Source organism: Aotus nancymaae, unplaced genomic scaffold, assembly GCF_030222135.1.
Source record: "Aotus nancymaae isolate 86718 unplaced genomic scaffold, 86718_ANA_hifiasm-v0.15.2.pri h1tg000048l, whole genome shotgun sequence".
In the NCBI taxonomy this organism is placed as follows: domain Eukaryota; kingdom Metazoa; phylum Chordata; class Mammalia; order Primates; family Aotidae; genus Aotus; species Aotus nancymaae.
This window is the reverse complement of record NW_026988462.1, coordinates 3,894,884-4,856,123: the sequence shown is the minus strand read 5'-3', so window position 1 is coordinate 4,856,123 and position 961,240 is coordinate 3,894,884. Positions and strand designations below refer to the sequence as shown.

Here is a 961,240-nt window from a genome sequence, read left to right as displayed (position 1 = left end):
TCCAACAACTTGTAAGGCCGAGGTGGGAGGATGGGGTTTATGACCTCATTGAGCTTACAAGGTCAAGGCTTCAGTAAGCCATGATTGTACCACTGATCTCCAGCTTGGGAGACAGAGCAAGATGCTGTCTCGAAAAAAGTGCAAATATATAATTAATAATACATTATCATATAATTATAATTATGTATATGCATTATATAATAAGCATTTGATAAGACTATTAATAGATGTCTTATAAAATTATCTTTAAGTTTCATATTGTTACAATTTTAGTGTCCATGTAGTAGAGTTTCCTATTCATAAATTTTCCAAACTGGTGGGAACACATTGGTGTGGATTTTTATTAAATCCTACTGATAATTATAAATCATATCTTCATCTAAAATTTATGTTCCAAGTTTCTATAATTCAAAATGTCAGAATAATTTCCACCACTGATTCTGAAGGTGTCGCTTTCCTACCAGTTTCTCAGCTGTTTTGTCTGGATTTATATTTAAGCATTTGGCTTTCATTTTTATCTCTAATTCATCCAGGCTGGAAGAGTTGAACAGTAATACCAGCTGGCATAGAGTTGAGCCTGTATCAGCATATTGATGTTCCTGTATCAGCATATTGATGCTAGTGACACCAAAATGTTTCTCTGCCTGACTAAACTGCCTCACATAGGCATTAAACAAGTGTGGTGACAAAAGAGAGCTGACAGTAATCATCCCCGGAATGGATGAACCATTGCCCATTGGAAGAGAAAATGTTTCACAGTGAGTTGGTGCATTATCACAATGACGTGAAACAAATCAATATATCCCAACTATCAATAATAAATAAGAGTAAGTATGTGACATTCTGCTGGTAGTTGATGATTAACTGTTGAGACTGTAACACTTTGGGTTCTGAACATAATTAAAAACAAAACTCCTCATGATAAAGATGCTTAGAAAAAACTGCAGCTGCTGCTCAATCCTGATATGAAGAATAACTAGCTAATCTATTTTTTAATTTAATTAACTTTTCAGTGAAAGAAAAACATATATACAGAAAAGTTCCCACATCATACTTGTACAGCTCAATGAATTTTTTACACAGGTGTAGCATTCGTGCGACCTCTACCCAGCTTATTGAATAGAACATACTGGTAGCACTTCTCTTGACTCCTAGCAGTCATTACTCATATCTTTCTTCCCAAAGCTAAACACTAACCAGAGTTCTCACATAATCAATTAATTTTATCAGTGTTTTGAATCACAATTCTTTGCTACTTTTGAGAGTGGTTTAAAGTGGGGAGTGCACTACCGGTTACGTGTGATAGATTATTCTACAGCAATATGAAGAAGAAGCTTGAGCCCCAAAGACCAGGTAAGAGATGATTAAAATAGTGTGGGTAAGACAGGGTGAGGAGTCAACAAAGAAGTAGTAATAGGATTTGTAAAGAAGAAACAAAAAAAGAGCCTGAAAAGCAATCCTGAGCAAAAAGAACAAAGCTAGAGGCATCGTATTACCTGACTTTAAAATTATCTGACTGTAATTACCAAACACTTTTGTAAAAGGTTGCTGTAATAATCAAAACAGCATGGCACTGATATAAAAATGGACACTTAGACTAATGGAACAGAACAGAGAACCGAGATATAAAGCCACATACATAAAGCCAATTAATCTTTGACAAAGCCAACACAGACTTACATTGGGAAAAGAACACCCTCTTCAATAAATGGTGCTGGGAAAACTGGATAGCCACATGCAGAAGAATAAAACTGGACCCCTATATCTTATCATATACAAAAATCAACTCAAAATAGATTAAAGCCTTAAATTAAGACCACAAACTATAAAAATATTAAAAGAAAATAAGGCAGGCAAAAAAGGCAAATATCGCATGTTCTCACCTATATGTGGGAGCTAAAAAACTTCAGCCCAAGGAGACAGAGAGTGAAAAAATAGATAACAGAGACTGGGAAGAGTGAGCAGGGAAAGGAGAAAGGATGAAGGGAAGCAGATTAAAGAGTACAAATATATAGTAAGACAAAAAGAATAAATTCAATGTCTGATAGCAGAGTAGGGTGTCTATAGTTAACAAATCTATAAAATGTATTATTATTTTGGGGTGATGGATACCCTGAATTTCCTAAACTTGATCACTACACATTATATACATGTAACATATTTTCTCATGTACCCCATAAACTTGCACAAATAAAAAAATAAAAATAAAATAAATAAAAAGAAGAAACAAACATGCATGTCTGACTTGTATAGAGCATGAGGGATCCGGGTTGACTTACAGGTTTCTAGCTGTGACAACTACATGGGTGTAGCTCTATTCACCGAAAGAATGGCATAGGTTTTAGGGTCAAAAAGATGAGTTCAGCATTGAACATGCTGACTTTGAGGTGTAAGGTGGCATGGAGATGGGTTAAGATATTAGGAAGTCAGAATGTAAAATATTTGTTGACTGAATATCTGGGGGAAGAGCTCAGTAAAGAAACAAAGGTGTGAGTCATGGTCCTCAGGACTCTGGAGTGGGCAAGTTGGTGAAGGATGCAGACATTCACTGAGCTAGGGGAACTGATGAGTTTTGGACATACTAAGTTTGAGGCATGTGTTGGGAGCCATTCAAATAGGAATAGGTTATGGATAACTGGAAATATAAGTCTGGGCTCAAAACATGGATTTATTGTTTTGGAGAATATAAAATAAAATGAGATATTTAAAGGAACTCTGGAAAGTATTGTCTGCTCCAACTATTATTTGCTATTCTTTCTATTGACTCAGTTTGAAAAATCCCTGATAGTGATATCCAACTAGTTCATGATTAATTGCTGGAAGACAAACATCATTTGTGGTTTTGTGGAGGTAAAAGAAGACATCGACATTTTGTCACTGATGACAATGGCATCATGCCAGTCTCAGAAGTCATTTCAGGTAGTGTTCATCAGAAACTATTTACCTACATTTTAACTGTGAAGCAATTCATTTCTGTAAGAAAGGAATGTTAATTTATTCTTTAAAACTGGTTACTATCAATTGTGGCACTAAAAAATGCTTTTAATTGCATAAGTAATTGGTGAGAACTGAGGTATGGAACCAAGGCAAGGTAGGAGGGGCACAGACTTGAAGATGAATGATAAACTGGGCAAGAGAAATCAGTGATTCATTCAACCATCAAATGCCTATTCATCAGGCACTACGCTAAGTATTCGTTATGCCAAATATAAATATATCTCTTTTTTGGAGTCCTTATAGATGAATATGCAGACAAATATATAATAATTATCATGAAAAAATGCTAATTATGATAATGAAGATATAAGAAACATCCAGTAGGGGAATAGCAGAAAGGAGTACTTAATACTTGCTATAAGGAATGCTTCACAGATAAAATGGTATGAAATAGGAATTGAGGGATGAGTTGAAAATTAACAGGCAGGAAAATTGATGAGACTTCCACTAGTAAAATTTGTGTAATTTGAAATAAAAGATGATGGTACTTAATTATAGCACACTGAACTAAAAATATGCACAGATCCATAATCATATTTAAGAAAGAAATAAAGAAAGAGGGGGTAGGTGCAGTGGTTCCTGCCTATAATCTCAGCACTTTGGGAGACTGAAGCAAGAGGATCTTCTCGGCTTAGAAGTTTGAGACCAAACTGGGCAACATGGTAAGACCCTGTCTCTATAAAAAATTTAAAAATATAGCCAGGTATGGTGACATACACATGTAGCCCAAGCTACTCAAGAATCTAAGATAAAAGGATCACTTGAGCCCAGGAATTTGAGGTTGTAGTGAGCCACTGCACTCCAGCCTGGGCAACAGGGCAAGACTTTGTCCCCCTCGCCAAAAAAAAGATGCATTTACATAATGAGTGTGGTTATATTTAGCTTTTCATTTATTTGGCACTGCTGTCATGCCTGCCTTGTCCCATTGTCCAGGTCCTGGATCACTCTAGATTCAGGTGTAATATGGAGCCACCTCCACTGTGTGCTACAAGGATTCATTCATTTAACATTTAATATGTCCCCGGCTACAAGTCCTGAGCAAGCCAATGGGAATTCAATGCTACATCAACCAACCAGGCAATCGAATCAAATGAAAAACAAACATAAAATCGCTGCCTTTAAGGAGCACAGTTCATTCAGGGTGAAAGATAAATGGCCAGTGATAAAAATGACATGATAACTGACAAATGTGCTCACAGAGCCATTTCTCCAAGACTCCACCAAAACAAGTGTTGAGAAGCCAGGAGAGAGTTAAGAGAAATCACAAGGAAGTTACCAGGATTCTGAAGAAGTTGTAATCTCATTTCCACCAAAACAAGCAGCACCTTTTGGGAATTTTGGTCTTTGTGATTTTATTAGAGTTCTCTGGAGAAACAAAACCAGTAGGATATATGATATAGATAAAGGAATTATTATGGAAATTGACTCATGTGATTATGGAGACCGAGAAGTCCTGTCACCTGTAAGCTAGAGAACTAGGAAAGATGGTGGTATAACTCTTAATCTGAAGCCAAAGGTTTGATAATTTGGGGGTCTACTGGTGTAAGTTCTGGAGTCCGAAGGGCTCAGAAAGGGGAGCTCCAGTGTCCAAGGCAGAAGAAGGCCAGTGTCTCAACCCAAGAAGAGAGTGTTTTCATCCTTCCTCTGCCTTTTTGTAATAGCTGGGCAGGCCCTCGTGGGATTGGATGATGCCTGCCCACATTGGAGTGAGTGATCTTCCTTACTCAGTCTGTTCATTCAAATGCCAATTTCTTCCAGAAACAACTCCACAAACATACCCAGAAAAAATGTCTTACCAGCTATTGTGGCATCCTTGAACCTGTCAAGTTGATGCGTAAAATGAACTATCACAGTGATCTTAAAGGGATGTTATCTCAGGAATAAGATAGGGTCCTAAACAGTCCTTTTCATGCTCTTGCTTCCTGTTTCACCAGTCCAGACGCTTGATGCCTCCCTGCTCTCCCTGTCTTGACATCAGGCCTTCTTGGACCTTAAACCAGTGTCAGTGTTGGCATGTGTGATTATGACAAGGTCCTAAGGCCCTCTGAGTTGCCTTATATTGTTAGAGCGCATGCCAGACTCCAAATCTGTGTCCATTGTGCTACTGTAATATGCTTAACATATCACCAGAGAGTAATCTCTCTTAACAGACACCCTGAGACTTTCTGTTCTTACTGTAGCAGACAGTTCTTTCCTTGACTTTCTGTAGATGGCTCTCTCATGCCATGTATAAATGGAACCTACATCAGACTCAAGTGCAAACAAACAGTAACATCATTCTCCATCTGCTGCTATTCGATGCACCACTGCAATTCTGGGTATAGAATTTTTGGGGAGTTTAGGAAAGACGTTACCTAAATTCTAGCATTATATTCAGCTTTAGCCAACTTGGGAATGAAGCTCAAACTCCTATTAAAGTCAAATCCTTATGTATTTCCAATGCAGTAAGACAAAACACAAAAACTCACTAATAGCTAAAACCAAACATTATCAGGCAATCAGCATATTTGATTCAGGCTTTTGGAAATACAATAAATCACACTCTGATTATAGCATTTCAAATTGGTAGGCTAAAGAGTCCCTAATGAATTAAATACGTTCTTCTAAAAAACATTGACTCTGTATACAACTTATCATTTTCATGATTTTAGACAGAAAATTTAAGTTACAGTCATTTAATCACTGAGTTCACGCGATCACTTATATTGAACAGAACTATGGTGAACATGTAAAAGTTACTTTTCAACAATGCAAATGAACATCTTATATTTTTTCCATTAGTTTGAATATGTAAAATTTTCAACTGAAGTGATTTACATGGGGTCGTAACTATAAAACATGGAAGAAACAGCTTTAGAATCAATGCAAAGTATAAAAGCAGACATGAATGAATATGTAAAAAGATCTGAAGCCACAAGCTAGCACACACATAATTAAAATGGATTTATTGCTTTTGGCTTTGATTTTTTCTCCCTGTTATTAAATCATTATAGAGATCCCTTGAGTTCAATTATAATTACACACATACACATTATAATGTATCACATATATATACTACACATATAGTCTTTAAAGCTGAACTAATATAATAATATATATGCAAATTTAAATGTATAAAATTCAGGTGATTAAAAATTATGATTCCCTAAACAACATTAACATACAGATAGTTATGAATCATGGCATTACATGTTAAATTTATATCACAATGTATCTCTCTGGTAACGTGGATTTATGGTGTATGTGTGAGTTTTTAAAATTCATTGGCTGGACATGGCGGCTCACGCCTGTAATTCCAGCACTTTGGGAGGACGAGGCAGGCGGATCACGAAGTCAAGGGATTGAGACCGTCCTGGCCAACATGGTGAAACCCCGTCTCTACTAAAAATATAACAATTAGCAAACTAGCTGGGCATGGTGGCATGTGCCTGTAGTCCCAGCTACTTGGGAAGCTGAGGCAAGAGAATCGCTTGAACCTGGGAGGTGGAGGTTGCAGTGAGCTGAGATCGTGCTACTGCACTCCAGCCTGGGCAACAGAGTGAGACTCCTCTGTCTCAAAAGAGAAAAGTTGTCATGGGCAAGCCGATTATTCTCTGCACAAGGTCCCCTGCTAAGCAAAATAGCCCTAGATAATTGCATAAGTATAAGTGGCTACAGTGATATCTCATGATCCTGTTTCCTTGGCCACAGCAGAGATAAGGGGTGGGCGGACACCCTACCCAAGTTTCCCTGATGTATAGACTTGTCAAGGGCCTGAATGGTGATTGGGGTTGAGAGCTTTGTACAAGAGAAGACTTGGTGACTCATTAGAATAATTATATCCTCTTGGTGATTTTGAATGTGAGACTTAGAAAAAGCTGAGCAGTCCATAGTTAGAATTACTTTCTAAAATATGAAAATAAAGGAGCTATAGCATAGCAAACATAGGCAAACATTAAAGCAGAGATTCATAAAATATTGTTCTCTGAGGTGGTAGCTAGGTAAGCAAGTTGCCAGAACTGGTTCTAAACATTATCCTCTATTACGGGTCAATCTCTATTATGGGTAAAACTGTATTCCCCAAAAAAATATGCTGAAGTTCTAAGCCCTGGTGCCTGGTATTGTGACCTTATTCGGAAACAGAGCCTTTGCAGGTGTAATCAAGTTAAGATGAGGTCATTAGGTTAGGCTCTTACCTAATATGACTGGTGTCCTTACAAGAAGGGAGGAGAACATTGTATTAGTCTGTTTTCATGCTGCTGATAAAGACATACCTGAGACTGGGCAATTTACAAAAGAAAGAAGTTTAACTAGACATACAGTTCCACATGGCTGAGGAGGCCTCATAATCATGGCAGAAGGCAAGAAGGAGAGGGTCACATCTTACATGGTTGGCGGCAGGCAAAAAGAGAGCTCATGCAAGAAAACGCCCCCTTATAATAATCATTAGCTCTGCTGAGACTTATTATCACAAAAACAACATGGGAAAGACCTGCCCCCATGATTCAGTTACCTCCCACCAGGTCCCTCCCACAACACATGGGAATTCAAGATGAGATTTGGGCGGGGACATAGCTAAACCATATCAAACATTATGTGAAAACAGACCCCACTGGAGGATGCCGCACAACAGAGGCAGTGATTGAAGTACTCCAGCTGCAAGCCAAGGAACACCAAGAATTGCCAAAAGCTAGGAAGAGGCAAGGAAGGATTCCTCCCAACAGGTTTCAGGGAGAGCGTAGCCCTACTGACCCCTCGATCCCTGACATCCAGCCTCCAGAACCAGGAGACAAATTTCTGTTATTGTAGGCCACTCAGTGTGTGGTACTTTGTTATGGTGGCCCTCAGGAACAAATACACTTTTGAAGAATGAGCTCTGCCAAATTTCCTGTTCTCTCGTGAGGACTGGTTGCCTGACTTCTGGATGCCTATGTGCCTGAGCTTCACATTCTTCTCATTTCCGTGCGCCAAGAAATGAACTGACCCAATGTTCCTTGCAACCAGTATAAGTTGGAACCAGTGGGGCTATACACACCAGAAGCTCACAGGAAATGAAGGACATGTGGAACTGGTTTTGGTGATGAGGCAGAGAAATAAATGGGCAGGGGGAATTCCCTTCATGCCTGCAACAAAGTGCTGGTGGCCTGTACTTTGTGGTAATGAAAGAATTAATTAAGCCATAGTCTGTTGTCTGTAGATGCTGAGGCAATATACCCACCAAAGAAAGAGTTTCAGGGCTCTTGTAACTCTGAAGATTAGTTCCGAAAGGGCTGTAGGATTGTAGGGTCAGCTAAATTCCAGATTAGTCCATATCTCCATGTAAAAATTTAGGGCATAATTGTCAGCGTTTGGAATTCTAATAATAAGAAAATCTGAGAAGCAGGAGAGGTTAAGTGACCTGCTCAAGGTCATACCAATTTTATGTATATTTTGCCTCAATTAAAACTACTAAAAATTTTAATAAAAGCATTCAGCTTACTATGAGTCAGGCAAAAAAAGTTAATTATTTTGACTATGAAAAGATGTATTGAAGATTATACATGTGACTGTTGAAGGTTCAAATTGGAATAAGATTGGTGCCAAAGGCGTCATAGTCTTTCTTTTTAAACAGGGAGATAGGGTCTCAATCTGTCACCCAGACTGTAGTGCAGTGGTGCAATCTCAGCTCACTATGCCCTTGATCTCCCATACTCAAACTATCCTCCTGCCTCAGCCTCCCAAATAGCTGAGACTATAGGAGTGCACCAGCACACCCAGCTAATTTTTGTATTTTCTGTAGATATGGAGTTTCACCATGTTGCCCATGCTGGTCTCAAATTTGTGAGCTCAAGTGATCCACCTGCCTCGGCCTCCCAAAGTGCTGGGATTACAGGCATGAGCCGCCACCACACCCGACCTCATATTCTTCACTGAATAGTATCTGTTGAACCAGTGAAGGACTTGCCTTACAGAGGTTTTGCTACCTTAATGTGAGCGCTTTGCCGAAATGTCCCACTAGGGAATGGGACAAAAAATTTAGGATAATCTAATCTTTATGATCCTTACAGAGTGGTGCAAATGTGGAAAGTGCCTTATTGAATCTAAAACTTTGGAAATATTCACGGCATGTGGAGGGGAAACACAGTTTTAAAAGATGTAATGGGGCTGGGCTCAGTGGCTCATGACTATATTCCAAAGCTTCGGGAGGCCAAGGCAGGAGGATCTCTTGAGCCCAAGAGTTTGAGACCAGCCTGAGCAACATTCCAAAACCTGTCTCTACCAAAAAAAAAAGAAAAAAAATTTTAGCCAGACATGCTGGCATATGCCTGTAGTCCCGGCTACTTGGGAGGCTGAGACTGGAGGACCACTTGAGCTCAGGAGTTCGAAGCTGCAATGAACTATGATGGTGCCATTACGCTCCAACCTGCGTGACAGAGTGAGACCCTGTCTCTAAAAAAAATAAGGGGACAGTCATCAAGTACTTATTCACTTTTTAAGACTTTGCTCACAAGAACACACACAATTCAGCTCTATACTATTTACCTCAAATATGCAGTCTCAGGAGAATCTAACTTTTCTAACATATATATCCTTGATTCCAGTCCTAGTTTTTCAATGGAAACTTCAAAACAAAGGCGGAAATCTTCAGGGTTGCCCCATTCTGTCTCTGAATGGTTAAATAAAATTGAACATTAAATCTAAGTCTGCTTCCTGAATGAAGATAAAAGAAGATAAAGGGTCCTCTGGTCTTCTTTTGGCAGGTTAAAAATTACACGAATCTTGAACCACCCTCTTTTCTCTTCCACACCAAACAAGCCAAAAAGCAAGCAAACACAAGAACTTGCCCAAAAAGTTTCTGTGCTGCTTTGAGAGTCTTTCAACATTATGCAGAAATTAGTTCCACTCCAGGGACAAGTTTTTCACCTTCACCAAGAAAATGCAAATGTTGGCAACATGCTAACTGATCAAGGACCGGCAGGAGAGGGGAAGGTGGAGTAGACGTTTTTCATACATCAACTTATCCTCTCAACCCCCACTGTGATACAGAGAGGGCTGTCTCTATTTTATGGAAGTGAAGATGTTTATTCACTCAATCAAGATTGCACAGTTAGTGGCAGAGACTGTTTTGTCTGACTCCAAGCTAGGTGCTTTCTCTAGTATATGATCTAGCCTCTCATCCTAGGAAAATGTTTATTCATGAATTAAGTGATTTTTGCTTAACATTTTCCATAACAATCTCATTTTCTTCAGACCTTGCAAGGGCTAAGATCCCTTTTCTTAGGTTAGGACATGTACACACACAAGTCATAAAGGTGGTAACAAGCAGTGAGCTAATTGATGATTCCCAAGTTTCCTAAGTATCTTTGATATGCTTAATAAGTGAACTTCTGCCAAAGAATGCCGATTTAGGCACAGCAGCTGGATGAGAAATATTTTAAAACAATGTTGATAATCAACAATGATAAGGCTTCCATTGAAGCTGTCTAAATTTTCATATATATATATATATATATATATATATATATATATATATACATATTACACTTTCTTTGAATTTGGAAAACCCTATTTCCAAGTGGATGTGTAGATTCTTCAATAAGCTGGTCTCCGAAAAAGAGTAGACCATTATTTAATTCACAAATATATTCAAACTTTACTATTTTAGTTTTACAATTTCCGATTTCTCTTTTGCTTATTAATCAAAAACTGTTCTGTTTCTTGGCTTGGAGGAGATGATGCTAACAAAATGTAATGTAATTGTTTAGAAGTAATTTTCTCCAGAGATCTAGGAAGCTTAAGTAGTTGAGCTTCCTATTACTTTTTGCCCCCTGGGTTTTACATTAGTTCTGCACTGACTTGTCTTGTGTATTTGTAAGAGTAAATGATTAGGTAGGAGAGGCTCCAGGGGACTGTTCTTGGCAGTAGCAGGTTGTGTTTAACTACCTTCTACTTGCATGCACCTGATGATGTTGGTTATTAACAGAGTTTTTAGGAATCAATGACTACAATATCTCTTTGCTTAATAGATGTACGCAAAGGGGAAAAAAAGATGTAATAACACTTACCTGCAGGTGCATTCTATGGTCTTAATCCAAGAAACAGAATTTTGTAGTGTTGTTGACAGCTGTTTTACTTGTTCCATGTATTCATTGCACAGGTTGAGCCATGAATATTCAAAATATAGTCTGCCCAACTGTGCTACCCATGAGAAAAATCAACAAGAAGCAATGTATGTGGTAGAAAGTAATGGACAGCAAAGGCTACTGGAAATGGAGTGGTAGGAATAATTTGTAAACAACCCAGAATGACGGTTGAGATCATTAGTGGAAGATTTTTGAAAATGAAAACATGTCAAAATGTTGAAGTCATCATATGTGTGAATGTTGTTTGATACTTGGAGGAAGCTGATGACCTCCAATTCTTGTACATTGTCTTACTGCTCGAGACAGCTGGTATGGCTGAAGATTAAATAAAGTTTTATAGGCCGGGCGCGGTGGCTCAAGCCTGTAATCCCAGCACTTTGGGAGACCGAGGCGGGTGGATCACGAGGTCAAGAGATCGAGACCATCCTGGTCAACATGGTGAAACCCCGTCTCTACTAATACAAAAAATTAGCTGGGCATGGTGGCGCGTGCCTGTAATCCCAGCTACTCAGGAGGCTGAGGCAGGAGAATTGCCTGAACCCAGGAGGCGGAGATTGCGGTGAGCCGAGATCGCGCCATTGCGCTCCAGCCTGGGTATCAAGAGCGAAACTCCGTCTCAAAAAAAAAAAAAAAATAAAAATAAAAATAAAAAATAAAAAAAAAAATAAAGTTTTATGACTAGTTCAGAGAAAAATGTAAACTATAAGGTTTTGTATCCTTGTCCTACTCTCTTTCTAGGGAATAAATTTCTTATTTTTCTTACCCTCTCTTTTCCTTATCTTTCTTTCTTTCCTTCCTTTCTTTCCCTTCTCTACGTCTTTCTCCTCTCCCTTCTCTTTGTCTTCCTCCTCTTCTTTTTTTCAGATGCAATGAACTTTTCCTTGCTGCTGGGTGTTTGAGAAAAATTGGAGAAATGGAAAGTCAGGTGGCTGTTCAGGATAAACAAAAAAGGAGACATTCAGAAGGAAAAATCTGGTAGAGGGGTAGGAGGCTAGAGAGGCAATGGCCAGCAGGGGGATAGGAGAGGGAAGAGGAGGGTAAGTTCAGGGTTGGCGGGTCTGCAGAGGTGTGGAGTTAAATGCTACATGGAACTTCGGAAGGAAAAGGGTGGTATAATAAGGATTTTAAGGAAGGGTTGCTATGAGATGCATGGTGTCATTCCCTTATCTGTAATTCCAACCAAACTATTGAGAAGATCAGATTGTGTGTGTGTGTGTGTGTGTGTGTGTGTGTGTGTGATCAACACATGTGGTTGGGTAATAGGTAAGAGAGAGCTGATCCATTGAGACACCCAAAGAAGAAACAGTGTGAAAAAAATTTTTTAAATAGAATTTACTTCTTTTATTGTCCTCTATGGTCGAATGAGACCACTCACTGCTTCCTGAACCTTGTTTGTCTCTTCTTATCTCCACGCCCTTGTGCTTGCACACTCTCAGTCTTAGTATTTGCCATCACCTCTGTTTCACGTTTCTGTCAAAATCCCACTAATCTTTCAAAGCTTAAATGCCACCTTTCCCTTAAAGCCTTCTCTGACTGCTGGCTAGAATTTATTTGCTTTTTAATTCCTATTCCTACACTTTGTTTCAACCACTGTCTTGTGTTACAGCCACATGAGCGAGTCTCCCTCTGCTAGAGTGTGGGAGGGAACCCCTCCTAAGCAGGGGTCCGGTTTTACTCATTTCTCTGTCCCACCCAGATCCTTAGTAGATGCTGAGTAAACATTAATGGAACATTAATGGAATAATGCTTGGATCATCAATATAGTGTTTTAACCTGCATTTTTGCTTATAATTCATGAGTTATTTTTATAAAGCTCTTTTGTAGGTAATATTTCCTTTCCATAGTACAACACTGAAAGGTAAACTTGGCAATACATTTTAACAGCCAATATCATTCTAAAGCAAGATGAAAAAGTAATATAGAACTCCTTTAGAGAATACTATTTACTTATTTATTTATTTTTTAGAGACATGGTCTCACTCTGACACCCATGCTGCAGTTCAATGGCATGATCACAGCTTATCTTGAACTCCTGGGCTCAAGTGATTCTTCCCCCTCACCCTCCCAAGTAGCTAGGACCATAGGCATGCACCGTCACACCCAGCTAATTTTTTTTTTCAAGTTTTTTTAGAGACAGGCTTTTGCTATGTTGCCCAGGCTGGTCTCAAACTCCTGTCCTCAAGTGATTCTCCTGCCTTGGCTTCCCAAAGCACTGGGATTATAGGTGAGAATGCAATTTATGATTTCAGTTACTAAATTACATAGGTCTTCATCCATTTTGGAAATGTATTTACAAAATAGAATTGTGTGAATTGAAAGACAGCAAAACTGACAATCTAAAGTTGTTTTTCTTTTTATGAATGGAATGGGTCCATACTGTTATCTTTGTCTTAAATTTAGAAAGAATTGTCAAATGCAAATTATTCAAGAATCAGGAAATATAAATGGCCTGAGGTGATAATTAGAGGTAGTTTACATATTTCCCTTATGGAAAGAATAGATATGTATGGCTGTACCCTTTCTGTTTTCATATAGTCCCTGTGTCTCCTGGCAAGAAGTAAAAAGAGAAATTCAGGTTTGAGACACTATTTGGAGAAAATAACAGGATCCCAAAGAAAATGAATGAACAATAGTTACATATACTCACAAAGTTAATCTCAAAAACACATTGGTTAGTGAAAAAGCAAATCACAAAAGAATACATACAGGATGACCCCCTTATGTAAAGTTAAAAAGCAGATAAACCAATATATGACAGATGTATACATGTTTAAACTATAGAGAAATCAGAGAATGTTAACAAAAAATTCAAGAGGTGAACTTTATATGTCTGGGATGTAGAAGGAAGCATGAGAGGGAAGGGAAATTTAGGAGGAGCTAACAGTTTCCTTCAAAGGTACAGATAATATTTCATTTCTTTTTCTTTCTTTTTTTGAGATGGAGTCTCACTCTGTTGCCCAGGCTGGAGTGCAGTGGTGCGATCTCGGCTCACTGCAGCATCCGCCTCCTGGGTTCAAACAATTCTCCTGCCTCAACCTCCCAAGTAGCTGAAACTACAGGTGTGTGCCACCACACCTGGCTAAATTTGTATTTTTAGTAGAGACAAAGTTTCACCACGTTAGCTAGGCTGGTCTGGAACTCTTGACCTCAGGTGATCCACACGCCTCAGCCTCCTGAAGTGCTGGGATTACAGGCATAAGCCACCACACCTGGCCATAATATTTTATTTCTGTACCTAGTGCATTTTAAAACTGTACATATGTGTTATGTACACTGTTGTGTTTATTGTATAATTAACATTAAACAATAAATACACAGTTGTTTCTCAGTATCCATGGAAAATTGGTTCTAGAACCTCTTGTGGATACTAAAATCCATGAACGTTCAAGTTCCTGATATAAAATGGCTGTAGCATTTGCATATAGCTATGCATATCTTCCTGTACACTTTAAATCATCTCTAGATTACTTTTTTTTTTTTTTTTTGAGACAGAGTCTCACTCTTGTCACCCAGGCTGATATGCAATGGCTCAATCTCAGCTCACTGCAAACTCCACCTCCCAGGTTTAAGCAATTCTCCTGCCTCAGCCTCTGGAGTAGCTGCAATTACAGTCTCCCGCCACCACACCTGGGTATTTTTTTTGTATTTTTAGTAGAGATAGGGTTTCACCATGTTGGCCAGGCTGGTCTCGAACTCCTGACCACAGATGCCTCTGGGATTACAGGTGCAAGCCACCGCATCCGGCCTACTTTTAATATTTAATATAATATATATGATATGTAAATAGTTGTTAACATTGTATTGAGTAGGAAATAATGACAAGGAAAAAAGTTTGCATATGTTGAGTACAGATACAATTTATTTTTGGAATATTTTTGAATGGAGATTGGTTGAATCCACAGATGCAGAACACGCAGATATCGAGGACTGTGTGCTGTAACTTCACAGCCTGTAGTATGATAGAGAGTTGTGTCAAGGGTTATGCAAAACTACAAGATAAACATAACCACTTTGGGGTATCATTTTTAATCCAAGAGTTGTGGGCAAAACGTCTGAAAATTAAAGCATACTGGGATGTTTTATGAAATGAAACAAAGCATTGGCATGGTTTTTAAGATAAAATATGTCCTGTCAAGAAAGTTACTGTTTACAGCAAGCCATTTTAAGCTTGACCCCAGACTACTTGGGGTGCTGATTTATTGCCCTTTGTAGTAATGGGTAATCTGGGGAGACTTTATGGGGCTGATGATATACATAGGCACAAAAGGCCATCGCAGGGGGATAACAGACTTCAAGACACAACAAATAGGCATCCTTAAAACTTAGGAAGGCTTTTTCAAACACCCTTTGATCCTTTGTCCAAATACACATTGGCTGTCACTTGTCCAAAGGAAAATGTCAGTCTCCCTAACATATGTACATCAAGACACAGTTGAAGTTGTCTCTCAAGGTGAGCAGAGAGAGGATATTCAGAAAGTCTAGATTTATGCATTCAGTAGACATTACTGAGTGCCTACTCATGCTAGCCCATGGGGTTCCAGTGATGAGTAAAAGCATCATTGCTGACCTTTGGAACATATGTCTAGTAAAGAAGATGCACAATAATCAAATAACATACAATTAAATGTATAATTGAAGACAGCTAAAATGCTATGAAATGAAGGTACACAGTGCTAGAACAGAATGTGCTGCGTAAGAGAAGAATTCAACATAGTAGTAGAATGAATTAAAAAAACAACAACACTTTCCTGAAGAAGTAACATTTGAGCTGCTATCTGAAGGATGAGTAGAAATTCACTTGTTGAATTGTTGGGGGAATCGTATTCCAAAAGAGAAACAGCATATGCCAAGGTCTGTAGGCATGAGGTAATATGCATGGTCCATTCTAGAAAATCAAAGACCAGTGTGACTATAGTACAGAGAATGAGGGAAGTAAAGTGGGCCTGGGAAGGGCCTTCAAGCCATGTTCAAGACATAGTTCATTATCTTAAAAGCAATGAGAAGTCATTAAAGTGTTGTAAACAGGAGAATGGCATGATCTGATATATGAAAAGAATATTATGACTTCAAGGTGTAGAATATACTGAAAGACACAAAAGCGGGGAGACCAGTTAATGTGAATTGTGAGCCAAACCAGTGGATAATGGTACCTTACCTTGACATGGTAATGGAAAGAAAAAAATGTTTTGAGAAGTATTTAGAGATAAAATCCATAGACCTTGAAAATGGATTGAAGATGAGGGGTGATGAAGAATTGTTAGGGGTGACTTTGGTTTCTGGCTTAAGATGGTTTTGCCATTGACTTGGGGCACACATAAGAGAAAGATCAGGAATTTGGTTATACACATGTTGAGTTGGAGCTATCAGCAAAAGTACCAAACAGAGATATTGAGAAGAGAGTTGGCTACATGCTGGTGCCTACATGAAGGGAGAAGTTTAGGCTGGAGATAGGAAGGTCTGGGAGTCCCTGATATACAGGTGGTAGCTAAATGCTAGGGGCACAGGTGAGCCTTTTGATGGAGGGAGTTTAGAGGGAGAAGAGAGGAGGGCTTAGGACTGAGCTCTAGGAAGCTCTAACAAGAGTGAAAAGGAGTGATCATAGAACTCAAATAACCTATGGCAGCTGTACATGGTAACCTATCCTTTATAGTCCTACCGGGTGTGACACAGGAAAATGAGATGCCCAGATTAAAGTCAATCATTCATTCAATTTTACAAAAAGCCTCTAATATGTATCAGTCATTGAGCTAGGCATTAATACTAATCCAAAGAAGATGAAGGTGTAGACTTCGCCCCTGAGTAGTCCGTAATGTGGTAGGAACATCAAGCTTCCAGGCTCCAGCTCCTCAATTTAATTAAAAAAAAATGAAGCCATGGAGAAATCCATACCCAACCCAAGAGAAACAATCACCCTTTCCTAGTGAGCCCTTAGATTCTCAAAAGGCAGTATTGCTATCCTCCATGAACAAAGCCAATGGATTGATTCTTTGAGGAATCAACAGTCAGTTTAACAATCAGCACCTACTTAGAGCAGTCTGAGCCTTTTATAAGAAGGGACTGCCAGGAGGAGAGCCAAAGTCTTGTTTGGAACAGTGGCCCTCAACTTTGGCTTTGCATTGGAATTAGATGGAGAGTTTTTAAAAATTCTGATGTCGGCGGGCGCAGCTGCTCATGCCTGTAATCCTAGTACTTTGGGAGGCCAAGACAGGTGGGTCATGAGGTCAAGAGATCGAGACCATCCTGGCCAACGTGGTGAACCCCATCTCTACTAAAAATACAAAAAATTAGCTGGGCGTGGTGGCACATGCCTGTAATCCCAGCTACCTGGGAGGTTGAGGCAGGAGACTCACTTGAATCCAGGAGGCAGAGATTGTGGTAAGCTGAGAACGCGCCATTGCACTCCAGCCTGGGCAAAAAGAGTGAAACTCTGTCTCAAAAAAAAAAAAAAAAAATTCTGATGTCTGGATCCCAGATTCTAATTTAATTGATCTACAATGTGGGCTTGACATTAGGAATTTTTAGAATTCCCAAGATGATTCCATTGCTCATCCAAGGTTGAGAATCTCTGGTTTAGAGCAATAAACACCCAAAGACTCACCTTTTCCCATCCTTACCAGCTTTTTCCTTCTATGCTTACCGGGAGCAAGCCTTTGATTGTCAGTCAAATCTGAGCCTAGCTCACCTACCTGTCTTGAGTCCTATTAGTCACATTTTTATCTGACTGATTCTATCATAATAAGTTTTTATTCTTAGCAAAGCCTATAGTTAGAGTCTAAGTCTCTCCTCAAATAAAAATAATAGTAATTACACTCTTGTCCATGTCCTTAATCCAAATCTACATACTTTATGTATTCTGCAGTTTACTCAGGGAATTTCTGCCCCTCTTACCACTTGGGAACAGGAACTAGGACAGAGCCCAAACAAAGTTCGTGAACTTGGGTTTTGGGGGGCTCAAGAGTCAAGAAGGAGCAAGGAAACCAGAATGTGGACAGTGACTCATGATGAGATTAGCAGCAGTCCTGACTTGATCCAGAGTCACAACTGTGATAGTCAATTGTCACTTTCTTAGGGTCACTATTGGACTGCAGAAACCAGCTCCTAAGAGCTGGCATTTATAGGTAAGTCTGAAGTGCCCTCAGCTTCGGAGAAGAGAGTATATGATGATTTGATGCGAACTTTTAGATTCAGCTATTTTTACTTTGACATACTGCAACAATGGGTCATTAAACACTCATGACAATGCATCCAAGAGGTGTCTAGCATAGGTACCCTCACTTCTATGGAAGTCCACAAAGCCAGAGGAGGCCTCCAGGAAAATACCTTTAGTCAAGCAAGATGAGTCTATTCCTTGCTGCAGTTAAGAAGACCACATGCCATGAGGAATCATGGATTGTATTGAGAAGAGGGAGTTAGAAGGAGCTTATTTTTCAGATCTGTGCTTGTGTTAGGTGATTTGGGGGAGGATTCAAAGAAGCAGGGGTCTGGATTGGGATCTTTCCGAAAGCAGGCCAATTAGGTGAATGGGTATGGTAATATTTTTTATTTAGTGGGCAGGAGAAATGGAGCAGAGCTCGAGTGGACTTTGGAAAGTAAGCAGCTGTCATTCATATTCTTTGGGAGATGCTTGGTTGTTTTGTGGTTGCCCAGTGTCTTTGTTTTGAACTCTGTTCAGGCAAGTTTATGGAGTGGTCTTTTTACTTTATAATTATCGTGAGTTCTCACCTGATGCTGAAATAATGTGAAGCTGTTTATATTCAGCAGGAAAACACTGTGGCCTAGCTGGTAGCAACTAGGCCAGCTACTAGCTGACGGTTGTCAGGGCTATGTTTTTCTTTTTCACCAGACAATTCGGAGTAAGGGTAAGGATGACAACAGGGTCAAGGAACGATTAGGGATGAGGAATGGGATGGAAGTTAAGGAACATGAGCAGAAAAAGCTAATCTAAATAGGCATAATAGGTCTGCCACATTTCTTCAGCTAGAAAGCCCAATCAATCATTCCAAGGAAGTGTCTGCTCATTCTCTGAAAATTCGTTTGTATGAATGGGCCAAAATATAAACCTTTTTTCAAAATAGTGTATTTCTTTCATCCTCTTCTCTTTCTTTTTACTCTGTCCTTCCTTCCATACTCTCATTCATTAATTCAAATCAACCAACCAACAACCAATATTTTATTATGTACCAGGCACTGGGCTAGTGTGTAGTTTTCTATTGCAACATAACAAATGACCACAAATGTAATGGCTTGAAAAAACAATGATTTATTAGTTCACAGTTCTGTAGGGTACAAGCCTGGGCATGCCATGGCTGGGCTTTCTGCTTAGGATCTTGTGATGCTAAAATAAAGGTGTTAGCTGGGCTGATTTTCTGTCTGGAGATGCTGAGGAAGAAACTATTTCCAACCTATTTCATTCAGCTTTTGGTAGAATTCAGTTCCTTGAGGCAGACAGCGTGATTGAAGTTCTTGTTCTCTTGCTGACTGTTGGTCAGGGGCTGCTTGCTTTCAGCTCCTAGAGGCTACTGGCGGTTCTCTGCTATGTGGCCCCCATAAACAGTTCACAATATGATTATTGATTCTTCTTCCAGGTCAGCATAAGTGTGCCTTTCTTCCACCCAAGTACTACCAGGTTCAACCCTGTTTAGCTTACAAGATCAGACAGGACTGGTTGCATTCAGGGTGGTGTGGCTATACACAGGAGTGTGTCTTTCTAACATCTTCCTCTGCAACCAACTGGAGAAAATTTTCTACTTTTAAAGGTCTCATGTGATTAGGTCATGTCTAACTGGATAATATCCCTTTTGCCCTAAAATATAACATAATCACAGTTTCTGCCCATACTCAACAGGATAGGATTATACAAGGATAATGGTCACTGGGACTCATCTTGGAATTCTGCCCACCTCAGATCAATACAGATATCAATAATCAATAGTGCTTCCTTCCCCACAAAGAGCTTACAGTCTTTCATAAGAGTCAGCCATTTAAACATAATTTGGTATGATAATAGAGTGACATAATTGTAGTAAGGTTGATTAAATGGAGGGAATGAGTAACTTTACCTGGAATAGAGGGATTATGGAAATCTCTATACAGAAGAGAAGCTATGGAAGAGTAAGCTGAATCATCAGGAGAGGATAGGGAAGTTTTCCTGATGGAAGGCTGCCAGGAATAGAGAGAGAGAGAGAGAGAGAGAATGTGTGTGTGTGTGTGTGTGTGTGTGTGTGTGTGTGTGTGTGTGTGTGTGTGTTTGGTATGTGGTGGGAAGACAAGGTGGGAGGCAGGGTTTCTGTCATTGGAGTGTAGTAGACTGAGAAGAGGGATCCGATAATCTAGACCAATAACATTCAGAGGTAAAGTGGTAGAGCAAGAGCTGGTAAAATAGACCCAGGGAAGAGCAGTAGTCAAAGACCTGGTAGTACTTGTTTTCATTCTCCACAAGCAAACACTCCTCCATGGTGGTATGCTTGATTTGGTTAAATAACCATCATGTGAGGTACAAGATCATTTTATCTTGCTCTGCCATTTTGTGCTTTTAGTAAATAGAACTTCTCACAACAAAGACCCAGAAAGACAGATGTTTCAATTTCCTTTTTTTGAGGGAATGAGATGTTTTTGCATTTGCTACATTAGGACAACACCTTAGAGTAGGACGCTTAAATGATGTATCATTGCCTTATAAAATCACCAGAACAACATTTAACTAACAATAATTGGGGAGAATTAGCACTAAATGAGCAATTCATGGGAAAAGAGTGATCAGTAGACATCTACAGTGCATGGAAGGAGGAAAAATGAAAGAGCAACTTTTCAAAATGACTTTTTGTGCATAGTATATTGAATTTGAGTATCTGGGGTACATTTAAGAATTAATTGGATAAAAAGCCATGAGTCTCATAACATGATTTTAAAAACAAATACTAATATATTAATTAATTGAATAACAGTGAATACACGTTGCTGAGGTTTATATGTAAGACCTTGATTTAGGTTTGGATATGAAGATTTATGGCTACATTAAACCGTAAATTTTTTTTAATATTCAGAATATGCTTCTTGATAAAATAGAAAACTAGAACAATAGTGAGCAGAACTCGAACTTTTACGAAAATGCTCTAAGGACAGTAAGTGTTTACTGCCTGATCCCTTAGAGGAAAAAAAGATAAAAAGATTCTATATAATCACCATTATAAGGTAGTACAAAATAATATGCTTCCATGGCAAGGTGACCAGTCTTTTTGATAAATGAATACATATATTCATATATATAAATGTAATGGAATTTTGCTTTTGTGTGGTATAATTCAACAGACATTTCGCTAGGAACATCGGTCTAAATGATAGCAAAAGGTCATACTAAAAAGGTCATTATCAGTAGTAGGAACACATTGAACAATTTGCCAAGGGAGTCAAAGCTCACTTCACCTTAGATAAAATGCAAGCAAGAAGTGTCAGGGTTAGGAAGCTAGGGATATGTTAGCAAAAAAGATTGTGAAAACCCTTTTGGCAATTTAAAAGGAGAACATATTTATTTCTTAACGTGTTCAAAGAAAATTTATTCAGATGCCTACTAAGTGCAAAGCACTGTGATAAGTACCTAAAAAAATCTAAGAGTCCTACTTAAAGCTTGCTCTTAGAAGCTTTTGGACCATCTGTCTTTCTGTACTGTTGAAAAAGGCCATCCTAATAGAGCAAAGAAGGATTGCCTAAAATATCTCTTACAGCCTGCTTTAGACATTTGATTTCTTATGATTAAAAAAATATATATCCACATATATGAAGAGAAAGAGAAAAAAAATAAAACTTATGGCCAATGTAGAAAACAGGAGGATTATATCCTGATTGATGGCATAAAACATTAGAAAACAGAAAATAGTTTTTACCAAATGTGTTTCTACCTAGGATATTTTTTTCCAAAGGTAATAATTAAAGTTATCTGTCTTGCTGGAGACAAATTAAAGTGTGTTTTAAAGCTTGCTTTCTTAAAATATAAGTAAACATTTTGAAACTCAAAACCATTTGAAAAAACAAAAACATTTAAAGAATAGTCATCTACACTGATTTTCATGCCCAATTTCTGTATCTGTTTTGCCTTCCATATTAATGACCTTATCATTCAAGTAACTTTCGAAGCTAGGACATTTTGAGTCATCCTCAATTTCCTCCTCTGTCACCCCTTCCTACTTAATCACTGAATCCTATTGATTCTACCTTTAGAATAGTTTTCAAATGTGTATTGTTTTTTTCATTGCTTTTCCTTTTGTTTGAGGACTCATTTCTCTCTTGGACAATGGTAATTGCTTACTTAGTCTTTTACAGATTTTGTCAACAAATATTTATTGAACACTAACTGCTATTATGTTACCTACGTTATTAAAACCACCACATTTTAATCTCCTGTCCGGAATTATTACATGAGCTCTAGATACCATATCCAACTATTTATTTGATATCTCCATTTAGCTGTCTCATTAGCAGTCTAAACCTAGTTTACCTAAAGCAGAAATCAGAATTCACCCTTCCTGCTCCCCACCCTCAACACTTCCTAAATTTTTCTCTCTCTTTATTCAATGGAACTGTCAGGCTTCTAGGAGCTCAAGAGACACCCCAAGAATCATCTTTGATTCATCCATTGTTCCCTCCCTCTTATCCAATCTTTCAGCAAATCCTATTGATTTGGCTTCCAACATCGATCCAATCACTTTTTTCTACTTCTGGAATTAGACTACCTAGTTCAAATCTGAGTTCTGTCACTTACTGTGTTACCTTAATTTCAAATGTTTTAAAAATCAGACTTTTCAAAGGAGAAAAAAAAGGCATCATTTAAAAATTCTAAAATGTTCCTTTACTATCAAGAGCCAAAGTATAAGGACAGGGAGGAAAAGTGTGTTCTGACTTGGTCTTTTTATGTCCCCTAAACTGGCTTTTTTCAACAGAGAAAAGATGGGGATTTCTAGACACTTGTAGGAGTAGAATTAATGCCTAGGAAAGAGTTTATAGTCTGCAGTTTGGTGTTTGGTTAGCACCTCACAATGATTTATTTATTACTGGCATTTATTTGGTGGGGGCAATGATAGAATTGTTTCGCATTCATGTGACTTGAAAATATTGCCCTATATCCAGAACCTGGATTATTCTTTGGTATGTAGTAGGATTTCAAGATAGAAGGTACATTTTCTGAGATATTTTATTTATGGAGAAGTATTTCGACCTGACACTTTTTAAAAAGCCTAGCTAATTGGGGAACATTATACGTCCCCAATTTCTTCACTCCAAAACTCTATAATTTGTCTGAGCGTGTGATTGCTTCAACTAAGTTTATTCTCTTCTTTTTCTTATGTCTGTTTTTAAGTCAGATTTATTCTTACTTATCCTATCACTATTTTTAATTCTGGTGTCCACCAACACCTCTGCTATTTTATTTTCTTCTTGAAAGGAATGTCTTCTGCTCTTACTTATGTACAAACTTGAGATATTTAAAAGGCATAAGCCTCTGAGAACTTCTTTATGTTGTCTACTGTAGTCAGGTCTCAGCATTTACACGTTGTAATACACGGTGTTTTATTAATCACTTTCTTTTCATGTTTCATTTACATTACAATTACAGCATTATGTTAATTTTTGAGAAATTGTGTATAGGTAGATTATATTATCTGTGATGCTTAACTTTAGATCATTAAAGGAATTACTTCAAAACATTTGTTTAATAAAAATGAGTGCTCCATCTGATGGGGTTAAAAATCACTGGTTTTGAAGCCAGCAGGGCCCTGAGAAAAGGCCATAGAAGAGCTGAGGTAGCAGACAGAAGTGGCCTCACAGTTCAGTGGAGGAAGATGGAGACCGTCTGGACATGACAGCGTAGATTCTAACAAGGCAGCAGAAGGACGCAGAAGGACCCAGAAGAAATCCAGGCTTACGCCTGCGACTAGGTAGGAATAACTGCACATGGATTGGGGGGAGCGGCGGGAAAAGGAAACTCCCCTGCAGACTACAATTCCCTCAGTCAGTACAAAAGTGCTACATAAATTCCCTAGCTGAGCTCACTACAGGAGAAGCCAAAGAAGAAGGGGAGGGGAGGACCACGAATCTGACTATTTATTTCAAAGATACAGAGGTTAACTCAGAAGTGACTGAATTCACTTAAGTTGAATGCTTCTCATTTCCCTCTGTTTCAGGCAATAGAATCTTAAAGGCAGTCTCATTCTGTTATTTGAAAATGAAAGAAGTGAAATCTTTCCATACCAAGCCTGTGGACTCAGGTCTATATAATTATTTTCCCCACCGTTGACAGCCTAGCCCAAATCCCCATCATCTCTTGCCTGGACAACAACACTCACTTCCTAACTGATTTCCCTGCTTTCTCTTTTATCTTTCCTAATCCATTCTTCACGGAGCCCAGTGAGCTTTTAGTATCAATTAGTCCTGTCGTTTCCTCAATGACTACTTTGCACCCACTATGATGGCTCTGACCCCAAATCTCTCTCTCTGTCGTTTTTCTATTGTCTGTCTGGAGCCCCCTAAACTCTTTCCTGCTCCAGACCTTTGTGCTTTCTGTTCTGCTTAGAAAGCTCTTCTCCAAGATGTCTGCCACAGCTGGTCCATTCTAATCCTTCAGGACTCAGCCCCTTTGCCTCTATGTAACAACAGTCTTTTCTGACTCCAGTGGAAAGGCCTGCCCCATTCCCTGCACCCTGGCATGAATTCTTTTTCATATACTCTGCTATGTCCCCTCTTAGCACTTGTAGTGATCTCAGTTGACACCCCTTTTGATGACAACTCCATCGTTCCAGTTATTTAGGCCCCACACTTCGGTTTCATCCTTGACTCCTCTCTTCTTCTTTTACCCCACTTTCAATCTGTCTGGAAACTCTGATGGCTCTGTCTTGAAAATGCAGGCAATCTGACCACTTCTGACTGCCTCGGCAACCACCCTGTCTTGGTCTGGGCTGCCGTCAATTTTCACCTGATTACTGGAATAGCCACTTAACCAGTTTTCCTGCTTCTGTGTTTTTCCTCTTAAAGCTGGCTCTCAATAAAACACCCGAAAGGATCCCTTTAAAACTGTTCAAATCCTCCAGTGGCTCTTTGTTTCTCTCAGAGTCAAATTCTCACAATGGCCCACAAGGCCTGACATGACCCTCCTCCCATTGTCTCTCTAACTTCTTCCCTACTGTTTTACCCAGCTGGAATTTAAATTTTTGAGGGTAAAAATTATTGTCCTTATTGTTCGTCAATGTATCCCAAATACCTAAAACTACCTGGCACACAGCAGGGCCTCAAAATGTATCTTTGGATTGAATGAATGAATCTTGTTTACTTCTTTATAATTTATTTTTCCAGTTAGTATATAAGCTACATGAGGACAGGATCCTTATTCTTGTTTAATAGCATATCTAAAGCATTCAGAAAAATATACAGTAAACAGTAGATGCTCAACAAGTCCTTGTCAAATAAATAAATGAACATCTATTGGGAAAAGATTAGTGCATCTACTTAGACTACACTGAGTTAATGAATACATTCTACATACAGATGGTTTCCATGCATTCTCATAGGCAGCTATCTATGGTGGATGCTACACGGTAAAGCAAAGAATGAATTGTTCACATAAATAGAACTTTATGGAAAGTGGTATGTAGGGTCATGGTTGCCCCAAAGTTACAATCATGTAGTGAACTGGAATACATCACAATCAGTATATATCCCAATTCTTTCCGCCATTGGCTCTAAGTATGTGGGCTCTGTCTGCTTAACTTCCTGAGGAAAAAGAAATCTGCCATTTTGATGGTTTATTTGCAAAACTGCTTACCCCAGGGGCTTTTATACGGGGAAAGATTGTTTACAAAACTGGAAAAAAAAGTCATTTCAGTGTATAAGAACACTTCCTATTCTTGTAGGAGAGAGTCATGCTGCCAATGACTTACATTATCTGTTTTATTTTCATCTCTATTGAAGGGCATTCATATCTCTCTTCCTCTGTGCACATATAGGGGATCCAAAACTATTCTCTGTGATTGTTTGGATTGTTAATCTCTCCAGGGTTTCCTCAACATTCTCAAGGCAGTTTCTGGCACCAAAGGGAAAATGGAGAAGTTGAGATGCAATTTTATCTCCCAATTGAACTTGATTAAATGGGGACTGTTCTAATCAAAAGTTTAAATCCTGGGGGAGTGTGATGTTGTTAACAGGTTTGAGAATATTGGAGAAGAACAGAGAGGAAGTGTACTAAAGTCAAAGCAGAGAATCAGGCAAGAAAATAATTGTAGTAAAGCTTATTAAGTCATAAAATTAGGTGAACAAATTGCTTCACAGATAGTGTTAAGCTCATTGCTAGACTGGCAAAGGAAGTGGAAGAAAGCTCTTTGAAAACGTTATTTTTATTATTTTAATAATTTGTGTAGGAATCATAGTAGCTGCAATCTGTTCAGGAGAAACAATTGCCAGCTGGTGTCATCATGGAGTAACTACAGTAGGCTGAATGCAAATACGTTTTGCCTTTTTACCTGGAGAGCATTCAATTTTAGAAAGTTTCTATTCATTTTTGCCTGAATGTAAGGTCTGCCCTTGTAGATAAGGAAGCCTGTTTGTTGTGTGATTTAAGAGCTTTGATTAGGTTCATACCAAGTTCCACAACTGTAATAGGGAGACCACACCTGGGACAGACTGTATTTATACAACCAAAGTTTCCTATTATTAGAAAATGAATTTTTGAGTACATGCCTGAATTGTCTGTGTAATTGCCTTGATTCTATGCATTGTTTTCTTTGTGGTTACTTTAAGGAAATGGTGTCACTTCATTAGCTATTTTACTGAAAACAAAAAGAGATTTTTCTGGGATAATGTTCTTTGAAAAGCATTAAAGGTACACTTATTTATGGAAATATACTTTTTGTTAGCAATGTAGCTGCTATATGTTTGTTGTACATTTTTGTTTTACAATTCTCCTAAGTAATTTCTTTTAACAATTATATAATCATTTTATGATCATTATTGCTATTTTTCCCTCTTTCTCGGAACTAAAAGACTAGGTGACAAAGTACTGCAGGATGTAGAATTGCTCTGCTTTGCCTATAAAGCCAGGAGGAGAGAGAACATAATTTAATTATTCTATTGCAATTCTGTTGTCTCTTCCTGCCTCTTGACTCAAATGGTCTCAAGAGGGGAGAGAAAACAGTATGGGCTCTGCTGATGTTAGTTGAACTTCAGTGGTGAAGTGAATGTGTTTCTGGGATATTAGTGGTTTCTAATCTTGGCTTTGCTTTCACCTAGCTTTCCTTGCTTCAGTTTCCTCTTTGAAATGGGATATTATATTTCTCTTATCTCCTTTGAGTGTTGTTCTGAGAAACAAATGAAATAATGGCTAAGAAAGTGCTTTCCATTATGCAAATTACCACTAGCATTCTGGTTATCCATTTGGGTAGCTAACAAGGTGATGTTTATCCATGTGATATTAAGCAATTTTATAGGAAATGAGGAGCTTCTTCAATAAGGTAATATAAAAAAGTATAATGATATTTTACTTAACTGAAGCAGAGGTCTGTATATATTAACCGGACACATTCAGAAAATAATTGTTGGGTTTTATTGGTTTTTGTTTTATCACAATTCCTTGCTGTGGAGTGTGGTGTGATGACATTAATAAGATTTCAAACTTAAGTGAGAGAAAAAGAAATGGACTCAAATAAGCTTTAAAGAAGCTGATTCATCTTACCCAACACCTTTCCTACTAATATAGACTCCTACATATTAGGAAAGGCACGGGTTGGAGTTGTTTATAGAGTTGAAAACAGGAAAGGAAGCAGAGGAGGGAAGTTTTGTTGAGAAGAATTCCACCTGTCTAGAACAATAAAAATAACTTCCTATGGGCAAACTTTGGCATCCCTGAAAGAGCTCTGGATCTTAACTGATGACTGCAGAGAGGACACCCTGATAAATAGGTGAGATCAGTAGAGTGTCTTGGGAAGAAACAAGCACTGCATGGATTCAAAAAGAGGCCAGGTGGGAAGGTGGGCTGCTATGAAATATAGCACACCTGTGGAATGCCGGGTGGGGTGGACTGCAGCTGGTAGTGTGGCTGGGAGGGACACATCGGCCTGGGCCAGGGAATCAGACTGCCTGGTCCTCATCTTCAACACATTGCCACTCTCCACTCGGACAATAGGTCGGGCAGTTTTAGGGATTCTGGTGGAGCAGTTACAACAATTTGATCGTATATCTATTCACTATCTGAAAAACAGAAGTTGTTATTGAGTAAAGATTTAGTTCTGGGGTAATACTAAATGCAACATCTAGATGTTTGAGAAATAACGTTTCCGAAAACATCTGCATACAAATTAGGTCTGATCATGAAATACAGGCAAGTTTAAGCCTTACCACCATTGTTGGGAAGAATAAATCTTGAACATTTAGGAGTTCAATGTCTATTAGTAGAATGTGTGTGTGTGTGTGTGTGTGTGTGTGTGTGTGTGTGTTTAGGAGGTGATCCCTAAACTCCTTTTTATGTTCTAAGTAATGCATGGTGGAATGCTGGACTGTCTAGTGCTGAAAGAAAGTGTGTGTTGAATATAGAGCCTGATACACAGTAGGTGCTTAATGGTTAATGGATGCTGGTTGAATAGTTGCATAGTTGGACCCACCAAGTTTGTTGTTAAGGGAGGACCAGCATAAAACTCGAGCACCAGTTAGAATGTCTTGGGTAGAAATTCATAGCAGTCTGGAGCCAGTTTCTCCTGCCGAGAAGGGAACCGCCAACCCGTGTGAAGTCTTTTCTAGTGAGTCTTCCCGGGCGTGTGCAGGTGTTAATTCCTGCGAATAAGGCCGGCCACTGCCAGACGGAGGAGCTGCCCATTTAGAGCTCTCAGATCCCTTACCTCGGGGCCTCTGCTCGCCCCACCTTTGCCTTTCTGCCAAATCTCTCCTCGCTCCAGGGCGAAGGGATTCCCACCCCCAGCTGCCTCCTCCAAACCCCGCGGAGCAGCGGACTCCTCCCCTGGAAACTCCTCCGGGGCCGGGGAAGGCTTTGGCGCATGCTCCGTACCTAGGGCAGGTTTTTGCTGCGGGTAGCAGGGCTCCCGTCACACCGGCTGGCGGGTTGTGGCGGTGCCAGCCTGTGTGTGCGAGTGTGTCTGCGTGCCTGCGCCTGGGCGGGCAGCCCCGAGCGGCAGTGCGACTCGCCGGGAGAGGCGTCTCCGCAGAGGCGCCTCGCCCGCTGCCGCTGCGCTGCGGGGGCAGCTCTGCAAACTTGCGGCGAGCGCCGTCCGCCCTCGCGGCTCCGGAGCCCCGCGACCTGCCGGCAAAGGCGCCAGGCGCGCGTGCGGGGCGCGGTGCCCGCGGCCGGCCGGGGCGGCGGGACCCGGCCGCGCCTTCGCCCTTCGCCGGCGCCCTGGCGAGCCTCATGAAGCCCCAGCGCTCGCGGCCGCAGCTACCCGGCGGCCCGGCTGCGTGCGGCAGGTCAGGACCCGAACCCCGCTCCTCAGCGCCTGAGCGCCCCCGAGCCGCCGGCGGGATGCCGCGCGTCGCCTGAGAGCGCCGCGCCGGGGCGGGAGCAGGGAGCGGGCCGGCCCGGGCGCCCCCGGGAGCGCAGGGCGCCCCACGCCGCAGCCGCAGCGGAGCGCGCCGGCGCCCGTCTCCCCCGCCCGGCTCGCAGGCCCCGGCTCCGCCAGCCCCGAGGGCCGCGGGGCCGCCAGCCAGCCGCACGCCTCGGCGTCAGGGGCATGGAGGAACGGCGGGCTCCGAGCCGCGCCCCGGAGTCCCCGAAACTTCCGAGAGGGCGCCCGTCTGCCCTGCCGCCGCCGCCGCCGCTTCGCCTGCCGGCCTGAGAGCGGGACCATGGATGAAAGGTTCAACAAGTGGCTGTTGACGCCGGTGCTCACTCTCCTCTTTGTGGTCATCATGTACCAGTACGTGTCCCCCTCCTGCACCAGCTCCTGCACCAACTTCGGGGAGCAGCCCCGCGCGGGGGAGGCCGGCCCGCCAGCCGTTCCGGGTCCCGCCCGCCGAGCTCCGGCGCCGCCTGAGGAGTGGGAGAGGCGGCCCCAGCTTCCCCCACCGCCCCGGGGGCCGCCCGAGGGGCCTCGGGGGGCCGCGGCGCCGGAGGAGGAGGACGACGAGCCCGGAGACCCCGAGGAGGAGGAGGAAGAGGAGGAGGAAGACGAGCCGGACCCCGAGGCCCCGGAGAACGGCTCCCTGCCCCGGTTCGTGCCGCGCTTCAACTTCACCCTGAAGGACCTGACCCGCTTCGTGGATTTCAACATCAAAGGGCGCGACGTGATCGTGTTCCTGCACATCCAGAAGACCGGGGGCACCACGTTCGGCCGGCACCTGGTGAAGAACATCCGGCTGGAGCAGCCTTGTAGCTGCAAAGCCGGCCAGAAGAAGTGCACCTGCCACCGGCCTGGCAAGAAGGAGACGTGGCTCTTCTCCCGCTTCTCCACCGGCTGGAGCTGCGGGCTGCACGCCGACTGGACGGAGCTCACCAACTGCGTGCCGGCCATCATGGAGAAGAAGGACTGTCCCCGCAACCACAGCCACACCAGGTACTGTCCCCCGCTCTGTCCCGCTTCTTCCCCCCTGGCGCCCTGTCCCTCTTCCCCAGTCCCGACCCAGAGCGACCCCACGCTCCCTGCCCCTGCCGGTGGTTACCTGGCGTCTTCAGCGGTTGGCGCCGTGGCTTTGGGGAGGGATGAGAAACCTCTGGATAGTGCCCAGGTCCTGAACTCGTTCTTCCCCCAGCCCCCACTGCTTCCCGCCACCTCCTGCCTTCACCCTCTAAGGTGTGCGGAGTCACCGTGTGGATCCTTCTTGGTGCCTAGTACGCCGTGGCCTCCCTCCCAGTGGAAATGGGGAGGGGATCGCCGTCTGGGTTAGAACAGCCTTGTAGAATTGTGAACTTAAGTTTTGGGAGTGCAAACCCAAACCCAGGAAAAGGCAGGGCAGGAGTTTTCCAGGCGTGGTGAAGCCCGAGACGATTATAATCCCTTCGTAAGTGGCGTTTGGGTGGCAGCTCAGGAAACAATTAGTCCTGTAGATGCCACTTAGAAGACACACGTGCAAATTCCTGCCTCTACCTCAGTAGATAACTCTAATTCTGGAGATGGTCTTTGTTGTCCAGCAGTGCCAGGATTTGGACTCATTTATGCTCAGAAAGATTTCCATTCTCTTCCTAGGCCATTACATCAACTTATTCCAAAAGTACCTGTCAAATGCTTATAGGATGCCTCACAGTGTTCTAGGTGCTAAATGAGTATAAAGATAAAATAACATCCCTTGTTTTCAGGATGGAATGACATTCTTGATCCCCTGCCTCCCACCCTTAAAAAACAATAATACAGTGGAGAATTAGGAAAGTTAAAAATCTTAATAGCCAATGAAATGGCTTACATTATTAACATGCTTTGAGAGAGGCATGGGCTTAAGAATTTGGTTGCATGTTCTTTCTGCCCATTGCAGTTTGAAGATTAATCTGACATGCTTGCTCAAGGATGAAAATATTAAAAGCTTGGAACACTAGTTCACTGAAGTTTTTATCTTAAAGGTTTCAAACAATTTGGTGTGAGGAAATAGGAATTTAAAAGCTCAAGCTCATTATGTTGATATCAGATAGCTTTTTGCGTTTGACGTTATAGAAAAGCATCATTTACTGGAAGCTGCCCGTATTCTGGAATTCACCACTACTGAAGCATCTAATTCTACTTCATTTCTCTAAGAATGAGCAAAATTTCATTGTGGGATTTTTTTACTCTGGCAATTTTTCAAATACTTTCCTCCTTGCTCCTTTTCCTGTGTCATGGACATTGGTTAGAATAAGAAACTGTTTGGATTTGGAATGAGGACATTAGGCTCTTCCCGTCGTATATTTTGTGGATCTTTGCATTTAAATATTTTTAATAGTGTATTACTTTAGATCTTGCTACTCTCTTTTAGCTTAATACAGTTTTTCAATTAAATATTACTTCCAAACCTCCTAACACATAACACGTTTACTTCAGTGAGACACAATTTCTGCTACATTTCATCCAGCCTTGTACTCTGTGTTTAGATTAATTCCTGATTGACCCCAAAGAGTTTGCTAGACTGCTTCGCAGCTTCCATTTTCGCTAAAACTGGAATCTTACTGATTATCACATAGAAACGTCTGATTACTCTTCAGTACGGGCTGGTGTTATTTTTTCTCCCTGTACATAAAAGTCATAGTAAATAGATGAAGATTTTGGAGGAGTTAGAGAAGGATGTGAAATCTAAAAAAATTAGATTTTTGCTTAGTGATGAATAATGCTACCACAGACCCTGCATAGATGGCAACCAGTAAGGTCTCACTTCTATGGGAAATACGTAATATCTCTTTACTCTGTGACTAGGAAAACTCTACCATGACTGTTTAAACATATGATTTCCAGTGTGTGATCAGACTATTTTCTTTATTTAGTAATGAAGCATAAACATTCATTTCTCCCTGAATCACAAGTTAGCAGACAATTAGTCACCCTGTTCGGTTTTCTTTTTTTAAAAAAAAATTTTTTTGGTAGAATTTTGCTTATACCTCACTTTACAATTTGTCTTTCTTTTCCTTCCCACCCTCTCTGTCTTCCCAGTAATTCTCAAGTACTTCCTTGCTCTAGATACTGTAGGAAGAAATAGTTGTGGCATATGTGAACTGTCCTGCATCAAAAGCTATAGGGAAAAAGTTGAAAGGATGTTAACAGTAGCATCTCTCTAGCAGAGAAGATTGAATTAGTTGTCTGTCATTGTAATGTCTGTGTACAGAATTCTACAGTCAACTAGATTAGCCTGGATAATGGAGGGTACATTTTCACAATGTAAAATGGCAGATAATCTATTGCTACATAATGGGAACAAGGTTCTACTTCAAACAGGGCTGACTCTAAGCAAAATTGATCTTGTTGATATTGGTCCCCTAGTCTCTCTGTTTTGGTCCCCCCCAAAGTACCTCCTCCCACTTTCACTCAGAGATCAATGCCCTTATGGATGACATAATAAGTAAGAGTAAGGATTATGGAGTCAGATTTTGGCTCTTGTACTTACTAGCTGTGTATCCAGGAGTAAGTTACTCTTTCTGAGTCTCAGTTTCTTCACTTTTAAAGTGTAGATAATAATTAGTACAGCCATTATAGGAGTGTTGTGAGAACTAAATGAATCAATACATGCAAAATGCATGCAAAATCCTATATATAATATAATATGCTGGCATATAGTACTTAATATGTGGATATTCAGTAATACTGCAATATCAGTTGTAAATTACAATAATAGTTTCCCTATTCAAGGCCTTCTTCCTAAAAAAAACATGACATCAGTTTCTTAGAGAAGCACTGTATAAATGGGTCACCTTACAGAGCTACCATTTTATGATTACTTGTACTAAGCATCCTAGGTTCCAAACTTAATACGTTGGAAATTATGGACATTTGGGCATCAGTCATTGCAGGGGGCAAGGCAGGGAACAGAGTTGGGGGGCACACAATATAATTGGATATACATTCTGTTGATAACACAAAAAACTGTCTGCAATGGGTGAGAGAGGACGTGAGAACATCCAGGACTGAAGAAAGAAGCAGGAAGCCAACTCTGAAAAAAAATACATGGCGAACTTGAAGGGGCCATCATATGGATTATGTGGGCCACGAAGGGGTAGGACTCTGGGCTGGTGGTTTGAATCCAGCACAGAGGTAATTTCTGACTATAGAAATTGGTTAGAATAGGATGATGGCACGTCGGAATGACCTCTTTTATCCTATCACTGATGATTTTTTTCCCATTATTTTTGTGTTGCTTTTTCCCCCCAGTTATTTTTTTGGAAGGTTTTCTTTCTCATTTCTTTAATGCTTCCTTATTACTGTATGCCCCTTTATCTGTATGTCCAGAGCCTTAAAAGACTCCTTTTCAGCATTCTTGAGTATGTATAGAATCATAACATTTTATGGCTAAAAAAGACTGAAGAGAGAATCTAGTCCCACATTTTTCATGGGGAATCTAACCATAAAAAGGTGAAATGATACACCTAAGGTGTCTTGAGGGAATTCATGTCTTCATTTTCATAATTTATATTCAATGTTTTGCTTGCTATGTCTTCTGTTTACTATGAAAAATGTAGTGGAGCATGCCTCAAGCACCTACTTATGTGCCAGGCACTATGATAGTTCTGGGAATTGAGTTCTGAACATTGGCAGTCTTGTGTACCCTAGGCTTCATCTTTGGTAAGTGAGTATCACTCCCATTCTTAAATAATGATGGAAAGATATTCTGTCCGTATCCTTTTGTAGGATAGGATAGCAATTTTTCTCTTTTATGACCTGCATTCTATTGGTTTTGTTAGTGTAGTTTGAACCCTGTGGATGTTATATTAAATAGGACCTTGTGTGTTGCAAGTGATACAAACCTAACTCAAACTTATTTCAACCAGAGGGGAATTATTGGCTTACCCAGTCACATCACAGGAAGGCGGGGGAGATGTGGTTTCAGGAACGACTGGAACTGGAGATCTGGGGTCTTTCTTCCCATACTTCTTTGTGTATTGATCTCATTCTATCAAATTGGCTAATTCTGCAATGTGGGTAAAGGTTCTTCATATCTAATAGCTCCACAAACTGAGAGAGAAGCAGGCCTTCTTGGAGTTCCAGTTTGAAATTTTGGGGAATGACTCTGGTTAGCCCAGCGTAGAACTTGTGACTATTCTTTTAGTCAATCACGGTGGCCAGGGAGAGAGAGAAGGCCTCTCCTTGTATCACAGAAGCATTTCTGTGTGTGTGTGTGTGTGTGTGTGTGTGTGTGTGTGTGTGTTTTATCTGGAAGAAGAGGAGCTAGCATAGATACAGCTCCCGGATGGACCACTGGGTTCTGGACAATCTCTCTAAAGGTTTCAGCTGTAGATGCAAATACATGAGAAATAAATGAAACTTCAGATCTCTTTTTTGTATTCCATTTAGAGAAACTTTTAAGTCAAACTGCAACTTGAATTTATTTGCAGCATCTGGAAACCATGTCTTATGAGAATTAATTGAAATAATGTATAATATTTAATATGGAGATGAGAAAAATAAGGAGAGACATAAAAGCTGCCTTCAAATAGTAAAAGGAGGGAGATGTGGAAGGTGAAGGAGGCTTGTTCTGTATTGCTCCAAAGGAGAGAACTAGGGTAAGAAGTGATGAGATTTCAACTCAGAGTAAGAAAGAACTTAATAAAATTTATAACTGTCTAAAAAGAGCATGAACTCTTTTGTGCTCTTTTATCAGTAAAAACTTTAGGAATGTCTGGTTAACTACTGATGTTGTAAAAGGAATTTCTTCTTGGGGAAAGGCTTAGCCTGAATGGCCTTTTATTTTAAGTTTCATTAGTTCTAATCTAAGCTGAGTGCAGGGTATCTTTCTTCTCCTCCTTCCTACCCCATACATAGAAAAGAAAAAAAAAAGGATTATAAATGAACTAGTCCTCTAGCATTTGTAAATATTTCTACCGAGGAAACTTTTTGTCAAGTCTGATGGTATAGACTGTTTTACACATTCAGGGCCAAAAGCAATAAATGAGTCCTGTGTATTAGATTGTCTGCTTCTTAATAATAAGTATAAAAAGATAAGATGAGAAAATATAACACATCTTGCCACAAAAACCAGAACCACTTTGAAACATTATCTGGTTACTGCTTTTCCATTAGACAGCAGGCTAAATATATATAAGGAGGTTACAGAGCTCTGTTTCAAAGACTAGAATATTATGGCTTGTACTGCTTTCGAAAGCATAATCTGTTTGATGTCTCTTCTAATTAGAATTGTTGAACTGCCAAGAAGGTTAATTTTTACCATAAGGTTTTTGTAGTATAAAACTAAAGAGCAGTGTTAAACTAAGGAGATATGAGATTGTTCTGTCTTTAGGCTGTATCTACTGATTTGTTCATTATAGGGTCTCCTAAAGTATTGATTCTGCTTCAAACCAACAATATTTGCTAGAAATCAGAAAGATGTTAAATTAAACCCTTCCAGTTTTTTGAGTAGTGAAGACATAAATTGAAAGTAGTAAATGGTAATAGATGATTTATGCTTCTGCCTTTTTCTTGATGGTTACCTTGGAATTTTTGATTGGGTTGATTTTAGAGAAATAGAAATGCTCTTGTAATAGAAGTGAGGTAAATTTAGCTGCCAACAATGTGGATTTGCTTAGACTCTTATATTATTATTCCCCAAAGCTAATTATTATCATCTCATTTTGACTAAAGACAATCAGAAGCTTATGGCATTTGAAAGTTATTTATGCATGGTAATGAACTAAACAGTTTAATTGAGACTGGCAAATTCTAATGTGATTTTAAGAGCCATGAAATAAATGATTGGGCCAAGAAATAGGTTCAGTATGAAAACAATTAGATGGAAAATCCAAATTAATATTTTGTAGTAATCACTTATCTTGTTTTTGAGTTTGTTAGATTGTATATATCATTTATAAATTCCCTGTTGATTTTAATTGGCCAAATTAATATTTTGTAGTAATCACTTAACTTGTTTTTGAGTTTGTTAGATTGTAGATATCATTTATAAGTTCCCTGTTGATTTTAATTGGCTAATACAACTTTGTTTAAATTATAGCTAAGCATTCATGTATTGGGAAGTATAGTAAACATTTTTTAACTTGAACAGTGTTATTTGTTTATATCTTCCTCTGGCAAATACAGTTGCTCAGTAAGACACATGTAAAGTGCCCAGCACAGAAATTAATTTATAAAAGATTCTCGACAAATGTCAACTTTTAGATTACTTTGAAAACGTATCAGCATAACTTGACAAGATTGTGTTCTTTAAAATATGGAATTATCGAAAGTTTTGTATCATGAGTCTGTTACTTCAGGTGCAAATTCTAATTATTAGTGTTTGCCTTCCATAATTAGCAAGATGCCCGCTCCCCAGATTCTCTAGAAGTAGAGTAAAAGTAAGTATGAAGATGAGAGATTATTGGACTACTTGAGGAGGTTTCTCCTTTTAGACTGTATGCCACACATCAGAAATTCATTTGATTACAAACAGATATATTTGCCTCTTGAAAAGATTAATGTAATCATTCATTTGAGCTTTAGAAAAAAAATCAGGCTAGACTGAGAGGATGTGAACTCTGATATAGGGTGGGAGGATGAGAAGGTATATATTAATATAATTGCTGGTGCATATAGATACTGGATTACTACTGGTCAAAGCCAGATGGTTGAGGTGGTGGTTCTTGGAGATCATAATATTGGAGAACAATAGAAAGAGATGATGAAGTAGGAAAAAGACTTCAAGAGAGATTGGAGGAAAACAAGGACAAATTTATCAGCCACCGAAAATCATGTGAATGCTTGATTTGTGAATGTAATTGGGTAATGTTCAAAAGCATGGGCTCTGGCCAGGCATGGTGGCTCACACCTGTAATCCCAGCACTTTGGGAAGCCGGAGGTAGGTGGGTCTCTTGAGCCCAGGAGTTTGAGACCAGCCTGGGCAACATCGTGAAACCCCATGTCTAAAAAACTAAAATAATAAAGTAAAATAAAATAAAATAAAATAAAATAAAAGCATGGACTCTGAAGTTAAACTTCAGTAAGTGATTCAGCCACTTACCGTCATATGGCCCTGGGTTAAGTCAGTTATCTGCTCTGCACTTCAGTTTCCTTCTCTGGAAAATGGCAGTAAGAAGAGCACTATCTCATGGTGAGCTTTGGTAACCCATGTGGTACTCTTAGGACAGAGCCTGACACATAGTGAGGAAATCATGAAAGAGTTAGCTATTGCTATTTTCTCTTGAGACTCATCTCGCACATATATGTTGTTTTTATGTAAAAATAAAATGATAGCTAAACCTCCACCATGTTTTTTGTATTTGGAACTTCTCTTCCTGAATAGTGTAAAAATGAATTTTCAAGGTGTGATGCAAAAGAGAAACCATAAATGATAAAAGTCAATGTTAATTCTTAGGATGCTGTGGATATTCAGTGGGTACTCAGTCCCAGAATGGAAACTTACAGTCTTTTTTTCCCCTCAGCATATAGTTCTATTTTTTTATGGGAAATTAATGAAAGAGCAATAAAAATGTTTAAACATATACAATTAAATTCATACATGAAGCAATCCTGCAGTGAAATTGAGTTAGTTGCCTGTGGGCACATAAATATTTGTAGCTCATTACTATTATTAATATCTTACCATGCTTTTATTGGTAAGTACTGTATCATTTGTTTTCAGAACCTTGCATTTGACACTGTCTATTTATGTTTGCCCCTGCTTTCTAGTTTCTTTATAGACATAAGAGGGTATAAATGCTAGCCACCTTGATGTCGTTGGTATTTATTTATTAGATTTACAGAGTATTTCTTCCAAATAATTAAAGGTTCTGGATATTTAAGTGTAAACCTGAGAGATGGCATCTGTATTTTGGGGACTCTAGAAATGTGTAGAACTTTATGAGTTTACTTCAAATGTGAAAACATAGACCTAGAAAGAAGAGTAAATATGGTTTTAAAGAGAGACATGTGGTAACTTAATGTGTGTATGTAAATCTGAAGAGCCCTATAATATAGTAAAGAACAAAGTGACATGCGAAGGAAGAGATAGCAGATAGTGATCACGTAAAGCATAAATTAGAAGAATAGTACAAATGAGGGAGAGAAGAAGCAGCAAAGTAGTCAAGGTAAAGAACTGAATCAGGAAAAAAGAAACTGAATCAGAAAGAAGGTAATATTGAATGTAGAAGACATAAATTTATCTGGTATGGAATGGTTTGTCTCATTAGTGCAGTTATGGGAAGTAATCCACTATCCAGAAGGCTATCTGATTTGGAAGGCGAGTGTATTTAAATGCTGCTAATGTATGTTTATCTACTTACACATTCTTTTTCTGTGTCATACAGCTGTTTTAAAGCATTGGTAGCTTTATAGGTCCTGGCAGCAAGTAGAGGCACACTTTGGGATTTCAAAGGAACTAGTTTGAGAGGTATGGACAGGGATAGGGAAACCAATATTGGACCTCAAGGTACCTTGCAACCAGTAACAAGGGGAAACTGTTAACCCCACTGGATGTGAAGTGGCAAAAGGAGAGAATGGTATTAGCAGTATTCATTGCCTGCTGGAGGCTGACAGGAGTGCCAGTTTCAGTAGTAGGAGGGAGCAGAAGGAGAAACTTCTGGAGAGGAGATGTTTGCAGAAGGCAGCCACTGCTAGAACTGTAGAGCAGAGGCCAAGAGAAAGCAGTGGGAGCACTTTCTCCTCCCACCTGTTCATTTCCCCCTATCGTCTTCCACAGAGGGAATCCACTTAGAAGTGAAAGGGCAAGAGAGCTAGTTGATGCATTCTGTGGCCTTCAGCAATGGCAGAGAATGATAGAGAATGGATTTGGGGTCCAGTGATGGGAGGGATGAAAATGGAGACTAACTTGCACGGTGTCTAAAAATAGTTTGACATTTCTTCTAATTCGGTTTATGGATGCCCTGGTTGTGTTCTACAAATGAGACTGAGAACAGATACCCCATATGTTAGTACGTGTACCACATGTTTTCTGCATGGACCATTAGTCTCCACCTACAGAATGATGAGTGCAGCAAAGGGCCGCTCACCAAAGGAACAGGTACCACAGACAAAGTGACTTTTTGCTGAGTAATAAAAATAATGCTAATTTGGGTGATTGTCATCTTAGTAGCCCAGAATCATCTGATAATAGTGACAGATTTGGCCAGTCATATCTGCATTGTGATGCACAGTAGACAACACACATTTTATAAATTTGAAGTTATATAACAATATTAGTTAAGGCATGGCAAGTAGCTTGCAAAACTGGCTGTAGTTTGCAAAAACATTTATGAGATGAGACCCTTTCTGTTGCTTAAGTTTTCTTCCAAGAGCATTAGGATTCTTTAGAGTAATTTGTGAGCTTTAAGTCTCTGAAGGTAGTAGGTGAGGGAAGAAATACATTGTGTCATGTTTGAAACTATCCTCATATTTTTAGTTACAATTTTAAAGGACTTTTGAAATGATATTTCCATATTTATTTTTGGGAGATGTGTTATGTTGAAAGTATACATGCATGTACCTTTTGGTGCAAAATGTTATGAAGAGCTTCTAGTACTAAAAATATTTACATAAAATTGGTATCTGACAAAACTTAACACAATAACCCCCCAATTAGCTGCTTTAATTATGAGAGTCCAAATGCCATCAGCAAAACACTATTCAACATATATATTTATAGATGACAAAATCCATATCCAATACAATGTCTGTAGGTAGTACATCTATTGAGATTGGTACATGTATGTCACATTCATTTCTCCCATCCATAGGAAGGGATTTTGAATTGCTGGAACAGTGTCATCCATGGAGAATATATCAACCTGAATCCTCTTTGTCATTGTACCTCCTTACACATAGCTGTCTTTTTGCTTCTCTCTTGCTCTCTCTCTCTCTTGTGCATGCACATACACTGTTTTACGACATAGAGTTATCAATGGCTTGTAAACAGAAGGATCATTTTCAGGTCCTTGTGTCTGTGTGAAGAGTCACTTGCCACAAAAAAATTGCCTGAGGAATTGTTTTCTGCTGGCTATGAAAGTTATTAGTTCTAAGGAACGTGCACTCTGTTGAACCGAATTTAAGTCCAGTTAATTTTAAAAATCTAAAAGGAGGGATATCAGAGAAGGTATTTTTTTTCCCCACTCGGCTTCCTTGAGTTTGTTATTGTGCCTTCTGTATATTCGATGAAAGAGGTGGACTAATGGATATTTATATTTGTAATATTTCTATGAATAAACATTTCTGTCACTACTTTTATTGATAAATGTCAAAAGTACTTATGTATAAAAACTTCTCACAACATGAAGGAACCTATGTAAATTGGAAGTGTCCAATTTATTATCGGGTGCATTCTTAATTTAAAAATATTTGCTAGCCGGACGTGTTGGCAGGCGTCTGTAGTCCCAGCTCCTTGGGAGGCTGAAGCAGGAGAATTGCTTGAACCTGGGAGATGGAAGGTTGCTGTAAGCCGAGATCGCGCTACTGCACTCCGGCCTGGGTGACAGAGTGAGACTCCATCTCAAAAAAAGAAAAAAAAATTGTGAACTCTCATGGACCATTCTTTGACTTTTAAATTCAGACTTAAGCCTAAGACACCACTGCAGATAATTTCTTTACTTTGAAGCTTTTATTCTCCAAGTTCCTTAGGTGTGCTATAAAGAATAATTAATGTAATGAAAAAATCAATACTGTGCATAAATTATTTAGGCTTTACTATCATTGTAATTTTCTCTTCAACACCTATTGATCAGCAACAATTCATTTGTTAATTTCTTCCTAATAAGATATTCATCGTATTAGGTCTGTAGTAGTGCTGTCCCTGCACTTTCGCAAGCAAGTCATGAATTACTAATGATACATGGAACAAGTTAACTTGCTAGTGAGTGGTATGAGATGGAAAACAGGCAAGGGGAGTGATCTGAAATGCAGTCCTATAGAAACACTGTGTAGGCGGACAACTGCTAATAATTAAATAAGTATACTCTTACAGGATATTAATTTGTACTTTAAAATTTCATGGGTATGTGTTTTTCTTGGCATATATGTGTTTTCTTTTTAAAATTAATTTTAAAATCCATGATTCTCTTTTTTTGAGAGTGGGGTGGAGGGGCTGCTTTTCCCTAACCATTTACAGTAGTGCTTTGAAAATGATGGTTATTAAATGATGCTTTGACAGTTGATAACAGAATTACCTCAGAGAGTAGGAAAAATCTGAGACCTTTTTGAAACCCAAAGAGAGATGAGTCCAAGAAGAAATCAAACTGCCAAATTCATGGCAAAGAGAAATTTTGCATTGGATAATTTGACAGAGTGGCATATAGAAAAGAGCTCTAAATTTGTAATCAGGCAACCAGGGTTTGAATCTGGGCTTCCTCACTTACTTGTTCACTTATTTATTATATCACTTCCTGCCAACACATCAGTTTCCTGAGGATGGTGAGTGTGTGGTCTTCTCAACATCATCAGTGCCTAGAGTAGTGCCTGGTACATAATGGCTGTCAAACATATGTTGACTGAATAAATGGAAGAATGAAACAAAGCAAGCGTAAATAAATTTACTAATTTATTAGACAATTTGGATAAGAATGTGTGTTCTATATCCTGTTTTTGGGAATTGTGGGGTGAGAAAATGACTATGAAGGCACTTCGTAAATTATACAGTATTGTGCTATACAAATTTAAATTTATATTGACGTAAGTAGGCTTTTGATATAAAATGGAAAAGGAAGGAGAGTTGGATTTTGAAAATGCAATGAATATGTAATTCAGTTTTCATAGAGCATTTCAAAACACTGGAATGACAAATATGAAGTTGAAAATATGCAAAATACACATTCAGCTCAACAACTTGTTAGAGTAATGAGCAGTTCTTTTTAAAAGAGGACATTCTATGTCATAAATGACTTACCTAAGTGAATAAGTCTTTCCCTTAGACCACTAGGAAACCTTTTTTCTACTAGAGATTTGGCATAGACCAAGGTTTGAGCAGTTTTTTTTTTCTTTTTTTCATTGCTTTACCTTTTTGACAAAATTATCATAAAATTAATATTTTTAATTTTGTGTTCATGACTGTAAATAATAGATATAAATTATAGCTATAAGTTAATATATCCAGAAGGTGACCTGAGAATGTTATTTTTCTTTACTTAAGAAAATGAAGAAAATTTGTTTTAAGAAATCTGTTGACTTTTTCTATATGTACTTGGTTTTGCAGTTAATTACAAAGAAAGCAAGAATTTAGAATAGAAAATAAAATCTTCCAGATTCTACAGTTTGCATTGCAATAAAATCTACTAGCAGAATAATTTTTGCTTCTTTTATACATATATATATATATATAATTGTACTTTACGTTCTGGGGTACATGTGAAGAACATGCAGGATTGTTGCATAGGTACATACATGGCAATGTGGTTTGCTTCCTCCATCCCCATCATCTATATCTGGCATTTCTCCCCATGTTATCCCTCCCCAACTCCCTACCCCCCACTGTCTCTCCCTTAGTCCCCCTGACAGACCTCAGTGTGTGATCCTCCCCTCCCTGTGTCTATGTGTTCTCATTGTTCAGCACCTGCCTGTGAGTGAGAACATGTGGTGTTTGATTTTCTGTTCTTGTGTCAGTTTGCTGAGAATGATGGTTTCCACATTCATCCATGTCCCTACAAAGGACATGAACTCATTATTTTTTATGGCTGCATAGTATTCCATGGTGTGTATGTGCCACATTTTTCCTGTCCAGTCTATCATGGATGGGCATTTGGGTTGGTTCCAAGTCTTTGCTATTGTAAACAGTGCCACAATGAACATACGTGTGCAAGTGTCTTTATAATAGAACAATTTATAATCCTTTGGATTTATACCCAGTGATGGGATTGCTGAGTCAAAAGGAATTTCTATTTCTAGGTCCTTGAGGAATCGCCACACTGTCTTCTACAATGGTTGAACTAATTTACACTCCCACCAACAGTGTAAAAGTGTTCCTGTTTCTCCCCATCCTCTCCAGCATCTGTTGTCTCCAGGGTTTTTAATGATCGCCATTCTAACTGGCATGAGATGGTATCTCAATGTAGTTTTGATTTGAATTTCTTTAATGACCAGTAATGATGAACATTTTTTCATATGTTTGTTGGCCTCATAAATGTCTTCTTTTGAAAAGTGTCTGTTCATATCCTTTGCCCACTTTTGAATGGGTTTGTTTGTTTTTCTCTTGTAAATCTGTGTTAGTTCTTTATAGATTCTGGATATAAGTCCTTTGTTAGATGGGTAGATCGCAAAATTTTTTTTCCCATTCTGTTGTTTCCCAGTTCACTCTAATGATTGTTTCTTTTGCTGTGCAGAAGCTCCGTAGTTTGATTAGTTCCCTTGGTCTATTTTGGCTTTTGTTGCCAATGCTTTTGGTGTTTTAGTCATGAAGTCCTTGCCTATGCCTATGTCCTGAATGGTTTTACCTACATTTTCTTCTAGGGTTTTTATGGTGTTAGGTCTTATGTTTAAGTCTTTAATCCATCTGGAGTTAATTTTAGTGTAAGGTGTCAGGAAGGGGTCCAGTTTCTGCTTTCTGCACATGGCTAGGCAGTTTTCCCAACATCATTTATTAAACTGGGAATCCTTTTCCCATTGCTTGTTTTTGTCAGGTTTGTCAAAGATCGGATGGTTGTAGGTGTGTGACGTTGCCTCCAAGGCCTCTGTTCTATTCCATTGGCCTATGTCTCTGTTTTGGTACCAGTACCATGCTGTTTTGATAACTGTAGCCTTATAGTATAGTTTGAAATCAGGTAGTGTGATGCCTCCAGCTTTGTTCTTTTTGCTTAGAATTGACTTGGCTATGTGGGCTCTCTTTTGGTTCCATAGGAAGTTTAAGGTGGTTTTTTTCCAGTTTTGTGAAGAAGGTAATTGGTAGCTTGATGTGGGGGGTTAGTGTTGAATCTGTAAATTACTTTGAGCAGTATGGCCATTTTCAGGATATTGATTCTTCCTAACCATGAGTATAGAATGTTTCTCCATCTGTTTGTATCCTCTCTTATTTCCTTGAGCAGTGGTTTGTAGTTCTCCTTGAAGAGCTCCTTTACGTTCCTTGTTAGTTGTATTCCTAGGTATTTTATTCTCTTTGTAGCAATTGTGAATGGCAGTTCGTTCTTGATTTGGCTCTTCTTAAGTCTGTTATTGGTGTATAGGAATGCTTGTGATTTTTGCACATTGATTTTGTATCCTGAGACTTTGCTGAAGTTGCTTATCAGTTTCAGGAGATTTTGGGCTGAGACAATGGGGTCTTCTAAATATACAATCATGTCATCTGCAAATAGAGACAATTTCACTTCCTCCTTTCCTAATTGAATACCCTTTATTTCTTTTTCTTGCTTGATTGCTCTGGCTAGAACTTCCAATACTGTATTGAAGAGGAGTGGTGAGAGAGGGCAACGTTGTCTAGTGCCAGATTTCAAAGGGAATGCTTCCAGCTTTTGCCCATTCAATATGATATTGGCTGTGGGTTTGTTGTAAATAGCTTTTATTATTTTGAGATACGTTCTGTCAATACCTAGTTTATTGAGAGTTTTTAGCATAAAGTGCTGTTGAATTTTGTCGAAGGCTTTCTCTGCATCTGTTGAGATAATTGTGTGGTTTTTGTCTTTGTTTCTGTTTATGTGGTGGATTACGTTTATAGACTTGGTTTGTTGAACCAGCCTTGCATCCCTGGGATGAAGCCTACTTGATCGTGATGGATAAGCTTCTTCTTGTGCTGTTGCAATTGGTTTGCCAGTATTTTACTGAAGATTTTTGCATCTATGTTCATCATGGATATTGGCCTGAAGTTTTATTTTCTTGTTGAGTGTCTGCCGGGTTTTGGTATCAGGATGATGTTGTTCTCATAAAATGATTTGGGAAAGATTCCCTCAAATTTTGCTTCTTAATGAGCTGGTTTTCATACATGAGACCTAGTACTGATCAACTCCAGGATATGAAAGATTTCCATGGCTTGAGACCTAGAAGTACATGGAACTCCTGGGCTGGGGTAAGTCTTGGAGGAAGGTCAGTAAGCTGATAGATAACCCTAAGATTCATAGTGTGATGTTTCAGGCTTTGCATCTGTACTCTGATCACTGGCTTCTGCACTTTTGAAGGGAAAGTGACTCTGAAGGGACTGCCTTTCCTAGGGTTAGCTAATTCCTAGAATTAGTAAATGACTCACCTTCTAGCATATTTTTCATATGCAAACCAGCCATTCCAGAGCCTACACCCTTAACTACTTTCTTTAATGGGCTCTTACAATACAGGCCCACCCTGCCTTAATCACTCCAGGGCCAAATACCAGACAACTAGGGAAGCTCCTGTGCCCCAGGTCCTGTTGAAATGATTCAAAGTGGCCAGTCCTAAACCTGCTTACCCTGTCTCACTGGTTTCTTTCCATGGAAACCACAATAAAGGCTCTTGCCCATGTTTTCCCCTCTCCCTCTGGCTCTTGACTGACCCGTACTTCCCTTTGTGGCCTGGTGTGGTGTGGCCTGCCTCTTATTTCCAGGGATCTCCCAGGAGGATAAATTGCTTCTTCCTTCTCGATGGTTGTTTATGTGTCTGCTTGTCTTACTGTACTTGACTAAAGCAAATCCTGGGTATCCTCAAAACAGTTAACAAGATTGTAATTCAAGCACAGGACAAATAATGTAATTAACCAAAGGCAAAAAGGTGGTTAAAAAAAAAGAAGGAAAAGAAAAGCACAAAATCCTTTGATCAGAGTACAGGTGCAAAGTCAAATTGAGACTAGACATAGGATTAGACTAATTTGTCCTCTCACACCCATGGTGAGGATCATGGATTGGTGTGAGAGATTGGAGTTGGATCCAGTCCTCAAGTCAAATGGTTCTAAGCTGTAGAAGGACATGGCTGTAGGAGGAGGGAGGGAGAGAAGGGAAAGGTTTATAGCTGTGAAACCCAGCAAAACCTGACACAGACAACTCCTTATAATTTAAGTAATGTTATAGGCCAGGCACCGGGCTCACACCTGTAATCCCAGCACTTTGGGAGGCTGAGGCGGGCAGATCACTTGAGATCAGGAGTTCGAGACCAGTGTGGCCAACATGGTGAAACCCTGTCTCTACGAAAAATACAGAAATTATCCAGGCATGGTGGTGGGCACAGCTGCTTGGAGGCTGAGGCAGGAGAATCGCTTGAACCCGGGAGGCAGAGGTTGCAATGAGCTGAGATCGCACGAGGGTGGGTGACAGAGTGAGATTCTGTCTCAAAAAAAAAAGTTATAAAATATTGAATTGTTGGTGAGAGAGATAAAATAATATTTAATTTTGAAGTTATTTTCTTTCTGTCACTAGATAGATTGATTGGCTCATTCATGCTTGTATATAGCCCAATACCAGGCCCTGTAAAGAATACGAATTGAATAGAAGACTTGGTTCTGGCTCAAAAAGAATGAAATCATCGTTATGTCATCATGGACAAAATGACTTGGAAATATTTACATCACAACATTTAAGTTAATTCCTGGTATTCTAATCAGAACTATCTGTAAAAGTGCTGAAGAAGCTGTTTGCAGGAATGAACAAGGCAGGCAATGTAGGGTTCGTACTGACTGAAGTGATGGGGTAATATCGGGTTGGTTGTAGAGCTGTATATAGAGACTCTGAAAATATGCTAGACTGAGGAAGTTATTTTTGATTCAATGTGAAATTTAGAATTACTTAAAACTCTTGAATAATAGTAGTTGTTAAAGTATGACTATGTCCAATAAATTCTCTGATACGCTTTCCTTCAAGAGGTGAAGCTTAATGCATCCCTTCATGCCCAGTATTAGCTTTAATGACTTGATTCTAATGAATAGAATACAACCAAAGAGGAGATGAGATGCCCCTTCTGAGTTTAGGTTATAAAAGGACTGTGGCTTTTGTTTTGGTGGACATGTTCTCTGTCTGTCTGTATATCTGTCTGTCTGTCTGTCTGTCTCTCTCTCTCTCTCTCTCTCTCTCTCTCTCTCCACTTACTCTGGGGGAAGCTGTTCTCAATGGCACTATAGAGAAACCTACTTGCCAATAAGAGATCTTATTGGTCTTATAATAAGACCAATAAGGTTCTCCAACCTACTTGGAAGGAGAAGCCTCCTTCCAACAGCAGTGTGAGTGAGCTTGGAAAAGGATCCTTTGGCCCCAGTCAGCTCATTACAAACTACAGCCTTGTGAGAGACCCTGAGCCTGATATGAACACTAACAAAAAAAAAAAAAACAAAGTAGGGTGATATTTTTAAGATGATGAGAGACAATCCAATCACAGAGCACAGGAAGGATCTAATCTATCTTCTTCCCTTTTTAACCAAATGAAGACAGCGTATTTGAGTGCAGATACAGGGTGGTTGGTGGAATTGATAGTTGAAAGATGAGATAGTTCTAATCTGATTGCATCTCTTTTCTCTATGAAGTTCAAAGCAAGGTCATTAGCTGAGAGCTGTGAGGAAAGGGAAGGAATATCGGAAATATGAGAAGAGCAGAGATGTGAATAATTATCTTAGAAGTTGGGAAAACACATTTCCTAGGGAAGTAAGTTGTCTGGCAGTATTGAGTTCTGTTTTGAGATCTGTGATTATACACTTGAAATCAGTCCAGTTAGAGTGGTTCTGTGATTTTCTTCAGTAACATTTAACTGTTCGGGTAGAGGCAAAATTACACAATTGGGTTTAAACAGCACAGGAGTTTTACCCAGTGAGGAGCAAGGGAGTTAATGGATGTTTGCAAGGGAGCATTTTAATGCCAGATCATGTCATTTGGGAGATAAGCGAGGATAAGAGGGTGGGTGATAGATAAGAAAAATGGTAGAGTCAATATTGTATGTCAAGATTGATGGTAGAATGGGGGTTGTAGGAGTAGGAGTGCTAGAGAGTTGGTGTAAGTGTGCTGGACTACAGGAGATAATGGTCAAAGAAAAGGGTATTTGAAATTGAGATGCTGGAGTGGAGGCTATTCCTTGTATGGTCTCTGTAAGTGAATGCCTGAGATGGAGCAATGAGCAATTGTTGGAGCTAAGAAGGCAAAAGAATGGTCGGGACAAGGTGTTGGATGGGTTATCCATGAGAATGTTGACATTAAAAATGATGGTAAGTGTAGAGTTGGAGGGGAATGTAGAGTTGGACCTCCTGGTGCTGCAGGTCAGGAGATTCACAGTGCTAGCCCCAGGGGTGAAGGGTGACAATGATATGACATGTGCTGCAGAAGATTGTAGGAATGTAATTTTTCTTTCCCTTGTGAGTCAGTCTTCTAAGCTGTTCAGTATTGCAGGAGGGTGGGAAGGAAAGGGATAAAGGGCAGAGAAGAGAGCAGAAAATATAAAAATAAGAAAGATAGAAAAGAAGTAGCCACAGGAAGTTAAAAAAAAACATTGGAAGAACCTGAATCCTGCTCTGTAGAAAAGGGTAAAAAGCTCCTCGTCCCTGAGCATCCCATCAGGCTCATGGGAACTCCAGGACAGTAAGAGGTCACAGGGCAGCATTCAATGAAAGGTTAAATTTGTGACATCCACTCCTATCTCTGTCTCTGTCTCTGTCTCTCTCCATCTCTATCTCTATCTCTATCATCTGGATCTATGTCTATATTTCTATCTATGTCTGTATTTAACCCTACCATAGTTAGCAAGAAATGGTTAAATTTGGTTTAGCATTTATTCTTTATGGGGAAGAAAGCAGAAACATGAAGAATATTTGTAAAGTTGACTATTTAAAGGCATTTTTTAATTTTAATCTTTGGTGAAGGACAGTTTTATAACAAGTGTTCCCAGATACATGTGATTTTCCAGTACACAGATGACCTCACAGGAAATAGAGTCTGACTATTGGATCTGAGCTGGGTCCTAGTGTCTGGAAACCAACTATAACTCAGCAGATCATATGTCAGTGTGTGAATGGATATGTTTCTGGGAAATAGAGGTTTCTTGAGGAGGCAACTCACATTCATAAAAATGGGTTAGACTATTTGAAGCCACTTGTGGTTTTGAGGAGATGTGCTGGAAGAAGGATGCATTAGAGGATAATTATTACAGTTTCCGAAAGGTTATGCATTGCTTATGTGTGCAAGGGAACTCATTCATAGATGAGCCTGTGTTTTGTCTAAAGCTTGATTCTCTCCATATTTAGAAAGCTACTTACTTTTATCAGAAACTGATATCCTTTTGTTCTGTTCTGGAGAAGTGTTAATTGGTGTTAGTAACTTTAAGGTATCAGAGAAGTCAAAGGTGATGAAGGAAAAGGCCTGGAAATGAAGATCCAAAAGTGGCCCAAGGTAACTGGGATGGGAAGGTGTGGATGGTGGGCCATGCACCTCAGTCAGTTGCTTACTGAGTCCTTACATCTAATGTTCAGTAATGTGGCTTATCCTGGGCACTGTAAACCACTATCTAAGATATGATGTGAGCAGGTTAGGAGTACCTGGCACTGGGCTGGGCATTGCAAATAAAAAGGTGAATCAGATATTTTCTTTTTTCTCAAGGAACTGACAGTGGGCAGCCTCCAGTGTGCAGTGAGGGACGTACTGTGGTGTGTGTGCAAAGCTACACAGCACAGAGGCAGCACAGCACAGAGGCAGAGCATAGCCGAAGTGGGAGAGGCTTCTGTATTAGTCCATTTTGTGATGCTATAAAGGAGTATGTGAGGCTGGGTAATTTTAAAGAAGAGATGTTTATTTGGCTCACAGTTCTGCCGGCTATATAAGCATCACACTTGCTTCTGCTTGGCTTCTGGTGAAGCCTCAGGAGGCTTACAATTATGGCAGAAGGAAAGGGGAGCAGGCACATCACATGGCAAGAGAGGGACTAAGAGAGAGAGGAGGAGGTGCCAGGCTCCTTTAAACTACCAACTCTCTTGTAAACTAAGGGAGTGAGATTCACGACCTGTAGGGGACACTAAGCCATTCATGAGGGAATGGCCTCCATGACCCAAACACCTCCTTCCAGGCCCCACCTTGAACACAGGGCATCACATTTCAACATGAGATTTGAAGGGGACAAATATCGAAACTGTATCAGCCTTTTTGGAGGAAATGGTGTAATTATAAAGGGTCATCAGAATTCAGAATAAGGAGTGGTTAATTTTCCTTGAGGGGTGTGGTGAAGACCTTAGAAGCGGTAATTCAGAAACTGTGCACACACAGCTTACCTTTTTAAGGAACTTTTCCAAGATCGTTTTCTCACCATTCTTACCCTATTTGTGTCCTGAATGTGTCTTGATGACATGCTGTTTGCTACACATTGACTAGTATAAAGATATACCATAAGTGACTTCTTATTAAGAATATTGTAAGTACCGTGGTTTATGAAAAATGCTTATTTTAAAAAATAAATTAAAGAAAATTCAAGGTGACCCTGCAGAATCACTCTCATGTTCTGTAATGCTTTCTTAAGTGAGATACAAAGGGGGTAGATTCACAATGTGTCCTGAAGGAAAAAGGTTTGAGTACTCCAGTTTTAACATACATAATTAAGATGAGATGAACAATACTATTCAATTATCATATAGCTTAATTACTTGTGAATGTGCATATTAAGGCACATAACCTTTTTAGGCTAACTGCCTACTTCCAAATATAATTTGAGGTGGATTGCAGAATTAAAACAGGACAATTAACATTATGAGTAAAACCAAAGCCAATGAAAAGGAACAGAAAAATATGTGTGCCAGACATCTAGGTATAATTCCTTTTTGCAGTTAAACAGGAACTTAAGCTTTTAATATTTTGGCTGCTAAGGCAAAAAAATAAAATAAAACAGAGAGCCCTTGCCATTGGGTTAAGTTTGTATCAGAAAAATAATCCTTTTCTCTGACCTTTGGAAGGAGTTTATTGCTTAAAGTGACATGGGATGACATCCTGAACATGTTTCTATGGTAGTTTTGCAGAAGACGCAGGAATATTCTTCAAAAGACTGTTTTTCACATCCACCCTATGAAACAGAGATTTTGGTATATCAGCAATAAGCAACTAGAGAATATAATGAAAAGATCTCAATCACTATAGTGACAAAGATATAAAATACATGGGAATAAACTTCGTTAGGGAAGACTGTGACCTACATGAAGAGAACTACAGATTTCATTGGAGATAAATAGTGGCTTGAATGAATAGACAAATACTTTCTGAATGGAAGAATGCATCTTATAAAAATTGTAAATTTGTATCAACTTAATTAATACATTTAAGAAAATAAATTACTAGTCCTTTTTTGACAACATCACTCTAAAATGTTTTGAAAAAAAAAATACTTAAGTATTCCTGAAGAAGAAAAGTGGTGAGGTAGAGTTAGTCCCAGATATAAACCATGTTAGAAACAAAATTAAAACTACATCTCTGGATGCGTAGCTCGAAGTATACATAAATAGGACAGAAAGCCCCAGAAATAGATACAATTATATTTATGAATTGAATGTGTGATATAGTAGTCCTTACAAAGTGATAGGGAAAGGAATGCTCATTTTATAATCAGTTTCCTGACAATATTTAGAAACATAGCAAACTCTTTTAGATCTGTATCACATAATTATATAACAAACTGCATCCCAGATGAATTCAGTAGTTCAAAAAATAATATAAGCTTTGGGGTAATGTAAAATTGGGCATATTTGTGTTCCTTGGAAAGAATGATTCTTTCTAGTGTGTTGAGGGATAAACGGAGGCATAAGGGAAAACATGAAAGATTTACCTATATTTGAATGGGGAAACAGGTGTATATGGACATGGTGGCTCACATCTGTAATCCCAGCACTTTGGGAGGCTGAGGTAGGCAGAATGCTTGAGTCTAGGAGTTTGAGACCAGCCTGGGAAATATGGTAAAACTCTGTCTCAAAAAAAAAAAAATTAGCCGAGCTGGTGGTGTGCACTTGTGGTCCCAGCTACTCAGGAGGCTGAGGCAAGAGGATTGCTTGAGCCCAGGAGTTGGAGGTTGCAGTGAGCTGAGATCACATCACTGCACTCCAGCCTGGGCAACAGAACAAGACTCTGTTTCAACAAACAAACAAACAAGTAAATAAATAGTGAAACGTGTAGTGAAGACAACATAACTTAAAATGAAGAAGATGAGGACAGTGAGCGGGTGTCTGTGGGTTTGCATTGGCAAGAGTACCGCAGACACACATTCCATGGTAAGATTAGATGACGTTCCTGGTTTATTTAGCCAGTGATGCAAGGTTTTATTGGAATGGGGAGGTCACATAGAGCAGGAGCAGATGTAGTGGATTCCAACAGCTCTCTTCTGTCTTGGAGACTTCTAATGAGGTGAGGGTGTTGGGCTGCTGCGGCAGGCACTACCCTCATGGTGCGTGTGGTGTTCCTCCAGATCCGAGGAGATCAGACGGTGCTAGACCTCAAGCCTGCTTATGCTCAGGGCTTAAATCACCATCTAGGAATGAATCACACAAACACAGATTCACTTAAACTTAAGCAGGTGTTTACAATCATCAAGCTCTTCTGTTCTGGAGCCAAACTCAGCCTCCTTAAGGTCACAGCCTCATCTATGGGGAGAAGCCAGACTCAGAGCCCGGGCCAGGTGTCTCTGAGTAGGACTTCAGTGACTTGTTTTCTAGAACTTTGGAAAGCTCCCCGCCATTAACAGATTGAGGAAATGCACAAGAAGTATGACAGGAAAAGATTAATGACTTTCTTAAAGGCATCCAAACTGGTAGAAAACATTATTACATTCTCAATAGATAATTGGGCAAAACTTACGTACAGCCATTTTTTTCATTAAGAACCTTAGTAAGTAAATAACTAGAAAAATATTAACCTCATCAGTAAGCAATGCAAGTGAATACAAATTAAGAAAATAGCACAGCTTATAACTACTAAATAAGTAAACATTAAAAAGTATATATATAATATTCACTTCTCATTAAATTGTGGTGAAATGGGTTCATCTGTAAATTTGGAACCTTCCATTGCTGGTTTTTGGGAAGTAGTCTGACTATATATTAGAAATAAAAAATCCTGCCCGTGGATGTTTATACCAGAAGTCTCACTCCTGGGAATTTATCCTAAGGAAATAATTCAAGAAAAGAAAAAAAGAAGGTATATGCACTAGTATATTCATTTCACCATTGTTATAATGGCAAATAATTGGAAAAATGGAACAACTAGGAATTTGGATAGTAGGGGAATGGTTAAACTATGGTACAACAAATTGATATAATATTATGCTCCCACTAAAATGATAATTATGAAGATCAGCATGTTAGAAAATGTTTGAGAAATTGTTAAATTAAAGAAGACACAAAATAGTATCTATTTAGTGATCAGCTTTGTATACTTATGGCCAAGTTCTACAAAGAAACATAATAAAATGGAAAAAATTGTTTGTCAAAATGTGGATAATTTTAATTTTTTTCTTTCTTTATTAATATAATTATTATTTTTTTCTTTTTTAGTGACAGGGTCTGTTTCTGTCACCCACGCTGGAGTGCAATCATGTGATTATGGCTTACTGCAACCTCAAACTCCTGGGCTCAAGTGATCCTCCTGTCTGAGTCACCTGAGTAGCTTGGACTACAAGATTGCCTCTATGCCTGGTTAATTTTTTTATTTTTTGAGGAGACGGGATATCACTGTGTTGCCCAGGCTGGTCTCAAACTCCTGGCCTCAAGTAATCCTACTTTCTTGGCTTCCTAAAGTTCTGTGATTGCAGGGATGAGTAGCACTGTTCCTGGCTCTTTTTCTTTTCTTTATTATTATTAAAAGCAGCATGAAATAGTGGTTAAGATTGTGGATTCTTAGATTTCTGGGTTCGTATCTCAGTTCTGCTACTTACCAGCTGTGTGACTAGTGAAAGGAACTTACCATTTTTTGTGCCTCAGTTTGCTCGTCTGTGAAACAGGGATAATAATAGGGCCTACTTTATAGAGTTTTGAGGATTACATGTTTGTAAAGTGCTTAGAAGAGTGTCTGGCATATATAAAACACTATGTCAGTATTAGCTATTAGTATAATGTTGCTTTTCATAAGTTATAGATGGGTGTAAAAACCCCCAAATAAATAAAACACTGCTCTTCTCACAGAACACCATGCCCCCAGGCCTAGTAAACAGATGTTGACTTCTCATAAATATGTCTTTGTGTTGGGAACAAAGCTATTGATACCATAACTTCCTTTGGTGCAAGGACTGTATTTTACCCAATTGTATAACATGCTGGTTCATGGTAGGCAATCCATTTTTTGACTGAATTTCTATATATGTGACTTTTTGATGACTGGGTTTAATAGTCTGAGTTTAGGTAGCCATAGGAATTGTTCCTCCTTGACGTTGTGCTGACCTTTAGCACCATCTTCCTACCTCCATTTCTGTGTGCTTGCTGCTAGTTTTACAGGACATGGTTCAGGGGTCATTCTGTTGGAGGGGTCAGGAGCTTTTTCTTTGCACAGACATAGAACCCTGTTGATATGTCAGTTATCACATTATATTAAATTTTTGCATTTGTTGGAGCTTGCATACTTCCAAGTGGCAGAAATCAATCTAACTAGGCCATATTAGAAGTGGTGCTTTTGTTTGTTTGTTTTACTTTAAGTTTCAGGATACACGTGCAAAATGCACAGGTTTGTTACATAGATATACGTGTGCCATGGTGGCTTGCTGCACCTATTGACCCATTCTCTAAGTTTCCTCCGCTAGCCCCCTATTCCCCAAAAGGCTCTGGTATGTGTTGTACCCCACCCTGTGTCCAGGGTTTTCATTGTTCAACTCCCACTTATGAGTGAGAACAGGCAGTGTTTGGTTTTCTGTTCCTGTGTTGGTTTGCTGAGGATGATGGCTTCCAGCTTCATCTGCGTCCCTTCAAAGGACATAATCTCATTCCTTTTTGTGGCTGCGTAGTATTCCGTGGTGTATATGTACCACATTTTCTTTATCTAGTTTATCATTGGACATTTGGGTTGGTTCCATGACTTTGCTATTATAAATAGTGCTGTAATAAAAATACATTTGCATGTATCTTTATAGTAAAGTGATTTATATTCCTTTAGGTGTCTACCCAGTAATTTGCATGTATCTTTATAGTAAAGTGATTTATATTCCTTTAGGTGTCTACCCAGTAATTTGCATGTATCTTTATAGTAAAGTGATTTATATTCCTTTAGGTGTCTACCCAGTAATGGGATTGCCGGGTCAAATGGTATTTTTGGTTCTGGATCTTTGAGGGATGGCCATACTGTCTTCCATAATGGTTGAATTAATTTACATTCCCACCAACAGTGTAAAAGCGTTCCTGTTTCTCCACATCCTCACTAGCATCTATTGTTTCTTTTTAATAATCACCATTCTAACTCGTGTGAGATGGTATCTCATTGTGGTTTTGATTTGCATTTCTGTAATGATAAGTGATGTTGAGCTTTTATTCATACATTTGTTGGCCACGTACATGTCTTCTTTTAAAAGTGGTGTTTGTTTTCAAGGATGCTGAGGTGACACAGCAGCATCTCTGGAAAACAGACAATAGAACAACAGGTGACAGGAAGAGTTGTAAGAACCTGGTCAACTTCAGGGAACTCAGCAGTAGGAATTTGCTCTCCTTCAATGACTCAAGTGCATAGCCTCTTCACTTACTGGCATTTTTACACTGCTACTACCTGAATTGCTTCTCATAGGCCTGATTATATATTTTTGGCAGAGAAATCTGACTGTCCCACCTCACCTTTTTGTGAGGTCCCATGGATTGCCAATCAGCTATGGTTGGGTGTCTGTCCTGACCCAACTTGGAGTGGCAGTGGCAGGAGGGAGTATGGTGGTGATGATGTACACATGTAGTCTCCCCTAATCAGTAGAGATTTGCCCTAAGGCAGACTCTCTGAGAAAGGAACAACAGCATGGCAGACACTCCATTCCCGAGCCATGAGGTTTTCAACAGCAGATAAGCGTATTATTCATCCATGAATTCTAAGCAATCAGTGTGGTGTCTGGCATGCAGAAAGTGCTCAATATGCACTATTGAACTGAATTCTCAGATACTGGATAGTTCACTCATTATAGCAAATGATAAATTGCAGTAAATTTCCAATGAATGCCTGAACACTGCTACTTTAAACTGTTGATGAGAGAGGAGGGCTAGAGAGAGAGGTGCATGGAGTCAAACCACTGTTGTGTTGTGATTATGTTGGCACCTGACCTGTGTTCTTACCATTCTACTTATTCAGAGAGGCTCAGGGAAACTCGAAGTAGGTAAAAATATACTTAAGGAGAGATGAGCGTTTATATGAAGTAAGGGGAAAAGCCGGGGTTTTGGAGGATACACATTAATTTTGATGTTGAGCTTTATCATTGACCACATATATGAACTTCAGAAAGTCGCTAAGCTCTGTGATCTCCAATTTACTGGTCTGTAAAATGAGATAAATAATTTAACCTAGTTTTTAGGATCGTACATTTAAGATTGTGGAATAAAGTTTCTAGCGTGTAGTAGGTATAAGTAATTTAATTCCCTTCCCTTTCACTCTCCTTGCTTTGTACTTCCTTAAATGGTTTGAGAGTTATTTTGAATGGAGTCTTAGGAGCCCTAATTTTTATAGCATGAAAGAGACTATTTTGGTCTGAATATTTTATGAGAAGAACTTTCAGGAAAAACACTAATAAGATTAACATTTTAAGATGCCCCCTATGGTCTAAACACATCAAAATGAAGCAGAAGTATAACAAAAATCATAATAAGTATCACAAAGGGAAAATAACCTTTGAAAACAATAATTGCAAATTTAAAAGAAAACCAGTTGTAATTGTGAAAGTATTTTAACACCAATGAGGAAGTACACATTTTTAGGACCAGACATTTACATTAGTAGAGGTGAAAAACAATATCAAGAATCAGAAAGAGATAAGATTGAATGATGATATTCACTGGAGAAGGTGGAAAAGAAAACATAATAGCTATAAAAATATGCAGTGATGATGAATGACTGCAGCACATGGAAATGCTGCAGAATTGCCAAAGAACAAGCCGGGCGAGGAAGGGTAGGCCTAGAGCACTGAAGTTAAGGTTTATATTAGTTTTAAACTATAATGTTAAGTGATTGAATTAAAAATATGTGATAGACTGCAAGAATCTAGAAAATAGGTTGAGAGATAAATCTGTGCTTAAGAGGGACATTGTTATGGGCCGAATCATGTCCCCTGCCCCCTAATTCATATGTTGACGTCCTCACTCATGGGTACCTTAGAATGTGATTTTTTTTTCTTTTTCGCACTGTCACCTAGGCTGGAGTGCAGTGGCCAATCTCGGCTCATTGTAGCCTCCGCATCCCGGATTCAAACAATTCTACTGCCACAGTCTCCTGAGTAGGTGTGATTACAGGTGTGCACCACCACGCCTGGCTAATTTTTGTATTATTTTAGTAGAGTTGCAGCTTCACTATGTTAGCCAGGCTGGTCTTGAACTCCTGACCTCAAGTGATCCATCCACCTTGGACTCCCAAAACACTGGACTTACAGGTATGAGCCACTGTGCCCAGCCCGAATGTGACTTCATTTGGAGGTAGAATCTTTGAAAAATAAGGCTAAATGAGGTCATCGGGGTGGGTCCTAATTCAATATGACTGGTGTCCTTATAAGAAGTAGGATACAGAGGGAAGATCATGTGAAGAAAGAGATAAGATTGCTGTCTACAAGCCAGAAAGGAAGGCTACAGCATGAAACCAGTCATGCCAACATTGAACTTCCAGCCTCCAGAACTGTGAGAGATTAAATTTCTATTGCTTAAGCTACCGAGTCTATAGTACTTTGTAATGGCAACCCTAGCAAACTAATACAAACACCAAAGAAAATGATGGACAATTTCCATGGAAACCATAGGAAGTAGAAACTTGGAACTTTGGAAAAGAAGAACTTGTGAAAGGAGAGAGAGGAAAAATGTTGAAATGCATTCTATCAGTACTCCTAATTAAGAGCATTAAATATATTTGCTGGAGAATTATGAGTGGAACAAATATAAAGGACAAGATGAATAACTTATGTTACTAAATGCATACAAATGACTGTGTGTTTAGTAAGCTTAAGAAATCATCTAAAAATCATTGTAGTAATAAGAGCTTAGCACAATTACAGCATATAAGATGAATCTCTAGTCTCTAGAGCTTCATATACATATAAAATATAATAATCTATAAATAGTATAAATAGCATTAAATAATTTCAATTAATTTAATGCAGGGTATGGAAGCCATTTAAGGGAATTTAAAATAATAGGAGACTTTTTTTAAAAATTGGAAAAAAACAGTAATATTTTACTCAAATGATCTAAGTGTACTGATGATTATAGTATCTATTAAGTGGAATTTAACATAATAATAGATATTGAATTACTGTGAATTATAAAGTAAGATTTGGTGCTAGTTATTGTTTTATTATTAGAGTTCAGGATAGCAAAATTGAGACTCAGGACAAGTTTGGGAGGAAAATAGATTTTAAGATGGTCTGAACTACTTAAGGATTGAGATAAATAAAGAATGCCTGATTGCTCAGTGATCAATCATTTTGACCTCCTGATTAAGTGAAATTTGCATTGGATCTATCTCACTTCCTACTACAGAGTATGATTAATCTTGAAGACTGTGAGTCAGAGGGCCTGGAGGCTCCTTTGTCTATTATCTGAGTGTCCTTGGGCAGTTATTTAATACATTTCTTCTCCTCCAGTTTTCACTCTGTACAGTGAAGATTAGGTTGTTGTGTGAGGACTAATAAGTCCTAAAATATTGCCTTACGATTAAAATTACTTTCACAATTTGCAGTGTTAAATGTAATAGGAAAAAAAAAAAGGAAACTGTGTTCTACCATAGAGGATTATTCAGGATGGAATTGTGTCCCCTCTTCCAGAAAATAGGTTGAAGTCCTAACCCCTAGTACTTCAGAATGTGACCTTATTTGGAAATAGGATGGTTGCAGATGTAATTTAGTTAAGAAGAGATCATATTAGATTAGGGCAGGCCCCTAATTCAATATAACTGATGTCCTTCTAAGAAGAGAGAGACACAGGAAGAATGCCATGTGAGAGAGAAGGCAGAGGTTGGAGTTACGCAGCAACAAGCCAATAAATGCCCAAGATTCCCAGCAGCCCCAGAAGCTAGGAAGAGGCAAGGAAGGGTTGCAGAGGGGCTGGGGCCCTGCTGACACCTTGATTGCAGATTCCTGGTTTCTAAAACTGGGAGACTATGTGTCTCTGTGGTTTTCAGCTACCCAGTTTGTACTAATAGTATTAGGCAATCCTAGGACACTAATAGAGGGACTGTGCAGTTTTTGCAGTAATTTAAAGCATATTCTTGAATATTTTAAGGCTATGAAAAACTGCTAACAATATATTAATAACTGAAAAGCAGGTTATAAGACATTCTGTATGCTCTGTCCTATTATCTAAAAAATACCTAAATATATATATGTATATTCCTTCAGTTTTTTTTCTATACATCATAGAGTTAAACAAGTTTTTTTCTCATTAGTAGTATTTTGAACTTTATTTCCTTTATTATATTTTTTCGAATTATTCAAATTCTATAAGGAGATAGAAATCTATGGTTTTTTTTGAAGAAAAATGTTTTTTACTTGGTTTTGTCTGCTGTGATTTAGGCATCTATGTCCCCTAATAAAAAACACAATTATAAATGTTTGTTTTTCAATTTAAATTTCTGTGTATGGAGTTTGGCAGAACCATTATCAGCTCTGGCATACAAGAGGCTAAACAGTAACAAATCAGTTAAAATGTATAAAATTTGGGAGGCGGATATATCTAAGGGATATATATTACCAAAGCAGTAGAATGTTATATATTAGGTCATCATGGGTCAGTCTCATCTGGAGACTGGATAAAGTTTGGATGAATATAGTGGGTTCTGAAGCTGATGGATGGCCACAGGGCCTGGCCTGGGCTGGGTAGGAAAAGTACCGAATTAAACTTGGGCACAAGGGTTTCGTTTTCCAAGTGAAACTGTTAGAATGGGTCACAGAGGACTTAAGTTTATTTGCATACCTATCTGAAGAAAATTTTAAGTTATTTGTAAGTGTATTTCCATGCATCCTAAAGTTTTAGAAATGCCTTCCTTTCTAAAGGAAGGAAGTTTTAAAAGTATGCAATTTCTGAGTTACTGATTTACTAATACTTTGAATTAATATATATTTGATTTAGCTGAATTGAGCTATATCCAAATAAGTAAGTTTTATGCGTTTCTTGGTACAGTTTATTAGAGGCTCATTAAGGAGCCAAGCAAAGGTAGAGTAAGGCTACAATGATTAGAGATGAGGGTCACCTTGTGGAATAGAGGTATCTGCAGAAAAGGCATACACTTATTGCTGTTATTAATTTATAACGTATGTTGACACCTTGTGGCCATCCTCCTTCCATTTGGGCAGGTGGAACTTCTTTGATGCTATCAAACAATAGAGAAAACAAATGAAACAGTAGATCAATTGCTAATAGCCCAAACCAGTTCATAACAGCAACCCTAGGAGTGAGCTCAACTCTCCTCCAGTCCAAGGTCTCTTCCTGGTAGCAGTGATTATAAGTAGGACAACACACATCATGAAATCTTGATTTATTTTTATTGGCTATGGTGACTCCATTTGGAGGAGCAGCTGGTCCTGGGCCCCCAAAGTTTTCCAGCTGTTGGACTCCCTGAATTCTTTCTCATTTGCTACCCAGTAAACCTTCCCCAAATGAACTCACTCTGTCCTCTACTCATGACTCCCTGAAATTCATCCCAACCTTGAAGAGAAACTCACAGGATTACATGTTACTCCATATTGGTTGCTCATTACTGCTTTATACACTGTAATTTTTACCCATCATACTGGAATTAGCATGATAAAAGGGTCTCATTACCATGGCAATGAGGAGTAATGTTTGGGAAACCCATTGTCACAAAAAACTTTATTCCCTTTGGTTGTACTCATTTACACTTTCTTTTTCAGTAGCTAAAAAATTTAGAAGCAATTCCTCTGAGCTGGCTAGTGCAACAGATTCACATGCTAGTACTTCTTTTAGTCATCAAAATAACCCTTTCAGGTAGGTATTATTATTATTATTATTTATTATTACTTTTTTTGTGATGGAGTTTTGCTTTTGTTGCCCGGGCTGGAGTGCAATAGCGTGATCTCTGCTCACAGCAACCTCCACCTCGCGGGTTCAAGCGATTTTCCTGCCTCAGCCTCCCGAGTAACTGGGACTACAGGCATGTACCACCATGCCCAGCTAGTTTTGTATTTTTAGTAGAGACAGAGTTTCTCCATGTTGGTCAGGCTGGTCTTGAACTCCCGACCTCATGTGATCCACCTGCTGCGGCCTCCCAAAGTGCTGGGATTACAGGCGTGAGCCACCGTGCCCGACCTCAGGTAGGTATTATTATTATTATTGCTATTTTACAGCTGAGGAAATTGAGGCACAGAGAGGTAATTTGCCCAGAGTCACAAAGATAGGAAGTAGCGGAACCAGGAATTGATATCAGGAGTTCAGACTGAAAAGCCTGCATGCTTACCTATATATTTTTACTTCTTTCCAACTATGGCTTTGATTGTGTTATCTTCAGTTGTCACAAGACAACATACAAAGACATGTTCTTCTAAATCTATTATTATGGTATATTATACTCATATTTTAATTAACATAATCTCGTAATTATACTTTTGCAAACCCCCTAACTAAATATATGGATTTTCCGCTTAGTCTAACATATTTCTCCGCTCACATTGTTGTATGGGAAATTACACTGATGCAGTGTTACCTTTCAAATACACTACCAGAGATCACGGAACAGAATGACACACACAAAATTAAGACACTCTACCCACATGCTTTATTAAATCAATTTAAAACATATAATGAAAATTAAGGGGGAGAAGATACAGCAGGTTCATGCACTTAGGATAGTATACAAGAGGGGTGACTACACAACCTGAGTGCTGGGTTCATATATCTGTCTCTTTGCTACATCAGCCTTTCAGACTGGGGCTGTGGTTATGAGGATGAGAATGGGGTTTGAGGAAAGGGGCCCCAACAGACATATGGAAAGCTTCTGGGGGACACACCTGCTCTATTGGAGAAATATAAGAACAAGCACACCTGCCAACAGCTTTGGTTTGCCAATTAGATTGCCAAATAGCTTTGGGTTTTATCTGTATTTTTTTTGGCAGAGAGCATGTAGGGCCAGAATTGAACTGTGTTAGATAGCTGATTTAAGGATAACAATAGCTGTCAGCCCAGATTGGTTGTAGTTTTACCTTAGGACTTGGTCTTTTCAAACCTTCCAGTCATCGAGCAATGCTCTTGTTTGTTCCATTATATTCCCCATTTATTCTGTCTTCAATATGTCTTATAGGTTGAACTTACTGTCCATATGTAACACATTGTGATGTGCCCATGTCTCACAAGCTACTTGTTATCTCTACTTAATACTCCCTATGAATTTTGCCTCTTCTCTTAAGCTACTAGCTTGCTTATTACAAGTGCTTAACAATCCTTGAATTCCATCCATGCCATTTGTTTTGCTTATCTTTTTTTTTAGAAGAACGAAGTATTCTTAAATAATGGAGTAAATACATATTATTCAAGTGCAATAGATTTCCTTTCTTATCAACTGATGAGTAAAAAAGTATCAGATTAAGTAGAGTTTTAAATTTAGTAATCAAGTGAGGATTGGACATAATGGTCTTATGAATGGATGGTTTTTTTTTGGCTGAGGTATGAGAAAAGCTTTTGGAAAAGGCAAATTGGAGCCAATGCTCAGGTTCTTTATACCAGTTAGTTTGATTTCATTTATCTTATGGCAACTCATGAGACCCTTCTGTCACTCTTAGCTACACAAATGTTAAGACTTTTCTCAACTGATTTCTATTACTGAGGAAAACCATTCCCAGAAGTCTGGCATCAAATATGACCAGAGTAGACATAAATTCTCTTCCCTTGAAGCAGCCTGGAATAAACTAGGGTTTACTCTCAGAGGAGTTTTGGCATAATATCTTTTGTGAAAAGGGTAAACCTGTTCCAGCTATGATTGCTTTTATAACTCATTTATACCTTAATTTTCACAATGAGTGGAGGATGCAGGTAAAGGATTTATGGGATGCAAAAATCCTTTTAAAGCTTCTTCCAGAAAAGCTAGTTTGCTGAGCGTTTGAAATAGTACAGTTAAGAATCCTCTTAGAAGTATTATAACAACCTGGTTGTTACAGAAAATTAAAAATGCAGAGCTTATTGAGATGTTAGTTGTATGCATGGGCTGATTAGGATGTTTGACCAATAGCCTCAGGTTAAGCCTGTTGAAGATCATGCATTTTAGCTCTCATATTTTTTTTATATGGGGACTGAATTATCCCAGATATTAAAAAGAAGAGAAAGTTAAATGTTCAGGAGCCTATCTTAATAGTTTTTAGAACTGGGGCTTATTGCTCTCTTGATGGCACTTTCTAGCCTGTTGTTCTACTGAATTGCCAGGAACAGTGATGTTAGGTGTGAAGTTATTAACCATCTCAGGAGGCCTATCCTTTAGGACGGGGAGTTCCACTAGGGACTTGAATGGGAGAACTGATTCCAGGCATTAAAGGTCCTTGTGGACAAAATCATTTAGCCATGCTTCTTCAGTGGATGGGCCCCACCAGTCTGCTTCCTTAACTTCTCATTTCTTATTTAATGGAATAGATGTAAAATAAATAACTAAAATAAGATAAATGAAGGAAAAATTAAGTAGATACTGTTTTATTCCCATTCAGTAATAGAGTGTGTAAACAACTTTGATCTGAAAAGCCTCTAAACGTCTAACAGCAGTGAGGATGGGTGATTCTTTGGTATGGTGTTTGGGGTTAAGATTGGATTTCCACTCTTGAGCCAGACACATGTGGGTTACATGCTGAGGGCATAACCAGGTAAAGAACTACTTTGCTGATTTAATGAGTCATCCACATTAAGACATGGTTTAACTGGGCAGTTTTCTGACCTCACCACATGTGGCTTGCTACCTGCTGTTAAAGATTCTTAGTTTTGATGATACATGTAGACTGTGGCAGGTAAGATAGAGTACTCATAAGCAACACAACTTATTAGTGGTTTAATGTATGGTATGTTACCAATGATATGTCATGCCTGAATATAGACTGATAACTGTAGAGATATGCCATACTCTTGGAGGATATTTTACCATGTGACATTCTGCTGTATCTAGAAAAGTAAGAAAAAAGATATTAGAGCAGGATAACTTGAGAAATGACTTTTCGATGTTGAAATTAAGTATGCAGCCAGCAATTTTAAGTAAAGCATTGGCTATTTGGATTGCAATTAAGAATGAGATTTCTGAATATTTATTTTTAATTTATGTTGTACATACTGCAAGGGTATCTGAGGTGGCATGAAATTAAAACCATCAAATCACCATTAAATCAAAGATAAAGAGTGAGATATAAATAATGAAGCAGAGGGTTGGTTTTAATAGGACATGCTGGGTTAAGGTAGTAATTACAACTGGGAGAAATTTTTACTTTCAAATTTCGTGGAGTCAAGATCCAAATGGAAATAGAATGAGTTAAATAACTCTCCTTGTTTAATAATGAAAAATATACTGGTGTGTTAGGAGAAAACTTTTAACTGGCACAAAATTCTAAGAAGAATTTATTGCATTGATCTTAACTTAAGGTGCATTAAGCTTCATAAACCAACCTCGTTTCCAGTTCCATCTTACTTATTTAACTTTATTAACCTCGTCTCTCTCACTTATTTTAAATTTATTCTATCATACTATATTTTCATATCTTTGTAAGCCACCAAAATCCTACATAGCATAAGGCACAGTATAAACACAATAAAAATAAGTACCGTGATGAGTAGGGTCTTCAATTACAATTTTTGTATAATATGCAGAATCATTTAATGGGGTAATTTATAACTGACTCTTGAAAAAGTTTTACAAGTAACGGCAGGTGGTCAAGATTCTGCTAGAACATTCTAGCCAGTGACCATGGCTATTTAATTTTAATTCCATAAGTGCATGCACTTTCTTTCCTCCTGATCTCTCATAATTACACTTCTACCAGACCTGCTTGCTGACTTCATATAGACCATTAATCCCTTAGTCCTCTCCTTTTTCCACATCTGCTAGTCAGTCCCTTCTCGACTTCTATTCTTTTCCAAGCTATAGGGGCCATGTGGTTTATAATCCTAACTACTCTTTCACCAGCATTTTTTTTTTTTTGAGACGGAGTCTTGCTTTGTTGCCCAGGCTGGAGTGCAATGGCATGGTCTTGGCTCACTGCACCCTCCGCCTCCTGGGTTCAAGCAATTCTCCTGCCTCAGCCTCTTGAGTAGCTGGGATTATAGGCACCTGCCACCATGGGTGGCTAATTTTTGTATTTTTAGTATCTTTAGTAGAGACAGGATTTCACCATGTTGGCCAGACTGGTCTCAAACTCCTGAACTCATGATCTGCCCACCTCTGCCTCCAAAAGTGCTGGGATTACAAGCGTGAGCCACCACACCAGCCTCACTGGCATTTTTCACTGTGCTACACTTAGTCTTCTCCAGCACTCCACTTTGTAAAATATGGAATCAGGATTGATGCTACAGTTTGCTGCTTCCTCTCTGCATGACCTTAGTCATTGAACCTTTGTCACAGGTGCAGCTAGCTGGGGCTGGCATCATGAGTGGTAAAGGAATTTACAAGACAGTTGTAGGTAAAGAAAGTCAGAGCTATTAGAGAAAGTATGAAGATACATTGCAAGGGTACATTGGGCAGCATAGCAGAGAAGGGGCTGCCTGCAAAGAGGCAGAGGCTGGAGGGAAGTCTTATATGGTCGTGCTGCTGGGGCTCCATGCAGATAAAGTGTGCAGATAAGGTTGTGCTGCTGGGGTTATGTATGGTATTTGGGAACAGGATGTTGTTTCAGTGGGTTGTCTGTGATTAGCTATCTCTTGGAACGATTGTACTCCCCAACCTGCGACCCTGTCCTCGTTGTTTACTTATCTTATTAGGGCTCCATAACCCTGTTGGAGGAAACCACACAAGTGTTCAGCCTGTGGCCATGACATCATCAAGGGGTCCTGGCTCAGCTGGGCCTCTGTGCCTTCAGTTTTCACCTCTCTCTTTAGTCGTCTTCTTTCCCTCCTTTTCTCTACCCCCTACCTCTCATTCTCAGTAGATGGCCTTTGTTTCCTGCAGCATCAAGAAAACTGGGCCTATCAAGGTGATGCCCACTTCTTCTGACTTCCACCTGAAAATTTAGCTACCATTTCAGCCATCTTGATTCTGTTTTTTCCAGTCAAAGACAATGAAGTGTTTGGCACTCTATTTCATACCTGTAATGGACTGAATGACAAAATTTATACGTTGAAGCCCTACCAAACCATGTGATAGTATTAGGAGACAAAGCCCTGGGTGTGGAGCCTTATATGCTAATGTTGCCTACTATGCTAATTCCCATGGATACTCGCCATTCTATGTCAGTGGTTCCCAACCTTTTTGGTACTAGGGATGGCTTTCATAGAAAACAATGTTTCCACAGACTGAGAGTGGTTGAGGGTGATGGTTTTGGGTTGAAACCACCCCACCTCAATTCGTCAGGCATTAGATTCTTATAATGAAGATGCAGCCTTGATTTATTGCATGTACAGTTCACAATAGGGTTTGCGCTCCTATGAGAATCTAACGCTGCTGCTGATCTGACAGGAGGTGGAGCTCAGGTGGTATTCCTGGCTTGCCTGCCACTCACCTCCTGCTGTGCCTCCTGGTTCCTAACAGGCCACAGACTGGTACTGGTCTGTGGCCTGGGGCTTGGGGACCCCTGCTCTGTGATTAATTTCTGGTTGAAGCTGTCTGTTATCGAGCTTTCTTGATTCTCCTTTTATCTCTCTCACTATTGCCTTTTCTGTCTTTCTAAAGTTCTCTTTTATCCTACCAATGCCCTTCAAATGATGGTGTTATTTAGATATATGTCCTTAGTTCTGCTCTTATTCTAGATACTCTGCTTGAAGGATCTTACACATTTTTTGTAATTTCATCTACCCCTTGTGTGCTCATTGGTTGCTTAGGAATCAGAGTGAGGTCATCTAGAGCTGTAACATTCTGGTTTTTTGAACTGCTTAAATATTAGAATGTAGAGAAGTAGGAAGAGGTAACAGCTAGCATATTCCCACAGGTTTTGGAATAAGATCCCCACACCCACTGCAACAGAATCACTTAAATATATAGACCCAATGCTATCCCTGAATTTCTGAGTCAGTGTGACTGGGATGGGGCTTAGGAATCTGTATTGTCAAAGTCTTTATGAATTGCTTCTGTTGCACACTTATCAAGTGCTTACTGTATGTTAAGTACTGTGCTAAGTTAGAAAGCCAATATTTTGTTATAGAAATTTAAAACCCTTATCTGTTTTCTCCAGTTAATGAGTAAGCTTCCTGATTGCAGGATAACCCACAGGTGAGATCAAAACTTGCTTCTAAAAGCAGCTCTGAGTGTGCTTATAACTAACAGAGTTGGCCTAGTGTTCAGTTCTGTCCTGTGAGGGATAGCAGTGTGGTGTCAGGGATAGCAAAAGGCAGGGATTTGCTGATTGTTTTTCCTATAGATATTCTCTCGTGGACAGTTGCTGACATCGAGCTGTGCTGTGCCAGGATGGGCCCAGCGTGGATTGGCTTTAAAGTGCATTCCAATATAACTAAGTGGAAGAAGTTGCAAGCTGGATGTCAGCTGAGGCTCTCCTTCTTAGTTGGCTCCTCAGGAAGGTGCCGAATGGTTTTGCCCCACGTTGGTGCAAAGCTCATCTCCCTTCAAGTTTCCAGGACCTCATTTTCATTTGTTAGTTTACTGGAGATTTGGGACTCATGGGAATTGCATTTGGTATCTGCAGGTTCTCTGCATCTCTCAGTTCACTCCTTTCCTGGCTGGCTTTTCTGTCTTCTTTTTCTTCTTCTTTTTTTCTTTTTATTGCATTTTAGGTTTTGGGGTACATGTGAAAAACATGCAAGGTTGTTGCATAGGTACATACGTGGCAGTGTGATTTGCTGCCTTCCTCCCCTTCACCTGTATCTGGCATTTCTCCCCATGCTATCCCTCCCCGACTCCCCACCCCACTGCTGTCCCCCCGACTCCCCTCAACAGACCCCAGTGTATAGTGCTCCCCTCCCTGTGTCCATGTGTTCTCATTGTTCAACACCCTCCTATGAGTGAGAACATGCGGTGTTTGATTTTGTGTTCTTGTGTCAGTTTGCTGAGAATGATGGTTTCCAGGTTCATCCATGTCCCTACAAAGGACGCAGACTCATCGTTTTTGATGGCTGCATAATATTCCATGGTGTATATGTGCCACATTTTTCCTGTCCAGTCTATCATCGATGGGCATTTGGGTTGGTTCCAGGTCTTTGCTATTGTAAACTGTGCTGCAATGAACATTCGTGTGCATGTGTCCTTATAGTAGAACGATTTGTAATCCTTTGGCTATATGCCCAGTGATGGGATTGCTGGGTCAAATGGAATTTCTATTTCTAGGTCCTTGAGGAATTGCCACACTGTCTTCCACAATGGTTGAACTAGTTTACACTCCCACCAACAGTGTAAAAGTGTTCCTATTTCTCCACACCAGCATTGGCAACAAAAGCCAAAATAGACAAATGGGACCTAATCAAACTCCACAGCTTCTGCACGGCAAAAGAAACAGTCAATAGAGTGAATCGGCAACCAACAGAATGGGAAAAAATTTTTGCAGCCTACCCGTCTGACAAAGGGCTGATATCCAGAATTTACAACGAGCTAAAACAGATTTACAAGAAAAAAACAAACAAGCCCATTCAAAAATGGGCGAAGGATATGAACAGATACTTTACAAAAGAAGACATACATGAGGCCAACAAACATATGAAAAAATGCTCATCATCACTGGTCATTAGAGAAATACAAATCAAAACTACATTGAGATACCATCTCACGCCAGTTAGAATGGCGATCATTAAAAAATCTGGAGACAACAGGTGCTGGAGAGGATGTGGAGAAATAGGAACACTGTCTTCTTTTTCTTCTTATTCACATTCCCTCTCTTCTAAGAACTGTACACATTCTCCTCTTTATTTGATGCAGAGAACTTGATAACTACCATTTAAAAATGCAAATATGCTGGGGAGATTTTCTCTTCATCCTGTGATGTTTATCAAAGTATTTTTTTTCCCCTGTGCTTTTCTTGTTTTTTTTTGAGACCGAGTTTTGCTCTTGATGCCCAGGCTGGAGTTCAGTGGGGTGATCTTGGCTCACTGCAACTTCTGCCTCCTGGATTCATGTGATTCTCCTGCCTCAGCTTCCCAAGTAGCTGGGATTACAGGTGCTCACCACCACACCCGGCTAATTTTTTGTATTTTTAGTAGAGACTGGGTTTCACCACATTGACCAGGCTGATCTCCAACTCCTGACCTCAGGTGACCCGTCTGCCTCCACCTCCCAAAGTGCTGGGATTACAGGTGTGAGCCAGGGCACCCAGCCTCCCCTGTGCTCGTAAGAGCAATTCTGGCAATAAATTTTTTTTCTGTTTCACTTTCTAAAATGTCTCCATCAAACCTGTTTCTTAAACATGACAATGTTGGTGGTGATATAGGCAATAGTGTGAGTGGTTTATTCTGGCCATGCTTCTACAAGAAGATAGTTTTTTACTTCTGAGGAAAGATGCTATGGCAAGTAAACATGCATCCAGGTAACCTGATAACCGTATTAAGGCATGTGGACTAAATTACAGAGGGTGGAACTGCAGCATAGTTTTGCTTTAGGTAATTTGAGATTGGAGTTTGATTTATTGAAACATCTTCTATTCTGGTTCTTGTGATTCTGGTATAATAAAGTCATTTCATGTTCCTGGGATCTCTATCTGTTAGTTTATATGAAACCAAGAATGACTGGGAACCAAGAATCAAAGTTAATTTGGAGCTTATCTTATCTTAAAAAATTTATCTGACTTATCTTGAGTGATAGTAATGGTCCGAAGTGTGGTAGTATGTGTGATGATTTGAATTGTGTTTCCCCAAATTTATATGTTGTCATCCTAACCCCCAGTACTTCAGAGTGTGGCCTCATTAGAAGACAGTGCCTTTACCAAGCTGAAATGAGGTTATGTTAGGCTGGACCCAAATCCAGTTTGGTGACCTTACAAAAAGGGGAGATTTGAAGACAGACTCACATAGAGGGAAATGGGCCTGGAATAAATCTTTCCCTGACACCCCTCAGAAGCACCAGCTCTGTAGATAGCTTGATTTTGGACTTTTCACCTCCAGAACTGTGAGGTAGTAACATATTTCTGTTGATGAAGCCACCCAGATTGTTGTGCTTTGTCATGCCAGCCCTAGGAAATGAATTAGCAAACTAGTACTGTGTGCAGAATATTAGACTAAATAATCCAGGTCTGTAGTTAGGGGAAAATAATAGCAAAGAGTTTGAAAGCTATTCCTGCCAAAAATGAGAATATGTGATTTTGGGAAGAAGGATGCTAACTTTTTGGTATATACATTACTTTATACAGGGTTTTCAAACTTGACTTGGTAGGGAATCTTTTTTTTTTTTTCTAAAGAAGTCAATAATGTACAGGTGTCCCTTTCTCTCCATATTCTCACAAACACTTGTTATCTTTTGTGTTTTTAATAATGGCCATTGTGACAGGTGTGAGGTAATATCTCATTGTGGCTTTAATTTGCATTTCCTTGATGATTATTAATAATATGGAGCATTCTTTTATATATATGTTGGCTACTTGTATGTTTTCTTTTGAGAAATGTCTCTTCAGATATGTTTATTTGCCCACTTTTTTTAATTGAGTTATTTGTTTTCTTGCTATTGAATTGTTTGACTGCCTTTTATGTTTTGGCTATTAACTCCTTATTATATACATGGTTTGCAAATATTTTCTCCCATTCTGTGGATAGTCTCTTTATTGTTTCCTTTGCTGCGTAGAAGCTTTTTATTGTTATTTATTTATTATTATTTTTTGAGACAGAGTCTCACTAGCAGAATGGCTTTGCTTTGGTTGAAAGGGCATGTGTGTGGTGCTGGGAGGGCATTGGTGGCTGCCACCCTACCCTGAGGTGTCCTAGAACCTTAACCCTTTAAGAGACAGTGGGAATATTGTTGGCAGTTATTCTGAGTTGACCTAGAAGGAACTGTGCCTGAATTAGACTCTGCAGGGATCAGGATTTGTTACCATTAAAATGAGTAATATTGTCCTATAGAGAAAACGTGATTTCTGGAAAAGAGATTAATTATGTCTGTCATTTGAGTTGGTTGACCAGATCCTATTTGAGGAAGCTTTTAGGATCTAAAAACGGGGTGAATACCATAGGGAAAAAACTAACATACCTAACCAATCATTGTGAACTTGACTTTCCTTAATTCCCTTTTCTTGAGGTAATGCCAGAAGCACCTATATCCCCAAATCTGCATTCATTATTGGCCCTACTGGTTAAGCCTTGGGCTTTTCAGTCAGCTCTGTAGTATTGCATTAAAAACTGCTTATAAAAGGATTTACATTTAATGAATTTCTGTGCAGCTTTCTCTGAGCTCTTTATCCTATCCTACCTAGTCTGGAACTTCCTACTTCAATTATTGCTGCTTTCAGATTTTCAACCTCTTCTTCTCAGGTGGCTCATTCCTTGTAGTTATTACAAATGTTCAGGCCTTACCCATTTTGCCAAATCCTGAGATACCCCCTCTGCTGGCTGTGCAGCCCTGCTCAGCTACCTGCATTTTTAACACTATTCCCTCCCACTACCAAGCAGAGTATTTGAGGGCCAGGGGGTGTCAGGGACTGAGTGAGCATCTGCCATGCAAGTGTGCTGTTTCTGATCTTTCTAGGCTTTGCTCAGCTCACTGCCTTCCACTTTCCACTAAAACTGCCTTGAAATCCTTTGCCAGAAACTGTAAGTCTTGGAAGGTCAAATCTTCACATCTGCTGCCTTTGTGCTGAACTCAAAACAAGTCATTAACTACATCTAAGACAAAAGTATATTTTACTTTACTAAAGAATCTCTTCTAGTCATTGAAACTGCTTCCATTTATTCCTTAGAATGCTTGTCTTTGTGTATTAGTCTACTTCATGCTTAGGATATTTTTTTCTTTTTAAAAAATTAAAAAATCTTGCTAGTTTAAGTTAAAACAGCTTATTGATGTTTGCTTTTTTTAACTTAAAAACCTTTTTCGAAAATTGACAAAATTGTATATATTTATGGTCACACATGATGTTTTGAAATATATGTAGTGGAATGACTAAATAAAGCTAATCAACATTATGTGTTACCATACATGCTTATCATTTATTTATATATGAGAACACCTGAAATCTATTTTTCTAGCAATTTTCAAGTATATATACATTGTTATTAATATAGTCACTGAGTTAAGTTTCTTGAACTTATTCCTTCCATCTAACTGAAATTTTGTGTCCTTTGACCAACATCCCTCTAGACTTCTCTCCCTCCCCTAAGTCCTGGTATCCACCATTCTACTCTTTTCTCCGAGTTCAACTTTTTTAGATTCCACATATAAATGAGATCATGTGGTATTTGTCTTCTTGTGCCTGGCTTATTTTACATAACATAATGTCCTCCAGTTTCATCCATGTTTTTGCAAATGACAAGATTTCCTTCCATTTTTCAGTCTGAATAGTATTCCAGTATACACACACACATATACACCACATTTTCTTTTTCCATTCATCTGTTGATAGATGCATAGGTTAATTCTGTATCTTAGCTATTGTGAATAGTTCTACAATGAACATGGGAGTGCAGATATCTCTTCAATATATTGATTTTCTCTTTTGGATATAGACCCGGTAGTGGGATTATGAGATCATATGATAGTTCTATTTTTAATTTTTGAGGAACCTCCATACTGTTTCTATAATGGCTCAAAATTTTATTTTCCATTTTTTTTTTTTTTGAGACGGAGTTTCGCTCTTGTTACCCAGGCTGGAGTGCAATGGCGCGATCTCGGCTCACCGCAACCTCCGCCTCCTGGGTTCAGGCAATTCTCCTGCCTCAACCTCCTGAGTAGCTGGGATTACAGGCACGCGCCACTGTGCCCAGCTAATTTTTTGTATTTTTAGTAGAGACGGGGTTTCACCATGTTGACCAGGATGGTCTCGATCTCTTGACCTCGTGATCCACCCGCCTCAGCCTCCCAATATTTTTCATTTTTTAAAGATGGAGTCTTGCTCTGTTACTTATGCTGGAGTGCAATGGTACAATCACAACTCACTACAGCCTCGACCTTGCAGACCCAAGCAGTCTTTCAACTCAGCCTCTTAAGTGGCTGGGACCACAGGCATATGCCACCATGCCTGGCTAATTTTTAATTTTTTTGTGGAGATGAGGTCCCACTATGTTGCCCAGGCTGGTCTTGAAATCCTGGCCTCAAGAGATCCTCTCACCTCAGCCTCCCAAAGTGCTGGAATTACAGGTATGAGCCACCGCATCCCCCAGCTAATGGCTGTATTAATGTGCACTCCCTATCCATAGTGTACAGGTGTCCTTTTTCTCCACATTCTCACTAACACTTGTTATCTTTTGTGTTTTTGATAATAGACATTATAAGAGGTGTGAGGTAATATCTCATTGTGGCTTTAATTTGCATTTCCTTGATGATTAGTAATGTGGAGCATTATTTTATATACATGTTGGCTACTTGTATGTTTTCTTTTGAGAAATGTCTTTTCAGACATGTTTATTTGCCCATTTTAAAAAATTGGGTTATTTGTTTTCTTGCTATTGAATTGTTTGAGTACCTTTTATATTTTGGATATTAACTCCTTATTATATACATGGTTTGCAAATATTTTCTCCCATTCTATGGATTGTCTCTTCACTTTATTGTTTCCTTTGCTGTATAGAAGCTTTTTAAATTTTATTAATTATTATTATTATTTTTTGAGATAGAGTCTCACTCTGTTGCCCAAGCCAGAGTGCAGTGGTGCAATCTTGGCTCAATGCAACCTCTGCCTCTTGGGTTCAGATGATTCTCCTGCCACAGCCTCCTGAGTAGCGAAGATTACAGGTGTGCACCACCATGCCTGGCTGATTTTTGTATTTTTAGGAGAGACAGCGTTTTGCCATGTTGGCCAGGCTGGTCTTGAATTCTTGCCTGCCTCAGCCTCCCAAAGTGCCAGGATTACAGGTGTGAGCCACTGTGCCTGGCCCTGTCTAGAAGCTTTTTAGTTTGGAATAATCTCATTTGTCTGTTTTTACTTTTGTTGCCTGTACTTTTGTCAACATAGACAAAAAAAGCATTGTCCACACCAACACCTTGGAGATTTTCATTTGTGTTTTCTTTTAGTAGTTTTATAGTTTCAGGTCTTACAATTAAGTCTTTAATCCATTTTGAGTTGATTAAATGTATTGAAACATTTAATACATTTTGAGTTGATTTTTGTATGGTGTGAGGTAAAGGTCCAATTTCATTCTTCTGCATACAGATATCCTCTTTCCCCAACATCATTTAATGAAGAGACTGTCCTTTTCACATTGTTAATTTTTAGCATCTTTGTTGAAATTCAGTTGACCATAAGTGCATGGATTTATTTCTGGGCTTTCTATTCTGTTCCATTGGTCTGTGTGTCTGTTTTTATGCCAGGTCCTTGCTGTTTTGATTGCCATTTACTTTTGTTATTTTGTTTTTTTATCTTATGAATTTTTTAAAAGTTGAAACCTTTTTTATATTTGTCTTAGTACAGTTACACTCTTAAATGTCTCAGCTTATGGTTTTGTGTATTTTAATGCCTTTACTAACACTTTTAATACTTTATATGGTACTTTTTCACTTGTGGTTTTTTTTTTTTTTTTTTTTACCAACTCTTTTTTGGTGTCATGGTTTTACCTTTATTTATCTTCTTTTTCATTTTCTGCATTTAGTATTTTTTATTTTGCTCTTTTTCTGGGTTTTATTTTTTACCCATTTCTATTTTAACAATGTCATGATGTTTTCTCTTTTTATTTCTAGACTTTTGGTATCATCTATTGTATAGGCTTTACTTTTAGTAATTATTTGTAATATTCAAAACCCTTTCATGTTTGTCTTCTTGTTTTCTTGATATATATTCCATTTCTTTATTTTATTATTATTTCTTAAATTTACAGACACACAGCATTTTATTGGTGATGAAAATTGTGAGGACATTCTTGCCTCTGTAGTCTTGGATGTTTTTGTCCTGACCGTCTCTCACAGTTGCCCTTTTGGAATTGCAGAATCTCTCTATAGATCCCTAGTGTGAATTCTCCAGGTTAAATGAAATCATCATGGATACCCCTAGAATTGCATATGACACATTTTTTATCCAAGAATGATAATAGTTTTCTTTATGGAAGGGGCAAATTTTATATTAGAATTAGAGTTATTCTTTTCTTGCATCCCGTAGTGGTCAGTTGTTTATGAGACTCTGGACAGTCTTACATCCAATTTGTCTGACATAATCTCTGGGACCTGCAAGTTTCTTTACACTGTGCCACATGACTGAAAGAAGAGGTTGAAGGGGAAGGCTGCTCCTGAGACCTGATATTGCTAAAGACACTTCTAAAAGACCATTCTGGAAGGAGACTTTGTAGTGAGACTACAATCATGCTCTGGAAATCTGTTCTACCTCAGCCTGCTTTGCATGTTGAGTTTGACCTGTCACCCTTTTTATCAGGTTTATGGGAGTATCCTGGGTTTGTTGATCTTCTTCCTTCATTCCTACATTACAAGGAACATGTGGGTTGCAGGTATCACTATGGACTTTCTTTCTCTTTTTTTTAAGAAAATACAGGTTTGGACAAATAAAAGTAAAACTCTACTGCTCTCCATTTTGGTAAGACCACACAGGGAATCATAAGTCTGGTCTGGGACATATACTTTAAAAATAGAATGTTGAGGTAATTTAAAAATCATGCCATATGAGGAAAAGTTGAAGGAATATTTAGTCTAATTATAAGAGGAATTTAAAGAAAGTTTGTTTACTTTTGGCAGATATCTCTAGGGCTGTCATGGAAGAGGAGTTTGCTAACTAGGGCAGAACTAGATGCAATGGGTGGAAGTTACAGGGATCCAGGTTTGGCTGTGTTTATGGAGAAAAGCAATTCAAATGTGAAACTGTTAAACCACATAGCCTGCTGCTTCAGAGAGGACCGAGATAGACTAATAGGGCCATTGTTGTTCCTATTAACTTCAGTAGGGATAGCGCCGGGTTCCAGAGGCCAGAGACGCAGAGCCAGTGAATTAGACATAGAGTTTTATTGAGGACTTACAGGGATGGTCCAGTGGTAGGTAGCAGGACAGAAGAACTGCCACCACTTATAAAAAGCATGAAGTTTATATAGCATTTTCACTTAGCACCCTCACCCTCAAGAACAGCCTACACCTGACAACCTTCATATAACCTAAAACAAAGGGCCTCTATCCCCCTGCAGCCTGCATTTCACCGGTGGGCTCAGATATTTCTCATAGATAAGAATGAATCTCCTGGTTGGCACACTTGGAACTCCCAACACATTCAGGTGCATCTGCCATATAGGGTCATTCTGAGGATATGCTTAAGGTAAATTATCACTGTCAGGTGTATCTACAATACACAGGTGTGTTTACCCTATAGCCAGTTAGAAGGTTCTGTGATTCTTTGACCTTGTGTTCTTTTTACCTTTGGCCTAAATTGGATTTTTTAGGAAAGAAATTTAATTGTGTATTGTAGTAGTTCATTCTTGCACTGCTATAAAACAATACCTGAGACTGGGTAATTTATAAAGAAAAGAGATTTAATTGGCTCATTGGCTTCCACAGGCTGTACGGAAGCATGGCAGCATCTGCTTCTGGGGTGGCCTCAGGGAGCTTTTACTCATGGTGGAAGGCAGAGCAGGAGCAGGTGTCTTACATGGTAGGAGCAGGACCAAGAGAGAGAAGGGGGAGGTGCTTCACACTTTTAACCAGATCTTGTAAGAACTCAGTCACTATACAGTACCAAGGATGGGGGAATGGTGCTACACGGTTTATGAGAACTCCACCCCCAGTCATCTCCCACCATGCCCCATCTCCAACACTGGGGATTACGGTTCCACATGAGATTTGATGGGCACAAAAATCCAAACTATATCATATATATTTAAGGTATACAACATGATGTTATGAGACATACATATATATATAGTAAAATGATTACTACAGTGAAACAAATTAACATACACAAATGATTTGATTAGCCTATTTCAAAATAGGGTATTTGCATTTGCAATGAGTTTCTTCATCCACTTTTATTTATTTTGATAGTGAGAGGATAAATACATCCATCATCTCTAAAAGTTTCCATGTATCCCTTTAAAATGTTTCTCTCCTGCCCTGACTTTCACCCAATCCCATCAACCACAGATCAGATTTCTGCCAATATGTATTCGTTTGCATTTGTAGAGCTTGGTTAAGTTGATATTAAAATAAATTATGTTCTATCTGTATTGTGTTAAAATAATGCTTTTGAAGAATAATTACATGGTAAATACATGAGATACGATGTTAGGTGGAAAAATGATATAAAATTATAAATACAGACTGATTTTAAATTGGCACACACAAAATGCCATTAACATGTATAGAAAAAAATGAAGGAAACATTGAAATATGGTTATTTATGGGTATGCGTGATTATGGGTGATTTTATTTAATTTATACTATTTTATATTTTCCAAATTTAGTAAAATCAGAATACATTATTTTATAATCAGGAAAAAAGTAAAGCAAGCCGTGAATTAGGCAATCTAAGTATACAGCAAACATTTTATAATGTAATTCCACTTGGCCGAGGAATTTTCATTTGAAGATTTCAACTGTAAATAGTTAAGAATGTATTCTCTAAGCCAAGGGAAAAGTTGTGATAAAGAAGCACTGTTTTTTTCTGGAAGTGCTGGAGTGCTTTGGATATTAATATAAATTTTCTGAGTAATCATGTTAATAACTGTGGAATGTGAAATAATTCCTGCAGTATCTGACTGCTTAGCCTCCTGGAACTGAACTGAACGCATTATGTGAGCTCTCTTGGTAATGAAGGTCGCAAATCAAAGGAAAGAATACATGAAAAAAGGATTAGAACAAAAAGAGCTAAAGCTATAACTCTACATCCCTGTTATAATGAATCCTATAATTTGACAAATGTAAGCGGGTAAAAAATGGCATTTAATGAATTAAGGATGAGCTGATCTTCCCTGTTGTCAGTTGGCAATGAAACTCTTTTCCTGAAATAATGTAAGATTCATAAAAAAAAAAAAATCCATGTGTAGGTTAATTTGTTATATATAAGGAAATTACAGTTCTTATAAAATTATAATTCACGGTGAAGTGTACATCGTGAAGAGGTGAAGAGTAAATTTTCTTCGTGAGATTTGCATAGGACTACAATGTATGAAACATAAACAATGATTACAAAGTATATATATTTAGTTTTACTTACTTTAACAAAATAGTAATTGCCTGTCTTGTGTTAGTAGGCCTCTAGGAAAAAAAAAAAAGCAAAGAGTGATATCTTTGTTCTCAAGACACATAAAGGTTAGTGCATTATTTGGGTGCAGTACTTGTGCCTAAAACCAAGTATCCACAGTTGACCCTTAAATAACATGGGTTTGAACTACATGAGTCTAATTATATGCAGTTTTTTAAAAAATAAATACATTGGAAAGTTTTTAGAGATGTGAGACAATGTGAAAAAACTTGCAGATGAACCATATAGCCTAGAAATATAAAAAAACTAAGAAAAATTTAGATAGGTGATGAATATATAAAATATACATATATACCAGTCTATTTTATTATATGCTACCATGAAATATACACAGATCTACTATAAAAAGTTAAAATATATCAAAACGTATGCAAACAAATACATATCATATGTGTTGCCACACATGTAAACAAAGATGCAGTATTAAATCATAACCGCATGAAATTAACTGTAGTATATATTGTATTACTGCAATAATAGCACCTTCTGTTGCTATTGCAATGAGCTCAGGTGTTGTATATGCTTAAAACGTCATGTGACACTAATTCAGTTTACTGGAGAGCTGTTTATCGCTCTGGTAAATTGCTTATTTCAGTAAAAAGTGATCTCTCTTGGTTCTGGTGTATTTTTCATTGTATGTAGTGCAACACTGTAAACCTTGACTAATACCATGGGACCCAAATATAATGGCACTGGTGATGCTGGACATACTCCCAAGAAGCAGAGAGAAGTCATGACATTATAAGAAAAAGTTTAATTGCTTGATATGTACCATTGACTGAGGTCTGCAGATATGGTTGCCTGCGATTTTAAGATAAATGAATTTTGCATAAGGACGATTGTTAAAAAAAAAAAAAGGAAATTTGTGAAGCCATTGCTGCAGTTACACCAGAAGGTGAGAAAATTTTGTGCTTTTTGCAAAATACTTTTTATTTCGTATCAAAAATGCAGCTTTTATGTGGTGCAGGATTACTATAAGAAAGGCATACCTACAGACTACTATAATTGAAGAAAAATTGAGATCATTACATGACAACTTAAAGCAAAAGAAAGGTGAAGGATCTAAAGCTGGAGAATTTACTATCAGCAAAGGATGGTTTAATAATTTTAGAAAGAGGGTTGGCTTAATAAAAAATGTCAGCATAACAGGAGAAGCAGCTTTTCCTGACCAAGTTCCCAGATGCCAGCAAGAAAATCATCAAGGAGAAAGGATATCTGCCAGAACAGGTTTTTATGAAGACAAAAGTGTCCTATTCTGGACAAAAGAATGCCACAAAAGATATTTATTAGTAAGGAAGAGAAGGGAATACCAGGATTTAAGGCAGGAAAAGACAGGCAAACTCTACTGTTCCATGCAGATGCAATTGAATTTATGATGAGGACTGATTTATTTATGAAGCTGCTAAGCTCAGAGCCTTGAAGGGAAAAGATTAACACCAGATTGCAGTCTTTTGGTTGCACAACAAGAATGCCTGGACAATAAGAACTTTATTTCAGGATTGGTTCCAAAGACACTTTGTTCCTAAAGTCGGGAAGTATCTTGCCAATAAAGGGCTTTTTTTTTCTTTTAAGAAACAGGGTCTTGCTCTGTTACCCTATTGCCCAGGCTGGAGTGCAGTGGCATGATCATGGCTCACTGCATCCTCAAACTCCTGGGCTTAAGTGGGTCCTCCCACTTCAGCTTCCCAAGTAGCTGGGATTGCAGGTGTGCCCCATCATGCCAAGCTAATTTTTTTTAGTTTTTGTAGAGGGTGGTCTCGAACTCCTGGCCTCAAGTGATCCACCTGCCTCAGCCTCCCAAAGTGTTGGGATTAAGATGTGGGCTACCATCTCTGGCCTAGTGACTGACTGTCTTTTAAAGTACTTTTGATATTGGGCAGTGCCTCTGGCTACCCATAATGCATGAGTTCAACACTGAAGGCTTCAAAGTGGTCGACTTGCTCAGAAACTCAGTGTCTCTAATTCAGCCTTTAGATCAGGGAGGTCATAAGGACCTTAAGGCTCATTACACACAGTACTCTATGGAAAGAATTGTTAACACTATGGAAGAGAACCCTGATAGAGAAAATATCATGAAAGTCTAGAAGGGTGACATTTTTGAAAATGACATCATTGTTATAAAGTTGTGAATAACATCAAGCCTGGAAACACTAAATTCCTGCTGAAGAAAACTATGTCCAGATATGCATGACTTCACCAGATTTACGATAGAGCCAATCAAGGAAATCATGAAAGTAATTGTGATCATGGCAAAAAAAAAAATTAAAAAAAAATAAAAAAAGGTGGCAGAGGGAGATGGATGGTTTCAAAATTTGCATCATGGAGAAATTCAAGAGCTAATCAAGGGTCAACTGTATTTTGAACCTGAGAAATGAGTATTTTCAATACTTATTTTCATCCATTAGTATACTAAAAAGAAGTGAAAATGACAGCATAAATCAATATTGTTATCAATTTCCATTAAAATTAGAGTTTGGGTCATTGTTAATGAAAGAATGTATTCTATAAAAATATTTGAAGATAATTACACATTTTTTCTCACTTATTTTTAGTGGCATTGTCCTTTTGTATTTTTTGGATAGGTCATTCTCCTGGAAAACGCTTTCCCCAAAGATGTAACATTTAATTATCTTGCATCCAAGATCCAAGATTAGTGAAGTTAAAATAAGACTGAAAAGAATCTAGTACCGAGTCAGTGACTCCTATGGCAAGTGTCTCAACTCTCAATCAAAGTGTAATGGATGCTATTATATTCAATACAATATTAATATAATGTTCACAAGTATATGCATTATACTTTGCATGATTGAAAGAATATACATTGTACACTAATTTTCCTGTGGCAAAATGGTGTGTGAGCTGTGGCTATGGGTAGTTATGATACACATGAACATCTCTTACCATAGTATTATTATAAAAGTTTAGATATGTGGTAAACATATACGTCAGAAACGATGTATCATGAAAGTATAATTAGTGCAATTAAGTATTTTATCCTTCTTGTGTGCTTATAGCCTGTTTTTCTTCATAAATCTTTCCACTTATTAAAGTGAACTGATTTTTCAGGGATGTATTTAAAAATAAATAGTAATATGATATTTCAGTAATGTCTTTAAAAAAAAGATACTCCAGAGTTAAAGTGCTGGTGCTTTCTGAGAGCTTAATTGTATTTAAAAATAAATGAATTTCTGATGACTTACATCTTTACCTCCCCCAAACCTTCCTCTAATGTAAATGCTATTTCATATGAAACTCCTTAAGCAGAACTTGACATCTTTTAAAATCATTCACTATCATAACATAATGTAATCGGCAAATGTTTTTCACTTCATTTGAAATGTCTCTGTGGATGAACACAGATCCTATTGATAGCAGCCATCAAATGCCTCACTATCATTGCATAATGAAGCTAATATCACTATGAAATAAGATAATGAGCTCTCAAAATCCATGGAGCTCCCCAAAACTTTTTGACAGATCAAAACAAAACTTTGAGTAAGAATAGTGATACAGAAATGTCTCTTAACAATTTTGTATTTAGACAGATTATCTGATATATATTCTTGAAACTACCTTGTCTGTTAAAAATATATAAACATAATATACTAATATATAAATATAATTTTCTTAAGCAGACAAAAATATAAATATATGTTTATATAAATATATATGTTTTAAGCAGACAAGGTAGTTTCAAGAAGAACCTTAAATATTTGTAAGTGGTTTATTGCAAATGATTATAATTGAAATTCTAAATTATTTATAATGCAGAGATGTCTAAAAATAATACTATGATTTAAGTACTTGAGATCATTTTTATTTTTAAAATGATTACCATTTACCAAAAAAAAGAATGTTCTAATTAAAAATGAATTATTTTCCTTTTCTAGACACACTTTAAACAAACCATTTAATTAAGTTCACTCTTGATTGTCTGGGAGCTGGTTACACAGTTTGTAGATCATTCAGGCCCTCTCTTTCTCTTCTTTCTCTGGCTACTGTCTACCTTCTGTCCATATCAGAGCTCTGCAGCATCCTAATGGGGTTGGATGATAGAGGGGGAGCAATGGAAGAAGCAAGTTAGATGAGTCAATGTTTTTCTTATTAACATTAGGAAAATATTTTGCCCAAAAGCTCTTAGTTAAAATCAGGCTTTCAATGTACTGTTGATTTTAATTTATGGTATGTGTGTTTCTCATTAACTTGGGGGAATCCTAAACTTAATTGAAAATAAAGGCAGCATGATATAGTGAAAAGCTTTGAAATCAGTCACAGTGGGGTCCAAATTCTACCTTTGTTCTTGCTTAACCATATGACTTTGGCAAGACCTATTTCTTCATCAGTTCAAGGAGGTTGAAATATCTGTTTGGCAGAGTTATGAGAATTAATAATTTATGTTAAAAATCTAGTATAGAACATATTTATAATTTTCACCTGAGTGTGTTTTATAGTTTCCTAGAACATATTTAATATCAAAAGCCAATTCTTCAATTACAAAGTTTTGATGCATAAATGTAATAACTAATTACTAATATAATTCTATGAAGCTAACAATCCCAGCACATAGAAAAACACTTGCCACTTTTATTCAATGTATAGGCGATTTACATCAGAATTAGGAGATAAACCTTAATCCTGAGAGGGTTAAAAGTGGAAAGTCTAGAGATCCAAGTTCTTTTTCAGGTTGTGTTCACTATCAAATAGTCACGTATAAAAAGACCTCATCTTAATACTTTATGAACTAGATGTGATCTTGAAATTGTTTATAAATAAAATTCTTTTTAAAAATAATATTTAAATATATTAGAAATCTCTGATGTTCAAAGAAATTAAACAGAAACTTCTGATGGGTGGTTCCTAATATGTATTTGGATTTATTTGAGATACAGTTATCAATCATGTCATAAAGATGATACCTCTTCTTTTCATTCCTGCCTGACCCTGTTTCCTGGGACTTTTATGTGAGCCTGGAACGAAAGCAGTTTTTTAAATGAATTCATACTCAGGTATAGTCACTTTGAGAATACGTCTCTGGAAAAATTGTTTATCAAGTGTTTTATGGTTTATTTAAAGTTATTTATTTAAAGAAATTTGGAGAACACAGGGGTTAGTACATTTAATAAGGAAACAATTGTATTAGCTAGTGTTGAACTGTCAAATGGAGTTGAACCACGGATCAGGCAGAAGGTAGTATTGACTTGGAGAATTCAGCTGCAAAAGAAGGTTGTTATACCATCTATCGTCAACAACAGAGGAACGTTTGTTGTACTTTCCAGATAAGGAATTGAGATGCATAAAGATGAAGAAAAGTCAACAAAGCAATTAAGTATGGTTGAAGGACCTTTTAAAAGTCAGACTTTCATTTTCTGAAATTTCTGTACTTCCACACATTTTAATTGAAAACAAAGCAAACATGCTTTGTCATTTTTGATCGTGATCAGCAGAGCACATAATAAAGGATTAGCTTAATTATTAATCATTGTAGTGAGTGTCATTCATAATAAATGTACTTTCATTAATAAATTAAGGCTGTGTGTTTTCCCCATTTTATCCTGTATTTTTCAGGTTACCCCAAATCACTAAAATCACAGCTAACTTGCTCTTTGACCAGCTTATTAATTGTCTCTTACAGAGGTTCCCAGGTTTTAGTTGTCATGATAAGAAGTCATATGAATCTGAAGACTCACTAATCATCATTCTACAGCAGGTCCTGCAATAAGTTGTTTCATTTCAGTATTTTTTCATTATAATATTGTGGAGAAAAAGTAAATTGATTCCTGGCTGGGGCCACTGTCTTCTTGAAGTTTGCACATTTGCATGTTACCCACCCCCTGGCTGCATGGGTTTTCTCCAAGTACTCTGGTTTCCTTCCACAGTCCAAAGCTGTGCCCATTGGGTGAATGGGCATGTCTGCACAGTCTCAGTCTGAGTGAGTGTGAGTGCACCCTGTGATGGGATAAGATGGTGTCATGTCCAGGGCTGGTTCCCACCTTGCACCCAGAGCTGTGAGGAGAGGCTCTTGCCATCTGCCACTCTTAACTGGAATAAGCAATTTGGAAAATGAATGAATGAATGAATGAATACAAATGATTGTAAAACAAAAATTTGTAACATACAATAATTATACAAATGCATAACAATAAACAAGTGCAGTATGAAAGCACTTGGTGAGCCTACCATATGTGTGTTATTGCTTGTCTTTGAACTGTGTGGTGGTAGGAGGTGTTCCTGATAATTGTCGAACTGCAAATATTTGTTCACTGATTTTACCCACCACCACTGTGACTGTTGTCACTCACTCATCCACCAAAAATTGGGTAAATAATTGTCTTTCTTGTCTGTATTAATCTTTCTTAAATGTATATATAGCTCACATTCAGTGTTTAATATTAGAAGTGTTTTGGTTCTTTATTTAGAAGTTTGGTGATGTTTTTGTGACTAAAAATATACCATAGCAACTTAACTCTTGTTTATATAATAACTAGCCTATAGTAAAATTGATTTTGTTACACAGCATTTTGCTTAAAGTCACAGTTTCCAAGAACCTACTGATGACATTGAGGACTTACTGTTAAGTGCATGTTGGACAAAACTGTACATGTAATGAAAGATTAAATATATATCACAGTCTATTAATTCAAAGGTGGGAGAGTATATCCTGAACATGATCAGGCAGAAATACCAGTGAGTAGGGTCTGTGGAGAGAGACAAAAATAGAGACAGAGCAAAAAGGGAGGTGAGATTGTGCTAGTATTTAGCTACTTCTGACTTTTGACCTTCAGACTAGAGCTATTTCTTAAGTGAACATGTAAGTTAATTAAGAAAATGCACTTAAAGATTGATGTTTACACAAAGACTACTAAAGAAGTGGAAAAGCAACCTAAAGAAAATGAATTTTAGAAAAGTCAACTGTAGCAGTTTACATATATTATAGGAAAATGTCATGCAAGTGGAAGGACCCATGAAAATTAGATTATTTCTTAAAGCAACAATACTTATCAGGATGGCAAGATTGACGAGAACAGGATGAAACCCAGGTAGCTACACAGAGCTGCACATTTAAAATGCCCAAGAGTGAAGATTAGGAATTAGAGTAAGTATTAAACCAGAAATAAGGCATATCAATGATGACACAAAAAGATGAAACCAGGAAATATATGGTGACTGGAAGGTAAAATACACTAAGGGACAGAATATTCTTTATGTCTGTGTGAGAAGAAAACAAGACTGAGAAAACACATCGTCTTTATTAGATGCAAAGGAAAAGAGGATTGGTTCTAAACAAAAAACAAAATTCAGTTGTCTTTAAAGAAAAATTTGCCTTCATAGTAAAATATAGTCTCTCAGTTAGAAAATGGAATAGGAAACAATGTGGCTGAAGGACAGGGAAACAAATTAGGCTTGGCAGGGAATTGATCAAAGATCATTTAAATAAACAGGTCTTGATGACTTTCACATTAAAATGCCAATTATTGATGATTCGGGCTTTCGGGTGCTAAAAATAACACCTTTTTGATACAGTAGAAAACTATACTTGGTGATTTTTAGATCACTCTGAGCTGTTAGTGCCTGCTTCATTATGCTGTGTGTCAAAGGACACAAAATGAAAGTTTATTTTTTATTATGAGAGTAGCTCATGATCATTTTTTTAATGCCTTCATTTTTATAGCATTTTTCATTTCTCTTATAGCCACAGTAGTGTGACCTCCCATTTCCTGTTTTGGGAGAAAATGTTCACTTCATAGTAAAGTGACAAGCCTTCACAATAAGAAGTATAGATTTCTCTCAAGTGAGAAAAGCCAAGTTGTTTGTCCCAAAGCTGCCAGTGACTCAGGGCGTTAGAGAAGAGTAAACCGAAAGATAAATTCATGATATACTACTGGCTTAGTTTTAAAATGTAAACATTTTATTTGGATCAATTAAAGAAATATAATTCATAGTTAAAAAAATTTACACAATCCTCTCCTATAATGGCAGTTGAAAATTTTATGTCCATGATAGAAATACAAGGCACAACTTTCTGTTTTACAACCAAAGGATTTGAAGAACCTGGAAAACTTTCATGAAGAACTACCACAGTCATTTATTAGCAACTGAATAATGACTGAATTGGAATTTAGTATATATTTTTCTTAAGATATCTGAGGTCGACTCAATTAATTCTATAGGGAATAAGATGTTATCTGAAGATAATTAGTTATCTGAAGACAACCAGCTTTACTAGCAGTGAAATTGCTAGTGGTAGTATTACGGCTTCTTCGTTCCCATAGTTTGGTGAGTGGGAGGGAGTGTTACAGCTCTTTTATTCCTACCATCTGCAGCTCAGTGAATGAGGGGGTTACAGCTCTTTTGTTCCTGCTACCTGCAGCTTGGCAAACAGGAGTGTTACAACTCTTTTGTTCCTGCCATCTGCAGCTTGGCGAGTTACAGGTTCTTGTCCTGCAATGAGAGGAATAAGGTGTGGGGACACTGAGAGTAAGGCAGAGAAGAATTTTATTGAGTGACACAAGGAAAGCTCTCAGTGGCAAGAGGGAACCCTGAAAGTGGGTAGCCCTTTGTGAGGCTGAGTCTGGGCTTTTTATGGGCTTAGAATGGGGGAGTGTGTGCTAATTGCTCCATGAGTGGTCTTGGAAAAAGCACCATTCGATTGCTTAAAAGGCATCATCCAGAATGAACCAACTGAAAGACAGTGAGTAAGACAGGGCTAGAAGTTCTCACTCTGGTAGTGGACTCTACTGGGAACTGGCAGCTCGGTTTTCAGGCTTTAGAATGTCCTTGGTTTGAAGGTTGGGTTTCACCAGAGACCTGTCTCTGTCTGCCTAGGAATTTGTCTGTCTCTTTTCACTATCAGTAGAATATTGATAGAATATTTACAGTTTTAAAAGATAGTTAAAATCTATCAGAGATAGATTTCCAGTTAAGGTCTACATTTGACCATAGAGCTCAAGAGGAAGATCTATACCTATTTTTAAAATGGTTCTCATATCATTTTTATGACAGCACATCAAGCAATAATAGCATTGGAAATGAGACTGGATTCCTGTCCCAGTGGGTCCCCTGTGACTTTGAGCAGGATGCCTCAATTTTCTGGTTCCTGGGTTACCCTAGAATAGATGTCCATGAAGGACCCTCTTGGGCACTCTGATTGTATGCTGTATTTTGAATATGAAGAAAGTTTTTGATAAAGAACCTAAGTAAGAGATCTAAATGTACTAAACTACATACCTACATATAATGTATAACATAATATATAATGTGAAAAAACATCTATATTCTTAACGGGAACTTGAGTGAGGAAATGTGGACAGCAAATCTATTACTTTTCTTTTTGGCATGTAGGTTGTTTGAAGACATTTCTAAGGAGATGCTTCATAGGCCCATCAACAGGAAATTGGTTGTGGGACATCCATGTGACATAATGGTACCCAGTCTACTAAATAAAGACTTACTGGATACAGGCTGGGCATGGTGGCTCATGCCTATAATCCCAGCACTTTGGGAGTCCAAGGTGGGCAGATCACCTGAGGTCAGGAGTTTGAGATCAGTCTGGCCAACATGGTGAAACCCCAACCCTACTAAAAATATAAAAATTAGCTGGGGGTGGTAACGTACACCTGTAATCATAGCTGCTTGGGAGGCTGAGGCTGGAGAATCACTTGAACCTGGGAGGCAGAGGTTGCAGTGAGCTGAGATTGTGCCACTGCACTCCAGCCTGGGTGACAGAGCAAGACTCTGTCTTAAAAAAAAAAAAGACTATCTGGATACAAAAATAGTACAAGCAATACAAGTTCCATTAAAAAAGAAAAATCACACCATGATGTCTAAATGGATAAATGCATTGTCAATAGTGGTTATCCTTTGGTGGAGAGATTATAGTTGACTGTTTGTCTGTGTCTCCACATGGCACCCCTCTCCCCTGGGTGCCTCTCTCTTCTTATGAGGATACCTCTCATAGTGGATTGAAGACCTAATTCAGCATAACCTTGTTTTAACTATTTACATCTGCAAATCCACCTTATTTCTAAGTAAGGTTGCATTCCGAGATAATAGGGGTTAAGACTTAAACGTATTTTTTGGGGGTGGGGGGATACAAATCACCCCATAGTGATCCCCATATTCCAAATTTATCCAATAATTTATTTATGTTGAAAAGAATCTGTTCATGAATACTTTCTTTTCTGTCTCTCAAGATACAAAGTAACGTTGACTCTTCCTTTTCCCCTGTATCCAGGGAGTCCCACATTATTGAGATTTTCTGGGATACAACATTTCTCAAATATCCCCTTTGCTATTATTGCCACTCCCTAGTTGAGATTGTTTCTAGTTGAGATATTAAAGTATATTTCCGATTGGCCCCTTTCCTCTTTTTTTTTTAATACTTCCTATCAGTAGTCTGTTTTATATGCTTCTATACGATTCCTTATGCAATCCATTCCATTTCTAAGGTGCATTTCTGATGTTATCGTTCCCTTTCTCTAAAACCTCCAACGACTTCTCTGAATGAAATTTCTAAAGCTTACTTCTTTGGCAGTCAAGGTCATCCACGACTTGACTCTTTCCTTTTTATCCAGTCTTAGTTCTCACAATTATCACACACAAATTCTGTGCTCTAATGTAGCCCAGCTGCTTATGATTTTCCAGGAAAGCTGTACACTTTTCTGTATCCTTAGTTTAATGCATGCTGGTTGCGTTCATTGAAATGCCTTCCCCGTTTCCCCTTCGTACCTATTACATTAGCAACCACTCTTCAGTGTCACCTGAAATACCATCTCCTACCAGAGCTTTCACCAATTCCTTCATTTAGATGCTCTCTCACCTTTATTTGGACTCCCAGGTGCACACCTGAGCATGTGGACACACATACCTCCACCTCCAACCCCTAAATTGTAAAGCCCTTGAAGGCAGCTTGTGTGTCTTGTCCATCTTAACATTTCCCACAGTGGCCTAGGATGCTGCCTTGAATCTGTGAGCCCTCATTACAGGCATTGAGTTGTTACTGATTAGAGCACACAAGAGAGTGATGTAGAGTTCAGAAGCACGAGCTCAGTCAACAGGAATCAGGGTGCAGATAACTGAATATGAGAAACAACCTGTTAAATTTGTGCAATGCTGGGGATATTTTCTGGGGGAAGAATTATGCAGCTGCTGTAGGGAATGACAGGTTGGTGTCTCCTCTCCCTGTGAGCCAGGGTTCTTTTACTAATCCTGCCCCATTCCATCCTCGATATATGAAAGGTTAGGTTGTAGCTCCTTTGAAAATGGTTGGAAGATGTGACCATTGGATCAATTTCCAGGACACATAGTTTATCTGAATCAAGCTCAAGTTCTGTATGCAAATATCACAAAAGTGAGCAAAGTATTTAACTTGAGAATTTTATATTATCTTCCTAAATGTCATTTCTTCTGTTAAAACTACCAGTATGAAAAATTATGTTTCAAATTATAGTAAAGTACATAGGCTAAACTTTAAAAATGTAATCAGTGATGTCAGCCTTTATTAATGGAGGTATCAGTTGAGGAATTTCCAGTCAGAATATATACTGAATCCACTTGCTAAAATGTCCTTTTCTAAATTTCTTAAAATCAGTATTAGTATGCAGTGCATTAATATAAGGCCAGATGCTTAGCGATGAGGGACACAGGCCCTGGGTTTTCATTCTGTCCCATCGCTAGCTTTGCCCAGGTTGTTAGCCATTCTAGATGCATGTTTTCTCAGTTGTAATGTGGGAAAGCTAATACCTATCTCAGAGGTTTGTTGTGAGAATAAAATGAGATTTTAAAAATTATTATTATACTTTAAGTTCTGGGTACATGTGCAGAACGTGCAAGTTTGTTACATAGGTGTACACATGCCAAGGTGGTTTGCTGCATCCATCACCCCATCACCTACATTAGGTATTTCTCCTAATGCTATCCTTTCCCTATGCCCCCACCCCCTGCCATCTTTCCCCTAGCCTCCCATCCCCCGACAGGCCCCAGTGTGTGATGTTCCCCTCCCTGTGTCCATGTGTTCTCATTGTTCAACTCCCACTTATGAGTGAGAACATGCAGTGTTTGGTTTTCTGTTCTTGTGTTAGTTGGCTGAGAATAATGGTTTCCAACTTTATCCAGGTCCCTGCAAAGGACGTGAACTCATCCTTTTTTATTGCTGCATATTATCCCATCGTGTATATGTGCCACATTTTCTTTATCCAGTCTATCTTTGATGGGCATTTGGGTTGGTTACAGGTCTTTGCTATTGTGAACAGTGCTGCAGTAAATGTACATGTACCATGTGTCTTTACAGTAGAATGATTTATAATTCTTTGGGTATATACCCAGTAGTGGGATTGCTGGGTCAAATGGTATTTCTAGTTCTAGATACTTGAGGAATTGCCACACTGTCTTCCACAATGGTTGAACTAATTTACACTCCCACCAGCAGTGTAAAAGCATTGCTATTTCCTCCACATACTCTCCAGCATCTGTTGTCTCCTGGTTTTTTAATGAGTGCCATTCTAACTGGTGTGAGATAGCATCAAAATGAGATTTTTTGTATAAAACATTTAGTACAGTATCTGGCACTTAGTGATTTTTCAGTGAAATGAGGTGATTAATAATAATGTTAATATTGTTAATATTAATAATATTGTTAATATTAAGTAATATCAGATAATTTGAGATTTAGTGGAAGCATCAGTTTTAGAGTGGCAGACTCATCGGTTTTACTTGCATTCATTGAACTGTTTCAACAGTGCTTTAAAAGGTGAAGGGAGAGATAGGGAATAAGATAATTAATTTATCTTTAATTGGCTGGCATGCTGTATTTAAATAAAGCTTTTAATTTCAAAAGATAACTGTAATTATAACAGATAGGTAAGTTTCAGGAAAAGTAAAGACTTTTAAAGCCTCCAAATTGTCCCTCAAGTAATGTCAGAACTTAATGGTGAAGTGATTCTACAATATTTTAATTTTCATCTATTAATGATGGTGATTTCACTATTCAGCTTAGTGTAATATGAGTAAAATGTCAAGAATCACTCTAATATTCTTACTCTTAGTTTTAAATGATTTTATAAGTAAAAGAGATGGCCTCTTACAAATCAATAAAAAAGCAGCTTTAATAGATGAACAGATAAATATAATGAATAGATGACTCACAAAGGAAAAGTGTAAAATCAGCATGAGAAATAACCATTCTCTGTAATAAAGGAAGTATTTTTTTTCTTTCTAGCCTATTATAATAGGAAAACTTTTTAATATAGAGTCAGGATCTAGTAATGTTGATTACCCACCTAGAATATTGGTGGCAGTGAAATTGGTGCAATACTTTTAGCGACAGTTTGGGAATATGTATCAAGAACGACATAAATATTTATACTTGCAGACCCCCAATTCTATCTTTGGAAATTAAACCTAAGAAAATAATACAAATGTAGAAAAGTGTATTCGCAATGAAGTGTTCATCACAATGTTATTTAAAATTATGAAGACTAGATAGAAGCAGTATTAATGCTCACCACTATGGAAATGATTAAGTTAATCATTCAGTTATATATTGTTCAGTCAACACACATGTATCACAATACATGTACGACCACGTACCAACTTGAAAAATGCTTATAGTTGCATTGAGAAATACAATATAACATTATATGTATGCCATAATTAAAGTTTTATAAATATATGCATGGAAAAAGCCTTAAAAGCCTAAAGAATAGTAGTGATTACCTAAGAGAGGTAGTATCATGATTTTATTTCCTCTTTCGACATTCTTTAAAAATATTTTGCTATAGTTTTACAACAAAATTCTACATAAAATAACAAAAAAGTAATTCTTTTCTCATTGAGATTTACTTTTGGGCAAATATATTCTTGCCTTGTGGACAAATTTATCTTGGCCTCTAGGGCAAAAGCTGAATGCTTAAATAGGTGTTAATTAGCCCTAGATTGAGCAGTAGGGAAGGAGTAAGACATCAGAGGTTAATACAAGTTTTGATTGGGATAATTTATACAATGAAAATTCATGTCCATGCTGTTTTGGTGAGTTTTCCCTTAAAAAAGGTTAAAGATTTTTTTTTTTTTTTCAAAAAAGACTAAGAATGGCAGGCATTTTAAATAATGAAAACCTGATAATAGAAACAATATTTCAGTATATACCAAGCACTCCTAGCTTCCATGGCCAACATCTTAAGCACAATTAGTTTATCCTGATCTGCAATTTATCATACTGCTTTTCTGTCAAAGTATATGAAATTTTGGATTGCATTTAATTTTCCAAAGATTTTTTTCTGAGTAAATAGGAAGGAATCATAAACATGTGACGTTGTTTGGTAAATAAGTCACAGAGTTATGAAACATTTTTTGAAAGCTCATTTAAGACCTTCTTTTAGCCAAACACAAAGGTCACTTTTTCAATGACTTTTGAAAGTCTGAGGCAGGTGATTTCTCCCACTTTGAAACATGCTCTCCCTTTAGCTTCAAGGAAGCTACACCTTCATGATTTTCATTCTCTTTCTCTCTTCTCACAATATAGTCATCTAACAATCTATAAAATATCTAGCTAATGTCTATTGAGTTTTACCATGTAGTTGGGATAATTTTAAGCACTTTACAGGTATTAATTCAGTAAAGAGTCATAGAAGCCATTTGAAAAAGATAGAGTCATTGTCCCCATTCTACAGGTGAGTAAACTGAGACACAACATAGAGGCAGACTCACTCAAGTCCTTTAGTAAATGGCGGACCTGGGACTGAAACTCAGCAGTCTGTTTCCTAGCTTAGGTGGTTTACTGTGGCATCCTCCTGCTTCCTACAGTGCAAACAAGAAACACTGAGAGTACAGAAAACTCAGATGTGGTTTAGTGTGGGAAGGCATTTCTAGGAGAAATTCAGAGAGTGAAAGGTACGCAGCTGTATGAATAGGTGACATGATCAAAGGATATGTTTTAGAACACCTATAAGGCTAACAGTATACCACCAAATTTCACCAAATTGCCACCAAATTTCAGAATGGTAGAGCTGAGTTTCTGGTGATATTCTTAGCCAAGATCCTGCTGACTTAGGGCAGCGTCAGCCACCATGACAGTCAAAGGATGCAGCAGGGTTGGTTTTGAGGACACGGGCTTTCTGTGGGGAACAGGATTGGTTCATCAGCTCCCCTAACTTTGAGACTTTGGGTTTATTTCTTGACTTCAGGTCCTGAGTTTTGTTTCCTTCTCTGTAAGGATATTACTGCCCCATTCACCACTCGTTAAATAACTTGATAAATCATACTGGCTATTCATAGCTCATTTAGTAATTACATTAGAAAATATATTAAGAGCTTATAGCACAGTGTCTCGCATAAATGCAGGCAGAGTATAGGACTGACATTCTCTTGTGGGAATAATGGTGCCTGGCCAAGAACCACATGTCAGTGAGCTGAGGGAGCACCTTCAGACTGTTCAGTTTTTACCTCAGAAAATTGTTTCAGGTTGCTCCAGCATGTGGCAGGGGCTAGCATTTATCATCTGGGTAGCCTTGGGCAATTACCAAACCTCTCTGAACTTCCATTTATTGATCTGTTAAACAAGGATAATGACATTTACCTTGCAGGGCTCTGATGAGCATTGAAGTCAGATAATAAGGTCTTTAATCGCTAACCTACTTTCTTATTACATTAGTATTTGATGCCATTTAGTAAATGTTACCTTTGGAAATGTCTTTGGCTCTGGTTTCTTCAGTTTTCACTTTTGTTGCCATCTTCTTTGGAGCTTAGCTGCTTCTTCCTGCCTTTCAATGGGATAATGAAATTACAGAGATTTTAATTCCCCAAAGTTTAGAAATAAGGAGAAGCTCATCAAAGAAATTATATTCTGGAAAATAAGAAAAGATAAAAAGAATTTTATAAAACAAAATGTCAGCTGGCAGGAAGAGATATTTCCGTTGGGTTAGAACGAGGCAAACCTAAGTAGGAATAGACACAGCACTGACATTTCAGAAAGCAGTGAAGTATTTGCTCAGGGACCTGTGAGATAATTTGTCATTTTGGACTTTTTTTTTTTTTTTTTTTTTTTGAGACGGAGTTTCGCTCTTGTTACCCAGGCTGGAGTGCAATGGCGCGATCTCGGCTCACCGCAACCTCCGCCTCCTGGGTTCAGGCAATTCTGCCTCAGCCTCCTGAGTAGCTGGGATTACAGGCACGCGCCACCGTGCCCAGCTAATTTTTTGTATTTTTAGTAGAGACGGGGTTTCACCATGTTGACCAGGATGGTCTCGATCTCTTGACCTCGTGGTCCACCCGCCTCGGCCTCCCAAAGTGCTGGTATTACAGGCATGAGCCACCGCGCCCGGCCCCATTTTGGGCTTTTAAAGGAGGAGTCAAGAAAGCAACAGTAAGCAGTTGACTGACTTGGGAAACTGGTGTGCTCAAGAGAATCTCTTTTATTTGTTCAGTGCAGGTAACTTTCAGTGGGTGAGAACTTTAAAGGGTTTTATTTTCTGAAAATACTTATTTTAGAAAGAAAAAAAATAGTGTCATATTAATCACCTCGAGTTTTTTTTTGTGGTCTTACATAATGAATGATTACTGTGCAAGAGGACTCAAAAATGACTTAATATAAGCCTTATTTCTAATGATGATTCTATATAAACCTTACCAGACAGATGGATTAGTTCAACGAAGCGGACATCTTTGGAGACGCACTGTGAGCTAGGACATGGGGAGGAATGCAAGACAGCCCCTTCCTTCAAGGAGTAATGAAGACAGAAACAGAAATGAAGTGAGGTGGGACTGTTCAAAGGTACCAGACATGCCTGGTACATGCTGCGTCACTGGTGTACACAAAGAGGTTTGGGAACATCGGGGAGGAAATGAGTATTCTTAGGAAGATGAAGGAAAGCCTCACAAAGTATGTGGCACTTGAGTGGACATCTGAGGATTAGGAGCGATGTAAAAGAAGGGCACCATTGTATAAGGATATCAAAGCTGTGGGCCATTCTCGAGGGAGAACTGTGGTGTGGTTAGATGGGCCGCCTGGCTGCACAGGAGGAGTGCTAAGAGATGAGGCTGTAGAGGGAGATGGAGGAAGGAGGTCAAAATGACTGGTGGTTTCTGCTGGGAGATGGCATGGATCTAAATTGGGAGCAAAAGGAAGTGGGTTTGAGGGAAGAAAAGCTAATTTGAAGTGGAGCATCCCAAGGTATATTGGAGAGAGAGGGAGAGAGTAGAGGGAACAACAAGAAAAAGGTGGAAAACCCTTAGAAACAAGGGCCAAAGAAGGAACCTGCAAATAAGACAGAGAGAAGAGAGCCTTGGAAAACAGTCAGAGGTGTAGGAAGACAGCTGGTGAAGTTTACTATTAGTGAATCCCAGGGACAGTGTTGGGTCAGGGAGGAGACAACATTAAGGCAAGCTAGGGAGAAAACAAGTGGAGGAACTGAGCGCCCAGTAACCAGGAGGCTGCTGGTGACATTCCTGAGCGTGATTCTGGAGTGGAGAGAGCAAGAGCCAGGGTCCTTTGGGATGATGAGTGAGCAGGGGGTCTAAGGGCGAGGACACATAGGCAGAAAATGTCACTTAGTGAATCCTTTCAGCAGGGAAGAGAAGAGAAAGAAGGAAAGAATTTAAGGAAGTAGTTGTGTGTTTGTACGTGTGTGATACAGGAGACCCCCTGAATATGTTTGTGTGCTGAGAGCTGAGAGCAAAGCCAGGAAGGAGGGAGCAGTTGAGGGTGCAGACAGAGGGGAAGGAGTTTCCAGAGGCAGTGACAGTGGCTGGCCAGATAAAGAGCACGAATGGGAGGGCGAGTTCCTTTAGAAGCAGGACATGTTTTTCCCTCCAAGACAGAAAGGAAAGACACAGGGGTCAATGAAGGTGAAAAGGAGGAGAGTGAATCACAGGTGTGCCCTGGTTTCCAATCTCTTGCCCGAGGGAGCAGTGGTAAATAAAAATAGCATTTATTTTATTTTATTCTTTTTTTCATTGGAGTTATTTAGTCTTGTTGTTTGCTTTTTAAAGGAAGTAAAGATACGGTACCAGTAAACCATTGCAGGTTTGCAGAAACCAGTCATTATCCATAGCTGTCGCACATGCCAATCTGGAAATGGTTTTCTTAAGGGAGAGAATTCTGGGTCACATCTTTCCAATGTGTCTCTCATATAATCAATATCAAGACGGTCTGAGATCAGAACTTGGGACGTATTTAAAGGGCTGACTGGTGGTTATGTCCTGTTGGTTACATTGTAATTTGTAATAATTATTTCAGCAGTCATTTACTAAATGTGTTATACAAAACAAAAATAAAATAATACCTTGGTAAAAAAAGCTGCAGATATTAATATCTAATCTTCATTGTATGAGATCAAACCATTTGACCAGTTTGGATCTACAAAAAGAGAAGTTTCATGGAGTTCAATATGATAATAAGGTTGGAAACATGGGAGATTCTGAGTAAGTGTATCCTTCCAGTGGACACCAATGAGGGGCAGTGTCCACAGTGGGTAGGAGCCAGAACCACAGCAGCAGAGAGGGCTGGGAACATGCCTCTGCTTGATCTGTTATTAGCTGCATGACTTTGGATGTATGACTTCATCTCTCTGAGCCCCAGTTCTCTTATTTATTAAATGCAGTAATGATAGAATCTGTTTCATAATATTTTTATGAGGATGAAATGAGATAATATGCGTGGTTCTTAGCAATATGCTTGGCATGTAGTAAGCGCTCAATAAATAGCTAATAAAGTGAATAATAGCAATAATAACTTAAAATCCATTTAGCTATATGAGGTTTTTGTAGAAGCATCTTGTTTTTAATAGAGGATGTTGTATGTAAGGAAAATACTGCAAATGGTAGAAATTAGTATACACTAAATCCAGTTATGTTTATAGCTTTCTAAAGTCTTTCTGAAGAGGTTGACTTAATATGGTTTCCCTGGGCACCTAGAAAATATTATGCTGTTCTGATCAGTGTGTGGGTGAATGCTTTGTTTATACTAATTAGTTATATTCTAGAAGCTCTCTGAATTGAGTGAAGGGGTGAAACACAACTCTGTGGATGTTTAAAGGTCAGTTTTATTCATTATGCTATAGTAAGGGTTATTTCCTTTAGGTAGAGGGATCCAGGTTGCCCCGTTCTTATATTCCTGACTGTGGCTGCTGCATACTATGTAGGAGTGTCTAGAGAGGTAGTGATTGATTTTAAGAAGAACTGAATGCCACTACCAAGTTCCTCTCTCTTGTGACCCCGAGTTCATTTAGCTTCCATTTACTCTGGTTTACTTCTTAGAAAATGAGAATAACAACAGCTTCCCTTATAGCTTGGGGCTATTCTGAAAACAAATGAGGGAAAATGTGATATTTAAGCATTTATTTAGTCAACACACTTTTATTTATTTTCTGCTCCTAGAGGATATATAATCTGATGGGGCAGATGGATGCACAGGTACACTACAGGAAGGTAAATGCAGTGAAAGACGCTTGTGGGCATCCAGTAGAACCCACAGGTCTTAGGTGGCCCTGGGGCCTTCTCACACAGGGAGGTGGTATTTGAGGCTGTTACAGGCTCAAAATTTCAAGGGCTAATTTCTGTTTGTTATAATCTACAGCGATAATACAAAATCCTGGGTTGGCTCTCTACTTCCTTAATGTTTAATTCCTTAATTCTTTGAATTTAATTTGTAAATACATATTTGCCAAATAGAATTTCTAGGCATTGGCTCAAGGTTCATCTCTTTTAAAAAAGTTGTCGAGTGCCTTTATATGCTGAGCATTGTGCTAGGTTCTACTTGAAATATGGCAAGAAATAATAAATAACTTTTGCCGTTAAGATGTTATGACCTAGTTGAAGATTCTAATGCATTAAGGCAGAATGAGATAAGTACAGAGATATGGGACCTTATAGAGTCCAAGTTAAAGAAATGTCTATAACATGTTGAAAGTTTCATAGGAGAGATAGTAGGATCTTATCTGGATCTTGGCAAGTAAATGGGATGTGGAAGTGAAATGAGTAGTGCCAGCGAAGGGGGGAAATGTGAAATTGCATAGATTCTTTGGGTAGTTGGATGGCTAGAGGGCAGAGTTTGTGAAGAGATGCAATGAGAAATAGGCTGGAAAATGAGATGGGACTATATTCTCCACCAAGATTGCTAACATGGAGCTCTTTTTCCTGTTGGCAATGGAAGATCTAGGAACATGTTTTACTACTCTTTAGGTAAAAGAATAATACTAAACTGAAAGATCAGGCCCTCTCAGTGTGCAGATGGGCAATGTTTAGTTCAAGATAAATGAAGGAAGGCTATTCTGGAATCTTCCCTTTCCACACAAAACTCAGAGAAATATTTAAAAGGAATGATTATAACATCAACAAATTCATATCTGTACTAAAGGAAGAAAGCAAATGGATTAAACAGAAGCACATAAGAGCACAAGTGAAATTTTTCTCACATGAAATAGGAATTCAGTAAGGAATTACAAAGACCTGAGGAAGTCCTTCATCATGAAAGAGATTACCATTAGTTATTACACAAGAACTTGCTCTCAAGGAAATAGAATAATATGAAACAGACTTCAAACTGAAGGTATTTCATAGCTTTAGGGTGATAAATGTCTTCACATTTATAAACAAAAACAAGTGTTTACAAAATAAGAGTGGACATTTTTGAAGAACCTACTTAAAGATCTTGGAAATAAAAAATAAAACTATTAAAATGAAAAACATAACTGATGGGCTGTATCACAGCCTGGAAACAGCTTAATATTACATCAGTGATTTGGGAGATGAAGGAATTTTCCCAGAATACAGCACAGAAATAAAGATATAAAAATGTATTTAAAAAATTTAAGTGATGTGGCAGATGGATTCATAAGCTCCAACATCCATTTAATGAGATGAAAGAACAGAAAGTAGAATAAGGGGGAATGTAAAAGAAAGAGTTGAATATGTGGGACACATGGAATACTTGCCAAATGTCTAGATATCGAGTGTGAAAATGTGAGCTGAAGAGGGTCCTAAGAGAGTAAATGGGTAGGTGAGGGCGCTACTGAATATGGGAAGAAAAAGAAATTTGTGCGCAAAGCATTCGTTTGCTTTGAGACCTTTGGGTTTAGAGGTACTGGAGAAAAATCTCTGTAGACATTTGTATCCAATACTAGAAACTTTAAGTCTGCAAGCTCAGAAGAGAGGCAGGGAAGAGAAAACACAGAGGTGATACTTGAAGGATTTCAAGTGTGTGATTGAATGGAAAATGTGATAAAACGTGGTGTGAAGAATTCTATTTGATATACAATTGTTGTACTATGTGGTTTAACTTTATTAAATCAAAGTCGACTGTGATACAAAGAGGTCTGGCCCATTAAAAATTTATCACAGTTAAGATGAAAGGCAATGCAGTTTATGTTATCTAGCAGTTCTTTTTCATGTTTTGTGTTTGGATTATGTAGTTTGGTTTATATTTGATATGCTAATTAACTATTGTGTTTGATTATTATGAAGTTTTTCCCTGTAAACATTAATGTGGTTTAGTCTTTTTTTGTTGTTCTTCTACCATCCCCTTCCGAAAAGCAATGACTAAATTATGATGGCTATTAAATGATGCACATAAGAGGTTCCCCCAAATAATCTGATAACAACAAATATAATATTTTGGGATCTGACCCCAAAGTTCGAACAAGGGTGGAATTATCATAGCTGCCAATTCTTAAGAAAGGAGGGAAGTTTCTGATTTTATAGAGTTGTTCTTTTGTGTGTGGAGTAACATGCTACTTTTATAAGGCAGTGGGCATGTAAGTGCAGTATTTTTTCTGTGTCGTTTCAATGCATTCTGATGTTTAAGTCTCAGATACATTTTTTAAAAACTAGACCAGCCTACAGTATTTTCCTTGGTGCCTGTCCAGGTGGTATGCTGAACTACGGTGCTCTGTTAAGAAAAATGCCATCAGTAATAGCATAATAGTATGTATAATAGTATAGGATTAATTTATAATGATAGGTATAATGATATTTAATATATCAATAGCTTAATAATAAACCCCTTTCCCCCCTAGCATGGATATATCATTATTAAAGTACTACTGAATGAAATGATGTACTTAGATCATTCTGTTGTGGTAAATTCTTCTCAGCAGAAGTTCTGAATCTGCCAGCATTGACAGTTTTTTATTCAAAAGTGTAGTTGCTAGCAGGGGTCTTTTTAGTGGAAGAGTTTAGATATATTACCTGTGAGTTCTTAAATATGTATAAAACTGTGAAACATTTTATAGTCCTGTTGGCATTCTAAGATACATGATTGTAGTTCTGGGAAACATAGTTCTTAATCTTCACTGATGGCCCAGGAATGATTCCTGGTGGTTTACTTTAGGGGCTGTGTATACCATTGCAGTGAGGTCTTGTTCCCTGTCTTGGGGAAGAGTCACTTCAAATGGGATTAGGCTTTCTGCTCAAGCTTGTTTTGCATATCCAGAAAGTACCCATGAGAATTAGCCTACCCGTCTGCCTCTTTGTCACAAACATGCCAACTGTGTCTCCATGTATATAAAGCATTCTTCAAAAAGGGGTGTGTATACTTTCCAAGGATACCATGTATGGCTAGTGTGAAGGGTTTGCAGTAACATGCTGCTTTCAAGATTCTTGACTTGCCCAAGGAGGGAGGATCAGTTGAATCCAGGAGTTTGAGACCAGCCTGGACAACATGGTGAGACACCATCTATACAAAAATAGAAATATAAAAATTAGCCTGGCATGGTGGCATGTGTCTGTAGGCCCAGCTACTCAGGAGGCTGAGGCAGGAGTTTTGCTTGAGCCCAGGAGTTTGAGGCTACAGTTTGCTATGATCACACCACTGTACTCCAGCCTGGGAGGCAGAATGAGACCCTGCCTGAAAAAAAAAATAAAAAAGATTCTCAACTTTTACATTTATTTCTTTTTAGAATTGCCTGAGAAAGTGTCTGTTTTGCACATTCCGCTTTACCCATCTGAAGTGTTAATGTGGTACCTTTGCCCTAGGATTAGAATCTTTCCATGCACAGAAGAAAGGGATGAGTAGAAATATTAGTTTTAGAGGAGGGCTCCTTTAATGATTAATTAAAGAAACTTAAACCTGTGGGTTTGCTGTCTTTCTGATCTTACATGTGTTTCTGATCAGGATGAAGCTTGGCCTTGCAATGTAGATTAATGGTACTTTTTTTTTTTAAAAAAAATTACAGCTGTGTTTTCCAGGACTAATAAAGTTTAAAAGATACATTAGATAAAACCACAAATACGTATTTCATATGGTTTCTTTCGGATTCAGTGGAGTTTTCCAGTAAGATAGTAAAAACCTATTTTATCAAAGCATGTCATGAAATATTGATTTCAATTAAAGTTGAGCATCACCTTATTTTGTCTTATAAAATATTTAATATTTCATACCTCTTATTAACAAAAAATTAAAAAACTAAAAAATTTAAAACATAATGAAAAATTTGAGGTGGCAAATGAAAAATATGTAAGGAGGTACATAATTTTGTTTTCAAAGTTCTTTTAGGGGGAATATGAGCAGAGCATTTTGAAGAACACCAAAAACAAGTCTTCTTTGAAACATCAGCTAGGATTGTCTGGAGGCGTCAGTTGGCCCCTTCTTCCTATTTGGGTGCAGTACACATGCAGCTTTAGAAGCCTGGCCGCTTCCCCTGTGTTCTCTCTGGGGGGTTTTGTCCTGGGGCACTCCTTAGTTCATAAAAGACAATAACAGAAGGCAGGCTTTTAGGAGACAACTGGTGTGTTCTACACCTTCTCTTTTGCAGTGTCAAATGCCAGAAAGGATGTGTTACTGGTTAAGACTGCTGGTTGTGCTGTGGTAACAAGTGATCCTAAAGTTTTAGTGGCTTACAGCTGCAGAGATGTAGCAGCTCTTGCTCCTGCTACATGCACGCAATTGAGTCAGCTGTGACTGTGCTTCTGTTGTCATCACTTGGCTAGGTGATTGTGTCATATCTGGGAAAGAGACCTGTGGTAGTGGGAAAAGAGACAAAGCAAACTACAGGCTAGTCCCTAGAGCTTGCCCCTGGCCTGGCAGAGGTATATCCCTTCTGCTCACTTTTCATTTATTAGAGCAAGTATGCAGCCATACCTGTGTCACTGGTGTGAAGAATACAGTCTTCCCTTAGGAAGGGGCGGTGAATATTGTCAAAACAAAAATTGCATGAGATGAAGTTAAACAGGCAAGAAAGGCTTTATTTAAGTCTGTTGCCGTAGGGGAGGGAGACCAGAACACAGTCTGAACTCAACTCTGCTGAAATAAAGGATGGGATGGTAGAAGAGGTTTTTTTTTATTAGGAGATGGAGTCTCTCTTTGTTGCCCAGGCTGGAGTGCAGTGGTGTGATCATAGCTTACTGCAGCCTCAAACTTTTGGGCTCAAGCAGTCCTCTTGCCTCAGCCTCCTGAATATGTGGGACTACAGGCACATACCACAGAGAGTTTTTAAGAGCTGGAATGGGGTTGGGTTGGAGGTTGGGGTGGGGGAATCATTTGGTAATGGATCTTATCCAAAGGAAAAGTAAACTTTCTCATACTGCTCTGATCCCTTGGTTCCTATTCTAACTCATCATCACGGACACAGCCTAACCAATTCATAAGTGTTCAGCCACCAAAGCCCCATGGAGAACACTTTCTCTCCTTTAAGCCCTTTGCGTGAAATGGGAATGAGTGGATGAGTGAAGCTCTTGAAACCTCTCAGGTTTATTGATTAGGAAAATAAAAATCTCTTTTAATATAGTCTAGATTTTACAAATAAGTTATTTTTTTGTATTTTTTGTAGAGATGAAGTTTTGCTATGTTTGCCAGGCTGTTCTCAAACTCCTAACCTCAAGTGGTTAGCTCACCTTGGCTTCCCAAAGTGCTGGGATTACAGGCGTGAGCCACTGTGCCCGGCCATAACTTGGTTCTCTCAAAGGATAGGCAATAGGGCTCACATGGTTTGGCTGTGTCCCCACCCAAATCTCACTGTGAATTTTAGTCTCCATAATCCCCTCCTGTCATAGCAAGGACCCGGTGGGAGGTAATTGAATCATGAGGGTGGTTTTCCCCATGCTGTTCTTGTGATAGTGAGTGAGTTCTCACTAGACCTGATCATTTTTAAAGTGGCTTTTACCCCTTTTGCTTGGCACGTCTCCTTGCTGCCGTGTGAAGAAGGATGTGTTTGCTTCTCCTTCCGTCGTGATTGTAAGTTTCCTGAGGCTTCGCCAGCCATGCTGAACTGTGAGTCAATTAAACCTCTTTCCTTTATTAATTTCCTCATTTCGGGCATGTCTTTATTAGCAGCATGAGAACAGGCTAATGATACAGGGGCAGTCTTTGAAGTTGCAAACACTAACGATCAGATCCCTGACACTTACCTCTCTTATTTCCAGTTTCCCAAACAGAAAAATGGAGATTTTCATGCATATCTAACAGGGATGTTGGGATAATGTATCTTAATGTTTGTATATACACAGTGCTGGCATGCAGTAGGCATGTATAAATGGTAGCCATTATTAAGAAAGATATATCTTTAACTCATCTTTTTTTCCCTCTGCTGGAGTTATTTCTCCACAGCAGTCATAATTCCAGTATTTGTTCAGGAAGAAGGGCATGCATCTATTTTTGAATTAGCTTCTAGGGGCTGCAAAGTGCCATGTGCTCTGGTTTTACCCTTCCTCATGGCCCAAAAATCTCCCATAACTCATCTGCTGTAAGTCAAACAGGGCCACAAGAGGTCGGATCATGTGCAGAACAGATTGGAGCATTATCTCTTCAGGCCGCTGGGTCATTTACTGAGTCATGGTGCTTTACAATATGAAGCATCTTGAGGAAAGGTTTATTAGAAATCTTTACTATGTCCTCACACTAATGCTGCATTAATCATGCTGAATCGTGCAAGTACTCAAGTGTTTCATGAATAGGTGATTAATTAAGATGTGATATGCAAGTGTCATGCAGTATGTGAAAATTTTTATGGAAATCATTAACATTTCTATGAAAATTTTTCCTTGGGGCTATTTATAAATGTATGCCTAAAGATGTAGTATCTCTGATATATAAATAAACTCTGTTATATGTGTGTGTAAAGTTCTCGATGATGATTAAGATTTTCGTACTGTGGGCTTAGATTATAAAGCTGGAATCTAATACTGAAAATTTTTCCAAGTGTCATTAAAACTTAACACCATTTTTTTTTTCAGTTTCAGAGAATAACTGACAAAATTGAACAAATCAGAAAGTTTTATTGGCAGTAATATTGTGTTTCTTAAACTCTTGTTGCCTTGGTTACTCTTGGAATATTAAAATAATCTGAGCCTCTAGACAGTGAAGACTAGTCCCTATTTATTTTGGGCCCATGATGGTGCTAATTAACCATTCTCTAGGGCATGCATGGAGGAAATATACATGTTGTCTACAAGGAGGGATGGCTATGGAGCCAGCAGTTTGGGTTTCTGAGCTTCCTGGGAGAATCATTATCTTTAAGACACACACGTCCTTTCCTGAATGTTTCCGGTACATAAAGGCACGTCATTGACCAGTTGTTTAAAATAACTATTTTACTTTTGTTTTATATAGATTGCCTATACTCCCTTAGAGTAAATTCCAAGATAAAAATACTATTTTAGGTCAGGTGCAGTGGCTCATGCCTATAATCCTAGCACTTTGAGTGGCAGAGCGGGAGGATCGCTTGAGCCCAGGAGTTCAAAAGCATCCTGGGCAACCTTGTCTCTACAAAAAATTAAAAAATTAGCCAGAGGGGTGGTGTGCACCTGTAGTCCCAGCTACTGAGGAGTCTAAGGCAGGAGGATTGCTTGACTCCAGATAGAGGCTGTAGTGAGCCAGGATCATGCCACTGCACTCCAGCCTGGGTGACAGAGTGAGACCCCCAACCCAAAAAATTACTATTTTAGAATAGAGAGCAGAGAGTACCTATTGATTCTAATACTGGTTTTTACTTTTTAATTGTTTATGATAGACTTGGGGTACATGTGCAGAATTCATACATGGATTTATTGGGCAATGTGAAGGTTGGGTTTCTACTGCACCCATCACCCAAATAGTAAACATTGTACCAAGTAGATAATTTTTCAGCCCTCACACCTTTCTCACCCTCCCATTTTTGTCTTTTCCTAATTAGAAGATTATTATTATTAGCTGACCTGATTATTGCTCTCCATTGTATCCCCTTTCCCAGAGAGAACCAGTGCTGAGCGAGGCATGATCTTGGAGCACTTGTGAAAAGGTCGTGGTTCTCTCATGATTATTTCTGGCCTGCTGTCGTACCTAGCACTGTGAAGGGCTGCAACCTTATCCTAGAATCAGCATACCAGAATTGAAATGAAACGGAAGATTTTGCTGAGCTCAGCCCACCTTTTTCAGATCAGGTGACTGAGGGTCAGAGAAATGGGATTTCGACTGGGAGTTTCTTATGTCCAGTGTGGCATTCTGTTTTCTCATTCTGGATTACACTGAGGAAAGAACTGCCTTTTCCATGGAAATCAAAGTCCCTTATTTAAATAACACTGCTATAGGAAAACTGTTTGGTAGCATTGGAGTGTTAGCAGTTGTCTTGATAGAGGTACAAGGCATAGAATCTCAGAGTGGTTTGGAATCACAGGGTGGAAAGGAGCCCTGAGCAAGTCTACAACCCGTCATGCTGCCTTCAGGCTCCAGCAGGAGTGTTTTTAATACTGTGCATGCTTGCTGCTGATGTCTTTGCAACCATGAGCCCTCAAAAGGTGTGTGTAGTATCAGGTACTCAGGGGGCTGAGATGGGAGGATCCCATGAGCCCAGGAGTTCTGGGCTGTAGTGTGCTATGCCCATCAGGTGTCCACACTAAGTTTAGCATCAATAGGGTGACCTCCTGGGAGCAGGGACCACCAGGTTGCCTAAGGATGGTTGACATGGCCTGGGACCAAATGGAGCAGATCAAAACTCCTGTGCTCATCAGTAGTAGGATATGCCTGTGAATAGCCAGTACACTCCAGCCTGGGCAACATAGCAAGACCCCATGTCTTAACAAACAAACAAAAGTAAGATAAAGTTTTTTTTTCAAAAATGAGGGGCTACAGATGTGAGGAGAGCATGGCTCAGAAGCAAGGGTATTTGTCTAAATCAGCCTGTTTTGCTTATTTACCGTATTAAGCAACCCAGTTAGAATTATTGCCTGTTATATTGTTAAAGGATGGGAAGAAGAATCAGAACTTGCTTATGGTAAAAATAAGCCACCTGATTTGTATTTGAAAATGCTCCCATTTGTATTGTTTCATGACCATCACATAATTCACACTGATAACTTAAGTGTTTGATTAGCAGTTAATTAATACACTCAAGAGTAAACAACACAAGAGGGGAAGAGGGATAAATGACACTGGGTGCTGTATCCTTCCTGTCAGCCACTTACATTCAATCTGTACCATCAGGTGGAGAAGGTGTGATTGTTAGCATCTTACAGATAAGGACACCAGGAACCAGGGAAGTTTGATATCCTTCTAAAGGGGACGCAGTTAATAAGCGGTCATGCTAGGATTTGAACCTGGGCCGCTGCTGCCAATGGAAGAGAAAACTTTAAATAAAGAATAGCAACTTGATATCAGAACAGCACAGCCTACTTACGTTCTCTTCCTCTTGCCTAAAAATAAGTTATTTCATGTGATCCTGCTGGTGAGATCTTCCTGCAGGGCCAAAAAGGTAGCTAAGGAATTTTCTAAAGTCTGCAGATCTCCAGAAGTTTAAAAATGGTGGGAGAGAGGGTTTTTTTTTACCCCCCAAAAGCTAACACCTGGAGAAAAGCCCATGAGTAAGGAAAATCTTAGGACTCAGATTGATAAAGACCTCACTGGAGCTGTCAGGGGGAACTCATTGCTACAGAGGAAGAAGATGGAGATGAGAAAACAGTGAACCCATTTAATTGCATTACTGAAAGGCACAGGAAGTGGTAGAAATGCTGTTATGTTCTGGAAGCTCAGAAACCAAAATGAAAACTTGGGCAATTGATAGCAAGTGAGGCCTTGATGTAGCACAGAAACATGGTGGAGGAAACTGCACTGAGCCTCTGGAAGTAGGAATGCTAGATCAAGGGGTTTATATTATTTAAAACACACACACACACACACACACACACACACACACACGTAGGCCAATGATATTATACTGAAATTATTTTAAAAATGTTTGGGAAAGATTTAACCTCAGGTCATGCTGATAAAAGGGACTTTAAGTCTATCCACATATAGATTAGTTGGATACCTTTTCATGAAGAAATGTTGAAGCTATATTTTATTTTTGGTGAAGACCGCGAAATCCCATAATTTTAGAATCAGCTATGATAGGAAATGCTCAGATATCAAATTAAAAGGTGAATATTATTTTAAAAATAGGAAACCTTAAGAGAGAACAGTTGAGAACAAAGTACCCATGATCATGAAATCCTGAATTTCCATGCATTTATCTTTGACCATCTCCTTCCCCCTTTCTTGACCCTTTCTCTCCCCTCATCCTTGCATCTGTCCTGCATGAGTGGTTTCACAGGTCAAAATGTCATTTTGTTCTTTGGTTACAGGGAAGCTTGGCCCAGCAGGGCTGTCCTTATGGAATGGAATTGCCCTCTGAGAATTTCCTTTGCAGCACTCTTTGATTTGGTGCCCGGGAAGCTTGCTCAGGCCTCTCTGGTTATTGGGATATATTTTGTTTGACAATATTCTTCTCCCAGTGGGCTCCAGCCAATCTCACACTATATTAGACTTTGTGGCAAATTGTAAGTTTTGTTTTCTGGTCTCTACATGCAATACTGTAGTTTTGCTGTAACTCCTGTGGCAGAGGTTCTCAGACTTCATCAGTTCATGAAGTCCTGAGTTTCTCAGTAATTTATTTCAACAAATAAATTGAATTGTTCTGCTTATTAAGTAGTTAGGTTCAAAGAACTTAATGAGTAGTTATGTCCTAGCAATTATAACTGTTTGAGAAATTAATATGCATAGATTGAAAGAAAAAATATTTTCATTTAATTCATAAATAACTACAACTTACTTACTAAGGGAATATGGTTTCTTGTTGAACCTTGGCAGAACTTCACAAACCTCATGTTCTAATAATTATAGCTGTTTGAGAAATTAATAGCCATAGATTGAAGGAAAAAATATTTTCCTTTAATTTGTAAGTAACTACAATTACTCACTAATGAAATATGTGTACTTGTTGAGTCCTGCACAGCCTCACAAACTTTGAAATCAGATTGGACACCATCAGCCTCATTTTTCATTCCACAGTGATACTTGCCTTTTATCACATCAACTGCCAAAACCCAGCTTTGCAAAGCAGTGATATATCAAAAGTATATCATGCAGTCCAGTGTTGAAACCATGAACCACCTTGAGCTAGTAACTTTTGCAGTGTCTGTCAGATGGTTTTCTGCTTTCTTCAGAAATTAAAAACATCTAGTGGTGCCCTATGAGTTCACTATAGCTGCCTAAAGTGCACAGTCTGAGAACCACTAATCAATCCACTTAGCATTGGGTCTACTTACTACTTCCCTGTTGCTTACTCTCAACACATATACTACTTTGATTTTATAACAAACATTTGCTATTTCTTTGTACTAGAAACATAGTAACACTTTATCAGTGTTTATAAATTATTATTTACAATTGCTATAATTGTAAATAATAATTTACAATTATATTATAATTGTAAATATAATTATATAAAATGTTATAATTTTATAAAATTATAAAAAATACTTATAATAAAGTATTTTCTAAACTTCCTTAAAACAGTCACTGTAGATTTCAGTCCGTAAGTGCCTCAGTTGCATCTTGTTTCTAGTGTTAGAGAAGATCTGATACAGTTAGGGATGAAAAGGAGAAAGCAGAACACAACAAATTCTTTATCTTAATCTCAAAAGGTGTTGCTTACATTCTCTTTTAATATTAGGCAAATAATGAAAAGTATTAATGTAATAGACATAGAAAAATATTAATACTTATCTTTCACCAGGTGAAAAGATCTTTGGCTGCTTTTTGCCAAAGTGCCAAGAATTTTACATGTTACCTCATTTTAATCATCTCAGCAGTACTCTTGATTCAAGCATGCATTCAAGAAAGTGGATTGAGCAGTGGCTATGTGTCAAGCTTTGTTTTAAGGGCTGCAGATAAAGATGTGAACAAAGTAGGTAGAACCCTATTCTCAAGAAACTTACAATCTAGTGCTGGAGACAGGCAACCACCAAAGAAAATAATAGATATACAGAATAATTGCTGATAGAGATATGTGTTGTGATGAAGCAAAATAAATCAGATAAAAGAGAAAGAGAACGATGAAAATGTTACTTTAGATAGTCAGGGATGTATCTCTGTAAACTAGGTGTTATTATCCTCATTTTACAGAAGAAGAAACTGAGTCTCCCAGAGATTAAGTAACTTGTCCATGATAGCACCATTAGCAAAGATCCTTCCTAGGATTCAAGTTGCTCTAATCAACGAATTGGTGCCACTCAAAAGTCTTGAGTTAATTCAAGGTTAAAATTATTAACATATTTTTCAAAGTGTGTGAATGGATACATTATTGTGTCTGTGCACCTGAGAATTTATACCATTAACTCCCATCTATAAAGAGCTTGAGACCTACAGAAAGATTAGTCTTGTTTACATACTTACCAAGGAGATAAAACCTATTATAAGAGAGGTGGAATCATCGAATACTCAAGCAAACATTGCTTAGTATAATCGAGCGAAATCATTTCTCTGAGGACAAACAAGACTTGCCTGCAATAGCAGACTTCTTTGAAGAGGCAGAGTCGCAGGTTGTAAAAAAAAAAAAAAAGGAATCCAGAGGACAGTAATATTTACTTAGTTCAAGAAAGAAAGATCATTTTCATTTTAATTGGTGCCTAGTAAATAAGAAAAAAAATCAATTGAGGATTGCATTCCAAATTGAACACCTTAATTTTTTTGTGTGTAAAAAAATGTAAAATATTTTACTCATCTGAATTTTAAGTACAGAAAAGGGCAACATATACAGGATAGTAATGTATTTGTATTATTATTAATGGTTAGTTACATGGAAAAGAGAGCAAGAGAGTAAGGGACAGAAGGAGGCTGAGTTAGCTCCAAGGGGCATGTGTAATTTGTAGGTAAACCATGCTTGTCATACTGTGTTTTGGGCATCAAAGTAAATTATCACCTGTTAATACTACTTTTGGAAGGTTTTTAACAGATAGGAATAGCTGTCAGTTCCTTGGTGCTCTGGGAAACAGGTTATAAATGAAAGCATGTAAATACCATCTAACCATCATTTTATTCATTCTTGTATTTTATTTCCATTGCAAATATTATGAAAAAATTCTAAGCATACAGATGGCATTACATGAAGACTATAAAGCTTCCCAACCCCAGCTCCACTCCTGAGAGGCAATCACTTCCAGATTTTTCTGCCTTTATGTTTATAATATTCTATATAATGCATTATATGTTTATCCCTTGATTTTTCTACTTTAGATAATATCTCTTGAATCTCAATTGTGAAACAGGAATTTATCTCACACATCTTTCCCTCTTCCCTCCAAAATTTTTAGAAATTTAATTAATTAATTTATTGAGATGGTCTTTTTTTTGAGACCGAGTTTCGCTCTTCTTACCCAGGCTGGAGTGCAATGGCGCGATCTCGGCTCACTGCAACCTCCGCCTCCTGGGTTCAGGCAATTCTCCTGCCTCGGCCTCCCAAAGTGCTGGGATTACAGGCGTGAGCTACCGCGCCCAGCCAAGATGGGGTTTTATCATGTCACCCAGGCTGGCCTTAAACTCCTGGGCCCAAGCAGTTCTCTCGCTTCACCCTCTCCAGTACCTGGCATTTCAGGCACATGCCACCAGGCCCAGCATAGTAGATATATTATTTTTGGATTTTTGGTTGGGTTTCCTAACTTTAAGTGTATATGTCTGTATGACTTTCTCTTTCCTCATTTTTAGTTCAATTACTCATATTGTCAGGATTTATATATTTAAATTCTTTTCCAAACTATATTTAAATGCTTAAAAACTAATAACCAATAAGGAACATTTACAATATTATGATCAAATAAATATTATTTACTGTAGAATCTACTGTATAATTTGACCTTCAGAGACTATAGTCTTATGGAACTGATCTCTTGCTTCTTAGAAATAGTCAAAATACATTTCTCTCTCTTGAAAAAAATGTGTGTTTGTTCCTCAGAACCAAATTTAGGCCATGACTTTTGGGCCTAAAGAAACAAAACTTTCTGTTTTTCCTGGTGTTTCTAATAGTGTTGCTTTATGTTTATAGACATAATGAAGATAAGCCTTCTTTACCATACCATTAATTTTCCAGTTTAAAAAAATTATGGCTTTTATTAAGTGAAATGTATTCTTGGAGACATTATTTTTGGGTTTGCATGCCTATCATTCTAGAATTTTTTCATGACTGCTGAATTAGTCTCACTGTTTGAGCAGCGGCTATGTGCCAAGCCTTGTTTTAAGGGCTGTAGATAAAGATGTGAACAAAGTAGGTAGAACCCTATATTTAAATGCTTAAAAACTAATAACCAATTAGTTTTTGGATCTCCTATCCTCCCTTTTTTTGAAGTTCTTTGTGTAATTTTCTCATAAGATATATGCCGATGCTCTTACATTTGTGTAAATGTGTTTATTTTGGCTTCTCATTTAATATTTGATTTGAAATGAAAGTTCAGGTGAGTGGAAATGCAGAGGCTTGAACTGATCTTCCTGGGAGTGTGTGCACCTCCCTATCACCTGATGTTCGTGAGTGGTCAGATACCTAGGTCCTTTCCTTTTGTAGCAGTTTTTTTTTTCTTTTGAAGATTTTAAAATACTCTCTTTATCTTTGATATGTGAAATTTCACAAGGCTGGGTCAGGTTGGAGTTCTGTTTGACACTTGCTGGTTCCTTTCAGTTCAATATCATCAGCCCTGGGAAGGATTGTTTTTTCAAAAAAATATTTCTGCCTCTTTTTTTTTTTTCTCCTGAAATTCTCATTAGATAGTTATAGGATCTGAATGGATCCTCCAGACCTATGAACTTTTCTCACGTATTTTAAATCTTTTTATGTATTATGTTTTGTGAAATTATTTCAACTTAATCTTCTAGCCTTTCTAGTGAATCTGGCTAAAAAAATATCTAATTTCCCTCTTCTCTTATTTCTGACATCTTCAAAGCAGTTTATTCTTGTTTTATAGCTGCAGTAACCTCTTGATTCTCTCTGAGGATGTGAATTACATTTTAAAATTATCATTTCTTTCTTTCTTTCTTTTTTTTTGAGACAGAGTCTTGCTCTGTTGCCCAGGCTGAAGTGCAGTGGTGCAATCTCAGCTCACTTCGGCCTCCACCTACTGGGTTCAAGTGATTCTCAGCCTCCCAAGTAGCTGGGATTACAGTCATGTGCCACCATGCCTGGCTAATTTTTTGTATTTTTAGTAGAGATGGGGTTTCACCATGTTTGCCAGGTTGGTTACAAACTCCTGACCTCAGGGGATCCACCCGCCTTGGCCTCCCGGTGACTTACAGGCGTGAGTCACCGTTCCTGGCCAAATATGTTTAAATATATGATTTTATAATAAAACAAATAACTCTCATCCACCAAAAAGAAAACAAAAGACAACCTTTCCTCACACAACTCATGAATTACCTCTGTAAGATACAACACTCAGTTTTTGAAAGTTGTTTAATAAAGGAGAAGAACTGAAGTTTGTCATGCCTTTCTTTTTGTTTGTTTGTTTTTTTTTTGGAAGAATTGAGGAGTTTTTTTTTTTTAATTTTACTTTAGGTTCTGGGGTACATGTGCAGGTGATATAGGGTTGTTACATAGGTGCATACATAAACAGGTGGTTTGCTGCCTCTATTCCCCCTTTGACTATATCTGGCATTTCTCCCCATTTTATCCCTCCCCACCCTCCCCACTCCCTGCTATCCCTCCCCTAGCCGCCCCCAACTGCCCCCAGTGTGTGATGCTCCTCTCCCTGAGTCCACTTGTTCTTATTGTTCAACACCCACCTATGAGTGAGAACGCGTGGTGTTCGGTTTTCTGTTCTTATGTTAGTTTGCTGAGAATAATGGTTTCCAGATTCATCCAAGTCCCTACAAGGGACATGAACTCATCATTTTTTATGGCTATGTAGTATTCCATGGTGTATATGTGCCACATTTTATTTGTCCAGTCTATCATTGATGGGCATTTGGGTTGGTTCCAGGTCTTTGCTATACAAACAGTACCTAAGGGTAATCAAATATTTGATGAGAGGAAGTTTGTAGTATTCTAGATAATAGAAGAAGGAGGAATGATAGAATAAGAATATAATTCTGATGCAACCCTAATGGATACCTTGTTATAGGCAGTGGTTATCAATGGCTGCTAACTTTGGAAAAAAAAGGACAGCCAGACCTTAGGTACCTTGCAAGAGAAGTATACACACCATCTTTGAAGTGGTCTTACCAAAAAAAAAATTGAACTTGAATTGGGTCATGCTTCTAACAAACTTGTCTATGTATAAGAAATATGGGCAATAGTGGAATGTATTGTGACATCATGGGGTGTCAATCTACAAAATCCAAACTTTGAGAAACTCTGTGGGACAAATGGATTTCTTCAACAAATTTAAGTTGCAGGGAAGCAAAAAGAGATGGAAAGAAGCAATTGCAACAAACACAAAAATTAACAAGTGGGGTCTAATTACACTTAAGAGCTTCTGCACAGCAAAAGAGTAAGCAGACAACCTACAGAATGGGAGAAAATATTTGCAAACTATCCATCTGACAAAGGTCTAATATCCAGCATCTATAAAAAGCTTAAACAAATTTACAAGAGAAAAACAGCTCTATTAAAAATCGGGCAAAGGACATGAACAGACACTTCTCAGAAGACATACATGTGGCCAACTAGCATATGAAATAAAGCTCAGTATCACTGATCATTAGAGAAATGCAAATGAAAACCACAGTGAGATACCATCTCATGCTAGTCAGAATGGCTATTATTAAAAAGTCAAAAAACAACAGATGCTGACAAGGTTGTGGAGAAAAAAGAAATGCTTTTACACTGTTGGTGGGAGTGCAAATTAGTTCAACCATTGTGGAAAGTAGTATGGCGATTCCTCAAAGAGCTAAAGGCAGAACTACGGTTTGACCCAACAGTCTCGTTACTGAGTATATACTCAGATTAATATAAATCATTCTACCATAAGACATAGGCACATGAATGTTCATCACAGCACCATTCACAATAGGAAAGACATGAAATTAATCCAAATGCCCATCAATGACAGAATGGATAAGGAAAATGGGGTACATATTCACAATGAGATACTATGCCACCATAAAAATGAATGAGATCATGTCCTTTGAGGGAACATGGATGGAGCTAGAGGCCATTATCCTTAGCAAACTAATGTAGGAACAGAAAACCAAATACTGCATGTTCTCAGTTGTACAGTGGGAGCTAAATGATAAAAACTTATGAGCACGAAGAAAACAACAGATACTGGGGTCTACTTGAGAAGGGAGGGTGGGAGGAGGGAGAGGAACAGAAAATATAACTATTGGGTATTGTGCTTAATACCTGAGTGATGAAATATTAATAATATTTGCAACAAACCTGCATGACACATGTTTACCTATGTAACAAACCTTCACATGTACCCCTGAACCTAAAAGTTAAAAATAAATAGATAAAAAAATACAAAATAAAATAAAAAGACACAGAAAGAACGTCTGTAGAGTATAAGAAACCAGGAGACTTATCAACAAGTCATAATGTGTGCTCCTTGTTTTGGAACCCAACTCAAATAAACAATTGTGTTTTTAAAAAGATCATATACAGGACAATTCAACACTGAGTGATGATATCAAGGATTTTTTGATTTTGGGAGGGCTGTGATTTTGGTATTGTGGTTATCATTGTAAAGGGGAGGCGATATCTTTTAGAGATGTATAACTACATGTTTACTGATGGAGTGTTATGGTATCTGGGGATTTCTAAACAATTATGTGGGTTGAGGAAATAAGTTGAGGTGGATAGGGCACAAGATTTGCCATGAATTAGTACTTTTGAGGCTGAATATTGGATACAGGGGAGTATATTATATTATACTTTTGAAGCTTTTATATGTTTGGAATATTTTTATAAGTATAAAATAATAAAGAATAAAAAAATTAGTTTGGGTTAAAATTGGGTAGCACGAATGGATTTTTTTGACAATTCAGTGGGCCTTCTTCTCTGTGATGAAGGCTGGCTTTGGGTTCCATGTTGATTGGTGGAGACTTTAAACCGGCCAACTTCATTTGAGGGTGTTTGAGATATGCACTGCTTGTTCAAATGCCAAAAGAAAGAGGAACTACTTCTGCCCTGGAACTATAAACTGTGTTGGTAAGTTCTTTGCAGAGTAGATCTCATGCTTTCTCTTGGGGCAAGTGTCTTGGTTGTCCATCTAGCTGTGAGGGTGGGAAGTGTTCTTAAAAAAGCCTTTCTGTAAGTTAGCCCGATTACTATTCTGCAGCACACTGGGGATATTTTCTACTTGAGATCTCTTAGGTTGGAGTGAATCTCTTTGTTTCTAAGCATCATTCCTATCAGATGCCCACAGAATGGCTTTGTTCTTGCTCTTTGGGAGACAGGAATGCTTCTCCATAGGTGGGGAGTAAAGAATAGGGAAGGTTGTAATCCCCCCCTGGGAAAAGACACCACTGCCTCATTGAGCACATGTCGATGAAATTAAAATAAATGCTGGATCTTTCATTTAGATTATTGAAAGTTATTGAGCAGGTTTTATATAAAAGAGTATTTTCAAAAGCTGAATTATATTGGCATTGGGCCAAATACTAAGAAAGGGAGAGTTTTACTAACACAAACACTAATATTTACTAAAACAACACAGAGAATCTCAGAATTTTAAATAAGTCATCAAGAACCAGGTTTGAACAGTGAAATTTGTAGACTGGGAAATGCCAGACTCCACTAAGTAGTAAAATACTAAAATGGTATGAAGTTAAATGGTGAATATCTCTCAAAATAGTGGGTAGAAAAGAGAGTTGAGTGTGAGTGTGCCCTGGCCAAAGTACCTTTAAAACAAGAAATCCAGACTATATTTTCAATAGATAGAACCCCATTTAATATGGGTTCTGTTACCACTGTAATAGGATTGCATTCCTGAAGGTCACTGTGGACCATCAGCAAAAACATCAGCAAACTCCCTGCATCAGTAACTAAACTCTATGCTTTTCAGTCTGTTTGCTGCAAACCAGCGTTATCTTCATAATTCCCATTGAAGTTTCTGATAATGCCATGTTTTCACTCCTTGAGCTCATCACCTTAGACTCATTCATTTATCTAGACACCCATTCACTATGTATTTATCAGTGCCTGTAAACTACCAAGCTCTGTGCTAAGTGCTGGGCCCACTGTGGGGAACAAGATAAATATGGTTCCTGCATTCACAAAGTTAATAGTCTTGTAAAGATCATTCATAGCATCTTCTCTTTTGGGCCAACCTACAGGAGACTACTACAAGTTAATCTCTTGTGTATTATCATCTGTTACTTAGCATCTCTAAAACACTACTCACTACACTCTGTCTTGAATTGTACTTACGAGTTTATCTCTTCCATTAGATTAGGAATAGCAATCATTTGTTATGTAATTATTTCCCACTTTTTATATCTTTGTATGTTTTGTGTTTCCTGTTTTTATTTTATTTATTTAGAGACGGTGTCTCACTCTGTCTTCTGGGCTGGAGTTTAATGGTACTATCTTGGCCCACTGCAACTTACATCTCCCAGGTTCAAGCAATTCTCCTGCCTTAGCCGCCTGCGTAGCTGGGACTACAGGGATGCACCACCACATCCAGCTAACTTTTGTATTTTTTGGTAGAGACAGGGTTTCGCTATCTTGGTCAGACTGGTCTCGAACTCCTGACCTCAAGTGATCCATCTGCCTCAGCCTCCCAAAATGCTGGGATTACAGGCGTGAGCCACCATGCCTGGCCTGTGTTTCCTGCTTTTAGGATGCAATTGTGTGATTTCCCAACTATGCAGACACACACACACACACACACACACACACACACACACACACACACGCCAACCAACTAAACTCATGTTCATTGGTCAGGGGCACTAAAGGAGATGACCAAATGCCTACAGCTACACTTTTGCTCTCTGATTGATTGATCCCTTTCTCCATATTAGTCAGCTTTTCCTACTAGGAAGAGAATGAAAATTACATATGCTTCCCTCTGATCCTAGGAATTATTGTAAGAAGTCTTCCACCTCAATTACAAGTTTTTGTTGTTCTTGTTGCTTTTGAAAAGAAAAAAAGTTGCTTTTATTCATAAAACTTTAGAGATTTTTGCTAGAAAGACAGCAAAATAAGTAAGAAAAAGCTAATGTTTATTAAACCTTTCAGCTGTTTTTAATATCAAAAGAATCTTGAAAACAATGAGATTAATTGTTTCATAGTAAATATTTGACATAAAAACAATAAGAATGATTGAGTACTTACTTGTATGTACCTGGCACTGTGTCAAGTCTTGTTTATGGAATAATTTATTTAGTTCTCACAAGAATTCTATGGGCAGGTACCTTTGCTATTTCTATTTTACAGCAGATTAAGACTCTGAGGCTTAAAGCCATTAAATAAGTTGTTCATAGCTACCAAATGGTGAGACTGAGATTTGAACCAAAGACAGTTGTGTTAAAGTAACAAATATAGTCCATCAATTTCTGCCTTCCTTCCCTCCTTCCTTCTCCTTTTTTCTTTATTAATGTGGATAACTTATAAAGAGCAACAGGGAATAAAAATGTATGACTACATTGGTATGGTGCTATAGAGAGCTAATTTACCACAACATAATTAATTTTTATAAAATAACATTCTGCTTAAGGTAATAGTATTGATGTTCGATTATCACATGCATTGGTTATTTAGGAAACAGTAGTGGCTAATTTTTTTTTAAATTTTTTTTTGAGATGGAGTCTTGCTCTGTCTCCCGGGCTGGAGTGCAGTGTTGTGATCTCAGCTCACTGCAACCTCCACCTCCCAGGTTCAAGTGATTCTTCTGCCTCAGCCTCCTCAGTAGCTGGAACTACAGGCATGTTCCACCGTGCCTGGTTAATTTTTGTTTCAGTAGAGATGGGGTTTCACCATATTGGCCAGGCTGGTCTCAAACTCCTGACCTCTTGATCCATCTGCCTCGACCTCTCAAAGTGCTGAGATTACAGGTGTGAGCCACTGTGCCTGGCCGTGGCTAATTTAAGTTGTTTAAATTTACTCTGCGTGTAGTAGAGAAATACTTTGTCTTATTACATAAGTTACTCAATATAACCGAATTTAGCAATTTTATCTTCTAGGATATTTGATACTAGATTAGAAAAATTATTCCTACTCAAAATTTTTTCCCCCTAAACTTTCAACTGTGAGAAACTTCAGAGGCATGTTTCCTCAGAAAAAAAGCAATAGGTCTTCAAATGTATAAGCATTGATATTTCCTACCGCAAGTCATTTACATTGACTTGTTTGTGTCGTGCTCTTAAAATGTCAAATGCAATTATCATAGTTAGCAATGACTGGAAAAACTTTGCTCCAAATATTTTCCTGAGGAAAGGAGAGGTTTTTTTCTGCCTCGTTTGAGCTCAGTGGCCAGCAGCTTCCTGGGTCTCTAGCTGTGCTGCAGGCCTCTCAGGGCCCGGCCCTGGTGGAGTCGCAGATGGTCTGCTTTCCAGAGCTCTTGCTGGGGTCTCTGTCTTAGAGCTTTGACTGGGAAGGCTGATCCCAGGATGGAGGATGCTTGCTTCCATTTCAGAACTCTGTGACTGCCCAACACGCTCCTAAAACAGAATCCACCTTCATGAGATCTTTTAGACTGAGCATGTTTGGGAGTCGGCTAGAACCCCCGCCCCTTCAAAGCTGTTTCTCTAGACTAAAAAGAGCCTCTTAATTTATACCCACACCTCTGTCCTGGTTTGTTTCAATTTATCTTTTTTTTTTCCCCCATTGCAGGATATTGTAGAATATTTACTTGATGATTTTTACCCAGTAGTTAGTTTTACTTAATAATACCTTAGAGGTTTAGTAATTTCTGGCTTTAAAAGCCTATGCACCTACCCTATTTTGTTTTTTCTGCCCTGTAAGTTAGGAGAAATTTGTCAGGTGAGAAATGACAGCCTCAAAAAAGTTCAGGGACTCATGAAATGACATAACTAGTTGGCAAAGGAATCAGAGCATCAGACAGAGTTCGTGACTGTTGGTCCACGCCTCTTGAGACTAGACCATGCTGTTCATATAAAACATTCCCAAAATAGCACTTTTTATAAAGCCCTCTCTTACATTAATTTGAGTTTCTGAGACCTTGCCATATTGTCAACCCTTGACCTTTGCTGAAATAATATTGAACCCTGCAATTCATTTTGACTTCTGGGGCGCAGTGATTCCAGCAGTTGCTAAAAGTATGCTGGGCCATAAAGGCAATGTCTTCATGATTTAAGACAAGAATCTTTGATTCCTAAAATAACTCTGCTCACTAATGTGATCAGAGAGCTCAATTTCAGTTTGACAGAGGTTTCAAAATAGAACTTCATGAGGGAAAGCTGCAATTAGATATTCATGGGTAATATTCTTAAGTTTGTGAAGTAGAATGTTAATGAAGAGGAGTATCGAGTTTATTTTAGTTTAATTATACTACATTTGATGTTGTATTTGCTGCAGATTAAAAATAACTATATTGTCGTTACTTTGCCTTTTCTTCTTATTCAGTACCTATTGTGAATAAAGGCATAGAATTCTTTGCAATCGGCAGCAGACATAGCATCAAATGTAATATACCTGTTGTGAATAAGCAAATAAAATCCTTAACAAAATTCCTTGTACTAATACTTAGTTGCAAAATAATGTCATGTTCTCATCTTCTTATTTCCGAAGCGCCTCTTCTGAATGAAAGACTTCTGTGAGATTCAAGTAAAATAGAATATCAGAAAAATAGCCTAGTCACTCACATCTAAATTGTTAGCTTCCTTTTCAGAGTCTTCTGCAGTTTCTTTGTCCAATTATTTGGAGATCAAGGATTTCCATTTTGTGGAGGACAGCTGTTGTCAGTAGCCTCCTCCTGGGTGAATTAAGGAAGTGATAGAAACTGTTTGAGAACTGATTCTAGATGGCAGTGGAAACTAACATGGGACATGTCCCTGTTGTTTTTCTGTTACCAAATGTTGTGGATAACAGCAATCATTTTGATAACCTCCATTTTCTTGGAAAAATGACTGAATTGAAAATATAAGCTTGGAAATCACAGAGTGTGATGTTAAAGCTTTTGGTGGGGGGAAAAACTTGTATAAAAGTTGATTTTTCTTCTCCTTTACTGTTATCTACAGATATACCTTTATGTTTGGTAAGAAAGACTGAACTGAATTGAAACGATTTCCACGAGGATCCCACACCTGGAGAGACTTAGATGCTCAAGGTGGAAGAAAGTTTGGGATGATCTGTATTTTGTTCAGTGTGCCTTAGGGGAAATTGCTATGGGTACTTTTCCAACTCTTCTTTCCAGTATTTAAGAGTTATATGTTATCCCCATCCCCTTTTAATTATAACCTTATCATAAAACATCTACTTTACCCTTTCAGTTTGAGACCCAGCCAGATTTTGTTCAGGGTTCCATTATTCTGTCCATGGCCACATCATAAAAATACCTTCCTCTAAAGGAAGTTCTTACCCGTGCTACAGTATGGATGAACCTTGAGGATATCATGCTGAATGAAATAAGCCAGTTACAAAAAGACAGATACTGAATGATTCCACTTATATGAGGTATCTGGAATAGTTAAATTTATGGAGACAGAAAATGGTGGTTTCCAGGAGCTGGAGGAAGGGAAAATGGGGAGGGAGTTAGTGTTTAATGGGTGTGAAGTTTCAGTTTTGTGAGATGAAAAGAGTTCTGGAGGTAAATGGTAGTGGTGGCTACATAACAATGCAAATATAATTAATGCCACTGAATTTTGTACACTTAGGAATGGTTAAGATGGTAAGATTTATTTATGTGTATTTTACCACAATTAAAAATATTTTTTTAAAAGTCTCCTACCTATGTAACAGACGTGCATGTTCTGCACAGGCACCCCAAAACTTAAAGTATAGTAATAAGAAGAAAAATAAAAAGTCTCTTTTCATCATGCTATCTGTTGTACCTGGATTTCCTCCTCCCCAACTCAATTATCTCACCTTTTCTAATTACCTGTATTTTTTTCCTCCCCAGCGCAATTATCTCCTTTTTTCTGATTATTACTTACAAAACATTCACTCAGGCTCTCTAATGCAAAATCTGCATCATTTTCTTTCTTCTCACACATCCAGTCCATCCCTGAGTTTTGGCGACTTTACACCCAGAATATATCTGTACTGTATCTGTTGCTGTCGGTCTCCACCACAGTGGCCCTAGACCATGTCTTTTCCCCCATGGCAATCTCCTGACTGGGCTTTAATCATGTCCTTTCTAGCCTTTCTCCTGATTTTCTTTCTGCTTGAAATGTTTTTTCCTCCATATTTCACTAGGCGGGCCCTCTCATCTTTCAGGACTTCCTGTAAAAGTCCTAGCTCAAAGAGGGCCTCTGTCACCCTCTGTTTTAACATGTCTTTCCTCTCCTGCCCCCACCTCCACCTCAGTTATTTTCAGTCTCACCCCCTGTTTATATTCTGTAGCACACTTACCACATTGTGTCTTTTTCTTGTTTGATTGATTATTGATTTTCTTCTCCAGGGGAACACAAACTCTATGAGGGTAAGAATCTCATCATCTTCCCTGCTATCCCCCCAGGGCCTTGGCACAAGGTAGTGAATGTGGTAGATATTCAGTGAATTGACTGAACAAAAATATCTATCTTTTCTCATTTTCACAATTTACAAATAATTTCTCTAAGTGTCTTAGACTTAGAGAATTCATCATGAGATTGTAAAAACATGAATCTGAAGAAATTATGTATTTGTAGTTTCAAATGTATTTAAAATATATGATCTTAGTAACTCATAATAAAAATGAGAAATTGTGCTGTAAAAGAAGCAATCTTGAGTCAGCCATTTACCAATTTGGATGTCACAGAATGCTAGGTTTGTCCGTCACATAGCTGTATCGAGTTTTTCTGTGAAATTGAGGTAATAACACTTTGTCCCATCTACTTTGGAGTAGTTATAAAGACTATGTTTTTCTCCTTATTGTTTGTAGAGTGCTTTTTTTTTAACTTATTCATACTCGCCCCCATGTAGAGTGCTTTAACATATATAAGCTACTTTCTTATTTATGCCTCATAGCAACCAAGTGAAGTAGGTATGACTATCTGCCCTTTATAGAAGAAAAACTTCATTTCCAAGCTCTCAGACCTAGTGAGTGGCAGGGTGAGGCCCCAGCTGAGGCCCATTGTCTGCACACTTGTTTTTCTGTCTTCTGCAGGATGCTGCCTCCTCACTGTGCCACAGCTGAGGGCAGAGACCATTTCATACGTTCTAAAGTGCTGTGAAAACACACACTCTTGTCATTGTGGTTTTTGATCAAGAAGAGTTTTACCTATATAATTTTACTGCATTTTCTCCTGTTATTTGTCTAAATGCTTAGCTGATATACAAAATATACAAACACATACATTCCATATCTTTTTTTTTTTCAGTAGCAGTGGTTCAATTACAAAATTTTCTATTTTGCTTGAATTTAGAGAGAGAGAAAATAAAGTGTTCTGAATTTCATTCTGTGTCTGCTTGCCTTAGGTGATCATGCTTTTGGTAACGGGAGGCCATTTACCGTAGGATGTATGCAATGGGAAACATTTATTCACATGTACAGAGCCTACCTGCTCCTCCCAAATCAGGCAGAGGTGTTAAAAAAAAAAAAGTGGAGTAAGTCTAAATAAGTTACATATTGTATGTTTGTGTGTATGCATGGATCTGTGTGTATGTGTGTATATGAACATATATGTGCATGCATATATATGTTTATGTAAACAGTACATATTTATGTGTATGTATAGTATATGTATATACACATACACACAGATATGTATGTATAAATACATCTATATGCATATATGTGTATATGTGTGTATATGTATATTATAAATATATATATAGTTTTTTTCCTCCTGAAAATGAGCAAACTGGCTATTTTTCTTAAGGCATCACCATTCGTATATGCATGAAAACAGACAAGGTTCTTCCAAAGTGTCTTCCCTTTGTGAAAAATAAAGAAGAAAGGAGAGATGGCGCAGAGCACAAAGCATACATGCTCTGTCATCTACAGTGCAGCCTGAGAAAGGTGGAGCTCTTGGGATTTCGTTAGCATTTGCCCTACCACGTCTCCTCTACTGGCAGGAATTCTGGAAGAGACTGCACGTTATTGAATGCTTCTTTAACCTGCCTCTGGTATCCTTTCTCCTGCTGAGACTTTTGGCACAAGTTTAAACTTTGACTTTACATTATTATGCACTCAGTGTTTGTTCTGTGGATGGATCTGGAAAGTTTGATGTGATTCAAAGTAATGTGTGGATGCCTTTCCACTAAGGAGACCTTTGTGTGTGGGCATAAAACACCCCAGGACTTAAAGCTTCATCTAAAGATATTTGAAAATCCAAGTAAATTGTGTACATCAGGGTCACTATTTTCCATTATTTTTGACTCTGTGGGCAAATGCGTAGAATGCTTCTTAGAGGAAGCCTACAATATTTTTCCTCTGCATGTTCCTTCACGTATCTGTTTCTAATCAGACTCTCTGATAGATAAGTCTCTTTTTCTGTTCTTAGCTCTGTGTGTGAGTACTCATAACTCTCAGCGTGGGTTTTTTGCCTTTATTCACGGTGGGCTAATAGAGCATTTCTTATTTTATTGTCCTTCAGGTGCCACCAGTGATGATACTAGCTTCGAGGGCAGATGTGATTGAAGAGGCCACTGTATGATTAACAGTTTCTGCGACGTAATTTGCTACAAAAACTGTTTCTTGCTTTGTGGCCTAGGACTCTCTTAGCTATGATCAGATCTGATTTACTGGGGGCCCAGGCTTTCATTCTCACAATCTGTCCAATGAGGTTGCCACGAGTGAGGCATCCTAACACGTGTTCTCTGCTTTGGTGGTGGTGGGGCTGCTTATCAGCGTTTTGCAGGTAAAAAGCACGCTCTTTGAGGCTGTACTTCAGTGTGCTTCTGTAAAACTTTTGGTACTTGTCTGCATTCTGTTTACTTTGCAGCAGCTTTTGTGATACCACATATCTATCCCACATCTGGTTAGAACGTCTTTACAGCTGAGAATACCACTTCCAAACTGATCAAATAATTAACAACAGATAGCTGCCATTTACTGAGGACCTGCTAAGTGCCATGCATCTTTCCTATGCTATCACATTAATTTTGTTGCCAGGAAGGTAAGGCATTATTCTCATTTTACAGATGAGGATATCGAGACTTAGAATATGAAAGAATTTGCCCCAGGTTTCCCAGTCAGTGAGTGGCAGAGCCAGTTCAGAGCCCAGGCTTCTGTGACTCCAAAGCCCATATTTTACTTGATGTGACCCCATGGTTTCATATTAGATCATAGAATAGGTTCTAGCAGTTGAATGTTGGCTGTAGACTCTTAGTGAAGTGTGACTCAGTGACTCTAGGGCCAGTTTTATTTTTCTTTCTATCTTCTTCTACTTTTTTTTTTTTTGATATGGAATTTTGTTCTTTTTGCCCAGGCTAGAGTGCAATGGTGCGATCTTGGCTCACCGCAACCTCCGCCTCCTGGGTTCCAGTGATTCTTTTGCTGCAGCCTCCCGAGTAGCTGGAATTACAGGCATGCACCACCACACCCAACTAATTTTGTATTTCATAGAGGAGGAGTTTCTCCATGTTCATCAGACTGGTTTCAAACTCCCAACCTCAGGTGATCCGCCTGTCTCGGCCTCCCAAAGTGTTGGGATTACAGGTGTGAATCACCACACCCTGCCTATGGCCAGTTTTCAAGACTCTAAATGTATTATTTATGGCAGATCCTAAACATTCTGACATGTGGACTTGACACAGGGAACTATCCTTTGATTGGTCGGCCAATGCCATGTTGGTGTTCATTTTATCTGCCCTCCTGCTGAAACACGTGTTAGCCTTTCTGACTTGGCTGGCAACTTCTTTATCTGTCCAGCAGCTGTCCAAGAATTTTCTACCCAAGTAGCAGAATTCAGTGGTAACTTCTTTTTCTCCATTGATAATGAATGACTTTAAATGAGTCTCCTTAAGGAGAGGTTGGTGTCTATGTTGGTCCTCTTCTGGTACTTGTCAAAATTTAGCCATTCAAGTTCTAAACATGTTGTTTGTAGAGTAGTGCTGGTTATATACATAATTACTTGTATACTGGTATACAAAACAGGCATATGTTTATTTTCTGGTGTGTTCTTCTTCCCCATATAGCACCAGGTCATGGGAGTGTTGCATCGGGCCCTCATCCCTGGAATATCACTTAAATACTATCACAAGTGAGGCTTACTGTAATGTACTGTGTTTTATTTAACAAACATTAGAGAACTTGACATAATATGACATCTAGGTGTATTGCCTATAGTTTAGTAAGTATGATGTTAATAGTGATTTTTAGATAAAGTTGAATATTAGTCTTAATTATAATTTATATATAACATTTTTTTGTTTCAAAATTAGGCCAGGCATGGTGTCTCATGCCTGTAATCCCAACACTTCGGGAGGCCAAAGCTGGAGGATCTCTTGAGGCCAGGAGTTCACGACCAGTCTGAGTAACACAGTGAGACCTCCATCCCTGCAAAAACAAACAAACAAACAAACAAAATTAGAGTAAACTTCCTAGAAAAGTGAATAAAATCTTGATCAACTTCCTTAATCTTTTTGAGTCATTTTCCTCATCAGTAAAACAGAGATAATATACCTGCTTCCTCACTTAGATATTTATTGTTAATAGAGGGGAATATATAAAAAGTGCCTTGGATGCTGCTTGGCATTTGAATCCTCGAAATGGCATTTCTCTTTTCTTATAAACTGTGAATCATTGCAAAGTAATTCTTAACCCATTTTCTTTGCATTTGTTTATCATTATAGTTTTTTTTTTTTTTTTTTTTTTTTTTTTTTTTTTTTTGAGACGGAGTTTCGCTCTCGTTACCCAGGCTGGAGTGCAATGGCGCGATCTCGGCTCACCGCAACCTCCGCCTCCTGGGTTCAGGCAATTCTCCTGCCTCAGCTTCCTGAGTAGCTGGGATTACAGGCACGCGCCACGATGCCCAGCTAATTTTTTTGTATTAGTAGAGACGGGGTTTCACAATGTTGACCAGGATGGTCTCGATCTCTTGACCTCGTGATCTACCCGCCTCGGCCTCCCAAAGTGCTGGGATTACAGGCTTGAGCCACCGCGCCCGGCCTATCATTATAGTTATTAATGTGTAATTGTTATTATTCAGATGATTGCATTGGGGATATTTATTGTCCATAATTAGAAGAGTTGGCTGAAAGATGTGAATATGAGTGTCTAGGTTACTTGTATGCTAATATAAAAGCTTTTTCCCAATATACTATTTCATATTTCATTTAATTTTTGACACGAATATTAAGATCAATATTGTCGCATCATAGAAAATATGTTTTATACTGTTTTATTTGAAGGAATCGTTTTAATTAAGCAAGAATGGAAAATACATTTCAGTTCATTTTTCTTCATCTATAATTTTCTATAAATAAAATTTCATGACTTGATTAAATCTATAGGAATTATAAGACTGTAAAAGAAATGAAAATTGATTATTTTTATTATCATTATTTTAATTTTAATTCTCTTTTTTATTTATAGTTTTATTGAGTTTTCTTTCAGAGAAGCTTATGAACTGTAATCTTAAAAACTTAAAACAGAGCTTGTGAGTAGGGGCTGAATACCCCACCGGTTGGAGAAATAAGTCATGGAAGTTGTAATAGAGTCAACAAGAGCAGATTCAAATTGAATTACATTTAATCATGAATATAAGTTCCTGTATTATTCAGCCATTAATTTTCAGTTGGACACTTCCCAGTAGGTGAGGTAAAAATGACATTCTCTTGGCTGGGACTTCCTTCTAGCCTGGGTCTAGGATGCAGGGCTTGGATGCAGGGCTATCTCTCAACAGAGTTATTTGACATGGAATTTGTCTGTGAGATCCTCATCTTGAGGTTTGCACTTTATTCTTCTCATCCCAGAGGCATTTAGTGTCTTCTGGGGGTTCAAGAATCAGTCAACATTCACTGTAGAAATAACTGTCAAATCCCAGTGGCTTACCCCAACAAAAATTTTCTTCTTGCTGATGTTACTTGTGGCTGTGAATTGGCTGTGGCTTTTGTCCAGGCTGCAGGATGGCTGTGGGTCAGACCTTTCTGGACCCTAGACTGAAAGGAGCCACTCCTATCTGGAACTTCTCGTTGCCGTGGGCATGAACCCAAGAGACTAAACCAGCTACATGATCAGATATAAAGCCAGGGCATCATGTTTGCTCACAGGGCTTTGGCTGAAACCAATCACATGGCCAATTCCACAGGGTGCGGGGTAGGGCAGAGACAGGAAAGGATGTTTGTAGTGCAACCCACCCCACATTGACTCAGATCTTCTGAATCTACTTACATGTTAGGGAAGAAATAAGATGGTAAAAATCCTTAATATATTGTAAATTCCCTCACCTGGCATTTATTGAACCATATAGTAGGCTGTAAATGTTACAAAGATAAATGACCCAAAGTTGATGTCCAGTGGAAACTTACATAGTGTTTTATAGGATCACATGTAATTTAGCAAGTGACTATAACATATCCATCCATTCATTTATTAATGTGTACAATAAATACTTAGAAGCATTTACTGTGTTGCAGATACTGTTCTAGGTGCCAACTCCTTTGCCTTCTTATTGGGTCTTTGCCTGGGCATTCTCCTTCAGTTCCCTGGCTTCAGTTACCATCTGTATGGTGGTGACTGAACCCATTCTCAGCGCAGACTCTGTCCTGAGCTGCATATTAACTATCTTTGACAGGGATATGTGTACTTTTATTGGTTTATACCTCTCTAGTACCTGATACTGAAATCGAACTTCTTGCACCTCCCCAAACTACTCTCCCAATGAGATCCTCACTCACTCATACAATCAGTTATTCATTCATTTATTCACAACATTCAACAAATATTTACTGACTCCTTACCATATGCTAGGTGCTGCTCAAGGTGTTGGAGATAAAGCGATGAACAAAACAAGCTTCTTGCTTTCCTAAAGCTTACATTTCAAAAATAGGGAGACAGCAGAAAGCAGGTACCAAATAACAAAGGGAAATAAAATAAAATAACTAGATTGTTAGAGTAGGCCTCTTGAGGAGAGATGGCATTTCAGTATGGACCTGAATGGAAAGAAGAAACCAGGAATGTGAAGAGCTGGAGAAATTCTACTTTGGGTACAGGGAGCATCTGGTGAAAATGGCTGAAGGAGAGCTAGTCGGGCTGAGTGACACAAGGCTAGATGGGATTGGAGAGGTGGCCAGGACCCAGACATGATAGGCTGTGAAGGCTGCAATCAGTGTGGTCCAAGTGTGATGAGAAGCTGTTTGTGTGGCTCCATCATCAAGCCAGAAGCCTGGTCATCATTCTTGGTTCTTGTTTCTTCCTCATTCTTATGTCTAATTAATCTTGTGACTTTCTGTTTTCCAAAAACTTCTCAGTTTCACCCACTTCTCTGCATTCCTACTGCTGCGTCCTCAGTTCATGCCATCATCATGCACGGCGGCTTCTGACTGATCTTTCTGCCTCTAGAGTTGCCCGCTTCCAACCTGGTCTCTACCTCACTGCCAGAGTGATCTTTCTAAAATATAGGTTTGATCAAGTCAATTCCAGTGTGAAGACATTGAGTGCTTCCATTTGCCTTGTGTTCCAACCTCTCCCATCTTTGCTGCACATACACACAGGAGCATAGTCCTACTGTGCTACAATCCTTGTAGTTCTCTGAATGTATCACAGTCTCTCTCACTTCTGTGACTAGGAACGCTTAGTTTTTGTGCATTCTGTTTCTTCTCCATTCCTGCACCTGGATAACTTCAATTACTCCTTCAAGGCCTAGACGCAAGTAGTGTTTTTCTTCCCTAGCAGCCCAGTCTGGGTTAATTACCTCTCTTATGTGCACTTACTGCCTCTTGTGGTGTTCTTTCCTATTTTAGCATCACTCCATATTTTACTCATCTGTCTTTCTCATCATGGTGTGAGCTGTTTGTCTTATTTACTGTCCTATCTGAAAAGCCTAACACAGTACCCTAGTACTAGTAGATGTTTAAAATTTTTTTTGATTGAATGAATATATACATGTAATTCAAATGGCCAAAGATGTAAAGAAAGATCTTTTTCTCTATGGGTCAGCCAGTGCTTTGTAAATAAATCGTGCTGTGTAAAAGCTAGCTGAATTAAGTAAAGTGGGAGAATAAAACATAGCTGTTTCTTGAAACATAAGTAGGGTTAGGCATATGGAAACACAAAGAGTGCATCCTTTCAAGTTGAGAGCACAGGCAGCTTAGTGCAGTGGAGAGAACACTGAGCCGCACAACACCAGAGTTTAACTCTTGTTACTCACTGCAGGACTTTGGCCAAGTAATTTACCCAGTGCATACTCAGGAGCCAGAGACCTGGGTTCAAATGTGACCCTGGTGTTTATTAATTATGGCCTTGGGCAAATTACTACTCCTTGCAGGATTGCTGTGAGGATTAAAGGAGAAAACAAAAGTGCTTAGAAAAGTGCCTGGTAAATATTATTACTGTTATTATTAGTACTCAAATACAGATATGAATATTTTCAAGGGATACAATGTTGACCAAATTTGATAATTCTTTTTCTATTGTAGATACTTATTTTACTTTATTTTAGATTCAAGGGGTACATGTGCATGTTTGTCACATGGATATATTGCATGCTGGTGGGGATGGACTTCTAGTATACCTGATACCCAAATAGTGAACATTGTATCTGATAGATCCTTTTTCAAACTTTGCCCCTCTGCTACCCTCCCCCCTTTGGGGTCCCCCGTGTCCATTATTTCCATCTTTATGTCCATGTGCACCCATCATTTAGTCCTCCCTTATAAGTGAGAACTTGTGGTATTTGGTTTTCTGTTTTTCATTCTTTTTTTATGGCTATGTATATTCCATGGGCTATACACACCACATTTTCTTTATCCAGTTAACCATTGACGGACATTTAGGTTGGTTCCAGGTTGGTTCTATGACTTCGTCGTTGTGAACAGTGCTGCAATGAACATATGCGTACTAGTGTCTTTTTCATATAAAGATTTATTCTCCTTTGGGTAGATACTCAATAATGGGATTACTGGATAGAATATGGTATTTTTTAAAAGGCATGATGGACAGTAAATTAGTATAGAAATATATTAAATTAGAATGAGTATAAAGTTGGGAAAAAGTGAAGAATTGTGCAACATAAGGACAGGTTGAAGGAAAGAGTTTTTCTGAGCTCTCCGAGAAGTATTATTACACTCAAGAGTCTTCTGAGAGGTCTTGGAGTGTCTGTCAGCCTCCTTGATTGCTGCTGTTCCTCTCTCAGCAAATTGCACAGCTGCCAAGTCCATTACTTCCTTGATGCCAGCCCTATCTCTAGCACTTTCTCTGATCCTTCTGATGGCATTGGCTCCAGGTTTCTGTTCAAAGACAGATGAGAGAAATCAAGGCTGCTGAATCTTAGAGATCTCTTTTTTTAGGTTTTAGGTGGGATCCGATGAATCCAGGGGATTTTCCCCACCTCTATCTTGTTCCTGAACAAAACCAGTCATGTTTTTATTGCTGGAGTAGTATCATCTTCTCAAAGCTGAAAGAAATGGGAAGGAACATGGCTTGACAGTTCAATTCCATTCCATCAGCACTTTCAGCTCCCACTGTGTACTTGATTCTGTATTACTTGGGGATGTCATTAAGGCTGTGTAAATAACTAAAATGGGGAAGAAGTGGTTGAGTAAAGGCAGAGGAGAAGAAAAGTGAAGGGGACCTTGGTGTAGGCTTTCTAAGAGAGCTGTGAAACATGATGGGGGAATCTAAGGATAAACAAAATTGCTGAACTTTCAGACAGTGATCAATTTAAAGAGGTCAGAGACTGTGTTGTGCATATGTCTTAAATATTTATGGTGATACTGATTATGGGCACACTCTTCAAAACTGGAGCAGATGTTACAGATTAAAAAAAATCAAGAGGAGAAAAAGAGAGGAAGTAGGGGCTGAAAACAATAATGATCTAGCCTATGTCTTAAAAATTGGCAGTTGCTTCGATAATATCTGAGTGTACATTGCCTAAGTGTGCAGGGTATTTAGAAAGTGGAGTAGTGAAGTTTCTTATGGGATTTCATTAAGCCCCTTTCTAGCCATCTTATTATTTTGTAAATTGAATCAACTCTTTCAGGCCACCAGAGCTAATTAATACTTTGGTAATCTGCTACTTCATTAAGTGGAACTCCTTGAGGAACCCAGGAAGCTTCCAAATGTGCATTCTAGGAATCAGTCTGTTGCTTTTCAGTAATAATAACAACAGACACGAGTTATTAGACATTTACAATGGGCTAAACACTGTGATCTGAGCTTTGTGGAATTCTCTTTTAATCTGCACAATAATCCTGTGTGTAGAAGACATTTTCCTCAGCCCATTCTCAAAGCCCTGGTCTCCCTTACTTGCTGCCATCCCACTATTGCAGTTGTTTTCCTGGCATCCTCATTTCATTATATACATGATATTGGGAAACCAGGAGGACACAAAAATCTGCTTGCAGGAAATGCATGTGTCTCCCTAAACCTGATTGCCAGGAAGCTAAACCAAAGATCCACACGTAAAATAGACAGAATGCATTGAAGATATTTAGCTGTGGCCTCTGAATTTTTAACATAATTCCTTTAGATGAATTACTGTCAATTATAAATTCAGGGAAGTATAGAGGTCTCTATTTTCTAGATTTATCTCGGTACCCAGAAAATTCATAGTTTTAAAAATTAAAAAAGTTAAAATTTATTTTCTCCCAGCTTTTTTGGAATATAACTGACAAAATTATATATGTTTAACATACATGATGTGATATCTTGATACACATATCCATTGTGAGGTGATTACTGTCATCAAACTAATTAACACATCTGCCACCTCACATAATGTTTTTTGTATGTGGAGCAGAGGGTAACTTAGCAAGTTTCAGGTATACATTATTACTAATTATAGTTACCACACTGTACATTTGATCTCCAGAACTTATTCATCTTGTAACTGAAAATTTGTATCCTTTGACCAAATCCCCTGCCTCCATTTTACTCACCCTCCAGCCTCTGACAACCACCTTTCTACTCTGCTCCTATTAGTTTGACTTCTTTAGACTCATATTGTTATGTTCCTCATATTTCTTTTAACTCCCTTTAGTGTTTCTTATAACAGTTATCTATCATTTCTATTAGGTAAATCGATCCCCTTTCCAAACTTTAATTAACATTTTGTTATTGATTAGACTTAGAGGTCATGTGCTGCTCGTGGAATTAATGTGAATATGATTTTTAATGGCTATTTTAAAAGCAATTTTATTGATTTCAGATATAAAACCATTACTCCTTTCAAGAGAGCAATATGTTGGGGGGAATGAGTCTTTCACTGTTACTAGTTCAAGATTCGTCTGCTAGTTTCAAGGATTTTCTTTTTTGAAATGTCAAAACTAAAAAGGGTAACAAAAATAACATTAACAGACCCACGTAGGAAATTATATTACTTGGGGATGTCAAATGATGGAACATGTTTTTTTGCAGACTTCCCTCCTTCCTGAAAATAGCAATGAGTAACAGAGAAAATCTTTAATGCCATCTTTGAGCTTTTGCTTGATAAAAGGAACTACTATATAGCTTCAAAGATTAAAAAAAAAACACTCTTTACAGAAATATTTTATCCTTTCCAGAGCATCTTCTCGTATCTGTGCATAAGCTCGGTCCCAGTGGCATGCTTAATCCATCTTCACAGCCGTACATATCTTCAAGTGTGTGCATAAATTCTGTCAGGAAGGAGCTATGACCTGGTCGTGAATAACTGCAAACAACAACTGTGTGTGGGACTCTATTGCTTGATGTAAACACGGCCCTGGGTGATCACTCTGCACTTTGTCTTTTAGGGTTATAAGGATGGGTGTGAGCTCCTCACCTTGGTAGCCAACACCATGCACTCAGTAGCAAGCATTTGCTGTAGAGCCAGTACCTGAGAAGCATTGCTTGGCTATTTCCCTAAATTATCATCTACTTCCATTCACTCCAAGTGTTCACAGATGACAGAAAGTAATTCAGACCCCTTCGTGCCTCAGTTCCCTTGTTTGCCAAACAGGGATATCCTTGTATCTCTCACATAAGTTATTATGTGAGCAAGTGAAATAAAAGCATGCAGGACATCTTGAACAGTACCTGGCATGTAGTAAAATATGCACTCGATAAATGTTAGTTTACAACAATTTTTTTCCTGCTCTTAAGAGTAAGCTTGTGTTCATAAATCCCAGAAACCAAATGATTTCTTTCTATTTTAGGTCTGCTTTTACTTGTGTGCTTTTTCCTCAAGTGTAAGGCATCATTTTGTACTCTTACAGTATGTTCCTGAGAGCACAGATGTGAGTAAAAGTGAAGAGTGATTTAGTATGAAGTGTTGTGCTGGGTCTGCACATTAACTGCTTCCTCTCTGCCACCGGCTGAGGCAGCCACCGCTGGTAGCCCATAGGATTCCTGGCGGCCGCTTCCACCCTCCTACTCAAATCTCTCTTCTTATCTGGTCTCTGCCATTCTTGTTGCTTCGGTTTCATAGCTGGTTTGAGCCCCTTGGCCTCACCTATTTGGATTGTAACCCATGTGTATAATCTGTTGGGATTTTGACGGGCATCTTCCAAGTGTCTCCCCGCAGTGTGTCTCCTCTGCTCTCTACTTTTTGAAAGGCAAATCAGACAGGAGGGGAAAGGTACTGTGTTGACAGAAATCCCCACAGCGACCCTATGCTGTGGATATTTAGTGTTTTTTGGACAGTTGATATAAAACAGCATAGAGAGAATGAATAACTTCTCAAGGCCATGGGACAGATGAATGCTTTGGTGTGCTTTGAGGAGCTTTCTGATGATGGTCGGTGACTTTGGTAACGGTGTAGCTTGGAGCAGGGGCCTAAGAAGACATGAGTGTGCAGTGATCCCCTGTAGCATGCTGGTGTCACTGGAAGGAAAGTGTGGTAGGTGGGCAGCAGCAATAACAGAGGGACCTTTCTGAAGAGTCTCACCAGTGACATATAGTTGACTTCTGTCCTCCTCTTTGTTACAGGACCCCAATATTTAGCTACTGATATTGCCATTGGAGGCAGACAGCTTTACTCAGCGGCAGCTCTGTCCATGGCATCTGCTGATCCACTCACAGCCTTTGTTTTTCAGAGTTAGGAAGTGCCTTCCTTGCTCCAAAGTGCAACTTTCTGACCAGTGTTTCTGCACCATCTTGAGGTTTATATTTCTGGCTCTGTTATTCTTTCTCCGTGTGACCTCCAGATGGAACTATGTGATTCACAGAGGACTGCCTCATTGTCAATGACATGACAGGTGATTGAAATGCATTTGATAGATGATAGAACTTTTCTTTAGCTTTTAGGGCTAAAGTACATCTGTATTAATGCATTTTTACACTGTTGATAAATACATACCTGAGACTGGGAAGAAAAAGAGGTTTAATTGGACTTACTGTTAGTTCCACATGGCTGAGGAGGCTCCGAATCATAGTGGTGGTGAAAGAAAATGAGAGGAAAGCGAAAGCAGAAACCCCTGATAAACCCATCAGATCTCATGAGACTTATTCACTGTCACAAGAATAGCATGAGAAAATCCAGCCGTTATGATTCAGTTACCTCCCCCTGTGTTCCTCCCACAACATGTGGGAATTCTGGGAGTTACAATTCAAGTTGAGATTGGAATGGGGACACGGCCAAACCATATCATTCCGCTCCTGGTCCCTCCAAATCTCATGTCCTCACATTTCCAAACCAATAGTGCCTTCCCAACAGTCCCCCAAAGTCTTAACTCATTTTGACATTAACCCAAAAGTCCACAGTCCAAAGTCTCAGAGACAAGGCAAGTCCCTTCCACTTACGAGCCTGTAAAATTGAAAGCAAGCTAGCTACTTCCTAGGTACGATGAGGGTGGGGGTACAGCTCTTAAGTAAATACAGCCTTCTAAATGGGAGTAATTGGCCAAAACAAAGGGGTTACAAGACCGATACAAGTCCAAAATCCAGCAGGGCAGTCAAATTTTAAAGCTCCAAAATGATCGCCGGATTTCATGGGCTGGCATTGAGTGTCTGTGGCATTTCCAGGTGCACAGTGCAAACTATTGGTGGATCTACCATTCTGGGGACTGGAGGACAGTGGCCCTCTTCTCACAGCTCCACTAGACAGCGCCCCAGTAGGGACTCTGTATGGGAGCTGTGACCCCACATTTCCCTTCCGCACTGCCCTAACAGGTTCTCCATGAGGGCCCTATCCCTGCAGCGGACCTTTGCCTGGGCATCCCGGTGTTTCCATACATCTTCTGAAATCTAGGCAGAGGTTCCCAAACCTCATTTCTTGACTTCTTTGTACCCACAAGCTCAACACCTTGTGGAAGCTGCCAAGCTATGGGGCTTCCACTGTCTGAAGCCACAGCCCGAGCTATGTGTTAGCCCCTTTCAGCATGACTGGAGTGGCTGGGACATAGGGCACCAAGTCTCTAGGCTGTGCACAGTGCAGGGACCCTGGGTCCGACCCACGAAATCACTTTTTATCCTGGAACTCTGGGCCTGTGATGGGAGGGGCTGCCATGAAGGCCTCTGACATGGCCTCCAGACATTTTCCCCAGGGTCTTGGGGATTAACAATAGGCTTCTTGCTACTCATGCAAATTTCTGCAGCCGGCTCCCCAGAAAATAGGTTTCTCTTTTCTGTCGCATAGTTAGGCTGCAAATTTTTCAAACTTTTAATGCTCTGCTTCCCTTATAAAACTAAATATCTTAAACAGTACCCAAGTCATCTCTTGAATGCTTTGCTGCTCAGAAATTTTTTCTACCAGATATCCTACATCATCTTTCTTACGTTCAAAGTTCCACAAATCTCTAGGGCAGGGGCAAAATGCCACCAGTCTCTTTGCTAGAACATAACAAGAGTCACCTTTACTGCAGTTCCCAACAAGTTTCTCATCTCTATCTGAGGCCACTTCAGCCTGGACCTTATTGTCCATACTGCTATCAGCATTTTGGGCAAAGCCATTCAACAAGTCTCTGGGAAGTTCCACACTTTCCCACATTTTCCTCTTCTGAGCCCTCCAAACTGTTCTAACCTCTGCCTGTTACCAGCTACAAAGCCGCTTCCACATTTTCGGGCATCTTTTCAGCAACGCCCCACTCTCCTGGTGCCAATTTATTAGTCCACTTTCACGCTGCTGATAAAGACATATCTGAGACTGAGAAGAAAAAGAGGTTTAATTGGACTTACAGTTCCACATGGTTGGGGAGGCCTCAGAATCATGGTGTCGGCAAGAGAAAATGAGAGAGAAGCAAGAGCTTAAAAACCCTGATAAACCCATCAGATCTTGTGAGACTTACTCACTATCATGAGAATAGCACGGGAAAGACCAGCCTCCATGATTCAATTACCTCCCCCTGGGTCCCTCCCACAACATGTGGGAATTCTGGGAGCTACAGTTCAAATTGAAATTTTAATGGGGACGTAGCCAAACCATATCAACATCTTAACACTAGCAGTACATAAATGAATGTGCTTTGTGGAGTTAAAATAGTTCTTTGGCAACCTGCAATTGTATTCTCCATGTACACTGTGGAACAATTATGGTGAAGGTGAGATTTTGTATATATGTATTAGATTGCTTTACTTAAAAAAAAAGAGCAACCACAGAGTATGTCTTGATAGTTACCTATTTTCCCCTAGGACTTCAATTATATTAATTTAAAAATTAATTGTAAGCTTGCTGGCTGAAACTTAGTAGGCCATTATGTAGCCCAGTGCCTACTCAGCATTAAATTCATTTTAATAACTGAGTATTAGCTATAAAGAAATGAGAACCATTAAATATCTATTGATTTTTAATGGGGGGGGTGTTCTGATTTCTGCATTGCTTCTGTGTCTTTCATTTCATTTTTAATTTTAAAAACTAGACTATTCTTGTTCTAAGACAAGACCAAGGCTCCGGCAAGTTGTAACATACTTTATTTTAAAATTTGACCTGAATTGTAGAAGATAGGCCTACCAAGAAACAACCCATTTACAATCTGATTAATTTTTTTGGCTAATGGAAAGCCTAGGACACTTAGCCAGTGTCATAGTCAAAGGACATGCAGATTCTGGCTTCATACGGCTTTTTTTATATAGCTCGCTAGCAGGGCAAATGAGAATACGATTAAAATTAAACTTTCTCAGAGTAGCCACCAGCCTTGGTGGCAGACTTCTAGGCTCTTTTTAGGAGCATAAAAATATTTCTGACACTGAAAATGAATTACATCCGTGTTTCAAGTCTCCAAATAGAATGTCTTCAAGAACTATAGGCCATACTTAGTTCTAAATAAACACTTAAAATGAACTTCCCTTATGATAAAGTGTCAGAACTGAAATTTGCAAAGATCCTTCAGGTCTGTGTCCCAGTATTTCAAAAATGTCTGCCATCTTTGGGAGTGGAACAAAAAGTGGGCTTAACCATTGGAATTCTAATAGATAGTCAATTCTGCAATAGCTGCCCATTTCACTCACAGTAGTATCTCATACCCTACAATGGTTCTCGAGGCCCACATGATACAGCTCCCTTATTTTTTTTTTTTATCACTCTCGCTTACTTCCTTGACTTGGGCATCTTTGCTGTTTTGACAGGCCTGGCATTCTCCTGTCTTAGGACTTTGCACTGGCAGTTCCCTCTGCCTGGAAGGTTCCTCTCTTAAGTATTTTATATGGTTATTTCCCATGTCCTTTTTGTGCTCAAATATTGCACTTTCATAAGGCCTACCTTGACTATCCTATCCTATCTAAAGTTGCAACTTGGCCATCTTTCCTCTTCTCTCCCCAGGCCATGGCATACCTAGTCCTCCTTACTCTACTTTAGTATTTCATTTTGCCACATTTTATAACTATATTATTTTTTCCCATTTGTTATATCTCTTGATTTTGGGTATCTTCCCCCAACTACTTGAGGGCAAGAATTTTTGTTTTGCTCACTACTATATCTCAGGTACTTAGAACAGTGCCCAGCTATACAGTGGATGACTACAGAATGTACATGACATTGTATTCAGATTGCCTCTCATTTCAAATTCCTCCCACTTTAGGTTTTGTTGAATACATGATTTGACTTTGCCTCTGGACTGTAACCCTCTTTCATCCCTAGCCTGATCCCATCATCCCATCTTTGTGCGTGCTCTAGTGCCGCCCTTGGACCTGTCAGGACAGAGCCCAGGCTAGAAAACTTACGGCTGTGAGTTCATGGCAGGTGGCCGTGGTATTCTGCCTGGTTATCGCTGAGATTAGAGACACAGTTGATAAACGACAGCCTGCCAAGCATCTATTACCACATCCCAGCTGTGCATGGGAGTGGGTGTGCATCCTGTAGACGGCTGTATGCAGATGCACCTGTTTCACTCTGAGCTTTGGCATGTCTCAGAATTTCTGACAATAGGGGTTAAATGGATGGATCACTTTGAGACCTGACTTAAGTGGTGAAATTCCTCACCTCAAAGGAAGCCCAGCCTGCAAAATGGCATCATCGGAATTTCAGATGAGAGCTGATCTGCTTTCCAATTAGCTTCCATTTCAAATTTCTAAATACCTTGCATGAAGGAAGCCATCCTAGATTAGGTTGGTTGGAATAATGATATCTTCCACCCCGGGTTTCTGTGACTAATACTGGTCTTTACTTGTGAAGGCCACAAAAACTTTAACAAAATAGCAACATTAAAAAATTGGTATAGACAGTAAAAAGTCGTTTTTTTCATGGAGAGTTATGTTTTTTGCCATTGCATGAATGATGCTACATTAAAATTTCATTCCTATTGAATTGGATCCTTTCCAGTGCTCAAGGTATGTGGCTCTAAGAACCATATGATATGTGGTGTTAGCACTCTTAGAGTATAAGCTTTAAATCTGCATAGAAGGATTCTAAATAATGAGCTGAAGAATCTCTTTATCTTCTGCTTTTATAATGTTCAAGTACCATGTGAGAATTATATGAATACGTTTTTTACAAAATTGATGAGGATGGATATTTAATATTTATTAGGTAATAAGAGTATCACAGTTTTATTACATTTTTCAATATAAAATATATTTCCATTGCTATTATTGAACTTATTAGTGTTGCAAATGTAGAAAAATACTTGTTTGTATCTTGTACGTGTATGTGTATATATGAAATAGATTATTTGTGCCAAATATTGAATGCTTATATCAAAGGAACTGGGCCCTTAAAATTAAGAATTTGCATATTGTGAAATAAAATGAAACATTTAGTCAAAATTAAAATTGTGATGAGTTTGAACATCCAAACCATCTTAATATAGATCTGTTTTAAAATAAGCACTCCAAGATTAACACCTGCATATTGCTGACTACCATGATACATTGCAGTGGCTATAAAAAATTATTCCATCCCCTAAATCTTCTTTTTAATGTCTTTTAAAAAATGAATTGATCTGACACCAATGAAACTTTTTGTAATGAATCACACCAGATAACTGCATTTTAATGCCTTGACGCCCTGTGAAATGATTAGGGGGGTAAAGGGGAAATGTATTTTTCTTATTCAGGTACTCCTCACATCCATTTGAGATTTCTGATCAGAGGTTTTAATGCTTTCTAGCTACTATGCCTTCTGCAATCCACTTCCTTTTTGTGTGACTGCACTGATTTCATCAAATGCCTGTAATCAAATGATTTTGTATGTTATCTCTTCTATCCCACTGTGCCATGGCTTCCTGCTCACTGCTCTGTGATCATTTGTGCTTCAGCATCCCTGATGCAACCCCACGAAGCTGAATTGGAGCAGCTGCTCTCAATCATCTGCAGCTGCTCCTGGCAGGGCTGCCCAAAAGAGAAGACCACTCTGATTTGTGTTGCTTTCTTTCCATCATCTTGACCATTCCAAGAACTCTCGAGAAGTTTCACCTCTCAAAATTTTAGGAACCTGTCTCACAGATTACACAGGACAATCCTACTGTGATTTGCTGAGGATTTGTGACTAACTTGCCCATTGTGGAAATGACTCAAGTCCATAGAATGGAAAGCCTGGAACCAGTTTCTATGAATTCTCAGTTCTGCTCTTTGTCATTGTAGCTCTGACTTTTTCAGTGTATGATAAACTCCAAGATGAACTTGTGAGGCAAATTTGTTCTAGGTTATTGAGGAGGTTCAAGAGACTCATCAGTGATAAAGGCCTCCTCCCATTCTTTCAGCCCTTCAACTCATTCACTCACTCACTTACTCATTTATTCATTGATGTTATTGTCTGCCTCTTATGGCATCAGCCATATTTGTCCTTATATAGAAGCATGTTGGGCTTAACATCTCACTTTCTCTTTTTAAAATATAAACTCTGTCCTTGTCCATTTGGGCTGCTATAGCAGAATACCATAGACAGGGTGGCTTTTAAGCGATGGGAATTTATTTCTGACAGTTCTTAAAGCTGGAAAGTCCAGGAAAAAGCTACCAGGTAGATGCAGTGTCTGGTGACGATCCTCTTTCTGGTTTACTGGGTGCTGACTTCTCTCTGTGTCCTTACACAGCAAGAGGGGGCAAAGGAGCCCTCTGGGGTCTCTTTTATCAGGTCACTAATCCCATTCATGAAGGCTTCACTTCTGTGCTCTAATCACACCTCAAGGGTCTCACCTCCAAATACCATGACATTGGAGATTTGCTTTCAACATATGGATTCTGGGGGGACATAAACATTCAGTCTATAGCAAACACCATACTGTTAAACTATGCTAAACTAGTGTTAATCTGTTTTAAAATTAATTTGCTTCTACTGTCTTCTTTCAACATTTCCAGTTTAGAACCTCACACCCTCTTCTTACTTGGACTCCTTTCTGTGAGCTGACTGTTCACGTGGGAAGGATGCTAGAAGCCAAATACCATATGCCAGATGCCTTGGATGAAACTTAGAGGGAAACACTGGCAGTGGATTCAATCTTGTACACTTTCCTAGTGAAAGGGAGTTCAAAGTAGGGTTCAAATTTAAAGTATCTGGAAAATGCAGAAAAGTAAGGAAATACCATTCTGAATTCCTTGCTTTTTTGGTACTATATAAAGAAATGAAATGTCAGAGTCTCTGTACATCCCTTTACCCTCACAAAGATTACTATCTATTTGATTTTCATATTTACATCTTTATCTTAAAATATCACATGGGATTATAAAGCCAAAAAAGGAAGCAAGCTAGCTATTAGTCAAAAGGAAACCAGTTGAATATATTTTCATAGATTCATACTATAAACTATTATGTTACTATTAAAAGAGCATAGTATTAAGGCTTGATATCAAGTGTCAGATTAATATGTGTCATAAAATGTAATTTTGGTTAAAATATGCACATATTGGCAAATCATAGAAAAGCAGAGGTTGCAATCCTAGTTGCTGACAAACAGACTTTAAACCAACAAAGATCAAAACAGACAAAGAAGAGCATAACATCATGGGAAAGGGTTCAATTTAAATAAGAGCTAATTATCCCCAATAGATATGCACCCAATACAGGAACACCCAGATGCATAAAGCAAGTTCTTAGATACCTGCAAAGAGACTTGGACTCCTATATAATAATAGTGGGAGAGTTTAACACCCCACTGACAGTATTAGACAGATCATTGAGACAGAAAATTAACAAAGATATTCAGGACCTGAACTCAGCTTTGGATCAAGTGGATAGATATCTACAGAACTCTACACCCAAAAACAACAAAAAATATGCATTCTTCTCATTGCCACATGACATTTATTCTAAAATTGATCACATAATCAGAAATAAAACACTCCTCAGAAAATGTGAAGGAACTGAAATTATAACAATCTCTCAGACCACAGCACAATCAAATTAGAACTCAAGATTAAGAAATTGACTCAAAACCACACAACTACATGGAAATTGAATAATCTGCTCCCAAGTGACTCTGGGGTGAATAATGAAATTAAAGTAGAAATCAAGAAGTTATTTGAAACTAATGAGAACAGAGACAACATCCAGAATCTCTGGGATGCAGCCAAAGCAGTGTTGAGAGAAATTTATAGCACTAAATGCCCACATCAACAAGCTAGAAAGATGTGAAGTTAACAACCTAACATCTCAATTAAAAGAGCTAGAGAGCCAAGAGCAAACAAACCCCAAATCTAGCAGAAGACAAGAAATAACCAAAATCAGAGCTGAACTGAAGGAGATAGAGACACAAAAAAACCCTTCAAAAAATCAACAAATCCAGGAGCTTTTTTTTTTTTTGAAAAAAATTAATAAAATACATAGACCACTAGCTAGACTAATAAAGAAGAAAGAAGAATCCAATGAACACAGTCATAAATGCTAAGGGGGATATTGCCACTGACCCCAAGAAATACAAACAACCATCAGAGAATACTATAAATACTTCTACACAATGAAATAGAAAATCTAGAAGAAATGGATAAATTCCTGGACACATACACCCTCCCAAGACTGAACCAGGAAGAAATGGAATCCCTAAATAGGCCAATAATAAATTCTGAAATTGAGACAGTAGTAAATAGCCTACCAACCTAAAAAAAAGCCCCAGATCAGCCAGATTCACAGCTGAATTATTTCTACCAAAACTGAGCTGGGATCATTTCTACTGAAACTATTCCAAACAATTGAAAAGAAGGGACTCTGCCCTAACTCATTCTATCAGGCTAGCATTATCCTAATACCAAACTTGGCAGAGATTAAAAAAAAAAAAAGACAAGAAAAGGAAAGAAAGAAAACTTTAGGCCAGTATCCTTGATGAGCATCAGTAGAAAAATCTTTAACAAAATACTGACAAATCGGATTCAGCAGCACATCAAAAAGCTTATCCACCATGATCAAGTTGGCTTCATCCCTGGGATGCAAGGTTGGTTCAACATACCGAAATCACTAAATGTGATTTATCACATAAACAGAACTAAAGAAAAACACCACATGATTATCTCAATTGATTTGATAAAATTTAACATCCCTTCATATTAAAAACTCTTAATAAACTAGGTATTGAAAGAACATATTTCAGAATAGTAAGAGCCATGTATGACAAACTTACAACCAATATTATAATGAATGGGCAAAAGCTGGAAGTATTCCCCTTGAAAACTGGCACAAGACAAGGATGACCTCTCTCACCAGTCCTATTCAATATAGTATTGGAAATCTTGCCAGGGTGATCAGACAAGAGAAAGAAATAAAGGGTATCAAATAGGAAGAGAAGAAGTTAAATTATCTTTGTTTGCAGATATATGATCTTATATCTAGAAAACCCCATCATCTCAGCCCAAAAGCTTCTTAAGCTGATACGCAACTTTAGCAAAGTGTCCAGATACAAAATCAATCTGCAGAAATCTCTAGTATTCCTAATACCAACAACAGGCAAGCAGGGAGCCAAATCATGAATGAACTTCCATTCACAATTGCTACAAAGAGAATAAAATATACCCAAGAATACAGCTAACAAGAGAAGGGGAGAACTCTTTCAAAGAGAACTACAAACCACTGTTCAAAGAAATCCATAGAAGACACAAACAAATGGAAAAACATTCCATTCTTATGGATAGGAAGAATCAGTGTTGTGAAAATGGCCATACTGCCCAAAGTAGTTAGTAGATTCAATGCTGTTCTTGTCAAACTACCATTGACATTCTTCACAGAATTAGACAAAATGATTTAAAAATTTATATGGAACCAAAAATGAGGTCAAATAGCCAAGACAGTCCTAAGCAAAAAGAACAAAGCTGTAGGCATCATGCTACCCAACTTCAAACTATACTGTGAGGCTAGAGTAACCAAAACAGCATGATACTGGTACAAGAACAGACACACAGACCAATGGAACAGAATAGAGAACTCAGAAATAAGATCACACATCTACAATCATCTGTTCATCAGCAAACCTGACAAAAACAAGCCATGGAGAAAGGACTTTCTATTTAATAAATGGTGCTGGGAAAATTGGCTGGCCATCTGCAGAAAGCTGAAACTGGACCCCTTCCTTACACCATAAACAAAAATTAATGCAAGATGGATTAAAGGTTTACATATAAAACTCAAAACCATAAAAACCCTAGAAGAAAATCTAGGCAATACCATTCAGGATATAGGCATGGGCAAATATTTCATGATGAAAACACCAAAAGCAATTGCAAGAAAAGCAAAAATTGACAAATGCTATCTAATTAAACAGCTTCTGCACAGCGAAAGAAACTATAATGAGAGTGTACAGACAACCTAGAGAATGGATAAAATTTTTGCAATTTATTCATCTAAGAAAGGTCTAATATCTAGAGGCTAACAGGAACTTAAACAAATTTACAATAAAAAACCCAAACAATCCTGTTAAAAAAAATGGACAAAAGACATGAACAGACACTTCTCAAAAGAAGACATACATGTGGCCAACAAATATGAAAAAAAGCTCCACATCAGTGACCATTAGGTAAATGCAAATCAAAACCACAATGAGATAACATATCATGCCAATGAGAATGGCTGTTACTAAAAAGTCAAAAAACTACAGATGCTAGCAAGATTGCCTAGAAAAAGGAATGCTTTTGCACTGTTGGTCGGAGTGTAAATTAGTTCAGCCATTGTGGAAGACAGTGTGGCAATTCCTCAAAGATGCAGAGGCAGAAATACCATTTGACCCAGCAATGCCATTACTAGGTATATACCCAAAGGAATAGAAATCATTCTGTTATAAAGATACATGCACATGTATGTTCATTGCAGCACTAGTCACAATAGCGAAGACATGGAATCAACCTAAATGCCCATTAATGATAGACTGGATAAAGAAAATGTGGTACATATACACCATGGAATACTATGTAGCCATAAAAAGGAATGAGATTTTGTCTTTTGCAGGGACATGGATGGAGCTGGAAGCCATTATCCTCAGCAAACTAATGCAGGAATAGAAAACCAGCCACCAGATTGTTCTCACTTCTAAGTAGGAGCTGAATGATGAGAACACATGGATACATGGTTGGGGGGAACAGCACACACTGGGGCCTATAAGTGGGGGACATGGGGAAAGGGATCAGGAAGAATAGTTTATGGAGGCTGGGCTTAATACCTAGGTGATGGGATGGTCTGTGTAGCAAACCACCATGGTTAACTGTGTAACAAACCCACACATCCTGCACATGTACACCAGAACTTAAAGTAAAAGTTGAAGAAAAAAATGCAAATATTGGTAAATTATAAAAAAGGAATAGGTGATATAAACCAAGTCATTTCTGTAGTTTCATTTGTTGCTTTATGTTTTTGACTATTTTAAAAATATATATTATTATTATTATTCTAAAATAATAAAATATTAAAGTACCTCCCACTCCCTCCACATATTTTAAAAATTTCCCTCCAACACTCAGTCATGATAAATATATTGGTCTTTGCTGGCATTTTTTTCACTAAAGATAATCCTTTTCATGACTACAAAGGATATATTATATGTATATGTCACACCTTCTTGAGTTATTTTGCTCCCGTTGGATCTTTGGGCTGAGTCTAAATTTTTGGTATTACTAGCAATGCTGTATGGAGCATTGTTGGCTCTAGATATACAGGTACATAAGTAATTCTTTCTGTAGGATAAATTATTAGATGGGGATTTCCAGAAATTTAAATTTAATATTTTAATACCCTGCCTAATTTCCTAGTGTTCAACTGATTCTTCAGAGATTTACTAATATTAAGTATTTTAGAATAAAATATTTTCTTTCTTTTTCATGACATAGGCCAACTATTGTTAGGATCTGAGATGTTTGGGAAGAACCACTGTATAAAGATAGTATGCAATTTTTATTTGATGGTTTACCCCAAACACAATGTTAGTATTAAATGGTGGCAGTCCTTTTCTTTGATATTATGTAAATTACATACTTTGATATCCTCAGTTAAAAGGGTAAGAGATGAACTGAACAGTTTTGTTTTTTGTTTACTCCCGTTATTTTGGGATAGTTGTTAATATTACAAATAACAAGGCAGATTTTTCCCATGTACAAATATCTTCTTGGAAATATGGAACATTAGGGAAAGTTAGCAGGCACCCTTTTTGGGAAAACAAATACTGCTTTTAACAATACTCCTTTTCTGAGCCCATTAACTGCATGAGTTTATGCACACTCCCAAGTTACATAACAGATAATTTCTGATTTCTTAATTTGACTCCACATACAATACTACCTTAGACTTTTCAATTGTAAATAAGTTTTGAATACGGATTTGACTATAGCAAGAGAGACAGAATGTAAACATCAATATACTGACATAGATGGAAAGATGGATTGTTCCTTGATCTATATGTAATTCCTTGATCTTACAAGTGAGAGAACTGAGGAAATGAACCATTGAGCAACTCATAGAAATTGTGGGTTAGCAGTAGGGGGGATCGTATTAGAATAAGGTGTCTCAAATCTTAGACCAGTGTTCTTGCCACCCGCCATGCTGGATTTTGTAGAGAAGGCCCGAGGTCATGGAGTGAATGCTGTTATACAAGGGTACCAGGGTGTAACAGATGGTTGGTGCTCCCCAGCTTTTTTCTGGTTTCCTGTAAGAGAAAAAAAAATCTTCATTATTGTTCACCTCTAGACTTTGCCGAGCTCATCTGCTATGAACAAGGAGCCATGAGAATAGATGGATGTAAAAATGGTGGGTCTAATGGTAGTAAAAGTAGCTGATACCTTTTTGGGAGCATTTCTAGTAAAAAAAAAAAAAAAAAAAAAAAAAATTAACATTTGGCTATAGCAATAGTCAATATAGAAGGGTCAGCAGGCCCTTCTACAGGTTTCCCATGTGGTGGCCCTGCCACCTCCCTGACCTCTCATGCTACCCACCCATCCAGGGTTTTATTCCCTCAAATATTTCAACCTTAATCCAGCCTCGGGGTATCGTACTTGCTATTACTGCTGTTAGCCATGTTGTCCTTATACGTAGCATGGCTCTGTCTCCTTGGTCTTCAGATGTTGGCTCCAATGTCATTTGTGACCTCTGTATCCAGTAGGGGTGGCCTTACCTCTTGTCCAGATTTGATAACATTGTGCTCTTTAATTTCCTTTGTCTAATTATCACTATCTGAAAATATTATTTTAATTTGTTTGTTCTTTGCCTGCCTCCCCCAAGTATATTGTACTTCTGTGAGACAGGTCTTCCTGGTTTGGTTTACTGCTCTAGAATAGAGTAGATGCTCAGTGAATTATTATTGAATGAATGAATGACTGAATGGTCCTATGGCATACTGCCTTGGTTGAGATATTATTTTTCCCCTATGTGTGCTTTTTTGCTATCCAGGTTAATTAAATATGCCTGCAAATATTGGGGAATTTTAAGGAAAAGTTTTAAAAGCAGAAAGTATTTTGTACTGGGAATTAAAGAAGTGACAAATGTAAGCTGAAATATTTCCGTTTCAAAATATTTTCATGTTGCCAAAATTTCAAACATTGAATGTCCTTCACCCAACCCGTGATAACTAGGGAGAGAAGAGAGTTTTCCTGGAATCCTTCCCTGGAAGCACACTCCCCTCTAGTCACTATAGAGGCACAGGCAACTCTGCCAACTTTGGTGGGTCCTGAGGTGTGACCCTGGGTCTCCAGATTATTCAGCAATCTCCTGCTAACATACCTATAGCCTTATTAGAAGGAAAGGAGAACAAATGTTGTCTTTCTGTGTATTTTTTTTCGATCACATGAACTTAGTTGTCTGTTTGTGTCCTTGTCAATGTTGTTATCATTTCTTTTTTTTTTCTTCTGAGATGGAGTCTCACACATTTATTACCATGTATGTAAATAGCATACATCTATTTACATAAGCAGGAAAGTGCAAGCTGAACATTGTAGTTGTGGGGCTGTCACTGGGGTACACACCAGTGGGGCAACTCCAGAGGGGCTGTGGACCATGGTTTGGAGTTAGAGAGGGTGGGAGAGGCAAGACTGGCTGCAGACGAACAGTGGTCAGGTTTCCAGAAGGCCCAGGGCTGGAAGTTTATCTCACCAGCTAAATAAATAACAGCCATGATAATAAACTTAGTTTATTAATATATTATTAACAGGTTTATTAATAAATAATAGTAATATATTCATAGATTTATTAATAAATAATATTAATATAACCTTAATAACAGGTTTATTAATAAACATGTTGTCCAAGTTGGAGTACAGTGGCAAAATCTCAGCTCACTACAACCTCCGCGTCCTGGGTTCAAGTGATTCGCTTGCCTCAGTCTTATGAGTAGGTGGGATTACAGGCATGTGCCACGATGCCCAGCTAATTTTTGTATTTTTAGTAGAGACAAGGTTTCATCATGTTAGTCAGGCTGGTCTCAAACTCCCAGGCTCAAGTGATCCGCCTGCTTTGGTCTACCAAAGTTCTGGGACTACAGGCGTGAGCCACCACACCTAGCCAATGTTGTTATCTTTTCTGTTTATTATTATTATTATTATTTTGAGGCAAGGTCTCACTCTATCACCCAGGCTGGAGTGCAGTGGCATGATTTTCGCTCACTACAACCTCCACTCCTTGGGTTCAAGTGATTCTCCTGCCTCAGCCTCCCAAGTAGCTGGGATTGTAGGTGTGTGCCACTATGCCCAGCTTATTTTTGTATTTTTTGGTAGAAATGGGGTTTCGCCATGTTGGCTAGGCTGGTCTTGAACTCCTGAGCTCAGGTGATCCACCTGCCTTGGCCTCCCAGAATGCTGAGACTACACCTGTGAGCCCGTAATCTGGCATCATTTCTATGTTTATTATCATGGCTATTATTTATTTGGTTGGTGAGATAAACTTCCAGCCCTGGGCCTTCTGGAAACCTGACCACTGCTCATCTGCAGCCAGTCTTGCCTAGCCCACCCAATCTTACTCCACACCATGGTCTACAGCCCCTCTGGAGTTGCCCCACTGTCGTGCACCCCTTGATAACCCTATGACCTACAATGTTCAGCTTGCACTTTGCTGCTTATGTAAACAGGTGTATGCTAGCTAGGCTTATTGAACCTCAGCTTAGTACTTTTGAGGACTGAATTAGTTGCTCCAATTTTCAGAGAACAGAGCTGTGGATTATCTAAATGTCTTTTATGATATGAGAATATCCAAAGCCTTTAAATATATTGTTTTCTATTATTGTATTAGATATTTTATTATTCCAAAAATCTTTATTTTCTTCTCTTCTAGGACAAAACAAGATAGTAAAGAGGATGCTATTCTCTCATGGAAGTATAGCACCATAGGTAGTTGTCTTTATATTGTGTTTCTGGGAAACTTAAAATTTTACATTCAGGTTGTATGGAACTCAGCGAAATGCCTACACATTACAATGATATACTGCTGCTTTTCCCTCACTTACCCTCTTTTTGTCAAGAAAACACAAAACCTTTTATAGATATTAACTTTCAACAGCCCCAGAGAACGAGATAAATGGGAACTGGAAAGAAAGTTACAGAAAGGATAGGTAATTTTCTTGCCATCATAGAGTATACCAGAAGCAGGCAAGTTCTGTTAATTTCACAATTTCTCAAACCAGAGTCGATTTGGGTATGCCCCACTAGCTTAAATGCTTACATCAAGAGGAACTTTTGTCTGACTGTTTTGTCTGACTGGTCAATTGCTGCCAGACACATTAATAGGAAAATATCTCTAGGGTAAAAATTAAAAGAAAGCTTTTTTTCGTAGAATTTTTGAAATGTGGCGAGAGAGGAATTGAATTGAAATACCAACATCAGTGTTTTTTTTTTTTTTTTTTTTTCAAGAAGGAGTCTCACTCTGTTGCCTAGCCCAGGCTAGAGTGCATTGGTGCATCTTGGCTCACTGCAACCTCTGCTTTCTGGGTTCAAACAATTCTCCTGCTTCAGCCTCCCAAGTAGCTGGGATTACAGGTGCCTGCCACCATGCCTGGCTGATTTTTGTATTTTTTGTAGAGGCAGGGGTTTCACCATGTTGGTCAGGCTGATCTCAAACTCCTGACCTTGTGATCTGCCCGCCTTGGCCTCCCAAAGTGCTGGGATTACAGGCGTGAGCCACCTCCCCCAGCCACCAGCATCAGTTTTAATTCCTAGGATTTTTTTTTAGCCATGCACACAAGAAAACATAAAGGCATTACATGTGTTAGGCACATACTAAGTACTCAATATATATTTAATTGTTTTGAAAATACCCATGAAAGCCTGTTTTCACTGAGGATTATTTAAATGTCTTCAGAAGACAAGTATTATCAGGATATGAGGAATTTCAGTATGTTCCTGTCTTAGCATCTTCTTAAACAATTAGAGAAAATTAGGAAAATTCTCTGAATCTTATGTGCTTGTAGATCTTGCACATATGTGTTCAAATTATATAAATGTAGTCAATTACATATTTTCGGAGAAAATCAAGATGCATTTTGGTTTGAAAATGGAAGGCCAGGCACCTTGGCTTATGCCTGCAATCCTAGCATTTTGGGTGGCTGAGGTGGGAGGATCAATTTAAGCTAGGAATTCAAGGTTTGAAGATGGGTCTCAAATGCTAAGTTACTTTCTAAAGTTTATGTTATTTTATCCTCTTGATTGGCTGATACTTTTTTGGGGGGTAAAGGATGCAAGAATTTTGGGAGCAGGAAGACTAGGGACAAAGGGCACTGAATCATAGATGTGATATCGGGTTTGCCTCTTTAGTAGTTGAAGAATTCTATTATTGTACATGGCAAACTCTACACGTTCAAATAATAGTATTTCATTTTTCATTTCTAGTGACTAGATTAACTATTGAAAATATATTTTCTCTCTCCAGAACCCAAAAAAAGAAGAAATTTTCACCAGCTAAATTTATTAACTTGCAACACGAAAGCAGATGGTATTATAGGAAAATATTGATTTTTCTATACTGACAGAGCAGCTGATAACTTATTTCTTATTTTTGGTTTGACTTAATGTATAAACTGTGAGTTAGGTCAAGGGACTTTCATGAGATTTTGTACTGGCTTATCCTGGACTTTACAAATCCGAATATTGACTTTAAAAAACCTAACTTAACCCATTGGGGTTTTCATAAGATGGCCCCAGATTTTCCTTAAAATTTTACTTCCCTTGTATAGGTACTTTTCGTAGCATTCCTATAATGTAGCCATAAAAAGGAGGTGATCCAGTACTGGAATGTGCCACTGTGGTGTTCACACTTATGACCTTTTTTTGTGGTCCCTGTGTTCCTTTACTCTTTCCTCTGATTTTGCTGGGGATGTATTTTTAACTGTTTGTTTCGTCCCGTCTTAAAGATCCCACTTTGTGCTTCTGTGAGGTGTCCTTTGTTCCTACCTGCACTATGACAGCTGGGCTGAACACCAAGGGAAGTGAATTCATGCCTCCTACCCTTTCGCCTACGGCCAACTGCCTCTGTGCAGGATTTTTTATTTTTTTATTTTTTTGAGATGGAGACTTGTTCTGTCACCCAGACTGGAGTACAGAGGCGTGATTTCAGCTCCCTCTGTGCAGGACATTTCAATGTCAGGGAATGATGAACCACATTTACAGTGCCTCTTTGTAAAAGGAGAGAAAACTAGAAAAACTCCTGGAATCAATTTTGCAGGTGGATATAGCATGCAGGTGTTTAAGGTATGTACATTTAGTTATTTTCAGAGATAAGAAGAATGCATTAACTTTACAAATGGGTCCCAAAGGATAAGTTTGGATATTTTGAGACTGAAATATTATTACAGAGTATGTGTGTCCTAGATCTCTAGGTCCTTATTTCACCTGTTACATCTACCTTGGCTAATGGAGTTCTTTACACTCTGTTTTTGTTGTGAAATATTTATACCTATGAGAAAGTACAGAGAATAATGTAACAGCACTTACATACCCATTCCCTAGTTTGGGAAATAAAACCTAACAATTACAGTTGAAGGTCTCTGTGGGTCCTCCCAGGTCTCATAACCAGGAATCAATCACTAACTTGAATTTGGTGTGATCATTTTCTACATATTTTTACACTTATCCTACATATGCATACATGTCTAACCAAAAACTTTGTTTTGCATTTTTGGAAACTGTATATAAAAGGCATTATCATGCATGCTCCCTGATACAAGGCTTCATGTCCCCCCACCCAAATCTCATCTTGAATTGTAATCTCTGTAATCTCCATAATCTTATTTGGGGATATGGTGGTTGGGGGCTGTTGAACGAACAAATTGCAGCTCTCACGTAGCCCCACTAAGCCCCCAAGAAGTAGAGTCTCATCTCATCTCTGACCACTACTTCTCTCTTGGTGGGTAGCCCTGCCGTGGTGGTCTGTTTTCCCCAGACCCCTGGAGTTCTAGTCAGTTCATCTCATTATAATTTTTTAAAATAAAAGCTTTATTGCTTAAAAAGGTCCTCATTAACTGTATTAGTCTCTAAGGGAGGGCCACCTGTTTCCTAAACTAGTATATGAAAGAAGTTTATTAAATACTGTGGATGTACATTATTTTTAATTTTTGTGGGTACATAGTATGTGTATATGGGGTGTACATTATTGAGGACCCAGAATTGGTTGGTGGAAATTTAACTGAGCCTGGAGCTGTGTGTAGGTAACCATATTGTGACCTGAATATCTCTCCAGTTAGCATAAATAGGAAACCTACAGATAGTAGAAATATCTATCTCTAAATCTGAAAAACAGAAATCAAGCTAGGAAGTTTATTATTATAAGTAAATGAAGATGATCACTATAATGTTAAGACAAAAATTAAGGATTTGAGATTTAGACCATTCAAATACAACAGAATTCTGAGAAAAAGAGAGACATGCTACTTAGACTGTGAACTGAGCAGTGACACATCTTTGGTGCCAGCCTATATGTAGCTCGTTTGACAGATTTTATTGAATCCCCACCTCTGCCCTCCCCACAAGACCTATTATACCAGAGTAGGAGGGGGTCGTCAAGCCACAGGGTTGTTTAGAGGGGAAGCAAGGTTTTGCCATGGGATGAGGATGGTGATAAAGGCAGCTTGCTTTTCAGGCCCTTTATCTCTGTGTTATAGTGTCTGTGTTACAACAGCAGCTTCAAAACATGGACGTGTTTTGTCCAATTGGCGATGCTGTGTATCAGCAATTTCTTGAGGAAGCAGGGACTCCCTCCTTGGGGTGTGTCATGTGCCTGTGTATGGCTTTCTGCTCACCCAGTGATTAGTAATTCTTGCTTGTTAATGGGTAATGAGACACAGCTTGGATAGCTTGGAGAGAAAATCATTGGTCATTCCATTAAATTGAATTCTAGATGTGGAATGCCGATGGCAGTGGGTTTATCCAACCAGTCATAGAAAGAAATGTTGCCTTTCCCAAGTGTTACCAGTCAAAATTATTTCTTGGTGATATAAAACTCTATGTACTCTTCTATAGTTCTGTGAAAAATAAATATTAAAAAAGACTTAAGGAGAAGCCATGAAGTGAGAGTTTAAATTTTGTTTTTAAGTCTAAAATGTGAGATTCTTTTGTAGTTTAAATTTATTTGTTGTTAAAAGCTTTTTTCTTTTGAACTTTTTTCTGTCCCCCTCCCTTTTTTTAATCAAAGTAATATATTGTAGAAGATTTAGAAAATAGTGCAGGGCAGAATGAATATATAGTGTCATGGTTAGGACATGGGCTATGGAGCAATGTTTGGATTCGTGGTTCCTGGCTTTGTATAGTTGGAGAATTTACTTAGCCCTCTCTAATGCGGCATTTTTCATCTTTTTAATGGGGTTAATAAAATCTACACACAGAGTTGTTGTGAGGGTTCACTGAAATGATTACTGCTCTCGACAATTGGTAGCTGTTGCTGTTATCAACCTATTTATGGGAGGTAATAACGCATAGTAGTGAAGAGCATGCTTCCAGAACTGACCCCTGGGCTCAAATCCCGTTTCTGCCACTTGCTGGTTGGGTAAACATGGGTAAGTTTTTTAATGTCTGTGTTTCTCAGTTTCCTCATCTATAAAACAATCATAGAATTGTTCTGAGAATTATACATGTTTATGTTTGTGAATAACATAAAATAATACCTACCACATAGTAAGTAAATGTCAACTATTATTATTGCACAATTTGGGCAATCAGTGCTGATGATATTCTAGCATATTTTAATGGTTTGCATTGCATGTACATTTTTGAGTCTCTTTTTTCACATAACCCAGGCCCTTTCCCATGCTGTAAATAGTCTTTTTGATGAGCATTTAATATTCCACTGACTGAGTGTGTCGTGATTCACCGAGCCATCGCCTCAATATTGGCTACTTAAAGTTTTTTTCCTTCCTGCTCCCCACCACCAATAAATAATATTAGGAGAAATATTCTTGTGGCTTACAACCTTGTTAAAAATCCAGATTATTTAAGGGTGGAGCTTTAGTTTTGACAATACCTTATATGTACAAATAAGTATAAGTAAGAGATATCCATGACTCGACCACTGGATTAGTGCAAGCCAGAGTGTCATCATATATACTTCAGATCATTCCTTGTCTAAGAACTGTGTCGTTGTGGGGTGGGTGGGGTGAGTAAAGTGTTGGGGAGTAGACACAATCTGCAAACAGCCGCCTGCAGGAAGCTTGGAGACTGCCTCCTCTCAGGCCCCTTTCTCCTGTCCCAGAGGGAGCCACTGTTGCCACTTATTATCCCGGCCTAAGCACGGATCTTCCACCATTTCCTATTTTCGTTTAGCACACTAAGACAGGCTACAGTTTTCAAAGGGAATTTTACTAAAAATAAAGGGAACATGTAAGGGGAAGGAAAATAAAATCCGAGACACACAGCCCACTTTTCTGTCGCCACAGGCCTTGTTTTCCCTGCTCCTTCCTGTTCTAGGTTCCCTCTGCAGAAGGAAGTCACTGTGACCCCACCCTGTATTCTCTCTCTTTCGTGTCCCACCTGCAACCCAAGGTGTGGGTCTGGAACCTGCTCATCTGCTTCTTTGATCCAATCGCTTGTTCTCGCAGGCCTGAGTTGAGGAGTTGGGTGTCAGGGAGCCAGTCCGAAGTTTCCCAGGGGTTTGGAAAGAGGCAACCTATTTTGAACGTCACATCTATTCTGAAAAGCAGGACAATAGCATTTGTTGAATGACATAATTGTACTAGGTGTTTCTCATATACAGTCCAATGGAATTCTTCCCTAACATTTCTTATTTAATGGATGAGAAAACTGAATCTCAGAGATTTAAAGTACTGTGCTCAAGGCCCATTTCTTGGCATGGGTAATAACCCAGGCTAGTTTTACTCATCTAGTCCCTCTCCTTCAGAATGGAAGCTCCATGAGATAATACCCAGCATTTGCATTTGTTCAGGGCATGTTGTGTGTGCATCACTGAGGCCTTTACTTGTGTTGATTACCTCACTTAATTCTCACAACTTCCTAATGAGGTAGATGTTATTTCCTCTCTTTTCTCTCTCTCTGGCCGTCTATCCATCCATCCATCTATCTCTCTATCTTTAATTTTACAAATTAAATAAACTAAGTCACAGAGAGGTGTAATAAATTCTGGCAGGATCTTAAGATTTAGTCAAGTAGGGCAGGAATTTGAAACCAGTCTAACTTCAGAATCTGTACTGTTAATAACTGTTATACTGCAGAGAAGTGGTATGTATGTATGTATGTATGTTTGTGTGTGTGGCTATGTATGTATATGTGTGTGCATGCATATGCATATACATGTGTATATATGTATATACATGTATGTGTGTATGTGTGTGTTTATGTGTATATTAGATACATAGATGGATGGATGGATGGATAGATAGATAAATGTCTTTGTCCATCTCATTTACTGGTGTATTTCTAGCACATAGAATAATGCCTAGCACACAGTAGGTGTTTTAATAAGTATTTTCTGAATGCATGAATACATTTACATGAGTCCAGGTCCCAATAAGAAAGACACAAAAGAGATGATGTCAAAGTAAAATATTTAAAGGAGACTTTATTTATGAAGTGACTTCTCTAAACGTGCAAGCCAGAAGAGCCAAGGATGATTCAGGAACTCAGGAGTGGCATCAGCAATGCTCCTCACCATCTCTGTGTCCCCAGAGAGAAGTGGGTGGCTACTGAAACCAGAGGAGAGGACCAGTGAGTGTCAGGCGAGGGATATAGCAGCTGAGGGGTACCCAGGGAGGCAGCCAGGCTCCACTCTCCCTCCCTCTGGCTCCCACCTTGGGCTTCCCAACCTCCAAACCCAATGGGAAGTTGGGGGGCAAGGTAGCCCCTTGCCGTGGTCCTCATGGGACAGCCTCTAGAGCAGAGAGGAGGGTGGAGAAGGATGGAAAGACCTGGAGGAGCAGGAGAAGAGATCTGGCAGTGAATGGCTGTGTGCACTAATCTGTCTGTTTCCAGGATGTCACGGCTCCTCTGGGAACATGCCAGTTACCAAGTGTCAGGACCCCATCACTCTCAGCCATGTGGGGAAAAGACAAACGTTAGGGCCATGTTTAAAAGCATAAGCCAGTAACTGGCCAGAGATGGAAACTGCCAGGAAGACACGTGTTGTGGTCTGGCTACATTGTGAGGACCTGTGCTGAAGGGCCGGGTTTAGGTACCTCCCGAGCGTTCTGTCTTGTGGTAGTGGATGTGGTTTGCTGCTGTCCAGCATTCAGCAGATGGGCTTTGCTGCTGCTGTATCGAGGACTCCATGTGCACCATCCCTTCTCCATCGAGGCATGGACTGCTCTTCGCAGGGACCATCTTTGCTATTAGTTTTGTTTTTCTCCACAGTCCCCAGCCCACACTACTTCTCATGGATGTTGAGAACCTAGAGCTGTAGCCCATGATGGAGTCTAGTGAGCCTTTTTCTGCCTTCCACAATGATGCCAATGGCTTCCTAAGCCATCCCCTCACAGGGTTGCATCTTTTCACACAAAGGTGCTCTTGGGACTAGCTGTGACCTCTGCCAGTCCCTGTACATTTTCCCATTGCTAGTCAGTCTAAATGAACCCTTGCATACAGGCATGTTTCCAGAGCCACACTAACTCCAGTAGCTTGCCTGGCTCACAGATGGTCTCACTCCCCTTCACCTTCTTTTAAAAAAATTTTTAAAATTTTTTTGGTGTACAATCTGATATTTTGTAATATATGTATATTGGGGAATGGCTATATCGAGCTAACATATATATAACCTCACCTACTTCTCATTTATTCATGATGTGAACATTTAACATCCACTTTCTTAGTTATATGCTTTCACCTTCTGCCTAAAGCTGTCACCTTAAATAATTCCCTTGTTAAATGCTTGGTGCTTTTATTTTCTTCTGTTTGGCCATTTCCTCTTCCAATATAGTTTTTCATCCTTGTTAAGGAATTTTAAAGGTGGAACACCATCTAAATGATAACACATTGCTATAGGTGATAGAGCTTGCATTTCCTGGCAAGAACAATATTTGTGGTGATGATTTCCTGTGACTGTATTTTCAACCCTATTCTTTCAACATGGCATGTTTTAAGTGTGGACAATGGAGAAATATAGAACTGAACTCACATAACCACAGGCAGGATTCTTAAACTGTAATGGCATCATTAATTCATTCACTCATTCATTCATTCCAAGAACATTAAGTGCCTCCTATGTACCAAGCCGTTTTTTAGGCAAATTGGAGATAGACAAAGCCAACTGCACCCTTCCTTCTGGGGCCACATTCCTTTATAAGATGGCTAAAATAGTGTCTGTTCTGGAGAGTGGCTGTTAGGATTTGGCACATAATAGTTGCTTAATAAATCTTATTTGTCACCCTGCAGGTAATAAATGTGATATTAGATAGATTTGAAAGACTTCTGGGAAAGATAATCTCCAAGGAAAATATTTTTGTTGGTCTTTTATAGATAGACAATTTTCTAGCTTCATTAAAGTTTTAAAATTTCTGATTTGTCTTCTTGGCTTTTGGGTTGTAAAGGAAGATACTGTTTTTTTTGAAGAGTGTGAGGCAGAACAGTTATCTCACAGTCATCTGAAGTCATTTTTCCTTCTTCTGCCACTTAAATAATAGCTCTTATTAGCAGTGACGGAGGTTCTCTCTTTCTTTGAACTATCAGCTTATTTGAGCTAGCCAGGTTGTTTGTGATGATCTGTTTCATGTGGACACTATCTTAAAAAAAATTTAAGAAACGTTGTTTTAATTTCTTTCCCTGCTAATAGCTTTACATCTCCTAATAAATCTGCAACATTTTATCTGGCCCAGGGCTTCTATAAATTCTCATATTAGATGGCTGAGCCATATGATGTAAATTTTTAAGGCTGTCCCACTGGCTTCATGAATTTAATTCTGTAATTGTTGAAATTAATGTGGTCTGACAATGTCATGATTTTCTTATTTTTTTAAAGCCTCAGGATTGAAGCATCCTGTTTGCAGTTACTAAAACCACCGCAGTCCACTACAAAACATTAATTGCATTAAGAAATTACTCAGTTACTCAATTTGAGTGTTCCTTGTATTTTCTGCCGCAATACTTACTCATAAACTCAATTTAAAATAATTAAAAATTTGAACATCTTAAATATTAGTAGACATTTGGGTCAAATGAATGAACAGAAATAGCTAATAAAGAAGAAAATTTACCTTTTCTAGTGTCTCAAATAGTCCCTCTGCCCTCCTTCCACCATGAAAACAAAAACAAAAGAAAATATTTTTTTAACAGGAACAATAGGTGTTACTTTTTGGTGGAGAAACTACTTTGTGATATTCCTACTTTTGATTAATTAGAAAGAACTTAGGGTTAGAGAGGGTTTTTGGGAAATAGCTATTTGTATGTGGAGTACTTATGACCATTATTCAAATTGTTGGTCAAGGAAAAGCAGCACTGATGCTGGCATTGCTGTATGAACCCTACCCTTCTTTTGCTTTTAATTATTTATTGTTTCATTGCTTGTGGGGTATTCCCAGCTATAGAATTCAAGCTAGGGATTCTGACTGTCCTAATAGTATAGTGTTCAGGCCTCGAGAACAATGCTCTTGGTGGTTTCCAATAAATATTTTTGAGTGAATGTTACTAGATTTTGATTAACTGCAGTGGAATGGGAACGAGGTAGAATTTGGGGGAACAGATGCAGATGCAGGTGAATATTCTAAAGTCCATTTAACAGGCAGCAAACAGAAGAGGTCAGATACAGTGCAGATATCAAGGAGTGATGGGGTAAACTGGTGACTGCTGGAGTCTAGCAAGCTAGGAGCTGGCTGCAAAAATCTCATTTATCAGAGGGAACAAGGCTATTGACACATGACCTCTGGAATTTTAGATAGCCGGTGAATTTATCAGCAGGTTGTATGATGTAAGCAACATAGAAGATCATAGTGGAGTGCTGGGATATAAAATAAGACACAGCCCTTATATTAGGTCATTTGTCACTTTAGCATGGGTGACTGAAAAATATTATTATATCTTCTCTTCGAAATGGAAAAAAAATCAATCAACCTTGGTTGTCATAAATGTTCTTTTAAGATGGTGAATTAAGTGTTATTTTAAATTTTATAATAGATTTTAGATGGCTGAGCTATAAAATGTAGCATGTTGATTTAAAAATTGTTCCAATTCTGAAATACAGATAATGAAATTGACAGTGTGATTAGATAAAATCAAGTATATTTTTCCTTGGGCAACTGTAAAACATCAATCAAATTCTTTATTTAAAACTTCATAAGACAGCCTAGAGATGCTGAAGTAAATATGACTTCCCTCTTGGCCACTTTATGATGTAACAGGGAATAAATTGATTTTATTTCTTAACAAGTCACAAACCACATAAGACAAAGAATAAATAAAAGCCTTGAAATGGGCTTTAATAATTTCTAGGCCCTGTAAGATGCTGCAGATGTCTGTGTTGAAAGGTGATGTGCAGCATTTCTTGTGGTACAGCATCAACTTCATTTTCCCTGGGCTGAAGATTAATACCACAGGAAATTAAAGAACATAGTAAAGCTCAGAGAAAACTGGAGGCAAAATAGCTGGTGCAGGGTCAATATCCAAGCAACGAAGTAACAAGATCAGCGAACACTAACAGCGGCTTCTAACTTTCTTTAATGAAAATTGCCCACTGAAATAACACCAGGTAAGTGGGCTTAGCTGTGTTACCTCGTTGCTGGATGATTTCTCTTAGAGCATTGCTCTTTCCATAGCAGTGAGATATTCAGGCTTCACAATTAGTAATAGCCGCAATGGCTGAATCAGAATTTGAAAAATCAGAATGAATTTATTTACAGAGAATTATTGTGTCTGCTAGTGAATTTTAAATAAATAGTTTACAACTTAGGACTTCTATGCCTCCTAAGCCATTTTTTAGATTTCCATCCTTCTCCAATTGAGGATTAATTTCTCATTTATCTGGGAGCATGCTTTAGCTCATACAGTTTCAAGTTAGGACTCTTTTGTGGAGTAGGGATGACTCTTCTTGTAGCCTGTGTATGTATATGTTTTAGTGGGATTTGTGGATATGACCTGGTAAAAGGTGTCAAGTTAGGAGCTTCTGTGGCATTGTTATATCATGAAACTGCAAAAGTGATGATGTTGTGCATTTCAGTTTGGAAATGGACTATGACTGCGTGATATGCCTTAGTATGGATGGATGTGTTTGTGTGTTAAATGACTTTTACTATTGTTAGCCATGATTGCTTTGGAATATTTGGTTTCATGAAAGCAAGAAAAAGTTTTTTAGTTGAATTTTCAGTATTAGCATGTCAGCTGTGTAATCCGATGAGGACAAGAATGGGCGAAATCATGAGTGACATTGGAGCAGGGAAGCAGATGGACAGGAAGGTGAGGCATCTTTATTCAGCAATAGGAAACATGATAGTTGCCATTTAGCAAATGCCCTGATGGTGAGGTGGCCTCATATGTATAGGCATGCTTGTATTGGACAGCACAGCCCCCAGACTCTGGAACAGGACAGCTTGTTCCAATGCCCTTTGCAGTGTGATTGCCCCCACAGTGGCTCAAACGCCTCACTGACACCATTCAGCTAATTTCAGCTTCAGTGTTGGCAGCATTGATATACACAGAGCATTTTTCTGATGCCCCAGCCTGGGCCTGAGCCCAAGAACCTTCTCTAGCATTGACATTCACGGATGGACCAGAGCAATTGCTTTCAGAATAGAATAGCTGTACTTTGTGGTGATACAAAATAACCCCTTACATCTTTCTGGAATGGATATGGAGGAAAATTCTTTTCATTTTTTTGTTTTTAGATTATTTCTTTATTTGTGTCTAACTTGGGGGGTGGTAAGAGAAGAAAGAAGATTGCTTAGATGTTGTAATAACATATATGCCACAATTTTGGGGAATAACTTTATAACTGACATTGATAGTTGTTACCATAAAAGGTCAACGGTGCTATCTTTGGATATCTAGTTGGGGGACTTTAGTCTCCCTCTCTAAGCCATGGGCAGTTTCTTCCAGATGGCAGCTAGTTCTTTACATAATCTCAAGCAAAATATTCCCTTCGCTTCCCTCTCTTCTCGCCTCCCCTTCTTCCCTTCTATCTTCTTCTTCCGCTCCCTCCCCTCTCCTTTCTTCTGCTTCTCTCCTCTCCTTTTGCACAGTATAAATTCGATAAATATATAAAAGCATGACTCAGCGCAATAGCAACCAGCTGTCCATCCTAGAGGCACACGTAACTCCTTTCCATGTTACCTGTGGGTTTTCGAGATGTTCTCATTTCCGAGTCAGGATATCGGCCTCTGTGGTGCTTTCAGTTATCCTGTGGTTCTTCAGCCTAATGATTGCAAATGAGACCCCAGAGCCCCAACACTGTTAGCCCTGCTGGTTTGGACAAAAATGAGTAAAATCTTGAAGCCTATACCTAATTCTAACTTGAGAAATTTGACATTAGCTGTTTGTCACTGTGTGTGTGTGTGTGTGTGTGTGTGTGTGTGTGTGTGCGCGCGCGCGCGCGCGCGCGCGCGTTTTAATCTTGCTCTGTCTGCTAGGCTGGGGTGCAGTGGCATCATCATAGTTCATGGCAGCTTCGACCTCCTGGGCTCAAGTGAACCACTTGCCTCAGCCTGAAGAGTAGCTAGGACCACAGGCATGCGCCACCATCCCTGGCTAAAGTTTTAAATTTTTTGTAGAGACAGGATTTCACTATGTTGCCCAGGCTAGTCTTGAACTCCTAGGCTCAAGTGATGCTCCTGCTTCAGCCTCCCAAAGTGCTAGGATTACAAGCATGAGCCACCACACCTGGCCTGTATGTCACCTTTTAGAAATGAACAAGACAACCTTGTTTATATATGTTCACAGTATTAGGTTCTGGGCAGAATATGAATTGTCTTGTTTTAGGATAAAGGATACAGAGTTAGAATTAGGCAGTGCTTGATCATTGAAGGTTGCAGAGCCACTAATTGTTCCATGATGCTGTAGACCAGTGACCTTTCCACAGGATTATTCTGGTAAGAATCTCACATTCTCTAAAAATGAATGTCTGCTTTACCATCCATTACTTTGATTTCTTTTAGGGCATTCTTAATTTGGGCAGACTTTTATGTTTAAGTGGAGCGTGTTTGCATTGTTACTGGGATTGTGTTTAATTTTTCCAAAGGTTAATTGAATTATTCTAAAGTTGAATGCATGGTTTATAGACAGCAGCATATTAGCTTGTAAGTTGGCAATGGAGAGAGTCCCTAAAATGAAACATTTCCTTCAAGCATCATAAGTATTTTGGGAGCTTAAAATGTGAATTTTGATCACAGACATCTTTTGTAGATGGTAGACTTAATTGGTCGCACCTGACAGGTATACCCATATGCGAAGCCATTTGAAAAGTAAATATGCATCACATCAAGTTTGGCTTAATTAAATTATCTGGGGGAAGTATGTGGAAATACTATGCCATTATTGCAAGTCACCTACACCAGGAGGTGCCACCAATGAGTTATCTGGGGGTTTATTCCTTTTGGAAGTCTTCTAATGAACTACCAAATCATTTCCAAAGTCCACAAATTAGGAAACATAAGACTTTAATATTTTAAAAGGCTTGTTTTTTCCAAAGGGGGAACATTTTTACCAGACATAATCACCTTACTTTTGAATTTCCTCACTGCATAGTTAGGATTATTTTAGATAATCATGTTGAATGTGCAGCTCTTATTTTATTGATGGGGGAGGTAGTACTGGAAAAGGGAAGCAATGGATCTTAGAGTTCTTATACATCCATCCTACCTTGTATCAGTCTATGATAGAATATTTTATTTTAATAACTTTACTTTTCTGTTATAATGAGTGATACATTTACGAATGGATTCTGGGTTTTTGTTTTTGTTTTTGTTTTTTCCCGTATTATCTATCTGGCAATTCTATTTACCCAAAATTTTGGTTTTTATGTCTATACTTTCTCTTTGTGACCAACTAAAATTGATGAAAATTAAGTGTCTCGAGATTTAAGAAAGAATCAAAACCAAACTTCAACTGGGTAAAAAAGGGGGAATGTAAAAGAGTGAACAGAAGTATACAGAAGTAGCTCATAAGCATGCCACGATTTATGTGGAGAGTCCGGAGATAATAGTGTTAGGGAATTTGGTTTATGGTCTTGCCAATGATTGGCTGATCTATTTGTTGTGTTTTGTTGGGTCTCGGCTTCTGTTGCCCTCAGTGGTGGTGGGAATAATCAGGTTTAAGTAAAGACACAACCTCAAGTGTCACTTTAATGTAGGATGATCAGTTTTGGCGAGGATCTGACCCTTTCAAAAACAGATTTGATGTAAAAATTTAAATAATTTAGAACCCTTAAAAACAACCAACCAATAGATTCATGTACATTTCAAAAAGTAAATACCTTGAAGATTTTTAGGATTAAGATAAAGAAATTAAGACATTATATCTTTTGTTTTGGTGGTGGTTATATATATTTTTGTTAGTTGAAATCTGTGAACCTTCCTCTAACACATACTATTTAAATGGATAACACGTTCTGTAGTTTCAATTTTTGTCTTATACATTGTGTAATATTTTTCTGTTTAAGTAAATAAAATGGCATAGTTATGTTATCGGGGGCCTTTAAAATCTGTTTTTAGACGTCTTGGTATGAATGCACATTTATGGCACATACATATGGTAAAGTGAAATATTAAACCAAGATATGAAAGAATCTTTTTTCAAGTATCTTACAGGCAAAGTCTTTTAACAGTGGATATTATTGATGGGAGCCAGCTACTCTTAACATTATTCACATTAATTGATTATTCTTTAGATAGTAGTGTCTTGATGCTCCATTGTGATGTTTTCTAGCTAGTGTGCTGCATAAATATTTTTTATTGCATTTAATACTGTGGCTGGTTAAATCCATAGTTGTAAGGATTAGTTCCTTTATCTTGACACAAGATAAAAGTATTTTTGGCCAATCTCTTGGGAAAAATATGCCAAAAAATATTCGTTTCGCATGATCCCATAGTTTGCAGGTTTCATACAAATATGGTTTTATAATATGGATATTTCTCACATATCAGATATATTTCTTCTCAAGAGACTATACTTTCTCCAAACTTTGGGATAAATATTTACCCATCTTTTGCTCTAAAAATAGATACTTAACAGCACTTGTGGAAAGCCACGCTAATCAATTTGATCTGGCCTCTAAAACAGGTGTCATTTTGATAAATGGTCCTAATTAAGCTGAGATATCAAGTAGGAAGCCGACTGAGTTAATGCATTGACACCTATATGGCCATGGTTGGACAAGTACAGATGTTACAATGAGGTATAGGCAGCCCTTTATTAACTTGGTTAAGTTTCCAAGTTTTGCATCTCCCATTGTTTGACCAAAGAACCTCTGTGCTGTGACACCGCTGGCTTTAACTTGCATTTATTCACAGGGTTGTGGGAGGCAAAGGTAGCTATGGAAACTTTACCTCTTTCAGGTCATTTTTAAATAACTGATTTCTGTCCTGGAGTAAGAGACAAGTGCATAAAAATGATTAATTAGACAAGAAGCCTCATTGTTTCCAATCTATGATTCATATTTTTTCTGCACAACATGGGTTTCAACTGCTAGAAACAAAGCTCTTTTATGTCTTCTTACATTAATTTCAGTACAGATTATCCAGGTAGAGAATGTGCAGGATGCCTTCACTGCTTGCTTCTTCATGATTTTTGGTGTAAGATGACACAAGGACCTGGCTTTCTCTTCTGAATTCCGGTTGCTTTGTGTATCTAAATCACAAAGCAATCACATATCTAGATCACAGTATCTAATTATGCCATCAACAGTTCTACGGTTGGGTATTCCAAAAGAGGGCTTGTGATTTCTCTTTTTATCTCTACTTATTCATTAAGAAATATTTTGTGGGAATGGGAGAGGTATGTTGAGGGCATATTTTAACAATTATGATTAGTTCAGTTGATCTTTATTAGAAGGTTGTGGCCTCAGCCTTCTAACAAAGGATCAATTAGTAGATATTTCAGGCTTTGTGGGCCATATGTTCTCTGTTGCAGCTACTAAACACTGTTGTTATGGTGCGAAACCAGCCACAGAAAATACGTATGTGAATAGGTACGGCTGTGTTCCAATATAACATGATTTATGGCTACCAAAATTTGAAATTTCATATAATTTTCATGTGTCATGAATATTTGAGACAGAGTCTTCCTCTGTTGCCCAGACTGGAGTGTAATGGCATGATTTTGGCTCACTGCAACCTCTGCCTCCTGGGTTCAAGTGATTCTCCTGCCTCAGCCTCCAAGTGGCTGAGATTACAGATGCCCACCACATGCCCAGCTAATTTTTGTATTTTTAGTAGAGGCAGGGTTTCATCATGTTCGCCAGGCTGGTCTCAATCTTCTGATCTCAAGTGATCCACCTGCCTTGACCTCCCAAAGTGCTAAGATTACAGGTGTGGGCTACCATGCCCGACCTGTCATGAATATTCTATATTTTTATACAACCATCTAGAAATATAAAAATGTTTTTAGGCTATGGACATACAAATACAGGCAGTGGGCCAGTGATGGTCCATGGGCTGTGGTTTGCCACCTCTTGTTTTAATGCATTTCTTGAAACTCTGTGTAAAGGAATTAAGCATTGTTCCTGCCTTCAGGGAACTTTCCATTCATATGAAGAAAAAGTCAGCCACATAAAAACAGATCAATGTTATAAAACAGAGCGTCATTAAATGCTAAAAGCCAAACCATACTAATTCCCTGGCCAGCCCCAGAAGGAGGAATAGGGACCAGGAGAGGGTGAATTAAGGAGCAAACATTGAACAGAGGAATGTGGATGTGAGCCTGGGTATGTGGAGAGCAGTGTGGGTGGAGAAGCAGAGATACTAAGGGACATGCAGCTCAGGCTGAAGATGCTTTTTAAATTTAGGAAGGATTTCAAGTTATGATAAGGGAGCCAAAACATCAGCCATTTCAAGATCTGGTTTTGCTCTTTTATATAGCCATCAAAATACCAAAAAGCAAAATTAATTATAGGCTCAATTTGAGTGTCATGGTCTATGCTGTAAAATCCAGAAAGGGTACTGATTTTTGTTTTCTCTGATTTTTGGGGCCTTTCACATTGGTATTGGACAACACATGCCATTTCTTATTCCTCTATATACATTTGGTCATTCAGTAACCACTATTACACCACCTTCTGTGAGTTAAGAATTGGGCTGGTACATTAGTCAGCTCAGGCTGTGATAATAAAATACCATACTCTGGGTGGCTTAAAAAACAGGCATTTATCTCTCACAGTTCTGGAATCTGGGGAGACCAAGCTTAAGGTGCTGGTGGATTTGGTCCTAGGGAGGGCTCTCTTCCTGGCTCACACATGGCTTCCTTCTGGTGGTGTCTTCATGTGGTAGAGAGACAGACAGGAAAGGCACCCTCTGGTGTCTGTTCTCATGAGGGTATTAATCCTATCAAGAAGAGCCCATCCTCATGACCTTATCTAACCCTAATTATCTCCCAAAGGCTCCACCTTCAGTTACCATCATGTTTGGAGTTAGGGCTTCAACATATAAGTTTGGGGTTCACAAACATTCAGTCCATAACAAATGAATATTGAGGATACAAATAATTGAAGAGGGCATAATTTGAACCTTCCAGGGGTTCACTGTCTCAAGGGGGAGACCTCCCCTTTAGGCTCTTAGTATAATGGAATGATACATGCTGAAATAAAGGGCCTTATAATTTGCAGGGGAGAATTCAGATGGAAGCACTTACCTCAGCTTGGAAGAGTAGAGCAAGGGAAGGACTCACAGAGTGGGAAACATTTAGGCTGTGTCTCAAAAGGCAAGAAAGAATTAACCAAGAAGAATATTCTCTACAGTACATGCAGAATTTGGAAAGCATGGGGTGTGTTCAAGAAATGCAAGTAATTCAGGTACAGCATGGGAAGAACATGTTGGATTAGCAGAAGAAGAGTCTAAAAGAGCATCAGAGCTTAGAAGTTTGAAAGATTTTTCATATTAAGGAGTTTAAAATTTATCCTGTGGGTAATGGTGAGTTGTTGAAGGACCCTGAGAAGAGTAGTGATAGACTCAATTTTGTCTTTTAGAGCAGAGTGTAGAAGATAGATTGGAGTGGGAAAAAGGATATGTCATGGAAACAAGAATCCATCATTTTGGTCCATGTGAGAAATTATGAAAGTTAAAAAGGCAGTGAGGCTTGGGATGGAGAGGGTAGCAGAAGGGGAAAGAGGAGTGTTAAAAAAACTCTCAGGGTACTGGTTTTGACAACTGGATAGATGATCAACCAGATAGGGATTACTGGATTGATTTGATGGGAAAGGTAAATTGAGTTTTTGGAGATGCTGAATTAGAGGTTCCAAGTGTAACTATTCATATCCCAGGTGAAATATGGGTCTGGAGAGGCAGACTTTGGAGTCACTCAGCATGAAATTGTAGTCAAAGCCTTGGGAACTGAGGAAACAGGGCTGAGGGGGGTGTGAGTTATAGGAGAAGAGGAGGTCCAAGGATGGAATTTGGTGAAGACCAATTTCTGGGAGGGAGCACAGGAGCAGTATGGAATCCAAGGGAGGACTGGATGGGAATGGAGGAAATGGAGGCATGAGTGTAGATCTCTCTCACAGAAATGGAACTAAATTGCTTATAGGGGACTCACAGTTAAGAGGAGCTTTCTAAAGGATAGGCAGTATCTGAGCATGTTCACAGGTTGAGATGATGGGGCCAGTAAAGACAGATGGATTCATGATATAGCAGAGAAAGGAGGCAAATCATGGAGCAGTGTTCTGAAAATGTTATGGGGGAGACAGGTGATTAACTTGGATAGGAATGGACCCCAAGACAAGCATAAAGAGGTGAAGATACTTGTGGAAATTGACAAATGTAGCGGTTGAAGTTTAAGAAGCTAAGGCAGCTCCCACCTGGATTTACATCTTGTCTATATAGGAGGTGGTAAGACCACCTACTCTGGGTAAGGTGGAAAGAGAGGTATGAAGGGTAATGTAGAAGCGGTCAGTTAGGAAAGCAGAGAGTTGCTGCCTTAGTGAAACTCTGTGATTCCTAGAGTGTGTGCATGTTGAGGAAGGGATTAGAGAAGTAAGCAGGTGGGGCCGGTACAGGGCTCCTCCATCCTTACTGTGTCTGTTGATCCTGTGGGAATCTTGCTAATGTGCAGATGATTCATTAGGCTTAGGGTGGGGCTTGAAATCCTGAGTTTTTCACACTCCCAAGTCCCAAGTGATGCTGATGCTATAGGCCTGTATTAGTCCATTCTCACACTGCTATAAAAAATGCCGGAGAATGGGTAATTTATAAAGAAAAGAAGTTTAATTGGCTTACAGTTCCACAGGCTGTACAGGAAGCATGGCTGGGGAGACCTCAGGAAACTTACAACTATGGCAAGAAGTGAAGGGGAAGTAGGTGTGTCTTACATGTCCGGAGCAGGAGGAATCGGGAGGGGAGGTGCTACACACTTTTAAACAACCGGATCTCATGATAACTCACTATCATGAGAACAGTACCAAAGGGGAAATCCATCTTGTGATCCAGTCGCTTTCCACAAGCCCCACCTCTAACATTGGGATTTACAATTTGACACGAGATTTGGGCAGGGACTCAGACTCAAGCCATATCAAGTTCCATGCACAAAAGTTAGAGCAGCAAGAAAATAGGACATTTTCTGGAACTGGCTTGTATGCACTCGCTGTTTTTACTAAGATTATGTGTTTATGTGAAGGATGGAGTTAGATGGAGACTGCTGATAAAATGCATAGGAGGGCTAACCTTGTGACACTGGCCTTGGTCTCTGTACTGACCAGTCACAAAGGGCAAATGCAAACTATTGTTCCCTCTAATGTTGGAAATAAAAATGTTAATGGCATTAGTGTGAATCATTGTGTGCTTGTTTCCAGCAGCATTTGTCTGCTTGGGTGTAAGAGGGATACATATAACCCATTGTTCTGAAGGGTAGTGTGGTAGGAAAGTTGCAGAAATGTACCACATTGACCATATTTGAAAAAGAGATAGAGCACGTAGCCTGGGGAGGGGGTTTAGGTGCAAGAGTGAGAAAAATAGGTTGTTGGGAGATTATGTTCTGAGAATGTGAATTCAGAGTATAAGGTGCTAGAGCAGAGAGGTAGGTAACCTGAGATATGACACAGTTCAACACTGGCCATCAGTGTGGATTGTTAAGTAGGTGTTGGGATGTATGGGCAGGAGTTGAGGATCAGAGAAAGACAAATGTGAAAGCTTTACTGGTTGTGAGGAAGATCGTAAGGTTGTGATAACAAGGAAAAGGAGGTGTTGGGGATAGTAGAGTCAGAGGTCATGAGCCTCTGAGAAGTGTCCTACAAAGGTAGAAAAGTAACCAGAAATGGCAGAGAAAATACAAACAAGAATCCTTGTGTATTGGGTGTGAGAGAATGTGCAGTCTCCACCAGAGGGAGTTAAAAGCAGAAAACCAATCCCTAGGAAGTACAGGATCTAGATAGGGCAGTGAAGAGCTTTGAGCATTCTGAGATGAGCTTGAAACATCTCACAGATGGGAGTGTCAGAGGGACAATGGAAATGAACAGGAGGGTTTCCAGGGAGCCCAGAGACAAGACCTGGAGAGGGATTGGCTGTGGGGAAATCAGGACGAACCAGGGAAGGGAAAATCAGTAGGAAGATAAACATGGGAGAAATGATAGGTACCTAAAGATGATTTCTTTTGGGGCTGTGCTCAAAGATAAGGAGAAGCAACAGAGATGTTGTTGACTGGTCTGGGGGTTCTGGCTGAAACTTGGAAAGAAATTAGCAAACTTGTTCCCAGGATGGATATGTTGGGTGGTTGAGCCTAGTGTGTTTCATGCTGTATGCGGCCTTGGTCAGCCAAAGAAGAGGTCTGCTTATTTTATGCATACCAAACAAGAAACTTCTACAGGTTTAATTTCATACTTTTGGTAAACATGTTAAGCATTCTTTTTGAATGACAGTGCAGAAGATTCTGTTGCATGATTGACAGATTGCCTTTTTAAAATAAAATATTGACTCTATGTGAAGAATATTTTTCTCTAATTGCAGTGTGGAAATATTTCTACAAATTGGAAAACAAAAAAGTTACAATGAAATGAAGTTCTAACTTCCTGCCCTAAGTGGGACCACTATTAGGCTAGCAACAGTAGAATTCTCGTCCAGAAAAACGATGTTTTATTTATTTCTTCTTGAAGTTATATAAGGTACTATATGCAAAAGGCTTGTCATGGCTACGGAATGGGTAGGATATTGCAGTGCTGCAGCACTGGTTCTTCTTTTTGTTCCTTTAGTATTGTGTAGTAATATCTACTACACAAAACTGCCCATTGAAAGCAATAGCCAGTGGAAATTGTAGTTTTGAACTTGATGAAGATAGAGCATTCATTTTATTATAAAGGGTTTGGAATAACTAAGAAATAAACTATAGTTTTAGGAGTTTCCATTTGAAATGGAAAGAGATACAGTGAGGAGGGCTGGAAAGGAAACATAACAAATGAAAATAAAGCTAGTTATGAGGAAGAGTGAAAACACAGAATGAAATTGGGAAAATAATAAAGGAAATAATGAAACACAATATAAAACGATGAGATGTTAGCAATTTGTGTTTACCTGGAAGCTTCATCCAAAAATTAAACTTGATAGAAAGAGGGGATGTGGAACAAGCTGATAATGACTTGGTGCTAGAAGTTTAGAGATGTGGTCGGAGCAAGTCTGTCGATAGGAAATAAAATTTATGGAAGGAATTTAAATTTAATTCAGGGAGCTTTCAGGGATTTTGTGTTGAGGATTAACATGGTCAAAATGACAGCAGGAAAGATAATTTGCATGCAGGATGCAGAATCACAAAGAAGCCAGGGAGAGGCATTTTAGGGGAAAGAATATTGTTACGTTACCTACTGTGTGTTGGATGAGACACACCATGGCACATCAGCACATTGGGTTCTGCAATGGATGTAACTTATAAACAAGACTCTTTTTTTGAGTCTTCCTTTTTTCATCAGTTAAAAAATAAAAGAGGCCAGGTGCGGTGGCTCATGCCTATGATCCCAGCACTTTGAGAGTCTGAGGCAGGCGGATCACCTGAGATCAGGAGTTTAAGACCAGTCTGGCCAACATGGTGAAACCGTATCTCTACTAAAAATACAAAAATTAGCTGGGCATAGTGGCATGTGCCTATAATTCCAGCTCCTAGGGAGACTGAAGCAGGACAATCACTTGAACCCAGGAGGTGGAAGCTGCAGTGAGCCCAGATTGTGCCACTGCACTCCAGCCTGGGTGAAAGAGCAAGACTCCATCTCAAAAAAACAAAAAAAAGATATATTAGTCTGTTCTCATGCTGCTAATAAAGGCATACTTGAGGCTGGGTAATTTATAAAGAAAAAGATTTAATAGATTCACTGTTCCACGTGGCTATGGAGGCCTCATAATCGTGGTGGAAGGCAAAGGAGGAGCAAAGGCACATCTTACAAGGCAGCAGGCAAGAGAGAATGTGAAGGGAAACTCCCGTTTTTAAAACCATCAGATCTCATGAGACTTATTATCACAAGAACAGCATGGGAAAGACCCACTCCCATGGTTCAATTACCTCCCACTGTGTCCTTCCCATGACACATGGGAATTATGGAAGCTATATTTCAAGATGAGATTTGGGTGGGGACACAGCCAAACCATATGAAAAGAATATACCCAAGGTTGGCAACATACGAGGGCACTCTTAGATGCTGCTTATACAAACTTCCTCTGAAGACAGTTGGATAATATGTTTCAAAAACCTTAGAAATTCCCATTTTCTATTACTAAATAATACTATGTCAAGTGATTTGTTGTAGATAATAATATCCAAAGATATCTTCAAAGATTTATGCCTTGGGTTGTTTGTTACAGTATTATTTATAATATCCTAAATTTGGAAGCAACCTAGACCTATAAAAATAGTAAATTGCATAAATAAATCTTAGCTAATTTATCCAATGTGATAACAGTGCATTTATTAAGACCCATATTATAGAAGAATCTTTAATGTGTTGGAAAAATATTTATGATATGCAGTTAAGGAAAAGAAGTAGTTTCCCATAGTTTGTACAATATGGGGAAATAATATACATGACTAAATGTATGCATAGGTACTGGATATTTCATTATTATGATGGCTAGTAGAAAAAGATTATATTAGGGCACTATCTAGAAATCTAGCTTTTAAGAATTACTCTGGTTGAGCTGCCAGACCACAAGGATTTGAACTAGTCAGAGCAGGCAGTCAACCAATGTTTGAAGATGGGCTTCTCTATAGCCCCATCAAGCAGAAACTGTTTCTTATCAAAGCAGAATGCAGGCTGCTTGGTGCCACACATAGGACCAGCAAAGAGGAAGCCACAAAAGGTTCCCAGGGGAGTAAGATGGGATCACCCTTCCTAGCAAATAAATTCCTGTTTCCATCTAAAATGCCAACAAAATGTTTTCATTGAAATGTAAAATAAATAAAAAGAGTGTGGCATGAGTGGTTTTTTCCCCCTTGTCCTCTATTATTTTTTTAAAGATGTAGCAGTCTCCCCCACCCCACCACCATTCAAAAACCCCTGATTCCTTAAGTGTTACACCAAATAGATATACCATCTTTACCTTCAAATCCTTGTCATCTACTGATCTCCTGGTCATCCCTCTTCATTCATTGAAGATTAGCTCCTGACACTGAAGTCTTTATCTCCTTCCCTAAACCAGATCATTATTTTTAGTGGCTGTACTAATCAGGGTTCTCTAGAGGGACATAACTAATAGAATATATGTATATATGAAGTAGAGAATTGACTAACATGATCACAAGTTGAAGTTCCATGATATGCTGTCTGCAAGCTGAGGAGGAAGAAAGCCAAACTAAGTCCCAAATCCTCCGAAGTAGGGAAGCCAACAATGCAGTCTTCAGCCTGTGGCCCAAGACCAGAGAGCCCCTGCTAGACCACTGGTGCAAGTCCAAGAGTCCAAAAGCTGAGGAACTTGGAGTCCAGTGTTTGAGGGCAGGAAGCATCCAGCACTGGTGAAAGGTGACGGCCCAAAGACTCAGCAAGTCAGCTCATTTCACCCTCTTCTGCCGCTTTTTCTAGCCATGCTGCCAGCTGATTGGATGGTGCCCACCCAGATTAAGGGTGGGTCTGCCTCTCACAGTCCACTGACTCAGATGTTAGTCTCCTCTAGCAACACCCTCACAGATACACTCAGAAACAATATCTTGCATCCCTCAATCCAATCCAGTTGACACTTAATGTTAATCAACGCAGGTGGCTTTGACACCCATTCACTCAACCAACCCCCAGCCTCTTGGTTCACTTACTTTTTCAAACAATCACCTTTTCTACTGTCCCCTGCAATACTTTCTCACTGTCCATTCCTCACCCCTGCCAATCTCTCTTCACTTTCCTCCATACTCAGCTTAGACTCCATAGTTGTCTCTTACGACTCCCTTGCTAAAGCCCTCAACTTTTTTACCTTTCTTCTTCTGTTATTTATTTCTAGAAAAACTCTGATGCTATGAATCTGTCATTCACTGTCTCCTTGCCAGCACTCAAGCAGCTGAATATTCCTAGAGAAAAAATACACAAGAGGTGCCAAGATTTAATTTTAAATACATGACCACAAACCTCAAATAGCCAGTCAGCACCAAACTGCTAGCCTACTATACTTCTCCAATAGGCTTAATTTCCCACTTCCTGAAATGACTTTGTCCTTTCATCTGCTCTCCTCAAATCTTTTTAGACCTCTTCTTCCCACTTATCTGGCAGTTGGTGGAACCGCCCCCATGATTCAATTACCTCCCACTGGATCCCTCCTACAACACATGGGGATTATGGGAACTACTGTTTAAGATGAGATTTGGGTGAAGACACAGCCAAATCATATCAGCTGGTGACCTTGCCTCTTAGGCCATTGATAAGATAGAAGCCAACAGAAGGAAGTTTATTTGCTTTTTCTTAACCAAATCTATAAATGCATCTACATCATTCTCTCCTCCTATTACAATAGGGAAAATATCCCTCATCTTTTTCTTTCTTCTCTTCCTTCTCCTCCTCCTTCTATTGCCCTTCTTCTTCCTCCTATCAAAGCCAGTTCTTTTATTTTCCACTAGATTCTATTCCTAATTTTCTGCCTTCTGTGGGACTCCTTCTCTAACTCATTTCTTCTTTTTACATCATTCCTCTCTTCCTTATTACCAGATCGGTGTTTAAAAATAAACCTCAAATCCTTGACCCCATATTCCTCCCTAACATCTGCTCCATTTTAATTTTCTTAGTAATCACTGTCTTTAAAAAATTGTCTACATGTGCTGTCTCTAATGCTTTACCTCTAATCTTGTTTTAAACCCCAACACTCAGTTGAAAGTGCTCTTATCGAGGTCATGAATGAGTTGTACATGCTTTAATTCAGTGGACGCATTTTTGTCCTTTTTGGTCTCAGGCTTTGCTTAATGCTGGATTTAGTTGACCAATTCTTTCTTGAAAAATTCTACATTTGGCTTTTTAAACTCCAGACCCTCCTGTTTTTCTTCATATCTTGCTTGATGACTTTTCATTGTTCTGCCTCAAAATGTTGGTGTTACTGTCAGCTAAACCTGGGCCTTGTTTTCTAACTTCCGCCACCCCCATACCTTCTCTCTGATAGATCTTATTCTCTACCTGTGAATCTCCAATTGCCATCTTGACATCTTCAGTTAATTATCTTATGAGCTTGTCAAACTTAACACGTCCAAAGAGACACCTCGGATTCCATCCTCCAATCCTGATCCTCTCTCGGTCTTCCTTATCTCAGTAAAGACTACTATCTATCTAGTTGTATAGGGAAGAACTCTTGGAGGGGGTCACCCTTACTTGTCCCTGTTACCTCTCACATGGAATTTGTCATCAAAATCTATAGTTTTTCCCTTCTACATATCTCAAAACTGTCTGCCGTAGTAGAGGCCCATGTCTATCATCAACATCCTAAGCCAAGCCACATCATCCCTTATTTGAACTAACCCTCTGCAGCCAGTCTTGCCGCTTTTCATCATTTGTCAGCTGAAGTGCTATCTGTTTTGAAGGCAAATCCAATTTTGCCTATTAGGTTAACTATAGGCCCTTTATGATGGCCAAGAAGGCTCTTTTGTTGTCATTTCAGCATGGTTTTGTCCCTGTCTCCCTTTTGCTACCGCAGCCTCATTCTTAGGTCTTACATTAAATGCAGCTAATTCAGAGAGCCATTCCTCAACCTCGTAATTAAAGTGGATCCTTTCTTCATCATTATTCTCTAGCACAGTGCCATTTTAGTTTTAGTTTTTTTTTACAACACTTATGGTTTAGGATTATGCAAATTTGTGTGTTTATTGTATGTTTCCTCTGCAAGTCTGGAAGCCCCAGAAAGTCAGGTTGTTGTCCCCTCCGATCACTGTTTTACCCCAGTACCCAGCACAGTGTTTGTGTATATTTGAGTGTGCTTTCAATATATTTGTGAAACAAATGAACAGACAAATATTTGCCAAGTGTTTATTCTATTTGGTGCCTATGTGGAGAGAAAGGGTAAAAATGATTCAGATTGTAAGATGATTGCCATGTGCCTGGGTGACACAGGATAAGTGGTAAGGGTTGGCAGTGCAACACAGGGAAACAGAAAATACAACAGCAAGATTTAGACCTTGAAAAATGACAAAATGGTTATAACTTTTCAAAGATGGTGAAGTAGGGCAGGAAGAAATACTGAGGAATACTGAATTCCTTCCTGAGGATTCCTGAATTCCTCTGATAGATCTTATTCTCTGAATTCCTTCCTAAGGATTCCTGAATTCCAGTATTCCTGAATTCCTTGGGAGTTCAGTATTCTGTTCCTTATGTGGGAGACCTTATCCTTACAAAATCTCTTTAGGCATCCTCATTCAAAAATAGCATTCATGAAATGACTCAGAATGGAAGACAGAACAGAAACCACAAAGTCATTAAAGTTGAGAAAGTTTGGGCACATTTCAGGTCCTTAATATCTACATACAACTAGTGAATGTGAGCGTGGAAATGGTTCATATGAAAGTTAATTATTTACATGACAGATGCTTATTGATTATCTAAGAATTCCCTGGGTGATTGTCTTATGCCTTAGAGTGTTAATACAAAAGGCATCCCTTCATCTGGCTCTATAAATGAAATCGATCATTTAGCAGCAGTTGGCTTATCACATTGCACTACTTTATATGAAAGATGCTATCCATAAAAGTAATTATAGTGAGTGGTTTAATAAGGGAAATGGTGTTGGTGAATACGATTCAACTGTATTCTCAGCAAATACAATGACTTTTGCAAGGCACTCATTTGTTTTATTAAAGCCAATTATACATTTGTTTTTGCTAATTTTTACTGTACAAAAGAAATTTGAAATACTTAATAGTCAATTACTGTGAGCATGCAGATAAAAATAATGAATGTTATCACACAAAGAGTTTATATGTAAAAAGCAAGGCAGACACAAATACAGTATATGGAAATTTGTCAGAAATTAGTAACTTCTATTTTAAGCTTCTTTAGAGCATCTGGGGGAAGTAGATACTTTAAATCAATGAAATTCCTACTTGAATTCATGTAGATGACTGATATGATTCTATCTAAACAGAATACTGATAAAAGCTACAGTGTCCACTCAAGGGAGCTGGATTTTTCCTTGACAGCATCTTTAATGCAATAGAAAAGCAAACTCCTGGTGGTTAGGTCTTTATGTTTAGTCACTTTGGAATCTTTGATGATTTTATAAGTCATTGGAAAAGAAATCTTGAACCTGCCTTCAAGTGACAATGGAGAATTACATATTTCAAGCAAATCTGAGGTCAGGGAGTGGTGGATATACTGATAATAACATTTTGGTTATGAATTAGTAAGAAAACTTTTTAACTTACCAACTATTCATTTATGTAGCATTTATAACATTTCAGGTTCAGTACTTGGCATACAAAAGCAAGATAGATATGATCCTTGAAGAATAAATTTGATAGTCACAAAATGAAATGAGACATTAAACAGATTGCTCCAGTGACATGTTGTGTGTGCCGTGATTGAGAAATTAAGAGCATCACAGGATGGGTGAGGGGAGTTGATGGGGAAAAGAAGATGTTGATCAAAGGGTACCAAGTTTCAATCAGACAGACAAGAGAAATAAACTTTAGTGCTCTATTGCACAGAATGGTGACTATAATACATTATATATATATATATTTCAAATAGTTCCACAAGAGCATTCATCTCTTAAGTTAGGGATGAGGGAAGTCTTCCTGGAGGAAATAAAGTTAAACTAAGCCTTTTATTTCAGTAGGAATTGGGTAAAAAGGATAAAGGAAAGAACCTGTATATAGGTTCTGGAGTCTTTGAAAAAAACGGAAAGATATCCAGAGTGGTGAGAGGTTGCAGTGTAGAGAAAAGTGGCAGAGATGAGTACAGGAGATGGGCTAAGAAGAGATTGGCAGTGCCCATGAGCCATAATAAAGGAACTTTTACTTTATCCTAAACCTGGGAAACCATTGGAGATTTTAAGGAGAGTCAGGACACGATCCAGTTTTATTTTATCCTTTCTAGCTGCAGTGTGGTTATGCATTCCAGGCAAGGTATTATGGTGGCTCTTACTTGGGCAAGACCAGGGGCAGGAATAGAGGTAAGTGGACAGATTCAGAAAGTGTTTATGAGTTAGAATGACCAATAGGTAAGTAGATAGTTGGTTGTGAGTCTTGGGAGACTCAATTGGTCTGATATGTGGCCTGACATATGAAGGGCGGATTGGCAGCTTATTCCTACTGGCTACAGTGCCTCCCTGGGCCCCACACAGAAGCAATAGCATTTATATGGGGACAGTGAATGATCTAAATGAGAGGGTAATAAACCTTTTTGAAACTCAGGTACTTTCTGTTTTTTTTTCTTTTCCATAAAATGAAAGGAATGCCTAATAGAACTGTCAGCTGATAGATCATTAAAATAATTTTTGATGCTAGATCACTATTTGATTTTTGTCATATAACTCAAGAGTTTAAAGAATTGAGTGACATTGCTGTAATACAACTCCTTCCATTTCTAGCACCTATTTATGTAAAAAATATTCTAGGCACTTATATAAAAATGAAAAACAGGAATAAACCGATGTAGAACATTGCCTCATTCTTTCAGTAAGTTATATTATCCATGAACCCATGAAATAATTGAAAAAATCAAAAGCATTTAAATTAATAGTTCCATCTCAATTTTGTTTTATATAATTAATATATATTTGTCAAATACAAAATATGTTACATTGGGTTTATCAATTGTATTTAATGGTAATTTAATGAGAACTCAATGCAGAAGAAAAATGTTATCACTTAGAACCTTATGGTCCCAGAAGATTCAATAAAAATTAAATTTACCAACATATATTTTTTTTTTTGCAGAGATGGGTGATAAGGTAATCAATAAAAGACTTTCAAGCATAAAATATATTACATTGGGTTGAAATTTTTTTGAAGTAGAACAGAATTATGAGTTTAAAAATAAAAAGGAATGATATAAAATTTTCTAATGTTAAAGAAGTGCTTATACATATACATACATACATACATACATATATATATATATCTATATCTATCTATCTCTCTATATATTTTTTTCTTTTTTTTTGAGATGGAGTCTCACTCTGTCACCCAGGCTGAAGTGCAGTGGTGCAATCTCTGCTCACTGCAACCTCCGCTTCCCATGTTCAAACAATACTCTTGCCTCAGCCTCTCGAGTTCCTGGGATTATAGGTGCTCACCACCATGCCTGGCTAATTTTTGTATTTTTAGTAAAGATGGGGTTTTGCCATATTGTTCAGGCTGGTCTCGAACCCCTGACCTCAGGTGATCTGCCTGCCTTGGCCTCTCAAAGTTCTGGGATTACAGAAATGAGCAACCATGCCTGGCTTTATTCGTGCTTTTTTTTTTTTTTTTACCTTTTTTTTTTTTTTTTTTTTTTTTGAGATAGAGTCTTGCTCTGTCACCAGGCTGGAGTATAGTGGTACGATCTTGGCTCACTGCAACCTCTGACTCCCTCGTTCAAGGTTCAAGTGATTCTCCTGCCTCAGCCTCCCGAGTAGCTGGGATTATAGGCACGCACCAACACACCCAGCTAATTTTTGTATTTTTAGTAGAGACAGGGTTTCACCATGTTGGCCAGTATGGTCTCGAACTTCTGACCTTGTGATCCACCCACCTCAGTCTCCCGAAGTGCTGGGATTGCAGGCGTGATATTCATGTATTTTTTTTAACTGGGTGAAGGTGAGAATGCAATCACTGTGGTGATTTCACATGCTTGAAATGAAATAGACATGTTTAAAAAAAGAAATAACATATTTTAAATGTTATGAAGTTTACAAAATGAAGGCAATTATACACACACACACATACACATACATATATTTATTTACTTCATATTTCATTCCCAATGATAACCTATGCAAAGTTATATGATAATTATTTGATGTCAACTTAAAAATGTGAGAAGGGTTTCTCAAAATTATTTTCATGGCTAAATGAGCACAAAAGTTTGAAGACCACTCGTATAAGAAGGAAAAGCAGGGTGAAAAAAAGGAAAGGGTATTGATTAGATCACCAAGAGCATCACTATTCAAAGATCCTTTCACCTTCACCAGTGTCACAAGAAGAGGAAGCAAGAGAAGGCTGGCTAGCTGCAGGTTTGTTGATTGTGTCTCTATGGGATTAGAGATTAGGTCATCTGTGAGTGCAGGGAGTATGGGAGAGGATGTCCAAAGAGAGGCTGAGGTTTGAACCAGTTGTGAGGCTGAGGTTTGAAGCAGCTGTTGACGTCGAACAGGAGTATGAACTGATGGTAGAGAAGCCAGTCTTGAGAGTGGCTACCATGAGTTTAGAGTTATATTAATCTGTTTGGTACATGGGTGTCTTCAAGTACTTACTGATAGAAAGTTCCTAAAGTCAATGGAAAAACATAGGCATTAAGAAAAATATTAGAAATTACATGGTATTAAGGGGCTTTGGAGATAATCTGAAGCAGGGATGATAATGTAAGGCCTTCTTTCAGAATGGCAGTTAGAATCTCACTTCTTACTTTCCACTGAATATTTTAGAAACTTACCTTGTACTTCTCTATGGTATGTGTTATAGTGAATTTGCTTATGAACAGCCCCAGAAATAAGGTGAGAAGTTTGGAAAATGGTACATGCCTCTCTATGGGACCGCAACATCTGACTTCAGCCAAAATGCCTAAACCCCCCAAAGCACTTCCAGACCAATCTTCCAGCTGCGCCTAGAATTCGGTATCCCAGCTCCTACCTAGAACATGTCTCTCTCCTAACTCAGCCTGTCAATGTCCTCTGGATGGTTGAAAGTTCATCTCTTCCATGAATATTTCAAACTCCATACCAGGATGGTCCAGGAGAAAAAGAATGTAAACCACAAATGTGAGCCACATATGTAATTTTAGGTTAATTTATTTTATATTTTATTGTATTATTTACTTATTTTTTATTGCAGTGAGAACACTTAACATGAGATCTACTCTCTCTTAATAAATTTTTCGGTGCACAATACTTAAAATTTATTATATAGTATTGTTAACTATAGGCACAATGTTGTATAGCAGATCTCTAAAACTTACTTTGCATAACTAAAACTTTATGCCTATTGAACAGCAACTCCGTTTCCTCCTCTTACTAGCCCCTGGCCACCACCATTCTACCCTCTGTTTTTGAGGGTTTTTTCTTCTTTTTTTGAGATAAGATCTCACTCTGTCCCCTAGGCTAGAGTGCAATGGCGCCATCACCTCAGTTCACTTCAGCCTTGACCTCTCAGGCCCAGGTGATCCTCCTGCCTCAGCCTCTCAGGTAGCTGGGACTACAGGTGTACTCCTAGCTAATATTTTGTCTTTTTTTTTTTAAAATAAACTTGGGGTTTTTCCATGTTGTCCAGGTTGGTCTTGAACCTCTGGGCCCAAGTGATCCACCCACCTTGACCTCCTAAACTACTAGGATTACAAGTGTTAGCGACTGTGCCCCACCTAAGTCTATTTTAGGTCCTTATATAAGTGGAATCATACAGTATTTGTCATTCTGTGACTGGCCTATTTCACTTAGCATAATATCTTCCAGGTTCATCCATGGTGTGGCATATGAAAGTATGTCTTTCTTTTTTACAGTTGAATCATGAAGATAACAAGTGTTGGTGAGGTTCTAGAGAAATTGGAACTCTTGCACTTTGTTGGTGGGAATGCAAAATGATGCAGCTCCTAAGGAAAACAGTATAGTGATTCCTCAAAAAATTAAAAATAGAATTACCATAGAACTCAACAGTCTCACTTCTGGATTGCTTCCTTTCAATTCTCAAACAATTAAAATAAGTATCTCTAAGAGATACTGGCACTCCCATGTTCATTGCAGCATTTTTCACAGTAGCCAAGAGATGGAAACAACCTGAATAACCATCCACAGATAAATAGATAGAGAAAATGTGGTCTACACATGCCATGTAATTTTAATTTTTCTAATAGTCATATTTACAAAAATAAAAAATAATTGAAATTAATTTTAATATATTTTAACTCAGTACATCCAAAATATTGCCACTTTAACATGTGATCAATACAAAATGAATTGAAATATTTAATGTTCTTTTTCTTTTGTACTAAATCTTCAAAATCCAGTGTGGATTTACACATGTAGTACATCTCAATTTGGACTAGATACCTTTCAAGTGCTATTAGCCATATATAGCTAGTGGCTTCCATATTGGACAGTGCAAATCTATATGGTAAATATTAGTGCTAAAATTTTATTTTCATTTGCTAGTTGTTTCTTGAGCATTCTTTGTTTTCTTAGCAGACTCTAAGCTTCTTAAGGGCAGGAATCATATTTTATTTTATTTATTTTTTATTACATTTTAGGTTTTGGGGCACATATGAAGAACATGCAAGATTGTTGCATAGGTGCACATGTGGCAGTGTGATTTGCTGCCTTCCTCCCCTTCACCTATATGTGGCATTTCTCCCCATGCTATCCCTCCCCAACCTCCCACCCCCTGCTGTCCCTCCCCTATTTCCCCCCAACAGACCCCAGTGTGTAGTGCTCCCCTCCCTGTGTCCATGTGTTCCCATTGTTCAACACCCGCCTATGAGTGAGAACATGCGGTGTTTGATTTTGTGTTCCTGTGTCAGTTTGCTGAGAATGATGGCTTCCAGGTTCATCTATGTCCCTACAAAGGACGCGAACTCATCGTTCTTGATGGCTGCATAATAAGGAATCATATTTTAAACTCCTTTGATACTCTTAAGGTATTTAGCATAATGCCAGCCCTAGTAAGATAGCTTGATACGCCACATTCATTGAATTATTTTGACTAATGAAACTTTTTGTTAAACCACCTTGATAATGCCCGTCTGTTGGCTAGTCCTTTGGAAATACGATTGCTCTATTTGGAACAAAGAAACTGTCAGAGTTGTAAATAATTGACAAGGCTGCTAATAGCTACTGCGTGTGTAATTAGACAATCATTTAAATTTGTGAGCATCCTGGGGTTGGGGGGACTGCGGTGGCTTTTCAGCTACTTCCAGTCACAACAGCTTTTATTTTAAGTATGAACATCTTTAAATGCAAATTAATAGTTCTTTGGAAGGTATTAGATGCTCTTTAAAAAACTTGCGAGTTTAAATTTTCCCTGGGGTGCTTATCAATTGGTTAATATCACCACACCATTTTGATTTATTGGACTTATTTATTTTCAACTAATTTGAAAATAAGTTGACTTAGCTGTACCAACCAGTCCCTTGGAAACTTATTCTTTTTTTTTGGGGTGTGTGTGTGTGGAAAAGGGGGTTGCCTAGATTCTGGAAATATCTTTATCTCCTTCTGATAAGCCTTTATGCTGAGAACTGTGGCCTTCAGGATAAACAAACTAAAAAAGGGCCCCTTGTGAATCTTAATTTGTTCAAATTAAAATGAATGTAGGAAGATAAAAAAGCTGTTTTAAAAAGCTAGTCTCAACTTTAGCACAGTAGTTTTACCATTCCACTGGGGACATTACATCACCCTTATATTCAGGTTTAATGAAAAAACAGCAATTATTCAGAGTTGTAGGAGTTTTTTCTTTTTTTGGCTTGCACCATTGTGAATACAATATGAATTCAGTAGTGCAAATTCTTGAACTGCAACTATGTGAGATTAGAAAACCTCGAAGGTGTACTCAGTAGGGAAGAAAGTTGACAAAGCAATCACTTCATACTAATGACTTTATGCTAAAGTAAACATATCATATCAAAACCGGTATTATAATTGAACGCCTTGTATACATTTGCACACCAGAGTTTTTTGCATAAAAAAGGAGCTTATTTTTTTCTGTAATTATGACCACTATATTAAATTAATCAAAGAAGTGTGCTAATTTTCTTCTAATACAATTGATTTTTCTGAAAGTTAAGGGAATAGGAGATGTCATCATGATGAATCAGAAATGCTTAATCCTATCACCATAGAAAGCAAACTGAGTTGTCTTGCAGTCCATCTATTTTGCTATTAATCAATAGAAAAAAATAACTGTTTTCTTCACCTAGTTCTAGGTAGTTCACAGACATGAAGAGGATTATCCAAGCTAGTTTTAAATTTATAGCAGAAGAAATAGAACTGAAATTTGACAGCTCTGGTGCTAATTATTGAGATATATTCTGCCAGGGATTCAAATCTACGGGTGGCCTATAACAGAAGTCTGCTAAATATGATATATTCTGCTCATAGATAATGAACTGTTGTCAGTTTTCCTCAAGGGAAATTTGAATGTATTATATTTTTTCTCTAAGATAGGCGTAGCTGTTTGAAAATAAAATTGTTGTTGCTGCTAATACCTATTAACTTTAAATGTTATTCACATGTCTTTGCTCAGAAGGCACAGCATGTACAAAACATTAATTTTAATCTGTTTCAGTAGCAGCAGAATTTTACTTCATAACCTACTTAGTTGAATGAGATCAGCAACTGTGGCACTAATTTTGTGTGTCATTACTAAATCATTCCAGATGATTGAAATCAAGTTTCCAGCATTGTTTGGAATCAACATATGACATGTGCAAACAATGGGATTATTCCTGGACTCTCCGTAGAGCTGGTCCCTCTGTCATCACATTGAGTTTGAAACTTACAATGTACACAAAATTCGGAGAATCGAGTTACAAAACTTAATATTATCACACCTATTTTGACTTACCTGACTTATTTATTTTCACCTAGTTAGAAAATAAATTGACTTAGTTGTACCAACTGGTCCCTTAGAAACTTTTTCTTTTTTGGGGGGGGTGTGAAAAGGGGGGTTGCCTAGATTCTGGAAATAACTTTATCTCCAGATAAAGATATTTAGCATTAAGACTGCTATCTTACCGTCTTTAACAGATGTAACTTATTTTTTTTTCCATCTGAAGTCTTTTGACAATTTAAGGTAATAAGTGTCACTTCAGCATTTCCTCAGTCAATTCATGGTATTTACTTTCTCATTGGTTCCAGTTAATTTCTAGGGACCTTGTAGATGTCGAGACCTGAGGGTTCACTCTGTTCCTCTTTCTAGACCCTATTGGTTGCTCCCTACAGATTACTGCTGCCAAGTTATCCTTGTTCTGATTCTAAGGTCTGCAGAGTCCAGACTGTCCTTCGAGCTATTTCTTAATTTATTAGGTACCCTCTTGGCTTTTCTAGGGTGACTAGACACCCCATGCAAACTATAGTAGTCTCTTGGTAGGATTGGAAAACAAGCTAAGAGACAGCATATTTTTTCCCATTAAGTCTATTGTTCATGCTAGGTTTTTGGCTTTTTAGATACAAAAGTCAAGAATTTGCTTATTCGGGTCTAGTCTGAAATAGAAGCCCCTAAATGCCTACATGTTTCCTACATTTTGAGAATGTGGGAATAGGGGAACATCCTGCGATAACAGGGAATATAGAGGGGGAAACTACATTAGTTAATATGTTAAATTATTATTTTCTACGAGTATAAACAAACTAAATGGAGTTTTGGAAATGTTAAAAAAAAGATTAGGGTTAGTCAATCTGAGTAACAAAGTTTTCTAAAATATTAATGAAATATATTCTGTACTATATTTAATAAGGTATGTATGTAGATATATGAATGGCTGTTTTGTTGTAGCTTGTAGTGACCCATTCGTTTCTCTCTCTCAGAGGAGAACCATATCTGTAAAAACCAGATTTAGTCCAATACTTTCTTTTAACAATTAGGAAACAGAGACCCATAACTAGCATGGAGATACACAGCCAGTGTAGCCAATCAGGCAATGAAACCAGATTCTCTCACTCAAGAATTCTTTGTTCATTTCCTCTCTCCCTGCCCAAGACTGAGATTATTTTGCAATGGAAGAAAATTAGGTTAGCTATCGGGATGAACTTTTTGATGCTAATAGGTTGAAACATTGAAATACATTATTGAGGACGTTTGCAGTGGTTATTTTAAAAAATGGTTAGGCAGCTACCTTTTCACTTTGGCCTGGGGGCAGTCCTGTGAAATCAGCACTTATTGAAGTCGATTTCTTCACCCTGGTTTTTAGATTACATGATTTTAAGGAAGATAATTCAAAAAAGATTTATAAATATAGACTTGATTGAAATATTTACCAGAGATACTGCCCCAGTAGCTTCTCTAAATTCCAGAAATACACTGTGTGTGTTTCCGTTTTTGTGTGTGTGCAGGGAACATCAATCTGCCCTTTCAAGCAAATGTAAGGATTTTTCAAGATGTTTAAAAACAGGAGAGTGAAATTGTCTTCAGATCCCTAGAGAAGACTGGATTGCATAGAACTTTAGCTTCTTCCCCACGATAGAATGGATTTCCATTGGGAGAGGATTTATAACTTTATGGGGCAGAGAGTGTAAAAGATGTGACAGGCTTCAAAAATAATTTTTCAGTGGGACTATTTCTTGAGAATGGTAATTGATATCGCTTAGTATCTGCTGCTAAAAACAAACCAGGAAAACTGTGTTGCATCAAATAAAAAAAAGAATAAAGCAAAGTATTCACATTCTTGTGAGGATGTGTGAAGATTTAGATGGATTTTAGAGAGATTATTTTGTATTTCATTACACCCTGGGCTGAGAGAGCTGCATTTTGGGAAGCAAATTAGACATTTCCTTTCCCTCTGGTAATATATAAAATCTTAGCTTTCAAGAGAAATCTTTCAGAATAACCTTCCTCTCCTACCCTGTACCCTAGAACACCTCTCCAATCCTTGGGCCCTTTCCTCTTGGTGGCAACGTGTCTATTGAGCAGGTCATTTTGTAGAGGAAATACTTGTTTTAATATAGCCCTGATATGGTTTGGCTCTGTGGCCCTGTCCATATATCAAGTTGTAATCCCCACGTGTCAAGGGAGAGACCTCGTGGGAGGGGATTGGATCATGGACGTGGTTTCTTCTGTGCTGTTCTTGTGATAGTGAATGAGTTCTCACGAGATCTGATGGTTTTATAAATGTCTGGCAAGTTCTTCCTTTGCTCACTCTTCTCTCTTTCTTTTTTTTTTAATATATATATATTTTTGGCACATATACACCATGGAATATTATGCAGCCATCAAAAACGATGAGTTCGCGTCCTTTGTAGGGACATGGATGAACCTGGAAACCATCATTCTCAGCAAACTGACACAAGAACAGAAAATCAAACACCACATGTTCTCACTCATAGGTGGGTGTTGAACAATGAGGACACATGGACACAGGGAGGGGAGCACTACACACTGGGGTCTGTTGGGGGGAAATAGGGGAGGGGACAGCAAGGGGTGGGGAGTGGGGGAGAGATATCATGGGGAGAAATGCCAGATATAGGTGAAGGGGAGGAAGGCAGCAAATCACACTGCCATGTGTGTACCTATGCAACAATCTTGCATCTTCTCTCTTTCTTGCCACCATGTGAAAAAGGTCCTTACTTCCCCTTTGTCTTCCACCATGATTGTAAGTTTCCTGAGGCCTCCCCCAGCCATGTGGAACTGTGAGTCAATTAAATACTTTTCCTTTATAAATTTCCCAGTTTGGGGTATTTATTTATAGTAGGGTGAAAATGAACTAATACATGCCCCTTCCTTCCTTTCTCTCTCTCTTGCTTCCTTCCTATCTCCCTCCTTCCCTTCCTCTCTTCCTCCTTTCCTTCCTTTTTAGAGTGGTTGGCTTTGAATTGGCAAATCAACATAACAGCATAACAGAGCCTACTTTTAATGTGGCTCTTTTTGTTAACCTGGAAACCTATTGTACATGCTGCATACTGCAGCTTCATACTTCAGCATACTGGGTTTATTTGAGGGTCCTTTTGAATTGTATGTAATCTTAAGGTCATAGGGATAGGGTTAATTGCCTTTCCAGTATACCTTCTTACTTGTGTGTCAATTCTGTAACAGTAGTCCCTTAGACACAGAATTCAAAATTTAGATTTAATTCAGAATTAATATGACAAGTAAAAATAATCATGTTATAAATCAGATTTACCTATAGTCTGTTTTCCTTTTAAAGTATACAGTATCCTTCAGTATATACACTCTCATTATTCAAATACTTGCCCTAAAGATTTGCAGACACTTTAACCTTAAACTCACTGAATCAAACTCTCACCACAATTAATATATGTACCTGTACCAAAAAAAAACCTTTTGTTATTCAGATCAGATAAGATGATGTAGTGTGAGTGGGCTGCAGCCTTAAACCCTTGAATCAGGTTGTTTTAAAGTGTTCTCATGGTTTCTGTGACCTACCCCATCCTTTTCCCAGAAGGTTTGGCCTTTCCTGAGTCTCAGTGCACTTCTGCCAAGAGCCTGGGAGTACTTCCAACCAGCATCTAATTTAGATAGGATCTTTAGTATCTCTTACATATTATGTTGTTTATTTATATTACAGTGTATGTTCCTTGCACATATAAAAGGAAAATGAAATTTCTTTTTGATACTATAAGGAAGGATTCTTTGTGTGCTGCATGTAAACATACTCTCCAAAGGGTCCATTATGTGTTAAAGAATTAGGTAATTGGTATTTCAAACAACTTAATTCGTATAAGTCAGAAATCCTTGCTGGATTTGGATGGCTATGCAGGTGTTTACAGCTATTTTATTGATATCTGAGGAAACTGGATAGGTGTTTGGATGGGTTGGGAACATATTAATTTTCTAATTTGCTAAAATTATATATGATAAGCTCCTACCACCTGAAAACTGCTATTCAAAGTATTTTTTTTAATTGAATTCAGATAAGGAATGCCTGTATTTCTGTTCTAAGCAAGCACATATACAATTTATATAGTAGCCTTTGCTAGTCAAGTTATCTTAAAATTTTGTGCATGACAAATTTTCACATCTGCCATCTAGTGTAATTGATGTGCCACCTTTTCTGTCACCCAGTAGGTTTATAACCTTTCATGGATTTCTTGACAGCTCTCCCCATTGCTGGCACCATTTCCTCCCCCTGTCTTCTGAAAGGTCATTGTCCTCTGGTCTTCTCTTTCCTCTCTTCCCTGAAGATGATTTTTATTCTCATTCCTCTAATATCAACCTTTGGGGAAACAGAGCTGAATTCTTTATCCCAAACTCTGTTCTCTTTTACATCCTCCTGTTTTCCATTTTCAACTAGTTGCTTTCTACATTTATGTTGCAGTGCTACTTCAAATATAACATAGTAGGGAGCAAATACATTATCTTAACACTGGGCCCCAGAAATCCCTCTCAGGAGGTGGTGGACTTTGCTTAGGATAATGCATTGGTATTTACTGCTGCAACCTGAAACCTGAGAAAGAAGATTGACAGAAGATAAGTTGTAAAAAGGAAGCTAAATCACCCTGAATGCATAATGAACAGAGATTTGAGGTTGGAAGGAAAGGAGAGAAATAAAGTAGGAGGTGAGGAGAGGGAAGATAAGAGAAGTGGCTGACAAACTTACAAAGAAGTAGAAACAGAGTTGGGAGAAAAGGCCAAAGAACTTTGTAAGGACAGGGTAGTTTGTTAGTTAAATTTAGATTGTTTACATTCTTTGCAGTAGGAATGACTTCATCTCCCCAGTATAATCTGCTACATAATACAATAGCTTTCTGTGGGTGAATCTTTTTCATGGCAAAATCTGGAGATAATGGCAGCATCATTCATAGTTGTCAAGAGGTAAAAACAACCCAAAATGTGATATATACACACAATGGAATATTATTCAGCCTTAAAAAGGAATGAAATTCGGATATATGCTACAATATGATGAACTTTGAGGACATTATGCTATGAAATAAGCCAGATGCAAAATGACATATATTTTATTATTCTACTTAGATGAGGTATCTAAAGAAGTCAAATTCACAGAGACAAAAGTAGATTAGAGTTTATGAGGGTGTTGTGGGGGAATGAGGAGGTATCATATAATGGGTATGAAGTTTAAGTTTGGGATGATGAAAAGTTCTGGAGAAGAATTACAGTGATATTTGTACAACAAAGTGGATGATTTAATGCCACCGAACTGTAACACTTAAAAATAGAAATGGTAAACTTTATGTTATGAATATTTTACCTCAGTAAATAATTTAAAAATCTGTAGATAGACTCTGTATACCATGTCTGGGGTGTTAGAGTCTGCACAGGATGAAAAGATGATCCAGAAACTGAATTGCTTACTTAAGCATGGGTAGAGTTCTAGGGCAGAGGGAGAACAAACCCCATAAAACCCCTGTAGTGGATTAAATGGTGATCCTCCAAAGGATATGTTTGTTTTCTAACTGCTGGAACCTGAAAGTGGGACCTTATTTGGAAAAAGGGTCTTTGTAGATATATAAGTTAAGAATCTGGAGATGAGATCACCCTGTATTACCTGGTGGGCCCTGAATCCAATGACAAGCGTCCTTGTAAGAGACAGAGAGAAGACTTGGAGGAGAAGGCCATGTGAAGACATATACAGATTGAAGTGATGCCAAGCAATGCTTGGGGTCAACAGAAGCTGGAAGAGGCAAGCAAGAATTCTCCTCTAACAGCCTTGTAAGTAACAGGCCCTGTCAGGACCTTGGTTTCACACTTTCAGCCTCCAGAATTGTGAGAATACATTTCTATTGGTTTAAGCCATCAAGTTATGGTACTCTGTTACAGAGGGCCTAGGAATATAATACATCCTCTAACTTCTGTCTGCTCTGCCAAATATGACCAGACACTGGGTAGTACATTCCTTCTCCACATAATTGGTTGAGAGTTTTTATCCTGAAAATCTTTTGAATTTTGTCAGATACTTTCTCTGTATTAATTGAGATAATTATATGCTTCTTATCCTTCATTCTGTTATTGTGGTATATCTCATTTGTTTATTCGTATAATTGAGCCATCCTTGCATCCCAGGGATAAATCTCACTGCTTATGTTACGGTGCATAATCCTTCTGATATACTGTTGAATTTGGTTTTCTAGAATTTTGTTCTGGATTTCTGCTTCTGTGTTCATAAGGGACATTGATCAGTAATTTTTTTTCTTGTAGTATCCTTGTCTGGCTTTGGTATCAGGAAAATGAGTAGAATGAGATTGGAAGTTGTCCCTCCTCTTCAATTTCTTTGAAAGAGTTTTAGAGGATAGGTGTTAATTCTTCTTTAGGTCTTTGGTAGAATTCACCAGTGAAGTCATCTGGTCTTGGGCTTTTCTTTTTTGGGAGATTTTTAAAAAAATTATTGATTTAATCTCTACTTGTTATTGATCTATTTAGTTTTTCTACTTCAAGATTCAATCTTGTTATGTTTTTAAGAATGTATCTGTTTTGTCTGGGTTATACAATTTATTGATGTATAATTTTTAATAGTATTATTTTATTATCCTTTGTGTTTCTGTGGTATCAGTTGTAATGGCTCCTCTTTCATTTATAATTTTATACATTTGAGCCATTTTACCCCTAGTCTAGCTAAAGGTTTATTGATTTTGTTTATCTTTTAAAAAGATAACTTAGTTTTGTTGATTTTTTTAAAAGTCTCTATTTCATTTATTTCTGTTTTAGTATTTATTGTCTTTTCCCTTCTACTAATGTTGGGCTTCGTTCTTTTTTCTTGAGGCATACTTTTAGATTATTCATTTGAGGTCTGTCTTTTATCTAGGCTTTTTTTACTCTAAATTTCCTTGTTAAAACCACTCTTCTGGCATCCCGCAAGTTTTGGTATGTTTTATTTTTATTTTCATTTGTCTCGATATTTCTTGATTTCCCTTTTTAGTTTTTCTTTGACCCATTAGTTGGTTGTTCAGGAGTATGTTGCTTAATTTCTATATATTTTTGACTTGTTCAACTTTCCTCCTGTTATTCTAGTTTCATACCTTTGTGGTCAAATAAAAGATACTCGATATAATTTTCATCTTCTTAATATTGTTAAGACTTGTTTTTAATGTATAATCTATCCTAGTGAATGGGATAGATTATCCCAGGCCATGTGTGCTTCAGAAGAATATATATTCTACTGCTATTGAATGTAATGTTTCATATAAGTCTGGTAGGTCCATTTGGCTTATAGTGTTATTCAAGTCTATAGTTTTCTTGTTAATTTCTTGTCTGGAAAGTGGGATATTGAGGTCTTCTACTGTGATTGTATTGCTGTGTATTTATTTCTTCAGTTATATCTGCTTCATAATATTTAAGTGGTTTGAGTTTGGGTACATGTATCTTTACAATAGATAGATCCCCTTGATGAATTGACCCCATTGCCTTTGTATAATGACCTTCTTTGTTTCTTATTGACAGTTACATTTGAAGAATGAGTCATTTCCTGTAGTCTTTACTGATTGGCTTCAGGAGACAAAAATCTTTACCAGCGAGCCCACCTGACAATTCTTGGGGTCTCTTAGACGTTTTCTATGGATTCACTTTCTCCATCCCTCCTCTTCCCTTTAATGGGGTGAGTTAGGATGGTCGTGCCTTCCTCGATTTTGCAAAGTCAGGTCTGGTGCTGACAGCCTCCAATTTATTTAGCCTAGGGCAGTGCTCTGAAGTGTTTAAGTGTTCAAATTTCTCCCAGTCCATCAACGTTGAGCAAGTTCCTCAGATTTGCACCTTCTGTTGAGATCTGTGTGCTGTTTGTGGGAGTGATATAGTTTGGATGGATACTTGTTCCCGCCCAAATCTCTAGTTGACATGTAATCCCCAGTGTTGGAGGTAGGGCCTGTTGGGAGGTGTTTGGGTCATGGGGAGGGATCCCTCATGGCTTGGTGCTGTCCTTATGATATTGACGTCTTGCAAGATCTGGTTGTTGTAAAATGTGGCACCCAACCCCCAACTCTCCCTTGCTCCTGCCTCACCTTCTGACATGAGTCAAACCTCCCTGAGGCCTCTCGTTCTGGAGAGCAGATGCTCTCCTTCCGCCAAGCAGATGCTGGCACTGTTTCCTCTGCAGCCTGCAGAACCATGAGCAAATTAACCCTCTTTTCTTTATACTAAATAAATTACCCAGTCTTAGGTATTTCTTTGTAGCAATGCAAGAATGACCTAATATAGGGAGCTTATGTGAGCCATGCTCAGAGACATGTGAGGTGTTACCCGTTGGGACCACACAGGGTGCTGGGGTATGTGTTGGCTGGTTGAGAGGATTCTCAGGTGAGTCATCCTGTGGGATTCATGGGTGGGCCTCATGGGGGAGTTTGTGAGCCAATTAGTGGAATCTGCAGTTGGCTGTTGAGAACTGCAGGCCAGTTGCTGTGTGCTCCTTCACCTACGTGTTGCTCCTAGATGTCCCCAGGTGATTCTGCGGTGCTGACTCCTTCAGTGTTCTAGGTGAGGTGCAACCTAAGTGGACCTCCTGGGTAGCATCCTGCAATGCTGGGGAAGTGGGGCGCTCACTCTTCTCCATAGAAGAAATTATGGGCCAAGGGGGGCTTTCGGTACTGAGCTTATGCCACTTTGGAAAGGGATGACATGAGTAAGGTGGCTGCTGTCCTTACTCTCTGCCATATATCCACTGTCATATTTTTTTTTTTTTTTTGGTCATTTTGTTCTGGATACTGAGCTAGACTCCAGGGCTCCCAGAAAGTATTCTCATCCATGAGTGGTCGCCAGAATCAGTATTTCTGTGGGGAGATGAGAGCTAGGCATCATATTCCACCATCTCACTGATGTCGTGTCTCAGTTGCCTTCTCATTTTTCTTTTCACTCAAAATTCCTTTATCTTCCCCTGGCAGCAGACAGTATCACTAGTGAATAAATAATTTTCTTTGTAGGTGTTAAATAGCTAACATTTATTTACTCATCTGCATCCATATCATAATGAATATAGTATTGCTAATTGTGTATGTGTCCATGTCCCTGAGATCATGAGCTTTTCTATAATGGGACCACATTAATTTATCTTTTCATTCTTTCTCTCTAAGATAAGACTTTGCAAAAAGAAGGCATTGCATACTGAAAAAAATTTACCATTTTTTCTTTGTTGTTTTAATTACCAAAGAAATATGTGATTATTACTGAAATTTCAAACATGGTATAAATGTAGATAGTGAAAAGGGCAAGTATTATCCCTAAGTCCAATATTTGGAGTACAGCTTTTCATTTTCTGGATGTATGTAGGTTATAAATATAACTTTTCCACCATAGAGCAAATTGGTCTGTAATATACTTTTTCCTTTTCACACTTACATAGTGGACATCCTTCCTTATTAGTGCCTGGTGATCTACCTTATTTCCAAAAAGCCTGGCCCTTTAAAAAGGTAGTTTGTAGCTAATTTTCACAGTTCCTGCTAGAAGAGCTCAGTTGGAATCAGCCAAAGAAAGTGATGTCATTTCAGGTTTCTAAGGTATGAAGACACAGAAAAGCTCAAAGGGAAGAAAGACAGACTCCAGAGAGAAGCTCAGAAACTGTCTAGCTTAGTGAAACCAAAGAAAGTAGACCTTTTGCCTAAAAGGAAAAAATTTACTTTAGAAGAAGGAACTTCAAGTTGTCCCAGAAAAGAGAAGATTGTATGTTCTGAAAATCCAAAGAAAAAAGCTGACTAGGATGATTTTTGACCTTGTGGCTTTCTCCATAGCAGTGAATAGAAAGCCAATATTCTGTGAGAATTATAAGCGGATTTCAGCTGTTTAAAACCATTTGTTAAATGAATGAGTCAGAGTAAATGATGAAAGTTAGGTTAGAAAAGACATTCAATTTTTCTTACTTTTGGAAATATACTTAACTTTTTAGATCCTTTTCAAAATTTATTCAACAAGTAATTAGTATCTGTTCCTAGCCGGAACAAGGTTAGACATTGGAGACTCAAAGATAACCATCTCCATCCACAGGGAGCTGATCTTCTAAGTTAGGGCTGTGGGACCTCCCCTGTCTGCTGCAGGCTTACTGTGACAGCAAACAGTTTTTATGTTATCCTATTTCATTGCATGATGTCTTCCTGCAAACAAGGATAGAAGTCATATACAAAAGCTGACTTCCAGGTTAATAGCAAGAAGTCAAGGAGAGACAATCCTATAGACGTGAAAATATTATAAAATTTCTAATTATAGCATCAAATATGTTATATAGGCCTAGGCTTTTCTTTCTAAACTTTACAATATATGTATTTGTCTAATATACTAAAAAGTATATTAAGAATTAAAAAATGTGAATTAAATTTATAAAATTTTTTCCCATCTAAAATTCTAGGACTCTTAACTTCACGGAACTTTAGAAGATAGAAGATATGTTTTTTAAATGGAGGCAGGCTTTCTGGTTTTGATTTTTTTAGGAGATTCACCAAGCAATTAGGATATGGACTTCAATGGAGATTTACAAACTTCTATATAAAACTTGCTCAAAGAGTGTTAAAATTAGCTTCCTTCTTCTCTTCCTAAGAAATCTGTAGAAAACTTTATCCATATCGATAGCTGTAGTGATTTCCAAGTTTCTCTTTGTATCTGAATCACTTCAGTGCTTCTCTGATTTTGATTCTGAATTTACAATTTTACAGATCTCTCCATTTTCACTACACCTACACCTCAAACTGATGGCACAATGTTTGACCTTAGTTCTGTCATTTTGTATATGTCATTAAATAGTTACCATTTCCTTCACAAATAAACTCACCATTGACCAGCTCATGTCCTTTGAGCTTCTGATGTCTTACTTTTGCTATGCTTAATGATAGCATGCACTTCTTAAATTACATTAGCACCGACATTAGCATTTTTATTTTTTTGTCTTCTAATGTGCTATATAAAACAGAAAAGAAAAGAGCAGCTAAATGTTCAAATACTTACGCAAATGCTATTTTATAGACAATGGTAGTGCCATCAGGCCATAGCTTAGCACTGCATGTCATCAGATGATATATGCTCACTGCAATTGGTACTAGAAGGAAATGGAGTTCCACTGTATAATAAATGAAAGTAAAGGTTGTATGAAACTCGAATACCTTGTCACATGTATTGAAACATTCCATCATCTCAAAAGTGCAATGAGGGTGGAAACTACATGTTTCATTTTATTTCAACAGTGTTCGATTTATTAATTTACTTGATCAGTGCCATAGTAACCTCCAAGCCTCAGTTTTACTCTTCTTCTTTAAAGAGGGTATTGATTCCTATCTACAGGGTTGTTGTGAAAATTAACTCATGTGCTTTCAGGGTTTAGTACAGTTCTGGCTCTGTGATAGGAAACAGGAGGGCCGCTTCAGCCTCTTCTCAGCCAGCTTCAGCCTCTTCTCAGTACATACCTGGAGAGCAGAGATCACTTTTTCCTGCTCTACAGGGCTTTGCACAAGTAGTTACATAGTTAATTAGTATTTTTATTTGTTAGATTTTCCCTTATTAGAATGACTTAGTAATAGAACTGAATTTTAGATGAAGAGTCATAAGACAGGTGTGGTAAATTTAGAGATCTTTAGATGAGCTGTACGTGATCATCTGCAGAGATAATTCTCTCCTGGATTTGTTAAGTTTTACAACCAACCTTTGGTTGTCCATGATGAAGATTGTAACATATTTTATCATCCAAACCAGTGTGGTTTTGAGAGTGAAAGAGTGTACTATAAGTATTTACATTGGGACAACAGGAGGAATCTGGAATGGTCCCAGGTGACTAGGGATATGTGGTCTCTCTCTTTGTGGTTGACACACTTCATTTGGGATCTAGTTTAACATTTTAGGTGGAGCATTTCTCAAAAGGGGTTCCTGTTTCTGTTGAATTAATATCATAATTGCATTCTAAGGAGGAGTGGGCTTATTTCTGAGGATGGCCTTTCTCAGAAGTGTTAGAGATCTTTCCAAAGGCAGGAGTTTAGCCCCTTCACTGTACTTAATAAAGCCAGTACTTAATGGTACCAGGACCTTGAGATTAATGGGTTTAACACGAGACTAGAGTATTTTCCTTTCCTAATCCTACTACCACGACCTCAGAAGAGTCTTTGCCATCTGTGTACTGTGCATCTGCAAGAAAAGTTTAATTCCAGTTAAGTAATAACACCTGTAATGCAGAGCTCTATGATTCAAAGTCAAAGCTTATTCATAGATTATTTGCATCTTTCCAATTATTCAGGCTGATATTCCTGTCTAAGGTTGTTATAGGGATGATCATATTTATCTGAGGGGCAGCCTACCTGGTAGTTTGAACAAAGATGAGTGCCAAACTGTTTGGGTTTGAAACCTTGCTTTACCCACTTACCAATTTTGTGACCCTTGACAAGTTACTTAACTTTTTCAATTTCTTTGTTAATAATATAATAATAATAGCTACTTCATAACATTGTTGTATCAAATGAATTAACACTTTTAAAATGCTCATTACAGTGCATACTACTTAGCGAGAAGCATATATATATTTCTAAGTAAAAATATAAATAAAGCTTCTACGTATAATAAGGTACTGGTGATATAAGGTTTGAAATGATTGCAGACATAAAAATGGGGGTAAAGGAAAGAATAAAAGAAAAGTGAATGCTATAGACAGCACAGGGTATTAGAGAGAGTAACAGTAGGACATACATTCCATAGGAGATTTTAAGATAGAAATCTTTGTGTTACAAGAGCTGATATTTTCATTGGGCCTAATGAACCCAAAAGACAAACGAAATTTTTCCTGTGCTTTATTCTCTGAGTGCAATTGAATTTTGAAGGAATGCCAGTGCAGTCATTTTCACTGTTGTCACTATTGTCATCACTATCATCAATATTTTAATCATTGTCATAAAATATTAAATTCCACTGGACTTTGGCAGTTCACTGTATCAGTTAAATACATTGGTCCAGCCTCAGGACTTAGAAGTTCTGAAGTGATAGTTTTTTATTGAAGTCTGGATGAGACAGAAGTGGATTTAATATGTCTATTGTTGAGTTCTTTAAATGAAACAGGAAAATGGAAACATTCATAGAACTGACAGCACAGTATCTGGCAATGATTGCTTCTAAATCCTGGAGAGCATGGCTTCAGAATCACTTCTACAGGATGTTCTGAGCAAGGTTATCTTATTATCTAGTTTCTAGTTCTCATATCAGATGTCCAAAACAACAACAACAACAACAACAAAAACCCCAAGAAGTTTAAACATTAGAAAAACACAAAAACAGAGGAAACAGTTTTGGGGCTTTGGAATTAGGTAGAACTGTATTAAAATTCTGGCTCTGGGATTAATTGTGTGAGCCTCAATAGCTTGTTGAACTCTCAGCTTGTTTATGAAATAGGATTGGCAGCCCCTCCTACAATCAGAGTAAAGTTTAAACAAGATCATGTTTGTCAGAGCAATGGGCACTTAGAATAGACTCTTTGCTTTTACCTGCCATTCACCAGACTTTTTCTTGATCATAGAGATCATGCCTTTTTATTAGTATATCCCCAACATCCAACACAGTGTCTGACCTATAGTAGATATTGAATGGATATTTATTCATTATCAAATGAATAATGATCTAACTAAATCCATTCATTCATCAACCATTAATTATTATATGTCAGTTACTACACTAAGGGCTTGAGAAATAGTGATGAATGTAACATGATCCCTTCCCTATAGGTGGTTATAGACTCGAAAGAGAATTACACGATAATGAGTGCATCGTAGAGTCTGTAGAAGGGATTATGAGTGGACAAATGAGGAAGTGTCTCACTCTAACTGGGGAAAGCTTCACAGAAGAAAAGGTATTTAAGCTAAGTCCACCAAGCAGATACAGTGAGGGGAAGGATACTCTAAGTAGAAGGAATTACATATGCAGGAAATTAGGGAAAGGAGAGAGCACGTTAACTTGCTCTAAACTGCAAGCACTTTAGCTTATCTGGAAAGGTGGTGCGTGTGTGCGTGTATGTGTGTACGCACACGCACGCATGTGGGTGTCCTTGTACTTCTGCATAGGCTGGAGGACCCAGGGTAAAAACTCAGGTGGCGGCAAATCATGAAAGGCCTTTCAAGACATGAGAAAGCAGCTAAACCTTAAACCTTATCTTAAAGATACTGGAGCCTTTGGAGAATTTTATGCAAGTACTGGCAGGCCCAGGTCTAGAAAGCTCCTGTGCCTGTCATAGGGGATGACTGTGGGCTAGGTGAGAACAGGAGGCTGTGGAAACACACAGTGGCTCTGGGAAGAGCAATAGGATAGGTCAAAGATCCTAGGATGCAAGAATTACAGGACTCTGTGGCTGACTGGTTGTAAAATCTAAAGAAATCCAATCCTGGTTTGAGTTGACTCAGTAGCAATTCTTCAGTATTTGAAGAACCATGGAAAACATTTTATGTTTTCTTATGATTTTCTAATTTTACTATAAAGATAGTGTTTTGACATGTGAAAGTAATAACCCCAACCTACCATCTTTTAAATTTTGTTTTTTTCTACTTCACGTCCTTATAGACATTTAACTTTGATCATTGAGTTCTGGATTTTCTGTCACTCTTTTGTTGTTTGTTTGTTTGAGATGGAGTCTCACTCTCTTGCCCAGGCAGGAGTGCAGTGGCACACGATCTTGGCTCACTGCAACCTCCATCCACCGGGGTTCAAGTGATTCTCCTCTCTCAACCTCGCGAGTAGCTGGGATTACAGGTGCCTGCCACCATGCCTGGCTCATTTTTGTATTTTTAGTAGCGGCGGGGTTTCACCATCTTGGCCAGGCTGGTCTTGAACTCCTGACCTTGTGATCCACCCGCTTTGGCCTCCCAAAGTGCTGGGATTACAGGCGTGAGCCACCGCATCCAGCCGATTTTCTTTCTCTTTTATCTTTTTCTTTTTCTACCTGTTGTTGTTTAATTGGAAAACAAAATAACTATTGATTAGCATCTCTGTCAGAGAGAGAGTAGTCACAGACAAAGAGGAGAGGTGAAATTTTTGTTTCTTGTTTTCTCGTTCAAATTAAATTTCTATTATAATATAAAGTTTAAACTGTTGGCTGCATTAAACCATGATTTGGATATGTAGCAATAGTTTTCATAAAATGTTATTTTCTTGGTGGTATGCTCCTTTGAGTGATGACTATGTTGTTTCCTTCTGAGTTCTGTAGAGACACAAAATGAGTCAATAATCAGAGTCTTCTGTTTATTGTATCTTTTTTTTTTGTCAAAAATAATGAAAGCATGTAATACAACTTCTAAATGTGAATATTCTTCACTATCCTTGCTTGAATCATTTGATTACTACTTTGAAAGGATCCTAGCTTGAATGGCCTTTTAAATATTTTCATATTTTCTTTTCACTGGGTGGACTTTCTCTCTCTCTCTCTCTCTCTCTCTCTCTCTCTGTCACTGTCTCTTTTTGACAGAGTTTTGCTCTGTCAGCCAGGCTGGAGTTCAGCAGTGCAATCTTGGCTTACAGCAATCTCAGCCTCCCAGGTTCAAGTGATTCTCCTGCCTCAGCCTTTTAAGTAGCTAGGACTACAGGCACATGCCACCACACCCAGCTAATTTTTGTGTTTTTAGTAAAGATGGGATTTTGGCATGTTGGCCAGGCTGGTCTCGAACTTCTGGCCTCAAGTGACCCAACCTCCTTGGCCTCTCAAAGTGCTGGGATTACAGGTGTGAGCCACTGTGCCTGTCCTGGATTTTCTTATAGTTAAGTCTGTTTGCCTCTAATTTAAACCCCCTTTATAATGGGTAATGTTCTGGTTTCTAGTAAAAGCCAAATAGGATTTATAAGAAAAGCAATTTATATATTTGGTCACATTATTTTTGGGGGAGAGATTGTTCAATTAAACAAATTCATTATTTTAAAAAATGTCTTTGAATTGTATACTAAAAGTTTTATATTTAGTTTCACAGGAATTCTTTAGTAAATACCAGTAAGTTTTAATAACATATAACAGGAACTGATTGTTTAGTGGTTAGAAAGCTAATTTAAAGTAGTTAGAAAAATATATGTACCCCTAAAAAATGCATATATATATGTGAATGATTTTATATATATATATAATATGTATGTGTGTGTGTGTGTGTGTGTGTGTGTGTGTGTGTATAAATAGTAATGATAGGCTTGAAGTGGTTGGGGCTGAAATCAGTTATAGAGAGTACCAATTGAAAAAGGGCATATGAAGCTATGAATGAAAAAGGAAATTGATTTCACACTGCTGCTTTTAAAATGTTAGTAAATCTCCCTGATGATAAATTTTATTTTCAGCATTAAATGTACACAAATATAAGACTATAGTGGATCTGTAGTGGAGGGCCAGGAGATGGCCTGGTGAAGTGGAGAAAACAGAGGAAACTGGTTTTCCTCAGCTCTGGCAGCTGAACGATGTTGCATGAGTCACTCAATCTGTTTAGGCCTACCTTTCTCATATAGAAAGTCAGGAGACTGAAACAGTTGAACTTTAGAGTCTTTAAAATGCTATCTCCAAATGTGGCAAGTGGTGTAAAGATAGAGATATGTAGAGGCTGTGGCTCTGTAGAGAATATGGTCCCTGTTCTTTTTTTTAATTGTTTGTTTTGTGTTTGACATTGAAATATGAAGATAAAGGTATTTTATGGTTCTAGACTAATCCATTTCAGCCCAGTCTGATCAGTGTGTTTGGAATCTACAAGAACACAGGTAACCTGAACCAAGGCCCTTAGGGAAGAAACCGAGAGAAGGATCAGACGTCTTTGTAGAGGTACAATTAGAACCCTAGAGTCGTCTTAGAAAGAAAATGTGCGTTACCATGACAATGAGATGATTTTTCCCTGTCCTGTTTATCAGATGAACGAAGGTTATCAGAATGGTGCATCATTCAAGAATGTCTGAAAAGTAAGATATCAACAACATCACAACTAGGTATCTTTATCCCCAGGAAATTAAGAAGGGCCATTTAACTATCTGACTCTAAATAAATGAATGAGAGAAAAAAGTCATTAGCAGGTGGAAAATGTGAAAAAAAAAAAAAAAAGAAATAAAAGGCAAACATTTTCTATGTTTAAAAGACTGTTAGGGCTCAGGGACCTCTTTTCTAGTCTGGACTTGTTGGCTGAGCCATCAGACAGGAGTATTTAACTGGGAAAATATGAAAGCCATGAAGAGTCTGGGTGGATATATCTGTCTTTTGTGACATATGTATCTGAGGATAGCATGTGTCTTGTTGGGGAAAGATCAAGATAATTTTAACCAAGCCTAGATTCTAATTGTTTCTTTACCTAGTACCTTTTAAAGTTTTTGACTTGATGAAATGAAAAATCAGACAGCAAAAAATACAAAAGAAAGATTCTCTGTGAACAATCCTTAAGAGCTACATGGTCAGTTATGCATTCATCTACCCATTCTGGGGTTTACCAGAGCAGGAATTAGTCCTTATCCAGCTAACCTGACTGTTGTACTCATGCATCAACCAGAGAGCTGGGAAGGCTCCTTTCTCTTTGGCTTTCAAGAAGGGATATCTCTTAAAAGAACAATAACTAATCAGAAGTGAAATCTGAAAGTAACTCAAAGTAAGGCACATGACATTATCAGTTATGAGTATAGAAAGTTTTTCATTTTGTGTGACTTCCCTGAATTTATTTATATTAGTAAATATGAGTGCTTAACTGTGCTTCTTGTTTTATACTTCAGACTTATTCGTTTGTCTGTAGAAGCTTATGTATGACCTCTCAAAATAATGTTTTAAGTACATAAAATAAAATACATAGGATTGTGATAGAAACCATTTATATTGAAATATTGTTTTTAAAGTTTTACAAAACAAAAATTTGAAATGGGGTAGATGTCTTAGGTACAATGATTTTGAAGTAATGACGAATATATTTAGTATTGCAGAAAAGCTGTTAAAACTTCATGTGATATGAAAATATATGTAAATTCTATTGGTGACAGTCACAAGTTTGGCTAATACTATGGTAACATGTTGCCTATATTTATAATTCAAGGAAATTTAAATATCCACTGGAGGTAGAGAAAATAAAGTTGTAATATGATTTTCTTTTTTTTTAAATTGTACTTTAGGTTCTAGGGTACATGTGCAGATCATGCAGGATTGTTGCATAGGTATATACATGGCAAAGTGGTTTGCTGCCTCCATCCTGCCATCACCTATACCTGGCATTTCTCCCCACGTTATCCCACCCCTCTCTCCCCACATCCCACTGTCCGTCCCCTAGCCCCCGCCAACAGACCCCAGTGTGTGATGCTCCCCTCTCTGTGTCCACATGTTCTCATTGTTCAGCACCTGCCTATGAGTGAGAATATGCAGTGTTTGATTTTCTGTTCTTGTGTCAGGTTGCTGAGAATGATGGTTTCCAGATTCATCCATGTCCCTACAAAGGACACAAACTCATCGTTTTTGATGGCTGCATAATATTCCATGGTGTATATGTGCCACATTTTCCTTGTCCAGTCTATCATTGATGGGCATTTGGGTTGGTTCCAGGTCTTTGCTATTGTAAACAGTGCCACAGTGAACGTAAGTGTGCATGTGTCTTTATAACAGAACAATTTGTAATCCTTTGAGTATACACCCAGCAATATAATTTTCTCTGCAAATAAATGGACTCTCTGAGTTCTACTCTTGATTCCTTTGAGAGTCGAGGAGCTCAGGTTGAGAACCATTCACTTAGAAAGTTTTCCCAGCCTGTATTCTACAGTTGACCTAACTTTCACAGGAGAAGGGAAAATAGATGTGAACACTCACATTAATATAACAAATGGAAAATAAGTAAATCATAATATTTATTATAATTAGAATACTAGATCATAATTGAAACTATTGATGTGTTTGGGAATACCTTTCCAGCCCTAGCTTTCTCCTTAAGACATAAAAGAGCATCAGTATAGTTTGGGTGGAAAATTATTCAAGAAACATGAACGAACTTTCAGAAAATGAGGATATTTTTAGTGCCCATGATACATAGTTCTTAAGCATTTAATGAATTACAAAAGATTTAGTATAGATTATAGATAGTAGAAGCCAAGATTCAGACATTTGATACCTGGAGTAGATCATTGGTTTACAAGAGACAGATCTGGACAAGAACAGAGCAGCCACTGACCCAGGTCCAGATCTGGATATTTAACTCTGATTTACAGTTTTTCTTGATTAACAAATCCCTGGGAGGGTTGGGTAGAGGAGGAGACAGTTTTCTTGACAAAGTTATTCAGGGGTGAGGGAATTTGCTCCAATAGCAGTTACTTGCCTGGTCTCCAAATGGAGCCTGGTCTCCTGGGTTGTGGGGACCACTCTCTGGCCCACCTCTTAGGGCTAGAAGCCAGCCAGGGTGAAGGATGCACCTATATGCTCCTTCCCACCCCTAGGTGTATAAGAATGTTGGAGAATTAATGGCTTCATCTGGGTGAACATCATGCCTGGAACACAAACTCATGCCTGTGATTTTTTTTCTGTTTTAATCTCAGATAATACAGTTTCTCATAGCAAAGAATGTTGCGAATGCATCTTCCACATTTATGCAGGTATCACTGTGCCTCCCTGGACTGGCTGTGCAAATGCTGGAAGAGGTGTTGAAGTGAGGTAATAGGTGAGACCTCTAGAATAAAGATCACAGAGGGGAACGTGACTTTTGTTCACGTAGAGCCATTTTTAACTAGCTTTTACTGAAAGGTGCTGCAGAGCCTGTACAACCAAGTGCCAACTTCTCCCTTGCTGTTGGCAAGGGAGGGAAAACCCTGATTTCTAGGGAAGTGTTTTGCCTGGCCCTGGCTTGTCCACACTTGGGAGGCGATTCACACAGCCTGTGGACCATAGCAAATTAGATCACTTCTATATCTGGTACTGCCGAATAATAAACAACCTAGTCTCCCTTTAAGTTTTTCTGTCTATAAAGTGGAGCCTGACCCTCATGAGTGGCTGAAAACAGAAAGTAACTGGTCGACTCTGAGCTTAAACCTGTGTAACTTCTATTCAAGCCCTTTTCCCAGTTTTATTTTACAGTACAGGGAAGTGAACTCTGGAGATCTGGGGAGATGAGAGGTTTTGCAGCTCTCCAAAGCAACCCAGTGTCACCATGGGTTATTTCTAAAAGGCAAAGGTATGAGGCTTGGTTTGTACAGCTTTTTAAAAATTATTTGCCAGTATTATAAATTGACATTTCAAAATGCTGAAACTTGAAAATAACTTTTAAAAAGTTCCAATTAAGCAATAATAAGTAGAATTGACATTTTCTACCATTTGCTGAGCTGTTCCCTAGCTAATAACCCCTGAGTATCAAATTCCCAACCCAAAGACATTATATAAATATAGAATGACATTGTGGTACTGGGTAGAAAATTGGGGTCTTAGTGTCCAGCCTAGTTCCACTCTGTTCTCCATCCCTCTGCAAAGTGCTATTGATGTTACCCGAAAAAGAAAAAAAGAAATTACTCTTTCTTGGAAATTTTGAATTGAAATTCACTTTCTTTAAGCAATCTTAATTTAATTAATATGCACCCTTTTTTTTTTTTTTTTAAGACAGGGTCTTGCTCTGTCACTCAGGCTAGGTGCAGTGATATGATCATGGCTCATTGTAGCCTCAGACTACTACCTCAGCCTCCCAAGTAGCTGGGACTACAGGTACATACCACTATGCCCAACTAATTAAAAGTTTTCTTTTTTGTAGAGATAGTGTCTCACTCTGTTTCCCATGCTGGTCTCAAACTCCTGGACTTAAATAATCCTCCTACCTTGGCCTCCCAAAGTGTTGAGATTATAGGCATGAGACACTGTGCTTGATAGGCACAACACTGTTGACTGATCCATTTAGCATCCCTTGTAACACTCCAGCTGTTTTTTGTAGTGTGAAAAGTAAAAATTCCTATTTAGGAATTTAAGAATTATAGGCACATAGGCTGACCTCAAAGAAGGAAAGCTTTATGATGGAGTAATTTCGGATTATGGTGGAATTGCAGGCCCATGGTGATGCGAGGAGGGGTCGGTGGACAGGACCATTATGACCTTCCTTCGTCTTGCCCAGGACAGAACCAGTTTATACTTGTGTTTACGATGTTTCTATTCTCAGAAGGTTACTCATTTGGATGATAAAATAGATGGTCACCCTATTAACTGCTTACTCCATGCAGTAGGAATTATCATCTCCATCTTTTGATGCTCTTGCAGGGAATTTTTAAAATACCATGATTCAGTTGCCTTCCACTGGACAAGGCATCATACCCTGCAAGAGCACCATAGCAATGCTTAGCAAGAATGGATGCAAGACATTTTAGCCTAGTCTGAATTTACTGCCAGTTATTAGGTCTCTGAGTAGTTGATAAGTTGAATCATCTGATGTTTTATGGAAAATACAAGTTGCTAACTCCCTTTCATTGGGTACCTCAGATCAGAGTGCCATTCAATTTAACCAGTTTTGGAGACCCAAGCTTCTGTTAGAAGAGGTGTGGTTATTCCTGACTCCGATCCTGAGAGGGTTTGGTGCAGGCATTACAATATGCAGAGGTTGGAGAATCATTTGCAAAGGGAATGTGTGGTTGAGTGTAAAGATTCTGAGATCATCTGGGACAGAGGTCTGGGCTGAAGGTCAGGAAACAGCAACTTTTTGTTGTTCCCACTTTACACAGTAGATGTATGTCAACAAATATTTGAAAGTAAATTTTACATTATTCATTGTTTCTCCACTCAAATTTTGCTCATCTTTTTTTTTTTCCCTAAAAGGGTGGCAGAGTTGTTTAATTGACAGGACAAAGGATTGGGAGACCCAATTTTAGATTTGCACTAATTCCCCTTTTGACTATGGGTACATCCCTTGAGATTTCTAAAATCTTTTTTACTTTCAATGATTATGAGTATTGGATAAAACAAACGTGCTATAACTAATATATTTGACTTTAGGTTTTTTTTTTTTTTTTTTTGAGATGGAGTTTCGCTCTTGTTACCCAGGCTGGAGTGCAATGGCGTAATCTCGGCTCACCACAACCTCCGCCTCCTGGGTTCAGGCAATTCTCCTGCCTCGGCCTCCCGAGTAGCTGGGATTACAGGCATGTGCCACCATGCCCAGCTAATTTTTTGTATTTTGAATAGAGCCAGGGTTTCACCATGTTGACCAGGATGGTCTCGATCTCTTGACCTTGTGATCCACCCGCCTCGGCCTCCCTTGACTTTAGATTTTAATGAGACTTTCATTCATGCAACAAGTGCTTACTGAATGCTTGTTCAATAAATGCCTATATGCCGCACACATTCCGGCTACAGATAAATCAGAAGTGAACAAAATAAATATAGTACCTGCTTCCAAGGAATGGTCAGTCTGCATGTCCTGACCTATATGTTCTAACCATTTCTGAAAGATTGGTGATATGGTTTGGCTGTGTCCCTACCCAAATCTCATTTTGAATTATAGTTCCCATAATCACCACATGTCATGGGAGAGACCTGGTGGGAGGGACCCAGTGGAAGGCAGTTGAATCATGGGGGCAGGTGTTTTGTGTGTGTTCTCATGATGGTGAGTAAGTCTCACAAGATCTGATGGTTATATAAAGGGCAGTTCCCCTGCACATGCTCTCTTGCCTGCCACCATGTGAGATGTGCCTTTGCTCTTCCTTTACCTTCCACCATGGTTTTGAGGCCTCCCCAGCCATGTGGAACTGTAAGTCCATTAAATCTCTTTCCATTATAAATTACTCAGTCTCAGGTATGTCCTTATGGCAGCGTGAGAATGGACTAACACAATTGGCATCTCTTATTTTGTACATTTACAGGAAAGAGTATTTTAGGTTTCTTCTTCTAATTGTATGTAACAATTTCAAAATGTTTAAATCTAATAAACTTTTGGTTTCAACTTAAGCTATTTTATTTCTGCTTATCCTCAATGAGAAGAGAGAAAATCTATTATCCTGACTATTTAAATGTCTTTTATGTTAATAAAAATCTGTGTTAGTCTTTCCAAGGCACTGTGTAAGTAATACCATGTAGTTACTTTCAGTATCATAATGAACTCAACTATTAGCTTACATCTTTTAATTTCCTTTATGCTAATATAAACTGTTTTGTAAATTTTAAAGTATGAGCCTGATTTTATAAGTGCTATATTATAACATTAGCAAGGTGGTTCCAACTAGGATGAGAAATTGTGTGAAGCTGAAAAGTCAAGAATTTCATGTGGTGGAGAGGACAGGGGAATAGTCAGAGGAAGGGGCAGTTATGTTTTTCCTGCTGGGAGGTTGGTTACCATTGGGCTTTTCATGTGAGGGCCTTGTTGATAGGAAGGATTAAACATGGAACAGATTCTCACCCAAATACTCAGGCCTCTTCTTCTGACTTGTAGACAGCTCTCTTCTTGCCTTGTGCTCACATGACCTCTTCTTTACACACACACACACACACACACACACACAGAGAGAGAGAGAGAGAGAGAGAGAGAGAGCAAGCGCAAGCTCTGATGTCTCTTCATCTTTTATAAGGACATCAACCCTATTGGGTTAGGGTTTCACCCTCATGATTTCTAATTGTAATCACCTCTTTAAATGCCCTATACTTAATATAGTCACACTGTGGGTTGGGGCTCCAACCCATGAATTTTGCAGAAATGCAATTTAGTCCTGTATTAGTCTGTTCTCACACTGCTACAAAAACATACCAGAGACTGGGTCATAAAGGAAAGAGGTTTAATTGACTCACAGTTCCACAGGGCTGATGAGGCCTCAGGAAACTTACAATCATGGCAGAAGGGGAAGCAAGCATGCCCTTCACATGGTGGCAGCAAGGAGAAGTGCAGAGTGAAGAGGGGGAGAATCCCCTTATAAAACCATCAGATCTTGTGAGAACTCACTCACTATCATGAGAACAGCATGGAGGTGACTACCCCCCTGATTCAATTACCTCCCACTGGGTTCCTCCCATGACACATGGGGATTTTTGGGAACTATAGTTCAAGATGAGATTTGGGTAGGGACACAGCCAAACCATATCAAGTCTATAGTAATATAGCTTAATGTGAGAACATATATCACACATTTAGTTTGAGAATACAGTATAAAGAAAATTTTCCTAAAAATTCATCAGTAATTATGATGACTGTTACTGGATATAGATGTGAGATATTCTCATATTATACAAAACTGAAAGACACCAACTTGAAATGGTATGATTTAATTATACCATTTACATTTTATGTATTTCATCTTGTATTCATATACAGTATAACTTGACATGAAAGTTTGAAGACACACATGTGCACACACACACACACACACACACACACTCTTTAAAAACCATCCATGAATCACATCCCTTCAAACCTGACAGTTGAGTAGCTTGACCACAGACAGCATCTATGCTAGCCTGTGAGCTAGCAGCACTCTGGCTGGCAAGCAGAAATATCAGAAATAAAAGTATCCCATGAACCATACTTGACTTTTTTTTTTCTTTTTTTCTGCCCAGCACATTAGAGGATGCCTCATTGTCTTCCTCACATCTCTATTTTTACATATATTATAAACATATTTCTTTTATATTTCTTTTTTTTTAAATTATGCTTTAAGTTCTGGGATACCTGTGCAGAATGTATAGGTTTGTTATATAGGTATACACGTGCCATGGTTGTTTGTTGCGTCCACCAACCCATCATCTACATTTGGTATTTCTCCTAATGCTATCCCTCACCTAGCTTCCCTCCGACAGGCCCCAGTGTGTGATGTCCATGTGTTCTCATTGTTCAGTTCCCACTTATGAGTGAGAACATGTGGTGTTTGGTTTTCTGTTCCTGTGTTAGTTTGATGACAATGATAGTTTATAGCTTCATCCATGTCCCTGCAAAGGATATGAACTCATCCTTTTTTATGGCTGCATAGTATTCCATGGCATATATGTGCCACATTTTCTTTATCCAGTCTATCATTGATGGGCATTTGGGTTGGTTCCAAGTCTTTGCTATTGTGAATAGTGCTGCAGTAAACATACATGTGCATGTATCTTTATTGTAAAATTGATTTATAATCTTTTGGGTATATATCCAGTAATGGGATTGGTGGGTCAAATGGTATTTCTGGTTCTAGATCCTTGAGAAATCACCACACTGTCTTCCACAATTGTTGAACTAATTTATACTCCCACCAACAGTGTAACAAGCATTCTTATTTCTCTACATCCTCTCCAGCATCTGTTATTTCCTGACTTTCTAATAATCACCATTCTAACTGATGTGAGATGTTATCTCATTGTGGTTTTGATTTGCATTTCTCCAATGACCAGTGATGATGAGCTTTTTTCATATGTTTGTTGGCCACATAAATGTCTCCTTTTAAGAAGTATCTGTTCATATCCTTTGCCCACTTTTTGATGGGGTTGTTTTTTTCTTGTAAATTTGTTTTAATTCCTTCTAGATTCTGGATATTAGCCCTTTGTCAGATGGATAGATTGTAAACATTTTCTCCCATTCTATAGGTTGCCTGTTCACTATGATGATAGTTTCTTTTGCTGTGCAGAAACTCTTTAGTTTAATTAGATCCCATTTGACCATTTTGGCTTTGGTCGCCATTGCTTTTGGTGTTTTAGTCATGAAATCTTTGCCCATGCCTATGTCCTGAATGGTATTGCCTAGGTTTTCTTCTAGGATGTCTCTGGTTTTAGGTCTTGTGTTTAAGTCTTTGATCCATCTTGAGTTAATTTTTGTATAATGTGTAAGGAAGGGGTCCAGTTTCAGTTTTCTGCATATGACTAGCCAGTTTTCCTAACACCATTTATTAAATAGGGAATCCTTTCCCCACTGCTTATTTTTGTCAGGTTTGTCAAATATCAGATGGTTGTAGATCTGTGGCATTATTTAGGAGGCCTCTGTTCTGTTCCATTAGTCTATATATCTGTTTTAGTACCAGTACCGTGTTGTTTTGGTAAATATTGGCCCTCATTTTATTCTGGCTTGTAGGGTTTCTGCAGAGAGATCCACTCTTAGTCTGATGGGCTTCCCTTTGTGGGTTACCCGACCTTTCTCTCTGGCTGCCCTTAACATTTTTTCCTTTGTTTCAGCCTTGATGAATCTGATCATTATGTGTCTTGGGGTTGCTCTTCTCAAGGAGTATCTTTGTGGTGTTTTCTGTATTTCCTGAATTTGAATGTTGGCCTGTCTTGCTAGGTTTGGGAAGTTTTGAATAATATCCTGAAGGGTGTTTTCCAACTTTGTTCCATACTTTTAGGTACACCAATCAAACATAGGTTTGGTCTTTTCCCATAGTTCCATATTTCTTGGAGGCTTTGTTCATTCCTTTTCATTCTTTAAAAAATTTTTTTTTGAGATGGAGTCTCTCTCTGTTGCCCAAGCTGGAGTGGAGTGGCACAATCTCGGCTCACTGCAACCTCTGCCTCCTGGGCTGAAGCAATTCTCCTGCCTCAGCCTCCTGAGTAGCTGGGACTACAAGTGCATGCCACCATGCCTGGCTAATTTTTTGTTGTTGTTATTTTAGTAGAGATGGGGTTTCACCATGTTAGCCAGGATGGTCTCAATCTCCTGACCATGAGATCCACCCTCCTTGGCCTCCCAAAGTGCTGTGATTACAGATGTGAGCCACTGTGCCCAGCCTTCATTCTTTTTCCTCTAATCTTGTCTTCACACCTGAGGGGATCTCCTGGTTTGCAGGTTGCAAAGACATGAGAAAAGCATAGTATTTGGGCTGGAATGCACCGTTCCTCAGGCCACAGTCCCTCGTGGCTTCCCTTGGCTAGGGGATGGAGTTCCCTGACCCCTTGTGCTTCCTGGGAGAGGCAATGCCCCACCCTGCTTCAGCTCATCCTCTGTGGGCTGCACCCACTGTCTAACCAGTCCCCATGAGATGAGTTGGATACCTCAGTTGGAAAAGCAGGAATCACCTGCCTTCTGTGTTGCTCTCTCTGGGAGCTGCAGACCAGAGCTATTCCTATTTTGTCATCTTTCCAGCCACCCTATAAACGTATTTCCACACTTGACTTTATAGTCTGAAAACATTCCTGAATGATTGTGTAACTGTTGTTATATTGTACTGTTATTTTAATGCTCAGTGCTATTATAATTTATAATTGTTTGTATATACCATAAAAATGGCTCAGAATTCATTCAGTGGTGGTGTTGCCCCAAATCAAGAGCCATGGAATAAAATTAGATGTGATAAGCTATGTAAAGGGTCAAGATTTTATGAGTTATTTATTCATGTGTAATTTTTATGCTATTTGATATACATAAAATGTATATTCAAAAATGAAATTACATGACAATTGTGCTAGATTTATGAAGTCTTGGAATGCATCCCCTGTCTTACAATTTATTATAATAGAAAAATTAGTGTTGAATTATGTGAGTTTTGAAAAATTCAAGGTGTTTATTAACCTATTCCTCACACAAAATGTGACTGCTTCCTGCATACTACAACTAAGCATCAATAACTTGTTGACCTGGAGGTGAGGTGGGGGGAAGTCATACTGCTTTCCATGAGACATGCACTTCTGCCTGTTCATAATATACATATCTGTGATTATTTACATAATCTGAAATTAAAAATTGTGTCCATTTCCTTGAATTAGCACCAGGATGAAATTGACATAATATCAGAAATACTAGACCCAAAGGAGCTTTGTCTGAGTTTTCATGCTAAAGTCAGCTTTCCCAAAGATTATTTGATATGTGAAGCACACTTCCACACAGAATCATTAATGTACAGTTTTGCCAGGAAGCGAGAGAATAAGCAAGATGATCTGATGTCCTTTGCAGTCTGATAAATGTAGGTAATTGTTGGCAGTTCATGATGTAGCTATGTTAGATTTTATCTTTTCGTTGATCCCAGCTCCTCTGCTCTAATCAACTATATCAGCCACTTGGAGAATCAGCTGATAAACCCTATTGGTCTCTAGCTCTCTGTACACAATCCCTTCCTCCCAACAAGACTTACCAGAATGGAGCCAAGGGCAACCAAACTGTGTGCTTTGGTCAGCCGTGAGAACTCAGATGTACCTGGTTATCTGTCCAATGGTCTAATTCTTTTCCACAGATTCCATTCCCATTTTGTCCTTTGATATACCCATTCCTTATAAAAGAGGCAGAGACATCACAGTGTGCTTCTCTGTCTTTGCACTTGAGTGTGTGTGTGCACAAAGAAGAGGTCATGTGAGCGCACAGTGAGGAGGAGGCTGCCTATGAGCCAAGATAAGAGGACTCAGAAGGGAACCTACCTTGATGGCACTTTGATCTTAGTCTCTCCCAGATACCAGCACTGTGAGAAATAAATTTCTGTTGTTTAAGCCATCCAGTCTATGGGATTTTATTATGGCAGCCCAAACAGACTAATACACCTTTTATTTTTTAAAATGTAATATATTTATTTCAGTTTTGATTTTTTTCTAAGTTGTAGTTAGTGATTATACACATTCAATTGTCTCTTAATTTGAAACCTATTATTTTAATATAATTTAATTTTAAAAGTTGGATTATGAATTTACCTTCATTTCTGAAAATTGGACAATTCATGTTGACCGAACTTTGTGTTATGAGGATTCATTCAGTTACTCACTTAGAAATATGCTGAGGGTTTTTAAAGAGTTGTGCTGGGCGTCTGGCAGGAGAAAGTTAAGGAATTCATGGTCCCTGTCTTCAACAAAATTGTCTATTGAGTGACAGAGAGGAGAAATGCATATATAACAACACTATAAGGCAGACCATGGAGACTGGGGAAAAAAAGGAAGCTTGAAACAATGGAGCTCAATGTCATACTCTCTCTGTTTGCACTGTGTCTCCATCGGCCTTTCACGTCCTTGCCAGGACCATGATCTTTGTCTCCTCACAGAATTCATATATGCTTTTCCTTCCCTGGAATGTTCTTCCCCATCCCATCCCCTAACCAACTTTCAGAGCTCAACTCAAGTACCATTCCTTCCAAGTCTTACTTTAGGAAGTTTCCTCGAAATGCCTGGTTATGGCAGAGTCTCTGTGGCCTATGATGTTGAATATTTAGGTTTCTGGTACCTAACACAGTTACCAGTGATAGTTCGGTAAATGTTTAACCACTGGCTCTATGGGGGGAAGAAAAATGCCCTGGTGTTTGCTGATTTCGGTGGTGTAAATCCTCCCAGCATGGCAATTTCAAGCTCCCAGTGTGAGGATACTGAATATGGAGTTGGGAAAAGATTCTCAGTAGCAAGCCATGACACAGAATTTACACCATACAGATGCAAATACGTGAGTGAAGAATCCCAAGAGCACAGAAATCATAAAAGAGAAAGTGGTGAGCTTAAAGTACTTATCACTTTTGTTTCTCATATAATTAATTTAAAATTTATATAACTTAACTTTTACTATGACTATTTAATGACTGGGTTGTGCAAAATTCCTGAAAACTTTGCTAGCAGCTCAGGTAACCAGTAGGAGCTAACTCCAGCATGTCGCTGACAATCACACAGTTATAGATGTAATCAGTTATTCAATGCTTGTACTCCTCATGAGAATGTAAGCTCCTAAAGGCAGGGACTGTTCTTGCCTTGCTATATCAGGGAGTTTTGAGTCAGGACAACAGAAGCCACTTAGGTATTCTGAGTGGAAAGGAGCTTGCATAAGGAACTAGAAACTTACACTACTTTGGAAGGTCATGGATGCAAGTGCTTGGGAGCAGGTGACATGTAGGAGTTTACACAGAAGCTGTCTCAGAGAATCTCTCAATCTCAGAGTTTCCTCTGCTGATCTTAGTGATTCTCAAGAACTGGTCTTCTGCTATAAGTCAGCTTGTAGCTGCTGCCAGAGAAGTCCAAATCCCACATGGACACCTCTCATTGGTTAACTCGAACTGGCACCATACGGAATGGGCGTCCTGAAGACTAGTTTCAGGGTTTTCTGAATTTCCTAGAATCTTTACAAGGGCAGAGATGATACCAAAGAGGTGATAGACAATCTGCTTCTTGTTCACTAGCATAGCACCAGCACCTAGAATAGTGTCTTGCACATAGGAGGTAGTACATCTTGGTTGAATGATTGAAGCTAAGGTATTTATTTAAAGTCCATGACACAGCCATTATAAAGAGTAATAGACTTTAAAGCAAAGAATATTTTTTGGCATCTCACCAAATCATTCTGTCCTAGTACCTGTGGCATTTAGATAAGTTTGACTTAAGAACTAGTATTCTGAAAGTTAATGTATAACTTACTTTCTTGGAATTCAAAGCATATTTCTGCATAATAACAATGATATAAATGGTAGTGAGGTCTCTAGACTGGTCCATAAAAAGCCATTTCACTCACAACCATGCTGAAATATGACACTAATAACATAATAACTCACAACCTTATAAAATATTCTAGGAGAGAAAAAGCATTTCAAGTCTCAATTCTGGTGCTAGGTCCCCATTTTTTGCTTTTTCCTCTCTGGTGATGAGTATATGAATTCCTCCTCCCCAGTTCCTGTATAGAGTTTAAGCAAGGGGAATAGAAACCTCTTGATGCATTCTTTGTTTTAGTCAAAACAGAGGAAGTTAAGTTCTAAGTGCCCCAATAGTAGTAGATGGAAAATTCTGCTTGGGGGAGAAAGTTCCAGTAGCTATAATGCAAAAGCAAATTCTATCTAAGGGATATTGCTAGTGTTTTATATTAGGGTTTTTTGCATTGTGCTTATTTAATTAAAATCAGAGGTTTCATTGCAATAGACTATAAGCTATACAGTTAAAATTAAATTGGAATAAGCTATATTAAAATTTACATTGAGGTATTTTTTTAGTAGGTCTTACCAGGTGAGTGAACCATACCTTGGGGATATTAACTCTGGCAGTTCTTAAAGGAATCACCTAGTAAATTACTGCTACAATGAACCAAAAAATACCCTAAAGAATAAGTGTGTGAAGCTTCTGTGGGAGTGATCATGTCTTATTCATTGTGCTATCCTTCAAGAGTTAGCACTAAGTCTAACAAACAGGCATACAATGAATGTCAAATGAAATAATGCATCTTTTCAGAGAGCTAAATTTAGAAAAGAAATCATACACTAAAATAATAGAATTGAATCTAAAGATTCATATATTTTATTAGAAAGACTGAGAGTGATAGAAAAATTGATATGCAGTTAAGAGGAGAGCTAGAGTTTCTCAGTTTTTACTGCTGCTCACCAAATAATGCAAGTTCTTGGCTTTCTGGGTAGGATGGCCCTTCCTGATGCCTCATGATGAGGTGGGGCTATGACTGGTTTGGCCAATGAATTGTTGATTAAAAATAATGCTTGTAGATATTTATTATAGTCCAGTGCATTTAATTGCTAGTTTGAGATGCTAAAACATTTCCCCTCTCTTGTCTGTGTTGACTGGGAGAGTTCTAGATACTGAGTGCTTTATCAGCTTGGGTCCCATGTGATGGCTAGGTAGCAAAAATGAGAAGTCAGTAGGGAGACTATATAATTTTTCATTCCAACCAGAACACTTTTGAGACTAAGAGGCTGAGACAACAGGTATAAACCAGAACTATTGTGAGTAAACCGGGATGTGTAGTCACTTAGAACTAAACCTTTGTTCCTTTAAGCTCCTGAGGCTTGAGGTTGTTTGTTGCTGGTGCATAGCCTCCTCTCAGACTGATAACTAGAGTCATTGCCAGAACTGAAGGTGACATTCTCTTTCTGGATTGACTTTCATTAAGTGTGCATGTATTGGTTGGGTTTCAAATAACAGGAACTCAACTGAAATTAGTTGAGGCAAAACCAAAGAAAGTTAGCAACACCTGGAGTCTAACAAGGAGTTAAAAAGTAAGACAATGAGAAGGCACAGACTGAGCTGAGCCTCAGGACCAGTGAGTTTGGGAACCAAATCCTGCCAGGCCCTGCTTTTCTACCTTCTGTCTTTATTTCTCTCTGTGTGCTTGCCTGCCCACCCTCCGTCCTTCCCCACTCCCTTCCTCCCTTCCTTCTTCCCTCTTCCCTCTTCCCTCTCCTTTCCTCTCTCCCTCTGCATCTTTTTTTGTCTCTTTTTTCTTTTCTTTCTCTTTTCCTTCCTTCCTTTCTTTTTTTCCTTCCTGTCTTCCCTTCCATCCTTCCCTTCCTTTCCCTTCCCTCCCTCCCTTCCTTCTTCCTTCTTCCCTCTCCCTCCTCTCTCCCTCTGCGTCTTTTCTTTTCTTTCTCTCTTTTCTTTCCTTCCTTTCTTTTTTCCTTCCTGTCTTCTCTTCCTTCCTTCCTTCCCTTCCCTACCTCCCTTCCTCCCTTCCTTCCTTCCTTGACAGGGTTATGCTCTATTCCCCAGGCTGTAGTACAGTAACTTGGTCATGGCTCACTGCAACCTCAAACTCCTACTCTTTCTTATTAAGGCCAACTTTCTTGCACAGGAGTATAAAACATGGCCACCAGCAGCTCCTGAATTCTAAAGTTGTGTTTCCGTCATCAAAGAAGGACAGACTTACACATGTTCTCTGAATCCAATTTCAAAACTCCCAGGCAGAAATTTCTGTTGGGCATAGGCTTGGAAAGATGTCAACCTTTTAACTAACCAGTTGAGGCCAGGAGGTTGAGTACTGTAGGAGCAAAGCAGTTTTCCTACAAACTACATTGGACTAGGGAGAGGAACACCTTCAAGAAGAAGGAGATTGGGATGCTAGGAAGACAATAACCATAGGTATTTCCTCCATGTGTGTCTATGATGTGTGCAGACACCATTAATAAGGTAGTTGGGTGGAACTTTTTTGAGTTGCTGAAATTTGGAAACGTATAACGTTCTTTCCTCTATATTTTCTTTTGGGTAAAAGTCTCACATTTAGAAATAGCTAGCTGGAAAAAATGATGAGTTGTGGGGCCAAGGGACTAAGTAAAGCTAACTGACCCACCTGGGCATTGAACCAGAAATGCTGCTCTCCATAGAATTACATTCTAATCAACCAAGCCGTAGGAACAGAAATGACATAATGACATTCAACCAAGCTATGGGAACAGAAATGACATCATGACATTCAAAGTGACTTTTTAAAGCTGACCATAAAATTCCATTATCAGTGATTAGCTAACATAGTCCTTTACACACACACACACACACACACACACATGCACACGCACACACGCATGCACAGAAGAATTATATGACATAAACTGAAGCCTGCCTTCAATGTTAGATTGTGGAGCCTGTGATTCTGTTGCTGGCTCCAGCACTGGGTTTATTTACTAGTCTCTCCTCTCCTGCCACACCTAAGCATAGCGATTTACTCATTTTCAGTGTAAATCCTGGGAGCAGAAAACCTACTCCCAACAAGGTTACCAGCCAAAGTTTTCTACAGCTCTGAAGGTACCTATGATGAAGTGTTGTGTCGTGATGAAAATAATTGCTTTAGTTAACCATTAAACAGGCTTCAGGGTCAATGTGATGATGAGTTTCTTTCCATGTTTGATTTAGTAGAAGCAGTTAATGATTTTGTTTTTATTATCTTTACCCCCTGCTTCAGAATTATTTACTTAGCACATGGAAGGCAACAGATATTTGTTATTATAAAATCAATTTCATGCCTGACTAGACCATCTCTTCCACCTTTGTCATTACTCTTTGAGCTTTGGGTGTTATCATGGGCTCATTTATGTTTATACAACTAGATGGCAATGGGCCGTACCAATAATTATTTGGGGAATTTGAGTCATACAGCAACCGGCAGTGCATTTTCATTCTCATTTTCAGAGAATTTCCATGTATTCATTTCCCCCTATTTCTATAGAAATTTCGAATCAATAGAACAATGTTTCCAAAGTCGAAGTATCACAACGTACTTTCTCCAGTTACCTACATGATAATAAGAATGAATTATGTATCTAGGGTAAAAATGCAATATGAAAAAGAAGTAAAACACACATTCATAAGCTATCATTTTGGTTAAAAGCATTCTTCTTTGAAATCTTTGTTTCCTCAAGTTGTTTCCTTTGTTTTCCACAGCTTTTCTGCAAGGCTCAAGGTGACAATCATGACTTTTCTGAAATGTCAGTAGCTGTGAAGTTAAATAATCCAAATGCCAGTAACATTCTTTTTCTTTCTGTGTTTTTTTTTTGTTTTGGTGGTGGTGGTTCTGAATTAATTTTCAAAGCATACATAAAATTATGTGTGCAAAGCCTCCCCATGCCTGTTAAGCATAGCCTTGGTGTAGGGTTTTGGGTGTGGGGCAGGAGTTAGTCGGCCTGGTTCATTAGGACCTACCCTCTGATCCTGTTATGCTTTGCCTCTCCCATCATGCCTTGGCATTCCCATCATGCCTTGCCATTCCCATTATGCCTTGCCGTTTCCAGCATGCGTTGCCGTTCCCAGCATGCCTTGCCATTCCCAGCACGCCTTGATAGCCTCTGATTGCCCTTAGTTGCTGGTGTGGAGGTTTTGCCGGTCAGTGCAGTTTCACTAAGAGTCACAAGTGAATTTGCTATCCCAGTTGTCTAAGCAGCCCACCATTTTTCCGCTGAGGCAGGATTCCTGCCTTGATCCTCCCTCTAGCCCTGTCCTGTGTTCTATGGAACTGGATCCAAGACATTACCCTGACTGATACCCAACAGACCAGTTATCTAGAGCATAATGCCACTCTCTGATCCCATTGCCTAATCTTTCTCTTTGATTGGCTTTGACCTTCAATACCCTGTAAACATTTTTTATGCAAGTCCACAAACCTGGCTGGAAGCACTAGCTCAGCTTCTTACTGACCATGTAATGCTTAGCAAGTTGAAAAAATTCTGAAACTCAGTTTCTTTATTTTGGAAACAGGACTAATACAGATATTCACCTGTATCTAGCTCACAATTGTTCTAAAGATTCAAAACAGTAAAGCATGTGAAAGTATCTTGTACACATTTTATCCAGAGGTTTTGTTATTTTACATCATTGGATTTCTGTTGAAAAATAAGCTCTATAATCTTTATTAGCTAATCTCTCCTAGAAAATTCTATGCTAATGTTATAGTTTAATGTTTGGCATAGGTTATGTGGAAGATTCTTAGACTTTTAAGTGTGCCAGAATCATCTGGGGTGATTTAAAGGGATAGATTCCTGGGTGCCCACAGATTCTGGCTTTAGGTTTACCATAAGGCTCAGGAACCTACATTTTGAAAAGCACCATGTATTAGTTTGCCTTGGCCGTGCTAACAAGATACTGCAGGCTGGTGGCTTAAACAACAGTCTTGCAGTTCTGGAGGCCAGAACTCCCTCTATGCTCTTGTTGGATAAATACTGCCAAGAGAGTAGGTTTACTCACCTATTCAGTTCTCTGTCCATGAATTCCTCACAACTAGAGAGAATGAAATGTCTATGTACAGGCCCAATCCTGCTTTATCCTGGCACAGATGCCACCACTCTTGCCAAAGTCCCTGATTGGGCATATTCAAAAATAAGTTGTTTTCTTTCTGGAATGCCCTTCCTATATCTCACTAAATGTACTTTCTCCGTATTTCAAGCTCTATCCAAGTCCATGTACCCAGTGCAGCATTCTTTCAATAGCACAGTCTACATGGATCTAGCCTACCTCTGAAGTTATGGTTGAATTTTACCCTGTGTCTTTGTCTTGTATCATTTACTGTATTATAAATTGGTTACAACCAGAGATTGTGTGTTATGTTCTGAGTATTTCTCACCACTTCTATTATAATGTACAGCTTCTATTATAGGTACACCGTTATCTTATTTAAGAGCTATTTGAGTGCAAAGACAAAGATTAGAGCTCCTATGCTACTAAGTAAGAATTTTTGAAAAATACAAGTTAATTTCTTTATTTATTCAGAAAAGTGATAAATTTTCCAAATATCCTTGGCAAAGGTTGATGGTTGGGTATATTGTACTAATTAAATGGAATATGTGCATTCATTAAAATTATAACTATGATGATTATATATCAACATGAAAATGTCACAAATTCTTTTTAAATTTTAAGTGAGGAAAACAACATAAAATTATATTTATACTACAATTACTGCTATGAAAACATGAATAAAAGCTGGGAGAGAACACAGTTATGAAAATAGTTATATTTGGGTGATAGATTAATGAATGAATTATTTTCTTGTAATACTACAATACTGCTTTCATAATAATGGGAAAACATAACAGTGATAGACAGTTTGGATTTTGTCAACTATGGGAAAAAATACTCAGTTTCTGGGACTGGAAAATGAAATGAGTGATATGGAGATTCCAGCAGCCTTCAGTGCATGAGCTAATTGTGATAGCCTTGTGCTGTTAAGTTTTAGCTTAAATAATAATGAGGACTCAGTTAATACAGGAAGTATTTGAAAGACGTGGCTGACATGGCTAACCTGTCTTAGGAGAGCCATCTTGGAACCTTGCCATTTATCTATACTTATTGTAAGCTTGATATTTCAATTTCCTCCTAGGAGTAGAACTGCCAGTAGGATATCTGAAATTCAAGACCTATGACAATCAATACTCTAAATTTCTTTTACTCAAAATCCACATCCAAGCTCTTTTTGGGACTGTCTTGTTTTTTGTTTGTGTGGCAAGAAACAGTTTCTGGTCTTTGAATCATCATGTCCTTTTCCAGCATAGTGTCCTGTGGGGTTTTCATCAGGGAAGAAAGGCAGCGCACCGGAGTAAGATTTTGCTATGATTATCTCATCATCTCTTTTCATTTGCAGTGCCACTGGCAAAACTCTTTTTTAAAGAAGGGTTCAGCAAAAATGATTGACACTCGATAAGTGGCTGATATTGAATAGGAAAAGCCAAGAGCTAATTTGAAGTCTTTATATAATGTTCTTTGTTTAAAAAAATTGAAGAGAAAAAATCCGAAATTAGAATACTCAGAACTAGAGCAGTCTTGCACCATACTGTTTTAATTGACTGTTGCTCATGAGAAGAATCAATAATTTCTTTTGAAGTTTCACATCAACTGCTTAATTTTGATAAAGTCTTATAATTAATCAGCTGTGAATAAAATGAATCGGCTTTAATTTTAACCATGTTTTCTTAAAAAAATAGCTACAATGATACAAGTAATGGGTTATCTAACCTTATTCAATGTTTTATAAATGATTTGAGCAGTATTTTAGAGGAACTACAATTTGTCAAATTAACTCATGAGTTTTGGAAATCACATTTTCAATACCTTTTAAGAACAAACTTTTTGAAATGTTAATGTAATTTTGTGTTCTTCAGGTATTGTACTTGTTTTAATTTAACCATCAAGTAATAATATAATACCTGCTGTATTTCCAACACCATGCCAGGCCTCACAGAAGCAGAACAATGAGTGAAAAGCATCCCAGGTTATCCTCAAAGACCTTACAATATAAATGGAGGAACAGATAATATATGAAACCATCAGAGAGTAATTGATTTTCAATGTATCATGGTGATTGTGTATAGATAAAGTAATTTCAGAGAAAGAAGAAAGCTTGAATAGTCTTTGAGCTTCTGAGAGGATATGCAGCTTGAGGGATGGTATAGCAGAGATTGCTAATTTCTTCCAATATCTATTCTTTGCCTCCCAGGTTCAAGTGATTCTTCTGTCTCAGCCTCCTGAGTAGCTGGGACTACATGTGTATGCCACCACACCTGGCTAATTTTCATGTTTAGTAAAGACAGGGTTTTGCCATGTTGGCCAGGGTGGTCTCAAACTCCTGGTCTCAAGTGATTGCCCACCTTAGCCTCCTAAAGTGCTGAGATTACAGGCATGAGCTACGGTGTCTGGCCTATTTTTTCCTTCTTAAATGGGAATACAGTTTAGCTGCCCAGCTGAAGGCTACACTTCTCACACAACTTGCATCCACATGTGGCTACGAGGTCAAGTTCTGCCAATGACATGTAAGTGGAAGTGTGTGTGCAGCTTCTAGGTTATGTCATTGAGGTGGAAAGTTTGCTCACCTCTTATTCCTTTTTGTCTATTTTACTGGGTGAGTCAGAGATAAAAGTAGCAGGTCAGCTAGAGCAGCCATCTTGGACCATGATACTGGAGTTGCATGAATATGGCAGATAATAAGATTGAAGGAGCCAGAACCCCCATCAATTTTATCAGAATTGTTATGCTAGTCAAGAATTTTATAATATATGTAAGAGAAATAAGCCAATATCTTGTTTAAGCCATTTTGGACCTGCCTGTTAGAGTAGCCAACACTATGTCCTCACTGATACAGATGGATAGAGTTTAAGTTATCAGAAGGGTAGAGGGAAACAAACATTACATGTGAAGGAACAGTGGCCCTGGATGGAGTATAACATGGTGAAACTGAGTTGTTAATTCTCTACTACAGAGAGTCTCCACTTATATCAAAGAATAAATGAAGTTTATAGGTATGATTTATTTAATTTCATTGTAGTCATGGAACACATTTTTAAATTTTTTGAAACCTTTTAAATTTATTGAGACTTATTCATTAGGTCTAGTTCGTTTATGGTGTTGCTCAAGTTTTTCTGTTTCTTTGATGATCTTCTGTCTAGTTGTATTCATTATTGAAAGTGGGATATTAAAGTCAACCACCATTATTGTTGAATTGTCTATTTCTCCCTTCCTTTCTGCAAGTTTTTGTTTCATGTATTTTGGAACTTTCTTAAGTTTACATATGCTTGTAATTATTATATTTTCTTGGTGGGCTGACCCTTTTATAATTTGAAAATATCCTGCTTTGTCTCTAGTAAAAGAATTATCTTAAAGTCTATTTTTTCTGATGTTATATAGTCAGTTTAGCTTCCTTTCAATGTATATCCTAACATGTCAGTAATTACATTAAATGTAAATGGAATAAACACTCCAATTAAAGGCGGAGATTATTTTTAGCTTTTAGTTTTCTATGTTTTGTTTTTTCATTCCACTGTTCCTCCATTACTGCCTTCTTTTGTGTTAGATTTTTTTCCTAGTGTACTATTTTAATTTCCTTGTCCTTTCTTTTATTATTATATATTTTGAGTTATAATATTATAATTTATAACAAGCTGGTTTGGATTAAAACTTAATTTCAGTACTATACAAAAATTTTCCCCATCCTCTCCCTTGCTCTATTCTCATCATATGTACATTATATGTCTATTAACACAAATTTATAATTATATGATTGTCTTTTAAATCAATAGGAGTAAATGAAGAGTCACCAACAAAAATATATTTCCTTTCTCATCTGTATTTATTCAGATACTTTTAGAAAATGTAATTATTTAACAAATTTTTATATAGTGATTAAAATGACTATTCATTGTTGTAGCCACTTTACAAATTTTGATATCTTTAATTCCTATAAATCTGTGAGGAAAGTACCATTATGAACCTCATTTTGCATTGAGGAGGCAGAATCAGAGAGAGGTTAAGAGTCTCACCAAAGTTCACACAGATAGTGAATGTCACAAACGGAAGTCAAATCCAGGCAATCAGACCCCAGAGTTCTTTCCTTTAATCATTTTGCTAATGCTTCCTCTCCACATACTTACATTCATGATTACATTGAATTTGTTTACTCATATATTTATTGAACACATATTATATGCTGGGTACTGTGGATATTTTGGTGAACAAGGTATATATGGTCTCTAGCATTGTGGAGTTTATAGTTGAGGGCTAGGAGAATATAAATATTAAACAAATAGCTATATAAATTATAAGTGATAAAATGAGCAAGTTTCAGAGTGATACAGCAGCACTCATCAGGAACGTCTAATCTTGTCTGGCTAGAAAAAGGTTGATTGCAGAAAGAAAACTGCCAAATTAAGAACTAAGAGCTGAGTAGAATTTATCTAGACCCCAGCCAGGGCCATTCCTATTAAGGAATCCTGATGCTTCTGTTAGTTGTTCATCTATTTTCTTACTTGCTCTATTTCCCTTTCTTCTTTCTCACCTTTTTTATTTCATAACTATTCTTTTGTCTTTTGCATATCACATAAAAGAGTAGTCATTAGCATTCAGTCACCATGCTTCTTTAATTCTGTATTAGGAGTAATGTGGCAAAGTTTGGAAATTCTCAATTGTGCCTATAGTTTGGTGTTTAGAGGTTTCTTCTCAGTGTCACCTCATACAACCATATTTTTTGCTACTTTAATTTAATTTTATAAGATTGCTAATATTTTTACAAGATATCTAATACATTTTGTATAAGAAATGGCAAGGGATTACTACTCCCTAAAAGGTTTGAATTTTTGCTCCTGTGGCTTCAACTGTATATGGACATAGCTTCTGGGTTTGTCAGCTCTTTGCCTTGGTGTCCTCAATCAGTAGCTTAGCAACGTATTACATTGGCAGGTTCTTATTGTCTGTCAACATAAAGCTTGCTTTGTGTACAGTATTAGCTCCTGGATAGTTCTGCAAAAGTGATGTGTCACTGAAATTTTCTTTTTTGACAAGTCTCTTACCTGGTGGTTAATAGCTGCGATGAAATATTTTTTCTTCAAGAAATGAGCTATTTCTTCTTGGCCGTATGTTTTAGTCTTTGATGATACATTTGCCAAAAAATTGCCAATGAAACCTTCTTTTTTTCTGTCCATTTTTTAAAAAATCTACCATTTCTCCATTCTACGTTTATTTCTATCAGCGAAGTTATGTGTAACTGCAGTCTCTCAGGCATTATATTGTAAACCAATTGAATGATTGCCTTCAACGTGAGGGACCCAGTGTAGAGAAAGAGGAGGTGACAGATTCAGGATGTATTCTGTTCAACAACAAATGAAATAGAAAAGTAGATTTTTACCAAATTGTTTGAACAATCAGAGAGTTGAAACTCCCTGAAGAAAGTATATATTTTGTAATCAATATAAAATGACTTATGTTTTTGTCCTTCTTGTACCGCATAACACAAAACCTGGTGGATGTATTTACAGTTGTAGAGAAATCTAGAAGATATATCTAGCATATCTGTCTTAAAAGAGCTTTGTGGCCTATGCAAAATTTATGAAGATGTACTTTAATATGATAGCCATTATCTGGTGCAATAGCTAATATTGCGATAGAATAAGAAGTACATGTGATGGATAGACAAACCACATATATAAAGACATCGTATCTTTATAAAACAAATGCTAACTTCAACGTAAGGTTTAAATCAAAGTAATGACAGGGGCTCTGAATTATAGATACTGTTTTTTAATATCCTGCTTCTCTTATGGGCAGTTCTTTTTAGCATACTCCATTGCAGCAACAGAAATTTATATCTTTAAAGATAGCCTTGAGCTCTGTAAAAAATATCTTTAAGGATAGCCTTGAGCTCTGTAAAGAAAATCAGCCAATTTCTCATAAATGTGAGTATTCCTAGCATGAAAACTAGAAACAACTGTGCATGCTTTTTTTGGTATCAATAAAATTGGTAAAATTGCAGTAAAAATGATTCAGACAACTGTGAGGAGAAAGACCGGTAGTACAGGTAATGTCTCTCTAGCACTGCAATAGAATTTTGAGGGCTATTGTAGAATTTTTGTCCTGATGGCTTTAAAAATAGCATAGTGTCACCAGTCTGAAGTGGTTAATTTGCCTGCATCTGGAAGTATTGACTAGAAGTCTTAAAATTACTGGAAATGGCCAGGCGCCGTGGCTCACACCTATAATCCCAGCACTTTGGGAGGCCGAGGCGGGTGGATCACGAGGTCAAGAGATTGAGACCATCCTGGTTAACATTGTGAAACCCGGTCTCTACTAAAAATACAAAAAATTAGCTGGGCATGGTGGCACGTGCCTGTAATCCCAGCTACTCGGGAGGCTGAGGCAGGAGAATTGCCTGAACCCAGGAGGCGGAGGTTGCGGTGAGCCGAGATCGTGCCATTGCACTCCAACCTGGGTAACAAGAGCGAAACTCTGTCTCAGAAAACAAAACAAAACAAAACGAAATTATTGGAAATGTTTTTACACTGGGACTTGGATTATAGTTCTGGTTCTAGTACTAATTAGTTCTGTGGTCATAGGCATATTTCCAAAAAGAGAAAATGAAGGAGTTATATTGGATGCTCTTTGAGGTTACTTAGAGCTGTGAATTCTTTCAGACTTCCCTCATGAAACATTAGGTAACCACAGTCAGTTATCATATTTTGCATGACTGTCTATTGTCCTCATGGCAAGATTACATGTAGTCAATGTTACAGGGAAAGCTCAAGAGATCTGTAATAAGAATTTTTCTGTTGGTCCACTTGGTGACAAAGCTAGACTTAAGACCACTGGTTCTGATAATACGTAAAGTTCTGTACTTATGTAATTCTCTGAATTTTATAAGTCCTTTGATAGATTAACCTCTGTTGTATTTTAACTATTTTAATTTTCTAATTCTTTTCAGTAACTATTCTAAACTTCTCAAAATGCCTTCACATCTAGTGTATCCTCTTTGGTCTGCAAAATAAGCCTGGGACGAGGGTATATCATGAGTCTGTCCCTGAGCCCAGTCATGCTAAGATGAGAGAATGTTGTAACAGAGGTGGAAGGTGGGGTGACTCTTCTGGAAGCAGTAACCCGTGGAAGAGAGAGAAGTCAGTAGCCAGGTAGTCCGGTCAAAGTCGGTAGCTGGAAGGTGTCCAGCTAGACTTGAGTTGGCAGAAGTGTGACCTTTCAACAGGTGAAGGTCAACATCCAAGGGGTCAAGGAATAGTGAAGCAGGTACAGATCAGACAAGATGTTTCAGGAGACACATCCATGCATATTGAATTCCTGTACGGAGTAGGGGAAGACCTGATTATACTCAGTAACCCATGAGGAACGTGTGTGGGTCAGTGGGGTAAACTTACTTACCCAAGGTTGTTCTGTCCTCATGCCATGGGATGCCAGGAATTAAACCTACATCTTTTGTGTACAATATCTTATTAAAATATGTAATTTATTCTATTTCTAAATACAACATTTAGTTTCTTCTCCACCCTCTCACTGTCATTATTAGGGTACTCCAAGTATGTTAAATAATATGTAAATTCTTTCATAGAATTTTTACACTGCCTCATAATGCACTAACCTGAAAGCAAATTTGTGAAACAATATCCTGGTCAGGAGGTGTATCATGAAAACCCAAGGCTGCATATTTGCTCAGTAAGGTTGCTTTCCTTGCAAGCAGAGTTTTAGAATTCAGACATTACTCAAGGGGCTATTGTGATCATGAATTTTTAAAATCAGTTATTGTTTAATGTAAAATAGCAAATAAGGAATACAAGCCTGGTTACCTGAGGGCAACATTGTTGGCTGGAAAACCCATTCACTCCACAGCTCTCCCCAGTTCCAAAAGTCCCTAATGAGTAACGTGGCTGGCATCTCTTGAATATCTCTCCCTCACTGTGCTCCAAGCATCTGCTATCCTAGACTCATTGTTTCTCTCATTTCAGAGACATTGATGATAGTGATGCAGGGTGGTTTTTTTTTCTTGGCAGAAAAATGCAAACAAATGTTTGATCTCTAAGTTCTTTATTTGTATATTTGTTTTATTATTTGTTACCTTTCCCCTTTTAAGTGACACAGCATTCTTTATTATCCACCTGGATTAAATCATTGTTATTCTTGCTTAGTAACTCTCCACAAGCTGCTGAGTAAGTCCTTTCCAGTTCTCCATCCCAGCAAAAGCTGTTATTTATGACTGCAAAGATTATTTTCATTCTAATGAGGTTGTTTTGTCATTTTTGAAGATGTTTATCATGTAACATTTGAATATATAAACTATATGTAACATTATCATAACAGGAACACCTGTGAATCCCCCCTTGCATTAGGAACTGGAACAATTCTGCTGTATCTGTCTTGTCCTCCTCCCCTGCTTCATCTCTGTATGTCCCTACTCCCAGAGGGAATAGTGTCCTAAATTGCCTTTTAATTTATAGTTTCATCACCTACATCTGAATGACCATTTCATTTATTTTGTAATCTCAAAATGGATATGTATGTGTATGTGTATAATTATTTATAATTTGCCTTTTTCCAACAAAATTATGTTTCTAAGGCATTTCTGTTACTGCTCCTTATGGAGCAGTGCTTTTAAAAGTTTAATATGCATACAGATCACCTTAGGAGCTTGTTAAAACATGGACTCTGACTCAGTTTGTCCATAGCAGGACCTGAGGCTCTGCATTTCCAGCAGGCTCCAGGTCTTACTCATGCTCTGGCTTGCAGGTCACCCTTTGACTAGCAAAGTTATAGAGGATACAGATGGTTCACAATGAATAAGTGTTGCCTTATTCTGAAACGGATAACTTGTTAATTAAATGCCAGCATACCTTCCTGAAAACATAGATTTTTAAATTCCATTTGTTTTTTTCCCCAAATCTTAACAGACAGATGGAGATTCTGAAAAGAATTATGGGGCCAGCCCCCTTTGACCTAAGCACAATGATGAGCAATGCTTTTATCTAAAAGCCGTGGGGTAATAGGGAACCAGGTTTTTCCCCATTGATGTATTGGTTGTGTATTAGGGTTCTCTAGAGGGACAGAACTAATGGGATAGATGTATATACAAAAGGGAGTTTATTAAGCGGTATTGACTCACATGATCACAAGGTGAGGTTCCACAATAGGCCGTCTGCAAGCTGAGGAGTAAGGAAGCCAGTCCAGGTCCCAAAACCTCAAAAGTAGGAGTCGAGAAACTGACAGTGCAGCCTTTAGTCTGTGATCAGAGGTCCAAGAGTCCCTAAGCTGAATAACTTGGAGTCTGATGGTGTTCGAGGGCAGGAAGCATCCAGCATGGGAGAAAGATGTAGGCTGGAAGACCCAGCCAGTCTAGTTTTTCCATGTTCATCTGTCTGTTTTTATTCTGGCTGCGCTGGCAGCTGATTAGATGGTGCCCACCCAGACTGAGGGTGGGTCTGCCTTTCCCAGTCCACTGACTCAAATGTTAGTCTTCTTTGGCAACACCCTCACAGACACACCCAGAAACAATACTTTGTGTCCTTCAATCCAATCAAGTTGACACTCAATATTAACCATCACAGGTTGGATGCTTTTTTCTGAGGTTTTTGTAGAGAGGGTACTGGTCAGCTTTTTTGTTTTGTTTTGTTTTAAACTGGGATTTTCAGGAAATCATAATATACATTGGCAATGCATGTATTAGTATCTTAGGGCTTTGAGATTGAATGGATATTTTTACTTTTTAGTTTTGCGCTTCATCGCTTCATGATCTTTGGCTCTGGTAAGGTCTCGACAGTGTAAGATAATCAACCAGGAAGGAAAGAACAGGAAGCTGTGTGGCAGGACTTCAAGCGCCTCTTCAGTGTGATTCAGCTGAAAGATCTACAACTCTGACATGCCGATGAGTTATCATCCTTGTGCTCCCCAGCACGTCAATTTCAAGCAGCAGCTGACACTTCTGATCATCTTAAAGATATACTATTTAGCAATAATTTAACTTCCAGAGAGACTAAAAGATACTTTTATTTAGTGCTATTTATTCCACTTCTAAATTCACGATACTAAATTATGAAACTATAATCACCTTCCATTTTAAGAACAGCCATTTAGCCATTGAGAAGATAGAAAATATGGTCACATATTATATGTGATTTAATAAAGCAGTACAGAATAGGGAATTGAGTTCTTAAGTTCTAATAGTTATCTGCCTTAGTGAGAGAATTGGTGTTCTGAGGAATAAGTCATCAATTAGTTCCCACAATATTTACCGTTACTCTAAATAATGATGAATTTGGCAGGTGCACTGTGGATTTGAGAGTCTTTCTGGCTTGTTGGAGATATAAGAGGCAAAGTTTAACTTAAAGGACAAGGTATCTTTCCATTGCAAGGAAGAGAAACTTATCTCAAATTGGTTTAAACAGAAAGGGGAATTTCTGTGCTCACATAACTGACAAGTCTTATGGTTCTCTAGCTTCAAGCATTTATAAATCCAGGGGCTTAATCAAGTTATCAGATTGACATGTCTCTCTTCATCACTTTCTCTCTCTTCTTTCTGCCTCCCTTTTGCTTTCTCTCTCCCTGTTTCCTTCCCTTTCTCCCTCCCTTTCTCTTTCTTCTTTCTGCCTATCTCCTTCTTTCCCTCCATTACTTTCTATCTCTTTCTCTCTTCCTTCTTGCCTCCCTTCCTCTCTCCTCCCTCTTTCTGTTTTCATCACATCCTCCTTCTCTCTTTTTCTCAGTTCTGTTTTCCTTGGTGTTGGCTTCATTCTTCCCAGTGATTGGCCAGGTTGGCAACCTGCAACTTGAGACGGACATTGTCTGACAAGTGGCAATCTCAGAGAACAGAGTGAGGCACTTTCTGTGTAGCTTAGCCATTTAGTTCTTCCCTTCTTCTTTATCTTATCTTCTCCCTCTTTTTCTGCTTTAACTATTTAATTCTTAATTATTTAGTCTGGAAATCTCTCTTCTTTCCTTCCCGAGTTACCACTCTTTCTCTGTAGACCTACGGTCTTTGAAAGCTCTGGGTGTGTGTGTGGAGGGGGGAGCTTGTTTAAAATTACATTGCGTAATGTTTAACATCCTGTAAAAATTTCATAATACATTAAGTATAAAAGCAGATCTCCAATAGCTGTAAACTATGGCATCCTTGAAAGCACAGATGAATAGAATCTCTAGGTCTGTAGACATGAAGACATACAGAAACAATAAGATACGCAGTAGGATATTTTCCACAGAGTTAACAGTGGTTGTGGCTAGGAAAGTATTCCAAAAATTTAGCTTAGTACCCTTAAGGCTTTACTTTGGGCAATTTGTATTCCCCAGCAATGACACCTTCATTCTCTTGATGGGAGATTATGCTTGGCTCTGTTACCCTGGGAGCTGAGTTGAGAGGAAGACTGTGGGTTTCAACACTGGATATGTGGACTTTTGTCTAATGCTCCTGTTTTCAGGATGGTACAGACACCTACCTTAATTATGCCTGAGGAGAGGTGGTGCGTGTGTGTGTGTGTGTGTGTGCATGTGTGCATGTGTGTGAGTGTGTGTGTCTGTGTGTGTGTGTCCAGGCTGTGCTGAGCAAAGCAGCAAAGCAGATCTAGGAGAGAAACAGAATCTGCCAGCACCCTATGGCAGCAATGACAGGGCAGAGCCTTTCCTCTGGAGGTGCTTGGAAGACAAAGGAGATCTTTGTCACCAAGGCGCAATGTAGTAGAAGTTGACTCCAGCAGCCACAGTCCCTAATTCTCAATGTTCTCTATTAAAGTAAATCGGATGAGCCTCTATATAACATTTCAGGCATTCCTTTTGAATTCATAATTAAAAATCTAAATGAATCATTTTTTATTAAGGTGTGCTTCCAAATGCTTAATATCCATGAGATAAATGTGATTTACTTCATTTCAAGAAGTCTTAACCATAAAACTATACAGGAAAATCTTAGATAATACCTTAAAATATTTTAATATTTGGCAATTTTAAGATCCTTAAGGAGCTTTAGCTTTTTAGAGCTATTTTAAGATCTTTAAAGAACATTATCCACATATAGCTCAATATAAGTTATTACTTACTATCAAGCTACATGTAGAAAGTAGTTTAGTGAACATTTTAGGTGGAATAATACCTAACATCAAATTTAAAATAACATTGGTGATTTATTTAATTTTTCTTTCCATGGAATTTATGGCTCACTGCTGAAAATAATTACAATATTTTTTATCCCCACTTCATGTTGAGATGAATATTTCTACTCTAGTTAATTCTTCATTCTTGTTGCTATTAACTTAGTATGTTAGATACTGTCATAAAATGGAAATAGTTAATAGGCATTGGGTGTTAATAGGCATAGTCTTCCTTCTTAGCTCCTGTTTCTTCCCTCTCCTTCCTTGTTATTTTTTAATTCTCTACTTTTTTAATGAAAACATAATGGCAACTAACATTTAGTTGCTATGTGCTAGGCTCTATGCTAAATGTTTTGCATAGCCTAGATTATTTAATTCTCACAGTGATCCTATGGGGATTGATGGTTATCTCCCTTTTACAGATGTGGAGGCTGAAGCTTTAAAGTTTAATTAGCAAGTTTGAAGCTTTATATGCTGTATAGCAGTGGTTCTCAAAACAGTCCCTAGACCGGAAGGCTCAGCTTCATTTGGGAACTTGTTAGAAGTGCAGATTGTTGGGGCTCACTACACATTTACTGATTCAGAAACTTTGAAGGTGAGGCCTGGAAATCTGTTTTAATAAGATTTAAGGGTGATTTTGATCTATACATAAGTTTGAGAGCCACTGATGTAATTCCTCCCTGAACTTGATCTGAAAATTGTTTTATATTGTTGACTTTTTTGTTATAAGTATACACATATACATTTGTTATTTTAATTTATATTACATTTTTAAGCTCTTAACAAATTATTAAAAACTTGGGTTTAGATAGATTTCTTATAGTTTATTCTGGTGATTTTTTTTTAATTTGCATTTTGGACTAATTTGGATTACTCAAAATGTTACCAGCTAGAATCTGAGAATACTGTAATATATTTGAAAAAATAGGTACTATGAACAACTAGGGTTATTGTCTGGGAATATAACGATGGGTCAGGTATCAGGAAATCTATGAATATAATTTGCTGCATCAACAAATTAAAGGAGAAAAATTCATTATATTCATTGAAAAAGTGTTTGATAAATTTAGCAGCCATCCCCAGTAAAAATTCAAAGCAAAATGGAAATAAAAGGAAAATATTTCAGTATGATAAAGACCATTTACTAAAATAAACAGCAAACATCATCTTAAATAGTAAAACACTAAATCATTTCCATTGAAATCAGAATAGAGAAAAGGATGCCTTCTTTTGCTGTTATTACTAACATTGTTTTGTAGGTTGAAATAAATGCAAGAAATCAGGAAAATAAAATCATAGGTATAAAGATAATTAAAGGAATAGTAAGCTCAAGTACTTTTTGTTCCTAAAGAGATTTCTTATATACCTAGAAACCCCAAGAGATGGTGCTAAAAATGGCTAGAATTGATGAGGGAACTTTATGAACAGCCTGATTACAAGAGAAATATTTAAGCTTTCTTTATACTATTAATAGTCACTTAGAAATGGAAATAGGAAAACTATTCCTGTACTTTTCATAAAAATAACAAAAAATTCAAAATACTTGGGTTTAATTTTAATAAGAAAGCCACAGAATTTATAGGAATGAAATTATAAAAACATTATTGAAGGGTATAAAACAAGAGTTAAACAAATAAAAGAACTAATACTTTATTTGTAATATATAAACTCAATGCCTTTTCATTTAGAAACTCAAGTTATTTTTGGAATTGAATTAAAAAATTCAAGATTAAGAAAAAACACGAGAAAAAATTAAAATACATTAAAAAAGAAGAATAAGCCATTTTCTTGCTGGATACCAAAACATACTGTAAAACAACTGTGATGACAAAAATATTATGTGGGAATAGAGCAAAGATAGATTGGTAGACTGGAATAAGTATCCTGAAACAGATCTCACTATATATGAAAACAATCTGTGATAAAGGTGACATCTTATTTCGGTATGAAAAGAATGATTTGGTTAATAAATAATGCTCACACAACTGGCAATCAAAATAAATGGGTACCATTATTTCATATATATACAAAATTAAATTCAGAAGAGTAAAAGACCTAAATTTAAAGATTAAATTCAAGAGGAAAATTAAACATACATGTGTGTTAACGTGCAGGTTGTGGAGACCTTTCTAACCAAGACAAAAAGTCTAGAAGCTACTAAAGAAAACCCTTTTGGCCACCTGAAAGTAAAATATTTGAGTATGGCAGATGCTACAAAGATAATAGACTGGCCATAGCTTGAGAGGATACTTTTGATGTGTGTTTTCCAAGAAAGCAGAGTCTGAGGCGATGATTCAAGGGTGAGGCTTTATCTGTGAGGTGCATACCCAGGTTAGCGAGAGTGAAGATTAAAGAAAGAGAAGCAAGAGAACATGCCCTGCTACTGCTTCCCAAAAACACACACAAGATGCAGCAAGTCACTTGGCTGGCATATTTTCTCCCCATGCCACACTTCTCAAATGAGCTGCAAGGAGGACTTATCTTCTGAGAAGTCTGTGGGTAGGGAGGGAGGACAAAAAATATATCTGCCTACCTAGCCCCTCTCTGTGTCTTGTTTCCTATTGGTAAGTGCTTATCCTATGGGCAGTTAGCTTGCAGAGGGTGTCAATAGAGCTCCTTAATGGTCCCCTGATGCCAGTTCCCATGTTCCCCATTGCGATGTTTCCTGTTAGTCTAGAAGTGGCCAAGAAACTGAGCATGTGGCTGAGCAGTGCAGCACAGCAGGAGCCAAGGGGGATGACCTAACTCATCCAGGGTTCACATCTGGTTGTATCCCTGTGTCGTTAATGGGTTTAATAGGTAGGTATATGACCAAGGGGATCCCAGGAGAGGCAGGAGATTTGTATTTGGTACAATAGCAGAGAGAGATAAAAAGGCCTTTCAAAGAAGTGCAAGTCCCGAAAGACACCCTGACAAGGTGAGTGATCTCCTCGGTAGATTTAATATTCAAAGCATGTGCCACAGTGAAAGGGTTGGAGGCAAGAATTGCCCCATGCTTCGGAGGGGCCCTGCTTTTTCTCACATGCATCCTGCTGCCACTGCTCTGGTTAAAGCTACCATCAGCTCTTGCCTGCATTAGAAGGAGGCAGCCTTTACACTGGCCTTCCTACCTCTACTCTCTTCCCACTTTGAAAGTCTATTCCCAGTATAGCAGCCAGAGTAATCTTATAAAAATGGAAGATACAGCACTTCATTCCTTGGCTCAGAACCCACCTATGGCTTCCCATCTCTTTTAGCGAAAAAACTGAAGTCCTTACAATGACCTATGAAGCTCCACCTGATGCAGTTGGTTGTCATCTCTCTGATTTCATCTGCTACCGTCACCAATGTGTGCTTCCTACCTCCAGCCACACTGACCTCTTCACTGTTCCTCCTACAGGCCAGGCATTCTCTACCCTAGGGCCTTTGCACTTGCTGTTAATGCCCTTCCATGGGCTATCCATTGCCTTGTTTTCTTGCTTTCATTTTCACCATTTACTCAGAAGCCACCTTTTCTCTGAAGTCTTCCCTGAGTACCCTTTAAACATTCTGAAATTCTTTCCTGACAGTTTATATTCTTCATATCCTGCATATATTTTTTCTTTCATTTTAGCATTTGCTAATATAACATACTGTGTATTTACTTATTTTTTTTCTATTTTCTGTCTCTCCTATAGAATGTGGCCTCTCTGTGTGTCATTCCATACTTCATCCCCAGGGCCTCATATAGTCTCTGGCATATAGTAGATGCTCAATAAATATTTATTAAATGAATAAATGACCAGTGAAATAAGAATAAGGGCTAGATTCTGTCAGCCTTGGACTTGTTTAGTATTAATGACAAGAGTTGGTGGTTGTGTGAAGTCAGAGTGAGGCACCTTTGAGTTCTCAACATGCCTGGTGTGGTCCATGTTTTGGGAAAGGATGGGAACTGCCATGTTCCTGAGTATGGGCTAGGAAATAAGGAAAATCTATGTGCTAGTGGGGAAAGATGAAGAAGTCTAATTGGGAATATGAAATGTCTGATTTGGATTTCGTTTGATAATAAGCTTTTGATTTTTAATGAAAACATTGATAAGTGAATAAGATAAATGTGTTTATTTTCAAAAATTTATTATTGGAAGATAAAACCCTTTTTTATTTAATGATATGAAGAGTTATTGAAATATTGTTTTGTGCTGTGATGAAGCTTTCTGTTAAGGACTTAAAACTGGAAAAGAAGTGCTGCTAGCAAAATTAAAACCAAAATGTGATTGATTTTGAAAAGCTTATCTAGGCAGGATTCCATTCCAGTGAAGTCAATATAAAATAATGATCTGATTCACCATGCAGGAAGATCCTAATGGTTGTTTTTTGGACAAAAAGCACATTCTTGTTCATGCCATGGAGTACTTATTGAGTGCATATGGTTTGTCTCATTTGTCAAACTCATGTTCCATAGAAATCTGTATTACAAGATGCTAAGAGTTGTAAGTTTTTTCTGTGATTAAATATGCTTAGAAAACCTTGACTTCTGAGATGATAAATATATGAGAGGTTTTGAAATATGTTATAATTCCCATATCATGGAATACTTTTATTGTAAAACAACTGTTAACTTGTGTGAGAATGGTGTTCTATGTAAGTGAATTTAGGATACACTCAGCATAAAATGCTAATATGAAGTCTTCAGAAGTTTAGAGAAAATGTGTGTGTGTGTGTGTGTATATATAAAATTTAGAGGGTTTATATTACTTTAAAGTGATACTTAATTTAGACTTTTCTGGTGTTAATTAAGCATCTCTACCTCAAAGACCATGATAATCCAGTTATTTTGTTTTAACAAGGTAAGTTTTGTATTTTAAATTTTGTTTTTTTGAGCAGTGGAGTGGATTTGAGGGGCTGTATCAGTTCAAATGCTTGTTATTAAAAACAGCCATTTAAATTAAATGTACTTTGTTAAAGTCAAATGGTATTTCGTTATTCAGGAAATTTTTCAATCTATGCAAAGAAATGGGTGAATTTTCAAATTCTTAGTTTTAGTTACATTTCTATTAAAAGTATAAGACTATAAATATAATCCTTCAGCTAAGTAAACAGTTAATAGGTTGAGAAATATTTGTTGAGCTTGCTACTGTACCAGATACTAATAGGCACTGGGGACTGACAGAGATAAGAACTCTGTTTCTAAGGAGAATTCATTGTAATGCAGAATTCAACTTGGTAAATAAATAGCAAGATTATTAGAACAACTCTACCCTTCTTTCTAGTTATTAAATCGAAAAGAAAATGAGTCTTTTGTTTTATTCCATTTCAAACAATTTCACATTTTAGAGTGAAACTTCTAAATAATTTAAAACATTTCTTAGACAAAATATGCTAAACATGAATTGCTGCTTTTATATGCTGTATTATCAAGTCCTAGTTCTCAAGTCATAGATTTAGCTCACAACTAATGGATGATGACCAGAGATAATGAATCCTGTGGTTTCTCTTTAGAAATGAGAGACTGTAGAGATATTAACATATGACACCTCCACCCCCAAATCAAGATTTTATTATTGACTAATGATAATATAGATATTTATTAAATAATAGTGCCCTGAAAGAGAGCAATAAAAGCTTGTAAAATTATTAAACAATAGGGTTGAATTAGGAGCATGACCATCTTTTATTTTATATTTCTTCAGAATAAAATAGCAACTCTAATAACAGTTTCCGAAGGTCAGGGCTAACTACTGATGATGTTTTGCTCTGATACCTTGAGTTTGCCTATAATATTATGCCTTTTTTGAAGCTCAGAGTAAGGACCATTAGTGGATTCATCACTTAGTTTGATATATCCAATTACCCATTTCAGACTGTCCTTCAGATAGAGAGAGAGAGAGAGTGCACCATGTTTTCAATATAGTCTTAGATGAACTGACTTCTAGTTGATGCTCATAACAGATTCTCATACATGTGTATGTAGACATATACACATATAATATATGCAGTGCATGTGGATGTACATGAACTCTCACACAGATAAGACATACACACATACATATACACTCCCCCCTCATGTTTGCCAAGATGGAAGTGTTATTCAGAATCACTAGAGTGTCAATTCAGTATTTAATAAGTATTACATATTTTTCCTTTAATAATACTATGAAACCACGATTCTCAGATATTCATGTCACAACCAGCTCTTAAGCACTTTATGATTGATTTGGATATCACCTGTGGAGAATATTGGTAAGAAAATGAAGTGAAAATTGTCCAGAAAGCACTGTCTTCATGATGCACAAAGGGAGAGGCTGAGATGTCAAAGTGTGCAAACTGATAAGCCACATCATCTCACAGGAAATCCCCCAAATTGAGGATTGGGGTGATAGAGGATGTTAGTTGTCCATGGACTTTTCTTACTTTGGCATTTTCAAGAGTCTCCCAGTTGCGTGGTGGTGGCAGTATCTTTAAATCATAGTTTAAGATCTGTAGATCCATTGTGGCTTAGGGAACCAATAATAGGACCATTAATGTTGAGAGGAATGACATTACATTTCTTGGGTTATCAAGCCCAGATGGATTTGGTAAAGCTGTTATTGGCATTTTTTCTTCCTGTGTCTAGGCAAGAAAGGAATAATTCTCTCTTATTATACAGAGATAATTCTATGCAGATAATTACTTATACAAATTATTTAAATGTGAATGGTTATTTAGGGAACATCAGTTCCCTAAATATGATCACAAATTGTTACCATTATAACATTAGATTAATTTCAGAACAATTTCTATGTAGGTATCTTGAATACCTTCTGTAAGTCTATATACTTATATTCCTAGTGTATGGTATAAGGTAGTAATTCAGCATGGCTGAAGTTATTACAACATTATTTCTTAGTTCACCAACAACATCTCAAGTTAAAAGAAAAAAGTTTTTCTTTTTCAGTTTTGTAGTCATACTAGCCACATTTTAAGTACTCCATAACCACATGTATCCAGTGGCTCCTGGACAGGGGATGCAAACCCGTGATGTTCCCCAGATTGTAGAAAATTCTACTGAACAGCACTCAATTTCTCATTCCAGAGGAGTTAACTTAAATAGAACAATATAAGTTGGTGAAGAAATTTGTAAAATAGTATGCATATTAGAGTTTTGTGTAAAAAGGCCACAATTATAAGTTTATATGCTTATATAAAATAGACTTAACCAGGCTGTTTTTATTATCTCTGACCATTTGTAGGGTAACTTAGCTTTTTAGATTCTTTTAAAATATGCTGATATTTTATACTGAATATTTTAGGCAATAAAAATGTGGATCTTGGTAATGAATGTGGTTTTTTTTTTTATATAAACCCACATATGACTGGGGAGAGTGTATTTATATAAATGCAATATAGAATGAATGCATGTGATGGAAACCCTGCCTAATCCTTAATAGCATTGCTGTAATTCTCTATAGTTTAAAATTTCCTTCCTTAGTTGTGTGAATAGAATTAGTTATTTTAAAGGACTCATAGCAAGAAACAAAACCACTGGATTTTTATAGTCAGTTTTTTTTTTTTTTTTTTTTAGTAGTATGTGGTTAAGACTAGGGCCATGATAACAATTACAAAAGAATGATTTATGAATGGGCTTTACCTCCCAGCTGTTTCACCAGATGGCCATGGCTAGGTATTTTGTACCTTTTAAACAGGATACATATAATAGAATGAAAATAATTCCATTGAAACCTTATAGATTTGCTGATAATAATACTTCCATGCTTTCCTTTTTTAGTTTTCAACAGAGATAATGTTTCTTTATTATATAATAGGTTATGCTCACCTCTTACTTTTTTTAAAGAAACATATGAAATATCATAACATAGCAGTGTTTCTTGTTGTTTTTTTTTTCCAATTGTCATTGTGATTTAGAAGCCATGTTAACATAACAACAGTTGATGCTGTTGCAGATCTTTCTGTTTTAAGGTTTTTAAGGGCTCCGGGCTCTCCCCATGGAGCAATCCTGGCTTCAGTACAGATGTTGAGCTCTCTTTAAAAAAATAGTGCTGAGCCTGATCCAGGTGTTCCCCCATTGCCCAGCACTTTGATTAACCTTTTATGAAGTATCTGCCCACAGAAATCTGGATTAGTATGCTCCCGTGTGTCTTATTAAAAGCCTGCCAGCCTTTATTGAACGCTGTGTTGATATTTTTTGTTCTCTGGACAGTTTTGGTGTCTAGTAAGTATCAAATGGAAAGCGTTAGTATACACTATGTTAACAAGGTTGTCTGATGTTAGCTGCTGACTTGAGTTTGGAACGGGAAACATCAAGGTTTGATGCGCTGATTGTCAAGGAAGAATAACTGTGGTTACACACACAGGAGGGGCATGGTTTTCCATATACCAGTTGTTAATAGAGGGCCTACTTTGCTTTGTTGGGAGACACGTGAATAGAATTTTCTGCTATTAACAAATCCTTGAGATAGGGTTTCCAAGTTTGTGCCCATTGTCTAGTCTAGTCCTGGGACCACAATACAGGAGCCACTAGCCATATGTAACTATTTATATTTAAATAAAAATTAAACAAAAATTAAAATTCAGGTTTGCAGTCGCACTAAACACATTTCAGGTGCTCCACGTATGCTAGTGGCTCCTGCCCTGCGAAATGCAGACCTGGGACATTCCCCCAGCTGCAGAAGGTTCTAATGGACAGCACGGCCCTCAATTTTAAAAACCAGACTCACCTATATGCTACAGAGTTTCTATTTCTACTCAACATTTGTAAAAGGATTTCTCCAATGGGCTTGTGGATTTCTTTAAATTTACAGCATTAATATCAAAAGTATCAGCTCTTTCCTAGAGGAGCAATCAGCTCCCATTACTTCTAGCTTAACAATGAATCTTTGGGTGAGAGATTAGAGTTTATGATTTTAGGATGTGTTCCTGGCATAGCTAATTTTTGTTTAGATACCTGGGTAACTCACAGGAATAGACTTCAGGGTAAGTGATGGTGGTCTGTAGATTGTGAAGGACAGAACAATGGCGAGAAAAGCTGACACAAAACTCGCAGTGTTTAGAAATCGCTAACATTTTTCCAGGCTATTTTTTTTATTTTATATAATTAACAGTCATTTACTATTTATATAGCTGTTTTTGTTTGTTTGTTTGTTTTGAGATGGAGTTTCACTCTGTCTCCCAGGCTGGAGTGCAGTGGTGTGATCTCGGCTCACTGCAACCTCTGCCTCCTGGATTCAAGCGATGCTCCTGCCTCAGCCTCCTGAGTAGCTGGAATTACAGGTGCATGCCACCACACTGGCTAATTTTTTTTGTATTTTTAGTAGAGATGGGTTTTCAGCATTTTGGTTAGGCTGATCTCAAACTCCTGACCTCATGATCCACCCGCCTTGGCCTCCCAAAGTGCTGGGATTACAGGCGTGAGCCACTGCGCCCAGCCTATATAGCTGTTAAGATGACTTTAAATGGATGAGCTCATGACTATGTTACCCTAAAATTCATTTTTTTTGCCTACATTGAATGAATTGGTTCAGGCATTTTTAAATTTCCCAAGTTATATCCCTTTTATAATATGAAATGTCTTTTAAACTGATACAGTTTCATTTGAATTTTTTACCAGGAACATTTCTACTAATTTTGCTATATCTGCCCTTCTCTTTATTTTAAATTGATAATGCTTTAATTTATTAACACAATTCATTGGAGACCAACATCTCTTCCCTAGTTTATGGCTTTCACCCACAAATTAGTTTTTCAGTCTCTAGTTTGTTTTGTCTCCTTTCTGGTCTATTCTTGATATTGCTATTAGCGTTATCTTGCTAAAGTGCACATTTGATCATGTCCCAAACCAATTAAAGGCTTCTGTTAGATTCCCATGACTTGCCATATTACAGACTCTTTAGCATTATCACATTGGGTCTATAGTTACCTTTTGAACTATATTTCCAACTAACTATTTTTTACTATTTACCTAAAGTATTTCTAATAAATACTTCAGTCTTTATAATGAACTTTTCCCTTTCTGAACAGGTTCCTAGCTTCTTTCCTAACTACTTGTTTTCCACAATGACCATTTTATTTTACTGTACACACTGAGGTTATTTTACTGTACACACTGAAGTATTTTTCTTTTCTCCTTTTCTATTTCTACATTTTTCTATATTTTGACTTGTTTTCTTTCTCTGCCACTCTTTTTGGGGGAAGAAATATTGCTTCTCCCATCGAAGTAATTAAACCAAAGCTGAACTCTTAATCCATCCTTTAAAACCTGCAGTGGTTTCCCCACAGACTGTAGGTTAAAGTGAAAAAGCTCTTTGGTGTTCCAGGAACAGCAGGGTTCCTCCCAAATCTACTTTGCTAGCATTAGTTCTCACACTATTCCTTCCCTGAGTGGTCCCTGAAAATGGAATCATTCTCTGTGCCCTTGTTTTGCTTACTCCCTACCTTGCCCGATAATCTTTCTTCTAAATATAGTTCTCCTGTCCCTCATTTGTAATCATTTTTGAGCTTCCAGACAAAAGCTGTGTCCCAGATGAAGGCATTTCTGATTCCCCCAGTGTGCAATGCCCATGTCCTCATCTGCACTCCTATAGCATTGTATTATCACTTCTACTGACATTCATAAGCTCGCCTACTCATAGAGGAGCTTCTTGGTAACAATTTACTGCTAAGTCAGCTTCTCTTATTTTCTACAGTGCCTAGCACATAATCTTGCACATAGTATATGCACCAAAAATGCATCTTGAATGAATAAATGAGTGGGATAACTTATTTCCAAGCCTGAACATTTTATTAAAAGCTATTTACAAACATGTACTTATTTTAAATAAAAATTTCTTCAAAAAAAACTATAGTTTTGGCTCTCCCATGAATGAATTCTGGATTAGGATGGGGAAGTAATTAATTTCTTACTTTAACTGGTTAGATATGATGTATTTAGATAATTACTGAAATGCTGAAGTTTGCTAGGTTTACATATAGAGAAGTATCTGTTTAATAGTAGTAATTTCATAGATTCGTTGTGCTGTGCTTATATGCTAAGATGTCAGAATTTTCAATAGAAAGGAAATAATTTCAAATTAAGTTAACAGAGGTGTGTACGCACTCAAATAAGCATGGTTTGGCATGTGCATACATAAAACATAGCATGTGATGGGAGGAAGGAAATGGTGAAATTGAAACGTGGGAAAAGTAAATGGGCAAAAGGCAAAACCTTTAGTTACACATTCTTAGAAGTCTTTCTGCTGAAATAAATAGTATAAAGTAAGTTTTCTCCTTAGGCTTGTTGGCAAAGAACACTACTTAGATCAGACACCCAGGTTTGTAATTGTTCACTGCATAGAGAATTCTCTGAGGCTGATTGCCTTGCCTTCTTCCTGTGTACATTCTTTGAATCCTGAGACATCTCTAATAGTCTGCTACCTAAATCAAGATAAAGCAGCACCCAAATTGTTCTACAGCTATTGCAAAAATCTTTTATTACTGAACTCCACTTCAACTTTATAGATATTAGTTGACCTGTCACAAGGAATGAGGTTATCGTGTTTGACCTCCGTGTCCTCTGCCTCTTTTAAAGGCAGAAAGTAACAGCTCAGCAGAAGTGAAGCTGAATACCCATTTTTTGTTGTGCAGCTTTACTTCTACCAAACACATGGAATTAAGTGGAAGAAAGTGTATATTGCAGAAAATAATGAAGATTACCAATACCTGGATAAGGGAAAAGCAATATCCTTTTTAAATTTGTAAGTTCAATTGTAGTAGAGAAAAATATATTTTGAAATATTTAACTTTTAAGTAAGCTAGAAGTTTAAAGGTACCCTGTTTCAGTAATTGTTTCTGGATCTTTTATATTAGGGAAATAAAAAGTCCAAAAGTCCTGTTTCTTTGGGCTATTTCTCATGGTGGATTAAACTCTTTAATTTCAGCCCTTAATCCAGACACAGGGAAATTTAAAGACAAGACAGTCGCTGCTTGGGTAGAATTTGCAATCTATTGGTTAAGGTAACCAAATAAAGCAACAATGGTGACACAATGTAAGTTTAGAATACAAAACTCTGTGGATGTAAGATTTCATCTGTCTCGTTCACTGCTTCATTCCTGGCATCTAGCACAATGCTTTGTACGTGGCAGAAGCTGAATAAAATGTGTTAGATGTGATACGGGATTTTGCAGAGAAGGAACTTCAAGATGTGCTACTTGATCCAGTGCTTAGAGGGCTTCCCACTGGTGCCACTTGAGCAAACTCATGAAGGAAATGTAAAAGTCACCATGCATAGAGGAAACAGCCACCAGATGGAATTGACTGTGAAGGGCATGCCAGAGCAATGGAACAAAGAGGGAAAAGCACATAGCATGAGAGAACATGCAATGTTTTTGCTGGATCGAGTATCCAAAGTTAGGTCTCTAGAGGCAGCAAGTCCAAATTATGAAAGGACTTGGGGGATAAGCAATATATTTGCACTTTAGCATGAAGTCTACCATGAGCCCATGAAGTGTTTAGCAGAGTAGTTTACTCAAGTTTGCTTTGAAGAAAAAAAAATCACTGTGACATTGGTGTTTTGAAGGAAGGCGGGAATGGGATAACCCAGAGCAGAAAATTAAAATATTCCAAATTATGATATGAAAAAGTTGTATTAGTCTCTTCTCACACTGCTATAAAGAGCTACCAGAGATTGGGTAATTTATCTTTAAAAAAGGAGGTTCAGTTGACTCACAGCTCCACAGACTAACTACAGGATACATGGCTGGGGAGGCCTCAGAAAACTTACAATCATGGTGGAAGGGCAAAGGGGAAGCAAGCATGTCTTCACATGGCAGCAGGAGAGAGAGTGAAGGGGGAAGTGCTACACATTTTTAAACAACCGGATCTCCTGACCCACTCACTACTAGGAGAACAGCAAGGGGGAAATTCATGCCCATGATCCAGTCACCTCCCACCAGGTCCCTCCTCTAACACTGGAGATAACAAATTCAACCTGGGCTTTGGGTGGTGATACAGAGCCAAACCGTATCAGAAGTCTTGCTACAGAGGTAAATTTCCTGTAACATTTATCAGTAGAAGAGAATGTTCTTTCTTTCATGAAAAAAAAGTTTAGCGAAGATGAATATTTATTAATCATTTATCTGGTCTGGGGTTTTAAAATCAATTCACTCTGTGGATTTTTCTTTTAATATCAGGAATCAAGGTAGACTTTATGCCTTTATATTAAAAATATATAGCTTAATATGTTCATAAAATAATTATGTTTGTTAGGTTGCAAATTTAAAAATTAATTATATAATGTATAGTTTAATTTACTTTGAAAGATTTTTAATAATGGTAATAAAAACTTAATGACCTCATGAGAAATATTTTTAAGGATGTTGATTAGACAACATTCTGCATAACATCAAAAAATACCAGAAGTACCATTAGAAGGAAGATATGGAAGTCCAGATTTCTAGAAGAAAGAGGCACTTGCTTTATGTATGCAATGATTCTCATCTGTGATTAGCTTTCTCTCCCAAATGAAACAATTCTTGACTGAAAGAGGATGCCTTTAACTACTATGCTGCCCAAGAGATGTAAGCTGAATTAGTCCCTGTGCAAACCAAGATGTATGGTCATCTCTGTGAGCAACCCACATAGCTTTGGAAATATTTATAAATATATATTTTGATGTATTTGTTATTCACAATGTTAACATCTAATCCTCCTCCTGTATACAATTCAGCAAAACAAAACATAAAACATTTCACTATAAAATTTGCTGATACTGTAGACCTTGGTCTGAAACACTTCGGCGAGAAGAGAGAACAATGGGGAAAAAAGTTTATTGATTATCTTTCACTTAAAGCTGAAGTAATAGATGAACTAGAAATATTTTTTGAGGTCTATCAGACTGATCCAAATGTTCAGGTTATAGAGGGGAATGTAGGGGTTGCAAAGTGCAATGGGAAGAAAGCTTTGCCCTATCAGCCAAAGACTTGAGTGCTGGTCCTGAGTCTGTCTGTCTCTATCTCTGTGACCATGAGATAATACTTAACCTCTCTGAGCCTCAGGATTCTCCGTGTCTTTCAAATGAAAGCTGAATTTATAAAATTGTATTGTAAGAAATAATTTTCTAGCCGGGTGCAGTGACTCATGCCTATAATCCTAGCATTTTGGGAGGTTGAGGTGGGTGGATCACATGAGGTCAGAAGTTCGTATCCGGCCTGGCCAACATGGTAAAAACCCGTCTCTACTAAAAAGACAAAAGAAAAAAAAATAAAGTTGGATGTGGTGGCAGGCATCTATAATCCCAGCTACTTGGGAGGCGGAGGCAGGGAGAATTGCCTGAACCCAGGAGGCAGAGGTTGCAGTGAGCCAAAATTACACCACTGCACTCCAGCCTGGGATCAATAATAATGATAATAATAATATTATTATCATTATTATTTTTAAAAGTAAGAATTAAACTTTTCATTAATGGAAGAGATGCATGTTAAACTATAATGTGATAACATTAAGCTCATCGAATTAGGATGTATAAGACAAACAGCATCACAAGATTGGACGGCAGCGGGGGTTATGTTAATAGTTTACTTCTGGAGTTGTTGTTAGTTGAGGAAGTCTCTCAGGAGGGCAACCTGACAATGTATATCAACAACCACAAAAAAAAAAAAAAATCTAAAAAAACTATTTGACTACAGAATTCCCTTTCTAAGAATTTACCATAAGGAAGTAATCAGATTGTCATACAGAGATTTATGTACAAAAAGATCCATTGTCAAGTTATTTATAGTAGCATAACAACTGGAAAGAATTGCCTAGTATTAAGGAACTGATTACATGATTTGTCACATATGCAGCTGATGATATCAAAATTTCATAGCCTTTTAAATACCCTTGAAGATTACTTAAGACTATGAGTAAATCTTTATAAAAAGGATAAGTAGGTATTTAAATAAATAGTTATTTATAACTCTTTATTGTTGAATAAATACTTCACAAAACTATATATATAATATGGTAGTTACTTTGCAAGAAAGTACATATGTAATATGAAAACTATTTATATACATGAGATTTATATGTAATGACTAGAAGGTTAACACCAACATGTTAACAGTAGCTGTCTCTGTGTTGTGAGATTAGAGAGAACTTTTGCTTTTTTATTTCAAAATTTTCTTCAATATTGTTTATGTATTTCTCAAAGGATAATATATATGATATGTAATATTTATATATAATAAGTATGGTAATATGATCATGATTTTTAAAAGTTTGCTAAGCTAGATGATTTATAGTGTTCTATCTCTTGTTTTAAGAAATTAAAATTAATATACCTATAATTTTATCCTAGAACAGAAGTTAGCACACCATGGCCCTCAGATTTCATCTGCCCTGCTACTTTATTTTGTAGATATAGTTTTATTGGAACACAGCCATGGTCCTTCACTTATGTGCTATTTATGGCTATTTTCATGCTACAATGATAGGCTTGAATAGAAGTGGTAGAGACTGTGTGGCCTGCAAAGTCTAAAAGAGTTATTATCTGGCCCTTTACAGAAAAGGCTTTTTGACCCTGATTCTAGAGTGTTGAATTGGAAATTTCTATCATTTAAAAATACATGAATTCAGTGAAAATATAGTTTTATATTAATGTTTAATAGAAATGTTGATGCCTAAACTTTTCTTAAGGCCTGTATTTTAATAATTTTGTGAATATTGAATTCACAGGGATAAGAAAGGTCAAGATCCAAGTTGACTCTTTTGCTGAAGAATCAGAGAGACTTAGATCTAGTGAGGGCTGCAGAGGTCTGGGCTGCTGCCATTCCTCTGTGACCTGACCTTATGGGCTACAAAATGTTGTTTTCAGTCTGGTTTTTTAGGAAGGAGAAGGGGTTAGTGTTGCTTTTTTGCAAAATGATTACTCTGCTTTCCAACTGAAGGTGAAATGTTGCATTCATTTCAATAGCAAATATTTATTGCCTGAGGCATTCTGTGGGCTGCTGGAAAGGATGAGTGAGGAGTCCCTGTCTTTAGGAACTTGAAGAAACAAAATGGGGAGATGAACTTTCAGTATGGCACAGGAAAGATGTCTGAGAGCTGAAAAATTATGACAGTCTGTAGGTATTTGGGAAGATGAAGGTAAAATATGTGAATAAACTGAAAGAACTGAGTGAGTTTTGCATTGATTTTAGCTGTGATTCTTTTTCACTTTGTTTTGTAATTATTTGACTGGAACTAAGAAGATTTAGCTTAAAAATATGATTTGGGTTGGGCATGGTGGCTCACGCCAGTAATCTCAGCACTTTGAGAGGCCATGGTGGGTGGATCACCTGAGGTTGGGCGTTAGAGACCAGTCTGGCCAATATGGCAAAACCCAGTCTTTACTTAAAATACAAAAATTAGCTGACTATGGTGGTGTGCACCAGTAGTCCCAGCTACTTGGGAGGCTGAGGCAGGAGACTTACTTGAACCCAGGAGATAGAGGTTACAGTGAGCCGAGATCATGCCATTGCACTCCAGAAAAAAAAATATATATATATATATTTATACATATATATATATATATTTATTTATTTATATAGGCTGGGCACAGTGGCTTATGCCTGTCTTAGCATTTTGGGAAGCCAGGGAGGGAGGTTCACTTGAGCCCAGAAGTTCAAGACCAGCCTGGCCAATATGTCAAAACCCCATCTTCCTATCTTTACTAAAAATACAAAAATTAGCCAAATGTGGTGGCACACACCTGTAGTCCCAGCTACTTGGGAGGCTGAGGCAGGAGAATTTCTTGTAGTCCCAGCTACTTGGGAGGCTGAGGCAGGAGAATTTCTTGAACTCAGGAGGCAGAGTTTGCAGCGAGCTGAGATTGCATCTTTGCACTCCAGCTTGGGGTCAGTGAGTGACTCCATCTCCAAAAAAAAAAAAAAAAAGAAAAGGAAAAACGTGATTTGCATCTTTCACATATATTCAGCTTTGGCATTGGCATATGTTTTCTGTTTTGATTGGCCCTCACATTACGAGGTTAGTCATTGAGGAATTACATTTCTCGGATTATTTTGAGGGTGGAGTTGAATCTCACCCAGAATAGACAGAAAGGGGCACCAGAGTCTTCTGCGCTTCTAAATATTTTCTTCCTAATTCTTTAATTAGACATGTATTTGATTTAAAATGCCTTTCTTTGCATCAAAGATGTGATTAGTCTTAAGAAGCATTAAATTATTTATTATACATTAGTGCCAAGGCCTAATCAAGGGACCATCTAATGGAGATGTGCCTTAGTTAATAGGAGTGATTGATGATGGTAGGAGGCTGGAAGGGTGATCATTTTGGAGCTGGGATATCTCTGGAGGAGACTGAGAACTCACTGATTGCCTGAGGAAGGGGAGAGAGAACAACATACATAGTTGGGAAGGCTTCAAAGCTGAACTACATGAGAATCACCACTGGATAGTTTTCTAATGATTTTCCTGCTCTGAGCTTTCCATATTTACATGCTTCCACATTTATTTATTCATCAGGAGATCACAGAATCGAATAATTCTTCTGAAATTGATTCCTGTCTCTAGATTATAGGCATTGTATACTTGGATCTTATTAGGAATAGAAAGCCTAGTGGCCTTTTTACTTGGGGAAAAAAAATTAAGGGAACACTAATGACAATGATAAACTTTGTTGTCAAATATTATCACTCCTAATTGCTTGGTATGTTTATAAATATTTCTGAAAAAATCATATTTATCCCCTAAGTAAATATTTATCTCCTAAGTAATATTTAATATTTACTTATACTTATCCCCTAAGTAAATATTTAATTTTACAATACCTCATGAATATTTTAATCTTTATATTCCTTGATAGGCAATAAACTTTTATAGCAAATTTTTGTTGAAATACAAAGAACATATAAAATGCATCATTTATGGAGTTTTCTAACTTGCCTTATTCTGCTCGTCAAGTTTTAGACAGCTCTGTGTTTGCACAAATTATACAATTTATCATGTGGGATCTGTACAGATTTTACTGTGTAAATATAATATTGCATATAGAATTTCTATGTATGAAAATGAAAATAATGTTTTTTTACATTGTTATATTTACATAAATAATATGTAGCTAATTTTAGAGTCTAATCCTGAGCCTCGTGTAAATCATTAATGGTTTAATATCCTCAGAAGTTATACATAAAAATAATTATTAGTTATTTGTACTGCAATTTACATGTGTCCCACAATAATATACATAATATATCTTGGGCATGTATTGTTGGTTCAAGATCAATTTGTTACTTGCTTTGATGTATATTGTTATCTAGGTCATGGTTTGCTATTTCTCCCTTACTTAAAAGTTGTTTTTTTTTTTTGAAACGGAGTACACAGTTCATTTCTGTTAACATTTATATACCAGATTTCTTTCTTTCTTTCTTTCTTTTTTTTTTTGAGACAAGATCTCACTCTGTCGCCCAGGCCGGAGTGCAGTGGCCAGATTTTTGTTCACTGCAACCTCCGCCTCCTGGGCTCAAGTCATTCTCCTGCCTCAGCCTCTCGAGTAGCTGGGATTACAGACGTGCAGCATCATGCCCAGCTAATTTTTATAGTTTAGTAGAGACAGGGTTTCTCCATGTTAGCCAGGCTGATCTCAAACTCCTGTCTTCAAGTGATCCACCCGCCTGGGGCTCCCAAAGTGCTGGGATTATAGGCATGAGCCACCACACCCAGCCAGTTAAAATTTATCCAAATTATTTTTGCTTTCAAATGACCTGTATGAAGGTGAGTTAGATTCTGTCCCTCTTAGAGTAACAGTGCTTATAAGTTCCTTATCCTTTCCAGGAAAACCAGAAGAATCCCACTGACTGCTGGGGAAAGGGCTTGTCTTTTGAGTCAATTTCTCTGCTTGTCCTGTGTGCATGGCCGGTGTTTGTGCATTTGTGTGCACGTTGATAGCTTCTTTTTGTGCTCCAGGATTGCTGTCATGAAGTGCTTCACTCAAATTAGCTCTGTATGTTCAAGAGATAATAGATTTACCTCCCTATAAAACAGAGTTCTGGATGGTAAGAAAGCTTGACTTTAACAAATAATTTTCATCATCATCATTTATACCAAGCAGATTTTGGAAGTGCCTTACCTGGAGCTGATCCTGGATTGGGCGCACAGCAGCGAGGCAACACCGATTCAAGTAAATGTGAAGGAGATGCAGACAGCTCCATCAATGTTAGGATCCAAAATTTATACACCAAATAGATGATTTAATAGCATTATGACCTCTAGGGGAATAATTATATAGGAAAAGGTAGTCGTAGAGTGCCATGAAATTTCTGTTGGTCTTCTACATTCAGTTAGTCTAGGAAGTCGTTAAGAAAGAGGAGGAATTTTAGGATGATTCAGTGAAAGAAAGTGCTCTCTCTAATATCATGTCTTGGGTAGCAAATTACTATTTGAGTGTTTTTCCTGCATTCGTAATCTTTGGCAATTATTTGGACACATAGACATAATATATTCTCAAAACTGAGAGAGCAATATTCACACATTTCTGCCAACAATGAGAATAATTATTAAATGATTCCTGGAAAATTGGAAAAAAGAAACTTACATCACTAGATGAGGAATATCTTAAATTGTGGACATTTTGCAACACTACAGACAGTTTTGATTTCTAATGTTACTTTTGATAAGTCTGTTAAAAAAACTGCCAAGGTATATTTATTACTATAATACATTAGATATGCTTGAGATGATTTCTGAACCTGTGGTGTTCACTAATTTTCTCTTTTTATTGATTTATTGTGACATAGGAATTTATTGTATTTTCAGTTATTCAAAATTTCTAGTAATAAGATGTCTCCTTTAATGGGCAGTAAATATTATATGAATATTAGTTCATGATACAGAGTGGGATTTACTAAAATGAAATTTATCACCAAAACAAATTCCTGTTTCATATATGTATTTTCTTAATATACTTTCTGTGTGCTACTGCAACGATGCTGTAATTTGCTTTTTGAAATTACAGCTCTCCACGATGAGAGGGAAGCTTGATTTGATTAATTATGCTTACAAGCTGTTAGAGTGGGGGAAAAAGAAAACGGTTTTGACTGGTTTTTGCATAATTGCTGCTTTTTGGATTTACATTACTTCCATCAGTTGTTGAGAAATGAAGAACTAATTTATTTTAAAGAGAGAGAGATAAGATGAAGAGTCAAGGGTATCAACACTGAAAAGTTATAACATTTAACTACCACTTTAATATGGTGATCAGTAAGATGAGAGAAAGTATTTATTAAATTGATAGTGCCACACTTCATGGATATTTTTCAATCTATAAGAAAATAGTTATTCTTATATTTAGAGGGCTGATTCCTTAGATGATTTTCATTTTACTTCACTGACACCATTAGACGTTACATTAAAAGGAACACAATCAGTTCCTTACATACTGCTTCATTGAAAGCATTTGCAATGATCTTTGAGGTTGGTATTCATTATCCTACAAGAAGAGTAACAGATTCATTTCATTTCTACTTAGTCAAATAATTATAATTAGACAGAGAATATTTATTGCTGGTACTGGAACAATGTTTTAAATATCAGAAAACCAAATGTAGGCAAGCCAATATCCAAAATCAGGCACCCGAGTTTAAAAATTAGATATAATGGTCATTAAAATAATCAACATGGTTTCCTCTTTCTCTGTAATTAATGAGTGGATATTTGCATCAGGCAGCAGACTTATGTAAAAGACTTTTACGGTGGCAAAAACTTATTTAAAGCCATCTTATTAACTCTGGAAACGTAGAGGTGAAGGTAATTTCTGAGGTACCATTTTCATTCTTGCTTCTATTTCCATTTTATCCTTATTCCTTTCTTCCTGTACACTCTTAAGTCTGGTATTCGGCAAGAACCCCTCTGAACAGCCATGTTTGCTTAAGATTAGCTTGTTCTTTTCAAGCTCACAGCTTCATAAATATGCATTCTATTCTGGGAAGCAAAGATTCTATCCATGACAATTTGCTGTCTAGTGGTATGCATGATATAGTCTGTTATAATGGGAAAATTGTATACACATGTTGACTGAAGAGAGTTTTACTGATAGGAAATCAAGAAACTTCCTGGGAAGATTAGGAAAATTAACCTTTGTCTAGCATCAAGGAGAGAAATTATATTTGGCATATTTCCTCTATATTTGTACAAAATATTTACATATACTTCAACTGTGGAAAAATAATTTTAAATATTTTCTAAGTGAATTTTCAGATCAAATACTCACTTGGCACAGTTTGCAAATATTTATTTTCCTTAAATTTATTCTATTATTGTTCTAGGTTATGTACTGGGATCTCGTGGTACTTGCATTTACTCTTAGTGTTTACCACCTTCTGGTTTTTATTATTTGTTTTTCTCACTTAGCCACACATTTTTGAAGAAGGAGGGGGTGGCATTTACTTTAGCATCTGCTTGTTTCATGCTGAGCATAGCACATAGGTATAGAGAGTGCTCAGTCGGTATTGTCTAATTGCGTGGTGATAATCAACATCAAGGATGATAAAAATGACTTGATTTCTGACTGTGATAAAAATTTAAATGTAACATTTTAGGAGGTTGGTGCTAGCTTATGTATTTGAAATATTTCATTGAATTCCTGTCCCAAGTAGTTAGTTTATTTAGTGGAAAAATTTTCACATATAACAGGGCTACTTAAATCAAGTTCTGTTGTCTGCTGGGGCCCCATAGATAGGTTTAACATTAATGCAGACTCTGAAATAGTTTGCAAAATGTTGCGTGCATGTGTGTTTTTCTGGAGAGAGAATCCAAGCTTTTAATAGATTCTCAAAGAGCTCTCTGACTTAAATAAGATTTAATGACTGAGGAGTTGTTTTGGCAAAAAGTCCAGATTTTGTCATTTGTCATATGTTCTCTCTATTCTTATCATTTGAATTAAACTTTGATAAAAATTAAGTAAGATTGTATGTTCCTATATTCGATTTTTTTAAATTAAAAAAATCAATGCCCTTATTTTTAACTATAACAGGAACCTTTATTTGAGGAGACTATTTTTAGAGAAAATCAATAGCTAATAGTGAGAAAAGAGGTTATAAAAATTATGTATAGTGGATATATAGTTTTTAATTCAAAACATTTTAAATAAATAAAATGCATTTATAAATGCATAAAGACAGGTAAGATGCCCTTAAATTGTCTACAATGATTATTCCTGGGTAAATCTTACAAGATTTCATTTTCTTCTTTTGGCTGTTACAATCTGTATTTTATTTTATTTTATTTATTTAATTATTTTTATTTGATCTTGGTAGTTCTAACCCAAATAGACATAAAGAATAACATTTATAGATAATAGAATATACAATAGAATTGTGAGTATCTGTTTACTCCTGATATATTTTTGAGGGCTCTTAGAAAAGAGAACAAGGAAAATAGGGAAGATTATCTGGAAATGCTAGATTTTGGGAAGAAAATTTTTTTTTTTTTTTAATTTTAGAAAGAAAGAAAGAAGAAAGAGAAAGGGGGAGAGAGAACAGGCGTCTTGCTCTATTGCCCAGGCTGGAATGCAATCTAAAAATAGGTATTAAGAACCTCTTTTATGCCGATGATTGTGCTTAACAGTGGAGACAGGAAGGAATAAGGGAAGAGAATAACAAACAGCCAACCAATATTTCATTTAAGTCTGTGAAATGCTATGCAAATGCTGAAGAGTGATTTACTTCCAATTATGTGGTCATTTTCAAAATAGGTGTAATGTGATACTGAGAAAAACGTATGTTCTGTGGACCTGGGGTGAAGAATTCTATAAATATTCACTGAGTTTACTTGTTCCAGGTCTGAGTTCAAATCATAGATGTCCCTGTTAATTTTCTATCTCATTGATCCGTCGAATATTAACAACGTGGTGTCAAAGTCTCCCGCTATTATTGTGCGAGAGTCCAAGTCTCTTTATAAGTCATTAAGAACTTGTCTTATGTATCTGGGTGTTCCTATATTGGGTGCATATATATTTATGATCATTGACTCCTATTGTTGCATTGATCCTTTTACCATTATGTAATATCCTTCTTTGTTTCTTTTAGTCTTTGTTACTATTAAAGTCTATTTTGTCAGAGACGAAAGTTACAACTCCTGTTTTTCTTTTTTTTCTTTTTTTGCTCTCCATTTGATTGGTAAGTCTTCCACCAACCCTCCGTTTTGAGTCTTTGTGTGTCCTTGCTTATGAGATGGATCTGGATACAGCGTACCGATGGGTCTTGACCTTTCATTCAATTTGCCTGTCTGTGTCTTTGATTGAGGCACTTAATCCATTTAAATTTAGGATTAATATTGATATTTGTGAGTTTAATATTGTCGTTTAATGCTAGCTGGCTATTTTGCCCATTAGTTGATATAGATTCTTCATTATGGAGATACTCTTTACCTTTTGGCAAGTTTTTGGGGTGACTGATACTGGTTGTTCCTTTCTGTGTATAGCACTTCCTTCAGAAGCTCTTGTAAAGCAGGCCTGGTGGTGATAAAATCTCTGAGTGCTTGCTTGTTCGCAAAAAAAATTATTTTTCCTTCATTTATGAAGCTTGGTTTGGCTGGATATGAGATTCTGGGTTGAAAATTCTTTTCTTTGAGGATATTGTTGAATATTGACCCCTGCTCTCTTCCAGTTTGTAGGGTTTCTGCTGAGAGATCCGCTGTGAGTCTGATAGGCTTCCCTTTATGGGTAACCTGACCTTTCTCTCTAGCTACCCTTAGAATTTTCTCCTTCATTTCAACCCCAGTGAATCTGATGATTATGTGTCTTGGGGTTGCTCTACTTGAGGAATATCTTTGTGGTGTTCTCTGTATTACCTGGAGTTGAGTATTGTCCTGCCTTACTAGGTTAGGAACGTTTTCCTGAATAATATCCTGAAGAATATTTTCCAGCTTGGATTCATTCTCTTCATGACATTCAGGTACACCTATCAAATGTAAATTAGGTCTTTTCACATAGTCCCATATTTCTTGGAGACTTTGCTCATTCCTTTTTACTCTTTCTTCTCTAATCTTGTCTTCTCATTTCATTTCATTAAGTTGGTCTTCGACCTCTGATATCCTTTCTTCTGCTTGATCAATTCGACGTTAAAACCCATGCATACTTCACGGAGTTCTCATATTGTATTCTTCAGTTCCATTAATTTACTTATATTCCTCTCTAAATTGTCTATTCTCGTTAGGATTTCATCAAACCTTTTTTCAAGGTTCTTAGTTTCTTTGCATTGGGCTAGAACATGTTCTTTTAACTCACAGAAGTTTCTTATTATCCACCTTCTGAAGCCTAATTCTGTTAATGGAACACACTCATTCTCCATCAGGCCTTGTTCCCTTGTTGATGAGGAACTGTGATCCCCTGTAGAGGGAGAGGCATTCTGATTTTGGGTATTCTCAGCCTTTTTACGCTGGTTTCTTCCTGTCATTGTAAATTTATCCACCTGTCGTCTTTGTAATTACTGACTTTCAAATTAAATCTCTGAGTGGACGTCCAACTTGTTGGTTCCCAGCGCCGGAATCTGAGCAACCCACTGTGCCGGCTAAAACAGCGGCGTTAAGATTCATGGTGCTTTTCTGCCTGGGAATCTCTGGTCTGGCTTCCTTCTTGAGTCCCTTTTTCAATCAGCTGAATAGGCGACTCTGCCTTCCTGGAGCTCCAAACATCGAGCAAAAGGGGACCCAGTCCCATTTACTCTGCACCGAGAACCGCCACGCCGGCCACAAGAGTCGTGCTGGCGACCTGTGGGGCTCCTCTGCTGGGAATCTCTTGGTCCATGAGTAACAAAAATTCATCTGAAAATGTGGCGTCCTCTCGTTCTCTGTGCTTTCACTGGGAGCTACAATCCTGAGCTGCTAGTAATCAGCCATCTTGGATCTCTCTCACAATCTGTATTTTAAAAGCTACTCTTCAAGAATTTTATATATGCATAGTGAGTAGTACTCAAAATTTCTTTCTCTTAGTCATTCTTTGCATTTTTTGTCATGCTGATTATTTTTCTTCAAACATTTAAATATAAACACATGGATATATATGTACACATATACATACACACATACATGTATATAGAATCAAACAGAGAGCAATCTGCTTCAATGACAGAAGAATTTAAACATTATTGAAACAAAATTTGTTTATCATTGTGTTATGTGATGCTATGCTTTCATGGCCAATACATTATCCTTTGCTTAAGAGTCTTGGGTTTGCAGAAGGTGGAAGCGTTGCCTCAGCTTTTTTGGATACAGGTAGAAAGTTTGAGAGATTCTCAAAGTGGACTGGAACAAAACAAGTTAAATCTAACAATGAGTACTGAAAAGAATAGGAGATGCTCATATTATCCATACAATTAGAAAAGATGATGAAGGGGGATTTGAGATATGCTCTCTCTCTTTCTATCTCTTTCTCCCTTCCTCCCTCCCCACTCTGCGACACACATAAAACCACATGCATACATCACAACCTACTGCATCCATGTACTCTTTTATTGTATGTAGCACTGTTTTGGGTTCTTCTTCTCTTTTTCAGTGCTACCCTTGATAGTCATTTAATTACAGTTCACCTTAAAAATGTGTTTTTATTTAGTTGGAAGCTAGGGGCTTATTAGCAAATACTGTCTGTTGCTTCCTGCTACACCTGTCCCTTCCCCGTATGTGTTGAATGTACACCTCTGACCACCCCCATGAAACAAAGGCCCTTGAAAATCAAATCATGAAATTCAGACTTACATGTGGAAATTCAAAAATATTTTTTACCTCAGGTGTAGTTAACTCGAATGAAGCCAAGAGAGCAAATAAGCAAAAAGTACTCTAATGAATAAATTTGATAACTAGTTTTCATATTTTAAATTAAGCTATAAGATACTCCCCACCATGCTATGTACCACATTATGAAAAGAATCCTGTTATCTGCATGGTAATGTAAGCCATTAGTGAGTCTCATATTCCATTGATAGGGAACAGTCAGGTGGATTTGTGGGGCTTAGTGAAGAACCTTGGTAATGTTGCTATCCTACTTATTCTTTAATTTCTGTCCTCTCAGTTCACATGCCACAACGTCTATACTGTGGAATGGCAGCTTGCACACATTTCTTGAATTAACAAAATGCATGAAATTTAAACTTTGGCTATTGGTGCGAGGTTACGGGGGCTGGAGGACACTTTCCGGAAGTCTGAAATGAGAAGGCAAAGAAAGGAGGTAAACTCATCAAAGCAAAGAGGCCACCTGTCCCCTCATTCTTTGATACTCCCGCCAGAGTTGTCATCATGAAACATGGGTTTAAAGCAGGTTAAAATGAATGCCCAGGTTTTGGCTGGAAGGCATCCATACTCTGCATTGTTACGGTAAACTGGATTTCCATTGAAAAACCTCTTTCTCTTCTACACATATGTCATATATTGGAGGTGGATGTGATTCAGTCCTGTCCAAATAGAACATTTTGCAATGTCCTGTTCAGAGTAATTGATTCAGAGTTGGGCAAATGAGATCAAAGGAGATTTTCCAAGGGCTGGGTAAATCTAAGGAAGATGTAGGTCCGTCGTTTCTAGCAACTGTCTAGCCACCAAGTAGAACTTGAGAATAAAACCATTGTGGAGGAGAATGAGCTTCAAGAGGGAGAGAGAGTGGGCTCTGGGGACATTGTTTAAGCCTCTATGTAAATCTCTGCTAGCTTTCTCATTTTCTTTGGGTAGTAAGTTCATTTTCTTTTGTTTCATTGACGTTGAGTTGTTTTTGTCATCTAAAACACAAATATTTTTAACTGATACAACGTTTGCCCCCTCCTGAAGTCACACGGATTCTATATTAACTGCAGAGTAACATAGAGCTCCTTAGAACTGAATAGTAGCACTGAGTAATCTGAACCAACACTGCCTTTTGACTTCTTTAGATTTTGTTCTGCTAAGCTTCTAAATTCTTAAATTATCCACTTAACCCAATAGTATCCAGCCCTTCTTCATTTCTAAGTAATGCTTTAGTTGAACTTCTCAGACTTGAATATGTAGTATTTTCCAGCTTGCATTATGGTTCATTATTTAACTTATGAGTTATTTATATATTTAAAAAAATCACCAATCATAATATGTTGTTTGAGTTTGCCTCATTATTAGTTTCTAATGTGTTTGTGTTTCTGGGTTTAGGGGTTCAGAGGAGCCCTCAGTTCCCTTGAGAGGAAGTTTCTCCAGGTTCTTGGTCTATCACTCCCCCAAGAATGGGAGAGGGGACCACAGCACAGGGCGCAGTAGATGCCAGACTCAAAAGTGTTTGTAGAAAGTGATTTATTTAAGTAGAGAAAGAAACAGGAGAAGGAGAGAGAAAGAAATAGCAAACTCTCACACTGAGTGAGAGAATCCAGACAGATGGAATCCAGGAGAGGAAAGCAGCTTCCTTACTGAGTAGAAGGGAATAGAGAGAGAGAGATGGAGTTTAGGAGGGGAAGACAGGCTTCCAGGAGAGAGTGCGGAAGGGGACTCCAGAGGGAAACTCCAGGAGAGAAGAAGACAGCTTCCGCGAGGGTGGAAGGGCATCCAAACATGGAGTCCGAAGGGGTATGGAAGAAGGGGACTTCTAACCTGGGAGGAACCCCCACATTCTCTAAGACCCCTGGCCAATGAAAGGAGTTACTTAGAACTTCACTGGAATGATTGACTTTTGGTTCTTCTCCCTGCTGGCGAAAATTAAAATGGAGACTGTTAAATCTTCCTTGGATGGAGAGAGATGGGAGGGGGGCATGGCGCTAGGAAGTTCTTGCCCTTAAAACTACGCCCCCTTGTGGACCTGGAAAGAGGACACATTACCTGAGTTACATTGTGGTCAGTGAATGTGATATGTCTGATATTCATCTTTTGTAATATGTACATATTTCACTTTATAGTTTTATGATAACTGTATAGTTTGTTAATTTCATTTAAATTGTTTTAAATCTTTAGTTTCCATTATTGCTCTAGTTTTAGTTTAGTTTCTGTTATTGTTCTCTGTCAGTGAAATATCTCTGTTAAAAATCTCCTTAATGAAATGAATTTTTCAAGTGCTTTTATTCTGTCAAATATGGCTTTATTTATTTGGAATTTATGTTATTAGCTATACATGCATTCAGAATTATTACATTTTCTTGACCGACTGCAGTGGCTCATGCCTGTAATCCCAGCACTTTGGGAGGCTGGGGCGGGCAGATCGCCTGAGGACAGGAGTTGCAGACCAGCCTGGCCAACACGGTGAAACCCCATTTCTACTAAAAATACAAAAATTACCCAGGCAGAGTGGCAGGCACCTGTAATCCCAGCTACTTAGGAGACTGAGACATGAGAATTGCTTGAACTGGGGGGCAAAGGTTACAGTGAGCCAAGATCCCACCACTGCACTCCAGCCTAGGTGAAAGAGTGAGACCCTGTCTCCAAAATGAACAAACAAAAAAGCAGAATTATTACATTTTCTTGGAGGATTTAATGTTTTAGTATTATGTACTTATCTTCTTTTTCACTAAAAATACATATTGCCTTAAAATGTATTTGTTAGTATAAATAGCAGTATTATCTCCCTTTTGGGTAGTGTTTGCCTGTAGACTATTTCCATCTAGGTTACTGGAAACTGGCAAATGCCTCAGGGTAGCTGCTGGATTGAGAGCCTGCTTCCCACCTTGGATGCTTGCTCTGGCTTTCTATTATTTTAGGATTTCCTTAATTTTCTTATTGTCTTGCAAGCTCAGCTGTGCCCTAGAATGGATTTTTAAAAAGAATTGGACCCAACGTTTTTAAGAAGTTTGTTTTATCTGGTATCTTATGAGAAGTAGAAATTCTCCATTTTCTGCCTATTTAAATCCTCTCATGTTTAAAGGCTCCAAAGCTACGTCTTTGGAGAGCTCTTCTGTCAGACAGAATTAATCCCTCCCTCTGGATTTCCCCTATTATTTATGCCTCGATTTAGCACTCATTTCATTTCGTCTTACACAATTCTCATTTACATGTCTTAGCTCACACAGTTCTTTTCCACTTACCTTCAACGGTGTCTTCCCCCTTCTTGCCCATTTTCCTAAATGCCGTAGATTCTTCCCAAGTCTACTACAAATGTTATGTCCCCCATGATAGCATCAAATATTCTGTTCTTCACTGATGTGTTTCATTTCTGGATTCCTATTACCTTCTTAACTTATGTCACTGAAATAGCGCCTCTGGTCCATAAGCTTGCCTTGTACTCTGATTTTATGATGGTCTGAGATAGAAACCAGAAAGAAGTTAGTCTACCCACCCTGGTGTCTGTTGGAGTCTCCTTGACTCTTTAATTGTAGCTGAGATTGACTTGACTGATCACTGCACACTGAGCATTTGTCTAAAATCCTCTCCAAGCCCAGGAGTGGTGATTTACGCCCGTAATCCCAGCACTTCGGGAAACCAATGTGGGTGGATCACTTGAGGTCAGGAGTTCAAGACCAGCCTCGGCAACATGGCGAAACCCCGGCTCTACTAAAAATACAAAAATTAGCTGGACGTAGTGGGATGCACCTGTAATCTCAGCTACTTGGGAGGCTGAGACAGGATAATTGCTTGAACCTGGGAGGCGGAGATTGCAGTGAGCCAGGATTGTGCCACTGCACTCCAGCCTGGCCGACAGAGAGAGACTACATTTAAAATAAAATAATACAGTAAAAAATAAAATAAAGTAAAAATAAAATCCTTTTCAAGCTCTTTGGCTTTTCCCAGACTGGAGTACAAGTGTGGTTCTCAAGTTCACCTACATCAACCCAGATATGAAATTCATTATCTTAATTTCCACAAAGAAACTCACACACATAAGGCAGTTATCTATAATATGCTTTACTAAGATATTAGGAAATTTGTATTCCAGCAGTACAAGGAAATTTAACTTTATTATTTTTCACATATTTTCTTAAAAAGTCACTCATCTATCTCATCATCAGAAAGAAATGAAAGAGAGAAGTTCTTCATGTCTTTGAAGCCTTTGGATGTAACTCAGCATTGCCAGACTAATGCTTATTTCATTCCCAAGAAATAAATCAGTCTATATGTGTTTGGAGAGGGTATTTTACCTAAGAAAATAGACCAACATTGTGAATAATTGCTGCAGTCATCAACATGGATGAATTTCAAAAACATATTGTGGAATGAAAGAAACAACCTCAGAGGAGAATAAATTCAGAATTATTCCATTCAAATAAAGTATAAAAACAAGTAAAACTAAACTATTTACTGTTTGGGGTTATGTACAAAGGTAATAAAAATAATTTGAGGGCATATGGGAATCCTCTATTTATTGGCCTGGAAGTCAGATGCAAATATTTCATTTTATTACTGATCTTTAAATTTTGCATATACATCTATACATTTTCATATACTTCATATAATTTCAAAATATAAATACATAAATGAGGCAAAAAGGCAAAAACAAATAAAATACACCAATTTCAAGAAAGCAGAATGTGTCAGAAACCTTTAAATTTCCCAAGTCTAACATTATATTTGTAGATGAACAGATCTTACCTAAATGTTTTTGACCTTGGGAAAAAATAAAGTACAGTTGTTACTAAACAGAAAGTCTTTCCTCTTGCTGAATATATCAACTGCAGAGGAGAAAATCAGTGACTCATAGCATACTACACCCAGTGTCTGCACAGAGGATTTAGATTAATTATTCTTGGTTGGTTCAGGCATATTTCTCTAAGATCTTGACAACTGATACTGGTTGGTTATGACCCAAGCCATTACAAAGAAACCAAAGAAACAGACTGTAATCATTTCTGTGAAAATAGAAAAGTTTAAATATAGCCAATTATTATTAATAGTTGCAGAATAAACAAGAATAAAATAACACATTGTTTAAGCTGATAACTAGGGATCTTTACTCAGAGTATAAGAATATGCTTTTAAACGTTGTTTTTATATTTAGAACAATAATTGCTACAAGTTTGCATTTAGGTTTTTAGATTAATATAGGATATTCTTTCAGAGATTAAAAATGAAAAAAACTAACAATTTTTCCTATATAGAATGTTTCAAAGCTCATGATAAAATTAAAGCTTTATATAATACTGAATGCAGTTTCCTCATTTGTATGCATTAGTTTATTTTCTTTTTACTTTATTCTCCTTGTTACCGAATATAATAAATTAAAATGCCATCTTTTTTAAAAGAAGTCTGTTTGTGTTAATCATATGGCGGTATGTATTTGCATAGACTTAGTATCTTTAACCTGAGAGTGCTTATATTAATATTTCTCAGCATTTTCAATAGCAGGCTTGCTAGTCCTTTGAATAGATAAAATAGATACCCAAGGGAGATGTGACTTTTTCATGAAGTCAGTGGGTTTTCTTTATAAGAAGACCAGGTTCCCTTTTTTCCTCTTGTAAGAAAAATGAGAGTTGACACCATTGTGCAGCAAGCCAGATATACCTCAACACTTGGCTTCTCCCCAGAAGCCCAGAATGCACACTTCTGGTTGTATTTTTAAAAATATTATTGTGTTGATGTTTACAGTTTGTATTGAACACATGTTTGGAGTATGGATGTGTAGTAAGTGCTGTTTTGTTTTCCTAAACCAGTACTTGTGGACCACTATAGATATATAAGGTATAAGATTATATTAATATATATATACACATATGCACATATATGATACGCATACACACATGCATATACACATGCACTGCATGCACCTGTGTGTGTGTACAGTGGATGTGTAAGACTGTGGATATTGAAAAGTCTCACTTTAAGCAAGAGCTTCAAAATGAACTCAAATAAAAAGAAAACATAACTTCCCTAAGTTCCAAACTATCCCAGGGTGCTCAGCTCCATTGCCTCCCTGAGTTTTCTCCAAATGCAACTTACTTGTCATAGATTTGGAGGACCCATGAAGATGAAATGCAGCTCTAGCAATGGAGAGGGGATAGCTAGGGAAGGTCTTTGTCCATTCAACACACCCTTCAGGAGAAAAGCTCACTATTCTGAAGTTACCATTTGGCCTCGTCTCCCCTGAATGATGAGAAAATTGCAAGTCACATCCAGTTTGTTAGTTTTATTTCAATTATGATAATTTTAGCTGAAAGCTAAATTAGAGCTTAATTTTAGTCACAGCCAGCAGGAGCAGATGCTACTTTTCTGGCTCCTGGACATTTCTTCTCATATGAACAAACATGCCTACCCCGCTTCTCTCTTCTCCCTACCTTCTGTATCCCATCTAAAGCAACATAGGAAAAAATGGACAGGCTATCTTAAATCGCAAAGAATCACCTTTTATTATTTTGTATTTGTGTGCAAATAATTTTTGTTTATTCTAAAAGTGCTTTCCACACTGAAAATAGTAGAGTGTTGCTCGGAAGACAAGTATATAAAAATAAGTCTGTTTTCTTTATTTTTAAAAATTTCAACTTTTATTTTAGATACAGAGGGCACATGTGCAGATTTGTTACATGGGAATGCTACACCCAGGTAGTGAGCATCGTACCCAATAGGTAGTTTTTCGACCTATTTCTCCTCCCTCTAGTAGTTTGCAGTGTCTCTTATTCTTATATTTATGTCCATGTGTGCTCGATATGTAGCTCCTAGTTATAAGTGAAAATATGCAGTATTTGGTTTTCTGTTCCTGCATTAATTCACTTAGGATTATGGTCTCTAGCTCCTTCCATGTTTCTGCAGAGGACATGACTTCATTCTTTATATGGCTGTGTAGTATTCCATGGTGGATACATACCACATTTCCTTTATCCAGTCCACTATTGATGGGCACTTTTGTCCATGCCATGGTTTTGCTATTGTGAACAGCATGGCAATGAATGTATGAGTGCATGTGCCTTTTTGGTGTAATGATCTATTTTCCTTTGGTAATGGGAAAATGGGAATGGGAAAACTTAGTAATGGGATTGCTGACTTGAGTGGTAGCTCTGTTTTAAGTTCTTTGAGAAATCTCCAAACTGCTCTCCATGGTGGCTGAACTAATTTACATTCTTACCAACAGTATATAAATGTCCTCTTTCCTCCACAGCCTTGCCAGCATCTGTTATTTTTTGACTTTTTGTAATAGCCATTATGACTGGTATGGGATGATATCCCATTCTGGTTTTGATTTGCATTTCACTTGTGATTTATTATAATGAGCATTTTTAAATATGTTTGTTAGCCACTTGTATGTCTTAAGATATGTCTGTTCTTAACATTTGATGGAGTTTTTATTTTTTTTGCTCATTGATTTGTTTAAGTTACTTATGGATTCTGGATATTAGATCTTGTTAGATGCAGTTTGTGAATATATTCTCTCATTCTGTAGGGTGTTTGTTTCCTCTGTTGAGAGTTTCTTTTGCTGTGCCGAAGCTCTTTAGCTTAATTAGGTTCCACTTATAAATTTTTGTTCTTATTACAATTGCTTTTGGGGACTTGACCAAAAATTATTTTCCAAGGCTGATGTTGAGAAGAATATTTCCTAGGTTTTCTTCTAGAGTTTTTATAGTTTGAGGTCTTACATTTAAATATTTAATCCATCTCGAGTTACTTTTTGTATATGGCGAAAGGTAAAGTTCCAGTGCTGGATGTGGTGGTTCATGCCTGTAATCCCAGCACTTTGGGAGGCCGAGGTGGGTGGATTACCTGAGATCAGGAGTTTGAGACCAGGCTGGCCAACATGGCAAAACCCTGTCTTTACTAAAAATACAAAAATTAGCCAGGTGTGCTGGCAGACGCCTGTAATCCCAGCTACTTGGGGGACTGAGGCAAGGAGAATCACTTGAACCCAGGAAGTGGAGGTTGCAATGAGCCTAGATCGCACCATTGCACACCAGCCTGGGTGACAGAGACTCCATCTCAGAAAAAAAAAGGTTAAGTTCCAGTTTCATTAGTTTCATTCTTCTGTATGTGACTAGCCAGCTATCCCGGCACCATTTATTGAATAGGGAATCCTTTCCCTATTTCTCGTTTTTGTTGGCCCTTTCAAAGATCAGATGGTTGTAAATATGCGGCTTTATTTCTGAGCTTTCTATTCTGTTCCATTGGTCTATGTCTGTTTTTGTACCAGTACCATGCTGCTATGTTATGGTTTAGTTTGAAGCGCAGATGCTGGTCACCTATTAGACCCAAGTTCTAATAATGACATTGAAAATAAAACTTATTTTTTGACATACAGATATTCACAAAGGAAAATGTTAATTCTGTCTTAATATCTGTCCTCAGCTTTTTAAATAATAATAGCCTTATTAAGATACAATTCATCCATTTAAAGTGTACAATTCAATGGTTTTTAGTCTATTCACAGAGTTGTGCAACCATCACTATAGTCAATTTTAGAACATTTTCTTCACCCAAAAAAGAAATCCTCTGCCTGATAGCAGTCACTCCCCATTTTTATCTAACATCCCCTAGTTCCTGACAATCACCAGTCTAATTTCTGTATCTATAGATTTGCTTATTCTGGACATTTTCTATAAACAGAATTTTTTAAAAGTGGTCTTCTGTAAATGGCTTTAACATCACAATATTTAAATTATCACAGTATTTATCACAATGTTTTCAAGGTTCATCCATGCTTTATGTATAGCATATATCATATATCCATGCTTAGCATATGTCAGCACTTCATTTTATTGTGGAATAATATTCCTCTGTATGGATAGACCACATTTTGCTTATCCATTCATCAGCTGATGGACATTTGGATTGTTTGCATGTTTTGGCTCTTATGAATAATGTTGCCATAAACATTCATGTATGAGTCTTCGTGTGGACATATTTTTAAAATTTCTCTTGGATATATACCTTGGAATCAAATTACTGGGTCATAGGGTAACTCTATATTTAATCTTTTGAAAGACTGCAAGACTTTTCCCCAAAGTGACTGCACCATTTTCCATTCCCATCAGCAGTATGTGAGAGTTCCAATTGCTCCATGTCCTAGGCTTTTAATTTGATTTTTGTTATTGAGCCACACTAGAATAAAATTCTACACTTAACTGCAATGTTACAATGTTAACACCAGAAGCAATATTTAACAAGCTTGTTATGACTTTTGCAGGTGCATTTTAGGATTTGGTTTTAAAGCACTTGAGAACAATCTTTCTATAGCTCTTTGCTGGGAGTCAGAAAGTTTTCCAATACTAGAGCTCTCTGAATACTGGAAAAACAAGATTGCTGCCCCAGAAATTGCTTTTCTTTGTTCTCTGCGGACATCAGATATGAGTCTGTGGTTTGGGCTTCTGATGAGTTCATCTGTACATGATTCAATGGTGGTGGGTTTTTCAGTTTACTCCTCAAATGACTTTTTTTCTTTCTGCATGCTTGTGGAAAAGGGAAGATGAAAAAAAAAACAAAAAGAATCTGTCAGAGACCTCCCTGATGCAGTGTCTTGGAGAGTTCATGTGCAGCTTCATCTGGAAATCTTCTTTTTTTTTTTGTCTTGAAAAGTCACTCTTTAGCACACATGAACACTTTGATCTTTCACACACTGTTTTCTTGGCAAGATGCTTGTCTTACACTCCCCCCCTTTGGATTCGGAAATGTTGTTTACTTCTCGTTCACAACTCCAAGTACATTTGTGTCTCTTCCTTGACACCAGACTGAACTGTTAGGAGAAGAGATGCTGAACCTTCACAGTGCCTCACAGTATATTGTCTCCTAGCCCAGAGTTTTCATTGAGATGTGAGAACATTCAGTTCTAATAAGTTTTACTCGCTTTTTACTATTGTACGTAAGCAGTGTTGTTATAGATATAGACTGTGCTGAGGCATAAATACGTACAGAAAGCTGACAAAAAAACATGGAAGGCTTGAAAATGGGCCTTTTAGTCTTTGGGATTGGATTGAGATGAGACTCACCACAATGCTGATTTCCACTTTAAGTTTTCTTTACCTGGAGTGTATCTTATTTGTTATTATTTGAGATGGCATTTCAGCTGACTTCAACACTGTCAACAGCTGCCAGCCCCAGCATGGCCCAGCAGCTGGCGTAGAGGGTTTGGGGTTGGGTCCAGCATGCCCAGAGTCGGGCAAGAATGAGGATACTGACACCCGTTTCCCACATGAGTGGGACGTTGGGTCAGTCTGTTGTCTTTGGTGACTTGGGGAGCCCCACTTCCTCACAGAGACTCCTGTGTCAGGACCCATGATGTCAGATCAGATTGGTATGGATGCTGATCCAGGTCAGCCTGGCATTTGTCTCACACCCTTGCATATTATAACGTGGGTTTCTGACCCCTTCCTAGGGCTGGAGCATGCAGCAAGCATGATTGTCTTGGTCCAGGTACTATTCTTTGCATAATTACCCCTTTCATTCCATCCTGATTATGATGTACAATCAACAGCCATTTTTTTTACTTTGTCTAGTAAATTCAACTTTTTTTAAAAAAAGAAGTAAGATAAGGTTGCTTCTTTCAGCTTATTGAAGATAATAGGATATTTAAAAAATATCCTTCGGTCTGTCTGCTTTGAATCTCATGCTGTTAGACTGAATCGCCTGTGATCCCTCCATGTCGAAGTTGTCTACCTATCCCTACATCACTCCCCTCAATCCTTGAAGATTTGTCTCACTTTACAGCACTGTCATAATTTCTGGTGATCTCATGATCTTTTTGCCTCTCATGTTCTTTATCACCACTCCCCTGCTGATGGTATTTTTCTTCCAGTCTTCCTCAGCTAGTCCAGCCTGTATATCATTGTTACTTATCATGTGAACTCCTCCATATCTTAATTCCAAGAATCTCATCCTCTGATCAGCATGTCCTAGGTCTCCAACTTGCTTTCTCTGTACCATGTTTCCAGTAATTCTTCATCTTCTCTGGGAACTACAATCAACTGGCTACTTCCTTTTCACTGCCTCTCACTGTCCTCATTCCGGAACTTCCTCCCGACTCAGCGTAAATTCCATAGTCGGTCATTTTAGCTCCTCTTGCCCTTTCCCTTGATGTTCCTGCTCCTCTGTCACATCATTGGACTTTCCCAGCAATGCCAAGTCTGTGGCAGATTCATCCCTCTGCCTCCTCTACCCATGCAGATGAATGTGGTTGGGGTAAAAATAGAGAACCATGCTGGTAGGTTTCACTTAGAGTTACAGCCATGAATCTCAAATGAGCTTGTACCATGCTTCCCTGGCCCATTCACTCTGTGCTCTCCTAGACTATCTCATACTTTTCCCCCGAAACTCCCAACAGTTCCCATCATAATTCTCAGCTGATGACTTTATTCTGTCTTCACTGAAAAAGAAAATGGAACTCATCAAAACAGAACTTTTGGACTCCCGTCACCTCCTCTCTCTATTCACATACTCTGCCTTTATAACAGCTACCACAGACAAATGTTTTCCCGTCTATATGAAGCCAATCTTTCAACCTAATAGTCACCAATCTGTCTATTCAAGAACATTCTTCCAGGAATTTCCTGCTTCCTGACCCGCATAATCTATTTTTCCTCTCTATTTGGGCATCCACATCTACATTTTAAAAACGCTATTTCTGACTGGATGCCATAGCTCATGCCTGTATTCCTAGCACTTTGAGAAGCCAAGGTGGGTGGATCGCTAGAGCTCATCAGTTTGAGGCCGGCCTGGGCAACATGGAGAAACTCTATCTCCACAAAAAATACAAATATTATCTAGGTGTGGTGGTGTACACCTGTAGTCCCAGCTTCTCAAGAGGCTGAGGTGGGAGGATGGCTTGAGCCTGGGAGGCAGAGGTTGCAGTGAGCCGAGATTCTGCCGTTGAACTCCAGCCTAGGCAACAGAGCCAGACCTTGTCTCAAAAAATAAAATAAAAAATAAGATAAAATTTAAAAATAAGATAAAATGCTATTTTCCCCCCTTAAAAGAAAATAAACCCTTACTTAACGCCACTCTCAAGCATCTGCTTTCTCTTAACCACTTTACAGCAAACCTCTAAAAAGAATCGACTGTCTTCATTCTACATTTTCCTTTCTTTCATGAACTTGCTATAATCAGGCTTTCTTTCTGTCCCTCCATTAAAACTGTTCTGTCGAGGCCACTGATGGCCTACATGTAGCTAAATCTGATGGTCAGCGGTCAGTTTTCTTCTTACCTGCCCTATCAGCAGATTCCACAAAGAATCACTTCCTTCATTTTCAAACACTTTCTTCTTCACTTGATTTCCAGGACTCTGTACTCTCCTGGTGCGCCTCCTACCTCAGAGGTGATTCTTCCCAGTCTTCCTCACTAGTTCGCTTTAACCTCTTCAACCTCTTTGCACTGGTTCATCACAAGATTCAGTCCTTGGACCCCTTCTCTACTTTTCCATGCTCATGACTCTAAATACTATCTCTATTTTACACTTACAAATCAATATGTACTCCCAGCCTACATATCTCTCTGTCATGAATACATCTAATTGCATATATAGTGACTTCTTTTAGGTATCTGATAGATGATCTCAATGTAACACCTCCAAAACAGCCATCTGAACTTCTCTTCAAATATACTCCTTCTACAGTCTTCCTTACCTTAGTAAGTAGAAACTATCCTCTGAGTGCTCAGACTAAAAATCTTGTGTTATCTCTAAACTCTTTCCTTTCTGATACCTCAAACTCAACCTTTAAGCAAGTCCTATAAATCTGTCTTCAAAACATATCCAGAGGATGACCACTATCTGCCACCTTCACCACCACCCACAGGTCTTCCTGACTGCCCTCATGACTTCCACCTTCGCTTTCCCAAACGTTATTCTCAACATGGCAACTACAGCCTCACAGCTCACGGCACTCCTTTGCTCATTTTTACTTTTATTATTGTGCCTAGCTTGGGTCTCATACATATCTTTAAGATAGCTGTATAAGGTTCCAGCCCATTAGCTCCTTGCTGTTTGTGGAGCACACACCCCTCAGGACCTTTGCCCTCCCTGTGCCTCCTGCCTGGAGCCCTGGCCCACATGCCTTCTTCCTGTCTTTACTCAGCATCATCTCCAGTGAAGAACCTATTTAAAGTTGCAATCTGCTGCCTTCTGGCACTTTCTATTTTCCTTCCCTTCTTTATTTTGTGGAACAGTTATAACCATCTTACATGCTATATATTTTACATCTTAATTTGTTTATTTTCTTCCCACCACCAGCAGAATATATACTTCATAAGGGCAGGAATTTTTGTCCATTTCATTCAGTGCCAAGAACAGTGCCTGGCACACTAAGCCCTCAATAAGTAGTTGTTGTCGCAGGAATACCATGTGGGATTTAAATTGGGCTTTCTTTCTTATTATAACCTACCTCTTCCCACAAAGGATGTGAGGTGACAAGGCTCCTATGGATGAATCACTTTGAGAAGCTGGATGCTTTATTAGTCCTCTGTGCCTCCATGCTGGCCATGAAGATTTGCAGCAATAGAGGGTAGAAAGCTGGGCTCAGAGAGGAAACTGACGGTGACAGTTTTTAGCACTAACAGCCTTCCAGAAGTTACAGAAAACTCCTTTAAACATTTTCAGCTTTATTGAGTGGCTACCACTCCACCAATAAATTCATTGCTCTCAGACACATCTTTAAGATAGGTGTATAAGGTACTCTTTTATGGTATAATAAAGAATTCTAAGGAAGAGACTACATGTGATCTCCAGCATACCCGGAGAGTATAGTGTCCTGGAAATCAAGTGAAGAAGGTGCTTGAAAATGAAGGAAGTGATACGGTGTGGAATCTGCTGATAGGACAGTAAGAGGAGAACTGACCCCTGACCATGTAGTATATTAAATAATTCAAGGGAAGAGATTATGAATGCTGTGAGAATTCATGATATTTAGTTAGTACCTGTTAAGGGTTGAGTTATGTTCCTCTCTCCAAAAATATTGAAATTCTAACTCCAAGTCCATTGTGAATGTGACCTTATTTAGAAATAGGGTCTTTGGGGTGGTCCTAGTCCAATATGACTGGTGTCTATGAAAATGGGGCATTTGAACACAGGGACACATACAGAGGGAAGATGATATGAAGCTAAAGAGAGAGAATACCATCTATAAGCCAAGGAATGCCTGGAGCTACCTAGTAGCTAGGGGATAGGCCTAGAATAGATTGTCCCTCTTGGTTCCCAGAAGGAACCAAGACAACTGACCTCGGTCTCAGACTTCTGGTCTCCAGCACTGTGCGATAATCCATTTATGTTGCTTTTGCCACCCAGTTTGTGGTGCTTTGTTAGGGCAGCATTACCTGATTTTACTTTTATTATTGTATGCTGCTTGGGCAAAATATTTTAGGACTGACAATTTATTTAAATCCCAGAGCTTTAGATTTTAATTATCTAGAAAACATTTCCACCTGTCACTTACTCACCAGTAAAACCATGGTGTATACTGTAACATTCCCAGACACTTAATGAAAAGAAATAATTTTTTCCACATTTTATATGCATATTGAGAGGGATAACTTTACAAATATAATGAAAGACCATATTGAACTATTTAATGCTATACTTTAAGTATTTTTGATAAGTAGTTCTTTAGAAATGCAGTTATATAAATTATACTCCTTCAGAGTTTTCTAAGATAAGGAAATAGTTTTACACACAGTCAACCTTCTGTATCTGCAGGTTCTGGAGCCAAGAAATCAGCCTAATCTTAATCTGATAATCTACAAAGACCCTATTTCCAAAACTCAGACCAAAAATATTCTTTAATAAACAATTAAAAATAACAATAAAATGAAAAATAATACAAATGTGAAACAACACAACAGGACAACTATTTGTATGGCTGTTACATTTTATTGGCTATTGTAAGTAATCTAGAGATGATTTAAAGTGTATGGAAGGAGGTTTTTTATTTTCAGCACCTGTGAAACTCTAACAATCTGTTTAATTTGCCTTCTGAAAGTCTTTGTGGAGTCTGACAAAGTTCAGATATGTGGTTCTGTCTCCTGAGAATTTACTCTGTGTGGAACCATTTGAAATGTTCCCCTGTTTTAGGTGGACTTTTTGTCTTCTGCTACTGGCTGCAGTTTCCCTTAATTGTTAGAGGCCCTCTGTGGACATCTCATAGGAAAAGGTACTGCTCAATCTGTGAATCCTGAAGAATGCCACTATGACTGAAGGGATTACAACTAAACAAAATGAAAGCATTTTACATTTTCTACAGGAAATTGCTTAATATCTAAAACATGCACTGACTTGTGTAGTGTCTATTTATATGTTCATTGGGAACACATAGTGCATTGTCCCTGATGGGACAGTGTTTGTATCTCACCCAGATTCATATGTTGAAACCTAATCACCAGTGTGATGGTGTTAGGAGGTGGAGTCTTTTGGAGGTGATTAAATCATCGGGGCTCAAAGATTCCTCAGAGAGCTAGATCAGCCTTTCCATCATGTGAGAACACACAGAGAAGATGCCATCTATGATCCAGAAAGCAGGTCCTCCTTAGACATCAAATTTACTGGCACCTTGATCTGGGACTTCTCTGCCTCTAGAACTGAGGCATTTCTGTTGTTTATGAGTTACTCAGCCTTTGAGATTTTGTTACAGCAGTCTTAACGGACCAAGACGCATGAGTAAACATTTATTTGACCACATCTACTTAAAAAAAGGAAATGGGAATGCAGGCATGTTGCTGGTTCTTCTTTTGGGCCATAGGCTAATATTGAGAACCATAACTGCATATTATGACAGCTGAGCTCAGAATCAAAGCAAGGGACACTCTTTGCCAAGATTCCATGTTTATAGGATGCAGAGCACTTTTCACCAAATGCTTGTGTTCTTTCTTGGAAGATAATTAGCCTAAAGTGATTACATTTTAGAGAGGACTGCTGTTAGGACTCGTGGTAAAAGTCAGATGCAAGAACAGGGAAAGGTGGCCAGGGCAAGGAAGACAGTCTGGGAGCTGAGTCTCTCCTCTCTTTTTGGGGGCTTTGGGAAAGACTGTAGCTCTTTTCAGCTGCTGACAAGCTTTTGGAGTAGCAGTAGTTCTGGGACTTGCAGGAGAAATACACAGGGGTGGAAGCTGAAGTTATATACAGGGTAGAAAAATGCAGTAAAGTATTATAAGCAAATTCTGCAAGATGTGGATTTGGGGTTAGGTGCATTATAAGATTTAAATAGTTTTTTGATGGCGGGACACTCCACACTGACACATGGATAGATGAAAGGCAAAATACTTGGTTACTTACAGCTCCAAATGAGAGAAGGCTTCCAAAGCTTCCAGGCAGGACCACACAGCAGGTTGCACCCAGCGACAGGGTAACAGCAAGCTGGAGCTCCAAGGGGAAGCTTATATATAGCAAGTCGGGTGAAGTTAGGGAAGTTATGATGGTTCTCTGTGAATTGGCTTGTTTGAATAATTCTGCAGGTTCTGGGACATAGGGGCTGTCTCTAGATGTCTGGTACCTGGCACCAGGGCCTTTAGGGTAGGTACATAGTAGTGCAGAATATGAGAGCTCCATTAGGGAAGTGACTGTAGTGTGGATTGAATTAGCTGTGCAAAAAGGGGAACTGACTAGCTTCTAACCAGGGCCTCAAAACTGGGTCAAGGCAGCTTTAAAAAATTCTATTAGAGTAGGTGATAGAGTTTGAATATATGTTCCTGCCAAGTCCCATGTTGAATTGTAATCCCCAGTGTTGGAGGTAGGGCCTGGTGGGAGGTGATTGTATCATGGGGGTGGATCCTCCAGATAGTGAGTTCTTACACAATCTGGTGTGTGGCACCTCTCCCCAACCCAAACTCTCTATGTTGTCCCCCACTTCACCTTCTACCATGAGTGAAAGGTCCCTGGGGCCTCCCCAAAAGTAGATGCGAGCATTATGCCGCCTGTACAGCTTGCAGAACCATGTGCCAATTAAACCCCTTTTCTTTATGAATTACTGCGTTAGTAAGTTCTCACAGTCCTGATAAAGACATACCCATGACTAGGTGATTTATAAAGAAAAAGAGGTTTAATGAACTCACAGTTCTATGTGGCTTGGAAGGCCTCATAATCATGGCAGAAGGCAAGGAGGAGCAAGTCACATCTTACGTGGAGGCAGGGAAGAGAGAATGAGAGCCAAGCAAAAGCGGTTTCCTCTTATAAAACCATCAAATCTCAAGAGACTTATTCACTACCATGAAAACAGTAGAGGGAAATGACTCCCATGATTCAATTACCTACCACCAGGTCCCTCCTACAACACTTAGGAATTATGGGAGCTACAATTCAAGATGAGATTTGGGTGGGGACACATCCAAACCATATTTATTACTCAACCTCAGGCATTTCTTTATAGCAGCACAAGAACAGACTAACACATAGGTATAAGTTCTTTATAGTTATTCTTCAAGTACCTAGTTGATGGTTTTTCTCAGCTCTGCCACCAGTTGGTTAGTGGCAAGGGAGGACAGGTGTTCAAAGAACTTGATGAACTTAGAAAACATCTTCCAACACTTTTATACAAATTGGGCTGGCAGCTGGTGGGCATCTTGACCTCCCATGGAGGCTGAGGATCTTGTTGACATGAGGAGGGTGTCTGTTGTTACTACTTCAGGGTGGCTGGTGCAGGAGGTGTCCTGTATGTCATGCGCCCATCAAAGACTATCCCCAGAAGCAGGAAAGCCTGAGACCATGCTAAGGGAGAAGGTAGAAACCACATCCAATGTGAGGTTTCCCAAGAACTCTTGCAGGTTGAAAAAAGTTGAAAAGTCTCTAGAGTCATCCTGACCTGTTTTTGACCAAGGTTGGCATTCCAAGTGATGGTATATTTACTGACAACACCATATTGATCATTCAGTGGTTTGAACTGACCTTGGTGGTGATCAGGGTGGTTTGGGGGTAACTGTGACTTGCTTGACTGCCGGCTTTGCCCACTGAGCAGCACTGTATCTTGTCTTAAGAAAGCTGATTTCCTTTTCTCATCCTTATGGCTCTGGTTCTTTGGTACCTCTGTAAATAGGACTGTACTTAACTGCCTACACCAATATCTTTTAGCTATAGCTGGGATGAGTGTTTCCATGGCAATTCTAACTTCTGGAATGAGGCATCTATGAGGGGGCAGTTTTGGCTGGTACACATGGCCGCAGTTGACTAAGGTGCCTGCCCACAGAGTGTAGTTTTATAAATTAGCTGGAGATTGCTGTAGTCCTCTTCTTTAGAGTTGGTTTCCTCTGGCCTTCAGGGTCCTCGTTGATAGGATATTAATGGCTTGAATATTTCACTGTTTTGTTTTCTCAAAGAGATATAGAAAACAAAGAAAAAGACTCCTTTTGTGTGTGTCAGGGTAGAATAATTCTTGATATCTTTTATACATGAGCCTTTCTTTAGATTATTGGTACCCAGGAAGTATTATACTAAACTTAAGTGTTTGACATTTTAAAATATAATGAATTCTGGTTAGTTTATTATCATTTTCTTAGTTATTTATGCCTTAAATGTCATAAAATATTGCATCCCTAAGCATGTGGTAATAAGGTGAGAGCTTTGACTAATTGGAAAGATATATGTATTGTTTTTAATATATATATATAGTATTTAATTATTATTCTTATTTTCATAATTTTTTGTTGAAATACTCCAATTTGCTTATTTTTTATCATATTTAAATAGATGTTTTAACAAAGCACAACTAGTTTTCTAAGACCTTTAAGAGAAAAGTAATTCGCTGCCCATCCTCTGCTCCCCAGATTCTCATGCTTCAGAGACAACTACTTTGAACTCTTTGAGCTGCTTCTACTGTTTGCCTCCATGTTTCTGTGAGTTTTCCATTTTAGGTATTATCTACTGACTTTCTGGTTGTCATGGGCTGAGTTATATCTCTGTTAAATTCCCACATTGAAGCCCCAACCTCCAGTACTACAGAATGTGACTATACTTGGACACTGGGCCTTTATAGAGTAATTAAGTTAAGATGAGGCCATTAGGATGGGCCCCAATCCAGTCTGACTGGTATCTATATTAGAAGAGGAGATTAGAACACGAATATGTACAGGGGGAAGAGAATATGAAGATCCCAGAAGAAGATAGCCATCTACAAGCCAAAGAGAGAAACCAGCCAACCCTGCCTGCACCTTCATCTTAATCTTCAGCCTCCAGATCTGTAGGGAAATAAATTTCTGTTTAAGTCACGCAGTCTGTGCTATTTATTATGGCAGCCCTAGCAGACTAATACATTGGTTTGGAAGGAAGATAATATTTTAGCTTTCTTATTCTCTTATATCCTTACCTTGAGTTTACATAATCAAACATCTAAATTTATTAAATTATTCTTTGGCGTTGGAATATTATAAAACTATTACTCACAGGTGAGCCAAGAAGTACACTCTGATTAAATAACCTTTTGTTCTTCCCCAAATGAATAATTGTTCCACCTATCATGTAATTAGTTTTCTATAACCGGTTACTACTTCATCCTCAACTCTGACATGAGTGTGAATCTCTTTTCAACATTTGAAAACAGGAAGTAATTGATCAGTTTGATTTTTTTTCTTAAGGAAATTTCTTCTGGATTTTGCTGTCAGCTCCATCCCGGAGTCTCTAGTGTCATCCTGAGAAGGTTCCTGGGATGAGAGACGTTATACTCCTACAGTTGTTTCCATTGTTCCTGGTTCCCAGTGTTGCTGCCGAGATGCCCGAGGCCACTCTCACTTCTGAAGCTCTGCCAGGACTTCACCTGCACCTTCTCTACTTGGAACATGGCAGTTCTCAGCATTCTGATATTTCACCGTGATCTATCTAAGGGCAGATATTTTTTCATCCTTATAGCTGAGAATTCGGTGAGCTCCCTCATTTAAGCATTTAAGAATTCATCTTCTAGAATCTGAGCCAATAAAAAAAAAATATTTTAATTTTATAATTTCCACCTATTTTTTCTCTTTTTTCTTTTGGGGGCAACTGTTATTTGGAAATAAGTCCTCCTGGATTGATTCCTGAATTTTCTTATAATGTATCCCCTATAGTCCAACTTTTTAAGCCAGTTTCTAGAAGATTTTCTCCTTTATCTTCCAGTCCTTTAAGTCATTTTTCCATTTGTATAATCACATTTTAATTTTTAAGAATTCTTTTTGTTATGGGCATCAGAACACTGGTAGCACTTGTTTCCTGAATAATTTATAGCCTCTATTTTCTAGTTTTTTGGATGTGATACCTTCTTATCTATCTGAAGATATTCAAAATAGAATTTAAAGATTTTCTTTTCTCCATTATCTTCGCTATGTTTAGGTTCTTCTTTTATTTTGATTACTTTGGTCCTCTGTTTTTCTAGAGGCTTTTCTCCAATGTTTAGTGGCCTCTGGCTGCAATTGCTATGTAAGGGTGAGTCACACAAAGGCTACTTGAAACTCTACAAATGGCCAGTGAGCCACATTGCTGGAAAATCACCAACTTTCAGACGTGGAGGTGTTTCTCTTGGGTCTCAGTGCACAGGGGAAACGTGTGCTTGGCTGCAGTATTTGGAGAGCTACTAAGGAAGGGGACCCTGGGGCTCACACTTCTCTCTGGAGATTTTCACTTATTCCTGGTGTACTGTACATCTCTGAGCTCAGAGTTCTTCCCTCACTATGTCCAAGATAATCTTGCCGTTCTCTGCTGGAGCATGAGAGGGGCAGTCACCTGGCCAAGAAGAGTCAGAGATAGCACCTGAGACCTCAGTGCTTCTTTCAACAGACATTACCAATATCTGTAGCTGTCCATATGCTGCCTTACTTCCAGACACTCCTGGTGCCTCGAATTTCTGGGGTTTTGGAGTACGGAATCTCTAGCTTCAGGACTTCCTCCTGCCGGCTTAGATGTCAGCCGTCCCTTCTTGTGTCAGTTATACCAGTCTCTTTGCTTCTCTCTCCTCTGTTTATAGTCGTACGGCTGCACCTTTGCTGCCCCTTTCTTGTCATTTGGTAGGATACAGGGGGCAGCAGTAGTACCCACGTCAGTCCCATCTGTCACATTTCTAGAGAAACTACCTTACACTGAAATTCCCTTTCAAAAAAACAAGGCTCTCTGCTTTTGAGATCTTGAATAGTCAAGGGTAGGAAGTGGTGCTTTCTTTCTAGGTTCAAAAATTGGTGATCATGATTATCGTTTTACAGAACAGCCAGTTAAACTGTTGCCTGCTGCACGTGGGGATGTAGATATTGTGCTTACCAAGGATGAACTATTAGGGAAATAGGGAAAATTTAGGACATGCAGTGTGCTGCTCCTCCATGAAGGCTTTGATGATATCCTTCAAGAAGGAGAAATGATTGAGCCAAGGATGGTGTGTTTAAACAACAAGAACAATTGGTTTTGTTAAGAAAGCATAAGAAGCTTGGCAAATTCATTGATGAAGAACAAACCCTCTTTGTTTAGAGCCTAAAGTCGGTGTTGGTTGATTTAAAAGGCAAATTCTTTCTCTAGAGCAAGCAGACATTGGGAGGTGGATTTTACACAGGAGATAAAATAGGGCCAAAAAAAAAAAAAAAATAGCCTGAGTTACCAGGATCTCTCACATTCTTCTCATGAAGCATTTCCAGCTGCAAGGTGATCAGACCTGGGGGCAGAAAGTGCTTGAGGAGTGCTTCCTTGCCCAAGGCTATAGTTTCTAATTGCCTCAAAGCAGAAGCCATTGAAGTGAAAGCCAAGGGCAGGGCCCAGGAGCCTGTGTCCGGGAGATGAGCTCACAGAAGCAAAGACTACCAAGGAATCAAATAGACCAAGAGTTTATTATGTAATTGAGGAAGTAGAATGTGAAAGAAACTCCAGCCAGTGGATTATAGCCACAACTGCCCAGCTCTTGGGACAATCCTCAGGCCTCCCCAGATCACCCCCATCAATTTGGAGTAGCAATGGGTTACTATCTTTATCCCAGTCTTGGGAAGGGGCTCTTGATCTTCATCTGAGTCTCTATCTGTGGGCCATGTGTGGATGTGGAGGACAGTGGAAAAGGAAGACGCTCTTTGTGGGTGTAACCACAAAACTTTAGAAGGCAGATAAGAAATTCTTTCCAGAGGGAGCTGGGGTTGGCAAGTTTGCTGATGAGGAACTAATTCTCCTATTCAGAATTAATTTATATTAATTTTTAGAATTGCCACGATGGTGTTTTTATGGGCTACTATGTATTAGGTATGCTAGAAATAGTTTAGCTTTTAGCCACATGTTGCCAAATCATAGGAAACTCTATCTGGACCTAAGAAATGAACAACATGTCACCCAGAGGTCCTGGACTTGGAACCAGTTGCAGAAACGAATACTATATATGAAAACAAAAAGCAACACAATCCAAAGGACACCTTACGTGGGATGGGCAGTTGATGGTTGATTCGGGGCAGTGGGTTTGTAGATAGATGGGTCTAGCTCTGTCATTTACACTGTGGTCTCTTGAGAACATTAACTTCTCTCAGCTACATTTTCTTCGAGTATGAAGTAGGGATGATAATAATCCCTATGTCATAGGGTTGATGTGAAGACTGTAGAAGGCAGCATTTGTGAAGCCCTTAGCAGAATGCCTGGCATAGAGGGAGCATTTGATCAGTGGTAGCTGTGAGGACCCTGACTCTGATGATGATCATACTAAAGACACAGGTGCGGTGCAGCACTAGGTGCTGAGACACTGAAGAACTAGAGGGACGTGCTTGGGGTCAGTCTCAGGTTTCCCAAGCATGCCGCCAGCACTTCTCCCTGGGCGTCCTCTCGTTTACATGTCTGTTTCTCATATCAAGCTCTACTCTGCCTGGGCATTGCCATATGATTTATAGCATTCTCATCTCAGGACCTAACATGCTGTTCTATATAAGAGATGGTCAGTAAATGTTTTTTGAATGGATATCTCTTTATCACTAATTCTATCCTTAAACCAATATTCACCCCAAAAGTCTTCAATTTCCTTAGCTTCCAGTTTATTTTTTAAAGAAATATTGGATGTTTTATTCTCAGACATAATCACTAAACTAACAACAAAAAAAAAAGTCATTGAAATTCAGTATTTTCTGGTTGTACATGGAAAAATCAAGCATTTATTCCCAAGTAGTCTTCTACAGTGTTGGGGGAAAATGGCATACATTTTCTATGGAATAAAAATAATCTATAAAATATTCTTCGTTTTATTTAGATCTGTCACAGAATTTGGCCAGTTTTCAAATGGAGAAGAAAAAATTCTATATATTGCTTTTAAAGACATTTACAGTGTTTCAAAGTGGTATAAAATATGAACATTGGTAATTTTAAAATTACCTCTTCAATGTATAGATTAAAACAATCAAATAAAGACTTACTCCAATTTTTAAAAATTATGTTAAACTTGAGACATACTTTTTGACTGTTGTTGGGAAGGGCTCGTATTTCATTTTGGAGAAGGACTAATTTTTCTTCACTTTGAGCAACTTTGAACCACATGAGTCTTAAAAGGAAGCAATTTATAAACATGTGAGCCTACACACATGTGGACAGTTTTGAACATATTTGGTGCAGCCTCATAGACAAATCAGTATTTTTTGTAAATTATATTAAGTACAAATTCCTTTTCATTAAGGGCCTACTCTAACAAATTCCCCATGTTGTACTTTTCAAACTAGAATATTCTCACCCTGGGGGTCTACAGTAATGTGCCCACAGGTGTTGTGAGGCGCTAGGGTGAATATGACATGTGACATATCTACCTGGGGTGTCCACTTCAATTTTGTTTTGAAGAGATATGGGGGGGATAAATGGAGATTGATGGGCTCTTTTAAGTATTTCTTAAATGGTAATTAAAACATTTTTATAACACAAAATAGGAAATTGGGTAAAAATTCTTAGGGACTGTTTAAAAATGGAAGCTTTGAGAATATGTCTCACTTGGTAACAGTAGGACTCCCAAACTCTATGGGTTGCATTTTCATTCTTCTCTACCACTAGTGTTAAATTTTCAAATAAACTTTACTATAAAGAGTTATTCAGTGTGCCTATTGTAATTTACATATTTAGCAGTGATTTTACATGTATATATTTTCAGCGGATGGAGGATATTCTAAGCGAGGGCTCAGATGAATATCCTGAAATTGAACATGTCTGTGTGTACTTTTCTTCTTCTTTTTTTAAAATTGTACTTTAGGTTCTGGGGTACATGTGCAGATCATGCAGGATTGTTGCATAGGTACGTACATGGCAATGTGGTTTGCTGCCTTCCTTCCCCCATCACCTATATCTGGTATTTCTCCCCACGTTATCCCTCCCCACCCTCCCCACCCCCTGCTATCCCTCCCCTAATACTCCCCGCCAACTGACCACAGTGTGTGATGTTCCCCTCCCTGTGTCCATGTATTCTAATTGTTCATTGCCTGCCTATGGGTGATACCATGCGGTGTTGTATTTTCTGTTCTTGTGTCAGCTGAGAATGATGGTTTCCAGATTCATCCATGTCCCTATGAAGGACATGAACTCATCGTTTTTTATGGCTGCGTGGTATTCCATGGTGTATATGTGCCACATTTTCTTTATCCAGTCTATTGTTGATGGACATTTGGGTTGGTTCCAGGTCTTTGCTATTGTAAACAGTGCTGCAATGAACATATGTGTGCATGTGTCCTTATAATAGAAGAATTTATAATTCTTTGGGTATATACCCATAATGGGATTGCTGGGTCAAATGGTATTTCTATTTCTAGGTCCTTCAGGAATCTGTACTTTTCTATTTGTATCTTCTTTTCACCACGAAACCTCCTTTTCCCCCTCCCTACAATAAAGGTTAATTATTTTCATCAGAACCATAAAGGGATCTATGATAAAAATAATATTAAGAACTCATTGATTTAAATTTTTCTTTAAATGTTGTCATTCACAGTTTGAGGCTTCTATGGGCAAATGGTTCCTTTTCATATTTGGATGTTTATGATTTGAGACTCAACGTCAGTTTTTGTTTCTTTGCATATCATTTGTTATATTTAAGTTACTTGTCTATCATATCTCCTTCCTCTAGACTGAGTTCCATGAAGGGTAAAATACATGACTGTATTTTACTCAGCTTTAAAGCCTACGTATCTAATACTATGCCAGGCTCAATCATACATGTTGGGAGTTGAACCGAATACCAAAACACATTCCTATAGTTCCCCTGAAGCATTGCCCTTCTAGCCAACAGAACATTCTGTCACACATTTGTTTGAACTTAAATGAGTCAATTATGTTTACTTGCTAATGTCATCCTATCAATTGTGTTTTAGAGTTGGATATTTGAAGAATAGCTTCTTCTTAATAAGACAGAATCCAGACAAAGCAATAATCTGTCTTTACTCAACCCAGACCTAATATGTTAATTCTGATTTAATTTAATTTTCTTTGGCTCATGGCACTGAAATTTTCAGATGGTTCATTTGGTACTTAATTATCAGCTAAAAATTTCACCCTGTCTAGAGGGAAGCCATGCTGTGTCAAGTGCAGATCATTTATCTCAGCACATTTCTGTTCTTCTTACGATTGTTGGGCTTTGTGTTATTCAAGAAGAAATGTTTCTATCTGTGACTCTAATTTGGAGATAACGGATGTATTTTAGAAAGTATATATCTTAGCCCTAAGTATTGCAGGGCTAAATGCCATGTCTTGCAACTTCATGTCTGTATTGTGTCCTCAATGTTGTACTGCTTCTCTGTTCTCTTAAAGGGTCTTGGCATAACAGCCAAACTAGCTACAGTGTCATGGTACTTTCATCAGAAGGGAATTGTGTACTAATAGGAGTTTCTGACTCTTCAGCATCAGTGACAACCAGACTCATCCATGCTTTTTCTGCCAGAGCACATGCTATCTTGCTACCCCTTATCCCTCCTGTATTAGTTTACTGTTGCTGTGTAACCAGGTACCACAGACTTAATAGTATCAAAAAAAAACACATGCATTATCTGTTGGTCAGAAGTCCAACACTTGCCTCACTGGTTAAGATCAAGGTGTCAGTAAGGCTGCATTCTTTTCTTGAGGCTCAGGGAGGATCCACTTTCTTGCCTTACCCAGCTTCTAGAGCCTGCCCACATTCCTTGGCCTGTGGCACCTTCCATCTTCAAAGCAAATAATAAACTGGAAACCATTATTCTCAGCAAACTGACACAAGAACAGAAAACCAAACACTGTATGTTCTCAGTCATAAGTGAGTGTTGAACAATGGGAACACATGGACACAGGGAGGGGAGCATCACACACTGGGGCCTAGGTAATGGAGGACTAGGGGAAGAATAGCAGGGGGTGGGGGGATTGGGGAGGGATAGCATTAAGAGAAATACCTAATGTAGATGATGGGGCAATGGATGCAGCAAACTACCACCATGGCATGTGTATACCTATCTAACAAACCTGCATGATCTGCACTTGTACCCCAGAACTTAAAATATAATAAATAAATTTTTAAAAAAAGTACAATTTGAATCAGAGCGGGGGGAAAAAAAAAAAGAAAGTTGATCCCTTCTCATACTGCATCACTCTGACCTCCTTCTTCTACTTTTAAGGATTCTTGTGATTACACTGGGTCCCTCCGGATAATCGAGGCTAATCTCCCTATCTTAAGGTCAGCTAAACATCAACTATAATTCCCGTTTGCTGTGTAGCATCACATATTCATAGGTTCTGGAGATGTGTCACTGACATATTTGGGAGGAGGTATTACTTTTCCTACTGCACTTCTCATTGTCTTTTTTTCTTCTGCTTCTTATACTTTTATTTCTTTCCACTTCCCTTATCTCTTTGCTGCCACTCCTTAGTTACAGTATCTTGTCCCTTTATTATTTATTTTAACTTTATTTAACATATACATATATAGTGTATGTTATATAGGTGTGTATACATAGGTGTCAGGAAAAGCTCTTTAGAATGTTAGCACTTTAATATTCATAAGCACTCTATAAGGTTGTCCTATGAAAGGAACTATTTCTAGGTCCCAGAGAAAATAGTAATTTGACTAACTATTCAATATCAGTACAATTCTTTCTTATTCACAAATTGTACTTACGACTGAAAGAAACTAGTACAACTATAGAAATAACATGTGAGGAAGGGGATGCTTACATATCTTCTGTGAGATAGGTATAGTTATCTTCATTTCCAAGATTGAGTCTCAAAATGTACACTTGCCCAAGGCCAGACAGTTGATAGCTGATAGATAGTTGGAATGCCAAAACTTACTATCTTTGTATCATGTGATAGTATCTTGACTGATGAATATTTATAGATTTGGTTATTCATTACTGCTGCTCTTTCTCTTTGCTATTGATTGGTCATTTTGTGAACCTAGCAAGTGGGCATGTTGCATTTTGCTATGAGTTTATTAAATTTATCCTCTCTCCTGTGGTGGTTAGTTGGACACACTGACCCTGAATTGTCCTCTATTGCAAAGTGTTTGGTGTGTATTTCATCTCCTTCTTTTGATGTTACTTTCATGCTGGCTGTTTCTGTTTAATGAAGGTCATTGCTTGTGAACAATGTTGTTGGTCTAGAATACCATCCTACGAATCACTGTGACAAGCCTGCTGATTGAGGTATTATACGAATGCCTGTTTTGCTCATAGATAGATGAGAAATCTTATGACATGATCTTGTAGGTTTCTCTCTTATTATTTGCTTGTCTGTGTATAAATAATGACAGAACAGAGAATTCTTTTTCAATTTTGTGAGGATCAGATTTGAATAAAAGTAATACAGCATGATCACATTTTCCAGTAAAATTATCTTCAGGTTTCATGTTGAAGAAGCATTTGGGTTAGTAATAATCTCAGTCCACAGCATTGATTAAGGCACCATTTGAGAAACACCCTAGAATGAGGGGTGCTAGAGACATTTTGTCCTTCTTTTGTTTTAGAAATATATTTGCATTGAATTAGGCAGGCTTCAGGAGGATTCTTCCTTAGCGAGCTCATAGTGCCTGTTTTCCATAAGGCTATCATCAATCCTTGGGAAGTGCAATTGCTTAGAAAACAAAATACAGCCTCTAGCAATTTACCTGAAATATTCTTATTTATATGGTTGTTTCAGGGCATTGTTATTATCAGGCTAGACAGCTTTTTTCTAAAGCATGTTTGTCTCAGTGACTGGATTAATTTTTAAGTGTGTGTGCTTATATCTAGTGCCAAGTATTTATTAGAACTGTATGAAGTTGTAATGTTGCTAATGGATTCCAAAAACATGTAGGTGTGCAAGAATTCTATTTGGCCTGTAGAATCCATTTACTCCCCACCCATATTTGCTCTTTACATTTTGGGGAGGACAATCTTTCCACAGACTGAGTTGGGTGGGATGGTTTTGGGGTGAAATTGTTCTACCTCAGATGATCAGGCATTAGATCAAAGATGTCCAATATTTTGGCTTCCCTGGACCACATTGGAAGAAGAAAAATTGTCTTTGGCCACACATAAAATACACTAACATGGATGATACCTGATGAGCTAAAAAATAAAATCACCAAAAAATCTCATAATGTTTTAAGAAAGTTTATGAATTTGTGTTGGGCCACATTCAAAGCTATCCTGGGCCGCATGTGGCCCATGGGCTGCAGGTTGGACAAGCTTACATTAGATTCTCATAAGGACCATGCAACTTAGATCCCTAACATGTACAGTTCACAATAGGTTTCATGTTCCTATGAGAGTCTAATGCCACCACTGATCTGACCAGGAGGCGGGGCTCAGGTGGTAATGCTCTCACCTGCTGCTCACCTCCTGCTGTGCAGCCCAGTCCCTAACAGGCCATGGATTGGTACGAGTCCATGGCCCAGGTGTTGGGGATCCCTGATTTATAGAGACAGTAAAGTATATCGGATTGCTTATCTATATTAAATTCTCTATTGGAACCAGTTGTGTTTGTGACTGTATTAAATATTACTTAAAATAACAAAGCCAAGAAAAACAAGTACCTTAATTTCATGTTTGTATATTTCTGCTAGAGAATTGGAAATGTGCTAGAACTTGGGCATGTTTTACACTGACTGAGACACAGTAAGTGTGGCCCGCGAATCGACCTGTAAGGCAAACTGTCTCGCAGATGGCCCCCAGAGATTCCAGTCCCTGGGCTTAATGATTTTGTGTGATCCTTTCCCCTTGAGTAGCTTTCTTCTGGCATAGAATATGGTAGCATTGAGAGGGTGTCACTTGTATAATTAGGTTATGAGAAATCATGACTGCTATCGTGCTGGCTGACTTTATAGCCTTCTTTGCTTGCATGCTTTGATGAATCAAACTGTTATGTTGGAGAGGTCCCCATGACAAGGAATGGAGGACAGCCTCCAGCCAACAGCCAGTGAGAAGCTGAATCCTACAAATAACTGCTAGATGGAGTCTTCCCTTGGTTGAGGCTACAGATAAGACTGGAGCTTTGGCTGCCACCTTCATTGCAGCCTATGAGAGACCCTGAAGCAAAGGACCCAGATAAGCTGTACCTGGATTCCTAATCCACAGAAACTATGCGATAATAAGCTGGAACTGTTTCAAGCTGCTAAGTTTTGTGGTAATGTGCTACGCAGAAATAGATAATGGATGCAACCTGCTTTTGTGAATTTATCTGCCAAAGCATCCATTCTGTCATGAAACATATGGAGTTGCCAACAAAACACGTTATGGTTGACCATTCTCAACTCCTTTTATGCCTCATTCTGGTCTTTTGCTGCCTCTTTTAAGATCCAGGCTTGATGAAATTGTCATTGTTTCCTCAGTCATTGTTCAGAAAATTCAATTTCATAAATGAAACCTGGGTGAAAGCATCCTTGTTTGCTTATTCCAACACTGCTGTTTGGGGAATTTTTAAATTTTATACTGAAGGACCACCTAATATTTGAAATATATAAAAAATTCCTTCTTTCTGACTCAACCACAGTTAACATTAATAGAAATTAATAATATAATCAGAAAATATGTTGGGCAGTGATGCCACATTATTTTTGGCTGTAGAATTCAGAGAAATAGAACATATGATCTGTGCTTAGGAAAAATTCCACTCTATCCTCGCTCTCTTTTGCTATATCTTTCTCTTCCCAATCACCTATTGGATCCCAGTGAAATGATACTCATCTGACTTCCCCTCTTCACTCCACCCCTTCTACTGTGACTGGGCTGAGTACTCCTGCTCTGTGCTTTCATTCCAGAGCTCTTCGACTGTAGAGCTGTTGTTTAATTCTTGACATTTCCTGATAGGCTTCAGGCCAATATTAAAGCAAGGAACATAAATCTCTTATTCATCCTGTATCTCTAGCAACTAGCACACTCTTTGGCATAGAGTAAACACTCAGTAAATATTTAGTGAAGAAATATCTTTTGAATAAATTTAAATGTCAACACTATGCAATCAGAGAGTTCTTACCAATGGAATCAGAAAAAATGTGGGAGGAGATACTTGCCCCAGAAAAGCTACATGGAAAACTACTAAGACTTTCTTTTCTGCAGTATTAAAGCAGCACTTGACTGGAAAATTCAAAGATGTCGACTGAAGGAAACTAATACCATTATGGATTCTGCAAGAGAGAAGGCCATCTAGGAAGGTGTAACATTGAAAATTCATTAGAGTTAAGTTGAGGACCTATTATTGTAGTTCTGTTTACTCATCAGGAGGTGTTGGCTTTCACATAACACCAAAAGCTGTGGGTTGTAACGTATTTAGAGGGTCTGAGGGAAGGTGCCTCAAAGTACTTCAGTATCTGAAATAGTACTAATCAATGACTAACCATGGAAGATGAAACAGCTTTGTGACATAAATGGCAAATATGCTGTCCATAGCAATTTTTTTTTCCAAAAACCATTTATCAAGATTACTGGACCTAACATGTATACTTGTGCATTCAATGAAAAATTGCTAAATGTTGTGTTGTAAAGATGCTCTCACAGAAGGACTTGAACTTGTTTTCACAAGGACTGCAGGCATCTGTTTTGCTACTCAGAGAGCTAGCATCCAAGGCAGTTGGAATAGCCTGACTTCAGAGAGGTCTCAACTCATTTCCCAAGGCACGCTTAAAAGCTGTGGGCACATCTTGGAGCAACCAATCTCTTTTCACCTGCCTCTCTTTAGTTCACACATGCTCTTGAAGGTTGTACTTTTTGCTCAAAGAGGAACAAGTGAAGAAAAGCCTGATAACTAACCATGTCCTTAGTCACATGTGGGAGTTGAATTTTACTAATCAGATCACCAATTAAAGTTAGGGTTGTTTTGAGTGCAGACAACCAATAGGGAAAGAGATTGAACAAGTTTAAGGATTACAATATTAAAATTTCATCCCAAATTGTATTCTGGAACACTTTTTGTCTAACTAGTGATACGCTAAATGTGATACTTTCCATAAACAGGAATTTGTAAACCTCAACAAAAGATTTGCTTACCTGTGCAATCCAATGTTTGTCTCTAATTCTTTTCTGAATTGCAATAATCATAAAGTAGTAGCACAATTTTCAGTTAACATTTTTGGATTAGTGGAGATTGGTCTGCTAAGTTAAGGTTAAAAAGCAAAACAACCTGTTCTGAAGTGTTTAGCTTTTTTCCATAATTTCAAATAAGCATGTCAAGAGTTTCTTTTCTGCAGTATTTTTTTGTGTGTTCTATATTATATTCTTCTTAAGAAAGCGATTGTGTGGTTCCTTTTTATTTGTTTGTTTTAGAATCATATTGTTCTTTGCTTAAGTTTATTTCCCTCTCTTCCAAACAATTCTCTCCAGAAGTGCTGTGTCACATTTTCAAAAATTGAAATGGAATGTCACAACACCTTCTGAGAAAGGAAATATCCAGGGACAACATACTTCAACCTCATGAAGATTGAGAGTATAGGGATTCACTCTGCTTCTGAAAGTGTATTAATGGTATAGCTTAATGCAAGTCTTAGCTTGCCAATCATGTTTCCTTAAAGCATGTTTATTTTTCATACTTGTGTTTTCAGACTTTATTGCAACATAAGGCAAAAATTTAAACTGCTTTGTTCATTTCAGTTCAGCAGAATTAGAAGAGGAAGAGAAAAATTTTACAAAGAAAATATGACTGAATTGTTAATGCCATATGACCTCAATATGTTTGGTAAGCAAAGATTAAGGAGAATCTATTCATATAAAAAGCAAATAATCTTGGTATAAATGTTGACTGGAGTTCTTATCGGGAATGTAGGAAATTAACAAAGTATTTATTTCAAAGGAAATCATCTAACCCCAGTTCAGCTGGTTTCTAAAGTAAAGATGAAACTGTCTCTTTTATTACTAAGTCATTGTAACAAATCTTACACTATGCTTCTGAAGGGCATAGCTGAGTATTAGAACAGAGTATTTTGCAGAGTCCTAAGTGTGTAGACTCCAAATCTGCAGAGTTCCAACAATCACAAAATTTCCTTGCCCAGATTACATATTCTGTCTTGTTTCTGCTATTATTCATATAATACTATATTATTCATATAGTAGCTATATTAAGCCAGGCTACTGAAATTAGTATTGAAATAAATCCAATTTCCCACATCTATTGTTTTTCATCAGGCTCACAACAGATGTTGAGACTTGAAAGGGTTTGAGCTGAACATGTCTGTGGTTCCAAGTTAAGCACAGAAAAAGCTAGCTTATATGTTATAGTCGTGGTCTATACTCTTGTAAATCCCATAATGTTTGGTGTGAGGTGACTCTGCTAATGTTGCTCAAACCTGCTCATAAATCTGGCATTGTGATAAGTCACTTTGAAAAGTCTTGGCATAAAATTTGTCTGTAAAGCATAGAAAAAGGTCTTCTCAAGCATAAATATCATTGATATGCAAGATGTGTTTCCAGAATTAGAATCTATAAAATGTGGGGGTCTCCAACTCTAATCTTAGAAGTTCATTTGCCTACAGTTTAAAGTGCTAGATGTTCTTCTGTTAGACATAGATAAGGAAAAAATTGACACTGAACAACTGTAGGAAATTATGAACCTTTTACATTACCTAGTTGTTATTTTGGCTTCCTTTCCATCACATGGATATAATAACAAAATTGAAAATCCTTGGAGGGTGTTTTAACACCTGCTAGTATATTTCCTTAGTGCAGCACAATGAAGAGAGAGGGTTTGCAAGCTTCCAACATTATTAAAAATCAATTTATCGGTTACGGTATAGCTTTCTCATTTTCCTGGGTTTCAAAAATGCTCCGCATTGCATCCTGTCTATCCAGGTTCGTTTTGAAAATTGTTTCTCAACTTAAATATTTCAGAAATTGCATTACTTTTGGAAGTTATTAAAAGGAAAATTATTTGGGAAGGTTTTTTTCTTTAAGCAGTGTCAAGACTGTATTCCCTTTCAATTTTAACCTTTTTCGTTGAGAACCATGTTTTTATTTATTTCTGTAGTTTTAATTTCCACTTTCCATGGTTTAGGGAGAGAATTAATTATTTTGGTTAAAGGTCAAGTAGCATTAAGAATAATAAATAAAAGGTAATAAACTATGACAACTGCCATCTCTTACATTTTTTAGTCATATTATTAAGAACCTGAAAGCAGGGTTTGATTTGGTATAATTTTAAAAATTATTAATATTTTTATAAAAAATGAGAGATTATGAGGTTATAAAATAAAAAATGTTATCTATTTCATCTTCCCCAAACTGGGGAAAGTGGCAATCTTTTTTTTTTTTTTTTTTGGAAACAAGGTCTTGCTCTGTTGCCCAGGCTGGAGTGCAGTGGCATGATCATGGCTCACTGTACCCTTGACTTCCTGAGCTCAGGCAATCAGCCTCCTGAGTAGCTGGGACTACAGGTGCGTGCCTCCACATCTAGCTAATTTTTGTATGTTTGGAAGAGACAGAGTTTCGCCATGTTGCACAGTCTGGTCTTGAATTCCCGGGGTCAAGTGATCTGCCCACCTTAAACTCCCGACGTGCTGGGATTACGGGTATGAGCCACCATGCCCGCTTGATGACGGTGTTTAACTACAAGAATATTCAGAATAATTGAATAAATCAAACTGATAAATACTGATGGCATATAATGTCTTCTACCATAATATATTTTTAGAGGTAATGTTTATTACTTCAGCCGGTGAAATTACAAAGGAGAAAGAAATAGCTATGAAATGGAAAACAAAAGGTGAAATTGTTATTTGCATATGGTATATTTGCACATCTGAAAAATGCAAAACAATCAGTTATAGCTTCTAGCAAAAAGAATTTAGCAAGTTGGCTGGATATGAAATTAACAGAAAATTAATAGTATTAAATTATAATATCAATATAATTTAGAGAATAAAATGGAAGGAAATATAGCAGCAACACAAATAATAAGGGAAATTATGCTAGACCTAGATGAACAAGATTTAAAATATCTACTATTTAAAAAAAAATTTTGCATCAATAGAAAGACTAATATGAGAAGGTCTGTTCTATGTAAATGCATCTATAAACTCAATACCTTTCTAATAAAATTGCCAATAGGAAGGTATATTCATTATATATTGTCATATAACAAATTAATCCAAACTCAGTGACTTGAAACAACAATAAATCTTCATTATTTTGCATAGTGTCTGTGTGTCAGAAATTTGTGAGCTGTTTTGTTGGGTGATTCTGGGTTGGAATCTCTCTTGAGGTTGCAGTCATGCCTGCTATCATTTGAAGTCTTGATGTGAACTGGGAGATTCACTTCCAAGATGGTTCACCCACATGGTAATGATTTTTGGCAAGAGGTGTCAGTTCCTTCCCTGTGGGCCTCTCCAGAGGCTGCTCAGGTGTCTTTACAGCATGGCAGCTGGATTCCCCAGAGCAGATAATCCAAGGGAGAGGGTGCAGTGGAAGCAGAAAGATCTTCTATGGCCTAGATTTGAATGCTACACAGTCATTTTCCTAATATCCTGTTGGTTACACAGGTCAGTCCTAGTTAATGTGAGAGGAGGCTTCCTCTCACAAAAACTTGACTTCTAGGAGCCATAGGTCATTAGTGACCATTTTGGAAGCTGCTACCGTAAAAGGTTTAAAAACTGGGAAATCAGTCCCAACATTTATAAGAGAGAAACAAATATCTGAGAATAGGCAGAAAATGTTCTAGGAAGAAAAATCTAACATTTATCAAATACTTAGTATTTACCAGGCATAATTACAAGCATTCTGTACAAAGTATATTAGTTATGCCTCCTAGCACCTTTGTGAGGTAGTTATTACTATCTTACAGATGGAATATGGGGGCACAGATCCAAATAACTTCTCCAAGATCCCACAGTAAATGGCAGAGCCAGGATTTGAACCCAGGCTCTGTGGCTCCACAGCACAAATCCTTAACTCTAAGAGGAAAAAGGGTAGAGTGTTTACTAGACCTAGTATATTCTTAAATCTACAGTAATGAAGGTAGTTCTTCAGTACTGAAGACAGTACTAATAGGGAAACAAATTAACGGAAGTGAATAGGTTCAAGTACATATGGGAATTTAGTGTAGAATATAGGTGGCCTTTCAGAAGTGAAACAATTTAATGTATGATATTGTGGCCACCTGGCTAACCATTTGAAGAAAATTCAGCTAGAGTCAATCATCCTTTACACCAAAATTCCACGAATAAAAGATGAAAATATAAAAATGTAACTGGATGAAAGCATTAGAAGAAAATGTTACCGAACTGCATTTTTTTTCTAATAAATGGGAAAATTGCTTGTTTTTGTTAACCTGTAAGTCATACAGAAAGATAGTGATCAATTTGACTACGTATGGAAAATACATTGTAAGCAATCAAAAGATAAATAACAAGCTATGGAAAATCATATACCTTTACTTATGCAACAGCCAAAGCTTTGATTTCCTTATATATAAAGGGTTCTTTTAAAATCAAAAAGAAAAGACATTTAATTCAAATTATAAAGAGATAACAATTGCCAAAAAATAGAGGATTTATAAACACATGAAAAGTGCTCAATTTCATATTTAAATAAACTTATTTTCACCAATCACACTGGAATATGGCAGGAATGAAAATTTTGCTAATTCAATAGTGTTATCAAGGGTGAAGGGAAAGAGGTAACTGTCACATACTACTGGCATTATCTCCAAAATGAAATGCTCCCTGATTTTTTGACCCACTAATAGTTACTATAAATGCATACTGTGCTATGTGCTCAAAGATGTATGCACAGTTATTATTGCACTATTGCTTGAAACAGTAAGAAGCAAATAACTGAAATTATCAACCATATGGAATTAGTTTAATAAGTTATGGTATAACTACACAGTGAAAAACTATGCATACATTTATTAAAGAGAGTTAGCTGACAGGGATATGCTGATACGAAAAGTGATACAAATACAGTTTGGGAACCAGTCACATGCAGAACACTGGTTGCTATAAAAATCCCATTTGTTTAACAATAACATCAACAAAGGATTCACTTGCATTTATTTTTATACGTTTGAAATTTCTGCAAGGAAACTCAGATAAAAACAGATGCTGTTAAGAAGTAGGACTGGGGACCTTGAGTGGGAAAAAAATCTTAATTTCAATCATTATTTTCCATTTTGTACTCTTTTTTTTTTTTTGGTCATGTATCTATATTACTTTTACAATACAAATTAATATCTAATTGAAAAATAAAATCTGCAATAGGGTTTGGTTTTATGATATGTGGTATGAAACTCCATATATCTTCAAATTTATGCCTGGTCCCATGAAGAATTAAATAATACTATTGCTTATTAGATGGAAATAATAAATAATAATGTACATGTTACTATGACAACAATGTAAATTGCAGAGAGGTGACTTAAAACGGAAAAGAAAAGGTAACGTAAGGGTTGTGAGATTCTGTTTAATGTTACAGTACTTTCAGCATTAGTAGTTTAATACAAAGTACCCTGAAAAAAAAAGTCCATTAAAATCGAATTAAGGAACTACTTGCTATCAAATATAGAACCATGCTATGTGTCAGTATTTCCAACTGTACGATTCCAGACTATTCTGATTCAAGCTACCGTAAGATAAGCAATAATTTCCTCAACTACCAAAATTATATTTCCCATAGAAAATATCGAAATCCACTTAAAATGAAATTCCAATGAATATTTTAAGCAACTGAACAAAAAACTAACCAGCATTAGAATGTGTCCACCTCCAGGAGTTTGTATGAAGCAGATATAAATGGTCACATTTAGACAATTTAAACATCAAAAAAGGATAATTATAATGATGGATTAAAACAAATTAATAAAAGGTAAAAGCATGATTGCTCTGATGATCTGGGCAAAGTAAATTTAAAACCTCCTGGAAAGGACTCATCACTCTCGGTGCCATTAAGAACATCCATGATTCATGGGAGTAGGTCAAAATATCAACCTGAACAGGAGTTTGGGAGAAGTTGATTACAACTCTCATGGCTGATTTTGAGGAATTCAAGACTTCAGTGGAGAAAGAAAATAAATCATGAGTCTATAGTTAGTACACACACACACACATACAGATAATGTGGGTTTGGTTCCAGACTGCCACAATAAAGCAAATATGGCTATATATATACACATATATATTCTTATAGTCTATGTATATATTATCTATCTATCTATTTAGAATGACAGAAAAAGAGAAAGCAAATATGGCAAAAATTTTTTTTGAAATTTCAAAATATTTATTGAACAAAAGAATAAATATAAGCCCCAAAGAAAACATGACAAACTTTATATGTAAAATGTAATTTTCCCCTAATTAATATAATTGCTTTCTGTTCATGGTTTACAAAATGACTGATGTTTCCCTTCTATCCTTTTGTACCTATGTGTATCTAGCAGGAATGTTCTTAGCTCTGCCTACGGGCACACAGAAACTTGTTATTGATGATTATGTTCAAATGTTTATTTCCTTTCCCCAGAATAAACTGGGGGACTGGCACTGTCTGGATTAATCACAGGACAGATACTCAGGAAGCTCTGATCATCTTGAGTTTCTTGTTTATGAGGAAAAAATGGACACAGCAGCTCTATAACAGGAATGTTGTTGAATGTGTAGATACGGCACCAATCACTAACAGTCTGGGTAAATGTACACAGATATTTACTGTAATATTCTCTGGCTCGAAATTTTGGAAAAATGAAAAGAAAAATATTAAATATGGATTAATGGCTTGCACTCTTTCCAGTGGATGGTTTAGAAGGTACTTGATGTTGACTTCATCTTTACTTTCAGGGGGCAATTACAATGTTTAGGGGAGGGTGCTTGGGAAGGACCTAACTTGGCAAGATGAAAGGGATTCTCATACTTACTAGAAACAAATACATTATGATTGATAATATAAATGAATATATTTTTAGCAGCTTCAGCTGTGGTCACTTTTTTCATCCTAAAACTTTTTGTATCTCTAGTGAGATTGTTTGTAATCCATGATTGACTGGGGGTCAGAATATTGAACAGCTCATCATAAAAGATGTTTGCTTTCAAAATTATTGAATTGGATTTCTGTGTAGGAATGTGGGAAACTGTCTACTTATATAGGTGGATTAATCAGTACACTTTTAGAAAACCTGGATTTTTCATTAAAGCTTTTATTTTAACCATTAACAGGCTAACAAAGTGTGGTTCTCATATGAGCAGCTTCCATATCACCTGGGATTCTTGTTAGGGTTTCAAATTAATCAGAACATTGGGCATGGGGCCCAACAATCTGGTTTTATTACTGAAAACTTCTATTACTGAAATCGATGGGTTGTTTCATTGACACATAGGTTTTCAGGAATGGCACTAGTCACCTTGCTGGTCACGGAGGGCCTTGAGGAAGGGAATCAGCATCATGCTGATTCTGGAGTTATTCATACCATTGGTCTGAACATGTTGCAGGCACTGAAAAGCTTCAGATTTGGCCTTATAAGGTAGGGCAGGAGAAGATGGATTAATACTGTCAAGGAGAGCAAGTGGCAAAACAGTTCTGTACATTATTAGTTTCCAGCAGCAGTTGAAGGGAAGATTTGGCAGAGGAGAAACTTGCACTAAAGCAGGAGTTGACATGAGGTGGAGGAATGGGGACGCACTATAGCCTCTCTTATTCCACCACTGGACAGGGCTGAAGGTCCAAGGACAAGTCGGAGAAATGATGTAGTCTAGGTCATCCAGATAGAAAGTGAGGGCATACTTCGGGCCAGGCACGGTGGCTCACGCCTGTAATCCCAGCACTTTGGGAGGCCGAGGTGGGTGGATCACGAGGTCAAGAGATCGAGACCATCCTGGTAAAACATGGTGAAACCCCATCTCTACTAAAAATACAAAAAATTAGCTGTTCATGGTGGCGCATGCCTGTAATCCCAGCTACTCAGGAGGCTGAGGCAGGAGAATTGCCTGAACCCAGGAGGCGGTGGTTGCGGTGAGCCAAGATCGCGCCATTGCACTCCAGCCTGGGTAACAAGAGCGAAACTCCATCTCAAAAAAAAAAAAAAAAAAAAAAAGAAAGTGAGGGCACACTTCTGGAAGACAGGGCAGAAGGGCAGAGATAAAGTGAACAAGATGCTCTGCCAGCTTGGGGTGCTCCTAAGCTGGGAGCAGTGTCGGAGAGAATAGGAACTAGCTCTGTCATTGAAGGATGGGGTGTTGGCACAATCCAATAGCAGCAAGGGACCTTCCTGGCGGCGAGGCAGGGGGTGCTGAAAGAGATTCCAGTTTGTAGGGAGGATATGAAAAGACTCAAGGGACCTTAGCATCTGCGCCCAAAGCATAGGCACCCTTCGATGTTTTATAGGCGCTACTGACAAAAAATAGGGGAATTTCTTGTTCAGTGCTCCATTTTTGGGGGGCAGAACAAGGAGAATTAAAGTTGAATCCCTCTAGGGATTACTAATGGTTAGACCTTCAAGCTGGTTGTGGAAAAAGAGAAGCAAGGCAAATCTGATATTTAGTACAGGCAGGATGGGCCAGGGAAGGGTGCTGGAAAAAATTTCAATCACCCACTATCAGAAAGAGCTACTAATACCCTGTCAGGCTAGACTTCTGTTGATACCAAGGTAGTAGACTTAAGTTGGGGCAACCATTATTATGAACAGCCACAGAGCGATTAAAAGAGACAGGGAATACTATAGTTGTTTTGAAATTCTTGGGAGGGAAAACATGGGGAAAAATGCCAGATATAGTATGCACCTAAAGTAAAATAAATAAATAAATAAAAGAAAATCTCAGGAGACAGAGACTGCCCTGACTTATGTTGTTTTTGTACTATCAAAAAAAAAAAAAAAAAGGCCAGACACAGTGGATCATGCCTGGAATCCCAGCACTTTGGGAGGCGGAGGTAGAAGAATGACCTGAGTTCAGGAGTTCAAGACCAGCCTAGCCAACATGGTGAAACCTTATCTCTACTAAAAATACAAAAATTAGCCAGGCATGGTGGTGGGTGCCTGTAGTCCCAGCTACTTGGGAAGAAGAAGTAGGAGAATTGCTTGAACCTGGGAGGCAGAGATTGCAGTGAGCCGAGATCTTACCACTGCACTCCAGCCTGGGTGACAGAGCGAGACCTTGTCTCAGAAAAAAAAAAGACAGGAAGAGGCAAAAGGGCATTTTTCTACCATATATTTATGAGTGCTTAACCAAGAGGCTATGATATTAGAAACACTAGCAAGAATGATATATTAGTTAGATAAAAGGAATAATATTACTAATCAGGCTATTAATAGCTGACAAGTTGATTCTCTCGATTTAGAGAGTGATTTGATATATATTATTTGATTAAGTATGATTTGGTATATCTGTGAGTAATATGAGCACACTTTTATCCCCATAGTGCAGGTGAAGTCCAGGCTAACAGTAATTGACAATGGCTCATCCATAGAGGACTGATTTCAATACAGTCTCTGACTCCTTACTTTATCACAGTGCTCTGTTTTGCCTATATAAAAATGCTTTTGGCTCTTTTTAAATGATTTTCTTTATTTTCTCTTATTCTGAATAATGGATAATAGAAAAAATACAAGAAGTTTTAAAAGACTAATTTAAAAGACTGTTAAGGAAAGCTAAGATAGTTTCATCTTCTCATGTCTCAGTTTGTATCCTAATTCACATCATTTTAAAGTAACACTTAACTAGATTCTTCCCATCTGACAGACTCAACTATTTGAAAACACAAAAAGGGTGAGTTATCTATCCCTGGAAGTGCTAAAACAGAGAGCAGGCTACTTGCTTATTTTGGATATAGAGGAGTTTCTTGCTTTCAAAAGAGGTTAGATTAGATAATCTTTAAGATCTAACTGCCAAGATTCCATCAGAAGCTGGAAGCGAGTGAAAAACCAATGAAAAGTCTTACCAGCTAACCAAAGAACAGCAAAACCCAGTTTCTCCATAGTCAAAGTAGATGCTGCAGCATCTGGTTATAGAATTCAACTTAGTTGGTTCATTAGAGATGCCTTCATGTATTCTTTCAGAGTCTTGCATCTCTTGTTTGAAAAACATTACAATCTTATTTTTATGATTTTCTAGGTCAGTGGTTCTCAACGTGTGGCTCTCAGACCAACAGATTCTGGATCACCTGGGAAACTTGTTAAAAATGCAAATGAATCAGAAACTCTGGGAATGGGGCCCAGCAAACTGATTGTAACAAGCCCTCCCAGAGATCCTGATGCAGCTGAAGTTTGAGAACTGCAGTGCTAGGGAATAGGTGAGCAGAAGTCACAAATTCAATTCAGTGGAAGAGTAATATCAGAGGGAGGCGAGCTAAAAACGAAGAAATTGATTAAGCCAGTCTGGTCAAGGAAGATTTAATGTCGGGATTACTTGTGCAACCCATGTTACTACTGTGATAATGCACTCTGATTTTGTTTTCTACAAAACAAAGTAAAAAATATTTAATAATGATTTCTAACAAAATAATTTAAAAATTTGAAAACTGTTCTTATTGAATATAATGTGATTGCAGAAAAGTTTATTTAGCTGTTGTGTTAGAATGTGTTGTATTCACTGGGTTTTCTTTAGTTTGTTAGTTGTATTAGATAGGATAGGCCAAACTGCTGTGACAAATCAACTTAAATACATACAATCTTATCCCTGTCTTATTTAAAGTCCAAGGTAGCTATTTCTGAGCAGTAGGAAGCTCTCCTTTACTCAGTGATTCGGAAACCAGGCTCCTTCCACTTTGTGTCTCTATCATCACTAGTGCCTTGCTCTGTGAATCCCACTGGTAGAAGAGAAAGAGAAAGTTGGCAAGTCACACCCAATTAAGAAAATGCTCAGCTCATGGATATCTCTTCAAGAGAAATAAACACACATGTTCATGCAAAAACCCACACTTGAATTTTCATAGCAGCTTTGTTATAACCCAAACCTGGACACAACCCAGATGCTTTTCAATGGGTTAATAGTTAAACGGTGATATAGTCACACTATGGAATATCACTCAGCAATCAAAAGCAAGCAACTATTGATATATGCAACAAATTTGATGGATCTCAAAGGCATTATGCTAAATGAAAAAGCCAGTCCTAAAAAGATTGCTTACTATGATTGCATTCCGTATGATTTCACTTAAAGACGTTCTTGAAATTACAAAATGATTGAAATAGAGCATGGATTAGAGGTTGGCATGGGTTAGGGATGGGAGAGGGAGGTCATGGTTATAAAGATGTAACACAGGTGACAGAATCGTTCTGTGTCTTGATAAGGGTGGCAGTTACACAAAGCTATACAGATGATAAAATTGCATAGGACTACACACATGCACACTCACACACACACAGACACGAGTGCTTGCAAATCTAAATACATTCTATGGATTGTACAAATGTCAATTTTCAGCTTTTATTATTCCATTATATGTATGCAGGATGCCACCAGTGGGAGTGGGTGAAGGGTTGATGAGGTCTTCCTATACATTTGTTTTGCAACTTCCTGTGAATCTATAATGATTTCAAAATTTAAAGTTTAAAGCAAGGAAATTGATTCAGAAGTGGCACACATCATTTCTTAAGACTTCATTGACAGGGACAAATTGCATGGCCACACATAGCTGCAGAAGTACAGGGGAGAAATTGGAAGAGGAGAAAAGATTTTGGCAGGCAACTAGCTTTCGCTACCACAACAAAAAATACTAATTTCCCACTGAAACCCAATTGCTAAATCCAAAGGCATTTATGCCAATCCATACTACATCTTATTATTCTCCTATAGCCTTATCTTTTGTAAACACTTGTGTGGTTACATTTATTCAATAGCAACAATCAGTCTTTTTAGACCATCATCACAAAATACCCCTTCATCACAAAGTTAAAAAAAATTTAAAAAGTCAAAAGAGTAAGGTATTTTTTATAATGATACTTTATCCGGTTATACATGAGAGAAAAAAAGATGAGAAGGAAAGGGTGAGATGAAAATAAAGTTCCTTCAATTGTTTGTATTCTATTCAGCAAGTTTTAGGGATCTATAAGTATTATGTAATGAATTTTAATTTTTTTTGGAAATGAAAAAAGAGAACACTTGCTATTTCTCTTCCTTGTTGGAATTATTTTTTAAAACTTTAAAATAATAAAAATATAAGAAAAGAAAAATATACCTTTATAAAATAAACTTTTAAATTTTTATTTTGGTAAATATTGGATAAGTTGAGTAAGTCTAAAATTTATTTTATTCAACATGCTTGAAGAAAAAAATAATTTATAAAAATATCGGAAGCACACTCATTTAGATACCTATTATTTTTTTTTAAAAAGGAAAATCATGTTGATGAATATGTAGGAAAATTGGAACCCGCGTACATTGCTGGTGGGAACATAAAGTGGTGCAACCACCATGGAAAACAGTTTGACAACTCCTCAAAAAGTTAAACATAGAACTATCATATGATCTGGCAAATTCAGGGACTCAAACAGATATTTGTACACCCATGTTCACAGCAGCATTATTCATAATAGCCAAAAGGTGAAAACATTCTAAATGTCCACCACACATGAATGGATACACAAATTATGGCACAGCTTATACCTACAATGGAATATTATCCAGTCTTTTATTATAAAGGAACAAAATCTGATGCACGTTGCAACAGGGATGCACCTTGAAAAAAAGTTGTGTTAAGTAAAACAAACCAACAAGCTAGACACCAAAGAACAAATACTGTATAATTCCACTATTAGGAGGTACTTAAGTGCAGTCATGCTCATAGAGACAAAGAATAGAAGGGAAGTTACATGGATCTGCGGGAGGGAGGAGCTGAGAGTGATGGATGAGTACAGAGTTTCTGTTTGGGATGGTGAACAAGTTCAGGAAATGGATAGTGGTGATGGTTGCATAATGTTGTGACTGTACTTAATGCCACTGAAATGTAAACTTAAAAATAGTTAAAATCTCAAATCTTGCGTTATGTATGTTTTACCACAATAAAAATGTAGGAGTAAGTAGTATTGGAAGAAAAATATTTTAAGACTTTAAGTCAATGGCTGTTTGTGACAGGATTATGTCAGACCTTCGTCTGGAATAGATTATCTCAATTTATTTTAAAATTTATTTACGATCTGCCTTCAGGGTAGTAAATATTGTTTAATACAGAATTGCCAAGGGGTTATAAGAAGTGTTTATTTAATTTTAATTTTATTTTAAGTACTTATTTAAAGGGACATACTTCAAACTCTTAGATTCTTTTTTTCCCTTCAGAGTGATCCAGTGGGGTTGGACCAGGCACTCTGTTTTGCTAGGTCAAGTTTAGGCCAGGTTTTAAGTCAGAATGTCCATGTGTCAAATGACAGAAGCCTGGGCAGAGATATTCTAGATATAGTTTGCCAGGTCTGAGAGGAGGAATGTCCCTCACTGGACTGGCAGATGTCCCTCCCTAACACACTCATTTTCAGAACGTGACACCCTGTGCCACATGAGGCATTGAATGTGGGGATTCTGGCTGTGGTTTAATCTAAAAGCACATGTTTTGTGTTTATGAATATTCTTATAGTGTTATTTTCCAGTTTTCTATGCCAGCCTGCCACTCTGGCATTTGGCAGGGCATGAAGTAGGGTACAAAGCATTAGGCTTGATCAACCACATTTAACAAGTATTTATCATATTTTTCTCTTTTTTTTCTGTTCCATCCTAGGCACTGGGACATTAAAGGTAAAAGTAAAAGATTCATAATAAGGAGTTCAAAATCATATTTGTTATACTATTCTCCTTATATTCTATGATTTTGCTTGTGAAAATTCTTGTGTTAACAGTAACATGTAGTGTGCATTAAGTAAATATTAGTAAATGTTGTTTCTAACATTGTTATTTGTGACTAAATAGAAAGGTTAAAAAGAAGCCATGAGTATGAAGTATGAATATTTCCAAGTTTATCAGACTAGGAACTTTATTTTCTTTTAGGAAACATAGTCCTAATACCCATAAGGGGAAGAACATGTTTTCCAGGAAAAACATAGAGATGTTTGTGTTACAGTTTCACCAGTTAGTAGCTAATTGACTTGGGTAAGTCAAAAGCCCTGAACCTAAATTCAGTAATACTTAAAAATAACAATTATAGTAAGAGTATTCCACAAACTTGTTTTCATATTAAATGACATAAATTACAAAGAAATCCTTAGAAACGCTAAGGCATTTTAGAAGTATTTATAATGATGATATCTACTGTTGAATTAGTTCTACTTCTTCCTAGGGAGATGACTACAGAATTAGAAAATGTTGAATTTTTTATTCACTTGAATATCTTTGAATTCTCTTCAGATATATGTAAATTAAAATTTTTCATTTCCTTATAATTTAATATGTGTAAGAATCTGGCTGGGCATGGTGGCTCATGCCTGTAATCCCAACACTCTAGGAGGCTGAGGTGGATGGATCACCCAAGGTCAGGAGTTTGAGACTAGCCTGGCCAACATGGTGAAACCCCATCTCTACTAAAAATACAAAAACTAGCTGGGCATGGTGGCATGTGCTTTAGATCCCAGGTACTGGGGAGGCTGAGGCAGGGAGGTTGCAGTGAGCCAAGATAGCACCACTGCACTCCAGACTGGCTGACATGGCAATAACTTTTCTCCAAAAATAATAATAATAATAAGTGTAAAAATTACCTGAGGATCTTGTAAGGTCCTAGACCCATGCACAGCGCCCATGAATGGAAATCATTCTTTAGTGAGTCTAGGCTTGTGGTTCTCAATTTTGGGTACACATCAGATTCATCTAGGGTATTTCTAAAAATCCCCATGCCCAAGTGCACCCCAGACCCATTACATCAGAATTCTAGAGGTGAGACCCAGGCAAAGTACCCCAGATGATGCTGGCGTCGGTAGCCCAAGAACCATCACTTAAAAAGAAAATGTCCCTGATATGGTTTGGCTATGTCCTCACCCAAATCTCACCTTGAATTATAATAATCTTCATGTGTCAGGAGTAGGGCCAGGTAGAGATAATTGAATCTTGGGGCAGTTTTCCCCGAACTGTTCTCATGGTATTAAATAACTCTCACAAGATCTGGTGGTTTTATAAATAGGAGGTCCCCTGCACATGCTCTCTTGCCTGCCACCATGTGAGATATACCTTTGCCCCTTCTTCCACCGTGATTGTGAGGCCTCCTCAGACATGTGGAACTGTGAGTCCATTAAACCTCTTTTTCTTTATAAGTTACCCAGTCTTGGTTATGTCTTTATTAGCAGCATAAGAATAGACTAATATGGTCCCTAAGGAATAAATTGCTAAACTGAGCCATGAATAATTAAGATTTGTATTTTTCCATTGTGTAAAGGAAGATGCTAAAATAGATTAAAAATAATATTTAACATGGTTTTTGTGAAAGAAAAGCTAATATAAGACACATACCTTAATTCTTTATGTAAAACTTTATATAACCCTGAAATTATATTTCTAGACAATGATGACATTATAAAAACAGTATTTATCAAAAAACCAGTGATAAAAGGATTTGCACTTATAAATATTTTAATTTCAGGATATAGGGTTCAAATTATTTTTGAACTGCTTCTTTCAAATCTAATGTCAATGTGTTTTGTTTTCTGTAATTAATGTGTTTTACCTAAATATTGATCCACAACTTCCTCAATTTTTTTCGATTTTGGATGCACATCAGAATCATCTAGGGTGTTTCTAAAAATCCCCGTGCCCAAGATGTACCCCAGACCCATTACATCAGAATTCTAGAGGTGAGACCCAGGCACTTCCTCAAATCATAGCTGTTAACTATGACACTGGTACTCTCTTATTACTATGCTTTCTTTCCTAGATTCACGCCTAATCTCCTGCTTCTCGTTTCTTATTGGCTTTCTCCCGCTTTTAGGACAATTCCACTTCTTAGATGTTAACAGTGATGGAAGTGAAAGGGATGTAAATGAGTTAACCTTGAAGCTGTTTGCAAAATGTAAAGAAAAACATGTTACCCATTATTATTGCTGATGCTAAGAATTCCAAGACTATTCTAGACCTCAGTTACACTGAAGCAACAGTGGAGGAAGTAAGCAGGTCACATCCAACCCAATGAGAAGGGTTTGTCTTGAGACCCAGTAGGTTTTGTAACCTAATCTATTTGCCAGCTGCCCACTCCTCCTCTATCTTTCCCCTGGTGACTGTTCTAACTTTACATCCACACTGAGCAGCGTTGTTTCAATAAGTTTTTTTTGATAACTCAATGAAAACTCATTTCATGATGTTTATGGTTTTTTCTTTTTGTAAATATACAAAGTCAAAGAAAGAGTGCACAGAGCCCAATATTTCACCCCCAAATCCCCAACTCCCCACATGGGAGTTTGCTCAAGGTTCCTTATGGTTGCTTTGCCTCTACCCCACAGAGCCCAGCATTGCTGGCTACTCCTTTATTATTTTTTTTGAACCCTGTGAGTTTCCCTCTCCCACTGTATGCATAATACTTCACTAACTCTAGGTTCTTACTCTACGCTTGCAGGTTGAAACCTATTACCCTCCAAAGTAAGGGGCTGGCAGTCATAGGACCACCCTATTTGAATTGAAGGTTGGGTACCTGTAAATTATATAACAAAAATTTCAGGAACTTGGTAGTAAAAGGAAGCCTGGTTTGTGTCAAAAAATGTTGTATATAAATGTCTATTATATTAAGCTTTACTATATTTGAAGAGGACATATTTTCAATCCAGCTGGTAGACTTGTTTGATGAAAAAAAAAAAAGACTTCTCACATCATAAGCATGAATCCAGATTCTAGCCAGCAAGCCTGATGTTCAGAGTTTTTAAAAAACCATAATTTTCTCCTTCGTTTTGAATTGCATGGTATAATTCAGTATCTACAGCATAATTCTTCATTTTAACAGAACCATAATGAAACTGGGTAAAAATTTGATTTTTGTCAGTTATGTATTTTCTCTCTTTAGTCAACTATCAATTATTTAGAATGTGTCTGTGTTAGGAATCATTCCATCCATTTTTCCTCTTTCTCTTGTTTTTGAGTTTAGACAAAATAGTCTGGATTCATAAGGGAAAGGAAAGGAGATTCAATTGGAGTAAGTTAGTTATGATATTGGAAAGGCTGGGCAATGATTCAAGAGTGGGACTGTGGGAACTGATGCCACATGCTGATGTTTATTATAATTAACAATCGAAGTCTTTACAGACTTCCTAATCCCTCTTTCTTTGTGTAAAAGTGGAAGGGACATGTTTATCCCCAGGAAACATTTATCTTACTATCACTGGCATCTAGGAGAGACATAAAATTCCATCACAATGTACTGTTTGTTTGGACTTAGGAGGATTAAGTCTGTAAGAGAAAAATGGCATCTTGCTGGTGTTGTGGAGGTTGGGATGGCAAGTGTGAGAGCTGGGGAGGTTTTTATACTCATAATCTTGATGGGATGATATGGACCCATTGTGCTTCCATAGGTTCATCCCTTCCCCTAGAGCAAAAACCAAATCCTCCATTAGCAGGGGCACGCCCTCTTGCAGCATATTAAAGAGCCGGGCAGACACTACTTGGAGCAAAGCCACCAAGAAGCGACCAGGAGATTCTCCTTTGGAACCAACTGCAGGAGAGCGTGCAGACAGTTACTTGGTTATTGAATCAAAGGATCACTCCCTCCTTCCATAGTTTTCTGCTTAGTGAAGTAGAAAGCAGATGCCTTAAAGGACCCGATTGCCTTAGGTATTGTTAACAGCTGTCTGATAACATTGTGTGAATATAATTTGGGATCCCAGGATATCACCATGTTTTGAGCTGCCACTGAAGTCTTTCCAGGCAAAGCCTAGAGAAAGAAGATGCTGCAAATTGTATTTTTCATACAAATGTGCAGAGCTTCTAGCAAACCCTGCTCACATTTGTTAGCACCTCACTGGCCTCTGTCATCTGAGTAGCAGACGCACAACAAGACTGATGAGCACAAGGAGGAGGCTGGTAGAAACCTCTTCAGGGTGATTTCCTGGGCTTTGCTGCACATCAATCAGTACAAAGTGGAGCAGAGGGTATAAAGCAGGTGGGTTTTCCGCCCTCTGAAGAAAGGGAGGGGAAAAAAAGATGAGGGTTTATGTACTATTCACCTGGAGAAAATTTGGAATGCCAGGGCATTGGTGACTGTTTTCAGAAGGAGATATTTTTTAAGGCTATGTTCTTTCTACCATTTTTTAAAAGTTTTAGTAGAAACTGGGTGAAATTCCTGACAGTATAATTATATTGATGAGTTAGTGGATGGCTCGAAGCCTGAATTTTCCACTAATAGAGCAAGTCACTTCTCTCTGGCCCCAGTTTCCCAGCATAAAATAGGAGGCTTGGTTTAGATCAATGATTTGTAACCCTGGCTGCATATTAGGACCATCTGGCAATGGTAAAAGCAAAAACAAAAGAGAATAAACAAACTCATGACTGGTTGCCGGTCCAATAAATTTTGATTTATTTGGTCTCAGGTGGGGTCTAGACATTGGTCTTTTAAAAGTTCCAACGACGACTCTAAGTGATTCTAATGTATAGCTAGAGTGGAAAACTAGCTAAAGTTATTTTTCCATTTTCCATAGCTAAAGTTATTTTCAGCTGCAATGTTTCAAAATTGTTTATATGCAGCTTTTCTCTCTCCCTTTAGAACAATGGAATTTTTGTCAGTTCATTTGTTGATTCCTTGTTTTTCTTTAAAAAAATTCTAACATTTTCTATGTAAAAATTTTTATGTAAAAAATTTCTGTAACATATATGTAAGTTATGAAACATGACAATAATATGGAAACCCATCAATACATTATCTGGCTTAAGAACTAGAGTATTACCATCAGTATTGAACTTGCTGATGTGTTCCTCTAGAATCTTATGTCTCCAGACCCGCTCAAGGGTAATTGGTGTTACAGATTTTGTCTTCATCACGCCCATTAAAAATAATCCATCATTGGCTTTTTTGTGCGGTGACTCACACCTGTAATCCCAGCACTTTGGGAGGCTGAGGCATGCGGATCACCTGAGGTCAGAAGTTCGAGAACAGCCTGGCCAACTTGGTGAAACCTTGTCTCTACTAAAAATACAAAAATTAGCCAGGCACACTGGTGGGTGCTATAATCCCAGCTACTCAGGAGGCTGAGGCAGGAGAATTGCTTGATTTCGGGAGGTGGAGGTTGCAGTGAGCTGAGATCGAACCATTGCACTCTAGCCTGGGTGACAGAATGAGATTCTGTCTCAAAATAATAATACTAATAATATTATATAATATATATATCTTAAATATGTGTATAATATATATAATATATATATCAGATATATATATAAGTGAAGCAGAAAGCAGATGCCTTAAAGGACCCAATTGCCTTAGGTATTGTTAACAGCTGTCTGATAACACTATGTGGGTATAATTTGGGAATCCCAGAATATCACCGTGTTTTGAGCTGCCACTGAAGTCTTTCTAGGCAACGCCTAGAAAAAGAAGATGCTACAAGTTGTATTTTTCATACAAATGTGCAGGGCTTGCTAGAAGCCCTGACCAGCATCTCACTGGCCTCTGTCATCTGAGTAGCATCCATAGAGTAATATATATATATATATATAAAGAATATTAAAAATTAAAAAATTAAAAATAGAACTACCATGTAATCCAGCAATCCCACTCCTGGATACATATCCAAAGAAAATAAAATCACTGTCTTGAAGAGATCTGCACTCTCATGTTCACTGCATCATTATTTACCATAGCTGTGCATAGATTATATATTATAAATATATAATATATATTTATATTTATATATATCTTTATACATATTTATAATATATATAGTATATTTATATATTATATTATAAATATACTATATAATATACTTTATATTATATACATTATATATTTATATGATATATGTTATATATAATATATTATAAATATAATATATATTTATTTATATATTGTTTAGTAATACATGCATAAAGTAATATATAGTATATTATAAATATATATTATATATTTATATATATAATATATATTATATATTTTATTATTTATAGTAATGATTTATATCAATATATATTAATTATATTATGAACAATTAATAAATAAATATGCTATATATTAATAAATATACTATATAAATTAATATATACAGTATGTTTATACTATACTATGTATAGTATATTATATATTTATATATTATTTATATTTATATATTATAGTATATAAATATATAATATATAGTATATATAGTATATTTATAATAATACTATATATGTTACTCTATGCATATATTACTAAACAATATACTGTCTGGTGTTTGAGCATCAAATAATATTTTACTTTATGTTATTTTACACAATTAGCTTTTTTTCACTTGAAATTATTTCTGAGTCATTAATGCTGTGTAGCTGTATTTCATTTTCATTGCTATATAAAATTCAATTTGTGTGAACAAAGCACAGTTTGATAGAGTCATCTTGTTAATGGGTATTGGGTTATATGTTACTCTACCCCATATTGTGATCACATGACACTATCAACCTTTAACATTTTTGGCAATCTCATATATATGTGAATTGATATTTCATGGTGGTCTTAATTTGCATTTACCTGATTACTAAATATCTTTTGAAAAATCTTTTTATAGCTTTCTGGAAGTAAAATTGACAAATAAAAATTGTATATATTTAAGACGTACAATGTGATGTTTTGATATACATGTAAAATGTGACATGATTACCACAATCAAACTAATTAACGTATCCATCACCTCACATAGTTACGTGTGTGTGTGTGTGTGTGTGTGTGTGTGTGTGTGTGTGATGAGAATACTTAAGATCTCTCTTAGCAAATTTCAGGTATACAATACATAATTTTTAACTATAAGTCACTGTGTTGTACGTTAGGTCTCCAGAACTTACTCATCTTATAGTTGCAAGTAAGTACTTTTTGATTAACACCTCCCCATTTCCCCCACTGCCAGCTTCTGGAAACCACCGTTCTGCTCTCTGTTTCTGTAAGTTTGACTTTTTAGATACCACATCTAAGTCAGATCATTCAAATTTTGTGTGTGTGTGTGTCTGGCTTATTTTTAGCCTAATATCTACCAGGTTCGTCCATATTGTTGCAAATGCTAGGATTTCCTCTTAGGTTTTTTTAAAGGATTACTGGTATTCTATTGCATATGTATGCTGTCTATATGTTTGTATGTTTGTGGGTTTTCTTTATTAATCTGTTCATGGACACTTAGGTTATTTTCCTATCTTGGCTATTGTAAATAATGTTGCAGTGAACATGACAGTGCACATCTCTTCAAGACAGTGATTTTCTTTCCTTTGAGTATGTATCCAGGAGTGGGATTGCTGGATTATATGGTAGTTCTATTTTTAATTTTTTGAAGCACCTCCAAGCTGTTTTACATAATGGCTGTATCATTTTATATTCCTACCAACAATATGTAACGTTTATCTTTTCTCCACATTCTTGTCAGCACTTGTTATCTTTTGACATATTCATAATAGGCATCCTAGCAGGTATGAAGTGATATCCCATTATAATCTTGATTTGAATTTCTCTGATGACTGTGCTATCGACCATTTCTTATATACCTGTTGGCCAATTGTATGTTTTCTAAAATGTCTTTCTAGTTCCTTTGCCATTTTATAATAAGGTTTTTTTTTTCCTTGCAATTGAGTATACGAATTCCTTGTATATTTTGAATGCTAATTCCTTATCAGATACATGGTTTGGAAGTATTTTATTCCATTCCCTGGGTTCTCTTTCTATTTTGTTGATTGTCTCATGCTGTATAGCAAATCTTTAGTTTGATGTAGTCCCATTTGTTTCTTTTTGCTTTTGTTGCCTGTACTTTTGGTGTCATATCCGAAAAAATTCATTGCCCAGACCAATGTCATGGAGCTTTCCTTGTATGTTTTCTTCTAAGAATTCTATGGGTTTAGGTCTTATGTTTAAGCCTTTAATTAATTTTGAGTTGATTTTTGTGTACTGTGTAAAAGAAGGATCCAATTTCATTTTTTTGCATGTGAGATAAAGATCCATTTTTTGCTTTTGCATTTTATCCATGTGGATAGCCAGTTTTCCCAGCAGCATTTATGGAAGAGTTCACGGATTCGTTTGCTTGATCTGTTCTGCTACTGTGCTCTCATTGCATTTTAAAGTTTTATTAATTGTATCCTTTTAGAATTTGGATTTTTAAAAATTTCTATCTCTTATTTAACTTACCCTTTTGTTCTTAGGTTGAAGAGAAATTTTTTCTCTTATAGTTGCAGGGACCACAAGTTTAAAATCAAGGTGTTGACAGGACCATGCTCCTGCTGAAGGCTCCAGGGGCAAATCCTTCCATGCTTCTTTCAGCTTCTGTTGGCTCCAGGCCTTCCTTGGCTTGTGGCTGCTGCTTCACTTTAATCTCTGTTTCCATCTTTATCTGGCCTTCTCTTCTTTGTACGTCTCTCCTTTGTACGTCTCTTATAAGGACACTTGTCATGAGATTTAAAGCCCAGTTGGATATTCCAAGATGCTATCATCTTGAGATCCTTGATTATATGTGTAAAGATCCTTTTTCCAAATAAGGTCACAGTCACATATTCCTAAGGGTTAGGATGTGGGTACATCATTTGAGGGCCACAGTTCAACCTACTAAAGGCCCCTACCTTCCTGAAATTGAAGTACATAATTTATATATTCCAGTGTGTGGAGACCATGCATAGTGTATACACAAATTGAATAGGATTATATATGTATTTTTAAAAAGCATGTTGTTAGAAAGGATTTTGGTGATGTGTCATGATTATTAAAATAAAAAGAGCAGCTGGGCATGTTCGCTCACACCTGCAATTAATCTTAGCGCTTTGGGAGGCCCAGGTGGGCAGGTCATGAGGTCAGGAGTTTGAGATCAGCCTGGCCAACATAGTGAAACCTGCTCTCTACTAAAAATACAAAAAATTAGCAGGACATGGTAGCGAGTGCCTGTAATCCCAGCTACTTGGGAGGCTAAGGCAGGAGAATCACTTGAACCTGGGAGGCGGAGGTTGCAGTGAGCTGAGATCGCGCCATTGCACTCCAGCCCAGGTGACAGTGTGAGATCCTGTCTCGAACAAATAAAAAGAGCAAGAAGAGTATAAATAGAGATTGTTACTTAAATTATTTAGAAATCTAACATTATAATGAAGCTTTCTGAAGCATAAGCTTTCCATTTTCTGTGTGTCATTACTTGCCTTCCCCGCCAATTTGAAAATGGGGCTGTTTAGATTTTTTTCATGTTGTTAACAAATATATGATTTAAGGAGTTGTAAGAGGACTGTTTTATGTGAAGCTGTGCGTGTTAAGCAAATTTTTCCTCAAGCATTCTCTGCTTATTTCAATCATGTCTGCTCTCATCAGTTTGATTGAAATAAGTGGCTGGGTTTTTCCCGACGTAATCCCCAGGGTATACAAATCATGGTTTGCCTGACACACTGATATCGACATGAAAAGCACTACTATGTCTGACTATCACAACTTCCAAATTTCAGTTATCTTATTTTGTCGTGATGTTGGTTTAAATCTGCTTTCCTTTTCCCTTTTAGGGTTTTGACCATGTTAATCATGCTTTGCATTCAGGGAAAACAAAATGATTATTTTGTAAAAGCAGCCTTATAAAGTTATTTGGTCCAGTTTCTTGCCTCCAAAGCAGATAAACACCTTGACTAGACCAGTCCAATCCCTGTCTCTCCAGAAAGAGAGTGCCTGTCTTAATGCTTATTAATCTGTTGCACAGTTAAATATCCTATCAGGTGTCCTTATATTATTATATTATTGTTTTAATCGCGAACTGAAAAGAGTGTTAAATGCATTAGGAAGATAATTCAACCTAATTGACAATCAATAATTGAAACATTTTTATAATACTAATTTTTTGAAGTTATTTTTAAAGTGTTTTTTATAGTTTTATTTTGTGTCTCTTGCAAACTTCAAGTCTTTTCAGCTTTACCTATTCATATCTGCTGCTTATGATTATCTTAGCTTGTGGGATTTCCCATTCTCTGTGATTTCATCAGATTTCTCCTTCATGTAGCATTCCTCAAACCTTCGTCCCTGTCTCTTCCTGTAGTTCCAAGCAAGAGCAGATCTTGAGGACCTTCAAGTCATCCCTCCAATGAGCTTGCAGGAAAACATCTTGTTCTTTTTATTTTCATCTTCTGCAAAGAGCTTGAATAGTTTTCTCTAGTCATTAGATGTATGCCAGGTGATAAGGACTAGGAAAATTCCATGAGGGTTGTGAGTGGTAAAAATCATAAGTCCGCAGGCATCACAAAAAGATCACTATACATCAGAGCACAAGGAGTTCTCCCCTCCTCACTGACTCCTCTGTTCCTCCTCTGTGCCTCATGATCAATATCTGTTAAACAAAGGGTAGAATAGATAATCTGCACATTCCCCTCCAACTCCAAAATTTTATTAATATTATTATTTTCTTCAAACTCACTAGCTGGCCCAGATGTACTGCATTAACTTTACATATCATCTAAGTAACAAGAAACTTCTACTTTACCATTCATAAGCTTTCCTGCCACACAGGCCCTGAGAGGTGGGCTTCTGCACATCTGTTTAACTGTATCACAGGCCACTCCCCTCCCTACTCATTGTGCTGTAGCCATCCTGGCTTCCGTTCTTACCCCTTAACTTAGAAAGCTCTCTGTTGCCTCAAGGTCTCTGCATTTGCTCTTCCCTGTGCTCGGCACCTTTATCTGGCTCTTTTCTTGCCTTGTTCCTTCTCACTCAAGATTTAGCAAAAACACCACTCTCTCAGTTAGCATTGCCTGATTACTTCCTAAAGACCTGTCTCTTCACCCATTCACCTCTAGCTCCAAGGTGCTTCCCATCACTCTGAATATTTTCTTTATAGCCTTTAGCATGACCTATGGCAATCTTGGTTTCTTGTTTTATTTTTATTGTCTCCATTCACTCAGCAACCCAGTATATAAATGCTTTGAGGACAGGAATCTTCTCTGGGTTATTTCTGCTGTATTCCAATGCCTAGAAGAGTATGTAGATAGATGCACAAAAAATACTCATTGAGTGAATGACTTTATCTTCCTGAGCCAATTGAATTGTTCTTCTATAAAGCACATTTAATAAATTATCATCTCTCTCACAGTCTCTAACTTCAAGCCTGTGACCTGGGTCAGTGTGTATAGCAGGGTGCTTATTTTGGTTCTCAATTATTTGTCTTTATTGCTTATTAATATCTCTGAACAGGCGATAAAAGCCAATTAACATGTGCCACCTAAACGCAAGAAAATTATAATGTACTAACTACACTTGACCTTGAATGAAAATGGAATGCTGGTATTTATGTGGAAAAATACATCCATTGACTTAAAAAGTCTAATGTTATTGGTGAAGATTTTTTTTACGAATATGACTGTGTGTGACACTACCATTTTATTAGACCCTGGGAAGAGAAAATCTTTTCTGTGTGTGTAAATGTTGAAGGATATATTTCAATGATAATTTAAGCCAGCATTTCTCTCTGGATTTATTTATATTTTGTCTTCAGTGTTTTTGAGTTCCTGGCATTTATCTTCTTTAATAATTTTGTTTTTGAGATTTGCAAGTCAAGCAATATGGTAATCATGGCCCCAGAAGCATATGGAACCCTGAATGATCAACATAATCCAGGCTTCCACCAAGTAGGTGGTGTGACTCCAGTCATAAGAGCAGATGGAGTTAAAAAGGGTGGATAATAATATGCTAGGGACTAAGCTAAGTGAAGAAAAATAAACTTGCCTTCATGGTTTAACTAAAATACAAGTTTATCTTTTATAGAACAAATGTGCAAATATGCTGCCACTACCATTTGGGCTTTTCATGAATTGATACCTAAAAGTGCTTTTGGATTGTTCACTACAGATGCTAATGTGTTACCGTAAACCCTGTGTTATTGTAGGAGACTCTTGGCAAATAGATGAATGCTTGGGAGCCATTGTACTATCTTTCACGTCAAGCAGTCAGACTGCAAAGTGATTCAATCTAGACCTAAGTCTGTTTCTTTAGTGTCGCATTCACATGACACTAGTATGTCATATTCTCAAAATGGATTGTAGTGTCTGGTTAACAAAAAGTTGAATTGCATCAAAACTGTCCAAGGCTGGTGGCATGGCAAGAACCTGATATACCAGGAACTGAATCCTTGATCTGCCTTTACCATTATCTATGACATTTATTGACTGTGATATTATCTATGACCTTTCGGCAAGTTATTTAGTCTTTATGAAGCTTCTCATCTATAAAATTGGAAGAGCAATGCTAATCTCACAGAATTATTGTGAGGATGTCATGGGAAACCTTGTAAATTCCTAGACTATTCAGTAAATATTCCTAAACATTAATAAATACTTATTTATTCTGTCTTCTCTGCTCTCCCTTTCTCTAGAAACTTTGTCTTTTGAAAGTTAAGGGTGACCATGATGTCTCAATCCTGTAATCCCAGCACTTTGGGAGATTGAGGCAGGAGGATCTCTTGGGTCCAGGAGTTCAAGATCAGTCTGGGCAATATAGCAAGACCCCTATCTCTACAAAAAATATATAAAAAATTAGGCCAAGTGTGGTGGCTCATGACTGTAATCCCAGCACTTTGGTTGTCTGAAGTGGGAGGATCACTTAAGCCCAAGAGTTCAAGACCAGCCTATGCATCATAGTGAGACTGTGTCTACCAAAAAATACAAAAATTAGCTGGCTGTGGTGATGCCTCAGCTACTTGGGAGGCTTAGACGGGAGGATTGCTTGAGGCTGGTAGTTCAAGGCTGCAGTGACCTTTTGTCACAACACTGCACTTCAGCCTGAGTGACAGAGAAAGACCCGTCTCAAATAACAACAACAATAATAATAAAAGTAAGTTGAGGGCCGGGCGCGGTGGCTCACGCCTGTAATCCCAGCACTTTGGGAGGCCGGGGTGGGTGGATCACGAGGTCAAGAGATTGAGACCATCCTGGTCAACATGGTGAAACCCCATCTCTACTAAAAATACAAAAAATTAGCTGGGCATGGTGGCACATGCCTGTAATCCCAGCTACTCAGGAGGCTGAGGCAGGAGAATTGCCTCAACCCAGGAGGCGGAGGTTGCGGTGAGCCGAGATCACACCATTGCACTCCAGCCTGGGTAACAAGAGTGAAACTGTCTCAAAAAAAAAAAGTAAGTTGAAGGGTTGTTCTTTTTAAGAGACTATAGCTTAATTTTACAAGCAAAAGTACACACAAACATATATACAATTATTGATGGTAGTTCTCAAGTATTTTTGCTATATTTAATTAGATCTTCTAGACATGGTTATGAGCACTAATGGCTGCAGTTGTATAAAAGAAAAAATAAAAGAAAAAAGGTATTTGAGGTTTTGTTTTCTAATTAAAGAATCAATATTCCTACAGTGGATGTAAAATCTGTAAAATAATGAACCAAATGAGACATTAAGATACAGACTTAGGATACAGGTGCTGACATCTGTGCTCTTTCCATCTGATGTGCCCCTTGAGGCAAAACAATGTGAGCATTATTGTCAAAAGAGCAAGAAAATTAAGTGACTGTGGTAGAAATGTGACACCATGAAAGAAACAGGGAAAATCTAGGACAGATACATAAAATAACTTGTTAAAGGGCCAGAGCTCATCACAATTAAAGAAATGTTTTCTTAGCAAAGGACATGCAAGTTGGAGTAACAGAAAGAGGGAGATAATAAAATACCTAGCAGGATTTTCCCCTAAGAAATTTTCAAAGGAAGTCTATTTTATTTACTGGGTTTTGATGGGATTAATTGAGTGACATCATTTATAAAGTTAGTCTTGTTAATGTCATTTGACAGTATTGGGGAAGGTTAAAACAAGAACAGGGACCCCAAATCTTGTTTTGGCAAAAATGTTATTGAATACTGGACTTTAGGCATCGTGCTAACTGTGTACCGGGTGCTGTCCCAGGAGGCACAGCAATGAATGAGACACTATCCTCACCCTCTTCAGTTCTGCAGTGTCACGAGACCTATCTGTGGTTTTAGATTCATTGCAGTGAATCTAAAGCAAAGCCCTCACCAAAATGAGACCTTACTTCAGTAGTTTCTGACTTAGCATCAGAAGAGGTGTGAGGGCTTCCATGAAGCTGGTGGAAGGCGTTTTTGGGACACAATCTTAGAAGAACTTTTCCCGCATGTAGGAAGCTCATCCAACAATCTACCTCATGATTCCTGGAAACTGTTCTACCCAGTGACTTAACCTTGCTTGGCTTTATTCATCCATTCCCAGGGCAATGTCCTCAATCTTACTAGTGTTTTTACTTTTATGTTCATTTATTTCTTCATTTTCCAAAACATTTATTGAATGACTGAGTGGGCCAACTACACATTGTGCTTTCTCTGAGGCTCCTTAACTGAGGGGCAAGTGGGGCTCACATCCAGCCCTTGTTATTGTTCCCCAGTCGTAGGCACGGGGCTGTGTCTGCTCACAGCAGAGGCATCTTCTAATTTGCCCAAAGGAGTTGTTAATTAACCAGGCTGTGCTCGGAGGCATACCTCTACCTAAATGGCAGTGGCTTTTTCTAATTTTTACAGAAATACTGTACGGATTGGCAGTATCCCTGCTGGGTTTCACAAATGTTACTAATAATCAGAAACTCTCTCAGTTAGTGGCATCTGCAGCTGGTTCATCTCCAAAGCTTGAATCTGGAGTTGAGATGTCCTTCACTACTCCTGGTCTCTCCCCGCAGCTCTCCATGGCACTGTGCCTCACTCTGGAATCATTAAGTCTTACTGATTTAGCCTGTGCATTTCGAGCCTCCTATTTTTTTCTTAAACCATCCTCTTTCCAATTCTCCACTGATGGTCTGCTTCAACTGGATTATTTTAACACATTTTCTTGGCAGCAGACTCTTTCCCTTGGGATCATTCTGCACATTGCCATAAATGATTTAACAAAAAAAAAAACCTTAAATTTAAGTTCTGTTTGCTATGGTCTGAGTGTTTTATATCTTTCCAAACTTCATACGTCAAAATCCTAATCCCTAAGTGATGTTATTTGGAGGTGGGCCTTTGGGGGATGATTAGGTCATGAAGGCAGAGCCCTCCTGGATGGGACTAGTGTTCTTCTAAAAGAGGCCTGGGAGAGTCTCTTGCTTGGGCCCTCCTGTGAGGACACAGTGAGAAGATGCCATCTATGAAGCAGGAAGCAGCTCCTCACTAGACACTGGATCTGCCAGCACCTTATCTTGGATTTTCCAATTTCCAGAGCCGTGATAAATAAATTTCTGTTGTTTATCAACTATGCAGTCTATAAGTATCTTGTCACAGCAGCCTGAAGGGACTAAGAAACTATTCAAGCGGATTTTACATTTTCTGAAGCAGTGTTTTTCCATGTGGAGCTGATATCATCCCCAAAGCAGGCAGATCTTTATCCTGATAAAAATGCAGATTCCTTAGCCACATTTTGGAATGACTGGTTATAAATTCTGATGTGGGATGCGTAGCGTGGGCTTTAGAATCTGCACTTTGATAACCTCCCTAGGTGATTATAACAAACTTACGTTTGAGAACTGGGTTAAAAATTGCCTACAGTGAGGCTGTGCTTTATCAAATATTTCTTTCTAGAAATATTTCTAGAATTGTGGCAATAGCCTAGTGCATAGACGAGAATTTTTTTTTTTGAGAAGTGAATCAAGAGGAAAAAGGAAGAAATTCTAAAACCAGTTTCTATTAAAATGATAAGATGTTTGGGGTTTCTGTAAAATCACATAGTTTTATAACTAAAACTGCTTTGAGAGCAAAGTAGGATTCAGCCTTTACTCAGACAGAAATTTTCTTTTCCACTTCCTTGATAGGTAGTCATTGAACATTTTAAATATTTTCAGCGAGGAGCTCTCTGCTTCATAGAAAATTCTGTTTCAGTGTTGGTCGTGAACAGTTTCAGTTGGTTGACCTTGCGCTTGCATGTGTACGTGTGTTTGTGTTCCCAGATGACTTATGAATCTTATAACAGATACTAGTTTTAAGTTAGCACAGTTTTATTTTTTGAGATAGAGTCTTGCTCTTGTTGCCCAGGCTGGAGGGCAGTGTCGGGATCTCAGCTCACTGCTGCCTCCACATTCCAGATTCAAGCGATTCTCCTGCCTCAACCTCCTGAGTAGCTGGGATTACAGGTGCCCGCCACCATGCCTGGCTAATTTTTGTACTTTTAGTAGAGATGGAGTTTCACCAGGTTGACCAAGCTGGTCTTGAACTCCTGACCTCAGGTGATGTGCCTGCCTCGGCATCCCAAAGTGCTGAGATTACAGGCCTAAGGTACCATGCCTGGTCTGAGTCACTGCGCCTGGTCTGACACACTTTTTTAACATGACAAGTTCTTAAAGATTATTTACAGGGATCTACTTTATCAATTTGTATAAAAACTATAACTTTTGCTCAAAACATATATCAAAATGTTCAGAGAAAGTCTAGCCTCTAAAGAAATAGTTTTGGATAAAGTAGCTACTGATACCTTAACATGTTTTAAATAAACAATATCTTGCTTGACAGTTTTTACTTTAATATTCATTTGTTTCTTCATATTCCAAAACATTTATTGAACAACTGAGTTAGATTCTGCTGATGTGAAAAGAAATGTGTAAGACGTGGTCGCTACTCACAAACAGATCATAGTCCAGGGAAAAAGATGTGGATAAAAATGCAATGTGCTAAGTTTGAAACTCAGATGTTCAGAAGATAGATGGAAGCATAGAAGCTGAATTCAAGAAGTGGAGTGGAGATAGCTTAAGCTGGACATATCATTTTGTGTAATTAAATCTGTGTTTAGCATGGAAAAAAGAGAGGGCCTAAATAATACTAAGCTATTTTCAAATACTTAATAAAAAAGATGACTGCAGAGGATAATAACTCATGAATTGTGTGCTGCTCTTCCTTATCCGTGCTTGAGGCAATGGATAATGCTCTTTTACTTTGTACACTCAGTGGGCACTGCTCTTTTCTTTGGTGGTAGGCAGAACTGAAATCAGAGTAACGTTTGTAAGCCCAGCTTTGTATTCCTAACCTTATATTTTTCAACTCTTTGCACCTGGTGAAGATTGTTTGTAAAATCTATTTACCAGAGGACTCACTCATTCCAAGACCAATGTTTCTTTTGGCGGTGGGGTTAAGAGTGAGGACTCTGGGTCCATCACACTAGCTGGCTGCCCAGCTTCTCTGAGCTTCAATCTCATTGTCTGTGAAATGGGAAGAACAATACTACCTGCCTCGCATGACAGTTGTGAGGCTTAATTGAGCTCAGCATGGAGTCTGATGCTTGGATATATTTCACTAAGTGCTCACTGTCATTCATGGGGTGGGGATAGCTTTGGAGTTATGGATAGCTGTGGCTGTGGAGTTCTAAGGCCTGGCTAGGATGACCTGCTCTGTCATGTTTGTACTTGCCCTGTATTTTGATCACCTTTTTTTTGTTTACCATTGTGGAGGAGGGATTCCCACTCTCATTATGGGGATGGGGATGAGTTATTGGGATGGGCTGACACATAGCAACAGACACTAGGCAGGCGAGATCAACAGCAGTTTCTTAGTTACAGATTCTCACAGCCTGGAGGATGAGGACACTGGCCCATGCAGGGTCTTCATAAAGGGGCTGCATTAGGAACATTTTTAACCAAGAGCTGTTGGAGACAGGCTTGGTAGTATCAAGAGGGTGGGGTGGCTGGCGGCTCCCTAAGGAAGATGTGACTGGCTAATTTGAATAATTCTGTGGGTTGATAGGGAACAGAAACCTGCTACTCAGGGAGGAGCAGGAGCTATGCTTGGTCCCTGTGGTAAGGAGGGTTGTTTGGTTAGAGGACTTTGTCAAAGGAGCAGAGTGGGGAGGGCAACTTTTCTTTAGGCCATTCAGGGCCTTTCCAATTTTACCAGATGTTAAGGAAGCACATAGCACTGAACCTTAGTTTCAGGTCTTATACCATACTGTGTGACTGAGAAATTTACTTTCATTTCATTGCAGCTCTATTTCTTCCTTTCTAAAAAAAGATATGGCTTTAAATGAGTGTGTCTTATTAACTATGGTCTTCACAAATATGGCGTGTTATTAGGTAAGCTGTTAGTGACTATGATTTGGAAGGTATTGATGGTATTCTGGTTATAATGTTCCAGAAAATATATCTTGGTAAACTCCATTGCATAAGTCAAGGTCGTGCTTTCATTCTTACTGAAACATCCTTCTTTCCTTTTATTTTAGAGTCAAGAATTATATGACAATGTAGAAAATTAATGAGTTTCAGTAAGTTTTGCAATAATATAACAAACATAACTGTCAAACTTAGTCCTATCACTTTAGAAATTAAAGCCCAAGGGGTGTGCACTTCTAGAAAAGCATGAATATAATAAAGTTTACCTTGAAGGTAGCAGATATCAGTTAATGTTTCTCACTGATTATGTTTCTCATGTCAATATTTGCATCTGAAAAATAATATCAAAGTTATGAAGAACTATATTATTAAGATCACTTCTCTCTCCTTACCTACTTTCCTCAGTCTAGGACTACCTTATAATTTAATTTTTTGTTTTTGCTACATTCTATTAATGGCAATAAATAGTTGTGTCAAAGTGAAAAAAATACATACACATATTTAAAATATTTCCATTGTGTCTTTATGTGTATGAGTGTGTGTGTAATAGCATAAGCTTTCTGAATCTACAGACTAGGTATGAAAGGCCAACAACTTACCCCCATACTGCGGTATACTTTTGTATGAACTGATTTACAGGGACCAAGGTGTCTAAACTAGAAAAAATCGTCAATCGTATAGAGGCAAGTTTGAGAGGTGAGATGGATGAGGTAAAAGTGGGAGAGAGGCCAGGCATGGTGGCTCATGCCTATAATCCCAGCACTTTTGGAGGCCAACACAGGCAGATTGCTTGAGCTCAAAAGTTTGAAACCAGCCTGGGCAACGTAGTGAAACTCTATCTCTACTAAACACACACAAAGATTAGCTGGGTGTGGTGGCATGTGCCTGTAATCCCAGCTACTTGGGAGGCTGAGGCATGAGAATCTCTTGAACCTGGGAGGTGGAGATTGCAGGTTGCGTCACTGTACTCCAGCCTGGGTGACTGAGCGAGGCTTGGTCTTGATCTCAAAAGCAAACCAACAAAAAAAGTGGGAGAGAGGTACTCAAGACAGTCCAGACTCCAGGAGAGACTATGAGAATCTATCCTGATCGAAGAAGTTTCTGGAACAATGAACCACACTTGGTGATAGAAGCTGAAGCTGAGGGAGAGCAGTGCTCCTAGGTCAGTCACCAACTGATCCTACTCTTGCTTGGGCCTTGACTATTTGTACACAGCCTTATAAGGGCAAACTATGGTAAGCTCAAATTCTGCGGGCCAAACAGTTCTGCAAGGGGACCCCTCAAAGTGGGGATGACATAGAGGAAGGGGGTTAGTTTTCAAGTGGCCAAGAGAGGGGAGCACAAGATGATGAGAAGCAGCAGGTTGACCTCAGGGTGAATGCTGATGGACAGATGGGGTCTGGGGTTAGGTCAGAGGTTGGGATGAGGCCCAAGTTTGGGGGAGCCCTGAGCCTTGTAGGGCAGGCAAATACAACCTGAGAGAGCTTCCGCAAGCTGGGGCAGGGTTCCATCCTCCAGAGAAGCCTGAGAAGAGACACTAAAGGAAACGGCAGATGGCGGCTCACAACAGTGCAGGAGTGGCACTGGAATGGCTCCGGGGCACTTGGAGCACATGGGGCACCTCTTGAGTACTCCCTGAGATACCAGAGGCAGAAATGAACCGGAAAAGTGGAGGCTACCCAAGATCCTGAAGTTATGTTTGTGGAAAGGAACCCCTGACAGAGCCATAGGTGAGTCTATTAATGTAACTTCATTTGGGGTTAGAGTGAGATGTCCTTGGTCTTTCAGACTCTGACTACATGTGAAATCATGTTTATTTTATCTTTATCTTTGTTCTTTTCATTGTTATTTAAAATCCCATTTATTTTAATTTGCAAATGATAGTAACTCCGAGCTTCGACCTTACTTGTGCCAAGTCTTATTTTTTCCCTCCTTCTGCTCTATCCGAGAATGTCAAGTATGGTTACTGAAAACAAAAAGCTAGTGCCCATTAGTCTTGTCTTCCTCTAAGTCCAGGTAGTTGGAAGTATTGCTTTGTTTGCCAATGAGAGGATTTTTTTTTTTCTGTTGCTAATTCATGTCCATTGCTGTGGCTGTGGGTTGAAATGTTCCTTCCTTGCCTTGGAGTTAGGTTTAGACAGAGGTGTGCCTGTTGCTTCTGGTGAATTGTATCTCAAGGTACTCTCCAACCTGGCCTGAGTCAGGGCTAACTCAACAGGGTTCAGCAACATTGAACTCAGGCCTTGTGTTCTCAATACCTTCCATTCCAGAAGACTGCTCAGAAGCAAATGTGTACAGCCTCTTTCCAACAATCCCAGCCTTTACTTACCAAAGGATAAGGGATACCTACTACCCAGGCTCAGATTCTGGTCAAGTCAACAATCTTGTTGGATACTTCAAAGATAAAGTGTTGAGGAAGCTTTGGACTTGTATGATTAAAAATTACTCTTAAAAGTGTTATTTTGAGATTAAAATAAGTTTTCCCAGTGGAGAAGTTCTAGCTCCAAAGAAAGAATATAAGTGACTATGTGTCCAAAGACACTTCATTGCCTTTTAAAAAATAAAGCCTCCCTCTGCTGCAGCAACAACTTCATGTCTGTAAGATCTCAGTAACATTCCTCTTTGCAAACTCATTAACACTGCAACACAGCATTGGTTAAAGGAATAAGTTAAAATCACACTGGACTTTGGTAGTAATTCCAGATCTTCCCCAGTATGCTACTGCTGTGAAAAGGTAGATAAAGCCCTTCCTGGCCTGAAAGAAGACTCTGGGATGGGCTAGTGGATATGAATCACTCATGACCACAGAGAAGTTACCTACTCACTACAGATATTTACAGAATTAGAAGGTTTGGACAATAGGCATCAAAATGTATTCTTTGACACTTTTTGTCCATCTCTTAAGCATTCTTAATATATAAATATAGATAATGCTATCAGTCACTGGAATATGTTCTATATTGAAGTAAAATTAATTCTAATGACAGTTATAATAGTAAGAATTCTTTTTTGAGTGCTTACTATTTTAGGTACTGTAATTTGCATGGATTATATTGTTTCATTAATGTGTGCATTAAGTATACATTACAATATCCATTTTATAGTAGTTAAGTAACTTGTCCCAGTCATTTATCCAGTTAGCAGATTCCAGATTTAGATCTAGGCCTGGGCTCTTATTACATACATGTAGTGCATGCAGAAAAAAAACACAAACCAAAGCTCCAGCATGATTTAGCTATAAAATCATGTTAGGCTTGCATCTGTGTTTAAGAAACTGAAATCTAAAGCAAGAAATGAGGTAATAAAAGAGAAGACCAGGAATAAATTGTATAGAAAATAAAAACAAAAAGATCCATACGAGAAAACATCTTGAAATTTGCTTTATAATGACCTAAATTGACCACGTGCCCTCGGGGACAAAGCAACAAGATTGATTTATGTAAATACATATTGATGTGACAGGAAGTCAGACACATGAATTATCTGAGTAAGTATATCTATTGTATTTTAAACAAAGCAGTACCAAAAGCAATCTGGGAAGAAAACTGTTGCAGCAGAATGGAGACTTCTCCATTTCGCCGAAATCCTCTCACTTCTAAAGTAATGTGCAGAATGATGCCTTTGCCCCAAGCCAATACTCCTTCCAGATTTCTCCATTTCCCTCTGCCTGACATGTTGGACATCTCACAGACTTTTCTTCCTTCCCCCCACCCCAGCTTTATTGAGGAATAATTGACAAAATGTGTATATCATTTTTAAAAATTGTAAAGATGGTAAATTTTATATGTATGTTTTACCTCAATAAAAAATTTAAAATTACATATTAACTATAATCACCAAGCTGTGTATTAGGTGCCTAGAATATATCTTTTTTTTTTTGAAACAGGATCTTATTCTGTTGTCCAGGCTGGAGTGCAGTGGCATGATCATGGCTCATTGCAGCCTCAACCCCCCAGGCTCAGGTGATCCTTGTGCTTCAGCCTCTTGGGTAGCTGGGATCACAGGTATGTCACCATGCCCAGCTTTTTTTTTTTTTTTTTTTTGTAGAGATGGGGTTTCACCATGTTGCCCAGGCTGGTCTTGAACTTCTAGGTTCAAGCCATCTTCCCACTGTGGTCTCCCAAAGTGCTGGGATTACAGGCATGAGTCACTGTGCCTGGCCTATTTATCTTATAAATGGAAAGTTTGTACTCTTTGACAAGCATGTCCTATTTGCCCCAACCCCTTGCCCCTGGAATCTACCATTCTACTCTCTACTTGTGAGTTAAATTTTTTTAGGTTCCACATATAAGCGAGATCATGTAGTATTTGTCTTTCTGTGTCTGGCTTATTTCATTTAGCATAATGTCTCCCAGGTTTGTCTATGTTGTCACAAACAGCAAGATTTTCTTATTATGACTGAATAATATTAAACGCACACACACACACAAACACACACACACACTCTCTCTCTCTCTCTTCTTTCTTCATCCATTGACAGACTCTTATGTTGTTTTTATGTCTTAGGTATTGTAAATAATGCTGCAGTGAACATCACAGTGTATCAGTGTCATTTTTGACCTCCTTCTCTTCTTTGAGCTCTCTTTATCATGATTGTGAGAGAACATAAGTATTTTATACTTATTTTATATAGGTACTGGACACTAACATAGAATCGGAGAGACAGTCAATGTTCTCCTGAAGCCTGGTGTTTATTGAGATTACTTGTGGCAGAGGCTTTGGATCCCAGGAGAAAGATCCTAGCTAGAATATGGTTGTTCTTGCTATGGTTGAACTCTGGTGGAATTGGGAGAGATAATGAGGACTGCCTTCAGGTTTCATAGGAAGCTAGTGAGGGAAATAATCTGAGATGAATTCATATAAGCAATCCATTCACAACCTGTATTCCCTATTGATCCTTGGATCTATTTGTGCCTTTCCATTCTTTCTACTCCTATAGAGCTCAATCTCATTATGCTCCATTTGGTTATTATGAAAGACTCTTCTAATTGGTCTTCAAAGTGTTACTGAAACACCAGAGGTTAGGTCCGGGTCCTGCTCCTTGCTTCACAGAAAGCCAATCACAGAGACAACAGTTATTGCCAAGGAAGAAGGCTTTAATTGGGTTCTGCAATTGAGGAGATGGGAGATCAGTCTCAAATCCATCTCCCTTACCAACTAAAAATGGGAGTTTATATAGTAGGGAAGAAATCTAACAATGTGCAAGAAGATAGGAATTGGAGGCCGGGTGCAGCAGCTCATGCCTGTAATCCCAGCACTTTGGGAGGCCAAGGCAGGCAGATCACCTAAGGTCAGGAGTTCAAGACCAGCCTGGCTAACATGGTGAAACCCTGTCTCTGCTAAAAATATAAAAATTAGCTGAGTGTGTTGGCATGTGCTTGTAATTCCAGCTACCCAGGAGGCTGAAGCAGGAGAATTGCTGGAACCTGGGAGGCAGAGGCTGTAATGAGACAAAATTGTGCCACTGCATTCCTGCCTGAGCGACAGAGGAAGACTCTGTCTCAAAAAAAAAAAAGGGAAATAAAATAGGAATTCAAAGGGGTAAGGAAGCAATCATGATGAATGAGGGGTCCAGCAAATCAGTGTCTGGATGTGGTGATCTGGTGAGTTTCAGTTCAGTTCTTTGATTTTTTTTTTTTTTGAGAGGCCTGAGAATGCAGATAAAACAAATGTAAATTTCAAGCTCTAAGACCACAAGAGTCAGTTTCTATGCTTATCAAAAACAAAAAAACTGTCTATGGGACTATTGTGTTAGTTTCGAAAACATTCCTTTCTCAAGTGTTTTTCGCGTAGTGCAACCATATTTATTTTCCTGGTGTATGAAGTCATTGTTTTACTGTTAAGTCAAAGACTATCAAGTTCCTCATTTTATAATTCAAAGATCTTCATCAGTTGTTGATTCCTTCCCTATTCAGACAACCTCTGTATGAGTCTTAATCATTTCTCAGTGCCATCCACCACCTAATCTAGTCCCATCTGACTCATTATTTCTCTGCCACAACTATTTATTTCATTGCTACTCACGAAAGCCACATTTGGTTTATCTCTTTGTGGGTGTGTGTTTATATACAGAACTTTTTTTTCTGGAGCCATTTGAAACACGTTGCAGACATGATCCATCACCTGTAAGTATTTCAGCTGTATCTCTCTGGAAAACAAAGACATTCTACTACGCAACCATAATGACATTGTCATACCCAAGAATTCAACACTGGAGCAGTAGTATGATTTAAGATGCAGTCTATATGTATATTTCTCCAATTAAAAAAAAAAAACCTTGTTGTTTTTCTTCACTCCAGTATATAATCAAGGAAATGCATTGCATCAAGTTGTTATGTCTCTTTTGTAGTCTTTAATCTAGAATACCCCTGCATGATATTTTGTGTTTGGAGACATTCGTATTTTTGAAAAGCACATGTCAAGCTTTTTATAGAATGTCCCTCTATTTGGATTTGGATATATCTAATGATTTTAAAAACCAGCCCAATTGTTCCATAGAACTGATTTTGATGGTTTCTTTTGAATAAACATAGAAATTGATCCTCCCATTCTTAAAACTTGTGAAAGTTGTATTTGTCTTGTATGCATTCTTTTTTTAGGAAGCTGACCATCAGGCCTCCAGACAGTATCTAGGAACTGAAACTCACCAGATCACTGCATCTGGATAATGAAATGCCAGATCTCTCACCCCTCATGACTACCTAATGGCAACCTGCTTCCTGTTGAACAACTCCCCTTCCTTCCCCCTCCCCAATTTCTGTGTTCCCACACATGGTTACATTCTTCCCTGCTGTGTAAACCTCTAAATTTACTCAGTTGAGGGGACCGATTTGAAACTGATCTGGTAGCTGCAATACCAGATCAAAGCCTTCTTTCCTGGCAATACTTGTTGTCTTTGTAATTGGCTTTCTGTGTGGCAGGCAGCAAGACCTAGATCAAACCTCTGGTGTTTGGTAACAGTTTCCTCATGATTATGTTCAAGTTAAGCATTTTAGCAAAAACACTATATAGATGATACTGATTTCTTTTTTCACCTTTTGTTTTCTTGTGTTGCTCTGTTGCTTGAATGACCTCTCCCTTCCATTTTGTTACTGCAATTCCCTTCAGTTAAATTTGGAAAATTATTATGTGATCCTTGCAATGTACCAGATGATCTGCTGCATAAAGAAAGCAGAAAATTATCCTTTGGAGACAGCCTAGTGGCATCTAAAGAATCTTCTCTAATGAATCCTTCTTACAGTGGTCCTGCCCTTTCTGAATTTCTATGGCATTATCTTCTACAAACTGCAAGCTTACTTTGATTACTAATGTTCAGTCTTATAAGATGATATACTTTTTAAAATGTGAAGTTTCATGTCCACTAAAATTCTAAGTTCCCTGAAGGTAGACACATTTCTTTTACCCTTTTTTCTTGTTTGTTGTAGCACCCAACACTGTTCTAGATGAAAGGCAAGTGCTTAAAAACAGTTAAGAGTGGATTCTGTTTTTGTAATGCCTTCTTTGGTTCTTTTTCAAATGAAAGTAATTGTTGACAGCCTTCTGCAATGAAAAGGAGTCATGATATAGCTAATGTATTAATAGATAGCTTTGGGGTGCATTGTATGACTTTGGAAAATCATCCTTTTATATCATCCTTATTATGTTTGTGTAATACCATAATAGGTTTGTGTTCCCTGAGTACAAACTTGAACACCGTGGAAAGATAATCAGGAGTGTGGTAAATGATTCTGATTTTTAAGTTAACATGGATGATCTTAAGAATAAATAATCCATACCTTCAAAATTAATCATTTAAACCCTTTCTCTATATACTGGAATAGATGGTTGAGCCATAATGTTATTCTGCACAGGAATCATTCTTCTTGTGGAGCTATTTGTCATCTGTCAGTTAAAATGTTTTCTTTCTTTCGGAAATAAAAAAATGTAGTTCAGAATGCAGAGAATTATAATGCAGCCAAATATGTAGATTGAACAGAATCCAGTGGAGAGGCTAGTGTTTTATAAAGGGCCCTTAAATTTTGCTTTGTAGTCCATTATTCTACACTGGGGAAAATGTGTTTACAGTCATGGACCAACTGAATTGCTCCAGTTACCCCAAGGCTCCAAATATCATCTTCCCCATGCAGATTCAAAGCCTTCATTTATCATTGTTTGCTTGTTTACTTATCCATTTATTTATTTATTTGGGATTAACCAAGGCCCAGAAGCTTTGCATGATGATCTTTCAGGGGGTTCTGTAAATTGTCTCTTTTTTGCTACTTTGTGCTTCAGGGGCCATCTGCAGGTGACTGTGCCAGGTTCCTTGATTGCCAGCCATCTGGTGTAGCCTTTGCCTCTGAGTCTTAGAGCTATAGAGCCTCAGCAGTGGATTCACCACCAATTCTGATATAAAACAACAATTTGGCCAACTTTGATGGCCTTTAAACTGTCAACTACCCTCTAGTTTGCCTGGACTTCCATAGATTCATCTGTGGTTTGATTTCTGGAAAATAAACATCAAGGTATTTAAACATATACTTTTGGTCACATCCAAATTAGTCTGTATTTCATTTGCATTTAAAGAGCTTAATCATGGAGCAATTGTGAGCGAATTCTATGTGGATATCCAGAATGAATCAAAATAACCACACTGAGTCATTTGAGTAATTAGTTGGATATGGTTCTAAGAGCAGTGAGTCCATGAATTGTAATTAAAAGAATTTAATGTTCACAGGATGGTGTGTTATATAGTTTCTAAAGGATTGCCATCACATTTATGCCTAATAAATATATTCTTCATGAATATGCCAAGGCAATATTAATGTACTGAACTAGATGGAGTTATAAGGAATAATTAATTGAAATGACTTCATAGGCTTCTGCAAACAAAGCTGGTTGTGTAAACAATCCTTCAAATTAGAATGGACCCATAGGCCTAGAGCTGAAGAAGTATATGAATATACCTGTAATTGCTGACAATAAGAAAGGGAAAAATGTTATTCTTTCTATACATTTTTTGAAGTTCCTGGAATTTCCTACCTGATATGGTTTGGCTCTGTGTCCTCACCCAAATCTCACCTTGAATTTTAATCCCCCATAATCCCCAAATGTCAAGGGCAGGACCAGGTGGAGGTAACTGAATCATGGGGGTGGTTCCGCCATGCTGTTGTAATAATGAGTGAGTCTCATGAGACCAGATGGTTTTATAAGCATCTGGCATTTCCCTGCTGGCACTCCATCCTGCCACCCTGTGAAGAAGGGCCTGCTTCGCCTTTGCCTTCCACCATGATTGTAAGTTTTCTGAGGCCTCCCCAGCACTATGGAACTGTGAGTCAATTAAACCTCTTCCCTTTGTAAATTACCCAGTCTTGGGTCTTTCTTCATAGCACTGTGAGAATGGACACACACTACTTTTGGCTACATCCTTAACCTAACATATCTGGGAAAACATTGTCGAAATCTTGTGAGTTGGTTAAATATTTGAGAAACTCATTAAAAATATGGCCAAATGTACAGAGATACAAAATTAAATCATAGTTTAAAAATATAGACACATAGCATAAACAAGTCTAGATATCTCATATAAGACATGATGACTGTGGTTAACAAAATTGTATTGGACTTGGAATTTTTGTTAAATAAGTAGATTTTAGCTACTGTTGTCATAAAAAAGTAACTATGTGAGATGATAGACATGTTAATTTGCTTCACTATAGTAACCATTTTACTACCTATATGTATCCCATAACATCACGTTGTAAACCTCAAATACACACAATAAGATTTATTTTAAAAATAAAAGAACTCATGCGTTGGAAATAAATATGTATATCAAGTTGATATAAATTATTGCTAATAATTTTTAAAACCTGCCCCAGATGGTATAAATAGGAATATTTTTCTCTGTATCAAATGCACTGATAGGGAGACCTAACATTTTAAAATACTATTCAAGCATTTATCTAGAAAGATAAGTAGTGAATTTCAGTCTCCCTAAATCTCGTCCCCTCTACCAAAAGGCACTATGTATGAAAATACGAGTGTATAATATAGACGTACTTAGAACATGAGCACAATGGATAAAAGACTATTAGAAATTAAAGGCATTTTAAAAACCATTTAGCTGAAACCGTGTATTTTATAGATGAGGAAACTAAGTACTAAATAGCTTAGGGAATTTCCCCAAGCTTTTAACAGTAACAGAATCAAGATTGGAACTCTGGTTTCCCATATTCTAGACCATTGCTTTTTCCACATTCCAGGAGAAAGCGGGAAATTAAAATTTAAAACAATTTTATGTTTACTGAGGCCCAACTTAGCAAGGAATTCAATAAGAGGTCACCAGAAACTTGAAATGTCACTTTTGAACTTCGCTTGTAATTTTTTTTTGTTCTTTCTCTTTTTTGTAGCATATATGACAGTACATCTTTGGGGCTAAATTAATTTTTTTGCCATTTTACTTTCATTGAGATTAGAAAATATCTTTAGTATTGTTGCAAACTATTGTTTTTTCTAAAATCATCTGTAATTTCTGTATCATTTAAAATATTGTATAGGCTATGTAATTCAGTCCCCTAGCATGAATTGAATGATCCTCTTCTATTAGAGGCACTCAATGTAAATATAAGAACCTTAAAGAAGACCAGCCTGACTAACATGGAGAAACCCCGTCTCTGCTAAAAATACAAAGCTAGCTGAGCATGGTGGCACATACCTGTAATCCCAGCTACTTGGGAGGCTGAGGCAGGAGAGTCACTTGAACCTAGGAAGCAGAAGTTGTGGTAAGCCAAGATCGCACCATTGCACTACAGCCTGGGCAACAACAGTGACACTCCATCTCAAAAAATAAAAATAAAAGTAAAAGATATTTGTAGATTGCTAAATGTACTGCCATGATCTGAATGTTTTGCTCCCTGCTGCCATTCATGTGAAGAATCTCATCACCAATGTGTTGGGGCTGGGGAGATGATTAATCTTCTCATATAAAAGGCCTCCTAGTGCTGCTTTGTCTCCTTCTCCCATGTGAGGATACAGTGAAAAGAGGCTTTTTATGAACCAGGAAGCAGCCCCTCACCAGACAGTATGTCTGTCGGTGTCTTGGTCTTGGACTTCTCAGCTTCCAGAACTGTGAGAAATAAATTTCTTTTGTTCATAAGCTGTGCATTTTATGAGCACAATCCTGTTTTGTTATAGCAACCAGAGCAGATGAAGACAGGCACACACAGTATCCTGAGATCATTCTTCCAGTCTTCAACAGATTCTTCCCATTCTCTTTTTTTTTTATTGCATTTTAGGTTTTGGGGTACATGTGAAGAACATGCAAGATTGTTGCATAGGTACACACATGGCAGTGTGATTTGCTGCCTTCCTCCCCATCACCTATATCTGGCATTTCTCCCCATGCTATCTCTCCCCAACTCCCCACCCCCCACCATCCCTCCTCTATTTCCCTCCTACAGACCCCAGTGTGTGATGCTCCCCTCCCTGTGTCCATGTGTTCTCATTGTTCAACACCCACCTATGAGTGAGAACATGCAGTGTTTGATTTTCTGTTCTTGTGTCAGTTTGCTGAGAATGATGGTTTCCAGGTTCATCCATGTCCCTACAAAGGACACAAACTCATCGTTTTCGATGGCTGCATAGTATTCCATGGTGTATATGTGCCACATTTTTCCTGTCCAGTCTATCATCGATGGGCATTTGGGTTGGTTCCAGGTCTTTGCTATTGTAACCAGTGCTGCAATGAACATTCGTGTGCATGTGTCCTTATAGTAGAACGATTTATAATCCTTTGGATATATACCCAGTAATGGGATTGCTGGGTCAAATGGAATTTCTATTTCTAGGTCCTTGAGGAACTGCCACACTGTCTTCCACAGTGGTTGAACTAATTCACACTCCCACCAACAGTGTAAAAGTGTTCCTATTTCTCCACATCCTCTCCAGCATTTGTTGTCTCCAGATTTTTAAATGATCACCATTCTAACTGGCATGAGGTGGTATCTCAATGTAGTTTTGATTTGCATTTCTCTAATGACCAGTGATGATGAGCATTTTTTCATATGTTTGTTGGCCTCATGTATGTCTTCTTTTGTAAAGTGTCTGTTCATGTCCTTTGCCCACTTTTGAATGGGCTTTTTTGTTTTTTTCTTGTAAATCTGTTTTAGTTCTTTGTAGATTCTGGATGTCAGCCCTTTGTCAGATGGGTAGATTGCAAAAATTTTTTCCCATTCTGTTGGTTGCCGATTCACTCTAATGACTGTTTCTTTTGCTTTGCAGAAGCTGTGTAGTTTGATTAGGTCCCATTTGTCTATTTTGGCTTTTGTTGCCAATACTTTTGGTGTTTTGGTCATGAAGTCCTTGCCTACGCCTGTGTCCTGAATGGTTTTGCCTAGGTTTTCTTCTAGGGTTTTTATGGTGTTAGGTCTTATGTTTAAGTCTTTAATCCATCTGGAGTTAATTTTAGTGTAAGGTGTCAGGAAGGGGTCCAGTTTCTGCTTTCTGCACATTGCTAGCCAGTTTTCCTACCACCATTTATTAAACAGGGACTCCTTTCCCCGTTGCTTATTTTTGTCAGGTTTATCAAAGATCAGATGGTTGTAGATGTGTGGTGTTGCCTCCGAGGTCTGTGTTCTGTTCCGTTGGTCTGTATCTCTGTTTTGGTACCAGTACCATGCTGTTTTGATTACAACAGCCTTGTAGTATAGTTTGAATTCCAGTAGTGTGATGCCTCCTGCTTTGTTTTTTTTTGCTTAGAATTGACTTGGCTATGCAGGCTCTCTTTTGGTTCCATATGACGTTTAAGGTGTTTTTTTCCCAGTTCATTGAAGAAGGTCATTGGTAGCTTGATGGGGATGCCGTTTAATCTGTAAATTACTTTGGGCAGTATGGCCATTTTCACAATATTGTGGCATCCTGAAAAAGTAACACATGATCTGAGGTCCAAAGAATTAGTTGGGGCTAAGTTGGTGAATGAAGTTGAAATGGGATTAGCAGAGAGCTTTGAGTATACCAAATGGGTGCAGAGTCTCTGCAAAGGCCCTGTGGCAAGATGGAGAGTGGCACATTTAAAGAACTGAAAATAACTCATATGGCTGAAGAGCAATAAGCAATGGGAGACTGATAGCAGAAAGGCTGGAAGTATAGGAGGAAGCAGATACCTCAGGATTTCAACGGCCATGTTGATAGTTTGATCAATATCTTAGCAGCTGTGGCAGACTATTCAGGGGTTTTAAATATAGGGTTTACTCTAGCATATTGTCATTCTGAAAGGATCACAGGGTGATATGGTTTGGCTGTGTCCCTACCCAGATCTCATCTTGAATTGTAGCTCCCATAATTCCCACATGTTGCGGGAGGGACCCGGTGGGAGATGATCAAATCATGGGAGCAGGTTCTCTCATACTGTTCTCATGATAGTGAATACATCTCAGGGATCTGCTGGTTTTATAAGGGGAAGCCCCTTTCACTTGGCTCTCTTTCTGTCTTGACTGCTGCCGTGTGAGACATGCCTTTCACCTCACCATGATTGTTAGGCCTCCCTAATCGTGTGGAAGTGTGAGTTCATTAAATCTCTTTTTCTTCATAAATGACCAGACTCAGGTATGTTATGAGCAGCATAACAACAGACTACAACACTGGGCTTGCAGTGTGAAGAATGGATTGCAGAGAGGCGGAAGCAGCCCGGAGGAGACCTAGGGAGGCATTAGATAGGAAGCTGTTATAACCATCCAGGAAATGGCTAAATCTGTGACAATTTGATGTACAATTTATGATAACTTAAAAAGTGAATGGTTTAAATAAAGTTTCCTCTCTTTCATTTTATGGCCTGAGTCCTTTGTTTTTTCTTTTCTGGGACAGAGTCTACTCTGTCATCCAGGCTGGAGTGCAGTGGTCCCATCTCAGCTCACTGCAACCTCCCTCTCCTGGTTTCAAGCAATTCTCCTACCTCAGCCTCCTGAGTAGCTGGGATTACAGGTGCCCGCCACCACACCCAGCTAAGTTTTGCATTTTTAGTAGTTGTTGGCCAGGCTGGTTTTGAACTCCTGACCTCAGGCGATCAGCCCGCCTTGGCCTCCCAAAGTTCTGGTATTACAAGCATGAGCCACCACACCTGGCCAGCCTGAGTCCTTTCTTAGTAATTATTATCTTCATAGTGATGCTATAAAGTTTGAAATAATGCCTATAGACAAGCATATATTTTTGGCAATACTTAGAGAACATAAAAAAGGTTGCTGGCTTGACAAAAAATATCTTGATGATTTTACTTTTTAAAGAAGGAAAGGTAAGCACTTAATTTAAACTTTGTGGCATTACTTCTTGACTACATTCAGTTGTGATTGTAAGTGTGCAGAGTTTCTGTTTCAGAAAAGAACTCAGCTGGCGGAGATTGTGGCAAAAAAGGGAGATGGGCTTGTTTAAAGGCAGCAAGAATAAAGACTCCTGTCATTCCTTACAAAATATTAGCTGTGAACTTCCAAGTTAGAAGTAAAGCTATAGGGGTGGGCTGAGGAAACTGAGCCACCCAGAATTTAACCACCCCAGTATTTGTTCTTAGTGGATGAGGCCACTGGGTTGGCATCCAGATGCTAGTGATTGTTTTTAGCTCATGATGCCAGAAAATGGTTCAATAATGAAAGTAGTTTTAGGCGAAGAGTGGTCTTAGTCACGTGTCTTATGAAATTATCGATAGGTACAATTTTAAATGGCCCGGCAAATAAAGAGAAACCAAAATATGCTTTTTTCAGTATTTTCAGTCTCTCTTGGCAGATTGTAACCTTTGTGTTTTCTTAGCTTTCTGTCTTTAGTGTCTGTGCTGAGGAAGCAGGGTAAACCAGATGTCTGGCTATAGCCGAGACCCCTTTACCTGTTGAACTTCTCCACAGCTATTCCTGTGGCCCTTAACGCCTGCTGAGAGGAGTGCTTTAGTCAGAGACATGCTCAGCCAGCTTGCCCCATTTTTTCTAGAATAGAACAGCCACAGCTGGTAATCAAGTGTTTAGCAGTGTTTAATGCACTAGCATGTCTTAGGGTAAGGGAAAAGGGGTCACTCTTTAGACTCCAGCAAGGCATCTAGCTTGTCTTCCCATCCGCACTGCTGTCCTGCATTTATTTCGACTCTTTGGACAGGGTAGAGGCTCTTCTATCTTTTGCAGTCTCAGTTTTAAGTCAACATGGTTTCATTTTTTGTAAAGCAATACCTAAAGTTTGATAAATTACCTTTAGAGGTGATATGGAGTGTATCTGGTAGAAATATGATTTGTATAAAACTGTATAATCCTTATTGTGCAGAATTTGAAGAAAGGCATGAGTATAGCATATTGCCAATAATCTTTGCAATAAAGAGCTCAGAGTGTGATCCTATTGTTTGAATGTGTGCCCTGCCTTACGGTCCATTGTCTAGTTCTAGGATATAGAATGGTGTAAGAACACTGAACATTCAGTCTCATTTTTGTACAGAGTGAGGCTTGGATCTTTTAAAGGAAAAAATGTCCCTCAAAGGTGTCAGAATTGTAGTAGCAAATACTTAGAATCATTTAGTTTTATGTACTGTGTGAAACTAATGGATATTTTTATTATTTTATTTTATTAACTGTAGGAAAAAGATTAAGTGGTGGGGGTGGCTAAAATGTTGAAATAATTGCCACCTCTCCCTGTTGACACCATGAAGATCTTTCTATTAAGGCCTCATTTGTTCATCTATTGCTTTGTGGTCTTCTCAAAAGAAAAGCTTCTGGCTAATGCACTTATATTATTTGGAAAATTTCTATTTGCTCCAGAGGGTATTGGAGAGACTCTATTCCTTTTCCCAGCACTGAGCTGAAAGATAAATTATCTTTTTGTAATGATAATAATATTGTAAAAAATTTTATAGTACTTCAGGAGAATGACAAAGAGGGTATTTATTAGCGTTACAGCATCCTTGTGAAGTTTCTAGCAACTGCGATTATTCCTGTTTTGTAATAAAACAAACCAGTTAAGTCAAATTTATCTTTAATAGCAGATTAAACTCTAGCCTTAATTCTAAATAGGTGCTCCAGCACTAAGTCTGTTGTTATAGTAAGAATGTCCTTCTTTTCTTCCCCCACCCCTGCTGCCTTCTCAATTCTCTCTCTCTCTCCCTCACACACACACACACACACACACACACACACACATATATATATACCCCATCCATCTGTTTTTTCCTCCTAGTATGTGAAATGCCTAGCAGCACATTCAGAGACAGTTGAATGCTGACTTAGATAATGGCGGGCTTCATAACTCTCACTTCATGTGCTCCACCCTCAGTGTGCCTGTTCACATTGCTGTTCTATGACTGCACTTATCAAAACTATTTTGCGGGGTTGGGGGTGGTCTGTCTTGACCCCTGTCCACTCCCAGTTTCAGTAGGTTGAATCCTTGAGGACAGTACTCTAAAAATATTTATGATACTTATTTACTTTTATGTAATTGGTTATATGCACACTGCCTTGGGCATAGAAGGCACCAGGTGGATTTTTAGTAAAGGAGTAGAGGAGAGAAGGAGGAAGGGAAGGAAGAAGGCAGAAAAGAAGAAAAATAGAGAAGAGGTAAGAAAGAGATGGAAGAATGAAATAGTCTTCTATTTATTACCTATGGGGAAGTTTGCCTGAGCCTCTGTTTCCTTATCTGTAAAATGGGGAAAATGATACCTACCGCCTATGATTAATCAGGAATTACAGGCTGGGCGCAGTGGCTCACACCTGTAATTCCAGCACCTTGAGAGGCTGAGGTGGGCAGATCACTTGAGGTCAGGAGTTCAAGACCAGCCTGGCTAATATGGTGAAACCCTGTCTCTACTAAAAATTTGAAAATTAGCCGGGCATAGTAGAGGACACGTTTAATCCCAGCTACTCTGGAGGCTGAGGCAGGAAACTCATGTGAGCCTGGGAGGCAGAGTTTGCACTGAGCTGAGATCACACCACTGCATTCCAGCCTGGGTGACAGAGGGAGACTCCATCTCAAAAAACAACAAAAAAAAGGAATTACCTCAGATAACATTTATAGGTTATCTAGTAAAATTAATTAGTTTCTTTCCAATTCTTCCCTTTGAAAAATTCTGTTTTTCTAGAAATCTTCCAAATTAATCCTGCCCAGCCCAGTTTAGAAATTCAAAGCCTTGGCATATAGATACATACGTTCTACTACAGTAAGCTGAGTTTTATAATGTTTCCTTGATGTCTGCCTTTTTAATCTTTTCACTTGGGCTCTGTGGTATGCAGAGCCACCTTTTTGCATCTCCTGTTCAGTGACATACCATTGATAGCTTGAAACTGGCCATGGAAATTGACAAACATCCCCCTCCGCATCAGTTGTTAAACACTTACCAGCACACCACTGCTGTGTCCCTCCTGCCCTGCACTACAGCTGGCCCTTGGGCAAGGGCAACGGGTGTCCTATTATCAAATATCCCCTTAAGACAAAGCAGCACTTGCAAGTGGTGACAACGTTGATTTGCCTAAAAACAAAAATGAAAAGTATATGGCAAAGGTAAAGCCAAGGAATTAAAGTAAATAAATATAATCACCCTTAGCCTCAGAAATAACTGCCTTTTGGCCGGGCGCGTTAGCTCACGACTGTGATCCTTGCACTTTGGGAGGCAGAGGCACGGGGATCACTTGAGGTCAGGAGTTTGAGATTAGCCTGGCCAACATGGTAAAACCCTGTCTCTAGTAAAAATCCAAAAATCAGCTGGGTATGGTAGCAGGCAGTAACCTGTAATCCCAGCTACTTGGGAAGCTGAGGTAGGAGAATCGCTTGAACCCAGGATGTGGAGGTTGCAGTGAGCCAAGATTGCCCCACTGTACTCCAGCCTGTACAACAAACAGAGCGAGACTATGTCTCAAAAACAAAAAAAGAAAAAGAAAAAGAAATAACTGCAATTTTAGACTAAATAATTTATAATCTAGGTATCTACTTTTAAAGCATGTTGTAGACTTATTAAGTATGACTTAGCATTTATAATGTCCTGTAATGTTCTTACAATATTATTAACTATTTCTGAAGATATATTTTTCCCTTTGATCCACTCATTCTTTGTATAATCCATTTTTGACTATCTTAATACTTTACATTTTCACAAAGGTTAACTCATTCTCTTCAAGCATATAAATGCCCCTTCTTTGAGTCATCAATATGAATTGTTACAAAAATCTCTTACATTTCAATTTATTTGTGGACAAGCATTTTATTGCTTCTCCTACAGAAAGATCAATGGAATATTTATTTTTCTTTGTGGCTTCCAGGGCCTTTTCACCAGAGAATGTAGTAGGCTGATTTACTGAAGAATCCTGAACATTTCTTGCCAGAAAACAAACAAACAAACAAAACATAAAGAGTCATCGAGTTCACTGCCCTTCCTGTACGTTCATACGTGTAGTTCTTTAGAGTTTACACAGAGCTTACAACCAAACAGCAATGACACGGCTTAGTAAGTGCCTACAGTGTGTGAAGAGCTTTACACATCTCATTCTCATTTCATTTTCACAACCACCTGATGAGGTATCTAGACCAGGTACCATTATCTTCTCCATTTTACAGATGTGGAAACTGAGGCTTAAGACTCTAATGATTTGCTGAGTAACCCAGTCACTAGGCTTACAAAAGTAGTGGACGTTTCCTTTGCTGCCGTATAGGAAAACGAGTTTAGGATTATCAAGTTCTGCTTTTTTGCGGTTGTGTGGCCTTATGCAAGCCACTTAGCGTATCTTTGCATCACCTTTTGTACTCTAAGATGGGGGTGATAATTATATTCGACTATATTTAATAGTCAAAATAGGGTCATTTTGACTATTAAATATAATAAGTTGTGTGCAAAGCCCACCTCATAAGAAGTGCTGAGCACATGCTGCTTTCTACTGTTTCTTTTCATGGCAACTATTGTAAGAAAGTTTTCCAGTAGCATTCTTCCCTATCTCATTTTAGTTCTTAATTATCTATTGCATTATTTATTTATTTTTCATTTTTTATTTTTTGAGACAGAATATTGCTCTGTCGCCCAGGCTGGAGTGCAGTGGCATGTTCTCAGGTCACCGCAACCTCCACCTCCTGAGTTCAAGCGATTCTCCTGCTGCAGCCTCGCCAAGTAGCTGGGATTACAGGCACCTGCCACGACACTCAGCTAATTTTCGTATTTTTGGTAGAGATGGGTTTTGGTATGTTGGCCAGGCTGGTCTCAAACGACTCCACCTGCCTCGGCCTCCCAAAGTGCTGGGATTACAGGAGTGAGCCACCAAGCCCAGCCCCTACCTGCTACATTTTAAAAAGTTAACTGAAGGAAGTTAGGTTGCTGTTGTAACACGATTGTTTTGCCTTTCACATTCTGGGAACAGACCCTTAGGTGACCCGATTGAGTCATGCCCTGGTGTGATCCACTGTCCTCCAGCAGGAGGCAGAGCTTGTGTCTTGCTTCCAGCTGATATAAAATGGCGAAGGTGAGAAGTGCTCTCCCTCCTGTGGATATGATATGCTGTAAAGACTTTGTCTTAGAAGTTGCTGACCCTGAAGGCTGCCTCTAGGACAGTTCTAGGAGCTGAGGATGGCCCCTACATGACATCCAGCAAGTAGACAGAGACCTCAGGAGCTGCATGTTGCCAACAACCTGAGCTTGGTGAGGTTCCCCGGCTCAGAACAGAATGCAGCTTGGCTGACACCTCTTGAGACCCCAAGCACAGGACCCATCTATGCTGGGCCCAGACTCCGGACTCATAGAAACTGCCAGATAATATATGTGTTGTTACAAGCCACTAAGTTTGTGATAATTAGTTATGCAGCAATAGATAACTAATATACACATCAATTCAAGTTTCTGAGTACTTTTCTGATTTTGACCAACTTTTGCCAATTAGTATTAGACATTAGCTACGTCTTTAATTTGTAATTAGAACAAAATAAAATCTAGTTTTTAATTTTTTAAAAAGGGTTATTCATGGTTTTTAATCATGGCATGTGAAATTACAGAGATAAAACAGACCCTTTTAGACTCAGAGACCTTAGAATTAGCCTAACCTTTTTATTTTATAAATGAGAAAATTTAATCACATATAACTGTCTGTAACTGGGTTTAGATTAATAGCAAGATTACTTACTGTTCATACCTCTTTATACTACATTGCATAGCCTCTATACATTCTGAAATCTTCACTGAGATTTTTATACTATCATCCTGAAAGATGGCCTTAATTTGTATAAATATTCTTTATATTGTTTATTTCTAGAAGTAAGGAAATGCCTAAAGTCACCTTGTACACATACAAAGAAAATATTTGAATGTTTGGCTTGCACCAGAGTCCTGCCCATCACAGGATAATACTGACCATTGCCGCATCTGATGTGGGCCTGGCGATGTCCAAGGGTCTCCCATGTTCACTGGCTGGTGCCATCGTCGTGCTGTCCATCTTCTTGTTGATTGAGTTCTGACTTAACAACTGAAAGACCTAAGTTTATTAAGTTTATTTGTGTGTTTACCATAGGATGCACTATTAGTTGTCACTGACTCATAATGTCTATAAGTAAAAACTATACTCCTTGCTGTTGAAGGCCTTTCCTCAGCGATCTGGTCTAATTTACTACTTCAGTCCAGGGACCCTCTGCTCCAGAACCCAAACTTTCTTTTCAGGGCAGACTGGTCTCATCATTTCCACCTCTAGGTTTTATTCACAACTCACTAAAAGTTTGAGCCCTGTTTTTCGTTCAGAGAGGGAAGCTCAGATCTTTCACCTTTTCAGTCGGAGACACCTCTGCTCATCTCAGTATACTGCAAATGCTCCCTTCAATTCAGTAGTGCTGAAGTCACACCCACACGGACATACACACACACAGAGACACACAGACACACATATACCAGACACATACATGCAAACACACATACACACAGACATACACACACAGACACACATAGGCACACATATACATATACAGACACATACACACACACATTCTTGACTCCCAAATAGTCTGGAAATTTCTTCAGAATAGGGAAGAGTGTCACATACCAATATTTATACCCCACAATATCTAGTAATGTGTCTTGATAGGTATTAATTTGAGGTTTGTTAACTGATTAATGAATTAATTGGTTAGTGTGGATAAGGAAGTGGGTAATGGATATAATTAGAGAGGTGATAACAGGAACTTATCACTGTTGATGGGAACTGGGGAGTTGGTAATGGCTGTAATTAAAGACCTTCCAACAGAGGTGTATTAGAAAAGGGATATTGATGGGAAGATGAGGCCACAGGAGAGGAGTGACGAGAGAGAAGGCATTGGGACTGAAGGGCTGAAGGAATATCCCACCAATGGCGCAGGGCTTTGTGGTCTGGGAATTTGTCTCCGACAAACCTGAGAGCAGTAAAATACGTGGTGGTTTGCACACAATTTGTTCCTCTCCTCACATCTTAGTCACTTTAAAGTCCTTCAGTTACACTCCATCAAGATTTCTGGGCATTTTCTTTACTCCTCTGAAGAGTATTTTACCTGCTGGTTTCAAGACTCAGAGTGTTAATTTTTAATATAAGGGAGATAGAAATGGACAGTATAAACAGCTAAAATCTAAAAATATTTCAAGCATACCTATCTGGAGTGCAAACAGAATAATTTGAATATGAAACTATCACTAATTTAAAATATACTGATTACTAAATGTTTATTTCGGCTGCATAGGGAAGACATCAAAGTAATTAAAACGACGTAGTGACTGGGAGGGTGCAGAAGGAGACTGGACCTTCCTTCTATTGGGAGGCTTTTAACAGAAGACTTTCCTTGCCTTTTGTACCTGACAGCTTTTTCCCCCCTAATTGAAAAGACCAATCTTTGTTACTATTGAACATCATTCTATTTTTAACTCTGACTCACAGGGGTCATTTGAAACTGTGTCCAGCCCTCTCCACCCTTCAAGTTGATGTCAATACAAACTTAATACACATTCTTTGTTTTGTCATCGTCCAAGACACCATTCAGAATGTCAGCTGTGTCAGGTCCTAAAATGGAAAGACCTTAGCAGACAGATAACTGACTCAGAGCTATGCCCATCTGTCTTGCCTCTACAGGAAGACAGCATCTGAATGTGCCCAGTGAATCTTGGTGGCATTGTCCTTTCTCAGTTTCTCATAGTTTTATTTATCGTTACAGTTGTCACAAGTATACATATTAATGAATCAAAAATACTTTATAAAGACTGTTATTTATTTATTTATTTTGAGATTGAGTCTTGCTCTGTCACCCAGGCTGGAGTGCAGTGGTGTGATCTCGGCTCACTGCAACCTCTGCCTCCCAGGCTGAAGTCATTCTTTACCTCAGCCTCCCAAGTAGCAGGGATTACAGATATGTACCACCATGCCTGGCTAATTTTTATATTTTTAGTAGAGGCAGGGTTTCACTATGCTGGCCAGTATGGTCTCAACTCTTGATGTCGAGTGACCAGCCCACCCTAGCCTTCCAAAGTGCTGGGATTACAGGCAGGAGTCACCACACCCAGCAGGACTGTTAGATAAGTGAGCTTAGACCAGTCATTTATATAGTGAATACTATGTAAGTTTTAATTATTATTATTAAGTTCTTTAATAACAATATTACTTCATTACTCAGTTAATAATTCATTAATCAATTCATTAATCAGTTAACAAACCTCAAATTAAAACCAGCCGTTGTGGAATGATTAATAATATGGCTGATCAGTTTTAGGTTTGTATTTAGTTGTGTTATAATTTAATTTTAAGTGTGCGGCTTGATGATTTTTGACAACTGTATACACCTAGGTACTCCACAGCTCAATCAAGAAATACAAATTTGCATTACCTCACAAAGTTCTTGTGCTGTTTTGCACTCAATCCCCATTCCCCAGAGAAAACCATTTCTCTTACTTGTTTTGCCAAAGATTTCTTCTCCCTACTATAGAGCTTCAGGTGAATGGAATCATACAGTGCATACTCTTTTGTGTTGTGCTTTTATTTGGAAATATATTTTTGGCATTCACCCATGTGGTTGTACGTGTCGGTAGTTCAGTCCTTTTCATTGCCGAGTGGTGTTCCATTATGTGAATATACAACTTGTTTATCTGTCCTCCTGTTGATGAACATGTCGATTGTTTCCAGTTGGGGCTCGTATGAAGAAAATTGCAATACTGAAGATACATGTTACCTTTCGCTTGAGTAACACCTAGGAGTGTAATCACCAGCTTGTAGGTGATTTGAAAGAAACAGTATAACGGTTTTCAAAATGCTCTTAACATTTTATATTCTCAGCAGTAATGTATGAGATTCCCAGTTGTTTCATGTCCTCGCTGATCCCAGTCTTTGTAACTTTAGCTGTTCTGGTGGGCATGAAGAGGATCTCATCATAGTTTTTATTTCCATTTCCCTGTTAACTAAAGATGTACTTCTTTTCATGTGCTTGTTGGCCCTGCAAACATCTTTGTGTAGTGTCAGTTCATCTTTTGTTAATTTTTAACTGATTCATTTTTATTACTGATTATTTTGATGTGACTTCAATACTTATGTAACAGTACAATTATTTGAATATGTACAGCCCATTTATGACATATGATTCCGTTTGTCAATGGAAGGAAGTCACTGCCAAAATGGTTAACTTATCCTTAAATAGACTCAGTGAAGTTCCAGTACCTTGGTTTTAGAGTTTTACACCACAGTCAGAGCCAGAGCAGGTGTTGCTGCCATCTGAGAGTGATCATCATTTGCAGATGCTGCATATGGTATCTCCAGTAACTCAGATCCCACATTATGTAGTTTTGAACATTTTTACACTTTTGTGACTTAATTATTTCCTTCCTATACTTGTTTTAATTTGTCTCTTCAAGAAGAAAAAGAAAATTCCCCTGAGAATAATTAGCTTTTATGAATTGGTTATTTGAAGCAACTATTTGTTTCCTTAGGTAGAGGGGAGCAACTGTCTTTTTTAGGGGACAGGTTGGGCAAAGGCTTCATCTTCTATGTACAACAATATAGCTGTGAAATTTCAATGCTTTCATTAGCGTGTTTCAGGGTCATTACAGTAGTGACAGCTAAGAAATGTTAATACATACTTAGAAAATGTGTTTGTTAATAGTTCTCAGGCAAAGACTGTGACAGAGCTGCCCCTAATTCCGTAAACATAAGGCATATTAATCCCTTTACTTGACAGGTGCTTAAATGGGCAGATTGTATGAGTAATTGGGTTGTTCTCCTAATCCTTAGCTTTGAATATAAATGAGAAATATCTCCATATTTTTATTTGTCTTTAGTAATGTCTTCTAATTGATTTATTTTAAAATGAACTGTTTCGGTAGAATAGTGATTTCTTTTAGCATCTGTTGTTCATATGAGGGGAGTTGCAATTATAAAACCTTTCTGAAAGTCCATACCTTTTAACGCTCAACCATTTTTCCAAATCTCATGTAAAAGACTGGAGAAATTCATTTTAAAATACATTTTATTTTGGAGAAAAAAGCCCACTATTCCCTAAGAATAAGATGAATTTCTTTGGAGGATGTTCAGTGCCTTATATGCCCCTGGGACACAATTTAGTGCAATACTGTATGACCCAAAATTTAAAGGTAGTTGTCTAAAGAGCCTAATGTACTCTCAAGAGGCAGCTCCTGTCCTGGAAAGACCTAGCTGAATATTCTTCTCTACCTGATGACAGTGAGAAAAATTACATAACATTTTAAAGAGTGGGCTGACATATTTCTGAACCTTTTGTTGCAGACTGTCACCTGTCATTGTGATGAAGGATTAGGGAAAAATGTTAGAGTGCGAGTCATGGCAGAAGAGGAATAGAAGACATTTTGTAGAGCAATATAGGAAGAAAAGTTTGGAAGGAAAAGTTGGGGAGTTCTAGGGCATCAAATAGGGCCAACAAGCCAAGAGGTTGGCAAAAGGCCAATATTTTTAAACTAGCAAAAATGTCACACTAACCACAGTACATCAGAGGACAGTGGTAAGCCGGGGGAAATCAGATCAGATAATAGAATTCTATGCTAGAAATCCAAAGAAACACAAGGGCAGGTGATATGGTTTGGCTGTGTCCCCCCCAAATCTCATCTTGAATTGTAACTCCCACAATTCCCACATGTAGCGGGAGGAACCCAGTGGGAAGTTGTTGAATTATGGAGGCAGGTCTTTCCTGTGCTGTTCTTGTGATAGTGAGTGAGTCCCATAAGATCTGATGGTTTTAAAAACGGGAGTTTCTCTGCACAAGTTCTGTCTTTACCTGTCACCATCCCTTAGGATGTGACTTGCTCCTCCTTGCCTTCTGCCATGATTGTGAGGCCTTCCCAGCCAGGTGGAACTGTAAGTTCAGTTAAACCTCTTTCTTTTGTAATTTGCCCAGTCCGGGGTATGTGTTTATCAGCAGCGTGAAAATGGACTAACACAGCAGGGGATGACCAGAGTAGCCAAAGTTTGCATGTGTATTTTTTCTTTTCCTCAAGTTTAGAGTTAGTTCTATATTTTACGTCCACATATGCCATCATTTATACAAACATTTGAGAACTTAGTTTATACAGACATGTAAATTTTTCACTTATTAGTGTGTTTAATGTTAACAAATGTTAATTTTGTGGCAGGTTGAACAATATGAATATATTGCTACCTGTAGAACTATGATATTGCCATGTTTGGTCATGATCGATGGGAATGCCTGGAAGGAAAGGTCCTTATCTGTTCATTTTTGTACCTTCTGCATTTAATACCATGCCTTATTTCTCATAGATACACAAGGAATATCAGTGAATGGAATAAAATCATATTCAAGAGCTTTCTATCTGACATGGGTACTGACTAATGATCTTTCTTGATAGAATGCTACAAATGCTTTTTCTTAAATATTAAGCACATGCTATATTTTCTAACTTTTTTGCTGATATAAAATTCCCTTCTTATGTAAAAAGATTATCTATGGCATAGCAGAGCAAGAATCTTTGGAATGATTGTTTCCCTTGGTGCAAAAGGCCTGCCAGTGCAAAAAGGGACAAGTTTGCGAGAACAGTAGATTTCAGAGGACAGAATTTCCTTGCAAGTGCCTTTGGTGTGGTCTTTGGTTTCTTTTTGAGGAGTCATTCTAATTCATAAACTTTCAGAGGTGAGTTTTGAGCCAATTTGCTCCCCTTCCCTTTCTCACAAGAAAGGGAAATTCAGATATTTGGAAAATTAGAGCAATAGGAAATAAAAATCTCACCTTTTCCAATAACACTTTGGAGAATGCTTTTTATTTTAATTCACTTTTCAGCTGTATGATTAATGTAGTTTCCTTAAAATTTGTAATCCTTTATGCTAGGTATCATAACTGTTTAAGGAGCTGGAATACTAATGAAATTAAACTGTTGTGTTTATTTTGGATTAGTTCAGTTTAATTACAGTCTCAGCATTTTCTAATCAGTTTTATATTTTTATTCAGACATTATTCTGCTATCACACACAGATAATTATGACAGCTCCTTAATATGAAAATGGCGTAAAAGCATTCAACTAATACTTTGAAGAGTTTATGAGACTTATACCATAATTCTTAGGCTCAGTGATACTGATTTATTTGTTCTCAAATACTAGTGATTACAACCATTACCTATTTTTGTGCATTTCGCTTAGTGTCATAAAATTAGAGTACTTGGTTTGTTTTTGTGGGTGTGGAATACCAGTGCTATCCATTAGCTATAAACTAGAACACTGAAGTGCTGTGTTGCATTCATCTTGCATTGGAACTTTGGAATTAGAATGTTTTAGCTATCATTTGTATTTCACAACCAGAGAGTTGTTCAACTTAGGCAAATCTAACATTGAGGTAGGAATTGTGCTACATTTATTCTCAATTTTTCTTGGAATGGCTTGATTTTTAAAAGTGCAGTTAGCGTTCTTTTTAGGTAACAGGAATTATAAAATGTAAAAGAGCAGCAGTGGCAACTTATTTAAGCACGGCGTGTCAAAATAGGGGTTGAGAGAATGGAGATCTTTAAGTTAGACAGAGGTTTATATCCGATATTTTGTCTTCTGTCGGAAGTTACTCTAAGGAGATTTCGATTTGACACAGTTCATATGTGTCAGACAAAAACGTATAGGAAGTCTTCTTGTGTTCTCTTTCCATAATGACCCATTTGACCAACTTTTATTAAACATTTTCTGTAGATGAGATACATATACAACTGTACATTTGGAATATACTCTTATGTTTGTAATGAACATTGCATCCTGATAGTCATTCTACAGTTCAGCTTCTAGATATTTGTATTAACATCCTATAATGCTATCGTGATTTATACAAAGTTATATTATTTTATGGTATTTGAATTTAAATCCAGGGAGTATCTTTGAAATGAATGTATTTGTTAATATTAAAACTATGCAATCTCTGTTAATGTTGCAACTTAAGGTATTCTTGGCAAAATTTTGAGCTCAAGAGGGGAGAGCTGTTTATAAAGTTTCTATCTGTTTGGTCTTACAAAATATAAACCGTAATTCATCTCTTTAATGGTCACCTATTCTTACATCCTTATATACTTCTTCAGGCAGTACAATGCATTGGCTAAGACCTTAAACTTGGCTCTTGGATAGACTGGGGTCATATCTGCGCTCAGCCATTCACTCCCTGTTTAACTTTACTAAGTCTTGGTTCTTTTACTGGTGAAATGGGAATAATACTAGTATCTACCTTATAGAGTTGTGATGATTAAATGGGCAAGACCATGTTATATGCCTAATATTGGGCCCATATTAGGGGCTTAATAGGTGTTCACCTGGTTAGACAGGTTGTATTCACATCGATATTTTGTTAAATGTGTCCCTCAGTGAAGTGCTAATTACTTAAATCAGTAGATAAGATTTTGATAACCTAATAAGATCAAAGCACTGTGCCAGGTGCCATGGGACATATAAAGCAGGATATGAAATTGTCCTTGCCCGTGAAGAATTTACATTGCAATTATAGATAGGGAAATAAGACTTGAATATTTGAAAAGTTTGAGAATAATTTTAAGTTAAATAACAAGGGAAATGCTAAAAGGAGAGGATAGAAAACAATTGTTAAGTAAGTATTGGGAATAATAAGAACCTTAGAAGTTAAAAAAAAATGCCAAGGCTCAGGATTCAGAGATTTGGTTACAACTCCAGACTTCCATATTGATAATATTCAGGATTTTTATTGTTTTTAATACTGATAATGAAACATATGATCCATTTCCCTCCCCCAATATTCATATTTCAATGTAGATGGTGTGTTAATATAGTGCAACCTATGAGTCCGGTGGCAATGGCTTACAAAATTGAATGAAAAATATCCAAATTGGAGCACATTGCACAGATATGTATCTAAAATATAAGCTACAATACGGTAGCTTTACTTAACTAACGTACAGTAAATGAGAATAGAAGATGAGCATCATTTGCATGTACTTGTTATCAAATAGGCAGTGTGTTTGCCAGGAGTACAAAGAGAAGACGTAGCTCTGATCCTGAGGAGGAAATAGTCAGATGGGGTTGAGTGCCAGGTAGGCATACAGATGAACACAGAAGCAAGACAAAAATACTCTAATCGGGCCGGGCATGGTGGCTCATGCCTGTAATCCCGGCACTTTGGGAGGCTGAGGTGGGCAGATCACCTGAGGTCAGGAGTTTGAGACCGGCCTGGCCAACATGATGAAACCCCGTCTCTAATGAAAATACAAAAATTAGCCAGGTGTGGTGGTGGGCGCCTGTAATCCCAGCTACTCGAGATGCTGAGGCAGGGAAAATTACTTCAACCCAGGAGGCAGAGGTTGCAGTGAGCCAAAATGGCACCACTGCACTCCAGCCTGGGTAACAGAGCAAGACTCCATCTCAAAAAAAAAAAAAAAAACCTCTAATTGAACATTGCACAAATGCTCTGGCAGCCCAGAGGAATGTGCCGTTTGAGTTACTAGAAAAAAGAAATGAAGAGAAATATCCAAGAGATTCTAATAACCTCTAATGGAGAAACTAGGAAAGACTTCATGAAAGAGAAGGTATTTGGCGGGATGTTGGAGGGAGATTATTTCCGCAAATATGATCCTGCACATGCCAGATATTTGTCCGTATCTGGCATGTGCAGGATCATATTTGTATGAGTATCCTGGGCAAAATAGAAGCATGCTGCTCCATGCTGATAGCCAGTAACACTGTTTCTAGTCATGTAGCAGGGGCTAATGAATATTTGGTTGAATAAAAAATATTTCATTTATATTGTGCACAGCAGAAGCAAGCTGGAATTAGGGAAGTTCTGTATAATGCTCCTATTTTTCATTTATCTTCTTATTCCTCACAATGCCTTGTAAATGGTAGGTGCTGGAATATTTGTTAAACTTATGACTCCTGGGTGGGAAGAGTGTTGATAATGAGGCCTATGTTGGAAGTAAACTGGTAAGAGTTTTCCCATGGCTGATGTATCAGGTCCTATGCTAAGTTTCAAAATGTCATTGTGGTGCTGGCACAAGTTATCAGTCAATAAAATAAATAGGAACTTCTATTTATTGAGTGCCTCTAACTTTCCATGTGCTATGATAAACATCTCATATGAATCATCTCTAATCTTTAAAGCAGTCAGCAAGCAGACCTATCTGTTTTGCAGATAATGGAATTAGACACCAAGAAGTGAACTGACTAATTCAAGGACACAAAATCAGTAAGGCCTGAAAATGAGCCACAAACAGAGAGCCCCTAAAAAGATCTGTTACGCCATATAAAACATCTTATGAAACGTGGTCTTAAAAGAAGCTCAAAAAGGAAGACTTATTCAATAAGTGACACTGAAGTACATATTAGTGGGAAAAAAATTATGTTCCTTCCTCAAATGGTATGCCAATATAAATGCCAGATGGATTACAGAGTTAAATAAAATAAAATGAAATAATAAAAATACTATAAGGTTAATATTTTCCTCACATTCACATGGGGAAAGATATTCTATTATATTTTATATAAAATAGTGTAAGGAACAAACAATGAAAATAATGATAGTTCTGACTATGTAAATATTTATAGCTTCTGTAAATCAAAAGAATCAAGACCCCTATGCACAAAGTTGAAAAGCAAACGGCAAACTCTGTAGAACACTTAGACAATACACACCAAAAAGGTGATGATCCATGATATCATATTATATAACAAAATAATAATATAAGAAAGTTTTTATAAATCAATAATAAAAATACAGACTGTGTATTTAAATAGGCAGAGGAAATGAATGAGCAATTTTCCAAGGAAATACAATTGACAACAAGCATGTATAGCCTCAGTGATATTCAAAGAAATAAGAATTAAAGCCATAATGAGATATATTATCCATCAAACTGATATGAATTTTAGAAAGTACTTTGTCCTGGTGAGAAATTGTGAAAACAACAACAACAACATTCTAATGTACTGTTTGGGTGTTTGTTGTAGTGCTACCCCCAAGAGTGAAACACTGAAAAAGAATTAAATGTCTATCATAGGGCAGTATAAAATTATGGTTTGTTAACCGTAATTATTGTTAGCCAAATTATCCCAATTGCATCCAATGTAATATTAGCCATATGTAGATATAACATTTAATGGTACAGAAAGCACCTAGTAGCATTGTTTTAAATAAGCAACACTTATGTAGAGAATATCACTTTGTTAAAATTGGAATACAGACAAATAACAGGACTGGAAGCAAGTACATCTAAATGCCAATCATGGTGTCTAACTCTAGTTACATTATGAAAGGTATATTTTCCAAATTCCCTACACTTTAGAAGTGATGAAATAAAAATCTGTAAAAATACTGAGAGTATGCTTTGCTACACAGCTCGAAATTGTATGTTAACCCTGAGCTCATAGCCAGGAATGAGGATGGTGAATTTCCAGGGTAAAGTTCTTTGGCCTCACCATTCAGCCACACAAACCATTATTTGTGGCATTTGGGAGAGAAAAGCAAACAAGAGAAGACCACCTAGGGTTCAAGTTACTTTGGGAGAGTAAAAATATATATTTAAAATGATTTATGTGTTGACAATTTAGATCAGTTTTAGGATTTAATGAATAAAAGACAAAGGTTTGATTTGAAGAAGAATAGAGTACCTCTCAGCCACCTCCACAGCCCCCCATTCCATGATGATGGCTTCTCAGCGATCTTGACCAGCGAGGAAGCTGCTTCTCCAGTGCCCACAGTGGCAGCCTGGGAACAGGTGGCTGCAGAGGAGAAAGCACTGAAGCCATACAGAGGAGCCAGAGAGTTCTCATGGGAAATATTTGGGGACTTACATAGGCCTAAATGAGGAGAACATCCTAAGCAAAGGAAAGATGTTTGCAAAGGTTGAGACGGATGAGATAGCATCGCAAATTCTGGTAATACAAGAATTTTGGTGGAAGAGCCAAACGAGGTTTTAAGGAAATAGTATTAGATGAGGCAAAGAAGTGAGCAAGGTCCAATTCTTGTGTTGAGCTAAGACTTCATCCTGTAAGATATGGGAACCAGAATAGACATAGGATAATGGTGGCACACTCAGATTTGTGTTTTAGAAAGACCATCTATTACCACGCTGGAGAACAGATTGGTGGGAAACTTGATTTGAGGCAGGGCAATTAGTTAGATATTGCGGACATTCAAATGAGAAATAGTAAAGACGTGAACAAAGGAAGTGGCAATGAGGAATGGACAGAAGACGGATCTGAAATATAAAAGGGTGGTAGGAACAACAGAACTAAATGATAGATAAATAAGGGAGAGTGAGTGATAGGAAGAAATCTACAATGACTTGAAGTTTCAGGGTTGAGTCCCTAGGGGAATGAGGACGTATAAACAGGAAATGTAGAAGGAGGAGACTGGGAAACAGAGGAAGGTGGTATGCCTGGTATTTCTAAGAGAAGTCCAGCAGAGGACTGAAACTGTCTTGGGGCCCAGGAAAATGATTAAGATCAAAGATAAAGATTCTAAGTCACGGGTGGGAAGGAGAACACATCCTAGGGAGAGTTTTTGTAAAGAAAAGAGGATGGAATGATGTAATTCTGGGAAACATTGCCATTTGGAAGCCATGATCTGTCTTATTCTTAATCCATTAGAATAAGATGGATTAAGAAGATTCTTGGGTAGAAAATGTCAAGCACAATGGATAGAGCACTAAGAGAAGAATCAAGAGTATGTGCTGTTATTGGGCCATAAGAGAATTTCCACCATAAGAGAGTGTCAAAACCATAGAGATCAATGAGAAAAGTACTGAATGGTTTCTGTTGAATCTTTCTTCCAGGACTTTGTAGACACTCAGTAGAAACACCTTTGACTCAATTAGAAATGAACAGGTTTTAAAGGAAATAAATTCCATTCAAACCCACAAATTTCCATGTTAGAATACACGTTTGCATATATAGTATATTATATATATAAATATATATAAGTCTTAGGCATAGTGAGTAATCAATATTGACTGAATAAACAATTGAAGAAAGAGAAAGAAGAAAGAATGCAATATAAAGGGACCTTCGTGTGGTGTCCCTTCTTCCCACTCTTTCCCAAATCCCCCTCTTCCCTGTGTTACTTTCTATCTACTCCCAAGAGTAAAAATGGACTGCCTTTGTTTCGGGCCCGAGAACATGCCCATCCAGCACTGTAAACATGTGCTATGTCAGCACACTCTTACTTGAATTGCCTTTTTGAAGGGATGCTTTCCGTATTTCACTCTCATGATCACACGACGTTTTTTTAATTGGATTTTGAGATAGCAGCTTCAGACTCAATAATGATTCATCCTGTCATGAGAATTATTCATTGATTAGACAGGTTGTTTCTTAAGTTTGTGAGTAACAGTACCTTGAACGTTTAATCTAGAAATAAAGTGAATGGGTATAAACAGTATAACATTTAACAGGTTAAAGCAAATTATTTTATCTTTAGAATGAGCAGAAAATAACCAGTCCAGTTGTGGCATGAAGATAATTTGAGTAAACATATGGTCAGAAAAGAAATTGGGGGTGGAAGAGATGAAAACCAATGCAAATCATTTAAGAATTTTCAAAAGATTAATTCTTGAAAAATATTAAGCTTGAGAATTTGTAGAGGATATTGCAGCAAAACAATTTTTTAGAAGAAGTCTTCACTATTTAATTTCGACAGCATTCAGGTATTCACGACCTGTTTGTTTTACTTGTCAGACCCTTCTTGAATTTGCTTACAATGGCTACAGTTGTGAGAATAACATATTTGATGGACATTTAAAGCTTGAATGCCTATCATGTGATAAAGGTTATGATTTGTGTTTTGGATCTAAATCTATCTCTGAAGATTTACAAACATCATCTGTCTAGAACTTGATGACACCTAATAGAATTGTCCTGTGAATACCTGTGATCACTGCTGCTGTTTAGCATTTGACTTCAAAATCCATGGTGGAATTTCTTTCTTCCTATAGTTTTTGATGAGATGAAAACTATTGTTAGCGCTTAGGTTTCAATTATGAATGCATTCATGTTTGCAGTTGTGGTAAACACAAGCAACAAAGTGTCACATAAATTAAACTGGGCAATAGCCAAATTCCTTTCAGAGATGGCAAAATCAAAATGAGAGAAAGCCTTTTAATGTTCTTTTAAATCCACATGGTGAATGTTGCTGAGTTTGTTACAGTTCTTAAGTTATTAACTAATGGCCTTAGTGATGCCTTTAAGAAATAGGGTATTTTGATAATGTGTATTAAGGAGATCTATTTTAAAAGAATAAAAATTTCACTTAGGCCAGGTCTTCAGAAAGAAAATTTGTTTAATTGTGATTTACTAAGTGTTAAATAAACCAATTAAGAGATGATTTTCTTCACATTATTCCTCAGCCAATTAAAATAATTGAATTTTAGAGTTTGAAGGGTTCTTAATATCATTAGTCTGACCTTTTAATTTAATTTGTATATGCAAAATATGAGGTCCAAAGAGCTATATTTACCCAAAGTCAAATATTAGCTAGGTTTGTGTGATATCAAACCAAATTTCTTGATTCAAGTTCTTTTTTTTTTTTTTTTTAAGAGAGGGAGTTTCGCTCTTGTCACCCAGGCTGGAGTGCAGTGGCACAATCTCAGCTCACTACAACTTCCTCCTCCTGGGTTCAAGTGATTCTCCTTCCTTAGCCTTCTGAGTAGTTGGGATTACAGGCATGCGCCACCATGCCTGGATAATTTTGTATTTTTAGTAGAGATGGAGTTTCACCACGTTGGCCAGGCTGGTTCAGAACTCCTGACCTTAGGTGATCTGCCCACCTTGACCTCCCAAAGTGTTGGGATTACAGGTGTGAGCCACCACTCCTGGCCTTGATTCATATTCTAATACTCTTTCTAAACACTGTGTGACATCTTGCTGAATAAATATGGGCTTTTTTTCATTTTGTACAAAATTGACTCTTTCAGATTCAAAAAATGGCATATTTTATAAGAAAGGATAGAGCCTTTCTCAGAACTCTTGATATTTGAGCCAGAAATTAAACTCCCCTCTCTTCAAAGAATGAGATCATTTTAAAAGAATTCAACATGTTTTATTTTTCTTAAGCTTAGCTCCTATAGTTATATTAATTACTCAAAAATGTAGCTTTAAAAATAGGATATTTTGCACATAACTGAGAAAATTCATGCTTGGACATTACTGCCTTGCAGTTATGGTTCTTTGGGGAATGGGGTGACCTGTTTAACCATTTTGAATCTTCTCACAGATTAATCAGAAAATTACAGTTCCTGAGAGAAGTTGTCTGGGAACATGATGTTCTGTACGGAGAGGGTGGGAACCTATGAGGAGAGGGAGGGAGGCAGAGTCATCTTACTTCTTTGCCGGTGAAATCGCGGGAATCCATGAGGAGCCCCAAGTCATGTTGATAAAAGGGAAACAGCATAATACAACTCTAAAGCCCCACACAGCCCAGTGATGCACTTCCATTATACTCTTGCTAAGCTACAACAATTTTCATTGCCTTTGGAAGAAAAAAAAATAAAGTGCTCTTTTTTATTTGGATTGAAGGGCAAACCATTTTGAACGCTGTTTTTGCTGGTTCTGCTTAATGAAGCAGCTTAGGCACCATGTGACTAGGATAGCCGGAGATGGGGGAAATAAGACCAGCTTGCATAGCTGTCTAGATGTGCACATTGGCACGGAAGACCTTTGATTGGCTTTAGAAAATAATGGTTGATGTTCTCTGTGGATCTTGCAAGAGAATCTTACTGGGGGAAAAAAAGGGGCCATGTTTCATTTATGCCACTTCCTTCTGTTACTGGCAGCCCTGCAAATGATCTGGAACAGGTGGGCATACCAATAAGCAAAGAATGTATTTTATAGCCTGTCATACTCCACTTACCTTATTTTGATGAAGATATATAAAGGGAGGATCATATTTGTACTTGATCTTGTGTTAGGAATCTGTAAAGCACTAACAAAATAAAAGGTACAATTTCTCTTCGGTAAGTTAGTTGACTATTAAAACTGAGAATAATTTTCTCGCAATTTCATAGAACCGTTTTTCATTGGTGGCAGTCATCATTTGGGGCAGGAAAAGGAGAAGCAGTCTATCAAAAACAGATAAAGAAAAGCCACACCACAGCCTGCTGTTTCTGTTATTTTGGATGATCGAGCTTGTGCACAAATGAAATCATGACAGATTCATTTATATGAAATGGCCATTGCTGATCTCCTTGCCAGAAACTAGATTGCTTTTTTATTTAGGAGATTTTCAGAGCAGTCCTTAGCTTTTTTAGTTAGTGGCAAAATGGCACCTGGCCAAACTGCCTCTTCTCATCCAGTTGGTGTTGCCAATATCTTGGGATGCATGTATGAAAATATATTTGCAGTCAATTGAAAAAAATATTTTTCTTTTTAAGTGTCTTAATCACTTGCGGACTTGAAATGGGTAATATCCCATTAGACTAATACTAAGATTCATACCTGGAATGGTATAAATTTGGCAATCAATAAGCATAGGGTTGGGATTAAAAACAACAACAAAAACAACCTATGGATACTTTTTCATTTAATGGCATTTACTATTATTGATCATCTCTGTGCTGGTTGTTCAGGCCAAATTTAAAGGTATTAGGTAATCCCAGAGGAGAATCCTTCTTTAGAACTGTAAACTCGCTATATATGTGTGTGTGTGTGTGTGTATTTTTTTTTTTTTTGGATAGCTCTTTCACTACTTTCCACTGTCCCTTCAAGGACTTGCCTGCTTGCTTATCAGCAGAGGCATGGGGTACTTTTACGCTGCCAGCACATGTTCAGAAATTCTTAGCAAGGGGCATTGTAAGAATTACTATCAGATAAATGGACTTGTTCTGGAATTTATTTTGCAGTTTGTTTCTGTTCTTTTTTTTTGGAGGTACCAGCTGTTGGTGTGTTTAGTGAACCAATAAATTGATTCATTTACCAAATGCTATGTTCAAGGTACCTGTGCAAGGAACTGGAGGTTCACAACAAAACAAAGATCCCTGCCCTCATGAGCTTACGTTCTAACGCAACACTCTTCTTCCTTGCCGTACTCTTTTTCATAGCCAGCTGAGAAAGAGAGGAATTAAACAGTGCTGATAAAAACATCAGGTTTTACTACTGATGAAGCTGATTAGAGAAGTGGATTTCCATGTAGCATCCCAAAGGGGTTTGCTAATTGATCTTTTACTTCTTTACTAGACTTGGAGGTCCATGAGAGGTATAGCCATTTCTGTTTTGTTTACTGCTATCTATACAGGGCCCAGCATGGTGAAAACACACATATATGCACATTTATATATGTAAATAAACATAATCTATAACTATATATACATATACCTATATATTTATATATACATGTGTGTATATGTAGCCTATTTCACACACATGCACACATAATAGTCTGTCCTCATTATTTATGGTAACCGTGTTCCGTAAAGTTGCTGTGAGCACTGAATTAATGAATACTAATTGCTTTTAGAGGAAATACAGGTTTAGGTTCCTGCAAGCCTCCAGTCATAGTATTTTCATCAATGAATCGATATATATCCTAGTTTTATGTGTGTTTCTGTTGAAGAACATACATGGACATTTTCACTTTTGTTTATTTAATATGTATTATTAATTCATTAACACTGCCATGACGTTATAACTCATGCCTGAACAAAACTTATCTGACGTGTGTTTTCTTTATAAGGCACATCTCAATCTTCTTGTGCTTAGGACTACCAGGAGACCTGTCAGCGTGTTGCTTGAGACCATTTTAGATAGTAAAATCACCAACAAAAAGCACACAAATGCAAAACACATGGCACTAAATAGACCATGAAAAGAACACTTGTTTGCAGCATGAGAACTGAAACAAGAGGGTGGAGAGTAGCCTTGTTCCACCTCAGCTGGGAATAGCTCAAATTATTTGCCACGTTGAACCTGCAGTATGAATGACTGCAAACGTTCTCTGAATGTTGACTTTGGCATTATGAACAATTTCAGCAAGTAGGCGATTTTGCAGATACAAAATCTGCAAATTGAGGATTGACTGTGTATATGATATATGTTAAATTGTGCATTCTGTCTTGCTCAGTGAGTTCTGAGCTTTATCTTTGGATGAATTGCAATCCAAAGCCTGGAAATGGCATCTTTGGCTCCAAGCAGGGAAGCAAGATAAGCCCCATCTCCTTAAGTGGTAGCTCAGCAATCTGACCTGTCTTTCTGCCTTTTCTGCCTATAACCTGGTGGGTGCCATAAAAGATGCAAATGGTTTAATGCTTCAGTCAACCCCCATACCTTGTAACCGGCCACATCCCAGGTGCTGCAAATACTGAGCTGGAGAGAAAATGGTCGGAAGAGAGGAGGCCAGCAGTAATGGGGCGGGAAAAAAAAACAAGAAAACAAGCTGTCTGAGCTCTACCAGGCAGCAGCAGGGCCACACTCTCTGTTTTGTGCCAGGTTCTGCTTCTCAGCTCTAACTCCAGGCTTCACTGAGTCATTCCACACTTCAGAAACCTGCCAGCCTTAGCTTCCTCAAGATCAAACCCTTCCCAGCCAACTGGCTGTCCTTTCAAGGCAGGAGGGATGTGACCCATGTCTGCATCTTTGGAAATCTAAAGCTCAGCACCAGGGGCATGAAACGCCCCGATAAATGCCTTCTTGATTGATTAACTGTCTTGATGCTTTTTACAGATTCTAAGTCAGACTTTTTTCCCAGTGTCAATTGAACAGGCGGGTGCCTAGAATGCCTTTATTGCAGAGAAAAGCCTTTCATTCTGTAATTATAGAGGCAAGGAAAAGATCATAAAAATATTCAGTTGTAACAATTTAGTGTGAATGCTTTTCAGTTAAAATGTAATTAGTCAACAAATGTAAATCACTAATTATGAGTTCCTTTTCAGTTTTAATGTGAAACCATCCTTCAAGACTCTGGAGCAGGAAGAGACCTCAATACTGAAGCTGCATAAAAATGTAGGAGGGATATAGAGTGGCCAGCTACAGAACAAAACAAAACAAAAGAGAAAATGTGACCATTTCGCATCTGACTGAGCCTAGACAGAGAAAAGCTGGGTTATGAGGTGTGGTATTTGCAAAGGCATCAGCTCTGCTTGGCATGATATTTTAATGATAGATAGATAAATGGAGAAGGTAGGCAGATAGATTGATGGAAAGATAAATAGAAAGAAAGAAAGGTAAGCAGATAACTTCATATAAAAGAGTATATTTGTTTTCTAGGGCTGCCATAACAAAGTACTGAGTCTGGGTTTTGGGACACTGGGGAGGCTCAGCTCCCTGATAGGATGTGTTCTTCCAGGTCCTTGGTCCCTCACACACCCAAGAATCGGGGAGAGGACCCTGCCAGGCATGGTGGGCTCGTTTAAGTAAATTTCAGATCCCAAAGAGTTTTGCAGAAAGTTATTTATTTAGGCAGAGAGAGAGAAAAAGGAGAAAGAAATAGAGAGAGCGAGCTCTCATGCTGTTGTGAGAGAGGATTCAGAAATGGAGTCCACCCAGATGTGGGAGAAGGGGACTTTTATCCTGGGAGAGATTCCTGCCCCATTCAAGTTTTCTGTCCTATGAAGAGTTCCTTTAAACTTCCGCTGGAGTGATTGATCTTTGATTTCTGACATTTGATTTGTTGTTTGACCCAGAGTCCTCTAATAGCTTCTCGCGGGCTTTCCTAGACAAAGGAAGCTCACCTGACCAGTCTATCTTCCCGTGCTGGCGAAAGTTTCAAAGACCTCTTAAGCTACCAGGTATGGCGCTGGGAAGTTCTTGCCTTTGAAACCACGCCCCCTTGTGGACACGGGAAGAGAATACATTACGTCAGTACCACAAACAGGGTATCCGAAAACAACAGTTGACTGTGTATAGTTCTGGCGGCTAGAAGTCCAAAGTCAAGGTGTCATAGGCCATGCTCCCTCTGAAACCCGTAGTGAGAAGCTTTCCTTGACTCTTCTAGCTTCTGGTGTTTTGCTGGCAGCCTTTGGCCGCCTTTAGCTGTGGATTCATCACTCCAGTCTCTGCCTCCATCACGCCTGGCCATCTTCTCGTGTGTCTATGTCCCCATAGCATTTCCCTCTTCCTATAAGGACACTAGTTGTGTTGCTTTAGGGCCCACTCCAATGATCTCATCTTAAATTGATTGCATCTGCAAAGACTCAATTTCCAAATAAGGCCATATTCACGAGTACTAGATAAGCCTTCCACATGTCTTTTGAGGGAACAGAATTTAACCCCATAATGAAGGAATAACTCTATCATTCATAAAAATCCTGTATATAAGTTTGGGGTGTAACCTCATAGTCACCTAATTTAACCCTATAACAAAGGAGTTACTCTATTATTCATAAAAATTCTGTATATAAATTTGGAGTACAACCTTGTAGTCACACAATTTAACCCCATAATAAAGGAGTTACTCTATCATTCATAAAAATCCTGTATATAAGTTTGGGGTACAGCCTCACAGTCATAGGTTAGGTTGCCTTTGGATTGCTTCCCTTCCTGCTGGAGGTTTTCCTGAAGTTTTCCAGTGAACAGCAGCGAACAACACAGTTCGTATCTGCCTGGGCTGATACTTTGTCCTCTAACCAGCTTCATTCTGGCTGGGCAGGGGGAAGGAGTGCTGGGAGTCGCTGGCGAGTATCTGGGTTTATATGATGGGATTTACGGTACATCTTTGAAGGAAAAAAAGTCAAATTTTTGTGTTTGGAAGGGTTCCTGTGCTGTGCCTGCTTTTCTGGAAATCTTTATGCATCTCCCTTTTCTTTATTCTCCTCACTCTCCCTACATCCTTTATGTGGTCCTATTTCTTTGTCAGATTCATGATATATTTGCTGAAAGTACTGTAACATATCACTTAGACTCTGGTGGATGAAGAATTTTGGTTTGAAAAATTTATTTTGCTTATTTTTCTAGTTTGGTGAATACTTGGGGTAATATCTAACTTTAGAGCAACAAATACACATTTTAAATATTGAAACATAGCTGATAATTGATGATCAAATACATACTAGCATCAGGTTTATGACTGTTTCATCACCATAGTGCCCATATTTGTCCTTTTTACATCAGCTTCTGTTATGTCCATTGAGATAAGGAGCAGGTCCTCAGCCTCTAGACCAGAAATGCCATATCGGTGAATATTTGGTGCGTTTTACTTATAAGCATGATTTCGTTTGGTTTTGAAACATTTCTGCACAGTCAAGGAATAGTATAGTTATTTCTACATTGCCTGGATGGAGTGAGATAAAGAAAGTGTGAACCATTTGCTGAGGTTCATATGTTTGGTGAATGAGAATGTTTTCGGAACCATGGTTTTCTTAGCTCCAGTTTGACCTTTTCTCCTACTCCATTACCACATTTCATGCAGTTTAACCTTTGTCTTTCTTCTACTCTTAGGAAAATGTAGCCACAAATAATTTACTCTCTGTGATGCTTTATTGAGTGTTCCTGACCTATACTAGACCCCAGTTATGATGCCTCCTCTAGAGGTTACTTACGGGTGGAAATCAGAGTTGCATATTAAAGCTAATAACAAATGTTAACATCAATATTAACAAATGATAAATATTCAGTATTTGTCATGAATTACGAAAATATCTTTTGGCTGTTGCACAAAAGCACTCTTTATATGGTTGACTGTAAAAATAGTATTTCTTGGCCAGGCACAGTAGCTTATACCTGTAATCCCAGCACTTTGGGAGGCCGAGGTGGATGGATCACCTGAGGTCAGGAGTTCTAGACCAGCCTGGCCAACATCGTGAAACCCTGTCTCTACTAAAAATATAAAAATTAGCCAGGCATACTGGTGTGTTCCTGTAATTCCAGCTACTCGGGAGGCAGAGACAGGAGAATTGTTTGAACCTGAGAGGCAGAGGTTGCCAAGATTGCGCTAGTGCACTCCAGCTTGAGTGACAGAGCGAGACTGTGTCTCAAAAAAAAAAGAAAGAAAGAAAGAAAGAAAAATAAAGGATTTCTTTAGTACCACAGTTAAAAAAGAAGAGAAGAGAGATTTAGAAATTGTTAGGTAGCCAATTCATTAATGACTTCCTCTCTTCCTGTGGAAACTTCAGTTATTGTCAATGCCCCACATCTTCAGGGAAGGGAAAAGAACTGTATTTTACAGTCTGCTGAAGTTGCATAGCAAATATATATTCACCTACTTACTATATTTTAATATATTAACTACAAATATAATATTCACTTACAAATATAAAATTCACCTACAAATATAATATTCACCTACTTAAAATATTTCAGTAATTTTCATTTTACTCAAGTTAAAAACCAAGCTCTTCCTGAGCATGGTACCTAGGTCTTTTATGATCTGACCTCTGCAATACTCAAATGACATGTAGTCACCTGAGTGTGCCATTTTTCTTCTCACCTGGGCACATGGTGTTGCTTCTGCCTGGAGGCCCTCTGTGCTTGATTTACCCAATGACGTGCATTCATCTCTGAGAGTCTATCTTAGTAGTCACTACTAAAGGTGTTCCTAACTCACCAAGAAGAATTCTGTCCCTTCTGTCTCCATGCTTCCATAGTATTTTGAAAACAATTCTGGTAAAACAGTCTACATATTGTTTTTTTGTTTGCATATTTATTTTCCGTGCTACACTGTGAGCTCTTTGAGGTCAAGAACACTGTCTTTTCATCTTTACATGTCCAGTTTATACATTTAGATATTTGGCATGTAGATAAGTAAATGTTTATTGAATGAATGCATGTTTTTATGCCTTGGCTCATTTTTCCCACAATTCAGCTTTTTCATATCTTTACATAATTTGTTTTATCATTCATGAAATAATTATCACCTCCTTCTGAATATATTGCACGTTTCATGGTTCCCTGAATAACACTGATTCATTTTAACACTATTTAGCTTAGAAGTCTTTTTGTAATTAAAACAAAATTACAGCACAGTGCTAAGATATACTTTTTGTCATGCACTCTCAGCCAATAAGAGCGATGGCAGCCTGTACTGGCCAGACTGCTTAGCATATCACATTGCAAATTCTCAGGCAGTGAGCCACTGAGCTATTCTGAGTTGAGTGGGTTCTGCAACACGTGTAGTTTGGTCTTCAGTGGCCTTTCTCGTTGTCATATATTTTGTATTTTGTTGAGCATTTCTGCAAAGCAGGAGGATCCTTTTGGATGTTGGAATGGGAGTTTTATAGCAGCTTCAGAGTTCTCCAAATGATGTTCTAGAAAATAGAGGACAATATTTATCAAGAAACTAGGACTTGATGGAAGACCCTTGACATTAGGCATGGTACATACGTATCACTACAGACTGGGCAGGGTGTTCAACCGTTAAGAATGATGCCTGGAATAAGTATGGCAGAAGGTATATCAGAATTTCAAGAGATTTTGAGAAGGATGAAGGAGCAGCTGCCATTGTGTGGAGTGCATCTCTGTGGGCACGATAATTTGATGACTTCATGTCATGTGAATTTCATTAGAGCTAATTCTGTTAGAGCTCCTTTTTCTATGAATGCACCCATGCACCCATCATTCCCCACTTGTCCCCTCTAAATGAAGTATGTGTATACTGGTGAAATTAAATGCCAGTTAATCAAGCATTGTGTAGGAAGGACTCAAAAAACTAGCCAAAGGCAGTAATAAAAAAATAGATTCTCCCATTTATCTTTTACTTTTAAAACAAGTTTTCTCCTTTTGGCTTGCTTTCTTAAACATCGAGCCCTACCACCTAGCTTCTGTAATACTATCAAATCATCAAAAGTAACATACTTCTAAATATGGACATAAAAGGAAGCCCAAATATTTAACGGTGAGAGTACTACAATGAAATAAATATATCATTGAAACTGAAACAATCAATGGGGAATAGAACAAATGCAAAAGTCTTTTTTTTGCCTTTTATTTTTCAGGAGCTCATATATTTTTACCAAGGTTTTCTAGGTGTTTGGAAAGTAGTCATCCAGACTGAATCCATGAAGTTACACTCTTATCTCCTTAAGAATGAGGATCCCCTCTTCATTCTAATTCTAGTATTTTACTTTAAATCAAAATGCCCATTCATTCATGAGCTTTCACTCAATTACTCAGATTCATGCATTCATTCCAAATATATTTACAGAATTCCCATGATGTGCCTAGCAGTTTTCTGGGTCTTGGGTCCTGGGTCCAAAAAAAGTTTCTTTCCTTGGTAATCTATTTTTCAGTGAAGATGATGGGAAATGACAAAATAAAGGTAGATGCTTTCAGGTAATGACAAGCATGACAAAGAATAACAAAGTGGGTAGATTGGCTGGAGAGTGTGTTGGGGTCAGGTGGAGTGAGGGTGACTGTCTGAGATGGGGTAGACAGTTAAGACCTCTGAAGAGGTAACGTTTGGGTACCTGTATAAAGTGAGGGCTAGCCATTTGGATTTTTTTAGGAAGAGCATTCCAAGCAGAAGGAAGAGTAGGTGCAAAGGCTCTGTGAGAGGAGCCGGCCCTACAAGTTTGGGAACCAGCCAGGAGGCCAGTGTGGCTGAGCAGAATTGAGGCTGTACTTTCTTGGCCCCTGTAAAGATTTCTGTCTTATCCTCCCTGTGATGGTATGCCTCAGGAGAATAACTCCTCTAACTTAGGTTTTAGAGGGATCAGTCTGGCTGCTGTGTTGAGAACAGACTAGAAGCGGTGATGAATATGGAAGTAAGGTCAATTGTGAGGCCAATGCCATATTCTAGGTGACTGCATAACACCACCTGTGGGTTTCCAACTTGCTTCATTCCCCAAACATACCATTGTATCTTGGCTGCAACAATCCAAATTATCCACATGCATTAAATATTCTAAGCCTGTTATTCCAATTTTACACTTCATAAAGACTGGATTCAAAACTACCTAAGGGACTATTCATATTCATATTACAAGTGTGTGTTTCCCATAAAACATCATCTTTCTCTAGCTAGATCAGTAACGTGAAACCCAATTACAATGACCGTATTTATTAGAGAGAAATTTTTTCCCACAGTTGACATCACCAAACAAATGAATTCTAGAACCATGGAATATTTCCAATTAAAACGAATATGTCTTCATTCATTTTCACTTTTGTTTTAATGAAACAAGTCCAGCCAATTCCTGTTGAATCATTATACCTGTAAATGATTTCAATTAATCAGTTTCCAAACACAAAACACAATTACATAAATTTAAAAGATTATAAAGCCTGATGTCATTTGCTGCAATTTCATTTGGAAATATAATATTCATTAAATGGGCACATCTTTTGTTTTTGACAAACATCCTTTTATACAATGAACTTACAACAACCCCGAAGTGACATCTTAGTCCCTTGGAGTTGCTGTCATCAAATGGGTAGCATATAAATGATAAAAACTTATTTCTTACAGTTCAGGAGGCTGGCAAGTCCAAGATGGAGGTGCTGACAGATGCAGTGTCTGCTAGCAGCCCACTTCCTGGTTCATAGGTGGTGACTTTTTCCGTGTCATCATATGGCAAAAAGGGTGAGAAAGTTTTCTCCAGCCTCTTTTATAAGGGCACTGGTCCCATTCATGAGGGATCTGCCCTCATGACCTAATTATCTTCAAACACCATTACACTGCACATTAGGACTTAACATAGGAATTTGGAGGGGACATAAACGTTCCATCCATTGATCACATAATAAAAGAAACATAATTCATGCTGGTGTATAAGATTGTTGGCTCTCATTTGTACACATCAAAGTAATGTACAAATAGAATGTGTAATTCTGGAATATTATTGTGGATGAATATTGTAGCAGATTTTGCAGTGGGGGGGATACAGAGAGAGAAGTCGTGGTTGGCTGATATGATCTATCCGTCAGGAGAGGGATAAATATGAGTACTGGCCCTAGTGAGAGACTCCCTACCTGGGTAAGAGCCCATGTTCTGCCTTATATAGGCCTGTAACTATAGGCAAACGACCTGCCAAAGTCTTTTCTCTGTTAAATGGGAATAAACATGGTACCAGCCTCTTAGATCATTGTGAGGATTAGATAGCTAAAATGTTTAAAGTGCTAGCACAGCAAGCATGGCAAGCACTAAATAAATGTGAGCTTTTAGTATTGTATCCTGCAGTTTGCTGCCTAAAGCCTTGAAGAGCTCTGCAGTTCTTTTTTTTTTTTTTTGAATTAAATGTCCTAGAGAAATCTCTCTTTGGCATATATGAGAAATCTGCCAAGTTCATATTTGGCTTTTCAAAGATAAAATGTTTGTGCAACAAAGAAGTTTATACACGGGCTTCATTACTAAAAATTCTAGACAACTAAGTATTAGTTTCATGTCATTCTTGTAAATTGCTCGTTTTCTTGAGTTTTTTGTAAAAAAAAATGACAAATCAATATTCGCGTCTTTAAATCACAGATATGTAAAATAGTTAATTATAAACGTGTGTGTGTGTGTGTGCAAATACAGTGAGATACCTCTAACCCCACTCCTTACCATAGCCCTGCACAGACACCTCAGGCAGGACAGTAAATAATCATCCTCTACTAACCCTAGACTGTCAGCTGAATTGCAGGTACAATTTGATGTCCAGGTCAATAACCAGAATGATTTTTTTGGGGGAAATATATATCACAAATGGTGGCTTCCAGGGCTTTTCAATAGGTTAAATATTAGAAAAAACAGCTTTTCCCTATAGGTAGGTGAATTTCTTTCATTTATTGCATGAGCCCTTACTGAGCATGCTCTGTTATTCACACGACTGTGCTTGGTGCTGTGGCTGTTTCAAAGGATAGAGAAAAACAAGTTAGTGCCCCCGAGAACCCCAGGAGAGATGAAGGAGGTCTTTATATGGAATCTCAAAATAGGAAATTGCCATTTGCGTAAGTCAAATATTGGCTAATCCATGTTTCAACCTAAATTGTATTTTTTTTATTGTATTTTAGGTTTTGGGGTACATGTGAAGAACATGCAAGATTGTTGCATAGGTGCATACGTGGCTGTGTGATTTGCTGCCTTCCTCCCCTTCACCTATATCTGGCATTTCTCCCCATGATATCTCTCCCCAACTCCCCATCCCCTGCTGTCCCTCCCCTATTTCCCCCCAACAGACCCCAGTGTATAGTGCTCCCCTCCCTGTGTCCACGTGTTCTCATTGTTCAACACCTGCCTATGAATGAGAACATGCGGTGTTTGGTTTTCTGTTCTTGTGTCAGTTTGCTGAGAATGATGGTTGTATTTTTTAAAAGGGTAAAGTTTTAAAAAGGCAGCCTTAGTGTAAGGCCCCATAGTAAAGAGGGGAGGAAATGTGCTTCAGTCAGGGGTCTCTTCAACCTGTCACAGCTGTGTAATTATGTAAAGCTAATAAGTTTCATAACCTCATTTCAGGGTTACTATTGTTTGCACTGCCTCTGTTTGTGTTTTTTTGAATCCAGCTCATAAACCCTATAATTACGAAGAAGCATCAAAGTGCCTACTTACGCACTTTTTATTTGTTTTCTAAGGTTGTAATTGTCTGTAAGTGCTTGCATGGCTGACAATTCAGCAAACAGAATGGTTTCCAAATACTCTCATTGCAGGTTTCTTGATGTTTCTTTCTGTTTCATTCCTCACCTTGAAGCAATTCGGTTTTTCCCAGCTTTAATTCCACTAAAAAGTAGGAAAATGTTTATTTTCAATTAGAGTCTTACATGGCTTGATGGTTTCCCTTTGCCATTTTAAAGGGACAAGAGGAAATTAAAATCTGAGACAGTAAGTCATTTGACTTTTTTTTAGTAAAAAAGATTGCTACTTTCTTCTCTTTATTGGAGGGGTTTTGAGATTTATCTCTGGAGTCAACTGCTTCTGTGTTCTTGGTGCTTTATGTAGTTAGTTGCTGAGAACTCTTCTGAAGTTGGTCCCTGTTCTCCATGTGTCTTTTAAAGAATTTCTTTTGCTTGTTTCCTTAAATAATATGTTGCACAAGTTGAACTTAATTGATTTTGATGATACATGCTTACTCCTGAATAAATAATAAATAGGACTGCCTGTCTTTGCAAAGCTTTTAGTTCTGTTCTGTATAATATTAACATTGATAAACTAGTAGAGTTGTTGTTCTCTACACAGATGAAGTATCTGGGGATAATATAAAGATTCTGAGGTCTAATCAAATCCTGAAATAATTACAGCAGAATTGGGGGTAGGATTTGCACCTCTGGAATTTTTAAAGCTTCACAGGTGATTCCAATATTCAACTAAGAATGAAATCCACAGAGTTAGCACAGATATACTTAGGTGAAAGTATAGTTGTTTGGGACATATAAATTCATACTTAACCAGGAGAACACACATGGTGCATTGGAATTAAATGGAATTGTGTCTGAATTCCAGTCTGTCACTTGTTATGTGACCTCGGATGAATCACTGAAATATGTTTGAGCTTCTGTTTCATCAGATGTCATATTTTATAAATGACAGTGCTATTGTGAGGATTAAATAAGATAGTACCTGTTAAATACTCAGTATCAGGAGATCTCAATGTTGGCTTCTTTCTCCCCTACTTTTTTAATATAGAGTTTATCTTAGAGAAGACTTCACAATGATAAAATATGGGATTTTTCTCCACTGGTGGTGTTTTATTCATTTATTTTATTATTTGATTTTTACATTATTATTCTCAGTATGTATTACTTTTATAATACATTATATTATGATATATTATTTTAATTTTGGAATAAATTTAGAATTACAAAAATATTTCAAAGATAGAACTGAGAGTTTTTGTATACCCTTTACTCAACTTTCCTTAATATTTAACATCTTGCATAACTATAGGACCTTCATCAAAACTTAGAAATCTACACTGGTACAATGCTGTTAACTAGGGTATAAACTTTGTTTAGATTTCGCCAGTTCTCCACAAAGGTCCTATTTCTGTTCCAGGATTGAATCCAGGATCCCACACTGCATTTAGTTTTTACGTTTCCTTAGACTCCTGTAGTCTGTGGCAATTCTTGGACTTGCCTTGTTTTCTTGACTTTGACACTTGGAGAGTACTGATCAGTTGTGTTGCAGAATACCTCACAATTTGGGATTATCTGCTGCCCACTCATGGACAGATCGAGTTTAGGTATTTTTGACAACAATACCATAGAAATAATATACCCTTTACAATATGAGGGGTACATGATGTTGGTATCTGTGGGGTTCTTTCAATAATTAATAATAGTTAGGGAAATGAGACACCTTTGAGGGTGCTGTATAGTTTGATAGGGCTGCCATAGAAAGTATCACAGACTGGGTGGTTTAATAAACAAAAGCTTATTTCCTCAGGGTTCTGGAGACTGGGGGTCTGAGATCAGGGTGTCAGCAGGGTTGGTTTCTTTTGAGGTCTCTATCCTTGGCTTGGAAACAGCCATCTTCTCATGGTGTCATCATAGAGTCTTACCTCTGTGTGTGTGTCTGCGTCCTATCCTCCTCTTCTCAAAAGGACACCAGTCATTGGATTAAGGCCCACCCCAGTGACCTCATTTAACCTTAGTTATCTCTTTAAAGACCCCATCCTCAAATAAGGTCAAGTACAAGGAAATAGGACTTCAGTATATGAATTTGGGGTGGCAATTCAGCCTATTCAATAGACTGAAATAAGAACATAGACTGAAATAGAACAGGCAAAGGATTTGACCAGGAATGCAACTACTCTGCAGTGCTCCTTAGAAATAGAAGCAGCTTGTTGGCAAATTGGAGAAAACCATCACAGCAAACATAATGAAACTCGATGAGGACAAAATGCTCAATGGGGGGAACCAAGCTGCTTAAGCAGTAAATAGAAGATGGTGGAAGAACATGATGGGGATGGGTAGGAACCGTCCTTGTAGTTATAAACGACTATAAGAAAATCACGTGCCTATATTGCAGCTGTAAAAGTCAACATGCTATGGTGATACTGCAAGATATTTAAAGGTACAGAATTTTTTTTAAAGAAACATTGAAAAGGGCTTATTCAGCCAAAAGAAGAAATTGCTGATGGGGGATTTAATTATCTTTGAGTACTGTATGTGCGGGAGCTGTTAAACCAAGGACAGTGGCCAGCTGTTTCGAAACTTTACAAGAACAGATTTTAAGTAAACAGGCTTAAGTGACAATGAATGAGATTCAGATTAGAATAGAATAAAAATTTCCTGATAGAAACAGTGGTTAAATACCAAAAAGGCTACCAATAGATACTATAAAAAGAACATTGGATTGGTGTTAGATATATCCGTTTTAAATACCAGCTTACTATTCTGCTACATGATCTTAGACAAAGAACTTAACCCTTGTGAAAACACTAACAGTCTCATTTCTGGGGGAACTAACTAAGCTACTATATGTAATTTTGGTAGATTTACTAATGTAAACTTAGAAGATTTAGAACAGAGCTTGCTGCTCAATAATTGTTAGTTTGATCGATGGTTACTTTCTTCCCTATGTAAGTTCACTCACTTAGACGCGTCTAAAGAGTACAGTGCTCTTTCCTCAACCTGAGCTGGTGTATATATGGTATTATTTGAAGTTCAGAGAAATTATGTTTTCAGCCCTTTAGCTGTAAGACTTTACGTTTCCTATCACTAAGTGGTTTTTAGGCTTAAATTCCTAACCCTCTAAGAATTCAGGTAAAGCAGATTGTCTGCAGGTTCTATAGAAAATTATAGGGAATAGGAAAACTCTTTTTTGCTGTCAGAATAATGCAGGGGCTTGTGTTTGGGAAAAAGCATGAATTATTTGACAAATCATAGTTTATAAAATTCAACTATGGTTAGCCACTGTGTGTTACTGTTTTTTACAGAAATATTTTTCTATTGTAGATTTAAACCCCTTAACAAATAATAAGCCCTGACAGAAAGGCATGATAAAATATAGGGGCTCATTCATAGAATCTAAATTGACGCTGATCACTATGCTTTCACAATTTGATTTAATGTACATTCATTCTCTGTGTGTTCATCCTCTGAGACAGCATTGCAGCTAGTGTCTTAGCATAGCTGTGGATGGTACAGGCTTTGAGTTCTAATTTGGGGTACTATCCTTTTTTTAGTTTGAGGAATATCTCAGAGTCTTTCAATTTTCTATCTATGAAATTAAAATAAACCTAATTTCTGGCTTCATTGGAGTTATTTATTTTAAGTGTAATGCATACATCTCCTAGTTTCACCAACTTGGGGAATTCAAATGATGTCACATTTAGCAGTCAAATTCAAAGTCGGCTGTCTTTGCCTGGCAAACTGCAGTAGGTGAATGCCCTCCCTCATGGATTCCTCAGGGTTACCTTCATTATCTAATACCTTTCTAGGACAGTATCTCCATGAACTTCCTATGCTAACCTTGGCACAGTCTGGCCCTCCATTCCACTTCAGAGAGCAGAACTCACGCTCTCCTGGGTTGAGGCCCTCACTGTTGCCATGAGTAGAGCCTTATCCCAAGTGTCTAAGTTGGCCCCTGGGTTCCTGCTGTTGTACCACTGTCCTCTGTGCTAGTTTCAGAAGGCCCTGCTCTTCTCTTTACCACCTGGACTTCTAGCCATGCCCTACAGTCTGAGCCCCGAGATGGCCCAGAGGAAGGGCACCCCTGAGGCCAACTTCCCATTGACCACTAGGGCCGATTTCCTCAAAGGTTAAGGGCAATTCAGCCACTCCCTTCAGAAGCTGCTGCTCTGCTCAGATGCGTCACGGTACCCCTGCTTGACCGCAGGGTCTCTTTTGCCAGCATCCTCCTGTTTCCATGTTTCAGAGGCATATTTTCTCTCCACTTATGTCTACCTCTTGAGATAGATTCTTTGGGTCCAGGCATAAGAAAACATTTAGCCCCATGCAGTGGGTCATACCTATAGGCCCAACTACCCCAGGGCCAAGGTGGGGGGGTTTGCTTGAGGACAGGAGTTCAAGACGAGCCTGGGCAGCATAGTAAGAGCCCTGTCTCAAGAAAACAATATAGCAGGGTGTGGTGGCATGTGCCTGTAGCCCTAGTTACTCGGGAGGCTGAGGCAGGAGAATTACTTGAGCCTGGGATTTGGAGGTTGCAGCGAGCTGAGATTGTTCCACTGCACTCCAGACTGGGAGACAGAGACCTTGTCTGTAAAACAAACAAACAAACAACAACAACAAAGAAACCAAAACCAAACACAAACAAATAAAGAAATTAAAGAAAACAACATCAAGAGGGGAAAAGGGCTTCTCTTTTTTCACTTTAGTTCCCTCCTCCAAATCTCATTGTCAGTCTCTCCAGAGTGATTGACAGTGGGAATGCCCAATCCCTTCAGAGCTTGCTTTCCACCACAGGGGTGTGGTTTTAGCCTTTCCCTCCCAAGGCCTGTTACCAAATCTCTTCCTCACATTTTCTCCTTCTGAATTACAAAAACAAAGGATAGTTCCTTTAATTGAGGCATTTCTCAGCAACTGTGAATTTCATTTTTACATAATTCCATGTGTTAGACTTCTGCTGGACAGTCCAGATTGGGCTCTGTCAAGCTACTCAGCTCCTTTTCAAAGATCTTCCACCTTCTGTATGCTCTCAGGCTCTACTTACCTGAGCAGACGACTTGAATAAAACAAATACCTGCCCACAAGAACAAGGAATGGTTGGCAATCACTATTTCTCCAGTTAGACGTCTGTGCTCAGTGATGCGACCCTTGCCTACTACATGGATGATCTCTTGTAGGGCAACTTAGTTCCTTGAAGCCCCAGCTCCACAAACTTTCCACTGTACAATCTGTTATTTGTTTTATGTAGTCATAACTCAGTGGTCTATACCTGTGTCTTTTCCAGAACAGAGGGCACGGTCAGCACTAAAAGTACATTCTGCTTACTCCATTTCATTCCCCCATAGCACAGTCTTTGAAATGAGTGGCCCCCTCCTGCTTTTAAGATTTCAGGCTCAAATCTCTCCAACCAGAAGTGGGTGTTATTCCGGCCCCTTCCCAGAACAGAGTATGCAAATATAAACTTCCATTTCTTTTTGCCTTTTTTCCTTTACTTTTCAAACTGAAATATTTGCCCAGGTGATACCTTATCCCTACCTTGGACCAGCTAAGGTGCTATTTTATGTAGAAATTAATAGATTCAGAAAGCCCTTCAAAACTATGGCTAATGACCCCTCTAGGAAATATACAAATTACCGCAATGGTACAGGTTACATTTACTATATGTTGTAAATTGCTTACCTGATACTCAGAAACTTTATAGTATTATATTTAATGGTGTATGTCATCAGATCTTTTCCAAATAATTAGAAATTTTAATTCTCTTATCCCTTTCTTCTTTTCTTTTATATAATATCTTTTCTAGTATATTGTTAATAAAGGCAACAAACATTGTATTGAAACTTGGTTCACTGGCTAAAAGGGATCCCATATCACTGGAGTTATTTGCTGTTTTGTGGCGTTTGTATTTTCTGAATTTAGAAGTTTATTTGTAATGCAGTAATACAATAATCAGACTTGCTCTGAAAAACCTAATGGAGCTAGAAAAAGTTTTACAGGCCTCAATCAGGATGAAATCATCACTTTCTTATAATAAATGTTCTTTAGCAAAAGGTCAGCAAACCCATCTTCATTCTTATAAAACGTGGGCAGGAATGAGGAGAAAGTGAGAGGACAAAAATGAGAGAATCAAAATTACTTATAATTATATCTCTATGAAGTAATAATAACTTTATTATCATGTTGCATATGTGGCTTGACATTCTAAATGAGCTGCATGAAATTAGTACCAATAAAACCATAAAGACAATTACTGGCAAATGTATAAAATAAAAGGTCTTTAAGCTCTTTTTAAAATATTGAAAATCGTAAGAGAAGAGTGCATGGTAATTTTCCCTCTCGTCTTTGACTTTAAATCCTGGACAGGCCTATTTGGCTAATATATAGTAAGAAAAATGAAGCTGGGAATGCTAGCTAAAGCCACAAACCAAATTTGTTCTTTTAAAAAGTTTTCTCTCACTCTGTGTTCTTTGTTTTTTTATTTAAGATCTAATAATTAAATGATAATAAAATTCTCAGTTCTAATAAGAGACAGTCAATAGTAAGGTTATACTTTCATGTTCTGGTTCCTCAGCTGAGCAAGTTGGCTTCTTTAGGCATGGGAGAAGATAGAGGTAGTTAAGTTTGAATGAGGTTATTGGGGTGAGCCCTAATCCAAAAAAGACTGGTATCCCTAATAGAAGAGGAAATTTGAATACAGGAATTGATACGGTTTGGCTGTGTCTCCAGCCAAATCTCACCTTGAATTGTAATAATCCCATGTATCAACCCATGTGTCAAGGGTAAGGCCAGGTGGAGATAATTAAATCCAGGGGTGGTCTCGCCCATACTGTTCTTGTGGTAGTGAATAAGTTTCATGAGATCTGATGGTTTTATAAATGAGAGTCCTGCACACACTGTCTTGCCTGCTGCTGTGTAAGATGTCTTTTGCTTCTCCTTCATTTTCCGCTGTGATTGTGAGGCTTCCCTAGCCATGTGGAACTATGAGTCTATTAAATCTTTTTCCTGGCTGGGCACGGTGGTTCACACCTGTAATCCCAGCACTTTGGGAAGTTGAGGCGGGCAGATCGCCTGAGGTCAGGAGTTTGAGACCAGTCTGGCCAACATGGTGAAACCCCATCTCTACTAAAAATACAAAAATTATCCAGGCATGGTGTCAGGCACCTGTATTCCCAACGACTGGGGAGGCTGAGACAGGAGAATTGCTCGAACCAGGGAGGCAGAGGTTGCAGTGAGCCAAGGAGGTAGAACCATTGCACTCTAGCCTGGGGGACAAGAGTGAAACTCTGTCTCATATAAAAAACCAAAAACCCAAACAAAACCTCTTTCCTTTATAAATTACCCAGTCTTGGGTATGTCTTTATGCAGCATGAGAACAGACTAAACAGGGGTGTACAGAGTTAAGACCATGTGAAGAATCAGGGAGAAGATAGCCATCTACAAGCCAGGTGGAGGGCTCAGAAGAAGACACCCTGCCTACTCCATATCTCGATCTTAGACTTTCAGCCTCCAAATTGTGAAAAATCTTACAGATTTTTGTTGTTTTAGTTATTCAGCCTTTGTTATGGCAGCCCTCACAGACTAGTATTACCGGTTGTAATATTAGTATTATAATATTAACTTGAGGTGTATTATGCCCCTAGGATTTTTCTTCTTATCTTGCTACTATGCTACTATAATATTAACCTGGGGTATATAACACTCTCTAGGTTATTTTTTTCTTTTTCTTTTCTTTTTTGAGACGGAGTCTTGCTCTGCCACCTGGCTGGAGTGCAATGGCTCTGTCTTGTCTCACTGCAATCTCCACCCCCAGTTTTGAGTGATTCTCCTGCCTCAGCCTCCCGAGTAGCTGGGACTACAGGTGTGCACCACCACACCCGGCTAATTTTTGTATTTTTAGTAGAGATGGGGTTTCACCTTGTTGTCCAGGGGATCTGCTGACCTTGATCTGCTGACCACCTTGATCCGCCCACCTCAGCCTCCCAAAGCACTGGGTTACAGGTGTGAGCCACAGTGCCTGGACTATTTTCTTCTTATTTTGTTATTCATCAATTCTAACTGTCACAGTGGTGGACTAATTTCCTGCCTTCTTTGACTGGTGGCTGCCTTGGCCCTGGGCTTAGTTGTCCAGCCAAATGGCTCCCTGCAGTCCTCTTGCCCTTTACCTGCAGAACTGATTAGCGTCCAAATACAGGTCAGGTTCAGCCAAAGTTGGAGACCAGCTCTGAAGGGCACCAGGAAGTATTTTAGAGAGGTCTATATCACAGCCCTTTCTTGGTGCTGGTGCTCTGGCTCTTCTCTTACCAGGCCTTGACCTCAAGAGCTCTGGCAAGATCCAGGTTTCTCTCCTCAAGCTCCCCATCCTTCTTCCTGAGCTTTTCTGGGTTGTCTTATACCTAGATGAGATTATCTTTACCTTGATTGCTTTTATGAGAACTAAACATTTTTTGTCTGTTACGTTATCATTTTCATTTGTACGCTAATACTTTCATTCATTTTTATCCCCCCCTGCAAGATTATTAATCCCTTGACTACTTATAAATTATAAAAAATATTTATTGAAAGAATTTTAGATTGGATTTCTTCTTTCTTGATCAAATAATACCTGCTTGCTCGTATAATGGAGTTGTTTGTCTTGATGGGCAAAACCATTTTTGTCTGCCTAACTTTAATTTTTTTTTTCCTTCCTCTCTGGGTAACTTTGCAGTCCTACTCCGTGCTCTCAACCCCAGTCCATCTTATTTTCTCTTTTCCTGAGGGTGACAATATTCGGTGCTAAAAAATTCCTTGAAGCACTCTGGAAATTTTAAAAGTGAAAATTCAAGTTGCAGTGGTTTAATTTGACCAAGAACTCATGTGGTTTCAAAAACAATTTTGAAAATGAAAGCCTTAATATAGAAATTCTCCTCATTTTTCCTTCATTTATTCTCAAAACTTGACAGATTTTTTTCCATGTTTTCTTTTTTCCTTCCTTTCCAAGATAGAAGTGTCTTTATCCTCTTCCAAGGTGAACTCCTTTATGGAGTCTGTATGTATTTTTTTCATGACTGATTTTGCCAGGACTCTTCTCCATGAAATGTGTCTTCTGTTTGTTAGCTTGACATACCCATCTGGCCAGCCTCAGTGCCAACCTTGTTCCTTTGTGAGGCCTTTCCAGGTTCCCACCGGACATGTAGGTGGTCTTTCCCCATATAGCCTGTGCCCTTGGATATATGATCATTAAAACAAATAACATAGGGCCATTGTCTCTATCCCAACTAATCTGTTAGTCTCCTGAGGAAGGGGAGAAACAAGCATAGTGCTAGGAAGCCCTCACATATTGATTAAGAGAATAGATGGAGAATTCCCTCATTCTCTTGATTCTTTAACCCTACTTCTAAGTACCATCCTTTCCCTCAACCTGTTAACAAACTCTAGTGTGATCTTTGAACAAACATATAAACAAAAATAAAAACAAAACTTTTGTGTAGTTTTCCCCTAGGTTATCACTACATTTTTTATCAGACTTTAGAAAAGAATCATGAATTCTTTGTACTTCATTTCCCATTCACTTTCAAACCATGAAATCTGTCTTTCATGATCTCGACTATGCTAACATTGCTTTTCTGAAGACCATGAGTGGCTCCCAAGTGCCATGTCACGTAGTCTTCACAGGCCTTATTTATTCAAACTCTTAGCTACATTCGCTTTCTTGGAAAGAAGATCTTGCTCTTTCCTAATTCTTCTCCTTCTCTTTGTCGTTCTCTTTGGGTGCCTTTTTTTTTCTGCCAGGAACTGGAAGTCAGAATGCCCAAGCACTAATCCATGGCTGTGTCTCCTCCATCACTCTGCCTTATGTTTTCTTGGAAACAGTCATTTGTTTTAACAACAAGTCTTATCACCAAATTTATCTATTGAGACATTTCATCAGTCCTATAGAAGAGAAATCAAAGATCAGCATTATCATTTCCCGGTCTAAATTTGTAACTCCCCAGTCTTACAAAATCGTGGAGTTAACTGTTTACATTGGAATGTATTTATTTGTACTTTTGTATAAATCTATATTTTAAAAGTTAAATTTCACATTCACAAATATGTAAATGGTATCATGCTTTCTTCACAGTACTGTACATAGTTACCAATGACACTTCCTTGATGATTAAAAATTAAACACACCTATGTTATTGGCCAAATTGATTGTTTCCTTCTCCCAACTTCATATGTTGAAATCTTAACCCCCAGTACCTCAAACTATGACTGTATTTGGAGATAGAGTATTTGAATATGCAACTAAATTAGAGTAAGGCCATTAGGGTGAGTCCTATTCCAACCTGACTAGTGTCCTTATAAAAAGAAGAAATTTCATCACATAAAAAGGATACAAGATGTGCCTGTTCACAGAGAGAAGGCCATGTGAGGACACAGCAAGAAGGTGGCTGTCTGCAAGCCAGTACAAGAGCCCTCACCAAGAACTATATGGACTGGCACCTTGTTCTTAGACTTCCAGCTTCCAAAACCATGAGAAAATAAATTTCTGTTTTTTAAGTCACCCAGTCCATGGTATTTTGTTATGGAAGCCCTAGCAAACTAATATAACCCCTGTAGTGAAAGTGAACATTCAAATATGTTTATTGGTAAAGTTCTAAGTGGAGGGCATTAAAGGAGGAAAAGGAACCTCCTTTTTCTTTTCTGTTCTTCTTTTAACCCTTCTTGTATTCCTCACAAATTCAATGTGGGAGCATATTTTAGGGACAGTGTTCTAGAAGGCTGTAGTAGGTACCAAATATGTCATAGAGTGCTCCTCACACAACCCGTCACTGTGTGGTCTGTTTTCCCTTTGTTCCTATACTAAACTCCTCTACGTTTTGATCTTTGAGTTCTGCATTTACAAACTCAAGATGCCTCCCTGTTCTTCATGCATATCCATATCAGGCCCGTTTCCAGCATGATCTTGTTAATTTTCTTTCCTACCAGGGAATCTCCCAGGCCACCCATTCTGCACTGATGTCTTTCTTATTCATCCTCAGTCCCTGTTGCTCATGATACTAATTGCTGAGTATCATCAGCTGCTTTGTTTCATTATTTAGGCTCTTCAATGTTTGTCTTCTTTGAGTCTTCTTTGCTTTGAAGATTTTACGTTTTCTGAAGGCAAGGAAAATATTATCACTTCTTTCTTATTTCCAGTCTCCTCCCCACCTTTCTGCCACATCTTTCTCCCAGTGGGGCTAGTGTACCACTGAACACATGAGGATGCTTAATTCTTGAATTAAATTCAGAGAATCTGGCAACTCATTCTTCATGACGATATGGGGTAAAAACAAGGGATCAGAAACAGGCTGGTGTTCTGGATTCAGAAATCAATATCTGTTTTCAGAAATGAAGGGGACATTTGAATACAAAGGTAGATTATTATTCTGGGTTGAGGCATTGCCTTTTCTTATTCAGTGTCTTTCTTGCTGTAGTCAGTTCATAACATGCTAGGGAAAAGAGAACTGCTATTGACAGTTCAATACATCTGATGAAAAGACACTTAAATTATTTTAGGGGAACTTTTGTTTTTTCAGTAACCCAACTGGGGATACTCTTCATGTTAGAAAGTATGAGGATTGGTCTCTTTTCTAATTTTTCTTTCTTGCTTGTGTAAATGCACCATAAATTCCTTTGACAGTCAGAGGCACAGACAAATGTTATTGGAAATCTCCAACCTGTATTAGGGAGGAGTAACGCTCTTAACAGTGAACTCGCTGGGGGACGCTCTGTTATGATGTCATGACTTCTTACTCTTTACAAATGTCAGCAACATTCATCTTTAAGACTTTCACTGCTCTAAACGTATATATTTCTTGCCACTTGTTCATTCATTCAATATAAACACCACTGTGTCCAGGGACTGATGTCTATTTTCAGTTCAGGCTGGTTTCTTGTGTCTTAATACACGCTATTCACTGTGTAATAATTTGATGTCCTTTCTTCTTCATGTTTGGTATATAAAACAAGAGCATTTGAAGGTTTATTACACGTATGAATTTTAACCATATTCTGATGAAAATCTTAGAGCATTGGAAGGTTTATTACGAGTTTTGTACGAGTTTTAACCATATTCTGATGAAAATCTTAGATTCTGACTTAGCATTTCATCATACTGCATACTCTCATGTGAAATTCTTATTTTACAGATAAGGTCCAGAAAGGTGCAATGACTTATTCAAGGTCACACACACTAGGGATAGAACCAGAAGGCACATCCAGAGCTCCTAACTTCTAGTCTTGTGTTCTCTCTCTCTCTCTCTCTCTCTCTCTCTCTCTCTGGCTCTTGTTTGATCCACTGTAGCTCATCACAGAATAGCTACTTCAGCCATTCCATTGTTATCCACATTTCTGAGTCAGAAGAATTACCGTATCACTTCAGTTAAAATATACTGAGTTTATTCAAAGACCTCACAATTAATTGTTCCTGACCAATAATGCCTATAGATGATTCTAATGAAACTTCTTAAGTATCTTGAGAAATTATCTATATGACGAGGTAGTTCAGAATTCTGAGATCTTGAGATCTTTTCTGATTTAAAATATTATGTTTGTGACTGGGCGCGGTGGCTCATGCCTGTAATCCCAGCACTGTGGGAGCCTGAGGTAGAGAGATCCCTTGAGGCCAGGAATTTGAGACCAGCCTAGCCAGTATGGGGAACCCCCATCTCTACTAAAAATACAAAAAAGTTAGTGGGGCATGGTGGCCAGCACCTGTAGTTCCAACTACTCAGGAGGCTGAGGCAGGAGAATTGCTTGAACTCAGTAGGCAGAGGCTTCAGCGAGTCAAGATTGTGCCACCGCACTCCAGCCCGGGCAATAGAACAAGACTCTGTCTCAAAAAAAAGAAAATGGTTATATGTGGCCTCTAGAGATCTTCGGTTAGATCTTATGTTTGAGTGTAGGCCACATTTTTTAGTGGAATTGGAAACAGAACACTATGGTTCTAGCTCTATCACCAGTTGGACCTGATCCTCTTTATCAATTAGGAAGATGTTATAACACCATTGAAAGCTGTTAAGATCCATCTAGATAATATGTGTGTTTCTAAAAGTATAAAAATGTAAGATAGTAATTTTAGGCTGGTTGTAGTAATCTTTAAGTTATAGCAAGATGGTTCCGTTTGTCACGTAGGAATAAAATGTTAACTATAATTCCAAGGGACATATGTTTAGTGGTTTTTTCAAAGCAATTCAGATAAATTAATTGTAAATCACAGTGAGGAGACAGCGTGTGTAGAGGGTGAGAATACAGATTCTGGAACCTGATTGTGTGTCGTTTACTTCACGGCTCTGGCACTTAGCAACTGTGCGACCAAGAGCAAGTTACTCTTCCTACCTGTGCCTCAGTTTCCTGTAAACTGTGAATGATAAGAATCCTGCCTCCATAGGGTTGGTTGTGTGGGAATTGACGGAATTAAGATACGTTGAATGTTTGGAATGATGTCTGGCTCAGAATAGGTGTGAGGTGACTATTAGCGCTAAAGCAGTACATGTCTAGAGGCTGGGGTTGTGCGGTTAACCAGAGTGTTAGCTGCCAAAACACCAGAATAGAAGATTCTGCAAATGAGAGGATTCTAATTATGTGATTAATTCAAGTCAGCCAGTCTGGGTAATTTTGGGTAGTCAGTGGTCAATTTTCTTTTTTGCTTCAGATGGGTAGACAAAACCAGACAGAAATAGGAGATAGAACTTTCTTTTGAGTATGGTGAATTGGCACAATTTCAAAAAGGCCTGGGGTTTATTTACTGATATGCTGATATAGTGATAATGCTCCATTTATACCAGTAAGTATTCTTTGGGCAGATCTTGCCTATTTGTGTCTATTTATTTATTTGCTTTTAAGGCTAAACTTGAAGTTAATTTTCCCTAATATAGAAACAAAGAGGATTGGTTGTGTGCAGTGGCTCATGCCTGTAATCCCAGCACTTTGGGAGGCCAAGGAAGGTGGATCACTTGAAATTAGGAGTTTGAGACCAGCCTAGCCAACATGGTGAAATCACATCTCTACTAAAAACACAAAAATTAGCCAGGCATAGTGGTGTACACCTGTCATTCCAGCTACTTGGGAGGCTGGGGCATGAAAATTGCTTTAACCCAGGAGGCGGAGGTTACAGCGAGCCGAGGTTGTGCCACTGCATTCCAGTCTGGGTGACCGAGAGAGACTCTGTCAAAAAAAAAAAAAAAAAGGAAAGAAACACAGAGGGTTTTCTTAGTTCAAGATGGCTTGCACATGCTTTTATCTCCTCTTATTCTTGAGCATTTATTAATACCACACTGAAGAAATAAAACTGGTATCATCACATACAAGTGAAGAGGGGGGAAGGGTGCTACACATGGACAATGGGGTTATAAAAATTTCTGGATGATATAAAATGGAAGAGTATTGAGAGCTAATCAGAGCAGCGGATACTACAGTGGTTTAACTTAAGGAATCACAGCAAGACTATAAGAAATAGTCTTAAGACTATAAGAAAAAATGGTTGACAGAAATGCAGAGGAATTATTAGTTCCTTTGCCCCCCACCTTTTCTCCAGCATTTATTGCTAAGTTGATTTAAAAAATAGATGGAAGACTGCAACGGACTGAATGTTTTGGTCTCTTGCAATTCCTGTGTTGAAACCCTAACCCCATGGGATGGTATTTGGAGGTGGGAACTTTGGAGGGTGATTAGGTCATGAGGATGGAGCCCTGTTGGGATTAGTAGCCTTATAAAATGAGGCCAGAGAGCTAGCTGGCTTTCTCTGCACCATATGCAGATGCAACAGTAAGACTGGTGTCCATAAACCAGAAAGAGGGCCTTCACCAAGTACCTGACCATGCTTGCTGGCACTGTGATCTTGGATTTCCAGCCTCTAGAACTGTGACAAGTAAATACTTGTTGTTTCTAAGTCTCCCAGTATATGGTATTCTGTTACAGTGGCCCACACTAAGATAAGGACTTAAAAAAATTGAATATACTTTTTTTTGATGTGTAGGGGGACAGGGGATCATCAAGAAAATGAATGGCAGGGATTGTGCTTCAGAGCAAAGCTTTCCACCCAGCAGTACTTGAGGAGCCATTGGTACAATGATGGCTCCTCACTGGCTCACCCTGAAGTGGAATTGGCCTGTTGACAAGCCTCACCCATGAACACAGAGACACAATTATTATTATAAATGAACACTGCAAAGAAGCCCAAGACAGCTGAGGAAAGTCTTCAACATTACAGAGAAAGAGCTATAAAAACGTGGAAGAACTAATGTTTAATGAAGCAGGTGATTCAGAGTTCAGAAAACACTGAAAATAAAAAAGTTACAGTTGGCATCCTCAGAGAGATGTGAGATATTACATCCATAAAACAGGAGCATAATGCTGTAAAAGTGAATAATCAGAGAATAAAAAAGAGCTTCTAAAGGTAAAAAATATTACTATTGATATGCAAAATACAATAGAAGATTTGGAAATTAAAATTTTAAGACATCTGAGAGAATATAGTATAAAAAGATACACCAGAAACAAGAGAAAAAGGTAAGACATAAAAATCAGTCTATAAGTATTTAATGTTCAACTGATAGAAATTGTAGAAATTAATAAGTGAAAAAAATCAATGGGAATAAATTTTTAATTATATAAGAAAATTTTCCAGTTAAAAATTATCACCAATTTTTACATTGAAAAGACAGAGGGCTGATCAGAATGATAATAGAATTTTTTTTTGAGATAGGGTCTCACTCTGTCTTCCAGGCTGGAGTGCAGTAGGGTGACCATAGCTCATTGCAGCCTTGACCTCCCAGGTTCAGGTGATCCTCCCACCTTAGCCTCCCAAGTGCTGGGACTACAAGTGTGCACAACCACACCCGGCTAATTTTTTGTATTTTTTGTAAAGATGGAGTTTCAACCATGTTTCCCCATCTGGTCTCAAACTCCTGGGCTCAGGCAATCCATTCATCTTGGCTTCCCAAAGTGCTGGGAATATATCATTTCCTAGCTGGGAATATATCATTTCGGCCAATGCCTGGCCAAAAATATCATTTTAAATCTTTAGGACACAAAGGTTAAATGAAGAGAATTAAACTTATTATCTAAGAGAAAAGGAAAGATCCACTTTTTCTCTGACTGTGCATCAGCACACTGGATCCTAGAAAGCAATTGAACTCTGAAAGAATTCTCAGTCTAGAATTTTATGTCCTGGTAAATTATCAATCAGGAAACCAGAATAAAGTCATTTTCAGGCATGCACTCTTTCTTAGGAAGTTACTTGAACATGCATAGCCGAAAAAAGAGGATGAGAATTTAAAACGAAGTTATGAGCTTCAAATAGCAATGCATCCAAGGGAGAAGCAAAACTGCAGGATGACATTTCTGTAGCACACCTAGGAAGACCAGATGAGAGAGAAGAAGGAGGACTTCAGGAGGTAGGGTTCTGGGAAAACAGCGAGTTCAGTATGATAAAGAGTACAATTGGAAGTTAAAAAAAAAAAGTTGGAGAATATGATAAAGGAACCAAACATTAGGGAAACAAACAAAACAGAAAAAAATCCTGAAATTCTGGGAATAACAAAGAGCTTTACAAGAAAAATCTTGGTCCACATATAAATATCCCAAATTACATTAGGAGACTGGTCAACTTTAAGAATAATGAATAAAATTTCAGTCAATAGAATGAAGAAGAAATTGAACAGTATAAGGTAACACACGGATAATTCTCCTAACAAAAACAGAGAAAGAAAACATATACGAGAAAACATCCTCTAAATATAAAGCAGACTAAAATGTAGCCTAAGTATGATCACTATTTAAAAAAAGGAATCATAACACAAATTTCTATTTAAAACGACATTACTATTTGTTCACTTACTTATTGCTTCTTTGTTACTAGAAAGTAAGCACTATGTGACCTTGTACACTGCTCTATTTCCAGCATGTTGTATCTGAGCCTGAATAGTTACCTGGTAAATATTTGTTGCTTGAATGGAGAAGTAAGCGGTTTCCCTGTAGTTATGACAAAGTAAGTACTTGGTATTGGTGTTCAGCTTTTGGAATCAATATGTAGGCAAAGACTTAGTTCTAGTTATGGGGCAGATACTGTCCTTGGTCTTGATATTGTTGGTCCTGAGACTGTAAAATTAATCACACAGGTTGCACTTACATGGTGTGTACCACAATCCTGATACTGCTCTACATATTCACATACACAAACTCACTTAACCTTCACTATGAACCACTTGCATTACTATTATTTCTGTATTACGGATTTCCATAACAGCAGAGAAAAGCTGAGAGATGGCAGGGACGAAGACCGGTGGAGAGAAGTACAGAGTGTGAAGCAGGCAACTCTTCTTCTATTATAGATCCTTCTGAGCTACTTGCTTTTAAATCACAGGCATGTGTACTTTGATAAAAATTTAAAAAGAAATTCTCGAATGTGGCAGGCATGTAGGTTGTGGTGTATGAAGGGAAGCACCATACAATGTGACACAGTAAGACCTTATGGCTTCTTGGGAATGACCAGAGGTAATAGTCTATTTCATATGGCATGTATGTTTCAAGGCACTAACTGGGTATTTTGGAATGGACTCAGGTATGGGGACAAAACAAAAGGGAGATTTCATTATGATGATTTCCCACTAATGCACATTACGTGTTTAATTAACATTTACTTAAACTGTGAGGTCTTACTCTTGTTTCTGTAAGTTGAACAAAATTTGAGTATTGTGAACAGCCTAATGATCAATCTTAATTTCTTAATGCTAGGATCTTAAAATTTTTATTTTTATATTGGAACACCAGTCGGCTTGTGCATAAATGATACTTTATACTATGCTTTCTGGGTTCAATATGATACAAAATGATAGGATTTCTTATGTAGGAATATATTTAGTAGAGTCTGCCTTTTTATGAGCAATTAAGGGACTTGAACATGATAAAGAATACAATTATATGGTATATAAAACAGATATTGTTACTATGCTATTTATATATGTGATTTCTCTCAGGACGGTGACGTGAAACCAAAGGATTCATCTGGTAGTTTCTTACAGACTGAACGGATGGCACTGGCTGGGGACAGCACTTTTACAGCTTTCTGTTTTCTCACTTTCAAACTGCACTTGGATCTCGTAGACATACTCTTTGAAGATCAGAAAATTTACAGCATACTATGCTCCGTCTAAATAAAAGCATAATCTAAGTGGAAGGAGGAATTGTTAAAAAAAAATGGGGGTATCAAATGTAGTGAATGACCTCAGTGTATTTAGGGGCTGATTGTAGAGTCAGAAATGAATTACCCTGCATTAGAGATGCTAGATGGTACAATAGGTTGTGGAAATTGGAAAGAAATAGGTAAAAATAATAGGTCAAACCTATTACATTGGCCTTTCTTCAGTGTAATTTTGTGCTGGAAAGCATTGAACCAGATATTACCCTGTGTTTACTGAAGAAGAAAACATTGAAGCTATTACATTTTTTATGAAATAAAACAGTCAGTTGGGCAAAAACTGTCAGGAGATGCTTGACATGGGTGTTGGTATCCAGAGCATATGACAGCTAAATTAGTTTTGTTCATTTACATTTAACATTTATACTTGGAAAGTAGTTTGAAGTCTTGTACACTATATTATATATTTTCTTTCATACCACCTTTCCAAAAATAATAGTAATTTAAAAATTACAATGTTAGGGCTGGGTGCAGTGGCTCACGCCTGTAATCCCAGCACTTTGGGAGGCCAAGGTGGGTGGAACACCTGAGGCCAGTAGTTCAAGACCAGCTTGGCCAACATGGCGAAACGCTGTCTCTAATAAAAATACAATAATTAGCCAGGCATGTTGGTACATGCTTGTAATTCCAGCTACTTGAGAGGCTGAGGCATAAGAATCACTTGGACCCAGGAGGCGGAGGTTGCAGTGAGCCAACATCACGCCACTGCACTCCAGCCTGGCAACAGAGCGAAACTCTGTCCCAAAAAAAGGTTTTTAAATAAAAAATATTTTGTTTATGGAATTTATGTAAGTTTCGTATGAGTCTCAATCTTTATGCTTTTTATAAAAAATGAGTTTCAAAGTAAGTTAAAATTTTATTCAGGCATATTTTTTTTAGACCAGTAAACTGAGGCTAAATTTAATTAGCAGCATGTTACTATGCATATCGACATACCCAACAGTAACACCTTTATATATGCATACTTTTCTCTGATTTCTGCTATTTAATAAAGAAAGAACTTTTTATATTTAACAAGACTGGTGCAGGGTAACAAGCGAGAGTATTCTTCCCCTCTCACAATGATAAGGGAAAATAATTTCAGGGTCTCTGGTGTGACCTCCCTCTTCACAGATATTATTCTGCATGCCCAACAGCCTTGAACTGGGTGTCGCTATTCTCATTCTGGCGGTTTCTTTTTTTTTTTTTTTTTTTTTTACTGAATTCTTATGCAACTTTCACAGTGGAAAAGAATAAGCATATTGATGGGTCCAGGAGAGTTGTGTGTGAGATCCATTGGTTAAAAGTGGAATGTTCTCAGTGAACTTTTTATTCACAGAGACCGCCAATGCTGGTGTGGCCATTAGAGCACTCTAGGACTACTCCCGCATTCTATAGATATGTGAAGAAACTGAGATCCGGCTGGGCGCAGTGGCTCAGGCCTGTAATACCAGTGCCTTGGGAGGCTGAGGATGGTGGATCACGAGGTCAGGAGTTTGAGACCAGCCTGGCCAACATGGTGAAACCCCGTCTCTACTAAAAACACAAAAAATTATCAGGGCGTGGTGGCAGATGCCTGTAATTCCTGTTACTTGGGGATTCTGAGGCAGAAGAATTGCTTGAACTCGGGAGGCGGAGGATGCAGTGAGCCGAGATCACTACAGCACTCCAGTCTGAGTGACAGAGCGAGACTTCGTCTCAAAAGAAAAAAGAAAAAGAAACTGAGTTCCAGAAAGGCAAGCACTTTGTCCTTGAAATATAGCCCTTCTTCTGCATTCCTTAAGTCAGATGGTGAGACTACTATCTACTTCATTCTCTGGCCAGAAACCAGGAAGTACACTCATTTCCACACCCCTTTTTCTCTAGGTGTGCCCTCAAGTCCTTTTTTCTTCTAGCATTTTAAGCTCCAATTTGTCCGTTTTTTAGCTAGAGCCCTCAATTTCTGAATTAGTCCAATATCACGTATTACCCTGTGTCCATCCTGTATTCTGTTGACTGGGATTTCTCTGGCTTTTAGATGAGTGCCCTCAGCAAAGCATCAACTTCTACCTTCTTGTTAGTCCTGCTCAACAAAAGTGTAGCAGCTGATGGATTTCTGGAGGCAAAGCTCACTGGCACAGTGAGGCATCCGCTTTCGTGCATTCTCTCTATCCAGAACCGTCCAAAGTAAGTCCTCACTCCCTTCTCTTCCCCCTCTTATCCCCGTTGAGACTTCCTCCTCAGCTCCCAGAAGACCTGCACTTGGGTACTCCTCTCTCCAGAGCCTTGTATTTTCTTCATTTCCATCTTATTGTTATAGGAGTTATTAAGAAATTATTTTAGGCAGATAGAGCAGAAAAGGGGTCCTGGGGAAGTTTTCCTTTCTTTTAAAGCAGCTCCAGAAACGTTTTTTTGTCTGGTAAGAATGCCACCTTTGACATGCAAATGCAGGCTATTAGAAACTGGGTCCACCCAGACGTGAGGATTCCAGCTGACTACTTCTTGCCCTGGCCCTACATGTGTCTGGCAACATGTCCACACCCACATATACCCACGTGCGTAGAATATCGTGGCGCCCTTCATTTCCATATTAAATAGCTAGATTGGGAGCGCCAGTTTTTTCCGAGGGCTACTTGAATGACATGCCTGGTTAAACCAATCCCCCGAGCCCTATGCAAATCAGACACCACCTCCTCATATAACTGGCTGGTTTCCAATGCGCTAGGAGTTTCTTCTGTCTGCTTTGGAGCCCGGCCCCCCCACCCCCTCCCCCGCCCCGGTCTCTATACAAGGGAGCTTCTTCCTTCCTTCTTTCTTTTTTCTTGCCTGTGAAACTCTCTGCCCCTTAAAAGCACTCCACGTGTGTCCTTGTCATTTTATCCAAACCGGGGGAGGAGGACCAAGAACCCTGGTGTTCCTTCACTCATCCGAGCTGTATCGTTATTATAATCTGGGGTGGTGCTCCTCTTCCTAAACATAGAGCAAACTTTTGTCGTTGAGGAGTCTTCACCTAATTGTCCACGATAGTTATTGCAGCTGGTTGAAGCCAGAGCTATGACCTTTCTCAAGTCTTCTTATCTTTAGTTCTGGCCTAAAACTTTGAGGATACGCAACTTATTTTTTCTCTTGAAACAAAGTTTCTTGGTTACCTTTAAAAATCAGCCCACTAAATTACATTTTATTGTCTTAAATTCTATGCCACTTATATACACCTGCTGAGTTGTAGCTATTCCTTAAAAAATCAACCATTGTCATCATCCTTATATAGGCTGCCAGGGTGTCTCTCATGTAAATATGATCGTGTTTTCCCGGCACTTAAAATTACTCTATGGTTTTTAAATTACTTATAGCTAAAGACCAAACAAAATGTACCCTGTGGTCATCTCAGTCTACCTCTGGCCAGACTTTCAGTCCTCATTTCTCACTGCTCTCCTGAACACAGATTTCTTCCGGGTATTTCCAATGTAGAAAACAGTGCAAGGCACCTAATAAATACTCAAAATAATAGTGGTATCTGCCCTAAGCCATTTATGCTTCTAATAAATCATGTTCTCTTTGCCCCTTTACGTTTTTCCTTTGTCTAGTGCCCCTGCAATTTCTCTTGCTCCTCATCCGCTTGACTTTCTGGACTGAACTCCAGAGGGCCTCCCCTGGATACCCTTCCACCTAACGTCTAACAAAGTGTCCTTCTTTATTCCCACGTCTCTTCTGTAGCACTTAGTTTGTGTTGAAATTGTTTGCCTGTTCGCGTTAGACTATGACAGTATTTGTTCAGTTGATCTTTGTATGTCATGCCCTGCACATTAGCAGCCACAGAATGAACATATATTTTTGGATGGGGTATAGTTTTTATTTTTATTTTTTCTCCACTTTGGCATAAGTTGGTATAATCTAGAAGTCTTTTCTTTAAAGACAGGGTCTCAGTTTATGAACCACCTGGAGTGCACTAGTATGATCGTTGCTCACTGCTGCCTCGACTTCCCGGGTTCAAGTAATCCTCCTTCCTCAGCTTCGTGAGTAGCTGTGACTACAGGTGCATGCCACCATACCTGGCTAGTTTTTATATTTTTCATAGAGACCAGATCTTGTCATCTTTCCCAGACTGGTCTCAAACTCCTGGGCTCAAGCTATCCTTCCCTCCTTGGACTCCAAAAGTGCTGAGATTACAGGCTTGAGCCACTGTGCCTGGCATAATCTGGAAGTCTTTAGAATGACCATGCTTACTATGAACTCCTGTCCAAAAAGATACTCTCTCCCCTTCGACCCCAGGAAGATACTGCCAAGGCATTTTTTTCTGACATCTACATGCCAGTCTGGGAGAAATAAAATTTATCCCTCTGCTATCAGTCTGGTGATTACACTTCTTGGCAGAGTTCTGTAAGGGAGGATACTTCTCATGACTCAGGCCTTTGTCTCTCTTATTCTACTCTACCTCCTGGACAACCGATTCATTGTTACCAAATAAAGCTACCCAGCAGATCTCTTTATAGGGTGGGCCCATGTTAAATCTCAAATAGTCAAACAAATTTATCCTCAGGAGACCGTACCTCTGTATATATATTTCCCCATACATATATACATGCATACATAAATGTACATAGTCACATATACACATGTATATCTAATCAGTGTATATATTTAAATGTTTGGAACACTATAACAATATAGATGTTCATTATTAAAGAGAATGCAAGTCGTAGGCTATCTAGCTTTTTATTACAAGAGACTTACTTCTTGGAAACAGCTTCCAAATACATTGAGGAATGTTGGATGACTTCTGTTGCCCTTCCCCTTTAAAAAAAAAAAGATGGGCCGGGCATGGTGGCTCACGCCTGTAATCCCAGCACTTTGGGAGGCCGAGGCGGGTGGATCACGAGGTCAAGAGATCGAGACCATCCTGGTCAACATGGTGAAACCCTGTCTCTACTGAAAATACAAAAAATTAGCTGGGCATGGTGGCGTGTGCCTGTAATCCCAACTACTCAGGAGGCTGAGGCAGGAGAATTGCCTGAACCCAGGAGGCGGAGGTTGCGGTGAGCCGAGATCGCGCCATTGCACTCCAGCCTGGGTAACAAGAGCAAAACTCCATCTCAAAAAAAAAAAAAAAAGATAAAATTTGAAAGTTAGAATTTCTATAAGATGACAGCTGTTGTGCATTACATCATATTGCTTGCTAAAACTCTGATTTGACTTATGAAAACTACAGATAAAACATATACCCTGAATTTTAAAAAAACCCATCAAAGAGCAGCCCCAGGTTGGATAGTAATTCTTATTTTGGTCCTTTTCCCATATTTATGCCTTCTGTTCCAGAGACCCAGCTAGTTGTTATATGTGGAACTTGCCTTGCTGACCTCAAACAAATGTTTTGCTCAATGGTGGGTCAGTGAATCTGGAAACATGCTCTCCGAGAGATAGGTAGTTCTTATAAATGAGTTGGCTTGAACAAAGTCATTTTTCGGGGGGGATATACGATTGGCTTTTTATCAGTTTTATGACCCTTTTTGATAGACTGTTACTTTATTTTTTTCCCTCTGGTGTTTGCCATAGGAACTTTTATGATTTGTTTTGAGACTTACTTAAAAACGTATCTATTCATCTGAACAGAACATTGATGTTTGTGAAAATTCTCACTGTGGTTGACTTTTTATAGAATTATTGTGAGATCTGTTTATTTTTAGATAAAGATGCCTTTAAACATTTTGTGTTGAATACAGAACCCTGCTTGCCTACCCCTGTGCTTTTTTTCTAGCTGGGATTTGAATGACTATTATTTTTTTCATACCCTGGAGACTGGCCATCTCTCTTTCATTCTTCAGTACAAATATTTACCAGTTTCACAAGAAGTTGAGATGATTGTCTTGAGCATATAAATTGCCCCAGAGGTTTCTGGCTAACTTGTCTGTAGAAACTGTGCCTATGATTAATAAGCAATTATGCTGTAGCAATATTTTCTTTGCTGAGAAAAAGGCAGTAACTGTCCCTGCTTATTATGAAATAGATGTGGCCAAAATTGCAGTTGTAGCCTGTCATAGAGCATTTGGCATCTCTGCTAAAGAGGTGAAATTATGACACGGGAAAAACAGTCTGGGTGGGTATCAAATATGTTGGTGTTAGACCAAAGCTCGGCTGTGGCTTGTGAAGTCCTAATGGGAGCCCTTCAAACCCCTATGTGAAAGGCTCAGGTGGAAACAATAGCTAATTTTTGCCATGTCAGAAGAACAACCAATATTACAGAAGCAGATTTAGTGTCCCATGGAAGCAGCTAGACCTAAGCTAGTTTATTTCTGACTTTTCCATGTTTCATAGAACAGTGTTGCCTCTTAACACATAAAAATTAATCGGTGTTAGGGGGACAAAGGATGGGTAGAGGGTAGTTACATTACCTATTTTTCTACTATTGAAATAAATAAACCCAATGATGTTGATATAGATAACATAATTTTATCCTTTAAAAAAGCCAAAATATATTTTTATTTTGAATTTCCAGTATTGGCAAGAATGGTTTTACATCTCTTTGTTTCAGTTTTGCTCTAATCTAAAGGTTAAGGCATAGTCATATTATACAATCTTGAGTGTTCATACCAAATCTATAAAATTTAAAATGCTTTATCTTAGCTTTTCAAGCAAGGATATTAATTTAATTCAGACGCTGCACTTCAGGATTTTGGCTAAATATTGAAGTTTGAATTCTCTGCTCAAGCCTCATTAGTGGTGATTAGGTAACACAAATGCATCTCTGATTTATGCATGTCTAAAAATGGTTATGAAAAGCCGTCTTGTGCAGAGTTGATTGTTTTTATGTACAGTTTTGTCCTTCTAGGCCATCTTCAAACACTGTAATGAAATTGGCCACCTTTGGGATATAACACTGGCAGACTGCTTGTACTCTGCAAATTAACATTATAGATATGGTTCTAGAAATTGAGAAAACAGATATTTTTGTGATAATGAGAGGTTGGGATTAAATGTACAGAAAAGCAAATTTATACTAGGAGGTTTTCCTTTTTAAAGTTACTATAAATTTCTAAATGAATTCCTGACATTTGGAAATGTTTTGATAGTCCTTCATTTGTATAAAGCTTTATGTGTAGCAGCCTCATTGACTTGTGTTTGTTTAGTCTGGTTTTTATGTGATCGTTTTACCTCTGTTGAATTGGCAAAAAATAATTTAACATTTTAGTGAGACTCTAGCTGGTGCAAGAAAACTCTGAATCCAGCCAGGAATTTTTCTGTGGCCTAATTTCACATTACAATGAACATAAAATTTGCATCTTGTTTTATTTTTCACTGTCTTTACTGGTATTTGTGTAGTGCAGAATTAAATGTTGTGGAGCATTAGTTAAGCCAGGAGAACATAACCCTCGGCACATCTATATAATGAATCTGTTAAATTCATAGAGATTCAGAACTTGAGGGTAATAGCCATCTTTTGGAACAATATTATTGAGTTTGTGCTCCAAACAAATGACACTACTGAGCAGTAGTAACTCAAGTGTTTAAGGAGACATTTTTCCTTACTCCAAGAAATTACAAAGTTCTCCTTTTTCCCCTTAAAAGACTGACAGAAATCCATTGATATGAAAATAATTTAGCTTGCTTTTAATATTTTAGAAGCAGACTGAAAATTAATATATGCAATCACAAATCCAATTTTCAATGTCATTCAAGTTTTCTTTTAAAAAATGTGAATTTTAAGAAAGTTATATTAGTTTTCTGATTTTTTAAAAAATTACCAATGGTTCTATCAGGAATCACAAAAGTCTTGTGTCTTAAAATAATATACATTTTTCTAATGTACAATCAAGGAAACTATTAGATTATTTAGGAAAATATGGCTGCTCTCAGGTGTTGGAGAAGTTCTTTTATGCCTGGCTCTTAATTTTCTTTTGGCACCTATGCTGGAATAAGACATTGCTCTATGTTTGTTTGTTTTTTTTCCTCCCTGGGTGGGTTAGAGATTCCATAGCAACTTTCTACCCTGCTCCCTGGGAAGAACTGGATGATGAAATTTTACCCTACTTGCAAGCTAGCAAGTTAGTCTGCCACAGTTTTATGGATGCTGGCAAGAGACACAAGACCCTTGGGTCAGAGACTCATGCATGACAGGTGGTATGAGCTTTGAGGTTGTCTCTCCACCTCCAAGTCCCATGGAGGAGATGAGGAGCAGTATAGATAGATGCTGTGCAGACAAGGATTTGTGACACAGCTGAGGACCCCTGAGTATGAAACCCCCCTATATTTTACAATGGACCATGTGTAAACCTGACTAACCGTTGCTCTGGAGGAAAACACTATCTTTTCTTTTTTTTTTTTTTTTTTTAAAGATTTAGAGGCCGGGTGCAGTGGCTCACGCCTGTAATCCCAGCACTTTGGGAGGCCGAGGCTGGTGGATCACGAGGTCAAGAGATTGAGACCATCCTGGTCAACATGGTGAAACCCCATCTCTACTGAAAATACAAAAAATTAGCTGGGCATGGTGGCGCGTGCCTGTAATCCCAGCTACTCAGGAGGCTGAGGCAGGAGAATTGCCTGAACCCAGGAGGCAGAGGTTGCAGTGAGCTGAGATTGCGCCATTGCACTCCAGCCTGGGTAACAAGAGCGAAACTCCGTCTCAAAAAAAAAAAGATTTAGAAAGTATGAGTACATTCTTGTTACATGGATATATTGTGCAGTGGTAAAGTCTGGGCCTTTACAGTAACCGTCATCTAGATAGGGTAGATTCTATCCAATAAGTAATCCCTTATCCCTCACCCCTCTCCAACTCTCCCAACTTTTGGAGTCTCCAATGGCTATTATTCCACTTTGTATGTCCTTGTGTATACATTGTTTGCTGTAAAAAAGGAAGACACTATCTTTATCTTCTAAGGCTGTTTGTCATACAAACACCCTTGAAAGATTAGGCTAGCACAAAAGCTGCTGTAAGATGTGCAGAAACACCACAGAGAATCATCTCTTAAAGTTGCCAAGTGAAAATAACCAGGCCCGGCCTCAATTTGCCTTTCCCCAGGTAGTACACCCATGGTGTCCTTTCAGTAGCATTGGAAGAAGCAGAAAACTGGTTCTAGGTTAGAATTATTATTGCAACTACAAGCCATTTTATTAGCTACTGGTTACTTTGCTCATTCAGAAAGCCTCAAAGTCACCATACGCCTGGAAATCAAATGGACAGGAAGACTAGGATTACATCAGAGCACTACTTAGCACATAACTCCCCTTCTTTTCTCTACCTCTGAATAATCTGAAAAATTTAAGTATTTCTTGGCTAACTTTTGCTGGCAGTAATTAAGGGAGTCAGATTTGATCAAAACATTGATATGGAAAAGAATGTCTTAAGGAGAACTATACTTCCCTTTCTGGGCCTTATCCCCTTTATCTTATCCTCCTTATCTTGCCCTGTTGGGCATCATTGAAAGGAATTGTATAATATTATTGAGAGAAGTTGACACAAAAGGGGAAAAATCTCTCCCTTCTCCCTCCACCACTCCCCTACCCCTAGTTTGCCCTTGGCCTTCTGAGCCCAGGGTTTCCGCTGTCTTAGTGTTAGCTCTGTGGGCATTAGATGTTGTCAAGATTGAATGTGTTGCACTAGCCCTTTTTATGGAGGCTGTGGATCGAGGGTCTGGAATTTAGGCATGTATTAGGAACTGAATGTGCCTCAGCTCTGGGCCATCAGTGAAATCATAGTGGGGTCTGTGCTGATGCAGACCAGCCATGAGGGAGTAGGACTTGAGACCTTTGCTTTTGTAATGTGAGTATGAACGTGACTACGTATGATAGAAATCATTGATTTTGGGGATAATTTAATGAAAAATGTAGTACTATGAAAATTTGATTTTGCTGTGTAAACCTAACATTAATTGTAGTCATTTATGTGAACGACTTAGCATTTATCTTTAATTACCATGCAGCACAATGATTATTCATAATACTAACTATGTGTCAGATCAATGTTTTTAAGTTGCATTGATTATAACACTAAAATCTGCTCGTGTGTGATGCTGTCTTCACTTGGATGGGTGTTTGCTAAAGGAGCAGAGCTTTCTACTTACAACTAAAAACACTTAGATTTTTTTTAATGGATGGAGAGACTCATTTGCATTAGAAAAGTCAGATCTGCATTCTGTTTGACTGTGAGTCACTATAGACAGTAGAACCCTGAGATCATGAGGACAGTGTTAGGACTAGTGGGAGCACTGACATTTTAAGACTTTGAGTGTAAAAACTAATTATCTGGTTCACTTCTTGTTTTATTTTTGCCACTTCTGTTATTACCAGGGAATGATATTATTGAACCCTAAGAAAATAACATATGCCTTCATGCCAGCCAAGCAAAAGAGTATACAATATCATTGATATGCTGAAATAAATTGCAGTTAGAGGAATTACTGTGTCTAGGAGGGTGAGTGATGTGAATGCCTCCCCTTTTCTGCTTTCTGGATCAGGACTCGGTGTCTACATTTTTGTTTGTCCATCTGACTACTAATTTTACCAATGTGTATTAACCAAGATCATTTTGCATTAAGATTTATTGATTTGGCATGATGTTAAAATATAGTAAAATAAAGCAAGGACTCTTAAGAGGGAAGTAGATCCCAATAAGTATTAGTTGCAGAAAATAATGTTTTCACTACTGCAGGGTGTTTTTTTTTTTTTTTTTTTCCTTTTGAGACAGTGTCTCACTCTGTCACCCAGGCTGGAGAGTGGTATGATCATGGCTCACTGCAGCCTTCTGGGCTCAACCCATTCTTCCACCTCAGCGTCCTGAGTAGCTAGGATTACAGACATGCACCACTATTTTTTGTAGAAACAGGGTTTCACTTTGTCTCCCAGACTGTTCTCGAATTTTTGGGCTCAAGTGATCTGCCTGCCTTGGCCTCCCAAAGTGCTTGGATTACAGGCATGAGCCATCACATCCAGCCTACAAGGGGGTAATTGTCAGTTTGTCTATCACTTATTGATTATCTACTGTGTGGCCAATATATTTGTGTCTTCATCCACTAACTGATAGATAAAACAAGTTTAAAAGCAATTAGGCAAAAATTTAAAGCAATAAGGCTTGAACTTGAATAAGTGGCTATGTTTCAAAAACATAGTTTTGAAATAAAAGTTTGATGGTTAAATAATTTAGAATTTTGCCTTTATTATAAACCAGTGTGAACTATTTATTTGTATTCAGGTTATTAGCTAGATTTTATACCAGTTTCAAACTCTTTGATGCTGACTCTATAACGCAAACAGAAAGCCTGTGCTTTTGTGAAACAGAAGTAGCCAGGCTAGTGGAATTACTGTGCAAGAATAACCAAATGTCTTTTAAAAGCAGATGGTTAAAACCAGGCCCCTTGAGTTGAGTACTCACAATTTCTCAAGTTGTTCGTGGTAGAGTGATGAAGCTATGCTATCCTTTGTGAAGAGTCAGTTTCATTGAGTGCTTTTTATTATGTATGTGTTTAGTCGGACAATAGAATTGTAAAAATTCAGCTCTTCCAGGTGAACTTTTAAAAGGACAAACGTATTTTTTGTCTTTTTGTTTAGGTGTAGTAGAATGAATACAGTAAGTATTCCAGGAATAGAATGACTGTAGAATCAGCGTTTTCACTGCTTTGTTATTACTGCTGTGTAATACTGAGGAAAACTAGATTGATCTAGCTGTATAATCTGCATCTTGACCTTTGTTAGAAATCATTTCTGATGTGTAAAACTGAAGAAGAGTAGATAATCAGAACATGTATTATCTATTTATAATCAATTTCCAGATGAGACAAAGTGGTCTCACTTTATCTAAATTTGAATATCTAGCAGTCCTCTACCCCAATTACATGAATTACTGATGTGCAAATGAATTTTCCTAAGTTGTAAATAAATACATTTTTCTTAGGGATAAGTTATACAGTATTTAATCTTATTTATACATTCTGCTAATTTCTATTATGTGTATCTGCTACACATGTCCTTAACTTTGTCAGCTCTGATGGCCTTAGATTTTAAGTTCCTAGAGGATAGTTTCACTTCTACTTTTTTATGAAGTTTTCTGAGAAAGTGACCTAATATTGGGGCTTTGCAGAAACATGTTTCCCCCAGTGATGATGGTATTTATGCTGAGGTTTTCTTGCTCTAAACTTCTTTTTCCAATAATTTCATTTGTTTGGCATTTGTAAAACTTTACTTATATTTACATCTAATTTGTTTAAATAAGTCATGGATTTTACTGTGTAGTCCTGATTTTAAATATCTTTTTCTTTCTCAGATTAAGTATTTGTTGCTGTCTAGAGTTCTTCTTTGGAAAATATAGTCATTATACATATTTAAAAATGCATATTTATAAGATAAATTAATCTTTCAGAACTATTACTATAGCAATCCTTAGCATGTGCAAATGATTTTAAATTTCTAGAATTTTAATTGTAATATTTAACACAGTAGTAAAATAACAGGTTAAAACTGTTGATCTATATGACTTCAAGTTCCAAAAATAGAGCCTCCAGGGAGGCTGATTACATTAGCTGAATGACCCTGATTAGAATCCCTGCTCTTATATTGTTTTTGCTCTGAAGTATATTTCAGTGGTCAAACACTTATTCTTTTAATAGAAAATTTATGTCATTTGGATGTGGCCAGATTGACATTTATCTTTAAAATACTTAATGGAAGCAGTTTGCTTAAATTATAAAAATGCTTAATGTCCTAAACCTTAAGATGCCAGGATGGACTACTTTAAGATAACCCAAACCTCAAACAATATAAAATTATTTCTCTTAACTCTCAACTTCTGGATTCTGAAGTGGCAGAAAGAGAAAAATTTGTTACTTGCTTGGCGACAAAATGGCAGTTACATAAATGTGATGCACAAAGTAAACACATAAATAATATTTCAGAAACAGAAAATCATCCAAGTCCCTGTTGATTATTGTATAGGTACTAGACATTTTAATGGAATTGCTTCTTAATTACCGAACTCTCTTTGATAGCCATGAAAAAAAATTGGATTGGACAGTATTGATTCTAAGCACTTCTGTTCCTCTTTAGGGAAATTCTGAGCTGGCAAAACACATACAGATGGGCAGACAAGACTGCTTAGTTTGCCCTCTGCTGAATTTGATCAATAGGAACCTATTTCTGTATCAAGGAGAAGTGGCTCTGTTAATTTAGACCTGGAAATCTCATCATTAGATTCTCTTGAGTAAGAAGATTTAAAATATTTTACTTAAGCTATAAATTGCATGTAGGCATTTTTTTTTTTTTTTGAGAAAACTTGTTTTTCTTTTTCTTCCTTTTTTTTTTTTAAACAATCATGTCACCTGTTTCTTTGAGTTTTTATTTTTTTTCCTCAATAAGAAAGCTTGGAGTCTAAACTACTAGGTTCAGTAGCTAGTAGATAAGCCTCCCATTCTACTCAATAACTTTTTTCTTTCCAGTAGTATTACATATAGTTTTAGGAACCAGGGAGGAAATAGGATTAACAAAAGATAAGACCCGTTTTGCCTACTAACATGTAGTATCTTCTTTTATTGTTACTCAGATAAACAAAATTCCTACTTTGTATTCAGGCATTTCTGATGTGTAAAATGGTCTTACCTTTATTCATTCCAAAAGCATTTACTGAGTCCTATGTTCGAGGGTAACGGTTGAAAACCTGGAGTCAAGAATATACTGGATATTAGGAATACTAAATTATGTTTTTCTGTTTTAAGCATTTGTTCATGTAATCATATTGCTAGTTTAAAAAAAGAGATAAAGTATATGGATTGATTGCACTACATCCGATTTATGATGCTTCCGTCTTATTGCAAAATACCCAGAGACGTTTTTCTTAGATATTTTCTGCCCAGTTCTTCTAATGGAGCCATTTCTTTCTTTGAGTTCAGATTCACTCAAAAGGGTCAGAAGTAATGGAGAAGGAACAAAGCCTTAACAAGCAGCTGCGTTTCATAGTCAAGGTGTTCTGGCTCTGATTTGACTTTCTTTTTTAGTATTTGGAATAGGTTCTAAGGGACTGTCTTGCCTACCTCATCTGTTACATTTGTCAGGTTCTCAAGACAAAAAAAAAACAAAAAATGGTCTTTGAATTGCAGTTTGAGATTTGAAATTCCTGGATCATATGTCCATTTTTGTGCTATATGTATTCTGAGGGAGCTGGGGCATTATTAAAACCATCTGGGAACTGGAGTCTGCAGGAGACATTAATAAAAAGGAAGACGTTTGTAAGAAAGAGGTGATGTGGCTGGGTGTGGTGGCTCACTCCTGTAATCCGAGCACTTTAGGAGGCCCAGTAGGGTAGATCACCTGAGGTCAGGAGTTCGAGACCAGCCCTGACTCTACTAAAAATACAAAAATTATCCTGGTGTGGTGGCGAGCACCGGTAATCCCAGCTACTTGGGAGGCTGAGGCAGGAGAATTGTTTGGACTCTGGAAACGGAGGTTGCAGTGAGCCAAGATTGTGCCATTGCTTTCCAGCCTGGGTGACAGAACAAGACTGTCTCCAAAAAAAAAAATAAAAAAAATAAGAAGTGACATAAGAAGCGGTGGAGCATTTACAATTTGTAATTGATCCTGGCAGGAGAGACACTGTGATTTGGTAGTAGGTACTCCTGAGGTTATAATTAATACTTATTTGATGTTTACTAATTTTATCATAAAGAAGAAAAAAATAAATACACATCTATAGAAGTTCTCAAGGAAAGGAAGAAAAAATGTTTTATCTTGTTCTGAACCCTAGATATAACTGACTTCAAGAAGAGGCTGTCGGGATTATCGTGGATTGGCTTCTCATGTGATCATCTTGGTTATCATATTGTAAAAGTAAAAAAAAACAAAAACAAAAAAACAAACTGTGAGAATCACACTAATTTCAGAGTAGAGTATAACACAATATGGAAAAATACTGAGTATAGATATCTGACAGTATATGTACAGTTCTTAGTAGGTCAGTTAATAGCCCTGCTATCAGTGGTATGCATGCAGTTTTGAAAAGAAGATGGACTCTGATAATTCTACTGTTGCTGTGTAGCAGTAGATTCATTCCTACATATTCATTTGGATAAAAATGTGATTTTAATTTTTCTCTTATGTTTCAGCAATTCTCAGTACGATTGCATGCATGTTCCTTCCTCAGCTCTAGGTACACACACTGGCTACAGCTCCATCCCAAGTTGTAAAGAGATTGATCAGTGTCCACATTTGCTTTTGTACCTTTAAAATGATAAATTGAATAATAGGATAATCAAGATCTGCTGTAATTACCTGGATACGGTGTGTGCATGTATTTGTAGACCACCTTTTAAAATTCAGTGTTTGAAAGTTGTAGGAGTGATGTGAAGTTTGACCTGAGAAATGTTTTGAAAGGTTATTTGCTTGATTCTCCTTGTGAGTGTAATGATGATTAATGAGCAAATTGGTTTACTTTGAATGCTTTTGAGTAGCTAAATTTGCTATATTGCAGTTATTAAAGGCAGGCGTTTTACTAGACTCTTTTATTTGAAGCTCAAGGTAGAGCCAAGACATACACAACACAATAGGCAAAACACAATTTCTATGAAAGAGTGTTATTTTCCCCAGAATTGAACCATTTTTCTGTGTTTCTAACCCCACCACTGTGCCATTATTAATATTTGGGAGCAGAAAACAAACCCAGAATCAGACAGGAAAGTCTGGCTTCAGAGTATAAGATAGTACTGAAAATTTAGAAAATTAAACATGTTTATACTGTGAAAGTAATTTATCTGTTTGAAATTATTCTACTTATTTAAGTTGTAGATGGTTTTATACATACGAGAAAAATTCTTTTAGTTTGGTAACTACGCTTTATCTTGGAATTGTTTTCTTCCCAGGGTTCATATATTTTCTGTAAGATTCAATAATGTTTGGCTCATAGATTTAGTTTATCTTCTTTGAGCTATCAGATTTTGGAAGTATCATGGTGTTTTCAAAGAGAGCTGGGTTAACTCAGCTGTTGGCCTGGTCTATACACCTTTTAAGACTAGATGCAGTTAGTTATTATAGATGCATTTGTTTTTCTTCAGAGAAATACATGTGCATTGGTATTGATTTTTGATATTTTTATACTTAATAGTAAACTGTGGGAGGCCATTACTTCAAATAACAGTGGCTTTAAGAATTAGATAGCTCATATGACTCTAAATTCTATTTGTAGGCAGTTTTCAGTTAAAGAGATAGGTCTGCTAGTGTGCCCACTCAGCACAGATCTATTTGACTTTCCTCTGTTTCAGTGGTGAGGTTCACAGCAAAGTATAACTTATGTTCAACTAATGCCTGGGAGCTCAACATCTATTGCCAAAAACAAGCTGCCTGGGGGCAGAAATGAAAAAAGCATCATAAGTGCTATGGAACAACTCACTGTAGGCTTTTAATTATCTGAGATTTACATAAGCAACTCTACAGAATTGGAGATACACCCAATTAAATGACAGTAAATTTACTTTGCTGCAGAATTCAATAATTTACATCTTAGTTTCCCTGCATTGCATTAATTACTGATTTGGTAGCAGATGAAAAAGCATCTGGGTGAAATTTAACCTACATATATTCAAATTAACTACAGAGATGGATTTATCTGTGTATTTATTTACTCATTTATTCAGTATGTTTATGTGCCAGACGTTGAGGATGAGAAGATGCATACACAGCTTCATATCCTTGAAAAACGGACAGTTCAAAAGAAGTGATTGATGTGTAAGTAAAAATTATAATGTATTATAATAAGAAAAACCAGAAGGCTGGGTGTGGTGGCTCACGCCTGTAATCCCAGCACTTTGGGAGGCCGAGGTGGGTGGATCACGAGGTCAAGAGATCGAGACCACCCTGGCCAACATGGTGAAATGCTGACTCTACTAAAAATACAAAAATTAGCTGGGCATAGTGGTGTATGCCTGTAGTCCCAGCTACTTGGGAGGCTGAGGCAGGAGAATCCCTTGAACTTGGGAGGCAGAGGTTGTAGTGAGCCAAGATCATGCCACTGCACTCCAGCTTAGCGACAGAGCAAGACTCCATCTCAAAAAATAAAAGAAAGAAAGAAAGAAAAAAACCAAAATATGTTTAATGTAGATGTAGTATTCATTTGTTAATTTAATAAATATTACATCAGCCTCTATACATGCCAGAGATACAGTGGCAAGCTGAGGTAGACATGGTTCTAGAAATAAAGACAGGTTAAATGTTCTTAGAAGAGCACAGCCACTAGGACACCCATTTCTGGTAGTATGAAAGGCCACCTGATTAAAATAACCACAGATTGGCAAAATATATTTAAAAATCCTTTAAACTGTATTGCTGAACTAACACAAAAAGGATAAATCTGAAGAGGCCAAAACATAAGAACTGGAATTCTGCAAGGTGGATAAGCTCCAAAGTTGGCTTTCACCCTGAGGTTTTATGCCAAATCCACAGAACCTTGAACTTTCACATCTGTGTCAAGTGGCTTCCACCAGATACTTGGGGAACAGGTAATCATACTCCCTCTGAAAAGGAGGAAGAGAGAGCAATCCCAAATTCATTATGTGGGGCAAGCACAACCTTGATACAAAAACCTGACAAGGAGATTAGAAAAAAATAAAAATTATAGCTTGCCTTCTTCATGAATGGGGATACAGATATATAATAGAGGTTGTAAGCACATGAAATCCAGATACATCTAAGAAAGAGAGTGTATAATGATCAAATTATGTTATCTCAGGAATGTTAATTTGATTTAAAATTAGGAAATTGATTACCATCCATATCACACAAAATACATTAAAGAATTTTTTTTTTTTTTTTTTTTTTTTGGAGACGGAGTTTCGCTCTTGTTACCCAGGCTGGAGTGCAATGGCGCGATCTCGGCTCACCGCAACCTCCGCCTCCTGGGTTCAGGCAATTCTTCCTGCCTCAGCCTCCTGGGTAGCTGGGATTACAGGCACGCACCACCATGCCCAGCTAATTTTTTGTATTTTTAGTAGAGACGGGGTTTCACCATGTTGACCAGGATGGTCTCGATCTCTTGACCTCGTGATCCACCCGCCTCGGCCTCCCAAAGTGCTGGGATTACAGGCGTGAGCCACCGCGCCCGGCCCAAGAATTTTTAAAAAACATTTTTCAAATAGGGTCTGACTCTGTTGCCCAGGTTGAAGTGCAGTGGCATGATCACAGCTCACTGCAGTCTCAACTTCTGGGGCTCAAGCAATACTCTTGCCTTACCCTTCCAAGAAGCTAGGACAACAAGTGTGTGCCACCACACCAGATTAGTTTTTAAAACTTTTGGTAGAGATAGGGTCTTGCTGTGTTGCTTAGGCTGGTCTCAAACTTCTGGCCTCAAGTGATCCTCCTATCTCAGCCTCCCAAAGTGTTGGGTTTACAGGCATGAGCCACTGTGCCCAGCCCAAAAACTTAATAGATTGAGAAAAAAGGAATGTGATGAACATCAGCATTTATTTATGACTTGAATAATTTGTGGCAAACTAGGTATATATTGTAACTTCATTAGTCCTACAAAGGGGATTTATACAAAACCTACAATAAGCATACACCTAATGGTGAAATATTGAAAACATTCTTTTTAAGATTAAGAATAAGATTAGAAAGCCCACTGTCATGATTCCTCATTGATAATGTACTGGAGATTTCAGCCAATGCAATATGACAAAGAAAAAGAATGACTGGAAAAACAAGCAAAACTGTCAGTGTTTAAAGGTTATCTATGAAGAAAACTCAAGATGATTTATAAATTGCTAGAATTATGAAGGCAATTTAGCAAATTACTGGATATAAAATTAGTCAATCTATGTATCTGTATATCTATGTATGTATGCATGTATGTATGTATGTATGTATCTATCTATCTATCTAAATGAGTTGCATTTCTAGATGCTAGCACCAAGAAGTTAGTTTAGCAATATAAATAAAGTAACAAGAAATAAATCTGAAAAAAGTTTTGTAATGACCGTATTTCCATTTAGATAATATGTGAGGTTAGGCCAGTAGAACTAGGGAACAATTATAGAAGATTATAAATTTAATTTTAAAAAATAGTAAAGAAAACAAAAATGGGTGGAAAACCCATTTTTCCAAGAGAGCAAAACCCAAAAGAGCAAACCATTTAGTAAGGATTTAACTTGACCATATTAAAACTAAGATATTGTTTATCAAAAGACAATGTAAACAGAAAAGATAAGCCACAAACTGGCAACACATGCAGCTGCCAAAAAACTAGTATGCAGATTATATAAAACAACTTCCTCAAATCAGTAAGAAAAAGAGAATTCAAAAGGAAAATAGAAAAGAAACACAAGAAAAAAGGAAAGGCTTAAAACATATGACAAGATGTGAAATAACATTAGTCAAAGAAAGAATTGAAAGCAAAGTTAAATACATTTACCACCCACTAACATGTTGTGGGGTTATGCCAGTGGTGGAGAACCTGCATTCACTTGTGGGATTTCTTAAGAAATTTAAACATTCACATACTTGCATTGAAACTGAGCCATTAGTCCCATAGACAAGTTTTTTTGGGATAAACATAGAAATTAACCCCTCTGCTTTTAAAGCTTGAAACTTATGTTTGTTTTATCTGAGTTCCTTTCTCAGGAAAAGACCCAAGGCCATAAATGAATGAATGAATGAATGAACTGAAACTCTCCAGATCATGCATCTAGACAATGAGATGCCAAATTCATTCATCATGAATACTTCCCCTCATTCACCATGATTGCTTCCTTACTGTACTACACAGTTCCTGTTTTCTGACTCATTATTACACTTCTTCCCTGTTGTATAAACTCCTAATTTTAGTTGGTTAGGGAGGTGGATTTGAGGCTGATCTCCCATGTCCTTAGCTGCAGTACCTGAATAAAGCCATCTTCCTTGTCAACAATCATTGTCTCAGTCATTGGCTTTTTGTGTGACAAGCAGCAGGACCTAGACTGAACTCCTGGTGTTTCAGTAATATCATGACTTAAAATACCACTTTTCAATGTATATTCTGGAAAAATACTTAATTTTACAAAAATTTTCATCAAATCACAGTTTGTAATTGCTGAAAAGTGGAAGCAAGCTTGCTTATCATATAAGTAAAAATTGAACACATAAGTGTATATATATATATGTATTTGCCTATTATATATATGTGTGTACATATATGTGTGTGTATATACACACACATATATACACACACATATATATACACACACACACAAACACACACATATATATGTATATACACACACATACACATATATAACTACATAGGCAAAAACTAGGAAGTTTGATAATACCAATCATTAGGTTGTAGATGAGGTTGTAGATGGGGACACTTATCCACTTCTGTTGGGAATAGATATTGCTATAACTACTCTAGAAAACACTTTGGTATCACTTAATATACTTGAGCCTGCAATACTCATGGAGCCAGCAACTACATTACTAAGTGGAATCCCCAGAGAACTTTTGCATATTGTACCAGCAAACATTCTTACAAATATTCTTAGCAGCAGAATATGGAAACAACAACCCAAATGTCCATTGATAGTAGAATCAAGAAATACTTGAACAAGGGAATACTACACAGCAATGAAAAGAACTGAAATACAGTTTGAGACTTCCCCTAGGTAAATCTTGCACAGGCACAAGGAGGAATGAGAAGAAGCAAGCCTCCAGTCATACATAGTATATGGTTTCATTTTTATAAAGTTCCAAAGCACAACTTTAAATATGTTACTTAAGGATGCAACCCACAGATGGTAAAACAGATGTTAGGCTCAGGGAGAGAGAGGGGCTGAGGATATGCTTAGAAAAATATGGTATGATCATGGTCAGAGCAAAAAAAGAGTCTGAGGTAAGGTACAATTTTCTGCTCTTGAACCTGAGTGGTGCTTACATAGGTGTTCACTTGGTTATGCTTCTTTAAAATGTTCTTATATTCTATGTACATTGTGATCTACGTATTATGATCAATGTCTCAATAAATTTAGAAATGAACCAGTAAACCAAAATATTAACAATACTCTCTATGAGCCATAGAATTAAAGTTAATTTTAAATTTTTAAAGTTTTTTTTTGTTTTTTAAGTCTTCCAAATGAAAATGATAATCTAAAAGGAATGACATATATTCTTTCATGTTTCTTCTTTTTGTGTGCGTGGTAAGAACACTTAAGATCTACTATCTTGGGTGGGCGTGGTGGCTCATGCCTGTAATCTCAGCACTTTGGGAAGTCAAGGAGGGAGGATTATGAGGTCAGGAGTTCGAGACCAGCCTGACCAACATGGTGAAACCCCATCTCTACTAAAAATACAAAAAATTAGACGGGCATGGTGGTATGTGCCTGTAATCCTAGCTACTCAGAAGACTGAGGCAGGAGAATCGCTTGAACCTGGGAGGCGGAGGTTGCAGTGAGCCAAGATTGCGCCACTGCACTCCAACCTGGGTGACTGAGTGAGAAAAAAAAAAGAAAAAAAAAAGATCTACTATCTTAGCAAATTTCAAGTATACAATTCAATTACTGTACTGTTAACTACAGTCACCATGTTGTACATTAGATCTATAGAACTTATTCATCTTACATCACTGGAACTTTGTATCTTTTTTTTTTTTTTTTTTTTTTTTTTTTGAGACGGAGTTTCGCTCTTGATACCCAGGTTGGAGTGCAATGGCGCGATCTCGGCTCACCGCAACCTCCGCCTCCTGGGTTCAGGCAATTCTCCTGCCTCAGCCTCCTGAGTAGCTGGGATTACAGGCACGCGCCACCGTGCCCAGCTAATTTTTTTGTATTAGTAGAGACGGGGTTTCACCATGTCGACCAGGATGGTCTCGATCTCTTGACCTCGTGATCCACCCGCCTCGGCCTCCCAAAGTGCTGGGATTACAGGCTTGAGCCACCGCGCCCGGCCGGAACTTTGTATCTTTTAACAAACATATCTCTATTGCCCCCTCCATCTACCCTCTGTCCCACCCCTGGCAACTGTGCTTCAATATTCTGCTTCTACGAGTTTGACTCCTTTAGTTCCACATATAGCTAAGATTGTGCAGTATTTGTCTTTCTGTGCCTGGTGTATTTCACTTGGTATAATGTCCCTCAGGTTTATCCGTGTAGTTACAAATGTCAGAATTTCTTTCTTTTTTAAAGCAAAGAAAAAGAGAAGGAGGGTGAGAGATAAAGGAAATGGTAGCTATGGGAGGTGATGGCTGTGTTGTTAAGTAGCTTGATTGTGGTAATCATTTCACTGTGCATGCATGTATCAAACCGCGAAGTTGGACGTCTTAAATATATACAATTTCTATTTGTCTGTTATACTTTAATAGAGCTAAAAAATGACACCCACCATGCTATTATATTTAAGTTGGAAATCTCCTATGATGAGAAGAGTATATATGTCTCGTAAGAAAACTCTTCTGGTCACAGAACATGGTGAGTACCCTCTGAATAGAATTTGATTTTTCTATACTTAGCAGGGATGTTAGGGTTAAAAGTTAGACAATTATACAGTGTTACTGAAGCCAAGGTCGCACAAGAAGCTGCTTTCCTTTGTTTCAGTCATTTCATCTTTCCACCTGTATCTTTGATATGTTCTTTCTGACTCCCATTGCAGCATATGTATACACTTCCCTTCTGTCTCTGAGTTGGCTGTGCTTGCTCGAGTTCAACATATCACATATACTAATCCCAACCTTATTTTTTTCCTAGTGGTTTCAAAAGTTTGATTACATTTCCCAACTCTTCATGTGTTCTATTTGCCTTTAAAAGGGAAGCTATCTCTTCGAGTATCACCGTTCAATGTGATGAGAAGGAGAAAGGAGGTAGGGCTGTCATCTTAGCATTTGGCACTGTCCTCTGCTTAAATCTGTCCTGAGTCCCATTTTTCTTTAATTAGTCTCGTAGGAAAAGAGGAGCAAGATCATGCTGCCAAATGGGATATTTTTGGAATTCTCATTATTCTTGTATAATTTTGCCTCTGGTCATTTTAAATCTTTACCTTAGAAGAATTTCTAATAAAAACCAGATGCTGGACAGGTTTAATGTGTACCTACCATATACAAGGCTTGTTCACATTACTGAATGTACAAGGCCTGGTTTGTTTCCTCAAGGAACCTATAATCTAAAGGAACAGATACCTGTGTTAATTATAATTAATAATAGTAAGTCGTGATAACAACCACAGCATTAATTTAGCATTTCCTGTATGATAACCATTCTTCTCATATTAATCCACCTAATCCTTATAACAGTTCTATCACATGGGTACCATTTGTCACCATTTTGCAGATGAGTACATTGAGAAGAAGAAGGAAAATCATGGCCCAAAGTCTTATAACTACTAGTTGGTACACTGAGAATTAAAAAAATGGCAACCAACTCATGACCCACTGTTTATATCCAGTACACATGTGACATTCAACGTCACCATGAAATAAAGCAGAGTATAGGGTTGGTGCAAGGACTAGATATGGACTGAGAACAGCACTAGTCAGTATCAAGATTGTAGCTGAAACCCGGGAATTCAGGGCTAACTTCATTAAACCCCTAATTCTCGGGGAATGTATTCAGTGTTCTTTAGTCCTGTGTTCCTTTACACTGATATCTAAGGACTGTGTTTTCCTGATGATTATAACTTCTCTTTTCTTTAAACATACCTTATTGTTGACTCTTCCAAGCAGCGATTTGCATTTTTAAATGCCAGAAATTGCTGCACATGATCCCAAATAAGAACTTTAAGCCTTTAGTTTAAGAAAATGAGAAATCAAGCTTAGAAACAAATGTACAAATATATGGCATGATGTGCTAGGCACCTTGAGTGGCTATTTTTCCTCATAAATTATAAGAAGACTCAGAAAGGAAGAAATTGGGTGCCTTTAAGTGGAAATAAATTTGAATAAGAGCACAGAAATGGAACTGATAGAGCATTTATTTGGTTATATGATCATTTAATTACTTTGTGTGGCCATTTGAATTTTATTTAACACTTAACAGGACACACACACACACACACACACACACACACACCCCATAATATTATCAATCCCATTTTCTTTTTCTGTAAGGAAAATGAGGAAGCTAAAAGTAAAAGACATGCTAATGCAGGGCTGTGGTTGAATTATAGTTCCCACTGTGAGTTTAAGTCCACCCAACACGCACCCACTAAGAGCAGGATGTTATCATCATAAACAACAAGAAAAATCTACTGTACACATCCTATGGAGCCTTGTTTACAGAGCCTGCGGAAGCTATAATTTAGAATTTTGGACATTTTTAAGAAGTAAAATCTCTACCTTGGATCTTTTGGCATTAAACATAAAATATAACAGCTCCCAAGAAGATACACCTTCACGGAGCTTCTCTCTTTGGCAAGACCTGAAAAAAGCCATTTTTGGTGACTTTTCCATATTGATTCCCCTTAAGGAAGCTAATAAATAATTTCAGCACCACTGTTTTCCTCTTGTTTATTCATGTCTTTTACTAAAGAAAATAAATGTTTTGCTAATAGGAGAAACAAAACAAAATATTTACTCCCTGCTGTGTGTTTCTTTTGATGAGGACCAATGTGATAAAGAAGTTTTTTTCTCCCTCATAAAATTGTTTACAGGAAACAGTGGCAGAGAACTAAAGAATAACAGTTTTTCTTTAGCAGCTGGAGGTTGAATGGAGTCTTCAATTCCCATGCATGTTTTGTAATGCAGATTTCTCTAAAAATGGTCTTGCCAGTGCACCTTAAATACATTTTAGAATTATCTTACCATGAAATTGGTTTTCTCTGTCATTGGCTTAGTTGAATCCCTCCCCCAACTTTTTTTTTTTTTTTTTTTGATCAATGCTGGGACATTAAAAATAAAGCCGTGGCTGCACATGCTGTTGTTGGAAGTTCCTGTCAAAATTCCATCCTTCAGCAGGCTAGTGTGGTTCGAGCAGCAGGCCTTTATCACAGTATGGCTGTGTGGGATCCAGCTCCTCCACCTTTCCCTGAGGCTTAATTCTCCACTTTCTGTTTTTCCCATTGGCCTGTATTTCTGTAATAATTAACCATCAATAGAGCAAGGAAGAAGCTTCAGGAGCAAAAGTAGCCCAGAACTTGGTTGTCATTGAATGAGCGATTTAAAAAACAGCAACTCATGGTTTAGAGATCGTGCTGGAAAACTAGCTGATGTTGATGATATCTGTAGAGGTGGTAGTGGACATGGAAATAGAGATGGTGGTGGTGATGTGATTGTGGTGGTGGTGATGGTGATGGTGATGTAGGTAGTAATGGTAATAATAGTAGTAGTAGTGGCAAGGTTATGGGATTGACTTAAAAGCATCCCAGTTAAGGTCTGGGAAATGTGACTGATGCAACACTTTAATAAAATTTTCTGTGCTCTGATCATTTTAAAACAGGTAGTTTTCTGTTCATGCTAATATTTTCTGTCTCTAAAAACTGTTAATTTTAAGTAGAAAGTCTTTATCAAATACTGCTACATACATATAGAAAATTCTTCAAAGCCAACAAAATCAAATTTCAGATTCTTTGTTTGATACACATTGTGCACCCTTGGAAAATGAGAGTTGTAAAAGGAAACCAACCCTGTAAGATAGTAGTGCTAAAAATCTCCCCATCTTCACTTTTTCCCTTGCTGTTATACCTGAGAGGATTGTCTTGATGCCATTGCTGGTTGGCACATGTTTTTTTCATTCCACACTTTGAAATATGAATCTATTACAAAAGGATCATGTTGGCGAGGCACTGGGGATGAATAAGTTAGGAACAGTAATTAGTTTTTAAGCATTTCTTTTAATGATGGCAAAACATTTTCCCCCTCCCCCAAATATTAAATAATTTCCTCCCAAGCAGTTGGTTTATAAGAACAGTTTAGTTTAACTAAATTTTCATATTCTGAATGGACTGTCTTTATCTTCTTGACACATTATTTCCCAATTTCATTGTACTGTCCCTTCTGCTCATCATCTCCCACAAAAGAAACCCTCTTCAAGATCTGTCATTCTGGGTCTCATATCTGGAATGGGAAGCCCTTCCCACTTAAACAAACAAACAGAAGTCCTCATTGTCATCCTGTGTATACCCCTCCCCTCTTAGAACCTTGCCTCTTCTGGAGTCATGCATCTTGAAACTGTAAGAGTTATCTACTCTTGTTTCTGTTTTCCCACTCAGCTGTTCAACCCACTGCACTCTTGCCTCTGTCCTCACCACTCCACTAAAATTTCTCTCAATATTGGCCACTGTCCTTTTTTGCTCAGTTGCAAGGCCATTTCTCAGACCTTTTCCTGCCCACCTGGATGGTATCTAACCCTGTTCCTTACACCCTTTTTGGTAAACTACTTATCTGGTCATCTCCAATTTACCATTTAGGTTTCAGCTTAACTATCAGTTCCTCCAAGAGGACATTGTGGAGCCCTCCAAGTCTGGGAAAGAAACAGCATCTGTAATTTCTTTTTCATTACCCAGGACTGTTAAAAATTTTTGTTCACTTGTCTGACATACTTCTTTTATATCCCTGATGCCTAGCACATGTATGGCACAAAGTAGGCATATATTTTCCTCCAGTTTCTTTTGGATTCTGCTAACAGAAACTTTCTCCAGCATAAACAAAAGGAGAATTCATTATTATGACTTAGTTACATCTTGGGTCAAGCCACAGAAAATGCAGCCCGACCATGGAGGACTGAGAATAGGAAGTGACAGCTGTAGGAACCAGGACTATTTATCTTGGATGTCCTCTGCCTTCAGGGGCCAGATAACTACTAGCTTCTGCTTCTTTCTGTTTTGGCCCAAGTTTTTTCCTTCCATAGACCAGCTTTCCTTCTTCTCAGCATCCCTTTCCCTCTTCTGAGTTTATACACCCTCAGCTCTAGTCCTCTGTGCCAGGGGAGCAGAGACAAGTGGTAGAAACATGGATCCTGGGATTGTACCTTGAGGGTGTTAGGGTGCCGTGGGCTGCTCACAGGATGGGGATCATGAGCTGAGCAGGCACTCAGTTTATGTCTATTTCAGTGCTTGCTTAAAAATCCAGTGAATGGTTGAGCAGCTGTCTTCCAAGATTCTCTCATTTTCATAAGCAATCTAAATTCTCCGAAGACTAATATTCCTCATTTGCAAGAAAGTGAGTTCATCCAGGATAGCTTCAATACTCTTCTACACTTTCCTTGTTGACAAAATGGGATATATTGTTCTCATCAAAGGAGCTAATAGTCCTTATGGATTCTGACTGAGTTGGCCATCACCTTATTCTTTTGGTATAAGAGGCCGGGGTTGGAGGGTTGGGGAATGGACTCAGCGATTGCTATAATATAAGGCAGAATAAGAAACAATCCTCTGGATCTCAGGGACTTGTAACAACATGCACCTATTTTTCTTGCTCATGGGTGTGTAGGAGCTGAGGTTTGGCTCATTTTGGCTGAGGCTGGCTGGGTTTGGTGCTTCTTCAAGGACCTGGACTGAAGGGACAATGGCTACCTGGAGCTTATTCTTCTTGGGCAGGAGCCTGCATGGAAACATGGGCTGCTTCTAAAGGCCTGGGCTCAGAAATAGCAGCTGTTACTCCCACCCACATCCTATTGTTTAAGGCCAAGCTAAATGTTGGTGAGATGTATACTTCATCTTCTCTATTCTACTGCAAGTTCCTGTGGCAGTGGGAGGGAGTAAGAATTGGGAACAAGAATTCAATCTACTGGAATTCTAAAATTGCTTACATGATTTCAATGACTTTTTCATTTTCAGGGTAAAGTTCAAATTCTTTAGCTAGGCATGCTAGGTGACCAGGTGTGCAGCTACAACTGGGTGATCTCTTCAGCCTCATTTCATATTCATTTGCCCTTTTACATGTACAGTTTGGCTCAAGTCAAGTGGAATCTCTGTTGAGCATAGCATATCTTCTTGCATGCTGTTCTTCCTGACTCCCCTCTGCCCTTTATTTAGCTAACTCTTATTTTACCTTTAAAACTGAGGTCAAGAAAAGACTTCTTCCTGGAAGCCCTCCATGATTTCATGAAACACACGCCGATGCCTTCCTCTGTGCTCCTTGGCATCTTGTGCTTGTCCCTAGCACGGCACTGATTGTTTTGTGCTGTGTCATTGCTTCAGCCGTCTGTCCCTTCAAGTAGAACTGAACGTTCCTCGAAGGCTATAGTAATACCTCAATTAACTTAGTCTCCTTATAATCTAACACAGCACCTGGCACTTAGTAGGTATCCGATGAAGGTTTGTGAAAGGAAAGAAGAATGAGAAGATGAAAAGGTGGGAGGAAGGAAGGGAGGAAGAGAGGAAAGAAAGAGGAAGAAAAGGGTTACTTGTAAGAGGAAGATTGGTTACTTGTAAAACAGTTCATTCACTGGAAACTTACTCATTATTTATTCATTATTATTCATTCACTATAAGCTTATGTTAGGAATATCTTATTTCTATAGTTATGAGGTGGTACCCCTTAACCGATATACCATTGTCGGCTTCATTTTGTAAGGAATATTTTTTCATCTAGAGAATTCATATGTTTAGTATGACAAGCACATACTCAGACCCTAAAACTCCCTTTCCAAAGCCAAATGCATGTTCTTCCCGCCCCCTCCTGGTACATATTTCAAGGCTACTACCTTGCCTAGCAGTGTCTGCCTGAACATGGGCAGTTTTAATTACACAGGGAGCACTCTTGCCCTGCCATTGACTGATATGTAGTTAAAGGCAGAGCCTGGCATACCCCTAGTGGAATGCTAATAAGGAAATGGGGACTTAGTTGTTACTAGGTTATTTTCTTAATGGAAAAACTAAGGGTGATGAATGCAGCCAGGACCAAGCTCCTCATATTCCAGGCGTGTATCAAAAAGAGTTTATCTTTATCTGAGCTCTTGTGCCAACCTTCTTAGAGCAAGTGACTACATGACACATCACGGTAAATAACTTCTTAAAAAAGTATATGCTGGCTCGTTTTAGAATGCATGCGCTGTTTAAAAATAGGTAGGGAGTTTGACACACACCTGATTGCCTCTGAGATGAAATCCGAAGTGTCTGGCATCGCCACCTCTTCTGGGGAAGGTTTCTCGTCATCTCACCTCTTGTCTCCAGCTGCTCAGGCGGCAGCTAGGTCTACAGAGGCGGCGTCCAATTACTCAGAATATCTGCCCCTGCTCTTGGCAGGGACTTACACTTCCTGGCTTCTGCAGATGATGGATGGCACTTTTTGTAAAATGAGATTCCTTAGGAAGGTCGAGTCAGGAAAAGGATAGGTCTTGATTCCCACAGGACAGAGCAACTGAGAATGTGAATGGCCAAAGTCAAGAGGCCCCTGAGCACAGGCTGCAGAGAGATTTCGTGAGAAACCAGTGAGGACAGCGTTCCTCAGGAACACATTTGCTACAGAGTGCTCTTAAATGAGGAACCATAGTTGTTTTTTTTGTTTAATGTGAATTTCTTTCCAATCTATTGTTTTCACCCAGTGGAATGGGAAGGGGCTGGCCAAAAGTGGTGAGCGTCCCTGTGTTGTTGCATGGCTTTCCTGGGAACCACAAAAGGAGTGGAACGTTGCAGAGACTGCTGTCAACCTACAATGAGCAGTGAAAATCAATGAGAGGAAAATGGCCCATTTTTGCTTCATTGATTTTTGCTGGTCAATGAATCCTCTTCATTTTACGTACCCCCTTCCTTCAATTTTTTTTCCCTGTTGGACACATCTTGATGTTACTGCCCCACATTAAGCACAGTATGGAGAGTGACAGTTTCTTTAATCACATGGCATTGTTAGTGATGGCAACGCGTCAGATTTGGAGAGGGGCACAGTGAGATCAGACTGAAGCTTGGGGAAGAGGATGTTGGTGTATTAGGATTGAGTAGGTTAGCTTAGGGACTGGTGTGACTGTGTTCAATTGGACTGGAAATGTATAAAAATAAAACAGGAAGAATGACAGATCCCTTAGATGAAGAGCAAATGTAGGGCCCTGGGAAGACAGCAGTGATAACTCTGTGTGGGTCCAATCATAGAATTTATGAGGGATTTTTGCATTATGCAATCACCACACGTTACTACATCAATGTTTGTGAGAATACAAAGACAAAATAGCATTTGGTATAGAGGAATAAGAGTTTAATGTAATACATTAATAATTTGGAGTGATTTTCTTGTATTCACTCACTTCATTAGGTAGAATAATAATTAGCTCCAATAAAGAGAAATCAGAAGTCCAGAAAAAAACGACCTCTCTGGAATGTTTGCCCCAGGGAGGCTTGTTCAACTTAATGGAAAAGAATGAACAGAAAATTATCGTCTCTATCTAGACTAGTTTTAATTATCTTTTTCAAACAATCTTTGGATTGCTCTTTTATATTAAATTTTCAGATAAGAAACTAAGGCACAGGGCATTTAAAAAAATTGCATAAGAACAAATAGAAACTAAGTGCAGTGCTGAGAGGAGAACTCAAAACCTTTTTCGTCTATTGATTGGCTACTGAAGCACATTACCTTATGGTGAAGCAGTTGACAGTAATTGGGATTTCCCCTAGTGGAAAATGCAAGGTTCAAAGCTAAGTGCAACTCTGTTCTCTCACCAGTGAGGCTACTTTTTTTTTTTCGACCCTAAATAGACCTTTTAACATATATTTTGCTTTTGGAAATTCCTGCTCCGATTCCCCAAACGAACAGACTGAACATTTTTAGGTTGAGAATGCATTGCATTCTCTGAGCTATTCTAGTCCTCAGTCTTCTACCTTTCTGGTTGTGGATCAAGAAGATGGACCATGACTTAGAAGCCTGCTCCGTGGTTTAAGCTATGCCTTGCAACAAGATAGTTCGTGCTCCTGTAGCTCTGGCACACTAAACAGGGATGACAGGAAGCTGATAGCAGCTATTAGAATAGGTTCCAGGAATGCACGTTGTCCTGAAGGCTGTGGGTGCTAACACAAGCATGATGGTTTAACTGCTTGATAATAAATATATGTGTCCTTCAAGCTGGTTTTTCACAAGTTTTCTTTTATTCCCCTGGAAATGTCTGCCTGTCCCTTGACCATCAGCAGTCTGTTAAGGCACGTGTCAGCAAAAGCTATTTGGCTAGAATACAGCTCTGAGAAAATAGCTGCATTACCCAGAAACTGGTACTACAAAAAAAAAAAAAGAAAGAAAGAAAGAAAGAAAAAGAAAATTATCCTAAATTGTTTTGAATTTGTTTTTTCTAAGGATATGTACTAGTTAATTAAGAATTTAAATCATTCCACAATGGTCACAGGTTAAAAAAAAAAAAATCAGTTGAAATCATTGTAAGTTTGTAATTGGTAAACCTGATGAGTCACCATAGTAAGCCAAACAGACATCTGTGGCCATGTGCCAGAATGAGGAATTTGCAAATTGAAATTGGATTAACCTCATCCAAAAACCTTCACATGGCTAAAAGGAGGAAGGGCTGGAAGAATCATGAAAACAAACAAATAAACAAACCGAAAAACCCTGCTGATATCTCAGCCCTAATATTCAGAATGCTTTAGAAGAATGTAGGCTCACCTGCTGAGATGCCTTGGAGGCTGGTAAATTTTTACTTGAAGAGAACAACAATAACCTGAAAATAAGAGGTAGCTACATTTCTGTTAAAAGGGATGAATGGTAATCCTCATGGTTGGTGAAAGGTGTTAAATTTAAGGAATAATGTGAAATGGACATGATAAGAAGAGGCTATCTTCCTCTTTGCTGGGTGGGGTCTTAACACTCCAAAAACACTCCTTAACACTCCAGATAACCAGGTTAATTTTCTTTGACAGTTGCTAGGGGTCTTTAGACACATGTAATGGATGGGTTGCTGATGGGGAGAGAGAACTAGACTTGAATGATTCCTTCAGACAGCTAACTAGCTTTCTTTCTTTTTCTTTCTTTCTTTCTTTCTTTTTCTTTCTCTCTCCCCTTCCTTCCTTCCTCCCTCCCTCTCTCCCTCCCTCTCTTCCTTCCTTCCTCCGTCTCTCCCTCTCTTCCTTCCTCCCTCCCTCCCTCTCTTCCTTTCTTCCTTCCTTTCTCTTTCCTTCCTTCCTTCCTCCCTCCTTCCCTCCCTCCCTCTCTTCCTTCCTTCCTCCCTCCCTCCCTCTCTTCTTTCCTTCTTTCCTTCCTTTCTTTCATTCTTCCTTTCTTCCTCTCTCTTTCCTTCTACTTTCTTTCTATTTCCTTCTTTCTCTTTCTTTCTCTCTCTCTTTCTTTCTCTTTCTTTCTCTCTTTCTCTCTCTCTTTCTTTCTTTCTTTCTTTCTTTCTTTCTTTCTTTCTTTCTTTCTTTCTTTTCTTTCTTTCCTTTCTCCTCTCCCCCCTCCCTCCCCTCCCCTTTCATCTCGCTCTATTACCCAGGCTGGAGTTCAATCATTCAATCATTCAATCTTGGCTCACTGCAACCTCTGCCTCCCGGGTTCAAGCAATTCTCTTGCCTCAGCCTCCCAAGTAACTGGGATTACAGGAGCGTGACACCACGGCCTGGCTAATTGTTTTATTTTTAGTAGAGATGGGGTTAGCTAGGACGGCCTTGATCTCCTGACCTCATGATCCACCCATCTCAGCCTCCCAAAGTACTGGGATTACAGGCATGAGCTACCTCGCCAGGCTGAGACAGTTTTCTACCTGCAGTAACGTTAGATCTCATGAACGTCGCTGGTATTGCTCACTTGGATGGGATCTCGTTGGGGTGTAGTGTTTTGAATCATAGAAAGGGAAATATGTTTGTGCTGTTAATGATGGGAAACCAATTCCTGGGGAAAAGCTGGTATCAAAAGCTGGTGGAGTGGAGCTGAGGATGACCATGCCTTGATCTGATGGTGTCCTTGAGTTCTGAATAATTCAGAACATTTTACACAGGTGAAGGGTTGAAATAAATTGTAAGGAGGAATTTCCTGAAAGTTGAGACTATTTAATATTGGACATGAGTTACTGAGAAAGGTTACTCTTCAGCTACCTATATGTAATGTTTTAAAAATCAACTCCTTTTAGTAAAACCTTGGCCAAGTAGTATTTCTTTTCATTTTCCTCATGAGGACCGAGAGGCTGAGTTTGAAGTACCCCCCATTTCTTCCTTTCTCCATTGCCCAAATCACACTCTACCTAGCACTAGCTGTAAGGTGATAAACCTTTGGTGTTCCTGATCAGAATTCTCTCCACTATCCTGTTGCCTCATTTAGTTTAGGCAATGTGCTTTCTGGGCTGGGAGACTGGGATATGGAAGAAGAGAGGGATGTGAATGGAATTTTCCTTTTGGTCATCAAACTCCTTTAGGAATGAAAACAGCAAGTAACGACAACAAAAAAACCCTAAAAATTATTATATTCTTCAATAGGTGACAATGGCTATGCTTTGTTGGCACTGGAGAGATATTTCTATTCAACAAATAAGTGTGTTTATGTATTTGTAGGCTTACACCCTTAGAGGAGAACTGACATCCATGCCTGCCCTACATTTTTGGTTCAATAAAAGAAGTAACTAATTTTTATGATTAACAAACAAGTCTCCTACATACTCAAAACAAAATACTGTATTAGCTGCCGGGCACAGTGACCTCACGCCTGTAATCTCAGCACCTTGGAAGGCCAAGGTGGGTGCATCACTTGAGGTCAGGAGTTCAAGACCAGCCTGGCCAACATAGCGAAATCCCATGTCTACTAATACAAAAATTTGCCTGGTGTGGAGGTGGGTGCCTATAATCCCAGCTACTCGGGAGGCTGAGGCAGGATAATCTCTTAAACCTGGGAGGTGGAGGCTGCAGTGAGCCAAGATCGTGCCACTGTTTCAGTTCAGCCTGGGAGACAGAGTGAGACTCCATCTCAAAAAAAAAAAAAAAAAAAAAAAAAATTTATTACCAATTTGCTATGTGCTTCACTTAAAAAATTCCAAAGCCAAACCAAACAAATACCTCTTTCTGCCTGGGTATCGATAAACCCAAAGTATCAAGAAAGAAGGAGGACTTTTCCCTTCAAGACATTTTATTTGAATTAAATATGGCTAGTAGTTTGTAACTAATTAATATTTGCTTAGAGAGGAAAAAATAGGACTTAGCTCAGTGTCCCAGGCCTACAACAGTGGATGCACAATCAATATGTGTTGAATTAATGACTGATGTGAACATTGGAAGACCTGAAATTAAGACTTAGTATTTTAAGTGAGGATAGATTGCTCAGTTTTATTTGTGTTCATTAACTGCCTACTTCTTTTTAACCAGACATAGCAAAAAGAAAATGTGTAGAGAAGGGTTTTCAGGATGCTAAGAGAAGACAAGATGGAGAAGGCAGGAAGTCATCTCAGGAGTCCTAGGTGGCAGGAAAAAGAAGAACTGTCATTGTAGGTTAAAAATTAATGTACATAGTGAAATAGAAGGGATGAGGACAGCAGAAGAAGCTGGCGTGGGGTTAAGTAAGAGTCCATTATCCCTCATATAGTTCTGTAATCTTGTCTCTAGTCTAATTGTTTTCTCCTCCTGCTTAAAATGAAATCTGATCTCACTTCCAGGTGTTTCCATTGCTGCCATCAAGCCAATTTTTGTATGATTAATAATAACAAGAATACTCTTATACCTACCATTTATATTTAGCATTTGTTTTGTGCCTCTCATTCAGTGCCTGTTTTATGTTCTAATTTTTACAACCCCATCACAGAAATGCTACAATTTACAACTCCATCATGGAGATACATATGATTACTACCATTTTACAAGTGGAGATCTGGGGCTAAGAAGGATTAAGTTCCTTGCCTAGAGTCACACAGTTTCCAAGTGGTCGAGGAAGAATGTAAAGACAGATAGATTTGACTCTTAAATCCTTTCTCTTTCCTTCTGTTCTGTACCTTTGGAATAATTGAGAGGAAAAAGCAGGAGAGAGGCGCATTGGATCTAAACATTCATTCTTTTGCTTATCCATTTCACAGATACTTGCTGGAGGTCTCCCATGTGCTGGGTCCTGAGAATGGAGTGATGACTAGAAAACAGTTTCCGTGTCAAGCAGCTCTCCCTCTAGCAGAGGAGTGTCAGGAGGACAGGTGATTCTATATCCCGACCTTTAGCAGGAGTGAGCAGAGGCTGACAGTAGAGCACTCAATTCAGCCTTAAAAATCAGGGAAGGAGACGTTTGCCTAAACAGGTTTCTAAGGAATTAGCCTGGAGAAAGGTGGACAGGTGGACAAAAGTGTTCTATATAATGGTAGTTCCAAAGAAATCTGGTATTTCTAAGACTGAAACATAGAGAGTGGAAGGTCAGGAGATGCACATGGAGAGGGAAACGATTAGGAGGCCCTTGAAGGCCATGGGAGGAGTTTCCATTCTATCCTTGAAGCTATGGGGAATCATTGAATGATTTTAGGTAAAGAAGTGAAAGGCTCAGGTTTGAACTTTAGAATGGTGACTCTGGCTGTATGGGAAAATGGATTAGAATGGATCAAGAGGCAGAGAGATCTGTCCCATCAATACAGGTGAGAGGGAATGGCAACCTGATTTAAGGTAGTGACAGTGGTTAGCATTGGATAGATGTGAGAAATATTGATGAGATGGAATTTAAGAGAACTTGGTGATTAATAATATGGACAAGCAGATGGTATTAGTCAGATTAAGTTACACTGCTGTAAAAGCATGACCCACCTCTCTGTAGCTAAACAAAAGCTTATTTTCTTCTTACACAGAGTCTATTGTAGGTCTATGTAACTCTTTTGGACGATCGTTCTACATACTTAGCAATGCAGTTGCTTCGGCCTGTATTACCTTCATCTTAATAGGAGAACTCCTCAGCAAACACAATGACAATGAGAGACAATGGCTGGGGAATTGGGGTGAGCTTTTCAGAAAGTGACCCACTGTATTCTGCTCCCATCTCCTTGGCTAGAACTAAAGGGCCCACCCAGTGACAGGAAAGCTGAGAAGTGCAGTTTTCTATGTGCTCAGGAGTGGGAAACCTTCCAGATATTGGAAACACCAGTATCATCTATCACAAGGACTAGGAAGCTCCCCACTTACTTACTTACTTATTTATTTGAGATGGAGTTTCACTCTTGTCACCCAGGCTGGAGTGCAGTAGCACAATCTCGGCTCACTGCAATCTCCACCTTCTGGGTCCAAGCGATTCTTCTGCCTCAGCCTCCCGAGTAGCTGAGATTACAGGCACGCGCCACCACGCCCAACTAATTTTTGTATTTTTAGTAGAGATGGGCTTTCACCTTGTTGGCCAGGCTGGTCTCAGACTGCTGACCTCAGGTGATCTACCCACCTCGGCCTCCCAAAATGTTGGGATTACAGGCATGACGCACTGTGCCCGGCCTCCACTTAAAAAATTTAAGAATGTGTACATGTGTTTAAGTTTGACTGTGTGTGTGTGTGTGTGTGCGTGCGTGCGTGTGTGTGTGCGTGCGTGCATGTGTGTGTAGAGAAGGGAGTAGAGTTCGTGTGCAGCATCACTGGGCTTAATTTTCCAAGTTCTAGACTGCTGATTCATGAGATGGGGAAGGTATGCATGTCCTAGTACCTTTTGTGAATTTGGCTGCTTTGTTGTGAAGACAGCACCAATGTTTATCAGAGTGACTCTTTGCACATCACTGGGTTCTATAGGCTTCTTTCCACTGTGCTACTCCTTGATCCCCACTTCTGTCTACCTTCTGCCATCTTGGTGTTATGCTTCCCTTAAAAAGTGGTTTGGATGGTAGTTTAATGCAATACTAGGAAGTGACTCTCCAGCAATCCACAGTCTTTGTGTGGATTATCCTGCATTGTGGATTCATCTGAGTGTGGCTTTAGTGTACTCTGGAGCTCACAGTGCCCAGGTACTGAAGAAATACTTACAGATACTTGAAAATGGGGTGTACTAAAGAGAAACTAAATGCTTTGGACACCTTTTGCTTAGATTCATTCATTCTAAAACATAAATGATAAATCATAAAGAAAGATTAATTGCAAAAAATTTTCTCTATCTAAAAGCCTTTATTTTCTATTTGATAACTTGGGATTTGGGGTTTTGATAGAAAACAAGAATTTCTTGATATTCCCTGCATAATAATTTTCGAGACCTGAATTAACTCCCGAATACCTCATCCTCATCTGTGTCCTTTGCCTCAGACACCAATTAAGTCAATGTAAGATGAACTGTCTAAAATCAAAGAGCACGTGACCTAGAATTCTTGTCAAGGCTATTGAGAAAAACATGTGATAGACAGTGAGAATTTTTAAAAAATATGTTTGTTAATTTAAAAAAACAATCACAAGTCACAAACAAGAGCTCTGTTCCCTGCTTTTCCTCCTGTGTAAGTGAAGAGGGAAGCAGTGTGTTCCTTTTAGGGAGGATCTGGGGTCCATTTTTCTCTAGAGTAAGCCCATAGTAAACTTGCAGTGCATGAATTAAGAGTAGAAAAACCTTAATCAAGTGCTGCCTTGCCAGTTGAGGATTTGTTTTTCTACAGAAGCAGCTCTGCTTAACCCCCAGACTGGTAATAACAGCAGCAGTTACACAGACTCACACTCCACCAACCTTAAAACTTGGCGTTTCTCTGTTGCCTTCCCCAGATGCATTCTGCAGTCAGAAAAGTCACGCAGAGCCATCCTCCCCCTCCGCTCTCTGGCTCAGGGACTTTGGGCAACTTGCAGCCTCTCTAAGCCTCAGGTGATCAGCGAAAAAAGAAGAAGCAGGGTGGTGATCCTTGCCTGTCTGTCTTGCAAGCTTGCTGTGAGGTGGGATAAAATCATGTGTGCTAAGTGCTTTGGAAACTGGAAAGCCCTCTGGAGCTCCAAAGGAAAACTAATTATTTTTCAAAACTCTCTTTCTCTGGCCAGGCTCTCACCTCTCTCACCTTTGCTTCTTCCTTCCTTTCTTTGTTCTCTGTGTCCTACTCACCTCTGTCCTCTTCACAACATGCTCACTTCCTTGTTCTTAGATCTCCACCTTCTGTGCTTCATTAACTCCAAAAATAAAAGAATAAAAATGGGGAGGAAATCCCTTACTATTGCTGAAAGTTCCAGCAAAATGCTCTCTTGTCTTTTCTCCATGCTTAATCCTCAGAGATGCTATTCACAGCGTCTCACACACACTGTGGATGCCTTATAAATATTCTTATTAGTAATAACCTAGAGAGTTACCTATTTTTCTACACCAGTGATGATATTTACTAGTTACCTATGACACTGATCTTCAGGGTTCTTTCTCCTGGGGCAAATGCATGCTCATTATTTTGGTCTGTCAATCTGCTTTCTTTGCCATAGCTCCCAGTGGAGGCTGAATGAGAGACTGGTTATGATACTGAGATCATTAGCTTTCAAATCTGGCTCCTTGAAACCAAATAGAATGTATTTTTTGCTCATATGACAATAGTTTTTTCATCTCTTTAGATTCACATTTTTTTTTCCCCATAAAGCCTAGCTTGGAGGTAGCCTTGTCTGTCCTTTGGGGACTAACTTTTTATTTGGTCTTCTCTGCAGTGCTTTTAGAAGCCCATAATAATCAAATGACTTGATTAAGGTCATTTCCTCGGCCGAGGCAGCTGAATCTGTCTAGGCCCTGACCAGCTTTCAAAATTACTTTCCATCAATTCCATCCAGCAATTGTCTTTCTTCACCTCAAGTTCAGTCAAACATTAAATATAAAGAAGTGGATAAGATAGAAATCTATAGAAGAGTGCAAAACTGAAAAGACAGATTAAGCTGAATGGGGGCATGTTTCACTTTTAGTTGTTCCTAGGAGATCCTAGGAAAAATTGTTAAATAGAAAAAATTTTAAAGGTAGGTAGGCCTATGCCTTTAGTGATTACTTTTTCTGACTTCTTTGATGCATCCTCACAAATGTGCATTTTCTTCCTAATGTTACTTTTAGCATGTCATACACTAAAAGTAGTTCTTAATCCGTCAGCTGATTTGATAGTAAGCAGTGTTTACTGAGTACTTGCCGTGTGCCAGATACTCGGTGCTGAGGATAAATAACATGAATCCAAAAGCAGACGTAGTCACCGTCCTCATGGAGCTTACGATCATTCATGAGAATATTGCATTCATGAACGTATGATAGCAAACAGAGCTAACTTCCTGTGGAAAGGAATATGGTTTGATGGTTTGATGAATGCACTTAACCATGGGAATGGTCAGATTTTGAGTGTATGACAGTCGGGGAAGTGGTACTAGAGACCTGAAAGTTGAGAAGTGAGCAGGAGTTCCCCAGATGAAAGGTGGTCCTTGTGAGGTGAATATTCCACTAAGAGGGAGCAGTAGGTGCAAAGGTCCATTGGTGGAAAGAACCTAGAATCTTTGATGAACTGAAAGGAGGAGAGTGTGTTTGGAGCTTAGAGAACAAGAAGGCAGTGGTTTGGGATGGGGCGGAATACATAGACAGAACGGGGCACTAAGGCCACATAGACAATCCCTGCAATGTCATGTTAAGTGACTAAAGCATTTTAATTGAATATTGTAACATAATTAGATTTTCATTTGGAAAGAGATGTTTGGCTTCAGAATAAAGAATGCTTTCAGAATTAGGAAACTGAGAAATTTGAAGTGTGGAATCTGTGGTTCACTGTTACATTACTCATCATGTTATATTACTGTGCATCTTTGTGGGTTATATTTCTTAAGAGATGAGCATCTTTGACAGAATAATTTCCTTTTGGTTATGACTATCATGCCCTATGGTCCCCAGCCTAATTATCAAGGAAGCCATTGTGGTTAGTGTTCAGAATGGCTCACAAGCAGTCATCATCAAACCCAAGGTCATCTAGGTTTTCTCTTGTGTTATTTTCTAGAGTTTTATAGTTTTGCACTTCACATTTAGGTCTGTATTCCATTTTGAGTTAACTTTTGTGAATAGGGTAAGGTCTGTGTCTAGATTCAGTTTCTCACGTGGGGACGTCCAGTTGTTTCATTCCTGTTTGTTGAAGAGACTATCTTTCCTTCATGTATTGTCTTTGTTTCTTTGTCAAAGATCAGTTGACTATATTTATATGGATCTATTTCTGAGCTCCATATTCCGTTTCACTGATTTGTCTATTCTTCTGTCAGTACTACACTATCTTGATTACTGTAGCTTTTTTCTGCTTTTTTGAGGAAAAAATGATAAGTAGAAATTGTATATATTTAAAATGTAAAACAATGTTTTGATATATGTGTATATTGTGAAATGATTGTTGCAATCAAGTTAATTAATATATCAATTACCTTACGTAGCCTGCCTCCCTTCCTCCTCCCTCCCTCCCTCCCTCCCTTCCTTCCTTCCTTCCTTCCGTCCTTCCTTCCTTCCTGTGTGCTGAGAATACATAATCAATGTGTGCACATTGTTAATGTAAGGCATACTCAATGTTTCAATGTTAGCAGATTTCAAGTATATAATAGAATATTGTTAACTATATTCATTATGTGGTCCATTAGATCACCAGAATTTATCCATCTTGCATAACTGAAACTTTGTATCCTTTGACCAACATCTCTCCATTTATCCTTCTCCCACCACCAACTATCATTGTACTCTTTGCTTCTACAAATTTGACTATTTTAGATTACACATATAAGTGAGATCATGCAGTATTTGTCTTTCTGTGTCTGGCTTATTTCATTTAGCATAATGTCCTCCAGATTCATTCATTGTGTGGCCCTTGGCAGGATTTCCCTTTTCTTAAGGCTGAATAGTATTTTAATGTGTACAGATACTGCATTTTCTTTATCCATTCATCCATTGATGGACGCTTAGGTTGTTTCCATATTTTGACTATTGTGAAGAATGCTGGAATGAACATGGGAGTGCAGATATCTCTACCATATTGATTTCATTTCCTTGGGATATATGTGAGATTACTGGGTCATATGTTAATTCTATTTTAATTTTTGAGGCATTGCCATACTGTTTTTCATAATGGCTGTACCAGTTTGCATTCCTATCAACAATGTATAATAATTTCCTTTTCTCCACATCCTCACTAGCAGGTTTTATTTTTGTGTTTTTGATAATAGCCATTTTTAAAGATGTGAGGTGATATCTTTGTAGTTTTGATCTGGGTCTTTTTCTAATCCGTATAAACCTTGAATCAGTTTATCAATATCCACAAAATAACTTGCTGGGATTTTGCTTGGGATAGCATTGAATCCTGTATATCAATCTAGGAAGAACTGACATCTTTAGAATATTGAGTCTTTCTATCCACGAACACAGAATATTTCTCCATTTATGTATTTCTTCTTTAAGTTCTTTCATAGGAGCTTTGTAGTCTTCCTCACATAGATGTTGTACAGATTTTGTTAGATTTATACCAAAATATTTTGTTTTTTTAGGGTGCTAAGGTAAACAGTATTATGTTTTCAATTTCAAATTCCACTTGTTCCATGCTGGTATTAGGAAAGCAATTGACTATTGTATATTAATCTTATATCCTGCAACCTTGCTGTAATTGTTTACAAGTTTTGGGAGTTTTTTTGTCAAATCTTTAGAATTTTCAACATAGACAATCATCTTTGAACTAAGACAATTTTATTTCTTCCTTCCTAATTAGTACATATTTTATTTATTTTTGTATTGTTGTATTAGCTAGTACTTCCAGTATAAGGTTGAAAAGGAGTGGTGAGAGGGGACATCATTATCATGTTCCTGAAATTGGTGGTAAAGCTTCAAGTTTTTCACCATTTACTGTGATGTTTGCTGTAGAATTCTTATGGCTATTCTTTAATGAAATTGGTGGGTAGAGGGAAATATATGAATGAACAACAGTTCTATTGACATGACATATATGGAGTTGGTTTGGTCTAGCTCATGTAGGCTACAATACTTCATAGCTTTCAAATCTTTTTAGAAATATATGCATTTCTTTCTTAATACTCTATAGAGCAGCAGCTCTTGGACTATAGATAGATTGGAGGTATAGCATGATTTACATCAGTGTCTGGGAGCCTGAAATGAGAACAGCCTTGATGAGACCTATGATACTCTCAACTGAAAAGACAGTAAACTGAGATGACTAGCATTATTCAGCACCAAAGATGCCCTTGAGTCAGACTTCATCAGTAGAAAACACTTTCAGTTTAAAGAATGCAGATTCTGGCAAAAGTTGAATAAAGGGATAGGCTGATGGGGAACTCTAAGAGATAAAACATTATTTGGAAAGGTTCCATATAGGTAAATAAAGATAAGATTGGCCCCTGTTCAATTATCAATTACCATCAAAGACCATTTATATTTGGCTGGTCATCCCTTGGGAAGTATCTCACATCTACTGCAGTTGTGTTTTGTTTGTTTTTACAGATGTATGAAAAGGAGATCTGACTTCTTTTGTGTGTTTGTTCTTTTTCTTCCCAAAGTAAAATAAAATGATTATGAATATGAAAAAAATAAGAAACTCTAATAGTGCAATGTTATTTTTGAAGGGCAAGACAAGACTCTTGCTTGTTTAGAAAGGTAAAATTTCAGGGGGATATTTGAGGTTTTCAGAGCACATATTGAGTTGATGTTGGCTTAGGTTGGTCTGTGTACCTTATTTCCTTAGAGGCTTTATAGGTGATTGCTAAAAATATCTTAGAAAATGTGTCCTACTTAAATTGAATTTCTAAATATGACATTCCTGAGAAGTAAAAAGCTTAAATTTTAACAAGGACTAATATTTATTGGTGGGACTGGTATCAGGATTGCTTTTTGGTAATCTGAAGCTCATACTAACTGATGATCTCCAGTTTTACCCATTTATATTTCCACATTCATGTAGAATCTTATATGTTCAAAGACAAAGGCTATGTTTGATATTTATATGCCATATCATCTAGAATTGGTTCTTAGTGTATTTTAGAGATTTGATCAATATTTAAACAAAGTAGAGCAAATAATTAGACCCTGGGTCACATTCAGACCATTCATATTTGGCTTATCATCCTTTTTTAACCTGAATTCGGATGTGACTTAAGCGTTCCTGAAATTGACTGGGGCACATTGATAATGTGATGCACACTCGGTGTTTTCTCTATTGCTGAATTACCTTCAAAATATAAGACTGGTTGCGTACATCTATCACTGTGGATGGAAACAGCTGTGTACCACCTGAGACTGTCTAGTGTGAGTGGTCAACCACATCACCTACAAATTAAGTTTGCTTGTCAGAAAAAACATTATTTAATTCTGCAAACTCACACAATCAGAAGCTTTCTGTATAGAATGTTTTTCTTTGCAGAATGTTTCATTTTTATTGTTAACCTGTACCTTAGATTTACCCCAAATGATTTTTCTTTCTTTTTTCTCTCCCTTTGGCTTCCTCTCTTTGGATATGTGTGCACCCCGTGAACTTGGCACTTCTCTCCTGGATAACAGGTAAGAAAGGGCAATTTTGCTATTTATATTTTCTCCTGTGTTGCAGTTATACCTGGCTAGAAACATTCCTTATCTGTTCGACTGCTGTACTTTAATAGGCTGAGAATATGCCCTTAAACTTAGAAACTGGTACCTCTTAGGATGCCTCTAAGATGCAAACTTTAAATTAATAATGATACATACTATACAGTGTTACTTAAATCATACACTGGTGTTTGTATTATATATCAAGGCATTTTGGCAAGAGTGATGCATTCCTGAAAGTTAGACCGTAAATTGGTTCATTATTCTCCGTTGACTTATGTCATAACTTCTGATTGAGTGTCCATGGACAGTGCTGGCTTATGTTTTCAGAAGTTGAGCTTCTTTTGTTTTCTAGTTTGTTCTCCCTAAAGCAGTTGGCTATTTATGAAGATTAGGAAAATGCACTTGGAGGGCAGAACTGGGCCATGAAACCTTTTGTCAGTCAAATTATCTTGTACATGGTGATTAATCATTGCCATCTGTATGATAGTTTCTTTTTGAAGTGGAAGATGCATGTAATTAAACTAATATTCTTGGTCCCTTTGAATGCTTCTACTTCATTCTTCCATTCCATATATTCAATCTTACTTTTACTATGTGTGAATATATTTCCTATCACTCACCACAAAATTTTGAGATCCTTAGAAAGGATTTTTTTTCTACTACTTGGGGAAAATAGATATAAAAAATTGTCAAGAATGTACATACCATGGTATTATGTGTTTAATACAGTGTGTGTGATTCTTGGGGATGTGTACTTTGTTTATGGGAAGAGGAAGATTAATAATACATGTGACACTCAGAAAGTCTTGTAAGAAAAAATAATATTGTAATGGGCATGTTAACCAAACTATTATTTTAAAGTCTCTAAAATACATCTTTATATTATTGACATAAAAAGAAATAGCATTTCTTGCCTTTATTAGCTTTTGTCCCTCTAGAAAGCCTTTAAGGTTATAATTTATTGTTGTATTTTTAACTGTTACCAAAGCTTCTTATAGCAAAATGATTACTTATAGAACAAACTACAGTTAGTAAATGACTCTTGGTGATGTTAAATTAGTGGATCTGAATCCATCAAGACACACAATAAACTCATAAGAATTTGTGGCAGTAATATTTTTCTGTATACACACACACAGACACACACACACATACACACAGAGTTTATTTCTAAAATTAGTGAAAAACAAAAGCATGTTACATTTTTGACTGCCAACTGGGAAACTTAGAATTACATTTTATCCTTAACTAAGTAACCCTTCCACCTTAGTTCCTAGTGAAATTTTTTATTTCATGTTTTCTTTTAAAATTAATTATTTTTAATAGCACTGCTTATGTGTGTTGTCATATTGTGTCTCTTTAGGCGAGATTGTAAATGGTAAATGATATTAATATGGATCATAACAAGAGCTAACATTTTTTAAGAGTTTCCTAAGTGCCAGGCACTGGAGTAACATTTTACATTTATTAAGTTGTTTAAATCATATGCTCATGCACACACATACACTCTTAAACTTCTCATATATTTGGAGCAGATTTTGTTGACATTTAGGAGAAAAAGTGTATTTATATCATAGCATATCAGATAACGCTATTCTTAAAATGTCTTCATCCACCTAGCTCAGCCAGTCTTCTTTCTCTCTTCTCCTTCTCACTTCTGCCCTCTTCCTTCTAATGTGCAAAAATAAATTTCATTCTGTTTTCTTATGTAGAGTAAATTAGCTCCATCCATCCCTTCTACTCATACTTAGCTCTGAGTCTTCCTTTGCATATTACAGAAACCCAGAGCTGCATTAAATAGCCTCATATAGGGACAAATACATTAAATTCCTGAGGGTTAGTTCTTTCAGTTTTATAGGCAATAATTATAAGCAATGATACTAGTTCTTGGAATTATATTCTTTAACATATTTTTGGATTCAGCAGCAGCTGAGCTTAATTTGATAGGAAAGCATCCATAATTAGTTCAGACCCAGAGTCCTAATTTTAGAACTCTGGGTTTACATGTTTATGGTGTTCAGCAGAATAAGGACATCTAACATGTGTTTTTATGGTAGTAGATTCCTAAAGAAGAAAGTAGAACATGTGCATACTAACCTAAATGAACTGGTCATTGGGAGTAACATGTTCAACTCTAAACAAGCATTTTCAGTGTATTTTTAAGGTTCATAAATAAAAATAAATGTGCAGGACATAGAGACATTAAAATGATTAAAATGAAAAAAAGTATTACAATGCTAAAAGATTTATGAGATGACTGTTTTGCATTGACCAGACTAAGAACGCATTTAAAATATTAATATGTGTATTACAGTGCTGAAAATGCTTAGGACATTTAAATGACGTGGTTACAGACTCTTGTCTTTCCAAGTACTAAACAATTCCATTTCATGGTTCTGATGTCACTTGAGAGGCATACTTTATTGAATCGCCTGTATCATCTGGCCTATAAATAGAATTCCCCAGAATATCTACAAAGTGGTAATGGATTAAATATAGGGCTTTTCACAGCATTTGCAGGGTAGTAGGCAAACTTGTTGATAACCCCACACTCTGTTTCTATTATTGTATTAACACAATCAGGCTATGCTGCTTCACATCTTAGAGCATATTGTGCTACATGCTGTCCCAGCAATCAATACTGAATCACATCTGGATAGCTTGAGTGAGCTGCCTATGGTGAACCATGCAAGGGCCTTTTCTGCTGCCGTGTATTTAGGACATGGGTGTGTGTGACTTGAGACTGCTTGGGAGCCATTCTGAAGATTTTCACAATGACGTCCTCCATAATCAGTCTGGGAGACCATAGGGTATACGTTAGTTCTTAACATGATTTGCCTTCTTGAACCAGTTCTAAAGAAGACCCATGTTGATCTGAGTCTCATACTTTAGTTAATTAAGTTCAAGGGAAACACCATTTATTTGAGGAAATTATCCAATTATTTTTTGCTAACCAAACACATTTTGAAACATATTAAAAAAAAGACAAGTGACCACTGCTGAAAGCTGTTCCCAAAGCCATATGCATACCATCTGGTATTTCTTCCCACGGCCACTGTTTCAGTATTCTGTGGCAGGTCGGAGGGAATCAGGGACACGTTTCATACTGCCATGAATAAAAGAGCAGGGAAAGTGAGGACATACTTTGTTTTCAAGGGGAAGAAAATGATTTTCTTAATGTAAAGTTAGTGGCAACTTTATAATTGTTGCCATGTGCAAAAAAATACCCAGAACAGTGCAGACTCATGATTATGGGGCTTTGAGAAAAGTGTGGTGAAAATGGGGATTCCCAGTTGTCTGCTGCTAAATGGGACATCTTTGGTAAGTGGATTATCTGCCACTACCCACCTGCGTTCCCACCTTGCATACTCATAGATATACGGGACCCACCAGGTCAGTTCTGGTGATAAGTTATACCTTAGCTATTAGCAATATTTCCTACTAGTCAGCCCATGTACACATCGCCTCTTCCAGTCTCTGTCACATGCTAAACCCTTCATGAAGCCTAAGTCATGCTGCCTGTATTCATTTTGCTCTCATTTTCAGATCTCTCAATTCCAGCCACTTTTGTTGATAGCTGTGCCTGGAAGATCTCCCAGATAACTTTTTCACTTGTTTATTATCTTCCACCCAGAGAATGAATAAAGGAGAAAGATCTAGTCTCAACCCAAATTTCGTTACTAGAGCTTCAATTCCACGACCTATCCCACTTAGTGGTTGTTACCTGGCCCCCAACAATGAGGGTGGTTAACTCTATGACTGTCCTTCTCAATGGCGTACTCATGTTACAGAGGACAAGACCCCCTGATTTATCTCTTCCTCTCTTGCCTATGGATTGTAGGTAGGTAGGGTTGCTTTTGTTGTTGTGCCAGGTACTATGAGCATGTCTCACATTTCACAGATGCTGCCATTTGGTTGGTTAATCCACATTCTCCAGGGATTGGCTCCATTTCTCTGCTTTTGCTGCTAAATTCACCCATTCTGCAGACAGTGACACTGTTTGTACAGCAACCAAAAAGACTGTCAGTTCTCTCAGCCAACTTTGGAAAGGTTAGCATCTTATGTTACTTTAAAATGTGTTCTGGTAGGGAACATCTACCAGTTTTTCAGGGACTATCCCCAGGGCTGTTGTGTGATACCATTCTGTTGTGAGCACATTCTGTCTTCCTCCCTGGCCCTGACCTGGTCCTATAGTAGGGGGCATATCTTTCGAGTCCCCTTTAGTAATTTGAGTACTCTGCCTTGCCAGGCATCCTATCCCTTTCTTCTTCTTTGCAAAAATGTAGTCCCAGTGTCTACAGATAGGCAATCAGTCCCGAAGCATCTTCACCATTTCTAAGAGGACAATTTTATTTTTTGAAGAATAGCCTGTACTGAGACCCTAATACATATTTGGGGGTATCTATCTGAGTTTGAACTCCTCCAGGACTTTTAAGTGCAAATTAAAATTGATTTGAGTCTTCTTATATATTAACAGGAAATACAGTAGCTTCCTTTTGGGATCTTCCTTCTCTTAAAATTTTCTTGAAACCTGAGGGTTTGCTCACTCCAAATGGGGGTTGAGAGGTCTTAGTTTCTTTAGAAGAGAGACTGGATTCTCATCAGTTTGCTAATGCTGTTGCTTGCTGCTGCCAAATTGGGTGGCTGTTGACAAAATCATCCTCTCTGCTCCGACAGATGCCACTAATTCACATCTTCACACTGGCCAAGGGCACTCTGCCAATGTTGACTTTTGAGCGAGGACAACTTTAATTTCTCAGAGCCAGGCTCAGAAAAAGTTGCCCTTCACTTAGATTCCCAAGGTCATGTTTCTTGCTGTTTAGCTCATTCAGTCCTTTTTCAGAACCAGATTCCCTATCTATTCCTGAAGACATCCACCTAGAGGTTGGGTAGCTTTTTGTTGTTGTTAAACACAAAAAAAGATCTGACTATACCCATTTCCCAGAGAGTTCATCGTTTGGAGGGAGGTTACCTTAATGATTCTAGGAGCCTTTATAATCATCCTTCTCAAGGTTTCCCTCAAAGATTTCAAAGTAATGCTCTAAGATCTCTCTCAATAAAACATTTTTTTAAAACATCACAAGTTAAATTTCTGGTAGAGCATTTTTCTACACATATATATCTAAATAATGATGATCATTTAGGTTTTAGGATGTTCTACAGGATTTAAAGTGGCTCATTATTGCATTCATTTTTTACAGCCATTCTGTCTGCAAGATCAATGTTATCATCTTTCTTTGTGACAGCGTAGGTACCTTTGGTTCAGAGTGATATTGAACTCTTCTGCTAAAATAAATTAATATTTCCCTCTTGACCTTAATATATGATCAGGAAAAAGTTGATCTCTTGATGTATGAACTGAACTACATATTTGCACAATAGCAAAGTGTTAAATGTGTTGTAGTATTGCTTTGCCAAAAAGCTATGAAAAAAGGATAAAGTTTTCTCTTTCTTACATTTTTATGGTTATGTCTTTTTAACTTCAAATAATACATGGTGGAGATCAGAGTAGTAGAATGTTAGAGAGAGACAGGTATAGAAGGTTGTGAGAAAAAATGCTGTGATTTATTAAAGAAAAAGTATCAGTATTTCACATTTTAAAACAAATATGACTATTATGACATTTTTTGCAGAATGGCTAAGTGAATTACCTTGGATCTCATGGTCATTACTTAAAAGCCATTAGTTCAGAGTCATGACTCAAACATAATTCCCTTATTCTCTGATCTTGTCTTTCTACTGTGTCAATGGTTCTTAGTCTTTGTGATGCATCAGAATAACCCCTGGAGCTTGCTACAATTACAGATGCCTAGAACCACCATCCACCTACTAAATCACAGCCACTCAAGGGAGGGTCCAGGAATGTGTACTTTTATTAAGCTCCAATAGAAAATTTGAAACATCCGGTTTCAAAACACACACACACACACACACACACACACAATGTAAGAGATAAGAAAAAGAGAAAATACGCTTTTCAGCACGTCTTCGGTATGCATATGCTGGCTCAACCCCATTAGTGTGGGATATTAATAAGCATGTGGTAGAATAAAACTGACTGCTATTGTTACTGGTCCTACTTGTCTGTGCTTTGGCATCATGAGTATTGCTGGGAGATCTTCCTTTGAATTTCTCCTTGATACATGCTTAAGGAAATACAGCAATGTGAGGAATACTTGGGAATGTTTTTGCCCTTGGGACAAATCTAGTTTTGTGACACGCAGTAGCGTGCCCGATTACATTGCCCCATCCTCTGCTTCCTTGGCTTTCACCTTGTTCCTTTCCCTCCTCTACCTGCCCAGCTGCTTTTCCTTTCTTATTCTGTCTTGATATCTTTTTTACTCTTCCTGACTGATATTACACTCTTCTCTTTTCCACAATCACCCCGAGGAAGGTTTTGTTTTGTTTTGTTTTGTTTTACACAGCTCATTTATAACACCTAGTTCTTCTATCAAATGCATTCAAGGGTTTATTGCTGCAGAATTTGTTGATGAAAAGAGAACTGTTCTCTTGCAATACTAGCATAGAGGATGCCATGTCATGAGGGTTTTTATTTCTAGGGTCATTGTCACCTGTAAGAAATATCCCTCTCCTTTTGTTTTTACTCTTATTTTTTGGCTACTTAGCAGTTTCCTTATTACCAATATTTTATAATAGACTTCATTAAGAGAGAACACCTTTCCTTCATCATTACCTCCTTAGAATTTTAACAGTGCCTTAAACACTGAGAGCTGCTGGTTTTCCATGTTAAGTGGAAAGAGTTGATGAGGAAAATCGCCACAGAGTAAGTGGGGAGATTGTTCTTGTTTTGTTGATGGCTTCTTTTAGTGATTTCTTCAGTCCTGATCAAGCTAAGATTATTAAGAACTTAATGAAAAGAGCATATTGCCTCTTTATTTAAAGAGCCATTTAATGAAGACTCTAATATCATTCTAGCCTGAGGCAAGGGGTATGTAATTGATGTGACTTCATAGGGTCACAACTTGTTAGTTGTGTAAATGTGTGGCCAAGACCCAACTCTCAGTATTTTTGAATGCATCCCTTTGCAAACCACTAATACTAGATTTGCAAAACTTTACATTGTGAGCAAAGCATCTTTTTTTTTTTTTTAACTCATCAAGGTTTGGATGTATTCTCATGTACCCAGTCCCCTCATGAACAGGGCAGTAGTTCCTCTCCCTCTTCTGCATAAGACCCCGACGCAAGTCAGGTGTGAGCAGCGTGCTCTGGGACTTCCTTGGCTGTAAACACCACCCGCCTCCCAACCCCATGTTAATTGGGCCTTGCAAGGGCAATGGGCAGAGGCAAAAGGCAAAAGGGCTCATAAGTGAGATGCGGCCCCAGGCCTATCTTGCTGTTTGGGCCACATTAGAAGAAGCAGGGTGAGAAGAAAGGGCAGTATTAAGAAGCACAGGCCACAGTAAAGGGCACTCCAAGGGCAGGGACTGTGCTCCAATCCCATTCCACCCAGCACCTTTTTCATCCCCTTCCTAAATGCTCCACTCCTGACTACAGTGGCCACATTTTATTGCTGATACTCATTTTATTATTGACATTGGGTATTCTTCTTGGGGATGGAGTGAGGAATGCGGGGAGAGAAGGTCCGAAGTTTCTAGAAATACTCTGTGTAACTCTGGAAGATTGCTTCCAAGAAGGGCTACCATCAGTGCCTTCCCTCTTTGTGCATTCATGCTGCTTGACCCATCAAGAGGGACATCTGCATTCCCTCTCCGTGAATGGGCTAGTCTTCTGACTGGCTCTGACCACTAGAATGTGGTGAAAGCGACATTCTAGGTCTTCCTTCCTCTTGGAAGCCAGCTACCAAATAAGAGGTCTGACTACCGGAGGCTACCATGCCTCAGCTTGCCTCATGGAGAGGCCATGTGGAAAGAGATATGACTGCTCCCACCTCCCTAGCCAACTGTTCCAACCATTCCAGGTGGGATGCCGGACATGCTGATGGAGAAGCCATCTCAGACATTCCTACCCCAGAAGACACTACATGGAGTAGAAAATGCATAGCTCAGCTGAGCTCAGCTCAGACTGCAGAATCACAAGGAGAACACGTTGTTGTTTTTTTAAGCCATTAAGCTTTAGGGTGACTTTTTACACAGCAACAGACAGTTGAAATAGGGGCTGATACCTGTGACAGTTTGAATAAACTTAGGCCTGAAGAGGTCCTGGTCAGTGGGGATGGCAAGAAAGCCAGGACCAGACGTAACCACCATTTAGAAGACTAACACACACATAGGGATACTCCATGGGGGTTGTGTGCTGCCCCGTGGTGTTGCTTAAGGGTGTGTAATTTGGACTTGACCTTGTCTGGTGAAAATACCCAAGCTGATCTGATTTGGTGGGTTGGACAAGACAGCAAGGAGCAGCCATCACTAGCCCAGGACAGGTGGCAGGGTGGCAAGGGTTATTTAGGGAACCGAGAGAAGATCTCTAGTCCAAATGAAAACATGGAGACTGAATCTGGGAAACGCATCAGAGGACAGGAAAAGGGACCCCGTGGTAGACATATGTGTGCTCTGAGCCCATCCATAGATTAATCTCAGGCCCTGCCATCTAGTGGGTATAGGACTGCTAATGTTACTACCTGCATTGGTGAGTTCTGACCCATGAACTGAAAGGGTTGGTCCTGCAGACTCATGAACACCCCAAGGAATGTGGGGTATAAATTGTGAGGTACTCCAGATTGTTGCATAGTTATTACCATCTTTCAGTCACTCCCTGAGACACATCTAACCAAGGACTTATTAATTTACAGCACTTCCTATGTATATGGCAAGTTGATCCGTTTTTATGCTCCCTCACAATAACCTCACCATAGTCTAAGCAGCCACCTTTTGTGAAGTAGATAGTTGTAGCAGCCTTCTTACCCCTCCCAAGCTGCCTTGCTCAGACATCTCTAATTCATTCAACACGAGGCCCTCCAAGTGATCCTTTGAAAATACAATCTGATTGTGTCCGGCATGTTCTGCTTTTGCCCGGGCGATGGTTTCCATTACCCTTAGGTTAATATTGTCAAACTCTGAGTGAGGTTTCAGAGCTGGTTAAAATCTGTCCCCTGCATACTTCTCCAGCCCTATATCATGTTGCTTCCTTGAATGGCTTTAGGCTCAGACTTACTGACCTTTTTAAAGTGCCTAGAATATTTCATGCTGTCACTATAGGGAAAACTTCCCCTTTGCCATCTGAAGGTTTAGTAAAAATCAAGGGACGAAAAGCAGATTAACAGGAGAAAAGATGTACAAATTCACCAACATGCATAGGAAAGAATCACAGAGTGATTGCCCACCGTGTAATGGAATACAGGTGGTTATATAGCCTTCTTCCTAGGGGAAAAGAAGATGGGGGAAGTGTGGATGCTTTTAGGGGGTAGTATAATCCCAGCACTTCGGGATGCCGAGGTGGGCGGATCACGAGGTCAAGAGATCGAGACCATCCTGGCCAACATGGTGAAACCCCGTCTCTACTAAAAATACAAAAATCAGCTGGGCATGGTGGCACGTGCCTGTAGTCCCAGCTACTCGGGAGACTGAGGCAGGAGAATTGTTTGAATCCAGGAGGTAGAGGTTGCAGTGAGCTGAGATCATGCTACTGCATTCCAGCCTGGCACCTGGCGATGGAGCGAGACTCTGTCTAAAAAATAAATAAATAAATAAAATAAAATAAAAAGAAAAAAATGATTTTGGGGGGAATTCAATGGGCTTGAAGAACACACAATGTCCTGGGATAAGGTCGGTTGGGCCCACAGAGCAGATAATGGTTTGTGACAACAGACTTTGTCATTCTTCCTGCAATATGAGTTCATTTAATGCTAACTCAGGGAAGAGACAAGAGGTAATTGTTTTCTTTGGTGAGCCCAAACTTTATTCAGTTAAGGGAGCTTCAGAGAACAACTTCGTCCCCTGTTTGGAGAGTCAGAGGATTGAGAGACAGGAGGTAGGACGGGCGAAGGTCAGAAAGACCTCAAGGTGGCTTCTTCAGTAAAGCATGTCCAAGCACCATATTTTGGGGTATCAGTTTCTGAGTCCCAGCAGCACTCACCTCTGGGCCTCTAGGATGGCTCCTTGTCTTTTAAATCCCAGTTTAAATGTCCCTTCCTGATTGAAGCCTTCCTTTCCTACCAAAGTGACCACTCAGCTCTTATTACATCACCTGGTTTCAATTTTCTGTATTGAATTTCTTAGTGATTATATTTTTCTTATAAGTTCATTGTTAATTTTATTCCCAGAAGATCTAGACAGGTTAGTTCCTGTGACGTGTCTTTGCCTAGAAAGGTATAGTCACCTTTCATAATGTCACTGTTCTTTTGGTTACGTATTGAACTTGTATCCTTTATAATAAAATGTGAAATTCAGGAGGGCAGTGATCACACCTTCTTGTTCAGCCAGTGTCCCCAGTTCTTATTTGGTTTGTTTGGTTTGAGCTGAATTAAATCGTTTCTCTGTCACATTTCTCCTAACTGGTGATTGGGAATATTGAGGGGCATTTACAAAAGACTGAGTAATCCAGGTACAATAGAATGTGTTAACTAAGATGTCTCATCTTTCAGATTCTTACGAATATTCTGTCATTCAGGTCAGTTTGGAATATTCGAGACAAAGGGAATTAAACTGGAAAGACTGTTCACACATTTCTTCAACAAATGATCATTGAGCACATAGGAAGTATCAGGCATTGTTTGGGGTCATGGGGATACAGATGTGAACAAAAGAGCCACTAATCTCTACCCTGGAGGAGCTTACATTCTAGCAGAGGGAGACCTTGGTTGTTTACTGAAGTTATTGAGTTTAAAGGCAATAAAGACAAAGGAGAAAAATATTGCAGGGCTAGGGTGATGGGGCGATAAGGACAGCTGTTTCAAGTGGATACTCAGGGTAAGGCCGCATGGAGAAAGTGACATTTGAGGAAGGATGTGGCGGAGGTGAGGGCAGGAACCCTGTGACTTTCTGGGGCAATCACTTTCTGGGCAACATGAACAGCCTGGGTAAGACCCTGTGGCATGAGTGTGCCTGACGTGTGCAGTGAGGCCCAGGAGGCCAGTGTGGCTGGAGCTGAGTGGGTGAAGGAGAAGCAGAGGGAGATGAGGCCTGAGTGTGGGTGGAAGGGTGCGTCGTATCACATAGGGCCTGGGCATCCAGAACGCACTGGGGAGCCATTGGACTGCTTGAACAGAAAAGCAGCATGATCTGACTTCAGTGTTTTGTTTTTTGAAATTACAGCTTTATTCAGATATGATTCGCATACTATAAAGGTTTAAAGTATATAATTCAGTGGGTTTTGGTAATCTGCAGTTGTGCAACGTCCCTGCTGATTTCAGAACATGTTCATTACCCCAGAAAGGAGCCGTATGCCCGTTAGCAGTCAGTGTTAGCAGTCAATCTTCACTCCTCTTTGCCTCCTACCTCTGGCAACCACCGATCGTCTTTCTGCCTCTATGGATTTGCCAATTCTGGGCATCCCATATAAATGGAATTACACAATCTGTGGGCCTTTGTGACTGACTTCTTTCACTTAGCATAATGTCTTCAAGGCTCATCCATGTGTAGAAGGTATGAGCACTTCGTTTCTTTTTATTGCTGAGTAATAATAGTCTATCGTAAGGATATACCAAAGTGTGTTTATTAATTCACCCGTGGTTCAACATTTGTGTTGTTTCCGCCTTCTGGCTGTTATAAATGTTTGTATGCAGGTTTTTATATGGATATGTTTTAATTTTTCTTGGATATACACCTGTTGAGACTAGGCTGAAGGGAGCCAAAGATATACATGGGGGGACCACGTTAGTAGACTATTGCAGTAATCCAGATGGGAGAACAGGGTGAATGCAGGATGAACTGCTGTTGAGCAACTGGAAGCCCTAGGACATAACTGATCCATGGACCCCCCCAATGACAGTCACTCTCTTGTGCTCAGGATAAGTGCCATCACAACACATTGACAAGTCCACCTCCCATCCTGGGAATGGTGTGAAGATTAGCACTCTGTGACATGTATTTTCTAGAGAGAGTTTTTATTCATAGATGTAATGATACTGCCCTGGATCAACATGAAATCTATTAAAATGTAATGCTCTAATAATATTAGACCTATAAAACTAACTGTAATTGGCTTGCAAGAGTAAATGTGTAGCCATATGATTGAAGTGCTTTCACCAATTGTAGACATCCTAAGCTGTGACACAGATTACAACTTATAATGCAGTTTGACAATCTCTCTCTCTCTCTTTTGTTTGTAGAGTGAAAGCTTGGGTGGAGGGAATTGCAAGTGGAGATGGGTAGGATTAGAAAAAAATATAGCCCACCTATTTTCTGACTATAAAATGCCTTTTGGTGGAGGTGAGAGGCTAAAAGAGAAAGAGAGGAAGATCTTACAACCCACATCTGTCAAGCTGCTGAGGCGTCTGGCTGATGAGATTAGTCATTAGTGTGTTGTGCCTATGCTGCTGTTTGGAACCTAATGGTCTATTTGCTCAACAGAAGGCTCTCAATTCTTGGAGCACCCAATAGCACATAAAATTGGTTTCTAAACGAAGAAAAGTGGAGTAAAATGTATTGAGTACCCACTACTGTAACATACTTTTTCACATTCAGCTTCATCACATCCTCTCAGCAGATGCTTTGCTCAGGAGAGTGAATCCTGGAGCCAAACTCCCTGTGTTCAAATTCTGGCTCATGCCATGTGTGAGTTGTTGTCCTTGGGCAAGTCGTGTACCTGTGCTGTGCTCTGTGCCCTCATCTGTAAATGGAGATAATAGTAACCCACTTCATAGGGCAGTTGTGACGATCCATAAATTAAAAACATTTAGAACAGAGCTGGGCCCTTAGCAAGTGCTCCAGGCACCAATTTTGAACAAAGTTGTGCCACAGAGCCTGTGAAGATCTGGATCTCTCCTGTATTATTGCTTGTTTTCTAAATGCATAGACTAAATGAAATAGAAAATTTGGGAAGCAGCAGCTCTTCCTATCCCTACTCCTTCTTCCTCTTCCTTTCTTCTACCCTGCATGCTGCCTCTTCCCAAAACAAGACCAACGTGTTGCATATGAGCTATTGATCTTCTAATTTACCTATTACTTTTCTGATATGCTAGAAATTCCTGATGAATGTAGGAACTGGAAGTTCTATAAAACATCTAATGAATCCAGTTAAATTTGTTGGTTGCTCAGGGCTTTAGCAAACTTGTAAACTTGTCCTTTGACATATACATACCACAAAACTTTTGTTAGCTGGTATACAATTGCAATGCTGAATGAAGCAAATTTCAAAAACAATGAGTATTCATTCATGTTGCTCCTCCACTCTGAGTTTTATTCTATCAATTTCTCTCTTTAGACCTATAACCAAACATATGGGCCATAAATTGTGACTGTTAAGGCCTTGTACGACAGGTGGATCTAACTTTCCACCTTTAGGAAAAGATGGCATAATAACTAACAATGTTCTAGTGACCCTCAGGTGCCCTAACCTTACTGTGTAGTTGGCTTACTGTTCCTGAACAGATTGGAGAGTTGTCTTAGGTGATATTTGAAATGCCAGTTTCTGATAGCTGGTAGTTTCATGCCTAGCAGGCCATCAGTAAGTATTAATTGGCTGATTTGCTTTCTACAGCTTTCTGGTTAGTAAAGCACCAGCATGTTGATGTTGTTACCCTGCACCTGTGTCTATAAGTCTCTTCACTTGCTTTTTTTTTTTTTTTTTTGGTCTGGCAGTTTTGGACACATTAAATGGGAACAGATCACAAGTTCTGACATGGAGAAGGAAGTGGTTCAAATTATTTCTGTCATTCTCTCACAAAATTATTGCTGTCTTTTGCTACGGTTATTATTTAAAGAACCTATTTATTATCAAGCGGGGACAAAGCAGACACACAACCTCTGTGTATATTTGATGAAGTCCCATTCTGTTAGGTGCTATGATCATGACCTTTCAAGGAAGATTCACTGGAGTCAGATATACAATATCCCAAAGTAAGGATTCCGTAGAAGTTTGTGTAGGTGGCTCTATGCAGCCAGAGGCTTGTTTTGCCAGTGTCTGGAACAGGAACATGCACCATCTCTTATGGTTCTGGTTATAGGCATCAGTAGTTCTTCTACTTTGTTTATTCAAGGGTGAGAGTGTAACTTATCTATCTAAAATACTTTAGCCAAGCCATATATCTTTAATACTAATGAGAACCCAATTCTAACATCCTTAGTGTGGATGAACAAACCATGAATTTGACCAAGGAAAACCTAACAGAATTTTCTCTGTTGGATGGTCACACTGGTGTGAGCTTCTGTCAAGTGGGAATTCCTGATTAGGTCAATTGACTACAACTGGGGTGTAACTTCACTAAATCATACACAGCAGATTCACTGTCTGTGCTGGCTAAAAAAAGAGTTTCTCTTTTTAAATGAAAATTTAGTGAGCATCATTTTGTGCATATGTGATTTTGTGTGTGTGTCAAGATCTGAATCCCTCCTGTATTATTGCTTGTTTTCTAAATGCATATACTAAATGAAATAGAAAGAAAGAGAAAATCTGGGAAGCAGCACTTCCTCCTATTCCTCCTCCTTCCTCTTCTTTTTTGTTAAATGCACAACAAACTCTCCTGGGATGTTCACAACAGAGTGAATCAACACTTGTTTGGAACTTACCCATTGGTGAGCAACTACCATTTGAGGCCTAAGTCAGGGCAGAATCTGTCCTGGCCTGATGTTTAGCTATGAAGGTAACAAGAATGCACGGAAAACAATTAGAAAGTAACATACTAGAGTATCTCATTAACAAGGAAAGGATAGGAGAGTGTAAATGATACAGAAGACATCAGGGGAAGTTCATCATGACCTGACATATTCCTGGAACTGCTCTTGGAGGTGGTGGGCCTAGTAGGAAGAGTTGGATTTATTACTGGAAGAAGACAGGAAGGCATTCCAGCCTAGTGGGATAGGGGTCCTTATGAGGGAGAATGAGCGTGATGTGTTCCAGAACATCAAAGAAACTGATGGGGATGGAGGGAGTTTGGACTAAACGTAATAGCTCACGTTCATTGAACACTTATCTGCCATGCAGTGTGCTAAATACTTTAAGCCTATGAACACATTTAATTCTTTCAGAAGCTATACCGTCTTAAGTCTGCTTCGGCAGCCATAGCAAAACACCATAGACTGGGGTGCTTAAACAACAAGCATTTATTTCTCACGGTTCTGGAGTCTGGGAAGTCCGAGATCAAGGCATGGGGAGATCGTGTGACCAATGAGGGGTCCTCTTCCTGGCTTGCAGATAGTTGCCTTCTTGTTGCAGATAGTTGCTCACAAGGTAAAGACAGAGAGATACAAGCTCTCTCTGGTCTCCTCTTATAAGGACACTAATCCCATCCATGAGGGCTCCACCCTCATGACTGAATTTCCTCCCAAAGGCCCTGTCTCCAAATACCATTACAGTGGGGTTTAGGGGTACAGCATATACACATTTCAGGGACACAAACACTCAGTTCACAGTACGTAGGAAGTAGTTGCTACTGTTGTTCCTGGAGTACAGAAGATGAACTAAGCCATGGCAAAGTTAGGTAGCTTGCCCAACAGTCACATAGCTGATGAAAGGTGGGATTTGAGCCCAGGAAGCCTCACTCCAGACAGTACAACTCTCACATCCATGACTGCTATGCTATTTTGCCTCCCTAGTGGCTAGTGGCTGTGGTAGCTGGTGTATTGTGAACATGGGGAAGTTTCTGGAAGTCTTGGAAACTGCAGATATTTGAAGCAGATTCTGAACAGGGGTTAGCAATAGCTTAGCAATGAATGTTACCGATGGGATTCAGTGAGGTTTAGGATGTAGACAGGAAGAGACATCAAGCCACAGAGAGAGACAGTTGGAAATAGGCAGGCATAAAAAGAAAATAATAAATTAATTAAAAGGAAGAGGAAGAGGGAAAGAAATTGGCTATGGTACAGAATGATGGGGTAGCACAAAGCTACTCCTTAGTGACATTTGGTGGCACGCTTGCTCTCTGATGCTTTGACTTAGTCCCAAGGGACCTGATATCATTAAACATTTTTAGAAAATGAGACTCATTATCTTATGAGCGGGTAGTGATATTAGACCACAAGTTAAGAGAAGTTCATTGGTGACAGAATGGCTTACAAAAATATATAAAATGTTACATAATTCTTATGTAACAGACATCAAGTAATACTACAATTTCAAGATGTAACGCTAAATATAAAAATAAAATTTAAGATAATAAATGACCAACAGTCAGGCTTCTCTTCCTGTCACTTTTGGGAACTATTACCCTAGATGAGAAAATACTGACCCAAAATACTGTGTTACACACTCAAGTGCTGATTTTTGTGACATCCTTTCTGTAAGGGCGTAAATAATGGCTTATCCAACATAATGGAAACATTTCCAGAATTTTCTAAATGATCTCCCAAAGCAGCTGAAAATAGCTTTAATGTGGAACAAATTTATTCCTTTGTAATTGCTGCTTTCCATCCTGTGTAGTCACATGGGGGAATTCCCAAAAGATTGGCAGGCTACAGTTTAAATCCATCAAAAACATGCAAGAAAATATGAACAGGCAGACTTCCACTAAAATTCAAAAGCACTAATGAGAACAGCAAGTAGGTCATGAAAGGCAAGCCCCATCATAGAATGTTCTCCCCACATTCCTCCCAGTATGAGCCCCTTTAGGTGGAGGAGCTCTGCGTTTGGGAAATATTTCTAAGAATTCTCCAAGCATAATTCAGGCTGAGATGGAATGTTTGAGTGTTGCACATCCTTTTGTGCCTGGATTTGTCCAGCTTAAACATGACTTTGAACTCATACCTCCCTATAGCTCTCTCTGTCACCTAGAGAATTACTGACATATCAGCAAACACTTGGATTGAGATGAATTGAGGAAAACACATTTGCAGGAATTATTTACTTGTCTTCATTTGTTCTAAAAATACATTGCATATCAAGACAACTTCGCATGGGTAGACCTCTAGTTATTTGAAGAAGAAATTTTTTGAAGCCCTTTTAAAATTCCTTTCATAAGCACACAGAGAAAAGATAGACATCTCTTGTTTATGTTCAATAAAAACTGTGTGTCACGTGAAGAAATAGAACTAAGGAAATGGTGGGAAATGTTGCCATGCATACCTTCTCTGCAAAGGACTTTTCTTTAAGAATTTTACTGTACTAGTGCTTTTAATTGGATATTGTTTTAAATTTAAAAGCTGCTGGTCCTGACTATTTCTGATATTAGTGGTTCTGAATTTCACTTTGCCACTGTGTCTCTGAGATGCTGCACAAAGAATCGATACTTCTGTTTCTTTACCTGCTCTGCCATTGTGTGACCTTGAGAAAGTTTCTTATTCTTTTTAGGTCTCAGTTTACCCACCTCTAATAAGGACCTAAATAATGCAGGGATTTTTTTCAAATAAGATTTGAATAATAGATGTCTGAAAAAGCTTTTAGATTTAGAATTTGAAACTGCTCTATAGTTGGTGATGATAATAGATATAGCTTGGATTAACAGAGAACTTTTCCTTCAAAAACTCTGACCACTTTTACATTATTCTTCCATTTGTTCTCAAAATGCTCTTAGTAGGTAAGAATGAGACAGTCTCAGGTTCCTCATTTTACAGATGAAAAGCTGAAACAGGATGCTGGAATGAGTACTAATTTTCAAAAACAGAATTTCTGATTCCAGGAATATTTCCTGATTTTAAAAATGGCAAAAGTATTTTTGCTATGTACTATATACAAGTGGGGAAACTTCCCATGAAGGCTGCCTCTGCAAGTTGTAACTGCCATTAATTCATCTCTTAAATAGGATGAGAAACCATCTTTTGCAGTTATTGCTTATTTTCCTATTGAATGCTGCCCTTCCATTTAGATGGTGATTATTGTTTCCGTGCTCAATGCAATCGGTGAATGGAGAGAGAGATCTATGTTATTTCTGCTCCCGTGAAACTGATTACATTGGCATAGTCCTGGATAAGCACTCATAAGGTACGTACAGATATCATTATGTTGCCACATAGGTTATCCATACGCTGGCATTATGATTTTCAGATGACTTCCACCTGTAGCAGTGTGTAACTGAAAACCAATCACTCCTCTTCCAAGAACATCACAATGCCTGCTGCTGAAATGGAAATTGACAGGAGGAGTTAGATACAGCTGTACCTGATCGTCAAGGGATAAATTATTTTCTGTAATTGTTAGAGCCTTGCTAAGACCTAATGGAATGAACATGTTGTTTTCCACACCCGTGGGTATGGATAGTTCTTACAAATACTGTGTGCTTGGATTTAAAGTAGTGTGAGACTGTCAGTCTGTTGACAATGAGAAAAATTAATTTGAACTGCTGATAAGGAAGGGAAACATACACAATGAATTAAATTTAATAGACTGAAAAAAATTGGTTTCTTCTTACTATTTCCATGTGGGAATATGTCAGACTTCATTTAACTCAAATAACTACAGATATCAAGGACAGCCACACTGCAGCCTCTGTTGGAGAATTCTGCATGACAATTTGGTACATCCACTATGGACACTGTTTTGGTCAAGCTTACCTTTTAATGTGAAATGGAATGATGTGTGTCCTGAGCAGAAAACAGAGTGCTCGGCTGTCAGTGACAAATCAGACATTGTTTCTTTTCATTATCCCTTGTGGTTTTGCCATTTCGGTAATGAACAATGGAGTAAGGCCAGACCCTGATTGGGATCTCTTTCTGAGATCCTAAGAAGAGAGCTCTGCTCTTTGGAAGAGGAGGTAGGGCTTTGCAACTAGGATCTCACTCAGAATAAATTTTTGCTCTCAGTTTTCTGCAATTAATATAAGGCCCTGGAAAATTATGGGCATAGATAGCTTGTTCCTTTTTCTCTATATCTCTACTTACTTTTGATAAGAACAGCTTATCAAAGTTCCTTTTTCTCTATATCTCTACTTACTTTTGATCCAACAGCCGATAAGAACAGCTCCAGCCATTGCTACCATGTCCTTGCTATTTTTCTTTCATCTTATTAATAATAATAACATTATTATCACTGTAAAAAAGCTACAAGCATCTTAAATTTTAAACAATTAAAAAAGACAAGGAAAGTGAACATCCTATTCAGGTAAAATCATCGTTATCATTTGGTGACATCATCCCAGAAAAATAAAATCGAAATAACTTTAGAATGTATTATACCATACACATGATTTTAAGATTAACTATTCAGTTGAATTTTACTTGAAGTTAACAAAAGAAGCTGACAGAACCTAACACAATTGAAATTCAGGTAGGTACTTTACCAAAAATATTAGAACCTGAAAGTGTCTAAGGTTAAAAATAAAAGTGATGAAGAACCTTAAGAGTTGAAATTACAATGCTTGTTATACCTACATGTTTGAACTGTAGACTTTACCTATTGACTCTCTGCTGTGAAAGATGAGGAAATCCGCACATTTGTACCCTTCGATACCCACCACCCACTATTTTTATTAGTTACCTGATTATGTTTTATGGTTTCATGGCTTATAATACTTACATTTTGCAGGGTAATATTGATCCCCAGGGTTTCATAATTGCCATTGGATATGTAAATTAATAGACTGCTCAACTCAAGTCTTTCTACTATAAGTTTTCTACCTGCAGTTTTCATTTATTTGCTTTGATTTATTTCATAATGGGCTGGATCTGTTCAGTAGCCATCCCTCTATACCCCCCATCCTCCACAACCCCTGGCATAATTTTCCTTTTTGTAAAAAAATTATTTCAATAGCTTTTGGGGTATAAGTGGTTTTTTGTTACATGAATGAATTATATAGTGGTGAATTCTGAAATTTTAGGGCACCCATCACCTGAGTAGTGTACAGCATACCTAATGTGTAGTTTTTTTAATCCCTAAGCCCCCTCAATCTTCCTCCTTCTGAATCTCTAAAGTCCATTATATCACTCTGTATGCCTTTGTGTACTCATAGCTTCTCATTGCGGTTTTAATGTGCATTTCCCTGATGATTAGTGATGTTGAGACTTTTTCATATGATTATTGGTCATTTGTATATCTTCTTTTGAGAAATGTCTGTTCACGTTTTTGCCCACTTTTTGATGGGATTATTTGTTTTTTCTTGCTGATTGTTTGCGTTTCTTGTAGATTCTGGATACTAGTCCTTTGTCGGATATGTAGTTTGCAAATATTTTCTCCCATTCTGTGTGTTGTCTGTTTACTCGGATTATTATTTCTTTTGCTCTATGGAAGTTTATTAGTTTAATTAGGTCTCATTTACTTATTTTTCTTTTTGTTGCATTGGCTTTTGGGGTCTTAGCCATAAATTATTTGCCTAAACTAATGTCTAGAATAGTTTTTCCAATGTTATCTTATAGACTGTTTATAGTTTCACATCTTATATTTACGTCTTTGATCCATCTTGAGTTTATTTTTGTAGAAGGTGAAAGATAGGGATCCAGTTTCATTCTTCTACATGTTGCTTCCAGTTATCCCAGCACCATTTATCAAACGGTATCCATTCCCCAATTTATGTTTTTGTATGCTTTGTCAAAGATCAGTTGGCTGTATGTATTTGGCTTTGTTTCTGGGTTCTCTATTCTGTTGCATTGGTGTATGTGACTACTTTTATACCAGTAACGTGCTGTTTTAGTAACTGTAGCCTTGTAGTATAATTTGAAGTCTGGTGATGTTATACTTCCAGATTTGTTCATTTCCCTTAGGATTGCTTTGGGTATTTGGGCTCTTTTTTTGTTCCATATGAATTTAGGATTGTTTTTTCCAGTTCTGTGAAAAATGATGTTGGTATTTTGATGGGAATTGCATTGAATCTGTAGATTGCTTTGGGCAGTATGGTCATTTCTACAATGTTGGTTCTCCCAATCCCTGAGCATGGGACATGTTTTCATTTGTTTGTGTCATCTATGACTTATTTCAGCAGTGTTTTGTAGTTCTCCTTGTAGAGAGCTCTCAACTCCTTAATTAAATATATTCCTAGGTATTTTATTTTTATTTTTTGCAGCTGTTGTAAAAGGAATTGAGTTCTTGATTTGATTCACACCTTGGTTGTTGGTGTACAGCAGTGCTACTAATTTGTGTACATTGATTTTGTAACTAGAGACTTTACTGAATTTTTTTTATCAAACATAGGAGTCTGTTGGATGAATCATTAGGATTTTCTGACTGTGTAATCATATCATATGCAAACAGTGATAGCTTGACTTCTTCTTTTCCAGTTTGGATACCCTTTATTTCTTTCTCTTGTCTAATTGCTCTGGCTAGGACTTCCAGAACTGTGTTGAACAGGAGTGGCTAGGACTTCCAGAACTGTGTTGAACAGGAGCGGTAAAAGTAGGCATCCTTGTCTTATTGCCACTATCCAGCCTGGTGCTGGGGAATGTCTGCCAGGAATCCAATGATGTGACCTGTCCTCAAGTTTCCCCACCATAGGTAGCAGCAGCTCTAATGGAGGTGGCAGAGGAATGATGCCCACTCTGTGAGATTCCTTTGTTATTGATAGCCTTAGCATGTTGGCTTTTTGAACACCCAACATAATTTTCAACCTCAGAGAATGAATAGTTCCTGCTCCTTAGTTCATGTGACATAATCCCTCTTTTAAAAAATTTATTATCATTATTTTATTAATGTTATTATTAATTCTATTTTATTCCCTAATGTCATTCTTCTTACTCAACCCCACAGATAAGCATTCTAATGTGTTCGATGTATATCTCATGCATTTGATGAGCTTTTGCTGTCTTGTAAAACATACAGTGTTGGTGTTTTACATAAGTAACATTGTGGTAAAGGCCTCATTGAATTTCTTGCTTTTCACTCTACATGATATTTATAGCTTTTACTTATGTTTATGCATGTATCATCAAGTTTGTTGCTTTTGCCACTGCATAGTATGCTGTATAACTTGTTGCCCAAAATGGGATGCTTTGGGAGCTGAAAAGGGCCTATTGATCATTACACCAGGACTGTAGTCTAGATGTAAGTTGGTATTGACTCAGCACACTGAGATGCATGGTCATCTTATCCACCTTTCCTACTTGTTTTGTATTTTCAGCACTGTGTTCATGGAGACCTGGATTGTATTAAATACTCTGCCACCAGTGACCATGCTGAGATGGATGTGCTTATATATATGAAACTGAGTGAATCTTTTTTTAGAAACTTATATCTAGAGGTTGCTGGGTCAGAGTTGTACAGTGTGATAGACTTTACTAATAGCCACTTTATGCTCCAGGATGACTGCAGCTGTGTAAGCTTTATCATCAGTGCAGGAGGATTCCCACAACCTCATCCCTCCAATAGGTAACATTAGGCAGCACTCTAGTTTTTGACCATCTTAAGGGTTTAAAATAAGGACTCAATGTTATTTTAACTTGAATTTCTCTAATAACTAATGAATTTGAGCTTTCTAGCTTTTGAGTTTCTTCCTTCATTGAATTGCCTACATATTTACTTAGCCCATTTTTAAAATTAGGTTTCTTGTTTTTGTTTGTTTGATTTTGATTTGTGGGCATTCTAGATATGATTCCCCTGTTGGTGTTAGATTGGGAACACTGCCAATCTCTGAACAAATGTTTGTTTGTCTGTAAACTTTGCACTTGGTGTCCTTAGGTGAACAGAATTTTTAAATTTAATCAAATCCGTCAATGTGGGTTTATGTCTGTGCCTTGAGGCTTTCATTTAAGAAGTCCTTTTGCATTCCTGGGTTATGACAATCTTTTCTATCATTTTGCATTTTACTTCATTGTTTTCATTCCCACACTTTGACTTGAAATCCACTTTTATATACTTTGTTGGACAGGAATTCAGTTTTACTTTTATCCAGACAATGAACTAAGTTCCCCAACATTATTTACTAGACAGACTAATATTTCTCAATTAGTTTAATGCACCAACTTTATATATATATAGATATATGTACAAAATTATATCTAGAATCTAGAAACTCCTTTCATTTATAAATCTCTCTCTATAGAGAGATATATAGTTATATATAGAGAGAAATTATTTCTTTCTCTTTCCTAATTGCTCTGGCTAGGACTTCCAGAACCGTGTTGAATAGGAGTAGTGAAAAGTAGGCATTCTTGTCTCGTTGACACTTTCCAGTGTAGTGCTGGGGAATGTCGGCAAGGACATTCACTATAGAATTATATCTTGAAACTCCTTTTCTTGCCCCAGTACCATATTGTATCTGTTACTATGACTCTGGTACATTCTAAAAATACCTCTTAGGGCAAGCACTGTGTCTGCTTTTCTTTTGCAATGTTGAACTAACTGTTCTTGAAACTTTTAATAAAATTTTCAAGTAAGTTTTAGAATGAGCTTATCAAAATTCTCCAGAAATCCATTTGGAACTCTGATTGTGGTTGCACTCAATTTTATATTGATTAATGAATAAATGACTACTTCTTAATATCCAGTGCTCCCATTGAATAGCTAGATATGAACTATCTATTTTTTTTTGTTTAGGTTCTTCAGTGAGTTTAAAATTTTTCTATTATACATTAGGGAATCATGAACTATTTTTAACTTACTACACATTTTATACATTTGTTGCTAGTGTGAATGGTTTATTAGTTATATTTTCTAACAGTAAATTGTTTTAGAACAATGTCACTGTTCTTATAAGTTTATTTTGTATCTGTCAGTCTCAGAGAACCCTCTTATTAATTCCAGTGGTTTATTTGTTGATTATGTTGTTTTTTTTTCTGTGGGTAATTAATCATCTATAAATAATAAGAGTTGTTTTTTTCTTCTTCTCTCGTTTCTGATCTTTAACCTCTCACTACTTTTTTGGGGTTTTTTTGTAGGATGGGCAGATCTTCCACCACAGGAACAGTGATACTATTTCTCAAAAGTTTTAAGGACAGCATCATAGATGTTGTCTTCCCTTGGTTCTTATATACTTGTGAATATCATTCTGTTACACCAATTGGATGATTCCAAAGTTATTGAAAAGATGTATTTTCCTTGAAATTCTATGGACTACTGCAGTATCACATAGCTGTGTGTGTTGCTTTGGATAAATCTGAGATCAAACTGTATTTTTCTCTTTTTAAATGCCTTTCTCCCCCCTCCCTGCTCTACTGGATGCCTATGTTATATCTCTCCTTATCCTTGAAGTTAAGTGCCTTTCCACAATGTATTTTGGCCTTGATCTTTCTCTGAATTTTTTTTTTCTGGAGCAAGATCTGAAGATTCCAGCCTTTATTTTAGGAAAGTTTTTTCAATCTTGTCTTTGAACACTTTTTAAAAATTTATCCTTTCCCCTGTTCTCTGCTTCTGAATACCAATAGTGCTCATTTGGGGTTTTCTTTTCTTTTCATGTCTGTATGCATTGCCATAATCATTTAAACAACTTCGCTAATTTCCATTTTGTTTCATATAATTTTCACCATGATACTGACATTTTTAATGTATATTAATTCTAGTTTTTGTAAATTTTTATTTATCTTTCTCTTCCACTTCTTGCCTGAGCTCTGCCAGGTTACTTTTTATTTCTTTACATTGTCTTAAATATTCTTTGAACTCTTGTATCTTTTCTTTAAAACCATCATACTGTCTATAATTTATTTGAGGCAACAGTCATATGTTGCTTAAAAATGGGGATGCTACAGTCATATGTTGCTTAAAAATGGGGATACTTTCTGAGAAATGCATTGTCAGGTGATTTCATTATGCACATCATAGGGTGTACTTACACAAACTCTAAGGTAAGAGGATTTTAAAATAGAGTGATGATGGAAGTGGTGTGGTAGGAGGCCATCTTTGAGCAGAGGCCTACATTGTTGAGATGCAATGAGAACCAGACCTATGACTATTGAAGGAAAGTTTCCAAGCAGAGAGGAGGCTCCGAGACAAGAATGTTCTAGAAGCATGTGAGGAAGAGTAAGAAGTGCAGTGTGGTTGCAATGGTGCAGGACAGGAGAGTTGGAAGAGCTGCACTTGGAGGGTGGGCAGGAGTCTGACCGTGAGTCTTGCGGGGCCTCAGTGCGATGGGAAGCAGTGGGGATGTGAGTAAGGAAGTCACATGATATGACTGATTTTTCAAACATTCGCTGTGGGTGTAGTATCAAGAGTAGAAGAGCAGGGTCAGAAGAGGGGACAGAGGGATGAATAGGAATCAATGGTCATAACCCTCAGATTCAGTGATACCAGCGTGGAGCAGGCTGATGGGAGTAGAGCAAGTGAGAATTTCCTGGATTTGGGCTTTATACTGAAGGTGCAGCCAGCAGGATTTGGTGATTAATTCAACGTGAGATATAAAGTTTGGAAGGAGTTCAGTTTCAAGGTTTTTCTTGCTCTGGTCATTGGGATGATTGAAGATGCCATTTTCTATAGGGGGCTGCTGTGGACTCAGTTGTGTCCCCTACTCCTCAAATTCGTGATAAAACCCTAAGCTCCAATGTGACTGTATTTGGAGATGGGATTTTTAGGACATAATTAAGGTTGAATGAGCTCATAAAGGTAGGCCCTAATCTGATAGGATTAGTGGCCTTAGAAGAAGAGGAAGAGAGATCACTCTATCTCAGGATGTGCACATAGAGGAGGTCATGTGAGCACACAGCGAGAAGGTGGCTGCCTAGACGCCAAGAGAAGAGAGGAGGCCTCTGAAGCAATCCTACCTTGCTGGCACCTCCATCTTGGACTTTCAGCCTCCAAACTGAGAGAAATAAATGTCTCTTGTTTTAGCCACCACTCTGTGGCATTTGTTATGGCAGCTTGAGTAGACTAATCCGGTAACCCTGAGTAAGGTGCCTTTTATTTATTCACTTTAGTGATCTTGAAGAGGAGTTATTAATCAAAGTGTTTGACTTTTGACAAGTTAAATTTGAGACGCTCTTAGGCATGCAAGTGATTGCCTAGTAGCAAGCAGTTCAGGGAATGATGACTAATAATGATGAAGGTAAACTAATAGCAATTTCTAATAAAAACCTTTATTAGTATTTGAAAGTCAGAGCCACCTCAAGGCAACAGTGATTATGCACTAAAAACAAAGTGTCTTTTCTGAAATTGTCAAGAATTTGATCTATCTTTATGTGCACCTTTGCCTGGAAGGTAGGAGCCTTGCAGTTGATTGGCTGCTGCACACGCCTTCCCTATCCACATTAACATTGGGAATAATATAACATTAGTTTGCAAATGCCAAATATTGGTAAACTCGAATAAACCAGGAATATGCAGCTCTAATAAAAATTAAAATCTGTGCGGTTCCTTGTTATTCCTTTATAAGAATTGAAGACAGCAATTATTATTGATTGAATGAGTCCACAGTACACTAGGAGACTTTCTAAGTCCAAATTGTCGGGGTTGGACCATGACTTGAAGCGTTCAGTTAGCAAGCGCCTTGCTAATGGTAGGCATGAGGGGATGGCCTTGTTCACAATTTAGAAAAGTTGCTTCTGCTTTATTTTTTCCTATACATGCTGAGCACATTCATGTTTTATGCATCTTCATATGCTAGGATGCCTTTTCCCTGCCCTGTCATTGCACACCCTTGCTCATCTTTCTCCTTTCATCTTACATGCCACCTGCTCTGATATGGTTGGCTGTGTCCCCACCAGCCCCATAATCCCCATGTGTTGAGGGAGGGACCTGGTGGGAGATGAGATCTGATGGTTTTATAAGTATTTGACAGTTCCTTCTTCACATGCTCTCTCTCACCTGCTGCCATATGAGACATGCCTTTTCCGCTTCTGCCATGATTGTAAGTTTCCTGAGGCCACCCCAGCCATGCAGAACAGGGAGTCAATTAAACCTCTTTTCTTCATAAATTACCCAGCCTTAGATGTGTCTTTGTAGCAGTGTAAGAACAGACTAATACATGCTCTAAGATACTATTCCGACTCCCTAAAGCCGACAGAGGCTCTTTATGCCATAAACTCCTAATGAAATTCTGTGCAGCATTTCGTTTTACCAGTTCTTTTATTGCATTGTTGCTCTAGTACACTCTGTTGTTTGTCTAGATGATGATGATGAAGATACTAACAGCATTACCTTTTTCTTTTTTGAGACAGAGTTTCCCTTTGTCACCCAGGCTGGAATGCAGTAGGGCAATCTTGGTTCAATGCAACCTCTGCCTCCTGGGTTCAAGCGATTCTCCTGCCTCAGCCTCCCAAGTAGCTGGGACTACAAGTATGCACCACCATGCCTAGTTAATTTTTTTTTTTGCATTTTTAGTAGATATGGGGTTTCACCATGTTGGCCAAGCTGGTCTTGAACTCCTGACCTCAAGTGATCTGCCCGCCTCAGCTTCCCAAAGTGCTAGAATTACAAGCATGAGCTACCATGTCCAGCCAACATTTATATCATCCTTACTTTGTGGCTGACAAATGCTCTATTTATTTAACTTATACTTCTCATCTCTATATTCACACATCTGCTGAGTTCTTAATAGGTGTTCAATAATTATCAATTAAATGGTTACATGTTGAGTAGTATTCTTCTGGATTGTCACAAAAAATAGTAAAACATTGTCCCTCCCTGATATATTTTGTTGAAATATACATGTTATCAAATATTGTTTTTGAGTAAAAGTTTAATTTATATCTTCAGTTTTCTTTATATGCATGGGATAAAACAGCAGAAGAACTCTTATTGGTTCAGAGTAATCATTTGCATTAGAATCTCAATGAACACATTTAAAAGAATTGCATTTACTATAGTCTTGGTGGACTGATAACCTAAATAGCTTTCAAAATTTTTAGATGTTAACCTCAGCTATTGCCACAATGAAAGTAGTATAACAAACGACCAAAGTCTAATGGTATACACAATAAGCATTTTTCTCTCACATAGACCTGTGAATTTCTGTGGTTCAGCCATCAGGTCCTGGTTCAATCGGTTTTGGTTCAGAGCCATGGTGAGGTTCAGGTCTGCTCTATATATTTCTTATTCTTCTAAGACCAGGGGGACACATGGGCAGGCTCTTTTTAAGGCAGTGACTGGAAGCTCTCAGATGGGCAAGAGGCCTTGCTTAGAACTGGCGTATCATCACTTTCACCTACATTCCATTGGCTGAAAAAAATCAAATGGACAGGCCAGGCACAGTGGCTCATGCCTGTAATCCCAGCACTTTAGGAAGCCAAGATGGGAGGATCACTTGAACTCAGGAGTTTGAGACCCATGTGGGCATCACAGGGAGACCCTTATTTCTATTTTTTTTTAAGCCAGGTGTGGTGGCACATACCTGTGGTCCCAGCTACTACTCAGGAGGCTGAGGTGGGAGGATCACTTGGGCCTGGACTGTCAAGGCTGCAGTGAGCTCTGATTGGGCTGCTGCGCTCCAGCATAGGTGATAGAACAAGACCCTGTCTCCAACAACAGCAACAACAAAATCATACGGCCAGCCTAACAGCAGTGGAACCAAGAAAGATCTTCCCAGGGATATCAGGGGAGAGGACAGACATGGGGAACAGTAATCCGATCTACCACATTGGTCTTTCATATTTTCCTTGACATAGAAACGTAGGTAACTGTAGTAGGCTATGCACCTTTCTCCTTTCTTATTTTTAGGTGTCAGCTACATTTTTTTTCTTAACTTTTATTTTAGGCTTGGGGGACATGTACAGGTTTGGTACATAGGTAAACTTGTGCCACAGGGGTTTGTTGTACAGATTATTTAATCACTCAGGTACTAAGCGTAGTACCAAATTAATTATTTTTCCTGCTCTTCTCCCGTCTGCCACCCTCTACTCTCGAGTAGGCCCCAGTGTCTGTTGTTCTTTTCTTGTGTCCATGAGTTCTCATCATTTAGCTTCCACTTATAAGTGAAAAGGTGCAGTATTTGGGTGTACTCCAGAGGAATATAAATCATTCTACCATAAAGACACATAGACACCAATGTTCATTGTGGCGCTATTTACTATAGCAATGACATGGAATCAACTGAAATGCCCATCAGTGACAGACTGGATAAAGTAAATGTGGTACATATACATCATGGAATACTGTGGATCCATAAAAAACAGTGAGATCATGTCTTCTGCAGGGACATAGATGGAGCTTGAGGCTATTATCTTTAGCAAATTAACACAGGAATAGAAAACCACACATCTTTCTTGAAGGCTTTCTTTTCTCTGACCATTTGGGTTTCCTTGAAATGCTTCCTTTCCCTTGTAGGAAGAGGACTTCTCCTGAAGAGATTTTTATTGAAATAAAAGCAATGAGATCTAGAATATTCTGAATTTCTTTCTGACTAAAACAAATGAAATATTTATTAAATATGTCTTATCTGTGGTAATGGGCATGATTGCAAACCGATTCTTTTTCCCTTTTTTTTTTATGGGAAGCAGTTGGAATAGTATGAGTTGATTTAGTTTGTCAGAGCAACTAAAAGAAGTATGTTTAATCTCTTCAGTACATTCTGCATATCATATAGCAACGTCAAATTTATTTACAAAAAAATATTATCTTGTGTACAAAACTATTGCCTTTTTCACTACCTGAGAGGTAGTAAAAAGAAATTCTGTAAACATTCTGTCTTGTTACTTGCTTGGTATGAGTAACATTTCTTTTTTTTAATTATTATTATTATTTTTTTAATTTTTCTTAACTGTTAATTAGTTTGAATCAGGATCCAAAGAAGGTCCACACATTACATTTGGTTGTTACATCCATTGATTCTTTTTGAATCTATAGCAATATCCCTTCCCCCCTTTTTATGCCCTAAGTAAATCAATTGAAGAAACTGGGTCAGTTGTCCTCTGGAATGTTTCATGTTCTAGATGTATCTGCTTGCTTCACTTTGATATTCATCACCTAAACACACTGATCAATCTTAGAATCACTAAAAATGAAATAACTAGACATATGCCTTCTGGTTCAATATGAAGTTCCCAGCATCAACCATGACATATCTTTAACAAATAAGCGAATCTCATCAAGAAATATGAGGAATAGAAGAACAAATTAAATGACACAATGAAGCAAGGTATGAGTAACATTTCTTAAAACTAGTCACATAGTCATTTCTAATCATTATCAAGGATTATGTACTATTCATAATTATATGTGATATACTTTATTTTTATAGGTTCAGAGAGTACATGTGCAGCTTTTTAAAGTTGTAAACATTAGAATGTCTGGATTAAGATAGCAATAATTTAATTATTAATCTATATTGTGCTCCTATTAAAAGAAGTGATCAGATGAAAAGGAAATGTCTGAAAGCATTTTTGAACTTCTAATTCATTAGGGAACATTTTATAATGCCTATCCTTCATTCAAAGTCGTTTTGTAGTTTCCAAGTTGTCTTATGAGGCAATATTCATGCTAAAATCATTTTACTTATTTCTGAAAAGGACGGGTTTCTATTTTCTATCCTTTCTGTGTACAAGCTTTTAGAAAACATTTATTTTCACATTTTGGCTGAAATGACTGTAGAATGGATAGAGAGTTTATGATCCAAATATGTGCTTTCTATTTTACCATTTTTTATTGGTAAGTTGTCTAAAATGATAAAACACTTGTTTAAAAGCTATTTACTTGGTGCAGAGTTCATTCTGTTTGCTTTCAGATGTGTTCTTAGGGGCAGGGCAGAGAAAAGCCTGGGGAATCCCCTGGGTCTACAGCAAGGTTAATGCTGCCTTTGAGTCACTTAGTTAATGACTGGTGGTCTCAGCTCTGATTGACTCCAACATTTTTTTAATTGCCTGTTAGAATTGGTATCGTGTTTCACAGTCTGTCTCCTAGAGAAGAGCTATGGCTTCACTCAATGACCTATACACTTTCCCCAAATTATGTAACAGAGTTCGGCTATTTTGAAGTGAAGTCTTGTTTTGGTTTGAATGATTGCATCTATACTGAACTTATGTGTGTTACCCTACCACTGAGGAACAGAGAAACAAATGGATGACTGTTTCTGGGCATGGTCCAACCAGTGGATATGTATTGGGTTCCAACGATAAGGCTGGTTTTGCCCTTGGGCAGTTAAAACTTATTTGGGAGACCTTTATTTGCTCATTGATAGTTTAGGAGGCAGTATGATGCACAAACTTTGGAATCGGGACAAATGAGTTTGTATCTTACCTATGTGAGTTATTAGGAAACTTAAAGGGAATTACTTAACTTTGCTATGACTCGGTATAAAGAAGGCAAAATGATAGCACTTATCCCGTAAAGTTGTTCTGAAATGAAGTTCCTGGTTCTGCTGGTAGTTACCTCCATAATGCTAAATTATAGATACATACACTTAGGTCTTGATTTGGAAAATTTAGATGGTACCTTTGGACTCTTCAATATGAAAAATGAAGCATTATTTGATTCCCCAGCCTTCCTTTCCTCTCTGTCTCTAAACTGATGATTGTCTTTATTATATTTAGTAATTCTCTTGGTTACCTTTTGACAAACTATTTGAACCTCTATTCCTTGTTCCATCAAGTTTAGTCAATATTTGATGATTCCTTACAACAAACCTATGGGTAATGTCATCTTTAGACTTTTTCTATCTCTTTCTCTAACTTCCAAATTGTATCAGCTTTATCATGACCTTCTAGAAGGTCAATTGCTATTTAATTTTTTATTGAAGTACATTTTCATAATCAGCATTGTAGTATAGTAGCAGTAATAGTAGCAACTTTCATGGGTATCCTGAGTAATGTTTCTGGTTTTCAAGAATCCTTGGTCTTATTTTTCTTTCATTTTTTTGACTTTGTTCTTATATTTATTTAACAAGTATTTCTTGAATACGTACTATATGCCAGACACTATTTTAGGTATTTGTGATACACTTGTATGTAAAACAGACAAACTCCCTATGATTGCTGAACCTTTGTTGAAGCTAGAAAAAATAAAAAACAATACAAGATGGGTAAATTACATAGGCATGTTAGAAGGTGATGGGCCTATATAGGAATCAAAAGGACAAAGGAGAACAGAGAAAGGAGACCAGCAGAGATAGTGGCGGAGGGGAGGGTTACTGTATTTTACATTAGTTTTTGGTTTGTAAAAGAAAGTGAGTAGAAAGTACGGAGTTCCCAAGTACTATTTATTCCACCACAGTTTTCTTTATTATTAATATATTGCATTAGTATATAGTGCATTTGTTATAATCCATGAATGAATATTCATGCACTATTCTTAATTAAGATCCATAGTTTATGTTAGGCTTCACTCTTTGTATGGTAGCTTCTGTAAACTTTGACAAATATATAATGACATTTGCCCATCATTACAGAATCATGCAGAACAGTTGACTGCCCCCCAAATCTCATACCCTCCCATTTATCCCTCTGTCCTTTGCCCTGAACCCTGGTGACCACTGATCTTTTTTACTCTCTCTAGTTTTGTTTTTTCCAGAATGTCATATAGTTGGAACCATATAGTATGTAGCCCTTTAAGACTTGCTTAGCAGCATAGATTTAAGATTCCTCCATGCCTTTTCATGGCTTGAATCACATGTCTTTTTATTGAGGGTTGCCATTTTTAGTAAAGTGAGCAACGCATGTCCCACTGATGGAGCGCATACTCATAGCTTTAGAAGGGGTGCCTGGGAGGAAGATTTTCTGATTCCTGGAGTCCTTGAGCATGTTAATGTTTTACCCTCACACTTAATTGATAATTTGATTTGGCATAGCATTCTAGGAAAATGGAATGTCCCCTTAGTACGTTGAATGCATCGTTTCATTGTCTTTTAGCATCTAGTGTTGATAGTGAAAGGTCGAAACTCAGTAGTTTGTAGATTATCTTCATGTTTTATTTTGCTCTGGATACTTTTAGATTTTTTTGCTAATCTTGATTGTTCTACATATCACAAAGATGTGCCAAGGCATCGCATCTCTTTATTTTCATCTGATCTTAACATTTTTCTTCTGTTATTTGTTTGGTTACATTCTATTGCTATGGTTTGAATGTGTTCTCCAAAAGTTTACATGTTAGAAACTTAATTCCCAATCCAACAGTGTTGAAAGGTGGGACCCATTAAGAGGTGATTGGGCTATAAGTGTGGCACTCTCACGAATGGGCTAATATTGTTATCATGGAAGCAGGTTACTTATCTCAAGAGTATGTTGTAATAAATGGAGTCCCACCCCTGGTGCCCTTCACTGTCTCATGCACTTGCTTAGGCCTGCCATTCTTCTGCAATGTTGTAATGCAGCACGAAGGCCCTTGCCAGATGCCAGTACCATGCTCTTGGGCTTCCCAGCCTCTAGAACTGTGAGAAACGAATTTCTTCACTTTATAAATTACCCATCCAGCAGTGTTCTGTTAAAGCAGCAGAGAATGGCCTACAACACCTTCCCTCTATTTTTTTTTTCTTTTTGGAATTCATATTGGCCCAATGTTGGCTTTCCTAGATTGAATATCCTCCTCAAATTTTATCTCATGCTTCATGTCTACTTTTCTTCTGTCTCCATTCTAGGAAATTTCCTAAAAAGTATCCCTAACTTTTAATTTCAATTTTTAATTTGATAATTTTATAATTATGAGAGATAATTATAATCTTTTTCTTGTTCACATATGATTTCTCTCATGGGATCTATTCTTATGTGATGGTGGTAGTATCTTCTTAAACCTCTACAAGGATAATAATTCATGTTTTTGTTTGTATAAATTTAAAGGGTACAAGTGAAGTTTTTTTACACAGATATATTGAATAATGGTGAAGTCTGGGCTTTTATTGTAATTGTCATCTGAATAATTTTTAAAGTTCTCTTTTGTTTCCTGAATTATGTTTCCTCTCATATCAATTAAGTTTAAAATGTTTAGATGTGAAATAGACTGACAACTTGACCTTCAATCTTTCTTTTCACACTAGTTTGCTTAATTTCTATTTAAAAATAGATGGGGGTGGTTACTTTGTTTATTTTGCCTGGAAGTGAATTCTGAGCTGCTCATTGTTTGCACCTGCTACAATAGAGATGGAAGGTTAGAAACTGGTATATTTCTATAGCCACCCATTCCATTTTCTGTTTACCTCCCCTCCCCTCCTAATTACCAGTGGACTCTGAATTTTCAAGTTGCTCTGGGGCTTCTCCAGGAAGATTGGCTGTTATCCCTATAGCCAACAGGTTATACCAGCTACTGACAATATAATAAGGCAGGAGCTGTGGACATTTTCCTGATGTTTTAGTGACACACAGACACACGCACACACACACACCCCTCTCAAACACACAAATTCAGGTCTTTAATTATCTGTTTTGTTATCAATTATTTCAGATGACTTCCAAATCCATGACTTTGAAAGAGCTTCAAATGAAATTATTTTGCCATCTAGTTAGAAGGCTTTGGTCTCATTATCAAGTCTCTTTTGTAATGTGCCTATTAGGTATGGACATGATGAGAATCAGTATATAACAAATCTAAACATATTAATTCACTTGTTCTTCAGCTACTTACTGTGTAAACCATGAAGTGGCCATTATGTTAGACTCTGATGACAAAGCAATTAAAGACACTGTTCCTGACCTCAAGAACTTTGTATTTTAGTCAGCAAGATATACAAGGAAAGCCGCAGTTGTAGTACTGTGTATGCATACCCTTTAGGCATTCGCAGACATTGTATAAATACAGGCGTGAAATATTAGATAAACTGAGTGAAGAGGAAAGGTTTTCCGTAGGTTACTGAGTTGAATTTGGAGGATTTTTGGAGCTAGCTAGGAAAAGAGAAGATATGTATTCCGGGCAGATGGAGTGCCTTAGTTAAAGGTACAGAGATTTCTAATTTGGGGAGCTGCAGCTTGTTCAGTTTGTTAAAGGTGAATTACGCATATGGGAAGATGAAGATGAAGGTGGGTAAAGATCCAGGGAGGACACAGATCCCAGCCACAGTGAACCTGTGTGATGAGCCGCTGACGAGCTTGGAATTTACCCTGAGGATGAGGTGTACCAGTGAAGGATTTCAAATAAGTGAGTAGCATGATCAGAATTGCATTTTAGAAAGGTCACTCTAGATGCTGTGTGGAGACTTAAAATTATTTCCTCTAATCAGTGTAGTGCTGTGGGGGATTTATTGTATTTCTGCTGAGATCCAGCAGTGTTAGTTAAGGGCTAGGCTGTCCGCTCACCTCCTTGTTCTAATCCTCTACAAATTAGGAGGTATCAGTGAAGATTCTCAGTAAATTGGCAGCTCACCTTTTTTCCCCTAGTACCATTTCTAGGGATTGGATTGGGAGTGGTTGTTCTTTTTAATCATGGCCACCATTTTAGCAAAACTTAAGGTATATAGTTGGACTCTTTTCTTATTAAGTTGCTTCTGATAATTATTGTTATTGTCATTACTAGCTACTGTTCATAGTGTTTTTCTTCATTTCATTAGGTAGGGAGAAAGCAAATGCTGTGATCTAGTTTCTTCTTCTTCTTCTTTTTTTTTTTTTAGAAACAGTGTCTTGCTGGGTCACCCAGGCTGGAGTGCAGTGGCACAATCACAGCTCACTGCAGCCTCAAATTCCTGGGCTCAATTGATCCTCCCAACTCATCTTCGCAAATTGCTGGGATTGTAGGCATGAACCATCACACTGGGCTCACATATTTTTACTGGACCCCATTGATTTAGAAAACTCTCCTTTATTCATTAAAAAATAGCATAGCAACAGTGTTTAAGGGATTTTTTTTTAAAGTAAGTTAATCTGTTCAGGCAGTATTTATTGAGTACCATGTTAGAACTCTGGTGGCAAATAAAACAGTCTTAACTTTCATAGAGCTTATATTTGTGTGCAGGGAAACAGACGATTCACAAATAAGTCAGTAAATACATAATGTAATTCTAGTTAGTGGTGAGTGATATGGAGAAAGTAGAGCAGAGTATGAGAATTTCCCAAGGCTCTGCTGGGAAAGACAGAGGCTCTTGTAGATAAGTGGGTCAGATAAAGCATCTTGGAGGAGATATCCCTTGAACAGAAGCTACAAGTGATAAGGAGGTAAACTTCACAGGTGGGAGGATCACCAGCAGAAGGAACTGCAAATGTAGAGTCACTGAGGCAGACACAAGATGAGTGTGTTAAAGAAAGTGCTTGTGGCTGGGGCAGAGGGAGGCAGGAGACTCGTAGCAGATGGTGTGGCTAAGTAGGTAGCATTGTTCACAAAGTATAGCTCACAGACCCCTGGAGATCCCAAGACCTGTCAGGGGTGTCTTCAAGGTCAAAGCTATTTTAGTGTGTTAATATTTGCACTGATGATGGAAGCCATGGTGGAGCCCTAGCGCCTTTCAAGGTGGGGACGCTAAACTCTTCTAGCCTCTGTATTCTCATTGCCATTCAGACCAGCACACATAATGCCAGGTTCACTTAAGAATGACCTTGGTAAAGCAGTGAAATTATTAATTGCATTAAATCTTGAGCTGTGAGTACACATCTTTTTAACATTCTTTTTAATGAGATGAGAAATACATGCTAAATACCTCTGCCGCATACTCAGATAAAATGGTTGTCCCAAGGAAAAGTACTGGGGCGATTGAATCATAAGCTTTACTTGCAGTGTTTTTCATGGAACGCTGTTTTTACTTGAAACAAGTAATGTCTTACAAATTAGTTATTCAGACTCAGGTATTTAGCAAGCATTTTCTTAAAAATGAACCTGTCACTTCAAAAGTGAGCTTTATCACTTTGAGGAAAACAAATGACATTATTTGTTGCTAATGATAACATTTAAACTTTCAAGAGACTATTAGAACTTTTTGGAAAACTTGTGTCAACCTCCATGAGCTGCTTGACAGGGGTCCAATACTGATGAAATTGGTGAAATTAATAAATATGTTTTGATATTGTGTAATAAAATATGCCAACATTTAAAAGTTCTGCATAACTCAGTGAACCTATAGTTTCCAATGCTTAATCCATAATATCAAAAATCATCTCTGGAAAAAAGATTCATTCAGAGTTCAAGACAGAACAATGTATTTTACTATAGCACTGTACAAAAGGTTCACTGATAAAGCTTCAGATTCCACATTGCAACTAACTCTGAAGACGTTACCACTTACATGTTGTATCAAATAAAAATATCCCCAATTATCTGAATATACTGCTAAGATATCCAGGACTTTTTGAGCATATTTGTCAGGGCTAGATTTTCTTTATACCCTTCAATGAAATAACATATCAAAATGGATTAAATGCAGAAGTAGATAGGATAATCCAGCTATCTTTTATTAGGCCAGATGGTAAAAAGATTTGCAAAATATAAAACAATGGCACACTTTTCAGATTTTGGGAGGAAGGTAGTATAATATTTTTTCATAAAAAATATGTTCTTACTATGAAATATGTTTACTAGTGCCTTTTATAAACAAATTAGTAAACGACTGTTTCTGATATTTCTCATTTTTTAATTTCAAATACAGTAGATATCAGCAGACATAACCTACATAAACAAGCTTTTTGGATTCTTCAGTATTTGTTAGGAATTTAAAGAGCCCCTGAAGCCAAATTGAGAACTGCTGATCTAGAGTTAGAAATTTGGATTATATTCTAGGTATAATGGAATGACAGAGGTAGAATTTAAGCACAGGGTATGACAAGATCTAATTTATATGTAAAATACTACATAGCTGCAGAAGAAAAGGGCGCATCATAAGAGAAGCTGAATGGAGGCCAGTTAGGGTGCTCAAATTCAGAGATGAGGTCTTGAATCAGGGTAGCCATGGTAGAAGCAGTAAGAATGCATTGCATTCAGATCTATTCATATTTGCAAGTCAGAACCTGAAATTTACTGATGATTCATGTGTCTATATTTTACCTCAATCTTATTTATCCATATAGCTTTCTACCTTTTGATCATATGCATACATGAATTTATATAATTGCAACCATAGTTATCTAATATTTTATATTTTTCACTATTTGGTTATCTTTTTATTATAAACTTTTTAATATGTGGAGTCTTGATCTTCATAACCATTATTCTCAACTTTGCCTTTTACTGTATAAACCAAATGTGCCATAATTCATTTGTGATTTTTGCTTATTAACCATTTAGGTGATTTTAATTTTTTAAATATTATAGATAAATCTCATTGTATTTATCTGCATTTATAATGTCTTTTTTCTATTGTATTGTTTTCTTAATATAAATTTAGATAGGATCACCCATATCTTTTATTATCCAAGAGCAAAGTGTCTATTTTAAACAATGCTCACTTCTCCCCTCCATTATTCTAGAGGTTGCTGGTAATAAGGTCAAGTGTGTCCAAATTTTATTTGTCTCAATACAGTAAGGAATAACATGAATCCAAGAACATGGAGGGTAACAGACCAGAAATTAGACTTCAAGTCCTATAGTTAGATTGGAGATAGTCTCCAATGAGCATTGAACGATTCTCTGAAAATGAGGCATTTATAGGTAGAAAAACAGTGACCAAAATCATTGCTACTTAGAATATGGTCAATGGACAAACTGCCTAGGATTTTATTAAGAAAATATGATGGATTTGTTGTTTTTGTTTGTTTTGCAAATAAAGTTTGGGAGTAAGGACTTGGAGCACTACCCATTTGACTTCCTCTTTTCAACTCCCAAAGTAACTCCTCAGATTTCTAGAGATTAATGGAATGTAATTTGAAATCCTGTGATCTGGATAGCGAATGCAGTCATTCAACTTACATGTAGTGCATACCCTCTCAGTGCCAGATTTGAAATAGGTTGTGAGAATATAAGATAAACAACCCCTTGCTTGAAAGATGACCCAAAATAGAAGCCTCAGAACTTCATCTTAATTCTTCCTTTACACAGATATTCTTTAACTAATCAGTTTCCTTTTTCTTTTTCTTTTTTTTTTTTGGAAACAGGGACTTAGTTTGTCACCCAGGCTTGAGTACGGTAGACCAATCAGCTCACTACAGTCTAGACCTCCTGAGCTCAAGTGATACTCCCACCCCAGATGAGATTATAGGCATGAGCCACCATGCCTGGCGTAACTCGTCAGTTTCTAAAACCATTCTTTCTATTTGTGATACGTCTTTCAAATCTATTTCTTCCATTCTATTTCCAGCAACAGTTTGGTCCTTATCATCAATCACTTGGACTACTACAAAAAAATCCCAGTTGGCTGCCCTGGCTATGCTGTTTTCTTATTGATCATTTATCTTCAAACTCTTGTCAGTCACCCAGTATCCTCTTGAGACACAAATTTTAATGTGCATTAGAATCACCTGGGTTCTTGTCAAATTGCAGATTTTGATTTAGTGGATCTGATGGCTCTGCATTTCTGACAAGTTTCACATGAATTCTATGTAGTTGGTCCATTGACCACATTCTGTGTAGCAATGATTTAGATCATTCTTTATTGCTTCTAAGCTTCTGATTAGAGAATATCTCCAGTATTTCCAATATATTCTAGCCATATCTCTTTCCACTTTTTCTCCCCAATCACCCTCCTTTATGCCCTCATCATTATACTAATCATTCTCCTAATTAACAATGAATTTATTTGTAATAAAGTAAAAGTTTGCAAACCCCTCTTCCCTGCCATCTTGCCCCATAGCCAGACTCTGAGAGATCCAATTTCTCCTCCTGATTTGGTGACAAATTAATATCTGCAAAAATGAGAAATTCTTTGGATTAAACCATATTTTACAGATGCTCATTCACTGTTTTCACACATATTGTGGAAGACGTGATTTATTTATAGCTCGTTACTGTAAGATCATTTTAAGCTCAAAGTTTAGCAGAGTGTTCTGAGAATGTTCCCTCTTTGTTTTGGCTGGATGCTAGTTAGCATAAATTTCAATTTATGATAATTATAATTAAGCCTTGAGCTGTTTCTTCTATTTATTGCTCTCTAGTGCAGGTCAGCAGGGCAGAGGGTGGTCTGTGGCCCATTAGCGCTTTTGCAGCCATTACCATTTGTCTGGCAAGACAGGGTCATCGGCTGGTCTATGGTCATCTCTACAGTGAGCGATTTGACAATTCTAGTTTTCTTGAGGGTGCACATATTTGGGCAACAGAATACTTTAAGTAAGGAAACTAGCACAATGGACTGAGGTCAAAGAAGCTGAAAAGAAAGCTTATACTGAGAGACTGAATCCAAGGGACGTTCAGAACTCGGGACTGTGGAGGAATTCCATCTACTCAGGGATGCCATCCTCCTGCACACACATACAGTAAAAAAGCAGTGTGCGGTTACGTTTCAAAGGTGCACTTGACTGGGCATTACAAGCCTGGATCTCCTTGTTCTGAATCCTACTAATTTTGTGAACTTGAGCAAATCCCCAGATATCTATGAAACCTCATTTCCTCACATGTGAAACGGAGGTTATATTTGCCTTACTTGCCTACCTGGGGTGTTGTGAAGGCCAAATGAGACAATGACAATCATAACAGCAACCATTGCCACTATTCCTTATCTCATAGAATTGCTTTTTTTATTGTAAAAGCCACTAGAAATTGAGTAGCTGATATGTACCAGTCATCACTGTTGGGGCAACGTATGTAATAAGTAATTCCTGCTGCCTCTCTCCTGAGTCCTTTCACCTTTGAGAAATAAACACATTGGTCTCTGATATCAGTTTTATCACAGACAAAGCTGGAAGAAGAAAACATCTTGGATTTCAGGCCCACGTGGGATTCCTTCTCTTTCTCTCCTAAATAGAACATACCTGCTTCCCAAAGCCGATGGGCTAGACAAGCAACAGCAGGCCATCTGGTCACCTGAGCCCTACCTGGTCCCCAGCAGGGGTGGGGCCCATCCCAGGCTGGATCCAAAGTACAGCCAGGCCTCAGTGTGCAGTCACCTTTTCCTGGGAAGCTAGGACAGACTCTCAGGAAGACTGAGAACCGGCTCCCCTATACTTCTGAAAGGGGAATTCTTTGATGGGGAATAACAGGCATCTAAAAAGAGGGAAAAATCTTTTATTCCACATATACATTATTCTGTTTCATCTCTGCAACTGTGCTGTGATATACATATTATTTTCCCAATGAGAAATACAAGGCTTAGCACATTTGAGAAACTTGCTTAAGTTCTTTCAGCTGGTATGTATATGCAGATGGGTGGCACACTCTCAACTCTTCAGCAATAATGAAACATTTGAGGTCTGGGGTTTTATCAGGAAAAATATTTGCCAATGATGGGACTGGTTCATAAGGAGTAGGTTCAAAAGGAGAATGTTGATAGAAGATGTTCTACGCGGGGCTCAAAGAAGGTGAGGAAAGCTTGACCTGAACTTCAGGAAGTAAAAAGTTACTGAAAGCTGGGAGGTCTGAGTTTGAGAATGAGGCTGCAGGAGAAAATCTGTGCCAGGCTAACAAAGAGAACCTTTCCTAACAGTACTAGGAACCCGATTGTCTACCTAAATCACTGATGATTGAACAAAAGAGGGTGGTTGACCTGAACTTCAGGAAGTAAAAAAATTACAGAAAGCATGGAGGTCTGAGTTTGAGAATGAGGCTGCAGGAGAAAAAGTGTGCCAGGATAACAAAGAGGACCTTTCCTAATAGTACTAGGAAGCCAGTCGTCTACTTAAACCATTGATGGAGCAAAAGAGGGTGGGAGGGGAACAAGCATAGGCAATCATCTTCTCAGCCGCATTTGCTTGCCTGATGAGACCAAGCTCTCTCTGGTGTTTCCCTAAAGTGGAGGCTGTTTCCAGGAGGTGGTCTGCACACAGCATTTCTAGGCAGGAGGTTAAAAGCTCTAACATAAGATGCATACTTAATGTGATTTTCTGCTTCATTCTCCTTTAAAGATAAACTGGGGAAGCTAAAGTGTCAATGTTTGTAGCTTCATTCTCTGTTGTAATTGGATGATATTGCTTGCATTTGAAATGGGAGCCAAGCGAAGTGAAACTAAAAACTTCTTAAATGGTGCTTTGATTCTTCAGGGGAGGAGAGACAGAGAGACTGATGAGTTATTTGGGCCTTCCTAGGAAAAACCTCCGATGTTGTCAAGCCCTCCACGTTTGTTTACTTAAAAACAAGCTTCTCATTCCTGAGTTTCAAAAATGATCCTGCATGTTATTGACAAATAATAATTTAATGGACAGCCTGATTAGATGGCCACAATGAATTAGCTATCGGCCTGACAGCCGTGCAAGCATTATGTTCTGTATCTGTTTACTCAGCACTGGGTGAAATACAGAAGTCTATTGAAAATCAGATTTCCATGCTGCTTTGTCAAAGCAAATTTAATCACAGCCAGAACATGTGGCATCCATCATTTCCACTTCAGGAGACATCAACGGGGGCAGATCAGCAACAAGGAGCCGGGCTGCCATGGCTGTCCTCCACTCACATGAAAATTAAATTTAACTATAGATCCTTGATAAATGAGGCCGCTGAAGCCATCAAACATGATGACTAAGTGCTTGGTATTAAAGTCATCCCCAGAGGCCCCAAACTGGAGAGAAGCACAGTCTCATTTGATCCGGCCTTGAGGTCTTTGCAGGCATTCACACCTCTGCTACGGACAGATAAATACGGACTTTAACATACTGCCCCAGGGGTCCAGAGATTATTTTTCCAGAACTCTTTACTTGGTCTTTGCTCTTCCAGAAGTTTCTGTGAGAGCTGTCATAGCCACTTGCCCCATCTGTCCTTTCCTTACACACGCCTTTCCTTTCTTATCATTCTTTCCCCACCATGAGGCATTGCTTCTCCAGCCCCCAAATGACTCTTGGATCTCAACTGTTTTTTTTATTTTTTATTTAAAAAGATTTTTTTTATTATACTTTAGGTTCTGGGGTACGTGCGCAGATCATGCAGGATTGTTGCATAGGTACATACATGGCAAGGTAATTTGCTGCCTCCATCCCATGCCCCCCATCACCTATATCTGACATTTCTCCCCATGTTAACTCTCCCCAACCTCCCCACGCCCACACTGTCCCTCTCATAGCATCCTCCCAACAGACCCCAGTGTGTGATGCTTCCCTCCCTGTGTCCATGTATTCTCAAATATTTCTTCTCTAGCATCACACATTATTCCTTCCTAGGGCTCCAAGTTAGGAGAAATAAGACCACAGACGCAGTTTTGTGAACTGCCAAGATGGTGAGCTGTTTCAGGGCAGGGACCATTTTACTGATTTATTTTTTAGCCCTAGAGCCTACAGCATATGACACATAGGCTGGGCTGGATTCCTGTATGTGAAAGGAATGGGTGAGCAAATGAATTCTCATGGAACTCACTGGAATGCTCTTCCTAATGTAATCCAGATATATATATATATACTGGCTCTATTATTAAATATCTCCAGGATAATTATGTATACCTACTTTTTTGAAATTCAGTTTTGATGACTAGCTAATCAAACTGACCTTTATATGTCTCAGTTTTAAATGGTACATGTAATCATATCTGTCCCATGTGGTTGTTAGGGGTCCAGATGCAATAATTTATTAATACTGGCTAGCACAGGGCTTCCATACATGAAGAATCAACATATGTTAGCTTCATCATTGTCATCATCATCACCATTGTGGTTGTCACTATTTACACGCTCTTTGCTCAGCACCAGTCTTGGCGTTGCCTCAGAAGACAAGGAAAAAGCCACACATACAGGAACAATATATAAGAGGAGGCCAGCTGCAGTGGCTCACACCTGTAATCCCAGCACTTTGGGAGGCTGAGGCGGGTGGATCTCCTGAGGTCAGGAGTTTGAGAACAGCCTGGCCAACATGATGAAACCTTGTCTCTACTAAAAATTCAAAAATTAGCTGGGCATGGTGGTGTGTGCCTGTAGTCCCAGCTACTTGGGGAGGCTGAAGCAGGAGAATCACTTGAATCCGGGAGGCAGAGGTTGCAGTGAACAGAGATCACGCCACTGCACTTCAGCTTGGGTGACAGAGCATTAAAAAAAAGAAAAGAGGAATGCAGAACAGACTGTGAAAGCATAGCATTTCAAAGTAGGGCCTGCCCAGTTGTGTATAGAGAAACCCGACTTAGTGGGAAGATATCTAGGCCTTAGAAGGCAAGTCACTGTAGGCAGAAAGTCCTGAATAGTGTGAGAAATGGAAGTCTGCCTGAGAGTAGGATGGACACATGGATCCAGGAATGGGACGTGAAGGAGATTCCCTACCTTCAGTAGAAGGTTTGATTAGGGATTAGTAGAAGATTAAATTCTGTAGGTATGGGTAGAGTTAAAAGTTGGAGAATCTTGAAAGTTAAGTAGGGTTTGAACTTGTGGCTTGATACATATGCATGGAGATCTGGTTCTTTATCAAGGAATCACATAACAAAGTGAATAACTAATGTAATTGGGGATGGGAGGCTGGGAAATGAGATAACAGGTAGGAGATGAGGGAATATGAGTAAGGGGCAAACTTACTCATATTCCTATGAGTAATTCCTATGATAATGCATCTCCTAGAGGAAGAATCAGTGGGTTTGGGTGACTCTTCTGTGTTCATTGCCAGACAGTGAGAAGCGCACTGCTGTTGAGAGGCAAAGCTCCTTTCCTAACGCTAGCAAGAGGGAAAGGCAGGATGAGGTCACCGCCCTTCAAACTGATTGACTTGCTGGAATAATTTAAAGCGTTACTAATTGAGAATAACTCTACAGCCTGAGAGCACTGTGCACATGGAGTTATATTTATACCTCCTTTTTAACTTCATCAAATGCCAATTTAAAAATGTATAGTCAGTAATCAGGCACGTTTTAACTCCCCCGGAAAAATTATGGTGTGCACTTAGGTTTACCCCCATGCTTAAATTTTCAACGTGAGGCATTCAAAGGGAGTTTGGAGTGAGTGCTGTGTACCTTCTTAGCAGATTTACATGAACATTTTTTGAAGTTGTTGTAAAAATTGTTAAAGCCTTTTCCTGGTATCTCTTGGAAACACTTAGAAGTTTTGGCAGAAATTGTTGTCTTTGGTCTAATCACATACTTCCAAAGGCAGTTTACAAAACATGTTATTTTGCTATTTACTAATTATATTTATTTGATACACCAACCACTTAATAGCCTCTGGCTGCATTTACAAATAGTATTGAAAAAGCTCCCGCTGTTATACTTGTAATTTATTATAGACAACATAAAAATAAGATGCTCTCTCTCTGCATGCATAACACACACAGGGATGCTTAGAGAAAAACTCTGTACAGATCCAGAACGATCAAATATAAAGGGCAGTTTTAGCTTGGAGGATTCGTGTCTTTGTAGACAGCTGGAGATTGTGGCTCTTCTCTGTCTGTGATTGGAGAGAGGAGAGGCAAAGTCATGCCTGGGATAGTGACTTTGGTGGGCCAAGAAAGGTGGAAAACTGTGCCCTCCAAGGGACAGATTGGTGCTTGCCACCCTCTACCTTTTTTCAGGATTATCTGAAACAGCCAGGTAGAATGTGGTCCTCAGGGATCTCAAAGACCCTTTGATGAGTAATACTTTCTCTGGAGATGTTTATGCAAAAATAGACTGTCTTATGCAGAAACCATCAAAATTGTGTGGTTTCAGAAGTATGCCAACAACCCACATTTTTGGGAGGGAGGAAATCTTCCACCTACCTGTGCAGGTGGTCCTCCATTTTAGCCTCTTCTCATTTGAATAGTCATTCTTTAAACATTTATTCAGGCACCTGCCTTGTGTCAGATATATGAATCCTCTGTGAATTCCACACTCTGGTAGACTAAAGCACTTCTCTCTTGCTTCCTGAATTAGTCTTTTTTCACACTGCTGATAAAGACCTATCAAAGGCTGGGTAATTTATAAAGAAAAAGAGGTTTAATGGACTCACAGTTCCATGTGGCTAGGGAGGCCTCACAATCATGGCAGAAGGCGAAAGGCACATCTTACATGGCAGCTGGCAAGAGAGAATGAGAACCAAGGGAAACCGGAAACTCCCCTTATAAAACCATCAGATCTTGTGAGACTTCTACCATGAGAACAATATGGAGGAAACCACTCCCATGATGCAGTTATCTTCCACCTGTCCCTCTCACAACATGTGGGAATTATGAATGCTACTACAATTCAAGATGAGATTTGTGTAGACATAGCCAAACCGTATCACCTCTTATGCATAAGGAAAACTCTATAATGAGGGTCATAACAGAAAAGTGGTTTTCACTCCAAGTTGCAGTTAATTCCATGTTAATCCCCAATTAGGCATTGATTTCTCTGTGCTTCTTCTGCCCATTCAAATCATTTTTTCTATTTCTTATATGCATTTGTTTATTTCCCTAAAACTTGTAATATTGTAAATGTCTCTGAGGATAGGGGACGTGTTTCATGCGTCCTTATATAATTGACTTACCTAATGACTACAAGTAGAATTAAATGTTAAATATAATATGACATTAAAAAATAATTTTATCCTGGATCAGTTAATTTCATTAATATGTCTCAAAGAGCAATGACACTAATCAATAAACCAATGCTAGGATGGATAAATTTTTGATAAGTTGAGTCTCACAAGTGTCTGTTTTATATATGAGACTGGGAGAGAGTCTGCCTCTGTTTGCAAAGGCATAGGGTAAAATACAAATTCATCATGGTGGGAGACGCAGGTGGTCAGAGATGATTTCAAAGGGGAAAAAGGATATCAGAAGAAGTGGGCATGAGATAAAGTCACTCTTTGCTTCAGTATCACAGTTTTGCCCAATGCCTGGCATATCTTGAGGATTATGCATCACATGTTATGGATGCAAATAAACCAGAGACTGATGCAACTGTGATGCTTACACTGTACTTCCAAATAGGAGGAATCAAACACAAATTAGAGCCTGAGTTTCGTTTAAAATGTTAGCAAAGCATTTTAAAGGAATTTCACTACACACTCCAAATAAATAATGTAATTCATGCAGAAAGAGGTGCTATTTTATTGTGCTAGTACAATATGTGAATAATTTATGAAGTAAGTCCAGTCATACTTAGTGAGAATAAATGATGATGGTCATGCCTTTCTCTTGCCTTCTATATTAAAGATCTAGTGCATTATAAATTTATTAACAGTTTGAAAGAGGAAAATAGTTTTGTTTTAAGATATTATGACATATCCTAGTGAAACATTTGAGCACATGAAAATTTATTTATTTGTTTTTGAGACAGGGTCTGGCTCTAACACCCAGGCTGGAGTGCAGTGGTGTGATCTTGGCTCACTGCAACCTCCACCTCCTGGGTTCAGGTAATTCTCATGCCTCAGCCTCCTGAGTAGCTGGGACTACAGGCCCATGACACCATACCCAGCTAATTTTTATAGAGATAGGGTTTTACCATGTTGCCCAGGCTAGTCTTGAACTCCTGGCCTCAAGTGATCCACCTGCCTCAGCCTCCCAAAGTGCTAGGATTACAGGCATGAGCCACTGTGCCTAGCTGAGCATGCGAAAATCTATTTTAGAAGTGTCTATACCACATAGAAAATTCAAGACACATTGAAAAAAGTCTTATCTAAAAACATTAGTCACCTTTGCTTTTTCACTGGAATATATACCAGTTCCACTCTTTTCTTGGTAAGGGTAGGTTACAAAAGACTTGGGTCAGAGATGATTCTGCATCTCTGTCTATTAATCCTATTTGAGCAGATCCCTTGTTGTGTGTTTTTCACATGACCTCAACGTTTTTCTTCTTCTCCAGTATCTGTATGGGTTGTGCTATTATCCAGGTGTAAGAGTGGGTTACTGTTCCAGGGTTTCTCGGGGAAGTATTTTCAACTGAGTATTATGTCCAGTCCATCTGGAAAAAAGTGGCCAACAGAGTAGGTGCTTTACACTTTGGCCATACTGGTTAGAAATAGGAACATAGAGAAAATAGGGAAAATATAAACTTACAAAACAGTTTCTGTCAGTTTCTGTCCTATCCTAGCATTCATTGTTTCACTAGTGTTCTCTGTAAACTTTAATCTGAGCTCAAATGTGTCTCCATCCTATGACTATGACTGCAAAATTCAACCCAATGAAGGCATTTGCACAACTCAGGTTGGGCACTCATTTTTACTTATTTTTCAGTATTTCTCCATTGTTTTCCCACCATTTTAATGTATTCTTGGAATTGAAAAGAGAAACCTTCTGATGGATAATTGGCTGTTCATTAATAGGTGTTGAGTTCCCCAAGGAACCACCCCTAGGTTCACAAAGCCACAGTGGCTTCCATTTGTACTTGGGCACATCCACGTGTTCTACCAGTTCCCTGTTAATATCTCCAACTACTCTCCTTTATGGCCCATGCAATAAATGTGCCAGGTATTTCGTTGTAGCCCAGGGACTAAACATTCTCCACATGAGAATCTACTTTATTCCTTTATGCTCAGAGTCTTCCTGATGAGCGACAAGAGCAGAATGTTGGGTATAGGCCATTGACAGGCCTGGGAAGTGGCTAGTGGCTGCTGGCTAAAACCACATCAATACAGAGAACTCTTTTGTGGGGACACAACATTGAAAACTCACTTGGGGATCACCAGATAAAGTTTGGAACTTTTCCTGGAGGTTGGGTCTTGCTGCATGGTGAGCACTGCTCTACACCCTGCTACATACCTAACTCTTCGGCAAGTTCAGCCTGATTGCATTTCTGCCCAGGTACTTCCTAATAAATGTTTTATATTTATTTCTTGTAAGCCACTTTCCAAGACAAATTTCACCATTCCCTGAATGCCCATTCTAAGTTTTTCACAGCCCTCAGGTATAAAACTTACTTAAAATGCCCAAATTTTTATCATGAACTTGTGAATTTATACATTTGTTTCTCTTTTTCTTGTTTAACTTGTCCTTCACTTACATTGGATCCACTTTATCGGCAAAATTCTAAGCATGTGAATAGCAGGAAACATTTAGGGATGTCTTTCAACCCTCCTCCCATCTCCTCCAACAGGCCACTGCCCTCCTTAGGCAGAGGAGCTTTGATCAGCCTTGTTTAGGTTTGGTTAATGGATTCTTCGCTGAGGATAATGTCTTAACTTGATAGTTTAAGCCATGCCATTAATGACTAACATGCTCTTGTAACTTAATGCCAGTTCTTTCACTTCACTCTGCAAACCATTTTTGTTCTAAAATAACTTTCATAAAGGAATCACTTCTCTTTGCTTAGACTCAGACGTCTACATTAGCCCTAGGCATTCCTATTTATTTCTGGGTCTGAGGACCTTCTGGAATTAGATCTGACACAGAGTTCTCCACAGGGAGCTGGCAGCCGGCAGCACCAGGATGGATGATGCACTGAAAGAGTGTGGAGTAAGAGTGACCCCAGGAATAGATTAATCTCCATCTACGCACAGATCTGTGTCAGACTTGTTCCTGAGAGCTCTGATGTACAGAGCCAAAAAAAAAATCTTACAGCTGGGGAGGATACTAGAGGCCATTTGTTTTATTTTATTATTTTCTTTTTATTTATTTGTTTTTCTGAGACAGAGTCTCACTCTCTCCCCCAGGTTGGAGTGCAGTGGTGCGATCTTGGCTCACTGCAATCTCTGCCTCCCAGGGTCAAGTGATTCTCCTGCTTCAGATTTCTGAGTAGCTAGGATTACAGGCACCTGCCACCACACCTGGATAATTTTTTTGTATTTTTAGTAGAGACGGGTTTTCACCATGTTGGCCAGGCTGGTCTTGAACTCCTGACCTCAAGTGATCTGCCTGCCTTGGTGTCCCAGAGTGCTGGGATTACAGGTGTGAGACACTATGCCCAGCCCCATTTAGATCAAACCTGACATTTTACCCATGAGACTGAGGCCCAGAAAGAGGTGACTTACTGGAGTCATAGAGCTGCTTAATACAAGAAAAAGCAGTATTAGAACCCAGGTCTTCTGGTTCCTGAAAATGTACAGGGATTTGGGTATTTAAGAGTTTCAGTTATTCCTGCTAATTTTAAGGCTTAACATATAAGGATACCTGAGAGTTAACTAGCAAAATTGAAATGACTTTAATAAATTAACAGTGTATATAGTGCCCGGGAGCTATGATTACAGGTGGTATAAAAATGCAAAATGTAATGAGAATGATAACTTCACTGAGAAGCTTCTGAAAATGGGATGATATAATGTCTGCCCAGGGCCAAATGGGAGATGCTTTCCCCAATCAACTGATACTCTGTGACTTCGTGGAATATATAGGAATGTTTGCCCAGTATGCCATGGCTTGCCATTGTGATGCCCCAAACATAAAATTATCTTCATCATTGCCAAATTATTTATAAGAGTGATTTTCATGGTAGGCTACAGCTCATTGTACCATTTGATTAAGAAGCAGTTCCACAATGTACCAGCTGCTTTTCTTATGTCCATTGAAATAGAACAGTATGGGAGTAAAGTTTAACATAATGTACATTTTATGAGAGTTTTGTGTTTGCTTTCTTTCTTAATATTGTTGGATCAAAACACTTTTACCTCCTGTGGACTAGTTATGCATATCTACAGATCTGAAACCTTTTGATTCAAAAATCCCTCAGGACAGAAAGCCTGTGGGATAAATACTTAACAAATTATGTTTGAACAATTACATAACAAAGAGATGGTCCCTGGCTCATTAAGAACAACACATGACAAATTATTTCCTTAAATTTGCAGATAGCATTACTGGTCTGGCAGGTGAAGGGAAAAACCATTACCCATAGATAGAGTTTAGCTCTACAGAGCCAAAAATTCATTGAGATAGCCAACAGCTTTCTCCTGGTGGGTAGGGAGAAATTGGGCAGTATGATAATAGAGTCAATTGGGCTCCTTTCACTAAAATATCTGTATGCAAAATATTAGATTCATATCACCCTTAAAGATATCTGCAGTCCCACTGGTATTTTTATGTAATTACGTAAATACGTAATCTAACAAAGTAACAGCCTCCTACTCTTTCTTTTTTTTTTTTTTTTTTTTTTTTTGAGACGGAGTTTCGCTCTTGTTACCCAGGCTGGAGTGCAATGGCGCGATCTCGGCTCACCGCAACCTCCGCCTCCTGGGTTCAGGCAATTCTCCTGCCTCAGCTTCCTGAGTAGCTGGGATTACAGGCACGCGCCACCATGCCCAGCTAATTTTTTTTTTTTTTTGTATTAGTAGAGACGGGGTTTCACAATGTTGACCAGGATGGTCTCGATCTCTTGACCTCGTGATCCACCCGCCTCGGCCTCCCAAAGTGCTGGGATTACAGGCTTGAGCCACCGCGCCCGGCCGCCTCCTACTCTTTCAAGGGTCCATCTTTTCTGGCAAATTTGGGAAGGGGAACTAGTTCTCATATTACTCCTAATGCAATCAAGGGGATTAGCTTCACTGCTGGACTGTTTCTGACACCTCCCAGCCACAGCCCCTTCTTTTTGTTCTATTTTCTTGTTCATGAACTTCAGCAAACTGGTAAGTGTTATGAGTGACTGCATTCACCTCCACCACCCTACCTTTTTGCTGCTCTTTTGACCTCCACTCGGGATTGTTCAAGTATGTGTCTACAAGAAGTACTCTTCCCCATATGACACATACTTGAACAACCTTGAGTGGAGTCTTTTCTCAGGTACATAATCTAGGTTCTTGCATTGCCACTTTCAAGTTCAGCCCGTCTCAGTCCATCTTTCAACCTATTTTATAGCCAAATGTAGTAATGAGTGCTTCTCTGTTCAATGTTCTAGATGCTGGGACAAATGAGAGGAGATATGATGGTGGTTATGATTGTCGTTCCTGCTCAAAAGGAGATTTACATTCTAGTGGTAGGAGAGACACAATTAAAAATAATCAAATAAGCAAGATTCTTTTCATTCGTCACATACCATATCCCTGTCTTTACATCTCTGTCCATCTGTTGTTTGGCTCCCTTTAGGGTTTGCCACCACCATGTACAGAAAGGCATTTATTTATCTTTTAATCTCCTCCACAGATTATGCAGGACGCAGCAGCTCCCAGCAATGCATGTCTCACTACCTGATTTGTTCAGTCTAGAATAATCTCCTACAGGACTTCAGTCATCCTCCTTCCCCAGGTCTGATTGGGTTAAGGTTTCCCTGTCATCTGCCGTCATGTGGTGCAAGTTATCTGTTCATCTTGGTTGTCACCCACTGGGTGATCACTGGATCCAATAGGCACTCAGCCCCAAGAGTAACTCTCAGAGCAGTAAGAAGACACATTGAGAAGGAGAAGCGCGATCTTCACAGATGCCCTTGCCCACAGCAAGGAAATCACTTAACAACTTCGTGAGTCTTCTTCACTGGCAGATGTTTGCTCTTTACACGGGAATTTTCAGGGATATAAAAGACAGAACTATTTCAGGTCCACCTTCTCCCTATGGGTCATCTCTTAGCCCTACAAAGGTTGAGCAGAAACTTTGCTATGAATATTTTTTCCCTTTAAATCTGAAACCAATCCAATTTCTTGACCAGAGCATTCTCCTTTCATCTTTATTTGAAGGGAATCAGTTTCAGGACCCATTCCTCTCTCCAAGTAACTTTCCAGGAAAGTGTGGCTGATTGTGCTTTAGTTACGTAGGAAACATACTTACCAGTTTTGTGCATGACACAAACTATGAAGGATGGCAAATACATTTTAAAGCATGTTTTCATATGACCTATTAAAAAATGTTGAATACACCAGGCCAAAAATAGGTGATAGAATCAAAATTTTTTTCTTAATAGGATGGAATGATGGTGTTTCAATCATGGATATATAATATGATGGGGATACACACACATACACACTGAATTCTAAACCTTATCTGCACTAGTTTAGGGTGAGGGAGATCAGGCATGACTTGACAACAGTTGATATGAAAAGACCCTAAGGGCATTAGTAAACCATGAACTCACCCTACATCTGCACAATGGCATAGCAAAAAAAGGGCAAGTGCCTAGAACCAGGGACGATATATTCCCACTGACATTTGCACTGGTAAGCTCAAATCTGGAATGCTGCATCTAATTTGGGGACTAACTCACTGGCAGGCATACTTCTAAACCAGAGAGCATTCAGAGTAGGTCGACTCCAGTGAAAGAGTACCTGAAAACTGTATAATATAGTGAACTGTTTCTGGAGCTGAGGAATTTAATACAGAAAGAAAAGGCTCACAGTAGACATAAGTTTCTTCAAATATTTACATGGCTGGTGTGTGGAAGAATGAGTTGGTAGAAACCATGTTGAACAGGAGAACTGCTGGCAGACAGCTAGGAATTTCAAACTAGAACAGTTCAACAGTGGAACCAAGCTATTTAATAAAAAAGTGCTTTGTCACTGAAAATGATCAAGTAGGGGCTTGAACAGGCCTGTAAAATGTAAATCATTATTGCCTTTATTTTATTCAAGTTATTATTATGGTCTTTGTGACAACTCTTTTTAGTCTTCCTTTTTGACCTGCAATATGGAAAAATCCAAAGTATGAACATTTTTCGGCTTTGACCCTCTCATCTTTCTCCTCTCTTACTTGTGCATAAAGTTTTCATCGCCTTCCAAAGTGCTGTTCTCTGGTGAACGTCTGATGGAGCATGGTAAGTGTTCCCCCACTGGCCTGGAAGGCTCAGTAACTACCAGGAAGTGACTTGGGCCCTGGAGAAAATCTGGCTCATGATATTATTTAAAAATGAGCCTTATTAAGAAATTCACAAATGTATTGAATTAAAATGAAGCTTGCACTCGAAGAAATACTTGAAAATTATACAAATAAAGAAACTCCTTTCAAAATTAGTATTCTAGAAGGAATCAGATGAGTCTTTATTAACTAAAAAAAAACAGAAAATACACTCCTTGCCTGGTGAATATATAATAGAGATGTGTGAGAACATCTCTGTATAATGCTATCTAAGTCTTGCTGGGATTATTTGTGCAGCCTGAGTCAGCCATGAGGAAGCCATGGCGGGTTCTATGTAAGATTAAAATTCATTTGTCTTTTGAAGCAGTTTTTGCTTACATTTCTGCTACTTATCTGGATCATAAGTTTGATAGCTCAGCTTATTGTGCTTATGTTATCCCATGTAAAAATGGAGCAATTATTTCCATTTGTCTCATCAAACCATTGTAGGCAGACTTTTCAGCTGAACATAGTAAAGAGAAATTAAATCAGATCCTCCTACAACCAATGCTGGCATATTTGCTATTTTGCACTTGCTTCATAGGCAAGACTATGCTTTGAAAAGCTTGGGAAATACTTTAGAGTTTATCTCAAATTATACTCAAGCCCACCTCAATGATCATGGGCAGAAGAGTGGCATAACTGAGTGCTCTGCTTCCAGTGGAGATCAGACTTAAGCGTAGCAAGTGTAGTTTGTGCTGAACTTTTGTTTCTCTCATAATTTCAGAAGAGAGAATCAAATCTCTGTAAGGAGATATTGTATGCTATTGTCTTTCAGGTGATTCTTTGAAATGTTAGTTTCTAGACCTGTTTATTACCTGTGTTCTTACTACTGTTGTAAATATATATCAGTTCATTAGTTTCCGTCTGTATTCCTAAGGAATTTAAAAACAGAGGTTCCAAGTAGGAAAATCCAGTGCCTACTTGGAGAGCCAGCTGATACCATCCACAGATATTAAGAACAGGTGGAACATTAGCTGGGAAACACGAAGTAGGGAAAGCAGTCCAGAAACGCCTGCTGAACTCTATATTCTGAACAGACAGGGCATGCCGGTCTTATTTGTGTTTGATCTCCAGGGTCTTGCGCGGTGCCCGGCACATAGTAGGCACTCAAGAAATATTTGTTGAATTTGTAATAAATCATAATTCGAGGGTGAATTGGAAATGGAATGGCCTTACAGTATGGTCTCTGAGTTTATTATTCAAGTTATTTAATAACAGTGGTGATTTAAATTCCACATTGTAACTCTGCTTAATAATATTCATATCCTTTTAGCATAGGTAGTAAGTCTCAATCTGGGCTTCACCTGGAACTCAAAAATCTCAATGCCCCAGACTGCCCCCAAGACCAATTCAAGCAGAATATTTAGGAGTGGAACCCAGATAACAGAGTTCTTTAGGGCCCTTCGAAAATTCTAGTGTGCAGCCGAGTTTGAGACCCATTACAGGAGTGTGGGGCATGTGTGGGGTGCGTGTGTGTGTGTGTGTGTGCATGCATGTGCATGTGTGTGTGTGTGAGAAACATAATTTAAGCTCCATATGCGAGTTTCACTTGATGCTACGTCTCTCTTTTGGCAAGGGCAGGAATTGAGGGTCTGAAGGGGAAGAACTTGCACCAGACTGTAGAAAATGCTTGAATATGTATGGAGAAGGAGTTGGTGCTATAAATCATTTCACTATTAATTATGCCATGGCCTGTTTTTATGTTCACTCTTCTTTATAAATGAGATGAAATAGCTTTACAATGTGCCTAACATCGTTTTAAAATGCCACATAAATTCACTCCTGTTTTTATGGGGTTGAAAAATTTTAACACAAAAATAATTTGCCTAGCTTGAAGAATTTGCATAAAACCATCATAGGGGTGTGTTAAAAATTACTCTTCTTCCTTTTAATGTAAGAGCTCAAGACAGGATGGAGGATAGATTTCATTCTTACGGTGCCCCAGGTGAATCTCACATTTGCATATTAAAGATTCTATTTAAAATAAACTCCCAAGTCACAATGGGCATTTACCCTAGAATACATATTTCAGCATCAGCCCGGGACCATGCAAGGAAAATTCCTAGAGGGACAGCAGTGTCCACAGTTGTTCTAGCTATGCACCTCTTGTGTTTTCCTTTACAAATGTCAGCAGGAGAATGTGGTCTGGCTAGCCCACCGCTGATGCCAGAGAGAAAACGGTAAATTACAGAAACAAAACGGTATAGCAGCCTCACTTTTACTTCTCAGAGTCTTGTGGTTCCATTATTTCTGTGAGCAGTCGGGCTCTCTTATGTGAGTAAGTTGGTGAAAGCTTGTTATTACTAACAAGTGCTATTGGAAGTGAGGAGATACTGGGAATAGCTTCTCTCTTAGGGAACAATAAATATTACCTAAAAGAAATGAACTCTGGAAAGAACAATTAAATGGTGCAAGGCATGAGTGCAAGTTAAGATATGCTTGGGTTTGGCTTAGGTACCTGTTGATATCAGGACATTAACTTGGTACCAAAATTAGCTCAAGGCAACCCATCAACAATTCTAATGTCTTTTTTCTCTTTTTTGAGCTTCCCGAGTCCCTCAGTCTAGTATTTCCTTATTCACTAAATGACACTGAGAATAGCCCTACCACCAGTAGTATCTTTCATTAGTGTTAAATGAGAGATACTATGTTAATTTGATATTTATTAATTTCTTAATATTTCATTTAAAACTTAAATGTGATAGAATAGCTTTTCTTAAGGTTAACTTTAGTGGTTTCCTTATTTAAAACGTAAAACGCCTACAAAGAAAAAGAGAGAAAAAGAGAAAGAGAATTTAGCTTAGGTATTTCTGCAGAACATTTAAATTATTCTTCTCTTTCTGTAGTGTCACTGCTTTATCTGCTACCTTGATTGTTTTTGCCTCATCTTCGTTTGTGGTGTAAGTTGTTTGGCGTTTGGCCAGCGTATCTATATGAGTAATGTGTTTACGGCTACGATGGGGAAGGTTCCAGTTTTAGTGCTTAGTGTTGCTTGGTCTGTAGTTTGTTCTTGGCTTAAAAGACTTACAGTACATGGGGTGTTTTATGGCCTGGAAGTCTTTTTTTTTTTTTTTTTTTTTTAATCCTACAGATTTGTTTGAAAGATGAAGCTGTCACAGAGGCACCCAAGGAAGTCATGACAATTCTCTTTCACTGTACAGCTTTATTTAGGAGAAATGCAGAAAAGTGCAGAAGTTGCAAGAGTGTAATGTTTACAGAAAAACAAACCTAGTCTTTTTACCTTTTGTTCAATGATTTTGTTTTATTTGAAGTGTTGCTTCTCCTGCACCCCCGCCCCCCCCCCGCCCCTGCCTCCCACCCCCTTGACCAACCTAACTTTTAACTCAAAACATTTTCCAGTTCTTTTTGATTGAAAACTGGGTTCATATAGGGAACTCCACCTTCCTCACATGATGACCTAACCCAGGCTTCCAGACTCTTCCTCCTTCAGTAGGTTACACATCACATCCAGACACGTCTTGCTTATCACATCCCCACCCTGACTCAGAGACATCCAGGGACGTGGACATGTAGGAATCAATCCCCTGGCACTTTTCTATCTTTTCACTTTTCTATCTTCTTTCATGCCATATCCATGTAAACTGGCTTATCCATTGTCACCCAAAACTGTCTTCTACTATCTCAACTTTGCCTGTTTTCCTATACTATTTCCACTTCATTATTGCTTTCTGTATTAGTCAGGATTCTCTAAAGAAACAGCAATAATAGGAGGTATGTACTCATGTGCACATGTATGTGTGTATGTATGCATCTATCTATCTGTGTATCTATCTATGTATCTATGTATCTATCTATGTATCTAGCTAGCTAGCTAGCTATGTATCTATCTATGTATCTATGTATCTATCTATTTATCAATCAATCATCAAATAAGGAATTAGCTTGTGTCCAAAATCTGCAGAGCCAACCTCCTAGTTCAAGTCTGCAGGTCATGGACTGCTGTAGAACCAGAAACAGCTAATGTTTTAGTTTGAAGGCCATCATGTTAGAGAGGATAATTGTCCATTATTTGGGAGGCCAAATGTTATTAGGAAGGGCAGTCTGCCTTACTTGGTCTTTGGATTTGAATGCTAATTTCATTCAAAAACACTCTTGTGGAAGCATTCAGAATCATGTTTGAACAAGTATCTGGACACTCCATAGCCCAGTCAAATTGACACATACAATCAACCCTCATATTCTCCTTACAAATACTTGAAGCTGGTTATGGTTACTCTCCTAGAGACAAAGTTCTTCAACCTAAACATCTCAGGCCTTCAGCCACTCCTCATACAGTAGAGTTTGAGGAACATTAGCACCCTGGTTGCACTTTCTCCTCACCTCTTCACAGTTTTATCCCAAAGCAGGGGTCTGGTTTTACTCCTCCAGTTCTCCAAGACTGAGCAGACCTCCCTTGGTTTTTTTTTTTTTTGGTTTTATTCTTTTGAGGCACTCAATAAAAATGATTTCTGGATGTGTATGCAAAATAAAGAACTTCTATAGTCTCTAGGAACCACCATTTATGTGTTGGTTGAGGGCAAGTGTTCATCTATTTATGTTTTTCAACACACAGTGAGATAGTTTATCAGACTGGGAAGAAATGGTGGCATGAGGTTTGGAGTTTTTGAAGCTGGCTTTATCAGAGAACAGAAGATTGGAATATTAAATCCTCATTATGTCAAGGGACAGCTGTGGCTCTGATTTGATTCCAGGCTTAAATAGAAATTGTTAAACTGTTTTTCTAGAAGTAATCAAAAATATTAATATTTAAAAATAAAGCTCCTAAATTTTGTAAATTATAGTCAAAGATCCTCTGTCCTTTTGTTAAATAATTGTAAAAAGTAAACTTTAGCCCAATAATAATTTTTCACTTAGATCACTTTCAGAAGCATTGCTTTTACCCAGGTAACGGTTTATGAGAAGGCCTGAGAACAATTCTGATTGTCTTTAGCACCCTCCAAATTTCCTTGCTAGCTGTACCAAGATGTTTGTGGTCTTTGAGCATGCCATATTTCCATGCCTTGGCCCATTCAGTTTATTCTGCCTAGAACACTCTCTCATGCCTGCGCACCTGAGACATCGTATTCACAGTGCTTCAGCTCAATGGTGTCTACTCTGAAAGGTCTTCTCTGACTTCAGCAGGCCAACTTCAACATTCTTTCCACGCAATGAAGCACCATGTACATTCTTTTATCATCTCACTTGTCACGTTGTATGTTGTTCTTTATTTCCACATTTGCCTTTCTGCAACAACAGTGTCTTTGAAAGCATCACACATGAATACATACTATTATGCTTCTGATATTAGCAATTCAATGGTGAGCATTATGGATGTGATCTGAGAGGGTGTGGTTGTGTGTCCCCTCCAAATTGCATGTTGAAATGTGACCTTTAATGTTGCAGATGGGGCCTAGTGAAAGATGTTCAGGTCATGGAGGCAGATCCCTCACGAATGGCTTTGTGCTGTCTTCCTGGTGATAAGTGAGTTCTCACTCTATTAGTTCACCAGAGCTGGTTGTTTAAAAAAGCCTGGAACCCCCTTCCCTCTCTCTTCCTCCCTGTCTTGCCATGTGACATGCCCGCTCCTCCTCCACCTTCCACCATCAGTAAGAGTTTCCTGAGGCCTCACCAGAGGCTGAGCAGATGCTGGTGCCATATTTGTACAGTCTACAGAACTGTGAGCCAAATGAACACTGTTCCTTATAAATTACCCAGTCTCAGGTATTCCTTTATAGTAATGGAAAACAGACTAACACATGCTCCCAACCCTGTCAACCTTCAAGCCTAATGGGGACTAAAGTCATGTCATCTTTGTTACCAGTACCTATTAAATCAACAAATAAAAATGGATTTCTGCAGTAGACTCTTTAAATATAGGGAAAATATTTTATGTTTTTTTTTGTTGTTGTTGTTTGTATACTCAAAACTTGGCATAATTATGTGTTGAGTGAGGGGAGGAATGATTAATTTAAGTAATTTCATTGTTGACTTTCAGTTTTAGATGAGCAAGTAACTTTTCAGAAAAATCTCATTTAAATGTGTATGTTAATTTCTTTTCATAAATGCTGTTTTGAAGCTGATAATTTTAGGGGTAATGAAAATTCAAAAGTCAGGTCATCTCCCAGGGAGAATGAGTAGGAATGATATGACACTTTTACTAGCAAGAGATATTTAGACAATTCTAATCATAGTTTCAGTAATTATAAAATTATTAACATCAACTGTCAGTTATCTTTAGACTTCAAAGGTAGAATATAACCTTTAACTCTGTCCAAATCTGTCATGTAAACAACCTAAATTAACTATCCTTTGAGATCAAAAATTAATATCTTACAAGGGTTTACTCAGAGTATGCTAATTCTTTGAAGCTTCCTGAAAACCAAATTCAAATTCAAGACAATTAAATGTTAATAAATTTCTAGTGATCAGAGAGACGAATACAAGGAAGATTAATATTCTTTCCCCATGCTTTGGAGACAGGCTCTGAAAGTGATCAAATAAAATGTTACCTTTGAAAGTGACACCTTACATTACAGTGTTTGGATGTCCTTCTATAGTTAATGAACAGGCACAGTTTTTTTCTTCCTACTGAGCATTGAGATAGGTGCAAGGGTTGGTGAGCTCCCTTCAGGAGGTCATAGTAAGAATAAAAATGTATTCATTCATTCAACAAGTTTTTATTGAGAAGCTGTCATTGGCAGACATTGTATTCAACACTGAGATTATAGAAAAGCAAAGCATGGATCTTGTCCTGTGGAGCTTACTCTTGGAGGGCAGGGGGATAAAAACCACAAATACACAGAAAAATGAACACAAAGTAATTAACAAATAAAGACAGCATCACTCGTAAATACTCAAGAGAGCATTGTATTTCACAATTCACATTTTGACCTAATTTTAGGATGGGATTTAGCCAGATCCTTGAGTTGGGGATTTAACTGTAAATGTTTACTCAGGACGCAAAGTTTGCGCAGAGCCTCAGAACCACAGGCGTCCTCACCTACTGCTCAGCACACATCGCCACCGCTCAGAGCACACTTTCTCACTTGAGGAAATAAGGCTAATGTAGGAAGCATTTAGCTCAGCTCTATGCCAGCTCTGTATTGACCTTGTATGTTCAGCTCTGTAATTTTAAGACTTCATAAATATAAAAATACTTACTTTTTATCTTCAGTTTGGCTTTAATTTCTCTTCTCTGGGAGAACTGTAAACCTGCCAACTTTAAAGTTAGTTGATCTATTTATTCTGAGCTATAGGAATACAGAATAAGTCAGCTGTTATTTTTTTTTAAAGTTAGAGCAATCTTAACTGATATCCTAGGGAAAAGGTTTATTGCATGCATTAAAAATGGAATTTGGTTTATTTCCATGGTTTTGGAGCAATTCAGTGTGCACGTATTTATTGCTCAGATGCATGCTATTACACCTATTACAGAAGCACAGAGGCTTAGGATGATATTTTCAATGTCCTTCCTCTTAAACACATTTTACTCTTCTGAAGCTCTTTTGTACTCTTCTGACCACAGCCTCATAGGATCACCTGAGGACAGGCCTCATTGTCTTGCATCCTGATTAATAAGATCAACACAGGGGCAGCTATGAACAGCAGCTGACCCTGACTATTCTTAAAGGGACACACTATTTGGTTTGGGTGTTTCTGGGTTCTCTATAGCTGGCTTCTGCAAGTGGTCACATCTGTGGTCAGAGCCAGGTCAGCTAGAGTGGAAGGGCCAGGGTGTAAGTGTTCAGGGTCCTCATTGAGACTTTCCGACCTTGGGGGTATGGGCACTGTGGATGTCATTCTGCTGCTCACTCTTGAAGCAAGTCTTGTGGGACTGCCAAAGCTGGACATCCAGGCCAGCAAGAGCTAGCACAGGAAGAGCTTCCTAGTAAGGAATAATAGATGCATCTGGACAAGCAGTGGAGCTTGGCAGCGATTTCAGAGGAGGCAGGCATTTGGCATCAAGGGCTGCTTCAGCAGATAGGGGACACCTAGCTTAGGTTCAAAGGTGAGAGTACATGCTGGAGGAGGTTTAAGGATGGTACTGAGAAACACAAACCAAAATCCAAAGTTCAGAGGACGAGGGGAGGGGATTAATAAGGCAGAACCTTAGCATAAAGCAAAGGAATCCAGCTACCAGAACTGGACTGCAGGCACAAGAAGAGATAGGTCCAGTTATAATGGCTGAAATTATAGCAAACGCCCTTAAGAGTCTTACAGGTGTTTGAGTTGTTTACCTGTAGGGAGAGGAGTGAGGTAGGGGCAGAGAAAGGACACACCTGACCCTAAGGATCAGCATGAAGGGGTCTGTGTAATTCCCCACATGCACAGTTTATTTCCATCTCTTTTCTAGTCCCTTTCCTGGGACTCAAATGCCCATTGCTCAATATTCAGCATATGCTTACTGAGTACCTACTATGTTCAAGGGCATTGTGTTGGATTGTCTGAGGCCTCCAGTGGTCGATGAGTCAGAGTCCCCATCTTCAAGGGATGGACACTATGGTGTTGAGTCATGAAAAGGATGCAAATATGCCCAAGTCGAAATGCTGGGTGGTGGATGGATATGAGTAGTCCAGAAGACCACAGCTGTCTAGGGCAGAAAGATAGGGTTCAAGGAGTGTTTATGGAAGGTTTCTTAGAGGAACCCTTGCTTGAATTGAACCTTGGAGATTGACATTCAGTTGGTATAGAGGAAGAGAGAAGGCTGAGGAAAGAGTAGGTATAGAGATAGGAAAAGCATTCTCTTGGCATTTAGGACAAGGAGACAAGGTTGGAACTGGAAGGTAGCCCTGCACAGATGTGCCCACATTTGGTAGAGCCTGAGTGTCAGATTAATTCCACTAAATTACATTGAAGCTTCAGGTGGTAGTTGCAGAGCTTTCTTAAATATTTTATGCAAGACTAGTACAATGAAGGAGGTGCTTAGTTTTACACAGGGTGAATTAAATGGGCACCTAAGGAAGAAAAGCATGTCAGAATGCATATGCAATTGTGAGAGCATCATGAAGTGCTGTGATGGTAACAACTTGATGAGGGAGAGAAAGGAATCAAAGATGGCTGTTGTTTTGAATCCAGCTGACTCCGAGACTACTGGTACAATAAATTGTATTGGGTGTGTATGTACTGTGTGGGTGTGTATGCGTGCATATGCGAGGTATGAATGCAGAAGACTGAAGTACAAATAGAAGGTTGATTAGGCAGCTAGCTAGAATTTGATGTGAACATGTTCAGGCAATTAGAATGTGGTGCCACCGTTCAGGGGATGTGTTAGGGATTGAGACAGAAGAGAGGTCAGAACTTTGGCTTTCCTATTCATTTAAGGCACAGAAGGAAAACGAGCAGGAGAAAGAAACAGAGACACAACCATTCATAATAGATGACAACCAGGAAAGTGCGTTACCAAACCAAGAGGTGAGGGTTTCATGGAGAAGATACTCTATCTTGCTCTATAATAATTAAAACTTATCTATCTGTCTATGTTAAAATGGAATTACAGATGGAAGTCACCAATTAAGAGGGATAAGAGTATCATATTTAATCAAGTGCATACATCCATTAATATCCATTTTCAGAATGTGAATAGCTTAAAATAAAAGCTGACAGAAGTCTCCTCTGTCTGCTGTAACAAAACTGGTGTTCGCTATATAAATAACTTTTAACTTTGGTTTTCTAGTGAAGAATCTGGGCACAATCTCCTTATCTGTGGACCATGGGGTCAAGGAAGGAACTGGTAACATTGCACAAAAGCCCATTTTCATCTTCCACTGGGCATGGGAGCTCCTCCTCTGTGTCAGCAGCCCACACCTTCCTCCAGGCATGGGGCACAGGGTCATTGTACAATCTCCTTTTGGTATTTCCCCTCATGAGCTTGGAAAAGAAAACCTAGAACTTACTGTAGTGTGGTGATTGAAAAGTTCTATATGGCCAGGCGCAGTGGCTCGCACCTGTAGTCCCAGAACTTTGGGAGGCTGAGGCAGATGGATCACTTGAACTCAGGAGTTTGAGACCAACCTGAGCAACATGGCGAAACTCTGTCTCTACAAAAAATGCAAAAATTTAGCTGGGTAAGTGTTGTACACTTCTAGTTCCAGATACTTGGGAGGCTGAGATGGAAGAATTGCTTGAGCCCAGGAGGGACGCCACTGTACTCTAGCCTGGGTGACAGAGTGGGACCCTGTCTCAATAAATATGTAAATGGTTCTATAATCTGCAGAGTAAAATGGGATGCTGTATGCTTGAAAATTGCTAGGAGAGTAATTTTAAGTGTTCTCAACACAAAACATTGGTAAGTATGTGAGACAGCGTACATGTTAATTAGCTTGATTTAGCCATTTCACAATGTATACGTATTCCAAAACATCATGTTGTATACTATAATATATACATTTTTTATTTCTCAGTTAACACTGTGAAAAGCATTAGACCTAATCCTTCAGGATCAGTGGTCAAGTGGTTCATAGTAGGGAATAGTGGACTTGGTGCATACTGTTAATCAAACATTTGCCTTAAATTTCAAGTTAAATATGGTATTTTTAAAGAACACTGTAAGATAAGATAGAGATATATAATGAGACTAAAATTGCAGCCTTACTGCAGGGCTCACTAGGCTTAATGATGGAAAACCTACAGCTGCGTTGTTTTTGGTGTTATCAGGGCTTGTCTATAACATGCTCTTGGTGTTAGCAAACATGGTTTATATTGTGTATGAATTACTTGGGTATAGATGTAAATATCACTTCTATATTTAGACTCTCATATTGGGTTCTGCCTACAGCTCTATGAACGGCTTTTGTTATTAGAAAATTTATGATCTGTAATTTGTAGACATGTCAAAAACTGTACCAAAATGAATTAATAAAGACACTTTAAACAGATGGTTCTTAAAAAAATGTCCTATATGGGATACAGTATACTGAACTGAAGTGAGATGTGGAAGACAATACATTCTTGTCTGAAAACCTTCACAGATGTCAATGACAATAAGTGCTAGACAGAGCCAATAAATTCTGGACTTTTTAGCAGGAAAATTGCTTTGAACAATTTATATCCCCAGAATCTCAGCCACCTTAAGTTAACACCATAGATCATTGTATCTTGATCTCCTGTGCATATGAACTAAGGAGAAATGGAAAATTTCAGGAAGAGTCTGAAGGTCAAGGTGGCCCTAAGCTTTGGCTTCTTGAATCTAAACCACTCTTATTACAGTGAAATTGAATATTTGATCAACCCCCTATTGACCATGTGTCCTTTCTAAGGCAATTTTTAAATTTGGAGAGGTACAGCAGGGCTTTCCTTGGTGTTAGAATAGGAGGGCTTGGTTGTTCATAAAATATTGGAATAGCCTTAGGTTTTCATGCCCCTGTATTTATACTACTTAAAAGAAGAAACCTCTCTTAAATTGGAGGAAAGAGACTTTGGTTTTAGGGCCAGTTTTGGTACTAACTAATATATAACTAGGTCATTTACATTATGGTCCTTATATTTCTAACTTTAAAACAAAGTTATTTTTCAGCATAAGCAATATTTTATTTAGGTTTTATACCCATTCTTAGAAACTCATTCTTGGAAATTGATATCTAAATAGACATCTTCAAATTTGTTTGAAGCTTTGGCCAGAACTCATTATGTTTACATTTGTCAAGTGGAATTACACCTTGACCATTAAAAGAGAAATCCTGCTTGGATGCACTTTTGAACTGATTAAGAAAATTATTTGCTTTGAAAAGATGAATGCATTTTAATACTGGTCGATGAGGCTTGATTGGACTATGCAATGCAGGTGAGGCAGTTTTATCCTGATTTTGATACCAACTCTTTTGTGTGTGTTCCCAACCATCCACTTCTATGAGAAGAGCAAACAATAGGAACTGTAGCCCAAGCATGGGTGAGTCATTACTCATAAGAATGACAGAAAAGCAGTTTCCAATGCTACAAGTGACATTAGTGCTATATAATCATAATCATATCTCAGGATATTTTGGCTGCCCTCGTATTTTTTGGCAGTAGCAGCTACAGCAAAGTGCCATTGTTGGGTATGCTGCAAAGAGATGGCCAGAGTCTGATGTCAGTTCCAATTTTTTGAAACACTTAATCCACATGATTTATAGGTCATCTTTAAAGTTCAGATGTGTTCACCAACTGCAAGGTTCTAGAAACAGCCTGTCCAGCTGTTCATAAGTAATATTTGCTACTGAAATCCAGAGTCAGAGTCAATAGATGTGTACCGAGTACCAGATATTTACACATGTATAGTCTCATTGTACCCTTGCAAGTACCTGTGAGGTGGGTCTCGTATCAACTTTCATAGATGAAGGTGTACTAACAAAGGTTAAACATCTCATCTGAGCTCATATGACTAACAATGGTACAACCAAGTGAGCCTTTCAGTACTCAGTCCAGTTAGTAACCGGGTCTCACCTCTTAGGTTCTGATGTCTATGCAGCTACTGACTGATGAGCTGAAGTAGTGGTCTCGTGAGTAATGAGAGAAAAGAGTATCCCAAGAAAAAATAAGAAAGACATCACACCAATGAGAAAACCCAGCAAACTCAGACCTTCCTGAGCTTTCAATGAAAGGACAATCCCTACACGCCCAAGGTTTGGACTGGATTGCTAGGAACATTTATATCTTTCAGCCTCTTAGCCTAAGTGATCCTTCAACAGTCTTTGCAAATGCATGAAGAATAAGGATATCTATGTTGAGGTATCATCATCCCAAGCTCTTAGTGAACCTGCTGCACTAGGTATGTCCAAACCATGGTACACTCGGGTAGTTTATGCCTTCAAGGCAGACATCCTCTATCGTATAACAGTATTTTCAATATTCACTCAATCTCTCTGCTGCCTTTGACTCCTGGCTTAGACCAGGAACAGAATAAGAGAGTAATCAGAGCGTTGACTTTGGAGTCAAGACTGCTAGGGTTTCTCATTTTTGTCACTGACTGGCTATGTATTTTTAGGTAAGATAGTTTACCTCTGTCCCTCAATTTACTCTTCTGTAAAATGACAATGACAATAATAGCTATCTCACAGGGTTAGGAGGAGGGATAAATAAGTGTAAAAATCCTCTATTTGCTTTGGGTTGTTGAAGTATCATCAATAGGCTGATAAGAGTGCGTGTGTAGGTATTATTTTTTATTTAAATTCTTTTCGATTCTTTTTAGCCTTTACCTTTTTGCTTTTTCGTCTTCTCCTAAATGCTCTTTAAAGTCCTATTTTATAAATAAGTGTGTCATCCAAACCTACTTTCTATTTATTTTGCTTCCGTCAACCCATTCTTTGGGGAAAAAAAAGTTCAATCACAGCTTTAATTATCACCTAGGTTCTAATAATGCTCAAATTGAGACACATTTTAAATAGGTGACTTTTGAGAACGCACTGTGTGCCAAGTTCTGGGAGAGTGTCTCTTACTTGTATTTTATTGATTTATCTCAAGAGCAAGTATATAATATTATTTTGATATTAAAGAAGAGAAAGTTAAGTCCCAGAGAGATTTACTAACTTGCCCTAAGTCTCACAGCAGGTGGATAACAGTTATCACTGCCGGCTGCCTGCTGAGCTATAAGAGGTTCATTTTTCACAAACCATTTACAGATTCATTTACAAGCCATGTAATAATGTTCTGAAGAATTTGGGCAGTGTGGAAGTGTCGGGTAAGAGGAAACTTTTAGCTTAAAAAAGATAATGTAGTACAAAGAGCTCAGAGCCAGTTGTAAGCCTTAGGTTGGAATTTTTTTTTTCTTTTTAGCAATTTAGGGTCTGTTATCTCAGGATAGTCATATAATCATTTCAATCTTCATCTTAAAAATGAGATTCATAATGTTGATATGAGTATTTTAAAACAGTATAGATAAGAAAGGTGTTTGTAAATCTTCAGTCATTATAGAAATGTAAATTCTATTACTCTTATTATTTATTTTTTAGACATGTAGAATTCCATTTGTAATCTCAGACACAAATTGGTGAATATTAATTAACTGTTGGGCGCGATTCATTCTGATTTCCTGATATAATTTTGACTAGATGGAGAATGGTGGGCTTGTTTTTTTAAAATCATATTTTAACTTTGGAAGGAAGCTCTGTTAGCATCAAACTGAATTTTGGAGCCATTTTAACCAATTCTAAGTGAGAATCTATTTTATTTATTTATCTATTTATTTATTCTGACGGAGTCTTATTCTGTCGTCTAGGCTGAAGTGCAGTGGTGCGATTTCAGCTCACTGCAACCTCCATGTCCTAAGTTTAGGTGATATTTGTGCATCAGCCTCCCTGGTAGCTGGGACTATAGATGCCTGCCACCACACCTGGATAATTTTTGTATTTTCAGCAGAGATGGGGTTTCACTATGTTGGCCAGGCTGGTTTCAAACTCCTGGCCTCAAGTGATCTGCCCACCTTGACCTCCTAGAGTGCTAGGATTACATGTGTGATCCACCGTGCCCAGCCAGTCAATTAAATTTTATTAGTCAATAAAGCCACATATGATTCCAATCCCTCTCTTTCCCAACCTAGTTCATTGCACTGATATATAGCTGGTTTTTGGAGATTCCACCCTAATGAAGCTAAAACACATGAAGGTATGTGTAGATTTTATCTTTGGTTCATTTAATGGGCTAGGAAAAAGGGGTGTAGCTGTCTCTTTAATCAAGCAGACTTTGGGCTTTTTCCATGAGAATAACCCAGGTACTGATCACCTTAATGACAACACTGTTTTAAAAAGCATTTTAAACACATTATACTGTAGATTATTCTCTCTCTTTTTTTTTTCTTAATGGAGCTGTCCTTGAAGGACCATTATGCCATTCCTTTCAGATGTTTAATAAAGCAAAAGATTATAATGATCATGCTTGAGAATAGGTTTTGTGCAGCTGGGAATTACAATATAGCAATCTTTGATCAAATCATCAAGATGCTAAAATGTATTTTTAGTGGAGTGGTGATGGGGGCTTTATCAAATTGGTTTAATCAGTATTACCTATGACCATTCATACAATTATATTTTTAATTATTGTCATCCTAATCAAAACACATGTATTTATGACCCCTTGGTGCACATTCCTAATTTGAGATCTATGAGAAATTCATTTCAGGCCCTCCAACTAGCAACAACCCTAAAGCTATGTAAGCAACTGAATAAAGCATGGGTACATTATTCATTGTAGAAAGTGCTGGTGTGGGGCTTTGAGTGTGGGTCCCTGAATGTGCTTGTTTAGGTTCAAAATGTATGTTGTGCTTATTAGTGGCCATGTGTTAGACATGTAACTCAATCACCTATGATAATGTTACCTTATGAGAATTAAATGAGAGATTGTTTTATGTAAACTGTTAGTATCAAACTTTTAGCAAGTGTTCAGTAAATGGTAGCCCTTTAAAAATAATATGCCATGCCTCACAATAAGAGGAGTCATCTATGACAAACCCACAGCCAACATTATGCTGAACAGGCAAAAGCTGGAAGCATTCCCCTTGAGAACTGGAATCTTACAAGGATGCTCATTCTCACCATCCCTATTCAGTGCAGTACTGGAAGTTCTTGCCAGAGTAATCAGGCAAGAGAAAGAAATAAAAATTCATCCAAATAGGAAAAGAATAAGTCAAACTATCTCTCTTCACTGGTGATATGATTCTGTACAAAGAAAACCCTGAAGAATCTGCCAGAAGTCTCCTGGAACTGATAAACAATTTCAGTAAAGTTTAAGGATACAAAATCAATGCACAAAAAAATCAGTAGCATTTCTACATACCCATAATGAACCAAGCTAAGAGCCAAAGCAGGAATGCAATGCCATTTACAATAGTTGCAAAATATAAAATACCTAGGAATACATCTAACCAAGGAGATGAAAGATTGCTACAGGATCTCTACATGGAGAATTACCAAACACTCATGAAAGAAATCATAGATGACCCAAACAAATGGGAAAACATTTCATGTCATGGATTGGAAGAATCAATAATATAATTAAAATGGCTATACTGCCCAAAACAATCTACAGATTCAACACTATTTCTATCAAGTTACCCATGCCATTTTTCACAGAACTAGAAAAAAACTATTCTAACATTCGTATGGAACTAAAAAAGAGCAAAACAATTCTCAACAACAACAACAAAAGCCAGAGACATCACATTACCTGACATCAAACTGTACCATAAGGGTACAGTAAGCAAAACAGCATGACACTGGTACAAAAACAAACATAGACCAATGGAACAGAATAGAGAACCCAGAAATAAAGCTACACACCCACAGCCATCTGATCTTCGACAAAGTCAACAGAATAAGCAATAGAGAAAGGACTTTCTATTGAATAAATGGTGCTGGGATAGCTGGCTAGCCATATACAGAAGAACAACACTGAACCCCTGCCTATCAGTATATAAAAATTAACTCATGATGGAGTAAAGATTTAAATATAAGATCTCAAACTAAAAGAATCCTAGAAGAAAGCCTAGGAAACACCGTTCTGGGAATGGATCTTGGGAAATAATTTATGACTAAGTCCTCAAAAGCAATTTCAATAAAAACAAAAATTGACAAGTGGGACCAAATTAAACTAAAGAGCTTCTGCACAGCATAAGAAATTTTCAAAAGAGTAAACAGGTACCCTACAGAATGGAAAAAAAACATTGGCAAACTATGCATCTGTCAAAGGTCTACTATCCAAACCCATAAGGAATTTAAACAACTGAACAAGCAAAAATAAATCACCTCATTAAAAAATGAGCAAAAGACATGAACAGACACTTCTCAAAGGAAGATGTACAAGAAGCTAGAAAACATATGAAAAAATGCTCATCATCACTAATCATCAGATAAATGCAAATAAAAACCACAATGAGATACTATCTTATACCAGTCAGAATGGTTATTATTAAAAAGTCAAAAAATAACAGATACTTGGAAGGTTGTGGGAAGAGAGAATGTTTACATAGTGTTGGTTGGAATATAAATTAGTTCAGTCACTGTGAAAAACAGTTTGGAGATTTCTCAAATAAAACAGAGCTACCATTTGACCCAGCAATCCCATTGCTGGGTATATATCCAGAAGAAAAGCAGTCATTCTGCCAAAAAGACATATGCATGAGTATATTCATCACAACATTATTCACAATAACAAAAACACAGAAGCAACTGAGGGGCCCCTCAATGGTGGATAGATAAACAAAATATGGTACATATACAACACGGGATACTACATAGCCAAAAAGGAATGAAATCATGTTCTTTGCCACAACATGGGTGCAGCTGGTGGCCACTATCCTAAGCAAATTAACACAGAATCAGAAAACCAAATACTGCATGTTCTCACTTAGAGGTGGAAGCTAAACAATGGGTAGTCATGCCATAAAGATGGCAACAATAGACACTAGAGACTACTTGTGGGAGAAGGAGGACAAGAGCTGAAAAACTAACTATTGGGTACTATGCTCAGTACCTGGGTGACAGGCTGATTCATGCCCCAGACCTCAGTATCATCACAGAATGTACCCAAATAAACCTGCATCTATAACCCTGAACCCAAAATAGAAAAGATAATAATATGCTGAACATCAGAGACAATATTAATAATTAATAAATTTTAAACTGTCTTTATCACATTGCTCTTGACAATTCAGACTTAAGAAATCTAGACCCAAAGGACTGACAAAGCAAATTGAACCTCTTTTTTTTCAGACTCATAACATTTAAAAAAATCGTTTCTGGGAACGAAGTTCAGGTAAAATAATCAGCTGTCTTTCATCGTGTACGTGCAACATGCAGAGGAAGGTTTGCCTGGGATCAGTGTCTCTTACCTAGAAGTCAGGATCTAGGAGGCTTCCATTGAACAATCAGGGATGTTAGGGCTCTGGAAGCAGCTCTGAAAGAAGCACTTTCTTTGTGGCTCACTAAAGAACAGGATAGGAGAGAAAGATAGCAGCAAATGCTGAAATGAGGGGTCCAGGTGGAAACTGTCAGTTTTCTGAGGGCTGACTAAGAAAGAGAAGGCCACTTCCTGAAAGTAGGCCTAGACTGAGCAATGGATCCAGTCAGCAGAAATAGGAAAGGAAAAAAAAAAAGGCCAAGGATGGAAAGCCAGTTAGCAATTCAACCTATGCAATATTTACTTTTGAACCCAATTTAATGTTTCTAATAAATCAAACCCTCTAGTCATCTTATACAGATATTTTAATAAAAAGAATCCGTGACATAGGTTGGCTGTGGCTTAGGCAAGGCTGGATTTCCATCACATTGTCTCAGACTCTATTCCTGGCTAAATGGTGAACCTATTACACTTAAGTATATCATATCATAAAGGAGTGAAATAAACTTAAAAATAAATCAGACCCCAGGTATCATAGGTGGTAACAGAGTAGTAGAATTTGTTTTTCCTTGAAAGCTCTTATTATTTTTTGGTCTCTGTACCTTTAGAATGAAGACTCTTTAGTCTTTTGTTTTTAAAAGTTGAGAAAGTTGCTCTATCTTTAGATATTTACTTTCATGCTTGAAAAAATCTTGCAGCAGTAGAAGATAAACATTTCTAGTTATTGTGAGGAAGAATCCCAAGTATATAAGAAAGGGAAATAAAAGGCAGGTCACGGTGGGGCAGGCCTTACTGGCAAAAGCTGTATTGGGTGGTACAGGGAGCCCGGGACTGTCCTGCAGAATCATGTCACTCTATAAGGTTAAGTGACTTGCTAATGGCCATGTTTTGGAAGGCATGCCTGATGCCAAAGTTCATCACCTTTCTTGATGATACAGTCTCTATGTTGATAGGTTTTTGGAAGAGAAATGAGCCCAATCAACCTCTCATGCACACCTTCTTACCCATTTTCACCTTACTGTGGCTAGCCTGTGTGCAAACACCTTTTTGACTTTTCTCCCATTTCTATTTGTTGCCTTGCAGATAAAAGGAAATAACATAATTGGTCATAGTCCCTTCGGATATCAATGATAATAATACATATCTAGTTTACAACCTTACTCAGTTTTCAATCCCCCTAAATAAGACAAATAAACTACTTTGTTGTTCCTTGCAATTGAAAATGAAGTAACAAGTTCAGCAAGTGGTGCAAACTGCATTTTGAAAGTTTCCATAGAGCATGAGTAATTAGGCAATTTTGCACAGTACTTCTGACTGATGCATTTTGTAAAACTTTTCTTCTATCTATTCAGGAGCTCTTTGCTTGGGAAAAACTCAGCCTGCATGCAGTTATGTGTTTTTATGTGGAGATAGCCCATACTCGCAACTCCTTTGTCTTATAAAATTACCTGACACTATTTTTTCCCCTTTATGGTGAACTGCTATCATCTGTCTTTGAAAGTACTTTAAAAATACCAAAGTTGAAGTTCTATTTCCTTCACAGATCATTGGGTGCTTTGCCTTAGCACCTTGCATAATGAATGTCTCATTGGCATACTGCTTAAGCATCATTTAGTCACAAAACCTGAAAAAATTCCCTATTGACTAGGAGTGGCTTTTTAAAACCATAGCAATATATACATGAAAATACAAAGGAAAAAAAACCACAAGGTCATATAAGAATTACTGTGGGATGCTTTCTTCATGAAATGACCTGGGCAAATCTAAACAAAGAGCTCCTTAATTAAATTAGCAGAAATGGCACATGATCTCACTACACTGATTCTTCCCTCATTCCTAGATTTAAAACAAACAGGATATTCCTCATGACCCTAAATAAGTGCACAACTGATCACTAGAGTAGTGCTTAAATAGAAGAATACTGAAGTAAACAGAAAACCCAAGTAATTTAAAACATTCGTAGTAACCAAATTTCCTACTAAATCCATGAGAGAGTATTTGTTTTCCATGTGCATTTGCAGAATAAAAGCATTCTCTTTCACCTGTGTCTTTGATGAGAGAAAACGTTAGAAGTGCTATGGCAGGTGGAATGTTAGAGGAACAAGATCAGAGACCATGGTGACATTACAGCTGCAGCTACAGTACATACACCTGCATATGTGAGAGTGAAGAAGGTCTCAGATGTGGAGAGCTCGGGACTTCTGCTTGACATAGTGAATTGGCCACACACATTTATCTTTCTTCCCTTCTAAAACCCTTCTCAAATGAGAGTAAAGGAATTAATGGGGCATTAACCCACAAGAACCTAGATAACAGAAGAGGAGACAGTAGCCGATAAGACACTTGAACAAACTTTGGAAGAAATTGAGTGGAGAAGTGTTAGGTAATTCAGCAGAGAAGTGCACATTTAAACTTATATAAAGTAACAGAAGGGGATATAATAAGGAGTGATCTATTTTGCCCCACAGCTTCCCTTGAAATGTCCACCATTTAGATCCTCAGATCCCAAAAATGGTAGGATAAAGAACAGGACAGGTATGCCAGGTGCCCTTTCTCACCCATAGCAGCCATGTTAGTATCATTTTCCCACTCCATGGCAGTGAGTGGAAATAGTTTATTATCTGAAAAGTTTGAAACCAGGAGGCTCCAGGTTAAAGGGAAAACTTGCTAGCCATGTGCAGAAAGCTGAAACTGGATCCCTTCCTTACACCCCATATAAAAATTAACTCCAGATGGATTAAAGATTTGAACATAAGACCTAACACCATAAAAACCCTAGAAGGAAACCTAGGCAATACCATTCAGGACATAGGCATAGGCAAGGACTTCAAACACCAAAAGCAATGACAACAAAAGCCAAAATAGACAAATAGGATCTAATTAAACTTAAGAGCTTCAGCACAGGAAAAGAAACAATCACTACAGTGAACCAGCAACCAACAGAATGGGGAAAAATTTTTGCAATCAACCCATCTGACAAGGGGCTAATATCCAGAATCTTCAAAGAACTAAAACAAATTCACAAGAAAAAACAACCCCATCAAAAAGTGGGCAAAGGATATGAACAGACACTTTTCAAAAGAAGACACTTATGTGGCCAACAAACATACGAAAGAAAGCTGAACATCATGGTCATTAGAGAAATGCAAATCAGAAACACATTGAGATGCCATCTCACGCCAGTGAGAATGACTATCATTAAAAAATCTGGAGACAACAGATGCTGCAGAGGATGTGGAGAAATAGGAATGCTTTTACACTGTTGGGAGTGTAAATTAGTTCACCCATTGTGGAAGACAGTGTGACGATTCCTCAAGGATCTAGAAATAGAAATACCATTTGACCCAGCAATCCCATTACTGGGTATATACCCAAAGGATTATAAATTGTTCTATTACAAAGACACATGCACATGTATGTTCATTGCGGCACTGTTTACAATAGCAAAGTCTTGGAACCAACTCAAATGCAGTGATACTCAATAAAGAAAATGTGGCACATACACACCATGGAATACTATGCAGCCATAAAAAAGATGAGTTCATGTTCTTTGCAGGGACATTGATGAAGCTGGAGATCATCATTCTCAGCAAACTGACACAAGAACAGAAAACCAAACACCTCATGTTCTCACTCATAAGTGGGTGTTGAACATTGAAAACATATGGACACAGGGAGGGGAACATCACACACTGGGGCCTGTTGGATGTGGGGGTGGGGCTAGGAGAGGGATACCTGGGGGTAGGGGAGGATTGGGGAGGGATAACATTAGGAGAAATATCTAATATAGGTGATGGGGGGATGGATGCAGCAAACCACCATGGCATGTGTATACCTATATAAGAGTCCTTCATGACCTGCACATGTATCTGAGAACTTAAAGTATAATAAAGGAAAATAATACTAAATGCAGAAGGTGGCATGGGAGAGATAGGACCCTACAAGGGAATATAAATGAATCTGTAAAATCTGAATTAAAGGAACTCAGCTTCTAGTATACCAGGGACCAGGTGTGTTTCCTCTTCAGGATCTCAGAGAAACAAATTCAATGGCTTCAAAGGAAAGACTCTACGCAGTTCTAAAATCTGTGAGTATCCTAAAGGAAACCCTGGCTTATAGTCTGATCACCTCAAGCTCAGCAGTCAACAAGCCCTGCCAATGTACAGAATAAGCTTCCCCCATCCCAATAAACTTTCTTAAGCCTCAGCCTTAAATGGGAATTGACAGACAAGGATTATCAGACATCTGAGAAAAGTATCCTCCATAAGGTAATGAAAACAAATCAGAAAATATGAATGCAGAGCAAATGGAGACATACCGGGATCAGAATAAAAGGTGCCCCATGCAGGCATAGTCATACATATAATAAATATTCTCATAAAGTATTGTATTTATGAAGTAAGAACTGGATGCTGTAGAAAAGAACAGTTGAGGAAAAAGAAATAATTCTTAGGATTTAAGTATATGCTATTTGGGGAAAAAAAAGATTCAATGAAATGGGAAGGAAAATTAAGGAAATTTCCCAGAAAAAAAAAACAAAGGATAATAGGAGGACAAATTAATAATATTAGATAATCAATACAGAAAACTAACACTCAGTTGATAGGTGTTGCAGAGAGAACAGAGAGACTGAAAGACAATTATCAAATAAATGATTTAATAAATTTTTTAGAACTAAAGGAATGCACCTCCTTTGAAAAGACTATGAATGTAAACGTTATGGAATGAGGTAACATTATTTCCAATTTAGAATTCTTTCAGCCTCTCTTTTTCTGAGAAAAAGACCCAGAAAAGCTCTTTCTCAAGCAAAAGGGTAAACATAAGACATTCTGTTCAGGACTCAAATATTTGATCCTAGTAAACACTCTTTTAAAAAGCTATAAAAGGATATTCTTCAGTAAATGAGGTTATTCTTGAAAGAGGAAAACATAAAACTGAAGGAAAGACCCAGCGCAGGGACGGAGCAAAGGGAAGTTCCGGTATGATGACTGGGTCATTTCTTAACTGTTGTAAGAGAAAAAGTTGAACCAAAAACTAACCATAATTATAGGATAGTGCTTAGCTCTGGAGTAAACAATATGTAGGCATAATAATGTAAAGACTGATCATTGACCTAAGCCAAATTTATTCCAAACCATATTGAGAAGATGGGGATGGAAGGAAAGTGTTGTGGCTGAGTTAAAGGCTTAACTACAAGCATGTCAAAAACTGATCAATTAAAAATATCATTATACACATAGCATTTGGAAATATAGGGACAAATAACAGAGAAAATTATTCTTAAAGGTATCCAAATGTTTTTGGAATTAAGGATTTCAGAAAAAAACAGGGATTTCTCATCAAAGGGCTCTCTAATTTTACAAACAAAAATCATGTTACGTAAGCAAACACTTTGAAAGACTGAAAAAATGTACATACAGTTTGTTCGAGGTATAGATGGATAGTTTTATTAATAATACCATTGTTTAGTATTGCTTTCCATTTTCCCTTTTTTCTTTTACTGCTTTGTTCATGTTTTTTCTTTTTCTCTCCTGTCTTTTTTCTTCTTCTTCACCTACAGCTCTTCCTCCTTTCCACACCCACAAGTCTTAAATTAAAAATCCCGCTAAGTACTGAGCAAAAATTGTATTTCAGATTTATTTTTTTAAGCTCATTTATAATCACATCACTGTAACATTCCAGAGCTTTAAGCATAAATAGAAAATTATGAGTTGCAAGAGAGGGGGCGGTGGGGGTGGGAGGAGACCACTTTTTTGAAGGTGTGCAAACTTGATTGGCATCAGACTTCCCAGCAACATTACACACAAAAATAATATGAAAATATCTGAGGGGAAGTAACTTTGAACTAAAAATTCTATCTACATAACTCTATTATATAATGAGTAAAGATAAAATACAGGCATTTCCAGGTAATGGAGGATCAGAAAATTTTTTACCTACACACCCTTTCTCGAAGAACTGCCATCTTAAGACACAAAAACACAAATCATTAGGAGAAAGATTGTTAACAAATCTGACTCCATAAAAATAAAAAATGTGATAAAAGTCATGAAAAATAAAGCTGGAAGAATATATTTGGGACATGTTTCATGAATACATACATAATATCTAACATGTATAAAACACTTATAAAGTCAATATGAAATAGAAAATAGCACAACAAAAAAATGAGCAACCAGAACAAATGAGCATTTTTCTGAAGTAGAAAGCTTATCACGACTCACAGACAGATAAGGAATTGTCGGGGTTTAATCGCATTGAGAGCCAGGGAAGTGCATAAGAAGAGATGCGATACCATTTCTCACCCACCCGACTGGTGAAAGTTAGAATTTCTTATATCATGTAATTATGGAGATATAGTGCAACACAAACTTTCATATACAGCTGCTGGGAATTTGTGTAGACATTTTGGAAGGTAATTTGGCAGCATTTATGAAAAATCAAAAATGTATATGTCTTATGACCTCACAGTTCCACTCTTAGGTCTCCAACACAAAGCAACTGCTACTCATAAGCTCAGTAGTCATGCACATGGGTGTTCATTACAGCATTGTTGGAAGTATAAAAAATAGTGACATGTTTAGATATTCTGTGATATATTCATACTCCAGTGTATTCAGCAAATACTATAATTTGTCTCTCTGAATCTTTACATTCAAGTGCCTATATATTATTTCAGTTTCATTATGTATATCATGTTTAGACCATAAGGAAATATTTGTCATTTAGAAAACAGGTCATATTTGAGAACACAGGGTTTGGGAATGGATTATACATACCACACGCCATATATTTTAATCTGTAGTAGCTATGATCATGTTTTGGTGGTATACTCTGTTTGTCTTGCTGAAAATTTTATTCTGGATATTTCAAATAACACTTGGTTGCAATCCACTGCAATTTGAAATGAATCCTGCATTGCTGAGCTTTAATTACTTCAAGAATAAGCTAAGTGTGGCCTGTGATAATAAATTCTTTTCCAAAATCATCCTTAAGTGTGGAATTTATAAGCATGAATTTTTTTTTCTGTTGCATAAATGGGAATGAGATAACACTGTCTAACCATATCTGAAATCCAGCTAGGACTGGGTTAACTTTATGTTAAGAATGTTTCTGTATTGCTTTTTGGCTTTAAAACAGATACACTTTATTTTCTGAACTAATCATAATCTCATAGTGAAAAACTGAATGCATTTTACTTTATTCTTCTTTTCATTGTGTCACTAATAGTTCATACTAGGCTCATACTGGGCTTCTACTGCAAGTTCAATAGCTACTTGTCAAATTACCCTGATAATGTGACAGAAAGAAGTTACTGGGCTGAGCTCTTGGCTGTTAACTTCAAGTAGAATGAATGACGCCTTCACAGGAAATGTGACGCTGTGGGTCTGGTCTTTATATTTTCCATTGTGTCCTTGGAATTAGGCCAGCCACCTTGCTGTAAGTCTGAAAAGGAGACTGACACTAAGGATAGAAGAGCAGAGAGATGGAAAGAGCCTGGGTCCTTAGTACTATTATTGATCCAGCCGTCAGCCGATGCATTATCTCCATATCCTATTATATGGGAAAATACTTTCGCATGAGGTTAAACTATTAGTTGAAGCTGGAAGGATAATAACTGGGGAAAATGTAAAATAAACTGAGTTTGCAGCTATCAAAATGTTAAAAAATGAAAATCTTTTTTTTTTTTTTTTTTTTTTTTTCATAGCATCCACATTTCCTCTGAGTAACTGGTAAGATCTGGGAAAACAAATAAAATAAACCTTAGAAATAGAAATGGTTGAATACTCAAGTTGAAAGGAAAGAAAGACCAATTTGTCTAGCCCATTTATTTAAATAGGGAATGTGAGGTACAGAGAAATGTAAACCCTGCTCAGGGTCACTCAGCAAGTTTGTTGCATTTCAAGATTAGATCTCAGGGCTGTGTTGGCCACTTTGTACTGTCTCTCTATGGTGCTGTCAAAAAGAGAAAATATTAAATGGGAAGAGGAGACTGAGGCCTTAACAAAGCAGCTACCATTTCAGTGTATTCATCAATGCCCGCTTACCTAAAACTTCACAGGGTCCTTTAAAATTGCATCATTAACTTGAAGGGATGTATAAAACTGAGGCATTATTATTTTATGTTTCATTTTATAGGAATATACAATGTCAACACTTCCAGTGTTGTTTATAAATAATTAATAATTATAGGCACATTAGGGAGTTGAGGGTTTTTTAAGCGGTAAATGTGTCTGGTTTGGTTTATATCCTTTCTGATTAATGCACGACCTATAATACTTGTTCATTTCATCCTGATTTAATTAGGAAATGTTATAGTCTTAATTTGGGGCCTACATTTTTATACCATATAGTTTCTTTGCTTATACCTCTTTGCCAACTTAATGTTTAATATCATTTGTATTCCCACACCTCTGAATATTAAAATAGAAAAGTTTTTCAGTAATATAAATTATAGCTTCCATCAGAGGTGCTGGTGGAATTAATATCCCAGATTAATGTGACATTGAAATCTAAGTGTGTTGCACATGAAAAGGATAAACAAAGCTGCAGGGACTCCGATTTGCAGCCTAAATTACAGGTTAGGGAGTTGAGACTTTGTGCCTATACATGATGTTAGGAGAATTTTCCTCATACACAAATCTATGCACCCTTTGCCTTCTGGCTGTCCATTGGCCACTCCCTCTGTGGTTCTGTCCAGAAGCATTTATAGAACACCGACTTTATACCCAACAGGGGGCAAGATGTGGATAGCATGTTGGCAGGGGTAGAAAGTAAAGGACAGGTACCAAAGAGTAGCAGAAATATGACAAAGAATGACACAGTGACTCTGTCCATAAGGAATGTATCATCTAATGGATAAGCCAGCTAGTCTAGTAATTATGACACATTATGATAAGTACTATAGTAATGGTTTGACCAAAGTACTATTGAATATAGAGGAGATTACAGTTGCTTGAGACTTCTCTGAGGATGTGACATATAAGCTGGATCTTTAAATATGAGTAGCATTCTGTGTGTGGATGAGAGAAGGAAGGATGGGAGTGTTTGGGGCCAGAAAAGATTATTCATAGTGGTAATCATGTTAAGAAAGTTATTGGTGAAGCATCTGTGAGAATGTAGTTCAGGAGGTCTAGGTAGAGCTGTGCATGGTGAGAAATTAAGCTGAAAAATCTAGATGATAAAAGACTGATGGAACAATGCAAGGAATGCTCACTTACTCTATTCACAGCACGATTTATAGCTCAAGGCTTCTTTCTTCCTCTCCAGACGTGTTGGTCAACTCTGCTTGTTGATCAGTTATCAGTTGGTCTGTTCATCCTAATCTGCTATGGCCAGACCATCATGCATGTGCATGCAAATCAGTGGAACAGGTTGACCTTTTGTCACATAAAAAGGATCAAAGGCTACATTTCGCTGCTAGGAAACTTCAAACTGAGCCATATTTAAGATTGCATCTATGTCAATAGAAATAAAGTCAATAATAAACTTACTATCAGCAAGCAAACAGGAATAAAATAAGGTGAAATGGACTCTACTACTGAACAATAAGTGCATGTTTCTTGGTGTCAGGTTCCTCTTTATTAATAAGTTAATAGCATAAATACTTTTCCTTATCATGCCTATGTTTCTTTGTGTAGCAAATCAATCTCCAAGATTCTTTTGGAGTCTCTACTATCCTTGCCAAAGCTAGTCTTACAGTAATTGTTGCTTGAGAAGAGGAGATTACCCATGAGTCTAGGTCTTAGTCATGTTAATTATAGATAAGGAGCTATCATTTTTCCTTGTCATTAGAATGATTTAGGATAGTTGACTCAGTTTCCTTTATAAATTAAACCTAGTGTTTAGGGAAAAAAGTCAAAGATAAGTTTGTATATTTTTACCAACCTCATAATAACAAGGACTTAAAGCCACTGAACACATGTACTGATCTATGAAATGCTGAAAACAAGACACTGAAGGGAAATCCAGAGTCCCTGAAATCCAGCAAGTTTAAGTGCCCATTGCACATACGTGTACCATGCACCATGTGGTTTAAGGTCAGAGTATGGATAAAGTCATAGAAAAAGAGGCCTTGGCATTGCAAAATGACATTGGAGCTCATCTGGCCTAAGCCAGAGGTCTGTGGTCCATCCTAGACAGCCTTGTAGAGGAGTGGAAGAGTACAAAGCAGAGAATCAGAAGACCTGGGTTCTAGGCTGGAGAATTCAATTGCTGCTATTAATAGATCTTGGGCATGTCTCTTTACCTCTATTTGTCCTCGGTGCACAGAGCTATGTTGGGACAGAAATTAGAAAATATATATGGACTCTCTATGAGTAGTGAAAATGAATTATTATTACTATCATTGTCACTGCTTATAGTAGAAAAAGCATTATTGCTACGAGACTTTCTGATCACGTAAGTAGAACTAGACTATATTTTACCTCTCTACTCTCTGTAGAGAAAAGTTTGGCATGCGAAGTTTGAAATAAATGAGATTCAATAGCACATTTTTAATGTGCTAAAATATTTTCAAATGCTTTCCAATGCCATTTGCATATAAACAATTTGCTAATTACAGATAAATTATTCAGTTATTAAAATAGGCCCTACAGGATATGTATCTGGCAGTATTTCAGTGGTTGCTTTTTCTTATTTTACTTCAAAATAATTGATTTGTATTTCTTCAAAAGTGTTTTGTTGTAGACTTTTTAAAAACCATTTCACTTGTCCTCACTTCATACCCCATTCCTCCCAAATATTCTGAATCAATAAATCTGTAATGAAGTAGTTCATCCAATGCTTGAAACAACTTTTAACTCTAAAGTCTGAACTGTTGGTGCTACCTGGGTCTCTGCCTGTGATGAGCTACTGCATTCAAGACACAAGGGCAATGTTCTAATACAACATCTGTTCATCTTCCGAGATGCACGCTGGAAAAATGTCCCAGTGAACTATACCTTATCCATTCTAATTGCAAGCAACAACGATAGATACATTGTGTAACACTGCATAATCCCCAAATCATTCATGTATGTCAGTCTTCAGAGTATTGCGTTTGTATTTATATTTCATATGATGGTTATCCTATTCAATGAACAATTCATTTTCAATGTTGCAATGAATCCTCACCCCAAAGACATAACTCAAGGACATGGTACAGAGAAAAGAACCTAGACTAAGTGGATTCTAATCCCATGTCTGCCAATGACTAGGTGTGTAACACTGAGCAAGTTGCCTCACCTCTCTGGACCTCCTTTGCTCATAGACCTAAAAATCAGGTTAAAAATTAGATTGTCTTAGAGTTCTTTTTTCCTATTTCTATTTCCTGCTCAATATCTCCCTGTCTACTCTTGATGAAAATAGTGTTTTATATTCCTGACCAAAGTACCTTTTATTTTTTTCTTTTAATTTGTTTTAGGTGAAGGGGTACATATGCCTTTTTATACTCTCTCAAAACTTTTGGGCCTGTGGGCCTACTTTTCTCAGGAACCCACAGCCAGATGCATGGCTCCATGAAGCAGGAAGTAGGGGCAGAGCATGAGAGGTCCTGTCCCTGCAAGAGCATCTGGGCCAGGAGAAAAGGTAACAGGAAGAAGGAATGGAATTGGAAGGAAGAAGTCTCATTTCAGAAACAAAATAGCTCCCCTCCTCTTGTTCTAACTGTTCCTCTGGCCATACAAACTTTCTGCTTTCAGGGTCTGTAGCATTCCAGAATTTGGGCACCCAGTCAGGATAGAAAAAATACATTGTGTTCCTCCACTGGAGCCCAAGTTGACAGCAGGCTGTTGTGGGAGCAAGAAGTCCAAATTATCTGGAAGTGGAGCATACAGTCATGAGAACCAGTCCACAGCTGTCCCCGGACCTAGGTCAGGACCTCTTCAAAACCACCAGCATGTAGACAGCAGCAGCAGATAGGAGAGTGTGTTGAACTTAACTCTGGGACCTGGAATCTCTCCCATCACACAAATGAATCCAGCATCAGGAGCACTAAGCCCTCTCCCCCAGTCTAATGGAATGGCAACAAATAATCTAGAGATGCTGCTACTGCTTTCTTTTTTCTTTTTTTAGAATGAGTCTTGCTCTGTTGCCCAGGCTGGAGTGCAGTGGCGCCATCTTGACTCACTGCAGCCTCCACCTCCCAGATTCAAGCAATTCTCTTGCCTCAGCCTCCCGAGTAGCTGGGATTACAGGCGTGTGCCACCACGCCAGGCTAATGTTTTTGCATTTTTAGTAGAAACGGTGTTTCACCATGTTGGCCAGGATGGTCTTGATCTCCTGACCTCGTGATCTGCTTTAAAGTGCTCTATTGTTTCCTCTATGTCTTCCTACAGCCACAACTTCCTAGATTCTCCAATGACCCCTGTCTGTGCCTTGTGACATGGAAGATGGAGAGGAACAAGTGGCTTCATGGCTGCATTGGGACATTCTCAGCCATGAATCTTCATGCAGGACTCAGGGAATACATGTTAGCCATTGCACTTAAGGACAACTGATTTCCCCTCCAATCTGAGAGGAGCTGTCTAAGCTTTTTCGCTCTGTCTCCCTCCATACTAACTTTGAGGATGCTAGTGATTACCTGGACTGAGAGATAGGGGTCCATGGGATTTAAATTGAATTCACTAATGAAAAAGGCATCAAACGTACAGCCTCATTTTCACCTGAGGTTGCTAAGGAACAAGACTGGGATGAGATCCAAATAATAGAGTCCTTGCCCAGCAAAGGTAACTTTAAGGCTCCAATTACCAATGAATTCAGAAAAATGATCAAACTCACCAGGTACCAAAGTGAGAAGGTGACAATCAGTTTTGCAGAGTATATCACTTCTTGACAATGCTGTTTCCAGAACCATACTCCTCTTCACGTCCCACTCACTGCAAGCATTGCTCCTGACACACAGCTACATGATCAGTCCCACTACCCCATGGGCACCAGTGGCTATGACATCATTGGAGCAATGCCCCCTCTTCCTGGTCCAGTTATTTCTATTACAGCACCCTTTTCAGCTTCCGTTGCCATGTCTGCCTCCCCTTGACTGAGGAGTGGTGGGTTACATTGAATGAAACAGAACTTGAGGGGCCTAAGCCTTATCTCAGCCTTCCCTCAATATGAGGTTCTGGTGGATTGGGGCTCCTCCCTGACTAGTGGGAATTACTGTGTGAATTCAGAAGTGCCTTGTCTGGTATTTGACACATGGGTGTTGGCCACACTCTGGAAGCTGGAATTGATGATCCACGAAGGTTGAACCCACACACACCCATGCAGCTGCCCCAGATCAAGTAGGTGTATTCCCCTGGTAGTCTGGACAATGGAGACCAACAAGAAACAGTTCTAGGTTGTTTCAAATTCCTGTTTTTAGACTTCCGGTTTATTGCATAACAAGAGTTGAATACAACCCCGATGACACATAAGTGGATGCCACATTAGGGATGGATGTGGGCGTCACGCGTTCTTCAAGGCTTCTGGGCAGAGACCCACATCAAGATCAGAAGCCTTTTGGATGGCATTGCAGATCTCATTGCTCAGTAAGGCGTGAATATTTTCATTTTCATCCCACTCTCAGTTGGATTTTCTGGCACTCTTCCTGCACTGAGCCTCCTGATTACTGAACAGAGCTCCGTGGCGTAGCCTGCTGAGGAATGGAATGGAGATGCCCATGGGAAGGTGTGATGTCATCACCGGACACCGGTGTGAAAGGAGAGGCCTCCTCCCTGCCACTCATCCACCTCACTCCCCTACTGGTAGCAGTGCCTGTAGTTGGACCTACATTCTCCGAAGCATAGATGGGCAAACAGTAGTTGAGTTAGGCTTTAGGACACATCATAGGAGAGAATACAGGATCCCTGAGCTGGCTTTTTTTTTATGCAGACATCCCGAGGGACCAGTAAGCAGGTGAGTCCCTTTTTCTAGTTTACCTGTAGAAGTAGGAAGACCGTTGATGTTCCAGTCCTTTCAAGACGTTACAACAGAGCGGTGTGATTTCACAAGGTGGCTCTTTATCTTGCCTAACAGGTTGGGAATCTTCACCCCACAGGGCAAATTTGCAAATAGCTTATTTTAATCTTGGCCATTCCAACTTTCATGTGATATATTTTCTCTTTTTATCATTGCCGATTTCCACGTTTCTGTCAGCGGTGTGGTTCTCTTCCTTGCTGTTCTTCACTTGTTTGGTGGCAAAGTTCATGGAACTAGGGAACTTGGAAAATGCTTTGAAAACATTGTCACAAATGCCCTGCTGAAATGATGCACAGGAGAAGTGGCCGGTGGGAAGAAGGGATCCCAAGGACCTGACACTGGTTTTGAACAACATCTCAGAAAACTCTCGAAGTGGATTGGGTGCCAAGCCAGTGAACACAACATTTTAATTTAATTATTTTTAAACGTTGATGTGGTGATGGTGTGGCTTCTTGAAATGGGCAGATATTCAAGTTAGAAGAACTGCATTTTTCTCTTGCCAGGAACTGGGGAGAGGGAGCAGGGGCACATGAGAAAGAACACATGTGCTGTTCTAGGCATTGCCGTCAAGTTTCTGGGAAGGAACGGGTGAGGGTAAGTTGGTTTGCTTGGCACTGTCCTGTGCTGCTCGAGAGGACCTGGGATGTGCAAGGGAAACGTGGTGACAGGGTGCCCAGGCTGCGGCTCCCTCACTGCTGTGCTGGGTTCCTGCAGCCTGCCACGTTTCCCTTGACAATGTAAATGAAGATGGAGGGATTGTTTTATGTCTTTCTGCTGCTGAGAATAAATGTCTTGTTAAAAACAGATGGGGCAACAGTTACTCTTAAGTGCCATGGATCGATGTCAGAGTGATCGGCTCTGGACTAAGCTACCCACCTCATATTTGTAGAATTACATAGGGCTACACTCATTACTTTGCAAATGTCTATGTCGAAAGTTGTGTTTAATTTCGAAGAAGAGAAAAAGCAAAAAAATTAGTGCTAAACTTTCACCCTTGAGCATGCGCACTCAGTGATACTGGTCACGCAAACATTTACAGTGCCATGCTTCTTAAGCTGATTTTTTTTCTTGTAGAAATGTTGGACTGGGCACAGTGGCTCATGCCTGTAAGCCCAGCACTTTGAGAGGCTAAGGCGGGTAGATCACCTGAGGTCAGAAGTTTGAAACCAGCCTGGCCAACATAGTGACACCCCCGTCTCTACTAAAAATACAAAAAATTAGCCAGGCCTGGTAACATGTGCCTGTATTCTCAGCTACTTGGGAGGCTGAGGCAGGAGACTCACTTGAACCCAGGAGGCAGAGGTTGCAGTGAGCTGACGTCACATTACTGCACTCCAGTCTGGGCAACAGAGTGAGACTCCATCTCAAAAAAAAAAATAGTGTTGCTCTATTTCCTCTGTTTATCTTCCTCAATGTATAGATTTTTTTCTTTTATTTATTTGTTTAAATTATACTTTAAGTTCTGGGATACATGTGCAGAAAGTGCGGGTTTGTTACATAGGTATACATGTGCCATGGTGGTTTGTTGCACCCATCAACCCATCATCTACATTAGGTATTTCTCCTAATGCTATCCCTCCCCTATCCCCCCACCCTCTGACAGGCCCTGGTGTGTGATGTTCCCCTCCCTGTTTCCATGTGTTCTCATTTTTCAACTCCCAGTTATGAGTGAGAACATTTTCCAAATTTCTCTAAACTGCCCTCTAAGAGTCAATTTGACTGAGGAATATTTTTTTCTTATTCATTAATGAATAGGTATCTTCCAAGCACCCCCAGACATATATAAATTTATGAAGAATGTAATCCATACTTAGCATTCAGTTTCACATAGCATATTAACATGAGCCTTTCCTAAAAGATTTCTATATAACATTATGATTTTCATCTTCACTAACCAAGTCTGTAATGGAAGCAGCTAAGTCATGTGTGTTTGCTACTTTGGTCAACACTTGAGCATGCACACTCAGTGATGCTGGTCATGCAAGCATTTACAGTGGCATGCTACTTAAGCTGATTTTTTTTTCTTGTAGAAATGTTGGGCTGGGCACAGTGGGTCATGCCTGTAAGCCCAGCACTTTGAGAGGCTAAGGCTGGTGGATCACCTGAGGTCAGAAGTTTGAGAAGTTTTTTTTTGGCAAAATGGTTGTACCTTATAGATGAGTTCTCAGCAGTAAGCCCATTTAAAATTTTTTATGCCTCATGATCCTGACAACACATCAAGAGGAGCTGATTTAGGAAAACACAGATTGTGTGCTAATCCCTACTGTGAGTGACTTTCTTACTAATTATTTTTGACTTTGAACCTTTAAAAAATTTTCTTTGAAGGTAATTACTGTGCTGAAAGATTTTTTTGATTAACAAATATTGGCTTTAGAACCTCTCTTTAAATCATATTCTTTTTTAAGGTGCGTGACTAAAATAAATTACTTAAAATAGTGTTTTCTATGTACTCATTTAAATAGATTTTGGTATTTACTTACATAGAAGATTTTTCTCAGAATTCAGGCTTCTCATCTATTCCCTTATGTTTTAGTAGGTACATACAAATCCACAGAATGCTTTATTTCTTTCTTTCAAGCCTTTAACATTTTAATAATCAGTCTTCCTAAAATGATTGAAAATTAGATCTCTGGGTTTTAATAATCTCATAAGAAGTAAGAACAAAATAATGGAAATTTTAGTTTTTATTGGTCATAGAATCAAATTTATCTGTAGAATAAAATGAGATAAAATGGTTTAATAGAGGGGCTTTATCAAATTACTTTAAACAGAAACTTTAAAAGAACTTGCTTAATTTCTATTTCTTACATGCTTTTTTTGATTAGTTGATTACAGGGAAAATTACAAATTTCAAACTATACTAGTATATCATTTGAAAAATGAATAAATTTAGACTCACTTTTCTCTTTGTATGCCGAATAGATGACAGGATAGTAGTCATTTCATGCAACAACTACTTTTTTTTTTGAGATGGAGTCTGGCTCTGTCACCCAGGCTGAAGTGCAGTGGCATGATCTTGGCTCACTGCAACCTCCACCTCCTGGATTATTCTCCTGCCTCAGCCTCCCGAGTAGCTGGGCCTACAGTTTCATGCCACCACACCTGACAAAGTTTTTTTATTTTTTTAGTAGAGTCGGGGTTTCACCATATTATCCAGGATGATCTATATCCCCTGACCTCGTGATCTGCCCACCTCAGCCTCCCAAAGTGCTGGGATTACAGATGTGAGCCACCGTGACTGGCTAACAACTACTATTTGAGTCCTTTTTTTGGATGATCAGCACTGCTGGAAGTAGCACAGAAGACAGAAGGCTCTTAGTGCTCAGGAAGCTGAGACAGTAGTCTTAGTGAGATAAGATAAGCACCCAACAACACCTAGAGAATGTATGCATATTAGCTTTCAAAAAGCAAAGCAAGGTAATGAACAATGTTGGTACAAAAGCAGTTTTAGAAACTACTTCAAAATAATCTGGATTGAGAAAAAGGAAATATGGATTCACATCCTCACGGTTACTGGAGGTGTGGGAAGAAAAGACCAAGCCAAGGGGAGCATGGAAAAAAGGAACTTGTTGAGGATATAGACCTCATTGAGAGTTGGTACTGAAGTGAGGAACAGGAAGCTTCTAGAGATCTCCAGTGCTGGCTGGATAGGCATTTGAGTGGAATCCAATTCAAGTCATAATATCAGGTACCAGCCAAGACACCTGAGAAAATAAGACTTGTACATTTCTGTCTAAAGAGAACATTTTCTATTCAACTCCAGCTGTTGTAGCTGTGAGCAAATGCAGATCTGGTGTGTCCAGATCTTCAGATTTTTCAAGGCATACAGACACAGAGATTTTAAAGAAAATGCTCCTAATTTTAAACATTGACTCCTTTTTAAAAACCACTGCATGAGCCAAATTAAAGATATCTGCTGTGCTGATATAGCCTAAGAATGACCGGTTTGCAATTCTGTACAATCTTGAGAATGATTGGAAGATTAAAAAGTGAGAACGACATCATAATAACAGGGAATGAGAGACAAGATCTTGGTAATCATGTGAGAAATCAGCAGGAATCAGATCTACAGAAAAGTAGACCTGTGGAAACTAGAAATGGGAGGCCAATTTAAAATACATTTCCAAAAAGTGACAGAACTTGCAAAGTTTATTAGTTCATATATGAAAATAAAATTCATGAAAAGAAACCTATCTCAAGATCTTAGACTTGAGGTTCCAGGATGATGGGGACAGAAAATGGAAAGTTGAGGACTTAGGGGACAGTGAGAACCAATTTCTTATATATGTTCCAGTTTTCACTGAGATACTGGAGGGATATCCTGAAGCAAATTGGATATATTGAACTAATGAGCAGGAGATATAAATTTCAGAATTGATTACGTACTTATCTGATCTCTGTATAAACAATATATATTTGTACACATTCCTCTTCCACATATAGAAAGCATTTATCTTTCATTTTTGAATTTGGGCAATGTAGCAGATTGGCTCATTTTCCAGCTATGTTCCATCCTGTATTTACATATGCATATGTTTGTCCATACATGCATAGTGTTGCCAGATTTTGCAAATAAAATGGGGAAGCCCAGTTAAATTTTGATTTTAGATAAACAACAAATAACTTTTTGTATAATTATGTTCCAAATATAGCATGGGCTATTTTATACTAAAAATTATTTATTGTTCATCTAAAATCAAAATTTAACTGGGGTTCTGTGTTTTATTTGTCTACTCCATGCATAAACACTTCCAGGCCGTCATCCTGTTTCTCATGGGCCACAGCTACAGTCTTCTTACTTGCCCCTTTGTTTTCATCTTTGTCCCTCTATCTGCCGTTCTCCACCCAACGGGCAGGGTGATTTTTAAAAATCCACTTATGTCACCTCCTTGCTTAAAACGTTTTTGTGGCTTCACTTTCTACTGAGAATAAAATTCCAACATCTTACCATGACTTTGATAATCTAGTCCATGCTTTCTGCCCAGCCTCATTTTGAATATAATTTTCTCCACTGTACTGGTTAAGTTTAGCTCCTTTACCCTTCTTTATTTTTTTCAAACCATTCAAACTGGTTTGTACCCTAGGGCTTTTGCACTTGCTGTTCTCTTTGCTTGGAATGCCATTTCTCCAAGATTTTGTTCATATGGCTCTTTGTCATCATTCAAGTCTTAACTCCAATGGGACCTCCTTAGAGAGGCCTCCCAGGATCACTCTTATCTAAAGATGAGTTCTCAACCACTGAACTATCGACATTTTGGATTGTCTAATTCTTTGTGGTTGGCTGTCCTGTGTATTATAAGATGCTTAGCATTCCTAGCTTCTGTGAACTAGTTGCCTTATTAGTGACAATTAAAAATGTCTTTAGATATCACCAAATGGCCTCAGGGACAAAATCATCCCTGGTTGAGAATTGCTGAAACAAACAGCCCCTTCCATTTTATGTCTATTACATTATCTTATTTACCTAACTTCACAGCACTTATGACTCTCTACATTCATTCTATTTGCATTTGTTACTTGTCATTTTTGTCTCGACAGAGTTTCACTCTTACTGTCAGGCTGGAGTGCAGTAATGCATTCTTGATCTCAGCTCACTGCAACCTCCACCTCCAGAGTTCAAGAGATTCTCCTGTCTCAGCAACACAAGTAGCTGGGATTACAGGCATGTGCCACCACGCCTGGTTAATTTTTATATTTTTAGTAGAGCCAACATGGTTTTACCATGTTGGCCAGGGCTGGTCTCGAACTCCTGACCTCAGGTCATCTGACTACCTCAGACTCCTAAAGTGCTGGGATTACAGGTGTGAGCCTCATACCTGGCCTCAACATCTCTTTTTCATCCTCACTAGAAGAAAACTTAGTATGTGCAAGATTTGGTCTGTTTTATTCACCAGTCTGTCCCAATTTTCTAGGACCATGCCTAGCACATAGAGGTGCTCAATAAACATTTGTCGAATACATACCAATAACCTAATATGTCCCGGGTACTGTTAGGCTTAGGTGGCATAACAATGAATGAGACATTATCCCTAGTCTCTTGTCTTTGGTATCTTATACAGAAAAGCAGCCTTGAACTCCCAGAGAAATGCAATAAAAACTGCAGGCCCTGCAGGCTACTGATAACTTTTATAAGGTCCAGGGAAGCTAACCATGATACAGTGCATGGATCAGTCCCATACAGCAAAGAATTTTCCTACTCCAATAAAAACATTGTCCCTGAGAGAAACACTGGTTGAACCATCAAGGGTTCACTTGAAGAGTTGGGAATAGCATCACTGGGCACAAACCACTTGGAGGAGAATATGGGGAGGGAATTTCACAAATGAAATTTAGGGTACTCTTAGCAGAGAACAGTCAAATACTTGGAAGAACAATGTATGTCTTTTACAATGGGAAAACCGTATCAATGGAAAGTGACTGAGGACTTTCTTTGAATATGGAGCTTAAATAATTGCATGAAAAAATGTTTATTTAGACCATATTTGTTGTACTCTATTACTAACTAATGTGATTCAATATAATTATTGCTATTAATGATAATATAAATTTCAGGACTGTATTTGGCACTATTATAGAGAACTTTTTTCTTTCTTTGTAGGGTTTAGTTACATTTTAATGTGAACTTTAAAAAAGCTAAGTCTGTCTTACTTGCTAAGAAGTTCACAAATTATAAGTATGCAATCAATACATTTTTAAAATTTAATTTTTTAATTGACAGATAAAATTATATACACTTACTAGTACAATATAATATTTTCAGGTATATGTACATTGTAAAATGACTAAGTAGCTAATTAATATGTCCATTACCTTACATAGCTATTAGTTTATGTCCACTCTTCTAGCATTTTTCAGTAATACAATATATAATTAAGTGCAGTCACCATGCTGTATAGTAGATCTCTTGAACCTATTCCTCCCATGTTACTGAAATTTTATATTCTTTGACCAGCCTCTCTCCTCCATCCCTAACCTCCCCAGGCCCTGGTAAACACCATTCGCTACTCTCTATTTCTGTGAGATCAACCTTTTTGATTCCACATATAAGTGAAATTATGCAGTATTTGTCTTTCTGTGCTTGGCTTACTTTACTTAACATCCTCCAGATTCATCCATGCTGTAGCAAATGGCAGGGTTTTCGTGTATTTTATGGTTGAATAGTATTCCATTGTATATATACACAGCACATTTTCTTTGTCCATTTATCCACTGATGGACACTTAATTGACTCGGTATCGTAGATCTTGTGAATAATGCTCCAATAGATATACAAGTGCAGATATCTTTTGACATACTGATTTCATTCTTTTTGGATAGATACCCAGTAGTAGGATTCCTGAATCATATGGTAGTTCCATTAATATTGTTTCATAATTAGATATTATGAATTAAATATTAATTCCATTAATATTTTCCCACATTTTTCATATTTTTTCAATATTATTTTTCATAATTTCATATTTTATTCATAATGTAATTAGGATGTACTAATTACATTCCCATCAACAGTATACAAGGGTGTATTTTTTCCCAAATCCTTGCTGGTACTTTTGTCTTGCTAGTATCTTTTGTCTTTTTGATAATATAATAGTCATTCTAACTGGAGTAAGAAGATATCTTATTATGGTTTTGATTTAAATTTCCCTTAGTGACATTGAACATATTTAATATACTACTTGGCTATTTCATTGTCTTTTTTTTTTTAAGATGATGTCTCATTCTGTCACCCAGGCTGCAGTGCAGTAGCACAATTTCGGCTCACTGTAACCGCCTCCTGGGTTCAAGTGATTCTCCTGCTTCAGCCTCCTGTGTAGCTAAGACTACAGGCATTTATCACCATTCCTGGCTAATTTTTGTATTTTTAGTAGAGACAGGTTTTCAACATGTTGGCCAGGCTGGTCTCAAACTCCTGACCTCAAGTGATCTGCCCACCTAGGCCTCCCAAACTGCTAGGATTACAGGCATTAGCCACCACACCTGGCCTGGAATGTCTTCTTTTAAGAAATGTCTATTTAGGTCCTTTGCCATTTTCTAAGCAAATTGTTGTCTTACTATTCACTTGTTTGGGTTCTTTATACATTTTGGATACTAATCCCTTGTCAGATATATGGTTTGCAAATATTTTCTCCAATTCTGTGGCCTGTCTCTTCAGTTGTTAATTTGATATAATCCCATTGGTCTATCTTGCTTTTGTTGTCTGTGCTTTTGGGATCATATTCAAAAAGTCATTGCCCAGACTAATGCCAAAGAACTTTTCTCCTAATATTATTCTAATAGTTTCATAGTTTCAGGTCTTCCAATGAAGTTTTCAATCCATTTTGAATTGATTTTTATATACAGCATGTGATAAGGGTCTAATATCACTTATCTATATGCAATTGTCTATTTTTTTATTTCACCACCATGTATTAAAGAGACTTTCCTTTTCCCATTGTGTGTTCTTGGCACCTTTGTTGAAAGTCAGTTAACTGTAAATATATGGATTTATTCCTGGGTTCTCTATTCTTTTCCATTGGTCTGTGTGTCTGTTTTTATGCCAATACCATGCTGTTTTTGTTCTTGTAGCTTTGTAGTATATTTTCAAGTTAGGTACTGTGATGCCTCCAGCTTTATTATTTTTTTTCTCAACATTTCTTTGGTTATTCAAGTTTTTTTGTTGGTTCCATATAAATTTTAGGATTTTTTTTCTATTTTTGTGAAGAATGTCATTAATATTTTGGTAGGGATTGCATTGAATTTGTCGATTGTTTTGGAGAGTGTTTTAGTCCATTTTGTATTGCCCCACCAGAATACCAGAGACTGAATAATTTATAAAGAAAAGAGGTTTCTTTAGCACATGGTTTTGCAGACAGGGAAGTTCAAGGTTGGGCAACTGCATCTGGCAAAGGCTTTATGCTGCATCATTACAAGGTGGATGGCATCACATGGCATGAGCATGTGCAAGAGCAAGTGGAAGCATGCCAAGATAAGACCACACCCAATAGGTAGCTTCACTTTATAACTACCTGCTCTTGTGGTAACTAATCTAGTCCCACAAGAGTGATAACTCATACTTTCCTGAGAGATGGCATTAATCCCTTAATGAGGGTGGGTCCCCCATGATCCAAAGGCCTATTAAGTTCCCACTACCTCTCAATACTGTTGCATTGGGAACCAAGATTCAACATGTATTTTGGTGGGATAAATTATGTTTAAAGTATAGCAAGTTGTATGGATAATTTAACAATATTAACTTTTCTAAACTGTGAACACAGGATATCTTTCCATTTATTTGTATTATTTTCAGTTTCTTTCATCAATGTTATACATACAGTTTTCAGTATGGAGATATTTTACCTCCTTAGTTAAATTTATTTCTAATTGTTCATGCTTTGTTGCTATTTTGAATGGAATTGTTTTCTTGATTTCTTTTTCAGATAGTTTGCTCTTACAAAGTGTTGATTTTTTATATGCTGATTTTATATCCTACAACCTTACTGAATTTGCTTATTATTTCTAACTGTGTGTGTGTGTTTGTTTGTGTATGTGTGTGTGTTTGCAGTCTTTGCAAACAGGGACAATTTACCTTTTTTTTTTTCCAGTTTGGACACCTTTTTTCTTGCTTAATTGCTCTAGCTAAAATGTCCAATACTATATTGAATAGAAGTGAAGACAGCGAACATCCTTGTCTCACTCCAGATCTTTGAGTAAAAGCTTTCAAAGTGTTCCTATTGAGTATAATGTTAGCTTTGGGTTTGTCATCTATGGCCGATACTGTGTTGAGGTACAATTTTTCCATACCTAATCTGTTGAGAGTTTTGTCATGAAAGGATATTGACTTTTGTCAAATGCTTTTTCTGCACCTGTTGAAATGATTATATGGTTTTTGCTCTACATTCTGTTAATATGATATGTCACATTTGCCGATTTACATAAGTTGAATCATCCTTGCATCCCTGGGATGAATTTCATTTGATCATGGTGAATGATCTTTTTAATATGCCATTGAATTCAGTTTGCTAGTATTTTGTTGATGATTTTTGCATCTATATTCATCAGGTGTACTGGCCTGAATTTTTCTTTTCTGTAGTATGTTTCTGTTTAGCATTAGGGTGATGCTGGCCTTGTAATATTTTTTTAAAAATGTTTCCAGCCTGGGCATGCTGGGTCACACCTGTAATCACAGCACTTTGGGAGATCAAGGCAAATGGATTGCTTGATCCCAGGAGTTTGATACCAGCCTGGCCAACAGAGCAAAACTCTGTCCCTACTAAATATCCAAAAAATAGCTAGGCCTGGTGGTACATGCCTGTAATCCCAGCTACTCTGGATGCTAAGGCAGGAAAATCACTTGAACCTGGGAGGTGGAGGATGCAGTGAGCCAAGATTGCACCACTGCACTCCAGCCTGGACAATAGAATGAGACTCTATCTCAAAAAAAAAAAAAAAAAAGTGTTTCCTTCTCTTCAAGTTTTTGGAAAAGTTTGAAAATAAAGCCACCAGGTTCTGGGCTTTTTGTTGCTTGGAGATTTTTTTTTTTTTTACTGATTCAACTCCTTATTCGTTTTTGATCTGTTTAAATTTCCTATTTCTTCATAATTCAGTCTCATATGAATTATTTCTTCAATATGAAATATGAATTATTTCTTCAGTAATTCATAACAAAGCCTTTGCCAGATGCAGTTGTCCAACCTTGAACTTCCCTGACTGCAAAACCATGTGCTATAGAAACATAATTTAGTAGGTTGTAAGCATCAAGGAAATCATGCATTTCTTTTAAGTTATCCAATTTTTTATGTATATAACTTTTATGTTCATAAAAGTCTCTTATGATCCTTTCTATTTCTATTGTGTCAGTAATGTCTCTGTTTTAATTTCCAATTTATTTGGATCTTCTTTCTGTTTTCTTATTATGGCTAAACTTTTGTCTATTTTGTTTCTTTTCAAAAAGCCAACTTTTAGTTTTGTTAATTTTTATATTGTTTCTCTTGACTCTCTTTTATTTATTTCTGCTCAGATCTTTATTATTTTCTTCCTTCTAATAACCTTTGGCTTACGTTTTGTATTTTTGCCTAATTTTGCAGCCGTAGGTTATTTTAGATCTTCTTTCTTTTTTGATATAGGTGTATATTGCTATAAATGTCCCTCAGAATTGATTTTTCTATATCGTATAGATTTTGACATGTTGTGTTATTATGCTTATAATTTATTGTTTCCCTAATTTTTTTGAAATAAAAACAATTTTTTTAATTTCAGTAGCTTTGGGGGTACAAGTGGATTTGATTACATGGATTAATTGTATATTGCTGAGGTTAGGCATTTTAGTATACCTGTCAACCAAATGGTGTACATTGTACTCAATAGGTAATTTTTCATCCTTCACTCAACTTCCACCCTCTCCCCTTGTGAATCTCCAGTGTTTATTATATCACTCTGTATGTCTTTACATGTCCATGGCTTAGCTCCCATTTATACATAAGAACATATGGTATTTGGATTTCCATTTCTGAGTTACTTCACCTAGGATAATGGCCTCCAGCTCCATCCAACTTGCTGTGAAAGACATTATTTTGTTTTTTTATGGTTCAGTAATATTTCATTGTGTGTGTATACACATGCTGTGTGTATATTACATTTTCATTATTAATTCATCAGTTTATGAGCACTTAGGTTGATACAATATCTTTGAAATTGTGAATTATGCTGCAATAAACATATGCAGGTAGGTGCCTTTCATATATAATGACTTCTTTTTCTTTAGATAGATATACAGTAGTGGGATAGCTGGATAAAATGGTATTTCTATTTTTAGTTCCTTGAGAAATCTCCATACTGGTTTTCATATAGGGTGTACTAATTTACATCACCAGCAGCAATGTATAAGCTTTCCCTTTTCACTGCATCCATGTTAACATCTATCATTTTTTGACTTTCTAATAATGGCCACTCTGCTATTATTAAAAAGTCAAAAAACAACAGATGCTGGCAAGGTTGTGGAGAAAAAGCAACTTGTATACACTGTTGGTTGGAGTGTAAATTAGTTCAATTATTATGAAATACAGTGGGGTGATTCCTCAAAGTCCTAAAGACAGAAATATCATTCCACCTACCGATTCCATTACTGAATATATACCCAAAGGAATGTAAGTGGTTCAGTTATAAAGACACACACTCGCATATGTTCACTGTGGCACTATTTATGATAGCAAATACATAGATTCAGCCTAAATGCCCCTCAATGATAACCTAGATAAATAAAATGTGGTACATGTACACTGTGTAATACTATGCAGCCATAGAAAACAAACAAACAAAGAAACAGAATGGGAGCATGTTCTTTGTAGGGACATGGATAGAGCTGGGGACCATTTTCCTTAGCTAACTATAGCAGAAACAGAAAACCAAATACCACATGGTCTCACTTTTAAGTGGGAGCTAAATGATGAGAACACATGGACACATAGAGGGGAACAACATATAGAAGGGTGGAGGGTAGGAGGAGGAAGATCAGGAAAATTAACTAATACATACTAGGCTTAATATGTAGGTGATGAAATAATCTGTACACAAACCCCATGACACAAGTTTACCTATGTAACAAACCTGCATGTGTACCCCTGAACTTAAAAGTTAAAGAAAAAAAAAGGTCATTCTGGCTTAGTAAGGTAGTATCTTATTGTGGTTTTAATTTACATTTTTCTGATGAGTAGTGACATTGAGCCTTTTTTATATTTTTTGCCATTTGTATAGCTTCTTTTGAGAAAAATATGAACAGGTAAGTCTGTTCATGTAATTCTTTACATGTTAATTCGATTAATTGTTTTTCTTGATGATTTGAGTTCCTTGTAGATTCTGGATATTATTTATTTCTCAGATATATAGTTTGCAAATACTTTCTCCAATTCTGAATGTCTCTTTACTCTGTGGATTATTTCTTTTGCTGCGCAGAAGATTTTTAGTTTGATTATGTTCTGTTTATTTATTTTTGCATTTGTTTTTGGAGTCTTGTTATAATTTTTTTTGCATGGGTCAATATTCAGAATATATTATTCCTAAGTTTTCTTCTAGAATTTTTATGGTTTAAGATCTTAGATTTAAGTCTTTATTCCATCTTAATTTTTTTATCTGGTGACAAATAGGGATCCAGTTTTATCCTTTGGCATGTGGCTATTCAATTTCCCAACACCATTTCCTGAACAGAAAGTTCTTTCCCCATTGTAGGTTTTTGTCTGCTTTGTCAAACATCACTTCATTGTACGTATTTAGCTTTATTTCTCTGTGTCTGTTCTGTTCCATTGGTCTATGTGTCTGTTTTTATATGAGTGCCGTATTGTTTTCATTGCTATAACCCTGTATTGCAATTTGAAGTGAGATAATGTGATGCCTCTAGATTTGTTCTCTTTTCTTAGGATTGCTTTGACTATTAGAGCTGTGTTTTGGTTCTCTATAAATTTCAGGATTTTTTTCTAATTCTTCGAAAAATGATTTATCTTGGTATTTTGATAGAAATTGTGTTTAATCTGTAGGTTGCTTTGGGCAGTATGGTCATTTTCATAATATTGATTCTTCCAACCCATGAGCATGGGATATTTTCCAACTTGTGCCATCTATGATTTCTTTCATCAGTGTTTTGTATTTCTCCTTGTAGTGATCTTTTACCTTCTTGGTTAGATGTCTTCCTAAGTATTTTATTTTTTGTAGCTGTTGTAAAAGGGTTTGAGTTCTTGATTCGATTTTCATCTTGGCCATTGTTGGTATATGACAGTGCTACTGATCTGTATATGTTGATTTGTAGTCTGAGCCGTTACTGAGTTCATTTATGAAATCGAGGAGTCTCTTGGAAGAGTCTTTAAGCTTTTCTAGTTATAAGGCCGTATCATCAGGAAATAGAGTTTGGCTTCTTCTTTTCCAATTTGGATGTTTTTTATTTATTTCTACTGCCCAATTGCTTAGGCTAGGACTTCCAGAGCTATGTTGTGTAGAAGTGATGAGTGTGGGTATCCTTGTCTTGCTCCAGTTCTTAGGAGCAATATTTTCAAGTTCTCTCAATTCAGTATTATATTGGCTTTGGGTTTGTCTTATATGGTCTTTATTATTTTGAGGTATGTTCCTTCTATCCCTAATTTTTAAAGGTTTTTATCATAAAGGAAAGCTGAATTTTATCAAATCTTTTCTGCATCTATTGAGATGATCATATGGTTTTGGTTTTAATCCTGTTTTTGTGTTCATATTTATTGACTTGTGCATATTGACTCATCCCTGCATCCCTGGGATGAAACTCACTTGATGCTGGTGAATCGTCTTTTTGATATGCTGTTGGATTCGCTTTGCCAGTATTTTTTTTGAGGATATTTCCATCAGTGTTCATCACGGATCAGATACTGGTCTGTAATTTTTTCTTTCTTTCTTTCTTTTTCTCTTTTCTGGATTGGGCATCATGGTGCTACTAACTTTGTGGAATAGTTTTAGTATGAATGGCACCAATTCTTCTTTGAATATCTGATATAGTTTGGCTGTGAATTTCTAGTCCTGGGCTTTTTATTGTTGGGAGATTTTTTAAATTACTTTTTCAGTCTCATTGCTTGTTATCGATCTCTTCAAGATTTCTATTTCTTCCTGATTGAAGTTTGGAAGGTTGTATGTTCCCAGGAATTTATCTATTTTTTCTAGATTTCCTAATGTGCATGTATATAAGTTATTCATAGTAGTCTCAACTGATCTTTTGTTTGTGGTATCAATTGTAATGCCTTCATTTTCATTTCTAATTGTGCTTTGAGTGTTCTCTCTTTTTTTTCTTGGTTAATCTAACTAGTGGCATATTAATTTTGTTGTGTATACTACAGTTTTGGGGTAGAAGTTTCTGTAAATATCTGTTAGGGCCATTTGTTCTACATTCTAGTTTAAGGTCAGTATTTCTTTGTTGACGTTCTGCCTTAATGATCTGTGTAATGCTGTCAGTAGAGTGTTGAAGTCCCCCACTATTATTGTGTTGCTGCCTGTTTCTTAAATTTAATGCTATTTGTTTTATGAATTTAGGAGCTCTGTATTTAGGTGCGTATATATTTAGGATAACTATATCTTCTTGTGGAGTTGATCTTTTTATGATTATATAATGACCTTTTTTGTCTTTGTTTACTGTGTTGTTTCAAAGTCTATCTGATATATATCCTATCTGATATAGGAATAGCTATTCCTACTCCCTTTTGGTTTTCATTTTGTGGAATAACCTTGAGTGTATATGAATCTTTACAACTTAATTGGATCTCTTGAAGACAGCATTTGTTTTCTGTGAGTGTGTGTGTTTTGAGATAGAGTCTCACTCTGTCACTAGGGCTAGAGTGCAATGGCATGATCTCGGCTTACTGCAACCTCCACCTCCCAGGTTCAAGCAATTCTCCTGCCTTAGCCTCTCAAGTAGCTGGCATTACAGGTGCCCACCACCATGCCTGGATGATTTTTTTTTTTTTTGTATTTTTAGTAGACACTGAGTTTTACTATGCTGGCAGGCTGATCTTGAACTCCTGACCTCGTGATCCATCTGCCTCAGCCTCCCAAAGTGCTGGAATTACAGCCGTGAGCCATTGCACCTGGCCTGGTATGCTTTTTCACTTCATTATGCCAATCTGTACCTTTTAAGTGGGGCATTTAGACCATTTACATTCAACATTAATATTGTTATGTGAGGTTCTGCTCCAGTCATCATGATGATTATCTAGTTGCTTTGTTTTCTTCATTGTATTACTGTTTTATAAGCCCTGTGAGTTTTATGCTTTCAAGTATTTTTATACGGGTGTGTAATGACCTTTTGTTTCTATATTTAGAACTCCTTTTAACATTTCTTATCCGGTTGGTCTAGTGGTGACAAGTTCTCTCAGCATTTGCTTGTCTAGGAAATACTTTGCTTCTCCTTCATTTGTGAAATGTAGTCTGGGCAGATTAAAAATTCTTGACTGATAGTTATTCTTTCTGAAGACACTAAAGATAGAATCCCAACCCCTTCTAGCTTGGAAGGTTTTTGCTGAAAAGTATATTATTAGTCTCATAGGTTTTTCCTATAAGTTATCCAATGCTTTTGTCTCATTACTCTTAGAATTCTTTTTTTAATGTTGGGGTTAGATAGCCTGATGATTATATGCTTTGGTGATGTCCTTTTTTTGCAACGAATCTCCCACTAGTTCTTTGAGCTTCTTATATTTGGATATCTAAATCTCTAGCAAGACCAAGAAAGTTTTCCTCAATTATTCCCTCAAATAGTTTTTTTTTCAAACTTCTAACTTTTCCTTCTCTCTCAGAAACATATTTCCATAGCTGTTGGAGACTTTGTTCATTTCTTTTCAATCTTTTTTGTTTGTTTGTTTGATTGGGTTAATTTGTAAGCTTTGTCTTTATTCTTCTACTTGATCTGGTCGATTGTTAAAACTTTCCACTGTATTTTATAATTCCCTGTTTTTATAATTTACAAAAGTTCTGTTTTTATTTTCTTTTATATATATCTTTAATGTTTTTCATTCATATCCAGAATTGTTTAATTTCTTTATATTGGTTTTTAACTTTTTCTTGGATCTCATTGAGCAAATTAATAATAAGCATTTTGGATACTTTGCCTGATATGATAGTTCAAAGATTTGATTTTGATTTGAATCCACTGCTGAAAAGTTAGTATAATCTTTTGGGGGTGTTGTAGAACTCTTTTTTTCATATTGCAAGAATTCTTTTTCTGGTTTTTCTCATTTGGGTAGACTATTTCTTCTGATTATTTTTGAATTTATTTTTGATTCAACTTGATTAAACAAAATTTTTTTTGAGGATGTGACTTCAATGTGTATAGTTTATGGTCACCTAGCTTTGGATCTGGGTGCTTTCCATGGCAGTGACTCTGTATAAGTTCCTTGTTTATAGAGAATATTTGGCTTTCTCAGATGCTGGTTATAGTAGTGATGTGCTGGGTGGTGTGAGCAGGTTCACTGTCTTCTATGGAGCCAGAGTGGCAGAGGTCTCATGAAGTATATTTATTCCACGGTGGAATTTTTAAAATTTTTTTCCCAGTATTTTTTTTAAATGGGTTGAACAGATCAGCCTCCAGCCCAGTAGGAGGTGCCCACAGGTAAAAACCAGCTGTGGCTAGGTGGGCATATGCAGTTCCCCAGTGGTGGGCAGAAGTCCTGTTTCTCTCATGGCACTGAATGTGTATCTTTTTTGTTGTTGTTTACTGAATTTAAAACAGTTATTTTTGATTCTTAATCAGACAGTATATCCATCTCCATTTCTTTGTGGCCAGTTGCTGGCACCTTATTTTTGTTCATTTGGTGATGTTATGTTTTCCTTATTGTTCTTGATCTTTTGTTATCATGATGTCTTGTATTTTTAATAATAGGTTCTTATTTTATTCTTCACACGCTTATTTTGGCTGGGAAATCCCTGTAGCCAGCACAGTTCTGTGGCACACCAGAAGTCTGAGGCCTTCTACAGCAGGTGTGGTACTTGGGCAGGTGAGAAGCCTGCAGGCTGCAGCAGCAGGTGAAGACTTTCAGAACCCTGTGTTAGATGTGGCCAGTGCTGCTCTGAGGCACACCAGATGCCCTGAGCTGCTGAGGGCTTTCTGGAGTGTGGGGCCACTAAAGTTGTCCCAGCAGTAGTATGGCTCAGAGATCAAGTTTCCCACTATCTGGAAGGCTGATGCTGTGTGGTCTCTCCTTATACCACAGTGGATCTAGAACTGATGTCTGTGAGTACTATCTTGCAGTATGGAGTTGTGGGGGGGTTGCCTAGTGTTGGATTTTACTGTACCAAGCCCAATGTTGGAGTTCAAGCTAAAGTCCTCTGTTCAGCTGTCTTTGTTTTCTTCAAGTGGATAGTATCTCTCTTTGCAGTGTACTGCCTGGAGTTGAAAGAGGGGTGACGTGTGTAATGTAAAATTGTCCTTCCTACCCTCTTCAAAGTGTATTTTCTTATTGTCATACTACAGTTGGATACTATGATCTATCACCTGCCTTTCTTAGCTTTTGTGAAAAATATTTTTGTGCATGGATAATTATTAATGTTAATGTTTTGGTGTGGGAATAATTACTGGAACATCTTATTCTGCCATTTTGCTCTGCCTCTCTCCACAGTGCATTTTGACAATGGGGCTCTACCCATGTAACAGCCAGCTACCTACATTAGGAAAAAGAGCATGGCCAGACCCTCACCAGCCCCTTTTTGTCCCACTCATTGTTTCTACCTTTCCCCTAAATCAACCACCATGGCGATTTCTGTTATTACAAAGTGATTTTGCCAAACTTTAAGGTTTATATAAATTGAAATTGAATTATAAGTATTTGTTCTTACCTTTGCCTTCTTTTGCTCAACTTTATGTTTGTGATGTTCACCTATGTTGTTTTTCTTGTGGTAGTTCATTCATTTTCATTGTCTATGTTATACCATTATATAAATATATCATAATGTATTTCTTGATTATATCTGGGTGTTTTTTTACTATGGGTTTTTACAAAGAGTGTCTCTATAAATATTCAAATCCATGAACTTTGTAGATATATGTATTCTTTTCTGTTGGGTGTATACCTAAAAGTGGAATTGCTGGGCCATAGGGTATGTGTATGTTTAGTTGCAATAGATTCTGCTGAACAGTTTTCCAGAATGGTTGATTCAATTTACTTGCATGAGAAGTAAATTGCTCTATATAGAAGAGAATATTTTTCAGTGCAATAACTTATATGATTATGTTTTGACAAAAACAAGAAAAGTGTTGGCTTAAAAGAGACTGGGCCTAGTTTGTAATAATTTAATGTACGCTTGGCATTCTTCACAGTTTATAACAAAGCTGATCACTTTATTTTGTGAAATTTTACCCATATGCCCTTACTTGAACCTACTTCAGATCAGATAATGGTGGCAAGGATCTATTGAGTCTAGGAAATTTAAATTATCTACAGAATACTGGGGATATGGGAATAACTTACTCTGTAAATGTATAGTGTTCCTTTAACTGAATCATAAAAATCATTGCTGTTTTATATGAAAAGTTTATGAGGTCACATGAATGCTTGCTTACTGTGCATATGGTAAGAGCTGTGCATTTCAAGTTAAATATAGGAGCAGTTCTGGCTGTAAAGAAGTAGTTTAAGAAATCAAGAGAACTATAAATGGCCATCTGCTCTATTCTCCATTTTTATTTGCTGAATTAACCCAGTGCAATATTTTAATGAATAATGGGTTGGTATTCCATCTGCTCATTAATTTTTTCACACTATTGAATAATCCATCATTTTTACTGAGTGGAAACAATTTTCTACTTTGTAAAAATATTTTTAAAAATAGAGTCAGTGGGTATAATTCAAAATTCCATTAATTTCAAGTGTGTTTTGGAAATGGAGGTGCTGAGAACATCTTTAGAGTCAGTGCTAGAAAAAGAATTTCAGTTCTTTGAGATGACAATGCATATTGGTAGATGTATATCTTTATTTTATCAGATACATTTGTTTTGGCTTATTTTGAAATAACCAGAAAAAAACCTTTCTCTGTGTGATCAAAGGTTGCAGAGATGTAGATGGCATCAATGATAATATAACACTTTGTTAAGAAGAGTCTAATGATTAGTTTGTTAAAAGTAATGTAAAATATATGCCATTATCAGAATTGAGCTTATAGTATTCTAATTCTGATTCAATGCCATGAATCTAAAACAAGTTCAGCATATTAGTGTGTGTGCATGCACATCTGCACACATTTAAATGAAAATTTCATTTAAGTGTATTTTTACTTTGTTTCATCATTATTGCTTCTCTCTTTTTATTTCTCGTAAGTTGGCATGGCACATTATATGATGTTGGGCCATTTAAGGTTCACGTGTCCGGGAGCAGATGTCGGTTTAATGGCGTCTTTAGTGCCTGCTGTGCCACTTCCATAAGTAGATTCTCTAAAATAGAATTTGACCAGAGGGTTAAAGCTGACATTTGGAGACCTGCTTGGTATAGTGAGAGGTGAAAAAGAAAAGGGAAGGAGATTTAAAATATTCCAGTATTGATGATTTCTAAGATTTCTACATCATTTAGCAAATTTTTTCTCTTCTGGTGGTTTTCCAGCTCAGTCAGTTCTAAATAATTTATCAACAGATTTTGAAAAGACTCCACTTCAGTTCTTATCAAGTCTGGGACCTGAGGGTTTTCTTACCTATCAGTGAGATATATTATTCCCTTTAAAGATAAAGGGGTATGTTGTGCAGAAAGAATGGTGAATAATAAGTAAAATTATTCCTATGGATTATAGGAGCCTGTACTACATTAATATTATTTTGAAAGAATGCCTAAATGCTAAAAATTATGACTTATTGCACTAATCATCATGCCTAAAATAGGTAAACCACCTTAGAGGCACACATTTTAATCCCATCAGGTTTTATTTCTATCTTTTTTTTTGTTGCAGTAGGTGAATTAAGGCCATAACTCTTTATTTACTTTGTAGAGCTTTCTATAAACTATTACATACTTACATGTCCGAAGTCTGTTTTTTCCTACACATTGTTCATATGATTGCCTACATTTATTTTTCCCCATTTTGCTAACCAGAGTATCTAGTATAATCAGGACTGTTCCATCCCAATATGTAAAGTAAATGGTATGTTACACACTTTTTCAAGAAAAGTTTCCATTAAAACTTAAAGACCAAGCAAAAAAGAAACTCAGAAAAGTTAAATGACTCATTTAATTTCAAGTGGTTCAATATAAAAAAAATACCAAGAATTTCTGTTTGGTGAGCTTTTTTTTTTTTTTTTTTTTTTTTACAGCAAAAGAAACTATTAACAGAGTAAACAGGGAACTTACAGAGTCAGAGAAAATATTCACAAGCTAGGCATCCAACAAAGGACTAATATCTGGAATCTATAAGGAATTGAAACAAATCAATAAGCAAAAAGACATTAAAAAATGAGCAAAGGACAGGGACAGATACTTCTCAAAAGAAGATATACAAGCAGCCAACACTCATATAAAAAAATGTTCATCATTACTTCATTACTTATCATCAGATATATGCAAATCAAAAGCACAATGAGATACCATCTTATACCAATTCAGAATGGCTATTATTAAAAAGTCAAAAAATAACATTGATGATGAGGCCATGGAGAAAGGGGGATACTTATACACTGTTGGGAATATAAATTAGTTCAGCCACTATGGAAAACAGTTTGGAAATTTCTCAAAGAACTTAAAACACAACTGCCACTGGACCCAGCAATCCTATTACTGGGTTTGTACCCAATGGAAAATAAATAGCTCTACCAAAAAAATACATGCACTCATATGTTCTTTGAAGCACTTTTCACAATAACAAAGATGTAGGATCAACTTATGTGCCCATCAGTGGTGGACTTAATAAAGAAAATGTGGTACATATACACTATGGAATACTATACATCCATCAAAAAGAATGAAATAATGTTGTTCACAGCAACATGAATGCAGCTAGAGGTCCTTATTCTAAGTGAATTAACAAAGAAACAGAAAACCAAATAGTATATGTTCTCAAAAGTGAAAGCTAAACGTTAGATACACATGGACATATAGATGGGAGCAATAGACACTGGGGACTTCTGGAAGAGGGAGAGAGGGAGGGAGTGAGGGCTGAGAGACTGCCTGTTAGGTGCTGTGCTCAATGGCTGAGTGACAGGATCATCCATACCCCATTTCTCAGTGATACACAGTGTTCCCACATGACAGATCTGCTCTAGTACCTCCTAAATCTATAATAAAAGTTGAAATCATTTAAAAAAAAGAAAAAAGAATCAGAAATAAAAGAAAAAGAAATTAAGACTAAGTATAAGGAAAATAAGAATGAATACACGTAACAGATAAGTATCTTCATAGACATGGAAGATGAAATAAGAGGAAAACTTTAAAACTCAAAAATAAACAGAAAACAATAAAAAAGATACAAGAGAAAATGAAAGATATTGAAGACAGGAAAAACAATTGAATTATGCATAGTAGGAGTCCCTGTGGAAGAAACTTGAAGCAAGAAAATAAACACTAAGATGAAAATTCAAAAAGCTTTTCTAAGTAAAATGTGAAGCTACCAATGGAAAGAATACATCACATACCTAAGAATATTGACTTAGAATTGCCAGCATCAAAACATTGTGATAAATTTACTGAACTTTAAAGAAAAACAAAAACTCTTTTGGTTATTTAAACAAAAGGGAAAAAATGACATACAGTGGAAAGAAAATTAGACAGTTACCAGACTTTTCAACATCAATGCTTTATAGCAAAAGAAAATGGAGAAACATATGTAAGATACTCAAGGGAAAAACACATGAGACATAGATTTTATTTCCAGAAAAAGCAACCTTTTAATGTCTAGTAAAGGACACAAGAAAACTGTCCCCAACCTGTAAGAACTGGGATCCTATAAGCACTTCTTGAGGAATTTATTAGAGAACAGGCTTGAGACAAGCACAATAACTAGAGAGACAGCATAAGAACTGATGAAGAACATTAAATAAATAGTCACTTGTAGAGCTTAAACTAAATGGGGCAGAAAATGAGAGGGTATCGTATGTGATGGCCATAGGAACTGAGAGTACAGACAATGTAAGAACTTTACAAATGGGAGGAGAATGGAAAAGTAAACTTCTATTTTAATGTTTTCACTAATCATATTGGTGGTATTATTAGTGTTATGTTCTGAGACTATTATATATACAACATGGGGAAAAAAACTAATGTATAATTATGGGATAGTCTAGGTGTATCATCCCCTGTCCTTGAGAACCAGATTTTTGGTTTCGAAGAAAGTAGATAAAGGTGTACTAGAGAAGAAATTAAGTGAAATCAGGAATTTGAATCAGAATCATCAAGGTAACCTCAAGAGAAGTTTTATTTTCAAATGCATACTTCCCAGTTCTGTGCACTGAAGAAGCCTAGAAACACTGATATGGCCTAAAAAGTGGGCTTGGAAAATCTTGTAATAGTAGCTAACAAGGAAACTTTCAGAGACTGTTAGATCCATGTTAAAAGTTGCCAACTGAATTTGAGCTTCAATAATGATAATTGCAGTAGATTGAAGCCCATTAAATATGTTAAAATCTTTGAGTTTATAATGATATTTTAAAACAACAAAATAATTGTTCGTCTTTGGAAGATAATAGGAAATCAAATCATTATATTGAAAATTAGTCAAAGGGAAAAAATATAAACATTTATTCTGACTTTCCTACCTGAACTATACCACTAAGTATTTAAATAGTAGGTGTGGGAATGTTCTTCATAAAAGTATTTCAACTAATAAATGAGAAATGAATGATAGAATGTTGCCATTTTGCAGTTTCCAATGAATTGATGTGGGCATTTAGCACGAACACCTGCTAAGATCACATAACAGAGATGATCGGATATTACATGCCTCCTATAATCCTGCCAAATGCCACCAATAGTCATGACAAAAGATTAAACCTGAGTCTGGTGCTTCTGGATCCAGCTGAAAATTGCAGAAGGCTATTGAGAGAACAAAGGAACATGCTGAACTGAACTTTCAAAAGGATGCATTCTGTAAAATCTGAATTTTGGAAAACTCTATAGGTCAAATTGTCTGGGTTTTCCAAAAGATGAATTGCAGGGAAGTGGCAGATGTGGGGGAGTACCCTATAGATTAAAAGCAACTTAAACTATATCAGGTTTTTAAAAATGAGCAAAACTATAGTAATTAGAGACAGAGATTGGAGTGATAAAGCTATTTTAAAAACATAATTAAAGTTAGGTATTATAAAAATGAGGATAATGATTATTTTGGTGAGGGGAACAAGTCGTGACTAGAATGGGGTTTCTGGAATGTACAGTAAAGTTCTGTTTCTTGACCGAAGTGGTATCACTGATAATAATTCATTAAGCCATACATCCTTTGTGCATATATATTTTTCTTTTATTTTAAAATAAAAAGAATTTTAAAATTTCTGTTTGGTAGAATATAAATATAAAGATTACTAGACAGCACCAAATTATAAAGAGAGGTTTTCACTGCTAGTTATACCTTGGAAGATTTTTTATATGTTTTTTTTTCATTCTTGTAAAATTTAGTTTCGAAGCAGACTATGGCTGTCTCTCAAAACCTGCATTCAGAGAGATGGCATTGTAAAGTGTTTCAGGGACTACAAAGCATAGATAACTGACAACAAGTCATTGTAAACTGAGGCATGTATCTGATGTGTATCTTATTGACAACAACTATGTCAGTCAAGGCAGCGCTACGACTAGAACTCAGTCGATGCTGTCTCCCAACTTATGATCCATCTGTAGGTCCTCTCAGCTAGAGTTATATATCTGCAAGATCATAGGAACATTTTCTTCAATTATGAAGCATGAATGTAATAGGGGAAAATTGTTATATTCTATGAAAAAATACCTGTATATTTAATGAAAATAATTCCATTAAAACATACTTCAATTGAAAATATATTAAACTTTAAAGCTTCTGATAATATTTGATGAGGGAAAATGAACTAGCAAGGGCAATATAGCCTTCTTAAATCTTCAGGAAAGCATACATGATAGGAACCAACTTCCTTTCTCTTTTACGGAACAATTAGGTAAACTTCATAAGAGCAGCTATTATGCTTGTCTTCTTCATTGCTGTATCCCTAGTGACAACACAGTACAGGGCACACAAGCACGTGGGAAGATCTTAGAAAACAGATTAAAACATAGAGGCATGACTCTGAATGGTTTCTGGCATTGAATAGCTTAGGTTCAAATCCCAGCTCCTAAAGGTAATGGCTTCTGTAGCATTGGAGATGTGACTTAATCACTCAAAAGCTTCAATTTGTGTATTTCAATGTAAAATTAGCTACCCTTCTGGGTTATTGTGAAAAATTAAGATTTTATATATAAAATGTTCAGTTCCATACCTGGCAGAATTTGTGTTCAATATTTGGTGACTATTTCATATAATAAATTCAGTTCCAGCTAGAATTATTCATTTTTAAGCAAAAATTTGGGATAAGAAACGAGGCTTCTACATGAATATAAATTATCCTAGAGGATTTCTTAGGATATTAATGATTTTCAGTGTCCCCAATATGATTTATTCTAATCAGTACCCAGAAGTATCAGGAACTGGTGTATTTCGCTGTATAATGAATTGATAGCTAACTTTTAAATTTCTGTTGGCTTCTTGCTTTGTTCCTTTGCCTTGTATACCTTGGTATCCAGAAAGGAGGAATAGCACCAATAGCTTGAAATCCATCAGACAGTAAAGTATGTTTATCAAGATTCATAAAGGTTATTTGATTATACTATTTGTACCAATGAAAAGGCTTGTGTTGAATATCATGTTAATTAGAATACCTTCTCTACTGAAATGTTCTATACAGTCGATATTTTACTTCCTCATGTCTCAAAGCACATAATTTGTAGTTTTCTGAAATGGAAGAGACAGATAGTACCAAATCTTTGCTTTATAGCCCATTCCCCAGAGAAGTTTGTAGCTGTGCTGAAAAAAAAATGAAAAAGACCCCACAACCTCAGGCATATTGCTTGAAAGATATACTGGCATATCATAGAAATGTTTTTTAACCTTATCATGAAAAGCTCAAGGGTATTACCTATATGATCAGCCAAAGAAATGTATCATCAGCCTTAAAAAAATGCAAAGACCAAAGACATATCAATTCTTCTTTTCAGTGTTACCTTTCTTTCTTTTTATTTCTTTCCTTTTCTGTTTCCTTTATTTTCTCCTACAATTTACCTATCAACATTTTAAAAATGAAGATGATTAAAAATATACATTTATTTGATGAAATAAAAATAAATATAAATACAATTATAAAATTAACATTTATTGATAACGTTTGGAGAGATTAAGTGGTAGTTTTATATCAAATAATAATTATAATAAAAACAAATGTTTTATCTCAACAAACGTATGAATGCCAATTTAATGCAAGCAGTATGCTGGGAACTATGGGCATGGTGGCTCATACCTGTAATCCCAGCACTTTGGGACGCAGAGGCAGGCAGATCACAAGGTCAGGTCAGGAGATCAAGACCATCTGGCTAACATGGTAAAACCCCATCTCTACTAAAAATACAAAAAAATTTGAACTGGGTGTGGTGGCAGTCGCCTGTAGTTGCAACTACACAGGAGGCTGAGGCAGGAGAATCACTTGAATCCGGGAGGCGATGGTTGCAGTGAGCTGAGATCACACCACTGCACTCCATCCCGGATGACAGAGCAAGACACTGTCTCAAAACAAACAAACAAACAAAAACAAGATATGACCTCTACCTTCAAAGGACTTCCAGTCTATTCAAATACATAAGACAATGAACAACTATGTAAAATAATTAAGTTGAAATGAAATATATGTGACAAGAATACAAGCACCAAAACCTCTGCCAAAAAGTATCAGAGAAGTCCCCATCAGAGATTGGGATTCTGAGTTATCACTGAAGGACTGACTAACCTTTGCTCAGGCATACAGGAAGAGAAAATGCATTCCAGGAAAAGGAATGTTGTGAAAAAGTCATCAAATTGTGAAGATTCATGGACTAGAAGTGGGTCAAGCTTGGCTGAGGCAGAATGAGCATGGACAGAAGAGGTGGAGACAAGACTGGGGTCAACAGGAAGCACCTGGAACAGAACATCCAGGAAACTGGACTTTACAAAGTTAGCAGGAGTCATCAAATGTTTCTAAGGAGGAAATGATCTTGCCTGTGTCAGGAAAGTAACAGATGGCATTTGTAAGAATGGACTCCAGAAGCAACAACGTGGAGGCTGGTGGGCAGTTAGGAGGCTGACTCGTCCGTCTAAGATCATGGGGACTTGATTTAGAGTGGTTTCAGATGGGGATAAAAGAGACGGTTCAATAAGGGAGAATTTGGGAATGTACAACTGCTAGGGGAGATATGGTGGGCAAAGAATGGGAGAAATACTCACTGGAAGATGTCTCCTAGTTTGAGTGATTAGGAAGATGTTACTGAAGCCATGAAGTGAAATAGAAAACACAGGGTGAGGTGCCGGCTTGGGCCCTGAGAGCAGCAGTTGACTCTCTTGGCCACACCCTTCCTTCACATTTTTCACTTGGCTTCCCAGACCCCCACTCTCTCTTGGTTTCTTTCAACCCCATGGGCCCCTCTTTATTGGGGTTCTTTGTTGAAGCTTCTACATCTCCCCCACCTCTGCTTGTTCATTTGTTCCAAGACTGAATAACTGACTCTCCTAACTTATGTATCCTCACTCATTTCCCAATTTCGTGGATCATAAAGTTATCTCCAAATATAAACAAATTTAGCTCTAGCTCCACACTTTTCACCCTAATCCCAGACTCATACATCCAGCTGCTTACTGGGCATCTAATAAATGTCTGAAACTTGAAATGCTCACAAATGAAGTTGTGATCACTACTTCAAGTGTGATGTTTTTCCTAGTTTGCATATCTCATTTGATACCAACTACATTGCTTAAACTCTTGGAGTCATCCTGGATGCCTCTCTCTCAAATACCAGCTGCAGTGCCCCTTTTAAAACATCTAATAAAATTGCTCTTCCGTTCTAAATTCTCCAGTGTTTTCTTGTCTCACTCAGACTGCAGGGTACAGACCAAGACCTTGTGTGACCTGTCCCTCTGTTACACTCTAACCACTCTAACCTGGCTTCCTTCAACCCCACTTCTCCCTGGCTTTGCTTCATGAGGGCGAGTCAGTCTCCCCTGGTTCCTTCAAAACTCCAAGCAAACTTCTTCCTCAGACTCTTTTCACAGGTCGATCCCTCTTCCTGTAATCTTCCAAAAGAAAGTTGCAGACCTCCTCCTTCACTGATTCAGGTCTCTGCTCAAAAGTCCCTTTATCAGAGAGATCACCTTGAATAAAACAGCAATAAACTACCTCCATTCTCTATTCCCTTGCCTTGCTTACTTTCTTCACATTTGTCACCACTTGACCTATTATACAAGTGTATAGGTCTGTCTCTTTCTGGTAGAATTTAAGCATCTTGAAGTTTTATTTGTCAAGATAACATCTATGTCAGGCAGTCTTGTAAGAACTTTACAAATCTTAACTCATTTAATATTTATAGCCACCTGTGCCATAGGTGGTAACATTTCCACTTTATAGACAGAAAATTGAAGGACAGAGAGGTTAAATAAATTACTTAAGATCTCACAGGTCATTTGTGGTAGGCCTGGGACTCAAACTTAAGCAATCTGGCCACTTCACCACCACAAATTTTGCTTTTGAAAGCAAGGATTTAGTTTTGTGCACTGCTGTGCTGTTTGCCAGGCACTTAGAATGTGACTTGGTTCTGTGTGTAATGAATAAGTCAGTTTTGGATACATTAATATGAGGTGTTGGTATAGTATCTCTTTCCCACGTTCAGAAATCAATAGAAATAGAATGATAAAAACACAAAGTTTGTTTTTATTCCATCTCTATGTACTATTCCTTGTAAGAATATCATTTGAGTTTTTTTTAAGCTCTGGATTTTAAAATCTGTCTGCATGATTCCATTTTCTATTAAAACACTGCTATTGTAAACTCAGCAGTAAATACTAAATATTAAATACTTGACTGCTTTCTTATGGTCGTAGGCTGAGTCTAGCAAATTAATCAAAAGAAAGCTTGTCCCTAAAATTTCTTCCATTTAAATTCACTGTGGGAAATAGTCAATAAAATATTTGATGAGGAATGTTAGCTAAATCAAACTGAGTAAGCCTCTATTGATCATGACAGGTGCCAAGTACTGTGCTATGCAGTGAACGTAAAGATCTGTAAGGTATCCCTCCATCTGAGGTGCTCACAGTCCAGGAGAGAGACTAGTAAGCAGGTGAAAATGTTATTACTGGAGTGCAGCAGAAACATAAAGCTATCTCTTGGGAGAAATGGGTAAGGAGGGAAAGGTGACAGTAAAGGTTTGGTGGAAAGAATGTTGGATGTCCTAAGAGGTGAATATTTGCAAGACCAACTCAGGGTTAGGAGGAAAATAGGGCCAAGGGGTGTTGGTGGGGATGGTGAGTTGAAGGCTTTCCACAAGAAAGAAAAAGCATGATAGAAGCAGCTTGTGTGTTGTGAATCTTTATATGAGTTGATCTTTCATGAGGAAAAATGTCTACTAATTTGTGGAAGTCCAATTTATTGCTAGCTAAGTAAATTCTATAAGGTTATTGAAGGATCAGAACCACATATTTATGAAGATTGCTGACAGGAAATAATGTCTTATCATTATATAGGCATTTAAAATATATTTTATTTTAGTTAGGAAAATGCCAAATGATGGTTTTAACTTTTTTTCTGTTAGAATTGACATTTTGCCACAGTTTCAGAAAGCAGACAAATTTCTACAAATGCTAAACTTTTATTGAATTTTAGGTTTGTTTCTACCTCAAATACATTTGTAATAAGGCTATTTTTAACATTTATTTATAATACATCTTTTAAAATGTATCCAGTTTATCTGAGGGTAGAGTTTGGAATAGATATTTTGTGAGGTTCCACACTTTTTTTTATATAAGATATCTTGGCTTTTTAAAGAAAATTTTATATAACAACTCATCTTAGGTTTTATGATTTTGAAAATATATTAGTATTAGATTGGTGCAAAAGTAATTGTGGTTTTTGCTATTAATGGAATGGCAAAAACCACAATTACTGTTGCACCAAACTGTAACATGCTTTCTAGCTTACAAGGACTATTGCTTCAAAATTTACTTTACCTATATTGCTTCAGATGACCCTGGTAATACTTCTGTGAATTAGATGAAAGATAGCTAGTTCAGAATTCCATGTACACATCCCGATTCTCTTTTTACCCACCCTTCAAATGATGGGATCTGATGAGTTCAGCTAGCTGTTGAGAGCATGTAATTGCAAAAAGGTGTCAGAGCACCATGCAAGATTGTTAATCAGATGACATGATTAGAGCAACGTCGATGGATGGTGGGTCATGTGACCGGGGTTTTAATCAATTTTGGCCCATTCATCACCTGGATGTAGACCCTGAATATATCGCTAGACTTTTCTGAGTCTCAATAAATCATATCTGAAGCTGAGTTGGAAGGGAAGTGACAAAATCCTCTCCAAGGTCCCTCTCTTCTAGTTTGAAGTTCTGAAACTTGATGTGAACTCAAAAGTAAATGAAGCAGAATAAACACAACCATTAGAAGAATCCGTTAGAAGGTTCTGATGAAGCATGAAGGCTTTTAAGACCTTGTGACACAAATGCATTTGGACATGTTATCCTAGGCATTCTACAAATGGGCAGCATCTCTTCATATGGAATGTACCAAAAGCTAATTTCATATCCACACTGGTACCTTTTGTTATATGCGACCTGTGGACCTGCATTTACTTTGGTAAAGCAGTTGCTCCACTGAAGTGATCTGCTTCTAGGAGGAATTTTTTTATTTTCCTTAATTATATTAAATGAAACTCCTACTAACAATTTAGAAAGGGATTACAATAATTATTTTCAGATATTGCAGATTAACGGAAACACAGTTGACACTGGCTAGGAAAAGTGCTTGTTTCTGGTTAGTATTTTCTCAACCATCTGCCTATGAAATATGGAGTGAAAAATAAACTTATGGAAGCCATTTTTAGAAAGCAAGAATAGTATCATAGGTTGATATTCCAGATCATATAATTATTTTCTCATGTTATCTCTTATATACAAATGCACCTGTATCCCATGGTAAGGGTTGGGAATTCATTATTTTCTTATGTACTAATACATAAACTAGACAATTGACTGGAAATCAGAGCTAAGGTTTATTGTCACCAGTGGTATATTCTCTAGGGAAATGCAGAACTTTCTTTTACATCACCTTGGACTAAACGCTATATTTTATCACCAGTATTTTAGAAATCTCCTTTTCTGGAAATCTGTGTTTCTATTTGGAAAAATTCTTAGCATCTTCTCGTAATCAGCACTGCCACCAGTCCTCACCTTTGTAATAACTGCTATGTAGATGCCAATGCACACAGACAACGTATGTACCCCTGCTCCCAGGAGTAGAAATATTCTAACCAGAGCCTATAGTTTTAGAATTTCATAGAAATTAGACTGTTTTATGGTACTAAGATTGCTGCATGAGAACATTGGATCTCTGACCTGCCATTTCTTTAGATTACACAGAACTATTAGAAAAATAGCTTCATCAGTCCAAAGCTCAAATTGTTATTTTATATCTCTGAGGTGATTTATTAGATAGGTGTAATGATTCTATTTCCTTTCTTCAGGTAAAGTAGACAAAGAGTAGTTGACTAATTCTTTGAAGGCTGGATCAGTATCTTATCAATTTGTGTTTCCTTTGCACCTGGTAGGTGTCAGTAAATTTCCGTTGAACAAACCAAGGGCCTCAGAGGCTTCCAACAAAGGACAAATACACCAGATGCTTATTAAATAATAATTCATGAGAGAAAGGGATTACAATAATTATTTTGTAATGTGACATGGTAAAAGCAATCCTGGTTCTTGTTTTTCATATATCATTCCTAATCCTCACAATGGCCCAGAAAGGTTAAAATTACTCGAAAAGTTCAGAACTGGTTAAAAGGTCATCTCTTCTTTCTGTAAATGTGTTCAAGAAACGTAAGTGTTCAGAGTGAACTGAAGCCTTCTGAACCTTAATATAAGTAGTGCTGGCATCTTAAACTAATTTATAGATATGACTTTTGTAGTATGTCCTGGAGATAATTTGTCTACAATCATTTCATTGGCATCACTGAATAGCTATTCTGTAATAAAAGTCCATCATTATTATATTGAATCAGACTTAAATACAGAATGTAAGTTGTACTCTATTGTAAAATGCATTTAAATACCTTGATTAAACCTTACTAACTCAATTTCAAATGACATTTCATTCCTTTAGTCTCTTAGTTTTTGTTCCTTACATGGTAATTCCCTTTTCTTGGCTTCTAGCATATTCATTTATTATATTTTTCTATTAGTTACATGAAAATTAGGATAGTTATGTCATTTATGTTAACTACAGTTACTTAATAGTTTTAAACTGTGCAATAGTGAAGCTAGTTCAAATATATTTCCTCATGATTGAATTGTATTTTAAGAGTCAGTCCATGCTTCCATCACAATCTTTCACTAATGTTTTTCCTTCCTCAGCATCTTTTGGATTCCAGCTGTTGCTAATCCAGTCCAAGGCTTTCATGAAGGGTTAGACTTTAGCTCCAATTTAGCTGAGCCAGTAAAAGGAAACCTGAAATATACTCACTGTGATTTTACTGGAGGAAAACAAAAATGAACAGGATGCTAGAATTAACTCAGTTTCTCTAGGTCAGTGATTGTCAAGGGTTGGTTCCAAAACAGCAGTATCAATCAGTATCACCTGGGAAATTCTCAGACCCATAACTAGAGCCACAGAGTGAGAAACTCTGGAGGTGAAGCCCAGATAGCTGGCTTCACAAGCCCTCCGGGTGATGCTAATGCACACTCAACTTTCAGTTCCACTGCATTAGGTCTTCTCTTAATATGAAATATTCCACAGGGATTAAAACAACTAAGAATTATATCCCATTTCAGGAAAGTCCAGGCAACACAACCCAAATCTCAATTAACTTAAACTGAAACTCAGTAGTATACATGGGTTTCTGTGTTAGACAAAGTTGAGCTTTCATCCCAATGATACAGACTCTTACCTCAGTCATCTTGGGAAACTCATGCGAACCTCAGGTTCTTTTGTTTGTTTAAGAGATGGGGTCTCACTCTGTCGCTCAGGCTGGAGTGCGGTGGTACAGTCATGGCTCACTGCAAACTGGAACTCCTAGATTCAAGCAATCCTTTCACTCAGCCTCTTGAGTAGTTGGAACTACAGGTGTGCACCACCACACCTGGGTAATTTTAAAGCATTTTTTGTAGAGACAGGGTCTTGCTGTGTCACCCAGGCTAATTTTGAACTTTTGAGCTCAAGCAATCCTCCAGCCTTGGCCTCCCAAAGTGTAGAGATTACAGGCATGAACCACCATGCCCTGGGCAGTTCTGTACTTTTAGAGTAATTTTTATCTTTTTGGGCCATTGTGAGGGTTAGGAATGACATATGAAAAACAAGAACCAGGATGGCTTTTTACCATGTCACTAATGAGGCCTAGGCATTGGAGCCCTCATTTGCATAGGTTCCTTCTAAATAATAATATGCTTGAGTCTAATTTTATATTTGAAGATTGTCCGCTTTTAACTTATGGAGGACCCTCAAATTGTGTTGGCTTCAGGCCCCATAGAATCTGGAGGCACTTCTGTCATGGTACATTGCCTAATATGTGGAAGAGGGTTGACAAGTGTTAGTTATTTTGGTATTGAGTCTATTCACTGTTTCTGCCACCTTTTGTCATTTACATTCAAGCCTTGAACTGTATTCTAGAACAACTTACCAGCATCGCACATAGGCGTATGATGGACCCACAGTACGCATTAATAGATGACCATGCCGTTGAACTCTATTTAGAAAACAAAACTTAAGTGCTGAGGGTTTTAATCTCTCAAAAAACAAGAGCCTGCATGCATCTCAGGTCAGGCAGATTCTAGCCTTTTCATTTACATTTAGCAAATATTTGGCAAGCAAAGTATATGGAGAGTTTGTTTTTTTTTAACGCCAAAATCTTTTTAAACCAATGTGAAGTTGCTTGAGATTCAAATGATAGTTCTTCTCTAAAAGTCTTTGCCCTCTCTTTGACAATGATTATAGTAATTGAACAGAATACAGTCTTCTCCATTGAAGTGTATGAATGTAGACACTTAAGGTTATATTTTCAAAGAAGCATGTATAGACTTAGCCATGTGTCTCCTGTTAATACCAATGGTGTGGTGCAAGGAAGTGCTTTTGCTCATTGGATTGAAAATATACTTTATGACATTAAATGCAGGTATCCTTCAGTATCATCAATATCCCATTTTTCTATGACTTCTTTTCAATTAATTTTGTTCTGGAATGTAGAGTTATCTGATTTTTTTTTCTGGTTTAATGATAGCAGTGCTTGCATTTTTAGTATTTATCAAATGCTAACTGGATCTTATTGGTTGAAAAGTTGGTTAGGGAAATTACTGTCAAGCTCACTCAACACCATAGTAACCAAATTTTAATACCTTCTGAGGATACAGACATTTATGTAATCTAACTCTATGGCACTGAGGTGCAGTGTATGTAGTGTATTTATGATTGAACAGAAAGTTTCAAACAGCAGCCTGTGAAATTGGATTTTAGATGTAATGTACCATAAATAAGTGCTATAAAGATTGCCTTTAATGCTATAAATCAGATTTTATTGGTTTCAGCTATCTCATTCTGGTTATTGTATTACCCACAAAATCAGAGGAAATCAAAGAGCTGAAATATTTTTTATTTTAATATCCCATATTCTGCAGTAATGGCACATGCACCCTTGCAGCTTCCTTTCTGGGTAGGTTGGACAAGGTTGACAGGTGGCAGGCCCCAGCAACTTATCAGTGGCAGTATTGGTGTAAACAACAAAACTTTGGGGCTTGAAACAGTTTCAGATTTTCTGTCTGTGAAACCTACAAGGTAGGTGAATTGGCAGATTCCTTCCCCGTCTGAGAAGCTGGTTGTCATGTTCGTCATGCTAGGCTGACACCTGTAGAGATTGGCAGGTGATGTGTGCTTTGCATCTTCTGGAAAGTTTATAGACTTTGGTGATGAGGCTGTCTATCCATTGTGGATGGGGATGCCTATGCATGACTTACCCGAGTTATTTAAAGCACCCAAAACTGTTGCTATAAAAGAAAGTTGTCTACTTAAACAATCTCCCAATATTTTATTTACAACCAATTCTTCAGCACCTCTCCCTAACACTTTGATGGTTTTCTATTAAGTATGGTTTAGTCAAGAAAACTTTTTAAAAAATGCTTGGGAAAGCTTACAAATGGACTGTTAGAGCCCAAGAAGCTACAGTAATCTAAAAATGAACTAGTTAGGTCCAGAGCAGTTTTCAGGCTATTTAATGTGCAGTTTGTGCTTATGTGTAGTTTTTCTTAATGTGTACTTACACAAGTACCCTGGGTTAGATAGACAGTGAAGCACCTACCGGGACTTGAACATCTTTCATTTCATTGTGCAAGGTTGAAGCCTTAGTGTAACCTGAAGAAGCCAAGAAGACAAATGTAATTTATTGAACAGAGGTCATCAGAGACATACATTCTCATTATGGAACTTTTTGATTTTTTATCTTTACTGTGGCATTATGCCAGATATGTTCTCATTCGTTCCCCCACCTGAAAAATAACCATATTTAGCAATCAGAGAAGACATTGAAATCTTGTGTTTTATCTTGATTAAAAAGAAATCAAATTCCACAAATGCTTCTGTGATCTTTAACCTTCTGGAAATAAAAGCCATATATAACGTACATGTTATGTCTAAGTTCAGCAATTAATATGGGTTTTTTTTAATAGGAAATCTTCTTGATGCCACTTTTACTGGCTACTAACTAAGCCGGCAGAACTAGGGCGATTGTGCTGATTGAGGCTTGACATTTATGACTGCCAGTTCACTGCCGAAAATACAGCCAAGGAGCTCAGTCCTAGACCTGGGAGGCAGCCGGATCCCAGAGTGTGCTTTGGCAGTTGTTTTAGGCTGTGCCCACTTTCCTGGGAGCCCCACAGGCTGCCCGCATTGAACAAGGATCTCTTGCTGTCTGGAAGTGCAAGTGCAGCTGCAAGCAGGAGGGAGGGCGCTCTTTAAACACTGTGACTCTTTTCCATGTCCTTAATGGGGCATGAGGCGATCTTCATATGGTTTGGCTCTGCGTCCCTACCCAAATCTTACTTGAATTGTAACCTGAATTAACCTGCAGGTGTCCAGGGAGGGACCTGGTGGAAGGTGATTGGGTCCTGGCAGCAGTTTCTCCCATGCTGTTCTCACGATAGTGAATTGTCACAGAGATCTGATGGTTTTAAAAATGGCAGTTTTTTTCCTGCGCTCTCACTTCCCTCCTGCCACCTTGTGAAGAAGGTGCCTGCTTCGCCTTCACCATCTGCCATGATTGTAAGTTTCCTGAGGCCTCCCCCAGCCATGTGGAACTGTGAGTCGATTAAACCTCCTTTCTTTATTAATTACACAGTCTCAGGTGGTATTCTTTATAGTAGTGTGAAAACAGACTAATCCAAACCTCTTTCCCTTTCTCTTCAAGACTGACCTTCACAATGCTATCACCGACCCAAACCCTCCCAACTGATTTAGTTTCAGACTAATTGTCCTATTGATTATTTTTTATACCTTTGGTGTCCCTCTCTATATGACTTTCTTTAGGCAAATGCTGAAAAAATAAATTGATTTCTTGGTTTGTTTGGTTTGCTTTACCTCATCTCCTGTCGTAACCTAATCAACCTAGATCACCAGAAATGAATTTTTACTCAGCAAAGTCCGGTTTATTGCAATGAGGGAGATCACACACCAGGGGTATTGTGAGGTGTCTCACCAAACAAAGGAAAAGATAGAGGTTATCATAGGATTTTGAGGAATAATGGAGTTTAGGTGAAACTTAAATAAAGCGGTGTTTGGATAGGCTCAAAGCGAAGCAGGGCTGTGTGCAGAGAGTTTAACATCAAGTCTGGACTGTGAAGTGGATCTAAGGTCCTGTTTCCCTGGAAACTACACAGTTAAGATAAATGTAGAATGTTGTGTCCAGAAACCCCTTATTTGACGCTCTGCACCTAGATTTGAAATTGTGGGGGATTTCTGTGTCAAAGTGATTTTAATCCTCTAGGCAAGAATGAGATATTTCATTTTTACTGATATAATTTCCCAAAAAAACTCAAAAGTTTTGATAAGTTATGATTTTATACAACAAAATATCTTGAGTAAAAAAAGCAGTAGTCATCCAAAAAGAGGGATTGTTACGACACTTTTAGCTGTAGAAACTACTTGGGAGAAATATCATTTCTGAAGTTGTCAGCTGGCTTTATTTACATCTGTTATTCCAGTTTGTTGAATGGCCAGATATGTTTTTTGACTTTCTCAGTCTAATTTTTACTTTTTTACTCTCCATATCATTTAGAACAGTTAGTTTGCAAAGAAAAAAGTACTCGACATAAATGGGATTAAATGGTTAAGAAAATGTGTGGGCTAACAACAGAAAAGTCAAGGAATAGAAAAGACTTCAGGAAAGATTTGATCAAGCAGCTTTTAAAACAATTACTATAAATATCTTATTAGTGTCTCTTCCCGTGGCTTTCTGTACTGCCTTTCCCACATCTTAAATATGGCTTCTTTTGAAACTCACAATGATTAAGGTTTCACCTTTATGTTGTTTCCATGATAACTTTATTTTTTCATTAATTCACATTCTTCTCAGTCCTGCTTTCTTAATAATTTTCATAAGAAAATCTCTTTTAGTTATTTCGTTCTGTCGTCCTATGGGTCTTATTTAGCTGTTTAATCTGTCTCTTGTATTTTATATTTTAATTACTTCATTTCTAGAAATTCCAGGTGGTTATTTTCAAGTCTGCCTGGCTTTGTAGTATCACTCATGCTTTTTACATAATTTCAATGTCCCTTTTATGTCCTCAATCATTTTAAGTATATGTAGTTTTTATTCCATATCTCACAGTTCTATTATCTGAAATCCTTAGAGATCTATTATTTTTTATTTCTCTGCTGACTCTAACATAGTGAATTTTTTTTATTTGGTAATTTTGCATCATAAACTTACTTTCTTTTTACTTAGTGGTGTCCTATACAGCTTAGGTGTAAGAATTAGAGTGGGGGTAGAGGAGGAGGCCAGGAATCCCAGAAGTATTACTGGCCAAGAATCAGGGTAAAGATTCAAACCATGAATCTATGTGACAGCATATCTGTAAGTGTATATTCTCAAGGAAATGCTTTTTTACCCAGATTCTTGTATATCTCCCTCCTTGTGTGGGGGCAGATCTTCATTTGTATCTATTATTTTTCTGAGGATTAGGCTTTAAATTTTGCCTATGAACCCATTTATAGCTTTCTGACTTTTTGCAGACAGCATTGGCCTATCTTGGGCTTCAGTTAAAAGCTGTCTCCCTGGGTGTCATAAAGATAGCTCCAGCAGCTTCTAGGGGCAGGGATGCTTAGCCAGTCTTGTTCATGTTCAGCCAGCAAGATGAGTGTCTGAGTAGCTCTTTCAGAAAACCTAGGAGGTTATTTAGCCCACTCCTGCTCCACTTTCCTGAATCTCATTGGCTCATGTTTCATTAATTGTTTTGAACTAAACAATGTTGCTAATGATTGGGAAAAACTGATTGTTAAACCAGTCAGAGCCAACCTCACTTGTTGAGAGTGGTGTTACCTTCCCCAGTGGTATATATGGTGCTTGGGTGAAAGATGGAAATCTAAATGAAAAGTGAAACACTGATGCTAACAAAGCACGGCTGATGTAGCCAATGTCACACATTCACCCATTGCATTACACACAGTTTAATTTAGTTCAATTTGACAAGCATTTATTTAGTGTCTATTTTTTTCCACGATAGGAAACAGCCCTGAGCTTAAGATCACATAATTAAATTCCTTACTAAGAAAGATCTTGCTTCCACTAAGTATCTACCTTTGGTCAAATCTTGCTAGGTATATGAAATGCTACTTAAAAGTTGGCTTTTTTGTGATATGGTATTATTGGTGAAATATGTTTTCTTTTTTGAGACAGAGTTTTGCTCTGTCGCCAGGCGCCAGGCTAGAGCGCAGTGGCGCGATCTCGGCTCACTGCAACCTCCGCCTCCTGGGTTCAAGCAATTATCCTGCCTCCGCCTCCCGAGTAGCTGGGACTACAGGCGCGAGCCACCACGCCCAGCTAATTTTTGTATTTTTTAGTAGAGATGGGGGTTTCACCATGTTGGCCAGGATGGTTTCAATCTCTTGACCTTGTTATCTGCCCACCTCGGCCTCCCAAAGTGCATATGTTTTATTTTTTATTGTGAAACATACAAAACATAAAATAATGTTTTACATACATACACATATTTTTATGTGTGCATATATACATGTATAGGTATATGTGTATATTTATATTTCATAAAGAATAATAATAAAGTGAAAATCTGTATCTCATTACAACTTAAGAAATAATACAGTATCAATAGCTTAAAATCCCTCTCTACCTGACCACTAAAGTTTTACTTCCTTCAAAGGTAACACTTCTGATTTTTGTATGATTGATACTTTGGGTTTCTTTATTCCTCCACATACTTATGTAACCATAAACCATACTTTTTTTTTTAAGTTTTGCCTGGATTTGGATTTCATATAAATGGAAGAATAGAGTTTATTTTTCTGAATCACATTTTTAAAAATTTTTATTTTAGATTCAGGGGGTAAATGTGTGGGTTTATCACAAGGGTATATTGTGTAATGGCAAGGCTTAGGGTATGACAGGACTGGTCACCCAGACAGTAAACATAGTACTCAACAGGTGGTTTTGCAGCCCTGGCTCCCATCCTTCCCTCCCTGCTCGTGTGGTCTCCATTGTCCATTGTTCTATCTTTATGTCCATGTGTACCCAGTGTTTAGTTCCCACTTATAATGAGATGTGGTGTTTGGTTTTCTGTTTTTTTGTGTCTGACTCGCTTTTGTTTGCTCAGTTTTGTTTTTCAAATTCACCCATGATGGTGTGTGCAGCTGGTGTATTAATCTTGTACACAACCATAAAATATATCTTTGGATGAATATAACACAACTTTTGGTTCATTATATTGTTAATTTATTTTTTTTTCCAATTTGGGTTATTAAATAGTGGGTCTGTAGACATTTCGAGCCAGTATTTTGATGCATGTGATGCAGGGCAGATTCTTGGCTTCATTCACTCAGAAAAGAGTTCAAGAGCAAGCAGGCAGTAGAAGAAAAGCAGCTTTACTGAAGTGACATCACCACAACTCAGGGACTGCTTCTTGTGGATCAGGGCCAGCCAGCCCATAGGCAGTGTGCAGGGTGTAGCAACTTTTAGGCTGTTGGCTACCTGCATTTATACCCACTTTTAATTACATGTGAATTAAGGGGTGGGTTATTTAGAAATCTCTAGAAAATGGGCAATAACTTCCTGGTGTTGCCATAGCATTTGTAAACTGTCACGGCACTAGTGGGAATGTCTTATGCTGATGGGCAGCAAGAGTAACTAGAGGTTACGTTTGGTGCTACTTGTTGATTTGGGCAGGTTTCTTATCTGGTTCAGGAAACAAGTCCTTCCAGTCTCCTACCTCACATGTGTCCGGAAGTTTCTTTGAGTTTATATCAAGCAATAGACTTGCTGGGCTCAAAGTCATTTATATGTCCAACTTTAGAAGGCATAACAAGTTACAAAAATGCCTATCAATTTACATTCCCAACAGTCCTGTATGAAAGTTTCCGTAGCTCCATACTGTTTCCAACACTGAATTTTTAAATTTTTTGCCAATTTAATATTTAAATTTTGCCAGTTAACACATTATGTAGGTATTAGATCAAATTATATTTTAGATGATTATATTTTAATTATATTTTCCTAATTACTAATAAAATTGAACATAGTTTCTTGTGTTTGTGAGCCTTTTAGTACATGTTGGTTTGTGAAATGCTTATTTGTCACTTTTGCCTATTTTTGTTCCCATTATTAAACATTTATTGCTTTATATATTGTGGGTTCTACCTTTTGGTACATATATGAGTTGCAAAGAACTTGCCCCAATTTCTGTTAGTTTTTTTGATCATTTTATGCTTGTCTTTGAAAAGAGAAATTCCTAATTTTAGCTTAGTCCAGTTTGTCAGTATTTTCTTCTCTATTTTGCTGTTTTTCTGTATTGTCTACATATATTGCTATGCAACAGTTGTACAAAAATATTTTCCTATCTTGTCTTTTGACATGCCTAAATTTTATTTTTGTGTATGATGTAAGGTATGCAATCTAATTTTATTTTTTAGCATGGAAAACTAATTCTCCAGTACTGTTTATTGAGAAAATCTACCCTTTCTCCACAGCTTTGCAATCAATTCTGTCAATTATTAGTTTTCATGCATGCGTGGTTCTGTTTTAAAGCTCTCAATTTTGCTTCATGGGTTTGTTTAAGTGTACTGAAACAAGGATGCTACTGTCTTCTTATATAACACAATAATAATCATAATGGTGATATTTGGTGGGACAAGTATTCTATTTTACTTTATTCTTCAGTTGTACCTTGGTTGTTCTTGATCATTTACTATTTCATATAAATTTCTGAATCTATTTGTCTGTAGAGAAATTTGGGATGAACTATTTTCATAATATTAGGTCTTTCTGTTCATGAACTTGAAATTTCTATCAAATTTTTGTTTTTTATAGACTGCTGTTTTATTTAAAATTAGTATTTGTTAAAAAGAAGTGTTGCATATCATTGGTTAAATTTATTTTTCAGTAATAAATATTGTTTGGTGCTATTCTACATAGTATTTTTTAAAAATTACATATCTTATTGTTACTGGCATATGGAAATGCAGATAATTTTGAATACTTGTTTTATATCTAACAGCTTTGCTAAAATCTCATACATTGTAACATTTTATCAGTAACTTTGTTTTGTATGCTATGAATACACTCATACTATTTACAAGTGAGGATACTATTGTTTTTCCACTCTGGTTCCTGTATTTTTATTTATTTATATTTTTTTACTATAGTCAGGGATCTCTCATCCAATGTTTATAAAAGAAAAAGTAATAGAAGTTTTCTTCATCCTATTCTGACCTCCAAGTTAATTGTTGCAAAATATTACATTTATTGCATATGATTTTATATGGCCCCTCCAAAAAGTGGTGTTTCTTGCTATTAACTTTGCTAACATATATTTTGGTTTGGTTTAATCATGAATGTGTGTTGCTAACCAACGTTTTTGTGCATGGGAGTAAAAAAATCAAGTTTTTCTCCTTTTAGCTTTTGAAATGATAAGTTAGAGAAATCAATTTTCTAACAATCCTGTATTTGTGGAGTGAAGACAACTTGGCTGTGGTGATCATCTTTTTAATACCATGATAGTTTTTTTTTTTTAAATTGTATTTTAGGTTTTGGGGTACATTTGGAGAACATGCAAAATTGTTGCATAGGTACACACGTGGCAGTGTGATTTGCTGCCTTCTTTCCCTTCACCTAACCTATATCTGACATTTCTCCCCATGCTATCTTACCCCACCTCCTCACCCCCCACTGTCCCTCCCCTTTCCCCCCAACAGACCCCAGTGTGTAGTGCTCCCCTCCCTGTGTCCCTGTGTTCTCATTGTTCAACATCCGCCTATGAGTGAGAACATGCAGTGTTTGATTTTCTGTTCTTGTGTCAGTTTGCTGAGAATGATGGTTTCCAGGTTCATCCATGTCCCTACAAAGGACACGAACTCATCGTTTTTGATGGCTGCATAATATTACATGGTGTATATGTGCCACATTTTCCCTGTCCAGTCTATCATCGATGGGCATTTGGGTTGGTTCCAGGTCTTTGCTATTGTAAACTGTGCTGCTATGAACATTTGTGTGCATGTGTCCTTATAGTAGAACGATTTATAATCCTTTGGATATATACCCAGTAATGGGATTTCTGGGTCCTTGAGGAATTGCCACACTGTCTTGCACAGTGGTTGAGCTAATTTACACTCCCACCAACAGTATAAAAGTGTTCCTGTTTCTCCACATCCTCTCCAGCATCTGTTGGCTCCAGATTTCTTAATGATCACCATTCTAACTGGCGTGAGATGGTATCTCAATGTAGTTTTGATTTGCATTTCTCTAATGACCAGTGATGATGAGCATTTTTTCATATGTTTGTTGGCCTCATGTACGTCTTCTTTTGTAAAGTGTCTGTTCATGTCCTTTGCCCACTTTTGAATGGGCTTGTTTGTTTTTGTCTTGTAAATCTGTTTTAGTTCTTTGTAAATTCTGGATATCAGCCCTTTGTCAGATGGGTAGACTGCAAAAATTTTTTCCCATTCTGTTGGTTGCCGATTCACTCTAATGACTGTTTCTCTTGCCATGCAGAAGCTGTGGAGTTTGATTAGGTCCCATTTGTCTATTTTGGCTTTTGTTGCCAATGCTTTTGGTGTTTTGGTCATGAAGTCCTTGCCTACGCCTATGTCCTGAATGGTTTTGCCTAGATTTTCTTCTATGGTTTTTATGGTGTTAGGTCTTATGTTTAAGTCTTTAATCCATCTGGAGTTAATTTTAGTGTAAGGTGTCAGGAAGGAGTCCAGTTTCTGCTTTCTGCACATGGCTAGCCAGTTTTCCCACCACCATTTATTAAACAGGGACTCCTTTCTCCATTGCTTGTTTTTATCAGGTTTGTCAAAGATCGGATGGTTGTAGATATGTTGTGTTGCCTCCTTCTCTGTTCTGTTTCATTGGTCTATATCTCTGTTTTGGTACCAGTACCATGCTGTTTTGATTACTGTAGCCTTGTAGTATAGTTTGAAGTCCAGTAGTGTGATGCCTCCCGCTTTGTTCTTTTGGCTTAGAATTGACTTGGCTATGCAGGCTCTCTTTTGGTTCCATATGAAGCTTAAGGTGGTTTTTTCCAGTTCTGTGCAGAAGGTCATTGGTAGATTGATGGGGATACTGTTGAATCTGTAAATTACTTTGGGCAGTATGGCCATTTTCATGATATTGATTCTTCCTAACCATGAACATGGAATGTTTCTCCATCTGTTTGTGTCCTCTCTTATTTTATTGAGCAGTGGTTTGTAGTTCTCCTTGAAGAGGTCCTTTATGTTCCTTGTTAGTTGTATTCCTAGGTATTTTATTCTCTTTGTAGCAATTGTGAATGGCAGTTCATTCTTGATTTGGCTCTAAGTCTGTTATTGGTGTATAGGAATGCTTGTGATTTTTGCACATCGATTTTGTATCCTGAGACTTTGCTGAAGTTGCTTATCAGTTTCAGGAGATTTTGGGCTGAGATGATAGGGTCTTCTAGATATACAATCATGTCGTCTGCAAATAGAGACAATTTGATTTCCTCCTTTCCTAATTGAATACTCTTTATTTCTTTTTCTTGCCTGATTGCTCTGGCTAGAACTTCCAATACTATATAGAATAGGAGTGGTGAGAGAGGGCATCCTTGTCTAGTGCCAGATTTCAAAGGGAATGCTTCCAGTTTTTGCCCATTCAGTACAATATTGGCTGTGGGTTTGTCATAAATAGCTTTTATTATTTTGAGATACATTCTGTCAATACCTAGTTAATTGATGGTTTTTAGCATAAAGGGCTGTTGAATTTTGTCAGAGGCCTTCTCTGCATCTATTGAGATAATTATGTGGTTTTTGTCTTTGGTTCTGTTTATGTGGTGAATTACGTTTATAGACTTGCGTATGTTGAACCAACCTTGCATCCCTGGGATGAATCCTACTTGATCATGGTGTATAAGGTTTTTGATGTGCTGTTGCGGTCGGCTTGCCAGTATTTTATTGAAGATTTTTGCATCTATGTTCATCATGGATATTGGCCTGTAGTTTTCTTTTCTTGTTGAGTCTCTGCCGGGTTTTGGTATCAGGTTGATGTTGGTCTCATAAAATGATTTGGGAAGGATTCTCTCTTTTTGGATTGTTTGGAATAATTTCAGAAGGAATGGTACCAGCTCCTCTTTGTATGTCTGGTAGAATTCGGGTGAGAACCCATCTGGACCAGGGCTTTTTTTGGGTGGTAGGCTCTTAATTGCTGCCTCAACTTCAGACCTTGTTATTGGTCTATTCAGGATTTCAACTTCTTCCTGGTTTAGGTTTGGGAGGAGGCAAGTGTCCAGGAATTTATCCATTTCTTCCAGGTTTCCTAGTTTATGTGCATAGAGTTGTTTGTAATAATCTCTGATGATGGTTTGAATTTCTGTGGAATCTGTGGTGATATCCCCTTTATCGTTTTTTATTGCATCTGTTTGGTTATTCTCTCTTTTCTTTTTTATTAATCTGGCTAGTGGTCTGTCTATTTTTTTATCTTTTCCAAAACCAGCTCCTGGATTTATTGATTTTTTGAAGGGTTTTTTTGTGTCTCTATCTCCTTCAGTTCTGCTCTGATCTTAGTTATTTCTTGTCTTCTGCTAGGTTTTGAGTTCTTTTGATCTTGCTCCTCTAGCTCTTTCAATTTTGCTGATAGGGCGTCAATTTTAGATCTCTCCTTTCTTCTCATGTGGGCACTTATTGCTATATATTTTCCTCTAGAAACTGCTTTAAATGTGTCCCAGAGATTCTGGTATGTTGTGTCTTTGTTCTCGTTGGTTTCAAAGAACATCTTTATTTCTGCCTTCATTTCATGGTTTATCCACTCAACATTCAAGAGCCAATTGTTCAGTTTCCATGAAGCTGTGCGGTTTTGAGTTAGTTTCTGAATTCTGAGTTCTATCTTGATTGCACTGTGGTCTGAGAGACTGTTATGATTTCCATTGTTTTGCATTTGCTGAGGAGTGATTTACTTCCAATTATGTGGTCAGTTTTAGAGTAGGTGTGATGTGGTGCTCAGAAGAATGTATATTCTGTGGATTTGGCGTGGAGAGTTCTGTAGATGTCTATTAGGTTTGCTTGGTCCAGATCTGAGTTCAAGTCCTCAATGTCCTTTTTAATTTTCTGTCTCGTTGATCTGTCTAACATTGACAGTGGAGTGTTAAAGTATCCCACTATTATTGTGTGGAAATCTAAGTCTCTTTGTAGATTGTTAAGAACTTGATTTATGTATCTGGGTGCTCCTGTATTGGATGCGTATATATTTAAGATCATTAGCTCTTCCTGTTGCATTGATCCTTTTACCATTATGTCATGCCCTTCTTTGTCTCTTTTGATTTTTGTTGGCTCAAAGTCTATTTTAGTAGAGACTAGGATTTCAACTCCTGCTTTTTTTTGTTCTCCATTTGCTTAGTAAATCTTCCTCCATCCTGTTATTTTGAGCCTATATGTGTCCTTGCAAATGAAATGGGTTTCCTGGATACAGCACACCGATGGGTTTTGACTTTTTATCCAATTCATCAATCTGTGTCTTTTTATTGGGGCATATAGTCCATTTAAATTTACGGTTAATATTGTTATCTGTGAATTTGATTCTGCCATTTTGATACTAGCTGATTGTTTTGCCCATTAATTGACACCATTTCTTCATTGTGTCGATGCTGTTTACCATTTGGTACATTTTTCAGGAGCTCCTGTAAGGCAGACCTGGTGGTGACAAAATCTCTCAGCAATTGCTTGTTAGTGAAGGATTTTATTTCTCCTTCTCTTATGAAGCTTAGTTTGGCTGGATATGAAATTCTGGGTTGAAATTTCTTTTCTTTAAAGATGTTGCATATTGGCCCCCACTCTCTTCTGGCTTGTAGGGTTTCTGCCAAGAGATCCCCTGTGAATCTGATGGGCTTCCCTTTGTGGGTAACGTGACCTTTCTCTCTGGCTGCCCTTAGCATTTTTTCCTTCATTTCAACCCTGGTGAATCTGACGATTATGTGCTTTGGGGTTACTCTTCTTGAGGAATATCTTTGTGGTGTTCTCTGTATTTCCTGGACTTGAACATTGACCTACCTTGTTAGGTTGGGGAAGTTCTCCTGGATATATCCTGAATAGTGTTTTCCAGCTTGGATTCATTCTCTCCATCACATTCAGGTACACCTATCAAATGTAGATTAGGTCTTTTCACATAATCCCATATTTATTAGATGCTTTGTTCATTTCCTTTCACACTTTTTTCTCTAATCTTGCCTTCTCATTTTATTTCATTGAGTTGATCTTCAATCTCTGATATCCTTTCTTCTGCTGGGTCAATTCTGCTATTGAAACTTGTGTATGCTTCGCAAAGTTCTGTTGTGTTTTTCGGCTCCATTAAGTCATTTATATTCTTCTATAAGCTGTTTATTCTTGTTAGCCTTTCATCAAACCTTTTTTCAAGGTTCTTAGTTTCTTTGCATTGGGTTAGAACATGATCTTTCAGCTCAGAGAACTTTGTTATTACCCACCTTCTGAAGCCTGTTTCTGTCAATTCATCAGACTCATTCTCCATCCAGCTTTGTTCTCTTGCTGGTGAGGAGTTGTGATCCCTTGGAGGAGGAGAGGCGTTCTGGTTTTGGTTGTTTTCATGCCTTTTGTGCTGGTTTCTTCCCATCTTTGTGGATTTATCTACCTGGGGTCTTTGTAGTTGGTGACTTTCAGATGGGGTCTGTGAGTGGATGTCCTTTTTGTTGATGTTGAATTTATTTCTTTCTGTTTTTTAGTTTTCCTTCTAACAGTCAGTCCCTTCTGCTGTAGGACTGCTGGAGGTCCACTCCAGGCCCTGTTTGCCTGGGCCTTACCTGCGGTGACTGCAGAACAGTAAGGCAGTAAGGGTTGCTGCCAATTTCTTCTTCTGTTATCTTAGTCCCAGAAGGATACCCACCAGATGTCAGTCTGAGCTCTTCTTTATGAGGTGACTTTTTGAATCTATGAGGGTCAGGGAGCTGCTTGAGGAGACTGTCTGTCCCTTATAGGAGCTCAAATGGTGAGCTGTGAGCTCCGTTGTTCCATTCAGAGCTTCTGGGCAGGTATGTTTAAGTCTGCTGCAGCGGAACTCATAATTGCCTTTTTTCCCTGGTGCTCCATCCTGGGAAGGTGGGACTTTATTTATAAGTTCCTGACATGCTGCTGCGTTTTTTCAGAGCTGCCTCCCCCAGCGATGAGGTAGCCAAGTCACAGTCTGCCAGCAGAGGCATTGCTGAGATGCTGTGGACTCTGCCCAGCTGCTGTGTGAGCTTCCTTGCTGTTTTGTTTATAGATGTATAGTTAGAACTGCCTCAGTAATGGCAGTCTGCCTCAGTAATGGCAGACTGCCTCGGTAGTGGCAGATTGCCTCGGTAATGGCGGACTGCCTCGGTAATGGCAGACATCCTTGGTAGTGGCAGACTGCCTAGGTAATGGCAGATGCCCCTCCCTCAACAGAGCTGGACCGTCCCAGGTCCAGCTGCATTTGCTGTGAAACTCTCAATCCAGAGCATTTCAGATTGCTGGTCTTTGTGGGGGTGGGACCTGCTGAACCAAATCACCTGGCTCCCTGTTTCAGTCCCCTTTTTTTCAATTGAATGGGTGGCTCTGTCTCCCAGGTGTTTCAGGCACTAGTTGAAATGGCCCCCCAGATTTGTGTGAGTTTTTGCGTGAAGACCTGCTGCACCAGCTGAAACAGCCATGCTGGAAACTCGTGACGCTTTTCAGCCTGGGAATCTCTTCATTTGTGGACAGTAATAACTTGTTTGGAAATGTGGTGTTCACTCACCCTCTGCGTTGTTCTCCCTGGGAACTGCACTCCTGAGCTGTTCCTATTCAGCCATCTTCTGGTGTAACTCTTTTCATCCCTTTCCATCCTTGTATGTTCAGTGTGTATGTATATGTGTGTTGTTTGTAGAAGAGTATGTGTATATCTGCATGTGTACATACACATGAATGAAATGTGAATGTGTATATGTGTGTGTGTCTAATCCAATAAACTCTTTAAGTTATTGCATAGGTTATTTCATTGGAATTTTATTTTACCTTCATCTCTTGCTCATTTTATATCATGTCTTGTTTTTAAATTTTGTCTTATTTTTGGCCTCCTTTTGAATTTTATCTGTGTACTTGTTTTTGAAGTTTATTCTCTCTGCTCTTTTTTAGCCTTTACTGTGGATATGTTAACATGCATAATTAGCACAGTTTAAAATTAGTCCTAATCTTACTCTCATTCCAACTGTTACAAAGACCTTAGAATGCTTTCAGTTTAACCACTGCCCTCCCAACTTGTATACTGTTACTCATTTTCAACATATTATGTTCCATCTTTTTATAATCCTCAGAAATTAAACTGTCTTATACATCAGTGTTTCTTTGTATTTATCATATATGTGCTAATATCTTTGCTCAGAATCTAATCTTACATATCAGACCTTTCATCTTGACATAATTTCTTTTCTCCTGAAGCATATCCTTTCGAATTCCATGTGGGGAGAGTCTATATGTAATGAACATGTATAGGTTTGCTTTTCTGATGATGTTTTTATTTTGCCTTTGTTCTTGAACATTAGTATTGTGGGTATGGGATTCTAGGGTCATGGTCATGGATGCATTCTTTCAAGGCATTGCACACTGCCTTCTGGCCTCTATTGTACTGAGAACTCAGTCATCAGTGTCATTGTTCTTTTGTAAGTGATATTTATTTTATTCTCTGCTTCCGTTAAATATCTGTTCTTCATTTTCAATGTTAAATACTTTCAGTATCAATATTTCTAGGTATGGATTTCTTTTTATTTAGTCATCTTGGAAGCCATTTTTGGATCTGAGGTCTAGTGTCTTTCAAAATTGTTGAAAAACTTTTTTTCACTGATTTGCTAATATTTGCTAAAAGCAATCTTTTTCCTACCTATTTTATTCACTAGCTCCCCTTGAAATATCATGTAGAGGACTTTAAACTTTCTCAGTCTAACTTCTCTATATCTTTTTTACTCTTTTCTATTTTCAATATTTTTCTCTCTGACTTGATTACTTCAGGTTCATTAATTCTTCAGATATATTGAATTTATTGTTAATTTATCCCACTGGAATTTTAAATTTTAAAAACATTTAATATATTCACATATTATTTTAAAATCTAGTTTATTAAAAAATTATTTTTTCATATTTTCAAGACTTTCTTGGAGCATGTGAAACATAATTGTTGTATATTATGAGTACTATGTATTGAACATATGAAATATTTGTAGGCCATTCTGATGTCTCTCATTCTTGGTGTGCTGTTTCTGTGTGTTGTGGTTTTTAAATTATAATTGTAATTTTCTTGTTTTTATTAGAATGATCTTGAGAACCATTTGATCTATGGCTTAATGTTGAGTTCCTCCAGAGAGGATTTCCCAGGATCCCTGGATACATATTTAATTATTCTCTATTCTTGGGATTTTCCAATTCATACAAAAAGTATGAATATGGGTCACAAATTCCTTATTCCCCACAATGATGAATGTAACTACTAGTTCTCAGATGTACTTTCCCTTATACCTAATGGCAAGTGCCCTCACTCTCCTTTCTTGCAAGTGTTTATCATTTACTCTTCCACTTTGGGGTCTCAGCTATCTACAGGGATATATTAAGTTCCTCACTTTGAGCAGACCCTGACTCTTATCTCTTCCTCTTATACCCTGACAAGCCACCCAAATAGAACATCACGGTCACAGGATTTGGCCAATATTCTTGGGACATCTGAGGCTTTGATGCGGACTTGCCTTTCTGGAGTTTGGCTTTCACTTTATCTGGGGGTTTCAATTCATTTTCGATTGCTTATTTTGTCATCAGTTTAGAGATTGCTTTTAAAATAAGTGTTTTAAATTATTACATTTTATTTTTTAAAGATTTTAATGGGAAGTTGTTGAGAAAATTCACTTTCAGAAATGGGAAGCCCTTTCTAAGTTGTCTTTTTCTGTAGTGCCTGTTGGAACAAGGATATGATTAAAAATTATTTTGAGTTTTACGTTTGTTAGAAGTACAGCTTGTTATTATAATTAGAAACCAATGGGTTTCAGTACCCTAAGATGTTAAATAAAGGCAGAAACATGCTCAATGTATAAGCACAAATGCATATGAGAGATTGTTGCTAATTTCCTATGAGGAAATAAAGGTCTTCAGAAATAGATGGTAATCAGGTGAGCTGAAAAGGGGCTGGTGATATTTCAGGGAGACACCTTGGTTTCAAGTGCAGGGTTGGCATACACAGAACAACTCATCTTTTCCCAAGAACTTCTCAGCCTTTCAGAGTGGTTTTATTCTATCATGGTTTACACAGTCTTCCTCCCCTTTGTATCTTGATATTGTCTATCAGTTCTCTTCTGTTTCTAAAAATAAGTGTTTAACAGCGTATGGCCCTGTTGAGATCAAAGGGCATAGGAATTACAAATATTTTTATCATGAAATTTCAGCCATAAATGGTGTAAATTTTGTTCTCAAAAGATTGTTAACAGAAGACACTGACTTTGTCCAGCAGTTTTCAAATTTAATCAGGTAAACAAGAATTTTTTAAGAATAAACAATGTACTTTGTGTGGAAAAATACATAGCTACTCATTTTATTTATTTTTTGTTATCTGTACCAATCCTTATGACCAGTTATTCCCTATGAAGATTCTATTATCATTAAGGACTGATTCTCAGCCCTAGTCTGTATGTTCTCACAGTTATCTGCTGAGATCCTAGACATGCTGAAAAACTCCCAAAGTGCAATTACCTTAAGTATATTTTGGCTGTATGTCATATTTCTTAAACATCAACTCAAGGTTTTCTCCAAACAATATTGCAAAATTCTCAAAATCCCAATTAATTTCAATTTGCTTTGGTAGGGATGTCACATATTCCTTAAGCATTTCCAGTAATGAAAGGTTGTCAGAATCAGTACTGTGAGGTTTGTGAAAACTACCTTGAAATCAAAATAAGAGACTCGATGCCAAAGCAGAGTGGGAAGAGCTGCCATTTGGCAAGCCTGATGCAGATGTGTCTGGAAATCTATGCAAGGGTGATTGGGCTGTTCCAGCGATTGGACTTGCTATGGTTTGAATGTCAGTGTCTCATCCAAAATTCATGTTGAAACTTGGTGCCCAGTGCATCAATATTAAGAGGTGAGGCCTTTAGGAAGCAATCAGGCCATGAGAGATCCACCGTCATGGATGAGATTAATGCCTTATAAAAGGGCTTGGGGGAGTGTCTTTGCCACTTCCATCTCTTCTGCCCTGTGAGAATGCAGCATTCATCCCTTTTGACCCTTCTGTCCATGTTTCCACTATGTGAGGATGCAGCAAGAAGGACCTTGTGAGACATTAAATGCTGATGCCCCAATCTGGCACTTCCTACCTCCAGAACTGTCAGAAATCAATTTCCATTTTTTATAAATTGCCCAGTCTAGGGCATTTTGTTACAGAAGCGGGAGCCAACTAAGACAGGACCTAATGGAGAGTTCTTTTAATTCAAGAATATCAACTGGTGAACAGTTGTTTGGGGGGCTCCTGCATATCAGGTAATATACCTTGATTTCTAGTTATCAAAAACATTATTTGCTTTCTGCAGTTCAGTCTTCTTAAATATTGTTGCAAAGAAGTTCCAAAGCACCAACCCTTGGATATACAGGGATTTTAAGCTACCATTAAGAGTTTAAATGTATGCTTTCAGTGAAGGGAGATGGGATCACTGGTTTTGGCATTTAGCTATGGCCTGGTGAGCTCTGAGAACAGTATGTAACATAAACAGGATTCCAGACTTTAGCAACTTTCATATTAAAAGTGAGTCACTGTTTTGCAGCAATACCATTTCTTTATATTGTTAGCATCAGCGATGGAACTTTGATAGTTCAGACTATACACAGCACTCATGATTAAGGAAAACATTACCTCTGTCCATATGGGGTGTCATCTAAATACACCAGGCAAGATATTAGTAGATGTGAAAATCTGGGAATACATGACTCAGATGGACATTTTAACAGTGAAATCACTAAGGTCATTTATTTGTGTTTCTCCTCTCACTGTGCTGAAAGCCACACTTGTAATCAGAACCTCTTCTAATTCTTTTTCTGTTCTTTCATCTTGCTCTCCTGTCACTCTTCTAACACTGGAACTAGCAGAATTGGCAGTGTGCCTCATCCCTGCAGTGGGTGAAAACATGGAGGAGTGATGCCAGTTCCATTCCATAAATCGGCACGGGTTTGCACATCAGCAGGGACGGTGTTCCTTAGACTTCTGCATGGAAAGGCAGGAACATAAAGGGGAGGCATATGCACAAACACAGTGGGGAAAGCAGAAATAAAGAGCAACTGCAGAAAGCAAAATAAGTCTCGGCTTGTTTCAGGAACACACAACACACAGTTCTGCCTGTGAAAGAATAAAATTTTTCATCACAGAAAGATGAGCTGGGGACTGCAATCTTTCTTGAGCACTGATTAAGTGAATGCAGCATGCTCCAAAGGCATTAGAGTGAAGATTCTAGAGAAACTTTAAAGTGGAGGAAAAGTTAGAAGTTTGTTAGTCTATTATTTCAATTCTAAGATAAGAGAATTGCGACCCACAGAAATAATGGACTCAGCAGTAGGCACTGAGCACAGTGAAGGAGTTGGTGCTGAAACCCTGACCGTGCAGAGTTTTGGTAATTAGTCTTGATGTTTTCAGGGTTTTCAGGGTAATTAGTCTTGATGTTTTCAGGTAATTAGTCAGTATTCTTGTTGGCTACCTCTGACCCCAAATATATGTGTAAATGTAGAAGTGGCTGTTATGGATTGAATGTTTGTGTTCATCACTCCCCCCAGATTCATATGTTGATGTCTGATTCCCAGTGTGGCAACATTTGGAGGTGGGACTTTTGGGAAGTGATTAGGTCATGAGGAGGAAGTTCTCATGAATGGGATTAGTGCTCTTCTTAAGCAGACTCCAGAGAGCTCTCTAACTCTCTTTCTGCTATGTGCGGATATGAGGAGGCAGCCATCTGCAGCCTGGAAGAGGAACTCACCAGAATCCGGCCATGCTGGCTCCCTGAGCTGAGACTTCCACCCTCAAGAACTGTGAGAACTAGTTCAACCATTGTGGAAGACAGTGTGGCGATTCCTCAAGGACCTAGAAATAGAAATTCCATTTGACCCAGCAATCCCATTACTGGGTATATACCCAAAGGATTATAAATCATTCTATTATAAAGACACATGCACACATATGTTCATAGCAGCACTGTTTACAATAGCAAAGACCTGGAACTAACCCAAATGCCCGTCAATGATAGACTAGACAAGGAAAATGTGGCACATATACATAATGGAATACTATGCAGCCATAAAGAATGATGAGTTCGTGTCCTTTGTAGGGATATGGATGAATCTGGAAACCATCATTCTCAGCAAACTGACACAAGAACAGAAAATCAAACACCACATATTCTCACTCACAGGCAGGTGTTGAACAATGAGAACACATGGACACAGGGAGGGGAGCATCACACACTGGGGTCTGTTGAGGAGGGGCAAGGAAGAGACAGTGGGGGTGGGGGGTGGGGAGGTTGAGGAGGGATAACATGGGGAGAAATGCCAGATGTAGGTTATGGGGGTATGGAAGCAGCAAACCACATTGCCATGTGTGTACCTATGCAACAATCCTGCATGATCTGCACATGTACCCCAGAACCTAAAGTACAAAAAAAAAAAAAAAAACTATGAGAAACAGATATCTGTTGTTTTTAAGTCATCCCATCTATGATCTTTTGCTATAGCAGCTGAACTGAGCAATGGGTGCTACTTGCGACAAGTGAGAAGGGAGCATGTCCCTGGCTTCTGTATTTGCACCTCAGCACTTGCCCCATCTGTGATTGCTGGTATGCACAGCAAGGTGTGGAGGTCAGTAAGAAAAGGCTCACATTGGAAAGGCTTGTTTTGTGTCACCGGTACTAAATAAGGATTTGTATGTTTCGAGGTTTGTGTTCCTTTGAAATTCAACCTTTGTCCAACAAGTAAAGCCTCACTCTTCACATCCTAAGGTGACAGGGTTGGTGAAGACTTAGTCTCTTTCATTCCTTCATATATTTAGTAAACGCTCAGTATGAGTGTCTTTGCTACTAGAAAAGTATTTGAAGACTTGCTTATTGCCAAAAAGATTAGATATTACTCTACATCGGCTTCGCTCTACCGCAATGTGGCATTAACACTGTTTCCTGCCTTTTCTGTGAAAATCTTTGCTACTGAACCTTCAGGAACTCTCATTCTGACACACATGTATGACTCTGAAATGTCTTATCATCATTTCCAGAGGTGCCTGCTTCCCAGCTCACCCCCTAAGTGGTGTCTGTTCCCAGAGATTCTCAACTACTACTTTTCTCGTTTAACGAGTTCTTCATGGAAAATTTCATCTACTCCCAAGGATTGTTTCTGCTCCTATAAGTTTGAGTCATGAGGTTTAATCTTAATCTCTGACTCTTCACTGAGTTTCAGACTCACATATCCCAAGGCCCAGTGAGCACTTCAAACCACTCACTTTCTATGTCTAACCAAGCACAGTGTCTTTTCCATTCTGCCTGGTATTGACGTGGCATTTCTTATATCACCTTATTCTCAGTCCTAATAACACTGCCCTAATAGAGGCTCCCATGGTCTCTCATCAAGATTATTAAAATTGCTTCTCAGTTGGGTTCCCTGTTTTCAGTCTTGCACAAATAAAACTCACTCCCTTTTATATGTTCCCAGTTTAAACTATTAAAAACACAGATACGAGTCTGTTTCCCTTAGGATTAAACTCTTTCAATGTCCATCTTTTTCATAAGAGATAGGTTTTTGTTTTTAAGTGCTTATTTGCCTGGACACTGCCTACCTCTTAACTCCTAATGTCCTCCTGTTCCCAGCCTAGCCGTTGAAATTTGCAGGGTAAACTGCTTGTAAGTTCCTGCCCATCCTGCTATTCCATGCCTTTCTGCCTTAGCTTATGTCGCTGCCCCTTCCTGGAACCTACTCCCCTCTTCACCAACTCTTGACTTAATGCCTATTCACTTTTCAGGACTTCGTTCTAACGGTCTTCTCCCATTAGTCTTCCTAACTGCACCACTAGGGTTTCATACCCCTCTATGTTCCCTGTAGCACCCTGGGCATAGCTCTATGTAACCTCCAATCACATTGTACACAAATATTACGCTTATGAATCTGTGTTCTGACTAGCATCTGTGTTTGTCAAGGGAAAGAAATATGCAACCTCATCTTCTCTATGAAGGAGTTGCAGTGCCCCATACAGAATAAGTAGACGGCAAATGTTTTGTTGACCTGAACTGCTAGACCCCTTGCTACATGCCAGAAATAGAGTGATAAACATGGTATTGTCTCTGCCTCTGGGAGCCCACGCTAGATGTAGATGTATGTACCTGCTAACTTTCAACCCTACATGAATATGATATATGATAGTACACACGAGGTATAGAAACCACCAAATGATCCTGTGGGAAGAAAGCAGAGGAAAGAATCAGAAAATTCTACTCCTCAAATAATGTAAACCTTTAGCTCTTTTCTTCACTTATCCTCTTCTATACTTTACTTCGTCAGTTAAAGAAACACAATCCCTTAGAAACCTGACTGCAGAGGCACAGACTACTTCATCGACAATTTGATGAAATCCAAAGCTTTCCCTGGGAGCCATTTCTTTCATCTGGCTTCTGCAAGTGTTTTAGCCAAGAAGAGAGGGTACATTTGTGTTTGCCAGGGACTTGCAAAATGTGCTCCTGACTGGCAAAACACAAAAAGCTTTAAAAAGTGAGGAAATTGTACAGCAAGCACTGCCATCTGATAATAGCATACAGGCTCACATTTGTACAGAAACTGGTGAAAGGCATTTACTAAATTCTAAGTATGTGGCTAAGAGAACTAAATAATGCTATTGCCAAACATCACTTTTAGATCTTCACTTCATACCTACTGACTTTGGTTGAAATTGCCCACACAGACCTGAGAGGAGAATTTGGCTCCAAGTGTGCAATTTGGCCATGGCTGTAGCTCTGACTGTAGAGAAAAGAGCAGCATGCCATTGGACGTAGTCTCTGGGCAAATCAACTGATTTCTCGCCCTATCTCACAGGTTCCCTTGGGTCCAGAGCACAACATGAGTCATTTTCTTTACTCTTGATGCTTTGTGAAGCCAGAGTTAACAGCAGCCCAGCTCTGAAAGGAAGCTTGGCATATTTTTCCAGGAGTCCCTATTGCTAGAAACTCAGAATGGAATTGACATAAATCTAATGAAATAGAAGCACTCTCTTCCCCTCCCTAGAATCACAGAAAGCAGTGACATTTGGAAAATTGTGTTTTAAATGGGTTGACGAGGGCAGGAGTTCAGTAGAAGCTAGTTATGAATTTATATATATTTGTAGATTTCTGCTCCATTCCTTTCCATTCTGCTGTTTGAAGATAAATTATATTCAGCTTTAGGGAGTTTAGTTTAAATATCATGCATGTACACCTGAGGATTCCTTTTAAAGAAAGAAAAAAGAGAGAGGTTTTAGAATCACCTTGGTTATGGACAAAAATAAAATTTAAATTAAAAAAGAATAACAGTTAATTAATATAAAAATAATGTTTTTTATATTTAATAATATAAATAATAAAATTTAAAAAGAATAATTTCTTTAATTGCCTCCTAGAAATTATTAATAGAAGAAGAAACTTAGGGAAGTTGTTATTTATTATTTATGCACTTACAATTTGCTGGTGCTTGACGAATTCAAAGTTTATTATATAACTGTGTTAATTTGAACTTTATTAGTTGGAGAGAGGCCCAGCTGAGACTACCTTTATGCAAGATAGGAAAAATTTTTACCTTACCAGATTGGTATGCTAAACAATATTGGGAGCAGGAGTGGAAAAGTGTCTATGTAAGGAGCATTTGTTAAGCACTCAATATTTTTTGCTCTACACTGTGTGGGTACAGAAAGATTTCATGTTATCAGGATGTTAGAGTTGAAAAAAATTTAGCACAGATATGTGGCTTACAAATTAATTTTGAGGTCTTGACAAAGTTATTTGATCTCTCTTATCTTTAGTTTTTCTCATCTAGAAACTGAAGATACTTACCTCAAAAGCTTGTTCTGCTGATGAATTGAGATGCCATCATGACTGAGATATAACAAGTAGTTCATTCTACTAGCTAATACAAGAGATGAGCAAGACAGGGATAGATGATAATTAAGAGTAAGACTTTAGAAGTTCAATGTTAATTGGCTCAACAAATATTTAGTGAATACTCTTCAGGTACCAGGAATTTATTAGATGCTATATATTCAGTGGTGAAAAAGCAGAGGAAACAGAGTGAACAAGCAAAAGAAACAATAATACATTCTTTCTTCCTCTCTAAATGGTAATGCCTTCTTGCAGAGGCATTCTTTTTATTTAAAGTCAAGGTTAAAATTTTGTCTTTGTTTTACTTCTACATGGTGTTTCCATGGTGTCTGAGAAGGGTTACTTGTAATGGGTTGATACAGAGACACTCCTCTTGTTTAGAAGCCACTTAGGTTTGTTGAGGGAGATGGTCAGCTATAGCATTCTTATCTTCTGGGTGACAGCTCTTATCATTTCTGGAGAAAACACCTAGGCATCTGTGAAGAAACACTTGTAGCTTGTTTATTCCTTAGTATCACCAACCACCTTGGTTTTCCCTGGACTGAGAGGATTCATGGTACTTAGAAATTTTAGTGTCAACCTTGGAAAATCTCAGGTAAACCAGGATGAGTTGCTCACACTACTTATCTTACCCACTTATCTATCTATCTTCAGTACCAGAAATATATAATTTCACACTGTAAAAAGTCCTATGAAGTAAGATAATAGGATGCTATGAGATAGAATTACATTACAGTCCTTTTCTATATTGGGTGGAAAATATTTCAGATGAGGTATCATTTAAATTGAGAACTCAGACACTAAAAGGAATGTAAGTTTTGCCTACACATTTGTTTCTGATTAATCTTAGGCGAGTTATATACCCTCTGTATTGCAATTTCTTTGTCTGTAATAAGTGGATTGATATGGTTTGGCTGTGTCCCCACCCAAATCTCATCTTGAATTGTAGCTTCCATAATCTCTACATCATGGGAGGGACCAGGTGGAGGTAATTGAATCATGAGGGCAGTTACCCCCATGTTGCTGTTCTAGTGATAGTGAGTGAGTTCTCATGAGATCTAATGGTTTTAATAAGGTGCTTTTTCCCCCCTTTTGCTTGGCACTTCTCCTTCCTGCCATCATACGAAAAAGGACATGTTTGCTTCTCTTTCTACCATGATTTAAGTTTCCTGAGGCCTCCCCAGCTCCATGGAACTGTGAGTCAATTAAACCTCTTTTAAAAATAAATTATCCATCTTGGGTATGTCCTTATAGCAGTGTGAGAACAGACCAATACATGGATAATCATCCTCTGTAATCATACTATACTTTATAGAGTACTTTGGAGAATTTTAAAAAATAAAGTACACTAAGAACTTAAAAGATTTCCTAGCCATTGAGTTTTAATTCATTCCATTTTAGCAATATGCATTCAAAATCATGAGACTTGCTTTATGGCCTAACATATGGTCTATGTGGAGAATGTGTTATGTGTCCTTGAGAAGAACATGTATTCTTCTGTTGAGGGGAGTCTTCAACAGATTTCTGTTAGGTCGAATTGGTTTGTAGAGTTGTTCAAGATTTCTGTTTTATCCATTATTAAAAGTGGGTTATTAAAGTTCCCAACTATTGCTAGAATTTCTGTTTCTCCCTTAAATTCTGAGTTTTTGTTGCATGTATTTTGAGACTCTGTTGTTAGGTCCATATGTGTTTAAATTTATTATAATTTCTAATGAATTGGACACTTTTATCAGTATAAAATATCCTTACTTATTTTTAGTAATGATTTTTCTTCTGTAGTTCATTTCATCTGATGTTAGTATAATCACTCAGGTTCTATTTTTGTTAGTGTTTGCATGATACATCTCATTGTGTTCTTTTACTTCCAACCTCTTTGTATCTTTGAAAGTGTGTCTCTCTTTTTTTTTTTTTTTTTTTTGAGACGGAGTTTCGCTCTTGATACCCAGGCTGGAGTGCAATGGCGCGATCTCGGCTCACCGCAACCTCCGCCTCCTGGGTTCAGGCAATTCTCCTGCCTCAGCCTCCTGAGTAGCTGGGATTACAGGCACGCGCCACCGTGCCCAGCTAATTTTTTGTATTAGTAGAGACGGGGTTTCACCATGTTGACCAGGACGGTCTCGATCTCTTGACCTCGTGATCCACCCGCCTCGGCCTCCCAAAGTGCTGGGATTACAGGCTTGAGCCACCGCGCCCGGCCGAAAGTGTGTCTCTTTTAAAAGCATGTAATAGGATTATATTTTTAAATCCATTCTACTAATCTCTGACACTTAAAAAATAATAATACATCAATTATACTTTTAAATGTAAACTCAAAAGAGATCTTCTTAAAAAATAATTTCAACTTTTATTTTAGATTCAAGGGATACGTGTGTAAGTTTGTTACTTGGATATATTGTGTGATACTGAGGTTTGGGGTATGATTGATCCTGTCACCCAGGTCCTGAGTATAGTGCCCAATATTTCCTTTATCAACCCTCCCTCCCCTTCCACCCTCGTCCAACAATGGTCCTCAATTTCTATTGTAGCACGTTTACCTGTCCCCTGAAACTGCCACTACACACCGTTTTGTGCATCTTCACAACAGGAGGCGTCTCCTCTCTTTGCTCCTGTTTGACAAACAGCTGGCACTCAGTTGCTGCTCCTTGAGTGGATAAACCAGGAGCCAGGTGACCCTCTTCCTTGCCTGAACTTGTCCCTTTGACTCCAGGGAGGGAGGCCTTGAGTACCACCATCTTTATGTCCTTGAATATCCATTGTTTCACTCTATTATAAGTGAGAGCATGTGGTATTTGGTATTTGGTTTCATGTTCCTGTGTTAATTTGCATGGGATAATGACCACTAGCTGCATTCATGTTGCTGCAAAGGACATTATTTCATTCATTTCTTATGGCTATGTAATATTAGTATTCCATGATGTAAACGTCCCCATTTGCTTTATCCAGCCCATTGTTGATGGGCATCTAGGCTGATTCCATGTCTTTACTATTTTGAATAGTGTTGCAGTGAACATACACATGCATGTGTCCTTTTGGTAGAATAATTTATTTTGGCATGGGGGAAGGCGTATGTACTCAGTAATGGGATTGCTGGGTGAAATGGTAGTTGTGTTTTAAGTTCTTTGAGAAATTGCCAAACTGCTTTCCACAGTGGCTGAACTAATTTGCATTCCCATCAACTGTTCCCTTTTCTCTGTAGCCTCACCATAATGTTATTTTTTGACTTTTTAATGATAGCCATTCTGATTGGTGTGAGATAATATCTTCTTGTTGTTTTGGTTTGCATTTATTTGATGATTAATGATGATGAGCATTTTTTCATGTTTGTTGGCTGCTTGCATGTCTTCTTTTGAGCAGTGTTTGTGTATGTCTTTTGTCCATTTGTAATGGAATTAATTGGTTTTTGCTTAATTAATTGTTTTAGTTCCTATTTATATTTCTCACCAAATTTGGAAGTTTCTGCCATTACTTCTTTGAATATTTTTTCTGTTCCTCTTTGCTGCCCTTTCCTCCTTTATTTTAGGGCTCCTGGTATGCATGCATTGATTTGCTTCATGGTGTCCACAGGTCTCTGAGGCTCTGCTAGTTTTCTTTTATTCTTTCTGTTTCCTACCTAGATATTTTTAATTGATTTATCTTCAAACTCACTAATTTTCATTCTTCCTGCTCAAATATGCTGTTGTGCCATGAGCCATTTAGTTGTGTTTTCTACTTCAATTATTCTTTTTGCCTCCAGATATTCTATTTTATTCTTTTAAAAATAATTCCTACATTTATATTATATTCTGTATTTGGTGGGGCATCAGTTTCACATTCTCCTTTACTTCTACCACATGGTTTTCTTAAATTCTTTAAATATATTTAAAATAACTGATTTAAAGTCTTTGTGGTAAGTCCAACATTTGGCATTCCTCAGGGACAATTTACATTGATTGCTTTTTTCTCCTGTTTAGCCTATGGGTTCTTGTTTCTTCACATGTTTTGTAATTTCAGGTTGAAAACTAAACATTTTAACTAATATAATGTGGCAACACTGGAAACTAGATTCTACTCCCCAAGATTTGTTGCTATTTATTATTTGTTTGCTGAGTGACTTTTCTGAGAAAATTATATAAAATCTGTATTCTTTTAGTGTGTGCCCACCGAAGTTCCTGCTAGGTAACCTTAGTGGTCAGCTAATGATTGGAAAGAGACTTTTTTATATGCCTGAAACTAATAAATCTCCCAATTTTTGTTGAGCTCTATGTGTATAAGGGGGAACACTTTTAATACTCATCTACACTGCTCATTCTTAGCCTTCATTTTTTACTCATACAGAACCCGAGTCTAGCCAGAAGTTAAACTTTGTTAGATTCCTGAGCATACACAGCCTTAGCCAAATGCACATCCCTACACATGCGCAAGGGCTTCCAGATTCCCAGGAAATTTTGGTTTCTCAAAGCCTCCTATGGACATCTCATTACCCATATTTTTCTTTTAAGCTTTTTGTTTAGTGTTTTGTTTCAACTGTTATCTATTTTTTAAAGTCATTTTGTGAAAGCTCATTGGGTGAGCTTTTTGTGAAGTTTACTGGCTTAGTTTCATGTCAGGTCAAGTACCAACAGCCCTGTGAGTGGAATCTCCAGGGAAACATTAGTCGGGCCAAATAATGAACAATTATCTGGAAATAGGACTTTGAAGGGGTTCTTACCCTATTTTGCCCCCTCCAAATGGCTTCCCAGGCTGCTGGTGTTAATTATGATTGTGGCCTGTTGGTTTTTAAGGTTACCTCAGAAATGAGGGAGGAGGTGGATGGGAATAGGGCAAGTTGAAATAACATACAATGTACTTTTCTTAATACAATTTAGCTTTTTTAGAAAAAATAAATGCTCCCTGAATTGCTGCAAGCCTTTGGGTTAATGGCTGGAGTTATAAAAATGTTGATTCTAACATTTTTTTTGCTAATATTCTCATTGCTTTTATGAAAGAGAATCTTTTTGGATATCCTTACCAGCATTTTCCACTGATGCTACTCCTGACTATTGAAAGACCCAATAAATGATGTTTGTTTATTGTTACCAATTAGCTAACCAACTTCATGAGATAACCATTATTATCATCATATTGCATATGATAATGAAGCACCAAAGAAGCAAAATACTTCCCATCTTTCACCTCCTTTTACTGTATTTTTCCCATTTCAGGTGCCAGTGAAGCTTCTTATTAGTATCCATTCTCAGGAAAAGGTTTGAAATTCATCAATTATGTCATATAGATTTGTGGTCCTATGTTACTTCTCCCAGAAAAATGTGTATTGAGTCAAAACATGTTTCTATTCTCTTAAACGTATATGATGCCTCAATGAGAAAAGTGGAATTATGGTTTAAGGCAAGGAAGCCCTTGAAATGTCTGAAATAGCATTATGTGGGCAGTAAACCTTAGTCTTGTTAGTGGGTTTACTTTGGAGTCCACCATTGCCAAGAGATCTGCCACAGCTCATGTGAGATGATTAAGGCACTGCCTCAGGGGTGCAGAGTGAAGAGAGTAGAAGCAGCCAAACTGATTAATATACATGGTAAATGTGGTGAGGACTGGCTTTATAACATGCAGTCAGAGTCACAAGATAGGATATGAAAATTACTATGAGAAACCCATGGCTGTACCTTAGGACCAGAATTGTCACAGGAGCATCTTACTCAAGAAAACAAAATTGTCAGACCCTCTTGTTGGCTTCTTGATATGGCAAATAGACAAACCATGCTTCAGAAAAGCTCTGGAATTGGTTTTCCCTCTATGGATCTTTCTGCAGGAATGATGTTTCCATAAATAACAATTATTTTAAGGATGATCTCAAAGAAAATTTCTTCTTAGGTGGGAGAAATATTCTGCCTTATAAACTAGATCAGTCCTTCACAAGAAATACTAATTGTTTAAATTCAAGTATGTGTGCTCGGGTCACTGGATATACATCATGAAGAGACTCAGAGACCTAAGGATTTTTTTAAATAAATGTATTTCTTAATAGGGTTACTGGCATTAGAACATGGTTTAACTCTGTAGTGCTTCTCACTTCTGGTAAGTATTCTCACAATTCTTGTGAGAGAAAGATTGCAAAGATAGAAAATTCAGCACAATCTTGGGTATATACTAAAGCCAGTTGTGTTCTTGGTGTCTTCTGTTTTTGTTTTTTGTTTTGGTTTTGCTTTTGCTTTGTTTTAGGCAGAGCAAAAACAAAAACCTGATGTTACTCTGGTATTTACTTTTAGCCACGTAGACCCATAGGATCACGTGACTTCAGAAATAGTTTTATACATGAATACATTAAAGCCCAGAGAGTCTGAGTAACTGTCTAATGGGATTTATAAGAGTCCTAGCACTGGACTTTAACTGCATACCTATGATTCCTTTTGTCTAGTATCTGTTCCATGTCACTGTTCTAATTCATGTATTCCACCAAGGTAAAATATAGTATTGATTTGAGAGAGCCTGAACATGCATGGAAATCTCCCCAAGTATGTTTGACCTTATTATAAGCACTTTGGCTAGAGGATTCATACTGTCTAAAAAAAAGCAAACATATTTAATGGAGAGCATCACATAGTATGACCTCTGTCTTAAGATTGATATAGCTTGCATTGCACTATACCATTTTAGTCTATAAATAAACTTAGGAATGATGGTTCATCTTAAATGGTTGTTTTGAAGTTAGCTCTAATTCAGGCAAGGGAATTTTGACTCCATTTATCAGCTTAAAGGAGATGAAATGCCATGAAACTTGCTAAGGGAAGTTCTGGGTTTGTTGTATTGAAAATAGTTTATAAACAATTTGGTAGTGTATTTCCCCTCTAGTTCTGTTTACACAATGGTCTACTTGGAACTAGGAGATCTTTCAGATTCCTGAATCTATAATTTTCAATTGGAAGCTATTACAAAACGGAGTTGCTACTAATAGCCAAGATGAAACTCAATAGACTCAGAAAGGCAATGTACTAACAAATAAAACTGAGAATTTTCAGAAGAAAAAAGAAGATTCAGAACAAAGGAAGAAACAGAAGGACCAGTAATAAAAGCCTCCATTTAGAGGGTTAAAAAATAAGTAATGTCGCCATGTTATGCATTGTGATTATGAACTGCTGAATTGGCGTTTACAGTGACAAGAGTCTCCAATTTATTGGATGCATGTCATTGGAATTTGCCCTTTCTTTTTATGTGTCTTTCCATGATGAATGCTAGTGCTGGGAAATGAAGAGCTCTTACCCTTTTCATACTTTGCTGGATGCTGGTGAACTTGCCAATTGATGCTTCTATAATTTTTGCTTCAAGGTCACCTGAGTGAACAGAGTCATCCAAACAAGGTCACTGACTATGTTGAAAGTGAATCATTCTTTCTTGAAAGGAAAAGTCACAGAAAAATTAGGACACCAGGATATAATTACTATAAGATGGAAAATGGATTAAGAGAATATTTTGTTATAAAATGTAATTCATTTAAAATAAAAAGTGATAAATAGTGCTTGGACAACTAAGGTCATTTGGTCTGCTCTCAGTAATTCAATTAGGGGAATCTGAAAGTGATAAGTGCATGGTAGGTGGGAGCTGTAAAAGCACTGGACTGTTAATAATTTGAGACTTTCTCATCCCTTTATGCCGATGGAAGTGGATCAATTATGTGAACGTGCAGGTCTCCGTATTGTTCTCATTTCACATATGGGCCCTGAGGGAGATTGCACAAGGACCCCAAACTGTGAGACAGAGCTGTGTCTTTTGAAAGAGGTTCACTCTCTTTAACTGAATTTTCAATCGGGGAAAAATTTAATAACTGACTTTTCCCCCCACTTTTCAAGTCACAAATTCAATGTACTGGGAACAGAGAACTCCTTAGATTCAGAGCCTCTTCTAAGATCTAGGGTGAACATCCAACTGCAGTTTGAGAAAACGTTTAGTATTTATTATAGCAAGCTGCGCTTCCCTAGGATTGCAGACCCAATGAACATGTGTGTTAGATGTTTGCCGATTTTTCCACAAGCATTCTTAGATTTAGGTGGGCTTCTCTGCACCATCAAGCAGACACTGAGGGTGGAATCTAAATTTAATTCAGCCCAAAGCAAGTCTGCTATGAGTATTAATACTTTTCAAGTGAAAAAAAAAATCAGAATACTTAATTTGACAGTTACAAATACATTTATGAGAACAATGAGATTGTTGTGGAAGATTCTGGAAATATGATTACCATATGTATGCTGTAACTCAAATCTAAATAGAACTTTTAAAGTGGTATCACATGTCTGGTTATCCACAACGTGAGTTGATCTAAACAAGTGAGGATTAATTGTGCTCTTTTATTCTCTTCTTCATCAACAAAGTTGCACAAAGAAAAAGCAAATTGTCTAGATGTACTCATCCTTTCCTAATGCCCTTTTTTTCAGTATTAGTCAGTGTAACAGTCTGTTTAACTGTTTAAGTGCAATGCCTTGTACCAAATGTCAGCTGGCTTAAACAAAAAAAACATTGTTTTAGCAAGTCTGGGAAACCACATTGACCATTCAGAAAATCACATGGTGTAAGTGTTGGAGTATGCAGATGTCATAATAACTTTTTTGTTAATGGAAAGCTGAAAGTGCATAAAAATTATTCTTAAAAAGTTGAAACTGACATCCTTATATAGATATGATGAAGAATTTGTACCCATTCTCTGAAAGGTGATTTTTTTTTTTTTTCCTGAATCTGGTATACTTTAATTTCACAGGAAAAAAGTAGAAAAAAGAAAAGAAGAGATACTTTGCAACTGTAGCAAAATGATCATAGCTTGAAAAACCATTCTGGAATTTAGCTTCTTACCTATTTTTCTTTATTTGGAAATCTTCTGAGCTCCTTAATATGGACATTTACCTACATGCTGCCTTTAGTTTTCTTTTTATTATAATATATCCTTTGAAGTTTTATCCCTTCCTTTGGCTTTAATTACCCCTCCTTAGAAATGATTTCTCAAAATATATTTCATAACTTTAATGTTGATCTTTGTATACTATGTATCCAGTAGTCACTAAATGCAGGGACTTCAAGTTAGTAGCTCAGAATTGGCTATTATGAGTAATTATACCACAGAAATTGGCAAACGCTACAAATTATACTCCCCTCTGCTGCAGTTGGCTGTTCAATATTCACTAGCACAGCACTAGCTGTCACCTGAATTTTGTACTTGCACCTAAAAAATAACAGGCCTAAAATAGAACTCATTCATTTAACCAACCATCTCTCACCACACTCAGATTTTCTGTATTCCCCCAGGAATGTTAGTGTTATTCTACCCAATCTCTTGAGAGCCTCTGGACCCAGTCCTTGGTTCTATGCTTTTCTTTGCCAGATCTATACCAACTTATTTGGTAATTTCATCTTGTCTCATGAATTAATCCTCAGTTCATATGCTGAGCACTTTCTTTAACTTCATTTAATTTTAAGTTCTGGGACACATGTGCAGGACATGCAAGTTTGTTACATAGGTAAACGTGTGCCATGGTGGTTTGCTGTACCTATCAACCCATCACCTAGGTATTAAGCACTGCGTGCATTAGCTATTTATCCTGATGCTCTCCCTTCCCCATGACCCCACAACGGGCCCCAATGTGTGTTGTTCCCCTCCCTGTGTCCATCTGTTCTCAATTGTTCAGCTCCCACTTACGAGTGAGACCATGCGGTGTTTGGTTTTCAGTTCCTGTGTTAGTTTGCTAAGGGTAATGACTTCCAGCTCCATCCATGTCCCTGCAAAGAACATAATCTCATTCCTTTTTATGGCTGCATAGTACTCCATGGTGTATATGTACCACATTTTCCTTATCCAGTCTATCATTTGTGGACATTTGGGTTGATTCCATGTCTTCACTATTGCGAACTGGAACACTTTCCATTATCTATATTGTTCTCAGACCTCTCTGCAGACCCCTATATTTGATTGCTTATTTAATATTGCCACTTGGATATCTACTAGATATCTTGAGCTCAACACATGATGATCTGGACTTCTGATTTTCCCCACAGATTTGCCCTACCCACTGTCTTTTCTGTCTCACTTTATGGCAATTCTATCTGTACTCGTCTGCTCTCGTGGTCCTAGTAAGGAAATACCTGAGACTGGGTAATTTATAAAGGACAGAGGGTTAATTGACTCACAGTTCACCATGTCTTGGGAGGCCTCAGGGAACTCACAATTATGATGGAGGGGAGACAAACACGTCCTTTCTTCACGTGGTGGCAGCAAGGGGAAGCCCCTTATAAAACCATCAGATCTCTGAAAACTAACTTACTATCATGAGAACAGGATGAGGAAATCAACACTATGATTCAACTGTCTCCACCTGGTCCCTCCCATGACACATGGGAATTATGGGAACTACAGTTCAAGATGATATTTGGGTGGGGACATAACCAAACCATATCACCATCTCTCTAGTTTTTCAGAAACAAAACAAACAAAAAAAACCTTTGACTTTTCCTTGAATCCTCTCTCTCTTTCATGCTTCACATCCAATTTGTCAGGAGAAAATCCTGTTGCTTCTACCATCATTCACCCTGCCTTCCAGGTGCATGTATCAAGTGGCCATCCATGAGTATGCTGTACCCTCCTCATCACATGCCATCACTTATATTTCCCTGTTGGCTTACAGAACTCTGATTCCTACTCCAGCTGTTAATATGAGCTAAGAAAACATCTCCTTCAAGTAACATTTTCCTATGTCCTTCCCACTTTGGACCATTATCATAAAACTCCTTCCTTTCTCCAGTTCCCCTCTGCATCTGGTCGTAACTAACCAGGGCACTTGCCTTATATTACTTCGTTCATTATTTACATGCCTTTCTCACTGAAACAAAGTTCATTAGGACTCCAGAACCATGTTCTAACCTTGGCTCTTTATCCCCACAGCACATGGTCCAATTCTTTATTAATAGAAAAGTCTTCAGTTAGTGTATGTGTAACGAATGGATGTATTCAGATTTGGCTCCATATGTTACAGTCATGACACATACCAGACATGCAGAGTATTAACACCTGGTAAATAGTCTCAGGTATATATAGATAACAGATGTGTGTATATATATAAGTGTGTGTGTGTGTGTGTGTATATGTGTATATACTTGTATTAAACTTCTATTATATGTAATACAGTCATGTGATACAATTTTTGTATACACACATCTATATGTGTACGAAATATACTGTATTGTTTCTACTACATATCTGATATGTATATTTCACACATATATATGCACATATATAATACTGTATTAAAACTCTACCATTAAATATAATTTCTATAGCTATATATATATATGTATACACACGTACATAAACACACATCTGTGTGCATACTAGTATATACATATGTAGATGAGTATGTTTGTGTATGTACACACACACAAACATATTTGCTATGCAGTCCCTCCTCGTTCCTCTTCCTTTTTCTTTTCCTTTCTTTCCTCCCTCCCTTACTTCCTCACTACTTCCATTCCTTCTTTTTTTCCCTCATGTCCTTCCCTCCACTCCTTCTTCCTTCTGTTTGTCTGCCTCTTGCTTTCTCATTTGTAATCTTTAAGATATGACTGTGCTTTGATGTACTTGGTATGCACAATAAAAGGTGTCGGTATTTAAAATAACCATTGTCACCTTGTACTGAATTGTTGATATACAGCCCTATGATTTGAAAGCACCTCACCTGTTTGTTCTTGATTGTACAGTGCACATCAGAACAAATTGTTTCGTATGTCTCTTTGAAAGGAAGATTGGATTCAGCAACCCAGGTGTTTGGCAATCTGTGATGTGAGTTATGCCTCCAGTCTTTCAGGACCTCTCTAGGGGAAAGGGTTCTGAAAACATTGCTGCAGTTAGCAATAGGATTTATAATTACTCTCAAAGTGTACATTTCAAAAAGTGGTGCTGGGTCTTCAGCCTCACGTTTGGTAGCTCTTTAGACGTACTATAAAAATAAGCAGCACTTACAGAGAAAGTGGGGAGAAATTTTTATTTTGTCACAAAATTCAAATCATATTCTAACAGTCATCAGTACATTAATGACCAAACTCTAATGGTTGACTGTTTGTTTTCCAATAAAATAGAAACGATGTTTTTAAAAAATGTTTTGTTTAATGTCACTGTTGTTTGGAGTCTCATTTTTGCTAAACTCTTTTCTGAGATGGATTCAGGAAAGGGGAACTTTTCTGTGGTAGGGGAACTTCACTGTGTTATTCCGCCCAGTCTTGAGCCAAGAGGGACTTTTTGAGGATTGGGAAACTTCAACTGTTGGTTCACAGCATGCCTTTGATTCTTATCTTCTGTTTTGGCTCCCTCATGCACCCTGCTCTCCAGGTGCATTAATAAAGTGGCCATCCATGAGCATGCTGTACTGTCCTCATCACGTGCCATCACTCATATTCTGTGCCAAAGAAACACAGGCTGAATATGAGATGATCTGTGAAAGATTTTTAAATTTTTTTAAAACCACTGGTTGTGAAAATTAAATATCCTAATTGAAACAAAAGAAGTCTATAGTGAAGCAGACTCTCTGGTTCATTTTTAATTATCAGTTTAAGAACACACACCCTATCTGTGTCACCTTTACACATTCTAGATGTGCCTGCTCCTTAAGTCATCACTATTAGAAAAGAGCCTGGAGTTAACGTGTCTGAGCTGGTTATTTATCTTGACAAGGCCAGGACCAATTTTTTTCCCTGAAGAGTTTACATATGAGATGTTGAAGAAGGAACTTCTTGGCTGTGTTGGCTGGCTCAGCAGTGATTTTCCTTCTTTTTAAGCTGTTTATAAGTGAAGGAAAAAGATCACCTGAGCCCTTAGGGCATTGTTAAGTTTCTATTTTCTCTCTGCCAATATCTGTCAGGGGAGAGCAAAATGAGCATCTGAGTTCCTTATTTTATGCTTTTCAGCTCAACCAAACTTCTCAATCTAACACACTCATGATGACAAGGACTAGAGAGATGGTGAATTCCTGATAGTCGCCTGTCAACTTTCTTTAAGGAGGGAAAAGCAGGGGACATTTCTGATGTGTTAGAAAATGTGCCAAAGTGTTAGAAAGCAAAAGATTACTGCATGTTTTCAGGAAGGTGAATGCAATAAAAAGTCATCATCCTTTTGAACTTTTACTCAAAACTTGTGAATGGAGTTGTCAAATGGAGGATTGATTATTATTGTTTAGGTCTTTTCATTTGTATCTGTCCTGAAATAGTTACAGTCTTCTTGGAAGCCTGTGTAAAAGAATTCATTCTTCTCTTTGTAAGATTTTTTTTTGAAACCTCTGATATATCTATAATGAGCCATCTCTAGGAAAAAAAATTCTGATTTTTTTTGTTGACAAAAATCACTACTGTGAGTGCTGAGGAAAAGCATACTGTGGATAAAGAATGAAATGAAGTCACCAAATTCCTACTGATTTTGTCCTTTTCATACTAACCAGATATGTATTTTGTTCCTGGGAATTGGGGGAAGTTGGCTGGGAAAGGAGAGACAGGTAACACTATTGCAGGGAAAAGAGCTGTTTCTCCTAATCTTGTTTACTTGTCAGTCTTCTGTCAGGCTTCTCAGGGTTCCACTTCTTTCTGAAAAGAGATTCTGCATCTCAAGAACAAAGGCTGGGTGTACTTCATAGTAGTAAAAGATGTCACTCATTTTCATTGTTATTATGATTACCACAATTATAATTCAGAATCTGTGCTTGCCAAGAGGAAATTAGATAACGTATAAAACATAGCAATAGATATAATCCCCTCAAGAGCTTCCAATTTAGACTAATATTTCTGTACCTTTGTTTATCACCTAAGAGAATTACAAAGATTATCTTTGGCCCACCTTTGAAGAAACATTATTAAAAATAACTAATGTGGTATTTGTAAAATGCAAGGAAAATAAATTAAAGTAATGAATCTAGATTCCAGGTCTAAAGTTATATGCTGAATTGAGCAGAGCCATTAAAGCAATTTGCTCTCCAGTAACGCTGTCCATCTATGATTTCTCAGATGCTTTACAAGTTATGTAGCTTTACAAGATTCCAGTTATGTCACATACCCTTTTGTTCATTAAGAGAAACCTCATTTTATCTCTGTCACAAATCAAAAGTTTAGATCTAGAAGTTATTAGAAAGTAAACTCATGTTCCAAAGATACGACAGAAATCCATTGTTAGAACTAATTCTGACCATATTTCAAACTTCTGCTCACTTTGAGAGTAGAATAAAGGCCACAAAACTAAAAAGATGGTGTAAAAACATATGTTGATGTGGAAGAAATATGTTTAGGGCCAAGGCCTTGTGCTCAAAGACAGGGTCACAATGAACTTTTCCGCCTCTGGACAGTGTGCTGCTCTGAGCTCTTCTGTAGTGGGATGGAGGGAGGAAAAGGAGTGGCAAAAACGATGGCATAGAAATCCTGGTGGAATCCTTCAATGAACTGGCTATTCCGAAAACCAAGGCTGATGTTCCTGAGCTCCAAGCTTTAGGCAAGTTCTAAACCTTATATTTTGTAGCAAACTGACTGAATTAACGAAATTATACATAAAACAATCTTATGCTTGCTCTAAAGCCATGTTTGGAATGTGTCACTGCTAAATGCAGTTTGTCAAAACCTGGATGTGTTATGGCCAGATGGATTACTCTGGGTTTTCATGTGTGTGTCTGTGTGTGTGTGTGCGTGTGTTAAAGAATGTACATGTGCACATGTGTCTTACCCCATCACACCTGGGATGTGCCTCAAATGGCAAAGCAGGAAATAATCAAAGGTAGTACACAACCACCCCTAATATTTATTCAGCACAAACAGAGATGTATTCTTTTCTGATTTTTATTTATTGCAAAGCAAACTTATCAAAATAAGGATGAGAAATTTTAAAAAGAAAAACGACATTGTCTTACCATCCTAGAACTCATTCATCTTTGAGATGCTTCAAGGCCTGGCACGGTGGTTCATACCTATAATCTCAGCACTTCACAAGGCTGTGGTGGGAATATCACTTGAGCCCAAGAGTTTGAGACCAGCCTGGACAACTTAGGGAGATCCTACCTCTACAAAAAGTAAAAAATTTAGCTGGTCATGGTAGCACGTGCCTATGGTCCCAGCTACTTGGGAGGCTGAAGTGGTAAGATCACTTGAGCCAGAAAGGTCAAAGATGCAGTGAGCTGAGATCATTTCACTGCACTCCAGCCTGAGTAACAGAGCAAGACCTTGTCTCAAAAAACAAAAACAAAACAAACAAACAAACAAAAATGCTTTAAGATCAGAACACAATGTCCTGTCAATTATTGATTCAAATGAAAGGTTTTAGGTTTAAGATGCTTTGCTGTGAGTGCTTGTAGTTTACACATGCCATTGGTGGCTTTTTCAGAAGAGCTTTTGTAAAGAATGCTTGACTGTGGACATGCTAATACCAGAGATACCCAATGGAATCTTACAATATCTTGCATGGCAGCAGACATGGAAAAACAGATGAAGGGAGAGAGGATGGAAGATTGTTCCAAAACTTGTTTTATCCCATGGATATCCAGTGTTTGAACTTACCACCCAGACAATCGTGAAGAACAAGGCAGAACACCATAGCTAGCAGCTGAAGTCAAGCTTCAATCCTCCCAAAACAGTTATGAGACACTTTTCATGAGGAAGCACAATGAAACTGAAGCAACACTTAACTTGACAGTTACATGTAACTGTAACATCAAAATCTAGAACAATTCTGGCATTCCAGAAAGTTCTGTTGTACCTCTTCTTCATGGAGATGATTTTTTTATTTCTGCCATCACTTGTTAATTTTGTCTATTCTTAATGTTGACATAAATGGAATCATATCTGAACTTTTGTGTGTCTGGATTCTCAACATAGTCTGTGAGATTTATTCACATTGTTACATATATTATTAGCTTGCTAATTTTTTATTGCTATATACTCTTCTGTAATATGCTACAATTTATCCTTCTTTTTTTTTTTTTTTTGAGATGGAGTCTTTCTCTGTCACCCAAGCTGTAGTGCAGTGGCGTGATCTTAGCTAACTGCAACCTCCACCTCTCCGGTTCAAGCAATTCTCTGCCTCAGCCTCCCGAGTAGCTGGGATTATGGACACCTACCACCACGCCTGGCTAATTTTTTTGTATTTTTATTAGAGACGGGGTTTCACCATCTTGGCCAGGCTGGTCTTGAACTCCTGACCTCAAATGATCCGCCTGCCTTGGCCTCCCAAAGTGCTGGTATTACAGGTGTGAGCCACCATGCCTAGCCTTTCTTCTACTGATCATTATTTGGGTTGTTTCTAGTTTTTGGATATTATGAATAAAGTTGTTATGAACGTTTTTGTACGTGTCTTTTGGTGGTTATATGAACTCTTTTTTGTTGTTGTTTTGAGACAGAGTTTCACTCTTATTGCCCAGGCTGGAGTGCAATGGCATGATCTTGGCTCACTGCAACTCTGCCTCCCAGATTCAAGCAATCCTGGTGTCTCAGTCTCCAATGTAGCTAAGATTGCATGTGTGCACCCCTACACCCCGCTAACTTTTTTTATACTTTTAGTAGAGATGAAGTTTCACCCATGTTGGTCAGACTGGTCTTGAACTCCTGACCTCAAGTGATCCACCCACCTCTCCCTCCCAAAGTTCTGGGATTACAGGTGTGAGCCACTGCGCCCAAACTATATGAACTCTTTTACCTTGGATTTTTGCTTAGCACTGTGGATTGCTGTATCATAGAGGAAAAATATATATAGCTTAAGCAGAAAATGGCAGTTTTCTGTGGTTGATGCAACAATTTATTCTTCCTTTAGCAAGACATGAATGGTCCAGTTATTCTGCATTATTGCCAACAAGTGGCATTGTCAGCTTTTTGGATTAGCTATTCTATAGAGAATGTATTGGTATTGGGTGGTTATTTTAATTTTCATTTCACTTGCTATTGCTAATTTGTCCTTTGGATATTTTCTGTTGAAGTGTCTTTAAATCTTTTGTTCAATTTTAAAAATAGTTTCTTATTAGGTTACAGGAATTCTTGAGATATTCTATATATATATGCTTTTTGTTAGATACATGTATTATTATACGGATGTCTTCTCTCTGGATTAGTTTTTCAGTCTCTTCATGGTATATTTTAATAACTTACTTCTTAAATTTAAAATTTATCACTTTTCCTTATTGCATATTGTTTTTTGGTGCTTTAATGAAGTAGCTTTGTGTCCTAAGGTATGAAGATATGTTTTCTGCTATAATAGTTGTCATTGTTTTTCTTCAAATTTTGATTCATCATCCACTCATATTAATTTTTAAAATATGGTATGAAATAATGGGGCAAGCATCATTTTTTCCTCATATAGCTATCTAATTGCTCCAGAACCATTTGCAAAAAAGTTAATTCATTTTCTACTGAATTTTAGTGGCATGTTTGTCACAAATCAACTGAATACATGTGTGTACATCTATCTCTTGACTATCTCTTCTGTTGATACATAAACAAAAGCTCATATGTTGGTTAAAAGTTACAAAAGATGTGTTTTGTAACTTTTTCCCACTTATTACATTATGGTTATATTTTCATGACAATAAACATTCAACATAATGACACTTTTAATTGATAGATAGGATTTAATTTATAGATGCGCCAATATTTACTTAATCCCTTAAGGCTTGTGAACTCAATGATTAAATTTGTTTTTTTATTAAGTACGCTGAATCATAATGCACCCTTGTTTAAAACCAAAGCTTTAGGAATAAGACAATTAATTTTTTAATGAAGAAAACCTCTATTGTATAGCATGAAATGCATTAATACAGTATCATTAGAACTGAATTTCTATCAAGATTCTACCACTTATGAACAGTATAGAATAATTCTCAGCTATAATTTCATTACAGCAACACCTGCCTCCCAGAATTATTTTAAAAATAAAATGTATTAAAGGGCACAGCAGCACTTTGAAAATTATAAATTATATATATATATGTATATTATATATATATATATATATAATTGCATTTTAGATTCTGGGGTACATGTAAAGAACATGCAGGATTGTTGCATAGGTACATACATGGCAATGCGGTTTGCTGCCTCCATCCCCATCACTTATATCTGGCATTTCTCCCCAACTCCCTACCCGCCACTGTCCCTCCCCTAGTCCCCCCGCCACAGACCTCAGTGTGTGATGCTCCCCTCCCTGTGTCCATGTGTTCTCATTGTTCAACACCAGCCTATGAGTGAGAATGCTCAGTGTTTGATTTTCTGTTCTGTGTCAGTTTGCTAAGAATGATGGTTTCCAGATTCATCCATGTCCCTACAAAGGACACGAACACATTGTTTTTTATGGCTGCATAGTATTCCATGGTGTATATGTGCCACATTTTCCCTGTCCAGTCTATCATCGATGGGCATTTGGGTTGGTTTCAGGTATTTGCTATTGTAAACAGTGCTGCAGTGAACATACGTGTGCATGTGTCCTTATAATAGAACAATTTATAATCCTTTGGATCTATACCCAGTAATGGGATTGCTGGGTCAAATGGAATTTCTATTTCTAGGTCCTTGAGGAAGCACCACATTTTTTGTTACAAATAAATAGTAGAAGTTTGACAAATGTAAAATCATATTAGCCAATATTTGTTCATATACAATGAGGAAAGGATAGTCTTTTCAATAAATGGTGTTGGGAAAACTGGATATCCATGTGCAAAAGAGTGGAATTTGACCCTTATCTTATACCATACATAAAAATCAACTCAAAATATGCTAAGGACTTAAACATAAGATCTAAATCTGTGAAACTCCTAAAAGAAAAGATAGAGTGTAAGCTCCATGACATTGGATTTGGCAATGATTTTTGCTTAATGAAACAATAGATATATTAATAGAACTCAAAGAATTCTGTTATTATCAAACAAGAACCATAAGATAATAAATATTAGAAACTGTGATGGTTAATATTAAGTGTCAGCTTGATTGGATTGAAGGATGTGAAGTATTGTTTCTGGGTGTTTCCAGAAGAGGTTAACATTTGAGTTAGCAGACTCGGAGAGGAAGACCAACCCTCAGGAAGGCACCCATAACGTGGCTGCCAGCATGGCTAGAATAAGCAGGCAGAGAAGGGGGGAAAATGATGGAAGAAGCAGAGTTGCTGAGTTTTGCAGCCTTCATCTTTCTCTTGTGTTGGATACTTCCTGCCCTCGAACATCAGACAACAAGTTCTTCAGCTTCTGGACTTGTGGACTTATACTAATGGTTTGCAAGGGGCTCTCTGGCCTTTGGCTACAGACTGAAGGCTACACTGTTGGCTTCCCTACTGTTAAGGTTTCAGGACTCAGACTGAGCCGCTACTGGTTTCCTTACTCTTCAATTTGCAGATGGCCTATGGTGGGATTTTGATTTTGATTATCTGCCTCGAATATCTATCTCGTGCTGTCACTGGTATGTTGCAGTCTCCCACCATTACTGTGTTTTACTCTATCTCCTTTCTAGGTCTAGTAGTATATTGTTTTATGAATGTGGGTGCTCCAGTATCGGGTACATATATTTTGATGATTGTTACATCTTCTTATTGAATTGATTCCTTTATTACCTTTTTTTTTTTTTTGCCATTGATTTAAAGTTTGTCTTATCTGATGTAAGTATAACTACTCCTACTCGGTTTTGTTTTTTCAACATTTTACTTTGAGTCTGTGAATGCCTTTACCCATTAGGTGGGTTTCTTGAAAGCAGTATATGGTTGAATCTTAGTTTTTAAAATGTATTCTGCCAGTCTACATCTTTTAAGTAGAGCATTAATTCATTTACCTTCAGGGTTAATGTTGACATGTGAGGTTTTGTTTCTGTCATGATATTAATTGTTACATTACATTAATTGGCTTCATAGTCATAAATGTGTGTTTGCTTTATAAGATCTGTGAGTTTTTACTTTCATGTGTTTTTATGATGGTGAGTTTTGCCCATTCTTGTCAATGTTTAGAATTCCTTTGGCATTCATTGTAGGTCCAGTCTATTGGTGATGAATTCCCTTAGTATTTGCTTGTCTGAGAAAGGCTTTATTTCTCTTTTATTTTTGAAGCTTAGTTTAAGAGGATACAAAATTTTTGTCTGTCAATTATTTTCTTTAGGAATATTGAAAATAGGATGCCAGTTTCATCTGGTTTGTAACTTTTCTGCTAAGATGTCTATTTTTATGACGGTGGTATTACCTTTATAGATCATTTGATGCTTCTCTCTTGCTGACTAAGGTTTTTTCCTTTACATTGACTTTGAATAGGCTGATGACTGTATGCCTAGGTGATGTTCATCATGCAAACTATCTTTCAGGTGCTCTGAGTCTCTTGTGTCTGGATGTCTACATCTCTAGCAAGCCTAAGGACATTTTCCTGAATTATTTCCTCGAATAGGCTTTCCAAATTTTTCACATTTTCTTCTTCTGTCTCAGGAATGCCCACGACTCATAGGTTTTATCACATTACATACTCCCAAATATCTTGAAGTTTTGTTCATTTTTTATTTAGTTCTTTTTTTTTTCCATTTCTGTCTGACTGGGTTAATTCAAAAGACCTGTCTTCAAGCTTGAAATTTCTTTTTCTGCTTGGTCTAGTCTATTGTTGAAGCTTTAAACTCTGTTTTGTAACTTCTTCAGTCAATTTTTCCTTTCCAGAAGTTCTGTTGGGTATTTTTTTTAACCTCTCTTCTTTCATATCGTGTGTGTGTGTGTGTGTGTGTGTGTGTGTGTGTGTGTGTGTGTGTTGGTTTTCTCTTTCTCTTGGATCTCATTGAACTTCCTTAAAAATCTATATTTTGAATTTTTAGTCGTTTCAACATTCTCATTTCAGTTAGGGTCCATTGCTAGAGAGCTAGTGTGATATAACGGGGGTGTCACAACAGTATCTTTTAATGGTGCCAGAGTTCTTTTGCTGGTTCTTTCTCATCTGGAGGAGTTCTCACTTCTTAATTTTGAATGTTCATTGTTTTGGATGGGGTCTTTTCTCTCCCCTTAAGGGTGTGACTTTATGTTGGTTAGGGTCTTTGCTCTTCTGTCAGCAAGTTTTGTATTGGGTTATACAGTTCAACCTCCAGGCCAGTAGTTGGTGCTTATGGGTAATAGCCAGCAGTGGTAGAAGCAGATGGGTATGTACTTGATTTTTGTTTGTTGGGAGGTACTCTCTGTTCTTTCAGGTAATGGGCTGGTCTGTGGGATGCCTGCTGCCCTAAGTTCCCTGTTTAGCTGGAGGAGGGGACAAAGCTGGGAAAAGCTGGACCACCAAGCTCACCCACAAATACTCCAATGATGAGTACAGGTACCAGCCCTGACAGGGGTGTCTGGGGGGACTCCTGGTGAAATGAACTGAGGCCACTGCAGAGGTTGAAGCAGCTGCATCAGCTTCATGCTCTGGGCAGGTGGGGATGTGATCTGTTTCCTTATCATAGCCCTGTCCCAGGGCTCCTGACTCTCAGTTTAGACTGTTACTTATCTCCAGGCCACAATGTAGCTGAAAGTTGTGCAAAATACCTGTCCCACAGTTCTCCATGGGAGATTTGAATAAGAATATTTTACCAAGGAAATCATGCAACTGGCAAATAAGTGCATAATAACATACCAAACATCATTAGTCATTAGGGAATGATAAAACCATAATTAGATGCCATTATATACCCATAAGAATGGCTAAAATCAAATAAATGGAAGACACAGATTATAGATGATAACATGAAGAAGCTGAAATTATCATCCATCTTTAATATGATCATACCATGCTACGTCTACTTTGGAAAACATTTTGGCAATTTCCTAATGAGTTAAATATAACTGCACAGCCCTGTTCCCACTTCTAGGAATCAACATAAGAGAACAGAAATATATGTTTGCACAGAGAATTGCATATGGATTTTCAGAGCAGCATTTTTAATATAATAGTCCAATTCAAATGTCCATCAATTAAAAAATGTGATATATCCTTTTAATTAAATGCTCTGTAATGATAAAAATAAGAAAATAGTGATATATAATTCAGAATGAGTAAACCACAAAACATTATCCTATGTGAAAGAAGCCATACAAAATGAACAAATCTCTGTATTGTATGATTCCATTTATATAAGATATCCATAAAAGGCATATTCGTAGAGATAGCCGATTAGTGATTGCCTTGGCTTGGAGGTTGAAGCAGAATTGAGTGCAAACAGGTTCAAGGGAATTTTTTTTTTGAGTACTGAAAATGGTCCAAAACTGCTTTGTGGTGACGGTTGCCAACTCTATAAATTTATTAAGAATCATGTAGTTCTACATATGCAAAAGTAAATCTTATGGGGTTATATATAAATTGTACGCTAATCAAGTTGTATAAAAAGGAAATCTCAGCTTTTTCATCTGTAAAGAAGGGATATATATACATTGTGTGTGTGTGTGTGTGTGTGTGCATGCACATGTGCACATTGTATGAATGTAGGAAATAAGGTAATTCATAGAAACAGCTTTGCACAGTGATTTACATAGTAACAGTGAGTCAGTGTTCAGTGTTTGTCATCGTTGTCATTATTATCATCGTCATCATCACTGTAATCTTTATATTAAACTTAACCATATGTCATTTCATCTTTCAGACCCCAGTTGCTGTGCTTTGCAACAGAAAATATTATCCAAGCCAATATGGATCAAAATATTAAAACTTCATAGTCTATAACTTTAGCTGAATATTAATACTTCCTGGGAGCCCTGTGTCTCTCATTTCTACCTTCTCCCATCCTCTACACTCAGGTCTTCTAAACCCCATCTTCCTCCTCTCACTCATTCTGACATGTGCATTCCATCTCCTACCTTAGAGAGAATGTAATATATGTGAGGGGTCTCTTTTGAAAATATTTCTGCATCTACAACTATGCTTTCATCTTCTTTCCTAATGCAGTATCAGAATTGTTTCTCCTTCTTTTCTTGGGCAGTTCTTACATCCATGGCCTGATCAAATTCTCTGACTTTCTCAGGGACTTTACTCCATCTCTTATGATAACTCTACTGTATCTTAAATTTGTCAATTTTTTTCTTTTTCTTCTTCCACATTCTCTCATTAATAAACAAATCCAGGCCAGGCATGGTGGCTCATGCCTATAATCCCAGAACTTTGGGAGGCCAAGGCAGGAGGACTGCTTGAGTCCAAGACTCCAAAGTCAGCCTGGGCAATATAGTGAAACCCTATCTCTCCAAAAAATACAAAAATTAGCTGGGCATGGTGGTGTGTTCCTGTAGTCCCAACTATTCTGGAGGCTGAGCTGGGAGGATGGCTTGAGCCTGGGAGGTCAAGGATGCAGTGAGCTGATCTTGCCACTGCACTCCAGCCTGGGCAATAGAGGCCCTGTCTCAAAAAAAATTAAAAATAAATAAATAAAGCCAAAAAAAGCATTTGCCAACCCAAATCTTCTTCATTCTTTATTTAGTCATTCATGCATTCATTCAAGTATAAGATACATTTCAATTGAATACATTGTGCCACATACCTTGCTATGGAGCCTGAGACATCATGGTTAGCAAGAGAGAAATGACCCTTGTTCCCATGGTGCTTATAGTCCAGTAGTGAAAGAGTCCTTAAAATAATTAGGAAAATAACTAAAAGTTTAATTATGTATAAGTACACCAAAGAAAAAATGTCAGAATGCTAAGAGAACATATAATAGAAGCATCAGGGACAGTTGGCTGAAAACAATATATTTAAATACATTTTGAAGGATGGATAGGATTTAGAAGACAATTGGAGATTTAGGGTAGAAGAGTGGGAAAGGAATTTCTAGCACGGGGCAAAAATGTATGAATGTCTTGAGGCTAAACAGATGAGAATAGCTTGGGTTTTGGAATAAACAGGCCTGATTTGAATTGCAGCTCTACCACTGACTTTGTGGCATGGTATGATCATGAGCATTAAGTAATAGAACCCATCTGACCATCTAAGAGTACAACAGACTCTTACTATAGTATAGGAATAATTTAATCCTTTAAGTCTTGTTATTACTTATGATAGCTCTAGTTATTATTACATCAAGTTTTCAATGTGAAGTCAGAAACTCACAGGACTTGATTGGCCCAAGGACACAGTCTAGTAAGTGTTGAGACAGATTTTACACTAAGCCTTTTTGAGTAAACTATGTTACCATGATTTGAGTACATAGTAGTTGATGTATTGGTCCATTCTCATGCTGCAAATAAGGACATACCCAGACTGGGTAATTTATAAAGGAAGGAGGTTTAATTGACTCACAGTTCAGGATGGCTGGAGAAGCTCAGGAAACTTACAATCATGGAGGAAGGGAAAGCAAACATGTCCTTCTTCACTTGGTTACAGGAAGGAGAAGTGCTGAATCAATGGAGAAAAAGCCCCTTTTAAAACCATCAGATCTCATGAGAACTCACTCACTATCACAAGAACAACAGCATAGGGGTAAGCCCTCCATGATTCAATTACCTTCCACCAGGTTCCTCTGATGACATGCAGCGATTATGGGGCCTACAATTCAGGATGAGATTTGGGTATAGTCACAGTCAAACCATGTCAGTGCTGAATATTATTTTTCTTTTCTTCTATCCCTTTATTAGTCTCCTCCCTTTGATCTGATAAGTCCGTTATCAATTCATTAAAATGCATCACATCCATGCTGTTTTTTCTTGTATAACTTTCTTTTCAAAATTATTAGGTTAAGATTATTATACCATTCAAATATTATGGTTCTTTTTTCAATGGCTGAAGATATTTTAATTTTCTCTACAGTTGCTTTCACTTGATACCACATTTAGCATATTATAGCAACATGTTGAACTTCAGTTTCCTTATTTCTAGCATAAATGATTTGAACCATGTAAGTATCATCATTTCCATCTCTAACAGGTGTGAATGTACATTTCTGGATTTTCTGTGTGATCTCATTTTCAAAATTTTACTTCTTTATAAAATAGTTATATTTTATGACTTCATGAAATTAACTAAATGGAAATGACTCATACAGGTATTACACCTTATTTTCAAGATATGCAATTTATATAAAGGAGAGTAAGTCTAGTTTGGTTACTTTTTGATGTAACATTTTATATTAATACATTTTAATTGTATAATGTCATCCAGGATGAACTACACCAGTAAATTTGCCCACTTTTTATTATGTAGGATGTCATTTAGTCATGGAATCAATGTCTTTTTCATGCTAAGATAATCTCTCAAGCCAAGATAAACACCAAATGTCCCACTTGTGTTTGTTTTATTTATGATACTCATAAAATAGTATGACTACATATTGTACATAGAGTAATTTATATTTTGCTAATGTAAAATTCTATAAATGGTATTGAATATGAATTAAACTACATTTGAAAGGCAATATTTAAACAGAGAAATAGATAGCAGAAGTAGCAGACAATTTCAGGTAGATTTTCTTTTATCTTAATTTCTAAGTTGCAATGAAATCTTCTGAAAGGGTCAGTATCCAATTAAACTCTTTCACTAAACGTTGAATACAGAATCAGTTGCTTCTTTACAGAAAATATGCCTTCTGGAAACTTCTATAATGCATGTCAAGTTATAGGATAAAAAAGCCCATTTGTTATCCTAGTTCAGAAATAATTGCTTGCTATTAGGTTGGTGAGAACATAAATTTTACTCATTTCTGTCAGCTAGCTTGTCAACTTCCTAAACTCCATCTCCATCTGCCCCTCCAGTGACAAGCTGAATATCATTTAGCCTTCCACCAAAATGATAATGACTCGTAAATGTAAATTTCATTGAAATCACACGTGTGGAAACATTTATTAACTTTTTTTTTTTTAGAAATAGAGAAATCTGATGGGTTGATCTTTGTTCAGCAATTTTATATATAAAAAAACTTCCCAAATTCATTTGCTGTTCTTGTTAAAGTGGTGTAAACATTATTGGCTTTTTCCTTTCTTGCAAGAATTATACATGCACTTGGCCGTCAGGGGTTAGACATAACAGTGTCACAGAAAGGGTACTTACTGTGACTTCCTCTAGGACTGGGGAAAGGGAAGTGGAAAAAGCCACCTGCATGTGCCCTTGTGCCAGAATTCTTGTCTCTAAGCCCAGAAGCCACATTTTAGCACTATATATGATTCCAGGGAAAATCTTTAATAAAAATAGCTGTTTCCAAAGCACTTACTGCTTTTGTTTTTCTCCCTCTAACATTCACCAAGTCCTTACTATCTGCCAAGTTCAGTTTTAAGTAATGTACAAGGTTTAAGTCATTTTAATCTTCACAGCAGCTCTTTGCGATACTGCTATGATGCCTATTTTGCAGATGAGAAAAATTGAGACACAGAGAGGACACACACACGTACACACACACACACACACACACACACACACACACAGCTGGTGAAGACTGAAGCCAGGATTTGAACCTTGGCGATCTGGTCTGGTGCAGCTACTCTTTTACACACAACATGTTTTATCTTTTAATGGATTATCTTATTCAGTCCTGAGAAAGACCTAAACAGGCAGGATGAAAAAACTGGTGCTGAAAAAGGTTAGACAGTGTTCACAAGGGCACACAACTAATGCAACTAATAAGTGGTAAAATAATGCCTGGCTGATGCTAAAGCACATGCTCAAATGCTTCCTGACATAATAAGACCTGCTGGCTCACCTGCCCGTACCCTGTGAGGCAGCTCCCTTCTGCAGGGGGAGAAGGCAGGAAAACCTCACAGAGCTGTTGCTGTTGCATTCTATCACATTCCTTGTAAAATCTTATCAGAGACAGAAGAAATGGCCAGTGTACATTCACTGCTGTATCACCCCGTTCTGGGGAAAGAGGAAGATAAGAGAGGGAGCTGAGCACAGTAGTGCCAACCTTTTTTTTTTTTTTTTGGTATCAGGTACATTTGTTACTATGTACATTCAACCTATTCATCTAGCTATTTCAAAAAAAAGCCAACGTAGTTTTTCTATAAAGATAGGAGATCCTTCCACGTGAGTCTTACATTTATCCTTGAGGATAAGAATTCTTGCAGATAAGAAGTGAGCTATAAAATATGGATACCATGTCTCAAGTATTTAAGGATAAAGCGATAAACATGCAGATGGAGCCATTAATGAACATTAATTGCTTTAAATTAGGTTTTATTGTGCAGTGGGTAAATTGGAAAGTACACATTTGCATTGGTAATAGAAAATTAATTTGAATGCTTCAGGAAGCAAAATATCACCTGATGTGCTAAAACCTGTTATTTGTAGTAGACCTAAAAGGAAACTTGAAGGGCACTGTGTGTTCAAATAAAATAAAATAAACTATGCTGGAGGCACACAAACGTATGAGAATCTTCATAGGTATAAACCCTATATGGCTATTGAGTTTGCCTAGGCCAAGAAAGGCCCAGATGGTGACTGGTTTAATGTTACATGTTTACTGCACTGTGTCGCCAGAGAGCGGTGGTACTGTAGTGCGCTGTAAAACTGTAAATCTAGGAGTTATATGGGCCCTCAGGAGGTAATTGGATCCCTCCTTCTCCCTCCAGGAAAGACATGTCTTGAAGTCTTCTGGGACAGATTGTTGCCTACCCAAGTGTTGGAAGCACTTGGAGGGAAAATGTTGCTGCACCTTTCTCATTGGCCCATTTTTCTAGCCAGAATCCATCTGAGCTCACATTGAGGAAGCATTCCTTTTAGTCTCTTCAACAATGGTTTAAACCCACATCTTCTTACTTAATTTTTAAAGAGTTGGTAACCAGGGCATTTGCATGATTTGGTGATCATTCAACTTTCCTACTCTTGGATAGAAATAAACTTTTTTCTTCTCTTTAGTACTTTTTTCTTTTAATTTTATATTCTTACCATTGTTTTGCTCTGGATCCTGTTGTAAAAGGGATAGTGTTTAAAAATAGTAAAAATTCTCTAGTAAAAGAAGTACGTAATAAAGACCCTCTGTCCTAAGGCTAAAGTGGTAGAAAATTGTCATTATAGTTGTTATATTGACTTAGTTGTGCAGCTGTTTCTTAAGACAGAGGAGAACAAGAGTGGGTTTGGAGAAGAGGAAATTGAGGCTTAAGTAGCCTAAAATACACTTGTGTGGAGTTCAGGAGACAAACAGGTAGAAATTTAAATTTGAGAACCACCAGTTTATAGATTATTTTGAAAGCCATGAAATTGGATGAGATGACCTACGGAGTAACTGTAAAAAAGTGAAGTTAATATAAAAAGTCCCTTGGGGCACTTTGGCATTTAGAAGTCTGAAAGGAGGGACAATTCAGTAAAGAAGACCAGAAGAAGCAAGATCAGAGATAAAGGAGAAAAATTAGGAGAATGTGGTGTCTTGGAAACCAAATACAGGAAATGCTTCAAGAAGATGGGAGTGGCTAGCTGTGTTTAATGCTGCTTAGAGGTTGAGGCTGAGTGAGAGAAGGTTCTCATTGGCCTTGGCAAAAGCATTTTTAGTGGGTAATAGGGACAAAAGTCTGTTTGAGGTAGATTCAAGAGAGAATGGCAGATGAAAAGCAGAGCTAGTGAATATAGACGTCTTTTTCAGGGAGTTTAATGTAAAGAGGAACAAAGAACAGGGTGAGAGCAGAGGGGAACGTGAGATCAAGAGTAAATTTTTTTAAAGGCATGAGATCTTATAGCAACAATGTATACTAGTGGGAATAATTCAGTAGAAAAGAGAAATGGTGATGCTGGAGAGAAAGGAAGTTCCAGGGAGAGGATGGAATACAAAACACAAGAGTCGTGTTGATCCTAGATTCATCCAGGGAGAGATCATCTATGGTTTCTGGATGGAAGTCAGATTGTATGTGTGTAGATGAAGGTAAGCTTAGACATTTAATCAAATAAAATATTGAACTGTTCTTTTTATATTTTTGAATTAAATTTTGATTTCCTGGAATGAAATTTTTTCTTATACCTTAAAACACTGGTCCTTGGAAGAGGACCTGTCCTACCAAATGGACGATGACCGGCCAACAGAGATGGAAAATGTTTTGCATCTGTGCAGCCAGAGGTCTGGCAAGTGCTTTCTGCTGGGCAGACATAGCTGTGCTTCTTGGGGGTCCACCACTGATATTCCCCTCTGGCTGCTCCTTGACCATGTCTTCCATGCCTCCAGTGCAACCAAGGGTAGGCTATGAACTTTAGCAACCTTAGGGATAGGCTTTACTTTACTGAACACTTAGGGATAATGAAAGTACACCACTGGAGAGTAACTTACAACTGTGACTAGAAGGGACCCTCTCAGCCTAAACATGACTCAAGAGAATTTTTGCTGCAGCAGCTGCCTTCATGCTTCCACACAGGTTGGGGGCAGCTAGCTCTCCTCATTATTAGGAATGTTCCAAGTGTTATCCAAGAGCTTTGTGTACAAGCTCAGATGCCTTTACACTCCCTCCCAGACTCTTTGGAACCCAAATCAGAAGGAAGTTTCTTCTCCCTTTCATATTTCAAAGACGGCTTATTTCCTGCGCCAGTATTTACCCTCTTCCCAATGTGATTGAGAGTGGCAATTCCCTTCAACTGCAGCTATGCCCAACTAATGACAAGGATGTATCCTGATCCATGTCCAGGATTGACCTATGGTAGGACAGTTACCATAAATCAATCACCAAGTGTATTAGTGTGCTAGGGCTGCTGTAACCAAGTACCACAGACTGGGTGACTTAAATAACAGGCATTTATTTTCTCACAGCTTGGGAGGCTAGAAGCTCAAGATCAGGGTATTAGCAAAGTTGGTTCCTTCTGGGTGCTGGGAGGAGGATCTGTTCCAGGCCCCTCTCCTTGACTTGCAGATGGCCTTCATGTTCTCTTGGTGTTCTCCCTGCATGTGTGCCTGTGTCCAAATTTCCCCCTTTTATGAAGACATCTGTTATATTGAATTAGGGCCTACCCTCATCACCTCATTTTAATTTAATCATCTCTTTAAAGACTGTCCAAATAAGGTCACATTCTGAGGTGCAATGGGTTAAGACTTTAGCACATGAATTTTGGAAGGGCATGATTCAATTCCTAACACCAAGTTATGATTTATTCAATCTTAAAAAATGTTTTAACACACGAATACCTAAAAATAAAATAGTAGTTTTAAAAGTTAGACTATAACATAGTATGATGAAATCAATACTCTCCTGACACACCAGCTCCATCTGCAATATTTGCTCCCTTTGAGTAGCTACATTCAAATATTTATTCTTCTGTCATTTATTCCCATATTTCTGAAGACCATGCTCACACTGCTATTACTTTTCACAATAAATATTCTGCATTGGCTCCATAGTATGGAATATGAAGATTTTGCTCTCTTGTGTCCTCTTATACACAATTCCTGTCCACCCCCAATACAGATGTATTATCAAATGGTTAGTCAATATTTACTTTATTATTACTATGTATTGTTCACAGTTGATCCACACAGACATTATATTTCCTTTCTTTTACTATATTTTGTTGTATGTAGAGCTTAAAATTGCTTTGTTATTTTGCTTTGTTTTTGTGCTTGTCACTAATTCATCCCCAAACATTCTACCAGTATTGCAAACTCCTGTCAGTATGGTCAAACATAACAGGTCATCTCAATAGTTTGCTTGTTTCCTTGGCAACCCTGTCCTGCAGCCCTCCATCTCCAACCTCACCTGTGGACTCTGAGACTATTTTATAGTGATATCCTGGAGCTTTCCTTCAGGTTCATCCTGTGAATCTGTTCATTGCTCTACTATGTCAGATCCCCCACTTCCTGGATCCCAATCCTTCTTTCTTGGTTGACTTCTTCATTTTAACAGGGGCCCATACTCCAATAGCTTCCTGAGAAAGAGTGCATGAGGATAACTGTTTGAAGACTTTGAATATCTGAATAGGACTTCAGTTTACCCTTGTACGTAACTGATAACTCACCTGGTCATTCACAATTATGGATGATAAATCATATTCCCTGAGAATATGACTCTTCCATCGTCCTTTATATTTTAGTGTTTCTAATGAGAATCTTGGTCCAGTTTTGACTTTTGATCTTATGAAGGTGCATGCATTTCCTCTGGTTGTTGTAACAAATGACAACATACTGGGTGGTTTAAAGCAACAGAAATTTGTTGTCTCATAGTTCTGGAGGCCAGAGCTTGAAATTGGTAACACTGGGCTGAAATCAAGATGTCAGCAGGGCCATGCTCCTTCCAGAGTCTCGAGGGGAGAACCCTCCCCTTCCTTTTGCAGCTTCAGGTAGCTACCAGCCTTCCTGCGCTGGCAGCCGTATCATGTCAGTCTTCCAGGCCAGCATCTTCAAGTCTCTCTGCTAAACCTTCACATCACTTTCTCCTCTGTGTATGTTAAACCTTTCTTGGCCTCTCTCATGAGGAGGCTTATAGTGGCTCTTAGGGTCTGCCTGATAATCCAGGATAATCTCCTCATTTTCTGATTCTTAACTTAATCGCATTGGCAAAGATCCTTCTCCCAGCTAAGATAATTACAGGTTCTAGAAGTTAGGAACCAATATCTTTGAGTAGCCCTTATTCAGTCATATACAGGAAGTAAACTGTTATTTCATAGCTCTAAGCTGTTAGAATCTTTCCTCTCTGAAATTTCAAAATGTTGTGTTTAGTCTTTGTCAATCGTTTTGTTTGGTAGGCAATTAGAGGGTGGTTTAATCTAGAAATTTATGTTCTTTATTTCAGGGGTATTTTCTTTATTGATTTTTGAACTTCATTCTCTTATATTTTTCCTGTTCTCATTTTAAAAAATTCCTGCTAGTCATTTGTTATTTTTCCTGTGTTATCCTAGGTAGATTCCCCAATTCACTTAAATCTCCTGTTGTGTTTTCCATTTCTTGAACTTTTTGTTCCAGTTCCTGAGATATTTCTTCAGTTTATCTCTTCTAACTCTTCTGGTGATATTTTACATTTCTGATATTAAAATGTTTTTTATCTAATTTAGTGTTCTTCCTTCTTATGGCATCCAGTTCTTGTTTCATGACCACAGTATTTTTTCACTTCTGAGGAATGATTATTTTAATTAGATTGTGAACTTTCTGTATCCTCTCTTTTTTTCCAAGTGCTTTAATTTTTTTTCCTCTCTCTCTTTCATTTGAGAAGATTGCTTCAAATGTCTGCATATTTGCTCATATTTCATGGTGAGATGATAAAATCCTAAAAGGTGATCACAACTTGTGTCAGCTTTTTTGCTGGGTGGTATGGTTGGATTTGTATCCCTACCCAATCTCATGTTGAATTGTAATTCCCAATGTTGAAGGAGAATGGGAGGTGACTAGATCATGGGGGTGGCTTCCCCTTGCTGTTCTCATGATAATGAGTGAGTTCTCCTGAGATCTAGTTGTTGGTATATGGCACCTTCTCCTTCCCTCTCTTTCCCCTGCTCCCACCATGTAAGATGTGCTTGCTTCCTCTTCACCTTCCGCCATGGTTGTGTGTTTCCCAAGCCATGCTTCCTGTACAGCCTGTGGAACCGTGAGCCAATTAAACCTCTTTTCTTTATAAATTACCCAGTACCAGGTGGTTCTTTATAGCAATGCAAGAACAGACTAATACTGCATAACCTCCAAAGGTCAATTTCTCTAGTCCTTTTTTGTTGCATGTAGGTGGTCCTTCTCAGAAAGGAATCCTCCAGGCTTCTCTGGGGGTGTGAGCCAGGCTGCCAGCACTCTGAGAGCAGAGTGAAATTAAGGGGCTAGGCTTATCCTTCATGAGCAGACTGTCACATTGTCTCTCTATTAGACGTTTTCCTCATGGCCCTCACATGACTCATTTTTGTTGAGTTCACCTCACTGTGATTCATTCTCAGCAGAAAGTAAACATCCCTTCTTCAGCTAGTGGATACTGGAGACACATGGAACCTTTCTGAGCCTTTATGTGGTTCTGTGGTGCTTTGCTGCTCACTTCTTGGTCTAGCCCTATCTCTATTCTTCCTCCCATACATCATACACTTATATTTCAGCTCTGATTTAAAAAATTATGTTGATGTCTGTCACTTGCTCTGGCTCCTCTCTCATTCTCAAGAGAAAGATTTTTGTGAGTTTATGCCCTTTTCATTCCTTTACTGTTCTCTGTCATGTTTCAGGAGAAGGAGAGATAAATGCATGGATTTTTTTTTGCCATGTTTTACATTAGTAGAAAATAACAGTAATGCAGCAGATCATGCATTCCAGCTTTTGCTGCGCCTGTGCTCAGTCTAAGTTCAGGCCTACATACCTTTATTGCAGGAGTCCAGACTTCATTTCTGATCTTTGAAGAGCTAATGTTTGGACAAGAATGTGAACAAAAACAAAACATAACATACATGCACAAATATACATACTCTCCCAGTATAAATTGTAATTTTAAGTATAGACTTAATTCTAAAATTTAGATCACCCTAAATCTCTGTCTAAACCCAGATTTAGAGAAAACCAAGAAGTACATTTTCTAATTTTGAGAGGAATATATATGTGACAAATATATTTATATATGTCACATTTATTTATATGTGTGTGTGTGTCACTCAATTTCCAATACAAAAAGATACATTTATTTTTATTTCATTCAGAAGAAAGAGCATTTGGGTTATTTCATTGAGCATAAGGCTTCTTCAATAATAAAATGGGTGGGAATATGCTCATATCTGTGGAATAAATATGTCCCACTAGAGGTAGAGGGTTCTCTCCCAAAGGCAAATTGAATTTTACCTTTGTAATCTTCTATCATTTGGAATAACTGGTTTTCCAGTTTCAAAACAATGTAAGACCCTCTGCATAGTGAGTTACATGACAGTGTTTTGAGAAAAAGTGTGAGGCAGGAGAGATTATTGTAAGGGGAAAATGAGGATTCGAGTTGATCTGGAAATCAGCCTGAAGCAGCTTGAAGCACTCACCTCTCTAGGTTTCACGTGGTCTCTCCCTGTGCTGTTACTTATTTCTGTGTGCACCTGCATCCCCCTTTTGATTTTGACTGTCAGTCCACTGTGTACAGTAGTGGGATTCCTGGAGTGAACCAGTCTGATTGGGTAGCTCCCGATCATTGTGTGATTGGGCAGTGATCTGTGCTCCTGGCCATGCTACAGGGTCAGTCAGTCTAGGGGTGAGTTCCCCTCAGGTCACTTGCTCATCCCTGGTCCAGTAAGATCCACCTGTGCACAGGCATCCCAGAACTGCTTCTTGGAACAGGGTCCCTATTAGTTTGCTAGGGCTGTCATAACAAACCTCCGCAAACCAGGTGGCTTAAGCAACAGAACTGCATTTTCTCACAATTCTGGAGGCTGAGAGTTTGAGATTGATGTGTCAACAGGGTTGATTTCTTATGAGGCCTCCCTCTGTCCTTGGTGTGTAGATGGCCATCTTTTTTCCTTATATCTTCACTGCGGGTCTTCTCTCTGTGAGTCTAGGTCTGAATTTCTTCTTATGATGATGAGATACTGGAGGTGAGGACTTCATTATATGGATTTTGGAAAGACACTGTGTAATCCCTAAGAGACTCTATATTTAGAGCCACTTGAACTAGCAGTCGAATCTCAGGGTGCAAACACCGTCATTGTCACATCCAGTGCAATGTTCACCTCTATTACTGGTCCAATACAGAAACATACATTTAATGAATTAAATGAAATTGAATTATTTAAGATATGAGCCATTTATATCAATTGTAGGTAGGACCAGGCTCAGTAAATTTCCCAAATTGCTTGATGATTCACATTCCATCCCAAAAGAAACAGATAACATTTTTTTCTGGAAGTCCTTATTCCTGGGTTGTGGTAAACTACCTCAAGGTTTTTGAGGTCTAAGTCATAATTTTCTAAATTATTTATGAACATGTTCCTCAGAAACAACCAGGAAAAGTTGACAAGTCTTATGAAGTCAAGATAAATGACACCTTCTTCTCTCTTTCATCTGCAAGATCCATTACTCTGTCAACAGAGTAATTTAGATGGCTGTGATTTGTTCCTCAGAAAGTTATTTTGCTTCTTCTAGCACCCTCTTCTTGGGTGTGGTAATCAGTAGGTTTGAAACTTAGTTGGAAAATCTCTCCAAGTGAACTAAAAACAGGAGGAGAGTCAAGGTCATAGTAAGTAAAGTTGGCTTTTTAATTTGCCTTTTTGAAAAATACTACATCAAGATGTGTACAGCAAATCTTTGGGGTAGAGCAAGGGTCCTCTCAATGAGTGGTTGGGGAGATTTTCAGATTAAGAAAAATTAATTGCTTTATCAATTGCAACTTAGGTTACATTATATGGGGGTAAAGTACAAGAATGTGTATAATGTCTTTTAGGAGTCAAGGTTTTCTGTATTTAAGTGGGTTGTTTGGGTTTGTTGGCATTTTGATAGGGTAGTTTTTCTACCAATAAAGATAAAATAAAATGTAAGATAAAAAATACCATTAAAAGAGGAGGTACACTAGACAGATTTCTGACAATTACATTCTGAGTGGCTTTGCATCCCTCCACTTTTTCCCATCAGATTTGGTATCTGGCTAGATTGAGAGCCTTTCTATTAATAGGATATGAGTAGGCTCATCTTCCTACAATGGTCATGTGTATTTCTTGGCATTTTAAATTTCATTTAGGGGTGTATATATGTATACACTCTGTCTCTCACACACATATACAAACATATGTATATTGTATATGCATATGTGTGTGTGTATATAGATGTTTATAAACACACATCTTACACATTTTTTATTCAAGAAAAATTAAAGTGAAAGAAAAGATTACATATAATTTTTCCTTCCTTAAGCTATATTTCCTGCCTGAAAGATTGACTTTCAGGATATTATTAGCAATGCCATACCCATGTTGCTCTGCGCTCAATTCTCGTATTTGTTTTATGACATTGTGTAGTAAATATTTGATTACATCTCTTTCTCTCCTCTAGGATTTGCGTCATCCTAGACTCAAATAAATCTTATTCAAGATTTAAGTGAATATTGTACTTGGATAAAATGTTTACTTCTTTATTGTTTCATACTGAGTTGTTTAATTTAGAGAAATATTTTTAGAGCTTGGGCCTGTAATATTTGTCAGTACCATTTTTGATACATATGTTCTGTCTTAGTTCATTTCACACTGCTGTAACAGAATACTGCAGACTGGGTAATTTATAATCAACAGAAATGTATTGCCTCATGTTTCTGGAGACTGGGAAGTCCAAGATCAGGAGGCTGGCACCTGGTGAGGGGCTTCTTGCTGCATTATTCCCTGGCAGAAGGTGGAAAGGCAAAGAGAGGGTAAGCAAGAAAGCAAGAGGGGCATGAACTGTCTTTTAAAATATAAATATAATAAACTCAGTTTTATGATCACAAACACACTACCTCAGTAGCGGCATTAATCCATTCATGAAGATGGAGTCCTCATGGTCTGCCCACCTCTCATTAGGCCACACCTGCCAACAGTATTGTTTTGGGGATTAAGTTTCCAGAATATGCTTTTTAGAGGACATACTCAAACCAAGGCAATTAGTGTAGCATGATGGCTAGTATTTAAAACAATAAAGGCTAGGTGCAGTGGCTCACGCCTGTTATCCCAGAACTTTGGGAGACTGAAGCAAGTGTATCCCAAGGTCGGGAGTTCAAGACCAGCCTGGCCAAGATGATGAAACCCCGTCTCTACTAAAAAAATAATAATAAAAAAAATTAGCCGGGCCTGGTGGCAGGGGCCTGTAACCCCAGCTACTCGGGAAGCCGAGGCAGAGAATTGCTTGAACCTGGGAGGTGGAGGTTGCAGTGAGCCAATATCATGCCACTGAACTCCAGCCTAGGTGACAGAGTGAGACTCCATCTAAAACAAAACAAAATAGACAAGAAAAAAAAACAATAAAAGCAGGATTGGCCTTCGTGACTCAAAAGCAATGTGAAGAATTGGCAATAATATAGAGTTGCTTAGATTTAGATTCTGATTCACCTCATTATTTGTACAACTAATTACCACCCTATCCATTTCACTATTTATTTATTTTTCTTATTAATCCAACTATTTATGTAGCCCTTAAAGTAAGAGGAAGATCTTACAGAGAACAAAGACAGTAGAATTTCAGACGACAGATACTTTTGTTATTTACAAAACAGTGCATTAAAATGTCAACCCCTACCTCACCCTGGGTGTGGAGCTGATAGGAAAATTACATGTATTTCCTGAGCGGGTCATAAAACAAAGAAGTCGCTTTTGTAGGAACCAGGGGAATTAGTGCCTTGGCTCTTTTCACTGAGTCACTATGCCCTCACCTGTCTGGCTTGCCTCTGTAAAATTCTACTATGCTTCTTATTTCAAATGTTCCACATGGCAATATAATCTTCAGGTACCAACATGTTCCCTTATAAGGTGGTTGGGTAGGGCCAACACTTATCTCTGGGTTCCAAGCATCAGTAGCATTTATAGAATGCTAATATCCTAGTATCCTAATATAACAGCCAAAGTGGACTGATGTCTGAGCTAGTTAATTAATTAACAATATGAGACTTGAGCATCTCCTCTAAAATCTCGGGGAAGGCTTGTTTAAAGCTCACTGCCGTGTCCCTGTTTGCCTAACCCCAAGAGAGTGAGACAAGGCATTCCTAACCACCCCAGCCCCCAGCAGCTGTACAGCTTCTTCATGTAAAATGGTAACATGGACACATTCACACACACATATTTGGATCCTTTCATTTACTCTCCCTTTTCTCACTCCTCACCACTACCCAAGCTTTAAACCTCAGCCCCTAAGTAATTGCCTAAGGCAGAGCTAAAGACAGTTTATCCTTAGCAAGCCCCTGCAGCTGCTTTCTGGTCTTTTTGATGTGCTTCCCTTTTGTTTTAGTAGGAGGAACTCACTTGAATGCTGCTCTTCCTAGCTTCCTGCCCCCTGTAGCCACCTTCTTTCCCAGAAGTTGCCTGCTGGTTACTGTGGCAACGGCCCTGCACACAGCAGATTGTTCTTTGAGGTATACATCACACATTCATTCATCAAACATTTAAGGATCTGGTATGTGCTGGGATCCAACAATGGGATCAAAAGCTCCTGGAGACTTGGCCCTGATCTGAAGAGCATTCAACTGGCAAGAGACCTTGGACATCATAAGAAATAGGGGTACCAAGACCACAAGCCTAAAAGCAGAGGTGTAGAAACATGAGGAAGGAAGGCAAAGGGGGGAAGTAGAAGGCCACTCTGGGCTGTAAGGAAAGGGACCCCGAGCCCTCTCTCATCCCGTCTGTCCAAGACAGGTTTGCTGCCTTCATGATGCTAATGCTTGTAGATGACAGCAGGCTGCTATGAAAGACCTTGAGCCCATCCCAGCACCTCTCTCTGGGGGACAACTCACATAAACAGGCTGTCACACAGTCCTTGGCCTCTCAGTCATTTTCTGCACTTCTTGATGGCATCTAGGAGCCTTGTCACACCACCATGTCATCACTACCTGGTCAGCAACCCCTTGCCCCAAGCCAGAAAGATGTATGCAGCCCAGTCTTGCAATATGGATATGTGGAACCTGGCAATCCCCTGCATTTTTTTTTTTGAGACAGAGTCTCATTCTGTCACCAGGCTGGAGTGCAGTGGGTGTGATCTTGGTTCACTGTAACCTTCGCCTCTCAGGCCCAAGTGACTCTCATGCCTCAGCCTCCCGAGTAGCTGGGACTACAGGCATGCACCACCATGCCCAGCTAATTTTTGTATTTTTAGTACATGTAGGGTTTCACCATGTTGGCCAGGATGGTCTCGATCTCTTGACCTTGTGATCCACCCACCTTGGCCTCCGAGAGTGCTGGGATTACAGGTGTGAGCCACCGCACCTGGCCTCCCAACCCTACATATTTATAAGCCTTGTGAGATCCCAGACTGCTCTGAGGAAGGGTAAAGAGGATGAATTTAAACTAAGTGTCATTCGAGGCTGGGTGGTCAGGCACTCATGTACGTGTACCCTGGGATGAACTAGGACCCTTTAGTGCACTCCAATCTGGGGATAGAGGGCAGAAGACACTTCCATTATACAAGTATGATAAACTAGGTTTCAACAGAGGTGTAAACAGTGTACTCGCACAGCTGAGGATAGTTTTGACACCATCATACTCCTAAGAGGTTAGACTGCAGTTCTTGGTTATATCTGCCTGGGCTGCCATGGACCAACTTGTGAAGAAGACTGGTATGAGGGGCTGACCCACCATCTTGATGTAAACATCTTCCCTTCCAGCCATGGACACATTTTTCTTCCCACTTCAGGGATATTTAAGTTTCTAGGAAATTCTATGCTTTATAAAATGTCATTTCTAGAATCCAGGCTTGATGAAAAATAATGGGGAGGCATTAGGAGCACATGGATGAGATGGGAGAAAGAGCATGAAGGCTTTGGAGCCACATAAACGTACAGAAATGCTGGCTTCGCCACTGACTAGTTATGGGACATTGGACAAATTATAAGTTTTCAGGTCTTCAGTTTAAAAATCTGTAAAGTGGGGCAAAACTACTTAACATCATAAGTTATTTTTTCTTAATATCCTCAAAATGTGCCATATAGGTATTTGGTGTCTTTGTCTAGTTGAAACAGTGGACTGTGCTTATAGGGGTTCTCCACAGTTTTTGCTTGAAGAATAACACTTGATCACGTTAATTTTGTTTGCATTGGTTTGATACATAAATATCGGAAATAACTAACTAAAAAACTATACTTTATGCTGATCATGATAGGAATGCTTTGTTATGTCATTATGAAGCTTGTTTGCAACCAATCACCTTTATCAAATCGGGAAATGGGTTCAGACTGTTCTTTCTCTCCCATCTGCTACATTCAAATGCTTGTCATTACCTTCTCTCCATTCCAGTTTCCTCAGTTGCAGGCTCTCCTGATCCCTTAGCTTACATCTTTCCATTCCCACTGCAAACCATGTTCCACCCTCCTGCTACTGGACTTCCCTTCCCAAAAAGCAAACTGACCCTCACTCACCTCATTACACCTCTCATTGGACTTTGTGTCATAGATTGACAAGGATGGGCATGCAAGGTCCTTAATTAACCTCGATTATTTTTTAGTGAAATAATTTTAAAATGTATTTTCTTAGCAACGATTATTTCTTCAAAAGAAATCTGATTTAAAGCCTGACATGGAAAATGAATGAAACTGGGCTGCTCTGCTTAAGCTCTGGGGTGGAAATCTGGAGCTCAGCACAATCTCTTCTATCACTCCCACCTCCCCCTTTTTCCTGCAGCAAGCCTACGTAGCCCGACTTTTAAACCACTAAGTCTGGATTTGCTGAACATGTGGCCATTTATCGAACAGTCCTTGTTCTCTCATGGCTTATCTAGAAATCTTGTTTTCTCTTTTCTTTTTTATACCATCTGTGTGAAAAATACTTCCTCATCCTTTAGTATTCTGTTCAAGCATGACCCGCAGTGCAAAGTCTGTGCTGACTACCTGGGCAAAGTCATGGGTCTATTTCATGTGATTGCTTGGATATATTGTTATCTAGTCTACAGACTGAGCTGCTGGAAGCCAAGGAAGATGTATTATTTATCTTGGTGCCTGGACCATAGTTGGTAGGTACATCATAGATATGGAGGGAGTTAATAAAATACAATTCATAAACTTACTAATTATTTTTCTTTTTTTCTTATCTCAAATATTAACTAGTACTCAAGTCTCAGCCTGGATATTGAGGATGTCTGTCCATATTCAGACCTATATATATTTATATGTATATATGCTTTTATAGCCACAAATACATACTGAACTCACTGAAATTGCGTTTGTGCGTAAATATTTAGGGGGCATGATAACTATTTAAGGCATGCAATCTTGATTTCTTTTACTTTTTGTTTATATTCACCAAGCTCAGTAAAATCTTGCCTCCTGAAGCTAAATGTTTTATTCCTCATCTATGTCTAGTTCATCTTTTGTTTCCATGCAGTTACGTTTAAAGATTTGTAGAAACACAATGATTCCTTGATACATGCGGAATTATCAGAGGGGCTCCGGCTGTAAACTGGGCAAACTTAAGAGAATGATTTTGACTCTAAAGGCCACCAGTGAGTCTTAGCAAACTGAGTGCAGTGGACTATGCCATAGATCCTGGAGTTACAGTACCTGGATTATAGACCTGATGCAAAAGAGACTTCATAATAGCAAATTTTTTTCATTAAGCTAAAGTGCTTAAGGTGAATTCATGGTGGAAACCTTATTAAAGGCCAATAAAGAAAGAAGCCCTCGTATTGATATTTTTAAATAAATGATGAGTTTATTTCTTTTGTCTTGATCATGATGCAACCTTGCATCAGTTGATGGATTTTCCCATGTCTTTTGTTAGTACCAAGTGAAAATAATTCCAGAAAAGCACCTTATTAGTGTTACCTGAAAAGAAAAATCGTTGATACGTTTTCAGAAGCAACTTTATACACCCCCATTCATTTTTATGAACAATAAATTCATTACCTTTAGGTATTTTACAGGAGACTTTCCCTTTTTCTATATAACACCCTACGCGCATTGAATGGAAGCTGTTTGATGAAGGTTTGTTTGATGCAACAAAGTTGTTATAAGGATTATTTGCATTACTTGTGCTAGTCTTTGTGCCTTGTATATTCAAAGTATCTGCTTATCCTTCTTAATATTGACAGTATGTTAGAAATGGGAGTGTATAACATATCGTTTATGATATTTAAATGTCAAACACTCCTTCATCTAGCTAGAGTCCAGCTATATATAATTGCTCCCATTAAATCTGTCTTATCTGTGACTCAGTTAGAAATGTCAATTAAAGGAGGAATCTAATCTCATTAGAAAAGCTCAGTGACAGTGCCGTGATATTCACATTTATCTGTCAAATTGTGTCTCTTCCCACATTTTGATGTTTTAATTAAACCTTGATGTGCCTTGGAGGAATTTTTACTGATTGAGACAATTCTCTATAGCAGTTTCTCCTTTTTATTGTATGTTTAAGACATTGTAAGAGCATGCGTACTAGCAGATATTATTTAATTATGGGTTTAAAACATTTGCAATTTATTTGTTTTTGACATTTTTGTCTCAGACATGTGCTGGCCAAAGGACTGTGGAAACAGCACTGGTAACCATTCATACCAAGAGATTTTAGTTTATTTGGCTAAGTAATTGCATTGTTGTAAAATGATCATCAGTTCTGGGAGAATAGTTAATAAACTCTTACTTACATTTTTCTGCGGGAGGTAAAAACATTTTTGTTAGTAATCATAATAACAAAACTAAACAAATCTTTAGTTGCATAGCATAATAGAAGATAATTATTTCTATCTTCAGTTTAAAAAACTTTGTAATAAGAAAATTACAAACCACAGAGTTAGAATCTGAAAACAATTAAATGTAAGTAGGTGGATTTGGAGGGTAGAATTTGTTTTTAGCAGAAGTAGGTATTTCTATGCCAAATTACTCTGCATACTTTTCTAATTGAAATGATCTTCGTATATGGGGAAATCTGAAAGGTTAAGAGCTAAGTCACTTTCTACAAGTCCTTTAATATTTACTTACCTAGAAATAGTTCAGAAGTTGTAGTTTAGGGGAAAGAAGTTTTGGATGGCACAGACAGACGCTGATTTCACACATATATGCATTTCCCCACAATGATACTATTTTGCTCAAAGTAAAAACATCCTGTATTTTCTACCATATATAATTTATAGGAATCTGAGTAAAATAATGTATCTTTTCTCTTGATCTCTCTTTATTTTGTTTTTTTCTTAATGTACATTTTCGTTGGTTTTTCTACATGCAGGCTCCAAAAGTTGGTCTGCTTTAAACTATATTTCTGCATCTAGAGACATCCCGTTCTAGGGCAATGGGAGATGTCTAATTTTTGAACAGCTTTAAATAGCTAACTTCAACATTAGCATTAATATTTGACACCATCCAACACTTTTGAAATGAAGTCTTCACTTGTAGTCAGAATTATAAGTGGAATCAGGGCTAGGCGACTTGTGTGTATAATTTTAGAGGCTTCTCCAAAACTCAAGCCTAAGAATGAATTTCTCAGTATGCACATATTGGTAAGGGGTGAAAAGAGGGCCAGCTGATCCTAGAAATAGATTCCATGGCAAAGATAGCCTGTTGCTTGAGAGAGGGCCAAACTTTGAATGACTCTGGGATCTGAAGTATTCCCATTGTGTTGTCATCCTTTCATTTAATATCCTTTTACACTCTTGCTACTTGAACTGACAGCCCTAACCTGTTATCACTGGGTTGTGCAGCTCTGTGACATGAATTGTACAGCTAATTACAATGCACTTCACAGTGGCATATGACAGCAAGGATGCTAGAAGAAGACCCATCCAAGCAAGAAGTTACTAGATGTATTTAAGAGCTGCTTCCCAGGACGGTGATAGTAGAGAAATGTTCCGTGTTTATGTGTATATAATACATATATAATGCATAGAATGCATATATGTGTATATATGTATACTCACATAACACAAACATATTTGTACAGCATTGATAATTTTGTTCTTTATCTTGCAGCAAAGATATATTAGAAAAAAAAGATCAATACATAAGTAGAATATTCAGCACACAGCAAACAGAAGTGACTTATTTGGCAGGGGCTGGTTCTCTTAATCTGACAGTCTTCTATTTTTGACTGATAAGTATCATTTAGCTATTATTCTCTCTGCCATGATTTTAAAACCAGTGAAAAGTGATATTTCAGGTTAAAGTAATCATTTTGGCATTACATAGACCAGATATTGATTATTTTGCTTAAGTCGAAAGGATGTATGTGCAGATAGCTTATTCATCTCATTGCCTTATTTGGGGTTTCTTGACATATAAAATATAGAAATAAGACTACTGGTTGTGGAAGGAGTATTAACTTTTATTTGGCATAGATATATGAAATATCAAAGTCTATAGTTTGTTGCTTTATTGAAGTTTATATCGTAAGCACATATTTATGTTTATGATAAGCCATCTGTGTGGTGGATTTCATGACACCAGGATGTAGTATTTATGTTAGATACTACATAGAAAATGAAGATGACATTATTACACTAACACAGTTATCATATGTTGACCATGCATACATCTAAGGCATCATGCAATTAGGTGTGTAATGTGTATGCACAATGTTCACTCATCTGATAGTCCACCTCTTCCTTGAGGGGACAGATGGAAAAAGAGGTAGAATTATACCTCAAGAAGAAAAAATGTTCCTTAAACACAGACACACAATGGGAAAGGTACCAGTTACTGCATCTCATTCTTGTTTTCCTTTATTGACCCAGAGTGGTTTCCCAAAACTTCCAAGGAGTCAAGAAATGTGATCCACATGCCTGTCATGCCACTTGCATCCCCTGATAAATCATAAGGGCCAGAAAGTAATTCAGAGAATGAGATGTTCAAAGTGCATTTTAGGTGCTCACTTAATGACAGTGACAGACAAAATCACAGGTATATAGCTTTGGGGTTATCTTTTAAAACAGAAAATAATTTCATTTTTGGAGTGTACAACTTTACTCACCTAAGTTATTACTTTCCCACTGGAAACGTAACCCATCATTAAATTTTCATCCAAGGAGGAAGGCATTTGCCTGCAGTTACACACAACTCATCATCACACTTTCTCATTACCAGACATGTCTCCTCCAATTCAGGGTCTCATTTTCCTTAGAAACATAGCTTGAAAAGCTTCCTCTTCCCCTATTTATTCAAGCAAATGATGACCTTTCAAGCCAAGAAAATAACTATCACAAGTGAAAAGGTGTTTTTATTGATGTGGAGACCAGATTGTAGCTTATTCCACAGCAATGTATTTATTCCCCCCACTCAATAATTATAGTTTATTACCTGTGAAAACAGTACTGAAATGGTATTTAGTACAACTCAGAGGTCAAAGCCATCTAAAAAGTGTCTTCAGTTATTATTTCCATTGAATGCAAGGTAACTGGACCTATACCGTGGCTTCAATATTCTATCTTGTGCTGACTAAGCACATCTGAGAAGCTTTGATCATCTTTTTTTTATTGTTGTTGTTGTTGTTTGATTTTAGTGCATCTAATATTTCTATTCCTAAGACACTGAAGGCACAAGATGGCTCCTCTGTCAAGAAGTTTATGACAGAGGGGCTATCTGTCATGCAACTAAATATTAAAATAGAAGGGTTTACTGACAAAGCAAGCACTCTTTTTTTGAGACAGAGTTTCACTCTTGTTGCCCAGGCTGCAGTGCAATGGTGTGATCTTGGATCTCAGCTCACCGCAACCTCCGCCTCCTGGGTTCAAGCCATTCTCCTGCCTCAGCCTTCTGAGTAGCTGGGATTGCAGGCATGCTCCACCACACCTGGCCAATTTTGTATTTTTAGTAGAGACAGGCTTTCTCCATGTTGGTCAGGCTGATCTCGAACTCCTCACCTCAGGTAATCCTCCCACCTCGGCCTCCCAAAGTGCTGGGATTACAGGTATGAGCCACCGTGCCCGGCCCAAAGCAAGCGCTCTTAAGTTCAAGATAAGTTAAAATGTCATACGTTTGTATCAGGCCTCTAATCAAGGATGTAACATTCTCACTATGGGGCTTCATTTCCGTATGGTGGAAGGAGACGTAGAAGATAACGCTACATAGCATTGGTGTGATGGATGGGATTCATAGCCATAGGTTACAGATACACTTTATTACACATCTATTATCTATAGTTACTTTTCATGCTGTTCCCCATTGTGTAGTCCAATACATTTGATAATCAGATTTACTAAAATGTGGGTTTTAGTATTTAATATTCACTGGACATAAAAGCGCAATTTAATTTATGCGTGCTTGCTACTCTCTTTCCTCAGGGACTCTCTTCTCCTTTTTGTTAAACACTGAGCAAATACCAAATATATACGGAAAAAGCAAGAAGTGCATTTATTTTTTTAATAAATATGGTGGCAAAATGTTCATTTTGTGAATATTTTCATTATAACAAATATACCAAATAATTCTGTTAAAAAATAATCTGTGCAGTGAGACAAATGTACACCTTCCAGCCCCAGTGAGTAAACTTGTTTTATTCATAACAGAATATTTGTGTGGTTCCAAGGCAGGCTATTAAAAGTTTTCGTGGTGGAAACTTCTGGGTTTGGGATGAGTTTTTGTGCTATAACACATGGAGTGTTCTTTTTGTGTGTGCGATTTGGTCACAGTTGGATGAAAGTCAATTACTTTGAATTTGGGAAACTTATGTTTGTAACACATCTAGACAGGGTGAATTTAAAGAATGACTACAATATGCAGAATGTCTGTAAACATGCTCACAGTTGAGCTCACTTTGGTATTTTAGATTTGTAGAAAATGACGGGCAGAAATGATTATATATTTCCAACTCACATATAAGCAAATCTCTGAAAAATATGAAGCATTTTCTATCTCTAAAATGATCTAGTAGTGTGCATGTCAATCTGAGAGACAGTACACACTACAGGCTGTATGTATTTAAATATTACTGTGGCTAAGGGCAGGTGTGGTGGTTGGTGGGAATAAAGCGGTAAAAGTTGAAGGGATTGTCAAGGATTGAGACTCTCCATCTTTCTTGGCATATGGACAATAAATGGAGAAGAAAAAGCCAATGAGACAGGATAACTGACATTGTCATTTCTCACTAAACACTGGCTAAAACAATGAATGAGACAGTCAAACCCTGCATTAGTCCTCATTTGCATAATCTTGATAAATCTACGAATACATTTGACTATCTCTGGCTCCAAATTTGTCAACAAATGCCTTTCAAACCTCCCCCTGGTGGTACTAAGCTAGGCCAAGGAAGGTTGACTTAATGCTGTGCTCTTATGAATTTGTTTTATATTTTAAATGGATTTTGATGTTTGTGATTCATGTGGCTTCATCAAGCTGAGTTGGTGGCATGAAGAGGCATGATCCATTCTTTCGAAGAATGGAAGATGCAGGGTGCTTTCTTCCTTCTATTTTTAATTGCTGCCTGCACCTTTTCAGGTCTTATGAAGGATAGTGCTGAAGGAAAAATGGAGAAGAGATGCTCACTTGATATAGAGCTTTATTCTAACCCCATCAACTGTCAAATTAACAACCTCTAAATTTAAGAGTGTTTTCGTTAATGAGTTTTTCTTGGACTTATGAATCTGTCAGCTGTGTATGAACTCCCTCTCCTTTAAGGTGACCTATTTAGCATGATGAAATATACTTATGATCTTCATTAAATAAGCTGCCCATCATCATGCAGAGGGCCCCATTTGATACCCCTGGCATATGTCCTTCGTTCACTCACTGTGGTCAGTTAGAGTGCTTTGCCAGTCCTCATTTACCCAAGATCTCTCTCTCTCTCATCATTCTCCTCACTGCTGTGTGTTTCAGTCCTGCTTGTGCTTCAAAATCTAGGTGAAATCCTGTCCTCCTAGAAGTCTTTTTGATCACCTCCATCCAAAAAGACACCATCTGTGGAGTACCTATTATTTGGGTTTTGTGCTAGGTGCTTGCATTTGCCAGTGTAGTGGATATTGATTCACACTTTGTAGTCTGATTGTGTTCTGCTGTTTTATCAGTTGTGTGACTGGGGCAAGTTATTTAACTTCTCTTATTTTCCTCTTCTGTAAAATGAGTGTAATCAAAGTACAGCCTTCAAAGAAGTGTTCTGAGGCTTACATAAAAATGACATATATAAGGGTTACCACTATGCAGAGTCAGCACCTAGCAAGTTATTATTACTCCCAAGCCTTGTTAGGGTCCTGGAAGGCAGGTATCAGTAACCCCTTTACAGCTAGTCAATAAAGGAACTGGAATTTAAATCCAAATGATGGGGACAATAAAATCCAGGCTCTTTTCTATTTTCCATATCTTGCCCTCATCTAAATTTAAGATATTGATCTGTAGCAAATTTAACATTTATGATAAACTATATTCTGGTATAGTTTATGCAGATGCCCTATAACTCCAACTACATTGCCAGTGGAAAAAAGAACAGGCATCATGGCTTATACTCAATAAGAGGGTCCCCAAAATGTGTTAATTGGTTGCTTAGTCATCTGAATCATCCACTGTTTTGTAGTTTTTGATTTTTGTTGTTATTGATGATTGTGTGGTGATTGACATATGGAAATAAGAATACCTGCTTTATAAACATCAAGAAAATGCAGCACAAGTTGTGGTCCATTTTTAGAGATAAATAGATGTGAAGAAAAGAGAGCAGCTGCTCCATTGGCTATTCTTTCGTTTTTTATTGTCCAAACATTTGTCAATGGATGTTTGTCAAGAAATAGAATTTTAGCTTTGGAGGATGTGGGCCACAGACACCTCTTTTTTTTTTTATCATCTATGCAGGGTCCAGTTTTGATTTTGCCTTAACTTTGATAACTTAGCTATATAATAGACTAGTTGAAGATTCACAGGAGGTGGGGGTAAAACAAGTAGGAAAAATTGGCCTGTTTTGAAGAAGGCAATAGGTGTCCTTTAAATGATTGTGTTTTAAATTGCAGGGAAGAAAAAGCTGTGATGGATGCTGGAACAGAAATCACTGCTTAAGGACTGGACATTGCTAAGTCATAGATTTGACATGTTGGACTCAGTCCTTAACTCCTTATAAGGGGGTTTTATAACATTCCATTCCTACATTAGATTTAGTAGTATGAATGACTTTTGAATGAAACAAAATAGAAATTTAAAGGAAAATATTATCACTTAAAATATACTGGAAACAAGGAATTGATGGACTCCAAACCTTAGGCAAAAGTACAAGAATACTAGAACATTTGGTTTTATTACTCAGGTTGTAGTTTATACGCAGACATAGTAGACCGTGTATGAGTTACTATTCAAAATACAATCAAGTCATCTTTGATAGATTGGTATTTTGAGTTTTCATAACAAAACCTTTTCTAGACACTATTACTTGACTCTCTTCTGACTTGTTATTTGAAACCAGATAGTGGGACATCTTATAAATACAACATATACTTCTCTAGTATGTGCCCAAGGACCTCCATGGATCATCTGAAATAAAATCATCTCCTGGGCATGGAAGGATTAAATGCTGAGGAAGTACTCTTGACTCTGGCATCTTGCAATATTTACCTCCATTTGCCTGGACGGAGATTACCCTTCAAAATCTGTCAAAGACTTCTGAAATTGGTGAAATGACTTTTTTGGTCGCTTTTCAAAAATGCCTCTGTGCGGCAATCATTACTCTGTATGGAAACTACCTAGGGGTAGGGAAATAAAATTCATTACAAACACATGGGAAGGTCTTATCACTTGTGAAAGGAACACACTTAGTAGATACAAGGAAGTAATCTGAGTGTGACTTTTATTCTCTCATTGTCACTGCTCAGCTATGATTGTTTTTAAATTTTTCCATCTCTTAAGTTGAGAATCATTGTCTACTTAATAAATTATTTATAGAGAAACATAAAATGTCAAGTGTCTAGCACAGTCCTTGGCACACAGCAGGCCCCTAGTACTTTCCAATTCCCTTCCCATCCCATAGAGAATCCATCACACTGGTCAACTATTACTGTGTCTACACAATGGCAAATATTACATCAGAAAGTAATAAATCAAAACACATGACTAGTAGCCTTTAATGGATCTGCTTCATTTCACATCTCAGCAAAATGTTTACTTCAAATTAATGTGTCCTGACATAAGGAGGGGGTGTTTTCAGCCAAAATATTTAATTTGCAGCTGCTTCATGATTGATAAGTTGTCACAGGGCCGTGTGTAAATGATTGCTCTGGTGACAGGCTACTGAAGATAAGGATTTAAACTGGTATGTTAAATGTAAGATGGCAGTCAGCTTCCATATGTCCCTAGCGTCACTTATTTGAACTCTTTAGCCTATAAAGGGTTGAGCACTCAAAGGAACCCTGTTGCCTTTTTTCTTCTCGCTGGTAGTCATATATAAAGAACAGAAAGATGGGACAATCGGTTGGAATTTAAACGAAGATTTTAATTTAGGTTTTTGACTTTGTAAGATGGCAATATTGGCCCAGCATATTTTGAGAGTTTCCTAGCAAGCTCAGAAATCTGATTAATTCTGTTTCTTTCTTTTAGTTTATTTAATTTTTATTTTTTCTTCCTCTTTTCTTTTCCTTTTCTTCCCTTCCCTTACTTTCCCACTTTTCTTTTCTTTCTTTTCTCTTCCTTTGTCCTGTATCTTTGGAACAACCTGAACACTCACTCAGCAAGGAAAAGACGTCAGAGATAAGCAGAAAATTTGGTGGCTATGTAACCTAGAGAAATTAACCCTTACATGAGTGCTTACTCTTAGCTAGCTCTTAAGGCACTATGTAATCTCATTTAACTCTTATACCAGTTAATTGCCAATAGGTAGGTGTTAATATTCCCACTCTACAGTAGAAGAAAACAGTGGTAGAAATTAAACAATGCATGTTCAAGGTGATACAACTTACAAGTGTGAGAAACAGCATTCAAATTGGAGCCTAAGCCTAGCTAGAGTATATGGTATTTATATTACAACTGCCATAACTAAATCATGTTTATTATGATTTTTATTATTAGTCTTTCTCAGAGAAAGACTAGTCTTAGAATATTGAAGATTGAACATTTGGTAATTAGGTAAGATTGAAATTTTTAGAGTCATTCAAACAAATATTTATAGGAAAGAAATAATTTCTTCATTTCTGCTAAATTATGTACTCTTGGGTGCCGTGACAATTTCATAGTACAGTTGTCCATCCATATCTGTGAGGGATTGGTTTCAGGATCTTCCTCAGATACAAAAATCTGTGGATGCTCAAGTCCCTAATGCGCATCCTCTCATGTATTTTAAATCATCTCTAGATTACTTATAGGACCTAATACAATGTAACACTATGTAAGTAGTTGTCATATTATTTAGGGAATGACAATTAGAAAAAGTCTGTACATGTTCAATACAGAAACTTTTTCTCCAGATATTTTATATCCGTGGTTGGTTGAATCCATGAATGTGGATGGAACCAACAGATACTGAGACCCAACTGTATATTCAAGGACATTTGCCACTATTATATTCTAAAATCTGTTGGAAACTTTAATCACAGGTTGCTTTCAGGGGCCTTGTGCCAAGCCTAAAGATGAAAATAATTAAACTACATTAAGATTCCATACTTAACAATTCAGCAGCATCTATTTTTATGTAAATATTAATAACGTTTCATGGGATAGTAGATGTTCATTTTTCATTTCTTTTTTTTCTGGAATAGCTATTATTGTTCAAATTTGTAAACAAAAATTTATGTTTCCACATCCACTTATTAATTTTGATCTATTAATTCTTTTGTGATTTATTTATCTTATGTCTTGCATCCAGAATTATGCAAATTCAATTGCTACTATCAAAACTCACTATGTAGGAGAAAATGCATTGTTAGATTGGTGCTTTTTCTAATGCACTATTTGAAGGACATTGTACAGTCTATATTTTACCAAGCTTATATTGTAAATTTTGCTTGAAAGGGACATTTTTAGCTAACTGATGGTTTCTATTTGAGAACTTAAGTTTCACATTCGGGCACAATAGCCTCCAAAGCTTGATGTCCATCTACAATCCCAATTCATACTTTCATTTTAGTTCTCTAAAATAATACTCACCTTTCTTCTGTTACCTCACTTTTAGGTAGATAAGGCTACTTTCTCTACAGGTGATGGGTAAAAATCCTGATTGTCCTGTTTCACCTGTTTTTAAAAAAACATAGAAACAGATCCCAAACTCATTGAGTATGGAGCAGCCTTCTCTAATGTCTGATAGAAATACTTTGCTATGCCACTATTTTTTGATTTGGCCAGATTTTTTTTTTTTTCGAGATAGCGTTTTACTCTTCTTCCCCAGGCTGAAGTGCAATGGCACGATCTCAGCTCACTGCAACCTCCGCCTCCTGGATTCAAGTGATTCTCCTGCCTTGGCCTCCTGAGTAGCTGGGATTACAGGCATGTGCCACCACACCCAGCTAGTTTTTTGTATTTTTAGTAGAGATAGGGTTTCACCATGTTGGTCAGGATGGTCTCGAACTCTGACCTCAAGTGATCCACCAGTCTCAGGCTCTGAAAGTGCTGGGATTGCAGGCATGAACCACCATGCCCAGCCGGTCACACTCTTTAGAGTTGCATTATAGTTACTGTGTAATCCAAATTGTTTTAGCTATTTATTCTCATGGTAAAATGATAATTGACTATAAGCAGATCCTAGGGGAAATTAGGCAGAGTTCATGTGATATCATCCTTTATAAAAGTTCAAGCCAGAATGGAACACTTTAATATTCACATTCTCAATCTCTGAACATCTTTCATTTGGTAAGTGGAGAGACAGAAACAGAGACTTTTCTTTAAACTAAAGTTACATGGGCCCAGATTTTACCCTTATTCATATTTGCTGCTGTTCTTAGCAATTGTTTATAACTTACAGACTTAAAACTTCAAAGGCAGCTGAGCTTGAGCGTCGTTTCCTTCACATATCTACAGGAAGTGATATCTTTTATTTCCTGTCCATAGTTTTATTTCTTTTTTTAACTTTTACTTCAAATTCAGGGGTACATGTGCAGACTCATTATATAGGTAAACTTGTGTCATAGGGGTTTGCCCACAGATTATTTCCTCACCCAGGTATTAAGCCTACTACCTGTTAGTTATTTTTCCTGATCCTTTCCCTCCTACCACCCTCCATCCTCTGAAAGGCCCCAGTGTGTGTTTTTCCCCACTCTGTGTCCTTGTATTCTCATTATTTAGCTCCCACTTGTAAGTGAGAACATGCAGTATTTGGTTTTCTGTTCCTGACTTAGTTTGCTAAGGATGATGGCCTCCAGCTGCATCCATGTTCCTGAAAAAGACATGATCTTGTTCTCTTTTATAGCGGCGTAGTGTCCCATGGTGTGTATGTATTATCTTTATCCAGTCTACCATTGATGGGCATTTAGGTTGATTCCATGTCTTTTCTATTGTAAATAGTGCTGAAATGAATATATGCATGCGTGTGTCTTTATGATAGAATGATTTATATTTCTGGGGGGTATACACACAGTAATGGGATTGCTGGCTTAAATAGTGGTTTAAGGTTCTGTTTTTAGGTCTTTGAAGAATTGCCACACTGTTTTCTGCAATGGTTGAACTAATTTACTCTCCCACCAACAGCGTATAAGTGTTCTTATTTCTCCGCAAATTCACCAACACCTGTTATTTTTGAGTTTTTAGTAATAGCCATTCTGATTGGTTTGAAATGGTGTATCATTGTGGCTTTGATTTGCATTTCTCTAATGATCAGTGATGTTGAACTTTTTTCATATGCTTGTTGACTGTGTGTATGTCTTCTTTTGAAATAATAGTTTTAAATTGCACAGGGGAAAAAAACACAAACTTGATGTATCAAAACAAAAGTGTATGCACGTGCATACAGACACTGATTTTTACAGTGACACAGACACCTAGAAACTCAGGGTCAAAACTGTCCTTAAAAATCTTTTGGTCAAAAGTTCCAGCTGTTTGATGCTTGCTAGCATACCAGCTAAGTGCTTGAACATGTCTAGTGATGAGAAAGCCCATTTCATGTAGGAATACTTTTGTAGTTTTTTTAAAAAATTATTTTTTATTTAATGTCCTCTTTATGTTGGTCAGAAAAAAAAAAAGCCAGCTATCCCTTTAGATTCTGCTCATTGGTCCTAGTTTACTTCTTTGAGGCAAAATATTGAAGGCAGCTTTCATGTAGCCCCTGAGTCTTCTCTAGATCAAACATCCCCAGTTCTTCTGAACATAAGACATCTTCTAATTCTTTCCTTTGTGATGGGCAGACTCCTTTGAAGATGTTGCAGTTGACATTGCCCTTCTGAATGTCTGATAGCCACTCTCATGCATTGCAGGTGGCCATGAGAAATAGGCATACAATTCCTGGAGAACACTTTGGCAATATATAACAAAAGATTTTAGAAAGTATTTATCCTCTTTATTGTTTTGATCTCGTTCTTTCTCCCAGACTGGAGTACAGTGGCACAATAATGATCATAGCTCACTGCAGCCTCGAACTCCTGGGATCAAGTAATCCTCCCACCTCAGGCTCCTGAGTAGCTGGGACTACAGGCACATACCACCACACTCAGCTGTTTTTTCTTTTTGAGATGGAGTCTCGGTATGATCCCCAGGCTTGTCTTGAACTCCTGGCCTCAAGTGATCCTCCCACCTTAGCCTCAGAAAGAGCTGGGATTACAAGTGTGAGCCACCATGCCCAGCCAGTATGTACCCTTTAATGTAGCAATTTATCTGATAAAAAATTAGCATAAAAATGTTGAGAGATGTAAGGTTCATATACAATGATATTCAACCCAACATTAACCATACTAACAGTAGTAATGAAAACTTGGGGAAAAATATCCAAAAATAATGCATTAGGTAAAGAATCAGGACTTCTGGCTCCAAGTGTTAGACTAAGAATATGTTCATATCTTCTTTCTTTGTAATAACTTATTAAAATGTAGTGGTATAAATCCACAAGCAGTAAAGAACACTATACAGGGATAAGAGTCTCTCAGTAGATGAGAGAGTTCAATAAATTTGTAGATGTATCAATGAGGGTCCCACCAGAGAAATCGTAGGAGATATGTATTAAGAAATGTATTTTAAGGAATCAGCTTACTTAACTGTGAGGCTGGCTAGGCAGGTTTGAAATCCATAGGCCAGGCTGTCAGAAGGGCAGCTGGAAGTTTCCAGCATGGGCTGCAGTTGCAGTCCTCAGGTAGATGTCTTCTTTCTCAGGGGTCCCTTGGCTCTGCTGTATGGTCTTGCAGCTGAGTGAGGCACACCCACATTATCTCGGATAGTCTCCCTTACTTAAAGTCACTAATTACAGGTTTTAATCTTATCTACAAAATACCTTCATAGCAACTGCTAAATTACCGTTCGAATGAACAATTGGAAACTGTAGCTTGGCCAAGTTGACACTTAAGACTGACCATCACACTACAAAATAGTAAATGGATGGAAGTATGTGCTCTGATGAACTGGAGAGAAAGAAGTCCCGACATACATAATACACTCACCAGCAACAGCAGAGGAAGGGGCTGAGGGGCCTGAACCCCAGGAACTGTGTTCAGGCAGGACTGGGAAGTCAGACTGAAAAGTGTGTTTCCGGAAGGTGTGTTGGTCTCCTCACATACTCCTTTCTTGCATTTTTGCACAACAGCACACAAGCGACCTTCATACCTGAGCAAAAAAATGGAGAATTTTTCTCTAAGAAAGCAGAAGTAACACCTGAAAAGAATTAGGACAGTTAACATGGGTTTTGACAGACCAGAGTAAGGCGTACATCATTTGGCGTTTAGAAGGGGACCTGAACCTGACAGCGAACTCAATACCTGCTCTCACCAAACCAAAAAATAATGAATGAATATAGTCCACACATACAGATAAGCCTCTCAGGCAGCCTGTTTCTCATTCTTAAACATAAATGGGCAATCAGAATCTTCAGACACTTGAGGAAGAATGCAGCACTCAAGAAAGAGCCAGTGGAATAAATATCCCAGAATTTTCTGGAAACAGAGATCACTTATAATAACTATAACTATTATATTCAGGGAGATTTGAGAAGATAATACATTCATAAAAGAAAAAAAGAGGCCATGAAAAAAGAGAGACAAAAATGTACCCATGGAAATTTTATATCTATGTAGTGTGTGTATGTGTGGGTATATATATACACACATATATATGTTTGTATATAATATATATTATATAATATATAACATGTTTGTATATAATATATATAAATGTGTATATGTGAAATTTTTTAAATGAACAGATTGGATGGACAAAGAGTAAAATATATTCCAAAAATAGTAAAAATCTAACAATCAGAAAATAGGAGATAAAATGTTAGACATTAGGACCAATCCATGCACTCTAACATATGGCAATTAAAAGTTTCACCAAAAGAAAATAGAAAATATCGAAGGATAAAATAGAAAAGAGATAATGCAATAAACTTTTTAGAACTGAAAAGGACAAGATCTTTCCAATTAAAAATTTCTACAAAGTGCTAAGTAGAATCAATAAGAAAACATCTATAGACAGATAGAGCAAAACTTTCAGACCATCAGAAATTTTTTAAAATCCTAAAAATTTTCAGATGGAAAATGTTAACGAAAGTGCGGCTAATCTTTAAAGGAGGTCATAATTAGCAACCATACATGCTTGAAGACAGTGGTACAATGCCTTTAAGCTAAGAGTGTAAGGGAAAATTGTTTTGAACACAAAATTCTACTAGTTAATGGTTATCTTTAGGTGGCAAAATGGCCACTTATTTCATTTGTCTTTGAAGTGTTTTTTATATTATTCTCTAATGTTTTCCAGCACTGATGTAATATGTTTTTATACTTTTAAAGTGTGATATGCAGAAGCAAACAGAAAATACCACATATAGCCAAATCAGTGTTAAATAGTGCCACTTTATTACACAACACCTTTAAAATACTTTATTTCTATTGAGTGATGAAGTAGGATTGTATTAGCCTTCTTGGTGACAACAGCTTTCCTGAATCCTAATGAATTTATTGACAGTCTGGACCCCTAAACTGTCTTTCATCAGTGTATGCTTAGACATCTCTCCTGTATTAGTCCATTTTCACACTGCCAATAAAGACATGCCTGTGACTGGGCAGTTTACAAAGAAAAAGAGATGTAATGGACTCACAGTTCCATAAAGCTGGGAAGGCCTCACAATGATAGCGGAAGGTGAAAGGTACGTCTTACATGGTGTCAGGCAAGAGAGAATAAGAACCAAGTGAAAAGGGAAACTCTTTATAAAACTATCAGATCTTGTGAGATTTATTCACTACCACCAGAACAGCATGGGGGAAACCTCTGCCATGATTCAGTTATCTCCCACTGGGTCCCTCCCACAGTGCATAGGAATTGTGGGAGCTACAGTTCAAGATGAGATTTGGGTGGGGATACAGACAAACCCTATCATCTCCCTTGCTCAGGACCTGAGCATTTCTTTCCTGTCTGCTTGTTTGTAGTTATGTCAAAAACTACATTATTCCTTTTATTTTTTTTTATTTGAACAACCATCACGTATATTGTTGAAGTTTTTGTGGATGACTTTTATCGCATGTATGATACCTAAGCTAATCATCTGTGACCCTTCACGCTAAAATAAATAAGTGGAGTCCTTTGCCTATCAAACTGTGTCTGGGTCTGTGTATGAAAGGAGGAAAAATTATCCACTGTAAGGAGAAATAGAATTTAATTCCTTCTGGCTCCAAAGGGACTGCTTGTCACACTGGAAAAGGTCATTTGCAAAATTGTTTCCTTCTGGCCTAAAATAGATGGCACACTTCCCCTAGAGTGAATGATTCACGCTTATCTCTTTGGATTTAATCCTTAGGCTGGATAATGACTTAATGAGTAGAAACTCCTTACTCATGTCAGGCAAGGGCATTGGAACATCCGGGTCTTATTTACTTCACCGGAAGCAACATCTCAGCTAGTGAAGATTTATCTCCTAGAATAACGGTCAGAATTTAAGGGTGAAGAGTTTATTCACAGACTTGTTTCGAAGAGGATATTAAGCAGAACAATTTTTTTTAGCTGATTTTGGGAGAAAAAAGCACTTTGGATAATCATCAATGGTTTTAAATAGTTGGATTGATCTATCAATCAAAATTACCATCTAACAAAAGAAGTACTATACTTACCAAAGTCACAACATTTCTATCATGACGACTGGCACAGTGTATGATTAAAACCCGCCTTTCACATTGTTTTCATTTCATCTAAGACACTACATGCAATTTGAGACAGGTGAAATGTTAATTACTGGTCTGATGATGTAGAGAATGACTAACCGAATAATGTGGTAGCTCACTGAGATTCTACATTATGTATAGACAAATCCTAATTATAGTATTTAAGAATAAAATTAGAAGAGGCTGGGTTTTAAATAACTATTGGAAGTGGTTAAATATACACACTTAACTTGCCTTCAATATATTTTTTTTTTCTCGGGCATAGAAATAAAATTTAACACTGTGGAGTTCACAGAGCAGAGAAGGAAAGTCAGTCAACATTTAATACTCAGAGCACTTTTTCTATATACTGGGAACTTTGTAGTCTTAAAAAGGAGTTCCCATGACAAAATTATTTATAATTTAATAAGGAAGATGAGAAAGATGCAAGAAATGACCTATAAACATGACCGGGCATGGTGGCTCATGCCTGTAGTCCAGCACTTTAGGAGGCTAAGGTAAGCAGATTGCTTAAACTCAGGAGTTTGAGACCAACCTGGGCAACATGACCAGACCCCATCTCTATTAAAAAAAAAAAAAAAAAATTAGCCAGCCATGGAGGCTCACGTGAATCTGTGGACCCAGCTACTGAGGAGGCTGAAATGGGAGGATCACTCAAACCCAGGATGTGGAGGCTGTAGTGAGCTGAGATCACGCCACTGCACACGCCACTGCACTGCAGTCTAGATGACAGAGTGAGAACCGAGTCACAAAGAAATGGCATATAAACAAAGGGAGCTGAGAAAAAACATTATACAGCACATAAAATGGATGTAAGGATAGAGGCCGTGTAAAGATAGGAACAGGAATCCACAGGCAGATGGGCTGAGAGATAACGTGGAAAGAGAGGTGATGAGATGGACCGTATCAATGGAGTTGCATATCTTGGTGAAGTCACTTAGAGGCAACACTGGTTTTTGGTTTCATTTTAGTTGTGGGGGAAAAAATCGTAGATGTAGAAGGAGAGGATTAAAGAGGATGTAGGCCACTCCCCTCATATCAAAAGCTCTCTGCAGCCCTCTCAGTAGGACAATCCAAAAGGAATCTGCTTTATCTGTAGTGATTTCCCTTCTTTTATTTATGGTCTCTGGGGCCTTTCACACAAACCATTCTGGCAGTTCCATGGGGTCCAGCCTGGCTGGCCCTTTGGAGACAATTTTTCTGTGTAGTACAGTTGGCAATTTTAAAAATAAAATACTCTCAGTTAGTGTGTAAATGAGCCAAATCTATAACATTAGCTGATAACGCATATTCCTGCCATACTTTCAAAGTCTAATCTTGAACCTACCAGGGTACAATAAGGATCACCCACTTTTTTCTTGTTGGCACTACCTTGGGTATCAGCACAGCTGTATAAAGCCTGCTGACTATTTTTCTACTGCAGTCCTACAAAGTGAATTGCTTGATTACATGTACAGAAAGAAATGAAACTTTGGAGGGTACAGTCTTTTAATTTCAGAGAGCATCCAAGAAAAACCAAACTAAGCCCATTGGATTTAAACCTCTTTAAGGAGCTCTTAAATATCTCACATGAAATACTGTTAGTATTTAAGTTCACAAGGCATATTAGCTAGACATGAGTAAGACGGGTGAGAGATGAAGAGGGTAGGTGACTTGGGAAAATAAATTAAGCCTCAATTTCCAAAGCAGGAACGAAATACTTGGAAGTGTTTATAAACTATAGAAGTTAAAAAGCGTACAGTGTTGTTGTTGTTATTTTATGCTGTATAATTTGGGCTAGCCCATTGAACTACCCAAAGACTTCTTTCTTTGCCTGATAAAGTGACAGAATTATAGAATCTCCAAGGCCAAGCTTCTTGCAAGTCTAAAATATTCATGTATGTTAGACACGTTGACTCCATGAATTCCTTACGTTAACTTTAAAATCAAACCTTAATACTAGGCAGAAGAAAACTCTGTTATCAGTAAGAGCATTTGCTCCCAAATAACAAACCCTGCATATCTGTGAGATAACTTCCACTAAAGACTAACTTTTCTAAATGATCTGTTGACATTGGGATTGCCCGTCATTGATGCTTTTGCTTAAGAACTGTATTTAACAAATGGCACTGAGAATTTTTAGTTTTAACCTGAGAAGCAGCTCTGCTCATTTGCATTTGTTAAGGTTGTGAGAAGAGGAAGCAACCTGTAATTTACTGGTGCATCCTAATTAAAAATGGAGAATGAAAATAATGTTGTGCTCTCATCAGAGGCACTTAAGATTGGGTGCCTGGTTTTTGTTCAATATAAAATTGCTGCAAATATTTTCATATGTCTAAACTGGGGATAACAAAGAAACTGCAGTAAACTCACAGGCATCAATGTTACCACTACTTACTGACAATTGTTCCATTATGTTCTATTTGCCGAATTTGTTGGGATTACTTATTTCACTGCTGGGGCACTTTATAAAGGATGCGAGATATTTTCTGTTTTAAACGAGCTTGGCTTAAGCATGTTGATATTAGTCCTTGCCCTCAAAATAATCTGATATGGTTTGGCTCTGTGTCAGCATTCAAATCTCATCTCAAATTGTAGTCCCCATGTGTCAAGGGAAGGACCTGGTGGGAGTAATTGGATCAAGGGGGTAGTTTTCCCATATGTTCTCATGATAGTGAGTGAGTTCTTACAAGTTCTGATGGTTTAAAAGTGTTTGGTTTTCCCTCCCCCGACCCCCAAAAGCTGCCATGTAAGACATACCTTGCTTCCCCTTCACCCTCCACCATGATTGTAAGTTTCCTGAGGCCTCCCCAGCCAGTAGAACTGTGAGTCAGTTAAACCTCTTTTTTTTTTTTTTTTTTTGAGACAGAGTTTCGCTCTTGTTACCCAGGCTGGAGTGCAATGGTGCAATCTCGGCTCACCGCAACCTCCGCCTCCTGGGTTCAGGCAATTCTCCTGCCTCAGCCTCCCAAGTAGCTGGGATTACAGGCACGCACCACCATGCCCAGCTAATTTTTTGTATTTTTAGTAGAGACGGGGTTTCACCATGTTGACCAGGATGGTCTTGATCTCTTCACCTCGTGATCCACCCTCCTCGGCCTCCCAAAGTACTGGGATTACAGGCGTGAGCCACCGTGCCCGGCCTAAACCTCTTTTTTTTTTTACAAATTGCCCATACTCAGTTATTTATAGAAGTGTGAAAATGAACTTATACATACTCCCAAATAAACACTTCCTAATTAACGCCAAATATCTCAGATAGTTCCATAATTTGCCCCAAAGCAAATAGAGATCAGTGGGTCATAGTATCAGCAGAGAGTGGACTGTGTCTCTAGCTAACTTTAAGAAGATCAGATGGAATTCTGCACACAATATTCCTATAGTGTCTGTATCCTGTTTCTAGGATAAGTCCCAACGTGGAAGTTTTTGGTTCTCCACATACAATGTGGAACTGGTCTGGATAACATACAGGACTCATTCCTGAGCTATTCTGCCCTGAACACCCTACCCAAGAGAAAATATTAGTAATAAGATCAGTCAAATTTATATGGATGCCTCGAGCAGGAAGGTAATTATAGATTAATAAATTATAATTTGACAAGGAGCAAAGATCAGAAATCAAGATGGTTGAATGTATATAGAAGCAGTATGTCTAAAATTCTGTATTGGAATTAAGGTGTTGCTCTGAGGCATGGGCTGCAGAGAAGCCTGAGGAAGAAGCCAGATGCAGGCCCTCTGAAGAATTGATCTCATGGGGCTTGGCAGAGAGGAAGGCAGGTATGAGGGAACGGGATGAAAAAACTGGAACACTGAGTCGCAGGGAGACTGAGTCAGAGGATTGAAAAAGAGAGAAATTCCCCCAAATTGCTTAGTGTCAGAGCCCACAACTGTGATTCATAAATAGCTTGAGGTTTCTATCAGGGATAGGGAGGGAGCTGTTAAGGGTTCAGTTTGCCTGGATTTTATGGGAGTGCTATCTGGCCTCTTTTCAGAAAATATTTAAGCAATATTATTTTGTTAAAGATGCTATTAGGGTATTTTAAAAAATAAACTTTATTCTTTAGAACAGTTTCAGGTTCATAGAAAAACTGAACAGAAAGTGTAGAGAGTTTCCATATACTCCTGTCCTTCTACATATGTATAGCCTCCCTCACTATTGAACTCTCGCAAAAGGAGTACATTTGCTACAACTGATGAGCCTACATTGACACATCATTAGTATCCAAAGTCCATCATTTACATTCAGGCTCCCTCTTGATGTTGTACATTCTGCAGGTTTGGACAAATGTATAATAATAGGTATTTACCATTATTGTGTCATACATAATAGTTGTATTACCCTAAAAATTCTCTTTGTTCTGCCTATGCATTTCTCCCTCCTCTCCAATCTCTTGAGACTTTTAAAACTGCATATGGACAAAAAGAAGGAAAACTTCGAGAAGGGTAAAATGACAAGAGTCAGGTTAACTCTTCTGACATTGTGATTTTTACTCAGATTCTCCAGGTGATATTAGTTATGGGATACTATGCATTTTAGCATATTTCACTTCCTGGGAGCATTGGAAATCAGAAATTACATATGGGTGCTGCAAAAATTACTGAGCCTCAGGGTACCATCCCAGCCTGTATGTCCCTATTCCTCCCTTGCACTCAGAGGTTGATGGTCCTTCTATAGGCTCATATGGGAAACTCAAAAGTGGGTGACTTCCAACTCAAGCTTCACCACCATCTCCCTGCTTCTCATCTTCAAGGGGCTGCTTTGTGCCTTCCTTCTTAAAGCAAGTCCTTACTCATGGGAGGAACTTCACAGGCAAGCAAAAGCATCCTCTCCCATCAGGCTTAGCAGAACAGGCACTGGTGTCTCCATGGTAATGTGCTCAGGCTCCATCCACCTACCCTGCTGGCCTCTGCACACAAGCATAGGTGACTCTGGTCCCATTGAATCTCCATCTGAGGGTTCCATCACTACGTTTTTGCTGATTTTACCCAAGGGAAGGTAACAGGGACAAACATCTCTCACTGGCTCTCACCTTCTTTTCCTCAGGAATATCTAAATATTCTCCACTTTTAGTAGCAGGATTTGTCAAGTCTAGGCTCAACTGAGAATCTTTCCTTTTGGAGAAATCCATTTGTTTCTTTCCTCACCACACTTGCCACAAAATATAATCTTAAGTTGTCATTTTATTCTTTGTAAGAAAGGAAACTACTTACAACTCTTTCTCTCTTTTTTTAAATATATCTGTCCCCAAAGATCAGAAAGGATATGTGCATATTCCTCTTCCCATGGGACCATATCCCCCAAAGAAATGAATGTCAGCTCCTGGAAGTTGTGTTTGGGATTCTGTGTTATACCCAGAGATAGACCGAGAAGGAGGCAGCGTTGTTAGTAGCCTGAGTCTCAACAAACAAACAAAAAACTCTAGAAACTAAAGCATCACTGGAAATGTAACAGTAAGACAGCAAGAAAATATATCTATATATACACACACACACACATAAATATATATATTTACACACACACATATATACATGTATATACATATACGTATATATATATGAGAAAGTAACATTTGATTTAAGATGAATAAGTGATGAATTACTAGGTGTGATATTGAGGCTCCCAAGAGGTGGGCTTTTACAACAACCAATGGTCAAGTACATCTCTTCTCAAGACAGTAGGTTCATTTAACTGCAGGGCTTTTGTTTTGCTGAGGCGGTACCTATGAGTTTGAAAGAGCTGAGTTTCTCAGGACACGAAAAGTAAGACTGACCATTGCCCCCAACAATCCGTCATCCCCTGCCTTCCCTTCTGCAACATTCTGCCTCTTCCACGTAGAAATGTTTTTAAAAAACATTCAAAGACAGCTACATTAGAGGAGTAACAAGTTGTTAACCTCCTCAGGAGGCTCACATGACCAAGTCTAGCTCTGGTTGCACCAATAGATAAGAATCTTTCTCATTCCTACCCCTGCCGTTTTTGAGCATGGAGAGAGGTTCAGACCTTGCTTTCACAGCAGTACTCAAACCTGGCTTTGCATTAGAATAATCTGAGTAGCTTTCAAAAAAATAAGGAAATATATACATTCCTTTCCAGTGTGAAAACAGACTAATGCAACATGCAAACACACACGACTACAATTTCTTTGCTTTTAGGAATTGTGTCTGATTTATCTTTGTATCCTGGAGGCTTGCCCAATGGTAAGTGCTACAGATTTAATTTTTATGTCCTCCCAGAACTCTAACCCCTATTGTGATGATATTCGGAAGTGAGGGCTTTTGAAGGACTTAGGCCATGAAAGTGGAGTCTTCAGGAATGGGATAAGCGCCCTTATAAGAAGAGATGAGAGAGATGATTTCTCTCTCCTCCAGGTGAGGATATAGCAGGAAAGCAGCTGTCTATAAATTGGACAGAGGACCTGCACTGAGAGCACAACCATGATGGCACCCTGATCTCAGACTTGTAGACTTCATAACTAGAGAAATCAATGTTGTTGCTTCAGCCACCCAGTCTATGGTAGTTCGTTACAGCAGCCTAAGCTGATTACAACAGTGAGCAATTAGTAATCTGTATCAGTATCTCTAGAGGTGAGGCCTATAAATCTGAATTTTAAAGCCTCCCTATTTCACTGTGATACATTTAGCCAGGCCTGACTCCAAAAACCAACACGGGAGAACCACTGAGGCAGAGACGTTGGCAGTGTGCATATCGACTGTGCTTCCTTCTGACTTCTGCATATGTGCGCTGGGAGTCAGGCACCATCGACATTTTCTCCTTTGCAGTCTGTCTGTTCATCTCATATAAAGATGCCCTGACAATCCCAGGGCTCATGTACAGGTAAAAAGAATGGAAGATGAATCTGGGATTAGTTTATTTCACTCTCCTGTTTCTCTTTCCATAGACAGCCAAGCTTAGCATGCAGTGTAAAACAAAGGAAAAGTATTCACTGCTAGTCCTCTGAATGAAAAGTTAATAGTGAACCATTTCAGGCCCTCTATTGACCATTAATGATCTAAGTGAAGAACTGGAGTTAGTGAGGTTTGCTGATGGCATAATCAGCGTCAGTCAGTAAGAGTTGCAAAGGAATAAGGGCATTCCAGAGAGGCTTTAAAGTTAGGAAATCTAATAAAATAACTTCTGAGGATATTGGATTTGTGAACCTTTCAGCCATTCTGCAGAAAAGCACTAAGTGCTGGTGTCATGAGTTCAAGAAAACAGCTGCCAGAAATCATTATGGGACTCTGGTTTACATGTTCTCAACTTCATAGTATGTTTGTGGAAAATGAATAAACAATGCACTTAGAAGCCACTTGACTATTTTTTTTCATAATTAATTGAGTGCAGTTAATGACTTTGGATTAGGGTTTCTGAAAAACATGAGATCATATGAAAATCTGGACCTTCTATCTAGAGCATATAAAATGGAATTCTTAATATTAACATTCTGTTTTTCCAAAGCATGTCCAACTTGAGAATACTCCCGTCTCTTTCTCTGGCCTCTGTCAGGCCAGTCATGTTACAGAGGAAGGTCATAAAAATATTGATGCATAAAATCAATAATATTCAGTGTGCTTAGCATATCCTACACTTGTTTTCTTGTTGCCTATACTACTGTTCTCTCTCTTTCCCCTCCTCATAGAGCCTCTGTCGTCTCCACACACATCACCCAGGCATCTACATAACTAAGCAGCTCTCATGCATAGCCTGAAACCTAATTCACTCCAGGAAAATGTGAATCCACAGAAGACAAAACCTCCCAAGGATCCTGGCGAGGCCACACCAACTGAGCTGGGAGGAGTTCAGTTGTTCTTTTCGACCCCTCTGGGAAGCAGTTATTTCTCTGGCATGGCAAATTATGTAGAAGGCCTGTCAATGAGGGACGAAGGAATGGAAAGGCAATGTTACAACATAGATGCTGTTCAGTTGTTAATGGACAGAAGAAAGGATAGGAGAAAAAATAAAGTTTGAATACCCCTGTCCCCACCCTGTTCCTAATTCCTCTATCTGTTTGACTTTCTTTCTCACACTCAACATGTGATACGGTTGGGCTCTGCGTCCCCAACCAAATCTCATCTCAAATTATAATCCCCATAATCACCATGTGTTAAGGGAGGAAACTGGTGGGAAGTGATCGGATCCTGGGGGCGGTTTCTCTCATGCTGTCTTGTGATAGTGAGTGAGTTCTCACAAGATCTGATGATTTTATAAGGAGCTCTTTCCACTTCACTCATTCTCTCTCCTGCCGCCTTGTGAAGAAGGTGCCTGCTTCCCTTTCACCTTCTGCCATGATTGTAAGTTTCCTGAAGCCTCCTCAGCCATGCAGAACTGTGAGACAATTAAACTCCTTTTGTTTATAAATTACCCAGTCTCAGACATTTCTTTATAGCAATGTGAAAACAGACTAATAAAACGTGCAAACACACACATACACACACACAACTACAATTTCTTTGCTTTTAGGAAATGTGTCTTATTCATCTTTGCATCCTGGAGGCTTGCCCAATGGTTAAGTGCTATGGATTGAATTTGTGTGTCCTCTCTGAACTCTTGTGTTTAAACTGTAACCCCTGTTGTGATGGTATTTGGAGGTGAGGGCTTTCGGAGGACTTAGGCTATGAAAGTGGAGTCTTCATGAATGGGTTAAGTGCCCTTATAAGAAGAGACAAGAGAGAGTTGATTTCTCTCTCCTCCACGGGAGGTTATAGCAAGAAAGTGGTTGTCTATAAACTGGAAAGAGGGCTTGCACCAAGAAGCCGACCATGCTGGTGCCCTGATCTCAGACTTGCAGCCTTTGTAACTATGAGAAATAACTGTTGCTGCTTCAGCCACCCAGTCTGTGGCAGTTTGTTACCGCAGCCTCTGCTAACTGCAACAGTGAACAATCAGTAAATGTCAAAGAACTTGCTCAAGGTCAAGCATTTTAAGATATTGTTTAATTTGAATGTCCACATGAAGTGGTAAATTGAAACAGAAATCTCCATCCTTCTTACCTTATCAAAAGGTAATCTTATGGATTACCTTTTGGTAGCTTAGAGAAGATGTAAAGAAAGCCACGCACAATTCAAACAAGGGCTCTAAGTGGCAGAGCTGTATTTGAATCAGCATCCTCAGCCCCTGTCCTTACCTGCAACTCTGTGCTGCTTCTCAGTCACCTGTGAGGAAAGGTAGGTAAGGCAGATGAAGAACTTCTGCTGCACAGTAAATAATCACTTGGTTGTATTACTATTACAGTAACTATTATTCTAATTTCCCTGCTATATATCATTAGGCGACTAAATGTGTAACTCAGGATTTTGAAAATGGCCAAAAAAAAAAAAAAAAGACAGCCAAAGAATATAGGATGAAGTAGTAGGCAGTGTCATCTGAAAATAAATTTAGAAATGAAAGATAAAGCAGGACCTAGGCTACACTGGCCACACTCATTTGGGGGCCTGACTCAGCAGAGCTCTGCCTGCAGGCAGCTGGTGCTGTATCACCCCTGCACCCTGCACCCACCAGGGAGGCTTCCTGAGCACAGCCTATTCAGAGCTGACTGCTTCAGGGCCCAGAGACTAAAGTGAAAAAACTAGGCTACATCAGGCCTTGGCATTTCTCAGGTGAACACAAATAACAGTGAACACAAATAAGTAAATGCGCAAGTGAGGCACATAGCACATTCTTTTCATTATTCAATAAGCATTTGTTAAATACCTACGTCAGCCATCTCTCAGCATGAAGAGAAGCAGGCTGATTGCACTGTCATGGGTCCCCCAGTGAACAGGCCTGAATACTGCGGGAGGACCCGAGTCATCACTTCCACTCGCTGACCAGCTGCTGCCTCCAAAACCACCTCCTGCCCCTCGCAAATTCAAGCCGAGAAGCCCCTGCAGAGGCACACTGTTGCTCATGGCCTGGTGACCAGGAAGTTATCTGTGAGCAGAGAGTGGCAAGGATTCTGGGTGGGAGATCCATCTACCTCTGCCCTGGGAAGCAGATCTAAATTAACCGTCCCTGTTCTTTAAGAAGAAATGGGAGCTATCTCAGAGTGGACATAGCAAGCTGGAACTGGATGAATCATGTTGGTATTAGAATAGCACATTTCTCTCAGACTTCTCGGTGATTCGGTGCCTCAATTGGTCTAACAAAAAGCACCCTTTGTCCTACATCTTTTTCTGTCCCTTTTGTACTACATCTGAACCTGCCTCATGAATCACCTGCCTGGTCCAAAAAGAGGGGAGCAACCTGAGTTCCTTCCTCAGTGCTTGCATCCCTCTTAGCCCTGTACCTGCACCAGGCAGTAACCTCGACCTGAATGTTTCCCCCTTGGTTGGGCACACCTCAACCTATAACCTCTGACCTGCCCAAACTGAATAACCCAACATCTCAATTTCTCAGAACCTGGCCATCCAGAACAACCCAGCAGTCATAGAACTATTTGGGGGAAAATAAAGGAACTGAACGAAGTGCTCTAATGATGTGTAACGTATAACTTCCTAAATATATTCATAATTTATTTATAAAGTAATACTGTAGTCATAAAATAATAAGCAATAAGTAACATTTTTACATCTAGTGCATTTTAATTGGGAAATGGTAAATTTACTAAGCAATTCTCTGTGTGAAAATAGCATGTATGCGATTGTGATACAATGGTCCACGTCTTGCCTGTCTTCACTCCCTTTGGCTTTTATCACTTCCTGTCCTTCTGTGAACCTCTCAGTTCCCTCTTTGCATACATACATTTTTTTCTCCTGTCTTCTAAGGATGTCTCTTTATTATACCACCATCCAAAGCATCAATTAAGCACCTGCATATCCATAGGACTTTTTCAGGGGCTGCCGTCCCACATAGTTGCTATTTATATCATTATGTGTCTCATTTCAGACCTTTTATGTGTTTCCCAGGACATTTGGTGTCACACTCTCCCCGTTGGTTATTCTTTAGGGGTCCATGTTTATTTATGATTCTACATTGTGGTTTTATAATCCAGATTGTGACCAATCTGAATTATTTTATAATCTCTGCTATGTTCTACATAAAGAATGACATTGGATATGGCTGCAATAAGTTGAGTAGATCAGTTAGTATTCTACTTGTGAAGTTAGGATTTCCTATAACGATTCTCTGCCTCAGTAGAATATAAAATATATGTATTGTGTTGAACTCTATTTTCCTGGAATACCAGATGCTTTTCTCTAGTATGGTGTATTTGTCAGTGATTCATAAGCTAAGTGTGGTTTGATTTCATTTCTTATCTATTGAATGAACCAGTCCTGATTTTTCTTCACTTCACTCAGTGGCCTGTGGATTAGGAATTATGTGAAGGCTGCCCAGGTTCATTAAGAATGGTTGAGGCCTGGCGCAGTGGCTCACGCCTGTAATCCCAGCACTTTGGGAGGCCGAGGCGGGTGGATCACGAGGTCAAGAGATCAAGACCATCCTGGTCAACATGGTGAAACCCCGTCTCTACTGAAAATACAAAAAATTAGCTGGGCATGGTGGCTCGTGCCTGTAATCCCAGCTACTCAGGAGGCTGAGGCAGGAGAATTGCCTGAACCCAGGAGACGGAGGTTGCGGTGAGCCAAGATCGCACCATTGCACTCCAGAATGGGTAACAAGAGCGAAACTCCGTCTCAAAAAAAAAAAAAAAAAAAAAGAATGGTTGAATCAAACGGAAGTGAATGGCAGAGGGAATTAGGACATGAACAGCAATGCAGGAGATACAGATTCATCTCTCTTGATGTCCACCTCTCTATAGATGCTTCCTAATGCTTGTAAGAAACTGGAATACCAGTAAAGGAGACAAGAGACATCAGTTGATGACTTGGAGCTATGGAATGAGTTTCATGGTGATAGAATTTGTTAGATTGGAATTTTATATGCTGAACACAGTGAGATCTGAGGCTCATTGAAGCAAAAGCATAGGGTCTCTATTATTCCAGGGTGGGGATTCAGCGGTATTGTATGACCAAACAACAAGATAATAAACTCGTCACCAGCACTGTGCTTTAATATTTTGAGAATGCCAAATAACAGCTTCTTCTGGGCAAGAAGAGTTGGCCTACCATCCAAATCAACCAAGGTGACTCCATTTCATATGGCAGTAGGCAACTGTCAGATGGCTTCCAAAGGTCCACTACAGTTTCCTGACCTTCTTCAGCTCAGAAAGGCTTTCCAAGAATCTGATACAAATTCTGGTCTATGACTCCCTCCCCACACACCCAGTTCATGTAAAGGACTCAGTAGGTGTGATTTTATTCTTTCATTCAAACAATGCAATGGAAATATAAGTGATTCTAAAGGGAGAAAAAGCAGAAATAGAACCAAGTTCTGTGCAAACTGAATCAAATGGGATTTTTAAAACCAGTAAATCTTCAAAGCTTATTTTCAGAAGAAATTGTCTTCAAAATGACTCCTACTGAGTAACATAAAATGAAAATCCATTTGAGGATATAAAAAGGATGCACCAGCTTTCCTTGTTTGGTACCACAACTTTACTATTGTGAAATGTCATCTTTTTCTGTGCTAAATTTTCTTGGCCTTTTTTGGGTGTTGATGTTAATGGGATATTTTCAAAATTCCACATCTGTCCCAAGCTACAAAGAAGCATTTATAAACATAAGCTGTAGGACTGCTAGTTACAGGAGTTTTAAATATGGACTCTAAATATTCTACATCTTTCAAAACCATTGATTGCCATTGATCAAATAGAATTAAACTGCTTTTGAGGCTCTTTGGATCCCTTGCATAAATACATATTGAGGGGCTGTTTTAAATGTCCATTAGATCTTAACGTTTCTCTTTGGAACCATTACCATTTATCATATGACTGTAAATATAGATTCAGAGATGTTTAAAACACACATTATTTACCTGGCAAGGCTTAATGGCTCCAAAAGATGCATTAAAGCCCATTTTTAACTCTTCTTCAAGAATAGATTCTGAACACCTCCCATATATGAATTTTATTTTATACCAAGGGAGGAGATTATGCTACGAAGTAATTTACCCAATGTTTTAAATAAAATATATTTTTCAAAGCATGTGCATTCAACAATTTTGTGACTATTTGTAAAAGTAATTTGCTTTGATTAGGGCTTTGGTAGAAGCACCCAGACATGGTTTCACCGAAGCCCTTTTTTTTCCTCATAGAGCCTCAAAAGAGAAATAAAAAATTATTTACCTTTAGCCTGAGAAATTATGAGATTTTTCCATTTTTATTAATTTTTTAAGTAAATACACATATATGGTTAAAATCAATATTTCAGAAGGCCTGATAATAAAAAATAAATAATTACTGGAGCAGAACAAAGAGCCTAGCAATCTCCTTCACATTTATGGAAATTTGGTATAACAGGGCTAGCATATAAACTAGTAGAGGAAACATGGTCTGTTCCACAAATGTTGCTGAGATAATTGGTTATCCATAAGATTAAAATAAGACCCTTGCCTTACACTGTGTCCAAAATAGCTGCCATGTGGGTTAAACAATTAAATGTGAAAATGAAAAAGTTTAACATTTTTAGAAGAAAATATCAGAATGTTTTATGACCTTAGGGTAGGGAGAGATATCTAAAGGTACAAAACCTCCAAACCTTACAAGAAATCCTTGATAAATTTGAGTATATTAAAATGTATAACATCTATATAAAAATATATACAAAGTAGAAGGACAACATAGAAAACATTTGTAACGTAGGTCACAACAAAGGATTAGTGTGATATAGATAACTTCTACATATTTATTACAAAAAAACACAATTGAAAAATGAGCCAAGGGTAAAGAAGAGTACAATCTTTTTTTTTTTTTTTTTGAGACGGAGTTTCTCTCTTGTTACCCAGGCTGGAGTGCAACGGCGTGACCTCGGCTCACTGCAACCTCCGCCTCCTGGATTCAGGCAATTCTCCTGCCTCAGCCTCTTGAGTAGCTGGGATTACAGGCATGAGCCGCCATGCCCAGCTAATTTTTTGTATTTTTAGTAGAGACGGGGTTTCACCATGTTGACCAGGATTGTCTCGATCTCTTGATCTCGTGATCCACCCGCCTCGGCCTCCCAAAGTGCTGGGATTACAGGCGTGAGCCACAGCGCCTGGCAGGAGTACAGTCTTAAGGGAGGAAGCCCAAATGTCTGATAAACATGAAAAGATTCTCTACCTTACTAATGATCAAATAAAGGCAGAATGAAGCAAAGCAATGCCATTTTTACCTTCTCAAGTTTGCACGATTGAAGTTTTAGGATGCCAAGAGATGGAAAGATTTGAAGCAACGGAAACACTCATGTGTTGCTAGTAGGAATTTTAATTGGTATCGTTAGTTTAGAGATTAATTTGGCATGATATACTGAAGTTGAAGGTGTGCATTCCCTACTCTCTAGCAATTCACTGCTAGCTACATAACTTAGAACAATGCTTGCATGTGTATACTGATTCATAAATAGATGTTTATTCTTTTTTAAATTGTTTTTTTAAATAAAGGTCTTGCTTTGTCATTTGGACTGGAGTGTAGTGGTGAGATCATGGCTCACTGCAGCCCCGATCTCCTGGGCTCAAGTGAATTTCCTGCCCTAACCTTCTGAGTAGATGGGACGATAGCCGCACACTGCCATGTTCAGCTAATTTAAAAAAAATCTGTAGAGACAAGGTCTTGCTATTTTCCCAGGCTGGTCTTAAACTACTGGTCTCAAGCAGTCTTCCCACTGTGACCTCCTAAAAGCACTGGATAGGTATGAGCAACCACACCTGGCCCTAGGATATTTATGCTTATTTATAATAGCGAAGATTTGGAAATAGCCCAACTGTACATCAAAGGAAGGATTAATAAATATATTGTAATCACAAAATGCTATATTAAATAACAAAAGCAAAAATCCTGAATGAAGTAGGGCTGCATAATCAAGATGGAGAAATCTTAAAGTAATAATATTGAAGGAAAAATTGGCAAACTAGTTATTTAAAGTAAAAAAAATACTATGTATTTTGTGGATTTATTATTATCAAGAAAAAAAAAATTCAAATGAACGAAGAACCAACATCAAGCTAGTCATTCACCCTAGGAGAGATGGGTAGACAATGGATTAGAGAAGAACATTTGGTTCTTTAATTGTGTTTTACCTTTTTTAGCTACAAAAAAGCTCTAAAAACTTTGTAAATTAGAAAAACCAGAAAAAATATGACAAAATATCTAAATTTGATAAATTTGGGATGTACTTGGTTATTTATTATGTTATTATGTATACTTTTTGGAATTCTCAAAATATTTCTGATTTAAAATTTAAAAAACACAAGAGTCTCCTTAGACTTTCTTTCATTTTTTGTACCACTTCGCAGAGGCAACCCTTATTAACCACCCTTAGGTTTCTTCTCCCAGCTGTTGCTCTACCTCTAATTATGCTGAATATTCAACTAATCGAAACATTATCTATTTCCCATCATGTAAGTTGTTAATTGTGCTCAAATATACTACTTTCTACCTTCCCTCAACAATTTTTAAGCATAGTTATCTCAATACTTTTAGTTCCTTTATTGGTTCATATACAGTTTGAAGAAACATGTTGTATCTAAATCTTAATTTCTAATTCCATGAATTATAGATAGTATTCCTTGCTGCTCCCCTGGAGACACGTTACTGCTTTCCTTCTCTTCCATCTCTGAGACTTCTTCTTTTATACTTTTACATCATTCAGATTGATAATATCTACATTCTATTTCACAATCATCGTATAATCTTCTGTGCCTTTTCTCTGTGGTACACCAAAAGATCAAAATTAATAAAGATTATTTATAGTATTGTGATTATTTAAAGTGATTTAAAACACATCCAAGCAGCAAATTATGTTTTATTCTTTCTTCTCATATTTGTTTTTGTGATTCCTGGAAATTTTAATCACCTTTATTTCTTGAATTACCTACCATTATTATTTTATCAAAATTTTCAGATGCCCCATAACATCAAGCATTCCACTGAGGGGCTAAAATGATTAGGAAAGATTTTTGTTAAGTAGAAATTAATCCAAACAGATAACTGAAATCACTTACTACAAGTCTAAAGCCTAGAAGTAAACTACTGGAAAGCATAACCCATCATTGTTAAATGACAAATAATTTTTTAATCTTGGGCTTTATATTAAATGGTTACTTCTTGAAGGAACAGCAACCAAGAGCACAACTTAAATTCCATCTCTAGCAATAACTAGGAGGGTATATTTGATCTAGACTTACCATCAAATAATCCTATGACATGTCACTAAGTAATTGCAACTGTCTAATATGATAATTGATGAAAAAATGCCAACAGCAATATTTATCTATCATCATCTATTTACCTATCATTTTTGATCTATTATCTATGATCTCTCTATCAATCATCTATTATTTAATCAATCATCTATTTATCTATCATTTCTGTATTATCTACTATCTATCTATCTAGCTATCTATCATCTAACGAAATACATGCCTATCTCTAGCTATTTTATTTCTCTTCTTTTTCCAGAAAGCACACAAAGTGGTTTTCAGACTTTTAAAAGATAGCATACAGTAACAGTAAAGTGAGGAGGAAAACAAGAACAATAATAAAGATAGCAAATGCTCTTGACTCCTCCATTAGTGTAGGTAAGTGGGCCAAGTGTAAGAGCAAGCGTTAGCCAGGAAGGTAATGAACTAACACCAGGCTGTAATGGAAGAACTCCTAGCATTACTTTTCCTTCATTCAGGAGGGACTGACAGTCAAGTCCAGCAGCTAACGAGACCTGTGATGTGTGGAGCTCGGAGGGGAAATTGCACAGAAACAGGGCAGCACAAGAACATCTAGCCCTTTGTGTCTGGGATGTCAGTAAACATCCAGGATTAATTTGTGAGCAGAGAACACTGCTCAGTTTTTGAACCCATAAATCTGAAAGGCAGGTAGTCGAGAAAGAGAAGGAAAGAATCATTTTATAGAGTAGGGACACTTGTATGGCAGATCATATGATTCTGCTGTCCACTTGCATGAAGTAAATCTCCTACAATGCATTGCAGGGGGTGAGTGTTTAGGTAGGCAGATGGGTGGCCCATTGGCTCCTCTAGAATTGATAAATTATCCTCTTAGAGGGAATGGGTTCTGAGAAGAGTAGAAGTGTCTGGTCCCAAGCAAATGTGAAATGTCATATTTACTGTTTTTTTTTCCAGTGTATTGTCTTCCTAATACTTTTTGGGAATATATCACACACTATGTACTTTCACATAAAGAACTGCACTGAATTCTCATGCTAACCCTGCAAGCGTGTTTCCTTATTTTTATTTGTAGAGGGGTAAAGAAGAAAGAAATAAGTAAATGAAAATATAGCATAACTATTAGTTACTAAGTACTGTGCCACGTAACATTCCTATTTAGTTTTATTTATTCCTCACAACTCCATGAGGTAGGTCTTATTTTCTTAATTTTACAATGAAGAAATCAAAACTCAGAAATGAGACAGAACTCTCCTGTTGTCAGTTGGAAATGGTGAGCATGAATTTAACCCTGGCGTGTGTCCCCAAGAACTTGCCTCATGGAAGGGCAGCACGATTATCCCATGAGGTGCTTTAACAGTTCCACATATGCATGGGGCAATTTCATTTTTACTGCATCACTTGTCTACATATCTAAACTATACTTAGAGATATGACATTCCAAATTTTAATGCATTGGGGACCATTACATTTGACTTTCCCTGACTTGCAAAAGAAAATAGTCACTAACCTGCTTTACCCCAGTCTCCCTGTCTCAGACTTCACTCCATAGTCCTTGACACCTCCCTCTTCCCCAGCCTTCCACATCCAACAGATCCCACAATCGTGGAGATGTCCTGAATGCCACAGTCTGGGTCAACGTCCCACCTAACATTTGCAAAGTACTCTGTAGTGCTTATTGCAATGATTATTAAATAATCATCTGTGTAATTAATTTTGTCTAATGTCTATCTCCCCCACAAGATTTAAATTCCATAAGGGTAGCAAATAGTTCCTCACCACATATTTCTAGTGGTGACCTATTAAATCTATAAATAAATGACAGGTTAAATCATTTTTGTGCAGACCTCAGATCAAAGCTTTCCTTCCATCTCTTTTTAATTGAAGAGTATCTTGAGATTATAGGACATGCTGTCATGCTGTTAAGGAACTGTTACCAACTGTGACTCCTTTTCAGCATGAATCAAGGTATTTTTTTCTATGGGATGGAACCAACAACAAAAAGGGCAAAAAATAAATTGGATACTGACCTCTATAACTACCTGTTTCTAATTTAGGGGTTCACCAAAATAGCCATATTGTTTGGTGATTGTCTATAAAAAATAAAGTTTACAAAATTGAACTTATGACATACACCTAGCTTCATAAAATACCACTTTAGTCCATCTTATATAAAGTGAGCAGTCATGAAGAATTGAATAATGACTGATATAACTTCCAAAAAATAATACTGGAAACAGAAGAGGCCCTCATTAAAATATGTTAAATGACAGAATGAATTTAAAAGCTAATGAATGACTGAATGAATGACTGAATTCCTATATCTGGTAAATATCTACATTAGCCATTGTGGCAATTATTTTCCACTTGATTTATCAGTTATCTCTGTGCATCCTTTCTCTTTCACTTTGTAGTAAAAAGCTTTAGTAAAGGTGTATGTTTATAAAGATGTGTGTTTCTTTAGAGAGTCCAGGGGTATACCATCCAAATTTCTTTACACAATCTTTGAAATGGCACCTAAGAAGTTCCTACTTTGAGAAGCCAGAAAACTGTGAGACCAGTGTTTATTCTTGGCTTAAAATACAACAGAAAGAGCAAGAGAGCCTGTTTGATTTCATGCTTTTTTTTATTCCTGTAATGTTTGTGTTTTGACTTTTAAAATTATTAGGATTTTCATAAATATTTGAACCCTGTGAAAATAATCTCATCAGCATTCTTTTTCTAGGTCTATAAAGCAATTACAAGCTTGAAAGTGCTATTTTATTGTAATAAAAAGGAGTGTTTGGTGATATGTGGTTTGTGCTTTATTAAAGCCAGCTTGCTTAGACTTTAAAATGAGTAATTGCCAGCATAATTACTGTTTTACATTATGTGATCTGCACTCAGCTTTTTCAGTGAATCAGATGTCTTTCCACAGGTTTATGATGCTGTTGCTCACAGGACTAAAGAAAATGTAGTTAAATAATTTAGCACCTATGCCGTTACCTATAACTGCAAATCTCCCCTGTGCTAAATTGGCCTGGAGCTTCTTTGAGTTAAGCCCAGAATAAAAATACCCACACACGCCCTTGACTGCCTTGAGAGCCCTGTCTCCCTAATGTGCTTATTTCCTTCCTCTTTGTCTCTTCTTTCTCTCCTGTCTGTGAAGAGCTCACGCCTTCACAGGCAGCCGCATTTTTCCTTAGGTTATAGGGGGTGCTCTTTCACTCTCACTGACAAGGGGCTAACAAATTGCAGGGTGCATGTATCATGGCGCTCCAGACACCAAAGCATCAGTTGTGTCTCAACTTTGTTTCCCCACTCCTCCTCTCTCTTGCCTTCCTTTTTACATCCCTAGACACCGAAGGCAGTAATTAAACACGTCACTCGGCCTCCTAAAAATGCCTGCAGTGTGTATAGTTCTAAGACCCGGTAATCACTCATCATGCACTGCCTTCTAAAGAATTTGGTTTGTTTGTGTAGTTTTATCTCACAAAACAGATTATAAGCTCTCCAAGACCATGGGCATCTTTTCTCTTTTGTCGTACAAATAGTAACTTGAATAGAGTAGGCAGTGATTAAGTACAGAAGGGAGACACTAACCCTCCAGGATGCCGCTTCCCTGGTCTGAATTAGCCCCTGAAAGCCCCAGAGAAGGAAGCAAACCTGAGACTTGGATTCATTCTCCCACCATCCTTGGGTTTGGCACTGGCTTTATTTTGCTTTTGAGGCTTATGGGGGACTCAGGAAAAACAAGTGAAGAGAGAGTCTTTCAGTGACATGCTTGTGATCTCCTATTTTCTCTCTGACTTATTTTTAAGTGAGCCACCATATCTTGTTAGCTATAGTTATCATCACTGAGTAGGCTCCTGATAATGCATTTTGTTGCTATTTCACCATCCTTTGCTTTTATTCTCGTCTCAAAATAGACACAACATGTACTGCGAAAGGAAATTTCTTCTATTGATGCAAAGCAATATGGAAATTAAGATTTTCCTCTTCTGGTTATAATCCTTGTATCTTAATAGGCCTCTGGCTCCTAAGATGATGACATAGATATGTTTTGCAGTATTTTGAAGTTTGCTGCTCACTTAGGAAGTCGTGTTTTATGTCTTTCCTATCGCATGTTTAAGGGTGTCATTAAAAGAACAATTCACATTAGCATATCATCCTGTTCTCTCTTCCTTGCATATCTTTATAAGAGCTCAATGAAATACTATACAATGATAAACACTGCAGGAAATCGAAGAAAAATCATACAATTTATAGAAAGACTTATGGTGAGCAGATAGCAGAGACCTAGAAACTGTGAATTAACAAGGAGCCTCTGCAGCAAAGTTTTAAATTCTTCAAAACCCTCTCCTGCTGATTGTCTCTATACTGAGCCTAATGATAATTCCTCTTGTTATTGAAGAGCAAGGTGTTTATGTGCTTTTATGGTGCATATCACCTGAGCATGAGGTGCTTAGATGTATAATTTTAGAACAAGACACAGCATTTTTATATCTTTATCTACTTAATGACCTCATATTTGCCTCTGCTCCAGTGAGCCAGTGATTTGTGTTTCACTTAGGAGTCTTCAGGGATTTGTCGCACATACAGTGTTGTCTCTGAGGGAGATTTTTCTGCGACCAAATTGAACTGGGTTAATTAGAATGTTTGCATAAATTGTAATATTTCTCTAATAATACTAATGTCTAAGAAGTTTATATTCAAGGAATATTTGAAGACACATCATTTTCATGAAAGAAAATGTACATCAGGTATTGACTTACTGAGCTAAAGTCAAACAAGCCAATCTGGCCATGGAATAATAATAATAATAATATATTCTACACTTACAAATTTCTCAAGTCATCCCCATTGCTTTCATAGATATTATCTTATTTGATTTTCAATAGTAGAAAGATTGCTATATAATCTGTATTACCTTACCTAAACACATAGGGCCAGATATGTTTCTTAAACAAAAGTTTCAGACTGTTTAAGATGGCATTGTGCACTGGAGCATGATACCTAGGGATTGTCTGGCAGTTCCTGCAGCCAAACTTGTTAAAATTGCTTTGGTGAAACTTATGAATAAACAAAATAATTTAAGTAATAAATATAAAGGATCTCACTTCACTTTAAATCAGGTTTTGAGAATCAATGATTTAGGAAAAAAGTGGGAGTTTTCAGAGATTGTGGATTTAACATTTAAGTAAGGGATGGTTACCCTGTATGAAATACATGTGGGCAGGTGTGGTGGCTCCTCCTTGTAATCCCAGCATTTTGGGAGGGCAAGGCAGGCAGATCACCTGAGGTGAGGAGTTCGAGACCAGCCTGGCCAACACGGTAAAACCCCGTCTCTACTAAAAACACAAAAATTAGCCAGGCGTGGTGGCGGGTACCTGTAATCACAGCTACTTGGTGACTCAGGCAGGAGAGTCACTTGAACCCGAGAGGCAGAGGTTGCAGTGAGCCAAGATCTTGCCACTGCACTCCAGCCTGGGCAACAGAGCAAGACACTGTGTCTCAAAAAATATATAAAAATAAAAAAGTAAGAAGAAATACATGTTAAAGTCTCAGGTTTTCACTGGCAAAGCCAAAATATTTCATAGGATATTGCATCTCAGTTTCTTATTATAAAAATAGTCTCACAAATTTGTCAATGCACTGTCCTTTTTTTTTTTTAAATAAAGTCTTTAATTATTCTGCTTGAGTCTTCTGCTTCTTTTTTGAATTCACATTTATGCTTTTCTCAAGAAACTTTCCCCTGGGGTCAAGACTCTGAGGTTTCTGTTTTCAACTGTGAAAAGAACACATGGATCTTCACTTTGGGTCCAGGCGGATCTAGATGTTAATCCCACTGAGGCTTTCCATAACTTACTTGAACTCTGGGAACCTTATTTTATTTACCTCTACAATGGGAATAATAATATCTACCTTGTAGTTTTTATGTGAAGGTTAAAATATATATGTTGGCTGGGTGTGGTGGGTCACACCTGTAATCCCAGAACTTTGGGAGGCTGAGGCAGGCATGTTACTTGAGCTCAGGAATTCGAGACTAGTCTCAGCAACATGGCAAAATCCCACCTCTACAAAAAATACAAAAATTAGCCGGGTATGATGGCATGTGCCTGTAGTCCCCACTACTTGGGAAACCGAGGTGGGAAGATTGCTTGAGCACAGGAGATTGAGGCTGCAGTGTGCCATGATCATGCCACTGCACTCCAGCCTGATCAATAGAGCAAGACCCTGTTTCAAAAAATATACGTACCTGTGTGTGTGTGTGTGTGTGTGTGTACAAGATACAAGAGTATTTAGCCTAAAGGAGTCGGTAGTAAAGATTGCTAGTTGTGTACCCAATGTTTCTATTCTCCTCTTCTCCCTCTTAATGGCGGAACCTTAATTTTAGCTGGTGCATGGCAACATCTCCCAGCCTTCCTTGCAGCTGGGTATAATCACGAATGAAGTTATGGCCAATGAAATGAAAGTGGAAGTTCTGGGTGGCACCATCCAGAAGACCTGAGAAAACAGTGTGCATATACCTTTTGTTATTTCTTTTTCTCCTTCCTCTGCCTTGGGATCCCCATAAGCTTCTCCAGCAGAAACCCCTGGACCATGATGAAAAACCTCACCCTGCGCATGATGGAGTGATGAGCAGAACAAACCTAGGTGGCTTCTGATGACTCTACAGAGCTGACCTGCTGGCCCTGCACTGCCTATGCCCAGGTTTCTTGCATGTTAGAGGGAAACAAAAGTCCATCTTGTTAAGCTACTGTTATTTAGAGGTGTCCGGTGCCTATAGATGAACGTAATACTAATTGATAAACCTTTCAGCAAATGTTTCTCACTTCTCACAATCTGCTTTTCATCGACACCTTAAAACTCTCTTTGCAGCTCTTCTGAACCTTCCAGTCTGGGTTTACTGGGTAATTCCTGTGATGCATTCACAGCCCAGCCATGGATAACCTCCCGGTCCTCTCCCCTGGCAAGCACCTTCTCTCTCTCTACCTTTCAACATGAATTTGGTTTAACTAGCAGTTTGTAATATAAGGCATTTTACATGACATTTCTGTTCTATCCCACTTTCATTTCCTGCAGGCTCTTAAAGATCTTTTTAATAGTCTCATCTTAAATTCCTTTAATTCCTATTTTATGATTTTAGAACTCTGATGTTTCATTGTGAAATACTTTACCAAGCTTTCTTTTAGCTTCCTATCTTCCAACTTCTTCATCACATCTTTTCTTTCTTGTTATTCTTTTCTTTACTCTCCTCTTTTCATTTAAAAAAAAAATCTTTTCTTTATTGCTTTATTTCCCTCTTGAGATTATATTCTTCTTCCCAGCAGGCTCCTCAGCTTCAGAAATGAAGCTCATATATCTTTCACAACAATCTGGAGAGATTAAAGCCAATAAAAAGTAATGTGCACATTATATTAACATTTATGAACACTTAAAACACACAAAACAATAGTATATATTATATGGGTACACTAAAATGTAGAAAAAGTTTAAAAAATGCACCGAGCAGATAGAGATCAGCTTTAGTGGTAATTACATATGTGGAGACAGGGAGTGAACTGGCTAAGGTAGGGATTCATAGTTATAGCTCTAACTTTTTAAACAGTGCCCTTAAGGTATAATTGACACACAATAACAAGGCATTTTAAAAATGTACAGTTTCATAAATGTTGACATATGTGTGCATCATGAAGTCATCACTACAATCAAGTTAGTAAACAGATCCATCCATCAGCCCTGACCCTCGCCTTGTGGCCTTTTGTCATTTCTTCTCTTGGCTCCCCACTCCCATCCTTATCCAGCAAACACTCATCTACTTTCTTTGAAGACTTTTATAGAAATGAAATTATAAAATATATACTCCTGTGTTGTTTTGCTGTAGCCTCTTTCCCTCAGCGTAATTATTTTGAAATTTATCTATATTTTGTGTGCATCAATAGTTCATTCATTTTTATTGCAGAGCAGTAAATAGTTCATTGTATAGAGATACTATTATTTATCTATTCACCTACAGCTGGATCATTTGGTTGTTCTCAATCTTGGGATATTATAAATAAAGCTGCCAGAAACATTTCTATCCAAGCACCTGCATTAACACACATTTTCTTTCTCTTGAATAAATACCAAAGGATGGAATGACTGGATCATATAGTAGGCATATGTTTAACTTTTTCAGAAATTGCCAAATGGTCTTCCAAAGTGGCTGTAACATTTTATATTCCAACCAGCAGCATATGAGGGTTCCATTGCAAAGTAATTACTACAATTACTCCGCATCGTCCCCGACACTTTGTATTGGGGATGTGAAGTATCTAATAGATGTTTAGCAGTATCTGATTGTGCTTTTAATTTGCATTTTCCTAATGACTACTAGTGTTTAGTATTTTTATGAACTTATTTGCTCTTCACATATCTGTTTAGTAGAGTATCTCTTCAATACTATTTTTATTCATTTTTAATTCAGTTTTGAGAGTTTTTTACATATTTTAGATACAAATCTTTTGTCAGATATGTGATTTGCTTTTTTCCATAATATTTGGCTTGCCATTTAATTCTCTTAGCAGTGTCTTGAAGAGCAGAATTTTAAAATTTTGAGTAAGTTAAGTTTATTATATTTTTCTTTTATGGATTGTAATTTTGGTATCATATCTATGAAATCATCACCTAACCCAAGAACACAGATTTTCTCCTGTGCTTTTTTTCTGTTTTGAGTTTTAGCTTTTAGTTTTAGAATTATGATTCATTTCAAGTTAATTTTTATATATGTACAAAATGTAGATAGTGGTTCATTTAATTAGTATTTGTTTATTTTTGCATCGAGATATACAATTGTTCTGACACCTTTTGTTGAGAAGACAGTGTGCGTGTGTGTGTGTGTGTGTGTGTGAGTGATTGTGTGAAACTGTCTATCATCTATCTATCTAGAAAAGAGAGAGGGAGTATCAGGACTCTATTCTGTTCTCTTAATATATTTTTCTATCTTTGCTAACACTGCAGTGTCTCGATTATTGCAGCTTTATGATACGTCTTTAATTAGGTATATTAATCTTTCAATTTTAATGTTTTTATCCAAGGTCAGTTTGACTATTTTAGATCTATAGGATTTCCATATGAATTTTAGAACGTCTTTACAACTTCTACAAAAGCTCTTGCTGGGATTTTGATTGGAATAGTGTCAAATCTATAAATAATATGAGGAGAATTGAAATTATCACAAGATTGATTCTTCTTATCTATGGATATGGTATAATTTCTCATTTAATTTTTCTCATAAATGTTTTGCTGTTTTCAGTGTACAGGAGTTCTATGTCTATGGTAGGATTGATGGCCAAGTATTTCATATTTTTGACATTGTAAATTAGTCTGTTTTAAAATTTCAGATTCCTAGTTTTTGTTGCTAATATATGGTTAGTAATGAGTTTTTAAATATTGATCTTTATTATATAACCTTGCTAAACTAAATTCTTATAGCTTTTCTTATATACTCCATTGGATTTTCTGCATAGACAATAATGTTATCTGTGAATAAAAACAACTTTATTTCTTCTTTCCTGTCTGTCAAACCATATTGCACTCTAGTAGAATTTTCCATATGCCTTCCTCTAATGTTTCTTGGGTTAAAGATATGCTGGTGATCAATTATTTCACTTTTAGTATAGCTGAAAGAATATCCTACCTTCATTTTTGGAAGATATTTTTATTGGTTGTAGACACTTTTTTTTTCTTTCAGTACTTTAAGCTTGTTGCTCCATTGTCTTCTCATTTACATTATTTCCAGTGAGAAATCAGCTGTTATCCTTCTGTTTTCCCTCTGCATGTCAGCCAGTAATTCTGATGCTTGTGCTGCTCAGGGCTCTGTTTTAAGTTCACAGCTACACAGTAGATAGGTCTGTATTCATTTGCTTTCCTTGCTTCTCTGTGTGATATTAGACAAGTTGTTTAACTATTCTTAGATTCCTTTGTCATCTATTTAAGTGTTTTACTCACTTCTTTGGTTAAAGTCTATCTTTCTATCAGTTTGAAAGGAAAAGGATCGTTTTCTGTCTTGTTTAATATTTTTTACTCAGTACCTAATATTATTTGTCAGAAAAGTAATGTGACCTTAGTAAATGGAGTTAGATACACTTGCCTTCAAGCGTAAGAGATCTTGAGGAGGCCTTGGTTTTTTCATCTGTAAAGTGGAGATAATAACGGTGCCTATATTATGGGCTTTCTGTGAAAAATAAAGGATCACAGACATGAAAAATATTCATCATAGTACCTGGCATGTAGAAATACTCAATATGTATTTATTCTTCTGATACTTAATGTATGTTAGTTCTTATGAGGATCACTATCACTATCATTTTCACTAGCATTTCAAACTCCACTACACTAGGTCAACTCACCATTGCTACTCATTTAGATTGTTACAATGGCTTTGAGTCCCTTTTCTCCTACGATCTGTTCTCTGCTCCAAAGCTAAAAGTACTTATTGTAAAATAAAAATCGTAATCATATTGTTCTCAGCTTAGACTCTTTTAACAGCCAAAATAAAAAAGTAAAAACCTCAGGAAGGAGCCAGAATAACAAGTCAGCTTAAAAAGCTGCTTGGTAATCTGTTCTTAGTTTCCTGATACCTCATGATTTGACAACTTTTTATCACTTCATTTCCATTCAATCACACTCAATTATTCAATCTTAATAAATTACTTTTTATTTCTCTTTTCCCAAAGAGTTATGCTTTCTTTTACCTCTCAGCCTCTTCCCATGCTATTTCTTTTTGGAACATCTGCATCATCTGCATTATTCATCTGGCTAATTTCTATACAACTTTCAAATTTTAGTTCTGCTGCCATTTCCCCAGGAATCTCCTGACTGCTCAAGTCTAGTTTAGGCATCCTTTGATATATTTTATATAACTTTTTAGTCCTCATCATTAACTCTGGTTAGGCTGATTGTAATTCTTTTTTTTCTTATCTATCTATTCCAGCCCCACTGGTTGGCAAAATGTACCTTCTCAATAAATACTTATTGGATAAATGAGTAAAATAAAGTAGGAAGAACAAGTACACAAATTCTGAAAATACAAGATAAATAAGTAAAGTACACTTTTATTATTACATATGTTCAGAGGTAAGAGGGATTACTTCCAGTTTGTGGTGCTTTATAAATATTTAATGAATAGATAAAGAAGTTCAATATTATATTCATTCACCTAACTTATGTTAGACACATGTTTAGAATTCAGGATTCAGGTCTTATAGATTAGGGCAGTTTCTGTGGTATCATTCTGTCTCCCTAAAATATGGATGAGACAGAGAGACACTTTAGAGTTGAGATTAAACATAATTCAGGGGACCCCTTAAATATTTATAAGAAATGTTTTTTCTAAGATTTAATAATGTCTATTCCTGAATATTGTCTTCTACCCACCCACTACTTGAGTAACTTTCTAGATGTTGCATGGTGCAAAAGATGAATAGAATAAGGAGTCCTTTTTAGAATTATAAGGTCAGTGATCTCACATTCTTTTTTTGGGGGGGGGGTCATATTCTCATAGTATGACAAGCTCAAATGTAGGAAGGCATTATCTTGGAACCCAGTGAATGTGGCACCTTCTTACAATCATGATTTTAATCAGTCATCCCTGTTCTGACAAATGAAACATAATCATGTTCAAGGGAGAACCACAGTTTTTTTTCTGGGTTGCATTAAAAGAGGTGTTTTCTACCATAATATTTCCATCCAAATTATAAGACAGTGGTTGTGATGATGGAAGTTACCTTCCTCCTTCATTAGGTGTAGGTCAGAAAGAAAGAGAGTGAAAGGGCCAGAAGTTTGCTTCATATCAAATTGCGAGTTTTCATCTTTAGGTGAGTAATATGTGCCCAACCAAGCACTGAATCTTTCCTGTAAGAATGCATAGGATATGCTAGAGGAGAAGAGCTGAAGCCTTCTTTCATTGTCTAATCCAAGAACAAACATAGATAACAAGTATTGTTGACAGAGAGCAAAAAAAGGATAGGGTTCTAGTTGCAGTGGTCAATGACAGTGCCCATTGGTGGTGGGAGTGTGGGGAAGGGTGTTTCTCCTTTACAGTATTAAATAGAATGCCAACTCTGGGCTGGACTCCAGCCTCTTGCACTCTGAGCACAGAACCTTCACTGACTTCAAAAAGTAATACTATCCTTGCATCATCCCAGCCTTGATGTAAATGCAAAATGAGGTTCTACCTTCAAAGGATCACAGAGAAAGCATGGGCTATCCTATACCCCGAACCTAAAGCAGGACAATAGAGCAAAACCTGGGTGCCATGATATTACTTAATTCAGTAATCTCTTCCAATATTGACTTCATTTTTTTTTTCAAGACAGAGTCTCATGTTGTTGCCCAGGCTGGAGTGCAGTGGCCCAGTCATGGCTTACTGCAGCCTCTGCTTCCCAGGTTCAAGTGATTCTCCTGCCTCAGCCTCCTGAGTAGCTGGGATTACAGGCCAATCCCACCACACCTGGCTAAGATTGTTTGCATCTTTTTTTACCTTAAAAAATATTTATTTATTTATTTATTATATATTTTTATTGCACTTTAGGTTCTGGGGTACATGCGAAGAACATGCAGGATTGTTGCATAGGTACATACATGGCAATGTGGTTTGCTGCCTCCATCCCCGTCACCTATATCTGGCATTACCCCCCCATGTTATCCTTTCCCAACTCCCTAGCCCCCACTGTCCCTCCCCTAGTCCCCTCACCACAGACCTCAGAGCCAGAGTTTCACCATATTGGCCACTCTGGTCTTGAACTCCTGGCCTCAAGTGATCCACCTGCTTTGACCTCCCAAAATGTTGGGATTCCAGGCATAAGCCACCACACCCGGTCCCAATGTCAACTTCTGTTTTAGTGTTTGTTTCAGGCTTTTAAAAATGACTTACTCTTTCTATACTCAAAACACCACTAAATATTACTACTTCATTTGGTTAGCAATTGGCTTTCCAATTTCCTCTTTATTTTCTGTGTATGTAACACTTTTGTCTCTTTGGATTTTATTATTTTACTGGCTTCTCTCACCTCTGATACATGCTTAATCCAATTAACATTTATTTTATTTTTCAAATTTTTATCCTTTATATAGAATATAAAGGATAAAAATGGTTTTTAACATGAGATTTCAGGCAATTATATCTTTTCTGTATGTGTAACCTTCATTTCTTGCTATTATTAGCCTTTGCACATAATATTATCTCTCTGTTTTCACTGGTAAGCTTGGCAATTCCCTATTTAGTATCATTTGGAAATTTCATTAACATAGGTCTTCTTCCAGATTGTTAATAAAGTTGTAGCTCAAACTGAATCTGACATTTATTCCCATGGCTCCCTTCTGGTCATCTTCTTGCAGCTCATCATGTTGCCCTCTATTGTAGGTTTTTTTTTTAATTATTTTTTTGCCAGGTACTTTTCTATCCTCCAAATATTTCTAATATCTAGCCATTTTAAATAAATTTTGTGATTGGTGTTTCAGAATCTCATAGACTGCCTTGCAAGTAAAAAGCACTAGATAAGTACTAGTGAGTTAATTGGGTCGCCAGGTCAGCCATTAGCTTTATTCAGTTGCATTTGACTTTCCCCATCCCTATCCTCCCCCACAAATACCTTTTTTTGTTTGACATGTTTTATTAACAAATAAAAGTGTGTGTATTTATCATGTACAATGTGAATTTTTTTTTTTTTTTTTGAGAAAGGGTCTCATCCTGTTGCCCAGGCTGGAGAGCAGGGGCACAATCGTGGCTCACTGCAGCCTTGACCTCCCAGGCTCAAGCAAACTTTCTAACTCAGCCTCCCAAGTAGCTAGGACCACAGGCACAGGACACCAAACTCTGCAAATTTAAATTTTTGTAGAGATGGGGTTTCACTCTCATCCAGGCTGGAGTGAAGGAGCACAATCATGACTTACTGCAGCCTCAGCCTCCTAGGCTCAAGCATTCCTCCCACCTCAGCCTCCTGTAGCTAGGATGGCAGGCGCACACCACCAAACTCAGCCAATTTTTTTTTTTTTTTGAGACGGAATCTTGCTCTGTCGCCAGGTTGGAGTGCAGTGGCACAATCTTGGCATCTCGGCTCACTGCAACCTCCGCCTCCTGGGTTCAAGAGTTTCTTCCGCCTCAGCCTCCCGAGCAGCTGGGAGCACAGGCGCGTGCCACCACGCCCAGCTAATTTTTGTATTTTTAGTAGAGATGGGGTTTCATCATGTTGGCCATGATGGTCTTGATCTCTTGACCTTGTGATCCGTCCACCTCGGCCTCCCAAAGTGCTGGGATTACAGGCATGAGCCACTGCGCCCGGCCAAACTCAGCCAATTTAAAAAATTTTTGTAGAGATGAGATCACACTGTGTTGCCCAGGCTGGTCTCAAACTCCTGGGCCCAAGTGATCCTCCGGACTCAGCTTCCCAAAGTGCAATGTGATGTTTTGAAGTGTATACACTTTTGGAATAGTTAAATTAAGCCAATTAACATTAGCATTACCTCACATAGTTATCATTTTTGTGGTGAGAACACTTAAAATCCACTGTTACCATTTTTCAAGAATAAAATATATCATCATTAACTATAGTCACCATGTTGTACAATAAAACTCCCCAAAGTCTCCTCTTACCCCAATGACCCCAGTCTCGGGTAACACGTTTTTAGATTCCATATGAATAAAGTCATGTGGTGTTTGTCTTTCTGTGCCTGGTTTATTTACGTTATTCAGTTAACATGATGTTCTTCAGGTTTATCCACACTGTTGCAAATGACAGCATTTCCTTCTTTTTCTGGCTGAATAGTATCCTGTTGTGTATATATGCTACATTTTCTTTATCCATTTTATCTATTCATAGATACTTAGGTTGATTCTATATCTTGGCTCTTGTGAATAGTGCTGCAATAAACATAGGGGTGCAGATGTCTCTTTGATGTATTGATTTCATGTCCTTTGTAAATACATATACCCAGTAGTGCAGTTGCTGGGTCACATGATAGTTCAATTTTTTTGTTTTTTGCTTTGTTTTGTTTTGTTTTGCTTTTTGTTTTGAGATGAGGTCTTGCTCTGTCACCCAGGCTGGACTGCAATGGTGTGATCACTGCTTACTGCATCCTTCCTCTGGGTTCAAGCAATCCTCTTGCCTCAGACTCCCTAGTAGCTAGGACTACACACATGTGCCACCACACCAAGCTAAGTGTTTTTATTTTTTAGAGATAGGGTCTTGCTATATTGCCTAGGCTGGTCTTCAACTCCTAGGCTCAAGCAATTCTCCTGGCTTCATATTCCAAAGTGCTGGGATTACAGGCATAAGCCACTACACACAGCCTATTTTTAGTTTTTTGAAAAACTTCCATACTGCTTTTCATAATGGCCATACTAATTTACATTTCTACCAACAGTGTGCAGGCTTCTCTTTAGTCACATACTTGCTAACAACACTTGTTACCTTTTTTTTTTTTTTTTTTTGAGATGGAGTCTTGCTGTGTCTCCAGGCTGGAGTGCAGTGGTGCAATCTCGGCTCACTGCAACCTCTACCTCCTGGGCTCAAGTGATTCTTCTGCCTCAGCCTCCCAAGTAGCTGGGACCACAGGCATGTGCCACTACGCCTGGCTAATTTTTTTGTATTTTTAATAGAGACAGGGTTTCACCGTGTTGGCTAGGATGATCTCGATCTCTTGACCTCGTGATCCACCTACCTCGGCCTCCCAAAGTACTGGGATTACAGGCATGAGCCACCGCACCTGGCCTTGTTATCTTTTATCTTTTTGAAAATATCCATTCTAACTGGAATGAGGTATCTCCTTGTGCTTTTGATTTGCATTTTCCTGATGATTCGTGAAATTGAACATTTTTTCATATAACTATGGGCCATTTGTATGTCTTCTTTTGAAAAATATCTATTGAGGTCTTTTTAAAATTCTTTAATCAGATTATTTCCCTGCAATTGAGTTGTTTGAGTTTTTTATATTTTCTTCTAGTCGTTTTATAGTTTCAAGTCTTAGATTTAAGTCTTCAGCCCATTTTGAGTTCATTTTTATGTATGGTGTGAGATAAGGGTCTAAATTTATTATTCTGCACGTGAATATCTAGTTTCCTCAACCCCATTTATTGAAGTTTTTCTTTTCCCCATTGTTTGCTCTTGGTGCCTTTTCTGAAAACCAGTTGGCTGCAAATACATGGCTATGTTTCTGTGCTCTCTATTCTGTTCCATTAGTCTGTGTGTCTGTTTTTTTATGACATTACCACCCTGTTTGGGTTTCTGTAGCTTTGCAGTATATTTTGAAGTATGGTAGTGTGATACCTCCAGCTTTGTTCATTTTGCTCAAGATTGTTTGGCTATTCAGGGTATTTTGTGGTTTCACACAATTTTATAATTGTTTTTTCTATTTCTGTGAAAAATACAACTGGCATTTTGATAGTTATCAAATTTTGCATTTAATCTATAGATTGATTTGAGTAGAATGGATATGTTAACAATAGTATATTTACAATCCATGAGCATGGGATAGCTTTCCATTTATTTGTGACTTCTTCAATTTCTTTCATCAACATTTTATAGTTTTCAATGTAGAGATCTTTTCACCTTGTTGGTTAAATTTATTACTAAGATTTTTTTGTAGCAATTGTAAATGGGCTTGTTTTCTTTATTTCTTTTCCAGATAGTTTGCTATTACTGTATAGAACACTATTGATTTTTGTATGTTGACTTTATACCCGGCAACTTTACTGAATTTGTTTATTATTTCTAACAGCATTTTGGTGGAACCTTTAGGGTTTCCTGTATATAAGGTATTTTGCCTACAAACAGGGACAGTTTAACTTCTTCCTTTCCAATTTGGATGCCTTTTATTTCTTTCCCTTGGCTACTGCTCTGGCTAGAACTTCCAGTACTATGTTGGATAGGACTGATGAGATTGGGTATTCTGGGCTTATTCTGGATCATAGAGAAAAAAGCTTTCAAGTTTTCCCCATTGAGCATGGTGTTAGTTGTAGTTTGTCATCTATGGCCTTTATTGTGTTGAGGTGCATTCCTTCAATATATAATTTGCTGAGAGTTTTTATCAAAAAAGAATGTTGAATTTTGCCAAATGCTTTTTCTACATCTATTAAAATGATTATGTAAGTCTTGTTTTTCGATCTGTTATTGTGCTGTATCACATGTTACAGACATTTAAAAACAATGTTTAGCCATGTTCTCTAGTCATTTTAAGTACTTAAGGATTCTACATTTCTTTTGATAGTTTATATACTCTCTTATTCCAGGTGGTCATATAGATAGTAAAAGCAAGCAAGATATCCAGACACCATATATACTCTATAACACTTTTCATATTTGTCAATTTAAAAAATGTCTTTGTAACCCTACCTAATTCCTAGGGAGATTTCTTCACCAATGAAATGGGTATAATAATAAATGATTGAGGTTTTGTGAATGTCATCGATAATGTAATGAGCTGGGAAAACTCTTGCCATATTGTGAGCTCTGGACTTACTCCTCTCCCATTTCCCCAATCACAGAAGATAATTCTGTCCCATTGTTTAAGAGAGACCTTTGATTGTCTTCCTCTCTTTCTCCTCCACATTGAACCAGTAGCTAGTCCCATTGCCCTTTCTCCAGAATACCTCAAATTCTCGCACTGCCACCACAGCCTTGCCCCTAGGCCACTGCTACAGACTTTCAGTTTTTCTATTTCAACTCAGCCCACCTCCAGTTTATTGCCTACAAAACAGCCAGATTTAACTTTTTAAACGTACACATCAGATCCTGGCCATTTCATTGCTTATCCTTGCAGGGATTTCTAATTGCCCTTGAAATAAAATCTAATCCCTTATTTACTTATTAACTGGCCCCTTCACTCAGACCCCAAGCTCCATGAGGACAGGACTCAGATCTGTCATTTCAGTGCATGCTAGCAGTATGCAGCACATTGCCTGACACCCAGGAAGCGCTCACAAATACGTGCACGCAGAGGAAATACTCTACCATTGCTACAAGGAATAAAGAAAAATCATTTGCTCCTAGCTTGGTCATAGACTTTCTTCCTAGGTCAGTATTTTAAAATAGATTGTTTAAAGATGTCTAGCAATGAGATATGGTGAAACTATGATTTCTCCTACATTAGTCCCACCTTCATTATCCAGACTTTGACATTTAATAATCATTGAGTATTCAAGAATGCGGTCTTTAGATTAAAGTAACTATTTGTTAGAGAGAAGAGGGCTAAAATTAAAATGGAGTATCCTTTGATGAACATTACATTCAAATCATTAGAATTTCATATAGATGTAATTGCTCCCTCAGAAATGGATTAAATATACACAGCATTTTAAATGACATTTTTACATTGTTATAGCACAGGTGATTATAAGTTATGAGTATTTTAAACCAGGCATGCTTCCTCTCCATCAATCAGTGATATCATGGCCATCTCTTTAATAAGATTATTTGCTAATGCAAAACCGAAATGAGCAATGCCAGAAGCAGCATTAATGCAGAGTGATCAAGTGACAGCACACCCACCATTTGATTCTCTTTGCCAGATCAATCTGGAGAAATTTGCTTTCCTTCATTCAGACCCGCCAGTGTAGCTTCTGCTAATGGGTATTTTTCTTTCAGATGAGGAGTCATGAGTACCTCTAAGCTTTGAGGTGCTAATCATTAGCAGTTAAGAAGCATCTTCTAGAACAAACTCTGGCATTCTCCCTAAAAGCTGAAGGTTGACATGCTGTAGGGCTATTTTGGATGCTGGATTTTGACATTTATACTCATTCAAATTAAGAACATAGTATATTAAGTTGACAAAGAAAGTAAAGCCATCAGCCTTTCAATTGTACAATGCAGTAGACTGCTCAGCTGGGTGCATTAACCAAAATAGTTTAATGTGCTATTTACCTGCACATTTTTAAAAAAGATTCTGGGATGATATATGATGGAAATCATCTAAAGAAAAAAAAAAGGAACACACAAAATTTCCAAGAGAAAATATATTTTTATTTTAAAAACCTAAGAAGAGTTTATGTGTTTTGCATGGGAGATCTGGGAGGGGGATATGGGAAAGAATGATGCGTGTTCAGGAATACTGGGAATCACATTGGAAAGTTATCAGAATGGAAACATGTCAATAATATCAATCATAGGTAACTTATACCTTTTACCATTATAAGAATTCACTATAAAGGAGGCATTGACATATAAGGGAGGATATTAAGCATTAAAACTTGTTAAAAACATAGGAAGAATATTGGTGTATTGGATCAGAAAACAGAGTGCAATATCCCAAGGAACAAGCAATGAAGAGGTCCAAGATCTTCATTCCTGCAATTTAAGAGTCAGCCCTGTCTACCTTTCCTCAAATTTCCTGAGTTCTTTGCACTAAACCAATGGAAACTGTTCTCTTTTTTACCATATACTAAGCAATTAAAAATTAGTAAAATCAGTAAAAGTGGAGCTAAGACTAAATATATCTATCATGTAAAAGTTTAAGTTGTTTACACTCACCTAAGGGAAAGATGCTCAGGCAACACAAAACCCACCTGGATGCTGTAGAAAAAGAGGACTCCTAACACCAAGTGGCACATATACACCATGGAATACTATGCAGCCATAAAAAAGGGATGAGATCATGTCCTTTGCAGGGAAGTAGATGGAGCTGGAGGCCATTATCCTCAGCAAACTAGCATAGGAACAGAAAACCAAACATGGCATGTTCTCACTTATAAGTAGGAGCTAAATGAGGAGAACTCATGAACACATGGAGGGGAACAACATACACTGGGGCCTATCAGAGGGTGGAAAGTGAGAGAAGGAAGAGGATCAGGAAAAAAAACTAATGGATACTAGGCTTAATATCTGGTTGATGAAATAATCTGTACAACAAACCCCCATGACACATGTTTACCTATGTAACACACCCACACATCCTGCACATGTACCCCTGAACTTAAAATAAAAGTTAAAAATAAAGCTAACAAGTGACCACTGAAAGGCAGAAGTCACAGGATGGGCAAAGACACCCCAGGCAGAGGCAAATGCAAATATTAATAAAGCACTGACAGCATTGGTGATATCAGATGAATTTGATTCTGGGCAAATTTAGACAAAGAATGGCCGTTTGTGAGGATACGAGTGCAGTTCTAACAGTGGAAGTATCTAATCACAAAGTAATGCAGCATCACATTCATTATAAACGTCATCATAAATACAAGGCAGTATTTTGTACACCATGTACAAAACATAATTAAGTGTATAGAAAGCCTAAATAACAGAATTAACAAGTGGATTTAATTCGTACAAATGTGTGTATATAGATACACATAGATATCAATATATCAGACTCCTTACCCTCAAAAGAATACCTTTATTTTCAAGTACTCAAAGAACATTTGCAAAAATTAATATACTGGCCATACATAAAACTTCAGCAAATTCACCAAGGCTAAAATAGGACTAAAAACATTTTTTTATTGGATTCAATGAAAGTAGAAATTTCAAAATATAATTATTATGAAACAGTGAAAAGCACAGCTCTTTGGAAATTTTCAAAATTTCTTTTAAACAAACATGGAGACAGTAAGAAAATCAAAACCCAAAATGTAATGTGTTCAGGGGATACTGATGAAAGCATGATATAACAAAACCTATAACACACATCTGAATTCATGCTCGAAATCATAGCACTAAATAATTACAAACAAAAAAAAATTAAACTTCTAACTAAGAGAAGCAAAATAATAGGAAGGATAAAAACAGATTTTAATTATTTAGAAAACAGAAAAATTATACAGCTATTCAGTAAACCCAAAAACTGGCTAACAGGAAAAAAGGGGTAAATTATTAGCTAATTTAAACAGAGAAAAAAAGGGAAAGAAAAATTTTTAAAAATTGACAATAACTACAAATGCAGTCGAAATTAAAAGAATTACAAGAGACTATTTTGCTCAGTTTTATACAAACATAATTGTAAGGCTTGTCCTTGGGTTGTTGCCACGTTTAAAATGAAGAAACTGAGGCCAGCAGGAAAATAATCCAATGTAAGGGAATTTATTCAGGCTCCCGGGTGAGGTTCTGCATTCCGGACAGGAGGGGCCGGAGAAGTCGCACGGACTCCTCTCAGGCACGGGGTTTTATAGGGAGTGGAGGCGTCCGATTGGCTGTGCTCAAGGTGAGTGGGACAAAATGGAGGGGAGTGGGACCCGGATGAAACAAAATGGAGGGGAGTGGGACCCGGATGGAAGGGAGTAGGGCCCAGATAGGACAAAATAGTATCAGGTAGGTCCTGATGGGGCTTTTTTCCCGGGCTCCCGCGGGGGAAGGAAGCGTGTCTGAGCTCCCAGCAAGGGAGGGGGGCGTTTCCGAGCTCCCGGCAAGGGAAGGGGGTGTGTCCGAACTCCCCGCGAGGGAGGGGGACGTTTCCGAGCTCCCGGCAAGGGAAGGGGGCGTGTCCGAGCTCCCTGCGAGGGAGGGGGACGTTTCCGAGCTCCCGGCAAGGGAAGGGGGTGTGTCCGAGCCCCAGGCAAGGCAACCGGCCTTACAATAATAAAGAACATAGATGAAGAGGATGAATTTGTAAGGAAACAGAATATAGAAAATCTATACAGACACATTTCTATAAAAGAGATTATTTTCAAAGCACAAGCTATTGAAATGTTAAATGACAGAAAACTCTCATGCTGTTCAAACCGTTTCAGATTATGTAAAAACAAAGAAAGTGTCTATGTTATTTTAATAAAGCTATCATCTCTAGGTGAGAATTTGTTTTCTTGCCTTTCCAGGTTCTAGAGGCCTTTACTTTTGGCTCTACCCCTTCCCATCTTCAAGCTGGCAATTGCATCCTTCTGACCTGGCTTTCTGACATTCTTCTCTTTGCATCTCCTTCTCTTTCTCTCCTGCCTCCCTTCTTCACTTATAAGGAATACTTTTACACTATTGGTGGGAGTGTAAATTAGTTCAATCATTGTGGAAGACAGTGTGGCAATTCTTCAAGGATCTCGAACTAGAAATAGCATTTGAACCGGCAATCCCATTACTGGATATATACCCAAAGAATTATAAAACATTCACTATAAAGACATATGCACATGTATGTTTATTGCAGCACTGTTCACAATAGCAAAGACTTGGAACCAACCCAAATGCCCATCAAAGATAGACTGAATAAAGAAAATGTTGTACTTATACACAATGGAATACTATGCAGCTATAAAAAATGATGAGTTCATGTCCTTTGCAGGAACATTGATGAAGCTGGAAACCATCATTTCATTCTCAGCAAACTAACACAAGAACAGAAAACCAAACACTGCATGTTCTCATTCATAAGTGGGTGTTGAACAATGAGAACACATGGACACAGGGAGAGGAACATCACACACTGGGGCCTGTCTAGGGGTCAGGGGTTAGGGAAGAGATTGCAGGGGATGGGGGGATTGGGGAGGGCTAGCATTAGGAGAAATACCTAATGTAGATGACGGGGGGATGGATGCAGCAAACCACCATGGCACATGTATACCTATGTAATGAACCTGCATGTTCTGCACATGTACCCCAGAACTTAAAGTATAATAAAAAGAGCCTTGTGGTTACATTGGATTCAGCCACGTAATCCAGGATAATGTCTCTGTTTTAAGATCCTTATTATTCACAAAGTTCTTTTTGCCCTGTAAGGTAATATAGTCACAGGTTCGGTGGATTAGGATGTGAGTAGCTTTGGGAGGCCATTATTCTGCCTCCTACACCATATTACCAAAGATAAATATATTTGGTGACACCCTATGTTCACCAAAGGTGTGGATCAACAGGCATTCTCAGATATTACTGAAGAGTCATGTAAGCTTTCTGCATGGCCATTTGGATTATCCATAAGAAAATTGCACTTTCAGGAATTTCTCTTTCACATTCACCCACACATGCTAAGGTTGGTTGTATGTACAAGGATATTGACTCCAGTAACATCAAAGAATAGAGAATATATAAATCATTATCAAGAGAAAGCTGGTTTAAAAAGTTCTGATAAAATGGAATATACTGCCATCAGTGATGCTGTTATCTTTGTATTCAAATGGAAAAAAAATCTCCAGGATACAGATCATCTTTCATTGTTTATGAGAGGAAATTTTAAAAAATGTTTAAGCATTTTAACATCTCTGAAATCAGGATGTATATTTCAAATAATAGCCTATTATGGTTTGCATAGTAGAACATTTTTTTCCTTTTATAGTGGCAAAATAGTAATGGTGTGTCTTGTGGTCAGTGAGAATGTAAATGTAATGAAATACTGAAATTAAGTGAAAAAAGATGAGTTTAGTGTGTAGCTATGTATCCTATGTGCAACAAAATAAATATATTTAAATCCAGTTACATTTTTCCTGTTTATGAGATCATTACTATTAGCATTCAAACTAGCTTTTTCTTTCTCTCATATAAATAAAAAAACCTCTTGATCATATTTCACCCGTCTTATTACTCCTTTTCTTGACTTTCTTTTACAGCAAAACTCCTCAAAAGAATTAGTCCATATTTAATTTCTCTAGTTTCTCCTGTACTTCCTACTTCTAAATCCATTCTCATTTGTTGTTGTTCCACTTAAACTCTTCTTGTCAATATGACCAATGACCTTGATCTTGCTAAATCATTTAACAGCATTAGACTGTCACGCCTTCTTGCAATATTTTCTTTTGCTGGTTTCCAGGACACCACATACTTGTTTTGTTTTCTTCCCCCTTGCTACTCCTTCTTCGTCTCTTTGCTTTTTCCTCCTCTCTCTTTTACTACCAAGTGTTAGAGAATTCCAGGGTTCCATTTCTCACACCCCTTCTCTTCTCTATCAACATTTGCTTTTGTGTGTGTGTGTGTGTGTGTGTGTGTGTGTGTGTATTGGAGTGGTGAGATTCTCTTCCAATTTCACAGGTTCAAATATCATCCCTTTGCCTTTGACTCTCGAGTGTTTATCTTCAGCTCAAACCCATTTCCTGACTTTATACTAGTATATCCAACTGCCTACTCAGCATTTCCACCTTAATATCTACAAGCCTCCCAATTTTAGGATATCCTCAACTGAGCTGCTCACTTTCCCCCAAAAAAATCTACTCCTTCAGTCTTTCCCTTCACAGGTAATGGCCACTTCTCTTAGTTGTTCTGGATAAAATCCTCAGAGTCACTCTTGACTCCTGACTTCCTCTCACAGCCTACATCCAAACCATGGTTTATTCTTGTTGACTCTGCCTGTCCAGTACATCCAGAATTAGACCATTTCTCACTATGATGATTCTACACCAATCATCTTCATCTTTTGACCATATAATTACAATGCTTTTCTTAATGGTCTCCCCACTCCTCCTCAGGCTATTCTCAACAAACTATTCAGCGCAGCCCACCAGAACGTAAGTTAGATCATATTATTCCTTGCTCAAAACCATTCAATGACTCCCAAAGTTTTTTTTTCAAAATGAAAGCCAACTTCATCACCATAACAAATCCCAGACTGGTGTGGTCCACTGTGTATCTCGACCTCATTTCCCACTCTTTGCTCCCAAACTCTCTCTTTCTGGATGCTCTTTCCTGATAGCCACAGGACTCACTTATACTCCCCCTTCAAGTCTGTGCAAATGTCACTGTGTCCATGGGACATTTTCTGACCACCGCAAAATTTTGCCACCTATTTCTTTACCCTCCCAAGACTCCCTACCTACATTCTATTTGATTTTTTTTCTCCAGAGTAACAATCATCTCCCAATAGATTATAAAATAGTGTATTTACCTTATTCATTGTCTCTCTCCCCACACCAGAATGTACACTCCTTCAGGGTATGGGATATTAACTCTTGTTCACTGAAATATGCCCCGTATTCAATGCATGACACATATAGAGTGCTCAATAAATATTTCTTGAAAGGGCTATTGGTTCCTCATTTGTGCATGGCATAGTTCTGGAAGGACACATGAGAGAATGAACACAAAGGCTCCTCTCTGGAGAGGAACTGGATTTCTGGGGGACAAATGAGGAAGGAAAACATACCATTGATTTTATACATTTTTAATCTTTGACGTGTATGCTTGTGTTACATATTTAAAACAATAAAATTTGATTAGTTACAAACAAATTTAAAGTATGAGGGAAAGGCTAAAATCTCAGCTATAAGTTGGGATGGAGTAACAGCTTTTGAACGAAGTCTTCCATGCCTGTTTGGGGTTGTTAATCACTCTCTTTGCTATGGACAGGGTTCTCTACTAGTGATATAATAATTTAATATGCCAGTAAGGGGAGAATTGGTGATATTCTCAATCACTGGTTTATTCTTTCTCATGACATTGCTTTACTTTTTAAGAGAATTCATGGCAAAGTAGTGTTCAGGAAGGTAGTGCTCCTGAGATCAAAGTCAAATTAGTACTTCAGCCACAAGAAGATTTCGTCTCCTCTTCTAAGGGGCAGACAGAAGTCAGCCTGAGGCTGGCAGATGGATAACTGCTTACAAATGGACCAACTCAGAGTCTCTGGCGGCAAGGCTGAGGCAGAAACAGTACTTGATTAAACCAGTGCCAGATAGTAGCACATAATTGTGGGAGGTTAGAAGTAGCATTTATGATATTGCCAAGCAAGGCGCTTTGTTAGCAGTAAGCATTTTCCCCTTCAACTGAAATGTAAACCGCAAGGGGAAATTATCCATTCTTTATTATTTTTAAAAGTAGCTTCCTGTCTGGAAAACAATTTACTGTCACCAGAAATGTCTTCTTTTAGAAAAGTATATAATTGGCTGCCATTTGACATTATGTGGCATTATTAAAGTCTTGAAATTCTCATAATGTGCATTCCTTTTGTTCTTGCCACTGAGCAACATTTTCATAATCCCAGAGATTCCCTTGCTGTTTTACCCAGCCTAGTCTATTTAAAAAGCTTCTCAGCTAGTGGTGATTTCAAAAGAATCAGGTTCTTGATACAACTTTATAGGATTAAATGTGTAAGACGAATATAAGAATCAAATGTAATCATGGTCATTATTATTTTGATTAACTTTTATTCTACACACCACACTTTCAAGACCTTGCCAAGTAATACCTAACCGACTGGTTTATAGCTTCCTTGTAGAATTCTACATCCCTTTGTTCTAGTGCAACCGCCTACCTCAATGTGGCAAGCATTTATAAAGCACCACTGTGTGCAGAGTTGCCGAGACAGACCATCCAAATATTATCATGCTTAGTCTTCATCTAAGAGGTTGCTTGATAAAAATACAAATCCAAAGATCTCCCCACAAACTGGCAAGCTTTACTCTGTGACTTTAATACACCCTAAGGTTTGAGAATCACTGAGTAAGAGGATGGAAAATAAATAGAAGAAAATGTATTTGTTCCTTTGAAATATACCATGTTATCAGCTAACACATTCCTTACAAGTGAAACAGTTTGGTTTTATTAACAATAAGTATATCTTATTGTATATCTTACAAGTATATCTTTCTGTGGAGTGCACAAGCACTCCACAGAAGTCTGCTCATTGAACACATGAATGGATAGAAGGATGAATTCAGCACAGACTGAATATGGGGGTCTGATGACCACACTGCTCCATTCCATCTTCTCACTCATGCCACTTGGACTACTGCCTTCTAGGTGATTCGCTGCTTTCCTGAGGTTAACAAAATATCCCCTGGCTCTGCAAGCCAGATTAGGCTTTGCCATCTTTAAAGTTATATGAGCATCCTGTTGAGAGAGTATGTGTGAAAGCAGTAGTTATGACAATGGTAAAAATGCACAAAGTGCTTCACTTACTTTGAATGAATCCTACTTAATATCAACAGCTACAAAATAAGCTCAAGAGTAAAAATAGTGTCTGTCACACCCAAGCCAGTGGCGGGAGGCAGGGGAGTAGAATTTAAAAATTTGAATACAAAATATGGCAGAAAAGAATGAAAAAATAGATAAAAGCAGAACAAATAGGAACAATAAAATAAGATGATTTGAAGTAATTCCAAATACATCAATAATCTCAATTGATAGCTGACCAAACTGTAGCTTTAATACAGAGATATTATTTTGAATAAAAGAATACTAAAATTCAGCTATATTCTGTTTATAAGTGATACATGTGAAATGACACCCCCAAAACATACAGGCACAGATGATGGAAAGTGAAAGGATGCAAAAAGATATACCAGGCAAATGTTAACCATAAATGTGCTTGTGGTTGAGGCCACCCTAGTCACATTATTTGTTACTTGTTGCTGTAAGATTTCAAACTCATACACATCTTAAAAGAATAAGAGCACACAGTTAAATACCACAATTTCAGGTGTATGACATTTCAGCTGCATATTCAGACTTGTTTTAAATTCTGAGGTCATTTTTTCCTAGCAAAATGCCAATTTCTAAGTTGATTTCTATAAAATAGAGTCCTATTTCTATGATTAGAGATATTAATTTCATTTTCTTTTTTAAAATGCTGCAGGTGAAGACACATTTTATATGTAACAAGTTTCAGTAGGAAATTGCATCCTATCAGTTTTCGCTATAGCTCATGAACGTGAATATCATGATGCTACAATCTGAGTCCAGTAAAACTGAATGTAGGGAATACTGAGAATTAACAACTTCCTTAATAAAGTCCAGTTCAGATTGCCAGTTTTGGGGTAGAGAGAGTCTTCTCTGGAAGTGGGAAGTGTCCACTCTAACCGTTTTCCTATCCTCCTAGGATAATAGAGAAACATGGCTGATTTTTTTGTAGTGGTAATACATATTTTTCATGTAGCAACAGTAAAGAATATGAGCTCTCCAAAAAGATCATGTTTCATCACCAACCTTGGATTATCAGGTCCAGTTTTTATTAGTACCAGGGAAGGTGTGGGATTCCTTATGGTCTAACCAGTGATTAATTTATGCTGTTTCAGGTCATTCTTTGCTCTGCGTTTTTCATCAGGAGTTTCTTAAGAGCAAGTCATTCAATGTGGAAAATCAAGTTCGAAAAACATTGAGGGGTCCAAATTTGTGCTGAAAGAATGTGAAGGCTATTGAACAGTCACTCGGGCAATCCTGATACTGGCTTGCTGTGGCCTCATAGGCAGTCCTTGAACTGCTCATTTGTATTGAGAAGGAAAACCTCTAAGATGACCCAGGTTTCCCTGGAGAACATGGTCATTAAGATTCCTCTATTATTCTCTTCTAGGAGTGCTGCATACTGTGAGTGAAATCCCATAATGACAGTAGAAATCTTACTTAGTGAATAACTGGTCTTTCTATTAGTTTTTGAAGTAAGGAAATGGGGGCATGTTTCTTTCTAGTTTTTCTGAAGCTCTGAGTCCTTGTGCTGTGTGAAATAAAACCGAAACACAGCTTGTGGTCTTTTCTTTCTTAGTTTGACAATGAGGCTGTTGTGAATTGCGAGATTTTCAAGAGGGCTCTGTTGTAATATACATTTGGGGTAGGGTCTAATTTTTGAAGATTTATCAGTCTGGTGCTTGAAGAGGCATATCACAGGAAATGTTTTGTACCTTACAACTCTTTTTCCTGGCTATGATTTATTGGAGCATGGTACTATAAATCATGCTTTTTGACTCTCCCTTCTTTTTCTGAAATAAGTGACTCATTCTGTAGGGCCAAGCTTGTGCTTTTTCCTTTTTCTTCTCTTTTTGAATTTTCACTGAAAACCTTGTTTTAATCTGCCCCAAATCTATACATGTGGTTTTTTTATTTTAATTCTCATTTAAAGAATACTTCTATAAGTCACATCTCATATGGTAAATGTAAGACATTAAACATATAAAACGTGAGTTTTTCATAAAATGCATAGACTCCAAGATATAAGCTACATTATTACTGGGAACATGTTATAAATGAAATTTTGTCTTATTTTTATTTTTTTCTCTTTCCATAAGGAGTGTAATTTTCAGTGGGTTTAGAAAATATGAATTCAAATTACAAGTCAGTTTGCATGCAATGTTTATTTTTTTAAAGCCAAACTTCTAGAAAACCATAAAGAAAATAATCATATTTTTTACAACACTGCAGGTAAACAACAAGCATATTTAGAAACTAGGAGATTTTAAAGTGAACATCAGGGTAAATCAATAACTCCCACATGGAGGGAAGAAATGATTTTCTATTCAGGACATCAAACAAAACTAACACGATATTAATGGCTGAACGAACAGGCTTTCCATTTGCACTTGCATGAGGGGGAGGTTAAGGATTGGCAGTTGCTCATATAAATCAAGTCTGGTAAGAACTGTATGAATAAGTGTTTGACATTTTCAGTTGGAAAGGAGCAGCTTGTCTTCAGTTCTGAGAAGCCTTCCCCTTGTGACAATCATCTTTTTCTTCTTTTGATGAACCAGATTTTTAATACCAACTTTGCATAAGCAAATGCACTGCAGTCATGAGGGCAGAGCTTTCTGCTGTGGCAGGGTAGCCAAGATGAAAGGGGAAAATGTGACCAGATTTACCCATCAAAACCAAATCTATCGCTTGTGTATTTGCCTGGGAAAATTTTAAAATAGGCAAAAAGCCAAATTTTACCTGGGCCCTTTCCACATACTTAGGCTGTGTTTTACAATTCTTAAGTCCAAAGGAACGAAGGGAAAATGGTGACCTATAAATTAGATTGCTTTTTACTTTATGTCAACTTCACAGAGGAATATAATTTCTTACTGATCAAATATCTTACATGGCAATTCCGTGTTGAACAACTACTAACCCAACATTTCCTTCTGAAGGCCTACTAAATGTCCAGAACTTTATATGATTCATATCAAAGAAAAGATACCTTGCCTCTTAAGTACAAAAGATCACCTAAGACACCTGAGTTCTGCTCCAGTCTCTACCACTGGTCCTGCCATCTGCGCAAGCCACCTAAACTCTTGACCTTTGCAAAAATTAGGAAACTTACATAAATATTTTCTGATGCACCTTCTAGATCAAACATTATAGCCTCAATTATTTTAAACTACCCTCAATCTGAACCTACTTCCCAAACTATGGAAAAATTAGGTGAAAATCAAAAGGCATAAGAGAACAGATAAAGTGCAAAACAATTTTAGTGACAAAAGGTGTTAGGATTTAAGGCCATGCCCAGCCATATGGTTGTAAAAGTGGTGACCTCTCATCTGGTGTAGACATATATAACTCCATGTCCATTTAAAAGAGATTAATTGGATCTTCAGGAGCTATGTGTTAATAGCTGGAGACATTTACATTTCAGCAATGTACCAGAAGTCCTGAGAGTAACCTTGAGAGAGTCACCATGCCCCCTGTGAAACTGGCTTGGGCATGGAGGAAGAGGATGAAACCAGACCTTTTTGTAAAGGGCAAAGAATTTCCTGGATGGGTCAATTACAGTTAATGCATATGCAGTACCTCAGAATTCATTTCAATGTATTAGATTAGTTAGGTCTCTGGCTTGACTCATACTGGAGGTGGTTAGCTATGCACTCCTGGAACTTTCTGCTTTGATTCCAGTATTACTCTTACAGCCAACTTCCACCTGGCCATGCCATGCAAACAGACTTCCTCTTGAACCCACTTCTATGTGCTTGACATTGTTCCTGGAACCTTGCTTTCTTTCCTATTGCTGCAGAAATACAAAGCCCAGGCAGTGTATGGTAGCATGATAGCAGCAGTTTCTGATTGGTTTTTCTAATAGGCATAGGTTGTCTAGTTTGTTTGTTTTTTTTTAAAAAAAGGATACCCCAGAAATATCAGAACTACACCCAAGAAATGCATTCAATTCATCATAAGTACAAAAGCTTCCACTTGAAAATTATCCAGCCCAACTCCCAATTTAAAGAGAGTGTATTTTTTTTTTTTGCCAGGATTAAGTAAAAGTAAGGGACCAATCCAGGCACTTTTATATAATTATGTATCCAGCCTTCTCAATAACCTTTAACATTTTTAATATAATTTCAATTTTGCATTGAGAAATTGAAAGCTTACAAAGGTTAAGTAACTTACCCAAGGTCATTGAGTTAATATATGGAAGAATTGGATTAGAACACTTGCCTCCTAAATTCTATTAATTTTATCTGGCTATCTCTTTTAACAAATACATAAAATAACAGTTATATCCATTTCACCCCAAATTCTAAAGATGCAAAAAAGGATAGTAATTGAAAGATATAAACAAGGAATATAGAGTGTGCTAACCATATTATTGGCTAGTTTAGATTAGTTAGTTCAGTGCTTTGGGTAGAATAAAGAAAAATGTAGGTGCTTCCCATATGAGATTGGAATTCCATATTTTTGCATTTTAAGAATAACATAATTTTGACTTCTATATTGATCCCACATGAAATCATGAAGTACAGTTATAAATGTTTGTTTCATGAATATGAATAATCATTTTTAAGTTAAAGATGTAACATTTGAACACTTGCTCTGTAATTATTACTTTGAAAATTCTATTTTTAGGTCAAGATATCCCCTAGAACTCTAATCTAATTAATAGTATTATATCTTTTGATTATAAAGTGATTTTAGGAATACATCTATATAGGAGTCATCAATAACCTTGAAAAATCTAACCTCATTGATAAAAAGTTAATCACTAGTGAACATCCCTTAAAGCTGGAAGGTTCTTATACCATAGATTCTTGCCATGGTACTAATAGATATTTTTGGTTTGATGTCAGATGTTTGTCAGGAAATTATAATAATATTTTTCAAAAAGCTTTGCTTTGACTTCCATTATACTGTGAGACAATTTTTTTTCCCCAACCTCCCTACCATCTGTCTTGATTCTACATTGGAAAATCTCCCAGATATGCCATCCAGAAGGGCTAAGTGAAATCAATATGGCAGCAGCAGATTGCTGACGCATTCCAGCTTTTAAGTGGGATGTTGTTATGATTAACAGTGGCCTAGCTCTTTACCTCTCTATTATCCCATTGCTATCTCAGCACACTTCAGTTGCTCATCAAATTCAATTAATTGTATATGCTTCCTAACAAATGCAGCATAAGGCTGAAAGAAATATGAAGAAAAAAGATCAATTATATTTAGCTTTTGGTGGGATTGGAATTATACGGTTTTCCTTTTTATCTATTTTAGTTAAAGACTGATCAATATATAAGAAGACCGTGTGTTTTAAAATAGGTGCTATGAAAATCATTACAAGAGCTATTCTTTTATGTGCCATATGCTTAGCTACAGATTGTATAGAAAACTTGAGATTTTATAAGTATTACTACCCCAAATAAGAAAGAATATTTTCAACACTTTATGGCTAGTTTTATTTGTATAATTAATGTGATTTTCTTTATAACTAATAAACTTTATATCTCATTATATTATGCAATACATGGCTGTTGATTTTTCATAGTCTAGCTACTAATAAATATATTTATCTATATATAACTAATAAAAATCAGGATATTACTAGGAGAAACCATTTTGCAATGAGGCAGTTCTGGGTAATGAGAAGGGTCTTACTGTGGCCATGGAAGTGAGTGGTTGAAGTAGACTGAAGTTCAGGGGAACGAGAGACAGTGTGCTCAAAAAATGATGATGCTCAGGTGTTCCATATGAGGATTCATTCCCAAGTGAAAGTCCCTCAGGAGTTGGGTACCTATTAGGAAGGTATATTTAGGAGGGATATCATTTCAATTGTCAAGAATTTTAATTAATATAAAAATCAAATTCTTTGACTTTTGTAAGTGAGAAGGCTGCAGGTCTGTCTCACGTCACATGTGATGTAGGACATTTTTATTGATCCATCTCTCATATTGGCTTGTCTCTTTCACTTTTGTGTTTACTTCATCCTTTGCTGTTACAAAACAATCACTCCCCATATGGCATGGAAGAAAATCATGGCATCCCAGATTTCTACCATCCAGGTAATCAGTATAAAGAGGACTTGTGTCTTACAAAGCCCCCATACAACTCCCAGGATGAGATTCTCTGTACCTCTGCTTGAATCCTGTACTCTCCCCTGGACAAATCGCTGTGATGGAGAAACAGGAGATCCTATGCTTGCCAGATAAGGAGAGAAGAGATGTGGTTCTTTCGGTAGCCCAGACCTGGGGGCTCTCTGAGTCAGCCCTGTGACACTTTCTTTAAGGCTCTGCAATTCCTGGTGTCTCCAGGCTCCTGGGCACCACTGTATTCCCTGAAGGGTGCTCAAGGTCAGGCTTGTCTGCCCCTGTAATCCAAGATGTTGAGTGTTATGAAAAGGGAAGGAATTGGGGAAAACCTTCTAAGACAGTTGGGGAAGAAGACCACAAGCCAGGAGCAAAAGTCCTCAGTTAATATGGAGGAAAGTTTTTGGTCCTGGCTACTGAGTTAACCGTAGCTAATCTTACACAGGAGCAGCCTAACTTATTCAATCGTACAGTATTTAGCTAGTCAGAACTGCGCTGGTTTGCAAATATCTCAAATGCAATCTTTGTTACCCTCCTTGTATACTTTTCCATAAATGTTTTGCCTGGTCTCATCCACTACAATCTAAATGTTCAAGCTTCACTGAGTGACTGTGCCTCACTCCTCTGCCTGGCTTGTAGTAGACCCTCAAAAATGTTTATGAAGTAAATAATAATAGTAATTATACTCCTTCTTTCTTTTATAGAGAAAAAGAAAGTCTGGTTGTCACTAAATTCTCTCAGTACAAATTCTTGCCATTTTCATTGCCTTCATGTGAGTTGGCACTTGATAGCATCCTGCAAATTTCTGGTCTCTCTTAACTCCTGCCTTTCCTATTATACTTTAGTTTAGGATACAAATATCTCAGTACTTTTCGCTCATCACATTTACCCTCACTGCCCTCCTTCCATTGTTTTCCTCTGCTGTTAGTTTCTCACTAAAAGAAAGTTAACAGTTGATTCCACAGTTATTTGAGGAGCTATTAAAACTATATAAAATGAGCAACTTTCAGTTCAGTATTTCCCCTAGTATCACAGCAAACATGCTGTGTTTAGCACAAGTACATTTTTTTATTTTGCCATAAAGTTATAATTTCAACAGAACACTTTGTGCCTAATAAAATACTATCATTAAAGGTAAGTCAAGATATTTTTCACATTTTAAGTGAAAAAAGCATAATATGTACCACCTGTGTTGTTATTTATGTATCATTATATATAGAATTATACATATCTCCCTATATGTATATATATAGTATGGATTAAACATATATACACCATTTGTCAGTACACATATAGATTTATTTTGCTAATATTTTATTTAAGATTCTTGCATTTAATTCATAAAAGAGAGTAAATTTTGGATTGTATGTGTGTGTGTTCATGAGTGCTCACCTAGCCCAACTTAGGAGTCAATGTTATATGAGCATTGTAGAATGAGTATGAAACCTTCCATTTTTTTCTAATCTCCAGAAGAGTTTAAGTCAGATAAATACTTTTTATTGCCTTTTTTTGGTGTTGACTTATAGAATTATGTGGGTTGATAGAACAAATTTTAATTTCTTCTGGTCATTCATCTGCTGAAGTATTTTAAATAAATCTTTTTGAGTCAATTCGGGCAATTTGTGTTGTCATTGAAAATTGTCCTTTCCCGCATGTCTTTAAATGTACTTCTATCAGATTATGATAGCATTATCTTACAATTATTAAAATCATGTCTGTATATATAATATTACTTTCCTGATACAACTTATATTTCCATCTGATTTATCAATATCTACCTAATCCATGGGCATAAGAATAAATCACACTTAAAATTCTTGGCTCTCAGCATACTATTTGATAATTATATTGAGGAAGATGTAGTTTTGTGTAAAGAGTTTAGTAACTACGGAGATCTTGAACACAATTTTCATTTATCCATTCTATTGATTTAACAAGAAGACTAGTGAAATAATCAAAAGTTTCAAATCCCCTTATTTACATATTTAAAACTCTGGCACCATAAAAGAGATCTGGTAGCAGTTACCAAGCTTTGCCAGGCTGGCATTTGGTAAAAAACTCACTGATAGTTACATGGCCCAAGAAAAACCACCATCCTTTTGATATGCTGCTTAGTTTTGCACAAGCCCCAGGGAAAACCAGGGATTATAAGAACGTGATATCCATTGTGGCAACCTTCAGTGTCATTGAACTGGTGGTCATGACCTCGGTCCTGTCCCAGACCTCCCCGTCCTCACTGGGTGAAGGAGACAGCCACATCCCTTCTTCAGCATGCCTCTGTCTTTGAAGTGGAGTGAAGATAAAGGCATAAGCCATATACCTCCTAATAACTCTTTCATTAATCAAACAGGAGGAGTGTTACTGTGAATGAGACAATTGTTTTAAATGCTTTGTATATGTGTATATGTATGTGCCTTTGGCCAAAAAAAAAAAATCTATTTCAACGGAAGAAATACTCCAAGGTCCTTAGACTCATATAAATAAGTCTGACCCCTATGCCTTCTGTTGAGAGGAAGCGATTAACCACGCAGACATTCAAGAAAGACTGGAAACTTTGCCCAATAGGCAAGAGACCAGCTATGGCATATCAAACTGTGAAATACCATTAGCTTTCCTTAAAAATTCTGTCGACCCAAGTTAAAATGTAAGTGAAGATTCAAAAATATATTTTAAAAATGTCAATAGCATTTTAGTTTCAATAGCATTTTAGTTTCAAAATGAAAAGAGCTTGATTTTTTTGCTCATAAAAATTTCGGTCTCATTGAAACATTTTCATACTATATAGAGAATATAGAATTAAAATTGCTTATTTTCTTCCACACAGAGAGAATCAATATCTGGCCAATACCCTTTTCAGACATCTTTCTATGTTTATTTTATCTACATATTTGCATTAAGAGAATCACAATGACTCCTTGTTTTATCCTCATCATATGTTTTGAATATTTATTAAAACAGTATTTAAAATAAAATATATAGAGATACGCTTACTGACATGGATTGAAGGATGCTCTTCCTCCCAGAATATGTCTACTTGGAACTTGTGACTATGACCTTATTTGGAAATAGGGTCATTTCAGATGTAATTAAATTAAAGACATTGAAATGAGATCATTCTGCACTATCTGGATAAGCCCTGTAAATCCAATTGTGTCATTATAGGAGAAAGGCAGAAAGAAACTAGAGAGACCCAGAGAAGAGGGTGGGGTGAAGATGGAGGCAGAGATTGGAGTGATGCAGCCACAAGCCCAGGAATCCTGAGGGCCACCAGAAACTGGGAGGGGAGGGACAGAATCTCATTTAGAGCCTTTGGAGGGAGCAGAAACTCAGTACTACCTTTATTTCAGACTTCTGGCTTTCAGATCTCGGAGAGAATAAATTTCTGTTGTTTTAAGCCACCAAGTTTGCAGGAATTTGTTATGGCAGCCCTAGAAAAGCAATATAGACACATGGAAATTTATATAAGTGAATACATTTTTAAGTAAAGCCTGGATTCCTAATGTGTTCCAAGAAGACAGGCATGTAACTAATTATAGTTAATGCAATGTTTTTCTTCGATATTATGCTTAAGGAGAAAAAAAGCCTCTATTTTCAGGGGTTTATGTGTGTGTGTGTATATATATGTGGGTACATAGACATATATACATATGTGTGTATGTGTTTATATATACACACACATATATAGTATATTGTATTTATATTGCATAACATAGCCTTCATATCCTTCTTTAAAAAAAGTTTTATATATATATAAACTATATGTATAAAATTATATGAAAGTTATACAAATAATTTAAAAGCTAAAACTCACACACTGTCCACTAAAAGAAGTTAAGAATGGGATTATTACTAATACTGATGAAGCTACTTGTATGGTCTCTCACATGCCCCTGAATATTTCCAAAGTAACTACTGTCATTTTTAAAAATCATTTCTTGTTTTATAAAAGTTTTAAAAATACATCTGTTTCCTGAAACCCTTTACTGCTTTTTTCAAGTTTATGTAGCAGTATCACAATCCGTGTAGTCATTTCAGATATGCTGGTATCATTCAACAAACATTTCTAACAAACATTTGTCCATGTGCTACATTTGTTTGGGTATCCGTTTTGCTGTTGGTGGATACTGGAGATATTTGTAGCTTTGCTAGTACTTGCTGTTCACAGTCATGCTTGAGCATGCATCACTGTGTAATGGACTTGCACATTCTCAAGGTGTGCACATGTTCAGGCACACAAGGTAATGTTCAATTGCTTTGTAAAGTTTAAACACACCCACCAGCAGTGTTGAAATGCTTTCTGTTGCTCCATATTCTCTCCAAAACTTGATGGTACAAGACACTTTCATTTTGCCAATCTAGTGAATATAAAATAGAATCTAATTATGATCTTGCTTTGCATTTTCCTAATTAATAGCTGAGTTGACTGCTGTAAAATATGTTCTTAGAGCATTTGAATTTCCCACTATGTGAAATACCTATTCATGTCTTTTATTCATTTTTCTACAGAATCATTTTTTTTCTATTGACATTTAGAATTTCTGGACATATTCTAGATACCTTGTCAATTACTTAGGTTGTAAATATTTTCTCCTAGTTTGGAGCTTGTCTTCCATTCTTTATATTTCTTGATGATAAAAGTTTACATTTTAATGTAATTAAATGTATCTATTAATTCCATTATGTTTTGTGTCTTTTAAAAATTCTTTCCAAATTCTTAAGATATAAAGATATTTTCCCTACATTTTTAAAATATTTAAAATTTTGCTTTTCATATGTAAAACATATAGAATTTATTTTTTGTGAATGGTGTGAGGTAGGGTTCAAATCTCATTTCCCCCACATATCACTGAACAGTTGTCCCAGAGCATGTTTTTAAAGAGGCATCTCTTTTCCCAGAGATTTGTGTTGCCAGCCATGTCATAAATGAACTCTCTGGCCTCTCTGTTCAAGTTCATTGGTGTTTTTATCTGTCCTTGTAAAAATACAACAATGTTTTAATTGCTGTAGCATTAAATTGGTATTGTAAGGCAAGTTCCCACAACTTTTTAATCTTTTTCAGTAGTATTTGCCTTGTTGCCTTTTTATATACATTTTAGAATTGTTTGGGCAAGATTCTTAAAAACAAAACAACCGTGACGAAGTTGGAATCTTTCAATACATTTGGAGAGAATTGTCCCTTTAAGGATAGTGAACTTTCCTACCCTTGAACATGTTACATCTGTTCACCTAGTTATGACTTCTTTGATTATATTCAGTGAAGTTGTAAAATTGTATACATAATGATCTACATCTTTTATTAGATTTTAGATATGATATATTTCTGTTATTTTAAATGTTAGGTATTTGTTAACTACATTTTCTTTATTGTTATTGATGGTGTAAAATTTAAATATTTGATCTTATTTTTAGCCAAATTGCTAAACTCTCTTATTAATTCTAATAATATCTCTGTTAATTGTTTGTTAATATATCATCTGTAGAAAATGACTATTTGGTTGTTTTTTCTGTTTCAATGTTTATTTGTTTAAATTTATTTTCTGCATGTAACTGCACAAGCAAGGACCTCTAGTGCAACTCCAACAGAAGCAGATAGTGGGTATCCTTCTCTTGCCTCTGACTTTAAAGTGTTTAAAGTGATTAACTTTACTTTTAGTGATTACATTGTACTACTAGAATTTTTTTTTTTTTTAAGACTGAGTCTTGCTTTACTGCTGAAGCTGGAGTGCAGTGGCACATCTCAGTTTACTGCAGCCTCCGCCTCCTGGGTTGAAGAGATTCTCCTACCTCAGTCTCTCCATTACCTGGTATCTCAGGTGCCCACTGCCACACCTGGCTAATTTTCGTATTTTTAGTAGAGACAGGGTTTCACCATGTTGGCCAGGCTGGTCTTGAACTCCTGACCTCAAGTGATCCATCTGCCTCGGCCACCCAAAGTGCTGGGATTATAGGCATGAACCACCACGCCTGGTAAAAATATTTTTTGATCCAAGTTTTTGGAGCATTCTTTTATTGAACTCAAAACATCCGCTTTTTATTTCTACCTTACTAATAACATGTATCATGAGTAAATTAATTTTATTATTGGCTCTTTTTCATCAATTGAGAAGATTTATTATATTTTCTCCTTTTGTATGTTAACATGGTGAATTGTATTTAAAGATGTCTTCTGCCAAATCCCTTTTGTATTGTTGGCGTAAACTAGGTTTGATCACATATAATGCTATATGGTCATATCTTTTTCAAACATTACTATATTACGTTTACTGATATTTTGTTTACGACATTCTATGCCCTTGGAAGAGCACAGACTCTAATTATCTTTTCTTACACAGGACTTGCATTCTTGAGTACCAAGGGTATAACTACATAAATGAACACAAATGACATCTCTCTTTTTCTATCTTACTTTTGTTTACCTATAAATGTCTTTATTTAAAGTTCAGTGGGTCTATAGCTCTAGGTTGATAGTTTTTAATTATCAGCACATTAAAAATATTATTCTACATTCTTTTGGTTTCCAGTGTTTCAAGGAAAATTGGTGACTCTGAAATGTGAAGTCAGTTTAATTGTTTTGCCTTGTAGAAGATCTGTATATTCTTCTATTTTTTGATTTCTTCTCCTTTCTTTGAGATTGTTTAATTTCACTAAAGTATGTCTAAGTATGGATTTCTTTACACTTATATTTCTCTTTATATAATGTCAATAATACATATTATATTATAGATGTAAGGTACATATATATCATATATGATAATAAAATGCAATCTCCATGTCTAAATCTGTTATTTGTTTTTCCTGATCATTTTATCTTATGTTGGTATATTTCCCTTTTACTTTCTTAATTTTTTAAAAATTACACTAATATTAAGACTGTGGGATGCACAGATGTTAAGTGTATAATTTGTCAATCTTTGATGAACTTATGTGTCTGTGAACTGACCTCCAACTTAATATACATGTTTTCTTCACCCTAGAAAGGTTTTGTACTCATTTCTGGCCAGTTTCCCAATGTAGATAAGCCATTGTCTTGATTTTGATCACCATAAATTAGTTTTGTCTATTCATGAACATAATCTAAATCAAATTAGATGGTCTACACACTTTTGTGTCTGCCTTATTTTTCCATAAATATGCCGGAGACACTCATGCAGCTGCATGTATCAGTAGTTCAGTTTTTTTATGCTGCTGAGGAGTATTCCATTGTATGAATGTAAGTCAACTTTTAAAAATCCATTCTCCTATTAATAAATAATTTAATTATTAGATAATTTGGGGGTTTTACCATTTTTTTCCTATTTTGAATAAAGCTGCTCTGAACATTTATGTATGCCATTTTGTGACATGTATTTTTATTTCCCATTGGCTAATACCTAGGAGTGGAGTTGCGGTGTCATACAGTAGGTGAATATTCAACTTGATAAGAAATCACCCGTTTTCTAAAGTGGTTGTACCAGTTTATACTCCCAACTGTGTGCATCCCATTTGCTTCACATTCTCACAACTGTGCGCATCCCATTTGCTTCACCATGGGCGTTATTAGTCTTTAATTTTAACCATTCTTATTAGTGTGGAATGTTATCTCACTTTAGTTTTAGCTTACACTTCCCTGTTTTTGAGTGATGTTGAACACATTTTTATTCTTATTAGCCATGTCCATATCTCCTCTTTTTGGCTGATTGAGTATCTTTTCTTGTGACATGTCTGTTCAAGTCTTTCCCCCATTATTAATTGGTGAAGCAATATTAATTGTTTTCTTTTTAGTAAGGATTTAGAAAAGTTATTTGTATATTCTGCTTACAAATCTTTTGTCAGATATATGAATTGTGAATATTTTCTCCCAGTTTGTGGCTTGCATTTTCATCTTCTTAATGTTTCATGTTGGTAAGCAGAACATTTTAATTTAGATGAAATTGAACTTATTTTATTTTATACTTAGTGTCTCTTGAATATACTCTAAGAAATTTTTGCATAATTAGGATTGCAGGAATATTCTCTCACACTTTCTTTTAGATACGATATAGTTTTAGTTTGATATATTCCTTATGCATTTTAGAATCAGCTTATTAATTTCTACCAAGAAAAGTTTGCTGGTATTTTGATTGGGATTTTATTTAATCTGTGGATCAATTTGAACATACTGGATCTTAAGAAAAGAAAGTCTTTCAATGCATAAACATAATGTATAGTATTTAAAATTTGTCCCAGTGTGGTTTTATTTTTATTATGGAAGGCTTCCATATGTTTGGTTAAGTTTATTTCTAAAAATTTTATTTTGTTTAATGTTATTGTAAGTGAAATGGTTGTAAATTTCATTTTGCACTTGCTTGCTGCATATGTGTCTATCTGTCAATCTAATTGAAATTTATAAATTGTCCTATCTTCTGAGACATTGCTAAGTATACATTGTATTTATTTTCTATGCTACGTGACAAATAACTACAATTCAGTGGCTTAAAACAACACACATTTCTTTTCTTACAGTTACGTGGGTTGGAATCCATGTAAGGTTTAGCTCGGACTTCTGCTTAGTGTCTCCCAAGGTGACAATTAAGGTCTTGGCTGGAACTGTGCTCTCATCTAGCGGCATACTTGGGGAAAGATCTGCTCCTCTGTTTTCATGGTTGATGGTGGCATTCATTTTCCTTTGGCTATAGAATTCATATAATCTTGCTTCTTTAAATCCAGCAATGAAAAGAAAGACTCCATAGTGAGTCTGTATGACATAATATAATCATGGAAATAGCACCCTTCACCAGTCATACAGTGTAATGTAATCAAGGGTGGCATCCCAAATCTCTGATATATTCTATTGGTTAGAAACAAGCCAGTGGGCTGGCCCGTAAGAAGAGTGAATTACACGAGTATGTGAACACCACGAGGTACAAGTCATAAATGCCACTCAAAGTCTGTCTACAACACATATATTAATTCAAGTAGAGGTCTGTAGATGATGTAGGCATGTTGTCTGAAAATACAGATGACTTTACTTTCCCCTTTTCAATATCTGAGGTTTTAAAAACATACTTTTACTTAATTGTTGTACTGGCTTGTACCTCTAGTAAAATATTGAATACAATTGCTATGATTTGTCTTGATCTTAGGGTAAAAGATTTCAATATTCTATCACCAAATATGCTGGTGACTGTAGGGTTTTTGTAGATGCTCTTTATCTGACTGATGTTCCTTTCTATTGTAAATTTGCTGAGAGTTTTTAAATGATCACAGAGTATTCAATTTTGTCATTTTTCCTGCATTTATGGAGATGCTCATGTAATTTTTCTCCTTTATTTAATGAATATAGTGAATTACATTGATTGATTTTCAACTGTTAAACCAATCTTCCATTGCCTGGACAAACTATATTTCTTCATGACTCATTATCTTTTTTATACATTATGAATTTAGTGTGCAAATATTTTGTGTGCATTGAGGTTCTTAAAAGTATTAATTGAATTTTTCTTTTTTGAGATTTCTGTCAGACTTGGGTAAAGAAGATATGTTGGTCTCATAACATGTGTACATATTTTCTCTATTTTCTAAACATATAAATTGGTATTTCTGCCTTAAATTATAGAATGGCCAGCTAATCTACCTGAGACAGAAGTTTTCCTTATGGAGATTTTTTTACGAATTTAATTCCTTTAATACATATATTTTAGCTATTCAATTTTTCTATTTCTCTCATACCAGTTTTGAAAAGGTGTGTGTTTAAGAAGTTTGTCTATATCATCTAAGTTGTCAATTATTTTGCAATAAAATTATTCCTTTTAAAATCTTCTCCATACCAAATCTATTTATCTACCTAGTCTGTCATTGATAATTTGTGCTTTATCTCTTTTTCCATGATTGATGCTACTAGAGGTTTATGATATTTTAAAAGATATCTTTCAAAGAAGCAAATTTTAGCTTCATTAATTCCATCTGTTGATCTTTTTTCTATTTTGCTGAGTTCTGGTCTTTATTATTTCTTCCTTCTTCTCTTCGTTTATTTTGCTTTTCTTTTTCTATGCTCTTTAGGTGGAAATATATAATCGTTATAAAATATTAGTATACGTTTCCCTTTAAAAGCTGTTTTAGCTTTATCTCACAAATTTTTATGTTTGTACTATTATTCAGTTAAAAATATTATATAGGGCCGGGCGCGGTGGCTCACGCCTGTAATCCCAGCACTTTGGGAGGCCGAGGTGGGTGGATCACGAGGTCAAGAGATCGAGACCATCCTGGTCAACATGGTGAAACCCCGTCTCTACTAAAAATACAAAAAAAATAGCTAGGCACGGTGGCATGTGCCTGTAATCCCAGCTACTCAGGAAGCTGAGGCAGAAGAATTGCCTGAACCCAGGAGGCGGAGGTTGCAGTGAGCCAAGGTCGCGCCATTGCACTCCACCCTCGGTAACAAGAGCAAAACTCCGTCTCAAAAAAAAAAAAAAAAAAAATATATATATATATATATATATATATATATATATATGAATTATTGAGATCAGCAAAGTTTAATTTCCAGATACTTGGGGATTTTTGAGATGTCTTATTGTCATTGACTTCTAATTCCTGTGGTGACAGCTATTCTATAAAATTTCCAGTTTTCTTAATTTATTGAGTCTTATGATACAACATAACAATCTTGGTGAACTTTTCATTTTGCACTTGAAAAGAATGTGCATTTCAACTGCTGTTGTTGGGTGTAGCATTCTATAAATATTTTGTCTTGCCTTTTTTCTCTCTAGTTGTTTAATCAATTACTGAGAAAAAGTTGTTAAAATTTTCTGTTATCCTGAATTTCTCTATTTTTCCCTTTAGATTTCTCAGTTTTTGTTTCTTATGTTTTGAATCTATATTATCAGATTTCACACATTTTAATTTTTATGTATTCTGGCCCTCTATCTCTGATCTTGAAATTTACTTTGTCTAACATTGATATATTACTAGCTTTCTTTTACTTATGTTATACATGGTAAATCATTTTCCCCTTTTTATTTTTAATCCATCTGTGACTTATACTTAAATTATGTCTCTCATATAGGATAACATATAGTTGGGCCATACCTTTTTACCCAGTTGGAAAATTGCTGCCTTTTAATTGTAGTGTTTGTAATTTGTAATTTGTAGTCCATTGATTTGTAATATAATTATTATTGTATCAGGTTTTAGTTCACCATTTTGTAGTTGATTAATCCCATCAGTTTTCTGTTTCTCCTTTCTTGCTTTCTTTGGGTTAACAGAACATTTTCAATATTTCATCTTTTTTTATCTAATGACTTTTTAAGAATACCTTTTATGTATACTATATTTACTCTAGGGATTATAATATGTACAATAAACTTATTACCATCTACTTAAAGTCAGTTTTACTACTTCATATAAAACGTGAGAATGTACCACAACACAATTCTTAATCCAATTCTTTGTGTTATTGTTGTGATATATTTTAAATCTACATATATTGTTAACCCCACAATATAATGCTATAATTTATAAATTACACATTTATAACTGTAAGTGACTTTTTAAAGAAATGATCTTTTTGATAATTTGGGGTTGTTAGCTCATATTTTATTGAATTTCATGTTTGAGAATTCTTAGAGTGCAAATTTGGAGCACTCTCTTTCAGAGAAGATCTGAATTCATTTCTACTAAGAGCTACTAAGTGTTACCAACCATGGATGTGAAGAGTCTATGCTAATAATTGGTTCTTAGCTTCAATTACTCCTTATTCCCTAACTTAATCTCCTGATCTCTGTTCTATTAATAGAGCCCCAAGCAACCCCAGCTTTAGTGTTTGCCTTCAGCTCACCTTTCAGAATTTAGGACATGTTTTTTTGCTATTGTTGCTTATCATTTGAAGACTCACCTTGTTTTCTTAAAAATTCAGCAATGGTTGTATGATTTATCTACAATCCAATCGTAATGTGGTAGGAGAGCCTTCAGATTATTTAGTCTATTGTATTTCTAGAAGGAAAATTCTCTGTCCCCTCTAAATTTTTTGTTTTATATTACTGCATTACCATGGGAAAAAATTTAAATTATAAAAATCTAAAGTTAGAAATAAAGACTTCCCTTCCTCAAATGTCAGATAGAAACATGTATGGAATTTTTATCTTGTGATTATAATTATTATTTTAAATTATATATCCTTACTTATAGTTCTTGATTTATCGACTTCATATGAAAGTATTGACTTCCTGCTATGAGAGTTGAGAAACTTACCACTCATATTTTTGCTCCATTTTACTTCTGCCTACCTATTTAGGTACATGATTTTGCATTGTCAAACCTTATATTTACATTGTTTTGTAAAAATAGTTAAATATGTTATACTTTGTCTAAAATAAGTTTAAACATTTAAATATTATTTTTAAATCTTCATTTACCTTATTAGGAAATGTAAATATTAAATTCTATTCACTGTAGCACCAAGAAGTATTTGAACTGATAATGAAAATAGATAATATAATCATATGTCTTTACATCATTAACTCATATATCACATATCAATAAATTACTAGAAGGAAAATCATCCAAACATCTCAGACTTATTATTTTCTAAGTTTAAATTCCGTATTGTCCAATTATTTTATTTTTTGCATTTCTCATCAAGAAGTTTTTTCCACATTTTCTTTTTAGCATAAGAAACACTGGTAGGAAAATGAGTGAGTTTTTTTGCTTCTAAAAGGGTGTGTTTTCTTTGTACTCACATCCCATTCATAGATTGGATGTGTAGATAATTTTATATTAAAATTTATCTTTTCTCTGCTCTTTGAAAGCATGACTGTGTTACCTTTCAGCATCCAATGCTCTTGCTAAAAAGACTAATACTAATGTTAATCTTCTCATCTTTCTTTGTAAGCAACCTAGTTCTGTCTCTGGAAACGTTTCGAATTTTCTCCATATATAAGAAGTATTTGTTTTCACTTTTTTTGTTGTTAAATAGGTCCTCACTGTGTTGCTCAGGCTGGAGTGTTAGTGACACCATGTTGGCTCACTGCAGCCTGGACCTCCCTATGAAGTGCTGACAAATTTTTTTATCAAGGAGCATAGTTGGGGTCCAAATAGTCCAGCTGTTTGATCAGCAGTTGTATAATTAACTATCCAATGATTTTCTCTCCAGTCCACTCCTCGTCTTCTCTTTTGATTTGTAATTTTATAATTTCATTGGGTTTTGGTGGCTCCTTTGTGTGAGACTGTTCTTATCTTTGTTTTTGGGTTGTGTATCTCCTTTGTCTTTTTTGTTAATACTATTCCATATTTTTTCAAGTAAGTAAATGTATAAACATCTATGCCTCTACCACCCAGAATGAGCAACTGTTTTAATTTGTTTCAGGTAATTACTTTTTTTAATAAAATAGATGAAGTTGAAGACTGCTGTGTGCCCTTCCCAATCTAATCTTCCTCCTCTCCAGAGGCCATCATCACTCGTGTAAATTAAATTTGCATCCATCTAGTTCATATCTTCATAAATTTATTTCATATATTTCCATAAACAATATGTAGTCTTGTTTTGAGAATACTCATTTACATAAATATATTGTGAACGGAACACACATAATTTTTCAAATTGCTTGTTTTTACACAGTTCCATGTATTGACATACACACGTACACATATTTACTGCATTCATCTTAGGACATTTTATTCTGACCTTGAGAGGAAAAAGATGTACAGTGTTTGCACAGTGCTCTGTTTTGAGCTCTGAGCCTAATAAATAATAAATTTTAAAAATAAGAATTGTTTAAACATGAAATGAATGGGTATCATATTATGATGCACATACACATAGTTATATAGACACACACACAAATATATGTAGCTATATATTTACATTTAAGTTATTTTTATGTTTTAATACATACATATACACATATATGTGTAAACTAATGAGATTAGAACTTACATTGCTTGCAATTAAAATCTATAGCTATTTAGATACCTACTGTCAAACCAGAGTGAGGGAGTTCTTTAAAAATGCTCTAAATATTGAGTGTTGGGACACAAACTGTAAACATCTTCTACTGCATTTCCTTGGCAATGGAAGGCAATGGCTTCAGTTGTACTGATCTCTCTCGTGGGCTGGTTCTGTGTAGACTCCAGCTGGAGTCTTAGTCTCTGATTTTCAGGTGTCCTTGCCACACTGTGAATAAAGTTAACAAAGGGTTGTTCATTGGCTCAAGGGCTCTTTTCAAGACTGCTTCTCTATAAGGAGAGAATAAGATATTTATTTGAAGTCCAGCCTGTTCTTTAACCACTCAAGTCACTGACTTTAGATAATTAGCAGTTACTCAATTTATCCTGAAGCTGACAGGTCTTCCCTACATGTCCTTATTCCCTCCACTTACCTTTCTCTCCTTCATTGGACTCCTCACCTCTTTCTGTTCTCTTAGTCTTGCTTCTCTCCATTTTTAATCCTTAGATTGCAGGAACAATGTAATAACGTGAAAAAGATAGACTAGAACCAAGTTTTCATCCCAATATGGTCCTTGTTCAAGAGGTGATTTCGTTCTTCTTGAGAAACATGATTCACATATATGGGATGATGTGGCATGTTGCCTGTTTAGGTTCTTTGGAGATAAAGTCTGAGTCAGGAAGAGGGTGTGAGGAAGCAGCTCTGAGAAAGAAAAATGTGGTCTACTAAAAAGTTTTTAGGCCAGCTAATTTTACAAAGATTTTTTTAACCGTTCGACATAAGTATCTATATTAATATTTACTAGAAATATGTTTAATGGAAACATATTTATATAATACATTTAATATATTTCTATGTAATATAAATAACAAATGTGTCAGTATAAATGTTTAATATGAATATATTTATATAACTAGCCAGGAGTGGTAGGACACACCTCTGACCCCAGCTACTGGGGAGGCTGAGGCACAAGAATCACTTCAACCTGGGAGGCAGAGGTTGCAGTGAGCTGAGATGGTGCCACTGCACTCCATCCTTGGCAATAGAGTGAGACTCTATCTCAACATATTTATATGATATACATTTATATAACACATTTAATGAATTTTTATATATTTAATAACCTACAAGATATATTTAATATATTTAATTAATTTATTTATAAAATGAGGCAGCATTACCTAACTGCCATGGGTTCAAATCCTGGCTTCACCATTAGTAGCTCAATGGCTTGGAGAAGATTCTTACCTCCTTTTGCTTTAGTTTCCTCATATATAAATTGGATATAGTAATGGTGCCTAACTCACAATGTTGCTGATTAAATGAGTTAATTTATGGAAAGAGATAAGAATATTGCTGAATATATAGTAAGTCCTATGTAAAGCATCCTAACTAGATTAAATAAAAAATAAATACATAGGAAAAATTTGGACAAGAATGTAAGATACAAGTCATATTGCAACAATCTGTTTTTCAAGCATAATTACTCTTGGGTAAGTGTGAAGTTAGAAACTAAGCAGATTTTCAAAGGAAAATGTGGTGTGCAGAAAAATAGTAGAAATGAAAATATTACAATGGCTTGCCATTATACCCACCAAATCACAGTCATTTGTAGCTTAATTTAAAATGGTTCATAGTGTTCTCAATTTAACGTTTACTCACGTGCACGTCTTTAGATTCTAAGGATTTCTTTACATAGTCATGCTTCTTCTTTAAATAAAGCCTTTTCTATCGAGTACATGAACAACACTAATTTTAGCTCCAATTGTTATATTTCCAAAGAAGCTTTAAAAAGTGTTAAGCTGGACTGTTTTCAAAGAACAATTCTATAACGAGAAACTAGACTGTAGTTTGAAAGTGATTGGTCTTATTAACTAGAGAGGGAAGCATGGTCTGATGGAAAAGGAAAAAAAGGGACAAGGTGATGATTATATCTCACACTTTCATCTTAGGCTTCCCAAAGCACCTGAAACCAAGCCCCATTATCATTTCTTTAAATAGATGAAGCAAGTAAGATAGTGAGTTAAGTGTGCTTCCCAAGGTCACACTCTAACTTGCTAACATAGCGATAAAAATCCAATATCCTTGATGAGTGTCGCTGCCCACTCATCCTCTCCGCATCGATTAGATACAGAAAGTAGATGGGCAGGATGGTCTTCAAAGTCTTTCCAGCCACGCCATCTTGCTCAGTGGCCTCTTTTAATTAATCACTGATTGCACCAAGAAAACCTTTCCTTCACACTTTCAGTGCAGGCAGGACCCTTGCTTGTTGAGAGGTGAGAATGACATATTTGTTCCCCGGCTGTCCTTTTGTGCCACTTCAGCTCTTTCTCATCTTTTCAGCTCTCTGGGAAGAATTTAATTCCACAGAGGTGTTTTTGCTCTTTTATGGGTCTTTGTTCTATTGATAACTTTCCCCTTGGAATGCCTGTTGTGTTTGTGGTTGGTTTCAGAAGGCTTTGTAGATTTTGTTAATTGTGAATGACTTTTGTCTTCTTATGATCTTGAGTTTAATCCATTGGCCATGTCTTTAAGCCAAGTTACCCATTAGCCATGGCATCCTATTGAAATTGAAATGGAAAGTAACTAAAATTAATAATTCAGTTGCACTTGCCATATTTCTTTCTTTTCTTTTTTTTTTTAAGATGGAGTCTCAACTCTATCACCCAGGCTGGAGTGCAGTGGTATGATCTCAGCTCACTGTAACCTCTGCCTCCGAGGTTCAAGCGATTCTCCCTGCCTCAGCCTCCCGAGTAGCTGGGATTACAGGCACTTGCCACCATGCCTGGCTAGTTTTTGTATTTTTAGTAGAGATGGGGTTTCACCATTTGGCCAGGGTGGTCTCGAATTCCTGACCTCATTATCCACCTGCCTCGGCCTCCCACAGTGCTGGGATTACAGGTGTGAGCCACTGTGCTTGGCCTTGCACTTGCCATATTGTAAGCAGTCAGTACCCAAACATTGTCTGTGTCACCTTTAGCCTCCTCTACCTGGAGGGGAAGAATTGGATTAGATGAATGTCAGATTTCTCTGGAACTGCTGTTTTGTGATTTTTTTAGGGACTTTTCTTGGGTTTGGACCACTACCTTGGGTTCAGTTCTTGAACGTTTCTGTGAGCAGAGATGCGCGCTCACATGCGCTCTCGCTCTCTCTCTCCATGTAACACAGTGTAACCTCTCTTACATTCACTTTGTATGTTGGAACCAAGTGTTTGACAAAGAATATGGTAATGTATTCAACAAAAGCTTTGTGTACTAAATATAGACTGAGTTTTAAAGAGCATTTTTTTTTCTTTTAGGCGTGTTGGCAGGTGTTTTACTATGGAACAGGTCTCAGAAAGCGATGAGGACATGTTCTACTTTGAGATAAAAGCTTTATCTGAGATGTAGAAATGACACCGTAATAAATGCCATTACAGTTAATGAAATCAGGATAGCAGTTTATTTTTATTTGATTGTTTGAGGCAAATTCTTCCAAATTTTCATGTACAAATTTTGCATAAACTGGCAGTACAACCTATTGTCAATCAGTCAGAGCCACTAGGTTGGTCTAAGTGCCATTCCTTTTTGTAGCCCTGGGTTGTAAGAAAAAAACCTGAGAAAAGTAGCTGTTACAATTGTAGAGACTCGAATTTACCTCTTCTTTACCACTACTTACATGAAAGGGCAGCAATCAGTTATCCATGAGAAACATTTATAAAGCTTAGTTTACAAACTGGAACAAATGATTTTAAAATCCTGTAATGCAGAATTTCTGTTTATACCTTGAAAAGTAAATGAGACAGTATGGTGTTAATCATCTTAAAAAGGGAAATTTTAAAACCCTGACTGCAGCAAATTTCCAAAGCACTGATTATATGTGCTAATTGTCTTTTGCTTGTTATTTCAGTTCCTTAGCTGGGAAGATTCTTAGCTATGTCTATTTTCCCCCTATTTTCTTCAGGCAGAAATTCCCTTAGGGTAGGTTGCCTGACAAAATCATTAAGTAGACGTTTTATGAGCCTAGGTGGGATAACATTTGGAGATGACTGATTACGTGATTGCAGCTAATTGTTTGTGGGACTTGGAAAGTCTCTAACATCTTTAAGCGGAGTCCTTTCACTTGTAATCCATCAAAAGAATCACAGTTTTCTCCAATGATCAGCTTCCTTTGGGGTGTCACAGAGACATATTTCTGAGGCAACCTTGTACCAGCTTCAGTCTTTTTATTTTCTGATGAAAATAATACCCTCTTTGTCACCAAAATACAATTTATAGCTAACAGGCCATCCCCAACCACAATGTTTGCCCTTCAACAAGATTATTTGGGACATCTGGTTGCATGCAGGAAATTATAGACAGTACTAACTTTGTCGCGTTAGAACCCCACTGATCTGCAAGAATTGATAAACTTAAATAGTCTGACTCGGAGGGTAGCTTGCTTTTGAACAGAGCTAATCTATGAGTAAATTACCTTAAGCATGTTTAGCTTTAGTGTATTTTTATGCAAAGTATAATTATTACTCTGTATTTTCAGCCTGTTCATCCAAGGCTTTGAGATAGTTTAATAGGTTATAGTGAATGAATAACCATTAACCGTGAGTCTACAGTGACTCCATCGAGCCTGGAATTCTCATCCCCACATCAAAATCCTACCCATAGTCTTTGTGTTTTATGTCTAAAACAGGACAATACTAGTAACAAAACAAGTATTCAACAACTATTTTCAATAATTCATTAAACAAACATTCACCGAATACCTTCTATCTGTAACACAATGTAACTAACTTAGACACTGTAGAATTACACGCTGATACACAAGCACATATATGTGTATACACACACATATACACATGTACCCCACCCTTCAGGTTCAAGAAAAGGAAGGTCATCTATGTCTCAAAGCTCTACCTTCCTTGTTCTCATTACCACTGGTTTGGAAAAGTGTGTGATATTGAACAGTTATGAAACAATGGCTTTGGTATGTATGTGTTGCATAGGGTAGTGAGAATTGCAAAAACATAAAAAATCTTGCTCATTTGTAACCTGTTAGATATCTTGTATGAGCTTCCATGGTAGTATCATAAACTCTTGAATTGCAACCCTGAAATAAAACTGGTTTATAGTTGCTGTGGCAAATACAGATTTTGACAACATTTCTGTTCATTGGAGGCCTGAGTGTTGTCTGGTGATAAATAGTAGCTGATGCCATGTGGAATGGATAAAGATGAAGAAATTGACTGAACTGAAGAATGCAGACTGTGGTACAAAGCATGCCAAGTTCCTATGTAGTCCAAATCTACATCAGCCCAGAAATTAATTATTAAGTGGGTAAGAAATTGTACTTGGAGCTGAAAGTGATAAAAACAGGTGTCAAGACAACTCTATCAAATAGATCTTCATCAGCTAAGCCTGGCTAAGAACCTAGGTCCTTGGAAGGCGCTAACTTTACAATCAGGTAACTTCCTTGTTCTGCCTCCTTAGGAAATCATAATACTTTTGCTATCCCATGTAAGCTAAAAATGGGCCAGGAACTGGAAAGGAAAACATCCCTGAGGTCATACCACCTTGTTTTCTTTTCTCTGTTCTCATTCAGGCGGACACAGTAGAGTCTTAAGACTCAAGCTCTTTTCAAGGGCCTGAAAAGAAGAATGCTTTCATTATTTTTCCAATCACTAGCTCCAACCTCATCCTTTCTTTGTTTACCTCGCTGATGCTTGGAAGGTAGGTCACACTTGCTTAGCATGCAGACACCACTTCTAACTGCCTTTGAAGCAACAGATTAAGGAAGAAGGAAATGAATACTGTATATGCAAAAGGGAGAATGCTTAGCGTCACTCCCTCAGCTAGTTGACCGTGCAGAAAGGTAATTGCCAACAGTGATTTGGGCCCTGCGTTTTGCAGGCAGCACATTTAAGTACATGCATAAGCCTTTCTTAGCAAACGATCACAAACTCTGACTCTGTCACTTTTGTATTCTTATCTAGGTTTTTCTTCCTTTCTCCTCAGACACAGTTGTTAGGGTATAGAATTTTTAACATGAATACTCAAACTTCATTTCTTGTGCTCTAACTGAAGTGTGATTAAACTTAGAATAAAATGCATTCCTTCCTACCATGTAAACTGCAGTGCAGGAGGGGAAACAGACTCTTCACACCACTTTACTTGTCCGGATCCCATGAGCATGCCCTTCATAGAAAGCAATATCCACACTCTTCAGTTAGTGTGCAAATGATGCCATCGATCCCATGAGCCGTTTGGATGGAATCTAAAAGGCAATGTTCATGCCGTTTAGTCTGCTTGCTTATACCCACTTTATTCACAGTACAATATCAAGCTGTCCCCTTGAGTCAAGAAAAACTCTAGACCCATACTTCAGAAACTTTAACGAGCAGAAAACATCTCCTGCAGTTTGTAAACACAGATTCCTGGGCTCGACCCCAGAATGTAGCAGGTTGACAGTGGGAAAGATCTGATCATTGTTCCATCTCTAACAAACTCTGGGAGGATTCTGATGTTGCTGGTCCATGAGCCACTTGGGGGAACACTGCTCCTGGCTGAAGGGCCCACTTTGAAACCCCCCACAACCAGGTACCTAAAACAATGCACAAGTGCACGCAGGTGCCCACCCCCCCCCACTCGCCCCCTACACACACACAATCCGCTTTTATTTAAGGCAGGGGATTTGGTAGGTTCATTTCAACAGGGCAGTAACACTTATCTTCTTTACATCTCAGCTACGTTTGAAGAAATAGCAGAGAGGGTTAGAGAGCCATTAGGGTAGACCACTGAGAACATCCCTGACTTTAAAACCCCAAACAAAAAAGAAGCCATTAATGCAGACATACATTGTGTGTCTGCTAGGGACAAAGTATTGCTGACACATTGTTTTAGAAGGACCATTTAAAACCTCTAATCAATTGGTAGCTATTAATATTTATTACCGTTCTGATGAAACCCTCAACATATATTTACTTTCTAAAGATTGGTAATAAAAGCAGATAAACTGATAAACAGTTACTCTTTTTGGGGACTTTCTCCTTGTTTAATTTCTCATTCCACTCTGTGTGTGTGTGCACGCGTGCATGTGTGTGTATATGTATTCTAGTTTTGCTATGAGGAAGAAGTAAATTAATACCCCTACTCTACTCCGTTCTTATTTTGGAGCTGTACAATTACATCATTAAGTTAATTATGCCAGCAATTTAAAATAATCTAGTTGTTTGGGAATAGTTATTCAGAATGAATTGCTCCTTAATGCCTCTACACATGGACTGGTTTGATGGGAGAGAAAGAAGTCTGTAGGTCAGTGAAATATTTCTTTCTGCATTTTGCTGTCAGTGGCTTTCACTCTCGCCCTTGAAAGGCTCAGAAGTACTGGATAAACCACATTATACCAGTCCTTATCTTTCTTATGGGTATTAGGGACAGATATTCTCATTAACTCTCAGCTTGTGAATTATGGGCCAGCCATTTACTGTACAGAATAATAAATTGCCCAGAACTATGTGTGCACAGTTATTGGCTCTGAATGTTGGCTTTCCTGCCCAATGCAGTCTAGTTATTTGTAGAAGCGAGTCTGGAGTTCCTGTGGATGAATTTATTAATTGAAAATGGATCCTAATTATGTTTTTTGCCATTTACCAATTCTTTCTCTTGAGCATCATTTTAATGCTGGCATATTCTGATTTTTTTAAATGACCAGAAACTTAGACAAATATAGATCAGAACTAACACTTTCATGTCCTACTTACATGCCTGCCTTTTGGAGCCAAGTGATTCTTAATTGGATATTATATTTACTTGACATGAATAGTGATTTTATAAGGCAAAATTTTGCTTGCGGCAATATATAGTAAATGATAATTCAGAACAAACTGCACTTGATTTTCTCAGTGGAGAGCAAATAGAAGGATATTGGGGAAAAAACTACTAGATTCTATAGCACAATGAGCATTCAGTAAATAGGTATTGAATTAGAGATTGACTAATTATTGGATAATAACCACTAGAATTCGACAGAAGGGTTTGAAACAGTGCTCACTTTCATCAGGCTTGAGTTGGAATCTAAGATCTGTGATCACCGTTTACGGGCCTTCTCTGCTGCTGTGCAGGTTGCCCCATTGAGGGTAGTTTGGATGAGGTTGCACGTGCAGAATCAGTTATTGTCTCTGAAAGGAGGGTGTCACCGCTGTAAGGCAGTTAGTCCACTGGCACAATGGCTCTTTTGGATCAACAAATAAGCTGATGTATGGAAAGCAAGAGGCCTCTTTTGAAAGAATACAGGGACACCAGGTAAGCATTCTACTGTTCATTCTAATGTGATCACTCTACTGTTCACAGAAGTATAAAATACGCCAACCAAAAACGGCCGAGGGGGTAGGGAAGGAGAAACCTAATGATTCCAGCTCAGAATGGAGAAAGCATAGGTACATTTAGGAGTGTTGTAATAAACAAATGTGCATTATTTCCTCTTTCAAGGTGCCAAGCCTTCCAAGATTTTGGCAGCTTTGTCCTGTGACACAGCAGGCATTCCATTCTCTCCCAGGCAGTTAGAGCAGATCCTGACATGACTGCTTTTGATACTCATAATCACAACCTGACGGAAAAAACTCCTGAATACATTAGGCATCAACCTGAAGACGCACTCCTAGGAGATACAAAAAAAGGATAAAAGATGTAAAGAATAAGATGTGTTTTGCAGAGGAGGCCATCTTCCCCTTGTTTCTTTAACAAGGATGAACAGGGACAATGAAATACTATGAAATACAAGTTTATGTGGCATAAAAAATTGTACTATGAAATTGTACCATAAAAAATTGTTACTTGTACTATGATATATGAGTTTATGTTTCTGGTACTGTGTTGTATTTTTGTTTTTTTCATATTTAGTAAAGTCCTTTTTTTAAATTCCACAGTATTTCAGCTTTGCTAAGGGATAGCAAAGGAAGCTATCTGGGTTTATGATTGGGCCAGCGTTTTATATGGGACATAGAAGGCATCTGGCAGTCGAGACATGCAAATGAGACACACAAAAAGGGGAAGTGAAACTTGCAAAGCTGTCAGAGTTGGGGCTACTTAGACCAGCTGCCTTGGGCCTCCTGCCCATTCCCCATCTGGAGATGCATATTCCAGAGGCAAAGGGGCTTGCCTTATTTTAACAGAGGTTGTAATATGCCTCATTCCACTGCATCCCAAGACCAGGGATTATACATTTCAGTGCTGTTCTATAAGCAAACTCAATTAAAGAAGAGCAAAGAGAGCATGGTTATATTGAACAGAGGCAGAAGATGGGCCCCAGAATACAAAAGCCATGTTTTTTGGGGCCATGATTATTGAATACTAAGGATATTGTAATATAGATATATTTATAATAAATAGCAAGAAATAAAAGATCATGTTGGACTTATCTATTGAAAACTTTGTTCTAAGGGCAAAGTTATGAGGAAATAAATTGATATTTATTAAGCATCTTCTATGAGCAATGGGGCTAGGAGCATTCTTTGAACAATGGCTAAAGGATGTTAAGAGATCCACCCAAGTTATATAGGCACATCAGTGTTTATGAATGGGTATGTAATAAGCCTTCAATAAGAAGAACATTTCTGCAAGTTATTGTAATATTGGCTAAAGTGTGGTCCTTCCTCTCACATAGATTATAGTATTGATTGCCATCATAAGAAGTTTTGAATTTCTCTTTTGGGAATGAAAGAAGTTTGAAATTTTCTCTGTTCGAATTCCTGGAATGGCTAGCAAGATGGCCGAATAAGAACAGCTCCAGTCTGCAGATTAACGCACAAGGCAGGTGATTTTCGCATTTCCAACTGAGGTACCCGGTTGGGCTGGTTAGACAGCAGCCCCAGTCAGGGTCTTATAGACAAAACTCCCATCTCCCTGGGAGAGAGCACCTGGGGGAAGGAGTGGTTGTGGGCATAGCCTCAGCAGACTTAAATGTTCCTGCCTGCCAGCTCTGAAGAGAGCAGTGGATCTCCCAGCACAGTGCTCAAGCTCTGCTAATGGACAGACTGCCTCCTCAAGTGGGTCCCTGAGCCCTGTGCCCCTTGATGGGGAAACACCTCCCAGCAGGGGTCAAAAGACACCTCATACAGGAGAGCTCTGGCTGGCATCTGGCAGGTGCCCCTCTGGGACGAAGCTTCCAGGTGAAGGAACAGGTAGCAATCTTTGCTATTCTACAGCCTCCGCTGCTGATACCCAGGCAAACAAGGTCTGTAGTGGACCTCCAGCAAACTCTAGCAGACCTGCAGAAGAGGGGCCTGTTAGAAGGAAAACTAAGAAACAGAAGGCAATAGCATCAACTTCAACAAACAGAATGACCATGCAAAAACACCCATCTGAAGGTGACCAACATCAAAGACCAAAGGTAGACAAATCCATAAAGATGAGGACCTACAAATAGACTTAGACAATCACACAATAAGAGTGGGAGACTTTAACAACCCACTGTCAATATTAGACAGATCAAAGAGACAGAAAATTAACAAGGATATTCAGGAATAAAACTCAACTCTGGACCAAGTGTACCTAATAGACATGTACAGAACTCTCCATGTCAGATCAACAGAATATACATTTTTCTCAGCACCACATCACACTTATTCTAAAATTGACCACATAATTGAAAGTAAAACACTCCTCAGCAAATGCAGAAGAATGGAAATCATAACAAACAGTCTCTCAGACTACAGTGCAATCGAATTAGAACTTGGGGTAAAGAAACTCACTCAAAACTGCACAACTACATGAAAGCTGAACAACCTGCTCCTGAATGACTAATGGGAAATTAATGAAATTAAGACAGACATATATAAGTTATTTGAAACCAATGAGAACAAAGAAACAACATACCAGAATCTCTGGGACACAGCTAAAGCAGTGTTTAAAGGGAAGTTTATAGCACTAAATGCTGACAGGAGAAAGAAGGAAAGATCTAAAATCAACACACTAACATCACAATTAAAAGAGCTAGAGAATCAAGAGCAAACAAATCCAAAAGCTAGCAGAAGACAAGAAATACCTAAGATTAGAGCAGAACTGAAGGAGATAGAGACATGAAAAACTCTTCAAAAAATCAATGAATCCAGGAGCTGGTTTTTTGAAAAGATTAACAAAATAGATAGACCGCTAGCCAGACAAAGAAGAAAAGAGAGAAGAATCAAATAGATACAATAAAAAATGATAAAGGGGATATCACCACTGATCCCACAGAAATACAAACTACCATCAGAAAATACTATAAACACTTCTATGCAAATAAACTAGAAAATCTAGAAGAAATGGATAAATTCCTGGACACATACACCCTCCCAAGACTAAACTAGGAAGAAGTCAAATCCCTGAATAGACCAATAACAAGTTCTGAAATTGAGGCAGTAATAGCCTACCAACCAAAGAAAGCCTAGGACCAGATGGATTCACAGCCAAATACTACCAGAGGTACAAAGAGGAGCTGGTACCATTCCTTCTGAAACTACTCCAAACAATAGAAAAAGAGAGACTCCCCCCAACTCATTTTGTGAGGCCAGCATCATCCTGATGCGGAAACCTGGCACAACAAAAAAAGAAAATCTCAGGCCAATATCCCTGATGAACATCAATGCAAAAATCCTCAATAAATTCCTGGCAAATTGAATCCAGCAGCATATCAAAACGCTTATCCACCACGATCAAATCAGCTTCATCCTTGGGATGCAAGGCTGGTTCAACATATGCAAATCAATAAATGTAATCCATCACATAAACAGAAACAATGACAAAAACCACATGATTATCTCAATAGATGCAGAAAAGGCCTTTGATAAAATTCAACACTGCTTTATGCTGAAAAATCTCAATTAAACTAGGTATTGATGGAATGTATCTCAAAATACTAAGAGCTATTTATGACAACTCACAGCCAATATCATACTGAATGGGAAGAAGCTAGAAGCACTCCCTTTGAAAACCAGCACTAGACAAGGATGCCCTCTCTCACCATTCCTATTCAACATAGTATTGGAAGTTCTGGCCAGAGCAATCAGGCAAGAGAAAGAAAGAAAGGGTGAAAAAACAGGAAGAGAGGGAGTCAAATTATCTCCATTTGCCAATGACATGATTGTATATTTAGAAAACCCCATCATCTCAGCCCAAAATCTCTGTAAGCTGATAAGCAACTTCAGCAAAATCTCAGGATACAAAATCAATATGCAAAAATCACAAGCATTCCTATGCACCAATAATAGACAAATGAGAGCCAAATCATGAGTGAACTCCCATTCACAATTGCTACGAAAAGAATAAAATACCTAGGAATACAAATTACAAGGGAATGTGAAGGACCGTTTCAAGGAGAACTACAAACCACTGCTCAAGGAAATAAGAGAGGACAGAAAAAAATGGAAAAATATTCTATGCTCATGGATAGGAAGAATTAATATCATGAAAATGGCCATGCTGCCCATAGTAATTTAGAGATTCTATGCTATCCCCATCAAGCTACCATTGATTTTCTTCACAGAATTAGAAAAAAACTACTTTAAATTTCATATGAAACCAATAAGGAGACCATGTAGCCAAGATAATCCTAAGCAAAAAGAACAAAGTGGAGGCATCATGCTACCTGACTTCAAACAGCTTGGTACTGGTACCAAAACAGAGATATAGACCAATGGAACAGAACAGAGGCCTCAGAAATAATGCCACACACCTACAACCATCTGATCTTTGCCAAACCTGACAAAAACAAGCAATGGGGAAAGAATTCACTATTTAATAAATGGTGCTAGGAAAACTGGCTAGCCATCTGCAGAAAAATGAAACTGGACCCCTTCTTTACACCTTATACAAAAATTAACTTAAGATGGATTAAAGACTTAAATGTAAGACCTAAAACCATAAAAAGAATTCCCTTTATGGGAATGGAAATAGAATTTACTCTGTAGGAATTTGTCCTGTGGGAATGGGCTGTTATTGAAACATTTTGAGATGCTCAACAGCTACATCAGAGCTGCATTTGAGAAGGATCCCTGTGAATATGGTGCAAAAAATACATTTGAGTTTGGAGATCATGTGGAGGGAAGACCATGAATTGAGGGATTTGGACATTTTGAGGATGAGGAGCTAGCAGAACATACGTGCCAAGATAGATGTATAATTGTTAGAAATGCAGAGTCTAAGAAGAGATTCAAGGTGAATATAGATTGGAGGAGGGCTTCACATGCTGTGCAAAAGGGAACATGAGGTCAGACCAGTGAACATGGTGAGACAACTCATGGCTCTTTGGCTCTGGGGTTTGTCCCAAGATTAAGCATGTATACTTACTTTTTAAAAAACCACTGTTCTTATTTATAATGCTTTTCTTTGGAGGCATTTGCCTCTGTGTTGACTACCTCACAATGATCACATTTCAAGTTGAGAGACTGGAAAGAAGTCGAGATGGGTCATAACCTTATGACCAGATTGGAATGCTGTTAGTGGAATGTGTTGCTGAATGGTGTGATTATTTTAAAAAGCCTTGGCTTGATCCTGTCAGTGTGAGTAGAGCAAAGAACTAGGACGAGGGGATTAGAAGGCAGAGTGAACAGAGGGCATGGAGGAGGTTGATCTCAGTGGCAGGCCTGGAACACAGTTCCTAAGGCAAGGCTCAGAACTGGATTTGTAAACAGAACTGGGAGAGATGGGAAGTACCAGAGAAAAAAGTGAACAGGTATCCGGGACTCAGAAGCTGTGAGGGAAAATGGAGATTTTCCCTGCTGAACGATCCATGCAGAGACTGACGGCTCCTATAGAGAGCAGCAGTAAGCACTTTTGAGGTTATGACGTTTGCTTTAGCTCAGGTTAGGCGTGGTTTTCCTGTGTTAATAAGAACTACTGGCCTTAGTTGGCCAGCCCAAGTCTTGTAAAGGAGGCAAGGAGCTGGACAAGGTGGTTCTTGACATATTCATTCTAGGTAAGAACTCCATATCCTGGAGTAAGGAAGAAGTAATTTTCCCTAATTCTTTCCCTCTTTCTTTCCTTAGTCTAGCACTGTAGTTCTTAACTTTGGATCAGGGGCATTTTGAGAACTGAGTGAATGCTAGAGACCCGCTCTTCAGGCAACTGCAAAGACTCATGTACCCTCAAATATTTCCTATAATTACATGGGTTCACAGACTCCTCTCAGACCTCTGGCTGAGAACATTAGCCCAGGATAAGAAGTCAGCTCTCTCTGCAGCACCTTCTAGCTGCTTCTGAGGGCAAGTTAAAGCCTCTGCCTCCTTCTCATATGTGTATAGCAGGCGGAAGATGGAGTGGAACTGAGCTAGTGTCGTCACCTCTAGAGTATTCTTAGCTGCACATGTGTCTATGGAGGAGCTGGTCTGGCAGAAGGACATTCTTACTGGAAGGTGTGAGGAAAGATGAGATTCCAGCCCAATGAAACAGCAGCAGCAGCAGCACCACCAGCGACAGCTGCCAAACATTTCAGGTCTATTACGAGCCAGCCACTAGATTGTATACTTTACCTTGCTGCATAAACATTATTACACCCAATTTACTGATGCGGAAACCAAGCCTTGAATAGTCCATTTTAACGTAGTCAGAGGCAGACAGCTATGTCTGTCTAACTATGAAGGCGCTCATTCTTCCATCTCTCCAAGTTCCCCCTTTTCCTTGTGGAGATACTCTCTTCTTGCTGCCTTTTACAGAGCAAAAATTCATCTTCACATTTTGGAATTTTCCTATTCCATGTTAGCTGCCAAGCTAAATAGGACTGCCACTGGCCCATAAAGTGCCTCCGTGTGAATTAGGGAAAGGCACTCCATCTTCCAGGTGGACGCAGCCCTAAGCCAGGGCCCATGGTTCGGTGAGCAGAGCATGAGTTGGCTTTCAGTCCCCTCGCCCCTTTGGCCAGATGCCCTTGTGAAGTGAACAACCTGCCCAGCTCCACATAGCAGACTTGAGCCAAATTCTTTAAAATGCTATCACAGCTGAAGCGTCAACGACGAAGCTTTGTTCTTGGGAAAAGCTGTAGTGTATTCATGACAGTTCCTCACTGATCTTGATATTCAGTAGCTGTATCTTCTTAAACAAATTGCTCTGGAAGTTTACTCTTTTGAAAAGGCATGTACTATAAAAATGGAAAGATAAAACTCTCAACAGGAAACCAGGGCAGATCATAACTCTGCTGCAGTTCAGCAAATGAAAATATATCAATAATGAGCGGAAGCCCAATTCAGAACAACTTATGTTGTCTTCAGGCCTCAAAAATAATCTCTTTCCCATTATTAAGGAAAACGTGAATCCTTTTTTCATTTCTTGTAAATCCAAATCTTGTTTCCGAGAGATGATCATGTTTAGCTAAAATTGCTTCCACTTAGCTATCACGGTGAAATGACGAATACGTTATTGTTGGTGTTTATTGGCATTGTTATTAGTCAGTTGTCAAACCTTGAAGGAAAAATCAGGGGCTGAAACCCTGAAAGAGTAATCTTATTTTCATAAATATGTTCCCCCCAAATTATCTCGTGTCTGACATCCACTTAGCCTTAATATAAACTTTTCATGTGAAACAGGAATGGTTGCAGATAAGTTAGAAATCTGTTTGGAAAACAAACAGAAATGATAAGGCATATTTTGTGATATATGCCCATCTGAACTTATTGTGAACTTTCATGCTTGTATCAGCTGCACTGGTGTTTTTCCAGAGTCTGATGGTTTTCTTCAGAGAACATAATCAATTTACCAATCTAGCCCTGAGGCTGCCCCCAGTTTCCTCTGCTTATATATGTTAATCTTAAAGCCAAGAAGGCTGCTGAATTATTTAAGAAAGCAAGGAGGTAAAAATCATCCCGGAGTTAAGGATTACCGATTTTCTCCATGTTCCCCAAAACAGTTGCCATGAAGATGTCACACCAGTGCTAAGTAAGATGACTTTGCTTTGTTTCTATTGGAGTTTGGAGTCTTTCCTTGCACATGGGTGTGGCACTGTGGGCTGGTAGGTGGTCACTTGCTAGCTCTAAGACTGTGAACATACTAAGGGTGACTTGGAATTTGGGAGGCTTTGTTTAACAAGGATTTGGGCTAGAAATGGGTGACTTGCGATACAGGGAAATGGAGCTGATGGGGACAGTTGGCAAATATGATGCTCTTTCATGATCTTAGTGGTGTACTGTTTATTTTGTCTGTAAGTTCCCTGTGCCCTGCTTTCTCATTGCTTATCCTTGCCATGAGATAAAATAATCCATACTAAGATTGTATGTTGCCTATACAAGGAAAAGTTTGACTTTAGATAGTCCTTTAACTCCACCCGTGAGCAGAGAGAGAGGAGAACCTTTCTGCTGACCCAACATGCCGATCGTAAGGCTCATCTAACTTACTGATTCACTTAAAATCACTCATTCTAAGTAGAAAAAGAAAAAGCCTCTTCCTGCCAGAAATACCTCAAGTGGGAAATTCTGGGTCTCTATTATCATGGGAGGAAAAGAAAATGAGCAGCCATTATCTGTGGCAAGAAAGATGAACTCTGAGAGGCCAGAAATTCTCATCTGTAAGAACAAGCAGAAGCAGTGGACCTGAAATAATTCACAAATAAGTTGAGTAAATTATTTTGAACAATGTGATTAAATGAGGGCAAAATAGAGCCCTTTATTTGTTCAAAAAACAAGAAGTCTTATGAACCAAGCATCTTAGGAAGATACATGAACATGACACAAAAATATGAAAATAGAATAATGGAACTGGCTGACCCCTGACTGTCTCAGTGCACTAAGGATGTGTGTTAGGACCATTTGTTTCTCAGGAATACAACAGCTATGACTCATCTTTGAGCTCCTGAACTGGGCTGATTTGTCCACATATTGCATTACGACTGCTTTTCTTACTTCTCGTTCTATTAGGGCATTTGACAGCCTACGAACAACATCAAGAGGTTGGCTGAATTTTTTATTTTTTATCTGGTGTTTTAGTGTTACATATCTGCAGCAATCTCTACTACGTTTTTACCTTGTCTTAATTTTTGTTATTAAGTTTCATATTCAAAGCTATTTTTTTTCTCTTAAGAAATTACGAATCCTACAACTGATTACTACTGTCCTCTCCCCTCCTCAACTATGGGGTATTAGAAAAATTAAGCTGGGTTTTTTTATTTTTGTTTTTGTCTTATGTAAGGAGGAAAATGTCTTCCAGGGGCTTGGTCACTGACACCCTCATTTATGGACAGGATGAAGTCACTGCAGGTTTGTTAGGCAGTTTGAGACAATATAAGCCATTTCCTTTTACTGGGGGATGAGCAATGCAATTTCAGCCATGAGAACTCTTGAATAGGAAAATAAGATGTGATTCCTCAGAGCCTGGAAGTGATGTGATCTTGCATCGTAAGATCACATGAAAGCTGTTATTGATTAGTTAGAAAAGAGAGTGCCTTAAAACCATTATATTTGGTGTGTCATTGATCTTCAGAAACTCACCATGCTGCACCCCAGCACTTCCTGATTAGTTTAATAACAATACCCTGAAGAAAGAAATACTCAGCAGAAAGAGCAGAGGACCTGAGGTCCTGGAGGCTTCTCTTGATCGTCATATTTTTGAGCTCTTCCAGCTGTAGTCCTTTGATTCATCACTATTGGGAGATTGAAGGCCAAGGCTGAAATTCACTTCTTGCGGAGGAAAAAAGGAGCTTTGATATGAATAAATAAGTTGCATGTTTATTTGTATCAATATCTGCTTTATCTCCTCGTGAGAATCTGGGAACAGATTAATGACATTAACAAAACCCCTTGAGAAATAAATGTGACCTACCTGACTGACCTATCTGGCTGAAAGACTGTGCCTGCAGAAGTGAGGCTAGCTGATGTGGCAATGAAGGGAGAAAAGAGAAAGAATTGTAACCTGCTTATCAGGAACTGAGTCCTTGAACTTTATAACTTTTTAAATTTTTATATTTTTATTTATCTTAACTGAGAGGTAGAGAGCTGGATACAATGACATATACTAATATATATTATTATACACAAGCACACGCACATACAATGTTTTGAGACAATTTTAGAATAGCGATCAACAAGAGCATGATAATGTCATCATTATTGTTTGTGAGCAGATAAAATGAGTTGGGTTGGTTTAGAAATCAGTGGAGAATAGATTTCTATTTCAAACAACTAATTAGCTGAAAATATTGTTCAAAATGCATTTTATGGCTGTAATATATTATCCTCAAGGAACTATAAATTAGGTGCCTCAAATTGAATATGCAAACAAGACCCGTATCAACTCACTGGATTAGTTAGACTTGACTCTAATTCTTTTGTACGGTTTGTCAAGCCCTTCCTCAATGAAGAAATAGAAAGTGTTCCATGCAATGAAACCCTAAAATGTTCCTCATAAAAATATAACAGAGATTAGATGCTTTTAATATCAAATTCAGTATTCAAAAGAGTTTCTCAGGCCGGGCGCGGTGGCTCACACCTGTGATCCCAGCACTTTGGAAGGCCGAGGCAGGTGGATCACTTGAGGTCAGGAATTCAAGATCAACCTGGACAACATGATAAAACCCTGTCTCTATGAAGGATACAAAAAATTAGCTGGGCATGGTGGCACACACCTATAATCCCAGCTACTGGAGAGGCTGAGGTGGGAGAATCTCTTGAACCTAGGAAATAGAAGTTGCAGTGAGCCGAGATCATGCCACTGCACTCCAGCTTGGGGGACTGAGTGAGACCCTGACCGCCCCCCTGCTTCAAAAAAAGTTTCTTTTTTTGAATTTTGATGATGTAAGTCCAAAAAGAGCCTCCTGGAAATTGGTTAGTGACAGAGGCAGTGTGCTAGAGAGATGGATGCTCACCTATGCTAGTGAGAAAGGGTGTGCCTTTGATGAACACAGCTTGATTAGAATTACAGAATGTAGAGCGATAATGGGTCTCAAAAATAATGTCATCTTCAGCAAATGAAGAAATAGCTCAGATAAGTCAAAGTCACGCTTTAGAGTGCTACACAGCTGAGCTACATGAAACTGGTTCAACCTGATTCTACTGGTCGTGACCTCCCAAAATAGCCATTTCACGTGGTTCAACCAAATAGAATGCAAGCTGCCTTTCAGTCCACTGTGACAAGTGGGCAAAAGAGAGCAGAAACCAGAGGCTTTGATTGTGCCTTGTGCTTGAGCACCTGCTAAGATTCTTCTTCCAAGGTCAGACAGATAAGCACAGCATGGGCTGGAACAAAAACAAAAAACAAAACAAAAACACCACCAAACTGAGGGACTCATGCAAACAAAAAAGCAACGAGAGACATGCATACACTCACAAAAAGAGACAAAGAGAGCAAAGAGATACAAGAAAGAAAGGAAGCCTGTATTTTAATGAGCACCTACTATGGAACCCGCACAATTCTAGACATACACACATACATAAAATTCTCACAGAAATATTGCTCTGTAAATAGTGTCTCCACCTGGTATCTGCAGAACCTGAAATTCAGAGTTAAAAGCACTTTCTAAAGATGACATTGATAATGTAAACCAGATTATGGCTGCTCCTTTGCTTAAAACAAACAATAACAACAAAAACCTATGGTTTCCCATTGCCCTTAAAATCAACTAAACTTTGTACCATAGCCTAGGAGGCTCTACGGGCTGTGGTTACTTCACCTCTCTCCTTTCCGCCCTTACAGCACTGCAGCCACATTGCCTCTTGTTTTGTTCCCCAAACACACTGGACCCTTTCTTCCCTCTGTTCCCTTCCACTTGCTGCTTGCTGCAACAGAACACTCTTTCCCTAGCCCTTTGTGTGGATGGTTCATTGCCATCCTTCAGGTCAAATGTCCCATTCTTCCCAGACCCTCTAACTAAAGCAGCACCTACGCCATTCTGCTCCAGCTCCATGTTCATCTTTCTGCTCATTTTCTTGACAGCACTTACCATGTTCTAGAATTACCTTTATTTGTCTACTCCAGCACTGTCTGCTTAGTGTCTGTTTCCCTCATGAGATTGGAAATTCCTTAATGTCAAAACGTCTGTTTTATTTATCCTTCTGTCTCCAGATCCTGGCACGTACCTGGCACATAGTAGGTGTACAGTAAATATTAACTAATAAATGGAAATGTTTTAAGGCAAAAATTTAAATTCAGTTTTGCCCCTAAAGCATGTATTTCTTCCATTAGATTAAAAGGATCTCCTATTGTTGGTTACACAGGTCAGCAGTTACATGCAGAGGCAAAACACATTTGCTCAAATAAAAGTTACATACTTTCATGGGAAAGCATTATAAATTTAGGATAACTTGACGTATGATTGAAAAAGACTTAATTTTTAAATTATTTTTAAATTTACGTATAGAAATGGACTTTTCTTGGTGTACAATTCTATGAGTTTTAGCACGTGTATGGATTCTTGTAACAACCTCGACCACCAGGACGCAGAACAGTGCCGTAACTCCCCAAATCTCCCTTGTGCCACCCTTTTTTAATCAAACCTTGCCATCATGCCAATTCTTGGTAACCACTGATCTGTTCTCCATAACTATAGTTTGTCTTTTCAGAATGTTGTAAATTTGGAATCACATAATATGAATCTTTTTGAGATGACCTTTTTTCACATGGCATATTTCCCTTGAGGTCCATTCAATTTTTTGTGTATCTTAATTGTTCTGTGTTATTAATGAGCAATACTCCATTGCATGGATGTCCCTCAGTTTGTTTATCTGTTCACCTGTTCGGGGAGATTTGGATTTTTTCCCATTTTTAACAATTATGGGCTGAGTAGCTATAAATGTTTGTGAACAAGTTTCAGTGTGAAGTTTTCATTACTCTGAGGTAAATATTTAGGAGTAGGAGGACTGGATGATGTCACTCCTACCACAGGAGTGGTAAATAGATGTTTAGCTTATTGAGAAAATGCCAGTGTTTTTCAGAGTGGCAGTTTTTATTCCTATCAGTAATATATGAAAATTACAGTTGTCTCCCATCCTTACCAGCACTTGCCATTATCTTTTATGGTATATATGTTACATATGTATGTATATATGTATTCACGTTAGCCATTCTAATAGTTGTATAGTAGTATATTACTGTGGTTTCAATTTGCATTTTCTTAATGGGTAGTAATGTTGAGACTATGTTATCATGTTTATTTGTTTATTTTCATCTGTATATCTTGTTTACTGAAATATCTGTTTGAATATTTTGCACATTACTATTGAGTTGTCGTTGCATTTTAAGAGTTCTTTATGTATTTTGTAATCACCTCTTTGAATGATATGTGATTTGCAAATATTTTCTCCCAGACTGTAGCTTGTCAGTTCTTCCTCTTGACAGTGTTGTTCTCAGAGCCAAATGTTCCATTTTGATGAGGTCCAAGGTATCAATATTTATCTTATGATTTTCTTATCATGCTTTTGCTGTCATATGTACCTCAAAGTCAGGAAGGTTTTCACTTGTCTTCTTCTATAAATTTTCTAGTTTTATATTTGCTATTTAACTTGATGATCCATTTTTAATTTTTATATAAGGAGTCAGGTTTCATTTCTTTTTTTTTTTTTTTTTTTTTTATTGCATTTTAGGTTTTGGGGTACATGTGAAAAACATGCAAGGTTGTTGCATAGGTGCATACGTGGCAGTGTGATTTGCTGCCTTCCTTCCCTTCACCCATATCTGGCATTTCTCCCCATGCTATCCCTCCCCAATTCCCCACCCCCCCGCTGTCCCCCCCACTCCCCCACAACAGACCCCCATGTATAGTGCTCCCCTCCCTGTGTCCATATGTTCTCCTTGTTCAACACCCGCCTATGAGTGAGAACATGTGGTGTTTGATTTTGTGTTCTTGTGTCAGTTTGCTGAGAATGATGGTTTCCAGGTTCATCCATGTCCCTACAAAGGACGCGAACTCCTCGTTTTTAATGGCTGCATAATATTCCATGGTGTATATGTGCCACATTTTTCCTGTCCAGTCTATCATCGATGGGCATTTGGGTTGGTTCCAGGTCTTTGCTATTGTAAACTGTGCTGCTATGAACATTCGTGTGCATGTGTCCTTATAGTAGAACGATTTATAATCCTTTGGATATATGCCCAGTAATGGGATTGCTGGGTCAAATGGAATTTCTATTTCTAGGTCCTTGAGGAATCGCCACACTGTTTTCCACAATGGTTGAACTAATTTACACTCCCACCAACAGTGTAAAAGTGTTCCTATTTCTCCACATCCTCTCCAGCATCTGTTGTCTCCAGATTTTTTAATGATTGCCATTCTAACTGGTGTGAGATGGTATCTCAATGTAGTTTTGATTTGCATTTCTCTAATGGCCAGTGATGATGAGCATTTTTTCATATGCTTGTTGGCCTCATGTATGTCTTCTTTTGTAAAGTATCTGTTCATATCCTTCACCCACTTTTGAATGGGCTTGTTTGTTTTTTTCTTGTAAATCTTTTTTAGCTCGTTGTAAATTCTGGATATCAGCCCTTTGTCAGATGGGTAGGCTGCAAAAATTTTTTCCCATTCTGTTGGTTGCCGATTCACTCTATTGACTGTTTCTTTCGCCGTGCAGAAGCTGTGGAGTTTGATTAGGTCCCATTTGTCTATTTTGGCTTTTGTTGCCAATGCTTTTGGTGTTTTGGTCATGAAGTCCTTGCCTACGCCTATGTCCTGAATGGTTTTGCCTAGGTTTCCTTCTAGTGATTTTATGGTGTTAGGTCTTATGTTTAAGTCTTTAATCCATCTGGAGTCAATTTTAGTGTAAGGTGTCAGGAAGGGGTCGAGTTTCTGCTTTCTGCATATGGCTAGCCAGTTTTCCCAACACCACTTATTGAACAGGGAATCCTTTCCCCATTGCTTGTTTTTATCAGGTTTGTCAAAGATCGGGTGGTTGTAGATATGTTGTGTTGCCTCCGACGCCTCTGTTCTGTTCCATTGGTCTATATCTCTGTTTTGGTACCAGTACCATGCTGTTTTGATTACTGTAGCCTTGTAGTAGAGTTTGATGTCTGGTAGTGTGATGCCTCCTGCTTTGTTCTTTTTGCTTAGAATTGACTTGGCTATGCGGGCTCTCTTTTGGTTCCATATGAAGTTTAAGGTGGTTTTTTCCAGTTCTGTGAAGAAGGTCATTGGTAGCTTGATGGGGATAGCATTGAATCTGTATATTACTTTGGGCAGTATGGCCATTTTCACGATATTAATTCTTCCTAACCATGAACATGGAATGTTTCTCCATCTGTTTGTGTCCTCTCTTATTTCGTTGAGCAGTGATTTGTAGTTCTCCTTGAAGAGGTCCTTTACATTCCTTGTTAGTTGTATTCCTAGGTATTTTATTCTCTTTGTAGCAATTGTGAATGGCAGTTCATTCTTGATTTGGCTCTCTTTAAGTCTGTTATTGGTGTATAGGAATGCTTGTGATTTTTGCACATTGATTTTGTATCCTGAGACTTTGCTGAAGTTGCTTATCAGTTTCAGGAGCTTTTGGGCTGAGATGAGGGGGTCTTCTAGATATACAATCATGTCGTCTGCAAATAGAGACAATTTGACTTCCTCCTTTCCTAATTGAATACCCTTTATTTCTTTTTCTTGCCTGATTGCTCTGGCTAGAACTTCCAGTACTATATTGAATAGGAGTGGTGAGAGAGGGCATCCTTGTCTAGTGCCAGATTTCAAAGGGAATGCTTCCAGTTTTTGCCCGTTCAGTATGATATTGGCTGTCGGTTTGTCGTAAATAGCATTTATTATTTTGAGATACGTTCCATCGATACCTAGTTTATTGAGGGTTTTTAGCATAAAGGGCTGTTGAATTTTGTCGAAGGCCTTCTCTGCATCGATTGAGATAATCATGTGGTTTTTGTCTTTGGTTCTGTTTATGTGGTGAATTACATTTATAGACTTGCGTATATTGAACCAGCCTTGCATCCCCGGGATGAATCCTACTTGATCATGGTGGATAAGCTTTTTGATGTGCTGTTGTAATCGGCTTGCCATTATTTTATTGAAGATTTTTGCATCTATGTTCATCATGGATATTGGCCTGTAGTTTTCTTTTCTTGTTGAGTCTCTGCCAGGTTTTGGTATTAGGATGATGTTGGTCTCATAAAATGATTTGGGAAGGATTCCCTCTTTTTGGATTATTTGGAATAGTTTCAGTATGAATGGTATCAGTTCCTCTTTGTATGTCTGGTAGAATTCGGCTGTGAACCCATCTGGACCTGGGCTTTTTTTGGGTGGTAGGCTCTTAATTGCTGCCTCGACTTCAGACCTTGTTATTGGTCTATTCAGGGTTTCGGCTTCTTCCTGGTTTAGGCTTGGGAGGAGGCAGCTGTCCAGGAATTTATCCATTTCCTCCAGGTTTTCTAATTTATGTGCATAGAGTTGTTTGTAATAATCTCTGATGATGGTTTGAATTTCTGTGGAATCTGTGGTGATATCCCCTTTGTCATTTTTTATTGCATCTATTTGATTATTCTCTCTTTTCTTTTTTATTAGTCTGGCTAGTGGTCTGTCTATTTTGTTGATCTTTTCAAAAAACCAGCTCCTGGATTTATTGATTTTTTGAAGGGTTTTTCGTGTCTCTATCTCCTTCAATTCTGCTTTGATCTTAGTTATTTCTTGTCTTCTGCTAGGTTTTGAGTTTTTTTGATCTTGCTCCTCTAGCTCTTTCAATTTTGACGATAGGGTGTCAATTTTAGATCTCTCCTTTCTTCTCATGTGGGCACTTATTGCTATATATTTTCCTCTAGAGACTGCTTTAAATGTGTCCCAGAGATTCTGGTATGTGGTGTCTTCATTCTCGTTGGTTTCGAAGAACGTCTTTATTTCTGCCTTCATTTCATCGTTTATCCAGTCAACATTCAGGAGAAAGTTGTTCATTTTCCATGAGGCTGTGCGGTTCTGGGTTGGTTTCTGAATTCTGAGTTCTAACTTGATTGCACTGTGGTCTGAGAGACTGTTTGTTATGGTTTCCGTTCTTTTGCATTTGCTGAGGAGTGATTTACTTCCAATTATGTGGTCAATTTTAGAGTAGGTGTGATGTGGTGCTGAGAAGAATGTATATTCTGTGGATTTGGGGTGGAGAGTTCTGTAAATGTCTATTAGGTTTGCTTGTTCCAGGTCTGAGTTCAAGTCCTGGATATCCTTGTTAATTTTCTGTCTCGTTGATCTGTCTAATATTGACAATGGGGTGTTGAAGTCTCCCACTATTATTGTGTGGGAGTCTAAGTCTCTTTGTAAGTCTTTAAGAACTTGCCTTATGTATCTGGGTGCTCCTGTATTAGGTGCATATATATTTAGGATTGTTAGCTCTTCTTGCTGCATTGATCCTTTTACCATTATGTAATGTCCTTCTTTGTCTCTTTTGATCTTTGTTGCTTTAAAGTCTATTTTATCAGAGATGAGAATTGCAACTCCTGCTTTTTTTTGCTCTCCATTTGCTTGGTAAATCTTCCTCCATCCCTTTATTTTGAGCCTTTGTGTATCCTTGCATGCGAGATGGGTTTCCTGGATACAGCACACTGATGGGTTTTGGCTTTTTATCCAATTTGCCAGTCTGTGTCTTTTGATTGGGGCATTTAGTCCGTTTACATTTAGGGTTAATATTGTTATGTGTGAATTCGATCCTGTCATTTTGGTGCTAGGTGGCTGTTTTGCCCTTTGGTTGATGCAGATTCTTCATTGTGTTGATGCTCTTTACCTTTTCGTGTGTTTTTGGAGTGGCTGGTACTGGTTGTTCTTTTCTATGTGTAGTGCCTCCTTCAGGAGCTCTTGTAGAGCTGGTCTGGTGGTGATGAACTCTCTGAGTTCTTGCTTGTTCACAAAGGATTTTATTTTTCCTTCACTTATGAAGCTTAGTTTGGCTGGATACGAAATTCTGGGTTGAAAGTTCTTTTCCTTAAGGATGTTGAATATCAGCCCCCACTCTCTTCTGGCCTGTAGGGTTTCTGCTGAGAGATCTGCAGTGAGTCTGATGGGCTTCCCTTTGTGGGTAACCCGACCTTTCTCTCTGGCTGCCCTTAGTATTTTCTCCTTCATTTCAACCCTGGTGAATCTGATGATTATGTGTCTTGGGGTTGCTCTTCTAGAGGAGTATCTTTGTGGTGTTCTCTGTATTTCCTGGACTTGAATCTTGGCCTGCCTTGTTAGGTTGGGGAAGTTTTCCTGGATAATATCCTGAAGAGTATTTTCCAGCTTGGATGTATTCTCTTCGTCACATTCAGGTACACCTATCAAACGTAGATTAGGTCTTTTCACATAGTCCCATATTTCTTGTTGACTTTGTTCATTCCTTTTTACCCTGTTTTCTCTAATCTTGCCTTCTCGTTTTATTTCATTGAGTTGATCTTCGACCTCTGATATCCTTTCTTCTGCTTGGTCAATTCGGCTGTTGAAACTTGTGCATGCTTCACGAAGTTCTCGTGTTGTGTTTTTCAGCTCCATCAATTCGCTCATATTCCTCTCTAAGTTGTCCATTCTTGTTAGCATTTCGTCAAGTCTTTTTTCAAGGTTCTTAGTTTCTTTGCATTGGGTTAGAACATGTTCTTTTAGCTCACGGAAGTTTCTTATTATCCACTTTCTGAAAGCTGATTCTGTCATTTCATCACACTCATTCTCCATCCAGTCTTGTTCCCTTGCTGGTGAGGAGTTGTGATCCCTTGTAGGAGGAGAAGTGTTCTGGTTTTGGGTGTTTTCATCCTTTTTGCGCTGGTTTCTTCCCATCTTTGTGGATTTATCCACCTGTTGACTTTGTAGTTGTTGTCTTTCTGATTTTGGTAATTTTAAGTCTGCTGTGGCAGAACTCATAAACCCCCTGCTCTTCCCCCCAGGTGTTCTGTCCCAGGGAGTTACGGTTTTATGATGTTCCCCTGTGCGGTTGCTGTTTTCCCTGCCCACAAGGTGGCAGCCTAGTCACACTCAGTTTGCAGAGGTTTCACTAAGCTGCTGTGGGCTCCACCCAGCTTCCGTGTGAACTTCTGGGTGTAGTTAGAACTGCTTCCGCGATGTTGGCCCGCCCCTGTAGTGACGGAGTCTCTGTAGTGGCGGATTGCCTTGTTAGATTGCCCTGGGAACAGCAGGGTGCCTATGGAGAACGCCCCTCCTCCACAGAGCTGGATCGTCCCGGTTTCAGTTGTGTTTCAGGTCTTCTTGCTGGGTAAGAGGGGACACCATCTCATCTGATCTGCCTCCGGAGCCGCTGCGTTGGCTAAAGCCGCGGCTCTGAGATTCGTGGCGCTGGCCTGGCTCCCCGTTTCAGCTCCCCTTGCTGGCTTATAGGGGACTCAGACTCTCTCACTTTGTACAGTGAGCCGTTGCCTCAGGGTGCCGGCCCAGCGGCTGCGCCGTTCAAGCCAGCGGCGCCAGCGGCGCTGGCGACCCGTGTGGCTTCTCTGCGTGTGAATCTCCTGGTCTGTGGGCAGTAAAAATCAGTCTGGAAATACGGCGTCCACTCACCCTCTGTGCTTTCTCTCGGAGCTGCATTCCCGAGTTCCTCCTAAGCGGCCATCTTGGATCTCTCCAGGTTTCATTTCTTGACCCCTGAATGTCCAATTACTCCAACATCAATTGCTGAAGACACTACTGTTCCTCCATTTAATTGATTTTTCACCTTTGTCAAAAATCAGTCGAACATGCTTGTGCAGATCTACTTCTGGGTTCTATGTTATGTTCCATTTCTATCCCTTTGCCAAAACCACACAGTCTTGGTTACTATAGCTTATATTAAGCTTTAAAATCAAATAGTTTGAGTCCTCCAACATGAACCGCTTTCCAAATTGTTTTTGCTATGCTTTTTGCCCTCTCCAGTTTAATTTTAATGGCAACTTACCTATATCTACAAGACATCCTCCTGAGATTCTGGTTGGTGTTTCACAAATTCATGGATCAACTTAGGAAGAATTAGTGTATTTATATTGAATTGGTATCTTAACTATATTGGTATCTTAACTATATCTTAACTGTATGTTACCTATGGTGATATATATTGATATATCATGGTCATCTATCTATGAATATGATATATCACGCCAGTTATTAATTATTTGATTGCTTTCATCAGCCTGAAGTTTTTAGCATGCAGTTTTGCTATTCTTTATGGAATGTTCTACAAATGTGAATTGGATCCATTGGTTGATGGTGTTTTCAATTCTACATCCTTGCTTATTTTCTGTTTACTTGTCACAGTGGTAAATGAGAGCGTTGTGTTGAATTGCGACTTGCCTGTTTTTCCTTTCAGTTGTATCTGTTTTTGCTTCACGGTTTTTGAAGGTCTATTGTTAGGCGCATACACATTTAGGATTATTATGAGTCCTTGGTGAATTAACCCTCTTATTATTCTGTAATTTCCTTTTCTCCCTACAGTAATTTTCTTGGTCTAGGAGTCTACTTTTCCTGAAATTAATGTAACAACTCCAGCTTTCTTTTGATTAGTGTTTGCATGAGTAACATTTTTTATCCTTTTACTTTTAAATTACTTATGTTGTTATATTTAAAGTAGTTTTTTTATAGGTAGCATATAATTGGATCTTGTATTCTGTCAGTCTCTCTCTTCTAATTGGTGTGTAGACTATTTACATTTCATTATTGGTATGCTTGGATTTAGGCCATCATTTGTATTCTTATTTTTCTCTTGCTTGTTCCCTTTGTTTTTAGTTATTTTCTTTCTTCATATCTGCTCTCAGCTAGATTACTTGAATATTTTTTGTTACTCCATTTAATTTCTCTATCAATTTTTAAATATATCTCTTTGTATTGATTTTTAATGTTTGTCTAGGGATTATACTATACATACTTTTTATAATCTACTTAGACTTAATATTTTATTACTTTGAGTGGAATATGGCAATTTTATCAACATAGAGGTCCTTTGGCCCTTCTCCCTTTATTTTGTAGTCTTCATATGTATTACACCTATGCACATTGAAACCCCAGTCAGATAATGTTACTATTTTTTGCTTGCAGTTATCATTGAAATGAATATTAGAGCCATTGGATGATGGCTCAACCAGTCATTCATATTTAAAGAATAACATGAGAAAACTCGTCTATCATATTAACCAGGTATCTGCCATTTCTGTTCCTCTTCCTTCATTCCTGAAGTTCCGAGTTTTCCATTCACATCATGTTGTTTTCATTTAAAGAAGTTTTTTCTTTTACAGCAGATTTGTTGATAATGTATTCTCTTAGGTTCCGTTCTTCCGAGAATGTCTTTATTTCACCTTTATTCCTGATGTATACTTTTGCTGATGTAGGCTTCTACATTGAGAGTTCTTTTCTTTCAGCTTTTAAAAAATGCTGTTGTATTGCCTCCTGGTCTCTATGGTTTGTGATTAAAAAACCAAACCAAACCCAAAAAAAAAAAAAAAAAAAAAAACACAGCCATTTAAATCATTTTTCTTTATGTATGTAATACAATATTTTATCTGGTTGCTTTTAAGATTTTTTTTTTCTTTGCTCTTAGTTTTTAGCAGTTTGATTATGATGTGTCTAAGTTGAGATTTTTTTTAGTTTACCTTGCTTGGGATTTATGAGCTTCTTAAATCTGTAAGTTTGTTTCCTCTCAAATTTAAGGTGTTTTGAGTCACTATTTCTTCAAGTAATTTTTCTGCACCACACTTTTTCCTTTCATTTTGGGATTCTAATATCTCAAATATTGTTGGTAATTTCCTGCGAGTCCACAAGACACTGTGAGCATTTCTCAATCTCTCCATTTTTTCTTAGATTGCATACTTGCTATGGATCTACATTGTTTACTAACTTCATTTTGACATCTCCGCTCTGCTATTGAGTCTCTCCAGTGAGTTTTACTTTCATACTTTCTAATTTCCAGTTTTAAACTTTTTTTCTCCCAATCTGCTGCTAAAACACATACATGCATACACACACACACACACACACAAACACACACACACACACACACTCCTCTTCTACGCTATGTGCAGCACTTATAGTCATTGTTGGAAATGATCAAAAACTTAAAATTATGAAGTCCTAAGCACACACTCAGTGGGGATAACACATAAAATTAGGGAGTCATAAAAACTAATAAAGTTTCAATATTTATTGAGTCCCTACTGCATGTTAAGTAACATGCTGTATGAAATATATAGACTGTTATAAATGAGAGAACAACTGAAAACGATGAAATACAAAAATACTCTAACTTAAGATTCAGATTCAATCAATATTTTTTAAGTTTCTACTGCATGTTAAGTATTATGCCAAGTATTCACACAAATATGATTTTCCACTTATTTATTTATTTCAAAATCTTCCCTGTCCAAATAGAACTTCAGAAGACATTCTGTTAAACTTTGGTGGTTTTCAATACTATCTATGCATAAGAATTTTTTGAGGCCATCATGAAATACACATTTCGGATCCTGTGCAGGAAGGTCTGCATAATATGTCTTGATAGCAGTCACCTTCACAGGTGATTCTAAGATTCAAATGTCCAGTCTTGATTCAGAGTGACTTTGGCTGCCTCATGAATTAATTCCCTCCCAAAATTCTGATAAATGTTTACCTAAATATTTAAACATTTCTCTTGTATGTCCCACCTCCTATATATATAATAAAATCTCTTTAGTGTTACAAGAGAACATATGCATTTTTATTTTCTAAGTTGCTAGTCATGAATTAGTGTTTCTTTTTTTTTGTTTTTGAGACGGAGTCTCGCTCTGTCACCCAGGCTGGCATGCAGTTGTGTGATCTCGGTTCATTGCAATCTCTGTCTCTCAGGTTCTTGCAATTCTCCTGCCTTGGCCTCCTGAGTAGCTGGGACTACAGGTACACACTGCCATGCCCAGCTTATTTTTTGTATTTGAGTAGAGACAGGGTTTCACCATGTTGCCCAGGCTGGTCTCGAACTCCTGAGCTCAGGCAATCCACCTGCCTCAGCCTCCCAAAGAGTTGGGATTACAGGCATGAGCCACTGCGTGTGGCCATGAATTAGTGTTTCTAGAGATCTTTTTCTCCCTGCTCTTCCTACTGATATTAGATACAGTTTGGAGGCATCTTCTTTTTCCTTTAACCCTTAGTGACTATTTCTAGGACCACATCGTCAAGTTTTGCAATGTGAAATATATTCTACTGAGGTTGAGAGATGACTCCTTCATACAGCAGCAATAATTTTTTTTTCAAATTTTGAATCTTGATGAACCTCTATCACATTGGGAAGCTTCTCTTTGCTGTGCTGATTTTCACCATCCTCTAAGTTCTGACCCTTGGATCTTTTGGTTTTGCACCCTAATTTTCCATTCTTCATGATCAACATTAAACAATTAATAAAAGTACCTGTTAGGTACAGGGTGAGACGTGGTAAGTACAGGTTGTGTAATCTCCATCTTCCTGTCTTGTAGCCACAGCAGATATGATTTGTTAATTGTCCCTTGTCCCTCTGAGCCTAGATTTAGCCTCAGAATCTTAAACACAGGGGACCAGACAGCCATAACAAACCATCAAACTTGACACGTGGGATAAAGTTTATTTACCATAAATATGCCAGGCCATAAAAAGTAATAAGTATAAGTAATACTTGTAACCTTTTTAAGTGTGGCCAGGTATTATAGAATAAGAAAGAATGCCTTTACCTTGAAAATACAACACTCTTCACCTCTTCCTTCATCTGCCCTTCTCATTTATCTGCTTGAATTTCAGTTTATGGTATCCTATAGTAATGCCATGTGTTTTAGATCTTTGACTTTCTGTTTCTGATAACTGTTTTCAATTAATGATGACTTCCTGTAAGTCTTTGTTAAGGGTTTGCCTGTCTACTTTTGATTAATATAATAGTTTTCTGAGGCAAACTAATATGGTTATTATTTACTGGTGTCTTTTTGTATTTATATATAAATAGCACACACGCACATATACCATACCATATATATGGTAACATATGCATGGCATTATATATGAATATGTTCAGGCATATATACATATACTTTTATATACATATATACATGGGTATACATATTAAACACATACACACATATGACTCTAGGTCTAAAATGAAAAATAATTGTCATTTCACTACAAGTTCAAAGAAATGAAAAAATTAAAAATTATCTTTTGTGGACAAGGAGATTGTTTTCTGAGCTCTTTGTGGTCTTTGTGAAAAGTGATTACGCACAGTTTCCAGCAAGATTGAAACTAATGTTCAGTGGTAGAGTTACACATATGTGCTGAAGAATGGAAACATACTTTGATTCTTATCTGGAAATGACAGTTCTGATGGCTTCTTGGGAGCTCACAGACCTAGCACATCTTGACATATTGGAGAAACTAAATTTTGAGTTGAAGGTGTGACGCCCCCTCTGGTGCTATTCAGAACGCTTCCTATTTTTGTCACCATAGTCTTCAACTTCTCGGTGGCTGCCCTTGGAAATTGCTGATCTCCTCAGCTCCCTGGGCATCTATTGCTTATAAGAGCCTGTAAAAATGTCTCTTACTTGGCTTCAGGCACTAACCTAAAGGCCAGGACACTGCCTTTGGTCCAGATGAGTACAGATTGCCAGTTGAGAGGACATTTTAGAATCTGTGTTTTGGCCTGGATAAAGAGGCCTCTGGTCCATGTTCACTTTTCCAGAAAGAAGGAGGACTATTTACCTTGAGGATAAAATATTTCAGGTGCAGCAGGGGAAGCTTTTCCTATCTAAGTGAGCTCAGAGCTTTGTTTGTCTGGAGAGATTTTGCAACGTGGCAGCCTGGCAGTTTGACTCTAAAATTTTGATTCTGCATTATCACGCTTCTTGTAATGAGAAACTTGTGGTAGCATATGTTTATTAATCTTAGTTGAAAGATACTTGCCCAGATGGTTTGTACCTGGGAAACATTCACAGTCATCAATCTTTCTCTAATCAGCAACTTTTACCTTCCCTCTCGGCACCACACCGATTTGTTGGAATGACTAAGAGTTGCTTCTCTTTGGTTATGTGTGGTCCATGCTTGGTAAGTGAGAAGGATGGGGGGAAATGAAACAAATTGCTTAGCCGTGAGGAGTGAGTGAGCTTGTGTCTCACCAGCATACCCTCATAGCCCTTGACCTTTTAGTTGAGAGGATTCAGTTCACGTTATTCTTTCCCTTACAGTCTCAAAGACCTGGTAATGAGGTGCCCTCTCTGTATCCTCTCACTCAGACAGGCTGTATTGAGAAGAACAGCTGCACACAGCAGGATTCTAATCACCGCTTTGCAAGGGCTATGACTGATAAGGCACTAGAAGTGGGTGCTGTTTTTTGATTGGAGAGGTTCTCCTCACCATTCCAGCATCCTTTACCATTGCTTCCTGGAAACCCCTGGGTACCTTTTGCTTGCCACAGAGGCTAGATGTCTATAAACAGAAACATTATTCTGGAGTGAAATTAGCCAAGGTATTAAATTGATAAATGTGATGGCAAGCAGACCTGGTAGTTGGGAGTCAGAATAAGCAGAAATCATCTGTGAAATACAAAACAGCCCAGGCTATTAGAGAAGGAGGGTTGGTGAGTGGTGGGTCTACCCGTGGAAACACGTTATTTCTCTGCATCCCATTATGTCAAAAGGAGATTTACTGTATTTTCACCTCAATGTTGCCTGCCAGCTTTTCGGTTGGAGGAATGTGGTATGTGACCTGATAATTTAAACAACCGTCATTAGACAATGCACATTTGATGTCTAATTAAATCTCTTATACCACAGGATCACAACCACATTTTGTCATCCTGGGATCTTTAGAGTCTGCTACAAACCAGAAAACAAAAATGTATACAATCAATTCTCAGAAGGCTACAGAGCTTGGGATTTATTTCCACCCTAATGCTCTGGGACCTATGTGCTAGTTTTAAGTAATCCCTCAGGAGGCAATGAGGGTATGATTCTAAGAATTATCTCCCCTACAAAATATTGTTTAAATATAATAATGCATTTTATTTTAGTTTTGTCTTGACCAAAATATGTTCTTATTGATTGACTACTGTCACATGCGAAGGAGAAATGGAATCACAGAGAAAGATTGTGGCATACGTATGTCTGACTAATTTTGTTTCTACTGATTTTGCATTTATAAGACCTTTTGTGCTCTCAGACAAATGTCAAAGGAGCACTGGTTTTCTTTTTCTGAAAAATCCAGACACTTTAGTGTTATCCTTCATACGTCAATTCATTTCTTTCAATCCCTGATCACAGATTAAACAGTACAACTTTCAGACGCTCACCTTCTATGTGAAAATCTGAAAGTCTGAACTTTTATATGTATATGAAAAACACATCTGATAAATATTCCTATGTGCAGGTTAGAATTTTAGAAAACTATGTAATAAAAGGTAGGATCTAACTTGAGAAATTTACAATCTTTAAAAAATAGACATGTTAACAATGAAGATTCTTTTCAATATTTAGATTTCCTGAATATTTGTGGCCAAGTTTTTAAAACATGGATTTTAAAATGTCTCTACATAATTTCAGTGCTCTGGAAACAAAAGTAAATCTTCTATTTGACAAATTACTTTACCTGCAAATAAGATATTTGACCAAGTGTGTATTTTTTTTCTCCCCTACTTTTTGGGCTGATAATTGGACTTATATTCTCGAATTCTAGTGTCGACTTTTGATAAGAACTTGAAAGATGAAGAAAGGAAACAGGTTACATTGTGTTAGGTTTGGGTCACTATACCATCCTCTGAAAAAAATAAACCAGGATAAAGCATGTTGTTTCAGCCCACAATTCTTGATTTGATGTATAAGGTCATCAGATGAAACATGAAGGAGAGATGGGCTTTCTAACCAGCTGTGTATTTCGGTTCCAGCTGACTGACAGCACAAAGAAAATGTGTCAGTCATGAATATTAAGTTTCTTTCTAGCATTTTTCTTCCAGATGGAAGTAACATGCACATTGTAGCAATGAGTCTTCCAGCTGATGAGTTTTCTTATTTATATTTTTGGCAAAGCATATTGATTTTCATCTGTGACTTCTACCTTAGTACCCTACTGTCTGGTTTAAAAATATGTTCAGCTTAGTTTTTAAAAAATAGCTCACTTCCTAAAAAATGTACTTATATCAAAGTCATTCCAGCACAGCCTTTTTAATATCTCAAACTCTTCACTCTTTTTTTTTAATCTTCTTTACTGTCTTTCAGAGTACACATTTATAAACCTACCTTTGTAAGTGACTGATAGCATTATTACCCAGTCTGATTATCACAATACTATAATAATATCGATAATTAATTTTAATACTAAAACCTTCTATTTTTAATGTTGTCTTTGTGTCAGGTGTTTGAAATATGCTTATTATTTGTCACTATTATTAATTTCTCTGACAGGTCTCTGAGTTAAACATGATAATTTTCATCATATGGATGAGAGGACTAAAGACAAAAGAGATTATGTCACTTTCCCAAGACCGTGTAGCTCATCAGTGGCAGGAGCAGGATTTGAAAGCCAGTCCTTTTGAATCCCAACCTCATTCTCTGAAATGCCAACCTATCAACATTCTATTACATTGGTGATTCTGTTAGTCATTAATATCTGCCTTATAGTTTTCAAACAAAAACGCAACAGGAATGTAACTGTAAAATTATGTTGAAAGGTTGTACTCTTACTCATTCCAGCTTCCAACTTTTTGCAAATTATTTCCAGGCTGACCCCCAGAGGGCCCAAAGAGAATCCCATCTAAAGGGATGGATTTTATGCTGGGAGACCAGTTTCCATTGAAGAGCATTCTTCCCTACTTTTATCCCCATAGCAACAAGCATCTATCTGAATTCTACTTTGCAATTTCTACCAAATGGCAAGGAGCTCAATTTCCTAAGGGGCTGCTGCTGGTTCAAGATGAAGCCAAGTGGCCCAGCACAATGAGGATCACTGTAAATGCCCAGATGTGGCCTTGGCTTCCTGATTTTTCTGTTGACAGGGAACAGATATTTGGAGATCTTTGGAAGGAAAAAGGTAATGAAAGCCCAAATTACCATCATCATAGTCCTTAATGTCACCATTAGTATTGACAGAAGATCTGTTTCCAATATGTCTGTTACCTTTCAGAAACATTATAATTCACAGGTTTTAAGCAGCAGTCACCACATCTAATTTATCCAGCATTTATTCAGGCTTTAGTTTGTCTAAGTCAATCACCGAAAATGGAATCTTGCCTTTTGATGTGTTGCTGGCCCTTATTTGAATGGGAAAAGGGAAACTTCACATTTGAACATTTCAAGCCTCATCATATTTTCCTTTTCCACATGACAGCCATAAACAGATCTTGGCAAAACCTGACGGAGAAGAAATTTTTAAAATGAGCCATACTGTCATTTCTTTTGAATGATATAGCAAATAAACCAATAATTCAAAGGATCAGTGAACATGTAGACTTCTAAAGCAAGAGAGTAGCTCAGCCTGGTGGTAGGAGGAAGCAATGTTCAACTTAATGACGTTTCAAAGGTTAACTTTTTAAAGAAAACTCCTATTTTTGGAATGTCGGTGGTGACTGGCTGAGAGAAAATTTAATAGAGTGAAAAGATATGGGCTTTGGTGATGGAGAAATAATCTCAGATGCTTTATAATTATGAGACCTTGGACACATTACTTAAATTCACCAAGTTTTGGGTTCCTTAATAATCATAGAGAGGTAGTAACCAGTGGCAACTTGCAGGTTTATTGTCAAAAATAGAATTAGGTTACATGAAAATACAAAGAAATGCCCTGTTATATAACAGTTATTCAAGAAACTGGTTACTACTGTTTTACTCTCATTGTATTTCCTAATAAGTCATGGTGTTATTACTTGTCTATGAGGAGAGTTGATAGAGTGGAAGAGCATTTATTTGGTAGTGGACTATTGATCAGGCAATAATACAGTGAATATCGTCTGTGAATCCTCTGCATATGAGGGTGTGTCCTTATAAATCTGAGGACTCTGACTACCATTTGCAGGCATCAAACTACACAAATCCAGAGGCTGAGGACATCTGCCACCTTTCAAAACCCTCATGTTTTAAAAAATCCATTTATGAGATGGAGAGGGTTGGCTCTCCAAGGGAAGACACTCAGAGAAAGAGATCCAGTTGGATGAGCCTTTTAATTATATTTATTGACCCTTCAACTGGAAGTCACCCAGTTCCCAGATAAGGAGGCACAAGGGAGATTTTAGGCTGCACTTTTAATGCAAGTGAAATGCTGCAGGGTAAAGCAGAGAGCACAGATGTTTGCAAAGCCATGAGATCCAGGGCTACACTGATACAGGCACCATCTGATGGCCAGACTGTCCCAGTAAACGGGGTCCTGCTCAGAGTTCTGATCTAAGCACTTCATTGCAAAACTGGCAAGCTGTAAAACCCTGGAGTAACTCCAGCTGAGATGAAAACAAAGGCAGAAAGAATAAACAATTTGGTTAATTGAGTTTGAATGATAGAATTGCAATAAGGGACCAATAAAAGGTGCAATAAGAAGGATGTATAAAAATTCTAATAAACCTTGAAGAAATAGTGGTCTTGGAGCTCTGAAAGCAACAATGGCAAAGCTATGAAATCATAGCACATTGACTGGAAATCTATTTAAGAATGAGCTTATGCAAAACAGAGAAATTAATGGTTCTTTTTTAAAAATCTGTTTCTGTGACTTCAATTATTTTACAATTACCTTTAAAGGAGATTATGTAGACAAAACAAACATTTCCTTCACTCTCACCCCACAGCAATCAACAGTGAAGACTTCTGTGACCTCTAGTCACCAAGAAGTGTGTGTGTGTGGATTCTCCCCCACCAGCAAGAAAGCCATCAATTCTAGTGAAGGACACTAGCTGAGTGTCCTTCAATTCAATTCACTCCTGACACCATCTATCTGAAGACAGTGTCAGATCCCACAGGTTGAGGGCTCAGTCCCAAGACTGCCTACCACACCACACTTCTGATGCAATTCACAAGCCCCAGATTGGTTTACCTGTGCTTCTGACTGACTGTAAATAAGAGTTCCCACAACCCCTTCCTTGGGTTCAATTAATCTGTTAGAGCAGCTCACAGACCTCAGAGAAACCCTTATGCTCACTGACTTATTATGATGGATATAAACAAAAGGATACAGATGACCAGATGCAAGACATGTGGTAAAGGGCATGAAGTTACCATCCCTTCCCCAGCTGTACCATCCTCCAGGAACCTCCTTGTCTTCAGCTATCCCAAAGCTCCCCAAACACTGTCTTTTGGGAGTTTTATGGAGGCTTCCTTACATGGGCCCAACTGACGAAATCAATCAGCTCTTTCCTTGGAGACTGGGGAATGGACTGACAGTACCAACCATTTAAACCTGCCTTTGTCTTTTGGGTGACCAGCTCCCATCCTGAAGCTACCTAAGGGCTTCCAGCCAACAGTCAAGTCATTAGTGTTCAGAAAGACACTTACCACTTTGAAGAATCCAGAGATTTTAGGAGCTGTGCACTAGGTGATTGGGATGAAGACCAAATAGATATTTCATAATATCACAGGGATCCTATAGTTACTAGGCACTTTGTAAGCGTTTACCTGTCATATGTGACCTTGAGGAAGGTCACCTAATTTTTCTGCACCTCAGTGTCTTCATCTATAAAATGAGGATACTAATGCCTACCTTGTAGAGTTAGGGTAAGGATAAAAGATTATATACGTGTGTGTGTGTGTGTGTGTGTGTGTGTGTGTCTGTGTGTGATCTTTTAGGGTTGCCATAACAAAATACCACAGACTATATGAGTTACAACAAAAATTTATTTTCTTACCATTCTGGAGACTAGAATTCTGAGATCAAGGTGTCAGCAGCTTTGTATCCTTCGGAGACGCCTCTTCTTTGCTTGCAAGTGGCCACTTTCTCACTGTGTCTTCAAGTGGTCTCTTTTCTGTGCACACGTACCCCAGTGTCTCTTTGGTGTCCAGATTGCCCTTCTAATAAGAACACAAGTCAGATTAGATGAGGGCCCACCCTAACACACTTATTTTAGCTTAATCACCTCTTTAAAGGCCCTATGTCCATATCTAAATATAGTCACATTGTGAATTACTGGGTATTAGGGCTTCAACATACGAACTTTTTCAAACTGTGTTTTAACACGTTTGTGGGCTGAATTGTGGACTTCATCCCAGTTATGGGTTGGTTTTGGTCTTCATCCCAGTCTCCTAGTGTACAATACAACTTCCAAAACCCTTGGAATTTTCCAAGTAGTTTCTTCTTGAATACATATATATATGGAAGGAGAGAGAGAGAGAGAGAGAGAGAGAGAGAGAGAGAGAGAGAGAGAGAGAGAAAAGTTCAGAATTACAGCCCCCAAGTAGAGATCCACAAGCAACAGCCCTTATTACTCTGGGCATTATTATTATTGTTGTTGTTCTCATATAATTTGATTTTCAGATCAAATATAAAAGATGCAAAACATTATTAGTATATATAATTTTATATGTAGGTAGGGAAAATGAAATGCAGAGAAAACAAAATATTTGCTCAATATTCTATGGTATGTGTCAGTTTTAAAGCTGGAATTTCACCTCATTTCTACTGACCCCCAATTTTTTTTTTCCAAGCACATTGTGCTGCCACCAAGTATTTGGAAAATGATTAGAGAGTTGATTTTCCTGTTAAACTGACTATCCTGTCCCAAAGCATTTATACTACACCTATTCCAAAGACGTTATTCATTGGAGCAGTGCAGTGTCTGAACAATTAAAGTGTTCTCCAATCAAAGTCCACTCTCCTTTCTCAGAATTCTGTGCTTTTATCCCAAGGTCAAAACTTTGAAATCTGGGGCAAGGTACAAAATGTGTAAGACTTTACCATTTCTGGGAAATGGTTTATCTTTTGAATTTTATATTTTTTTGTTCAGGATGGAAACCAGTAAGTAGAAAGCCACTTATCTTCCCATCACCAAATCCACCCACGTACCTGCATCTGTCTCCACCCTCCTTACTGCTCATCTTTTATAATGAATAAAGTCTCCCAGATCCTACCGAATGCCAGCTATCTCACCATTAGCTCCCCTTCTCGAGAACTGTACTCTCTTCATCACCTCCCTTCTCTCTGCTCCATCAATTTTTCCCTCTTTTGTGAATCATTCACATTAGTATATAGACATGTTTCATGGTCTCTCATCTCAAAAAAAAAAAGAAAGAAAAAGAAAAACACCTTTAGTGGTCCTCTAGTTACTGCCCTATTTCTATTTATCCTGTCCTAGTAAAACATGAAAAGTGCCATTGTCCCCCATTTCTCAGCCCTCCTTTAATTCTCAACCCAATCCAGTCATGATGTCATCTGATGCCTCCCTAGAAATCCTTAGGTTCTCTTCCTTGTTCTTATATCATTTGCTCTTTTAGCAGCATTTGACACAGTTGTCTACTCCCTCTGTCCTTCATGAACGCTTCTCCTCTTGGCTTCTCAGTCAGCACATTCAATGTGTTCTTTTCCCACTTACATCAAGTTGCTCCATCTCTGTGTCCTTGTTTGACTCTTCTCTGACCATCTCTGACAATCCCAAGGGTGCAAAACATTGCGTTCCTCTTGGATTCAAGGTTCCGAAAATATCTTCCCTCAGATTCCATGTTCCTGAGATCAGATAAAAAAGATACTCTTATTTTTGCTCTTAATTCTGGATTAGGTGTTTAAAAAAGGCTTTCAGTCCTATACACAGATGCTGCCCAATATACCATATGTCTTTCTAGGTTTATTTATCCTCCTGCTTGAATGGTGTTAATTTTCTCACTTGATTTGTTTTCCTATTGAAAACAGCTGTCAGAGTTGTCTTTATGTATATGTGTGTGTGTGTTTGTATTTTAGATATTGTCACTGGGAGTACACACTTTGAAAACATTCTCTTGTATAATCTCATAAACTGCCCTTATGAGATAGTGGCTGTTGTCCCTTGAGGGACAGAAACTTTTTTTCAAGCTCAGACAGTCCACGACAGAGTCAGGATCCAACTCCATGCCTGTTCCTCTTGCTGATGCTCTACATAAACATGCAATCTTACATTTCACATTTCCAGAGCAAACTGGGACTAGGGAAGGACATGGCCATTTCTTTTGGATTTGTGAGAATGTCTTGGCTGCAAACAACAGAGAACTCAGTTCAATTGGAATAAATCATAATGGGATTTATCATCTCACGTGAACGGAACTCCAGAGGGACATCACAGCAAGATTGGTAGCTCAAGAATGGAAGGACTCAGGCTCTGATTTGCTGTCCTGTGTGTTGACTTCATCTAACGGCTATTTCTCCCCATCATTGCCAGACGGTTGAAGTTGTTACAGAAGCACTCCAAATATATTATCCAGCAATGGAAGAGGAAGGAGTTCTGACTTAAGAAATTTATCAGGGAGGAAAATGCTCAGAAGCCCCCCAGTGGATATTCTCTTACATCTCATTGACAGAACTGGCTACCTACACACCTGTAAACCAGTGCTTTGCAGCAATGGACCCATTGTTAATGGCTTACACCTATCAGGATCTACCTGATTCATGGAAAACTGGAAACCAGAAGAAAATCACAGCTGGGGCAGAATAAAAGAAAGAAAAGTGACTATTTTATAGAAAACCAAGAGGGTCTACTCCATCTCTCAGGGAATAATTCAGGCACAATATCTGTGTCTGCACATTTGCATTTGTGTATGCTTCATTTTAAAGCTTTTTTCTCTTTTAACAAAAACTTTGTGAAGAAAGGCTTTTCAGCTGTTCTTTATACATACTCTTTTCCAGCAGTCTCATTAGCTACTATGTTGGCAAAAGCCTTAAATTAAACATGCATCTTATGGTACCAGGAATGCTTAATTATCCATCATTTTGTCTGTGACTGCTCTGTGTAAAATTTCCAATTCTTCAAGACGTACTGGGATGCTCAGGGATTAAACACATTCCTAAACCATTCAGGAACTCAGGCAATTATAAAGTTTTCTCCTTAGAAACAAGTTGTCCAAGCTATATAATCTCTGATCACAACCAACAAGTTGAACATCTTCCAGTAAATTCCCCTTGGATTTCCCGTGATCCAGATGCCCTGTACTGGTCTCACTTTTCTCTTATTTGTAGATTCACATTTTCAGATACTTTTCCCATGCTCTTTCCTATGGCTCTAAAATAAACCATATTTTCAAGTGGCATTTTAAAGTCTTACTATAAAAGTACCTTACCAATCTGCATATTCAGCTGTGCTGCAGATCACATCTTGTCCAAGTTCACACATCTACATAACCTCCCTCATCCCCAATAACATGGAAACAGATAATCATTCTCCTACCTTGACTCTTCATTTTACTTTATGACAAGCACTCTCACAACCAAAGGACTTTCAAATGATGGATTCCAATGTTTCCCAGCTGCTCTGGTTGTCAGAGTTACCCATGGGATACAATTAATAGCACCATTACCTCATTCCCCCAGTGGAGGCTGGACAAGTGTTTGTTGATTCCAGTATTGCATGTCAAAATTGTCCAGCCTATTTCAACTCCTCTTAGCATCTACTGCCTATAGTTGTTAATTTTTGAGAATTTAATAAAGTGCAAAATAACAACACTTCTCATCTTCGCAGAGTTGACAATTAACTAATTAGCCCATTAACTCATTAAGCCAGATTTGTACCAGTAAGTTAAGGGATTTGGGAGGTATATTAATCCTTTAAGGCCACTAGAGCAACATTCTCAGCTAATGGGCCCATATCCCTAACTTACTACCAGGAAGGGACTAGGGTATTGTTAGGAAATAGAAGCCATTAATCCTCACCGTACCCAGAGGGGTAGGTGAGAATGACTTTGCACAAATTGATGAGAAAATATGTTTTGTTTTGTTTTTCTCTTTTAAGACCAAAAGGAGACTCTGAGTTAAACCCACTGTCGGAACTCAGTATTTCCTGGCAAACAGCCCTATATTCAATTTTGAAATCTTGCCAGAATTTATTTATTTGCCTGTTGATAGTTTTAGATCCAGTACTAAGAGTGGGCAGGCAAGAGGTTTTGTGCTGAGGGTTGGGTAATTCTAGCATCCAGAGTCTTTGACAGTAGGAAAAGAATTTTGTGATTTTGTTTCTATTCCATAATATACTTAAATAAACACTTAGTAATGTGGAATATACATCTAGATTGGTGTGTGTTGGTGAGGGGAGGGATTATGCAAAAAAAATATATATATATATTTCTGACACAATTTGTGCTCTGCAGAACCAGACTGTGCGAGTGAGGTGGGTCCTGCCCTCAACAGCCTGTGGCTTATCTGAAGGAAAAGCCTTTCAGGCCCATGTCTTCTTCTGACTCTAGTTGGACTTGGGCAGGGATCTGGGGGTAGCATCTAAAACATGAGCTTATAAACTTGCACACAAGAGCAGTGGAGTAGTAGTCACTTGTGTTAGCATTCTGTGTGGGGTTTTCAGTCCTGTTTTGCCAAAAAACAAAAAGGCATGGAGTCAAGTTAACAAGTCCGATAAGGCCAGAAGTAGAAATGGTTAGTGGTAATGATGGAAGGGTGTGCAGCTAAACTTGTTGGAATAGAAAAAAGCCAATCTCTATAAAGAAATATGGTGCACATGGCAGCCCCAAATGTCCTTTATGTGGCTTCTGGGGCCACGTGGTATAAAGAGGAGGATGGAGGTGCCTAAATTGGTTAAGGGTACAGCCAGGAGCTTACGAACACATTTACAAAGTTGTTCTTATTACACATACAGAGCCATAAATCCTTACAGCCTCCGTGTCTGGCTGCTCCCTTTTCTTACCCTGCAGATTAATCACAGTTACTATTGGGAATAAAGATAAATTGACTTTTTGTTTCCTTAAAAATAATATTAAAATTCCAGCTTAGATAGGTTCACCATGCAATACTTAGCTTACCTACAAAACACACAAAGAATCATGTTTTTTTCAGCTACTGTGATGTGTTCCCAGGGTCCTTCCTTCCTTCGATGCAGTTTCTGTGCCAAATCAGAAAAAAAGCTTTCATTTCAACCGTAGGTAGCATGGAATGTGGGAGAAACCACATCAAACTCTTTGACGGGACTGTGTAAAAATTTAGTGAAAGAGCAGCTTCAGTGGACTTCTAGACGAAAAAGGCTAAGAGCTACGATTTAGAACACAGGAATTGTTCCTGCTTTGCTACTTTCAGTACAAGTCATTTCACGTCTCTGTGATCCATCTTTCTCCTTTGAAAACGAACATACATATGTATGTATGTATTAATAACTCACCTTGTTTCACAAAGGTTGTAAACCTGGGTATCTAAAAGTGTGACAAAAATGACCTCAGAAATGTGTGAATGAGAAAATTGGTGGAAAAATAAAATGACTAAGGTTATTTGAGACATATATAAAGTAATTTCACTTGGTAGAGATGGCCATGAACGTGCTTTGGAGATTTCCAATCATATCTGCCAAAAGAATAATATGCTTTGGCTCTCTGTCCCACCAAATCCCATCTTGAATCGCAATCCCCATGTGTCAGGGGAAGGGCCTGGTGGGAGGTGATTGAGTCACAGGAGTAGACTTCCCCCTTGCTGTTCTTGTGATAGTGAGTTGCCACAAGATCTGGTTGTTTGAAAGTGTGTGGCACTTCCGCCTTCGCTCTCTCTCCCTCCACTGTGTAAGACATACCCTGCTTCCATAATTGTAAGTTTCCCAAGGTCTCCCCAGTCATGTGGAACTGTGAGTCAATTAAGCCTCTTTTCTTTATAAATTACCCAGTCTCAGGTAGTTATTTATAATGGACTGATACAGTGATTACAATAATGATGACGATAACAACAGTCATGATGAGACAAATAGCCAATACTTATTGTTTACCATGTGACAAGCACTGTGCTAAGTAAGTGTATTGTTGGCATCAACCCATGATATCCCCTCTTAAACCTGTGAGCTAGGTACTTTATTATTTCCGTCTTTCAAGTAAAGAAACCAAGACTTGACCATGCAATTAAACAGATTTTTCAAAGGAAATAGAATATGGAGCTTGATATTTCTCCATGAATCACCAACAAGAGGTCAAAATGCAATGTAGTGACCAATACCCCCCAAAATATTTTTATGGTGAAATTGAGTTAGACAGCATTAGAAATCCATAAAGTTGTTACTTTACATTGATATCCAAGTGAAGTTTAGTTATGAAAATGTCTATTAGAAGTTGCACAGCTTTGTTTCATGAATGCAGGACTCTAATGCTCTGGCTTAAACCAAAGATGTATTTTAGGGTATCTAGAGCCATGGGTAGTGCTATTCTCAAACCAATCTTCCTCAAATTCTAGTTCAGGGTTTTCATTAGTATTTATGCTCCCAAACAAATCCTGGAGTCACAGGTGCCTATATCACTTGTCAAGTATATAGCATACAGTTAGAGGTGGGATGGATTCTATCTTATAAATGCGGTGGAAACTAACCAGGACAAATAAGCAAACAGGTCATTGTAACTTCTCCCAGAGAATATCCTTCGGCAGGTCCAAAACATTCCTGAATTGTTTCCCACACCCAGAATAATATATAATCAAAGTTTAATTAATGCATATATTCATGCTCTCATAGAAATTTTACTGGGCATGTGCCAGGTATTAAAGGGATAATGGACCCAGCCCCTGTCATCACTGAGCATATGACCTAGTAATAGATTCTGATAATTAAATAAGTGATTAAAATAAAGCACAGTAGAACCATGATATGATAGTTTTGGCCTCTGGGAACATGTGGAAGAGTATCTTTTTCCTTGTGGGAACAGGTGAGAAAAGGCTTTCCTAAGAAAATATCATTTAAGTACAAATTAGAAGGAATAATATTAGGACCTAGTCAGGTTATTGTCACAATAATCTGCTTGGGAGAAAAGCATATTAATGCAAATACTACAAAGTATTTACCTGGGTCACTAATAAAAGTAATGAAATCAGCACCAGTAAAGCACCCACTGACTCTTCAATATTTCTGGTAGTCTCTTTGTAAAGTGAAGCCTTCATTAACTGAAAGTGTTGATGTACATCTAGAGCAAATTAGCTATGAATCAGTTTAATATTGACTATCCAATTACAGGTGAAATTCATATATTCTCAGATTTTGACAGATTCTGGAATGTCCAAGCTTTTTGTAAGCTGATATCTGCCAAGTCTGTATCTTCACCTGGGACAACTGCCTGTTAGCTCCCCTCTTTCATGGGCTTCCCCCCAGGAAGAAACATCATAGAAGATAAGAAAGAGCAAGGCATTTGGATCAGAAATATTCTGGGTTCAAAGTCTTCCTCTGCTTCTAATTAGCTGTGAGACCTTGCCAAGTGACTTAAATTCTCTATTCTCTGTGGTTTAATTTCTAAGCCTCTGGAAAGTGGAAATGACAATTTTAATCACCTGGTGAGAATCACTTCTGAAAAATAAGGGAGCTAAAGCCCTGAAGCAATGAGCACCATTCCTGATGTAAGCATCCAGAAAGATGATGGTTGCTGTTATTACAATTACATCACAAACCAAACTCTGTCTTCCCCATCTATCCTCCTGAATGCCTAATTGAGTCGTTGTCCTCCTGTTACGGATTAAATGCTGTCCCCTAAAAATTCACATCTTAGAGTTCTAACTTCTAGAGCCTCAAAATGTGGTCTTATTTGGAAATATAACTGTTGCAGGTAATTAGTTAAGTTAAAGTTATACCAGAGTGGGGGGGGGGCCCTACTCCAGTATAACTGTTGCCTTTATGAAAAGGGGAAATGTGGAAACAGATGTGCACACAGGGAAAATGCCATGTGAAATGAAGGCAGAGATTGGGAAGATGCAACTAACTGCAAACCAAGAAACACCAACGATTGCCAGCAAAATGCCAGAAGCTAGGAGGGAGGCCTAAACAACTAAGGAAAGTGTATTGGAGATGATTGTGATAAGAATTTAACTGAACCAGTGGCACAGAATGAAAGTGTAGTGTTACAGATGTGAGACTTTAACCGGAATTTAAAAAGGTAAGCAATGCCTAGATATGCTATTAAATGCCTATCACACACTCTTAACTATGGTAGATCTGGTGAGTGACTTCCAAAAAGATACAATTTCTTGTCTCAGGGGACATCAGACATACATACATAAAATAACAACTTGGAATATGTTTTCATAGGACAATGCCAAAAATGGAGTCTAAGACAAAGAAAAAAGAAACCACTGCCATACAGATGAGCCTTGGTCGTAAAAGCAGTAGAGAGTGTATTTGAGCCCAACCTTTAATATGGATAAGATATGAAGAAGTACTTTTGTTGGTCATGAGAGCTGTTCACCAATATTTTTTGTCTCATTCCAACCACTAGTAGGATTGCATATCCTGACCCCATTGTGGCTGGGTGGGACCATGTGACTAGTTTCAGGAGAGTGAAAATGGTAGGTGTCACTTCCAGATCAAAGCATTCAATGGTCAGTTTGAGTCTCTCCACAGCTCTCTTTATCCTCTGACTTGGCAGCCAGCAGTGTTTGAACTGGCTGTTTCATTGCTGAACTCTGTAGCATGGAAGATGATGCTAGCCTCGTGCTCGCTTAGGATAGACACGTGACTTGAACATAAACTAAGTCTGTTGTTTTTAGTCATGGAGAGTAAGGGCTGTTTAGTCACTACAGATAATCCACCCTCTTCTGACCGATGCAGCACTTGTAGAAAATGCAGAAGTGAAGGCATGGATTTGGGAATGTAAAGGTCACTAGTAGATAAATTATTTGGAAAGCATAACTTCAAAATAGAAGTAGATTCTGAAAAGGAGATGAGGGAGCCCAGATTACAGAGAATTTCACATGTCAGATTAAGAAGCGGGAATTTTTTATAGGAGCTTGTTATTGGTTTTGAGGAAAGGGTAGATGGAGAAGTTAATTTGATGCTTAATAGGAAGGAAATCGTCCTTGGGAATTAAAGAGGAGGACAGGGATGAAAACAGCTCAGCCAGGCTACAGCAGGATGCAGATGGAAAGTGAAGAGACAAGAAGTTTTCCTGAAATGATAGTATTACCCTCCATCAAACCACCAAACAGAACAAAACAAAATACATGCCACTCTGGGGGAGGATTTATAGATTCACGTCTAACCATTTGAGCTATTGGCTTAATATTTTAGATTCAAGGAAAAAGCTCTGGGTCCTTGGATTTCATGTTCATCATGTTTGACTTATGGTTCTTGTTAGCCCTATAATAATGTATTCTCTTTTTTTAAAGTGAAGCCTAGTAATAAAATCTTTATTGTAATCCAATGCTAACATGACTCTCCCTAACTAAGAATTATGTTTGGTGGATTTAAGCAACCCCAGAAAAGATTCAGGCTAGGAATTTAGAAAGACAAGTTTGATGAAAAGAACATCCTTATTGATCACTATTATAGGGGGATTTTCTAAAAATATGCTATTTTGTATCCTGTCCTGTTTTTTACTTTTAGATTTGGAACTAATGGTTTTCAACGTTTAATTTATTTAAGAATGGCCCGGTGACATATTAACAAATGCAGAGCCCTCAGGTCTGCTGTAAAGGGATTCTGATTCAGCAAGGCTGGTGGAAGAGGGCCAGGAGCTTTCACATGAAGAAGTAGCTCAGGTGATGCTGTGCAGAGGATCAGCAGACCACACCTGGAGGGTCACTGCAATGACTCTGAGCTCCCAGACTTGGCCATGAGCTCTGGGCAGGCAGAGGTGTGTTTTATTTATCTTGGTATCCCAGGACTTAATTCCTCTGCATAGGAGGCAAAACTGTATGAGGCTGCTTTGCAGTCAGCCAGACAGACCTGGATTTCCATGCTGGCTGTAACTTACGAGCTCTGTGACAAGAGCTTTAACCTCTTTGGTTCCTTGAAAGGTGAAGATAATGACACCTTCCTCCCTGAGGCTTATGGGGCTCACATGAGGTTATGTTTCCATAGAGCTTGGCACAGGGCCTGGGGCCCCGGATTTGGAGTAAATTGCTGGTATTTGTATGATGGTGAGATAGCTGGTACACAAGAATGCTAGCACCAGGGTACATAACTAAGGAAAAAAATGCCAAATAGAAACGAAAGTTCCATTTGATTAAGGGCTGAGACAGCATTCAGTACCCTCTGATGCTGAAGTCAGGGGATAAGGCTGATCTGGAGAATGTGCGTTAGACCTGAAGGCCACGGTGAGGCATCCCAGCCTCCCAGGTAGCCTGAGAGAAGTCAGTACAGGGTAATCTCACCATGATGACTTGTTTTGATGGTTTAGTGGCCTTTCCTATCAGAAAACATTGCTCCATTTTGTCCTGGACTTCAACCAACATTATTAGACGTTTCTTCTCTTTTCTTCATAAAGGGAGGGAGATGAAGGGATAGAAGAGAGAACAAAGAAGCAGACCTTCCCCACCCCCAACCAGGCACATGGGAAGTGTTCCATAAATGGTGTCTGCTGGGCTATGATTAGGTACTATTATGACCCTACAGCCCTGTGAGTGTCAAAAACAGCTGCCCTTTACTTAATGCTTAGTCTATGATAGACTCTGTGCAAATTCTCCATATTTGTGTCTCAATGAATCCTCACAGGAAAACCTTGGAGGTTGCTACTATTTTTATCACCATTTAGACATAAAGGGAGTAAAGTTCCAGAAAGGTTAAATAATTTGTCCAAGTAAGTGGTGTCAAAGCTTGGCTTCTGTCTAATGAGCAAGTCTTAGGATGATGTCAAAACTGGATTTCTAGTTAAGTGAAAAATAGAGGAAAAGCATGAATTGCCCTGAGTGTGGAAACTTTGCGGCCGACTGAGGGCTTGCGTGTGTGCGAAGGGGTAAGGGGATCTGCTTTGCCTTTACAGAATGGCAAACTATCCACGAAACACAAAATGAACGAAACAAATGAAGCCCAAGGGCTTAGGCAATTTTTCTTTTACTTTGTGTTAGTCAAAAATAAGAAACTACAGGTTTTCCTGTAGTCTTGATTCAGGTTTTCCTGTAGTCTTCATTATAGGCCTCTGAGCTGTGAACGTTACACCAAGTACTAATAATAGAGACCATCCAAAAGCAAATTCTCTGCAGATCCCCTCTCCAAAACTCCAGTGGGTCTGTTTAGGACAAGTGATAAGGAAACAATGTTCTGTACAAAGGAGCAGCAGGCCCCTAGACAGTTGGACCTTTTTGTTGTTAATGAAGTAAAATGAACATTTTTACTGATGTAAAACCAACATCAGAAATGAAAAGCCATTCTTGTTACTTACCTCAGGGCTGCAAAGGAAATATCCACTTCGCATGTAAAGCTAAGAATGATAAGGCGACATCAGAAGCCCGTGCTACCTCGGCTTGGCAGACCCGACCGGGAAGAAATGGTCCTATTTTTAAAGGGCTTTTCGACTTCTGATATGATTTGGGCCCTGTTCCTAAATCATCTTTGAATCAGAATAGCAATTCTTTTTCACCCACTTGGCTAGAATGTTAAAGAATCTTTGGAGAATGTTGAATGAATGTCTGGAGCTCTATGTAAATAGGAATAACACAGTTATTTAAGAAAAGAATATCAAAGAAGAACTTAATATTATTCCATTTTTTGCTATATTGGGAAGCAAATGCATTTATTACAAAGTGCAAAAAGGCAGAATTATTTCAGAGAATAGAACATCCACTTGGTTGCAACATAGTAGGTATTTAAGTATCTGTTGAATGAGTTAATGAATAAAAAACGTGAATAGGAGACCTCATTAAAAACAAATTAGAAAGTTGAGCACATATAATAAATAACCATTTGTACCTACTATTATAATTTAGTCTTTTACCACCAAAAGAAAGCATTGTTTAATATGTGAAGAATATTAAGGCTAAAATTCAAAGATGAAAGCAGGAGAAAAATTAGCAATATCTGGGTCTCAAGCCCAAGTCACTGCTAAGCTACCAAAGCCAATTTCTATTAGATTGGGAAGAATATGCTTAGAACTGACTTAGTCAATGGGAAATCTTGGCCAAAGAATGGATGTGCTTAGGGTGTGAGGCAGGAGTGGTAAAGTTAGAATCAGAGCCTGAGGGGTGCCAGGGGGTTGGGGTGGGATATATTCCTCACTACACTTTCTATGAACTGTGAGGACTTCATTTCTATTCAAGGTCACCTTTGACTTTAACATCCTGAATAGAGTGGCATCCCAACCTTGCCACAGCTAAAGAACTCCGTCCCTTTTCCGCCATTGCCCCAACCTGCCACCCACACCAGATGTTTCTTTGTATAGAAAACTTTACTGATGGCGTGGAGTGGCAGAGTCACACGGGAATCTATTTAAAAATTAATGCTAGTCATCCCTGTTCTTCAAATGTCTCAACTATGCCACCACCAAAAGTTTCTTGCTGGCCAGTATTCCCCGATGTGTCTTTGCCTTTCTCTTTCTTGAAGCCTTTCTTTCCTTTCTACTTTCTCTTACTCCAAATTCAAGTTAGCTTCCTGTAGAAACTATTTGAGCCCTTGCTTTAATCTAGCTCCAGCCCCTCCATGCTAAACATGGAGCATCTTCTATATAAAAACACACCGATATAGACATGTTATGGAGCCAAACCAGTCCTCTGAAATGAATTCTAGAGTTGACTCTTAAAATAACCTTCCATCATTTTTTTCCTCCTCACTAGCACACAAAGACGATGATGATCTACACGGAACAACAGTTTGCCTAACAATTGTTAGCTTTCTAGCAGTTATATCTTCTTCTTCAAGCTTTGAGATCTTTGTTACTTCACCTCTTAAGTGAAACTATTCCCATTATGAAGTTTTCAACACATTATGGTATCTTTTCCCCTTCTGGATATGAGGAATTATCTTTGTATTTAAAACACACACACACACACACACACACACACACACCCCTTAGGCTTTAGTATTGGGTGCTGGGAACATATCTTTGATACCCAACTTAGGATTTGCTGAAAAGCTCCATATTTTCAGTGACTCTTGGTTATTTGTACCTGGGGGAGTCTGGTGTAGGGTTATCTGCTTGCTATCACGAGACCACCTGAGGACAGAGACTCGGGATGGCAGGGTCTGCTTCCTGCTATGCCTTCCTCTGATCACAGTACCTCGGGATCAGCACTGTATGCCCTCTAATCCTATCTTTCATCTGGCAGAGGAACTGTATTTAAAGCTCTTGCTTCTGAGACAGTTGGGTATCAAGATCAATTTTGCAATTTACTTTCAGAAAGATAGCAGCCTAAGTACAGGTTTACCAAGCCCACAGCTATCTTAGAATCTGACAAAAAGGAGTAAGAGCAAAAATAGGATGGAAAATGTTAAAAACACAGAAAAAGAGTCTGGTACAAACTGCATTCAATTTTGGGAGAATCTGTCCCACAAAATGTTACTTGGACCGAATGGAAGGGTATCAGAGGGCCTCAGCATGCAGCTCTCCTTTCTGAGAAGGATAAACGCCATCCACGCATCCCACCACTAACATTGTCACTGCACAACAAGGAATGAGACCCTGAGCCACAGCCTCCCCGCTGGGGTTCTGCTCTGCTCTTACCTCTGTTATGTAAGAGCCCAACATGGATTTGTCACTCAGTGAATAAAAGCTTTATGTTTTTCTCTGTCACCCAGCATATTGACTCTCCACTGTGGAAAATGAGGAAATTCTTGTATCTTTACTTCCCTTGACAACCCCTCAGCTCACCCTATGCCCAATGTCAACTGGACTTATCTTTATTCCGTAAGGCTTTCAAACATTCACATCTGGCCTTCAATGTAGCATAGACTTTTAAACTTGTTCTCTATGATGATTCTAAAAATCAAAAAGCCAATAAAAAACATACGTAATGTGACCCTGTAAATACTCACAAATGGTGTGGTTGAACTCACAAACAAGGAAATGAACACTGGTTCCTGCCAAGATCAAATGGATTCTACTTTCTTACACTTCTAGTTCTTAAAATAATGCCATGTTTTAGTTTGCTTCACAGCTGGTTGTAACTTTCTCTTTCAGCTTTTTGTTTTCTGGGAGTTGCTAATTGTCTTTTATCTTATGGAGAGAAGAATTATATGACTCTTTCATTATTATTATTTTAAATATTCAATCCATGAATTCTGGTATCTGTTGAAAGGGAAACAATTTCCACTACTGTATGTTTCCTTAAAAATATCTGAATTGTCATTCTTGTAAATCCTTTCCCTACACACTGTGTTAATTCCAGGGTCTTAGATCCCATCTCTTTTATATGGATTCCTTCTTATTTATATTGGGATGCTTTTTAAAATGTAATCCTTTTTTTTCCACAGGGTTCGAAGAAGGCAACTATTTTGATTGCTATTACATTTATATTTTACTTATAAATTTAATTGATAATTTGGCTAGGTATAAAATTCAATGTTTGAAATCATTTTCCCTCAAAAGTTTGAAGCTACTGATTCATTATTTCTAGTTTTCATAGTTCTCTTGAGAAAATTGTGGCAAATTGATTTTTATTCCATGTATCCACTTTCTTTTTAGATTCTTCCTCTCTGGAAGCATTTGGATGTTCTCTTTATCTTTTTGAGGTTCTAACATTTCATTCAGACTCCTTAAATTCCACAGACCTTTTCAATTTGAATGTACAATTTTTCAGACTTAGGAAATAGTCTAATTTTACTTTTATTATTTCTTCTCTTTTGGTTCTTTGTTTCTCTTTCCTTTCTATTGGGGATTTTTTTCAAGATTGATATTAGACATACAGAGTCTATCTCCTTGTCTCTTAAATTAATTTATTGTATTTTTGCATGTCTTCTCCCTGCCCTTTCATATCTGACAAGTTGCCTGGGCACCACCATTTGTCTTATCTATTGGTTTATTTTCAGGCTCACCATATATGAGTATAAATTAGTTTCTAAGAACTTCTTTTCTTCTCCTGTTGTGGTTTCATAGATACAATAATGGATAGTCATCAGGATACTCAATCATATTTTTAAAGCTGTCTTTGTTTCTGAAATATTTAGTATACTTGATGGTCCATTTATATTTATTAAAAAGACTCAGTTTATTAATGTATGCAACTAATGCAGGTCTTGTCTGTCATCACATTCATCTGTCTCTCCAATAAAGATATCCCTTGTATTAGTTTCCTATGGCTATGGTAACAAAAGTACCACTAACTGGGTGGCTTCAACAGAAGTTTATTTTCTCACAGTTCTGGAATCTGGAAGTGCAAGATCAAGGTGTTAGCAGGGTTGGTTTCATCTGAGGGCGGGAGACTCTGTTCCTGGCCTCTCTTCTATCTTCTGGAAGCTCAGTCATTCCTTCCCTTGTAGATGGTGTTCTCTGTGTCTCCACATTGTCTTCACTCCAGATGTATCTGTCTCTATGTCCACATTTCCCCTGTTTATGAGGACAACAGTCATAATAGATCAGAACCCACACTAATGACCTCATCTTAACCTGATTATCTACGAAGACCCTATTTTTGAAAAAGGTCACATTCCCAAGTAAGGGATGGTGGGGTGATGGTTAGGATTTCAACATCTTTTTTGGGGAAGGGGTACAATTCAACCCATAATGTCTCTCAATGGGAGATCAATGATAGATTTTGTGTTTAGTAAAGATCAGCAGTTGGACTGGTCAATTTTTCATTGAGAAAGACTGGTGTTCTGAAGCCTCACCCCTAACCCCACCCATCATAGCAGATCATTTAATCACTTCATTTCTTTAGAGAGCAGTTCTCTGGTCAGATACTATTGTGACCAGATGTACTATGAAAGAGGAAGGGTGGTAAAGGAAGAGTCCACTTACTTTCTTTAAAACACGAACCTTTGCCTTCTGCTTAAAGGAAAGGAATTCCTTCTCTTTATAACTTTAAATTATTTAATTTTTTTAAGGTCAAAATATATTTTAAAGAAATGTACTTAAACTTGTAGATATGTTCTATCCAAAACCACAATCCCCCATGAGCTGCTAAGGATCTGGAGATTTCTACCTGTGGAATGCCTGCCCATCTCCCTCAGGGGTCTGCCTCAGTCCTAGCTGCCCTTAGGAGAGGCAGGACTCTGAGTGGGAATTGAGCAGAGGGTCCTTGTCTGTAGACACAAGCGCTAGACTGAATTTAAATCCCCAGGTCCTGGCTGCAGTACTCTAATAAGGAAGGCCCCACTAGAAGGTCAACATATCCTGATGGTGCTTAAATGACAGCAATGTTCTAGATAGATGCTGGAAAGCACAAAGATAACTTGCAATGTGATTAAGAGGAAGGATTTCAATGGAAGCCTAGACCAGACCTGAAAGCAACAAAACAGGGCTGTTCCTTGAATTCCAGAAGGCACCTTTTGAAATTCTAAAGAGAAATGACTGAGGCAAATTAAAAAGGGCTACTGCTCTTTAAACTAGGAATGAAACTTGGGGTATCAGTGACTCTAAAAATCCTAAGCCAACAGTCTATGCAGTTTACATCAAGGTTTGGTTCACGTTGTACTGGGGGCATTTGCCAAGCAATGTAGGATTTCACAACAGAGAAATTCGCTGTCCCAGAATACGTCTCTTGGGAGCCTGAGTCTGAACACTGGCCTTCTTAAGTGAGGGATTTGCTCAACGACAATGATTCCTAATTTCAACAATCAAAATGAATGTGGAAGCATGATGTGTGAAGATCCTGATCATGAGGGACAATCGTGCTGCCCCCTCATCCATGACCCCTCTTCAGGAAAGCCAGCTGTCCAGGGGAAAGGGATCACATCCCCCACATGCCACGAAAGTGCTCCTGCCTAGTGGCAGGTTGATGCTCACCTTTCTTTAGGATGATTTTCCCATTAAATTAGAGAAAAGGCAGTTGTCAAAAAGCTGTTTCATATCAGTGCGCCAAGGGGCTTTCTGATTTTGTGCCGAGATTATTTGGGTATTTTAACTACTCTGATACAATGTTTTTGGGGCATTTCTGTTCCTCCATTTTCCCTTTGGTAAGGGTGCTAGGTGGTATTCTCTCTTCTGCTGGAGGTGCAATTCCCATCTGTTCTGATTCTGCCCAAGTGTCACATGAGATTCTGCCCCTATCTACTGGCTTGAACAGAAAATTAAAATACCCTTTTGAATTCCAAGTGCCTTTTGTGGTGCAGGCTTAAACACCATCAGCACCATCAGGCTCTCAGCATGAGTTGAACACCTCCAGAACTAATGGCTGTCGCAACTTCCCACTGCCCCTAGAAAGGGTCACTGCATTTTAACTGTTGTGTCGCCCTCCACGGCTGTTTGGGGGGTGCACAACGTAGGAGGAGGAGGCAGACAGCCTTTGAAATCCATCGCAGGTCAATGTATTCCATTATATATACAGTGCTTCACATTCAATTTTAACCTTTGGTGAAATTTGCAGTGTTGGGATTCTTTATGCTAGAGCAGACACAGGAAATCACAGGTGCAACTAATTTCAGCTTTGACTTACAATCACTGTGGACCCCTTGAATTTTTATATGAAATTCTCTCTTTAACTTGAATGTAAAGTGTCAGAAGTCTGTAGCTTGTCTCTGTAATGTACATTAATAGGTAATATTGATTAGTGGAAATTAATTACTAGAAAAACAGCTCTCAGCACTTAACCAGTGTTTGGGAAGATTCGAGAGCCCCCTTGTGGCTATAATCTTCCTAAACCGAAAATCAATAAAAAGCTTTTAGCTGTTTTTTTTGTTGATAGCTTTTCTCCCCCCTTTTTCTTTTGCTTTTGGTTACAGCTGTTTGCTTGCTTTATGTGTATGCTTGAATTGTTTTTCATTTAGATTAGCATCAACGTTACACGTCATTTCAAGAAAAGACGCAGAGATAGTAGCAGGTGTCGAGAACAGGTGACCTTTTTTTCTGTTTATCACCAAGAAAAATAACACAAAGGGGCATGCTTAGGGAAGTTCACTAAGCAGGGAAATTACAGTTGTATGAATCTGTTGCTTAAGAGATGCACCTCCCCCACCCCAACACACCATTTTAATCATGTATTGATTGCATAAATGAAAAAGCCACCTCTTGTAGCCCTAAGCTACATTTACTTTGAAAGTCTTAAAGATTATTTTCTCAGATTTACATACAGCAGCAAAAAGTGGGAAAGTGTCCTCATTTGAGTGTTTTTAAATCTCTAAGAAACAAATGTTGAAAACTATTACCTCTGGAAGCTTCAATCATGCCTGAAGAAAAATATTTGCAACTTAAGGTCAGTGCTCCACACTTGAATTGATGAAGGGAACACCCAAGGCAAAATTTAGACAAAACGAATTGATTTTTTTCTGGGAGACCTAAACGATTGTGCATATATTTTTCTAAATGCCTGTCATTACTTTATTAATTAGGCAGAATTGCAGCAGTGCTTCGGAGCCACTGCAGCTGAAAGATCCCATTGAATGTCCATGTGCTAAGCTGGGCTTCTGGAAGAAACGCATGCTAATTATCGTGAATAAGTGGATTTTGGAGAGAACCTGATTAGGGCTCTGCATTATTTCCAGCATAATTTGGTTTTCCCTAGATTAGTTTGTGGAGTGACACTGGCATCTAGTCACGAATGAATTACTAACCCTGCCTGTTGTTCCTAGCATGGAGAAAAATATCATGGGTGGGAGCCGAAGAAGAAAAAGAGAAGATAAAATGAAAGAGAAAAGCGCTGGTGTTTGGGCCTGGATAAACATATGGAAGTTAAAGATGGTGTCTGTTTCCCATTTTGTCTTCAATGCACAGGTGCAATTAGCAAAAATACTAGTTACACCACTTGGTTGGGAGTGAGCGAGGAGGCTAGTGCACAGGTAATGCAGGCCAAGGGGAAGGGTTGAGCGGCAACCACTTTGCTGTTCAGGAGCTGTGGAAAATTCCAAGCTCTCACACTATCCTTCTTGGTGTTTTTTTGATACAGAGCTTTGGCAGTGTGCAAGTACCTTTCAGAATATTCATAAAAGGCTACAAGGGTTGTTGTATCAAAAGAACTCCAAATTCACATTGAATAAGCTCCCACTAGCCAAAAATTGGATAAATCGAGCATCAATAAGGATAATGAGTACAGTGTATTGAAACTTCTTAAGTATGTTTAGGTTCAGGAGCTCATGGGATGTTAAAACAAACAACAATTAAAATCCCCTTTGGAGGAGACTGTAAGAAAGCAACCCACTATTTTGAAAATTAGTAAGTAAAATGAATCAAACATTCATTTGCCTTTCCTATATGAACTCTACCTCAGGATGCCAAACAGTTGATAAGGGTAAGTTTCTTTTTATAGCGGCATTCCAGCTAATAAATGAAAAAAGAGATGACAGAATAAGACTTTCACCATTCTGCAGCCTTCTTCTGGATGAACATCAGCGGCCACTGCCATCATAAAATGAGACCCCCAGACTTTATGTGCCTCCAGATTGAAGTCTGGAACACTGCCTACTTAGAAATGAGTGTATTACTTAAGAACGATTCTTCCACAATCAAAAAACATACCAGAGGGCATATCCATATTCTGGCGCCTCTGGCTTATTCTCTTGGGTCTTCTTTTTCAGTTGATTTCAAAGAAAACAAAAATGAGCTAATATCAGTGAAACCTTGAAACTTGTAGAATACAGTGCTAATTTTGTGTTTTCTTTCTAATTCTTAACTATGTTTGAGCAAAATAAGATGGTGTTGGATAGTCAATAGATGACTCAGCACCTTAAGGTTGGACCACTCGGTGTACCATTCTATCCCAAGCACCTTGCATAGTGTTTTTCATGAGATGCAGAGCCAACACGTGTACTTAAACAAACAATGAACACAGGAACTGAAGTAAAAAAAAAAAAAGAAGTCCCAGCTCTACAACTTTTTACCTGTTGGCCTTAAGAAAATTCTTGGACATGGCCAGCACAGTGGCTCACACCTGTAATACCAGCACTTTGGGAGGCCAAGGCCGGTGGATCACCTGAGGTCAGGAATTGGAGACCAGCATGTCCAACATGGTGAGACCCCGTCTCTGGCAAAGATACAAAAATGAGCCTGGCATGGTGGCAGACACCTGTAATCCCAGGTTCTAGGGAGGCTGAGGCAGGAGAATTGCTTGAACCTGGGAGGCAGAGGTTGCAGTGAGCCGAGATCACACCACTGCACTCCAGCCTGAGAAACAGAGTGAGTCTCTGTCTCAAAAAAAAAAAGAAAGAAAGAAAGAAGAAAAGAAAAAGAAAAGAAAGAAGAGAAAGAAAGAAGAAAAGAAAGAAAGAAAAGAAGAAAGGAAAGAAAATCCTTGGTTATCTCTGAGCATCGGGTTTCTCATCTGTAAAAGTGGACGAAGAATCTCTCTTTTGCTGTCTCTGACATAATATTAAAGTAAAGATCAAATGAAATAATGGATGAGGAAACTAGTTTGAAAACAAAAAATGTTAAACGAAAATTGCTTCAGTTTTTTAAATATTTATTAACACATCTTGTTTAATATTTAAAATTTCACTCTATTTGGACAGTTTATGAGGCTCTAATAATCATGGAGAAGGGAGGACGTTGAAGTGTGGAGTGTGTATATAAATGGTGAGGATCTGCTAGGTGTCAGCTACTGCTGGGCCCTTTATATTCATTATCTTATTCAATAATTCCCACAACACTGTGAAGTAAGTACTGATACCTCAGCTGCTTAGATAAGGAAGCTAAGGCTCCCAGAGGTCCTAGAAGCTAACTAAGTCACACTGAAAGTGAGGTGGGTCTAACATCGGAACTTGAATCTGTCTGACTTCAAACCTATTTTCTTTTCACTCTATGTAAAGTGAAGTTCCCAACATTCTTGAAATTGTGCACTCATGCTTTGTCCAGATGAGTACAGTTTTACTTGTACTTTTCTTAAATCTCTTCCTGAATACAGGCTTTGGGACAGCCAACTTCAGGATTTAGCTACCTTCCCTGAACGCTTTCTTGAGTCTTTATAGCATTGTATTCAAGGAAGATCTATTTTAAGACCAGAAAGAGCATTATGGCATGGAATGAGCCTTGGCTTTATTTCAGTTCTCTTACATAGCTATTTTCAGCATTTATTGTTCTGAGATTACTACAGCTTTTGGTTTCTAGATTCCTTAGGTGTGTTAAAAATGAATGCACCTGCAGTAATTCTCCCTTGTCTCTAACGCCCCTTCCTCATGTGTAAATTTGTTACAGCTTTGTGGGTGTGCTGGGCTCAGGAAAATTGTTTTTATAGCTTCTTCTAAGCTGTAAATATTCAGAGCATCCTCTGGACCCATGCACTCCTGTGCTAAAGTAGAATAAAAGCCCTCTGTTCCTCCTGCTTCATGTCCACCCCTGGCCTTGCAAGATGCTGCCTCTCTCTCATCTCCTGCTGCCTCCCTGCGGATAGACACAAATCCCTCACCCAGTGATGTTCATTTTGCACCTAAAGCTTTGAGTTCAACAAAGGCTAGGCCAGTGCATCATTAAGTCATAAACGGAATCTCCAAGACAGCCTGATTTTTACAAGATGATGGAAGAAACTGCCAAAACTATGAATTACAGACATCATCTAAAAGTAGTACATGACTCAAAGGGTTGTTTGATGACTAAATTGGTAAACACAGGCACAGCACTTAGAAATGTACTTGGGCACAGTATGGACTCAGTAAATGGCCACTTTACTGTTATTCATATCAATTTTTCATTGCACATGGAACATTCCGTATTTTGTGTTAGCATCCTTCTTAATCTTTATTGAGGAGATGACCTTGGAGACATTCTGTGTTTGAGACTGGGGAAGGAATGGAAGCAAGCTGGAATTTCACAAGTATTTTGTTTAATATGCTAAAATGATTACCCAGTCCTGATAGAAGAATGAAGAAAAAATCCTAAAACAGAATAATCTTTCATAAAATATAATGGCAAAATCTAGACAGAGGGAATTAAAAAAAAATTCTTGTGATGTTTTTGGAAAATCTGTATCGAAGCTGTCAAATATAGATTCTAAATATTGGCACACGTGCCTTGCTCTTAAATATTCTGATTTACTTCTTTTCCTGTCCAAATTGGCTGGCGCTAAACAATTACAACGGAGACACCTCATGGTTTCTACCTGTGTAATTCTCACATTCCCTAAAAGCAGTGCCTGAGAAATTAGCTAAGAAGAGAGCATGGCTGAGCACGGAGGGCCTGATAACACAATCTGAGTGTACTATCTGGTGTTCTGCTTTGCCCGGCTGGGATTAGAGCTGCGAGTGAGACTGAATTGGGCCTTATCTCACTCCAGGGCGGCTCCAGGCTTCAGGTGGATACCCACATGCATAAACCACAGCTTTGCAGAGCGCCTTGAGACATTCTCATGCCCAAATCCCAGTGATGCAGCGCAAAGCAGGGCGCCTCTGAACCAAATAATCACGGAAGTCCCTGAATAATGCATGAGAGCAGGACCCTCCCTGGCACATTTGAAACTGTGCTGGGAGGAACTGTACTCAGCAACATAGCAAAAACAAGCCCCTGAAGCATGCATTCCCTGAAATTTATTCTTGTGGCAGCCACTTGGGGGAAAGTGAAAGCAAATGTGACAACCACTCGGAAATCATGGCATTTTAGTGAGTTTGAGGCTCACAGGTTTCCTGTCAATATAAGGCAGCGACTTGACAATATTTGAAATTTCCTCTTATTGATAAGTAACATCTCTCCCTCTAGGGAAGTAGGGGGCTGACTGATCATCATTACGAAACGACCTGTATCATGGAGAAGCCTCTTCTTTGATGCTTTTGTTTGGTTAGTTTTGTACCATATGCAGCTTCCCATGATTAAAGTGAGCTGACACCCAGACGTTGCATACAAACTGCATCTCAAGAGGTCGTTTCTTTGAGGACTGGCACCGAATATAATTGGGTGAAGGACCTCTATCTTTCTGATCCAGATGTTGGCTTTAATAGAGCTGCAGTGCTGATGAGTGGGATTTGATTTCACACATGTTTAGTCTAATTTGATATTCCAGATGTTCATTAAGTGGAAAATAAACAAGTCTCTTTGGAAAGTTGTTTCCCCAACATCTTGTCACCAACTCCAACCAGGCTGTCCTGGAATGGCCGTCTCAGACCAAGGTTCCACACAGAGCACCTTCAGCGCCATGCAGAGCACCTTCCTGGTCCAGCCAGGAGTGGGTAGCGCCTCTTGGCTCCCAGGCAGCCATACTTCCTGTACCCCATGATGTCAGGCCTCATGGAATAGTCAAGTCCTCCCCAGCTTTGACCGTACCTGGATACTATGGGCAAAATCTATATTTAAGCATTTTGACAATGAAACGGGAGAGATTCTCTTGACTCAGGAATTCTACTCCTAGGAATTTATTCTCTACACAAATATTCATGGCTTAGAACGTTCATCAGATTGTTGTTTAAAATAAACCCCCAAGATAGAATGTTCCTAGTTGTCCCAAACTGGAGCTTGGTCATATAAATTACGACACATCCACAAATGGAATATTACGCTCTTCTGAAAGAACATTGTACTCTTATGAAAGAATATTAAATAAGATGGAAAAATGTTCACCCTGTATTTTTAAGTTACATGTTATAAATATATTGTACATTATGAATCCAAGTAACAGATTTGAGATCATAATGAAAATATATTTATAACTTAACATAATAATAAAATATATATATTTAACTGTTGCTAAATATGAGTAAAGTGATTATAGGTCATTTTTATTTTCTTCTTTTTTTTTTTTTTTTTTTGAGACAGAGTCTCACTCTGTCACCCAGGTTGGAGTGCAGTGGTGTAATCTTGGCTCACTGCAACCTCCACCTCCCGGGTTCAACCGATTCTCCTGCCTCAGCCTCCCAAGTGGGGCCCAGCTAATTTTTGTATTTTTTAGCAGAGATAGGGTTTCACCATATTGGCCAGGCTGGTTTTGAACTAGTGACCTCAAGTGATCCTCCCACTTCAGTCTCCCAAAGTGCTGGGATTACAGGTGTGAGCCACTGCCCGACCTACTTTTTTTCTTTTTTACTGTTCTGCACTTCCCATATGTTCCATAACGGCAGTACATTATTGCATATTTAACTGGGGGAAATAATCAATAATTTTAAAAAAGCAAGAACAGCTATATCTGAACTATTCTTCCTTTAAAGTTATCTGGTGCATAAGTGAGGAGAGCCATAACCGAGCCATTCCCCTCCTGAGGGAAGCCCTGTGGGCACTCCTATCCCCTTCATCTTACCTACCGAAGAGAGTCAAGATCCATGGGCAGTAAGTAGAATAGAAATGCATGAGCACAGACAGTCTGGCTGCCTTCTAAGTCAGCATGCGGGAGAAGGTAATGGCAGCTTGGTGCCATGCGATGTGTGGCTTCTGTGTGAGGTAAGATAACCATGTGCATGCATCTCCATTTCCTCCTCCTCACATTGCGAGCACCCTTGGAACCAGTCGCACTGACACACACCACTATCAGCTTCTTAAAGTTCTTTATTACGATACTTCACAGTCCTAGTCTCCAACTTCCCATTGGCTTAGAATATCATTCTTAAATCCCTTAATTTGTTTTCAAGACTTGAATCAAAGGCCTTTTCAAAGCTGTGCCAAAGGGCAGTCTGATTGCTAAGCCTTAACTGCAGCAATACCCCTATCAGATACTCTGCAGGGCAGAAAATGCTCCGTTGAGATAATAAAGAATGGACAGCCCATGATGAGTACACAGCACCAAAGAGAGCCAAGAAATTAATTCCATTCTGAACATTTGGAAATTAACTCCTGCACACAGCAGAGCAGGGCAGAGGGAGCGAAGCTTCACTTTTAAAAAATGCACAGATCAGCTTATGATTAAGATGTGCTGGTCGCCTGTGCATGCTCCATGGTGAGGATCAACAGTCTCCTTTAGATGCCCCAAGTCTACCCCTTGCAATCGTTGACAGTGTTCTTTGTGAGACATGGAGCTTTGGCAAGACGTGGTTCGATGGGGAAAACTCATTCCAAACTGCAGAGTAAGAAAACCTAGAAGAAATGTATTATTTCCAACCTACTTCACAAGCTCTAGGACTCTCCAAAAGAGTGGCTGATAAATGTTATATGTTTATTCACTCCACAAACATTGAACAACTGAACGCAAGGTCATGCATTATATGTCCTGGGGAATCAAAGGTGAGTCAGGCAAGCTTCCCTATCTCAAGTTGTGTAAAGCCTGTACATGTCAGACTGGTTGCTAGAATAAAGATAGCATATGAGGGGATCTCAAGTTTCCGGGGGCAGTGAGGGAGAAATGCCTTCCACAGGGGACATGAGAGCAGGCTGGGTGGAGGAGTTCCTACCTGATCTGGTTTTTATGAATGCATAAAACTATGGAGTGTGGGGCTATTAATTTTGTTGCTTTGTTTTATGAGGGTTAAGCTGTTGGTGGAAGGAATCTGTTTACTAAACTGCATGAACCTAGCATTTTGTATGTTCTTTCAAGTGTGTTCTCATTGGATAGGCGAGTCAAAGCCTCACAAACATGAATTGTTTAAAATCGCCACCAGCAAAGTGATTCCAGGGACTTATACTCCTCATTCTACCATTTGGATGAAGACACTAGCTCTGACTCTTATCTACTGCAGTATTGAAAAGGAAGGATTTGCTAAAAGGAAAGAAAGAAACAGAGAAGAGGAAAAAGTAGCATAGAGAAAGCTGACCACAGAAAGCAGGGGAGAGAGTGGCAGGTGGGTGCATGGCACTTCCTGAATCTGTCTCGGCTTCTTTCTCTTCAACACCCACATTCTGGGGTTATCCCTGCCAGTCTCTTACCGTGGCTGCTGAATGTCTCCTGTGGTCTCTACCTACTTTACATAGAGCTCTTCACACAATTGCTGAATGAGTCTTTCTAAATTAACACTTTCAATTTTAGCAATTCACAATCACATTCAGAGCCTATGGCAATTGGGTCTCAACATTCTGCTCCAGTCAATACCATCCTTGGATTCATTCATTCGTTAAATGAATGTTCAGTGAAATGCAAAACATGAGCTTCCTGGTCAAGTCAGGGTACTCTGCTCTAGGTACATTCTTGAAGAGCTCTCTTAAGTATTCTTTGTCTACTCCTGACCTCTGTAGCTTGCTAATGAATGTGTTTTTCTACTCTACCACACCTGTGCAGTAATACTTGAGAGGATGTTCTTCTTCTTTTTTTTATGTTCTCAACATTTCCAGAAGCAGTTCCTTACACATAGCAAACCCTCAATAAACATGTGTTAATTAAATGACTTGCTAATTAAAGAAGAGAACAAATTATACAATAAGCTGCTCGGTGAAACATAGGTTCTTGAAACAGTAGGGAAGAAACCCAGTAAGTTTAATTTTAAAAATAAATAAATAAACCTCATTGTTACTAATTACTTGTTGTTTAAAATATTCTCCTTTTTGCTCTGAGTCTGTGTTGACTGTTTCTCTCCATATCACTAACCATCACAATCAAATGACAAGTGCATTAGAAGATTATGTATCTTTTTACTCTTTGCACACATTTTAGGCATTTAAAAATGTATCACTTTAGTTTTAGTAGAGGAAATAAAGGCATATTTATCAAAGGCAATATTAGACTTGATTATTAAAATATACTTATTTCATGTAATAATTTTCTTTTACATAGCAATCATTTATTGAACATCTGCTGTGAGCAGGGCTTTGCAGTAGGTGCTGGGACTTTTGCTGGGGATCTGAGGCCTAAGGTAGGGTTATCAAAAAGGAACTTAGAGGGTAGATGTGACCAAGACAGCTACATTTAAGTTAAAAGTGCAGTAAGTGATACAGTAAACTCTATAGGCTGGAAAGTCAAGGAAGATGGATGTGAGCCTTGAGCTGTGCCAGGGAAGATGAGCAGGATACCAAAGAGCAAAGAAAGGGAAAGACTTTCAAAGTAAGAGAAGGCGGTAATACCTTTGTGTTGTATTTAGGATTTTTTTTAACATAATCACCTTACAGCAGAACAAGATACTACAAGTGGTTTGAAACCATTATGGAAATGTGTGTGTTCCATTTGGTGGAAATTTAGTAAGCCCTGATGGCGCATATGATAATTACCAGTTAAAATGATTATTGACTTAACCTCATTCCCTAATCTTTCTCAGTATTTGCCCTCATCACCCTCATGGCCACCAAACAGCAGTTCTAAAGGGCTCCAGTTGCTTTACAGACATTCTTAAATGCATTCACCCAAACTCTCTGAGTAAGTGACAAATGGAAGATCTGCTGACAAGATGCTGTCACCAAGGCGAACAAAGTTATCTGTCTGAGGGACTGCTCTGGGCCAGGGATATTGGTGTAACATTCACTTAAGTTGGTAGTTAGCATTTCTTTCACTTTACCAAAATCACTGGGTGCCCAAAATCTCCTTGGGGACAAAGACATATTAGTCTTTGAGTCCCCAGTGCCTAGTCCCAAGTGTTTGGCAAAATAGATGGGGCTTAATTAAAGTTTGGAAAATTGATAAATGAATGAACAGATGGATTGAAGGTGGGGTGCATAGGAGTTTGCTTATTTATTATTTCACTATGTGGGAAGAGCTTAGGTTAACTGCAAGGGAAAATATACAAACAAGTGATATTGTCTATGAGTAGGAGATTGAATTAAACGGAACAGAAGGTTTTCTGTATTGTGGCCACACAGCTCTCAGGTGCTGCCCATTCTTCCTCTCTGGTCTTCATTTTACCCACTTAAAAAATGATTTCCCAACTCCATTGCGCTGTTGAACAAGTAAGACCTAAAAAATAAAGTTGGAGATTTCAGTATTACCGGATCCTTTAAGTACTTTCATTAGAGACTGAATTGGGAGCTATGGGAGCAGGGGAACATGAGTGGGGAGGAGATTCATGAAACCAAAGCAGAGCTTGTCAACAATGAAGGTTGGACGTGTGGCCTGGAGACAGACATCATTTCAACAATGACTTGAGTAGTTTTCTGTCTGAAAGTAGAGAAGCAAGTGAAAAGAGAGAAAAAATTGATATGAGAAAAATGATTTAATTAATCACACTTTCAGGTTTTTTTTCTTCAATATTTGAGTGTTCTTCAACCCTATTGGTTTCAACCCTATTGGTTTATCATTTATTATTGAATTCTTCAACCCTATTGGTTTATTATTACTTTCTAACTTTCTATTTAGTCTGCTTTGCAGGATGGAAACAAACAAAATGTGCATGAGAACATGTCTGTCTAAAGCAATTTCCAGATGCTTTTAGCCACTCAGATTCAGAGCCGTAAGATAGGATGACTTTCTACTTCATCAATAAATATGTTCCACTAAGACGTTTCTATGTTTTGATGTCAGAAAAGAGTTAGTTTCAAATTGACCCTCATGGCTGATAGAACTTCAAAACATTTAAGACTTATTTTATTCATGTAAATGTCGTCCTACAATTTAGCTAGTCAATGTTTGACGCAATGTTAAACTGGATAGTTAAATTTGGACCCAAAACCATTTGAAGCCTAAACCAGTTTCCGTCAGCTTTGAGATTATGTGGAATGAAGGTTTGCAGTGGAATGAAGGTACTGGAAGGTCCGTGGCCAATTTTCTCAACTGAGACAAAACCCTGAAACATGAGCAAGTCCCAACATAGGACTAAAGCAGGATTAACAATGACGTGCCATATGATATTCAACTACAGTAATATCCTCTCTGGGCAAAACTTTATCATCAGTATTTCCTCTTGATGCCCAGAAGCTGTGTCAGTCATTTTCTGCTTTCCCCGCTGACCTTTTGGGAAATTTTCTGACACTGATGAAATTGCCATTCTGTCACAGCGAAAGACAACAGAGTCATGGAAAATGGTGATCGGCAAAAGCAAGAGCTCAGACTGTTCTGTCCTTGGCCGTTTCAATAAATTTCACCTCCTGATTTAAAGGAACGTGAATGTTACTTAAAGATTTTGGAGTTTCTTTAGCACATTTCAAAACTGCCTGGCTTACCTAAGGGTAAGGCTAGACAGTCAAGATAATAGAATATAGAAAACATATAGTTTTAAATATTGTAGCACTTCAGTTCCTCTTTAAAAGCAGAATAACATTGTACCCTTACATTTCTCCTTTTTCAAAAGTTACTTTTAGTTGGTATGCATTTTTTTAATTCAGTTTAGCTTGGCCAAGTTAAACACATACTAGGTTGAGTTTTTCCTACAAAATAGGAGGTTTTCTTTCATTATAATGTAGTGACTATTTTTTAAGTAAATCAGACCAGATTAATCCAAGTTCTACAACTTACGACCAAGATAACTTTGGGCAGCTTATTTTACGTACCATTCCATTGGTAGGCTTCTCAATTCATGGAAAGGATTTTCCTTATTTTGAACCAATTTTTACTTTCCTCTAATGCCTACTGTTTCTCTTTCATTTCTCAACTTCTCCATCTCTCTTCCTGCCTCTTTGCACTTCCCTTGTCCTTTTAAACCACAGGTATCCTAATCTCTAAGTGATTATTCTAAAGAGAACCATTTAATAATAGGTTTCTTTTCAGTAATCCATTAGGTGGCATTAGGTGAGATTTGTGATTGTAATGACCACAGAACCTAAAATTAATAGGTGCTCAATACATAGAAATTATAATTTATATGCTAATATGATGCACAGGAAAGCATGGGAGCTTTGAAATCAAATAGGCCTAACTTAGATTGCAGGTCAGGTATTAACTTGCTCCAGGGTTTGTGGCTATATTTTTCACCTTTCTGAACCTCTGTGGCTTCAGCTTTTATTTTAAAAAGTAATGATAAAACCCATTTTACAAAGTTTTCTTAAGGATCATCTGTGCAAGCATCCATAAAGCATGTAGCACAGTTCCTAACACATTGTAGGAGTCTGAAAAATATTAGTCTTCACACCCAACCCATCCTTCCTCAACCCACCTACCCAAACAGCAGTATAAAGAGATTAAGGAGGCTGGCAGGCACACTGGCTTACACTTGTGATCCCAGCACTTTGGGAGTCCGAGGCGGGTAGATCACTTGAGGTCAGGAGTTCGAAACCAGCCTGGCTAACATCATGAAACCCCATCTCTATTAAATACACAAAAATTAGCTGGGTGTGGTGTCAGGCACCTGTAATCCCAGCTACACAGGAGGCTGAGGAATGAGAATCACTTGAACCTGGGAGGCACGGGTTGCCATGAGCCATGATTGTGCCACTGCACTCCAGCCTGGGTGACAGAGCAAGACTCCCTCTCAGAAAAATAAAAAAGAGAAAGATTAAGGAGAATACAGGTTCGGTCTTCTTCTTTCTAGTACCATGACCTGGGGTAAATCACTTCACCTCCTTCATGTAACTCTATCATGTAGAACCCCATCTACCACAAAGGTTTGCTGTAAGGATCAAATGAAACAGATGAGTAATAACTTTTAAAAATCATGGTGTTTTCTCTAAGTGTAAGGTATCGTTATTGCCAGTAGTAATCTATCAGTGAATAATTGCTGAATGAATGAAGAAATGAACTATCTATTCTTTCCACCCCATCCCTCCCCACACTGGAGCAAGGAGGAAAAACTCGACAAACTAAGTATTGAACCCTGGTGCATATATCTTACGGAAACATATGCGTACATTAATAGGCACAAAAGCAGGCAAATACTCTCACATGGACATTTGGCAAAAGAGTCCCTTGACTCGGTGCTGATGTAAAATTATAGAAGTTAACATCCCTCCTGTTAGAGTTGTCAACTACTGACACTCTTCCTCTAATTTCTTCTAGGAATTTCTATTACATCACAATGTTACGGGATCCAGTGTCGCGTTACCTGAGTGAGTGGAAACACGTCCAGAGAGGGGCCACGTGGAAAACCTCTCTTCACATGTGTGATGGAAGAAGCCCCACCCCCGATGAGCTGCCTACCTGCTACCCTGGGGATGACTGGTCTGGGGTCAGCTTGCGGGAGTTTATGGATTGCAGCTACAATCTGGCTAACAATCGCCAGGTGCGCATGCTGGCTGACCTCAGCTTGGTGGGCTGCTACAACTTGACTTTCATGAACGAGAGTGAAAGAAACACCATCCTGTTGCAGAGTGCAAAGAACAACCTGAAGAACATGGCCTTCTTTGGGCTCACTGAGTTCCAGAGGAAGACACAGTTTCTCTTTGAGAGAACATTCAACCTCAAGTTCATCTCCCCCTTCACGCAGTTCAACATCACGCGGGCTTCTAACGTGGAGATCAATGAGGGTGCCCGCCAGCGCATTGAGGAGCTAAACTTCCTGGACATGAAGCTTTACGAGTATGCAAAAGATCTCTTCCAGCAGCGCTACCACCACACCAAGCAGCTAGAGCACCAGAGGGACCGCCAGAAGCGGCGGGAGGAGCGGAGGCTGCAGCGGGAGCACAGGGTCCACCAGTGGCCCAAAGAGGATGGGGCCACAGAGGGGACTGTCACCGAGGACTACAACAGCCAGGTGGTGAGATGGTGACCCCCTGCCCTCTCCTCTCTCAGGACGGGGAGGATGAGCAGGCACACTGACCTTCTGTTGAGTTACCTTGGAGAAGCTCGGCCGTTCTGAGGATGTCTGGCTGTGTGTACTTGATGTGGACATCTGCTTCCTTCTTTGTCTTCATTTTTATCCAGCTGGAGATTATCCATATTGTTCTTTTTTTTTTTTTTTTTTGACGTTTTGCAATTGGTGATATTAAGTAGGGTAGGAGTGCCTCCCATATAGATCATTTTGAAGGCCAAGGAGAGCAGCCCCAAAAGGAGACAGTACCTTTGATCTCCTTTGAAGGAGCATAGAATAGTTTGGGTACCAGGAACCCACAGAGGCACGCATGAAAAGCCAAATTATGGCTTGGATGTTCTGCTGAAGCTGGTCTATGTCATACTGTCTCCCGTTACGAGAATACCAGTCTGCATAAAGAGAGAGAAAAAGAAAAACATTTCAGCTCTTAGATGAGGTCTTACGCCAACCCCCCCAGGCTGTTGGCTCGCATCTTTGAACTCTATTTGAATGTGACTTAAATCACAAGTAATGTGTTTTGTTGTTGCAGTTGTTTTGAAACAAAATTATCCTGTTAACAACCATAGCTAGAGACCCACATCCTACAAAATCTGGACCTTAAGCCATGCTTTTCCTTCCATCTTTTAGGGAATGGGGAGTGGATCCAGGCCAGGTGAGATTGTGGCCCCTGAGAAATGAACATTGGTAGGAGCATTTAAGAGAAAACTTGCTTATTTGCTAATGCCTAAAGGGGTCTCACTTTACCATTGTTACTTTCAATGTGAGGAATGAATGATAAATTGAGAGAGAAAAAAATATCAGGAAGATCAATATATATGCCTAGCATTTCTAAACTGGCTACATAACCTTAGATTTTAAAGGAAATGTTTCAAAGTTTAACCTTTATGGAGAAGTTATCTTCTTTAATGGGGTACTACCAGTCTTGAAATTTTGCCACCACAGAGAGAAAGATGTTTTTTAAAACCTTGACCCAAAGAATAGGAGCTTAGCTCAAAAATATATTTGAGGTCACTAAATGAATAAGAACTCTGAATTAGGCCAGGAGACATGGAATACCATTCATGCTCTGGTTATCCCAGGCGTTTAGACAAACTCTGCCTCCCAGCATCTTGACTATCTCCAGCCTGATCACTGTTTTCTTCCCGCACCATCTTTACCTGTTGTTAGACTGTGGCCACAGCCAGTAAATCAGGCCAGAGTGTCTAAAACAGGAAAGAAGTGTGCTGCATTGCCAAGTTCTTATTTTCACCTTTTCACAATCCCAACTGCAATAACAAGAATTTTATTGAACAATAAGGGGATATGTATGGAAGAAAGAAGAGAAAGCCTTTGTCTAGCATTTATTAGGAGGATCAGAATGAGTGGGAAGTTTCACAACGGATTGATCTGATCAATCCCTTCAAGGAGCTGAAGGCAAAATGTGTGAAACCCCTAAATCAGATTGAAAAGCCTATTTCATTGATATCCAACATGTTTGATGTTTAAGCCAGCTTTATCTAAGCCACTTCTCAGCCTCCAGAATTCTCTCTCTGGGGTTGTGAGTCAATCAGCCCACAGGCATTCATGGAGTGCTTACCTGCACAGAGGGAAGTCCAGCGGCTCCACCAGACAGACATCTGGAGATGCTCCTCTCACTGTGCTTGGCTTCATCTGGGGTGCAAGGGAAGGCATTATTGGGTGGCTCCCTTGTTCCAGGAACCAGGGGAGGCCCTTTTCATACCTTGAATATATTCTGCACAACGAATGGATATTGTTAGTCTCCGTTTCATATATGAGAAAAGTAAAACCCACAGACAATAAGTAGCTCCTCACGGGTTGTAAGCTAGGTCTAGTTGACTGCAAAGGCCAAGTTCTCTTTACTCCATCACCATATCCATATGGAATAAGGGCTCGTCCTGCCTAAAGCTTCCTGCCAATGATGCAAGAAGCCAGCTGCAATTGCCCAGAAGCATCTGTCTCTAACCCATGAGGGTAGCCCAACTGTGACAGCGCCACGCTAACAGTGACCCAGAGCCACGCTGCCTTGGGTCAGTCCAGCCCTCTCCACATCACTGAGCCATCAATGAGCTGAGAGACTGATGATTTTTTAGAAAGCTGTGTTTTCTGCAAGGGTGAATTAAAAGAGGCCAAGTAAATATTGCTTGTTACTTGGTAGAGATTAGACTCACAAAATATTTCTCCATTTTCAGTGATTTGTTCCTAAAGTAAGAATTGAAGGAGGATTACAGCTGGGATTAATGAGGGGCTATGTCTCTAGCTTCTCATTTCATTGTTAGGATCTAATGTTCTGTCTAGAATAGCAGGACTGCAAATTACCCTTCTGTCTACTCTTGTGACATACACACACAAACATGCACGCATGTGCACACGCACACACACACACAATAACAATCCAGTGTTTTGTCATGTGGAAAATCAAAACAAGTTATAAAGCATTCGGATTGTTTCTTTTAAACTCACTTTAAAATTTTGGCAAGGAATTCATGCATAGCTGAGACTTGGAGGCAGCCCCTGCTCACTTCACACTGTTCCTTAGGCACCTCGGGATTGGTATCAAAGGCTTCTACTGCCTTCTGCTGAAGGCATGATGTATGGGGCTCCACTTGAGACCAGGTATCAGGATGTTCAGAGGGAGCCAGCTCTTTATGTTGGCCCCAGGCCAGTGCTGAGCAAATTAAAAAGACCGACATGGGCTTCCTCCCTCATATAATTTCATTGTAAAGCAGCAAGCTTGTCATACCCATGGGGTCCTATGTTGATAGAAATGGAGAGGTAGGAATGCAGTTTATTCTCCAAAAATTGGCTGCCCACTTCCATGCTGAATGATGCTCAGGGAAGTGACGCCAGCAGAAGGCGTCTGGGCCCAAGGATCCATGGAAGTCAGGAGTGTTAAGTCCCAAACCAAATCAACTCCAGATACATCAGTGTCAAAAGCCCAAGAAAAGCCAAAAAAGAAAAAAACAGTCCCCAAGGGTTCTACGTCCTATTGACTACTGCACTTCTTCCCTTCTCTTGGCAGCGACAGCTCCAGTACCCAGACTGGAGATTGGGATGAGACATCTTTGTGTATATGTGCACGCGCACGTGTGTGTGTGTGTGAGTGTGTGTGTGTGTGAGAGATTAAGGACTAAGATACACACTTACTTAATCTGTCTCCTTCTAGCTTTTAGGCAGCCTACTCTTGGAAACTGGATGAAACTGCCCTAAGAATTATTAGAACGCTCATTATAATTGGTAACATTAACAATCAGTGTTAGATAACAGAGAGGGATACCATGTATTTTTATTGAAAATGATAAAGACATCTTCTCATTTAAAAAGGTAACTTTGTTATAATTAGTTTGATCAAAAGTTTGAAGTACGAGGACTCTGTTATGTCTTTAAAGTAGTTTTTTCAAAAATCTGAGCAGGGATATTACTAATGTTGGCAAGAAAGTCCCCAAGATAGACCTAGCGAGGATATAAGAATAGATCATTAAAAAGTAAATATAAATGGATGGATAGAATTCCCATTCAGCTGTTTTAACACAGAAATTCAAAATAGTGACTTAACATGGAAACTATTTCTCTCTTACTTAAAGGCAAACTGATTTGACAGCTCTGGTATGTGACATTACCAGAAGCCTAGGCCCCCTCCTGTTGCTCTGTCATCCTACTGTGCTGCATCCACCTCATGGACCAAGATGGCTGCTGCAGCTCCTGCCATCATGTTTACATTTAAGATAGTAGAGAGGAAGTAGAGGGAAGTTGCACATATTGCTTTCAGTCACATCTCATGGGTTAGAACCGAGACATTTGCCACATCTAGCTGCAAATAAGGCTAGGGAATGTCTTTATTATTGATTGTCATGTGCCTTGATAAGTGTGGGGGTTCTGTTATTAAAGAAACAATGTGGAAATGAATACCAATAAATACTATCAGTATCTGACACAAAAGGGAACCAAACAATATTTCAAGTGTTTTTTAATGTCACTTAGTTCATCATATGTTTTGCAAGAGATAAAACTAAAATTTATCACTCTGTGTAGCATTTAATGTTTTTCAAAACACTTTTGCATTTGCTGTCTCCTTTGGTCCACATTACAATCTTTTGTGCTAAATAGGACCTCTGTTCATTATGCCACTTGCTAGTTTGGGGTGGAGAGTCGGAGATGTTGAGAGATTTCCCAGCGATTCTAATTTATGATCAAGAAACTTGCTTAGAGCCCCGGTATTTTGACTTCATAGCCTTTCCTACTACTTCATGCAGCTCAGCATCAGTATTGGGATTGGGAATTGCAAGAATATGAAATCTAAATCTTTTGTGATTTATATCATTCCTTACCTTTCTTGACTTGAAAAATGCCAGAGATACTGGCCAAGTTTACTCTCAGCTCCCTGCCTCTAGTGAGGGGGTCTCTTATTAGGAATGAAATATCCAAGATGGGTGGTGTTGCAGGGGAGACCAAAACTCAGAGGACACATTCAAATACTTCTAGCTGGGCGTCCACTCCATCTAACTCAAAAACCTATTCAGTATGAAGGCAGAGGGAATGTGCTCACAACTCCTTATTACGAGAAATCAGTATACCCCCTACTCAAAAAAAAAACCTCCCTTTTTTTATGTCTTCTTCCCCAGGCCTCTGGTACTTTGTCAGCAACAGACTGCTTTCATTCTTAAAGGTTTTATTTGCTGTTAAATGAGTCCTTTTACATACTCACTGGAGAGAGGAAATGCTTTCAGTTGTCCTAAGCTAACATCTGCACACAGAGAGTTTATCTGATTCCTTATCAACCATGACCTCTATCTGAGGTCCTGTATAATGGGATCATTTAGAGATGGAGGTGGAAAGATGACGAATTAAATATATGCCACGCAATACTGAAAAATACAAAAATGACTAAGATATAGTTTCTGTCCTCTAGAACTAGGACAGCCTGGAAACATATGGACTATAATTCTTTTAGCCATTTAAAAGAAATGAGTGAAGAGGATATTGAGACAGGACCAGAGCACTGGAATGGTTGTAGGGACTGAAAGCTGAGTTGGAAGGATCAGATCAAAGAGAAAGCTGGTTTGGACTTACAAAAGAATATCCTGATCTGATCGCAACTGTGACTCAAGGTTTGTCTTTCCCATAGTTGCTGTGCTCCCACTGGTCACCCGAACAACTGCATGTATTCAGGCGGGGTATTAGGGCTGACTGGGTCTGATGATTCTACCCATTTTGTGCCATCTGGGGAGCATGCGAGGGTTCTTTCTCCAAGGCAGTTTTGGCCTTCCTCTCCTCCTCCACCGTCTCCACTGGAAATAAGCCAATGCCTGCTCTCTTCTCTTCTCACCACATTCACCTGGACACATCTGAACTGAATCCTTGAGACTTCAACTTAGCCCTTCTGAGCAAGTGGGCAGGTTCTGAAACCTGTGTGTTTTGTAGCCTAATGAATTGATGGAGTGCACATGAACCCATCTTCATAGCATGTGAAAGAACCAACCTGCCTGGCAGAGGCACAGAAATTTCCAGAGGGCTGGCCTAGTTATCAACACCAGCAACATCTGCAAGACAAAAGCCCTTGAACTTCTAGGCAAGGACTCACGCTAACATAGCAGTACTCCAGATCCGAGAACGCGGATGGACAGGTGTCTCTTGAGCCTGTGTTCCAAGATGTCTGTGGAAAGGATTGCAACTGTCATCCTTTGGCACACTCAGTGGAACCTCTGTTAGATACATGTTCTGCTGCACTACGGGAACTCATCAAAGGGCCAGATTGACATCTTGCCAGAAAAACCAGTGGTCTGAGGAGCAAAAGTTTAGTGTATTTCGGTAATTGTCACATTTGTCTTCCACCTCCTTTACATTTTTTTGTTAACCATGAGATCATGTTTTTTTCCCCCTTTCCTTTTATTCTTTCCCAGAAGCACTTCTGGAGCTTTGATTGCATTATTTCTCTTTTAATGTATCATCTCAGTGTTGGAAAAGAAAAATATGGATCTTTATGTGGTGACCCATTTTAGATGTAAAGATAGTTATTCAATAGATAGTAAATTATTTCTCCGAAGAGATATTTCCTTTTACTTCTGTACAATAATATGTATGAACTCAGTTACTAGGGGACTGTATTGTGACATTATCAACCTTTATTGCTATTTAAAAATGATAGTTTGTAGAACTGAGGATTTCCATTGATGTGAAGCACAATTTAATGAATAAGTTAAAATATTAAACCGTTGTGTGTCAAGAGCAATTGTTTTCCCCTGTGTTTTTGTCAGAGACATTTTTGCAAAATGAACGAAATCACTTCAACACTTTAAGGGATTTATGGAAATGGAATCCGTAGGATCAGCTTTGTTAAACTCAGGAAATCCATGCTTTGGATGCAAATGTGGTTATTGGATGTGAAACATGAAAAGCCATAAAAGACAAAGAAAATATGGGTTGAAACAATGTAGAGCCGCTGAGGCCATAGGATTTCATAAACTCTCAAAAACATAAGCTGCTAAAACCATGGTTCTCAGTAACTCTCCCCCTCCCTGCCCACCCCAGCACATTAAAATCCGCTGTGAAATGTGAAAAAGCCTCCTAGAGATGAAGGGATGAGGTGCAGATTTAAGAAACAGTAGTGGGAGAGAAACAAGGATTGGAGCAAAGGATCTGGGAATTCAGTCTAAAAGCAAAAAAGAGAAAAGGAAGGAAAGGCGGGGCGGGGGAGGGGAAGAGAAAAAGCAGCAGAAGAAAATCACAAGCACTAACATGGGCCTCTCTAGAATGTTAATGTGTATTTCTCCAGTGTGAGATTTTATTTTTAAATAACTAGTTCCTATAATATAAGCAAAGGAGAAATTTTTAGTACAGGAAAAAGCTCATTCATTCAAAAATTTGTTGAACAATGCAACTTACTTGATTTGGTTCAGCTGTGTCCCACCCAAATCTCATCTTGAATTGTAGTTCTCACAATCCCCACAGGTTGTGGGAGAGACCAGGTGGAGATAATTGAATATCATGGAGGCAGTTTCCCCCATGTTGTTCTCATAATAGTGAGTTAGTTCTCATGAGATCTGTTGGTTTTATAAGGGGCTTTTCTCCGGCTTCACTCTGCACTTCTTGCTGCCACCATGTGAAGAAGGATGTGTTTGCTTCCCCTTCTGCTGAACTGTGAGTCAATTAAACCTCTTTCCTTTATAAATTACCCAGTCTTTGGTATGTCTTTATTAGCAATCTGAGAATGGACTAATACATTATTTTTTTGTTCTGTGGAAGTAGGAATTGCGTATTCCTTTCTTGCTTATGGGTGAGATTTGTAACCTTAGAAAAGTGTCATTTGACCATGTCTCTCTATCTAGTCAGAATCATAGGCAAGGCAACTCAACTTTAAAACAACTGAAGTAGACACAGGAAAGGCTCCAAATGACAGTGAAAGTCAAACACACAAACACATGTCATGCATACAGCACACACACACACACACACACACACACACACACAGTGAAAGAGTTTGTGGGCTTTTATCTTCCAAGAAAAACCTCAGATAAGAAAAGGACCTAGAAACATAATGTTCATTTCTCTTCCCATTCACCCTGGAAATAGTGTTGAAAATAAGATTGAAAAAAATGTTGAAAATATTAAAAACCTACTTTCGGTATAATATAGTTTTACTCTCACAGATCAGTTTTAATATAAAATATAAATTTGCAAATTAATGGAGTATAAAATAATCCAACATATATTTTTATTTTTTATAACATGTTAATTTTTTATGATTGTAAAGTAATACATCATCTTAGATAATATGGAAAATACTAGGTAGTAAAAAATCCATACATTATAGAGCCAAACTCCAAGATTATTTTGATCAATCTCTTTCCATACTTTTTATGATAAAATTTTAAATAATGAATATTCTTAGGAAATTGGAATCATACACTCTATGCAGTGGAAATACATATATTAATATCTGAATAACTATTCTTTTAAAATGCAATTTTAATACCTGCATGTAATTTTGCCATTCCCATATTTTTGGTCATTTTAGTCATTTTCAATGTTTCCATTAATATAAATAACACTGAAATTAATATATTTGTATCTAAGAAGTATCTATTTAGAAGTCTCTGTATGCCTGTTTGAGATAGGACAGTAGACCACTTTGTTGTATTATCCCAACAATCTGGAAAGAAAGAAATATTGGAGATTGTCAAACTTACCTAGAAGCAGCTAAAGGAATTGTGGGGAAAAAATGCCATCTATGTAATCAAATAAAATTATATCTATCTCTGTAGAACCACTCCACCTGGCCCAAGACTGAAGTGATCATTCTTTTTTTTTTTTTTTTTTTTTTTTTTTGAGACGGAGTCTCGCTCTTGTTACCCGGGCTGGAGTGCAATGGCGCGATCTCGGCTCACCGCAACCTCCGCCTCCTGGGTTCAGGCAATTCTCCTGCCTCAGCCTCCTGAGTAGCTGGGATTACAGGCACGCACCACCGTGCCCAGCTAATTTTTTTGTATTAGTAGAGACGGGGTTTCACAATGTTGACCAGGATGGTCTCGATCTCTCGACCTCGTGATCCACCCGCCTCGGCCTCCCAAAGTGCTGGGATTACAGGCTTGAGCCACCGCGCCCGGCCTGAAGTGTTCATTCTTTAAGATGTTGGAAGTGTTGGCTGCTGACCGATAGCTCTCAGCTGAGTCTCTCTTGAGGACTTGCCCTTAATTAGAAAGACACTTCCACCAAGGTCATGCCATCTTTGGGGCCATCTAATGATGTTGCTGTGGAGGTGGAGGTCAGGGCTTTTGACTAGTGACAACTCTGAAGGATCGTTTTAGCACCAAAGCGTCCTGTAGGATCAGTTACGGACTTTCTTTCAAAGCACCCCAGTTCGCTATTTCCCTCTGCCCACGCTGGTTCCTTTGCTCCCCCCCATGTGTTCCCAACCAACTTTCCACACACACATCTCCATCACAGACTGTGCTTCTCAGGACACCATGAACTTGCCAAAGAACCCCAGGTTCTCATCTCCATAGCCTTCTGCCTGAGCTACTTCTGTGTCTGAGCACCTGGAGTTGTGCTCTCCTCTCTTTTGAGCGCAGCTATGTTTTTTAACCTGTTTTGGCTTATTTTTTTCCAGTATTTCTCCCTGTTTAAAGCTTAAAGAGGAATCCATGTTAGCTTAGTTGGTCAACTTAATGGAACCAGTCTGCTCTTAAATTTAAAATTTTCCTTTAAGTCCACTTTTCTATTGTTTTTCCATTTTTCAGCTCTTCATCACATCCTTTCGATTTTAAGGCCTTAGATTTTCCTGATTAACTTTCATTCCTTTTCTACTTTGGGGAGCTTTTCTCCCTGTTTGCTCATCTCTTTCATAAACCTTCCTGTTGATATTCATTTCCTTTAATAATATATTTGTTTCCTATTTGTGCCTATAATTTACATATTTTACCTTTCTATTTCTTTAGTTCTCATTTTTAATTTTATGTTTATGATTAGATTTTTCGTCTTTTCTTTGCTTTTTAATTTATTGCTTTCAAACTTAAATTTTATTGGGCTAGTTTTTAGCTTTATTTAAAAAAAAACCAAAAAACATCAATTTAATCCCTCTCTTAATGCCTTCCTTTCCTTTATATTGAGAGTTTATACTCACTTTTCCATCAAAGTTTATTTTAATTTCCCATTGCTATTTGTAGCTGTTCCTTTCCTTTTTTGAAACAAACTTGTTTTATTTCTATTATTTTTAACTAATATGTACTGCTCAGATAATTTCACCTACAAAATTTTTACTTTTTGAACTGCATTGAGGTTCCTTTGGGGTTTTGTATGTGATCAATTCTTATACAAATTTCACGGATACCTAAATTGAATATGTATCGCCTTATCAAATTATATATGTGGACGTAAATATATAAAGTATATATATAAGTATATGTAATATATATTTCTATATACAATAATTGGAATTCTATAATCCTGCTTATATACACATATACATGCATAAAAGCATATTTAATTTATCAGACAGAATGTGTACAAAAATATTTCACCATAATTGTGTTTTTATCAATTCATAACAGTTTTTAGCTTATATATTTTGGGGATTTGTTACTTAGTGTTCATGATGTTCATATTCTTCATTGATGAGGCTACCAGTCTCAATACAAATGGACTTTTTGTATCATTTAATAACTTTTGCTTTAAGTCATTCTCTCATTTTAGTGTTATTTTTAACATTTTATAATTTATGATTCATGTGTAGTTTAACTTTTCTTCACATAATCTAAATCTTTTTATTTTGAACTGTTATAATTTATAGATTACTGTCTTCTGTTGTTTTCTTGTTTTATAATTTTTACTATTTATGCTTTTCTGTTTTATTTTCTCTCATGATAGGCTATGATTTCTTTGTGATCAATGGTAGGAATGCAATCACATTCATTTGACTTTCCTTTATGTAATTTGAAGATGTTCACATTTTTATGCTTCCATTTTCCTGCTTTCAAGTATTTGTTTTAATTATCTGGATAAAAACTCTGGCTTAGAAATAAGATGAGACTGTAGCTTCATACTGTTGTTGCTGCCATACTATTATTATAGTTAGTATGTAACTATATCAAAAGACATGGGGAAATTACACAAACTGAAAACTCTTATCCTGATCTGAAAATACTGAGTTACTTCCAAAGTCAGGTCCTCACAATTCTGAGTAATGCTTGCATGTAACTGATCATTTAAATTATTCAAACAGTTGTTTCCTGTGAAATAAGAAGACATGAAGATAAAGAGGAAATTCGGATCTCACAAATTAGTGTGTAAAAGCCATGGGGAGAGCTTGCTTTCACAATGTCATCAGTTCCTTGAATAATATGTTTGTTCAGAGAAAAAAAACAACAACAAAGGAATGAAAATTTTATCAGAACTACAGAAATGCTACTGTTTTCAGGTTTAATTTATAACTTGCTAAGCCCATCACAATATACACAGAGGAGAGGAGGAAGGAAGTGACCTTCTGTAGTAGATAGCATGATTTTTTTCTTAGTTTGGGAATATGATTTTTAAATATTTTCATGTAAGAATACTGGGAATTTTAATATTACAGTAACAGTTATTGAATAAATATAACACAAGGAATTGTTTTTCTGGAAAGGAAAGACAGTACCTTCACAAATCCATGGTGCTCATTTTATCTGGGGCACAGCCAGGTGCTAATGTTCTCCCCTGCTTGTCTCCTTCCCTACAGGTGTTAGACTACAAGAGTCATTAAATCCTTGCAAATTAGGGCATCACTCCCAGGAGCCCCGCCAGTTAAAGTTTAAGCAGAAACATATGTATTACTGTTCTTCCAAGAAGCCACTGCTGTTGTTTAGTATTCACTTGTGCAACTGTGAGTCACCTCCATGAATCTCCTGCTACTCCCAACCTGCTCTTCATGAGAAGGTAAAAGCAGAAGCACACACAATATGTTAGTCCAGTCGCCACTGATGAGCCATGATCTTCTACTAACACCCTCATTTTCTTTGCTATCTAGGAAAGAAAGCCATCCCTAGATGAGATTCTCAAATTTATAAAAGTTACCCAGTATATTCAACATTGCACCATGAAGTTACATATCTTGGTGTTATGAATTACCAGTTTTACTAAAGGTCATAGCTTTCAATAATTTTCAACAGTTCCTAAACTCATACTACTAAGGTTTATTTCCCCCATAATGATCTCTATGACGTGATAGAGAATCAGTGGAGATTCTACTGTATTTTCACAACCTACTAAATCTAGAACTCAGAATGACAATAATTTAAGTATTTTCACTCTGTCTGTCTTTTTATGATACCTTTTGTTTTCCATTCTAAAACTTTCACTAAGCATTTTCTATGAGCCAGGCACAAAACTAGATGCTAAATTAAGAGTAGGGTTGTTTTGAGCCAAACGCTGTTTTTAGCAGTCTCTTCAGCACTCACAAACCAAGTGACAGAAGAATCTAGAAAAGATTCTTCCTTCCCCTCACAATAACCTTAGAGAAACTCTCCACCCTCAACCATCTGTACCTGCACACTTTACCTTCCTTGTCCCCTGTACACAGTTGATTGTAAATCAATATTTTACTCTGTGCCCAAGCTCTCAGCCTTGACAGTCTTCCCTCTTCCTTGTGCCATAATCCACAACCACAGACCCAGCTCTCTACCTCACCGCATGCCTAGCTCAACATCCAGGCATCCAGCTCAGCACAAACTTGGATTCCTGATAGCCCATGATTAAAGATCAGGGCAACCTTGGCTCTCTTTGATCCTGTATCCCAGACTTTAGGTTCCTTAAAGTCAAGGACACCTTTTGCCTGTTTACTATCGTTCAATAATTCTAAGCCTGGCACATAGTAGATAATATATATGATACACACACACACACACACACACACACACACACACACACACATAGAGAGAGAGAGAGAGAGGGGGAGAGAGAGAGAGAGAGAGGAAAATATATATATGTATATTTCTATATATATTTGAATATCAGCATTACTATGTGATGTTAAACATATTGGGTACCTTTTCTAAACATATTGGATGATTAAATTAGTGGGTAAAAGAATCAATGAGAGAATGAATTCAATACAACCTCTTAGGCAAGCGAAGCAAATCCCAAATGTCTTCATGACCTATATTCTGATGAGTCCCAAATAGACAGTGTTCTCTGGTCCCTAGTTTTAGTGAATTTGTGAATACCTGCACCTCAATGTCTTTCACCCACCCCTTCAATTCAACTTAACTTATCCAAAATGAAACGCATTACCTGCTCTTTTGCCATTGAAAAAAATCTGTTATTCCTTTTGTGTTCCCTTATAACTCCCAATTGAGTCATGACCTATACAATTCATGGGATCATGCAAGGTAGAACCCCTACTTGCCCTAAATCCTCTTACTCATTTTCATGACACTGTCTCTAAAGTCTCTCTTTTACTCTCCATTCCCACAACCACAAACCCAGTTTAGAATTGCATCCTGTCTCATCCTGTTTGCCAATAGAAGCTTTTAATCTTCACAGAAATACCAAAAGCCATTATCTTTTTTTCTAATTAGAAAATTGAGTATCAGAGAAAGTAAATAATAACCACCTAGTGGTTCCATAATTGATAAATATTGGAATTAGAATTTGAACTCAGTTTTGCTTCAACCTAAAGCCCAAGTTCTACTAAGCAATGATTATTTTTCAAGCCTCCAAAACCTTTCCTCTCAGCTCAACTTACCATTCCAAAGACCTGCTCATGTCACTTCCCTGTTCAACCTTCTTATTGGTGACAGTTGACCTTAGGATCCAGTAACAGCTCCGCACCATAGCAATTAGGACCCATCAACTTATACCCTGCCCCCAAACCATGTCATCTTACTCTCTGCTAAATCTGACCTATGTTCTAGTTACACAGAATATTTAGAGAATTTCCCCAAATGTTCTAGGGGAAAAAAAATGCCTCAGGGAATCATTGAGTGGGTGAGGGTGAAGTTGATTAAGAAGATAAGGGAAGAAGTAAAAGGACAGCAGAGACCTGGACAACCCTCAGGGTGGGGGGGCTCTGATAGCTGAGTAGGCAACTATGGTTCTACCTCCAGTGCAGAAGGAAGAGCAGAGAGGAGGAAGGGAGATTGAGAGAGAATTCTTTGAGAGCTACACACTCCAGAATCATAATAGCTGAGAATAGTCCAATCTGACATTCAGATACCATTGCAATAAAGAAGTCACAGGCTCTAGGCAGGAGACTATGTCTGTAAGGACATTTCTGACTCTTCTAATGAAAAGTTTTTGTGTGCCTGTTATAACAAGGAGGGACCCACTGGGGAAATTCTGTCCTACTTCTGTACAGCTGTCTTTGGAAAGAGAACCTAAATATGTATTGTCATCCCAAAAAACAAAAAACAAAAAAATTTCAGCAATCTGCCAAAATTACTGTGGTTGGTGACAAAGAAGAAGGGATCTGATTATGTTTAGTATAATTTTAATATTCTATTTTTAATTCCTAGAGGACATGTAATCCTAACCTAACATTTGGTAAACAAGATGCTTTTAGTTTCTGTTTCCCACTGATAATAATATTCTTGATTATTTTGCCTAAATAAGTGCGAGCTTATCATGAAGCAATACATTTCAGTTTGAGTTTGGCCTTTTAGTTTCTTTTCCTACTTTAGGACTCACTATCTTGTTAGCATGTGGTTCCTGGACTGTCTATAGATTTCTTTGATGGAAACCTCAAGGTAAATTGGTTTGCTTTACCTCCTGAGATGGTAATTTAGATAGACAAGAAGAATCAGAGTCCTGAACACTCTCATTGGCCTTTCATGATCACATCTTCCCATAAACAATCAGAAATAGGTAACAGTGGCGAATTAACTCCTTGCTGGCAAAAAGAAAACCACTCTAGACTGGGGATCAGCCCAGCTCTCACTGCAGCTCTGCCATCCGCTCCTAGAGTGCCCCATCACAAAGAACCCCAACATTTTCAGGGTCAAGAGCAGGTATCCCAGCAGAAGCCCTGGACTGCCGCCCGTTCCACTCTTTCTCACCTCTCACTCCATCTTGCGCTCTAAGGGGGATGGTCTCAAATCTGTGGACACCCCAGGCCAGAGGTCCAAGCTGTGGCCAACCCTCCCACCAAACACCTTTTGGATGGACTCCCCAACCCAGGCCAGGATGGATCTTGGGAAGAGGTTTGTGCAGGTCCTATATGCTGTGGGGGGTTGTTTGGGGCTGATAATTTTGGGGTCCTCAGTACCTGGAACATGGAATAGAAGGGGGAGGGCCACAGGCTTCAGGGAACACATCTGTCCCAGCCCCACAGTGTATTTTTCCCATGAGGAGGTACACAGCTGGAAGAAGACCATGGGGGCTGTGGCTGCTGGGGTCCCAGGGTTGGTGTTCATGCTCAGCCCCTCTGGGCCTCAATACTGGTAGGAACTGACAGCATGGCTGGCGCCCATCTCACAGGCAAGCACTGGCGAGCGACTGCTTGAGAGGTGGAAGAGGGAGTTGATTGTCTAGTTGTGATAATTTCCTTAGCCAATCAGAGGGTGTACTTGAAGTTCTTCCAAAAGAGATTTGCTCCTTTGGATGTTCAAATGCAAAAGAATCCCTAAGAATCACATTAAAATATGAATGCTCACAACCCCTGTTCTCTTCATCTCTGTATTTCCAGGCTCTGGAAATGTAATTCATAAATAAATATTAGATGAATGTAATTGAACAAAAATTCCCGAATCAGGTAATATCTTAAGGTCTTCTCAGCTAATATCTGAACAGATCCTCTTCTCCCGTGATGGTTGGCCAGGAGGGAAGGAGGCACTGGAATTGAGGCAAGGCCATGTGAAATCTCGCAGAGGGGGCTGCTGCTTCAGATTTCATTGCACACCTACCCTAGAAATAAATCAGCCTTTCCTCAGCCTCTGCATAGTGGGCAGGGGGCTTGGGCAAAGCCTGAGGGGACAGCCCTTAGGGTGGCACATCACCTGTATGATCATGTGGGCTGTCTGTCAGAAGCATGACTCCCAGAGAGATCAGCATGTTCCTCTGGGTCCTTTCAGACACTTTGCAGGCGTGTCAGTGCCCAACATAAGCCACTGGTTATTTTTCAGGGGTGGGGAAACATTGACTTGCTCTGCTCCTGCTCTGAAATCTGTTCTGGTTTCAGATCTAGCCATCCTATTTAACAGTACATTTCATGCAGAACCTGCCTCAACTTCTCCTGGCAGTAGGGGGAGTATGAAGTGTACTTAAATAAGTGAATACCTGATGTATATTTGTATTGGACAGTCTGTACAAACTGGAAGAAGAGGGTTTGCACTATTACCTTTTGGGTTTTGTGAACAAGTTTGTTTTCTAGAATGAAGTTGCAGAGTGTTCTGCAAATATAAATGGAGAAGTCAGTTTCTTTATTTGAGGCCCCTGACCATCTTCCGTTGTCACCATGGAGATACCATATCTGCTGTTCCTAGGGGAAAATGTGGTCCTTTGTCGCTATCAAGTTATTTGATTCTCTCTTCTTTTCAGCAGACACACATGCATTCACATGTAGGACATTTTAATGCCTTCTTATTGAAGACCATAAGCCTTTGCATGTAGCTTTGAACCATCCTGACACCTGGAACATTGGTTTACAGAGGTGGGAACACAGCTCAGGTAGCTTCTCCTTTTGCAAATATTTTAACCTATGGTCCAAGATCTAAACATATGGTATTGATGGCCAGCTCGACATCACCTTCCAAGTAGTCTCCTCTGAAGCAAACACTGTTATGAATATCCTTCCTTTGTCTCTGCTTCCATCACAGGGCAAGAAATCAGGGCCACAGATTTCCATCTTTATCCACCTCCATCTTTACCTACAATCTCTTCCCAGGCTGACTAGATCACCACCCAGACTCCACTCGTGTCTACAGCACAGAGTAGTTGAGACCAAGAGCAATAGGGTTGATGGTAGACTGTGTGACTCTTCACTGAAGTCCCTGTGCCTCCCTCTGGGAGGGTTATAGGTTACCTTTCCCTGCCCCACTGGACTCAGGCAGGGTCAATGAAATGTGACTGGAGAGAAATGTTTCAAGAGCAAGCATGTGCTTGAGCCTCCTTGACTTCACTCTGCCCAGTAGCCAGCGATGCTCAGAGGAGTGGCTGCTCCACCAGCCTTGCTCTCCAAGTGCAGGTGACTATGTGGGTGACGTAGTGAGGAGAGCCCCAGCTGACCTGCAGCAGACAGGCAGCATGAGGGAGAAATACACCTTTGTTGCTTTAAGCCGCTGAGATTTCCACAGCCTATTTTGGATGATACCGCGTCAAGCATTAGTTATTTTCAGAAGAATGAAAGGTGTGTTCCAACTCAGAATACCTGGCTTCTAGTTCTGCCTCTTCCTAGAAGGGAGATATTAGCCAAGGTGTTTAAACTTTGTGAGTCTCTTCCCAGCCTATCGATTTCACAGGGTTATTGCACAAAATGAGATAACAAGATGTTTCTGCTTTAAAAATACTCCAGTGAGAGTATTAGCGAGAGTTTCTGAAAACCAGAAAGAGCAAGAATTAGAGTTCTTTAGCTCCTGAGTCATCCAAGGACTTCCTTTCCCTCCCTTGTTCTAGGCAGTGAAGGGGAGTGCCGTCTAACTTACATGTGACAACTGGGGACCTGTCGAGGCTGATGATAGGAAGGTGACAAGAAAGAGAAAGAATGGCTTCTGTCGTCAGGAGGCTGGCCCCTAGAAGAAATAGCACAAAATATACAAGAAAGGTATTCAAGACACTTTCAATGGACACTTTTTTAATGGTGGGGATAAAGTGGAGATGAAAGAATGCGGACCCACAACTTGCAGCAGCCTTCAGGGAAACCAACCCATTCTCTATGGTGACCTGGCCAGGAATCCAACCTACTGTCTATCCCCTGTGAAAGGCAGGTTACATCAAAGATGGCAGAGAGGGATCGTACCCATCAGGGCAGTTGTACTGAGACACTAGGAGGGGGGAAGGTGACAGTTTTAACCCTGTGTGATCTCTCTCTCTCACACACACATACACACGCATGTACGTACGCACACACACTCACACAGCACTTGATGAGGTCATTGTCATTTTCTTTGTTTCTCAATGAGAAACCAGAGGCTAAATGCTGGCCTGTGTGACTTCAAAGCCTGTGCTCTCCAGCCGGCCACCCTCCTGCCTTCCTGGAGACTGCTTTGAGTGGCACTTCCTGTAATATGTGGATCTGGAAGTGCCAGTGGCATATTCCATTAAAGCTTGTGCCCTCTCTCCTTCCCTCCCAAATTAGGTGGTTAAATTTTCTCTTCACAGGGTGGGCCTTTGGCAGCTTCCACTGCCTGCAAGGCCTAATTGAGCAGGAGTCTCCCGGGGGCTCCGCGCTGCTATTTCCTGATGAGCAAGGGGAGAAGGGAGTCTGGAATGCGACCACTCTCATTAATGAGGGACCCCTGTTTGTCATTCATCTTAATGCATCATCACTATTTTAATTAACCATCTTTGCCATTGGGCCTGCAAGTAATTGTTCTCTGCATTGTTCAAACCACTAGGATGGATACTTTTCAAGGTGCAGGCTTTCCCCTCCATCAACCATTGCTAATTAAAGCAGGAGAAGCTTTAACTCTCTCTGCAGAAGGCCTACACGTCAGGTAGGATGCGACCCTCATTAGCGCGGGGAAGATTACGAGCCCTGCTGTTATTATCCAGGCCCCAGGCCCCTTCTGAAAGTCACCACTTGCTAAGAGGGAGTGTTGATCTGATGTAGATGTTTGACCTACAGAGCAAAGGAAAAAGATAATTTTTTAGTCTAGCAATTGGATGAGATAGCATTTACCTTCCTATGTGCAGGGTAATTTTCTAGTTAAGCAGCAGGTAAAAAGCAAAGAAAAAAAAAACTCTCCAAAGTCAGACTGTGAAAAGGGTATATTAAAAGGAGTCCAGTAAAGAAAGCTATACTGCAGCTCAGGATTGTGAAGATAAAGACTCTCCTGGGACTGGTTCTAGACAGGAGGCTGTGGTGGTAGAGTTCACTGAAATGCTGGCTATGGAGATAAACGTGACAGAAAAGTAGATGAAAAGTTGATGAAAAACTTCATAAAGTGTGTTGTAGAAATGACTTCACAAAACTGCTTCCAGATCTGAACAATCAAAGGGAAACCAAGTGTGGCTAAAACAAGCATGAATGGAACTGATGACTGGTCAGTGTTTCAAATATCTGAAGCATAGTATGGCCGAACCATCCTTGTGGTATTCACCAATGATCCATCTATGAGGCAGTGCAAAAAGCAGCAGGTTCTCCTAATCCTTCTGTGACTGGAGCCTCTTAAATCCATCTGTGGGAATATCCCTGATTTAGTTCAGAACCCCATTTCTTCAGAGTCATTCTTCCTTCTGAGAGACTGACTATAGGAACAGACGATGGCTAAACCATATATCGAAATAGAACTCTGACCCACAACGTGCAGCAATCTGCCCAGGAAACCAACCCATTCTCCCCGGTAGCCAGGCGGGGAATCCAACCTACTATCCCTAAGTCAATTGTGTGAAAGACCACTGTCTCTACTAACGATCCAGGAAGCTGAATGATAGCCCCTATAATGATCAGTTTCAGACGGCCAGGACATGATTAATCATCTACAGCTTCCCTGACTTTTGTCCCTACTTCCAACCTAGGACCAACCTAAGAATTCAAATATGCCCCCTGATGTGGTTTGGCTGTGTCGCATCCAAATCTCATCCTGGGTTGTGGCTCCCACAATTTCCACCTGTTGTGGGAGGAACCTAGTGGGAGGTGGTTGAATCATGGGAGCCAGTCTTTCCCATGCTGGTCTCACGATGGTGAGTGGGTCTCACAAGATCTGATGCCTTTATAAAAGGGAGTTTCCCTGCACAAGCTCGTCTCTTGTCTGCCACTATGTGAGACATGGCTTTCACCTTCTGCCATGATTGTGAGGCTTCCACAGCCACGTGGGACTGGGAGTCCATTAAACCTCTTTCTTTTGTAAATTGCCTAGTGTCAGGTAGTCTTTATCAGCAGTGTGAAAATGGATTAATACACCCCCTAAGCAATCACATGGCTGCCCTACTCCTAGTTGGTCACCCCTGGATCCCCCAGGCCAATGGCCTCTGATCAGGGCACACCTGAAGCTATCCCTTGTGTCTGCTATAAAGCTGTCCCACTCTCCTTCCTGCCTTTGCATCTCTGCCAGACACCAGTGATGGTGGCCGACTCCCTTGCTACACAGCAAGCTCCAAAAAATTGCCTGTGCTTTTCAAATTTGGTTGGTCAGTGTTTCCACATTTTTCTCTCTATCTTCTGCCCCAGTGCTTCTTGGAGTCTTTTTTTTTTTCTTCTATGTCAGGGTCACATGTTTAACGACTTCTTATTTTCATCATGTAAGACCCTTTATTTCTTTTCCTATGAAACTATCCCAGGTTATCCCGGGTCAATTAGTACATTAGTTATCTATTGCGAAAGAAACTACCCCAAATCTTAGCAGCTTAATATGACACCCCTTCATTGTCTTATAGTTTCCATGGGTTAGGAATCTGGCGGGCTGAGCTGAGTGCCTCTGTCTCCAGTCTCTCATAAAGCTGTAATCAAGGTCTCTTCAGGAGCTGTAATTATCTCAAGGCTCACCTGGGGCAGGATCTGCCTCCAGGCTCACTCAGTGATTGTCAGAGGGCTGCATTTTCTCATGGGTTGCTGGACTCAAGGCCTCAGTTTCTCCTGGGCTCTTGGCCGAGGCCCTTTCTACATAGCCTCTCCACAGGGCAGCTCACAGCATGGCATCTGGCTTCACAGAAGTGGGCATTAGAATGAGAAAGTGTCAGCCAGATGGAAATTGCCTTTTATGATCTAATCTCAGAGGTGACATCTCATTACTTTGGCCATATTCTGTTCATTAGAAGCAGATCATCAAATCCAGCCAACAGTCGAGGAGAAAGTATCATACCAGAGCATGAAGACCAGGAGGCAGGATCGTTGGGACACATTTTAGAACACCACCTACTATAATGAGCCAGGGAGTATGTAGCCTGCTATCTTTTCAAGCCTACCTGTGGTTCCTCTGTGTACAAAACTCCACCTTATTCTTGAGCTGGTCCCCTGCCACCCACTCCTCCCAAAATGTACCAGCAAAATCTTCTTCTTTTTCCCTTTGAGTAAACATCACAGGGCTCTATTCTTTTTAAAGTTATTTTAGATCTACGTTCTCACCTTACCATAGAGTGGCCATTGTTGTTTATAGACCCCAGGGAGATTATTTTGCTTGTGGCCTCTGGCAACAGAGCCCCGGGGAAAAGTTTGGGTTCCCCTTTCCTTCTCAGTGAACTCAGATCAACAAACACATTGCAGTTCTACCTACAATCCTGCTTTATACCATTGGAAGGATCATGTGGGTCAAGAGATGTGAACACTCCCCAAAAAGCTCATGACTGTTTTAAGGTTGCCAGAATTAAGGATGCCACTGCTTTCTGGGCTGGAGTGGAGTTGATTCTTGTAATTACATTAAGAGGGAAATTCCAAGATTTAGATATGACATATAGTTTTCAGCTCACAAACACAGGTAACATTCATGGATGTTCTGAACTGATCAGGACGTCAGAGCTGGTGTAGCGAAATGACGAGGTGGACACGAAGGGAATCTGCCTTCTGCCTCCAGCCACAGTCGCGCTGCCGTTGAGTGACAAGGGGGCATTCTTCCCACAAGCTGAGGGGATGTCCTGATCTTTTTTCACAATCTTCCCTGGGGCAGAGATTGCCACCCACAGTGAAATTTATTAATAACCTCCCCACGCTTTAATCCTGTAAGGCCCATGGCAAATTTCCATTAGATGTTTCTTCCAGTTCAATTGGGAAACAAGGGACAAATCTCTATGTGCAAATTTAGGAGAAACTTCCTAAACAAAGGAACTTCAAAGAAAGAATATGTATATATTATTCATGTATCTCCAGTGTAAATCCAGGGAAAGGGGATTGACTTTGGCCTACCACAATCATGAAAACATTTATAACATTAATAACCTCTGACTCTGTAAGCATAATGGGGGAAAATGCAATGTGGCTTTGCTAAGGAGTTTGAAACTCATTTGGGAATTTTTCTGAGGATCTCCATAACATGCTTTAAGAATGCAAAGACAATTTATGAATGTGTTTATCACACCTATTGAGGCAAAGCAAAAACTCACAGATAATGCAGGCTGCTTCTATTGTATGGCCGTTTCCATTTTGAGGAGACTGGGTGACTTCTCACATCCCACACTATCCCTTCCACCCATCCTCAATATTCAATGTTCATTCCTGCTGGACTGTTTTATCTCCAAGCATTTACTAAACTCTCCTGGTGCTCAGATTTGGAGATATGAGGACTATAAATTGCAGAAATCATTTTCCTTGGCAAGATCTAGAAAGCTCATTTTAAAATTAGCATGCAATATCTGAAATTGTTAGCTGTCACTACAACTTCCTAGCTACACCCTGCTTCCCAAGTGGCAGAGTTAAATTGCTCATTCTTTTAATGATTCCTCGTCTAACAACCACAGATAACTCAACAAGCTCAATGAATCTCACTGCCCTTCTCCATGAATCTCACTCCCCTTCTCTTTCCATTATGTCATGATTACACCAAACATGTAATTAGTCACCAAATTCTGCAGCTTATTCTTCCATACTTCGCTCACCGTGATTCTTCCTTTGAAACTCATAGACCCCACCTTGGTCAACCTTCCCTATCTCTTTTTTGTCTTGTTATCCTAGCCTTCTACCTACCCTCCATCTTCTGCTCTGAAATCAAAGGGAACTCACAAAACCATCGGTCAGATAATGTCACTGCAAAATTCTGTTACTGTTTCCAGAATGAGGCTCAAGATCTTTATCTTCTCTTTTTCTCTCATGCCCATAGTCAAACCTTTTAACATATCCCAAAGTATATCAAGAATTCTACCATTTGTTACCACCTCCACTGCTTCCGCCCTGGTCAAGTCACTAACATCTCATGCCTGGGTCATTGCAGTAGTCTCCATTGTTTCCGTATCCTCTGCCCTTGGCCCTTGTGGGACGATCCCATCACAGCAGGCAGAGTGACACATTTTTAAACAATATCAGATCATGTCACATCTCTACTTAAAACTCTCTAATGGTTTCCCTTCTCACTCAGAATGAAAACCCCAAATCCATAAAACCGGCCCATCACAATCAGTCCCCCTTCCTCCCTGCCTGTCACCTTGCTAAACTCATCCCCTACCACCCTCCCCTCCATTCCCACTTCTTTCCAGTCATATTTGCCTCCTCTCTCTTCCTCAGACACACCAGGTAGACTCTACTCTTAGGACCCTGACATTTGCTTTTCCCTCTGTTTGAAATACTCTTCCCCGAGATGGCTCCCTCCCTCACCTCATATATATATATATATATATATTTTTTTCATTTATTTATCATCTGACATACATTTGTCTTGTCATTTTCTTACCCAGTAAAATGTAAACTCATAAGGAAATGCATTTTTAAAAATGAGATTATAATGGTTAAGTCTCCAGAATCTAAGATACTGCCTGGCACCCAGAAGGTACTTGATATCTACTTGTTGAATGAATTAATAAGATGTGCAAGGACATTGAAAACCTACCTTAGCAGCTCAGTACTCACCCCTCCTCATCACAGATGTATGTTCTTATCATGCTTTATCATTTACCTTTCTTCCAAAGAATCATAATTAAAATATGTGTACACATACACATACCTGTAATTTCATTTGTCATGTTTTTGTTTTCTCTGTAATGTGCCCCAATAGAGAAACTCCTATTCATCCTTCAAATCCCAGCTCATAAGTCACTCTCTTGCCATACGTCCCCCAGCCCCTTTCTTTCATTTAGTTACTCCCTAATCTCTCTCATAAGAATTCCTTGTACCAACCTCTAATATAATATTATCTAACGTTAACACAGTGATTGTTTAGCTATCTCTCCTGGCTTCTTCATCTTTGTGACTGCTGTAATACCCAGCCAAAGAGCTAAAGGCTATCAATACAATAGATGTATTGCAACATAGAATGCAATAAACATTTATGGCATTCTCTATTACACTGAACAAGGGGAAGAGAAGGACTTCTGAAGTTGTTTCTTACACTCTAAGTATGTCCAAAAGAACTCAACACAGTGCTAGGCAAATACATAATACATTCCAGAAGTACTTGTAGAATACTTCATCAAGTGTTTCCCAAAATGCCTGGGTATAAAATACTACCTGGAAACCCATGAAAAATACATATTTCTAGGATCCAATCCCTACATACCAAATCAGAATCTCCAGGGGGAGAATCCAGAAAAGCTCTGTTATTAACAAATGTCACAAAAAAATCTTACGTCCTAGAAAGTTTGGGAAACCCCTGGATAAACCCACTACAGTTAATGTGGGAGCTTGAAGCACATATGAACTTTTATTTACTTTTACTCGAGCTTAAAAATGGATGAAAAGTTTTTAGCACTGACTCCTTCCTTAAAAATTCTAGACCAGTGCTCTGAGCTGGTTGGAATTTAAGCATAAAGGAGCAAAGACTCAAGGGTTTTCCTGAATGCTTTCTCACAGAGTCATGAGTTAACTTTCAGAGCTGTGTCTTCTGTTGGCCTCAGTTCACCCATCTGTAAAATGAATATGATGCCACCTCCTCACAAGGGTATTGGAAAGTTTAATTATATTTTGAAGTTCTTTGCATCTGTCAAAGAGTAAAGACATGCAAAGTCTAATTAGGAGCAATGAGTTAGTATTCTTGGGTTATCATGCCGTTAATGTCATGTCTGCATTTAAGCTAATGGATTAAAGGGCCCCTGGGTTTTCATTTTGCATCACTCCCATATTCCCTTGTGTACTGGGGCCCTGCTGCAGAGTCACTCTTAGGCCAAGGTGCCATTTCTTAGGCTGTTGTTTTTGGAACTCTTGTAAGTTAGCACAATACCAGTCCTTACCCAAGCTGGGCTCCAATCTGTCCTCTGACACTTGAGCAAACTTGGCCTCAGTTACCTCATTTGCAAAATGCAACTATGCAAAGGGACATAGTGAGAATAAGAGAATAGAAATTAAATAAACATTAATTACTTTTTAAAAGAAAAGTGATATTAAGAAAACAAAGATTTGGCCGGGCGCGGTGGCTCACGCCTGTAATCCCAGCACTTTGGGAGGCCGAGGCAGGTGGATCACGAGGTCAAGAGATCGAGACCATCTTGGTTAACATGGTGAAACCCCATCTCCACTAAAAAATACAAAAAATTGGCTGGGCATGGTGGCCCGTGCCTGTAATCCCAGCTACGCGGGAGGCTGAGGCAGGAGAATTGCCTGAACCCAGGAGGCAGAGGTTGCGGTGAGCCGAGATGGCGCCATTGCACTCCAGCCTGGGTAACGAGAGCGAAACTCCGTCTCAAAAAAAAAAAAAAAAAAAGAAGATTGAGTACTGGGAAAAAAAAATTACTGCCAAGAAAAGAACCCAATACAGTACCGAGTCTGTGTTCCCAGAGATATGGGATTTGGGAGAGGTGAAATTGGGTAGATCTCTGAAAGCTAAAAGACCCTGAATTATCTATTTTCATATCGGGAAAAGCAAGGCCCTGAGTATTGCCTGTGCAGGGTGGGGTGGGTATCTTGGCTCCTTGCTGTACTCAGCAGCTGAAAATGTTCCTGATTGTGCAGCTCCCACTTCAAGGTCTTGGCATTCAGTTCACCTCTGCTGCATATGTGATGTGCTTGAGTTGAGATTTGTCTTGCAATAACGTCCTGCCTCGTTTGGGGTCTATGACACTATAATGCTGATTATTAATAATATTAAATGTAACAAATTGTTCTCCTTGTATCTTTCCACCTTCTTCTTTGACATCTTTTCCAGCTATTGTTCATCACCTTTTAGACTGCTCTTATCTGCCGTTACCCTTCAGATCTTCTTAGCATCAGAATAAAACTCCATTTTCAGGAGTTGATATTATGTCTCTATTTTCAGGATCCAAGGCCCAGTTGACTAGTCAGAAATTTGCCAAACTAATGGCCTAATGGGTAGGGACGCTTCTGTGGACTTTAGTAATGTCCTCCTAGTGATTTTCCAAAACAAATGTGTAGGTTAGCTGGTAGACTATGGGATAAACAAAGGAGGAGGGATATTTGGGGATGGATTGCCAGCCATCCAACCACTCCTCCTCTGGAGCAGCATATCTACCCTGTGCAGTAAGAGGAGATACTTGTATTTGCCAGGGTTTCTTAGAGAAGCAGAACCAAAAAAAGAGAGTAAGAGAGAGACAGAGAAATATTTTAAGAATTGACTCATATGATCGTGGGGGCTGACTGGCTGGCTGAAATCTGTGGGGTAGGTTGGCAAGTTGGAGACTCACGTAAGAGTTGCTATTGCAGGCTTGAGTCTGAAATCTGAAGGGCAGCCGGCTGGGAGCACAGGAAGGGTTTCTAGGTTGGAGTCTTAGGATAAATCTTCTTTAAGGCTTCCAACAGATTGGATGAAGCTACCCTCATTAGGGAGGGTAATCTGCTTTACTCAAAGTCTGCTGGTTTGAATGTTCATCAAATCTAAAAAATACCTTCATAGTAACATCTGGATTGGTGTTTGACCAAACAACTGTGCACCATAGCCTAGACAAGTTGACACAGAAAATTACCCATCACAATGTTCGACTTCATTCTTACACTGCTGCCCTTCTGCAGTGGAAGAGACCAGTTGCTATCCCTTCTTCTTCTCAGTTTGTCACCTTCTCCTTTTCTATTAAGGCAGAATGTGACAGGAAGAGCAAGCATACTGACAAACAGAGGAAGGCGGGAGTGAGGGGCACCATAACGTTTATGCAAAGCTACTGTTGTTTCCATAAAGGAACCAAGTCACTTTTAAAAATATACGCTTGCTTTAAACCTTTGGATTTGGTTAACTCAATGTCTACTGCCACCCCCAACTTCAATTCTTTACACTTAGGACAAATTGTCTGAGGAGAGTTGGAGATGTTGTGGTTATTTCCTCCAGGGAAGAGAGAAAATAATTTTTAAAATGTGGCAAAGGATAAAAAATGGAATCCAGATGAAATGCATGCAGACTTTGGCACACAGGGAAAGTAGCGCTTGCTAAGCATCTTGCCCAACAACTTATTAGGTATGGCACCACCCAGCCTGGAGAAGAACAATTCTCTTATCTTCTTGGGCCAGCTGGCTCTTGGTATTCTCCAGGCAATAGATCAGAGAGAACTGTTTCCAGCTCCCGGCTTCCAACCAGCAACCCAACGGCCTCCCTGCCTTCCTGCTGCCTGGTTGGTTCTGCTTACTTCCACAGCCAGTTTTAAAGATGGGCCATAGGGATGCTCCTCCACTTACCACAGGGTTATGTCCTAATAAACCCATCATATGTGGAAAATACCAGAAGTCAAAAATGCATTTAATACAGTTGACCCTTGAGCAACATGTGTTTGAACTCTTGAGTCCATTTATACTGTTTTTAAAATATGTCATACCAAGTGTGCCTGCCTCTCCTGCCTCCCCTTCCACCTCCTCTGCCTCTTCTGCCTGTCACCTCTGAGACAGCAACACCAACCCCCCTTTTCCTCTTCCTCAGCCCACTCAACATGAAGTTGATGACGAGAAAGATCTTATGATGATCCACTTCCACATAATGAATAGTAAATATATTTTCTCTTCCTTACGATTTTTAATTTTCTTAATAACATTTTCTTTTCCCTAGCTTATGTTATTTCAAATATAGTATATAATACATATAATATACAAAACATGTGTTAATTGTTTATGTTATTGGTAAGGTCAATAGTAGGCTAACAATAAAATTCTGGGGAGTCATAAGTTTTATATGTGGATTTTTGGCTGCATGAGGTTCAGCTCCCCTAAGTCCTATGTTATTCAAGGTTTAAATGTATACCTTACTTACCAAACATCTTTACTTAGCCTAGCCTACCTTAAACGTGCTTAAAACAGTTATTTTAGCTTAGAGTTGAACAAAATCAACTAAGGTAAAGCCTATTTTATAATAAAGTATTGAATATCTAACATACCACATATCACTAGCCTGGGAAAAGATCAAAATTCAAAGTGCTGTGTGAAAATGGCATGGTTTTGCAACATACAAAGTTTAAAAAAAATAAGTAAAACCACTGTTAATTGGGGACCGTCTGTACTTAAGTGATTGCTTGGGTGAGTGGCTGCTGGTGTCAGCCCCATTTTACAGAAGGAAATACAAAGCAGGTGTTGAGTTGCTCTTCGACGACAGGGTCAGAAGCAGAATCCACAATAGCTGGTTTCTCCAGTTGATTAATGCATCGGGTCAGGCTGCTAAAGTCAGTTAGAGCTAAACTAAATTCGAGTTCTATAAGATCCAGACAATAATCAGCAATAATTGCACTGGGCTGTTTTCTGACTGTCTGGATGATGATGATGATGATGATGATGATGATGATGATGATACCACTTGTGGAGATTCTATTCTGTGGTGTACACACACTAGCTCATTAAACCTGACGAGCTAGGAGTTTTCATCCTCTTTTGCAAATGAGGAAACTGAAGCCCGTGCTTCACTCTCTAAACATGAGTAGCACAGCATGAGTTCAAACTCTGGTGTGACTGACCCACTCTGCTAAGATGCTAAGCTCTGAATGTGTGGTTCCCTTAGGAATGCTGACTTAATTGCTTTAGAATCTGTGATGTGTGCCAATTATGCCCATCCATCCATTGGGAAAATAAAGGTTGGTTTACCTGATTTTGAATTTATCAAATTAAAAGTTGATTTCATGAGACCTTAGATTTCAAACCTGAGGAATTTTCAAGCTAGAGTTTGGCATCAGTTTTAATATAGATAAAGCATAATATTACTCATTGGCTTCATTATATATAGAAAATACCTAAGTCTAAGGAAAAGTCTAAGGAAGAATTTCACAGAAATTTGTTCCATCATCGAATACAAGAAATGCTGAGGTTGGGAAACTTATGCAAATAAGTAATAAACAAGGTGGAAATGACAATGGCCAGAAAGTTTGCTCTTATTGTTTAAGGCACTGTAATATCTGTATGTCATGAAATTGACCACCATCTTTTGTCTTTCCTCACAGAAATGCTACTTTGTATTATTTTTATTAATACTTCTCATTTATTGTGAGACTTTTTCCTGTGAAAACTCCCATTCGACTTCTTTTGAGAGTTCCCATAAGAAAACAGATTTCTTTTTAAGCAAAGAAATTGCCTTGGAATTGTCTTTGCAGGAATGCACGTGCTCTGTTAAGTGATGGATACTGAGATATCTTGGTGGGCTCAGAAATTAATTTCCTTTAAGTTTCACGGCCTTGCACACTGGGTCCCACTGTTGATTGTTACTCATATATCACTCTTTCCAATTATGAACACTGCTTGAGAAAAACTGGCTGGAGGAAACATAAAAGTAGATCAATCATAATATTTATACCTCCTGGGAAGAAATCCATTCTAGTTTCCTGGCCCACAAATACAGTATTAAATTAACTTTCCTTTAATTTGTCAAATGCAAGGCAGTTATGCATTCAGCAAATATTTATTGAGTGCCTACTACATACCAGACACTGTTGAAGTGGCCAGAGATAGAAGTAGCAAATCAAACTCTTCAAAAACTTCTGTCTTCATAGAACTTAACTTCTAGTGGCACATATGTGTGTACATGCACACACACACACACACACACACACAGTTTAGTTTAAGTTTAGTTTAGATGTAAATAGATAATAACCAAATGCTAACACTTGAGGGGTTAAATTGATTACTTGACATGTTTGTTCATTAGTTTTCAGAGTCTTAATAATTTTTTTAAAGATGGATTCTAACTCTATCACCCAGGCTGGAGTGCAGTAGCACAATCAGTTCACTGCAACCTCTGCCTCCAGGGTTCTATTCTCCTGCCTTAGCCTCCCGAGTAGCTGAGACTACAGGCACGTGCCATTGTGCCCAGCTAATTTTTGTATTTTTAGTGGAAACAGGGTTTCACCATGTTGGCCAGGCTGGTTTCAAACTCCTGACCTCAAGTGATCCACCTGTCTCGGTCTCCCAAAGAGCTGGGATTACAGGCATAAGCCACCACACCTGGCCTCATAACCTTAATAATTGTAATAGCAGGTATAACATATTTATAGAGAAGTACGCACATTGTAAGTGGATGGCTCAATGAATTTTCAGAACGGCACATCATTTTAGCCATCACACATTTTAGTTAATTACTACCAGCCTCCCCCTTTTGCCTGTGCTAGTAACTAACCCTCTCCCCACAAATAACCACCATCCTAACTTCTATCACCATCAATCAATCTGTTTTTAACTTTATAGAAATTGAGTCATACATAAATACTTGTTTTATGTGTCTGGTTTATTTCATTTAATCTTTTTTGAGATTTCCCTAAAGGGTTGTGTGTAACAGTAATTTCTTCATTTTTCTTGCTGCATACATAAATTATCATAATTTATTTATTGTACTATTTGAATTTGGGTTGTTTCCAGTTTGAGGTCATTAATAATAATACTAATATGAACATTCCTTTACATGTATCTGGGGGTATGTATCTGTGGAATAAAACTCTAGAATCAAAATTGTTTTGTTGCAGAGTGGGCACAGGTTCAGTTTCAGTCAATACTGCCAAATGAGTTTCTGAAATGATTCCCTTTTACACTCTGATAAATTGTGTAAAAGGGTTCTATTTCTCCTACATCCTCACCAACACTTAGTGTTTTGCATGTTTTTAATTTTAGCCATCCTGGTTGGCTAGTTGAGGAATTTTCACTTAGTTAACATGTAAATTTCTCTGGTGACTACCAATGTTGTACACCTTTTATGTTGGGTATTTGGCTATTATCTTTTGTAAAGTGCCTCTTCAAATCTTTTGACCAATTTCTATTGTATTTGATATTTCCTTGTTGAGTTGTAGGGATTCTTTTTAGATTCTGGATAAGAAGCTTTGTAGTATTACTACTATCTTTTTACACTATGCAGCTTGCATTTTTCTCTCTCAATTTGTCTTCTTCAATAGGAATTCTTAATTTTAAAGCATGGTAGCCCAGTTTTTCAGTGTTCTTTTTCTATGGTTAGTCCTTTTTATGTCTTGCTTCAAAATTGTTTTGTCTTATCAGATCCTGAAGATCTTTTTCCATTTTCCTCTAGAAGATGTATTACTATTTACATATATAATTTACCTGAAATTAATATTTGTATACAACATTGGTATAAGTGAAAAGGCATTGTTTTCCTACATTGATATTTTGTGTTGATGTTTGAGGGAAATGAAATAGATAACCAGGAAATGCAACTAAAAATAATATTCAATGATGAAAATTGCAAACACTTTGTGTAGCCCTTGTGTGCAAATACTGCCCTACACGTCTCACACATGTAACTCATGTTGTACACTATGACTTAAACAATATTATTGTGTTTCCCATTTTACAGATTAAGAAACTAGGGTTCAGAGAAGTCAAACAATTTTCCTAGGGCCGTACAGCTAGTTAGTGGCAAAGCCAACATTTGAACTCATTCATCCTGGCTCTGGAACTAGGCTACTCAATATATCTTACATTGTTTGTGGTTCATTATAAGTGGGGTTGCAGTGTCTAAATTTGGGCAGCCTGTTCACACAATGCAAATTATATTACTTTAGAGAAATCAAATTTAAAAAATGTGTAGCTGCAGGATTTTAGCTGTGTTTTTCTTTTCACCACTCTCTCATTTTGCCCTGATTTTTTTTTAATTTCAACTTTCTTGCAGTTTCATTTATAGAGGTATAGTTAGAACTTGCCCTGATTTTTGTACCTCTGCTTATGTTTCAGACAGACAGAACTATTCTGGAAGCAATTTTTCTTTAATTTTAAAGGGTGTGTTGCTATCTTAATTTCAAGTACACTAGGCATGCTAAATATGAAGCACTTAGGTCTACTTCTCCATTATGTACCTTTCCTTTAGCAGTTGCTGGAATTTTACCAGAAAAAGCACTATTTTCATTTCAACTTTGCTTGTTTCTGTGGCTTGAAGCCAGCCCTTTAAAATCAATTTTCCTTGCCCTTGACTCTAGTGGTTGAATTTCTACTTGATTTCTATTCCTTATTCTTTCTTTATTTTATTAAAATTCTGGCTTCCATTAAAAATGTGAGGGGAAAATGAGCTAGCTCATTTGACTCCTGATACCACCTGCAGATTGTATGGTGACAGCCCACTGCATTGACTCAGAACCTGTACAAAGTGTATCTGGAGTCACCAATGGCCACCGGCTTGTGTGTGAAGCTGGGGTAACCTACCTCAATTGCAACACATGCCTCCACCATTCATCCAAGAGAAATGGCCAAGGAAAGGTACGTGGTTTGGGGTTTTTAGATGAAATGCATCTGCATGCTGAGATGGAATCAACAGGCAAACCTAGTAGGGAAGGTGCAGTTGGTCTTTCTCAGGCAATTAATTAGCCTGCCTTATGTGAGAGTGATGCAAATGTTTGGGGCAACCATATTGCATCACACAGCTCTAATTAGGCTCCAAATCAGTAGCCCATATGACTAAACAGTTTATAAATGGAACTTCAGATGTAGAAAGCACAAGCATGAAGTGTAAGTTAGGAATGAATGAGTTTGATCTAATTAAAAGTTATTTGAGGTGATGTTGAGGGAGTTGCTCAGGCACCTGGGGAGGCAATTGTTAGTACTAACTTTGAAGCACGAACTTCAAAATGCAATCGTGCTGCTGGAAATGAATCTCTATACTAAGTGGTGGGGGATGGGGACAGCTATTGCAAAGATCCAGGAAATTACACACACACACACACACACACACACACACACACACAGAGAGAGAGAGAGAGAGAGAGAGAGAGAGAGAGAGAGAGAGAGAGAGAGAGTATAGCAAAACCCAAACCAAATTTTCCCTAACAAATACCAGGCATTTAAAACTTACGTTTTTGGTTTGTTGAAGGTTTGAAGATGTTACAAGAAAACATTTCTTGTGGTTCATGGTCTCTAGCTTCCCTAAACCCTTTGGGGAAGGAAGGTCACATGAAGGTATCATGGATTCTTCTCAGCATTTATGTGACCTCGGAAAGTCATGAACCACTCTCTGACTTGTAGATTTATCAAGGGCAAAGACGTGTTTTGTTGAACAGGGTCCCTAGCAATGAATGGTCACTCAGATTTTTGTTTCATGAAAGGGGACACAAAGGAAAAATGAAAGAGATGTAGTTAAATGATATTGAAGTTCCCTTTGACTTAGTATTCTATGTTTCTGCAGCAAAAAATTGTTACAATGAGCAGTTCAGAATGAGCAGTTCAGGAACGTGGTACCTATGTTTATATACTCAAGCAGTGAGGGTGGGTGGAGGAAATGAGCTGCCCTGGCAGGGGACAGTGTTTTACACTGACATGTTTTAGAATTGTAACTACACGGTAATAATAAAATGGCTGGCTTTATGTTCAATTTACTATTGTGCACTCACTATGTACCCACTTATTGGCAACTCACACTGCCAAGTATCCCCAACCCAAGTAACTTCAGCTTCTTCTTATCTTTTCTTATTCAACATCACAAACTTTATTAAGGTTTTTTCTATAGTGACTTTCCTAAAGAGCAGTCAACTAGATGAGATAAGAGGAAGCCATATCCATATAATGAAACTGTGTTCAGTGGCCCGGGCAGGTGAGGCCCCATACAGGTAATCAATAAATACAATTGTAGAACACACTGGCAAAACACATATATAAGATGAGTCCTCTCTACAGGGTTATTAGAGGTGATAAACTACATGTTCTTTGGAGGTTCTTAGAACCAAAGTGTGTGATGGGCAGCGGCAGCAGCAGTGTTAGGAGACATGAGAATGTTTCAAACTTCAAATTTTAGTTTAAATAAATTGGTCTTTGCTGTACTTTGTGGAGCACCAGGGTTGGACTGGGTGCTTGCAGTGAATGCCTTCCTGACCTAGCTCAGCCTAGGTGCCCCTAAGTCTTCTGCACCCTCTTATACTCCCACTGCTGCCAGTGACATTCCACACAAGGTTCCCAATTCACTTTTCAGAACAATCAGACATTTTTCAATAGTTTTATAAGGAAATAAGTAATTGGGTTGACTTTGGATTTAGAGAGGAAAAGAGAGTTTGGCTTTACTAATTGTATTTCTTTTCTTCCTTTTACCCCACTCTTTTCCTTTTTCCTGTTCTTCCTTTCAGAAGAAGGCTGACAGGGGCTTATGGCTTCCCAGACCCTCATTAGCCCATTTGGGGTGATAAAATCTTAGCCAGGTACAGAGTGGCAGGTGGCCTCCCTTGTCTTCCCCTGTTGCAACCTCCTGGTCTCCTCCAGTCTCCAGCCACCAGGAACTGGTTGGTTGTGGAACAGTTTTCAACAATCCCACATCACATCACCTTCAGTTCAAAGAGCCAGCATCAAAGAAAGCAGCTCCAAGCTTACTCTGAGAACAGAAATGTATTTAAATTAAGTGGTTTCTGAATGATAGATTGATTCTTTAAAGGGTATAGATTATGCGGCAGGAGGACTGATGTACCCACAGACATTGACAGGTGATTGGTCATCTGGTCAGATGATGTGGCTGATGTTCATGAAGCACCCTCCACAAACAAAGATATTCTGTCCAAAACACAAACATACACACACACACACACACACACACACACTCACAGAGAGAGAGAGAGCGAGAGAGCGAGAGAGCGATAGAGACAGACAGAGAGAGAGAGAGAGAGAGAGAGAGAGGTGTTATTAAGGAACAAGTATACTTTCACTGAGTTGAGTCACAGCATCACCTGCCAGGAGCGTTTCCATATAAGTGAGTTGCATTGGTGTTCCTTATATGCCAGGCACACTGCTAGGCACTCAGCCTTGACAGACAGTATAAAAAATGAGAACAATAGCATTAACAAGTTGAGCTAGCACAGAAAAGGGGTAATTCTGCTCAAGGGCACTGGGAAAGCCTCCCAAAGGAGTAATGGTTGAGTTGAACTTTGAAGAATGAGTGTAATAAGTTCACTTGAAGATGTGCATAGCTATAGCAGCAATGAATTTACTGCTTTATTTGATGAGCTGGTTTCTATCTGTCGTCCCTCGGCACAGTTCCAAGTCAAAGGCACACAAGATAGGTGAGATTTTGGCAGAGAGAGATGAAATTGAGAGGTCAAAGCATACAGGTGAGAGAGAACCTTTTCCTATTCCACAACCTCTATGGGATGGGATGTGAACAGAAAGGTCTCAAAAGCTACTTCATGTATTTCTTGGGATGACCCTTGTGGAAACATGTTTCTTTATATTATAGGCTTGAATGATTCACAAAAGAGCAGGTTCTGTTTGGAATTTAGGAGCACACCTGAATTTGTGAACCATACATCTCTTATAAAAGAATTTTTTTCTAGATGAAATTCACATAAAATGAAATGAACAATTTTAAAGGAAACAGTTGAGTGGCATTAGCATTAACATGTACTGTGTGGTGCAGCCATCATCTCTCTAGTTCCAAAATATTATCATCACCCAAAAGAAAACCCTATACCCATTATACAGTTACTCCTTTCAATCTTCACTCCCCAAAACCCCAGGCAACTACCAAACTATTTTCTCTATCTGTGGATTTGCATATTATGAGCATTTCATATAAATGGAGTCATATGATATGTAACCTTTTGTGTCTGGGTTATCTCACTTAGCATACTGTTTTTGAGGTTTATCCATGCTTCTTTTTTATGGCTGTATAATACTCTATTACTTGTACGTACAATTTGTTTAATCATCCAGCAATGAACATTTGCGTTGTTCCCACATTTTGGCTATTGTGAATAATGATTTTATGAACATACATGTATTTGTTTGAGTGTCTGTTTTCAATTGTTCCAGTTATATACTTAGTAGTGAAATTGCTTGGCTATATGGCAATTCTATGCTTTTAATTTTTGAGGCACCACCAGACTGTTTTCTGCAGCAGCTGCACCATTTTTCATCCCCACTGGCAATACACAGAGTTCCAACATCTCTACATCCCCTCTAACACGTATTTTTTTTTGGATTTTTCATTGCATCCATCCTAATGAATGCAAAGTGGTAGCACATTGTGGTTTTGATTTGCATTTCCTTAATGACAAATTATGTCTAATATTTTTTCATGTGCTTGTTGACTGAACATTTTCTTTGGAAGAGTGTCTACTTAAGTCCTTTGCCCATTTTTTAATTGGATTGTTTATCTTTTTGCTGGTATGTTGTAAGAGGTTTTTTTTAACATTATTTGACATACTAGTCTCTTAGCAAATATATGATTTGCAAATATTTTTCCCCATTGTGTAGGTTGTCTTTTCACTTTCTTGATAATGATGCTTGGTGTGCAAGAATTTTAATTTTGATGAAGTCCAATTTATCTTTTCTTTAGCTTCTTATACTTTTAGTGTCATATCAAACAATCAGTTGCCAAATCCAAGGTTACAAAAACATGCCCCTATGTTTTATTTCTAAGAGTGTTATGATTTTAGCTGTATATGTAGACTGTTGATCTATTTTGAATTAATTTTTTTAATATGATGTAAAGTAGGAATTCATTTGTTTGTGGATATTTGGCTGTGCCAGCTCCATTTGTTGACGAGACTATGCTTTATCCATTGAACAATCTTGTCAAAACCAAATTGGCCACAAATAGATGAGATTATTTCTGTACTCTTGATTCTCACACCTCTCTATCTTTATAAAACTTTCATGATGAATATTTCAGTCACAGTAAATTCCAATTTTTAAATTTCTGTTGATTACTAGACTTTTGAGAGATTTTCAGGACCTGTAATCTCACCTTCATTTTTCTTATCTCATTCACTAAAGAATGTCTTGGCCTCTTTTCTACTGATGCTACTGAATAATGCAGTGTATTAATCCATTCTCATGCAGCTATGAAGAAATAGCTGAGACTGGATAATTTGTAAAGGAAAGAGGTTTACCCAACTCACAGTTCCGCATGGCTGGGAAGGTCTCAGAAAACTTACAATCAAGGTAGAAGGGGAAGCAAACATGTCCTTCTTCACAAGGTGGCAGGAAAGACAAGTGCTGAGCAAAGAGGGGAAATCCCCTTATAAAACCATCAGTTCTTGTGAGAACTCACTCACTATCACAAGAACAGCATGAGGATAACTGCCCCATGATTCAATTACCTCCCAACAGTTCCCTCCCATGACACGTGGGGATTATGGGAGCTACAATTCAAGATGAGATTTGGGTGAGGACACAGCCAAACCATATCACCTAGTAACAGCTGATGACTGGAAAAAAAATTTTTTTTGAATAGTTTTCAAATAGTAAATGTGGCCATTGGCCATTGTGCTAATGTAGCACTCATAGTGCAAAGTCGAGATGAATAGAATCCCTTGCATGCTCTTCCATTTTTTCTCTTGAGTTCTCTTGAAAAGTAGCCATTTATTGGAAGTAGGATTATTTTACCTTAAAGCCCCTTTTCTTGCTTTATAGGAATAAAAACAAGGTTTTATTGTTATGAGTTGTCACTTCTATAGCTTTTCTTCTAAATTTCCTCCACCCACGAGATTCTGTGCCTTGCTTCACATTTGTAGTTTTCTGGCCCAAGCTCTCTGACTGATTATTTACCTGTTGAAATATTTACGTTGACTCTTTGAGGCCACAGCTCATTCTGGCAGAATTACTGCTTAGTCCCAGTGGGCCACTATCTGAACGTTTCCAATTGAAAAGGTCAGGCAGTTATGGGGACTGACAGTTTTTAATTTTGTAACCTCTGTGGAAAGCTGGATGGGGCAGACTTAAACAAATAAATTAGTGTGAGCTGGCAAGGAAATCCACTGAAAATGGCCATGGGAGGAAAGAAGAGGCAATTTAACTCTAATGAGCAAAGAGGGGTACTGGATGCTCCTACAACAGTGTCAAGCTGTGTCACCATGTGAACTGGAGGAGGTTTGAGTTATTAATCCCTTAAATCTCATGTAGACCTTGTCCAGTTAAGAGCACTTAGCCAAGGTTCACTCAGTTTCTTCTGATTCAAAGAAGATTATTTACTGATTTATGATGTCTCAGAAATACTGCTGTTGTCATGATAGTCCTTCTAGATGTCTTGACCACAAAGTGGCATTCATTGGAATTTTGTCTTTGATCTGAAGCCCCTTCCTTCTACTACTATACAGGAGAGAAAAATGCCCATGCCATCTCCTAAGATGCCGGGACAGGATTTGTCACAGCAGTTCTTGAATTGTTGCTGTGATCAATGGGAAAAGAATTCGAGGCACCCTGCTCTCTGAGGAGTGAGAAGAAATCCTCTCTCAAGTCAGACATTTCCTGCAAAACTTGTGAAAAAGACAGATTATTTTGCACTCCCTGCATGTAGTCTCTCCAGATTCATATGGAGAATTATCGAGAAGGAACTTTGTTAAGTAAGTGTTGCAGAGCAAGTCACAGAACACTCAAACAAGTGTTTCTAATGTAGTTTCCAGACTCAAATTAAGAAATATGAGTCTGGAGAATAGCTTGTAGTACTTCTTTACTTTCTTTTTATTTAACTGTTATAAAATTAGGCTTTCCCACTACATTGTCCTGCCCTTATGATGCTGCTCTCGCAAAGCACCCACACTGGCTTGATCTTACCTGTTCATTCCTGAAACACTTGCCTCCTTTCAGCTCCAAAACCTCAATCTCTTCTGCTTCTCCTCTTACTTCTTTGATTGCTCATTCTCAGCCCTTCAATGATTTCTTGTCTTTTGACCCTGAAGCTATATTTCCTTGAAATTTCTGATCTTCACATTCTCATCTTCTCATCTTGCATGTTATGTCTGTGTGACCCCAGCTCTGCCCATGGCCTTAGTTATCACCTATATCCTGGGTACCTTTCAAATATATAAATCTCACCTGTCTACCAAACTCCAAGCACATTTACTACTGCCTTCTGAACACCTCTACAGGAGTTCCCTATGAAATATTCATATGAGTACATCTACAGCATACGATTCTGAAATCTATAGAAAATATTTTTATTCTCTATATCCTACCTTGGTTAAAAGTCATCAACTACAATGCCACCTTCTTCCATACCCTAAGTACCCTAAGTGATACAGTTAGGCTCTGTGTCCTCACCCAAATCTCATCTTGAATTGTAATTCCCATAATCCCCACATGTCAAGGGAGAGACCAGGTGGAGGGAATTGAATCATGGGGGTGGTTTACCCCATGCTGTTCTTGTGATAGTGAGTTAGTTCTTAGGAGATCTGATGCTTCTCTAAGACCAAACTCCAAGTAGATTTGCTTAATTGACAATTAATTTATAAGTTGTCTACAAAAGCAAAACTTTCCACCCTTTGCTCAGCACTTCTCCTTCCTGCCACCTTGTGAAGAAGATACCTTGCTTCTCCTGCGCCTTCCACCATGATTGTAAGTTTCCTGAGGCCTCCCCAGCCATGGTGAACTATGAGTCGATTAAACCTCTTTCCTTTATAAATTACCCAGTCTTGGGCAGTTCTTTATAGCAGTATGAAAATGGACTAATACACCAAGTTTAAACATCATGTTAGCTGGGCGCAGTGGCCCAAGCCTATAATCCCAGCACTTTGGGAGGCTGAGGTGGGTGGATCACGAGGTCAAGAGATCGAGACCATCCTGGTCAACATGGTGAAACCTCATCTCTACTAAAAATACAAAAATTAGCTGGGCGTGGTGGCGCGTGCCTGTAATCCCAGCTACTCAGGAGACTGAGGTAGGAGAATTGCTTGAACCCAGGAGGCGGAGGTTGTGGTGAGCCAAGATCGTGCCATTGCACTCCAGCCTGGGTAACAAGAGCAAAACTCCATCTCAAAAAAAGAAAACAAACAAACAAACAAAAACATCATGTTAATTGTACTTCCCAAGTACATTCATGTATTGCCTATCTATGCCTACTGTTATTGGTCCATTTAAGGCCACACAATCCAATAGTCTTCTGACTCATAGCCTGTAAGTACTGTGAGAGCAGGAACTTTTGTCCATTTTATTCACCACTTATCTTCTAGCACATAATATGGTACCAGGAACAGTGTAGACAACTTATAAATTAATTGTTAAATAAACAAGCAAATTATATTCCTAGATTCCCTTTCCTTTAATTCATTCTACACAATACTCAGAATTGACGAAAATAAATACTTTTTTTGTCATTTGTCCAGAAGCTTTAAGTGATCACCTCTCCTTTACTACAGAATAAAGACCACCATATCTGATTGTAACACTCAAGACCTTTCAAAGAATGGCCCTAATTTACTCCTGAGGACTCAGTTCCTACCACAATCTGCAGCAACCTACTCACTGGATAGATTAGACTATTCCCATGTCTTTGATGTCATGGATATTCCCATCTTTTCAATTTTGTTATTTCTGATCTCTCTACCAGAAATACCCTTCTCTCCTTTGTATCTGAGATGGTAGGATCTTTTGTCTATGGTCCTTTGAGTGGTCAAGTTTTTAAAAGTTAAGAATTGAGAACAGACAAAGTTAATATATTAAGACTTGAGAATATAATTGGCTATTAGGAAGAGATTAAAAACGCTGCCATTCTAAATCTTCCTCTTTAAAAATGAATCTTCTTGCTAATTTCACCCTTAAGACTCAAAGTTCCCTCACACCTCCACTAACCCAACTGCAGAAACAAAGGGAAGAGGGAATAGAGTGACTCACATCTCACCTCTAAGGATTCTAAGATGAAGGTAGAATTGTGAGAAAGGACCAACAAGGGAATGGTAGAAGTCAAGACTCTGAGGAATGTGAGGGGTTAAAGCAAGTAGGGTTTAGGGTGAGGCCTCAAAAGAGAGTCTCATAGAGACTCTCGGAGTGATGGAAAGTCCATGTGCTGATAGAGACACCAGGGTGGTGGGGGCAGTGGGAGTATACAGAAGTGAGAGTGTCTGCAAGGCTCCCCGCCAGCCTCCTACCCTCGTTCTGTTCTGCACAGTGGCTTTCTACCATCGAGAACCAACAGCAAAGTACTTCATCTTTCTGTGGGGCTGTGTGTAGTAAGCCCATGTATTGTGCAAAGGATGGAGAATAGGTCACCTCCACGACCCCTACAAGTTACCTACAGGCACTCGAGAGTATTCCACAGAGATGACAACTAAAGAGAGGAACTCACCCAGCTAACCTGAAAAACTGATTTCGCTGACTGCTGCTGGAAGCCCTCACCTCTAGCCCCACAAGACAAAGCCTGGTGACTTAGTTTCATGCCCATCAATTTCCCTCTCAGACTTCATCAAGCATTACCTCCCGAGACAGAATTGATGGCTGTGTCTTCAGGCCCCGGTCATCATTGTTGGGTCTCCCTGTTCTTGACTAGATCCTGAGTTTGTGAAGAGCAGAGCTTTTGACTCTACCTCAGGATCCTTCAGAACCTCGCTCAGAGTCTTGTGCCTTGTGGCCACTCTATAAATATTATTGATTTGGCTTTTACAGATGCTGTCACTGAGGCCCAAAGCAACTAAATGCCTTTTCCAGGGCTCTGCAACTTGTTAGTGGCTGAGCCAGAACAGGATGGCAGCTCCTTCTTTCAGAGGGAAAACTCACTGTTTGCAGTCTAAAAATTTTTGGTTATTTGCATATATTTACTTAGAAAGGAATTATAGGCTATACTTAGTGCTAATTCTCTTTGCCCATGTTATAATCTAAAGTAGCAGTTTTCAAATGGAAGGTGGCATCATGCAGTGAGGGCAAGCACAGGCTTCAAAATCAGGCAGACCTTCTGATTAGATGCTCACAGGAAAGTTCCTTAACTCCTGAGCTCACTTTCTTCACCCATGAAAAGAGGATACTTGTATTCACAGCCTAGAGCTGCTGTAGGATTAAACATGCTAGGAGGAGATCTACCACTTAGCTATTCTTCAAGTATATCATTTGGGCAACAACTATGCCAATTACTTATTCACTTTATTTTTTAATATGAAAATTCACTCAACAGGAGACAAAAAATCACAGCAAATTACAAATTATCAAAGCTAAAAATTACCTCAAATGTTATAAAATCCAGTAAATACCTTGAAATACTGCTATAATAACTTTTTTTTAACATGTTTTAGCTCCATACTTTAAGATTGTTTTTATTGTGGTAAATAAATATAATAAAATCTGCCATTTTAACTGTCTTTAAGTGTACAATTCAGTGGCATTCAGTGCATTCATCATGATGTGCCACCGTCACCACTAGCTGTTAACCATAGTAGAGCCTGGGGAAGCTATTCACTTAAAACACGACGAGTAGGACACCATCTTGAGTTGTGCAGCACCAAGGTCCAGAGCGTGCTACCCTCTTTCACTTCCAAGCTTTGGGAAAATATTTTCCTCTGCCAGAAGCACCCTAATCCAAACCTTCTGCCTCCTATTCTGCTGTTCCTACTCACTTCTCAGTCTCAGGCCAAGTAGACATTTGAAGCCCTTATGGAATCACCCCAGATTGGATTGGGTGCCCTTCCTCTGTGCTTCTACTCCACACTTACCCAATTGTAGTGATTTCCATACTATTTTGCTTCCATTGATCTTTCTGTCGTTCTAGATCTGAGTCCCTCCAGGGCAAGACCTGTGTTTTATTTACCGTGAGTCTCCCATGCTAGTGATTGGCTAGTGGGTTATTCTGCAAATACCTGATGAACAAGTGAATGGAATAGACAATCACCTACCAGTTTTTCATTTAAGGGCTGCTTGGAAGTTTCCTTTACCCAGATTATTTCCCTCAAATCCATTAATTCATTCATCCTTTCAACAAGTATTTATTAAGCATCTTCTGTATGAGCCAAACACTGATTTTAGATGACAGCAGAGAATAAGAAACAAAAGTCACTGATCTTGTGGACTTTACATTGCAGTTGGGAAGTGAGTGAGAATGTGTAGAGAAGGAGAAAATAAATAAGTAAAATATATAGCATGCTTAACAGATCCTTAGGTGATAATACTTGCTTTAAAAATGTAAATACAGCTTGCAAGGAAATATGAAGGGGTAGAGGGAGAAAAAGTATTGGAGTGCATGGTCCTGTGGTAGAAAGTTTGACTTTGGGGGAAGGCTGTCAGAATGGGAGATCTGGGGCATTGGGAGAATACTGGATAGGGGAGAGGAAGACTAGGGAAGTGAAAAGGCAGAGAAAAAGGAGCAAAGTTCTGAAGCCAATCAGTATTACCAACATTTTGCCCTAGGTCTAGGATTGAGTAGGGGGAATAAACAGGGTGAAAGGCCTGTTGGGTGAGGATTATGGGACAGTTACCGAGGGCATCCAAGAAATTAGTCAGAAGATGCTTCCTGGAAGATGCCATCCCATGATATTTCTAACCTCTTCTTTTCCAACTGCAGAAGAAAGACAATACACAGTATAATTTCTTAATTACGAAGAGTCACTGTGTGGGAGTACAGCCTTCTATGAGATGTGACTTCTGTAACCCTAGAAACAGTCCTTTAACTTGAACTATAGAATTAAAATATCTTATGTCAAAATAATCACTTTTAGAGAACCTTACAGAAGTGTCTGTAGGTAGTTTGGAAATAGAGTAGTGTTTTTTGTCTCTCTCTTTCCAGAATCCATATTTCTTCAGGTCATGCAACCTGAAAACCCATTAACAATAATAATTCATATTTCACTGATTTTTTTATCCTCCTTAATGCAAGTCCTCAAATCCCTGAACAGTTATTGTTCTCCCCATCCCCCTTAGTTCTAGACTGTGCTAAAAATCTGTATTAGGCAGCGTTCTTTACAGAAAAGGACTAATTATATATAAAAACAAAGAATTCACTGACATGACTACAGAGGGTAAGAAGTCCTGCAATTTACCATTGTAAGATGGTGATCCAGGAAAGCTGGTGGTGTAATTCCAGTTCAAGACAGGAAGCCTGAGAAGGAGGGTACCCAGTGGTATAAATCTTTGTCCAAGGGCAAGAAAAGATGAATACTCTAGCTCAGGTAGGCAAGCAGGAAGAAAAAGGGGCTAATTTCTCCTTCCTCTGCCACTTTGTTCTATTTTTGGCCCTCAGTGGCTTGAATAATGACCACCTATACTGGGAGGGCAATCTACTTTACTGAGTCCACTTGTTCAAATGCTATTCTCATTCAGAAATACCCACACAGGCACTCCCAGAAACAATCTGGGCACCTCATGGCCCAGTCACATTGATATGTAAAATTGACTCTCATAGAATCCCAAAGAGCAAGAGTCATGGACCCATGTTCGTAATAGCTTAGGCCATTGTTTGTGGCATTTGGCCCATTCCCATTCCACAGCTATGGTCATCCTCAATTGCGTCAGCTGCCTACAAAACTGAGTGATGGGATGAGGCTCTTCTTTAAATGACCTCTCAGAGCTCCACTCCCTCCACCCCTGTACTCCCCCAACCCCCAGCTAAGAAATTAGAGCTCTGGAACCCTTGGGTAGCCAAAGGGCCCTTGATGCAACTAACTCTGACTGGTTTCATGCAGAAATGTGGAGACCAACACTGTCTCCCCACAAACAGCCATATGTTCTTACTGAGGCAATTGGGCACTACAGAAGAACTTCTTGTCTTCTGACTGTGGCTCCCATCCCCCTTGGCCTAAGCTCCATGCCAAAGGACAGGTCTTCAGAGTGTATTTGCTGCCCCTTTAGTGCCTGAGCTCTGGGATTTTCCCATGAGAAAATTTATCTGACTCTTATCTTGCCCACCGCCATCATCCAAATGCTTGTGTCTTTCCAAATACATGTGTTAAAACCTAATTACCAATGCAATGGAATTAGGAGGTGGAAAATGATTAAGTCATGAGGGAAGAATCCTCATGAATGAGATTAATGTCCTTGTAAATGTGGCCCCAGAGAGCGGCCTTGCCCTTTCTACCACAGGAAGATACAGCAAGAAGGTATCATCCATGAACCAGAAAGCAAGCTCTCAGCAGACATTGAATCTGCCAGCACTGTAATCCTGGAGTTCCTAGACTCCAGGAACTGAATTTCTGTTGTTTATAAACTACCCAGTGTATGGTGTTTTATTATAGCAGTCTGAATGGACTAAGACCACCCCATACCACACCACCTCAACCCACCCTACTATGCACAAACACCTTCAAATGCCAACAGCAGGCACATTACAGGCTAGAGCTTGGACCCTTGCTACAAATACAAAGAAAGAAATTGACAAGTAATTAAATCAAATTCAGAGATTGCCATTGTTAACCTTTTAATGATTTTCTTTCCTTGGTGTTTCATTACACATTTACTATAAAATTCAGACTGTGTGGGGTATGAATTTAATATACAGCTCTTAAAAAACCTTAGGGTCAGAACATTGAATGCATCATGTCTTTGGTTGTAGAATACATCATCACTGATCATCAATGTAAGCAAGGTGCTTTTCTATTATAAGTACAATAATAATAACCACCACCGTTATTTCTCTCTGACAAAGATACTTCCCTAATAATTTTGATATATGAAATATGTTGCGCTGATATAAACTGTTTTTGATATATGCAATATATTGCATTGCTTTATGTATGTATTCTTTCATATTCATTTTTCCTAAAATATCGTTCTCTCTTTCCTTTTATTCCTACTGACAACAACTATATTTTTCATATTTATTGATGTGTGTACCATCTAGCTTTTGTCATTACATAGTATGCATTTACTACATTTTGCTTATTATTTCCTCCAGTGTTGACCATGTGGGTTACTCTAACTTCTCCTTGCCACAGTCAGTGTCATGACAGACATCTCTCATGTGTCCTCATAGGGCCTGTGTAAGAATGTCTCTGTGAGATATATCCATGTCTGCAATTAGTAAGTCATGGGACCTTGACTATCCTAAGTACCGTCATACTGCTTTCCAGTGTTATTCAAGCCTCCGTCTTCCCACTTTATTATAGACCCCTTGTATCATATATTCTTCTAAGTTTTTGCTATTAGGATACCTGTAATCAGTATCTCATTTTTATTTTTATTCATATTTTTCTGACTGCACTGGAATTCTGACATCTTTTCATAGAATTGCCAACCTCTGCATCTTCTTCTTCTGAGAAATATACATTCGTAGATTTGCTCACTTATCCTATTTTGCACTTAACATTGTCCTTTGAATATTTTCTCATACTATCCATGAACATTATTTATAATGGATTTATAATATTCCATAATATGTCATATATTGTTTAACCATTGCTGTTTCATTAGGCCTTTATGTGATTTCCAATTTTGGCTAACTCTGATAAACATCCCTGTACATACATTCTTGTCTACAAACATGCTTATTATTTTTTTTTTTTTGGCTGTGTCTTGGAAGAATGACTAATTCAAAGCATATGAAATATTTTAAGTCACTTAGTACATATTGCCATATTGCTTCCCTAAAACGTTTCCATTATATTACAGTTTTATTAACAGTGCATATGAGTACTTATCTTGCCATATACTCGTATTTTCCAAATCATCACCAACCTGAGGCATAAAATGTTCTAGGTCATTTTTTGCTTAAATTGGTCACTAGTGACATCTGAACCTATTTAATATAGTTTAGAGATTTGTATTTCTTCTTTTGTAAATTATATCCCCGTTTCTCCAGACTGTTTGTGCTACATTGTTGATTTGCAAGAGCTCTTTATATGCATAGTATTTACTCGTATTACTTTCCATATCTGTGGCATATGGTGGTAGTTCTAATACTTGAGAAGATGGCAGTTATTTGGAGCTTGTCTTTTGTGGGTGGCTAAGAACAGTGGATTGCAAGAATGCCACTAGACATCTGCAAAAGCAAGAAAAGTAGCTGGAGGCAGTGGAGGAGTTTCAGATAACACTTTCCAGGAGTAAAACAATTTTAGATGAGCTGCAAGTCTCTACCAGAAGAGCTGACTATTGCCTTTCAGCAGAGAAATGCCAAGAATCAGCTCTGCTCCACATCTCAGCCCTTTGCTTCATCGTACTCCTGCTCATACTTGACTGCATTAGGAGCCTCTCACTGATGACAGAAGGCCCAGGGCCTTGGCGGTAAAGCAGGAATAATGACAAGTATTCAATAAATTCGAACTTTAAGACAAAGGCTGTAGGCAAACAGTTATTTTCTTAATATCTGTTTTTAATGAGAGTTACAGATCATTCCATTTTATGTAGTTTCCAAATCAGACCTGTTGTACCATAAACCTGTTTGTAATTCTCAAGTAGCTAAGAACACAGCACACCTTGTTCTCTGCCAAATTTTGCTGAAAGCCAGTACATCGACCTCCAGAGAAGTCTTGAAAATATGTGAACAATGCTCCTGCTTGCACTTAAGGCTTGACATGTGTAAGGCTAATGGTAGAACCATGTAACTGTCATGCTGCAAGGGCCACTGAAATCCCACCTGTCTCTGCTTCACTTCAGGGATTTTGTCCCCTTTCTCCTGAGAGAGGAAAGTAGTCATTTAGCTGATAACTGTTCACTAAGTGGCTGCAGAATAGAGAGCTTGTGCTAAATAGTGCTTGGCACTTGATTTCTCTTCCAATCTTCAGCTGGGCGAACATCTGCCCAGTCCCAAGCCCCTCTTGGATACCATGCGCAGAACCTACACACAAATCTCTGGAAACTTTTACAAGTTGGATGTTTCCTATAGGGCAATCAAAAATAATTTTCACTACTTGTGTGCATGTCTTTGTGTGTTGGAAAAACTGGATGAAGTACTATGTCATTTCTATGAGCCTGATTCACTCTGATCGTGCAACTTTTATGTCATGGCTTCAAGGTTTTTATCTGATTACGGCATGTCCTCATAGGTGTCTATAGAGGGGGAGAAGTGCTTTTTTTTTTCTTTTCCTTATTACTCTAAGAAAGAAAAGTGCGCTTTTCGTAAACATACTTTTAAATTGTAAAAGTATACAATTTACTTACAATAAAAATTGTATAAAAAAGTATACAATTTACTTATAAAATGCACAGATGTTAAATGTAGTTTGAAGTGTTTTGACAGATGCATGCATCTGTGTAACTACCACTCCAGTCAAGATTTAGAATATTCCTCTCACCCTGTCATCTTCATGCTCGTTCTAGTCAGTTCATCGCAGTCTCTGCTACCTTGTTTCTATAACTATAGTTTAGTTTTGATTACTCTAGAACTTCATAGAAATAGAATCACTCAGCATGAATTCTTTTGTACCTCGTTTCTCTTGCTCAGTACAGTGCTTTGAGAATTAATCTATGTTGTTATATCAGCATTTCGTTATTACCATTATTATTGTATTTACGTTAAAATACCACAGTTTGTTTATCCATTAAATTGTTGATAGGCATTTGGGTTGTTTCCAGTTTTTGCTTTTTATGTCATTTGATGGACGTATGTTTTATCAGGACATAAAAAGCATTAACTGTAACAAGAAAGACTGATAGTAGGACTACTCTAAAAGTAAGAATTTCTGTTTATCTAAAGGCAAACTAAGACCAGGAAAGGCAAATTACCGAGTGACAGAAGATAGCTGCAATACTGCCAAGAATGCATAACCAGAATATACAAATAATTCTTACAACTCGTTTCATTTATTTTGTGTAAATATCTAGTAGTATAATTCCTATGCCTTAGGTTAAGATATATTTGTTTTTATTTAGAAAAATGAATAAAACTACTGAACCGTTTTCCCAAGTCGTCGCACTGTTTTGCAATCAGCAATGTATGAAAGTCCATGCTCCACCTCTGGGCCAACGTTTGGTATTATCATCTTTAATTTTAACCATTCTAGTGAGTATAAAGTAGGATCTTACTTTGGTTTGAATTTGCACTTTCCTGATAACTAAAGTGTTGAGCACCTTTTCATTTGCTTACTGGCTATTCATATGTCTTCTCCTTTTTTTGTATAAAATGGCATCATCTTTATTTTGCATAGATTAATTTCAGAACAAAATAAACAAAAAACCCCACAATATACAACATCCAATCCTGTTGTCAAAGGAAAGAGGAAACGGGGCTTGAGGCCCCTGTTTCCTGGCTTAGGTACAAAGATGGGAGCAAAAAAACACTAGGCATCATCGGAGCGAGGCAGCTGGGACAGGACCACTCAAGGCTGTGGTGGGAGCCCTGAAGACACTACACAGAGGGCACAAGGTTTCCAAGCATGAACTCCCGATCTATTTCTTCCATATGAGACACATCCTCATTGCCCTCAGATGGGGGGATCTCATCAGGAACAGTAGCACTGGGTTCCCCTGCTATCACTTCATCTTCATCGATACCTAGACCTAGCTTGATCATGCAGTAGATGTGGTTGGAGTGGGTCTGAGGATCCTCAAGAGAGAAGCCAGAAGAGCAGCTTGGTTTCCAACAGCAGCAGCACCCAGTCCCTGACAGCCTTGTTGTTCTTTTTCTGCCTCATCCTTCTGCCACAGCATCTCCACAATGGGGTGGTCACAATGATCTCCAGGTGCCCTTTGGCCATCATGTAACCCATCATAGAATTGTCCCAAAGTGCCTGGGCTTTCACGATCTGCTCCATATTGGCTGTCCAGCCATAGATGCTGGTCACAATGCAGCAGGTGAAGACTCAAGCCTATTGGAAGCTGTCACCTTCTCAACCTTCTCATCCAAGATTTTTTTCTTGAGTTTGCAGATGTTCTCAAGATTCATCTTGCACTCTTCCATTTTCTTCTTCTCCCCTCACCCTCAGGTAGCTCCAGACCCTCCCTGGTAACTGAGAATAGGCTCTTCCTATCAAACTCCTTGAGGTGCTGCATGCAGTACTCATCACTGGGCTCGGTATTATACACTACCTCAAAACCCCGCTTCTGCACTCACTCCACGAAAGCAGAGCTGGCCACCTGTTCATTGCTCTCACCAGTGATGCAGTAGATGGATTTCCGTGTCTCCTTCATGCGACAGACGTTTTCTGACACAGATGTCATCCCATCTCCAGACTGGGAGGTGTGAAAGTGCAGCAGCTCAGACAGGTGTCACCAGTTAGGGGAGTCCTTGAAGATTCCAAACTTTAGATTTTTAGAGAATGCCTCATAGAATTTTCTGTAATTCTCTGTGTCTTCTGCCAACTCAGAGAAGAGCTCAAGGCACTACTAAACAATGTTTTTGTGAATGAATTTCAAGATTTTGCTCTGCTGGAGCATTTCTCAAATGATCAGGGTGGATCCTCAGAGTCAACCACACCACAGATAAAGTTGAGATCCTCCGCTATCAACTCATCACAGCAGTGCACGATGAACACATGAAGGACATAGAGTTTGATGGTGTCTTTATTCTTATTGTTCTCAAAGAAGTCAAAAGGAGCCTGACAAGGGATGAACAGCAATTCCCTGAATTCCAACTGACCTTCTATAGAGAAGTGCTTGACTACCAAGTGGTCTTCCCAGTCATTAGTGTGGCTGTTATGGAATTCTCCATACTCCTGGTGATGTAATCATGGCTTCTTGTCCAAATAGGCTTGGTCTTATTTAGTTCCTCCTGATAAATGTATTTCTCCTTGACCTTCTTGGTTTTCTTTTTCTTATCCTTACCACTGTAATCCTCCTCATCTGAACCCATATTTTCAATCTTGGGCTTTTCCTCATTGCCTTTATCTTCCTATTATTTCTTGCCTTTCTCTTCCTCCGTCTCATCATCACTGATTTGCTTCTTTCTTTCCTTCCTCAGATAAAGGGTGATGGGATAGCTTATGAACTGTGAGTGCTTTTTCACTACATCTTTGACCTGCCTCTCTTCTAAGTACTCTGTCTGGTCTTGTTTAAGGTGGAGAATAGTTTTGGTGCCCCTGCCTTGGTCAGCACATACAGTGAAGGAACCCCCACCAGAAGACTCCCAGGTTCACCATTCATCATCATTGTGCTTTGTGATCACAACCGCTTTCTCTGCCACTAGACAGGCAGAATGAAAGCCAACACCAAATTGACAATCATGGAGATGTCTGCACCAGCTTGAAAAGCCTCCATAAATCCTTTAGTATCAGACTTGGCAGTGGTTCCCAAATTATTTATGAAATCAGCTTTGTCATGACAATGTCTGTGTCCACCAAAGTCAGGGTGCACTCCTGATAGTTGGGCATGATGTTAATTTTCAGCTCTTTACCACTGTCCAACTTACAACTGTCTGTCAGGCTCTCGTACGGAATCTTGTCCAAGGTATTAGAAGCATTAGAAATCAACTCTTGAAGGAAAATCTGCTTGTTGGAATAGAAGATACTGATAATGAGAGACCTGAGCTGGGCAACTTCTGCCTGAAAGGCAAAAGTCTCCACCTCTTCCTCTCCATGGTGCACTTCCTCAGGCATCTTGAAAAGAAAAGCCTTACAAGTACTAGAGAGTAAGCCTTACTAGAGTAAGGTGGGGTGGGACTGTCCCACACACATGGGCCAGCAAGGCTGTGCGGGGGTGACTCGGAGCCCATATGTCTTTCTTTGCATTGTCTATTCAAGTCTTTTGTACATTTTTCCAAATGAGGTTATTGTCTTTTTATTATTGAGTTTTAAGAGTTTCCTAATATACTCTGGATAAATGTAATTTGTCAGATATTTGTGTTGCAAATGTGTTGTGTTTTGCTATTTTCTTAATTTTGTCTTTTGATGAGTACATACTCATACATATACATAAAGTGGAATACTGTAAACCCTTTAAAAAAAGAAAATGCTGTCATTTACAGCAACATGGATGGAACTGGAGGACATTATGCTCAGAGAAATAAGCCAGGAACCAAAAGACAAATACTGCATGATCCCATTTATATGCAGAATCTAAAAAAGTCAATCTGGTAGAAACAGAGTAGAAAGGTGGTTGCCAAAGGCTGGGGTACGGGGGATGAATGGGAAAAGGAAAGATTTTGATCAAAGGATGCAAAATTTCAGTTAGACTGGAGGAATAAGTTTTAGTGATCTATTGCACTGCATGGTGACCACAGTTAATAATGTATATTTCAAAATTGCTGAAAGAATAGATTTTTAATTTTCTCACCATAAAAGAAAAGATAATTTGGCACTATGATGTGAAGATCTCAAAAAGAATGTGTTGAAAACCTAATTCCCAGTGAAGCAGAGTTAGGAGGTGAAGCCTAATGGGAGACACTTAGGTCATAAGAGTTCCACCCTCACAAATGAATTAATGCCTGTTGTAAAAGGGCTTAAAGCTGCAATTTCAATCTCTTGTTCTCTCTTTTGCCATAAGATGATGCAGCAAGAAGGCCTCTACCAGATGCCAGCCTCCCAGTCTTGAACTTCCCAGTCTCCAGAACCATAAGCCAATAAATTTCATTATAAACCTACCTCAGGTATTCTGCTACAGCAGCACAAAACAAATTGAGACAGTTGGTGAGGTAATGGACACATTAATCAGCTTGATTGAATCTTTCTACAATATATACATAGGGCAAAACATGTTATACTCATAAATATACACAATTATTATTTGTCAATTAAAAATTCAAAAATAATATTTTTTTAAAAACTATGTTGTTCAGTGTCCTAATTGGTGAAATTCCCCTTCTCTTTCTGTTATTGATTCATAATTTAATTCTGTTATAGTCATATAATATTTTATATTATTTGACTCTTACGGATCTTATTTAATTTACTTTGAGTTCATTTACAGACTAGAAACAACCTACCTTGGTAAATGTTCTATGTATGCTCACAAAAATGTCAATTCTGCTGCTAGCAGGTAGAATGTTTCATAAATATCAATTAGGTCAAGTTTGTTGATTTTGTTTTTCAGATCTTATATAGCCTTACTGATTTTCTGCATACATTTTCTATCAATTATTAGGAGAAGAATATTGAACTTTCCTATATAATTTTAGATGTATTTATTTCTCTTTTCATTTATAACAATTTTGCTTTGCGTATTTTAAGGATTTTATTTTGCTTTTGAGATGGAGTCTCACTCTTTTGCCCAGGCTGGAGTGTAGTAGTATGATCTCAGCTCACTGCAACCTCCACTTCTCAGGTTCAAGTGATTCACCTGCCTTAGCCTCCCAAGTATCTGAGACTACAGGCATGCACCACTATGTCTGGCTAATTTTTGTATTTTTAGTAGAGACGGGGTTTCACCATTTTAGCCAGGCTGGTGTCAAACTCCTGACTTCAAGTGTTCTGCCCCCTTCACCCTCCCAAAGTGCTGAGATTATAGGCATTAGCCACTGCACCCAACCTATTTTGAGGTTTTGTTATTAGGTACATAAGATTTTATATTATTGTTGGCAGACAATGGTCCGTGGGTTGCTTGCATTTCTACAGATTTTCTGAGCAAAGCTAAGGTATTAATAGTCTGAGCCATTTCATATTTTGATTATTTTACTGTTTTTTGTAAAATAGTTTTGCTGGACATAAAATTATATGTTGTTGATAATTTTCCTCTTTCAGTACTTAAAAGATGTTGCTCTCCTACTTTTTCTTTGTATTATTTCTGACACTGCTGCCATTCTTACCTTTGTTTCTGTGTATATATGTTCTTTCTTTCCTTCTGACTACTTAATTTTCCCCACTAAAAAACTACTAATTACTGTTTTAGTCCGTTTTCATAGTGCTATGAAGAAATACCTGAGACTGGGTAATTTATAAAGAAAAAGAGGTTTAATGAAATCACAGTTCCATATGGCTGGGGAGGCTTCACAATCATGATTGAAGGTAAAAAGGAGAAAAGGCATGTCTTACATGGCAGCAGGCAAGAGAGATTGTGCAGGGGAATCACCCAATATAAAACCATCAGATCTTGTGAGACTTAGTCACAAGAACAGCACAGGAAAACCCTGCTCCCATGATCCAGTTACCTCCCATTGGATCCCTCCTATGACATGTGGAGATTATGGGAGCTACAATTCAAGATGAGATTTGGGTGGGGACAGAGCCAAACCATATCATTCCACGTCTAGCCCCTCCCAAATCTCCCGTCCTCACATTTCAAAACTAATCATGCCTCCCAAACAGTCCCCCAAAGTCTTAACTCATTTCAGCACTAACTCAAAAGTCCTCAGTCCAAAGTCTCATCTGAGACAAAGCAAGTTCCTTCCACCTAAGAGTTTGTAAAATCAAAGCAAGTTAGTTACTTCCTACATACAATGGGAGTACAAGCATTGGGTAAATACTCCTGTTCCAAATGGGAAAAATTGGCAAAACAAAGGGGCCACAACCCCCATGCAAGTCTGAAATCTAGCAGGGCAGTCAAATCTTAAAGCTTGAAAATGATCTTCTTTGACTCCAGGTCTTGCTGATACAAGACGTAGATTCTCATGGTCTTGGACAGCTTCTTCCCTGTGGTTTTGCAAGATACAGCTGTCCTCTCTGCTGCCTTCATGGGTGGCATTAAGTGTCTGTGGGTTTTCCAGGCACATGGTGCAAACTTTCAGTAGATCTACTATTCTGGGGTTTGGAAGATAGTGGCCCTTTTCTCACAGCTCCACTAGGCAGTGCCCCAGTATGAACTCTGTGTAGGGGCTCTCACCCTACATTTTTCTTCCACACTGCCCTAGCAGAGGTTCTCCATGAGGGCTCTGACCCTGCAGCCCACCCCTGCCTGAACATCCAGGCATTTCCATACATCCTTTGATATCTAGGTGGAGGTTCCTAAATGTTAATTCTTGACTTCTGAGCACCCACAGTCCCAACACCACATGTAAGCTGCCAAGGCTTGGAGTTTGAACCCTCTAAAGCAATGGCCTGAGCTCTACATTAGTCCCTTTTAGCCACAGCCGGGATGCAGGGCACCTTGCTCCACAAAGCAGCAAGGCCCTGAGCCTGGCCCACAAAACCATTTCTTCCTCCTAGGCCTTCAGGCCTGTGATGGAAGGGGCTACCATGAAGACCTCTGACCTCCAGAAAATGTTCTGGAGACATTTTTCCATTTCTTTGTGATTAACATTTGCCTCCTGGTTACTTATGCAAATTTCTACAGCCAGCTTAAATTTTTCCTCAAAAAATAGGTTTTTATTTTCTGTTGCATCATTAGCCTGCATATTTTCCAAATGGTGATGTTCTACTTTCTGTTGAACACGTTGCCACTTAGAAACTTCTTCTGCCAGATGACCTAAATCATTTCTCTCAATTTCAAAGTTCTACAGATCTCAAAGACAGGGTCAAAATGCTGCCAGTCTCTTTGCTAAAGCATAACAAGAGTCACCTTTGCTCCAGTTCCCAACAAGTTCTTGATCTCCATCTGACACCACCTCAGCTGGGACTTTATTGACCATCTCACTATCAGCATTTGGGTCAAGCCATTCAGCAAGTCTCTATGAAGTTCCAGACTTTCCCACATCTTCCTGTCTTCTTCTGAGACTGCCAAACTGTTCTAACCTCTGTCTGTTACCCAGTTCCAAAGTCACTTTCACATTTTCAGATATCTTCAGAGCAGTGCCCCACTACTTGGTACCAATTTATTGAATTAGTCCCTTTTCACATTTCTATGAAGAAATACCCAAGATAGGATAATTTAGTTTTTTATAAGAGGTTTAATGGACTCACAGTTCCCCATGGCTGGGGAGGCTAAAAATCATGGTAGAAGGCAAAGGAGTAAAGGCACATCTTACATGGCAGCAGACAAGAGAGTGTGCAAGGGAACTGCTTTTTATAAAACCATCAGATTTTGTGAGACTTATTCACTATCATGACAACAGCATGGGAAAAACCCACCCCCATGATTCAATTGCCTCACACCCGGTTTCTCCCTTGACATGTGGGGATTATGGTGAAGCACCATCATTCATCTGGGGTAATACCCAGGGTTTGTTGCCTCACACCAAAAAAATCAAGGATGTGGACACATAACGGGTAAGGTTAAGATCAGAGGTTTAATAGGTGAAAGAGAGAGAGGAGCTGTTTGTACAAAGAGGGGTCCCAGAGAAAATGGGTTGTCCCTTCCTCAATGAAATGCAGAAGGTTTTATAGATGAGCTTGGGGAGGCAGTGTCTGATTTATATAAGGCACAGAAGATTGGCCAGACCAGGTGTGCCATTTGCACAGCGTGTGAAGAAGCTGGCCAACCCACCCTAATCTTTTATTTTGCAGATGGATTCTCTAGCTGACTGGCACCACGTTGCCCATTCCTTTACTGTACGCAAGGTGACAAAGAAAAGGGAAGATGAAGCCTCCATGTTGAACATACCTGGCTTCCAGGTAGCCCTTTTCTATTGGCACAGAAGCTGGCATTCACCCATGGAAGCTTCCAGCTGCTTATCTATGTCTGCAGCTCAATTTTTCAGGCTGCTATTTGTTAGAAAAGTAATGATTTGGGGGCTGCTTTTTGTTAAAAGGAAAGGCTTGCTGACTATAGTAGCCTTTCCTGTAAAGGAAAGGCTTTACACTCACTATTATAGTTCTTTGCTAATATTATCATTGATGTCTGCATTAGTTATCAAGGGCTGCCATAACAAAATCCACAAAATGCTTAAGCAAAACAAATGTATTTTCTTACAGTTTTAGAGCCCAGAGTATGAAATCAGAATGTTGGTAGGGTGGTCTCCTTTTGAGGACTATGAGAGAAAGATCAATTCCAAGCCTCTCTCCTTGACTTATAGTTGGTAATCTTCTTTCTGTGTCTCTTCACATCATCTTCCCTTATATATATTTTTCTCTATGTCCAAATTTATCCCTTTTTAAAGGACATCAGTAATATTGGTTTAGTAGCTACCATAAACCTCATCATAAATTAGCTAATTACTTTTGTGAATTACTCTATTTCCAAATAAGATCCTATTTTGAGTATTGCAATTTAGGACCTCGACAAAAAATTTGGTGGGATGGGGGACACAATTCAATGAATACAATATTATTTCTACATGGTTTCTATTGTTTTATTTTTTCTACTCATTCCTATTTCTTTAAATACCTGTTTATTTTTGTTTGGATGTCAGATGCTATGAAATGTACATTCATTATGGTTTGCTGGAGAATTTTGTATTCTTTTAAATATTTTTGGTCTTTGTTCAGAGACATACTTAAATTACTTGGAAACAATTTAATTTTTTTCAGGTTTGTTTTCAAGCTATGTCATCTGGGTGCAGAACAATTTTTAGTCTGGTTCTTCTTTACTCCATTACTGTGACAATACCTTTACGAGGATGGTACTTGATGCTCCACGGGTGAGGAGGCATTTCCGCTCTGGCTAGTGTAATCATTGAGGATGATTCTGTCAGATCCTTCCTGCTATCTTTTCCAGGCCTGATGTAGTTTCCTCACATGCATGCACTGATCAGTACTCAGCTGAAAATTCAAAGAGATCCTTCCATGGATGTCTGGAGCCTCTCTATGTGGCTCTCTCCTCTCCATTCCTCTTCTCTATGAGTTCTAGCCACCTTGGACCCCTAGATTTTTGTCTCCTTAACTTATGTATCTTGCTGAGCCTCTTCCTGCATTGCGCCCTGCGAATTCCTTTAAGGCACCAAGCTGAGGCAAGTTTGGGGCTCACTTTGATTCTTGTCCTTTTCTGTGCTTCCCACTGTCAAACATAAAAAAAAAAGCTCATCTATTTTGTTCATTTTTCATTTTTTTAAGTGGTAACACTAATTTGATCCTCTACGTCCTTCTGATCAAAGTGGTCTTCAAATTTGACTTTTTATTTTCATTCAACGCCTATTTATTGAGTGGCTACTATGTGTCAGGCACTGTTCTAAAGGCAGGAAAATGCATCAGTAAACAAGAGCTGATAATAATCCCAAAGAGTGTATAATGTGGGAAACCAAACACTAAAGAAACAAATATGTAAGTGAACTGTCAGAGGGAATTGTGTGCTAAGAAGCAAATTAGGCAAAAAAATAAAAAATAAAAAAATAAGCAGCAAACAGAGAGTGCTAATGGTGAGAGAGGACTGTAATTTAAAATAAAGTGGACAAGGAAGATGCCACAAAAAAGTAATCATTACAGCAAAGACCTGGAGGAGGCAAATGAGCAAGGCATGGAGACGTTTGGGGAAAATGGTTTCATCTGGGGGAACAGGAAGCACAGAAGCCCTGAGGCAGCAGCATGCAGGAGTGCTTAAAGAAAAACAGAGACCAGTGTGGCTAGAATGGAGTGACGAGGAAGGAGTGAGGGCAGGTGAGGTCAGAGTGGTTGTGGCTGGGGATGGGGAGGCTGATCTTGTAAGATGTCGAAGCCCATTATAAGCATTTTGGTTTTTATTTTTAATTATACAGGGAAGTAAAATGCTTTCACATTTGTTTGGGCAGGATCTCCTTAGTTATGTTAAGAGCAGAAAGTCAAAGTGCAAAGTGTTAGGAGGCCTTGGAATAATCTAGGCAAGAAATGCTGGTGACTGGAGACAAAAGGGGTAGCTGAAGAGATAGTGAAAACTAGCTAGACTTTGGATTTATTCTGATGGTTGACAGGATTTGCTATTGTTAGGTTTTAGACTTAAGAAACACCTCCTCCTCCATTCAATGAGGGTTCAGTATTACCTTGTAATACTACAAATATAAGAACTGGAAGTTCATACTCTTGATGCTATTTTATCATGCTAGGCTGAGCCCTGTGGGAGAGTCCAGAGGCTTCCTTCAGAGACAGTGACAGAAGCAGCCATTAATGTGCTTCTCCTAGAAGTATAAATCTGCCATTGACTTCATTTTTATTATACACCGATCCCAATAAGTCTGTTTTGTAGTGCTTTTGACTACCTGAAACAGTAGGAAGACTATTTTTTTAATCAATGTGCAAATGAAGAGGAGTTTGTATTTTCCTCCAAATCTGACCTTGAATATTCTTTACAAACACCTAGGTGGTATTTTAAAACTGTCAACAAAATGAGTTCTTAAGCATTTGGGGGCCTTTCTGATTCTTTTTTTAGCTTACCTGTGTTTGAGAATATTTGTTTGGGGTTTCAAAATGGACCACCTCCAGTTTTGCTATTTAAGTCAAATATGGCTTGTTTAAATAATATCTCTGAAGGCTTGATACAATATTTTCATTTATTCATTCATTAAACAGACATTTATGAAGGGATACGGTGACTCACACCTATAATCCCAGCACTTTGGGAGGCCCAGTGGGACAATAGCCTGCACCCCAGGAGTTTAAGACCAGCCTGAGCAACAAAGTGAGATTCTGTCTCTACAAAAAGTTTAAAAATTTAAAAAAAAAAATAGCTGCATGTGGTGGTGCATGCCTATAGACCTAGCAACTTGGGAGGCTAAGGTGAGGTGACAGCTTGATCCCAGGAGTTCAAGGCTGAAGTGAGCTACGGTGCCACTGCACTCTGTCCTGGGCCACACAGTGTCTCTAAAAACAAAACAAAACAGACATTTATTGAACAACTACTACGTATCAGGCTCTGTGCTGCATGGTGAGAGATAAGCTATTTTTTTAATCATACATTGTAAATTCTTAGTCCTCAAGGAATATGTTAATACATATAGAATATACAACATATGATGTGATAAAAGTTGGGAAAGCTAGTAGAAACCTGCTGGCATGGGAAAACTTAGGAAGATTTTTTTATGCCAGTTTTGGGGATGTGAGTTTTCCAGTTGGAGGGTTCGTAGTACAGGGATTAAAGAGTGAAGAATGGACATTCCTGAAGCAGCAATGTGCATAAAGGGTGTAGGGTGAGAGAAATCATGATGCACTGGGAACCTGCAAGAGTTTTGGAATGGTCGGAGCTCTCTATTAGACTACAGAGCAGGGGTACTAAGGAGTCAAACATAGGACAGATTATGAGAAAGGTCACTCTGACTGCAGTGTGGACAATGCATCATAGGATGACAAGATCAGAGACAGAGAGACCTGTTAGGAGGTGCTGCAGTTGCCTGGGAGAAGGATGCTTATAGCCTGAAATAAGCTGCTGCCATAATGAGAATTGGAGAATTTCTAAAGATAAGAGAGAGTCCAAAAAATTGGTGTGATTGGATGTGGTTTGTGGGAAAGAAAAAGATAAATAAAAATCCATGTTTTCTGGCTGAGACACGAGGCAAAATAATAGTGCCACTGAGACCTATTGGGCACAGATGGAGAAATAGATTTTGATGATCCATGATGAATTCAGTTTGGAAAAAACTGAGTTTAAGTTGTCTGTGGATATCTATCTGAAGATGTCCACTGGTCTTATTCACATAGGTCGGGAGCTCAAGAGAGCTTGAAATATATTTGAGGGTAAGAGCAAACGGATGGTTATTAGAGCTTTGAGGGCAGAAGACATCACAGAAGAGCAGAGTCTGAAGGATTGAAGATGGGCCTCTGACATTTTAAAAAATTCCTAAGGAAAGAGGAACCAGCAAAGGAGACTGTGATGTAGCAGCCAGTGAGGTAAAAAGAAAGCCATGGTATAAGAGTGGAATTGCCCAAGGGGTTCTTGCTGCACAAATAAAGAGCACAGCATTGCAGTAAAGAAACTTTAATTGATATGAAGCCAGCCATGTCACAGGGGAGACAGAGTTAGTACTCAAAGCAATCCCCCTGAAGCCCTGTCTTTTGCAAAAACAATTTGGGGACAGGAAAGGGAGTGGTTAAGTAATGGGTGCTTACTGCTGACTGGTTGTGTTGGAGATGAAATCATAGGGAGTTGAAGCTGTTCACCTAAGCCAAATTGCTCCTGGGTGTGGCCACAAGAGCAAAGCTGGGGAGTCCATGTGGAGGCATCAGGAACCAGGGATGTCAGACATGCAAAAAAATCCTGAAAAGATATCTCAAAAGGCCAATCTACAGTAGTAGTGTTATCTGCAGGAGTATCTTCTGACAAGTGCACATACCTTAGCAGAATCAGGCTCCTCTCTTCCCTGTAGCCTGGTGAACTTCATTAGATTTGCAAAGATGGTTGAGTTTTAGAGAAGGGCTATTATCGTTTAAACCATAACCTAAATGTCTTCCAAATATAGCTTGGCCCAAAAGGCCAAGAATAATTAAGGGAAAGGCAAGATGGGGGGTGGGTTAGATCAGACCTCTTTTACTGCCATAATTTTCTTATTGTTAAAATTTTTGCAAAGGCTGTTTCAAGGGGAATGTGGAGGTGTAGAATATGAAACAGGTAAGGACTTCCAGAAGTGGGATAGGTCAACAGTGTTAAATCGTGATGAAGACTCAGGTAAGAGGAAGCCTATAGCACCATTGCATCTTGCAAAAACAAAGTCATCCCCTGTTGTTAACAATAGTCATATGAATGAAGTAAAGAGTGAGGAGGCCGTATTGTCATGAATTGAATGAACAGGCCCTATAAGCAAGTGGAGAGAGCTGATGTAGACTCCAAAGGAAAAGACAGCACAGGGCCAAAGCTCACGTAGGATGTGAGGCTCATAAAAGCTTCTGTTGTTGCAGTTGTTTCTTGAGGTAGGAGAGACGTGAACTTGGGTAAATGATGATTAGAATGAATTGTATGAAAGGAACAACTGTAGTTGTCAAAAAGCAAGGTGGTGCCTGGTTAAGTAGTGTTTCTGAGGTAGCAGGAATGATCAGATTCCAGAACATCTGTGGAGGGAGTGGCCACACCTAAAAGGAAATGTACTTCTGAAAAGATCAGGCAGAGTTAAAGGTGGATGCCTATTATGGATTGAACTGTGTCTCCCCCAAATTTGTGTATTGAAATCCTAATGCCTACTGCCTCAGAATGTGACCTTATTTGGAAATAAGATCATTGCAGGTGTAATTGTTAAGGTGAGGTCATACTGAAGTAAGGTGGGTCCCTAATCCAATATGTTTGATATCCTTACAAAAAGAAGAGGACGGTATGGTGTTTCATGCTTGATTGTAACCCCAGCACTTTGGGAGGCCAAGGGGGGCAGATTTCTTGAGGCCAAGAGTTCAAGACCAGCCTGACCAACACGGCAAAACCCCATCTCTACTAAAAATACAAGAATTAGCCAGGCATGGTGGTGCATGCCTGTAGTCCCAGCTATTCCAGAGGCTGAGGCAGGAGAATCACTTCCGCCCAGGAGGCAGAGGTTGCAGTGAGCCAAGATCATGCCACTGCACTCCAGTGCAACAGGGCGAGATTCTGTCTCAAAAAATCAAATAAAATAATATAAAGGAGGAGGCTGGTACAGTGGCTCATGCTTAAAATCCCAGCACTTTGGGAGGCCAAGGTGGGTGAATTGCTTGAATCCAGGAGTTTGAGACCAGCCTGAGCAATATGGCAAATCCCATCTCTACAACATACAAAAAACATATATATATATCTATATGTATGTAGATATCTATATGTATATGTATATCTCCAGGTGTGGTGGTATATGCCTGTAGTCCCAGCTATGTAGGTAGCTGAGATGGGAGAATCTCTTGAGTCCTGGGGAAGGTCAAGGCTGCAGTGAACCGTGATCACACCACTGTCCTCCAGCCTAAACAACAGAGCAAGACCCAGTGTCAAAACAATTTTTTTAAATAGTGAGAGGTGGGAATTTGGACACAAACATGCACACATAGAAAGAAAGGCTTGTGGTGAAGGCAGAGATCAGGAGATGTAACAGAAGGTAAAAAAAAATAATGTTGGCCGGTCACAAGTGGCTCATACCTGTAATCCCAGCACTTTGTGGGGCAGAGGTGGGTGGATCAGCTGAGTCAGGAGTTTGAGACCAGCCTGACCAGTATAGTGAAACCCCATCTCTACTAAAAGTACAAAATTAGCTGGCCATTATGGCACATGCCTGTAATCCCAGCTACTAGGGAGACTGAGATAGGAAAATTGCTTGAACCCAGGAGGCAGAGGTTGCAGTGAGCCAAGATTGTGCCACTGCACTCCAGCCTGAACAACGAGTGAGACTCTGTCTCAAAAAAAAAAAAAAAAAAGGCCAAAGATTGCCAGCAAGCTACCTAGGAGAGACATGGGACAGATTTTCCAAGACCACCTTCAGAAGGAACCAACTCTTGATTTCACACTTCTAGACTTCAGCACTGTGAGAGAGTAAGTTACTGTTGGCTAAGCCACCCAGTTTGCAAACAACTCAACTTTGTTACAGCCCTAGTAAACCACTGTGGTGCCAGTGAAAGTAAGTTTGCATGTTGAAGGACAGAAAGCCAAGGGAGTACTGACCTGATGGTGCTGCCCTTCCTTTCATCAAGAACTTGGACCCAATGATACCTTTGGAGAGTCTTTGAGGAAGGTGGCTTGGGACACTTGGCAATAAGTGGAGAAGACTTGAAATAACCATTCTGAACAAGGAAAGATAGCAGTCTAAAAGGAACTGTAAGGATGCTGGGAAGTACTGAGGCCCCAGTTGAGTTTGGACCTCAGGAATTCACTGTGTGTATATGTGTGTGTGTGTGTTGGGGATTTCTGTTTTTTAAAGAGTTCTTCCAGTGGCACTCCATCATCTAGTGCGATTATTTTGAGAATATATTTTTCACCACTGATATCAAAGCCAACTGTCCTTTTCTGCCTGCCTGACTTTCCCTAGGCCCAGGTCCTTAGCAAAGGTACAAAGTAATAAAACTATTTTATTCGTAGGGAAGGCCATTAAAATTATTCAGCAGGCTCTTTGCCAATGTGCCTCTCGCATTCTTCCACCACTAAGAACTAATCCCTGGGGTTTCGCTTATAAAATCCATGACTAAAAAATGTTTTTGTCTTTCATCATCAGCTTTCTCACAGATTTGGTGGCTCTGGGCTATACTCTGGAGCTGAAATGTCTCCTTAAGGCATTTTTCTTCATCCTTAAGTTCAAGGATGCCATAGAGGCTTGTTTTCTCTTACCATGAATATGAATCAAGCCACAGCAGGGTCTGTAACTAACCAGTTCTAAGGAAATACAATAACACGGTTGATGTCAGAAAACTTTCCATTGCAAACCTCACAGGAGTACATTTTTTTTTTCACACAAAGCATCCATTTTTTAAGGTAAAATATGGCAACGGATGTGAATCACATGAAACTAATGTGAAATACAACAGAAAAATAGGACGTTGATGTTTATGAAACTCATATTATTCCCACTGCTAAGTAAGCCAGTTTTATTTTTAGATCCCATCCTCTGAGTAAGCAGCAAAGTTCAAAACCCACCAGAAAAAGTGATGAATTTTTCAGAGATATTGCAGGAGAATTGTAGCTGCTAGGCAATGTTTATTAGGGAAATGGAGGAAAAGGCTGGAGCATCAAAAAGAAACACGTGGGCATAGGGAGGGTAACATCACACACTGGGGTAGTTTGGGGGGTGGGGGGATAGGGGAGGGATAGTGGGGGTGCGGAGGCTGGAGAGGGAAACACTGGGAGAAATGCCTGATGTAGCTGACGGGGGTACGGAGACTGCAAACAATCACGGCATGTGTGTACCTGTGCAACAACCTTACGAGATGTGCACATGTACCCCAGAGCTTAAAGTACAATTGAAAAAAAAAAGAAAGAAAACAACCAGGAGTAATGGCCAGAGCAGGACAAAAGCGGCAGTGTCCCATGGTTTGTGCTGGCCTCAGAGCATCCTGTGGAATGCCCTTGACAACATTCCCATGAGTACCTGCCCCCCACTGAAGAAGTCAACGACTCAAGTTCTAACAGCAGAATCTGGCTGCCCAAGGCTCCAAGGGCTCTTTAAGGGAGGAAGCTGTCCAATGAGAAGGTACTTAGTGATAGATCCGCATTCGAACTAACTCCGGTCCCAGTGGAAGTAGGTCCAACCCTGCAGCAGGATTCACTTACCGCTGTGTGTAAAATGTTTTGTTTTAGAGGGAGAGGGGAGGTGGCATTCTGTATTCTCGTTCTTTATCCATGACCCTGTGTGCTCATCCATACACCTTAAACTCTAAGCATCTGTCTTATTCACACCACTCTCTCCAAACTCTAATCTGATCATAAGAAAAAGGCTGCAGTGTCACTTAGAGACAATTTAATGCGTCTGCAGCCGTACCAACCCCGAACGCACCTGACCTCGTCGATCTCTATCTCGGAGACAATTTAATCCATCCCCTCCCACCCCACCCTCTCCCTGCATACACATCATTATCACCACTACTACCATCATTATTTTATAGAAAATGAAATAAAAACTGAAGCCCAGGACTTAAATAACTTGGCCACATGGCTTATTGCCGACAGAACTAATATTAAACCTATATATTTTTATTCTGTATTCAGTGATCTTTCTATGGCACCATGCAAAATGATTTAGAGACTGGTGATCAGCGATCAGCAAGAAGGATCCACTGGAACAGGCTCAGTAAATTCTGATGTTACAGAAACAGCTCTGATCTCTATGTCGCTTGCATAATGGTCTCTTCCAATCCAGGTGAGTCTTTTCCATGAGCAGGTATTTGAGAAGATGGATTTCATTTTATCCATACTGCCTAATTTATTTCAAAATTCTTTCCTATACTGAATTTCATTTAATCCTTACTACAAACCTGTGAGAAAGGGAAGTTTGGTGTGATTTGGTGTTATTAGCTCCATTTTAGAGATGAGGAAAATGAAGTGCAGAGAAAAGTGATAGCCCCAAGTTCACAAGGCTTATAATTATTAGGACTGAGATTGGATCTCATCATTTACTGGCTTTTAGCCCAATATTTTCCCACTACTCAACAGATATTCATTAAACTCTTACTGTATATCAGGGCCAACACCAGAGGCTGATGCATTAGGGACCTAACTAGAAGATGTCTAATACCAAAGATTTGAGAAACCTGACAGGAAATCAGATAAGCAAACAAATGAATTATATTCAGGAAAAAGAAAATTGTTTACTTGTGGCCACCAAATAAGTCATTTAGTTATTCTGAAACTTTGTTTCCTCATCTGCGATAATACTTTCTTTGTAGGGTTATTTAGAATATATGCAATGTAGAATATATGCAAACTATGATAAAATAAGAGTCAAATTTTGAATACATAAAAATTTCATTTTCATACTTAACAATATTATAAAGAAGCTCTGAAGCTCCAAGAGCAGAAACAAGATGCTTACATTTGAGGGCAGTGAGTGAGAGAGTTCCAGGCAAAATTACTCTGTCAAAGTAGAAATTTTGCTTCACTGAACTTAGAAGAACCAACTTCCCACTGATTCATACAATACCCTGTAAGCCCCTACAATCTTTAGGGTAGGGACCAAAGCCTGTAGGGTTCTCCACACAGTATAATAGATCTTGGAGAGATCTATTCTTACTTGAAATTTGCTCACATGCTGAATGAATAAGAATGCATTGCTTACTTTCTCTGATTCTGAGCCCTGGAGGGCTAGAAAAGCATAATTATCCCAATACATAACATAGCATTATAAGTCAATAATGGGATGGCACCTTCCTGGTAGCTAGACTGTAATCGTGTGAATTTAGACCTTGAATTTGCCAAGGTGCTTGTTACTGCAGGGTTACCATGGGCTTATTATATTCTTTTGGTCTGGAACATGGCTGTCTCTGCAGCTGAGTTCATTAGGTAAACAGCTGGTGTAATTGATAGTGTGACTACCACTTCATTTCCTGATGCTCTGAGAGAATTTGCTTTGAGGTAGAAGAAAATGACCAATTCTGTGAGTTCTGGCCAGTTTTTCTCAGGGAACATACTTTAGGCGGAGTGTTTGCAAATTGTCTTCTTTCCTTTAAGAGAGGGGACAATGGGAGGGGCCCTATCAGTCACTCTCTCACAGTGAGGTGGGGCTTCCGAGGTCACATCTCCCTTAGCTATCAAGAGTTTGACAGAGATCTTCCCAGACCTCTCTGGAAAACTGTGCCAATGCCAGAAGAGACCCGTGGATCAATCAGGAAGTAGAAAGATGATGAGTATTTTTACTGCTGTCTGCCTCAGCCTGGGCATTCTGAGTGTGGACAAAGGGTCATACTGGTTTCATGGGGCTTAAAACACATTCAGTTAAGGAGATGGTACTTTTTGGGAAAAAGAAAGGGAAATAAAATTCTGCTGGATGGGAAGAAATACTTTAACTTGTAAATTAATGTATGCATTCAAAGCAATTTCAATACAAATCTCAGAACAACTTGTTTAGCTTGACAAAATTATTCCACATCATGTCCAAAAATGTATGATAAAATACTTAAATTTTGAATAATTTAGATAAGACATGACTTGCACTTGTAGAAAATAAAATATACTATCAAGCAACAGTTGTTAAACAACGTGTTTCTAGAACTAGAATAGACACACATATCACCAGAAGTGAATGATTCCAAATGAAAAGAGACCCAAATTCATAGGGGAAGTACAGTGCAAATAACATTATTTAAAATCAGAAATTACCATTTTGTTTTTTTTACCTTCTTGAGTATGGTGATTGGGAGGGACAGCAGCATGATTGAGCTAATCATATCAATGGGTAACTAATATTTATCATTAACCATTTAACAGCACAGAGTGCCTGAAGGAGACTTAGGAATTTAGGCTTTTCCTTTTTAGTAGAGAGAATGGGGCATTTTAAAAAATGATACTAAAAGCAAGTTACATAAATGGAAAAATTATTTGGTCCACAAAAATAAATGGAAATGTGAATTTCAATTTTGAATATAATTTATATGTTTACCTGGGAAAAATATTTGTAACATATATTCTAAAGGATTCCCTAGTATGCAAAAAGCCTAACAGAACAATTAGGAAAAGATAAACAATTCAATTTTTAAAACAGGCAAAGAATTGGAGAGGAAGTTCACAACAAGATTCATAAAAGCGCCGGGCGCGGTGGCTCACGCCTGTAATCCCAGCACTTTGGGAGGCCGAGGCGGCTGGATCACGAGGTCAAGAGATCGAGACCATCTTGGTAAACATGGTGAAACCCCGTCTCTACTAAAAATACAAAAATTAGCTGAGCATGGTGGCGCACGCCTGTAGTCCCAGCTACTTGGGAGGTTGAGGCAGAAGAATTGCCTGAACCCAGGAGGCGGAGGTTGCGGTGAGCTGAGATCGCGCCATTGCACTCCAGCCTGGGTAACAAGAGCAAAACTCTGTCTCAAAAAAAAAAAAAAAAAGATTCATAAAAGCACAAATATTCACACGAATGATTGTTTTAACTTCACAGAGTAATACAAAAGAAAACAATGATGATATTACTTTTGCTTATCAAATTAACAAGCATAATAAACACTTGTAATAATCATTGTTGAGGAAGCAGCAAAATGCACAGCTGATTTTCTGTCCAGACTATCTAGGTAATCACAAAGATTTATGTGTAAGTAATTTAAGCACAATGTTCATAATTTAGAAACAACAAAAAAGGTCTCTTGACATTGAACTGGTGGGGTAGCACAATGTAATACGAGGAAACCCAGGCGACTATTGCACAGTACAGTATAGAAGTATATGTAATGATGTGAACAATATTCTTTACTAAATTACCTGAAAGAAAGTTTCCACACCTGCATGATTGCAATGATTTTCTCTTGGTAGTGAGATTGCTGTGATATTTTTTCTTTTTATGCTTTCTTCCACTTTCAAAAAATTTCAACAGTGAACATATAACGCATTTAAAATGTATAAACCATTACGTCCTGTTATATTTGCTTTCTAGATAACTAGTATAGAAAAATTCAAAGTGTATTACACTCAGAGCCTGAGGTCACCATCTGTCTCTTCAGTGCTGGTGAATTACAGTGGTGGTGGTGGTTTGTGCTAGTCCCCAGGACTACAGGGTACTTCCAGTCCACCACATTCCAATTGCAGCTGCTAGGGTGGATCTATACCTATGATCTTAACCTGGACCATCAGAGCATCCCTTCTTCTAGCCAAGTGATTAGGTCATAAATAGGCAAGGGACATATGCCAGCTCGTTGGGTCCCATTGGGCTAACCCCAGAATTTTGCTTGGGTGACCAGAAAGTAGGTGTTCTCTTTCTTATTCATCTGCACTTAGAGCTGTGAAGTGTCTTCAACTGCCACTGCAACAAATCTTTCCAAAAACGAGGCCAGCAAGGAAAGACAGAAAACAGAGTGATGGGGAGATAATCAATCCCCATGACATCGCCCAAGTCTTTGGATTAGTTCACACCTGAAACTCAATTGACTCCGCCCTGCAACAACAACAACAATGGCAACAACAACAAAACAGAAGCAAAACAAACAAACAAAAAACAATGTTTCAGTTAAGAGAGAAAAAACAAAAAGCAATACTTTTAACCACTTTAGGCTGCTTTGGGGTTGGTGTCTATTACTTGCAAATGAGAGATGTAATCAGCACAGAATTCAAAGAGCTTACTACAACCGATCACTCAAAAATAAACCAGAAAAAGATTTTAAGGGTAAGGTGTTCGGAGTGAGCAGTTTACCTTTACCACCTATCTCTCCTAAGTGGAAATATCCAGCCAAGCTGGACTAATGTCAATAGGCTTCCCAGGCTTTACCACCTCCATTTAACTAGTCCTAGTAATATAAGTAAGAGACACTCACCAAAAATTCTAAGAGATCTCCAAATCTTCCTGCAACATTGATTGAAATGCACCCACATCATTCAGATAAATTCTGTAATGGCATGAGGCTACAGGCTTGCTGAAAATATTTAACTAGCAATGTTTCTTGTGAAGCATACATGCAGCCTAGACCAGTGTTTCTAAATGTCAATGTATTACTAAGGTTCTACCAAGAAAGAAAAACCACCATGAGTAATATAGAGTAAGGGGGTTTATTACAGGCACTGGATCTATTAGGACTATGGAATGATCTGGGAAGTAGAATTGAAGAATTACAGAAAAGTCACTAATGAACCTCCCTTCCTGAAGCTTTGACATACAATGTCTATTGGTGAAGACCAGTTGGAGCTTCCAGGGAAATCTTAGAAGCCAATGGGAATGAGAAGGGCTGAAAGTGAAGTCTATGGAAGGCTACTGCCTCCTTCTCTGGAGGCGGGCTGAGAGTTCCTGTGATGGAAAGGATGATGCTATTGTCTTTCCTGAGAAAAAAGAGCTGAATGTAGAGTGGAAGAGAACTAAGAAAGGCTAGAACTCAGGGAACCGTATTTGTATGTCTCATGGCAGCTATGGAGACCCTTGGAGAGCAAGGGGTACGATTTCACTTCTACCTTGTAAATCTCATGCAGATTTCTCTTTTGGCCAATTCTAATTTGAGGCCTTACAGCAAGGAGACCCTGGGAAATGTTCCAGCTGGCCAAGGTGACACTTATAAAGCCAACACAGACTTAGATACGATCCACCTGGAGATATATTCAAATGCAGATTCTGATTCATTAGTTCTGCAGGGAAGAGGGACACAGGGAGGCTGAAATTCTGTACTTTGAGTAACAGGACTTGGTCCCTTTGATGGGAGGGGGAAAAAGCACATTAATGAGCATCAGAACAAGTGAGGAAGCTCTTGCCGGTTTCATTTTATTTTCTTTTAGAAATAATAAATACCACTTAAGCATGAGAAAGTAGAAAATTGGCTCGTTTGTGATGAACAAAGGGCAAATTTAAAAATTCTTAATCTTTTACTTAGTACTACGTTAAAAGCAACCACGGCAATCACTCCCCTCTACTTGAGACTGAATAGTTGGACTTATCTTTGATCCAAATGACCCTTTACCACCTGGCATTACATCAGTTTTTTGTAGGATGCTTATTTCCATCTTTTCTCCCTTGGTCAAAAGCGACAAGACCAAATGCAGAAACCTACTGTTAGCAGTGAAAAGGGATGTTTTATTTGGGTATGCATTTCATCAACTTGCTTCTTTGTGAGAAGCTGCCCCAGATTTTGATTTGTGGAGCTCATGACCAAGTGACAAATTAGGGCACAGAGATCATTATATAAGAGATGAGTTATTGGCGTAATAAGCACGTGTAAATAGCATTTACATATTTAATGACCATTTTATTCTATGGCAATTTTGCATTAAATATTCAGAAATAATGTTCTCTTTACTCATATAAAAGCCTTTTCTCAAGTGCATTATTATTAGTCTGGGAAAAGAAAAGAAACTCTATTATGCCATTATGTGGTATGTGATGGCATTTAAGCCTCATTTCTATGTCAGTCACCTGGAAGTCCTCCTCTTTGCCAGCCTTATGGGGTCACCTTTTACTGCAATAGTGAGGTGAAATGGCTGGAGTTCCACTCTCTTGTGACAAGGAAGCCCCATTCCCAGTTTCTTCATCCTCCACCTGCCATAGAGCCAAAGACTTTTAAGGGCTTTTGTTTCTTCTCATCTCTTTTTGTTCCCTTGCAATATTTCAGTGTTATTCTTAATTTCCCCTGAAGCTCATATTTTGCGACTATTCCTTTCACTTCACCCCATTACCAACCCTCAGAATGCTAACTCTTTTAGGTTTTGTTTTGCTTTGTCTTCAAAATATAATTCATGAAAGCCACTTGTGGTTAGAGAGATTTCTGCTAACTAACTTGATGTGCAAGTTAGGCTACAGATAATAGCACAGCTAAGCACAGCAGATAATTTTAAACAGAGCACTGGGCTGCCCTGCTCTACATTGACTTTCTGTCTGGCAAGTTTCTCTCCCCAAGGGCCAACAGCCCTCACTCTGGTCTCAGCCTTCCCAGTAAGGTCTGTTTTTATATCAACTCGCCAGCGGAACATCTCATCCATCACGATGATTTCCTGAAACTCTACACTGCCTTCCACTTTACCAGCCAGAGTGACGTGGCTGTCTCTGGTGAGCCCTGCTTAACTAGGCCATGCCTGAGTGCTTCCTAACTCCGGCCAAAATGAGCCATCAAGACATCTTGCTATACACACACAAATGTTCCTCATCTCAGGAAGAAGGACTCTTACTGCCAACTGATAAATCTTCAGTGCAGTCAATCCTTGAGCAACACAAGTTTGTACAGGTCCACTGATATGTGGGTTTCTTCTGTATCTGTCACTTCTGAGAGAGCAAAACCATCCTTCCTCTTCCTCCTCCTCCTCAGTCTCCTCAACTCAAAGACAAGGATGAAGAGTTTTGTGATGATCCACTTCTCCTTAAGGAATAGTAAACATATTTTCCTCTCCTTATTATTTTCTTAATAATATTTTCTTTTCTCTAGCATAGTTTACTACAGGAATACAGTATATACTACACAGAACATATGAAATATATGTTAACCAACTGTTTATGTGATAAGGAAACCTTCTGGTCAATAGTAGGTTATTAGTAGTTAAATTTGGGGAGAGTCAAAAGTTATAATTTTTTTACTGTGTAAGGATTGGAGCCACTAACCTTTGCATTATTCAAGGATAAACTGAAATTGTCTTGTTTTTTCTCTACTATATTCTTCTCTTGGCAAAACCATGTTTTTGGGTTTTTGGGTTTTTTTTTTTGACAATCTCACTGTGTCACCCAGGATGGAGTGCAGTGGTGTGATCTTGGCTCACTGCGACCTCCACCTCCCGGGTTGAAGCGATTCTCCTGCCTCAGCCTCCCAAGTAGCTGGGATTACAGGCATGCATCACTATGCCTGGCTACTTTTGTGTTTTTAGTAAAGGTGGAGTTTCACCAAGTTGGGCAGGCTGGTCTCAACCTCCTGACCTCAGGTGATCCGACTGCCTCGGCCTCTAAGAGTGCAGGGATTACAGGTGTGAGCCACCACATCTGCCCTCTCAGCAAAACCCTTGCATCCCCTGCAAGGGCATCTACCCCTTAAATTTGTACCCCGAGAGACGTATAGGGGTGCAGGAAAGACAGAAACACATCGTTTTCTGAGAAAGCCTGAATAATTATTCAAGTTGATCCCCAAGACAAGATAGTTTACAACAATGCACCTGCATCATTTACATTTTGTGCCCTGTGAGCAGTGCATTTAAGCATCACTCTGAAGTGAGTTTCTCACACTCCCCATGCATGATCTCTACTATTACAGCTCTTATTTTCTTCTTGTTTCTTAGGGAGCCTAGTTTCACAGAGTGGGAGTTACTAGCAGGGTTTCTGTGAGGGAAGCATAGGTGTTCCGCATCCCTTTGGTGGCAGGGTGCAGAGACAAGAGCACTCCTCATTCTGAGGCTGGCAGACTCTTTCTCTACAGGAAGCTTTCCTGCCAGCACCCCCATTCAGAGTAGGGCAATGCTCCTTCTATTTTGGGCTCTCTGTGCAGCCAGCATTCCTCTTCAGAGTTCTGCATGCCCTTTCCATGCCCAGAGCCCTCACTAGCAGGCTCTGGCACAATGCTAAATTCCCCAAACCTGGGTGGCTTGGTTTCCATTCTTCTGTACAGTTTCGTATTCAAACAGACTCTGGGTTCCTAAGTACAAGACAAGTGAGCTGCGGCTGTTCTGTTCATGGCCATTTGCTTCAGTTGCAGCAGAGTGGACGGCACCTGAGTGGAGGCCAAGATTGGCATAACGCCTTGGTGTCAGGGACACAATCTCATTGCTGAATCTTACCTGCAGTGACTTCCACTTCCTGTGTCTGCTTTGGACTTTCAGTGCTGACCCTGCTGTTCTAGATTTTTCCTAAGGACAGCCAATTCTGCTCTCAAATGTTTTTATCCTAACTTAACTTACCTGGCAAGAATACTTCAAGAATTCCTATAAATTTCTTGTGCCATTCCAGTTCATTTTATTCCAAAGGGTTTTACAATGAAATAGTCTCAGAAATCCTTTGTTCTGTTCTGTATCTGACAGCCCCTCTATACTTTCCTTTGCAATAATCATTCTAATATGTGTATCCCTCAGTGGTTTTTCTCCTTACATTTGGTCAGAGTAAAAATTTGTACCTATAAATGCTGACTATATTTCATCCTAACAAACATTTGTGGGCGCTAAGGTAGAAATCTCATGGCACTGAGCCATTTGAATTTCTATGTCTAAGATCTCAGGATAGAGGCTCCTAGCTTTTCCATCTCAGAGATGTGCCAATGTCATCACAGATGCTTGATGTGTTTCTTTCCACGTTTCAAAATCCTTACTCCAATTCCTGCACTCTTAAGACAATCCCTGGCTTGGGGTTGTATGCGGTCTATATCAACTGGGCTACTCCACTGGGGATCCAGTCTGAAAACCTTCTATTTTCAGAAAATCATAATTATTCTTCTGTAAGAAATTGTGTGTCTAGAGATGTTGATGCAGAGGTATTTGCTCGTCAGCTTTCTTCCTTGGGATTTAATCGGGCTGTGTGTGTTCTCAACAGAACATTCTCTGCAAAGTTGGAAGACCAATTTCATGGACGTTTCCAAGTGTCTATATCAGGGTTGAGACTAAGGTGAGGCAATGAGGTGCCTGCTCAGGAGCAAAATAGAAAAGAACAGCAAACACTCCACTAATCAGGATGAACGGTGTGTTTGATAAATACTATTTAATGCAATACACGAAACAATCAAAATTAACGTAGAAATCCCACGGTGAACATAATACCAAAGTTTTACATAAAGACAGGATCAATATTGCTGGTTTTTCTTTTTGCCTCAGGCACCAGTATGGCTAGGCACATCACTGGAACTGATCCTGACTTTATTTAAAGTGTTAATATTATGTTGAAGTGAATTTTTTGCTTTAATTTGATTTTTAAATACTACATTAAATATTTATTTTGTTTTGGCAGCCAAGATAAGTATGACACTCACCTAGCCCCCGTCTGGGCTCTAATTGATTTTCCTTTTAGGTGATCACTCAAGGGTCGGCACAGCTCAGGCCCTGGCTAGCTGAACTGCAGGACAGTATGGGAGAGTACTGAGACCTTAAGGTTTGAGAAGAACGGCAAGGCATCGTAAAACGATGAAGCAAAACAGAAGACTTCACTTAGGACACTGTGGTTCGCATGAGACTTCTCACTTCTCATGGCCCTCCGCATATTGCTAAACTTGTCTTCTTCCTCTGCATCTCATGGATACTTTGGTAGCTATCTTTCCATGACCAGAATAGCAAATCAATGAATTTATTTAACCAAAATGTGTTATTTCCCACTAAATAATTAGAAACCCAGTTTTTAAGCAAATATTTTTCTTACTATGGAACATTTTTTTTTTTAGATGAAGTCTTGCTCTGTCACCCAGGCTGGAGGGCAGTGGCGCCATCTCGGCTCACGGCAACCTCTGCCCCCGGGTTCAAGTGATCCTCCTGCCTCAGCCTCTTGAGTAGCTGGAACTACAAGCACACACCACCACGCCTGGCTAATTTTTCTATTTTTAGTAAAGACGAGGCTTCACCATGTTGACCAGGCTGGTCTCAACTCCTGACCTCGTGATCTGCCCAGTGATGGCACATTTTTTAGCAAAAGTTTGTGTCTGCCCACTAGTGGCAAACACTGGTAATACAAAGAAAAAACTTGCTTCTGGCCTGGAGGCAGTGAAACTGTCTCCATGGTCGTCAATCAGAATGTGCCAAAGTCTCCTCCCTAGACTGAATGTAACCGAATGTCTGAAGGTCATGCCCAGCATCTATATTGTAGTTGTGTTCCCAGTTGATTCTGATTCACAGCAAGAACTGAACATTGTTGTGTTAGCCGATGAGCAGACACAAATAATTGTCAAAGAAGACCATTTGCTCTGACAAAAGGTCAAGTGGAATAGGAAAAAAGTGAAAGTAAGGATTAGTTCTGCCTGGGGCTGGGGAGGTTTTCACAGAGGATGCAACACTTGAGTGAGACCTTGAAAGATGAAAAGAAATTGCTAAGTCACCCATTACACTCTGGACACTGGAGAAGTGTTTGTTTAGTTTTGACAGAGCAAGATGACTGTATGTGTCAGGACCTGAAATTACCTACAGTTTGCTCAGCAGAACACAGGACACACAGAATGCCTGTGTGTGTGTATATGTGTGTGGGTGGGTGGGTGTGTGTGTTGGAGGGAGATGCTGAGATGTGATTCTGTGGTCTGATGTGTCTTTACGAGGCTGCATATTTCTTTCCCTTCTGGGAGAAAAACATTCTATATTAGCATATTGAAGGCTCTGAGACAGGGGTCCCCAACCCCTGGGCTGTGGACCAGTACTGATCCATGGCCTGTTAGGAACCAGGCTGCACAACAAGAGGTGAGCGATGGGCAAGCAAGCTTTACCTCCTGAGCTCTGCCTCCAATCAGATCAGGGCAAGCAAGCTTTACCTCCTGAGCTCTGCCTCCAATCAGATCAGCAGCAGTATTAGATTTTCACAGGAGCACAAACCCTATTGTGAACTGCGTATGCAAAGGATCTAGGTTGCACGCTCCTTATAAGACTCTCATGCCTGATAATCGGAGGTGGAACAGTTTCATTCCAAAACCATCCCCCCTGGGCCCCATCACTGGGCTGTGGAAAAATTGTCTTCTGCAAAACTGGTCTCTGATGCCATAAAGGTTGGGACCACTCCTCTAAGGAACCCTACAGTGACAAGTTTGACATCAAATGTATATAACATTCATTTGATCAACTCTTTTTTTGTTTTGCTTTGTTTTGTTTTCGCTCAATGCCTTAACGTTTTAGACCTAACTAGTGTCCTATGAAACACACTTGGAAAATATTGGCAGAGACCAGAAATTCCCAATTGTTTCTCTGCAGAACAGCTGTTTCAAAATTAGACTACATGGTAACCACAATAGGAAAAATAGAAACAAAGAAAGATCATCTAAACTCCTATCAGCAACTGCTGACAGTTTTGTTTTGCTTTGCATTCTTTTCTCTTCCTGATTCATATAAACAACTTTAAAATTTATAATCATAACATAGACGATAGTTTATGTTTTTGTTTTCTCACTAATGTTTAACTATAAATCTCTTTTCTTACTATTTCATGGTTTTAATAATAATAATTTTTACTAATCCACCAAGAAAGTATCATAATTTATACACCATCCCTCTTTGCATGACACTAAGGTCAATCCCAATGTTTCTGCAATTATAAATAATTTTACAGCCAAAAAAACAGGTAAAATCATATCTTCTCTTTTGAGTTATTTCCTTAGAATAAATTCCCAAATGTGTGATAACCCAGTTATGGGATCTGAACATTATTATGCTGATGGAAATATTTGGTCTTGATGGAGTTAATAAATTTATATCTCTGGAGTGAAGTTAAGGAATGGATGAGATTCTAAAAAGCTGTCAAGCCATCTCTTTCTTGGTTTACCTGTTGAAATTGGATTTCCCAGTGGACAGACGCAATATATAGAAAGGGTCCTCATACTCAGAGAGAACAGGGCCTTTCCAATACCATTTATTAAACTATTGAGTCTATAGAGATAGAGTAGGTATATATTTGAATCTCCATAATTCTTCAACAACCTGCCAACCTCTTTCCTTGCTTTCTCCTGAGGTCCCTTACCCCAGGAGCCATTCATTTCTGGCACTGAAGCACTAAGATGTTGCTACCCACTCTCCAGCTCTGGAACTGGAGATAAATGCCAATTTAGGATATATCTTTAAAATAGAGGATTGCCTGTGGTTGAAAAGATTTAGTGTCTCATTTCTGTAGCTGTAATATTTTAGATCTTAATACCCAAAAGAAGAATCAAACCAGGAAAAAAAATTGTATTTTCTTGTGAAAATTCAATGTGATTGGAGTATGGGTATATGGATGTAAATACAATTAAACTTTAAGTCTGAGTTGCTAGTGAGAAAGTTTGCAAAATAAATGATAATTCCAAGGGTCCTTTCTGACCCTGTGGAGCAGAGAAAAGTAAAGCATCTATATTATAATTCTGGAACTGAGTAGAAGGTCAAGAATCACTCTATGCTTCCCTCACTCTGGAATGCTGATTTTCTATAGTCCGAATGAAAGCATTGAAGGAGCTACGAGCTCAGAACTCAGGCTTTGCCCCGTCGCTTGGTGACAGTGATTCTGTACTCTTTCCATGGAAGGACTTAGTGATAGCGTGGTTCCTTCCTGAAGCTTCTGATTCAATCAGAATTTTAGAAGCAAGATTAACCTTGAACATGGGCCACTAGAGCCACAGGAATATCTTAACACATATGGCCACCGAAGGGTTACTGAGGTAGAAGAGTATTCATCATGCTTATTCCAGGAGTTTTAAGATGCTCTTATAGTCTTATGGGTTTTTGTCCCGGTGTTTTTGTTGTTTATCCTTCTATCCTATCTTTCGACTGAAATGATGCTACAAAGAAAAAAATGCATGAACTAAGGTAGAAAGTGAGAAATAAACTCTGAAGGCAGTATTTTAGGGAGAATAAACTTTTAAAAAGTATTGAATACATGCTATTTGCAAAACACTGAATATAACAATAGCAATACAACAAAGCTGGAAAAATGGAAGTGGAAACATAAACAAATTATATAGTCAAACTAGAACATACAACATCTAACTAAAAAAGCATTTTAAAAATGAAAAGCATTCCATGTACCTTCCCAGTCATGGTGGGAATGTAAATTAGCACAGTTACCATAGAGAACAGTGTGGATGTTCCTCAAAAAAACTAAAAATAGAACTACCGTATGATCCAATAATTCCTCTCCTAAGTAATATCAAAAAGAAACAAAATCAGCATATTAAAGAGGTACCTGCATTCTCATGTTTATTGTAGCACTATTCACAGCAGCCAAGGTATGGAATCAGTCTAAGTGCCTATTAATGGAAAAATGGATAATGAAAATGTGGTACATATATGCAGTGGAGTACTATTTAGCCATAATAAAGAATGAAATCCAGTCATTTGTAGCAACATGGAAGGAACTGAAGGACATCATGTTAAGCAAAATAAGACAGACAGAGAAAGACAAATGTCACATGTTCTCAGTCATATGTAGGACCAAAAAAGTGGATCTCATAAAGTAGATCGGTGGGTTACATTCCCACTGACAGTGAATGAGGGTTCCTCTTTCTCCACATCCTCACCAGATTCCCTGTCTTTCTGATAAAAAAAAAAAATCAATTTTAACTAATGTGATGATTAGTAATGTTGAATATGTTGAATATTTTTTCATATACCTGTTAGTCATTTGTATGTCTTCTGAGAAATATTGAGTCAGGTATTTTGCCCATTTTTTGGTGAAATTATTTGTTTTTTGTTTGGGTTTTTGGGGTGTGTGTGTGTGTGCGCACGCGCGCGCGGGCTATTGTTTGAATGTCAGATGGATAGTTAGCAAATATTTTCTTCCATTTAGTGGGTTGTCTCTTCACTTGGCTGATTGTTTCCTCTGCTGTATAGAAGCTTTTTAGCTTGATATAATCTCACCTATTTTTACTTTTGTTGCCTGTGCTTTTGAGGTCATACACAAAAATTCTTTGCTCAGGACAACGTTCTGAAGCATTTCCCCAATGTTTTCTTCTAGTAGTTTCATAGTTTCAGGTCTTAGATTTAAGTCTTTAATCTATGTTGATTTTATTTTGTGTATATGGTGAGAGGGGTCTAGTTTCATTTCTCTCCATACGGTTTTCTAGTTTGTCCAGCACCATTTATTGAAAAGACTGTTCTTTTCCTATTATACATTCTTGGCACTTTTGTCAAAAATGGGTTGGCTAAAAATGCATGGATTTATATCTAGGTTCTCTGTTCTATTTCATTGATCTGTGTGTCTGTTTTTATACTGATACCATACTGATTTAGTTACTATTGCTTTGTAGTATATTTTGAAGTCACGCTGTGTGGTGCCTCTAGCTTTGGAGTCTTTTGTACTTCCATATAAATTTTAGGATTTTTTATATTTCTCTGAAGAATGGAAGTGGTATTTTGATAAACATTGCATTGAATCTTTAGATTGCTTTGGGTGGTATTGTAATTTATCAATATTAACTCTTCCAATTTATAAGTATAAAATATCTTTCCATGTTTTTATGTCCTCTTCAATTTCTTTCATCAGTGTTTTACACTTTTATACTTTTCCTTATACAGATCTTTCACATCTTTGATTACATTGATTCTTAAGTACTTTATATTCTTTGTAACTATCGTTAATAGGATTGCTTTCTTGATTTTTTTCAGGTTTTCTGTTGGTGTATTTAAATGCTACAGATTTTTCCACATTGATTTTGTATTGTGCAACTTTACTGATTTTGTTTATTAGTTCTAATGATTTTTGGGTGGAATCTCTAGGGTTGTTTAGGTATAAAATCATGTCATCTGCAAACAAGGCTAATTTGACTTATTTTCCAATTTGGATGGCCTTTATTTCTTTCTCTTGCATAATTCCTCTGGCCAGGACACCTGGTGTTCTGTTGAATAAAATTCATGGAGGTACATAAGTATATAAAGCAAACATCTTTGTCTTTTTCCAGATCTTAGAGATAAGGCTTTCAGTTGCTCTTCATTTAGCAGAATGTTGGCTGTGGGTTTGTCATATAGGCCTGTATTATTATTGTTGTTATTATAATTTTTCTCATCCAGGTTCTAGAATGAATATGTAGGCTTTTATTATTTTGAGATATGCTTCTTCTATACCGAGTTTGTTGAGAGTTTTTTTCATAAAGAGAAGCTGAATTTAATCAAATGTTTTTTCAGCATCTGTTGAAATGATCATAGGTTTTTTGTTCTTAGTTCTAGTAATGTGATGTATCATGTTAATTGATTTGCATATGTCGAACCATCCTTGCACCCCTGGGATAAAAAATGATCTTTTTAATGTGTTGTCAAATTCAATGTGCTAGTATTTTGCCGATCATTTTTACATCTATATTCATCAGTGATATCTGCCTGTAGTTTCTGTTTTTTGTTGTGTTCTTGCCTGGTTTTGGTATTAGGGTAATGATGGCCTCACAGACTAAGTTTGGAAGTATTCCATTCTCTTCAATCGTTTTGAAGAGTTTGAGTTGAACTGGGATTATTTCTTTTTGAAATGTGAAGTGAAGTCATCGGATCCCAGGTTTTTCTTTGATGGGAGACTTTATTATGGCTTTGATCTCATTACTCATTATTGATTTGTTGACGCTTTCTATTTCTTCATAGTTCAACTTCGGTAGGTTTTATGTGCCCCAAGAATTTTTGCATTTCTTCTAGGTTTTCCAGTTTGTTAGTGTATAGTTGTCCCTAATAGTCTCTAATGATTCTTTGTATTTTTGTGGTCTCAGTTATGGATTTCTATTATGTCTCCTTTTTGTTTCTGGTTTTATTTATTTGGGTCTTCTCTCTTTTATTCTTAGTCTAGCTAAAGGTTTGTTAGTTTTGTTTATCCTTTCATAAAAGCAACTTTTTGTTTCATTGATCTGTATTGGGTCTTTTTGGTCTCAATTTCATTTATTTCTGCTATTATTTTTATGATTTTTTTCTTCTGCTAATTTGAGGTTTGATTCATTCTTGCTTTTCTAATTCCTTGACGTACATCATTAGGTTTTTTATTCGAAGTATTTCTACTTTTTTAATGTAGGCATTTATTGCTATAAACACCACCCTTAGTACTGCTTTTGCTGTATCCCATAGACTTTGGTATGATGTATTTCCCTCTTAATTTGTTTCAGGACATTTTTAATTTTTCTTCTTAATTTCTTCATAGACCCATTGGTCACTCAGGACTGCATTGTTTAATTTCCATGTAATTGTGAAGTTTCTGAGTTTTCTTTTGTTATTGATTTCTAGTTTTATTAGATTGTGGTCAGAAAAGATAGTTGCTATGATTTCTACATTTAACAATTTGCTTAGATTTGTTTTGCAGGCTAAAATATAGTGTATTCTGAAGAATGTTCCATATGCTGATAAAAAGAAAGTATATTCTGCAGCATTTGGGTGAAATGTTCTGTAAATGTCAGTTAGGCCTATTAGGTATAATGTGTAGTTTAACTTCAATGTTTCTTTGTTTATTTTCTATCTGGATTATCTGTTCATTACTGAGAGTAGAATGCTAAAGTCCCCTACTGTTATTGCATTGCAGTCTTTCTCTCCTTTTGAATCTGTTAATGTCTGCTTTATATACTTATGTACTCTAGTGTTGGGTACATAGATATTTATAATTATTATATCCTCTTGCTGAACTGACTCATTTATCATTATATAATGACCTTCTTAAATCTTTGTCTTGTAGTGTACTTTATCTGATATAAGTATAGCTACTCCTGATCTTTTTTTGTTTTCTCTTGTATAGAATATCTTTTTCTACTCCTTCACTTTCAATCTCTGTATATCTTTATAGGCAAAGTGGGTTTCTTGTAGGCAGCATATAGTTAGGTCTTGTTTCTTTTTCTATTCAGCCACTCTGTGTATTTTAATTGGAGAATTCAGTCCATTTATATTTAATGTTATTATTTATAAATAAGAATTGAATCCTACCATTTTGTTGCTTGTTTTCTGGTCATTTTATAACTCCTTTATTCCTTTCTTACTGTCTTCATTTATGATTAAGTGACTTTCTCTGGTAGTATGTTTTAATTTATTGCTTATTATTTTCAGCATATCTATTATAGATTTTTGCATTGAGGTTAACACGAGGATTACCAAAAAAATCTTATAGATATAATAAGTAATTTTAAAGAGATGACAACTTATTTTAGATCACACAAAAAAGAACAGAAACAAGCAAATAAAGAAAAAACTAAAAAGAAACCCTATACTTTAATTCCATCCCCCCTACACTTTAACTCCATCCCTCCTCCAATTTTTACTTTTATTTTTAATTTCCTTTACTCTGATTTGGTATCTTCTTTGGCTAAGTTGCAGAACGGAGTGTCCAGGGCTGGGATGGTAGTCCTACCTCCCATCATTGTTTTTGGTTGTCATCAAAAATATTTCTCCCCTCAGGCACTGGTGATGTTTCCTTTGGATTAAAGCAGGGACAGGTCTCCTGCCAGGGAACCCAAGATGGTGGGGAAGCCAACTATCCACCTTGATCTCACTTTTTCCAGTGCAGAAACCTATGAGTCAGGAAGAAATTTTCCACATGTTTAGTGCCAAACAGATTATGAGGAGGGGTGTTGCAGATATTGAAGTCTGATTCTTTTGCTGTCTACTCAAGAGTTTTTTTTTACATTTCTGTGGCCCTGGTAGTTGTTTCATCCTCATATTTGAGTTCTGGGATATCTCAGTGCTGTATATTTTTTTTGTGTTTTCTGTGGAGAAGAGTGAAGCCAGCTTTTTTGTATGCCACCAGGTTGGAACCAGAAACTGAATAATAATGTGTTATGTATTTCAAAATGTCTAAAAAATTATAATTTACATATTTTGCCACAAAAATATTGATAACTATGTGAGGTGATAGATATGTTAATTAGCTTGATTTAGCCATTCCACAATGTATACAAACATCACATATCAAAATATCACATTGCATCCCAAAAATATATACAATTATCATTTATCAATTAAAAACTAAATTTAAAAAATCTGTATATTCACTAAGACATGGAGGCAAAAACAAAAACAAAAATAAAGATAAAAATTCAACTCTCCCCCGATAATGCTGTATTGAAAAGGAGAATTGCCCCTCTAAGTGCATTTCCAGTTAGCTGAATTTCAGGCAGGGGGGTTAGTCTATTGAGATGAAATGTCTTTCCTGGTGACTTGCCAAACAAGTGGGGAGAATTATTTACTACTGTCCTCTGGAGACCCAACAAATGAGAGCTGTTGAACTTGAGAACCAGAAGGAATCTTTGAAGTTTTGTTACTCATCTTCTTTATTTTATAGCTGAGAATAATGAAGCCCAAGAGGAAAACAGAATCACAGATAACTGTTTGGTGGCAGAACCAAGGAAAACATCTGTTTCTCTAACTCCCTCTAATGTTTCTTTTCAATGCCATCCTCACTTCAAGATTTCAAAGCTTTTTCTTACCAACTCTGGTATCCCTTGCCTGTCCCCATATCCCTAGAAAAATGTTCGCATACAACTTATATTTGGAAAGGTATTTACATATTACATAATGTAATTATTTTTCCAGAAAATGATTTCAAATTATATCCTGAAAAAGTGAAAAGATGGTCTTGTATAACTCTCTGTGTTTTGTTGGTTTGGTAGAAAACAGTAGCTACCAAAAATGATTGCAGTAGATAAGGTGTGGCTACTCAGCTACAGTCCCACTATCAGGTTATAACTACCAGGTTATAAAGAGGGTATGTTATAAATGCTGAACCCCCATGCAAGACATTTATTAAATAACATTAAGCCAGCAGGCAAAAATGATTTGAATAAAGTGTTCTGTAAGTGTAATGAAGTTCCGGCTCTCAGTCCTTTTAAGTGTTCTCACTTAATTTGCATTAACTATTCTCTTGAACCCATCACAACAACATTCCAGAGATAGTATTCTGACTCTGTAGTCAGCATCAGATAACCAAAAATTCCTCTAGCTAATTGCTGGACGAAGGACCATTTAGGGATCTCAGGTTCCATGCCTGAATGTGCAGTGTACAGGCCTTGCTGGTCTTTTATACTCTGACCATTGCAAAATGTGAAGGATGCAGAATGGGGAAGGTGTCTTTAAAATATTTTAGCTCATTGATATATCTTGAAAACCTTGATTTTGATTCCTGGGGAAGATGGCTGAATAGGAACAGCTCCAGTCTGCAGCTCCCAGTGAGACGAAGGAAGGTGATTTCTGCATTTCCAACTGAGGTCAATAGCTCATCTCACTGGGACTGGTTAGACACTGGGTGCAGCCCATGGAGGGCGAGCAGAAGCAGGGTGGGGTGTCACCTCACCCAGAAAGTCCAAGGGGTTGGGGAAATCCCTCCCCTAGTCAAGGGAAGCCATGAGGGACTGTGCCCTGAGGGATGGAGCCATTCAGCCCAGATACTCCACTTTTCCCTCTGTCTTCACAACCCACAAACCAGGAGATTCCCTCTGGTGCCTATACCACCAGGGGCTTGGGTTTCATGCACAAAAGTGGGTGGCTGTTTGGGCAGGCACCAAGCTAGCTGCAGGAGTTTTTGTTGTTGTTTTCCAGTGACACTTGGAACACCAGTGAGACAGAACCATTCACTTTCCTGGAAAGGGGGCTGAAGCCAAGGAGCCAAGTGGTCTTGCTCAGTGGATCCCACCCTCATGGAGCCTAGCAAGCTAAGATTCACTGGCTTGAAATCCTTGCCTCCAGCACAGCAGTCTGAAGTTGGTCTGGGATACTCAAGTTTGGTGTGGGGAGGGTGTCCGTCATTACTGAGGCTTGAGTATGTGGTTTTCCTCTCACAGTGTAAACATAGCCAATGGGAAGTTTGGACTGGGCAGAGCCCACCTCAGCACCCCTAAGCCACTGTAATCACACTGCCTCCCTAAATTCCTCCTCTCTAGGCAGGACATCTCTGAAAGAAAGGCAGCAGCCCCAGTCAGGGGCTTATAGATAAAACTCCCATCTTCCTGGGATAGAGCACCTATGGGAAGGGGCGGCTGTGGGTACAGCTTCAGCAGACTTAAATGTTCCTGCCTGCCAGCTCTGAAGAGAGCAATGGATCTTCCAGCACAGCACTCGAGCTCTGCTAAGGGATGGACTGCCTCCTCAAGTAGATCCCTGACTCCCATGTATCCTGACTGGGAGACACCTCCCAGTAGAGGCTGACAGTCACCTCATACAGGAGAGCTCTGGCTGGCATCCGAGGAGTGCACCTCTGTGATGAGTTTTCAGAGGGAGTAACAGGCAGCAATTTTTGCTGTTCTGCAGCCTCCACTGGTGATACCCAGGCAAACAGAGTCTCCAGCAAACCCCAGCAGACCTGCAGCAGAGGGACCTGACAGTTAAAAAGAGAACAAAGAAACAGAAAGGAATAGCATCAACGTCAACAAAAAGGATGTCCACACAGAAATCCCATCTGAATGTCACCAACATCAAAGACCGAATGTAGATAAACCCATGAAGATGAGAAAAAATCAGCGCAAAAAGGCTGAAAATTCCGAAAACCAGGATACCTCTTCACCTCCAAAGGATCACAACTCCTCACCAGCAGGGGAACAAAACTGGATGGAGAATGAGTTTGACAAATTGACAGAAGTAGGCTTCAGAAGGCAGCTAATAACAAACTCCTCTGAGCTAAAGGAGCATGTTCTAACCCAATGAAAGGAAGCTAAGAACCTTGAAAAAAGGTTAGAGAAATTGCTAACTAGAATAACCAGTTTAGAGAAGAACATAAATGACTTGATGGAGCTGAAAAATACAACATTAGAACTTTGTGAAGCATACACAAGTACCAACAGCTGAATTGATCAAGCAGAAGAAAGGATATCAGAGGTTGAAGATCAACTTAATGAAATAAAGTGTGAAGACAAGAATACAGAAAAAAGAATGAAAAGGAACCAACAAAGCCTCCAAGAATTATGGGACTATGTAAAAAGACCAAACCTATATTTGATTGGTGTACATGAAAGTGATGGGAGGAATGGAACCAAGTTGGAAAACAAAATTCAGGATATTATCCAGGAGAACTTCTTCAACCTAGCAAGACAGGCCAACATTCAAATTCAGGAAATAAAGAGAACCCCACAAAGATACTCTTTGAGAAGAACAACCCCAAGACACATAATTGTCAGATTCACCAAGGTTGAAATAAAGTAAAAAATGTTAAAGGCAGCCAGAGAGAAAGGTCGGGTTACCACAAAGTGAAGCCCATCAGACTAACAGTGGATTTCTGTACAGAAACCCTACAAGCAGGAAGACAGTGGAGGCCAACTTTCATTCTTTTCTTTACATTCTTAAAGAAAAGAATTTTCAACCCAGAATTTCATATACAGCCAAACTAAGCTTCATAAGTGAAGAAGAAATAAAATTATTTACAGACAAGCAAATGCTGAGAGTTTTTCTCACCACTAGGCCTGCCCTACAAGAGCTCCTGAAGGAAGCACTAAATATGGAAAAGAAAAATCGGTACCAGCCACTGCAAAAACATAAAGTATAAAGACCATCAACATTATGAAGAAACTGCATCAACTAATGGGCAAAATAACCAGCTGGCATCATAATTACAGGATCAAATTCACACATAACAATATTAACCTTAAATGTAAATGGGCTAAATACCACAATTAAAAGACACAGACTGACAAATTAGATAAAGAGTCAAGACCCATTGGTGTGCTGTATTCAGGAGACCCATCTCACATGCAAAGACACATATAGGTTCAAAATAGGGAAGGAGGAAGATTTACCAAGCAAATAGAAAGCAAAAAGAAGCGGTTGCAATCCTAGTCTCTGATAAAACAGACTTTAAACCAACTAAGATCAAAAAAGACAAAGAAGGGCATTACATAATTGTAAAGGGATCAATGCAACAAAAAGAGCTAACTATCCTAAATATATATGCACCCAATACAGGAGCACCCAGGTTCATAAGCAAGTTCTTAGAGACCTACGAAGAGACTTAGACTCCTACACAATAATAGTGGGAGGCTTTAACACCCCACTCTCACTATTAGACAGATCAGCAAGACAGAAAATTAACAAGGATATTCAGGACTTGAACTCAGCTCTGGACAAGCAGACCTAATAGACATCTACAGAACTCTCCACCCCAAATCAACAGAATATACACTTTTCTCAGCATCACATCACACTTATTCTAAACTTGACTGCATAATTGGAAGTGAAACAATCCTCAGCAAGTGCAAAAGAATGGAAATCATAACAGTCTCTCAGACCACAGTGCAATCAAATTAGAACTCAGGATTAAGAAACTCACTCAAAACGACACAACTACAGGGAAACTGAACAACCTGCTCCTGAATGACTACTGGGTAAATAACAAAATTAAGGGAGAATTAAATAAGTACTTTGAAACCAATGAGAACAAAGACACGATGTACCAGAATCTCTGGAACAGAGCTAAAGCAGTGTTTAGAGGGAAATTTATAGCACGACATGCCCACAGGAGAAAACAGAAAAGCTCTAAAATGACACCCTAACACCACAATGAAAGGAACTGGAAAAGCAAGAGGAAACAAATTCAAAAAGCTAGCAGAATAAAAGAAATAACTATGATCAGAGCATAACTGAAGGAGATAGAGACATGAAAAATCCTTCAAAAAAAATCAGTGAATCCAGGAGCTAATTTTTTGAAAAGATTAATAAAATAGATAGACTGCCAGCAAGACTAATAAGAAAACGGAAAAAAATCAAATAGACACAATAAAAAATGACAAAGGGGATATCACCACTGATCCCACAGAAATACAAACTACCATCAGGGAATACTATAAACACCTCCATGCAAATAAACTAGAAAATCTAGAAGAAATAAATAAATTCCTGGACACATACACCCTTCCAACACTAAACCAGGAAGAAGTCAAATCACTGAATAGACCAATAACAAGTTCTGAAATTGAGGCAATAATTAATAGCCTACCAAACAAACAAACAAAAAAAGCCCAGAACCAGGAAGATTCACAGCCGAATTCTACCAGAGGTACAAAGAGGAGCTGGTATCATTTCTTTTGAAACTACTCCAAACAATAGAAAGAGAGGAACTCCTCCCTAACTTACTTTATGAGGCCAGCATTATCCTGATACCAAAACCTGGTGAGACACAACAAAAAGAAAAAATTTTAAGCCAAGATCCCTGATGAACATCAATGCGAAAATCTTCAATAAAATACTGCAAACCAAATCCAGCAGCACATTAAAAGCTTATCCACCATAATCAAGTCAGCTTCACTGCTGGGATGCAAACCTGGTTCAACGTACACAAACCAATAAAAGTAATTTGTCACATAAACAGAACCAATGACAAAAAAAACCATGATTATCTCAATAGATACAGAAAAGGCCTTTGATAATATTCAACCCCCTTCAAGCTAAAAACACTCAATAACAGAAAAGACCTTTGATAATATTCAACTTCCTTCAAGCTAAAAACACTCAATAAACTAGTATTAATGAAACGTATCTCAAAATATAAGCACTATTTATGACAAACCCACAGCCAATATCATACTGAATGGGCAAAAGCTGGAAGTATTCTCTTTGAAAACTGGCACAAGACAAGAATGCCTTTTCTCACCACTCCTATTCAACACAGTATTGGAAGTTCTGGCCAGGGCAATCAGGCAAGAGAAAGAAATAAAGCATCCTCAAATAGGAAGAGAGGAAGTCGAATGATCTCTGTTTGCAGATAACATGATTGTATATTTGTAAACCCCATTGTCTCAGCCCCAAAACTCCTTAAGCTGATAAGCAGCTTCAGGCAAGTCTCAGGATACAAAACCAATGTGCAAAAATCACAAGCATTCCTAGACACCAATAATAGAGAACCAAATCATGAGTAAACTCCCATTCACAATTGCTACAAAGAGAATAAAATATCTAGGAATACAACTTACAAGAAATGTGAAGGACCTCTTCAAGGAGAACAACAAACTATTGCTCAAAGAAATAAGAGAGGACATAAACAAATGGAAAAAACTTCCATGCCCATGGATACAAAGAATCAATACCGTGAAAATGGCCATACTGCTCAATGTAATTTATAGATTCAATCCTATTTCCATCAAGCTACCATTGACTTTCTTAAGGAATTAGAAAAAAACTACTTTAAATTATATATGGACTATTTTATATTTAACTACTTTAACTTTTATATGGAACCAAAAAAAGAGTCTGTATAGCCAAGAAAATCCTAAACAAAAAGAACAAAGCTAGAGGCATCACACTACCTCACTTCAAATTATACTACAAGACTACAGGTACCAAAACAGCATGGTACTGGTACCAAAACAGATATATAGACCGATGGAACAGAACGGGGGCCTCAGAAATAACACCACACATCTACAATCATATGATCTTTGACAAACCTGACAAAAACAAGCAATGGGGAAAGGATTCTCTATTTAATAAATGGTGTTGGGAAAACTGGCTAGCCATATGCAGAAAACTGACACTTGACCCCTTCCTTACAACTTATACAAAAATTAACTCAAGATGGATTAAAGACTTAAATGTAAGACCTAAAACCATAAAAACCCTAGACCAAAACCTAGACAACACCATTCAAGACATAGGCATGGGCAAAGACTTCATGGCTAAAACACCAAAAGCCATGGAAACAAGAGCCAAAAATTGACAAATGGGATTGAACTAAACTAAAGAGCTTCGGCACAGCAAAAGAAACTATCCTCAGAGTGAACAGGCAACATACAGAATGGGAGAAAATTTTTGCAATCTAACCATCTGACAAAGATCTAATACCCAGAATCTATGAGGAACTTAAACAATTTACAAGAAAAAAACAAACAACCCATCAAAAAGTGGCAAAGAATATGAACAGATGTTTCATAAAAGAATACATTTATGCAGCCAACAAACATGAAAAAAAAGCTCATCATTGCTGGTCATTAGAGAAATGTAAATCAAAACCACAATGAGATACCATCTCATACCAGTTAGAATGGTGATCATTAAAAATTCAGGAAACAACAGATGCTGAAGAGGATGTGGAGAAATAGGAACACTTTTACACTGTTGGTGGGGGTATAAATTAGTTCAATCATTGTGGAAGACAGTGTGGCAGTTCTTCAAGGATCTAGAACCAGAAATACCATTTGACCCAGCAATCCCATTACTGGGTATATATCCAAAGGATTATAAATCATTCTACTATAAAGACACATGCACATGTATGTTTTATGGCAGCACTATTCACAATAGCAAAGACTTGGAAGCAACCCAAATGCCCATCAATGATAGACTGGATAAAGAAAATGTGGCACATATACATCATGGAATACTATGCGGCCATAAAAAATGAGTTCATGTCCTTTGCAGGGACGTGAATAAAACTGGAAAGCATCATTCTCAGCAAACTGACACAGGAACAGAAAACCAAACACTGCATGTTCTCACTCATAAGTGGGAGTTGAACAATGAGCACATATGGGAACAGAAAGGAGAACATCACACACTGTGGCCTGTCAGAGGGTGGGCGCCAAGGGGAAGGATAGCATTAATAGAAATACCTAATGTATTTGTTGTAGATGATGGGTTGATGGGTGCAGCAAACCACTATGGCACATGTATACCTATATAACAAACCTGCACATTCTGCACATGTGTCCCAGAACTTACAGTATAATAAAAATAATAAAAAATAACCAAAAAAAGGAAACCTTAAATTTGACCAATGAGATCCCGTTTCTAACAGTCCTCATACCAGTCAAAAGAGCAATATTTCTTACCAGTAAAAAACATTTGTGACGTCCAGTATACAAATTAACACAGTGTGGGTTGATGAAAATTTGCCTACCAGAAATACATATAATAGCTACCTCTTAAATGTGTCATTTTCCAATGTAATGGAAATGTGTCATTTTCCAATGTAATGCCATCTGACTTCCCCTGGGTCATGCACTCTTGAGTAAAACAAGCAATTGCATGTGAAGTTAAAGCTGTACTTTACTAGCACATTCAGAAGCTTTCACTATCTAGGATGAAGTATTTAAGGTATATTTCAGAGTTCATGACAAAGTAGAATATCCTGACCTTGAGTCAAGTCACCTGGACTCCATCCTTCTAGGCCAGGCCTTGTTTCTTTCTCTTGTTTCCATGGTGGTTGAACAGTTCTGACGAGCTGAACAGTTTACCTTGGTCTATGGTTTCTTTTCTCAAGGTGCTTAGAACACAATCCTAGAAAAGTCATCTTCAGGTAGCTAGATATTTTACCTAATTGGCAATTTGCCACTAGGAGCTAAAATGGGCTTTTAGGAAGTGGGATGTTACAATTGCTGCACTTTTATTAAGCAGCTAATCACATTATTTTCATCATGGTCCACATTAGCAAATTTTTGCTCGTAATGTGGAACCATAACCAGGCAAAAAAGCAAAAGCAGAATACAGTGGCCATAGTCTAAAAGGTCTAAAATGAATTGCCTACATCATTAGAATCCAAGTGGTCCTTTACCTATTTCCACATGAGTAACAAATTAGAGTCCAATGTCCTTGGAGTTCGACCTGCCATGCTGAAGCAAATATTTCCACTGTAGACTAACTGATGTTGAATTATACAACTTGAGGTTTACTCCTGCAACTTAAACTTTTGCCATGTCTTGAAATGCAAATGCCCCCAAAGACTAGTATCTGATATTAAGCAATAGACCAATTCGGGAGATAGATTTTATGGAGGATGGGGATTTGGACAGAGACCTATCCCTTTGCCCTTCAAATCAAACTTTGTATTTACCTATTTCTTCTGCTTGCTTGTAAGATTTGCATTGATAAGAAACAGAACTAAATCCTCTTACTCTGACACATCCAAATAACCTTGTGATAAGAGATCAAAAGGAGTTCAGGTGGATTTGTACTCCACATGTATAATATTTGCCTTGTCTGATTTATCATTTTGTGCAAACATTGGCTATTACTTTTATGGCTAGTAGAAGGGCTGAAGCCAAAGCTCTGGCAGAGAGTAAATAAGATATTCCACAGTGACGAAAGAAGACATTAAAAGCTCATAAGGAAGAGAACTGCTGCATGTGGAGCCCATTCTTGTGATTTACAACATTAATGCTCATTGCTCACAGCCCCTCCCTGTCATTGGAAGCTGACCCTTCTTGAAATGGAAAAATCGTGGTAGTTTTATCGGCATTATTTGAGATCTATTGTGTGTGAAAGTGTGCATTGGAAAGAAAGAAGCCTGGAAAAATGGCATTTCTGACCCGCAGTGCCCAGCAGTTTCTCTGCACATGTCCCCAGTGGCCCTGGCCTTATAGGTAACCACAGGCAGGGCCTAGGGGATTGGAAGGTCCAACTCAGATGCCTCGCCCAGATTCAGACTCCATGCCGTCCTTGCTCCACAACTACCATGTAACAGACCTGCCCACTCACCATAATCTGCCCTAGGGCTCTAACTTGTTTTCTCTAACCATTAAGTTTAAGTGTGGGAGGGGTCCCTCCTCCCATCCTGCAGAAGTACAAGGGATTCTGGAAATGTGTGTGTGTGGTCGGGAGATTTGGGGCGCTCTGTAGGAGAAGATAATAATTGCAATAGTAGCTGACACAGACAACAATGCTCTAGGCACTGCATTAGGAAATTTCCATGTATGGATTCCCTTATTCACACAATAATCCTACAAGGTATAAATTTTTGGAGAGGAAAGAGCATAGATGGGCAAAGCTAGGAACTGAGTGGTAGAGAGAAGATTCAAAGCCATGGAGTCTGGCTTCAGAGTCTGAGGTGAAACAAAGGCTGATGGCATTGGTAGCCTGTCACACTCCCCTTGCAAAGCTAGCTGCCATCGCAGTGTAATGCTTAGTTAGGTGACAGCGGGGTGAGTTACTGGTGACTTAGAAGTCACTGGGAACTTGAGCAAGGCCCCTGCAGCTGATCGGTTAGGAGCCTCAAGTGTGGACTACTCTTCTATCTGGAGTGCAAGTTTCCTATCACTCCTTCTCACTTTAGGCTACCCACCCTCTCCCCTATCATCATTGTTCAATATTAAACCCTTAATTCCCTTTCCAGGTCTCATAAAGGGGACAGGAGAAAAAGCAGCCCGTGATGGCCATCAGCTGGGGTGGTACTCATCAGTGTCCTTCAGGGTTTCCTTGCTAAACATAATCAATCTCACAGACCATCGCTTCAGACAAGGTGATAAAGCAAGATGAAACTAAGGCCAGTTGGTGACCATGTCAGAACACAGACAAAGACATTTCTTGTGCAAACCACAAGAAATGGTCAAGCATCTCCCTTTCTTTGTTTGTGTTTGTTTGTTTAAGACAGAGTCTCACTCTGTCGCCCAGGCTGGAGTGCAGTGGCACTGCAACCTCTGCTTCCTGGGTTCAAGTGATTCTCAAGCCTCATCCTCCCAAATAGCTGAGATTACAGGTGTGCGCCACCATGCCTGGCTATTTTTTGTATTTTTAGTAGAGACGGGGTTTCACCATATTGGCCAGGCTTGTCTCAAACTCCTGACCTCAGGTGGTCTGCCTGCCTCACCCTCCCAAAGTGCTGGTATTAGAGGTGTGAGCCATGGCACCTGGCCCCCTGCTCTTAAGGAACTTGTGTGACTCCTTCTTTATCAATTAAACCTTTAACTTCTTTCTAGTTTTTTCTGCTTCTAGATAAAATTCATTAAGATACCCAATTACCCAATCATAGATTACCCCTGCTTTCTGACAATGCCATATCCAGAACATATTCTCCCGAAAAGCACCTTGCACAATCTCAGATCCTGTTAAAAAAAAGCCCCATTAAAATGCTTCTTGGGATGGCCCACAGTTCCCCAGGGTGTGTAGTCTCTGTTGCTGTACTGAACATGCATTAATCCAACTCTGCATACAGTTGCATTCCTGGTGAAACAAAACAAAAAAACCTTAAGTGAAGACTTGAAGGAAAAAGTGTCACTTGAAGGAAAAAGTACATCTATTTATGAAATCAAAATACCCAGTTCCCACTTCTTTTGAAGGCTGGGACGTCAGTCTGCAGAAACACAGTTGCAGGGTCTTCCCTTCCTGGAGGGGAGAGAAAAGTTGTCTCAGATTTATGTTTTTCCCTAGAGAAGGTCACCTCAATCGCCCATCCACCATCCACCACAATGAGATACTTGAATTCTATGCAGTGTGAAAAAGCACAAAACCAAGTTACATTTTCAAAAGTAAGTGGAATATTAATATCCCTACTGCTGTAGTCTAGAAGCACTGAGGTCTGAACTGCTCATTCACATATTTCTAAGCTGCATAGAAATGCTGCTTAAATCCAGTGCCCCCTCTGTTCCATTGCCTCTGCTTAGTTGCTTACTTTAGTTGAGGTACTCATCCCCTCTCTCCTAAATTATTACAATAATTTCCTACCTACTCTCCATCTATCCATCCATAATCCCCTCCAAGTAAGCTTCCTGATTTGGTCTAAGAGATTTTTCTGAAGCCGTTAGGTTGCCCATGTTGCTCTATTGACTAAAACCTTTCATGGGGTGACTGTCCTGTCTGCCTTCAAGCAAAACCCTGAAAGCAGAATCAGAATGCTTCACAAGCTGCAACCCAGTCACCTTTCCAGGTGCACCTCTCAGATTTCTCAGTTTTATCCTAGCACAATTCAAGTCTTCAAATAGTCCTTCTTAAAAAAATGCTGCTTGCCATTTGTAATAGCCAGGGTTCTCTAGAGGGACAGAACTAATAGAATATATATATATATATGACACCCTATTACATATATATATGAGAGTTTATTAAGTATTAACTCACACTATCACAAGGTCCCACAATAGACCATCTGCAAGCTGAGGAGCAAGGAAAGCCAGTTCAAGTCCCAAAACTTAAGAACTTGGAGTCTGATGTTTGAGGGCAGGAAGCATCCAGCATGGGAGAAAGACATAGGCTGGGAGGCTAGGCCAGTCTAACTTCTTCACATTTAGATGGTGCCCACCCAGATTAAGAGTGGGTCTGCCTTTCCCAGCCCACTGACTCAAATGTTAATCTTTTTAGGCAACACCCTCACAGACACACTCAGAATTAATACTTTGTATCCTTCAACTCATTCAAGTTGACGCTCAGTATTGACCATCACACCAATGTACATGTGTTTGCTGCCATTTAAACTGTCTTCAACTTTGCCTCTCTGAAGAAAACCTTCCTCTTACTACTACTTGGTTCAGGTAATGACCATCAGGTGGCCCGCACCAAAAAGTCATGGGTAACCAAGGCAAGAGTCCAAACCGAGGCCTCCATACCACTTAAAACTTATAATAGTTATAAGTCATAAATTATTATAAAACCCCATTAAATAGAACATGTTTTGCCATCCTATCTAGATATATGTATTTCTTTCTATAAACAAAATCGATACATAGCTATTATAGATATATGACTGAAAATCAGCAAAATATCAGAGTAACTGAATTCTATTATTGTGCAAGCCTGTGCATTCTGTGAAGGAACCAGCAATATTTAGATTAGTAATAAACTAGAGATGACAAAGGACTAATAATTTATTTTTTCATGGAATCTATTTTTCTTGTCTATATTTCAGCAAAATTTGCTAATTGTGCAGTCATAATTAATGTTTTCACACAATGAGTATTCTAGTTTGCAAGTAATTTTCTAAGTAATTAAAAATTAAATTAATTGCATTAAAGTGTTTAGAGTTTGAATATATTTTATTGAAATGTAAATTAGACATAAAAATTTAAAACATCATTTTTGTATCTTTTCAGTTATTTTTCCTTTGAAATATTCAGAATGTCTATGGAAACTAAAAAACAAAATAGAATTATAATCAATATATACAAATATCTTTAAATAAAGCTAAAATTTTAAAATACTGTAAAATATTAATAACATTATTATGAACATATTTTTAAGATAAAATTTAAGATGCTATTTAAGCTAGTATTAAAAGTTATCCTAGTTGCCCATATAGAGTTAGCATTGCCTCGCATACATATTACATCTAGGCATATATTTATACAAATTTAACAGTAATATGAATTGTTAGTGCTTCAAAATGTCCCTCAGCCTCTCATGTGCAACTGCTGAAATATCTCATGAATTCTTGAGTATCTGTGGAACCACGAATTGGAACACCTAGAGACACAAGAAGATGAACACTTGGCACTAGCCAGAGGAAAAAATACCCACTTTGTTATTCAAGAATATTGTACTTATGCTTTTTGAGAGGAAGGATTAGCATGTTCATTCTCTCTGACTCGGCAGCAGAACAACCCACACAGCTTCCAGAGGACCCACAGGGCAAAACATGGAGAAGCATTTTCCCCCGGGGCCTGCACAGTTTTGGTCTCCAGAATCGATGTTTACTGTTAGGTCACTGTGCTCATCCTGAGCACTGGATCCCCAGTGATAGCAGGAACCATCTACTTTAATTCAATTAATTTATGTCATGTTTTGAAAAATGCAGGGCCCTATCACCCAGGACTAACGAGGCTACTGGTGATCAGGTGAGGTAAAAATTATCCTCTAAATTATGCCAGATATTGCCTACAGTTGAAGAGGGATTTTTATTTGTTTTTTTGTTTGTTTTGAGACGGAGTCTTTCTCTGTCACCCAAGCTGGAATGCAGTGGTGTGATCTCAGCTCACTACAACCTCCATCTTCTGGATTTAGGAAATTCTCCTGCCTCACTCTCCTGAGTAGCTGGGATTACAGCCACCCACCACTACACCCAGTTCATTTTTGTATGTTTAGTAGAGACAGGGTTTCACCATGTTGGCCAGGCTGATCTCAAACTCCTGACCTCAAGTAATCTGCCCTCCTCGGCCTCCCAAAGTGCTGGGATTACAGGCATGAGTCACCACACCTGACCAGGATTTGTATTTTGATAGAAAGAAGAATCACCTGTGTAGCATTTCTGGGGTAAATGCAAGGCAAAACGGTAGGCATCCACTGTCGTGTGGTAAGACTGTAATAGAACATCTCGTGGGTTAGCAAAAGTTGCCTCTCTGACACCTGTTTGAAACGTGAATCTGGAACTGGTATGAACCAAGTCGCCTAAAAACTTCAGGCTTTCTGGAAGAGAAAAAGACGAAAACCTCACTCCCTGCTCACTGAAATTTAGTTAGAGGGACTTGTAAGAGTGGATTCTGGTGCCTCTAACCAAGGTGTGCCAGCCATAAAAGACATCAACCATCCCCCTCTCCCCAGGAAGAAAACACTGAAAAGAAAGAAGCCTAGCCAGTGTCAACACAAACCCCTCAGGGGTTTGGAAAGAGGAATGGCTTCAACCCAAATTGGCATCTGACTCTAGAATTCCCCTGAACACAGTCGCCATGATCCAGACAAGGGCACTGCTACAGTTGCACGTTGGGATCTACACCACGAAGTCTCTCGCTCAAATCCTTGTGGGGCTACAGATCATTGGACTTTCCAGGACTCTCTCTCTTCCTAACATTTGGTAGCAGTATTGCCTCCTTTGGACAGAGTAGGCCTTAAGATTCTTGGCAATAGAACTAGGAATTGAGGAGACACTAAATATTTTGCTAAGAGGGGCAAATGTTCTTGAGTGATTTGTTGGGCAAAGCAAGTGGAAGTGACTGTATTTGTTTCCACACTGGTGTAGTGCTGACATGACTTACATTTCCATTCAACCACATATGCAGGAAGCATTTAGAACTGAACTTTTGTTTTCAGGAAGTTTAAGCTGGTGAGGGCAAACACAATTAGGAGTGTCAGGTTCTGCAAAGGGGAGTTAGATATTTAGACTTTCCTTTATGGATTTTTTTTAAGTATCTCCATCTAGATTTATCAATTGTACCTAACATTTTTAAAGCATTTGACAAAGTTTTTTGTAAGTATAAACCAAACATGATACAGTGTGAGGAGTATCATGATAAAAGTAAACACAGACAACCAGTGAACATGGAGGAGGGGAACCTTCTCTGGTGTAGAGAGGCCAGGGAAAGCTCCCTACGTAAGATGATGCTTTTGCTGAGCCCAACAGTTACTAGCCAGGCATGTGGCCTTAAAGGCATTCCAGGTAAGGGGAGCCACCCACATAGGTGAAGGAAAAAAGGTCAGCTTCCTTGAGAGAAATTCTCATAGAGGAGTATGTTTTTCTTTCTTGAGAAAATTCCCAAAGCCTTCAGGTTGTATTAATCTGGTTTTGCTTTTGAGAAGCATGTGGCAAATGTGCAGGTACATTGTCCTTGGGTTATTTTCTGTGTGTTCGTCTCTGCATTAGGAGGAATGTTCAGGAGCATTCCTGAAAGCAGTGTGATGCATGGGACTGAGAATAGGATTTCAGTGTCAGAGAGACCTGGCACTGCCTTTTATTTACCATACCACTCATGCAGGTGTCTGGAGGCACAAAGCAGGTGCCCAAAACTATTTTTGAATGAATCAAGTCATTTGACTCCTTTGAACTTGAGTTTTCTAATGTGTAAAATAGGAATAATGCCTATGGGGCTGCAGGGATGCCAGTGAGGGACTCATGTAACAATCTGGATAATTAATAATGGTAGCTTGGATTCAGGTGGGGCGTTAGAAATGGAGAGAAGTGGATTGATTCAGGGTGTGTCCCAGAAGAATTGCTCTCAGAACCTTCCAATGGATTAGATATGAGGAAGAAAATAAAGAAAACAAAAAGAACTTGATCTTGTTCTTAACCCTGAGTTCCAAGAATCACTTACTGATATGAGAAAGACTGGGACATATGCCGCTGAGTAAAGGTATTAGATAATTAGTTAGATGTAAGAGTCTGGCATTTAAAAGAGCTGGATATTTGCAAATGTAAGGCTTATTTCCCTCTAAATGACATTAAATGGGACATGTAGAAGAGTATAGATTGGGAAGAAAAGGGGCCCCAGGTCATATCCCTGTGGACGTTCCAACATTTCGGTGCCATGAAGGAAAGCAAGAGTCAAAAAGAGAAACTGAGAATGAGTAACTACGAATGTATGGCCACAAGCAAGCGATGGAAAAATCAGGAGAGAGTGACATCACAGAAGCCAATGAGAAAGAGTGTTTGAAGAGAGAATGAATGACCACCTGCATCAAGTACTGCTGAGAAATCAGGTAACACAAAATATTTTGCCTTATTTTGCAAAGTGAAGGTCATTGGAAACCAGTGAACAGTTTTAGCGGAACACTAGTGTATAGTGAAGATGAAAACTCTTTCAATGATATTTGCTTAAAGAGTGTAAAGCAGGGTAATGGATTTGGAGCTTTTTCCCCTTCCTGAGTGTAGCAGGCAGGTCACACACCCTGTTAATGTTTCTCTCAGTGCCCGTTTCCAAGTGCACTTAGTATATCGCAAATGTATCAAGAGAGGTTTTTGAGGTTCTGTTTTGTTTTGTGTTAAAGATCGAGGGCACTTTTGTTTTGCATTAGACTGATCTGGAACAAAGAGGAAGCTAGTGATGCAGGAAAGAGAAGGGGTACTTACATGAGTGAGGTTCTCGGGAAGGAAGGAGAGGATGGTGAATATGTGGTTGACAGAAGCAGAGAGAGTTTATTCACTGTAGATGAAGGGAAGGCAAAGAGGTTAGGTTCGCGTTCTGTATGTTGGTCAATTTAATGGAGGCAAGGGGAAGAAGGACTTCTTGTGATAGCTTCCAATTCCTCTTAGAACTTTATGCCAAGGTTTTCTGTTGAGAGTGAGAGGGTAAAGGGGAAACAAGAGATTTGAGTGTCAAAAGGTCATTTTGGAGAATGAGAAACAGACTCTACTAGGAAGCCATAATATGATTAGCAAGAGGTATTGAATAGTCTGAACCTGTATTAAGTGAAACAAACATAAAATTGTGTGCTTTGCTAAATGAATGTGTGTCTGCTCAGCTGCAGGAATGAAATAAGTAGGTATTCCGTTTGTCCAGTGTTGGTCTTGCCCAGGCTGGTTCAGAGAAGCCAGAAAATTAAAGGTGTTTACAAAGAAAATGAGAACATGAGCCGGGTAATAGCTAGGGCTGAATCCATGATAAATGGATGGATGATGTAGAACAGTGAAAACATGTGTCATTATTCAGTTACTTATCCTCTAAATAATTTTTTCTTTTCTGCTGCAGTTGCTATTGAATGTGGGTAATCTCCATGCTGTTGCCTGAAGCTTGAAGTTCTCATCTGCTCCGCTCTCAGCATGTACTCGTGAAAGCTGCAGACCTCATCTGGGTTGAAGTAACCAAGGAGACCAAAAGAAATGATTCCTGCAAAAAGCTTGAATGACATTTTCAGAGACGCAATTCCTGCTTCTTATTAAGATGGCTATATAACATTGTAGGTTGGGAGGGTCAGAAGGCTGATCACCGAAACGTCTCGGAAGTAGAGTGGGGTGTGGGAGTAGGCAATGACTGAGGTAAGAGAATAAAATGTAGAGAAGGAATCAGAGTGGGTCGCCACCCTCTTTTGTTTCTTCCCACTGTGTGTGCCCCCAAGGAAGCCCCTCAGCTGCTCCTACTGAGTTCTGTGCCCCTTCCTTGTCCCCATGACTCACAGACAGTGGTTGAACCATAGCTGTCTCTCTGATAACACCCTTTGGTGTGAAACAGGTAAGACTCCAGATTTTGTTTATTCTAAGAATCTTGACTGGCCTTCTGTAATCATTACATTTTATTACTCTCATTTGATTGTTTGGTTTTCTTTTCCCAGTAGTTATTTTCTAACCGTTCTTCAGCTGACAGGACACTCACAAATGAACACAGCAAACACACAAGCATCTGTGTCTCTATTCAGAAGTATCACAAGTGAAAGGAGGATGCCCACTGCCTGGGGCCCCTTTTTATTCCACTTAGCCTGACTACTGAACTGGCAACTGCAGGTAACAGCTTTCTCCCGGAGTCTCTGAGCACCGTGACTGTGTGATGACAGCTGTGGTTGGAGGGCCCAAAGCTGCTGCACAAATGCATTTGCTGTTCCCGAGGAAATGGTATATGAATTGGGTTTTTTGAGCACTGGAAAGAGAAGGCTAAAAGGTGCTTTAATTTATCGTTTTCGAGTATATGAGAGGATGGGAACTTTTTCCTTCTAAGGAGAATGAAAGCTTCGAATGCCTACAGTGAAATATGAAGTAGTAAACTTAAAGCAGATAATTTTTCCATTGGCGTGAGAAAGCAGCTCCTAACCATCACGCCCCTGGAAACGCTCAAATGTGCTACTGAGCAGATTTGCTGGTGTCTCTCTTGGATATAGTAAATGTGTGCTCAATAAACTTAGTTTTTCCCCTTTCTGAATGTAGCAGGCAGGTCACACACTCTGTTAATGTTCCTCTCAGTGCCCCTTTCCAAGTGCACTTAGTATTTTTGGTCACATCAAATTAGAATTTGCATGTCTGCTCCTCTTGGGATACATGTCCACCTCTGTCCATCCGGTATGCCCTGCTTTTCCTCTCCTAGGAGAGGAAGAGAGGTGGAAGCTGTATTTATTAAACACCTGCCATGCACCATGCCCTACAGATGAGAAAACTGAGATTCAGAGACATGAAATCATCCACTCAAGGCCTCCAGCCAGCCTGACTCAAATGCAGGCATCATCCGGTCTGCAGCAGCACATTTCTAAAGCCTTTATAATTCACAGCCTCTCATTTTGCAGACTCTCTCTCTGCCTGGCCTATTTGTTCCAGCTTCATGGCAGCTTTATTTAGGTGATAATAGAAGAACCCTGCTGCTTTATGAGGTGATAATCCAAGCCCTATGTGGATAACTATTCTTTTAGGTTGAGTGGTTTATCCTTTTGATAAAAAGAGGTAGATTGTTGTTCTGAAAACCCAGAATCTTGCTTTCATTCTTTCATTAGAGAATGAAACTTACATATTTACTTTTAGCGGCAGCCTTAAAGGGAACCGCAAGCTGAGATGAGCAGATCCTCTCCCAGCAGAAGCCAGGTATCGGACATGCTCTTCCTTCTCTGTTGGCTGTGATTTGAGGATGTCACCTGTGATTTTTGGGATTTTCTCCTTTTTCCTTTTATTTGTACTTTTAAAGGGGTTATAGGGTGAGTGACTGTCCCATTTTTCCCTGGGACTGTCCTGGTGTTAACACCGGAAGTCCTGCATCCCAGAAAACCCTTCAGTTCTGGGCAAGCCAGCATAATTAGCAACCCTGCTTAAAACCTCAGCTGGAAAAATAATAAAAAGACTAAGTGGACAGGTAAGTGGAAACTAAAAGAGAAGTTTGTTAATAAATAATTAACTGTCTCAAGGCATTGCAGTCACTTTTATGTTTTTCTGGTGACGGAGTGGAGTCTTTTAGGAAAACAACCTAAAAATCCATAACTGGGGACTGGGTAAATAAAATTTGAATGCTTAATCCTGGAATATTATGCAGCCTTAAAAATTAAGAAGGTAGATGTATATATGACCATCTTGAATAATTTTCAAGATTGGAGCAAAAATAAGCATGTATAAATATTTTGCACATACTATTTATGGAAAGGTACTGTATTAATTTTCTATTACTGTGTAACAATGTCACCTCAAACTTAGTGCTTAGAACAACATGCACTGATCTCCCAGTTTCTGTGGGTCAGGAGTCTGGCCATGGCTTAGTCAGATTCTCCCCAAGGCTACCATCAAGGTGGTGGCTGGGGCTGTGTTCTCATTTGGAGTTTTGACTGGAGAAGGAGCTACTTTCAAACCCATGTGGTTGCTGGCAGAATCCAATACTTGTGGTTGTAGGACTGAACGCTTTCCTCTATCAGCACTGTCTGTCCATGGAAGGCCACTCTTGCCTCCTACCAGCTGCCTGCAGTTTCTTGTCACATGAAGTTTCTAGCATGGCCTTTTGCATGACCTCAAGGTCAGCAAGCTAGCAAGAAACTCAAGTAAGACAGCACTACAGTTTTCATAACGTAGTCACACCATCACATAATCGTCATCACATATAATCCACCCCCATTCCTGTGTTCTCTTGGTCAGAAGCAAGTCATAGGTCCTGCCCTCCTCAAGGGATGGGAGAGCTCAAGGGTGGGAAACTAGAAGTTGGGAGTCATTAGGCCACCGTAAAGGTCTCTCTGCTACTGTGTCTAAGATGCTGGCAGCAGCACCTGCCTCTAAAGAGAAGGCCCAGAGCACAGAGTGGGCAGAGACTTACTTCCATTCTTTTTCACACATAACTTTGGTTTTGTTTGCCAAGTGCATTCATTACATTTTTATTAAAACAAAACACACACCAAAAAACAAAACAACAAAACAAAAAACCTCCAAACAAACACGTTTCACCAATTAATTAAGAAAATAAAAGACAAGGGACACAGCCTTTGTCCCCTGGGCAAATGCCATCGCAGCCCTTTAACCCCAGCATTACATATGCTCAGCACCAGTGTCTGGCCCATGATGATGTATAACTTCACCTATACGTGAAAGTCAAGGAGTGTTTTATGACAACTTGAAGACTTTGTAGACAAATGCTATTGTATCTCAGCCAGGTGCTGAGATTAAAACTTACACCTGTAATCCCAGCACTTTGGGAGACCAAGGCAGGTGGATCATTTGAGGTCAGGAGTTTAAGACCAGTCTGGCCAACATGGTGAAACCCTGTCTTTACAACAAATACAAAAACTTAGCTGGCACTGTGGCCTGTGCCTGTAATCCCAGCTACTCTGAAGGCTGAGGCAGGAGAAGCTCTCAAACCCGGGAGGCGAGGGTTGCAGTGAGCTGAGATTGCACCACTGCACTCCAGCCTGGGCAAAAGAGCAAGACTGGGTCTCACCAAACAAATAAAAAAGATATGCTATTGTATCTCTTAAAGACTTTGTTATGGTGTATTCAGTTGTTTGGAAAGGTTATACTGTGAAAAGTGGTCCATTCGGTATTAAAGAATAAACCAGAATAATGCCATTTGTGGTATAAATGAGGAGATTACAACCATGCTGATGTTTGCTCACAGGGATGTACTAAGAAGCTACTTGGAAAGCAAACAGCATTCAGGTCTTGTAAACCTCCAGCATGGTCCATGGACCAGCATCATTGCCATCACTTTGGAGCTTGTTAGAAAGGCAGAATTTCTATTCACACCCTGGATTTACTGAATCAGAATCTGTGTTTCTAGAAAGTTCAAATGCATATTAAAGGTTGACAAGTTTTCTAAACTACACCATACTACTCTGTAGAGTACAATACAGAACCAGAAAAACTCACATTTTCACAGGAAATATCACACAAGAATGCTTACTGCAGTATTGTTTATAATAGCAAAAAATAAATAAAATAAACCTGGAAAAATAAAACTAATTGATCACTTGTATGGGGACTAAAAAATGAGCTACAGTGTATTTACCAAAGAAACACTATAAGAAGTTAAAATTAACAAGCTACAGCTACATACATCATGGATATATAGATATATTAACATGTGGATAAATTTCATAAAGATACTATTTAGCTTAAGAAAAAGGGAAAAAACAGAAACCCAAGTTGCAGGAAGGAATATGCAACGTAATACCATGTATGTAAAGGTAAAGATATGGTGTATGGATGCATACGTAAGTAGTGAAATAAGCATGAGAATGACAAATGCCAAGTTCAAGACGGTGGCTTCACTTGAGACGAGGAAAAAGGAAAGGTAAACAGAGCATTTTCAGTGTATATTTTTCATGCTAGATGGAAGATACATAGAGGTTTATTATATTTTCTCTACCTTTTTATATACTAAAATTATTTCACAATAAAAAAAATACAGTTTTTCTAGATGATGCCGAATTTTCCTTTGACACATATAGATGTGTCACCCCACAAGCAGCGAGTGGGGTTCCCATCACTCCATGTCCTTACCCAATCTCAGGTGGTCAGACGTCTAATTTTTGGCTGATCTGATGGGCGGGTAAGAAATGGCATCATATTGCTGCTTTAAGCTTTCTTTCTCTTTTTTATAAGTGAGGTTGAACATATCCTCATGTGCTTATTGACCATCAACTTTCCTCTTCCAGGAACTAGATTTCATATCCCTTGTGCATTTTTTTCTATTTATTTGCTTTTTCTTATTGTTTTGTAGGAAACACTAATTAAGAGCACAGGGAATACAAGTTGATGTCCTTTTTCTGTTTAAGTTACAAGTAGCTATCTCTCTTACACCAGACGGAGCAAAGGCTAATGGAAAATGTCTAGATACAGACTGGGTCACATCTTAGGTTTACCACTAAAACCATGCACTTAACGTTTTTGCTCATTACTGTTAAATGCATTATTATTAATGCATTATTATTAAATGTGTGGCTATGAAAAAGTGAGGTCAACCCTAAAAATCACAGAAGCAAAAAATGTTTCTATATGAAGTTAGTATCTTATGTTGTCTTCAAGTTGATGTCACTGTTCTTGCATTAAAAAATATAATAAAAACAATCAATCAAACAACTAAATGCATGGGATTAGCAACTCTACATATTACTCCCTGGTAACCTTATATTACCTTGCAAAGCATCACAATTTTATTCATTTTTGCTGCCATTTGTAGGGGGAGAAAATAACCAACAATGACATAAATTAGCAAAAAATTTTGAGCTTTTCCAAGTCAGCTGTTATTTGTATTAGTCCTGTGTGTGTGTAGGTGTGAGTAAGTGTGTGTCTGGCCTTTAAGAAAATGACAATCTCTGGAAATTACTTAACAGAAGAAATTTCTTTTTGTATTTGATCCTTCTACAATTGTCATTGTTTATACCGTAAAAGAAAGACACTTTTTCTTATTTAAACTAGGAGGAATCAATTTCTTTAGAATGCTGGAAAATCATTATGCTAAACAATTAAGGAATCTCATTTGTGTGATAGATGTTCCTCAGCATATTTTTGGTAGCAGCACAAAAAAAGCTTCAGTTCCATTTATGATGGGAAAGGTAGCGTTGCCTTGGTGAATGAGAGACTTATTGCTTTAAGTAAAAATGGGCCTTTTCTCAGCCCTATAGTGTCAACGGGAATTTTAAGCATTGCAAAACAGAAACTTCATAGACATGTGTTACAATGCTCAAGTTTGAAGTTTAACCCTGTTTCCAGGGACTGGCTGTATTGCTCTAAGGTTTCAGATATATTTAAAATCCTCAAAGACTTGGTCATTTGCTCAGTGATTCTCAACCTTTCTGTGCTCCCCCAGTTCTCAGTGCGCCCTTCGGTTGTGAGTCAGCCCACATCCCTGCGTTTAGCCTGACTTTATGAAATGGAGGGATTGCACGGGCACAGTGACTACCACCAGGCAATGCCAAGCTGAGCAGGGCAGGCAGCAACAGCACGTCAAGGACACTGTCTTAGACTGGCCAGGCAAATGAAAGATTTGGAGAAATCCCATCTGCCCCAAAACAAACTTTTACATAACAAATGGTGCCAAGATACTGGGGCCAGGGAAAGTCTGTCAAACAGGATCTGTCTGAGCATCCAAGGAAATGGGATTCTTAGGAAACACCATGAGTTCACCTAGCTCACTTCATCAACTTCTTTTTCCAGCTTTGTCTGGAAATTAGTAATTGAGAGTGAAGCCCGCCACCTCTGGGCTTCTGCGGTTGTATATTGTGAATCCATTGGCTGTGTGTGAGCGGGAGCAGATGGAACCAACAAGTGCCATGAAGCAAATAAGATCAAAGGAGAAACTTACAGAGTAAGAAATTGAGGAGGCTCTGCAACATGAAATAGCTTGCCCATAATTCTCATGGCTAGTTGGGGCATATCTGGGATTACATCCATAGGTATGACTCTCAAGCAATTATAAGTATCTAATATGGCATAATATGAAGACTAACTCTCCTTCCTATCTCAGAGTGAAAACATCTTATTGCCACACTTCTTGGCTTAATCTTAATTAAGACTTCCAGCTCTCTCTCTCCCACTCTCAGTCCACTCTGTCTCTCTCCACTCCTGTTTCTAGCTGCTCATCTGTGCTTTCCAGCCACCTCGTCACTAGCTCACCATACTTCCCCAGCTTGTCTGGGGACTGCTGTGCCCCAAAATGTGAACACACACAGCCCTACTTCTCCCTTATCTCCCTCATTCCTCCAAACACTAACTGCAATCACATAGTCAGGTAGTGAAAGCACCAAACTTTCTCTGAAGGGTTTAGCATATCAGTGCTTAAAACAGTGCTTGACACAAAACAGAAGGTCAATAAAAATAATGTTAACAAATGTAGGTATGATGGAAAGACACTGTGTATATGTTTGACAACTTATAATTGGGTGTCGGACTTCACTGGCTTGACAGTTCATTTACTGCTTCCTGCTGCAGGGAATATCCATAATGATCTTTGTCCTCTACTGGTCCCAGCTGGCTACCGTGCAGTTGATCTCTCCAGAGACCTTTCTCTCTATTTTACCACCTCTCTTCTCTGAGTTCAGCCTTCCTCAAATTCTCCTTCTTTGTTGAGCTGCTAAGAGAAAACAGAAATTTCTTATTATTTAATTTGTAGAATAATTTTGCTTTTTTGTCTCTATCTTCCCACTTTACCCTTGGGCCTCACATGTTATCACCAAAAATGTCATTCACATATTTTCCCTTAAAAAAAAAAAAAGAGTTAAAGTCTCTAAAATGTGTGACGTAAGAACAGAAGGAGCATTTAAAATTACAATGTTTTATGGCTTTATAGATATTAGATTAAAATCTCATAATAATTGTATTAACATTTCCTTGAATGATTACTGAAAACAGCTTAAGTAATTTTTTGCAGGGAGTTTTATTCCTTGGGGTATATCCCACTGGGGTTACACCATGATTTAAGTTTTTTTTTAAATCATGTAGAATAACTTTTCTATGTGTGGTTTTGTCACCAAATGGATAAATGGGTAGGGTCGTTTATGTAATTTTATCTTCAATTCTAACTAATTCCTTTTTAATTTATTTAAGTGTTTCTTAATAGACTATTTACAAGCTTCCAAAGTAAAATCTACAATGTGTAGTATGCATCCTTTGTCTCCTCTTGTTCCTCTCAAATCAAACTGGACCTGACATTCATAATGGTCTTTGCAAAATGCAGATCCTGTGACCCTTCCCCCTTCCTGCTTGCAAACATTCACTCACTGCTCCAAACACCTTAACATGGTCAACTGTACTGTGTGTGAGCAAGCAAGTCGTATCTCCCTCTGCAGCTCATTCTCCATCCTTACTCTTGATGCTCCAAATAAAACTGAATTCACTCAGAGGCTTGAAGATATCAGGCCTTTCTTTTGCTGGTGCTCTTGCCAATTTCATTCCCTTTGTCTGAAGCACTCCCACTGCTCACATACTGTGTGGTTTTACCCCCCATTGTTTCTTTTGTTCAGGCATATGGTTGTGGCTAATCTGCCTCATGGAACTGCAACCACCCCTTCTTGAATGCCCAAGCTGTCTGCCTCACACTGGGAGAAGACCCTCTCCATGTTCAGAGAACCTTTAGAATAATCCAGGAAATATGTCATTTGAGCAACAAATATACAGGTGTCAGCCTGTCCTCCATGTTGCCAGCTATACCTGCTCTAGGAGGATACTCTGTGGATCAGGGTTCTCTTCCATGCACCCATGACACTCCACATACATGACATTCAACACACTATCCTATACATGTCTCCTAATTTGTGTCTACATCCTGCACTGAAATGTACACTTTGCAAGGAGGGAGATGTTGTCTATTTGATTCACCATTTGAACCCCAGAGAGAAAAACTTGTCTGACTCCAGGGCCTCCAGCACCCCATACAGTTTCTTTGTGAGTAGCTGAGTGCTTTTCTGCAGTCTACACACTGCACAGTCATACACCGCAGCCCTGCCTGGCATATAGTATTTTCTCATTAAATATATGTTGAATTAATTAATCCTCAATTTTGACATGTACTTCCTAATAGCTTTATTGCTGATCCTCTTTTTCTTTTTAAATTTTATTTTAGGTGTTTTGAGCATTCTTTAAATTTCTCTGAAGATTGCGCTACCATTTTTCAAAACAGAGAAGTTGAGGCTTGCAGGGTAACTTCATTTCACAAGCCACACACCCCACCCCTCTGCGCCAAGATGCCCACCTGATCCACCAACAATGACATGCACTTTTTATTTGAAAGCTGGCTTCTTCTATTCTCAGTTCTTTGAAGGAATAGTGGGTGGTATAGGAGAGGATGCAGCTGGAACCATTACTGTTTGTTCTGCAGAGACAGCAGGCCCTGTACTTCGTCTATTTCAAAGCTTGGAAGAATTTGGAAGCAGAAAGTTCACAATCGCTACTGTGCGGTTTTACCGTCATTATTCCTTTTGTACACACACACGGTTGCAGCTAATCCGCCTTGTGAAACCCACCCCTTCTCCTTGAACGCCCAAGCGGTCTGCCTCACATTTCAAGAAAACCTTCTCCACATGAAGAGAACCTTCAGTATAATCAAGGAAATACATCATTTGAGCACCAACCTTCCTTTCCTCCACATTGTTGAGAAAATTGTCAAAATACTACTTTTGTTATAATTAAGGTTCTTCAAAATACAAATATATTCATGGAGAATGCTTCCTCCCACGTTCTATCACAGCAGAGCTGCGTGCTACAATGAGAGCCCGATGCGCCCCTCACAGCCTGCATTCTAAAGACAGGGCAGCTACTCTGCCAGCCCCTGGCTTGGCCCTTTTTAGGTCCTCGACTTCAAGTCTGGAAAGATTGCACTGATAAAAGTATTTTTGGAACTGCGCTTTTTGTTTTTCTGCTTAAAGAACAGGGAGGACACATATAAGTGTTATAGGAGGAGGAGCTGGACACAGATCTATCTCCTCTTCAAGCATTCTTTCCAAGTCTCCTTGTATTGCTTCCTGAAATATTTATATGAGCAAATACCTGACTTATCATAAGGAAAGTCTGGGATGACATAGTCAAACACATTCATCTACAAAAGAAGATACAAACTTGCGATGGTTACTGAGGTGGCCAACTGCCTTTCAACATTTAGATCTGTTAACAGCAGTACGTATACATTAGTAAAATCGTTTTTTTTCTTTCACTTCAAGAACTGGGCAAATACATGATCATGGAAATAATTATCTAAAGGGAAGACTTAAAGATTTGTGTTGGGAAAGACTAAAGGTGACTCTTTCACAAGTACCTAAAGCGGGGGCAGAGCTCTTAGGCTGTCCAAAAAATTCACTTATTTTTTTCCTTCTGCACTTAGCAGTTTTACAACTTCACTTTTGAAAGCATTTAACATGATTTACCTGAAATTATTTTTCTATTAGTTTTATATGTTTCTATCTTTCCATAGGCTTTTTATCTTTTTAAATAAATATTCATTTTTAATGAACAAATCATGTTTGCCTCACTAGAGTGTAAGCTCTGTGGGGAAAGACCTTTCCCCACTGTATTCTCAGCAACAAATACATAGCAGAAAATCAATAAATATTTGTCAAATAAATAACTTTTCAGAACCACCCACTATAAGTAATAACGTCATTAAAATAGAAAGTGTTTACTAGGCTGGTATTCTGTGATTGACACATTCTGAGGGTTTTACTTGGGTTCTTTCATGCAGTGCTCACAAACTCTACAAGATAGGGATAGTTATTATTACAGTTTAACCAGATGAGAAAATAGAGGAACAGAGAAAAACAGGTGTGACACAAGACATGGACAGGAACCAACAGACTAGTCTGTAAACAAAGGCAATTTAACTCCAGGATCAGTTAAGCCATCGCCCTCTATTGCCTTTGAGGCCAGAGACACAAGGAAGGAAAGTAATTAATATGACCAAAAAAAGTGGAGTCTGTCCCAGGGTTTGATTATGTCTACAAGGGTAGCCCTCACTGTACAGATTCCAATATATGGGAATCTCACTCTGTCCCCAGACTACAGTGGCATGATCGCATGATCTCAGCTCACTGCAACCTCCACCTCCTGGGTTCAAGTGATTGTCCTGCCTCAGCCTCCCGAGTAACTGGGATTACAGGCATGTGCCACCATGCCTGGCTAATTTTTGTATTTTTAATAGAGATGGGGTTCCACCATGTTGGCCAGGCTGGTCTTGAACTCTTGACTTCAAGTGATCCACCCGCCTAGGCCTCCCAAAGTGCTGGAATTACAGGTGTGAGCCACCATGCCCAGCCAACAATTTAGTTTAAATTTTACTTCCCATGGTAGATTGACTGTGAATAACGACATGAAGTACAAATTTTGCTGCAAGCTCGTCACTTCTTAAATCACTTTGTAAATAACAGATGTACATCATGATCAGTATCCAACCTGATCACTTCTTGCTTAGTGTACTGGTGGTCCATCACTGTTGCATTTGTTGTTTGTTCCGTTTCCACAGACAACAAAGCATGTAGTTGTGTTGCCTCATTGTCTCCCAGCGATAGACCCATGTGCCATTTTATAAAGATAGGCAATTGAGAGAGGGAATTGTCCAAAAAAGCTGTCCAAAAAAAAAATGAAAATTGATAGCATTGGATGTGAAATTCAACTCAGCATAAATAAATGGAGTCACAGAAGGAATAGCTGGCCGTAGGGATGTTGATGCTGCTGCCATTGAGAGGCTCAGTATGCAGCCAGAGGAAATTAGTGACAGTGAGCTTATCAACCTAAACGACAAAAATAGTTGTGAAGAAAAGAATGAAGATGTCTTAAAGGAAGTGAAGCTGGTAAGAAGATAACTTCACATTAAAGGAGTTCTCAGAGATACTGCAAGACATTGAAGACACAAAGAATACAATGGTGCAAGCTGATCCAAATTTAGAAAGGAGTATGACAATTAGATAAAACACTGAAAAGATGCTGGCTCCATGTTGTAAGTTTTATGATGAGAAGAAGGTAAGCACTGCCTACTCTTTCTTTTTTTAATGGAAATTAACTTTTATGTCTATAACATATAAAAGGTATAAATAGGACTTATATAAAACCAATAACCTGTACACACAAACAGAAATTATGTGAAATTAGGTTATTGATATATCTCTTTAAATCAGAGGGAGGAGGAGAAACAGGATGAGGTCCAGGAGGCGCACCGTAAGTCTTAGCTTCTGTGTTCAGTGAAGGTAGCTTGCCAGGCAGTGTGTCAGGACAACAGTGTGGAGAAGGGGAGTGGGGAGTTGGGGGAGGGGATGTGATAACGAGTTGTGAGGCTTCCAGGCACAGCTGTGAGGGAGGCACTTGAGGGGAAGTATGCCTGAGATGTAAACAGTCTTGTCCACACTCAGCAGGTGGGACTTGTTAGTGGGGGCAAGCCAAGGATCTCCATAGTTCCCAGTTGGCTCTCCTTAACATGCTTATCTCACGTGGTGCAGGAATAGGCAGGGATAAGAGGTCAGTCCACAGCACGGAAATCATCAGGAGCAGCCGCCACAGGTGCCTCTCCCAAAGCTGGCAAACAGTTATGCACACGAGGGCTGTGGCTGAACGGTGCTGACAGCGGAGCTCACAGAACTACTGCGATCTCAAGGTTCAGATACATTCTGGGAAGGGCAAACTGGTCTATGAGTCACATAGTACACGGAGGGGTGCTGATAATCCAAAAAACTTAGCAAAACACCTTTCGCGTCTATGATGCAGGCTTGAGGGAGCCAAGAAGAAAGCGCAAAGCTCTGCCACATAGGCCTTGAGGGCTCGTGTCCACCGGTTAATCCTCTCCAAAGCCTCCCCTGCCACCTGTCTGTGTTTTGTTTTTTGGGTGGATTGTTGTTTTATTGTGTTGTGTTTTGCTGTTGTTGTTTTTTGAGAGAGTCTCGCTCTGTCGCCCAGGCTGGAGTGCAGTGACGCGATCTCCGCTCACTGCAGCCTCAGTCTCCCGCGTTCCAGCGATTCTCGTGCCTCAGCCCCCTGGGCTGCTGGGCTCCGGCTCCCGAGCCGGTAAATTTTTCTGTTTTTGTAGAGCCAGGATTTCGCCATGTTGGCCAGGCTAGTCTCGGCCCGGATCCGCCCCCCTCTGCCTCCCAAAATGCTGGGATTACAGGCTTGAGGCCCCGCACCCAGACCATAGTTCTGTCATCTTGAGAGCAAGCTGTCGTGGTTATTTCGTGGCTGGAATGGGATCCGCTCATGATTCACCGTCATTCCGGGAATGATCCCAGACGTTTTCCAAGGACCTTTAGACCCCACTACACCTGTTTCACAGGAGACCATAGCCAGCTTTTGCCGAGTGTGAGCCTTCCCTCCAGACTCTGGCCTTGATGGGGCAGACGCCGCAGTCATAGGCTGCAAACTTGGTTTCCCTGGGGTTGGATCTAAGTTGGTCAATATAATTTTCTCCTTCACGAGATAAATCAGTTGGATCAGTGGAGATAAGGCTGTTGGATGTTTTGCTCTTTTTCCGCTTTCTAGCTGCAAGAAGAAATGTCTTCTGATTTTTTTCTTTTTCCAAGTACATGCAGTAAGTGGGGCAGAGGCCCCAATCCATTCCTTTTTTTATTCCTGATTATACGACAGCTTATTGTGACCACTTTGAGGGTCAGGACTAAAGTCCTCCAGGCCCTCCACCTCTCCCAGTCTGTTATGCTGCCGTTGGGCTGCAAAACCGAAACCGGAAGCAAAGTCCTCTTCACTCCCAGCTCGTTATGTGCCGGGTTGGGCAGCAGCACCGGAACCGGAAGCAGCTGCATCTGTGGTCGAGTGCCGGCTGGATACAGAATTAGGTCTTTGTTTCTGAACATGTAGTCTGGGATCTTGTTTTCTTTCCTTCTTCTTTCTCACCATCAGTCTCCTCATCACAGTTCAGACTGAGATATTATTGTTTTTGGAGACTTTTCTGAAGATCTGGCTTGGAAGCAGTATCCAAGGTGTTTTTCCGACCAAGACTTCCTTCAGTATTTTCTTCCAGAACAGGGGAGCTGAATGAAAGAACATGAACTTTGGTTTCCAAATCTTTAGTATCTGACTTCAAGGCAGCCCGAACATCAATGCCATGAAGACAACATGGCTGTGAGGCGTATGAGAGTCCACCAAAGGAGTCAACTCCTCGTTGGCCCTTGACTTCGCCCAGCCTAGTATGGCTTCCGGATTTGGCTGCACCATGGATGGCTGAAGATGCTTTTTTCTCTGCTGCTTCTTGAGCAGTGCTCTGTGATTATCCAGCGCCACCTGTTAAAGTTTTTAATCTCATCGTGAAAGGCACTGACTCCACTGGTACCAGGCCGGCAGTGCCACGTGTCCATGCCTGCCGCCAAGTAAGTGGCAACCACGTTCTCACTCCTAGTCGACCGTGGCTCTAAACTACTCTTGAGAGCTTGTGTGAAGAGTCTAGCAGGGGAGCACAACTACTCCTATACCTGTGATCGAAGGCTGGACTTCTATCGGGAATGGACGTCTTCTTCCACCCAGCACGCAGCTTCGGGAGGGACGCATATGGAGCGGTGAGAGAAGAAGGGGACACATGCCTAGCCAGCCAGGTCAGCTGCATCAACCCTGGTGATCAATGGGGTAACAGACGTCTCAGCCAGATCGCCCTCACATCCTAAAGTATCCTTAATAAATTTTTTACAAATTAATAAAATGCTTTCATCCTCAGTGTTTCTGTTTTCAATTATAGTATACTAAACATTAATTTTATGATTTTCATAATTTTCTGTACATTTATAATACTTGACAATAAGAGTAATGTTTTCACAAATTTTTTTAAGTTTACAGAAAAATAATTTTCACATTGATTATTAAAACCATTTTGCATGGTTTCAGCTTACATCTGCAAAGTAGGGACAGCTAGTATTCAAAGAACTTCATGAGTAAATAGTGAACATGTTTGAATTATGAATCACAAGTTTAGATGGTTCAAAGTATTGCTATCTTCTTGCAATATATATCAAGGGAAAGGCTTTAAGGCTCTTTAACTAGCTTACAAGTCCCATGGGAAAAGCTGATTCCATAACAGGAAGATGCCAGGAGAAAAAGGCTAGCTTTTGAGAAGCAAGAACCTGAATTACATATTGGCTTATCATTTCTATAGTCTTGAGCTCTCATTCAGTAGCTGAAGCTTTTACTTCATCTGTAAAATTTAGAGTAACAGATTTTGCAGGATAGTTCTGTGTATGAGAAAAATATGCATGCATGTGTATACATGTGATGGGGCAGAGAGCACTTCCAAAGGCAGCCTGCTGTTTGGATGATCGTGGACATCCCCATGCAGGGCATAGCCAGCTCTGCATGGTAGGCCAAAAGCTGGGGCTATTTGGCATCTTGGATTTTCTAATAAAAACATTAGATATTCCAGAAAAGATTTGCAAACTCTGCAGTATCTTTTCACATATACTTGTTTCTCTGATTCTGCGCATAGAAAACATACCTTAGCTTCTGTTTCTCTTTTTGAGTACAGTACAAAGAGAATCAAATTTTAATAACCTTTATTATGTGTTTACATGTAATGAGGCTATTTCCATGTTCGCACAGATGGTCTCAAATAACTGAACATTATTACAACCAGTTCTCATAAATGTAGAGCTTCTCTACTAGTTTCTTTGATCTCTATCAATAAAATATTGTCATTTTGATATTCATTTTTGTAATAAACTTTTATACTATGCTAGAAATTTGCTAGAATTGTAAGTTGCTTGTGTTTCCTTTGTAGGGGAGTCAGAAGAAAGCTTTTCACATTGAACATGCTCCTGCCTGGAGTTTGCATAAATACATTTAGGTAGATGGTTTGTTAGCTGGGATCTGAAAGAGAGTTGAGGGATGCCAGAGTTGTCCTTAGAAAAAGTCTTGGCCCCTGCTTGTCTCTCCAGCTTAAGTCTTATTACTTCTCTACAAATTTTACTCTAAAACACCCTGAGTTAGGGGTCTATTTTCCTGAAGTTCATCTTCTTTCTCATCTTTGCACCTTAAAGCAATGTAATAGTATGAAAAAGAGATGTGATAGACTCAACTAAGGTAGTGCCAGAGTGGATGGAGAGCAGGTCTGATTAGGAGAGAGGTTAAAGAAACAGATTCAAGTGCCCAAAATCCCCATGTAAATTCCTCACCAACATAAGAATACCTTTTGGTATCTACCACTGTGTGCAACTGCCTATCATTTTCTCCCACCAGCCACAGGAACCATGCACTTTAGACACCCTCTACCTCCTGCAATTTGCCACTTGTTCTATATTCACCTCTGTCTGGTCTGTTTGCCTGATATATTTTTCTCCCCAATTTTGCCTCCTTTATTTCCCGGAGAAAACGTTGCTTTATCTGACTCTGGTGGGCTATTTGTGCTCCACCCCTACAAATTCCTATGTTAAAGACTAATGCTCAGTGTGATAGTATTTGAGAATGGAGCCCTTGTGAATGGGATTAGCATCCTTACTGAAGACTCAAAAGAGATGATCTCCCTCTTGACTATGTGAGGATACAGTAAGAAGGCAACCATCTACAAACCAGGAGGAGAGTGCTCACCAGACACAGGATCTGCTGGCACCCTGATCTTGGAAGTCCTGGCCTCCAAAATTGTGAAGAATATAATTTGTTGTTTAACCTACACAGTATATACACATTTTTTTATTATAGCAGCCCAAATGGACTAAGACACCGACCTCCCCTGGTAGAATTAACCACTTTGCCAGCTGTTCAAAAAGCCCCGTAAGTATACTTCTGCTAAGATAGAATATGTACAAAATATAACATATATATATTATTTTGTTGTTGGCATCAAAGTTCCTGTTAGGGAAATAAATATTTTTATTTAAGAAAATATACTGAAAAACTGAAGTTAACAAAATGTGAGGCCTCAAAGGGATGAGTTAGCAGGAACACAGAGATAGATTAAAGAAGTGTGTCCCCAGAAAGGGAGTATGAAGCTGGGAGAAAACAGAGGAGAGAGAAGTTGGTGATGAGCTTCAGATATATAAAGAACATGGTGGAAATTACCAGAAGGTAGAAGTTGCCAGAATCGTTGAGAGACTTAAGAAGAGAGAAATCTAATATTCAACTTAAGGTCTTCTCCCATATGGTGATGAGACACAATTCTCTCATGCCATTACTCCAAATTATCCCCAGTAAAAGTTCACTTCCCATGGTGGCATCGAGAGTGGAACTTTGGGATATAAAAGAGAAAGATCTGTAGCCTCTGTTTCAGTTGCCATCAAGACAGACAAAAGGGATAAGGATCAAAGAAAACACACATAAAAAGAATTCTGAAGACAGAGGGTCAACAGAGTCAAAAATGGAATTTAGAAAAAGAAATCCCATCCTTCCTCCATTCCAGATCCCTGCCTCTCTCACCATTGTGAACCATGTACAGTGCCAGTAATTTCTCCACCTATAAATTTAGAGAGATAAACTAGATGGTCCCTCAGGCCCCTTCTGCTTTAATATTCTATGAATCTATAAAGCATTGTACCAAACTAGGAGAAAATAAGAAAAGTTGTGTCCTATTGTAGAAGAATGTTTGGTGATATGAATTAACTTGATTAGGCACAGGAGATGATACAAATAATGACACTCATTTAACACCTAAGGAAAAAAAAAAAGAAAAAAATTAAGAGAAGTATTCTCATGGCACCCAAAAACGGCTTGTTTAGATTATTCTGGCAGCTTTGTAACATCTGTTCTAAAAATTATGATGTGTTTTGAAATTACTACTTGAGCTTATATACAATGTGTGTCAGACATTTATGTAATTATGTTCTTTAAAAAAAAAAAAACACAGTTCCAGTATTTGTTGGATACGAACATGCTGATATAAGCAAAAATCAATTTCACATTCTGTTCAAACCTGGCAATTTAAAGATAGTTAACACCAAGTTAACATTAACTTAAACTGTCAGTTTAACATTAACTTAAACTGTCAAGTAACAATTAATGATAAAGGATTGGTCCTTCCCTTGATTAAAATGCAATTATGTGGAAGGAAAATATTAAATTATTTCTATTTATCCACCAGCAGCAATTATCCGATTGTCTTTAAGTAACTCCAGTTACAAAAAGCTACTATTTGGAAGGAATGTGTTGGTTGGGTCTACTCACATAAATAATGGTGGGTCTGTCTGTTTTGCAGTGGAGAGACTAATGCAAGGAGGTAGGGGAAACTGTCGTAATTTCTAAAATGAGCAGATATTGATGTAACTAAGTCAATTTTCCATCAGTCCTATATTAACTGGATGGATACAGAACCAGTGTGTACTGTGCAGCATTCTGGCCTGGATTCAAATTCTGACTCCAATGCTTATTGTTTGTATGATCTTAGTTACTATCTGTGCTTCAGTTTATTTCTGTGAGAGAGAGATATATATATATACACACACACACACACACACACATATATGTATTATATATATGTATAATACATATAACACATACCTATGTATTACATAGGTGTGTATTAATTTTGTTAGAAAAGTTGCCAAAAGAAGGGATTTAGAGAAGGTATGAATTATGTAAGAAATAAGCAAGTGTTTCTTTGTTGTAATATTGGTAGGAAAATTAAGGGATTTAAAGGCAATACAATGTAATTGTAGAATGGATATAGGCACCTGGGGAAACAGAAGGGACCTGTTTGTATTTATTGCCAACTATATTACAGACATTGGAATAGACCCATTACCTGTGGCAACTCATACAAACTGTCTAACCTTCTAAGAAGTTATTATATCCATCTTACAAGTATAGGAATTAAGGGCTCAGGGATGCCAAGTTAGTTATCTAAGATCACAGAGCTGGTAAATGGGTAAGTCATGATCAGATTCAAGTCTGTTGACAATAACTTTATGGTCTTTGCACCGCTGCATGGCACTTCAGACCTGGGAAGGCGTGTAGCTTACAGCCACTAAGACTAGATATCTAAAGCAGAATTTCTTAAACTTTTGGGTCTCAGGATTATTTTACACTCATAAAAAAGTATTGAGGACTTAGAAGAGCTTTGGTTAATGTGACTAATATCTATCACTGCATAGCATTATAGAAATTAAAACAGAAAAAATTTAAATTATTTAAAAATGAGAATTATAAACCCATTACACAGTGGCACAAATAATGTCTATTTATAAAAAATAAGACTTATCAAAGCAATAAATACTAGTAAGAAGAGTGGCATTGTTTTACAGTTTTTGCAAACCTCCTTAATGTTTGGCTTAACAGAGGACAGATGGGCTGTAATTCAGTAGCTTAAATATGCTGTTTTGGTTGAAACACATGGAAATAAAAGGAGTATTTTAGAAGTCATTTCAGATAATTTTTGACCTTCTTCTCTGATATAACACCAAAACTCAACAACTAATCTTTCTAATCTTTCTTAAAAATTAGTTGCAATGTGGAATATCTGAAACAACTTTTCATGTCTTTTACATTAAAATTTTTGCCTATCTTCACTTGAAATAGATCTTTACCCTTGTTTGATTTTTGATTCTTATGTATTGGTCATTTGGAACCTATTGGTTTAACAGTTTCCTAATATTGACATATTTTATTATTCAATGCCAAAAAATGACATTTGCTAATATTACCACAAATGTCATCAGAACAGCCTTTAAAAATTGGGAAGCTGTCAAACTCATGAGACATAAATTTTCCATAATTCTAATTTTCACATGGAAGCTTGAACTTCATCACTGGAAACAAATATTGTTAGTTTGGTGTTCCTTGAAATGACAGGTGCATTTTGTTGATTTTCCAAAACTCTTGGCCAAATGCAGAAGTCTGAAAAGCACTGTTTGTCTATTAGTCATTCTTTCAAAAAAATGTTTCATGAAAAAAGCAGCTAGTTCGGCTTGCAACTTAAAAAATTGCACAAGGTGCTTCAGCACAAGACAGCTATAGATTGAAGAATACAGAACTGCTTTAAACATACTCCCCATTTTGTCACACACAACCTTAAAAGCATGTTCATTTCAGAATCTAGATGTTTTAAAAATTAATAATAAATGTTACTGCTTCATTAGGAACATTTTGAGTGAGATTGAAATATTCCTTTTTTGCTGCAAGTATGTGGAGGTGAAGAATGTGATGACTATCAGCACAGTTTGGTGCCACTATCTTGCTTTGTGCTATAGGACCAGCAGTTAAACCCACCATTACATTTGCATAAGCCGGGTAAATGACAAACAGTGAGAACAAAACACATTTTAGTAGTATTACAAAAATAGCTTTGACATCGTGGATCCCTCAAAAGAATTCAGAAGACCTTCAGAGATAGGCAGATCACACTTTGAGAGCTAGGGTCTAAAGGATTATCTTAATGATTAAATAATTTTAAAAATGTCAAGCTGATAATCAGATAAATTTGCTAAGCAAAAGCCTTAAATGTGTATGATTTGATTAAATAGAAAACTTATGCATTACAGCATTTAATTTTTGCAGGGAGTACAAGAATAGGCAAATTATGTCAATGCACACGGAGCCACACAAATTCTCCCTCAATCTTTTTTTGGTTTAAGAATTTCTTTAGGTTTGATCAAAGTCATTGAATTTTTAATTAAGATTCTTTTTTTTTTTTTTTTCCAAGATGGAGTTTCGCTCTGTCTCCCAAGCAGGATTGCAGTGGCATGATCTCAACTCACTGCAACCTCCTCCTCCCAGGTTGAAGTGATTCTCATGCCTCAGCCTCCAAGTAGGTGGGGCTACAGGCATGTGCCATCACACCTGGCTAATTTTTGAATTTTTTTTAGTAGACACAGTGTTTCACCACGTTGGCCAGGATGGTCTCAAACTCCTGACCTCAAGTGATTTGCCTGCCTCAGCCTCTCAGAGTGCTGGGATTACAGGTGTGAGCCACTGTGCCTGGCCTATGTTCTATTTTAAAATAATAAATGGGAAAAAAACTTACTTTCAAAGAAAGACCCAACACTTCATCACATCAGCCTTGTTAAAGTTTCTGAACTTCTTGGCGAAAATAAATTTTATACAATTCTTCAGTATAAGGAAAAGTCTAGAAAAGGAAGAGGAAAATGGGAATGAAGAAGAGATAATAAAGGAGGAGATGACCTGTTGAGTAGGTGACACCAGTGGCTGAAACAACCCCTTCCAGGTAACAAGAATCTGCGAAATTGTGGAGGATTCTCTTTTAACATGGTGTATTAGTAAGTTCTCTTATTGCTATAAAGAAATACCCAAGATAGGGTAATTTATAAAGAGAAGAGGTTTAATTGGCTTTCCACAGGCTGTACAGGAAGCATGGCAACATCAGCTTGGCTTTTGGGGAGGCTTCAGGAACCTTACAATCATGGCAGAAGGCAAAGGGGAAGCAGCACTTCATGTGACTGGAGCAGGAGGAAGAAAGAGAGGGAGGAGGTGCTGCAAACCAGATCTCATGACAACTTACTATTGTGATGACAGCATGAACAGAATGGTGTTAAACAATGAGAAACCACCCCGATGATCCAATCACCTCCCACCAGGCCCCACCTCTAACATTGGGGATATAGTGTAACATGAGACACAGATCCAAACCATATCACCTGGATTTCCATTTAATATTGTCATAAGTAGATTTGTTTTCTTAAAATTAAATATTTGAGGTACTACTGCATATTTTAAAATACATAATCTGATGATAATGTGTAGAGAAAACAAGAAGACAACATCAATTTAATGTTCACCATACATGAGGCGAACTTCTTAACCTGCATAGGGATCCAGGTCAGCTGGTCTGAAACACCTGAACTACATGGGCTTACAGATTTCTACATTTTACTCACACAACCATAAGTACTAAAAAAAAAATGCAAATATAGCATTTTTATTGTTTACCAAAGCAGCTCAACCAATGGTTAAAAGTGTAGCCCCTGAAACAGACTTGCTTGAGTTCAGCTCCACTTCCACCATTTACTATACATGTGACCTTGGGTGAGTCCCCTAATCTCCCTGTGGTTCAATTTAGTTCCTTCTATAAAATAGACACCAAGATAATAATTTCCAGTTCATAGAAATTATATGTTGGTTTTCTAACATGCAGTCTTTAATAGACATTACATTTTTTGGGTTAATTGTTATAAGGGTTAAATGAGTTAATAAATGAAAGGGCTTACAACCGAGAACTACAAGGAGTTTGTTCTCCTTGTCACCATCATCATAATTATTACTATCATCCTTATTACACGGTTTAACAGCTTCTCTCACTTACTTCTAAATAAAATATCTCCACGGTAGTACACACCAAGCCAAGTATAGAATTAAGCACACATATTGCTTTTTAGGAGGAAACTTACTCCTTGTGAATTCTGCTTACTTGAGATCCCTCTGGCATCCAAGGGGATTTTATGTGAGTTTTCAGGGAATTCTTTGATGTGTTGCTGAAGATGAGAGTTCCATTCAAAAGCTTCCAATTGCACTTCATCCATGTTACTATTCTCAAAGACAGCCATAACAGCAGTTTCCATGTTAAATTTTTTTTCCACATACACTCAATTAGAATGGGGTATCTCCTTTGGTTCATTTTTCATTTTTATTTGTTTTTCTAATCTTCCACAAGTTCCATTTAACCAAATAACTCACAAGATTTTCTTTTTTACTCTTTTTTCACAATTTCTCTCCTGACTTTCATTCTTCCTGCAGATTTGAAACTAATGATTGCCAGTTGGAATACACAAAAACTTCCCTAAGCATCTCCTCTTCAGCCCACATACTCAGCTCCATTCTTTACTAGGCAGGTGCACCCTCAGTGTAGGTTATTTTTTTCTTTATGTATCAATGCTCATTTGGGTTAGCTTGTAACTCACAGGGATTTTGATTATATGGAGATACTTTGTACTTCAGCAGACACAGAGGGAATGTTGTTGGTGAGGGAAGTTGTAGCTTGATCTAGAAATTCCTTTTGGTCATGAAGCAGGACCCTAAAGCATTTCTTTCATTCTGGAGAGAAAGACACACAGAGATACAAGATGAATATCACCACCGATAACAACCACCTCCATCAATGCAAACAAGAGCCAGAAATCAACCAGTTGAAGGATTAACTAGCCACATGGTCATTACCTTATATCCCAACAAGCCCAGGGAAAATTAGGATTCCTAAAACAGGATCCTGCTTTTCCCAAATAAAATTTCCACAATATATCCCACCATCTCTTTTGGTTTAGGGCTTCCTTAGAATATTTTCTAAGCACAGCAAATTAGGAAGGTGTTGGTTTTCTAACATGCAGTCTTTAATAGACATTACGTTTCTTTGGGTTAATTGAATTATATGGCAAGTTAGGAACTGCACTTCATTGGTGAAAAAAATATGTAAATTTACTAATTTTGCCAGTTTGATTTATATTCCTTTGAAGACTCATATTTTGTAGAAAGATATTGTATAAATATAAACAACCCATCCTCATGGTGCCTTTCTCAGAAATGAATATATTTGGCTAAGAAGGCATTTCAAGCTTTCCGTTCTTTCAGGAACTTTCATTTTTAATAAGATTCTCTGCCCTCTAGTGGTTGTTTTGTTTCTGGCATTGGAGTCAAGGTAATGTACAATTAGGAAGCATAATTTTGCCTAAGGATTTTAAAAGGAGTGGTTGTGTTCTCAATTTAACATTTAAAATGGTTTCTGGAGGGCCATGAGGATTCCAGGGGATTCTAGGATGACTTCACCTCATGTTGCACAAAGACAGGTGCAAACCTCTACTTTAGTTTTCAACCTATTTCTCTGTGCTGGGAGGGAACTGTCTTGTTTAGGCTACATATTATAGTCTATTATAATAATTCATTATTTCCATTTGCAAGTTAACAAAGAAGAGTTTATGTATGGTCTTAAATTCTGGCTGCTGGATAAAAGGCTTGAAATTCACTCTTATGAAAAATGATAAATGAGTCCTCTCAATTTTGAAGGCCATAGGGTAGATCCATATGGTGTGTTGTGGGGCCCATCTTCCTATTTCCAAGTCCAAGGAACTCTTTGGGAATCTGGTCATACTCATGCTTGGGCTTTGAAAAAGCAAAGGTGATTTGGAAAATGTGTTCTGAGATGTAACAGCTGCGGCTGCATGATCAGAGGCAGATTTATTTTGGCACAGCTGCCAGGCCCTCGTTGTGCCTTCTGTAAATTTTAATTCCTAGTAATTATTGGAAGTGACACCAAGTCTTATTAATTAACCCCTTTGACACAAACAGAAGGTGTGCTTCCTCCAGAGGACTGGGGGGTGAGATGGAAAAGAGGTCATGGCGTGGCACTGTCACCCCCTTATTCACCAACCCGCAGAAGATTAAGATGATCAGGTGGATTGGTTTGGAACTGCTATTTCATATTAATCTAAGAAGCTAGGCTATCCACTACTTATATGATGATGGGGGAAAGAAATAATTCCAAAGAGGAAACTAGGATAAAGAAGAGGGATCAAGTGTTGCAGAATATGTCCAGTGCAGTTATGGCATGACTTCAAATCACCTTTTCTACAATTCTTATGTCATATTCTCAAAAGATTATTGTTTTAAATATTTATATTGTGAAATAAATTACGTGTGTGTGTGTGTGTGTGTGTGTGTAATTTAAAAGAATGAGAAAACAAATACCCTTGTACCCACTACCTGTATGAGGTAATGCCAAACTGTTTTCCAAATTGTTGTGTAAATGTTCCTTCCTAACAGCACTAGAAAAAGAGTTTACTACACCACACCACCTTACCAATACTTCATATTATCCAGCTTTTAAACATGTACCAACCTGATAGATACGAAATGGCAGTTCTCTGTAGCTCAATCTTTCATGTCCCTGAATTCTAATGAGTTTAAGCAACTTTTCATGTATCTATCGATATATTTTTACCTATAGTTTCTACTGAACCATTTGTCTTTTTATTCATTTGTAAGAGTCCTTTATATCTTCTGGATATGTAAGGTCAGGGCTTTGTATTGCAAACATCTTCTCCTGGTCTAAAGGTTGTCTTTTTGCTCTCCTTGTGGTATATTTTGATGAATAGAAGTTCTTAATGCTTTATTTATGTAGTTGAGTTTATCAATAATTTATTTGTGGTTTATGTTGTCTGTCATTTATTTAAAAAATTCTTTTTTTCCCCAGATTCTTAAAATAGTGTCCTATGTCATCTAAAGTGTTATGCACTCTTGTATCTGTGGTAAAGAAGGCTAACTGTCCACCAAGTGTTTGTGCCTCTTTTCTTCAGAAGATAGAATCGTCAGGAAGAAGTTGCTCAGTCAGTGATTAGTTAACCCCTGTTTGCATCTAGATGGGATCATGTTACTAGTTCTTGTTAATGGAATATGAGTAACGTAATGTAGTGCTTATTTAAGAAGGGTATCAATTCTCTCCTTCCCCATCCACAAAGATGCAAATACTCTGGGATCCTAGGATCCAATGAAGCCACAAGTGGAAGGAACACAGACCCTTGAATGACAATGTGTAGGTGAATAGGCTACTACTATAGACTGACTGCTTCTCTTCCTCTGAAATTTGTATTTTAAAGCCTGTCAGTATGATGGTATTAGGAAGTGGGGCCTTTGGAAAGTGATTAGGTCATCCCTGTTGGATGGGATTAGTGCCCTGATAAAAAGAGACCCCAGAAAGAACAACAAGAAGATAACTTTCTATGAACTAAGAAGCAGGTCCTCACCAGAACTCAACCATGCTGGCACCCTGATCCCAGACTTCCAGCCTCCAGAACTGTGAGAAGTAAATTTCTGTTATTCGTAAGCCACCCAGTCCATGGTAGTTTGTTGCAGCAGCCTGACCTAAGACACCTGCCAACCAGGAACACCCATATTCAGCAGCCACTTGAGCAAAAAAAGGATTTCTATTGTGTTGACACTAAGTTTTTGGCTATTTATTTCATCAAGTGGTATTATTACCCTAACCAATGTAGAAATTGGTATCTAGAAGTGGAAAGCTACCTTAACTAATTCTAAAATATGTGGCCTTGACATCGTGGATGGTAATAGAAAGCAAGGAAAAACATAAAGCAAGACAGAAATATGGAGAGCTCTGTTATGCAGTAGCATAAAATGGTGCCTGCTGTAATTTTGAAAGCAGACCAAATGCCTTGTAGCTATGTAGCTCTGCAGGAGGTAATTGGAAAGAGCTAAAAATGTGAGTGTGTGTTGGTTTCTACTCACTCTTATCTCAAGGTATAAAAAGAAAAAGATGAGTCCAAGCAAGAAGTCGTTGTTGTCTTGAGAGCAGAGATGGAAAGGAGTGGAGAAAGTCCAGAAATTTGGAGATTCAAGGATTAGCAAAGCTATTTCTGTACTCTAAACCATGATTTTAAAATTAGACAGAAAAAATAACTTAGAGCAACAAAGACTCATTAGGAATTCTCAGTTACACAGAAGGATTAGGCCTTGTGGCAAAGATCAAATTAAGATTGTTTCTGTCCAACTCAAGGTTATTTTATGAGATGGTCTCAAGGTACCTGCCATTACATTGATAAGAAAGGCAATGGTGGGATATAGGGAGCAAAAAGCAAAGACATAAATCGGATTGAGAATTATGTCTAGGGAAGAATGAATGTGGTTATTCATACCTGGGATTTATTGGAATCAAATAGATGAGAAGTTTACCGTGCCTGTGAGAATTATATTGTTGAATAAACTGCAATCTGGCTTTAAAAAGCCTGTGACTATAAAATAGCCCTCATGCCTCCAAACCTGCCCCAGCAAGAAGCTAGCAGAGAAGATCCAGCCCTCTCAAGGAGGGCAGACCCCTCAAAGCTCATTTCAGATGGGGTCTTAGGCAGCGGGGCTCTCCACATGTGGTCCCCAGGCCAGCAGCATCAGAATCACCCAGGAGAATGTTAGAAACGCACATTACCCAGACTCACTGAATGAGAAACTTATGGATGGGGCCCACCCATGTGTGCTGTAAGCCCTCCAGGTGATTCTGATGCTTGCTAAAAGCTTGAAAACTGTCTTAGAGGAGAAAAAGTAAAAAGAATCTCTGGGATAGTGGAGAAGAGTGGAGAGGAAGTTTCTCCTAGAGAACAGACTTGAGTCTCATCAAGGAACTTCCTCTGTAGTCAGGGAACAGTCTTTCTAATGCCTACATGGCAGGATTTTGAAATTTGTTTGACTATTGTCTCCTATTTTTTTATTTTCTTCCTGAAGAATTATTTTGTTTTGTAGCTATCTTTAATCTGCTTTGTCTTTATGTTTTGAGGTTGGGGACAGTAGCCACATAAATTGTCTTTTAGTCCCTAAATAGCCATATCATAAATATCTACAACTGGATCAATGGAGAGAACAGAGAACAGTGATTGCCACTGGAACAGAAAAAGAGGGTGATTAAAAGGAAGCCTCTGAGGTGCTGGGCAATGGAGGAGCCATGAGTTGAAAGGAGTTTGGGTCCTTGAATCACTGTGTGGACAAAAGCTACCTTCTGACCAGGAATACCTACACTGATTTTGAAAAACGAATAATAAACTTTTATTGTGTTGAGACACCAACATTTTGCAGTTTATATTCTTATCAGTACTATGTAGTACAGTTTAGGTTATCAATCCTCTGAGAATTAATTTTGTAAAAGGTGTGATATGAGAATCTATATTTCCATATGAATGGTCAGTCTTCCCAGCACTATTTATTGTTAAGCAATTCTTTCCACACATACCTGCTGTGACTACTCTGTCATAAATCAAATTTCCAAATCCATGAAGATCAGCTCCTAGGCTTTCTATTACATCACACTGTTTAATTTTCATAACCCCATACCAACACTGCATGGTTGTAAATTCACATAACTTTGTAGCAGAGCTTGATGACCTCCACCTAATTGTGTTCTTTGAAATGTCTTGACTGTTTCTGTCTTTTACAAGTTTTGTATTTTTTTCTGCCTTTCAGCCTTATACTTTTGCCATTTCAATTTCTGGCCAGGATAGAATAATAGACACATATCCTGAAAACTACAAAAAATTTTCTGAAAGAAATTAAAGAATGCCTGAATAAATGTAAAGATACACCATGTTCATGGGTCGGAAGACTAAATATTGCTAGGGTAATGTTCCTTCTCACTTGACCTGTTGGTTAAATGCAATCACAGCCACAATGTCAGCAAACTCTTTGGAGAAATTAATAAAATGATCCTAATATGTATATGGAGAGCCAAGGGATATAGACAAGTCAAAACCAATTAGAAAAAGAAGAACAAAGCTGGAAGACATTAAGTAATTTAATGACTTACCATAAAACTACAGTCGTGGGACAGTGCAATGTTAGACTACAAAAAGATGTGTTAAACAATAGAACAGAATAGATGGTTAATAAATAAATAATAAATAAATAGACCCTTATAGACCATTTTTTTTTTACAAAAATGACTAGGTAATTCAGTGAGAAACAAGTAATGTGAATTGTTACAATTTGATATCCATATGCCAAATAAGGGCCTTTGAAATTTACCTCACACCATGTACAAAATCAACCCAAAATTGATAACTAAATGGAAGAGCTGATTAAATATAACTAAAGATAAAAGCTAAAACTGTAAAAATTCTAGAAGAAAGCAGTGAAAAATATTTGAGACCATTGACTAGGCAAAGAGATTTCTTGTAGGGCACAAAAAGCAAAGTAAATCTGTCAATTGAACTTTATCAAAATTAAAACCTTTTTCTCTTCAAAAGACACTTTTTAGACAAATGAAATGTCAAGTCACAAACTGGGAGGAAATGTTTGTAAACTGTATGTCTAATAAAACACTTACATCCAGAATATAGAAAGAACACCTATGATTCAATAATAAAAGACAGATATCCCATTTACAATTAGGCAAACTTTACAAAAGAAGATACAAAAATTGCCAATGTGCACATAAAAAGATGCAGCATTATTAGTCATTAGCTAAATGCAAATAACAACAACCTGCTATCACTACATACACACTGGAATGGCAACATTAAAAAAAATTACAGTACCACCTGCTGGCAAATAAATAAAGCAACTAGAAAGCTTAATCGTGGCTGTTGAGAATGGAAAATTGCACAGCCACTTTGAAAAACAGTTAGGCAGCTTCTAATAAAACTAAACACACCTTTACCATATGAATCAGCATTTTATCTCTAGATATTTTTCCTAGGGAAAATGTAACATATATTCACACAAAAGTTTGTACTCAAATACTTATAGAATATTTAATATATAATGCCAAAAAGTAGAAACTACCTATTTTCTTCATATGGTGAAATGTATAAATAAATTCAGTTATTTCTACACAAATAGAATACTAATCATAAATAAAAAGGAAATAATTACTGACACAGCACAAAAAAATTGATAAATCTCAAAAGCTTTATGCTAAGTGGAAAAAGTTCAAAAACAAGATGTCACAGTATATCATTATATGAAATTTTAGAAAATGAAGAAAGCAGATCAGAGACATTCAGGGGCTGGATGTAAGGGAAGAGGACTGATAGATAAAGAACATATGAGAACTTTTTGGTGTGATAAAAAATGTTCTATATCATGATTGTGGTGCTGACTACAAAACTGTATTTTTCAAAACACAATTAATTGTACATTTAAAGTTGATTAATTTTATTGTATGTAAATTATACCAAAGCAAGCTAAATTTTTTTTTTAAACTTTGGTAACTTCAATTAATTAACTAATTAATCTGTTGTCTTTCTGCCAACCAAAGCAGAGGTCATGCAGCTCTTCCTGTAAGGGACCAGATAGGATTTGTGGTCCATACGGGGTCTGTTGCAAGTATACAAGTCTGTAGTTATAGCATCAAAATAGATGATACATAAGGAAACAAGACATCATTGATGGACAGTTAAATTTAAATTTTGTATAATTTTCGTGTGTCAAAAATATTCTTTTGATTTTTTACCAACCATTTAAAAATAAAAAAATCACTTCGTTCATGGGCCACATAAAAACAGACAGTAAACTAGATTGGGTTAATGGGCCACAGTTTGCTAACCCCAAGATAGGGAATTCTCTACAATATTGAATAAAAATAACAATAATGAACAGCATCATTTTGTGCCTCATCGTGAGAAGAGGCTGTTGGTGGTTTACCATTAAGTATTATATTTATTAGAGGTTCCCTGGTAGATAGGCTAAGGAGGTTCTCTTCTATTTCTAGTTTGCTAAGAGTTTGTATCAAAATTGTATGTCAAATTTATTAATCTTTTTGTGTTTATTGAGAAGCTTATATTGTTTTCTTGTTTACTCCATAAGGTGAATTATATAAACTGATTATAATAATTAACCAATCTTACATTCCTGAAAAGTTCATTTTAGTTATGTTACATTTTCTCTTAAAAATGCATTATTAATTTAGTTTTGCTTTTTTCTCTTTTAGAACTTTTAACATCAGTGCCTAAGAATAAGTTTAACTCATAAGTTTTTCTTTCTCCTACTGTTCTTTTTCTAGTTTTTTTTTTTCATCAAAGCTAGCCTGTTATCCATTTTCCCACTCATAATATTTCATGGAAAACTGAAATTAGACTCTTGTTGAATGTTTAATGGAAGTCACTTGCATGTTCATATGGACTTAGGGTTTCTTAACTGGAAAATCAGAAATTTTGAATTCTATTTCTTTCATTGTTACAGAGCTGTTCCTTTCTTTTATTTCTTCATAAGTTAGTAAGTTGCTTTAGATGTGTCTAAAATCTATAGACAAAAATCTACCAATGTGTCTACAGTCTATATTTGTCTCTTTGAAAGAACATACATTATAGTACTTTTAGTGTAGTTTGAAAGTCTTTATTTTTTTTAACTGGAATATTTAGTGTTTTTATATTTATTGTGATTACTGACACATTTGTGTTTATTCTTTTATATTACGCTTCTGCTTGCCTCTTATGCTTCTGTTTCCCTCCTCTTTCTTAATTTCATTTGGATTAATTGATATTTATTTATTCATTCATTTATGTATTTATTCATCTTTTAAAACTCTCAGGTAAACAGAATTAGATTAATCATACTCCTTGGTTCATGACAGATTCTCGTCAGTGGTCTATGCAAAGTCTTCCTTTGACCAATTTATTTGTTTACTTGTTTATTAAGTCAATAAACATTTGAGATCTAATTATCCAATTGAAGATAAACAATATTGAAACTAACTTACCTGTGTCCTCTGTGCTACTCCTCCTGTGCTCTCTTTTTCTTGTTCCATGTTTTCCTTCCATTACCTTGGATCTTAGATTCTTTAGATTTATTTTTCGAGATTTTTTTCCTTGATGTTCTCACACTGAAATTTAACACAGCCAAAGTTACTCAATGTATTTACTCTCTTCCCAAATGTAAATGTCTTGCTGTATTAATTACAGTATCACTTCTCCCAAAGTAAACACTAACAGTATTATAGGAGTTATTAAGAAATTGTTTTAGGCAGATGTGGAGGATAAGGGGTCTTTGGTAAGGTTTTTTTTTCTGTTAAAGCAGCTCGAGAAATGTTTCTTGTCTAGCAGAAAAGTGACTTGAAGGGCCAGATCAGCAAGCTTTAATATGCAAATACTAGCCATTAGAAACTGGGTCTATCCAATATGTGATTATTGCCCTCTTCTCCTTGTCAGCCTGTGTGCTAAGCATCATGACCATCCCCCAATAACCTCACCTATGCAGAGCATCATGGTGCCCTATATTTGCATATTAAAAGGCTATGGTGGGAGGGTCAGATTTTTTGTGGGATTCATGAATGACATACCTGGTCAAAACAATCCTCTGGGCCCTATGCAAATCAGACACCAGCTCCTGCAGCCTCCTAATATAACTAACTGTTTACCACCACTCTTGGGGTTTCCTCTCTCAGCTTGGAGCCCCTTTTCCTCTGTCTCTGTAAGGGGGAGCTTCTTCCTTCTTTCTTGCCTATTAAACTCTCCACTCCTTAAAACCACTCCATGTGTGTCTGTGTCATTTTTATCTAAATCACCATGAGGCAAAGGACCCTGGTGTTAGTCAGCAGAGCCTTTTCATTTTAGTGCATTGACCAGGAAACTAAGGTGCAGCGTTCATCAGAGTGTTAAGTATGGGAGTGAGCTTAAAATCTATTCTATCATTTTAAGGTGCTACTTTTCTCTATTTAAAAATCAAATCAAATCAATCAATGGGCATCCATCAGTTGGTTAAACAGTCTTATCGTGCCTGCTGCTCTAAAGACTTGGATGTCAGACTTGCTGGTGAGAATATGGAGAACTCTCTAATACTCACGGGTCATCAGGTATGTTGGCCATGTTTTCAGTCAGTTTCCTTTCATGGGAAAACCTCGCCATCATGCAAGGCTGGGAAAAGTTCTGAGGAAACTGAGAATTTCTGGCCAGGGCACCCCTTGGCATTTTTCAAAGGCCTCCGGACCAAACCCAGCCTCCAACAGCCCATTTTGGCTATTGGCAGAGAATCTCCAACTATCCTGTCACAAAACTCTCCTTCTTTTTTCTATCTGCAGTCTCTTACTCTGTGTGTCAAATGTGTGGAAATTTAGTAAATCAGGTATACTGTTGCAATCTTCTAGGAACAGAGGGTTTCCCCACAACCCACCATGAGCCTCTCTCTCTCTCTCTCTCTCTCTCTCTCTCTCTCTCTCTCTCTCTCTCTCTCTCTCTCTCCTCTCTCTCTCTCTGCCCTTGGCCTGGAGAGTACATGGCATTTCCAGGTCTCTCTCTACTGCTTCTCTAGTGGGCACATAGTATTTCTAAGCCACCTAGAAATCTTCTTCATGAGGCACTTTTTTTATGGTAACATGTAGCTTCCTTTTGCACCACTAGAAATCAGGTTGTAAGCCTCTTCCATGAACTGAAAAATTCTGCTTTTGACAGTTAGGAGTTAAATGTCTTCCGTAGCCAAATTTTAGTCTTAATACTGTCCCATCAGCAGGAAAGTGGCCATTAGGTTCCTATGTTCCTTTAAGGCACCTATTCTGTCTCCAGTTAAGACAGTACTTAACTAGTAAGGGAATTTTAAGTCCAGAAGTTAACTGGAACCATTTTTTAAAGAGTAAATCCTTTAGCACAGGTCATAATGGCAGGATATAGAATTCAATATAGCACACCCCCTCCATTAAAAGGGCCCAATTATACAGTGTTTCCTGAGATCCATTTTATTTTTAGGGAGGCATACAGGTCTCACAAGTTTAGGAGGTCAAAGGAAAATAATAGGCAGAGGACTAGGACTACTTGGGAAAGTATGACCAGGTCTCAAAAGTCTAGTTCCTCTGGTGTCATGGTTTGGAGGGTCACGCCTACAGTCATGGGCGGTACATTTAACAGGGTGCCAGGACCCAGGAACTAGGGAAGGAAAATAGTTGGGTGGACACCCCCACTGTTTTCTTCTCCACCCTGGGTCACACAGGGAAAGCAAGGAGACTAAAAGGATGCTTTTATTCTCACTTCTCTTTCTAGATGAATAACATTGTCTTCAGCATACACTTTGCTGGACTGTATTTTAAGGCACTGAGACTCCTTTGACCCTGAGACTTTGAAGAAAAATCACTTCATATTCTATTACACAAGAGCATGGCCTTCTTACCATCTTGGGGACAGACAAATCTAGCCTGCTGGGGGAAGCCTTGATTTTAATATCCAACAGTTAGAACTTTTCTGCAGGCAGAAGCACAAATGGATTGAGGTCCTTTATGTACAGACTTTCTTTGCCCTGTGAGACAACCCAGGCCTTTACAGGTTCTATATAATCAACCAGTTCTTTTAGCAACCATGGCAGGAAAGCCCACAGGAAATAATTCCCCAGAGCTAAAGGAGGTTCTAGAGAAGCAATCTAAGACAGCTATTGAATGTCCCAACCCTTTCAGGCCCCCTCCAATTGTACCATCAGCTACTCTAGCTCCACCATCTCCAGTATATCCTCTTCTCCCTTCACTCTTATCTCTGCAGGAAATGCCTGATGGGACATGGTATGGGAGCACTTTCAACTGCCTAACTACCTTCTCTCAGGAGGACACTCTGTCCCCAGTGCCAAAGACCACTCTCCCCAAAGATAAGCTTCACACCCACAGGGTGGGAAAAGTTGACTGAGTAATGCCTCCCTCTGCTTTAAAAACAGTGAGAAAGGGCCATACTTGGGAGATCTCAGATACTGTAACATCACACTTGTAATTGCTGATAGTTCAAAGATGTGGGGGAGGAGAGCACAACAAGGGTGATCTAAAAGGATCAGAAGGCCTAGTAGGCCTTCTAGTCTAGTCAGAATCTAGTCTCTCCTTCTGGTTGGAAGTCCCAGTGAGAGTGGCATGCTTTAAGTAACCACCTTGACTATAATGTAAAGAATAACACATGAATCTTTCCAAACACGCCCCCTCATGGAATTCCAGACCCTTGTATGATGTTTGCTAATAGTAGCTGCTTACAGATCTGTGGACAAACTAGAGACATCTGGACTGACAGCTCTTGCCACAAGGATCATCTGAGTTATTGGCCACAGCATTTTATGTCTCTAATTTTTCAAAACTCCATTTGTTAGGTGGACCCTTCTCACTTGGCATGTCAAATACCAAACAGTATTATAAATGACTATGCTAAATATGGATAACCTTATCCCAAGGATGCCCTTATTACATGTAAAGAAGGGAAACTTCTAAGATATGAGAAAAATCTGCTGGTGTCTCTCACAAGCCACAACTTAGAATTGTCCCTTCAAGGAATGGGGCTATATATATTTTTTGTGGCTCCTGAAGTCATTTAATCCTCCTAATGCATTGGAAGGGAACTTGTACTATAGTAGCAGTAGTTTCTGACTTATATTTTTTGAATTCTACTGAGATGGCAGTATCATCTGGGAACATCCCCAATGTAGACTCTTTTCTAGAAACAACACTATCTCAAATATACTGGACAAAGAGGTCTTTCATTTCTATACCCTAATACGTAGATTTAACTGAAAGGGCAGACTGGGGAAGGCATGCATATGAAAATCCCATATTAAAAAAACCATGGATGCAAAATTATATAGCCAGAGGTCTATTCCAGCTTATGGGCATCCTCTCCTTGAAAGATCAGTTCTTAATACCTCTATTATGATGTAATGAGGATGGAAGGGCACTATAGGTGCCACAGAGGTACAACAACAATCTATAGACTCTTTAGCCTCAGTAGTAGCACAAGATAGACAGGCCTACGATGTCCTTACAGCTGAAGTAGGAGGAACCTGTGCACTTCTAAATGAAAAAATGCTGCTTCTGGATTAACACCTCTAGTAAAGTAGAGGAAAATCTACTGGTACTCAAAGATCAAATCAAAATTATTGACAGGCTAAGATAAAGTGCAAGCTTCAGCCCCGAGTGGGTACAATCCCTCTTTCATGAATTCCAGTCTTCTTTATGGCATTGGTTAGCTCTTTTATTAAGCCCCTTCTTGCATTAATATTTGGATCTTCTATACTCAGTACTATAACTCGAATTGTTTCCTCTCATCTAGAATCAATCAAACTACAAGTGGTCCTGCAAAGAGAAGCACATATTGACATGTCATTCTTCCAAAGACTCTCAGATTGACCTCAGGAGGAGCCCTAGCTACTGTTCCCACTCGATGCCCCTTTTCAGCAGGAAGTAGCCAGAAGGAGTTGTCACCCAAAACCCCCTAACAGCAGTTAGGGCGACATTTCCTCAGGGGAAATATTATAGGAGTTATTAAGAATGTATTTTAGACAGATAGAAAAGGTAAGGGGTCCTTGGAAAGATTTTCTTTCTTTGAAAGCAGCTCCAGAAACATTTTTTGTCTAGCAGAAAAGTGGTTGGAAGGGCCAGGCCGGCAAGCTTGGATATGCAAATGCTGGCCATTAAAAATTGGGTCCAGCCAATATGGTGATTCCTTCACTCTTCTTGTCACCCCATCTGCCAAGCATAATGGCCACCCCCAGATAACCCCACATGTGCAGGACATCATGGTGCCCTGCATCTGCATATTAAAAGGATAGGGTATGAGGGCCAGATTTTTTGCAGCTACGTGAATGACATACCTGGTCAAATCAATCCCCTGGGCCCTATTCAAATCAGACACCACCTCCTCCAGCCTCCTAATATAACTGACTGTTTCCTCCACACTCAGAGTTTCCTCTCTCTCTGCTTATAGCTTCCCTCCCTCTCTCTCTATATGGGGAGCTTCTTTCTTCTTTCTTGCCTATTAAACTCTCTGCTCCTTAAAACCACTTAAAACCACTCCACGTGTGTCTGTGTCATCTTATCTAAATCAGCACGAGGCAAGGGACCCTGGTGTTCCCTCAGTCATCGGAGTCGTATCAATAGTTGTCAGTGTTTACGTTTTGCCTTGTTTCTTAAAGCTACAAACTAGACATTATAATTATTGTTTTACACAGTCAGTTTTGTTAGGTTTACCTAGATCATTATATTAGGGGTAGAAGGCACCTGAGTTACCTGGCAGAAAATCCATACATGCCTGCAGCAACCACAATTCTTGCCCCCTCAGAAGAAAGATTTCAATTGAGGGGCATAAGGCAGAAAAGGAAACTGAGGCAAGTATCAGAGCAGGAGTTATTAAAAAGCTTATTTAAAGGAGTTTAATAAAAATATTTAAAGCAGGAAAGAAAGGAAAGTACACTTGGAGAGAAAGTTTCCCCAAGAAGGAAACATGAAGGACAGATGCAGTACTTAACCTTGATCCTAGGACTTTATGTTCTGTCCCACCTCTGCTTCTTGAGCACCTTTCCCATGATTCTTCCCTTAGGGTGGGCTACCCTCAGGCACAATGCCCTCCTTATGCTTGGTGAGCCTACACAGTGTGTTTAGGAAGAGTTTTTCTCTGTTTGGGAAATTCCCTTTCCCAGGCGCCTGTGTTCAATTAACACTTCAGTGTGACAGCTGTGGGCCATCAGAAGGTTGTCTCTCCCTGGTGCTGGCTGCTAAATTATCATTTCGAGAAAGGCAATATGATGACTGCTGAACCATCAACTGATGATGATCTGACAATCCTGGTGGGTGTTTGGAGGGAGCCCACACCTGCCCGGCTTAGGCTTGTCTAACTGCCTGTAACAATTACAACCATCTCTGCACTCACTATTTCTTCTTGTCTCTAAGATCTATCCATTTGACATGATTGTCCTTCTTCCTGAAGGGCATTCCATAGAATTTTCTTTTGTGAAAGTCTTTCAGTGGTAAACATTTTATCTCTTCTTTACCTCTAAAGGTCATCATTTCCTCTTTATTTTCAAAAGCTCCTTTTTCTGGATGTAGAATTCTAGGTAAACAAATACTTTCTCTCAACACACTAAAGGTATTATTTCACTTCTTTATGACATGTTTTTGTGAGTATGACTTATATTTTGCAATTTTGAGATTATATTTTTGCAGGGACATTAATGAAGCTGGAAACCATAATCCTCAGCAAACTAACACAAGAACATGAAACCACACACTGCATGTACTCACTCACAAGTGGGAGGTGACTAATGAGCACACATGGACACAGGGAAGGGAGGGGAACAAAATACACACCTATGCCTGTTGGGGAGTGGGGAGCTGGGAGCAAGGGGAGGGAGAGTATGAGGACAAATGGCTGATGCATGTGGGGCTTAATACAGAGGTGACAGGCTGATAGATGCAGCAAACCACCATGGCACACATTTATCTGTGTAACAAATCTGTACATGTATACTGGAACTCAAAGTAAAATAAAATAAAAAATTTTTAAAAGTCAGCTTTCAGTCTTACAGATCCTCCTCTGTAGAAGGTTATTCATTTCTCTCTGGCTGACTTTCTGATATGTCTTTGATGATCTGCAGTTTCATCTGATATGTCTAGTTGTTAGTTTGTTTTGATTTACCCTGCCTGTATACATTGGACTTAAAGCATGAGGGCTTGGGAGCTTTAAAAAATTCTGGAAAATTATCAGCTATTCTCTCTTCAAATGTAGTTTTTTCCTTCATTCTTTTTTTTTATCTGTTTCTAAAAGTCTGCTCATATATATGTTGGATCTTCTCGCTCTCTACTACAGGTCCACCATTCATATTTTTCATTTTCTTGTTTCATTTTCCTTTGGGTTGTATTCCAGATAGTGTTTTCGGATCTTACTTCCAGTTCATTAATTCTCTCTTTGCTTTATCTAATCTTCTGTTTTACCAATCCATTATTTTTTTAAATTTTAATTTACCATACTTGTTATTGCTAGAAGTCTGTTTCTTTTAAAGTTTAATCATTTTTAATAGTCTCATTTTCATTGCTCATTTCAAGCCTCTCTTTTATTGTTTAAAACAAAATAAACATCCTATTTACAATCAGTGTCTGATATTTCTCATCCGTGAAATCTTTGAGGTTCTAATTCTAACTCTCACTGTGCCTTTTTGTTGCCATTTCTTGTGATTTCTTTTTTAACATGAGTTTCTCATTATCTTTGGAAACTTTACCAATAGAAACCCTTTGAGACCTGTGTTAAATTTCTGATCGCTGAAAGAGATTTCTGTATGCTTCTGCCAGTTGCCTGGTGGTATTACCCACCTGGAAATCACTTTAAAATTAATTCTCCACTTGAGCTTCAGTTTTTAACATGCAAGTAGCAACAAATTGACATGTAAGCTTGATGCTATGATTTCTCAGGAGCAAATTTATTTTCCCTCTACCCAGTGTCAAAGTCAATCCAACCTATTTTACATGCTGCCCCCTTCTCTTCCTGAGCCTTATTTATCATTCACCCTAATCTGGAGATCATGACCCATTGATATTCAGAGTTTTGCAAGAGTCTCCTATTACAATCCCCACTTTTGTTGAATTGCATACTTCGTGTCCTTTCTCTCATGCTTAGAGTGACTATATATCATTCCAGATACTTTTGAGAATAGAAGTGGGTACGGTGATAGACTGGACAAAGAAAATGTGGCACAGATACACCATAGAATACTACGCAGCCATAAAAAATGATGAGTTCGTGTCCTTTGTAGGGACTTGGATGAATCTGGAAACCATTATTCTCAGCAAACTGACACAAGAACAGAAAACCAAACACCGAATGTTCTCACTCATAGGCGGGTGTTGAACAATGAGAACACGTGGACTCAGGGAGAGGAGCATCACACACTGGGGGCAGTTGCAGGGGGCTAGGGGAGGGACAACAGGGGGTGGGGAGGGATAACATGGGGAGAAATGCCGGATATAGTCAAAGGGGGAATAGAGCAGCAAACCACCTGGTTATGTATGCACCTATGCAACAACACTGCATGACCTGCACAGGTACCCCAGAACCTAAAGTAACATAATAATAATAATAATACTTATATCAGGACAATTGGCATTATCTAGTACTATCCTGGGAAAACCAAGATGTACATTCATACTACACATCCCAACACATATATCAAGATGTAGGGGGGAAAGCCACCAGGATTTTGAAGAGACTGTTGGGAAATTGGTGCTTTTGCTGCCTGCTGACTTCTGGATTTCTCATCTTTATATTTATTTTTTCCATTTATGGATTCTTTAGTTCCTTCCCAGCTCAGTGAGCATTTTTATAGATATTTATGAAAATATTTTACTTAGCTATTTTCATTGTTTTCAACTAGAAGGTTATGCAGTAGATTTAATCTAACGTGTTACCAGAAGCAGAAGTCTTTTCTCTCATCATCAAAGGCAATACGAAGACTCAATTTAGGCATGAATTTTCTGTACTCAGCTATTGGTCAACTAAGAATTGGGATTTAAAAGGCCAGTACTTCTCATTCTAAAAGAGGCTCATTTTTGCTGTTATTCTATGTGTCATAACTTCTAGTGTATTATTGGGTGTTGGGAGCACAAATATATGTGTGATCATGTGTTGGAGAACTTCATAATCTGAGGAGGAAAAAAAAAACACATTGACATGGAAGAGTGATAATCCAAGTCCTGCATGATAAAGTGCCCAAGTGCTTCAAGAACACACACAACAAAAGATGAAACCGCCTACTCTGAGCTAAGTAGTTGGAGAAGGAGCCACAAAAACTGACTTTATCAGTGCTTTCACAAAAGGTTAAAACTTGAATAGGGGATTTAACATTGAACTTGTGTTAATTCTTTAATATGAATGCTGTCTGGCTTGTTGTTTGAGCATCTCTTATGGGGAATATGTAGATGTTTTTTAGCTTTCTTGGTGTAAGATTTCATATGTTTACAGTGTTGCCTCTGATAATAAGATAATATTAAGTATATTATACCAAATACCATCTTACTGTTTATCTCCAAGATGATTTAAACAGATAAATGGGGCATTTAACCATGTACAATCAGCACCCTACTATACTTGTATATACTTAAAATACACTTTAGGGTTTGGATTTAGATAGTTACATAAGTTCCTGAAATGCACTCTTTGGGTGCACGCCTTAGAATACAAATAGATAATGACAACATGTAATGGCAAAAAGAACTAGACAAATATTTTGTTGACTTTTGATAAGTAAATGTAGCATAAAAGACACTCAACTAAAAGGGACATATGAGTAATCTGGTTAGTTTGCAAGAATGTCATACTTTTGAAAGTAGAACTGTTTCATTATTAAGATTTATATCTTAAGGTCATAGCACAGCACTTTGCACATAGTAGGGGTTCAAAACATGCTGATGTTAGTTTACTTGAATAGATGTTAAAACTGATACTGTGATCCTAAACACATAAGCTATGCATTCCCCTGTTTTATAAGTTTCTGTGCTCAACAAATAAATACACTAAATGAATAATATTTTCTGCATCTGTATTTTATTTTTCAAATGTTTGTGGAAGCTATTGTGATTCATAAAAGTTATTTACAAGCATTAATGTAGTATTAGCAAGCATTTTCAGAAAGAAAAACAATGTGTTCAGGCTGTAGGAATATTTCTAAATCATAGAAAACAAATTGTTATTATGTAATCATAAAAAATATATTCACATGTCATATATGCAGAGACGTAATAAGAAAGAAGAAATATAGCAACTCTAAGAAACGTAGTGGTTTAAGTGCACTTTAAAAAAATCGTCTCCTCAAAAACCTCTGAAATGCCTGTAAAATAAAAATGAGAGAATGCTTCACCTGAACTGAAATCAGCAAATAATTCTGGCCTCATAGTCCTAGCCTTTAAGGCTTTCTTCTAAATATCAAACAGTTAAAATAAATGGAAAGAGGATGCCAAGAGTACCCACAATTCCCTGGTGCAAACCTTGTATCAAATTGTAGGCAGTTAGTGGAGGGCATTAGAAATAGCTCCACTAAACTACCATGGCTCAATAACTAAGAGCTCTTTTTTGTTCTTTAACAGTCGTTCTTTTAGAGCCTCTTGGTGTGTTTTAAGGATGTCTCTGAGAGTCTTGCTGGTTTTTTGAAATTTTCTTAGGTTTCATACAGGGTTTTTGTTTCCCCAAGTGCTTTCTTTTGGTGTCTCTGATTCCTGTTGCTGGATCTCCCCAGTTGCTGTGTAATTCATGGCTGTCCATGTTGATATTTAAGAGTAAGGCACTAAGAAGCTGAGTTGGCAAAGCAGGTCAACTGGTGGGTGCCGTTGTAAAGTGGGCAGGCTGAGTTGTTTCTCAACTGTTGGTATCTAAATGGTTTCTCCTTTTGTGAAAAGCAGCATAGTATAGTGGTTCTATACATGGGCTCTGGAGTCAGACTGCATTTATAAAGAAAGCAGTTAAAACACAGCCCAACACATCACTAGTGCTATATAAGCTGTATCTATCGTTGCTGTATTTTCCATTTCCCTAGAGAAGAAATCTATAATGTTCTGGCAGAAAAGGTAAGCATGAACTGCCAGTGTTATCAGAGCCAAGAATTTCTATCCAAAATTTAGGACCTCACCTTTGCCCTTCCTTTGATTATATTTATTGTCCTCAGGTCAAGAATCTTTCTGCTCCTTCTTCCAGCCTCTCCAGAATGAGAAACCAAGAATTCTCCTCGTGTAGAAGAGAGGTAATTATTGATTTGCACAGGACAAGGGAAGATATCTAGGGGTGTAATTGTTTTTTATTCAGACTTTAAATGAAATTTCCTATTGTCAGTTTACTTATAATCCTCTTTCAGACGTAATTGGCAGCCCTAATTTCTGAATATTTTGGAGTTTAGCAGAATGTATTACTCTGTCTCTGGGTTCTCTCCACTACCAGCATTGGGTCCCCTTTGTTTCACCATTTATCCATAAGCTTTAAGCTTTTAATATCTTTAGAGTTATATTAAAATGGGAGAGTTCCCTGACCCTCTCATGGGACTTGTAACAGGGTTGTGGCTTGTTTGCTCAACTTTCATGTGCTCCAACCACTTATAGGAGGGGGTGCATGAAGATGGGCAGGTGCAGGAGCCAGGGCAAGTGTTTTTGGGTTCCAGTCCTACAGTAGCATCTAGGGATGTGTTACAATTAATGCTCTTTTAGCAGTTGCCATCCACAGACAGCTAAGTATTAAACCAGCTCAGTGGAGAGTCAGGATGACAGCCTTTTAAACTCTGCCCTCTTGGTACTCAGGTCCTTGTCTGGTGTCCAGGAAGAATCAGGGCTTACAGATTTGAAGGATGGTGAATGCAGGGATTTTGTTATATGATAATGGTGGTTCTCAGTGGGATGGATGGGGAGCTGGAAAGAGGATGGAGTGGGAGGATGATCTTCCCCATGAGTTCAGCCATCTGGTGGTAAATTGTCTTTCCAACCAACCCCAGCCAAATTCCTCTCAATGTCAAGATGCTCCTCTCTTCTCCCCTTCTCTTCTGTGCTGCTCTGCTGCCCTTCTGCTCTTCTACTCATGGAGTGTGGGGTTTGGGGTTTTTATGGCTACAGGATGGGGAGCCATGGCAGGCCAAACTGGCTTTGGAAAAAGCAACATTTGGGCATGAAAATGGGCATACCTGTTCTCATTTAGGGCAATAGGTCCAGTCTTGAGGGTGGAGCCCTTTCCAGGGTCCCTGCCCTCCTACCTCCTGTTCATATCAATATTACCATTGTTATTTTAGTATCATTTTAGGAAAGAAGAGTCATGGTTAAACTGTCATGTTTAAATTGAAGTCTCTCACACTTTAGACAGATAGATGGTAAACAGCATTAATGAGAAAGGCAGGAGGCATTCTACATAGCTTCTGCTCCCTCACCTGGTATAGATCACAGTGGAATATAAGGGAGAGCCTCTCCCACTGGTAACAATGAAACTGGATCAAATACATTAATCAAATGTTTCCAGGGATGATAGATAGAGCAATACTGCAAGCCCACAATCATCCTGCCTCTCTGGCTCATGGTCTGGCATGATTTCCTGACCACAGCATAAAAATCTGGAATCAAAACAGAACACAATGGTCCCTTTGAGCTGAGGAGGCAGAGGTCAGTGTTCAACATAAACTGTCTGAAAGATTTAAAGCAGGGCACCAAGAGAGAGGGAAGCATGGGCAGAATAGGGAAAAATTATCTGATTTCTGTGCCAAGGGCTGTGTTTGCAGGGAGAGACTACTTAAGGCTAATCAGAAAGAAGCTATGGTAACAGAGACACTGGTGATCAAGCAGTGACTGAGACATTAGAGTTCTGGCCTACAAAGAAGAAAAATAATCTCATTAACACCCTACTAGCTTACCTACCGGAGAGAGCAGAAATAAAAGACCATGCCTTAGAGTAAGCCCTACTCTAGATCTATTTTGGGGAAAAAAAGGCTAAAACCAAACCTAAGCAAGACCACAAGAGAAACTGAATTTGATAATTGGATTTTATTGTATTAAAAGTGTTTGGTAAACATCTTGGGCTTCTCACAAATATGTTCTTAAAAATCACAAAACCAAGCCAACACAATTTCAAGGTGATTAGTAAGTAAATGATCTCTCTACTATGAAAAAAAAAAACCCGAAGTCTTCAGAGATAATAGTAGAATCTCTACAATGATTTATTCATAATATCAGTAAAAAGATAGTAGATACAAAAAACAGAAAAGCGTGTGCCATAGCTAAGGAAAAAAAAATCATTAGAAATCAAAAAGTGGGCAAAGGATATGAACAGACACATCTCAAAAGAAGACATTTATGTGGCCAACAAACATATGAAAAAAAGTTCATCATCACCCGTCATAAGAGAAATGCACATCAAAACCACACTGAGATACTATCTCATGCCAGTTAGAATGGTGATTATTAAAAAGTCAGGGAATGACAGATACTGGAGAGGATGTGGAGAAATAGGAAACTTTTACACTGTTGGTGGGAGGGTAAATTAGTTCAACCATTGTGGAAGACAGTTTGGTGATTCCTCAGGATCTAGAACCAGCAATCCCATTACTGGGTATATATCCAAAGGATTATAAATCATTCTACTATAAAGACACATGCACACATATACTTATTGTGGCACTGTTCACAATAGCAAAGACTTGAAACCAACCCAAATGCCCATCAGTGATAGACTGGGTGGCACATACACACCATGGAATACTATGAAGCCATAAAAAGGATGAGTTATGTCCTTTGCAGGGAAATAGATAAAGCTGGAAACCATCATTCTCAGCAAACTAACACAGGAACAGAAAACTGCATACTGCATGTTCTCACTCATAAGTAAGAGTTGAACAATGAGAACACATGGACACAAGGAGGGGAACATCACATACTGAGGCCTGGTGGGGTGTGGGGGTCAAGGGGAGGAATAGCATTAGGAGAAATACCTGAGGTAGATGACGGGCTGATGGGTGCAGCAAACCACCGTGGCACATCTATACCTATGTGACATACCTGCATGTTCTGCACATGTATCCCAGAACTTAAAGTATCATAAAAAAAAGAAATTATAGAATCAAGAAATAAAATAACTGAAATTTAAAGTTCACCTATTGAGCTTAACAGGAAATTGGAGATAATAGAAGAAACAATTAACTAAATAGATCTGAAGAATAGAGAGTCATAAGATTGAAAAGACATGAACGAAGTCTCAGTGACCAGTGCCACTACATTGAGCTGTGCAACATAAATGTAACTGGAGTTTCATGAGAAGAAGAGTGAAGATGGGACAGAATACGTATTTGAAAAAATAATGCCTAAAAATTTTCTGAATTTGATGAAAAAGATTACATTATAAGATTCAAGATTATTAATAATTCTTAAGCATTATAAATACAAAGAAAATTATACCTAGGCACAGAATAATCAAATTGCTTTAAAACAGCAATAAAGAGAAAATCTTGAAAGAACAAGAGGATGAAGAAAACATATTACATACAGGAAATAATGAAAGGACTTACAGCTAACTTTTTATCAGAAACAATAGAAATGAACGGATAATGGAACAACATCTCTGAAGTGCTAAAATTAAAAGTGGCAATCCTCTATCCAGTGGCATTTCTATGTTCAGTGAAAACATCTTTCTTAAAAAAGTTAAATTATGACATTTTCAGATAAATAAATGCTGTGAAAATTTCTCTTCAGCAGATCTGCATTATAATAAATACTAAAGAATGTTTTTTGGCTGGAGGAAAATGGTATCAGATGAACACTCTTATCTCCAGGAAGAAATGGCAAGTATGGTATTGGTGAATAAGTAGGAAACTATAGAAGATTATATCTTTTCTTATTGTAATTTTCTTAAAGGAAAACTGACTAAAGTAAAAATATTAACAATGCAAACTAGAGTTATAATATGTTTAAACGTACAAGTTTTGACAGCAATAGCACAGAAGTTAGAGTGAGTAAATGGCATAATACTGTTGTAATGTTGTTACATTTTGAAGAAAGAAGAAGTGGGAAGTGAAAAATACAAAGCATCAAGTATGAGATAGGAAGAGAAAAGATGACAGTAGGGAGTGGAAAAATTTAGGTGCTAAGTATAAAATAAACACAATTGACTCTAAATCATTTATGATACTTAAGGTAAGATATTCATAGCCCTAGAAAATTACTATAAAATTGAAAAGAATTTTAAAATATAACTAAGGATCCAATAAGTGAAGTAAATAATATTAAAATATTTTGTTTTTCTAATAGGAAACACACAAATGTGCAGGTTGGAGGAACGTGATAAACAACAAAATGGAATTAAAACAGTCCGACCTGCAATGTGGAAAATTCTGCAGGACAAATGACTTGACTTGATTTTTTCAGCAAATAAATGGCGATAAATAAAGGAAAGGGGAGCTCAAACAGATTAAAATACATTTAAGAGACATATCAACTAAACGCAATGCAAAGGAGCTTCCTTTGATCCTTATTGGAAAAAAACTGTAAAAATATATTTTGGGGAGAAACAGCAGAAATGAAACAGGGATTAGTATTAGATAATATTGAGGAATCAGTTATTATTTTGTTTTAGTTTTGTGTGTTTTGAAAGAAGTCTGTGTTGACACATTTATAGGTAAAACTATGTTGTCTAGAATTTGCTTTTAAATATTCTAGCAAAAAAACATGTGAGAAAAGAGAGATAAAACCTTAAGGGTGGGATGTTGACTATTTATGAAATTAAGACATGGGTTACATATGGTCATTTGGCTCCTTTTTAAATTTTGTGACTATTTGAAAATGTCCACAATAGAGTTAGAAATAATGGAAGGGATTACTGTGTCTCAGAAGTTTGGAACGGGTTTTTCTGGGTTCCCCATAGGCAGGTGCAGTGAGCCTGACTTGCACTTTCGGATCTCATGCAGCGAGCAGACCTGAGTCTCTGGTGGACACAGTGAGAGCTCCACTTTTTTGTTCTTACTCTGTCTTGCTCTGCCTAGCCTGGTTGTATGCAAGCTCACATAGGTCCCATTCTAGCCTAGGAAATAGCATCAATTCCATCTTTAGGCCTCAGTTCAAAACTGCCTCCTCCAGCACAATTAACCCAGAACTCCTAACTTTGTAAAATAAAACCGACCCTTAGAATTAAATTTAGCTTGGATCTCTGTGATTCTGTTCTATCCACAGAACGCTGGAGGGCAGACTGTCATCTGCGCCCAACCCACAGTTGTGGGAAGCAGATCAGGTAACAGAATGACAGAAAAGCTTAATCAAAGGGAGGCATTTTTTTCGGATAATGGAAAATTATGCATGCTCCCAAGCTAAGGTCAATTATCCAGGGTAATAAAAATGTTAAAAATGTGAGAAAGTGAGATTAAGAGTTGGAGCAAGGTCCCTAAGAGAGCAAAATAAAGACCAGAGATACAGTGCAAGAATTCCTGCCAGAGGGATGATTTATTTTTCTGTACATTGGTAGGAAGAAGGTTAAAAGTTAAAAGAAACTACAGAGATGAGTTGAGAAAGACATGAATGAGGTTGAGGTGGCTTTTCTCTGGTGGGTGAACTCTTTGGAACAAGAAAGAATAAGATGGGGAGAGAAAAAAAAGGGATTTGTGCACAATGCTAGAATAATGACAGCAGTGGAATACGGGCAAGACTATCTGCACTTTAGTGATAGCCCAGGGGCTGGTCTAGGCATCAGGGAAAAGAGAGATCTAGCAGTTCCAAATGGACCTCTCAATACTTCTTGATGCTGTTCAGCCAGCGCAGATGAGAAAGTCAGGGTCCTCTAGTGAAATAGATCATTCCACATATTATGGAAAGGCTCAGAAGAAGATGGCTCAGAAGGTAGGGGTTGCAAAAAGCACCATTGTCCAGAAAAGTTCATATTCAGATCCACTGGCTTCCTCTTCCTTCTCCCAACATGCTCTGAAGAGGTTCCTGATGAACATCCTCACTTAGATCTAAGTCAGATGTCATGTCCTAAAAGAACTAGAACATCAGGAAGAATTTCTATGGTACCCTTCCCTCTGAGTAAGTCAACTATTTCAGCTTTATTCTATAATATTGTTGATTCTTAACTTATTTTTGTTCCTAACTACAGAGAAAATAAGTTTCATGTAAATATAATAGTGATAAAACTGCATTTTCACAGAAAAATATGACCAAATAGCCTATAACTATAAATAAGTTTATTAATTGTAGCAACATACTTATGAGAGTTTTAAATATCCAGACCAGTTATTTTCTCAAATATTTATACTTACTGATAATTAAGCACACATACAATTCAAAACTACCTTTAGCTATTAAATAGACATGTTCACTGTAGTCATAAAAGAACAAGAAATCTAAAGAGAATTAATGTTTCCTGGAATATTTTCCCACAAAAATCAAAACAGCATTAGAAATGATTGAACACCCAATACATACGTGATATTTGAAAGCGACTTCTGGTCCTCGAAAGTTTCCCTTCCTTCCCCAGGACATGTTAATTATGATGAATACAACTTGATAATTTTTAAATAAATTCAATAAAAACTTTTTAAGTGGTCTGCAACAGTAAAGACAGAATACTCCAAATACGTTGCAGGTACTAATTTCAGCTATTTGCATGGATGTCCTTGAATTATTTCAAAAGTATCTTACTGGTTTGCAAGTAAAATACAGATCTGGCTAAACCCAGTTTTACAATATCAAATATAAGCTTGAAGGAAACAAATTGTAGAGCTATGAGATGTAAAAAATAAATATTAAGAAAGATAAAAGTAGTGGTTTGAATCATGTAATGGTTCAATACAAATAGGTCCGGAGTGCGGAGGAGCATGAAATGATGAGTGAAAAGACTGGTTTTCTCCTGTCTTGGCACTCATTTACTGAGCAATCTAGGGTAAGGGTATGAAATTGGTTTCCATGTATATATAATAAGTTGGTGGGAACAGATGTTCTCTAAGATGCCTCTGAGTTTCAGCAGCTTGTAATACCAAGCCTGAATACTTTGCTGCATCCCATTCTTATATCTCTTCAATGGAGAAGCTCAATAAAGAGATTGCAAATAACTAGAAGCCCTTCCCCGGCTTTGGCACATGGTTACTTGAATACACAGTATTTACCATGAGTTCCATTGAGGGAGACATCCTGAACATCTTAGCAGTGCTAGGTAAAGTATCAGCAAGTATTTATTTTTGGTTAAGTAAATGAAGTATTTCAAGCGTTGTTTGAGTAACTGGTTTTCTTTGCGTGCTCAAGGTCCCCGCTTGCTTTGCATCTCACTGTTGAGCAGACAGCCTGCTGAAAGTTGTCACTGACCACCACATATAGTAGCAGGTTACCAAAGGTGTTCAGAGCAGCTAATGGTCTTGAAACGATGTAAGCTTGGTGGATCTGATTCTCAATGGAACAGCTGATCGAAAGCAGGCGAGATTCGATCCGAATGATCCTCAAGATATGAAAGGGTAACAAACATACGTAAAATACGAGGAGTAGCAGAATGGCTAGCCTTCGAGCTTTCTGCTTAAGGCAGCTGTGAGTTTGTAGTCCATGGGTCAGAGTGTGGATAATCGTGGTATAGCAAAGTGTCACTATCACCAAGGGGAGGCAGAAGGTGGTTGCAGTCAAAATTAGGTTGTACCATTTAATAGTACTGAGTTCATCTGAACTGGTGAGATCAAGACAGGCTGATCTGTTGGTCCTGTTGGTTGATGTGATCAAGAAGGTCATGGGAATGACAGCTACCAGTGAAATGATCCACACCACAGCACAGGCTACCACTGCCCATCGAGTTTTGTGAATGGAAAAGCAGCTCATGGGGTGAATGATCACACAGTAGCGGAAGATGCTGAAGCAGGTGAGGAAGAGGATGCTACTGTACAGGTTGAAATGGAAGCCAAAGCGGATAAACTTACACATGAAATCTCCAAAGATCCAGTTTTCGCCATTGGCATAGTAGTGAATCAGGAAGGGGAGGCTGGTCAGATACAGCAGATCTGTGCAGGCCAGGCTCAGCATAATGACGGTGCTGCTCTTCCAGGGTCGCATTTTGAAAATGTAAGTAGAAATCGCTACTGCATTCCCTGGAAATCCCACGAGGAAGATAATGCCGTAAATAACAGGGAGGTAGTGCATCTTGAGTGAGATGTTTTCGTCAGTGCAATTTCCAAAAGCAGCTTCATAATCGGGGAAATCAGAAGCATTTGCTAAATTGTCTAGCTCATTCATGGTTGCCTCCTTTCATCTTGCAGGGAAGCAAGAGAGTTCAGTCTGGCAATACGAATCGAATGAGAAGTAATTCGCTGATAAAGGAAAACAGAAAACATTAATTGCAGGGTAATAAAAACAAGGATCTACTTTTAAATGAAAATTGTTCTAACATCCTAAATTTGACACTTCTCTCTCTCTTTAATCTCAAAAGAGACCCTGTGGAGAAGAAATTGAATTTCCAAGAAAATGACTGAGGCGAGTTACTAAATGCATCTAATAAAAATATAAAAGTTAAATTATCATGAGAAATTAAAATGAAGGATTGGAAGAAAAAAAGCCACACATAGCTTTGGAAAACAATTTGGCAAGGTTGCCACTTGGGCAAGCCATAGGGTATCGCCATTAGAGACTTAGCAACAGGACCTACTATTAACGAGTGTGGTGCACACCACCATCACTTCACTTCTACACAACAGAAAATACTGAAAAGTCTTTCTTATTACCTCTATTTTAGAAGAGACTGAGAAATGTTTTGTAGCTCGTCTCTGGCAACACATCCAGTGGCTTAAATGGGATCCACACTCATGTTTGTCTGACTCAGAAGACACTCTCTTTCTACATGACCTCTCAGTACTGCCTCTCAATCTGTGTTTTGTTGATTTTCATCAGGATTGCCCTACATAATGGAGGGAACTAGTGTGAAGACAGGAAAACACTGAATACTGTAAATTTTAAAAATGTACATTGCATACCTTGCAACATTTAATTGCACATTTCCATTTTTACAATTTCTTTTAATAGCTCACATAATTTGCTTGTGCAGGAGAGTGTGTGTGTTAGGGTGGATGGGGCGGGATCAGTGGTGTAATGCAACCGTTAAGAGCCTGAGCTCTGAAGCCGGATGGCCAGACTTTGATGCTCAGGTTAGACATTTAGTAGTGTGTTCCTAAGCAAGTTAATTAAGCTCTCTGTGGCTGGAAGGAGTGCAATTTTAACTTCCTTCTTCTTGCTTATTAGTGTTTTTAAAAATTTTGACGGTGAATTTTTGCAATGAGAAAAATACTTCTAGAAAAGAGTTACAATTAGCTTATTATTTGAATGTGAATAGCTGTTGGTAAAATGCATCCAAGTACACATTTATGGAGCACCCACTGTGTATTAGGTAGTCCGTCAAGTCCTAGTGATAGAAACTGAATAACATACACAGATGTACAAGCCACTGTCACAGTCTACTGGGGGAAGTGGACATGGAAAATTATTTTAACAAAATATAAACCCACCTCATGGAGCTGTCAATATTATGTTAAAAATAGGAAGAAAAACACTTGGCATACTACTGTGCACATAAGAAGAGCCTGATAAATGTTAGCTGATTGTTAGTTGCTAAGTCATTTGATATATGAATGGTACAAGACTACAGAGATCACAAGGAAAGGAGGAAACATCAGAGTTTGCCACCATTATTACTATAATCCGATACTAAATCTACACTATCCAGCATTTCCTGGGAGGAGTATAGAGGTATATTTCAAACTAGCCCAACTTAACAAATCCTAAATTAGCAGAATCGGTCTCACTTAGTCCAGGAGGTCTGGGAAAGTTGTAATGAACTCAGCATGGTTATGGGATATTGGGAGATAAAATCGAGAAGGAAAAATAGGTATTAATAAAAAAATAATAGTACAAAGCACCACTGTAAGCGTCTTACATATTTAAATCTATTTAATCCTCACAACCAATGGTGAGGTAGTGCTGTGATTGTCCCCCTTTAACAGAAGAAGAAACTGAGGCACATAGGAGGCAGTGATGTGCTCAAGGTCAAACTGCTAGTTAGGGTGAGCCAGGATACAATGGCGGCAGTCTTGTTGCCAGTCTGGACTGAATCTTACAATGAGTAGGCAAGAGGGAAATCTGAAGGGCCTGTAATCACAAAGACCACTTAGCACAGGACCTCTCAGTGCTGCCTCTTAATGTGTATTTTGTTGATTTTCATCAGGATTACCCTAAATAACTGAGGGAATAACAAGTGTGAAGACAGAAAAAGGCTGAATATCTCAGAAAGCTCAATAAATCAAACACTGTAGAGCCATCCCTTGGTATCTGCAGTGAATCGGTTCCCGAACCCCCAAGGATACCAAAATCTGCATATACTCACGTCCCTGATATAAAAATAAAATGGCATGGTATTTGCACGTAACCTATGTCCATCCTCCTGTATACTTTAAATTGTCTCTAGATTACTTGTAATACCTAATGCAACATAGATGTTGCATAAATAGTGATTATACTATATTGTTTATGGAATAATGGCAAGAAAAAAGTCTGTACATGTTTATTACAGACATATTTTTTTTAAAGTATTCTCAATCCACAATGGTTGAATCCACTAGTGCAGAACCCATGTATCTGGAGGACCAGCTGTAATTGTGTGAACCAGGGCTAAATTGTCAATAATAATAGTGACTACTTTTCCTTGGATTGAGAGAAGATTAAATGATTTTTCAAATAATCTCAACATATTTTAGATTCAGGGAGTACATATGCAGGTTTGTTAGCTGCATCTATTAAGTGGTGCTGAGGTTTGGGGGTTTGACTAATCCTGTCACCCAGATACTAAACGAAGTGTTGAAAAGGGTGCGTGGATTATGCTAAGTGCTACATCAGAATCTGCCACCATTATAACTATTCTCTGATACTAAATCTACACTATTCAGTGTTTCCTGAGAGGAGTGCAGAGGTGTATTTCAAAGTAGCCCAGCTACTTAACAAATCCTGAATTAGCAGCATCATTCCCTATTGACTGCCCTTGAATATAGTCTTTCAGATCTTACTTAGTCCAGGTGCAGATCAGAATGCATTTACAGGTTTGCTACTTTTATTCCGTATGAACTGGGGAAAGAATAGCCCAGGACATAGAACTTGCCTCTGGGCAGCTGTTACGTCCTCAACCAGAGAGGCTGGTGCTCCCTGGGACCATGTATTACCCACCAAAACTGAATGCTTCTCTCCTTGCCAAGTTAATTGACTCTAATTAAAAGTGCTATTCAACTGTCATCTACACAGCACTGGAGGTCATAGGAGTCAGGGACTGCTGACCAGTGAGAGTGCTCTGAAGCCAGGTAACCACAGTGGACGGCTTCTCCCTTGGCAGAATGACTTAAATGGACTCATGCATAAGAAGCAGGAAGTCACTTAAACTTGAAAGAAAATGGTCACAGCCAAGGAGTCCCAGAAGCAGCACATCCCAAAGACAGTTCTTAGATTACATCGAGAGGCCACTAAGTAGCTCATGTTGTTTCTGGAGCAAGGAAGTAAAGATAGTTTTAGTTACACTCAAAATAATTCTCTGGAGTTATTTCATTCTAATTGAGATTTCCCTTAACAGAGAAGTGAGAGGAAGAGAAGGGGAGGGAGTTCAAGTCCAAGCTGCGTATCTGTCAGCTCCTTGAAAGCAAAAACACAAGTCACCTCATACCCCAGGGGCTGGCACACAGAAGGTATGCAGTAAATATTAATTTTTGCTGAATGCGTTAAAGAACAACCAGTAGCATCAGTAAAACTTATATGGTACTGAGGGGCTAGTAAAGTGGCAACTATCATTAAAAAAAAAAAAAAAAAAAAGCTTGGGCTGGGCGCGGTGGCTCACGCCTATAATCCTAACACTTTGGGAGGCCAAGGCGGGTGGATCACAAGTTCAGGAGATCGAGACCATCTTGGCTAACATGGCGAAACCCCATCTCTACTAAAAATCCAAAAAGTAACTGGGCTTGGTGGCTTGTGCCTATAGTCCCAGCTACTTGGGAGCCTGAGACACAAGAATCACTTGAACCTGGGAGGCGTAGGTTGCAGTAAGCTGAGATTGCCCTACTGTACTCCAGCCTGAGTGACAGAGCAAGACTCTGTCAAAAAACAAAAACTTTGTTCTTTGATGAATTTTGAAACAAGAAGCAAAATGACAATTCCTGTCATTGCCAAATAAACCCTTAGCCATGTTATGGAGGCCATTTTAAACAATATTTCAATCAGTAAAATATAGGTTATAGGTAGAAACAACTGCCTTATTGTTGTGAAAAATTAATAGTTAAATTTAGGATGGAATGAAGACTGACTAGCCAATTGTAAGGGTGGAGGGGTTGACTGGGAAGCTTAGTCTCTCTTCCATAAAAACCTCATAAAAGTATAGTCTGAGTTTACAAAATATATGTGATGTTAAGAACAGCACACAAAAACCGGTCTGGGCTGTGAGCAGGTAGGATGAAGCTGTTTCTTTCCTCCCTAGCCTGAGGGTCTGGTGCAATTCACTGCCACAACTCAGAACACCAGATGGTCCACAAACAAATCATTTAAGCTCAAAGGACATTAAAGACAAAGGCACAACCCTGCCATATTCCCTTCTCTTAATACAACAGTAGTTCTCAAATGAGAGGATGTTACAAATCACCTTAAACTAATGGGCTCTTTGCAAGCAAGAAATTATGACGAATTAAGTTTCAACATAACCAAAATGTAAGTGTGAACTAAAGCAAGCATCAAAGTTTGGGATAAACTTGTGAAAAAAAAAAACTTATAATTTCAGTACAACCACTGTGGAGAACAGTTCGGAGGTTCCTCAGCAAACTAAAAACTGAGCTACCATATGATCCAGCATTTCCACTGCTGGATATATACCCAAAAGAAAGGAAATCAGCAAATCAAAGAGATATCTGCACTCCCATATTTGTTGCAGCTCTGTTAACAATAGCCAAGATTTGGAAGCAACCTAAGTGTCTATCAACAGATGAACAGATAAAAAAAATGTGGTACTTACACACAGTGGAGTACTATTCAGCCATGAAAAGGAATGAGATCCTGTGTTTGCAACAACATGGATAGAAATGGAGGTCATTATGGGAAGTGAAAAAAGCCAGGCATAGAAAGACAAATATTGCATGTTCTCACTCAGTCATGGAATCTAAAACTCAAAACAAGTGAACTCATAGGCATAGAGAGTAGAAGGATGGTTACAGAAGTCGGGAAGATTAGTGGGGAACTGGTGGAGGGGATGGCTAATCGGTACAAAGAAAAGGTAGAAAGAATGAGTAAGACCTACTATTTGATAGCACAATAGGGTGACCATAGTCAATAATAACTGAATCTCACGTTTTTAAATAAAGAGCATAAGTGGAATGTTTGTATTAATAGCACAAAGGATACATGCTTGAGTGGATGGATATCCCATTCTCTATGATGTGCTTATTTCACATTGCATGCCTGTATCAAAACATCTCATGTCCCCCACAAATATATATACCTGCTAAGTATCCACAAAATTAAGAAATAAAAAAATTGTAAAAAGCTTACAATTTTAGCCTTTTTTTCTCTCTGAAATTGGAAAGTAGCTGTGATTGTGGAAAGCAGATGTCAATGTTTGGGGAACACATTGCTCATGGACCGCTGTCCTAATGCCAGCATACCCAGGAACCTCACAGATCGGGATTCCAAGATTCTGCAGTAAAGAAGGCAGGATCAGAAATGCTACTGACTGAAGTGGCAGCAGATGCTACTTCACCTCCACAGCACAGTCCTACCCATTTGGTGGGAACGAGGCAAGTGGGATTAATGATGAAATGTGATTTTCCTGGGGTGTCTGTTCATTTTGCAGATCAGTGTTGTTGGATAAGTTAAGCTCCTTATACAACAATGCCTCCACCTCTCCCAGCTCTCCTCCCTCTCTCCCGGCCTCCCTGGGTTTTTCTGGTTCTGCTCCCATGCTGATCAGGGTCACAGTTGGTTTTTTCCTGCTTTTCCCAAGATACCAATGGACCAGGGGGTGCACGGTTGGAATACTTCATCTGTCACCTTCTCTCCAGAGTCACTGGAAGCTCTGAAGCTGGGGTCACTTTGGGTTGTCAAAAAGAAACTTAAGAAGACCTTTCATTCATAAAGACTCACTTTGATTTTCCAGTCTACATATTTGAAAACTAATTTTACTTCATGCTGGTGGAAAACAGACCAGTTCTTAACATAGGTAAATTTGTGACTGGGTGAGTGCTGTCCTCCCTGGTCCCTGAAGGAATCCTTCTCCCCAACCCTTCTGGGAGCCTCGAGGCTCTTCCCTCAATCCCCACTTTATTGTTTGTTTGTTTTTGTTTTCATTTTTATTTACTTTTTGAGACAGAATCTTGCTTTATTGTCCAGACTGGAGTGCAGTGGCCATGATCTTGGCTCACTGCAACGTCTGCCTCTCAGGTTCAAGGGATCCTCCTGCCTCAGCCTCTGAGTAGCTGGATTACAGGTCCATGCCACCACACCCTGCTAATTTTTTGTATTTGTAGTAGAGACAAGGTTTCACCATGTTGACCAGGTTGGTCTCAAACTACTGACCTCAGGTGATCCACCGCCCTCAGCTTCCCAAAGTGTTGGGATTACAGGCAGGAGCCACCGCCCCTAGCGAAACCCCACTTTAAATAAGAATCTGCAACTCAGTTTCCCTGAAGACTATTAAGGGCCATGTTGATGGAGCCCAAAGATATGGTTTTACCTATTTGATCTTTGGGAGAAACAAATAGAATATCTGAAAGCTCGCTTCAGAAAAATGAATGCATGGACACGCAAATATTATACATATTTGAGGTTTAGAGAACATCACAAGCTAGTTTACGAAATCCATAGCAACGAAACAAAAAAGACAGAGGAGAAAGACATTTCAGGGGCCAACATTTTCCTCGCTTGTTGGGGGTGGGGGTGGGGCTGTGTCTTTGGTCGTTGCCAACACCACACCGTCCAGCACGATGCAGGGTGAGTTTTGAGAACATTCAGCAGGGCAGTGATCAATGGGGTGAGGGATTAACTCTGTTTGTCTCCTAAGCACTCTCCCTGCCCGCCTCCCAGACCGCTCGCTTGCGTGTGAGAAAAAGTATGAGATGAAATCAGCAATCCCTAAATCCCCCAGGTCTCTCTAAGTCAAACATGTCCTTGCCCTGGGCCTTTTGTTCCCCAGAATGAACCTTTGCTTTCCGCCACAAAATCTGGGGTGCTCCTGCTGCCGCCAAAGAAGAAGGGGGGCGCTGCTCTGTCCGCCCCGGTCTGCTGCAGGGACGTGAGGGGGTGCTCTTTCGCCTGCTCCCCGGGCACCCCGCGTTCCCTCTCCCGGGTCAGCGCAGGGTCCCCAGCACCCGCTCCCTCCGGCCAGTGGGCCCCGCTCCCCGATCGCGCGTGGCTCACCTGGCAGCCCCGGCGAGGCGGACGTGCGCCCCGCGTGCCTGTGCAGCCTGGCTGGGCCGGGACCGCGGACCTGTACCGGGGGAGGCTGCGCCCCGCCCCGCCCCTCCCACCCCTCCGAGGCCCAGCGAGCAGGTGCGTGTTCCCGCGTCCTCGCCCCAGGCAGCCTGGCCGGCAGCATCCAGCCTCGCCCACTTCCCAGTGGACACAGGGACAGAAGCTTCCACTCTGCGGATCTCTGGACATCCTCCGTCCGGGTTTGGCGGGAAACTGACCCAGGGGAAAGTGTTTGCCGAGGTTCCAAACAACCAGCCCCGCGGGAGGGTTGTTGTCCCAGGAGGTTTACAGCCACCTTGTCTGGGTCCAGAAATATCACCGCTCTCCTACAGTTTAGTGTCTCTTATTTAGCGTGGGATAGAGGCGACTTACTGAAGCGTTGTCTTTCCCCTGTACCCAGTTACAACCCTGCCCTCCAGCGCTTAGCAAGGTGGTTTAAAACTAATTTCTATCCCTGCGAAGAGCGTTTGTCTGTATCTCCAGATCCGGGGCGTAGGTAACCTTCTTGCTACACAACTTAGGAATCGCCTTTTCTCTTCTCTGAACCTCAGCCACATCGTCCAAGTTACTAAGCCCCCTGAACCACTGAACTTCAAGATTTCTTCCAGCATCAAGGAGTAGTTCACTGTGTTAGCGAATGAGGGTGCTTGGAGAATGCCCTCTATGCTCTTCCATGGATGGGTATTGAATGTCTCTTCTGCACGTCCACCTTGATGGACATCAAACGCCCTGTATAGTCCATCCTCTGGGAATGCCAGCCAGCAGGAGCAAGAATGTTAGGCCAGGTGTCCCTCCCACCAGGGCCCAGGGGGAAAGATTCCGCCCTGGCTGATGGTTGGGATAGCCCTAGCTATGCACTTTTAATATCATGCTTATCATTATTATTATCTGAGTTCCAGCCTCTCTAGGAAAATATTTTGCATTAGGAGAAAAATTATTCTCTAACTTTACTATGTTTAATCATTTCTTCAATTCTTCATTTGGAAATATTTGACCCTGTTTTGTTCCTACCTGCTGATTCATCAGACATTCGCTGTTTGATTATGCTGTGTCAAGCACTGAAGAGATAATGAAGAACAATACATCATCTTCGCCTTCCAGGAGCTCCTGTCTCATAGGAAATAAGATATAAATTAAAAACGTGATTAGGGCTTGCCACTGCTAAATAAAAGTGCCGGGAATGCATATAACCCAAATGAAGGCTTTCTGAAGTAAAAGACATCCCAGCATTTTTCCACGGTAAGCAAGATTTCCAGCTAAAGAGGAAATGGCCTATAGAGGTTATTTTAAAACAAGTACTGGGTCCAGAACTATAGACATGGAAGGGACACTTAAAAATATCCAGTTCTCTAAAGTTAAAATGGTGCAGGTGCTATGGAAAAAAGTATAATGGTTCCTCTAAAAATTAAAAATAGAATTATGACACAAGCCAGCAGTTCTGCTTCTGGGAATATACCCCAAAGAATCGAAAGCAGAGACTCAAACAGACACTTGTACACCTGTGTTCACAGCGGCATTATTCACAATAACCAAAATGTGGATGCAGCCCAAGTGCCTATCAATGGATGAAGAGAGAGCGATGTATACATTCCATAGAGCATTATCCGGTTTTAAAAATGAAGGAAATTCTGACATGTGCTGCAACATGGAGAAGCCCTGAGGATATTATGCTAAACAAAAGAAGCTATTCACAAAAGCATAAATGCCATGTGATTCCGCTTACATGAGGTACCTGAGTTGTCAAAGTTATGGAGACAGAAAATAGAATAATGGTTGCCAGGAGTTGCGGGGAGAGGGAATGAGGAGTTAATGAGTATAAAATTTCAATTTTGGGAGAGGAAAAGAGTTCTGTGGTGGGGTAGTTGCACAACAGTAACGCCAATGAACTACATTTCGGTATGGTTAAGAGAGTATATTTTTGCCAGGCACGGTGGTTTACGTCTGTAATCCCAGCACTCCTTTGGGAGGTTGAGGTGGGTGGATCACAAGGTCAAGAGATCGAGACCATCCTAGCCAACATGGTGAAACCCCATCTCTACTAAAAATACAAAAATTAGCTGGGCGTGGTGGCATGCACCTGTAGTCCCAGCTACTGGGGAGGCTGAGGCAGGAGAATCGCTTGAACCTGGAAGGCAGAGATTGCAGTGAGCCAAGATTGCACCACTGCACTCCAACCTGGCAACAGAGCAAGACTCCATCTCAAAAAAAAAAGAGTAAATTTTATTTTATGTTTATTTTCCTATAAGTTTTTTAAGCTGATGGTTAAAAATAATTTGTCCTATGTATTTATTTCACAAAGGAGGACACAGAATTAGAGAGGTCCAAATGACAAGCTCGAGGTCAGAGCCACAGAAGTCTGTGTAAAACCAATGTGTCAAGCCTTCTGATCTTATTACTACCTCCTAGGGGTGGCTAGGTCACTTGACTGAAGCTATTGCTTTCTCAGACAACAATGTACTGTGATCTAATACTCTGAATTGGCTCCATCAACAAGATGATTATTATGAACAAATTGTGTCTTGTATCTTTTAATGTTTACCTATAAATATTTCTTCTAACCACAACTCAAATTTTTTCTCTCCATAATAGTGCTTTGCAGGAAAAAAAATAAAGTACTAACCAATAAAGATTTTAGTCCCTATGTAAAGAGAATAATATACATATTTAAAACAACTTGCATTAGAATGTGATGTCACTATTTTAGCCTATATATTAAACTTCAAATTTAGGACCTTGAGGTTGTCTTTTAACAACCTTAAATCAAAGACTTATATGAAGATAAAATTCAACTTCAATTTAAAATTGGTCTCTTGCCCAGAATCAGAAATTCACTCTCTTCCTTAAAATGAGCACCAAATAGAACAAGATTCCAGCATTTAAATTTATAGCTACTTGAGCAGCACAGGTGTCACCTGTGTGATGTGCTGCAATTGTTCCTTTAAAGCAGGAAATGGGGTTTATTGCCACGATAATCAAGAAACTCAAAACTTCTCTTCTAACTAGGAGACGCTGACATCTTAAAGCCTCCTGCTCCAAAAAGCCCCATGAAATTCTGCATAGAAGGCAGTGTTAGTATTCCAGCATTCTCCAAGAGTCATTAATGGATCAGTTGGGGGTTAACAGGGGTAAAATATTCCAAATTATCTTGACTCTTACTCAGAGTTTTATTGAGAAAGGAACAAATAGTTGGTGACAACGTGGACCACTCTGTTTCCTGATTGGAGCCTCCATCCACTCAGCTGTGCATTATCATACTCAAACTTCAGGTGATCATGCTCCCAGATGGTATTCCGACCATGACCGACCTTATCATTCCCAACCATGTATGGCCTTGTCAGACTTCTTTTTTTATAACTTTGGCCACAGTTTGATATGTTTGGTATAACAGCAGTATTCTTATGAGATGAATGGCCTTGATTTTTGAAAAGTGATTAACTTATTTTCTAGTGCCTCTAAAATAAATTGCTTCATTAAGATGTACTGATTAAATAAAGCAAGTCTGTGATCTACACTCTGTTAGGCAACAAATTCAGATATTGTGATGACTTCCAGATTCCTACAATATTTCTTTGGTGATAAAGATAACATTATGGTATAGTGGAGCAAGAGAGTACTAGAAATTTGAGGCCTGGATTTTAGTTTTGAAAGAAACTCACTTAGCTGGAAAAGAAATTTCATTTCTAGGTATTTTTAGTCCATCTAGAAAAAGCAGTGGTTGGACAGATCACTCCATGAGGCCAAATCTAGATTAAAGGGATCTGAATGATGAAAATTTAGAAGGGTAAAGCTCTGTTTCTGAGAAAAAATAAGTATGATAATGTTGCGCCAATGTGAGCCACCTGCTATGCTACTATGTGAACATTAAAAATCATGCTACTTCATAATTTTTTAATGTTCTTGAAATAATATGCCCTTGTGGACAGTTCTTTGAAAAAAGAACTCTTCTGGGGCAGACAAAAAACTGTTGGGAAAGAGATTGGTTAATTTTTTATTCGTTAGATCCAATCCCAGTATAATTTGGGAGATGCTGTTAGGATATTCTAGAGGTGGTTAAAGAACCTGGCAGTTAATAGATCTACGTAGGATGCACAGCTAAGAGATGGGATTGCCAGTCTGCTCAGGAAGAGTTACAGTGTGAAGTGTGTTGACCCACGGAAACAGGGAGAGGTGGAAATTGGAGACAAAAGAAAGTGTTAGAAGAGGAGTACAGAAAAGCCAAAGAATAGAGAAAACCATCATCAAGAAATTGAAGTGCCTGTGCATGAACTATCCTTTTCTCACCTCTCTGATTTGAATCTTTTAAATTACTTCAGCTTAAATAAAGTACTCAATGAGTATATTTTCCAAGAAATACACATTTTTCTAACTTGAATACTTGCAGTACCTGTGGTTTGTGCCATGCAATATGGCATTTATTCATTTTTAAACTGCTTAATAATTTTTAAAATGACAACAGTTTTATAAACTTGAGACTTGCCATTCAACAAAGATTGTCTGCATCTCAAGAGAGCAGTTTATAGTCTCTTTGGATAGTACACAGCGCCTTAAATAGGTACATAATAAGCAATAACAATTGCCATAGTTACTAGGTAATTATTACTAGAACTATAAATCTGATTCCTCATTTGACCTTAATTAATATTAAGTTCTTCAGACATTTGTTACTAGTTGAGACTAAGCTGTTTCCCACTGTTCTCTGTCCAATTGAGCATCTGAAAAGAAGATGGGGAAAGAGTGGTCAAGAATTAAACAGAATGAGGCAGGGCGCAGGTGGCTCACACCTGTAATCACAGTGCTTTCTGAGGCTAAGATGGGAGGATAGCTTGAGGCCAGGAGTTCAAGACCAGCCTGGGCATAATGAAGCCCTGTCCCTACAAAAGATAAAAATTAAAAATAATACTAGCTGGGCATGGTGGCACGTGCCCATAGTCCTAGCTACTTTGGAGGCTGAGGCGAGAGGATTGCTTTAGCCCAGGAGTATGAAGGCTGCAGTGAACCATGATTACACACTACACTCTAGCCTGGATGATGAAGTGAGATCCTGTCTCGGGGGAAAAAAAAAAGAATGAAAACTTAGCTGAAAAGATTGAATCAGGCAATTAGGAAATCACCGATAACATAAAAGCCATTTCAGTGGCAGTAGGGGCCAAAGTCTATTTGTGCAATAGATTGAACAGTAAAATAGAAAGTTACAAACTGCTGGAAATCATGGAAAGAAAGAAATAAGGATGTAGCTTAAAGGCTGACATATTTAAAAGAAGCATTTTTAAATTTATTCCTTCTTTAGGATAGAGGAAACCTAAGCATTAGTGTAGAGTGAGGGAGATAAAAAAAGTTCAATGGAAAGATTGAAGAGGGATGATTGAAAGACAATGGACATAGTAATAATCACTATTATTAAGTCAGGACCACAAATGAAAGGGGAAAGACCAGCAGTTCCTCGGAGATGAGAAAGAAAGATGAGGGAAGGTCTGCATGAACTCGAGGTGGAATTCCATTACCTCTGAGGCTAATCTGAATATTCTCAACCCTGGCAACATATTAGAATCAACTGAGGGCCTTTTTAAAATATCAGTGCTCAGATCCCACCCTAGACCAATTAAATAATACATTCTGAAGGTATAAGTATTGATTTTTTTTTTTTTTGAGATGGAGTCTCACTGTTGCCCAAGCTGGAGTGCAATGGTGCAATCTCTGCTCACTGCAATTTCTGCCTCCTAGTTTCAAGTGATTCTCCTGCCTCAGCTTCCCAAGTAGCTGGGATTACAGGCGTCTGCTCCCATTTTTGTATTTTTAGTAGAGACAAGGTTTAAGTATGTAGGCCAGGCTGGTCTCAAACTCCTGACCTCAAGTGAGCTGCCCGTCTTGGCCTCTCAAAATGCTGGGATCACAGGCGTGAGCCACCATGCCTGGCTAAGTATTGATATTTTTAAAGGTCACTAGGTTATCATAATAAACAGTTGAAGCTGAAAAAGACTAGAATAAATTCTGATTCTCAAACTTGACGGCACATTGTAAATACTTCAAACATTTTAAGTAATAATGATGCCAAACGTGAATGAATCTCAAAAGCAAGTTTGGCAAAGAAGCCAGTGACAAAGGAAACCACTTGTATGATTTCATCTTGATTTCATCAAAATCAGGCAAAAAGTAATCTAAGAGGATAAAAGTTAGAATAGTAGTTGCTTTTGGGAGGAGAGGGAGGTTGACCAGAAAGGGCAAGAGGAGGGATTCTGGGTTGATGTAAGGGTCCTGTATCTTGATTACAGCATTGGCTACTCAGATGAATACAGTTGTCAAAACTCATGGAACTATATATTTAATATCTGTGCATTTACTGTATATAATGATACCTTGATTAAAAAATAATTAACTCCAGAAAAAGATTTGACTTAATTGGTATGAGAAATGGGTTGTGTATTGAGATATCTATGAGCCTCCCAGGTTGTGGTAACATAAAGGAAAGTTTGAGAACCACTGAGCTCAGTCCTCTGCTGACATTGACTGAGATGAGTAAAAAAAGGAACCACAAGAAAACTGATAAAGACTCAAAAGTGGGGCTGAATAGGTACAACCTTGTTTCTCAGGATGTGATCACAGATTATCTGCATCAGAGAACCTTATGGTACTTGACAAAAACATGAAATCTTGGGACCCACACCAGATCTATTGATACACATTCTGGGAGAGAAACCTAGGGATCTGCATAAAAATACATTTCCCCCAGTGATTCTCGTACTCTAAAGTTAGGGCATTTCCTGAGTAAAGACCAGCTGAGGATGAGAACTAAGCATTTCAATAAAAAGAAGAGAATTCAATGGAGGGCAATTTGGGAGCAGGTGAGAGCAGTTCTAACTTGGAGCAAAGACAGTATTTGGAGAACCAATGACAACCAGGGCAGATGGAATTGAGGAGATGATGTACACCTGTAATGTGAAAACACAAGAAGACTGAGAAATCAAAGGAAGGAAAAGGGATAATGCAGTGAGGAAGCCATCTGGAGTCTGGGGGTTATTCCATGGCCCAGTGATCTTCTTGGGATGTACTTTTTGGGCAGTAGCCATTGCTTCTAGAAATAATTACTCTGAAATGAACCAAAAATAATGGCAGGATGGAATTTTCACAAGAAACATCAGAAAATGTTTCATTTCAAAAAGAAATACAGCATACATTTGAGATACACCTTCACCCAATGTAGGTATTTATAAGAAGAAATTTCAGGAAAAGGAGTCTGTTTATCAAAAAATATAGTGGCTTAGAACTGAAGAAAGTACTTAGGTAATAGCATGAGGCCCAATTTTCCTGAAATACTCTCTCTCTCTGTGTGTGTGTTTGTGTGTGTGTGTGTGTGTGTGTGTGTGTTTTAAGTAAATCTAGGAGAGCTGGAAGGATGGGTAAGTCCTAAAAAATAAAAATGGGAGAGCATGTTGTAGCAAAACTCCACTCTCTCTCTAAAACCTAAAGAAAAAAATAAGTGCCGTGAATCCTCCAGCTTGCAAGACAGTGACTTCTGCCAACTTGAGGGAGCTTAGAAGCAGATCCTTCCACATCGAGCCTCTGATAAGAAACCAGCCCTGAACAAATAGGTTGATTGCAGCCTGGCGAGCCCCTGAGTAGAGGACCAGCTGAGCTGTGCTCAGACTCCTAACCCTGGCCTCGCAGAAACTGTAAGATCATAAATGTGTGTTGTTTGAAGCCCCAAAGTTTGTGATAATTGTCATCAAATTACACAGGCCGTGTAACTTGATACCACTGGGAGTTTTTGAGTAGGGAAGTGTAATAAAAGTTGTCAGCACCTTCCTGTCCACTGGGTTTTCTGTTGGGAAGTATTTAATTCAAATATTTTATCAGCAAGGTTCTACAAAGAAAAAAAATCCTAGAAAACTGTTTGAAGAAAGAAAACTAATTGTTGTTGTTACCTTAAAGACTAATCTTTCACATATTTGATAGTATTTATATGTTGGGTTGTATTAATTACATATTTTGGTTGTTCAGGTTTTCAACTTCTGGCGTTTACTTATGTGGTTAAAATTTCATTTTCCTTTTTTTTTATTTTGGACCTTTGAAATTATAAAAAGAACTTTGGATGAGAATCACATGGTTCCTTAAACTATCTTCTAGTTTTATGAAAGACAAATAGATTCAAGGGCCAGTGCCAAGTCTGTCACCAGCAAAAAGAAGCTTTACTATAGCAGCATATCAAATAAACACTCTCTCTTCAACTCTGAGTTCATAAAGAACTTCCATTCCGCCCATGTACGTATTCAGACTACCCCCATGGTAAAACTATCCCCACATTCTCTCCATTGCCAAGGTAGCTATAATGCAACCTGTGATTTTTTTCAGCCCCATGTGGCATTACTAACAACCCACATAGGATGGTTAAGGAGGACATGAATGGTAGAAAATTGTTTCAGCACTGCTGTCAACTCCTGTAGCCCAGCTTGCTCTATCACTGTGTGAACATGACATTAATCACACACTTTGACAAAAGTTCAGAGCTTCTCATTCTTCAGTGCTGAAATGATGATTGTCTGTATTTTCCGTAGCAGCCAACATTGATTTCATTGACTTCCCCTAACATTTAAAAAATAACTTGTTGACAGAGATTCTTTTCCTACCTTTATTAGAATTTCTCCTTTTTCATTAGACTTTTTAGAGAATATTAGGTCATCGTGAGCTGCTGAAATTTGTTTCCATGTCCTGCTAATATCTCATGTCATTCTTCCCCTTCAGCAACCATGATTAAGCACTGTCATCTTATTCACTTTGTCATGCTTCTGTCTTTGAAGTAAAGCACCTTAGAAATACAAAAATTGGCGTGGGGATTTCTTTATTACAGCATTTTCAGTTTCTTCCTTTTGACCTTTTCTATTGCTTTCATGATTAATTTTTTTCTAGGACTCTGTTGACACAATAGACCACTGTACTAACCTATTAACTTTTGAAAAATCAGAGTGGAAATCTGATTTGAGGGAGAAACCCAAAATAGTTTTCAACTAGCCTGGGTTTTACAAACAATAAACCAGAGAAGTTTATCTCTGTGATGGACAGGGTCTGCACGTGGAGGAGTTGGTGTGAATCAGAGGATGTTGAAATGGAATGTGCTGGGGCTAAGATGTAAAGACAGCATCCTTTGAATCTTAGAGTAGCTCATCCTAGTCTTCACTTTCAGAAAAAATAAAATTATAGTAGTTTATTTTAGTAGCTATTTATTCCTTTCTTTGAATTTTCATAGACAATCCTCAAGGTTTGTTCTTTTCTGCTTTGTGCACTGATATATGATTGTTAGTTAAAATTATTAAGCTGCTTATTGTTCCTTCCTTCCTAATTATAGCAGATTGATATTTCATTAAGTTGAAAAAAAATTTAATCCTCTATAATTGTAAATCTTGCTTTAATCCAAATTGCAGGTTTAACTGTATCCGAACTTTTGTTAAATTCTTACAACTGTCTAATGATAATTGGAAAGACAATGCATGCTTCATTGGGTTAACCTAGACTTTCAGAGAGAGTGACTCACTCATCTCTACTCTGTCTTCAAAGGTGGTTTATTCCTAGCCTTTAACCTTCCTAGCCATCTTCTCCATGTCAAAGAAGACTGATCACCTATCCTGTGGTTTTAGAATTTCTTTGAGACTTTATATCTGAGCTTTCTGTTTTATTTTATGTTTAAAGGCAGATAAGGTCCTTATAATCTCAAATTTATATTCTTTGAAGAAATACATTCATATTTTGTTATTTTATTACATATTTATTTGAAAAGAAAATATTGTCACTCTGTTCTTTCATGACTTCTGTAATTTAACTTGATTTTCTTTACCTCTGTAGTTATATCCCAGCGATTCTCATTTGGGTGGATAGCATTGAGTCTGAGAGTGTGTAAAGACAGTGTAGAGAAGGGAGTGCTGGAAGACTTTCCTCCTAAAAACCAACCTTCCAGACCAATTACGATAAAAGAACATCTCATGGGAAGTCTTGTTTTTTTTAAATCACGTTATATACCCAGTGGATTTGGGCTTCGGTCACTTTCCTGGTGGAGGAGCTGAGCCCTAGGATAATGTTCTCTCTGGTCTTCATTGCTGAGTGTGCACTTAGCACAGTCTCTTTCCACCGTGATTCTATGAGCTTATTTAGAACTTGAGCAGGGTCAGCTATATAATTCACAGGTTTTAGTGTTGAAAATATAAGGATCTTAGTTTAAAAAACAGGAGAGGCTGGGCGTGGTGGCTCAAGCCTGTAATCCCAGCACTTTGGGAGGCCGAGGTGGGCGGATCACTAGGTCAAGAGATCAAGACCATCCTGGCCAACATGGTGAAACCCTGTCTCTACTAAAAATACCAAAATTAGCTGGGCGTGTTGGCATGAGCCTGTAGTCCCAGCTACTCAGGAGACTGAGGCAGGAGAATTGCTTAAACCCGGGAGGCGGAGGTTGCAGTGAGCCGAGATTGTGCCACTGTACTCCAGCCTGGTGCCTGGTGACAGAGTGAGACTCTGTCTCAAAAAAAAAAACAGGAGAAATGTTCCTTTAAAGGTGTTAAAATAAAGCTTTTCTCATTTTTTCAAGTCTTTCTCTTGACCTGTCATGGTGGTTTTTTAAAATTTGATAGTTAATATCATTCTAAGTTAAAGAAAAATTAAAATTTTAAAGTATTTGTATGAAATTTATTGCTTATATAGTGCAATGCCAGTTTTCAATGCAAATACAAGAGCATTTAACTAATATGAAGCATCTTCAGGATGACACAAGTCATCTTTCAAAGCTCATATATGTATGTGTATTTTTTTTTACCAGAAAAATGAAAACACTTTTACTTTTTCGTACACACATACTCTAACAACGCTGTCTCTCTCTTTGGCTTACTGATGAGTCAGGAAAGACTGAAAGGAAAATGAACTATGGATTGCCCTATCTTTCCCTAATTCTGTGTCACTGTTGTCAGTAAAGTCATTGGTTTATTCAGGGAAGTAACACAAGAAAAGAGGGGACAGAGTTTTTTGCACATTAATGTTTCTTAGGATGCCATTAGCTTCTTTCTGAAGTTAGGCAAATGTTGGTTCAGACAGAAAGCATGACCTATGGGGACTATCAACGTCCCTTTTACCCAGGTGTAGAGGTAACACACTCACCCAGCACTTGCTTTAAGTATCGCTGAACTCCATGGCTTTGTGGGACCACCAGAATTATTTGCTCACTGGGCTTTGTAAATGCTATTTGTAAATAGGGCTGCAAGGAATGATGGCGAGTATGCATGTTACACGTCACTCCTCTGTCACTCACATGCGCTCCATCGTCCCATCACATCTCAATAACAAAACACAAGCTCAAAGATCACATGCTTAGGAATTTCAAGACAGCCACAGCAGAACTTCAAACCAAATGCGGGACCCTTTTAAGCGTGGGACCCCGGGATACTGCTCAGGTAGCATGCCCAGGAAGTCAGCCCTGGCCTTGAGTTAGGAAGTCATTTGTTTGACTGTCTTCAAGTGCAACCCTGGAAAAGTTAGTAAAGTCAAGAACATTTTCAGAAGTTCAATTTAAAGGAAGCATTTAAGTCACTATTTCTTATGTTTATAGATCACAAGAGACATCAAATATTGGTTAATTCCGATTGAAGTCATCCAGATGGCTTCTGTTATCTCTGGTTCCCTGTTGTATGCCACAGAATGATTTGTAAGTTATGAATGAGCTGGATGGTTGCTATCTTCTGTTGCAGTTTTTTCTCTGATTGACTGCCTGCACACAAGCGTCTCAGCTCCTTCAGACTTAGGTGGCAAAGACATCATCTTTTCTTCATTATGGGTCATTCTGGCTCAGAGTCCTGAATGATGATCTCTTTTAGACGTTGCATTTGTGCATATGTAATTTCTTAGACACTTTCATCCCAGGTAGGCTCTGTGTACACTGGATGGCTCTCTATCCACAGGGGTACAAATCATAAATAATTATGCCTTAAGAGACAAAAGAGGAATTGAGAAGATCTTTGCAAATTTACCCAAAAGGAGTCATGTGATCATCCACAGCATTGTGTACACACACACACATACACACACACACACACATACACACACGGTTGGGGGTGTAGGAAAAAGAGAGAGAGAGTAATGAGGAGTAAAAAAATAACAATTTCCGTCCTTGAGGACTTTGAAATAGCAAATTATCTATTTGCATCTGACATTTTTTAAGCTGGCTGTGTATACAATTTAAGCTTTCATTTTATTAAATTAGTGGAAACCAGGGGGATACTAGGACTTTGCAAATAATCTATTCTCAGACTTACCAGGCCAGTTGCCAACCACTCCTTACTTCTTTCACTTTCTTCAAAGAATGATCTTGCTGCATATCTATAGAAATAATCATGGGTAATGTGTACATGTTTCTCTAGCGAGCTGCATTCCTGCCACATGAGTCTTTTTGTGTACTGTGGAGAGCTTAGGAAACAAGCTCTTTACCCCTCGGCCATTTTCTTGGGAGCAAGGAATGCAAATTAGACAGGTCTGTGGTATTCAGGAGCACAGCATGCTGGGTTCTGAGGTTGGAGTAGTAGTGTCCATCCTTTCTCTCCTTGCCCTTGTGTACTGACCCCAGCCACACATGTGTGCAAGAATAAACAAAGTCTAGACTTGTCTCTGCTGTTGCTGTCAGTCTCTCTCTCTCGGTTAGTGACCTATACCCTGCAGTAGCCAGACGTCAAAGACATGGTATCCGTAGCTCAACGAGCCCAGTGGGCAGAGCTGAGTCTAGAACACTGCAGAAGGGCACCATATCCTCAAAGCGTGTCTCAGATCCTCCTTGGGGAACTTCCCCAGGCACCCAGCATTCTCCATGACTGGTGTTTCCATCAATCAACCAAAATGGCCACAGATACTAACAGAGAGCCAACTAAGGATGTGCTGATGACATGGGCAGGGCAGCCATCGAGTTGATAAAACAACCATCATATTTCAGAATTTGGCTCTGGGTATTTCTAACTGGATGGCCTCAAGCAAGTTATTAAATTCTGAAGGCCTCTATTTTCTCAATAAAAAAAACTTGCTGTCTACCTCCTGGTTTGTGGGAAGATTGGAAATGTTTTCAAACGGCACATATAATAGTATGCCATAAAAGAAACTGTTAAGTGCTCTGGCAATTCTAGGTATCACCATTAAGTGCCCAGTACTATGCCAGGCGGGGTGGAATAAAAATGTCTAAAATTTCACACCTATCTGAAAATAAGCTCACTGCCTAGTGGGGAGGAAAGGCTTGATGCATCATAATATATGCTACTTTATGTCTACCTATTGTGTGTTATTGATGACAAATAACAACTCGTTCTATGAAGTTGGCTCTATCATTATTCCCATTTTACACATGACATCATGAGGCAGATTGAATAACTGTCCAAGACCCAAGAGCTGTGGCAGATCAGAAATATGAAACTCAAGAAATCTAATTCTGGAGACTAAACTTCACCTTGATCCCATGCTTTCTTCTTTTGTGGTACTAAATGAACACTACAGACGAACATTAAGTGGACTTAGTTACGGAAGAAATCAATATGGTAATCCTCTCAAAGATCCTACCTGAGTATCTGTCCCTCAGTGCCCTATTTTTAGCTGTATGATAAGCCATAGTAATAGCCTCAACATAAAAACTAAGCCTGCTTAATGTGGCTCCCCTCTGAAAGTCCTCAAAATCTCTCAGCCTATTCACAACGTAGAGCTCTTTTTAAGGCCTTTATGGAACACTGAAGACTGGAGACTCTGACACTTTTCATCTTCTAAGAAATCTCAGAACATGTCCTATAGATGCCAACACATAGGGCTGCCCACACATAGAACTGGTTTTGCCAAAAAACACCTTATTTACTGGTATATAGTATAGAAATATATTTCATCAGGCCTCCTTGCTCAAAAATACTGGTCTATTGCACAGTGCCTGTGAAGCAGTATTGATCCCATGCTACATTGGTGTGGGATGGAATTTAACAGCATTTCTCACTCTCGGTGGCAGGGGGGTCAGAAGCATATGTTAGATGATAAGGGGCAATTTTTAACATACCAAGGGCAGCACAATTCAAAAAAGAATTCCTTGTGAGAAGGAATGTGACAAACTTGAAGAGTCATCCCATGTTTCTTCTAATATCTGTGAGAGCTCACTGGGCCCTGAAACTTCACTTGCAGTTTTGGGTGCCTTCTAAAATTAATAGAATCTTGGCATGACCGCCCCAATTATTATTTATTTATTTATTTATTTATTTATTTATTTATTTTTGTGTGTGAGATAGAGTCTTGCTCTGTCACCCAGGCTAGGGTACAGTGGTGCAATCTCGGCTCACTGCAATCTCTGTCTCCTGGTTTCAAGTGATTCTCCTGCCTCAGCCTCCCAAGTAACTGGGATTACAGGCAAACCACCCCCCCGACCCTCCACCACACCCAGCTAATTTTTAGTAGAGTCTGGGTTTCACCATTTGGCCAGGCTGGTCTCAAACTCCTGACCTCAAGTGATCTGCCTGCCTCACATTTATGTCTACCTATTGTGTGTTATTAATGACAAATAACACCTCGTTCTATGAAGTTGACTCTATCATTATTCCCATTTATACCTTTATCACTGTATAAAAGTGATAAAAGGTATAAAAATCCCAGAATAACAAGTGCCGGGATTACAGGCACGAGCCACTCCCAGAGTGCTAGGATTATAGGCGTGAGCCACTGCACCCAGCCTACTGCCCCTAATTCTGACTCTGTTAATGACTATTTTGTGTGACTTTCAGCTCAATCACCCCACACTACAAAATGAAATACTGAAGCCATATCTTCAAGGATTTCGGATAGCAATGCTAAAATGCCATAGACCTCCTCTTGAAAATAGGGTATTTTTCTCTAAATGCCTTTTTAAATGAATTTTCAATTAGTGTTTAAATATTGAAGACTAGTCTGTTCTATAAGGCTTTCAGCACACTTTATTGGACACCAAACTTGCATAATTCTCCCTGTGCTCAGGTGACCACTTAGTAGACATTTACTATTTCCTCGCCTCCCGAGAACAGTTCATCTTGGTACGGTGGTTCCTCAAAATCAGATATCACAATGTGGAGACTCAAAGTCAGGTAACTTCCCAGCACTTTTGTGAGTGAATGTCTAAGAGATATAGAGCAAGTTGACATTTGACATCCAGTCAGGTATATGGCCAAAGAGCTTCTGGAGGTTAGCAGACGTCAGATACCTTTGGGTGTGCAGCAAGTTTTGGACTTTTGTGCTCTGAAAGAAGTTTGAATTAAGACAGGACCCTTAAGGATCTAATAAGAAACCACAGGCCAGTCTCAGGATGACCTGAACACAAATGCTTTCAGGAAGTTCTAACCACAGCAAGATTTAGAAGAAACATCTCACATGAATTACTGGCCAGGGTTTGTCTTCTCCACTGGACGGCAAGTCTGTAGCTTGTTCACTTCTGTTTTCCCAGTGCTGACTACACAATTTGGTTCATGGTAACCATAAGTCAAGGTAGAGTAGTTATTTCAGGGAGTGGCCACCTTGGAGTCCAGGCCTGGTGAGGCATCAACAGACCTGAAAGTTTTCATGCAACATGGATGGCATTGGAGGCCATTATCTTAAGTGAAATAACTCAGAATCATAAAGTCAAAACCACCTCTTCTCACTTAAAAGTGGGAGCTAAATAAGGTAGACACATGGACATAGAGTGTGGAATGATGGACACTGGAGACTCAGACAGGAGAGAGGATGGCAGGAGGATGAGGGATAAGTTACTTAATGGGTACAATGGACATTATTCTAGTGACAGCCACACTAAAAGTCCAGACTTCACCAGTACGCAATATATTCATGTAACAAAACTCAGCTTTTACTCCTTAAGCTTATGCAAAATAAAAAATTTAAAAAAAAATTTGTTTTAAGTTTCCATGCTGCCCTTTCCTTGGGGTCAACTCTGGTGGCTCCTGAGTGTGAGTATGCTTAAGGAAAACGGAGAAGAGTCTGCATTTCTGAAGCCTTCTCAAATATCTCCCAGAGCAAACTTACTCCAGTTATCTCCCAGAACAAGTCCCAGTTTGTATTCAGCTTTCTTTTTTCTTTAATTTCAAAGCGAAGCTTGTTAACAAAAATTGCAAAGATTTAAATAGACTCACTAGTGACCCTTAGCTTTGTGAGAAATGTTTCTGTGTGTCCAGACAGCAATAAAAATTTCCAACGCAGGCAAGTTAGAGGCAGTAGAAGGCGCTCCCTTAGAGAACTACAGCAGCCCAGTGTTTTGGTATTGGCATTGTTGATGTCTGTTATATAATATTCTATTTTTAAATTGGCTCTTCTGTTTTCCTCCTCAAATCAATTTGTTAGTAGAGATGCTGAAAAGATTAAGGATTTATATTAATTTGGATTTTGTAGGAGTTATTCCAAATGTAGAGTCTTGTGGCTGGATGGATTTGTAGGGGTTACAAATGCTTCCTCTCCTGTCTCCAGATGCAGGGGCTTTAAATTGTCATGAGAAGTGAAATTTTATCACCCAATTCTTTCCCCCAAAGAAGGCTAAATTCCCTCAGTGAATCAGAAAACTTCCTGTAAATTCCCTCAGTGAATCAGGAAAACTTCTCCTTTGGTTTCAATTCATGTTGAAAATATTAAGCATATGAAGAGGCATCCTAGTAAACACTTTTTTGCAGGTGCAAAACCACAGGTATGTGCATTTTCTCAGTTATTCTCATAACACCCCATGAGGCACCATAATATTGGTCTCCCTCTCTTACATGTAGGGAAACTGAGCATCAAAGAAGTTTTTCAACTTGACCAAGGCCAAACAGATTATACCAGCTATTATCTCATGTTCTCTGCGCTCCACACTCACCCTTCTTTATGGTGGTTTGTGAAGTGGGCTCCACAAAATTTATTTCTCCTCTGCCAGCCAACAGAGAGCCCAGGAGGGAGGCAGCGAGACTTGCGTTCCTGTCCTAGGGCTGCGGTTACCAGGTACCACAGCCTGTGTGGCTTAAACAACAGAAACGTATTCTCTTACTATTTTGGAAGATAGAAGTCCAAAATCAGGGTGTCTGCAGGGTCATATTTCTAAGGCTGGAGAGGAAAATCCATTTTACAATTCCTTCCTCTTCCTTCTGGTATTTCCAGCAGTCTTTGGCATTCCTTAGCTTATAGATGCATCCCTCCAGTCTCTGGCTCCGTCTTCCCTCGGTGTGTCTGTGTCTTCCCATGGCATTCTCTTTGTGTGTGTCTGATTTTGTATTTCACTTCAGTGGCTGTGGCTGTCAGGGTCTCAAGGCAGGTAGACACCAGGGAGTCCTTCTCCCAGGACAGGTGTTCCTCCAGCTGCCACTCCTTCAGCCCAGAGGCCCAGTCTCACATCTCTTCTCCTCTTCTATAAGGACACCAGTCATGTTGGATTAAGGGCCCACACTACTCTGGTATGACCTCATCTTAACTTACGTCTTAATTGCATCTGCAAAAACCCTAGCTCCAAATAAGGTCATAGTCACAGCTACCAGCAGTTAGGCCTTCAGCATATCTTTTTGGGAGACATCATTTAACCTTACCACACCAGGATGTTGCTTTTTCTCTGCTTCTGTTTTCCTCTGAGGTCTATTCACCGGGCAAGTGGCGGTCCCAGCAGAGTTCACTGCAGTGACTGTGGTTGTCTGGGTCTCAAAGCAGGTAGACACCCGGGAGTCCTTCTTCTAGGACAGGTGTTTCTCCTTCAGCCCAGAGGCCCCAAGTCTCAGCCCTGCAGGGTCCTCCTCAAGATCTCTGCTTTCCTCCCCAGTTCACATCTCCCTCAGTCTTCACCTCAGTAGCTGCTGTCTACACCTCCTACTCCTGTTAAACCTCCAAGTTCTCTTTTGCCCCTTCTGCTAGTTAGTCTACTTTTATCAAGTCAAAAATTCTTTCCATTAAACTTTCTCCATCAAAATATTGAGCATATAGCACAATTTCAAGAGAATGAAAGGATACAGGTTTTTTGGCATTTTTTGCCAATGTTTGTAAAATGTTTACTCTTATGGTTTATAATTAAGGTATATATAATATATTAAAAGTGTTTGTTTCTTTCCTATTGTGAATCTCTGTTTAAAAATATTTTTATTATTTATTGTCTGCCAATAATCATTTTTGCATTTTCATTACATTTCTGTGTGATGCATTTTAAAAAGTTATTTTAATTAAAATTAAAAAAATTAAATTAGAAAACATCAAAAACCCTAGACCATGGCACATAGGTGGTGGGTCAGGAATTTACACTTAAGGCAGTATGGTGTCGTGAACTGTGTCACCTGAAATGTGTCACAGGAGAAAGCACTGGAACTTTTTAACAGATCGTTTTCTATGCCATGGTAAAACAGCACAGAGAAAAATTATCCATCCTTACTGGTTTCCTGGGAAAAGGCCAATAAATCTGAGAAGCTTCTAAAAATCTGTTGTGGTTTCTAGGCGTATCCAAGTGATGAAGGACACCACCGCTATCCTGCTTGTGCTAATCACCAGTGCTGCCCACTGTCTGGTAGCCATTAGGGCTGTTTACAGGTACCTGTTTTTATCTCCTGCTGGGCACATGGTACCATTGCCCCTGTGACCTCTTTGAAGTGAGCTGAGGCCATGACTATCTTTGGCCAATGAGATGTGAACAGAAATGACCCTGTGTCATTTCCAAGCAGAGATTTAAGAGCGAATGCCTAACTCGTCATGTCCATTTTCCCTGCCCTGTCAATCCTGGAAGCATATGTCAAAACACAACATCCATCAGCCTGTGTCCCTGAGTGACTACAATGAATAGAGCATCTGGCCAACCTGCATTGTGCATGCAGCATGAGTGAGAAATGAATGCTTGTTGGACCATTTTTTCCAGCAGTATACCAGAGCCTGTGCTGCTTATTACACACAGATTCCCACATCCAGGGGCAATCTACCAAGCTTTTTTTTTTTTTTTTTTTTTTTTTTTTTTTTTGAGAGAGAGAGTTTGTGTTTTTGTCCAGGCTGGAGAGCATTGATGTGATCTCTGTTCACTGCAAACTTTGCCTCCCAGGTTCAAGTGATTCTCCTGCCTCAGCCTCCCTAGTAGCTGGGGTTACAGGTGCCCACCACCACACCCGTCTAATTTTTGTATTTTTAGTAGAGATGGGGTTCACCATGTTGGCCAGGCTGGTCTCAAACTCCTGACCTCAGGTGATCTGCCCACCTCAGCCTTCCAAAGTGCTGGGATTATAGGCGTGACCCACTTCGCCCAGCCAAGCTCATATATTTTTAATAATTTTCTCACGTGTCTTCTCAGACATTGTGCTTTCTGGGAATTCCTTCACCCTCATTGGCGTCTCTTTTTTTGCAACTTTGTTGGATCCTTTTGCTATTCCGCTCTGTAAATGCTGAAAGGACTCAGGGCTCAGTCTTCAGCTTCTTCTTATCTATACTCTCTCCCTAGAAAATCTTACTCAATCCCATGAAGTCAATGCTTATCTGCCCAGAAATCTCCCTTATTATCATATATATATAATGAACTACCTATTAATCATCTCTATTTGGATGTCTCACTGATCACTTTAAATTTCAAGTGCCTAACAATTTTTGATTCTGCATCTTATCTACACAATCTGCATCTCATCTAATTGTACCAGCATTTATTCAATTGCTCAAACCCTAAATCTAGAAGTCATTCTTGATTCCAATCTTTGAACCCTTTCTCCCAGATCACCAAGCAGTCCATGAGTAAGTCCTGTTGGCTGCAGTTTAAACCATTTTCCAAATCTAATCACTTATCACCGCATCTCCCCCCGTGAGAGTCACCACAAGTGGACACCTAGTAACCACCAAAGCCTCTTATTGAGTCTTTGCTTTCACTCTAGACTGCTAATATCCATTTTTCACACAGCAACTATAGTGTTCTTTTTAAAATATGAATTATATCATATTGTTCTCCTATTTCAACAGCCTCCAGTGGTTTTCTTCTGCCATTGGAGGTAGCGTTGCTTTCTGCTCCAATGGATTTGTTAGAATAAAATCTAACTTCTGTAGAAAGAGTTCATTTTAACACTCATATTTGTTAATTCAAAAAAAAAAATGTGACAGCCTCCACTCCGTGTATAATAAGAAATCCTGAAAGAATGGAAGATTGTTGGCATGGTTCTTGAGAAAACAGCTCAACTGGCATTACTCATTTATAGATAAATAGAAGAAAAATATAGGTAATACATACATACTAGCTACTCACAAATTTAAGTGGAATCTTGCTTATTTTCTTATGCCCTCATTGGGTGAATTTACATCTGTCTACTTACAGAAAACTCTTAGACCTTCTTAGCAATCTCGAAAGTGTTCTTACAAGTTCCAAGGGCTATTGACATGTGTCCTTGAGACTAAGAATGTCTACCGAGGAAATTGCATTGGTAAGATTGTTGGTGTAGAAAATCATGTTTTTTTTCACCTAAAATTATTAGCTAAGTTTTTCATGAGAAAATTTTGCCCACCAATCTTATGTTGATGACTTCACTCTGATCGCCCTCATCTGCCTGTAATGAAACCAACCTCATAAAAGAACTATGCAGATTCTTTTAAAACTAGAAACAGATCTAGAAGTATTTTTCCTTGTAATAATTTGCAAGTCATAATAAATTGTTTTTAAAACACATTAGCATTTGAAACACAAAGTAGAATCCCAGTCTCTCACTGCACTTCTGACTTTGGCTCACAAGGTCCTGTTATTGCATGAACACCTTCCTCTCTGAAATTGTTTCCTCTTACCATTTTCCTTCTTCACCACTTGCAGGCACACTGGCCTTGTCGATGTTTATGGAACACAGAAAGCTCATTTCAAAATTAGGGCCGTTAGCTTGTTGATTCCCCTGTCTGATCTTCCCAGGCTCACACCCATTTAACGTTCAGCTTTGGTTAATGTGTCAACTCTTCCAAGTTTTCCAACAGTGCTTTATCTAGCTTCCCCACCAACCCCCATCACCCTGTATGTTTTCTTCATTTTAGGTATTATCTGAAATTGAGTCCTTTGTTATATGTCTAATTGTCTTCTCTCATTAGAATATAAATTCCGTAAGAGAAAGAAACTTGTCTGTCTTTGATATGTTTCAGCTCTGTGTCCCCATCCAAATCTCACCTTTAATTGTAACAATCCCTATGGGGAGGTAATTGAATCATGGAGGCAGGTTTTTCCTGTGGTGTTCTCATGATAGTGAATAAGTTTCACAAGATCTGATGGTTTTATAAAGGGAAGTTCCCCTGTACATCCCCTCTTGCCTACTGCCATGTAAAACGTGACTTTGCTCCTCATTCGCCTTCTGCCATAATTGTGAGGCCTCCCCAGCCATGCAAAACTGTGAGTCTGTTAAACCTCTTTCCTTTATAAATTTCCCAATCTCAGTTATGTCTTTATTAGCAGCATGAGAACAGATTAATACAGTCTTGTTCATCCATTTCTCTCTGGAGTCTTGAACTTTGTTTAATCTGTAGCTAGCCACATAAAAAATAGTGGAATGAATAAGTGTTTATAACTTCAAAAGCATCTTAATAGATAGTAATAGCACAGTATTAGCTCATATATCTAGATGGATTGGGTCCAAGGACAATTCTATAATAAGAACATTGCCTAGTTCAAGAGTATAGGACACATCTTTTGTGGGCCACAGCTGTATGTAGGTAAAGCTGATTTGTGTGTTTCATATTAAAGGCCACTTGAAAATCGACTATATTGATCCACCTGTGAATTAGCAAGGACTCAGCCAGCGATCTCAAGCTTGGAAAATGATTCTTGCTGCTGTACATTTTGAAAATTAGACTGAGCTGGTACTATATATAAGTAATATTTGTTTAAATAACTAGGATTCCATAAAACTCTCCTGCTAAGAAACTTCTCAGCACGTCTATCTGTAGCTCATAACTGTACCTGAATAAAACCTGGTGGATGCAGAAGGTTGTGATCTCATCTTTTAGTTTTGATTGGCTTAGGAGCTAGTGCAGGGCATGGCCAAAGACTTGCCCTTCAAACAGATCAGGTCTGAGTAAAGAAATCACAAGCCCCAGCTGGTGTTAGACCCTCAGAGCTGGATGTGTCAGTCAGACTCTAAAAACCAGCTGGAGGAAAAAGAGTAAAATTTCAATATGAGTTTTAATTTATATTGTTTGTTATTTCTAGCAGAGATTCAAATGGCTGCATTGCCCAGAAAAATAATGCCTGACTTCTGTTAGCAGAAGGAAGTGATTATCTGTTTCTTAAAAGCTTGGTAGGCTGCACTTGCACAACATTTTCGGCCTGGGTTTTTTGGTTATTACAATGTCAATTTTTAAGATGATTTTTAGTTCATTTGCGTGTTCTATTTCAATTTTTTAAAATTGTTTTTGCTAGAAATTTAACTTGTTCACCTAGGTTTTAAAATTTATGGTGACTTAGTTGTATAACCACATACACACACACACACACACACACACACACTTAGAAATTCTGTTTTATTTTTAGTTATTTCCCTCTTTTAATTCTGCATCTGTTGTGTTTGTATCTTCTATCAATCTCCTATATCTCTTCTGGCATCTTCAGGGCTGGCCTGGACATGCAGGGAAACTGGCAGCCTGTGTGTTGTTGAGCATCTCACCCAGCGATATTTTTGCTTGCTTTTAAAAAGTCTTCATAAGTCATTTTAGTTTTACTAGTCATTGAATATTCTGAAAAAACCAAGAGAGAGATTTTCTGATGGATGCAGCAGTGAGTGCTGGAGTAAACGTTCTGATGCAGGTTTTGCAGTCATAGATGGGCCCTGTCTGTAGATACCTGCTTCTCTTTCGAAAATCCCATTTGAAAAATGAGTTTAATTAGGAACAAACAACAAATTAACACATTTTAGTATTTTGTCACGAAATTCCTTACAAATTTATTGACATTGCTTCATCCAATGTCAATACTTTTATCCAAATATTGTTTAAAAATGAACTAATTTTACTTTATCAGTTAGTTGTTCAAGCCTGTCCTTAGAGCAGATTAAGATGCATTGAGTTCTGTGGTGGGGCAAGCATTTTTTGATAGGCTGCCTTTTTTTTTTCTTAAAACAACTTCAAATCTGACTGACACTGATTTAACTGTACAAAATTTTATCCATTTCTGCCCTCTTACATGAGTTTAATCTTTCAATATGATTATGAAACTGACCTAATTACTTTACTGGACAACATGGAGAAGTAGAATTCTGCTAATTTTGCTTGTGCATATGTTTGATAAAAACTTAAGAACATAAAAAACAATCCCCATATGGTTGATACAAAAAAGTGTTGACAAGTTGCTGCTCTGTTTCTCTATGAATCTGTGTACTTCTGCCATGCTATGGCCCTACCAGGGGGACAAAAGTCCCTTTTAAAACCACGAAGAGGTATAGGCTGAATTCCTAATGTCCAAAGCATAGGACAAACCATGGTTATTGTTGTCATTTTCTAGAAAGACACTTGTAGTGGTTGTTTTTATTAAGTAAATTTTTAATCAATGTGATTTAAGTGACACCACTTAACATCTGCTGGCTTTTGGGATCTTCTTATATTTAATTTCTTATTTTAATTTAATGCCTGTTGGTTAATAATGTTAAGATATAGCTATTTTTAAATTGTAAAGCAAAACCATTCATTTGAGATCCTAAAAGGACTCTATTCTAACGTGAAAAAAATGGCTTCTTATTTTTTTCTCTTGAATTTTTCAGTATATTCAATGGCTAGTAAAAATAGAACTAAATTAGAAATTTTTGCTCTATCAAAAGCTAAAATTTTTTCTTCTTAATTTTGGAAGACAGTTTATAAATTTTAGCATTGCCTGGCAGAGTCATTTTGCCATCAAGTTGGCTATGACGAAATAACTGCTATTTTTAAGGTTCTTTGTTTTATTTCACTCCCACTCTTTCTCCAGATAATCATTCAAAATTAATATGGAACATTTCATAACACTACCTATGATAATAATACTTAAATACATAATGATACTAAAAATAATATTTAATCATTAAATAATAATGATGCTTAAATATATATTACTTAATGATACACAGAGGGTGCTTACTATGTGCCAGGGACCATGCTAAGCACTTACATATATTAGTTCATTTAATCCTCTTGACAACCCTATAATGTAGATATCATTGTCTTCACTGGCACCTTACAGATGAGAAAGCTGAGCCACAAAGAAACGTGGTTACTTGCTTAAAGTTATAGCTATTAAGTGGAAGAATTGGGATTCAAACCCAACTGTGAACCCTAGAATTGATGTGTCTAATCACCGTGCTATACTAGTATGGTTGAGTGTGACACAAGTTTGTTGTTCATTTGTCTGTTTTGTGCCTTTGTACAACTGGCACAACTTCAAATACTTTTCAACTTCAAAATATCCTAGAAATGTGAGGTCCTCTAGGCAGTTCTCTGACCGGCTCACTCATTTTGGTTAGAATCTTGTATGTATGTTACTCACATAGTAAATAACATTTGCTCATCAGTAAGAATACACAGTGCAACACTTTTTAAATAACATAATTGTGGCCAATAGACCTATTTTTATTGGTCAGTGCCGTGTTGGCTAAAGGTTCATATAAACTCAAAAAACGGCTGAGAGTGTTTCCCTCCACCAGCAGATGTCACTGTTGTCTCTTAGCGCGCATGTTTAGCGTTGACGGAAGGTTAAAATGGAGAACAAGAGCTATTTTATTAAAAGTTCTGTAAAGCACTCTGTATGAGTGACGTTGCTTTGGCATGAATTTTAAAAAAAAATCACACAAAATGGGAAAACAATCTGTCTCCTTACTTCTACAAAGCACAGTGAGTTTCAGACAACCTAGTGTCCCTTTGACACCTCGGAGGCAGCAGGACAGTGAATGAGGAATGTGAGAAGGCTTTCCTCCGTGATCGGCGTAGATCCAGTCTCACTCCGTGCAGCCAGCGGGACTCCACGAGTTGAGGCCACAACGGCTAGGAAACAGCCGTGGCCACAGGGTGGTAGTGAACTAAACTTGTTTCTCAGCATATGCAAAGCACTCGCTATTAATTCCTAGAAATAATTAAGAGAGAATTCGCAGAGCTTGAAGGTTCTGTACTGGCAGGTGGAACCAAAAGCAATGGAAATAAGCCTGATCCAAAGGCATTCGAAGCATCTCTGCTGGACTCTGAGAGTGCAGGCATAAACCAGAGACAGCCGCGAGCCCTGTGCTCACCCTGAAGGCAGCAGGAATGTGCAAGCTCTTCTGGCAGGGCAGAAAAATGTGGCTGTGGCCTTTGTACACCTTTATTCCCCAAAATACCCTATTATTTTTTGAAAATAGATTTAAAAGAGGGGTAGCCTTCTGAAAAATCACCATATTTGCTTTCAGTAACATTTGGATAAAATCATCAATTATTTGAACCAGTCCATGATCAATTAATAGAATGTCTGTTAAGTTGCATCACCTACAGATGTATATGTTACTTAAGGTTTAAAAAAATAAGAATTGCCAGGGGATATAGTCTGTTTATTCAAAGACGTTGTTTTAGGGTTCGTTAAGTAAAACTTTGTAAGATCAATCAGTACACTTTTCTAACTTGGTCCTGTGATTTCAAAAGCTCATTTGGCAAAAGGACAGGATGTCAGTCTTTACCTCTGGATGTGGGTTATATTTTGGGCAAATTGGTTGGCAGTAAGAAGGCAGCTGGAGGGTAACTCTCAGCACTAGGAGGGGAGCAAAGGGGCTGCCTTCACTTAAACTAATGTTCAAAATTATATCACGTGAGAAACACAAATTCCTAGATCATAAATAGTTTGGAACTAAATGATGATGCTTACCTTGTGGAATGATTCTCTAACAAAGTTAAAAAATTACTGTGATTTCACGGCCCTGGCCTTTAGGCCAAACCTTCTCCTGAGTTTCAAACCCAAACATCCCGACTGCCTAAAGAATATTACCATTCAGATGTCTCCAGACATCCCAAATTCATAAGGTTACCAGAACACTCATTTAAAACTGAATTTCCTTTATGTGTGTACATTCCATAAGTATTCCTCTTTGGGACATCCTTAAACTAAAAATGTACTCATGTCTTGTCTGAGATTCCAATTTAACTGGATGTCCTATTATTTTATCTGACAACCTTACAAGCTCAACATGTCTAAAACAGAACTTTTCATCTTATTGTATAAAGCCACTTCTCTCCCTCTGGAATTAGGATATGGCACCACCAACCACCCACATGCCTTTCTCACACATTAAACCCAACGAGTCATAAAATTGTTACACATTTGTTAAATTATAGCATTTCTTAAAATTTCGCAAACCCACCCAGTTTTTCTCTGTCTCTACTGAACCTCCCCCCACCCCAGCTTGGCCATCATCAGATTTCGTCTTCATTTTTGCATCAGTCTCCTCCTTTCTCCATATCATAGCCACAGTGGTCGCCCCAGTCTACAACCTCATCATACATGAAAACCTCTACATAAAACCATCAAATGGCTCTCTAGGGTGACCAGTTGTACTGATTTGTACAGGACTATTTCAATTTGGCGCTGAAAATCCTGTGTCTTGAGAAAGCACTCAGGCCCAGGAAAACTAGAATGGTTGGTGACCCTATTTCAGTTAAAGCACAAGTTCTTAGTCTGGTTTATAAGACCCTTTTCCCTAACCCCCTAATTACTTTACTAAATGTCATTTCTTGTCTCTTGCCTACTCACAATTCCAGTCACGTTAATTTCCTGCCCATTAAAAAAGAATTCCATATAATCTTTTGCATCTCCAGGCCTTTGCATGTAGTATTTTCTGTCTGAAAGATGTCCATCATCTGGTTTCCTTTCTGCTCCTCTGGTCCCCCCATCTTACGCCATCACACATTATTCCTAGTTCCTACACATTATTTAGGTTTAAGTTTAGATAATTCTTCCTCTAGAAAGCTTTTTCTGAACACTCAATATGTTACAGAGCACCTCCCATGAGCACCCAAAGCTCCTGGGATTTAATATGGTAATTTTAAATTAATATAAAATTAATATAAAATACCATAATTAATATGGTAATTTCACTTATGTTCTTTATTATAATGTCTATACTTGTCTTTTGAAAAAAAATGTATAGATATTACTGTCCTTTGCCATTAGACTCCATAAGAGAAAGAACCATGCCTATGTGGCTGCACATTGTGTTGCCAGGACCTAGTAGTGTGTCTGGCACATAGAAATTGGTCAATACAGATCTTTTAAACACAAAAAAGGGAAATTGAAATATCCAGTCCACTGGATAGCTCTACCTGGTTCTCTGCTAGATGAAGTCACCTCCTCTCTAGCACTCCCACCCCCAACTCTCAACTGCTCAGCTTGCTCCTTCTTCTGAATTCTTTCTCTCAGTAAAGATGTGTGTCTCTTGACCTGCCCAAGACAGACATCTCACAGGCATTCTTTTTTCACCCATCTCCTACCTTCCACCTCCAGACAATCACTACATTTGATCACTTCTCACTTTTGCGTATCTCAAGAGTTTGCTTACTTCTCTACCACTACTCCAGTTCTCCCCCATCATGAACAGAATGCTAAACCTCCCACCTGGCTTTTTACCTTTTCTTCCTTTTCCTTTGTAGACACCAGTTTTCACACTGTGGACAAGGTGATCTGTTAAAATTACTGCTGACCTTTTCAACTTTATCTTCCTTTACACCTTCTTTCCTTCTCTGGTCTCTCTCGGAAGCTTTTCCTGATTACTCGGGGCAGGATCTGATGTGTTGCCATGGTGCATGGTACATACTTGTAAATGTTGCACTTAGGAAATTATCATAAAATTGCTTGGCGATGCATGTCAGCTTCCTCCCCTCCAAGGTTAATTCTCTGATTGCAGTCTGCAGTTTACTGCTTGCTGCACAGAGTCCAATGTCCAGTGTTCAATGCGGGTTTGTAGCACGAGTCAATGAATGTTTCTTTAATACAGGATATTCACTGCCTATCGATGAATTATTACACACAATGAAGAAAAAGCAGAAACATTGATAAAGTTAAAGTAAATATCAATCACATCATTTAGAATTATCAGACATATTATTCTGATTTAAGTGGAAATAAAACTAACCAGTTAACACTCATGTATTTACATAGGTAAATACAAAAGATAGCATAAATATATAATTTTGGTTTGTAGCTCTTTTTTACCTATCTGATTTAAAAGACAACTGTACATCCTATGTCTGTGTTGATGGGCACACAATTATATATAAAGACATAATTTGTGACAATAACTACATAACGAAAGGTAGAGCTATACAGGAGTGGAGTTTTCATATATCATTGAAACTAAGTTGTCTGCTTTCCAGGTGAGGTTTACGTACGTGTGTCACTCAATTCAGAGATTCATAATGGAGGTAAGAAAAGAAGGGTTCAGTCTGTGAAAAAACCAATCCACGGTAGAGTTGAACATGAATCTTCCCTTAGTATTGGTACCGCAGATGTGCGTTTTGCTTGCTCTGTTGCCCAGGCTGGAGCGCAGTGGCTCACTACAATCTCTGCCTCCTGGGTTCAAGTGCTCTCCTGCCTCAGCCTCCCGAGTAGCTGGAATTACAGGCACACACTAGCGGACTCGGCTAATTTGTGTGGTTTTAGTAGAGACAGGGTTTCGCCATGTTGTCCTGGCTGGTCTCGAACTCCCGACCTCAGGTGATCTGCCCACCTCGGCCTCCCACAGTGCTAGGATTACATGTGTGAGCCACTGCGCCGGGCCCAGAGAAGAAAAACTTCTAAAGGAAAGAAATCATCTCATCCAAGACTGATATCCTTATATGTAATATATCATTACAGCTATTAGTATAGCCAAGTTGTAACAATATATTACATATGGATACTATGCCATTAATACAAATGACTTGCTATACTGCTCTCAGCAGTTTGAGATTTGTCTTCCTCAAGCTTTTTACCCCTTGTTCCAGCAGGTACATGGTTTTTATAATCCTTATGGGCTTTAAATCTAAGACATCAAAACTAAAGTCAAAAAGACATATCTAATACCAGAATAAAAGCACAGTCAGATGTCTGAAAGATGAATCCGATTTCCAGGTAACTGTCAAACACTTAGTCTTTTTTTAAAAGATGGGAAAAAAAAAAAATTCACAGACCACAATTTTCTCTACTTTAAACCTGAGCCCTATAACAGAAGAAAATAGCTTTGGAGAATCAAGATTATTATAGAGAAAACTTGCCTGAAGAGAAAATGATATCTACATATGATGACTTTTAAAAATTAACACATCTGGAAAAGGCATGTAAGTTTTCTCTTTCAGAGGAAGAAATTTCAAATGACGTTTCTAGAAGAATAATAACTTTTAAAAGACCTGTATGCAAAAGACACACTTGGGACGAAATGACAGAGGAAAGTTGAAAATAAGTGGATAAAAAGGATCTATAAGAAAGTTAATAAAAGCAAGCCAATATAGGATTAGAAACAGCAAGTAAAATATAATTCCTGATAAAAGGCACTTGTGCTAGATAGAATAATAGCCCCCCAGAGACCCTATCCTAATCCTGGAAACATGTGAATTTGTTATCTCTTATGGTCACAGAGACTTTGCAGGTATGATTTAGGATGTAGAAATGGGGAGATTATTCTGGGTTATGTGGGTGAGTCCAATGAAAGCATAGGATCCTTAGAAGAGGGAGGCAGCAGGGTCAGAGACAGAGAAAAAGATATGGCAACAGACAGAGGTCAGAGTGATGCAGAAGAGGAACCAGGGAACACAGGTGGTGTCTAACAGCTGGAAAAGATGGGAAAACAGATTCTGTCCTAGAGCCTCCAGGAAGCTGACAGCCTTGTTGACTCCTTGATTTTAGCTCAGTGAGACTTATTCCAGACCTCTCACCTCCATAACTACGAGGTTGTAAATTTGTGTTGCTCAAGCCAATAAATTTGTAGTAATTCAGAAATGAAAGCAACCATTAGAAACTATTATGAAAACCTCTACACACACAAACTAGAAAACCTAGAAGAAACGAATAAATTTCTAGACACACACACCCTCCCAGGTCTGAGCTGGGAAGAAATTGATTCCCTAAATAGACCAATAACAAACTCTGAAATTGAATCAATGTAAATAGCCTACCAACAATAAAAAACCCAGGACCTGATGAATTCACAGCCAAATTATACCAGATGTACAAAGAAAAGCTGGTACCATTCATTTCTACTGAAACAATTCCAAAAATTTGAGGAGGAGGTCATTCTACGAGGCAAACATCATCTTGATACCAAACGCTGGCAGAGGCACAACAAAAAAGGAAAGCTTTAGGCCAATATGCTTGATGAACATTGGTGCAAAAATCCTCAACAAAATACTTGCAAACCAAATCCGGCCAAAAATCTTATCCATCAGGATTAAGTAGGCTTCATCCCTAGGATGCAAGGTTGGTTCAACATACACAAATCAACAAACGTGATTCATCACATAAACAGAACCAAAAACAAAAACCACATGATTACCTCAATAGATGCAGAAAAAGCTTTTGATGAAATTCAACACCTGTTAATGTTAAAAACTCTCAATAAACTAAATATTGAAGGAACATACCTCAAAATAATAAGAGCCATCTATGACAAACTTACAGCCAACATTACACTAAATGGGCAAAAGCTGGAAGCATTCCCGTGGAAACCCAGCACAAGACAAGGGTGTCTTCTCTCACCTCTTCCATTCAACATAGTATTGGAAGACCTAACCAGAGCAATCAGGCAAGAGGAAATAAAGGGCATCCAAATAGGAAGGCAGGAATTCAAACTATCCCTGTTTGCAGATGACATGATTCTATATCTAGAAAACCTCATAGTCTCAGCCCAAAAGCTCCTCCAGCTAATAGAACAACTTCAGCAAGGTTGTAGGATACAAAATAAATGTACAAAAATTATTAACATTCCTATATACCAACAACAACCAAACTGAGAGCCAAATCAGAAAGGCAATCTCATTTACAATTGCCCTCCCCGCCCCACACACATACATACATTACCTAGGAATACAGCTAATCAGGGAGATGAAAGATCTCTATAAAGAGAATTACAAAACACTGCTCAAAGAAATCAGAGAAGACACAAACAAACGGAAAAACATTCCATGCTCATGGATGGGAAGAATCAATATCATTAAAATGGCTATACTGCCCAAAGTAGTTTACAGATTCAATGCTATTCCTATCAAACTAGCCAACAACATTTCTTAACAGAACTAGAAAAAACTATTTAAAAATGTATATGGTCCAGGCACAGTGGCTCACACCTGTAATCCCAGCACTTTGGGAGACTGAGGCAGGCAGATCATCTGAGGTCAGCCTGACCAACATGATGAAACCCCATCTCTACTAAAAATACAAAAATTAGCCAGGTGTAGTGGTGCACACCTGTAGTCCCAGCTACTGGGGAGGCTGAGGCACGAGAATCACTTGAAACCAGGAAGCAGAGATTGGAGTGAGCCAAGATCATATCACTGCACTCCAGCCTGGGTGACAAAGCAAGACTCTGTCTCAAAACATATATATAAAATATGTATTAATTATATGTTATATTATTATATAATTATATATAATATATTAATAATATATCATATTTGATAATGTTATATACAAATAAATATAAATATTATATGTATATATTATATAATTTATATAAATTATAATAGTTATATATAATATATAAATTGTATACAAATATATAAATTGTATATACATATAATATTAATATAAATTGAATATTATAATTTATATATAATATATTCTATATACATTATATACAAATATATATATATGGACCCAAAAAGAGCCCAAATAGCCAAGGCAATCATAAGCAAAAAGAACAAAACTGGAGGCATCACATTACCCAACTTCAAACTATACTACAAAGGCTACAGTAACCAAAAGAGCATGGTACTGGTATAAACACAGGCATGTAGATAAATGGCACAGAATAGAGTGCCCAGAAATAAGCCTGCACATCTACAACAATCTGAATTTCAATGAAGCTGACAAAAATAAGCAATGGGGAGAAGACTTCCTATTCAATAAACGGTGCTGGGATAACTGGCTAACCATATACAGAAGATTGAAGTTGGACCCCTTCCTTACACCATATACGAACATCAAATCAAGATGTACTAAAGACTTAAAAGTAAAACCCAAAACTATTAAAATCCTGGAAGACAACCTAGATAATACTCTCCTGGACATAGGAACAGGCAAATATTTCATGACAAAGACACCAAAAGCAATCTCAATGAAAGCAAAACTTGACAAGTGGAGTCTAACTAAACTAAAGAGCTTCTGCACAGCAAAAGAAACTAACAAACCAGAGTAAACAGACAACCTTCCGAATGGGAGGAAGATATTTGCCAACTATGCATCTGACAAAGACCTAATATCCAGCATCTAAAAGGAACTTAAACAGATTTATAAGAGAAAAACAACCCCATTAAAAAGTGGGCACAGACATTAACAGACACTTCTCAAAAGAAGACATGCATGTGGCCAACAAGCATATAAGAAAAGGCTCAATATCACTGATTAGAGAAATACAAATCAAAACCACAATGAGATGCCATCTCACACCATTCAGAATGGCTATATTAAGTCAAAAAATAACAGATGCTGGTGAGGTTGTAGAGGAAAGGGAGCACTTATACACCGTTGGTGGGATTGTAAGTTAGTTCAACCATCATGGAAAGCAATATGGTGATTCTTCAAAGAGCTAAAAGCAGAATCACCATTCGACCCAGCAATCCCATTACTGAGAATATACCCAGAGGAAAGGAAAGCATTCTACCATAAAGACACATGCATGTGCTATTTGCAATAGCAAAGGCATGGAATCAACCTAAATGCCCATCAGTGACAGATTGGATTTAAAAAATGTGGTACATATACATTGTGGAATATTATGCAGCCATAAAAAAATGAGATCATGTCTTCTGCAGGAACATAGATGGACGCCTTCCTTAAACCATATACAAAAATCAACTCAAGATGGATTAAAGACTTAAATGTAAAATGCAAAACTATTTGGGTCATCTTCAGCAAACTAATGCAGGAACAGAAAACCAAATACCACATGTTCTCACTTATGAGTGGGGGCTAAATGATAACTTACAAATGAAAAGAAGAAAACAGACACTGGTGTCTACTTGAGTGGAGAGGGTGGGAGCAGGAAGATGAACAGAAAAGATAACTGTTAGGTACTGGGCTTAATACCTGGGTGATGAAACAGTCTGTACAACAAGTCCCCGTGACACAGGTTTACCTATGTAACAAACCTTCACATGTACCCTCAGACCTAAAATAAAAGTTTAAAAAAGGAAACAAATATTTAAGTCCTGGAATTACAATTAAAAAGCATAAGGAAACATTTTCACCTTTAAATTTGGCAAAAGTATGGGAGGTAAATAGATAGATAGAATATTTATATCAAATAGAGAAATCACATATTTTTTATGCCATCGATGATGTCAATAATTTTTTTGTGGGATGATTTGACATTACCCATGAAAAGCTTATGGTTTTGTGTATCTTTTGAACTATGACTTTCCATTTCATGATTGTACCTTAAGAAAATAACATATATATATATATAAACAAGAAAATAATATATATATGAGCAAAAATTTAACTAAAAATATACTCCTTACCATATTGTTTATAAAAACTTAGAAAATTGAAATAATTTAAATACACAATACTAAAAAGTTAACTGAATAAATTGCACCACATTTATATGATGGAGTGTAATTTAGCCATTTAAATGATTTAGTAGATCATTAAATGTCAGAATAATGCTTAAGATTTTACTGGTCAGAATAAACTAGATAAATAGAGATAAACATAATCTAGTTTGGGAACAATTCCAAAGTCCTCAGTGCCTTACACAATGACCCGTATAGAACCAGGTGACTCCTAAGGGCAGCCCTCCTCCCTCTACGTGCTGGTTTAGCATTTCAAGATATTTCCCTCTTGTGGGAAAATCTCTTTTTTTTCCATCTCCAAGTCACAACAGGAAAAGAGCATATCATATTATCACTACTAGGGATTAAAATGCTTCTACTTCAAAGTAACTTATGTCACTTCAGCTTACATTTTATTTGCCAAAGTCAACAACCACATCAAACCTCAAAGGAGAGGGAAGTAAGCCATTTCGTGGCGTCAGAAGAAGAGAACACAACATGGATGAATAGTAGTATTCTGACCATTAACATGTATCATTAAGAGTGTCGTATAATAATACAACTTGTAAAAATTGTGTGTACATGTGTTTGTGTATGTGTCTCTATGTGTGTCTCTGTTTGGATAGAGATACAGAGATGATAGATGTGGACAGACACTTGTGCATATAGAGTCAACAGAACTATCCGGGTAGCAGGACAATAGATCATTTTTATTTTCTTTTTTATTATTTGTATTTTCTAAGTTTTTTGCAATGACAAATGTTATTAGAATAAGACATCAAGTTATAACATGAAAAAATATAGCAACAAAAAACTTGTTGGATATATTTTATTTTCCTTGGTAAATGTCCATAATACGTTTATAACCGTTTGAAGTTCAAATTTGATGAGTCTTTTAAGAAAGTGAAGTTCTTTAAATCAAAAAAAATTGTGGAAATTGATGACAGCAGCAATAGAAAATGAATACACATTTTGCTACTTGGAAGTAGCATGCTACTACAGCAAATGCCAAACATGTAGACATGCTTTTAGAATTGAGTAATGAGCAAGGGTAGGAGAATTTTACAGAACATGGTAAAAAAGACTAGATTGCCTTGAGCAGGCTTTTAGGGGAAATACGAGTGGGGAAGATCCTGCTGCCGAAAGGTCAGAAGGAAGTGAGAAACCTTCCTGTATTGTCTGAGAATACCTAAGTCATTGCTAACAGACTGTTGGTAGAAACCTCATTAAAGTGCTACCAGTGAGGACTCACAAAGAAAGGAGGATTGTGTTATTGGAAAGTGGGGCAAAGGAGAGCCTTGTTAGGGAGTGCAGAAAGCTTCGTGGAATTATGTCTTGCAGTTAAGTGGGAAGTAGGAGCTTATAAGAGATGAATTTGCTTGTTTAACTGAGGGGATGTCCCAGCATATGCTCAGGGAATGACCTGCTTTCTTCTTCCTGCTTACAGTAAAACGCAAAAGGAGAGAAATAAATTGAGGGAACAACTAGTAACTGAAACAAAATCGATACTCAGTGATTTGAAAAATTCTGTATATGCAGATTGCAAAAGTTCTAAAATTAGGAAACTTACCATCACTAAGTGCACTCTGGAGGAGAAATCAAGAGTTTGGCTAGGCAACCTTTTGCTAGTGCCTCAGAAGAAAACAAAGATCACAGCATATAGTCACATCGGGGCTGGTTGAAGAGATCAGCCTGTGTAACTCATGGGAGCCCTCGGCTATCTCAGCAGAACCAAAAATGGACATGGAGTTATTCTTCTATTCCTCATTTGTAGGAGTTTTAATCACAAATGGGAGCCAGAGTTTGTCAAATTCTTTTTCTGCATCTACTGAAGACAGAATCATATGAATTTGCATTTTTATTCGGTTAACATGGTGAATAGCATCTATTTTCAAATGTTATCCTAACATTTCTTTCCTGAAAGAACCCCATGATGTATTATTTCTTCTTTTATATTGGCTGGCTCAATTTGCTAATATTATGTTAAGGATTTTCACTTGTATAGTCTTGAGTAATATTGACCTATAATTTTCTTTTCTTGCAAAATTTTGTTGTTGTTGTTTGTTTATGTGCTCTTTATATTTTGATATCTGGATGATATTGGCCTCATTAAATGAGTTGGAAATATTCCTTCTTCCTCTTCTGCTTTCCGGACAGTTTGTGTAAGGTTACTATTATTTCTTCTTTAAGTGTTTGATAGAATTCACAGGTGAAATCATATGGACCTGAAGTTTTCTTTGAGGGGAGGATTTTGATAGCAAATTTAATATCCTTAATAAAATTTTCTGCTTATTTTGTATCAGGTTTAAAAGGTTTTATTTTTCATTTGAGTTTTAAAATTTATTGGCACAAAGTTATTCATACTATTTTTTATTCATATTAACTTTTTTCATCACTGGAGTGTTATGCTCTTTCATTCTTGATATTTCTAATTTTTGTTTTCTCTCTTTTCACTCAATGAGTACTAGCTATCAGTTTGGTTAATCTTTTTGAAGAATCGTTTTCTACCATAAATGTTCTCAATTGTTGTCTTTTTTCTTTTGCAATGATTTTTGCTCTTATCTTTCTTATTTAATTTCACTTACTTACTTCAGGTTTAAAATACTCTTCTGTTTCTAGCCTTGGAAGATGCATTTAAATCAATGATTTTAAATTTATCCCCTTTCCTAATGTATGCATTTCCCACTTAACACTGCATTAGCAGTATTCCTTAATTTTGATAAACTGTATTTTAATTATTTTTCAGTTTAAAATATTTTCTAATTTCTCTTGTGATTTATTTGACCAATGAATTTCAAATATTTGGAGCTTTTAAAGCATGTATTGTTGTTACTGGTTTTAAACTCAGTTGCATTGTGGTCAGAGAACATACTCTGAAATCTTTTGAAAGTTATCAAGACATTTAATGAAACAGCATATGGCCCATTTTGGTGGACATTTTGTGTTATCTTGAAAAGATTGAATACTCTGCCATTGTGCATGTAAGTAAGGCAAGGTTGGCAATGTTAAAATTTCAATATCTTTAGTAATTTTTTTGTCTGGTTCTATCAGTTCCTGAGAAAAAAGTGTTAGGTCTTAAATTTTTATTATGTATTACCTAGTCTCCTTTTAGTTCTGTTAATCTTTGCTTCACATATTTTGAAGCTCTGTTATTGAGGCATATACATTGCTGTTTGCTATATTCGGATCAAATGCTGATTACCATTGTGACCTGTTGCTGGGTGTCTCTGGCAGTACTCTTCATCTTGAAGACTACTTTGTCATCATTGACAGAGTCACACAGCTTTCTTATTCTTAGCATTTGCATGGTATAACTTACCCCATATTTTCTCTTTCCACCTACCTATGTCCATTCCAATTATACATCTGGGGACTGAGGAAATCATTACTGTGTGATTTATGGATCCACTGACAGCTGGCTGTGGACTCATGTCCTCACTCCAATAGGACCGTGTGATGTTTCCCTGTCCATGGGTGTCAATATCACCCTGTCCTTTCCAGTGGAGCCTCCTGCCATCTACAAAGGTATGCATATAGCCGGAGAGTGGAATACCTGGATGTTTCCATGTCTCTTAGTTATACTAGACTACAGGGTCTTGCAGGACATGACTTTTGACTACCTTTCCAGCCTCACATGGCACTCAGCCCGAGACAGTCCTCCAGCCACCTGGACTTCAGACATGCACGGTGTCATGCCCAGCCACCTGGCATGTCCTTCAATGTACATTTTCCTTCGGGTTAGGAATATGACCTAAGGACCCCCAAGAGTCCTTCCCTGATCATCCCATTCACAGTAGTTTCCTTCAATTATTATTTACCACTGCTTCTTATTCATTTCCTTCACAGTGCTAATTCTAATTATGTACATTTATGTAATACAAATATATGTGTGTGTATGTATACGTAATTTTTAAAGTTCTCTTTCCTCTCTGTTCGCTTTAAAGGCCCACAATCACAAAGACCTTGACTAGTCTGTTAACAAATAAATAGCTCTTATTTTTTAGCACAAAGAAATAGATGTTCATCAAATAGTTTTTGAATTATAAGAAAAAATATGTTCATATATTTAAATATAATAAGCATTATACCTATGGATTACATACAGAAGTGGAAATCTCTCAATCTTTAGAATCCTATCCACATTTATGGGTGGGAGAGAATTGCATCTACCCTGACTTTCTACTTTCTTGATCATTTGACCTCTGGGAGATCCTTAAAAGCATTACTACTCTCTCACTTATCCTGGAATTTCTAGCCATAGGCCATATTTTACTAGTGTGTTTTGCTCACCTGCATACACATAAAAATGTGTAGCTGTCCAGTGTTTTTAATGGAACTGAGTAAAGCTACATAGCCAGTTTTCCTTTCTTTCTCTCTTTTATATTTTAAGAAATTGCCAGAGAGTTTTTTTGTTTTGTTTTGTTTTTTTCTTCCTTGTCAGGTCTGCAAAAAACCCCTTAAAGCCTCAATCCCGTTTCCAGAAAAATCAATCACAAAATTAGGCATGTCTGCCCCCTAGTGGCAGGTCTGGTGATTCTCAAAGAAACCGAATATTTTGACTGGCTTTTGATGGAATTACCCACCGCAAAACTGTCAGGTCAGAGTGTGTTTAACCACCAAGCCATGACCTTTACTCTGTCTCTAATCTTCACTCTACATAAAAAGAACTTTCCTTTTCCTGCTTATCAGTGTTTGAATTTATTCGCTTCTACTAAGTGTATATTACCTTTATGGTAAAAATATGGAAATTCTTTTAAAAAATTATGTTTATAATAGCCTTGGCCTTTAGGGAGATAATAGTATGTTTAATAAAACTCTTGTAATAAAGGAGTTTTAATGCTGAAAATAGAGGAAACAATGTAAAACATTGATTTTTTACACATTTTGAAAATAGGATCATTTTTATGGTCCACATATTCTCTCTAGACCTGTCACCAACCCACTTTCTAATAGGGAGCAAGTCAAATAAAGATTTTAAGTCAGGGAGTAAAAAAAACAGTTTAAAAAAAAGGCCTTTTTTTTTTTTTTGAGGCAGAGTTTCACTCTGTTGCCCAAGCTGGAGTGCAGTGGTGTGATCCCAGCTCCCTGAAACCTCCTCCTCCCAGATTCAAGCAATTCTCCTGTCTCAGCCTACCAGGTATCTGAGACTACAGGCATGCCACCACACCTGGCTAATTTTTATATTTTTAGTAGAAATGGGGTTTTACCATGTTGGCAAGGCTGGTCTCGAACACCTGACCTCAGGTGAGCCGCCAGCCTCTGGCTCCCAAAGTGCTGGGATTACAGGCATGAGCTACCACACCCAGCCTATCTTTCATTTTTCAGATCAGGGTTTCATGGTAGTTTCGATCCTTGGCTCATTTTGATAAACTTGAAAATCTCAACATATTCCTTCCCATGTAGAGAGTAACAGCCACTATCTGGGAAGAGTTTCCTCAAAGCTTTAACTTCTGTAGTCTGTAGGAAAAAATAATAATTTCTATATTAGTTCATTATCTCAATGCTATGAAGAAATACCTGAGACTGGGTAATTTTAAAGAGAAGAGGCTCACACTTCCACAGGCTCTACGGGAAGCATGGCAGGATCTGCGTGGCTTCTGGGGAAGCCTCAGGAAACTTACAATCATGGTGGAAGTTGAAGGGAAAACATCACTTTACATGGCTGGAGCAGGAGGAAGAGAGAGGGGTGAGGTGCTGCACACTTTTGAACAACCACATCTCAGGAGAACTCACTATCACCATGACAGCACTAAGGGGGATGGTGTTAAACCGTAAGAAACCAACTCCATGATCCAATCACCTCTCACCAGGCCCCACCTCCACATTGGGGATTGCAAATGAACATGAGATTTGGGTGGGGACACAGATCCAAACTATTTCCTTCATTTCTAAATTTAGAAAATATATGGTTATTGCTTTGCCTACCAATGACCTGCCCCCACCCTCCACACAACCCAAGCGTACTGTCCAGTGAGGATCACTGTTTTAAAATTCTTGTTTCATTAGCAACAGATTATCTTCCCTCTCGCTGATCTCAGAAGGTTTCACCCATCATTTATTCTAAGCAAAATACATGTTCATTCTCAGTTATCATAAATGATCTCCATCTCAAAAATCTCTGATGTCTCTCTCAACGTAACATGATTCATTCTACATTTATTTTTAATTAATATATTGATCAATGGGCATGGTAAGCACATGACTACAGACTATTATGGTTTGTCTGCCTGGTGGTGCCTGAGCTCATGCTGTTTCTATCACCGCTCAAGGTTTGTTCTGGTGATGGAGTAAGTTTCAGGAGGGAGAAAGACTGAGGGCTGGCTGATATGCACAGTAGTTGATAAATGTTTAAAGAGCTGAAATTTTAAATTTTATTTAGTATATGACTAGTCATACAGAAATTTTATGTAAGTCAGGGAGTCAGTTTTTAAGTAGGCAAAAGTTTCAAATGCTTTAAAATTCAGCTGGCTAAATATTAAGCTTTCAAAAAAAGGAGATAATTTGTTGGCTGGTGGTAGGGGTAGGCAGTGGTGCAGGAGGTGTGAATGGAAAAGCAAATACTCTATGTAGAAGAGGTGTTACTTAAGGTAACCTTTTAAATTTTATTTTGCAAACTCTAATCCAGTTTCAGCATAAATTTTAGACCACTGAAATTAGAACAGCTACAGATAGTTGAGGTCATTAACAATTATGAAGGCAGTGTATTTGTGTGTGTGTTGGGGGTGATGTAGTGAATGTTAGGTGAAAGGTCTGATAGAAGGAGGATAATCTGGATGACAAATTTGAGATTGAGACAGTTAAATATAAATATACTTCCAAAGTGGACTGTGACTCTTTACGCTCAATGTTACATATCATGGCCACAAGATGGGGACAAAACATAATCTTCCTTTGTCTCATGCTGGTGATAAAAAACTCAAACGATGCAGGTCTTAAGTCAACGTTACTCTGCTTTTACATGAGTAAGAAGTCTCCTCCCATTTTCTCTTGAAATTTAATGGTAAGGCTGGCCCTATATCCAGTACGGACAATGTGCTTGTCAGAGGAAGCATATAATTTGGACAATATGGCAGCCAAAGCTTGCTTTCCAGTGTTACCCTAGGCCCAGATTGTAGAATCCCGGAGTCGTGTTCTGCAGGAACCCTGGTGTATGGGAGCAGAAGCTTCAGTCCCCAGTCTGCATTCTTCTCATAGTATCCAACTGAGTCACTGTGTCAGATGGTTTTAGTCTTCCTCTACTCTTTCTTTCTCCATTTTTGCACGGAATTTCTCATCTTCGATGTTTGTGTTTAATCTAAGAGTTTTGCAGAATATTGAATGTAAACATTTCATACCATGATATTTTTTAAACTTCTGTGGCCTCCCAGAGTTGACCATTTAGAATACATTGACTTTTATGATAAAATTCTAGAATATCTGTGTGCACTATATCTTATATATTTCATACACTTTTAATATATGAAATAAAAATAACTATCTATTGCTTTATCTACACAGATAGCAGATATTTCTGATTTCATATGTATGAAATCAATATTTGAACCTGGACTCACTTCTCATGTAAAGTAATATCAACTGTTCTTACTGTTAAACATGTTTATATATAGATATATGAGATAAATTGCATTCACATATAAATATATAGTTACCCCTAGCTATGAATGAAGGAGTATGTGTGTGTACAGTAGATAAGACCTGGCATTTGATAGCACAACAGGTTGACTATAGTCAATAATAATTTATTATATTGAACATAACTAAGTGTAGAATTGGAATGTTCCTAAGGCAAAGAAAGGATAAATACTTGAAGTGATGGATACCCCAACACCCTGATGTGATTATTACACATTACATGTGACATGGTTTGGCTCTGTGTCCTCACTCAAATCTCATCTCAAATTGTAATTCC

General features: G+C 38.3%; 2 protein-coding genes, 1 long non-coding RNA gene and 2 pseudogenes across 4 annotated transcripts; 2 read left to right on the top strand and 3 right to left on the bottom strand.

Moving 5' to 3' along the window:
* The first annotated feature begins 29,924 nt into the window (after positions 1 to 29,924).
* HS6ST3 (heparan sulfate 6-O-sulfotransferase 3) lies at positions 29,925 to 769,715 on the top strand. The gene is made up of 2 exons (XM_012458623.2): positions 29,925 to 30,631; positions 762,915 to 769,715. The coding sequence occupies exons 1-2, from the start codon at positions 29,925 to 29,927 to the stop codon at positions 763,621 to 763,623; spliced, it is 1,416 nt and encodes a 471-aa protein (XP_012314046.2). The 3' UTR covers positions 763,624 to 769,715.
* LOC105721529 (AMMECR1-like protein) lies at positions 513,205 to 514,699 on the top strand (annotated as a pseudogene).
* A 42,435-nt stretch (positions 769,716 to 812,150) lies between the features above and the next one.
* LOC135268952 (putative heat shock protein HSP 90-beta-3) lies at positions 812,151 to 814,335 on the bottom strand (annotated as a pseudogene).
* Positions 814,336 to 869,736: 55,401 nt separating this feature from the next.
* LOC105721544 (uncharacterized) lies at positions 869,737 to 909,326 on the bottom strand. Its single transcript, XR_001108356.3, has 3 exons — positions 909,066 to 909,326; positions 883,552 to 883,653; positions 869,737 to 870,264 (listed from the first exon to the last, which is right to left on the bottom strand). It is a non-coding gene; the product is annotated as an uncharacterized LOC105721544 (long non-coding RNA).
* Positions 909,327 to 910,402: 1,076 nt separating this feature from the next.
* OXGR1 (oxoglutarate receptor 1) lies at positions 910,403 to 947,334 on the bottom strand. Of its 2 annotated transcripts, XM_064362244.1 has the most exons (3): positions 947,216 to 947,334; positions 920,695 to 920,790; positions 910,403 to 912,518 (listed from the first exon to the last, which is right to left on the bottom strand). In XM_064362244.1, exon 3 carries the CDS (start codon positions 912,442 to 912,444, stop codon positions 911,434 to 911,436), a length of 1,011 nt encoding a protein of 336 aa, XP_064218314.1. In that variant the 5' UTR covers positions 912,445 to 912,518; positions 920,695 to 920,790; positions 947,216 to 947,334; the 3' UTR covers positions 910,403 to 911,433. The 2 variants fall into 2 exon arrangements, 1 of the variants encoding a protein (XP_064218314.1); XR_001108357.3 differs by lacking the exons at positions 910,403 to 912,518; positions 920,695 to 920,790 and adding an exon at positions 942,123 to 942,342.
* Positions 947,335 to 961,240: the final 13,906 nt, after the last annotated feature.

What these genes read in the sequence shown, in the direction of transcription:
- HS6ST3 (XM_012458623.2), top strand. Translation starts at nt 29,925, where the DNA reads ATGGATGAAAGGTTCAACAAGTGGCTGTTGACGCCGGTGCTCACTCTC. An exon ending in CGCAACCACAGCCACACCAG is followed by an intron (nt 30,632 to 762,914) that starts GTACTGTCCCCC and finishes AATTTCTTCTAG; the next exon opens with GAATTTCTATTACATCACAA.
- OXGR1 (XM_064362244.1), bottom strand. Translation starts at nt 912,444, where the DNA reads ATGAATGAGCTAGACAATTTAGCAAATGCTTCTGATTTCCCCGATTAT.